The following is a 1153433-nucleotide window of genomic DNA, read 5'->3' as shown; positions in this document are numbered from 1 at the left end:
ATGTATGCAGTATTATTGTCCATCTTATGAGTATATTTGTTTTTGAAAGAAAACGTTGAAAAAATCAATTGAGTCCAAACAAAAAATTACAGTTATTGATGTTTTAAGCCTACTGAGCTAATTGGCATAAAACCAATAATTTTAAAGATGTTGAGATACGTTAAAGCCTTGGTGGCCGAACCAAGGCCCGCGGGCCCATGTGGCCTGTGCCCAACTTTTTGAAGCCCGCTCTTTTCGGAAAAACCATATTCTAAGAATTTAACGTTTTTTTTTTTTGTTCTGTATATATCATTTGAATAAATATATCTGAATCTACATTGACTGATTTCAAAACAAAATCTCTTTAAATTGATATAAGTCAAAGGGTTAAAAGTTTCTAAATCAATTTTGAGAAAACACGCTTTTAAATTTTTGTATTTGGTATTTTCCATACATTTTTCGAACATCTGGAATTTTCTTCGAACGTAGAAGTATGCGAATATAATTTTGAAAATCTTAAAAACTCAACAAATATAATTTGAAACACGGAGAATTGTTTAGCATTATTTACTCGAAATCGATCATTTTTGCACTTACACCCCTTTGGCTCTGAAGGCCTCATTAATATTTTTTTTTATAATTAAAATTTATTAGGCCATTTACTTTTTGGTATAAGTTTTAGTGGGCCGAGGGTCAGGGGTTTTCTTAAGACTAGGGGGAGGTTGGTCATCCGATGATTGTGCCGGTGAGGGTTGAGGAGTGATCCGTTTCCGAGGAGGAGAGGCTGGTTTGAGGTGAGTAGTTAATTGATTAGTACGCTTCTGTTGTGTTGGCTGCTGCTGCTGTGTTTTTTCTTCCTTCTGTTTGGTTTCGGTTAGTGGTGGCGCTTGTCTATTGTCTACTGAACTCGGTTGGTATTTGTCGACCTTGACTACATTGGCGAATGTTGTTGGGCTGCTGGTTTGTTGAATCAATTTACGGGCAGCTGCAATCGGCACATTACGTTCGGTACTGATTTTAATTTCTGTAGTTTCGGCAATCCAGATTGGGCATTATCAATTAATCGGAGAGTGACCTTCTTTCTGGCAGTTTCCGCAAAACGGATGATTCTTACAGGATTGACTGTCATGATTTGAAGAACTGCATTTGCTGCACGAGAGGGGACTCTCGCACTTTTTTTTGGTGTGCCCGTACTTTAAGCAATTTCTGCAAAGCAATGGCAACGGATAATATAATCTAGTCCGTACTCGGAGGAATCCAAAGTTAAAAAACTCCGGTATTACCGTTCCGTTTATGGTCAAAATCAATGTGGAAGTTCCAACAACTGAACTGGGAGTTTTTTTTTGTGATCCTTCGTACGTCGATCACATTTTGCGACGACAACTCAGTAAGAAGATCTTTTTCGTTCATTTGGTCCACTTCCCGACATGTAACCACATATTTTCGCTGGTTCAAACTCGGATGGCGTCCGATAGCGATCGGCGTACCATCGGTCAAATTTGTCAACTTTTCCAGTTCGCTAATCTGTTTTTTGTTTCTTGATTTGATGACATACCAGTTGTTCTTCGTCTCGTAGAATCCTTCAATTTTTCCCGTTTTTTCTACAGATCTCCCGATGATAAAAGGGTTTTGCGGAAGATTGTGTCCGTCTGCTGCTTTCAATGTGATGTATTGCAAGCGTCCATTCAAGTTATGGGGATCCATCCATTCTGGTATAGTCCTATCTGGGGGTTCACCCGGCGATGAACTCATCGCACCGCTTTCTCACTTCACACCGTTCTAGTTCGAAAAAATGCTATAGCCTTTGGCTTGCGAGGACCGATTACAAAAAGCGACCGACCTCGCTCGAGGCTGAAGAGGAACTGAAGGCCTCATATAATTTAACAAAAAAAATATCCTATTATGGTTTGAGACCCCTCCCCCTAACAGGAAGGGAAGGAGGGGCCTCCCAAATAATAAACAATTTTTTGCATAACTCGAGAACCAATCAAGCAAATGGTATCAAACTTGGCATGGGGTGGTATTTGGGAACGGGTAATATTTCAATAAATATGAGGTACAACTCCCTCCTCTCAGTGGGGTGATAGGAAGGGGGGAGGGGGGCTACCTTACAATTTTTCATATAACTCGAAAACTAATCAAGATATTGGAACCAAATTTGACATGAACAGGTATTTTGATACAAAAAATATTTTTATGATTATTTGAGACCCCTCCCTCTTTCCAGTAGAAAGGGGGAAGGGGCCTCTTTCATATTTTTACACATAACTCAAAAACTAATAATGCAAATGGAACCAAATTTGTCATGGGAGGGTATTTGGATACGAAAAATATTTCTACGATTATCTGGGACCCCTCCCTCTTTTCAGTACGGAGATATCAAAGGAGGAGGGGGCCTTTTTTATATTTTTTTACATAACTCAATAACTAATTAAGCAAATAGAACCAAATTTGGCATGGGCGGGAACGTGACATATTCTTATGATTGTTTGAGACCCCTTCCTTTTTCCAGCGGGGAGAAAAGAAAGAGGGAGGAAAGTTTCATACCGTTATTACAGCCTAACTCAAGAACTACAACAGCAAATGAAACCAAATTTGGCATGAAACGATATTTGGGTGCGAGAAATGCTTCTATGAATATTTGGTATCCCTCACTCCTTCAAAGAGGTGGTTGAAAAGGGGGAGGAAGGTCTCCCTTACAATTTTAAGTATAACTGGAGAGTTGATCGATCAAATTGAACCATATTTGGCATGTGAGGGTATTTGGATACGAGAAATGTTTCTATTATAAATTGAGGCCCCATCTGTTTTAGCGGAAAGATATAAAGGGGGAAAGGGGGCTCCCATACAATTTTTTTGCATAACTCGAGAATTAATCGAGCAAATTAAACCAAATTTGGCATCAAAAAGTATTTGAGTACGAAAAATACTTTTTTATATGTGAAACAATTCCTTTCTTGCAGTAGGATGATAGAATTGGGAATATAGGAAGGGAAGAGGAGGCTTACATTTAACTTTTTTTTTTACAAAATCCGAGAAATGGACAAAACTTAACATGGAAAATCATTTTGGTATGATTCTATGATTATCTGACACATTTTCAGTGAGTAGGTACAAAGGAGAAGGGAGGTGAGCCAAATACAATTTTGTTAGCATAAGTTCTCAATTTATGCTAACAAGCCAACAAATGAAAACAAATATGCCATGGAAAAGTACTTGGTCGCGAGATATGTTTCTACGATTGTTATAGACTCTTACGCTTTACAGTGTAGAGAGGGGAAGAAAGGAGGAGGCTCCATATACATTTTGTTGTAAAGCTTAAAAACTTATCAACCAATGCAATGGAACAATATTTGATATTAAAGGATTTTTGGGAACGAAAAAATGGGTATGATTATTAAAGATCACGACCTCCATTCAGTAGAAGGTGAAGGGAAGGACAGGGGAGGGGGCTCTCTTATCAGTTTTTAGCATAAATCCAGAACATATCAAGCCAAAACAACCATATTTTATGAGTTAGATTGTTTGCGTTCGATTAATTTGAGACCCTCCAGACAGATTAACATTATCAGATCTTTAACAATCTATTGATCAAGATTCAGAAAATTAGTTTAAATCATATTTATATTGCAATCATATTTATGTTGCAGTCCAAAACTCCAGCTGCAGCTCTCATTTTATAGCGGTTGCTTATGAATTATGTTATAATTTGATTTAAAATAATGCCAACAAACCAATAAAAATTTGAATAATTTTTGAAAATATAATTTGATTTCGAAAGGTGTAGCAAAGCACACCGGGTCAGCTAGTTTAATATAAAAAACCGAAAGCTTGCTCTGTAAATTTTTCCTATTTGTTATTTATTGCTAAGGAGTCGTTCACTAATTACGTAAGCATAAGGGGGGGGGGGGGGATGGCGGTTGCTTCACGTTTGCTTACAATCTCTTACTAGGGGAGTAGGGAGGGTTTCCAAAAATCTTACGTAAGAAATGTTACATTGATAATTCTTCGCAGCCATACGAACCGTATTACTCAGGTTTTATGGTCGAAATCCATGATATTTCGAAAGTGACTTCACAAAGATTTTTTTTTAAAACTAATTTGAGGCACTTTGAATAATGAATTTCTAAACAGTTTTTTCAGTAAAAGACACTACCAACTTTAAATTTTACAATCGATTTACCAAAAACATCCTAAAACTTTATCGCTTACCGCTGAAATGATTCTAAGATTTCAGGTTGGTTGACAAAGTAATTGTCGTTAAGTATTTTTGCACCAATTCTAGTAACATAGAATGATTTTTTTAAAGTTGCATGATTTTCAGGTTAAAAACTTAACTTTTTTTTTTGGTATCTTGTGCTAACCAAATCTTTCACTCTTTTTTTTATTTTTGATCGGAAATTAGATTTTATATTGTTTATTCGATTGTGGAAATTTATTGAAGATTATTGTTACCCCGAACATGCTATGTCTTTAATAATATAATCGTTTATGACATTTCATCTGTTGTTTTGTACAAATTGTGCTTTTCAAATGCAGTTATTAAGTTTTATTTTGAAAGTGCTTTGCTTTGATGCATGGATGTCACATTTTTAATATTTTCGACGATTTGAAAAAACGTGTCAATTTCTCAAATAATAAAAAATCCTAAGATCTTACTAGGGGGGGAGGGTAGGTTTTGAAAAATCTTACTTTGTCTTACCAGGGGGGGGAGGGAGGATTTGAAAATTTTCAAAATCGTGCTAACGTAATTAGTGAACGGCCCCTAAGCTTTAACAGAAAAGGGTAAATTTATGAAAATGAAACCAAATCCAAATATATTTTAATTGGTATCTTGCTCTGTATTTATGAACATCAATAATAAAAAACTTTACAGAATTAACAGTTTCTTAGTTGAATTCCACTAGAACCGTTTTATTTTATAGCAAAATTTTGACTTGTAAAAGGTGCATTGATTAAAAAATACTCATATTCGTATTAATCTTATTCACAGAAGGCTTTTGACATTCAGTTGTTGAATTTAAATATTGAAAAATTTGGAAATAGATTTATTGAGTTGAGGTTGAGGTTCATACTTTGAAAAAATCAATATTATTTATGATATTTCTAGAGTTGGATGATAAAATTATTCTTTTAAATGTCAAAAACTGAACGCTACTTTTTTCTACAACAATATTCTAGGATTTTTTAAGTTGGTCTATCGATTTTTTCTACGGAAAACGGTGAACTTGAACACTTTGGAAAATTTACTTTGTGTCCACTCTAGTAACGCCATTTGACATTTCTGGGAGGAATAAACCGATGATATCTTAAATGCCTTGAAAAAATTTACGTACATACATAAGTTCTGACGGATAGTTCTTTTCGTGTTGCATATTTTTTATACTTATTTTCAAATGGAGCAAAATTTGTAAAAATGTGCAAGTAACAAAAACGGCTTATCAAGATGAATCTATACCAAGGTTGCCAGATTATTTTCAGCGCGTATCCGGGCCGGAAAAATCCAGACTATTTTTATCTTAAATCCTGGCAAAATGTGGTCATATGATTTCAAAATTGACGACCAGAACTCCAGGCAATATCAAAAGCAAATCAAATACAAAAAAAAACCTTGAAAAAATTGTCCATTAAAGGTTATCAGCTGATTACATTCGTATTTTAAGCTTCACCAAAACCATTCATGGTTATTTTAATAAAACTTGCTCAAAAATTCTCGTTTTAGATGCTTAAATAAAAAAAATTTAAATACAGTTTGGTTTTTTGTTCGATCCGCCAAAAAAGGTGAATCTGGCAAGCATAATTTTTACTCGATGTGACCTAGGCAAATGTTTTTATAGCCTTTTCAAAAATCTGTTTTTTAATACTCCAGTACAATTCGATTTTTTTGGCCCGCCATATTATCTCATTTCTGAAATTTGGCCCGCCTGTTGAAAATTTTGGCCACCCATGCTTTAAAGCCATAGTGATCAAAGTTACCCCGAAACATGAAATCTGGTTTTGTAACAGACATTCAGTTATGGCCACTAATGTCGTTTGAATATTCTGCTATCAATGATCATGCTTTATATTCCTTATCTCATTAAGTATTTTAAAACTTTTTAATGTTACAAAAAGCAACCCCTTCCAAAATATTCGAAAATGAATTAAAAAAGTGATCAATGTTCCCCCAGTTTACGGTATATATTAAAGTCTTCCGACATTTGGCTGACAAAATTTGAAGGTTTGAAATTCAAATTTCTCAAGATTCATAAACAATGCCGTTCGATGAGTTCGAAAACTCAACTCAACTATTAAAGATGGTATCAGGCAGCTCACATCAGTTTAGCTGCTCCTCAATCAGCTCAAAACGAAAAAAGAAAGAACCGAACTGCATTCCATCCTACATGCCGAAAAGAAACGCACGTTATCTCGTTGACGATGCCATTGCTGGATGCTGCCAACATTTACGCTTCCTCCATTTTTCATTCATCGATCGGTCTTGCTCCCCGGTTTGCTCCAGCATCTGTTCAAACTTCAAGTGACATTACAATGGCGCCCTGTTCCTTGCTACGTCGCATCGTTTCTTCTTCTGCCTTCATTCATCCTTTACCCCTTTAAGTGATCTTAACGTGGGAGCTGGGAGGAGGGTAACGTTTTTTCCAACCCGTCTCACTCGAATTGCAATCAATGAATCGACTTTGACGAAGTCGAGTGCTCTCGGAATGATTCTTCTTCCTTTTTTCTGATTTTTTTACTAACCTTTCCTCTGACATCCGCGGGATGCTGCTTTCTTGATCGAAAAAGTATACACGATAGTTTCAGCATCTGCTCCACGACAGATAACAGCAAAGGAGATGAGTTGAATTTTTTGGTATGGAAGCTGTTCGTTTTATTTCTTAATTTCGAAGAAAAGAAACGATCTTGAACTTTGTAGCAATTCATTCGAAGCAATCATGTGATTGAATTTTTTGTTAATAGTTTCTTGGAATTTAAAGTTAAAAAAAATCAAAATTATTTGAAGAATTATTTGTTCGATTTTGGTTCAATTTCTAATCCATCAGTTATCGCCCCAAAAACCCCCATCAATCGAAAAAGCTAGTAACAAATCGGTATCTTAATGGAAATCGTTCCCGAAACTCCCCCTCCCGAAAGCACGAGCCTAAATTAATTACCTAACTTCACGTAAATCATCGAGCTGGAACAAATGCGTGGGATGGCTTGGTGAAATGAAGGTGGAATCCGATTGTCTGAAATGGAAGTGCAAAAGTACAGAAGAAAAAAACCCATCCGAACAGAAGAATTAGTAAACGATATAGGCTAAGCCTCGGTGTGGTGTGGCTTTCCTTAGAAAAAGGCTCACTCTCTCTCGGTTGGTTCTTAATGGTTTCCAGAACGATTTCTTTCCCGTTGGCAATTTTCCTAACGATTCTCGGAGATGATAATGAGCACCTAATCAATTGTGACTGATTCATTTTTGCTTGGACTCAACTAATCGGTGTAGATCCGTTCAAGCGGAAGGACGTTTTCTGGGATTGTGGTGATCACGGTAAGTCGAAGAATACCGTTAAAGGATTTATTTTACTTGAACTTTAAATTTTGTTTAATTAATTTTGATTTCTTATAGGTATGAATCATCATTCATGTGAGGATGATTCAACTGTACTGGATTTCCCAACAGTCGATTGTTTAGATAAGTGGTTTTCAAAGTTGAAGAGCTTCCAGGGGGAGGTGTGGGCAACTTTAAAATGCCGGTGATGTCATATTTAAAATAATATTTTCATAAACTTCGAAACAACGTTCTTCAGAACGGCTGTGAAGAAAACACAATGTCAACTAGTCGAGCAATGCTATAATTGAAGTTCCAGTTAGGGTACGAGAAACGAATTACATATAAACTTCTTGTTGTGAATCATTCGCTTACCGATAAGTAATCTAACCCTGTTTTTAAACTACTGCGCAAACTACTAACAAGCGCAATTAAATTAACAAGTAAAACAAACTGCAGCTCAAGGCTAAACTTATCGACAACTTCTTCAGACATTTTGCATAATTGATGTTGGTTGTACAGTAGACTGAGTAAATTTGGGGTCATTTTTGAATTTCTCAAACCCTGGGGTCTAAAAAACATTGTCTTGGATCAAAGCTCAACCATGATTTTTTGCAGAATTTTTAAGTAACGTTTACTTGAATAAATTTGAACTTTTAGGTTTGTATGGGAAAATTAAAAATTTTGTACTGAAAAATGAACATCAATTTTGTGTCTTCTGAGAAACCTAACATTCTCGTGATTTTTGTGCCAGTTTATAAATTCTTCAAAGGAAATTTTCGTCATAACAACTTTGTCCAAGACCGTATCTTCGTAACTTATTAGACAAAAAAGTTATTAGCTGTTTCACAGGGGTATGTCTTTGAGCATTGAAAAACAAAAAAAAATCAATTGACATCACTGCTGGTACTTCGCGAAAAGAAGCCATAAAAGTCTTCGCTAGACACCTAGCAGTGATGTCAATTGTATTTATGGTTTATAAATGCCAAATGACATGCCCCCATTTAACACCGGATAACTTTTTTGTCTTATAATATACGAAGGTACGATCCAAGGCTGTTTAGCGGAAAATTTGTATTAAAAAATTTATAAATTGGAAAAACCATAAGCAGGTTCGGTTCCGCCGAAGAAACAATAATGATAATGATTTTTAAGCATAATATATTAAATTTTTCCATACAAACCTAAAAATTCAAATTAACTCATTTAAACGTTACTTTAAAAATTTATAGAAGAGTTTTGAACCAAAGCGATACTTTTAAAACTCTAGGGTTAGCGAAATAGAAATGACTCCAAATCGACTCTGTCCTTGTAAAGTCTGTCCATTTGACTAAAGTATTTTTCTGTTATCAAGATTTGTTTACGTTTTCTTGAATTGCCTGTTGTTCACCCAAGCGAAGTCCTAAAGCTCGCGCTTGGGATTTTACAAATTTTCAAAAATTGACTCATAAAAAGAGCTTGAAAGGTGAAAAAACATTCATTTTGGAAGAACTAAGGAGGGGTGGGGGAGAGTCTTTGCTTACACTGGATTTTTTCTTAGAATTTTATCTTATAAACTAAATAAATTTAAGATATTTTGAAAAATTTTGAAATAAGAGAAGAAATTGAAACTTTTTGACTCATTTCCTATTTAAACTTATTGAGATATATCTACAGTAGTTTTTAAATTTTATCACCGTCCGATTTTTTCAATTCTCTCCTAATTCACGCTCGATTTTATCACGGTTGTTATTTCAGTATTGTCTGAATGAATATTTTTTAATATCAAAATTAAATTCTGCTTGCTTTACCTTGAAATATTTCATAAGAACAAAAATTTCAGATTTTTTACATATGAAAAAGAAAGGATTATCTGCCCATAAAGCAAAATTCAAAAACACAATTTAAAAGTCTGAGTTGAGCAAATTTCGTATGTATTAGTTAATCAAAGGTATGAAGATTAAAATATTGAACTTTGAAATTTGCAGAATATAATTTTCGATGCAATTTTTTCCTAATTCTTTTTCAAAATGGACGTAATATATAACGACAGTTCATTTTACATGAAAACTAAATAAATCACTTTCATAAGTTGTACACAATCAAATTAATATAATACATTGTTTTATTTTAATGAAAAAATCTTGTGATTGCTGTTGAAAAGAATAATTTGAATTAAAATCGTTCTTTTGTGTTTAGTAATTTTTGATACTTACATATTATGATCAAAATTTACTGATATAAAACGTTTCCACTACTAAAAACATTATTAGTTATTGATTTAAGACAATAAAAACACTTTTTCCACTTTAATTTTTGGTTCCGACAAATTCACGGATTCTCCATATTCACGGTGTAATTTTTTGACCATGATAAGAACGAAAAACTACTGTACTTCGATTCAATTTCAATTTGTGAATCTTAAGATTTCCATGAGGGACAATGGTGATTTTCGTATATTTTAAGTTAAAAAAATTGACTGATGAGGTCATTAAGGAATCTCTCGTCATAAATATCATTCTATGAATGAAAAATATTACACTTGCTGATAAAGAGCTCGTTCATATCAGTGCAAGGTTATCATAAAGAAATTAAATTGATTATCATTTTGCAACTACCTATACGTTCAAAAACACCTATTTGAAATGAGTTTTTGATTATAGAATGTCTAGAAACTTAAAACTCACTCTCATAGTTTTATTATTCGTAATTTTTATCAAAAAAATGAATCGAAAATATCTTGTTGTTTTTACAAAGAATTTAATTTTTAAATCTTAATTTTATTTTGAAATAAAATAATGAAATATCTAAATTTTAAAACATTTTGTTAACTGAAGCATATGAAATGAAAATTTAATTATTTGGTTAGAATATTTTCGAGTATGCGACAAAGAGGGTTTAAAAAATATGAAAAGAATAAACTGTTTTTTTCTTGATGGGCACCATGCTTCCAATTTTTTGAAACGATTTTTGACAAATAACTAAAAACCTATAAAACGAAGGAAAAATTTCTGATAGCAATATGACAACAAAAATTAAACTGGTGTAAAAAATTTGGAATTTCATTGGAAAAACTTATATATTTATAGTACACCAGAGCAACTGTCGGCAGGTGTTAACGAAGCACTTATTTTCCAAAAAAAAAAAACGTTCCTGAATGAATATCTTGACTAGAAAAGTTGAACGTTCTCCGATATTTTATTTATCAAATTTATATTCGTGTGATCTGAGCTCTGAGGACCACTCACCATTTCTGCTGTTCTTGTTAATCATTATTTATAAATAAAAATAACTGTTTTAACCCTTTATTGCGTTGTGTTGGTTTAAAACAACACTAATAAAAATATAGTAGACACATTCCACGCGCTTGTACCGCTCAAAAGTGATTTTTATCCATTCGCGTATAAAAAAATCTCAAAATTGTCTATAATTTTGATAATTCAAATCACACAAAACCAACGGAAAAAAGAGAAAAAAGTTTTATTACACATGTGTTAGATGATTTTGAAAATCAGTTTTTTTGTTGAAAAAAGTGGTGTTTTTGACAACTTTTACAAAATCATTAATTTTAATATATGGATGATTTTTTTTCGGAAATATTTTTAGTATGTTCAGAAGCCAAAACACACGGCTTCATTTTGTTGAAAAAGGAATTTGTTTATATCCAATATAGTTGGTTTGAAAAGCGAACAAAAACAGTCGCAAATGAGTGAATTCACGTCACAAAAAAAGGGAAGTTTTTAATTTTACGAGAAAACTCTGACTTTTTTTAAATAAAAAAAGTGAGACTTTCTTTAAAAATGATAAGACGATTCTGAAACACTAAAATTTATAGAAATCGGTTGGAATCTAGCTGAGTTACAACAGCGCGAATGAGTGAATTCACGTCACAAAATTTGATTTTTCGTTAAATTTTATATGAAAATGTGCTCTGAGAGCTGTTTTGACCCTCCAGATGGTCGGATTTTGACAAATCGAGCATAATTTAGTTGAAATTTTAATAAGTTAATTATTTTCAAATAAAAATACAAAAAGATTGAAAAAAAATTAATTATTTTTTGGTGAATCTTTAAATAAAGGCAGTAGTAATTTTAACATATGATCCCTCAATATGTTGCTATTTAAGTGTCAATCAAAATAAGGAAAAAGTTAGGTGCAGATACTAAAAATTTATGATTGTAAAAGTCGGAACACCAAAATATCGTTTTTGAAAGTGTACATAAAATTTGAAGACTCCAAAGAATGGTTCAGTATAACCACAGTATAACTTTATATTTCGTGACGTGAATTCAGTCAACTACCCTGTTCTGTTTGAACTGAGTGAATTCACGTCACAACTTCAAATCAGCATAACTTCGTTCGTTGTTGTTCAATCGAGAAGCTCTGTACATAAAATTTTGGGTAATTGTTTTCTTTACAACTCATTCGAAGACACCGATATTCTATTTCCACAGAGAGAACAGGAATTCAAAGATGTATGTACTAAAGTCCGAAATGGTTAATTCTAACGTGAATTCACGTCACAAAAGTAATCAATCACAACAAAAACAACTTAAATTTTGTAATGACCAAATTATATTCATTTTGACGGAAATTCAATTTGCGACCGTTTGCTACAATTTTTTTCATTTTCAAGTAAATTGGTTGACTTCTAGAACGATAACAGTGCAGAAAAGTCCGGAAAAGCGATTTCACGTCACGGTGGAATGTGTCAGTAGTTTTTGGAGAATCGCTGAAATTTCTTTAGATTTTCAAATAAAGACAAATTTTTTAATCTCAATTAATCCCAAACACCTTTCTGCACCCAATAAACAAGGTTTTAAAGATGTTAGTAACATTGTATTGAAATGAATTAAGAATTTCAAGAAATATTTTTCAACTTTGATGGGCCATAACTTTTATAATACTCAAAATAACGACTTCAATCCTGTTGAGTTTTGTATCCGAATTAAAATGTTATTATTTCACTGAATCAATGACTGCAATTCTCATTTTAAAAAAAAAATCATGCATTAAAGCAGGCATGTCAAACTCGTTTAAGTGTGCGGGCCGCATTAAAAATCTTCTATGACGTAGAGGGCCGCAGCCAGAATCAGTTAGAAAACATAACATATTAATTTCGCGAAGATTAGATACAATAAAATGGAATATAGTTATAAGTAATCTTGGAATGAAATTTTGCGTTAATTTTTTATGTAAGCTTTTAATGTTTTTCATTCTTATATAATAATGCATTATATCAATTGTCCTGATATCGGGTTGAAGTTTATTTGTCACTGACACTTTCATTATTGATGATAAATTTATATCAGCTGACCCGGTGTGCTTTGCTACACATTCCAAAAATAAATGTGCTTTGTAAAAGTCATTCCAATTTAGATTTTTGTAAGCATTTTTTTAAGTCAAACCATCACAGTTCAGATCCAACAACTTTGAAATGAGAGCTGCAGTTGGAGTTCCAGATTGCGATTCAAAGATGGTATATATTATTTACTGAAACTTGATCTCTAAATTTGTTTTTCAAGATCTGAAATTTGTACTCTGTTTTTAAAGTTTCATAATGACTTAAATAATGTCAAAATTTATAGATTTTTCACCTTTTTCGCAAAGTGGGAAATTACGAACTTTCATAAAAACATTTGTCACATCTATTTTTGAGTTATGCCAAACATCCGTATGCAAAAAAAACTCTCTTATAAAATATGGTCCCTTTTTTGAAAAGCTCTTTATCTTAAACTTACATGGGAGCTCCCCCATCTCGAGTTTACATAAATTTCTAATTGAAAGAAAAAGATTCGCATTGTACTTTATGGATATAGAATTTCTAAAACCGATCAATAGCTTGAATCGGGACAATTTTTTGAGTATTTTCCTAATATTCTGTATTTTGAGCACTTCCAGCTCCTGATTAGCTTTAGATTAGAGATGTACCGAATAGTGGTATTCGGCGAACGGCCGAATACCGAATATTGACCTTTTCAACTATTCGGCCAAACGAATATTCGGCCGAATATTCGGTCGAATATTTTATTGATTTTTCAGTGAAAACCCATTTAGCGATTATTTCATTGCTTTCTATTTCTTCCATATTAATGCTCCTCATGTTTTTAGTCGATTATTTTCAACCAGATGATATAATCGGATGATGTTTTACAAGATACTTTTTAAGAAGGGCTTTTTCAGATTTTTAAAATGTCGCCAATAACTGATAAAACATCAGATGACTTGTCGCTTCTAGAGCGTTTATCACCAAAGAGACTGCGTTCCTGTGAAATCTGGGATAAAACATATCGAAACAGGTGCCAAGATTTTTGAAATTGCTTTTTTGATCTTGAATTAAATGAAGGTGGAATTTGAGCAAGATGTCTTTAAAATAGTTGTTGAAAATATAGATAATCTTAAACATTAGACAAACCATACTTTCAACCATACGTATCCAGATGGTCAGGTATTCAGAACGATTTTTGAAGAAAAAATAAAAAAAGGCAAAATTTATGTATACCTTAGATGTTTTTCTGAAACCATAAGTTTTTTTATGATTGTGTAGCTTTTAAAACATTACATTAACATATTTTATAAATTATCAAGAAATATTTGAAAAATTTATAAGTCTGTAGAAAATATTCGGCCTATTCGGCCTATTCGGCCGAATACTTAGCTCAACTATTCGGTGAGCCGAATATTCGGCTTAACGGTTTTTTGGCGATATTCGGCGCCGAATATTCGGCCGACCGAATATTCGGTACATCTCTACTTTAGATGGTGTATTTTTTGGAGTTGAAAAAATAAGCTATAGAAATTTGAAAAAAAAAATGAAAAGGATTTTTAATAACCATTTTCAAAAAGCTTTTTTCACCATCCTCGCCCTTCGAAGCTGTTTGAATATCTATCCTTTTTGCGCCAAAATTATGTTAAAAAAATGTTTCGCCATATACCAAACACGTGGACATGAGACATTTCAGCTTAAAGTTTTCCCAAACAGCACTTGTCATGGTATGAAAATTATCGATTTTATACAGTGCAAATTTCTTTTTTTCTAATAAATTCATTAAAGCAAAAAATATAAATATTCGAAAAAAAAAATCAGTTGCATCACTGAATAAATTTTCAACGTTTTTTAATTTCTCTTTGAAAGTCAAATATTCAAAAATGTTGGCAAAAACAATTTCTAATTAAACATTTGTCCCGTATATTGGGGCAAGTGTAAATGCAAAGTTTATTTTCAGATGCGTCAGAGTAATGGCTTTGAAATGGATTTAATACGTACTTCTGTTTGTTTGTTATATCAAGTTTCATTGATATATATGCAGTATTCCTGCAGTATAAATTTATATTTGTTACTCCACTTTTAACGAATGCTATTCAAAGCAAATGACCTTCATTACAAAGACATTTAAAAATTTTTAATATCCGCTTCCATTTCAACATTCAGAATACCTCTTCTGGTCTTTCCAATATATTGAATCATTTTAAAGGTGAATTTCTTAAAAGTTCGACGATTGCCCTTGCCCCACCGTGTAAGTTGACAGGAGGTAATATTTTTTTAACACTTCAAGGGTATACTAATAATTTCTCTCTCTGCTTCCAGTAGAATATCAGTTCTAAAGTCTCACTTTTCAAAAAAGAAGCGGATCAAAAGTCTTTTTTATGCAGCCATGTAACGCCAAAACACTTTTCATGTTAAGTACGTACTTGAATTGGTATGTAAGCAAAAAGTACGACGTTTTTTTCAGAAGTTTTTGAATTAAAAAGTTCCATTTTCATGTCTAAATTCGTTTCAGTTGTGTATTTTGGCCGATGTAACAATTTTTAGAAGAAAACATATTTTTTTATATTTTTGATACAGAGAAAAGTTGAACGTTTGAACATGCTCTAGTGTTCCTTAAATAAAAATTCTTTGGGAAAATGAATTCCCTTACTTTTGGTCAATAAAAATCAGTTTATTCACTGATACCTTTCACATATGCACAGTCAGTCCTATCTTATCCAATTTAAAGAAAAGGCTCTTGATCATTTCATGTGTCGGATCGGATTTTTTAATCTTCTTTAAATTTGGCGCTTGATACAACTTGTTCATGTTCAACAAAATGTTTCCGATCTATCTCTGTAGGAAACCTTTTATTCTTTTTTCTGTTATCAATATGATTAAAAAATAACCTTGTAGGCAGAATGGGTTAAAAAATTGTATGTAAATTCTTTACTTTCTGTATTTTTTTTTCAATTGTCCGCAAAGTGTCATACCATTATTCCATTAACATCAGAACTAAATTTATATTTTTTAGACAATAAATGCTACCTACATTAACACGAAATATTTTTGCAAATCTTTAAATTGGTTTTGATTCAATTGATAAAATACCAATCCGTGTCACATCTAGGCGTCCTTTTTTTTCACGTGCTGTGTACAATTAAGCAAGAAAAAACACATCTAAGTTGCATATCGCCCCCACGTGCATAAGAAATATAGGTTGAGAAACACGCGCCTAATTATTAAATTTTTCCAGCGATCAATGAACAGTATGCTTTGGCTACCATCCACTTGCGAAGACGTTTGTTTAGCCATAGAGACGAAAAACAAACCCCTCAAAGAAAAGAAAATCTCTAAAAATGAATGCCATGCCTTTTCAATTTCAGATTTTGGCAAAAAAAATGTAGGTATATGTTTTATTTGATCGGCAAAATGTCAATCTGGGTCACATCTAGGCGTCATTCATAACCATATGCTGTACAAATGAGCTAGGAATCAAGTTGGAAAAAAAATCACATCAAGGCTTCATATCGCCATCCCTTGCATTAAAAATATACTTGGTTGAGAAATACGCGCCAAAATATTTCCACTGATAAGTATGCTATGCCATGGTTACTATCCTCTCAAGACGTTGGTTCGCGACGCCTCGACCATGGAGACGAAAAACAAACCGCCCAAAGGAAAAAAAATCTCGAGAAAATGGATGTCATGACTTTAATTTGTTTCGAAAAACTACAAATTTTGTATGGAAGCCTCCCCTCCCTTAAGTCGGATGGGGTTTTAACTATTATAGAAACCATCTGCGGCCCCAAAAACCCTCAGATGCCAATTTTGACGACGATCGGTTCAGTAGTTTCCGAGTCTATAGGGAACAGACAGACAGACAAACATTCATTTTTATATATATATATATAGATAATCTCGAAGGATGAGGAGTTCTTGTAGCTTTCATTATGGAAAAAAAACTGCTTACATAGATAGCTACTTGCAAACATATCAAGAATTCTGGCAACAAATTTCCGTAACTTAACGTAGCGTTCAGGCAAATAGCTGTAAAATTTTGGTACAGTCACTTCAATTTCGCTTTCAATAAAAAATCGCACTGGCAGCTCTATCAACTCTAGTTGCAAATTATCAGCAGCATTTTTAGGAGCAAACGAAAATGGAGATTCAAACAACGAAATCACGAAAACGGCTTTTGAATGCATCTAGTAACGATTCTAGGTGAAGTACGTATTTACCAAATGATGCAGCCTCATTTGATCTTTTTAGTTCTTGACACGTAGGGAAGTGCACAAGGTTTTCTTTGGAAATTTGGTTGATCCATAACCGTAACATCGCTTGAAAGTTTTTAACATCATCACAAGCGGTTCTGATATTTTTTTTCTTTTCCTTGAAGCATTAAGTTCAAATCATACAGGTGGCCAGTATCAACGTCAAATGCCAAATCCTGAACCCATTCGTCTGCTTGAAAATGTTCAACAGGTTCACCTTTCATTTCCAAAAATAATGTTATTTCCTCTTGTAGCAAAAAAATCTTTTTAAGATTTTGTGGCAGGAAAGCCTGCTTACTTCTGTATAGTAGGGAATTTTGTGAAAATTTGAAACGGGGCTACGCGGGCCGCATTGGCCAAGACGGCGGGCCGCATGCGGCCCGCAAACCAGTCTTCCGAATATCACTCAATTCTCATGAGAGACACTGAAACGTTTTCAGCAGCGAAAGCAAAACCTAAATTGTCGGTTGGTTTATCTCCCAGTGGGGCAAAGATCGTGTTCGACAGCGCTGCTCCGAGAATCAAAGAAATAAAATTTGAAAGAGAGACGTTTCATCTCCAGTTGGAATTCTCAACTGAGTGAGGAGCTACCTGATTTTCAGTTTCTTTTTTCAGTCAATAACTTTTCTTGCTCAATCACTCACTCACTCACTCGTTTACTGATCGATGATCGAATGCTGTCTGCCTGATACATCTTGCTTTGTTGTTGCTGTTGTTGGGGAGGATTAAAATAGTCATTCAAACACGCAGGCAGTACGTATGAACATATGTTTCTGCCGCTTTGCCAGAAAGTACGCAGGCAGTATGAACCGATGCAAGGCCGCATTGATTGAGTTTGAGTGAGTGAGTGAGTGGATTTTCGAATTGGATCTTGTATCAGTCAGTGTCTCAATCACTTCTGATACACCAGGTAGTGAGCTTGAGAGATCGACTTAGATGCGAGTCCGCTCTCGCTTTTGAATCTTGTTTACATTGACTTCGCATTGTCGCTCTGCCGATTCTCTAGGGAACAACAGGCAGCAGCAATCGGCTTTGAATGTTTCCAACTAGAAACCTATCATGAGCGTTTCTTCCGAGTGATTTTCGGAAGACTGCCGCAAACCCCCAGTTTGACATGCCTGCATTAAAGGGTTAAAAAAAAAAAAAGTTAATTTCGTTATATTATGTATTGAAAACGTACAATTCGGAAATGTGGAATTTTCAGAACAAGAAAATTTAAAAAGGGAGCGCGTTGTTACGTCACGACCTTAATCACTAACATGTCGATTATAATTCATATTTTCTTATAAAAAAAGAGAAGTCATCTTTAAAATCAAAATATTATGCTTTAAAGCTTTAAATATACCATTTAGTTTTGTACGCTATTTATATTGACTTTTAAATCCGGCTTACAGAAAAAGTGATCACAACATTTTGTGAAGTCCCCGTGGAATGCATCTTGAATGACAGAAATGAAAATGAAAGGTCAAAAGAAATCGAAAAGAAATTGAAAATTTGAGCTAGGGTTTTTAAGTTGTAGACATTTTTAAACTACTTGTGTGGTTCTAAAATTTAAAGGCATCTGTTTAATTGAAAGTATCTATTTAGTTCAATTATATCTACCAAGCTTTTTGTCAAAATCTGCATTTTAAATTAGAAGTATATCAAAAAATTTAGAAGTGAAATTTATTTAAAGGTAATCTCAAGGTTAAAAAAAAATCAAATTTATTAAGTTTATTTTTAAGTTTTTATTTTTTCAATTTTAATCTTTTTTCACAGGTAAAGGAAAAATTGCCTTATTAATTCTTGTTCCCTTTCTATGTACATATGTCATATGTTATATGTTATATGTTATATGTTATATGTTATATGTTATATGTTATATGTTATATGTTATATGTTATATGTTATATGTTATATGTTATATGTTATATGTTATATGTTATATGTTATATGTTATATGTTATATGTTATATGTTATATGTTATATGTTATATGTTATATGTTATATGTTATATGTTATATGTTATATGTTATATGTTATATGTTATATGTTATATGTTATATGTTATATGTTATATGTTATATGTTATATGTTATATGTTATATGTTATATGTTATATGTTATATGTTATATGTTATATGTTATATGTTATATGTTATATGTTATATGTTATATGTTATATATGAATGTCCGTATTCAATTTGTTGCTATATGAGAAAAAAATGAATTTTACTAACCCTCTAAAACCCTACCCTGCTTTAAGGCGGGGTTTACAATAATTCTTAAACCTAAGCCAATAATTATTCAAACTAACTTTTTGCGCGTAATGTTTTAAAATATGTTAATCTAACAACCCATACTGATGACAATTGTTTAACAAGCGTGGAAATGCACCTTTTTCGAAAAATTATCAATATTGTCGCGTCAGAAACCTTAGGTATATGTTTTTTTTTCGATATTCAATAGCTATTGACAGTTGGGTCTTAAACTAACTACCATTTTGATTTTTCTCTTTGAACAAGATTTTTTTTAAATTTTTATTGATGGAAAATTTATCCATGGAAAATTTGACTCCAATTAGTTAGGGAAACATTCCCTTGGAGTAGAAAATTTTGAAAATTCAAGGGTATACCGACTAAGGAAAGTTCTAAATTTTTTTGAAGTTCGAGAACTTTCGTACATTTTTGCTTGATGAGGAGGTGATGATCACCAAAATCACCAACCCCCTCCCACCATAGAACCTCGCATGAGTTGACCGCTAAATCACACTACTTCATATGATAAATCTCACGGCTGCTTATAACAATCATAGAATTGAAATTACAACAAGAATGTTCACTGCACACCAATGTACTTATTTTACGGAACTTAACACCAAATTAGAGCCATGTTTAAGACTTCAATTTCAATAATTTTACAAATCAACAAAGAAATTTTTTATTTTAGTTTCTCAATCACTTTTCTTTCAATTCCTTTATACTGATCTGCTTTTGTTTGATGGTTTTGAGTTGTACTCAAGAGCTTAACTTTGGATTGGAATGATTTTGAAAATCTTTAATATGTTTTGTCTCTTTTGCTGAGCATTAAATTTATTCTCAAAAGGGTTTGTGTAGAAAATGATAATCTGTGATTCAATCATAGATACTATTTTCATCCAAAAAGAGTTGAGTTCTTGTTTCAATTTGATATTTAAATCTTGAATTTAAAACATAACTTCAAGCTGAATCTGAATCTGAAGTTTTCATATTTTACACCGAGTCTGAATCTTGTCCTCAAACCTTAGTTCAAATCTGAATTCCGGATTTAAAATCGATTCTTGAATCTATTATCTGGAAATATATTAATTATTAATTATTAACCAAGAAACGTTATGCGTATCAAAACCCTTAACTTGAAATATCTTTTTTTATTCTGCACTTCTAGATTTCATTGTGAAATTTTTGTTCAGTTATCTATTCGAAATTCAATATCAGAATTTAGATAACACTGTTTTAATTTTGGATCACAGTCATTCTTTCTTAAGTTTTGAATTCTTTATTAAAGCTAAAAATTAAAATTTTCAAATCTTAATCTTTAAACTGTAAAAATAACAAGTATTTTCTATTTTTTCGGAAATGATGAATTTTGAATAAGTGAAATGCAACTTATTTCGTTTTGACATGTAAAAAATGCAAGATTCGAATGAGGAATTTTGTCACCGATAAATTGGATTTTAGCAAGAATAATTAACTGGATACAGAATTTGAAATCTGGTCACAGGTATCGAATTTGAATGTTTATACGCAGCTCTGAATCCACAAAATCTGGAGTTTTATTTTATTTTATTTTTTTTTTTTATTTTTATTTAAACTTAGCTTTCTAGAAACTATTCGACGAGTATCGGGGCCGTGGAAATTTGGGTTTTTTTTCCCAATTGTCCGCCAAAATCAAAATTATTTAGTTAAAATGATGAAGAAATCTTCTTGAAAATATTTTTTTAAGAAACACCTCAGTCATCATTTATGATTGTGATAATTGTTATACCTCAGCCATTTTAGATCATATTTCAAGCTCCCAAAAATCGAGTCTAATGTTTATTTGCTCAAAAGATTTGTAAGCAAAATACACAATTCAAATGACCCAATGTTTTGACCATCATGAGGGAGGGGGTTTAACCCCTCCTCCCCTGTTCTTCCGGCAATGCAACAAGTCTACCATTCAGTTCCTTGGATTCTGAAGATTACAGCATTTTATCCTCATTTTTTTTACATCAATAAATAAAATAGATATTGTGATGTACATTAGGTGAGTATGACTACAAAACTCAAAGTTCAATTGAAAATTCAAAAAATAATGACACGATCAAAAAATTCAATACTCAAAGAATATCCAGTATTTAACGAAATATAAACAAAAAAAAAATCGAATACCAGCATTCACGTTTTCCCTGCCAGTTTTTATTTGGGTATAGTTATTTTTCGGATCAAGATTATTCGTAACCAGTGTTTTTTTCATTTTTAAATTTTAGATCTGATAACACAGGAATACAACATTATTATTAACGATGTTGTTTGAAAAACGGACAGGAAAAATAGGAACATTGGAAAAAAAGAGGTTCTTAACATGCTGTTTTTATCAGATTTTGCTCTCTCTTCTGGTTTGGTTTTCAAAACCAATAAATTTTTTCCAAAATCTATGTTGCGTTTTTTTTGGATTTTATTATGTTTCATTCAAGGTTATAAATTTTTCATCTAAAATTTGATAATTTTTTTATTTAAATTTTGCTTGAAGTGAAAATAAGTATATAATAAAATATATAAACTAGAATCACGCACTCAAGTACTTAAATTCCATCGTTAAAAACCATTTCAAATGTTAATTTTTGCGAAAGTTCTCAAATTTTCTTTGATCGCATCAGGTTGGATATTTTTTTCAAATTTCTGATCTGATGGACTGTGTTAAAGTTATTTTTAAAGGATAACCTCGCATTTAGGAAAATTTTTATAAATTTTCGAAAACTGTGTCCATGTTGTATTTCATTTATTTTAAAGTCAATTTTGTGTCCTCAAGTTTTCATTAATCGAACATTTATAAAATAGGTTAAGTAAACTGATTCATCAACTTTGTGAATGTTCTTTCACAGCCACTTTCTGACACTGATAACAGCTAGAGGTCTTAATATTTCTTTTTACAAATGTTGCTTATCAGTCTGAACAACTACAACATGATAAAACCAAAAAAAAATTGACTACTCTCTCAAAGGAATCAATTTGCAAAACATTATCATTTTCCGTGGTAGATTACAATTACAAAAAAAATCCTAGTGTTTACCGAATCACCAAAACAGTGGTAAACAATTATAACAATTATGTTCTCTGTCTTTTTGCTTCATGCTTTCACTAGAATGTTCCATTTTGATTGTCACTGACAAAAAAAACATTTTAATGGGAAGACCACCTAAGATGTGATAACCCCTTTGATGTTGCGATTGGCGACCTCTCGAAGTGTCAGTCAACTTCAAACAATTTTAACTGATTCTGCTGTTTTTTTTTCCTATGGGGAAGAAATCCTTCATTTCACGTCACAAAAATCGGCTCTGGTTTGCGCTACAAATCGAATGAAAAACTTGAAGCAAGTCGACCATCATTCAAGAGAATTCCGAGGTGGACTGAATGATGTTCGGCTAAGTGAACGATTCGAACCTATGTTTTAGTCGCTCTTCATTTTGTTAACTCTCAACAACCGAACATAGATTCGCCCGAGAGTGTACATTCTCTCGTAAACTCTCATGTTTCCACATACTCAGCCAGCATACAAGTTGGGCGATGAATGAACCGTCGCAGTTGCTCCGGGAGTGGGTGGGTGAATTTTCGATTCGTTTGTTTTTCTCATTTCCCATCCTCCTTCTTTGAAGGAATGGAAGAGAGCCGGACATTCTCTATTTACATTTTGTTCGTCTGTTATGTGCAGAAATGCCGGCAAAAGCCGGTGGAAATATCATAACATTTCATTCTCTCGTTATGTTGAGTTCTCCCAAAGAACGTGCACTCTTTGGTGAGTGGTTCAAACAGTGCTGTCAGTTTCAGAAGGTGACGGTAACGGCTTGGACCTCTAATTTCATACATTTAACAAATAAAATGAATACAGAACATAAGTATAATAATAGAATGTTTGAAACATTTAACATAGGACGACATAAGATTTTTTTAATTAAAAAAAGACTTAAAGTTTAACCAATCAATTTTTGGAAAATATTTATTGAAGATTGTTCTAATGTTTTTCGAAACATCATTGCCTAATATTTTCCACTTATACGAACGGAGTTTGCAAAACACCAAAAAAAGTGGAGTTTAGCCAAACACGATAATTAACATTGATAAAATATACCACCAATTACAAAAACAATGAAAATAGAAAAAGGTAAACAAAATGCAAACATTGTAATTTTTGATTATTTTTTAAATAACAAATTGAATACATTTCAAGTTCCAGAACGCTGGCGTGGTTAAGTAGAAAGAGTTCCACATCGCCGATGGCTGCTACTCCGCGATTGATCAAGGCCATCAATTTTGTGCAAGGGCCAGAAGAATGCAGCATGGAATTAGCAGTGAATTTTCAATGCACAAAACTCATGCTCTCCCTTTAAATATAAAAAAAAACAAATTAATAACGATGCCGGACACGTCCTATTTAGTAGTCAATGGGGGAATTATCAGGGGGGATGAAGGATTATCAGTAAAATACTTTTGAGGATCCTGTTATTCCAGATTCCTTCAAAAGTTTGTTATGAAAAACTCTGCAAAAATTATCATCATGGAAAATGGTGCAATCTTCGTAACACCTACACCTCCTTTGCTACTTGACATTTTCTTAGGAAACTCCTATTAACATCCACGGAGTGTTATTTATCTGAATATCTAAAAGAATTATTACCACTCGCAAGATTGAAAAAGTAACCATTAAAATTTTCTACAAGCTATCTGTTTCCCTCAGTAAAATCTCTAACACATCCTTGATTTTCAAAACGACTTTGGAAAAGAAAAAACTTTAGTTTGCTAAACACTTCGGTCCACGTATGGCCGAATTGTTGCAAAAAAATATGATCAATTTCATACGACTATCATTATCAATTCTTACATTCCAACCACAAGAGAACCTTTGATTGATCAATCCGTAATAAAATTTTAACTTTATTACCGATAAAGAATAGAACGTGGCGTGATTTCGAATGATGAAAGCTAAGTTTGGAATACCATGAATCTTCTCTCGCTTTAAGAATGCCTAGTCATTTTAACAGTTTTAAGCAAAGCATATAAAAACAATTAAAAACATTACATCATGACTACATAAACGCGATTTCAATTCAGTAATTGTACAATGTAGCCGGAAAAAATGAGCTAACTTACTTCGTGAAACCATTCAAATAAAATATTTTTTTCAATATAAACCGGAAAGGACCCACTCAAAGCAGGATGACAGGATTCTATTTCACCAAATATAATATTGTTTTGACATGCCAGATTTTTCATATCATCATGTGCTAGATGCAACTACACGTTCTGGTCGATTGATTACAGCCGGAAGCATAGAAAGGCCATGGAAAAAAATCATTGGGAATAGTTAGACACCTTCCTTGAAGGCTTACATATAATCAAAACAATTTATCCTGTCCCCATCGTTCGATTTTGAAGCAATTCCCGTTTTCAACATTTATATTTGAATTGTTACAAAATTTAACTATAAAAAAGAGCTTTCATTAACAAGACCGATTACCACTTTTTCTCATGGCTTTCTCATTTAAAAAAAAGTAAAAATGCTAGAAATTACACAAAAACTACAGAAAAATAAACATTTTTAACTTATCTTGATTTTTCCATTAGAGCAAGTTCACTGATGTTGCCAAAAAGTGGTAGAAATTTCATCACTTTTTACACATTTTGAAAATTTTGCCATGCAAAAACATTTTCAAGATCTGTGGCCTTCAAGTTTTTTAACAACACGTTTTGTAGTTTCGCATGCTGTGATGCAAAAACAGCAATATTTCTATCACATACGGCTGAAATAGAAACAGTGCTGAAAAAAAAAAATAAAACACTCAATGATCTTGAAAACATTTTCGCATGTAAAATTTTCAAAATGTCATATTTTTACCACTTTTTCTCAACACCAGTGAACTTGCTCTTAGCTCACAGAAGCTACTGAAAATTAAATTTATAATTCAGTGTTGTTTTAAATTTTTGTTACGAAAAATCTTAAAAACGTGTTTGTATAGTTGCTACCGGATAAGTACCTTCAAACTTTAATTAAATAATCACACATCCCAAGTAACGATTTTACGTTATGGTATACACAAGTCCGTTAGGACATTAATCATCACAAAAAGCTTACCAGGACTCTTTTAAAGCTCAAAATCTGGCTTTTTGGCACATGTTAATAAACGTCTTCATGATTAATTTTTTATGCTTCAATTAAATTTAAAAAAAAATTAAGGTCTCCATATAGCATTTATAAAACATGTTTTGCATTTTTTGTTTTTTTCTTCAATTCCGTCAGTTTACTCCGAGTTTTTTTTTTTTAATTTTTACATCAACCTAGGGCAAGATTAAGCCATCAAGAGGCAAGGGCCAATTTTTCTCGAATTGCCCCTATGAATAGATTTTTTTTCCATATTCCGTCTCAGAGAATACATAATTTTTCGAACATTTGAAGGGACTGAACATATTGGTTCCAAATAACCGTTATGTCTGCGTAAAAAACAGTTTCTGGAATCTTCAAACAATGACTGTGAAACCACCACGTGCAAACATCATGGAACAGCTTATCAACTAATCAAAAATGTAAACTCCGATTAGAGCTGATAAATGCAAAATTCGATTCGCTATTTACTTAACAACTCTATCACAACCTAAAAATGTTTCAGAAAAATTCAAAGATAAACAAATAAATGTTTATCATTTCATCATTGTGAATCATAGTAAGTGCATCATCGAATGCAGAATAAATATTTTCCTCATGACAATTAAGAAGTAACTTTAAAATTTCTGACTTAGAATCAAAAATTTTAAAAATTTAACAAAAGAATTCAACTTATTGGGAAGAGGCAAACCAGACTGTGGCACAAAACCTCTCAAATAAAGACAAAAAAAATCAACTTATATTTCATAAAGATACAGATAAACAACAGTTCAAAAGTAAAATTCAAAACAATAAAGCAGATGTTATCCAGAACCAACTCAGTGTCTCAGATTCAAATCATCATTTCATATCAAATTCAGACATGAATGCCACAAGGATGGTAAAGTGTCGTTAACAATAAAATAAAATTAAGATTAAAGAATCAAATCTATATATGTATAAATAAAAATGAATGAATGAAAAACTACTGGACCGATCATCTTGAAATTTGGCATTTGTCCGTTTTCAGGATTGGGAATGGTTTCTATTATAGTTTCAAAACCTCGGACTGTAGGGAGGGGGGCTTCCATAAAAATTTATTTTATTGAATGGCACAACTAATATTATTTTTAAGCAATACCCATCAATTTTTTCACAAAATAAATTTAACGCCATAATATGATTTATTGTTATGTTGAACATTTTTTTAACATATTCAGATGATTCATTATATGCAACCTCCTTGCCATTTTTGAAAGGAGGAGAGGGGTTTCATGTAAAATCCATATGAAATGTGACAGAACTCGAACAGTTTTCAAAATTTTTTGATCATATTTGGTACACATACAAATTTTAAAATTTTGAGATGATTTTCAAATACTATGAGTTGGTTTCAGTTTTTCAGAACAGGGTTCCGATACAGAATGAAAAATGATATTACCAAACTAAATTTATTTTGCACATGCAAATAAAAATTTATATATGATGATGGATTGAATTTCCCATACAAAAAAAAACCTTGAATTATAACAATATCCAAGAATTCATCAAAGATTTGCCTAAAACTTGCTTCTAAACTAGCCGCTGACCGTGGCCTAGAGGATAGCGTTCAAGTCTTCTAAGCCAGAGGTCATGAGATCGAGTCTCGGTCACGGCATACACAGTACTCTTTCTGTGGGTTGGTGGTTTTAGCATTTTCAAAATGCTAGCCTTTATATCCTTGAAAGATGTACGATTTAGTCTTAAGTAGAATTTAGATCTCTTCAAAGAAACATGAAGTTTCACTGAGATCTTATATGTGTGTGTTCGTTTTCAAAAACTAAATTTTCCATAATGACATGATTTCTCAAACTATATGAATTTGAAGTAATATATGATAAAACTTAAACAAATTCCATGTGGTTTTTGATCAAATTCGGTACACATACATATCCTGATTTAATGAGATAATTTACCGATTTCAAATTCTTTTCTAACATTTCTGGACACTCCCATGCAAAACAAAGATAAGATTCATCATAAATCGGAATAATTTAAAGTAGTTTGCATCATGCTGGTCGAGGTTTGTATTGATAAATAAGTTTTCATTTATTTCTAGAAGCGAATAAACCTGCAGCTGAAAATCTCTCAATTCAAGACAAAAACAAATTTTGATTAAATATTTTTTCTGTGTTCTAATATACAATCTGCTTGAACAATTTATAAGTAACGTCACTAAGTTTGGCATACACACGTCAACTTTGATAAAGAGATAATTCATTTGAAAAAAATCTCCCACTTCCCCCAGCTTCTTTTTTTTTAAATAAACGGGAGACTGAACGGGAATAAACAAAAACAAGTCATTCCTAGAATATTCAATAATAGGAATGAAAAAAAAAATGAAAAAAAAAACAAATATTCTTTATAGTACGTGTTTAGAGAAAAACTTAAAAACTCAGACCATGTTGAAGGTCAATTCTTGAATGTACACAACAGAACTTATTCATTTCTAAATTATTAGAATTGAAGATCAATTACTTTTTTCAAAAATAAAATTCATAAACTCATATCTTTAATGGGAATTCTTGCAAAAAAGTCGCTATTTGGTGGAAATGCAAGAAATATGGTATCAAATATTAAAATATTTTCATCCATATACCAGAATTTAAGCCTAACATTTAGATTTTTAATATCAGACGAAAAATAAAATCATAATCAGATTTTCTTTTGAAACACGAATATTATTTGGAAGGTATTGCAAAGCACACAAGGTCAGCTAGTTACAAATAAAAATGAGAATCATAGTATGATCAGAACCGAAACAAGAATTACAAATCTTATAATTCTTGCTTGAGCTCTCATTAAGTCGTATGAAAAAAATGTAAACAAACAGTTTTAAAACCCGAAACAAAATACAAAAACTGACTTAACTAGTCGCAACTTTTTACCATTAAGAATATTTTTTAGTCTGGACAAAATACATATTTTATATCTTCAATACAAATTTTGAAGTTTTGATGATAACTTTAGCAGCAGTTTTCTGTGAATTATTAAAATGTTTCATACGACGGAACGAAAGCTCACGCGAGAATTTTAATGTAATGAGGCGATAGTTTTTAATGTAATGGCGATTAGAGTTTTAAAATTATGAATAAATGGTGAATTCTGAATGAATGGTGATTAATGGGTGATACGGTCAAAATTTGGTCAAGGGAATACGCGTGTAAATCGGTGAAATCGTTCATTTAAAAAATCAAATTGAATTTCTTTTCCAAGTTTAATTAGTATAAAATTCAGGAAAAACATTCAGTTAGGCTTCCGCTTTTCCAAATCCGAGTTGCCGGGCCTAACGCTTAACCCCTGCCATCAGATTTTGTACAGCCACCTTGTCCACCTTCTTCGCAGCAGAAAGTCAGTTTGCCTTGAACTGCCGCTCGTCCTTAGCAGTTTTTTATGGTCTTCTTTAGTTTCCGCTTGACAATATCCCAGTATTTCTCAATTGGGCGGAGCTCTGGCGTGTTGGGAGGGTTCTTGTTCATGGGAACCACCTGCACGTTGTTGGCGGCGTACCACTCCATGGCCTTTTTACCGTTATGGCAAGATGCCAAATCCAGCCAAAACAGTACGGAACAACCGTGTTTCTTCAGGAAAGACAGCAGACGTTTATTCAAACACTCTTTCACGTAAATTTCTTGGTTGACAGTCCCGGAAGCTATGAAAATGCTGCTTTTCAAGCCACAGGTACAGATGGCTTGCTAAACCAGATATTTTTTCGCGAACTTTGACAGTTTCATGTGCTTGAAAATATCTGCTACCTTTCCCCTTCCTTTTGCCGTATAAAACTCCTGTCCCGGAAGCTGCTTGTAGTTGTGTAACGGTTCTCGAAGTTTGCTGATCAAAAGATTGATTAACTGCCCTCACTTAGCGCCAAACGAGCACGTGACAATCGTGCTCGTATGTGAAGCAGCAATTTCCGTTCGTGCCCGGCTAGACTCCTCAAGGCGAGTCCTTCAAAAAAAATCAACCCGAACCAATCGCTATCCGAGACCCATTTACACCCGAGTTAACCCGAAAATCTGTCGCTGTCCAAACAGGGATACAAAACCTACAACGCGAAACAAGCAATAATTAAACTTTTCTCTCAAAGTACGACAACCAGCTGAAAATTCAGATTTACAATTTGTATTTATGTGGTTTACCACCTAGGCCTCAAATCTGAACAGATATTTTTGGGATCCCACCTATCGAACCTACTCTTCTTTATCGGCACACCATGTGCTATTTTTAACAATTCAGCCAAGTTTGTTAAATAGATACAATCGCTACTTCGAAGTTATTTTTAGAACGGCACAGAACAATCGAATTGGATCTGGCCTTATTTGAGCGGCTACTTATCCTCCGGGCGGCTAACTGAGTCGATGCTGTCAGTTTCCTCTGACGATGTGTGTCCGTGCTAACCGAGCGATGATGTGGTTTGCCTGCGTGTCGTACCACTGGATTCGGACTCCGAGAGATTAGGGGGCAATTGGCGACCACCGGTGATCTCAGGTGGACAGACGTTTCCACCTGGGTCCGTGAATGCGCGGGAGGTTGGACGCTGACCCTAGGGTACGGGACCAATCCCTGGAGAGCGTCGATCTGGCTGATCGGCACTTCCTGCACCCTCAAGTAACACCTTCGCTTGAAGGAAAATCTTTCAAGCGAGACGAGAAACGCACCAATTACAAATTTGATTTACAATTTTTATCATACAATATTTCTTGGTCCTAGCTAATTACCTTTTCGGATGGTTAAGCTTGGATCTCCACCCTGCTGGAGGACCTGGGTTCGATCCTGGTATCGGACTTAAGATTTTATTTTCATTACAAATTGTTTCACAAACTTTTTTTTTCGGTAACTTACGGTCTTTAAGCAACTCCTACGTTAACCTGGTCGTCGTTCGAGACAACCGGTTTCGGTTCCTGCCACTAAAAGGGGTGTTTTAAAAACTTGTTCAAAGCATCTGATTTTATATTACTCACGTGGAGCGTAGAGGCAGATCACTTGAACCGAAATATGGTGACGATCTATCAACGTCACGGTATTTTTTCTCGAAACTGTAACTGTAATTCTCTTATTAATTCACAGTAATTTGCTCACAGTGGTTTTACTTTAAAGCTTACTTTGTGATTCTGAACCAACCAGTGACTTATTCCGACAACTCAAATCACAAACCACTTTAACTTTTTACTTGACTTTAACTTTTTACTTGGCAAACGTATCAACTGATTGCCGCACAAATCGAGAAAAGAATGATTATTGGCAAGCGAGGGTATTGACCCCCGGAAATTGTAAATACGAAACAAATCCCACTAATACAATAAATGTATTATCCGATCCTAATCTCTCGGAATTGGTCAGAAATTCCGTTAACCCGGAGAGATGGATGATCGGACGGCGATCGGTTACCAAATTGTGGTTCTACCTCCCACCACTAGGGGCGCAAATCTAACTTTAAACGGAACTGAAATTACTACTTTTAAATTGAGTAACTATGCCTCGACTCGATTAACGTAAGGAAGAAAGTTCGCCAATCAATCGTAGAGAAAGATTTAATGTTTGCCGCAATAAATTACAACAAACCTTAAATCATTCAATCATTTTGTAACAATGTTACAGTTCGCTTTGACGAAGGTTTCGTCGTCCATTACCACGCAGTCAAACTTCGTCAGCATCGTCGTGTACAGCCTCTAGGATCGCGCTTTGGCCGTCTTATTTTGTTTATCATCGCGATATGGAGTCACTACCTTCTTGTAAGTCGATAGTCCGGCTCGTTTTTTGGCTACATGCATGGTTGTAGACGATACACCCAGCTTATTTGCGGCATCTCGGAGAGAGAGGTTAGAGTTTTGCTTGAAACTACCGGCAACTCTCTTTGTCGTCTCATCGGCTTCCAGTTTCCGATTTCCCCCCGATCCAGACTTCCTGGCTGTCGAAAAACGATCCCCAAACACTTTAATTACATTTGTAACGTTTGATTTGGCAACTTTTAGCGATTTTGCCAGCTTTGCGTGCAAGTAGCTCGGATTTTAGCGATGCGCGAGCAAAATTTTGAAACGCTGCTCTTCTTCCTTGGACGGCATTTTGACAACTGAAGAGTGAATTCCAAAATCAAAATAGGAGCAATATTATACACACACACACCTTCAAAATTAGGGGTGTTCAGGTTTCAGAAATTGAATTCTGATTTTGCAAATTCAGAATCAGATTTTTTCTTTAACGTAGAGTTGCTGTTTCATCAGTTATCAATGATAGATTTCACTTAAAACTCATACATTTTGAAGCTTATAAACTCCATATTGCCGAAATGAAAGTTGATAGACAAACTTTAACAAGTTCATATCGCTTAAATCTATCAAATCAGTCATTAAACCTTAGCCATCAAAGCCATCAACTAAATGCCATTAATAAGTTTTTCAAATGGTTAGACGAGTTTTTTGAACAAAAAATCCTTCTTAAATGTTAAAAACTTATCTGTCCATCTTCATTTTGTTTTAATTTAAAAATCAATTTAAAGAATTTGAAAATAAAACTGTTAAATTTTATGAAATATTGTTTATGAGTTTGTCTTTGTTTTTTTAATTCTGAATTTATATGTTCTGAACACTTAATCCTACAGCCTTTCAAACTACATTTTTCATAAGAAAAACATAATTCCATCTTCTTTCTTTTCCAATATTGCAATTGAAAACGAAATTATCTTCAGAGCTTGAATTTCTAAGCTTGAAAAAGGCTAAACTCAAAAGTTATAAACATTTCATTAATTTTCATTATATCATTAAATCATGTTTTTCAATCGATCATGATTTTAAATTAATCTCTAGATCTCTTTAGCCTTTATTTTGATAATTGGAAGAATTTTATAAAGAAAAGGGTTTTATAGTTGATTTAATCACTTGCACACTTGAAATAAAATTAAAGATTTTCTTCTTTTTATCAAATAAAATTCAGTCCTCAACTTTTGAATCTATTCCCCAAAGTTTATAATGGATATTTTTCCTAATCGCGAATTCATATTTCTAATCGGTGCTAATTTTTCTTATCAATTTCAAGAGTGTACAATGGATTTTTTTTTATCAATCCTTCAATTAAACATGAAGAAAAGTAATTTCTTCTGGTTGAGACTTTCGATAAATTTGAAATCAAATAAAAACAATTGTTTTCTTATATCGGCCTACTATTTGCAGCCATCCTCAGAAAACTATAAAAGGATACAAAAACTTCAATTTAAAAAATTTGGAAAACTTCTGGTTAATAAAAAGTATACTTTTTGAGTTTGTGTGGTTATCATAAGTAAGAAAATGATATAAAAATTAAATTTCCTTATTTATATTTTAATTGTTGTATTGTTTTTTGTGGTTGAAATTGAATTTCGAAAAAAAAGCTTATGATTAAATATTTTTCTGTGTTCTAACATACACTCTGCTTGAACAATGTCTAAGAGCAAGTTCACTGGTGTTGGAAAAAAGTGGAAGAAATTTTGTCACTCTTAGCACGTTTTTAATAATTTTGCCATGCAAAAACATTTTCAAGATCTGTGGCCTTCAAATTTTTTTATAACACGTGTTCTATTTTCGCATGCTGTGATGCAAAAATAGCAATATTTCTATCACATACGGCTGAAATAGAAACTGTGCTGTAAAAAAATACAACGTCCAAAGAACTTGAAAACATTTTTGCATGGTAAAATTTTGAAAATGTCAAAATTTCTACCACTTTTTCCCAACACCAGTGAACTTGCTCTAAGTAACTTCACTAAGTTTGGTATAAACGTCAGTTTTGACAATGAGATGATTCAATTGAAAAAAAATAGCACCTATTTTTTTAAAGGACGGGATACTGTACTGAAATAAACAAAAAAATAATAATTTCTGGAATATTCAATAACAGACATTAAAAAAAAAAATAAATAATTGTAAATAGTTTTCAAATATCTTTATTGGTGCTTAGAGAAAAACTTATAAATTAAGACCTTGTTGAAGGTCAATTATTGAATTTACACAACAGAGCTGACCAGGTTACGAATAAAACGAATAAAAACACAAAGTTGAGAATAAAATAAAAACACAAAGAACAAAAAAAAATTTGTTTTAAGTAAAAGCGTATTCAATAGAACTTGGCCGAAAGGAGCTAAAGTTAATTATGAAAAACTGGTTATTCATGTTTCTTCCTAACAAAATGTCTCAAATTCCCATATAAACTTTAGGCTCGTTAAGCTACCCCTTCCCGTGATAAAATCTGGCCCAAATTTGGCATGAGACCTTTTACTAGACGTAGGATTTAATTCTGCAGCGCATAACATTTCACAGGTTTTGAATTTTCCATACAAATTTGGGGCAGTCTTTTATGCTCGTTATTGTTTTTAAACATATTTTTTTATTAGAATGATCCTTTATAGACTTAAGAAAAATGATAATTTTTTGTGAAGCTATTGAATATTTTCAATCCACAACATTTTATTACACCCAAAATTCCTCGACTTTGGCAAAGTCGATCATCTACATTTTTTTTTAATTTAGATCTAATATTTTTATGAATAGTTCTAAAAATAAGATTTTGCCGTGTCTCATGTCCAAAAACCCAAGCATGAACAGAAAATTTTCTTAAAGTAAACTTTTCAAAATCAAGCATTGCAATTGTAGCACTTACTTTAGTACTTTTTATATAAGCAAATCGATCCAATTGATTTACACCAGATCAACAAAAATCTCCCCATTACTTGAGATGAGCCTGTCCAAGACATAAGCTTCCCCCAAGGGTTTAACGGAACTTCAAGACAATTGACGGGAATAATCACGGAACATTTCCACCAGCAAGTGAAAACATTCGTCGGCGTCTCCCTTTCTTAGATAGGTACAAAGTAAAGATAGTTTTCCTTCAAGCATCTGAAACCAGAAGGAAAAAGTCGCTGGTTCCCCTCTCTGGATAAAATCACTCAATCTGGACCATCCACAGGAAAAAAAATTCGTGACTCATCATCAAATGCAGAACATGTGACATCATTTCTCAAATTTACCCCATGGCGCAAGCTGCTACATTTTTGCCCCCCAACTACATCCTAAGTATCCCTATTCCGGAGCTGATGGGTAAAATTTTTATGCATACATCAACGTTTGTGGGTGAAGTTACATCACGGAAACGATCCGTGACCGGTTTCGGAAGAGAATAATCGAATGAAAATAATGTGAAAATTTGTGTAAAGTTGTGATCTTCAATGGAACCGACACAAGCAGAAGCAGAAAAAAAAATAAATGGATTCCGTCCTCAAACGGCGGAAAAGTTGATGATGGAAACATTGTTGACAATGTGAGCTCAGATTTCATTGCAAAGTTGAACATTTGGGATAAAGAACGTCATAGAGAGGAAATGAGCTTAAAGAAAAAAAATAATATATTTAAGAATTAAGTTGCATTTATGAGGATTAAGAGTAGTCTGAAATTTCCAAGACGATTCCATAATGATATCATTATTAAAAATCTCTTCAGTACTTTCAAATTCCATTACAGTAAAGATAATCTGCTTAGGAATGGCCTCAACGTTACAATCCATTAATATATCGTTTAAGTAATAATAAATTAAAATATTTCCTACATTCAGCAAGAAAAGATGTTTCCTTTATTAATTTCCTACATAAATTTTTTTTCAAAGTTATTATAAAAGGAAAAAAAATGCAGCTGAAAAATGACTATTAATTGGCAATTAAATGCATCTATTTTTTTATCATAAAAAATCTCATTATTTGCAAAATAAAATGAGGCCCTCAGAGCCCGAGGGGTATAAGTGCACAAATAACTGACGTTGAGTTAAAAATGCCGATCGATTCAACATACTTCAAGTATAAACCATATGAAGGTGATTTTCTTCAAAGATTTTTAGAATTTTATTTTCATTCTTCTACTTCCGAGCCAAAAATTTATAATACTCCTTTGTTTTCACGGGTCTCATATGTTTGTTAGAAGATAAAGTTTTGTGTCAACTACGGACAAGTGAAACAATGACATTTTGAGTCGAAAGGAAAATTTTTAGACACAGAGTTAAAAAGTAAGAGATGTCCTACTTAGGCAGGACGTCTGGTAAGAATAGCTGATTTTATGTAAGTAATTAAATTTTCTACGTTTTCTATAATCGTGGTGCAAGAAAAAAAGAAAAAAATATTGACTGGACTTTCAAAGACCATCCATGAGAAAAGAAATGATGTAATATTGTAATTTGTAATATCATGAATTCATGAGCGGTCCACTTTTTTTTTTTTTTTTTTGAAGGGCCCATGCGCGATTCTATGAGTCAAAAAATCGTCACAAATCCGCCGCAAATGCTGAAATTTATGTAAAAATTTATAAATTTTTCTTAGTTGATTAACTTTTCAATTTTAAATACATTAAAAATATAAGTTTATATATCACTTAAAAGCTTAAGGTTGAAAAATAGTCTGTCCGCAAAACTCACACAGCTGTAACATGCAATTCCCTGGACCGATTTTTTTTATTTTTTTTATTTTATTGGGATCTGATTTTTACTTACGTATTTCCAAATCTAAGGATTATGAATCTCAAGCGTATTTTCCGATGTAAAAATTGTGCTAAGTAGTCGATTGCTGGTTAAGTCAGGAAAAATTGTTTAAAAAGACATAGTTAATTCAAGAATTTGGAAAAAAACAGCAATGCATTGGTGCAGCCCAATTTTTGGGCTGAAAATGCTTTTATCTTTATTGCTGTGATGCACGTTTCTTGTATTGTAAGCGACAGATATTTTCAAAAATATTTGGTTGTTACCCGTTTAAGTTGACTCCAATCAAGAAAAATTGGGAGATTGCACCTGCTTAAATCTTCTATACCATTTAATGGACATTGGAGAGATCGTTTCTTATTGGATATTTAATGCATTTACTTATTTTCTCAGTCCTATTTGCCTAGTAAGATTTTCATATAAATATTCCTTCCCCTTCCTCCACATCCATAAACACCCTGGGAAGTATGAGATCTCTGCACCTGAAAAGTTTATTTTGCTGTATCAAATCATCCCCATTATTATATCATTGACTTGTCGCGGTGTGAATTATTGTACAACACTTATTTTTGAAACCACTTCTTGAAACGAATATTGAATGTGTGTAGTCACCCAATGCCATGCTATGCTATAATTTTTGTAGAGAGAGAATGTTTAATTAGAATTTGCTGACCAGAATTTAACGAAATGACAAATTTGAAAAAGTCAAATATGAAGCTTAATATGGTTATTAAACTGAAATATTTAAAACAATTTTTTTCTGCTTACGGCATATATTTATTGCCTTCATGCAGTATATTTTATATTCGCTTCTACTTAATAGCAAACTAGAAGATTCCCGTATACTTTAAATGTAAATGTACTGTGCATATTGATAATTAAATATTATTTTAAATAGTGTATTAAATAATATATGATTCATGTGAATTAAAATTATCTTCTCTAAAAAAATTCTATAGTGTTGAATTGCCTTCATGATATGAAATTCAAATCGCAGTACACTGAGGTTTTTTACGCGGTTTTTTTTACACGGTTTTTTTACGCGGCTTTTTTACGTGGATTTTCGAATTAACGCGGTTTTTTTACGCGGATTTTCGAATAAACGCGGTTTTTTCATGCGGATTTTCGAATTAACGCAGTTTTTGAGAGAAAATATTCTAAGACTTTTTCAAAGGAAAACACTTAGAATATTTTTGTAGTTGGTAAAATCTTAGCTCTGAGACTAAGAACATGATACATGAGATCTGAGACCTGAGACCTGAGACTTGAGACCTGAGACCTGAGACCTGAGACATGAGACCTGAGATTTGAGACCTGAAATATGAGACTCGAGATCTGAGACAGGAGACAGGAGACATGAGACATGAGACATGAGACTCGAGACTTGAGACATGAGACATGAGACCTGAGACCTGAGACATAAGACATGAGACATGAGACATGAGACCTGAGACATGAGACATGAGACATGAGACATGAGACCTGAGACCTGAGACATGAGACATGAGATATGAGACCTGAGACATGAGACATGAGACCTGAGACATGAGACATGAGACCTGAGATTTGAGACCTGAAATATGAGACTCGAGATCTGAGACAGGAGACATGAGACATGAGACATGAGACTCGAGACTTGAGACATGAGACATGAGACCTGAGACCTGAGACATAAGACATGAGACATGAGACATGAGACCTGAGACATGAGACATGAGACATGAGACAGGAGACCTGAGACCTGAGACATGAGATATGAGACCTGAGACATGAGACATGAGACCTGAGACATGGAACATTAGACTTGAGACATGAGACATGAGACGATCTGAATTCCACACTGTCAAATAAGCCTCACTATACTCTACTATTCTTTTAATCTAAATGATTTTGTTTTTTATCATAAGAATAAACTACCATTGTACGCAAATTTTTAAATAATCATGGTTCTTACGCGTTTTTTTAGTAACGTGCTTTTTTGCTCAAATATTTTAATTAAAATGGATTTTTTACGTGGATTTTCGGATTTTGGGGTTTTTATACGTGGATTTTCGAATTAACGAGGTAGTTTTTTACGCGGATTTTCGAATTAACGCGGTTTTTTTTACGCGGATTTTCAAATAACGGCGGTTTTTTACGCGGATTTTTTTACGCGGGACGAAATACCGCGTTAAAAAAAAACTTCTGTGTAAAGCATTGCAAAAGCGACAAAAAAAATCTCAAATATCATTTTTTTTTTTTTTCAAAAAATAGCTTGCCAGATTGCCCGGTTTGACCCAGACTTGCCCGGATATTTTATACAAAATTTTGAAAAAAGTCCTGCTAGGCCCGGTTGCCCCGATTCATTCCCTATACTTGCTAAATTAGACAAAAAACCCCAATTGTGCTCTTAAGTTTTGTATTTTTACGTCCAAAAAATGAATTTTTTAAGCAAGTTTTATCAATATCCGTGCGAGATTTTTTGGATTAAAAAAAAATAGATTGTAAATCTGCTGATTTGGTTGATTAAAAAAAAAATTGTTCCATGTATTTTTTTTATCGAATTTGCCCAATTCTGCTCTGATTTTGGGTTGAAAATTTTGAAATCAAAGACCTGAATTTTGCCAGGTTTTAAGATAAAATTGCCGAGATTTGTCCGGCCCGGAGACCTGAGAATAAATTCTGAAAATCTTCGTCTTAACTCTGCTATTATAATTTTTTTTTTTAAAGATTACAAAACCAGAAATGGGGTTCTCAAAATGATTAATGTTCAGAGATTATAAAAAATCATAATTTTAAATTGTAGATCTGACATGATTTTATTTCGTTTCAAATCCATCACATCAATAGCTCATATAATGAGTGACCGTAAAAAAAACCTGAATCAATTGTTTTCTAATTCTTCTCCCAATTTCTCTCAGAATCAGCATCAATTAATCAAAAGAGGGTATTATGTGTAAAGAATTTTAAGAACTTACCTAACATGTGCTTATGTTCACATTTTTCCATCCATACAATAATAATTGGAATTTCAAGTTAAAATCCAGCTTTAAATTTTGAGCTGAAAATCGACACTGACTCTGAAAAATCTGATTTTTCAATTGCAATTGATTCCGACACTGACTCGATTTTTCAACGTATATTTACAAAATGAGTATCAATGAAACTATGTTGTGAACCTAGTCCTGATACGAAGGAGCTCAAGAAAAATATTGTTGTTAACTTCAAGATTCAATTTTTCTCTTTCATTTTTATTAATTCTTTTTTTTCTTTTTCTGCTTCAAAAATGTACGTTTTATGTAGGTATACCTAGTCTATATATATAAAAATGAATTTATGTCTGTCTATCTGTCTGTTCCCTATAGACTCGAAAACTACTAAACTGATTTGCGTGAAACTTGGCAGGTGAGGGTATTGGAAGCCGGGGAAGGTTCCTATTATGGTTTAAGACCCCTCCCTCTCTCATGATGGGAGGGAGGGGCCTCCCAAACAAAAGTCAATTTTTTGCATAACTCGAAAACCCATCAAGCAAATGGTATCAAATTTGGCATGGGGTGGTATTTGGGAACGAGGAATATTTATATGAAAATTAGGTACCCCTCTCTCTTCTCAGTGGGGTGATAGGAAGGGGGAGGGGGGCTACCTTACAATATTTCATATAACTCGAAAACTAATCAAGATATTGGAACCAAATTTGGCATGGGAAGGTATTTGGATGTGACAAATATTTCAATGATTATTTGAGACCCCTCCCTTTTTCAGTGGGGATATAGGCAGGGAGAGAGGGGGTTTCTATACATTTTTATTGCATCACTTGAGAACTATTCAAGCAAATAAAACCAAATTTGGCTTGGAGGAGTATTTGGATACGAGAAAGGTTTCTGTGAATATTTGATACCCTCCTCTCCTTTTTGTGAAAAGATAGAAAGGGGGAGGGGGCTCCTTTACATTTTCCAGCATAATTGGAAAACTTTCAAATCACATGGATCTAAATTTGGCAAGGGGAGATATTTGAATACGGGAAATGTTTTTATTCCATTTTGGGAATCCTTCGTTCTTCCTTTGGGGAAATTTTAAGGTGAGAGGGTGCACTCATACAATTGTTTACATCTCTCAGGAACTTATCCAGAAAATGGAACCAAATTTCGCTTGGTAGGGTATTTGAGTAGTTGCGAGGAATGTTTCAATGAATTTTTGGTACTACTGCCTCCTTCCGGTGGATGATAGGAAGAAGAGAAGATGGCTCCGTTACTATTTTTCGCATTACTCGAGAACTAATCGAGCAAATAGAAACAAATTTGACATGGGAGGGCATTTGGATACGATAAATGATTATATGGCTATTCGAGACTCCTTTCTTCTTCAATTGGGGATAAAGTTAGGGAAGCGGGGAGCTCACATCAAATTGTTTTGCATAAACCAAGAACTTACCAAACAAATGGAACCAAATATGACATGGGAAATCATTTGGATACGAGAAATTGTTCTATGGATACTTGAAACACCATCTTTTTTAAGTAAGTACATAGGAAATGGGGAGGGGGTTCAATAAAATTTTTTTGGTATAGAAGTAATCAAGCAAAAAAAAAAATCAAATTTGACATGGGATGGTTTTTAAGTACAAGATATGTTTCTATGGAATTTTAGAGACCCTTATTTCTTGCGATGTGGAGAGGGGAGGGGCAGAGGGGATAAGTGTTGATGTTTTACTTAAAACGTACTACCCAATATAAGCAAATTTAATATGAGAGTTTTTGAATACGAAAAAATTGGATCCCTTCTAGCATTTGGGGATGGGAAGGGGAAAGGGGGGATTCCATACAAGTTTTTTGGCATAAATCGAGCTTTTACGATACCTTCAAAAAACATAATCAAAACAATTTCTTAAGATTACATTTATTTTTGGAAGGTGTTGCAACGCACACCGGGTCAGCTAGTTGAAAATTAAAATATAACGAAAGATTATTTTAAGAGTTCATAAAGGATGATTTTTAAACTACCAGATATGTATACAAATTACGAAAGATACAAAAGTCATAACATTCCACATTTAGACAAATTCGGGCACTGATGAGGCTTTTTTTTCTATTCTGTTTAGATTTCTTTTGAAAAGAGGTATAAGTTCATAAAATGAAATTGTGCACTTTTTGGGCAAAACTATAGAACATAAAAATTACTTTAGATAATAAAGACTTTTATTCAATAAGCATATTTCCGAAAGACCGCAAGTGATTTTGACTTCTAAGAAAAAAAAAATTAAGGTACACCGGGGTGAGTGGGGATGCGGGGAAGTGGGGACGGTGGCTATTAAAACTATTCTGTCAACTATTTTTTCGAACTTTTAATGAAGAATGTTAAATTTACTTGTAATCTAAACAATAATTTTAAAAGAGATACGGTTCCGACAATAACGGATGTTTACGGTGACTTTTCGTTATTTTTTTATTTTTAACTACGATGTGAAGTTGATGTGCCTCTTTTTCAATCGCAAATTTCTCGTAAACTAGCTGGCTCTTGACGAAAAACTCTACTTTGAAACAATGCTTACATTAGAAACAACCAGTCAGGAAAAGAAACGACGATTAAAAATTAAGAAAAAAGAATTTATTTTCAAAAATCAAAAATGTTGTCTCCAAAACCTACCTGAGGAAAGTGGGGACGACTTAATACATACTTGATGTTAAAATATTTTTTCAAGTTTCTTTCCTTCATTCAATACATTTTAGCTTTATTTAGCATTCGGATCATGAAAACTTGGGAAAAGAACTTGTGTTTTCTGGAACAAGCATATATTTTCGATAAAATAGGATCTCGTGTGCTGCAACATGAATTACACACAATTATCACTATCATGAACTTTTTTCAAAATTTTGGACGGTTCGAGCAATAAAGTAACGTATTCAATCAAGAAAACACAAATTTGTTGAAAATTTCCTGAGAAATCAAAGGAAAAATATACCGTCCCCACTTACCTCATAAAGCGGGGTAAGTGAAGACACCAGCAGTCCATAACAATTCACGTGATAACTTTTTCGCTTTTCGTCTATCAAGCTCATCTCTTCAGCATTTATGAACAACATGTTCTGCATCACATTGAATGCGATTTTATCAAAATTGATCCACTGCTAATTTTTTAATGATTTTTTTAAGTTGCACTATACGAAAAACCGTCCCCACTTACCCCGGAGTACATTAGAAGTTTTTTTTTATTCATTTTGTTCTAATATCTGCAAAATGAGGAAATTTTTATGATATTGGAAAGAAGGTTTCAATGAAATTCAATTCAAGACATTTTCATAATTCAAATCGATTTTCATCAAAGTTGTTTAATGAATTAAAGTCTTTCATATCGCCTACTCTAAAATTTTTATTTGTGATCTAAAATAAATGTATTAATATATTAAAAATTAAACCAAAACATATTTTTTAGCCTTGTCTCTTTGAAACTAGAATATCCCAGCAACATCCTGGTTGAATGTAGGATAGTGAAAAGTTTTAAAATCAGTTTTTGTTTTTCATGAAGGTTCATTAGTTTATCAGTTAACAGCGATTGATTACACTCAAAATTGCCTCTTTTTTTTCAAACCTCCAAACGTCATTTAATCATAACAAAAGGTAATAGACAACATCTGACAAATTATTTTAACTCAGGACGTCAAAATCTTTCAAAGCGGGTATGTAAATACAGCCAACAAAAATGCAGTTACCTTGTATTATCTTTACATCAACATTTTCTTGCTGTGAATATTTAAGATTCGCAGATTCTTTTATAAAAAGATGTATAAGTAATATAAAAGATTAAATATAAGAAATTTGTTGAAAGTTTTCATTATTCTTCTCTAATTTGTGATCTTATTGTGATTGTGTAACTTTGTTTAGAACTATTCAAGGGAGGAGAAGGAAGTTGACTTATTTTCCTCTACCCCCTACATGATGCACTATCTGGAAATTAAAATTTACGTTATTTTTTATTGATTGTTTTTTTTTTTTTTAGTTTTAAAATCAACCACCCCCCTCCACCTCACAAAGAGCCGGCTCTAGGACCACGCCTGGTTGCGCCTAAAAATAGTTTTTCGAACTCTATTATTATATCTGAAATTTTTTTTTTCTAAAACAGGTTTAAACAAAATTGTGTTAAGTTCAGTGTAAAATCAACTTCTACATCAAATAAATTTGCAACTACTCCAAAGGCATTCGGCACAAATTAAGATTCGACAGTTAACATTCAAAATAATCACACCATAAATTGTTCCCTATGGAAAACTGAGCTTAACCGAATAAGTCCACTAGGTTACGGACCAATAGTCAAGATCTAAGGGAAACAATTCAACGCCGAGATCATCGCCCAGGGAGCCCCTTCAGAACAAGACGAATCGACCCAGCCAGAACTACTCAAGTTGTTCATTTCTCATCTCCCCGGCTGCCATTCACAGAGACACAAAATGCAAGCTAAAAAAGACAAACGCACTTTGATCGATGAGACGCGAGACAACATTTGTATGTCACATAAAATTGTAGGACACAACCCAACAAAGTCTGTGAATTTAGTTGGAAGAAAGTTCCACCAACTTTTCAAAGTGGGAAACTGTTTGCGGTGTAAAATCGGCGACGCACTTGGTTTATTGCCCGTGATGCCTTATACGTTAAACTTCAATCCCGCCCTCTCTCCCTTTTGGGAAACCACCATCAACCGGCCAGAGTCCCAAAGATTTCGTCGACTGGCCCAAGAGGGTGCCATAAACATCGTCGTAACGTCAGATCCAATTTCCTTTTTTCCTATTCTTTTATATTTTTTCTGTTGCTCCTTTCCTCCGGCAGTTTATGTTGTTTTTCATTTACAGCCTTGCCGTTGCGTCGTCTTTTTCTTCATCTTCATCTTCCAACGGGTGATGGTGTTTTCTTTCAAGAGCCGCACTTTTCTTCTAATTATAGGCCGCAATTGCTTGCCAGTATCCATAAATTGCATGTAACCGTGTCTTGCTGGGAAAGTTCCCTAAGAAGGTCTTCAAACATGCGGTCGGCCTTCGGAAAATAATGATGTCATTATTGTCATATGTACTGTTGCCGTTGAATTGTTTGCTGTTAGAAACAGTTGCAGAAAATCTTGTTTTGCTTTTTGGGATGAGCTCCCGGCTTTCCTTGCATCCGTTTTTTTCGGGATCGTGATAACTGTCTCCATTACTTTGCCAATAACTATTATCCTGATTAAGTAAGTTGTCTTCTGCTTTCATAAATTTCCAGCAGCACTATCACTATCTTACCACTTAGTATTTTCTTCTCTTGATAATTATGTCTATAACTTGATCAATGCTTTGATAATTGGAAGTTTGACAACGATTGTTTCGAAATTTGAAAAAATTGTGATTTTGACTCCAAGCGTCGAACCAACTGCGCAATATAGTGTGTCGAATTGCATCGTTGTAATAACTCTGTAGTCTCAAAAGTTTCCTTTTCGGTCAAAGCGGTTGACAAAGTTTTTACAGATTTCAAAAATGAGATTTAGGTATCCAGGTTTTGAAAATTTAAACCTATTGAAAAATAGCGAAAATTGGCTCGGTGCATGTCTCTTTTTTTATTTTTCTAGAATACGTAGTTCTAACGCGATGCAAATAAAGTTCTTATATGTGGAGCTTACTGGAAAATTCTCTGTTTTCAACTTTGCCCAAGACGGCAAAGTGGTATAAGTATCGTGAAAACAGTTAAAATGTTCTAAACTGTGCATTCTGATTATCATAATAAGCTATCATACTTTTATCAACTAGCAACACTGACAGATTTTCCTTACAAATTAGAAATTTTATTTAAAAAAGAAAGTTATTGATTTTAGAGCCTTGAAGTGTTCTTATGAAATAATCTATTTATAATCTATAAATACAAAAATGGATTTCTGTCTGTCTGTCTGTTCCTTATAGACTCCGAATCTGTTGAACCGATTTGCTTGAAAATTGGCAGATTGGGCTAAGGTTCTTATTATGGTTTGAGACCCCTCCCCTCACAGGAAAAGAGGAAGAGGCCTCTCAAACAAAAGACACATGTTTGCATAACTCGAGAACCGATCAAGCAAATGATACAAAATTTGGCATAGGAGGGTATTTGAGTACGAAAAATATGCCAATGATCGTTTGAAACCCCTTCCTTTTTCCAGAAGGGAGATAGGAAGGAGGGAGAGGGGCTTTCTTACAATTTTTTAAATAACTCAAAAATTAATGAAGGGTATGAGAAATGGGTCATAGAATATTCGGTATCCCTCTCTCGTTCCAGTAGAGAGTTGGGAAGAGGGGGAGGGGCTTCCTTACAATTTTTTACATATCTGGAGAACTAAACGAACACACACATATAGGATCTCAGTGAAACTTCATGTTTCTTTGAAGAGATCTAAGTTCTACTTAAGACTAAAGCGTAAATATTTTAAAGATATGATGGCTAACATTTTACTAATGCTAACACCACCAACCCACAGAAAGAGTACTATGTATGCCGTGACCGAGACTTGATCTCATGACTTCTGGCGTAGAAGACTGAAATGCTATCCTCTAGGCCACAGTCGGCGGCCAAATGGAAGCTAATTTGGCGTGCGAGAGTATTTGGCTACGAGAAATGTATTTATCATAATTAGAGACTTCTCTGTTTTTTAAATGGAGAAATAGGAGAGGGGAAGAAGGGTTTCCATACAATTTTGTATATAACTGGAGAAAAAATTAAGCAAATGGAACCAAATTTGGCATGGGAGGATATAAAAAAACGATGAAAATTTCCTGAATATTTGGTACTTCTTCCTTCCAGCTGGGTGATAGAAGAAGGAAGGGATGCTCCTTTACAATTTATTATTACTTTAGACGCCTCTTTTCTTCCATTGGAAAGTTGGGATGTGAGGTTTCCATAAAAAAATTGTTACATGTCTTGCGATCAAAAAAGGTTTCTTTTGATATTTGGTAATATTCCTACCTTCCGGTGGGAAAACGGAATGGGCTCCTTTATAATTTTTTGCATAACTTGAGATCAAATCAAACAAATAAAACCTGATTTCTCATGGGTATACATTTGATATAAGAAATCTCATATATAAAAATGAAGGCGTTTTCTTTGTAACAACATCACGTATGAATGGTCGGTCGGAATGAAATGAAATTTGGTATACGAGGGTTTTTTGGATCAGAGATGGTTTGTATAATAGTTTCAAGAACCTCACTTTTTATGGAAGGTGGTCTCCATACAAATTCAATTTTATTTGTTACGATTTCCATAAGAATCTTTTCGCGAGCACGATGAAGTGAAGGACGTGTAGATGAAATTAAACATTTATTACGATATATACGTTATAAGGTGAAACGAAGTTTACCGGGTCAGCTAGTGATTATATTTTTTTTTTTTTGTTTCGATTATAGTCGTTTTACCATCTTTATGGCATTCGCGCTTTATCAACGTTGCAGTTGGCGGAGAGTTATTGAAAAACTAATCCGGTACAACTGTGTTCGATGTTTACTCTTGAGCTCGAACTCGTAGACATCGGCTCAGGAGACAACAGACATGCCAACTGAGCTTTTGAAACTCCTCTATTCTATGATTGGGGATATAGGCAGGGAGTAGGGAGGCTCCCATACAAGTTTTTTTTTGCATAAATCAAACACTTATCAATTGAAACCAATCATCCTTTATCAGAGATGTAGTTTGTGTACGAATAATTTGAGATCCTTCCTTTATTCAGGGCGAAGTCGGAAAGCAAAAATGTTTTGCTCGATACCAGTTTGCTATCTTTGACAAAGTTGTAACCAGATAATTTTTCAATAAGATATTGGAAAAATCAACAAAATGTTCAAGAAAACCAAAAGACCTGACGATCTTCTAGTTTAGAGTTTTGCATTTTCATATATAAATTATCAAATCTAATCCTAAAACTTAAATCTCATTTGAAAAAACTGCAAAGTTGTTGTCATTCGTTGACCAAATAGGAAACTATTTAGACTTCAGGAGTTTTTAAGTTAGAAAAAAGTTTCGACTTACCTTATTTTGTAAAACAGCAGATTTTTTTTTTGTGGATCGAATATATGTTTGTGTTTATGAGGCTACACTCAAGCACGTTTTTAATATACATATACGATTCAAGCAAGTTTTTAAAGTTTGAATCAGAAATAAATTGAATATACAATACAATGTACAATTGAATATAATTTGCTCTAAATTAAGTGAAACCAACGTTTAAATGGAATGAGTATTCAGAATTTCGCTGAATACAGAGAAAAATTTGCAGTTTTTTTAATTAAAAAACGGCTGCGTAAATAAATATAAAACTACCTGTGTGCTGGTGTAAACTTACAATTAATTTTTCATGAAAAACTTATTTTGTTGAAAGTTGACCCTTTCTCTACAATGGAAGCAAAAGGCATGTTTTTGAGCTTTTAAAACTCTCGTGAAAACTAACATTTTTTCTAATGTAGTTTTTACTCTATTTCTCAAGAAATATTTTCCCAAAATGGAAAATCCCCAGGGTTTAATCCAGAACCGTTTCCCAGAAATCCCCCAGTTGGACGATTCCTTAAAACAATCAGTCAGAATGAATTCCAGAAAAAAATTAAGCCAAAGGGACCATTCCCCAGAAAATTTAATATTTTTCTCCGAAATTTGAATTTTGAAAAAAAAAACATGAACTTTAAAATGGAAACATTGTTAGTAAATAATAAGGATGGTTTTTAAAGGCACAGTTTAACCCTTTAATGCATAGTGTTGTTTTAAGACAACACTAATCAAAATCCAAATATTTTGAAAGTGCGTGGAAATTTTTGAGTGTTGTATTGACAAAAAATATTCAAGAGATTAAAGGAAAACAGTCCATGGTATTTTTATTGCGATATTCCAATGTATATGTGAGATATCGAACAAACTATGCGAAAAAAATGGCAAAAATCAAATTAATTTATTTTTTGAAAAAAGTAGCTTTTTTAAAATCGTTGTTATTTCTTCAGATTTGCAAATTCTATAAATTTTTTTCAATTTCAATCAATCAGAAACACCTTCCTGCACCCAATTATCAAGGTTTGGAAGAAATTGTCAAACTCGTATTGTAATTGATTAAGAATTTCAAAAATTATTTTTTAACTTTGATTGGTCATAACTTTCATAATACTCAGAATAACGACTTCAAACCTGTTGTGTTGTGTTATTCGAATTAAAATGTTATAATTTTAATGAACCAATAGCTGATATTCTCATTTAAAAAAAATTATGCATTAAAGGGTTAAGTAAGCAAATTATGTTAATTTCGTAAAAAAATCACATTTTCGGAAAATTACAAAACCTGAAAACATATTTTGGAAGATGGGAGTTATTTCACTTTTTGTATTCTTGATTTTATTGAAAAAAAAAACTTGATTTATAGGTTCGGTGCAAAGATATACAGTGAGCGAAATAAGAATAGCATCACTAATGTGGAAATATGAAAAATTTAAATTACGAAGTTTTTCTTCCACAGTTTGTTCTGAATTGTCTAATGGATAAATCAAGCATAAGTTTACTTTTTTTGGACGTAGCAATTGGCGTTGAGGACCACAAATGTAAAAAAAGGGTGCGAAATAAGAATAGAACCACTTTAATTTTTCAGCAAAAACATGATTATTTTTTGAAATTTACTGTGTAAAAGTGAATAATAATGCTTCTACGAATTATTTGAAAAGATAACTGCATTTTAAGGAGTTTTCCATAATTCCAAAGGTTTTCAAAGGTATTAAAATGGGTTTTAGGAGATGCTCCTCTAGCGTTAAGGGATCTGATATTTAAGCTTTAAAATTTTATTAAACTGCTTGATTTCTTCATTAACATTCATAAGTATGATGCAAAATGATAAAATATAGATTTTAGGCTGAGTTTGAACCCAAAAAGCAGGTTGGAATTTAAAAATATTAATGTTTTTTAATAGTCAAACATTATTTCTCTAGTTTCATGTCATAGATGGCAGCGCTATCTTCATGCCCATTTTCTAATATCCGGGATTAATTAGGGAGTGCTGGATGATTTTGGTCGAGAAATAAAAACATGTACCGTGTAAACGCTTTGGAAATTCTAAGATCACTAAATCAAAAAAAAAATTAGAATTGCATCAAGGTCACTAAAAGTGAATTTTTTGAACCGATTATCAAATTAAAGTTATACTTTGCGATGGAGCTTAATGGACTAGACGGCTAGCAGTTTTATTGGAATGATTTGCAATTGAATCGGAAGTTGAGATGAGCAGGAATTTTGGCGGTTGTACATTTTTGTGCTGGTGATTCTCTTGAAAATCCGGAAAAGCTTTCTGCAGAGTGAATTTCCACAAAATTGTAATGGGAAAATACCTCAAAATGATGAATATTGGCCTAAATGAACCTGCAAAATCATTGTTGGGACTTAATTTAGTTTTAACTGCAAGATAGTGCTGCCATCTACGACTTGAAACTGGAAAAAGTTTGGTTTACTGAACAAAATGAAAGATTTTGATTTCCAACTTATTTTTTTCTGATTCAAAATTAATCGGGTACGTTTGTTTCATCATTTCACGTCATTTTAATGAACAAAATAAGTCGTTTGGTAAAGAATTACAGCTTAAATATTAATTACTCGAGAAAACCCAAATAAAACCGAGCAATCTGGTTACCTTATCTTAAACCCAAAAGAACCAAACTTTTCATATCAGTTGAAAAAAAAACTACGCAAGCAAAATTCAAAGCCATGATTATTAAGTAATTGAAATTAATTTTTTTCCAAGCTTACTCAAAATAATCTAAATTAATTAGTTTCCTGATAAATTTCATGGATTATTCTTAAAAATGATTTTTGATTTATTGGTAAGTTTTTTGGAAAATTTTCTCTTAGTTCTAATTGTTTATAATTTTTTTTCTGACTATAACATATTCATTTCACAACTTACTTTTTTTCAAATCCAAATTTTAAGATGTTGAATTCCATGATTTAAAATTCAAGCTGATTGCTGTACGATAATATTTTTTTCTTTACAAAAGGCTGATGATTAGTTATTTTCTTTAATTTATTGGTTCAAAATTTCCAGCCAAGTTGTTCTTCGAATCTGTATGATGCAGTTTGGGTTTTGTTGCAAATTGGATTCAGTGCAACACTGGTGCTGTAGGACTTTTTGAACAAAAAATTCACTGTTTCCAATGCAAATTGAATAGTAATGAATGAAAAAAGAATCAAAGTTTTGAGTTGTAGTGGAACTGAATTGAAGTGGAGAAGTTTTCAATATTGATTTTTTTCTTTATGTTACATTTTTTTGTCGCCATTAATGTTTACACATTCATGCCTCCTTATAAACTTAATGTTTTCAAAAAGAATTAATAGGATAGGAGTTAGGAAAAAAATGTTTTTGGTTAACCTTAAGGGGCCGTCCATAAATGATGTCACGCGTTAGGGGGGGAGAGGGGGTTTCGATTTTTGTGACAATTTGTGACATGGGGGGAGGGGGGGGGGTCAGCTTGAGTGTGACATCACATTTCATTACAAAAAAAAAACAAAAAAAAGAGCAAAATAATAACAAGTGATTTTATCCTAGATTAATTAAATTATTCATTAAACGAATAATAATACTCATGTAATGACTTTGGGTAAAATTTTATGAGCATTAGAAAAATCACAAGAACACTTCCACTGCAACACTCATGAGGAAATCAGGAAAGTCCGCCCCACTAAAATTGAGGCAAAACCTGAACAGGAATGCTTGGCTATTCTAACTTGTGTGGAGAAGATTTGGATTGCGAATGGATTGGAGAAGAGGAACTACATTTGGATGGTTTCTCAGACATAGTCGTGGATGCTGCTGCTACTGTCTCGACTATCCCGGTCATTGATATGAAAAGTTATCAACATAATCCTTGGAATAATGATTGAAATGTGTTTTAAGCAATGATTGAAGGCTTGTTGAAAGATGGTAACATCTTTTATCAATTCATTGAATTAAGCTGATGAATTAAAAAAAAACATTTTTAATCAAATTTCTAAAGGGTTGAAAATTTTACGCCGAGGGGGGGGGGCTTGTGAAAACGTGACGTAAAACAAAAAGGGGAGGTTACGGAAGTTGTGACAATATGTGACAAAGGGGGGAGGGGGGTTCAAATTTTCCAAATTTTGCGTGACATCATTTATGGACGGCCCCTAACACCAGTCGAAAGTATTTTCCAATCAATTCCTTTCACCCCACTCCTAATTTAAAATTATTTTTCTAGTGTGTAGAGGTAACCTCGGTCCTTAACACAAAAGAGATCTTTTATCCCTTTCCTTTTTATCAATCTATCCATTGACTACACATTATTAACATTGAAATTTCACTTTTCAGGATGCAAATGCAACAATAAACAAATAATTTGTATTTGTTAACTGTGAAGTACTTTAACCCACACAAAAGAACCATTTCAAATCTTTTCATGAACAGGTTGATTCGAAGGTTGATACACAAACAATTGTGCTTACAAGTGAGAAGAAGAATTTTCTTTCTAAAATACTAAATTGAGGAGAATATACAGAGTCAATACAGACACCAAGACACTTTTCAATAGTGGATTTGAATGCTTTTCAAAAGTTTTTTGTATGCCTAATCTGAAAATTTGCATAAATTCTGCAAATTTTTCCAGCAGGCTCGGTTAACTCCATACTATTTGTTTGAAAATTTTCATAGAAGTGACTTTTTAAGCCTCAAACCATGTCTATTTCCACTATTCTTCTATCAGTTATCACTTGGTAAGTCAACCTCATTAAAAGCAATGGGGTAGTCTTTTAATATTCACCGATAATTGCTACCACCCGTGATTTGCCACCAGTCATGCACATCGTTAAACTGTTCCCTCTTCTGGAAAGAAAAAAATGGTTTCCCCTAATACCTATCTTCTGCTATCTTTCTCGAAAACTTCCAACTAATGACAACAATTGCGAGCAATTCCGCAATAGCGAGGAACCACTCGTTGAAGTCGCATTTTGGCACGTGTCACTTTTTATCCCTGCCGCTGTCAATTGCTTGTCAGTTTTAGGCCGGGAAAATCTGCTTACCAGTTTATACAGAGAGTCATAAATTTGTCTCTTAATAAGTATCTTTCATGAAGTTGACGTTTGAAACTCTAATGGTGATTACGAGGAGAACTTTGGAAATTTTCATTAAATATTGAAGATATTTTTTTTTTCATAACTTCATACATGTTTGCCTTTTATTTAACCTAACATTTAACGAACACTGACCCACAGAAAAAGTTTATTTTATCGGACACTTTAACAACCCGCTTTTGACATTGCATCCAATGCCATTCGCCTTGAACCATTAAGTGCATCGATACGGCGCGTTTTAAAACTATGTAACCAAATATCGTGCATACATTAGTGTTATCGCTCGGAACAATCGGACACGTTTGTCGAAACGCATCGGGGCCATTAAAATTCGATTTTATGTACGTTTTGAAACCAAAAAAGGGCTGAGCAAGGGACACAGCAAAACCTTCTTTGGTCCCACTAAACATCACAACTTGTACGAGCAGCCTTCAAGCGTTTTTCTGTGTGGATCTAGATGTAAAATTTCATTAACGGTCATACAATTTCAATTTGATTAGATAAACGAATGATCAAATCTGGTGGAAATGGGTTTTTGTTCGGTTTAGGGTTTTATCCGTATGATGTGTAGTTAGGAGGTGGTAACGTTTTTGTGCTTTCTAAGCAAAATTCGACAATAAAATTAAACGTGAATGTTTGAATACTTGAGCAAAACAGTTGTGCCCTACTGCATATTGCAATAAGAGTAAAATATTGTTTTTTGCTTTCAGGAGCCCCTTTCCTTTCCCTATCACCCCAGGTCCGGAGGGTGAAGGGATACCCAAGATTCAGGGAAACATTTATCATACCTTAATTTTGATGGAGAGATTTTTATTAGCACGTATCCGGACAGACAGACAGACAGACAGTCCGGCATTGAATCTTATACCAATAATTCAACATTCAAGGTCACAATCGGAGTATAGTCTTGTTTCTGGATGTATGTAGATAAGCTGCCATCCTGAATTGAATATTCTTTTTGAATTTTCAATAACCATACATGGCGGCGTTAAATCAACATTCATCTTTTATTAAATACTAGCTGATCCCATACGAACTCCGTTTCGCTTCCAACTTGGAATATGTCATGAACAGTTTGTAAAACTATCGTGTGCAAATTTGTCCGATGTATGATAACGACGATATTGCAAAACTATCGAAAGGTTTATATGGACGACCCCCTTTACCGGTTCCTTACACTGAATTCAATACCTGAAATCGATTGCCCGTCCCTCAAATCTCTCGTGTACCAATTTTCATCTGAATTCGATGTATAATAACTACAATATCGCATTAACAGTGAATAGTTAATATGGACGACCCATTTGGCCGACCCCTGACTTTTATTTGAATAAGTGAAATCAATTGTTTGTCCCTTATAACTCCTAAGTGCAAATTTTCATCCCAATCCGATGTTTAAATACGACAATATCACTAAAATATTGAAAAGTGAATATGGACGACCCTTTTTGCTGGCCCCTTACACTAAATTTGATACCTAAAATCGATTGCACGTCACTCAAAACTATCGTGTACCAGTTTTCATCTGAATACGATGTATAATAACGTCAATATCGCAAAAACAGCAAACAGTTAATATGGACGACCCCTTTGACTGACCCCTTACACAAAATTTGACACTTGAAATCTATTGCTAGTCTTTCAAAACACTCATGTACAAATTTTTAATACAATCCGACGAAAATTAACATCAATATTGCGAAAACAATATTTGTCTTCTATGGACGACCACCTTCAGAAGGGGTCATCCGAAAATCCGAAAACATTTTTCATCTTTCCTAATTCTAATAAGCATCCATGCCAAATTTCAGACTTCTAGCTCTTAAGACGGCTGAGTCTAGAGAGGACAAACAAACAAACAAACAAACAAACAAACAAACAAACAAACAAACAAACAAACAAACAAACAAACAAACATACAGAAATTGCTTTTTATATATATAGATTGACATTTCGACCTTTTGCGTATGCTTTCTACTTTTATTAAAAAGAAGGAATGATTTTGATAATTTTTTTTAATTCAGTTTTTTTTTCGTTTAAAGTCACATAGGTATGCACACAAATGTATTCTTTATATTGTTGTGTACAATGAGCAAATATCCAATTTTTTTTTCATTGTCAAGGATTCTTTAAAACTACTTCTTAAGGCTTGTACTTCTTAGAAATGGATCGTTTATATCTTACGACTTTTCTAAAAGGGGAATCGTACAAAATTGGAAAATCCAAATATGTATTTTTAAGATTATTATCAAACTTTGAAGTAGAAATACAAAAAATATAACCATTGTAACTAAAGTTTGCCAACATTTTAGCTTTGACGTATGCTTACCATCTGTTTCATCTAATTTTAATTCAATTATTCGAAGATATTGCAAGTGGAACTGAATTATTGCTCAAACAATAAATATGTGCCTTAGGCCCACCTAGTTTCGGAAATTGCCTATTCTGACTAGCTCTATTATATAATTATTTTCTAAAAAACTGTTAAACTCCGCTACATGAAAAATGCTCTATTGTATGAGAAACAGATGTCTACTCATGTGCATATAGTTTTAAGACTAAGCTTGCCAGATTGCTCGGTACTATTCGAGTTCGCTTGGGTATTTCATACAAAATTTAGGAAAAGTCCAGATTTGCCCGGATTAATAATCTTTTTTTTTGCCAAATCAAACAAGAATGAAAAGAAAAATGTTTGTTACATTATTTTATGTATGCGTTTAAATCAGTATATTTTAAGCAAGTTTAATAAAAATAATCATGGTAGGTCAACAACTTTGAAATCAAATGCCCGGATTTTGGGAGGTTTTTAAATAAAATAGTAATTTTTTAATGAAAAACTCAAAAAATATTAAGAACACAAAAGATGATAAAACTCCCAGCTTCCACAACTAGTTTAACGATCTTGTGATCTTTAGAAAAATGGATATATTTTTCAAAGTTTACATAAAAAAATCTACGTTTTAATTACTATGCTCTTAGGTGTGCAGACCAGTCCGGAGCTCCGAAGCTCGGTAGCAGCACCATTGGGCCTCCAGATCACTAACTGCAGCGGGAACTGCACGCGCTACTCGGCTTACTCGCTTGCTCACCGACCGACTGACTGACTCCCCGCACGCTTGTGTTGGATCACGCGGTATGCTTTTAATACATTCACACAGAGGAAATGTATATATACCCAGACATCCATTCCTGCGCCACACATCTCCCTTCTTCTCAGAAGAAAAACTGTTTTAACAAGTTTTGTTTGAAAAAAAAAATCGTTAAACCATATTAATTCTACTGAATTATCACTCTTTCTCTTTTCCGCCGACGGTTAGAAGCTTGATTAATTCTGCCAGTGATAAATAGTCGGCGCTGCATGTCAACTAATTTATCTGAGAATCTCCTATGCACTCTTCATTCACTGAATAGAACGTAATGAGGACAGCAACAAATATTTTTCCAAAGCTTCATTTGATACGAACAGGTTGAAGATGTGTGTGCAGTGTTGCAATTTATTTTGCTTAGCTGGTAATGATGCAATCAGCGTTGCCAAATTCAAGTCTGTACCTTTATTAATAGAATTATTATTATCTTTACAATATCATATTAATAGCGGAATTATAGAAATATTTTAATTTTGTAAATGTTGTATGTTGTAAATGTTGTATGTTCAAGCCGTAGGAAGAAACAACTAATACAAATATACAAAGAATACAAAAATAAATGAACACATTATGTTTGTAACTATATCATTATTCATTTTTAAGTACTTATAGGTACTTTTAAGAAAATTTATCCTCATCCTAAAAGTTGAGTTAAATTCGCTTTCATCGATGGTTAAAATATTTAAATTAGTTTGAGAATCTGGTAGATCAAACATAGATAATTTGAGTATAAAATAAGCTTTTTTAAGAGAGTCTTCCATTAAAAAAAATTATTTTTTACTCAAATCAAACTAGTCGAATCTTCCATAATCTTTTGAAAATTCAAAGATTTTAACCTTTGATGAAAATAATTCAAATTTTCAAAAAATAAATACATAAAGCAAGACATGATAAAAATTCGAATCAAGCTTGCTTTATGCAAATTTAAACATAATTAAAGATTTTTGTTTGAAATTTATTTAAAAAAACTGAAATATTATTAATTTAATGTTAAACAATACACAGAGAAAAAATAAAATTTTGTGCAGATTTTTTAAGGTGAAGATGAAGACATGTTTCTTCAACAGCTTATATTTTTCATAAAGAATCATTTCTATAATAAATATTCTGTGGATGATTTTGATAAATAAAATTTTGGTTTTTTGCATAAAACAAAACTTTGGAAATCAACTCAAATTGTACTTTTTATTTGTGACTTTAGCTAAATTGTGCATGGAAACTAATTTTGGTTCAAAATTTGAAATCTGGAAATTGAAATGACATGCAATCTTATATGTTCTTGATCTCTTGAATTCCTCAACCATTCATGGTGATTATAAAATTTATTAACAAGAAAAATCTTTTTTGTTAAAATCTGCATTCAAAATCTGATTTTAAAAATTGAGCTTTGAATCTGTGTCCGAATTTCTATACAATTTCTGAAATGTAGAAAAAATTATTTTTTCCAAATCTTAGTTCCAGATCAGAATTTTATGAGCCCTTACTCATGAATCTATTACTTAAAATCTGTAGTTCAGGATCAATCTAAATTCACTATTTTAATTTTTTTATATTCAATCTCTATTGTGAATCTAGATAAAAATATGAATTTTCAAATTTTGGATTGCCCAAATGTTCGACGTCATTTCACAAAATGGATGACTTGAATCTGCATACTGTCATTTTCAAGCAAATAGTCGTTTGATTTGTCTAATAAGCTTCAAACCAAATTTCAAATGTTTTAAGCAGTCTTCGGGTCAAATCCTGAAAAATCTGTAACTGTGGCAACCATGATTGCAATGTGAGTTTTGCCTTGCCAGTTCTCTCACATTTCAAGTAGAGGAAACAAGGGATTGCAGTGGAGAGAGAATTCCTTGCATTTGGAATGGTAATGATCAAAATTCCACAACGCTTCACAAATTGCAACAATTTGCAACAATTAGCACATTTTCACTCTCTCTGAGCACTGGTTTCTCTCATTTTAACTCAAACCTTCTCTTTTTCCCTAACAAATCGCAACAAATTACCAAAAATTCAATCATTGGCTTCACAATTTGTGTGATCATTGACGATGATTCTCCGTTTATCTCAGTCCCCTGAGAGGAAATCTCACATCAAACGCACACAACCATGGAGTACTTAAAGGAACCGCGAAGCTCTTTTGTAATTGCCAACAGATATTTGCGCCAGGCTTGCTAGACAAACATATGTTCTTGAATCTTATGACTTATCATACATTGTTACCAACTCGGTAACATTGTTTTTGTTTTTTAAATAATATTATTTGATAGGTTGGAGTAAGGGTAGTATTTTGCTAATAGCTTAGATAAGAAAGACAACGGCGGATTCAAATTCGAACACGTGGTGGACTGCGGAAAGTAGGCGAAAATGGAAGAACGCACATGGGTTTGACGGCTTGCGTACGCCTATAACGCAGCGCCGCATGCGTTTTGGAAGAACGCAAGCAGAGCCGAGCCGATGTTTCTTGCTGAGGCGAGAGAAATCACCAAGTCTCTTGGTTTCCGGCGGCGATTGAAGACGGACGTATTCAGTAAGTGCTCCGCAAAGTGTTGGGACAACAACGAATTCCCACGGTCCGAACAAACATCAGCGTTCCAGTTAGCCAGCTCGAGTTTTGGACCGATCATCGCCGCAGCCAGAGACCAGCTTGGACTGAATCCCATCTCCCGTGTATGCCTGACCGTCATACGAGTGGCTCGATCATTTTGGCCAGCATTCCATCGAGCCCCAGGTGTGCGCCAGGCCAGCGCGCCTAGCCAACAGTGTCCATCAGATCATCGACTGCCAGCCTGGTGTGCGTAAAACAGCACTACGCGTGGCTTGGTCGGTCTGGTTTGCCCGTCCCGAACGAGTCAAGAGAGACAGGACCGCATCATTCAGCCGGTAGTGCGCGGTGCCGCATTATCGCCCCCATATCATCCCGACGATCGATCCAAACCGAGGAGAGAGACCGAACTAGCCGTGAGTTTAGTGCGTGGTACCGCGCCGCTCTTCCCATTCCATCCAGGCGTCACCCGTCCCGTGGCGACTCCAACGATCGACCGAGTGGGCCGACTGCCTCGTTGCCTTCCCGATCCCCGTGTGCTTTCTTCGCCCGTGTCAACCGAATTCGCCAAATACACCAGCTTTACACCGAGGTAACTTTTTGTTGTAGGAATCCACCTATCCGAAAACTTCCCCAGCCTAATATACGCCCTGAGACTCAGGAACTAAAGAGGCCTTGAGCGCCCTAACCCGTTAGTCCCCGTGGCTTTAGACCAGGGACTGGGTGTTGCTGGGCAGCCCCTTCTGGGTTGACCCGTTCCTGGGGAAAAAGCAAAGTTTCAACATGTCATGTCTAAACCAATTATACATACTTTTCATGCATACCATGATCCTTTAAAAATTATTTGAATCCTTTAATTTGTGACCTGTCATACAACTTAAATCTTTGCCTCTTCTCATCAACTTACCGTAAACTTTTCTTTTTTTCTTCATTTTATTATCTTTCTATCTTATAATGTTCTCCTCGTTTTGACTTTTTTGTTTTACTGTCCTCTTCGTTGATTTTATAATCTCATTATTCAGCTTCTCTTATCTGCCATTCATCTCATATTATCGCTTTCCATCTTTTCTATTAGTAATTATTTCATTTTAGAAACTTGATGCGTTCTGATATTCACCACTTATTTTCTGGATCTTTTAACTTCTTATCAGCATATTTTCTCATCATATCAACTTCTTATCTTGTAATCATCTCATTGACTCAAAGCTCCCACACAATTTCTTCCATCAATTTTTTTTTTCAACTTGCTATCTTTCAACCAAAGCATCTTCTCCTTCTTTCATCTTCCTAGTTTCTTGTCTTCCAACCGCCTCACAACTCTATCATCTCCCGTTCTTCTCATCGTCCGATTATCCTAAATCGCGTGCATCGGCTGCTGTCTCAGCTCGCCTTTTTCCAATACAGCTGTCCTTTCAACACGCTGTTTTTATTTTGCGGTCCTTCCAACACGCAATTCACAGGTTGTCCAATCAACTCGACTTATAATAAAATACAATTGTTTTTTAACACGCTGTTTTTATTGCGGTCCTTCCAACTCGCAATTCGCAGGCTGTCCTCTCAACTCACCATTTTTTTAAATACAGCTGTCCTCTCAACATGCTGTTCTTACTTTGCGGTCCTCTCAACTCGCAAGCATAGGCTGTCCTCTCAACTTGCCTTCCAATTTCAAGCTGTCCTCTCAACTCGCTTGAAATTGTGAACATCATCAAGATGTCCTCACGACTCGCTAAAAATTTCATTTTTATTTCATGTTTTCTTCGCAATGGAATTGGATTCATCAATATCAGTTTCGGCATTGTTTCATAACCCGCACATTTTCAAAAATCTTTTTAAACAATATGTAAATACGGCACGTTTTCTTTTCTTTTCACTTCAATCTGGGTAGCCTCCGAAAGTTATCTAACAGCTGTGCTTTTTAGTGTTTGTGCAGACCCAGTGAGTGTGCAGACCCGTCCGGAGCTCCGAAGCTCGGTAGCAGCACCAGTGGGCCTCCAGATCACTAACTGCAGCGGGAACTGCACGCGCTACTCGGCTTGCTCGCTTGCTCACCGACCGACTGACTGACTCTCCGATCGTGCGCCACACAATCAGGTTTTTAGGGGGGGGGGGGGGGGGGCGGATGTCAAACGAAAAAAAAATATATTTGTTCCGCTCTAACTGAAAAGAATCAGATCAATCATTTATCAACCACATGCAAAACAATACTACAGAAAAGTAAAGTTTAATGACTTATCATGCTCAAATACACATTCTCATAATCAGTCAATTTATTGGGTAAAATATTTTCAGGTTTGAAAAATAAGAAACAAACCCCATTTTTTTAACAAAAAAAAATCCAAAAATTATCGATGCCTTTTAATGAATGCCTTATTCAAAAATTCATTTGATTTTATTTATTTAGGACCGTTTTTGGCATTCGGTTCCGAATTTATTTGATAAACTAGTGAATGCAAATTTGTTTTAACCATAACATAGTTGCTTAGCCGACCCTGCCCTATCAGCACAAATGTTGCACCGTCTTTTCGCTGACATCTGGGATACTGCAACATTCCCGGCCGACTGGATGCAGGGTATCCTCGTTAAGGTCCCGAAGAAAGGAGACTGCGGTAACTGGCGAGGCATAACGTTGATCTGTACAACCCTCAAAGTACTCTGCAAAGTGATCCTGAACAGTATCCAGGAGAAAATCGACGCTACACTCCGACGGCAACAAGCTGGATTCCGATCCGGACGATCATGTGTGGACCACATCACAACGCTACGAATCATACTGGAACAAATCAACGAATTCCAGGACTCTCTTCTGCTGGTGTTCGTTGATTTCCAAAAAGCATTCGACCGACTTAACCATGAAAACATCTGGGCGGCTCTAAGGCGACAAGGGGTCCCAGAGAAACTAGTCCATCTCATCGAAGCACAATACGAGGCATTTACGTGCAAGGTCTTGCACGACGGTGTGTTGTCCGAACCAATCCCGGTAATTGCTGGAGTGAGACAAGGATGTATTCTATCACCGCTACTTTTTCTAATCGTAATAAATGAGATTCTGATTGGATCGATTGACTGTGCACCGAACCGAGGATTGCCGTGGAATCCTTCAACAATGGAGCAACTGAACGACCTTGACCTGGCTGACGATATTGTTTTGCTCGCCCAAACACAACCAGATATGCAGAGCAAACTCGACGACCTCACCGAAAGTTCCAAGGCAGCAGGTCTCAAAGTCAATGTCGGAAAGACCAAGTCGATGGAGATCAACACAGGAAATCCCTCCAGTTTCATGGTAACTGGGCAACAAGTTGAGAAAGTGGAGTGCTTCCAGTATCTTGGTAGCCAGATAACGCCTGATGGTGGTACCAGAACAGACATCGAAACCCGGATCAGAAAGGCCCGATTTGCGTTTGCGAGTCTCCGAAACATCTGGCGGTCGCGCCAGATCTCTCTACGAACGAAAATCCGAATCTTCAACTCAAACGTCAAATCCGTATTGCTGTACGGGTGCGAAACTTGGTGCACATATGCGGTAACGACGCGAAAACTGCAAGTATTTGTAAACCGCTGCCTGCGGAATATCATCCGCGCTTGGTGGCCTGGCAACTGGATCTCGAATGAGGAACTACATCGCCAGTGTCATCAAAGGGCGCTAGAAATCGAGATTCGGGAACGTAAGTGGAGATGGATTGGGCACACGCTGCGAAAAGATGAAAACGAGATTTGCAGAGAGGCGCTAGATTGGAATCCAGAAGGTCACCGAAGAAGAGGCAGACCCAGAAACTCGTGGCGGCGAAGCCTAGCCGCTGAAATCCGAACTGTCGACGAGAATCTTGACTGAGACCGGGTGAAGACGCTGGCTCCGGATCGTCAACAGTGGAGGTTTTTTACCACGGCCCTATGCACCGGAGGATCGGCGCGGGATCATTAAGTAAGTAAGTAAGTAAGTATTGGCTTATTTGAAAGCTTATGACCTGCACTTACTTATGAAATAGTTATTGAACGTTAAATCTTAAAATCATATAATTTAGGTTATGATAACTTCATACTCATTTAAAAAATAATGTTCTAATTTTGGTTATCGTTCTGATGATAATCATTTGTGATATATTTTTTGAACTGAGCCTTCCAAATTAAGTGCAATTTAAAAGCTTGCAAATAAGCCAATCCAATCTGCAACAACTGGTAAGACAACTAAGTTATGGTCAAAACAAATTTGTATATTTTTTAACGGGCGGACCATTTGATGAAAATTATCAGAAAATGATGAAATTTTAGCTTAAGTTCTATAGAAGTAAGTCTTCAAAAATATTCCAACTAAATATCCATATAGTAAATTCAACTCATTAGATTCCAAATCAGCTTGTTAAACGTTGTTTAATTACAGAGATACGCGTGAAAAAAAATCCATGCATGCACTGATCCCAAACTTTTGGCCGTTACACCATACTACAGGGTGATCCCAAACTTTTGGACGATGTCTTGTGTAGCTATTTTATATATTTTTAGTACATTGCAAATTTTTCACAAAAAATTAATATAAGCACCAATTTTCGGAAAATCGCTCAAGAAAAGCAATCAGGATTCATTTCATGCTAGAATACATATACCTCCGAGCATGCTTCCGAAAATCAATCATTTTCACTGAGCCATGCTTGACTACATTCAGAGCCAAAAAATCAAAGCAGTCAAATTTTCCTTCTTCAACCAAATCATACAAACAATCATGCATGACAACGACGCTTCTGTATTTGAAACGCTTTTGCGATACATGATGAGGTAAAAAAGGACGCAGACTATCAGCAACGAACGTCTCGATGCTAATTTCCTTCCCCTAACGACTTTCAACCTTTAGGATCATAACTGATATGTATCCGTTCTGAGCGATCTATGTAGGCTATCAGATGATTTTTTATTTTTCGTTTTGCCTAGAAGTACAAAATCATGACTAGGTAACCGCAATGAACTGTCCAGCATGTGCTACAGTTTTTTTGAACATGTGGTCCTAGTATTTATTCAGATTTTTCCTTTTGAAACATTAACGATCATCTATCAATAACGAGCATTATCAACAATGATGCGAGGATAGACGTTCGAGAATGATTGAGGGAGCGACGTTCAAAATGTATCACCAAGTATGTCGATCGCCGTCGATTAGCCACGTGACGAATAGCAACGGTAGCCTCCGGTGGGGCATGGTATATCTTCTTGTATCAAGTTAGTGTTGATTTTCGACATATATTCAATGGGTACTTTTACCACGTGCGTATCACAGCACTCGGAGGTAGCATCATTCTAGCTAGAAGCCATTCCTGATTGCTTTTCTTGAGTGATTTTCCGACCACTGCCTCCGAGTGCTGTGATACGCACGTGGTAAAAGTATTCGTTGAATATTTGGTGAACATCAACACTAACTAGATACATAAAAATATACCATGCCCCATCGGGGGCTACCGTTGCTTTTCGTCACGTGGTGAATGGTGATCGACACACTTGAAGATACATTTTTAACGTCGCTCACACAATCGTTCATTCAAGTCTTTCCTCGAATCATTGTTTATTACGTTCGTTATTGATAGACGATCATGAATGTATCAGAAGGAAAATATGACGAAATACCAGGACCACATGTTGAAAAAACCCGTAGCACATGCTGGACAGTTCATCGCGGTAATGATTTTGTTGTTCTACGCAAAGCGAAAAATTAAAAATCATGTTGTAACTTTTATACATCTCTCAGAACTGATACGTATCAGTTGTGATCCTAGGAGGTTGAAAATCATCAAGGGAGGCAATCACCATCGAGACGTTCGTTGCTGATAGTCTGCGTCCTTCTCTACCACATCATGTTTTTTTGAATGTATGAAATACAGCAGCGTCGTTGTCATGCATGATTGATTATATGATTTGGTTAGAGAGGAAAAATTGACTGCTTCGATTGTTTGGCTCTGAATGCAGTAAAGCATGGCTGATCGAAAATGATTGATTTTCGGAACATTGATAGGTACGAAAAAAGGATTCGAATACAACTCGAATTTTGAATTTTGGTCCATACCACCCTGAGATGATCAGGTTTAAATTTTAAGTTCGGTTTTTGAAAAATGTATCAATTGTATGCTTAATTTTAGTCATATATATTACATATTAACATTTTGTTAAATACACAATAAGAAGGTTTTGCTCACGATCTCTTAAATGAGATCAAAAGAATTCCACTATGAAATAATATGGCCGATCAAATCTTTCATGTTTTTCAAGGGATGATCCCAAACTTTTGGCCGGCAGTGTAGGTGTCACGGTAGCAAAGAATGACCTTGATTGTCAAATTTCTAGAGTAGTAAGCATGTGTGTCTTAAGATTAAGAATTAAATTGTTTTAATTTTCATTGAGGCTTTTACTGCCTCTATTCCTCAAAGATGATGTGCTGCTGCTCTACACCGAAAGAAAAACGCTTCCCAACCATGGATGCTCGCTCTCGCGCTATAAAATTAATTTAAACATCCAGGTTTCATTCAGATGGAAAACTTCTCTTTAATCTCTTCCCATGAATAATTCAATTAAGTGTTTCGTCTCTTTTAACACTATTTTGGCAGCAGCAGCATCAGCAGTTGGGATTCTTCTCAGAAGCAGCAGCACCAAATAGCATTACAATTGCTTTTCCGGAAGCTGAAAAATCATCACCCGAATCGCTTTTCGGGGTGCGACCTTTCGAGTGTGTTGGATATACATATTTATTCATTCGCCAGGGTGGAGAGGGGGATGAGTCGTGGGAGTGAGGGGGTGGCCCAAAATGCAGCAGCATCACGAGCTAGCTGCTGCCGAAAACCATTCAAGAGGGTGGAAAATCTTCAGCACAATCATCAAACAAGCGGTGGAATGATTTTTTTTATTCGCCAACTTTCCAACAGCATCCCGGTCCCGGGTCCTCGGTTCGGTTCAAGTGATTTCATCTTTTAATTCACGGCTCCCTAAATTGGAACGTGCCCGACCTGCTTCAAGTGGAACGAAACAAAGCCCCCGGAATCGTTGATGTTTCGATGAATTTTCCATGGATAATAGTAATAGTAAAGGGACTTTGTGTTCAGCGTGTTTGAATGAAATTGATTTGTGTTTTCCGTCGAGGGGCTGCAAGCTTTTGGGTGACTGAAAGTAAAGTAGCTCTTTCCAATTGACGAGGACTCGAGAAACGAGGACGTGAATGGAATGGAATGGAACTATGTCATCTCGAGGAACATTTTTCATTTTCAATCAGAGACCGATGAACGTCGCGCTACTCCATAATATCCTCGTTAATGTATCCCTGCTGCTGTAGCAAAGTTAATTAGGGGGTGTAACACTTGACCTAGTTGAGCTGGAAGGAATTTTTAATTAAAACGAAAATCTATGAGTTTCTTTTATTGACAGCCTTAGGCCAAATATAAGAAGTAGTGAGTGAGAGTTGCTTTAAATGTTAAAAAAAATGAATGAAGCCATCAGCTTAAAATGCGTGTCTAATGACATGTAAGTCCAAATAATGTCAATACTATTTCATTGAAATGAATTTGACATCAATTCTACAGTATGAAGTAGAGATGATCATGTAACATTTTTGGATAACTTTTCCAAAACATTCAAGGGCCAAAATTTTGTAACAAATTGATCATGAATTATTGCATAACTTATTTGAAAACTTTTTATTTTGCTAAATATTAGTGGAGCTATTATTCTATCACTCATAATTTTTCACATTTAAAAGAAACCTTAAAGTAAATATTAAATTTAAAAACAAACAGAACATACAGTCACATATCGCCTTTAACCCTAAACCGCTATTGCTTGTCAATATGAAAGTATTGGAAGTTTGGCGACATGTAACTTTTTTATGGACGCACCCAAAAAAACCAGGAAGAAAAACTTTTTTCTCAGACCTTGAGTGTCAATTTGACACTTATTGCTTAAAACGGCTTTGTCTCTCTTGTTTCTTAACCAATTTCTACAAAATTTATAGTTTTGGAAACCTCGTAATGTAACTCAAATATTTTCAAATATGCTTTTGTAATTCTATTATTAGAATCGATATGAAATAACCTTTCTGGTGAATATAAACTTATTACAGTAATTTCGCGTATAGTATACTGCCGTTCTAAGCAAGAATGTCCCATGTGACTTTTGGGTCATTTTCACTTTTTTGCTGGAAACGGTCTCTTTTAGTGTTAACTTTCGAATAAAAATACAAAAAAGTTTACTTTGTTCTGAACTTATACGAAATTTTCATCAAGGTGGTTGTCTCTATGTTGATAGTTCTACGCAAGAATGTCACACTAGAGAAAATTCTATGAAAAATGCAAATTTTATCAAAAAATTGTCTTAAGGTGAGTTCAAACTGTTGAATTTATGTTATTTACTGAAAAGAACACTAAACTAGAGGGCAGAGGGGGAGCGAGAAGCCTTGAGTGTTTTATTCAGAGAAATTTTCCCTAAACACTTTTCGGTAGGCACTACTTACAAGATCCATACTCAACTATACATTTTTATAAACAAAGTGGAACGTATTTCTCAAATTACGGTTTAGCATGAGTTTTTGGGAAAAAAATAAATTACGCAAGCTTTTAAAATGATAGAAAAATTGTAGCCGTGTGACAGTTTTTCGTAAAACTAGCATTGGCATGCGTTTTGATTCCACGCAAAAGTGTCACACAGAGCATTTTTGGCTCTAATTTGCTGTTTTTTTTTGTAGGAAATGTAATTTTTTTTGGCAGAAAACATTGTAAAATGATTAACTTGAACTGTTCACTACGAAAAAACTGTCGGGGAATTTTTAGATGGAGAGAAAAATTGGAAATATAGCTGATATTTCAATCGCGTTTATCTCGTTTGCACGTTTTTCCACATGGGACAATCTTGCTTAGAACGGCAGTACATTTAACTTAAAATCCAGTGCAAAGTTGAATTTAAGTCTAAGAAAATCTGAGACCGATAAAAAGTTTGAAAAACAGCTACCTTTGAAAATTCGTTAAAAATTCTGTGTTTCGAATTTTGAAAATCCAAAAATTGCAAAAATGTTACAAATTACATCAACTTTCTAATCCTCTTTTCAAAATATATCTGGTGTACCTGAAACAATTTTGACGATTCATTGATTGAAAAATACGGCTTGTTGTAAACTTGTTTATGAATATTTCTTAGCCAATCTACAGTCTTTTTACGACGCATGTTTTTCGTATTTTTTTTTTTCTTAGACTTTGAATAGCAGAAAACTAAAGTGTTGTAGCTGAATATTGTTTTTGAAACATATTTGAGCTACGTTACGAGATTTTCAAAAATGTAAATTATTTAGAAATCGGTAGAGAAACAAGAGGAATATGTTGGATTTAGTCAGGAGTGTCAAATTGACATTCCATGGACTGTTATCGTTCCTTGGCATGCAATAAGGCTTCATGCCACATTTCAGCTCATTTGGTTCGATTTCAGGGATGGCTCAACGAGGACCCTCGAGAGGCTCAAGTTTGTATGGAACTTTTATACCATTTGTTTAAACTACAAAATCCACTTTTTTTGGCTCCTTTCTGTCTATCTCGATGTTTTCCCGCAACAAATATTGTTCCGGTGATCATTTTAATATATTCTTGTAGGTTGAGAATTTTATAAACTTCTTTATCATAAAAAACTTATAGATGTTTATTCATTTAATTTCTCAGAATCCCAATTGTACGGTAAGTGGTTTGTAGAATCAACAACTTTTAATTAATTTTTTTTTGTTTCATAAAATGTTTGAGTTGCTTTGCTTGCAGTCAAACTAGAAATGGATTACCCGCCGGGTTTTTCTTATCTTTCCAAACGGTCTAAATTCCAGAAACCACTCAATCACTTATTTAGAAGCACTTACATATGATTTCTTGTTTTGTTCTTCAACTTTAAATTAAAATAAGAGACTGTTTTCCTGTCTGATATGTCCTGACATGACCTGTAATAGAGATAAATCTCAATTATTTCACTCGAAGACTGCAACCCGATTGGACTTAGAAAGAAAAAGTTATTGCGGTTCAGAGATTGTGTTTTGTACGAGAATTTTTGGCCAAAATACAATCTTTGAACCACAATAACTTTTTTACTTCAAGTCCAATCGGGTTGCAATCTTTGAGTGAAATATTTGTCCTAAATTAGAATTTACGACAATTTTTAATAAAAAAGGATCGGCTTGTGAAGAAAAAAGTTTTTTATGAAAAACCAGTATTTTATATTCCTCCCGAGCAAAATACCTTAAAATCCTATTCTCGTTTGAGCCTACAGCAACCCCTCCCCATGCTCAGACCTTTCTGAAATTTGGCATGTGATCTTTGAGTAAGCTAAAAATAAGTTTTGACTTGGAGCGAGTGAGATTTATCATGTTTAAATCTTCCTACATTATGATAAGTACACTGCGGTTCGTTAATTTATTCAAAAATGCGATAATTACTGTAATGGTAAAGTAATGATAACTTCTTGAATTTTCAACCGATTTTGATAAATAAACACTTGAAATCTTTGTTTTGAATTGACATTCAAAGTCGATGGAAAATCGGATTTTTTAAAATGTTTCCATCGAGTCCAAAACTTTCGCTGAAACAAAATATTCTCTAAAAAAATGTCAGTAATATCAACAATACTCTTGATCATACGTAAAAATCAAGTTAGGTGTTTGTAGTAGCAAATATATTCACCTCTAATATGCAAAAATGAGATTTAAAATTAATGTTAAGCAGTCCAAGATATTTGAATCTGAGTTCAAGTATTATTTTTATTTTTCCAAAATTTCATATTTGGAGCATAACTCAAAGACTGTTCTACTGAGATTTTTTTATGATTTCATTTTCAGATTAAGCGCCCTATTTTACAATAAAAATGATCTTCAGTTTACTTGGTTCAGGAATGCTGTAAACTAGTGTAATCAATTGATTGCCTAATTAAATCTCACGAAATAACTGATCCATCCATAAAAAAGTTTTCACGATTTCTTCTACCGTCCTCTGACCAAAAATTTCATTTTTGAAAATAAATGTTTTTCCTTAAAACTGCTTTGTTTGACGTTTTTTCTTTCAAATCCGATGTCAAAAGCTCAAATACAGTAATCTATATATATAAAAATGAATTTCTGTCTGTCTGTCTATTCCCTATAGACTCGAAAACTACTGAACCGATTTGCGTGAAACTTGGCATATAAGGGTATTGGAGGCCGGGGAAGGTTCCTATAGTTGTTTGGGACCCCTCCCTATTCCTGGTAGGGGGAGGGGGTCTTTCATTTAAAAGTAATAAGTCTTCATAACTCGAGAACTGATCAAGCAAATCAAACCAAACTTGGCATGGGTGGGAACTTCGATACGAGAAATGTTTCTAAAAATATTTGGTACCCCTCCCTCCTTCGAGTGGGGAGATAGTAAGGAGGGGGGAGGCCAACCTTACAATTTTGTACAGAACTTTAGAACTAATCAAGCTAATGGAACCAAATTTGGCATGGGAGGGTAGCGGAATACGAAAAATGGTTCTATGATTATTTCCGACCCCTTACTCCTTCCAGTGGAGATACAGCAAGAGGGGGGGAGGGGGCTTTCATATCTTTTTTATTGCATAACTTGTAAACTATTCGAGCAAATGAAACTAAATTTGGCTTGGAAGGGTATTTGGGTACGATAAATAGTTCTTTGCATATTTGGTACCCCTCCCTCTTTCCAGTGAGGAAATAGAAAGAGGGGAGGGAGCTTCTTTACAATTTTCAGTATAACTGGAAATCTAATCAAGCAAATGAAACCAAATTTGGCGTGGGAAGGTATTTGATCACGAGAAATGTGTCTATGGTAGTTTGAGAACCCTTCGTTCTTACAGTCGGAAAATCTTAAGAGTGAAGGGTGCTCCCATACAATTTCTTTCATCACACGGGAACTTACCCAGTAAATGGAACGAAATTTGGCTTGGGGGGGAATTTGAGCACAAGGAATGTTTCTGTGAATATTTGGTACTACTGCTTTCTTCCAGTGCACTGTGGTCCAAAAGGGCTAAAAGTGGAACTTTTTTCGTAGCGCCTCTGTCTTTCATCTTATCTCTTAAGTGTCTTCAGAACATTCGCTTCTTCAAACATGTTTCATAACTTGAAAGTATCAAAAGTTAGTCAAAGTCCACTATAAAAAAATGAAAATTGTAACTTTTTTAATTCAATAGATAGAGCTTTACTTTATACCACAAAGTTGTAGAAAATCTGAAAATATGAAACTTTGTTGAATACTTTAAAACTCTATATCTTTTCAGAGTAGAGTTATGAAAGTTTTATTTTGAAAGTTATTTAAAAGTTAGTTTTTTGAACTTAACTATAGTTAGATGAGGATTTACATGAATAAGATGTTCTGAACATTTGTTGGAACATTCAAATCACACGTTTTGCATAAGATTTCAACATTCAACGACGTCTCCTATCCAACTTATTGCAACTTTAAGTTTTATTTTACCCAACTTCACGAGCGTTTATTTCAAAAACGTGCAAGTGGTTTTTCAAAACTAATAAACCACATTGAAGCATAAACTGAGTACAACAAATTGGTGTTGTTGTCATTTGTCTCCACGCGCTTATATTTGAACACAACAAGCATTTATTTGATGTGTTTTACGTGTTTCCAGTGGGGTGTTTGGATGGAGAGGGGGGGGGGGGTCCTTTATATTTTTTATTCGAGAACCAATCGAGCGAATGGAAACAAGTTTGGCATGGGGAAGCATTTGGATACGTAAAATGGTTATTTCCTTTTTTGAGACTTCTTTCTCTTTCAATTGGGGATACAGTTAGGGAAGACGGCACATACGATTGTTTTACATAAAACAAGAACTTATCTAACAAATGGATCTAAATATGACTTGGGAATAATCATACAATCGAGCAAATGGAACAGAATTTAGCATGGGAGTGTATTTAAATACACGGAATGTTTGATCTTGATCCCCACCTTCCAGGTAGAAGATAGGATGGAAAAGGGACTCCGATACAAATTTTATAGCATAACTTGACAACTAATATAGCAAACGAAGCCAAATTTGGCATGAGAAGGCATTCGAGGACAAGAAATGTTTTTCCGGTGGTTTAACACCCCTCCCTTCATTCAGTGGAGGGTCACTCATACATTTTTTTTTAATATTTCGATAACTAATCGAGAAAATGGAACCAAATTTGGATGGGAGCATATTTATGTACGGGCAATGTTTCTTCGATGGTTTGAGGCCCCCTTATCATAAAGGTATCTATATATAAAGTGAAGAGAGGGTCATCCATTTTTTGAATATCTCGAGAACTTATAGTGAAGGGAGCCATAAATGACATGGGATCGTATTTGTATACAAGATGTGTTTCTCTGATGTTATGAGACCCCCCTTCTTTCCATTAGGGATATATGAATGTGCAAGGGAGTCACTCTCACAATTTGTATAATAATTCGAGAACGGATGGGTGAAATAAATGTCCTTTGGCATTATATTGATTCATGAAATGTTCTATGAAAGTTTGAGACCCTCTCCATATCAAAAAGGGACAGTGAAGATCCATATATAAACAAAATATTTTTGCATAAGTTATAAACTTATGAAGCAAAGAGATCCAGAGTCATAAAAAGAATTAAAACACGGATTAAAAAAAAATTAAGTTTTCAAAATAAAAAAGTTGCAATTTTATTTCGATGAAACATTTAAAAGATTTATAAATTATATTTAAAATTTTGTGCAAAAAAAAAGAAAAGTTGAATAACTAGGAACCACAAATTCCAATAAATTTTGGAAGCTTTAGCAAAGCACACCGGGTCAGCTAGTTTATTAATAAAGACTCGAGTGACGTGACTCACGAAATTTCACTTCTTCGTCCTGATTCCAGAAAATGCTTCAGAAAAGAAATTTATGTATCGATGAGCTCTGAAGACCATCCGAACGAAAATTTCGAGGCTATTTAAGCCAAAAAAAAAAACAATATGAAATTGCGTAAGTCACGTCACTCGCGTCGCAGAATAAAGCTTAGTGCATTTAGAAATGGGACACTAACGAATGAGGGTATCTCAAAAACCATTCGTTTGATCAAAATACTTTCTATGATGGAAACGAAGGTAATCTAATGATTATTCATAAAAAAGTTGAAGAAGAATTAATTTTTGTTTTTTTTTAGCAAAATTTCTAATATATTCTTGGTATCTCCCTTCGGTCAGCGCACACTTTTTTCAGTCGTGATATTGATCAGTTTTTCCAACTTATACTTCATCTAATCTGTACTTTAGGTGGCTGCATCATCCTCCTTCAATTTTTGCTAGTTTTCGGTTCAATACTTCTCTTTTTAAAGAAACTAAGGGCAATTAAGTAGATACAGCTGTTTCGAAATTAACAAAACTTGATTATTTTTGAGCCTTTTAAAAGCGTTTTTAATGGAATTTCTGCTGGAAAAATCTGTCAATAACGAAGTAAAACCACTGACCATAGTAAAACTATCATGAGATTGAACTTAAAGCATAATCGGTTAGTATGGATCGCTGGTTGCGAAGGGTAGATACAATATAACTCTTTTTTGGCTTTTAAAAACAGCGAATACCAAAGCTTTTCGTATTAAAATTGTTGTACTTTTACACAGGAGCAGACTTTGGGCAAATCATTCCTTTTTAAACAGAACAACCAGCAACAACATACTTTAATCTGTTTGAGACCGTGTCATGAGCAGAAGTATTATAAGATTCAACCACTGGAATTTGTTTGAAAAAGGGGTTTTCACAAGTTTTGTCGTCCACAGAAATCATCTGTCTTATTGCCTCGGCACCGGCTATATAGCTTACGAGCTCTGGAACTAGCTAAACCTCCTTGTTTGATGTTAGGTTTGAATGACTCATAACTAGGCTACACTTTCGAGTTATTGGGTTATTTTTTTTGTGACAGTTCAACGACCTACACTAAGTTTTTCACTTATTAAGATTGATAATTCTGGTATGAGACTTGACTTCCCTGATGACTCTTAACTTTGGTCGGTGTCTTAACCGTAGTTGCCGATTATGTCACAGTGCTTCTCAATCCAATGCATGATTTGAACTTTGTGGATATTTTTGACAGTCCTTTCATACTTTTCCACCACTCATACACAGTAAGGGAGAATGAGGATACTTGATCCCTGGGGATACTTGATTCCTTAGCTATATCTCCAAACTGGAATGTCGTACAAAGATCAAATGTTCTAGAAAAATGTGCCAAATGGAACAAAAGAGCAATAGTTGAAGCTTAAAAAATTTTAGCAAAATAAGTTTTTGGGTTATTAAACTTTGTTTGAAAAATTTCACAAAATGTGACTTGAAGATCTTTTTTCATTATTTTAAAATGTTCCTAACATGGAAATATTATAACAAAAATATTAATTCCAATACATCAATCTTTCAAATGTAAAATGAACTTCAAAATACAATATTTTCAAAGCGATGGAAAACTCCCAACTTTTTTCAGAAAAAGTTTTCTAAATTGTTGATTTTGGGTACAATTGATCCCTAGTATATGGGTACAAATGGTCCCGGTATATTCTACCAAAACTACCACTGGTGTGGCAAATTTGTCCGCCCCCCTCGTGGGATTGGACCTCAAAGGGACAACCCCGCATGGTTGTCCCACCAGTGGAGACAGGTTGTCACAACGCTGCCTGGGGGCCAAGGCTCGGGGGGATCTCGGTCGCCTGGTTGACCGAGATCCAAACTCTTTCGAATGTGGGCTCTGAAAAGAGCCGATTGATTGTGGAATCAGAGCAAGAGCAGGAGCGAAGCAAAAGAGAACTAATTTACTGCTGGCGTTGATACATTTATTTTCTCTTGAAGACTATTTACATTAGACACTTTTCACTTGTTCTTCCTTGCACACGACGAGAAACGTCTGCTGCTGCACTCTTCAGGTGGCCTTGATGCAGCCCACTGCTGGCTGGCTCTCTTCTTGAGCCGCTCTCGATTCTCCCGGGATGATGTTGCTCGCTCGACGGTTGGATCAAAACTCATTCCGCGGAGACGCGACCGCTTGCTTTTATAGCTCTGGCTACTTGGGCGTCGCGCAACGGGTTTTCTCCATTCTCTCGGTTTCTCCCATTCTTCAGTCCGCTTGGTGGACTGAACAGACTAAAATAATTGATTTTCACCCTTATTCTTGTTTACGGCGTATTTGACTTTCGTTCGAACGGATACTTTCGATCGAATTCGAAAATGGTATTCTTGTTTTCGTTCGAACGCGATACGTTCGATGTTGGTGTTACCAGATGAAATTCGAAATTTCTATGCAGCCCTGCTGTATCAAAATGGCATCTCTCGTGTGCCAGTCAAATGTAAACAATGTTCAAATGTTCTTAATGTGATTTTGTGAAATTTTTATTTTCATACTGGAGTACGGCAAGGAAAAAGAAACCTCCTAAACCACTCAGGAACAAGGGAGAAAAGCAAACCAGGCTCGAGCGGATCAGGCCCATCAACAAAACCTCCAACAGCAGCAGCATCAGCAGCTGTGATTTCAAGAAGTCCGCAAAATCGGAACCCATACCATCCAGTGGAGGTGCTGCTACCCAGTCAATTATTATTCTACCTGACTTTTTTTAAACGTGTATTTATGGCAGCTAACTGACAATTCAACGGCCGAAATTCTTAGTATTTGTGAGAAAAATTGAAATCTGTCACACAGACATCTACACTTCATGTTGTTCATGCTTATGCTACACAAATAAGATGAACCATCCTTCTAATTGTTCATCTTGTTCATGTGTTCTCTGCAAGTACTAGTGGCTTCCTGGCGGCCATACTGCCAAATTAAAAAAAAAAAAAATCATGGCTGCGGCAGGGACTCCAGTACCATTTTTTTTTCAAATTCACAAAAAAATTGAATTTGGATTACATTTTCAATGGTTTAAAAACATGTTTTTATGCAAGTCAAATTATGAAAGAAAATCCATCTATGAAGACAAACACGTAAGATAGCACAATAGGATTGAAATTTGTATTGCTAACAATATTTTAATTTCGATAAAATTCTTAAATTTAAAGCTCTTCATTTGAGTTATAAATTATAGAGGTACGAAAAAAATGGTTAACGTTTGGTTGCTTGTAACTTCAGATGTTCGTAGATTAGAAAAAACTCAAAACATGAATAATAAAAAATATTTCAAAAAACCTTTTGATTCATTTAGCTTTAAAATATATTTCAATATTACTCAGTATCACAAAAAAATAAAGCTAATTTTAAATTACACGCATTATTTATAATTTTTAGGCTATTTCGATTACTTGATTTATGCCTATTTAAAATACTTGAACAACTTTGTGTTTAAAGATCGAAAAAAGGCTTGATTGTTTGACACCAATCAATCAAATTGCTTCAAAATTCTCAATTGATTCATTCAATTTATTAAACAGAATCATTTTTTTTTTTATTAATTAAATAGATATAAGGTTATTAATTAAGTATAAATATTGATATTTATATTTGAAGTATTAATTTTATCTATCACGTTATTTGCATTTGTGTACAACGAGCATATCATACGGCCAAAAAGCAGTTGACATAAATAATACTGACAGATTTCACACTGATTACACAAATGATAAATATGGAGTGGGAAAACCAATCTAGTGCACAGCGCATTTGTTTCATCTGTAAAAAAAATTGTTTCATTTATAAAAATATTTAAAAAAAATTAAATAACATTGAATTATTTTAAAAATTTAATAATTTTTAAACATTTGAGTTAATTTTTAGACCTGGCCGCCCTGAACTGAGCATACAGGCGGCAGGCAGAATTTTTCTCGTCGTCGGCCATTTGTTTGCCTACTCTGTCCAGCGAAAGAAGCGTGGAACTCGGAATGGTAAAATTATGTTTGATTTTAAAATTTAAGGTTTCATAATGTTGTTTTCTATGTTTCAGGAGCATTTCAACATTATTGAGGCAGAATCATCAAACCTTATTCATGAAGTCAGCGATAAATTGCCTAAAAAGTGGCCCCAGAAAGCTCAAGACGATTATGGAGAGAACGTGTCTACAATTCTTTCCCGTGATTGTCAGGAGAAATTGCGTCGGATGAAACCACTCAAATCAGGGGCCAAATTTCGCTGGATAGGTCGTGCTGCCCAGAAGAGAAAACGAGACATGAGTGAAGTGCCTCATCTTTGTGTTTTACGGTTGCTAGGATAAGGACTTCGAACTCAGCGGTCCTTTTCACCAAAAGGGCAGGATACGTTAGGATGAATATAAAGACAAACGAGATAAATTGTAGTTTGCCCAGTGCATTATACTAAGTTTAAATTTATTCTCTTAATATGACAATAAAATTACATAATCATGAATAGCATTTTTAACAAATATCCGAAAATCTTCAAAATTGATTTCGTATCTGAAAAAAAAAACATGGCTACAGAATATTTCTCATTTACCAACACTCATGCACATGCTAATACAATGAAAGATGTGTGCCTGTATGTGTCACAAAGTCATTTTGAAACGGGAAAATTCATTTCAAGTAGAATCGGGTGGGCCATTTTCGACTTGGGTGCCTTTAGAAACTCTACTAGAATTCTACTAGAATGGCTACTAGAATTCTAGTAGCCCTAGTAGAATTTTTATTAAGCGGGTATCGCTGTTGCTGTTGATGGAAAGCTGCCCCGCTGGCCGTTGGAGATCGGAACTCGAGGCAGAATTTTTATAATAAATTCAAAATTATTTTCATAAAGGAGTTTTTGTATTCTACGGAAAATTTTGTTATTTTCGAATAAAAAATACCAATTTGTAACATTGATCTCGAACAAATTTAAATTTAAAAACACCTTTGGACTCTACAACCGGTCTTGTACATTGCATTGGCAGAGGTTTACATGTCAGTTGGCTCAATTCGGTCTGGATCGATTTTTTTATGTTTAATTCAATTCAAGTATCATCTTTTCTTATAAGATTTGCACAAAATATGTTATTTTGAATCACTTCTGTATTTTATAATCTGAATTAAGTTTCACCAATTGCTTTAAATGGTCATCATTCGCAGTATTTGACTCGCGTTTTTCAGTCCATAGAAAAAATACTTTCGAACGAAAATGGGGATGCAATTTTTGGTTCGTACGAACGATGTTCGAAAGATCGAACTGTTTTCATTCGTTCGATCGAAAACAAGAATACGAAATTGCCAAACTTTCGAACGAATGTCATTCGATTGAAAACAAGAATAAGGGTGTTTCTCTCGTTTAAAAAAAAAATGCGCCCGTAAGTATGCAATGTCATAAGGGTTGAGAATAAGCTATAGAATTTTTTTCTGACAATTATAGATTGTGAAATGAGAACAAACATGACCAAAATAGTCAATTAACATTCTCACCCTTATTCTCCTTTTCGATCGAATGACATTCGTTCGAAAGTTTTGCAATTTTGTATTCTTGTTTTCGTTCGAACGAATGAGAACAGTTCGATCTTTCGAACATCGTTCGTACAAACGAAACAGTGCATTCCCGTTTTCGATCGAACGTATTTTTTCTATGGACTGTCATACGCAACTCTGAAGCTGCGAACCATGATCGTTTAAAGCAATTAGTGGAGTTCAATATCGATTTTGGATTTCAAAAGTGGTTTAAAATAAGAATATTGCGGCATTTTATCCCGCGAAATTGTATGCTGCAAAATAACAAAACTTTGAAGACGAAAAATTTTCTATTCTACGTTAACAAGCGCAAGTTTTATGTCGCAAATCTTGGACGTTCAAATAAAACAGTTTATGAAGTTGGACGATTCAGGAAATGATACGTGGTTAAAATAATAAAGAATGTTCCTATGTTTTAATACTGAAATTTTTATTTAACTTCAAATGGCAATTATTTTGTATAAATGAATAAATTAGATTTTTATTCAAATTTTTCAAGCAAATTAGCAAATTTTTTCGCTTCCTCATGACGACCAAGAGCGAGTGGCGGGGAGCACCGGCGGCCAAAGTGTTAGCTTTTTCACCACCACCACCGAAAGGCGTTGGGAACAGCTTATTCCGTCCGGAAACCATTAGCTCCTTAGTGGACCATCATAAACCGATTCGATGTCGGACCAGACCTGAAGGTTCGAATGTTGCCGGCCCAGATCCGCTGCTGGAATCAGTCTCTCGGCTGCTGATTTTAACACTTAAGCCTGCTTTCCAGTTGCACGGTCCTCAGCACACGACCTAAACCATTTTTTTCTCACCTATTTTCCGCCACTGACCGACATATAAATTTTTCACGACCCGGATACTCGGAAAATACATGACAACAAATGTCATTTTGACCTAGCTTGCTGCTCAAAAATTTCGAATTCAATCTGGTAACACCAAAATCGAACGTATCGCATTCGAACGAAAACAAGAATAGCTTTTTCGAATTCGATCGAAAGTATCCGTTCGAACGAACGACAGATACGCCGTAAACAAGAATAAGGGTGTCTATCTTGGGGTTTTGTTTGATTTTTTCCATGGATTAAGGCTTCCTGAATAAAGGATCAAGTCTCCCTTAACTTCAAAAATCACCCTTATTCTGGTTTACGGCGTATCTGCCTTTCGTTCGAACGGATACTTTCGATCGAATTCGAAACAGCTATTCTTGTTTTCGTTCGAACGCGATACGTTCGATTTTGGTGTTACCAGATCATGTTCGAAAAATCAAAGAACCCGGATTTGCCAAAATGACGTTTCTCGTCAGAAAATTTTAAGTAAACAACCTGTTTTGTTTCTTATCATGTTGTGAAATTTTATCAAACTGGTCGGAACACAGCCGAGCATCGGCCGTTATGGAAACAACAAGACAGAAGGAACGAGTCGAAAGTCTTTACTCAGCAGGAGGGGGTCAAAAAAGTGGAGCAGATGGAGCTGATTCCGGAAACGAATAGTTTTCATCATTGTTAGCAGCAGCAACTAACGGCAGTCGAAATCCTGTGGGCCTTATTTACCCTTCGATGAGCTACCGTAAGTGTCCTTGAAGCAATCAACACTCGAGGGATTGGTGTCAGCAGCACCATTAGAAGCTCCAAGGGCAGTCGTTACCGAAGCGGTTTCCTGGATGGCCAACCCAGTAGCTGGTTGTTTCCAAGCGCAAAAAACTATTTCCCTTGCCAGCCAGTGGTGATGTTAATAGTGCTTTCGCTGCCGTTTCCTAAAATCCCACCCGTCGTGTGAAAAAGGGGAAAATTTGGTAGACCAGAATTTTCAAATAAAAATCTGACATTAGATTCCACAATTAAAGTAAAACATAAAAAAGTTTTTATTATTTTGAACAACTTATCTTTCCCTAACCGTCCAACTTCACTGACTCTTTCCTTGAATGTCCAGGATTCGAAACATCAGACTCGTGTTTGTTGTTTTATTAAAAAACTAAAAATGTTTTTTTTCCTTCCATTCAATTTTATTATTTTGAAGAATACAATTGCGAGGCACTCACAGCAATATTGTTTTTTTTTAAACTCTTTTTGAATCCCAATATCGGTGTTCACATTCGCCAAGTCCTTTAAAACGGTCATGGTTCGCAGTAACAGACTCGCGTTTGTCGGCCCATAGAGGAAAAACGTTCGAACGAAAACGGGAATGCAAAGTTTCGTTCGAACGAACTATGTTCGAAAGATCGAACAGTTCTCATTCGTTCGAACGAAAACAAGAATACCAATTTGCCTAACTTTCGAACGAATGTCATTCGATCGAAAACGAGAATAAGGGTGAATATCTCAATTTTTTTACTCCCACGAAAATGCTTCTAGTTCATCTACGGGTTCAAGTTTCGTTCTAATTTTAGGAGCATAGAAACTTTAAGTTACACGCTAGAAAATGCGAGTTGCTAAATTTTTCCAAAAAGATATGGTGAAAATAAGAAAAGGGGATCAAGTATCCCCACTCTCCCCTAATTCTTTGAGTTTTTAACGGTTTTGTCAGCTATCAATTTGAAAATGGTGGATTTTGATGGAAACTGTGCAAAATATTTATTCTCATTTTCTCTTTCATCCTAAATATCTCAGAAACGCGTAAATTGAAAATTTTGAAAATAAATAGGTCTGACAGTACTTTTTACAGGCAGTAAAGTGCTGTCAAAATTTTGAATGTCCGATTACTAGTAAACAAGCTATAAGCAAAAGAAAGTGTCCCATTTCAAAACTTTAAGCCTCAGAGTTTTTTTTCTTCTTTCACGACGGTAGTGAAATCTGAAATGCTTCCTTTAAAGCTTCCATGGAGTTTGAGGGTTAATAACGTATTCTGCAAGTCACGTGACTGTAGTGACCCTCCAAATTTCACATTGCAGTGCTGACTCCATTTACCATCCTAGGCTAAAATTTTTACCTCGAATAAACTGCAATCACGGTCTCAAGTGCAGGTGCAGTTTTTTTTCTCCTGAATGTTTTTTTTTTTGGAGTCATGATAATGGAGTGAAATAACATGGAAACGTTAATAAGTTTTATTTTCTACATTCGTTGAACTTAAAATTGTTATCATTTTAGTCGGAATGGATAAAATTTAAGATGGAAATTTCTCAACAAGCAGAAACAAGCAGAAGAATTGTCAATTTTTTACATTTCAATCTAATGTATTGGAAATATGTATTTCATATTGCTTTTGAGAAAGCCAGAAAGCTTTTCATGCTAAAACAAAAAAAGAAACTGATGTTATAACCATGACAACTTTAAAATAACTAATCACCGTCTAACGAAAAATCTCAATATTTTTTTCGATCAACTTTGCTAGATAGAGAGTTTTGAATTTCTTTTGAGATATGATTTCACGACTAATATTCAACATATTTTATTTATTTATAACATTTTGTGATCATGCTACAGTTGATGAACATTCAAATATTTTTCTTCATTAAAAAAATGCAATGAAAATTCTTCCGATTTTTAACACTAATCAACCGAAATTTATTAGATTAATATTATTTTATCGTGACACATTTTTCTGATCACTCTTCACTTCACTTCATGAACACCACGGCAAAAAGCATAAACAGCACTCCCGAAATCAGCCTGCAGCTGACCTCGATGCTTCCGGCCCCATCAGCAGCTCCGGTTCCGGTTTCCTGACGCATCAGGCGGACGTGCGGGGAAAGTCCCAGCTGCTCCATGATATCGCCGCCCTTGATCTGATTCTCTTCCATCTGTCCGTTGTACATGACCACGGCGAAGTCACCCTGAGGGCTCAATCCGTTGGGACGCAGTCCAAATACCTGAACACTCTGGGTACCTTGACCAACGATTTCCAGTTCCCGGTTGGCAGCGAAATCCCTGGAGAAGTATACAAACAAAATTACCAATGTTCAGTTCCGTTTTCCAAAAAAAAGAAAACAGCTCCCAAAAGTTCAGCAAACTCACTCGACGGTACGGCCCAGGCAACTTCCGGGAGCCACGAACCAATTCTTGTGGATCTGGTAGCCGGTGCAGACATCCTCGGAATTGACCTTGCTGCGGAACTGGATGGCAGGAACGGAAATGGAATCATCTTCAACCATCAGTGGACCACCGAAAGCCATGCCCAGGGTCATCAGGAACGAAACGAGAGTTAGCTTGCAAATTGCCATCTTGACTGTTTGAAGGTTGCCGACGTAATGAGAAATAATTTTCGCTTCCTTCAGCTCCAAGGAAATATTGGAATGTTCCTGAAGCTGGACTACTAAGATTTCTCGAAATGGAAAAAGGCCTCTTCAGGGCCTTTCGGATGGGGAAATTTGGGATGCCTACTGTGAAAATCTTCAAAATTGTATTCACGTGTTTGCATTAACAGAACTATGCATCAAATTGCATAACTAATTGGAAGTTTTTTTTACCAAATGTGAGCAATATATGGTTATCTGAAAATTTGTTATCACTAGCTTCGTTCCAAAGTATGAAATATGAAAGATTTTCTTTTGATTATCGAAATGTATTAAAATAAATGGCTGTCAATCTGTTTCCTAAAGACATGATTAACGTGAAAATTGTAAAATGAAGTTTTTTGGAAGCTTAGGTGAATTTAAGATGAAGTAAACCAATTATTGATTCGGAAGAACCTTTCTAAAGCTTAATTCGAGCGGAACGCTTTCATTTGCTGAAAGTTAATTTTCTTGTTATCGGACATATACAATTTTATCAGCATCTTGTTGCCTGTAAAAAGTACTATCCGAACTTTTTTTAAATTTAAAATCAACGCGTTTTTGAAATGTTTACGAAGCAAAAGAAAAAGAAAAAATAAATGTTTGCCCATTTTCCTTCAAAATCCGTCATTATCAACTCGATAGCTGGGCAATTAGTTGATTATTCAACTAATTTCTGTACGAGAGTGGTGGAAAAATTTACAAACACTGTCAAAAATCTCCTCAAAGCTCGAATCAAGCGTTGAAGTGAAGCACATGATCGGCAGCTACGGTTGAGAGTCATCAAGGGAGTCAAGGCTCATGCCAGATTTTTTATTTTGAACTAGCGAAAAAGTAAGTGTATCTCTTATCGATTTTATGTACTTAAAACTTTGTTGTTATTGTTTCAGTACCGTTTGTTATATTTTATTATATTGTTTCAGGTGTTCGCTACGAATCCGGTAGGAACAAGACGAGCGGGGGCGCAACGAGCGAGGTGGTTAGACCAAGTGGAGCGTGATCTGGCGAACGTGGGGTTCCCGAGAAATTGGAGAATGGTTGCCATGGACCGAGTGAATTTTAGGAATTATGTTCGTCGAGTTATGTCGTGAGACGGAATACTATGTAAATAAATAATAAATATATTGTTTCTTTTATCTTTTATATTTTATTACATTTTATTGTATTGTAACTTTTTTTTTATTATTTTATTTCATATACTATGCAATATATAAAATACATATACATTATTACAAATACTTTATACATCCATACTGTTTGATATTTATTTTATTATATACTATCCAAACTTTTAATAAATTAAACTATAATTATATTGGATTCCATCATATGAATTTCAATATCCGTACTTTATAACTTTAAATGAATCAACCAATGAAAAAATAGTTTATCATGGGACTTATTTAGTTTTTCAGAGGCAGAAGAAGCTATACTAGCATATTATCTTTAACATGTTTCCAATATATTCTATTTTGATTAGTTTTTTTACATGTATTTTATACTTATTCATATTGTAGTGTATTATATTATTTTATGCGTTTGTGAAATACAGTACTCGCTCTCTAATCGGACGCTTTTTAATTGGACAAGCTCGGTAATCGGACGTCTCCTTCGTTAAATCTCTTAATTTTTTGCAATTTGAACTCGTGACTAGCGCCTCAGCAATAGAATAAGAAAGTCGTGTTTATTTCAACATTTTCAATTCTTCTTTACTCTTCGGTATATTTAGTTTACTTCCCTTATATTGTGTCTAGTTCTCAATGAGATATCAACATGAAGATGAAAAAAGGGATATTTGAATCGAATGTTTTTCTACGTACCTTCGGTAATCGATCCTTTTCTGTAGATGGATGCACCCTCTGGACCCAACAAATTATTCAAACTCAAATTATTGGATGAATCATCCAATAGGATGAAAATCCCTGAAAAAAAATTATTATTTACTTTTTTTTATTTATTTTCACAACCATAGTTACATTCTTATTCATACTCATATCTAAGCTTGCCAGATTGCCCGGTTTTATCCGGGTTTGCCCGGATATTTGATGCAAAATTTCGAGAAAGTCCGGTCCGGCCCGGTTGCCCGGATATCGTGAAAAAAGTCCGGATATTGCCCGGATTTTTTTCAAAATTTTCACAAAGAAACAAAAAAAAATCAAGGTTTTTGAGTAAGTTTCATCAAAATCGATTAACGGTATGGACATTTTCAACGGTTGTTTCAAATAATTTCGCTGATTTACCTTTATAAACCTTTAAATATTTAAGTGTTTCAAAAAGTTTTCGTAAGTCTGCAATTACATTAATAAAATATTAATTTCAGTTTTTTTGCATTCTTTCTTTGCTTTTATATAAAATAACACCTATATTTTGCCCGGTTATTGCCCGGTTTTTGGATTTGAAAAATTGAAATCCATGCCCGGATTTTGCCAGGTTTTTTTGAAAAAATGCCCGGAATTGCTAGGCCCGGATGGAAGTGGAAAAAATTCTGGCAACCTTACTCATATCATATATCAACCCCATCAGGGCATCGAAATGGATTGTGCTCATGGGTTTGTATCTGTGGCAGTACTACTCGTATTAAGGGGGGAGTAGGATCTAACGGGTAAAAAAAAACACCATTTTCACGAAATTTTTTTAGAGCTATCGTTCAAACAAATGTATTCAAATTTTTTGCATTATACAAAGCATTGTTGAAAGAACATTTAGTAAATTTTTCGTTGAAAAATATTGAAAAATGAGCCGGTGACGGAGCACTTTCGAGGATGCCTTTTAGAAAACAGGATTTGCGGTGGACACTGTATCTCAGCACAGAATCATCTGAAGTCAAACAATCAGAACAAAATATTTTGAATGGATGTTTTTCTGGACCCCAACGATTTTATTTAACTAAAAAAAAATTTATGAAATTTTTGTGGCTGTTTGAAGAAAAAACTACGATTTTTCTGTAAAATCTCCCCAAAGTAAAAAAAAAGTAAAGAAAATCGTTGGGGTTTGGTATTTTGTATGTAGAAAATATGTTCCAAATTTGAAAAGAATCGGTGAAGTAGTTTTCAAATGACGATGTCCACTAGACTGCCTCAAATTTGTATGGGAAATTTAAAACCTGTTAAATTTCATACGCTGTAGGCTCAAATTGATCCTGGGACAAGTACAAGATCTCATGCCAAATTTGGGCCAGATCGGACCACGGGAAGGGGTCGCTCAACGAGCCTGAAGTTTGTATGGGATTTTGAGACATTTTGTTCGAGAGGAACATAAGAAACCAGTTTTTCGTCAATAACTTTTGTCTCCTTCGACCGATTTCTTTCAAAAACGGGGTTGCTTAAAGCCTAAACTATGAAAAATATTTCATCCGAAGGTTTCATTTCTATTAAAGTTAAGATAAAAAAAGTTATAAAGCTTCAAAATTGGCTAACTTTTTTAAGGGTGACATTCATCACTGTTTTAATGAGGCGACTAAATGTCCGATCAGAACACTCAATGTGAAATACATGCCGTTTCGTCAAATAATGATCGATTTTAACCATTGATGTTGCGGTCGATTGCAATTTTTGATGTTTTTTGAATATTTGAGTTTGGATGATATGCACTTGATAGGTCGGAAAGAAGTAAGGGCGGAAAAATGCTTGACAATTTAAAAGAAAAATTGCATAACCAGGCTTAGGAACATATGACTGGACGATTTGTGAGGCCAATAAAAATATTCTCCCTCATTCTCTATCAAAAGAAAGCTACAGCTTATATGATAAAAAAGTGCGAAAAATGTTAAAGGACCTCTTTTAGATAAATTATCATTTTTTTGGCATCATAAAGCCTTGGTCCATGTGTTTTTCGATCTAAAAACGTAGGAACCGTACAAACCGTACGAACCGTATGAACCGTAAAAACCGTAGGAACCGTATGAACCGTACGAACCGTAGGAACCGTACGAACCGTAGGAACCATACGAACCGTAGGAACCGTACGAACCGTATGAACCGTAGGAACCGTACGAACCGTACGAACCGTAGGAACCATACGAACCGTAGGAACCGTACGAACCGTACGAACCGTAGGAACCGTACGAACCGTACGAATCGTAGGAACCGTACGAACTTTAGGAACCGTAGGAACCGTAGGAACCGTACAAACCGTACCAACCGCATGAACCGTAGGAACCGTACGAACCGTACGAACCGTAGGAACCGTACGAACCGTACGAACCGTACGAACCGTAGGAACCGTACGAACCGTACGAACCGAACGAACCGTACGAACCGTATGAACCGTATGAACCGTAGGAACCGTACGAACCGTAGTAACCGTAGGAACCGTAGGAACCGTAGAAACCGTACGAACCGTAGGAACCGTATGAACTGTACTAACCGTACGAACCGTAGGAACCGTAGCAACCGTACGAACCGTATGAACCGTAGGAACCGTACGAACCGTAGGAACCGTACAAACCGTAGGAACCGTACGAACCGTATGAACCGTACTAACCGTACGAATCGTAGAAACCGTACGAACAGTAGGAACCGTACGAACCGTACGAACCGTATGAACCGTAGGAACCGTACGAACCGTAGGAACCGTAGGAACCGTACGAACCGTAGGAACCGTAGAAACCGTACGAACCGTACGAACCGTAGGAACCGTACGAACCGTAGTGACCGTACGAACCGTAGCAACCGTTCGAACCGTATGAACCGTAGGAACCGTACGAACCGTAGGAACCGTACGAACCGTAGGAACCGTAGGAACCGTAAAAACCGAACGAACCGTACAAACCGTAGGAACCGTACGAACTGTAGGAACCGTACGAACCGTAGGAACCGTACGAACCGTATGAACCGTAGGAACCGTACCAACCGTACTAACCGTACGAATCGTAGAAACCGTACGAACAGTAGGAACCGTACGAACCGTACGAACCGTATGAACCGTAGGAACCGTACGAACCGTAGGAACCGTAGGAACCGTACGAACCGTAGGAACCGTAGAAACCGTACGAACCGTACGAACCGTAGGAACCGTACGAACCGTAGTGACCGTACGAACCGTAGCAACCGTTCGAACCGTATGAACCGTAGGAACCGTACGAACCGTAGGAACCGTACGAACCGTAGGAACCGTACAAACCGTAAGAACCGTACGAACCGTAGAAACCGTACGAAACGTAGGAACCGTAGAAACTGTAGGAACCGTAGGAACCGTACGAACCGTACAAACCGTAGGAACCGTACAAAACGTAGGAACCGAAGGAACCGTACGAACCGTATGAAATGGAACCGTAGGAACCATACGAACCGTAGGAACCGTACGAACCGTATGAACCGTAGGAACCGTACGAACCGTAGGTATCGTACGAATCGTAGGAACCGTACGAACCGTACGAACCGTGGGAACCGTACGAACCGTACGAACCGTACGAACCGTATAAACCGTAGGAACCGTACGAACCGTAGGAACCGTACGAACCGTACCAACCGCATGAACCGTAGGAACCGTACGAACCGTACGAACCGTAGGAACCGTACGAACCGTACGAACCGTACGAACCGTACGAACCGTAGGAACCGTACGAACCGTACGAACCGTACGAACCGTATAAACCGTAGGAACCGTGCGAACCGTAGTAACCGTAGGAACCGTAGGAACCGTAGAAACCGTACGAACCGTAGGAACCGTACGAACTGTACTAACCGTACGACCCGTAGGAACCGTAGCAACCGTACGAACCATATGAACCGTACGAACCGTACGAACCGTAGGAACCGTACGAACCGTAGGAACCGTACGAACCGTACAAACCGTAGGAACCGTACAAACCGTAGGAACCGTAGAAACCGTAGGAACCGTACGAACCGAACGAACCGTAGGAACCGTACGAACCGTAGTAACCGTACGAACCGTAGGAACCGTACGAACCGTATGAACCGTAGGAACCGAATGAACCGTAGGAACCGTACGAATCGTAGGAACCGTACGAACCGTACGAACCGTAGGAACCGTACGAACCGTACGAACCGTACGAACCGTATGAACCGTAGGAACCGTACGAACCGTAGGAACCGTAGGAACCGTACGAACCGTACGAACCCTAGGAACCGTACGAACCGTACGAACCGTACGAACCGCATGAACCGTACGAACCGTACGAACCGTAGGAACCGTACGAACCGTACAAACCGTACGAACCGTAGGAACCGTACGAACCGTACGAACCGTATGAACCGTACGAACCGTACGAACCGTAGTAACCGTAGGAACCGTAGGAACCGTACGAACCGTAGGAACCGTACGAACTGTACTAACCGTACGAACCGTAGGAACCGTAGCAACCGTTCGAACCGTATGAACCGTAGGAACCGTACGAACCGTACGAACCGTAGGAACCGTACGAACCGTAGGAACCGTAGGAACCGCACGAACCGTAGGAACCGTACGAACCGTATGAACCGTAGGAACCGTACGAACCGTAAGAACCGTACGAACCGTAGGAACCGTACGAACCGTAGGAACCGTACAAACCGTACGAACCGTAGGAACCGTACGAACCGTAGGAACCGTATGAACCGTAGGAACCGTACGAACCGTAGGAACCGAACAAACCGTTAGAACCGTACGAACCGTACAAACCGTACGAACCGTACGAACGGTACGAACCGTACAAACCGTAGGAACTGTGCGAACCGTACGAACCGTAGGAACCGTAGGAACCGTAGGAACCGTACGAACCGTAGGAACCGTAGAAACCGTACAGAACGTTGGAACCCTAGAAACCGTACGAACCGTAGGACCGAACGAACCATACAAACCGATGGAACCGTACAAACCGTAGGAACCGTACGAACCGTAGGAACCGTACGAACCGTAGTAACCGTAGGAACCGTAGGAACCGTAGAAACCGTACGAACCGTAGGAACCGTACGAACAGTACTAACCGTACGAACCGTAGGAACCGTAGCAACCGTACGAACCGTATGAACGTAGGAACCGTACAAACCGTAGGAACCGTTCGAACCGTATGAACCGTGGTAACCGTACGAAACGTAGGAACCGTACGAACCGTAGAAACCGTACGAATCGTAGGAACCGTACGAACCGTAGAAACCGTACGAACCGTACGAACCGTACGAACCGTATGAACCGTAGGAACCGTACGAACCGTAGGAACCGTAGGAACCGTACGAACCGTACGAACCGTAGGAACCGTACGAACCGTAGGAACCGTACGAACCGTAGGAACCGTACGAACCGTAGCAACCGTAGGAACCGTACGAACCGTAGGAACCGTACGAACCGTAGGAACCGTACGAACCGTAGGAACCGTACGAACCGTACGAACCGTAGGAACCGTACGAACCATATGAACCGTATGAACCGTAGGAACCGTACGAACCGTAGGAACCGTACGAATCGTAGGAACCGTACGAACCGTACGAACCGTGGGAACCGTACGAACCGTATGAACCGTAGGAACCGTAGGAACCATACGAACCGTAGGAACCGTACGAACCGTATGAACCGTAGGAACCGTACGAACCGTAGGAACCGTACGAATCGTAGGAACCGTACGAACCGTACGAACCGTAGGAACCGTACGAACCGTACGAACCGTTCGAACCGTACGAACCGTACGAACCGTAGGAACCGTACGAACTGTATGAACCGTATGAACCGTAGGAACCGTACGAACCGTAGGAACCGTACGAACCGTAGGAACCGTACGAACCGTAGGAACCGTACGAACCGAATGAACCGTAGGAACCGTACGAACCGTAGGAACCGTACGAATCGTAGGAACCGTACGAACCGTACGAACCCTACGAACCGTAGGAACCGTACGAACCGTACGAACCGTATGAACCGTAGGAACCGTACGAACCGTAGTAACCGTAGGTACCGTACGAACCGTACGAACCGTAGGAACCGTACGAACTGTACTAACCGTACGAACCGTAGGAACCGTAGCAACCGTACGAACCGTATGAACCGTAGGAACCGTACGAACCGTAGGAACCGTACGAACCGTAGGAACCGTAGGAACCGCACGAACCGTAGGAACCGTACGAACCGTATAAACCGTAGGAACCGTACGAACCGTAAGAACCGTACGAACCGTAGGAACCGTACAAACCGTAGGAACCGTACGAACCGTACGAACCGTAGGAACCATACGAACCGTAGGAACCGAACAAACCGTTAGAACCGTACGAACCGTACGAACCTTACGAACCGTAGGAACCGTACGAACTGTACGAACCGTACGAACGGTACGAACCGTACAAACCGTAGGAACTGTACGAACCTTACGAACCGCACGAACCGTACGAACCGTATGAACCGTAGGAACCGTACGAACCGTACGAACTGTACGAACCGTACGAACCGTAGGAACCGTAGGAACCGCACGAACCGTAGGAACCGTACGAACCGTACGAACCGTAGGAACCGTACGAACCGTAGGAACCGTACGAACCGTATGAACCGTAGGAACCGTACGAACCGTAGGAACCGTAGGAACCGTACGAACCGTACGAACCGTACGAACCGTAGGAACCGTAGGAACCGCACGAACCGTAGGAACCGTACGAACCGCATGAACCGTAGGAACCGTATGAACCGTACGAATCGTAGGAACCGTACGAACCGTACGAACCGTATGAACCGTACGAATCGTAGGAACCGTACGAACCGTACGAACCGTACGAACCGTACGAACCGTACGAACCGTATGAACCGTATGAACCGTACGAACCGTAGAAACCGTACGAACCGTAGGAACCGTAGGAACCGTACGAACCGTACCAACCGCATGAACCGTAGGAACCGTACGAACCGTACGAACCGTAGGAACCGTAGGAACCGTACGAACCGTACGAACCGTACGAACCGTACGAACCGTAGGAACCGTACGAACCGTAGGAACCGTACGAACCGTACGAACCGTACGAACCGTATGAACCGTAGGAACCGTACGAACCGTAGGAACCGTAGGAACCGTACGAACCGTACGAACCCTAGGAACCGTACGAACCGTACGAACCGTACGAACCGTATGAACCGTACGAACCGTACGAACCGTAGGAACCGTACGAACCGTAGGAACCGTACGAACCGTAGGAACCGTACGAACCGTAGGAACCGTACGAACCGTATGAACCGTAGGAACCGTACGAACCGTAGGTATCGTACGAATCGTAGGAACCGTACGAACCGTACGAACCGTGGGAACCGTACGAACCGTACGAACCGTACGAACCGTACAAACCGTAGGAACCGTACAAAACGTAGGAACCGAAGGAACCGTACGAACCGTATGAAATGGAACCGTAGGAACCATACGAACCGTAGGAACCGTACGAACCGTATGAACCGTAGGAACCGTACGAACCGTAGGTATCGTACGAATCGTAGGAACCGTACGAACCGTACGAACCGTGGGAACCGTACGAACCGTACGAACCGTACGAACCGTATAAACCGTAGGAACCGTACGAACCGTAGGAACCGTAGGAACCGTCCCAAGCAACCAAAAGTTCGGATAACATTCCTCTATCAGGTTTAATCAGCTTAATCGAGTATGCTAATACAACTTCTTTTCAGCTCAATTTTTAAGTAGTTAAACGAACTTTAAAGTTGACAAAAAGTTCGCATCAATCGTCAAACAACTTCTAACCAGCTTCAAAATCCACTTTATAAGCAGCATAAAAAATCGAAAAAATTACTCTTCCGCTCCTTCAATTGCCTTCTCAAGTCTGCTATTTTGATTCGTATTAATCAACCATATTTGTTACTAACTCACATTGCATTTTAAACAACATGTTCTTACCAAGCCTTGAACCCGAGCTCACCGCTTGAAAGTTGAGATCCATACTTGTTGCCCTATATGAACATCATGAGTAGTCAACGATTTTACTCGATGTGATGATTTTCTTTAAAACGACTTTCAGGTTCTTTATTTCTACTTAATTCCCACTTTCAAGCTGTTAAAAAGTTCTTCCGGAACTTAATGTGTACTACACATTGTCGTTTCCCAAGTAACGATGTATTTATTTATGCAAACACGTGTTGAAGTTCGAAAAAAGTAGATTTTAGTCTTTAAATCTACTTCAAAGTTTCTATAATACGAAGTTGCTTTTGAACGCCCGTTGGAACTAATTAAAAACTTTCAAGTTTACAAAATAGTACAACATAGACTTTTTACGAACTATTGAGCTGTACAAAAAGACTTGCAACCCTTTGATAGCTACTTGATTTTGAAAAAAATGAGAAGTACGTAACATGTAGATTGTTTTTCTTCATACAAACTTTAAAGTTCCCAAAAAGTAGAAACAGAAACCAAAACAGTACTTTAAAGCTTTATTTGAGTATTGGCTGAACTTGATAAAGAATGAAGTTACATGGACCTCGAAAAAGCATTTTGAACAGCAAAAAAGTTCCACAGAACTTTTGTACAGCTATATAAGAACTTATTAGTTCGTTCCTTAAGTGATATTCGAACTTTTGGTTGCTTGGGGTACGAACCGTACGAACCGTACGAACCGTATAAACCGTAGGAACCGTACGAACCGTAGTAACCGTAGGAACCGTAGGAACCGTAGAAACCGTACGAACCGTAGGAACCGTACGAACTGTACTAACCGTACGACCCGTAGGAACCGTAGCAACCGTACGAACCATATGAACCGTACGAACCGTACGAACCGTAGGAACCGTACGAACCGTAGGAACCGTACGAACCGTAGGAACCGTACGAACCGTACAAACCGTAGGAACCGTACAAACCGTAGGAACCGTAGAAACCGTAGGAACCGTAGGAACCGTACGAACCGTACGAACCGTAGGAACCGTACGAACCGTAGGAACCGTACGAACCGTATGAACCGTAGGAACCGTACGAACCGTAAGAACCGTACGAACCGTAGGAACCGTACGAACCGTAGGAACCGTATGAACCGTAGGAACCGTACGAACCGTAGGAACCGAACAAACCGTTAGAACCGTACGAACCGTACAAACCGTACGAACCGTACGAACGGTACGAACCGTACAAACCGTAGGAACTGTGTGAACCGTACGAACAATAGGAACCGTAGGAACCGTAGGAACCGTACGAACCGTAGGAACCGTAGAAACCGTACAGAACGTTGGAACCGTAGAAACCGTACGAACCGTAGGACCGAACGAACCATACAAACCGAAGGAACCGTACAAACCGTAGGAACCGTACGAACCGTAGGAACCGTACGAACCGTAGTAACCGTAGGAACCGTAGGAACCGTAGAAACCGTACGAATCGTAGGAACCGTACGAACAGTACTAACCGTACGAACCGTAGGAACCGTAGCAACCGTACGAACCGTATGAACGTAGGAACCGTACAAACCGTAGGAACCGTTCGAACCGTATGAACCGTGGTAACCGTACGAAACGTAGGAACCGTAGAAACCGTAGGAACCGTAGGAACCGTAAAAACCGAACGAACCGTTCGAACCGTAGGAACCGTACGAACCGTAGGAACCGTAAGATCCGTATGAACCGTAGGAACCGTACGAACCGTAGAAACCGTACGAATCGTAGGAACCGTACGAACCGTAGGAACCGTACGAACCGTACGAACCGTATGAACCGTAGGAACAGTACGAACCGTAGGAACCGTAGGAACCGTACGAACCGTACGAACCGTAGGAACCGTACGAACCGTAGGAACCGTACGAACCGTAGCAACCGTTCGAACCGTATGAACCGTAGGAACCGTACGAACCGTAGGAACCGTACGAACCGTAGGAACCGTACGAACCGTAGGAACCGTACGAACCGTACGAACCGTAGGAACCGTACGAACCATATGAACCGTATGAACCGTAGGAACCGTACGAACCGTAGGAACCGTACGAATCGTAGGAACCGTACGAACCGTACGAACCGTGGGAACCGTACGAACCGTAGGAACCGTAGGAACCATACAAACCGTAGGAACCGTACGAACCGTATGAATCGTAGGAACCGTACGAACCGTAGGAACCGTACGAATCGTAGGAACCGTACGAACCGTACGAACCGTAGGAACCGTACGAACCGTACGAACCGTACGAACCGTACGAACCGTAGGAACCGTACGAACTGTATAAACCGTATGAACCGTAGGAACCGTACGAACCGTAGGAACCGTACGAACCGTATTAACCGTACGAACCGTAGGAACCGTACGAACCGAATGAACCGTAGGAACCGTATGAACCGTAGGAACCGTACGAATCGTAGGAACCGTACGAACCGTACGAACCGTAGGAACCGTACGAACCCTACGAACCGTAGGAACCGTACGAACCGTACGAACCGTATGAACCGTAGGAACCGTACGAACCGTAGTAACCGTAGGTACCGTACGAACCGTACGAACCGTAGGAACCGTACGAACTGTACTAACCGTACGAACCGTAGGAACCGTAGCAACCGTACGAACCGTACGAACCGTAGGAACCGTACGAACCGTAGGAACCGTACGAACCGTAGGAACCGTAGGAACCGCACGAACCGTAGGAACCGTACGAACCGTATAAACCGTAGAAACCGTACGAACCGTAAGAACCGTACGAACCGTAGGAACCGTACAAACCGTAGGAACCGTACGAACCGTACGAACCGTAGGAACCATACGAACCGTAGGAACCGTATGAACCGTAGGAACCGTACGAACCGTAGGAACCGAACAAACCGTTAGAACCGTACGAACCGTACGAACCTTACGAACCGTAGGAACCGTACGAACTGTACGAACCGTACGAACGGTACGAACCGTACAAACCGTAGGAACTGTACGAACCTTACGAACCGTACGAACCGTACGAACCGTATGAACCGTAGGAACCGTACGAACCGTACGAACTGTACGAACCGTACGAACCGTAGGAACCGTAGGAACCGCACGAACCGTAGGAACCGTACGAACCGTACGAACCGTAGGAACCGTACGAACCGTATGAACCGTAGGAACCGTACGAGCCGTAGGAACCGTAGGAACCGTACGAACCGTACGAACCGTACGAACCGTAGAAACCGTAGGAACCGCACGAACCGTAGGAACCGTACGAACCGTATGAACCGTAGGAACCGTATGAACCGTACGAATCGTAGGAACCGTACGAACCGTACGAACCGTATGAACCGTACGAATCGTAGGAACCGTACGAACCGTACGAACCGTACGAACCGTACGAACCGTACGAACCGTACGAACCGTATGAACCGTATGAACCGTACGAACCGTAGAAACCGTACGAACCATAGGAACCGTAGGAACCGTACGAACCGTACCAACCGCATGAACCGTAGGAACCGTACGAACCGTACGAACCGTAGGAACCGTAGGAACCGTACGAACCGTACGAACCGTACGAACCGTACGAACCGTAGGAACCGTACGAACCGTAGGAACCGTACGAACCGTACGAACCGTACGAACCGTATGAACCGTAGGAACCGTACGAACCGTAGGAACCGTAGGAACCGTACGAACCGTACGAACCCTAGGAACCGTACGAAAGGAAGGAACCGTACGAACCGCATGAACCGTACGAACCGTACGAACCGTAGGAACCGTACGAACCGTAGGAACCGTACGAACCGTAGGAACCGTACGAACCGTAGGAACCGTACGAACCGTACGAACCGTATGAACCGTACGAACCGTACGAACCGTAGTAACCGTAGGAACCGTAGGAACCGTACGAACCGTAGGAACCGTACGAACTGTACGAACCGTACGAACCGTAGGAACCGTAGCAACCGTACGAACCGTATGAACCGTAGGAACCGTACGAACCGTAGGAACCGTACGAACCGTAGGAACCGTAGGAACCGCACGAACCGTAGGAACCGTACGAACCGTATGAACCGTAGGAACCGTACGAACCGTAAGAACCGTACGAACCGTAGGAACCGTACGAACCGTAGGAACCGTATGAACCGTAGGAACCGTACGAATCGTAGGAACCGAACAAACCGTTAGAACCGTACGAACCGTACAAACCGTACGAACCGTACGAACGGTACGAACCGTACAAACCGTAGGAACTGTGCGAACCGTACGAACCGTAGGAACCGTAGGAACCGTAGGAACCGTACGAACCGTAGGAACCGTAGAAACCGTACAGAACGTTGGAACCGTAGAAACCGTACGAACCGTAGGACCGAACGAACCATACAAACCGAAGGAACCGTACAAACCGTAGGAACCGTACGAACCGTAGGAACCGTACGAACCGTAGTAACCGTAGGAACCGTAGGAACCGTAGAAACCGTACGAACCGTAGGAACCGTACGAACAGTACTAACCGTACGAACCGTAGGAACCGTAGCAACCGTACGAACCGTATGAACGTAGGAACCGTACAAACCGTAGGAACCGTTCGAACCGTATGAACCGTGGTAACCGTACGAAACGAAGGAACCGTAGAAACCGTAGGAACCGTAGGAACCGTAAAAACCGAACGAACCGTACGAACCGTAGGAACCGTACGAACCGTAGGAACCGTACGACCCATATGAACCGTAGGAACCGTACGAACCGTAGAAACCGTACGAATCGTAGGAACCGTACGAACCGTAGGAACCGTACGAACCGTACGAACCGTACGAACCGTATGAACCGTAGGAACCGTACGAACCGTAGGAACCGTACGAACCGTACGAACCGTAGGAACCGTACGAACCGTAGGAACCGTACGAACCGTAGGAACCGTACGAATCGTAGGAACCGTACGAACCGTACGAACCGTGGGAACCGTACGAACCGTATGAACCGTAGGAACCATACGAACCGTAGGAACCGTACGAACCGTATGAACCGTAGGAACCGTACGAACCGTAGGAACCGTACGAACCGTAGGAACCGTAGGAACCGCGCGAACCGTAGGAACCGTACGAACCGTATAAACCGTAGGAACCGTACGAACCGTAAGAACCGTACGAACCGTACCAACCGTTCGAACCGTATGAACCGTAGGAACCGTACGAACCGTACGAACCGTAGGAACCGTACGAACCATATGAACCGTATGAACCGTAGGAACCGTACGAACCGTATGAACCGTACGAATCGTAGGAACCGTACGAACCGTACGAACCGTACGAACCGTACGAACCGTAGGAACCGAACAAACCGTACGAACCGTAGGAACCGTAGAAACTGTACGAACCGTACGAACCGTAGGAACCGTACGAACCGTAGAAACCGTAAGAACCGTAGCAACCGTTCGAACCATATGAACCGTAGAAACCGTACGAACCGTAGGAAACGTAGGAACCGTACGAACCGTACCAACCGCATGAACCGTAGGAACCGTACGAACCGTACGAACCGTAGGAACCGTAGGAACCGTACGAACCGTACGAACCGTACGAACCGTACGAACCGTAGGAACCGTACGAACCGTAGGAACCGTACGAACCGTACGAACCGTACGAACCGTATGAACCGTAGGAACCGTACGAACCGTAGTAACCGTAGGAACCGTAGGAACCGTAGAAACCGTACGAACCGTAGGAACCGTACGAACTGTACTAACCGTACGAACCGTAGGAACCGTAGCAACCGTACGAACCGTATGAACCGTAGGAGCCGTACGAACCGTAGGAACCGTACAAACCGTAGGAACCGTACGAACCGTATGAACCGTGGAAACCGTACGAAACGTAGGAACCGTACGAACCGTAGGAACCGTACGAACCGTAGGAGCCGTACGAACCGTAGGAACCGTACAAACCGTAGGAACCGTACGAACCGTATGAACCGTGGAAACCGTACGAAACGTAGGAACCGTACAAACCGTAGGAACCGTACGAACCGTAGGAACCGTACGAACCGTATGAACCGTAGGAACCGTACGAACCGTACTAACCGTACGAATCGTAGGAACCGTACGAACCGTAGGAACCGTACGAACCGTACGAACCGTATGAACCGTAGGAACCGTACGAACCGTAGGAACCGTAGAAACTGTACGAACCGTACGAACCGTAGGAACCGTACGAACCGTAGAAACCGTAAGAACCGTAGCAACCGTTCGAACCATATGAACCGTAGGAACCGTACGAACCGTAGGAACCGTACGAACCGTAGGAACCGTACGAACCGTAGGAACCGTACGAACCGTACGAACCGTAGGAACCGTACGAACCGTAGCAACCGTTCGAACCGTATGAACCGTAGGAACCGTACGAACCGTAGTAACCGTAGGAACCGTAGGAACCGTAGGAACCGTACGAACCGTAAGAACCGTACGAACTGTACTAACCGTATGAACCGTAGGAACCGTAGTAACCGTAGGAACCGTATGAACCGTAGGAACCGTACGAACCGTAGGAACCGTACGAACCGTAGGAACCGTAGGAACCGCACGAACCGTAGGAACCGTACGAACCGTATGAACCGTAGGAACCGTACGAACCGTAAGAACCGTACGAACCGTAGGAACCGTACGAACCGTAGGAACCGTACGATCCGTACGAACCGTAGGAACCATACGAACCGTAGGAACCGTATGAACCGTAGGAACCGTACGAACCGTAGGAACCGAACAAACCGTTAGAACCGTACGAACCGTACGAACCGTACGAACCGTAGGAACCGTACGAACTGTACGAACCGTACGAACGGTACGAACCGTACAAACCGTAGGAACTGTACGAACCTTACGAACCGTACGAACCGTACGAACCGTATGAACCGTAGGAACCGTACGAACCGTACGAACCGTACGAACCGTAGGAACCGTAGGAATCGCACGAACCGTACGAACCGTACGAACCGTAGGAACCGTACGAACCGTAGGAACCGTACGAACCGTATGAACCGTAGGAACCGTACGAACCGTACGAACCGTAGGAACCGTACGAACCGTAGGAACCGTACGAACCGTACGAACCGTACGAACCGCATGAACCGTAGGAACCGTACGAACCGTAGTAACCGTAGGAACCGTAGGAACCGTAGAAACCGTACGAACCGTAGGAACCGTACGAACTGTACTAACCGTACGAACCGTAGGAACCGTAGGAGCCGTACGAACCGTAGAAACCGTACAAACCGTAGGAACCGTACGAACCGTAAGAACCGTGGCAACCGTACGAAACGTAGGAACCGTAGAAACCGTACGAACCGTAGGAACCGTAGGAACCGTACGAACCCAACGAACCGTACGAACCGTAGGAACCGTACGAACCGTACGAACCGTACGAACCGTAGGAACCGTACGAACCGTATGAACCATAGGAACCGTACGAACCGTACTAACCGTACGAATCGTAGGAACCGTACGAACCGTAGGAACCGTACGAACCGTACGAACCGTACGAACCGTATGAACCGTAGGAACCGTACGAATCGTAGGAACCGTACGAACCGTACGAACCGTACGAACCGTACGAACCGTACTAACCGTATGAACCGTAGGAACCGTACGAACCGTAGAAACCGTACGAACCGTAGAAACCGTAGGAACCGTACGAACCGTACCAACCGCATGAACCGTAGGAACCGTACGAACCGTACGAACCGTAGGAACCGTAGGAACCGTACGAACCGTACGAACCGTAGGAACCGTACGAACCGTAGGAACCGTACAAATCGTACGAACCCTTTGAACCGTAGGAACCATACGAACCGTAGTAACCGTAGGAACCGTACGAACCGTAGAAACCGAACATACCATTAGAACCGTACAAACCGTACGAACCGTACGAACCGTAGGAACCGTACGAACCGTACGAACCGTACGAACGGTACGAACCGTACGAACCGTAGGAACTGTGCGAACCGTACGAACCGTATGAACCGTAGGAACCGTAGGAACCGTACGAACCGTAGGAACCGTAGAAACCGTACGAACCGTAGGAACCGTACGAACCGTACGAACCTTAGGATCCGTAGGAACCGTACGAACCGTAGGAACCGTAGGAACCGTACGAACCGTAGGAACCGTACGAACCGTAAGAACCGTACAAACCGTAGGAACCGTAGGAACCGTACGAACCGTACGAACCGTACGAACCGTACGAACCGTAGGAACCGTACGAACCGTAGGAACCGTACGAACCGTAGGAACCGTACGAACCGTATGAACCGTAGGAACCGTACGAACCGTACGAATCGTAGGAACCGTACGAACCGTACGAACCGTACGAACCGTACGAACCGTACGAACCGTAGGAACCGTACGAACCGTAGGAACCGTAGGAACCGTAGGAACCGTACGAACCGTACGAACCCTAGGAACCGTACGAACCGTACGAACCGCATGCACCGTACGAACCGTAGGAACCGTACAAACCGTACGAACCGTACGAGCCGTAGGAACCGTACGAACCGTAGGAACCGTACGAACCGTACGAACCGTACGAACCGTATGAACCGTAGTAACCGTAGGAACCGTAGGAACCGTACGAACCGTAGGAACCGAACAAACCGTTAGAACCGTACAAACCGTACGAACCGTACGAACCGTAGGAACCGTAGGAACCGTACGAACCGTACGAACGGTACGAACCGTACAAACCGTAGGAACTGTGCGAACCGTACGAACCGTATGAACCGTAGGAACCGTACGAACCGTACGAACCGTAGGAACCGTAGAAACCGTACAAAACGTTGGAACCGTAGAAACCGTACGAACCGTAGGACAGAACGAACCGTACTAACCGAAGGAACCGTACAAACCGTAGGAACCGTACGAACCGTAGGAACCGTACGAACCGTAGGAACCGTACGAACCGTTCGAACCGTAGGAACCGTAAGAACCGCACGAACCGTAGGAACCGTACGAACCGTATGAACCGTAGGAACCGTACGAACCGTAAGAACCGTACGAACCGTAGGAACCGTACGAACCGTAGGAACCGTACGATCCGTACGAACCGTAGGAACCATACGAACCGTAGGAACCGCATGAACCGTAGGAACCGTACGAACCGTAGGAACCGAACAAACCGTTAGAACCGTACGAACCGTACGAACCGTACGAACCGTAGGAACCGTACGAACCGTAGAAACCGTAGGAACCGTACGAACCGTACCAACCGCATGAACCGTAGGAACCGTACGAACCGTACGAACCGTAGGAACCGTACGAACCGTAAGAACCGTACGAACCGTAGGAACCGTACGAACCGTAGGAACCGTACGATCCGTACGAACCGTAGGAACCATACGAACCGTAGGAACCGTATGAACCGTAGGAACCGTACGAACCGTAGGAACCGAACAAACCGTTAGAACCGTACGAACCGTACGAACCGTACGAACCGTAGGAACCGTACGAACTGTACGAACCGTACGAACGGTACGAACCGTACAAACCGTAGGAACTGTACGAACCTTACGAACCGTACGAACCGTACGAACCGTATGAACCGTAGGAACCGTACGAACCGTACGAACCGTAGGAACCGTAGGAACCGCACGAACCGTACGAACCGTACGAACCGTAGGAACCGTACGAACCGTAGGAACCGTACGAACCGTATGAACCGTAGGAACCGTACGAACCGTAGGAACCGTACGAACCGTACGAACCGTATGAACCGTAGGAACCGTACGAACCGTAGTAACCGTAGGAACCGTAGGAACCGTAGAAACCGTACGAACCGTAGGAACCGTACGAACTGTACTAACCGTACGAACCGTAGGAACCGTAGCAACCGTACGAACCGTATGAACCGTAGGAGCCGTACGAACCGTAGGAACCGTACAAACCGTAGGAACCGTACGAACCGTATGAACCGTGGCAACCGTACGAAACGTAGGAACCGTAGAAACCGTACGAACCGTAGGAACCGTAGGAACCGTACGAACCGAACGAACCGTACGAACCGTAGGAACCGTACGAACCGTAGGAACCGTACGAACCGTAGGAACCGTACGAACCGTATGAACCATAGGAACCGTACGAACCGTACTAACCGTACGAATCGTAGGAAACGTACGAACCGTAGGAACCGTACGAACCGTACGAACCGTACGAACCGTATGAACCGTAGGAATCGTAGGAACCGTACGAATCGTAGGAACCGTACGAACCGTACGAACCGTACGAACCGTACTAACCGAATGAACCGTAGGAACCGTACGAATCGTAGGAACCGTACCAACCGCATGAACCGTAGGAACCGTACGAACCGTACGAACCGTAGGAACCGTACGAACCGTACGAACCGTACGAACCGTAGGAACCGTACGAACCGTAGGAACCGTACGAACCGTACGAACCGTACGAACCGTTTGAACCGTAGGAACCGTACGAACCGTAGTAACCGTAGGAACCGTACGAACCGTAGGAACCGAACAAACCGTTAGAACCGTACAAACCGTACGAACCGTACGAACCGTAGGAACCGTACGAACCGTACGAACCGTACGAACGGTACGAACCGTACGAACCGTAGGAACTGTGCGAACCGTACGAACCGTATGAACCGTAGGAACCGTAGGAACCGTACGAACCGTAGGAACCGTAGAAACCGTACGAACCGTAGGAACCGTACGAACCGTACGAACCGTAGGAACCGTAGGAACCGTAGGAACCGTACGAACCGTACGAACTGTACGAACCGTACAAACCGCACGAACCGTAGGAACCGTACGAACCGTACGAACCGTAGGAACCGTAGGAACCGTACGAACCGTATGAACCGTAGGAACCGTACGAACCGTAGGAACCGTACGAATCGTAGGAACCGTACGAACCGTACGAACCGTACGAACCGTACGAACCGTACGAACCGTACGAACCGTACGAACCGTACGAACCGTACGAACCGTGGGAACCGTAGGAACCGCACGAACCGTAGGAACCGTACGAACCGTACGAACCGTAGGAACCGTACGAACCGTAGGAACCGTACGAACCGTATGAACCATAGGAACCGTACGGACCGTACGAACCGTAGGAACCGTACGAATCGTTGGAACCGTACGAACCGTACGAACCGTAGGAACCGTACGAACCGTACGAACCGTATGAACCGTACGAACCGTAGGAACCGTAGGAACCGTACGAACCGTACGAACCCAATGAACCGTACGAACCGTACGAACCGCATGAACCGTACGAACCGTACGAACCGTAGGAACCGTACGAACCGTACGAACCGTACGAACCGTAGGAACCGTACGAACCGTAGGAACCGTCCGAACCGTACGAACCGTACGAACCGTATGAACCGTAGGAACCGTAGGAACCGTAGCAACCGTACGAACCGTATGAACCGTAGGAACCGTGCGAACCGTACGAACCGTAGGTACCGTTCAAACCGCACGAACCGTAGGAACCTTACGAATCGTACGAACCGTAGGAACCGTAGGAACCGTACGAACCGTACGAACCGTAGGAACCGTACGAACCGTACGAATCGTAGGAACCGTACGAACCGTACGAACCGTAGGAACCGTACGAACCGTACGAACCGTAGGAACCATACGAATCGTACGAACCGTAGGAACCGTAGGAACCGTAGGAACCGTACGAACCGTACGAACCGTAGGAACCGTAGGAACCGTACGAACCGTACGAACCGTAGGAACCGTAGGAACCGTACGAACCGTACGAACCGTACGAACCGTAGGAACCTTACGAACCGTAGGAACCGTAGGAACCGTAGGAACCGTACAAACCGTACTAACCGTACGAACTGTAGGAACCGTACGAACCGTACGAACCGTACGAACCGCACGAACCCTACGAACCGTACGAACAGTACGAACCGTAGGAACCGTACGAACCGTACGAACCGTACGAACCGTACGAACCGTACGAACCGTACGAACCGTACGAACCGTACGAACCGTAGGAACCGTAGGACTCGTAGGAACCGTACGAACCGTACGAACCGTAGGAACCGTACGAACCGTACGAACCGTACGAACCGTACGAAACGTACGAACCGTACGAACCGAAGGAACCGAACGTTCCGTAGCAACCGTACGAACCGTAGGAACCGTACGAACCGAACGTTCCGTAGCAACCGTACGAACCGTAGGAACCGTACGAACCGTACGAACCGTAGGAACCGTACGAACCGTACGAACCGTACGAACCGTAGGAACCTTACGAACCGTAGGAACCGTACGAACCGTAGGAACCGTACGAACCGTACTAACCGTAGGAACCGTAGGAACCGTAGGAACCGTACTAACCGTACGAACCGTACGAAACGTACGAACCGTAGGAACCGTACGAACCGTAGGAACCGTAGGAACCGTACGAACCGTACGAACCGTAGGAACCATACGAATCGTACGAACCGTAGGAACCGTAGGAACCGTAGGAACCGTACGAACCGTACGAACCGTACGAACCGTAGGAACCGTAGGAACCGTACGAACCGTACGAACCGTAGGAACCGTAGGAACCGTACGAACCGTACGAACCGTACGAACCGTACGAACCGTAGGAACCTTACGAACCGTAGGAACCGTACGAACCGTAGGAACCGTACGAACCGTACTAACCGTACGAACTGTAGGAACCGTACGAACCGTACGAACCGTACGAACCGCACGAACCCTACGAACCGTACGAACAGTACGAACCGTAGGAACCGTAGGAACCGTACGAACCGTACGAACCGTACGAACCGTACGAACCGTACGAACCGTACGAACCGTACGAACCGTACGAACCGTACGAACCGTACGAACCGTACGAACCGTACGAACCGTACGAACCCTACGAACCGTACGAACCGTACGAACCGTACGAACCGTACGAACCGTAGGAACCGTACGAACCGTACGAACCGTACGAACCGTACGAACCGTACGAACCGTACGAACCGTACGAACCGTTGGAACCGTAGGAACCGTACGAACCGTACGAACCGTACGAACCGTACGAACCGTGGGGACCGTACGAACCGTAGGAACCGTAGGAACCGTACGAACCGTACTAACCGTACGAACCGTAGGAACCGTACGAACCGTACGAACCGTAGGAACCGTAGGAACTGTACGAACCGTACGAACCGTAGGAACCGTACGAACCGTACTAACCGTACGAACCGTAGGAACCGTACGAACCGTAGGAACCGTAGGAACCGTACGAACCGTACTAACCGTACGAACCGTAGGAACCGTACGAACCGTAGGAACCGTAGGAACCGTACGAACCGTACGAACCGTACGAACCGTACGAACCGTAGGAACCGTAGGAACCGTACGAACCGTAGGAACCGTACGAACCGTACTAACCGTACGAACCGTACGAAACGTACGAACCGTAGGAACCGTACGAACCGTAGGAACCGTAGGAACCGTACGAACCGTAATAACCGTACAAACCGTAGGAACCGTAGGAACTGTACGAACCGTACGAACCGTAGGAACTGTACGAACCGTACTAACCGTACGAACCGTAGGAACCGTACGAACCGTAGGAACCGTACAAACCGTAGGAACCGTACGAACCGTAGTGACCGTACGAACCGTAGGAAACGTACGAACCGTAGGAACCGTAGGAACCGTACGAACCGTACGAACCGTACGAACCGTACTAACCGTACGAACCGTAGGAACCGTACGAACCGTAGGAACCGTATGAACCGTACGAACCGTAGGAGCCGTACGAACCGTACGAACCGTAGGAACCGTAGGAACCGTACGAACCGTACGAACCGTACGAACCGTAGGAACCGTACGAACCGTACTAACCGTACGAACCGTAGGAACCGTAGGAACCGTACGAACCGTAGGAACCGTACGAACCGTACGAACCGTAGGAGCCGTACGAACCGTACGAACCGTAGGAACCGTACGAACCGTACGAACCGTACGAACCGTAGGAACCGTACGAACCGTACGAACCGTAGGAACCGTAGGAACTGTACGAACCGTACGAACCGTAGGAACCGTTCGAACCGTAGGAACCGTACGAACCGTAGGAACCGTACGAACCGTACGAACCGTAGGAAACGTAGGAACCGTACGAACCGTATGAATCGTAGGAACCGTACGAACCGTACGAACCGTGAGAACCGTACGAACCGTAAGAACCGTATGAACCGTAGGAACCGTACGAACCGTAGGAACCGTACGAACCGTACGAACCGTACGAACCGTAGGAACTTTACGAACCGTACGAACAGTAGGAACCGTAGGAACCGTACGAACCGTAGGAACCGTACGAACCTTACGAACCGTATGAACCGTAGGAACCGTAGGAACCGTACGAACCGTACGAACCGTAGGAACCGTAGGAACCGTACGAACCGTACGAACTGTAGGAACCGTACGAACCGTACGAACCGTAGGAACCGTACGAACCGTACGAACCGTACGAACCGTACGAACCGTAGGAACCTTACGAACCGTAGGAACCGTACGAACCGTACAAACCGTACGAACCGTACTAACCGTACGAACCGTAGGAACCGTACGAACCGTACGAACCGTACGAACCGTACGAACCGTACGAACCGTACGAACCGTACGAACCCTACGAACCGTAGGAACCGTACGAACCGTAGGAACCGTACGAACCGTACGAACCGTACGAACCGTGGGGACCGAACGAACCGTAGGAACCGTACGAACCGTAGGAACCGTACGAACCGTACTAACCGTACGAACCGTACGAACCGTAGGTACCGTAGGAACCGTTCAAACCGTCAAAACCGTAGGAACCGTAGGAACCGTACGAACCGTAGGAACCGTACGAACCGTAGGAACCGTAGGAACCGTACGAACCGTAGGAACCGTACGAACCGTAGGAACCGTACGAACCGTAGGAACCGTAGGAACCGTACGAACCGTACGAACCGTACGAACCGTAGGAACCGTACGAACCGTAGGAACCGAACGAACCGTAGGAACCGTAGGAACCGTACGAATCGTAGGAACCGTACGAACCGTAGTGACCGTACGAACCGTAGGAACCGTACGAACCGTAGGAACCGTACGAACCGTACTAACCGTACGAACCGTACGAAACGTACGAACCGTACGAACCGTACGAACCGAAGGAACCGAACGTTCCGTAGCAACCGTACCAACCGTAGGAACCGTACGAACCGTGAGAACCGTACGAACCGTACGAACCGTAGGAACCGTAGGAACTGTACGAACCGTAGGAACCGTACGAACCGTACGAACCGTAGGAACTTTACGAACCGTACGAACAGTAGGAACCGTAGGAACCGTGCGAACCGTAGGAACCGTAGGAACCTTACGAACCGTATGAACCGTAGGAACCGTAGGAACCGTACGAACCGTACGAACCGTAGGAACCGTAGGAACCGTACGAACCGTACGAACTGTAGGAACCGTACGAACCGTACGAACCGAAGGAACCGTACGAACCGTACGAACCGTACGAACCGTACGAACCGTAGGAACCTTACGAACCGTAGGAACCGTACGAACCGTACAAACCGTACGAACCGTACTAACCGTACGAACCGTAGGAACAGTACGAACCGTACGAACCGTACGAACCGTACGAACCCTACGAACCGTAGGAACCGTACGAACCGTAGGAACCGTAGGAACCGTACGAACCGTACGAACCGTACGAACCGTACGAACCGTGGGGACCGAACGAACCGTAGGAACCGTACGAACCGTAGGAACCGTACGAACCGTACTAACCGTACGAACCGTACGAACCGTAGGTACCGTAGGAACCGTACAAACCGTCAAAACCGTAGGAACCGTACGAACCGTAGGAACCGTACGAACCGTAGGAACCGTAGGAACCGTACGAACCGTACGAACCGTACGAACCGTAGGAACCGTACGAACCGTAGGAACCGAACGAACCGTAGGAACCGTAGGAACCGTACGAATCGTAGGAACCGTACGAACCGTGGGAACCGTACAAACCGTAGGAACCGTACGAACCGTAGTGACCGTACGAACCGTAGGAACCGTACGAACCGTAGGAACCGTACGAACCGTACTAACCGTACGAACCGTACGAAACGTACGAACCGTACGAACCGTACGAACCGAAGGAACCGAACGTTCCGTAGCAACCGTACCAACCGTAGGAACCGTACGAACCGTTGGAACCGTAGGAATCGTACGAACCGTAAGAACCGTAGGAACCGTACGAACCGTACGAACCGTAGGAACCGTACGAACCGTAGGAACCATACGAACCGTACTAACCGTACGAACCGTACGAAACGTACGAACCGTAGGAACCGTACGAACCGTACTAACCGTACGAACCGTAGGAACCATACGAACCGTAGGAACCGTAGGAACCGTACGAACCGTACGAACCGTACGAACCGTACGAACCGTACGAACCGTAATAACCGTACGAACCGTAGGAACCGTAGGAACCGTACAAACCGTCAAAACCGTAGGAACCGTACAAACCGTAGGAACCGTAGAAACCGTAGGAACCGTAGGAACCGTACGAACCGTACGAACCGTAGGAACCGTACAAACCGTAGGAACCGTACGAACCGTACGAACCGTAGGAACCGTAGGAACCGTAGGAACCGTACGAACCGTAGGAAACGTAGGAACCGTACAACCATAGGAACCGTAAAAATCGTTCGTACGGAACCGTACGAACCGTAGGAACCGTACGAATCGTACGAACCGTAGGAACCGTACGAACCGTAGGAACCGCGGGAACCGTACGAACCGTAGGAAACGAACGAACCGTACGAACCGTAGGAACCGTACGAACCGTAGGAACCGTACCAACCGTAGGAACCGTACGAACCGTACGAACCGTAGGAACCGTACGAACCGTACGAACCGTATGAATCGTAGGAACAGTACGAACCGTACGAATTGTAGGAACCGTACGAACCGTACGAACCGTAGGAATCGTAGGAACCGTACGAACCGTACGAACCGTACGAACCGTACGAACCGTACGAAACGTAGGAACCGTACCAACCGTACGAACCGTACGAACCGTACGAACCGTAGGAACCGTACGAACCGTAGGAACCGTACGAACCGTAGGAACCGTACGAACCGTAGGAACCGTACAACCGTAGGAACCGTAAAAATCGTTCGTACGGAACCGTACGAACCGTACAAACCGTACGAACCGTAGGAACCGTAGGAACCGTACGGACTTTAGGAACCGTACCAACCGTAGGAACCGTACGAACCGTACGAACCGTACAAACCGTAGGAACCGTACGAACCGTACGAACCGTACGAACCGTAGGAATCGTACGAACCGTAGGAACCGTACGAACCGTAGGAACCGTAGGAACCGTACAACCGTAGGAACCGTAAAAACCGTTCGTACGGAACCGTACGAACCGTAGGAACCGTACGAATCGTACGAACCGTAGGAACCGTAGAAACCGTAGGAACCGTGCGAACCGTAGGAACCGTAGGTACCGTACGAGCTGTGGGAACCGTACGAACCGTACGAACCGTAGGAACCGTAGGAACCGTACGAACCGTAGGAACCGTACGAACCGTAGGAACCGTAGGAACCGTACGAACCGTAGGAACCGTACGAACCGTAGGAACCGTACGAACCGTACGAACCGTAGGAACCGTACGAACCGTAGGAACCGTAAGAACCGTATGAACCGTAGGAACCGTACAACCGTAGGAACCGTAAAAACCGTTCGTACGGAACCGTACGAACCGTAGGAACCGTAGGAACCGTAAGAACCGTAGGAACCGTACGAACCGTACGAACCGTAGGAACCGCAGGTACCGTACGGACCGTAGGAACCGTACGAACCGTACGAACCGTACGAACCGTATGAACCGTAGGAACCGTAGGAATCGTACGAACCGTACGAACCGTACGAACCGTACGAACCGTACGAACCTTACGTACCATACAAACCGTAGGAACTGTACGAACCGTAGGAACCGTACGAAGCGTACGAACCGTAGGAACCGTAGGAACCGTACGAACCGTAGGAACCGTACGAACCGTAGGAACCGTAGGAACCGTACGAACCGTAGGAACCGTACGAACCGTAGGAACCGTACGAACCGTAGGAACCATACGAACCGTAGGAACCGTACGAACCGTACGAACCGTAGGAACCGTACGAACCGTAGGAACTGTACGAACCGTAGGAACCGTATGAACCGTACGAACCGTAGGAACCGTACGAACCGTAAGAACCGTACGAACCGTACGAACCGTGCAAACCGTAGGAACCGTACGAACCGTAAGAACCGTACGAACCGTACGAACCGTACAAACCGTAGGAACCGTACGAACCGTACGAACCTTACGAACCGTACGAACCGTACGAACCGTACGAACCGTACAAACCGTAGAAACCGTGCGAACCGTACGAACCGTACGAACCGTACAAACCGTAGGAACCGTACGAACCGTACGAACCGTACGAACCGTACGAACCGTACGAACTGTAGGAACCGTAGGAACCATAGGAACCGTACGGACCGCAGGAACCGTACGAACCGCAGGAACCGTACGAACCGTACGAACCGTAGGAACCGTACGAACCGTAGGAACCGTACGAACCGTACGAACCGTAGGAACCGTACGAACCGTATGAACCGTAGGAACCGTAGGAACCGTACGAACCGTAGGAACCGTAGAAACCGTACGAACCGTAGGAACCGTACGAACCGTACGAACCGTAGGAACCGTAGGAACCGTAGGAACCGTACGAACCGTACGAACCGTACGAACCGTACAAACCGCACGAACCGTAGGAACCTTACGAACCGTACGAACCGTAGGAACCGTAGGAACCGTACGAACCGTATGAACCGTAGGAACCGTACGAACCGTAGGAACCGTACGAATCGTAGGAACCGTACGAACCGTACGAACCGTACGAACCGTACGAACCGTACGAACCGTACGAACCGTACGAACCGTACGAACCGTAGGAACCGTAGGAACCGCACGAACCGTGGGAACCGTACGAACCGTACGAACCGTAGGAACCGTACGAACCGTAGGAACCGTACGAACCGTATGAACCGTAGGAACCGTACGGACCGTACGAACCGTAGGAACCGTACGAATCGTTGGAACCGTACGAACCGTACGAACCGTAGGAACCGTACGAACCGTACGAACCGTATGAACCGTACGAACCGTAGGAACCGTAGGAACCGTACGAACCGTACGAACCCAATGAACCGTACGAACCGTACGAACCGCATGAACCGTACGAACCGTACGAACCGTAGGAACCGTACGAACCGTACGAACCGTACGAACCGTAGGAACCGTACGAACCGTAGGAACCGTCCGAACCGTACGAACCGTACGAACCGTATGAACCGTAGGAACCGTAGGAACCGTAGCAACCGTACGAACCGTATGAACCGTAGGAACCGTGCGAACCGTACGAACCGTAGGTACCGTTCAAACCGCACGAACCGTAGGAACCTTACGAATCGTACGAACCGTAGGAACCGTAGGAACCGTACGAACCGTACGAACCGTAGGAACCGTACGAACCGTACGAATCATAGGAACCGTACGAACCGTACGAACCGTAGGAACCGTACGAACCGTATGAACCGTAGGAACCATACGAATCGTACGAACCGTAGGAATCGTAGGAACCGTAGGAACCGTACGAACCGTACGAACCGTAGGAACCGTAGGAACCGTACGAACCGTACGAACCGTAGGAACCGTAGGAACCGTACGAACCGTACGAACCGTACGAACCGTACGAACCGTACGAACCGTAGGAACCTTACGAACCGTAGGAACCGTACGAACCGTAGGAACCGTACGAACCGTACTAACCGTACGAACTGTAGGAACCGTACGAACCCTACGAACCGTACGAACCGTACGAACCCTACGAACCGTACGAACAGTACGAACCGTAGGAACCGTAGGAACCGTACGAACCGTACGAACCGTACGAACCGTACGAACCGTACGAACCGTACGAACCGTACGAACCGTACGAACCGTACGAACCGTAGGAACCGTAGGACTCGTAGGAACCGTACGAACCGTACGAACCGTAGGAACCGTACGAACCGTACGAACCGTACGAACCGTTCGAAACGTACGAACCGTACGAACCGTACGAACCGTACGAACCGTAGGAACCGTACGAACCGTAGGAACCGTACGAACCGTACGAACCGTAGGAACCGTACGAACCGTACGAACCGTACGAACCGTAGGAACCTTACGAACCGTAGGAACCGTACGAACCGTAGGAACCGTACGAACCGTACTAACCGTACGAACCGTAGGAACCGTACGAACCGTACGAACCGTACGAACCGTACGAACCCTACGAACCGTACGAACCGTACGAACCGTAGGAACCGTAGGAACCGTAGGAACCGTACGAACCGTACGAACCGTACGAACCGTACGAACCGTACGAACCGTACGAACCGTTGGAACCGTAGGAACCGTACGAACCGTACGAACCGTACGAACCGTACGAACCGTGGGGACCGTACGAACCGTAGGAACCGTAGGAACCGTACGAACCGTACTAACCGTACGAACCGTAGGAACCGTACGAACCGTACGAACCGTAGGAACCGTAGGAACTGTACGAACCGTACGAACCGTAGGAACCGTACGAACCGTACTAACCGTACGAACCGTAGGAACCGTACTAACCGTACGAACCGTAGGAACCGTACGAACCGTAGGAACCGTACAAACCGTAGGAACCGTACGAACCGTAGTGACCGTACGAACCGTAGGAAACGTACGAACCGTAGGAACCGTAGGAACCGTACGAACCGTACGAACCGTACGAACCGTACGAACCGTACTAACCGTACGAACCGTAGGAACCGTACGAACCGTAGGAACCGTATGAACCGTACGAACCGTAGGAGCCGTACGAACCGTACGAACCGTAGGAACCGTACGAACCGTACGAACCGTACGAACCGTACGAACCGTAGGAACCGTACGAACCGTACTAACCGTACGAACCGTAGGAACCGTAGGAACCGTACGAACCGTAGGAACCGTAGGAACCGTACGAACCGTACGAACCGTAGGAGCCGTACGAACCGTACGAACCGTAGGAACCGTACGAACCGTACGAACCGTACGAACCGTAGGAACCGTACGAACCGTACGAACCGTAGGAACCGTAGGAACTGTACGAACCGTACGAACCGTAGGAACCGTTCGAACCGTACGAACCGTACGAACCGTAGGAACCGTACGAACCGTACGAACCGTAGGAAACGTAGGAACCGTACGAACCGTATGAATCGTAGGAACCGTACGAACCGTACGAACCGTGAGAACCGTACGAACCGTAAGAACCGTAGGAACTGTAGGAACCGTTCGAACCGTAGGAACCGTACGAACCGTACGAACCGTACGAACCGTAAGAACTTTACGAACCGTACGAACAGTAGGAACCGTAGGAACCGTACGAACCGTAGGAACCGTAGGAACCTTACGAACCGTATGAACCGTAGGAACCGTAGGAACCGTACGAACCGTACGAACCGTAGGAACCGTAGGAACCGTACGAACCGTACGAACTGTAGGAACCGTACGAACCGTACGAACCGTAGGAACCGTACGAACCGTACGAACCGTACGAACCGTACGAACCGTAGGAACCTTACGAACCGTAGGAACCGTACGAACCGTACAAACCGTACGAACCGTACTAACCGTACGAACCGTAGGAACCGTACGAACCGTACGAACCGTACGAACCCTACGAACCGTAGGAACCGTACGAACCGTAGGAACCGTAGGAACCGTACGAACCGTACGAACCGTACGAACCGTGGGGACCGAACGAACCGTAGGAACCGTACGAACCGTAGGAACCGTACGAACCGTACTAACCGTACGAACCGTACGAACCGTAGGTACCGTAGGAACCGTACAAACCGTCAAAACCGTAGGAACCGTAGGAACCGTACGAACCGTAGGAACCGTACGAACCGTAGGAACCGTAGGAACCGTACGAACCGTAGGAACCGTACGAACCGTAGGAACCGTACGAACCGTAGGAACCGTAGGAACCGTACGAACCGTACGAACCGTACGAACCGTAGGAACCGTACGAACCGTAGGAACCGAACGAACCGTAGGAACCGTAGGAACCGTACGAATCGTAGGAACCGTACGAACCGTAGTGACCGTACGAACCGTAGGAACCGTACGAACCGTAGGAACCGTACGAACCGTACTAACCGTACGAACCGTACGAAACGTACGAACCGTACGAACCGTACGAACCGAAGGAACCGAACGTTCCGTAGCAACCGTACCAACCGTAGGAACCGTACGAACCGTGAGAACCGTACGAACCGTACGAACCGTAGGAACCGTAGGAACCGTACGAACCGTAGGAACCGTACGAACCGTACGAACCGTAGGAACTTTACGAACCGTACGAACAGTAGGAACCGTAGGAACCGTACGAACCGTAGGAACCGTACGAACCGTAGGAACCGTAGGAACCGTACGAACCGTACGAACCGTACGAACCGTACGAACCGTACGAACCGCAATAACCGTACGAACCGTAGGAACCGTAGGAACCGTACAAACCGTCAAAACCGTAGGAACCGTACAAACCGTAGGAACCGTAGAAACCGTAGGAACCGTAGGAACCGTACGAACCGTACGAACCGTAGGAACCGTACAAACCGTAGGAACCGTACGAACCGTACGAACCGTAGGAACCGTAGGAACCGTAGGAACCGTACGAACCGTATGAACCGTAGGAACCGTACAACCATAGGAACCGTAAAAATCGTTCGTACGGAACCGTACGAACCGTAGGAACCGTACGAATCGTACGAACCGTAGGAACCGTACGAATCGTACGAACCGTAGGAACCGTACGAACCGTAGGAACCGCGGGAACCGTACGAACCGTAGGAAACGAACGAACCGTACGAACCGTAGGAACCGTACGAACCGTAGGAACCGTACCAACCGTAGGAACCGTACGAACCGTACGAACCGTCGGAACCGTACGAACCGTACGAACCGTATGAATCGTAGGAACAGTACGAACCGTACGAATTGTTGGAACCGTACGAACCGTACGAACCGTAGGAATCGTAGGAACCGTACGAACCGTACGAACCGTACGAACCGTACGAACCGTACGAAACGTAGGAACCGTACCAACCGTACGAACCGTACGAACCGTACGAACCGTAGGAACCGTACGAACCGTAGGAACCGTACGAACCGTAGGAACCGTACGAACCGTAGGAACCGTAGGAACCGTACAACCGTAGGAACCGTAAAAATCGTTCGTACGGAACCGTACGAACCGTACAAACCGTACGAACCGTAGGAACCGTAGGAACCGTACGGACTTTAGGAACCGTACCAACCGTAGGAACCGTACGAACCGTACGAACCGTACAAACCGTAGGAACCGTACGAACCGTACGAACCGTACGAACCGTAGGAACCGTACGAACCGTAGGAACCGTACGAACCGTAGGAACCGTAGGAACCGTAGGAACCGTACAACCGTAGGAACCGTAAAAACCGTTCGTACGGAACCGTACGAACCGTAGGAACCGTACGAATCGTACGAACCGTAGGAACCGTAGAAACCGTAGGAACCGTGCGAACCGTAGGAACCGTAGGTACCGTACGAGCTGTAGGAACCGTACGAACCGTACGAACCGTAGGAACCGTAGGAACCGTACGAACCGTAGGAACCGAACGAACCGTAGGAACTGTAGGAACCGTACGAACCGTACGAACCGTAGGAACCGTAGGAACCGTACGAACCGTACGAACCGTATGAACCGTAGGAACTGTAGGAACCGTACGAACCGTACGAACCGTACGAACCGTAGGAACCGTAGGAACCGTACGAACCGTATGAACCGTAGGAACCGTACGAACCGTAGGAATCGTAAAAATCGTTCGTACGGAACCGTACGAACCGTAGGAACCGTACGAATCGTACGAACCGTAGGAACCGTACGAACCGTAGGAACCGTACGAACCGTAGGAACCGCGGGAACCGTACGAACCGTAGGAACCGTAGGAACCGTACGAACCGTAGGAACCGTACGAACCGTAGGAACCGTACGAACCGTACGAACCGTAGGAACCGTACGAACCGTAGGAACCGTAAGAACCGTATGAACCGTAGGAACCGTACAACCGTAGGAACCGTAAAAACCGTTCGTACGGAACCGTACGAACCGTAGGAACCGTAGGAACCGTAAGAACCGTAGGAACCGTACGAACCGTACGAACCGTAGGAACCGCAGGTACCGTACGAACCGTAGGAACCGTACGAACCGTACGAACCGTACGAACCGTATGAACCGTAGGAACCGTAGGAATCGTACGAACCGTACGAACCGTACGAACCGTACGAACCGTACGAACCTTACGTACCATACAAACCGTAGGAACTGTACGAACCGTAGGAACCGTACGAAGCGTACGAACCGTAGGAACCGTAGGAACCGTACGAACCGTAGGAACCGTACGAACCGTAGGAACCGTAGGAACCGTACGAACCGTAGGAACCGTACGAACCGTAGGAACCGTACGAACCGTAGGAACCATACGAACCGTAGGAACCGTACGAACCGTACGAACCGTAGGAACCGTACGAACCGTAGGAACTGTACGAACCGTAGGAACCGTATGAACCGTACGAACCGTAGGAACCGTACGAACCGTAAGAACCGTACGAACCGTACGAACCGTGCAAACCGTAGGAACCGTACGAACCGTAAGAACCGTACGAACCGTACGAACCGTACAAACCGTAGGAACCGTACGAACCGTACGAACCTTACGAACCGTACGAACCGTACAAACCGTAGGAACCGTACGAACCGTACGAACCGTACGAACCGTACGAACCGTACAAACCGTAGAAACCGTACGAACCGTACGAACCGTACGAACCGTACAAACCGTAGGAACCGTACGAACCGTACGAACCGTACGAACCGTACGAACCGTACGAACTGTAGGAACCGTAGGAACCATAGGAACCGTACGGACCGCAGGAACCGTACGAACCGTAGGAACCGTACGAACCGTACGAACCGTAGGAACCGTACGAACCGTAGGAACCGTACGAACCGTACGAACCGTAGGAACCGTAGGAACCGTACGAACCGTAATAACCGTACGAACCGTAGGAACCGTACGAACCGTAATAACCGTACGAACCGTAGGAACCGTACGAACCGTACGAACCGTAGAAAACGTACGTACCGTACGAACCGTACGAACCGTACGAACCGTAGGAACCGTACGAACCGTAGGAACCGTACGAACCGTACGAACCGAACGAACCGTAGGAACCGTACGAACCGTAGGAACCGTACGAACCGTAGGAACCGTACGAACCGTACGAACCGTACGAACCGTAGGAACTGTGCGAACCGTACGAACCGTAGGAACCGTACGAACCGTAGGAACCGTAAGAACCGTAGGAACCGTACGAACCGTACGAACCGTACGAACCGTAGGAACCGTACGAACCGTAGGAACCGTACGAACCGTAGGAACCGTACGAACCGTACGAACCGTACGAACCATAGGAACCGTACGAACCGTACGAACCGTAGGAACTTTACGAACCGTAGGAACCGTACGAACCGTACGAACCGTAGGAACCGTAGGAACCGTAGGAACCGTACGAACCGTAGGAACCGTACGAACCGTACGAACCGTACGAACCGTACGAACCGTAGGAACCGTACGAACCGTACGAACCGTACAGATCGTAGGAACCGTACGAACCGAAGGAACCGTACGAACCGTAGGAACCGTATGAACCGTAGGAACCGTAGGAACCGTACGAATCGTACGAACCGTAGGAACCTCAGGAACCTTAGGAACCGTACGAACCGTAGGAACCGTAGAAACCGTACGAACCGTACGAACCGTAGGAACCGTACGAACCGTAGGAACCGTTCGAACCGTAGGAACCGTACGAACCATAGGAACCGTACGAACCGTACGAACCGTAGGAACCGTAGGAACCGTACGAACCGTACGAACCGTACGAACCGTATGAACTGTTGGAACCGTACGAACCGTACGAACCGTAGGAACCGTACGAACCGTAGGAACCGTACGAACCGTCGGAACCGTACGAACCGTAGGAACCGTACGAACCGTACGAACCGTAGGAACCGTAGGAACCGTACGAACCGTACGAACCGTACGAACCGTACAAACCGTAGAAACCGTACGAACCGTAGGAACCGTACGAACCGTAGGAACCGTAGGAACCGTACGAACCGTAGGAACCGTACGAACCGTATGAACCGTTGGAACCGTACGAACCGTACGAACCGTAGGAACCGTACGAACCGTACGAACCGTAGGAACCGTACCCACCGTACTAACCGTACGAAAGGAAGGAACAGTACGAACCGTACGAACCGTAGGAACCGTACGAACCGTAGGAACCGTACGAACCGTAGGAACCGTAGGAACCGTAGGAACCGTACGAACCGTAGGAACCGTACGAACCGTAGGAACCGAAGGAACCGTACGAACCGTAGGAACCGTACGAACCGTACGAACCGTAGGAACCGCAGGAACCGTACGGACCGTACGAACCGTACGAACCGTACGAACCGTATGAACCGTAGGAACCGTACGAACCGTAGGAACCGTAGGAACCGTACGAACCGTACGAACCGTACGAACCGTACGAACCGTACGTACCATACAAACCGTAGGAACTGTACGAACCGTAGGAACCGTACGAAGCGTACGAACCATAGGAACCGTACGAACCGTAGGAACCGTACGAGCCGTACGAACCGTAGGAACCGTACGAACCGTAGGAACCGTACGAACCGTAGGAACCGTACGAACCGTACGAACCGTAGGAACCGTACGAACCGTATGAATCGTAGGAACCGTACGAACCGTACGAACCGTAGGAACCGTAGGAACCGTAGGAACCGTACGAACCGTAGGAACCGTACGAACCGTACGAACCGTACGAAGCGTAGGAACCGTACGAACCGTACGAACCGTAGAAACCGTAGGAACCGTACGAACCGTACGAACCGTAGGAACCGTACGAACCGTACGAACCGTAGGAACCGTAGGAACCGTAGGAACCGTAGGAACCGTACGAACCGTAGGAACCGTAGGAACCGTACGAACCGTACGAACCGTAGGAACCGTACGAACCGTACGAACCGTAGGAACCGTACGAACCGTACGAACCGTACGAACCGTACGAACCGTACGAACCGTACGAACCGTACGAATCGTAGGAACCTTACGAACCGTAGGAACCGTACGAACCGTAGAAACCGTACGAACCATACTAACCGTACGAACCGTTGGAACCGTACGAACCGTACGAACCGTACGAACCCTACGAACCGTACGAACCGTACGAACCGTAGGAACCGTAGGAACCGTACGAACCGTACGAACCGTACGAACCGTGGGGACCGTACGAACCGTAGGAACCGTACGAACCGTAGGAACCGTTTGAACCGTACTAACCGTACGAACCGTACGAACCGTACGAACCGTAGGAACCGTAGGAACTGTACGAACCGTACGAACCGTAGGAACCGTACGAACCGTACTAACCGTACGAACCGTAGGAACCGTACGAACCGTAGGAACCGTACGAACCGTAGGAACCGTACGAACCGTACGAACCGTACTAACCGTACGAACCGTAGGAACCGTAGGAACCGTTCGAACCGTACGAACCGTACGAACCGTAGGAGCCGTACGAACCGTAGGAACCGTACGAATCGTACGAACCGTAGGAACCGTAGGAACCGTAGGAACCGTACGAACCGTACGAACCGTACGAACCGTAGGAAACGTACGAACCGTAGGAACCGTACGAACCGTACTAACCGTACGAACCGTACGAAACGTACGAACCGTAGGAACCGTACGAACCGTACTAACCGTACGAACCGTAGGAACCGTACGAACCGTACAAACCGTAGGAACCGTAGGAACTGTACGAACCGTACGAACCGTAGGAACTGTACGAACCGTACTAACCGTACGAACCGTAGGAACCGTACGAACCGTACGAACCGTACGAATCGTTCGAACCGAACGAACCGTACAAACCGTAAAAACCGTAGGAACCGTAGGAACCGTAGGAACCGTACGAACCGTAGGAACCGTAGGAACCGTACGAAACGTACGAACCGTACGAACCGTACGAACCGTAGGAACCAAACGAACCGTATGAACCGTAGGAACCGTACGAATCGTAGGAACCGTACGAACCGTAGGAACCGTACAAACCGTAGGAACCGTACGAACCGTAGTGACCGTACGAACCGTAGGAACCGTACGAACCGTAGGAACCGTACGAACCGTACAAACCGTAGGAACCGTAGGAACTGTACGAACCGTACGAACCGTAGGAACTGTACGAACCGTACTAACCGTACGAACCGTAGGAACCGTACGAACCGTACGAACCGTACGAATCGTTCGAACCGAACGAACCGTACAAACCGTAAAAACCGTAGGAACCGTAGGAACCGTAGGAACCGTACGAACCGTAGGAACCGTAGGAACCGTACGAAACGTACGAACCGTACGAACCGTACGAACCGTAGGAACCGAACGAACCGTATGAACCGTAGGAACCGTACGAATCGTAGGAACCGTACGAACCGTAGGAACCGTACAAACCGTAGGAACCGTACGAACCGTAGTGACCGTACGAACCGTAGGAACCGTACGAACCGTAGGAACCGTACGAACCGTACGAACCGTACGAATCGTTCGAACCGAACGAACCGTACAAACCGTAAAAACCGTAGGAACCGTAGGAACCGTAGGAACCGTACGAACCGTAGGAACCGTAGGAACCGTACGAAACGTACGAACCGTACGAAACGTACGAACCGTAGGAACCGTACGAACCGTACGAACCGTACGAACCGTAGGAACCGTAGGAACCGTACGGACCGTAGGAACCGTACCAACCGTAGGAACCGTACGAACCGTACGAACCGTACAAACCGTAGGAACCGTAGGAACCGTACGAACCGTACGAACCGTAGGAACCGTACGAACCGTAGGAACCGTACGAACCGTATGAACCGTAGGAACCGTACAACCGTAGGAACCGTAAAAACCGTTCGTACGGAACCGTACGAACCGTAGGAACCGTACGAATCGTACGAACCGTAGGAACCGTAGAAACCGTAGGAACCGTACGAACCATAGGAACCGTAGGAACCGTACGAACCGTAGGAACCGTACGAACCGTACGAACCGTACGAACCGTAGGAACCGTAGGAACCGTAGGAACCGTACGAACCGTAGGAACCGTACGAACCGTACGATCTGTAGGAACCGTACGAACCGTACGAACCGTAGGAACCGTAGGAACCGTACGAACCGTAGGAACCGTACGAACCGTATGAACCGTAGGAACTGTAGGAACCGTTCGAACCGTACGAACCGTACGAACCGTAGGAACCGTAGGAACCGTACGAACCGTATGAACCGTAGGAACCGTACAACCGTAGAAACCGTAAAAATCGTTCGTACGGAACCGTACGAACCGTAGGAACCGTACGAATCGTACGAACCGTAGGAACCGTACGAACCGTAGGAACCGCGGGAACCGTACGAACCGTAGGAAACGAACGAACCGTACGAACCGTAGGAACCGTACGAACCGTAGGAACCGTACGAACCGTAGGAACCGTACCAACCGTAGGAACCGTACGAACCGTACGAACCGTAGGAACCGTACGAACCGTACGAACCGTATGAATCGTAGGAACAGTACGAACCGTATGAATTGTAGGAACCGTACGAACCGTACGAACCGTAGGAATCGTAGGAACCGTACGAACCGTACGAACCGTACGAACCGTACGAACCGTACGAACCGTAGGAACCGTACCAACCGTACGAACCGTACGAACCGTACGAACCGTAGGAACCGTACGAACCGTAGGAACCGTACGAACCGTATGAACCGTAGGAACCGTACGAACCGTAGGAACCGTAAAAATCGTTCGTACGAAACCGTACGAACCGTACAAACCGTACGAACCGTAGGAACCGTAGGAACCGTACGGACTTTAGGAACCGTACCAACCGTAGGAACCGTACGAACCGTACGAACCGTACAAACCGTAGGAACCGTACGAACCGTACGAACCGTACGAACCGTAGGAACCGTACGAACCGTAGGAACCGTACGAACCGTAGGAACCGTAGGAACCGTACAACCGTAGGAACCGTACGAACCGTAGGAACTGTAGGAACCGTACGAACCGTACGAACTTTAGGAACCGTAAGAACCGTACGAACCGTAGGAACCGTACGAACCGTATGAACCGTAGGAACTGTAGGAACCGTACGAACCGTACGAACCGTACGAACCGTAGGAACCGTAGGAACCGTAGGAACCGTACGAACCGTATGAACCGTAGGAACCGTACGAACCGTAGGAATCGTAAAAATCGTTCGTACGGAACCGTACGAACCGTAGGAACCGTACGAATCGTACGAACCGTAGGAACCGTACGAACCGTAGGAACCGCGGGAACCGTACGAACCGTAGGAACCGAACGAACCGTACGAACCGTAGGAACCGTACGAACCGTAGGAACCGTACGAACCGTAGGAACCGTACGAACCGTACGAACCGTAGGAACCGTACGAACCGTATGAACCGTAAGAACCGTATGAACCGTAGGAACCGTACAACCGTAGGAACCGTAAAAACCGTTCGTACGGAACCGTACGAACCGTAGGAACCGTAGGAACCGTAAGAACCGTAGGAACCGTACGAGCCGTACGAACCGTAGGAACCGCAGGAACCGTACGGACCGTAGGAACCGTACGAACCGTACGAACCGTACGAACCGTATGAACCGTAGGAACCGTAGGAATCGTACGAACCGTACGAACCGTACGAACCGTACGAACCGTACGAACCTTACGTACCATACAAACCGTAGGAACTGTACGAACCGTAGGAACCGTACGAAGCGTACGAACCGTAGGAACCGTAGGAACCGTACGAACCGTAGGAACCGTACGAACCGTAGGAACCGTAGGAACCGTAGGAACCGTACGAACCGTAGGAACCGTACGAACCGTAGGAACCGTACGAACCGTAGGAACCATACGAACCGTAGGAACCGTACGAACCGTACGAACCGTAGGAACCGTACGAACCGTAGGAACTGTACGAACCGTAGGAACCGTATGAACCGTAGGAACCGTACGAACCGTAGGAACCGTACGAACCGTAGGAACCGTACGAACCGTACGAACCGTAGGAACCGTACGAACCGTAAGAACCGTACGAACCGTACGAACCGTGCAAACCGTAGGAACCGTACGAACCGTAAGAACCGTACGAACCGTACGAACCGTACAAACCGTAGGAACCGTACGAACCGTACGAACCTTACGAACCGTACGAACCGTACAAACCGTAGGAACCGTACGAACCGTACGAACCGTACGAACCGTACAAACCGTAGAAACCGTACGAACCGTACGAACCGTACAAACCGTAGGAACCGTACGAACCGTACGAACCGTACGAACCGTAGGAACCGTACGAACTGTAGGAACCGTAGGAACCGTAGGAACCGTACGGACCGCAGGAACCGTACGAACCGTAGGAACCGTAGGAACCGTACGAACCGTAGGAACCGTATGAACCGTAGGAACCGTACGAACCGTACGAACCGTACGAACCGTAGGAACCGTAGGAACCGTACGAACCGTAATAACCGTACGAACCGTAGGAACCGTACGAACCGTAATAACCGTACGAACCGTAGGAACCGTACGAACCGTACGAATCGTAGAAAACGTACGAACCGTACGAAACGTACGAACCGTAGGAACCGTAGGAACCGTGCGAACCGTAGGAACCGTACGAACCGTACGAACCGTAGGAACCGTTCGAACCGTAGGAACCGTACGAACCGTAGGAACCGTACGAACCGTAGGAACCGTACGAACCGTACGAACCGTACGAACCGTATGAATCGTAGGATACGTAGGAACCGTACGAACCGTACGATTCGTAGGAACCGTACGAACCTCAGGAACCGTAGGAACCGTACGAACCGTAGGAACCGTAGAAACCGTAGGAACCGTACAAACCGTAGGAACCGTACGAACCGTAGGAACCGTACGAACCGTAGGAACCGTAGGAACCGTACGAACCGTAGGAACCGTATGAACCGTAGGAACCGTATGAACCGTAGGAACCGTAGGAACCGTACGAACCGTACGAACTGTACGAGCCGTAGGAACCGTACGAACCGTATGAACCGTAGGAACCGAACGAACCGTAGGAACCGTATGAACCGTAGGAACCGTAGGAACCGTTCAAACCGTACGAACCATACGAACCGTAGGAACCGTAAAAACGGTACGAACCGTACAAACCGTACGAACCGTAGGAACCGTAGGAACCGTACGAACCGTACGAACCGTACGAACCGTACGAACCGTACGAACCATATGAACCGTAGGAACCGTACGAACCGTACGAACCGTAGGAACTTTACGAACCGTAGGAACCGTACGAACCGTACGAACCGTACGAACCGTAGGAACCGTACGAACCGTAGGAACCGTAGGAACCATACGAACCGTACGGACCGTAGGAACCGTGCGAACCGTAGGAACCGTACGAACCGTAGGAACCGTACGAACCGTACGAACCGTACAGATCGTTGGAACCGTACGAACCGTAGGAACCGTAGGAACCGTACGAACCGTAGGAACCGTACGAACCGTACGAACTGTAGGAACCGTACGAATCGCAGGAACCGTACGAACCGTATGAACTGTAGGAACCGTACGAACCGTAGGAACCGTGTGAACCGTAGAAACCGTAGGAACCGTACGAACCGTACGAACCGTAGGAACCGTAGGAACCGTACGAACCGTAGGAACCGTAGGAACCGTACGAACCGTAGGAACCGTAGAAACCGTAAGAACACTACGAACCGTGAGAACCGTACGAACCGTACGAACCGTACAGACCGTAGGAACCGTACGAACCGTAGGAATCGTAGGAACCGTACGGACCGTAGGAACCGTACGAACCGTACGAACCGTACAGACCGTAGGAACCGTACGAACTGTAGGAACCGTAGGAACCGTAGGAACCGTAGGAACCGTAGGAACCGTACGAACCGTAGGAACCGTACAAACCGTAGGAACTGTACGAACCGTACAAACCGTAGGAACCGAACGAACCGTACGAACCGTACAAACCGTACGAACCGTACAAACCGTACAAACCGTAGGAACCGTACGAACCGTACGAACCGTACGAACCGTAGGAACCGTAGGAACCGTACGAACTGTAGAAACCGTAGGAACCGTACGGACCGTAGGAACCGTACGAACCGTAGGAACCGTACGAACCGTAGGAACCGTACGAACCGTACAGACCGTAGGAACCGTACGAACCCTAGGAACCGTAGGAACCGTACGAACCGTACAGACCGTAGGAACCGTACAAACCGTAGAAACCGTACGAACCGTACGAACCGTACAAATCGTAGGAACCGTACGAACCGTACGAACCGTACGAACCGTAGGAACCGTACGAACCGTAGGAACCGTAGAAACCGTAGGAACCGTGCGAACCGTAGGAACCGTAGGTACCGTACGAGCTGCAGGAACCGTACGAACCGTACGAACCGTAGGAACCGTAGGAACCGTACGAACCGTAGGAACCGTACGAACCGTAGGAACTGTAGGAACCGTACGAACCGTACGAACTTTAGGAACCGTAAGAACCGTACGAACCGTAGGAACCGTACGAACCGTATGAACCGTAGGAACTGTAGGAACCGTACGAACCGTACGAACCGTACGAACCGTAGGAACCGTAGGAACCGTAGGAACCGTACGAACCGTATGAACCGTAGGAACCGTACGAACCGGAGGAATCGTAAAAATCGTTCGTACGGAACCGTACGAACCGTAGGAACCGTACGAATCGTACGAACCGTAGGAACCGTACGAACCGTAGGAACCGCGGGAACCGTACGAACCGTAGGAACCGAACGAACCGTACGAACCGTAGGAACCGTACGAACCGTAGGAACCGTACGAACCGTAGGAACCGTACGAACCGTACGAACCGTAGGAACCGTACGAACCGTATGAACCGTAAGAACCGTATGAACCGTAGGAACCGTACAACCGTAGGAACCGTAAAAACCGTTCGTACGGAACCGTACGAACCGTAGGAACCGTAGGAACCGTAAGAACCGTAGGAACCGTACGAGCCGTACGAACCGTAGGAACCACAGGAACCGTACGGACCGTAGGAACCGTACGAACCGTACGAACCGTACGAACCGTATGAACCGTAGGAACCGTAGGAGTCGTACGAACCGTACGAACCGTACGAACCGTACGAACCGTACGAACCTTACGTACCATACAAACCGTAGGAACTGTACGAACCGTAGGAACCGTACGAAGCGTACGAACCGTAGGAACCGTAGGAACCGTACGAACCGTAGGAACCGTACGAACCGTAGGAACCGTAGGAACCGTACGAACCGTAGGAACCGTACGAACCGTAGGAACCGTACGAACCGTAGGAACCATACGAACCGTAGGAACCGTACGAACCGTACGAACCGTAGGAACCGTACGAACCGTAGGAACTGTACGAACCGTAGGAACCGTATGAACCGTAGGAACCGTACGAACCGTAGGAACCGTACGAACCGTAGGAACCGTACGAACCGTACGAACCGTAGGAACCGTACGAACCGTAAGAACCGTACGAACCGTACGAACCGTGCAAACCGTAGGAACCGTACGAACCGTAAGAACCGTACGAACCGTACGAACCGTACAAACCGTAGGAACCGTACGAACCGTACGAACCTTACGAACCGTACGAACCGTACAAACCGTAGGAACCGTACGAACCGTACGAACCGTACGAACCGTACAAACCGTAGAAACCGTACGAACCGTACGAACCGTACAAACCGTAGGAACCGTACGAACCGTACGAACCGTACGAACCGTAGGAACCGTACGAACTGTAGGAACCGTAGGATCCGTAGGAACCGTACGGACCGCAGGAACCGTACGAACCGTAGGAACCGTACGAACCGTACGAACCGTAGGAACCGTATGAACCGTAGGAACCGTACGAACCGTACGAACCGTACGAACCGTAGGAACCGTAGGAACCGTACGAACCGTAATAACCGTACGAACCGTAGGAACCGTACGAACCGTAATAACCGTACGAACCGTAGGAACCGTACGAACCGTACGAATCGTAGAAAACGTACGAACCGTACGAAACGTACGAACCGTAGGAACCGTAGGAACCGTGCGAACCGTAGGAACCGTACGAACCGTACGAACCGTAGGAACCGTTCGAACCGTAGGAACCGTACGAACCGTAGGAACCGTACGAACCGTAGGAACCGTACGAACCGTACGAACCGTACGAACCGTATGAATCGTAGGATACGTAGGAACCGTACGAACCGTACGATTCGTAGGAACCGTACGAACCTCAGGAACCGTAGGAACCGTACGAACCGTAGGAACCGTAGAAACCGTAGGAACCGTACAAACCGTAGGAACCGTACGAACCGTAGGAACCGTACGAACCGTAGGAACCGTAGGAACCGTACGAACCGTAGGAACCGTATGAACCGTAGGAACCGTATGAACCGTAGGAACCGTAGGAACCGTACGAACCGTTCGAACCGTAGGAACCGTATGAACCGTAGGAACCGTACGAACCGTAGGAACCGTACGAACCGTAGGAACCGTACGAACCGTACGAACCGTAGGAACCGTACGAACCGTAAGAACCGTACGAACCGTACGAACCGTGCAAACCGTAGGAACCGTACGAACCGTAAGAACCGTACGAACCGTACGAACCGTACAAACCGTAGGAACCGTACGAACCGTACGAACCTTACGAACCGTACGAACCGTACAAACCGTAGGAACCGTACGAACCGTACGAACCGTACGAACCGTACAAACCGTAGAAACCGTACGAACCGTACGAACCGTACAAACCGTAGGAACCGTACGAACCGTACGAACCGTACGAACCGTAGGAACCGTACGAACTGTAGGAACCGTAGGATCCGTAGGAACCGTACGGACCGCAGGAACCGTACGAACCGTAGGAACCGTACGAACCGTACGAACCGTAGGAACCGTATGAACCGTAGGAACCGTACGAACCGTACGAACCGTACGAACCGTAGGAACCGTAGGAACCGTACGAACCGTAATAACCGTACGAACCGTAGGAACCGTACGAACCGTAATAACCGTACGAACCGTAGGAACCGTACGAACCGTACGAATCGTAGAAAACGTACGAACCGTACGAAACGTACGAACCGTAGGAACCGTAGGAACCGTGCGAACCGTAGGAACCGTACGAACCGTACGAACCGTAGGAACCGTTCGAACCGTAGGAACCGTACGAACCGTAGGAACCGTACGAACCGTAGGAACCGTACGAACCGTACGAACCGTACGAACCGTATGAATCGTAGGATACGTAGGAACCGTACGAACCGTACGATTCGTAGGAACCGTACGAACCTCAGGAACCGTAGGAACCGTACGAACCGTAGGAACCGTAGAAACCGTAGGAACCGTACAAACCGTAGGAACCGTACGAACCGTAGGAACCGTACGAACCGTAGGAACCGTAGGAACCGTACGAACCGTAGGAACCGTATGAACCGTAGGAACCGTATGAACCGTAGGAACCGTAGGAACCGTACGAACCGTACGAACTGTACGAGCCGTAGGAACCGTACGAACCGTATGAACCGTAGGAACCGAACGAACCGTAGGAACCGTATGAACCGTAGGAACCGTAGGAACCGTTCAAACCGTACGAACCATACGAACCGTAGGAACCGTAAAAACGGTACGAACCGTACAAACAGTACGAACCGTAGGAACCGTAGGAACCGTACGAACCGTACGAACCGTACGAACCGTACGAACCGTACGAACCATATGAACCGTAGGAACCGTACGAACCGTACGAACCGTAGGAACTTTACGAACCGTAGGAACCGTACGAACCGTACGAACCGTACGAACCGTAGGAACCGTACGAACCGTAGGAACCGTAGGAACCATACGAACCGTACGGACCGTAGGAACCGTGCGAACCGTAGGAACCGTACGAACCGTAGGAACCGTACGAACCGTACGAACCGTACAGATCGTTGGAACCGTACGAACCGTAGGAACCGTAGGAACCGTACGAACCGTAGGAACCGTACGAACCGTACGAACTGTAGGAACCGTACGAATCGCAGGAACCGTACGAACCGTATGAACTGTAGGAACCGTACGAACTGTAGGAACCGTAGGAACCGTAGGAACCGTAGGAACCGTAGGAACCGTACGAACCGTAGGAACCGTACAAACCGTAGGAACTGTACGAACCGTACAAACCGTAGGAACCGAACGAACCGTACGAACCGTACAAACCGTACGAACCGTACAAACCGTACAAACCGTAGGAACCGTACGAACCGTACGAACCGTACGAACCGTAGGAACCGTAGGAACCGTACGAACTGTAGAAACCGTAGGAACCGTACGGACCGTAGGAACCGTACGAACCGTAGGAACCGTACGAACCGTAGGAACCGTACGAACCGTACAGACCGTAGGAACCGTACGAACCGTAGGAACCGTAGGAACCGTAGGAACCGTAGGAACCGTACGAACCGTACGAACCGTACGAACCGTACGAACCGTACGAACCGTAGGAACCTTACGAACCGTAGGATTCGTACGAACCGTACGAACCGAACGAACCGTAGGAACCGTACGAACCGTAGGAACCGTACGAACCGTAGGAACCGTACGAACCGTACGAACCGTACGAACCGTAGGAACTGTGCGAACCGTACGAACCGTAGGAACCGTACGAACCGTAGGAACCGTAAGAACCGTAGGAACCGTACGAACCGTACGAACCGTACGAACCGTAGGAACCGTACGAACCGTAGGAACCGTACGAACCGTACGAACCGTACGAACCGTAGGAACCGTACGAACCGTAGGAACCGTACGAACCGTAGGAACCGTAGGAACCGTACGGACCGTAGGAACCGTACGAACCGTAGGAACCGTACGAACCGTAGGAACCGTACGAACCGTAGGAACCGTACGAACCGTACGAACCGTACGAACCGTAGGAACTGTGCGAACCGTACGAACCGTAGGAACCGTACGAACCGTAGGAACCGTAAGAACCGTAGGAACCGTACGAACCGTACGAACCGTACGAACCGTAGGAACCGTACGAACCGTAGGAACCGTACGAACCGTACGAACCGTACAGATCGTTGGAACCGTACGAACCGTAGGAACCGTAGGAACCGTACAAACCGTAGGAACCGAACGAACCGTACGAACCGTACAAACCGTACGAACCGTACAAACCGTACAAACCGTAGGAACCGTACGAACCGTACGAACCGTACGAACCGTAGGAACCGTAGGAACCGTACGAACTGTAGAAACCGTAGGAACCGTACGGACCGTAGGAACCGTACGAACCGTAGGAACCGTACGAACCGTAGGAACCGTACGAACCGTACAGACCGTAGGAACCGTACGAACCGTAGGAACCGTAGGAACCGTAGGAACCGTAGGAACCGTACGAACCGTACGAACCGTACGAACCGTACGAACCGTACGAACCGTAGGAACCTTACGAACCGTAGGATTCGTACGAACCGTACGAACCGAACGAACCGTAGGAACCGTACGAACCGTAGGAACCGTACGAACCGTAGGAACCGTACGAACCGTACGAACCGTACGAACCGTAGGAACTGTGCGAACCGTACGAACCGTAGGAACCGTACGAACCGTAGGAACCGTAAGAACCGTAGGAACCGTACGAACCGTACGAACCGTACGAACCGTAGGAACCGTACGAACCGTAGGAACCGTACGAACCGTACGAACCGTACGAACCGTAGGAACCGTACGAACCGTAGGAACCGTACGAACCGTAGGAACCGTAGGAACCGTAGGAACCGTACGGACCGTAGGAACCGTACGAACCGTAGGAACCGTACGAACCGTAGGAACCGTACGAACCGTAGGAACCGTACGAACCGTACGAACCGTACGAACCGTAGGAACTGTGCGAACCGTACGAACCGTAGGAACCGTACGAACCGTAGGAACCGTAAGAACCGTAGGAACCGTACGAACCGTACGAACCGTACGAACCGTAGGAACCGTACGAACCGTAGGAACCGTACGAACCGTACGAACCGTACGAACCGTAGGAACCGTACGAACCGTAGGAACCGTACGAACCGAAGGAACCGTACGAACCGTAGGAACCGTATGAACCGTAGGAACCGTAGGAACCGTACGAATCGTACGAACCGTAGGAACCTCAGGAACCTTAGGAACCGTACGAACCGTAGGAACCGTAGAAACCGTACGAACCGTACGAACCGTAGGAACCGTACGAACCGTAGGAACCGTTCGAACCGTAGGAACCGTACGAACCGTAGGAACCGTACGAACCGTACGAACCGTAGGAACCGTAGGAACCGTACGAACCGTACGAACCGTACGAACCGTATGAACCGTTGGAACCGTACGAACCGTACGAACCGTAGGAACCGTACGAACCGTAGGAACCGTACGAACCGTAGGAACCGTACGAACCGTAGGAACCGTACGAACCGTACGAACCGTAGGAACCGGAGGAACCGTACGAACCGTACGAACCGTACGAACCGTACAAACCGTAGAAACCGTACGAACCGTAGGAACCGTACGAACCGTAGGAACCGTAGGAACCGTAGGAACCGTACGAACCGTAGGAACCGTACGAACCGTATGAACCGTTGGAACCGTACGAACCGTACGAACCGTAGGAACCGTACGAACCGTACGAACCGTAGGAACCGTACCCACCGTACTAACCGTACGAAAGGAAGGAACCGTACGAACCGTACGAACCGTAGGAACCGTACGAACCGTAGGAACCGTACGAACCGTAGGAACCGTAGGAACCGTAGGAACCGTACGAACCGTAGGAACCGTACGAACCGTAGGAACCGAAGGAACCGTACGAACCGTAGGAACCGTACGAACCGTACGAACCGTAGGAACCGCAGGAACCGTACGGACCGTACGAACCGTACGAACCGTACGAACCGTATGAACCGTAGGAACCGTACGAACCGTAGGAACCGTAGGAACCGTACGAACCGTACGAACCGTACGAACCGTACGAACCGTACGAACCGTACGTACCATACAAACCGTAGGAACTGTACGAACCGTACGAAGCGTACGAACCATAGGAACCGTACGAACCGTAGGAACCGTACGAACCGTAGGAACCGTAGGAACAATAGGAACCGTACGAACCGTACGAACCGTAGGAACCGTACGAACCGTAGGAACCGTAGGAACCGTACGAACCGTAGGAACCGTACGAACCGTACGAACCGTAGGAACCGCAGGAACCGTACGGACCGTAGGAACCGTACGAACCGTATGAACCGTAGGAACCGTAGGAACCGTAGGAACCGTACGAACCGTATGAACCGTAGGAACCGTACGAACCGTAGGAACCGTATGAACCGTAGGAACCGTAGGAACCGTATGAACCGTAGGAACCGTAGGAACCGTACGAACCGTACGAACCGTAGTGACCGTACGAACCGTAGGAACCGTACGAACCGTAGGAACCGTATGAACCGTATGAACCGTAGGAACCGTAGGAACCGTACGAACCGTAGGAACCGTACGAACCGTACGAACCGTACGAAGCGTACGAACCGTAGGAACCGTAGGAACCGTAGGAACCGTACGAACCGTAGGAACCGTACAGACCGTAGGAACCGTACGAACCGTAGGAACCGTACGAACCGTACGAACCGTACGAACCGTAGGAACTTAACGAACCGTAGGAACCGTACGAACCGTACGAACCATAGGAACCGTACGAACCGTAGGAACCGTAGGAACCGTACGAACCGTACGAACCGTACGAACCGTACAAACCGTAGGAACCGAACGAACCGTACGAACCGTACGAACCGTAGGAACCTCAGGAACCTTAGGAACCGTACGAACTGTAGGAACCGTAGGAACCGTACGAACCGTACGAACCGTACGAACCGTACAAACCGTAGGAACCGTACGAACCGTACGAACCGTACGAACCGTAGGAACCGTACGAACCGTAGGAACCGTACGAACCGTAGGAACCGTAGGAACCGTACAAACCGTAGGAACCGTACGAACCGTACGAACCGTAGGAAACGTAGGAGTCGTACGAACCGTAGGAACCGTAGGAACCGTACGAACCGTACGAACCGTACGAACTGTAGGAACCGTACGAACCGTGCGAAACGTAGGAACCGTACGAACCGTACGAACCGTAGGAACCATTCGAACCGTAGGAACCGTACGAACCGTAGGAACCGTACGAACCGTACGAACCGTAGGAACCGTACGAACCGTACGAACCGTAGGAACCGTACGAACCGTAGGAACCGTTCAAACCGTACGAACCATACGAACCGTAGGAACCGTAAAAACCGTACGAACCGTACAAACCGTACGAACCGTAGGAACCGTAGGAACCGTACGAACCGTACGAACCGTACGAACCGTACGAACCGTACGAACCGTACGAACCGTACGAACCATATGAACCGTAGGAACCGTACGAACCGTACGAACCGTAGGAACTTTACGAACCGTAGGAACCGTACGAACCGTACGAACCGTAGGAACCGTACGAACCGTAGGAACCGTACGAACCGTAGGAACCGTAGGAACCGTAGGAACCGTACGGACCGTACGAACCGTACGAACCGTAGGAACCGTACGAACCGTAGGAACCGTACGAACCGTACAGATCGTAGGAACCGTACGAACCGTAGGAACCGTAGGAACCGTACGAACCGTAGGAACCGTACGAACCGTACGAACTGTAGGAACCGTACGAATCGCAGAAACCGTACGAACCGTATGAACTGTAGGAACCGTACGAACCGTAGGAACCGTATGAACCGTAGAAACCGTAGGAACTGTACGAACCGTACGAACCGTAGGAACCGTAGGAACCGTACGAACCGTAGGAACCGTAGGAACCGTACGAACCGTAGGAACCGTACGAACCGTAGGAACCGTACGAACCGTAGGAACCATACGAACCGTAGGAACAGTACGAACCGTAGGAACCGTAGGAACCGTACGAACCATACGAACCGTAGGAACTGTGCGAACCGTACGAACCGTACGAACCGTAGGAACCGTAAGAACCGTAGGAACCGTAGGAACCGCACGAACCGTACGAACCGTAGGAACCGTACGAACCGTACGAACCGTAGGAACCGTACGAACCGTAGGAACCGTTCAACCGTACGAACCATACGAACCGTAGGAACCGTACGAACCGTACGAACCGTAGGAACCGTAGGAACCGTACGAACCGTACGAACCGTACGAACCGTACGAACCGTACGAAGCGTACGAACCGTAGGAACCGTAGGAACCGTACGAACCGTACGAACCGTAGGAACCTCAGGAACCGTAGGAACCGTACGAACCGTAGGAACCGTAGAAACCGTACGAACCGTACAAACCGTAGGAACCGTACGAACCGTAGGAACCGTAGGAACCGTAGGAACCGTAAGAACCGTAGGAACCGTACGAACCGTAGGAACCGTACGAACCGTACGAACCGTACGAACCGTAGGAACCGTAGGAACCGTATGAACCGTAGGAATCGTACGAATCGTAGGAATCGTACGAACCGTACGAACCGTAGGAACCGAACGAACCGTACGAACTGTACGAACCGTACGAACCGTAGGAACCGTACGAACCGTAGGAACCGTACGAACCGTAGGAACCGTATGAACCGTAGGAACCGTAGGAACCGTATGAACCGTACGAACTGTACGAACCGTAGTAACCGTACGAACCGTATGAACCGTAGGAACCGTACGAACCGTTGGAACCGTATGAACCGTAGGAACCGTAGGAACCGTACGAACCGTACGAACCGTAGGAACCTCAGGAACCTTAGGAACCGTACGAACCGTAGGAACCGTAGAAACCGTACGAACCGTACGAACCGTAGGAACCGTACGAACCGTAGGAACCGTACAAACCGTAGAAACCGTACGAACCGTAGGAACCGTACGAACCGTAGGAACCGTAGGAACCGTACGAACCGTAGGAACCGTACGAACCGTATGAACCGTTGGAACCGTACGAACCGTACGAACCGTAGGAACCGTACGAACCGTAGGAACCGTACGAACCGTAGGAACCGTACCCACCGTACTAACCGTACGAAAGGAAGGAACCGTACGAACCGTACGAAATGTAGGAACCGTACAAACTGCAGGAACCGTACGAAGCGTAGGAACCGTACAAACCGTATGAACCGTAGGAACCGTTCGAACCGTAGGAATCGTAGGAACCGTACGAACCGTAGGAACCGTAGGAGCCGTACGAACCGTACGAACCGTAGGAACCGTACGAACCGTACTAACCGTAGGAACCGTACGAACCGTAAGAACCGTAGGAACAGTAGAAACCGTACGAACCGTACGGACCGTACGAACCGTACGAACTGTAGGAACCGTACGAACCGTAGGAACCGTACGAACCGTAGGAACCGTAGGAACCGTACGAACCGTAGGAACTGTAGGAACCGCACGAACCGTACGAACCGTAGGAACCGTACGAACCGTACGAACCGTACGAACCGTAAGAACCGTACGAACCGTACGAACTGTACAAACCGTAGGAACCGTAGTAACCGTACGAACCGTACGAACCGTAGGAACCATACGAACTGTAGGAACCGTACGAAGCGTAGGAACCGTAGAAACCGTACGAACCGTACGAACCGTAGGAACCGTAGAAACCGTACGAACCGTAGGAACCGTACGAACCGTAGGAACCGTACGAAAAGTAGGAACCGTACGAACCGTACGAACCATACGAACCGTAGGAACCGTACAAACCGTAGGAACAGTACAAACCGTAGGAACCGTACGAACCGTACGAACGGTAGGAACCGTACGAACCGTAAGAACCGTACGAACCGTAGGAACCGTACGAACCGTAGGTACCGAAGAATCCGTATTAGACGTTGGAACCGTAGGAACCGTAGAAACCGTACGAACCGTACGAATCGTACGAACCGTACAAACCGTAGGAACTTTATAAACCGTGGGAACCGAACGAACCGTAGGAACCGTACCAACCGTAGGAACCGTAGGAATCGTACAAACCGTAGGAACCGTAGGAAACGTACGAACCGTAGGAACCGTACGAACCTTTCGATCCGTACGAACCGTAGGAACCGTACGAACCGTAGGAACCGTAGAAACCGTACGAACCGTAGGAACCGTACGAACCGTAGGAACCGTACGAAAAGTAGGAACCGTACGAACCGTACGAACCATACGAACCGTAGGAACCGTACAAACCGTAGGAACAGTACAAACCGTAGGAACCGTACGAACCGTACGAACCGTAGGAACCGTAGGAACCGTAGGAACCGTACAAACCGTAGGAACAGTACAAACCGTACGAACCGTAGGAACCGTACGAACCGTAGGAACCGTACGAACCGTAGGAACCATACGAACCGTAGGAACAGTACGAACCGTAGGAACCGTAGGAACCGTACGAACCATACGAACCGTAGGAACTGTGCGAACCGTACGAACCGTACGAACCGTAGGAACCGTAAGAACCGTAGGAACCGTAGGAACCGCACGAACCGTACGAACCGTAGGAACCGTACGAACCGTACGAACCGTAGGAACCTCAGGAACCGTAGGAACCGTACGAACCGTAGGAACCGTAGAAACCGTACGAACCGTACAAACCGTAGGAACCGTACGAACCGTAGGAACCGTAGGAACCGTAAGAACCGTAGGAACCGTACGAACCGTAGGAACCGTACGAACCGTACGAACCGTACGAACCGTAGGAACCGTAGGAACCGTATGAACCGTAGGAATCGTACGAATCGTAGGAATCGTACGAACCGTACGAACCGTAGGAACCGAACGAACCGTACGAACTGTACGAACCGTACGAACCGTAGGAACCGTACGAACCGTAGGAACCGTACGAACCGTAGGAACCGTATGAACCGTAGGAACCGTAGGAACCGTATGAACCGTACGAACTGTACGAACCGTAGTAACCGTACGAACCGTATGAACCGTAGGAACCGTACGAACCGTTGGAACCGTATGAACCGTAGGAACCGTAGGAACCGTACGAACCGTACGAACCGTAGGAACCTCAGGAACCTTAGGAACCGTACGAACCGTAGGAACCGTAGAAACCGTACGAACCGTACGAACCGTAGGAACCGTACGAACCGTAGGAACCGTACGAACCGTAGGAACCGTACGAACCGTATGAACCGTACGAACCGTACGAACCGTAGGAACCGTAGGAACCGTATGAACCGTACGAACCGTACGAACCGTACAAACCGTAGAAACCGTACGAACCGTAGGAACCGTACGAACCGTAGGAACCGTAGGAACCGTACGAACCGTAGGAACCGTACGAACCGTATGAACCGTTGGAACCGTACGAACCGTACGAACCGTAGGAACCGTACGAACCGTAGGAACCGTACGAACCGTAGGAACCGTACCCACCGTACTAACCGTACGAAAGGAAGGAACCGTACGAACCGTACGAAATGTAGGAACCGTACAAACTGCAGGAACCGTACGAAGCGTAGGAACCGTACAAACCGTATGAACCGTAGGAACCGTACGAACCGTAGGAATCGTAGGAACCGTACGAACCGTAGGAACCGTAGGAGCCGTACGAACCGTACGAACCGTAGGAACCGTACGAACCGTACTAACCGTAGGAACCGTACGAACCGTAAGAACCGTAGGAACAGTAGAAACCGTACGAACCGTACGGACCGTACGAACCGTACGAACTGTAGGAACCGTACGAACCGTAGGAACCGTACGAACCGTAGGAACCGTAGGAACCGTACGAACCGTAGGAACTGTAGGAACCGCACGAACCGTACGAACCGTAGGAACCGTACGAACCGTACGAACCGTACGAACCGTAGGAACCGTAAGAACCGTACGAACCGTACGAACTGTACAAACCGTAGGAACCGTAGTAACCGTACGAACCGTACGAACCGTAGGAACCATACGAACTGTAGGAACCGTACGAAGCGTAGGAACCGTAGAAACCGTACGAACCGTACGAACCGTAGGAACCGTAGAAACCGTACGAACCGTAGGAACCGTACGAACCGTACGAACCGTACGAAAAGTAGGAACCGTACGAACCGTACGAACCATACGAACCGTAGGAACCGTACAAACCGTAGGAACAGTACAAACCGTAGGAACCGTACGAACCGTACGAACGGTAGGAACCGTACGAACCGTAAGAACCGTACGAACCGTACGAACCGTACGAACCGTAGGTACCGAAGAATCCGTATTAGACGTTGGAACCGTAGGAACCGTAGAAACCGTACGAACCGTACGAATCGTACGAACCGTACAAACCGTAGGAACTTTATGAACCGTGGGAACCGAACGAACCGTAGGAACCGTACCAACCGTAGGAACCGTAGGAATCGTACAAACCGTAGGAACCGTAGGAAACGTACGAACCGTAGGAACCGTACGAACCTTTGATCCGTACGAACCGTAGGAACCGTACGAACCGTAGGAACCGTAGAAACCGTACGAACCGTAGGAACCGTACGAACCGTAGGAACCGTACGAAAAGTAGGAACCGTACGAACCGTACGAACCATACGAACCGTAGGAACCGTACAAACCGTAGGAACAGTACAAACCGTAGGAACCGTACGAACCGTACGAACCGTAGGAACCGTAGGAACCGTAGGAACCGTACAAACCGTAGGAACTGTATGAACCGTAGGAACCGAACGAACCGTAGGAACCGTACGAACCGTACGAACCGTAGGAACCGTACAATTCGTAGGAACCGTAGGAGCCGTACCAACCATAGAAATGGCGGTTTTGCATTGAAGGTTTTAATTTTGTGAAACATTGTTTGTTTCAATTATGTATGAATATTTTATAAATGTTGATATAATGTAAGATTTTATAATATTTTTTTAAATTTAAATAAAGATTTCGAAAATCTAATTTTTTATTGAGCACAAACACTCTATTAAAATTTTTGAAGTTCATCTTATTTGTGCATTCAAACTGAAACTTTTAAATTGAAATATTAAAAACTGAATATCTACTTACTAGTGAAATGAAAAGATGACAATCTTTAGCAAAGTGTTTCTCTTATTGGAAATCTGAATTTAGTTTACTTTCCCTGAGTGTTTAACTCAACTTCCAGCTGGGTCATGATTTTAAACATTTAATGATTCTGTGTAAAATCCGAACTGTTTTGAAAATACCAAATTTTGTGCGCATCCATAATCCAAATTCTTGAAAACAGCAAACAAAATGTGAAGTTTGTATCAAACCTCCAATAAAAAATTGATAATTTAAATTCTGGATTTTTTTGGTTTTAAATGGGATTCTGTTGTTTTTTCTCAAATCTGACTTGTCAGCCTGGATTCTAAATCCATATGAATTTTAAAAGACGTCATGATTTTTTTCATTAAGACAGTTAAGCTTGAGAACTTAAATCTGAATGAGAAATGAAATTTTAAATCAGACCAATATTTCAAGAAATTATCCTGGTTGTGAAAATTATATTCAAAAAATGCAGAATGCATATGATTGAAAATTTGAGTTAGGAATCTAATTTAATTAAATCAGATTTAAAAAACGGTTTTTATTATCAAATTCTTCTCTCATGATGATCTGAACTTAAAAATTGAAAATTCTTACAGGATTTAGAATCTTAAATTGGAACATAGAGTTTGAATTTAAATAATTTTATGAGGAATTTGTGATTCAAAATTGTTACTTTTGATTGACCTCAGTCATATACAAAACATGTTCACAAATGAATAAACATATAACAGTGTTGAGAATACTTTTAAACAAAGAAAAGGTTTTTTTCTTTTGAAAACAGCCAAAAACCAAAAAGATTTTTTTTGTTTTTGTAATTTTTTATAATCCTTCCAAGTACTTAAGGTACAAATGATATTGATTTTGATGAAATTGGCAGTCAAAAAATTGAATTCAAGGTTTTAGGCTATTTGAGCAGAGCCTTTTGAAGCGGAATTTTTAAAATAAAGCGAACAAACTTTTTTTTTTAAATGTAAATTTGAAGTTGGGAGTAGGACCTTGATAATAGTTACCTGAAATCTGAAGACTACGATTTCATTTCTGAAACATGGGACCGAAAATAGGAGGCATGAAACCGCAAACCTAAAAATTGAGACATGAAGCTAGAGACCTGAAACCTCGGATCAGACATGTGAGACATTGAAAATGAGCATCAACTGAATTAATAAACACGAAATAAATCTTTACATAATTTGTTGTGTACTTTAAGCATCTTAATAACTCTAAAACTTTGGTTTTCTTTTTATTGCTGTATAGTGAAAACATAAAGTTTCCATAAGATGTTTCAGTTAATTGTTTTTGGGCTCGAACTATTTTGTTTTTTTATTCTTGATTAGTGAAAAATAAAACACATGTTTAATAAAAAGTTTCTATAATACGCTTCAGTTAATTGTTTTTAGGTTCCAAGCTCATGGGCGAATTGACAAATTAAGTGATCGTGATGTATCGATTCTAAGTAGTTTACACCTATATCTCTTTTTGCGGCCTAGAAATATTCCGCAAAACTAGACCATAACTAAAAAGCCTCATCAGTGATGAATTATTCTATTACTTGTCCAAACGACTTCAATCGGAGTAATTTCCAATTTAATAAATTTGATTTAAAGTACTTCAATTATTTTTAAAAGTTAGTCTCAACAGAACTGAAACAAGTACAACATTCAAAGACACACTGAAAACGCTTTGAACAGTGGTACTTCAAAATTTCCACTATGAAAACTATAATACTGGTTCCAATTCCTAATGGAATCACTATCCAAGCCGTCTGCAGATCTGGAAATTGGATTACTTCATCATCATTTCTGTTTGCAATATCTATCGATTTGCTATAGTTAGAAATCCCATACCTTGAATATGAATAAGTTTTAAAATATTGGTACATTCCCGATTCGAAAATAATTCTCTGAAACCGATGCAACTTTGGTATCAACGGGTCCCGATCAGGAAAAATATAAAATTCTAGATGTTCATACAAAAATTGAGGAAGATATCTATAAAGTGGACGTCCAGTTGATTTGTCTAAATTGTTAAGAATAGCCTCCTCTGCCTCCTTCATCGCCAATGCGATTGGTTTCATTTCATCCATAACTAATGGAGAAAGAACAACTTCCAATTCATCAGGACGTTTGGCGAAGAAATCGTACATACTTTGAGATGCCACACGAATGGGACCATCCAATTCGCTTACAGTGTTGGGTTCTTTTGCAAAAGAATTTGTCGACATGAGGGAAATTAATCTAGTTTCGTAGGCCGTAAGCATTAGAAATACAACAACAATCATACTAACAGCACAAATTTGTTCAACCGTTCTGGTTTTGCTAAGGGAACATTTTTCGGTCCCAAAAAGTGCAAGGCAGAACAAGTTGTTTTGAAAATAAGTTGGCTTTAAATTGTGAAGTGTTGTGAACGTTATAAAAAGAACAAATGTCAGTGCCCAGACTTCCAGACTAAATGGATTCATAAATATCTCCCAGATTTTCAGTTTTTTACTCCTCCCTAGGACTATAACAGTTTTACGTATGGGCTCAATGGTTTCCAAAAACTGATCATTCAATTCGTTTGTTGCTAATGCGATTCTTCTAAATAACACTGAACGAATGGTTAAAAGCGAGGTAGAGAAATTGTCGTAAATGAAGATGTAGTCTTCGACCATGGTCCATTCTATCGTTCCGTTCAATTTCGTCAAAATGATTTCAAATGTCTTATAGTCGGGTTCGTATTTCAAAAGAGACTTGTCTTCCTTTCTTGCATAAGCTCTGTTCATAGTAATTGGCTTACCGTCCAAATCTTTCATAGGATCGTTGAAAACACTGCTAAAATAAGAATCCCTCTTTTGGGTTTTAAGATGGAAAAGCTTCCAAAAATTGGCCAAGTAAAAATTATAATCATCAAAGATAATTATAAAATTTGCATACACATTTCTTCGGCCGTTAAATTCTCGGAGAAAAGTAGAAACATCCCTCTTTCTGCATCTTACCACATAGATGATTGTTGCCGGATATGGCATTAAGTATCCAAAATCTGTTGATACAAAATTACTCTGAAAGAAAAAAAAAACGCATCAATTCTACAGTGGGGAAATATAATTTTTGTCCTACATATAAAGGATCAACGATTGCCAAAGTTGGTTTTCTACATTTGTACATGATGCCTTGTCCATATCTTATATAAACACCCTTTTGAATAGTATGTACAGTTTGGCCACCAGCAGACATGTTTCTGAGCAAAACTTCGAACATAACTTCATTCTCGATATTGTCAGGCGGCAGATTCCACCATATTTCAGGATTTCCATAATATTCTCGTACCATACGTTCGTAAATTCGCAAAATGAAATCGGTTACTTTTAAGTTTACGGGTTTTGGTGCGGGCATAAGTGGATACCCAGCAAATGCTGTGAAATCCATCGTCAAAATCAAAACTAGACCTATCACCTTCATGTTGATTGAACGACTGGATACGTTTGAATGGGATCGATGATGATTTGTTTCTATCGGTGAAAGTTGCTGCTTGAAAATTGTGATTTCTATATATTTAATTCACGTGAATTTAAAATCCACAATTGCGAAGTTTCATGATTATCAATTTTCGACAGTGGGTTTACCCTTTGTTTGTATGTGTTTGAGGGAATTTTTTTCAACGCACAAAAGTCACAAAGAGTAAATTTTTATGTGTTACATCCTGTAATGAAAGGTTAAGGATAACGTGGTATGAACTATATTATTATCCTTGCTTTGAAAGCAAGCAATAATACCTACTTTTTATGTACACTGTTAGCTTTTAAATATCTTCAGCAACAGAATAGCCAAACCTCATATTTGAACAAAATGTTGTAAATTTTGTTCAATAAATACAACAAATCTTGAATGTTGTATCTTAACATTTCTCAACAACTTTGTTATAAATCTCGAATATATGACAGGGTAGACTTGCCAGACGGTTTAAAAGCGAGACATTTTGAGAAAAAACAATCAAGACATAGCCGAAAAAAGCGTGATATTTTTTAATGTGCTGAAAAAAGTTATGAAATTTATGTAGGAGAAAACTGTACAAGACGCACCAGCGGGGTAAGATGGCCCATGTCATTATTTCTTGGAAGGTGAAAAGTTCATTAAAATGACTTTATTTCTTAGAAAAAGAAGGATGTTTTCAATTCTCTAATCACTAATCACTAATCGTCCTTCACAGCCAGAACTTAAGTCTGATTCCCGAAGAATAATAAAAACATGTTATTATTCTTCTTGTCTTTGTTCATGCTTTTCATTATATTAACATGGAATTATTAAAATAATTAAAAACATAAAATGGTCGGGCCTACTGTGGAGCAGAGAACGCAGAGACGTCAGGAACAAGGGGAAAGAAGAAGCGTGGACCACCAGTACCATACGCTCCGAGGGGCATTTCGTTGGAAGCACGCTAAAAAGTGCTCCTTGTAGATTGTTGAACCAATGAAGTTACCCATCATTCAGCGGCTGGAAATGAGTTATTTTAAACACAGAAATCATAAAACAAGGCAAAAATTTGCATTAAACATTAACATCTTCACTCATTTAAATTTAATTCTACTGTTTTAGATTTCCGTGTTCCATCAAGAAATAGAAGGATGTTTTCAATTCTCCTAAAACTTCGGCTTATTTTTTTTCGGTACGTTTTATTTAACGAGGGATTAACATTCTGTTTTCACCCTCAGGAAATTTGATTTTTACAAACTAAATTTGATTGAATGTTCCACACTGTTTCAAACATTGAATAGCTTTTTTCTCCTTCTTTCGCTTGTTTGCAAGTTTTTCCGCTAGGCTGCCTTCGGGTAGCAGCATTCGTCTCTGATCTTCATATTTCAAGCATTCCAGTATTATGTGTTTTACCGTCAGTTCAACTCCACATGTTTCACATACCGGTGTTTCCGCTCGCTCCATAAGGTATTTAAGAGTTAACCAGGTGTGTCCAATCCTTAATCTAGTAAGGACCTTCTGTTCCTTCTTGTTGCTCTGATCTATCTATTTTTCCGTAGTTTGCTTCATTTCCTTAAGTTTGATACTCTGCTGGTTTCGTCATCTCCGTTCGTTTTGCAGCTTCAACTCTTTTCTCACCCACTTAAGCGCATCCGCTTAGGGAATTTTAGTAGTGTGTCTTTCTCCATTCCTGCCCAAGTTTGCTAATCGGTCAGCCTCTTCATTACCGTGAATACCAACATGGCTAGGGATCCAGACCATCGTAACGTTCTCAAGATTTCTTTGGTGAGGTATGCTTTGGATGATTGGGTGTTTGATGCTCGTTTCTAAGGCAGTCAGCACACTAGCAGAGTCAGTGTAAATAATTGTTGGTTCATTGGCTCTTTTGACAGCTACATCAATAGCGGTTGCTTCTGCGGAGAAAATTGAAAGTTTTTCAGGAAGATTTCTAAGGATGTTTTCCTCCGCCGCGTTAAAGGTTCCAAATCCTACTTGTCCGCGTGCAAGTGAGCCGTCAGTGAACACTTCTTTTCTGAAACGGTATTTCGTGTTTTTTAAGTTTGCAAATATGCTGACTGCTGATCTCTTGTTTCCACCAGTCTTAAACTGGTGTTTAATTGTCCAGTCTATTAAAGGTGGTTTTTCGTTCCACTGTTTGGCAGTTTCAGTTCGGAGACGATAAATTGGAGGTATACGTTGGTTGATTGTATCAAATAATAACTGATTAGCTCGGTTCAATAAGTAGTTTTCACTACAGTTTGCTCCTTCCGCTATCCATATTGCTTTCCTGGCCCAGTTCTCTGCTACCAGAAATGCAAAGGGAAGAACGCCATTTCAACGTACAAAGCTTCTATTGGGGTTGAACAAAATGCACCAGATACTGTCCTCAACATATTATTGTAGGTCGTTTTGAGCGTCATAATATTTTCGGGCTCAAATATTTCCCATCCAGTTTCGATATCACTGTTGCAAAATCGCTTTTAAGTAGAGTTTCTCTGCTTCCGAGACATGTTATTATGTTCAAGAAACGAATACGTGCTGAACATTCTTCCGTGAGCATTTTCAAATGATTGCTGGGATTTCCTTATTTGTTCATTACTACTCCCAAGATTTTGGCTGTATTTGTTTGCTTGACCTCCGACCCATTGGCTATTAATTTTTGCATGCTCCCAAATCGATGTCTGCCCTTAGTAACGTAACATGTATGTAACAAGGTGCTCTTTTTGGCGTTAGTTGCGCATCCGTTAATTTCAGCCCACGTAATATTCTATCAATTCCTTGCTGTAGTCTTTTACGAAAAACTGCAATAAACTTGATTCCACAAATCAATAAAATATCATCCGCATATACAGTGTCGGACAATAGAATAGGACCGCTCTAATGCAAAATATTCAAATCACCTTTAAACTGCCATTTCAAATATAATAATATGCGACACCTAGCGGCAAGCACTTATTGTAGTATGCCAACTTTGTATACTGCACGTTTGTTGCAATCAAAGCAACCCGTTTGTTCTACTCGACCAGAAAACTGTCAGAGGGTGAAAAAAGTCGCGTCATAAAATAAGACCAGCTCGTCGGTTCGGCTGTTCTGGCATTTTCAGCGCTCTAGATTTGAAGAAAAGGTGTTGTTTTCGGTGTTGTTTGTCCATTTTCGTGTCCTGGTAAGTATTTCCCATAAAATTAATCATGTAAATCATGAAAACAAACAAAAAATAAAGATTTCCTCCCTCCTACTCTGTTTCCAGCGAAAAAGCGATGGGTCAGGCACAGCACTGCACGGAGGTCCAGCGAGCGATCATCCGGAATCTGTACAAGGCTGGCAAAAGCCAACGCGAGATTGCCGACTACTTAGGAAGGTCGAAAACTTTCGTTTTCAACGCGCTACACAGCACTGGCAAACGGGAACTGCCCGGCCGCTCCCGCAAAACGACGCCGAAGGACGATTCGGCAATCAAGCGGGCCTCGCAAAAGGACCCTTTCAAAGCGTCCAAGCAGATCAGAGACGAGCTGAACTTATCTGTGAGTTCCTGGACGGTTCAGCGACGGTTGGCGGAGAAGGGACTAGGAGGAAAAAGTCCCCGGAAGGTGCCGATGCTGACGCCGAAACACTTGAAGGCGCAGCTGAAGTATGCGAAGGACCACTTCGATTGGGTCGGTCCGGAAAAGGAGAAACTATGGAGAAATGTGCTGTGGTCGGATGAGACCAAAGTGAACGTCATTGGCTCGGACGGAAAGAGTTGGGTCCATCGACCACTCGGCTGTGGGTATATGCCCCAGTATACAAATAAAACATTCAAACATGGAGGAGATAGCATCATGGTGTGGGGGTGCTTTTCTTGGTACGGGGTGGGTCCCTTGTACTGGATCGACCGGATTATGGACCAGCATCTCCGGGAAGTAATGCTGCCACACGCCGAGAGGGAGATACCCCTGAAATGGCAGTTCCAGCAGGACAACGATCCCAAACATACCGCTAAAACGGTTAAAAAGTGTTTCCAGGATAATAAGGTAGACGTTATGGAGTGGCCAGCACAGTTCCCTGATCTCAATCCCATAGGGAACCTATGGGAAATAGTTAAATGTAAGGTGTACACCGAAAAATTAAAAAAAAAACAAGCAGCAGCTGTGGGAGAGAATCCAGGCGGTGTGGTACGCTATCCCGGTGAGAACGTGTCAAAAGCTGGTGGAGTCGATGCCGAACCGGGTGAGAGAAGTGATGCGTAATAAGGGTTATACCACCAAGTTCTAACCCTGCAAATCGATCACGGTATGTATTTCCTTTTTTTTTTAATTTTTTTTAACATGAATTCTAAAGCGGTCCTATTCTATGACGCGTTATTTTGGTCAGTAAGTATGCTTAAAACGCATTTTTAAATAAAAGACAATTGTTTTAACTACGGATGAATTTAATTTCTTCGAAGAATGGAATTTACAATTTGTAAATGGTTTGATGCACTTAGTTAAATGGATTTTTTTTTCTCAAAGTTTTGTCACGTTCTGTTTTGGATTGAGCTGTGGTACTATTCTATTGTCCTACACTGTATGAGCACGTAGATGGTTTTTGGTATGAATCTAAATACATCATTTATAACTTGTATAAATAGTGTGGGAAATAATACAGATCCTTGTGGTACTCCGGTTTCTTGAGGCCGATCGGAGGAGTAAGCCCCACCAACTACTTCACAAAAAGTTCTATCTTTTAGAAAAATTGTAATAACTTTGTACATTCGGTTGCCAACTTGAGCTTTTTGAAGTGCTCTCAGGATACCCGGCCTCCAAGTACGGTCAAATGCTTTGGACAGATCAAGCGAAACTAGTTCAGAGTGCAAATTGGCGTGTCGATGTTCTGTTAGTACATCCTTTAGATGACTCAGATGGCTAGTAGTACTTCTACCACTTCTGAAAGCATGTTGATTTGGGTGTATTATTTTTCGATTCTCCAGCAACGATTGTAGTCGTCGATTCACTATTCGCTCGTAAAATTTTCCCTAAACAGGACTTTAGAGCAATTGGTCTGAAACTATTCAATTCTCCTGGTTTTGGTATGGGAATTATTTTATTTTTTTTTTAATTCTTTTTTCTCAGGGATGTATGGGAATTATTACACTTTTTCTTCACTCCATCGCCAGAGCTTGTTAAAAACTCCAAGACCAACTTTTTTCGCTTCTGGGGGCATATTTTTGATCAAACTGTAAGTTAAGTCATCCAAACCAGTAGATTTACCAGCGCATTTGCTGAGCGCTGCTGTCAGTTCTGTCCCTGTAAAATCTTTGTCCATATCTCGGTTACACGGTATGGATGGTGGGTGATGGTATGTAGTTAGTTTCTTTTAATGTTTCAGAATTGTCACTTGCAGTGAAACTTTTTTCAAAAACATGAACATGAAATGACAGAGCTGGTTTGGACAGATATTTTACAACTCAGAAATAGAAATCTCATTCAACAGAAACACTATTAATCAAAATAATGATTGAAAATGTCTTCGAAATTTGGGTTCTTGTTATCTTCTTTAATCTTTCAGTTAGAGATTGGCGATTTGCTCTATGAATTGGAGAATTTCGAAAAAAAATTAATTTGAAGATTAGATTTCAGCGGAGAACACAATCATTTTGTATTTGGTCATTGAACTCAGTTTTAAATTCGATCCTAACGTTTAAAAATTATTTCTTATAATTCATTGTTTTTCTCTTTGTTTTTTTCTCTCTAAGCATTTGAAACCCTGAATAAAAGCAAATCAAATCTGTTTTGAATATTTATAAAAGAAATTCAAAACAATCCAAAATTATTTAAATTTAATTTTTTTTTTAGAAAGAATGCTGATTAGCATCCTTCCAAAGCCATAAACTTTTGATATTTTATTGTTGTATAATTTGAAACGTTCACTGAAGCACATTTTATAGTTGTTGTAATTGACTTGAGACGATCAAAAGCTAACTCATTACCGTCAATGGTAGTAAGAGAAAACTCAATTTTCAATCAAATTCAAATGGCTTCAAACCCCAAAAGTGAAATTTAAAAAATAGAAATTTTCTAGGACAAATACTCAAACTTGAAAGCAAACAAAATCGAATAATAAACAGCCAATCTTAGTTTTTGGAAAACTGAATCCTTTACTAATTGATTTTGCCTTGCCACAAAATAACTACCGTAAAACGGGGTAACGTTGATCATCGGGGTATCTTTGATCAACATGGAATTTTTCAACATAATCATCAAAAACTAAGTCCAAAGTTTAAATTTCTTTAAATTTTTTTCTACTTTAAAAAAATGGGAAAAATTATTTGTTCTTGAAGATTTCTATTTGAGATCTATTTTTTCGAAAGCTCGCAAACAAATACCCTTTTAAATGAAATTAAAGCGTTCAGAAGCAGGTTGATCTTTTTGAGATTTCAAATTTTTTTTCTTTAGAAAATGTATAGTTTTGGTGAAGTTTTCGTTGTATTTTGAGATAGTTTTTCGATACTTAAAAATAGGGACGTTTTCCTAGAGTGTTGTGGGCCGTAATAAAAAAAATGAGTTAAAAAGATTAAAAGGCCTGAAATCTTATCAAATGGTAAAGTTTGAAGGAAATAATTAAACGGGAATGTTGCGAGTACCTAGAGAATTGAATGAAAGCAAAATTTAATTTTTTTTTTGTAGTTAGAATTTTATAAGTAATGATAAAAAATTTAGCACCTTCATTTACGCATGTTTATCTTTCGATTTTAATTGTTGTCCGGCCTTAACGCGCAAACTGCCTTAGTTTATCAATTACTAGTATTTGTAAATATTAAGAAGGTGTTTTGTATTCTTTATTTTCAAGAAAACTCGTTAAATCTAGGTATTCGTTTAACGATTAGTCTTATAAAAGCCAGAAAACCCACACAGAACATCCACCAATAAACGGAAAAAAATAAATATTCCCACTAATCTCTAGATGAAAATGAGCGACGGAAGTTTTTTTATATCTCGTTCGGCCTGATTCATCCGTGAAATGTGTCCCCTGGAAAATTGAACAACAAAGACGAACTATGCTGTGGATGAAAAACGGTTGCTCTTTGATGCTTCCTGGATTGGAATTTTAATTAAACACCGTTGGCTTGAAATTTGTCATTGTGTGTGAATTTTTTTATTAGTCATATTTTAATAGCGCTGTTTCGAGTATGCTGAGAATGTTTGTAACACTGTTACAAAATGATTGAAAGATTTAAGGTTTGTTGTAATTAGATTATAATAAAAAAAAATTAGTACCAGGTACCAGGATCGAACCCAGACCCTCTGGCAGGGTAGAGATTAAACGCGTCGTCCGATAAGGTAAACTTTAGTCTTAAACCAATTAGAAAATCATCTTAATTGATACATCGTTAATATCGGATTTGTATTTCGCTATTTCGTCCTGATGTTTTCTCTTGAAGGAATATCCTTCAAGTGAAGGTGCGACTAGTGGGTGCAGGAAGTGCCGGTCAGTCAGATCGACGCTCTCCAGGGATTGGTCCCGTTACCCTAGGGTCAGTGGCCAACCTCCCGCGCATTCACGGGCCCAGGTGGAAACGTCTGTCCACTTAAGATCACCGGAGGTCGTCGATTGCCTCGTGGTCTTCAGGAGCCCGAATTCCATGGTGCAACCGTTGGCGGAGCCAACCTTACATCGCAGTTAGCCAAGACACACATCTATCGTCAGAGGGAACTGACAGCATCCAGTCAAGCAGTTGGCCGGAGAGATTTTGCAGAACAAATAAGGTCAGATCTATCTCTGTTGAAGTTATAAATAGCTACTGTCGATAACGCAGCACCACACATTGGATATTTTGGTACATTTGGCTAATTTTAAATAGAACACCCGGTGCGCCGGTAAAGCAGACTAAAACTAATAGGTGGGATCCCAAAGAACATGTTCAGTTAGTAGGCCTAGGAACAGGAAATAAATATTGTCAACTCAGGTTGTTGGCTGTTTGTTGCTCTAAGAGGGAAAGAATTTTTATTGCTTGTTTTGAACCGCGTTTTTGTGTGTATCCCCGTTGGAACATTAGTTCGGTTAACTCGGGCGTACATGGGACTTGCATAGCGATTGGTCGGGTTGATTATTTTTGAAGGACTCGCCTTGAGGAGTCTAGCCGGGCATCAACGGAAATTGCTGCTTCACATACGAGTACGATTGTCTCGTGCTCGTTTGGCGCAAAGTGAAGGCAGTTAATCAATCTCTCGATCAGCAAAATTCGAGAACCGTTACATTGGCGCCCAACGTGGGGCTACCAACAAACCTAATTACAACACTGTTACAAAATGATTGAAAGATTTAAGGTTACACTGTTACAAAATGATTGAAAGATTTAAGGTTTGTTGTAATTTATTGCGGCAAACATTAAATCTTTCTCTACGATTGATTGGCAAACTGCCTCTTTTCGTTATTCTAGTCGAGACATGGTTGCTCAATATACAAGTAGCAATTTCGGTTCCGTTTTAACTTAAATTTACGCCCCTAGTGATGGGATTTGGTACCACAATTTGGTAACCGATCGCCGTGCAATCTCCCATTTCACCGGGTTAAAAGAAATTATGGCCAGCTCCGATGATGATAGATCGGATCAGACATTGATTGTATGAGTGGGATTCGATTCGGAATTAGAATTTCCGGGGGTCAACGTCCCCTGTTTGCCAATAAGAATTCTTTCTCGATTCGTTCGGCAAACAGTCAACACGTTAGCCAAGTGAAAACTAGCCAAAGTCATTTGCGAATATTTGAATCCCGATATGCGCCAATTAGGTCAAATTTGTGAAGTGAGCTCGAAACTGAATGTAGTGAAAATTTGAGTACAAGGAATTAATCGGACGTATAGTTCTAGTTTCAGATAAAGTTTCGAGAAAAGTTAGGAAAAGTGATTAGCATCAAGTCACTATTGTTCGGTTCAAGAGAACTGCTACTACACGCCACGTGAGTAATGTAAGTTGTTTGATTCAAGAGATGATATTAATAAGTCCTTTAAGTGGCAGGAACCGAATCCGTGTATCCCGTTTAATAACCTGAGGACGATAGTTTACGAATCAAACGATAACTGTAAGTCCGTATAAAAATAATTGATGTACCGATTATAATAAAAAAAAATTAGTACCAGGTACCAGGATCGAACCCAGACCCTCTGGCAGGGTAGAGATTAAACGCGTCGTCCGATAAGGTAAACTTTAGTCTTAAACCAATTAGAAAATCATCTTAATTGATACATCGTTAATATCGGATTTGTATTTCGCTATTTCGTCCTGATGTTTTCTCTTGAAGGAATATCCTTCAAGTGAAGGTGCGACTAGTGGGTGCAGGAAGTGCCGGTCAGTCAGATCGACGCTCTCCAGGGATTGGTCCCGTTACCCTAGGGTCAGTGGCCAACCTCCCGCGCATTCACGGGCCCAGGTGGAAACGTCTGTCCACTTAAGATCACCGGAGGTCGTCGATTGCCTCGTGGTCTTCAGGAGCCCGAATTCCATGGTGCAACCGTTGGCGGAGCCAACCTTACATCGCAGTTAGCCAAGACACACATCTATCGTCAGAGGGAACTGACAGCATCCAGTCAAGCAGTTGGCCGGAGAGATTTTGCAGAACAAATAAGGTCAGATCTATCTCTGTTGAAGTTATAAATAGCTACTGTCGATAACGCAGCACCACACATTGGATATTTTGGTACATTTGGCTAATTTTAAATAGAACACCCGGTGCGCCGGTAAAGCAGACTAAAACTAATAGGTGGGATCCCAAAGAACATGTTCAGTTAGTAGGCCTAGGAACAGGAAATAAATATTGTCAACTCAGGTTGTTGGCTGTTTGTTGCTCTAAGAGGGAAAGAATTTTTATTGCTTGTTTTGAACCGCGTTTTTGTGTGTATCCCCGTTGGAACATTAGTTCGGTTAACTCGGGCGTACATGGGACTTGCATAGCGATTGGTCGGGTTGATTATTTTTGAAGGACTCGCCTTGAGGAGTCTAGCCGGGCATCAACGGAAATTGCTGCTTCACATACGAGTACGATTGTCTCGTGCTCGTTTGGCGCAAAGTGAAGGCAGTTAATCAATCTCTCGATCAGCAAAATTCGAGAACCGTTACATTGGCGCCCAACAGAGTTGAATTTGAATAATTTTTGTACATATAAATAGTTTTTGTTGGAATTTTGAATTTTCGATTTATGCTCCGAATTTTGGATACTTTTTCTTTCTTCTCAATTACTTATAGATTTTATTAGTTTATTTGATAGTTTTTTTTTTATTTTATATTAGTTAGGTTTATTTGCATAAATTTTTATTTTGATTTGAATTTTTTTTTGTTATTTTTACTTTAGTTTTTTTCTTTTAATTTAGGTTTTTTTTTTGGCTATTGGATTTGGTGTGTTTATTTTTCAGAGGCTATTTTAATTTGTTGGCAATTGTGCAGAAATAAGAATTGGTTGGAATTAGAATTTGAAATAGAATTATTAATTTGATTTTTTTACTGTTCAAAATGGCTTATGCTACAAATCAAGTTGGTCTAGGTTCTTATTTGAATCCCATAGACTTACTCCCAGATGAACTGGACTATGAATTGGAATTGAGAAATTTTAATTGTTCTGGCTATCCTATCGCAGAAAAACGAGAAATGTTCAGAGGTATTCAGATGCAAGAAATACAATCCCCTAAAATGCTTTTTTCGACGAAAACAATTCTAGAAGAGTTAACCACGATTCAAATGAAATTAATCACCATTAGGCAAGATTTGGAGTTGCAAGGTCCAAAACAGTCCTTGTTAACTCGGCTGAGACACGTGAGATCAAGAGTTCTCCGGTCGAACGCGGTAGACACTTTACAAACGAAAGAGAAGGAAAGTTTGTTAGAAGAAATTGAATTTATTTTTGGATTTTTCGCGGACCCAGCTGATCGGTCGAAAGCACCGGCTTCGACACCGATAGGGCTTAGGAACATGCGATCTATGAGAGTGCCGGAATACGAATTTCCACCTCCTCCACACGTGGCTAGGTCGTCTGAGATAAACGCGATGTCGGAAAATACGACGGTTAGAAATTTAGTACCGAATCAACAACAATCCGAGTTAAATACTCAACGGGAAAAAGAACGACAGGTAACAGAACCGATTGCAACATCAGCAACAGGTCCGAATCCAAATCAGAACGTTTCGACTCCAGTCAATCGAACCGGAAATGAAAATCTACGTTTTAGTCCGGAAACGCCAACCATAAATTCAAATGATAGATTCAGAGCAGAAGTTAGTAGGATCGTTGAAGATGTGCTTTCAACTCAAATGGAAGGAATGATGAGACGGTTGATGAACAACATGGCAATGTTTCAGGAAAGATATGCTAAAAGTAACGAACACGAAAATTTACCTTCGAATAATTTTCCGCATAATACCGGGCCTCCTCCGCAAGGTGGATTTCACCCCGATATCAGTATGCAACAGCAAAACGTGTCAAATGTGAATTTTCAAAATAATGCTGACGTGACTGGGCCTCCGCCGCAAGGTAGATTTCACCCCAGTAGTGGCATGCAGAGTAACGTTAGATTTGAAAATGTTTCACAACTAGATAGGCAAAATTTAACCTCAGAACTGAACGAACAGGAACACAATCGAGTTCAGGGTAGTGATTTTCAAAGAAATGTCTTCAGAGAAACCGGATCGTATCAAAGAAGATCTACCGATAATCTAGGGTTTACAAGGCTAGGTGAAAGTGGTTTGGATTCGAGAAATAACTCGAGAATACCAATAAATAAATGGCCGATCAAGTTTAGCGGTGATCCCAGAGGAATATCTGTGGAAGAATTCGTCAAGAGAGTCGAAGTTCTCGCGCGTAATAATCAGGTCTCAGATGCAGAATTGTTGAGCAAAGCTAACTTTTTATTTAAACAAGATTCAGTGGCAGAAATTTGGTACTATACGTTCAATAATAAATTCACTTCATGGTCAGTCTTAAAATATCATCTCCGATTGAGATTCGAAGTCCCAAACAAGGATAAAGTGCTAGATAGACAAATCCGCGATCGAAGGCAACTTCAAAACGAAACATTTATCGCATTTGTAGGAGAAATCGAACGGTTGAATCAACAGATGTCTAAAGGATTAGACGATCGCGAAATGTTAGGTATTTTAGTGGAAAACATGAAAGATTGGTATAGACCTCATTTAGCTTTCATCAACATGTCACAATTGACCATAGAGTCGTTATGCAGCTTATGCTATGAACTAGACCGTTCAGTTTATCGTTCATTTACCATGAGAAATAGAGGATATGGAATAAACAGTGTAGACGATATTCAACATCAAGAACAGGATAATGGAACTCAGCATACAAATGTTCAATCACCGGATGAATTAAATGCTATTTCGCGGGAAACGAACGAAAGATTTAGAAATTCAAATGAAGCACCAGTAGAGGACGGGCGCAACAGTATTTTTTGTTGGAACTGTCGCCAATTCGGTCATTTCTGGAGACAGTGTACAAAATCAAAAAGAATATTTTGCCACACGTGTGGAAGACCAGACGTAGTTGTTTCAACGTGTCCAGAACGTCATTACTCTCAAGCGAATAGGAACCAAAAAAACTACCAAGCCGAAGGGAATTGAGGAGTAACCCTTCAGACAAGATTGAAACTCCTGTATTCGAAAAATTTAATAAAATCATGAATATTAACACGAAAGAAAACAAGTGTCCACATTTGGAAGTACAAATTTTTAACTCAACCGTAGAAGGTCTGCTTGATTCGGGAGCAGCTGTCAGTATTTTGAGCGACAAAAATATTCTAGAAAAGCACAACTTCAAAACAACAGCAACTAAGGTAAAAATTAAAACAGCCGATGGTACGGCACATGATTGCCTACATTGCGTGTATATTCCATTCACATTTCAAAATCAGACAAAAGTAATTCCTACTCTTTTTGTACCAAATATTGCCAAGAAACTAATCTTAGGTAACGATTTCTGGTCAGCGTTCAATATCTCACCCGCGATCGAAGAAAAAGGAAATCTAAAAAAGTTAGAAGTTTGTCAGATCGACACAATTTCGTTGAACATGGTTGAAAGTTACTTTAGCGAAGAATCGGTAGAAATTAACTTGATTTTAGAACCAGAGTCCGGAAAAATTTTAAAAACTGAATTCGAAGATGATCTAAGTCTGGAACTACCGTCGATAGAAGAGCCTAAGGAATACGACGTAAAACAGATCGAAACGGAACATAAACTCTCGGAAGAACAAAAATCGAAACTATTTAAAGTTGTTACTATGCTCAAAGGAGATGGTAAGCTAGGTAGGACCCACTTATGGCAACATAAAATTGAAATTTTAGAGGGTCAGACCCCAAAAAAGCCTCCTAGATATCGATGGTCACCCGCGATTCAAAAAGAAATGGAAAGAGAAATTCAGAGAATGGTAGAGCTCGACGTGATTGAGGAATCAACTTCGGATTGGTGTAATCCGTTACTGCCGGTTAAGAAATCGTCAGGAGAGTGGAGATTGTGTCTAGATTGTAGACGAATAAATGAGGTCACGAAAAAGGAAGCATATCCGTTCCCAGACATGCAATTGATACTAGGTAGGATTGAAAAAGCGACGTATTTTTCCATTATCGATTTGTCCAAAGCGTATTGGCAAATTCCGTTAGCTCTTGAAAGTCGGGACTACACTTCGTTTCGCGCCGGTAAACACCTGTATCGATTTAAGGTCACACCTTTCGGATTATGTGGAGCACCCATAAGTCAGACAAAAGTAATGAATATCGCGCTGGGCTACGATTTAGAACCACAAGTATTCGTTTACTTAGATGACATTGTTGTCACATCACTATCTTTTGATGAGCACATCGAATTGCTCTCGAAAATCGCTGTTAGGCTCAAGTCGGCTAACTTATCAATAAGTATCGAAAAATCGCGTTTTTGCCAGAAAAAGGTATCGTACCTCGGATACGTATTGTCAGAAGAAGGCGTATCAATAGACAGCTCAAAACTAGAACCGATTCTAAGCTACCCAGCTCCGACTACTCTAAAAGAGGTGAGACGGCTGATGGGAATGGTCGGGTTTTATAAACAGTTTATACCGAGTTATAGCACAATTTTAGCCCCAATAACTGATCTACTAAAAAAGTCTAAATCCAAACTTATCTGGACAAAAGAAGCGGATGAATCGTTCAATAAAATTAAGGCAGTACTCACCACACCTCCAGTTTTAGCAAACCCTGATTTTGATCTCCAGTTCGTCATAGAATCCGACGCGTCCGCGGTTGCAGCAGGGGCAGTGCTTGTCCAATATCAAGAAGGTATCCGTCGTCCGTTAGCTTTCTTTTCGAAGAAATTTTCAGCAACCCAGAAGAAATATTCCGCGACCGAACGAGAATGCTTGGCGGTGATTTTAGCGATCGAAAAGTTTCGACACTACGTTGAGGGAACCGAGTTCAAAGTAGTCACCGATGCCCAATCATTACGCTGGTTGCATCAGGTGAGCGTGGAGGGAAATTCAGCTAGGCTCGCGCGGTGGGCGTTGAAACTCCAACAACATAATATGATCCTAGAATACAGAAAAGGAAAATTAAACATAGTCGCAGATGCATTATCGAGGCTTGAAAAACCGGTAGACGTGTTCACGATCGACCTGCAGTTAGAAGACTTGAAGAAGCATATTGAGGCCGATCAGATCAAGTATCAGGATTTTAAAGTCGTGGGTGAAAATGTTTACAAATACGTCAACGATGGTAAACTTAGAGATTCGCGTTTTTCTTGGAAACTCATTCCCTCAAAATCCGACCAGTTGAAGATTATCGAAGCAGAGCACGGCGTAGCTCATTTCGGCGCGAATAAAACGTTAAAGAAAATCCAGGAGCAATATTATTGGCCAAAAATGAGCGTGGACGTTAAACGTTATTGTAGCGGGTGTGATACTTGTAAAAGCGCGAAATATCCAAACACTGCTAGAACTCCGCCTATAGGTCAGCAGAAACTTGCCACAATGCCATGGCAGGTTATTTCGATGGATTTTGTAGGGCCTTTTCCGCGATCTCGAGATGGTAATACAGTTCTACTGGTTATTACCGATCACTTCTCCAAATTCGTAATCATTCAACCGATGCGAGATGCCAAAACAACAGCAGTCGTAAAGTTTGTTGAAAGCATGATCTTTTTGCTTTTCGGAGTCCCGGAAATACTAATTTCGGACAACGGTCCACAGTTCAAATCCGCGTTATTTGCCTCGTTACTAGAGAAGTACAAAGTAACTCATTGGAAAAATGCCGCGTATCATCCAGCTAATAATCCAACTGAGCGAGTAAACAGAGTTATAGTAGCAGCTATTCGTGCGTATCTGAAGGGTTCAAATCAAAAATGCTGGGATGAGAACATAAGCAAAATAGGAATGGCAATCAGAACAGCAGTACATGATTCAACAGATTTTACTCCGTACTTTATTAATTATGGAAGAAACTATATTAGTTCAGGCGAAGAATACGGAAGAATCCGCGAGAGAGGTGAAATAACCGAGATTAAACCAGAAGAGTTAAACAATGATATGAAAAAAATATTTGAACAAGTAAGAAACAATTTAAAACAAGCATACGAACGATACGGAAAATATTACAACTTAAGATCTAAAGCGAAACTGCCACAATTCAATGTTGGAGAAATCATTATGAAGAAGAATTACTTTTTGTCGAACAAAGCAAAGAATTTTAATGCTAAACTGGCGGAAACATATTCACCAGCTAAAATAATAGCAAAGAGGGGTTTAAATTGTTATGAACTAGAAGATTTGAAGGGAAAGCATTTGGGAGTATTTAGATCAGCTGATTTACAGCGGAAATAAATTGTATACGGTGAATGGGAAAAGTCCTACCGTGGATGTGGGAAATTTTAGGAAATTTTTCATGCAAGATATGATTCAAAGCCTCTCTGTTTAATGTTGAATCCGGAGAAATAGATTAAGAATCTATTGAGAAGGAACAGTAACAAAAGTGAAGGTAGTGCGAGTTTGCAAGAGGCAGTAAACGTTGACCAAATTGAACAGAAAGGATCATATCTTAGCATGGGAAAAAGTACAAAAATTTTACCCTTAATGTTGAATTTGCGATAAAAAAATTTGTAGTAATTTGCCAGAACATAATAAAAAAATTTTTGTTTTTAAAATATTTAAAAGCTATGAAATACAACACAAGAACAAAAAAACACCAGTTGGGATCAAAATCTAAACTTTGAATTTAACTATGTTCCAATCATCAAAGGATGATTGAAGGGTTGATTTAAAAGCATCAACATACTGTTTGAAAAGGAAATAATTAAGGATATGGATAAAAAAAAAACCAGGTCGGAAAAAAAGATAACTTTTAAAGTTTATCAAACATGCCAATCATTAAAAGATGATTGAAGGGTTGGTTTGAAAGCACCAACAAGTATTCTGAACACTCTAGAAGCACTTACAAAAAAATCAAATGAATAGATTTCCAATCATCAAGCTATGATTGAAGGGTTGATTTGAAAGCATCAACATTATTTTCTAAAATTTAACAGCTATGTACAAAACCAAAATCAAAAAAACCATTTGGGAACGAAATCAGCATCAGTTAAAAAGTAAAAATAATATATAGTCGTTAATCAAGCAGTGATTGATTGGTTGGTTTGAAAGCACCAACATTTGTTTTAGATATTTTTAGTTTAAAATTAGCGTTTTAATTGATTGGTTGGTTTGAAAGCACCAACAGTTATTTTGGGATAATTTTAGAGTACAATTAGCGTTCATTCGAATGGTTGGTTTGAAAGCACCAACAAGAATCGCGTATCTTAGTTAGTAAATGAAATTAAGATTTAAACAAATACGAAATTGTCATTTATGAATAATTAAATGGTTGGTTTGAAAGCACCAACAGTTGAATGTAAGACCAGAACAAAATTTGATTGGTTTGAAAGCACCAATAAAGAATAAGAATTGGAGAAAAATTGGTTTGAAGCACCAATAGCGAATCTAAATTTGGAAAGAATTGTAGAAAAATGAAACAAATAGAAAAAATCCTTACCAACCATCGAACAGCTGATCGAAATCATCAGGTCAATGACCTGATTCTATATCAGGGAAAATTCCACATCAGGAATAATAAAAGTATCATCATAGACAGTCTGTGCGATCATCATCATCAGCTGTTCCATCTTCGACCGTGAACTTGAAATAGCCCAAGCAATCCTCGTATACATACACAACGTAGATCCAATAGCCCCAATAGCCTGAAACTCTAAAAAAAAAATGAAACTGGTGCCCAACATTTTTCTACAAAAACAGGTATTTTCCATGACCTGTGAGTAATAATTCGGTTGTTTATTTGTCAGCAACTGCGTAAGTGGAAGACCGGCACTAATTTTTAGAATATTGTACTAAATTAAACACTTAACTTTAAGAATTTTTTTTATTAAGTTTCGACCTAACACTTCTCGAGACAAAACCACGACGAGACTGATGTTGTCGGTGCCGTTGATTCTGTTTCGAGAATTGGTTCGTGTCGCGGTGTAGTAGTGATAGGAGAGATAGTATTCGACCAGGCAGATTTCAAGGCAAACCGACGATCAAATCCATAGAATTTGTGTCGTTTGTTTTGACCCTGAAATTTGGCCTGGCTCGTGGTGGATCAATAGATGTGAGAACGGTTTGGTAGGAATAGGAGCGTACCAAGGGTTGTACCACTTTTCTCTATGGTAGGATGTGAAAATGAAGGAGTAAGTTATGGACGACATAGCTGGTTGCGTTTATTTTCGGATTTTGATCTGAACAAGAAACAGTTGTGGTTTCAGTTTGGTTCGGTTCGCGGAGGTAAAACCTCACGGTTTTTTTAGCCAAGTGGTGACTAGGCAGGGAAGCTAAGCTTCAAAACGGTTTGTTGTTATTGTGCCGGATAGCGATCTGGAGTTGCTTCGAAAAGCAAGTTTTGATATTTTGTTCTTGATGAATCAAGAAAGGTTAAGCCATGGAATCAAATGTGTTCTGGGCAATTCAGTGAGCACAAGGGAGTACCGAAAAGGGAAAGTGGTACAGAAGCGGTTAAAGTTTATTTGGTACCGAGAATAAAGAAGAAGTCTTTGTAAAAAAGAAAAATTATACAAGGAAAATTGGTTTGGGTAAGGAGGGAGAGTTTAGTTTGAGAAACAAGAAATGTGAAAGATTAAAAGTAAGAGAAGAAAGAAAAAGAGTAAAACTGTATATAAAAATAGAAATGTCGATTTACAGATCGATTTAAAAATGTTTTGTATGTTCCGAGATAACTCGAAACGATTGGCCTAGTAAAATGAACCAAAAAAGCATCGGAATGGAAATCTTTTGGCCTGAATTCTAATGGAGCTGTACATATATGTAAGTCGTTTAAAGTTTTTATTTTGAATTGTAAGATATGTATATATTGAAAAAAAAAATATTCCTTCGTCTTATTTTTTTACGTTAGTAGGGGGGTAATGTAACACTGTTACAAAATGATTGAAAGATTTAAGGTTTGTTGTAATTTATTGCGGCAAACATTAAATCTTTCTCTACGATTGATTGGCAAACTGCCTCTTTTCGTTATTCTAGTCGAGACATGGTTGCTCAATATACAAGTAGCAATTTCGGTTCCGTTTTAACTTAAATTTACGCCCCTAGTGATGGGATTTGGTACCACAATTTGGTAACCGATCGCCGTGCAATCTCCCATTTCACCGGGTTAAAAGAAATTATGGCCAGCTCCGATGATGATAGATCGGATCAGACATTGATTGTATGAGTGGGATTCGATTCGGAATTAGAATTTCCGGGGGTCAACGTCCCCTGTTTGCCAATAAGAATTCTTTCTCGATTCGTTCGGCAAACAGTCAACACGTTAGCCAAGTGAAAACTAGCCAAAGTCATTTGCGAATATTTGAATCCCGATATGCGCCAATTAGGTCAAATTTGTGAAGTGAGCTCGAAACTGAATGTAGTGAAAATTTGAGTACAAGGAATTAATCGGACGTATAGTTCTAGTTTCAGATAAAGTTTCGAGAAAAGTTAGGAAAAGTGATTAGCATCAAGTCACTATTGTTCGGTTCAAGAGAACTGCTACTACACGCCACGTGAGTAATGTAAGTTGTTTGATTCAAGAGATGATATTAATAAGTCCTTTAAGTGGCAGGAACCGAATCCGTGTATCCCGTTTAATAACCTGAGGACGATAGTTTACGAATCAAACGATAACTGTAAGTCCGTATAAAAATAATTGATGTACCGATTATAATAAAAAAAAATTAGTACCAGGTACCAGGATCGAACCCAGACCCTCTGGCAGGGTAGAGATTAAACGCGTCGTCCGATAAGGTAAACTTTAGTCTTAAACCAATTAGAAAATCATCTTAATTGATACATCGTTAATATCGGATTTGTATTTCGCTATTTCGTCCTGATGTTTTCTCTTGAAGGAATATCCTTCAAGTGAAGGTGCGACTAGTGGGTGCAGGAAGTGCCGGTCAGTCAGATCGACGCTCTCCAGGGATTGGTCCCGTTACCCTAGGGTCAGTGGCCAACCTCCCGCGCATTCACGGGCCCAGGTGGAAACGTCTGTCCACTTAAGATCACCGGAGGTCGTCGATTGCCTCGTGGTCTTCAGGAGCCCGAATTCCATGGTGCAACCGTTGGCGGAGCCAACCTTACATCGCAGTTAGCCAAGACACACATCTATCGTCAGAGGGAACTGACAGCATCCAGTCAAGCAGTTGGCCGGAGAGATTTTGCAGAACAAATAAGGTCAGATCTATCTCTGTTGAAGTTATAAATAGCTACTGTCGATAACGCAGCACCACACATTGGATATTTTGGTACATTTGGCTAATTTTAAATAGAACACCCGGTGCGCCGGTAAAGCAGACTAAAACTAATAGGTGGGATCCCAAAGAACATGTTCAGTTAGTAGGCCTAGGAACAGGAAATAAATATTGTCAACTCAGGTTGTTGGCTGTTTGTTGCTCTAAGAGGGAAAGAATTTTTATTGCTTGTTTTGAACCGCGTTTTTGTGTGTATCCCCGTTGGAACATTAGTTCGGTTAACTCGGGCGTACATGGGACTTGCATAGCGATTGGTCGGGTTGATTATTTTTGAAGGACTCGCCTTGAGGAGTCTAGCCGGGCATCAACGGAAATTGCTGCTTCACATACGAGTACGATTGTCTCGTGCTCGTTTGGCGCAAAGTGAAGGCAGTTAATCAATCTCTCGATCAGCAAAATTCGAGAACCGTTACATGTTACTACAGTTTAATTCCCTGGTTTTAAATTTAACAGATAAGATAAATTCACCTTTTCCAGACGAAATTGCTAAAGGCAAATATTTGTTGAAATTGTTATTTTCGTCACATGAAACTTGAACATTTAAGACTTGAAGCAAATGGGAATAAATTTCTTATATCGAAATACCCACTCTTCATAACTGTTTTTTAATTGACAATCTTTCAATTATTGTTAGATATAAAAAACAACTTTTTTCTGTTATATAAATATTTCTGTAGAAAAAAATCGTCTTGAAGATTGAGAACTTGAATCTATTAACAAACTTTCGATTATTCTTCAAGCCGTAAATTGACAAAAGAATGTTAGTGACATATGGAAATATTTCCTGCAACAATACTGATGCCCCATTCCATTTCCGGCCGGAAATTCTGTCCCCTCAAATCCTGACAAACCTTCTGTCGTCTTTCGATTCAATAAACCCTTATTTACACCGTTATCAAATCTTCGAATTAAGCTATCGAAAGGAGGGAAAAAAGTCTCCAAAATAACGGTAGAAAACCTTTCGGCAAACTTGAGGCAATGCGTAAGTGTTTATCTGAAGCAATACTTGACAAAATTTTTGACTATACACGTTAAAGTGTCCCCTGGTGTTTTCCCTTCATCATTCTTAACACCTTTCGAAAGCTGCTTACTCAATGTTTGAAGAGGATGGAGAAAAAGGTGTAGGGCAAAACTTCTGAAAACATCACCCAAAAAAGGTTGCCATCGAAGAAATAGAAGGCTAGAGTATCTGGATCCGACACAATGCGGTGGAATCTTTTCTAATCGCATCATGAAGGGAGGTTTTTTTTTGCGTGAAATATTTTCCGATGCTCCCGAGAGGTAGACAAGTGCCCTTCGAAACTTTATTCAAGTAAATTTATAATCATCCCTAACGTGTGCCGGAAGCTCCCACTGGGTTTTAACGTGGGTTCCTACTAATGTATTGCAAGGGTAAGAAAGTCACGCAACTTATACATTTGTTCTTTTTTGCTTTGTTTAAAAAATAAATATTTTTGAGCAATGATTCCTGATTTCTAACCCTTTTGCAATAAATTCAAGATATTAGCCTAATAAATACTGGGAACATAAAGATACTACTCAAAACTCGTTTTAAAACGAAAGTCCAGTATAATCAAGGAGAAGTATGGAGAAAATGTGACGGCACCATAAGATGTTAAGTGTTATTCAATACAATTTATGAAATCTTTTTCAAAAAACAGTTCATGGGGGTACCTAAATCCAGGAATGAAGACAACTCGATTTTTTTTTTATAAAATCAGTTAAATTTCAGATCACATATTTGATATCTGATGGAATTAATCAATAAAGCAATTAAAAAAACCTGATAGAATTTAAGGTTTTTAACCGGATGAATTACGATGAATTACGATGGGGTTTAACCACTCTCCATGAAGATATTCGAATTAATTTTTCACCGTAGTATCCGGAAGTTACTTGATCCTAAAAGGTGCTTATAAATAAGTGTTAATTTGGCTCGACTCCAGCGGAATTTTGTCTTAACTCACCTTAGGCATGAGATATTTCATTTTACGACACTATGTGACGTTCACGAATTGAATCTAATTTCTTGTATTATTTGTATATTTCGATTCGCAATTTAATTAACCTTTTGTATCAATACTCTAAACTTGATATAAAATAACTCTACCTTGTCTATGATTTAAAAAAAAAACGTTTATGTCATTACAAATGTTCTGCTGGTATGACATATTCTTTAAGAAACCAAATTTAGCCTCAATTATAATTTGTATTTTGTTCTTTTCAATTTGATTTTTTCCGATGTGCAATGAATTGAATACGTTTTTTGACTAATTTGGGTGCCCTGAATCTAAATGTGCAATTTTTCTATCAGCAAAACCTTTGAAAATAATTAAAATTATAAGAAAGAAAGTTCTGTACTTTGAAAATCAAAAGACAACATTTTGAAATAAAAAATTAGGTCAATTTTCAACTTTCCTGAAGACTGCACGTAATTTTGAATTCTTCGAAAAAAGTTTTAGAAATTTTTATATTTGTTTACTTTTACTCATTTAATGAATTTTCTCAAGAAGTTTTTAACTAAATTGAATTTAAGATATTTTTGAAAGCATAAATCTAAACGTTTGGCAGCTTTCAACCAACTTTCAACAAATCAAGTTTTTTTTTTACTTTCTGCAGTCATGTCAAAGATACTTGTGCCTAATCATATTTTTCCAGCTTTTTTAAAACAGTTGAATTTCACTTTTTTAGATCATGCATTTCCATCATCACAAAACACTTTTTCTTTATTGAATGAGTAGAATAAACGAAATCAGAATTAGATGTTTTCATAAACGTAGGTTGTATAGTTAATCAGTTATCAGTGTTTGGTTTCACCTAAAACTGACACATTCCAAAACTCCATATCATTCGAGTTCAGAACGCTTAAATCTACCAAATCAATTATTAGTTTTCTCTCTTGAGTTATCAATAATTTTTTATAAATAAGTTTCTATGATCGTAAGACATCTCAAATATCTCAAATGTAATTTTTTCAGTACTCTTTTTTTTCAATTTTAAAATAAATTTACAAAGTTTTGAGTTCAAATTATTTCAATTTTTAGAAACATTTTTGATCAGATTGTCTATATATTTTTAAATTCTTAATTTTTGGTTTTCTTTAAAAATAAACCTTTATTTTTTTGCTAATCAAAGCTTTTCCCACCTTGTGGCATTCGTGTCTATGTTAAATCGCCATTATATTTTCACAAATTCGAAATATTTCAGCGTAATTTTTTAACCAACCTTTCAGTTGAAAATGGAGAAAAGAAATGTAAATGATGATGAAAAATAAATAACAATTATTATTATTTTCCTAACAATTTGTCATGGTTTATTTTTACCCTGATCTTGACATTTATTTCAGAATTCAATTTTATTTTCCTAATGTGTGTTTTGGAAATATTTATTTAAAATTTTGAAACTGAACTGCTTAGAAATTATTTCAAATCATATTTTTAGTTTTTTTATTGAGTTTAATTAAGGCCGGAATAAATTTCAAATCCTTCTTTTGTCACTCGGAGATGGAACATAGTGAGGGGGGACAATAAAAAAAATAATGCGAAAAACAAATAAATTGGAATAAATTGCACAAAATTGCATACTTTTTATAAAAACAAGTAATTTTTTATCTAAAAATTCAATAAAATCAAGAATACACATGGTGAAATAACTTCAATCTTCCAAAATTTGTTTATTAGTCTTGTAATCTTTCGGATGCCTGAAACTTTTATCGAAATTTCCATGAAATACTTAAAACTTTATTTATTTCTCCCTTCGGGTTTTTTGAAAATTTCAAAGGGAAGGTGACAAAAGCAGAAATTGATAATGTATCAAAAAAATATTTGAATTACATTACGAGGTTACCAAAACTGTAATTTTATAGAAATCAGTTAAGAAACAAGAGAGATATATTAGTTTTAGTCAGGAGTGTAAAATTGACACTCCAGGGACTGTAACGGAAAAAAAAATTCTAGGACGGATGAGGGTAAATATGGACTGGCTCCGTAGCTAAAATAGTTTGGCTAAACTATGCCCGAAACTATCAGAAAGCTTGGCATATTTGTCAAATCCATTTTTTTTAAATTCCTTCAATTTTCAGGGTTTAAAATATGGGTTTGCAGAAGGACTAACACAGTTTTCCAGCCATAATGACAACCAGGTGTGACACCGTCTTCTCTCATTGATGGCCATTTTTGGTTATGATGATTGCTGTTTCCGTTTCTGAAATTGAGTTTTAATACCACTTTATCTTTACCCGAGAGTGACACAACCTGTCAGAGTTGTTAAGCGGGAAAGCCCCAGACCGTGCGACCCCTATTTTTCCTGCAAAAGGATCAGCAACCAACGAGCGGGCCCTTCGAAATTATGAGATCATCTAAATCCACATCTTGAAAAGCAGCATGACAGTAATAGAAATTTAAATGGTTCCCTTATTCCGGATCTGTTGCCGCCGTTTCGTTGTCGGAAGGGTTCGTTATGGTTTTTTCTCTTCACTCGGTTAGTAATTCAGTTGGTTGGATTTGCAAAAGTTGGATTTCGGTCCGGTAACTTCATGGTGGCAGCCGAATGGAAAAATTCTGTCTGTATACCATGAATATATCATAGTGGCATTATCTTCCGGATGGAACAACAGGAGCACTTTCCTGAGCTTACCGACAGCGCGGTCCAGAAAACAAATTTCCAACTTGAAGCTGCTGCATTATTCATTTACCTGTAATTAAAATAATACCATCTCATGAGATTTACCCAGTTTAGTTGTGTTGATTTTATTTGCTGACAAGAGTGTATGATTTGAAAACGGAACCACAGTACTCCAACGAATCTAAAACACCAATGAAATTTTGAGACTTCCGAACGAAAATCACGTTCATATACCAAAACTAGCAACAAAAAATCTGATAGCCAGTTTTAGTAAATGTACGCCTGTAGAAGAGGTTGCAGAAATCCAATTCCTATTTAGCAAATCTCTGTGCCGAAACTTTAGGCTAACAACCTACTGTTCCCGACTTGAAATTGTTACGGAATCCGAAAGAAATGACCGACCTGGAACTTTGGCGACGACTTTAAGCAACAAGGCAAACTACCACAACTTGCTAGAGAGGCTAGCCGCCTCAAGCTTGAAATTCTGGGACTGAGCGAAGTCCGTTGGCCTAATACTGGAGAACACAAGACTCAATCCGGGCAAGTCCTGCTTTACTCTGGCATACGAGGAGAACATGCTACTCGGGAACGAGGAGTTGGTTTCCTGTTAAGCCCGCAGGCCTACGCGGCCCTCATTAGTTGGGAACCAATAAACGAAAGAATAATCGTAGCCAGATTCAAAACACGGGTTAGAAACCTTACAATGGTCCAGTGTTATGCGCTAATTGACAGTGCCGATTTGCAGAAGAAAGAGCAGTTTTACAGTCAACTGAACAGCGTGGTAGAGAGAATTCCGAAGGGGGACATTCAAATCCATTTGGGCGACTTCAACGCAAAGATTGGCTCCGACAATCAAGATTTTGAGCGCATCATGGGGTCCCATGGCCTAGGACAGATGAACGAAAACGGAGAGCTGCTTGTAGAATTTTGTGGCAACAACAACATGGTGATCGGAGGATCGCTCTTCCCCCATCGACCAGCACATAAGGTCACTTGGGTATCCCGAGATGGCCGAACAGAAAATCAAATTAACCACATCTGCATCAGCCGAAAATGGAGAAGGAGCCTTCTTGATGTCCGCAACAAGCGAAGCGCAGACATTGCATCTGACCATCACCTCGTCCTTGGCGAGATACGACTGAGAGTTGCGCGTGTCCAACGGCGCGAGGAGAAAGTCGGGTGTCGATACGACGTCCGCCGGTTGGAGAATCCAGAGGTGAAAAGGGCATACGTTGAACAGCTAGAATCCTAGCTAGAGCCTCGGAGCTGCCGACACACGGAACAGTCGAAGAACAGTGGTGTGGAATCAAGAATGCCTTTATCACGACGAGCCATGGTACTCTCGGTAAAGTTTGTGGAAGAAGAAGTGAATGGATGTCGGATGAAACGCTTACGATATGCGGAGCTGGAAAAGGCAGTTAAACGAGCTTGTAGACGAGACAAGAGAGCCTGGACAAACTCCCTATCCGAATAGGGAGAAAGAGCCGCCGCCAATGGAGATATCCGATTACTTTATGACATTTCTTGCCGCCTTAGTGGTGCAAGGACTAATGCAAGAATGCCGCTGAAAGACCGAGCAGGATGGACTGAGCACTTCGAACAACTCTTCCGAGTCACGAATAGCGATGGCCAACAGAATCCGCAGCTCGAAGCGCCAACATTAAGTCGCATAAATGGCGACAACTCGGAAGCGCCTTTGCTGGCTGAAATAGAAGCGGCAATCAAAAACATGAAATCCAACAAAGCATCTGGGATCGATTGCATCCCTGCTGAAATGCTGAAAGCCGACCCTGCCCTGTCAGCACAAATGTTGCACCGTCCTTTCGCTGACATCTGGGATACTGCAACATTCCCAGCCGACTGGATGCAGGGTATCCTCGTAAAGGTCCCGAAGAAAGGAAACCTGTACAACCCTCAAAGAATTTTGCAAAGTGATCCTGAACAGGATCTAGGAGAAAATCGACGCTACAGTCCGACGGCAACAAGCTGGATTCCGATCCGGACTATCATGTGTGGACCACATCACGACGCTACGAATCATACTGGAACAAATCAACGAATTCCAGGACTCTCTTCTGCTGGTTTTCGTTGGTTTTAAAAAAGCATTCGACCGACTTAACCATGAAAACATCTGGGTGGCTCTAAGGCGACGAGGGGTCCCAGAGAAACTAGTCCATCTCATCGAAGCACAATACGAGGCATTTTCGTGCAAGGTCTTGCACGATGGTGTCTTGTCCGAACCAATCCCGGTAACTGCTGGAGTGAGACTAGGATGTATCTTATCACCGCTACTTTTTCTCATCGTAATGGATCAGATTCTGACTGGATCGATCGACTGTGCACCGAACCGAGGATTGCCGTGGAATCCTTCAACAATGGAGCAACTGAACAAGCTTGACCTGGCTGACGATATTGTTTTGCTCGCCCAAACACAACCGGATATGCAGAGCAAACTCGACGACCTCACCGAAAGTTCCAAGACAGCAGGTCTCAAAGTCAATGTCGGAAAGACCAAGTCGATGGAGATCAACACGGCAAATCCCTCCAGTTTCATGGTAGCTGGGCAACAAGTGGAGAAAGTGGAGTGCTTCCAGTATCTTGGTAGCCAGATAACGCCTGACGGTGGTACCAGGAAAGACATCGAAACACGGATCAGAAAGGCCCGATTTGCGTTTGCGAGTCTCCGAAACATCTCCGAATCCGAATCTTCAACCCAAACGTCAAATCCGTATTGCTGTACGGGTGCGAAACTTGGTGCACATATGCGGTAACGACGCGAAAACTGCAAGTATTTGTAAACCGCTGCCTGCGGAATATCATCCGCGCTTGGTGGCCTGGCAACTGGATCTCAAATCAGGAACTACATCGGCGGTGTCATCAAAGGGCGCTAGAAATCGAGATTCGGGAACGTAAGTGGAGATGGATTGGGCACACGCTGCGGAAAGATGAAAACAAGATTTGCAGAGGGGTGCTAGATTGGAATCCAGAAGGTCATCGAAGAAGAGGCAGACCCAGAAACTCGTGGCGGCGAAGCCTAGCCGCTGAAATCCGAACTGTCGACGAGAATCTTGACTGGGACCAGGTGAAGACGCTGGCTCCAGATCGTCAACAGTGGAGGACTTTTACCACGGCCCTATGCACCGGAGGATCGGCGTGGGATCATTAAGTAAAGGCTGATACGGTCAAAATTTGGTCAAGGGAAAACGCGTTTAAATCAGTGAAATCGTTTATTTAAAAAATCAAATTAAATTTCTTTTTCAAGTTTAATTAGTATAAAATTCAGGAAAAACATTCAGTTAGGCTTCCGCTTTTCCAAATCCGAATTGCCGGGCATTCTTTGCCGCAGAAAGCCAATTTGCCTTGAACTGCTGCTCGTCCTTAACAGATTTTTTTTTATCTTCTTTAGGTTCCGCTTGACAATACCCCAGTATTTCTCAATTGGGCGGAGCTCTGGCGTGTTGGGAGGGTTCTTGTCCTTGGGAACCACCTCCACTTTGATGGCGGCGTACCACTATATGACCATTTTGCCGTAATGGCAAGATGTCAAATCCGGCCAAAACAGTACGTAGCAACCGTGTTTCTTCAGGAAAGACACAAGACGTTTATTCAAACACTCTTTCACGTAAATTTCTTGGTTAGCAGTCCCGGAAGCTATGAAAACGCTGCTTTTCAAGCCACAGGTACAGATGGCTTGCCAAACCAGATATTTCTTCGCGAATTTTGACAGTTTCACGAGCTTGAAAATATCTGCTACCTTTCCCCTTCCTTTTGCCGTATAAAACTCCTATCCCGGAAGCTGCTTGTAGTCGGCTTTGACGTAGGTTTCGTCGTCCATCACCACGCAGTCAAACTTCGTCAGCATCGTCGTGTACAGCCTCCGGGATCGGGCTTTGGCCATCGTATTTTGTTCATCATCGCGATTTGGAGTCACTACCTTCTTTTAAGTCGATAGTCCGGCTCGTTTTTTTTGGCTCGATGCACGGTTGTAGACGATACACCCAGCTTATTTGCGGCATCTCGGATAGAGAGGTTAGGGTTTCGCTTGAAACAACCGACAACTCTCTTTGTCGTCTCAGCGGCTTCCGGTTTTCGATTTCCTCCCGATCCAGACTTCCTGGCTGTCGACAAACGTTCCCCAAACACTTTAATTACATTTGTAACGGGTGATTTGGCAACTTTCAGCGATTTTGCCAGCTTTGCGTGAGAGTAGCTCGGATTTTGATACGCTGCTCTTCTTCCTTGGACGGCATTTTGACAACTGAAGAGTGAATTCCAAATTCAAAATAGGAGCAACATTCTACACACACACACCTTCAAAATGAGGGGTGTTCAGGTTTTTAAACTGCAAAATTGAAAGAAATACGTCAAGTTGATATTAACCAAATTTTGACCTATCACCCTTTAATATAATTTTTTTTATCATACTATATGGCCTGCCTTCGACCAGACCGAACTGAGCGCCATTAGAAAATTTAAAAACAACTGAAACTAAATCTAGAGTTATTCATATCCTATATCGCAAAACCGAAAACAAATGATTAAAATGAATTCCTTGAATTATAAACTATTGATTCTAGCTCATTAACATCAAAGATTTTGTATCTAGATGAAAATATTTGCACATGAAGTTCAAGTGTCTTGAAAAAATGCTGATGGCGTTCAGTTCGGTCTGGTCGAATCCCGACCATATATAAGAATATGAATTTCTTAAATCCCTTCTTACTCATAATTTTCTTTTTTTTTGTTTGTCTTGTTTTGATCACCGCACTTTTTTGTGGTTTTCTTTAACGGATATTTTTGTTGATTTTTGTTTTGCCGCGTGTTTCTTTTACGGCCGTCGTACGATAAATATCGTAAAGGAAACACGCGGCCGTAAAGGAAACACGCCGCAAAACAAGTTTTTTTTCTGAGGATAGCTGAAGTTCAGTAAGCCGAAACGTAAAAAACAGCAGTCTTATTTATCTTCGTAAATCACCAAAAAATATCAAGCCCAAAAGTAAACATCGAACACTGTTGTACCGGAAAAGTTTTTCAATAACTGTCCGCCAACTGCAACGTTGATATAAAGTCGCGAATGCTATGAAGATGGTAAAACGACTATAATCGAAACATAAAATAAATAAATAAATAAATTAATGAATAAAATAAAATTAACTGAAAAAAATAAATCGTAACTTCCAAAACAAATTTCAATGAAAGTTTCAAATCAATGTTATTTTTGGTAAGTCATTGATAAAATTTTCAAAATGATGTATCTTATCCTGCACTGAACTACATAGAAGCGATAAGAAACATGTTTTTGTCAAAAGCTCAATGTCTGTTAGGAAATAAAAGGAAAGGACAGGTTTAGGTCTTTATTGTAGCGTAGCTCTGATGTAATTTGAATTAGGCTGGAACAAATATCAATTTCTTCTTTTGTAAACCCCCCCCCCCCCCCCTCGAAATTTACAAAAACCCAAAGTAGGAAATAAATAAAGTTTGGAGTAATTTACGTTAATTCTGATAAAAAAAAATTACAACATCTGAATGATTACAAGACCAATATATCCAATTTATGAAGATGGGAGTTATTTCACCTTTTGTTTCCTTGATTTGATTGAATTATTCGATGAAAATTATTTGTTTCATAGGTTATATATGCACGATATATAACGATATAGTATGCAATTTTGTTGCAAACAAGCTTCCGTGTAATTTATTTCAATTTATTTGTTTTTCGCATTATTTTTTATTGTCCCCCATCCTCGCGGTGTTCCAACTCCGAGTGACAACAGAAGGATTTGAAATTTGTTCCGGCCTTATTAGAATTTATAAAAATCAGCTCTTTTACAATTTGGAGGCGAGTTTTCATTTGAGCATTTCCCAGCAAACATTTATGAAGGTATAACGCAGGAACAACAGAATTATTCAAACAAATATACCAGATAAAATGATTGTATTAAACTCACCAAAATAGCATATAGCTACAAAAGTGGAGGCGATATATCTACAATGACAAGATTCCAACGATTCAATTTTCCAACAAAAAGCAAACTAAACGAAAAAAAAAAAATTTCCTCGACCGAGAGATTTGAACTTCAGTCCTCCGAGTTCACAGTCCGGTATCTTACCACGATGCCAACTCATCAGTTGATATGGTCCACGCTAAAGCTCTATAGGTGAGATTTTCTTTTTACGAACCGGTCAAAGGAAGAAACCGGAGAGAGTGCCAATTGAAGGACCGCCCATTTATCGTAAATCAGTTCACTCAAATCGTAAATGTCAAATTAGCATATTCTCAACTTTTTGGAGACATATTTCCGAGTTGACTAAACTGCTATCCGATTCAACTTTTTTCGAGCAAAGCTGGTCGTAAATGAATGATAGAAAATCACTCAATACCAACGTGTTTACGATAGTTATTGAAAATGTCTTAATATTCGATTTGGATTATCATTTCTATTACGATTTCATGTTAGCTGAGTTCCATCTCTGTAAGCCAAAGCACTACCTATGAAAGTTTAAAGTTATGAAAAATTTAGAAAAACTAAGGCATCCAAGTTTATGTTTGTCATGTGCTTCAAACTTTATTGCAGTTAAATTATCACTCAATATATTGCAAAACATATTCTGTCAGTTTGAAAAAATTTTAAGGGTGCGTTGGAATTTGAGTTTTTTCTAAGCTTCTTTCAAATTTTTAACGTGGTATGATGATTCGAAACATTCAAAATCCAGTATCTGCTAGAATGACAATGTTCAAAAACTAGTAAATTTTAAAATCTTAGGCAGAATTAAACTTAGCTGTTCGCTTGGCATAAAATGTGTGTACAAAATTCCAAACTGACTCCAAACTGAATACCACGGCACTCACGATAGTGCCCCTCAGAAGAATCATCCATATCAAAGACAGATCATCAAGTGTTAATGGTTTGGACAGCTCCATGAGATTGTGCTCGTTGGTTGACTTCAAATGCCGCATATTCTGTTCGATGGTATGGTACAGTCCTGCCTCCGATATTGCGTTCGCATAATTCTGGACCTTCTTCACAAGCGGAGGACACAGAGGCCTTGTCAAAATTTGAAGCGAAGGAAACAGATGACATCTGGCTTTGCTCGGTCGCACTGGTTCATTACGAAACTTCAGATAGTGATCCACCACCAGACAGCTAATAGCATGGCAAATTTTGTTGTTATGCTCATCATCACCTAGTTCACCCTTGATTTTGAAACTTTGCTCCCATTCAGCCACCATATTTTCCGCTGTAACTGGACAAGTATCGTTGATCTGTTGCACGGTATCGAACTCTGGATAGAATCCTGGTATCAGCATTTTGGATGCTAAAAGCGATTGATAGCTGGATATCAGCACAATATTGACTGCCATGAAAACCGTCATCAGAAATCGTTCTGCTACGTTAAGGGAACTCTCATTTGGTGAGGACAAAATCGATTGATAGATCGTTTGAACAGCGTAAACCAAACCTTGGAGGTCTCTTCTCGAAAGCCACATAAACAGAATGACCGCGGCACAACTTACTCCAATCAATATCCAGGTGGCTGAATCGAAAGGCGAGATTAATGAATACGAAAGTGGAATTTGTTCAGCTTTCGGGACCACGAAACAGGTAGAATATCGCATTCGATTCAAGCTCACGAAAGGTTGAATTCGGTTGATCACTGCGTCAATAGGAGCAAATGCCAACTGGCCCCGTGGAACTCTCAATTTAGACTGAATGATTCTCCAGAAAAATGAATTCACCTCTATTGGCTCATCGAATGGAAACCTCAAAAAAGCGACTAGTTGCGTGTTTTGATCCAAATGCATTTCATCCATGCTGCCGTTAAACAGGGGCCGAAAATCTGAGAATCTATAACGCCTAGTGAAGAAGATTTTGCTGTTGTAGCTTATGTAGATCGAGTTGTAAATCGATTGAGGAACGATCAAAAAATTTCCCATTCTATCTACATCCGGTTTGCGTTCTACAACAAGAAGTTTAGAGTTGACTTCCAGCTTTTGCAGTTTAACGTTCTGAAAATTAATAAAAGAAATACAATAGCATAATATTCGTTTAATAAGTTCAATTGGAAGTTTTTTTTTTTATTTAAATAGGTAACAGAATTCTTACCAATGAATTTCCTTCCGTTGTGAAAATAATATTGCACTCTGCCTTGTCCGATCCAATTTTCTGCAACAGCGTTTGGTTATCGTAAACTATCTTTGCACTGTTCTCAGACTTCAAATACTGTTCATTCAAATCGTCAAAGTTTGAATCCAATGATCCAACTGCCAGTGTGCGTGAAAGAGCACAAAATTTGGAACGTGTTTCAATAATAAAATTAACCAAGGCCATTTGTTCATATCCCGTCACGACGATGGGGATCAGCGAGAATATTAACATTTTGACGATCATGTTTGATTAATCTTTAAAATGCACTATTTACAGAATATTTATAAAGCAAACTACTCCGGTGATGCAATCTTCAACAAATAGATGCACAGCTTGCATAACCTTCTAAATTCTATAATTGTCTAAATGGAAAATGACACTGGTATAAAAAAATCACTTAACTGGAAGTGTTTTTTTGCTTACTTTTTCCCAACAATTGAGCGTGAACAAATGCGAAATTGAAATGTTTAAAATTCATGTTAACATAGAAAGGTTTCATAAAAAAAATTATAAAAAGGATGAAATAACATCGCATTTTTAAAATGATATCAACACATGAAACTGTAAATACATTCAAAAGATTTTTCATTGTGTTCACTAAAGTGGGGCTTGAAAACCATACATCGAGAAACCTGTAATTTGAGGTAATAATTTTTTCTTGACATTAGCAAATCAACGCTTCTAGTGAATAATAATTCCAGAACTACTTTCATAGGAACAAAACATTGTTATCAACCGTAAGGTCATTGGTCTGAATACTCAAGGTCACATAATATGATATATATTTTTTTAAATGTTACTGTATGAGTAATGAATAATCAAACATAGTAAATAGTAAAACAATTTCAAAATTTCAAATTAAATTCCATTTATGAAAACAGAAATTCAGTGCCCGGCATTGAAATTTCTCATACGTTTGTCCCATTTTTGTTTAATAATTTTCAGCAATCAGTTAAGGAAGAATGTCGAAACATGCTTTTTTCTAGCATTTGGCAAGAAACCGCTTATCGCTAATTAGTCTACTACATTTTTGTTAACCATATTATTTTTTCACGAGATTTCTAGTAAAGTTACGAATACACAAACTCCTCTAAATAGGTGTAATAATTTAAGCAAGAATGCTGACGAATGTTACTTTCCACGGAATGATTCAGCTTGTTTGTCCGAAAGTTCTTCAAAAACTCAGTTTAAAAGTAAATATACTAACAAAAATGTAGCGTACTAATTAGCGAATAGCGTTTTAATGCCAGCCTCTGCTCAAATGTGATATGTCAAATATAAACTTTTTTTTTGGCCTGGTTCTATTCTGATTTCTGATTTTGAAACTCTAGAATTTCGAGTACAGAATAGATGAATGAAAATAAAGAATCATAAGTTATTCCTTTAAAAAAAACCCAAGCATGCAATCTAGATTATAAAGTGAAAAAACCATTTTTTTTTGTCAATAGGAAAACAGCAAAAAATGACATTCTTAGCCTGCTCTAGAGTCAATATAATAAAGTTTGAATGATCTTATCAGCCTTCATGGAGTCGACCGTCAACTGTTTCTATTTCGTTTCAAGTCTCTCAAAAAAATTTTAACACATGGATCATGGATAGTTTTATTTTGAAGTTTCTAAGGAATCTCTGGACAACCTTAGAAAACCTGACATAAAACTTCATTTGGTGCGCATTCGTGGTTCAGGCTCATATAGGCTGGTTTATAGTCTCTGGACTATGGATTCTGTATTCTGAACTCTGAACTCTGAACTCTGAACTCTAGACTCTTAACTTTGGACTCTGGACATTAGATTCTAGACTCTGGACTCTGGATTCTGCACCCTGCACACGGAATTTGGACTACGGACTCTTGAGTGTGAACTATGGACTCTTGACTATGAAATCTGGACTCTGGACTCTGGACTCTGAACACTTGACTCTGGATTGTGAACTTTGGGCTCCAGACTGAAGACTCTGGACTGAACTCTTGACTCTGGATTCTGGACTCTGGTCTCTTGACTCTGGACTCTGAACCCTGGACACTCTAAATTTGGACTCTGGAAACGTGACTGTGAACTCTGAACTCTGGACTCTTGCCCCTAGACTCTTGACTCTGACTCTTGACTGTGAACTTTGGAATCTAAACTCTGGATTCTGGACTCTGGACTCTTGACTCTGGACTCTGGGCTCTTTACTCTGGACTCTGGACGGTGGACTCTGGATTATGAACCCTGAACTTTCGACTTTTAATTTGGACTTATAACTCGTGACTGTTAACTATGAACTAACTATGGACCCTGGATGCTGGACTCTGAATTTGGAATCTGGATTCTGGACTGTAGACTCTGGACTCTAGATTCTAAACCCGGAACACTGGACTCTGAATTTGGACTCTGGACTCGTGACTGTAAACTCTGAACTCTTGACTCCAGACTATTGACCCTAGACTCTTGACTGTTAACTCTTGACTTTGGAATCTGGACTCTGGACTCTGAACTCTGGACTCTGGACTCTGGATTCTGGACTTTGAACTCCAGCTTGTTGACTCTGGACTCTGGATTGTGGACTCTGGACTGTGAACTCTGGACTCTGGACTCTGGACTTCCGACTCTGAATTCTGAAATCTGGGCTCTGGACTCTGGACTCAAGGTTCTGGATTCTGTATTCTGGACCCTGAACACTGCTCAAGCAACCAAAAGTCACATATTTACTTGAATGAAGGCATTGAAAGTTACATATTGACGGACAAAGAGAATCAACTGTCCAATTCCTTTTAGTGAACTATATGTACTCATTAATGAACTTGAAAGTTGCAAAAGGTATTAATATGTACGTTGTAAGTGACTTGTTTTGCCCAAATCCCTTTCGTGAACTTTATGTACTCATTAACGAACTTGAAAGTTGCAAAAGTTATCTATACGTACGATATACGGGACTCAGTTACATAAAGGGCACAAAAGTGCTCAATACGGGATTTTGTAAGTCACGTAAAGGTCACAAAAGTGCTCAAAACGGGATTTGATAAGTCACAAAAAGTGCATTGACGTGCTTTCAAAATCAAATCACGACTAAGAGTTTTAGTTTCAGTTAGAACAATATGTAGGCATGGTCTTGTGGTAGCGTGTTCGATTCTCACCACGAAGGTCGGGGTTCGATCCCCAAGCCGGGCATGTTTTTTTTCAATAAGAAATTTAGTAATTGAGTGACCATTCTGGTCATGTAGGAAATGTAAGAAAAAAGCAATTGAGCAATTTGTCGAGTCCAAAATCCGAAGCGTGGTATCATGGCGGCACCGGTACAGGGCACAGTTAATAATCAAAAGAAGGTGATATGAACCGAAGCCAACGGTTCAGTTGAGATAGAGAGAGATTTTTTGCTCAGTTTGCGAATTTTCGGAAGCTGAATTAAGAGGCCGTTGAAAGCTGAATAGAAGATCATTAAGACTTGTTTTGGAACTTGAAAGTATCAATAAGAACTTAAATTTTGAGCTGCATAGAACGTACTTCATATCAATGATGGGACTGAGTAAGCGTTTTTGTGCCTGTTTTATGGGACTTTTGGTTGCTTGGGTGGACTGTGAATTTGGACTTTGGACTTTGAACTCAGGCCTCTGGACTCTGGTCTCTGGATTCTGGACTCTGGACTCTGGACTCTGGATTCTGTACCCTAGACGCTGAAATCTGGACTCTGGACTGTGGACTCCGGACTCTGGACTGTGGACTCTGAACTCTGGACTCTTGAGTGTGTACTCTGGACTCTGGATTCTGTACCCTGGACACTGAACTCTGGATTTGGTTTCTAGACTCTTCAGTGTGAGCTCTTAACTGTAGAGTTTGAACTCTGAACTCTGGACTTGAACTCTGGACTCATGACTCTGGACTTTCGACTTCAGACTCTGGACTCTGAACTCTGGACTCTTGATTCTATATTCTGGACTCTTGATTTTGTACTCTGGACTCTACACACTGGACTTAAGACTCCGGAATCTGGACTCAGTACTTTGGACTTTGGACTCTGGACTCTGAACTGTGCACTCTGGACTGTGAACTCTGTACTCTGGACTCTGGACTCTGGACTCTCAATTCTGAACTCTGGACTCTGGAATCTTGACTCTAGAAACTGGACCCTGGACCCTGGATACTGGACTCTGGGCTCTGGACTCCGGACTTTGTACTCTGGACTCTCGTTTCTGGACTCTGAACTCTGGACTTTGGACTCTGAACTCTGGACTCTGGACTCCGGACTCTGGTCTTTGGGCTCTGTTCTCTGTTCTCTAGACTTCGGACTCTGAATTCTGGACTCTGGATTCTGGAGTCTGGACTCTGGGCTCTGGACTCTGAACTCTGGACTCTGGACTCTGGATGCTGGACTCTGGATCTGAACTCTGGGCTCTGGACTCTGGACTCTGGAGTTTGGACTCTGAACTTCGGACCCTGGACTCTGAATCCTGGTCTCAAGAATCTGGATTATGGATTCTGGATTCTGGATTCTCTGGACTCTGGACTCTAGACTCTGGGCTCTGGACTCTGGACTCTTAACTCTGGACTCTGGATTCTGGACTCTGGGCTCAGGACTCTGGACTCTGGACTCTGTACTCTGAACGCTTGACTGTGAACTCTGAACTCTGAACTCTAGAATCTGGACTTTCTACTATGGACTCTGGACTCTGGATTTTGAACTCTGGACCCTGGACTCTGAACCCTGGATTCCGGACTCTGGACTCTAGACTGTGGACTTTGGACTAAGGACTCTGGATTCCGGACATTTGACCATAGACAATGAACTCAGAATTTATTCTGCAAATTGTGGACACTTGACTGTGAACTCTGGACTAGAGACTTTGGACGCTTAACTCTGAACTCGGAATATTTCACTCTGAACTCTGGATTCTGGACTCTGTATTCTTGATTCTGGACTCTGGACTCAAGACCCTGCTTTCAGGACTCTGGACTCTGGACACTGGACATTTGACCCTAGCTACTGAGCTCTGGATTTATACTGTGAACTTTGAACTCTGAAATCTGGACTCTTAATTCTTTACTCTAGGATACTCTAGGAATTCTGGACAGTGGACTCTGTACTTTAAATTCTGAATTCTGGGCTCAGGATTCTGGTTTAGGACTTTTGATTCTAGTTTTGGACTCTAGACTCTTGACTGTGTATTCTGGACCTGAAATCAAAAAAATTTCTGGAGTCTGGTCTGTAAACTCTGGACTCTGGACTCTGGTCTCAGAAATCTGGATTTAGGATTCTTGATTCTGGACTCTGGCCTCAGGACTCTGGGCTCTGGTCTATGGTCTCTGAACTCTGGACTCTGGACTCTGGACTCTGGATTTTGACTCTAGATTGTTGACTGTAAACTGTGAATTCTGGATTGTGAACTCTTGACCCCAGACTTTGGACTTTAAGCTCATGACTCTGGACTTTAAGCTCTGGACTCTGGAATCTTCTTTTGGGCTGCAGAGTCTTGACTGTGAACTATGGACTCTGGACTTTTTATTGTGAACTTTGTAATCTGGATTTCGGACTCTGGACTCTAAACTATGCGTTCAGGACGCTGGCCTTTGAACTATGGAGTTTGAATGCAAAACTCTACTTAGACCCTTTTCAATTGTCTCGAACACTGGACTTTGAATTCTGAGTTCTAAGCTTTCAACTCTTGTTCCTCAAAGCAGTTGCTCCTGAACAATTCCTAGTGAAAGAATCGAATATTTTGCTAGGTATTACTCATTTTGACTGACGATAATCAACTGCTAAATTTCGGTCTCACGAATGAGTTACTTGATATTGGTTGGATATGGCTTCGTAAGGTTAATCGAAAACTGGGTTAGGGTACTTCGAAGTCAAATATCTTGTTTTGTGACGAAAGAGTAAATAAAATCAGCCAAACCTGTCAGGACAAGATTTAGAACGAAATTTCTAGATTGCACAAGGCAACAAAATACATATACATTTTTCCGAGGTGCAAGCTTTTTTTGACTTTTTTTGGGGCGCTGATTCCAGACATTCAAATATAACTTTTTTATCAGCTCTTGAATTTTGATTGACCTGTGGATAAAGAAAAAAAAATTTATTATTTTGTGCATTTCTTTGGCAAATATCTAGTACATTACAAACATTTCAAAATAAAAGGGTTAAATATCTTTTCTGTAGGCCACGAGTAATTTATACTTCTGAGAAATAAGTTATTGAAGTTTGAATTTTGTTCAATTTTCCAAAATTGTCAAAATCAGCTTTAAGTTTTTACTCTAGTTAGTTTATTTTTTTATCAGTTGTCTTAGATAGATTTTACCCAAAATTTATCAACGCCCACACGCCAAATTTGCAAAAGAAGAGGTAGGTGATGGACAAAATCTGACAAATATTTGATTTCAGGGTGTAAAAATTTTGCTTAATCACACGCTCCAACAATTCTGATCCCCTGTAATATTTTGATAGGTAGGCTCCAGGAAAATCTATCTATATTGTTCCTGTTTAAAAGCTATCTCAAAAACGATTTTAAAATTTTTCAAATTATGTACATGTTAAGATTAAATAACTACCTAATAATCTAGAAAATTTTTAAACTGTGACCCAAAGATGGGTCTTGACTCAAACATTCAGTCAGCGAAACTTTTTTTGTAGAGAAATGAATCCAACTTAGATGAAATTTCAGGGACTAGATATGGGAAAATTGATGTTGAAAAACATGCGAAAAAAATTCGCCTTGTCTCCCGGTGAGACTTGAACCCACATCTTGCGCCTCTCCGGGGCCCATGTATTAACATTCTACTACAGGAGACCAACCTGGCGTATGAATATTATACTGGTTGAGTGTCGATGTCTATCGGAATGAAGGGAATAGTTCTCCCATGTGATCATAATCATTTTTCTTGGTCTATATCTATTCCCATCTTTTCATCTTATGGTAGTTGGACTCAAATTTGGATATTTTAGGCACGGCAAGATTTGCATTGCCTTCTCATATACTGCACGGGTTGTCAGTTATGATGAGAAATGTTGCGTTTGCCGTATTTGGATATCCAACCAATATTCATACGCCAGGTTGGTCTCCTGTAGTAGAATGTTAATACATGGGCCCCGGAGAGGCGCAAGATGTGGGTTCAAGTCTCACCGGGAGACAAGGCGAATTTTTTTTCGCATGTTTTTCAACATCAATTTTCCCATATCTAGTCCCTGAAATTTCATCTAAGTTGGATTCATTTCTCTACAAAAAAAGTTTCGCTGACTGAATGTTTGAGTCAAGACCCATCTTTGGGTCACAGTTTAAAAATAGAAAATAAGGCGGTGCCAAACACCGAATTTGGTTGGATATCCAAATACGGCAAACGCAACATTTCTCATCATAACTGACAACCCGTGCAGTATATGAGAAGGCAATGCAAATCTTGCCGTGCCTAAAATATCCAAATTTGAGTCCAACTACCATAAGATGAAAAGATGGGAATAGATATAGACCAAGAAAAATGATTATGATCACATGGGAGAACTATTCCCTTCATTCCGATAGACATCGACACTCAACCAGTATAATATTCATACGCCAGGTTGGTCTCCTGTAGTAGAATGTTAATACATGGGCCCCGGAGAGGCGCAAGATGTGGGTTCAAGTCTCACCGGGAGACAAGGCGAATTTTTTTCGCATGTTTTTCAACATCAATTTTCCCATATCTAGTCCCTGAAATTTCATCTAAGTTGGATTCATTTCTCTACAATCTAGAAAATTTTCAATTGAATCCCTGCCACAAAAAGTCATTCACAATGGAAAACTAGTGGGTCGAGATGAATCATCCAAAACGTCGAAAATCCCACAGAAAAGAACAGGTGAGAATTAACAGGTGTGTACAAACGCCAAAAGTGTTCCTTTTCAAGCAAAACCAATGAAGGACCGATGAAATTAAAGTATGAAATCATAAATGGAGTTCAAGAGTTCGGGGTTAAATAAAAAAAATTTGATAAGCTAAAGAAAAGGTAATTGAGAAAAAGAAAAAAAAGATGTGACATCAGATTCAACACTTATTTTGAGGCCTCCAATTTTTATCTGGATCTTCACCATTTCTAAATATAAGAGAATCCTAAAAATTTTTTGGTGTGCATTCCTAATCCAATTTTAACATCGTTTTTAAGTTTGTCGTTGTAATTTATTTTTGAATTTCCATCTGAGAGTGTCCTCATGATCAGCACCTACTTTCAAACTGTTTTTTTTGCATTGCCTCAAAAATTAAATTCAAGTTCACATTTGGCTGAATTTCCTGAGCCGATGTCTGCAAGTTTGAGCTCAAGAGAAAACATCGAACACAGTTGTACTGGATAAGTTTTGGTAGTTCAATCTTATCAATTCATTGATAAGCTTTTCAATCCTTTCACCTCCACCTTGTTACTCGATCATCCATCACTATTTGCTGTCCAACATTAGGCCTTAGTATATCAGTGTCAGATCCCCGTCAAATGAAATTTGTTATTAATTATGTTCCGAACACCACTTCTGACTTCCGGCTACTCAATAAATATATGACAACTGTCAACTTCATGCGCCATCCAGTCCAGCCAATCCGACTGGGACCATTCCAGGAAGATTAGGCTCTCGTCCTCTATGCAAATCCCCACTTCCAGCAATGGAATTCCGGGCTGATTGAATTAACGGTCCTTTCCTGTCATTATCGGGTGGTGTGCTACACAAGTTGCTTGTCATCCGAATTAGGGTCAAATCTCGAGACGATACACGTCTGCCTTTGACAAATTGGATAATTGATGATGTAATCAATTTATATGGTTGCTGAAGAAGCTTGAGCTTTTTGTACATATTTGGTTAGGGTTTCCAGACGTTTTAAAATCGCATTTATTATTCTACAAATTTGATTTACAATCTGGAGATGTTCGATAAACTAAGGAAAAAGAATTTCTGAAATCCCTTGACAGAAACTAAAAATGATAATGAACTAGCATCTTCTTTCATCCTTAAACAAATGTGGTGAATGGCCAGTTCCACTTAAGCATATTTGCCGAGAGCCACTTTTCCTATATACGCAGATCTATGGAGCCACTCGGGACTGTCATAGTGGGTCCTTATGCAATTATATCACCGCATGCTCACTATCTGTAGGAGTAGGTATTTGACAGGTCCCGGATCGGTGGCTTTCTTTGCTACTAACGCTCTCATCTATCCAGCAGCATCCGGCCGGATTCGGTTGGTCCATTTAGAATTGAAATGTTTGCCATTCTCCCGCTCCCACAAAATTTTTAGTTTCATCTCTGTTTGACTAAATGAGAAGGTAAATTCCGTTTGATGATAGTCGCTTGCTGCTGCTGATCATCATCATGCTGATTAAGACAAAATGAGAAGAGATTAAATTAAACTTTAATTAATTCGGCTCCGCAAGGAATGGGAGCTGTCTGCGGTTGGATTTAAATACGCTGCTGATCACATTTGGATAATTGGATATGATAACGTATGGGCGGCTCATTTAAGTAATTATGCTGATTTTTTTTTTAAATTTCATTTAAAAGTTAAAGCAATGAGAGAAGAGCTCCTGTAGTGACCATCCAATATCTAAACAAAGCTGCTTAGTAATATGTATAGCAAACCGCTGTAAAAATGACTTTTTGCTTCCATTTGTTTTATCGCAGCCTTTTGGGTCACCAAGCATCGGTGTTAAATTTGAGATTATTTGGATGGTTCCTGAATAAGCGCAAATTGTTTTAACCTTGTATGGAAATTAGTATGGAACAAGAAATTTTTGTACATTGAATCATCCAGGAAATTCAAATAAGCTTGAAATGGAGTTTGAATTTGATTTAAAGGTTTCCCTATTCTTAAGTTTCATTAAGTGCTTACATGAGAAAAGCTAAGTTTTTCATGAAAAAAATTATAACCATTTTAAAATAAAAAATCTATTTCCTTTGAAAAATGGCAGATTTTGCATCGTAATAATTTTTTAACTTGCAAGCCATGCAAAGAAGTTTTAAGATATTTCTATTTTCATCTTACGGTTTTCAAGGAATATTTTAAACCCAAAATTTTACTATTTTTGATTTCAAAGTATATTTCTGGAGATGTTTGACAATTTTTTTTAATACTTATTTACAGACAAAATTGAAGGGCATTGTGTTTATTCAGGACTGAATGAATCGCTCCCAAAATTGATATTGCCTTTTCTGGCAGTAGAATCAACTAATATCAAATCAAATCAAATAATCAAAACAATGTTTTTAAATTTCCAATTTCCATACAAAACTTAGCAGCGGTATAATGTATTGGCATGTTGAATAAATAAAAAACAATACTTTAAACTAAAAATGAGGACGTGATAATTTAAAATAATGATTAAATTTTCATCCAATCTCAATGTTCTCATTGTTGAATGTTGTTAAATTTTATAAGTCCAATTCAAAATCTAACGAAACTTGAAAAGGCCAACAATAAATAATATATTCCTTTCATGTTTATTTCCAGAGTTATGTTTTTTAGCTAATTGAGGTTAAGAGAAAAACAATTTTAAAAATTGTTTTTTAAAATATGCTGGTAATTTTCATAAATAAATCCAAATATTTTCTAGATTTCTAAATCTGATAACTCTGGATTTGGGTTGGATTTTTTTATTTCAATTTACATATGTTTGGATTAGTTAGTTTGTTATATTAACCGGTTCCCTTTTTGTTTTTTTTTTGTCATAATTTAATGACTGTTAAAAGAAAATTATCATTTAATACCGGCAATCGAGGCATCATGCAACAGAAGAGTTAGATGCAACATTTTTATACTACAACACTTATTCAATTTTGATTTAAATTAGATTTTTAAAGTTTTAGATTCTCATACAAAATTGAGCAATAAATCTATAATTATTTACATTGTTCGATGTCGTAAAAACCTACACCTAGAATGACGGATTGGCCTAATGATATAGCCTATAACTTTAAATATTCTTTTATTTTTCTATTCAAACACTTTCGGTGTAAAAATAATTTGCGGACAATCTTCAGATTTTTTAAAATAAATATTTTAAAAATTCAGTTAACAGTCTGCACCGAAATGCATGGAAATGCAAATCCAGAAAGTTTCACATAAGCAGAATCAAAATCGTCATTTTTTATTTCGTCTTTTTTTCGTCATTCGTTATTTCTTAATACTTAAGTTCATTTTTTTATTTCTGTTTCAGGTTTTTTTTTCGATTGATGTTTTTCGGTGATTTGTAGAGGAAAATTAGGCTGTTATATAACGTTTTCAGTCTACTTCTGTTCGGACATCATCAGAAAAAAAAACTCTGTTGCCGCGTGTTCCGAGCGACGACCGTTTAGGAAACACGCGGCAATAGAGTTTTTTTTCTGATGATGGCCCAACCATAGTAGACCGAAAACGTTAAAAAAACAGCCCTATTTTCCTCTACAAATCACCGAGAAACCTCAATCGAAAAGATCATAAGTAGAAGCGGTGATCAAAATAAAATAAGTTAATTCTGTTTTCAGTCAAATTCGTTTTTTAACTACAGTAACTTCCCTGTCACTTGCTTTATGTGAAATCTTTACTTTATCCACTTCAACATTTATCAAAAATTCAATCCAACGTTATTATTTCACCAGTTTTAATTTGCTTTATCTTTTCCGATATGAATAAAAATTTCATTTCGCTTTCATAATTTGTTAATAACTGAAAAAGAAGTTTAAATTGCAGAAATTTTAACCATTACAAATATTTTAAATTTGTGAAGTTCTCAATACAATTTTATAACTGAGCATATGTAGAAGTCTTGATCAGTTTTGATTGCTTTTCTTTAAGCGGAAATCTGAATCAATCATATACAAAACAAATGACTGCAAAATGTGGGAAGTCGCTTAAATATTTTTAAAATGTATAAACCATAATCAATTATAATGATTTTGTACTAAGATTACCCGATTTTATCCAGATTTGTCCGAATATTTAATTCAAAATATGGGGACATTCTGGTCTGGTAGGGTAGTTCGGATTTCATTGAAAATGTCCGGATTTGTCCCGGATTTATTATTTTTGTTTGGCAAATCAAACAACAACAAAAAATGAGTTTGTTATTTTTTTTTTATTTTATGCCATTAAATTTTAAGTAGAGTCCTTAACATACTGTTACAACAGTGCAAATAGTGTCTTCAGCAAAAATGCTCATCAATTATCTTAAATCAAATATTAGGGCGTATCATTTTTAGCATGATTTATACGTTAAAAACTTTTTCCAGTGAACAGATAGAGCAAAATAGTCTTCTACAAAGTTCAAGCCAGTGTTCTGAATATCACTCATTTTCAATGAATGTTTCTAATTGCGCTTCGCACCTGAACGTACAGCGGTCGGGTTTCGTTATTGATTGCTACTGGACCTACCCGATCATCGATCGTTCAATTCATCGCTAAAATACAGATCACCTCGCACGATGCTTGCTGTCAAAACTGTGCAGCACCATCATCAAATTGGAATATCACCAATGCGCAATGCATATGGCGAATCTTGTTGGTCTTCGATCAGGAGTGAATGGATCAGGCAGTGAGTGAATGATACATGAAGCCGATCATTAGCGTATTTTATTTGATTTGATATAAAGCAAATTAATAAATTTATTTGTTGTTATAACGTTTTTTAACATCAGTATGATCAAAATCAAATTGCAGTTGTGTTTGTGAGGGAAAGATGTTCACTTTCGCCGTGTTTTTCAATTTTTACAAGTTCTCTTATTAAAATGTCGTACGTCACGTTAAAACTACTGAGAATTTATGGTGTCCCGCACAACTGTTTGATTTTTCTCGTCCTGCAAAAAATAATTTTGAATTTCATATAATTCAGGCAGATACTGAGTGAGCTACATTCAGAATGGATCAGTTTGTATCTCACTCATCTCCGATATGCGATGTTTGCTGAACCGATGATTCTGAATGATGCGACTCGGTTTGCATAGCTGATAGGAGCGCTGATCGAGATTGCATACCAGCCAGGCGAAGCAGTAGCGAGAGGCGCTATCCCATTATACAATCGGAATGTTTCCAACAGGAAACGCATCCTGAGTGTTTGTTTTGATTGATTTTCGGACCATTGGTTCAAGCCAACAGTATTTGAGGCAACATTGCGGTAGACACCACATGCATATGACGATTTGTAAGTAAGATATAATTTTTAGAAAGTTGAACAATAACCTATATCTCATAACTACACAATCAAATATTTGATACATGAACTAAATCAGGGGAGAGCAACCTTTTGAACAAACGGGCCAATTTTAATTTGAATTCTTGTCAGCAGGCCGCACTTAAAATAACTTTTTTCTTAATAATTACCAGAGCTTCACGTCATATTTTATAACTAAAAATTTTTGGCGAAAACAAATCTGAAAGATAAAACGAATTCGCGTGTTTGAATACAGAAATTAAACACGACTTTTTAAAAACCAGGTACTGAAAAGGTACATCACTTAATCTTTGTCATTTTTAAATTCTCTAAATTTTTAATAATACTGCTTGGGGAACATTCGTTTTTACAACATTCATTATAAAAACCATTTAAAAATCTTCTGGAGCTTACCACAGTAATAACTAAGAGTGTGAAGAAGTTATATTCAAAGAAATCACCGTCTTCTTAGCGCTGGACGTTGAATCGCTAATTGACTTTTTGTTATTTTTTCCCCAATCAAAACATGTCCTTAAAGCCTGGATTTTTTTCTACAAACGGTAAAAGCCCCGTTTTTTAAATTGAATTTCTGCATTGGATCATTGCATTGAGGTGTTGAGCAAGGTTGTCGAAATCCCAGAAAAATGTTCAATTTCACGTATCTTTAAAACTATAATCTTGATCCTAGAATTTTATCTATTATATAAAATTCTCTTGTAACGGTGTTTGTAGTACTACTCCTCCGAAATGACCCAAACGATTCGAATGAAATTATTTTTAGAATATTCTGTAGCCATGCGAATCGGTTTATATCGAATAAAAACAACACAAAGTCGCATCAATTGTCCGTAATTATTAAATTTGTAGTTTTTTGAATGAAATGAAAGTCATGGCTTCCATTTTTTCGAGATTTTTTTTTCCTTTGGGCGGTTTGTTTTTCGTCTCCAAGGTCGAGGCGTCGCGACCTGACGTCGTTAGAAGATAGTAACTATGGCATAGCATACTGATCAGTGAGAATATTTTGGCGCGTATTTCTCAACCAAGCATATTTTCAATGCAAGTGGTGGCGGTATGAAGCCTTGATGTAATTTGTTTTGTTCTTGATTCCTAGCTCATTTCTACAGCACATGGTTATGAATGACGCCTAGATGTGAGTCAGATTGACATTTTGCCGATCGAATACAACAAATAAATTTTGTTTTGCCAAAATTCAAAATTGAAAAGTCAGGCATTCATTTTTAGAAATTTTCTTTTCTTTGAGGGGTTTGTTTTCCGTCTCCATGGGCGAGGCGTCGCTAGCAAACGTCGTTGCAAGATAATAGTAACCAAAGCATACTGTTCATTGATCGCTGGAAAAATTTAAAAATTAGGCGCCTGTTTCACAACCAAGTACTTATATTTCTTATGCACGTGGCATGCAACCTAGATATATTTTTTTCCTTGCTTATTTGTACACAGCACATGGTAATAAATGACGCCATGCTGTGTACAAATAAGCAATAATAAATGTGACACGGATTGATATTTTATCGATCGAATCAAAACCATGTACCTAAACGATTTCAAATATTAAAAATATTTTTAATTCGTGTCAATTTAAGAAGTAAATTGTTGTCCAAAAAATATGAATTTGGTAATGATAAATATGAAATGAAGACACTTTGAGGACGTTTGAAAATAAGAAATTGGGAAGCTTTACATTCAATTTCGTATAATCCACACCTAGAACGCTAGACACATTAACTTAACAGGAGTCTGTTCTTTGAAATAGACTAGAAAGGATTGAAGTTTTTAAAGGCAAAATGAACTTTTTGATTTTTTGCAAACGTAAGTTGAAATAATCTACTTTTCAATAACAAAAAGTGAGGATATGCATTTTCCGGAAGAACTTCCAATTAAGAAAGTAGACTAGAGCAAGTGCAAACTTTCAATTTTTACATTATTGCTAAAAGATGTTGGGCCCAAAAAACCGTCTGATTAAATAAACTCAACTCTTTTTTTTTAATCATTCATCAAAAAACTGTTTACACGTTAACTGTTTGTTTACACACAACTCAAGTACAAACTTAACATGAAATTTATGTTTTTGTTTTACATATTTTGGCTACATAGAAGAGATTTTTGATTCACTTTTTTGTTGAAAAGTTTTTTTGTGATTGAAATTCCAGGGGCAGCAGATTTTTATGATGAAGTTTTAATATGAACTGAAAGTGTTAAAAGTTATATTAATTCCTGTAATTTCTTAGGTAGAATAAGTGAAAACGCGCCATTCAGCAATGAAACATCTACAATTTAAGAATTTTATCTCCAAAATGGCCAGAAAGGATATCCCGAGTGTTGAATCTGAAGCGGATATTCAAAACTTCTATAAAGGTCTTTGTAAATCTAGGTCTTTTGGTTGAACAGCATTCAGTGAAATTGAAGTACCAAGCATTAATTTATTCCGGAAAAAAACTTAGGATATATCAATGAAAGTTTATAAAACAGACAAACAAGAACAAGTATTCAATTCATTTTAAAGTCTTTTCACTGACGCATCTGAAAAAGACCTATGTGTTTTCACTTGCCCCAATAAATGGGACAAATGCATACTTCGATATTTCTTTTTGTCAACACAACATAATTTTTTTTTGAAAATTTTTTTTTTTAGAAAATATGAAAGTTGAACTTTGGCGATATTCGTTTGCATTTGCCCCGGTGTTACATTTTTGAAATGAACTCATGAAACCATCGAAGCATGAACAGATTATTTCTTTTCGATCTATTAAATTTTAAAAACTCTGCTTTTCAATTAAATGTTATTAAATCTTAAAAATACTACATAATCCTAAATGAAATCGCAGATCACCACCAACAATGTTCAGAAAATTTTGAAATCAGAACATCTAAATGCTTCAATTAAAATCTTTAAAATAATGGGAGAATTTATCTAAACATATGTTTTCCCCTTTTCAAAACCAATCGTTTCTTTGATTCATTGGGTTAAAGTTCAAAGGAATTATTTTGCATTTTTTGCTAGAATAAGTTCATTTGCAGTATACAAAATCGTCAGATTTATTGCCATGACAAATGCTGATTGGGAACATTTTAAGTTGAAATGTGTAAAGTCTATAACTTAAGTATCAGGCGAAACTATTTGGAAATGATTTTGGTGAAAATATGGATTTTAATTCAAACTGCTTCGAAGCATGAGGATGGTGAATAAAAAGCTGTTTGAAAATGGTTAGTAAAAAATCTTTTCTAATGTGTTTCATTTCTTCAGCTCTAAAAAACACCATCCAAAGCTAATTGGGAATGCGCTGCGTTAGGCAAAACATTCGACAAATACTCCAAAAAATGGCCCGATATTCAAAATTCTATTTTAAAAAAGATTCATAAACAATATATTCCAATAAATTAGAAACTTTTTATTTCGGTTTAATCCTTAATGTGAACTCGAACAAAACGAAATAAATCTACTAAAAGGAATACAGCAAATGAAACAAACATATTATCAACATACAGTTAATTATGGAACAAGTTACAAAAATTGGATTTTAAAAGACCCGTTGAGTTAAAATTCTTAGGTTTAATTTTGATAGAATCAAGCGGGACGATTCGATTAAGGGGGGGGGGGGGGGTAGGGTCTAACGGGTATAAAAAAACACCATTTTCACGATTTTTTTCTAGAGCTATCGTTCAAACAAATGTATTCAAATTTTTTGCATTATACAAAGCATTGTTAAAAGAACATTTAGTATTTTTTTCGTAGAAAAATATTGAAAAATGAGCCGGTGACGGAGCACTTTCGAGGATGCCTTTTAGAAAACAGGATTTGCGGTGGACACTGTATCTCAGCACAGAATCATCTGAAGTCAAAAAATCAGAGCAAAATATTTTTAATAGATGTTTTTCTGGACCCCAACGTTTTTATTTAACTTAAAAAAATTTTTATGAAATTTTTGTGGCTGTTTGAAGTAAAAACTAGGATTTTTCATGAAAAAATCCGCCATTTTTCACCTGTAAAATCTCCCCAAAGTAAAAAAAAACAAAAAAGAAAAACGTTGGGGTCTGGTATTTTATACGTAGAAAATATGTTCCAAATTTGAAAAGGATCGGATAAGTAGTTTTCAAATGACGATGTCCACGGACTTTAAAAATGTGCTTTCGAGAAAAACGCGTTTGAAGTTACTGCTCTTGCTTTCTTGCAGTATTAAATAGGAGGAGATAAAGGCCTATAACTTCTACAGTTTTGCTTCAATTGACTTGAAAATTTGACACAACATTCTTGAAATGTTTTACAATAAGAAAATAAAAAAATAAAAAAATCGATTTTTTGAAAGTGTTAGACCCTACCCCCCCCCCCCTTAAAGGAAAAGAAGGGAAATGAAAAGAAAACTAGGAAAAATGGAAAATGGACGCCAAATTGAACATGGTAAGACGAAGTTTACCGGGTCTGCTAGTATTTTTATAATTTTTAATCTTACTTAGATATTATTGAGATAGGATTTACTATGGTTATGTGAAATGCAAATTAAAAGTAAAATAAATCAATTTTTCGATGTTTGCTATTGCTTCACTAACGGACTTCAAAATTTCTTAGATCATGTGTAACTTCCGATTTTTGGCTGCTCTTCCGATTAACTTTAATAGATTTTAAATGTCAATGTCGTAAGAGTTGAATATGTTGTTTTTTTTATTCAGGATACATATCCTGAAAAAAACTCCAATATTACGTTATGCCAATGTACAAAATTACATTTTTGCTTGAACAGAACATATCAAATTCTTAAAATGCTAGAAAAAAGCTAACAGTCTGAATGATTGTGATACAAATACAGATAAGTGCATATTTGATCAAGACATATTATTTTTCCCAACAATCCATTGAAGAAAAAAGTTAAGGCATAAAAGTTTGGAAAAAAGCTTCGCGGGCCGCACAAAAGGGTCTCGCGGCCACAATTTGGTTTGCATCAATGCGAGATATAACAGTATAGAAGACATATTTATTGTTTTTGACGTAGAATTACGTCTTACGGCAACACTATAGGGGGGCAAATTGAAATTCGCGAACCGATCTCGCGTCACGAAAAACGCCTCTTTCAAAGACATCTCTCTTAAAAGACATACCAAGCCTGCTCAACGTTGATTGGCTATTCGATATTGGAAAAAAATTAGACGCCCCGCCCTTTCATGAGTTTTGTTATTTCCAGCCTACGAAAGGTATAAAAGAAGGGGTCAACTGACGGTTTGGTTCATTGTATTAGAGAAATTGAAACTAGTGACACGGGCAGTAGCAGAGGTGACCAACAGCGGCGGAAGCAAGTTGTGTTGTGACAGCTCAGAACCTCACTAACTCACCTCACCAACCCATCACACACACACACACACACACACACACACACACACACACACACACACACACACACACACACACACACACACACACACACACACACACACACACACACACACACACACACACACACACACACACACACACACACACACACACACACACACACACACACACACACACACACACACACACACACATACACACACACACACTGCCGCAACCCCCTTACCACCTTCACCCACCACATTCCCCATCCCCACCCTTCGCTTAACACCCACCATCGCACACCATCCGCACGTAACACACCACCCGCCCATCAAATACCACCACCACCCACCCATCGCACACCACCCATCCATCACACATCACCCACCCATAACACGCCACCCACCCATCACGCACCACCACCACCCATCGCACACCACAGCTCATCACACACCACCCACCCATCACACACCACCCACCCATCACACACCACCCACCCATCACACACCACCCACCCATCACACACCACCCACCCATCACTCACCACCCACCCATCACGCACCACCCACCCATCACGCACCACCAACACAACGCACTCGTCATCCAACTACTGTAAAAGAAAAGTCAAGCGCAACTCTCTTTAAGATTTTGGCCCTGAAAAGGGCCTTTTTTGTGTTATTTGTAGATATGAAAACATGGTCAATCTAACGCTTCCTCGGGAATCTCGTGTTTAAGCAACAGTTTAAGCTAGTGATTGCTATGTGATCTTAAGGGAAATGAAAACATGATACTGATTCCAATCCAACGAGACGCATGAGACTAAAAACAGTTTGAGAGCTTTTGCCCTGAGTCAAGCGTTTAGATCAAAGCAGTCATTGTAGGCTTTTCTCGCAAGCGTTTGATACAAAGCTCATGTGTTTATCAAATTATTTGCATAACTGCCGGGCGCATAATTTCGACGACATCGGCCTTGTTTCTGCTTATACTTATATTTAATTCTCCTTTTGTTATGCAGTTGAAAAAGCTGCATACTATCTTTAATGGTCTAATAGTTATTAAAACGACAATTTATGGAAGAATGATTTTTTTTCGAAGTTAAGTTCCTTTAAAAAATTCGACATACTTTATTCTAGAATGCTTATTTGAAACGAAAAACACATTGACTCGGGATAGGCTGTAGTAATTCTACGTGAACTTCTCGGTCGTTTCATATATACAACCACTGTAACTTTTTTTTTTTTTTCGAAGTATTCCGTCTAACAACATAACTTGACGTACATAATTCCTAAAACTCACTCGGTCCATGGCAACCGTTCTCCAATTTCTCGGACATCCCACATTCGCCAGATCACGCTCCACTTGGTCAAATCACCTCGCTCGATGCGCCTCTGCTAATTTTGCAGGACAGTCATCTTGAATATTTCTTGTATGAATTCATTTACAAAAGTTAGAGCTAAAATACTGTTACTTTCAATACACCCTAACATTTCAACTATCAAAAAATAGAAAAATAAAAATACGAATGATCAAAAATCTTTAAAATTATCTTCATTAATTTGTTTAAAAATATTCAACGGAAAATCATGCATGAATTAAGGATACATATGTGGATGAAGCAATTGGCGTTGAAGCCCAAAAATACGAAAACAAGTGCGAAATAAGGATAATACCACTTATGATTTCCTACGAAAATCATGACTACTTCTGAAATTATATGAATATAACTAAAAAAAATATTCTTTAAACATTTGGAACAAAGCAGACATTTGGCCGAAGGCCGATAGGCCGAACGTCGCTAGGTTAAATAGGTTAAAAGTCCGATGGATTTTCGGCCGAATGGAGCATTAGGTCGTAGGTTATTTGGCCGAATATTATTTGTCAAATGAACGATAGTCCGAATGGTCGTAAAGCCGAATGATAGTCAGGCCGAATGGATGCTATCCAAAAAGATCGATTGGCCGAATGACCGAATAGTCATCAGACTGAATGGATTCAAGATCGGATTCGAACATTCGGTTTTTTCGACCATCCGGCTATCGTCTATTCAGCCTTACGACCATTCGGCTGAACATCTTTTCGGCTTTGCGTCCTTTTGGTCCGACAGCCTTCGGCTGGATAACCGTCGACCGAATATCCCATTCCTAGTGGTCTATTCGGCCTGATAACCCATTCGGCCTAACGTTCATCGGCCACATGATTTTCGACCGAATGGCTTTTGGCCTCATGACTTTCGGCCAAATGACCCAGCCTCACTGCTTAAAACTGCAGTTATCCATTCAAATAGGTCGTTAAAGCATTATTATTCACTTTTCCAATGCAAATTTTAAGAAATTATATGATATGCTCTTATTTCGCACCCTTTTACATATTTTTGTTCTCAATGCCAATTGATTAATTAAAAAAAAAGGAATTTCTGTTTGATTTTTTTTTTTCATTAAACATTAAAATCAACGAATGGAAGAAAATTCCGACGCTTTTCAATCAATCACATTTTAACAAGCAAAACATGTAGTGATACTCTTCTTGTTTAGCTCACTGTATCTATTCCAAACTCAAAACTAATGATAAGCAAATGCTTCTTTTTAGGGGGGGGGGGGGGGGGGGGTAGGGTCTAACACTTTCAAAAAAACGATTTTATTTTTTATCATATTTTCTACATATAAAATACCAGACCCCAACGTTTTTCTTTTTTATTTTTTTTTACTTTGAGGAGATTTTACAGATAAAAAATGGCGGATTGTTTCGTGAAAAATCGTAGTTTTTACTTCAAACAGCCACAAAAATTTCATAAAATTTTTTTTAACTTAAATAAAAACGTTGGGGTCCAGAAAAACATCGATTAAAAATATTTTGCTCTGATTTTTTGATTTCAGATGATTCTGCGCTGAGATACAGTGTCCACCGCAAATCCTGTTTTCTAAAAGGCATTCTCGAAAGTGCTCCGTCACCGGCTCATTTTTAATATTTTTTTACGAAAAAATTACTAAATGTTCTTTTAACAATGCTTTGTATAATGCAAAAAATTTGAATACATTTGTTTGAACGATAGCTCTAGAAAAAAAATCGTGAAAATGGTGTTTTTTTTACCCGTTAGACCCTACCCCCCCCCCCCCCCCTTAATTTAAGAATCTTGCATTTTTCCTTTTTTTAAATTTAATAAAAAAAATAACAATTCTGATCTTGAAAAATTCTTTATTCACTATATACTCCTCATTCTCTAAAATTTTATTTAGTTAAAACTAGCTGATCCGGTAAGCTTCGTTTAATCTTTAACTCAATAAGTCGTTAGAAAATGTTTTTTTTTATGTAGCGGCCCACCACACTCCCCCACACCAAAAAGCTCGTATGACACCTCATCTCCACTTCCTTAACTTTTTCGTGCTCGTTAATCAATTTTCATGAAAACTGATTTAAATTTTTCGAGTTGTGTCCCATTTCAAGTTGCATTTGTATAGGAGCCCCTTCCATAAAAAATTAGATTCTCGAGACTATTTTGCAAACCATCTCTGACTAAAAACCCTTGGATACCAAATTTTCTCCTTTCCGACCACCCGTTTAAAAGTGATAGTGATACAACGAAAACGCCTCTATTTTTATATGTAAGATATCAACCAGCTTTTATCATTTTGATCAGCTGAGGTATAGAACTTTGCACTTTTAACAAAAGAATTTCAATCTTCTATCGCAATTTTCAATATGAAGATTTCAGATAGTTCTGAGTTTTTAATCAGCAGACATTATACAATTTTTTGTATGTAATCCAAAACTTGTCAATTTGAACTAGAGAAAAGCCTAGAAAAATCATAAATCAACATTATTCCTTTTTCTACCGGCAGAAGTCTTTATCTTTCTTATTTATTTCAAACGCAGAAGTTTCAATCCACATTAATCAACTTTGCTTTGAAACTAAAATAAATTTTTGCAAACTAGCAGAATTTTCAAAAAAAAGGCATCAATTCTTCGCAAAAACACAAGCCAACCATATTTATGTTTTTTCCGAGAAGCCGAAAAAATAGGAAGCTGAATCGAAATTTTTTTTGACGATCTCAGTTTTTTATCAGCCAGTTCTCGTTTTTTGAGAATTACCTTTAAGAAAAAAGTTAATACACTTTATGTTTTTTTTTATAAATGTTCAACTTTCTCGAAAAACGACAGAGATTTTGACTTCTGGGTAAACAGTTGCAAGAGTTTTCATTAAGTTTAATTTGCTTGCGGTTCGATCAGATACAGATATTTTGACAAAATTTAAAGAAGTTATAAACAAAAGAAATTCTTGTAACCTTAACACGTTCGTCGCCACGCTCATTTTGGTAGTTTTACTAGCCAGGCCCAAAGAAATTTTCAGAGAGAGAAAGCAAAGAGGGAGAACTCCCATATTTGAAACATGTGGCGAAGCTGAGCTGTAAACTCAAGTAAGAGAGCGTCACATGCTTTTTGATGTGACGGGGCCCCCCAGGAAATACACCCGTCACCTGAATATGGGTGCCGTGGCGACGAACGTGTTAAATCAAGGACATCAAGACATCATCTGTTTTTATCGATTTAACTTAGCATGGTAAAAATTATGAACAGTTTATATTTTTCAAGTTGAATTGTTAGTTTATCAGAAATCATCGATCGATATTACTCAAAACTTATGTTTAAAACTATACCATGCCGTCACAAATAAACGTGAAAGAAAAATCTGACAAATGAATCTTATTCATGTCGACCCATGAATGCTGAAACTGATTAAATATTTTTTCTCGTACTTAGTTATCTGCAGTCTGAAATTAATGTCACCATGTACCTTTTCCGTGGAGAGTACAATGCTGTACTTTTAGATTATCCCTCAATCTTTTTCCCTTAGATTTGAGTATTTCTTTCATTGAGCTTAAATTCGAAGAAAAAAAAATACACATTACAAGCTAATAACTTGATATTATACTGATTAAATGTCAAAAAAAAAATATTTTTTTTTAAGATTTTTAGGAGCACAAATAATTATATTCTAATTATACAGCAGAGACCCATAATCTGTACAATAAGAGGTGAAATAAGCATAAAATGAATTTCTTTAGAATGGGACGAGTCTGAAAAAGATATAAACTTTTTCAAACATTTTTCATAGGATCAGAAAAATGAATATCATATCAATCGGGGTTAAAATTTTTGGTAAAGATCTTATTGTTAGGTAAATTATCGATAAAAACACACTGAATAAGCACCACCTTTTCAAAAAACTACTATAATACGTTTCTGTTGTCATCACAAAAACTAAGACGGGTATATCATTCATAATCACTTTATTGTTTTTACAGTCAGTCTTCATCGAAATCTAAATCTATACTGCAGCATAATATAGCATGTATTGAAACTAACTGCGAAATACATATTTTACTTGTAATGGGTGAATTTTTAACACTTTACTGTTTTTTTTGTTTGGCTTGACTACGAATCCATCTCGTTAAATATCGAATCACTAAAGGATTTATAACATTTTTATTATGCGAACAATTTTAAGGGTTGCTCAATTGCAATAATTACGAATGTTTTTGGAAACCAATAAGTTAAAATACACTTTCCACTACACACCAGTTGTCGGGATAAATATTTGCTTAGTTTATTTTATTTTAAATTGGTTTCGAATATCACTCATTCCGCGGACTCGGATTTTTTTTTCGATAATGAATACCGTTGTGGAGGTTTTATTTTTCAAATCGTCATCAACTTCTCCAGTGCCTTCCGGATGTACTATCACGAGAAAGCCACCGCTGTGATCAAAACTTTTGCTCCGTTTTCTTGTTCTGCTGACAGTTCCACCCTTAGGCAAGGAATCTCATCCACCAATTTTTGTAGCATAAAATCACAATGAAGAATGGACATGTTTTTCCACACGTGATTGAACGGAATTTGCTGGATCCCACTGTCTGGCTTCGCTATCCAGCCTCCGGAGCAGTTGATTCTCAGTAATAGGTTTTCCTTGTTGTTCATGAAGTGGAACGCAGAACTCTGACCAATCATGAAGTATCCCATTCGGTTTTCTATCAATGAACAATGTTCCAGGGCACTCGGGTAGTCTTCTAGGATGTAAACACGAATGTTGAAATCCATTTCCGGTTTCCTACTGGGACCAAACATGTAGATTTTCAGCCTTTTCATAACAGAAACCTCCGGCATAAGGTTTTCCCCTCCCAGAATATATTTGCCCAACCTCCGGGTCATGATGTAAGCGTTCTTCAGGTCTAGCTGAATGTAAGCCTGTGGACTAGGCACATCATTTTCTGAAGAAGCAATCTTCTTCCAACAATTGGTTACTTCTTCCTTATAGAACAGAGAAATCTTCCAGTTACTGATGTCTTCTGCACAGTGCGGCACCTTAATGATCAGCGGCTTCGAGAAGCTGCTCTTTGCCGGACCACAGACGATCGTCGGACTAATGTGAGTGATTTGGTTCTCGACCAGGATGGTATCCTTACAGTCGTACATGACGGCAAGAAATACGTTAATCTTCAAATTATCCGGTAGGGCACCCTCTGGAATCGACAGGGACGTCTGCAAGTGTTCCAGCTCAAGCCAGCCTCCATCCGAGGTGACTACTTGCCGCATGCTGTTCGATTTGTACAGGAGATCACCACTCGTTGAGTTGCTGCCGGTGGATGTGTCCACCGAATCCGTTGTGGCAACTGCGTATGTGGAGTTGGCTGTTTTGGTAAGGAATGTTGAAGAAAAAAAAATTCTAAATTAGCAGAAGAATTGTTTGAAAACTTATTGAAATAGGTTGTTTCTGTTCTGATCAAAATTCAGGTTTTTGATGTGATAATTTTTGAAAAAAAAAACTTAGAGTTTAGAGGTGAGAAATACAACTAAAAATTAAAATAAACACTTAACCTGACATATAAAGGGATAGTATTGTTAAATGCGCATATCGGGTAATAAATATATCTTATCAGTTCAGCTTGAGAGAAATGCGCTTTGATAACATGGCATGTTAAAATTTTAACGGAAAATAAGGTCCAAAAAAATGAAAAATTCATACAGGGTTATGCAACATCTTGATATTTAACTTTGAAAACTATGTCCACAATACAAAATCTCTAAACAATTTTTTTGGCTTTTCTTTCTAATTAAATTGAAAATCTGAAATTCAACAATCTGAAACTTGAAGTAAAGTAAAGAATGATAAGGTATTGAAATTAGAGACGGGTTTTGAATGCCTATATAAGGCAGGTTAAATGCCTCTTTAAAGGAAAAGTAGGTTAACCATAAACAGTTTGTGCTTTTTATCATTGAAACTTTAAATCTAAGCTTTTTACTGATTTCATAGAAAAACTAGCAGACCCGGTAAACTTCGTCTTACCATGTTCAATTTGGCGTCCATTTTCCATTTTTCCTAGTTTTCTTTTCATTTCCCTTCTTTTCCTTTAAGGGGGGGGGGGGGGGGGGTAGGGTCTAACACTTTCAAAAAATCGATTTTTTTATTTTTTTATTTTCTTATTGTAAAACATTTCAAGAATGTTGTGTCAAATTTTCAAGTCAATTGAAGCAAAACTGTAGAAGTTATAGGCCTTTATCTCCTCCTATTTAATACTGCAAGAAAGCAAGAGCAGTAACTTCAAACGCGTTTTTCTCGAAAGCACATTTTTAAAGTCCGTGGACATCGTCATTTGAAAACTACTTATCCGATCCTTTTCAAATTTGGAACATATTTTCTACGTATAAAATACCAGACCCCAACGTTTTTCTTTTTTGTTTTTTTTTACTTTGGGGAGATTTTACAGGTGAAAAATGGCGGATTTTTTTATGAAAAATCCTAGTTTTTACTTCAAACAGCCACAAAAATTTCATAAAAATTTTTTTAAGTTAAATAAAAACGTTGGGGTCCAGAAAAACATCTATTAAAAATATTTTGCTCTGATTTTTTGACTTCAGATGATTCTGTGCTGAGATACAGTGTCCACCGCAAATCCTGTTTTCTAAAAGGCATCCTCGAAAGTGCTCCGTCACCGGCTCATTTTTCAATATTTTTCTACGAAAAAAATACTAAATGTTCTTTTAACAATGCTTTGTATAATGCAAAAAATTTGAATACATTTGTTTGAACGATAGCTCTAGAAAAAAATCGTGAAAATGGTGTTTTTTTATACCCGTTAGACCCTACCCCCCCCCCCCCCCTTAATCGAATCGTCCCGCTTGATTCTATCAAAATTAAACCTAAGAATTTTAACTCAACGGGTCTTTTAAAATCCAATTTTTGTAACTTGTTCCATAATTAACTGTATGTTGATAATATGTTTGTTTCATTTGCTGTATTCCTTTTAGTAGATTTATTTCGTTTTGTTCGAGTTCACATTAAGGATTAAACCGAAATAAAAAGTTTCTAATTTATTGGAATATATTGTTTATGAATCTTTTTTAAAATAGAATTTTGAATATCGGGCCATTTTTTGGAGTATTTGTCGAATGTTTTGCCTAACGCAGCGCATTCCCAATTAGCTTTGGATGGTGTTTTTTTAGAGCTGAAGAAATGAAACACATTAGAAAAGATTTTTTACTAACCATTTTCAAACAGCTTTTTATTCACCATCCTCATGCTTCAAGCAGTTTGAATTAAAATCCATATTTTCACCAAAATCATTTCCAAATAGTTTCGCCTGATACTTAAGTTATAGACTTTACACATTTCAACTTAAAATGTTCCCAATCAGCATTTGTCATGGCAATAAATCTGACGATTTTGTATACTGCAAATGAACTTATTCTAGCAAAAAATGCAAAATAATTCCTTTGAACTTTAACCCAATGAATCAAAGAAACGATTGGTTTTGAAAAGGGGAAAACATATGTTTAGATAAATTCTCCCATTATTTTAAAGATTTTAATTGAAGCATTTAGATGTTCTGATTTCAAAATTTTCTGAACATTGTTGGTGGTGATCTGCGATTTCATTTAGGATTATGTAGTATTTTTAAGATTTAATAACATTTAATTGAAAAGCAGAGTTTTTAAAATTTAATAGATCGAAAAGAAATAATCTGTTCATGCTTCGATGGTTTCATGAGTTCATTTCAAAAATGTAACACCGGGGCAAATGCAAACGAATATCGCCAAAGTTCAACTTTCATATTTTCTAAAAAAAAAAATTTTCAAAAAAAAATTATGTTGTGTTGACAAAAAGAAATATCGAAGTATGCATTTGTCCCATTTATTGGGGCAAGTGAAAACACATAGGTCTTTTTCAGATGCGTCAGTGAAAAGACTTTAAAATGAATTGAATACTTGTTCTTGTTTGTCTGTTTTATAAACTTTCATTGATATATCCTAAGTTTTTTTCCGGAATAAATTAATGCTTGGTACTTCAATTTCACTGAATGCTGTTCAACCAAAAGACCTAGATTTACAAAGACCTTTATAGAAGTTTTGAATATCCGCTTCAGATTCAACACTCGGGATATCCTTTCTGGCCATTTTGGAGATAAAATTCTTAAATTGTAGATGTTTCATTGCTGAATGGCGCGTTTTCACTTATTCTACCTAAGAAATTACAGGAATTAATATAACTTTTAACACTTTCAGTTCATATTAAAACTTCATCATAAAAATCTGCTGCCCCTGGAATTTCAATCACAAAAAAACTTTTCAACAAAAAAGTGAATCAAAAATCTCTTCTATGTAGCCAAAATATGTAAAACAAAAACATAAATTTCATGTTAAGTTTGTACTTGAGTTGTGTGTAAACAAACAGTTAACGTGTAAACAGTTTTTTGATGAATGATTAAAAAAAAAGAGTTGAGTTTATTTAATCAGACGGTTTTTTGGGCCCAACAACTTTTAGCAATAATGTAAAAATTGAAAGTTTGCACTTGCTCTAGTCTACTTTCTTAATTGGAAGTTCTTCCGGAAAATGCATATCCTCACTTTTTGTTATTGAAAAGTAGATTATTTCAACTTACGTTTGCAAAAAATCAAAAAGTTCATTTTGCCTTTAAAAACTTCAATCCTTTCTAGTCTATTTCAAAGAACAGACTCCTGTTAAGTTAATGTGTCTAGCGTTCTAGGTGTGGATTATACGAAATTGAATGTAAAGCTTCCCAATTTCTTATTTTCAAACGTCCTCAAAGTGTCTTCATTTCATATTTATCATTACCAAATTCATATTTTTTGGACAACAATTTACTTCTTAAATTGACACGAATTAAAAATATTTTTAATATTTGAAATCGTTTAGGTACATGGTTTTGATTCGATCGATAAAATATCAATCCGTGTCACATTTATTATTGCTTATTTGTACACAGCATGGCGTCATTTATTACCATGTGCTGTGTACAAATAAGCAAGGAAAAAAACATATCTAGGTTGCATGCCACGTGCATAAGAAATATAAGTACTTGGTTGTGAAACAGGCGCCTAATTTTTAAATTTTTCCAGCGATCAATGAACAGTATGCTTTGGTTACTATTATCTTGCAACGACGTTTGCTAGCGACGCCTCGCCCATGGAGACGGAAAACAAACCCCTCAAAGAAAAGAAAATTTCTAAAAATGAATGCCTGACTTTTCAATTTTGAATTTTGGCAAAACAAAATTTATTTGTTGTATTCGATCGGCAAAATGTCAATCTGACTCACATCTAGGCGTCATTCATAACCATGTGCTGTAGAAATGAGCTAGGAATCAAGAACAAAACAAATTACATCAAGGCTTCATACCGCCACCACTTGCATTGAAAATATGCTTGGTTGAGAAATACGCGCCAAAATATTTTCACTGATCAGTATGCTATGCCATAGTTACTATCTTCTAACGACGTCAGGTCGCGACGCCTCGACCTTGGAGACGAAAAACAAACCGCCCAAAGGAAAAAAAAATCTCGAAAAAATGGAAGCCATGACTTTCATTTCATTCAAAAAACTACAAATTTAATAATTACGGACAATTGATGCGACTTTGTGTTGTTTTTATTCGATATAAACCGATTCGCATGGCTACAGAATATTCTAAAAATAATTTCATTCGAATCGTTTGGGTCATTTCGGAGGAGTAGTACTACAAACACCGTTACAAGAGAATTTTATATAATAGATGTCACATGATCGAAATATTATCATGGACATCCCATATCTAAAATTTCGCCAAAATTTCAGCTTTAAAATAAGCTCTTCATCAGTTTCTACAATTTTCAATCAAATTATACGAAAACATTGTAAGTGGAACTGAAATATTGCTCAAATCGAAAATGAGCCCATTTAGACCGCCCGGTTTCGGAAACCGGCTATTTTGATTGTTTTATTATTTAATCAAGAGGTTATTCCAATGTATAAAAACACATGTTTTCAGACATCATCTCTATTGGAATAGTGAAGAAAATAAGCATCCTCCTTGGTATGCGGAGGTAAGCCGAAAAAATTCTGTGTTTTTTAGAAAATAAATCTATTTTTAATTTATATTTGATAAAAAAATTTTGTGATGGTTTTCTGTTTAGGATCAGTCGATCTTTGTGAGATCGATCTTTTGAGCTCAAATTTACGATTTTATGGATCGATTGTTCAACCTTAGAAAAATCGATTAAATTTCGATCCGAATTTTCGATCTTTTGAGGTTTTTTTTTAAATTTATTTCGGAGACTATAAGATTTAGTTTTTTTCAAGAATTTTGATACCTGTACCATTCAAGAGACTGTTTTTTATAGTTGGTGATTCCATATCACCAATATAATGGGGCCTGATTTAAAAGATAGCGATTTTTAACCTCTATACTGTTGAAGAAAACCTGAAGTTTTATCGCATACTCGAGTTGTCGAAAACTCCATTGAACGGTAACCCGAAGCTTACTCAGCTTTAAATTGAGCTTCAATATTGTATAGCACATTACTTAGCTCAAGATTGAAGTTCTTATCGAAACTTTCAAGACTTACTGTCGAAACTCGGCAGAAGGCTGTTCACTGAACAGTGTTCAGCTTTTAAATGAGACCACAATAACAAGTATTTCAAGACAAACAAAGCGTCCATTTTATCACTCCTTTTTTTAAAATTACATTTTAATATTGTCTCCACACCTCATGAGAATTATATTTGAAAAAAATTGGATGCTTGAAGAATTGAACTTGAGCTTCCAGCGATGATGAAAATCTGTAGCTTTATCGTTATTTGCATTCCATCAAGGGAACTTACTTAAAATTATGAATGTTTTTAACAAGTCAAGTTAAAATATTCAGACTTATTCATATCTTGAAAGTATGTCGCATGGAGAAATGTATATATTTATTCTGTTGAATACACCCAACCAAATTCGTGGAAATAAAAACATTCTGAAGTTGGATTTGAGAACATATTTTTCATTGTTCATATTATTTGATATTGTGAATGAGCTTCCCGTAGTTTTCACTATTTACATCAGCAGCTCTCAGGTTGCACCCTTCCTATAAAAAATTTAAAATATCGGTCTTACAGAGATCGATCCATTTGTATCGTTTTTAAAGATGCTGGCTTTTTAATTCAAAATCATGATGAAAAAATAGTGAAGCCCTAAACTTTCAAATAAAATTATATGTTATGTTTTCATGTTAAATGGTATGAAATCATGACAAACACTTCGGCGTCTTTTAATACGTAATCATTTTGCATCAAATTGACAGGTATTCATAAAATTTTGAGATGAATCCAACGAAATTGGAGTCTATTTAGTGTTTTGCACCACAATTTCAACAATTTTGCAAAAACAAATCCGGCTTACATGATAGTTTCGAGGTTATTTTGAGCAACTATGAAAATTTCAGTTTTTCTAAAATTTTGACAGAATTGTAGAAAAAAATGAATAAGTTGTGTAAACATATGCAAAAAATACATCTAAATATAAAATTAAATCAGGTTGAATTGATCAACTTGAATGGAAATTTGTATAACAAAACTAAAAATGATCAGATTTAAGGGAATTATTTTTTTTTTAAATATTAACAAATTAAACAAGCTTAAGTTTACTTTTTTCAGACGAAGCAATTGGCGTCGAGGATCAAAAGTATGAAAAAGGGTGCGAAATAAGAATTGTAACACTTGGGGTTTTCAACAAAAATTAAGATTATTTCTTAAAATAAACTGTAAAAAAGTGAATAATAATGCGTCAACAAAATATTTAAAAAGGTAACTGCATTTTTGGCGTTTTGAAGTATTCCAAAGGTTTTTAAGGAGGTTTCAAGATTTTTTTTCCTCTGGCGCTAAGGATTTTGAAATTTGAACTATAATACTTTATTAAACTGCTTATTTTCTTCATTAGCATTCATTAACATGACTAAAAATGATGAAACAAAGATTCTAGGCTGAGTTTGAATAAAAAAAAATAGGTTTTTGATTCAAAAATACTAGAGAAGAGTGGGGAAACGTGGGCCACTCTGAATATCTCAGATGTGTGTTGAGATAAAATTCTCAATCCAACATTAGGCTGTCCCAAAATTGCATAACTTCTGGGAATCTGGGGGCTCACCCTCTAAATGGTAGATTAGGATGTGCAGAACAAACTTTTGTATGGGGCCGACTAAAAATAAACATGTTTAGAGGTTCCGCAAGCGCGATCTTTGAAAAAAGTTCACTTTCGAAAGATTTGATTCTGAATAAATTCTGGGTCCAAAAATTTTCATAAAATTTATATATTATATATTTTTAAATTTTGTTTGAGTTAAATACTACACGTGAAAAATGAAAAATGAATCAAATTGACCAAAATGTAAACCAAGCGTAAACTATTTTTAATGCCAAAGCCATCAAAAGATGCGGATTTTTGTGCACTTAAAATTTGCTTAAAACGCAATGAGTGAAATGTACTCATTGTGTGTTAAACGTCAATTTGCCACAAAAATACAATCTTTGAACAGTCATTACTTTTTTATTTTAAGTCAAATCGAGTTGCAGTCTTCAGGTGAAATGTTAGTCTCGATTGAAATTTTAATAAAATCTACATAATCAAGCAATCGATTGGTAAAGAAAAAAAATGTATGATGAAAAACCAGTTTTTATGCTTCTTTAGAACACTATGTCTCAGAATCCCATTCACACTTGAGATTCAATGCAACCCCTTCCTGTTGTCCGATTCCGCTCAAATTTGGCATATGGCCTTCTGATGACTCCCTTAAATCATCCAAGTCTATTTTTGCAAGTATTATGATTATAAAATAGGTATTTATTAAGATAAATTAAATAAAAAATATCCTAAAAGGTGATTTTTTAAGGACTAAACCGTGAATAGCTATCCGCACGATGATACACACAACATGTTTTGTTCAGCAAATTTTAAGTGCACAAAATCCGCATCTTTTGATGGCATTGGCATCAAAAATATTTAACGCTTGGTACACATTTTGGTCAGTTGAATAAAAAATTTTTGTACCAAAAAAAATTTTTTTTCTGGGAATTGGCTTGCTTGTTTTACATTTTGATACAAATTTGGTTCATTTTTCATTTTTCACGTGTAGTATTTAACTCAAACAAAACTAAGAAACATAAAATATATAAATTTTATAAAAATTTTTGGACCCAGAATTTATTTAGATCAAATCTTTTGAAAGTGAACTTTTTTCAAACATCGCGCTTGCGGAACCTCTAAACATGTTTTTTTTAGTCGGCCCCATACAAAAGTTTGTTCTGCACATCCTTATCTACAATTTGGAGGGTGAGCCCCCAGATTCCCAGAAGTTATGCAATTTAGGGACACCCTAATGTACATATGCTTCTTTTATTTAACTATCCTAGAAAAATGAACATACATACATAATTAAACAAGCACCCGAAAAATTGCACCCTTGGGAGATCTAAAGTATATAACACAAATATGCTCATACGTAAAGTTGCCAGAATTTTTTTCACTATTAAAATTAATAAAATTAATATTTTATTAATGTAATTGCAGACTTCCAGGTTAAAAGTAAATCAGCGAAGTTATTCGAAACAACCGTTGAAAATTTCCATACCGATAATCGAATTTGCTGACCCTTACTCAAAAACTTTGATTTTTTTTTTGGTTTCTTTGTGAAAATTGTGAAAAAATCCGGGCAATACCCGGACTTTTTTCACGATATCCGGGCAATCGGACCGGACCGGACTTTCTCGAAATTTTGCATCAAATATCCGGGCAAACCCGGATAAAACCGGGCAATCTGGCAAGCTTACTCATACGCTTTTGATCTTAGTTTTGTCATGTTATTTCACGTGGAAACTGAATTTTTGATGAAACATCAATAAGTCAATGAGTGGGGAATCGTGGGCCTACATTTTGTGGAGTATCTTGGGCCATTTATATTTTTAAGTTTTCATACACATTCAGAGCTTAAAATACGGGCTTCTTATAAGTAAAGTTTTCTTATGTCAAATGAAGAGTTTTAGTAATTATTTGATCATACACAACTCTCTTTCTTATTTCATCATCTTAAATTGCTTCAAAATAACGAAACTAATTATGAAATTTCAGTTTACTTATAAACGGTCAACTGATAAAATTTGCACGTTATCTAGTCAATTTGGAATGGGTGGCCCACAATTCCCCACAATTTTTCAATACAAAAAAAAAAGTTAAAGAGGTTGTATATAAGCCACGAGCGCAAGGTTAACGTAGAATTACGACAGCTGGTTCTGTGTCAATAGGATATGTTTCATATTATCTTTTACAATAAAAAGTTAAGGAGCAAAGAAAAAAGTGGCGTCTGATTCCCCTCTCTTCCATAAGGGGCCGTTCAGATACAACGTGGACAGAAAAATGAGATCTTTGACCCCCTCCTCCTCCTCCGTGGACAAGCGTGGACATTTGGCAAACCCCTACCCCCCTACCCGGATGTCCACGTGGACAGATTTGAAAAAGTTTTTTTTTTAAATACAAATAATTTGACAGTTAGAAAACACCATGGTGAACTTTTTGCCTTTTTGTTATAGAAATGGCTGATTTTGAAAAAAACCGAATAAGAATTTTCTGAAATAAATTTAGCTTAAAAATTTTAAATTTCTTAATTATCATATTTATCACTTGCCTTCAAGTAGCTACTTATTGTTTAAACTTAAGCTGGTAAGCTTTGTCTTTTGTAGATTTGATTTAAACGTCTAAATATTTATTCACCTTTAGAAAATATTTTGAAAGTAAATATGTCCACGTGGACATGACCCAAACCCCTACACCCCTCTCCGTGGACAAGCGTGGACTTTTTCATACCCCCCTCCCCCCCTTAAGTTGTCCACGTGGTATGTGGACGGCCCCTAATGTTTTTAAACAGTCATCCACTTTTTCTCCAGTTTTCAGTCATAGATGGCAGCACTATCATGCTACTAAACGGAATTGAGTCCTATTTTCGACTTTCCGAGATTATTACACGGAAAATAATAAAAAGGTAAAATTTACCGAGTTAGCAAAGGTGAACGCTCCTGAATGCCAAAAAGGTAACTTCTACCTCTTCGCGCGGTAAAATTTACCTGAATCGAGGTTGGAAAAAAGGTACAATTCACCGAGAAAAAAGATGAATCCAAATAAGGTAAAACTTACCTCGTAGCGAGGTGAAATTGACCTGGATTGAGCTAAACAAAACGGAATAATTCATCTCGAATAAAAGTAACTATTTGACGAATCCGTTTATTGAGGTTAAGCTGTTTTGTCGTTCAGAAGGGAAGTTATGTTTCGTGCCAATATGAGAAAATCGGAACAGAATGGTAAGTTTTTTCTTAGATATCATTTAGTTGTGCTGGTTCTCGTCATAATACTATGCTTTTTTTCAGATCGGCCCAGCTTCGAGGTATATTTCACGTCGTCCTCCAGATATCATTCCGGAAAAGTCGGATCTGACTGGATTAGTCGCCATTATGGCGCGGAAGAACGTGAAGCTGAATTGCCACGAGCCTGGCGAAAAAGGATTTACTTCAATAATTTTTTTAAACCCGGTGATACATTACAAAAATAAATATAATGAATAGCCCCTATTTATTTCAAATAAATATAAATATTTGAATGAATTTTGTTTTCATTTTTATTGAAGACTACTATTTTACTATTTTGCTAGGTGAATGCGACCCAACCTTTTCGATGCTGAGTTTTTAAGTGATAATAAAACGAAAATCTAAATTTCATGAGGTTTTTTATATTGAAACTGTGTTTTTTCAGATTCGTTAGAATTATTATTTTTTTTAATTGTTTGATCACGTTTGCTTGGCATGCAATTATGAAGGGTTTTCCCGGTTAAACAGTTAAAAGATTGAAAAACTTAAACTTAAAATAAAAAAATAGATAAAAGTGATAAACTGTTCGTAAAACGTAAACGTGTAAAACGAATGTGATGGTGGCAAAGCAATTGCCAAAAACTTATATTAGATCTAGTGAAATTGATAAGTAATTTCAAAGCTAAAGATATTCTATCTTATTCTAAGTGCACTTACAAGAATTCGAATTACTATTGGTGTTGAGCGACTCGGCACTTCGATACGGTCCAACCAACTGCTGTGACGTTTGACTTAGTAATGTCAACTGTTGCTGCTGCTGTTGATGGTGATTATGCAGATGACCTTTTTTGAGGCTTGCTGTTTTCGTTGCCTGATTGATGGTGGAGGGCGATGCACGTCCGGTGCTAGCAGTAGAAGCAGTGACGGATGCAACGGTACCATTCGGGATTAGCACATGTGACTTGTACTGCACGGTCGATTGTAAATGTTGCTGCTGCAAGAGCTTCTGCTGATGGTACAGATTAGCATTCTCGTGGCTTTTACTGTCGATGGGCGTCGAATAGCTGTGTGGTTTTTGAGGTTTCACGGAAAGAGAGACACAGAAACAGACAATGTGTATCGGAATCAATCAATCTAGATTGGTTGCTTTGGCAGGATTATGATGTACAGGGAGTGTTAAGAGGGGGGATAGAATTGCATTACCTTGCAGCAAATTGTGGTTCATCGTAGTGATGCTCGGTGGAAATGGACCGTGATAGCAGCAGCGGAACGTTTTGGCTAGGAAGCTTCGGAGCTTCCATGGTGCTTCCGTTGCTGTATTCGTAATTGTTAACACGAATGTTGATGTCCGGAGCGTTGGAACTGTGTGTCAGTTTCTTCTGGAACTCGTGAGCGTAAGTGTGCTCATCGGCGGTTCTTCGAGGGATGCTGAACGAGGGAATCTTCTGGCGGTGTCGCATATGGAGCAGGAAAACCAAAAAAGTTACACACAGTGTAACAATGAAGCCGAGTCCCAAGTAGAATATCCAATCGGACGCTGAAATGAAAGAAATAAGGTGTTTTGTTGTGAAAAAATCATCATAAGAGATTCGGAATCTTTTGTACTTGTTTCAATAAAACAAAAAGTAATTGTTACAGCATTTCTAAGATAAAACAAAAGGGGAGCGTCATCAAATCACAGCAACGAATATGTCATTCAAACGACGCATTTGAAAGGGGAGCAAATCAATTTGAAACAATCCCCGGGGAATCTTCATCATCAGGAGCATTCAGATTCAGAAATAAAGCTGTAAGTCTACAATGTTGTCGTCAGAAGTAAAGCTACAAGAGGTGAGAATCATCATCCCGCGGCAGTTTTCCATTGGCCATTTTGTTTTTGGTTTTTCTTTAAAAAAAAAAAACTTTTAAAAAAAGACAGAGCCCAACGGAGATGATAATAGCCATGTCTGCTGAATAAAGGAAGCAAGCTTTCTTGCCAGCATAAAAGAACATACACAATTGAAAAATGTGTGCAAGTGACTCTCGTAGTTAAATCTTTCTTTACCGAACTCAAGAGTGCGGATTGAAAAGCCATTGTTTCGGGAGACACAAACTGGTGGGGGGAACAGCTTATCCGAAGAGCTCCTTCAGAGTGTGTTTGATGATGGGGAACGAATGAACAGTGTACAAGTCGTGGTCTTTGCTGAAGCACAGACTTTAGGATTTGCATTATATCATTGGTGGCCAAAGCCTGCGAGCCACATTTTCCCCGCGACTGTCTTTTTGTGGCCCGTGAAGCTCTTTTTAAAAATACCATGTTCTAAGAATTGAATGTTTCTCTTGGTTTATATCATTTGAAATTTTTCCCAAAATTACATCAACTCGATTCGAAAAAAAAGTCGGAGAAATCTATTTCATTTGATACAATGTAATTTTACAAAAAGTAAACCGTCACAGAATAAAAAAATCAGACTTAGTTACAATCAATATTTTCAAGTTTTGAAATTGTACAATACTTAACATATTATCTGAACTTTCCATGAGTTTTAATTTTGAGGAGTTTGGGAGGGGGACTCAGTTAATCAGTTCATATCAAACTAAAGTCTGCTTCATTTAATATTGGAACAAATTCTTTTGCTCATTGTGGCGCTCCTAGTGGACGGATTTGGAAACTTTTTTCACCCACGTGTCGGGAAATTCATTACCTTTCACCATGTATTTACGTCATAACACCAAACGATAGCATTTTGTAAACAACCGCCATGGAAGCCGAACGAAGAGATCAAATTGTGCACAGTTTTCTTGAAAATCCATTGTTGTCGGCATCGAAGCTAGCTAAACAGCTTAAAATGCCAAGAAATACCGTATGGCGTGTTATCAAGCAGTACAAGGAAACATTGACGACGGCTCGGAAGCCGCATTAGAAGCGTCAGAGTGGAACTGTCGACCGGAAACTGCGTGGGAAAGTCATCAAGGCCGTCAAGAGGAATCCCAATCTTTCAGACCGCGATTTGGCCAATAAGTTCCAGGCCGCTCACAGTACGGTGCGACGAATTCGTCTCCGGGAAGGAATAAGGTCATTCCGAGCCAGCAAACAGCCAAATCGGACGCTGAAGCAGAACAATGTGGCCAGAATCCGTGCTCGAAAGCTGTACGACCAAGTGCTGACCAAGTTCGACGGATGTATTCTGATGGACGATGAGACCTACGTGAAGGCGGACTTTGGGCAAATCCCAGGTCAAAAATTTTATTTGGCGACGGCTCGGGGGGATGTACCTGCAAAATTTAAGTTCATGTTTGCGGATAAATTTGCCCGCAAGTACATGATTTGGCAGGGGATATGCAGTTGTGGACAGAAAACCAAAGTCTTTCTCACTGACAAGACAATGACATCAGAAGTCTACAAAAAAGAGTGCCTACAGAAACGGATTCTGCCGTTTATTCGTACCCACGACCGTCCAGTAATGTTTTGGCCGGACCTCGCAAGCTGCCATTACAGCAAAACGGTTATGGAATGGTACGCAAGGAACGGGGTCAGCGTAATACCGAAGGACCTCAACCCCCCAAACTGCCCCCAGTTCCGGCCGATAGAGAAATACTGGGCAATCACGAAGCGGAGGCTTAAGGCAAAGGGAAAACTTGTTAGGAACATGACTCAAATGAAGAACTGGTGGAATCAAATCGCCAAAACGGTGGACGAAAAGGATGTGCGCCGCCTCATGTGCCGTATTACGGGAAAAGTATGAGAATTTCTTCGAAACAGCAATGAATATTTTTTTTAATTTTTTTTTTTTTGAAAGAGTAAAGAAAATGCTACATTTGTATGAAAAACAAATTATGAATTCGTTAATAAATGACTGAACTACACGCAATTGTTTGTGTTCCAATATTAAATGAAGCAGACTTTACATCCACATCCACATCATCATCAAAATTAAATTTTGACAATAACTTCAACACCCAGAAATAAGAGAGGTTCTCGATGATAAGTTGTCGATTCATACTAACAAACTTATATGGAGCCCTGATTGGTTAATAAGTTTTCGAGCAATTCAACGCAATTTCTATGGAACTCCCTTTGTTCCACTCTTCTTCACACTGCTATGCAGAAAGGTAACAATCATAGAAACATAAACTTTGTGTTTCCCTACGTCGAAGATCTTTGTGTTGCTTCCGAAGACATCGAGCAACACATCTACGATTGGTATTTGGCCGGTTACGCGAGAATGGTCTCGCCATCAACGCTGGCAAATGTCAAATCGGCAAACCCGAGGTCAAGTTTCTCGGCCACCTCATCACTCGAAGTGGCATCAAATCCAAACCGAGCAATGTCGAAGCCATCACCAATTTTCCCCGGCCGGTGGAGGCGAAGCAGCTTAAACGATTTTTGGGAACCATCAACTTCTATCATCGTTTCATTCCACGAGCGGCGGAGACTCAGCAAATTCTCCACTCGATGATCCCGAATAATGTCTGAAACGAGCAAACAGTTCTCCAGGGGTAGGAAGAGTAAAATGTAGCGTTCGAAAAATGCAAATCGGACCTGGCAAACGTCGCTCTTCTGGCTCACCCCTCCGCCGATGCGAAGCTGGCCTTGGAAGTCGACGACAACAAGGTTGCCGACATGCTGAGTCGAATCGAAGCTATCACCAACACCAATGAAGCTATCGATTTCGACGCCCTGGCAGCCCAGCAGAAATCCGATCCCGAACTCAACGATTTTCTGGTGAACCCGCCGGCCAACACCTCCATAAAGTTGAAGGCATTCCAATCCATACTATCATCGGTGCCTATCTACTGTGCCATTTCGACTGATGATATTCGGCCGTTCGTGCCGAAAAATTTTCGGTCCAAAATCATCACCAAGCTGCACAACGTATCGCTCCCTAGAGTTCGTGCGACCACCCGTTTTGTCACCGACCGTTTCGTCTGGCCATTGGTGCGACACGATTGCAAGAATTTGGTGACGCATTGCATCCCCTGTCAAAAATCGAAGGTTCATCGGCACAACAAGACCCGAACATCCCAGATCGCCATCCCTGGGGAACGTTTTGCACACGTGCACATGGAACTAATCGGACCACTCCCACCATCCGAAGATAATTCTTACTGTTTAACTCTAATAGACAAGTTTTTTCGTTGGCCAGAGGTTTTACCAATTCCAAACATGACGGCAGCTACAGTAGCTAAAACTTTCGTCAGCGGATAGATCGCCGGGTTCGGTGTCCCCACCATCGTTACTACCGACCTGGGAAGACAATTCGAATCCAAACTTTTCCGAAAGCTGACTTGACTGCTAGGCATCACCTATTTGCGCACCACTCCGTACCACCCACAGGCCAACGGACAAATCGACCGCACACATCGACAACTCAAGGCTGCGATCATGTGCCACCAGAACCCGAGGTGGACAGAATCATTGCCGATCGTGCTACTCTGTATGCAAACATCTTTGAAGGAAGACATCCAGGCAACCACAGCCGAACTCACCTATGGCACACCACTACGTCTGCCCGAAAAGTTCTTTGCCGAGAGTAGCAGCAGTCCGAATCCATCACCCGAGTTTGTTGTCGATTTGAGAAGAACGATGGCGAATATCAGACCTACACCGACGAGCAATCACTCCAAGCAGAAATCGTTCGTCCAGAAGAGATGGCCACATGCAGTCATGTCTTCGTCCGTGTTGGTGCTATCAAACCATCGCAGTCACAACTATTCGACGGCCCTGTCCGTGTTCCTCGGCGATAAAAGAAGATTTTTATCGTCGATATCAACGGTAAGCCATCTCCTATCTCCATCAACCGACTGAAGGCCGCGTTCGTTCAGGCCGACGAACTCCCACCAGCACCGATCGTCGAACCACAACCAACACCCACAACTAAACCGAAGCCTTCACCCGATCCGGAACCAACACCGTACAAAACTCGCTCCGGACGCCATGTACGAATCCCTCGCCGTTATTGGAAAAACTAATGGGGGGAGTATTGTGGCAACGATTGTCGAATTACCCTATAATTGATCCGACCAATCATCATCCGACACATCACACGATCGAATGATCGTTACCACATACACACTACTAACACACGACACTCGATTGTTCTTTTGATCGAACAAGCATTGTTCATTACACTCGTTCGCCAATCTGGCTTTGTACATAGTAGAGTAATAAATCAGATACCAAAGAGATCAGTCGACGTTCTCTTTACACCTCCGAAAGGTCCCTCAACAATATTACGTCTCGATGGCCGAGTGGTTAGCGTAGTGACACGGTAACCGTTTGGACCGCCTGAGGTGAGGGTTCGATTCCCATCTCGTTAATTGGTGTAAAATGTTCAACTTAAGCTGTCCAAGTTCATCCAGTCTGTATAGCCTGAATCGGCTGGATAATACTTATTTTTAAAGTATTAGTCAAAACGATTACCATTTTCGATAAAGTTCTCAATGATACTAAAATCTGTGATATCAAAAAAGCCTTCAGTAATGTCAGAAAAAGTTACATTTTTCCTATTTTTCAATCATTGTTTTTCTTAAATGCGAATGGTTATCAGTTAATTAATTGCTCCAGGAAACAAAATTCAAATTTGTCCAAAGTGCAAAAAATTTAAGAGCTAATTTTGAATGATTTGGGAGTGCTGATATCAAATATGCAATTAGCTTTTTATACCAGCTCTTGTTTTCGAGATCACTTAAAAAATTCGAAAAGTTCATTTAAATTAATTTGTTCTCTTTTTTGGCAAACTTTGCAACATTTCATAGCTTCTAAAAATAAAGAATTTATTAAATTATCAACTTTCCCGAAGACTGCAAACGATTAAGAATTAAAAGAAAGAGGTAATAGAACTTTTTTTTGTCTGCATAATACGAGCATTTTGACGAAATCTCAAAGAAGATTTTAAGCAAATTGAATCCTTGTTGTTTCTTAAGCCATAAGTCAAATCGTTTCTCAGGCCCTTATTCTGCGCCGCGCGTGACGTGATGATTGTCACCTCACCTCGGAGTCACCGTGAGATTTGTCACCTTATTCCCGGAGTCGATACGGGTAAAGTGACAGAGGTTCATTCTAGGTGAGTGACCGAATGAGCACATCTGTCAAAATGGTAGAATTTGTTCTGTTTTGATTTTTTTGGCTCGCAATTCGAATTTTCCGAGCTAATTTTCCAAGTTTTTTGTGATAATTCCGGTCTGTAACTGGTCACCAACGGGTCGTAAGGTGACAGCAAGCAACCAACAGAAAAAAACGGGCATTATTGTGCGCCCTAAGTGAAAACGCAGAATTCGGAATTCGCATCGAAAAGAACAAAAAAAAGCACAACAATCGATGGCTGCTGCTTCAACCAGCCGGGTCACAAAAGGCGGATTTTATCGCGGGACATGGCGAAAGGCGTGGGATACTGCGAGTGAGGAAGAATTGTTTAGAGCAGGACTTCGAAGCCGAAACTTAAATTTGTCTGAAATCACCACTACTCGGTGCAAGTGAAATTTTCCCCCAGCGACGGGAATCGAATAAAATGGAGTGAAGTGCTATATAAGTGTGTTTTTTTTATCATGTTGAATATTAACAGTGAAATAAAATTAAACTTCGCCCAATTTTATATGCTTGAACTTATTAATAACGTCGTTAAAATTGTTTCGCTGTATGAATAAATTTAAAAATTCAAATATGAAAGTGAATTTTTCTTTATTGATTCTTAAACTATCATACTGTAGTGAAACTCAATATTTACAGCCTAACTTCTCCGTTTACAATGAAATTTCTATTAAATTTCTATCTCGTCACCACCTGAAAAGGTACCGACAATTGTCACCTAAAATCGTCACGCAAATGCGACGATTCTCACCCAGGGTGAATACGAGAATAAGGTAAGAACTCACAAAGTTCATCCGAGTGACGTTTCTCGGCTTAAGTGACAACTGGAATCAAGTGACTTGGGTGAGTCGACTATCATCACGTCACGCGCGGCGCAGAGTAAGGGCCTCAGTCTTTAACAATTTTTTTTAAATTATTTAAAATTTTCAATTTCAAATACTTAAACATAAAACTTTTAAATGCGGTGTATTTATGTAACCTAAATATTCAGGCAAGATCAGAATTCTTGATTAAACGAAAGATAATAAATAAATTAAAAATCTCTTTTTAGATTTAAGGATCAACCAATTAACAGTATTAAAAATAGGTTTTACACATAGTTGAAAATTTAAAAATATCCACACACCACCTAAACCTAAACTAAAGGTGATATACAAAGTCTTATGAATGATTTGAATTCTGGACGGCTTTATCTTAAAACCAGTTAAACATATATAGAAATATTGAGGCATCAGATACGCACATATGATTTTTCACATAATCCTACAAAATTTTTAATGATGAAAACATAGATTTTAGCAAAGTTTCAGAAAATATTTGTGAAGCAGCATCAATTTTTTTGCATTTTTTTGCATCATGCGTTTTTCGTCCATCCATTTTTTTTATTTCAGCTACTAGCTTTTTTATCCTTAAATATATGCAGCACCCTTATGGTTTTTCATTTAAAATATTTTTGACAGAAAAAATGTAAAATTTAATTCGAACAAAGCCAAAAATTACTAAAATTGGTACTTTATGCGTTATGACATCACAAATGTGTCAAAAACAATAAATTTTCAAATGTTTTAATTATTTTTTTTCTTAAAATCAGAATTTGTGCAACTTATTCCCATCTATGAACATTAAGTTTTTAGAAGCCATTGAAATCGAAAAGTGTTGCATGACGTCCCAGTTGACGGTAATTAACATAACATTTTGCGTTTATAAACAGACAGGAGACATTGGATAAACTTCAAAACGGTGATAATAATGATTTAACTGAGCATTTTTCAATTCTATTGTAAAATTTAAAATGAAAAATCCGAGTCTATATTACTCTTAAATGTTTATTGCATTTTTTTAACAATACAAAGTATGATTTTTTTAGATTAAAAGCCATAAAAGACACAAAATAAATGTAAACATTCAAGAGATTTTAAACATTTTTAAACATAATTTTTCTATGCGTTCTCCATTAAACTTTCTTGAAACGACATTTTATGGCATTTGTGTTTTTAAATAAAAAAAAACACGGCACTGATTTTCCCAATATCCTGTCATCCCATACATAGGGTAAATGTACCTAAGACAACGGCTTAAGGACGCTGTTTTCATTAATTCAATAGAATTGCCTTCCATGTTGATTTGAAACTGATATTTATTCAATGAACTATATTTCTAATACTGTTTTATGAAACTATGTAGGAAATAGATCAATCCATTACGTACTTTTGAGTCAATTTATGATTTATTTTTCTCATTCAAGTTCCTCCATTGTCGTACCAGGTCCCTAATTCCGTCGTACAAGGAGACCGGAATTGTCTCAATTTATTCCACCCTCTTCAGAAATACATTTAAAATTTTGCGGTTGCGGTTCATGCAATTGGCATCAGTTTACATCGAACGGATCAACCGCGCAGGATAACAGCAGAAGTTCTCTCGAGTAACCAGTCGCAATAAGCTATGAAACTAGGATAGCTTTATTGTAAACAGGTCTACCATTGCTTGGCTAATGCAGCTGCAGGCAGCAAAGTATTATACTTTCTATTAAATTCTACTGAAATTGTCTCAAACTATTCCTCCCTCATGAGGGATAGATTTGAAATTTTGCGGTTGCGGTTCATGCAAATGCGATTATTTACTTCGCACGGATCAACCGTGCAGGATAACTGCAAAGTTCGAATGAGATCTAAGTCGCAATAAAATGGTCTTGCCAAGAAATCCCAAGGTAGCATTTTTGTATCTAGGTACCATTGTTTGGCTAAGACAATTGCAGGCAGCTCAATATTAAACCTTACAAATTGAATCCACCCTGCAAATGTATTTTGTACCAACACACTCTCCAACGGACTGGGCTGCCATGATCCAGGATTTGTCTGTAAAATAAGATTTTATAACATTCATACAGACATTTTTCACAAATTACATGGCACAAATTCACACAGTAACTGCATATATTTAAGGAACATCAACATTTTTAATAGAACTATATGTTTTTCTACGCAATGAGACTGAATAGTAAGACATTTGAGGAGAGGCAGAATCACACTTGCGTTTTGTCAACATGTGTATTCTAATGCATGTGGGAACCCTGGCGCAGGATATCGACACAAAGCAACGCCGCGTTGATGCGTGTAATGCGCATTAGACTGGTTCAGCTCATCTATTCGAGTTTTTTTTGCGAGCGATAAAAGTTTTTGCAAGAATGTTTTTTTTTTCGGAAATTGACGCTTCGTTATTCTAACATTTTGTTGTTTGGGTTCAAATTTTTGGGAAATGACGTAGAGTAATTCAACTGAAATTAAACTTTTCGACTTTTTTCATTCAAATTGTAATATGTCAAAAACGACAAAACATCTTTTGTTGAAAATTCACTGAGAATTTATAAAAATGCAGCAAACATGAGTCAAGTATTAAAACTTATATGGTAGAAATCATGATATAAGCGGGTTTGATTTTGTTTAATTTTGAACGACTATATATACATAAAATCAGATCTACAGATTTTTTATCCAAACTTGTATTGAGATCCAAACCAGAGAATCATGAACTCTAATTTCAAAGTTTAAATGATCCATTCATCCAAATTCTCTTGTCATTTTGACCTTCAACGGGAATTTTTTTCATCGTTTTTCCATGCATCGTAAAGATTCAATAAAAATCGAGATTTTCGGTCCAGGAATTGAAATTTTCTCCTCGAGTTGATTCCCATTTAGAGAATTTCAGAAAACTGGAAAAGTTTTAGTTTTCAAGGATCTCTCAGTTTGAATGCTAGAAGTTTAAAAAGTCTAATTTTCAAATAATTGATGTATCTCATGTTTCAAACACTTGAGAAAGGTTTAGTGTTATCGGATAATAGAACCAAAACTAATCAAAACTTAAAATATGAAATAATTTTGAAGAAACAATGTCATTGGAGTTGAATACTAGAAATGTGAAAGTTGGAGATATTCTTGTGTGCACCTGAAACGTCTATTTAATTATGCACGATACTGTTAGTAAATAATTTGTAAAACACCAATCACTTAGCTATAAAATCCATCAATTCTTTGTTCATTTGAAACCATGCATTATAAGCAATGCTGAATACGTTCTAGTAATTTATTAATATAAATGGACTTTTTGCACTTATCTCCCAGCGTATCAAGTTCCTAGTTTCAAAATAAACAAAATTACTGTATTGTGTTGTGATTACTTGGAAATCCATTATGTTCATTCTCTATGAGTCCGACTGTGTTTAGCAAAAAATAGTAAAAATGAACCGGTCTAATTCCAATTCTTGCAAAACGGTTTGCTATTCCTGTCGCAAAATTACGACGAATTATGGGGCCCGAGCGATTCGATTTCAATCGAATATTGACAAATTTATATAGTTCAGATTAGTTTGAAATCATTTTTCTAATTTTATTTCAACACTTTTCTGTCGAATTTTATGATTTTGATCGTTATATGCATTGACAGGAAGCGATAAAACAAAGAAACACGTTGGGGGGATCACTAAGTTCGTTTTTCAATATGGCGGAGTGCAATAATAATTCAAATCGCTTCGCGATTTCAATATCAAATAAATTAACAAATAGTTTTAAAAGTGACAAGTTTGTGATAGAAAATAAATTCACAAGCTTAAGTTTATCATGTGAAGTAGCCAATTAAAGTGGAAAGTGATTTCTCGGCTCTAAAACATGCATTCATGAATTGCGACGAATCAGAGGGATACGACGGAGGAGGGTACACCTACCCTAGCTACATTTCAGCACAAATCAAGAGAAAAAGATGAATTATTATTTTTATTGTTGACATTGCGTTTCATAATGGCACCCAGACGATAGCCGAATGACGTTTAGCTTCTACAGTAGGTGCAGCCATTGAAAGGCTTGATGAATGCTGTAGAAAAATCAAGCCCCACAAACCTGACGTCTGACGATGTATTCAATTGCAGGCAAACCCTCTTCGCAGCAGCAGCTGCATGTTGCGTTGGCACCAGTTTGACTGAGTGGTCCCTTGGGAAAAATTTGCTGCAGGCAAATTCTTTGATTTTTTTTTAAGATGAGAATATGCTCATAATTTTGTAAAAGTATGATTTAAATAAAATCAACTTGTGAATAAAAAATTAAAATGTGAGTTAATAGAATGCAACCTATAATGTTTTATAAAATGTCTAGAAAGTAAGAAAAATACAACTTTTCCTTAGGAGTTTTCATTTAGAGTTTTTCTAATTTTCTCCCTTTTTCTCCGGACCAGTAAGCAACAACATCATCATCACCAGAACCAGCCACCAGTCAGCAGAACATATCTGGGCTATAAACAGAATGAATACCCTTCAGCTTTGCTCTACAAACTGCAGCATCCGTCACAACTGGGCGCAATATTCAAAAGGTTGTAAATCAGAGGCTCATCTGCAGAGAGTTATTAGTATCTCTATTGACTGACTGTCAGAGCCTTTTCATTCTTCATTTGTAAGAGCTTTTCAGCGCCCTCTCGTTCGTTGGCTCTACAGCATTGAGGAATTATCGTTTTTCCTGTTTCGAAGCTAGCAAGTTTGATAGATGGGTACGGATTTGATGACTAGAACTGCCGAAAGCTACTCTGTAGTCTGCAGCAATGTTCCAGTTTTGATGAGAAAAGTTTACACAATACGGGCCCCGATTTGTTGCGAACTCGGTCAATAAGCTTCCAGTTTCCATTCAAATATTGTTGCTGTTTACATGTCTTACAGAATGGCACACTCGTTAGAGGAAAGTAGAATTTAGAGCCTCTTTCAGCTTTTGGGTATATTTATCGGATCACGGCAACGAATCTTAACATGCCTGTAATAAATAATGTGAAACCGAAATCTTTACCGTTTAGTCGTTGCACCTGAAATCATTCCATTACATGATTCATCGATTATACAGTCTCACCTTATATAAATAAAAATATCAGGTAAGAATAAAATATTTTTCAATAGTTATCGTTTGATCACATCGCAGTAAGTTTAAGCAAGTTTAGAATTGAATGATCTGATTAAAACAAGAAAATATTAAAATAAGTCATTCGGAGTTCGAGTGCTTGTTAAAGTTCTTTTTACAAAAAAAATCACATTCATGAAGTAAGTTATATCAAGTTAAAAAAAAATTAAAAGAAGTGACTTTAATAAATGTTTCATGCTTCGAGACAAGTTGATATCATAAAGGGTGATACGGTCAAAATTTGGTCAAGGAAAAGGCGTATAAATCGGTGATATTGTTTGTTTTAAAAGCAAATTAAATTTCTTTTTCAAGTTTTTTTTTGTTTCGATTATAGTCGTTTTATCACTATAATCGAAACAAAAAAAAATCAGGAAAAATATTCAATTAGGCTTCCGCTTTTCCAAATCCGAATTGCCGGGCCTTACGCTTAACCCCTGCCATCAGATTTTGTACAGCCACCTTGTCCACCTTCTTCGCCGCAGAAAGCCAGTTTGCCTTGAACTTCTTTAGGTTTCGCTTGATAATAGCCCAGTATTTCTCAATTGGGCGGAGCTCTGGCTTGTTGGGAGGGTTCTTGTCCTTGGGAACCACCTGCACGTTGTTGGCGGCGTACCACTCCATGGCCTTTTTGCCGTAATGACAAGATGCCAAATCCGGCCAAAACAGTACGGAACAACCGCGTTTCTTCAGGAAAGGCAGCAGACGTTTATTCAAACACTCTTTCACGTAAATTTCTTGGTTGACAGTCCCGGAAGCTATGAAATTGCTGCTTTTCAAGCCACAGGTACAGATGGCTTGCCAAACCAGATATTTCTTCGCGAACTTTGACAGTTTCATGTGCTTGAAAATATCTGCTACCTTTCCCCTTCCTTTTGCCGTATAAAACTCCTGTCCCGGAAGCTGCTTTTAGTCGGCTTTGACGTAGGTTTCGCCGTCCATTACCACGCAGTCAAACTTCGTCAGCATCGTCGTGTACAGCCTCCGCGCTTTGGCCGTCGTATTTTGTTTATCATCGCGATTTGGGGTCACTACCTTCTTGTTAGTCGATAGTCCGGCTCGGTTTTTGGCTCGATGCACGGTTGTAGACGATACACCCAGCTTATTTGCGGCATCTCGGAGAGAGAGGTTAGGGTTTCGCTTGAAACTACCGGCAACTCTCTTTGTCGATTTCCCCCCGATCCAGACTTCCTGGCTATCGACAAACGTTCCCCAAACACATTAATTACATTTGTAACGGTTGATTTGGCAACTTTTAGCGATTTTGCCAGCTTTGCGTGCGAGTAGCTCGAATTTTCGCGATGCGCGAGCAAAATTTTGATGCTCTTCTTCCTTGGACGGCATTTTGACAACTGAAGAGTGAATTCCAAAATCAAAATAGGAGCAACATTCTACACACATACACCTGTAACATATAAAATTATACTTGGTTTATTTTGTCTTCAATAAACCAATTCGGATAAATAACATGTCATCAAACAAAATGATTTTCATCGAGTGATGAAAACTTCGAAGGATTTCGCTCCGTGTAGATGAAAAATGTGAACCGACCTGAAGAAAAATGAAACCGCACTGTTGTCATCCGCAAGAAAACTGGGCAAGCAAGAAAAAGCATCAAGAAAACATCAGCACCGGCTCAACTTCAGGCACTTCCGTGGACTTGTCATTCGACGAGAAAGAAAAAAGCGAGGCGAAACCGTCCTCGTCGTCGCCGTCGTAAAAGAACGCGAGTTCCGCGTAAACGCGATTTATTGTGGTTTAAACGATTGAGATTTAACAAGCTCAAGTGCGTGGAGTGAATTGATACCGTTCCAAGCGGATTTTACGCCGTTCTTAAGCTGGGATCGAGTTTTCACGACCGGGTCTCGTGCTCAAAATGCAAGCAAAAGCTCGTGGAAGTCGTTTGCTGTGTGTTGTGTTCCGAGTCAACACCATCGTGCAAGAAAATCCCAAGCCGTTGGAAGAACGGTCTGGAAAGAACGAACCGTTTGAGAAATCCGCCGAGCTGAGGACGAAAACCCGGAAAAAAGCTACAAAAGCACCCGGAGCAGAAGAGGACAATAAGTGCCAAGTTGATCTGGCCACTGAAAGCCGCAGAGATGAGTGGAAAGCTCAAAATTACACACGAGCAAAATTGTCCTTACTTACTCCTCCCATCCCACGTGCAATAGAGTTCCGAAAGAAAACCAACAAACGGGAAGAAGGAAAAGATAAAGGGCCAAGCACACCCGGCCAACCTATGTAAGTCAAAAGCTAAATTGTCTTGCCCATATTCACCCACAATAGTCCCACGACAATGGGCCGCCTGAAATAAAATGTTTGTTTGATGCAAAGTTAGAAAATGAATACAAAAGTTTTGTCTTTTTAATCTTTTGGAAACAGCTATTAAGTTTCCTTTTGGGCTCCATTTAACGAGCTAGCCGGAGCCTGGCAAAGAGGAAGAAACAACTCTCTTCTTCTTGCCCATGCCAATTTTCTTTTTACACACCTTCAAAATGAGAGTTGTTCAGGTTTTTTAAATGCAAAATTGTAGGAAATACGTCAAGTTGATATTGACCAAATTTTGACTGTATCACCCTTTATGTACGGTTAGAGTTAAGTAAAAGGAATCTCTTCGAGGAAACATTAAGTTTCATTGAGATCCTGTAGGTGTTTGTGTCCGTTTAAAAAATAGACCGCAGGGTTTGAAAAAATAAAAAATGACCCCAAATCGATTCAGTCTTATCATATGTTATATTCAAAGTAATCTATAAAAAAAAATTGATACTGGCCTTAAATTAAATTAGAGTTGATTGAAATATAACAGAGAAAAGTTTATTTCCAACGATTCGTTCCTGTTTACGAAAATTTGCTACAGTTTGCTTCAAACAAGATTTTTCTGATAGGTACCACTTCTAAATAATCTATCAATGATTCCATTGCAAACACCGAAATCAGGTCCATAAAACCATACTCAAACGTATCGGTACTGTCAGCGGAAACTGTCCCTGTGAAGGTATTTGAAGTTCACAATAGAACAATCCGCTTGTCGAAATGCGCTTCGGGGCATTTCCCCTCTCATCGAAAACCACCCTCTCGACGTTGGCAACATGACGCAGTTATCGGGAGCCACAAAACAACCCTCTTCTGGCAGCCAGGAGCACCTTGCGGATATTTCCTCACTCAACTCAACAATTTTCCGTTAAACTGTAAAGTACAATATATAACACCGAGTGAGCTGCTGCTGTAGCCCATTGAAAAGGCCATTTCTATGCATCGGGAGGATTTTCTCTTCCAACTTACTGGTTAGGGACCATTCCAGAAACCGGAAGCACCGGAATACCCGTACCCAGCAGGAAAAACCTTTAGAAGGAGGAGGAGGAGGAGGAAAGCCACTCGACATGTCCCTCTGCGTGAATGGTTGCGGCCATCGGAATGTGTAATTTTGTCATAAATTTTAAGCCGAATTGTAATGATTCCCTCGATTGTGTTTTCTGGTGGCCCACCCACAGAGATGCTGGAGAATTTTCTAGGGGATTTTTTTCCTCTTAGTAATTCTGCTTCGACTGAGCTACCGATTTGGTTGGCTCTGCTCGGCGGATGCTGTTGGGGATTTCTGCTTCGAAGCTCCCGTTGAGTCTGGCTGGGCAAGCATGTTTGTTACCTTCCAGGCCACCCCTTCGCATAGTTTCTGCACTCGAAAGTTGGAAGATGTTTTGTGTCGGGATTTTCCTTTTGTTTCGATATGCGCATTAAAATCGTATTTTCCGAACGAACTATGAGCGTTTGCGGATGGAATTATGATTTTTTTTTATGTGGAAGCATTTTTGTCGGAATTATGGGCGCATTTTTATGGAAGTGGATGCTTTGAATTATAACAGCTTTCTTTTTTTGCTTTCATGCTGAAAATTGTTTAAATTTCTCTTCACAGTCAAAGTTTGTGTTTGTTCGGTGAGAACACGAAAATTCAGCTTTTTTTTTCTTGATAAGCTTTAACATTTTTTTGAAAAAACGAAAAGAAATTTCAGCATTTACTGTTCGAAACTAACTTTTCAAACGACACTGTAAAAAGAATGATCTTTTTAATGTTTTACATTAAAATTAGTAGATATAGTTCAAGGCTGAACCAAAATAAAAATTAAAATGCAGTTCTGATTAACAAAAGCACATGAACTAACAGTTTGCTGCTGAATTCAAAATTTGATTTTGTGTCACATTTTGTTCATCATCTCTAGTGTTGGTGAAATTACGTTTAATTATTTTAAAATCAACCATCTATGAGTGAAATCGATCAATAATAACTGATGAACTAAAAAACGTTCATGAAAAACAAAATTGAATTTTAATCTTTAGATTTTCGAGTTAATCCAGTAGCTTCGTGCTCGTAAATTATTTTTTATGAAAATCGTATTAAAATTGTTTGACTTGTGTCCTATTTAAGGTTAACTTTGTATGGTGGTCCATTTCCGTAAATAGTGAGTTTCTCGAAACTATTATTCAAACCTTTTCTGGCCCGATAAATACCAAATTTCACTTGATTCAGACTGCCGTTCATACGTGATGGTGTAACAGAGAATACTCGTTCATTTTTCACTTTTTTATGAAAAAAGACAAATGATAAAAAAAATGGTATGAATGTCTATATTTCTGACCTTTTAATTAACAATATTTTTAATTTTTTCTAAAATTATTTTTCCCAAGTTCTTTTTGAATTTTGAAAAATGGTGGAGAATCGTGGGCCACCAAATCTTATTTGGTCAAATAACATGCAAAGTGGATGAGATGACCCAAAACTGTAATTCACGATTCATTAAGTTATTCTAAGGGAAATTCAGGTGAGGATATAGACAAAAGGTTGTGTATGATCAAATACTTTCAAGAAAATGGCTCGCGAACGTTTTGCCAAAGTTATTTCTGAAAGATTTATGTTCATCTCTATAGCATTGAATAAAATTGACAGAATATTTTTTAAAACTCTTCATTTCACATAAGAAAACTTTACAGATAGGATAAATGTACTTTAAGTTCTGAATGTATATAAAAACACCAACATACATAAAGGTGGTCAAAGATAAATGGTGATACGGTCAAAATTTGGTCAATATCAACTTGACGTATTTCTCTCAACTTTGCATTTAAAAAACCTGAACACCCCTCATTTTGAAGGTGTGTGTAGAATGTTGCTCCTATTTTGATTTTGGAATTCACTCTTCAGTTGTCAAAATGCCGTCCAAGGAAGAAGAGCAGCGTATCAAAATTTTGCTCGCGCATCGCGAAAATCCGAGCTACTCGCACAAAAAGCTGGCAAAATTGCTAAAGGTTGCCAAATCAACCGTTACAAATGTAATTAGAGTGTTTGGGGAACGTTTGTCGACAGCCAGGAAGTCTGGATTGGGGGAGGAAATCGAAAACCGGAAGCCGCTGAGACGACAAAGAGAGTTGCCGGTAGTTTCAAGCGAAACCCAAACCTCTCTCTTCGAGATGCCGCAAATAAGCTGGGCGTATCGTCTACAACCGTGCATCGAGCCAAAAAACGAGCCGGACTATCGACTTACAAGAAGGTAGTGACTCCAAATCGCGATGATAAACAAAATACGACGGCCAAAGCGCGATCCCGGAGGCTGTACACGAAGTTTGACTGCGTGGTAATGGACGACGAAACCTACGTCAAAGCCGACTACAAGCAGTTTCCGGGACAGGAGGCAAAAGGAAGGGGAAAGGTAGTAGATATTTTCAAGCACATGAGACTGTCAAAGTTCGCGAAGAAATATCTGGTTTGGCAAGCCATCTGTACCTGTGGCTTGAAAAGCAGCATTTTCATAGCTTCCGGGACTGTCAACCAAGAAATTTACGTGAAAGAGTGTTTGAATAAACGTCTGCTGCCTTTCCTGAAGAAACACGGTTGTTCCGTACTGTTTTGGCCGGATTTGGCATCTTGCCATTACGGTAAAAAGGCCATGGAGTGGTACGCCGCCAACAACGTTTTTTTAAGCTTGAAAAATAAAAGAAGCATATGATGCGTACATTAGTCAACAACATATAGAAATCAATACTTACGCAGAGCGACGATGATGAAAGTTGTATTGAGATTTTTATCTCAACACACAGCTCAGATATTTAAAATTTGCTCATATTCCATTATTTTACAAAAAAGGGGAAGAATACGCTAAAAGACAACTTCTATACTACATAATAGTTTTTCTCACAACTCGACATAACTTGAGAAATGTTGGGAAAAGTTGATCATTGAATAAAAATCTTTTTTTTTCTTTATTTTTGAAAAAAAACTACAGTTTTATCAGAACATGGCACAAATTCAAAATCTATTCGAAAAAGGAAATGCATCTTTGGATTCAGCACTCGAAATTGGTAAAAATTTACTCTCTCATTATATTCACCTCGTTTAAGTAGTGAATTTGTTGCCTTTTGCTAACGTCATAGTTTTTTTTTTGTTTATTTTATTTATTTTTTATCACACTTTCTTCAGCTCTTGGGCCCAATGTAAAATATTTTAAAGAAAAATTGTTTAAAAAAAATCCGCGATTAACAGTTGAATAATTTGAAACAATTTGTCAGCGAAAATTTAAGTGACCGTCAATCATACATTTTTCAGAATCAAAGATAGATTGATATTCATCTTTACTTTTTCGAGTTAGTATTCTTCTCCTTCTTCTTCTTCTTCTTCTTCTTCTATACGCGAACTGAAAGTTAGTATAAAATAAAACAATTTATTTCACGACGAGAAAATACCAATTCGAAATATTTTCAAGTAAGTTTCTTATTGGATTCGCACCATAACCTATAATGTTTTGATCAGCTATGGAATAAATCATAATCATCTTGGCATAAAATAAATTGAATAAAAAAAAACATAAAAATTGCATGCAACTTCAGTAAGGTGGATTCGCTTATTGATATCACCTACAAACTTTATGCTGCTTTTACTATCCTATAACGACACTGTTGCTGTAAAAATATTTTTTGGACACTCACCAAATTTTTTAAATAAATATTTTATAATTCAGTTACCAGTTTGGGCAGAAATGCATCAAAATGCAAACCAAAGATTCACCTTACCATATGCTGGAATATGATTGTTTTGCATCACGCGGTTTGTTAATTCCAAAATTTCATCTGTACGAACATTAATTTTTATGATTTCAGCTAGTAATTTTTTTGTTATATTTTTAAGCCTAGGTGTGTACAACACTGTTATGCTTTTTCTTTCAAACATTTTTGACAGGAAGAAATGTAAAATTTATTTTGTACAAAACCAAAATTTACTGCAATTGGTGTATTATTTTCAAACGATTTCATTTGTTTTTCAATTTTTTTCCGGTAATTTAACAGCAAGTTGTCATTCATTTTTGAGCCCTTGGTTTTGAATTATAATCAGTTATGGTTTTTATGCCAGTTTATAAAACTCCTAAAGGAAATTTTCCGCTGAGAAACTTTGTCGAAGACCTAACTTCGTATCTTATTAGGCAAAAAAGTTATTAGAAGTTTAAAAGGGGTATGTCTTTTAGCATTGATAAACAATAAATTCAATTGACATCGCTTGAGCATCGCGAAGTGTTGCATGGAAAGTAGTCACGCAATACCTCGCTAGGCACTCTGCAGGGATGTCAACTGAATTCATTGTTTATCAGTGCGAAAAGACATACCCCTGTTAAACAGCTAATAACTTTTTTTCCTAATAAGATACGAAGGTTCGGTCTTAGACAAAGTTGTTCAGCGGAAAATTTCCTTTTGGAATTTTATTGATTGGCACAAAAACCATAAGCTGGCTCGGTTCCACAGACGAAACAAAAATGATGATGATTTTTCAGTACAAAATATTCAATTTTCCCATACAAACCTAAAAGTTCAAATTTACTCATGTAAACATTACTTAAAAATTTTGCAAAAATCATGGATGAGTTTTAGACCAACACGAAGCTTTTAAGACCCCAGGGTTTGAGAAACTCCAAAATGACCCCAAATCGACTCAGTCTAATGGCCCACCCAACTGCCCCCAGTTCCGCCTTATTGAGAAATATCTACTGGGCAATCATGAAGAAGAGACTCGAGCCAAAGGGAACGGTTGTCAAAGATATCAATCAGATGAAGACCTGATGGAATAAGATTGCTTAAAAGATTGACGAAGAAGTTTTGCGCCGCCTAGTGAGTCGTGTTTCAGTTAAAATTCGAGAATTCCTTCGAAACCGTGAAAAAAAAATTTATCCGTATTTTTTCTTAAGAGTATGAAGAAAATGCAACATTTGTATTTAGAAAAGATCCGGAATCCAATAATATATAACGGAAATACAGTCAATTGTTTTTGTTTCAATTCAAGCTTTTTGACATTAATGAAATTTTCGTTCATTATAAACACCCTCCTGTCTCCTGAGACGGCAAGAGTTCGAATGGCTATTAAAAAAAACTTAATGAGCCTGTTCGGATTGATGGCCGGCCGGGACATTGTGACTCCAAACTGTCGACTGTTCCCGGGACCAGATTGATCGACAATGCGTTTTTATTGATAGAGGAAATCAACAACGAAATTCGGAATGGGCCCATAACCACAAATAAACACTAAAATCGATATGCACTGCACCGTGACACCAATCGATAATGCCAAATGCTGATGTTGGGGATAAAATGTGGCGAAAGCGTAAAATTTAGTGAAACATTTTATAGCACAATGGCTGATTTTAATTGGACCTCAGAACGAGAAGAGACTTTTGACGGCCTAGTCGTGTTGTAACGAGAGACTGACTACTCGATTGATGGTTCCCAATTTTAATGAAATTGATTTTTATTGGCCGGATGGACGAATCGTAACGATGACGATGCCGTTGATTCCGGAGATGCTTGGTCACACTATTAACTAGCAACGGATGGAGTTCATAAAACAGGGCTCATTAAATTTTGAATAACTGTAGAGATGGCGTCAAATGAGTCACAATATTGTTATGGAAGTCGTTGAATTGTTTTCCGGGTTTTATATGAACTGTTATCACAAAGCAAAAGTTAATCTTTTGTTATAAAATGGATTTAAGAGTGGATTTATCGTTATAACCGTTATAACTTTTATTAGAACGACTTGCATAGTTTAGGTGTTATATTATTTACGGTTTATCTCTAAAGCATTAGAAGATTAAAAATTTCTATTGGAGATTGGTTTCGATTTTAAGTCTGACTTTTTATGGATTTTTTTTTATTGAAAATTCTTTCCCAATCACAATAAAAACTAAAAAAAAACAAAAACAAACCTTCTTACACCAGAAAAAACTCTTGAAGGAAAATTTTTGCTCAAAGGGAGAACCTTTTTCATAAACTCCTGAAACCAACTGCACAATACCGTTGCTGATGAAAAACCTCTCCATACAGAATAATGGCCCGCCCACCCTGTCATCAACAATCGCAAATGAATGCATCTAATGTCGATTCTTTCAACGATTCCGGAACAAAAATATAAAAAGGGGGAGAACAACTACGGCTAAATTATGCCATATTTATGCAAAGAGCTCCATTGAAGTGAGCAATCATTTTCCGCCCAAAATCCAAACGCATCACCCACATGATGTGTAAGAGTGAGGAAAACGTAAGCTAGATGAAAGTGATTCAAACGCGTCTTGTTTTGGATTCGTTTTGTTGAAACCAGGGGGGAAAATGAGATAGAACCTGTTGGGGTAGCAAAATGGCGATGATGACAGTGAAAATGTCAATAAGATTTAGAACTGAAAGTGAATGGAATTTTTCTGCTTTGAAACAAACGCCTTTTTCACTTAGGGGTGTTGAGAGCAATCATTTGAATGATGGAATGTCACTTTAGTTTTGGCCTTTTTTTACGAAATAATGAAAAATTTCAATTTGTTGCTTCAATCTAGGTTATGTGAAGAGATTTTCTTGGAATGGTTTTTTAGTTATAAAATATATCTTATGGTTTAAAATATGGATAAATAAAATAATACAACAAAAAAATCAAATTTGTTCCAGAAATATCGAAATACGTTGAATTGAAAAATATCGTTTGAATAAAAAAAAAAATGTTCGATGATTATTTCAACCTTTTACCACTTCGGTTCAAATGGTCAAGAGCCCAGCTAGAGTGTCCATTTCCCGACCAATTTCTCGTTCCCGGGAATCTGGAAATCTGGTGGCCTGTTTCCCGGGAATTCTCGGGATCCCGGGAAATATTCAAAAACATGTAAAATGTATGCACTTCGATTCAAATATACATAGCTTATCGAACCTTTCGTGCATACAAGTCCATAACTTGTTCAAAATGTACACTTCATAATGTTTTTTTAAGTTATTTTTTATCAAATAAATCAAACTGTGTTCAACAATGATAAATTAGAAACAGTATAACGAACTATAAAATAACTTGAAAAAGTCTAATGAAGAATTCATCCATGCAATTAGGAGTTGATAAAAAAAAGTTTTTATATGTTTGTTTATTCCATCCATTTTTCGTTTTTTCTGTACACTTTACATAATTGCTCTTCATATGAAAAAAAAAAATGTATTTATCATTTTGAGATTTTGAAGTTTAACTGGCTTTCAAAGCCAAGGGAAACAAGTGCATGAATGTTACTTTCGAGAAGACACAATATGTCACCTGCTGCACGATTTTTCATATATTTTTAGATCTGTTGTTAGTTTTCAATCAATAAATACGGCGTGGAAATAAATATAATATTTTTAAACTAATCTATCTGATTTTAAAAAAATTGCACCTGTTCGGATGAAGGAAAGTCGTTTCTGAAGCGGCACTTTTTGTGGGGCTCAAAACTACAAATGAGTTTTATTTCAGCAAAAAGGTTAACAAATCAATTTTTCATACCTACATCTTGTTATCCCCTAACCTAGCAAATCGAAACGGTCCTACACTGGACTGTGGTGCAACTCACAGATCGCACTATCCTACATTTGTAGATTAATCGTTAGAAGGAAATGTAATTTTACGGAATAACTTTAAAACTCACAGTAAATAGTTACAATAAATTCTCGAAGATTATATTCGAGTATAAATAAACTGCTAACTACTCCTATCTCAACAATACGGTATGAATATTCTAGAAACTTGTGTTCTTCTCTTCTGCTAAGTCATCGCGCTTAGTGTTGACCTGGGGGAGGAAGACTGAAATTCGCTGTATCGTTTTCTTACTGTTCGGCAAAAAGCCAGGAGTTGTTGAAAAGATTTGTAATCGTTCAAATTTTTACTTACGATGATCAGTTTCGTGTAGCGAGTCATGTAACTCAGTTGTTGAGTAAATTGCTGCAGATTCAAAAGTAAACATCGAAATTGAATACACCAGCTAGATTATCCAATACCAGTCTGTCAACTCTGTCAACTCTGTCTTAAATATAAACTTTGAACTATATAAAAATGTTGTTCGGTCCATGGGATCCACCCAAAATCGAAATCTGTTATTTAAACTATTTTTAGAACAACCAATAATCAAACATTTTTTATTTATCAGCTTCAAAAACTTCAACGAAAATTGAGCGACTCTATACGCCTGCAAGAATTTTCCAAAGCAAAACAAAACCTAATTAAATCATTGTTTCATGCAAAACAAGTGCTTTTCAACATCAAAAAAGTTTTATTGAAAATCACCAAATAAAAAAGTAAAATTTTGAATCTTCGCACTGGTCGGTAGATTGATGAGAGAAATTTGACGTTAGAAAGATTTTTTTCTTTTTTTTATTCAGTCTTCCTCCCCCAGGTGTTGACGAATGAATCACAGCACAGTCTGTCAAACACACTTTGACGATCAGAGGCTCTTTTAGAGAGAACGGCCATGTCGGTGCTAACAGCACCAAATGGATGCAAAATGTCTACTGCAACCGGAATCGGCATATTTTTAACGAGTTTTGTTCAAAATGAACAAAAAGAATGACTCCGGAGGCTTCAGGCTTTCATACATTTCAGGAATTCCCGGGAATGAAACTACAATTCCCGGGAATCGGGAATTCCCGAATTTTTCAAATTCCCGGGAAATCCCGGGACAGACACTCTGAGCCCAACCCCGCTTTTAGGCGGAGTATATTAAAAAAGTAAAAAAAACGCATCGAACAGTTATCTTTATAAATTACTAGCTGACGTATTTCGATCAAACGAATTGTTTTTGAGATACGCGCATTCGTAACTGTCTCATTTCTAAATGCACTAAGCTTTATGTGTTTATTTTTTTTGATTAGCTATGACCGGCTAATTTTCCTTCCATTAACGTACTTTTCGTTTTTGAACCGCCCTAACACCAAAAACTGAGCTCATGGATGAAATCTAAGACCAAATTCCAATTCAGGAGGTTAAATTCTTTCAAAATCATATTTGGTAATTCTAAAACGATGAAGCGACGCTTATTTCACGAGCCCGACAAAATTATGGGCAGCCGTAAAGATTGGTATACCACATATGTCAATCATCTTTAAAGAAAATTAATACTGAATAATGCTTGTCTTGTTGAATCATGAATTCACAGTTAGATATAGATTTCTCTAAGAAACTCATAGTATTTTTTTTAATTTGCCTTATCAAATTTCAAACCCGTTAAAATGACAAGTTTACGACACCCTTAAGTAAAGTTCGTTTTGTTTGGGAGTTCCTTGGCCCTGTAGACTGATTAAAGGCCTTCAAAAAGTTATACAAATAATTCTTGGCCCAAAAAACACTCTCAGATACCTAATTTCATGTAATTAATAGATGTGGACAAAATTTGAAAAATAAATCGCTTAGCAATTGTTCAAGTTTTGTTTTAGTGGAATCAACTATCCTATTATTTCATATCTTGCATATGTATCTATCAAATTTAATGAAAATCATCATAAAATTTTTGAATATGTATATGGGAATTCCCCGTTTCATAAGCACTAGGGGTGATTCTGCTTAAAAAATCAGCTTCTTCTGTCAAATTATGCATATGAACCCTCAGGCCCGTGCGAAGGACCCGTCCATCGGGGGGGTTTCGAAATCCAAATTTAGCTTAACATAATAACAATACCAAAAATACACAATCAACAAGGAAATGTATTTCTAACATCATTTTCTTACTAACGATTATCATGATGATATATCACTGATAAAATATCACATTTTACCGATCAAAAAAAATCAAAATTTCCCAAACAAATCACAATGAAAGTTTCAAATCAATGATATTTTTGAGAAGTCATTGATAATTTTTTGAAAATTATCTGAACTAAAAATTTGCTTCAAAATAATTTTTAAGCAGTCTAGTTTTTTTATTTGAAATTAATATTTCCATAACACAGATTTAGAAAAAATCTGAATTCTAAAATAAATGTCTGATCAGGTTTAACATTTACCATGATAAATTGTTAGGAAATTGATAATAATTGCTATTTACTATTCATATTAATTTACAGTTCTTTTCTTCATTTTCAACTGGAGGGTAAATTAAAAAAATCCATTTTAGTTTTTTGAAATGATCACTGAACTGGAAATTTGTTTCAAAAGAATTTTTAAGCTCATTAAAAATAAACGTTTCAAAAACACAGAGTTTAAAAGAAATCTGATTTCTAAAATAAATATCCAATCAGATAAAAAAAAACTAATAAGTTTTACTATATACTAGTTCTAAGGCAAATGATAATAATTGTCAATTTTTATTCATCTTAATTAAAATCCTAATCTTCATTTTCAAATGAAAGGTGATTGAAAAATTCCGCTGTAGTATTTTGAATTTGATCAAAAAGTATTTTATCGCGATTAAAAATGTGAATTTTCGATAACTGAAAAACAAATTCGAACTTTGGATCAGTTATTCAATGATTGATGGTTTTATTTAATTTGATAAAAAGAAGAAAAGATATATTCATTATTATTTGAAAAGTGCCAGTGAAAGAAATCAGAGAAAAAACCTTTTTGTAGAAAAATAAACGGCTTGAATAGTCCATGAATGAAGTTAAAAGACGATTTTATCTAAAGAAAATTAATGAAAAGTTTTTAAATTTTCAATCCCATGTTTTAAAATTTCGTTTGAAATATTGGGTCCTGGAAATAACAGAAGATTGAAACTTTGTTTTTCTTACTAAAAATTAAGACTTAAGGGCTTATGTATCAAGTACACAAAAATTCAGAATTTAAAAAAAAATTGTTTAAATTATTTCTAAAATTCAAATATTTTGACTAAAAAATTCGGCAAGTTAATGAAAGAATTGCAAAAAAAAAACTGTACTTTAAAATTCGGTAAATTTATTTTAAAACAAGCTGATTCCATACGAACTCCGTTTCGCTTTCAACTTGGAATATGTCATGAAAAGTTTGTATGAAAGTCATTGCCAAGCATTCTCCAGATGCACTTCTGAATTCATTGTTTAGTAATAATTGCAAAAATATTGGACGATCACTGTCTGTCGTCTGCTACTAAATTTGAAATCAGGAATTAATTGACCGTGCCAAAAAACCACGTGTATAAATTTCGACTCAATCATTGCATAACAACGCAATTATTGCCAAAAAGTTAAACCCCTTTCGGGGGCTCTTATACAATCTTTGATACCTGAAATCGATTGCCCTTCCCTCAAAACCCCCGTGTGCAAATTTTCAAAGCAATCCACTGTACAATAACGTCAATATTGCTAAAAACAGTGAAAAATTAATTAATATGGACGACCCCTTTCGTCAACCCCTGGCAAAACATTTGACATCTGAAATCGATTGCCCCTCCCTGAAAACTACCGTGTGCAAATTTTCATCCCAATCCGATGTGTAATAACGACAATATTGCTAAGAACATTGAAAGGTTCATATGGACGACCCCTTTTGCCGACCCCTTACACTGAATTTGATACCTCAAATCGTTTGCACGTCAATCAAAAGTCTCGTGTACCAATTTTCATCTGAATCCGATGTATAATAACGTCAATATCGCCAAAACAGTGTAAAGTCTATATGGACGACCCATTTGGATGACCCCTTCTACAAAATTTAACACCTGAAATCGATTGCTCGCCTTTCAAAACACTCATTTGCAAATTTCCAACACGATACGACGAAAAGTAACGTCAATATCGCGAAAACAATATTTGTCTTCTATGGACGACCCCCTTCAGAAGGGGTCATCCGAAAATCTAAAATCATTTTTCCTCTTTCCAGGTCCTAATGAGTATCCATGCCAAATTTAAGCTCTCTAGCTCTTAAGACGGCTGTGCTATAGAGGACAAACAAACAAACAAACAAACAAACATACAGAAATTGCTGTTTATATATATAGATTCAAGCAAAATTTGAAAATGAAAAAGATAAGTTTTTTAAAACATTTCAGGAGGTTTTTTTAATAAACACGTTTCACCATTAGAATTTTCATAATTTAATTGATCACTCAATTTTTTTATGATTGATTTTATCAAATTGGGTCGAACACTTAGAGTTTTGGTGATAAGCAGTTTCAAAATGTACCAGTTATCAGCAGTGTTCGGCATCGCTAACTGTAAAGTTAGCGGCGCTAATTAGATCGCTATCTCGGTCAAAGTTAGCGATTGCTAATTGAAGCCGCTAAATGTTGCGTAAAAGTTATCGATCTATAATAAAACGCTAATCGCTAATCGATAGTAGCAGGGCCGTAGGAAGAGCTGACTCATGGGGGGGGTTTAATGACCTATTTTTTTCTATAACATTTTTACTCAAAAAATGCATGAATAAAAAAGAATTTAAGTACTTCGCTCGTTTTCCTAGTTAAATCGAAACTAGTTTTTCGTGTTAAACAGAAACTGTTGAAAAAAAAAACATCCTAAAATCTCTCAAATGATGATTAGGCTTTGTATAAAGAATCCTTTAGCACCAAAAAGAAATCTTTTGAACTTAGCTTAAGATTGCCGCACGTATCTGGGCCGGGCAAACCCGGGCTATTTTATTTAAAACCTGGCAAATTTCGGACATACAATTTTCAAATTTTCAAACCTTAATCAGGCCAATATTCGGAATAATTAGATAAAAATCCAAGAACTATTCAACAAAAATCAAAGGAAAGTCAATCAAAGATCAGTCTCTCAAAAAATCGTTTATGTTTATTTCAATAAATCTAGCTTGTAAAATTTCCTTTTTGGGCGACAAAAGTGAAAGTTGTAATGGTGCTATTTAATTATTTTTTTTATTTTGCCATAAAATGTGAAAAAAATCCGAAGGAAAATTGATTTTTTAAACACAATTTGGGCTGCTTAACTTTTTCCTATTTTTGTAAATAAAATATCCAAGATAATCTGGATAAAACCAAGAAATCTGGCCAGTTTAATTTTGCATATTTGATTTGATTTTAACTTACAATAAGTTTTTTTTTCTGAGAAAGCCTGCAATTTCGGAAGAAAATTCTAAAAATAAAACCAATTTTCAAAGGTAATAGTAAAAGACTAAAATTTTAAATTACAAATCGGATTTATGCAAACTCGATTTTAGTTCAATGTTTTAGTTTGAAATTTGGTTCTTGAAAATACTGCAATATTAATAATATTGAATAATACGCCAAAACATATGCAATTCCCAGAAATTTCATGAAGGTAAGATACATGTTTTTATCAATTAATTTTCATTAAAAATCAATTCCTGTGGAAAGGTTTTTTGGCAAAATGAACTATAATTGTGGAACTGTGCAAACGAATTGAATTTGGTTAAATTCTAAAATCGAAGTAACAATCAGAATTATCATCCTACAAACTCTTGCAATTTAAATCCTTACCGAAATAGTCATCTTGATAATTTGATTTCGATTGTAGAACTCATTTAGATAAAAGCGGTTTTGAATTTCAGAAATATGAGCCAAGAATTGAGATCAGTTTCGTAGCCCTAAATCATGAATTCATGATATAAATTCGGATGTATTGGGTTTTAATGATTATTCCGACTTGCAAATTTAAATTAAAAATAAAAAATTCGAATGATAAATCCATATCGCTATTTTGAAGCTTTATTATGTTTGAATTTAAGCATAAGAATAAAGTTTAGAAACTTAGAATCTGAATATGACATAAAACACTAAGTTTTTAAAAACTTTTTTTTTTTCATATTCGGAAATAAATTAATTAAATGTAAGAAATGCGTATGGGTTTCAAAAATCATGATTAAAAATTTTGTAGGAAATCCACAGCTTATATTTTAAATTTTTAATGATGATTCGAATCGAAAACAAGAATCCGAAACTGGATGCTTAATCTGAAATTTGAAAACACAAATACAATTTTATTTTTGATAGTAAGGAACCAGAATACAATTTAGTATTAAGAAATGAATTACTATCCATGAGTGAGAAAATTTTGAAAATCTGTAGCTGAATTCTGAATTCTGGGATAAGTTTTAGAGGTTTTGAAATCAGTTTTGTGTCAAGATTGTTACTATCGAATAACCTTAGTCCATCATCAAAATTTGATTAAAAATTTATATTTTTAAGTGTAAAGTAAATACCTCGCATGCTTTTGATGGACCCTCATGGGGGGGGGGGGGGGTTTAATCCCCAAAACCCCCTCCCGTTCCTACAGCCATGGATAGTAGAAAGTTTTGAAAAAGATGAGCAAAACACAAATTTTGCAGCCATCTTTGATTATTGACTAGAAAAGTTGTCTAATGATATCAATAAGGGCAGTTTTCGAACTTATTTTGTAATATTTCTGTACAATCAGTTTCGTCAGTCCACTTTTAGTTTTAGTTAGCGTAATTGGTGGAAAGTAAAAGGAAAAAAATTGGAATCAAATTTTTTAAAATATTCACCCGTTTATTTTTTTTTTTTTACATCAGTTAATGCAAAGATTCTCTTTAGGTAGATGTTCTATTTTGTCAAAAAAAGTCAGAATCTTTTTTGACGTTAATACACTTATTTTGTTCTGAAAATTTCAATTTTTCACAACTTTTTCATTTTTTTTTTATATTTAAAGAAGGCTTTGCTAAGCTAAGACATAAATTCAAGTGAAGACAATTCGAAAAGATGCTCATTTCTATGTTTCCAGTCAAAATCGAGATCGAATAGCTTCTGAAATAAATCTTCAACGAAAATTTAAATACCTGATCGGATTCATAACACTTCAAAGAGTTAGCGTACTTCAGTTAGCGGAACTAAAAATAAGCGGAACTTTCTTATCCGCTAGCTGAAGAAAAAATATAGCGAGAAAATTAATTAGCTAACCGAAAGTTAGCGGACTTATTAGCGATTAGCGGATTAGCGTTTTTGTGCCGGACACTGGTTATCAGTAAAATCAAATATTGATAACTACCAAACTTACATATACGAAAAAAAATCTGATTCTGATTCTGTTTATCCATCCATCTTCATCCAATTTAGGGGTATTATTATGATGAAAATGATGCACGATCTAAAAAATGTAAAATTCAACAATTAAAAAAAAATGGAAAGATATCATTACAAGTACTTTTGACAGAACTTTTGAAAGTGTAAAAAAATCTTGATTTCATTTTACACATTTGTTGAAACCTGCAAAAATATTACATGTTTGCTTAAAAATGTCTAAAATTTTGTTTAGTTTAAAACATCTTAAAAATTTGATAAATGAGAAAAAGTTAAAAAAAAACAAAAAACTTCTATTACTTTTTTCGCGGAACTCAAAATAATTTGAATTCTTGAGGAAAGTTAATAATTCATCTAAAACTTTACTTTTTGAATGTTATGTTTTTGATTTTAGTTTTTGTAAAATCAAAGCAGAAATTTCTCAAATACTTTTCACTTATTTTTAAAAGTCTGTTTAATAACAAAAGCTGAAAGAAATATTGCATATTCAGATTCAGGGCACCCAAATTAGTCGAAATTACCTTTTTAATTCATTGCACCTTAGACAAATGTAAATTTTGTGGCCCTGTGTCACTATATATTGTGTTGAGCATTTAGAAAAGCAAAAAAACACATAATAAAATTTAGTCGAAATTGGTTTCCTGAAGAATATTTCATATCAGCTTAACATTTGTAATGAAATAAACAATTTTTTGAAATAAAAAAAAAATAGTTCGTTTCAAACTCTGTTCTTGTTTGGTTACACTTCTTAACAGAAACCAATTCTGAAGACGAGTTAGGGTTTCTTTATGTCATGTTTTTGGTTCCTATACAAAAGATTAATTGAATTGTAATTTAGAACCAAAGTAAGTTTCAATTCGTAAACGTCGAATAGTATCGTAGATCGAAATGTCTCAAGCCAAGGGTGATTTAAGATTGAATTCCGCAGGAGGCGAGAAAAAATTCTTACTTGCTTGTTCACACTTATTTTCAAATACATTATAAGATCAAGAAATTTTTGGTTACTTCGGTGATAATTTTACTTGAAAAAAATCTTCCCGTTCGCACGGCCTTTTTTTTTTTGTAACTGTTTTTAAGACTCTGAAGGCAATAATATTTTTAAAACAACATTAATTTTTTGTACAATTATCAGAGCTAACTCAATGTATTTTATAGCAAAAGATAATTCGATTATTTTTCAATGTTATTCTTGCAAACAAAATGAAACAAAAATAAAATAATTGTACCAATCTCTCCAGAAAATTTCAGAAAATTCCTTTTACAAAATTGACAGTAAATAAATTTTTAAACAACTTTCAAATAATTAGTTGAAATGAATCGAATATTGTAGTTTTCTTATTGCTGTATCTCCGGAGCTGAAAATACCACAAATATGGGTTTGTTCAAGTTTTTTGGAATTCGGTCTACAGTAAGCGTCAGTAAGAATCGATGAAAATGCGTTTGGGAAAATCGAATACGCCGAAAACGTCATGCTTGAACATCCACAATTGTTTGGGTGTCTCAGTAGACTGAGTCGATTTGGGGTCATTTTTGAATTTCTCAAACCCTGGGGTCTTAAAAGCTTCGTTTTGGTCCAAAACTCATCCATGATTTTTTGCAGAATTTTTAAGTAACATTTACATGAGTAAATTTGAACTTTTTGGTTTGTATGGGAAAATTGAATATTTTGTACTGAGAAATAAACATCATTTTGGTTTCTTCTGTGGAACCGAGCCTGCTTATGGTTTTTGTGCCAATTTATAAATTTCTTACAGGAAATTTTCCGCTGAACAACTTTGACGAATGTCAAAACTTCGTATCTTTTTAGACAAAAAAGTTATTAGCTATCTAACAGGTGTATGTTTTTTGGCATTGATTAACAAGAAATTCAATTGACACCACTGCTGGGTGCTTAGCGAAGTATAACAAGACCATTTTTCATGCCATACTCCGTGGGGCACAAGCAGTGGTGTCAATTGAATTCATGGGCGCTTGTCCAATAACCAGTAAATGACGCGTAATGATGTAAATTGCAATAATTGCATCAATTTACAATCCAGAAAAATTCTGGGCCTTAAATTTAATAATTAAACATATCAATATTTATTGGAAAATTTTGCTCTTTTTTGTCAACAATGTTAAAATTTTTAGTGAATTTCAAAGTATGGTTTAATTCCAAGTTCAGCCGTCATCAATAGAACTTCCAAGGTTTGGGATCATTTTATCTTAAGAAGCACTAGAACTAAATCGAGCTTGATTATGTGGTCGTTTTTCCGGTTTTCTGGGCAGAAATCCTGGAAGCCGGGCATGCTGAAATTAAACCCATCTGATCCCGGTTTTGGCATCAGCGCCACATATCGCGCTGGATTTGGGAACGGAAGCAGCAGCAGCATCAACTTTGAATGCCGGGAAACCAATGAATGGTTCGGTTTATTCCATTCTTGCCCTGACGACGCTGATACGTTCTTCGATCCAAGCAGTAGTTAAGGCCATTGCTTTTTACTGTGCTAACTACCGGAGTGTTTATTTTTTGTCGGTTGGATCTCCAGCATGATATCAAATTACAAGACGTCGTCGTCGTCCAAAGCCGTCCGTGGCAAAATTTTTCGGTCGATGAGCCCCTTTTTCCCATCACATTCATCCCGCAGCATGCAGCATCCATTCGATTCGGTTTGGTTGGATGTTTGGCAGCACTAAATTGTATAAGAGATCAAATTAAGCGTGTTTCACTAGGAATAAAAACCCCTTTTCTGCCCTCTTCTCGTCTTTATTTTTCATAGTGGCTTGATGAGTGCAATATGACCCTTTTTTGGTCTTTTCCTTCAAAAGTTCGAGTTGCCGGGGTCTTCTATGATGGTTCGATTCATACAGCAGCATCCAGCGCTCCGATATCAAATTGCCATGTTTGGTTGGATAGTTTTTTTTCTCCAGTCCTCAATTTCTCCGGGTTGTAAGCTGATGCAATTATTGTTGTTTACATCATTACGCGCCATTTAACGGTTATTAGACAAGCGCTCGTCAATTGAATTTAATCGCTGCTTCTTTCTTGCTTGGGAGGTTGTGTTCTGTCGATCAACAATTGGCCCTGTTTAAAGAAATGCAGTTTAGATGGTATATTTGTTGAAGGGAGCGAAGAATGAACGTTTGGTTTTGGAGTTTTTCATGTTCTCAATCATTGTGATTGAATTAAACCCGTTCTATGGATGAAATTGAGATATTTAGAGGTTTGTTTGATTCCCCATGGAATAAGTATAGTTTCAATTTCTACATTTCTTATTATTAAAACATTAAAAGGCATAGAATTATTCACATAGGTAAAGTTTTTAAAAGATTCAATTAACTGAAAATAGCTTCAAGCTCCTCTTCCTCGGATTTTATAAAATGAATTCCACAAAACAAGTTTTCTTCTCCACAATAAACTAAGAAATGGCTACTCTTGAGTATCAACGTGCTCAAAGCATATACGGTCAACTTTTTGTTTATTTACAACATAATTGAAAGTTATCAATAAAATAAAAAACTTTTTCAAAACAAAAAGTGAGTATATGCGTTTCCTGGCACAATTTTAAGTTAAGAAATTACACTAGAGCAAGTGTGACAAGTGTGTTTTCGGTTCACATATTTTGTCTACACTCAAGAGATTTTTGGCCCGCTTTTATAGTTGAAAATTTTTTCTTTGTGATTGTTATACCAGTGGGAGAAGATTTTTTTGATAAATTTTTAATATGACCAGAGAGCGTTGAAAATAATATTTACCCCTGTCATTTCCCACAGTGGAACAAGTAAAAACGCGCCTTTCGGCCATTATGGTTTTATGAACTTCCTCTCCAAAATGATTCAGCATTATGTGAAAAAGGTCAGAAAGGAGAATCCCATGTGTTGAATCTGAAGTGGATATTCAAAATTATTAAATGTCTTTGAAAATAAAGGTCTTAAGATTCAAACAGCATTCAGAAAAAGCGAAGTATCAAACATTAACCTATACTGCAAAAAAACTATAAAGATATAAAACAGGGAGAGAGACAGAAATGTACAAACACGCAAAACTCTTCACTGGATCATCCGATTTGCATGCGATTTTTTTTATTGTATTCGTCTTCACGCTAAGAAAATCACGACGGAGAGATAATTTCCAAAATGTTTTTGTGGAATTTGAAAATTAATTTTTAGTTTTTATTCGTATCGAATAAAAGTCATGGCACCCAATTTCCATTTTTTTTTTTCATTCGAGTCACCCAGAGTAGGAAGGCGCCAAAAGCAGTCAAGGCTTACTAATGTTCATCCATCTATCTATAGGAAGTTTTGGCGCCTATTTTCATTGCCAGTGTACTTTTCACGTGGCACCAGTAAAATGGATGCTTGGATATGATTGTCCCTCTATGGGGTGCTGCAACTAGCCGGTAAGAAGCATATCTACGAAATTTGTTTTTTGTTGCATCAGAATCAAGGCAATTCTAATATTTTCTTAGACAATTGTTCGTGCACCGGTTATTTTTTTTAAATGTCATATTTTGTTAGCAACTCAAGCAATATGGATGTACAATTTTCGATAGACTCAAAACATTACCATTACCAAATCATTTTTTATGAGTTTTGATAACACCAATAGAAGGTCATATAACTGATAAAAAATCACTTTTATTTATTTTTGGTTGATTATTAGAAGATTTTAGGAATTTATCCAATCAGTTTGAAAATTGAATGTTATCAATTTTGTGATTCAAAGTAAATTGCATCACTATCATAAGAACGGATTGGAGGATCAGGATTTATTGAAAAATGCACAATATCTTTTATGCTCAGTGGTTAAAAGGAACTTTTCCAAAGTTTAGCTATATAGGACTTTAACTTGATATTAGATCCAACTCTCGATTTCAAAAGTCAGAAAAAAAGATCGTTATCAAAAATATCATCAATCTTGAAAGAATATAAAAATTTAACATTTAAGTAAAAAGCATGCCACCTAAAATTTCAAAACATTTAAGTATTGAGAAAAATCTGAACCAATACACAAAAATACAAAAAAAAGAATCGTACCAGATATCAGAAAAAAAAGCAATCTATCAAGCAAAAGTAAGTTTAAGAATATAAACACTTGAACTCGATCAACAAAAATAAAATCAAGATCAAAGAAATTCAGCTTTTAAATTTATGTTCAAATATAACTGGAAATTCAGATTCATAAAGCCAAATTCAGAATATTGAAATAAATTAACATTAAAATTCAGAACTGAGTGTTTGGATTACAGTTTCTTATCTTACGATCATAAACTAAAATTTTTAAAAATTTGTGATTGTTTTGAATTTTTATTCCAAATACTCAAAATAGATTTGCTTTCATTGGGGCTTTCATGTGCTAAGAGAAAAGTAATCTAAAAACATGAAAGCTAAAACTCTTTTTTTTTAATTTTCTAATTTATAGTGCAATTTGCCGATCCCTAACTGAAAATTGAAAAAAGATAATGATGACACCAATTTTAAAGACATTTTCAAACATTATAATGATTAGAAAAGTGTTGCTGTAAAATATGATGAATAGTGACTTTTCCTGAATCTATATATTAAAAGCAATTTCTGTATGTTTGTTTGTTTGTTTGTTTGTTTGTTTGTTTGTTTGTTTGTTTGTTTGTTTGTTTGTTTGTTTGTTTGTTTGTTTGTTTGTTTGTTTGTTTGTTTGTTTGTTTGTTTGTTTGTTTGTTTGTTTGTTTGTTTGTTTGTTTGTTTGTTTGTTTGTTTGTTTGTTTGTTTGTTTGTTTGTTTGTTTGTTTGTTTGTTTGTTTGTTTGTTTGTTTGTTTGTTTGTTTGTTTGTTTGTTTGTTTGTTTGTTTGTTTGTTTGTTTGTTTGTTTGTTTGTTTGTTTGTTTGTTTGTTTGTTTGTTTGTTTGTTTGTTTGTTTGTTTGTTTGTTTGTTTGTTTGTTTGTTTGTTTGTTTGTTTGTTTGTTTGTTTGTTTGTTTGTTTGTTTGTTTGTTTGTTTGTTTGTTTGTTTGTTTGTTTGTTTGTTTGTTTGTTTGTTTGTTTGTTTGTTTGTTTGTTTGTTTGTTTGTTTGTTTGTTTGTTTGTTTGTTTGTTTGTTTGTTTGTTTGTTTGTTTGTTTGTTTGTTTGTTTGTTTGTTTGTTTGTTTGTTTGTTTGTTTGTTTGTTTGTTTGTTTGTTTGTTTGTTTGTTTGTTTGTTTGTTTGTTTGTTTGTTTGTTTGTTTGTTTGTTTGTTTGTTTGTTTGTTTGTTTGTTTGTTTGTTTGTTTGTTTGTTTGTTTGTTTGTTTGTTTGTTTGTTTGTTTGTTTGTTTGTTTGTTTGTTTGTTTGTTTGTTTGTTTGTTTGTTTGTTTGTTTGTTTGTCCTCTATAGACTCAGCCGTCTTAAGAGCTAGAGGTCTGAAATTTGGCATGGATACTCATTAGGACCAGGAATGATGAAAAATGTTTTTAGATTTTCGGATGACCCCTTCTGAAGGGGGTCGTCCATAGAAGACAAATATTGTTTTCGCGATATTGACGTTACTTTTCGTCGGATTGTGTTGAAAATTCACAGATGTGTGTTTTGAAAGACGAGAAATCGATTTCAGGTGAAAAATTTTGTGTAAGGGATCGGCCAAAAGGGTCGTCCATATTAACTGTTCGATGTGTTTGCGATATTGAGGTTATTATACATCGTATTCAGATGAAAGTTGGTACACGATAGGTTTGAGTGACGAGCAATCGATTTGAGGTATCAAATTCAGTGTAAGGGGCCGGCAAAAGGGGTCGTCCATATTAAATTTTCAGTGTCTTAGTGATATTGACGTTATTAAACATCGGATTGGTAAGAAAATTTGCACATAGGAGCTATTAGGGACGAACAACTGATTTCACTTTTTCAAATCAAAATCAGGGGTCGGCCAAAGGGGTCGTCCATATTAATTATTCACTGTTGATGCGATATTGTCGTTATTATACATCGGATTCAGACGAAAATTGGTACACGAGAAATTAGAGAGACGGGCAATGGATTTCAGGTATTACATTCAGAGTACGGAGCAAGCAAAGGGGGTCGTCCATATGAACCTTTTAATATTTTTGCTATATCGTCGAAATTATACAACGGATTGGGATGAAACTTTGTTCACGGAAGATTTCAGGGACGGGCAATCGATTTCAGATGTCAAATATTTTGACAGGGGTCGACGAAAGGGATCGTCCATATTAATAATTTTTCACTGTTTTAGCAATATTGACGTTATTATACAACGGATTGCTTTGAAAAATGGCACACGGTAGTTTTCAGAGAAGGGCAATCGATTTCAGATATCAAAGATTGTATAAGAGGCCACCGAAAGGGATTTAACTTTTTGGCAATGATTGCGTTGTTATGCAACGATTGAATCGATATTTATACACGGGGTTTTTTGGCACGGTCAATTGATTCCTGATTTCAAATTTAGTAGCTGACGACAGACAAAGAGATCGTCCAATATTTTTTAAATTATTACTTAACAATGAATTCAAAAGTGCATCTGCAAAATGCTTTTTAATTGACTTTAATGCCAATTGTTCATGACATATTTCAAGTTGAAAGCGAAACGGAGTTCGTATGGGATCAGCTAGTTGTAAAATATTTGTCAAACTCAATCCTGTCAATTCGCAAAAAGATTCAATTAGTGTATTTAATACCAAGTCTGAAAAAAACGACATTTAAAATAATGAAAAAACATTAAAAATTAGGTTTATTTTCATTATTCTTTAAATGTTTTGGTTTTGTCCAATTCAGTTTTTAATTTTTCTATTCCGACGACCATGCTTAAAGAAAACTTCAATGTATTTATATACAGAGGTAAACACAAATCGAAAAACAACTCAGTTTATGATGACTCCAGCAAAAAAGATCCATTTTCTGTTCAAATGTCCAATGATGGCTAAACTAAATTGAAACTTGATAGATTAAGCGTTCTTTAGTTACCGGAAGAAAATTCGAGTTCGCTTACCAAAAATTAGCGTAACTTTGGTATATTGAACTATAATTCTGGATTTTTCTCTGGCACAAGGGTATCCACTTGCTTTTATCCACTCAAAAGGAAGGCTGACTAAGGAACAGTGCTAAAATAAAAAAAAATCACAAAAATACATGCTCAACAAAGTTTGCTGGGTCAGCTAGTATCTTATAAAACTCATTTCAAGCCTTTACGCTATGTTTCACATCTATGAATAAGTTCAGAAACAGTATTGTGATACCACTTACCTTAATAAACGGGACAAGTTTTAACTTAAAATATCTGTATGTTAGCATGTTCATGTTCATTAAAGATGTTTTTAGCCTCAGGCTGGTTTTCCTTGATAACTGTTTACCTTCTTTCAAAATTGTTAGAAAATATTCATGCCATCGTCGAAGCATGAACAGTTTTTCTTTTGATCCATCCAATTTTTGAAAATCTGCTTTTAATCAATTGTTAATGAACAAGGTCAGGAAGTTTGAATCTTGAATAATCTTAAAATGGCCCACCGACACAAAAGAGAAAAAAATACTGTGATTCAGTCGAATAACAAAATTTAAACCTATTTTTTTTCTCTTTTAAAAACCACTCTTTTCCTTGATTCATTGAGTTACAGCTTATCCATATGAATATTTTTTAGCAATTTTTGCTTAGAAAAAAAAAAATAAATAAAGTATTTTGCAGTATAAAAAGTTCTGGTATCTGGTATAATACCATGTCAAATTCTGATTAGCATCACTTCAAGTTGTAATGTGTCATGTTTATAAGTTCAGTATATTGCAAAAAAAACTAACATGATTTTATGATTTTATTATTATTTTAACATGGGAAGGTATTTGGATTCCTGAAATGTTTCTATGGTTGTTAACCTTTCTGCATTGCAGTGTGGAAAAGGGAGGGACAAAGGGAGTTCCATATAAATTGCGTTGTATAGCTTATAAACTTGTCAAACCAATCTGGGCTTCCATACAAGTTTGTTGGCATACATCGAGAATTTATCGAGCAGAAGGAAGAGAGGTTGTTAGCGTACGAATAATTTGAGACCCTGCCTTATTTCTGGGTGGAGTCGGAGAGAAGGAGGCAAGTGTTTTTTCATATTATATCTGGCATAATTAGGAAACTTATCAGACAAATAAAGCAAAATATTTCGTCATGAATATACTAAAAATTATTCAAAAGTAGTTCGTGAGCACTTCTTGCATTGAAAGAGGGAAAGTGCGGGAAGTCCATATCATTAAAACATACATATTGACATCACTTTAAAATCTTTGAAGCTTATAAAAACATAGTTAAAGTTTCAGACTTTGAAAAACATATCTAGAGATTAATTTCAAGAAAATGTTGTTAAATCATCTTGAAATTCAAAACCTCAGTTGCAGTTTGGTTGAAACATCAAACTTTACTTTAACTACACCCAAAATTCAGCCTCCATGCCAATCGCGTGTAATCAATGTCATAGCATCATTGACATAAGAAAATTACGCGACCGGAGCTGATTTGATTTGCGTCCGCCAGCATTAACTTCTCAGCGAAACCATATTGCGTATGACTGAAAGAAACAAAATAAAAACATTTTCACGTTCCTCCCTATTGCATCACAAGACGAAAAAGCCACAAGTACAGATGGCTTGCCAAACCAGATATTTCTTCGTGAACTTTGACAGTTTCATGTGCTTGAAAATATCTGCTACCTTTCCCCTTCCTTTTGCCGTATAAAACTCCTGTCCCGGAAGCTGCTTGTAGTCGGCTTTGACGTAGGTTTCGTCGTCCATTACCACGCAGTCAAACTTCGTCAGCATCGTCGTGTACAGCCTCCGGGATCGCGCTTTGGCCGTCGTATTTTGTTTATCACCGCGATTTGTTGTCACTACCTTCTTGTAAGTCGATAGTCCGGCTCATTTTTGGCTCGATGCACGGTTGTAGACGATACACCCAGCTTATTTGCGGCATCTCGGAGAGAGAGAGGTTAGGCTTTCGCTTGAAACTACCGGCAACTCTCTTTGTCGTCTAAGCGGCTTCCGGTTTTCGATTTCCCCGCGATCCCGACTTCCTGGCTGTCGACAAACGTTCCCCAAACACTTTAATTACATTTGTAACGGTTGATTTGGCAACTTTTAGCGATTTTGCCAGCTTTGCGTGCGAGTAGCTGGGATTTTCCAAAATCAAAATAGGAGCAACATTCTACACAGACACACCTTCAAAATGAGGTGTGTTCAGGTTTTTTAAATGCAAAATTGAAAGAAATACGTCAAGATGATATTGACCAAATTTTGACCGTATCACCCTTTAACAAAAGCGAAAAAAAAATATTCCTTTATTTTAATCTACTGGCAAACAACCAACTATGAAAAATATTCCTCGTCTTCCTATGCTGACGTAGTACACTGGTTAAGATGTCGGATTGGGATTGTCGATCCCACTTCCCTACGGCACTGTGTGATTTTTTTTTTATTTTCTTGTTTCTGGGATGAATTATACAACAGGAAGAAAAAAATGTCTAGTTTCGCTTGAATGTAGTGGTCATTAGACTTAGTCGATTTGGGGTCATTTTGGAATTTCTCAAACCCTGGGGTCTAAAAAGCTTCGTCTTGGTCCATGATTTTTTGTAGAATTTTTAAGTAACGTTTACATGAGTAAATTTGAACTTTTAGGTTTGTAAGGAAAAATTGAATATTTTGTACTGAAAAATCAACATCATTTTTGTTTTTCTTGTGGAACCGAGCCACCTGATGGTTTTTGTGCCAATTTATAAAATTCCTAAAGGAAATTTTCCGCTAAACAAATTTGTCGAAGACCGTAACTTCGTATCTTCGTAAATTGGCACAAAAACCATCAGGAGGCTCAGTTCCACAGAAAAACAAAAATGATGTTGATTTTTCAGTACAAAATATTAAATTTTCCCATAGAAACCTAAAAGTTCAAATTTACTCTTGTAAACGTTACTTAAAAATTCTTCAAAAAATCATGGATGAGTTTTGGACCAAGACGAAGCTTTTAAGACCCCAGGGTTAGAGAAAATCAAAAATGACCCCAAATCGACTCAGTCTAGTGGTCATGCATCATCTTGGCTGGGAGCTCGAGTCCTTATGCCCAAACTCAAACATATCATCTTTGACACAGTGAACATTTCAGCGCATTTTCGGCACAGAGATCTGCGAAATAGGCATTAGACTTTTGCAGACTTTTCTATAGGTGAAGGCAACCATTTCATTTTAAGTTTATATTTCATGCAAACCTAAATTGACGCTTCTGCCGAGTCTGTGTCTCCATGAAAATGGACCAGAAATGAACTGGGAATATTTACAACCAAGAATAAAATGAACTATGAAAAGAGTGAAGATGAGTTTCGAACGAAAGGGAAGCTCTATCCGTAAACGGGGGAGGATCATAATAACCGAACTGATTACTCGTCAGGGGAATATTTATCTAGCCATTGATTGTGTGCGAAGGGGGAATGTACACAACTTATGGTTTGTTCCGTGAATGGAGTAGCATTGAATGAAGTTGGAGGTAGAGATGCAACGTTCATCTACTGCACCCCAAATCGACTGATTTCTCGGACAGTTGAATTGTTGGTACAAGGGATAGCTAACTAGTTACATACTACGGATTTGCGATGATCCATAGACAACTTGAGAAACTTGAATAGTCAGTTGACTGATATGCCTGATGATTGTGTGCGATACAGTAGAAGTCGTGATTTATACAGCTATAGAAGTGAATGCATCAGAAAGTTAGACGTAGATATGTATGAAGTAGTAGGAAGTTGTTGAAGGATTGACTGATGATGATTATTTATAGTAAAGATACCGAAATCAATCTTCAGTGCTAAATTTCAATTGAAGGAATATCAAGCATTAAAATGCGAAACGACATGTCAAAATAGTATTATCAAGTATACTTGAGAGCTCCGGAAGCTAATGTATGAATAAAAAAATTGAGAAAGTTATATTGCATTTTAAGTATTGAAAACAATATTTGTAACATTAGAACTATTAAATTTTTCCTTGGGTGTAAATTTTATCTAACCAAGCAAAGGTCTATGAAAATTATCAAATTCAAATCAAGCTATAGAACATCCGCTAACGAATTAAGGTGCACTGTATATTTTAATTAGAAAAGTTACCACAAACCCCAGAGCAAGGCTCCAGAGTCTAATCCAACCGTTTACTCATATCACACACTTGCCAACGAAGGGAAAAAGGTCAGATCCAAAGATAAACACTCATAAATGAACCTTAAGCATAAAGTTATCCTTTATTCGCTTCCGGCTGCCAAAGCTACAATCGAAACCCGGAAAAACCCATCCAACCAACTCATCCTTTTTGGTCCAGTTCCGGCAGTCTAAGTTCAAATCCCGATAATCAAGTCAAAGTGATAAAATTCCTGTTCCCACCTTCCAGAAAACACCCTTGCACCCTCCAGATGGCCATAAAGAGATTCCACATCCTGGTTCCAAACCTGGTTCCTAAACCAGTCACTGTACCCGAATCGGCCATCATCATCCCGGGCAGATACCCTCTATAGGAACTGGGCAGCATTCCGGCAGAAAACAACCCCAGCCTGCAAAACTCGAAGCGAGATCCTAATCAGTAAATCTTTGGGCATCATAACTTAAACGATACAACCTATTAGGGGCACAGTGTTTTATAATTTGGTTTCCTGCCATCGCTCCGATCGAAGAACAGAGAAAAACCTGGAAGAGGGAGTGTGTAATCAAAATAATAATAACAATAATATCGAAAACTCCCTCGCCTCGGTTTCGAATGGTTGTTTTTGTAGCTTCTTCCTTCATTTTTTCCCTGAATTCCTTCAACCGAGGTTCCAGCCCACGATATTGTCCGTATCCGGTGCTGAAAAGTGTGTCATATCTAGGGCACTTGGAAGGGAAGGAGAATCGAAACCCGCAAAACCCAACCGGGTCCGAGATATCCGTAAAATCGAAAATCGGAGATGATACTTTTAAGGGTTTATTTTTGTTTTTATGGCTGACAGCGGTGTGGATTGGTTTTGGTGTTTTTTTTTTGCTCGACTGTTGTTGCCTTACCGAGTCGGAAAGGTTATATTTAGATTCGAATGAGAAACTTTGAATCGAGAGGCACAATTGGATGTCATTTATTTAATTGTTTTTATGATTAGAATTTTTGGGAATATTTCTATGCCCTTCTCCGGGGTGTTTTCATTGAAAAAGTTTAAATCGAGGAAAATTAGAATTGCTAAATTGTTCAAGAACTTGTTTGACCCTTGATCGTTTTATGTTTGAAGCTTTATTTTGTTGAGCATCAGAAAAATAATTATTTTAAGGATGATAGTAACAATTTTCTAATTGTTTTTCTTTTATATTTGAATTTTTTAACTCATATTGGAAAGTATTTCACGAACTGCTCTAGAAGTTTTAACTCTTTTTCCTTGAAAAAGGATGAAATTGAGTCTGGTTTAGTTTAGGGAAATCTCATTTGAAAAAGGTTTTTCTACGATGAAAACAAAATTTTGTTCCGTATGTTTTACGACTATTTTTTTCGATCAAATCTGATTTCCCTCAAATAAAGAAACTTTGAGGGATTTTTAAAAATTGCATCATGACTGAGACAAAAGGTTTGATCCAAGCAAATATTTTTTATTTTCCATTACGATTTATTATTTTTATGAATAATATAAGTATTATTTTCTCAAGATTCAACTCTATCTGTATCTACTACTGCAAAGGATTTCGTGATGAACAAAAATTTGGAATGTGATGAAAATGTCTCAAAATGTAATTCTACTCGTTCATTTCCACCATCTTTCATTTCTTCTAACTTTCTACCCCAGTATAAAACTCAATTTTTTTAACAAGTAACAACATATTTTTCACCGATAAGGCCGATAAACTAATTATCAGACACATATTGTTTGATCATTTAGGCTGAATTCTCAACGACACAAAAATAAATAAGTCTTTTGTATTTTTTTTTAATTTAAATTATATATGAAGTTAATTGTTTTGATATTAGCTCTGAGGTTCGTATTTATTCAAAATTAAACTGTGATGCTTTTTCTTTAAATCACGAAAAACTTCTCATACTTACTCTCGTTTAAGGAAGCTGGGATATTTTTGTCTTTAAATTTTCAATCACTTAAACGTTTGCAGTGTTTTTTTAAGCTGTTCTATAAATAACATCGAAAGATTTAGTTTTGTGCAAGTCCATTCAATTAAAGTTATTCATGGTCTTGTTAAGCTGAAATTGACCGAAATGTTTCAAAAAACAGTTCGAAAAATTTCCTGATTCGTTACATTATACGGTAAGAATTTCTCAAATGAGCTTTGAATGTGTATAGTTCATTTGATAAAAAACTTGAATTTTGATACAATTTTTCCGAAAATTTTCTCTGATATTTAGTTTCTGTCAATTTCAAAACGATAATATTACTTAAGTGCGCTTAATTTCAAATTAATTTTAATCTTCTCTTTATTTTTATTTAAACCCAATCTGCGCTTGAGTGTCAAGATGAATGAATATTGGCGGCTTGTATCTTTATTCAGGCGCATTCAAATTAAAAAAAATCTTTCTCGAACCCCCAACGAATTCATGAATTCTTTAATTTTGCTTAATGAATTTTTAGGGATGTACCCTGAAGTCCCAAAAAAAACCTTATAATCAGACCTTGAGTGTCAAATTGACACTCTTCGCTTAAAATTACTATAGGAGAGAATGAGGATACTTCATTTCTGCCCTATATATTGAAACCGAAATGTCTTACAAATATCAAATGTTCAAGAAAATGTGCCAAATAGAATAAAACAACAATGCGGTTCTCTAAACAAATAAAAAAAATATATTTATTAATTTCTGAACTTTGTTTGAAAAAATAGCAAAATGTGATTTGAAGATCTTTTTTCATCAGTTAAAAATGTTTTCCACATGAAAAATAATGTTAAAATTTTTTTCTCCAAGTTGTGAATCATAAGAGTCCAATTTGAACTTCATAATGCCATATTTTCCAAAACAATAATAATATCCGATTTTTTTTAGAAAGAAGTTATGTTATGGGTTCAATTATTTTCTTTATTCCAAAATGATACATTTTTCCTCTTAATGGATTGTGATCATTGGTTATCACGAAATAACTAATATTTGTAAATTAACCAATGTGCATCCAGAAATTACCTGTTAAGTAGGACTCTAAATACTGTATTTATAAAAAACAAGAAATTTGCGCCATAAAGTATGCAACGACTTAAGGGTAGTAGATAAACTTTTAAAACTCTCTTTGTCTGATACTTACAAACTGTGAAATGAGAACTTATATTGCAAAAAAAATAGTCAACAGACCTTCAATCTTTAGATTTTGTTAATTTTTTGCATAGGGTCAGGGCACCCCAAATTACGTAAGGATCAAGTCTCCTTTAGGAAAGGAGGTCTCCTACTACTTAAAAAAATATCACAATATTTTTCGTCTTACGAAAATGCTACTTGTTCATCTCCGGGTTAATATACCCTCTCTCTTGGGTGCATATAAATTTAAAGTTATACGCTGTCAGAAAAAGCAAAATACGGCGAATTGCTGAATATCCCCAAAAAGATATGATTAAAATAAGAAAAGGGGATCATGTATGCCCATTAGAGTGCCCCAAATGACCCTACATTGGAAAAAGTTATGCGCTGCAGGTTTAAATTGATCCTAGGCCTAGTTCAAGGTCTCATGCTAAATTTGGGCCAGATCGGCTCACGAGAAAGGGTCGCTCAACGAGCCTAAAGTTTGTATGGGATTTTGGGACATTTTGATCGGAAAGAACTCGAAAATCCAGTTTTTCATGAATAACTTGGGTCTTCTTCGGCCGATTTCTTTTGAAAACGGTTTTTCTTAAAGTCTCAACTATGACAAATATTTCATCCGAAACTGCATTTCGATTCAAGTTACGACAAAAAATTATTAAGCTTCAAACAATAGTTATCTTTTTTAAGGGTGGTGTTTATCACAATAAATAAGAGACACTGCTTCGAACATTTTAACGCAGCATTAACAGTAATGAATATCTCCCTGAAAAAACTTTACCCGGTTTTGAAGTTTAATAACATTTTTATCATAAGTCGAATCGAGATGCAGTCTTCGGATGAAATATTTGTAATAGTCTAGGCTTTAAGAAAAACTGTTTCAAAAGAAATCGGCCGAAGGGGACAAAAGTTATTCATAAAAAATGGATTTTCGCGTTCTTTCCGATCAAAATGTCCCAAAATGCCATACAAACTTTGGGCTCGTTGAGCGATTCTTTCTCGTGTTCCGATCTGGCCCAAATTTGGCATGAGACCTTGTACTAGGCCAAATTAAGCCTGCAGCACCTAACATTTCACAAGCTTGAAATTTCTCATACAAATTTGGGGCAGTCTAATGCCCCTATCTATTTTCTTTCTCAATCGATTTGTTCAATACTTTTAGTTTTAGGAAAGCTATAGAAGGCTCACAAGGGTATATTTCTAGATCATGACCACAAAAAATGTTCAATGAACCATCAAAACTGTTTTTTTTTCACAGAAGAAAATTTTGAAAAAATCATTGTGCCCAGTTTTCAATTTGAGTTTTATTCGAAACGAAATGAAATTTTTTTTAGCATTTCGTAGCTGATCAACAGTCTTTTTCCGGAGCATGTGTTTAAAGATTTTTTTTTTTCAAAGACTTTAAATAACACGAAACTGAAGTATTAAAGCTGAATTTTGTCTGTAAAATATACTTGAGTATCATAATGGAGTTTCTTAAACTATAAATTTAATGCAAGTGGGTTGAGAAACAGAAGAAATATAGTGGTTTAAGGCAAGGAGTGTCAAATTAACGGCTCAGTTTTTGTCACAATGCCAAAGTTCAAAATGACAGTGCTAAGGTTGCCAGATTGGCCAGTTTTATCCGGATTTGTCCGGATATGAAATATAGAATTTGGGAAAACTTCGGTCCTGGATTATGCTCGGGTATATTCTGAATCTCGTAAAATTTATTAATTTATGTGTCCAAAACGAAATTTTTTGAGCAAATTTCCTAAAATTAATCAGGGGCCGTTCACATACCACGTGGACAACTTAGGGGGAGGGGGGTTTATGGAAATGTCCACGCTTGTCCACGGAGAGGGGGGTAGGGGTTTGGGTCATGTCCACGTGGACATACTTACTGTTTGAATCTTAATATTACAAAGCTTTCCAGTTTAAGTTTAAACAATTAAAAACCACTTGAAAGCAAGTAATAAATATAATAATTCAGAAATTTAAAAAATTTAAAATAATTGTGCATCAAAAACAAAAAGTAGTGTTTTCTAACTGTCAAATGAGTTTTTGAAATTGTTTCAAATCTGTCCACGTGGACATCGGGGGAGGGATTTGCCAAACGTTCACGCTTGTCCACGGAGGGGAAGGGGGGGGTGTCAAAAATCTCATTTTTCTGTCCACGTGGTATCTGAACGGCCCGTCATGAATACATGTAGCCTAAAATAATGTTTTTTTTTTGTATTTTTGATCAGTAATTCCATGTTTTTAACCAATTTGCCCCGTAATTTGCCCGGATTTTGATCGACAATTTTGAAATCAATTGTCCGGATATTGCTTGGTTCTGGCGAAATCTGGCAACCTTACTTTATACCAATTTCCTAATATTATAATATTCAAACAATTTTTTTTTTTTCATTTTTGACCTGACCTGGAAAAGCATTTCTAAATTATCAGCCAATTGAAATCTTTTTTTTGCAAATAAGTAGGTGTAATTCGAAATGACTGGAATTTTTATCAAATTTTAACTGATATGCATTATTGAAGTGTCCCACATTAAATTTTATCACAGAAAAAAATCTGTGAAAAATAAATGAGGTTATAACCAATTATTTTAAAACTTTCTGACAATAAGCTATGAAACATTTGTCATCTTTCGGTAAACATGTTTGCTTCTTCCCGATTCCCCGTGCCTTGGAATGCAATCCGTAAAAAGGATTTACCACCTTGGTGATCAACTAATTGAAAAAAACCATATCACTGGGTGCCTTTATATTTCGTTAGCATAACATCATATAAGATATTAATATTTCTTATACATATTTAAACTAAAGGGTAAACACGAAAGAAAGTGAACCCGGGAAATTTCATGTTATTACGTAAGTATACCAGCTAGAAATTTTAAAATCGTGTTGAATTGTTTGTTAAAAATCTGCTTTAAGAAATACATGTGAAAAAATGTTGAAAAAACAAATAAAAGATGTGCGAAAATGATGTTAGTCCATAAATGGATTAAAATTTCGAAGGATGCGAAGTTTTCGCTGTCTTAAATAGTTAAGGATTTTGAAAAAAAAATTCTAAGATTTACCTACGCCTTGAGAAACATGGCACAGAAGCCAACACCATGGAAATCAAGAGTTAATTTAGTCAACAATGGCATTCCAGGTCACAATCAATGTTGTGCAAAATTTTACAAAGACAAGGCGTAAGGAACTAAATTCTCCAATGTCTGTTGAAATGTATCTACATTTTTACGACATTTCAAATAGAGTTTTCTTTTTTTCAAAAACTTATATTAACCATAAAAACAGGGGTCCTCTTTATTTCGTAAACACTCCTTTGTACCTAGGGCAGACGATTATTTGTAGCATTTACAAAAGGGATGAAAAACCCAGAAAAAAAGAAGCAATGATAGAGAGATATATTTTTGAAGTTATTGGAAAAAATCTAACAATAATTATTTTAATTTTTTTCCTAATTAGACCGGACAAATTTGAGATCCTTCTTTGGCTCTTCGAGTTGAGAAGTCACATAGAAGTCCTTCACAAAGGGGATCGTTTAATAAAAATAATTCAACATTCAATTTCAATTCAATAAGAAGCTTGTGATATAGCTCAGTTGGCAAGTATGTTGTCTCCTGAGCCGATGTCCGCGAGTTCGAGCCCAAGAGTAAACATCGAACGCAGTTGTACCGGATAGTTTTTCAATAACGATCCGCCAACTGCAACGTTGATAAAGTCGCGAATGCCATAAAAATGGTAAAACGACTATAATCGAAACAAAAAAAAAATCAATAAGTTAGAACAAATTGGAAGCTTGCAACTCTAGTTATTTTAGATCGGAAACTTTAACAGAAATATCGTAGGCAAAAAATTTCTACTAGAATTACCATTGTCGAGGGCTCAGGCTTGCAGTGGGTGATTCCCAGACATTAAATGACGCGGACACTAGCTCCCAAATTTTCGGGTGAGTTTTTTTATTCACTTTTTCGATTTTCTTATGGTCTAGTGATGACACAATTTTGTGCTCTGCAGTTCAAACAATTTATTGCACAACATTAACACACTTCATTTTAAACTTTGAAAGACTTTAACGACTTATATCATACTTTATTCTAAACACTTAACAAAAAGTAGAACATTAATTATTGGGTCACTTTTCTGCGAAGTGATGGGAATGGCGATAAGAAAAGCCAAGCCAAGCTTTCTTTTTGTTTGGCGAAGAAAGCGTCCTTTCTTCCGCCAAACAATTAGCTGCTTGCAGAACAATAATTTGAATGAAGATGAAATATTTCACGAGCCAAGCGCGTCTTCGCGTTCTGCGCCGTGTCGAATCTCGATGCCTCGCTCGCTGCGTACTCGCTGTTCGATTACCATAATTCAACAACCATATTCTACAGTTTTATTTTCGCACTTTTAACTGTCTGAATTTTTAAATTAATTAATCAAATTTTTAGATCTATACTTTGAACTTTATTTATTTCTCCCTTCGATGGGGGAGAGAGGGGGTAATAAAAAAAAAAAAATAAAAAACATAAACACAAACACACACACAGGATCCAAATGAAACTTGATGTTTCCTCGGAGAGATTCTTTTTAACTTAACTCTAAGCGTACAACTTTCGAGGATATGATGGCTAGCATCTCACAAATGCTAAAACCACCAACCCACAGAACGTGTACTATATATGCCGTGATCGGGATTCGATCTCATTACCGTTGGCTTAGAAGACGTGAAGGCTTTCCTCTACACCACGGACTGCGGCAGAATGGAGTTTATATTTGTTCCGGTCTTATGATATTTTGTACATTTTTCGTTGCTAAGTCTTTCTCATGTAACAAACTGTACCAAAAAACCTTCCTGATGTCTTGCCAAATACTTAAACCCTTGACAGGTGACACTCTCAGGCTGGAGACCGGAAAGCATTTAGAGTAATGTCTTCAAATCGAATAATATGACTAATGACGCTGGCCAGCTTCCACATAAGCAGACAACCAACCATCATCATAACTCATACATTCGCTGCCAAAATTTTAACTAGAGGGGGTTCGTTCCCCACCATTAGGATTTTTCGCTAGCAAATTGACAGTGATCCAATCCTATATTCAGAGAGCGAATCGCCCCATTCTCCCACAGCAGGTTGCTTGATGACAACCCCCAAAGCTGTCATGTACCGGCTTCCGGTTCCTGTCAAAGATGTCTCTCTCACTCGGCTTCGTCCATCATCTGTCATCGTCAAAGGACAGCCAAGTCACTTTTGTGTGCGATGCTGATTGAATGTAAAGGAAAACTTAAATGACGACGGACATGGCGGTGTATTTAGTTAGCTTTTATGATTATTTGGCTCCTCCGAGAGAGATGGGGGGAGGAGGTGTCATGTTTTTGTCATCGCGCAAAGGATCTGTTTTGGTGGACAGTGGAAAAAAAAAATAACAGAACAACCCCACGCCAGGCGTAAAGCATCCAATTCGAATCCGGTCAGTCTGGGTGCATTAACGCTAATGAAACTCGATACATTTATTTATACGCCGCGGCCGGCCGTTCCATGAAGGCACTTTGTCGATCCAAAATCGAAATCGACCCTCCCCGGATGAATGAAGGAGGGTGAATGGTATCAAAGTCACGTTCCATGGCGGTGTTATCGAGTGGGTGATTGTTTTGTTCGGGATTTTTTTTTTTTTCATCCCAATCGTCATCCATCGACGGATGTGCCGGCGGGCGGAAGGATGAGTTTCTCCAATGCAAGTTTTCCGAGATTTAAGGGTGCTGTTGTTTTGTTGTTCGGGTGGATTGAGTTTTACCGTTTCTACTTTTAATGGCGGCACGTGGCAAGATTGACGCTGAAAAAACTACCATTGTAATTGGATTCCTATGGCTATTGGGTTCAATCGTCGAAGCGCGATAGCGTTGAATTGATTAGTCGATAAAGTTTATTGATAGACTACAAAATGGTATTATCATGCTTGGAAAATTGATAGGAGGTTAAAAGAGAACTATGTATCTGCATAGGCATTCTTTTGAAGATCTGTACTTAACTTTTTATCGGATTAAAATGAAACGTAGTACAAGTTTTTCTTTTTCAACTTACAATTTCACCCAAATTTTAATTATAATTATAAGTAATTCTTTTTCAAGCAAGCTTCTTTAAGCTACATCCATTCACGAATTCATATGCTTCGTTTTTAGAACTTTAATCAAAAGTTTAAACTCTAGCAATAAATGTGATAATTGTAAATATTTCGACAGTTGAACAGTTTCGTCAACGGTTTTGATCCTTGAAGGATTACGGCAATTACTCGCCACATTTTACAATCCCCCTTTAAGCACTCAGTTCTGGTCTTCTCTTGTTCCAGAGTTATCCCCTCCCGAATAGGTTTTCTCTGTACAACAAAAGGATCGTTGTATCTCAAAAGAAAGTAACTGCCGGAAGAAAATAATCATTTGCACAGAAAGCAAGCTTCATAGGTTCTCTTTCAATGTGGAACTGATTTGGCTAGCCAACTTCTGAAAATTTCTGTGAAATGCTCGTTTTTTTTTGCACACTCGATATACGCTCTTGGATTATTTAAGATATTAATTACATTAACGGAAATCGTGTTTAAATAATTGATGACTTTTTGTTTGAATACTAGTTTTATGAAGAAGTTTAATCAGAGAATCATGAATGGTTATTGGACGCCTAAAACACGTCAAAAATCTGTTGATCTGTTTAGATAAAAACATTACTGTTTCAAGTATTTTTCTTCCTAATTTTTGTTGAATAATTCTTGAGCTTTGATCAAGTTCATCTGGATTCATAGTTGATTTTGTATAAAAATTCGATGCCAATATTTTGTCAGGCTTTTTAATATATACTAGCTGACCCGGGGTGCTTTGCTTCATGGAAAAAAAAAATCGATAAAATTATTATAATTAAAATAATGTTCCTTTTTAATAAAATTATCACTTTAAAATGCAAACTATTTTTCATGATATCCGAGCTTCTAGAATGTCTTGAGTCGCAACATAACTTGAAGGTTGAAGGAACCACTCTTTAGAGAGAGAAATAGGAGGATGTTTAATACAATTTAATATACTTTTTGAAGCGGAAGGAGTATTAAGATACAGGAAAATTTGTACAGTGACATAAATGTGCCAAACTTTAAGAAAACACTAAGACTTTGGCTTTGATAATATTATGTATTTTCCATTTATTGAATATGAGAGTCTTATTCGGTTAAAATAAGAAGTGTCAATCAAAACAATATATCTCTGAATTTGTTTAAACTTATTTGTCAATTCAATATATCTCACTTTGTTAAAACGCTTACGTTTATAATTTTTTAACAAAAATCTATCGAAGATTGTTGACATTTTCACAATTTTTTATTGGTTTTCTATGGAAGCCCTGAAAAAAAAACCATGCGTTTCTCATTCGGATCAATTTGTTGTATTTTTACATGACTTTTGCTTGAAACAATGTTTGGAATCAAAAACTTTGCAGTCGCACACAGGGTGTGTCTAAATGTTTGCCGATTTTTATAAAAATAAAAAAGGAAATTCTTTTAAAACTGTTCACAACAAATGTAAATTATGCTGTATTGCCTTTAAAAAAAACAAACAAAATAGTATATTACTCGATAAAATTTCATAAACTTTTTTGGATACAAGTGATATTTTGTTCAAAGCTACAGTTCACAGTACAGTATTCATTTTTTTAATCTAAGAATAACTCTAACCGATATGGTTGATAAGAAATCTTACAATGAAAAATGAATGGCACAATAATAAGTCATACTAATGGATTAAACTTAAATACTTTAATTAAAAATATTGCAGAATGAGTTCAACAATATTCTCAATTTGTTGTTGCTCAATATCCAAACAAACAAATGACAAAATTCATTAACCCTTCCACACGTTCCATCATTTTGCAAAGAATATTTTAATGTACAACGAACAGATAACAAGTAATATTATTCACAAAACATACTGGATAAACTTCTTGGTATGTTTTGGAAAAGAAATGGAAAACAAAATGTTTTCAAAATCATTCATCCAAAAAGTATTAACGGAACTACAAAAAAATTCAGATACACCCTGTAGCAGAACCGTTTCACAAACAAACACCGAACCGACTGGAGAAGCAAGTTCGATTTGATGTGAAAAAAAATGCCATTTTAAAGAAGGGGCTCGTGGATTTCGGTTGTGTAAACCATTATGAGTATCTTTTTAATCATTGGCATGATTTGTTACAAGGGTGATAGCAAGGAGTTGATAAAACAATAATTCAAAAAACTAAAAAGGAATTATGAGCCGGAACGGTTTCATTATTATGGTCATGTAAATTCACAATGTCATTTTTTTCGTTTCGGGAATTTACATTACGTCATAAGTCATGTAAATTTAGTAGATATAACTTGATCCATTTATTTGGATGTTATAACATGTAATTATTTAATACTGTGTAGAAGCCACACAGCAAAAATTATGTCCTGTAAAATTAAGCAAATGTCCTGTAATAAGAAGGAGCAGGACATTTACTGTAATTTAACAGGTCGAAAACATGATTACGTGACAATTAATTTTTAGTGTACAACTTTTTTACAGGACATTTGCTGTAATATCAAATGAATCATACTTTCAAGGAAAACAATTTAAAATTACAGGTTTTGTTAATTACAGTTGATTTATTTTAAAGGTTGCAGTTTTCAGTGACACGTAATAGTCAAATTTTTTTCTGTGCATGCCCGGTCTTGAAAACAGCTGCACAAAAATTTCACGTTGATGGGTTCAGTTGTTTTTTTTTTTTTGGATTCGGAAGAGTTTGAAAGTATTCTGGAAACCATTCCCGGTCTTGAACACGGTTTCACCTCAAATTTTAGTTTATCGGTTCAGAAATTTCTGGAAGTTGATCGAATTGTGTCTCATTTTTATGAATTTTGTATAGGAGCCCTCCTTCCTTTAAGTCGGAGCGAGTTGAAAGTATTTTAGAAACCATCTCCGACCTAAAATACCGAATTTCCCATTGATCTGTTCAGTAGTTTCCTAGTTTAAAGGGAACAGACAGACAGACAAACATTCATTTTTATATTTACCCGGCCTTGCTTGGGTTTACATAAAATATAAATCAAAATGTATCGTTTGACTTTTCGAAATTTTGGAAGCTTTATATTCATCATTAAAAGAAATTGGCCCAAGCTTGACCATGTATGTTTTGTAAGTCATTTTAAAGTTTTTATTGAGATTATTCACTTTGTTTATCGTTTTCAAATATTGAAAAAAAATATTCTTATGAGGTTTTGATTAAAAGAAATTTGAAATAATTTCCCTTGAATGCTAATTCCTTCTTCCACGAAAAACATTTTTTACATCCATCATTTTTTTGGAAGCTTGAATAGATTTGGCTCTATATTTTTGTCTTCAAAAGATGAAACTTTTTTTTTATCTGCCCTATTCTTTATCTAATAATAATCTCTGTTGGAGATTATCACACTTTTCAAGATGAATAATCTTCTTGTACATTGGATTGTTTTAATTTTATGTATTCAGAAATTTCTAAAAAGACTTCTGAAATTTGTTACATTATTTCCATTACATTATTACATTATTTTCAAATTAATATTACAATTTATTTATTTTTTTTTATTTGCCAAATAAAGTAAAATAAATCCGGCCAAAATCCGGGAATTTTTCAATCAAATCAGAGCAACCGGGAAGGGCCGGACTGTTCCCAAATTTTGTATAAAATACCCGGGCATACCCGGATAAAACCGGGCAATCTGACAACCATACTCACGACAGCTATCTTTCTGATGGCTTGTTACGATGTGCATATTTTTGTTTGTGGAAAACCTATAACCGCACTCTTTACAACAGTACAGAGTTTTTGGACATATAGGGTCAATAACGGTAATTTTCGGCCAACACCAAGAATAAATATATATTGCAGAGAGAATTTCAAATAAGAAAATATTCTTTTGAGATGTTTTCTAGAATCTTCGAATGACCATATGCTTTCTGAATTTAGGTTCAAATTTTTTGTAGGTAACCCTAGTCACGAGGCTAACAATTGTGATACGCATAAACAGATATTTTTTTAAGAGTGCCCAATGCCAGGAGTTCCCTTCCGGGTATTCTCGAGAATAAAAAAAAAAATCAGGAAATTCTCAAATCCCAGGAATCGTTGGTCAATTTCGCAGGAAAAAGGATTGTCCAACCTTGATACATATGTGGCTTAGACTAAGGTGAAAAAAATTTCTAAAAAAGGTATTATACATTAAATTTGATAAAAAAAATGGTTTGTTTTTAGTTCGCAAACTTTAGAGTCAAAGTCAAAAACAAAGAATCTGTAAAACCCTAAAATTTCAACTAAGGAACGCTACGAAAAGAATTGGGATGTTCTATTTTGCAAAACTCATCATTTAGAACTTCCGTTGTACAAACTATTGATAGTAGTAACATCATTGGCAAAAAATTGCACTTTTGAATCAAATTGATTGTTATTTTAATATTCACAAAGTTTGATGAATAATCTTAAGTCCAGCAAATCAACTTCTATCGCTAGTGAAAAACCTTTCTCAATCGTTTCAAGGAAAGAAGTAGTCAATTTTGGTGGCTTGAGTACTAACACATTTTTATTTGAATGCATATTTTATTCTACTTTTAAGGCCATGATCATTTAGTATCAGGGCACTTTATTTCGGCGATAGCTATGTTAATTGAGCTCGGATATGCAAAACTTTAGTAGCGTTGTGTTGGTTATGAAAAGAACTATTTTGCCTATTTTTTTTTTTAAATTTTTTAATTGAACGTGTTTTTGAGATATTTACGATGCAAAAAGACATGGTAAAAAAAATTTGCACAAATTTGCTTCTTTTACGCATTTTGCGCCTCGAAAATTCTTCATTAGTGGCTTGAAAGCTCATGAACTGTTGATTTTTTCTGATTTTTTTTCGAACCAAATGGTTAAGAAGTATAAGGAGCCACTCTAGGATCTACACGAACTTCAAACCAACCATCGGAGTGCAACCCTTGATCTTAAATATGATTAAATGTCCATGGTTATTAGGATAACTGAATGCAGACTCTTTAAATAATGCAAAAAATCCATTTCCGGCAGGCAAAAAGTGTTGCTCGACTAGTAGACACCAAGTAAATCTAATATATAAAGATGAGTTGGACTATATATGTTTGTTTGTTTGTATGCACCTTATACAAATCCACACCGCTGAACCGATCAGCCTGAAATTTGGTACAGAGATGTAGTTGAACCAGGGTAAGGTTTTAGTAATAGTTATGAGCCCCTCCCACCTAAGAAAAGGGACCCTCCCAAACAACTTTCGGTTTTATTCACACAAACCAAAAGTCATGGCACACATTTTGCTAACAGATTTTCGTTTCCTTTGGCGGAGTTTTTTTTCACCATCTCCATGGGCCAGGCATTAGAAACGACCATTCAGAGTTCAAGTGTACTGGACAGCAAATCAAAGCTTGCTGAGCATTAAGGATTTGAAAGGGGAAACTTTGGCGGTTTTTTTTTGTCCTTCTACTGTTCAAAGCACGTGGATATATTTGTATGAAATAATGAGTCTACATTTTGCATTGAAAAATACAACAAGCCTGTTAGAAATATATTAACTTGAATTGTAATTGTTTTTAAAGTGCTCTCTACCGCCACCAAGGGGATTTAAGAGACTACAAGAATGTACAGTGAACTGATCAGTGAACAGTGAATTGTCTTCAGCTAAATAACTTATAGGAATTAATGCTGAAAAACCGAATGAACATTTTTTAATAAATTCTAGCATCTAAGAATCAACATATTTTTGGAAACCCTCACAAAAAAAAGAAAAAAATAATAAGATTCTGATCTATAAGTTGAATGCTTCAATTTCAACGCGTTGATAGCCGTCGGGGAATTTAAACGGGGAATTAGAAAATAGATGACATATAAAAATATCTTGATGAAAATAGATAAGATAATAAATATATCAAATCTGAAATTTTTAGAATTATACAATTCAATTAAATTGGTCACTTTTGAACCATTTTTGGTCATCTATGTGTTCAATTCTATCATCCAATTTTGAGAAAACTTATGGTAGAACCGTTTAGTACTGCGAATTCAAACACATGATATCTAAGAATTTTAAAAGTGATCACCCTTCACCCAAATTAATGGGTTGTTTGTGCCCAAGAATAGAAACATTGATATTTAATTAAAAGAAAACCTTTCTCTTAACAATATAATGGTAACTTCGGTTTAGAGATGATTTGTTTTTGATTACTTCAAAAAACTGTTTGTGGAACTTTCAGCATTTAAGGAAAAGTACTCATAAACTCAGATTTGAAAGTCTATTTAGAAATTTCTAAGCACAGAAACTTGAATATACCATTGTACAGGGAGATCGTCCATTTTGAAAAGGGGGATGAACTCCAAAAGATATTTTATTAGATGAGGGAAAGGAAAGATATAAAAAAAAAGCATTTGAAGATAAAAAAATAAGGCCAAATCCATTCAAGCTTCCTTGAAAATGGTGGGTGAAAAAAATGTTTTTCGTGATAGGATGAATTAGCATTCAGGGGTAATTATTTTGAATGTCTTTAAATTAAAACCTCACACCTATAAGTTTTTCTTTAATATGAAAACAGTGAATAATCTCAATAAAAACTTTAAAAAGACAAAAAACTTTACATGGCTAAACATGCGCCAAATTTTTTAATTATGATGAATATAAAGCATCCAAAATTTTGAAAAGTCAAACGCCTCATTTTGATTTATATTTTATGCGAACCCGAGCAAGGCCGGGTAAAATCAGCTAGTAACTAATAATGATCAGTTCCAAAGATCGCAATCTGTGCATCTGGTTTTTACGCAATATGACAGATCTAGCGTCACATTTAAAAAGGGCGAAACTAGCAGTTAGCTCGAAACGAGGAAATCGCGTTGGAAATTTCGGAACATCTAATCAAATCCTATTTAAAAAATCGACCACTTTTTGTTCAACTAAATCAAAAAAAGAGCATTATATTCACTTATTGTTCGTTGGTTATCAAAATCTTTAACTTTTTTCACTAAATTTCCGAGATTTTCGAGTTTCGCCTTTTTATGTTTTCGATTTCAATTACGCCTGCAAGTTTCGCCCAATTGATCGGCCGTTTTTGTTTTGGTTTTGAAATTACGCCCATTAGTCTCACACGCAAAAACTAATTAGGCCGTTTTGTCACACACGGTCAACTCAGTTACGCCTATTGGCCCTACACGAAAAGAAAAATTAACCCCATTTTGAATAGGCGTAACTTCACGTTCCAACGAAAATGCATCAACATGAAGTTTCGCCCATTTTAATTTTATCAATTTTTTGAAAGTTTTAAGCTATTTTAAGATGAAACCGCGTTTATTAGGTAAAGTGCAACTGCGTAAATCCGGAATGACCGTTAACTCGATTTGTTTACATTTGGCAGTTTCGACCTTTTTAAATGTTACGCTAGAGATGTGTTATGATGGACATCAAAATTTATGTTTAAACCGGATTTAAGAGATCATAGTCTTCGAGATGCCTACTCATGAAAAGGTTCAAACCAGATTCCAATTGCTTTTTCCAGGTGAGTTTGTGTAAAATATCACAATTTTGCAAAGGTTTTGCTTATGTGGCAAAAAAAAAATAAATCAATACTTAACTGAAAAAAGTGTGCAAAGATAAAAAAGAGATTTTATAAAAAAGTTAGAGCAACATCCGATGGCACATGTGCCAAAATCGAAGAGTTTTCACTGTTTTCAGAAACCACATTAACTAAAATTTTCGCTATAATAGAATCAATTTTATTAAGACAAACACAATAATTTTTTTTGCGTTCTTAAATGTTTATAAAAACAATTTAAAAACAAAAATAAAAAAAAAAATTAACAGCTTTAAAAATGACAAAAAAAAAATGAAAATTGCATAAAAGTGAAAACAAAAAAATGACAAAAGAAAGGTAAAAACAAGAATGACAAATACTGCAAATTCCACAAAAACTATAAACAAAACAAGAAAAGTTCTAAACTGAGGTTGCCAGATTGCCCGGCTTTATCCGGGTTTGCTCGAATATTTAATATAAAATTTGGAAAAGTCCGGTCTGGCCCGGCTGCCCGAATTTCATTGAAAAAGACTGAATTTTCCCGGGTTAATTCTAATTTTCATTCTTAAATCAATCTAAAAAAAAAACAAATTTTGTTATAAGAAGTGTATTCGAAAAAAAATGCAACATTTTGTTTCGTGAATAACATTTGAACGTGTGGGTGGAAATAGATGAAATTTTCAGTGAAACTACTTAGAAATGTAATGTGTACGTGAACAAAATGACAATCTGTCAAGTGGTTTTTTTCAGGTAGCGTCAAATACTGAAAAGTTCATTGACAATTTTTTTTGGGGAGGATCGAGAAAAATCCAGGAAAGTCCCAGTAGGAGACCAAAAAACAGCTGAAAATCAACTATTCGAACAAAATTAACATGATGAAGCATTTCAAAAGTAATAGCCCAAGCAACTAAAAGTCACATATTTACTTGAATGAAGGCATTTGAAGTTGCATATTGGCTTACAAAGAGACTGCTCAATTCCCTTTAGTGAACTTTATGTACTCATTATTGAACTTGAATGCTGAAAAAGTGATTAATATGTACGTTGTATGTGACTTGTTTTGCCCAATTCCCATGAGTGAACATTATGTGCTCATTAAAGAACTTGAAAGTTGCAAAAGTGACCTATTTGTACGTTGTACGGGACTGAAGTCACATAAAGGGCACAAAAGTGCTCGAAACGAGATTTCGTAAGTCACAAAAAGTGCATTGAGGTGCTTTCAAAATCAAATCACCACTTCGAGTTTTAGTTTCAGTTAGAACAACATCTAGGCGTGGTGTATTGGTAGCGGGTTCGATTCTCATCACAAAGGTTGGGGTTCGATCTCCATTCCGGGCAAGTTTTTTTTCAATAAGTAAATTGGTTATTGAGTGATCATTCTGATGCGATACATGTTGGAAATGTAAAAATTAAGCAATTGAGCAATTTGTCGAGTTTGGAATCCGGCACGTGACATCATGGCGGCTTCATGAACAGAACATAGTAAATAATCAAGAGAAAGTGGTTTGAACCGATACCAAGGGTGCTGTTGAGATAGAGAGAGATTTTTTGCTCATTTGACGCTGGAAGTTGAATAGAAGATCATTGGGACTTGTTTTGGAACTTGAAAGCATCAATAAAAACTTAAATTTTGAGCTGCATAGAACGTACTTCATATCAATGATGTGGCTGAGTAAGCGTTTTTGTACCTGTTTTATGGGACTTTTGGCTGCTTGAGAGAGCACCCAATTTTGAGCTAAAATTTGACTGAAGGTGAAGATTATTGGTTTGATGAAGTAAGACGAATGTGATAGGTTTTTAGAAGCTAAATCCGAAAATTTGAATAGAAGAAGTGATAAAATAGTTATACTTTTCTGACTGGTTCGTCTAGCTGACTTATAAATAGGCCTGACTTCATTTTTGCAAGGTAGAAAAACTGCCCACCGGTAAAATGTACGAACTACGGTGATCTAATCGTGCGCAAAATATTTGAACTGCTTGTGGAAGATATTTTGAAAAAAATTGTAACGGACAGCAAAACGAACTCTTTAGTGATCAACTTGCAGCTTCCCAACCAGAAGCATTTCGTTGACAAGTTTCACCTGATTTTTCCGGAGATAAAAAAGGAGAAAAAGTGAAAAATTTAATGTCTAGTACTTGAGGAGGCTAACTATCTGCGGAAACTGCAAATTATCCAGTCTTTCATAACGATTGACATGATTAATGGCGTAAAATATAAAGAACAGTGACTTCAAATCCAACCGTTTTCTCTGCAAAGCTCGTCAGTAGGTTTCACAAAGTTTTTTCAAAATTTTGAGTTATTTTGCAGATCAAGCTTCAGGAAACAGCAAACGTTATTATAAATGTCCTTGATTAAAAAAAAAAAGATTCGTAGTATGAATAAAAGCTGGCGCACGTGTTGCCTAAAAATTCAAGTCCGAAAATTTCTTCTTTGGAAGCTATCTCACAAACTACTTTATAGAACATCACAAAAATTTGCATATGGAAACATTACACTATCAAATAACTTCGCTGGAAATTTCATCTATTTACGTTCATGTGATCAAAAGTTATTCACGAAACAAAGTGTTGCATTTTTTTTGAATACACTCCTTATATTTTTATTTTTATTTATGCGTCCAAAAACTAAATTTTCTGAGCAAGTTTCATTAAAATAACCAGGTTTTTTAGAAGCCTTACATACGATTAAAAAATCTGTTGATGAGTTTTGGTGAAAAAATTTGTTTTACTTGAATTTTTATGAGTAATTTCTAGGTTTTGAACAAATTTTCCAGGATTTTGCCAGGATTTTGGTCGACCATTTTGAAATTAAATGCCCGGATTTTGCTAGGTTTTAATATAAAATTGCCCGGATACGTGCTGAAAAAATTCTGGCAACCTTTTTCTAAATGCCAAGAAAAATATAAGAAAAAATACTAAAAATAGCACAAAATAACTAGAAAAGACTAAAAATCATGTTAATGATAAAATTAATTGTTTTTTTTGCTAAGAAATAGGCGATAAAAGAGCTGGGTGGCAGCGACATAAAGAAAACTGCCACTGGGATACTGATCCATGTCTTACGGGGCGACCTATCCAGTACTTTCCAGATACGTTTATCTCATATTTCAGTCTATTGAAAATCTATGAGATTGTTTCTTGGAGGGGAAGGAAATAAGTCAAGGTCAATTATAGCATGTAGAGTTCAGAAATGTTTTAAATTCAGAACAGTGGAAGCAAATATTTTGAACCAGAGTCATTTTTAAATTCTTGCCGATATTTTTTAACTTTTGAACGTATTTTCTATCGAGAAGGATATGCAATAGAGCATATTGTAATTCATGCATTCCATATTATCTTGTTTTGCCAATTTGGAAAATAATCATTCATTTGCTCAATCTCTTGCCTAGTAACTCCGTTTAATAAAATCCCTTTGCACGTGTTCAATTGTGAATCTATTTAATGTATGAATCGCTTACGGTCCAATAGTTTTTGGCTATCTGTTTATAATAACCGATTTGAAATCATAGAATAGTATGATCCAAATTTCATCTATTCTATCTGACACATTAATAGCAACCTTTGTGTATTTTCCTGGTATTTACACAAGTGAACAGTCCCTAATAACTTTAGATTGATAACCGAATTTGTGGAGGTAAATGTCCTTTCATATGTAGATATTCAATTTTTTGAAGTCCGTTATGGTTGTTCAGTAATTCAAGGCGTACAAATATCGATTTCATAGGAAAAATGTTTAAAAAAAATGTTTTTATTCAGGGTGCCAAAAGACTTTCAACTTCTCCTTTGAATCTAATTTTTGATCAAAATTGATATTGCTGTTTCCATATCAGAACACTTGTCAAAAGAGTCTCCCAATTTTCCTTTTACCCGCCCATCCATACAAGATTATTTGCTATGATGCAGAGGTTACCTCGGTCCATACGCACGAAATCATTTTTTCATTCTTTTCCAATTTTTCTGCCTATCTGTAGACTGCTAGGACGTGGCAAGCGCCATTATTGATGTTTGATGAGAGAACAAAAATTTTGTATACCGCATACCGGGGTAACATTGATGACCATGATAACTTTGATCAACATGAAATTCTTTCACTTAATCATCAATAACTAAAGTCTAAAGTTAAAATATCTCATAATTTTTATCTGCGTTAGTCAACCTATAAGTTGAGTTTCCAATAAGGAAAAACATGGTTTGTTTTTGAAAATTTCAAATGTAAGTAAAAATGTAATTACAAAATCTTTGAAAATCTGTTTTTCGAAGGCTTGGAAACAAACCCCCTTCCAGATGAAATCAAAGCATTAAGAAGCAAACAGGTTGATTTATGTGAGAGTTCAATTTTTGTTTTTAGTAAATGTATAGTTTTGGTGTATTTTGACGTAAATTTTTGATAATTAAAAAGTAGGGACACTTTCCAAGAGTAAGCCAGTCTAGGACAAAAGGCTAGAGACCCTATCAAATGGGAAAGTTTGAAGAAAAAAATCCTTGAGCCACCGAAAGTGTTGGGTTTAACTTTGTGAAGTTTCATGATGAATTTTTTATCATTTGAGTTCTGTCTCTAAGAGTAGCCCATACGCAAAAATGAAAAAAAAAAAAACGAGAATTATCATACTTGGTCCGCATTTTTTTTTTTTAAATAGCATTTCCAATTATAGGCAGGGGCAACCTAGTTCTCCACGAGTTTTGCTCTAACTGCTGTCATTGTGTGCGTTTATCCCGACCTGTATACATATCTCAGGTGGCGATGGAATTCCGTGCTAAGTGTTAGTAAAGGTTTTTTCTTGTAAACATTGTAACCATGACAACTCGTGACGTCAGTTGCATTGTCAAACAAACAACCATCAACAGCGAAAACTAGAGAAAAAGATCATTGCCAACTACTAATTTACGATTCTCGCCTAGGATACATAAACATCCTGGCAAGTGACGTAGGCTTTACCATTTTACTTCATGAATATCGAGTTGTGGAATAGTGTGCGTGTTTGTTCGTCACTTTTCTTTGTACCTCATGGCGTTTATCCATTCTGAAGTCCATTGTAGGGTTAGTTGCCCTACTTTGGACCCTTTAAGCGGTGGTTTTTAAATAATCACGCTTTTCTCATAAACAAACGGGAGCTTTCTATCTATAAAGAAATTTATTTATAGTTCATTATCTTATCTACAAGTTTCAATGAGAATTTTCAACATAAGTTTCGCCGTTACTCAAAAATTCGCATAGATATTAATGATCAAAATTTCCAGTAGGTTCGTTCCTATTTTGGTACTGTACTCCCGATCAGGAGAGCATATCAAAATAATAACTCAAACGTATCTCGCCAAGATATTTACATCTGGTTCAGTTATAATTAAGTACTGAAAAATTTATATTTTAAGTTTCTCCAATCTGAATTATATCTTATTCTGATTGACAGACTTGAATGGGGTTGAGATAATTTTCAATGATAAAGAATTTTTTCGGGTTGTCCCAAAATAAAATGATTATATCTTATTTTGATATATGTACAACTTTTTCTGAAACACGGACATCGAAGTCAACGGCCCAAACCGTACATTAATGAGTTTCGCTCAACAGATCTTTAAAATTGGATTCAATTTTTGGGAAACCAAAAATGGAACATGGTTTTAGCAAGTTATATGGTTTATTGACATTCCACTGGTAATTTTTCACGAAGCACTCATATCTTGATAAGTCATAATTTTGATAGGTTTTGTTGTGCCCATTATCAAACTATGCTATCAGAACGAGATATAATCTTGAAAGGAGCATATCTAAAATTGATATAATTTAGCTATGATCGTATAGATTTTTTGATATAATTTGAGATATTTTAACATCCTACGAGTACTGAATTATAACTCATTTAGATAGAAAAAAATTAGTAACAAAATATCTCATTTTGATATAATTTAGTTTTTCCCTTCTGATCGGGCTGGTACTTTCAATTGGACCTTTATCTAAAATTCTTATAAAAAATATGATTTTTCGAAAATAAATAAACAAATTCATTAAAAGTGTAATCTTTAATTAAATATTACCATAAAAAAAATATTACAGCTTTTTAACGACTAAAAAACTAACATTTCTGTCATGAATATTTTAAACACTTTAACTCCCCGTCAGCTCTATCAGCAGATCAATATCTCAAACTTTTATATGTCTACTAACTTATAGTTTATTTGCGTAAAGCTAACAAAAAATTTAAGAAATGTTCAATATTGGTTCTGAATTATGCCTCAATTAAAAATTCGCACTTTTGTTAATTTGTTTGGTATTCACACAAAGTTTTTGTGATGAGAGGTCTAAAAATAGAACATCAAAATCAAAGTCTCCTATATTTGGACCCTTTACAAATTTTCCGGGTTTTCCAATGATTTTCATTTATTTTAGGAAAATAGGTAGTCTGGTTAATATTCTCCACAGAGAAAGTAATAACCCTTTAAATATTGGCTTGGACACTGGAAAAACGTGATTTTTCCTTATTTCTCTCATTTCTCAAAACGCACCCCACTAATTGAGCTGTCTTATTTAACACTGAATAGGAGGCATTTTTATGGCAAAAATTTTTATGGCAAAAAGTGGCACGGAAGGATTTAGGAAGAATAAGAGTTTATTGTGCACATAGCAGCATCTTTATCCTTTGCAAGCAAAATGAATTATATATAATTTTCAGCATTTTAGGACTAAAGTAGGCTCCAGGACCAAAGTAGGAGCACTCACCCTACTTTTATTTAAATATACAAGGTAGGCTATTTGCTCTCTTTAAATTGCTAAAAGGCTCCGGAAAATAATTATGGAAAAAACTGGCACACGTATCAGCAGAATGAGAACAGGTTTCACATTGGTTAGAAATAGGTTTGTTCACCGAAATAAACAAAAACTCATTGAAGACTTAAAACCCACCAATATGTTTTGCGTTAATTTTATTTGTTTCATTTGGTTTGAAATATCCTTAAAATTATGAACTGTCTGAGCAATTTATAAAAAAGCATTTGCAAATACTATGAAGATGTTTTGAACTCTTTATGATCAAGATAACTCGTTAAAACCGTCAAAATAGAGACTGATCAATGTTACCCCAAATCATAAAATTTTAAACAAAGATAAAATCGATTTTCAAATCAAAATCTTACTTTAATTGGTACGCCCCTCAAATCTGTTTCCAAATCCCAGAGGGCCGTACAAAAATCACCTTATAAGAGAAACACATCAAACGCAGCCAGCACAGAAGAATCTCCGGCAGTAAAACCGGGAAATAGTTGAATGGATGCATCCTCTGTTCTGTTGACTTCACTGCTCTCTCTGCCTAGCAGGATGTCTCCGAATCTGAATGGGTGGATGACTGAATGAATAGCTGCGCCACCACTAACCGAACGAACGAACGAACGCGCTGCTATTGAAATGATTGCTGCAATCGAATAATGGTAAATTGCGATATTCTGAACGAGGAATAATGGCGCACTGTTGACGACTTCTGGCGGAAGTAGCTAATAATGGGCGCCCGCCGTGTCGTTACCAGAAGACGAAGGCGGAAGCCGGGCGCGAAAGGAAGGCAGAGGATTGGGGGACCATCATTGACAAAAGAAATGCGAAAGAAGTGCTTCGATTCAGGCAGCCCAGCCAGACATCTTTTCTTTTGCAACGGCCCCTCAGCAACAGGATGAAGAGCGTCAGCAACAACAACCACAACATCCAGGGAAATAAACGCGGATCCCGTGCTAATGGTTTATAATCCGGCGTGGGTGAAGAAGAGGCAAGACGAAGGAAATCAAGCCATTTCATCGGAAGAAAAGCGAACGTGCAACAAAAAGTGTGTTTGAGGGAGTTAGTTTCACGGAAAAATAAGCATCTGACTCATCGTAGCTCTCAACAATTTTTTGTTTATCTTAACTTAAAAAACAGTTCAAGTAGAGTTTCTAAGGACATTTCAATGAAAATGAAATAACTGAGAGCTTTTATACCAGAATTTTACTGAATAATAAAAAAAAAAACAAAAAAATACCTCTAGGTTTTGAAAAATCACGAAGTTTTATAAACCTGAATGAAAAGGACCCTCGCCAAAACGAATGTAAATTATATTACAACTTAAAATATGTTTTGAAATACGTTCCATACACATTATAGAAAGATCGTATGGAAGTTAAAAAACAGTATTTACCAACCAAATTGGAGGCAATATGAATACGAAAATATAATTTCTTTTTTGAGTGATGAAAACTATACCAATTGGGCGTTATCCGACAGCTTATTCGTACCTATCGGAAGAATGCAAGAGAGCGCAAGATTTTGCCCGCATAACCTTCAAACCGTTGCCAATGATAATATTTTCCAATTCTCTTATTGGTCAATATTACTTAATTCCCATCTGATTTTTAGCCATACGAATACACTGCAGGTTGCAGAGAAAACATGACTTAACGATTTAAGTTATCGTTTCTGATTCGATTTCATGTTTGCTGAGTATTGTATTAAATTTTCAGTCACAAAGAAATCTTCTTATCTTATCTTACAGAATATTAAAAAATAAAATTAACTAGGTCAAAATGAGACGAAAATATTATTTTTTTTTAGCACAGGAAAATAAGCGTTTTTACCTAAACTTGTTGGTTCGAGGCGAGCAGAGCACCATTGATTGGGACTCTATGAACATTTTCTGCCGTAGAATCTTACAGCGAATTCAACTCGATGAAATCAACTAAATTATAGAGCTACAATTTGACAAAATTCATCAGACGATTTGGCCTAGTAGTAAGGTGTCGAAGAGATCATCAGACGACTCGAAATTGATCCCTGATCAAGGAGATTTTTTTTCATTTACCATTCTTGATCGATTATGTTGATCAAACTCAATACTTTGAGTAACTCAAATATACCTAATTTATGAAATTTGGATGAGATGATTCTGATAAATGGAATACCTACCAAATTTCTGATGGATAGGATTCCTTCGCGGTCCTTCAGATGTTAAGTTTTTTGCACCCCGAAAAAAAATGTAAAGTTTTTGTGTTATTGAACGATGAATCAATCCAAATAGGATATTTCCCTTCTGAATTTTTATTATTGTTTGAGAACAGAATAATACTAGTTTTTTTAACCCAAAAACAAAATGTACAAGAAAAAATCTTGACTTCTGAAATTATTAAATTGTTCAAGCTCAAGCTTTTTTTTGAGAAGGGGAAAGTCGGAAAAGACGAACGTTTTCAATATTACGAAAATTGCAATCTTTGACACTAATATAATGATGGGAATATATGTATTTGCCTTGATGTATCAACACTAGACTGCCCCAAATTTGTATGGGAAAATCAAAACCTGTAAAATGTTATGCGCTGCAGGCTAAAAATGATCCTAGGCCTAGTACAAGATCTAATGCCAAATTTGGGCCAGATCGGATCACGGGAAGGGGTCGCTCAACGAGCCTGAAGTTTGTATGAGATTTTGGGACATTTTGTTCGAGAGAAACATGAAAAACCAGTTTTTCATGAATAACTGTAGTTCCCGTCGGCCGATTTCTTTCAAAAACGGTTTTTCTTAAAGCCTAAAATATGACAAATATTTCATCCGAAGACTGTATATCGATAAGAGTTAAGATAAAAAAGTTATCAGGTTTCAAAAATGGGCTAACTTTTTTAAGGATGGTATTCATCACTGTTAATGAGTCGGGGCGGACGAACATATTGACGCCTCATTAACAGTGATGAATACCACCGTTAAAAAAATTAGCCCACTTTTGAAACCTAATAACTTTTTTATCTTAACTCTTATCGATATGCAGTCTTCGGATGAAATATTTGTCGTATGTTAGGCTTTAAGAAAAACCGTTTTTGAAAGACATTGGTAGACGGGAACTAAAGTTATTCATGAAAAACTGGTTTTTCATGTTGCTCCCGAACAAAATGTCTCCAAATTCCATACAAACTTCAGGCTCGTTGAGCGACCCCTTCCCGTGATCCGATCTGGCCAAAATTTGGCATGAGATCTTGTACTAGGCCTAGGATCAATATTAGCCTGCAGCGCATAAGATTTTCAAAAGTCAGGTCATTTGGGGCACTCTAATCAACACTTCCGACAACCTTTGATCATTAACAATCAAAGTCTCATAATAGTAAACAAAACAAACAAAAACTTAGAGGATCCAATATTTGATGTAATTTTCTATCCTTAGAAAACAGTCCATAGCTCGAAAGTTTTTCATAAATTTCAACCGTTTTCAAATTTGGTGTATTTATTAGGTTTCTCTTCAACCATCTGGAGAAAAAAAGTAGCTAAGGCAGGATAAGATGGGCACCTCAAGGTCGGGTAAATCGGACACATAATTTTCTCCAGGTATTTTGAGTTTTGGAAAAGAACTCTGCAGAAAAACTGTAAAAACTGGAACCCCGAGCGCCTATATAATTCGGAATTAAGAAAACCACACTGTTTTGCTTATGGACTCCTTAAGGTTCCATTTTGTATTTAAAACGTTCTTTAATACTTTACTTACAAAAGTATGCATTTTAACAGCAATTTATCCGACAAAATGTCCCTATTTGAAAAATGCAATATCTTATTTTCGATTAAGATATACCTTAGGGTGTCCATCTTACCCGATTTTCACTCTAATTTTGTGTCCGATTTTGATTTTATTAATTGAGTTTAAATTCAATATGCACACAAGAGGAACTAAATTTAATTTTGCACTAAAACTGTATACGTTTACCGAGGTGGTTCATTGTCTTGAACTTTACTAATTCTGCAAATCTATATATATAAAAAGCAACTATCTGTATGTTTGTTTGTTTGTTTGTTTGTTTGTTTGTTTGTCCTCTATAGACTCAGCCGTCTTAAGAGCTAGAGGTCTGAAATTTGGCATGGATACTCATTAGGACCAGGAATGATGAAAAATGTTTTAAGATTTTTGGACGACCCCTTCTGAAGGGGGTCGTCCATACAAGACAAACATTGTTTTCACGTTATTGACATTATTTTCCGTCGGATTTTGATGAAAATTTGCACATGAGTGTTTTGAGAGACGAGCAATCGATTACAGTTATCAAATTTAGGGTTAGGGGTCGGCCAAAGGGGTCGTCCATATCCACTGATTAATGTTTTTGCAATATTGGCGTTATTATACATCGGATTGTGATGAAAATTTGCACATGAGTGTTTTGAGAGACGAGCAATCGATTATAGTTATCAAATTTAGGGTTAGAGGTTGGCAAAAGGGGTCGTCCATATCCACTGATTAATGTTTTTGCGATATTGGATTTATTTTACATTGGATTGTGATAAAAAATTAGCACATGAGTGTTTTGAGGGACGAGCAATCGATTTCAAGTTTCGAATTGCAGATCAGAAGTCGGCTGAAGGAGTCGTCCATATCCAACTTTAATGTTTTTGCGATTTTGACGTTATTCTACATTGGATTGAGATGAAAATTTCCGCATAGGAGTTTTGAGGGACGCTCTTTTGCTTTCAGGTTTCAAATCTTGACTCAGGGCTCGGCAAAAGGGGTTATTATCTGTTCACTGTTTTGACGATATTCTCTTGATTGAGCATAGAATTGTAATGTAAATTGACACATGGGAGTTTAACAGAAAAAGATGATTGATTTCAGGTGTCAAGTTTTGAATCGTGGTAAAAAAAGGCCGTCCATGTTAGTTGCTCACTGTTTTCGCGATATTGTCGTGATCATGCATCGGATTGAGATGAAAATGTTCAGATGAGGGTTATAAACTATGAGCAATTGACTCCAGGTAGCATGTTCCGTGTCAAGGGTCGGCAAAAGGGGCGTCTATATTCACTGTTGACTTTTTTAAACTTCCTGACGATATTTTACATATAATTGAAAAGAAAAAATGGCACAAGGGAGTTTTGAGGAACATAAAATTGGTTTCAATTATCGAATTTCGGGCCATCATGGGACAGAAAAAGAGGGTTTCATTGAAAATTCAGTGTTTTGTGCAATAATTTTGTTGGAGGCAGTTTATTGATGCCAATTTAAGTGTGAAGGTCAAGCAAAAGAGTCGTGCACGTAAACAAATAGTACATGTTTCTGCCATAATTTGACGTACCAATGATTTAAAGCGAAACGAAGTTCGTACGGGATCAGCTAGTATTAAAATATAAATTCAACTGAAAAGTGCCTTATACTTTTGAATAGGCGCTTACCGCTAAAACCTCTTATAAAGACTGTTCACAACAAAATATGGACACGGGTTATTCATGTAATTAAGTAAGTATACCAGCTAGAACTGGGAAAATTATAATTAATTGTTTGATAATCTCTGAATCAAGAAATACACGTAATTTATTTTCAAGTTTGGTTGTAGCTGGTATAGGCGCATGTTACTCTCGAATTAATTCCTTATGATGTGCAAAAAATTTTTTCCGTAAATGGGTTAATATTTCGGAGGAAGCTTTTTGGTATTTTAATTGTTAAAAGCTTTTGATATTTTAATTGTTAAATAGTTAAATATTTTGGAGACATTTGTTTTCTTGAAGATCCATCCAGATCCAAGAAATTGCCAAAAATAATACTCATAATCATAACAATACAGCAAAAAAAAAATAAGAAATTAACTAATTGAGCTACAAATTGAGCTTTATCAATCAAAAAACAATAAGCCCTTTAAAACACTTTCGAAAAATTTCTCGTAGATAAGAGATCACAATGCTTATACGAGCACTTTCTAATAAAAAAAATTGAAAAAAGGTGGCTTCTGGAGGACGACAAAAATATAAAAATGACATAATATTTCTCTATAAATATTTGTCTAATATTCTCATTATTCTTGTAGATTGAGGAATTTATTATTTCCTTTGCTCAATTTTTGGTCTTATCACTGAAATTCTTTTGCCACAAATCGGCTGAACCATATAAAAATAAACTTTATAAAAATATACCAAAATTCATAAAATGTTTCAAGCTTGAGAAACATGGTACAGAATCCAACACCATGGAAAACTCGAGTAAATATAGTCAAAATAGCACTTACGGTTGCAATTAAAGTTGTGCAAAGTTTTTCAAAATCTGTTCTAAAAAAATATTTACGAACGCCCTTAAAACGAATTTGTAAAAATGTTCACTGTTTTTAAAAAGGAAAATTTTTGCATAAAAATTCTAAAATAGGCTTAACAATTGAAACTAATTCAATTAAGTTTTACATTAATTTCATAAAGCCGTATTTCTTTTTTTAACATTAATGTATTTAAGTTTTTTTTTAAAGACACGAATAGCCCAGTAGTGATAAAATGTGTATAATCAACCATAATAATAATAAAACACTTGTTTACGTCATTTTCAATTGAGTTTTTTTCACAAAAACTTCACTTTTACCATAAAAAACAAATGTTAACTTTTTTCGTGAACACTCCTTAATTCTTGCATGTTTGATGAAAGTTATAGCATGAGAAAGTTTCACATGACTTCGAATAGTAAGTGCTCTTATATTCGAAAAAAGCATACCAAATTCATAAAATTTAGTTCAATCTTTTTAATGTCGTTTTTTTTGAGTAAAAACAACAGGTTAATCTATTGTTGGAGAGGCGTTAAAGGTTTCAACTTAAAACAAAAGTAATTTTCATTAACTTTAATCAAGTTATCCCTCTACTGCGTGGACTATGGATCTGCTAAGGAAAAGAAAAACTTTATTGACCTTAAAATAAGCATTTAATGTTAAAAAAAACTTAAGGGTTTGTTGAATAGTTTTGATTATTTTGAAAGCAATTAAAAAGGAGATGATGTTTTTTTTCCTATTTTTAGAAGTTTTATATTTGTTTAATAATTTTTCATACCTTAAACTTGTTTTGGTTATTTTAGAGTACTAAATTAGGCTATAAATTGTATTAAAAAAAAATTTAAAGATCAAATTATTTTTCGACACTTAGAAACGATCCATTGGATGATAAAACTTCCTTATTATAAGAAGAATGGGAGGGGGATTTCTCTAGCATTCCTTGAAGTTCTACACAGGCAATAAACTTTTTCCAAAAATTCTCGCAGAACAAACTATAAACAAGTTATCAGGTAAGCTAGTTATTTAAAAACCATTATGCACATTGCTCATCTTACTAAAAAATCTCTCTTTGTAAAAATAGCAGATTTAAACCCGCGATTTTCAACTTTCTTACCAATACATTGCCCACTTAGCATCAAGAGCCTGTTATGTATCTATAGCTATTAAATTTATGGTAGGCATTTATTTTCTTCCAATATTATCCGAAAATTTTGTTTTTTTTCGCTTCTTTCGATTCTCTAAATACCGTCAACCATCATGCAACACTTTTAAATTTTAATGGCTTCTAAACACTTAATGTACACAGATAATCATACCGAATGTACATAAAAAGTTCTGAGGATGATGCGGCATCAAAAAACTAAGCCAGAAAAATTCTTGGTTTCACCAGGGATTTTTAAAATAACAAACATAAACACATTCAGAATCTCAATGAATCTTATTTCCTCGAAGAAATTCCTTTTTTCTTAACTTTAAGTGTACATCTTTCGAGAATATTATGATGGCTAGCATCATTCAAATGCTAAAACCACCAACACACAGAAAGTATACTATGAATGCCGTGACCGGGATTTGATCCCATGCCTGCTAGCTTAGAGGACTTGAAGGCTATCCTCTACGCCACGGGCTAAATTTACAAAAACATGCGATTTTCATTAAGAAAAAGAAGTAAGTTGCAATAAATTTTGTTTTCAATGAAAAATCAAATGAAAACGTTTGAAAATTTACAGTTCTAGATAAACTTGTGATGTCATAATGCATAAAGCTCAAATTGTAGTAATTTTTGGTTTTGTCCGAATTAAATTTCACGTTTTTTTCTGTCGAATTTTTTGTTTTAAATCATGGGGGGCTGCATACATTTAGGGATAAAAAAACTACAACAAATTCTACTAGTTGAGATCATTCAAATATTAAGGTGGATAAAATTTTTAAATTAACTATTCCATTATATGGAAACGAGATTTAAAAGGTGAATTATTGATTTGCATCTTGATGTATTTTAGCCCGACTGGTAACTCATTTATTAAAAAAAATCATTTAAATAACATCAACAGTATTGTTATTGGGTAATGAAATTAATTTAAGCTTCGTAAGTGATATCTTTTGTCAATCTCTCACACTGAGTAAAAATTGGGGAAAATGTAAAAATTTGCTCTTCTATTGCTCGATTTTCTAAATTTTCTATGAGAATCAAAAACGTTAAAAAACTATCTCGCGATGTGAGAGTCGTAGTTCATCAATTTGCTATCAATAAATGATAGAATGTTGATTTTGAAAACAAGTTATATACGACAACTTTGTAAGTAAGCTTAGAAAAAAAGACAATCAACACAAACAGTACACTTTAGTTTATTTATTAAAAATCCTTGTAGGATCTCTGATGATGATGTTAAAAGACACCGAAACGTCGGAATAAAATAAACGTCGTTTATAAAAACAAATTGGACTGATTTGCCGTTAAAAAAACACATAAATTATAACTTAATAAATTATTAGCTGACACGGTGTGCTGTGCTACACCCATGCTTGTCCAACACCTCGCAAACAGAACAGAGCAGAGAACGAATTACACTTTTATCATTTCGGTTTCCGAGTGCACTTCTCAGCCGATCAACGTTCACAAATCTTTTTGCCGAGTGCACCCGATTGCGGTTTCTCTGACGGTCGGGTGGACGTCGCTCGCTCTAAAGAAAAGAGAAAGAGCTGGCTAGAAAATTGTGCTCTAGCGACGCTGCTGTGTCGCTCAGTGTATCAAGCCAGAAAGATTTCAATGCAGGAATGTTTTCTTTAAAAAAAACCCGATTTAATACACTTATCAGTGGATTGGAGGCTTTCTTACAGAGTGTCAATTATCTTTGGAAGTAAATGACACAATAATGGATTCCTTATTTCTGAATTATTTATTATTAATCTATAAAAAAGATTATGATTAAAGAAAATCGATAGCAAAAATTACTAAACTCAATATAAAAAACCCGATTTAATACACTTAACAGTGGATTGGAGCCTTTCTAACAGAGTGTAAGTTATATTTGGTAATATATAAAATAATATAGAATACACATGATAGATTCCTTCCCTCTGCATCATATAAGTATGATTTCAGATATTCAAACAAGAAAAATTCCGATCTCAATATAAAAAATTATGCTTAGTACGTTTTTTGGGGAAAAGCGAACTGGTATGTAAGGAGTTCATTTTATGTATGGAAAGAATGGTATTTAAACAGTTGTATTACCAAGTCTGAAATGGTGCCGTGGTAGCAACCAGAACTTTCACGATGCTGGTCACGGTTCGAATCTTACTGTTTTTTTAATACTTTTTTTACTGAATAAGTAAAACCAACTACAATATTGATGGATAGCCGTGACACGTGGCCTAGCATGATACCTTTTTTAGAGCTCAACCATGCATAAAAGAAAAAAATCTCACAAAAGCAGGGGAAAGTAATATGACTATTAAATGATTAATCTCATTCTGAAAACTAAATCTGAAATCTTATTCTGATTCTAAAGTTTGAATTTTGAGTTACAGCACTTAGTCTAATATTTAAATATAATTTCCAATTTCAAATTCCAGGTTGATCTTTAATCCGAATTCTTAATCAGAATTCTAAATCTGAATTCTCAATCTGAATTCTGAATCTGAACTCAGAATTTGAATTATGAATCTGAATTCTGAATTCAAATTCAGAATTAAGATTTTAGAATAAGGAATTTAGAATTCAGAATTCAGAATTCAGAATTCAGAATTCTGGATTCTGAATTCTCAATTCAAAATTTTGAATTTTGAATTCTTAATTTTAATTCTGAATCTAAATTCTAAATCTGTATTCTGTATCTGAATTCTGTATCTGAATCTGGAATCTGGATTCTAAATCTGAATCTGAATTCTAATTCTGAATTCTGAATCTGAATTCTGAATCTGATAAAGATGGATAGAAAAATGAAGAGAAAAGAGCAAAAGAACATTTTTGCAAAAAAAACTTATAAGCGCACACCATACTTTACCCCGCAACATCAATCATTATAAATTTTCAATTCCGATATTCTTTCTCCAAGAATCTAAATTTTCACCGATATGCTGAAAATAAATTTACAAAAATCTGAATTCTGAATTTGAATTCTAAATCTTAATTCTGATTGTGAATTCTGAATTTGAATTCTGAATCTGAATTCTGAATCTGAATTCTGAATCTAAATTCTGAATCTGAATTCTGAATCTGAATTCTGAATCTGAATTCTGAATCTGAATTCTGAATCTGAATTCTGAATCTGAATTCTGAATCTGAATTCTGATTCTGAATTCTGAATCTGAATTCTGAATCTGAATTCTGAATTCTGAATCTGAATTCTGAATCTGAAATCTGAATCTGAAATCTGAATCTGAATTCTGAATCTGAATTCTGAATTTGAATTCTGAATCTGAATTCTGAATCTGAATTCTGAATCTGAATTCTGAATCTGAATTCTGAATCTGAATTCTGAATCTGAATTCTGAATCTGAATTCTGAATCTGAATTCTGAATCTGAATTCTGAATCTGAATTCTGAATCTGAATTCTGAATCTGAATTCTGAATCTGAATTCTGAATCTGAATTCTGAATCTGAATTCTGAATCTGAATTCTGAATCTGAATTCTGAATCTGAATTCTGAATCTGAATTCTGAATCTGAATTCTGAATCTGAATTCTGAATCTGAATTCTGAATCTGAATTCTGAATCTGAATTCTGAATCTGAATTCTGAATCTGAATTCTGAATCTGAATTCTGAATCTGAATTCTGAATCTGAATTCTGAATCTGAATTCTGAATCTGAATTCTGAATCTGAATTCTGAATCTGAATTCTGAATCTGAATTCTGAATCTGAATTCTGAATCTGAATTCTGAATCTGAATTCTGAATCTGAATTCTGAATCTGAATTCTGAATCTGAATTCTGAATCTGAATTCTGAATCTGAATTCTGAATCTGAATTCTGAATCTGAATTCTGAATCTGAATTCTGAATCTGAATTCTGAATCTGAATTCTGAATCTGAATTCTGAATCTGAATTCTGAATCTGAATTCTGAATCTGAATTCTGAATCTGAATTCTGAATCTGAATTCTGAATCTGAATTCTGAATCTGAATTCTGAATCTGAATTCTGAATCTGAATTCTGAATCTGAATTCTGAATCTGAATTCTGAATCTGAATTCTGAATCTGAATTCTGAATCTGAATTCTGAATCTGAATTCTGAATCTGAATTCTGAATCTGAATTCTGAATCTGAATTCTGAATCTGAATTCTGAATCTGAATTCTGAATCTGAATTCTGAATCTGAATTCTGAATCTGAATTCTGAATCTGAATTCTGAATCTGAATTCTGAATCTGAATTCTGAATCTGAATTCTGAATCTGAATTCTGAATCTGAATTCTGAATCTGAATTCTGAATCTGAATTCTGAATCTGAATTCTGAATCTGAATTCTGAATCTGAATTCTGAATCTGAATTCTGAATTCTGAATCTGAATTCTGAATCTGAATTCTGAATCTGAATTCTGAATCTGAATTCTGAATCTGAATTCTGAATCTGAATTCTGAATCTGAATTCTGAATCTGAATTCTGAATCTGAATTCTGAATCTGAATTCTGAATCTGAATTGAATTCTGAATCTGAATTCTGAATCTGAATTCTGAATCTGAATTCTGAATCTGAATTCTGAATCTGAATTCTGAATCTGAATTCTGAATCTGAATTCTGAATCTGAATTCTGAATCTGAATTCTGAATCTGAATTCTGAATCTGAATTCTGAATCTGAATTCTGAATCTGAATTCTGAATCTGAATTCTGAATCTGAATTCTGAATCTGAATTCTGAATCTGAATTCTGAATCTGAATTCTGATCTGAATCTGAATTCTGAATCTGAATTCTGAATCTGAATTCTGAATCTGAATTCTGAATCTGAATTCTGAATCTGAATTCTGAATCTGAATTCTGAATTCTGAATCTGAATTCTGAATCTGAATTCTGAATTCTGAATCTGAATTCTGAATCTGAATTCTGAATCTGAATTCTGAATCTGAATTCTGAATCTGAATTCTGAATCTGAATTCTGAATCTGAATTCTGAATCTGAATTCTGAATCTGAATTCTGAATCTGAATTCTGAATCTGAATTCTGAGTCTGAATTCTGAATCTGAATTCTGAATCTGAATTCTGAATCTGAATTCTGAATCTGAATTCTGAATTTGAATTCTGAATCTGAATTCTGAATCTGAATTCTGAATCTGAATTCTGAATCTGAATTCTGAATCTGAATTCTGAATCTGAATTCTGAATCTGAATTCTGAATCTGAATTCTGAATCTGAATTCTGAATCTGAATTCTGAATCTGAATTCTGAATCTGAATTCTGAATCTGAATTCTGAATCTGAATTCTGAATCTGAATTCTGAATCTGAATTCTGAATCTGAATTCTGAATCTGAATTCTGAATCTGAATTCTGAATCTGAATTCTGAATCTGAATTCTGAATCTGAATTCTGAATCTGAATTCTGAATCTGAATTCTGAATCTGAATTCTGAATCTGAATTCTGAATCTGAATTCTGAATCTGAATTCTGAATCTGAATTCTGAATCTGAATTCTGAATCTGAATTCTGAATCTGAATTCTGAATCTGAATTCTGAATCTGAATTCTGAATCTGAATTCTGAATCTGAATTCTGAATCTGAATTCTGAATCTGAATTCTGAATCTGAATTCTGAATCTGAATTCTGAATCTGAATTCTGAATCTGAATTCTGAATCTGAATTCTGAATCTGAATTTCTGAATCTGAATTCTGAATCTGAATTCTGAATCTGAATTCTGAATCTGAATTCTGAATCTGAATTCTGAATCTGAATTCTGAATCTGAATTCTGAATCTGAATTCTGAATCTGAATTCTGAATCTGAATTCTGAATCTGAATTCTGAATCTGAATTCTGAATCTGAATTCTGAATCTGAATTCTGAATCTGAATTCTGAATCTGAATTCTGAATCTGAATTCTGAATCTGAATTCTGAATCTGAATTCTGAATCTGAATTCTGAATCTGAATTCTGAATCTGAATTCTGAATCTGAATTCTGAATCTGGAATTCTGAATCTGAATTCTGAATCTGAATTCTGAATCTGAATTCTGAATCTGAATTCTGAATCTGAATTCTGAATCTGAATTCTGAATCTGAATTCTGAATCTGAATTCTGAATCTGAATTCTGAATCTGAATTCTGAATCTGAATTCTGAATCTGAATTCTGAATCTGAATTCTGAATCTGAATTCTGAATCTGAATTCTGAATCTGAATTCTGAATTCTGAATTCTGAATCTGAATTCTGAATCTGAATTCTGAATCTGAATTCTGAATCTGAATTCTGAATCTGAATTCTGAATCTGAATTCTGAATCTGAATTCTGAATCTGAATTCTGAATCTGAATTCTGAATCTGAATTCTGAATCTGAATTCTGAATCTGAATTCTGAATCTGAATTCTGAATCTGAATTCTGAATCTGAATTCTGAATCTGAATTCTGAATCTGAATTCTGAATCTGAATTCTGAATCTGAATTCTGAATCTGAATTCTGAATCTGAATTCTGAATCTGAATTCTGAATCTGAATTCTGAATCTGAATTCTGAATCTGAATTCTGAATCTGAATTCTGAATCTGAATTCTGAATCTGAATTCTGAATCTGAATTCTGAATCTGAATTCTGAATCTGAATTCTGAATCTGAATTCTGAATCTGAATTCTGAATCTGAATTCTGAATCTGAATTCTGAATCTGAATTCTGAATCTGAATTCTGAATCTGAATTCTGAATCTGAATTCTGAATCTGAATTCTGAATCTGAATTCTGAATCTGAATTCTGAATCTGAATTCTGAATCTGAATTCTGAATCTGAATTCTGAATCTGAATTCTGAATCTGAATTCTGAATCTGAATTCTGAATCTGAATTCTGAATCTGAATTCTGAATCTGAATTCTGAATCTGAATTCTGAATCTGAATTCTGAATCTGAATTCTGAATCTGAATTCTGAATCTGAATTCTGAATCTGAATTCTGAATCTGAATTCTGAATCTGAATTCTGAATCTGAATTCTGAATCTGAATTCTGAATCTGAATTCTGAATCTGAATTCTGAATCTGAATTCTGAATCTGAATTCTGAATCTGAATTCTGAATCTGAATTCTGAATCTGAATTCTGAATCTGAATTCTGAATCTGAATTCTGAATCTGAATTCTGAATCTGAATTCTGAATCTGAATTCTGAATCTGAATTCTGAATCTGAATTCTGAATCTGAATTCTGAATCTGAATTCTGAATCTGAATTCTGAATCTGAATTCTGAATCTGAATTCTGAATCTGAATTCTGAATCTGAATTCTGAATCTGAATTCTGAATCTGAATTCTGAATCTGAATTCTGAATCTGAATTCTGAATCTGAATTCTGAATCTGAATTCTGAATCTGAATTCTGAATCTGAATTCTGAATCTGAATTCTGAATCTGAATTCTGAATCTGAATTCTGAATCTGAATTCTGAATCTGAATTCTGAATCTGAATTCTGAATCTGAATTCTGAATCTGAATTCTGAATCTGAATTCTGAATCTGAATTCTGAATCTGAATTCTGAATCTGAATTCTGAATCTGAATTCTGAATCTGAATTCTGAATCTGAATTCTGAATCTGAATTCTGAATCTGAATTCTGAATCTGAATTCTGAATCTGAATTCTGAATTCTGAATCTGAATTCTGAATCTGAATTCTGAATTCTGAATCTGAATTCTGAATCTGAATTCTGAATCTGAATTCTGAATCTGAATTCTGAATCTGAATTCTGAATCTGAATTCTGAATCTGAATTCTGAATCTGAATTCTGAATCTGAATTCTGAATCTGAATTCTGAATCTGAATTCTGAATCTGAATTCTGAATCTGAATTCTGAATCTGAATTCTGAATCTGAATTCTGAATCTGAATTCTGAATCTGAATTCTGAATCTGAATTCTGAATCTGAAATCTGAATCTGAATTCTGAATCTGAATTCTTAATCTGAATTCTGAATCTGAATTCTTAATCTGAATTCTTAATCTGAATTCTGAATCAGAATATGAGTTCTGAATCTGAATTTTGAATTCTGAATTCTGATTCCTAAACCTGTATTCTGAATTTGAAAACTGAATCTGAATTCTGCATCTGAAATTGAATCTAAATTATGTATGAGTATGTAGAAATGAAAAAAAAACATAAATTCATTCTTCAACACGGGTAAAAAAACGAGGGTCATAAAATCTTCATATAAATTCCCCCCCAACGCAGTTTTCTGTACGGCTCTGCATTTTGTTGACACCCGGCATGGCTATAGACACTATAATTTCATATATGAAATTATAGTGTCTATAGGCATGGCGGACTCTGAAGGAAACGCCCATCCGCCATTTGCTGCATTGAAAAGCAAGAAGTGTAAGATATAAACACTGTTGCCGTATTTGCCCCAGCAGACTGAGAAACTGCCCAGACCACGGTGCGTCTTAGTAATGCCTTTTAGCTATTTGAGTTTGAGCCACTCTTTGACAAGCGTGCTGATGGTTGATTGGATAGCGTTTGCACCTTGGGATCTGAAGGTTTTTGGTTCGATTCCCGAGTCAATAAATTTTAATTTTTTATTTGATTATCTCCAATTTATAAATGATTGCTGGTGCTGCTGCTTCGAGGCGCCACTAGCAACTTTTTTTTATGCCATAATAAGTATGATATGTATTTGGTAAAGAAAACGGTTTCAACTATTTTGTTTTTTTTCCCGTTTTTGAAAGGGTTGTGTAGAAAAAAAAATGCATTCTTTTGAGACTAAAATCATTTTAATTGTGCAGCCCAGTTTCGCAAAAACGTTCTTGACATTTTTAAAATGGCACATACAAATCCACGGACATCAACAGAACTCGTCGAGCTGAGTCGATAGGTACCTATAAAGGTATGTCTAAGACCCATAATTAATGATCTCTCAAATCGACCGATAACCAAACCTTTCTGTTAGAAAGGCAAAAAAGGTACCAAACCATGACTAGTACGTTTTTTTGAGGGAAAGCTAACTGGCATTTCAAGAGTTTGTTTTATGGATGGAAGGACTTGCATTTAAATTGTTTAATTCTCCCTGAAAATCATAAGCAGACGTGGAGTTGTGGTAGCATTCCAAACTCTCGCGCAGCTGGTCACAAGTTTGATTCTCGCTGATTTATTTTTTAATTTTTTTCAACTCGATATATCAAACCAACTACAGTGTTGATGGCTAGCGGTTACGCGTGGCTTGGATGATACCTTTTTTAGAGCTCAACCATGCGTAATACAAAATATTCCCACAAAACCTCCACTACCTTATTCAGAATCTGAATTCTCAATATCAATCTGAATTTTGTATCTGAATTCTTGAGATATTTGAAGAAAAGTTAACGACCGTTTATTGATTTTTGTAAATTTATTTTTCGGCATACCGCTGAAAATTTATATTCTTGGAGAAAAAAATATCAGAATTGAAAATTGATAAAGATGGATAGAAAGTGAGGAGAAAATTTACAGATATTCTGATGGATCTAAATTTTAAATCTTAATTCAGAATTCTGAGATTTAAATTCTGAATCTCAATTATGTATGAGTATGCTGACATGATCAATTGGCTACCGTTTATGGAGCCAACACGAGTATAATATCTTAATCAAATTGAAAAATTTAAAACTTATTTCAAATACTTTTTCCGTTCTTTTATAGTTTGGGAAGGAAGAAAAGCTATGCTTTACAGACTAAAACTATTTAAATTGTGCTGGCCAGTTTCGCTAAACATTGAGAATAGATACAAAAAACCTACACACATCAATACAGTCATTGTCGTAGCTTGTTAGGCTGACTTGATAAGTACCAGTTGAAATGGGGTCAATTAACCGATAGCTGAATCTGTAAGAAGGCAATATCATCCTCAACACACCGCAACAGACCGCTCATTTTATTCAGTACATGGAGACTGTTGATGGTCCGCGCATTGATCGCAAACGAAGGCTCATTAACGTGCCGACACAGGTAATCGTTACAGGACCGAAGGAAACGTAGAATCACCTCCGTAAGCGAGAATTGTAGCAGACCATATTTCAACGAGAATAGCCGTGCACGATCAGTCGCTCTTGGGCTGAGAAATTGGGTTGGCCTACAAAAAAAAAATGCCTAAAACAACAAAACACTAAAATAAACCACAAACCTACCTCCAAGTCTTGATCCAAAGGCAAAATAAGGCCCATTCTTTGGAGGGTTCTTCAACATGGTCGTAAAATTCTACTTCCGCAGCAACGCATCCAGATTGGCACCACTCTGTTCCGTTCCCGAACTTGATGGCCGGACCAAGAAATCGATGCTGTTGAACAGATGCTTGAAAGGAGTCCACATATCATCATCAACACAGCGCAACAGACCGGTCATCTTATTCGGTACATGGAGACTGTTGATGGTCCGCGCATTGATCGCAAACGAAGGCTCATTAACGTGCCGACGCAGGAAATCGTTACAGGACCGAAGGAAACGTAGAATCACCTCCGGAAGCGAGAATTGTAGCAGACCATATTTCAACGAGAATAGCCGTGCACGATCAGTCGCTCTTGGGCTGAGAAATTGGGTTGGCCTACAAAAAAAAAATGCTAAAAACAACAAAACACAAAAATAAACCACAAACCTACCTCCAAGTCTTGATCCAAAGGCAAAATAAGGCCCATTCTTTGGAGGGTTCTTCAACATGGTCGTAAAATTCTGCTTCCGCAGCAACGCATCCAGATTGGCACAACTCTTTTCCGTTCCCGAACTTGATGGCCGGACCAAGAAATCGATGCTGTTGTACAGATGCTTGAAAGGAGTCCACATATCATCATCAACAGATCAGTCATCTTATTCGGTACATGGAGACTGTTGATGGTCCGCGCATTGATCGCAAACGAAGGCTCATTAACGTGCCGACACAGGAAATCGTTACAGGACCGAAAGAAACGCAGCTCACCTCCGGAAGCGAGAATTGTAGCAGACCATATTTCAACGAGAATAGCCATGCACGATCAGTCGCTCTTGGGCTGAGGAATTGGGTTGGCCTACAACAAAAAAAATGCTAAAAACAACAAAACACAAAAATAAACCACAAACCTACCTCCAAGTCTTGATCCAACGGCAAAATAAGGCGCAGCTGGTCGGGAAATTGAACACCCCCCTTTTGCTGCAAATTGATGAGTCGCAGTTCTTTGCTAATTTCAAACCCAAGCAGATAATGTTCCGGATTGGGGGTGCTTTGCTGCGGCAAACACTCCTGCAGCAGCTCGATGATAACTTCCTTGCCTGGATTTCACTCGCCGCGCACGCAAGCACCTGTCGACCGAACCGAACCGATGAGAAACAAACATAGCGCCGAAAACAGCTGCCGAACGAAGAACAGCGCCAAAACAAAACAACGATGGCCGTACTTTTGACGTTTCTCTTTGATGTCTCACAGGGATGCCAAACACACTTTCATTGTTGTGCATTTCAAAATTATCACTGAGGTGTGGTGTTAACATACGCTATTTAATACTTTGATCGTCGCTAGCGATAATGGTTTCTGATGGACAGTTGTCAATAATGCAGTATATACTAGTACAAAAGGATGTGGATTTGTAGAGGGTATAGGTTATTTGGTGTAATTTTATTACTTTGAATGATATAGTGGGATTAAGTTAGGGTTTTGTATTGAAAAATTTTTATAGCTGATTTTTTTAATTGAATAACTATAATAATTTCTTTATTATTGGAATCTTTATTGGGATAGATTGGATTGCAAAGTTAAGCTTACATGAAATATATTACCTCATACGATTGAGTAAAAGAAGCAACAGAAATAGAAAGATAAATTTACTTTCCTTGACATATGTATGGGAATATCCAAAATCAATTTAAAAAAAGGTACCAAACCATGTCTAGTAAGTTTTTTTGAGGGAAAGCGAACTGGCATTTTAGGAGTTTGTTTTATAGAAGGAAGGACTGGTATTTAAAATGTTTAATTCTCTTTGAAATCATAAGCTGACGTGGAGTTGTGGTAGCGTTCCAAACTCTCGCGCAGCTGGTCACAAGTTTGATTCTTGCTGATTTATTTTTAATTTTTTTTCAACTCGATAGATCAAACCAACTACAGTGTTGATGGCTAGCGGTTACGCGTGGCTTGGATGATACCTTTTTTAGAGCTCAACCATGCGTAATACAAAATATTCCCACAAAACTTCCCCTACCCTATTCAGAATCTGAATTTTCAATCTGAATCTGAATTTTGGATATGAGTTCTTAATCTGAATTCTTAAGATATTTTAAGAAAAGTTAACCGCCGTTCATTGATTTTTGTAAATTTGTGTTTCGGCATACCGGTGAAAATTTATGTTCTTGGAGAAAAAATGTCAGAATTGAAACTTGATAATGATGAATAGATAGTGAGGAGAAAATTTACAGATGTTCTGATGAATCTAAATTTTACATCTACATTCAGAATTCTGAAATCTAAATTCTGAATCTCAATTATGTATGAGTATGCTGAATGATCAAGTATGGTTAAAAAAAACAAGGTCTAAAATCTTCGAATGAATTCCCCCCAACGCAGTTTTCTGTACGGCTCTGCTTTTTGTTAATGCCCGAACATAGGTCTCTGAAGGGAAGGAAACGGTAAGCCGCCATTTGCTGCATTGAAAAGCTAAACGTGTTAATTATATTTTCCGCTGTTGCCGTATTTGCACCAGTAGACTGAGAATCTGCCCAGAAAACGGAGCGTCTTAGTAATACCTGTAACCCATTTCAGTTTTAGCGTCTCAATCTTAAGCGTACCAATAGCCTACTGGATAGCGTTGGTGACTTATGAGATGAAGGTTTTGGAATCGATTCTCATGACAGAAGTTTTATTTTTTTGTTATCATCAATATAATCGAATAATTGCTGGTGCTGCTGCTTCGAGGCGCCACTAGCAACTTTTTTTTATGCCATAATTTGTATAATATGCATTTCGTAAAAAACTTGTTTCAACTATATTGTTTTTTTCCCGTTTTTGAAAGGGTTGTGTAGAAAAAAAAATGCATTCTTTTGAGACTAAAATCATTTTAATTGTGCAGCCCAGTTTCGCAAAAACGTTCTTGACATTTTTAAAATGGCACATACAAATCCACAGACATCAACAGAACTCGTCGAGCTGAGTCGATAGGTACCTAGAAAGGTATGCCTAAGACCCATAATTAATGATCTCCCCAATCGACCGATAACCAAACCTTTCTGTAAGAAAGGCAAAAAGGTGCCCAGTACGTTTTTTGGAGGATAAACGAACTTATATTCAACGAGTTCATTTATAATCCAAATAATTCAAACTGTTAAAGTTTGAGAGCCACATATCTCGACGCTCACTAGTGGTCAAGGGGTTAACCTCCTAGACTCTCATGCTAGATGGCGTGGGATCGATTCTCTGCTGTTTTATGAAATTTTTGTCAAATTTTTGATCGCCTGTGTAATTAATTTAGCGATTGCTGGCTACTGCTGCTGAGCAAATGGCTACCTTTTTTGGAGCCAACGTAAGCATGATATGTTCTATGGAATAGAAAAATTTTAAACAATTTTGTTTTTTTTTTGGTTTTGAAATAAGTCCTACAGGAAAAAAAATGCAATTTTTTGATACTAAATTCATCAAAATCGTGAAACCTAGAATAGGAGTTAATGTGTTAAGAACGTTTTTATGAAACATACAAATTTCCGGACATCATCGTAACTCGTCGAGCTGAGTCGATTGGTACCTATAAAGTGGGGTCTTGGACCCTTAATTAATGATATCCCCAACTGACCGTTCCCTATGCCTTTCTGTAAGAAAGCCAAAAAGCCGCTATGCAGTGCGGAACAGTGCATCAGTCGAAGAGGTCCAATGTAGGTTTATGTATAAAATATTTTTGTACGTAGCCGGGCCGGGCACTTCCTGGCAAATTATTTGAAAAACATGGTGAAAACCGGGTAAATAATCTGAAATTTTCCATTCCAAAAACCGAGCAACATCCGGCCAAATCTGAGGAAATTCCAGACATTTATCTAGTGAAGAAAAACGACTTACATTTTTTTGTCGCAACACATCATCTGTGTTAAATTTATGTTTAAAGCATACGAAGGAAAGTTTTGGTTTAATTTTTGATGAAACAAACTTTCACAAATCCAATTTTCGACAAACAATTTTAAACTGAATTCGATTTTCTTGTTTCATTTTCCAAATAATGTGGATAAAACTGGGCAAAATCCAAGTAGTTTTTTCACAATATCCGGGCATCCGCAAATTGCTGTATATTTAGGCTTATGTACTTTAAATATCGTACGTGGGTAGCATTAATTTACAAAAGCAGCAATTCGCAAAGTAACATTTACTAAAATTATCCTAAAATCTTTGGCTATGAAACAAACCGTGAAAATTACGCAGGGATCTGGGACAAATTTTAGTTATAAAACTGCAAAACTTTCACAAATCGTAAAGTTTAGGATTTATCTTCCTTTACCGCTATTTGACCCAAGAAAGCTTTCGTAGCTAATAATTGGTCCTGGTGCAGAACATCAAACTAGAGGAACTCGCTCAGGAATGACCAGATAGGTGTTTTGGGCAAAGTTGTTAATTCGCATATTTTGATATAAAATTTAAAGTGGAGAGATTAAAAAATAGCGCGATAATAACAATAACTTTTTGTAATGTTTTTTATTTTAATTTAACCGTATCTCCTTGGGTTAAGATTGTAGGACTTTGACATGTTAGGCAAAGTTGTGTGTTGTATTAAGATAAATAACTTTGTAGAAGAAACTTAAGCTCTAAAATGCTAAACAAGAAAGTTATGATTTATATCTCGCTATTGGTGGACCTCTAAACTTTATATTTCATATCAAAATATGCGCTTTATTATACAGAGCAATGTTGTCGAAGACACCAGCATTCTATCTTAACTACCTTTGGCGTTATTAATTTAGTTCCGTTAGATTTATGTTCTGCATTGTAAATTCTGACGCACTTCGAAACATCGATCCAGCCAGACGCAACCGATGAAGACAAACCGAGTTTTCTGTACCTAAAGCTTCTCTTTCGCCCGATTGCGAACGAATTTATCTGCACCGAGAACGCACTTCATCAGTTTGCTTGCTTCTCTTGCCCACACTAAGCTGGACGCTTGGTCGCTCTGGAGCTAACTGAGCATTTTTTAAAGATTCTCCGTTTGGGAAGAGCACAGCGAAAAAAATACACGCTCTTACTCTGAACGGGCAAATCTGAGGAGCGATGCCAAGCATGGCTACACCTTCTTGAAACAAATGAAGTTTGTTTAAATTATTTGATTTTTTTGTAGGTCTTATTTAAAAAAAAACAACTTCATCATATTAAGTGAAACTAGATTTTTTATTTTTTTTTCTCGAGATCTGAAAGTTTATCAAGGATTTTATAAGTTTTATGAATTCATTAATTATGCCAAAATGTATGTTTTATTCGTATCGTATTCGTTCGTATTCTCCACCCTCTTTCAAAATGGGGAAGGCTCATGAAGTTTCATGACACATTTGGCTCCATTTGTTTGATGAATTTTAAATTTAAGCCAAATAAAAACTTTTCTTTTTCCTACTCCGTCCTGATAAAAATGGTCCTCTTTGATTGATAAGCGCTCAAATTATGCCAAAAAGCTGTATTGGAGACACCCCTTCCTTAACCCTTTCCCATCCACCACTACTTGAAGAAAGTTGGTGTTTCTAATTATCAGAGCTATTTTTTCGTTCCCAAATCTACTTCATACCAAATTTGGTTCCATTGGTTAATAAGTTCTTAAGGGATACAACAGCGGTTCAATCCCTTCTTCCCTCCCCTCTTCTCCCTGCAAGATTGAAGGGTTTATATCAATCTTAGAAACATATCTCCTACCCAAATTTCTTCCCATGCCAAATTTTATTCCATCCTCTTGATTAAGGCTCGAGTTATGCAAAAAAAACTGTATTTCGGCCCCTCTCTCTTTCTATAAACTTATTGGAAGAAGAGTGGTGTATCATCCTTTTCCACGTGAAGTTTCTATGGCTTCTCTCTTTCCATATCTCTAATGAAAGAATGGAGGGGTTTCAAATAATCATACAACTTATTCTCGTATCATATGCTCCATATCCCATGCCAAATTTTGTTCCATTTGCTTGATAAATTCTCAAGATTATAACGAGAGGCCTCGACCCGCTTCCTGTTTCTAGCGGATGGCTTAAGCGCCACTTCCTGAAGGAAGACCATCCACCCTTTCTTGTTTTGCCCAGCTGATGACACTCAGTCGTGAGTTCCTTTTCAATTCCCTATTTGGGAAAGAAGGGGAGAGGTATCTGTAAAGGATCTCGTACTTCGACTCTTGCGAGCCGCCCCGAGAACGAGAAATACCCAGAGCGATTTGTGAAAGGGGGGTTGACCGTTGTTCGATGCAAAATGAGACAGGGATCCAAATCGTCGGGCGAGCTCCCACCCTTGTACGGTAAGAACGAGAAAGATCGTGATCGGATTTGCGGCCAATCTCCGCAGTAAAAGCGATCGGAAGCAAATACAGGAAACCGCGAACAAGGTGCATTCCCCCTCCCCAATATCCAATTAGAAAATCATTTAGGACTCGAGATTATTTTACGTGCTACGCACGCATACAAAACTCCTTTTATTCGTCGTAATTGTAGTGTTTGTCTACATGTTTGTGCTTGGACCAAACTGTGTCCGTTTACCCTAGTGGAGCTTTCGGCTTTCTGTTGGTACGTGTATGGAGGTGCGTGGTGTTTAGTGACTATTCGTTTGTAGTGTTTGCATTTACAGTTTTCCGTTTACCGTAGAATTTCCATCCGTGGGCGGAAAGTGGCTACTTTAACGGCTCGCCAGTCCGACCCAATTCAGCAATCCGGCGGAATAAACGTCGCGGATTAATCTTCCGGCACGCGCAACATAAATTGATCAAAGTTGCGGGCCCTAAATACAATCGATCGATAGTGTACAGTGTTGCGCAATATATGAGTACTCACGTTTCGCTATAGCATTGGCGGGGTTTTGTGGAACCTCTACCTCGATGATTCCACGGTCGCTGGTGCTGTCTACTGCCTTCCTGTCTATTGACTGTCGGTTGACGGGCGGTGGAGGTAGGAATCGGCCGGCGGTGTGGAACTTTTTGATGCCCGGCAGGTGGTTGCGTGGCGTGTGAAATCCTCGCTGCGTTGTCGCGATTCACCACTGGTTTCGGGGACCGACCAATGTGAGCGCGTTCTGTTGAATGTCGGCGAACTCGGCAGGGTGATGGTTGGTGACAACCCGTGTGCTGCGTTGGCTACCAAGCGAGTTTCCAGCAACGGTGTAGCGGGTGTTGCGGATCTCTGTACAACGGAACAAACACATTTCGATTCACCTTCTGCTTCGCCTTATCTTCACCCTACGTACCTTTCATATAGCAAATCTTGGCACCACAAGCACACCTAAACTTTCCTATGCCGTTTCGAGACCGTATGGATATGGGCTACGTAAAGAGGGCTAATTAACCATTAGCATACTAGTTTGGGGGTTTGCAAATTTAATTACCAAGAACACTAATCGACCCGCGAGCTGAACTAAACGATCTTGCCTGTTCTAATTACCAAAGGTAAATGAGATGGAGAGTCTCTAAAGCCTTTCGATGGACCAGATCTGGCTCAACTTCGCACCGGAACTACCCGATACGATGGAATCTAATCACGAAGTTAAACGGTCAACTCCATTTTCGCGAATGCTCGGATAAGCCTTGTCTTCCCCTTCGGAGATCCCTTTCAGGGGCCTAACTTTTTCTCTCGTCAACCTAAGGTGTACGAAAATATCCCGAAAGAGGTCATTCAACTGACGCCAAGCAAGAATGTGGTGATGATCTTCGAAAGTAAGCAGCTTAAGCCACGCTTTAGCCAAGACTCGTGTCGTTAAGAAGGAAAGTCATTACTTTTAATTATTGTTCGCTAAGGGTGGCTCTATGAATTTGTAATTTGGAAGTTTTGATGTCACGTTTATATTACTACTAGCTGATTTTACCCGGCCTTGCTCGGGTTCACAAAAATATAAATCAAACTGAGTCGTTTGACTTTTCGAAATTTTGAAAGCTTTATATGTATTCATTATTGTAATAAATTTGGCCCATGTTAGGTCGTGTAAGTTTTGTTAGTTTTTATTTAAAGTTTTGATTGAGATTATTCACTGTCTTTATTGTTTTCATATCATTAAAAAAACTTATAGTTATGAGGTTTTTTTTTTAAATACAAATTTCAAATAATTTCCGTTGTATGCTTATTCATTCTATCACGAAAAACTTTTTTTATTCACCATTTTTAGGAAGCTTGAATAGATTTGGCATTATTTGGCATTTTTATCTTCAAATAGGAAAACTGTTTCTTATCTTTTCCATCCCCCATCTAATGAAAATCTGTATTAAGGATTATCCCGTTTTTCAACATGAATGATGTCCCGCAAAATGGTATATTCAAGTTTTATTTACTTAGAAATTTCTCAAAACAAACTTCCAAACCTTATTGAACCTTGTTGAAGACTCACTTTGCATGTTTCCAATAGTATGTGTGCCTTGTTTTTCGCTGTTTTATTTCACATTGTTTTCTGATTCGTTTTCTTAGATGTTGAAATTTTTACTAAAATTTTTTTGAAGTTATCGAAAACAAATCATCTTAGAACCAAAATCGGTCATTTGATATTGTTATTATAAAAGATTTATTTCAGTTCTTTTTCATGTTTTCTCTTTTTGGACACAGTTATTCCATTGATTATTGTGAACAGTAGACAATGTATAGATTATTAAAATTGTATGGTAGAATTCAACACATTGGTGACCAAAAGTTATAGGTTGGTCAATGACAATGAATTGTATGAAACCTCAGATTTAATTATCTAATCAATTTTTTAATCCGCCGTTTGATTTCCTCGACGGCTATCAAAGCGTTGAAATCGCAGCCTAATAACTCTGAATCTTAATAGGTAATTTTCTTTCTCTATAGAAATTCCAAGAATATGAAAATAACTGGTTCTTAAAAGCTGAAATTTATGAAAATCTGTTCATTAGTTTTCAGAACTCAGTCCAAATAGTCATACAGCTACAAAAGTCAATTCACTGGTCAGTTCATTGTGTATTGTTGAAGCCTCTCAAAGCCATCCTCCCCCGACGGCACTTTGAAAGGTACAACAATTCTATTCAATATATTACCAACAGGCTCGTTGTATTTTTCAATCCAAAATGTAGGCTCATTATTGCATCCGAATATCTCGTACCAGTACCACGTGCTTTGAACAGAAGAAGGAATAAAAACACCCGACAAAATTTTCCCTTTCAAACTTTAAATGCTCAGCAAGCATTGATTTGCTTTCATTACACGTGAACTCTGGATGGTCGTTTCTAATGCCCGACCCATGGTGATGGTGAAAATAACCCCGCCAAAGGAAAAATAATCGGTTTGCCAAAATGGGTGCCATGACTTTTGGTTTGTGGGAATAAAGACGAAAGTTGTATGGGAGGGTCCCTTTTCTTAGGTGGGAGGGGCTCAGAACTATCACTAAAACCTTACCCTGGTCCAAATACATCTCTGTACCAAATTTCAGGCTGATCGGTTAAGCGGCGTGGATTTGTATAAGGTGCATACAAACAAACATATATAGTCCAACTCATCTTTATATATTAGATAAGGGAATATTTTTAAGTTAGCTCTAGTTATTTACAGTTTCAGATTAAATGTAAAAAGATTTAATGTTTTGCGTTGTATATTAAATTAAATTAATATCTTTAATCTGATGTACCCGTTACAAGATATGCACAAATTGTAAGGGAGCTCCTTTCCTATCTCCCCACTGGAAGGAGGGAGTGGTACCAAATATTGAAAGATTCTGTTATTTTGTTCTCAAATACCCCTCCTCTGCTCAATTTGTTCTTCAGTTATGTGAAAATCGTAAGAAAGGACCCCTCCCCCGCTCCTATTGCCCAATTGGAAGAAGGAAGGGGCTCAAATACTCTTGAAAAAATTCTCATTCTAAAAAAACCCTCCATGCTAAATTTGGTTCCATTTGTTCGATTAGTTCTCCAATTAGGTACTAAGTTGTATGGGAACAACCCCTCCCCACTTCAAATCCTTACTGAAAGTGCCAAATATTCATTGAAAAAACATTTCTCGTACCCTAATACCATACTTTGCCAAATTGGGTTCCATTTGCTTGATTAGTTATTCAATTTATCTAAGTATTGTGGTATATAAATTTTGCATCTAACCCTCCTGTTGCATGATGCCCCGTTTGACGGTATCGTATCAATTCTGATGTACTAAATTTTTTTCAATCAATTTACAATTTGGAAAGGGAGGTCAATATTTTTAATGTATTGTTTTAAAAAAGAATTTCATTAATTACAATAGGTTTTTCATGTATCTTGTGAAGGTTATAATGGCATTTTTTTTGTAATATTATTATGAAAATCTTTAAGAATTTCATTTTGATGCTATATTTTGTTTTGTTTTTAAATAATTAGGAGCTTAGTATTGAATTTAAAATAATACAAACAAAGAGATTTCACCAGAATGCTAGAGAAGTCTACTTGATTGTATCACTAGAACATCGATTTCTCATTCCGTTTGTCCCATCTTAAACGTCAAAGGACAGTGCAGTGCGGTACCAAATTTCAATCCAATTATAACAAGCTTTCAATTAGCCGGGGTGATTTTATCTGCGAACTGAATCTCTTCTAATCATAGGTCATCCCGAGGATGACAGGACACAGTCCCTTTTCAAAAACCGCATCCGAACCCGAAAGTGGGACCGAGAGGTGAAAATGCTACTATAGTTTGGTCTTTCACCCCATTCATGCAATCAATTTCCCAACAAATCAACCAATCTATTCAGCTATACAAACGTCATCCATTGAGAGTCTATGGAATAGAACAGCAGCTTTCCCGAAGCAGCAAGTAAAAACGATTAGATATCGCTCGGGGGTAATTCTGCGAACTGGACACCATCAAGCAAAACATTCGTTGGCAACCGGGGAAAGGAAAAAAAAACACAGTTACTGCTGCAGGACTTCCATACCACTTACATACTACTACATTCAGTGCGGGGGAAAAACTAGAGTGAATGCGAAAAATGTGAGCTGGAAAAATGCCCTTCCAGCATCGGTCGAGGTTTGGACCTGATCTCGATGATTCGGTACAATTTACACTCCGGAGAATGAGATGTTTTTTCGCCGGTCAGAGTCCGGTGGCTGTTTTTTTTTCGTTCTCAATTTTTCAATCCGAATTCCACTTTCTGTCTATTGCTTGTTCGTGATTGCAGCGTATTCAAGGTTTTTTTGTAATAAGTTTTCAAAAAGACAAATTGACCAAGAAAAATATATTGATCATAAAATCAAATCAAATAAATGTGATAAAATCTTTTTTAATATTAAAAAATTAGAAAGTTTAACATGGTATGTATTACAGGAAAAGTTCTCTTGGTTTAATAATTTTGATATCAATAAAAAATTTAAAAAAAAAATGAATTCTCCCTTTTGACTCCACTGCCCAGTTCCACCCGTTATTGTGTGACACAGTTGGTCAACGAGAGAGTAATGGTTAAAACATGGGTGGAAATTCTTTTCAATTGAACCCGTCAGAAAAGGCAAAGTTTTGAGTCTACGGTAGTCAAGCCGTGTCTTGGAAGGGTTCTTACTTTGCAGTTAGAAGGGACAATTTTAGCTTTCCTGTTCCGGAAAGATGGGTTCTATTCAGACTGGAGTTCCCGTATTCACCGTTTGGACACGGATCTACTAACGATGGCAACGAGCGCTTCCTTCCGGTGGCCCAACATGGAATGTTCTTCGGAAAGTTGTTTTTTTTTCGCTACTTCTTTGCATTGATCATTGTGCGACCAGGAGTGGATGACTGCGCCAATTTTTTTCCCTCTTCATTTTTTTTTCTTTCTTCATTGCACGCTTAAGCTTGTCATTGGCTTAAATGATCCTGGGAGGACTTTTTAGCATCTTTTTCATCTCGTTTCGGTATTGAATTTGGTCAATGGTCTACCGAAACGATCCTTTTTTTGTTCGGGAAATGTTTTTATGTGCGGAAGGAATCATTACGTTGTATTTTTTCAGCTAGTCGCAGATAAAAATATCCTTGCGTGATTTGGGTGATGACAGTTGAAAATTTGATGCTAGATAAATTGAAACCCTTTTGCTGACAACCGATCACGAAGTGTGGCGATTCATTGTGAACCAATCAACTGGAACCGAATGCATTCATCATATTTAATTTGTTACATTTGATGTAAGAAGTTACATGGTTGTTGAACAAGGATTGAAACAAGACTTTTCAATCGACATCGATACTAAAAAAGTTTTATTTTTAAGACATCGAAACACGTACATGTGTAGAAAGGGCCCTCCTCAAACCTCAAGGTCCCGGGGGGGGGGGGGGGGGGGGGGGGGGGGGGGGGGGGGGGAATTGAGTATAAAACTCTCACTTTGTTTTTAAATACCGTACAGTACCACGCGGAGTAAAATTCAAACTACCTTAAGTAAGACTTTTCAATCGATATTAAATTCATAAAGAGGCCGTTCAGATACACCGTGGACAGAAAAATGAGATCCCTTCTTCTACGCCTTCAAGGACAAGCGTCGAAATGATGTCCCGAAAGTAGACTCCATTATTTACAATTTGAGCATAATTTTGAGAAGATCGACATTTGATTAATTTGATAAAAAAGAACAGCTTTATACCTTGATAGCATATTTTCCGATATTTAATGAAACATTTCGTTATGACTTAAAACTCGAAGTTACAAACCAAATAACATTGCTATTATGCCTATAAACAACTGAAAATTTCATTTCTCAACTTATCTTCAGCTAGACATGCCTTCGCATCTGGTACCTTTAAATTTGTCAAACAGTGTCAGTATTTCTCTTGGAATTTTCAATATAATGTCGAGCTCAAGTCATTGTTTTGATATACATTCCCAGTCGAACCTCTGAATTTTACTCTCTTCAGACTTAAAATTTTTTGTAATATTCGAACTCGAAGCATTCAAGATAATTGAAATCTTCTTCTGTTGGACCTACAATCGCTTCAATCCGTTAGTTGAAAAACTTACAAATATTATCAAATAGTATACGAAAATTATTACTATTATTAATTAACATATGAACGAACATACGAACTTCTCACCTTCCATGTGCTTTCACGCCTTTCTTAATGTTCCGTACTCAAAGTCCTTAATAGTAAACAAGCCAACATTTTTTTGCGAATAATTAGGATGTACTCTCGTCCGTACTCAAAATTTATCTCTTGGACGACATGTCCAAGAACATGCTGAAACGACTTAGAACTCCCATTGCGATCATACTTTTCATGATGATTATAATTTTAATGGCATGTGCGGCGGAATGAAAACTAGAGAGAATTTATTTTATAGAAATTTAAAAGAAAGGTGGATAGACAGGCATTAGTGCGTCATTAGGAGAAAGCTTGATAGGTGTTGAAATTTTAGGCTAGAGGGCATGTTGATGAAAAGCTCCTATGAATTGCTCCCGCCTTTGCTCTGCACTAGCCAACTATACATGAGAAACTCAGAAAGAGAATTCCCATGTATAGCGAGCCCAGTGGTTTGAGAGCAAAAACGTAACAACCCATTAAAATCATATAACGATCATACTTTTCTTATTACTTCTTGTTTAGTTACAATGAACTCACAAAACACGTTTAATGTTGGTCCTCCCGATCCAACGTTAATTCGTGAAATGAACCTCCAGAACACTCTTCATGTTGGTCCTCCCTATCCAACGTAAACTCGTCAAGTGAACCTTCAGAACACTCTTCAAGTTGGTCCTCCCATTCCAACGTAAATTCGTAAAGTGAACCTTTAGAACACTCTTCATGGTGGTCCCCCCGATCCAACGTAAACTCGTCAAGTGAACCTCCAGAACACTTTTCCTTTTGGTCCTCCCATTCCAACGTAAACTCGTAAAGTGGACCTTCAGAACACTCTTAATGTTGGTCCTCCCGATCCAACGTTTATTCGTGAAATTAACCTCCAGCACACTCTTCATGTTGGTCTTCCCATTTCAACGTTAACTCGTAAAGTGAACCTTCAGAACACTATTCATGTTGGTCCTCCCGATCCATTATAAATCCGTAAAAAGATTTGTTGCCCGTTGTTCTCAACTGAAACTTTGAAACTTTTTATAGATTTCGTTGCTTCAAAAAAGGTAATTTTTCATGAGAGTACCTGTCTTTTAGAAAGCTCCGCGCTTAATAAATAAATAAAAATCAATTAGACATATTTTCGTTTTGAAATTACGTAATTGCTTTATTGTTTATAAAAAATTCCTCTTGTTGAAATAAGCAAATTGTGAAATAAATTTCAATTAAGACTTTCCACCAATACCATCCCGAAATCTGCATTGAAATTAAAATAAAATAAATTAACAAAAAAATTGAAATAACAACCTTTCCAAAGTGTGTGCGTTTTGATTTTACGTTATCCTGCGCCTACGAAACAGTTTTCAAAGAATGAAAAAAAAATGAATTTACTGAACATTTCAAATTCAGTACTAAACTAAAATTCCAAAAGCAATGCTACCCCAGAGAGCAATCAATGAAAAACAAAATCATCATTGAAAGGTACCTATACGTTTCGAACCGAATGCAAAATACACGACTGTATGAATGGAAACCCACACGCACACCATATGCCTCCTAAGATTGAGCATAGTAAGAATTATAACTTTGCTGGAATAGAATGGAATGAGTAAACGAGAGGAAAAAAAGCTTTTTGAAAGCTTGACCACTTGTCCGTGTGTAAGTAAGAACGGTTTGGGTTTAATTATGGCAGTATGTGTAACTTTTAGTACAAATGAACTGATGGAAGCATAAATCGAAAGGAAAAGTCGCTCAAATCTACCTATCGCAATCTTCTATTCTCAGTACTTGTCTTGCTAGGGCATAATTCACAATACTGGAGATTAAAATGTCCCCCCCATCAACCATCTAATGGCAGTTAGAAAAACGAATATTTCCATTGGAATTTACTACCGCTCACGGGAGACTCAATAAAACGCCATCAAACTTTGATTCACACTTTTCTTTCACATTACATTTTTTTACATTTTTTGATCACACTTTATTAACCTCAAAACACACCAGCAGAAAAAAAAACATGAACCTCACTTTAAGCCTTTTATAGTTAACCTGGCTGGAAACCGCCATTGTGGGAAATCCGTTTGCAAGTTATCGGCTGAAAGGGAGACGTGCGTCCTGCCTCACTAGAGATCGTTTGCTAACTGAGGACGCATTCTAGCTGTGTGTGTACAACATGTGTGCACAACGGATTTCTCCGTAGTTCTACGGATTTTAGCATTTCTTCGGAGCTACGGATTGATGCTCAAATCTACGGGTTTTCAGCATTTCCTACGGATTTTCTACGGATTATCGAATAAATTCAAGGGTTTCTGCGGATAAATGAAAATTTTACCTGACGACCAAAAAAAATCAAGTTTTGTCTTACCGAAATCAGTACATTTTTCGATTTTTGTGAAATCTACGGACTTGAGTGGTTTTCAATCTGGCAACGTTGTACAATAAGGAAGAATGTAAGAGGGATACGATATACTCTCGTTAAATCCTAACGGTCGAGAGACTTGATGAAAACTCCGGGAGAACGACACAGTAATCCTACACATAGTGGTTTAGCGGATAGGCTGGCGCAAGTCTGGTTTTGGTTTCCACGCATACTGGGTTCGATTACCGGAATCGGCAAGAAAACTTTTGAGTTCGAATCCCATAAGTGGCCCACAGGTAAGATGTGTTTCTTCAAATAACACAGTATAAAAAAAAGAAATCAGTTGCCAGCTTATCGGGTAAATACATGGATGCCGAAATACCTGTAAGTAAACAAGCCCATCTGATTGATTTGTCAAGGAAAGGCTTGAATTGGTGATGGTGATGAAAATTAATGTCGCGAGTTTTCTGGTACAACCTTCTAGTGTAAGTAAAATAGAAATTTGTTTAGCACCGATTTCAACTTGCACCAGTCAAGTGAAAGGGTTGGACTTGTAGGTTACGAAAATAGTCAGAGCGAGTTCGCTATTTCAAGCTTCTAGCGTTAGAAAAAATGGGAGTTATTAAGCTGCGATTTTAATTTGCCACCAGTCAATTCAAAATGTTTGGCTTAAAGGTGACGAAAAAAAAAACAGAGTCGCGAGTTCGCTAGTACAAGCTACTTGTGTTTGTACCAGTAGAAACAAGAAAACCATTGAGTTGCAACTTGCCACCCCTCTCAGGAAAGGGTTTAACTTGTAGGCGACGAAAATATGTGTCGCGAGTTCGCTAGTACAAGCTACTAGTGTTAGTACAGCTAAAAATGACTTTGGCTCCGATTTCAACTTACCAGCAATCAAATTAAAGGGACTGTAGGTTACGAAAATAGTCGAAGCGAGTTCGCTAGTACAAGCTTCTAGTGTTAGAAAAAAAGCAATTATTTAAGCTTTGATTTCAAATTGCTAGTTTGTTAGTATAAGCTACAAGTGCTAGTACCAGTAGAAACAAGAAAAGCTTTGTATGCAACTTGCAACCCCTGTAGTGAAAGGGTTCATCTTGAAGGTGGTGAAAATATGTGTTGCGAGTTTGCTAGTACAAGCTACTTGTGTTAGTACCGGTAGAAATCAGTTTAGCTCCGATTTCAACTTGCGATTCCTTTAACGAGAGGATTTGAATTGTAGGTGACAAAAACTTGTTTTGTGAGATCGTTAGTGCATGCTACAAGTATCAGTACATTTTTTCATGACATTCACACCTACTAATATCAGCGAATTTCATTGCGACATTCTTAGAACCAACTGAACCAATGATATTCTGTAGACAGAAATGGTTTTAATGAGAAATACAAATACGGGATATTTTATCTAAAAACCAGGCAAAATCGAGGTATTTGATTTCAAAATTTTCGACCAAAATCGAGGCAATATCTGGTTAAATTTGGCCAGCACCTAAGTTATAAATAAAAATTATTATTTCATCAAAATTTATCAACGTGTTTATATTGTATTTTAGGCTTTAAAAAAACCTTTCATAATAATTTTAAAAAAAACTTTCTCTTCTGCTTTTTGAAGCATAATAACAAAAAACTACAAAACAAATCGTTTTATTTTCAAAAGTTTTATTTCAGAATGAGGAAAACCTCAGGCAAATTCCGGGGTTTTCCAATGGAATCCGGGCAACCGGGCCAGAACGGACTTTTCCCCATTCTTATATAAAATATTCGGGCAAACCCGGGTAAAACCGGATGATCCAGCAACCTGGATAAACACCAAACACACGACAGATTATGTTATTGATATTGAATTTCAAAAAAAAATATTCGTTCCACTCTTGAAATTCAGTGCAACCCCTTTCCTTTGTCAGATTTAGCTCAAATTTGGCATATGACCCTCTGATGATTTTTTAAAAATCATTTTAGTTTTTTTTTTGTTAGTATTTCGATTTTCAAGTAGGTATTTATTTAGTCTAATATGATAAATTCAATAGAAAATATCCCAAAAAATAAGGATTGAAACGTAAATAACTTTGCACCGGATGATACAAACATGAAAATTTGTTTAGCAAAGTTTGAATGCACAACAATCCGCAGCATCGACACTAAAAAAATCCCACGCTTTGTACACATTTTGGTGATATGAATAAAAAAATTATGGGTTTAAAGAATTTTTTTGTATAGTCTGATAATTTTAAATTTTGATCACAATTTGGTTAATTTTATATGTATAACGCGCAGTCTTTAACCCAATTTTTTTTTAAATATAAAAAATATGAACTTTATGGAAGTTTTAAAACCCACATGTGTTTAAAAATCGAATATTTGAAAAGAAAACTATTTGCTAAGATCGCATTTGTGGAACCTCTAACCATGATTTTTTGTTGTTGGCTTAATACAAAAGCTTGTTCTCCATACCCAAATCCATCATTTGGAGGCTGAGCCCCCAGTTTCTTCGATATTATGCAATTTCGGGACACCCTTATGGGCAAGTGTGGAAATTTAAATGAAAATTTTTATAAACATTGAAACCTATTTTATATAAATTATCAGCTCGATTTGTTGTTGCGTGTAAAAAGTACATCAAAATCGTGTCTAAATAACGCAACGTTGTCTTTTTTTCGCCAGTCACCTTTCAATCCGAGCTTTAAAAGTCCCAGAGAGATTGAAATTAATATGAAAAAAAATCAGTTGATGAATTGTTTCAAACAAGTGGCTCGTGCTTAAGACTCGACAACGTGATAAAAATTCATGTCCAGAAACTTGACAACCAGCACGATTCCTCCTTCATATTCGCACGCACAGTAAATAATGAAAAACAAAATAATGGAATGAAAAAAAACAACCAAAGAGCATGAATCAACTGGGCGGCACATATATTGATACTTTGTTCCCTCTGAATATCAATCAATTAGTGACAACACGTATGGTTTTTTCTCTCTTTTTTGTTTTTGTTCAACTGTCAACATGCATTTATACAGAGAGAAATGCAAATCGTCCATATTTCTCTGGGTGGTGGAAAAAAAATCGAATTTACAGTTCTTAGGCGAGAGTGGAGCCATTTCACCAGATTGGGCTAAGAATAATTAAAATTTGTTTTTGAAAAAACATTTTTAAATACAGATAACATAAAATAAGTCATTGTAGGTATTTCTTAACTAGTCAGAAGATCTGAATCCGGTAGACACATATTTTCAAAAGGTTGAAACATTTGTTTATTTACGTTTGATACTTCACTCAAAAATTTCATAAGTAAGATACCCTATTATACAAAAAAAATGAGGAAAAACTCACCAGTATCATCAATCCGACACTCATTGCCACGACAGACGATGGACTGAGTATCCTTGCCGTGGCAACCGAATCCGGCATCCGAATCCAGATCTCCTGCCGCCCCACTGGGATCCATCAGGGCGGCCAGCTGTTGGTGATGTTTGATCAACGCCTTGTCAAAGTATTCCACATTCTGATGAGTCCGACAAACTCGGCGCCGAACCTGGACACATTTGGCCGTACAAGTACTCCAGCTGGACCAGGAAGACCATCGACGGACTGGTGGAGAAAAGAGCCAAAAAATTGAATATTGCCATTGTCTTAAAAACATTTAAAAGCTATTTTGAAATAAAACAAAGATGCAGTTAAAAAAAACCTTTAAAATTTTTTGAAAAAAGGAATGAGAACCATTGGGTTTTTTAAAAACTGATTTATATTTTTGAATGTCTAGAAACTCTCTTAAAGCCATCCAATGAAAATCGCTTGCATTTTTCCTCTTATTGTTATATCCCAATCGACGAATGATTCACCTGATTAAACTGATGAAACTGGTAAAAAATCCACAACGTCATAAGGGAATATCTTCCAAAAGCCAGAGCTCAGATCGAGCAACAACAGTGAGGTTCCGTGAAAAGAAGTTTGAAAAATTCAATTTAAGGGAACAATTTAACGACTGAGACGGAAACTAAAATTGCGCTCTATTATTTTTTCGCCAACGGCATTGGTTTTTCGAGGTGTTGACAATAAAGCATGCAAAAAAGAGGAAAAAAAACCCTACAATAAATTTCTCTTCCACAGCACTGACAAAGAAATCACTTTCCACTTGTGCCGTTGAAGTTTTTCTTCTACATAGGTTCAGGGAATATATTGGAAATTCCTCGGCACCCCATTCATCGCTTTCGGCTGGAGGAAAGGTGTCTGTAGAAACATGATTGAATATCCGGTTGTGGATCTTGCCCCGGGAGCTCGATGAATGGAACCGATGAAGGTTCATCACAGGTTGTTTGCATATGAATGCAGTTTTTCGGAAGTGATTTGCACAATCTAATTGACATTTTTTTGTGTGCCTCGTTTTCTATTTTATTGTGGAATAAAGTGGTCTCGTGAGAGAATGCAGCTTAAAATATTCAAAATTTGGAGACATTTTTTCAAGTTTGGGAAATTGTTTGATTTTAAGAATAAGATGAGGTAAAAAAGTGTCCATGTGATGTTTTTGTTGGTTGTCTTATCTTAACATGTTTTAATTGTTCCTATCCTTTGGAACATATCTTACTCTTAATGTAACATTCAACAAGAGAATCAATTGGAATCAAGAGTAACTCTCGAAGGAATCACGATGTAACTTTAAAAAAATATCACACTCATTTCCCTACAACTGTCTCAAGATTTAAATTATTAAGCAAAAAAAAAGCATCAAATATCTCAGACGTAAAATTCAATTAAACAAACCACATTAAGATCAAATGATTTAACAAAATCTTTATAAGTTTAAAGTTATATGTATATTAGAATATCGAATGAAAAGTACAATGGGTAAATTTCTTTCGATTTGTAGATTATTTTTGATGATGATGATGATGGCCCTCCACTTTCCCCCGTACATGGGATCTTGGGCTGGATTATCTTGTAAGATATTTTGATAGTCTCCTCATGTTTGGTCGATTTTCGAGTTGCTGGTTTTTTTGTGAATGTATTCCCATGTACGTCCATCATTGGCTTTTTTATCTGCTTTTTATTTTAGTGCTCTCAATTATCAACTTTTGAACAGGGACCATCTGAGAAAAGGGATATTTCAGGGTATTAAACCCTTCCCACACACACATGAGTCCATTTCAGGGTTTTACCGCGCCCCAGATCGCGTTGCTTTTGATATTTGTCATGTGCGGCTCAGAGACGTTTGTTCAGTTGACTTCATCATCGTCTGGTAATAAATTACTCACATTAAACACGTACTATAAACTAAAATTAACTTTTACAAACGCCAAACACTTAATCTTAAAACGATTGAAATTCTCTTCTCTTTTGATTTCCGTTGGTAAATTATTAAATAGTCTTATGCCTCGATAAAACAATGAATTTTGCGAAGATGCCAATAAAAATGATGCAGATCGTATTTCACAAGCAAAACGTGTTCCATAGTGATGCAGGTCCGTTCCTCTTACTATCCGTTCTTGAAGATATTCTGGTGCTATTCCGTTCACGATTTTAAAAATTAAAATCAAGGTGAGGTATGTTACTCGCTGTCTAATTGATAGCCATTGTAGAGCACTTAGCATGTTTTGAACAGGCGTCCTTCGATGGCATCTAAGGATCAACCTCATGATTTTGTTCTGAAGCCTTTGTAGCCGAGCCATTTGCTGATCATTTGCGAAACATATTATAGACGGACAGAAGTCAAAATGCGGGGATATGATTGCTTTATACAAATAAATTAGACTCCACTGTGACAAATCTTTACGTAAACGACACATTAAACCAAATTTTTTGGCAATTTTTTTCACTGAATTGTTGATGTGATCTTTGAAGTTTAATCTTTCATCTATTGTTACACCGAGATACTTTATTTCATGAACTATATTGAGACGTTCACCATCGATACAAACGTTTACTGAATCACAGTTCATATGCTTGTTAGAGACGACCAAACATTTAGTTTTAGAGACATTTAGTTTTAACATTTTAAAATTCAGCCATTTATTCAAATTCACGAGATCACAGTTCAATTTATGGACAGCAGCACCAGCATCATCACAAGCAATAAATATCACAGTATCATCGGCAAATAAATTAATATCACAGTGTTTTAGAATTTTCTTCATGTCGTTTATATATAAAATAAAAAGCAGTGGCCCAAGAACGCTTCCTTGAGGTACGCCAAGCGTGGTTTCTTTGGTATTTGATATCACAGAGGAGTATTTGGTTCTTTGAAATCGGTCATCTAAATAGGATTGGAGCCATTTAAGAGCTGTGTCTTTTATCCCGTATTTCGAGAGCGTGTCAATCAGTTTTTGGCGAGAAATAGTTTCGAATGCTCGCTTTAAATCGAGAAAAACGGCAATGATTTTCATTTTTTTATCCAATGTTCCTTTCCATTTAGCCAGTAATAGGTTTAGAGCTGTTTCACAAGAGTGATTTTTACGGTATCCGCTTTGTTCTGCAACCAGTATTTTGTTAGCTTCAATGTAGCATAATAACTGCTCCTTCACTACTAACTCCAAAACCTTCTCATAAACTGGAAGCATATTAATGGGTCGAAACTCCTCTGCTTTTGATGTTCCATTTACTTTTTCAATCGGAACGGCCAAAGACTCTTTCCAGGACCGTGGAACGCTTCCCATCAACAAAGATTCATTGATGATCTGCAATAGTTTACCACCAATTACTTCAAATCCATCTTTCAATATTCTGCAGTTCACTACATCGGCACCAGAAGATGATCCCATTGTCCAGACAATTTTCTTTAAACATTCAAGCGTTGTAGGTGAGAAATTGGCTAATTTGCTTCGGGTATACAATCCTGTAAGTTGAATGGGCTCAGGCTCTGTTTCAATGGAACTACTTATTTCTTCAATAATTGATATGAAATATTCATTGAACATGTTGGCGATTTTTAACTGATCATATTCTTCTACTCCATCAAATTCAATAGATTGAGCTAAAGGTGCATCTGGTTTTATGAGCTTCTTGAGAACTTTCCATAGTTCCTTACTATTAGTTTTATTCGCGTCAATAGAGCGCTGTATGTATTCTCGCTTCTTTCTTCGCAGATTACATGAATACTCGTTTCTGTACACTTTATAGAGTGACCATGTACGATCAGTGTTACATTGCAAAAATTTCTGGTACGACTTATCCCTTCTTCTTTTCATCTGGGCAAGTTCAGTATCAAACCATTTTATTGATTCTTTGGCTTTTTTAAATTCAATGGTCACTAATGTATTGACACATTTTTGAATATTGTCGATTAAACTTTTTGCTTTATTATGTAGATTATCTAGCAACCATTCCGAATTTATTGGTTCTATTTGATTTCTCAACAACGTAAGTAATTTGTCAGGGGAGTAATTTTTCCAAATCTTTACCCTAATTAATTTTTCATCACAATCAATACTGTTGTTATCAATGTACAAACATAAAGTTTCATGGTCAGAAATTTTAAAATCGTTAACGGCACAAACATGAATATCACAGTTTGAGAACGCCATGTCAATCAGTGTTTGGCTAGTATGTGTTATGCGAGTATAATCCTTAACATGCTGTTTGAGATAGAACGAATTCATCATATTTTTCAGGTTTGCGGAATCTGCAAGATTTAACCAATCTATATTGAAATCTCCGACTATCAAGTTAAACTTAGATAAGTCAACAAATTCTTCTAACCAAGTTTCCTCTAATACTTTTAGAAATATGGCATCACTGTCGTTAGGTGAATGATACAGCACACCATATCGACCTGCAGTTATTCCTGAGAAAATTTCGATACCGACGAACCAATTTCGATTCATTTTAGCATTCAATAGAACCTTATATTTTATGCTTGTATGGAGATAAATCATAACTCCTCCAGTGTGCCTCGAATCAGAGAAGCAAATTACGGAACGGAAATTTGGTAGCTGGAAAAGGTTTACGTCTAATGTTTCTGTCACATGCGTTTCTGTCAGCATTACTAATTTTGGTTTCATCGATTGCACCATCAAACGAATATCTTCAAAGTTTGCTGTCATTCCTCCACAATTCAAATAAATAACTGTTGGTTGATTTTTATTCTGCTCTTCTAGTTGCTATGGACCATAATTCAAGAGACGACGTTTGTTTGCTACTAGTTTTTTGTAAACTGGACATTCTTCACTGTACGCAAAGTGATCGGTGTCCAAATTCATTTTTCGTTCTATGTTCATATTTCTGCAATTGACACAGCTCTTAAAATTTGACTCACAATCCGACGTTCTATGGTTCGATGCACAACGGGAACAAATTTCGTTATTTTTGCATTCTATGCTTTTATGGCCATACGCACAACACTTGAAGCAACGTGTAATGCTAAAACTTTCTACGACTCTGCATCTGTCCCAACCAATATTTACTCGACCCATTTCTAACATGCTTTCCAGTGAATTCACATCAACTTCTATAATTGCCGTATATTGTGTGAAATCTTTAAATTTATTAGCAAACATAGTAACAAGTTCTAAACTTTCTATGGACAAGTATTCATTCTGTTCGGTAAGACATTCTTTCAGATACTCTGCGGTCATTTTTTCAGATAACTCAAAAAAATATATAAGAATATATAACTCAAAAAAATTGATGCGTTTCCGAGGTATTTGGGTTTCGTAAGTGTCCTTTTAAAAAAACATTGTGCATTAAAGGCAAGGTCGGATAAAGGGAGGGGGAGGGAGGCAATAGGAGGCAATTACCCCGGGTAAAAGAGAAAGTAACTTTAATCATACTGCTTGATGTTCTAAAATTCGGGGAAAAAAGTCTAAAATAGAAAATCGGAATTAAAACGAAGCATATAACAGCTCAGGGGCCTCTTTGAAATAGTATCTTGAATAGCTTCACTTTGGTATATGTAAGTTAGGGTTGGGGGAAGGTAGGCTGAAGGAGGGATTGCAGAATTTTCTCGAAATGTTCCGTGCTAAGTAAATCAAGCCAATTTTTTTTTCCAAAACCTGGTAATATTTTGCCATTTGATTTCAAATTTTTCAACACAAAATCCAGACGAATCTAAGGAGAATAAAAAAAAATAAAAAAAAAACCGAGAAAAAACACTTAAAAATCTCATTTTTTTTAATCTAAGACGTAAGCAGCGTTTAAATTCATTTCAAGATAAAACCAACTGTTTAGGTTAATCAAGCTTGAAAAATTGCTCCTAATTTAAATTTTCTATAATAAATAATACATTACATTATCTTAACAAGGCCGGAACAAATTTCAAATCTTTCTTATGTCACTCGGAATTGGAACATCGAAATAGGGGGGATAATAAAGAATAATGCGAAAAGTAAATAGATTGGAATAAATTCTACGAAAGCTTGTATGAAACATAATACAATATCATTGCATAAAACCTATAAATCAAGTAATTTTTTATCGAAAAATTCAATCAAACCAAAAACACAAACGATGAAATAACTCCCATCTTCCAAAATTTGTTCAATAGTCTTAAAATCTTTCGGAAATTTGATTTTTTTATTCGAAATTTACATAAAATACTTCAAATTTTATTTATTCTCCGCTTTTTGTTTTTCGGAAATTGCGAGGGGGGGGGGGAAGACAAAAGAAGAAATTGATATTTGTTCAGACCGGATTAATAAAAAGTGTATACTTTAGGATAAGGACATTTTCTCTTCAAATTTAGAAAAAAAAGTCTCAACTTTTACGGCGCCTGGAAAAACTTTTCTTCGCTTTTCTTCGCATTGTCAAAATTGAAAAAAAAGCAATAATTATATCAGTCTATGAAAAAAGATTTGCAGTACAGAATAGGAGGCAGAACATAGAAAAATTTCCCCAATTTAATTAAGTACAATCGTCTGGCATAATTACAAGGTATAGGTTTATTGCATTAAATTTAACATTACTTTCGAAGAATTATTGAAATAATCAATTTGGCAATAATTCATGATTGCTAAAGTTTACTTAAGGATTTTATAATAAACATTCAAGAATTTTAGCAGAAAATATCCAGGGTAATGTCGAGAGTTGTTAAAAAAGGAAGAAAAATATTGAAAAACATTTGAATTTCAAGTTTTTTAAAGTTTTGCTGGGAATCAAATAAATAAAACTGGATAATTCAGAATTCTAACTTTGTAAGCATAGGTGTGAGTATAAATTGTGCAAAATTAATTTAAACTTTTTAATTCTTACTGAAATTCGCATTCGCTCATACCTTTTTCCGAAAATCAATTTCGATCAACACCGACACTTTGTATATACCTATATTTACTGCCGCCCAAGGGCGAAAAATGTGTATAAACCGCGAAGAAAAGCAAAATATTTTATCCTACATTAACCAAATCTATGAAAATTCCTTAAGTAAAAATGTCCGGAGAATCAATTGAAAATAGTTTTATATGCCGAACAAGCCTGTGAAAGGAGATAAGTGCCTTTTTAACTTCTTCTTCCCCTATATTTTTTAAACCATCCAGAAAAACTCTGAAAAGGTCTAAAAAAAATTGTACAAAAATAGACCTTTCTCGTGTGATTTTTTTTCAAGGAATCTGAGGGCAGTTTGAGCCACCACACTCTTCAAAAAATGGCGTTATTGCTGATTACCCTCATTTTCTTATATTTTTCAAATAATTATGAAAAACATAAATTCGGACTTCAAAATTTTCAACTAAATGAAACCTTTTTTGTGTGATTTTCTTCGAGAAATCGAATAAAGGCTGTTTGAGAATGTTAGGACTGTTTTTACCCTCAACTTCCCAACATTTTCCAATTAATTGAAAAAAGCATGTTTGGACTTGAAATTTCTGAACCAAGTGAGACCCCTCTTGTGTGTTTTTTTTTGTGGATGTTTAATCCTCCCTTTCCCAACATTTTACAATTAATTCAGAAAAATACTTTTTCGCACAGGAAATTTTAAAACCAAATGAGACTTATCTTGTGTGATTTTTTTCGAGGAATCGAATGAAGGCTATTTGAGCCATCGCACGCAATATAAATTATGGCCGTTTTACCCTCAATTTCCCAACAATTTTCGTATACTTCAGGAAAATTCATGTTCGGACTTAAAATGTGAAAAAAAAGAGACTTATCTTGAGTGGCTTTTATCGAGGAATCTAATGAAGGCAGTTTGAGCCACCGCGCGCTTTGTAAAATGGAGCTATTTATGGCGGATTTTACCCTCAATTTTTCAAAATTTTAAAAACTTCAACAGCTTTGGCGGTTGATTCATCAAAATGTACGGTTTTTACACCACTTTTTTGCATTTTTTGTAGCCATGTTCTAAGAAAATTCAAAAAATAAATTTATTTATATACATATGTACAACATATATCTTTTAACTTTAGCTTTCTCAGGAACTTAGTGATTTTTTTAGAGCAATTAATAACTGCCTTACAGCTTTTTCCCCGAAGCATGTTTTTTTTAAATAGTAGGTACCTAATAGTGTAATGTTCAAATGTGCAAATTTGGTGGCAATCTGTCAAGTGAGTTTTGAGAGAGCATCGAATAAATAAGTTATTGACCAAAGTGTTTGGGCCACATCTGCGCCAAGCTCGTGTGAAGGACCCGTCCATGGGGGGGGGGGGGGGGGGAGGGGGGGGCTTCGAAGTTCAAGTGTAGCTGGAAATAATAACAATCCCAAAAATATCCAATAAAAAAAGAAATTTATTTCTTTAACCATTTTGTTACTCATGACCATCATCGCAAAATCTCAAAAAAATAATAAACTTTAATGATACTATCCAAAATTATGCATATTCAATGTTTTAAACCAATGATTCTTTTCTGATCTAAATGTTTTAAGTTAATGTTTTCGATACACTATAAAAAGAATGCGAATTTAAATTTCGAATAAAAACAGAATTTAAAGTTTGGACATAAAAATCACTGCAAAAGAAATACAACATGTAAAATAAAACACCAGATTTTGAAAGAAATGAAATCCGGATTCTTAAATAATTTTTATTTCAGATCAGAAATAAACCATGATTAATTGTTGAAATATCCAAACGGTTGAAAATCCTTGCAAAAAAAAACATGATTTCAAATTGTAGATCAAAAAGGTTTTAATTGTTAATTATTGTTCATATTAATTTTCTTTTCTTTATTTTATTGAAAGGGTTTATTAAAAAAATCTTCTCTTTTATCTAAATTTCAGAATCATGATTTGAAATGTGAATTTTCTACAAGGCAAAAACCATTATGAACTTTAAAAAAATATTAAAAACAAATATGTAGATGATGATTGAATCAGATTTGATAAAAAAAATTAATAAATATTATTCCAAGATTGCCAGTGATCAAAGGCACAGATAAAATTCTTTCTTATATTCATGTTCTTCCGGTTATCAAAATAAAATGCTTCAAAAGTTTATTTTATTTTCATTATGTTATAATCAATTCCAAAAAGATAAAATAAAAAATAAATGCAAGTGAAACTTTTATAAATTTTCAAGCGCAAATCATGGTTTTAAAATATCAAGCTCTGAGTATTTTGTCGCCGTCAGCTGAAATATTGAGTTCTAGACTGGGAAGGAAAAAAGGTAGAAACTAGGTTGTTCTTATTTTAAATCTAGATTTTTAAGCTTCCAAAAAGATGTTTGCCGAACACAAAAATCAACAGTTGAAAAACAAAGGCAAATACATAGAAAAATATTCAAAAAAATGTCTTAAGTTTGACAGTAGAATTCTTTAAATTCATTTCAGTGATTTATTTCAGCATAAATTGAAATATAATATGAAGATGATATAGAGAATTTGCAGGTGCCTATGTTTTAATGATTGATTCTTTAGATTTAGACGTATTGAACTTAAATATCATGTTAGATTTTGTCAATCGTTGAAATAATTTATTATATTCTATTCAATTCAGGTTTAATATTTTCATAATGATAATAATTATGCATTATCTTTAAAATCAAAATTGTAGAGTTTTTTTTTTAATTTGGAAAGACAAGTAATTCTGAAATGACTGAAGCAAGTTTAAAAAAAAAAAGATTTATTTCATGAAACAAATTTTTTTAAATCTGCAAAACGATTAGATTTCTGCTTTTAAAAATATCTTAAATTCAATTTGATTAGATAATGTTTCTAAAAATGAAATAGTTAAAAATCTATTTTACCACAGAACTGGGCAAAGTAAACAAATAGAAAAAAAACTTTTTTCACAGATGTCATAACTTTTTGGGGTCTTGGAGGAAGTGAATAAAAACCTTTATTTTAAGTTTTTTGGTTATGGTTCAAAGTTTTGTCAGATAAGTGCAGAATTTTCGTAAATAATTTTTAGCAATTTTCAAAAGTTTCAAGTTTGTGAATGTTAAGTTGATGAAAAAGAAACACAACATAAAATTGAGGCTAAAATTGGTTTCTTGAAGAATATTTTGTACTTCATACAATTTCTAATGATATAACGATTTTTTTTTTATTTTAAATGGGATAAAAACTAAAGTTCTAAATGAACTTGTTAAGATTACCTTCAAAATAAAAAAACCAATTTTAAATAAGAATTAGGACTTTTGTTTTTCAAGATTTGAGTTTCAATACAAAAAGTTTATTAAATTGCAAATCGAAATTGACAATAAAAAATTAGTTTTAATTCGTGAGTGTCATATAGTGTTGAAAAATGAAATGTCATAGGTTTAAAGTGATGTAGGATAAAATACCGCCGGATGCGAGCCAATTTTCTAACATGTTGGTTAACACATATTTTTTTAACACTTTTTGGGATCAAGTTCATTTACGTTAATACGGGAAAATAATCTCGTGAATTAAAAATTTTTCTTGGAAAAATTCTCCATGTTAAACTCTAAAATCCCCCCCCCCCCCTGCTATTTTTGTTGACATTTTCCATTTCCTGGAGCTGGACCTTCGAAAGAACTCAAAATTTTCTTTTTATCGAAGTTATGGCCAATTATGCAGATTGTTTACCTTCTGCAAGAAAACAACATTGTTAACTTTTTTTCATTCTACCATTGTTTTTGGGGTATCAACTTTCAAAAACCTTTGAAAGTGCTATGGAAGGATAACGGTTGGTTTTGTAGGCATTTTTTTCAGTATTTTGGCCGATGATTGTGCCAATGGTAATGTACCACCTACCGATTTGCATCTTCCACAGATCGTCATTAGAATTTCGTGCTAGATATATTTTTTAATTTTTTTCCCTTTGTTCTCCGGAACATTCAGACGAGTCTTGTTAACGAAAAATTTCTGACCAGGAAATTCACTAGAAGCTCGCTAGAAAGTTCATTTTGATTTTCTCCGTTAACGGTTCCACTATTTTGCGCTAATTTAACCATCGTATTTTGTTTATTTTATCGGTGAACAGCATTTTTATCATTGAAACAGGATGTTTGGTCTGTTTATTTGTATGTTTGGTGATTTGGCGAAAAATTTACCTGCTTCACCACTTCCCCAGTTGAAAGGTTTGGATGACGTTTTATGAAACCCCTCACTTTCCATACCTTCATAGAATTCTATGATTAAGGATCTGCGATTGCTTCGCCTCCTCTACATAGTCAGTCAGTGAGCCTAGCAAAAGTTTACCCGATCAGTTTTGAGCTTTCTACAAAAATTGCCCTCCGCTTACATTCTTCACCACCTTTACACTTCTTCTACGAAGCGCACTCGCTTCATCTATCCAGCTATATTCTTCACAATTACTTAAACATTTCTACCTTAGAAGTTCATCTCGCCGCAATGCCATTAAAATAATATTATCTTCATAGAATTCATCATTCTTATTTTTAATCATATTTTGCACAGGTAAACAAAAGTGTAAGGGGTCAACTTAAAAAAAAATAAGTGAAAAAATACATGCATTCCGAAAATAAAAACCCGATTTAATACACTTAACAGTGGATTGGAGCCTTTCTAACAGAGTGTAAGTTATATTTGGAAATATTTAAAATAATATAGAATACACATAATAGATTCCTTCCCTCTGCATCATATAAGTATGATTTCGGATATTCAAACACGAAAAATTCCGATCTCAATATAAAAAAATGACGCATAGTACGTTTTTTGGGGAAAAGCGAACTGGTATGTAAGGAGTTCATTTTATGTATGGAAAGAATGGTATTTAAACAGTTGAATTTCCAAAACTTATATCACGCTGAAATGGTGCCGTGGTAGCAACCAGAACTTTCACGATGCTGGTCACGGTTCGAATCTTACTGTTTTTTTATGCTTTTTTTACTGAATAAGTAAAACCAACTACAATATTGATGGATAGCCGTAACACGTGGCCTAGCATGATACCTTTTTTAGAGCTCAACCATGCATAAAAGAAAAAATTCTCACAAAAGGAGGGGAAAGTAATATGACTTTTAAATGATTAATCTCATACTGGAAACTAAATCTGAAATCTTATTCTGATTCTAAAGTTTGAATTTTGAGTTACAACACTTAGTCTAATATTTGAATATAATTTCCAATTTCAAATTCCAGGTTGATCTTTAATCCGAATTCTTAATCAGAATTCTAAATCTGAATTCTCAATCTGAATTCTGAATCTGAACTCAGAATATGAATTATGAATCTGAATTCTGAATTCAAATTCAGAATTAAGATTTTAGAATTAAGAATTTAGAATTCAGAGTTCAGAATTCAGAATTCGAACGAACGTTCGTTCGTACTGCAAGTTTCCGCTTGTGGGACGAACCACGCTAGGCCTACTATTGTGTGGTGGTTGCTACAATCTGTCTCAACCACTGCAAGGTAGAAGGCCCGTGAGGAACAAATCGATGAAATGTGATGAAAAGTTTTCAAATTAAAATTACCCTTCCGCTCAATTTTCAACATCTTTCATCTTATTCTAATCTTCTATCCGTCTATAATCTTTCAATTCTTGAATATTCTTTCTCAAAGAATATAAATTTCACCGATATAGCCGATAAACAATTTCACAAAATAAAAATTTACGGTGATTAACTCTTCATTTAAAGAATCTGAATTCTGAATCTGAATTCTGAATCTGAATTCTGAATCTGAATTCTGAATCTAAAATTCTGAATCTGAATTCTAAATCTGAATTCTGAATCTGAATTCTGAATCTGAATTCTGAATCTGAATTCTGAATCTGAATTCTGAATCTGAATTCTGAATCTGAATTCTGAATCTGAATTCTGAATCTGAATTCTGAATCTGAATTCTGAATCTGAATTCTGAATCTGAATTCTGAATCTGAATTCTGAATCTGAATTCTGAATCTGAATTCTGAATCTGAATTCTGAATCTGAATTCTGAATCTGAATTCTGAATCTGAATTCTGAATCTGAATTCTGAATCTGAATTCTGAATCTGAATTCTGAATCTGAATTCTGAATCTGAATTCTGAATCTGAATTCTGAATCTGAATTCTGAATCTGAATTCTGAATCTGAATTCTGAATCTGAATTCTTTTAATGGGTTGATTCTCGGCTTTCAGTCTCAAGTTTTTTAGTAAAAACGACTTTATTTTTACATATCCAACGTTTCGATCCTTATAGGATCTTTATCAGGGACTAAAATTTATTACAAAATTAAGTTTACGTCTACAGAATCTAAGTGATTCTTACCGAAAAAGTTGTCGTTTTTTTGTCCGGTTTGATACGGCGTATCGTTTACTGCTGTCTGTTTCTGTTTCAAACTATTGTAAAATATGTTGGATTTTTTGTGTATGTTATAATTTTATGTGTGACTTACGGTTAAAAATTCTTTTCCAGGGCTATTGCTGATTTTTTGTAGGTTTTTGTAGCACTTTTTATGAACAAGGTACTTGCACTGTGTGTTTTATTCTATGTTGTTTTTTAATTTATGATGGCGGTGTACTTAAAGTGTCTGGTTGTTGGTTTATGTTTTTTTGTTTTGGTTTCTTATTTCGTATTTTTTCGAGACACTGAAATATGTTGTTGTATGAAATGTGTATGATGTCTGTGTCTTTTTTAATATTGATGGAAGAATTTGTAGTTTTTATGTGACAACTTTCTAACATATTTAGTTTGTCTTGATTGTCACCTCTGTCGATAATTTTCACTTTGTCTATATCGAACAGATGATGCATAGCTGCTTCGTGTTCTATTAATGCTGTCTGTTGTCGTAGTTGGATGATTGCGTAGTCCTCGTTTGTGTATCCTTTTTCCCATAGTCGTTTCAGCTCGTTGGTTTGCGTTTTATGCTGTGACATTCGTTGTTTTAATTTAACGATTGTGCATCCTATGTAGCAGGCGTTGCATTTATGTTCGTTGTTTTCTTCTTCGCTCGTGTCTGGATTCCCGTTGCATTCGATTTTGTATACTACGTTTGTGTGATCTTCATGTGGGGTTTTATCCTTTACCATAGGGAATAGTGATCCAATGGTTTTTTTCTGTTTAGTTGCTGTTTTAATATGAGTGTAATCCTTTTTTAGTGTTTTATTTATTTTTGATGTTAATCCATCGATGTTCGTGAGAGATTTGAAAATTTTATTTTCGTTCTCTACCATAGCTGTTTGTTCAATTATTTTTTCTGTTGTTCTGTTGATCACTCTATTAATTAATGAGGTGGGGTAATCGTTCAATTTAAGTTGTTTCATTATAATGTTTCGTGTGGTGGTTTTGTCTGACTTGGATGTGAAAGTTGCTACTCTGTTCGCAAACGTTATTGCTACATTCATTTTTTGGTGTAACGGTTGGAATGAGTGGAAATTGAGAAATCTCCCAGAGGCAATTGGTTTCATGTACCAATCAGACAAAATCTTACCCTCTTCGTTCCTATGGAGCAACATATCCAGAAAAGGTAGAGATTCGTTCTCTTCCATTTCGACGGTAAACTGGACATTTTCATGCTGCGCATTGAATACGTTTTTTATCTCGTTCACTTGTGTTGGCGGCAGGACAAGGAAGAGATCGTCGACGTATTTTTTTATGTGCAGGGGTGGCGTAACGCAAGCTTCGATTGCGTCGTCCAGTAGGTCGTCTAACGTGAGCTCAGCGATTGGTGACGCTATCGGACTTCCCATCGCGAGTCCTGAGGTTTGCTGGTAGAAAGTGTTGTTGAAGCAAAAATAGCTGCTGTCCATACAGAACTCTACCATTTCCCAAAATATGTCGAGACAAATTGGAGTTTGCATAGACAAGCGGCTCCAATGTTTGAAGATGCTTTTTCGTACCAGTTCCTTTGGTATCGACGTGAAAAGAGAGACGACGTCGATACCAAAGGAACTGGTACGAAAAAGCATCTTCAAACATTGGAGCCGCTTGTCTATGCAAACTCCAATTTGTCTCGACATATTTTGGGAAATGGTAGAGTTCTGTATGGACAGCAGCTATTTTTGCTTCAACAACACTTTCTACCAGCAAACCTCAGGACTCGCGATGGGAAGTCCGATAGCGTCACCAATCGCTGAGCTCACGTTAGACGACCTACTGGACGACGCAATCGAAGCTTGCGTTACGCCACCCCTGCACATAAAAAAAATACGTCGACGATCTCTTCCTTGTCCTGCCGCCAACACAAGTGAACGAGATAAAAAACGTATTCAATGCGCAGCATGAAAATGTCCAGTTTACCGTCGAAATGGAAGAGAACGAATCTCTACCTTTTCTGGATATGTTGCTCCATAGGAACGAAGAGGGTAAGATTTTGTCTGATTGGTACATGAAACCAATTGCCTCTGGGAGATTTCTCAATTTCCACTCATTCCAACCGTTACACCAAAAAATGAATGTAGCAATAACGTTTGCGAACAGAGTAGCAACTTTCACATCCAAGTCAGACAAAACCACCACACGAAACATTATAATGAAACAACTTAAATTGAACGATTACCCCACCTCATTAATTAATAGAGTGATCAACAGAACAACAGAAAAAATAATTGAACAAACAGCTATGGTAGAGAACGAAAATAAAATTTTCAAATCTCTCACGAACATCGATGGATTAACATCAAAAATAAATAAAACACTAAAAAAGGATTACACTCATATTAAAACAGCAACTAAACAGAAAAAAACCATTGGATCACTATTCCCTATGGTAAAGGATAAAACCCCACATGAAGATCACACAAACGTAGTATACAAAATCGAATGCAACGGGAATCCAGACACGAGCGAAGAAGAAAACAACGAACATAAATGCAACGCCTGCTACATAGGATGCACAATCGTTAAATTAAAACAACGAATGTCACAGCATAAAACGCAAACCAACGAGCTGAAACGACTATGGGAAAAAGGATACACAAACGAGGACTACGCAATCATCCAACTACGACAACAGACAGCATTAATAGAACACGAAGCAGCTATGCATCATCTGTTCGATATAGACAAAGTGAAAATTATCGACAGAGGTGACAATCAAGACAAACTAAATATGTTAGAAAGTTGTCACATAAAAACTACAAATTCTTCCATCAATATTAAAAAAGACACAGACATCATACACATTTCATACAACAACATATTTCAGTGTCTCGAAAAAATACGAAATAAGAAACCAAAACAAAAAAACACAAACCAACAACCAGACACTTTAAGTACACCGCCATCATAAATTAAAAAACAACATAGAATAAAACACACAGTGCAAGTACCTTGTTCATAAAAAGTGCTACAAAAACCTACAAAAAATCAGCAATAGCCCTGGAAAAGAATTTTTAACCGTAAGTCACACATAAAATTATAACATACACAAAAAATCCAACATATTTTACAATAGTTTGAAACAGAAACAGACAGCAGTAAACGATACGCCGTATCAAACCGGACAAAAAAACGACAACTTTTTCGGTAAGAATCACTTAGATTCTGTAGACGTAAACTTAATTTTGTAATAAATTTTAGTCCCTGATGAAGATCCTATAAGGATCGAAACGTTGGATATGTAAAAATAAAGTCGTTTTTACTAAAAAACTTGAGACTGAAAGCCGAGAATCAACCCATTAAAAGTAAACTAAACAGTCGCCCCAAAAAGAGAATCTGAATTCTGAATCTGAATTCTGAATCTGAATTCTGAATCTGAATTCTGAATCTGAATTCTGAATCTGAATTCTGAATCTGAATTCTGAATCTGAATTCTGAATCTGAATTCTGAATCTGAATTCTGAATCTGAATTCTGAATCTGAATTCTGAATCTGAATTCTGAATCTGAATTCTGAATCTGAATTCTGAATCTGAATTCTGAATCTGAATTCTGAATCTGAATTCTGAATCTGAATTCTGAATCTGAATTCTGAATCTGAATTCTGAATCTGAATTCTGAATCTGAATTCTGAATCTGAATTCTGAATCTGAATTCTGAATCTGAATTCTGAATCTGAATTCTGAATCTGAATTCTGAATCTGAATTCTGAATCTGAATTCTGAATCTGAATTCTGAATCTGAATTCTGAATCTGAATTCTGAATCTGAATTCTGAATCTGAATTCTGAATCTGAATTCTGAATCTGAATTCTGAATCTGAATTCTGAATCTGAATTCTGAATCTGAATTCTGAATCTGAATTCTGAATCTGAATTCTGAATCTGAATTCTGAATCTGAATTCTGAATCTGAATTCTGAATCTGAATTCTGAATCTGAATTCTGAATCTGAATTCTGAATCTGAATTCTGAATCTGAATTCTGAATCTGAATTCTGAATCTGAATTCTGAATCTGAATTCTGAATCTGAATTCTGAATCTGAATTCTGAATCTGAATTCTGAATCTGAATTCTGAATCTGAATTCTGAATCTGAATTCTGAATCTGAATTCTGAACCTGAATTCTGAATCTGAATTCTGAATCTGAATTCTGAATCTGAATTCTGAATCTGAATTCTGAATCTGAATTCTGAATCTGAATTCTGAATCTGAATTCTGCATCTGAATTCTGAATCTGAATTCTGAATCTGAATATGAGTTCTGAATCTGAATATGAGTTCTGAATCTGAATTTTGAATTCTGAATTCTGAATCCTGAATTTTAATTCCTAAACATGTATCCCGATTTTGAAAACTGAATCTGAATTCTGCATCTGAAATTGAATCTAAATTATGTATGAGTATGTAGAAATGAAAAAAAAAACATAAATTCATTCTTCACCACGGGTAAAAAAACGAGGGTCATAAAATCTTCATATAAATTCCCTCCAACGCAGTTTTCTGTACGGCTCTGCATTTTGTTGACACCCGGCATGGCTATAGACACTATAATTTCATATATGAAATTATAGTGTCTATAGGCATGGCGGACTCTGAAGGAAACGCTCATCCGCCATTTGCTGCATTGAAAAGCAAGAAGTGTAAGATATAAACACTGTTGCCGTATTCGCCCCAGCAGACTGAGAAACTGCCCAGACCACGGTGCGTCTTAGTAATGCCTTTTACCTATTTGAGTTTGAGCCACTCGTAGTCAAGCGTGCCGATGGTTTATTGGATAGCGTTTGCGACTTGGGATCTGAAGGATTTTGGTTCGATTCCCGAGTAAATAAATTTTAATTTTTTATTTTGATTATCTCTAATTTATAAATGATTGCTGGTGCTGCTGCTTCGAGGCGCCACTAGCAACTTTTTTTTATGCCATAATAAGTATGATATGTATTTGGTAAAGAAAACGGTTTCAACAATTTTGTTTTTTTCCCGTTTTTGAAAGGGTTGTGTAGAAAAAAAAATGCATTCTTTTGAGACTAAAATCATTTTAATTGTGCAGCCCAGTTTCGCAAAAACGTTCTTGACATTTTTAAAATGGCACATACAAATCCACGGACATCAACAGAACTCGTCGAGCTGAGTCGATAGGTACCTATAAAGGTATGTCTAAGACCCATAATTAATGATCTCCCCAATCGACCGATAACCAAACCTTTCTGTTAGAAAGGCAAAAAGGTACCAAACCATGTCTAGTAAGTTTTTTTGAGGGAAAGCGAACTGGCATTTTAGGAGTTTGTTTTATAGAAGGAAGGACTGGTATTTAAAATGTTTAATTCTCTTTGAAATCGTAAGCTGACGTGGAGTTGTGGTAGCGTTCCAAACTCTCGAGCAGCAGGTCACAAGTTTGATTCTTGCTGATTTATTTTTAATTTTTTTTCAACTCGATAGATCAAACCAACTACAGTGTTGATGGCTAGCGGTTACGCGTGGCTTGGATGATACCCTTTTTAGAGCTCAACCATGCGTAATACAAAATATTCCCACAAAACTTCCCCTACCCTATTCAGAATCTGAATTTTCAATCTGAATCTGAATTTTGGATATGAGTTCTTAATCTGAATTCTTAAGATATTTTAAGAAAAGTTAACCGCCGTTCATTGATTTTTGTAAATTTGTGTTTCGGCATACCGGTGAAAATTTATGTTCTTGGAGAAAAAATGTCAGAATTGAAACTTGATAATGATGAATAGATAGTGAGGAGAAAATTTACAGATGTTCTGATGAATCTAAATTTTACATCTACATTCAGAATTCTGAAATCTAAATTCTGAATCTCAATTATGTATGAGTATGCTGACATGATCAAGTATGGTTAAAAAAAACAAGGTCTAAAATCTTCGAATGAATTCCCCCCAACGCAGTTTTCTGTACGGCTCTGCTTTTTGTTAATGCCCGAACATAGGTCTCTGAAGGGAAGGAAACGGTAAGCCGCCATTTGCTGCATTGAAAAGCTAAACGTGTTAATTATATTTTCCGCTGTTGCCGTATTTGCACCAGCAGACTGAGAATCTGCCCAGAAAACGGAGCGTCTTAGTAATACCTGTAACCTATTTCAGTTTTAGCGTCTCAATCTTAAGCGTACCAATAGCCTATTGGATAGCGTTGGTGACTTATGAGATGAAGGTTTTGGAATCGATTCTCATGACAGAATTTTTATTTTTTTGTTATCATCAATATAATCGAATAATTGCTGGTGCTGCTGCTTCGAGGCGCCACTAGCAACTTTTTTTTATGCCATAATTTGTATAATATGCATTTCGTAAAAAACTTGTTTCAACTATTTTGTTTTTTTCCCGTTTTTGAAAGGGTTGTGTAGAAAAAAAAATGCATTCTTTTGAGACTAAAATCATTTTAATTGTGCAGCCCAGTTTCGCAAAAACGTTCTTGACATTTTTAAAATGGCACATACAAATCCACAGACATCAACAGAACTCGTCGAGCTGAGTCGATAGGTACCTATAAAGGTATGCCTAAGACCCATAATTAATGATCTCCCCAATCGACCGATAACCAAACCTTTCTGTATGAAAGGCAAAAAGGTACCAAACCATGACTAGTAAGTTTTTTTGAGGGAAAGCGAACTGGCATTTTAGGAGTTTGTTTTATAGAAGGAAGGACTGGTATTTAAAATGTTTAATTCTCTTTGAAATCGTAAGCTGACGTGGAGTTGTGGTAGCGTTCCAAACTCTCGCGCAGCAGGTCACAAGTTTGATTCTTGCTGATTTATTTTTAAATTTTTTTCAACTCGACAGATCAAACCAACTACAGTGTTGATGGCTAGCGGTTACGCGTGGCTTGGATGATACCTTTTTTAGAGCTCAACCATGCGTAATATAAAATATTCCCACAAAACTTCCCCTACCCTATTCAGAATCTGAATTTTCAATCTGAATCTGAATTTTGGATATGAGTTCTTAATCTGAATTCTTAAGATATTTCAAGAAAAGTTAACCGCCGTTCATTGATTTTTGTAAATTTGTGTTTCGGCATACCGGTGAAAATTTATGTTCTTGGAGAAAAAATGTCAGAATTGAAACTTGATAAAGATGAATAGATAGTGAGGAGAAAATTTACAGATGTTCTGATGAATCTAAATTTTACATCTAAATTCAGAATTCTGAAATCTAAATTCTGAATCTCAATTATGTATGAGTATGCTGACATGATCAAGTATGGTTAAAAAAAACAAGGTCTAAAATCTTCGAATGAATTCCCCCCAACGCAGTTTTCTGTACGGCTCTGCTTTTTGTTAATGCCCGAACATAGGTCTCTGAAGGGAAGGAAACGGTAAGCCGCCATTTGCTGCATTGAAAAGCTAAACGTGTTAATTATATTTTCCGTTGTTGCCGTATTTGCACCAGCAGACTGAGAATCTGCCCAGAAAACGGAGCGTCTTAGTAATACCTGTAACCCATTTCAGTTTTAGCGTCTCAATCTTAAGCGTACCAGTAGCCTATTGGATAGCGTTGGTGACTTACACTGAAAATCGAAAATACCCAAACTTGAGAACTGCCACCCGCCAAACCTAAGTTCTAGATTGACAACTTAAGTTTGTGAAAAAATCACAGCTTGCCCATACGCCAAACTTGTCCTTCAAGCGGAGAACTGTTTTTTTGGGGGGTTTTTGTTGTAAGCGCATCTGATTCTGTTACCTCCATCGTGGCAGATTTAGGTTTGGGGGGTAAGTTCAAAGCGAAGAACTGTTTTTTTTTGGGGATAGCTTTTATTCCCGCTTCATTCGCAGAAAGTCTCGCATATACGGTGATGTAGCTGCCTCTCTCAACAACTCTCCGGTGGTCGAGCGGTTAGCATCCTGAGATGGTAATCGCAGAGCCATTGCAGGTATGGGTGTGATTCCCGTACCTGCAGATATTTTTTTTATTTTGATTTCCATTTTATTGCGGTATCAGATTTTGGGGGATGAGTTCTCCTTTAAAAGCTTTACTTTGGGTTATGCCTCCAATAGCCAAACCTGTAGGGAGGGAGTTTCATTCGGGTTGGCGGGGAAAGTTCTCAAGTTTGGGTATTTTCGAGGTTCAGTGTATAAGGTGAAGGTTTTGGAATCGATTCTCATGACAGCATTTTTATTTTTTTGTTATCAATATAATCGAATAATTGCTGGTGCTGCTGCTTCGAGGCGCCACTAGCAACTTTTTTTTTATGCCATAATTTGTATAATATGCATTTCGTAAAAAACTTGTTTCAACTATTTTGTTTTTTTCCCGTTTTTGAAAGGGTTGTGTAGAAAAAAAAATGCATTCTTTTGAGACTAAAATCATTTTAATTGTGCAGCCCAGTTTCGCAAAAACGTTCTTGACATTTTTAAAATGGCACATACAAATACACGGACATCAACAGAACTCGTCGAGCTGAGTCGATAGGTACCTATAAAGGTATGCCTAAGACCCATAATTAATGATCTCCCCAATCGACCGATAACCAAACCTTTCTGTAAGAAAGGCAAAAATAGTCAAGTAGACAAATTAACAGAAAAAACTATTGTAATAGAAGTTATAGTCATTAGAAGTACAAAAAATGCACACCTCCGGTACGTTTAGTGTTAATGCTGAGATAGGTTCTCTATCTCAAAATTATCTTCTACTGAATTTAATTTCCTGTATTCAGCATATTATTTCCCGAAAACATATCATCAAATTATATTCACAAAACATTCTCATAGTTGGATTGCAAATTACAAATTACAGATTTTACTATTTTTCTTCTATATTTTAAAATGGAGATTCAACTCATTGAGATTTGTATTGTTTCCTCAGTTTCCTGGTTTTTCCGAGTTTTAAGAACTCGAAATTTTTGTTTAAGGTACTTCATTCATTTGGATTCTTAAACTGATGCTTTTAAAATTATAACTGATATTCTGTTTGATTAAAACATTTACTCTGATTTTAGAATTTGTGTTTTCAAATGTTACTTTTGTCACATTTAGAAGAACATTTTAACAATAATGATGTCCGTACCGATCAAGAATTATTTGCGAAACTTCTTGAATACTTTAATATTTCTTTGAATTTTGGATTCGGATAATTTTGGTTGGGGAGTTATGAAATATATTACTAATTGAATTTGTATTTAACAGCTCCAATCATAGTTTTAATTTTTCATTAGTGGATGAAATGATATATTTAGTAAGATCAATACAAAAAATATTGGAATTAGTGTTTCTATTCCTTATTGCCTTGGCATCACAAACAAATGAGAAGAAAAAAAATTAATCAGATGATTTTCGTGAGTGCCTTAAAAATTTAATATTCGTAAATATGTATTGCTTTTTCAAAAGTTTGATGGTATGATACGTAACCTTACAAATTTAATATTTGCTTAACCCATAGGAAGCCCTCAGAGAGGTATAAGTGAACAAATGGTGAATTTTGAGCTTATATGCCAAATTTACATACTTCAAACTATCCTTGGTGAAATTTAAAAAAAAAAAAATTGTGAAACTCAGCTCTCATGCTTATGTGATTGAACGAAAATTAAATTTCTGAAAAAAAAGAAAATAGTATGATAGAAGGTTTAAAGGTATTCTTCTCTAGCGTATTTTTGAAAATATATCTGACCGTACTTCGACCAGACCGGAGGAAGCGCCATGTGAAAATTTAAGAAACAACTCTCATTATTCGGGCTTAAGTTCTTTTATATCAATAGTTATTCATTAAAATCCTCACTTTCAAAAAAGTCTTGAACGTGTTCAGTTGTTTTGAAGCGTCAAAAAATAAATGAGGGATTATAAAGGCTTTATTCGAAAGAAAAACTTGTTTTGGGTCCAAATCAGATTTATTGCCACAGTAAACATTCATATTTTAGTTTAAATCTTGGTTTTTGAAGTGTCTATAATAATAATAATGTTTAACATAATAGCAATAAAATATATTTTCAACTGAATTTTTCTGATCCTGAGGATAAAGTTTAAGTTGTATACTGCCCCTACTTTCATAACAGTCATCACATATCAAATTTACTTTATATTACTATGAAGTAGTAGGCCCGTGAGGAACAAAAATTTTATATGTGATAATAATGCTTCTAAATAAATTCTACCCGCTCGTTTTCACCATCTTTCATTTCATCTAACCTTCTACCCATCTATATAAAAATTTCATAATCTTTAGATGTCCCTACTAAAAAGGACATAACTTTCACCGCTAAGGCCAACAAATAAAAGTAACATTCAAACATTACGGTCGTTAATCTCTTCATAAAATAGTTTATAATTTAAGTTTTTTTTTTAAATCTATATCTAAAATCTAGATTCGAATCAGAATTTTTCTCACAATGATGAATCGAACTGAAAATCAAGAATAATAAACTGGATACATTCGGATTCAACAATCCGGTTACAGGTAACTAATAAAGATTTAAAATAAATGGAACCAGAACATTGAAAATGATTCAAACCTTAGCTCACCAGATAATTTTCCGCACTTCTCTGGGCAGGGCAAATCCTTGCTAATCGACTTAAAACCTTATAAAATCCGAGAATTCAATTTCAAAGTTCACAACCCAAAATCTGGGAAAAATCTAGGCCAGTTTAGAAAATCTTCATTCAAAACCAAGAAGAAAAAAACTCGAAAAGAAGGTTTTTTATTTCATCGAAACACATCAGCCAGTATATTTGGATGTATTTTGTTGAAAAATTGTTTTAGACAAAAAATACATAATATTTTTCACGCAATTTAAATTTTTCTTCAATTTTGCAAATGAAATAAAAACTTTCGGTTAAAATCCGGGAAATCAGCCAACCCAAGTAAGTCTATTCTTATTAAAATTCGATATCCGTGATTAAAGGACTAAGGACTGAACCCAAAATTCATGCACCAAATTTTTTTGTGAATAGATTTTGATAGCGTTTATTGAGTAGAATTTTTAAACATCTATCAATAAGTGAGATTTTTTTTAAATCTGTAGTAGAATTGTGGACCTGAGATAAGATTCTGAGATTTCGACCTTAGTTCTTAGTCGAGATTGTTATTCTTGATTTACTTTAGTCGTCCATCAACATTTGATTAAAAATATAGAATTTTGAGTTTAGAGAAGAACATTTTGCTTGACATTTTTTGGAACCTCAAGGGGGGATACTACTACGGCAGGCTGGGGAATTTGAATTTAACTTGTCACATTCCACAGTTGAAGCGTATATTTTTTTATTGGCATCATCAGGATAAAAATATTAGAGAGTGCCCAAATTTTTACGGGACTGAGAACAAAATTTTCATCTCTTAAACTATTTTTAACCTTGCTTCAATAAACATTCCTAGTCAGGAACTTTAGAATTTGATCTTTACCCAAAAGGTACCTTCGAAATGAAGATTTTTATTTCAGGTACTATCTCTGATTATCATTGGAAAATGATATTTGCACATCACGTTTTAAAGTATCCTTGGAAAAGGTGTAAAACGACTTGAACACCACTTTATTAAAAGGCCAAATACAGCCAGACTACCTTTTCAACGATATGTCAGGGCAAGGGCATTAATTGAAAAAAAAACACCAAATGGCAGATTCCGGGCATTAAGTTTTGAATATAAAAAGAGTTGCCAGTCTTTAAATGCTCAACTGATTGAAATCAAATTTAACTATTTCTAGATTTGAATTTGATTATTTCATAGTTCAATACTGAAATTCAACTGACAGGCATACTAAAAAGAATTAGATATAGTTGAATGGTAATTTTTTTTTATTATTTGCCCTTTCTTATTGATGTCAGATCTTAGATGCGTCTGTACGTTTATCAATTTATCACCACCTTCATTTCTTATAATTTGAACATCAAGTACTGAAACCTGTCTTTTTCACATTTGAAAAAAATCGTTTTAATTTTATTCGGAAATTTTCAAAATAACCTGTATAAAGGTTATGGTTCGAACATCAATTCTATTTGATACAGTTGTTTATACATCTTTTCCTTTTTTCGGTTATTATTTCAACTGATTTGAATTTTGTCTCTCGCATTGCAAAATGTTGTGAAAGTTAAAATGCCTTTTTTCAATTAAAATATGCATGTCTTTACATTAATTTTTGGGCTGCTCCGACCAAATCCAAATGAATCATTAATTTGATTCTATCTTTACATTTCATTTGATTGAAATCGGCAAAACCTTTCACGATTGTTTATTAATTAAACATTTACTCTCAGTTCTATCGGCTTGTAATTAGCCGTTTACATCATGGTCATTAAAGTCAATTAACAATCAGCATGAATGATTGATAAAAAAAAAAGTGAACGAAACTGTTACAAAAAAAACACCTGATGTTATTCATTGCCACTAATAACTGACCCATTCAGACTCCAAAAGGTGGATCCTTAATTAAAAACCACCTGATGCAATTAAAAAAACAGACGAACCCCTCGATTCGATAGAAAATGTATAATCATTTATCGAAAAATCTCCATTGAGCGTATCGTTTGAGTGTGTCCACAGTCCATAGCAGTTGAATCGGGAAAAAAGTTGAATTTCGCGATATATCATTTTGATCTGGCCTGTAATTTACCACACACTAGCAATCGGCAACCGTTCGCAGCAAAATAAATCGAAAACTTTTGATTGAAATTCCCCTCAAATCGAAACCCATCCCATCGAATGGATAGAAAGGGAATCGTGTGTGGCGTTCGAATGATTTTAATGGTAGACCTTTGCGAAAAAAAAAAGTTTCCGCTGCACATTTCGAGACTCATTAATTAAAGGTTTCCCCCCTCGAAGTTCGGAGAGCATTCAAATTACCGCCCAGTTTTGTTTTCGATTCACTTAATTTTTGGACAAATAAATTAATCAATCATTCATTTCCTGCCACACACAAATAATTGTGGAGTATGTTTTTGGATATTCACACCCACTCGCAATTCAGATCGGCATCGGAACGAGACGCTTTTTCAAAAGAAATTTCGGCGCAATTTGGTTTATTGATGTTTATAGTTTGCTGTTGATGTGTATAATTCATTTCATGCGTTTATTAAATTTGATTTATTTAAACATAACCAGAATGCCTTCACTTACCGAATGTGTTATCCTCGAATCCATTGGGGGTGATGATTTGTGTGTCTTCTGCGCGAAGAAAGCAAACAGGATTGGTGAAAATCTGCGAACAACTCAATACACAAGGGGGATAAAATGCTTACCAGGACAAGTGACACAATCTGCCGTTTTCTGTTGGTTTGGACCAACGCAGGGTGCCCCACCATATAGAGGGATGGGATCACTGCAGGTTCGAGTTCTTTTTCGACCCTGGGCCGACTTGCCTGGGCAGCGGCATTCCAACCAAGCGCTCCACTGACTCCAGCCACCGTTCACTGGAAAAAAATGAAAAAACAACACCATTTGTTTAAAAAATATTAATGGATTTAAGTTGTTGTGTAGCCTATTATATAGTACAATCTATTTAGTAAAACCTAACCGGTTAACATCTTCCATTGCCAAATAGTTTTGGGAACGCTCCCTTATACATCTGAAATCTATTGCCTCATCTAGTCCTAATTGAATTTGTCTACTGTATGTATTCAAATTCAAGAGTAGGAGCTCAACTTCACAGTTCTGGACAAAAGGTTGGCCTAGACCCTTAAAAGCCCCTAATTAAAAACCAAATCGAAGCAAGGTTTCAGGCATCCACTGGATGATCTGTCCAGTCGGCGGTGGTCAACAAGGCTTTTCCAATAGACTTTTTAAATTTTCAGGGGATTAAAGACCTCTGCCCATGAACTTCTGGCCATTTCAAATAGACTACACTTCCGTTGTACTGACATATATCTGTAGGATGGTGGTGTATTACTTCCGTAACCGCCAACTACAGTAGGGGAAAGGTTTCCTAAATGGGTCTATCGGGTTAAATGACCCTACGGCTGTTTGATGAAATGGCTGGCTAGACAGCTTATCTGACCAATGCATTTTGAGGGTGATACGCTTAGAACATAAGGCAAGATAGAATTTTATGAGTTTACAAACTCAAAAAAAATTTTAAAAAATCATACAAGGTTTTGATACATTTTGATGTAATATTTCGACTTTTAAAAATTATACGTAAAAAGTTTAAAACAAAAACTAGGATGATTTTGGTTTCTTACTCAAATGAACTTAAGAAATTAAACATTTCAGCTTTTGTGGACGTTTAATAATGATTATATAGTAGAATAATAGAGTGTTTTTGAATGCCCCCATCAATTGTAAAATGCCTCCATCCTAAAATAACAGGTTAAATAGAATAAATAAATGATTTTTATCACTGAACCTTCAAATCTAAGCTCTTAATAAAATTTTAAGAGAGAATTGAAGATCTAAAAACAGATTTGATAAAGTTTTTCTCATGGATGAACTACCTCCATAGTATGGCCACCCTAACTTTTATTTTATTCCATAAAATTATAATATCCATAGATTTTTATAAAACTTCAGTTTGTCGAACGGAAATTATAACTTTCTGGCAGTTTCAATGAAATTATACGGAAATATTGCCCAAAGAAACAGAAATTTTGTTCAAAACATAAATAGGCGCATTTAGCCCGCACGGTTTGAGGATCGGCATTTTAGACAACCCTTACAATAAAATCGTTTTCTTGGAAACAGAAGAAAATTTTAACATAAAAATTACTCCATTCTATAGAAAACAAATGCCTGCACACGTGTATATAATTTTTGTACACATATTCGATGTGATATTTGATTAAATCAGTGTTCTGTTTAATAGGCGCATATAGCCCGCTCCTCCCCTATGTGACCAGCGAGGGATTGGAAACAGTGAGTGTCTCGATAGGGGTTCCAAGGATCGATACGTGGGAGACTGCGTGCACCGGAGTGTGACTTGTGGGATTTGCCAACGGTGTGAATATCCTGGTATCTGGCCCATCAACTGAGAAACTGGAAAGTTGGATGCGCTCCAAGAGTTTGCGTCCCGCTCATCACAAAAACGAGATGGTGCTCATCACAAACCTGATTTCAGCACAATCAGGAACGATTGCAGCTGGACCATGCGCAATCGAATCCAAGTGTGCTATCATGAACTTGGGAGTAATGATCAATGATCGGCTGAGTTTTATAGCCCACGTTGACTAGGCCTGCAGAAGAGTGGCAATGGCGACAGGAGCCTTCTCGTCAGGCCATGTTAAACAACTCAGCGATTCGCTGCAGCAGAAGGAGGATCCTGGTGAGCGTGACCACGTTCATATTGCGGTACAAAGCAGCGGCATGGAAGGTAGCCTTGAGCAGGCACTGTAATCTGTAGAAGCTCTGCAGCGGGCAGCGGCTGATGAACCTGCGGGCTATCAGCGCATACCGAGCAGTGTCCTCAGTGAGCCACTCGAGCCAAGTAGGATTACATCATTGTCGGGATTCATCTGAGTCGCAAGCGTAGAAGATCCTTTAGTGTGCTGTGAAAGGCGCGAGTCTAGGATAAGCTGCTCTATATTCGACTCACGGCACCTTGGAGTAGAGTGCGGGCGATCCTACATCCAAAATTCAGCCTGTGTGCCAATGGCGTGTAGTAAATTACATAGCATCATTGGTACAAGAAGATAACGCGACCGGCACTGATTCGATTTGCGCCCACCGGCATTAACCTCCCAGCGCAACCGAATTGCGTATGTCTGAATGAAACAAAATAAAAACGAATTCACGTCCCTCCATATCGTATCACAAGACGAAGAAGGATAGAAATAAATACCGGCCAACACCAGACAGCCAGCGAACCGAGCACTGTACGTATGAATGTAGCAAAAGCAACAACAAAAACATTCCTTCAATTCACCGGCAAACAACCACCGGCCAAGCTGCCCGGCTTTAGCAGCTGTGTATATGTAGCGTGTGTATGTAATAGCAGGCGGTAAGCAAACACAGTTCTCATTCAATGGGTTTCCCGTTCCTCCACTCCCGTTCCCTTTCCCGTTTCCATCTTAAGACAAAGGAATGCATTGAAAGGAAGCCAAACGCCGGGAAGCCGCCGTTGTACGTTTTTATGTGATTGATCGGTAACAGAAAGCCTATGAAAAATATACCTCCTCCTGCATGAAGCTCGAACAGTACACTGGTTAGAATGTCGGACTGGCAAGACGATACAATTGATGATTTGAGTTCGATTCTCACTACAACGCTGTGGTTTTAATTTTTATTTTCTTGTTTCTGGGATGAATTATCCAATAGGAAGGAAATCCCATAAAATGTTTTTCTTGTTTCGCTTGAATGTAGTGGTCATCATTTTGGTTGGGAGCCGAGCCTGTTACTAGATTTATTATACTCTTATATTTACCTTCTCTCATATCTCAGTTAATGACAATCTCATTTTACCACATCATCATACTGATAAACATAATTCCGACTCTCTTTAAATTGGTTAGCCGCTCAATAAAGTTGGCGATCATCGTATATTTTAATCAAAATCATCAAAAGTGCATGAATAAATTCCACATGAATACTTTCACATACGATCATAATAATATATTGGGACACAAGCAAGGACGCTTATTTTAATGGCAATGCCTTGAAAAAATAAATTGTTCAGCCTAATGTTATCATTACCTTAGCCTATTCTTCCTCGCTGTCGCCTCTGCTTCGATGAATGGGCCCCGCCATCGGCTGAACATTCTCAATCAGCTGATGTTTACTTCAGGTTCTGTCCTCCTTAATCTGTGTGGAAGAAGGACGAGCCACAACAAAATGCGTTGACGATACGTAGACCTATATTGGTGTTAGTCCTTGTACTAGCACCACGGACGAGAACCAAAACAAAACGAGTTGACGACACGGTAAAGGTGTATGAGTACCACCTCCTTCTCGCACCAAAACTAGCGATGGGATTGTTATCCGCTGATGCCACTTCCCAATACTGGTCTCATCTCACTTTCGACGGTTTGCACTAGTTATTCTCGCACGACAATACACTCGCACACTCTCGAACGCGCATCACCAGCTGGTTTTTCGGATGCGTAGATCTTCGTTATACACTAGGCAGTTGTGTGCTCTTTTCCGACGCGATGACAAACGTTGCGTAGCGGAACTTTGTTCTTCACTCTAATCGAGACACTGTCCGATAACTGCACACACACGATCGATGGGTGTTCATCAGGGTGTTCCAGTGTGTGTTAGGAGATTCTAGCCACTTCAGTTCACGACCACTCTGCTGTCGGTTCACGCTTGGACCCACACATAAGCCCTGAGGACAACACATCATGTTTATGAGGTTTGATAAATGGAATTTACAATACTACCTCTTATGAGGGCTTGTTGAAATTTTCCTTCCTAAATCCAATTGGATTATGTAGGCGAAACGAATTCCCACTGGAATATCTTTAGCGCGTACCGAATGCCTGTGAGGTTGGTTTCATGATTAGGTGTGTTCAGTTGTCAAACAATTGATCTTACTTTTTCGAATTCCTTTGACCGTCTTAACGTATTCCTTCTACAATGTAACTGGATAATGTTTCCCGTTGGAACTATTTTGTTGAATCTTTGTGCCTGAGTGATGAGTTTTCATGATTATTGTGAGTTCAATATCAGATGAATTCGTCTTTACCTGTCTTAATATCTAAGGTGTTCTTTCTGCTAGTATCTATCTACGTGCATACGTATCCGGAGTTTCTGCTAGAAATGCTCTAGGAAATGGTGTGCCTGCATGATTGATTCGGGATTAGGGTGAGTTCAATTGTAACAGGATTGACCTTACCTAATTTGTTTAGCGATCTTATGCCGAATAAACATAACCTTTTTCCCGGTCATGCATTTCTAATCATGCTGTTTACTCTTGGGATTGATGGATTTCAGTCTCGTTTTCAAGCAGATTTGCTACCGTCCTATCGCCTTGCATGCATTCACTTGCCCGTTGCGAGTATTCTTGTGATTGTTTCCGAGTGCGTTAATATGTCAATCGTAACGCATTAACATTCCCTGAGAATTAAGGTTGATCGTGTGATTATCTAATCGATATGTTATTGGTTTTCATGTGCATTACCTTGATAACTGGAATCACTCTGGCTACAGGGAACCGAACAACGTTCGTCTTTGAAGTTAGCTGAGGATCGGATTTTTTAATTTATATTACGACAATCTAAGTAAAAGATGTCGATAGAATGCTTGAAACACGAGAAGTGAAGATGAGCGGAAATACTGCTTCTTCACTTTGACAGTTCAACAGATGTGTCAGGGCTGCTTCCAGCAATTCTCGTAAGATAAGTACAGGCAGTATTCGATTTCTTAATCAGATTTGATTGGTGCTTTAGCAAATTGTGTTCTTGGGTCTGCATGATTTAGTTTCGCTTACTAAATGGTAATAAGCCCTTATGCCAGTTACGGTTTTTCAAACATACCGTCTTCGGCACAGTGCACATTTCAGCGCATTATCGGCACAGAGATTTGCTAAATAGGCATTGGATTTTTGCAACCTCTTCTATGGGTGTAGTAGTAATGCGTACAAAGATAAGACTGCTAGGTAGCCGCGAATGCTGTGTAGGAAACCTCCACCACCACGGAGTATCCGAGTAAAGCACGCTCCCTACGACGTAAGCTGCGGGGATAAGACTTGACCTTCTTCGCAGTCAAACCCGTAGAGAGTTCGTGATAAGCCGCTCTCGATCGGCACACGAACGGGCAAAGACCAAGTGAATCTCGAGTAGCGAGTAAAAGCCGGACCTCAAGTCGTCGGAGAAAAGGTCCTTAGTCTTGAACAGTCTTTGAATTGAAACGAGTAAGCCGATGAGCGCAAATGCGCGGACTTGATCCCCCATCGCGGATACAGCTTTCGTTGCAGGTTCGGATGGGAATTATGCCCAGAGGCCCCAGGTGAGCTTTATGGCATAGGGGTACAGAGTATCTAGAGTCGTCCAATTGCACCCATAAACCCAGAGTAAAAAGCATACTGAAGAGACGAGTTAGCTCACCGTGCCTTGAAATGCTATCCACAAAAACAATTTACCGCCTGGATGATCAACTCATAATCTTAACACGCCCGTTACTAAGGTAACAGAGAGATGATTCTCAGCCCCAGTTGATATTTTCAAATTGGCTTTAGGAGTGTGCCAAGTTCACGGCCATAGTATGCACCACTCAAAAAAGCAATTTACATTTTTTTTGTTGATCCATAAACCACGTTATTTCGCTTGGAGAAAATGGTACATCAAATAATCTAAAGAGGCGTATGATAGCATTTCTTTGATCTTACCAACGTTTCAGTCTTTCCAGAAAGGCCCGAACTAAGGTTGCCAAAACCACAGAAAAAAATTATTTTTACAGAATTTTTTCCAACATTTCATCACAGAATCTTTTTCATAAAACACAGAATTTTGAAAATATTCACAGATTTTTAAAAATTCTGTTCGTATTTCCAAAATAATCGTTTTAATGTCGATATGAGTTTTTAATCCTAATTTTGAATTGGAGATATTCGATAACATTGGTAATGTGAATTGATTTTTATAACAGACTAGCTGATCCCGTACGAACTTCGTTTCGCTTTAAATCATTGGTACGTCAAAATGAGTTTAGAAAATGAATTCGAAACATTCTTTCGACAATTTTGGGGAAAAAATTAAACAGTGTTTAAAGTCGCTACTATTACTATTACTCGAAATTCAAATTAAACGGTTGATTGGCTTTTCATTAAAATTTATGTGAGAGTGTTTTCTTCTCGATCGATTGCAAAATCTAGACATTATGGCAGAAACATGTACTATTTGTTTATGTGCACGACTCTTTTGCTTGACCTTCACACTTAAATTGGTATCAATTAACTGCCTCCAACAAAATTATTGCACAAAACACTGAACTTTCAATGAAACCCTCTTTTTCTCATGGCCCGAAATTCGATAATTGAAACCAATTTTACGTTCCTCAAAACTCCCTTGTGCCATTTTTCTTTCCAAATTATATGTAAAATAACGTCAGGAACTTGCAAACAGTGAACAGTGAATATAGACGCCCCTTTCGCCGACCCCTGACACGGAACATGCTACCTGGAGTCAATTGCTTATAGTTTATAACCCTCATCTGAACATTTTCATCTCAATCCGATGCATGATCACGACAATATCGCGAAAACAGTGAGCAACTAACATGGACGGCCTTTTTTTTACCACGATTCAAAGCTTGACACCTGAAATCAATTATCTTTTCTGTTAAACTACCATGTGTCAATTTTCATTACAATTTTATGCTCAATCAAGAGAATATCGTAAAAACAGTGAACAGATAATAACCCCTTTTGCCGACCCCTGAGGCAAGATTTGAAACCTGAAAGCAAAAGAGCGTCCCTCAAAACTCCTATGCGGAAATTTTCATCTCAATCCAATGTAGAATAACGTCGAAATCGCAAAAACATTAAAGTTGGGTATGGACGACTCCTTCAGCCGACTTCTGATCCGCAATTCGAAACTTGAAATCGATTGCTCGTCTCTCAAAACACTCATGTGCTAATTTTCATCACAATACGATCTATAATAACGCCAATATCGCAAAAACATTAATCAGTGAATATGGACGACCCCTTTGGCCGACCCCTGACCCTAAATTTGATAACTGTAATCGATTGCTCGTCTCTCAAAACACTCATGTGCAAATTTTCATCACAATCCAATGTAAAATAAAGCCAATATCCCAAAAACATTAATCAGTGGATATGGACGACCCCTCTGGCCGACCCCTGACCCTAAATTTGATAACTGGAACCGATTGCTTGTCTCTTAAAACACTCATGTGCAAAATTTCATAACAATCCGATGTAAAATAAATCCAATATTCGAAAACATTTACCAGTGGATACGGACGACCCCTTTGGCCGACCCCTGACCCTAAATTTGATAACTATAATCGATTGTTCGTCTCTCAAAACACTCATGTGCAAATTTCCATCACAATCCGACGGAAAATAAAGTCAATAATGCGAAAACAATATTTGTCTTGTATGTCATCCAAAAATCTATAACATATTTCATCATTCCTGGTCCTAATGAGCATCCATGCCAAATTTCAGATCTCTAGCTCTTAAGACGGCTGAGTCTATAGAGGACAAACAAACAAACAAAAATACAGATAATTGCTTTATATATATATAGACTAGCTGACCCGTTGTGCTTTGCTACACCTTTCGGAAATAAATGTAAATGTATTCAAATTTAGATTTAAGAGAGCATTTTTTTGAATCAAACCTCATCATACTTCAGAACCAACAACTTTGAAATGAGAGCTGCAGCTGCAGTTCTGAATTACAATTCAAAGATGGTATTTATTATTTACTGAAACTTGATTTCTAAACTCGTTTTTCAAGATCTGAAATTTGTACTCTGTTCCCAAAAAAAACCTTTTTAAATATGGTCCCTTCTTTGAAAAGCTCTATATCTTAAATTTACATGAGAGCTTTCCTATCTTTTTCAATTTTGTCCCCCACTGCTTGAAGAAGGCAAATTTAACCGGCTCGATACCCAAACAGCACTTAAAAAAATATTAAATTAGTTATGGATCAAATACAGTGCAAATTTCTTTTTTTTTTTTAAATTAATTTACTACGGTAAACATATAAATATTTAAAAAAAAATATCAGTTGCATCACTTAATAACTTCTCAGCGGTTTTTTTTAAATTTTCTCTTTGAAAGTCAAATATTTCAAAATGTAGGCAAAAACAAATTTCTAAGTTTACATTTGTCCCGTATATTGGGGCAAGTGTTAATGCAAAGCTTATTTACAGATGCGTCAGAGTAATGGCTTTAAAATCGAATGCTGTTCAAAGGGAATGACCTTCATTTACAAAGACATTTAAGAATTTTCAATATCCGCTGCAGTTTCAACATTCGGAATACCCCTTCTGGTCTTTCCAACATATTGAATCATTTTGAAGATGAATTTCTTTAAAGTTCGACGTTTGCCCTTGCCCCACCGTGAAGTTGACAGAAGGGAATATTGTTTTTAACATTTTAAGGGTAAACTAAAAATTTCTCTTAAAAATTTTGCGTCCAGTTGAATATCAGTTTTAACGTCTCGCTTTTCAAAAACGAAGCGGATCAAAAGTCTCTTTTATGCAGCCATGTAACACAAAAACACTTTTCATGTTAAGTACGTACTTGAATTGGTATGTAAGCAAAAAGTACGATAGTTTTTTCAGAATTATTTAATATAAATAGCTCCCATTTTCATTTCTAAATTCGTTTCAGTTGTGTATTTGGGCCGAAGTAACAATTTCTAGAAGAAGACATATTTTTTTAATTTTTTTTAACAGAAAAAGTTGAACATTTGAACATGTTCTAATGTTCCTTGAATGAAAAGTCGAATGCTACCTACATTAACACGAACTAAATATGGAAGTATTTTTGCAAATCTTTCAATTGGTTTCGATTTGATTGATAAAATACCAATCCGTGTCACATCTAGGCGTCATTTTCTACCACGTGCTGTGTACAAATCAAATAAGCAAGAAAAAACACATCTAGGTTGCATATCGCCCCACGTGTTTGAGAAACAGGCGCCTTATTGTTAAATTTTCCAGCAATCAATGAACAGTGTGCTTTGGTTACTATCCTCTTGCGACGACGTTTGTTCGCCCATGGAGACGAAAAACAAACCCCTAATATGCTTGGTTGAGAAATACGCGCCAAAATATTCCCACTGATCAGTATGCTATGCCTGGGTTACTATCCTTTTGCGACGCTGCGATGCCTCGACCATAGAGACGAAAAACAAACCGCCCAAAGGAAGAAAAAATTTCGAGAAAATGGATGTCATGACTTTTATTTGTTTCCAAAAACTACAAATTTTGTATGGAAGCTCCTCTTCCCTTAAGTCGGATGGAGTTTTGACTATTACAGAAACCATCCCCGGCCTCAAAAACCCTCAGATGCCAGTTTTGACGATGATCGGTTCAGTAGTTTCCGAGTCTATAGGGAACAGACAGACAGACAAACATTCATTTTTATATATATAGACTAGCTGATCCCACACGATTTTCGTTTCGCAAGCAATAATAAACATGTGATGAAATAAGATTATGTTTTTCAAACAAAGTATGATATTCCTTACACTGAATAAACACTTGTCAGTAGGAGCATTTTTTATTAAAAAGATGGAAAATCACCTCATCATCAACGTATCTGTTTCTTTCCAAAACCCGTTTGTCAATTTTTAAGTTTACAGTTTAATTTCCAAAAAAATCTCGCGAAAACTGATGCTGGTTCATGAGAATTGCGCTTTTTCGTTACATGAATATCCGAAATTGTATACCCATAATTCTCAATAAATAACTGTGAACAAATTTTTCTCATCGATCCTATGCAGTGACTTCTAACTCATATTTGCACAATACGGATCGATTTGTCTTACCTAAAAAAACCCGTGTGCTTATTTTTACATCCATTTAATTGCCAGTAAATATGGAGGACCCCGTTTTGCAGAACCATTTCACCACTTTTGAAACCTGAAATCCATTGTCCGTCCCTTAATCTTCTTGGGTGGCAATTTTTATCCAAATCGAGTAAATAATATTGTCAAAATCGTAAAAAAAGTAGATAATTAGGTAATATGGACGACAACTTGACCGACGCGACTGAATAAGGCTGCCCGTCTTTTAAAAACCCACATGCGTGAATTTTCATTGAAATGCAATGAACAATAACGTCAGTATCATAAAAGCAGTGAACATGTAATATGGACGACCACTTTTGTAGACCCCTCACACCAAAAACTTCCGTGTTCCAATTTTCATCTCAATCCAATTTATTATAACGTTATTATCGCAAAAAAACAGTAAACCGGTAATATGGACGACCCCTTTTGCCGACCCCTGCCTCGAAGTTGTATAATTGGAATCAATTGATCGTTTTTTTAAACTCCCGTGGGCTTTATTAATTTTATTTTCACGACAATATCGCGAAAAAAGATTTTACGTCAATATCGCAAAAAAAAACAATGAATAGTGATAAGGTAATATGGACGACCCCTTTTACCAACCCTTCACACCAAATTTGATACCTGAAATCGATTATCCATCCCTGAAAACTTCCCAGTGCCAATTTACATATATATTCATTTTTCCAACCCCTGGCCCAAAATTAGATAATTGGAATCAATTGCTCACACAACTCTCGTGTGCAAGTTTCCATCTCAAACCGGCGAATAATAACGTCAATATCGCTAAAACAATGAACAGGTAATATGGACGATCCCTTTCGCCGACCCCTGCCTCAAAACTGGATGATTGGAATCAATTGCTCGTCTCTAATGACTCCCGTGTGCCAATTTTCATCTCAATCCAATGTATACTAACGTCAATATCACAAAATCAGTGAACATTTAATATGGACGACCCCTTTTGCCGATCCCTTACACAAAATCTGATAACTAAAATCAAATACCCATCCCTCAAAACACCCATGTGCAAATTTTCATCTCAATCCGACGCTAAAACAACATAAAACACATATCCACAAAAAGATACGCAAGGGACGATGAATTCTTGGTTTGTGATATAAAAGTTGTTCAAAAATTAAATTATGTACCTATTATACAATCAAAATTTTCGTATTTATAAAAAGGTTGTATAACGTTGAAGCAATATTTCCAAAACAAAGTGAATGAATAGTTGTACTTAGTGTCATAATTGTTCTAATATTTTGTTAATCACCTAGAATTGGAAGTGCCGTCTATAAATGCAGAAAATTTGATTTCCTGATCATCTCTCATCGCTTCAAAGAGGTACCCTTTTTGTTGGATACCGTGATAACCACCAGAAAACCGTACCAACATGAGTCAAAACCAAACCCCTGGGGCAACCGAAAATGATTTCTCGAATGCTTGTTTGGCCGTATAGCCATACTCATCGGTTGATGGTCGCTGGTTCGCCAAAATTAACCTGGAACCCACCCTCTTAGCATCATCGGGACCTACCTTGTCTCGTGAATGAACGAAAGACTTGACCTTAACTAGCTGGCCGGAACGACTTGGCAATGAAGCTCCCCCAAAGGCAATTCGACCCAAGCTCAATCCCAAACTCAGACGGAACACATGAGTGCGCGGGAGGATGTTAATTTAGTGTTTGCAATTTTATTAGGCAATCATCGGGTGGCACCGCAAAAGATTGTGCATAGCTCCCAGTCGTTTTTGGGGCCTAAATTGATGATTATTCTGACCCTCTCTGATGGTTTCGTTCCTTCATCAGCGATTTGGCTTGGAGATTTAGTAGCTCTCTCGGATCTACAAAGCCTATAAAGCAACAGCAGCAGCAATCAAAGTCGTGAACCGTGAAACTGAGCCCTGTCGGTGCTTTGGGGCCTCCTTCTTGTTTTGCTTCTTTGAGGAGGCGAAATCACCGAATCGAGCTACACCGATTCACACCTTCTAATTATCCCGGGCTGCAACCCATCATTATCATCTCGTCAGCAAACCCGACTTCATGTGGTCCAATTATCGTTCAACGGTCGTCGGGATACTATTTGGTAAACCACTTATGGGCATGATTAATGAGCAACAAAGCTTGAATGGATGGCTCGATTTGGACCGAAGTGTCCTACTGCCCTACTGATATTTTTGGAGTAGAGCGAAAAGGCGTAGGAAGCTCCATTTTTGCAAATATGTTATGACAAATTGTTGGAAACAATTTGTCCAACGAATGGTTTCATATGTTTGTGTATTTCATGTTCATGTTTCATGTTCTTATGTTCATTTGAATCGAATCCTTGTGAACTTGTTTTTAAATTTCAAGACTTTGATGTGGAACCGCAACAAAACAATCAATCAAAAAATACGATAGCTTATGATCAAAAAGTATTGGTCGAAGACGAGAATGCAACAAACATCCCAAGTTGAAATCATTGGTAGTTTTTTTGTTCTCCGACTTCAAGAACCTCCGACTGTACTGAACCCGGCACAATTGCCTTCGTTTGTACCCGGGACTGAGGAAAAAAAAAGTTTACCAAACTGACAGTTCCTGTCAAATATGTCAAACTTAAGCGGATTAACGTCAGATGCGAGAAGTAATTTTGCGTTTTTTTGCGAAAGTGCTTGGGAAAATTGATGGTTTCCCCAACAATTGGGTTTCAGAATGATGAGCAAAATATAAGATGCTCAGCCGACTAATAGGGATTATTCAAGTATTTTGACTTGTGAGAATGCTGAGCTTTCTTAAAGAATTTTTTTTTACAATTTTTTAAATGATTCAAGTTAAAATCAAAAAAATAATAATAATAAAGAGTTGTTTAAATGCATTCAATAAGCGATGAATTTTTTCAACTTTGTTTTGCAAAATAAAAATTCCATTAAAAAAGGAAATAAATAGGGAAGAGTGGGGTACCATGGGCCACTCTGATTATCTCAGATGTGTGTTGAGATAAATATCTAAATTCAACGGTCAACGTCGTCGCTTTGCGTAAGCATATTTTTCTATATGTTGTTTACTTAAATACGCATCATATGCTTTTTCTATTTATCAAGCTTAATTTACTAACACAATTAAAGCATGGATCACTACAAATCTGGACGCACTGTTTATTATACCATTGCGCTCTTAGTTGTCGGATCTAGAATTTTTTGACAGTTCTTTGTTTGGAATTGTGTCCTCTATCAGTGCTGAAAATTTCATTACGATTCGTTTTGTTTCAAAAAAGTTACACGTGATGGAAGCCGCGAGACGAAAGTTAATTTTGGATACTCGAGTCAAAAACCCGACGTGGTCGGGTTCAAAAATCGCGAAATTGTTAAAAATGGTCAAATCAACCGTATTCAGCGTTCTCAAACGTTTCTGTGAGATGCATACTATCGATCGGCAGGTTCATACCAAGCGTCATAGTGGAATTAAGGATCGGAAACTGCATTTGAAGGTGTTGAGAACGATCAAGGCAAACACAGGGTAGTCGGACAACGACGTTGCCAAGAAATTCAACGCCGACCGGTGCACCGTCAGCAGAATTCGTCTACGCGAAGGAATACGATCCTATCGAACCAGTAAGCAACCAAACTGGACATTGAAGCAGAACTTAGTAGCCAAAGGACGTGCCCGAAAGTTATACAAGCAGATTCCAACGAAGTTCGACGGATGCATCCTCATGGATGACGAAACGTACGTGAAGATGGATTTTGGGCAGCTTCCTGGCCAAAAATTTTATAAAGCCACTGCAGTGGTGCACTGCGCTGGTCATGGTGATTTCGAATTCGTTTTTGTTGAGAAGTTTGCAAGACAGTGTTTGATCTGGCAAGGTATTTGCAGCTGCCGACGAAAAATTCCGGTTTTTGTGGAAAACAAGACCATGAACTCCAAAATGTACAAGAAGGAATGCCTGAAAAACTATTTTTTTTCGTACATTAGATCTCACAAAGGACCAGTTAAGTTTTCGCCAGATTTGGCAAGCTGCCACTATAGCAAAGAGATACAACAGTGGTATCGGGCCAACGGGTGGATTTTGTCGAATAGAACCTCAACCCACCTAACTGCCCTCAATTCCGCCCTATCGAAAAAAAAAAATTGGTAATTGTCAAGCAGCAGATGAAGCAGAATGGTAGGACGACTCTGGATGGAACAGAGATGAAGAAATTATGGAACAAAATGGCAGCTGAGGTCAGCGAATAGGGTGTCCAAACTATAATGAGTGGTACTCGACGAAAAGTTCGAAAATTCACCAAAACAACATCGGAATAATTTTTTATTATTTTTCCTTCAAAGTGCAATTTGATACATTTTGATTACAAAACATTTTTATTTCGTTTACATAGCTCCGAGGTAGACCTGTTTCAATGCGTCCAGATTTGTAGTGATCCATGCTTTAAACAAGTACCCGTTAATTGCATCCATGGCAAACCTAAAGTTCATATCAATAATATGCTCATACACTTATGATCTAAGTTTTGTCATGTTCTTTCACGTGGAAAAGGAATATCTGATGAAACATCAATAAGTCACACAAACGCATCCAATTTGCAAATCATACCTTGTGGAGAATCGTGGGCCTCATTTATTTTTATGTTTTTATACACATTTAGAATTTAAAATAGGTTTTTATTATCTGTATAATTTTCTTATGCCAAATGAAGAGTTATGAAAAATGTTTTGTCCATCTTTTCTAATGCGATAGAGACGAACATTAATTTTATATAAGGAAATTTGCCAGAACGTTCGCGAGCCAGGTTTAAGGAACTATTCGATCCTACACAACTCTCTTTTTTATTTGCTCATCTAAAATTGCTTTAAAATAATTAAATGAATTATGAAATTTCAGTTTTGGGTCAACTCAAAAACTTCGCACGTTATCTAGTCAATTTGGACCTGGTGGCAACACAGTTTTTCAAAATACAAAAAAAAAAATACTTTTTTTAAAAGAGTCAGAACTCAAGAAATCAATGGATTTAAAAAATTAAAAAAAAGCTTAATGATACCTTAAAAATTTAAAAACAATTCCATTTTTTTTTCTTTTTATCTTTTATAATAAAGAAGTTATTAGGCAAAGAAAAACAGTGGCCCATGATACCCCACTCTCCCCTAATTATTTTCAGAATATGAAAAAAATAACCCAATATTAGGGCTATGATCATTTAGAATCCTGGCAGTTACAAAAGAATATTTTTTCAAAATTATTCGTTTGATCGAAACACGTAAGCATTCTAGTGTGTCTGCTAATACTTCCAATCAATTTGGGCCTAACCAATTTCAGCAAAAATTAACAGTTCATGAGTTTTCAAATCAACAATGGAAGATTTCCGAGGTCATTGTGGAAAAATATTTTAACCATACCTTTTTTCATCGTTAATTTCTCATAAATACGTAAATTTAGACTTCTGAAAAATAGCCAATGTAGTCCTTTTCATCACATTAACAGAACGCTGCCAAAATTTTGCATATTCGATCCCTGGGAATATAGTCATCACCAAGTTATAATTATTATAGCAGTTTTATGAAGAGCCAAATTTTAAACTACAGCATGCATTTAAATCGAGATTGCAGGTATCAGGTTCTAACCACAAAACTAGAATAAATTTATTTAACTTCTGATTTTTTTCATAAACGGTTGACATAATTTTAGAACAAATCCAAAGATTTTAACCATCGATGAAATCAAGTTTTCTAATTTCTTACTAAAGATTCCTTATACAAATCAAGTTTTAAATTAAACAGATTTTCGGAAGTATTTTCAAATTTTTCCTGTGTTACACATTAAACTTTTAATTCCAAATTTAATTAATGTTAAGTGAGAAGTATTACAAAAATGTCGTTCAAATTTTTGTTTAATCCGTGGTTTCCTTTGTTTGATCAGTTCTTGGTTTATGCAAAACAATTTTATGTGAGCCCCCCTCTTCCCTAAATCTATCCCCAGATGAAGTAGAATGGAGTCTCGAATAAGCATTTTATCATTTTTGATTCCAAATGTCTTCCCATATCATGTTTGCTTCCAACTGCTCCATTAGTTCTCGGGTTATGCGAAAAATCGTAACCGATCCGCCTTTTTCCTTCAAATCACCTCACTGGAAGGAAGCAGTAGTTCCGAAGACTCATAGAAACATTTCATGAAACTACTCAAATACCCTACCAAGTTAATTTTGGTTCCATTTGTTGGATAAATTCTCGAGTTGTGTAAAAAATTGTATGAGTTCACCCTCCCATCTTAAAATTTCCCCACAGGAAAGACAGAGGGTTCTCAAAATATCATAGAGACATTTTTCGGATCCAAATAACTGCCCATGCAAAATTTAGATCCATATGCTTAAAAAGTTATCCATTTATGCTGGAAAATGTAAAGGAGCCCTCTCCCCCTTTCTATCTCTCCACAAACAAAAAAGAAAAGGGTATAAAATATTCATAGAATCATTTCTCGTACCCAAATACTCCTCTAAGCCAAAATTGGTTCCATTTGCTCGAATAATTCTCCAGTTATGCAATAAAAAATGAATAGCCCCCTTCCCTTCCTACCTATATCACCACTTTTTTATTATTTTATGTTAAAATAAATTAATTTAATATTCGCATAAATAAAACATCAAAATTGTGTTATTAGAACATTTGTTCTATCGGCCGCGTTAAAAATCCTTAATTTAAGGTTTTCATTTTCTTTACTTAAACAAACAACAATTACGATCAATTAAATATTTAAGGTTGAATTAAGAATTAATATAACTGTTGTGAATGTAAGTTATTTCAATAAGACAGAAATCTCGCAAAATATTTTTGAAACTCCTGGTTTATATTTTTTGAAATTCGCAAAATTGAAATGTTTTTGAAAATGATTCAAAAAAAGAGATTTTTAATTTTAAGAGATGATGAAGGAATTTGATTTTTTTTTATTAAAAAAAATGTAAAATAATTTCTAGGTACTGATGCAAAACTTTGGAACAAGAGTTAAAACTGTCTTGGCTTTGAATTTCCGCATTTGAAAACGTTATCTTAATTTTGTGATTTCTATTCTGGTATTAATTGATGATGATCCTAGGGCCAAGGCAAAAGCCTTTTATCTGATTTTAAACATAAAAAATAATATAGACCATGCATAGACGATTGAATGCTGAAGTTTTTATACGAAATATAGATCTTTTTTTATCGTGTCTCGAAACTCATAGCAAAACGGGAAGAATCCGATTACGAATATTTTTGTTTTGTTTTCGGTTTTGAGCTTTTATTATGCTTATGACTGTCAACGTTAATATACGCGTAGAATTGGGGCCCTCAGAGTCAAAAGGGTACTACGGGGAAAAATGACCGTTTTTGAGTTAACGATGTCTATTGATTCTTCGTATTTCAAACTCTATTTTTTTTTAATTTATTAGATTTTTTTATACATATTTTACGTTCGTAAGAAAAAATCTATTTTTTCAAAAGTATATGATGAACACTTCGAAAAATATGTGAAACACATCAACTTAAAAGTGGGTTTTATCTAAATAAGCTTTAATGTAGGGTAAGTGAGCCTAATTTCGCTATGTTTTGTCAGAAGTTTTTAGATTTGATGTTATTACGCCGAATCTTTAATACTTAGATATAAAATTTTTTGTTTAACTAAGTTCCACATTTTTCTGAACTCTGTTTTGGTTTGAAATAATCATTTCAAGCCTTAATTTACGAAAAATATCATGTTTTTTAAAGTGTGTCGATGTTCCTAATTTGGCACTAATTGTTCCTAATGTTAACATATGAGGAAAAATGTATCTGCGTACCCAATATTACACTATTTGTTCCTGATTTTGCAGATGGGTCTGTTTTTTTAATACTTTAATGAGAAAAATCTCAAAACTCACCTTTTTATAAATTTTACAAGGTTTTTGGAATATTAATAGAGAAATAAGGACTTTTTAAATCCTACACAATATTCCTTTACGCTAGTTTTGAAGAAAGTAGTGGATGTTGAGCTTATCAAAATTCAAACTTTTACTTTTCAAATTATTATATTTCAAATATTAGAAAATTCATTGTAATGGATACAAATAAGTACAGTTAAACAGAGCATCATGCTACAGCATGGTTCGATGCAACACTTGTGTACCACAACACTTATTTAACTTAATGATATTACCTTCAAACTTTATATTGATTTTATTATCCTTTATCAACACTGTTGGTGTATGAATTTTTTTCGGACAATAATTTTATTTTTTTTAAATAAATATTTTTAAAATTCCGTTACCTGCCTCGGCTAAAATGCATTGACAAGTAAATTAATGATTCACAGTTTAAATCTTGTTTCCATATGCTATAATATGATGTAAAATTTTTTGTAGTATTTTTTATCCCTAAATGTATACAGCACCTTTATGCTTGCTTTAAAAAAAATCTTTAACAGAAAAAATATAAACTATAATTTTAACAAAACCAAAAATAACTGCAGATCGTGCTTTATTCGTAAAGACATCACAAATATGTCAAAAACTATAACTGTTTAAACTTTTTTTTCATTAAAAACAAAGGTTTTTGCAACTTACTTCTTTTTCTTAGTAAGGTGAAAATCGCATGTTTTGTAAATTTATAAAAGAAAAAGTTGGAACCAATTATTTTTTTGACTACGTTAATTTGATGTTACAATAATCTTAAAACTTTTGATGTACAAACGGAGGATTATCTGTGGACATTAGGCTTTAAGAAGCCATTGCAGTTGAAAAGTGTTGCATGATGTCGCAGATGACGGTATAACGTATTTTATTGAGATTTTTTTTTAAATTTTGTTTTTCGATTCTGTTCTCGTTGAGAAGGTTTCTGTTGCTTGATTGTTTCCTTCTTTGTTGCAAAGGGTGCGTTCTTTACAACCTGGCGAAAATATTTTTTCACCATTTTTAGCTTTAAGATTGTAACCTCCTACTCGGTTACAACCTGCATTTTATGCATTTCGGTGGCAGTTTTGCCCTGAAATATGACAAAATGTAGGTAAATGTAAATATTCACGTGATAAAGTTTTGAATTATATACATTTAAATATAAAAGTATAATTTGAGCAATTTGTAGTACAAAATAGGAGGATAGCAGCCATTTTTCTCAGTGTAGCATATTAGGGCGACTCTACTGTTATGCCAACCCATTTAGCCGAGACACCATCCGCGGCATACGAAATCCGCGCCACATGCGGAAACACCAAGGGGATGACGTAGCCCAATCAGGATCGTCGACGTCACCGATTGGCCGTACCGGAGGAGTTGATAAAAGGCCGACGCACCAATGGGCTGGCCTCTTATCTCTTGGGAACGCGAGTCCGCTAAGTGTCTTTCGACCGTTGTGCGCGCTTTATATTATCCGCCAACAAACGATCCGCCATCCAAGAGTCGGGACAGTTGAGACCTTGGTGGCTGTTTACTTATCAAGTGCAATTTTGATAAAGGCACCGTAGCCAAATAAGTTCCTAGTGCGTCCCAATAGGGTCGAAAAGCCGTCCGTCACATACGGCTGAAGACACCGGCCGTCCGTCAACATACGGCCAAGGACCAACCGTGAAAACTGCGGTTTTCATCCACCATCTCCCTCTCGGAAATAGGGTCAAGAGCGTCTGACTGGCCCTTCTGGGGGAATCCGAGGCCGAGAAAGAAGCCCTGACAGCACGCCAGGTTATTGGTATTCCCGGCGAAACCCCAAGTTCCAGACACGTGGTACCACGGCAGCGACTTCCAGCAGCACCGACGTGTTCAGAAGCAGCAAGCAGTGAGTCATAAAGTGTTTTTTTATAAATTAAATCATCTTTTTTAGATTCTTTGAATTTAAAGTTAGTTAGACTCTTAAATATTCCTCAATATATCCCTTTTGCTGCCCTAGAAAAATTTCTTGTACTTTATTACGTGCACTGAAATAGCATCTTAAATACGGGTTATAACTGGGTGGGAGGAAACGGCATCAAACAGGTGAGTGAGTGTTTCCCTAACTACAACGAGCCGACCCTGAAATTGACTGGAATCCTGAGCTAGTCGAAGGCTGAGTTTCAAGATACACTGAAGAAAAAAAAATCATGTTTTATTAGCTCAAAACAGTTTATTTTATTTTTATTTTTATTCGTTGAAAATTAAGTTAAAACACAATTCAATCAATCAAATTTATTTCGAATACATTCCATGACTTCGATATAGTTTGGAATACTTCGACTATGTCCATAATTAGGAACACATTGAAAATAGTGTTCCTAATTGTGGACATATGCTTTTTTTAGATTTTACACGAAGAACCATGGTTCTAACATATTTATTACTAAAATCATAATAAAAAATAAACCATCGAGAAATTTCAAAAAAATCGGTTGACAAATTCAGCATTAACCTTTCATTTCTAAACAGGTGTTTTTAAAGAAATTTGCTAACAATTCCATTCAATTTGGACATTCTTTGAAACAATCAGGAACCTACGAAAAATCCTGTGAGTGAGAAAACAAATTTGTTTGTAAAATGAAAGTTGAAATGATCCGTTATATTATATTTTTTTTTTAAGTTGTGATAAGTGAAAAATAGCAAAACAGTCAAAATCGAACGGTATGTTAACATTAGGGTACACATGCCAAATTAGGAACACCTACCCTACCTAAGCTTTGATACCCTTCCACTGTGTTGGTAGTGTGGAGACTTCATTCATGAAGGAGCCCCATTTTTCAATTATCCTTGCGTTATAACTTTAACAAATTATAAGCCAACATTACATCAACTTAAATTCGTGCCACAACCGTCTGAACAAGCCTATAGCCTAAGGCAGGATTAAGATTTCTCAAGGAACGAGTTAACGAAATCGAAATTCTCACTTCGGTGGTCAACTACGTACTACATTCAGGTTCCATGATGAGCAATCTACCTCATGAAGTAACAATCTTGCCATAGCAGCGCCCAAAAGCTGTCATTATGACACCGAATAACAATTGAGTTTGAGCGGGATTTGCTCCAGGGTTGATTAAATTTAGGTTGCATGCTCGTTGACTTCTTCTAGCTTGGGACCCAAAGCCCGCGCGTGCAGTTGCTCACAGAGCTGCAAATGCCTAGCCATTTTGTAATCGACTGCAACATGGAGATTGGAGAACACCTTTCGTAGAGACACCATGTGACCGAAGCTCTTTGACGACGATGATGATGATGGCGCTGACCGAATTGATTGACTTGGTATATGGATACATGAAGTGCCTGTAGGAGTAATCTGGCAAGTGGATTGCCAATCCCAGTGCCGGTTCAATGTCCCGATCTGAATTTATTAACATATTTTGGAAAAAAGCTGCTCACCGAACAAACATTTCAAAAATTTATTAAACAAGAAGGAGAACAAATAATGTAGTTTGAACATTAAACGATGTTGAAACTTTAATTTTTTTGCAAATTTTATCAAAACGCTATTTTTTCAAAATAAACGTATTTTTTATCATAATATACTTCCTAGGTTTTGTAGATTTCGAAAAATGAAGGTGATATACCTGTTCTTACCGCCATGGGTCAAATCAAATCACTTTTTCCGCTGAAACTGGCTTGTTTCTTAACTTTTTCAAATTGTCTTTCAAAAAATTTATAGTTTGCAAATGAAGATAGATAAATAGTTCGAAGAACAGCTACATTTGAATGGTCGTCAAAAATTTTGTGTTTCGTATTTTATTAATCTCAAGAAGCTTAAATGTTTAATATTACGACAACTTTCCATTTCACCTTTGAAAGTTTTTCTACTGTGACTGGAATAGCTTTGGTGGTTGTTATTTACGTTGAATAACATAAAAAAAATATTGCAGCTGAATGTTGACTGAAACCCAAATGCTTCCAAAGCGATGAATTTTGTTTTTGAGAAATATTGCATTTTTAGCGAAAAAAATGTTTTACCAAATTTGACAACCCACGGCAATATGAATACAAAGTGTCAGTATGCTTAGTGTTAATTAGATAATTATTATAAAATTATGGAAAAATTCCAGGAAACAAAAAAAACTTCATTGTATCACACAGCCTCTTAGGACTCGAGTCAGCACAAATCTTCTGCAGAAAATTATGAAAGCTCTCCTTCGATGGACACCAAATGGCATGCACCTCGACTCGAATCAACTCGACCCAGGACGGTATCGATCATGACGGTAATTGAATGCACCACCGATGGCTCGCGGCGGCATGGAATATGGAAATTGATTTTTGAAATTCACTTTTACACTTCTACCGAGGTCAGGATCCGATGCCGAACAGATTTGCAGTCAATAAAATCAATTTTCTCGGTACCGCGGGGTTGGTTCATGGTGATGAAAATGAAAGTTTTTATTTTTTCAAAAATTTCAAAAAGGAATTAAATTGTTTAAAAATGAGAAAAAAAAAACTTTTACAAATGAAATTCTTTAGATTCCAGATCTCGTTAAAAGTAAAGTAAAAAAAATTGAATTCAGAAAAAATAAAACAATGCAAGGTACACTAGGGCAAGTGGGAGTGTATGCATATCTTCAAAAATCATCAGTTATCGTTCGTGGCATCTCTAAAATTGTTCTCAACATTTCCATTAAAAATTAAAAAAATTACAAATTTGATAAAAAAGGGATACTTTCGTGGACACAAACATATTTTATATTTTCTTCTTTTTATCAAAATAATTACAACGTAAAATATATGTTCTGAATACATTCACTTCAACTATAAATGGATATTAATTATTTTCCTAACCGAAATTCACATTTCAATGAAATATTTTTTATAATCCAAGTTTGTTCCGTGAAATTTTTTATCAACCTTTCCTTTGAAAATGACGAAAGAAGTGATCCAAGATGATTCAAAATTAAAAATTATCTACATATTACACATGGTTGATAATTCATGGTGGTCAAAACATCATGGATGATTTGATCTGAAAATTATTCTACAACTCAAATTCTAGCGTAACATTTCAAAAGGGCGAAACTGTCAAATGTAAACAAATCAAGTTAACGGTCATTCCGGATGCACGCGGTTGCATCTTAATATTACTTAAAACTTTCAAAAAAAAAATGATAAAATTCAATTGGGCGAAACTTCCTGTTGATGCATTGTCGTTGGAACGTGAAGTTACGCCTATTCAAAATGGAGTGAATTTTTCTATCCGTGTAGAGCCAAAAGGCGTAACTGAGTTGACCGTGTGTGACAAAACGGCCTAATTAGTTTTTGCGTGTAGGATAAATAGGCGTAACTTCAAAACCAAAACAAAAACGGCGGATCAATTGAGCGAAACTTGCAGGCGTTACTGAAATCGAAAACAATAATAGGGCGAAACTCGAACATTTCTGAAATTACGCGAAAAAGTTAAAGTTCTTGGCAACCATCGAACAATAAGCGAATATAATGCACATTTTTTTGATTTTTTTGAACAAAAAGTGGTTGATTTTATAAATAGGATTTGAATAGGTGTTCCGAATTTTCAAACGCGTTTTTCTCGTTTCGAGCTAACTGCTAGTTTCGCCCTTTTTTAAATCTACACCGAAAAAACTTTTCACATTAGCGCTACGTGAAAATGTACATAGATTTTTGCCACCCTGAAAATGAGTTGCAAGTGAAATCCATCTGAAGCGTACGAGGGGGGGGGGGGATTTGTTCGCTACATGGGATTCACGTAGATTTCAATAACATATGACGTTTTGTGTTTTGTTTCGCCCACTTGAAATAAGAAGAATTTGATTTCGAAAAGGAATTTTATTTAACCGATTAAATCACATAACACGATAGCTTTTCATTTACACTTATACTATTTATAAATATTTCACTTCACTTCACATTTAATTTCACTTTACGACAACCGTCCAGAAAAGTTGCGCCTCCATTGCAGTTACTTGACTGACCAGCTGCTCGAATTCCAGATTCTGTTGGAATAGCAAAACATATAAAAAACAACAAAAATATTTAAAAATTATTCACTACTTACAAAAAAAAGACAGTTTCTCCATCTCCTAAAAAGTTCCCTCAGCACTTGGATCCACGCCATATTGAGAACTGTTTTCCTTCACATAGATTTTACGTGAAAAAACCACTCCAGAGTTACGTGAATATCACATAGAATGCACCAAATCCCTCTGTACTTGGCGGATCACTGGATTTTCACGTAAATCGAATGTGCCTTTGTTTTGACAGCATTCAGCTATGTGAATTTCACGTAAGAATCAATCCTTCTAAGTGCTTCATGTAACTCAAGCAAAAATTCACGTAATGAGTGGCTACGTGAAAATCCAGGTGGATTTAACGTTTTCTTTTCGGATGAGTGTAGTTTTATTTTCAAGTAGGTATTCTTTTTCTCTGGACCTACTGATTCTTAAGTCCGAAGCTTCAAATTCTAGTTTCGAATTCTTTATCTGGTTCCCCGGAAATATTGAATTAAATTTGTAAACAAGACTGGTTTCAATGTATTTTTCAGTAAGTTTCTTGTTCAGAATGAGAATTAATATTTAGAACAGTTTATTGATGACTTACCAGAAAAATTCATCAATTAGAACATTGATTCTGATTCATTTTTTGTGCCTTTCTGGTATTGTTATTGTTATTGCTATTGTTATTGTTATTGTTATTGTTATTGTTATTGTTAATGTTATTGTTTATTGTTTATTGTTTATTGTTTATTGTTTATTGTTTATTGTTTATTGTTTATTGTTTATTGTTTATTGTTTATTGTTTATTGTTTATTGTTTATTGTTTATTGTTTATTGTTTATTGTTTATTGTTTATTGTTTATTGTTTATTGTTTATTGTTTATTGTTTATTGTTTATTGTTTATTGTTTATTGTTTATTGTTTATTGTTTATTGTTTATTGTTTATTGTTTATTGTTTATTGTTTATTGTTTATTGTTTATTGTTTATTGTTTATTGTTTATTGTTTATTGTTTATTGTTTATTGTTTATTGTTTATTGTTTATTGTTTATTGTTTATTGTTTATTGTTTATTGTTTATTGTTTATTGTTTATTGTTTATTGTTTATTGTTTATTGTTTATTGTTTATTGTTTATTGTTTATTGTTTATTGTTTATTGTTTATTGTTTATTGTTTATTGTTTATTGTTTATTGTTTATTGTTTATTGTTTATTGTTTATTGTTTATTGTTTATTGTTTATTGTTTATTGTTTATTGTTTATTGTTTATTGTTTATTGTTTATTGTTTATTGTTTATTGTTTATTGTTTATTGTTTATTGTTTATTGTTTATTGTTTATTGTTTATTGTTTATTGTTTATTGTTTATTGTTTATTGTTTATTGTTTATTGTTTATTGTTTATTGTTTATTGTTTATTGTTTATTGTTTATTGTTTATTGTTTATTGTTTATTGTTTATTGTTTATTGTTTATTGTTTATTGTTTATTGTTTATTGTTTATTGTTTATTGTTTATTGTTTATTGTTTATTGTTTATTGTTTATTGTTTATTGTTTATTGTTTATTGTTTATTGTTTATTGTTTATTGTTTATTGTTTATTGTTTATTGTTTATTGTTTATTGTTTATTGTTTATTGTTTATTGTTTATTGTTTATTGTTTATTGTTTATTGTTTATTGTTTATTGTTTATTGTTTATTGTTTATTGTTTATTGTTTATTGTTTATTGTTTATTGTTTATTGTTTATTGTTTATTGTTTATTGTTTATTGTTTATTGTTTATTGTTTATTGTTTATTGTTTATTGTTTATTGTTTATTGTTTATTGTTTATTGTTTATTGTTTATTGTTTATTGTTTATTGTTTATTGTTTATTGTTTATTGTTTATTGTTTATTGTTTATTGTTTATTGTTTATTGTTTATTGTTTATTGTTTATTGTTTATTGTTTATTGTTTATTGTTTATTGTTTATTGTTTATTGTTTATTGTTTATTGTTTATTGTTTATTGTTTATTGTTTATTGTTTATTGTTTATTGTTTATTGTTTATTGTTTATTGTTTATTGTTTATTGTTTATTGTTTATTGTTTATTGTTTATTGTTTATTGTTTATTGTTTATTGTTTATTGTTTATTGTTTATTGTTTATTGTTTATTGTTTATTGTTTATTGTTTATTGTTTATTGTTTATTGTTTATTGTTTATTGTTTATTGTTTATTGTTTATTGTTTATTGTTTATTGTTTATTGTTTATTGTTTATTGTTTATTGTTTATTGTTTATTGTTTATTGTTTATTGTTTATTGTTTATTGTTTATTGTTTATTGTTTATTGTTTATTGTTTATTGTTTATTGTTTATTGTTTATTGTTTATTGTTTATTGTTTATTGTTTATTGTTTATTGTTTATTGTTTATTGTTTATTGTTTATTGTTTATTGTTTATTGTTTATTGTTTATTGTTTATTGTTTATTGTTTATTGTTTATTGTTTATTGTTTATTGTTTATTGTTTATTGTTTATTGTTTATTGTTTATTGTTTATTGTTTATTGTTTATTGTTTATTGTTTATTGTTTATTGTTTATTGTTTATTGTTTATTGTTTATTGTTTATTGTTTATTGTTTATTGTTTATTGTTTATTGTTTATTGTTTATTGTTTATTGTTTATTGTTTATTGTTTATTGTTTATTGTTTATTGTTTATTGTTTATTGTTTATTGTTTATTGTTTATTGTTTATTGTTTATTGTTTATTGTTTATTGTTTATTGTTTATTGTTTATTGTTTATTGTTTATTGTTTATTGTTTATTGTTTATTGTTTATTGTTTATTGTTTATTGTTTATTGTTTATTGTTTATTGTTTATTGTTTATTGTTTATTGTTTATTGTTTATTGTTTATTGTTTATTGTTTATTGTTTATTGTTTATTGTTTATTGTTTATTGTTTATTGTTTATTGTTTATTGTTTATTGTTTATTGTTTATTGTTTATTGTTTATTGTTTATTGTTTATTGTTTATTGTTTATTGTTTATTGTTTATTGTTTATTGTTTATTGTTTATTGTTTATTGTTTATTGTTTATTGTTTATTGTTTATTGTTTATTGTTTATTGTTTATTGTTTATTGTTTATTGTTTATTGTTTATTGTTTATTGTTTATTGTTTATTGTTTATTGTTTATTGTTTATTGTTTATTGTTTATTGTTTATTGTTTATTGTTTATTGTTTATTGTTTATTGTTTATTGTTTATTGTTTATTGTTTATTGTTTATTGTTTATTGTTTATTGTTTATTGTTTATTGTTTATTGTTTATTGTTTATTGTTTATTGTTTATTGTTTATTGTTTATTGTTTATTGTTTATTGTTTATTGTTTATTGTTTATTGTTTATTGTTTATTGTTTATTGTTTATTGTTTATTGTTTATTGTTTATTGTTTATTGTTTATTGTTTATTGTTTATTGTTTATTGTTTATTGTTTATTGTTTATTGTTTATTGTTTATTGTTTATTGTTTATTGTTTATTGTTTATTGTTTATTGTTTATTGTTTATTGTTTATTGTTTATTGTTTATTGTTTATTGTTTATTGTTTATTGTTTATTGTTTATTGTTTATTGTTTATTGTTTATTGTTTATTGTTTATTGTTTATTGTTTATTGTTTATTGTTTATTGTTTATTGTTTATTGTTTATTGTTTATTGTTTATTGTTTATTGTTTATTGTTTATTGTTTATTGTTTATTGTTTATTGTTTATTGTTTATTGTTTATTGTTTATTGTTTATTGTTTATTGTTTATTGTTTATTGTTTATTGTTTATTGTTTATTGTTTATTGTTTATTGTTTATTGTTTATTGTTTATTGTTTATTGTTTATTGTTTATTGTTTATTGTTTATTGTTTATTGTTTATTGTTTATTGTTTATTGTTTATTGTTTATTGTTTATTGTTTATTGTTTATTGTTTATTGTTTATTGTTTATTGTTTATTGTTTATTGTTTATTGTTTATTGTTTATTGTTTATTGTTTATTGTTTATTGTTTATTGTTTATTGTTTATTGTTTATTGTTTATTGTTTATTGTTTATTGTTTATTGTTTATTGTTTATTGTTTATTGTTTATTGTTTATTGTTTATTGTTTATTGTTTATTGTTTATTGTTTATTGTTTATTGTTTATTGTTTATTGTTTATTGTTTATTGTTTATTGTTTATTGTTTATTGTTTATTGTTTATTGTTTATTGTTTATTGTTTATTGTTTATTGTTTATTGTTTATTGTTTATTGTTTATTGTTTATTGTTTATTGTTTATTGTTTATTGTTTATTGTTTATTGTTTATTGTTTATTGTTTATTGTTTATTGTTTATTGTTTATTGTTTATTGTTTATTGTTTATTGTTTATTGTTTATTGTTTATTGTTTATTGTTTATTGTTTATTGTTTATTGTTTATTGTTTATTGTTTATTGTTTATTGTTTATTGTTTATTGTTTATTGTTTATTGTTTATTGTTTATTGTTTATTGTTTATTGTTTATTGTTTATTGTTTATTGTTTATTGTTTATTGTTTATTGTTTATTGTTTATTGTTTATTGTTTATTGTTTATTGTTTATTGTTTATTGTTTATTGTTTATTGTTTATTGTTTATTGTTTATTGTTTATTGTTTATTGTTTATTGTTTATTGTTTATTGTTTATTGTTTATTGTTTATTGTTTATTGTTTATTGTTTATTGTTTATTGTTTATTGTTTATTGTTTATTGTTTATTGTTTATTGTTTATTGTTGATTGTTATTGTTATTGTTATTGTTATTGTTATTGTTATTGTTATTGTTATTGTTATTGTTATTGTTATTGTTATTGTTATTGTTATTGTTATTGTTATTGTTATTGTTATTGTTATTGTTATTGTTATTGTTATTGTTATTGTTATTGTTATTGTTATTGTTATTGTTATTGTTATTGTTATTGTTATTGTTATTGTTATTGTTATTGTTATTGTTATTGTTATTGTTATTGTTATTGTTATTGTTATTGTTATTGTTATTGTTATTGTTATTGTTATTGTTATTGTTATTGTTATTGTTATTGTTATTGTTATTGTTATTGTTATTGTTATTGTTATTGTTATTGTTATTGTTATTGTTATTGTTATTGTTATTGCTTTTGTTATTGCTTTTGTTATTGTTATTGTTATTTTTATTGTTATTGTTATTGTTATTGCTTTTGTTATTGCTTTTGTTATTGTTATTGTTATTGTTATTGTTATTGTTATTGTTATTGTTATTGTTATTGTTATTGTTATTGTTATTGTTATTGTTATTGTTATTGTTATTGTTATTGTTATTGTTATTGTTATTGTTATTGTTATTGTTATTGTTATTGTTATTGTTATTGTTATTGTTATTGTTATTGTTATTGTTATTGTTATTGTTATTGTTATTGTTATTGTTATTGTTATTGTTATTGTTATTGTTATTGTTATTGTTATTGTTATTGTTATTGTTATTGTTATTGTTATTGTTATTGTTATTGTTATTGTTATTGTTATTGTTATTGTTATTGTTATTGTTATTGTTATTGTTATTGTTATTGTTATTGTTATTGTTATTGTTATTGTTATTGTTATTGTTATTGTTATTGTTATTGTTATTGTTATTGTTATTGTTATTGTTATTGTTATTGTTATTGTTATTGTTATTGTTATTGTTATTGTTATTGTTATTGTTATTGTTATTGTTATTGTTATTGTTATTGTTATTGTTATTGTTATTGTTATTGTTATTGTTATTGTTATTGTTATTGTTATTGTTATTGTTATTGTTATTGTTATTGTTATTGTTATTGTTATTGTTATTGTTATTGTTATTGTTATTGTTATTGTTATTGTTATTGTTATTGTTATTGTTATTGTTATTGTTATTGTTATTGTTATTGTTATTGTTATTGTTATTGTTATTGTTATTGTTATTGTTATTGTTATTGTTATTGTTAGCTGAATTTGCGTTTCGACAAACGAAGTGCGAATTATTAAGAAAATTGAATGCAAAATTATTAAGGAAATTGATTTCCATCACCATAATAGTTTTAATGATAAGTTTCAAATTTCATAAAAGAATTCAGAAATAAATTGGAAATTAAGAATAAAAATAAACGGAAAAAGGAAATCAAAGAATCCAAATTTCAATCTAATGTAAGCAGCCATCGACTTATCATTCTAAGTGAGAGATCTGAATTTTCAGGAACCCAACGCATTAAGTGCAGAATTATAATAAAAATTAAAACTACGTTTAAGAATAGAAATTTTCATAAAATTACGGATAAATCTAAAACTTTAATCACAGTTCCGAAAATCAGAGCAAATAAATTATAAACATTAAAATACATCATTTTTAAATAAAATTGAAAAATCCTTTCAAGATTGGTCGGTATTTTTGGACTCGCCAGATTTTTTAAAAATTGGGAAAGGTTTGGTCCCAGATTACATTTCACGGGCTTCGTTGAAAAATGCCAGACATTATTCGCTTTCTTCGCATAAATTGTACAAAACACTCAAATTAAATAACTATTATTTTCGATCTTTACGTATAGAAGCCAAATTTTCAAGCAAAGTTTATCAAAATATATTTGAAGCTAGAGAGACAATCATCGATCTGTGGATGTGTTTCCATTAAAAATATAATGTTTTAGGTGTTACTTTTTGTGGTTTTTATACGAATTATTCCATTTTTTTTTCTAATTAGTCCAGATTTGCCATGCCGGAATACATGCAAAAAATTATCAGGCTACCTTATATTATGTACAATTAGAATTTTCATATTCACATATTCAAAGAAGATTTGAAACGAATATTTTGGAAACTAGAAACAAGTAAAACGCATTTATATTTTAACAGCAGGTTATCCAGTTTAAAATTTCAAGCTCCAAATATTTCAACTGGGCATAACGTTCTGGGAAGGACAAAAAGTTAAAAACATAGTTATTTTTAAAAAAATTTAAGATTCATAGTCTTCAAAGAAGATTGTGTTCATAGGACACACAAATATTGATTTTGAAAGTAAAGAAAAACTTGTTTATTACATTCCAGAGATTTGAATAATGAGTCCTAAGAATGTGGTAAATTAATTCAAAAATCAATTCTGAGTATAAAAAATGAAAAAAATAGCTATTCAACATTTTTGAAGGGAAATTACAATTTAAAACATCATACAGTTTAGAACTTACTCATAAAACTATATTGAGAATCCATCGAACCCCTTAAAATGCGCAAAAAAAAATGTTTAGCTTGAAATGGTTTCTTCATAGATATTATATATCAGCAGAACAATTATCTTTAAATATTTTTTAATATAATTTAAAGTGATTAGTAATTTATCAATTGATGTTGTGGTTTTGACTTTTTTTATTCAATCTATTGACTGTCGCTAGTAGTACATGTTTGTTACATGGTTCAAATTGGTTGCGTTTGAGTGACTTATTGTTATTTCAAGAAAAATTTCATTTCCATGTGAAAGAGCAAGCAACAAAATTATGACCATAAACATTTGAGCATATTTTTCTCATGAGTTTGAGGTTTTCTACCAATTCTATTTGCGAGAGCTTGACTTTCGACCTTTTAGGCTAAGGTTGCCAGAATTTTATCAGCACGTATCCGGGCCAGACTAATCCGGGCAATTTTATATAAAAAAAAACCTGGCAAAATCCAAATTGACGACCAAAAATCCGGGCAAATTCTGTCAACATCCAGAAATAACTCAATAAAATATTGGAAAAAAAATGTTTTTGCACCCAAACTCACCTCACCATTTTAACTCGTATTTCGGGCCCCAATAAGACTTTCATGTTTATTTTTATAAAACTTGCTCAAAAATTACTGTGTTTTTGTTTTGACTATTCTTAAGCATAATTTTTCGTTAACATGACGAGCAGATAAACATTTCATGACAGTTATAACAATTCCAAAAAAAAAATCTGAATCCATTAACAAATATTTAAAAATGGCAAACTTTGCTCACTAGAGCTTTAGATAATTACATGAAATGTTTTTTCAAAGGTTTTATAAATCAATAAGTTCTTTGGCTATGTAATACAGTTTTTGGAGATTTTTTATTCTTATCCTACGGTTACACAGCTTTCAAATAAGCAGTCAAAACGCTTGAATTAAAAAAAAATCGAAAAAAATGTGTTTAGAATCGAATATCTTTTCTGGGCTACAAGTAAGGTTTGTGCTTTGTTCACATAAATTGTACCGCAAGAATAAAGAATTATTTTTCAATTTAAGTTATATTTTTTGAAACTTTCAGTACATTTCTGGCGATTCCTGAATGAAAAATTGTGTTTTCCCATACAATTTTCAAAACTAAAATAAAGCTCGTTGCGCTAATTCAGGACTGGATGGAACGCTTCCAAAATTTTTATTGCTATTCCTGGCAAAAAATACAACCAAAAAAGTTATGGGAGGTGTTCATATTTAAGAATTTGAATTTTCCATACAAAACATGTAGCGGTCTAAAACCCCACTCTCCCCATTATTTTGGATTGAAAAAAATATTTTAAACAAATAAAACGGCATTTGTGGTTTAGTAATCACTAGCTGATTTACCCGGCCTTGCTCGGGTTTGCATAAAATACAACTCAAAATGAGTCGTTTGACTTTACGAAATTTTGGAAGCTTTGTATTCAATATGTTTTATATATTTATTATGAGAAAATTTTACCCATGTTGTGCCATGTATGTAAGCTTTGAAAGTTTTGTTAGTGTTTTTTAAGTTTTGAATGAGAATATTTACTTTGTTTTCCTTTTTCATAATTTTGAAACACTTAAAGTTATGAGGTTCGTATTCATAGAAATTAAAAATAATTTCCCATGAATGCTTTTTTATTTCATCACGGAAAACATTTTATACTCACCCTCTCTGAAAGGAGGCTTGAACAGCCTTGGCCTTCTATTTTTTTTATCTTCAAATGATTAAACTATATTTTTATCTTTCCCACCCCCCATCTAATGAAATTTCTTTTGGAGATGATCTCCTCGGACGCTATATGCCAAATGCTCCCTCGTATGCTATAGTCAAGTTTTATTTGCCCTGAAAATTCTAAGAAGGCTTCTGTAACTTGCCGCAGCTCGTGGCATAGAGGATGGTCTTTAAGTCTTCCAAGTCAACGGCCATGAGTTCGAATCCCAGTCTCGACATACACAGTAAACTTTTGTGGTTCGGTCGTTTGAGCATGTATGTGTACTTTTCGTTGTTTTTTCCACACCGCTTTATGATTAGTTTTTTTTAATGTTCCAAGTTCCACTAATAGTTTTTTGAAGTGATGTAAAAGAAACTTTCTCGGAAATCAAATCGCCCATTTTATGATATTATGACAAAAGATTTTTTTTCAATTTTTTCATTCTTGGAAAAAAATCTCATTAATTATTGTGAAGAGTGATAAAGTAAAAATTCTTGGAAATAATTTGTTTGAATTCGCAGTACTTATCGGTTTAAGTTTTCGCATAATTGGATAGTAAAATTGAACACATTGATGATCAACATTTATATAAAAGTTGTGTATTGACCGATGAAATTGAATTGTATAAAACTTAAAACCTCATACTTAATTTCAAATATAGTTTCTTGCGTTGGATTTGGTTTTTTTTTTCAGATAATGCACGTTAAATTTTTGTGTCCTCCATTTAGATTTCTCGACGCCTTTCAAAGCGTTGAAATCACAACTCTCAACTTATAACTCTGAATTAAATTATTTTATCTTTCCCTATGAGCAATTCTAAAAATACGAAAATGATTGGTTCTAAAAAGCTTGATTTTAAGAAAATAGCTTAATATGTTTTCAGCACTCAATCCAAATTCATTATGAAGATAAATAATTGCATCCATACTTCACACATTGTATATTCTTATAGACTCCAAAGCCCTGCAGCAGTGGCAGGAAGTACTTTGAAAACCACTACAATTCAAGTCAATACATACTTTACAGGTTAGTTGTATTTTTCAATCTGAAATGTTAGCTCATTATTGCATCCAAATTCTTGTATCTACCGGTACCACGTGCTTTCAGCAGTAGAAGGTACAAAAAACACCCGCCAAAATTTCCCCTTTCAAATCTTTAACGCTCAGCAAGCTTTGATTTGCTTTCCAGTACACTTGAACTCTGGATAGTCGTTTCTTACGTCCGGCCTATGGTGATGGTGAAAACAACCCGCCAAAAGAAACGAAAATCGGCTGCCAAATGAGTGCCATGACTTTTGATTTGTGGCAATAAAAACGAAAGTTGTATGGGAGGGTCCCTTTTGTTAGGTGGGAGGGGCTCAGAACTATCACTAAAACCTTACCCTGGTCCAAATACATCTCTGTACCAAATTTCAGGCTGATCGGTTAAGCGGTGTCGATTTGTATAAGGTGCATACAAACAAACAAACATATATAGTCCAACTCATCTTTATATATTAGATATTAAAAATTACTCCTAAGAGCAAGTTCACTCGTGTTGGGAAAAATTGGTAGAAATTTTTACACTTTTAGCACATTTTGAAAATTTTACCATGCAAAAATGTTTTCAAGATCTTTGGGCGTTGTGTTTTTTACAGCACTTTTTTTTTTTATTTCAGCCGTATGTGATAGAAATATTGCTAATTATGCATCACGGCATGCAAAAATACAACACGTGTATGTATGTATGTAGATATGTATGTAGATAATCCACCATGGGTGCACGGATTCACCGCAGTTTCGCCAACGTATGCGCTAAATTGCATTCTTTAGATTATAAGTTCGGCCAATCTTCAATGCAAATTACCACATACCCGACACCATGGCTTCGTGTGAACTGTCATGTAATGAATGTATTTCGTGTTTGTGTATGTCTTATTTGTAGAACGAGCAAACAGTTTCGCAACCGTATAAAATTCATAACATTCTCAGTGTTATGAATCTTCGACAGGTATTCCGCATGCGTGTAGATACCTGCCCAGCTGGCAACTGATTGAACGTTCTTATATAATATAATCTATAAATGAAATTGTTATACAACAGAATAACCTCACCTTTATACCCAACTTACCTCAAGACACACTCAGCTTACCTTTAGCTGTAACCGACCTTAATCAGTATCATAACCATATTTATTTCCATCTGATCTAAAATAAACAATTTTTAAAGCATAAAAAAATTGCGATGCAAAATATTTGAGACAAAATATCGAAAATGATATATTCATTTTAAGTACAAAAAAACTAAGAGGTTTATATAGTGATGTGAATATATGATATGAGTATAAAATAAATATGAAACTGAATGATTTCTATATTTTATACATGCAATTTATCTGAATAATATGATATTATTCATTCAAACATCATATAATATTAAACAAAACAATATGAATCAATATATAATAATATAATAGGAAATCAAATAATAAAATGTCATATGGAATAGTATGATACAATGTAAAATAATATGAAGTTATGTTATACAATGTTATAATACCTACCTAATTAAATAGAATATATTGCAATCATGCTATAATTATTATATGTTTCTTCTGGCTCTGAAAAACTGAAGAAGTTCAAGGGAAAATTGTTATTTTCATTGGTTGGATACGATCAATGCCAATGATTAGAAATAAATAAAAGAAGTAAAGCAAATACGAAATTTATGTGATGAATCCACTTAAACTATATTTAAATTCTAGAAATTTCTGCTCTGAAAAAGGCGATGATTTACTCGGTGAGAACTGAAATCTATGATTCACATTAAAAAATATGGTGCATTTTGATAAGTAATGACAAATGAATGCAAAATACTATTTTTAAACATGCTGGAAAATTTGTAAATTATCAATCAAAATGTGTTGGATTGAAAACATGTAAAAAAAAACAAGAAATAATTAATTTGAAAAATGATTTAAAAACTGTGATACAACTAACTATATAGAATGAAGAATATCAGTATAAAAAATATTTTGTATGAATTAAAAATATTTAACTGCTGCTTTTCCAATGCTGGAATTTCAAATGAATTTATTTTATTTGTACAAAATAATAAACTACAAAAACATTTGATGCTGAAATTGAAATTTGTTAGTTACAAGGATTCTGAAATGAATTCGATCATCTAATAGTTAAGATGACTTAAGATCTTACAATTTATCAACTAGAGAATTTAGAATATTTAATAGAATATTGAATTATAATAAATTGATTTCAAATAATCTGTTTATGTATGAGCAAGGAAGAATGACCTAAATGGGTTAAATTTCTACCAAAAGGAAAATAACGCTGTGTGGGAACCGGTGATTTAAAAAAAAAAAAATTAGATTATGATATATTTGAATCAAGTTAGTATACACTAGTTTGAATAAATGATCTACATATAATAAAAAGCAGCAGAGCGAGAATTCATTTTTCACACCTGGATCTGAAATCAACAATAACTATCTCAAGCAGCGCATTTTAACACGATGTTTACTAAGTAAAGATTTTTAACATGTTGTTAATAAAATGTGTCCATATATCTAACATAAATTTTTTTTTCTGGTCGTTTTTTTCTGAAATTTACAACATAAATTATCAATAAAAAAAATTATGTTTATAATTATGTATTAAAATATAATTTTGATGATTGGTTTCCATTTAAAATAATTGAACGTTGCACATATGTTTCGTGATTCCTGCTTCAACATTTTTTTATTTCTGAAGCAGCTGAAAATTATTATTTGGAATAACACGTAAGAGAGTTATCGATGACCCTAAAATAAGTTATAAATGAAAAACCACATTATAAAAAACGATTAACAAAAAACAAAAAAAAAACATTAAGAAAATATTGATGATCAAAATAAAGTTACGACCATATTTTTACTAAATTTAAAATACATATAATGGTCTCAGCCGTCCCCTAGCGGGACAAGCAAATTAAAAAAAAAAAAAATATTTAAAATAAATCAATATCAGCCTGGTGATGATTTGGTTTAGTTGCAAGAAATCAATAGAAGATTTGCGATTATAATGCGAGTGTTTATTCAAAATACCAAGAAATGGGGAGTCCTAATGATATAAAATACACATTAAATTATTAATTAGATATTAATGAAACAAATTATAAGTTTAAAAAAAATCCGATTGATAAACAGCAGACCACTTTTAAGTTGGTATGACATTTCTCTATCAAGATAAATGCCATCATCGTTCATCCGTTTTCCTAAAGTTAAATTAAAGTACCAACTTAATTACGAAAAATCAACGCATGCTTCGATTACTTTTAATTCCAGCATACATAGCATAGTATGCTCCTTGAATGAATTTTACATGCAAAGTTCATTCGAAGCGAACGATCTCGCGCTGCCCACCGCGAAACCGTTCCCTCATGTACTTAACATAGGCTTTATGTTGAACGTATCTGTATCTCTTGCAAAATTTTTATGAACACTTTTTAAACAGGTGGAAAACAGAAAAAAGACTGAGAAAATAGTGATGTTGTAAATTGCATCTGCTGATGTTTCTGGCTGTTTTTTTTCCCACTGGCGGGCGGTATCTTACAGTGATCTTGTTTGAACGTGTCACCAAAACCGCGTCTAGAATAATTATAAGCATTATCAAAAACAAGAATGAGGCAAAATTAAAGAGGAAAGAACAAAAAATATATAAAAAAAGAACGGGCTCACCGGCTTCTAGCTTCTCGTCCAATCATCAATGATAGTCATTGATTCATTTACTCAATTTCACACCAACACTATGTGTGTTCAATGGAAGTTAGTCGAAACAGGTTGAAATAGGTCGAAACAAGTAGAAATGGATTTTGACAGTTGGTATTCTGTCTCTTTCCAATTGACTTCGACCGATTTCAACCAGGTCGTCCGTTGAACATACGTTCACCAATACTAATGCGTGTTTTGTGCGCAGTACACACGAATTTCCAGACAGACCGTTTTCATTCAAAAATTTTTGGAACCTGCGAAACGATTACATTTATGCTTTTCTAAAATTCAATTTGGTTTAAAATTTCTTTCAAAATTCATTAAATGAGCAAAAGTCATCAAATAGAAAACTTCTATAGCTTTTTTCGCAGAACGCAAAATTATTTGAAGTATTAAGGAAAGTTTGGTAATTGATTCGAAACTTTTTTTCTAGAATGTCACGTTTTTGTTTTCAATTTTGGCTTTGGTTGGTACCTAAAAAGTTCAAAAGTACCTCCGGCAAGCACCACATCAAACCGTTAGATTGCGGTGCCAGCAGAGATCATGTATGAAAAATTAATTGCAGGCAGCACAGCGACAATCCCGACACGAAACACACAGGACCGACCGCCGACTGAATCCAAACATCCAAAGCACGAAAATGAAATGGCGAAAACGAAACAAAAACATGCTCTCTGTCTAACACACACGCTGCATGTGTGTTAGTGTGGTAGAAACGAATCCTGCTTTCGAGCTGGATCGGTTTCGACTAGTTTCGATCGATTTCAACCAAAGGGCTGAAGAAAGCAAACATTTCCGTACCAAGTTTTCAGTGAAGAAACCCGCAGGAAGAAGAAAATTGAAACGAGCGAAACACGTATATGGGCAACATGGCCGTCTTCATTGCAATAATTTCAACCGGTGGCAATTTTTTGATAATCCTTAAAATGATATCTGCGGCTCGGGAATGTCAATCAAAGGGATCTTTGGTAACATTAATAAATTCTGGTTGGGCACAAAATGCAGTGTTTTCAGCATAATCCTTGTTAAAACTGATTCAAAATCTGCAGTATGACAGCAACAGATGCGTTTGGCAACCAAAATGTTACCCTATTTCGAGTCTGTTATGGGGTGAAGTGTTTAATTTCGGGAACCACACTGACGTTCTGGTACCAAAAATTTGGTACGATGCGTTTGTATGCGATTTGACAGCTGGTTCAGTCCTCTGATTTCAACTTGCTCCGTTGAACAACGACCAGACCTGTTTCGACCAAAACATCAGCCGATTGAACAACGACCACTTGACAGAAACTAGTCGAAACCAATCGCTACTTACGATTGAACGCAGCTACTACGTTTGTACCAGCTAGCGTAGCCGTAGCTAGCTCCGTTGCTGCTTTCTCTCGCCGACCACACACACCATCACAACTTTTCGTTTAGCGTAGCATTGAGGAATAAAAAAAACACCAACCCCTTATAATTTCACTCTTATAATTTCACATATAAACTACTTTTTCACATTTCTTTACTTGGAATATATTGACACTTCCGTCCGTGAGGCTCGTTTGGCAGACGATAATCTTTATAGTTTCCAACTCTGGCTTGTGATGCCTGCCTTCTAGCGTTTTCGCACCAAGACGCCATTTTACTCTTTTCAAAGCACAGATTTAATTACAAGACCCCTTCTTAGATCACCTTTATATACACTAATTTCACATCATCACAATTATCAATAAACTAAACAAGATTCGACATGTTAGAAGAGCAAGTTGGATTCCAGGAAGAATTTTTTTTTTCGATGACCGCCGACCTACTTTTGTTGCGTACGGATCCGTTTAGAAAAAAACAACCGTTCCGACCGAACTCCCACGAGAGAATCCACGGCATGCAAAAATACAACACGTGTTGTAAAAATAACTTGAAGGCGACAGATCTTGAAAATGTTTTTGCATGGTAAAATTTTCAAAATGTGGTAGAAGTGTCGAAATTTCTACCACTTTTTCCCAACTCCAGTGAACTTGCTCTAAGAACGCATTAATTGGTAGAACATACTAAATCTATTTTTCTTTGAAAAGAATGTATGGAAAGTATACACAATTTTCACATTTTGCCTTACTTTTTTCTATATCTTTTGTTGTTTTTAGCTTTCAACCCTGATTGACCCTAACACGGAAGTGTAATTTCAAGAAATAATTTATTTTTAGCACTCTCTTAAACTCAAGCCTTGTCGTCATCTATGGAGTTAAATAAAATAACGGAATAACTTCTAGAATGAATTCATGAAGAAAAAAATCACAACAAAAGCTATATCGCTGAATTACACGGCTTCAAAAACCATTGATTGCGTAATTTCCGAGCTCTTTCCCAAGCTCTTCTAATAAATAGCTTAGCTGCCATACACGTCAATTGTCAAAGTTACTGAATAAATTGAATTTTCGTTCTAAAATACACCGAAACGGTGCCATGCAAATCCTTTTATCAGCAAACGGGGCCCATTTATTCTGGCATTCGATTAGCTTTTGCCATTAGATCTTGACCCCCAACCCTAGACCGAGCAGCTCTCCCGGAAGGTGTAAATTCACAGAGGCATTTTCCCCGCAACAACATAACGGAAATCGAAAATGTCACTACACGATGGAACCCATCAGGTAGGAACCAAATCGAGGAAAAAAATGAAAACCACTACCACTCAATGGAATGTCGATCCACATGACCTGGCTGCAGTTGACGCGTTCTAGTTTCCCTGAATGGCGTAACCTTCATGCCCGCCGATGATGGTAACAATTTTCAATTCAATCTAGAATTACAATCGCTTTGACAATAACGGTACTCGTAGTTGCGATTTCCGGTGCCAGATTGTATGTACGCCAGAAAATGCGGGGAAAGCTGGAAAACTTATGGAAAGCTTTTCAATGATGTGGCACTTGACGAGTAAGAAGTCAGTAAGAATGTAGAAAAAGGCTGTTGAGCATTGTGATCACAAATGTCACGTTCATAAAATTTCGCGCTGCGAAACACATTTAGCTGTCAAATCGGAACATGATAGAGGTTATCGGAGACCTAATGAAGATGAAATATAGGTACAGAGCTTTTTGTAATCAAGACCGATGCGAGCTTGTGAGGGAAAGCATATAAGCATATAAGGATATTAAAATATTTGAACAATTGTATGGTTATTAAAAGTACAATTATTGATGACAAAAACTACAACAAGAACAAAATACAATTTCAAAAAATATTTAAAAAAAACATAAAAAACCCAAAAACTACAAAAGTGTCAGAAATTACAGTATTAAAATATGTATGGGAGAGTGCGGAATCATGGGCCACTTTTTTTCGTTGCTCCATAACTTCTTTATTATAAAAGATTAAATGAAAATAAAAAATGGTATGGGTTTCTACATTTTCAAGGTATCATAAGGTTTTTTTTTTAATTTTAATAAATTATTTTTCCCAAATTCTGACTGTTTGAAAAAAAGCAATATTTTTTTTTGATTTTGAAAAATGGTGGGGAATCGTGGGCCACCAAATCCAAATTGACCAAATAACATGCACAGTTTATGAGATGACCCAAAACTGTGATTTCCTAATTCATTTCGTTATTTGCTTGGTTATGTAAATTTTATTAAAATTTCAATTAAAACTAACATTTCATCTGAAGACTGCAACTCGATTGGACTTAAGTCAAAAAAGTTATGGCTGTTCGAAGATTGTATTTTTGTGGCAATTGTCGTTTAACACACAATGAGTCCATTTCACTCATTGCGTTTCCTCGAAGAGAAAATATACTTTATACTTTATACTTTATACTTTATACTTTATACTTTATACTTTATACTTTATACTTTATACTTTATACTTTATACTTTATACTTTATACTTTATACTTTATACTTTATACTTTATACTTTATACTTTATACTTTATACTTTATACTTTATACTTTATACTTTATACTTTATACTTTATACTTTATACTTTATACTTTATACTTTATACTTTATACTTTATACTTTATACTTTATACTTTATACTTTATACTTTATACTTTATACTTTATACTTTATACTTTATACTTTATACTTTATACTTTATACTTTATACTTTATACTTTATACTTTATACTTTATACTTTATACTTTATACTTTATACTTTATACTTTATACTTTATACTTTATACTTTATACTTTATACTTTATACTTTATACTTTATACTTTATACTTTATACTTTATACTTTATACTTTATACTTTATACTTTATACTTTATACTTTATACTTTATACTTTATACTTTATACTTTATACTTTATACTTTATACTTTATACTTTATACTTTATACTTTATACTTTATACTTTATACTTTATACTTTATACTTTATACTTTATACTTTATACTTTATACTTTATACTTTATACTTTATACTTTATACTTTATACTTTATACTTTATACTTTATACTTTATACTTTATACTTTATACTTTATACTTTATACTTTATACTTTATACTTTATACTTTATACTTTATACTTTATACTTTATACTTTATACTTTATACTTTATACTTTATACTTTATACTTTATACTTTATACTTTATACTTTATACTTTATACTTTATACTTTATACTTTATACTTTATACTTTATACTTTATACTTTATACTTTATACTTTATACTTTATACTTTATACTTTATACTTTATACTTTATACTTTATACTTTATACTTTATACTTTATACTTTATACTTTATACTTTATACTTTATACTTTATACTTTATACTTTATACTTTATACTTTATACTTTATACTTTATACTTTATACTTTATACTTTATACTTTATACTTTATACTTTATACTTTATACTTTATACTTTATACTTTATACTTTATACTTTATACTTTATACTTTATACTTTATACTTTATACTTTATACTTTATACTTTATACTTTATACTTTATACTTTATACTTTATACTTTATACTTTATACTTTATACTTTATACTTTATACTTTATACTTTATACTTTATACTTTATACTTTATACTTTATACTTTATACTTTATACTTTATACTTTATACTTTATACTTTATACTTTATACTTTATACTTTATACTTTATACTTTATACTTTATACTTTATACTTTATACTTTATACTTTATACTTTATACTTTATACTTTATACTTTATACTTTATACTTTATACTTTATACTTTATACTTTATACTTTATACTTTATACTTTATACTTTATACTTTATACTTTATACTTTATACTTTATACTTTATACTTTATACTTTATACTTTATACTTTATACTTTATACTTTATACTTTATACTTTATACTTTATACTTTATACTTTATACTTTATACTTTATACTTTATACTTTATACTTTATACTTTATACTTTATACTTTATACTTTATACTTTATACTTTATACTTTATACTTTATACTTTATACTTTATACTTTATACTTTATACTTTATACTTTATACTTTATACTTTATACTTTATACTTTATACTTTATACTTTATACTTTATACTTTATACTTTATACTTTATACTTTATACTTTATACTTTATACTTTATACTTTATACTTTATACTTTATACTTTATACTTTATACTTTATACTTTATACTTTATACTTTATACTTTATACTTTATACTTTATACTTTATACTTTATACTTTATACTTTATACTTTATACTTTATACTTTATACTTTATACTTTATACTTTATACTTTATACTTTATACTTTATACTTTATACTTTATACTTTATACTTTATACTTTATACTTTATACTTTATACTTTATACTTTATACTTTATACTTTATACTTTATACTTTATACTTTATACTTTATACTTTATACTTTATACTTTATACTTTATACTTTATACTTTATACTTTATACTTTATACTTTATACTTTATACTTTATACTTTATACTTTATACTTTATACTTTATACTTTATACTTTATACTTTATACTTTATACTTTATACTTTATACTTTATACTTTATACTTTATACTTTATACTTTATACTTTATACTTTATACTTTATACTTTATACTTTATACTTTATACTTTATACTTTATACTTTATACTTTATACTTTATACTTTATACTTTATACTTTATACTTTATACTTTATACTTTATACTTTATACTTTATACTTTATACTTTATACTTTATACTTTATACTTTATACTTTATACTTTATACTTTATACTTTATACTTTATACTTTATACTTTATACTTTATACTTTATACTTTATACTTTATACTTTATACTTTATACTTTATACTTTATACTTTATACTTTATACTTTATACTTTATACTTTATACTTTATACTTTATACTTTATACTTTATACTTTATACTTTATACTTTATACTTTATACTTTATACTTTATACTTTATACTTTATACTTTATACTTTATACTTTATACTTTATACTTTATACTTTATACTTTATACTTTATACTTTATACTTTATACTTTATACTTTATACTTTATACTTTATACTTTATACTTTATACTTTATACTTTATACTTTATACTTTATACTTTATACTTTATACTTTATACTTTATACTTTATACTTTATACTTTATACTTTATACTTTATACTTTATACTTTATACTTTATACTTTATACTTTATACTTTATACTTTATACTTTATACTTTATACTTTATACTTTATACTTTATACTTTATACTTTATACTTTATACTTTATACTTTATACTTTATACTTTATACTTTATACTTTATACTTTATACTTTATACTTTATACTTTATACTTTATACTTTATACTTTATACTTTATACTTTATACTTTATACTTTATACTTTATACTTTATACTTTATACTTTATACTTTATACTTTATACTTTATACTTTATACTTTATACTTTATACTTTATACTTTATACTTTATACTTTATACTTTATACTTTATACTTTATACTTTATACTTTATACTTTATACTTTATACTTTATACTTTATACTTTATACTTTATACTTTATACTTTATACTTTATACTTTATACTTTATACTTTATACTTTATACTTTATACTTTATACTTTATACTTTATACTTTATACTTTATACTTTATACTTTATACTTTATACTTTATACTTTATACTTTATACTTTATACTTTATACTTTATACTTTATACTTTATACTTTATACTTTATACTTTATACTTTATACTTTATACTTTATACTTTATACTTTATACTTTATACTTTATACTTTATACTTTATACTTTATACTTTATACTTTATACTTTATACTTTATACTTTATACTTTATACTTTATACTTTATACTTTATACTTTATACTTTATACTTTATACTTTATACTTTATACTTTATACTTTATACTTTATACTTTATACTTTATACTTTATACTTTATACTTTATACTTTATACTTTATACTTTATACTTTATACTTTATACTTTATACTTTATACTTTATACTTTATACTTTATACTTTATACTTTATACTTTATACTTTATACTTTATACTTTATACTTTATACTTTATACTTTATACTTTATACTTTATACTTTATACTTTATACTTTATACTTTATACTTTATACTTTATACTTTATACTTTATACTTTATACTTTATACTTTATACTTTATACTTTATACTTTATACTTTATACTTTATACTTTATACTTTATACTTTATACTTTATACTTTATACTTTATACTTTATACTTTATACTTTATACTTTATACTTTATACTTTATACTTTATACTTTATACTTTATACTTTATACTTTATACTTTATACTTTATACTTTATACTTTATACTTTATACTTTATACTTTATACTTTATACTTTATACTTTATACTTTATACTTTATACTTTATACTTTATACTTTATACTTTATACTTTATACTTTATACTTTATACTTTATACTTTATACTTTATACTTTATACTTTATACTTTATACTTTATACTTTATACTTTATACTTTATACTTTATACTTTATACTTTATACTTTATACTTTATACTTTATACTTTATACTTTATACTTTATACTTTATACTTTATACTTTATACTTTATACTTTATACTTTATACTTTATACTTTATACTTTATACTTTATACTTTATACTTTATACTTTATACTTTATACTTTATACTTTATACTTTATACTTTATACTTTATACTTTATACTTTATACTTTATACTTTATACTTTATACTTTATACTTTATACTTTATACTTTATACTTTATACTTTATACTTTATACTTTATACTTTATACTTTATACTTTATACTTTATACTTTATACTTTATACTTTATACTTTATACTTTATACTTTATACTTTATACTTTATACTTTATACTTTATACTTTATACTTTATACTTTATACTTTATACTTTATACTTTATACTTTATACTTTATACTTTATACTTTATACTTTATACTTTATACTTTATACTTTATACTTTATACTTTATACTTTATACTTTATACTTTATACTTTATACTTTATACTTTATACTTTATACTTTATACTTTATACTTTATACTTTATACTTTATACTTTATACTTTATACTTTATACTTTATACTTTATACTTTATACTTTATACTTTATACTTTATACTTTATACTTTATACTTTATACTTTATACTTTATACTTTATACTTTATACTTTATACTTTATACTTTATACTTTATACTTTATACTTTATACTTTATACTTTATACTTTATACTTTATACTTTATACTTTATACTTTATACTTTATACTTTATACTTTATACTTTATACTTTATACTTTATACTTTATACTTTATACTTTATACTTTATACTTTATACTTTATACTTTATACTTTATACTTTATACTTTATACTTTATACTTTATACTTTATACTTTATACTTTATACTTTATACTTTATACTTTATACTTTATACTTTATACTTTATACTTTATACTTTATACTTTATACTTTATACTTTATACTTTATACTTTATACTTTATACTTTATACTTTATACTTTATACTTTATACTTTATACTTTATACTTTATACTTTATACTTTATACTTTATACTTTATACTTTATACTTTATACTTTATACTTTATACTTTATACTTTATACTTTATACTTTATACTTTATACTTTATACTTTATACTTTATACTTTATACTTTATACTTTATACTTTATACTTTATACTTTATACTTTATACTTTATACTTTATACTTTATACTTTATACTTTATACTTTATACTTTATACTTTATACTTTATACTTTATACTTTATACTTTATACTTTATACTTTATACTTTATACTTTATACTTTATACTTTATACTTTATACTTTATACTTTATACTTTATACTTTATACTTTATACTTTATACTTTATACTTTATACTTTATACTTTATACTTTATACTTTATACTTTATACTTTATACTTTATACTTTATACTTTATACTTTATACTTTATACTTTATACTTTATACTTTATACTTTATACTTTATACTTTATACTTTATACTTTATACTTTATACTTTATACTTTATACTTTATACTTTATACTTTATACTTTATACTTTATACTTTATACTTTATACTTTATACTTTATACTTTATACTTTATACTTTATACTTTATACTTTATACTTTATACTTTATACTTTATACTTTATACTTTATACTTTATACTTTATACTTTATACTTTATACTTTATACTTTATACTTTATACTTTATACTTTATACTTTATACTTTATACTTTATACTTTATACTTTATACTTTATACTTTATACTTTATACTTTATACTTTATACTTTATACTTTATACTTTATACTTTATACTTTATACTTTATACTTTATACTTTATACTTTATACTTTATACTTTATACTTTATACTTTATACTTTATACTTTATACTTTATACTTTATACTTTATACTTTATACTTTATACTTTATACTTTATACTTTATACTTTATACTTTATACTTTATACTTTATACTTTATACTTTATACTTTATACTTTATACTTTATACTTTATACTTTATACTTTATACTTTATACTTTATACTTTATACTTTATACTTTATACTTTATACTTTATACTTTATACTTTATACTTTATACTTTATACTTTATACTTTATACTTTATACTTTATACTTTATACTTTATACTTTATACTTTATACTTTATACTTTATACTTTATACTTTATACTTTATACTTTATACTTTATACTTTATACTTTATACTTTATACTTTATACTTTATACTTTATACTTTATACTTTATACTTTATACTTTATACTTTATACTTTATACTTTATACTTTATACTTTATACTTTATACTTTATACTTTATACTTTATACTTTATACTTTATACTTTATACTTTATACTTTATACTTTATACTTTATACTTTATACTTTATACTTTATACTTTATACTTTATACTTTATACTTTATACTTTATACTTTATACTTTATACTTTATACTTTATACTTTATACTTTATACTTTATACTTTATACTTTATACTTTATACTTTATACTTTATACTTTATACTTTATACTTTATACTTTATACTTTATACTTTATACTTTATACTTTATACTTTATACTTTATACTTTATACTTTATACTTTATACTTTATACTTTATACTTTATACTTTATACTTTATACTTTATACTTTATACTTTATACTTTATACTTTATACTTTATACTTTATACTTTATACTTTATACTTTATACTTTATACTTTATACTTTATACTTTATACTTTATACTTTATACTTTATACTTTATACTTTATACTTTATACTTTATACTTTATACTTTATACTTTATACTTTATACTTTATACTTTATACTTTATACTTTATACTTTATACTTTATACTTTATACTTTATACTTTATACTTTATACTTTATACTTTATACTTTATACTTTATACTTTATACTTTATACTTTATACTTTATACTTTATACTTTATACTTTATACTTTATACTTTATACTTTATACTTTATACTTTATACTTTATACTTTATACTTTATACTTTATACTTTATACTTTATACTTTATACTTTATACTTTATACTTTATACTTTATACTTTATACTTTATACTTTATACTTTATACTTTATACTTTATACTTTATACTTTATACTTTATACTTTATACTTTATACTTTATACTTTATACTTTATACTTTATACTTTATACTTTATACTTTATACTTTATACTTTATACTTTATACTTTATACTTTATACTTTATACTTTATACTTTATACTTTATACTTTATACTTTATACTTTATACTTTATACTTTATACTTTATACTTTATACTTTATACTTTATACTTTATACTTTATACTTTATACTTTATACTTTATACTTTATACTTTATACTTTATACTTTATACTTTATACTTTATACTTTATACTTTATACTTTATACTTTATACTTTATACTTTATACTTTATACTTTATACTTTATACTTTATACTTTATACTTTATACTTTATACTTTATACTTTATACTTTATACTTTATACTTTATACTTTATACTTTATACTTTATACTTTATACTTTATACTTTATACTTTATACTTTATACTTTATACTTTATACTTTATACTTTATACTTTATACTTTATACTTTATACTTTATACTTTATACTTTATACTTTATACTTTATACTTTATACTTTATACTTTATACTTTATACTTTATACTTTATACTTTATACTTTATACTTTATACTTTATACTTTATACTTTATACTTTATACTTTATACTTTATACTTTATACTTTATACTTTATACTTTATACTTTATACTTTATACTTTATACTTTATACTTTATACTTTATACTTTATACTTTATACTTTATACTTTATACTTTATACCTTATACTTTAACTCGAAGTGTTCAACTTCCGAGGATATGACGACTAGCATCTTCCAAGTGCTAAATCCACCAACCCACAGAAAATGTACTATGTATGCCGTGATCGGGATTCGATCTCATGCCCGCTGGCTTAGGAGACTATCCTCTACGCCACGGCCTGTGCTAACATGGCAGAAATTTATCGTAATTTATAGTAATCATTTTACGACGTTTTATAGACTGTCCCAGAAACTTTAAGCAATCTTTCAATACAATAAAAAAAAAGTTTTATTCAATTTTATTTATTTTATTTGGTACACTGTATCATAATTTGTATCAACAGGGATACCAGGTGTTGAGGATAAAACATCTGAGCAATTTTGAAAAAAGTCTATATGTGTCTGTGCTTTTCTACCACGTACTATGTCGATCTTATTTTTAAAAAATATGCTTAATAAATGATTGCTCAAATACCAATGAATACAAGCGAGTTTTCCAGTCTACTCTGGCAGTTAAGGATCAAATCCGATGAATGAATATATATTTCATCACTCAATTTTGAAAGTCTGTAAAATCTGGGCACTCTCAGCAAAAATTTAGGCAAAATCTGACTAATATCTGGACGGAGGGTCAAAAATCTTGGTTTTACAGACAAATCTGGGCACCTGGCAACCCAGATACTAGCATTTTTAGATTGCGTAAGGCAGGAAAAAAAGGCCGTGCGAACGGGGTTTAGGTGTTTACCCGCCCCCACCACCGAGTTTTTTTTTCTACTAAAATTTTCAGATGATGTAAAGAATTTTCCGTAGAACAAAATAAGTGTTTACAAACGCGTCTGAAAATTTGCTGTTTTTCTATAAGCTTTTGTTTTTTAATATAACTTTTAAAAATAAATCAAAATCAATTAAGAAATGTCTGACTTTTTGACAAAACTTTGAAACATTAAAAAAAAATTTAATATAATGGTTTTAACTGAGATAATCTACTTTCCTCAAGACAGCAAGTGATTTGCAAAAACAAAAGTGATAGAAGTTTTTTTTTTGGTTTGATTACCCCATTCTGTATCATACGGGAATTTTAATGAATATTTATTAGTTTTAGACAAAATCGAATTTAAAATAATTTTTAAAGCAAAAATAAAATCGTTCTGTAGGTTTAAATTTGTTATATAAAATTTAACCCTTTTTTTTAACTTTTTTCAATAAGATCAGGAGTACTTGTAATGATATCATCCCAAATATTGACAAACTGGGAAATTTAATCATCATCAAAGTATTATTTATAAATTGCATGAAGTATAATTAATAAATTCAGATTTTTTTTCAACACTGATTCATTTTTAAACTAACAAACTATAAACTGGAGTTGATAAATAAAATCTGACGAAAGATATGAATTCAGGACGCCAAAATCTACCAAATCAATCATTAAAAAATAAGCACTAAAATATTGTTCCCTGGAATTATGAATTGAATTTTTTAAATTTGTTTTCAAATGGTTCAATGTTTTTATCGAAAAAAATGTTTGAAAATTATCTTTTTCATTTTGTCTTGATTTTCAAATAAATTAACCAAAATTAAAAGTCAATCTTTTCGATTTTTTGTATTTTTTTTTAATAAGTGCGTCTATGTTTTTCAATTCTAAATTTTTGTGTTCTTAAAATATTATCTTCTATCAGTGTATATATCTAAATTTTTAACAAGAAAAACAGAGTTTCTACCTTTTGTCCTTTCTAAGAACTAATAGCTTATATTACTGCGAAAAAATATTCAGAGCTTGAACTTTTAATCCTGCGCTTAATAATTTTATTTCGTTTTTTTCTATTTTAAATATGGAATTTTATTATCAACTATGTGTTTTGAAAAGGATCTGTGACTTCAAAAAGGAAATTTCTAATCAAGAGTTGGTATTTCTAGTATTCTAGCCATGATTAAATAAATTTTCAAATTCAAGATATTGCAGCGAATTTCTTAAATCAACCCTTAACTTATGAATGTAGAAAATGTAAATTAAGATGATGAGAACTATAAATACTGATTAGTTTTAAGTAAAATTGATCAAAGTGTCCAGTAAACTAATTATTTACATGAAAACTAAAGTCCTCATTTAACAAACAATTTCACTCATGCTTTAAGAAATATCCAAGTTTAAATATAGTTTTAATTTTCTTTGACAGTTTTTCAAAATTCTCGTTTTTGGAAAATTTGGGAAAAAAAATTACAAGAAGATTACAACTTTTTCCACAGAAGTCATTACTCGCGGTCTTTGGGAAAGTTTATAATTTTGTCAAAAATTCATTTTTCCATAAAATCTTTAGTGTGCTACAGTTTTGCCAATAAAGTGTACAATTTTATTTAATGAATTTTCAAAATTTAAAAAGATATTTCGAAAAGCATTGTTGAAACTTTGATCATATTTTTTTTTGTGTCTTGAATTTGTGAGATGGCCAGGAGTAAGAAAATGGTTTAAGAAATCTTTTTTCACATTTTTTCTGCACTTTTAGTATTTTCATTATTTTTAACAAAATTTTAATTTCGAAACCAAATTTTCAATAAACTGGATCAAAGCTACAACGCAGCAGACTTGCCTAAAATCTGCATTGCTCAATATCCGAAAAACTTGCTATTTTAGATCGAATCTTTGAAATATCTTGAATACGAAAGGTGATACAATTCTCATTTTCTATTGTTAGACTTTATTTATTTATTTTCCCCTTCGGGATTTTCGGAAAAAAACAGAAAGAAGAGAGGACTAAATTCGATATTTGTTCCGATTTTAATTGAAATTATTATCTGGAAATAAGATTCAAAAATCGTTCTCAAATTCTGAATTCCGAATTGGAACTCAGGTTCAAAAGGCAAGATTCAGATTTGGAAATAAAATTTAAAATTCGGAATAAGATTCAGCGAAGTTAAGTTTTATCATCAAGATTAAGGAATCAAAGATAGAATTATTATTCAGGATTCCAGTTGCAGGAGATTACAGTTTCAAAATATTGATTCTGGGTTCAAAATTTGAATGTTTTACTCAATCAGAGTCAGTTTGAAAACCAACCTGCGCATTTTCGGCAGAGTTTATTTATTTATTTACATAGTATTCCGTCTCACGACATAACTTGACGAACATAATTCCTAAAATTCACTCGGTCCATGGCAACCGTTCTCCAATTTCTCGGGCACCCCACGTTCGCCAGATCACGCTCCACTTGGTCTAACCACCTCGCTCGTTGCGCCCCCGCTCGTCTTGTTCCTACCGGATTCGTACACCCAAAATTCAGCCTCTGTGACAATGGCGTGTAGTCAATTACATAGCATCATTGGTACAAGAAGATAACGCGACCGGTGCTGATTCGATTTGCTCCCACTGGCATTAATCTCCCAAGTTAACCGAATTGCGTATGTCTGAAAGAAACAAAATAAAAACGTTTGCACGTCCCTCCCTATCGCATCACAAGACGAAGAAGGATGGAAATAAATACCGGCCAACACCAGGCAGCCAGCGAACCGAGCACTGTGCGTGTGAATGAAGCAAAAGCAACAACAAAACACATCCTTCAATTCAATCCCTTCAATCCACCGGCAAACAACCACGGCCAAGCTGTGCGTGTGTATGCAGTAAAAGCAACAAAAAAAAACATTGCTTCAATTCTATCAACCGGCAAACAACCACGGCTAAGCTGTGCGTGTGTATGTAGCAAAAGCAACAACAAAAACATTCCTTCAATTCACCGGCCAAGCTGCCCGGCTTTAGCAGCTGTGTATATGTAGCGTGTGTATGTAATAGCAGGCAGTAAGCAAAGTTTGCAAAGCTTAGCAAACACAGTTCTCATTCAATGGGTTTTCCGATTCCTTCACTCCCGTTCCCTTTCCCATTTCCATCAAAAGACAAAGGAATATGCATTGAAAGGAGGCCAAACGCCGGGAAGCCACCGATGTGCGTTTTTTTGTGATTGATCGGTGACAGAAAGCCTATGACAAATATCCCTCGTCCTGCATGAAGCTCGAATAGTACACTGGTTAAGATGTCGGACTGGTAAGACGATTTGAATGGGGATTTGAGTTCGAATCTCTCCACGGCGCTGTGGTTATTATTTTTATTTTCTTGTTTCTGGGATGGATTATCCAATAGGAACGAAATCCCATAAAATGTTTTTCTTGTTTCGCTTGAATGTAGTGGTCATGCATAATTTTGGTTGGAAGCCGTGTCCTTATGCCAGTTACGGTTTTTCAAACATACCGTCTTCGGCACAGTGCACATTTCAGAGCATTATCGGCACAGAGATTTGCTAAAAAGGCATTGGATTTCTGTTACCTCTTCTATGGGTGTAGCGAACACCTGTTTTGCAGGACAGTCGTCCGGCATTCTCGCAACATGTCCCGCCCAGCGTATCCGGCCAGCTTTCACCACCTTCTGGATACTGGGTTCGCCGTAGAGTCGCGCGAGCTCGTGGTTCATCCTTCGCCTCCCCACTCCGTTCTCCTGTACGCCGCCAAAGATGGTTCTTAACACTCGTCGCTCGAATACCCCGAGTGTACGCAGGTCCTCCTCGAGCAATATCCATGTCTCGTGCCCGTAGAGAACAACCGGTCTAATAAGCGTCATATACAGGTTACACTTCGTGCGAGGGCAAAGTCTTCTCGACCGCAGTTGCTTGTGGAGTGCATAGTAGGCACGACTTCCGCTGATAATTCGCCTCCGGATCTCACGGCTGGTGTCATTGTCTGCGGTCACCAGTGAGCCGAGATAGACAAAGTCTTCGACTATTTCCAGCTCGTCGCCGTCGATCGTGACCTTGTTATTACTGGACAAGCGGGTTCGGTCGGTCTCGGATCCGCAGGCCAGCATGTACTTCGTCTTGGACGTATTAATCATCAACCCAATCCTTCCTGCTTCGCTTTTCAGTTTGCGGTAGATCTCCTCCACCGCCGCAGATGATCTGCCGACTATATCAATGTCATCGGCAAAGCAGATAAGTTGACTGGATCTGTTGAAAATCGTGCCCCGCATTTCGCCCACCGCTCGTCGAATAACACCTTCTAGCGCCACGTTGAACATCATGCAGGATAGACCATCACCTTGTCGAAGCCCCCTGCGCGATTCGAATGAACTCGAAAATTCACCCGAAATCCGCACACAGCACTGCGTTCCATCCATCGTCGCCTTGATCAGTCTGATTAGCTTCCCGGAAAAGCCGTTCTCGTCCATGATTTTCCATAGCTCGTTACGGTCGATCGTGTCGTATGCGGCTTTGAAGTCGATGAATAGATGATGCGTAGGGACTTGGTGTTCACGGCATTTTTGGAGGATTTGCCGTAATGTGAATATCTGGTCCGTCGTAGACCGTCCCTCCATGAAGCCGGCCTGATGACTTCCCACGAATCTGTTTGCTTGTGGCGTGAGGCGGCGGAGTAGGATTCGGGACAACACTTTGTAGGCGGCATTGAGGACAGTGATCGCTCGGTAGTTCTCACAGTCCAATTTGTCGCCCTTCTTGTAGATGGGGCATATTACCCCTTCCTTCCACTCCTCCGGTAGCTGTTCTATGTCCCAGATCCGGATTATCAACCGGTGTAGGCAATCGGCCAACCTGTCCGGGCCCATTTTGATGAGTTCAGCTGCGATGCCATCCTTCCCAGCCGACTTGTTTCTATTCAGCTGGCGAATGGCTTCCTTAACTTCACTCGTCGTTGAGAGTGGCTCCTCTTCGTCGTTGGCTACGCCGGCGATGTACCTTCCCCCACCGTCTTGATCTCCTGCATGTGCGCCGTTCAGGTGTTCATCGAAGTGCTGCTTCCACCTTTTGATCACCTCACGATTGTCCGTCAGGATACCTCCGTCCTTATCCCGGCACATTTCGGCTTGCGGCACGAAGCCTTTGCGGGATGCGTTGAGTTTCTGATAGAACTTTCGTGTTTCTTGGGAACGATGCAGCTGCTCCAGCTCCTCGAGCTCCTCCTCCTCCAGGCGGCGCTTTTTCTCCTGGAAAAGTCGAACTCGCTGCCTCTTCCGCTGTCGGTGATTTTCCACATTTCGACGGGTGCCTCTTTGCACTACTGCCGCCCGCGCGGCATTCTCTTCGTCCATCACCCTCCTACACTCCTCGTCGAACCAGTCGTTCCGTCGAGATCGCTCCACATAACCGATGACGTTCTCCGCAGCACTGTTGATGGCTGTTTTGATGGTATCCCAACAGTCCTCGAGAGGGGCTTCGTCAAGCTCGCCCTCTGTCGGCAGCGCTGCTTCGACCGATTGCGCGTAGTCTGCCGCGACCTCAGGTTGCTTCAGTCGCGCGATATTTAACCGAGGCGGGCGCCGGTTTCGCGTGTTGTTCACTACGGAGAGTTTTGGGCGCATCATAACCATCACCAGATAATGGTCCGACTCGATGTTGGCGCCCCGACAGGATCTGACGTCGGTGATGTCTGAGAAGTGCCGGCTGTCGATCAAAACGTGGTCGATCTGTGATTGAGTTTGGTACGGTGATCTCCAGGTGTACTTGTGTGGGAGGCGGTGCTGAAAAAAGGTACTACGTACGGCCATTCGTTTGGAGGCGGCGAAATCAATGAGTCTGAGGCCGTTTTCGTTGGTCAGCTGGTGCGCGCTGAACCTTCCAATTGTCGGTTTAAATTCCTCCTCCTGGCCGACCTGGGCATTGAAATCCCCGATGACGATCTTGATATCATGTTTTGGGCAACGGTCGTATTCACGCTCCAGCTGCGCGTAGAATTCGTCTTTGTCGTCACCGGTACTTCCGAGGTGAGGGCTGTGCACGTTGATGATGCTGATGTTGAAGAACCGGCCCTTGATTCTCAACCGGCACATTCGTGAGTTGATCGGCCACCACCCGATCACGCGCTTTTGCATCTCTCCCATCACTATAAAAGCTGTTCCAAGCTCGTGTGTGTTGCCGCAGCTCTGGTAGATGGCACGACCATCTGGATACGTTCGTACCGTGGAGCCCTTCCAGCATACCTCCTGCAGCGCTACGATGTCGAATTTGCGTCTCTTCAATTCGTTGGAGAGCACGTGGGTACTGCCCACAAAATTTAGGGATCGGCAGTTCCATGTTCCAAGTTTCCAATCGCTAGTCCCTTTTCGTCGCGTGGGTCTTTGCCGATTTCCATCCGAAATTTGTTGTTCGTTATTCGTTGCTTATGTTTTTTAGTAGTCACAGGCTCGCAAGGCCCGCAGCTAACCCCACTATCTCGCAGGAGGACCGTCATGATGTTGCTGTTTTGGGTCCCGAACACCACCAGGACGTTGTTGCACTCCGCACGCCGCCCCTAACATGGAGAACAGACGCGTGCGAAGCCCCCTAACTCATTCTGCATGCGACCAAAGCATCCACCGGGGTTGGGTACCCGATCTCCGCTAAGGTTGCTCGCACCCCAGCTAGTACCACGGGGAGGTAGAGAATCGGAGTTGCAGACAAGAGGTGATATGACCACTACCCGAAGGTTGGGTGTATGGGGTCTCGAGTTGCACATTGTCTACTTCACTAGCCTAATTCGGCAGAGAGATATTCTAAATAGACCTTAAATTTTTAAAACCTGATCTATTGGCGTAGGGTTCAATAGTTTCTCATGCGTAACCATTACACCTAAAATTATAGTTCTTACTTAATCTCAAACATTAAGTCATAGTAATGGGGTTTGAAACACGATTTAAGTGCCCATTTGTATGGGTTTTACCAGGCAAAGTAAAAACCATAATTAACCTGGAATTTGTTTCTGCACTTAAGCTTTTTTCGTATTTATAATCTGACCTGTCTATTCTTGCGCTTGCATTGATTTTAAAAATGTCGTTGAGAATATTGCTCGTGCTTGTACTGTCCTTTGTCGACATCGCCCAAACTATAGATCAATCATTGCTGATTGATTTCATAATTCAAACAAGATCCTGGCATTGCCCTGATCGCAGTAAAAATTTGGTGGGAAAGATGGAATCAAACGGATATGTCACTGATTTGATGGGAAAATTTCTTGCAGCAGATAACGAACCAAGTTATGTCCATATCGGTGCGCGTTTGGCAGAAGCAGCACAAAATTTTGAAGCGTCTTGTGTTTTAATTTTCACGAGCGATGGTGAAATACTGGTTTGTTAATTTTGTGGTAAATGAGTCGTTCAAAAAAAAATGTATATAAACTGTTTTTTTTGTAGAATGGCGAGCTGAAAAATAACCATTTTTACAGTAGTACGCTAGTAATTTGTAAGAAACGAAGCTCGTCGGATGATTTGATATTTCTTCGCAGTACGCTTTTTGACACCGTGTACATAGATTATACCGAAGACCTTTATTGGACAAGGTTTTATAGATTTACGGATTTGGAAATGATCATAAATGGAACTAATCAAAAAAACATGCGAATAACCAAGAAAAATAGCATGAAATTTTCCGTCTACCGAGTTCCATTTGATGAAATAGAGTCAGCGTCGAACTATTTTTGGAAAACGGTTGCAGACAAAATTAATTTTACCTATCAGAAACCCTTAGGGGCCAAGATGACCTATTCGATTAGGAAAGCACACGCTGTGATCAACATGAACAGGATCAGATATGTCTCTTGCTATTTTGTTCCGCTTGCTCAGAAGATTCCGTTGGAGTATCAAATGGTGTCACCGTTCGATTTCTTGATCTGGATTTTCATAACATTGAGCTTTCTGGCGATGGTGGTTTTGATCTGGCTCTCGAGAAACAGAGCTAATGGAATTTGGGACATCAGTTTTGCTATCCTGCAAGCAGTTTTGAGTTCTCCCGGTAAAGAGTTTTCCGGACCGATAGAGCGTCCAATTTTCACTATGTACTTAGCGATGAGCGTAGTGATTGCGTCTGCTTACCAGTCTTTGCTGACTGCGAAAATCTTCAAACCAGGATACTATCCAGAGTTGGACTCCCTCGAAGTCATCAACAGCACTTGTCAAGTAGTGGTAGCGGGAGTCGAAAATGGAGTGGAACTTGATTTTGCGGATATGGTATCGGAATATCAATCAAAACCACTTGGAAAGGTTTGTTTTTCAGCGCCTTGTGGTTACATGCCTTTTTTTAAAGAACAAGATACGGAAGCGTTTTCGATCATTCGTGCTAGTAAGGCGCGTTCCCATCCACTTCCGGTTATATTTCTTCTGCCAACCCCAAGATTTCAACCTTTTATACGTTTGCTGAAGCAATATGCCCACACTTTTATCCAGGCTGGTTTGTACCGATTTGTGGACGCAGAGTATGGGCGCAGCATCCAGATTGATTCTATTCATATAGAGGATCGAAAACCTTTGCTGCTGGGTGATCTTGGAGTCGTTTGGAGAATTGTTGCCTGCGGATTCGCATTGAGCACTGCAGCTTTTGGTTTGGAATTTTTAATCTATCGATTCAATAGAAGATTTTTGATAGTGAACCAAGTAACCAACGCCAAATTTCATTGATTGAAAACTTCTGCGTTCTATCTTTATACATTAAAAAAATAAAAAAAAAAAAAAACGTTGTTCAACTGTCATAAAACCCACTTTTAAATAAAACAAATGTCAATTCACCAAAAAAAATATTTATCCCCCAACTATACAAAACCGTAGAGAAAAGTCAAAGACTTTCATCTTAAAAACATTAGCCCCAGACGTGGATATCTAAATTATAGTCCAAAGTATCAATTTAAAACTTTTTATGAGCAATAAGGCATGCATTTAATATTATTTTTAAGTAACTGAACTTTTAACTAAAGAAGTGTTATAGATCTTTTAGGGGCTGTCTACTTATTTGTAATCAGAAAAAATAAAAATTAACATCACAATATCAAAACCCTTAACTTAATATGCCAAAAAATAATACTGAACCTGTATATCTTATAAGTTAATTACAATTATATTATCGTTCTTTATTGAATAGAAAATACTACATCATTAATTTTTAACCGAAAGCTATCAATGTATAGTCAAAGAAACATTTTCTTATACCTATCTTAAAAAGGAGAAAAAAAAACAGCGCAACCCTTCAAAATAGTTTAAACACCCGTTCTTGCATAAAATCTTGAAGAATCGCCGGTGGTGCTGTTGTCATTACCATATGACAGCTCTAATCCACCCGGACTTGGCACCAGGCATAGGCATTTTGAAGCACTTTCCACGGAATGTCAAGAACCGATCGTATCCGTCCATCGGGCTCGCCACCGGAATGTGTCACACTTTGGTGCTAGGTTGGTTGATATGATAGACAACACCCGCCCGGCCCGACGTACATACGTTCGACAATAGGCCATTTGAACAAGTGTCACTTTGGAATGCAGAACATAACGGCTGACGGGATATCCGAGATGGATTTAGTTTGGCAAAAGGGGCGAGGCTTTCAATTTACATTTTACATCGGCCGAAGCACGTGGAGGGACGAAGGAGGTGGCAAAATGCAAAATCGCTCCATCGCGCGATGACATACACAGAGGGTGCCACTGGCCATGGTTATGCATTCAAGTGGAGCTGGATCGAAGTCACCCCGTAGGTACGTAGATTCGCGCCAGATGGCAAACTCCAGCCCGTCAAATAAGTTGGTACAGAATAGCCATTGTTGCCGATGAAGGGTATTGACTGGAAATCTCCCACAGTGGGAATATGTTTTATTTTTTAGTAGTATTTTAGTATAAGTATAAGTATAAGTATAAGTATAAGTATAAGTATAAGTATAAGTATAAGTATAAGTATAAGTATAAGTATAAGTATAAGTATAAGTATAAGTATAAGTATAAGTATAAGTATAAGTATAAGTATAAGTATAAGTATAAGTATAAGTATAAGTATAAGTATAAGTATAAGTATAAGTATAAGTATAAGTATAAGTATAAGTATAAGTATAAGTATAAGTATAAGTATAAGTATAAGTATAAGTATAAGTATAAGTATAAGTATAAGTATAAGTATAAGTATAAGTATAAGTATAAGTATAAGTATAAGTATAAGTATAAGTATAAGTATAAGTATAAGTATAAGTATAAGTATAAGTATAAGTATAAGTATAAGTATAAGTATAAGTATAAGTATAAGTATAAGTATAAGTATAAGTATAAGTATAAGTATAAGTATAAGTATAAGTATAAGTATAAGTATAAGTATAAGTATAAGTATAAGTATAAGTATAAGTATAAGTATAAGTATAAGTATAAGTATAAGTATAAGTATAAGTATAAGTATAAGTATAAGTATAAGTATAAGTATAAGTATAAGTATAAGTATAAGTATAAGTATAAGTATAAGTATAAGTATAAGTATAAGTATAAGTATAAGTATAAGTATAAGTATAAGTATAAGTATAAGTATAAGTATAAGTATAAGTATAAGTATAAGTATAAGTATAAGTATAAGTATAAGTATAAGTATAAGTATAAGTATAAGTATAAGTATAAGTATAAGTATAAGTATAAGTATAAGTATAAGTATAAGTATAAGTATAAGTATAAGTATAAGTATAAGTATAAGTATAAGTATAAGTATAAGTATAAGTATAAGTATAAGTATAAGTATAAGTATAAGTATAAGTATAAGTATAAGTATAAGTATAAGTATAAGTATAAGTATAAGTATAAGTATAAGTATAAGTATAAGTATAAGTATAAGTATAAGTATAAGTATAAGTATAAGTATAAGTATAAGTATAAGTATAAGTATAAGTATAAGTATAAGTATAAGTATAAGTATAAGTATAAGTATAAGTATTAGTATAAGTATAAGTATAAGTATAAGTATAAGTATAAGTATAAGTATAAGTATAAGTATAAGTATAAGTATAAGTATAAGTATAAGTATAAGTATAAGTATAAGTATAAGTATAAGTATAAGTATAAGTATAAGTATAAGTATAAGTATAAGTATAAGTATAAGTATAAGTATAAGTATAAGTATAAGTATAAGTATAAGTATAAGTATAAGTATAAGTATAAGTATAAGTATAAGTATAAGTATAAGTATAAGTATAAGTATAAGTATAAGTATAAGTATAAGTATAAGTATAAGTATAAGTATAAGTATAAGTATAAGTATAAGTATAAGTATAAGTATAAGTATAAGTATAAGTATAAGTATAAGTATAAGTATAAGTATAAGTATAAGTATAAGTATAAGTATAAGTATAAGTATAAGTATAAGTATAAGTATAAGTATAAGTATAAGTATAAGTATAAGTATAAGTATAAGTATAAGTATAAGTATAAGTATAAGTATAAGTATAAGTATAAGTATAAGTATAAGTATAAGTATAAGTATAAGTATAAGTATAAGTAGAAGTATAAGTATAAGTATAAGTATAAGTATAAGTATAAGTATAAGTATAAGTATAAGTATAAGTATAAGTATAAGTATAAGTATAAGTATAAGTATAAGTATAAGTATAAGTATTAGTATAAGTATAAGTATAAGTATAAGTATAAGTATAATTATAAATATAAGTATAAGTATAATTTAACATCACATTACATCTTAGATATTTAAATATTCTTTTAAATTAAATAATATCTTTAGTATCACATATTAAATGTCTTACTTCAGTGATGTCCAAGAAAGTTGTAAATCTTAAAATAAAATTATTTCAAAAAGAACAGTTAAGGTTTTTCAAAGCGTTGTATCTAAAAATATAGAATATCAATGCGAAATCCGCGATTCAATGAACGATGATCGATTTCATCAAAAAATATTTATTTAAAACTTTCAAACGTTATATAACGAAAACTACAGGTAATAGACAAAATTTACTGAAGCATTCGAGTTCTGGAGGCCAAAATCTCTTCAATCCAGTTGGGAGGCACCCGATCGACCTCTTCCTCCTTAGGGGAGATAAAGACACAATGGCCCCTTCAAGGAGGATGCTTGTTTAACCAAAGAGAACAGCTATAATATGTTAATTACTTCATTGTTTCAGGTACAGACACTTGAAAAATCTAATTCCTAACTATCTGAAACTTGAAATAGTAGATAAAAACATTCAAAAAAGCTGAAAATCAGTCACTGTAGGGGCGTAATGAAAACTCATCTTGGGGCAGTATAAGCACCATGAATTGGGACACGATGAGCGTTTTATGCCGTAGAACCTGGTAGCAAATTTAACTCGATGAAGTAAACTGAATTATAGAGCTTCAGCTTGACTTGTTTCATCTGACGATTTGGCCTATTGGTATGTTGTTAGAGTGATAACCAGGGGACTCGAGTTCGATTCCTGGTCGAAGCAAATTTTTCTTTCATTTACCATTAATGATTGATGCATTTTGCCCTAAACGGTGAGTCGTAGATCCATAAAACAAAGCAATAACAAAATAATGTATGTCTATTTGCAGAAAACAAACAATGTACATACACTCATACACTATTTTTCTGGTGCTTTGTATGGCGGATGATACTACTATCCGTATTATGCAAAGATCAAAATCATCAAACATGAATGGTAAATAAAATAAAAATTCGCCTCGACCAGCAATCGAACCAGAGTCCTTTGATAACCTCTCCGACACCCAACCAATAGGCCATATCGACAGATGTAAATTTGTCAAGCTGTAGCTCTTTAATTTAATTAACTTCATTGAATTGAATTTGTTTCTAGATACTACGGCGAAAATGCTCATTGTACCCCAATCAATGGTGCTCTGTTCGCCCCGAGTCAACATATTAAAGTAAAACCGCCTTTTGCAACTGAAACCTTTTCGCATATCTTAAATAACGTTATCGACGTACATAAGTGCCAAAGCGAATGACTTCCGGGAATTTGCGGATTCCCTGGTTTACGGAAGAACTGCGTCGACTGAAGACGGCGAAGAGATGTGCTTTAAGAAATCACCATAAGCTTGAATCCTCCCAATATACTTAAGGATGTATATCGAAGACTGAACTCCGCTTATAAAAATGTCAGTTAGCGTTGTTACCAAAATCATCTTTGCCTCGTACAACGTAACCTCAAGTCCAACCCAAAATCGTTCTGAAAGCATGTCAAAAGTCAGCGGAATGAACCTGGTATTCAAACTCGAATATTTCAGGATAACAAAATTGCGAACTCTGATTGCGGAATCAGTGCTCTCTTCGCTCAAAAATTTTCGAGTACCTTCAACATCCCCAGAACATGTGGAGAGTGCTGTTAGGAATGTTTCGCCACTCGGCTTCTGCATGAGCACGATTGTAGTAAAAGATGCGGTCATATCTAAAGCAGCGACAAAGCTCAAAACTCCCTTTCTACTGGCCCGGACGGTATACCATCTCCTTTTTTAAAACGATTAATACCTGTTTTACTGACTCCTGTGAGACTCATTTTTCAAGCTTACGGCAGCCTTTTTGCGCGAAGTACTTCTTAGGAGATGAGTCCATTGCGCGGGTGGACCACATCAATGATTTGGGCGTAATACTCGACCGTAAGCTGGAATTCAAAACACATACGAACTACGTCGTCGATAAAGCTTTTTATTTTGAGTGGCCAAGGAATTCAAGGACGGGTGCTACCTGAAGAGCCTGTATTGCAGCATTTTAGTTCGATCCATCCTCGAATACGCATCAGCTATCTGGTGTCCCTACTACCAGAACGGTAATGAGCGGCTCGAGGCTATCCAGAGGCGATTTTTGCGTTATGCTCTCAGACACCTTAACTAGCAAGACCCGTTCCACATGCCAAACTACGAACATCGATGTCGTCTCATAGACATGAATACTCTTCAATCCCGAAGAAATGCAGCACGAGCTTCCTTCGTCGCCGATCTACTGACATCGCGAATCGATTGTTCTACGCTACTGGAAGCTATTTCTGTCAGTGTGAGACCCCATGGACCGGGAAACCAGGACCTTCAACTGTATGTTCCCATTCGATTGAAAATTATGGAGCCAATAGTGCATTCATCGGTGTTATGAAAACGTTCAATCGAGCTCTTCGACTTTAACATTTCGATGGATGATTTCCGAAGAAAAGTTATAAGAATATCGAGAAGTTGCTAGTTAGATGTAAATATTGTGTAACTTTAACTTTAAATCGTCATTTGGACCTATACTTGGTCTGTTGATTGAATAGACAAATAAACAAATTATTGTGAAAATAAAATGATGATGAAAAATTGAGGAAAAATGTGTACATCATGTTGCATTGCGTTCATTAAAGACCAATATTATTTAACGATCATAAGAGCCTCAAAAATTATATCATTTTCGTCACTTGAGGATCTAGTGATTTTTAAAAATAATTCTGTAAAGATGAGAAGGTGATTTCTGTATTGTTGAAGCTTAGTCCTTTTAGAAATGGGACACTTTCATTTGCCAATAGCTCGTTAACTAGTTATTGGATATTAAAAATTTTGACAGCATTTTGTTGCCTGTAAAAAGTACTATTTGACCTATTTTTTTCAAAATTTAAAATTTACGCGTTTTTTAGATATGTACGATGCAAGAGAAAAAGAAAAAAATAATTTTGCACAGTTTCCTATAAAATTCGTCATTATCAAATTGATAGCTGACAAAACCGTCGATTATTCAAAGAATTACTGAGCTTTTGTGGTGGATAAGCATGCAAACACTGTCAATAATGTCCACAAAGTTCAAATCAAGCATTGAAGTGAAGCAAATGATCGGCAACAACGGTTAAGGATCATCAAAGAAGTCAAGTCTCATACCAGCATTTTTAATTTTCAATAAACGAAAAACTAAGGGTAGATCGCTGAAATGTCCAAAACAATTTTCTGCGATTAACTGAAAGTGTTGCGTAGTGATGACTCATTGAAATCCAACCTCAAACAACCATTTTTTGATGGTTCCAAAGCTCTTAAGCTGTGAAACCGGTATCGAAAAAAAACGTTCAAAAATGTGGTCAAAAATAATCAAATTTGTTCATTTCGAAACAACTGTATCCACTAAAATGGTTCCAGTTTCCAGTTTCCAGAGAAGTATTGAACCAAAAAGTATCAGAAATTGAAGAAAGAGGGTGAAGCCACCTAAAATATAGATTTTACGAAGTATAAGTTGGAGAAACTGATCAATACCATGACTAAAAAAAGTGTGCGCCGGCCAATGGGAGATACCAAGAATAAAGTAGAAATTTCTTTAACAAAAAACGGTAAATATTTTTTTTCAAATTTTTTCATGAAAGATCATAACATTACCTTCTTTTTCTTCATAGAAATTATTTGGTTCAAACGAATGGTTTTTGAGATACAGGCATTCGTAACTGTCCCATTTCTAAAAGAACTAAGCTTTAGTATAGGAACTTAATCGCTGTTTCTCAAGAAAATTTATTCGAGGAAATACGTATTTCCTTAGAAAAGAGGGGTGCTCAGTTCACCCTGGGTGATCGTTATGCCCCTATCTCCCCTATTTGTGATGCTTTCCGATAATGCTATTTCCTTGAATCTCTTCGAAAAATTGAGTCTTTTTTATATTCTTTAAGGTTGAATTTTCCACCTATGAATTTCGAAAATATAACAAGCGTGGTAATGTTGACTACCAATCTTGTTGTATTTTCAAAATTTATAGGTGGAAAATTTAGATTGATATTGACATAAAAAGTCACAATTTCAGAAAAATCTGTAAAGTTTAAATATTTCCGGAATTCTGCGATCGATGACGTAAATTTGCTCAAAATGCTACGAAATTATAGATTTTTCTGTGATTTCAGCGACCTTGCTCCTGTTTCAAATGTGGTCCAGGAGGTTCAGAGAAAAATAAAAGTTAAATCAAAGGTGTACAGGATTACTAAAAGCTTAAGTTGGAACCCTTTTTTGTTTTATTGTTTTTTAACGTATCATATGCAAGTTTCAATGAGAATTTTTATCCTTGATTTTGCTGTTTTTGATAGATTTACAAAGATATGGATTGAAAAAATTTCCTACTTGAACCTACTGTTTCTGTTTAGGTACTGGACTAGTACCTTTTTTTGGACCTAGATATAAAACGCCAGTAAACAAACATTAAAAATTTAATTAAATAATTAAATTTTATTAAAAAATATCCTCTGAATCAAAATAATAGATTTATAACAATTCAAATAAACATCTTTATTTCTGTTGTGAATACCTCCAAATTTGTCTGAATAAGACGTACGAACCCCGTTTCGCATTATTTTTTAATGAGTGATGAGGAGTTTGTGTTTGAATGATTATTGAGATGCCTTTTCACAATGGTATTGCAAAAAATATTGAAAAGTATTCTTGAACGACCCTTTTACTTGTTTCGAAAAGAACAACCATGTGCGAATTTTCGTATTGTTCGGATTCATAAAAACGAATATATTGCAAGAACAATCAACAGTTAATATGCACGACTTCTTTCTCTGCCGACTGCTACCAAATTTCAAATCAGGTATAGACAGGTACTGTAAAATTACCGTGTATGAGTTTTTATTTCGACCCGATGTAAAAAAAAACACCATTATTGCAGAAACATTATTAAGTTCACGTGGACGACCTCTTTTTCTGTCATCTGAATCAAAAAATTTAATCAAGGAAACGATATTCTCTATTTTAAACTCCCGTGATAAAATTTTCGTTTCCATCCCATTATTAATACCCAAATAACACTTAGTGTTTTAAGAGATTCTTTAGGCTTCTTATGAATTTTAAAGTTGGTCTTGAAGCCGGTTATAAAAGCTAAAATGTTGCTTGGGATGAAGCAATTTTTTTACATTTAACAGTTCATATGAACGACCCTTTTTCTGTTGTTTTTTACAAAGTTTGAAATCAGGAGTCGATTTCTCGTCCTTCATAACTCTCCTCGTGAATTGAACGTGATATTGAACAATGAATATTGACGACCTTTTTTTTCCTACCTCTGATCCAAAATATGACATCTGAAATTGATTGTCTGGCCCTCAGAAATCTGGTGGACAAAACTTATTCTCAATCTGATGAATAATCACTACAACATCAAAAAAGCAATGACCAATTACTATGGACGACCCTTTTCGCGTATGGACGACCATTTTTGCCACTTCCTGACCCCAAATTTCACTCATGGAAAAGGTAGCTCGAGTCTCAAAACACCCATGTATTTATTTTCATCTTAATCTTATACATAACTAGCTGATCCCGTACGAACTTCGTTTCGCTTTAAATCATTGGTACGTCAAAATGAGTTTAGAAAATTAATTCGACAATTTTGGGGAAAAAATTCAACAGTGTTTAAATTTGCTACTATTACTATTACTTGAAATTCAAATTAAACGGTTGATTGGCTTTTTATTAAAATTTATGTGAGAGTGTTTTCTTCTCGATCGGTTGCAAAATCTAGACATTATGGCAGAAACATGTCCTATTTTTTTATGTGCACAACTCTTTTGCTTGATCTTCACACTTAAATTGGTATCAATTAACTGCCTCGAACAAAATTATTGCACAAAACACTGAACTTTCAATGAAACCCTCTTTTTCTGTCCCATGGCCCGAAATTGATAATTGAAACCAACTTTACGTTCCTCAAAACTCCCTTGTGCCATTTTTTCTTTTCAAATTATGTGTAAAATAACATCAGGAACTTGAAAACAGTGAACAGTGAATATAGTCGCCCTTTTCGCCGACCCTTGACACGGAACATGCTACCTGGAGTCAATTGCTCATAGTTTATAACCCTCATCTGAACATTTTCATCTCAATCCGATGCATGATCACGACAATATCGCGAAAACAGTGAGCAACTGACATGGACGGCCTTTTTTTTTTTTGACCCCGATTCAAAACTTGACACCTGAAATCAATTATCTTTTCTGTTAAACTCCCATGTGTCAATTTTCATTACAATTCTATGCTCAATCAAGAGAATATCGTAAAAACACGACCCCTGAGTCAAGATTTGAAACCTGAAAGCAAAAAAACGTCCCTCAAAACACCTATGCGGAAATTTTCATCTCAATCCAATGTAGAATAACGTCAAAATCGCAAAAACATTAATCAGTGAATATGGACGACCCCTTTGGCCGACCCCTGACCCTAAATATGATAACTGTAATCGATTGTTCGTCCCTCAAAACACTCATGTGCTAATTTTCATCACAATGCGAACTATAATAACGCCAATATCGCAAAAACATTAATCAGTGAATATGGACGACCCCTTTGGCCGGCCCCTGACCCTAAATTTAATAATTGTAATCGATTGTTCGTCTCTCAAAACACTCATTTGCAAATTTTCATCACAATCCGGTGTATAATAACGCCAATATCGCAAGAACATTAATCAGTGAATATGGACGACCCCTTTGGCCGACCCCTGACCCTAAATTTGATAGCTGTTATCGATTTCTCGTCTCTCAAAACACTCATGTGCAAATTTTCATCACAATACAATGTAAAATAAAGCCAATATCGCAAAAACATTAATCAGTGAATATGGACGACCCCTTTGGCCGACCCCTGACCCTAAATTTGATAACTGGGGATTTTTTTTTATTATCTGACAATTTGCGCCGGGGGTCTTCAGATTTTCCCCAAAATTGAAAATTTGGTTCATTTTTGCGACTTAAAAACACATGTATTTTTTCAGATTTCTAACATTTTTATTTTTTGAGTTAGCTTCGGTTAGATTTTTTTGTAAATAAAAAATAACCATTTTTGAAAGCTACATAACTCTGTTGTTTCTCAACGGAAATTATAAAATAGCACATCAAAATGCATTGAAATTTTATCAGCTTTCCAAATAGAATAGTTGAAAAAAATTAAATAATGACCTTCAACATGAAAAGTTGTAAATAAACTTTAAATGGCGTCTAAAAGTACCGTCTGCACCACCGAATATTTTGCAAAAAATACCGTTGTATAGCTCGATTCATGATGCAACTTTCATCTGAAGACACCAAAGTGGGCCATTAACACCTTGAAGAGTTATGAAAGAAATAATGACGATAAATCTCTTTTTTTGCGACGAAAACAAACAATGGTCGAACAACTGCACTCACATATGGAGGTAGCGCGAACTTCTAACAACATGGAAACAAAAGAACTTACCAAAGCAGGTAAAAAACACTACTATTTCGTGCTTTGTAGAGTGTTTGCAGCAAAACTGACTTTAAATTTTAACCAAAATTCTGAGTATCGTATTGTTTATGTGATATAACTAATAATGGGAATGTTGCTTTTACAACCTGGTCATATACTATATAACTTATTAATTTTTCGATCAAAGATCATTGTGAAGCATAATCAATGCCAATAGTAGAAGGTTCAGTCCCTGTGTTTGGGATCACAAAAATCTGATTAAAAAAATGAAATATAGGCGTGCTTTACAAAATTTTTATATCGGGAGCTAAACACTGGACACCAAAATCCTTTCCCATTGATCAAAAAAGTATGAGAAAGTGGCACAAATGTTGTAGAAATAATCAAAGAGCTCAGTATGGCCAGCCCAGGCTGTAAAATGATGAAAATATGATACTTTAACCGTATTCGTTTTCTACATTCGCCCAGTTTTGAGGTTTACCATACTAGAACGAACATAATTCGTCGTCAGTGTTTTGCTACCTCGATCGCTCACACACGAATCTTCAGTGTTCCACCGTCTATTTTAAATCAAATCTGGGGAATTACGAATGTCAAACTTAGCGCATAAACTTCTAAAAATGACAGTAAAATGTGCATAACTTGTTGTGACTCGATGCAAAACTGGGTATGAACGAATACGTTATTAGATTTTTGGATATAACATGAAGTCAGTTAAGCTGCAACAATCTACGGCCCCTTCTTTCATAACAGTCCAATATACAAAAATAAGCAAGCGAGACAATCAGCTCTTTCTGTTTTGGAATATATTATTAAATTGCGACCACCACTTTCAGCATAAACGAAAATCGTTTCTAGGTTGTCATAATAAATCGTTAGACCTGACATTTCCGAAATTGGGTTATTGGTAAGGTCGAGAGCACCATTTTTATTCATTATGGGACTGTTAATCGACCATTTTTGAAACCTTTTTCAAATCTACTCGCATAACAGTCCCACACATAATATTTTTCTCTAACCAAGCTACTTTCTAAGACTTAAATTGATCATTTTTGAGCTTCCTAATGCAATTTTCAGAAAATAAACAAACTATTGGAAAAATATCGTAAATTCCACATTTTAAGTTGAATATTTTTACGATTTTCGATTGCATCCGATAGTTTTTCGCTCAGGAAGTCATTCCTAAGAAAGTCAGACCTGCCTTCGAAAACTAGTGTGCATCATTCGACATCAAGTGAGTTAAAAAAATGTTTAAATGATTCAAAGCAATAAACCAAAGACTATTTCGCCGAAAGAAACATTGAAAAGTAACCAAATCCGTGGTATTTCACATATGGGACTGTTATTCAGGTATATTTCATATAGGACAGCCACGAATTGATATTTTTTTTCGAAATTTCTAGAACAAAACCTCTATTTTTAGTCTTTTATGTTGAAGCCTTATGTTGACCTAAAATGACGAAAATTCATATGGGACTGTTATGCGAGTAGGGGCAGTCTGAAAAGGACGAAAAAATAGTGTTTTTACCAGCTTTGATAAGTTCTTTTGTTTCCATGTTGTTAGAAGTGCTTGGTATCTCCATATGTGAGTGCAGTTGTTCGACCATTGTTTGTTTTCGATGCAAAAAAAGAGATTTGTTGTCATTATTTCTTTCATAACTCTTCAAGGTGTTAATGGCCCACTTTGGTGTCTTCAGATGAAAGTTGCATCATGAATCGAGCTATACAATGGTATTTTTTGCAAAATATTCGGTGGTGCAGACGGTACTTTTAGACGCCATTTAAAGTTTATTTACAACTTTTCATGTTGAAGGTCATTATTTAATTTTTTTCAACTATTCTATTTGAAAAGCTGATAAAATTTCAATGCATTTTGATGTGCTATTTTATAATTTCCGTTGAGAAACAACAGAGTTATGTAGCTTTCAAAAATGGTTATTTTTTATTTACAAAAAAATCTAACCGAAGCTAACTCAAAAAATAAAAATGTTAAAAATCTGAAAAAATACATGTGTTTTTAAGTCGCAAAAATGAACCAAATTTTCAATTTTGGGGAAAATCTGAAGACCCCCGGCGCAAACCCGTCAGATAATAAAAAAAAATCCCCAACTGCAATCGATTGTTCGTCTCTCAAAATACTCAAGTGCAAATTTACAACACGATCCGACAAAAAATAACGTCAATATCGTGAAAACCATATTTGTGTTGTATGGACGACCCCCTTCAGAAGGGGCCATCCAAAAATCTGAAAACATTTTTCATCATTCCTGGACCTAATGAATATCCATGCCAAATTTCAGACCTCTAGCTCTTAAGACGGCTGAGTCTATAAAGGATAATAATTGAAATCTTAATAAGCATCCATGCCAAATTCCGGTCTCTAGCTCTTAAGATGGCTGAGCCTATAGAGGACAAACAAACAAAATCACAGAAATTGCTTTTAATTGGAGTTAAGGACATAACGAACACCCGGGGCTTGGTAATCACTCCTCTTTTCCGCGAAAATACGAGTTTTATTAAATAAATTCACATGAGGAACAGTTTTGTAGTTCCTTAGTGATAATTTTTCAGCAAAAAAGAAATATCCTTATCATCTTACAGAAATATTAAAAAGAACTAGCTAGGTTCTCAAGTGATGAAAATATTATAATTTTGAAGCACCGCAAAATAAACTCTTATGATCGTTAAATCATCTTGATTTATAAAGTACGCACTGCAACATGATTTTACGGCATTTTAGAACCAAAGTATGCTCTAGGTCCAAAGAAGGTATACTCACCCTATCATCAGATTTTGTATTGCCACTTTATACACTTCCTTCGCTGCAGAATGCCAGTTTGCCAAACGAGATATTTCTCGGCTAACATTGATAGTTAAATATGCATGAAAATTGTCTAGAAAGCTGTCTGAAGTTTGCCTTGGCGTAGGTTTCGTCGTCCATTACGCTATCAAACTTTGTCAACAATTGCGTGTACAGTTTCGGAGATCTTATACTTATATTGTTGGGGAGAGAGTCCACTGCGACTATTTAGTTAATCTATTGTGATATTACCCGCGATACTGTTTTTACTTTGATATGCTACTTGACACCCCTACACTATTGGTTGATGTTGCCGTGGATCTCCAAGTACAATCTTAGTTCCCTTGAAAAGATCCATCCACATGCATGTGCTGCATAATTGAGGCGTACAATCCCAAGGTATAGCCGGCTAGCATTACACTTATGCCAACCTTCATCATACTATGTGTGCCCGGTTATTTTACGACCGGGATTCGATCACATGATCGTTGGCTTAGGAGACAAGGATGCTTCCCTCTGGCCACGATCAGCTGGATTCCGAGATCTTGTTTTGTGTTAACAGTTTATCACCGCTGGTTTATGATTTTAATTTAATGATTAATGGCATTTCGGTGAACTATACATTCTAATAGGAAGAATTTCAAATGAAAGTAATGAAAATTATAGACGGATAGATTAGATTAGGAATCATGAAAGGTGTTGAAAATGAGCCAAGAGCGTGATTTGAGAAAACTTCTTGCCGCACAAGACCATTTGTCCCACATCGTATTATTGTCTAGAAGAAGCAAAGTCGATAGGCTGACTTTGCATTGATCTATACAATGATACATGGATGGATCGAAGCACGTGTTTTTCGTACCCCGGTCGGACTGAGATCTTGTTTTTGCCGTAAGGGTTTGATTATCGTTGCGATTTGTAGTCACTACCTTATTATTAGTCGATAGCCCAGATCAGGTTGAGTTTGAAAGCGCTGCCCACTCTTCTGTTCGTCACTGCGGTTTCCGAATTTCGTTTTCCCCCTAGATCCTGGCTTCCTAGTCGTCGACAAACGTTCCTCGAACACTTTTATTTCTTTAGTAACGGTTGATTTGTCCTCATTCAACAATTTTAATATTGCTGCGTGCGTGTAGTTTGGATTTTCACGACGCGTGTTCAAAATTTTGATTCGTTGCTCCTCTTGCTTGGATACCATTTTAATAACTGAAGATCTAATGTCTAAACCCAAGTAAAATTGTCATTTCACACACACACACACACATGTCTACCAAATGAGGGGTGTTCAAGTTTTTCATATAAATGGTTAGAAAAAATAGGGCAAATTTAAGTTGATCACTTTTTTCTTTTTTATCTGAGCACCCTTCACGTTGTTCAAACAAGCTTGTTTGTTTCCTAAATTGATTAACAATAACTTGGTGATTGTTAAAGTTCTTACCCTCCCCGCTTTTGAATTGGGAAGAGTCATTTGGAACAATAATTTTTTTTTGGTCAAAAATTGGTCGAAATTCTTATTTGTGATATTTACAGTTGCGTTCAAAAAAGAATGAAATCGCGTGAAGCTGCGCACCCACTTCCAACTTTGACAAGCTGCCATTTCTCTCTCGGTTGATATTTTTTCATGAAAATTTCACACACTTTAGTTCAACTATTCAGCTACCACTCTACGAAATTTGAAGTCTTTAGAATGACGGGAAACAAAGATAGAGCTGTTTCCGTAAAAAAGAGAAATTTGGAGTTGCTTTACTAAACTTGCTATATCTTCGACAGTTTTCATTGAAAAACCTTGAAATTTGGTTCAAAGATGTAAATATGTTTGATCTAATACCAGGCCAAGTTTCGTCAAAATCGATGAACGTGATCAAAAATGGTGCCGGGTTGAAGATGAGGTTCATTATCGCCTAGCAGACGATTTCATTCTTTTTTGGACGGATGTTTGTATGGAAAACATCGTAATCCATGTATTCTTGTTTTTTCTTTAACAAACTCAAAATTTATTACAAAGAATGTTGTAAATTTATAATAACTTCATTCGTGCTTTGATTCGGTAGAGAAAATATTTCAATAGAGTTCGAAATAAGAAGAACAGAGATTCAGAAATGATCTGCTAATTATTCCGATAAACAAATTTGTTACACAATTAAAGCGAGTATTCAATTCGCTCTTGTGTTTCAATACCAGCTCTGTTGGAACAATTTCTATTTCTTAACAAAGCAGGAATGAAGTTTCTATCAATTACAAACCTTCTTGTAATAACTTTCAATTTTGTGAAAGAAAAAAAAACCACAATACATGGATTACGATGTTTTCCATACAAACAAACGTCCAAAAAAGAATGAAATCGTCTGCTGGGCGATAATGAACCTGATTTTCTATCCGACACCATTTTTGATCACGTTCATCGATTTTGACGAAACTTGGCCTGGTATTAGATCAAACATATTTACATCTTTGAACCAAATTTCAAGGTTTTTCAATGAAAACTGTCGAAGATACAGCAAGTTTAGTGAAGCAACTCCAAATTTCTCTTTTTTCCGGAAATAGCTCTATCTTTGTTTCCCGTCATTGTAAAGACTTCAAAATTTCGTAGAGTGTTAGTTGATTAGTTGAACTAAAGTGTGTGAAATTTTAATGAAAAAATATCAACCGAGAGAGAAATGGCAGCTTGTCAAAGTTGGAAGTGGGTGCACAGCTTCACACGATTTCATTCTTTTTTGAACGCAACTGTATATTGTCAAATTAACAGTTCGATTTCCTATATTTTATAAGGCCCTTTTCAACAATATTGTTTAATTAAGCATTGGAAAATAATTTTTCAAATAATATAGTTTTACCTTTCTTTATTTCTTGACTCCCGCCCGCATATTGTTGATTGACCCATTGTGCTTATTTATCGAATGGCCTCCACGTTTTCAAAATTTTGGATCAGAACGGCTCTCTCCCGAGTGTCCTCACGCGTTGATCTATCGAAAGATTCCCGCCGTTTGAAGGTCCTACTCATCCAAACCGTTCTTCCAATAGTAAAAACACGTAAAAATATGAATGGATCTGTATCTGGCAAATGCATACAGAGTGGAGGAGCTAAAATCCGCAACAGACACCACTTTACGCAGACCAAAGCTCGCCATCGCGTTCCATTTGACTCATCCTCTCTCTCTTTCTTTTTCTGAATGGAATGCAATACATTGTGCTGATGGATGATTTACTGGTGGATTGATGACGTTCGGATAAATGTTGTTTTGAATTATGATATTTGATACATGGTCTGGGCAGAGGGAGCGCGATTAATTTATGGACGGAGGAGAAAATAAATTGAAGGATGTTTTTCGGCCAAAAGCAATAATTGAATCCTACAGCGGGAGATCTAGATAAGCAGTGTCCGGCACAAAAACGCTAATTCGCTAATCGTTAATTAGTCCGCTAACTTTCGGTTAGCGAATTAATTTTCTCGCTATATTTTTCTGCAGCTAGCGGATAAGAAAGTTCCGCTAATTTTTAGTTCCGCTAACTGAAGAACGCTACCTCTTTGAAGTGTTAATTTGGCCATAGACTTCATTAATTCGGCATCATTCAGATTAAAAATTTTGAATCCGATCAGGTATTTGAATTTTCATTAAAGATTGATTTCAGAAGCTATTCAATCTCGATTTTGATTGGAATCATAGGAATAAGAGTCTTGTTGAATTGTCTTCATTTGAATTTATGTCTTGAGCATAAGCCTTCTTCGAATATAAGAGAGATGAAAAAGTTGTAAAAAATTGAGATTTCCAGAACAAAATAAGTCAATAATTCAATCAATCTTTTGAGCATTTTTGCAAAAAAAAAAAGAAAATCTATTTCGGACAAAACAAAACCTCTACCTAAAGAGAATCTTTGCATTAACTGATGTAAAAATATTAATAAAAGGGTGAATATTTTAGAAAATTTGATTCAATTTTTTTTCCTTTTACTTTCTACCAAATACTCTAACTAAAACTAAAAGTGGACTGACGCAACTGATATGGACAGAAATATTACAAAATAAGTTCGAAAACTGCCCCTATTGATATCATTTAACAACTTTTCTAGTCAATATTATAATTAAAGATGACTGCATAATTTGTGTTTTGCAAAACTTTCTACTATCGATTAGCGATTAGCGCTTTATTATAGATCGATAACTTCAACGCAACATATAGCGGTTTTAATTAGCGATCGCTAACTTTGACCGAGATAGCGATCTAATTAGCGCCGCTAACATTTTAGTTAGCGATGCCGAACACTGTAGATAAGTGACTTTTTGTGACTTTTGAGTGTCATTTGAAACAATCAAATTTTAATCAATGCAATCTTAATTGAATGTTTAAAGCCTATGGAATAAATATTTAAAATTAAAAGAATACCTATTTGTTTTTAATTGAAGATACATATATTCATCTTCAATGAAAGTGTTCATGCTTATAATTTGCTCCAAGTAGATAAGTACCAGAAACAAATTCCTCCAGCCTTCGGTCACAAAAGCTGTTAAAACACACTTCACATCCAGGCAAAAGTTTGTCAGTTTGCCAAAGTGTCGCCAGGATTGTGTACTAACAGCTGGGATTACAAAACGGGACCAGAATATTGATGTGCTACGATATCTCGAAAAGCCCTTTACTCAGTTCCATTTCTTTGCCGAAACTCAGCCTAAAGATGAGACAAAACTGTAACAGTTTGGGGATGGATTTACCCGTATTGCCTCCTCTAAGTTAGTCGAATAGTTTTCGGGGTAAAGCTGTTTGGTGATCTGGCTTCCGAAAGGGGAACCAGACTGGAAAAATGCAAATTTTCAGGCCATGTCACAGTTGCCTAACTTTAGGTGCCGAGAGAGACAAGCCTTCGACTGAGAAAGGGAAAGTTTTACCGGTGTGGTGTCTGACCAAGTTCATTCTCGAGGCTTACGGGAGATGGAACATGCTATTTGTTTTGCTCACTAAGCAGTAAGAAGCTTTTCACCGGGGATGGATTACATCCGGTGGAGCACTTTGCAGCAAGCAAACCCGTTGTTATCTGCCTTGATGGTAAGTGTAAATAATTTGTTTGCCAAACTGTGCCTCGACAGTTGATGGAAGATTATTCAAATGAGTTTTATTTACGCACCGTCTGTCTGTAAGGGTTGAACGCAGTTTGGAAATTGTCGCAGTAGGATGGTTGCCAAATGGTAAACGATTAAGAGGACGATTGCAGTTCACAACATCCGGGAGGATGAATTTATTTTCTGATATACTATAGATAGAGTTTCAACATTCTAACCAATTTTTATCTGCTATCTTTAACAAGCTTTGTTGCAATTAGTAGTGGAGAATGAGAATACTTGATTCCTTCGCTATATCTCGATACAGGAATATCTTACAAATATCAAATGTTCTAAAAAATGTGCCAAATAGAACTAAACAACAATTTAAAAAAAATATTTTCCGTGTTATTGAACTTTGTTTGAAAAAATTAACAAAATGTGATTTGAGGATCTTTTTTATCACTTTTAAATGTTTCTCACAAAAAAATTATAATAAAAATATTTATTCAAATACGTCCATCGCTTGAGCTTAATATGAATTTTATAGTTCCATATTTTCAATGCAAAAGTAAACTCTCACTTTTTATCAAAAGTTTTCCAAAATGTATATTTTGGGTATATTTGATCCCCAGAGTCCAAAAAGATGTAATTTTATCCTAAATGGAACGTGATCATTGGTTATCATGAAACTACAAATTTCTGTACAATAACTAATGTTTATCCAGTAATTATCTGTTAAAATTGATTCAAGAATACTGTATTTATCTAAAAACTAGAAAATTGCGCCTTAAACTATGTCATGATGCTAGGGTAGTAGACAAACTTAAAGAAATCTCTTTGTCTGATAATTATAAACTGTGAAATGAGAACTAATATGGCAAAAAATAGTCAACGGACCTTTTATCTTCAGATTTTAACCTAAGGTCAGGGCATTCTGAATTAAAGATCAAGTCTCCTTAAGTGAAGGATCAAGTCTCCTTTATCTTAAAAATAGCGCAATTGTTCTCGTCTCACGAAAATTCTTCTAGTTTATCTACGGCTTCATGAATCGTTCTAACTTTTGGAGCAAAAGACGGCGAGTTACTTAATTTTTCCAAAAAATTTAGATGAAAAAAGAAAAGAGGATCTAGTATATCTACTCTCCACTATAGTTTTATCTGAAAGGTTTGTTTACCAAGGTGTGAAAATTACGTCAGGATTCATACACGCGTTAAAAAGTTATCCAGGATGGAACGCGAATCCAGCGTATAGGTTTTAGCTTTTCGGATATTTTTTTTTATTTTTCCAATCGTCAGTATCCAAGTAAAAAATTTAGCTTTATTGTGGTCAGCAAAATTTCGTTGGGACTATAGCATTATAAAGCTTCATAAAAGCTTAATCGCATTCAATGCGATTTAGATCATCAAATCTTCTATAAAGCTTTTATAAAAATTGTTAGCAATTTTGTTTTTTTCGATTCTGTAAGTTCTCCGAGTTTTTTTTTTATCATTTGCAGCTACCGTGATGGTTGTGAATGATGATTGCATTATTCAGATATGATCTGGTAAAATTAATAACAAAAAAACAATGTTTTTACCATATTATAAGCATCTTTTCTACTGTCAGTCAAGATTTCAGGTAAAATTTGTATGAAATAGTATCTTAAAATAAATGCGTCTTGTCAAATATGATGATCAGTCATATTGGAATTGATGGAAAATAGGCCTGAAAAATATCTTCAAACACTTAACATTGTAATTCTATAAACATGGCGTCATTTTGTGCCCTTTGATTTTGCAACCAACATGGCGTTAGTCAAATCAATGCTAAATAGCTTTATTATGGTCATATAAATAACTAATTAGTTTTATAATGGTTTCATATGAAAAGCTGAAATTTGACGTTTCTCTTGCCAACCAACCAATAATAAACTTAGGATGAATTCCTAATTTCTGGGTTATTCATCATTAGTACAGTAAATAAGGACAGACTTTTTAAATGAAAAGGGATCGGTTGTGAATGACCCATGAAATAAACCATGACTTGAAGTCGAATTTTTTAATCTGACGACATTTTAAAATCCAAGAGTGTGGCTTCCGATGATCTTTGAAATGCGATAATTGACTTAAAATTGCAATATTGGCTTTGGGTAAAAGTCGAATTTCACTATTTGACGCTATCTTGAAATCTAAGATGCCGGCTTCCACACAACTTTAAAATGTTGTTAATCACTGAAAATCGCATGAAACTCCCACAATATTATTATTGGGTTATAAGGCTAAACCATCAGTAGAAGTTGAATTCCTCTATCTGACTTCATTTTAAAATCCAAGATGGCGGCTTTCAAAGAATTTTTGAATTATTATCATCTACGTAGTTTATAGTAAATTTCCAATCATTTTTGTCATTTTTTAATATGTTTATTTCATGTTTCTGATGCATTTAACAGTTTTTTTTGCTTATAAGTTTTGTTTTTGTTTTGCCGTATTTGTTATTTATGTTATTCTGCAAATTTTTTTCGCCGTTTTTCGTCATTATTAGTCTTTGTTTTTTTTTTATTTTTATGTTTTTTTGTAATTTTTGAGAACTTTACAATTTTTTAAATTGCGTTTTTGTTGTTGTATTTTATCACCACTAGAGAACGTTTAAACATTATTTGTGTTTGTCTAAACGACCAATATATCATAGCAAAAACTAAAAGGTAATGTTGTTTCTGAAATCCGTTCGATTTTAGCATAAAGTTTCCAGAATTTTTACAGCACGTAACCAGGCCGGGTAAATCCGGATAATTTTATATAAAAACCTAGCAAAAACTGAGCATTTGATTTCAAAATTTCAAAATTACTCAACAATAATCAAGAAAAAAAATTATCTTCAAAACATATCGACATTGAATTGTATTTAAGGCTTTCGAAAAACCTTTCATGATAACTTGCTCAAAAAATTTTGTTTTTGACGCACAAAGAAAAAAAAATAACAACACAATTTGTATTTTTTAGTTGATTTTCTAAAAAAAAAGTGAATAAAACCGAGCTAAATCCGGGCAGTTTTCAATGAAATCAGGGCAACCTTGCCGGGACGGACTGTTTTTAAATTTGAAATAAATATCCGGGCTAACCCGGATAAAACTTCTGGCAACCTTTTTTTTAGCACATGTGCCAAAATCGGATGTTGGCAAAATCCAATGTTGCCAGCGTCGAATGTTGCCAAAAACGAACGGGAGCTGAATTGTGGTTGTTTTATGCGATTTTCAGTCATTTACAGCAGTTTAGAGTTGAGCGAAAGCCGCCATATTGTATTTCAAAATTACATCAGATAGCGAAATTGGACTTGTAGGTACTCGTTGATTCCTTTCAACTTATCTATATTGTAAGGATTTTAGGCGAGTCATTAACACGTTTGTCGCCATGGGACCCATATTCGGGTGACGGGTGTAATTCCTGGGAGGCCCCGTCACATCAAAAAGTGTGTGACGCTCTCCTAGTCATGTTAGCCGCTCAGTTTAGCCACACGTTGCAAAGTCAGGAGCACTCCTTCTTTATTTTGTCGCTCCAAGAATTTCTTTGGGACCGGCAAGTAAAACTACCAAAATGAGCGTGGCGATGAACGTGTTAACAGTATTTTCCAGTTGAGTAGTAGCCGCCATCTTCGATTTCAAGAAGGCATCGGACAACGAAACTCGACTTCTACTCGTTTAGTCGTGTCATACAGATTTTCAGTCATTTACAGCTTTCAAAATAAAAACGGAAGCCGCCATCTTGGATTGATGATGGCGTCAAGCAACAATGTTTTTTCCTATTTGTCGGGCTTTTTTCAGGGGACTGAGATAAACGGAGAATAATCGTCAATGATCAAACAAATTTGGCAGCCAATGATTGAATTTGTTATAATTTGTAGCAATTTGTTAGAGAGAATTAGAGGGTTAAGTCAAAATGAGAGAAACCGGTGCACAGAGAGAGAGTGTAAATGTGCTAATTGTTGCAAATTGCTGCGATTTGTTAAGCAGTTGTGGAATTTTGATCATTACCATTCCAAATGCAAAGAATTCTCTCTCCACTGCAATCCCTCGGCTATTTCACTCAATCTTTAAATTGTAGTGATATTTTCATCACTTCCGGTGATTGAAAAATTTTTCAAAGATGTTTTATATATTTTTTTATTTCAACTCAAAACCGCACACATGTCCTGTTTTGACGTCTTGATCGAGAACTGGTTCTAAGTTTCATGGTGATTCAATAATCAAGCACTGAGTGCTATTATAAAACATACAAAAAAACCTGGAGCAAACTTCTAAGCATGTGTTTTATTGTAATTTTAACAGAGCATTCATATCTATTTCAAAACATCTAAAACAGTATGTTTAGTAAAAGCTTTATAAACGTTTTCAAAACTACCTGTAAACAACTGGTACAAACAAGAAAACAAGATTTTTTTTAATAATAACAAAACCGTCTGCACGATAAAATGCTATAATAAAACCATAATAAAACTTTCTACTTGACTCAACACTTGAAGGACCTGCAAATTGAATATACCTATTCGGACCGTGACCAGTCAAAACGACTTGTAAAGCGGAAATTTTTCATAACATAATATTTTTAACTTTTTTCTTTTGATAGTATTTAGTTTCTTATTTGATGATATTTTTTTTATAAAATGGAATATTTTCTACCATGAGTGTACGGAATCACCTCATTTTGGCATAGTTGACGATTGCGTGTAGGTCACGAAATTTATCGCGAATTTCTAAAACGAAGCATTTAAAAGATATTCAACATACAAAGTGTCAAACCACTCATCTTGACTGGTGCGGTCTATCTGGTGTTATTTTGTGTTAGGGTACTTCTTGGTTACTACTTGGGTAATCACCTTTTTTATGCCTCACTTGTATAATTCGATGAAATGTTGATGATGGTGCCTAGCTCTAGGGGTAAAACACTCAAATAAAATTTTGAACTTTACTTCTAGACTTAATCATTTTAAAGTAAAGTTTTTTCACGTCTACATTTTTATTTGGGGATTTTAATCACTTTAAAGGACTTGTGCTGATTAACTCCACGATTTGTGGACCAAAGAACGTTTCATTAAAATGTGTCACCATTCGAAGCAGTTCGAATGAATTATCTTCCTAATTTCTACAAAATCATGTTGAAAGAACTGTTCACCACATATCAAACTTGTAGATATGTAACATTACTACTTTATTATTAGTTGATCACCCACCCCTTTTACGGATTGCATTCCAAGTCACGACGAGCGACGAGTTCCCCCAGAATGCTACTCTGAGTTCATGGGTGCAATTAGACGATTCATGATACTAAGTACCCCTACGCCATAAAGTCCAACTGGGGCTTCTGGTCATAATTCCCATCCGGACCTGGATCGAAGGCTGTAAATACCCGAGATGGGAGACCAAGTCCGCGTTTAAGCGCTCATTGGCTAACTCAATTTAAAGTCAAAACTCCAGCATATGTACCCTGTCTCTTGTTACGATTCAAGACTGGAGACCTGTCCTTTGACGACTCGAGGTCCGGCCTTTACTCGCAACTCAAGGCTCGCTTTGGTTTCCACGACTATCGCGCGCTCCGCCTCTGTTCGAGGCCACGGCAAGAGACCAATGACCTCTTCTCTAACGACTCGAGATCTTGGCTCCGCTTGGTTTGGCTCGAGGCCCTCTCCTTTTTGCCCGTCCATGTGCCGAATCGAGAGCCTGTCCTAGACTCGCGCCTGTCACAGCACACATCCGGGGCTTTACGAAAAACTACTCGGATGATTTCCGGTGAAGACGTCATCCTACGTCGACTCAAGGGACTCACCCGCTGACGACTTAAAATCACTCTACCCGAAAATATTTCGCGGCGTAAATACTCTTCCCCCTACGAGTTCGACAGAGGAGAAGATCAAGTCTTATCCCCGCAGCTTCCCTCGTAGAGAGCGCGTTCTACTCAGATACTCCGCGGCGGTGGAGGTATTCTACACAACGTTCGCGACGTACCTAACAGCTCGGCATACGCAAAAGGTATAGTCGCTTGCTCTGGGCTGGTAGTTCCACCTCCTCGTGGTCCAGGGCGGAAGCGTGTCAGCAAGTCTGGCGTATTGCAGATGTACGGCCAAGAGAACTACCACCAAACCCACTAGAGGCTGTCAACGGGTCTGCCAAACCTGCGCGGAAGAAGTGGCGCACTCGAGTACTTAGGCACCAGTACTCAGATGTGAGGGTGAAGGTCCAACACGCGTTCGGGGGGTCATGGGCCTAAAATGCAGATGTGACCGGAGGGAGACCGATCGCCAACTCGTTTTGCGCTTCGGTGGGTATATACCCGACTCGCAAAACGAGTAGATGCGCAAAGTGGTGGCCAATGGTGGGCCGATCACTTAGAGACGTGTTTTACACGTCAGTGTCACCGCGAGTGCAACCTGATGAGGGCGGTCTACAGCTCGATCTGCGCTTCGGGTGAGCCAAGCACCTGACTTGAAGATTGAGTAATTGCTCTGAGTGGTGACTTAAGTCAACACTACTTGTGAGTTCGGAGGAGTCTGTGTCCTACACGTGGCTTAGGAGGCTTACCCCCCCCCCCCCCTCCCTGACCCGCGGGTTCGAACAGAGAAAGTGTCGTCGAAAACTCGCTTTGTGTTTCTGGACTTTCTGGACTAGATCCACAAAGCTCGTAGTTGCGCTACATGGGGACCTCATTCACATGATGAGATGTCGGGTCCTAACTCGTCAGAGGAGGGGTTGCACATCGAGTTGTGTTAGAATGAGGTATTGCTGACAGAGGATACGGAAACGAGTATTGCCTTGGAGCGCACGAACGCGAATTGACCTCCCACTATTGAAGCAGAGTGTGTCAAACAGTTCAGGCTGGGAACTAAGGCCAGTGGCCCCAAGTGGACTTTATGACGTAGGGAGTGTTCCTTAGCATTGTATCATGAGTCGTGCAATTGTACCCATGGACCCAGAGTAGCAAACATCCGTAAAATGGATTTACCACGTGGGTTAACAACTAATAAAAAAAGAAGGTATAGTCTTATCTTTGTATGCTTTACTGCAAGGATCGGACGCACACTACTTAGGTGCTCCCCGACAGAGGAGTCACTCAACTGCTGGTTCCAACTCCTCAGCAGGGCTGTCATGATCCGGGTGAATCCATCGCTGACCACGCGCCAAGTATTGGCATCCTCACACATCCTCCGCACGATGTTGTCGGCTGTCGTGTCTGGTCCGCAGACGGCAAACATGTTAGCACGTACCTCTTCGAACCTCGGACAGTTGAACACTACGTGCACTGCACAGTGGTCCAAAAGGGCCTGAAATGGAACTTTTTTCCTGGTGACTTTGTCTTTCATTTTAGCTATTAGATGTCTTCAGAACATTTACTAGTAAGATTGTTTTCCATAACGTGAAAGTATAAAAAATTAGCCATAGCCTACTACGATAAAAATAAAAGCATTTACTTTTTTGTTTGAAGAGATAAAGACCAAATTAGTTCTACAAAGTTGTAGATATCATCAAAATATGAAACTTTGTTGAAATAACAAAAGCTTTATCTCTATTCAGTGCAGAGTTATAAAGCTTTTAGTTTAAAACATACTTCAAATTTGTTTTTTGTACTTAACTATTGTAAATTTTGAACTTACATAAATATGATGCTCACAACATTTATTGCGATACTCAATACGCACATTATGCACTAGATCTTAAGTCTCTACGACCTTTTCTTCCGAAGTTATCGCAATTTCAAGTTTTATTTTTGCTTAATTTCACGAATTTCTAGGGTAAAATGGGGCAAGTGGATTCAAAAACTAAATACCACATCTTGAAGTATAATTCAAGTACTACAAACTTAGTCAGAAACTACTTGTCTCCACGCGCCCATTTTTGAGAACGGTCGACATAAATTTGTTGAATTCTTAGATTTTTATCGAGAAAATAGAGATTGATTATTAATATTGAATGGTATGGTTTTTTTATACTTTCACGTTATGGGAAACAATCTTACTAGTAAACGTTCTGAAGATATCTAATAGCTAAAATGAAAGACAAAAGCACCAGGAATAAAGATCCATTTCAGACCCTTTTGGACCACTGTGCACTGGTGTCTCTACTGTGTCACCGCAGAGTGGACAGAATGGCGAGGCCACGTGTCCAAACCGATGGTGGTACTGCATAAGGCATCCGTAACCAGTCAGGAACTGAGTCATGCAGAAATCCACCTCTCCATGTCCCCGCTCCATCCCGGATCCGATGTTAGGGATCAAGCGATGGGTTCACCAGCCACGTTGCGAGCAGTTCCACTGGTGCTGCCAGTAGGACATCGAGGCCTCTCTGGCATGTTTCCGCACATTGGGAACGTGCCTGTGCTCGTAGCAGAAGATATCTTCCTCTAACAAGTCCGAGATGGGCATGACCCCTGCCACAACATCAGCAGCTACCGAGGACACTCTTCGGTATGCGCTGATTACTTGCAGAGCTTTTGCAGGTTACACTGCCTGCTCAAGGCTCGTCCAGGGTGACCACTGCGCTAAACCGGTCTCCTCTCCTCTTCTTCAGCCTGGCTTCATCTGCCCCTTCGATGACACGTCTAATGGCATCCACCGTATTGCGGCCTTTCCGAAAATCGAACTGTTTGTCGGATATTCCGTCCTTACTTTCGGTATAGAGCTGGATCCTGCTCTGTACCACCTTCTCTAACACCTTTCCAGCAGTATCCAGGAGACATACTGATTGATATGCTGATGGGTCACCTGGTGGCTTGCTCGGTTTTGGCAGGAGCATTGAAAAACTATTTTTTAAATTTGTTCAAGCAACATAAAGTAGTTGAATTTCAATTTGCTTTCACGCAATAGATCAAGGAACGTTTTGGTCCTGAAAGGAGAAAGAAAATAATTTGTGGATTGCTTGATATTAGGATAACAATGAATTTTCCTATATGTGTCCCGAGCTCTCTCTATTGCTCTATTCACCCCATTTTACGGTAGCTATTTCTCACACTTTGCGTCACTATTTTTTTTATATTCAGAGCTTATCACTCAGAAAATCTTGTATCACTGCTGTATTCCCACAAATCCGAAACGAAACAAATTTCAACACTGTTCAAATAAGTGACAAAACAGAAATATTTATTTGTTCGAAACCAAACACTTAATTCAAAAAGAATTTAGTAATCAAACCAGCAATGTTGCGAACTATGCGTAGTGCTGAAATCGGACATTTGTTTCACCAACGTACATATAATGTAGTATGGTAGCCATGGTCTGTGGCTACCTTTTCTAGTATTAATGACATGTTAAATCGATGTACTAAAATTTCTGAAACAAATGCTAAAATGCTTAGCACAAACCCACAGGCAACAGCTCCCCAAATGACTCCAAGATCACCCAGCAGTAAAGGTTTTCGATTCTCTATATGAATAGTTTTAATCTTGATGCTGCGCCCATATTCTGCGTCCACAAATCGATACAGACCAGCCTGGCAAAAAGTATGAGCATACTGCTTCAACAAACGTATAAAAGGTTGAAACCTTGGGGTTGGCGTAAGAAATATAACCGGATGTAGATATGAACGTGCTTTACTAGCGCGTATAATCGAAGATATTTTCCTATCTTGTGCCTCAAACATAGGCAAATACCTACAAGGAACAGCAAAGCAAACCTTTCCAGACGGTTTCGAATGTAATTCCGATAACATATCTGAGAAATTCAGCTCAACTCCTAGTTCATTTCCAGCCTCCACAATTTGACATGTGCTGTTGATATCTTCGAGGGAATCCATTTCCGGATAGTATCCAGGTTTAAAGATATTAGCCGTCAATAAAGACTGATAAGCAGACGCAATGATAAAATTCATTGCCAAATACAGCGTAAAAATTGGACGCTCAATCGATCCGGAAAATTCTTTCCATGGAGAACTCAAAACAGCTTGCAGGATGGCAAAACTGATGTCCAAAATTGGGTTTGTCCTATGTCGTGAAAACCAAATCAAAATTACCATCGCTAGAAAGCTCAATAAGATGAAAATCCAAATCGCCAAATCGAACGGTGTCACCATTTGATTTTTCAGGGGAATTTTTTGGGAAACTGGGACAAAATAGCAAGAGGCGTATCTTACCCTGTTCATGTTGATCACATCATGTGGTTTTCTTATCGTTCGAGACAGCCTGACTCCTATGGGTTTCTGATAGGTAAAATTCAGTTTGTCTGCAATCGTTTTCCAAAAGTAGATCGATGCTGATGGTTCTTCATAAAATGGCATTCGATTGACAAAGAATTCTTCACTATCATCATTTGCGATTTGCATCCCGCTATAGTTTGTTCCATTGATGATCATTTCCAGATCGGTAAACCTATAAAACCTGGTCCAATACTGGTCTTCGGTGTTATCTATGTACACTGTATCGAAAATCGTCCTAAATAGGAATATCAATTGATCCGATGCATTTCGTTTTTTACAAATTACTATCGTACTGGTGTAAAGATTTGTATATTTTATTATTTCGTTCTGAAAAATAAGGAATTTATTTGAAAACAAAAAATCAATCATTGGAAAAAATACACAAACCAGCTTCTCTCCATCGCTTGTGAAAATCAAAATGCAGGAAACTTCCAAACTTAATGCTGCTTCACCAAAACCAGATCCGTAATGGATATAACGTGGCTCGTTATCTGCTTTAACAAATCTTTCATATAAATCCCCATCAGATCTGTTTGTATGGAGGGACGCTATAAAAATTTTCCTCTGATCAGGACACATCCAGGATCTGGTTTGGAAGATAAGATCTACCAATGACGATTGATTTATCCCTAAGCCAACGTCAATAAAGTTGAGTACAAGGAAAAGCAATGCTTTTAAGGACATTTTTTGAATCAATGGAAGCGCAGATGATGGTTTGAGCTGTTATAAACACGAATAATGACATAAATGTGGAAAAAAATTACGGCTTGATGAAAGGGTTAAAGTTTCCACTTTATGCAGGTGTATATCATCATTTGAATTGCTGTTGAAAATACATTTTTACACAAAGTAACTAAAAAGCTGTAAGAGTCCCAACAACAAAAAAAATTAGTTGGGTCAGGCTTCCTACTTCGGACTCTTTAAGCGGTGATTTTCAATAATCCATGTTTTTCTCTTAAGTTGACAGAAGTTCAGAGTTGATCAGCGGTGTCATACAAATAGATTTTTCAACTCCAGTACAGATAAAATTCACGTACAAATTTTTATACAGATTATATAACCTCAATACAGATTTTCCAAAATTATATTAAATCATTATTGATGCACTGACTATGGGCTTATTTATAAAAAAACCTTTAAGAATGCGACTCAGTAGTTAGCATAATTTGAGAAAGGGTTGGGAAAAATTTCTAAAGGGTATCATGACGTACATAAGGAGTATTTTCCAAAAAAAATCTATACTTTGTTTTGTAATTTTTTTTAAAGTATCGATGTAAATTTACTTAATTTTTAGCGAAGTTACCTGGTAATGTAATGTTTACCAATGCAAATTTGTGTGATGTTCTGTCAAGTGGTTTTTGAGAAAGCGTTCAATGAAGAAGCATTTTGACTTTGATTTTTGGGCAACACGTGCGCCTTCTATAGAAGAATGCATACTATGGACCATCTTTATTTTCTCAAATCACGACTATTTTTATTACGTTTGCTGTTCCCTGATGTTTGACCTTTAAAATAATTCAAAATTCTGAATTTGATCGAAGTTATAGCAAAAATTTAGCCGATTGTCCTCCTTCAAAAAAAAAACAACAAATTTGACTTTTTATCAATCCACCACAGTATTTGCTTAATGATACGATTCCAGATCCAACTAAAACAGAGTTTTAACTTATTTTATTTGATTATCATCTCTTCCTAAGACCACAAGTTATTTTGAAATATGGGAAAAAAAGTTAGAGAAGTTTTCTATTTGTTTACTTTTCATTCTGTTAGATAAAGAAATTTCAACAAGTTTTTACAGAAGTTTAAACCAAAATTGAATTTTTCGATATTTTAAAAAGCAAAAGCTTTCTTCAACAAAAAGATTTAATAAAATAAAACTTCTTCTCCTTCTTCTTTTGTGATGTCTGCCATACTTGTTATGATATCTTTCTTATTTTTAAAAAGTGTAGATTTAGTGTAGAAATAATTCATCATCACCATGGTCCAAATATTTTTCCTTCATGAAATTAAACTCAGAACCGGTTGTTTTCCTTCATGAAAGTTTGTTAGTTCATCAGATACCAAATAATGATTTCACTCAACACCGATTCATTTTCAAACTCATAAACTATACATAAATAAAACTAAAGGCGATAAATGAAATTTGATTAAAGATTCGAGTCCAGAACATCAATATCTACCATATAAACAAAGGTATCAATGTACTATTTTCTTGAGTTATCAACCAAATTCTATAAACACTCTTTTGAAATGGTAAAAAGTATTCACTGAAAACTTATCTTTTTGATTTGTATAATTTATATATATTTTCAAATAAAATACCGAAATTTATAGTTTTATTATATTTATTATATAGTTTTTTTGAAATGTTCAAATAAATTGATCATATTTTGAAGTCAAAGCTTTTGTTATTTATTAAAATATTTTATAATAAGTTTGCCATTGTTTGTTGCTGCTGAAAACATGATCTACTCACAATTTATACCTTTTGTTCTTATATTTCAATTGTTTGTTTGTTTGTTTGTTTGTTTGTTTGTTTGTTTATTGATCCAGTAGAGTAAGAATACAATATTCTTTTTAATTACTACTTCCGACATACACATTTGTCACGTTCACTTATTTTAATCCTATTCTATTTTATTTTCCTATAACCAATAATTTTCAAAGTATGAATCCAACGCGGCTGCTAATTCTGGTGCTGTTTCCAATAGTTCAGGCATTCTCTTTTAAAAATGGCCTCTGATTGTATACGCTTAACATTTGGGGGTAATGAGTTGTAGTTGACAACACCTCTCACAAAAAGAGAATTTGCATACAAAGTGGTCCTATTAGTAGGCACAACATAATTGCGCAAACGGCTTCCTTGAGCGCATATGAGCTTATCAAATAGTGCGGGGGGATAACGAGTCGAACCAAGCTTACGCATAAACATGCAGGATCTGAATGCATAGAAATTTTTCAAAGAACATCCAATGAGATTGCTTTGTAGATGACTTACTCGATCGTATCGGTTTAGGCCATAGACATATCGCACGCAACAATTTAATGCAACATTCAGTCTATTCAGTGCACCAGAACTAGGGCGAACATGGAGTACATCACCAAACAGAAAATGTGGGAGGATCAAGGCTTTAAACAAACAGATTTTTGTATTGGTTGGTGCGGAGTATGTACTTCTGTAAAGATTGCGCAAACAGCCGTAAACTTTTCCACATTGTTGCATGATCAGATCGTCCCACAATAAATTTTCGTTAAAAATATATCCAAGATTGTTCGCGGTTTTGCTCCAGTGGATTTGCTCATCGTTGATGAAGACATTGGGGGGAGAACCATGGACAGCTTGCCTTCTAGATTTGGTTATATACAGTGCCTTGCTTTTGGTATGGTTCACTAGTAGTCCATTTCTCAAACACCACGCAGCAACTCTTGCTAGATCTTCGTTGACCAGCCTGACAAGTTCATTTGAGTTCCGATTCCGATCGACAGCATAGAGCTGGACATCATCAGCATATAGTTGGATAGCACAATGTTTCAACACAAGAGGCAAGTCGTTGATGTAACACGTAATTGGCAGCGAAAAAATATTTGGGGTTTGAAATTTTAAACTTTATAATCAGCACTTGAAAGTTTGTGAACGTTTCACTTAATTTATTATTTTGAATCATCTTTTTCGAATCAATCTTTTTTAATATAATACTAACTGACCCTGTGTGCGTTGCAACACCTTCCAAAAAGAATTGAAATTTTAAGAAATTATTTAAATTTTGTATTTGTCTAGGTAAGTGCACGGTTGATGCCAAAAGCTTGTATGAAACCCTCATTTCCCCTTCTCATCTGCAAAAGCTGGAAGGAAGTAGGGATCCAATTTTTTCGTAATCAAAAATTCTGATATCAAATTTGGTTACCCCTCCGTGCTTCACCTCTCCATACTGCAAAGCACAATGGTCTGTAAAATTCCATAGAAACATATCTTGTACTCATATACCTTCCTAGGTTATTTTTTTCATTGATTACTTCTAAACCAAGAAAACTGTATTGCACCCCCTCCCCATTTCTCAAGTACTCATTGGAAAAAGATGTACCCAAATGGTTTCCCATGTCATAGTTCTTTGGTTCCATTTGTTTGATAAGGCTATGATCATTTAGTATCCGGGCAGTTACAAACGTGTGTATTTTAAAAACTATTGATTTGATCGAAAAACTTTCTATGGAGGAAATGAAGGTGTTAATATGACATTTAAACTAAAAATATAAAAAAAATTATCAATGATTTCAAGAACTTTTTCATAAAATCTCTGTTTTATCTTTGCACACTTTTTTCAGTTATGTTTTGATTTATTTTTTTTACCACAGAACCAAAACCTTTACAAAATCATGATATTTTACACAAAATCACCTGGAAAAAGCAATTGGAATCTGGTTGGAACCTTTTCATGAGTTGGTATCTCGAAGAAATTGATCTCTTAAATCCGGTTTTAACATAATTTTTTTTTTGTCCATCAGAACACATCTGTCATATTGCGTAAAAACCGGATGCACAGATTGCGATCTTTGGATCTGATCATTATTAGTTATTTACTTGGTGTCTTCTAGACAGGCAACACTTTTTGCCTCTGCCGAAAATTGATTTTTTGCATTATTTAGGGAGTCTTCATTCAGTTATCCCAAATAACCATAAACTTTTTACCATATTTAAGATTGAGTGTTGCACTCCGGTGGTTGATTTGAACTTCGCGTGGATCCTAGAGTGGCTCCTTATACTTGATAACCATGTGGTCCGAAAAAAAATCAGAAAAAATCAACAGTTCATGAGCTTTCGAGTCAACAATGAAGAATTTTCGAGGCACAAAATGCGCAAAAGGAGCAAATTTGTGCAAAATTATTTTTATCATGTCTTATTGCATAGTAAATATCTCATACACACGTAAACTTAAAAATCTATCAAAAATTGGCAAGATAGTCCTTTTCATAACCAACACAACGCTCATAAAGTTTTGCATATCCGAGCTCTATTAACGCAGCTATCACCAAAATAAAGTGCCCGGATACTAAATGATCATAGCCTTAAGTTTATGGTTTATGCAAAACAGTTTTGTGAGAGCACCATTCTTCCCTAACTTTATCCCCAATTGAAGGAGAAGGGAGTTTGAAATAAGCATAATGCCATTCATCGATACCAAATGCCCTCCCATATCAAATAAGTTTACTTTTCTCGATTAGTTCTCGAGTTATACGAAAAATTGTAACGGAGCCCCCTTCTCTTCTTCAAATTACTTTAGAGAAACCTTCAGAAAAACATTGCTCGTTACTACTCAAATACCTTAACAAGCGAAATTTGGTTCCATCAGCTGGATAAGTTCTCGAGTTATGTAAAAAATTGTATGAGTGGACCCTTCCACCTTAAAATTTCCCCACAGAAGAACAGAGTGTTATCAAAATATCAAAGAGACATTTCTTGTACTCAAACACCTCCCATGCCAAATTTAGATCCATATGCTTCATAAGTTTTCCAATTATGCTGGAAAATGTAAAGAAGCCCCCTCCTCCCTTTCTATCTCTCCACAACATGAAGAGAAAGGTATCATATATTCATAGAACCCTTTCTCCCACCCAAATTCTCCTCCAAGCCAAATTTGTTTCCATTTTCTCGAATAGTTTTCAAGTTATGCAATAAAAATGTATAGGAGCCCCCCTCTCCCCTTCGTGCTTATATCCCCACTGAAAAAGGGAGGAGTCAAAAATAATCATAGAAACATTTCTTGTGCATCAATTCCCTCCCATGCCGAATTTGGTTCCAAAATCTTTATTTGTTCACTAGTTATGTTTGAAATTGAAAAATATGCCCCCTCCCTCTTTCCTATCTCCCCTTTGAAAGGAGACCTAATAGTTTCAGCGCTAGTTTTCGACAGCTTAAAAAACAGCTCAAACTCCGTAAAATGTTAGCAAAAATATGAATTAAATTAACGAAAACACTAAATTCACAACCTTCTCCATCAATTTATTCCTTTTTTGTTGCTTTTATTTGAATAAAAGGTAAGTTTTTCATTTTTCAAAACTATTCTGAATTGATCGATGACATTTGAGCATCTAGTGAGTTAGAATGTGTTGAGTGTTAATGTCAACTCATTTAGAATAATGTTTATGCTCAACACATGCTGAATTGTTAGAGCAAAAATTGAAAAATATGAACATATTAAGCTTTAGCAAACAAATTCAAAGATAGTTCTTTATTTGAAAATCTGTCAAATGCTAGTTTCTGTCGAAATATAGAGTATCTACTCTAAAATTATTCAAATTTTGATTTTTTAAATTAATTTTAATCACACCACTTTTCCTTAAAAAGTTTTAGCTTGATGGTACACCAATTTGACAATGTCAGAAAAATCATTTGTTTCACTAGTTATTTTAAAATTCACAAAAACATGCTATTTTCACACTGCTTAGAAAGGGGTAAGTTGCAACAAACTTGGTTTTTATTTTTAAAAAATCAAATGAAAACGTTTAAAAATGTATAGTTTTTTCGTGCATTTGTCATGTCATAACGCATAAAGCATCAATTGTAGTAATACTCTGTCAAAAATGTTTTTGAAGATAAAGCATTAGTGTGCTGCATACATTTAGGAGTAAAAATGCTACAAACAATTCTACTAGCTGAAATCATAAAAACTGATATTTGGATGGATGAAATTTGAAATCAACAATTGCGTTATGCAAAGCAATCATATTCCAGTATATGGAATCGTGATTTACAAGGTGAATTTTTTAATCTACATTTTGATGCATTTTAGCCCAGGCTGGTAACTGAGTTATAAAAATATTTATTTAAAAAACGCTGATTGTCCAAAAAATATTTTTACACCAACAGTATTAATATAAAATAACTAGCTGACCCGGTAAACTTTGTCTTACCATTTTAAACTTGGCGTCTATTTCAATATTTTTTTTTGCTTTTTGACTTGAAAAAAGCATCAAATCTTGAGTTGTTAATCGTCTCGCTTTCTTGAACATGTCCTAGTTTTTAAACATATCCATCTTTTCCGTTTGCTCGAATTGGCCCGCTCAATTATATCGGAATCAAATCTAGGAATTTTAACTCAATTCTACGGGTCTTTTAACTGATTATTCAAAAATTATCTTCAATAAATTTAACATACATCTTACATGAATCCTTTTCATTTACATTTTTTTGATTCGGATGCTTCGAATATTGCCGAATGATATCAGGTATCAGCTTCCCGTTGCAAATTCGATTTTTTCAGCACTCAACGTTATCATCAAACTTGGCTAGCCTCATGCTAAAAAAAATCCACTCTTCATAATTTGTTCCATAAATAACATATGTTGATTATATCTATGTTTCATTTATCGTATACCATTTAGTTGATTGACTCCGCTTTGCTCGAGTTCTCTTTAAGGTTTAAATCGAAATCAAAAATTTCTCATTTATTGTAATTTATTGCATATGAAACTTTATGGAAGAAGAATTTTGAATATCGGGACAATTTTTGGAGTGTTTGCTCAATATTCTGCTTCACTTTCCTCACATTTGGAAGCAGTGGTTATTTATATCCATATTTTCATCAAAATCATGTCCAAAAAAAAAGTTCGCCCTTTTTTTTAGCAAACAATGCAAATTGAATCAAGAAGTCTTGATTTATTGGGTTAATGTTCGAAGAAATTTAATTAGGTTTTGAAAGGAGAAAAGATATGTTTAAATTTTTTGTTATTTAACCGAAATAAAGCATTTTTATCTTCTTTTTTATCCTTAAATACATACCTGCCAATTTAAACCATTGTTGTCTGATTTAAAATTTTCCTAAACAGTGTTGAAGGTGATTAGCGATTCTGTTTAAGATGTGATATTTTGTGATGTGATATTTTCAAGATTCAATAAGATTTAATTGGAACGCAGGTTTTAAAAAATTAAATACATAAAAAAGAACTAATCTTTCAAAACTACGATGATTTCATGAGTTCATTCTTTTTTCTGGAAATTTTCATGTAAATTTACATCGACATTTAAAAATTTTAAATATCCGCTTCAGATTTAACACTCGGGATACCCTATCTGACTATTTTAGAGAAAAATTGGAATATGTTTCATGACTTAAAGGCGCATTGCCACTTGTTTAACCGTGTGAAATGACAGGAGTTAATATTATTTTCAACACTTTTAGGTCATAACAAAAACTTATAAAAAAAAAAAAAAAAAATCAGCTTCTGCTATAAAAAAAATTATGCTTCTGGAATACCAATCACAAAAAAATGTCAACAAAAATCGGATCTAAAGTCTCATCTATGTAGCCAAAATATGTTAAACAAAAACACACATTTATGTTAAGTACGTACTTGAATTCTGTGTAAACAAACAGGGAATCTATAAACAGTTTTTTGGTGAACGATTTAAAAAAAAGTTAAGTTTGTTTAGTCAGATTGTTTATTTGGCCCAACCATTTATAAATTTAGAAATCATGTATACATTTTTTGTAAATGTTGAACGTTTGCACTTCTTTGCATTCGGCCTTCAAATGAACATCAATCCTATATAATCCATTTTAAAGGACAGGCTCTTGTTCAGTTCATGTGTCTGTTCATTTGTAACGGATTTTGTGGTTGTTCTATAAATTTAATGGCGCATGATACAACTTCTGTGAAGCACATTTGTACATGTTTGAAAAATATTTCTATCGTTTTGGATTATAAACCAAGTCTTTCCACTTTTCTTTATTCAAATGTCCTCAAAGAGTCATACGATTATTTCATACGCATCAGTACTAAATTCATATTATTTAGACAACAATTCCTTCTTGAAATAACACGAATTGAAGTTTAATTTTTTCAAATCGTTTGAATGGTTTTGATTTGATCAGCAAAATATTAATCTAATCACATCTGGGCATCATTCATTACTATGTGCTGTACAAATGATCTAGGAATCAAGAAGAAAAAACACATCTAGGCTTCATGTGGTCACCACATGCATCGAAATTATGCTTGGTTGAGAAATGCGCGCCCAAATATTCCCACTAAACAGTATGCTATGCCATAGTTACTAGCCTCCTACGACGTTTGCTTGCGACGCCTTGACCATAGAGACGAAAAACAAACCGCCCGCCCGGCGCCCAAAGTGAAAAAAATCTCGAAAAAATTGAAGGCCATGACTTTATTTTGATTCAATTTATTACAAATTTAATGATTACGGACAATTAATGCGACTTTTTGTTGTTTTTATTCGATTTAAACCGATTCGCATGCCCACAGAATATTCTAAAAATAATTTCATTTGAAACGGTTGGGTCATTTCGGAGGAGTAGTACTACAAACACCGTTACAAGAGAATTTTATATAATAGATAAAAGCAATATAAAGCTTGTAGGTTATATTATTTAGCCGAACCAACATGTTGGGCAAAGTTTTTTTTCATGATTTGCTAAAACAAGAATTTTCAAAATTGGTCAGATGAAACAAAAAAATTTTTTAAGTGGCATTATTAACTAAAAATCGACTATTTTGGCCTTTATACCCCTTTTTCTTTGAGGGCTTCATGCACAAATTTCGGCCTTCATCTGAGCCAAGAATTCAATTAGTTATGTATGTTTAATAGTATGTTATGAAAACAAACCCAATGCACTGTTGAATGCAATCCAGTGAAGATGTGTAGGTATGTTTTATTCAAATTTTCAATCATAATTCTTCGTGATATATTGGATTAATCAGCAAGATCCCGGGTTGTCTGACTGAGCATTTGGTCTGAGTCTGGCACCGACGTTTTCCTCCTCATCCAGAAATGCATGTGGAGTGAACAATATGAACCTCGAAAAACTCTGCTCTTCACACGTTGCTTGAAATGAGTTGAGACTTGTTGAATCTTAAATAAAATGGCAGTTTTTAAATTTCTCTCTTCAGCTGCTTTAACACGTTCGTCGCCACGTCACCCATATATGGGTGACGGCTCTCTTAAGCAAGGTTGCTGCTCAGTTCTGCCACGCGTTGTAAATCTGAAGCTCTCTCGCTTTACTTTCATGCTCTGAGATTTTTTTTGGGCGACGAACGTGTTAAATCTTTACGAGGATTATAGGTGAAGAAAATTCATCTCGTTTGTAAGACATTTTTATGAAATTGACTCTGCCTAATACCTTATAGAGAAAAAAGTGAGGCATGAATTTTTTCGCCTTAAAACAAATCTCTTGAGCGCGATGTATCGTCTGGGAATCATCTCCACGTCCAGGCTTTGGTTTGTTTTGGTGCAAACAAGATTCCGGCTCAGTTTTTCGCCCCCATAAAAAAAACAGATACCTTTCCACCAGGTGTTGGTGGTGTTGTTCAATAATTGCTACATGGCGTGAAACAGAATCGTGACCTCGGGTAAAGATGTTTTGGGAAAGGTATGGCAAGCTTCTTTCTCGGATTTCGTGGCCCCTTGAGGAGATCCATAACAGGGCCAGGAATTATTTATGTCATCAGGTATTCCGGATGGAGCTGCACATTAAATCATCTGCATTCACTTGTGCTGGTATCACTGATCAAATGTTTTCCTCCCAGTTTGGTGGGGTTTTACTGGATTCAGCCAAGAAAGGCGTTGGAGTTGAATGGTAATTGAATTAATGTTTTGAAAAAAGTAATTGATTATGTCACATTTCCTCCGTTTCTCCATATTTTTAGCCCAAAATCAAAACATTAGATTATTTAAAACTTGAAACCAGGAATAATGAATTTTTTTTAGCAAATTGATTGTTATTTTTTATCGGCCCTCTCTGTTTCAATAAGTCTTAAAAAAAAAGCGAATTATTATTCGAAAAAAATGTTTAGAGGACGGCTAGTTAAAGTTAAAAATTATATTTAATAGTTAAAAAAATATAGAGACCTATTGTAAGAAAAAATATATTATTCTTTGTTCTTCGAATCTAGGATGTTTAATTTTGTTTACCAAGGTCATAAATATACATTTATGCTCCTCTGTTTAAACATCTGGTTTTGGAAAATTTTCACGTCCTGTATTCGAAACTATCGTCATATTTTGTCTAATGACTGTAGCTTAGGTGAAAAGTCATTTGAAATTTTTAAAATAAATCTGTTAACTTAAATCAATAACTGATGAAATAACAAATCTACATGCATATCCAAAACAGATTTGTAAAGCTTTTCCAAAGGGTAGGAAGCTTTTAAGGGTTGAAAATCATTATGTATCTTAAAACTTTGAGGTAGGCTACAATAGCAAGTTTATATTTTGAGAAATATTGAAGACTTTATTTGGTTTGAATATCTTTTAAATACATTCAAGTCTCTCGTTTCCTTATTCTACAAAACAAAACAAACAAACAACAAAAATTCTACAAACAAAATAAACAAACACAAACCTAGATGGAACTTTTAATTATTTTATCAGAAATCCCAGTTTCTTGCAGCTTTCAAGACAGTTGATGAATGATTTGAAAGATTTATTTTCAATATCTAATGAGATTAAATCCGTTGATTATTTATCAAGGGAAGGCCCCAATGAATCATTTTTTTTTTATGTTGTCCTTGATAAAACAATATTTTAAACATAAAACGAAACTATAAAGAATTCGATATATTGCCTTCAAATAACAATTATGTCTGATATCTTCCAACAATTATATTTAATCCATTATGTGCAAACATTGCGGAAGAATGAATCAACTTATCAAAAATGAAAAAGCTTATCAGAGCCGTAAAATGTAAGATTGAATTCTCAAACCTCACCTCAATTCTCACCACCTGAAAATCTCCGAATTAAAAACAATTACAGATAGATTTTAAAACTTATTCATCATTCATTCATTCATTATTATTCATCACTTGGTATGAGGTATATCGAAAGCAGAATAATTACTTCCCTCATGACTATTGGAAGTAACATAAAAAATTCATAAAAAGAATCTAAAGTTACAAAAATCAACGGAATTGAATTCAAATTCAAAACATAAAATCGGATTTTATTCAGACCCACAATTCAGAATATCAAACGAAAATTATACTATTAAATTACAAATGAAATTTAAATACAACATTGAGAATCAAAGTTCGAATTAACATTAAAAATAATTTCCTCTGTTGTGGTATGAGCCTACTTGGTTGAATGATTCAACTGAATCAAAGCAATCGAGAGATTCCTTTTAATTCAACCACGGTAAATGAAAAGTTCATATACCAGTATTTCGATAGCAACTTACTACCTTCTTCAGTGAACGTTTTCGATTGATGAATGTGTATCGTTTCCCTCCCTTATATTGTCCGGGTTAGGTAAGCTACTACTAGGTAGCAGAAACCTCCGAATGCTCGGCAGTTGTGCCGTTGTCTGTTTTTTGGGTCTACCTACCCTATTCTGGGTGTTTTCTGGTAGTGCTAAATTATTTTCTACCCGTTTTTGGGTATTGTCAGGTAAATTATTGTATTTCTTTTTACCTAAGAATTTGAACAACCAAGTGTGCCCTGGTCCGGTGTCTCCGTTTAAGAGATGAACTGATTTTTCATTGAAGATTTCAATGCTTTCAGCAACATCCAATTTAAGCGAATTACTATTCAAAGACCGGATCAGCGAGACATTTCCTCGATCAATAGAGTGACCAGATTCACACATGTGTAAAGCTACTGCAGATCTAGGGTTCTGTGAAGGAAGAATTTTCTTCTTTGAATCAGATCTAGCTATAGCCATGTGTTCCTCGAATCTATCAATCAACTTCCTTTTGGTTTGTCCAATGTACACCTTATCACAGTCGGAACAACTGATTTTGTACACACCAGATCTATGAAGGAGCTCCACTGGATCTTTTGTCGATCCTAAGATGGATTTCAGTTGATTATTAGAGCTAGTGAACACTAGTTCAATATCGAACTTTATCAACTTGTGTCGCAATTCGACTGCGTTGACACTGTTGAACTCCATGGACCTTCGTTGAAACTCCTTCTGAATAGGAGTTAAAGTAGTGAAAGATTTCCGTTGAAGCAATCTTTCTTTCTTCCTTATAATGGCTTGAATGGATCTACTTTGGTATCCATTTTTATTAGCCGTTTGGAAAATATATTGAAGTTCCTTTTCTCTTCCTTCAGTTGATAGGGGAATGGAGTTCATCCGATGGATCATGTGGTGGAACGCCGCCATCTTATGCTGGAACGAGTGGTTCGAGGTGCTCGGTATTACCCTCATGGTGTTTGTCGGCTTTCTGTAGATTTCGAATTGGAATAGGCCATCATCTTTCCTTACCAGAACATCCAGGAAAGGTAATTTCCTGTCTTCTTCTATTTTGCAAGTGAATTTAATATTCTTATGCAAACCGTTTATGGATGTAAGAAGTTCTTCTAGAAAATCTTTGTTTACTACACAAAAAATGTCATCGACGTATCTCCACCATTTTTCGGGTAATAAATCTTGATTTTCAAGAGTCTCCTCCAAATGAGCCATAAACAGTTCACACAAGAATGGAGACAGAGGATTTCCCATTGGTGCCCCCTTTGTTTGTCTATAGAACAAATCTCTAAATTTAAAGAAGGTTTGTCCCATACACAAGTCCACCAATTTCTTGTAGTTTCTGACTTTGAGTTTCCAAGTGCTCCCATTGTGTTGTTGAAGCAACCAATCTTCTAACAGATTAGAAGCTTCTTTAACAGGAACACTTGGAAACAAAGCTGAAACATCAAAGGAAACCATGACCTCGTCCTCTTCTATGCCTCCCGACGCCTGCAGTCTATTGACGAACTCTAAGGTGTTGGTTACCGATCTCGTTTTAAAAGGTTTTGGCATCCTTTTAAACTCGTTCAGTAACCACTTCGCCACTTTTTCAGTGGGCGCGTTCACTCCCGAAATTATCTCCCTCATCTCATTCCCTGGTTTGTGAATCTTCGGTAGACCTTTGATTCTAGGGACGATTGGGGCAGACACTTTCAGGGCGCCCGGCGCAAACCCTAAGATCGGTCCACAGTCCTTCAGCGCTTTTTCCACCTCCTTAACCATCTCCGGTAGTGGGTCCTCTCTTCGAACTCGATACGGTCCTTCATCGATTTTGGCCTGCATCAATCCGTTGTAATCCGTTTTGTCCATGATGACCACCGAATTTCCCTTGTCCGCCTTGACGTAGAACACCTCCTTTCTCCTAAGTTCTATCGCTATCTGGATTTCCTCGACGTTGGATTTCCCATTGATGCCCTTTCTCAAGACATCTGCCACTTCGGCTCTGGCGCAATCCTTCTGGGCCGTGGACAGCTTACTGGACCTAATAGCCGTCTCTACATCGATGATTATCTGGTCCATCCTTGGTTTCCTCGACACCGCGTAGTTTAGACCTTTGTTGAGTAGATCGATCTGTTTGTCGGTGAACTCTTCCTTCGATCGATTCACCACAAAACCATCCAGTACCGCCACGCTGGGTTTCTCGTAGTTCCGGGGCGGCTGCCTCGCCTTCAGTAGCTCCAACTTATTCCGTAGCACCCTTTCCTTACGCCTTTCCTCGCACTTTTCCGCCACCTTGACCTTCGTCAGAAACGCAGGGAACTCGATCGGGTAGTCCCTGGCCAGCTTCAAATGCAATGCGTAGCACTTCAACGTTTTGATGTTAAGTTGTGCATACAACTTCTCAACACTGTCTTTTATGAAACCACTTTCGAGTTTCTTCACCAATTTCGATGGCACTTTGTCATTTACCACCACTTTATGACTAACAGGAGTTAGCCCAAGATGTAAACACTCCTTCAGGAATGCTATGCTTTTACGTAGCCCCGCGATACACTTCTTCAATTTTAAAAACACGTTTGGCTCGAACGGCTTGGATGCCATATTCACTCTGTTGTGGTATGAGCCTACTTGGTTGAATGATTCAACTGAATCAAAGCAATCGAGAGATTCCTTTTAATTCAACCACGGTAAATGAAAAGTTCATATACCAGTATTTCGATAGCAATTTAGCGATAGTCTCGCTGATCCGGTCTTTGAATAGTAATTCGCTTAAATTGGATGTTGCTGAAAGCATTGAAATCTTCAATGAAAAATCAGTTCATCTCTTAAACGGAGACACCGGACCAGGGCACACTTGGTTGTTCAAATTCTTAGGTAAAAAGAAATACAATAATTTACCTGACAATACCCAAAAACGGGTAGAAAATAATTTAGCACTACCAGAAAACACCCAGAATAGGGTAGGTAGACCCAAAAAACAGACAACGGCACAACTGCCGAGCATTCGGAGGTTTCTGCTACCTAGTAGTAGCTTACCTAACCCGGACAATATAAGGGAGGGAAACGATACACATTCATCAATCGAAAACGTTCACTGAAGAAGGTAGTAAGTTGCTATCGAAATACTGGTATATGAACTTTTCAAAAATAATTTGTTTATTGAAAAAAAATGCTTCAAGATTTTTAAGAAACTTTTGCCAAAAGCTCTCTAAATGTGACAAAAGTAACCTTCAAAAACAATAGTTCATAAAGAAAATTAAATTTTCAAGACACAGAATCATAAAGTAGGAATAAGATGAGATTGAAAATATAGGAATATTCATGTTTAGAGAATCGCTCAATGAAATTCGCAATTGAACTATGAGAGCGTTTTTTTGATAATAATAATTTGAGAATGGCCGTTTGGAGAATGATATGTCGAATTCAGAGTATTTTTCGTAGAGGACAATGTATAACAATATACATCAGAATCTTAAGTATGGATTTTGGGCTTAATTCGTTGAAAAGTTTTAATTAGAATTTGAAATCTAAGATTCAATTTGGAAAAATAATTCAATAGTGGAAATCAGTTTTGTAATTTTTTTCTATTAAGTCCACTTCAGTTACTATTTTATCCAAATAGAATTAACGCAAAGTTCAATAATGATCGAAAAACTAAGACCAATTTTGCAACATTCATATCCATACTTATGCTTACAAAGTAAAAATTCAAGATTCCTTGGTTTTAAAAATTTTATTCCCATCAAAGCCCGAGAAAATATTACGAATTAAAAGGATTATAAATGTATGTCTTCGGTTTCTAAGACAAATCTAAGAAAAAGTTTATCTATCCCCTGTAAAATTCGTTCCATTTCTATTTAATTGAAGAGAAATATCACCAAATAATGGTTTATTCACTGCAATGTCCTGGAATGTTTCCTTAATTCAATAAATAAGAGAAAGTGATGTATTCCTGTTTTTTTTTTTCTTCAAAGTGAAGTGGATAAATAAAAATGAAGGCAAATCACCGCGAATTAAGGCCTAAATAAGGCTCAAATTTTCTGTGATTGTATAATTCAAATTGTTTTTTTTTTGGAAATATGAAAAGAGATTTGAACGCTGCTGACGTGTTTCCAAATTTTGGGGGTTCCAGTAGCTTTTGTAGAGATTTTTTTTCCAATTATCATCGAATTCTGCTAAGATTTCTTCGGATTTTATGTCAAAAAATTCTTGATTAAATGCCCAGATACTATAAAAATTTGTGTAGCCAAAAAACTGCGAGAAAAAATATTTAATGCTTACTCTAAGGGGCCCCCATAACTTATAGTAGAGTGAAACTTTTCGAGATATTACTGCAAGAGGCCCCCTTATCTGTTAAATTTAACTATTTAATTTAGATTCTCATTTTCATTCCTAGTTTTCCAAAAATTAAAGCAGGATTATTAAAGCAATGGTTTAATTCAAATTTTCCTCAGGGGGCCCCGAGTGCTAGCTGATTTTGTATTAATCGTAGAGGGGGAGGGGCTGATGCTGAATATAAATATAAAACCTGTTTTATTTTAAAAAGAGCCACATTTAACCATAAGAATATGTAGATGTTAGAATCTAGTTTACCTTAAGAATAGTTCTGAAATTTTTAAATGAATCACTTTAAATCAATATATCGGCTAGTAATTTTTACTTTAAGCAGTTACAGAAGTTTTATACTTTGAAAAAGAGAAGCATTTTTAAAAATATGTTGAACCAAGATTAAAAGCTTTTTTATGCATACATATGTACGTCAAAACGTTTTGCAGTTTTAACAAAGTTGAATAATGTTATGAATTCGGGTGAATAATTCTATTGATTAAGATTTAAATGGAATTTTTCGAAAGCTTTGATTCCGTTCAACAAAGTTGTCAAATAAATTAACAGCTCTAGGAAACTCCTCCAATTATAAAAAAAAAATGAAAAAAAAGGAATTTTCCAAAATATAGAAATTCAGTTTCATAAATCGTTATATTTTTAAAACCAAATACAGGGCTAAAAGCGACCATGCGGTAAAAAAAAGTGCAGAATAGTAACTTTGAAGTGAAATTAGGGTAAAATTATTGACAAGGTCAAGACGAAAACTAACTAGAAAACGACATTAAAAACTAAAATATAATGCTTCAAAGACAATTCTGTTCATTGAAAAACGTTTTTGAAAGGCTCTTGGTCTAACTTGTAGAAAAGCAATACCGTTGGACAAAAGAGGAACATTTCAAAGGAGCTTAGATAATTTAAGAATAGCGACCGCAGAATCCTAAAGTTTTAAGGAAACAATGGGAGGGAAAAAAAAAGATCGTACCCGAAGGACTAGGACAACTAATTCCGACAAGAACTTTGAGCTCATCGATTTTCTTTGAAAATAAAAATCCACAAATTTTGAAACTTCACTTTATAGTGTAAACAGTGAACAAATGTAAACTATACACCCAAATCCGATTTTTTCAAAGTCACTTAAAGTCAAAAATTATATTGAAAAAAGTTAATAATTCGAAATGAATTAAAAGTAACTAAAAATTTTAATCATATATGTTATATATTAGAAATCTACAAATTCAAATGAAAAACCAGCACATGTTCATCGAAAAGTTTGAAGAATAGACTTGAAATTGAGTTAAGATTTTCATTTACAGAAATTTCGTTTCGTGAAAAAATCATGAAACTAAAAATTAGTAGGTCCTCATCAAAAAGTATCAAAATAATGAAAGAAGATTGAAAATAGGTAAACGACAAAATGTTGACAGAAGATTAACAATGACTCAAAGAATCTTAGCAAAAAATTGACTTAAGGGGGGGGTAGGGTCTAACGGGTAAAAAAAAACACCATTTTCACGATTTTTGGCTTTCTTACAGAAAGGCATAGGGAACGGTCAGTTGGGGATATCATTAATTAAGGGTCCAAGACCCCACTTTATAGGTACCAATCGATTCAGCTCGACGAGTTACGATGATGTCCGGGAATTTGTATGTTCCATAAAAACGTTCTTAACACATTAACTCCTATTCTAGGTTTCACGATTTTGATGAATTTAGTATCAAAAAATTGGATTTTTTTTCTTGTAGGACCTATCTCAAAACCAAAAAAAAACAAAATTGTTTAAAATTTTTCTATTCCATAGAACATATCATGCTTACGTTGGCTCCAAAAAAGGTAGCCATTTGCTCAGCAGCAGTAGCCAGCAATCGCTAAATTAATTACAAAGGCGATCAAAAATTTGACAAAAATTTCAAAAAACAGCAGAGAATCGATCCCACGCCATCTAGCATGAGAGTTTAAGAGGTTAACCCCTTGACCACTAGTGAGCGTCGAGATATGTGGCTCTCAAACTTTAACAGTTTGAATTATTTGGATTATAAATGAACTCGTTGAATATAAGTTCGTTTATCCTCCAAAAAACGTACTGGGCACCTTTTTGGCTTTCTTACAGAAAGGCATAGGGAACGGTCAGTTGGGGATATCATTAATTAAGGGTCCAAGACCCCACTTTATAGGTACCAATCGACTCAGCTCGACGAGTTACGATGATGTCCGTTTATTTGTATGTTCGATAAAAACGTTCTTAACACATTAACTCCTATTCTAGGTTTCACGATTTTAATGAAATTAGTATCGAAAAATTGGATTTTTTTTCCTGTAGGTCGTAGCTCAAAACCAAAAAAAAAAACAAAATTGTTTAAAATTTGTCTATTCCATAGTAAATATCTTGCTTATGTCGGCTCCAAAAAAGGTAGCCATTTGCTCAGCAGCAGTAGCCAGCAATCGCTAAATTAATCACGAGGCGATCAAAAATTTGACAAAAAAACATCAAACTAGTGCAGAGATATGATCGCACGCCCTGAAACGTGTTAGACCAGTGAGCTAACCACTAGACCACCAGTGAACGCTTAAAGTAACGATGTTCAAACTGAAAGAGCTTGAAGCATTTTGATAGATAAATTCATCCCGGTGTCTTGGCGGATTTTCTGTTTGTCGGTCCCATCACAGCAAATGGCATTTCCTTAATGGTGGTTTTGAACAAGCAACGATACCACATGTTTTTTGGCTTTATTACAGAAAGGCATAGGGAACGGTCAGTTGGGGATATCATTAATTAAGGGTCCAAGACCCCACTTTATAGGTACCAATCGACTCAGCTCGACGAGTTACGATGATGTCCGGGAATTTGTATGTTCCATAAAAACGTTCTTAACACATTAACTCCTATTCTAGGTTTCACGATTTTGATGAATTTAGTATCAAAAAATTGGATTTTTTTCCTGTAGGACCTATCTCAAAACCAAAAAAAAAACAAAATTGTTTAAAATTTGTCTATTCCATAGTAAATATCATGCTTATGTCGGCTCCAAAAAAGGTAGCCATTTGCTCAGCGGCAGTAGCCAGCAATCGCTAAATTAATTACAAAGGCGATAAAAAATTTGACAAAAATTTCATAAAACAGCAGAGAATCGATCCCACGCCATCTAGCATGAGAGTTTAGGAGGTTAACCCCTTGACCACTAGTGAGCGTCGAGATATGTGGCTCTCAAACTTTAACAGTTTGAATTATTTGGATTATAAATGAACTCGTTGAATATAAGTTCGTTTATCCTCCAAAAAACGTACTGGGCACCTTTTTTTATATTGAGTTTAGTAATTTTTGCTATCGATTTTCTTTAATCATAATCTTTTTTATAGATTAATAATAAATAATTCAGAAATAAGGAATCCATTATTGTGTCATTTATTTCCAAAGATAATTGACACTCTGTAAGAAAGCCTCCAATCCACTGATAAGTGTATTAAATCGGGTTTTTTCTAGAGCTATCGTTCAAACAAATGTATTCAAATTTTTTGCATTATACAAAGCATTGTTAAAAGAAGATTTAGTTATTTTTTCGTAGAAAAATATTGAAAAATGAGCCGGTTACGGAGCACTTTCGAGGATGCCTTTTAGAAAACAGGATTTGCGGTGGACACTGTATCTCAGCACAGAATCATCTGAAGTCAAAAAATCAGAGCAAAATATTTTTAATAGATATTTTTCTGGACCCCAACGTTTTTATTTAACTTAAAAAAAATTTTATGTAATTTTTGTGGCTGTTTGAAGTAAAAACTACGATTTTTCACGAAAAAATCTGCCATTTTTTATCTGTAAAATCTCCCCAAAGTAAAAAAAATAAAAAAGAAAAACGTTGGGGTCTGGTATTTTATATGTAGAAAATATGTTCCAAATTTGAAAAGAATCGGATAAGTAGTTTTCAAATGGCGATGTCCACGGACTTTAAAAATGTGCTTTCGAGAAAAACGCGTTTGAAGTTTCTGCTCTTGCTTTCTTGCAGTATAAGATAGGAGGAGATAAAGGCCTATAATTTCTACAGTTCTGCTTCAACTAACTGACTTGAAAATTTAACACAACATTCTTGAAATGTTTTACAATAAGAAAATAAAAAAATAAAAAATCGATTTTTTGAAAGTGCTAGACCCTACCCCCCCACCCCCCCCCCCCCCCCCCCTTAAGATTCAAGATTATAACACAAAAAAGGCTAAAAAATTTTACGCGACCAATCTTCAAGGTAGAATAAAAACTTTCAAATTTAAAACTAACTCAACGAGAATTTACCTTAAGGGGGGGGTAGGGTCTAACACTTTCAAAAAATCGATTTTTTATTTTTTTATTTTCTTATTGTAAAACATTTCAAGAATGTTGTGTCAAATTTTCAAGTCAATTGAAGCAAAACTGTAGAAGTTATAGGCCTTTATCTCCTCCTATCTAATACTGCAAGAAAGCAAGAGCAGAAACTTCAAATGCGTTTTTCTCGAAAGCACATTTTTAAAGTCCGTGGACAACGCCATTTGAAAACTACTTATCCGATTCTTTTCAAATTTGGAACATATTTTCTACATATAAAATACCAGACCCCAACGTTTTTCTTTTTTGATTTTTTTACTTTGGGGAGATTTTAGAGGTGAAAAATAGGTGAAAAATGGCGGATTTTTAAGTAAATTTTTCAAATGATTCCGAAATTTCAAGAAATAAAGAAACTTAGAAATGAAATATCTGATATTTTCGATTCAATTGAATCACTTTTCACAAGGTTACCTTCCATTCAATACAAAGAAGAGCATTAGAAGCATGGAAGTGTCCTGCCATCTAATTAAGTGCACTGTACAGATTTTGATATTTTGATAGATATTTTGAAATAAATTTTGGAATTATATTTGAACAAATTCAAGCTTTAAAAGTCATAACACTTCAAATCTTTGGAAATATTTAAGGTAATAAATTTATGTATAACACTTTTGTTTCTTGACACGAATGCCAAAACGTTGGTTAAATGTAACAAATAAATATCTAAGAAAAATTTTATTCCTGCGTTTATCAAGGGATAACAAATCGATTCATTAAAATATTTTTTGTTTTTTAAAAAGGTTTGATTGTTAATCAGTTATCATTGCCTTATCCAACTCAAAAATATATTTTTTTCACAAAATTTTCAACATAGTTTCAGCAAAACATTTGGCGATATAGAAAATCTGTAAATGATATGAATGTAGGGTATCAAAGTTTTCTTCAACAAGTTTTAAAACATAGGCACCATTTTCGTTTAAGATTTTGATTGAGAATTTTAAATGTTCATTCAAGTGAAACATTAAAATTTATTTATTTATTTGGAGTCTTTGACCGTGAAGTCAGACAGACTTAAAATCTTAAAATTAAAAATTAACCTCACATACAATGTATAATTTAAAAATTAAGTTAAATCACGGATCGAACGTTTAAACATCGAATTTGATACGTTAAGGTCGAAAAGGTGGGAAACCTCGTTGAAAGCATGACAGCATCGTTGTAATTTCGGTGAAAACACGTAGTATATACCGAGTTTTTTGTTTCTTTTCTTTTGTTATAATGCCTTTTAAGTGTTGATTTTCATTATAATTTATTTCTGTACATTGTGCTTTTTATTTTAACATTCACTGTAAAGCCAAATCAAAACATCAGATTTAAAATCTTGGCATGAAGTAATTTCTGATTGACTCAGTGTTTAAGATTTTATTTTATTTAGTTTTGAAGAAAATTTGGGTTAATCAGTGTTAAACTACTAGTCAAATTAGGATTTTGGTTGAAAATGTTAAAAACATCAAGATTAAAATTTGTCAACTGAATTATAGACTTTAAATGTTAACAATAATCCTGTATAAAAGTATTGATTTGAATTTTTAATTTGTCACAATAAAATCATATTTTCAATACTATTACAAAGTTTCATTTGAACTCGAATTTTATTTCAATTTAAAAAAAAAATTAGGGTATATTGATAAGTTTTTGCTTATTTTTTTCTAAATCTTTTGTCTTATTTTGCCTGTTTTCGAATGATTATTTGGAATCTGATGAGAACTTTAAATTCAGTTTAAAAACTAAAACGTGTTTATGAAAGGTTTCTATTCTTCATTGATTTGCAAATTTATGGGTTTCTGATTTTGTTCTGACTGCAGGTTTGCTCCTGAATATTGTTTGGAAAAGTTTTGTCTAGTTTTTGACAGTATTTATCTAGGTTTTTACAATAATGATGTAAAGCAATTTTCAGAATTTTATTTCAAAAATCAAACAAATTGTTAAACAACAAACGAAAAATGTTCAGGATTTTCAGCATTTTTTTTTATTGATTATACGTTTTTTTTTTTTTGGGTTTTTTATTGCCATATTTTAAAGCTTTTGTTAAGATCTTGTTTTCCACCGCCAGTTTTAGTTTTCGACAAAAAAGGTTTAGTTTTCGACAACTGTTTTTAAGTGGAATAACTCTCCAAAAAACAGCATCAAGTATTTTGTCTTTAAAAATCAATCAATTTATTTGCAACAAAATTGCTTTAATTTGCAGAAATGTGAAAAGTTTTCTGAATAAGGAGCCTAATGAAATCAGATTTCCATCGCTTTAAAGGACGAGGACGACCTCAAAGGTTGAAGCATTAAAAAACTAGAAAAAACTCACTGCACGACTTTTTGATTCTTATAATTTGTTTTCTCAATTTCTTTTATGAATCTTGGTAATTTTCCTCGAACTTAGACGAATGGGTTTCCCACAATCATGCATTTTGGCATAATAAAAGAACTTATCAAGGTAAAGAAACAGAGTGAAATTTTCAGATCTAATTAACAAACCTAGAGATCTAATTTCAATAAGAAATATGAAATCATCTTTGATTTGCCATTTGAAACTTCAGCTGCTACCTTCATTTTAAAATTGTTGCTTCTGAATGATGTTGCAATTTTATTTATGTTGTACCTACAAAAATTCAAAATTAAAAAAAAAAAAATGAAATAAAATTTCTTTAGTTATGATTCAAAACTTTTGAAACATGAAGCTAAGCACACTGGGTTCGATAGCTCATATATAAAAGTACCGCACTTTCATATCCAAAATTTCTAAAAAAAAAATGCAAACATATAACTATCATGACATTTTCTGCAACATTTCCTAATATTCAACGTTTTTTAAACTTTCTGGCAAGCCTGACCTGATTAGCTTGTTTGTCATTTCAAAGTTGACGATGATTTTGATTTTTCACAATGTGTTAATTCGTGTTTTAGCAGTGTAAGAACAAACGAAAATTTTGAACAACCATGTGCTTTGTCTGATTTAGCTTATCTTATCTTTCCATCAATTTTATTGATTGGCTCTTCCCACTTACACAAATTTATTTGCACTTTCCACACTCTATTTTCAATGCCCACAACAGTTCTAGTGAACCGTTTTATCAACAAGATAAACACATTACCCCGCATAAATTGCTTCCAATTTTGGAAATCCAACAGCAACCCCTCTCCCTGTATTGCAGCACTGTGGATTGTATGTTGAGAAAATTAAAATCCAATATTAGCCATGCTCCGTTTTTCCCAGAACGCGCCTAGACCTAGGGGGAGAATTTCCAGTCAGAAGCCCACCATCATCCCTGTTTCCATACCACCTTCGATTTCGAATGCAATTAAGAAGCTCAAATTACACTCACACCCTCCTACTCTAATGCAAAATCAAACAGTTGTTTATTTGGATTAATTAAGATGTCAAACTTCCGAAGTGGGGCTAAAATTTCAAAGCATTTTACCGGGGAAACATTTAATACTTATTTCTTTTAAATTCGAAGCAAGCTTTTGAACTTTACCCCCATATAGAGATGGCTTTTCCGAGGACTTGACTAGTGGATCCCCCCAAATCCGATAACCTTTTTCACGATTGGGCAAAATATTTTGGCAACTTTTCCATCTTTGATGGTTTGCATTTACTCGTCAGCAAAAACAAACTACCATCCCTACTTCTAGACGCACTAATGTATTCACTTTTAAGCCTCTTGGAAGGGCGGTAGAAAGCGAAAGTTGTGAAGTCTGGCTGGCCATCTTTATTCTTTTTAACTGAATTTCCATCAAACAGTAGCGTATTTAGGGTTTCAAAAATCAGTTTTTGATTATGTTTGATCAAAGATTTATGTCTTTCGCGACCAATTGTTTGCATATCACTCAACTGGAATATAACATGAGGAAAAGAAGTAAATGTTTGCTTGAAATGTTTGCTTGAATCGTTTTCGTTTCGTTTTCGTTTCGTTTTCGTTTCGTTTTCGTTTCGTTTTCGTTTCGTTTTCGTTTCGTTTTCGTTTCGTTTTCGTTTCGTTTTCGTTTCGTTTTCGTTTCGTTTTCGTTTCGTTTTCGTTTCGTTTTCGTTTCGTTTTCGTTTCGTTTTCGTTTCGTTTTCGTTTCGTTTTCGTTTAGTTTTCGTTTCGTTTTCGTTTCGTTTTCGTTTCGTTTTCGTTTCGTTTTCGTTTCGTTTTCGTTTCGTTTTCGTTTCGTTTTCGTTTCGTTTTCGTTTCGTTTTCGTTTCGTTTTCGTTTCGTTTTCGTTTCGTTTTCGTTTCGTTTTCGTTTCGTTTTCGTTTCGTTTTCGTTTCGTTTTCGTTTCGTTTTCGTTTCGTTTTCGTTTCGTTTTCGTTTCGTTTTCGTTTCGTTTTCGTTTCGTTTTCGTTTCGTTTTCGTTTCGTTTTCGTTTCGTTTTCGTTTCGTTTTCGTTTCGTTTTCGTTTCGTTTTCGTTTCGTTTTCGTTTCGTTTTCGTTTCGTTTTCGTTTCGTTTTCGTTTCGTTTTCGTTTCGTTTTCGTTTCGTTTTCGTTTCGTTTTCGTTTCGTTTTCGTTTCGTTTTCGTTTCGTTTTCGTTTCGTTTTCGTTTCGTTTTCGTTTCGTTTTCGTTTCGTTTTCGTTTCGTTTTCGTTTCGTTTTCGTTTCGTTTTCGTTTCGTTTTCGTTTCGTTTTCGTTTCGTTTTCGTTTCGTTTTCGTTTCGTTTTCGTTTCGTTTTCGTTTCGTTTTCGTTTCGTTTTCGTTTCGTTTTCGTTTCGTTTTCGTTTCGTTTTCGTTTCGTTTTCGTTTCGTTTTCGTTTCGTTTTCGTTTCGTTTTCGTTTCGTTTTCGTTTCGTTTTCGTTTCGTTTTCGTTTCGTTTTCGTTTCGTTTTCGTTTCGTTTTCGTTTCGTTTTCGTTTCGTTTTCGTTTCGTTTTCGTTTCGTTTTCGTTTCGTTTTCGTTTCGTTTTCGTTTCGTTTTCGTTTCGTTTTCGTTTCGTTTTCGTTTCGTTTTCGTTTCGTTTTCGTTTCGTTTTCGTTTCGTTTTCGTTTCGTTTTCGTTTCGTTTTCGTTTCGTTTTCGTTTCGTTTTCGTTTCGTTTTCGTTTCGTTTTCGTTTCGTTTTCGTTTCGTTTTCGTTTCGTAATCAATTTTGTTCTGTTCTACGATCCATTCTCCGTTACCGATCAGGCTCCAAAGTACTCCTACGACACACCACTTTCGTCGGCATCAAATCCGTTTCACTCTGTTCCGAGAGCGACGCGCTTGGGAAGGGTTTTAAAACAACACTAACACAAAATGTAAACAGTTTCGCGCACTTTCTCCAGGTTTTTCCCAAATTGACAGCTTTGATCCATGATTCGACATCGGACGGAACTTCCAAAGTGCACTGCCAAAATTGGATTGGTGGTTGTGGAAATTTAAAACTTTTCCCCTGAATCGCTAAGTGTGCGAACGATGACATCTGACATAATACCATAGCTCGTACAGGGTTCTGGTGAATCTTTCCCGCCAGTCTGTAGGACGTATACCCAGTTGTAGGTACCGATGTTGAGGGAATTTCGATGCACTTTTGCTGAAGCACATAGGAACAAGTGAGGGCTACACCATGTCGACATAATAAATACGTGAGCCTGTCCTGCCCCGAACCTGAAGAAGTGGAAGGGTGGAGATGAAGAACGTCGTCAGTCGTTTCCAATTGCGGAAAAATTGCTACACCGTTCGCTGAAGAGAAAACCCCTAAACGATGGGTTATGAATGATCAATTATTCAAAGGCGAAAGTAATCGTTTTATGTTGTATAATTGGGGGATCCGTTTCAGTCCATAGAAAGGTATCGTGAATGTAGTTTTAATTTTTCAATATCCCACAATTACGGCTTGCATAAAACAAAATGGAAACGAGAAACATTCTGAAGTTATGGCAGGTATATGATTACGATGGTTGGGTATGTTTATTAAACATGTGATCATAAAATATTGAAAACGCGTTGTTCCCAACAAAAAATAAATAAAAAAATAATGAACAAAAAGTGTCAATATTGATGTTTTTAGAAATCCAAGAAACAGGACTGAACAGTTTGCCCCTTGTTATTCATCAAATTTTTATCGTTGGATGTTCAATGACCAAGTGGCTGTAAACCGTAGATTATATATTGGAAAAATCAAAATCATGATTTGGTTCGATTTTTTGGAAGTCTTTATGACTTGATGAATCTGACGATTCATAAACGAGGGCTCTGAAAATTCCGGAATCAAATTTTCGAAAATTCTTACATTGAATTCAAGTTTAGAACTCACATTCAGAATGCAGGTTCAAAATTCAAAATTCAGAACATAATCCAAGCAACTGAAAGTCACATATTTACTTGAATGAGGCCTTTTAAAGTTACATATTGGCTGACATAGAGGATCAACTACCCAATTCCCTTGAGTGAACTTTATGTACTCATTAAAGAACTTGAAAGTTGCGAAAGTGATTAATATGTACGTTGTATGTGGCTTGATTTGATCAATTACCATGAGTGAACTAAAGGTACTCATTAATGAACTTGAAAGTTACAAAAGTGATTTATACGTACGTTGTACGGGACTTAAGTCACATAAAGGACACAAAATTGCTCAAAGCGGGATTTCGTAAGTTAGAAAAAGTTCATTGAGGTGCTTTCAAAATCAGATCACCACTTCGAGTTTTAGTTTCAATTAGAACAACATCTAGGCATGGTCATGTGGCAGAATGTTCGATTGTCACCACGAAGGTCGAAGTTTGATCCCAAAGCCGGGCAAGTTTTTTTTTCAATCAGTAATTTGTTACTTCAGTGACCATCCTGATGCGATATATGTTGGAAATGCAGGAAAGAAACAATTGAGCAATTTGCAACCGATGCCAAGGGTGCAATTGAGAAAATAAGAAATGTTTTTGCTTATTTTACATTTTTTTGAAGCTGAATTAAAAGACCGCTACAAGCTTTATAGGATATCATTATGACATGCTACGAATCCGGTAGGAACAAGACGAGCGGGGGCGCAACGAGCGAGGTGGATAGACCAAGTGGAGCGTGATCTGGCGAACGTGGGGTGCCCGAGAAATTGGAGAACAGTTGCTATGAACCGAGTGAATTTTAGGAATTATGTTCGTCAAGTTATGTCGTGAGACGGAATACTATGTAAATAAAAATAAAATAATGTTTTGGAACTTGAAAGTATCAATAAAAACTTAAACTTTATGAAACTTCTGGTTGCTTGAGAATTTAGCACGTAAATGAGTTTAACAATCAAGATAAAAAAAATAAATTGACTTTTTTGATCACAAACTAAGGAATGGCTCTTTTAATTGATTTCAAAAATTTCAAATTATCAATCAAAGTAAGCTTGTTCACACATTTCAGTTTTGAAGTTAAAAGATCTCGTTTACTCAATTATTTTTATTTAAAAAATGTCTTGCATTGGATTATCATCATGCTTTCAAATGAAAAATATTACCTGATAAAAAAAACTATCTGCACAAAATTATATATTTTTGTTGTGTACTTTTTTAAATTGCTTATATCGAAAGAAGGGTGCTAAATCGGAAGAGCGCACTGCACCCTTTCAAATAAACAAGTTTCAAATCAAAATCATATCAAAAACATTTCAAAATTCAAATTTAAAACTAAAATCATAAATCTAGATGAAGTTTGCAGAAACCGGATTTGATTCAAAAATTAAATTTTTCACTTTTATTTTAGAAAAATGGAATGATGACTTCAATCAATATGGTGAAAATCTTTGAATTTGCTCCAGATTAATTTTTTTTTAAGAAAGCTTTCATTTTCCTTATAATCTAATTTTAGACTCGAATTAAATAAACCTAATCTAACAGCCACTTGATCAAATTAAAAGATTTTAACTCTCGATGAAAGTGAATTTCAAGTTTTGTTACTTAAAGTTTAATTAAACAAATTTTGCTTGTATTTAAGTTTTCATATTTCGGATTCTGTATCCAGTTTAGGATTCTTGATTTCGGTTCGAATTATCATAAGAAAAAAGAAATGAAAAACTGTTCTGAAATCATTAAAATTTGGTTTTGCATTTTATTCAAAATTTGTTTAATCATTTCCGAAACTCACATGCTGTTTTCTTATTTAAATAATTATTTTCCAAGATTTACAAAATATGAAATTACAAACCATCCTGAGTTTTTGTTTGACATCTCAAACTCAATTCTTCGATATCTTATTGAAAAAAAGTTTAATGTTGGTTCTTATGCAGCTTTAAATTGGCGATACAGAATTGAAAACTCAGAATCAGATTCATCATTATTTTATTTTATTTACATTTCAATTCAAACTCACATCTCAGATTAAAAGTAATAATACAAATAATAAATTCAAATTGAAAACCAAAACGTCAGAACTTAAATTATAATTTCATGGTTGAGAGTCTGAAACAAGTTTTATTCCTTGGCTCGATTCTGTAAAAGCTGATTTTAAATCTTAAATCTTAAATCGTTTTTTTTTCTGTATAGTTAAAAATCTTTCTGAGCTCAGATGCAATAATCGTATTGAAATTCGGAAACCGATTCAAAATTCAAATATTCAGTTCAGGTGCAGAATTTTGATATACAATGTGAATTAAAAATTCAGACTCAGATTCTTCTCGTGCATGAGTTTCACAATCAAGATAAAATTATCAAGATAACTTTTTCATTAGGGAGTTCAAATTACAAAAGATCGCATACTTAAAACTGTTAGTTCTTTTTAAAAATTTAAAAATTTTCAGCAACTCCATTGAAATACGTAATTTAGCTGAAAGTTACATATATAAAGAAGATTTTGAGTTAATTTTGCAATGCATTTAATGAAAATATCTGTTTTTTTGTTTCAATACAAATTTCAGGTAGTTTCCTGTGTTTAGTGTATTGTTAAGCATTGTTTATTTTCAAAAGCTAAATTTAAAACTAATATTTTTAGTTTGGAACAATTTTGCAAGAATCAGATTTGAACTGCGAAGTTTTAATCTATGAATTAATTTTAATAAAACGAGTTTGGCTCCTTAAAACCTGAAGGTATGAGCCGTTTCAAATAAAGATTTACAAAAAACAAATTATCACTTTTAATTTTGAAAGTTTGATTAGTTTTGAAAGTTTTCTTTGAAAACTTTTTCTATGTTCAAATAAAATAAGCTAAACTCACCAGAAATTTGGGCAAACTATAAGATATCATGTTTCTGTTTTGTTACTAAAGGAATATATTTAAAAATGGATTTCATTATGTCTGTCTGTTCCCTATAGACTTGGCAACTTCTGAATCGATTGGTTTGGAACTTGCAGATGGATGCTTTTAAGGTCAGGGAAGGTTCTTATTTTGCTTTTCAACCCCTCCTTCCCACACGGAGGGGAGAGGTGGTCTTAAAAAAAAAAGACAAAATAATGTTTGCATAGCTCGAGAACAATTGTACCAATTTAGGCATGGGAAAGTGTTTGGGTACGCGTAATATTTCTATGAATATTTGGTACACATCCTTCCTTCCGGTAGGGAAATAGGGGGAGGGGGTGAGGAGGGGGGGGTTGGCTCTCTTACAATATTTTCCATAATTCTAAAACTAATCATAATATGGGAACCAAATTTGGCATGGGAAGGTATTTGAAAACATTGAATGTTTCTATGATTATTTGGGACCCCTTCCTCTTTCCAATGGGTAAATAGGAAAAAGGAAGGGACTCCTCAACAATTTTTATATCACAACTCGAGAATTATTCGAGCAAATGGAACCAAATTTGGCAAGGGAGGGTGTTTGTGTACGAAAAATGCTTCTATGAAAATTGTGAACTACTGCTTCTTTTCAGTGGAAAGAAAGAAAGGGGAGGGGGTGCTGGCTCTTCTTTACAGTTTTCAGAAAAACTGGAAATAAAGCCAAGCAAATGAACCAAATTAGGCACGGGAAAGAATTTGAAGACGAGAGATGTTTCTATAATATTTTATGATCATTCCGTTCTTCTAGTGTTAAAAAAGTCAGGGAGAGTGAGCAAGTAAAAAGAATTTGGCGTAGGAGGGAATTTTGATAAGAGACTTAGTTTTATACTTATTTGAGACTTCTCCTTGCTGGATTATTGAAGAGAAGAGGGAAGCTCCCTTACAATTGTTTAGCATAAATCTAGAACCTATTTAACAAATGCACCCAAATTTGACATGGGAAAAAATTTGAAAGAATGCAATTAGAAGATAGGAAGTGGGGAGGGAGCTCCAATACAATTTTATTGGTATAACTGCAAATGAAATCAAATTAGTCATTTTGGATAGTTATCTATGATTGTCACAGGTCCTATTGCGTTGCATTGAGGAGAGGGAAGTGACGAAGGTGATTCCATATAAATGTTGTTGTTTAGCTTAAGATGTTATCAACCAATGCAACCAAATTTGATATGAGAGGGTTTATGGGGATCCCTACCTATTTCATGCAGTTGGGGGTGGGGAAAAGGGGGGATTTTATATAGTTTTGTTGTATGAATCGAGTACTTATCAAGCAAAAGAGGATATCTTTTATATGAGAGGATTTTTGCGTAGGAACAATTTTAGACCTTCCCTTATAGTTCAAACTTTTTTTCAGACAAATGGAGCAAAATTCAGATTCTTTTTCAGATACAACGTTACTCAGATACTAAAAATGTGTCTATCGAAATTTGTGAGCCCTCCTTGCATTGTAAGAAGTAATTGGTGAGGAACCCATGCCACTAAAATCTAAAACCTACATTTTGGCATAGTTAAAGAAGAGTTAGGCTTACAAAAACAGAGCAAAAACTGAAGACCTTGGAAACCAAAATTTTAAGAAAATAAGATTGAGTCATCTTTGTTATGCAATTCGAAACACCATTTCAAAGACTTAAGCATGAATTTTCATACGAAAATTTGTCAATGTGAGAGAACTTAAAAAATTAAAAATTAAATAGGGATGTAGTGAAAAAAACTTTTCAATCTATAAATTTAATGCACTGTTTGAGTAAAAATATCATGATTATTGGTCTCAAATCCACATTTAGAAATGAGACAGTTACAAATACGTCTATCTCAACATTCGTTTGATCGAAAAACTAAATATGAAGGTAATTTTATGATAATACATGAAAATTTTTTAAAACAAATATTTATCGTTATTTTGTAACAAAAAAAATCTACATTATTCTTGTTACCTCCCATCGGATGGCGCACACTTTTTTCAGTCATGATATTGGACAGTTTTTCAAACTCATACTTCGTCTAATCTGTAGTTAAGGTGGCTTCATCCTCGTTCTTCAATTTTTGCTACTTTTCAGTCCAATAATTCTTTTTTAAAAGAAAATGAGAGAAATTTCGCGCTGTTCAGAAATTAACAAATTTTATTGTTTTTGAGCCACTTTTTTAGCGTTTTGAATGGAATGTCTGCTGGTAAAATCTGACAAAAAACGAAGCAAAACCATCATGAGATTGAACAAGTGTAATTGATTAGTATAGATCGTAGATTGCGAAGGGATTACTCTTTTTAAGCTGTGCAAAACAGCGAAAACCTAAGTTTTCGTATTGAAAATTGTTGTTTTTTTCACAAGAGCAGAATTTGGGCAAATCATAAAATTTTTTGTACAAAATAATCAGCAAATACATACTTAAATATACTCGTCACCTTGCCACAAGTAGACATGGTATAGGATTCAAACGCTGGAATTTGTTTAAAATAGGGTGCTTCTTGCAAAAAGCACCCTAGGTTTTGTTTCGAAGACAGATAAGTTTGAAGTGGATTTTTATGTGTCACAAATCGATGAAAAAAAAAGAAACCATAAGCGTAACTTTTCGGAAAGTCAGTAAAAATTTTCAACACGATACAACCTTTCTAATATAAATAAATAGCTTTTCCAGTCCAGAATGTGAATCTGACATTTTGTTATTAATATTGAACTCGCATTTGAAAAAAATCATCACCAATTTTTTTTCTTTTATATTTTTATTTGATCTTATTATTAAAAAATACAATGCTATATTTGAAAAATATTTAAAAACAGGAAGTATCAAATTATTATCATGGTTTGTATTTCCATTTATGATTCTGTTTGAGCATAGAATAAAATAGTTTCTTATGTGAAAAATACATTCGATGGATTTCAAACAACCATATGTAAAATAACCTCACATAAAAGTGTCTCTTTTATCCACAAAACCTCAAAGCTCCTTGAGGAAATCACAAGGTTAACAAAAATTCAATGAAAGAGTTTGGAACGGGAAACATTTGTACGACGATACAGGATCGCCAAATGCAACACTTACGAAAGGATGTAGGTACCTACTTGTCTAGCGGATTTTCCGCCAGCTTCCGGAAGTTTTGTTGAACTTCAATCTTGTCTCGGTGAAAGTTTTGCATACGCGAGTCGGGGTCCTACCATGCATTTCAAGTCCAACAACAGCCAAAGGAAACTCTTTCCTCATGCATATGCTAAAGAAATGTACAAGTCTGTGCATTGATAGCGTTTTTTTTTGCATCCTTCTCTCAATGGGTTCCGGTTAGCTTGGGAAGAGGTTGGAAAGCTGCGGGATTTAGCGGGATTGAATCTTAAAACTTGAGGTCGAAAATCATTTTCGCTGTTTTCGACACAGACTTCCTGGTAGATTAGGGTGGTTCAGCGCTCATTTTTAACAATAGATTTTCTGAAAATTATAAAGAATGAACCTTCATCTGTAAACTAATTTACTGGATTTTAGTATGGTAACCAATTCTGAAAAATAATTTTTCAAATATAAATGTTTTGAAAAAGTACGAACCATTCACCAGAGTGCACTTTCGCTGCCGCCTGCCGTCAGCTTTTTGCCGATGTCTAAAGGACGCCCGCCAAGTGCCTAGCTAAAGTGTTCCCATGGTGGCGTGGCGTGGCATGCATGATTCATGTGCGTCGAAGTTTATAATTAAGTGGGACGTTTGTGGTTTATGCATGCTAAAGTGCCGCTAAACCAAAGCCAAGAAGTGTCGCTCGGAGTTACTCTCGCATGGTGTGAAGTTATAAAAAAAGAGCGCACTAACTTCAGTTCAGGGAAGTATGCTTTAATGCTGTAATTGACGAGAAGAGCCTGAATATTTATGATTCATAAGCAAAATTTTTGCTTGCATAGGGAAAGCTGACAAAACTCTCAAGATTATAATTTCGATTACTTTATGAGACAATTGTTACATTTTCTGTTCTTTATTTTGGTAAAATCGAAATTTTCAATCAATACATTTTCGAATCAACTCGTTTCAAATATCAATACTAAGGATAGCTTTCCACCAATAATTTCAACTTCTTGCGAGCTTAAAATTTTCCTTCCTCTTTGGATTCAACGCCCCTAATCGGTTGCACCGGAAAGTTTATGTGCAATCGATTTAACTTCGAAATTAATTTCCTACAGCTATAAATCTAAGTTTCATAGCTTCGTCCGTGTTTCGCCAAATCAAACGATCCACTGACGAAATGTGTATTATTAGCGAAGGGCTTAAGACGTCTGCAACGGCTTTGGCCGCCAGACGATTCACAACTTTTTGCCTCCAGAAGAAAACCCACCCGAAACAAGTGATAAACGGGCTTTGGAGTCATTCGTATTTAGGTTCCTATGTCTGTACTATACGTGTTCCCTAAGGCTTATTTTCCACGATTTGCTTTGCAGGTCATTGAATTTCAGTTCTGCTTCCCCCGTTCATACAACATAGGTAGGTATACATATATCTAACCGGCCGGGTCAAATCTGTTCAAGTTACTGTGGAAAATAACCCATTCACACCTTGCTGAATGGAGCATTTTCATTGTTCCTTTTTAAATTTATCGACTCCGGACGGAGTATATTTGTGCGAAGTTCGTCTTTGCACGTTTGGATGGAGAACATTACATTTCTCTTAATGGCCTGTTGATAAATTTTCGAGGAAAGGCAATTCTTCAAGTGAAGGCTTTATAAAGGCATTGGAAATATTTCCCACTTTTCACAACAAGAAGAATGTTTAACCACTATAAATGACTTAAACGTTAGTTTAAATAAGTCCAAAATATTTCGGTTAATAAAGTAAGTTCACTTGTTCTATATTATCTTTCACATTAAAATCAAGAAAGCCGTATGGTCTCTGAAAAGACTTGGTTATAATCACGAAAAAAAAAACAATCAATTTGACGTTTGCCTTAACAGTTCATAAGTTTGCGCTGCAAACACCCACGCCAGGGACAGTTTGTCTTCAATTCATCGAAACGTCGGCGTCATGTGAGGTTAACAGCAACGGACTTCCCCAATTCCATTATTTGTGCAGTAAGTGGTCGGGTTTTGTTCATTCTTATGTCATGTATGTCGTTTTCATTTGCTGGTTACGTGTCACGCCAACCGCGAGGACTTGGACCACACATACTCGAGTCCATTTAGGCTGTGTTGATGCGTAGTGATTCATAATCAATTGTTTGAATTCTTCTTCGATAATTTTAAAATCATATCTGTGAGATCCGAAATGTTTTCTCTTAAAATAACAAAAACCACTCATCGATACGGGGCCGATAAAAAATATTTTGAAGCCACTGAATATCATTCTCTGACCAACTCCTCTCCCCTTACGAAAAACATCGTATCAGATTTTCTACTAGAAACCACAAAACGTTAAGAGCTGTAATAAACGTTTCAATCACTTTTAAGAAGAAAAAAATATCCCAATGCACACTGGTGCTTAACATCAATCTAGCTGTACGATTTTAATAGCGCCCAGGGATTATGAGATAGACATTTGATGTCTTCAGCAACATTGTTTAATTTAACAAGAAGCCAGGGATGCCAGGTAGTTTTTTTTTTTAAATTCAGCACACCACTAATTCAGCTCAGATTGCATAAATAATGGCGGAATACATTTATGCTACTGGACAAATCCTGAAAAAATCAGGACACCTGGCACCTCTGCAAGAAACGTATTCTGGTATAAACATTTTTTGCCGAGAGATCCACAAATAACGAGATGAAAATGCTAGTTTTTTTTTGTAATGGAAATAAGAGCTTTGATGTCGTCGACTTAGTTGTTTATCAGATCAATATATGTACATGAATTTGTCGAATTTTTCAAAGTCTTATTAACCCAGACAACCATTTGGTGGGTATTTTGAATTTGCAACGCAAATATACGTGCAAATATACGTGTAAACATATCGTATATAATGTAGCAAAACCAGTATATACGTATAATTTTGGAGGCCATATAGGTACATTAGCAAACATATTCTTGATTTGGATTGTATTAAATTACGATTTGCACGATTTGTCATGCGCATCATTTACGACTACCCTGATTCGTTTTGAAATATACTATGACAATTTACATCATCATATAGATGATTGAGGTTGTAATATACGACATTTTTCGAATCAATATGGAATGTTTGACGACTTATTTGGTCGTCTTTTGCGACTTGAGTGCAGGGCTCTCATTATCCGTCAGTTAAAAAAAAAATATTTTTGGGATTTTAAACCAATTGGTATATTCATCCCCAAAAAATGATAAAAATAAGATTACTTCAAAGAAATGTGTTTTTTGCTGTCAAATTCAAGTTTATATCGTACACATTTATTATTTGCCTGATTGCTGATTTTTTTCCACGTTCATGAATTTATTGTTAGCGCCTGGACTTGATCCCCTGACGATTCGATCAGCAGCTCATGATGGTTCCTCGACGCTATCTGGAATATATAAATTCAAGAGGATTTGCTTCAAAGGTATTAAACCAAAAGCAAATCATATATTTCTCTAACTTAAATCTTTTAAATCGTAGAACACGTCATCGATGATCTAAAAATAGACCAACATTTTAAAGCCTCCTTTAATACGATTCTAATCATCGATGTCCCATTATCATAAACGATTTTATTGAACTTTTTTGTATTCTTTAACGATTGCCAGCAAATACGTTTTACGAAAATCAGACATGCGAATTAATTTGCAAAGGTATACAATTGCATGCACATTATTACGAATCCATGCAGTTATATACGTTTTTTATTTCGAATTATTTTATGCATAGCACGACCAAATTTCTCAATCACGGCTGATCACCGTATATCGGTCGTTTCACGGATTTTTTGCGAATTGTCGTACACAAAGGTCGAGTTCATATGTACATAAATACTTCTTGTCATGCAATACTTTTAAAAACGATAAAGAATATGCATGGACCGCACATTGTAGGTGCAGATATACGAAAATGAGTATAAATAACATTCTATACGATGTAATCTGTGAAAGAAAATACGAATTCTGGTTGTCTGGGAAATCACCTTCAGGAGTTACAATCAAAGTAAAAAATACCTCGGAAAAACAGTTTTTGGAATCTGACTCGTTGTAGATTGGATAAAATGGTTCACTGTCTTCGAAACAAAGTTGTAACAAGCTAGGATCTACAATTGTCTCGCACATTATGATGGTTTTAAAAGTTGCTGAATCTCTAGAAAGCATTTAGTGTATTTTATTGGAAATTTTGGAAGGCTCGTCCTTCAGATTTGCAAAGTTGGCCTTGTTCGAGAACGGTAGTTTTTTTTCGCGGCCGCATTTTTCTTCGGCAGTTCCTGAATTACATTTTGGTATTCTTTTATTAATTTTTTCTTTGAATTGCGTCTGTAGTGAATTATTTAAAAAAAAGAAAATTTTAATTCTTGGTGTGTTAGTAAGACAGTTTTTCGGGAATACCAGTAATAGAAATCGTTTTCAATCCGTAATTTTTTGATGAATTGTCGATTGAAGATATCTATTTAGATCCGGGAAGGAATTTTACTCGATTTCAATTGAAGATTTGAACAAAGTTATTTTGAATCAGTGTTGAAGATGGAGAAATTTTTGTGATTTTCAAAAAGTTCATTATCTTTTTCCGTCCGTCCCGTTTTTTTTACAACAATTGCTTGGATTTCTTCAAGGCGGAAGCAGGTCGCGGAATAAGAGGTTTTGTTCAACAAAGGAATCAAATCAGCAAAGTATAACTTAGAGCATTGATGATTTCATTATAGAATATAGTAAAATAGCTTAACTCTATTATTGAGGATTCGTGGGGGATACGACAGGCCATCAAATAAGCGGAAAACTGATAAACAATGGATTGTGGGTTTAAGTCAGCCGGAGTATTTCGGCAAATTTGGGATCTTGAGTAGAGTAACGGACTTTTTTTGGACCGGGTACATATTTTGGACCACCTTGCAGCTTTTTTCCAATCTTTCTTTTGTGAATCATGTTAATCATGAATATTTTTAACAAATATAGTTAAAGCTTATTCTTATGATTCTAATCAAATGTAAGATTCCATTTAAATAAGCTGATAGGGGATAGAAAATTGAAAATAAAGTTTTGATTTTTCACAATTTGGCCAAACCAAGCCCATTTCAGTAGGACGTGCCACTATTGGAGTCAACTTCCAAGAAGTTTTCTGTCTAGCTGTGATGAATTTAACACATACAAACATGTTCACATAAAAAGTCTTTCTGATAAATTTTTCAACGTTTTTACAAATGTGCAACCTATTTAGTGGTAAATTAGACAGCTCAATCAGTGGGGCACGTTTTGAGAAATGACAGGGAATAAGGAAAAATCACGTTTTTTTGGTGTCCAAGCCAAAGTTTAAAGGGTAATTACTTACACTGTGGAGAATATCAACCAGACTACCTATTTTTCCTAAAATAAATGAAAATCAAAGGAAAACCAGGAAAATTTGTAAAGGATCCAAATATAGGACACTTTGAATTTGATGTTCCATTTTTAGACCAAGCATCACAAAAACTTTGTTTGAATACCAAACAAATCAACAAAACTGTAAATTTTTTGAATTGGGGCATAATTCAGAACCTATATTGAACATTCCTAACATTTTTTGTAAGCTTTACGCAAATATACTACAAGTTAGTAAACATGAAAAAGTTTCAGCTATTGATATGCTGATTGAGCTGAAGGGGAGTAAAAGCATTGTAAATATTCATAACAGAAATGTTAGTTTTTTTAGTCGTTAAAAAGCTGTAATACTTATTTATGATAATATTTGATTAAATTTAACACTTTTAATTAATTTGTTTATATATTTTCGAAAAATCATACTTTTTGTAAGAATTTTAGTTAAAGGTCCAATTAAAGGTAACAGTACAGTACCAAAATACGAACATTAGGTTCAAAGATGGAAATTTTGATCATCAATATCTTAGCAAATCTTTCAATAATGGGGAAACCTATGTTGAAAATTCTCATTGAAACTTGTAGATAAGATCATGAACTATAATTAAATTTCTTCAACGATATAAACCTCCCGTTTGTTTATGAGAGAAACATTATTACTTAAAAGCCACCGCTTAAAGGGTCCAAAGTAGGGCAACAAACCCTATATAACTGAGAAGTTCTTCTGTTTTCACTATATTCTTTTCGAACAAACAAAACTTGACTACAAGAATAAGAGAAGACAAGATTAACTGAATTATTCACATACTGCGCATCAATCTTTGTCGTAAATATAGCAAAATTTAAAAAAAAACTTATTTAGTTTAAGGGTGGTCCAAAATAGGTCCAGAGGGTGGTCCAAAATAGAAACCTGGTGGTCCAAAATACCAACCAGAGTAATGATCGAAGAAACGCGTTTTTAGGCTTGAATCTTGTAACAGTGCAACAAACGACGATATGTTGCGATTGAAAAAGCCTAGATCTTCGGAATGAATTGATAAAGCAGTCAAAAATTGTAATATGTACTATTTTATTTCAGAAAATACCATAGCCACTTCCCAAAGCGGTGCAAAATTGGTCCGTTACCCTAGGTAATTTCGGTACCTTTCCAGGATTCTTCATTTGTTACGAACAGTTTGAAGGGAGTGAGATGAATCCAACCTGTCCCAGATCAGTGATAACGGACCCCTTTGTAGTCCTGCAAATATTGTTGATGAGTTAAGCATGAACAATATTTGAATGTGCGATCGCTTCTCGTACCGACTCGGGTCGAAAGACCCATCAGCCTCTGGTGGGTCCAACACCCAGCAAACATTTTTGTATGTATATTTCTCAACAACTTTGTTATACGTTTAATAAACATTATAGAATGATCGTATGAAACTCGAAAAATCAGCATTTACCTACCAAAGTGGAGGTTTTTAACGACTTGAGTTGTCATTTTTAAATGCGATTTTATGTTTGCTGAGCATACATACATACAAACATACATACATAAATTTGGAAGGCTCGCCCATAAAAAAGTGCACATTTTTGCAAAACAATACGCTAATTGTAAATGAAAATGGTTCCGTTTATCATCAAGAATAGTTTAAAAAATGTTGCCAAAATTGCTAATAAAATACACTTAATGCTTTCTACAGAGCTTCAGCAACATTTAAAACCATCATAATGCTTGAGACAATAGTAATTCGTGGCTTGTTACAACTTTGTTTCGAATACAGCGAACCATTTTATCCAAGCTTCAACGAATCAGATTCCAAAAACTGATTTTTCAAGGTATTTTTTTACTTTGACAGTAACTCTTAAGGGTGATGTAATAATGTTTTGACAAATTCGGCAATTTTATGTATTTTGATAAGATGGTAAGATGGTAAGATGTGTGAAACACATAGAATGAAATGCATTAATTGACTATATAATAGGAATGTTCAATCAGTTGCCAGCTGGCGAGGTATATCCACGGATGCCGGAATATTTGTAATAAACTAGCCCACCTGATTGACTCATTCTTCCAAAATATACTTACATCAACACACGCAATAAATTCACTCCATAACAGTTCATATGAAGCCATGTGGTCCGGGAATGGTGCATTGGTGATTTGTCTAACTTAGTAATCTTCAAAATGCATGTAAACACATACTTAGGCAGAAACTGCGGTGAATCCGTGCACCCATGGCGGATAACCAACATAAAGTTGCGTTCAAAAAAGAATCAGATCTTGTAAAGCTGCGTACTCGCTTTCAACTTTGACCAGCTGCCATTTCTATCTGTGTTGATATTTTTTCAAGAAATTTGGGCGTTAATGAATATCATTTTCAAGTTTCAAGTATTTTCAATTAAAATCTTCAAAAATACAGCGAGTTTTGTGAAGCATTATCAATTTTCCTTTTTTTTTTTACGAGAATAGCTGTATCTTTTTTCGGTCATAGTACAGTATTAAAATTTTGTGGAGTGTTTGTTAGTTAACTTAAGTAGATTTTGTGAAAAATTCATGGAAAAATATCAACCCAGACAGAAAGGACAGCTGGTCAAAGTTGGGAGCAGATTCTTTATTTAAATCTTAAGATATTGATCTTTCAGGATGTCTAGAGTTCAATTTTAAAAATCTGAAACTCAATTAAAATTTGATTCTCATACAAAACGTTTGTTGAGCAACAAAAAATTATACATTTTGAAAGTACGACTAATTGAACTTTTTTTTTGTGTATCCAAGTAATCGTGTAATAGAGTTATCGACCGATTTAAGTTCAGAATTTCACGAAAAAATCATTTATTGATTGTTTGATATTCAACCAGCGGATAAGTATGATCTTTACTTTGGAGTTCATGTGCTTTTCTGGACAACCAAAAAAAAAATCATATTTTTATTTTTTGTTTTCGTTCAGAATTCAGTTTAAATTGCCTATTATTTGGTCCTAAGTTCATGAACAACGTAGTTTTAGTTTTGTAAAAAACAATTCATAATTGGTAGGTAGTGATTTAGGTTGTAAGTAATAAAGGCTCAAAGCTAGGAGTTTGGGGATTAATCCCCAGGAAAAGCAAGCGAGGCGTTTACTTTACAAAAAAAAACTAATTTTCTAAATGAAATTTGATGATTGAGTAAGGATATTCCAGAATGACAATCCTGACCCAGAACTGATGCCAAAATATTGAAAAATAATCCCAGGTACAGAATTTGGCTACAAATTAAAAAAAAAGTCACCCTTGTTGAATATTAAATTTTAAATAAGATTAAACTCATTCGGGAGGTCCTGGTTCCCTAATTTAAAAATCGAGTTTGTACTTCTGCTCTCATATTTCAAAATGTATCTAGTTATAACCTTTGAATTACGATTCGTATCTTCATTAAAAAATTGAATAAAAAACATGATCTGAAATCGTTATTCAAATATAAGATTTTTATCGTATCGAAACTCCGAAACAGATCCAAAATTAATATTTGGAATTATGATTCAAAATTCAGATACAGAATTAATTTTCAAAATTAAGCTAAAGCTCAAAATGAGTTAAAAATATCTAGGAAACTTTGTCGTTGAGAAGTAAAAACTGCAAGAGATTCCAAACATATAACTTTGATAAATATTTCAATTTAAAAATTGTTGCTAAAATTAGTCAGTTTATATCAAGAGAAATTCATTTTAATCGCGGAAATTATTTTTATGAAAATTATTTACGGATAAAGAAACATGTGTGCTTCCCGAAAAAAGCTGGGATTTTATTCAATCTTAGAATTTGTTTTTTTATCTGACAGGTTTAAGACAAGTTTGGTTTTCAGATCTTTCTCAGAATTAAAAAGTTAATTCATTTTCACAACATAAAAACACTTGTATTTCTTCAGATTTCTAAAATTTTTAGTTTCGAATTAGATTCAGCTAGATTTTTTTTAAATAAAATTATACCATATTTCAAAGTTATATAACTTTGTTATTTATCAACAGAAATAAAAAAAACAGCACATCAAAACACATAAAAATTTGAATGACTTAGAAAAAAAATTAAAAAAAATTAAAGTAATGACCTTTAACATAAAAATCTGTAAAAAAAAAGCTTGAAATTGTGTGCGAAAGCATCATCTGCATCACCGAATGTTCTTCAAAAAAACCATTGCATGGTCTTCTTTATGATGCAACTTTTATCAGAAGACACCAAAGAAGACTAACAACTCTGTTAACACTTTTGAAAGAAATAATGACAATAAATCTCTTTTTTCTGCAACGAGAACAAACAATGGTCGACTTACTCCACTCACAAACGCAGGCAGCACTCACTTTTTACAACGTGGGAACAAAAGTACTTATCAAATTTGGTAAAAAAAAAAACACACACTATTTTTCCTGCTGTTTAGAGTGTTTGCAGCAAAAATGACTTCAAGTTTCAACCAAAATTCTTTATATCATCTTGTTAATGTTATATTCCCAAATAGAAACTATCGCTTTCAAAACTCTGAAAGTATTGTTAGCCCACTTTGGGTTCTTGAAATGAATGTTACATCATAAATTGGAGTATATCAAAGTATTTTTTGCAGAATATTCGGTGATGCAGATAACCATTCAAAGCTTATATACAATTTTCATGTTGAAAGACGTCACCAGAACATTTTTGAATATTTTATTTGAAAAACTGATAAAATTGAAATGCGTTTTGATGTGCTTTTTTATTAATTTTTGTTGAAAAAAAAACAACAAAGTTATGTAGCGTTGAAATATGGTTTACAAACAAATCTAACCAAATCTAACTAAAAAAAATTAAAATTTTAAAACCTTGATAAACCCATGTATTTCTAAGTCGCAAACATGAAACAAACTTTAAATTTGGGCCAAGACCAATCGAACCCCGGGGCAAACTGTCAGAAAATTAAAAAAAAATTCATCAGTTATTTTAAAAAAAAATATTGCCGTTTTAAAAACAGCCAAATGTAAAACTTGATTTTTGAATTTAGATCGAGAATTGAAGAACTAATTTTCAATCAATGAATTTTGCATTCGAAAATTTATTTATTTTCATAATTGGTTAAATATTTTGAATTTGCTCGAGGGTTTGCTAGATTTCACTGATTTTTATTGATTTGTGCATGGAATAAGTTTCGAGGACGAATGGCTTGAATAGGCTAAACTCCTATGAAAAAGAGACAAAAATAGAATAAGTTTTTCAAATATTAAAAGGTTTTCTTACAAAAACTTTTTTTATGTCCTAATCAAATAGGCTTTATTAAAATCTTCTCATATCTTGCCTACCATTTTAGAGGCTCAAAGAGTTTTTTTTCCAAAAATTTATTAAAAATGCAAAAAAACTATATTAATGTAAAAGAACTGAACAATGAGTAATTAAAAAGTATTAAGAAATGCTTGTTTTGATATTTTTGAAAAATTCATGCATTATTTGAGCAAAAATATCATAGAAAAACATAGATCATCACAAACCCCCTCCCCCATGAAGCCGTTCTTTCTATGACTCTGCTATCCCTTAAGGGGGGGGTAGGGTCTAACATTTTCAAAAAATCGATTTTTTTATTTTTTTTATTTTCTTATTGTAAAACATTTCAAGAATGTTGTGTCAAATTTTCAAGTCAATTGAAGCGAAACTGTAGAAGTTATAGGCCTTTATCTCCTCCTATCTAATACTGCAAGAAAGCAAGAGCAGAAACTTCAAACGCGTTTTTCTCGAAAGCACATTTTTAAAGTCCGTGGACATCGTCATTTGAAAACTACTTATCCGATTCTTTTCAAATTTGGAACACATTTTCTATATATAAAATACTAGACCCCAACGTTTTTATTTTTTGATTTTTTTATTTTGGGGAGATTTTACAGGTGAAAAATGGCGGATTTTTAAGTGAAAAATCGTAGTTTTTACTTCAAACAGCCACAAAAATTTCATAAAAATATTTTTAAGTTAAATAAAAACGTTGGGGTCCAGAAAAACATCTATTAAAAATATTTTGCTCTGATTTTTTTACTTCAGATGATTCTGTGCTGAGATACAGTGTCCACCGCAAATCCTGTTTTCTAAAAGGCATCCTCGAAAATGCTCCGTCACCGCCTCATTTTTCAATATTTTTCTACGAAAAAATTACTAAATGTTCTTTTAACAATGCTTTGTATAATGCAAAAAATTTGAATACATTTGTTTGAACGATAGCTCCAGAAAAAAATCGTGAAAATGGTGTTTTTTTTATACCCGTTAGACCCTACCCCCCCCTTAACATAATTTTCTTTTCAATATTCTCTTCATTTTCAAAACCACTTATTTTCACAATTCAAACCACACCTAATTTTAGGCTGTTTGTTAAATAACTGCCTCTTGAGTCAAATTAAGTAAAAAAACGAACTTACTGTGCAACAAATATTTAAATCTAAAGAACCAGATAAATTATGATTCATTTTGTATCGTGATATAGCGAAAGTTTTTGAATTCACAATTATTCAGTGTAATGGAAGCTATAAAGATAAAGACAAACAAATTGGAAATAATCGTTCCTAATCGAAAACTTTGCACCCATAACAAACCATTACGTAAGACGATTAATTTAGTGCAGACATTCCTACGCTGTTTCAGCCATTTCGTTCAAAGGTATTTTGGTTTTCAAACGGAGAATCCTTTCGGACGCAGAAATCTTCCGAAACCATTATAAGACAATTTCCTAAAACAATCAAGAACATACCACTCCGGAGTTTGTGCCTACCCAATATCACTATCTTCCAGATTATTAAATAACTACATACATCGATTATTACGTTAGAACAATAGATTTTCCACCTCATTCCAGCTGACTTAGCCGAGTTTAAGCCGGCATCTTGCGAGGGATGGAAAGTCGAATTCTCTCTTCTGTGATACCTCTGTAAGTATAAAATCGCAATATATTGCGCACTCAACGATGATGATACCAGTCAATGATATCCGTGAGCAGTATGTTGGCTGGGGTGGTGAATCTTGATTGGAACTTTGGCTTGGTGGACTTCCAGTCATATCCGTCCGTTCTAGGAGGAGGTGAAGTGCATCTCAGAGACTTGGTTGGGAATGCAACTTCTTCCTCGCAAACCTCCGACATTGTACAATAATGCAATCGAATCTTGGTCCCGGTGCATCCCACAAGCAGGATATGAAATTGAAAGATGAAAGGTAAGGTAAATTGCAATCTACTTTCCGCTTCGTCGTCTGTCGATCTACCGTGAACTGGCGAGGGTTTAAGATTTTCGTTCCTGTAAGGGTTTTTGGGTCGCCATGTAAGAAAAACTAAGTACAGCATACCAGCCTTTATTTACATCAGTATCTGAGATTTTTCGAATCATATTTGTGACCTTGTTTAAAGTCGTTGAGTCGATGTTTGGCAATCGCCATATACAAGATGACGGTCGTCATATATAAGAAAAAGCTTCTTTGCGCGATTACCCAAATAAGCTTCAATTTTGTTCCTCAATTTTCTATCCTTAACTTTTTTTTCCTAAAACCTTTATAATTTTCAGCTGCCACATAAAGTGTTTTTTTATCAATAATTTATCTTTGAATTCATTTATTTTCTTACGTCACATATTATTATATTGCAGAACTGCGCCTAACAGTTCATTGCAATTCCACACCAGGTGACGGTCACCGGTGACGGTTCGTTTATTGCATCACCGAGCGTCTTCTTCCTCGAGTATGGAACAAATATCGATATGGGTACGAATCGGATGCATCAACATTTTATAGACTGTTAAGCAACAAATTTTCCTCCCCCTATCTTTCGCTTTAAATGTATAAATGGCATAAAATACGGGTCAATAGCAAGCGATGCATCGCAATGAACTGATCAGCTGGGACGTTGCTTTTCTCAAAATGACTTTAAAGTAAGAACAATGAAAATGTTTATCGTTAGTATCTTAAAAAAAATCGTTAAAAGGCTTATTATATTAAATCATAATTTTAAAAATTAAAAACTTTTCTGTTACATATTTCGAAAGATTATTTGGATAAGGCAACTAAGAATAGGAGCAATAAGGAATCAACTTTAAATTTTACCTGTTATAAAAGGCAGTCTTCAAAGAATTTCAAAAGTAGTATGAAACACATTCTCTGCAACTGATGGATGTAAATTTGTTACCTTCTGATGCAACCAAAATCGATCGTTCGGCGAATGGTAGAAAAGAATTTTCGCCGAAGAATTCCACCTATCGTTAAACCTATCATTTTGAGACGTCCAAGAAAGGTTTAGGATTCTTTTAATGTAACAGTTTTATTTATTAAGTCAAACTACGTAGACTACAATACTTAAAACTACTTAAAACTAATGTAAGCTATTGTTTTGTTGTTCTATGAAGTTGTTTTTGAATGCCTTTTTTAATTGTGTTTTGTTCATCGCTACGTCTATAATTTCACTTTGTAAATTGTATTTGTACATCATTTGATTAATAGGTTGATGTTTTGCATAGTCTTTGTCGTAAAGTTTAATGTAGAACAAATGTTTATTTCTTAATGGACGGGAGGGTGCGTAAAAATTTAGTTTTGAAAGTAATTCAGTACTGTCTATTCTTTGTGTAACAACATCATTTACAAATGCAATTTGGGAAAATTCTCTACGTTTACTGAGAGGTTCTATATCAATAAGCTTAAAACGAGATTCATACGATGGCAGAGGAAAAGTGGTCCAATTGATTTTACGTGGCGCATATAACAAGAATTGTTTTTGAACTGATTCGAGACGTTGCTCGTGAATATTTGAATACGGATTCCATATGATGCTACAATACTCCAATATCGAACGAACATAGGATATATAAAGTGATTTTATGGTGTACGGATCTTGAAAGTGTTTGCTGAAACGTTTTACAAATCCTAGCATGCAATTTGCTTTATTGATGATATTGTTCTGATGTTGTACAAACGTGAGTTTTGAATCCAGTATGACGCCGAGATCCCTTACAATTTTGCATTTTTGTACTGGTTGATTGCCTAATTTTGTTTCAATGAAAGGGTGACTTTGTCTTTTGCTAAATGATATAGAGTTGCATATATGGATAACAAAACAAAACAAGATTCAAATTGAATAAAACTTAATTCGATATGACAAACATATTCAGGCAATAAAAAATTAGAAAGATTCATTATTTTCCAAATACTATTAAAGCAAAAACAAAAAAAAACCCTGCCAAGTTGATTTTTTTCATGAAATAAACTTTAAAGAAGAAAATGTTTTGGGGGATTTTTACTATGTAGTTATTAATTCAACAAAATTTTCAGCAGTAGATTTTGTCAGTACAAATCAAACATTAACTGGGTTTGTTCAGCCGAAGTGTTCTTGTAGTAATTGAATGTAGTGAACATTTTGAGATTCAATAGAAGTGAACTCGTCATTGTTTTTTCTTAATTGACACAGTCCATTTGAGTGTTCTTTAGATAGAACTTTCTGGAACCTGGCAGCTTCTGGCGTACTCCTTTTAGCTTTTGTAATGTGTTTGTTGTATTCAGTAACGATAGTTATCCCAGTTTGGGTCAGGTTTTACTTTGTTGAAAAGTTTCCTTATTTTTTCTCCATAACTTTTCGAGTTGTCCGTTCCATCAGGAAACCATTAAAGCTAGATACATGAAAGTTTTTACTTTTTCTAAAATGAGGTGCTCTACAATTCCTCATTTTTATATTTTTGAAGTCATCCAAATGACTCCTATCAGATGCTTTTTGAAAATTCTAGTTTAAATTTTTATGGTCTTCAGAAAACGACCTCCCAGCTAAAAAGTCTTTAAAAATGGGCGTTTTGCATCATTAATAACCAAGGCCGAATTGGGGGGGGGGGGGGGCAATTTCCACGCCACCCCCCCTCCCCCCGCTGATGAAAAAAATGTATAACATTACTTAAATCATACCGGTTTAAGTTCTAGAAAAATAAGTAGGGGAGAATGAGGTTACTTGATCCCTGCGGATACTTGATTCCTTAGCTATATCTCTTTGTGGATAGAACGACTGTTTTGGTTGATTTTTCAAGGATTTTTTAACGGCTATCAGTCTCGGATTTTTAAGTGAAAACGACTGTTTTTTACTCCAAAATTTATTGTTAATTTAGTAGAAATCGACTTCGAATTTTGTTGATGCTTACCGATAGAGTTTCGTTTGCTTTTTAAGTTTGATTCGGCTTATCTTGAATTGTTGTCATTGGGTTTCTGTGTTGGATCATGTTGGTTATGAAATTGTATTTTATGTATTTTAAAGTTTGGTGAGACTTACTGTTGACGAATTTACGGAAAATATTCGTCTGTCTATTGAATATTGGGAGTTTTACAATTTTCAACATCGGAACTTTGCACTGTGAACTGTTTTGGTTTTCTAGTTGTTTTTAAATATGGCGATCATTTATTTGTGTTGGTGTAATTTAATGTTTGTGATGTTGTGTTCTGATCCTTAGTATTGTGTTTTGCTTCTTGGGTTTTGATTTTTTCTACGGTGCAAAGTTCCGATGCTGAAAATTGTAAAGCTCCCAATATTCAATAGACAAACGAATATTGTACGAAAATATGTCAACAGTAAGTCTCATCAAACTTTAAAATACATAAAACACAAAATTATAACCAACATAATCGAACACAGAAACCCAATGACAGCAATCCAAGATAAGCCGAATCAAACTTAAAAAGAAAACGACACTTTATCGGTAAGCATCAACAAAATTCGAAGTCGATTTTCACTAAATTAGCAATAAATTTTAGCCCCTGATGAAGATCCAATAAGGATCAAAACGATGGAGTAAAAAACAGTCATTTTAACATAAAAATCCGAGACTAATAGCCGTTAAAAAATCCTTTAAAAATAGCTATATCTCGAAACTAGAATGATTTACAAAGAAAAAACCCGATTTAATACACTTATCAGTGGATTGGAGGCTTTCTTACAGAGTGTCAATTATCTTTGGAAATAAATGACACAATAATGGATTCCTTATTTCTGAATTATATATTATTAATCTATAAAAAAGATTATGATTAAAGAAAATCGATAGCAAAAATTACTAAACTCAATATAAAAAACCCGATTTAATACACTTAACAGTGGATTGGAGCCTTTCTTACAGATTGAAAACATTTTTGTTTTTATAAGGAATAAATTGTAAAAAGTCCATCGTCCATGTTTTAGATTCCGTTTGCTTTTCAAATGTTAAAGAATATTTTTCTGAAACCAATGTGTATATTGAAAACAAACTATTATTTGTTTTTAAATATGAGACCCTCAGAACCAAAGGGTATTAGTGACAAAATGGTCGATTTTGAGTTAATGATTTCAAACGATTTTTCATGTTTTAAACTATAATTGGTGATTTTTTCGTATTTTTAGACATTTTTATGCACTTATACCCCTTTGGCTTCAAGGGCCTCATATGACTTTTATTAGAAAACGCTAATAAGGCATGATTTAGAAATCTTGGGTAGAAACGTTCAATTTTACTATTTTGAGATGTACATCTGAATGTATCCAAATTTTTATTGCAATATTTAATATCGATCGATGGATAATTTCTCATTCAATATTTCTATCACTTGATTAAAAGCTTCTGTAATGTCAATATACAAAAAAAAGAATGAAGCATTTATTTAGTATTAAATACTTGAATTATCTTAAAATATTCTCTGTAACTATATCACTTAAACTCAAAGCTGCAAATGGTCAGTGTCAGACATCCATAATGTCATGCGTCATGCAATACTAAGTTTTGGTCAGCCCTAAGCGACATATGCTTTCAATGTTATGACCAAGTTGAAATAAACATTTTGATTACTGCGACATTTTTTGCTCACAATAAAATATTCCATTTTCCAAATTGTTGCAAAAATTATTACATAAAATCCACTCCAACACAAACACAAAATTAAATATAGAAGCAGTCAAGTGTGGGATTCGAGCTGAATGCAACATTGACATTGATGCCTGTCTGACTTTGTTGCATGGTATTCTATTCATTGACGACTTTGACATTCTTTTTTGTTGACATTGACCACTAGTCGCTGGCCAGGATCGAATAGAATTGACTGAAAATTACCAGCTTAGCTTAAATTACATCTTTCAAATATTTACTTTGTAAGATAACTTAAATCTTAATAGCAATCTGTTTCAATTCAAACATAAATTTCTTTCAGGTTTGAAAGATATCTAGTGTTAGGTGAAACTATTTTTTCTTTGTCTTGTGTTCAGCGAGCCATAGCCTACACAAATGGTTCGAGCAAATTCGATGATTCCTCGACGATTGTTCCATTCTATGCTCGCCTACATACGATACAAGCAAATTTCGCGCGAACACAAACGATTTCTGGCGAAAATAGCAACAGCAACATCGAAAAACCACCTCCACCCTGGTTGGGGCTGAGTAAATGGCCTGAAGTTTGTAAAACAGCACCATTCACCATGCCACAGGGGGTGGTTTGTACAAAATATTTCGATCCCGACCGATTTTACTCAAACCGTTTGCGCTATCATTCAAGCAGTGCCATACACGATGCAAATCGTATTCACAGAGACAGAATTTCATCGCATTTGCACATATGTGGTGTAGTCTATGGCTCGCTTTAGACTTCCGACGCCCACTTTAACTGTATCCACAAGGCAAACAGGTTTAGACTTCCGGTAATGCACCGGGGAAGCACTAGCTGCTTTACAACCAGCAGGTAGCCACGCCAAATCGCGACGCCGCATCCTCTCCCGCAGGCAACAAACTGCCTGACGTGTACTGAAACAGAGTGATCGGGTCACCCATATCTTTTCTAAAGTTATTAGCAAGCCACAACAACACAGCCAGACACATCCGTTCTGTCTGCGCGGTCGTCGGCCGCACCAAAAATGAGCCTCAACTGTCACTACCATTGCCACCAGCCACCCGAAGCCTAGTAATTATACAACGCTTTTCATTCGCCCCATCGTGACATGAGATTTTCATATGTACTGACAATAAGACAACATGATGCGTGAGTGATTACTGTACAGTGTCAGTTTACTGCCCGCAACATTGCCGACATACACGAGCATGTGCATGATATCTGTCCGAAACATTATAAATCCGGACTGCAAAGCTTAATTTGGACTTGCGAGCCGTACAAAGTAACATCTTTATTCTCGCAAGCGAAAGCTTCGTTGATCAAAATACCCGTTATAGATTGTGTATTGAAGTTTTCAATGAATCTATTTCGATTACACGATTTGGAAAGTGAAACCAATATTTTGAATTTGGTTATGCAGGAAAAAGAAAAGAATATAAAGTCTCATTTTAAAAACAAAATCGGTACTCTAGAATACTGTCTGAATCTGAATCCCTATCATTTCAGCCATAAATAATTCAACATAAAATTTTTTGAACTGAATCCATGACCTTATACCTTATAATATAAAATTTAAATTCTCATTAAATATCATAAATCCTAATCTGGATGTCTTAGTTTGAAAATATTTATGTTCATTTTGAATTTCGAACCTGAAATTTATTTGTATTTTATTTATTAAAACCTGAAATTGAAATGATGAATTCCAAATCGAAAATCGGAATTCTAATTTTGCATAAGAATATGAATTCGGGACTGAATAATCATTGAATTCAAACTGAAATTCTGAATTGAGAGTCTACACAAATTTGTGCTTTGAACCACAATTGACATTTTGCCGTGTAAAATCAAGGCTAAAAATAGTTAGAAACTTTCAAACAATATGTATGGGATTATTACAGATTTGATCGATGTTCTTATAGTTCAACTACAATTTTGATAATAATTGTAATATTGTTTTTTCTAATCAAGACATTTTTAAAAGTATTTGAAAAATCAAAACGGCTTTCGAAAATAAGGACATAACCTGAATAATCAGAACACCTGGCACCTCTTATCTCCATGTATAACATCAGAACAATTGTACTGCACGCACGGGTTTTTATATGCGAACCAGAGGTGCCAGGCGTCATGATTTTACAGGATTTGTCTAATTTTCAGGAGACTGTCCTGATTTTTAAAAATCGTTTAAATTTTTCTGATCTTTGAAAAATGGTATTCAAAATATCCTGATTTCTCCTGACTTTTGAGAAACTATCTCATGTATAACTGAACTTTAAGTATAATGATGAGAACATTAAACAAATCTGTAACAAAATAATTCAACAGATGACAATCTTTGGTTCCGATGATATTTGAATGATGTTTTCCGATATGAGCTGAAGGTCAGTCAAGGTTCTGCTTTATTAATGTAATCCAAGCAATTTAGTGGAGCCCCGAAATATCCTGATTTTTCAGCGTTATTGTTTTCAGTTATGTTAAATTTATCATTGTAATTAGCTTTGTCGATTACGTCGTTTTTTATAATTTTTCGTCATTTGTGTAATTTTGATCATTTTAATTTTGTTTACCATTTTCGTCATTTGCCAGTTGGATCATGTTCATCATTTTGCCCTTTTTTGTAGCCAAAATATGCAGAACAACAACACAATAATTAAAACAAAGTTTAGTTTATCTATGTCAGATTGTTGGTTTGGACAACAACAAAAACTTCTAGAAGAAGAAATATTTTTTAATTTTTTTGTAACAGATGAAACTTGATCGTTTGCACTTGGTCCGAGTTTGCATTTGCCCCGGTGTACCTTAACAGCAATGAAACTCAATGAAATTACAATACTCTTCAATATATTTCAAATATGCTAATCAAGAAAAGGGCTTATCATATCACAAAGTATCGAAAACATAGTTTACAATTTACATGTTTTCATAGCTTTGAAATGGCTTGAAATATTAATTAGTCGGGTAAAAATTAAAGATTGACATTACACCAAGAACCCAATTTTCGAACCACACAAAAGTCGTAAAGAAAGCTGTTTGTCCCAGGCTGATGTGCACAGTAATTTTTCATCTTTGAGTGATTCAAATTTTTGGCAGTCAAGGAAAGTCAAACGTCTTTAATATAACCATGATTTCGAATGTAACTGGAAAGAAATGATGATTAATAAATTCTAAGAATGCAAAAAAGGCAATCAGTGGATCTATCAGACTAGTAATGGTTTAGACAGTAAAACAAAAAAGCCAACACAGAAAGCTAAGAAATTCTATTATTAACCTCAGCGACTGGTTTAAAATGATTTTCAAATGAAAATTCAATAGGCCATACCTTTGTAATGAACTACTACTTTTTAAAGAATTTGCTGAAGAATAACTAGAGCTAGTACTCGAAGATCCTAATAATTTTACTTAAATTGTTATCAAAAAGAAAAAGGTTGAAGTAAGTAAATATTGCTTGTTGGAATGTTAATTGTGTAATCATGATTTAAAACACTAATCACGTAATATGTCAGGTATTTGAAGTTTTGATTTTGATAAATTGAAGAAGGCCGAAGAAGGATTTGATTATTTTGATTGGTTGTCATTTCCTTGGTTCATTGCTATAATAATCGGTTAAATTCAAAACCTAGTGGAAATTGTCTGACTGAAAAACTTCAACAGTCAATGCAGAGGTCCAAGCTAAAGGTAGAGCAAATAATCATAGCAGCATCCTTTGTTACTGACGAGGTAGCTTGCTCGACGTGGTTCCACCAATATTGCAAATAAGCAGAGATATTGATTGATGAATATACAGAGTCGAGTCAACTTTATAAGGATTTACCATGAAGATATGATACAGATAAAATGAACATATGTACGAGACAATTGTGGATGTGCAAACGAAAAATTATGTAAAACCCGAAAATGAAATATTTTGCATGATTTCTTAATTGATTTGAATCCTGCACAGATAGCAAGTACAATTCCTCTGTTTACATCAGTGTGTTTTTTTTTTTTTTTTTTGCACGGTGGAGTTGTGTTTTGTTTACGGCTTTTTTAATATTTTGACGAAAAGAATCAAAATTTTAATCTGTTTCGCGTTAATTTATAAATTGTATGGTGTGATTTTTACGTGATCGGTTCATTGAAGTGTGATAACAATTATTGCTCACGAATTGGAAGTGAATTCCTGCTAAGAAAGCGAAAATGAGTGTGGCGGATGCTGCTCCTGATGGAGCAGCATCACAATCTACAAGTGTACCTAACCTTCAAAACGGGTCAGGAAACATGGATAAGGATGTGGATCAAATGGAAACCACGGATACAGAATCCAGAACCAGAAAAGAACCGACGCGGGTATTCGTAAACTACCAGTATAAATCCGGAGATAGTCGTCCTTTTAGAGTGATGGTAGAAAATACGGATATTGAAAAAAGAAGAACCATTAACCGTTTGAAAGTAGGAGCCATGCTGCACCAGAATGGATTTGACAAATCCATAGAAGACATCTGTAAAACTGGGAGACAGAAAGTCACAGTTTATGTCGGGAATTGGAAGGATGCCAACAGACTAGCTAGTAGTCAAAATTTGCAGCTACAGGGATACAAAGCGTACGTTCCGAAGCAGTTTGTGACTGTCACTGGGGTGATTTCAGGGATCCCACCCGATATGGATGAACAAGACATCAAAATGAATATCAGAAGCCGAGTGGAAATTGATTCTATTTTTAGATTACACCGTTTCATCGAGAAGAAAAAGGAACCGACGTACAAAATAGGAGTGGTGTTTAGGAGTAATGTTCTACCTACTGATATAAACATTTTTTCTGTTATTTTCAGAGTACAGCCCTACATCAGAAAACCGGTAATATGCTACAAGTGTCTGAGATACAACCATGTATCAAAAAACTGCAAATCAAAGACTGGAAAATGCGCAAGCTGTGCAGAAGAACATCCTGTTGACACAACCTGTAAAACAGTGAAATGTTTCTACTGTGAAAGCAACGACCATAGAACGACAGACAAAACTTGTCCTCGTTGGAAAAAGGAAAGTAATATCCAAGCGACGATGGCCAAAAATGGAATGACTTACCAAGAAGCGAAGCATACTTACATATTTCCAACTGAAAACCAATTCGACGTGTTGAGGAGTACCGAAGAATACCCAACTCCAGCAGAATCTTACTCGTATGTTGCAGGAAGAGCACCAAGATACTATCAGAATGAAAATTTACAACGAAATAACATAAATACCAACAATCGTTTTACAAAAGGGAAGGAAAGAAGAGAAGAAGAAGGAAAGTTAATGCCAGGAGTAGCTAAAGAGTTAGTAAAGAAGAGAAAAATGGAGGAAGATAGAGAAGAAATCAGAGGGACAGGTTTGAACAACCCCTACAGGACGGAAGAGGCAGAAAAAATAAGAAAACAGATAGAGGAAACTATAAAGAAACAAACACAAACAGAATGGAGGAAAGCAATGAAGGAAGTAAGTACCAGATTGGTTGAAATTTTGAAGCCGCACGGAGCACCTGGAGAAGAGCTTACAAATCAAATTATGGGAGAATTGATGAAGGCAGGTGAGTGGACCGGAAACAGTTCATGATGCAAAGTAACTTTAATATAATACAAACAAACATACAAAGTCTGAAGACAAATAAAAACGAGCTTGCCCATGAACTGTTTACGGAGAAATATGACGCAGCACTATTATCAGAAATCTGGGTTAAACCAGATCAAATAATGACTCACAGGTGGAATATACAAGGTTATCACCGTATATTATCACCAAGGTCTGATGGTTTTGGAGGTACTGGTATATATCTACGTTCTGACCTTACTTTTGAAAGACTGATCTTAAGTTCATCGATGCAATTCGAAACGTTAGGTATAAAAATACATACCCTTGATCTTGTCCTTGTAGTAATTTACATCAACCCTAGAATTACATTACAAGAGTTAGAAAACGCTTTCACACTTTTACTTAGCCAATTATCGACACACTCCAAGGTCTTTATAGGAGGGGATTTCAACAGCCATAATGAACTGTGGGGTTGTTTAGAGACCAATAATAAGGGGAATCTTATATATGATTCGATCATTAGTACCAACTTTCTCATACTCAACAATGGTCAATACACATTCATCCCAGCTATAGCAAATCAAAGACCCAGTGCTATTGACTTATCAATGTGCACCACAAACATGTTTAATGATGCTAAATGGGAAGTATTACAAAAGAGTTTTGGTGGAAGCGGTCACCTTATGATAAAAGCACAACTTCAATTATCATTCAAAACAAAGAAAAAGTGTTATTTTGATCGAACAAAAATCACCGAAGAAATATCGCAAATTAAACACTGGGAATTTGAAGAAATTAAAGACCTTGCAGTAATTACGAATCAGATAAGCAATAAACATAAGAAAATGAATACATTTACACCAAAATATTACTGGAGTCCTGACCTTTCCCTATTATATGAATCTAAACAAAATGCTCTAAGAAATTATAATAGATGTAGCAGCACCACAAATCTCATAGAAAGGAAAAAAGCTGTAGCACAATTCAAAAAATCAAAAATAAAACATATTAAAGATAAAATGATGGAACTATCAAGTACCATAGATCCACGCAATGTAAAGGAAAACTGGAAACTAATTAAGAGATTAAAACTGAGTCCTGTTGAGAACCCCAAAAATAATCCCATATTAAATAACAAAGACACAGCTGAAAAATTCCTTACAAAAAATTTTGGAGTGCAAGAAATAAAGCAACGTCTCTCGCCTGACCTAAATACTCGACAAAGAATAATAACCTTTGAGTCCTGGAAGGCAATTATCAATAAGAAATCTATTAGATCAGCACCAGGAATAGATTCCATAAATTATGGTATGCTAAAAAGTATGGATTTAAATACTGTTTCAAAAATAATAGATTTATTGAACGAAATGTGGCTTAGTGGAAGCTTACAAGATCATTTAAAAGAAATTAAGATTATACCAGTACTGAAACCAAACAAACCTCCGGAACAGATTGAATCGAGTAGACCTATTGCTCTTCTTTCAACTATCACCAAAACTATAAATGCAGCGGTTCTTGAAGATGTTAACCTTACCTGTTCAAATAACAATATTCTACCTGATTTTTCATTTGGATTCCGTAAAGGCATGTCAACGGAACATTGTGTGACATTTGCAACAAACTATATAATGTCATCCAGAAGAGAAGGATTTGTAACAATTGGAGTATTTTTTGATTTCTCAAATGCATTTAATAGTGTAAATGTAGATAAACTGAGAATCATAATGCTTAATTATGGATTCCGAAAAGATACCATAACGTGGATCTTCAATTTTCTTATAAATAGAAAAATGATCATCTGCACAGATCAAGGAAAAGTAGAACACATGACAAGCTGCGGAGTTCCACAAGGTGATGTTCTTTCGCCTATCCTTTTCAATATCTACACCTCTTCTCTTCACAATACAAACCTCGACAGGGACACCATAACTCTTCAGTTTGCGGATGATTTCCTGAAAATTGTAAGAGCAAAAACTTTAGAAAAGGCTGTTAATAAAATGCAACTGGAAATAAATGATTTCACATCAAAAGCTGAGGAGCTTGGATTGATAATAAATTGTTCAAAAACAAAGGCTATGCTCTTCAAAGACTCAAACAAAACTCTCCCTCTTTCTCTAGGAGGTGAAATACTAGAAACGGTTAAAAACTACAAATATTTAGGTATCACTCTGGACCAAACACTAAGATACGGCTTACATGTTAAAAATTTAAAAAACACATTTATGGAGAGGATGAACATGTTGAAAATTATTGGAGGAATAAAATATGGAGGTACACCAAAAGTCATGGTAATGTACCACAAAGCACTCTTCGGAAACTATCTGAACTACGGTGCCATTCTTTACGGAAATGCTGCAAAAAAATATATTGACATGTTGGAGACTACCAACCGACAAGGACTTCGGGTAGCAACGGGTTGCACAAAAACAACTCCCATTAACACATTGGCAGCGCTGAGTGGGGAAGGACCTCTAACGTTGAAACGCGAATTTATTACAAAAAAGAGAATTGCTTTTCACATTTACAGGAACGATTTGATTGCTCAACAATTACAGTCTTTGAACCTGAATCAACTGAAACAAGAAAGGCAGTACTCATTCATTGAAAGAGTATACATAAAAAACGTCAACACATTCCAAAAACTTTATGTTCAGACTAAATCTTGTAGCATATTCAATTTTACGGTTAATGAGCAAATAATAGGGTCAACTCAAAAAAAGAAATTAACATCTCCTATAGTTCTAAAAAAACTCACTCAAGAAATGATTCAAACAAATTATTGCATGTACGAACAATGGTATACGGATGCTTCCAAATCTGGCTCAAATTGCGGACTTGGTATTTACGATGCCTCCACAGACGAAAGCATAAGCCTAGCTTTAGCGCACGAAGTGAGCATTGCTTCTGCAGAGCTACTGGCAATACGAGTTGCATTAGAACACGTACAAGTGAACGATTCGCGAAGAATTGTTATTTTCACAGACTCCCAAGCGGCATGCAAAATTTTAAAAAGGGATCGAAAGAACAAAACGTTCGATAAAGTAACTCACGACATTTGTTCTCTAGCAACACAAAATCGTGCAACTATACAATGGTTACCTTCTCATGTTGGAATCAGAGGTAATGAAAATGCTGACCAACTAGCGAAACTTGGACTCGAAAGTTCAGCAATCCTAGAAAACAAACTTCGATTAGATGATGCGATTCGATACTATAAAAAGACACTTATAGACGATACAAATAAGTGGTATAAGGATTTGGCAACAATCAATCAAAAAGGATTGAAATTTTATAAATTCCAAGAGAATTTTAATTGCAAACCGTGGTACTGGAGTTCTGAAATGAATAACAGACAAATTCGAACAGCAAATCGACTTCTAAGCGGACATGATTACTCACCATACTACCTGGGACTCATGCACATTCGAGAATCAAAAACTTGCGAATTATGTACAGAAAATTTTACGACCGAACATGCACTGTTTCACTGTATACAATACAATCATATTCGTAACCACTACGACTGGGAAAGATGTAATAATCTATTCGATCTGATAAAAAACTTCGATGAATCAAGGATCAAGGAAGTCATAAGCTTCCTAGAAAAAGCAAGATTTTCAATTTAATGAAAAAATCGCTCGTATTAGACACACTGTGTCTTCGAATAATCAAATAGATTCGACCTGATTCGACCTATACTCGTGCAGTGGTTATATAGAGTATAACACTCTAGGCCAAAATCATCAAATCCATACATACATACATACATACATCAGTGTGTGGCTTCCAATGCATTTCGTTAACACTAAAAAGCACACTGATCTTGTTAACAAAGTACTTCTGAATGGTGGCAATGAATCCATAGCTAGAATAAACCTAGTTGGCGGTTCGATTCATTTTAAGTTGTCGATAGCGTTTCGATTTGGTTTGTAACAACAGACAGACAGAATTCCGTAATACAACAGTTGCAGGGTCATTTTACTTCTTAGCTGGAAAACATCAGCAAATCTATGATAAGATTGTTCGCCACGCACAAAAAAGGCAGGAATCCTTTGTTGCATAATCCATACCTACCAGTTGGATATTCGGTGCTATGATAGCACTGCTATCGAATAAATTCTACATTTTGTCCGTGTTGAAGAGTGGCAGAAAAGCATTCCGTTGTTAAGTGTTCTGCTGTAACTAACTTTAAAGGAACGGAAGGCACAATCCAGGAACAGAACCGTGAGCAGGCGCGTGATGGCTGTATGTGAGGTCATCCTATCACTTATCAGCAAGCATTTACTGGGTCATTTGACTACTGCAAACTAGTAATTGGCTGATTTTTTCAGAATACGTTTCTAAATTACCGATCGCTTCCTCGCGGTTTCCAAGCAGCAAATGTAAATACGTTACACTCGTTACTTTTGAAGATGCACGGTTAGCTAGAAAAACCCATTATTGAGATGGAATTTATGCTTTCAAGTTTCAGTCTGTTCAATGTCCAAATTGGAATTGAATTTTAAATTTTAACTATATTGAATATGCAATGAAAGATCAATATAAACGGGCAAACCTTGTGTTAAAAAAAATTGTTTGATGAAACAGACAAAGCTAATTAACGGTTTTATTTCCCTTGCATTTATTGTTTTAACATTCATTAGTTAGCTGACCAAGTGAGCATTGGAAGCAAAGAAAATAACAAATATTACCAAATTATAAATTTTGGTTCTGTTTAATTCATCTGAATATCACGAAGAAAATAAGTAATAATGAAGTAACTCGATTTATGATTATGGATGATAATTTCTATAAAACAAATTATTCTATTTTAACATATTGCGCATGTTTGAGTAAATAAGATTGTTATACTTTCTTTAAAAGTGTGAGTTTCTATGTGTCACTTAAAAACGTACGTTGTATTACATGGAAAGAGTAGAGGAGGAGATGAATGTAGTGAATAGTATGAATAATCAGAATAAAATATAAAATAAAAATTCAACACAACATGAAATAAATATCTGATATAAAGAATAGATACTTGCAGATGATTTACATCAGTGTAAAGAAATATGGATACGCCAGTAAAAACGAAAGGAATATACGATCCGAACATATGAGAAAGAGAGAGAGAGAGAGAGAAGTAAGTAAGGACATATTTCTTATTCGATTGTCATATCAAAACATTTTAGATTATAAATTCTGTAAGCATATAAAATGATTAATAAAAAATAAGCGTGTGAGAGGAATTGAGATGGTTTGCTTCGTCCGCCCGCACGCGTCCCTTCGTCGTTATCTCCTTCACAGAGCAACCTTTGCTTGCGGATATAGCGTTTAGCGAAACATCGAAGTAACAATCGCTTTCGTACCATGCGATGTTGGCCACAAGTACTCATGACTGATTCTCATAAATTCGGGGTTGTATCCCTTGGTGAAAACCTTAATTAAATAAAATTATGTGGAGCTTGGTTCCAAATTTTTTGAAATGGTTTGGCGTAAAGCTGAACCAGAAACAACTTAAAATAAGATAGGCAATAAATTAGTTGGGCTTCTCAAAAAATTATTTTCCTCCCACACAGTTAGTTTGAAGCCAGCAATTCTGAGTGGGAGGGATAGGTGTCGTTCCTCACTTGAACGCATCGTTTGTGTAAGGTAGTGAGCGCGCCCATCGTGTCTATGACGTCATCTATAATTTGACGTCATTTATACGATAATCTTGATTTTAGTGATTGCTGGTTGTGGCTAGCCAGCCAAATTGACACGTTTTTTGGAGTGATGATTTGATGATAATTACTATGAAAATTTATTTTTCAAACTATTTTGTTTTTTTTTTCTTTCTTTTATACATTGAAGAGGGAAAAAAATCAAATTTTTTAAGACAAAAATCATTTTTATTGTACTTCCCAGTTTCGCAAAAACGTAGTGACAAAGTTTATAAAAAAATCACACCAATACATACAAATACACTGACATCGTCTGAACTCGTCGAGCTGATTCGATAGGTACCTATAAAGGTATATCTAAGACCCATAATTAAGGATCTCCCAAATCGACCGATAACTATACCTTTCTGTAAGAAAGGCAAAAAGGTGCCCAGTACGTTTTTTGGAGGATAAACGAACTTATATTCAACGAGTTCATTTATAATTCAAATAATTCAAACTGTTAAAGTTTGAGAGCCACATTTTTCGATGCTCACTAGTGGTCAAGTGGTTCACCTCCTAAACTCTCATGCTAGATGGCGTGGGATCGATTCTCTGCTGTTTTATGAAATTTTTGTCAAATTTGTGATCGCCTTTGTAATTAATTTAGCGATTGCTGGCTACTGCTGCTGAGCAAATGGCTACCTTTTTTGGAGCCAACGTAAGCATGATATGTTCTATGGAATAGAAAAATTTTAAACAATTTTGTTTTTTCTTGGTTTTGAAATAAGTCCTACAGGAAAAAAAAAATGCAATTTTTTGATACTAAATTCATCAAAATCGTGAAACCTAGAATAGGAGTTAATGTGTTAAGAACGTTTTTATGGAACATACAAATTCCCGGACATCATCGTAACTCGTCGAGCTGAGTCGATTGGTACCTATAAAGTGGGGTCTTGGACCCTTAATTAATGATATCCCCAACTGACCGTTCCCTATGCCTTTCTGTAAGAAAGCCAAAAAGGTTCTGAAAAAATGTGCCAAATGGAGCAAAACAATAATGCAATAAGCTTAAAAACTTTAAACAAAAGATTTTTTTCTAGAGATTTAACTTTGATTGAAAAATTTCACGAAATGCGACTTGAAGATAACTTTGAAACGTTTCTGACATGAACTTATTTAAATAAAAATATTTATTTCAATGACCCATTCCAAGCATTCCTCAACTGGAGAACCGATTTTTATTTTTCATTATCCAAAAATAAATTGCATAACGTTAGAAAGGTTATTTTTTGAGTGTCATTTTCCATAAAAAGATTTTCAGTTAACTTTTTCAAGAATTGAGTATATTATCGTTCAAATTTAAAAAAAATTAGTGTGAAATTAAATTGATTTTTGCAATTATTCCTTATTTATAACATAACTTTGTCAAAAATCTAGCTATATGAAAAAAAAATTATTGCAAAACGATGGTTGAAAAGCCATCTTTTAAGCAAGATCTAAGATAAATAACAATCACTGCAAGTTTCACTAGAATCGTTGATAAATGTATCTATTTTTAAGCGTTGTGACGTCACAAAAATTCTACAGTTTTTGAATTTATGATTTACTGAAATTTCACATATTGTCGAAAATTGGAGGTCTCTTCAAACTTTTTGAGTGGAATTTAATATAATTTTTGGATTGAAAATCGGTTCAGAAGGTTATGAGTTGAACCCGGGTAAAACATGCGTTCTGACGCCACGAAAATTAATCTACTTTTTTTCGAAAACGTTCAAGACTTTTTACTTCAACACTATTATAGTATTTCTTCAATACAAGTTCAACACAACAATGCGCTCCAATAAACGAATTCTATTATCAAGTTTTTAAAGAAACTATTTTTTTTTAATTAACTCTGCTGTTTTTAACCATTTCTTATAAAACATATAAAATCGCGCTTCAAAATACTAGCTTCGAGAATGAACATACTATCAAACAAATAAAATCCTCATCGATTTTTGTAAAAGAATATTTGTGAATCATAAAACAGGTAGTTATGTGATTTGAATAAAAATCCGAATAAAACACCGCTAGTAGATTCTACTTCTTTCTGGCATTATGTTCAAACAAAATAAGTTCCACGAAATAAATGTAATGAGATTCAAAAATCTTTGAACATGGTAAACTTAACAGATAAGCTTTTAATATAAAAAACTTCATAAGACTTTCATAGAAAATTAATGAATAAAATTAATTAAATTATTCTAATAATAAACAGCCCTTATTGATATTTCCACCTCAAAGAATGTCACTTGAAAATTCAAATCGAACCCCGTGTTCACATAAAATCTCACAAAAGAGACTTTAAACTGAATTAAAAAATTAAATAAATTGAAATATGTACTAGCACAAAGAGTCATGCAAAATTTGAGCCAGATTATTTTAAGAGAAGAGGTTGCGCAACCCACCTGAAGTTTGTAAATATGTGGATTTTTTCGACATGAACAAAAAAAAACAGTTTTTCGTCAATAATTTGGGTCTTTATCAACCAAATTTTCTTAGGTCGAGTATTTTAAAGCCTTAATTATGACAAAATTTTATTTGAGAAACGCATTTCAATTAGAGTTATCATAAAACAGCTATAACGTTCAAAAAAAGCGTCGATTAACGATCATTTAAGTATTTTTTGTAATTCACCCATCAGAAACTAATTTTTGAAACTCAATATCTTTTTACCAAACCATTGTCGTAATGGAATCTTGAGATAAACTGTTTGTCATGAAAAAAAAATTTGTGAATGACTATAATGAAAACGAATCAACCGATAAGGACTTCAGAAATTGGTGCAAAACTTGGTTTTCATGTTCTCTCCACACCAAATTTCTCAAAATTCCATACAAATTAGGCTCCTTGTGCAATCTATTTCCGTGGTCAAATCCCCAAATTTGGCACTGGACTTTGTGCTAGGCCTAGGATCTATTTAAGCTTGCAACTTATATGATTTTTATAAGTCTGCTGATTCAGGCACTCTAGTGTCCATTAACTAACATTTAAAAGATCGAAGGCTTTTGAAATTATCATTAATTTTTCCTTTTCTTTGCAGTTAAAGATTAAAAAGAATCAGAAACACATTTTTTTTTTTTTTGTAAATTCTTTATTTGAAACGGCTCATACCTTTAGGCTTTAAGGAGCCAAACTCGTTTTGTTTGATAACAATTGTGTGCTTATATCTAGATCACTTTTAAAGAAAAAAGAAGATAGATAGGGAAATATGAAAATAAGAAGAAATTATAGACGAAGATCAATAGCTTTTAGGAAAAGATATATTTCGAACATGTAGTCCAAGTCTCTCACACCCAAATCAGAAACACATATCAACGCTTTTACGAATAAATATTTCCTAGTATTAGTTTTTTTCTTAATAATATTCACATGATCGCATAAAAAAACTTCGAATAAAATTGATGTGAACAGTGTTGCAAACCTTAACTGTTGATATGGGCATTTGAGATTTAATTCTCCTTATTTTTTGGGAATAAATTGATCGTTTTCATCATCAAATCACATTATTTATTGAGTTTTTAAGCATTTTACGTAAAATAAGCATTAATTTTAAGATTATACTTTGATTCATTTCATGTAGCTGACCATAAAATTTCGTGACGTCACAATGCTTTGCACGTCACGAAACTGAATCGCTCTAAAACAAATTGAAATCAAAATTTGAAAAAATCAAAAACAGCCATTTGTTTGTTGTATTGAATCGATATTTTCCTGAAATTTTCATAAAATTTGATCGAATAGAAGAGCAGAAAAATGCGGTGTTGTAAAAAAAACTGAAAAGTGGGAAAAGAGGCGCGTTATGACCAAGGTTGCCGAAAAAAAATCTGTGTTTTTGAGAATAAAAAATCTAAATTTCTGTGATTTTACCCAAAAGTTCTGTGATGGTTTTCTGTGATGCTAATTCCATTATTTTCATTGAAAATTCATGACAAATTGTGTCTTTTTGACATTTTAGTTGAGGAAAATCAATCAACATTAGCAATCTTATCAAACCTTTCTTATTGAAAGCAAAAAATATAAATTTTATATTGGCCAAAAAATTTAAATTTTGGAAATTCATTCAAGTTTCAAAAATTCTGTGAAATCTGTGAATATTTCAAAATTCTGTGTTCTGTGACACAGTTTCTGTGATGAAAATTTGCTCAAAATTCTGTGAAATTACAGATTTTTCTGTGATTTCGGCAACCTTGGTTATGACGTCACGTTTCCTTTTGTTGATATTTTGTTAACTATTTTTTCTATAAAAATACTTTTGGTATAAAATAAGAGAGAATTAAATTTTGACCATAGAAGGTAAGTTTTTTCAATGTGCGATTTGACCTGTAAAACTTACATACAATATACCAAAAAGTCGTTTTGCAAACGTTGTGACGTCACGCTGGAATAGGTCCAATATAAAAACCTTAGAGTGTTAAATGATCTTCAAAATACCACATTTTCAAAACAATTTTAAACTCTAAACATTTTTCAGACGAAGTTTTCTAAAATTTTCATTTTGGGTTCAAATGATCCCTAAAGTTCGAAAGTTTTTTTCATTCACGAAAATGCTTCTGGTTTTTAAACGGGTTAAAGTATCGTTCCAACTTCTGGAGCAAAGAATCTATAAACCAGGCACTGCCGGAAAATGCAAAAGACAGCGAGTTACCTAATTTTCCCAAAAAGATATGATGAACATAAGAATGAGGGATCAAGTATTCCCATTCTCCCCTATATATAAATGCAAATAGAAACAAAACATCGAAATTAAAACATCAAATATAAAAACTAATAGATCCCCTGTGGTATAAAATCTCGAATAGTTTCACTCTTGTTTATATTAAAGGGGCCCCTGCAGTAATCATTGCAGAGTTTTTACCATATTTATGCAAACTGTGCAAATCAGGACAACATTTTTTAAAACCTGGAAAAATCTCAACATTCGATTTAATTTTTTTTTCAATACAAAACCCGAAGCAATCTGAACAGAATCCAGCGATAATACAAAAAATAATCTAGATGAAAATGATTAAAATTTGTATTTCCTTTTTATGAAAACACGTCAGCTGCGTTCAAATCTTTTCCCAATAAAAAAATAGATCAAACTAATTAAAAAAACTTGAGCTTTATTTGAGTTTTCTGTTTTTTATTTCAATATAAGGAATGAATCCAGAAATATACGGAATATTTTTAAAAATATTCTGGCAATCGCGCCAGCCCGTAGTTTGCTTCACTTGTACTTTGATGACCTGGGCATATCCAAAAGTTCCGGGAGATTTAAAAAACTTATATAAACTAATTTTCGGACGCTGATTTTTATAAAATAAAAGACACTGAATTGTGGTTTTCAACTAAATCTAATTTTAGGTTTTAATTTTCTCTTGAACTTTTATATCTGTATCTCTCTTTACTATTAAAGATCTCTATGTAACTTTGAAAACGTCATGAGAGAAATATGTTTTATGCTTTCGATAAAGGACATTTGAACACTTCATTGATGTTCTGAAAAATATTTCAATATTTGTCTAATTTTTCCCAATTAGCAGATATAGAGGTATTCAATAATTTGCGAATAAAATTTTGCTTTCAACAGCTCAAATCATAGTTTTCATTTTCGATAAATCCATCACTCTTCCACAATGTATGCTTATTGTTTGTCTTATTTTTATGTCTCATTGTTTGAACTAGAAGATACATACATTCTACGCGTCCATAATTGAATGTAGAAGGCAATATAATAAACTTACATACTTCAAGTTCTTCGATATTTTTTTTCGAATCTCAATCCAACTGTCATTGCCGTCGCTTTGCGTAAGCATGATTTTCCATAGGTTGTTGACTTATGTACGTACCATATGATTCTTTTATTTAGCTAGCCTAGAAAAATGTACTTACATAATTATATAGGCACCCGCAAATTTCATCCATGTACTCAGAGGAAATCTTATTATAAATTTCATAAGATACATCTTATGAACCACTTTTTTGCGTCCAAACTAATTTTTCATAAGAGTCTTATGAAATTCTTTCAATTTTCATACGATGTTCTTATGAAAAATAGAAGAAACGGCATTGTGAAAAAATGATGAACACATTTATTCATAGCATCAGTTTTTTTTTCATCATCTAACAGTACGAAGCAATCGCCAGTTCATAGTTAGAGCAAACGCACCAATACGGGAGTATACGCGGCCCGGTTTTGCTCATTCCAGCGGACCGGTTTTGCTATACACACTCTTTCGCGCACCGGGCGGAAGTATTTAAATTATACTTTTAGGACTGCACTGAGAAATAAGTGTTGCAGAAAATTTTGATAAAATATTTATTAATACAAGCAAAGTAACTTTTTTAGTCGTGCGAGTTTTTCCGCTTATAAATTTCGTTTGATTTTGGCGACTGGTTAGCAGACTGGGCAACAACCACCGGAATTATCAGAAAGACAGCGGAACCTGCGGGAAATTAAGCACCATTAAGCAGCAGATCTTCCGTGGCTTCAGTAACTTACTAATAGTAAGTCGAAACCACCCACTCTGGTGCAGCTATATCGAGGACCTTTTTTACTAAATTGCCCTGTTGTGATGTGTGATGTAGTCTTGTACATTTGTACAGTACACGATTTGGCGAACCACTTTATTCAGCAATGTGTAGAACTGTGATTGAAATACGATTCTATAAACAAATATAAATGGCTGATGATTTTTATTTAGACATTTGTTTTAATATTTTGATACACTACACAATAATAACTATTAATGCACAATATTTACAATTATAAATTTGATCGCTAAAACCATTTCTATAACTTAACTTCCTTGATGAGCCGTGGCTGTAAATTTCACCAAACATTCGTAAAATTCGTCATACAATAATTGAGGTTAATGGCTTCTCCGACTTTGGCCTATTTGGTTCCGCAAACGTTCTTCATATGGTTTTTGCGTTTCTTGTGCAACTTTCTGGACATGTTCTTCACGTACAATCCACGTGTATTCAACACCGCCGAAAGTCAACGTTCGAATAATTTACCAACAATCTTGTTCGAAGAAAGCACCGTATGTTGGTCCAAACTTTCGGAAGATTGTATGTTTTTGAACAGCTGATAAAGTTTTTCTGCATCTCACTTCAACGTTATCAATGGCTGGAATGACTGTACCGGTCGATAGCAGAAAATATTACGCAAGACGAAGTTGAGCTTTCCATCCTTGGCAAGCGATTTCGGTTGTAAAAGACCTCCCGATCCAGTTTAATGTACAGCAAGTGTAAGCAAACTAATACATTCCCTGGTCCAAATCGTTTGCTCGATTAGGTGGATTGCATAGAAAACGGTCTAATGAATCAGATAGATTAGCTCGCAGTGTTGATCCGCGGACTCTGTAACAAATAATGAGAAAATTGAAATAGATTCTTAGATTTTTAGTGATTGATACCGGTACTGGTTTACCGTTCTTTGGCTCAGTTTCGAATGATTAGCTGCTAGTTCCACTGAATAAGCAAATCTACCAGACGCAACGGACCTTCTTGGTAGAATTGCAAAATACACAATATCGATCCCTTCCGGAGTGCCATTCCGACGCACAGGGTGCTGAGACGATCCAGCTTTCCAATCACAGAATAGAAGAAAAACGATCCCCGCAAATCGTCGTGATTGATCTTACGGCCGACGTCATAAGGTTTGGCTAGGCCCTCTGAGCCGGAGATGATTTTTGTTTCGGTGAGTTTAGATTGGTTTTCCCGTTCGAATCCCTATGTATCGGTATCAGTCGGCAGAGGAAGCACAGAAATATTTATCGAATCTCGTAGATGATTCGAAAATTCGCACGTATCAAATTTATTGCAATGAAATTAATGTAAACAAACTCTACACGCTGAACGTAGTTTGTTTAACTTATCATTAAACGAATGATTTTTTTTTTCAGTGCATGTTTGCTCTCGCCCCTTTCTAGTGAGCAAATTTGGTGATTTTGTCGGTCCCGACGGCAACGGCCCTATTTTGCTCACCTTCATACTAACCCCCGGTGCGGTATAAAAGTGATTAAACTCGAGAGCATTTTCACTTTGCTCGCGATTGTTGCGGATGCCCTTATTATAGTTTTCCTTCAATGTTAAATGTTATTGTTATCTCTGGAATGGTAAGTTCGATTTGATTTTTTTGGTGTGAACGTTGAACTAAAATATATTATTTGTTTACTTTTCAGCAAGCTGATCTGCAAAAAACGAAAGGTCGAAGATTAAGATGCGGCAAAAAAAACTTTGATGGAGCCGTCTGTTGAAGCGCTGCTGATGGTGACCATGAAGGACTTAATTTTTAACAAATTTGGCAAATAATAAAGTGAATGTTTTCAGCATGAAATATCGAGAATTTTTCTTATTAGAAAGTGATTCACTGTTTCCATAAGAATCTCTTATGAAAAGCAACAACCTCTCATTGAAGTAGGCGTTCATCTTCAGAATTCATTCGCGTTATAAGACAATCTTATGGATTTCATTAATTTTTCTTATGGCGCCACTTCATAAGAGAATCTTATGGCATACATAATAGTATTTTTCTGAGTGTGGGAGACCTAAACTACATAACAAAAATGTGCCCATACGCTTATGATCTTAGTTTTGTCATGTTCTTTCACGAGGAAAAGGAATTTTTGATGAAACATCAATAAGTCACACAAACGCAACCAATTGGCAAATCATAGCTTGTGGGGAATCGTTCGCTACATTTGATTGGGTATCTTGAGTCACCTATATTTTTGTGTGTTTTAAACACATTTTGAACTTAAAATACATTTTTTCTATCTATAAAATTTTATTATGCCAAATAATGAGTTGTGAAAAAGATTTTTTCCATTTTTCCAATGCGATAGCGCTGAACATAAATCCTATATAAAGAATTTAAGAACTATCCGATCATACACAACTCTCTTTTTAATTTCTTCATCTGAAATTGCTTTAAAAAAAACTAGATGAATTATGAAATTTCAGTTTTGGGTCAACTCATAAACTTTGCACGATATCTTGTCAATTTGGATTTGGTGGCCCAAGTTTCCCCACAGTTTTTCAAAATAAAAAAAAAATACATTTTTTCAAACAGTCATAACTCGAGAAATTCATGTTTTTAAAAAATAAATAAAAATGCTTTATGATACCTCGAAAATGTTGAAACCCTTTCCATTTATTTTATTCTTTTATAATTAAGAAGTTATGAAGCGAAAAAAGTGGCCTTTGATACCCCTAAATATTCACCGAAAATTGATTATTTAAATATTTATTTATTTAAAAGTATTTCCAAATACTCTACCCTTAGCTGGCCTGGCCACATATCTTCTTTTAAAATTTTTAACTGGAGGATTTTTGTACTTAAAATTCTTTATACATTATTAAAGATGGAAGTTCTGTTTTGATACTTTTATTAACTGTAAGTATTAATGTTGATAGTAAGAACAAGTTTTTTCTCATTTTCTTTCATCGATACATCAATACATAGAGCTTTCAAAGGCAACAGCAAGTAAGTACCAACTCCAATATCGATTTTAGCTTACCGTAAACGATTAGTTCGATCGGCTCGGCAATCCTTTTGCCGGCAATGTTCTCGGCAACGCAAGTGTAGTTTCCGATGTCCTGTTTGGCCATTCGACCGTTTTGTCGGTGTATCCCGGACCCGGAAATTCGGTGGTTCCACGAAATGTCCACCACAGCATCCGCCGTCGGAATTCCAGTTGAGTGGATTACGGAGTATTTGCAAGTCCGGTCCGGTTATGTTGTTGTTGGGTGTTGTTTTAGGATGCCATTAAGCCGGTCAGAAAGGTCCGTGAAAGGTTGAAATTGGAATAATAAAATAAAGTTTTATTATCGTAACGTGCCAACCTGGGGGAGGAATAAAAGTGAATGGTGGGAACCGAAAGGGTTGAGCGGCAGGTTTCCGTGTAAAAGGATTTTTGTTTTCGCTTTCAAATCCTGCACGTGAGAACTCATCAAACTGGGAAGTGGCGAGTTTTCTGTGACAGACGGGAATGACAGGGACCGGGCTTGAATTTTTATGTGTTTTATTGAATATTAATAGCATTCAACGGGGCTCAGAACGGATTTGATCCTGATAAGGGAAAAGCAGGGAAGTCGAAAAATGTTAGAAAAAAGGGGACATAACTCTGGAAAATCATTGATTTCAGATACAAAAAGCTCAAACATGAAAACGCCAATCAAAACCGCCTTCCATGGTAGGGTTTTTTTTTCTCCAATAGAAAATAGACCCGACAACTCTCTCTTCATTTTTCCATGAACCGGAAGTGCTATTAGTAGTTATTCCACGCACCTGTAGTTTCACGGCACTTATCACGATGGTCCCTGTTCCTTGGTGGGCAACGTTGGTCAATTGAGTGATTCCAGGAGCGCTGGGGTTGAAGGTAAAATTGTTTTTCAACCATGTGATTTGAGGCTTCGGGTAGCCTTTCGGGGGTTCGCAGGGGATTTCCACCTTCTGACCCAGCTCGGCACGGAGTTTTCCTGCTCCTCCTGCTGTGGAAAGTTGAGGGTGGGGGGAATGGCCGAAACTTTTTTTCAAATCTGCAAAACGAGAAAAAAGGGAAACAATTTTAGAACATAAACAACCGATTGATTGGGCGGAGAATGTTTAAGCTTGTGCGGATTTATTGGTGATTCGGACGGAAGTTTATAAAACTTGATGGTGTTATTACAGGTGTTGGAAAGTATCTTTTAGCCAGGATTTTATGAACTTCTAATGAAATATATTGTTGCAAGCTTTCATTGTGTGTTGACTGTTGATGATTTGTTGAGGAAGATTCGGGATGGGTTTTTTTCAATTTGACCTTATTCTTTACTCCAGCTACCAAATAATCAAATAGCAAGTATAGGGTATTCTGTCGTAAGTAAAAAATAATAATAAATTTTCACCATTGCTCTACCTTTTGACACATTCTTTATGCAAATTTTCAAGCAAATACCCAATGGATGATTTTCTACAGCGTTTGCAAAGTGATGTGCTACAACTTTTACTATCCGAACAATTGGGCTCTTCAGACACTATGAGTTTTTTTTACGGTGTATATTTAAACATTATCGAACAGTGTCAATCCTTAATGTTTTTATTGCTTTTCATGGCAATGATTGAATTAAGTTGCTGAAAATATTGCTTACTAGCTGACCTTCAAAACTACGTTAAGCCTTTGAATTTCCACAAAAATAATGATCATGCAAGTAGAGAGTAAATTATTGTTAATTTTATTAAAATTGGAATGGTTCCACAGAATGGGTGGACCCTATTCGTAATATTTCTGTCAAATTATATAAAGTGGACCTTAACACTGCCGTGATCTGCCGAAGTAACGGATGTGTCATTTTTAGTTTTCTCCAATAGGAGTGTTTTTCTCCTTTTCAGCATTTTCTTCTTCTCCGAGACTTTTCATGAAAAAATCATTTATCATCTATATTATCATCATTATTGAATCAAAAACCTATTTTTGTCAGCTGATACTGAGTGTTTTATCTAATTGTGAATTTTAGTTCGAAAAAGTTAAACTTATTTATATCCTTAATTCCGTTCTAAGCTTGGAATTAATCAAATCAACTATAGTTTGTCTATAATAATTACATTCAAATAAGACCTTCTCGTGATGTTGCCATAAATATGAAGAGAATAATTTTTAATGAAATATTTCATCGTTATCATTACAATTCAGAGTTTGTCAAAAATTAAGGCTAGCACAATGTTTTCCGCACGTATCTGGGCTATTTTATTTAGAAACCTGACAACAACAGACATTTCTTTTCAAAATTTTTCGGGCAACCGTTATGCACCGTGTCCTTCTCAAAATTAGTGTCAAATATCCGGACATTCTCGGGTAAAAACGAGAAATCTGACAAGCTTAGGGGTAATCAGATTTTTGAAAAAATTAAGTTGTCTCGATCCAGAAGCAAAACTGACTATTTGCGGCAATATGATCCTTTCCGGCTGAAAGCGTTTTTCTCGCCCCAAAAGAAGATTAACAATCACATCCAAGTATCAATTCTACCACGTGAGAAGTACATTGCTTTGCTTTTGGCGCCTTTCTTCTCTGGGTTTGAATTTGGAAAATTGGGTAACTTGACTTTTATTTGATACGAATAAAAACTAAAAATTAATTCTGAAATTCCACAAAAACATTATCGAAATTATCTCTCCGTTGTGTTTTTTTGCGCGAAGACGAACACAACGAAAAAAAATTGCATCCAAATCGGATGAACCCTGCAAGAGTTATTCGTGTTCGAACATATTTATGCCTCTATTTTTATATATAAGAAGATGAAACCGTGCTTCATAAAAAAAATTATATACCTATTATTCAACATAGCATAAACGATGTCCATAATTTACAAAATACCATAAGGGTTATTTTTAATGAAAATGATGCAACTAGAATAAATAAAATATATGAAAACCGAAAAATGAACGAATACCGCGAAAGATTCAATTCACTACATTTTTGGAACAATTAGATATTTTTACAGATTTTTCCTCAAATGAAAATATAGTTGAAATAGTCATAAAGAATGCTGAAAACATTCTTCAAGTTTCGTTTCGAATGTATTGATATTTTAAAGTCAATATGTATCGAGGAAAAAAGTAGCTTGGAGAAAAGCTGAGAAAAAAATAATTTAAATAAAAAACTTTAAATAAATAATTATTTCCCTTAAAATATTTTAGTACTTAAAAAAAATAGTTTAAGTATACAATAAGCAGAATCTAAATCTTTTAGTTATACTACATTTGTTTGAATGCAATTTTCGTAAAGAAAGTTTGGAACATTCTCGACTTTTTTTTATTTTGCTTGAGTTTTTTTTCTCAACTATTTTTGATAGACAATTTGTTTTCATACTCCGAATAGGAATAAAAAAAAGTCACATATCACTACAAAAACATTTAACATAATAATAAATAACAATAATTTCATGCCTAAAAAATTAAACCATAAAACGTGTATGCTTAAACGCAACAGGAATTCAGCACCGCAAATAAATATCAAAGAAAATCTTAAATACGCTATCAACAACAATACTAAAATTTTCAATTTAGAATTCTGTAAGATCTGTGTGGTTGCCAGAATTTATTCAACGCGTATCAGGGCCTGACAAATCCGGGCTTTTTATTCTTATAACCTGACAAAATTCAGGCATTTGATTTAAAAATTTTTGATCAAAATCCGGGCAATATCGGGGCAAATTTGGAAAAACCTTGGAAGTCCTTTTCAAAAATCAAGAGAAAAATGAGAAAAAAAAATTTTTGTCGTTAAAATTTATCAGAAGATGTTAAATCGTTTTTAGGCTTTCATTAATCATTTCATGATGTTTTTATGAAACTTGCTCAAAAGATTTCGTTATGGACGCACAAATGAAAAAAAATTACAACAAAACAGATTAATTAATGTTTCTGATAAATTCAATTTGCTGTTAGATTAAAAAATGCACAATACCCAAGTTACACAGATTTAGCCAACAAGCATTAGGAAGTTTTATTATGCTTTTATTGTGGCATTTTGTTATGCAGCTTGTTTTATAAAGGTTTTATTGTAGTCACGCTAAATGCTTATATTCTTTTTTCGACCATTTGTTTCCAGATAGTTTTAAAAACGCTAAAATAGCTTTTATTAAACATACCGTTTTATATGTTTTGAAAAAGTTATGAACACTCAGTTAAAACTACAATAAAACACAAGCTAAGAAGTTTGCACCAAGTTTTATTTTGCATGTTTTATAATAGCACTCAGAGCTTGATTATAAAACCACTAAAAAACATGGTCAAGATGACAAAACAGGACACGCTCAGGTTAGATTTCACATTTTTGAATTGGAATTTTCATTTTTACACATTTTTTAATAAGTTATGTATTTTGGTTTGAGTTGAAATTAAACCTATTGCTATAAAAATCATTGAAAACTTAAAATCGCCGAAGTGGTACAAATATCTTCACAATATGAGTATTGAGTGACAGGGCCAAAATAGTAGGAAAGCTGTTCGCTTGACGCTATGGTTAATCCACTATGGCGGCATCCTTTTTTATTTTCAATGCTGTAAGTTACTGAAAATTTCATGAAACCTTCACAATATGGATATTAGTTGAAAGGACTAAACGAGTAGAAGTAGAATTTCATTGTGTGACACTATATTAGAATCCAAGATGACGGCTTCCGATTTCCTTCAAAAATCTATAAATCATTGAATATCATAAAAATCTACAAAATATGGGTATTTGTAAACTGCGGATAAGCTAGAAGAAAATGATTTTCGCTTTCTGACGCCATCTTGAAATCCTAGATTTCGATTTCAGATGGTCTTAAAATGCTGTAAATTCCTAAAAATTGCATGAAACGATCAAAATATGGGTATTGGGTGAAAGGGCTAAGCGAGTAGAAGTCGAATTTCTCACTCAGACGCTATCTTGAAATACAAGATGGCGGCTTTCCCTTAACTCTAAAATGCTGTTAATGACTAAAAATCGCATAAAACAACCACAATACAGATCCCGTTCGATACTGGCAACATTTACAGGACGGTTTACAGAAACAACATTACCTTAGAGTTTTCGCTATAATAGGACCATTACAATTTAGACATAATAGCACGATAGACATAGTTGAATGACATAAATAGTAAATATGGCAGAAAAAACTATGAAAAAAAAATAGAAAAGTGCTTAATGCATCAGAAACAAAATTAAAAAATGACTAAAAACAATTGGAAATCGACTAAAAATTAGAAATAGTAGTTTTATGCAGTGGTCGGAAAATCGCTCAAGAAAAGCAATCAGGAATAGTTTCTAGCTAGAATGATGCTACCTCCGAGTGCTGTGATACGCACGTGGTAAAAGTACCCATTGAATATATGTCGAAAATCAACACTAACTTGATACAAGAAGATATACCATGCCCCACCGGAGGCTACCGTTGCTATTCGTCACGTGGCTAATCGACGGTGATCGACATACTTGGTGATACATTTTGAACGTCGCTCCCTCAATCATTCCCGAACGTCTATCCTCGCATCATTGTTGATAATGCTCGTTATTGATAGACGATCATTAATGTTTCAAAAGGAAAAATCTGAATAAATACCAGGACCACATGTTCAAAAAAGCTGTAGCACATGCTGGACAGTTCATTGCGGTTACCTAGTCATGATTTTGTCCTTCTAGGCAAAACGAAAAATAAAAAAATCATCTGATAGCCTACATAGATCGCTCAGAACTGATACATATCAGTTATGATCCTAAAGGTTGAAAGTCGTTAGGGGAAGGAAATCAGCATCGAGACGTTCGTTGCTGATAGTCTGCGTCCTTTTTTACCTCATCATATATCGCAAAAGTGTTTCAAATACAGAAGCGTCGTTGTCATGCATGATTGTTTGTATGATTTGGTCGAAGAAGGAAAATTTGACTGCTTTGATTTTTTGGCTCTGAATGTAGTCAAGCATGGCTCAGTGAAAATGATTGATTTTCGGAAGCATGGTTTTATGTAGTATCAAGTGAAAAAAGTTGAGAAAAAAAACCGTTCGATTTTGACAACATTCGATTTTGACAATACAAAATGTTCGGGTGTGTTGCCAAAAACCCAACAGGGTCTGGATCTTCTATTTTAGTCCTTTCACCCAATAACTCAATACCAATACTGTAGGGCTTTCGTGTGATTTTTAGTCATTTACAGGAATTAAAGTTTGGAAGAAGCCGCTATCTTGGATTTCAAGATGGAGTCAGAAAGAGGAATTCAATTTCTACTGGTTTTGCACTTGAATTGAATATTAATGTTGTGAGCAATTCATGCGATTTTTAGTGAATAACAGCATTTAAAAGCTAAGCGGAAGTCGCCATTTTGGATTTCAAGATGGCGTGTGATAGCGAAATTCGGTTTCTCTTAGCTTAGCTCTTTATCCAATACTCATATTGCGGAGACTTTTGGTCATCTACAGCATCTTAAAGTACAGCGGTAGCCGCAATCTTTGATTTCAAGATGGCGTCAGAAAGCCAAATTCGATTTCTAATAGTTGATCTCTATGAACTAATGTCAATATTTTGGGGGTTTAATATGATTATAATGATGAAATTCGACTTCTACTCGTTTAGCCCTATCACCCAATACCCATACCTATTGGGAGAGTTTCAAGCGATTTTCAGTGATTAACAGCATTTTAAAGTTCAGTGAAAGCCGCCATCCTGGATTTCAAGATGGCGTCCGATAGTCGACTTCAACTCATGGTTTATTCCACGGGTTACAATCCCTTTTCATTCAAAAAGTCTTTTAGCTATATTAGAGTTCTGGTGATCTTATAGAATGCGCTTAAGCTTTTCATGAAGATTAGTTCATTAGTTTTAACGAAGTTTTCCTGACCATAATAAAGCAAAAATTGTTACTTGGTTACGCACATAGAACCGATGTTTCAACCTCTCATGTTCGAAATAAGCTAAGTCTTAAAAGTGGAAAATTAATTATGAAAGATTCATAACTGAAATCATTTAAGATATAGAAAAGATTTTTATAAAAACTTTTAATCAAGTTTTGTTATTGTTGAATCTAAATTTATCAAAATTTTTTGCTGAACTCTAATACCTCATTAAAAATGCAATTATATTTTATGGAACAAACAGTCAAACTCCAATTAATAAGCATAGTTTTTTACAATCCGCGTTATGGCTTTCATAAAAAAAAAGGTCTAAAATACATCTCAAAACCAAAATCTATTGAAATTACACAACAGTGTTGCCAGATTATATCGTTGTTAATTTAAATCGACTTTCAATCTTAAATGTGAAACTCACGTAAAATTTCACGATTTTTGTCAAAGATAGAATTAAAAATCCGACTTTTAGAAAAAAAAAATCAGTATTCGCTTATGTTGGAAAGTTGTGTGGCATATTCAAGCTTTAACCTGTAGAGTTTGTAGTTTTCATGTGACGCTTATGTGATACATTTTGAACGCAGAACCTGAATCGGTTTAAATAACTATCGGAAAAGGTCTGGTGGAGGCTTATCCTTCAAAAACAATATCTTCTACCAATATTAAGTTTAAGCTATGAACAAAATTAAATCATTATTCATGTTTTCCATGTTATTATAAAATAACTCGGGATGATACATTTATTAAAAAAAAGATTGATTAGAATATAATCTAGCGTTGATAAAGAAAAGTTGAAACATTGTTGATCAATTTTGTCTTTCGTTGGAAAATAAATTGTTTATGACTGGTTCCTTGAAAATCTTCGCAGAACTAATCTATCACTCTTATTCGAAGACCGAATCCTATTGATTCACACCACGTTCCACCTGAACCCGTCAAGACAAGATTTGTGATTGAGGAAATTGATTCGTTGACTCCAAAGTACTTAGTGCCGTAACAAATGGCCACTTTATCCGCTTTGGCCAGCTCAAAACTACCCAATCATAGACCCGAATCGGTTGACGGACAAACACTGTAAGGCAGCCCAGCTGCTTCATAGACAACAATGCCGTCGTCCATCGGAGAATCAAACATAAATCGCAAACCCCAAACGGCCGACCAACATTTGCATTCAATGGTAAACGGGCGCTGTAGATTAATCGACTTAGATAAAGTTTACTGGAGGGATCCTGGAGGGTATGAATAATTGATTAATCTCCCATGCGAAGGAACATGATCTTTCTCGGTACTCGTTACTCCTACTTGGCTTGGACGAATCTTCTATTAGCTAAGCGCAAAAGGTGTTGAACTGTTCCGATGACTTATGGGCAGGACGTGAGCCAGCCAACAATCGGATATTAAATCGGTGACAATTGACACAAAGATTTACGAATAATTTCCTCCGGTTTGGATGACACCTTTTGGATGTTCGTCGAGTGGCACGAGTGACTATCACGTTTAAAGAAATCTTGAGAGCTTCATTCATTGCTGGCTGGCATAAGGCATCACACCTTCCCCGGAAAAGATTTTATCGCTCAATTTTGATGGAACTATTCTATTAGGAACCTGTCCTTCAGATGAGTTATGGAGTCATTATTACCCTACCATATTTATGTAGAAACTAGAGCAATGTTCACAATAAACATTATTTGTGTTCAACTTATATTAGCTGTAATTCAAAACAAGGCCTAAATTATGGACACATCATTGATGGTGGCTTGGTAAGTTTTGTGAATTGATAACCGTTTATTCCATGCAATATCAACAATAAAATTTTATGATTCTTGATGAAATACCCAAGCACCCAAAAGTCTCATATCTACTTAAACTCGTGCCTCCAAAGTTCGAATTTCGCTGAACAAAAGTTCCAAAGGGAATTGGTACCGAATTTCCTCGAATGTGAGCATGAAAGTTACAAAAGGTTCCTCAAATAGCCTTCTATGGACTTGAAGTTCCAAAATGTTCCTCAAATAGCTTTTTTGTGACATGTCATTTGCATCCACACGGTATAAAAGTTACAAATTAGATCTCAAATAGCCTTCTGTGGACTTCAAGTTCCAAGAAGTTCCTCAAATAGCCTTATTTGTGACATGTCAATCGCACCCAAACATTATAAAAGTTACAAATTAGGTCTCAAATAGCCTTCTGTGAACTTCAAATTCCAAGAAGTTTCTCAAATAGCCTTTTTTGTGTAATTCGCATCATTCAGAATAAAAGTTACAAATTGGGTCTCAAATAGCCTTCTATAGACTAGAAGTTTCAAAATGTTCCTCAAAAAGCCTTTTATGAGACATGTCCGCCATTTCATGAATATGAAATGTAAACGAATATCACAAAAGGGCATATAATAAATTAATCATTTTTTGGAGCTTGAAAATTGTTGAAATATATAATTTATATTGAAACTTCAAGTCAAAACAACTCGCTAACTCGCAACTGATTATTTTTGAAAAGAGTAAATAATTTGACTTAATAAAATTTCGTCCAACCACGAATTTATCACACATTGAAAGTCAGTTGAAGCAATTCATTAATTAAATATCAAGATAAACTCAAGGATTTGTATAATTTTATGCTTAACAGTAATAAACATGGAATTCCATTTCTTTAAAACCGATATTATTTTGGCGGATGATTGATTTATACGCCGTTTCGTAATGTTTCTTAGAAATAATCAACATGCGGCTTTGCTGCTGGCCGCTGGCTGCACTTGAGCGTATTCTAGGAAGCTTATAATCACTTCGAATTGTAGCTGCCGGTAAGGCAACATCTAGGCGTGGCGTCGTGGCAGCGTGTTTGGCTATCATCTCGGAGGATCGGGTTCAAATCTGGTACCAGGACTAATTTTTTCCATTAGGTTGTTTGATTGCTTGAGTAAGCGAATCAAATAATTGTGTAGCAGAACTGACGTGCGTGCTGGCATGTATCGAAAAGTTAAAAACAAACCAATTAAGTAAAATCAATTGAGGGAGTTGATGAGAGGAATAAAGATGGATGCCGAGAAACCAGCAGCACCACATAGGCTGGTGGTGAACAAAGTAAGAGAAGAGAGAAGAATTTTTTTTTGCTGATTAAACGTTTACTTGTGGGCTGAATAGAAGGCCGTTCAAATCTGTAATGGAACTTCAAAGTTTCAATAATAACTTAAATTTTGGGCTGAATAAAAGGAACTACAGCACATTGATTATGCTGATTAAGCTGTGTTCGACCTTTTTAACGAGACTTTTGGTTGCTTGGGTATGTTTCTTGATTCTGTTTATAATTTTTCGAGAAAAATAAACTAATAAGTAAAAACGTGTTATTGAAAAAATGAATGTTACATGAAAAAAGATACGTGGCTTAACTTTATTTAAACATAGGACTTTCATATAAAATCAATGAAAAAGAAATAGCAAAAGCAGAGTTCCGGGAACTATCTCATTACTTTTTTCAATTGTTTGGTATTTTCGATATTGCATTTACGTTTGTAAATCATTTTAAAATTAAAAACTACGATACTGCCAGATATAAAATATAACAGATTTACCCTTTGTTACATAAAGTAACAAATTTGCATCAATAAGTGTATGGAAAAATTTAAAAATCGTATTTTTTATGTACACGTCTTTTCTAGCGGTTTAAAAAAATTGTTGAGGAAAAATGAGAATCATGAAACGTTAAGTTAATTTTAAAAGTAAAAATTTAATTTAAAAATCATAAAAATGTTTATAATGTGAAAGAGTTGTTCCTGCCCCTGTTCCTGCTTCTTCTAAATTTGCAATTGTATGCCAATTCTGCAATCACAAGCTCAGTTGGTATAAAAGGCGAAATTATGATTTAAAAGCTTCAAATCAGGAGTGATGAAAGAGCACCGATGTGGTCTAGCGGATAGGGTGGCGCGAGTCTGGTTTTGGTATGACAAAAGAAGAAATTGATATTTGTAGCAGCGAAATATATTTTTTAAAAGGAATTTTCACCCTTGTTTCAAAAATTTTTCAACTCTTAGGCTTTTGAGGGCCGTCTTAGAGATGTCTTATCAAAGTGAATTTTTGCTAAATTTGTTATCTTCATAAAAAAAAAAGATCAAGCAGTTTGGGAGCAGGGAAATGTTGGATTAAAAACATCCATTCAGCTTACTGTAAAATGACTGGAAAAAATATAGGGTAAAAGAGGTAAATTTTAGATTTATCCTCGAAATTCACTTTATTGTTGATAATCTTCATCAAGAAATCTAGAAATTTGGTTCTAAATGTAAAAAAACATCGATAACAATGTTTGCGTATCAACATCCTTCCAATAAAGAAAAAAGTTGCTTGTTGGGCGATAATGTAAATTATTTTCAAACCGGCAGCAATTTTGATCGCGTCATTAGATTTTGATGAAACTTGACGTGTCCAACAAATTTGGACGTAAATAAGTTACTCCTTGCAGATACTTGCAGAGACTTTTGACAATGTTACAAAAAACAGATTAGGATTCTGGCATAGGAAATCCGTGTTCTTATTTTCTAATTTTGAACAAAAAATAAAAATCTTATATATCTAGGCAGCTAGGCAACAACAATTTTGAACAAAAAATCAAACTCTTATTTATCTTAAAAACTTATTATAGGGTGAGTGCTCCTACTTTGGAACTAGAGCCTACTTTAGTCCTAAAATGCCAGAAATTGTCAATAATTCATTTTGCTAGCATAGTATAAAGATATTACTATGCACACAATGAACTGTTATTCTTCCTGAATCCTACCATATTGCTTTTTGCCATAAAAAGTTGTTCTCATAACGTTTCAACGTTTTTAAAAATGTACCTCCTCATAAGTGGTAAATCAGACAGCTCAATTAGTAGGGCGCGTTTTTTAAAAAATTAGGGTGAATAAGGAAAAATCAGGTTTTTTTTACTGTCCAAGCCAAATTTTAAAGGAAAATTACTCTCTTTGTGAAAAACATAAGCCATACTACCTATTTTACCTAAAATAAATGGAAATCCCGGAAAATTTGTAATGGGTCCAAATATAGGAGACTTTTGACTTTGGTGTTCCATTTTTAGACCTTTTATCACCAAAACTTTGTTTCAATATCAACAATTTAACAAAAGTGCGAATTTTTAGTTGGAGCATGATTAAAAACTAATATTTATTGATCATTTCTGAATTTTTTTGTCAGCTTTACACAAACAAACTACAAGTAAGTAAACAAAAAAAGTTATAGCTATTGTTCTACTGATAGAGCTGACAAGGAGTAAAAGTGCTTGAGATATTCATAACAAAAATTTAAGTTTTTTATTCGTTAAAAATCTGTAATGTTTTTTTTATGATAATATTTGATTAAAGCTTACATTTTTAATGATATTTTTTGTTAATTTTCGCAAAATCATACTTTTTATAGGAATTTTAGATCTAGGTCCAATGAAAGGAACCTGTTCAGTACCAAAATAGGAACAGTAGGTTCAAAGATGGAAATTTCGGTCATCCATATCTTTGCAAATCTTTCAATAACGGTGAAACCTATGTCGAAAATTATCATTGATACTTGCAGATTAGATCATGAAATATAAATTAATTTCCTGAAAAATATAAACCTCACGCCCGTTTATGAGAAAAGCAAGATTTTTATAAACCATCGCTTAAAGGGTCCAAAGTAGGGCAACTAACCCTATTATTTTACGATTACAAATGAACATAACGAAAACGTTTATCAAAAAGACGATGGAAATTCAATCATAAAATTATCAAAATTAAATCTATAATAATTTATATGCATACTCAGTTCATCACTTAATTATAAAATTATCAAAGTCAAATCAATTAATTGTGCAAAAATACTCTGTTATCTTATATATAAAAATGGAGGCGAATCTCACTTTTTATGGAAGGTGGTCCCCATTCAAAATCAACTTCAAATGGGCACAAGCCGTACAGTTTTGTTACGATTTTCATAAAAATCGATTCTCGAACACGACGAAGCTAAGGACGTGATGAAATAAAACACTTAATAACGGTTTATATATAAGAAGGTAGAACGAAGTTTACCGGGATAGCTTGTTTAATATACAATTGCATTTTTCAAATTATGGATTTAGAAAAATATTAAAAAAAAAAATTAATGGTCTAGAAACGAGAAGTGGATGAATCATCCCCAAACTTCATTAAGCGATTCGTTTGACCTAGGTTGGTGAAATTTGGATTATGTTTTCAAATTACCTTGCACTCAATCAGAGATGCCAATGTTCCTGATTTTTCAGGATATCACTGATTTTAGAGGTAGGTACCGTAATCCGGGGTAAGATTGATCACTTTTTTCAATATATTTCGATTATTTCATCTGTTAAGGAGAATGTGGCATGTTTTATATTTTTAAAAGCAGTACTCGACTTCTATAAACGTAATACATGGTTTTAGAAATTTATGAGACTACTTTAAATTTGAATTAAAAATCGTTTTCGTCTTTGTTCAGAATTTTATGCTTTCGGGTGACATTGATCAGTCTCTATTCTGACGGTTTTAACGAGTTTTCTTGATCATAAAGGATACAAAACATCTTCATAATGTTTACATGTATTAGTTTATCAGTTTAACCTTGGTCTTTAACGTTTTATTTTAAAAATATTTATAATCGAAAAATTAACTAAGATGCTGCCTACATTTAGGGGCAAAAATTATAATAATTGCCAAATAGTTTGAGCTTCAAAATACGAATGAAATTTTATTCCCCTAGGCCCGCCTTCTATTTCCATTGTCATTTATTCTTCAAAGTTAACGATTTGATAGGGTTCCTATCCATTTGTCCAATACGTGCTTACTCTTGGTAAATGTCCTTATTTTTTAAAAATCAAAAATTTATCATTAAATGACTATAAAAATAGCACTATAACTGTTCATATACAAAGGATAAAAGTTGTTCTTTCACATTAAACAACTTGTTTGCTTCTCAATGCTTTTTGGTATCATCTGGAGAGCTGTTTGTTTGCGAGCCTTGGAGAAAATAGATATTTTAAGATTTTGAAATTAGATTTTTACTAACAGAAAAAAATTTCAAATACAAACCAAATTTTGCCTATTTGATACTCAATTAATAAACTTTCAAACGTAGAAAACAGTTTTCAAAAATTCAAGCTATAGACTGAGTTATTGATGATAATGTAGAAAAATTCATTGTTGGACAATGTTTCCCCGGTGATCAAAGTTAGCCCGTTTTACGGTACATCCTGATAATTCAATATGAGTGTAGAAAAGAAGCCTCATTTTCCTGATTTCTGTATAGTACTATACGAATGCAAGGATGATAAAAGGTGTGGTTTCAAGAAACAATTTTAGTGGCCACAAAAAATAGTCACCACTTTGGCGAATCTGATAATCTAGAATGAGCCTGATTTATCCTGATTTTTTAATAAGAACTGAATTCAATTATGTTTTTTAAATTGTTATAAGAAAATTTAATAGAAAACTTAATTTGTTTTTAGTAATTCTAAGATTAATTCAAGTACAATTTATTTTTTTAAATTTATTTATGCATAATTTGAAATACCTATCTTTTTAAAATCTCTGTAAAGGTGTTGTTTATGCTCATCAATCAAATGATAAAGTTCTTTACTTTTAAATATCAAGGATGTTTTTTTGAGTCATTAATCACTTTTTTCTAAAACTCTATTTATGGTGATATAATGTAAAATTCTCAATCTTAAATTTAACACATCTCTGAAGTTTCTTTCTTTTCTATTTCGTCTAGATTTTCTGGTGTCTTTACGTTTGTGTTCTTGAATTATATTACAAAGAAAAAGTAGAATCTTCACTTTTCAGTCCTCTTTGTATTTCTTATTTTCAAAAATAAAAGGGATCTAAGTTTCACTTTTGATTTTTAGAAGAATTTAAGAAAGAATTTTTGGACTGAATTTCAAAATGTTATAATTTTTCCCATTCTAAAAATTTATTGTTTCTATTTGGCCGTTTCAAAACTGATTTTTGTTCTCTTGCCTTCTGTACGTGAATTGAAGCCTAAAAGAACCCCTAATCAGAAATCTTGATTCTGAATTTATGGGTTTCAATATCAATTGTTTTTCAATTATTTACTTGGTGTTGAACTTGTATATTTGAACGAAAATTTTAAATACTTAAAATGTTTCAGATTGTTCGATTCAGGACTTATTCTCTTATGGTTCAATTCTGCAATGAATTGAGGATTGAAATTTCTAGTCGAATCTTTAAAAATTGTTTGAATTGTAGAGAAATGAATCCAACTTAGATGAAATTTCAGGGACTAAATAAGAGAAAATCGATGTTGAAAAACATGCGAAAAAAAATTCGCCTTGTCTCCCGGTAGGACTTGAACCCACATCTTGCGCCTCTCCGGGGCCCATGTATTTACATTCTACTACAGGAGACCAACCTGGCGTATGAATATTATACTGGTTGAGTGTCGATGTCTATCGGAATGAAGGGAATAGTTCTCCCATGTGATCATAATCATTTTTCTTGGTCTATTTCTATTCCCATCATTTCATCTTACGGTAGTTGGAATCAAGTTCGGACATTTTTAAGCACGGCAAGATTTGCATTGCCTTCTCATATCCTGCACGGGTTGTCAGTTATGATGAGAAATGATGCCTTTGCCGTATTTGGATATCCAGCCAATTTCGGTGTTTGGCACCGCCTTATTTCGAATGCGAATAAGAGGAGGATGAGGCGCAAGATGTGGATTCAAGTCCTACCGGGAGACAAGGCGAATTTTTTTCGCATGTTTTTCAACATCGATTTTCTCTTATCTCGTCCCTGAAATTTCATCTAAGTTGGATTCATTTCTCTACAAAAAAAAAAGTTTCGCTGACTGAATGTTTGAGTCAAGACCCATCTCCGGGAAGCAGTTTAAAAATTGTTTGAATTTTTTATATTTTCTATTCACACTTTGAACTGAGTTTGAAAAAGAAAAATCGCTCTTATTTTCGTTTGAAGTGCAAAATCAAAATTCGAATCAGAATTTTATTCCAATGATGATCAAAACTGAAATTCAAGAATAATAAACTGAATGCATCCTACAAATTTTTCTGCAAGTATCTGGGCCGGGCAAATCCGGTCTATTTTGTATGAAAACTTTGCATAAACCAGGCATAATGTTGAAATAAAAATCTCCAGAATCTGGCCAATATTCAGGCTAATTGCCTAATAATTCCATTAAAACCAAAAAGAAAACATTTGACTTTCTATTTAAATCGAAACAAATATGCTGATTAAGAAGCATGTTTTACTTCCAAAAATTCGTTCTGGATTATTTCAAGAAAATTTGTTTAAACATTTTTTTTGGGACGCAAGATACATAATTTAAAGGATTCAATTTTAATTTTTGTTTAATTTAATTAAATTAATCTTGGAAATTTTACCAGCTCAAACTTACTTTTGTAGTCTCACTTTTGGAATTCAACATTCGGCACTAAATTACTTTAAAAAGTAAGAAAGTTTTTGAAAAATTGTTATAAAATTTGGGACCTGGGAGTGCATTTTGAGATTATGGACTTAGTTCCGAATCGAGATTGTTGCTCTTGACTTATTTTAGTTGTTCATCAAGCTTTGATCAATTATTCAAAATTTTAAGTTCAGCGAAAAACATTTCGTTGGCATTTTTAACCCTCGTGGGGGGGAGGGGTGCTTAGCAAAAAAATCTTTTTAAAAACACTTAGACCCAAAAATGTGGTTTCATCATTCTTATGTGCCAACTTTCGAATTTCGTATGGGAATTATTTGTCTGCATTAAATGCCATAAATCTTATGCTGGAAAAATAATGAACTCTGATTTATTCATGATTCTAATGAATTTAATATTCTTTGGTTAATGGTTCACTACAATTCCCCATACCAAAAAGCTCATTTGAGCCCCCTGAAAATGAACGCAAACTGCTCTCAGCATATCTGCCATCAAACAAGAAAAATCCTCAAAAACTAAAACGCTAGCAAACTTTTATCATGCTGACAACGTTAAAATTATGATTTACTTCGAGGAAGTGTAACGATGCAATTAAATAAATTTACTATATGAATCTCAGTGGAAGAATCTGTTTTTTAAAGAGTAGATCTTATTAAAGAAACATTTTTTTAATAATTTACAAATCAATAACGTTTCTACATACGCTTAATTTGACAAATTGATTGTATCCAAGAATGATTCAATAAAACGTTCTACGTTTTTGGTTAGATCTGTTTAAGATGAATACCCTCTTTAATAATTGTGATTCCGGTCTCAAGATACATCTAATAGTTTTTAAATTTTATTATGATTAGCGTCAATAATGTCAACAAATCTCCTTTTATTTTCAGGAAAAAAGTAATTTTTGAACCTTTTGTCAACAACTGATTGAAACTCGAAAACTGTCCTGCAATACTCAAGTCGATAATTAAAAATAATCCAAAGCTATATCGAATAACTAAAAATTTAGTTGGCTTCCCAAAACTAAACCAACTGTCACTCCATTTGAAGTTCAGGCTACGCTTGAAGTGGCTAAAATGTATGATTAGCTTCCTCAGCTTTGCGGTATCGCAATTGTGGGTGACCTAGCTCAGCTAGCAATTTATAATTAGAGTGAGAGTTCAACAAACCACACAAAAAGCCATACAAAGTTAACTGTATAGCACGTACCCCTCAATCGTCATTTGTTTGTTCTAACGTTGCAGTCAGCTATCGGTAGGCGAAAGTAAAAAAAGGAACTAGGGAATGTTCCATTCTGAAATTCGATACTTCTGTTCCGAAAAGCCCGAAGCGACAGTTGAGCCTCAACTCCGGTATAGCAGAGCAGGACACATCCGGAATTCCCCCGTTCGTTTATACTGTACACAAGGTAGGGGAGGAGCGGGCTATATGCGCCTATTAAGCAGAACACTGTTTTAATCAAATATCACATCGAATATTTGTACAAAAACTATATACACGTGTGCAGGCATCTGTTTTCTATACAATGGAGTAATTTTTATGTTGAAATTTTCTTCTGTTTCCAAGAAAACGATTTTATTGTAAGTGTTGTCGGAAATGCCGAATCTCAAACCGTGCGGGCTAAATGCGCCTATTTATGTTTTGAACAAAATTTCTGTTTTTTGGGCAATATTTTCGTGTAATTTCATTGAATCTGCTAGAAAGTAATAATTACCGTACGAATAAGCTGAAGTTTTATGAAAATCTATGTATATTATCATTTTAAGGAATAAAACAAAAGTTAGGATTGCCATACTATGGAGGCAGTTCATCCATGAGAAAAACTTTATCAAATCTGTTTTTAGATCTTCAATTCATTCTTAAGATGTTATAAAGAGCTTAGATTTGAAGGTTCAGTGATAAAAATCATTTATTTATTCTATTTAACCTGTTATTTTAGGACGGAGGCATTTTACAAACATGATGGGGGCATACAAAAACACTCTATTATTCCACTATGTAATCATTATTAAACGTTTACAAAAGCTGAAATATGTTTAATTTCTTAAGTTCATTTGAGTAAGAAACAAAAACCATTCTAGTTTTTGTTTTAAACTTCTTTACGTATAATTTTTAAAAGTCGAAATATTACATCAAAATGTATTAAAACCTTGTATGATTTTTTTAATTTTTTTGAATTTGTTAATTCATAAAATTCTTTTTTGCTTTATGTTCTAAGCTTATCACCCTCAAAATGCATTGATTAGATATGTTGTCTTGTCAGCCATTTCGTCAAACAGCCGTAGGGTCATTTAACCCGATAGGCCCATTTAGGAAACCTTTCCCCTATACAAGAAACAGATGCCACACGCTTTCTCCGAATGTGGCTTCGAAAATGAGCTAAATGCAAACGGAAGTGAATAAACAGCGGCACGAGCCTACCGAATGGATTAATATTCTTCTATGTTTTGGCACAGGAAAGCTAACGCATCGCTGTGTGTTTACCCTTTTTTCAAAAAGCACAAGAATGCATCCTTAGGACACGTGCGTAATGCATTACAAAAATCATTAAAATGTTTGCAATGATTATAATTCAAACAACTTAGTCAAATTGTCAAGAATTTTTAAGTCTTGGAGCTACATTTTAAATTTTAAACCATGATTTTGAAAGATATTCGTAAAAGTAGCTAAAATTATGGTTTAAAGCGCATAGTAGTCGGTTACGCGCAACGGTTTGCATAAATATAAACGGACGGTCGGCGTTTAAAAAGTTTTGAGGTATGAATCTTGGGAAAGAGAAAACAGAAAACGGAAGAAGTACAATGTTCCAGTTTAGGTCACTTTTGCAAAGAAAAAACAAACTGCGGCACCTGCAGAATTGACACTTCATTCAAATCAAAGCTTCCTGTGTCAGCAGCAGGTTAGTTATTTTGTTTGCATTTCAAGTGGCACATTTCGACGGGTTTTTGTGGAACAACTCAATACACTAGCACAGTGAAATGTTTCAAAGGTATGCGGGAAAATAAACAGCTGGTTTGTTTTGCAAGTACAATGATGAGGATAGGCTCAAAAGTTCAAAATATGAATAAAAAAAAGTAATATTAAACTCTACTAAGAAAACGGGGTAAAACGAACATTGTTTGAATGAAAAATCAAATGAAAACGTTATAAAATGTATTGTTTATGATATACTAGCTGATTTTACCAGGCCTTGCTCGGGTTCACATAAAATATAAATCGAAATGAGTCGTATGACTTTTTGAAATTTTGAAAGCTTTTTGTTCATCATCATAACAAATTGGACCATGGACGCATGCCCAAGCTTTGCAAGTTTTGTTAGTCCTCCTAAAGTTTTAATTGGGATTATAAGCAATGTTTAACATTTTCATATTATTGAATAACTAATAGTTTTTAGGTTTACTAATAGAAATTTGAAATAATTTCCCTTGAATGCTTATCCATTCTATCACGAAAAACATTTTAATCTAAGGTTGCCAGGTTGCCCGGATTTTTTCGGATTTGCTAGAACATCTCAATCAAAATTTGAGGTAAGTCCGGTCTGGCCCGGTTTCCCGGATTTTGTTACAAAAATTCCGGATTTTTCCCGGATTTATTCACATCATTTTCAAAACGTAACATAAACTGAGATTTAATAATTATTAAAATTATTCATTTTTATTCTCAAAACGAAGTTTTAAATGACAAGTTTTAGAAATAATCATGACTCGTGTATGGAAGCTTGATATACAATTTATAGTCTGCATATGTGGTTTGATGAAAAAAAATATTGCAAGTATATTTTCCGTTATTTTTACTGAATAATTCCGTGGTTTTGCCCAAGTTTACCCGGATATCAGTTTGAACATTTTGAAATAATAAATTCTAGATTTGGCCAGGTTTTTTGATAAAATTGGATTTGTCTGGTCCCGATACGTCTGCAAAAAAATTCTGGCAACTTTATTTTACACCCACCATTTTTTAGGAAGCTTGAATTTAATTATCTTTTTTTTCATCAAATGATGACATTTTTTTATCTTTTCCATGTGTTATCTAGTGAAAATCTAATGTATTAAGCTTGTAAACAAATGTTAACGACCTCTTTTCAAGATCTTCCTGTAGAATGGAACACCTATTTAAATTATATTTTGTACTTAGAAATTTCCAAATAGATTTCTGCTGAAACCTTATAAAAGGCTTCCTCTGCATGTTTTCAATGTGCTTTTTAAGTTTTCTTATAATTGGATGTTAGAATTGAACACATCGATGATCAATAATAACTTTAAATTTAAAAATTTACAAATGAAATTGAATTGTACAAAACTAAAAATTTCTTATTAAATTACTAAAAGTCTCGTGCGTTGGATTTGGTTTCAACTTTTTGCATAAAATGAACGTTTAATTGTCTAATTTCTATTGTAAATTAAATTCCTACACGGCAATCAAAGTGTTGAGATCGTAGCCTTGAATTTACAACCCACAGTTCTATTAATTTTTTCCCTATGAGGAGTTCCAAAAATATGAAAATGGTTGGTTCCTAAAAGCTGGAACATTAGTTTTCAGTCCAAATAGTTATTCAACTAAAGAAGTCAATTCATAATGAACATGAATTAATGTATCCATACATTACACACTGCATACTCTAGTAGATTCTCAACCACTGTTCTTATCAAAATATTTCTAACAGCCTCGCACCGGTACCACGTGCTTTGAACAGTTGAAGGAAAAACCACCCGGCAAAATTTCTCCTTTCAAATTTGTTATGCTCTGCAAGCTTTGATTTGCTTTCCAGTACTCGTGAACTTTGGATGGTCGTTTCTAATGTCTGGCCCATGGTGATGGTGAAAACAATCCCGCCAAAGGAAACGAAAATCGGTTGACAAAATGGGTGCCATGACTTTTGGTTCGTGGGAATAAAAACGTAAGTTGTATGGGAGGGTCCCTTTTCTAAGGTGGGAGGGGCTCAAAACTATTACCTCGACCTTTCTCATGTCCATTTACATCATTGTACCAAATTTCAAGCTGATCGGTAAAGCAGTGTGGATTTGTATAAGGTGCATATATATATATATATACAAACATATATAGCCCAACTCATCTTTATATATTATAGAGAAGAAGAAGAAGAAGAAAGAAGATTGTGATGTCATAACGCGTAAAGAACCAATAGCAGTAATTTTTTTTATGTTCGAATTAAATTTTACAGTTTTTATTTTCATAAATTATGAAAAAATGCTTAATGGTGCTGCATACATTTAGGGGTAAAAAAATACTACAAAAAATGTTCTAGCTGAAATAATTTAAAAAAAAAATGCTTGGATTGACGAAATTTTGGAATAAACAAATGTGTGATGCAATACAATCATATTCTAGAATATTGAAACAAGATTTACAAGGTGAATCTTTGATTTGCATTTTGATGGATTTTAGCCCAGACTGGTAGCTTAATTTTAAACATATTTATTTTAAAAAAATATTTGTCATTGCCCGAAAAATATTTTTACATCCACAGAGCAAATATAAGATAACAAAAGCAATATGAAGCTTGTAGGTGATATCATGAAGCCAGTCCGTCATACTGGGTAAAGTTTTTAAAGGCATCAAAAATTGTTAAAATGTGTACATCTATTGCTCGATTTTTTAAATGCTTTATGAGAATCAAAAACTTTCAAGAACTATCTCACGATGTGAGAAACTATGTCATCATCATTTTGTTGTCATTAAATGATGACTGTATTACATTATATTAAAATAAAAATTGAATAAATGTTATGGTAGACAAATATTGCATCTGACCCTGATGTTTCATGATGGCTCGTTTTACAGTAGGGGATATGGGGGCATAATGGCCACCTTAAGGAAAACGGTTATTTAACCATAGAAAATAGCTATAATATGGAGGTTACATTATTGTTTCGTGTTCAGACACTTGAAAAGCCTATTCCCTAACGGGCTAAAACGTGAAAAACTAGATGAAAACGTTAAAAAATGCATTTTAAAAAGTTTTGCCAAAAGCTGAAAACCAGCCACTGTGGAGGCATAATGAGAACCCCCCCTGAGGCAGTATGAGCATCATTAATCAGAGCAAGATGTGCGTTTTTGCCGGGGAATCTAGCAGCGAATTCAATTCGATGAAGTCAGATGAGTCGTAGATTCATCAAACAAAGCAATAACAAAATAATCTAGGTCTGTTTGTAGAATACAAACAATTCACGCACGCTCATACATTATGTGCTTTGTTCGGAGGATGATGCTACTAGCCGTATAATGTAACAATAAAAAAATCGATCATGAATTGTGAATGGAAAAAAATCACCTCGAACAGAAATCTAACTCTAGTCTTTTCATTACCTCTCCGACACCTTACCAATAGGCTAAATTGTCGGATGAAAACTTGTCAAGGTGTGGCGCTTTAAATCAATTTTAATTCGCTGCTAGATTCTACGGCAGAAAATGCTCATTATGCCTCGATAATATGGTGCTCTATATGCCCCTAGTCAACAAATTTAAGTAAAAACGTGTTTTAAAATTGATAAAAGTGAAAAATCAAAAATTTTATGATGGTAAAAATTGAGAAACAATGTGTACATCATGTTGCAGTGCGTACATTATAGATCAAGGTTATTTTAAGATCATAAGAGCTTATTTCGTGGTGCTCAAAAATTATAATATTTTCGTAACTTGAGAACCAAGCTAGTTTTTTTTAAATATCTCTGTAAAGATGATAAGGAGATTCCTTTTTTGTGAAAAATTAATACTATAGGAAGTACGAAACAAATCCTCATGAAAATTTATTCAAGAAAATACACACTTTCGTAGAAAAGCGTAGTTCTCATTATGCCTCGGGTGCTCGTTATGCCCTCATCTCCCCTACTAACGAAATGAACTTTGTAGATTCGGTAACATATTTAATTAAATTGTATCAAATGACAATATTCGACTTATTTATTGTTTTCAGGATAAGAAAAGGTAGATTAGTAGTTTATTTGTATAAGAGATATGACTTAGAACCAGGGCCGTATCATGCCGTCGGAGGGTGATTTTTACATCAAATTCTCCTTTAGAAATATTTATGTTAACCACTTAAATACAATTCAGAGTTGAAGTTTAACAGTATTTTGCAATTTTTTTTAAAAAAAGCAAGTGGCTTCAGCATTTAAAATTCATAATCTGAATTTTAAAATCTCAATTTAAATTCCGAAAACGAATAAACATTTGTTTTGATTAAGATTAAAAATATAAAATAATACCATAAATTGATCTAATTTCCTTAAATAAAATTCAGTATTGACGAACAGTATCTGAATAACGTTCGAAGCAATTATTAAAATTACAAATCAATACTGTAAAATTTTAATAGTCGACAAAATTGAAAGAACAATGAAGATTTTTCACTCCTCGATCTCACCATTAGATTATAGAACATGATTACAATATCTACTTGTATTCAAATCAAATTCAGTTAAAGGATAAAAAGAAATAAAAATTATTCAGGATTCAACAATTAAGAATTTCAAAAAGAAATCCAGTGCCAGAGCATGGTTCAGTCATCCAGATAAGAATTAAAAACCAAAATTTGAAAAAATAAACTCAAATCAAAACTCACTTCAAAAATTAATGGATAATGAATGAAGAACATTTTTTTCATTCATTTATGAGAAACGGCTCAAACTTTAGTAAAAATAATGAGCATTGTAGGGTAAGAACACTTTCACGTTGTCTATGGGAGAAAACGTTATTTTTCGAATATTAGCATCGCTTATTTTTTAACTATTCAAAAACTGGGATTTATCGCTGTCATTGGAGTCTAATTTTGAAATAACCCATCGGGGAATCAAGAACAATTATTTTTGAAGATTTTTTGACCTTTTTAATGGCTTTTTAAGAGAACAAATCAGACTTATCACTTTGAAACGCTTGTCTTACTTTTTACGTTGATCCAACATGATCTTATAAGAAAATTTTCCTGGCAACAACTTTGTGGAAGATATTAAAGTGATACAAATTAAGAGAAATGAGTTGTAATGTGACCAACAGAGTGATTATTATTCCTTTTGAAAAATCTATTACTTCTCGTCCCTGATTGTACCAAGACCAGAAATAGTATTTTACCAACTTAGTTATTGATCGTTGAGTGTTTAAATGTTCAGGATGGTAAACTTATCATTCTTTTACATAAATTTGATCAGGATAATCTGAAGTAAAGAGCATTTGTGAAGTTTTATTGTGAAAGAAAATCCCCCGCTTTTCTTTAAAAAATTAAGTTATTTATATTTTGAGCAAAGTTAGTGTGAGGACTTCCGGAACACATATTGGGGACTAGGAAACGAATTGGATTTTATTCTTACTTTTATGCTCAAATTTAAAAAAAAAAATCAACTTGATATCAAAATGAAATATCTTTGCAAAAAGTTGCAAGTTTCCTACATTTATTTGCACAGATTATGCACATATTCAAAATGTTACATTGCTCAAAGTATGAAAAGAGTAATAAAATGTTTAAGTTAAGCAGGTGCCGTTTTTATATGGAACAAATTTTAAATCCGTCTTTTTCAGTTGGAGCTGAAACATCAAAAGGAGGGGGGAAGAGAGTTTATATTAAAAGTAATTCAAATTTTAAATAAATTGGAAAACAAATGGACAAAAGCTGGCTTGCAATAAACTTGTTTACACTCTACATTGCACAAAATCAAAAAATTGAGAAAATTTAGATCAAACATTTGAAATAATTTTGTAAACAACAGGTAATCTTACTCTCATCTTCTGCAGTTTGGTTTTGTCTCTTTCCACTGATTGAATTTTAGAAGAATGTATCAAATTTTTGTTCAAAATGCCTTAAACTTTATTCCAGGATTTTTGGAAAAATCAAAATGACAAAAAATGGATATTTGTTTCCGGAATAATAAAAGCTCATAAATGCTGATTATTTCAGATAATCCTGATCAAATTTGTGTAAAAAATTGGTTGTTTTATGCATTCTACAATCAATTACTAAGCTCGTAGAATACTTTTTCTGGTCTTGGTACAATCATTGATGAGAAGTTTTATAAGATTTTTCTAATAAAATAATAATCACTCTGTTACATTCAACTCTCATATCATTGAAGGGTTAAAAAACTTCAAAAAATGTGCTAGACCCTTCGATGGCTTATTTCCAATTTGGGCTCAAATGAAAGGGAAAAGTCACAGCTTTCAAACGGTGCAAAAATTAGCAATACATATTTTCGATGAATTAATTGGTTCTTTCAGAGACACAATGAATGTATATATTGAACACCATCTTTGGGAATCAGCGTACCTCAGTATTTGGAGCCAATAAATAATAATGAATGGTTTTTTGGATGAAATTTTGACAGTGTAGCTTAAGCTTATTGTTCTGCTTTGATTCGATATCGCGGGAATATGTTTTAAAATCATCATTTCAGCTTTCCATTCAAAGTTGATTTTGTTCCAAATAGGCCGGAACAAATTTCAAATCTTTCTTTTGTCATCTGGAAATGGAACATCGCGAGGGGGTGATAGTAAAAAAAATAATGCGAAAAACAAATAAATTGGAACAGATTGCACGAAAGCTTGTATGGAACAAAATAACATACTATATCATTGCACAAAACCGATAAATCACTTTTTTTATCGAAAAATTCTATAAAATCAAGAATACAAAAGGAAAAATAACGCCCATGTTCCACAATTATTATTTTTGGTTATGTAATCTTTCGAATGTTTGATAATTTTCCGAAATTGAATTTGGAGTGGGGGAGCGGAGCGGGACAGAAGTTGAAATTGTTATTTGCTTGAGCCTTATTGAATACAACGATTTTAATATTGAACAGGCTATATTCTTATTATTGAACACGTAAACATTGGATATTATTGTATACATTTAGGGGTATTTTGTTTGATGATATGCTTTGCAGGGCGATTTGGGTTGAGCTATATTTCAATGACTGGAATATGCATTTCTTTACGAATCGAGTACTGTATGATCGAACGTTCAAAAATTTAAACATTGGCGTTTTCGGTGATCCAATGATTGAACATTTCAATGTGTAAAATTTTAAGAAAATAACATTTTCATTATCTTAGAATTTAGTTTCGTATTTAAACCAATTTTCACCCAATCAAAAAATGCTGTTTAAATTCAAAGTTTAAAGTATTATAAGTTTCAATTTTTCATATAGTTTGCCAGTTTTGAAACTTTTGATTTTTTTTTCTCCTCGGGGAGGGGCCTTTTAGACGTGAGCCCCAGGGAATTGCTCCTATTGCAACTCGATATTGCACAACTATCCAGAAACGAAGAACATCAAAACATAATCGAGTTCATCCAAAAACATCTGAAGCAGAACGACTTTCCGAAGCAACTGGGCATCAGATTGATCAAAACAAACCCAACAATCCGATTACGAAAATCCAAACAAAAACAAATCCAGAAACCAACTATCAGCCTACTACCACAACCTAATGAAAAACTCAGCAACTCACAATCCAACCACGACCAACCGTACCCAAATGAAGAACCACAACACAACATCTACCAGGAAATGAATAAACTCGCCAACAGTTCAACAACTCATAACCTGGACTTTAACCAACCTTCAACCAGCACAAATCTCCAACAAACTCCACACTCCGATCCATCCGAACTCGCCCACAACTCAAAAGCCCATAATCCGGATCCCAACCAACCGCCGGCCAGCACAAATATCCTACAAATTTCACAATCCGATCCATCCGAACAAATTCCAGCCAACAATCACCATCCTGAAAACATCGAGACATCCAACGATCCAGCATGCCAACCAGAAGTATTGCGGTTACTGGGAAAATTTCTAATCGCGCGACGGTAGGCTTCCGTGCGGTAGGCTAGCCGGAGCAGTAAACACAGTTAAAAAATTCACTCTTACTCACTAATTTCATTGAAAAGTTAAGAAGTAAATTCTTGAATCAATCTTCAAATCATTATTTTGCAAGAGAGGACAAAACAAGAAGTCATCGGAATGAAATATTATTATTCTTAGTATTCATTGAGATTGAATTAATTACGGGCGTTAAAATTCCAGACAAAACAAAAAACAATCTACATTATTGAAAACACATAGCCATAGCCTGAGAATTAACGAATTTGGCATGACGAAGATTTTTGATGCGATAAATGCGTTTTTGATACTGGTCGAATTCAATTATGTTGTCGTTAAAATGTAACAAATCGTATATGAGAAGTTAAAAAAAGGAGTTGCGTGCGGTGAATAATCTATTATAGGAAATAATACCATTCGCATCGCAAAAAATTGGACTGCGCACTCAAAACTGCGAAATTTGTGCGATCTGTCAAATCAGTATAAAATCTGACGGTTTTCTACACGCTAACCGCTTTTCAGTTAAACTTTATACGGATAACTCCGACTGCAAAACATAGCACGAAATCCAACATTCAATGAATGATCGCTACCGTGTCGTCGAACTCTAAACTTATACCGTATTTGTTTATGCCGAGTGTTGCACTAGTGTTGCACTGGTGCACCACTAGGTGCTGTCAAACTGTTTGTTTATTCGGACGGTGTTGCACTGGTTTTGCCCTGGTGTTGCACTGCCATCGGGCGGTGTTGCCCCGAAAATTTTGTCAGTGTTGCGAGAGAACGTGTGAGTGAGCGAGGTAGCAATACACTGGCGACGATTTGTGTTTGTTTTTATAGGGTGCGGTGGAACACTCCACGAGTGGAGAAAACAAATACAGTATTATTTAAACAACTACAGGTTTTCATTTCGCAAACAGGATGTTTTTTTTTTTCATTTTTCCGTGATTTTGACCGCTGAATGACCAAGCTCGCAAACACAATATTTTGTTTTATAAACAATAGATAATCCGATAATAATATTTGGTATACATGTTTGTTTGACAACTTTTTATTAAATCATCTTTCAATGTTTTCCGCTTGTTCATCCGATTTAATTTCAGTCGATAAATAATCCTTATGTAGAACAATGCTCATTTTTTCTTGAATACTGTAATTTTTTTTACAGTGGTACCCTACGGGAGCCCAAATCAGCTATCGCAGAAATAGAAAAAAAGAGTGGATCAGCAATATCATACCGATCAGTACCGTATGTACCGGCCAGTGATGCCAACTGTTTTCCAGAAATGTCTGGAAGGTTTTGAAAAAATGTCTGGGAAAGTGTGGAAAAGTCTGGATGACGAACTTTATAGGTGATGAACTTTTTTTTTTGGTAGCCAGATCGCAATATTGCAGTGTCTAGGGTATAACACTCATTACTGCATAATAATCATACATTCTACACACTATCAATGCCTGAGTCTATTGTGATGGTGTTGGCGGTACGTTTTATGCTTTACTTCCTGTTTAACTACCATCTTCGTGGCATTCTTCACTCTTCAATTAATACTTCCTGCCATTTTGTCAGAAAATTCACGTCGATACTCGAAAGTCGGGAAATGTCTGGAAGAAATGACAAAAGTCTGGAAGTCTGGAAACCTAAAAAAATGTCTGGCAATAGTCCAAAATGTCTGGAAGATCCAGAAAAAATATGGAAGGTTGACATCACTGTGTACCGCTGCTCACCGATCGACTGATCCAATGCTTAGCTGCCGACTATCCCAACGTCAGAGTAGCGAGCAGAAAAAAACATTACAGTGGGAGACTTGTTCAGCCGAGTGGAGGACCCAAAACGAATCGATGAGAAGTCCAACATAATTTACCAAATCCCATGCCAAGAGCCCTGCTCAAGCGTGTATTAGGATATATTGACAGTTCTACACGAACACCACCTTAGCAGGAGGCCTCAGCCCTAACCTCAAACCATGGGAGAACAGAATCGATTTTTGAGAAGGGTACTAATATCGACGAATGCGCCCTGTGGAAAAACGATACACAGATGTTCGTGTTTTGATTTTTTGGTTGTTCAGGGCTGCCAAGTGCATTGATATTTGAAAAATGATTATGTATATTCTTTTAATTGCATTGTTATTGAAAAAACTTTTCAAGAGTACTAAGAATTTGCACCTTCCCGGTAGATTTCTATTCGAATGTGAAATCAAACGCATCATTTATCTGAACGGAATAACAACTTACTGTATCACACACTCAAACGATGTAGCGAATTATGTGGATATATTTAAAATAATCAGAGCATGTAGGCGATTATTTTCAAAGTCAACATGGACGGGACTTTCATTAATTTACTTGTTTGTAACAGTTGATAATTTTGCATTCATTTAGAAGTTAGAAACTACTCTTTTTCAGCAGTACATGAAAATATACTTCAGATGTTTTGAATTCACCTTGAAAATTCATTAGCAAAAGATGGCTTACTTTCATCCATTTAGGGACGCCACGTAATGAATTCAAACGTTTAGCTGTTGATAGTTGAAAAATTTAATCAATTCAGAAATACTTTAATTAGTTTAAAAAAGCAAACACTGATCTTAGTAACGCACCTAGCATCACTAGTGAGGCCGCTAACAAATCAAAATTTGAGGTTAGGGCTGAGGCCAATTTTTCGCCAATACTATCGTCCGTATATACCCTTACATTGGTCTTCCCAAGAACACACTAGATCAGAGGCTCTCGGGCCATCGTAGTAACATCAAAACATTACAGGAAAAGAGAAAAAACCAATAGGAACAGATAAAACCAGGGAGAAAGATAATACGGCTCTCATCGACAATATTATCGAAACAGGACATACGTTTAATATAAGCAACACATCTGTATTAGACACAAACTACAACAAACACACACTCAATTTCCTAGAAATGTTTCACATTTTTAACACACCCAACACCGTAAACAAAAGAACAGATTGCAAAAATCTCAGCTCTTGCCTCTCTTATTAGCGTATTACACGAACACAACTACAGAAAGAAACGTCAAAAATATCGATAGTGATGAAACACCGACAAAAACGCAAGAAGATTCGATACAAGTACAGCCTGAAAGACGATTGTTGAAATAGTGAGAACTCAAATTTAAATTATGTGCAAGACGCTTTTTTCAGTTTAGATGGACATTTGAATTAATAGTATAATCCATTCACATTCCATTCACCCAAACGCAAAATCCGGTTAGCACGCTTTCACATAAAGCACAGAAAACGACTATTTTGTGAGTACAACATATCACTAGTTGAACCAACAAACGCTATTTTTAATTTGTTAAACACATTATAACACTTGTAGAATCCCTGAGGATGGTGTTCAACGACACCGAAATGTTGGAGTAGAAATAAATATCGTTCATTTCTAAAAAATGTGACTGATTTGCCGGAAAAATTAACATTAAAATATACAGTCGACTTCTCAAAAATAACAAGAAAATAACTTTATTATGATAATCTCTCCGAAGTTCTAAGTTCTTCCTGGATATTGACACGACTTCCAACCAACTAAATAAATGGTTGTGTAATTTCGTAATTCTTTCTTTAAAAAAACCCATAAACCTAACCACATATTCGGAGCAGCAGCACCCGCAAGCCGCAATTTAAGCTAATAAAGGTAGATTAAAAGGAATCCCCTGGATTTTTCCTGTACCGGTACCTAATAAGCGGTTCAAATAGAATTACACCCGCTGGAAATCAACTATTCATACACTTACCACCCACAACACACCTGTTCCAGCGACGAATGTCAGTTGCCCCTGTCATTTGAAGCCCCGGGTTATTATCTCTTTTTCTGTTGTCTTCCCTTCAAAGTTCAACGCTTAAGTTAAAGTGTTTTCCCTAGTTTTCCGACCTAAATACAGACACACAACGGCACCTAGTCTCGAGAAAAGCGTACGTTTAAATTTTCGGATAGAAAACTGCTTTTCCAACTACCATATTGGGTGGTGCTTCTTCACTCCTTTTTCCTAATCTTCTTCTGGTGGGGGTGGAAGTTTAGCGGTTGGGTAATGATTATGATGAGCTTGTTTTTACAATATGAAGTCTTCGCTTTTTTCTACTTCATGTTTTCTCGGGAGTTAGAGAAGATTAGCTATGTCGTTAGGCACTTTTTGTTCTTCTTTGTAGTGCTATTGTCTCGCCTTAATGAGGGAAAATTAGATCATTCCAGAAGGTTACTGTCTTCTAAAATGCGAATTACTTTCAGAAATGTTCTAGCGGAATCGAAGAAGTTGCTTAACGTGGTACGTTTTCATAAGTTGAAGTTAAATAACTGTATTCTAGCTACCAGTATATGTAAATAAGTTAACGAAATTTATATTTTTTTAATTTAAAATCATTAAAACCTTTCGTTAGACATATGAAAAATATGCATTCCGAAAGTTCTTTCAACTAAATGCAAACATTTTTGGAACGAAATTGTTTAAAGCATCATGCTTGAAGCTCATAAGCTACTTTCTGAAGCAACACAGCTCCCCTCAGTGATATTAAATTCACAGTTCCATAAATTTTAAACACCGTACCTCCTGCCACCTTCAACAGAAGAAAACCTTCCAGCAACAAATGTCTGTCGACACCTTTTTCTTCCAAAAACGTGTAAATAGAACATAAAGCTAAGAGACTTTCAACCGCCAAGGTTATTCCACGTGTTTTATCTCACCTGCTTACCGAACAACCGGAAAACAACAATATCAAATGCAAGTTGTTGTTTTTTTTTTCTTACTGTGGATGAGTCACAGCGATAAACTTTCCTCAACATCCAAAAGATCAAGGTGAATACTTTGTATCTTAATGGTTACGAGCTCATCCTCCCAAATTCATACACCCACACACTACGAGGGAAGAGAAAGTGTTTTCAACTAAAGCACTTTTCCTTCTCTTAGCACCTCCATCCTTGAATGCTAAAATCCCTCCTAAATCATATTGGGCAAGGTTCAGCTCAGTACCGGCGAAACGAAACGATGAGTTAATTTAAACTGAAAAAAGTAATAAAACACCTTTCCAACATTAATTACCCGCTCCCAAGGCTTGGTTTGGCTCATAAAACCGAAATATATAGTATTCATTTCCCGCCATTTCCAGGGCAGCATCTTTTCGACACGTTTTTACACAGAGCTCGTGAGGTACGCAGCTTTCGTTGAATTCTTATTATTTTAGAATGACATCCTCAAGATTATTCCTTCCGCTGCGTTGCCTTCTTATGGTAAGAAAGCGGAGATTAAAGGTGTTTTACTGCGAGGGCCAGGATGATCTTGTATTCGGTTTAATGGTTTCCGAAAATTATCGTAATAATAACAATAATTATAAGGTAATGGTTTGTTTTAACAGATGTCCTTTGGTGGGAGTTTTAATCCATATGAAATAAGGAAGAAACCTATAGTCAAAAACAAAACTACGCCAGAAGAACAAATACAAAACGAGCAGATTTTTTATGCTTGAATTCGGCTATATTAAACATGGAAAACTTCTTTAAGAACCTACGAGTACGCTTCACCATTCCTCCCTTAATCATTTTTTGGGATGTAAAGGTAGAAATCCGTTTGAAGCAATCTACCTTGCTACAAAAAAATCATTCAAACCAATTCCGAATTAATCCAGAATCTGAATTTTTGAACATAAGAGTCAGTGCAAATAAATAGAATACATAAAATATGTCACTAGATTTAAAAAGAAATTAAATCCGAATTCTAAAATAAATTTCAGATCAGCTAAGATATCAACCAAAATTTTGAACAATTGCTAAGCAAAATGATAACAAATTTTAATTATTAATCATATTAATTTACATTTTTATTCTTTTTTTTTATTTGAAGGGTTGATCGAACTCTTATTGAAATGTGAAATAAAATTTAATCACGATTTTCAATATGATTTGGGAACTGAATGCCAAAAAAGGTCCTTAATAAATGCAAAAAAAATATGAATTTTCTAAATAATCATTCCAAACTTAAGAGATTTTATTGGAAACACAAAGATGATGTTGGAATTGAATTTTACAAAACAGAAAACATTCAATTTCATTTCAAGAGTGCCAGAGATGAAAGTAAGAGATGGGTTTTTTTTTTTATATTAAAATTCTTTCAGTTATCAAAATGAAAGTCTACAAAAAGTTGATTTTTTTGACGTAGAATTACGTCTTACGGCAACACTATAGGGGGGCAAATTGAAATTCGCGAACCGATCTCGCGTCACGAAAAACGCCTCTTTCAAAGACATCTCTCTTAAAAGACATACCAAGCCTGCTCAACGTTGATTGGCTATTCGAAAATGGAAAAAAAAATTAGACGCCCCGCCCCTTCATGAGTTTTGTTATTTCCAGCCTACGAAAGGTATAAAACAAGGGGTCAACTGACGGTTTGGTTCATTGTATCAGAGAAATTGAAACTAGTGACACGGGCAGTAGCAGAGCTGACCAACAGCGGCGGAAGCAAGTTGTGTTGTGACAGCTCAGAACCTCACAAACCCACCTCACTAACACATCACACACACACACACACACGCACACACACACACACACACACACGCACACACACACACACACACACACACACACACACACACACACACACACACACACACACACACACACACACACACACACACATGCACACACACACTCACACATGCACACACACACACTCACACATGCACACACACACACACTCACACACACACACACACACACACACACACACACACACACACACACACACACACACACACACACACACACACACACACACACACACACATGCACACACACACACACACACACACACACACACACACACACACACACACACACACACACACACACACACACACACACACACACACACACACACACACACACACACACACACACACACACACACACACACACACACACACACACACACACACACACACACACACACACACACACACATACAAACACACACACACACACACACACACATGCACACACACACTCACACATGCACACACACACACTCACACATGCACACACACACACACTCACACACACACACACACACACACACACACACACACACACACACACACACACACACACACACACACACACACACACACACACACACACACACATGCACACACACACACACACACACACACACACACACACACACACACACACACACACACACACACACACACACACACACACACACACACACACACACACACACACATACACACACACACACACACACACACACACTCAGCCGCAACCCCCTTACCACCTTCACCCACCACACTCCCCGTCCCCACCCTTCGCTTAACACCCACCATCGCACACCACCCGCACGTAACATTCCACCCGCCCATCAAATACCACCAGCACCCACCCATCGCACACCACCCATCCATCACACATCGCCCACCCATCACACATCACCGACCCATCACACATCACCGATCCATCACACACCACCCACCCATCACGCACCACCACCACCCATCGCACACCACAGCTCATCACACATCACCCACCTATCACACATCACCCACCTATCACACACCACCCACCTATCACACACCACCCACCTATCACACACCACCCACCTATCACACACCACCCACTCATCACACACCACCCACCCATCACGCACCACCAACACAACGCACTCGTCATCCACCAATTGTAAAAGAAATGTCAAGCGCAACTCTCTTTAAGATTTTGGCCCTGAAAAGGGCCTTTTTTGGTTATTTGTAGATATGAAAACATGGTCAATGTAATGCTTCCTCGGGAATCTCGTGTTTAAGCAACAGTTTAAGCTAGTGATTGCTATGTGATCTTAAGGGAAATGAAAACATGATACTGATTCCAATCCAACGAGACGCATAAGACTAAAAACAGTTTGAGAGCTTTTGCCCTGAGTCAAGCGTTTAGATCAAAGCAGTCATTGTAGGCTTTTCTCGCAAGCGTTTGATACAAAGCTCATGTGTTTATCACATTATTTGCATAACTGCCGGGCGCATAATTTCGACGACATCGGCCTTGTTTCTGCTTATACTTATATTTAATTCGCCTTTTGTTATGCAGTTGAAAAAGCTGCATACTATCTTTATGGGTCGATTTAGACCATTAATAGTTATTAAAACGACAATTTATGGAAGAATGATTTTTTTCGAAGTTAAGTTCCTTTAAAAAATTCGACATACTTTATTCTAGAATGCTTATTTAAAACGAAAAACACATTGACTCGGGATAGGCTGTAGTAATTCTACGTGAACTTCTTGGTCGTTTCATATATACAACCACTGTAACTTTTTTTATTATAGCATGGATAACGATGAATCTGGACGCCTTAAAACGGGTCTATCTAGGAGCTATTTAAAAGAAACAAAAATGTTTTATACTCAAAATGTAGGGTTTTTATAGCACTTTAAAGGAGAAATTATTCCGATATTGTTTTGATGAATTTTCGAACTTTTCGTCGTGTACCACTCATCATAGTTTGCACAACCTGTGATTTTTAAGCTTCCCGATACTAAAAAAATGTCGATATCAGTATCGAATCCACTTCATACTTCAAATACTATTTTCCGATTGAATAATACAAATATCATTAAACTATTCCCATGAAAATCCTCTTATTTAAACAAATTTCTATTTAGATTTGCATCAAAAAAATTTTGTAGTTTTGTAATGTTGTAATGAGCTTCAAAAAGATTCTGCAATTCAGCTGCTTTGCCAGATGTCTTAGAATCTTTTTTGATTATTTTTGAAGCATGCCTTTATCCTGCTGCCCTAATTTCATTTAGCTGCATAACCTCACACATCCATAGGCATGATTCTATGGAGCTCCTGTGTTTTTTCACTTCTTTTTCGTCTATTTGGAGAAAAACGTGAAATTTCAATAAGCCTGTTCTTTAAAACTACAAGATTTGCTTCTATAAAGCGATCTCGATACTCTATACTGCCTGATTATTCTAAACATCTCAGCTCTGAAAAATGAAAATTCATTTTGCAAACAAAAATTTTAAAATTAATTTGAATAAATTCTCGATTTTACACCCGTAACTAATAGTAATAGTAACTATGTAAACATTTTTGAAAAGAATAGTGTAACTTTCAAAAATTGAAAAACAACACTGCGAGTTTTATACATGTTCAAAGAAATTAACATCAATTAAATTGTATAATTTTGTATATTAATTATTTTTAAAATCAATTTTAACTATAATTTAAAAAAAAATTGTTTTGAGCAACTGATAAAAATAATCATGACACATTGGAAGAATTTTACCAAAAAGAAGACAAATTTTTCAATTTCAACATTGAAAATATCACGAGTGCGGAAGTATGCGGAAGTTTTTTCTTCTGTACATGATTCATGAAATTATGAATTTTCAAATGATGTAATATTTGTTGCTGGGACTTGCTGGGAACATAAACAAAAACGCTTATTTAATAAATTCAAGCTTTGAAAACTACAAACAAAATAAAGAGTTTTTGAAACATCCATATACAGTACCCGAATTATTTTCTTTTGCAACCACTAATCCTTAATTATGACATTTTAACATTCATTTAAATTCTCCTTTGCAAAATTTGTTGTTAAGTCACTTCTCAAACCAGTAATCACATGTTGAACTGTAACGCGAATTGTTGTAAAATTCCAGTTGATAAAAATATTGAAGTTCCGTTAGCCGCTATTGCTCGTAAAAAAACTAAATATTGGAAAAATCACTGGTACATGGTTTGAAAGAAGCAAAAAAACATAAAATCATAGTAAAAGTTCATTTTTAAATTTTGACTTTTGGCCAGGTTTTTGGGGGAAATACTCCTGTGTGAGACGAATCATTCTGACGGTGCATCGGCCGGCGTTGAATTTCTTGGCGGCGATGTCATAACCCGACTACCCTGTGTTTGCCTTGATCGTTCTCAACACCTTCAAATGCAGTCTCCGATCCTTAATTCCACTATTACGTTAGGAGACTTTCTTCTCCTTCATTTTCTGATCCTAACAATTTTGTTGATTGATCCTCAGATAACTGAGGAAAAATTTAAATTCTTGCATTAAAATTTAATGGAAATTATGCAATTTATATTGAAAGCAAATTTAATGTTTGAAGTTTTTCAAACTTCCTTTAATTATGATTGCAAAATAATTATGACTTAACGATTCCCTCATGGATCCAAATACATAGGTGTTTAAATATTATGAATTGGAACGCCAGCTCTTTGCTGGCTAACCCAGATGAGTTCTTTTTATTATCCAAAAACCCAAAACATACATATTGATGCCATCACTGAAACTTTTTTAAAGTCGAACAATAACTTGAAAAGCAATGCTTTCTTTAAAATTTTGCGAAATGATCGACTTGATCGACAAGGTGGGGGTGTAGCTATTGTCATCAAAAGTCGTCTCAAATTTAGACTTTTTCTTTCTTTCAATACAAAAGTCTAAGAAACAATTGGAATTGAATAAGAAACGTCTATGCAAAAAATTATAATTATTGCTGCATATTTGCCTTTTCAATGTAGCGGTGAACAGAAAAATTTGTTGAAGGAAGATTTACAAAAACTCACCAGAAACAAATCTAAATTTTTTTATTATTGGTGACTTTAATGCAAAACACCGATCTTGGAATAATATTTCATCAAATTCAAATGGGAATATTTTATTTAATGACTGCTCTGCTAGTTATTATACTGTTGAATTTCCTAATGGGCATACTTGTTTTTCTTCAATTAGAAATCTTTACACAATTGATTTGGTTCTAACAGATTTAGGCGAGCATTGTAGTCAATTAGTTACTCATGCGGATCTCGATTCAGACCACCTTCCAGTAACTTTTTCTTTATCCCAAATCTCCACTAAAAACCCTTTAAAATCAACATTTAACTTTCGAAAAGCTGACTGGGAGTGATATAGGAATTTTATTGAACGTAATTTAGATGTAAACGTTCCACTGAATTCAATAGAAGATATTGATTTGGCTGTAGAAAATTTGACAACTTCAATATTCAATGCTTAAGCCGCGTCAATACCTAAAGTTAAACATAAATTTAATCAACCTTTGATCGATGATGATCTTCAGTTTTTGATACGACTGAAAAACATTCGTCGACGCCAATATCAACGTACTAGGGATCCTTATTTGAAATTTATTTATTACGACCTAAAAAAGAAATCAAACGTCGTTTAAATTTCATTCGTTATGAAAATTTTGCAAAAATAGTAGAGGACATAACTAAGCCCTACTCAAAGCCATTATGGAAATAAACTTAAATTTTGAAAAAGCTCCAGAATCCAATTCCTACTTTGAAAGATGGAGATAAACTTCTTTTAATCAACGCAGAAAAAGCTCCAAAATTTGCCCAACAATTTGAGTCTGCTCATGGTTTTAATTAAAATGTTGTAAGTCCAATTGATACTCAAATTTCTCTTGAATTTGATGATATTCTTTCTTAACAAAATGTGTTTGAAAGTTCCTGGGAGACAAATATTGATGAACTTAAATTGATTTTCAAAAAATTTAAAAATATGAAAGCTCCGGGGGAAGATGGGATTTTCTATATTCTTATTAAAAAGTTGCCTGAAAGCACTTTAAATTTTTAAGTTAAAATCTTAAATAAATGTTTTCACTTGGCTTATTTTCCCAATAAATGGAAAGATCTCAAAGTAACTCCAATTTTGAAACCTGGAAAAAGTGCTTCAGAGCCTTCAAGTTTTCGACCAATTAGTTTGCTTCCTTCTTTAAGTAAACTATTTGAGAGAGTCATTTCGAATAGAATGATGATCCACATTACTCAGAATTATATTCTCCCTGATAAACAATTTGGTTTTCGTCATGGACATTCTACTACACATTAATTTTTGAATGTAACTAATATGATTAACGCTAGCAAATCTGAAGGTTATTCAACTGGTGTTGCTCTTCTAGATATTAAAAAAGCTTTTGACAGGTTTAGTAACTAAATTAGCTCGATTTGATTTTTTCTGTATATCTCACCAAATTTATTCAAAATTACTTGATTATTCGAACCTTACAAGTAAGCTATCAAAATTCATGCTCTGAAAGGACACCCATTAGAGCTGGCGTCCCTCAGGGCAGTATACTTGGACCAATTTTATTCAATATTTTTACTTATGACCTTTCTGATGTACACCCAAAATTCAGCCTCTGTGCCAATGGCGTGTTGTCAATTACATAGCATCATTGGTACAAGAAGATAACGCGATCTGTGCTGATTCGATTTGCTCCCACCGGCATTAATCTCCCAAGTTAACCGAATTGCGTATGTCTGAAAGAAACAAAATAAAAACGCTTTCACGTCCCTCCCTATCGCATCACAAGACGAAGAAGGATGGAAATAAATACCGGCCAACACCAGGCAGCCAGCGAACCGAGCACTGTGCGTGTGAATGTAGCAAACGCAACAGCAAAAACATCCTTCTAATTCAATCCCTTCAATCCACCGGCAAACAACCACGGCCGAGCTGTGCGTGTGTATGCAGTAAAAGCAACAACAAAAAAAACATTCCTTCAATTCAATTCGCCGGCAAACAACCACGGCTAAGCTGTGCGTGTGTATGTAGCAAAAGCAACAAGAATATATTCCTTCAATTAACCGGCAAACAAGCACCGGCCAAGCTGCCCGGCTTTAGCAGCTGTGTATATGTAGCGTGTGTATGTAATAGCAGGCAGTAAGCAAAGCACAGTTCTCATTCAATGGGTTTCCCGTTTCCTCCACTCCCGTTCCCTTTTCCGTTTCCATCACAAGACAAATGAATACCTTGAAAGGAGGCCAAACGCCGGGAAGCCACTGTCGTGCGTTTCTTTTGTGATTGATCGGTGGCAGAATGCCTATGACAAATATCCCTCTTCCTGCATGAAGCTCAAATAGTACACTGGTTATGATGTCGGTCTGGCAAGACCATTTAGTTAGTGATTTGAGTTTCGATTCTCCCTACGGGCGCTGTGGTTTATATTTTTATTTTCTTGTTATGCTTGAATGTAGTGGTCATGCATCATTTTAGTTGGGAGCCGAGTCCTTATGCCAGTTACGGTTTTTCAAACATATCATCTTCGGCACAGTGCACATTTCAGCGCATTATCGGCACAGAGATGTGCTAAATAGGCATTGGATTTTTGCAACCTCTTCTATGGGTGTAGCAGAAGGAAAAGGTAGACGATTATTTGCTGTTGATACTTTGCTTTTAGCTAAAGGCCGAAATATACGGGTGGTACGCAGTAGATTGCAACAAAATTTAAATTCCTATTTGAATTACTTGAAAATGTGGAAAACTTCTCCTAACGTCTCCAAAACTCAACTTATCATATTTCCCCATAAGCCAAGAGCTCAATTTTTAAAACCTAATGAAAATCATTCCATAACTTTTAATGAGGTTTCGTTAGAATGGTCTGATCAAGTGAAGTACTTGGGACTCACACTTGATCGGAATCTTACTTTTAAAAATCACATTGAAGATATTCAATCTAAATGTAATAAATACACTAAATCTCTTTATTCTCTCATCAACAGGAAATCCAAGTTGTGTTTGCAAAATAAGAAGCTTATCTATAAACAGGTGTTCCGACCAGCGATAATGTATGCAGTTGCAATTTGGTCTAGCTGCTGTGCGACGAGGGAGAAAGCCATCCAGAGGATTTAGAACAAGGTTCTGAAAATGATTTTGCGGCTTCCACCTTGGCACAGCACCGAAGATCTTCACCGGATTGCGGGCCTTGAGTCTATCGCAGAGCTCCGAGGGGCCGGCGAGTTCGCCAGACCTGAACCCTATGGACTTCGCTGTTTGGAGTAAGTCTGCTCTAAGAAACATGAAGGCGTGGAGGTCCTGAAGCGACATCTCGTGGCAGCCTGGGATAAAATATCACAAGAACACCTACGGGCCTCAGACGATGCGTTCATCGACCATCTGTGGCGAGTGGTTAAACTCAAGGGCGGACAAGTCGAACTTTACCAGTGAATTTTGAAAAAGTAATTTGTTTTCAAGAGAATGAATTATAGAAGAAATTGAATGAATTTGGAACAAAAAGTTGTTGCTTTCATCAATTTATATGTTTATTTCAATTTAGCACTTCAATTGCCGGACCCTGTATAGAATGATCGTATAAAACTCGAAAAAACAGCATTTACCTACCAAAGTGGAGGCAATATATGTAATAATATTTTAAAATTCTGGCTAAAGCGTTAAGAACTATAAAAATTGGACCTTATTCCGTTATTCGACACTTCATTGGTACATCCTAAAATAATGTAAGAGAGCGCAAGTTTCCGCTATCAACGTATACATACCGTTGCCATAAAACATATTTTCTGCTTCTTTCATTGGACCAAGAGTCGATTTTGGGTCAATTTGGGAGCCTCGCGAAGTATTGCATGAAAAGTTGTCATGCAATACTTCGCTATAGGCACCCAGAAGTAATATTAATTGAGTTTATTGTTTATCAATGCGAAAAGATATACCCTGTTGAACAGCTAATAACTTTTTCGCCTCATAAGATATACAGTTACGGTCTTCAACAAAATAGTTGAACGGATAATTTCCTTTAAAATATTTATAAAATTGCACAAAAAATATCAAGTGGTTCGGTTCCACAGAAGAAATAAAAATTATGTTAATTTTTTAGTAAATACAAAATTTTAAATTTTCCCATAAAATCCTAGAACTTTGAATTTACTCATGTAAACGTTACATAAAAATTCTTCTAATATTCATGGATGAGTTTTGGACCAAGAAAAAGCTTTCTAGATCCCATGGTTTGAGAAAATTGAAAATGACCAAAAGGGAGTCAGTCTATTGGACCAGTCTTTCAAATAAACCACCTGATTTTTCGGAATCTGGTTGCACTGCTGATCGCAGAGAGAACAACATGAGTGATATTGTCTTTAGAATCTGAAGCATGGTGGACTTTTTATCATATCCGATTTAAACCAATTTAAAGTAAACATTCTTACGATCGTTTACTCACTAGGTAGGAATTGTAATTCGCATTTACATTGTTACTAACATGAGCTATCGTTTCTAATGCGATTTTATGTTTGCTGGGCTGCATTAAAATGGGAACGATTAAAATTTTCATACTTTCAGTTGATTAGTTCCTACACTTGGAAGATGTTTGATGGATGTCGCCGGCGCTGATGTTGACAAAAACTCCGGTTTGGGTATTCAGGAACAATAAATGCCAGCGCATTTAGAAATGTTTCTATCGGCATCTTGAGCTTTGTCACCGCCAAGTACCGAACAAGAATTTCGAAGTCTTACGGCCCCTGCAACCTGTAACTTTTCTGGTAAATTCCTTCCGGACAAAGTTTTGATCCCATGTTTTAGGAAAATTTGTTCGTCGAGGGTGATATTTGCGAGACCGCACAAGATAGTACGATAACAAACGAACAAAGCTTCGTCACCTCGTGGAGAAAGTGCTGTCCTAGTGCCACTCCACCCACGCCCATTCCTTTCCAATTTCACAGCAAACAACGATGGAGCAAAAGTTCTGCATTCCCGAGCAAAATATGGTGATGATGACGCTTTTGTGTATGTGCAACGCCGCATCATCATCCCAACCAAAGTCGGAAGTGCAGCGCAAGAAGAACTTTTCGCAATTGAATTATGATTAGTTTGTTCAAACAGTTTCACAACCGATTGTTTGCCCGGCTTTGGCCTCACTTCTCCGGGGAGGGCGAAAGTTTGGAAGCAACGGAACATTCTCTGGACCCTCAGGAGCTGCCATTCGGATCAAATACGAACGCTGTTGAACAGGAACGGAAGAACAGGAGAAGGAAGACGGAGTGCGGTGTCAAGATTGATGACACGGTTGGTGACTTTGAATCGGATCAAAATTGTTGATGGAATCGTACGGTTTCGACGTTTATGAACTTTATCGACTAGTTTTGCGAATGAATGCAATTGTGACATTCATGAGGTTTGATTTCGACTTTCTAAATCGGAGGCGAAAGTTTTCGAATGGGAATGAGGAAAGTTTTCGAAATTGTTCTTCGTTTTCAATCAAATTTTGGAAAAAAAAAGTTTTTTTTATTTTCATTGGTATCTTAAGCACCATTTTTCATAGCTTTAAAAGAAATGATATAATAAGTCGATCCAGATTTTTAACGTGTTTTTATGCGTGATATAACATTTTGATCGCTATCTGATTGGATGGATTTGGCGAGTAAACTCTTATGAAAAAAATTCACTAAAAATTAAAGCTAGCTTTAAGTTTTTTGAAGAGATCTACCCCTTACGGTGGTTTTTGTTCGGGAAACATTATTCGAACTCAACCAAAATGTAAACAAACTGATTGAGAACTATCATTGATAGCTTTTTCAGTTCAGTTTCAGTTTTACGGCTGCACTTTATGGGTACAATTTTAATTCCCGGACCTGGAAGTTGGTTGTTTAGAAAATACCTTAGAAAATACCATTTTAATTCAGATTCTGGTGCTCATATGAATCAAAGAAAAGAAAATGATACCGGTCCATTTATTTTATTTGTGAAAAAACACTTATTAGCCGAAAGAAATTTTTAAAAACTTACTTTCTTTTGAGAAATCTGTGAAATCCTGAATCAGTTTCAGAGTCTGGAAACAGAAATTATCAGGATCATTGTAGATGCTGGTTAAAGATCGGTATCCTCATCGTCATCCATCAGATCCACGATTGAGACTAGTATTTGAATCATGATTATGAAATCATGATCACAATTAGCATCAGGATTAGCGTCCAGGTTGATGATCATGGATCAGGATCTGGAAACAAGACACAGAATCTCCTTTAGGGAGCCAGGGTCAGAACTAGGGTCTAGATACAGAATCAGGTCAGAATGAGAAACCGACAGAAGGATTTGGATTAGGTCAATGATCAAATTCTGTTAGAATTCAGAATCAGGAATTAAATCCGGGATCGAGTATAAGGATCAAAATCCTGAATAAGAATCCAGACTGTGGTATCAGGACTCAGAGTAATAATTTTGAACCAGGCTACAGAACACAAAAGTCCGGATCAGGGTTCAAGATTAAGGAACAGGATCGGTATATACTTTCATGTGTTCGCGATTCGTATGCGGGATAAGGATTTAGGATCTCTATCTAGGATCAAAATCAGGGATCAATATCTAGATCAGGGTAAATAGTTCAGCATCCGGATCTAGAATTCAGGATCCGTCATCATAATCAAAGATCGAGAGTCAAGATCGAAATCCTTGATCGTTATTCAGAGTCATGATTTGCGTCAGAATTCGTTCACATACATATTATCATCCATGGTCCAATGCCATGTTGAGAGCCAATCAACGATCTTGGCGAAAGTTTAGACCAAAATCAAAAATAAATCAGGATTCTGAATCAGGATTAAAATGGATATGACAAAATTTAGAGTCCATGTAATATAAGAATTCAGGATTCTAAATCAAGATCCAAACAGTGTAAAGATAAGGTTCCAAAAGTATAAAATAGATAGTTGATAAAGTTACATGGCACAAGTTTAAGTGGAATAACTATTAAAATCTACCGCATCAGTAAAATTGCTCAACTCAAATCGAATAATACTAATTGATAACATGAAACACTTTGACAGGTTGTCATAATTCTTCCGATATGTCGATATGTCAAGCCAAATTGATGAAAAAGTTAATGAAAATAATATATAGTGCTAATTTTTCTGAATAAGTTTTCAGAGAGTTTTTTTGTGAATCTTTTAATGAATGCAATGTCACATGTGCATGTCTCCTCTGAACCTTTGGAAATCTGAAATTCATACATTTCTGAATGTAGGAATAGTTGAAAGTTTTAAGAGGTGTGTTTGATCAAAGAATCTGATGGGTCCAAGGAAGCTCAAATAGAGAATAAGGAGTGTGTTCGAAAAAATGCAACACTTTGATTTGTGAATATCTTTGGAAAGCAAAGATGGAAATAGATTAATTTTTCAGCGAAGCTGCCTAGTGATGTAATGTTTACATGCGCAAATTTTTCTGAAGTTTTACTAAATTGTTTTTGAGATAACGTCCGTTGAAGCAGTTTTCGATAATAATTTTTGTAAACCACGTGCATTTTTGAAACCAATGCATACTGTGAACCACCCTCCTCTTCAAATCAACGCTAATTTTGATAACTTTCTTGAAGCTTGTCCTTCATACTAACTCAGTTTTTTTAATTTGGTCGAAGTTATTACAAATATAGCCAATTGTCCTCCTTGGACACAAAAAAAAAAACACATTTATAATTATTTTTTCACTAAACCACAGTTTTCGCGACTGGCTGACTTGCAGGTTCCATAGATCGTCAGCCTCCTCAAGTACTAGACATCAAATTCTTCATTTTTTTTCTTGTCAATCTTAAGAAAATATAGGAGAGGCTTATCAACGGAAAGTTTTTTACTGAAAACCAGCCAGGTGCCTACTAAATAGTTCGACTTGTTGACCATTTTCCATTTTTTCAAAATATTTCCTCACTTGCGGTCCTAATATTTTGCGCACTACTTAACCACCGTATTTTACCGAGGAGCTGCCTTTGTATCTAGTAGAAATGATGTCAGGTCTGTCAGACGAACCAGTCAGAAAAATTTATATTTTTTATCACTTCCCCTACTAAAATTTTCAGATTGCTCCCGATGAAACCTCTCACATTCCTTAGCTTCATGGAATCAATCATATTTTATTCAAACTTTAGCTCACTGTTAGATCCTTCTGGACTCCTTAATCGATCAACCATTTAAATTTTGGTCGAATTGTTTATTTCCAGCTGTTTTTGGGCCTTCCACAAGGGTCTTCCTGGATTTTTCTCGATTCTGCCCACCAAATTTTGTTAAGGGGGGGGTAGGGTCTTACGGGTATAAAAAAACACCATTTTCACGATTTTTTTCTAGAGCTATCGTTTAAACAAATGTACTCAAATTTTTTGCATTATACAAAGCATTGTTAAAAGAACATTTAGTAATTTTTTCGTAGAAAAATATTGAAAAATGAGCCGGTGACGGAGCACTTTCGAGGATGCCTTTTAGAAAACAGGATTTGCGGTGGACACTGTATCTCAGCACAGAATCATCTGAAGTCAAAAAATCAGAGCAAAATATTTTTAATAGATGTTTTTCTGGACCCCAACGATTTTATTTAATCTAAAAAATATTTTTATAAAATTTTTGTGGCTGTTTGAAGTAAAAACTACGATTTTTCACTTAAAAATCCGCCATTTTTCACCTGTAAAATCTCCCCAAAGTAAAAAAATCGAAAAATAAAAACGTTGGGGTCTGGTATTTTATATGTAGAAAATAAGTTCCAAATTTGAAAAGAATCGGATAAGTAGTTTTCAAATGACGATGTCCACGGACTTTAAAAATGTGCTTTCGAGAAAAACGCGTTTAAAGTTTCTGCCCTTGCTTTCTTGTAGTATTAGATAGGAGGAGATAAAGGCCTATAACTTCTACAGTTTTGCTTCAATTGACTTGAAAATTGGACACAACATTCTTGAAATGTTTTCCAATAAGAAAATAAAAAAATAAAAAAAACGATTTTTTGAAAGTGTTAGACCCTACCCCCCCCTTAATGAGCTTCTGTATTGGACGCTATCTCAAAAACCACTTGGCAGAACGTAACAAATATTTGCACATGTGAACATTCATTATTAGGCAGCTTCACTGAAAATTTAACCAATTTCCATTCATGCTTTGAAAAGTTCTTTACAAAAAAAATGTTGCATTTTTTTCGAATACACTCCTTAAAATCTCCACGATAAGCTTAGCTCATTTAGAAATGGGATTGTTACGAATGCGTGTATCTCAAAAACAATTCTTTTGATCAAAATACTTTCTATAGAGGAAATGAAGGTAATCTTATGAAAATTCACGAAAAAATTGAAAAAAAAACGCAGTTTTCGTCGAATTTGTAGGGAAAAATTTACTTTATTCTTTGTTTATTCCATCGGCCGGTGCACACTTTTTTCAATCATGATATGGATCCCTTTTTGATCTTATACTTCATCTTACCTGAATTAAATGAACAAATGAAAGTGTCCCATTTCTAACAGAAAAAAGCTTTATTCATTAATAAAAGATTGTTTTTCTTATTAAAAGATGAAAAACTTCATTGGATCAGATGTTTGTATGGTTCCCCCATCGGTAGCAAGGTCCAGCCTATGTTTGTGTAGCTTGGTCTTCGAATTGCTTCTCAGGCTTCCACGGCCGATGGTTCGTCGAGGGAAGGCATCCAACCTTCAGAGACCTACAATGGTTGGCAATCCACTCCGCTTGCAATAGTCTCTTCAGATTAACCCCAGATGCATTCCCTCTGAAATATATAATTATTTATACAATGAAACACATCTTACCTGTCGGCAACTTATGGGATTCGAACCCAAAAGTTTTTCTTGCCGATACCGGGAATCGAACCCAGTACGCCTGGGTTACCAGACTCGCGCCAGCCTATCCACTAGACCACGTCAGCGCTAAAAACTTCATTGGATCAGATGCATAAAAAAAAACAAAACAAATTCCAGTAGGATTTTTTTTTTTTCTAAATTCAGTGGCTTTGAAATTTACATCACTTTCATATTACACGTTGCATAATTATACAGGCGTGTAATATGAAGCTCGCACTGAAAATTCCGTTATATATGATGCTTCTTTTTATTTACATCTAATGTGATGTAATTTTCCAGATTTTTTTAGAAGTGTGTACAACGGATGCATTTTGATGGACGACGAAACTTACGTCAAAATAGATTTTGGACAAATACCCGGTAACAAATTTTACCTTGCGAAGCGTAAAGGGAATGTTGCGGGTAGATTCAAGTTTGTTTTCGCAGATAAATTTGCTCGTAAGTTAATGATTTGGCAAGGGATCTGTAGTTGTGGGAAGAAGACTAAGATTTTCATCACTGGGGACACAATGAATGGAAATGTTTACAAAGAAGTATGTCTGCAGAAGAGCGTTTTGCCATTCATTAGGTCCCACAAAGGTCCGGTGAAGTTCTGGCCGGACCTGGCAAGCTGCCACTACAGCCGGGATGTTGTCAAGTGGTATAAGGAGAACAAGATCGATTTTGTTGAAAAAAGTATCAATCCACCAAACTGTCTGGATTTTCTTCCCATCGAGCAATATTGGGCAATAGTTAAGGGCAAACTGAAGAAATGTGGCAGAACCAGGAAAAAACCCGCTCAAATGGAAAAGTGGTGGAACAAGATGACGAATGAGGTTACCAGCAGTACTGTGCAGTAAATGGTGGGTGGTATCACAAAAAAAGTTCCGAAATTTATCCGAAAAGCTGACGAACAATTTTTATGTACTTTTTCCTTAAAGTGCAATAAAAACCCTATAAAATGACATTCTTACTTTTGTTGTACGTTATTTCTTTGTGGAGAAATTATTTATTTTATCCGACCAGATTCTATGAGAAACAGACTTTATGACAAAATTATGAGAAAAATTTGACAAAAATCTGAAAAAAAATACGAAGAATGAGATAAAAATATAACAAAATACTTTCTAATATTTGAAAAAAAAAAGTTCAAAATGATGACAAATACGAAAGTAAAATTACAAAAATTTAACAAAAATGACAAAACTCCAAAAATATAATGAAAAATATGTTACAAAAATATGGTAAATATGATGAAAAAATGACAACTCTAGACGAAATCTAGACAAAATGGGCTTTGGGCTTGTGATATGTGTAGCTCAGTTAGTAAGTTATAGTTATAGTTCCCTCCTAAGCCGATGTCCGTGAGTTCAAATCCAAGAGTAATCATTGAACACAGTTGTACCGGGTAAGACTTTCAGTATGAAGAGAAGATGGTAAAACGACTATAATCGAACGAAAAAAAAAACAAAAATATAAAAATTGCAATCAAATGAACAAAAAATCTGACAGATTTATAACAGAAATATGACAAATGAAAACATAACAAAATTAAGTCAAAAGTTAAAATAAAATGACAAAAATCTGACATTACTATAACAATCTTTGTCAATTTTTTGTCATAATTTTGTTTTTTTTTCTATCATAGCGTTGTTCCATTTTTATTATCATATTTGGAGTTTTCGTCACAGCTTTGTTATATTTTAAAAACATTTGTAAATTTTTTGTCATAGTATTGCCAGATTAATGTTATTTCATTGCTTAATTTTGTCATATTTTTAATTATTGATTAGTTATAATATTTGTCATATTTTTATTTCATTTGTCATATTTTCCATAATGTTATCAAATATTTGTCAAAATTTTTATTTGGAGTTTTGTCAGTATTGTTAAGTTTTTGTTTTTATTTAGTCCATTTTCATTTATTTTTGTCTGGTTTTTTTTTATATTTTGGTCATGGCTTTGACATTTTATATCAAATGTATCAAATTTTTTGTATATTTTTCTCATATTTTTGACAAATTTTTATCACTTTTGCCAAGTTTGTCTGACAAGTTTTGTCAGCGTTTTGTAATTTTTGTTGTTATAATATTTTAAATTTTTTTCATTATTTTGTTATATTTTTGTCATAGTTTTGTTAGATTTTTTCATACGATTTTCAATCATTTAGAATATTTTGAAATTGGATGTCCGAAAAATTGGAGAACGGTTGCCATGAATCGAGGGAATTGGAGGAATCCCGTTCATGAAGTTATGTTGTGAGTCAAAAACTCTATAAATTGATAATTCAATAACAACACCAGCATTCAACTCGCTACTAACAGTAGGGATTGTCAGAGTCGGGTTATAGAACTGCTCTCCGGATACAAACAGATGTACATAGAGCTGTTTTGGTTTTATGACTCTGTGCGATAATCTCGGAGCTGCAACTGACCTCACTAATCACGGAGTTTTCAAAAATGCGGCCAAAACAGCATGGTGTGCAAGAAAGCGGAGGGCAATGCCTATGAAGCAAGTGACTTGTAATGCCTGGCGTACACAAAAAGGCAAAGACAGTCCAGTCGGAATTGATGTACTCCAGATAACCTTAACCATAGAAAAGAACCACAGATCCTGTTGAAGCCAGACGACAATTCGAAAACGACCATTCGGCCTAGTGACTGTTGTTCCAATTCGTCACCGTACAGGAGCGCTCCACATCCAGCAAGTAGCAAGTAGAGGGCCCAAATTATTACCCTGTGGTACCTTTGAAGTCAGAATAATGTCTGGAGATTCAAAAATTCCAATTTAACAGTCAAACGTCGATTAGTTAAGTAGCTTCTGATGCATGCGCATAGTCTCACAGATAATGATAATCCCTAACGTTGCAGCTTTTCAATGAGAATTTCGTAATTAACTGAGTCAAAGGCAGCAGTGGTGTCGATGTAGATTGCGTCAACTTGTTTTCCTCCATCTATATTGGAAAAGACATTGGAAATTTGACGTTCCGTAGCGTTTCGGAAAAAACCTTACTTATTGTCTGAGATCCAGTTTCTTAGAACAAAACATCATTGACAATCCTCTCCAAAACCTTTGAGTAGACAGCTAGCGAGGTGACACCTCAATAATTCCGCACTACTTGTTTATCACCTTTTTTGAAAAATGGGCTCATATACTTTCGTTTCCAGGTGATAAAAAAATATTGTTGACTTAGGGACTGATTAAAAATATTACTTCCTAGCTTAAGGAGTGTAGTGTGATGGTTTTTCAGTACACACGCACGCAGATATTCCATCCCGGCCAGCTGACGAAGAGTATTTTAAATTTTTATTTGTCTCTTAAACCATGACCATGGATTACAGCCTTTTGATCAAACTAGGTGATTTTCATAAATTTGTATTATTATTCTTTAAATATTCTGTGCAATTCAAAGTACTACAATTTGTAAAACTTAACACTCTTGCGTTGCACAAACCACAAAATACATATTTCGTCTACATATGTTCCCTAAATTAAGTAATTTCTTCAGAATGCACTCAGCAACGCTAATTTGTACATTCTTGGCCAAAACATATTCCTCGCGTCAAGAAATTTTCCGCTCCCTTAGATTTACTTCCTGCGGCCAACTAGCCAGACAGAGCGCATCTTGTCGTGAATCCCGCAAAAAGAGATTCATTAGCAGCCCGGTGACGGTTGAAGGTACACAAAAATTGTAAAACTTCATTTCCCACCACATATGTTTTATGCTGATGACGACGACGTTCTCGCAGAAGAAATTCCGACTGAAATTAGCTCCTTTGTCGGTGTTTGGTCTCTGGGCTGGATGCACATCTCCGGGGAGCATAAGTTTTATCTTGGGGAATATTCGCGTCGAGTCGACTGTTCCCCCAGGCAGAATTAGTTCGGCAATAATTCTTCCGTTTCGTAGTTTGTTAGATACAGAACAGTCAAGGATGAGAGCAACAAAAAAAAAAAAACACGACAACTCACAGTATCTGTGTGTCTACAAATTCGCGAACCGAATCTTGTTCTAATCTTAGAGTACATGCAATATTTCTACTGTTTCTGCTTCTGGGATGGGCATAAAAAAACTTTACGGGGGAATATGTTGGACAACTCACATTCGACTGCAGATCCGAGAGGAACATGATGCAAAAAATAATAATAATCAGAAAGAGGTCGTGCTCTGCTTCGCCTTCTTAGCTCATAAATGTTTTTTGTCTGTTGTGCTGATTTTTTTATTTCCTTCGAAGGAATCACACAGCTCGAGCCATAAATTTGACTCATTGCTGCAATATTTGGGAGCCATCGCCTTGAGGCGTAGTGTAGAGATTGGTTGGTGCGCGAAAAGTTATCACCCTAAGCCTTCTGGAGGAGTCTGCTTTGGTTCGTGGAACATGAAGCTAAGAAGAAAAAACGCGAACAAATGTTCTGGTCTAGAAAATCTTTCTGGGCCATCACTTACTGAACCAACTCGCAGAAGCAGATGTGTGGAGTCAAATGAAGCGTTATCTACATCAGTTGGAATATGTTTCTTGGAAAATGCTGAGCACGTTGAAATAGATAGTTGGAAAGTTTTGCGACGAAAGATTTTTCCAATTGAAAATGAACCAGATTTCTATAAAAATTTTGGCGAAATCAAAGAGTCTTAACATAATTATCAGATTTATGAAAGCTTAGATTTTCAAGCATCTAGGATGGAACGGAACTGATGTTAAGTTTGCTAGGCGTTTTGGGTCATCTATCTCTATATCGACAGGCATACGCTCTCAATAAATTGTTTAGAATGCTTGCTCTGGAGCTTGAGACACCGAGAACCTTATACATGTCTCATGTCTCAGGTTTTATAGAGTGTCCATCCCAGGGATTCTCGACCGAAAATTCTCGGGAATCAAAAAATTTCGGGAATTCCTGAATCCCGGGAACAAATTGAAAAATCCCGGGAATTCCCGAACCCAATTACCTGAATTACCAAAAGATCAACACGAAAGACCGTCAAATTGAATAAACCTATTCGAACAGTGATCAATCAAAATGACTGGTAAAGGGGAAATTTATTATAACTTAATATTTCATAATAACTTTTCTGTCTTGATAGGGGAGAGTGGGGATACTTGATCCCCTTTTCTTATTTTCACCATATCTTTTTGGAAAAATTTAGCAACTCGCCGTCTTTGACATTTTCTGACAGCTTGTAACTTCAAGTTTCTATGCTCCAAAATTTAGAACGATACTTGAACCCGTTGATGAACTAGAAGCATTTTCGTGGGAGTAAAAAAATTGCAATTTTTCTGAAGTTAGGGGAGACTTGATCCCCTATTGAATCCCCCTTGATCTTTTATTCAGGAAGCCCTAATCCTAGTATACAAATAAAACAAAACCCCAAAATAGAATGTTAATTGACTATTTTGGCCATGTGTGTTCCATTTTACAATTTATAGTAGGCATAAGAAGAAAATTCTAGAACTTTGTCTCAACGCTAAAAACATTGCATACTTAGAGGCGCTATTTTTTATAATTAAGAGAAATTTAATTTTTTTTGCTCTTTTCTTCAGACAATTGTTTGATAAATATTAGGTTTTGGATAAATATTAGTAGTTTCGCAATCAACAATCATAACGATCAATTCAGAAGAAGAATATGCCGTTTGGAAGGGGGATCAATTGTACCCAACTCTAGGGGATCAATTGTACCCATAATCAACATTTTAGAAAACTGTTTCTGAAAAAAGTTGAGAGTTTTCCATTGCTTCGAAAATATGGCATTATGAAGTTCATTTTACGCTCGAACGATTGATACATTGGAACAAAATTTTTTTTTTTCATAATTTGGTGAAAAAAAAAATAATGAATCGATATTGTTCAATTCATATGTTGATTTGTTTCTCCTTAAAAGTTTTTCAATTGGATAATATTGCATTTCAAATACCCGTCATATGTATCTGATTTGTAAGCAAATCAGATTTAGGACCCCTGGTAACAATCATTAACCACAAAGCATACAAAAAAACTTTCCATTTTAAAAACATATTTTTAAGGGGGGGGGTAGGGTCTAACACTTTCAAAAAATCGATTTTTTTATTTTTTTATTTTCTTATTGTAAAACATTTCAAGAATGTTGTGTCAAATTTTCAAGTCAATTGAAGCAAAACTGTAGAAGTTATAGGCCTTTATCTCCTCCTATCTAATACTGCAAGAAAGCAAGAGCAGAAACTTCAAACGCGTTTTTCTCGAAAGCACATTTTTAAAGTCCGTGGACATCGTCATTTGAAAACTACTTATCCGATTCTTTTCAAATTTGGAACATATTTTCTACATATAAAATACCAGACCCCAACGTTTTTCTTTTTTGATTTTTTTACTTTGGGGAGATTTTACGGGTGAAAAATGGCGGATTTTTAAGTGAAAAATCGTAGTTTTTACTTCAAACAGCCACAAAAATTTCATAAAAATATTTTAAAGTTAAATAAAAACGTTGGGGTCCAGAAAAACATCTATTAAAAATATTTTGCTCTGATTTTTTGACTTCAGATGATTCTGTGCTGAGATACAGTGTCCACCGCAAATCCTGTTTTCTAAAAGGCATCCTCGAAAATGCTCCGTCACCGGCTCATTTTTCAATATTTTTCTACGAAAAAATTACTAAATGTTCTTTTAACAATGCTTTGTATAATGCAAAAATTTTGAATACATTTGTTTGAACGATAGCTCTAGAAAAAAAAATCGTGAAAATGGTGTTTTTTTATACCCGTTAGACCCTACCCCCCCCTTAAGGATGCTTTTTTGGTGCTTTTTATTTCCGTTTGATCCGTGACATTTTAACTGATTTAAATATTCTCTTTCCCCAACTTCTCACTCAAAAATATTTTATATTCTAATGCAAATTGAGAACTTTTTCACTCTATAATTAACTATGAAGAATTTGCAGCCATTCCGTGTACCCTTGTTGAAATATCATTTAAATTATTCAGTTTCATGACTTATGTCTTCAAATATAAATAAATGAATAAAAAATTCATAACTATTTTACTCATACCTATTTGTTTTGTATAAAAGATATTTATAACATAAAATTATTCAAATTACTTGAAGGGCATGTATTAAATCTTACAAAACTTTCACAAAATTCGAAGAAATTTGGCCAAATTTTGGCAGAAAACATAATTACAGTTGAACAACAAAACAGTTCAATAAAATTGGAATTCAATTGCTTGAAGCGCCACGCAGCGCTCAATCCGAGAACTTTTTCCACAAATCTTCATGACTTCGCATCGAAAATCAATATTTTTATAACGAATGACACACTTCTGCCCACCATAAATCAACTAGGGATCATTGTTTTAAATGAAGATTGCGAATTAAACTAAAGGGAAACGAAAAAAATATAACTTGTTGGAGTTTTAGGGTTGTGAATTATACCAGTCATTTTGACTGATCACGGTCTGAGTGTCCAAGATGAATATTATTTCGCTTATTAAAAGAGGAAGAGAAATAAAAATTAAACCGATTTGTAGATATTCAAAATCCATGAAAAGTGGTATTTTTGGCGAATTTTTCAATCAAAGTATTTAAAAGATATTCAACAAACGAAGTGTTACACCAGTTATTTTGACTGGTGCGGCCTTTCCCTAGTTAACACTAGTTAAATAAGAAAATTGGTCGGATTCACCAAGAGAAAAGATTGTTCTATATTGACGTATGGTTTGGACTTAAACATACTTTTAATAAAATGGAAAAAATAATTGAAAAAGTATGGTTTTTTTTCATCCGAAACTTAATGTTAAATGAAAACAGACAACGAATCAGTGAAACTAAACATTTCCTATGAATGCTCTATTATGCAACATTCATCATTTATCAGTTTCGTTTCGAAATATGTGAACATGAAAATCAACGGTAAAGAAACTACACTATAACAAACGGATAGGTTATCTGAAATTTGCAAGACTTGATAAATGATCTAGAATCTTTTTTTTTTTTTTTTGTAGTCTAGAATCTTTCAGACCAACTTATATTGCTTGAGAAAAATCTCTCTCAATGGTGTCAATTTTTTGCAGCAAGAAAACTTTGTAAAAGTAGTGATAAACTTAGTTTTTCGAATTTTTATTTTATTTTTGATTATTTTTGATTTCCCGGCTATTGCCCAGATTTTTGGACGTCTATTTCGAAACCAAATGCCTGAATTTTGCAAGATATTCATATAAAATTACCCAAAACCGGCTCGGATATGTGCTGAAAAATTCTAGCAACCTTATAAGGCCGGAAGAAATTTCAAATCCTTCTTTTGTCACTCGTAGATTGACCATCACGAGGGGGAGGATAATAAAAACAAATGCGAAAAACAAATAAATTGAAATTAATAACATGAAAACTTATATGCAACGTAATTGCATATTATATCATTGCACAAAACCTATATATTAAGTAATTTTTTTATCGAAAAATTCAATAAAATCAAAATGACAAAAGATGAAATAACTCCCATCTTCCAAAATTTGTATTTTAGTCTTGTAATACTTCGGAATTTTGGATTTGTTTTCGAAATTTATATAAAAAAATTCAAATTTTATTTATCCTCCCCTTGGGTTTTTTGGAAATTTCGAGGAAGGGAAGGGGACGAAAAAATAAATTGATAATTGTTTTCGTTCATTGTTAGAAACTACTTTCTTTGCCTATAATCAGTGCCTCTATATTTCAGTTTCATTTTTAGAAAAGCTGTCAAATCAAAGAAAAAAGCTTTTAACTCTAAATTCATCTCAGTGATATTCATTCGATACTGGATGGTGTTTCCGGTGAACAAAACAAGGTTGGCTTTCATGGTACGATTGTTCATTTTCATTTGAAATTTCGTTTTTCATTTTCTCACGAAAATGAGATTTTTTATATTTCCACATTTTTCATGTTGAAAAAGCACCTGGATTTTTGTTTGTAAAGAATAATCTTACTAACAATGAAAGGACCTTAAGAAATAAAAATGTGAAACTCATTTTTTTCGGTTTTCCTTCTTGAAATTTTATCAGAAATTTTGACTCATACATATTTTCACAAATTTTCATGTGGTTTAACTAATACGAATTTTTATCGCATAACCTTTTGCATTTGCTACGAACAATAATTATGGAAATAAATATTACAATTTCTAAATAAACCACCTTTTAACAGTTTATAAATATTGATAATGTATAGTACGCTTTAAAAAAAATGCTTATTAAGACACATGCCTACATAAATATCAAATAGAAAAAACCGCGCTTATTTGGTTCTCAGAAAAGGTTTTTATTAAAAACTTTTTAAAACTCAGTAAGCATTGGAAAATTGCATTTCCTAATATTCAAACTTCAGCAAGTTAAAGAACAAGCCACTGTCAATTTTTCAATTCACTTTGATAATCACTCAAAACGGTTTCGTATATGAAAAAAGTTTTTTTTCTTTTGACAGTACTCCAGGTAGCACTGACAATCCAGAGTGCTGTCGGTCTTCTTGAAATGAATGAACACTGAAAAACTTTCTATGTATTTAGTATGAAAATTCAAAGATCTCTTCTGACAAGCAGTAAAGCTTTTTGAGACTGAGCTTCTTAAAGCAGGGGTGAGCAAACCGCGGCCCGCGGGCCGCATGTGGCCCGCAAGACCCTTATGTGCGGCCCGCGAAGCTTTTTTCAAATGTTTAAGCCTTAACTTTTTTCTACAATGGTTTGGGTGGAAAGTTTATATGACTTAATCAAATACGCACTTGTCTGCATTATCTCAACAATCATTCAGATTTTTAACTTTTTTCCTAGCATTTTAAGCATTTATTAACGCAGTATTGGAGTTTTTTTTATTCACGGTACATTTTTCCTAATTATTTAACTCCTTCCACTTTGAAAAGCAAAATCCATTAACGTCAGGAAGAGCAGCTAAAAATCGGTAGCTACACATGATCAAAGTAATTTCGAAGTTCATTAGTGAACCCTTTATTTTCGTTTCAAACAAAAATAAAGTATGATAAAAAAATGTGCTTAGCGGATTTTTTATAAATTATTCTACCCAATTCGGCAAAAAGGATTATTCTGTTAGCATTCTAATACTGCCAAAAAATAAACCAAAACATTGTAAAATAATTTTTATTTTGAATATTGAAGAAAACTACGAAAAATTAAAAATAAAGTCTGGATGTACGTTTTTGATTTTTTTTTATCAACATGAATTAGCCGGCATCAAAGTAACCGCCAAAATTTTGAGTTTTTGATAAAAACATGAGATATCTGAAATTGTGATTCGACTCAAAAGGTATTTGGCAATTATCTGTGATGTATTTTCAAAATTTGATTTAAAATTTATAACAAACATCGATAAATTCAATAATTTCATTTATAAATCGCATTCCACATTACCAAAGTCATAATATATAGCTATAGAAATTCTATTTCAATGATATTTTTATAATATTTAAAATTATATAAATCTGGATAAAAAATCTGGAATTAAGAATATAGTTTTGAACATAGTAACATTAAAATATGAGTAATTGAAAATATTCTTTGATTTCGACAACCTTGTCAACTTCAATTTAAAAAACGGGTTTTTTACCGTTTGAAGGAAAAAAATCGAGGCTTTGAGGACTAGTTTTAGTTGTGGAAAAAAAAATTCAGGAAGTCAATTAGCAATTGAACGTTCAACGCTAAGAAGGCATTGATTCCTTTGAATATATTTTTTTACACTATAAGTTATCACTGTGGTAAGCACCAGAAGATTTTTAAATGGAAGTGAGGAGGAATGGTACAAGAATATTGTAAAAACGAATGTTCTTCAAGAAGTACTTTTAAAAAATTGAAAGAATTTAAAAATGACAAATAATTGTTCATGTACATTCTCAATATCGGATTTTTTAAAAATGATGAATTTCTGATGGTAAACAAGTAAATTCGTTTTATCTTTACTTATTTAGATAAGTTTTCGCCAAAAAATTTCAGTTATAGAAAATGACGCAAAGCTTTGCTTATTATTTAAAGAAAAAGCTATTTTAAGTGCAGCCCGCTAACAAGATTTCAAATTTGAATTGGCCCATTGGTTCAAAAGGTTGCTCACCCTTGTCTTAAAGCATCAAGTTTCATTTATTTGAAAAAAAATGGTGACCTGTCTATAACTAAGTAATTGGGTGAAATAAAAAATTTGTTTTGCAATAGTTTTATTTTATGTATGTCTCATGTCTCATGTCTCATGTCTCATGTCTCATGTCTCATGTCTCATGTCTCATGTCTCATGTCTCATGTCTCATGTCTCATGTCTCATGTCTCATGTCTCATGTCTCATGTCTCATGTCTCATGTCTCATGTCTCATGTCTCATGTCTCATGTCTCATGTCTCATGTCTCATGTCTCATTTCTCATGTCTCATGTCTCATGTTTCAAGTCTTTATGACTCATATTTCATGTTTCAGGTTTTCAGCTTTTGGGTCTCATGTCTAATATCTCATGTTTCGTGTCTCATCTTTACAGATCTCGGGTGTCCCAAGTCCCTGTTTAAAATTCTTGGAATAAACGAGTCAGTCTCAAATTTTCAGGTTTTCTGTCTGAAAATCAGGTTTTGTGTCATATGTCCCAGGTCTCATGCCTGAGGTCTCCTCAGGTGTCTTGATTCAGTTCCCAAATAAAAAATTCAAGATCAGAAAACAGTTTTCAGATATAATATCCTAAATCTCAAGTGTCTTTTGCTTAATTTTAATTTTCAGGCCTCAGGTCGCATGTATCTCTAATTTAAAATTTCAAGTCTCAGGTTTAAGTTTCTAATCTAAGAAATCAGATCCTAGAACTCTGGTCGGCCCGGCACATAAATTCAAACGGATCAGACAATCAGCTTTTAAATCCTGTTCTCTTAAGGGGGGGGGGGGGAGGGTCTAACGGGTATAAAAAAAACACCATTTTCACGATTTTTTTCTAGAGCTATCGTTCAAACAAATTTATTCAAATTTTTTTCATTATACAAAGCATTGTTAAAAGAACATTTAGTAATTTTTTCGTAGAAAATATTGAAAAATGAGCTGGTGACGGAGCACGTTCGAGGATGCCTTTTAGAAAACAGGATTTGCGGTGGACACTGTATCTCAGCACAGAATCATCTGAAGTCAAAAAATCAGAACAAGATATTTTTAATAGATGTTTTTCTGGACCCCAACGTTTTTATTTAACTTAAAAAAAATTTTATGAAATTTTTGTGGCTGTTTGAAGTAAAAACTACGATTTTTCACGAAAAATTTCGCCATTTTTCACCTGTAAAATCTCCCCAAAGTAAAAAAAAACAAAAAAGAAAAACTTTGGGGTCTGGTATTTTATATGTAGAAAATATGTTCCAAATTTGAAAGAAATCGGATAAGTAGTTTTCAAATGACGATGTCCACGGACTTTAGAAATGTGCTTTCGAGAAAAACGCCTTTGAAGTTTCTGCTCTTGCTTTCTTGCAGTATTAGATAGGAGGAGATAAAGGCCTATAATTTCTACAGTTTTGCTTCAATTAACTTGAAAATTTGACACAACATTCTTGAAATGTTTTACAGTAAGAAAATAAAAAAAATAAAAAATCGATTTTTTGAAAGTGTTAGACCCTACCCCCCCCCCCCCCCCTTAATAAATTGTTATTTGCTAAGTTTTAAACTGCCAATCCATGTGAAAAAGATTGGATACATTCACACTGAGGAATAAAACGACATTTGATTGGACTTTGAAAGATAGGATTTTTTCATGTGGATTACCAATAGTGAAAACTTTTCTTCGTTATGATTTTTAAGCTTCTGAGATAACACGAACACGAAAAATGGATACGAATTCAGTGCAGTCAACCTAAACAATTGGACCACTTTCTATGGTTCATCATTTCCGGTTCAATTCTCTGTTTTACTCTAGTGAAACAATGGACTCTAGAGAGCTTTTTCGTGTCCATTTTGTCAGACCACTCCATTTATTATTTGAATAAGACTTTTGGTATTTTTTTTTTGAATGAGGCAAGCCAAAGGGTTCTTTAGTTGAATTTATTAAATTAATGTTAAAATAAAATTAAAGTAAAACTGAATCTTTTATAGAATAAATTTTTTTATCCTATTGATGAAAAATCACATGACTAGACAAAGTATTTGCTGTTTGCTTAGACATACCTATTAAAGAATTTGTTTTTTTTTATGATTTCTGACTAATAAGGAACATATTTTCGCATTAATTCGAGTCCCAAATAATGATGAACTTGTATCGTCATAAAGCAAACAAGCATCACTTGTCAAAACGCAAATTTACGACCATCTCGAAAACAACGCTAACAAGTCCAATTACTTGATTTAACTCTCGAAAGGAAAAAAAAACCTCATTCACAAGTAGCACATGTGAATGAACAACTGTTCTTCGAGCCGAATTAAAGCGTCCGCAAAAAATAAAAGAAAACCACAAAATTGCATGACAAACTACCAGCAATCTCTTCCCGATGTTGTTGTCGTCTTTGTCTAATCCACCCTCGAGAATGTTTATCATTTTTTTCTGTTGTTTCGGAGCAATTAATTAACGAAAACATACACGCACTCGGGGCATCGAAAGGCCAAAACGCGAAACAGACTGCAATCAATTTGGGTTTTGCCAAGTAAGGGAAAAAATATTTATGGTAGATGAACCTATTTAAACACTGTTAATTAGAATAGAAAAAAAATTGCCTTAGATCGAAGTATCTGAGAGCAAAAAAAACCAGTAACGTGCTTTTGCTTGGTTTTATTTAAATTAGTATTCTGTATTGTTGATGAAAAATATGAAAATAATCATTCAGTTTCGGATCCTGTACCCTTATTGGGAGAGAAAAAAGAAAATTCCAGCATGCAAGATTCTTCGAAACGATCCCCCAAAATGGGTAAGCGGCAAGAGTGTTTCGGTTATTAATATTCTCTTCCCTCGAAAGATTTATGATCATCCATAAAAGAATAATGATTATTTGTTGGAGATATGTAGTTATATTTTAGAGGTTTTTTTTTTACTTTTGTGTTTGTGGTTCACACTTCATTCAACTAAATCATCTTTGGTGGGAGCAGCATAAAGCGGGTACTGAATAATTCTGACTGTAAGTTGAAAAGCATATTTGTAGAATATAGTTTCGAACCTTTGATTGTATAAATGTTGTAGATCTTGTGTTCTTCAAAAAGAAATATGATTTTCTTAAATGATTTCTTTTTCAAATGCATAAAAAGATACGAAAAAACTTGAAATTGCTAAAAATAACATGAATTTTGAGAAGAAAAAAAAAATATACTCACAAGCAACAACAATTGATGCCGGCTGGCTGACGGTTTTTCCTCGAGGGGACCACGCGTGACATTCACACTTAAACGGGGATTTGCCAAAATACTCGAACACCAAATCGCGCGAAACCGTTGCCGTCACTTCCTGGAAATGGACTCCCGTGTGCGGATCCACGTGGGATTCCTCTGTCGATGGGGGTGGTTTGTGGCTTCCACTGCACTTAAAATGCACCTGTTTATTGAAGGGATGAAACACAAAAACATTAATCTTTTAGCTTTCTGAAATCTGTTGGTCCGTTCAATGGATAAATATCACCTAGATGGATTTATGGAGTGTAAGAGCAAATAAGATAAATTGTTTATTAATGCCGAGTCAAACGATTGATTCCAAAAAGGGATTAGTATCAATGGAGCTCGGAGTCCATTGATAAAAAGTGTAAGGAGCAAGAACCATTTAAGATTGTATTCAAATTAATGTTCGTTCATCTTTCCCCCCCCCCCCAAAGCAGGTGCTAGATGGTAAACAATCGAAGGAAAAACAAAACAACATTCTACACAGGAATGTTTGATTGTTTTCTAGGGTTATCAAACAGGGGAACAAACATCAAGCTTAACACCATATCATCCCATGGCTTGAATGGAAAAACAACAATGAAACAGGGATTAAAATTAATGAAGAGAAGGTTTTAAAATTTGGCAACCCTAAGCTCCCATTCGTTAGAATCGTCCAGATTTGCAGTAGTTTCGAATAAAATATTCATGACAGTCACAGTCATGGATGCAGAGTCTGCACTGCTTTGTATACTGACTTGGTAGCAACCTTTCGAGGGTGGGATTTACAATTTCTCTAGGGCAGCAAGAAACCCAAAGAGACTGCGTGTTCCAAGTTCAAGAAACAAAAAAACGGACAGCTACCTAAGGATGGAAAATGAATCTTATGAAAATGAAGGAAACACTTTGAATACCAAATTGAATTTTGTTTTTGTTGAATCTCCTGTGGAGGTGTTGTGTGGAATCTAGCAGAGTAGTAAAACATGTCCCAATCAATACTGTTTTTTCTTAATATTTAGCTTTAAAGTTTATTTAGTAATGGAACATTTTTTTTTTGCTGATAGCTCATTTCATAGTTATCGGAAGAACACAACTTTTACAGCATTTTGATGGCTGTTAAAAGTACTATCTGTTCTATATTTGTTCAAATTTTAACATAAACGCGATTTTGAAATATTTACGATGCAAGAGAAAAAGATGAAAAAGTTGCAAAATTTCCTTCAAGATCTATCATTATCAAATTTGTTTAACTTCAAATAAGCAATAAATTAAGGGTAGATCGCAGAAAAATCCCACAAATTTTTCTCCGTAGAGCTGAAATTTTTTTCTAGCTATGATTTATTAAAACATTACCACAAACAGCAAATTTTTACTACTTCCAGAGCTCGTATAATGATTTGCCAAGACTCTGCCCCTGAGAAAAACAACAATTTTCAAAACAAACCTTTGGTTTTCGCTGTTTTAAAAACATCAAAAAAAGGAGTCAAGAATGTATATTTCTTTACCTATGATCCTAACTAACCGATTATACTTTAAGTTCAATCTCATGATGGTTCTGCTACGATATTAGTCAGATTATGCCAGCAGACATTCTAATAAAAACGTTTTTTAGTGGCACAAACATAATCAAGTTTTGTTCATTCGGAAACAGCCCAATTCACCAAATTGCCCTCAGTTTCTTCCATTTAAGAAGTATTGGGCCAAAATGAAGTGGAAATTGAAGAAGGAGGATGCAGCTACCCAAAATACAGATTTGACGAAGTATAAGTTGAAAAAAAACTTATCAATATCATGTGATGAAGAAAATAATATACATCTTGGTGGATATCATCACATACATGTTCGCTTGCAAATTAGTGAAGAAAAAATGGATATCCACGCTATCTACAGACCACCCTCAACCAATGTAACCCAATTTTTTGAAAATTTGGAAGCCATACTGTCCGATAACGGTTCAACTTCTTCATGTGTCATAGTAGGAGACATGAATATCCCAACAAATAAACCTTCCAACCCAGATACAGTCTAATACTTGTATCTTTAATTTGTTTCAATTTTCAAGTAACGAATTCCTGCATTGCACCATCTCTTCAATATTCTTGAAAAAAAAGGATTTCGCTCGCAAATTCGAAAAAGTCCTTGTAAACAACTCGATGCTCAACCAGATGTTTGCAGAGAAAGCCTATAATCTTAGAGCTAATTCTGCGGAAGAACTCCTTGCGAAGATAATAATATTATATCAAGAACTTAAGGTCGATGACCCTTAAAGTACATGCCAAAGTGAAAGGAATATGCCCGTGGATGACAGTTGATGTTTGGGAATGGATGAAAATTAAAGATAGACTCTACGCTAAATATAAAAGAAATCCATTCGATAAAACACTCGTAGCTTATTACTGCACGCATCAAGAAAACTAAACTGGGGTAAACAAAATGCGAAAAATGCTCACTATTGTGATTTGCTTAGTAACTCAAACTGCAAAAATGTTTGAAAATGTCTTAATAATTTATCCGGAAATAGATCCAAGCAGCATGACCTACACTTAAACTTTCAGTAGATGGAAACATGATAAGTAATGAGAAGACTGTCGCCGATACCTTCAATACCTTCTTTAGCAGCATAGGACCCCAGCTTGCCTCCACCATTACGAGTCTGCGGAATCCAAATCGATTTGGAACCTTGTCACATCTTCGAAATTCTATATTTCTGCAACCGGCCACCGATCAAGAAGTAATCTTGAAGATTCGAGACCTTGACTCGATGAAAAGTGCTGGACCTGATGGAATACCTATACACTTCATCAAAACCCATTTTAGCTTCTTCTCTAAATTAATCACTTCCCGGCAATGTTGTTCAAACCGTGTGGAGCACATCTTTCAGATTTCCCCTTTTTTCCCCTCGTTTTGACAGATTTAAGCTTTTTTCCTCAGATTTGAGCTTTCGTCTCCTATGCTCTCAAGGCAAAAAAGCTTAAATCTGAGGAAAAAAAGCTTAAAAATGAGATTCACGAGCACATATTTAAAAGATGTTGGTCACACGATACATAGACAAATCGTGTAACGTTGCAGGGATCTGAAATTAATGCGGGTTGTTTTCAATGAAAGTCTATGTACTGGAAAACATCCGGACTGTTTGAAGGTCGCCAAAGTCGTACCGATCCACAAAGTAAGTCGATGTAGAAAGTCGATGTGAACAACTACCGGTCGATTTCAATTTTGCCAGCCTTCAGCAAACCCTAGAACAACTATTGGTTTCGAGGATTACAACGTTTTCCTAGAGCCAAAACGTTCTATACGATTGCCAATATGGATGTCGAGAAGGATCTAGCACGGCATCAGCTACTTGCGAACTTTTCTTAGAATTATACAAATCGTTGGATCAAAAAAATCAAGTTGGACTTCTTTTCCTCGACCTTAAAAAGGCATTTGATACTACAGACCACGAAATGTTACTCGAAAAATTAGCTTTCTATGGCATAAGAGGGATATCGCTAGAACTATTGAAAAGTTTTCCTACCAATAGAAGCCTGTATGTGTCCATAAACGGAGTTCGAAGCTGTTACCAATCGTTGAGAGTTGAAATACCCCAAGGCAGTAATCTAGGTCCTCTCCTTTTCCTGGTGTATATCAACGATCGGCCACATCTCAATTTAAATGGTAAACCACGTTTATTTGCCGACGACACTTCTTTGTTTTATACTGGGAATGATGAGAACCAAATAGTGAACAGCATGCATGAGGACCTAAAAGTTTTGCAGAAATATTTCGACGAGAACCTGTTGTCCTTAAATCTGGCGAAGTCCAAGTATATGATCGTATCAACATCCAGGGATCACACCATGATCTGACTGTTGAATATATACCAATTAAAAGAGTAGAAAACTTCACATATCTAGGACTCAACATCGACAACAGACTAAAACGGACCAAACACATAGAGAAACTACATAAAGAAGTTAGTGCAACCTGTGGTTTGTTGTGGAAAATCAAGAGATTTGTTCCACGGAAACATTTAGCCATGATGTACCAAGCAAACGTCCAATCAAAGCTGCAATATCAAGTTTTCATCTGGGGTGCATCAGCGGATAACCATTTGAAAAAACTACAAGCTGCACAAAATCGATGTTTGAAAGCTGTCTACAACCGGCCTAGGATGTACCCAACACGCCTCCTATACTCAGAAGCTTTAAACTCAACGCTCCCAATAAAAGCTTTAAGAGAACTTCAAGCAACCTCGATCATCCACTCGCACTTTTATGACCAACGAGCTCATCACAATGTTGTGTACCGTAAAACGGGGTAACATTGATCACCGGGGTAAATTTGACCAACAGTAACCTTTTCCACATAATCATCTATAACTCGGTCGTTAGTTTGAATTTTTGAAATCTGTTTTCTACGTTTGAAAGCCTATGAACTGAGTATCAAATAGGCATAATTTGGTATGTATTTGAAATTTTTTTTCTGTTAGTAAATCCCGAGCCTCGGAGCTGCCGACAGACGGAACAGTCGAAGAACAGTGGTGTGGAATCAAGAATGCCTTAATCACGACGAGCCATGGTACTCTCGGTAAAGTTTGTGGAAGACGAAGTGAATGGATGTCGGATGAAACCTGGAGGATGATCGATGATCGGAGAAAGGCGAAAGTCGGAATTGAGCAGGCATGTACCGGGTCAGCCAAAGCAGCCGCCCGCTTACGATATGCGGAGCTGGAAAAGGCAGTCAAACGAGCTTGTAGACGAGACAAGAGAGCCTGGACAAACTACCTAGCCGAAGAGGGAGAAAGAGCCGCCGCCATTGGAGATATCCGATTATTATATGATATTTCTCTCCGCCTTAGTGGTGCAAGGACTAATGCAAGAATGCCGCTGAAAGACCGAGCAGGTCAGCTGCTGACAGATCGAACAGATCAGCTCAAGCGTTGGACTGAGCATTTTGATTAACTTTTCCGAGTTACAAATAGCAATGGCCAACAGAACCCGCAGCTCGAGGCGCCCGCAGTAAGTCGCATTAATGGCGTCAACTCGGAAGCGCCCTCGCTGGCTGAAATAGAAGCGGCAATCAAGGACATGAAATCCAACAAAGCGCCTGGAATCGATTGCATTCCTGCTGAAATGCTCAAAGCCGACCCTGCCTTGTCAGCACAAATGTTGCACCGTCTTTTCGCTGACATTTGGGATACTGCAACATTCCCTGCCGACTGGATGCAGGGTATCCTCGTAAAGGTCCCAAAGAAAGGAGACCTAACAGAGTGCGGTAACTGGCGTGGCATAACTTTGATCTGTACAACCCTCAAAGTACTCTGCAAAGTGATCCTGAACAGGATCCAGGAGAAAATCGACGCTACACTCCGACGGCAACAAGCTGGATTCCGATCCGGACGATCATGTGTGGACCACATCACAACGCTACGAATAATACTGGAACAAATCAACGAATTCCAGGACTCTCTTCTGCTGGTGTTCGTTGATTTCGAAAAAGCATTTGACCGACTGAACCACGAAAACATCTGGGCTGCTCTTAGACGACGAGGGGTCCCAGAGAAACTAGTCCATCTCATCGAAGCACAGTACGAGGCATTTTCGTGCAAGGTCTTGCACGACGGTGTCTTGTCCGAACCAATCCCGGTAACTGCTGGAGTGAGACAAGGATGTATTTTGTCACCGCTGCTTTTTCTCATCGTAATGGATGAGATCTTGACTGGATCGATTGACTGTAGACCAAACCGAGGATTGCCGTGGAATCCTTCAACCATGGAGCAACTGAACGACCTTGACCTGGCAGACGATATTGTTTTGCTCGCCCAAACACAACAAGACATGCAGAGCAAACTCGACGACCTCACCGAAAGCTCCAAGGCAGCAGGTCTCAAAATCAATGTCGGAAAGACCAAGTCGATGGAAATCAATACAGATAATCGTTTCAATTTCGTGGTAGCTGGACAACAGGTTGAGACAGTGGAGTGCTTCCAGTATCTTGGTAGCCAGCCAAGAAGGACATCGAAACCCGGATCAGAAAAGCCCGATTTGCGTTTGCGAGTCTCCGAAACATCTGGCGGTCACGCCAGATCTCTCTACGAACAAAAATCCGAATCTTCAACTCAAACGTCAAATCCGTATTGCTGTACGGGTGTGAAACTTGGTGCACATATGCGGTGACGACGCGAAAACTGCAAGTTTTTGTGAATCGCTGCCTGCGGAACATCATCCGCGCTTGGTGGCCTGGCAACTGGATTTCAAACGTTGAACTTCATCGCCGGTGTCATCAAAAGGCGCTAGAAATCGAGATTCGGGAACGTAAGTGGAGATGGATTGGGCACACGCTGCGAAGAGATGAAAACGAGATTTGCAGAGAGGCGCTTGACTGGAATCCAGATGGGCATCGAAAAAGAGGCAGGCCCAAAAGCTCGTGGCGGCGAAGTCTAGCCGCTGAAATCCGCACAGTTGACGAGAACCTTGGCTGGCAGCAAGTGAAGACGCTGGCTCCGGATCGCCAGCAGTGGAGATCTTTTATCTCAGCCCTATGCGCCGGTCAATCGGCGCTGGACCCTTAGGTAGGTAGGTAGGTTAGTAAAAAATCTTATTTCAAAATCTTAAAATATCTATTTTCTAAGGCTCGCAAACAAAGAGCTCTTCTTATGATGCCAAAAAGCATTTAGAAGCAAACGGGTTGTTTTATGTGAAAGAACAACTATTCTTCTTTGTATATGAACAGTTAGAGTGCTATTTTTATGATAATTTAATGATCAATTTTTGATATTTAGAAAATAAGGACATTCACCAAGAGTAAGCCCGTATTGGACAAATGGATAGGAACCCTTTCAAATCGTTAACTTTGATGAAAAAATGAAAATGAAAAAAGTGGGAGCCTAGGGAAATGTGTGAAGGTAAAATTTAATTTGTATTTTGAAGCTCAAACTATTTAGCAATTATAATTATTTTTGCCCCTAAATGTAGGCAGCATCATAGTTATTTTTTGATTATATATATTTTTAAAATAATACGTTAAAAATCAAGGTTAAATTGATGAACAAGCATTTTCAAATATTATTAAGGTGTTTTGTATACTTTATATTCTAAAAAACTCGTTAAAACCGTCAGAATAGAGACTGATCAATGTCACCCCAAACCATCATATTTTGAACAGAGACAAAAACGATTTTTAAATCAAATTTTAAGAGGTCTAATAATTTTCTGCATCCATGTTCTACGTTCATAGGAGTCCAGTACTGGTTTAAAAAATATAGATCATGCCACACTCCCCTTAACAGAAAAAATAATCGAAATATATCGAAAAAAGTGATCAATATTACCCCGGATTACGGTACGAACAACCAAGCCACGAAAACAAGCTTAAATAATATAAATTTCTATGACAACATTTGCTATTTTGGCAGCACTTGACAAACAAACAAAACAAAGTCAGCCATTGATCTATTCTTATGAGCGACAGACGTGTTTAAGTGAATCTCTGAATTGAGATTCGTAAAATCACGACAATGACGTGGTTGGTAGAATAAGCACAAATAGCGCAGATATTTAAGGCTGCTGCTGCTGATTGTTTTGATTTGATCTTCCGGTGGGAATAAGATGGAATTGCCGTTTGAAGCGCAGGGAAGCGCAGCTGAGAAGGAATGTAGAAATGTGATGAAGGATAAGAAGAAATTCATTAAAATTTGTAGGAAGGAGAATAAAGATATGGAATATGGAATAAAAATTGAGGATATTTGGTAAATAAAATTTTGCTCTTAAGAAAAAAAAACAAAAGTTGACGTGTGAAAAGTTTCAATTAAGAATAGAGGTGAGAAGGAATGTAGGGATGAGATGAAGAATATACAGAAAATAAATCAAATTTAATTAGGAATAAAATAAAATAATAGTTGTATTCAGCAACACTGTAGATGAATTAAATAATATAAATTTCATTGACAACATTTGCTATTTTGGCAGCACTTGACAAACAAACAAAACAAAGTCAGTCATTGATCTATTCTTACGAGCGACATACGTGTTTAAGTGAATCTCTGAATTGAGATTCGTAAAATCACGACACTACTCTACAAGCTGTTTTTATAAGCTTTACAATGTTTGTATTTCGATTTCGTTTCCGCCCAACCGCCACCACCCGCCAATCGCCATCACCATCGCCCATCCACAATTTAAAGAACAAATGAATGAAAAGTGAAATGTGTTGCTATAAAAACGAAAGTGATGTACAATATTGTAAAACAAAAAACGAAAAAATCAAAGAAAAAATGAATAAAGAATGATGAGGAGGTTTTGCGCCCACTGGAGAAGAGCCTCAGCAAGAGGAGCACTCCCGCGGGCTTTTCCCTGCCCAGAAAGAAAAAAAATAATTAAAATATCACGACTGTAAAATGTTTGCGCTGGCCGATCGGAGGTACCAGGAAAAATTAAGAAATAATTCTTAAAAAAAAATTAAATACTTGTTCCAAATTATTTCCTGAATAATTATAAGATAACTTTTATTTCCTTGATAGAAAGTATCTCGATTATACGAATGGTTTTTTTTAGAAACATGCATTCATACCAGTCCCGTTTCTAAATACACTAAGCTTTATCACTGTAAATCAAATTGTTTAAAATAATGATTTTTTTCAATTTGGAATAAAAGATGCAAAAAAGGAATTTGATCAGAGTCAACCCACATAATCGGACAAACATATACAACGTTTTTAATGTATAAGGGTCTTGAAAATTTGAAGCCAAGCATTCTCTTTGATTTCTGAATTTCTAAGTTATAGATCTACAAAGATTAGTTTAAGGTCCAATATGATACCTAGATGTCCTATCTTTCTGATTCGCTCTACAGGCTCATTTCCTAATGTTACAATTTCATATGATGAATATTTTTTCCTTGTATAGACTTACGATATTTGAATTTGTTTCCCCGTTTAGTTCAAGAAGACTTTTGTTACACCATTTGAAAAATACATTTATTTAATTTTGAAACATCAATCAATCTCCTTTGATTTCGACTTTCATGTGAAGCTTCATATCGTCTGAATATGTAAGTACGTTTAACTGATTCAGTAGAAAAGTAATTTCATTAACGTATAAGGTTAATAATAGGGGACCAAGATGGGAGTCCTGTGGCATACCAGATGTGACAGAGATTCTTCTCGAAGGCGAAGCATTGAATCTACAATTTGTTTATGGTTTGTTAAATATGACTTTATCAATTTCTGCAGATGTGGACTGAATCCATTTTTCTATAGTTTAAAAATCAAAATTTAGATGTCAATTCTGGCAAAAGCTCTCCTGAAGTCCGTGTATAAAGCCTGGGCAAAATATTCACGATCAATAGAGTTGATATTAGGGGAGATAATGGAATAAAAGCCTTAAGGAGGACGCTTATTTAACCATAAAAAACAGCTTTAATATATGTGAGTTACATTAATGCTTCGTATTCAGACATTAAAACAAGTCGATTTCCTAACATGTTTTAATTTGAAAAAGAAGATAAAATCGTTTGAAAATGCATTGTTAAATGATTTTCCGAAAGCTGAAAATCAGTTACTGTAGGAGCATAATGAGAATCTCCACTGGGGCAGTATTAGCACTATTAATTGGGAAACGATGAGCGTTTTCTGCCGTAGACCCTAATAGCGAATTCAACTCGATGAAGTCAACTGAATCATAGAGCTACAGCTTGACTTGTTTCATCTGACGATTTGGCCTATTGATAAGGTGTCCGAGAGGTAATCAGAGCACTCGACTTCTACTCCTGATCGTGGCAATTTCTTTTCGTTTAGCATTCATGATCGATGCCTTTTATACCAAACGTTGAGTCGTAGATTCATCAAACCAAGCAGAATCAAAATAATCTATGTCTGTTTGCAGAATACAAACAATTCACACTCGCTCATACATTATGTTTCTGATGCTTTGTTCGACGAATGATGCTACTAGCCAGATAATGCAACAATAGAAAAACCGTATATGAAAGCAACTCGACCAGGAATCGAACTCGAGTCTTATGGTTACCGCTCCAACACCTTTCCTATAGGCTAAATCGTCAAATGTAAACTAGTCAAGCTGTAGCTCTATTATTCAGTAGACTTCATCGAGTTGAATTTGCTGCTAGATTCAACTACAGAAATGTTCATCGTGCCACGATCAATGGTGTTCTGTATGCCCCGAGTCAACAAGGTAAAGTGAAAACGCATTTTAAAATCGATTAAAGAGCGAACACAAAATTATTGCAACACCGAAAATGTCATGGCAATTTTCATATAATGTTTAGAATTTGCCGCCGACCGTAGCCTAAAGGATAGCATTCAAGTCTTCTAAGCCAGAGGTCATGAGATCGAATCTCGGTAACGGCACACATAGTACTCTTCTTGTGGGCTGTTGGTTTTAGCATTTGTAAGATGCAAGCCTTGAGGATGTACCCCTTAGTGTAAAGTAAGTAAATTAGATCTCTTCAAAAAAACATGAAGTTTCACTGAGATCCCATATGTGTGTGTTCGTTTTTTTAGAATCAAACCAAAATTTTAGGGTATAGTTTTAAACATATATTTACTTCAAAAATAAAAAAAATCGATGGAGGCTTGAATGTAATATTGAACGCATTTGCGTTTGATGTTCTCCATCAAAGTCTTTGCAGTGTCAACTGGCACCAGTTTCTCAGTTTTTTTTTTCAATTTTCTCAACATGTCTTTCTCGTCTTAGACTATCGTCTTGCTCTTTACAAGTTCCTGCTTTATAATTGCCAGTACTGCTCCACCGGGCGCACCGGACAGTTTGACGATTCATGTCCTTTGGAACAAAATGGACAGAATTGGCCTCATATCACCCCAGGATAGTTTTAGAATAGTGGCATGATACCAAATCTGGCTAAAATAGCGAAGCTTCGTCGTGCTGCTGCAAGAACGGCAAAAGGCGCTTCTCGTGGCACTCAGATTAGCAGATCTCGCCATTTACTGACCCCTTTGTCACAAAGGCTCACTTCTCAGAACGCAAGAGCAGATGACCTGCAAAACGAGGTATTTGGAAGCGAACTTCGACATTTTCTTCTTCTTAAATTTGTCGTCAACATCCAACTTGCTCTTGCTGGTGAAAAACTCCAACTCCGGAATTTGCTTAAAATCAGCTTTTATAAACGTTTCGTCGTCCATTACACAGCAGCCATATTTATTCAACATCTTCTCGCAGAGCTTCCGTGCTAAGTGCCAATGTAGTCTAGCGGATAGGTTGGCGCAAGTCGGGTTTTTATATGCTAGGCGTACTGGGTTCGATTCCCGGTATCGGCAAGAAAATTTTAGGGTTCGAATCTCATGAGTGGTCTACAGGTAACATGTGTTTCCTCTTATAACTGACTATAAAACAAGAATTTTTAATCAGTTGCCAGCTGGCCAAGTATATACACGAGTGCGGCATACCTGTCGTAGATCCATAACACTGAAAATGTGACGAATTTTATACGGTTGCCAAACTGACTGTATCTTCTCCAAATAAGACTAACACATACACAAAACACGTTCATTACATGACAGTTCACATAAAGCCATGGTGTCGGGTATGTGGTGATTTGCATTAAAGATGAGCCGAACTCGTAATCTTAAGAATGCAATTCAGCGCATACGTTGGCGAAACTGCGGTGAATCCGTGCACCCATGGTGGATTATCTACATTTACATTTACATTTTAATCTTCTCGCAGAGCTTCCGTGCCCGAGTTTCAGCCGTCCGTCGATTGTTGCCGCTCATCGCGGTTTGTGAAGTTCTGTACCTTGTTTGTACATATGTAGTCCAGCACTCTTCTTTGCATTCTGGACGTAGCTATGCGACATGCCGATCGAATTCCACTGAGCATGCCACTTAAAATTATAATCATAAAAATAACCGCGATTAAAATCATATAACAAAATCAGTAGGGGAGAATGAGGATACTTGATCCCTGGGGATACTTGATTCCTTAGCTATATCTCGAAACTGGAATGTCTTACAAAGATCAAATGTTCTAGAAAAATGTGCCAAAATGAGCAAAATAACAATGCTTGTAGTTTAAAAAAATTTAAGAAAAATAATTGTTTGAGTAATTGAACTTTGTTTGAAAAATTTCACAAAATGTCACTTGAAGATCTTTTTTCATCACTTTAAAATGTTCCTTACATGGGAAAATTATGAAAAAAATATTTGTTCCAATGTATCAATCGTTCGAGCGTAAAATGAACTTCATAATGCCATATTTTCAAAGTAATGGAAAATTCTCAACTTTTTTTTGAAAAAGTTTTCTAAAATGTTGATTATGGGTACAGTTGATCCCCTAGAGTTGGGTACAATTGATCCCCCTTCCAAACGGCATATTCTTCTTCTGAAATGATCGTCATGATTGCTGATTACGAAATTACTTATATTTATCCAAAAACTAATATTTATCAAACAATTGTCTGAAGAAAAGAGCAAAAATAATTAATTTTCTCTTAATTATAAAAAATAGCGCCTTTAAGTATGCAATGTAATTAGCGTTGAGACAAAGTTATAGAATTTTCTTCTTATGTCTGCTATAAATTGTGAAATGAGAACAAACAAGACCAAAATAGTCAATTAACATTCTATCTTGGGGTTTTGTTTGATTTTCATACAAGGGTTAGGGCTTCCCGAATAAAAGATTAAGTCTCCTTCAATGGGGATCAAGTCTCCCCTAACTTCAGAAAAATCGCAATTTTTTTACTCCCACGAAAATGCTTCTAGTTCATAATCGGCTTCAAGTATCGTTCTAATTTTTGGAGCACAGAAACTTGAAGTTACAAGCTGTCAGAAAATGTCAAAGACGGCGAGTTGCTAAATTTTGCCAAAAAGATATGGTGAAAATAAGAAAAGGGGATCAAGTATCCCCACTCTCCCCTATTGTTTAGAAATAGTTGGAAGATTCCGTGGAGGATTTCCAGGGTTAGTTTAAGCTTTAATATTTTATAATCTTTTAGTTTAAGTTTAGTTTGGCATGAAATTTAAATACTCATTCAGAAATTAATATTGAAAAATTCTTCATTTTTAATATTTTTTTCCTATTTAATTTCATAGGGTTCAAAATCTTTTATTACTAGTAGCAGCCGAAAAATCCCAAATAATGATTAACTCCAAGGATCTTACTCTCTGATTCCGAAAACTGCATCCGGGAGCGATTTGAGCCTGAAGTGTGTAATTTGGGACAGCTTCCTGATCCTATTTAGCCTGATTCAGAAGGGACCAATAACGGCAGTAAGCACCATAAATCACTCGGTGGGAAATTAGACTAAGCCTCCGGAGGGAAAGCAGGGCTCACGAAAAATTTAGCCCTATTTGGGGAGCTGCTCTGTTGTTGTCTGTATGTTGAATAATGTGCCAGTAATCTGGCACGAGCTTATGTGAAAATCTTTTTACAAGCTCGTACGCTTTGAATTTCGGAAAGCAAAAGAGCTCTCATTGCATAGAGGAAACTCTTTTGCATAAAAGGGCACTCATTCTCTGACAATCCTGCAGCGACGAGATGGTTCCATGCATGGAAAGTCGAACATGAATGGAAAGTGGAAAATTTTAATGCCAAAGCTTGTGTTTTCCGGAAACTGCAAAATGCTAATGCTTTTGAGGCAGTTTTTCTTTTGGCCCAGAGAGTTTAAGTTTTTTGTTCCTTTTGAAAACGACCATACATATACAAAGGAAATGAGGCAGCAAAGGAAGTGTACTGGTATCACTCCAGATTTTGGGTGGGTTTTGCCAGCACACTTTTCAACTTGGCAAGCTGGAACTGGAAAACTGTGGAAAGATGCTTCTCGTAAATGGTGAAAGTGAAACTCTTCCCCGTTTTGTATGCCGTTTCCTATTTAACGGGGAGGAATGATCTTCCACTTTTGTTGCCATCAACGTCATTCTGCTCCTTGCAGCTTGGAACGTCATCCTCAAGTTTTAACGAAGGAAATGCAATGTACCGTCAAACGGGGTATCATGCAACAGCGGGGTTAGATGCAACATTTATATAACATCACACTGAATCATTTTTTTATTTAATGTCTTGTAATAAAGTTATCTTTCAATAATTACTAAATGATGATGACATAATTTGTCGCATCTTAAGCTTGTTTTCCAAAGTTTTTTTTTTATTTTTATATAAAATTTGAAAAATTGAAGAATAAATCTACAAATTTTAATATTTTTCGATGCCGTAAAAAATTTAACCAGTATGACGGATTGGCTTGATTATATTGCTTATAAACTTTTTACTGGTTTTCTCATGCTATATCAACACTCTTTGTGTAAAAATATGTTTCGAGTCATCACTCATTTTTTTAAATAAATATTTTTATACTTCAGTTAATGGTCTGGGGTAAAATGCAACGAAATGCAAATCAAAGTAACACCTTGTAAATCTCGAATCCATGTGCTGGAATATAAATGTTTTGCATCACGCATTTGTAAACATTGAAATTTCTTTTATCCAAACATTTTTTAAGATTTTAGCTTGTAGAATTTTTCGTAATATTATTCAACCCCTAAATATATGCAGTATCCTTATTTTATGAAAAATGTGGAAATTAGTTTTTACAGACCAAAAAATGACTGCAATTGATATTTTCATGCGTTATGGTCTTTAAGGCATGGCAAATATGTTTAAACCTATAAATTTTCATACGTTTTCATAAGATTTTTCATTAAAAATAAAGTTTGTTGCAAGTTACCTCATTTTATAATGAGGATAAAAATCCATGTTTTCAGAAAATTAAAAATAACTATAGAAACCAATAACTAATAGGGGTAGGATTATCTGTGAACATAAGTTTTTTAGAAGCCATTGAAGTTGAAAATTGTTTTATGTTGCCCCAGTTGACGGTATCTACTTTTTCAAGTTGGCCAGAATAAATGAAATGACATTAGCGAAACAAAAGCTGGAGAATAGACATCTGGATTATTTTATTCAAATTTTGTGTCTTGTGTTTACGGATTCGAGCAACAGCTTTTAAACGTTTTATGTAGAAAGATTTTTTTTTTCTTTTCGAAACAAAATAAAAATTTGTGTTTGTAGGATAATATACCATTTTGAATGAATTTAGAAACAGATAAATTTGTATAACACAGATGGGTTATGGAATTGAAAAAAATTCAGAAGATATCGTTGAATAGTAAAGTAGCAAAAAAAAATTGTTCTTTGATAAAAAAAAACATGTTTCATATAAATTTAAAACCTGTTCATGAAAAAATAATATTAAATTGAAGAAATTGGTGGTGGTTTTAAATGTTAAAGCAGCAACGTTCGAACAAATTAGACCAACTGGTGTTTTCTCTGGGATGGCATGTAGAAAAATTCATATGGATTCAAGAGGGCCCCCGAAATAAATTACCTCAGGCCCCCCGATGGCTTAATCCGGCGCGAGAATTCACTTTTCAAAGATTAACATTTAATCTTCAAATTTTAACATATTTCACAAACTTTTTTCTTATATCGACTCACATTTACATGTATTTGTATATTGAGGAATGATACGTAAAATAATCAAAAAAGCACCAAATATGGATTTAATAGTTTTTTTTTGCACGAATTCTGATTTTTATTTTTAAAATGGCCAATTATTCTAAGATGAGCGTCAATAGCTTCAGTTTGTAAAAATCCAACCATCTGGAGAGTCAAAACAGCAATCAGGGCGTCTTTTTGGAGTAAATTTTACAAAAAAGGGAATTTTTTGACGTGATTTCACAACCCTTACTTTTCTAGATTCAAACGGAGTTCAATGAAGTTTGGTAGGTTTTTGAGAACAGAACTTCTTATCAGAAAATGTTAACATTTCTCAGTGAAATTTAAAAAAATCCCTTTTCGTGACTTAAATTCACTCAATTGTGACTGTTTTTGTAGCATCTTTAAACAATTTTAGTGTTTTGAAATATTCGAGTTGCGAAACAATCAATCAATATCCTTGTCAAAATAGTTTTAAGATGGAGGTTACATTATTGTTTCGTGTTCAGACACTTGAAAAGCCTATTTCCTAACGAGCTGAAACTTCAAAAACCAGATGAAAACGTTAAAAAATGCATTTTAAAAAATTTTGCGAAGAGCTGAAAACCAGCCACTGTAGGGGCTTAATGAGAACCCCCCTCCCTCCCCTTGGGGCAGTATAAGCACAACAATCAGGGCACGATGAGCGTTTGCTCCCGGGGAATTTAGCAGCGAATTCAACTCAATGAAGTCAGGTGAGTCGTAGATTCATCAAACAATCATGAATTGTAAATGGATTGAATTGTAAATGGAAAAAAATCACCTCGAACAGAAATCGAACTCTAGTCTTTTGATTACCTCTCCGACACCTTAGCAATAGGCTAAATCGTCGGATGTAAACCAGTCAAGTTGTAGCTCTATAAATCAATTATAATTCACTTGTTGTGACCGATCAGCAAGTCACAAGTGAGAAGCGCTCATCATCATCTGTCGCGTTGACATGCCGCGAATTGTCACTGATAAAGGGAGATAATTAAGAAGCCGAGAAGTGAAAAGCACGTTGATTCCAAAAAGTGCCGTAGCAAATTCAGCAACGTGGTATTTTTGTAATATCCAGATATTCATAGATTTTCATAATTAAGTTCTCTGTGAACTCCTTGTAAGTTTAAAACGAATCTTTTGAAGCATTATATTTCATTAATATTATATTTTCGATAGCGTTTTGTGCGAGGTGTTTCGTCTTAGACCCACTTAAAGAACCACATTACCTTTTAAGTTAGTCTGATTGACCGGATATAACCAGTAAGTCTACCTCTTGATCTTTCTATTAAAAATACCCTTATTATAAAATTCCTCCAGCTAGCCATATTGTTAAACGGACCGGATAAAATTTCGCTCAGATTAGCTGGTCGAATAAGAAAAGGGACTAATTTGTAAGTCGATTTGATATTACTTTTTCTACCTCAAATACTTACCTGTTGAAAATAAATTTCAGTTGAGTTCAGTCGAGGACGAACTGCAAAAACTCCAACATTCTCAAAAATTATCGGCGAAATGATCAAAACTGATCGTGTCATTCCTAACCTCGAAAGCGCTGTTGGTGGAACCACAAACGTGCACAACTGCTGCGATTTCTCCAAGGCAGATGGGGCTGAAACCATGGTAGCATGCGACCAGTGTAGTCGCTGGTGGCATTTCGGCTGTGCTGGAGTCGACGCTGACGTTGCAGACAAATCCTGGAAATGTACGGATTGCTGCAAGACTCAGATTATTGATCCGGAGCAAATGAGCTCGAAGAGATCTGCAAGATCGGTTATATCGGTTCGATCCACCGCTTCTGTGTCTCAGTTACGGCTCCAACATCTTGAAGAGCAGAAAGAACTGGAAGATCGTTACCGGAAGGAACAAGCAGAAAGAGATCGTCAGTTTCTGGTCCAAAAACATAACCTAGAAATGGCGATCATGCAAGAGGGGAGGAATCCTGGTAGCGAGAAAAGATCCGCTATTCTGGCAAATATGCGGGTCGAGGCTTGGGTCAACGATGCTCGAAATACGGAAAAGGAAGTTTCTGCGACAACTATTATACCACTTACCAGCTCAACGCCTTTGGCACCGCCAAACCAGCATAGGCCCAATCACGACCATCAAGAACCAGGTAGAGCAGCCGCAAATAACTTCATGCTTTCCCCGTCAGTACCAACGGGCCCAAGGGAGCAAGTGAACGTGGAAAACGGCCCTCCTAAACCTGATCATTTTCGTCGTGATCCTGCACCCTCGTATATTAATCAACCATCGACTAGTCGCGCCATGCAAATGCACCAAGTGAACTTCGGACACCGTGTTCGGACACTGGTCCTACTGCGGCTTCCAAATGCCAACCAGAAATCGAAGGCTTACCCAGGAACGATTTCTTCCACGCTTCCTCACGGAACCATCCACCACCAATTTCACAACAGTTTGTGAACGGGCTACCACAAGTCAACCAGCAAGTACCTTCAAACGGACAACCGACACAGAATATCCCGCAATACACCCCGGAGTACGTCACCCATCAACCGTTTCCAAATTATGGACCAGTTCTTAGTGCCCAGCAGTTCGCGGCGCGGCAAGTAGTTTCGAAAGACCTACCGAAATTCGCCGGCGACCCGCTTGAATGGCCGATGTTCGAACATGCGTTTGAATCGACGACAGCAATGTGCGGGATCCAGCCCGACGAGAACCTTGCGAGGTTACAGAGAAGTCTCATAGGAAATGCTCGTGAAAAGGTACTTAGTATTCTTACAGTACCATCTGCGGTTCCCGAAATAATGGCCACTCTTCGTGCGGAATGTGGAAGACCGGATCAGCTGATTAACAGCCTTATAAGCAGAATCCGGAATACAAGTCCTCCCAGCATCAATAAGTTCGATTCCCTAGTGACGTTTGGACGTGAGGTAAGAAACCTCATTACTTACATCGAAGCGGCTAACCTGGAATCACACCTCAACAACCCATCGCTTGTTACCGAACTTGCTGCGAAATTGCCATCGGATCTTCTCCTGCAGTGGGGAATGCATATTCAATTGACCCAGCAAGCAACACTCAAAGAATTCTGCAACTTCGTTTCCGCTATTAGAGCCGCGGCGTGTAATGTGTCGGTCCCCTCAAAGCAATCTGTTGATGGGAGCATCAAAAAAGACAAGCGCAAGGACAAAGGCACCTTTGTGAACGTGCATCAAGAAGCTGATCGAGTATGCGAAAAAGTTTTCACCAAGTCTAATACCAACAATACGGTTGCCAAGCCGTGTCTCGGATGTAGTAGCAGGGCACACAAGATCCGTGATTGCCAAAAGTTTCGTAGTCTTACAGTGATGGAACGATTGAAGCTGGTAGAAGAAAAGGGGATGTGTCGTCGGTGTCTGGCGCCCCATGGCAAATGGCCCTGTCGCACTAAACAACCCTGTGGCCTTGAAGGTTGCTCAGAAGCGCATCACAAACTCCTACACGTTAGTCAATTTGAACCGGCAACAGTTTCCATCCATCGTGACAAAAGGGGTTCTACTTTGTACAAGATTGTACCTGTTACACTTCACGGCAACGGAAGGTCCGTTTCGGTCTACGCATTTCTCGACGACGGTTCGAATGTAACTTTGGTAGAAGACGAGATAGCAGAAAAACTTGGCCTGGAAGGTGACGATCACGATTTGTGTCTCCAATGGACGAGCAGTGTTACCCGCAACGAAAGTTCCCGAATCGTTCAATTGTCGGTGGCGAAGGAAAACAACGGTCACGAATATCCTTTATCGAACGTTCGAACCATTTCGAAACTAGACCTCCCCCAACAGACTTTGGACTACGAGGAGCTCTGTAAAAGCTTTCCTCATCTTCGCGGGTTACCGGTAAAAAGCTACCAAGCAGCCAAACCACAAATTCTAATTGGATTGGACAATGCCAGATTGAAGCTGTCGTTAAACAAACGTGAAAGCAATGGTGCAAATCTCGTTGCCGCAAAGACTCGTTTAGGATGGGTCATATATGGTGGTCAAAGATTATCTGACTCGAATTTTAAAACGATGGTTCACGTTTGCAAGTGCAGAACTCCTCGAACTGCAAAAACTCCAACATCACTGCTAGATTCTACAGCAGAAAACGCTCATCGTGCCTCGATCAGTGTTGCTCTATATGCCTCGAGTCACCAAATTTAAGTAAAAACGTGTTTTAAAATTGATAAAAGTGTAAAATCAAAAATTTTATGATGGTAAAAATTGAGAAACAATGTGTACATCATGTTGCAGTGCATAAATTATAGATCAAGGTTATTTTAAGATCATGAGAGCTTATTTCGTGATGCTATAAAATTATAATATTTTCGTTACTTGAGAATTTAGCTAATTTGTTTTCAATATCTCTATAAAGATGATAAGGAGATTCCCGTTTTGTGAAAAATAAATGCTATAGGAAGTACGAAACAAATCCTCATGAAAATTTATATTAAAAAACACGTACTTTTGTGGAAAAGAGTAGTGCTTATTATGCCCTGGGTGCTCGTTATCTCTTATCTCCCCTACTTGAATTATCGAATTGATTACCGAATAACCTTTAAAATATTTTTTTTTATTCTCGAACGGTTTAAAAATCACTTTTAAGCTGTACAAGCACCTGGAATGTGTAATAAACGTACTAAACTGAACATGAAATCTCCTTAATGTGGAAGGCATTTTTTCCTCCGTTTTCACGGTTGAATCTTATATGGTGAGATCTATGAATATGAATCTAATATGAAAAATACTCGTTTATTGATTTACCTGCAACGCATTAGCCGCTTTACACTTCAAAATGGCCGGTCTGTTCCTCAGCACATGGGTACTTTGAGGTTCCACCAAAAAGTACGGCAAACCACTGTCCCCGCCCCTACTCACTCCCGATTGTTCACCCGGTTTTCCGAAGCTTTCAAAAGCTCCATCCACCGGCAATAAATCACCCCCTTCTTCTTCCTGTTCCTCTTCTTCGTCCTCTTCCCCGTAGATGTCTTCATCTTCGTCACTGTCTTCTTCCGGATCAAGGTGCGAACCTGTGGCGGTGTTGCCTTTCCTTGGAAGCTGACCTCTTCCAAAAACTCCGAACGAAGAAGTTTTGTCGAACAAATTATCCATCGCGGCCGGATTGATCGATTTATCGGCACCATAATTATCACTTTCGGTTGCAGCGTCGTCGGGGGTACTTTGGCCCCCAGATGATTCACCTCGAGAACCTTCACCCTCACCGTAGTCGTAGTCGTCGTTTTCTTCGCCTTCAGAGTCCCCGCTGATTTTCAGCTGCCCTTTTTCCACCGACGCTGATGACGAATCTAGCTCGAATGACTTTCCGTTATTTCGAGCACCCTTAATTTCTTGATTTGTCAGCTCCTCCACCGGGTGGCGACCGGAAAGGATAGATGGCGATGGCTCATCAATCTGGAAGCTTTCGTTGTTGTCGTCATCATCAGTAACAGATTCAAGTTTTTGCTTGAGTTTAGATAATTTTTCTGGATCCTTGGATTCGGAGATTGGCTGCATGATAGGGTGAAGAGATAAGAAAAGTAGAATCTAGATTAGTTGATAAGCTTTCGTTGTTTTTGTAAAGTGAAACTGGTTTGAAGGAATCGTCAGCACTCGCTGAAAGATTAATTTGTTAATTTATAACTCAATTTAACATCACTACATAAAAGTATATAACAAAATAAGTATATAAAAGGTATATAACAAAATAAGAAATGAGGCAACTATAATTGCACTATTATCCCAATCTATCGAATAAACCATTGCAAATAACCCGAAATCGTTTATCTTCGTAGTGATGATGGTAATATTTTTTTTTCTCCCCATACACCCATCCTTTGGGTAGTGGTCACATATCACCACTTGTGTTACAGATCCGATTCTCAACCTCCCCATGGTGCTGTCTGAGGTGCGAGCAACCTTAGCGGAGATCGGGTACCCAATCCGGGTAGATGCTTTAGTCGCATGCTTGCATGGTCGTCGTACGCGTCTGTTCACCATGTCATTCGACAGCGTGTAACAACATCCTGGTGGTGTTCGGGACCCGTAGCAGCAACATTTCGACGGTCTTTTTTCGAGGTAAGGTAAGCTGCGGGCCTTGAGAACTCGTGACTATTAAAAACTCCAAAAACCCACGTGACGAAAAGAAACCAGCGATTAGAATCTTGGTAGGGGAACTGGGGGTAAGACGCCCACGTTAAGAAGAATCTTTCATTACTCGTAAATGAAGAATGCAATCCAGTAAATTCGACAATAGTTTTGTAAAGGGGACTATTCTTCACCAGAAATATACACACAGCAACACATATACCAATTATATACGTCGTAATCGTTAAATTTTGAAAGGCTTTCTAAAGTATGATTTTCATTTCGTTTGGGGCAAAGTGCGCATATGTGTGTACCCAAACGCGCCTTTTAACGATTTGTAAGTGTTTATTAATTTAAGGTCCTCCAAAAGTGGTTGCCAGGTAAAAACACTCCTTTTCTACTTTACAGTTGGAAAAATGTATTGATACGCGCAGTGCTGCCAGATATACTGACGTTCTTGTGAATAGTTAATTAAATCTATATTAAATTTAGGAATTTTTAATATATTCGTTTATATTCAAGTTATGTTTTCCAATTCAACATATAAATATGCTTAAAAATGGTGTGATGAAAACTGCATATAAACTTAAACAAATATGAAACAGGCTTAAAGATAAACGGACATGGTGCGTTTTGCCCTGCCTAGACATGCTTATTAAAAATCGTTAAAAATAACAGAAAAAAATAATTGAATAAGGACATTTTTCGTTGTGTGATGATTGTCTAGACCAATGTTCATCATTGGAACAGATGCCAGGTAAATGTTTTGCTGATAGATATCGTAATTCCTTACGAGAAAAATTGAAAAATTGCAAGAAAAGCTCCCAAAAAAAAAATGTTTTCGTTTTTCGTCAAATTTACGCAATATAGAAAACTTAGAAGGTCCACAAATGTTTATAAACGCATAAAAGTGGAAATAGAACAAACTGGCATTTCCAGAAATGTTGAACAATGTTTGTTTAGTGAAATACTGATGGTGGCGCATCTTGTCCCGCCTGCGCATTTTATACCCAGTTCCCCTTGGGACTTTTCGATCTATAAATTTCAAGGACAGTACCCTCGGACTCTCCAATGAATTTAAGAGCCGCAATTTCGACAACGCAGCGCTGAAGGAGGTATGCTGGAAGAGCTTCATGGCACCTGCGTTCCAAGATGGTCATACCATCTACCAGAGCTGCGGCAACATACACGAGCTTGAAACAGCTATTATAGTGATGTGGAAGATGCAGAAGCGCGTGATCGGATGATGCCCGATCGACCCACGAATGTACCGGTTTAGAATCAGCGGCCAGTTTTTCAACATCAGCATCATCAACGTGCACATCCCTCACTTCAACCGATAGAGAAACGAGAGGTGCCGACAAAAAAAGTATCCGGAAAAACTGAGGGACATCGTTACACATCTTTTCTTGCAGCATGGCCCAACGCAGTGACCACTTACCCCGTACGACGCGGGTGCCCACAACATCGAGCCAGTAACGAACGAGGAACTTGTGGTTATCGCTAAGAAACATGCGGTGAATAAGGCCCCTGGTCTGGACGGAATCCCAAATGCAGCAAGGAAGGTGGCGGTATAAACCATTCCGGATACTTTCAGAGTGTGGCTACAAAAGTGTTTCGACAAGGGATCTCTTCCCAATTCGTGGAAAACGGCGTAGTTGGTGCTACTACTGAAACCTGGGATACCCCCAGGGCATCCATCATCATACAGACTCATTTCTCAGCTGGACACCCTAGGTAAGCTACTGGAGAGGATAATATTCTACACAGAAGGCGAAAATGGACTGTCGGACTGACAGTTCAGTTTTCGGAAAGAGAGATTTACGGTGGACGCCATCCGAATGGTGAAAGAGTACGCGAAGCGCGCATATAGGAAAAGCGGACAAGTATTCGTCACTGCGCCATTAAGACGATCAAAGTTAAGAATGCCTTCAACAATGCCAGTTGGCAATTTATTGCCAAAGCACTTCACAGGATGGGTGTTCTCAATACCCTCTGCAGGATAATAAATCGAGTCCCGACGTTCGAAATCGGAACTGGGTGACGATCTACTGGTCTATCAGCAGTTGGTCTACAGGGTTCCATTCCTGTGCTTTGGAATGCCATGTCGTTGTACAATGAGGTGTTAACTCTGAAACTACCAGCAGGCGTGCAGATAGTCGAATTTTCTGACGATATCCTGCTCATGATCACCGGCGAACCAATCGAGGAGGTAGAAGACCTTGCAACGGATTAATGGATTGGTTCTCAGAAATGATCTTCACTTTCAGTTATATCATCATCACTAACAATCTTTTTAACATCCTAGCCCGTTTCGTGAATACAAAATTCCGTTCTTGGTCATGACCGCTACTTTTGCGCCTTGTCTCGCTGCAACTTGGTAGCGATCTGCAGAGAAATTTGGATCTGTTTTTGTCTTTTTTTGAACGGCTACTTTAACAAAATTGCCTACGGTTATTTGAAATTCCTTGGCACCTCGAATTGAGTCAGCGTATTGCTTACTAACGAGTTTCGTTTCTGCGTCCCTTTCGCGAACGTCTATTTTGTCCAATTCTTAATTATTTCTCTCGTTCCACATGCATGGGAACACACCTCGGTATTTTCTACCAACCATCAACTCAAACGGCGTTACTAGAAGTCTAGAATGTGCTACAACGTTGTTGTGCTTATGGACATATTCGTTTAGGGCTGATTGCCAATTTCTATCGTCGATTCTTGCAGCCGAAAAAGCTTTTATCAGGCTTTGATTTTGGCGCTCCACTGCTCCATTAAACTGCGGGCTAAGTGGTATCGATTTCCTTATCCTAACGCCTTTTCTTCCCAAAATTTACAAAATAGTGAACTCTGAAAAGGAGGACCGTTATCGCTCTGTACTATTTTCGGTACTCCTCATAGCTTAAAGATCTCCATCAAAGCCAAGTTTGTAGATTCTGCGTCCGTTTTTCTCATTTCAGCAACTGAGAGGTAACGAGAATATGTGTCAATGACTATTAGAAATTCATCAGAACCAACTCCAAGGAGTGACAAAAAGTCAATTTTAAGTATCTCTCAAGGCTCGTTTGGCATTTCTCTATTCGACAGTGGAATCGGTAGATTTTTTCCATGGTACAAGTGTTACAGCTTTTTACATATTTGATAGCTTCTGTGGCCATTCCTGGCCACCAGAAATACTCACGCAGAATGCGTTTCATTGCGGCTGAACCCACGTGACCACTATGTCGGGATTGACTTTTTCCATGATGAGGATTTGCGCAAGAACTTTCCTTCGCAAAGTCACTTTCCAGAATGACTCTCCGATGCCACCCCGTATGCGGTTTCACCGTTGGGTCATCTTTTTTTTTCTTTCACTCTTCTCATTCAGATATTGCTCTCTCTCTCTCTTAAGAGAGTGAATGGCATTTGACAGATATTCGAAGTCGTTGATTTATCGTTTTGACGTTTGTTTTTTATCGCTTATATAGGCTGAAATGAATGATCCTGTGTGTTTTTTTTTTCGAAACTTTGAAATTCAATTAACTGTTTTATTTCATTTCGGAAATGAATACCATTTTGTTTATTTGTTTTGAACCAATCAATTCATTCTGTTATTGTATTCCCTACAAAGACCATCAAAAGAGTTGTGCCGCACATGGAGATTACTGTTGAAGGACACACGACTTCTTCGAAACAGCAGCTGAAATATCATGAAGTAATGGTCGACAATCGCTTAAGTTTTGGTGCGCATGGCACTTACTGTTGTCAAAGTGCATCGAAAGTCATAGATTCATTGGCTTGGATTATTCCGAACTGTCATGGTTCAAAAAGTAGCGAGAGACGTTTCCTTGCGAGCGAAGCACTGTCGAAACTGTGATACGGAGGAGCGGCCTGGAGCTCCGCCTTAGAGGTAGAGCGCAACAAATCCACATTACAGAGCACACATCGGCTGATAGCCATGCGTGTTTACTGTGCATACAGGACTATATCAACAGATGCAGCTTGTGTCACCGCGGGCATGATTCCCCCTCCCCGGGCATGAGAAACCTACGAAAACGGAATCAAACTAATCGATTTTGCCGCCTCAAAAAGCACCGCCTTTCGCACAAGTACACCTAGAGATCACCGTTCCAAACGCATTCAAAGATCTACCACGTTTTGATAGACAGTCATCACTTTTTTTTTGTCTTTAATAGAAAGACTTTCAGCCTTTGGCTGATTCGTCTCTACTCAGTCACCACTTCTCGGCCATCATCGACGTCAAATCCTGTCCAGGCACCAACATTGAGCCTGACCACTATCTGGTTATAGTGAAGACGCACCCAAAACTCTACGAACTCAGACACAAAGGAACAATTTTGTTAACAAAGAGGAAAATAAGACTGAAACTTTTGGAAATTTCAGACATTTCGGGGGCCTTGGAGTTTGAAAAGAAATATATTTTTGATTCCGACATTGAGAACTTTGACAGTCATAAATTGAAGAATTTGACAGGCCGGAAGTAAATTCAAACAACAAAATTCATTCATTTTGAAATTTTAAGAATCAGAGGCCAGCTAGTGCTGAAATAATCCACAACCGAAGCATCCCAACTCTGTACGATCGTTGATTTTTCGGCCAGTAACTTAGAAGCTGATGAACATTTCTCTCTGTGAGAAAGAAATTGGGTGACTGCGTTTTTGAAATGCTCTGCAACAAAACGTGGTATGCTTGATCGCTTTAAGTTTGAGAAAGCATTTAGGGGGCGGCTTTTAGAGGAGCGAAAGGAGGGGATTATATGCCCCATGTTCAAGAAGGGGTAAAATCGGACTGTGAGAACTACCGAGCGATCCTCAATGCCACGTACAAAGTGTTGCCCCGAGTCCTGCTCCGCTGCCGAACGACGCAAGTGTACAGTTTCATGGGCTTCATGGAGTAACGGTCTACAATGGACCAGATCTTCACATTACGGCAAATGCTCCAAAAATGCCGTGAACACCAAGTCCCCACGCAACATCTATTTATCGACTTCAAAGCTGCATACGACACGATCGACCGTGACGAGCTATGGAAAATCATGCACGAGTACGGCTTCTCCGGGAAGCTGATCAGACCAAGGACTAATAAAATCGTATTCAAATCGGAGCAGCCAAGAAACAAAACCGCGCGTAGTTCACAAAAGTTCTGACCACAGTAGGTTCGCGACTCAGCAAACACGTGATTGTAGGGGATTTTTTTCAAAAGGAATCCGATCGCCAGAAAATCGTGAGCGAGCCGTGGCAGAAAACCTCGCGAACCTCGCGATTCTGGTTCGTGAACCAAATTGGAAAACGCATTGCACACTTGATGGTCGTGTTTTCCGTTTCGTTATTTTGTCTCCACATGGTTGTTGATTGCGCCAAATGCAACGCGTGGACAGATGAAATAAATCGATTTTTCAAAGTTTTCATAACAATTTCTTGAAAATAAATTACAATGTTGTAAATTTAAACGATGTATACAATTTGTGAATTGAAGTTAGTCCTTTCTGATGTTAAACAACGTCAAATTTGGCAAATTTGTATATAGAGTTTTGAAAGAATGCAATCTGGCCCAGTAACAGAAAGAAAAAATATTGATTTAATTATCCGAAGGATAAAAAGTTCCTCCGCATCCTAAAAAGATGTATGGGGTGGGGGAAGGATAAAAAAAAATAAAAGTCCAATCTAGAAATGTGCTACTTCGGCATCTTAATTGTATCCCCTTTGTAATTTTAAGTTTCCTCCGAAGTTCAAATTAAGGAAGTTGCATAAGTTTGGAATTTCAAATTTCATGTCATGGCAGAAAAAAGGAGGCATTAACCGTGCGATGAAGTTTTGAAAGCGAGGGAAAACCATTAAGATAATTAAGAATTTCAATGTTAACTCATTGCGGACCAAATACAAGATACCTAGTTTTTTCGCTTGACGCGTTTCCGAGCCGGACAAACCGGGCAATTTTAAATAAAAACCTAGCAAAATCCGGGCAATTAATTTTAAAAATGTCCATAAATCCGAGCATTATCTGGGCAACAAAACTTTTTTGTTCATCAGAACTTATCGACAGGTTTTGAATCGTACTTTAAGATCCAAAACACCTTTCATGATTATTTTTTCTCAAAAAATTCCGTTTTGGAGGAGTTTGTTATTTTGATTTTCCAAATAAAGTGAATATAACCGGGAAAAATCCGGGCATTTTTCAATGAAATCCAGGCAACCGGGCCGTCCCGGACTGTTTTAAAATTTTGTATTGAATGTCTAGGCAAACCCGAATAAAACCGGGAAATCGGACAAAATTAGATAAGAAAGAAACGCTATTTCTATAATATCCTTTTCAGTTTATGAGCAGATAATAATGACGAATTAAAAATAGCAGGAAAAAATTCCACAAGCTTAATCAAAGGAAATCCAGGATTAAACGTAGATTTAAAATCCATGAGTTTGATCCAGATCAAGTTCAAAATTAATGTTAAAGATAACTATAATTGAAAAATTTGCATTTAAATTTTTGAAAACTGCTTTTTTACTTCTGTTTTGAAATAAAAAAGATCTTTTTTCAATTCAACTGATTTTGGATGCAAAGAAATATTGGTGTATTGCAATAAACTATAGCAATATGGAGTATAGGAAAATTATAATATTTACTTATTTTAACATTTGCATCCAAAATTTAACTTTTTCTGTGATTTAACTTTAATTTGCTTGATTTTATATGATTTTGAATTTAGAGGTTGTTGAAGAGAAATCAGAGAGTAGTTTAAAAATTTCCGAACTTATGATTCTAACACATTTTTGAACTGTTAAATTCTAACCAGGAAATTGAATTTTAAATTTTGGGTTGAATCCCTGATTTTAGAACCAAAACTGATATTCGGTTTTCTCTTGTTAATTTTCCCGGTTTTTGGGTCTGAATTCCCGGTTTTTTCCCGGTTTTCCCGCTTCGATTTTCAATTCCCGGTTTTTTCCCGGTTTTCCCGGTTCTGTGGCCACCCTGGGGGCATGTGAATAAGGTGGTGAAAAAGCAAGTTTCCGTAGATATTTGTATCCCTCAAGCCAAAACCCCTCAAGAAAGTTTTTTTTTAAGAAAAATTACTTGAAAACTCTTCTTTGATTATTGAATTAATCTATCAATTTTTTATGATATTCACTTTAATCCAAAATAATCATTGAATCGTTTGCATGTGTTTTCTTATTGAAACTTTACATATGGAATCGTGGTTGTCTTTTCCAAATTTAAAAAAACAGTTATGGAATTTTACACCCAACCTCTACTAAAGAAATTTAGTGATTTGGATGAAATTGTAAGGCTCTAAGATTTGATTTGATTATTTATTCCTTAAACGGTTGTTAATGATCTTAATAAGGGCCTTCTTGTGTCCATTCTAATCCATAATTTTGTCAAAAAGCTTTGTTTAATTCAATTGACCACCCAGGACTTGACATGGCAGAATGAATTTGATTTAATATTTAGAGTTTCGTTAATCTTAAAACGCTGTAAGTTATCAAAAAAAAAATTATTTTAATAAACTTAAAAATAAAACAGAAATATTCCATACAATAATTGTAAGAACAGTCGAAAATGAAGAACTTCCTGCTGCTGCTTGAAGCACAATTTATTACCCGTACGCGTACCTAAAGAGACGCACAGCCTGCCTACGGAAGAAAATCGAATAACCACGCGTTCCCTTCCAAAAAAAGTTCATGAACCTTTTCGCTAAATGGTTCGTGAGCCAAAATCGCGGGGAAAAATTTTCATGTATGTTACGATTTTCACGAGCGAGACAGGATTCAAAATCCAAAAGAATCGTCTGTTGGTTGGACTGCCTCGCTCGTGTTTCCTATGGTTCGCGAACCTAAAGGATTTTTTTTCACAGCCTGCTCGCGCTTTGGCGAACCTTTATGGGTAAAAATCGTAGACGAGCGGGAATCGCCACTCGTGTACACGATTTTATTAGTCCTTGGATCAGACTGATCAATGCAACGATGGATGAAACACAGTGCTGTGTGCGGCTTAGAGTGAATTGTCGAGTTTATTTGAATCGGCCTTCACATATGTTTCGTCGTCCGTGATGCAGCATTCAACCTTCGCCAGCATGTTGGGATACAACTTCCTGGCACGGGTTTTGGCGGACTTGTTCTGCTTCTCGACGCGGTTAGGGGCCTTTTGTGCCTTGAACGTTCAAAGCCCAGCCTTAGTTTTGGCCTTCAGGACAAAACTTCGACTTAGGTGCAGCTTCTTAGCCACATCCCGAACGAAGGCGTTCGGGTTACGGTTGAAGGCACGAACTACGCGGTTGTGATTTTTGGTGTTGTACGGAATACTTTTTACTTCACTTCTGGGCTTCCGATCGGTGGTCAATCGTTCCCGAACCGTGGAATTCATGATTCCCAACGTTCTAGCGATGGAACGATGCGAGAAATCCGAGCTGCTTCGACTCTATTTCCGCTAGTTTTGATCACAGGAATTTAAAACTTGCAGGATGTAAACAGTGCATTATGAACTAAATCCACCCAAATTATCATTGAATTCTAACCAACGGTAAAAAAGTTAGAGTAATTTCATCGTGGACACCCTTTATTGTTCATTAGCTGATGTCGAGAGACGGGACACTATGTAAATCAAAAGAATTGCATTCAAGGAGAAAAAACAATAGTTGAATTAAAATAATTTTATATTTTTTTCTTAATGTTAACTGAACTAATAAAGTAACCTTACCAAGAATTGAACTAAGAAGGTAAACTTACCAATAATCGACGCCTTTCATCGAACTCGACGCCAAAACCAGTCAAGTGTGGTAGGTTTCGATTTCCGGCGCTATCCGACAACAACCCCCCGGACGACCATTTTGTTGGCTTTTCCAGCAACGTATCAGACGTGGAAAAATGATGATTAACCGGTTTGGGATGTGCATAGAATTTGCCACTGGATCCATCCCCTCCCGATGAATGTTCCTGCTTCAGAATTTGTTGTGATTTATCTCGGGCCCCGGCAAACGGCAGGGAGCCGCCAAGATTGAATGGAGCCGCTGGAGATCCTAGTTGTGCTTTAGCGCTCTTCCCGTGGAGGGCCGTCGTGGGTGGAGGCAACAGTTTGGCTAAGTTTTGCTCGCCCAAATCGGAACCCGAAGAAAGTGAGGTGCACGTCGTCGTTGTCGCGAAAATGAAATATAGATTGAGGAAATGCGATAATTTATAAGAAACTTTCATCGTTTGGCAGTTGGCTTTAGTTCGGCAGCGACCGGACGAATTGGGCGATGGAGCGAGTTTTCCTCTTCTGCCGGTCTCTAAGAACTTCCTCCTCAGAAACCTTCTATAGATACTTCAACTTCCGATGAGGTTCTGTTTCGCATCCAACATCACATTGTCCGCCGAAATGATGCTGAAGTTATCGAAATAGTACTCATAACTCATTTCCGGTCACCTATTTTTTGCCCGTTTATCTCGGCTGATGGTCTTTAAAAGTCTGGAACGGCCGCACTAATCACGGTTAATGTATCTGTAATGGAAAAGAAAAGTGGTTTTATTGATCAAGTGCATCATTATGATGTGAAAAAGTTTTTTATGCATCAAATTGAATAGAGATGGTTTTTTCAAGCATAAATTGTATACATGTATTTATCCAACTAGCCTCCAATAAGGTTTTATTTCAAATTTTCAGTTATTAACTATGTTAAAAAAGTAATATCGTGATCATACTGTGATAGGATGCGTCTGGATTTTTTTTCAATAAATTCTAAGTTCATTGTTAAAATGCCAATCCAGCATCCTCCAAAGTCGCTGTGTTTAGGCATATTTTAATATTGGCTTGGAACCGTGTGCGCATTATAGGCTGCTTTTATTTACCTTGCCTTGCAAATTGCATCGGTGACCAGTTCTTTGCATAAAAAAGGATTTCTCGTTAAATATCAATAAAACTATCGATTAACTAATAAACACTTGAGAAAATGATGACAAGTTTGATGGAATTGGTATTGATATAGATGGTATCTTAACCCTGTTTCATTGAAATTTTACAAAATAATCCTACACTACTAAAAACTGCTACTTTTCAATACGTATATATATATTAAGGTTGGCAGAATTTTTTCAGCACGTATCCGGGCCGGACAAACCGGGCAATTTTTAAATAAAAACCTGGTAAAATCCGGGCAATTGATTTCAATTTGATGACCAAAAATCCGGTCAATATGCGGGCAAATTTTGTCCAAACTCAGAAATTCCTCAACAAAAGTCATGAAAAAAAAATTTTTTTCCATCAAAAATTATCGATAGATTATGAACCGCATACAAGAAACCTTTCATGATTATTTTTATAAAGATTGCTCAAAAAATTTCGTTTTGGAGGTGTTTGTTGTTTTTTTTTTGTGAATAAATCCGGGAAAAATCTGGGCATTTTTTAATGAAATCCAGGCAACCGGGCCGGGCCGGACTGTTCTTAAATTTAGTATAAACTATCCGGGCAAACCCGGATAAAACCGGGCAATCTGGCAACCTTAGTATATATGTATGTATGTATGTATATGTATGTATATGCACGGATTCACCGCAGTTTCTGCCTAAGTATGTGCTCACATGCATTCTTTAGATTATTAAGTTCGACAAATCTCCAATGCAGCGCGCCATACCATACCATACCCGGACCCCATGGCTTCATAAGAACTGTTATGGAGTGAATGTATTGCGTGTGTTGATGTCGGTATATTTTGAAAGAACGAATCACTCAGGTGGGCTAGTTTACTTACAGATATCTCGGCATCCCTGATGCCGGGATGATGAATTTCTACCAATTGTCAGATCACTACAACGGTCCTTGGGTAGCTACGCAATTTCATTCCGACGGTCAATTTGCTACGATTCAACCAGCCACTTCGACGTGGGTTTCATCACCGGGACGCACCGAGCTTGGCCTTTTGGGGACCTCTGAGCCCTTCGACTCAGTAGCGCCGTTTCCAGACAACGCCATCAATCGTCCCGGCCCTGAGTTCGTCTGTGGTGACGAGACTCCCCAGAACGCCTATACAGGCAAGTACCTTTCGAACTCAAGAACCAATCCCTCGCATGATGAATTTCTACCAATTGTCAGATCCCTACAACGGTCCTTGGGAAGCTCTGCTTCAACCATTGCATTGACGCCTATCAACACGCTACGCTTGCTAACTCAACAAACACATGGCTTTCATCACCGGGACGCAACGTATCAGGTCCAACGGAGACCCCTATTCCCTTCGACTCAGTCGCGCTGTTTCCCGTCAACGTCATCAGTCGTCCTGGCCCTGAGTTCGTCTGTGGCATAGGGGTTCTCCAGCCTGTGAGCTCAGGCAAGTATGGCCCTCCTGACCGTTTTCCTTCGCCTGATGGTTCCTCCCCTTCCAGCGTTCGAGGGTCTAGGTCTGCTATGGAATCTTATGATTCGCTCACCATGTACTACCAGAATGTCGGGGGTTTAAACTCCTGTCTAGCAGATTATCTGCTCGCCAGCTCTTGTTCCTGCTACGACGTTGTCGCTTTAACGGAAACATGGCTGAACGACCGTACTATCTCGGGTCAGATATTTGGACCAGATTACGTTGTTTTTCGTTATGACCGCAGTCCCCGTAATAGCAAGAAGAACAGTGGAGGTGGAGTTTTAATTGCTGTTAAATCCAATTTCCATGCACTGCTTATTGACGGTGACTCCTGGCACGACTTGGAACTTGTGTGGACCCGCATCGATCTTGGCAACCGAAAACTCTACGTATGCGTGCTGTACCTGCCCTCTGATCGCACACGAGATGTCGCCCTGGCGGATGCCCTGGATATGCAGAAAGAGTCTCTTTCTGCATATCCAAAGTGAGTTCTCTCTGCGCCCCCGAAGACGATATTCTCGTCATTGGTGACTTCAATATGCCCGGTTTGAAGTGGTGCTCCAACCATGGTAGCTTTTTGTACCCAGATCCTGTGCGCTCTACATTCTCGGCGCCTTCAAACATCATACTAGACTCCCTGAGTACGGCAACCTTGCGTCAAATTAACAGAGTTACTAACTTAGAAATCACCATAAGCTCAAATCCTCAAAAACTAAGGATGTATATTGAAGACTGAACTCCGCTTATAAAAAAGCCAGTAAACGTTGTTACCAAAATTATCTTTTTCGAGTAAAACGTAACCTCAAGTCCAACCCAAAATCGTTCTGGAAGAATGTTAAAAGTCAGCGGAATGAACCTGGTATTCCAACTCAAATGTTTCTGGATGGCAACACTGCGAACTCTGATGGCGGAATCTGTGCTCTCTTTGCTCAAAAATTCTCGAGTACCTTTGCTACTGCTTCAACATCCCCAGGACACGTGGAGAGTGCTGTTAGGAATGTTTCGCCACTCGGCTTCAGCATGAGCACGATTGTAGTAGAGGATGCGGTCATATCTAAAGCAGCGGCAAAGCTCAAAAACTCCCTGTCTACTGGCCCGGACGGTATACCATCTACCTTTTTAAAACGATTTATGTCTGTTTTACTGACACCTGTAAGACTCATCTTCCATGCTTCTCTTGACAGAGCCACCTATCCTTCACTGTGGAAGAAAGCCTACATGTTTCCAGTCCATAAAAAGGGGGATCGGAGAGATATCAACAACTATAGAGGAATTTCAGCTTTATGTGCAATCTCCAAACTATTCGAATTAGTCGTCATGGATCCGATTTTCTCGTACTGGAAGAAAAAATTTTCAATCGAGCAGCACGGTTTTATGCCCAAACGCTCTACGACAACTAACCTGTTGACATTCACCTCCTATGTATGTACACGAAAGTTTTGCTGCTAAGTCTCAAACTGACGCCATTTATACTGATTTGTCAGAAGCGTTTGATAAGGTTAACCACGATATCACCATTGGTAAGCTTGAGCGCTTAGGATTCTGCAGACCTTTACTTGGCTGGTTTCGCAGTTACTTAACTGGACGTAAATTGACAGTTCACACTGGAGACACTCTCTCCAACCAGTTCTCTGCTTCCTCTGGTGTGCCCCAAGGCAGTCACTTAGGACCGATTATCTTCTTAATCTATTTCACCGATGTGCTCACACTCCTTGACGGCCCGAAACTTTGTTATGCTGATGATCTTAAACTGTTCTACGCCATAAACGGTCAGGACAACATTGATTTTCTGCAAAACCAGTTTAATCTTTTCACACAGTGGTGCGACATCAACTGCCTGCCTTTGAATCGCAGCAAATGTGCAGTCATCAGTTTCTCTAGAAGACGGCAGCCTTTTTGCGCGGAGTACTTCTTAGGAGATGAGTCCATTGCACGGGTGGACCACATCAATGATTTGGGCGTAATACTAGACCGTAAGCTGGAATTCAAAACACATACGAACCACGTCGTCGATAAAGCTTCTAGAAGCCTCGGATTTTTATTTCGAGTGGCCAAGGTATTCAAGGACGTGTATTGCCTGAAAAGCCTGTATTGCAGCATAGTTCGATCCATCCTCGAATACGCCTCAGCTGTCTGGTGTCCTTACTACCAGAACGGTAATGTGCGGCTCGAGGCTATCCAGAGGCGCTTTTTGCGTTATGCCCTCAGACACCTTAACTGGCAAGACCCGTTCCACATGCCAAGCTACAAACATCGATGTCGTCTTATAGACATAGATAGCCCGAAGAAATGCAACACGAGCTTCTTTTGTCGCCGATCTACTGACATCGCGTATCGATTGTCCTACGCTACTGGAAGCTATTCCTCTTAGTGTGTGTAAGCGCCAGATGACACTTCCAACGAGGTTTCACCGATTGGTCGCATTAAATGTAGTTTTTCAATATCGCAGTGAGTGTCATTTGTATGTTAAGTTTTCTCTCCCAAAGCCTTCACCAGACCTAGCCACCTACTGCCAGACACTGCTGCCAGACTGTTCGAGCTTGAGAACGCCTGGATGACGACGCCCACTAACTCGTTAAGGCGCGAAGACGAGGGCAACGACCCGAACGATCGGTTCAAGGCCGGTCAGAGTATGCTGGCTGATCCTCGTCCACTCTTCAAAAAATCACCAAAGTGCACACATCTCAAAACCCTAGTGCAGGTGTTACCGCATAAACAAAATTAAAAAGAAGAGCGATTGAAAGTGTTGCTAGAGGACGCCAGGTAAGCCGTGATTCAAAAACTCATCGTTGCCCTCGCCCAGAAAACTTACCCTAACAAGCGTTTGTACTTACAAAAGGACCCTTTTGTCTTTGGCTTAAGGCCCTCAACCAGCGTGACCTCAACCGGTCGTCAGCAATCCAGCTCCGTCGTCGCCATATTGAGCTCGGGACAAGCAGTCACGTTTTTGGGCTGTCACCTAACTACCACGGGAGTCGAAGGAAAACGTTTTAGACCCAAGACCACCCGAGGAAGTCTACCAGTAGGTTCGAGCGGAAGGAAGTCGACGGTGGTACCACCAACCAGCATTACCAGCAAGGGCTAGGCCCTCCAGGTCAGATCATAGCCATAAGTAAAGTGGGAGGTTCAGCAGTGCAAAAGTTTGGCAATATACAGTTTATGAGAAGCGCAGTTATTTTGGGAGTTTTCTTTGCATGCAATTTGATATTCCCTGTGATTTGTTTTGTGGATAAGCGTGCCGCCCTGAGGCACAAAAAAGGGAGTCTCTGAGACGCCGGCGGAAGTGGTAAGACGGTTCTTACATGTGAGACCCCATGGACTGAGAAACCAAGACCTTCAACTGTATGTTCCAATTCGATTGAACAACTATGGAGCCAATAGTGCATTCATCGGTGTAATGAAAACGTTCAACCGCTTTTCCGAGCTCTTCGACTTCAACGATTCGCGGGATGTTTTCCGAAGAAATGTTTTAAGAATATCAAGAAATCGCTTATTAGATGTAAATTTTATGTAACTTTAACTTTAAATCGTCATTTGGACCTATACTTGGTCCGTTGACTGAATAAACAAATAAACAAATCCCTGGATGTACCAGACCAGCTGGTTGAACATTCCTATTATATAGTCAGTTATAGAATGAAACACGTCTTACCTATCGGCCACTAATGGAATTATTGAATCGGCGCTTCAAAAACTGCTTAAAAATTCCTTTTTTTTTTTCATTTTTGAAGAGTATTTCCTGAGTTTAGATCAAATTAGCCCGAATATTGGTCGAAAATTTTGAAATAAAAAGCCCGGATTTTGCCAGATTTTTAACCCGAATTTTCCCGGCCCGGCAACGTGCTGAAAATTTGTTGGCAACCTTGAGGAAAGTGTTCTGTTTCAACGATTCGATGAACATCTCACAAAGCAAATATTATTTATTACGAACTTCACTCCAGCTCATCTTCGTCAATCCCTGAAGTGCACCTCATGACAAACTTTTCCAATTTAGCTTATGATTGCATTAGCTAAATGACTTACTATGGGACTTGATTCGCAGCCAAAGTATCAGAGAGTGACAGCAGGACCAGAGCAACTCAAAACCAGCGAAAACTTTTGCCGCGAATAATAAGCAAAATAGCTCTACGTGAACACAAGGAACAAAAGTTCCAAATAATTTGTAAAAATATTAGCCACCGTGTCGTCAGCCAGCCCTTGCTTGCAGTCCTTTAACCGACTGATGTTTCTTGTTTCGATAGTTGGGGCAAATGCAAGCGACAACTTGGAAATTAGTTTCTACCGCAAGATTTTCCACTTTTCTCGTAACTCTTCATAGGACCGAAGAAAGAAAAAACGGGAATATAACATTCCTGATGGCAGCTGTGCTTTCTTCAGTTGGGAATCTTTTCTTATTTCATTGTGTGTGGGAGTTGAGAAGAATGTTTTGATACAACAAAGCTGCATAGAAGCGGCGAAATTTTTCGGCGAAAATACTCAGCTGCGGCAACTAACTCAAAACTATTTTTAGTCATTGCTTTTTTTGGCTTTGCTTGAAAGTTATATTATTCACTCAACCATGAAAAGCTTAACGAATGAGATTCTACAGTCAGTGGCAGATGGAAAAGTGGCAAGCTGCTGCAACAATGTTTTGGAGCCATAATTTTTAGCGAAACCACACGAGGGAAGACACGAATTGCGTTGTCTTGTTTGCAGTTTGTTGGATGGAGATTGATGTAATCAAGTGTTCAATTCTTCGTTGTCATAAATAATCTGACTGCATTTTTATTAACACTCAATTTTAATAGCTATAAACTTTAAGGGTTATTTAACATCCCAAGCAACCAAAAGTCACATATTTACTTGAATAAAGTTATTGAAAGTTACATATTGGCTGACAAAGAGAATCAACTGCATAATTCTCTTTAGTGAACTTTATGTACTCATTAATGAACTTGAAAGTTTCAAAAGTGATTAATATGTACGTTGTATGTGACTTGTTTTGCCCAATACCCATGAGTGAGCCATATGTGCTCATTAACGAACTTGAAAGTTGCAAAAGTGATCTAAACGTACGTTATACGGGACTTAAGTCAGATAAAGGGCACAAAAGTGCTCAAAAAGGGATTGGGTAAGTCACAAAAAGTGCATTGATGTGCTTTCAAAATCAAATCACCACTTCGAGTTTTAGTTTCCGTTAGAAAAACATCTAGGCGCGATCTTGTGGTAGCGTGTTCAATTTTCACCACGGGGTTCAATACACAAGCCGGGCAAATTTTTTTTCAATAAGTAATTATTATTTGAGTGACCATTCTGATGCGTTATATGTAGAAAATGTAGGAAAGAAGCCATTGAGCAATTTGTCGAGTTTGGAATCCGGCCCGTGGTGAGAAGGTGATATGAACCGAAGCTAAAGGTTCAGTTGAGATAGAGAGAGATTTTTTGTTCATGTTGCGATTTTTTGGAAACTGAATATAAGATCGTTAAGACTTGATTTGGAATTTGAAAGTATCAATAAGAACTTAAATTTTGAGCTGCATAGAACGAAATTCATATCAATGATGGGGCTGAGTAAGCGTTTTTGTACCTGTTTTATGGGACTTTTGGTTGCTTGGGATGTTCTTGAAGACACCATTTCTGTTTTTTCCTCAAATTATTCTTTCAAATGCAATGCTCAAACTTTCTTAGTTTGATATTCTTTCTATACATCGCCGTAGCACAGTGAACATAAAGAAGCTCATAAACCCCTCTCCCCGATAAAAAATACCGAAAAAACAATTTCAAGAAACTTGATTTTCTACACACAAAACATTTTTTTTTTTCATAATATCGTCGAAACAACTTTATTTATTATTAACAACTAGCTGATCCCATACGAACTCCGTTTCGCTTTCAATTTAGAATATGTCATGAACAGTTTGAATAAATGTCAATAGTCAGGCATTTTCCAGACGCATTGTTGAGCAATCATTGCAAAAATGTGGAACACGATATATGTTCGATCACTTTTTCTGTCGTTTACTACTAAATTTAAAATCAGGAATCAATTGACCGTGCCAAAAAAACCCCGTATATGAACTTTCGTCTTGATGCGATACAAACTCACGTAATTGTTGCTGAAACAAATTTAACAGTTAATATGGAAGACCCCCTTTTTTGTCCCTTGATATTGATATAATATTGAAATCAGAAATCAAGTGACCATCCCAACCCCCGTGTAAAATTTCGACTTGATCATTGACAATCGGTGGCCTCTTTTACGAAATTTCATTTCTGAAATCTATTGCCCTTCCCTCAAACTCCCGTGTGCAAATTTTCAAAACAATCTATTGCATAATTTTCACTTCAATCCGATGTAAAATAATGTCAGTATCACAAAAATATTAAAACGTTAATATGGACGAATATGCTTGTCATTCGAAACTCTTGTGTACCAATTTTCATCTGAATCCGATGTATAATAACGTTAATATTTCAAAAATTGCAAACAGTGAATACGGATGACCCCTTTGGCTGACCCCTTACACAAAATTTTATACCGGCAATCGATTGCCCGTCCCGAAAAACATCCGAGCGCAAATTTTCTTCTCAATCCGATAAATAATAACGTCGATATCACAAAAATTTTGAAATGTTGATATGGACGACCCCTTTTGCCGACCCCTGACCCCAAATTCAATACCTGAAAGCGATTTCTTATCTTTCAAAACTCCCGTGTGCAAATTTTCAGCACGATCCAACGAAAAATAACGTCAATATTGCGAAAACAATATTTGTCTTGTATGGACGACCCCCTTCAGAAGGGGTTAACCGAAATTTTGAAAACATTTTTCATCATTCCTGGTTATAATGAGCCTCCATGCCAAATTTCAGCTTTCTACCTCTTAAGACGGCTGAGCCTATAGAGGACAAACAAACAAACAAACAAACCCACAGAAATTGCTTTATATATATATACTAGCTGATCCCATACGAACTCCGTTTCGCTTGAACTGTTTAACTTGAACAAGTTTAACTCTTTTCGGTGGCCTCTTATCCAATCTTTGATATCTGAAATCGATTGCACTTACCTGAAAACTCTTGCGTGAGAATTCTCAAAGCAATCCATTGCATAATAACGTCAATATTGCTAAAAACAGTGAAAAATTAATTAATATGGACGACCCCTTTCGTCGACCCCTGGCAAAACATTTGACATCTGAAATTGATTGTCCGTCCCTGAAAACTACCGTGTGCAAATTTTCATCCCAATCCGATGTATAATATCTGTACGGACGCAGGATTCCGTTAGTAGTGTCCCACGAAATTGGGTCCCAAACGGCTGACGAAAACGGGTTAGCAGCAGGCAATTATGGGTCATCAATCGACCAGCGATGGCGGAGCGAACAATAGGCCGAAACGAGACGAACTTTCGGTAGCAGAAAAAACACGACCGTTGCGCGCGATTAGGTTTTCAAAGTGATCTTTATTGAAGTATAAATAAATACATGTCACTTAAATTCTAGCGCGTTTGAGTTCACGTATCACTTTCTCGTCAGATGTTTCTCACTTCTTATATCTATGTATGAGTGTGCAGTGTTGGAAATTCATTTAATGTGTTTTGTGTTGTGTTCTGTCGTGTGAAATTATGTTGGGTGAAATTTATGATTTGTGTATGCTATTTACAGATCATTTCTTCCCTTATGATTATTTCACTTTACATTCGTAATTAAATATTTTTTCATTCGATTTGTATTTGATGTTTCTTCGTTTTCGATCGTGTTTCGTTGCTCGTTGTGACTGCGTCGGAACAATATCAACGAAATTGCAAAAATACTGGACGACCCCCTTTGCCGGTCCCTTACACTGAATTTAATACTTGAAATCTATTGCTCGTCCCTCAAAACTCTCGGGTACCAATTTTCATCTGAATCCGTTGAATAATAACGACAATATCGCATTAACAGTGAAAAGTTAGTATGGACGACCCCTTTGGCCGACCCCTTACTTTAATTTGGATAAGCGAAATCAATTGTTTGTCCCTTATATCTCCTATGTGCAAATTTTCATCCCAATCCGATGCATAAAAACGTCAATATCACTAATATATTGAAATGTTTATATGGAAGACCCCTTTTTCCGGCCCCTCACACTGAATTTGATATCCGAAATCGATTGCACGTCACTCAAAATTATCGCGTACCAATTTTCATCTGAATACGATGTATAATAACGTCAATATCGCGAAAACAGCAAACAGTTAATGTGGACGACCCCTTGGCTGACCTTTTACACAAAATTTGACAACTGAAATCGATTGCTCGTCTTTCAAAACACTAATGTGCAAATTTTCAATACATTCCGACGAAAAGTATCGTAAATATCGCGAAAACAATATTTGTCTTGTATGGACGACCCCTTTCAGAAGGGGTCATCCGAAAATCTGAAAACATTTTCATCATTCCTGGTCCTAATGAGCATCCATGCCAAATTTCAGACCTCTAGCACTTAAGACGGCTGAGTCTATAGAGGACAAACAAACAAACAAACAAACATACAGAAATTGCTTTTTATATATATAGATATATAGATTACACTAGTTTAGAAAATAAAAAAAACCGTTAAATTTATTGATTGACCTTTATATTCAAAGTGAAATCAGGCACTGAATTCGAAAATAAAATTCAAAAAAAACTTAGTACCTAGTACATTTTATGAGTTATGCTTCAAATATGAAATATTGGAAAAATAAAAAAAGTACTTGTACTTAGATTCAAATTTCTTTTTTGCATACATGAAATAAATTTTCAATAAGTGAATACATTTTCAATCGATCACCTGAACTTCAGTTTTACGTATGATCAAGAGTATTGTTGATATTAGTGACTTTATGATAGAAAAAGTTATATAAGCCGCCATTTTATAAGACAAAATTTTGTTTGAGCAAAAGTTTTAGACTAGATAATAACATTTGAAAAATCTGATTTCCTATCGAACAAGTGGTTATTTATCAAAATCGGGTGAAAATTGAAGAAGTTGTGATTACTTTACCATAACAGTAGTTTTTGCATTGTTTAATAATTTAATGAACCACAGTCATCTATATATATAAAAATGAATGTTTGTCTGTCTGTCTGTTCCCTACAGACTCGGAAACTACTGAACCGATCATCGTCAAAATTGGCATCTGAGGGTTTTTGGGGCCGGAGATGGTTTCTATAATAGTTAGAACCCCATCCGACTTAAGGGAGGGAGGGCTCTCAAACAAAATTTGTAGTTTTTCGAAACAAATTAAAGTCATGACATCCATTTTCTCGAGATTTTTTTTTCCCTTTGGGCGGTTTGTTTTTCGTCTCCATGGTCGAGGCGTCGCGAGCCAACGTCGCAAGAGGATAGAAACCATGGCATAGCATACTGATCAGTGGGAATATTTTGGCGCGTATTTCTCAACCAAGCATATTTTCAGTGCAAAGGATGGCGATATGAAGCGTTGATGTGATTTTTTTTTCTACTTGATTCCTAGCTCATTTGTACAGTACATGGTTATGAATGACGCCTAGATGTGGTCCAGATCCAGGTTTACATTTTGCCGATCGAATAAAACATATTCATTATTTTTGCCAAAATCTGAAATTGAAAAGTCATGACATTGAGAAGTCATGAGATTTTCTTTTCTTTGAGGGGTTTGTTTTTCGTCTCTATGGTCAAGCAAACGTCGTCGCAAGTGGATTGTGGATAGTAACCAAAGAATACTGTTCATTGATCGCTGGAAAAATTTAACAATTAGGCGCCTGTTTCTCAACCAAGTATCTATATTTCTTATGCACGTGGGGGCGATATGCAACCTAGATATGTTTTTTCTTGCTTAATTGTAGGTACACAGCACGTGGAAATAAATGACGCCTAGATGTGACACGTATTGGTATTTTATCAATCAAATCAAAAGCAATTGAAAGATTTGCAAAAATATTTCCATATTTGTTGTCCATATAGTATTGTTGTCTAAAAAATATTAATTTAGTTCTGATGCTAATGAAATAATGGTATAACACTTTGTGGACAATTGAAAAAAAAATACTAAAAGTAAAGAATTTACATACAATTTTTTAAACCCATTTTGTAGGCAAAATCATATTTTTGAATCATATTAATAACAGTAATATGTTGTTGTTGATTCGATTATAGTCGTTTTACCATTATTATGGCATTCGCGACTTTATTAACGGTACAGATGGCGGATCATTATTGAAAAACTTATCCGGTACAACTGTGTTCGATGTTAACTCTTGGGCTCGAACTCGCGGACATCTGCTCAGGAGACAACAGCCTTGCCAACTGAGCTATATCACAAGCCCCAATAACAGTAATATGAATAACATGTTTTCTACAGAGGTAGATCGGAAACATTTTGTTGAACATGTAAAAATGTTCTTAACTGAAAATGAAGATAAAAAAATCCGATCCGACACATGAACTGATCAACAGCCTTTTCTTTAAATTAGATAAGATAGGACTGACGTGTTTATAAGTGAAAGGTATCAGGGAAAAAACTGATTTTCATTGACCAAAAGTGAGGGAATTTATTTTCCAAAAGAATTTTCATTCAAGAAACCCAAGAGCATGTTCAAACGTTCAACTTTTCTCTGTTACAAAAAAAAAAACGAATTCAGAAATGAAAATGGGAGCTTTTAATTTTAAATAATTCCGAAAAAAAATATCGTACTTTTTGCTTACATACCAATTTAAGTACATACTTGACAAGAAAAGTGTTTTTGTGTTACATGGCAGCATAAAAGAGACTTTTGATCTGCTTCTTTTTTGAAAAGTGAGACATTAGAACTGATATTCAACTGGAAGCCAAATTTGTATGAGAGATTTTTAGTGTACTTTTAAAATGTTAAAAACAATATTCCCTCCTGTCAACTTACACGGTGGAGCAAGGATAAACGTCAAACTTTTAAGAAATCTTCAAAATGATTCAATATGAGGGGTATTCCGAATGTTGAAACTGAAGCGGATATTTAAAACTCTTTTTTAACAAAATTTTGGCGCACAAAGGATAGATATTCAAACTGCCTCAAAGGGCGAGAATCGTGAAAAAAGCTGTTGAAAAATGTTTATTAAAAATACTTTTCATGGTTTTTTTTTCAAATTTCGATAGCTGATTTATTAACTCCAAAAAAAAAACATCATCTTAATCTAATCAGGGCCGGAAGTGCTCATAATACAGAATTTAAGGAATATACTCAAAAAACTGTCCCTATTCACGCTATTGATCGGTTTTAAAAATTCAACCTACATAAAGTACAATTCGCAATAAATTCCAATATGCGAATCTTTTTCTTTCAATTAGAAATTTATGTAAACTCGAGCCAGGTAAATCAGCTTACCTTCTTCAAGCAGTGGGGGACAAAATTGGAAAAGATGGGGTAGCTCTCATGTAAGCTTAAGATAAAGAGCTTTTCAAAGTAGGGATCATATTTGAAAAGAAGTTTTTTTTGCGTACGGATATTTGGCATAACTCAAAAATAGATGTGACCGATTTTTTTATGGAAGTTCGTAACTTCCCACTTTGGGAAAAAAGGTGGAAAATCCATAAATATTGCCATTATTTGGGTCATTATGAAGCTTCAAAAGCAGAGTACAAATTTCAGATCTTGAAAAACAAGTTTAGAGATCAAGCTTCAGAAAATAATATATACCATCTTTGAATTGCAATTCGGAACTCCAGCTGCAGCTCTCATTTCAAAGTTGTTGGTTTTAAACTATGATGAGGTTTGATTTAAAAAAAAGCTTACAAAAATACAAATTTGAATAAATTTTTACGAATTACATTTATTTTTGCAAGGTGTAGCAATGCACACCGGGTCAGCTAGTCTATATATATAAAAATGAATGTTTGTCTGTCTGTCTGTTCCCTATAGACTCAAATACTACTGAACCGATCATCGTCAAAATTGGCATCTAAGGGTTTTTGAGGCCGGGGATGGTTTCTGTAATAGTCAAAACTCCATCCGACTTAAGGGAGGAGGGACTTCCATACAAAATTTGTAGTTTTTCGGAACAAATTAAAGTCATGACATCCATTTTCTCGAGAATTTTTCTTCATTTGGGCGGTTTGTTTTTCGTCTCCAAGGTCGAGGCGTCGAGCCAACGTCGCAAAAGGATAGTAACCCAGGCATAGCATACTGATCAGTGGGAATATTTTGGCGCGTATTTCTCAACCAAGCATATTTTCAATGCAAGGGGTGGCGATATGAAGCCTTGATGTGATTTTTTTTCTACTTGATTCCTAGCTCATTTGTACAGCACATGGTTATGAATGACGCCTAGATGAGACCCAGAGTGACATTTTGTCGATCGAATAAAACATATACATTTTTTGGCCAAAATCTGAAATTGAAAAGTCATGGCATCCATTTTTAGAGATTTTCTTTTATTTGAGGGGTTTGTTTTTCGTCTCTATGGTCAAGCAAACGTCGTCGCAAGTCTAAAGCATAATGTTCATTGATCGCTGGAAAAATTTAACAATCAGGCGCCTGTTTCTCAACCAAGTACCTATGTTTCTTATGCACATGGGGGCGAAATGCAATCTAGATGTGTTTTTTTCTTGCTAAATTGTACGTGATAATAAATGACGCCTAGATGTGACACGGATTGGTATTTTATCAATCGAATCATAACCAATTGAAAGTTTCGCAAAAATACTTCCATATTTAGTTTGTGTTAATGGAGGTAGCATTCGACTTTTCATTCAAGGAACATTAGAACATGTTCAAACGTTCAACATTTTCTGTTAAAAAAAATTGAAAATTATGTTTTTTTTCTAGAAATTGTTACTTCGGCCCAAAAACACAACTGAAACGAATTTAAAAATGAAACTGGGAGCTTTTTATTTTAAATAATGCTGAACAAACCATCGTACTTTTTTATTACATACCAATTCACGTACGTACTTAACATGAAATGTGTTTTTGTGTTACATGGCTGCATAAAAGAGACTTTTGATCCGCTTCGTTTTTGAAAAGCGAGTCTTTTTTACGAGAAATTTTAAGTATACCCATAAATTGTTAAAAACAATATTCCCTCCTGTCAACTTACATGGTGGGGCAAGGCAAACGTCGAACTTTTAAGAAATTCATCTTCAAAATGATTCAATATGTTGGAAAGACCAGAAGGAGTATTCTGAATGTTGAAACTGAAGCGGATATTGAAAATTCTTAAATGTCTTTGTAAATGACCTTCGTCATTCCCTTTGAACGGCGTTCGTTAAAAGTGGAGTAAAACATAAATTAATACTGCAGGAATACTGCAGATATATCTGTGAACCTTGATAGAACGAAAAACAGGAATACGTATTTTTAAGCCATTTGAAAGCCATTACCCTGACGCATCTGTAAATAAGCTTTGCATTGACACTTGCCAAATGCTCTCTAAAATCTAAATTTGAATAAATTTTTACAAACTACACTTATATTCGGAAGGTGTAGCAAAGCACAACGGGTCAGCTAGTAGTATATAAAGAACTCAACATGATAAAACTTACTCGCTCCAAATCGAAATAAATTATTAGCTTACTCGAAGGTCACAGAACAAATTTCATAAAGATCTAGCCGTGGGAAGGGGTTGGGGAGGAGTCTAAAACGTGAATAGGATTTTATGGTATTTTGCTTGAGAGGACCAAAAAATACTGGTTTTTCATTAATAACTTTATATTTCACTAGCCGATTGCTTTCTATGAATAATTTTCTAAAAGTCTAAACTGTGACAAATATTTCACTCAAAGACTGCAACCCGACTGGACTTAAAACAAAAAAGTTATTGCAGTTCAAAGATTGTGTTTTGGCCGTAAATTTTCGTGTAATATGCAATGAATACTTTTGACACATTGCGTTTTATACTAGAATTTTCGACCAAAATAAAATCTTTGAACCGCAAGAACTTTTTTGTTTCAAGTCCATTCGGGTAGCAGTGTGTGAGTGAAATATTTGTCACAATTTAGGCTTTAAGAAAATTATTCGAAGAAAACAATGGGTTTTCGAAAAAACAGTTTTGTTTATGAAAAATTAGTATTTTTTGTTCCTCCCAAGCAAAATACCTTAAAATCTAATTCACGTTTGAGACTCCAGCAACCCCTCTCCATGATCAGATCATTATGAAATTTGCCATGCGACCTTCGAGTAAGCTAATAATTAATTTCGACTAGAAGCGAGTGAGATTTATTATGTTAAATTATACAAAAATACAATGACTACTGTTATGGTAAAGTAATTATATCTTCTTCAATTTTCAACCGATTCCGATAAATAACCAGTTGAAATCTTTGTTTTGACTAACCATTTAAAGTCAATAGAAAATCGGATTTTTTAAATGTTACCATCTAGTCTAAAACTTTTGCTGAAAAAAAATTTCTCTTAAAAATGCGTTTTTAATAATTTTTTCTTACATAAAGTCACTAATATCAACAATACTCTTGGCCATATGTAAAAATGAAGATCAGGTGATCGATAGAAAATTTATTCAAATTCAATATGCAAAAAATATATTTCTATTTAATATTATGCAGTCCGAGATATTTGAATCAACTACTACTCAAAATGTTTGAATGTTTGCTTGACATTCAGTTTTCAACATGCCATACTCTACCACAAATATTTTTATCCAGAATAGAAGGGTGTTTATTACATGTTTTCCTTTTACAATAAAAGAGAAAAAAAAACGAACTTTGTATTTTTTTTAACATTGAAAAAATACCTGAGAACAAGAATTTATTAAGAGTAAATAAACAAACCTAAAAAAAACTTTTCGTAAAAATATAAAATATGAAATTATTTCTCATTGATTATCAGTTCCTCCTGGCAGGATCGCCAATGTAATATTCCACAAATACCACAATTAAAAGCTTAAAAACAGGATCGATTTCACTCCGTTAAACACACTCTCTGGGTTGCCGATTTACCTGATTTTCCAGGGTTTGCCTGATTTCCTTAGGATTATCCAGGCAACCTTCAGTTCTAAAACACTTAAAATCAAATTTAATGAGAAATGTTATTTTGTGTTTCAAATCTTTCAAATACATATTTCTTTTAAAATTTGTCTGTAAAGCTAAAGTCTTTGAAGTCATACTCAACAAGTGTTTAAAAAAACAGTACTTTCTCACCATAAATTTAACCAACTTTTCCATACTCCCACAAACGTTTGATAGAATCATAATATCACGACAACTCGACAATCATTTCTGGCAGCGAGCATAATTTGCTGATTACACGAGAACAAAAAAAATATTCCCACACCTCACTAGAAAGCGACTTGCTGCAAAAGAACGACAAACTTTCCCATTCTAGCGCCATAATCTCAGAAAAACTTCAACACTAATTTCAATAAAACTTTCACTCAAAGAGTTGATAATTGAGAAAAGGCCTCTCTTCATCCGGAGGAGACTTTCACTCACTTACATCGTCATCAGGTGCTGCACCACCACCAATTCTTCTTTCTATGTCGTCGATCGTCGTAAGAAGACGCCCGGGGAGGAAAACCGGAATTAGTTTTAATTATAGAATTTACCGCTTTTCCACCTGGGTGATTTTCTTTGCCAACGCATTGTACAGGGAATGAAGTTTCTTTCATTTTAATTATGTCTTCGAGGTGCAATTATTTGACTTTGAACGGTAAGTTTTTGAAATTTTAATCAAATTCTTATCACTTAACGAACGGTGGAGCTCGGCCGGATTATTGCCGCTTGGTGAGAGCAAGGAAAGCAAATGTTTAAAAAAGGAGCTTCTTGAATGGTCTTTGGAGTTTTTCTCTTTAAATACTGATTTGCATTGGTTTAAAGCAATGCAGTTTTGAAATCAAATCTAGTCATTTATTTTCAAAATAAGTTAATGATTTTTTTTTTGGCAAAACTCGTCAGCTTATGAATAAGCAAAACAGCCGCAGCCCGTGGCGTAGAGGATAGCCTTCAAGTCTTCTAAGCCAGCGAGTTTGAGATCGAATCCCAGTCACGACATACATAGTACATTTTCTGTGGGTTGGTGGTTTTAGCATTTGTAATATGCTAGGAATCTCTTCGAGGAAACATCAAGTTTCATTGAGATCCTGTATGTATTTGTGTTCGTTTTTTTTTAACAAAAGCAAAAATGGGCCCATAAAGATTGTCTCGATTAATACGCTGAACACCAGAACTGGCTTTGAACAAAGCATTTTCTAATGGAGCCGCTTTTGCAGGTATTTTTCATTTACATTTCACGCACTTGTACCACTTGCGAGGAATTTAGCATTATGAATTTAGCATCTAATACTTAAAAGGAAACTTTACAACGTATCGTAGAAACGTTGATATATTTTAGATAGTTCTTTGAACATAACGAAACAATTCCTTAAAATCCATGTTTGATAAAATTAACAATAGACTAATGTATAAAAAATGAATATGTAAAATATGTTTGACGAAAAAACTAATACTTTTGAAAGAGAACGCAAGATTTTAACCTCCTAACGAATGGTTAACTATAAATTTTGTAACGTGAATTCCATTCACATATAAGCACTAAAATTTAGCATCAATTCTGCTCGAACGTCAGCTATTAGAGGTTGATTCTGTGCATTGTATTAGCTCTGTGAGCCAGGTTTGTCGAAATTAACTGCTGATTTAGTGCAGAAACTGGTATAACCCTATAAAAACACTGTATTAGCATTGGTTGATGCTATAGCGTTGGCGGGCAAAATGCTGGGAAAATGCAAGTGGCATTTAAATGAGATTCAACCATGCGGAAAAAAAATATTTTTTCGATTTTTGTTTGATTCATTTTTCTGTCATGATACAAAATTTGTTATTATTTTTATATTCGCTTATGCGTGTTAAGGGGATCTCTCGAGTTGAATTTCCTACATTTTTTTTTATTATTTTTCAGCTGAAAATGACCTGGAATCGAACTCATGACATCTATGGCTCTCACATTTGACATTGACTCTGCTTGTGAAGCTATCAGGTCCGCGTCAAATCTTGAAAAAAATAAGCTCTATTTGAATCAAATTTCCAGCAACCGGTGCCCTAAATTTGCATAAATTCAGCATCAATCAATTTTAATGTGCTTTGGTCTTACATTGTGCAAAAAAGTATTAAAGCAAGCTTGTGTGATGCCATTTTCATGCTTAGAAAATATTGCATTTGATATTCTGATTTGGAGCTGTGTTGCATTTCAAAAGCATTGTGCGAGGCTGATAAAATGCTAGTTGCATTTAAAAGAGTGGTATAATTCGAATATGATGCAGCATAGCACTCGAAGGATTGTTGTAATGCTTAATTGCACTTGATGTGCTGATATTGTGTAATTTAGAACTTGAATACTGGAATGAAGCTATAAAAATGCTAAGATTTAGTGCTTATGGTTACTTGGGTGATTTCGTAGCATCTACATGAAAATCAATTGGATGAAAATTATGTAGTTTTTCACGTAGCCACAACGTGTAGATTATTTTGGGTGTAGAGAATAGATAAGCTTGGTTTAATGTTGATTCCTCACTCTCTCTGTTATCTTACCTAAAGAGAATCAGAGAGCGAAAGAACGTCAGAGAAATTAAGTAGCTCCGCAACCAGGGTTGCCATTTTTTTTCCAAAAAACGGGAAACTGATGAAATAAAATCAGGCTACGTTAAAGTAACGGAAATTTGTGATGACCTTTTTTTTTGGTCATCGCTCCTCATTCTCACTCTAATATGTGTTGTGAGCCTACTTGGTTGAACAATTCTATTAAGAAACTGAATCGAAGCAATCGAAAGATTCCCTGGAATTTCCCTTTTAAATAAGAACTCAAGAGAATCTTTTGATCGCTTTGATTCAGCCACATTTCCTCTTTTTGCTTCAGCAATAATTGTACCTAATTTAGTTCCTTACTACCCATTTTTCATCACATTCGCAAAAATCGGGTAAAATCAGGCATATTTTCAAAAATCAGGCATTTTCAATGGCTTATCAGGTTGTCAGCCTGAACCTCGAAAAACCTGGCATATCCTGTCAAATCAGGCAAATTGGCATCCCTGTCGGCAACTGCAAGCGACTTGGTACGAGGTCTGAGATGCCAACTGTTTTTTTTTTTTCAAGAATGTCGGGAAGATTTCGAAAAAATGTCTGGAAAAGAATAATTCATGTCCAAACCCAAAAGTCTGGAATAGTCTGGAAAAAATTATGTCTAGAAAGGTAAAAAAAAAAGTCTGATGGAAGCAGAGGTGCCAGGTGTCCTGATTTTTCAGGATTGGTTCTGATTTTTGAGAGACATTCCTGATTTCTCTAAAACACTGTAACAGTCCTGGTTTTTTTTCAAAAACCGGTCAATTAAATGTCATGATTTTCAATAAATACAGTAGTTTTTCGATTTTATCACTGTTCGATTTTCCAATACTCGCTTAACTCACGCTCCATTTTATCACGGTTATTGTTTCGATTTTATCACGTTGTTTTTGGAAATCGTTCAGAAATTATTTGCCATTTTTCTATCTTAGTTTCAAGTTTCGCCAAATTCACGGTTTTACCATTACCACGATGAATTAAGCATGATAAAATTGAAAAACAACTGTATCTAGAATATAGCTAAATTTCTAGTGATTCATCAGATCATCAGACAAGTTTGTAATAAAATGGTTAAAATAATGAAAAAGTTTTGATCTGATAATATTTAAAAGATGTTGTCAATATAAGCTGCCAAGGTCCTACTCGCTTCAGGGGCGTCTTCAATACCTGTATTACGCCCCTATTTATACTATTTAACCAGAATTGCAAGTTGTTTCTATCAATTTAGTATTCTCCTGAAAAATCCTGTTTTTTTTTTCATTGCGTTGTCCTGATTTTTGGTAAAACCACCTGGCACTTCTGGATGGAAGACAGAGTTGCCAGGTGATTTTGTCAAAACTCAGGACAACGCGAAGCAAAAAATCAGGATTTTTCAGGACACCTCTTGATTCATGGAAAAAATAAGCAACTCTGCTTACATTGTATAAATAAAGGCGCAATACAGGTGCAGTAAACGCCTAGATATATCCAACAGCAGTACGCAGCTTCTTGCCTGGCCTGCAGTTTATATCGAATAACACCACTTAAGCATCTTCTGAACCGAAGATTACCATCTGTTTAATGGGTTCAACTATTTTATTACAGATTTATTCGTAGTTAAACTACAAATTCGATTATATTTGAATTTTTTTTTCGTTCGCCAGGTAGAAATTTCGTTTATCCGTAGAAACCCGTTATGAAAGTCCGTAGATTTTGTGCATCGATCCGTTGCTCTGTAGAATTGCTTAAAATCCGTAGATCTACGGAGACATCCGCAGATGTGGCAACGCCACTGCACGAGGTAGATGGCAGTTGCATACAAACCTCGGTGCATACAAATCCATCCGCAGTAATGGCATAGTTTCAGGTGCCGCGGCCGTACGAGCTTTTCGAACGGACTTAAAGTAGGCTTAACAGATACTTTCAGAAAAAAGCGGGACATTTCCCGTAAAAAAAGCGGGACAGAGTCGAAAAAGGCGGGATATTTTAGAAACTCTTCAAAACTTAATTTTTATGACCATTCCTATACATATGTAAATGTTCCTTTAGCTAAAATAGTTCATAGAAAGTAACAAAATGTCGTCAAATGAAATTTGTTTTAAAAATTCAATTTACAAGAAAACTATCATCTTTTTAAACTACGAACAAACAAGTGGAAAATGTTGTAGTTCAAAGTAATTTAAAATCCGAAAATTGAAGAAAGTTTTTAAATTTCTTAACAACTGTTTTTGATCATCTCCCAAGTTTATTCAATCTAATTCGCCCATTCAGTCATTGTTTGATTGAAAACAGTTTATTTTCGCTCGGTAGTACTGTTCTTTTTTATCCGGGACTTTTTTTCCTTAGCTTTACACTTAATGAATTTTTTAGGATTCCGGAGAAACACCTGGAGCCACCATCATTTGGAAGCAACTTAAAGAATAATTCTTTAAAAGAAAAATATTGATCTAGCTAGGACGTGTTCAAAGAACGCTTGACTAAATAAGCCAGATTGCTAAGAAAAGTTTACCAGATTGCCTGGTTCTATAAGGACTTGCTCGGATATTTGACTCAAAATTTAAGAAAAGTTCGGTCCGGTCCGGTTGCCCGGATTTCGTATAAAAAAACCCTGGATTTTACTTTATTTCGGAAAATGAGCAAAAAAAACTTAGATTGAGTTATTATAAATTTTTATTTTTGCGATCTTTTTTAGCAAGTTTTTGGGTAGCCTAAAATACAACTAAAAATCTACTGTGTGTTTTGAAGAAAAAAAATTATATTCAAGTGTGTTCTTTTTGTTAATTATTGAATGATCCCGAGATAAAAATGCCCGGATTCGCTCGTTTCGGATATGTTTGGAAAATATTCTGGAAACCATAAATGCTAAGAACTAAACGAGCTATTTAATCTTGTCTTTTATAAAATTTGGAAAATGCTGCTTATTTTAAAAAAAATCACAGAAAACATTAAAGTTGAATGATTTTATGTATTGAACCAATGAGCAGCGTCTCCAATTTTCACATTCACAACAGATAAATATTTCAAATGAAAAGCCAAAGCATTCCTCGGTGTTTCGAATGATGATGACGTTAATGATTTTCAAAGTGCACTTGATGATTTTCAAATGAAAATCGAGCTCTTCAATTTCAAACGAAAATGAAAATTGTTATTTTTATGTAATTTTTTGATCAGTTTTGTTTTTTTTTGTGATTATAAACTATTTTCAAAGGGAACTAAACTAAGAGCTCTAAATTCATTTAATATTTATATTAATTTTTTATTTAAGTAAGAGGAATTGATTTAAAAGCAACAAAAAATTCTAATATTAAAAAAATATTTTTTTTACATTTTTGATAGCTTGATTCTGTAAAAAAACGTCCTATTAATTTGAATTTTTAGACTAATAATCTACCTATTTTAAGATTTTCAGCAAGGCATGAAAATGAAAGCGATGATTTTCAATCGAAAAAAATTTCTTTCATTTGACTGTTTTGCGGACCGGTCTGAATGTTTTGTTTACTGACTTTCATAGCAACTGGCGGCAAAAAAGTTATTCGATTGTGAACTTCCAAAGCAGTCTAGATTCAAATGATTGAATAAAAATTGGAGACCATGCCAATGAGTTTAAATTAGTTTAAATTTCCAGTGTTAGTCAGTAAAACATCAAAAAAGTGTTATTTAATTTTACAGCCTTAACGGTGAATGTCATTTTTTCTAGTTTTGAAAATCATGAATAAATAAAAGAAGATAAGAAAAAAATGACAGGAGTTGAAAATGATCGAATAGAGATTTTAGAAGAAGCGTTTTCGGTAGCACGGAACAACCACGAACAACTATTTTGAAGTGGTAGAATCAGAGAAGTTTGAATTTAACACATGTTTTCAGAAAAATAAGCAGAACAATTTGAGAAACAGCGGAACGGCGGGACATTTTCTAAAAAGCTTTTGCGAAACGGATGACAACCCTAAGTTAAAGTCTTGTTTTAACCCCTAATTCCCCTATAATTTGTTAACCATCCAGAAATACACTGATTTGGACTAAAAAAATTTTTTATTTCAATTCCCCTACATTTATAATATTGTTCAGAAAATGCATGTTTGGAATTCAAAAATTTAAACCAAATAAGGCCTATGTCACCTGATTTTTTTTTTCGAAACATCGAATGAAGGCTGTTTGAGCTACCGCTCGCGTTTGCAACTGGAGTTATGGCTGTTTTTACTCTGAAGGGGAAACATGTTCGGATTTGAAAGTTTCTAACCAAATGAGACTAATTTTGTGTGACTTTTTCCGAGGAATCCAATGAAGACTGTTCGTACCACTGCACTCATCGGAAACTGGAGCTATGGCCGTTTTACCCTCAAATTCCCAACATTTTTAATTTTGTACAGAAAAAGCTTGTTTGCACTAGAAGATTTCTAGTGTGTTCGGACAAAGAGACCTTTCTAATGTATTTTTTTCCGACGAAGTCACTGCACCCATCGGAAAAAGGAGCTGTGGCTGTTTTACCCTCGATTTTCCTACATGTTTGATACAGTTCAGAAATAGCTTGTTCGGACTTCAAAATTATGATCCAAATTAGACTCATCTTGAGTGATTTTTTTCCGAGGAATCGAATGAAAGCTACTTTAACCCAACATTTTTCAATTAATTTAAAGAAAAGCTTGTTCGCGCAAGAATTTTTTTTTAACAAATGTAAACTCTCTTGTAATATTTTTCCGAGGAATCGAATTAAGGCTTTTTGAGCTACCACTCGCTTCGAAAAATAGAGTTATGGCTTAACTATTTGAAGAATGTTGGGAAATTCAGGATATAATATAAGATAAGTCGCATTGTAGTTGAATTGAGGGTGAAAACAGCCAAAACTCCATTTTCCCGATGCGTGCGGTGGCTCAAATAGCCTTCATTCGATTCCTTGGAAAAAGGAACGCAAGGAAGGTCTCATTTGGTTCAAAATTCTCAAGCGCAAACTTACTTTTTCATATTCGAATTGTGCGTCTCGGTGGTCGAGTGGTTAGCGTGGTAAGACGGTAATCGCTAGGTCCACTGACGGCATGGGTTCGATTCCCATCTCGGTACTGGGTGTTAAATGTTAATCTTAAGTTGTCCACGTCATTTATTCAGTCTGTAAAGCCTAAATCGGCTAAGACGGTGTATGTCTTTTAAATTCCGATCTTAGGTCCAAGGATATTAAACGGAGTTTTTATCCAGCAATGACATGAAAAAAATCTCTTTTTAAATGTTTATAATTAATAAATTGATTAAACAAATCCAAGCTGACTAGTCGTTTCCGAAGTGCCAGTGCTCCAAAAAAAAAAAACGAAAGACTAACAATTCATATCCACACAGCAAAAAAATCTGAATCCTTAACGACACTTAAATTGGAAACCTTCAATGTTATATGACGTAGAACGCGATTTATTAATGTAAATTTACAGATTAATACAAGGTTGAATACTTAACAGCATTGAATTCTAATGACATAAATATTACTTGACACGCGACGCGATTATTTGATGGAATTTACATCACATATGATGTAAATAAAAAGAAGCATCACATATGGCGGAATTTTCAGTGCGAATTGAATATTACACGTCTTTAATATTTTACATGTCTTTCAAATTTTACACGTTTGTAGATGTTTACAGGCGTGTAATGTTCAACTCGCACTGAAAATTCCGTCATATGTGATACTTCTTTTTATTTACATCATATGTGATGTAATTTTACAACTTTTTTCTGGTCGCAAAAAATTCTTAACAGCACTGAAATAGAAATTTCTTAAAATTACCCGACATGGAATGTTATCGGACATTGAATTAATTTTCAATGATTATTTTAAAACACTGAACGCGATAATGTCATGTAAAAATACAAACTGTCAAAAACCGGCACACACAAATGTCAACAAAGTGTTAAGTCAAGTCGTGCCCCAGAATATATTATATTGAAGCAGTTTTCCCGCGAGTGAGTTAATTGATCTTGCTGGTTCCTGGAGATCTTCGATGCGGTTTTGGAAGTGGCCCCACGTTATTAAATTAAGGATCCGGTACTTTGGGGAAGATAAAAAAAAGAATGAATGTAACTCTTAAAGGCAAAAAAATTGTGAGATAAAAAAAATTTTCCGTTAAATAAAATGAATTATATTAATTATACAAAGATTTTATCTTTTATTAAGAAATGAGAGAATTCCATTATTGAATCATATTAACGATAAATTAAATAAAACAAATTCCAGTTGGAAAGTTTTTATTCCAGTATTCAGTTATAATATAATTTACATCAATTTTATTTTACACGTAGCAAAATTTTACATCACTTTAATTTTACACGTCGCAAAATTTTACTGGCGTGTAATTTCCAACTAGCACTGAAAATTCCGTCATACACAGCAAAAAATTTCTAAAAGTATACGCAATCTAAAATACGAGTGATCTACTTTTTGACCAGAGTAATTCAAAACTGATGTAATTTTACACTTTTTTTAAACTTAATTTTGTATGATGTATGTTTACACGCCCTGATCTAAAAAAATATATCTCAATATAAAATTACATCGAAAACAATGTAAAACACGATAGATCCATTGTTTTCCTTTTTTTCGCATAAATTGTTCTGTTTTTATCCGAGATGGTAGTTTATTGTGCGAAAAAGAAAAAAATTCGCTTCCGCAGTTAATTTTGTATTAAAACCGAACCAAATTCTTTCAGAATTGAATTAAAAAATCTTTCGATTGCAGGAATTGCAATTTTATAAATGGATCAAAAGTCGAATCAATGTTGAATGTTTCTAATATTCAGGGGATTCCGATTACTATGCTGTTCCGGAAGGATCCAAGAATGCTGCCTGACGCTGATCGGAAAAACATCGCCTTTCTGGAGATCATCGGACATAACCACAATTCCAGCTGCCATTGATGGAGGGTGTTTTTTGAGTTTGCAGTGTATCGGAAATATATGTTAAATAAAATGACACATGTGGCGTATTTATTCATAAACAACACCCAAAATCTGATTATTTAAAAAAAAAATGTAATATTAACGGTAATATGTTTTGAAATTTACATCATTGTGTATTTTTACACGACGGTTTATGTCATCCGTTTTCGTGCATTGTTTTCGATCTAAATTTACACGCCTCAAAAATTACATTGTTGAGAAAAATACACCGTGGTAGAATTTTATATCAAAATCGATGATCCGTTTTCGTGCATCGTTTTCGATCTAAATTTACACGATTTTTTCTTGCTGTGTATATGATGCTTCTTTTTATTTACATCACATGTGATGTGATTTTACAGATTTTTTTCGTAGTGTGCATGTACTCTGATAATGCACTTGGATTTATGCCTAAGAGACTTGCAACATATCTTTAAGTTTCCGAAAAACATGAAAGAAGTAGAGGCTGGTGGTGCCAATTTTTAATTCATTTCTCAAATTAGCGGAATTTAATTTTTTTAAATGTACGTAAACTAAACAAAATAATGCTGAAAATATGTGCGGACGGCATCTCTGATCAGCATTTTGACAACTCCAGATATACATTTTGAAAGGGCACAAATTATTTTTTTTTATGAATTAATTTTTGCACGTGAACTTAACACAAAAATTTAACAATTGAAAAATCAAAGCTGAAAAAGTTTCACAGAAACGATTATCGTGTAGAAAACAAAATTTCAGCACATTTACTTGAAATAAACACGAAAATTAAGTGCACATTAAGCATCATGTGATTAATTATTAGCACAAAGGAAAAATTCTGTTCCTGCCATGGAGTATGACAAAAATAAATAAAAAAATCACCTCAGGTTCCAGATGGCAAGTGTGTTGGTCTAGAAATCTCGCGTGAGCTTTCAATACATCTTAAGAATTCACAGAAATCTGCTGCAAAAGCAATCAAAATAACATTAAAATTTGTGTTTCACATATAGAATATGTTGTCCAGGCTTCAAATATTCTAAATGGAACAAAGTTGCGACTAGTTTTTGTCAGTTTTTGTTCCAGTAATAAAACTGTTTGTTTACCTTTTGTTTCATAAATTTCTTTATTATTCCTTAATTTTCTTTATTATTCCTTAAATAACTGTTAATAATTGTATAGAAGTTGGAAGCAGGCGCACTGTCACTTCGGCTCTGAACTTCCATAAATTTTTACTGGTTGTAGAATGTAAAATATGGTTTTCCTAAGGAAACATTCGTCCAAAATCTATAGAAATCTTATTTTTAGGTTCATGCCTGAAATATTGTACCTCGCGTAACTTTTGATCCTATAGATAGAACTTTTCAAAAACTTCAGACATGCTAGCTTTATATTTCAACAATCACCCCGAAAAATTTCAATAGAAAGCGTAACGTAACTTCTGAGATATTGCAGTTGGAATGGTAAAAGTCCAAAACGTTGGATTTTCGTAGTATAACTGTATCTCAGGCTATCCAAACTTTAGAAAGCTCAAATTTTGTGATATAATAGTGAGATTGTTGATCTATCTTCCGCAGAAAATATGATCAAAAACAAAATCAGAGTAAAAAGTTATGGAAGTTCAAAGTCGAAGTGACAGTGCGCCTGCTTCCAATTTATATACAATTATGATTGGTACTGTATAACTAGGGAGAATTAATAATTAATCATTTTTTAATTCCCATTTTGTATTACTTTGTCTATGTTTATTTTCGTCTCTTAGCTAATTTTTAAAATTTTTATTAAGCTTCCGTTAATTTTGATTTGCTGTTTTGTATGACATTATGTAGGTAACGGATCTTTTTTTTTTTTATTTTATTTTTTTTAAACATATCTTTATTAGTACCAATTCATCATTACATTTATATTACATTATTACATTAAATTAGGTGTTCAGTTCAATAATGAACTTTCAGAGCCCTATAGTTTAATAATCACTAAAATTTATTTATTCGACTTAAATTTGCTGAGCACAATCAAGCATTTTTATAAAGGAGAACATCCTGCAGTGAAAAAAAAATATTTTAAACTAAAAACTAAAGCTATCCTAAAAATAAACTAATTGTAGAGAGAGCGAATCTCTGCGATGGAAGACTGCATCGATTTGCCTCTGAAGTTGGAGATGATTTTGTTGGCCATCTCTTCGATAGATTCAATGCCTGCAATCCGATGAAGATCTTCGGTGCTGTGCCAAGGTGGAAGCCGCAAAATCATTTTCAGAACCTTGTTCTGAATCCTCTGGATGGCCTTCTTCCTCGTCGCGCAGCAGCTAGACCAAATCGGAACTGCATACATTATCGCTGGTCGGAATATCTGTTTGTAGATTAACATCTTATTTCGCAGACACAACCTGGATTTCCTGTTGATGAGAGAATAAAGAGATTTAGTGTATTTATTACATTTAGATTGAATATCTTCAATGTGATTCTTAAAAGAAAGATTCCGATCAAGTGTGAGTCCCAAGTACTTCACGTGATCAGACCATTCTAAAGAAACCCCATTAAAAGTTATGGAATGATTTTCATAAGGTTTTAAAAAATTTGCTCTTGGCTTATGGGGAAATAAAATAAGTTGAGTTTTGGAAGCGTTAGGAGAAATTTTCCACATTTTCAAGTAATTCAAAAAGGAATTTAAATTTTGTTGCAATCTACTGCGTACCACCCGTAAATTTCGACCTTTGGCTGAAAGCAAAGTATCGTCAGCAAATAATCTTCTACCTTTTCCTTCTGGGACATCAGGAAGATCAGAAGTAAAAATATTGTATAAAATAGGCCCAAGTATACTACCCTGAGGGACACCAGCTCTAATGGGTATCCTTTCAGAGCATGAATTTTGATAGCTTACTTGCAAAGTTCGGCTAGTCAAATAATTTTGAATAATTTTGGTGAGATATACAGGAAAATCAAATCGAGCTAATTTAGCTACTAAACCTTTGTGCCAAACACTGTCAAAAGCTTTTTCAATATCAAGAAGAGCAACACCAGTTGAATAACCCTCAGATTTGCTAGCGTTAATCATATTAGTTACACTCAAAAGTTGATGTGTAGTAGAATGTCCATGACGAAAACCAAATTGTTCATCAGGGAAAATAGAATTCTGATTAATGTGAATCATCATTCTATTCAAAATAACTCTCTCAAATAGTTTACTTAAAGAAGGAAGCAAACTAATTGGTCGATAACTTGAAGGCTCTGAAGCACTTTTTCCAGGTTTCAAAATTGGAGTTACTTTGGCATTTTTCCATTTATTGGGAAAATAAGCCAAGTGAAAACATTTATTGAAGATTTTAACTAAAAAATTTAAAGTGCTTTCAGGTAACTTTTTAATAAGAATATAGAAAATCCCATCTTCCCCCGGGGCTTTCATATTTTTAAATTTTTTGAAAATCAATTTAAGTTCATCAATATTTGTCTCACAAGAACTTTCAAACACAATTTGCTTAGAAAGAATATCATCAAATTCTAGGGAAATTTGAGCATCAATTGGACTTACAACGTTTAAATTAAAATCATGAGCAGACTCAAATTGTTGGGCTAATTTTTGAGCTTTTTCTGCGTTAGTTAAAAGAAGTTTATCCCCATCTTTCAAAGTAGGAATTGGCTTCTGGGGCTTTTTTAGAATTTTAGTTAATTTCCAAAATGGCTTTGAGTAGGGTTTTATGTCCTCTACTGCTTTAGCAAAATTTTCATTACGAATGAAATTTAAACGACGTTTGATCTCTTTTTGAAGGTCGCAATAAATTAATTTCAAATAAGGATCCCTAGTTCGTTGAAATTGGCGTCGACGAATGTTTTTCAGTCGTATCAAAAACTGAAGATCATCATCAATTAAAGGTTGATTAAATTTATGTTTAACTTTAGGTATTGAAGCGGCTCTAGCATTGACTATTGAAGTTGTCAAATTTTCTACAGCCAAATCAATATCTTCTATTGAATTCAATGGAACGTTTACATCTAAATTACGTTCAATAAAATTCATATATCGCTCCCAGTTAGCCTTTTGAAATTTAAAAGTTGATTTTAAAGGGTTTTCAATGGGACTTTGGGATAAAGAAAATGTTACTGGAAGGTGGTCTGAATCGAGGTCCGCATGAGTAACTAATTGACTACAATGCTCGCCTAAATCCGTTAGAACCAAATCAATTGTGGAGGGATTTCTAATTGAAGAAAAACAAGTATGCCCATTAGGATATTCAACAGTATAATAACCTGCAGAGCAGTCATTAAACAAAATATTCCCATTTGAATTTGATGAAATATTATTCCAAGATCGGTGTTTTGCATTAAAGTCACCAATAATAAAAAATTTAGATTTATTTCTGGTGAGTTTTTGTAAATCTCCCTTCAAAAATTTTTTCTGTTCACCGCTACATTGAAAAGGCAAATATGCGGCAACAATTATAATTTTCCCCATAGAAGTTTCTAATTCAATTCCAATTGTTTCTAAGACTTTTGTATTGAAAGAAGGAAGAAGTCTAAATTTGAGACGACTATTGATGACAATAGCTACACCCCCACCTTGTCGATCAAGTCGATCATTTCGTAAAATTTTAAAGAAAGCATTGCTTTTCAAGTTATTGTCCGGCTTTAAAAAAGTTTCAGTGATGGCAGCAATATGTATGTTTTGAGTTTTCAAAAATAAAAAGAACTCGTCTTGGTTAGCCAGCAAAGATCTAGCGTTCCAATTCATAATATTTAAACATCTATTTGGATCCATGAGGGAATCGTAAAGTCATAATAATTTTGTTAGCATAATTAAAAGAAGTTTGGAAAGCTTCAAACATTGAATTTGCTTTCAACATAAGTTGCATCATTTCCATTAAATTTTGATGCAAAAATTTTAATTTTTCCTCAGTAATCTCACCCAAATCAACAAAATTGTTAGAATCAGAAGAGGAAGGAGAAGAAAAAGTATTTGAATTTCGGGGATTTTCCCAAGCCTTCGCATGAACGTTGAGACTTGGTTTTTTCCCATTTTTATTAGTTAAACCTGAAGAGGGAAACCCATTTTCAACCACCTCTGAGAACGATAAACAACGAGTCTGGGCGCAGAATCAGCACAGGTAACATTAAAATCACTTCGGGTATTACCCAGCCGTGATTCCAATGTCGGCCGAGGCTGACTACGAACAGGCAGGTTGTTTGCCGGTCTGACGTGTGTAGACGAAAAAGAGGAAGGAGGAGAAGAAACTTTTCTGGAAACTTTGGGGTTTTTCCTAGAAGCAACAATTTTTGCCCTAACGGGACAATCTAGAGAATTCGAGGAATGATTACCTGCGCAATTCGCACACTTAAAAATTCTGTTTTTGGCTTATCACCACCAAAAAGGCATTTAGATTTTTCATGATCGAATGAGCCGCAAAACATGCATCTGGCATTCATTCTACAATTTTTAGTGCCATGACAAAAAGCTTGACAACGACGACATTGCGTAATATTTTGTAAAAAATTGGTATGGGATTTACGAAAAGGTTCAAATTTTACTCGACAATGAAACATAAGACGAGCCTTTTCCAAAATTTTCAAATTATTAACCTGATCCTTTTTAAAATGGATCAAATAAAGTTCAGGAGCAAAACCAACACTACTGGTATTAGTCGTGTTGGTTCTTTTCCTCATTTGAATTACTTGAATTGGAGAAAAACCTAACAAAGAATTTAATTCATTTGTGATCTCATCCGGTGTCTGATCGCCGGTGAGACCACGAAGTACAACTTTAAAAGGACGATCACCTCTAGTGTCGTACGTAAAAAATTGGTGTTTTTTATTATTCAAATAATTTAAAATTTTTTGAAAATCATTAAAAGATTCCGCCAATATACGAGCAGTTCCCCTTCGACCGATCTGAAAAGAAATCTTCACATCCTTGACGGAAGTGACGATTTCTTTTCGAAAGGCATTGAAGTCAGGAATCGTGACCGTTATTGGTGGAATCTTTTCGTTTTTAAGAGTATAAGAAGAAGAAGAAGGTTTCTTAGTACTCTTATCAGAATTAAATATGAATATTTCCTCATCACCGATGTTATGAAGGACATCGAATGAATTGGAAATTTCTACTTTTTTGGCAGATGGCCCTGGATTAGGTTCAGCAATCCGTTTTCTTCCGGCCCTTGAGCCGGCCGAAGACTTCCCCATGCTGGAAAGAAAAGAGAAAATATGAATAAAAGAAAATGAAAATAATTTTAGCACTGAAAAGTGCTGATTGAAATACAGGTAAGGAAAAAATAAATAATGTAAAATGTTCCTGCAGGTACACAGCAACGATACGATGCTCCGGCGTACGTGTTGACGGCTCAACGGTACAGATGGAAGTCAGGTAACGGATCTTTGTTAAAAACTCGAAATGAAGACGGAAATAAAATAAATTTCATGGAATTCGATTTAAAGAAACTAAAAGGCCCAAATGTTTGTTTAAGATTTTGTAATTTGTTTGTTTACTTGTTAAGTGCTGGCAAAAATTCTCAATACAAAAGTCAAAAATCTGTGCTGGCAGCGTTTATCGTGAATGTCGTAATTCAATGTATTTTTAGTTATTTATGTACTCATAACAAATTAGTCATTTATTACAAATGCTTGACTTTAACGTTTTTGAGTCTAGTAACATTATCTTTCCCTTCCTTCTTTTTTCAAAACTTTGCGCTAAATCGAACAATCACGATGTTTAAGGGTTTTGATAACGATTTAAGAATTGTAAGAATTTGCGCTGGTAATAATTTATATTTATTCAAAAAGTACTCATTTTGCTTTCACCTTTTCGATATGCTACGCCATACTTTTTGCGATTATCAGGACACCTGGCATCTCTGATCAAAGCTCCGAAAAAAATCACAGTGTAATACTTCCATTTCTGTCGCCAGATAGCGCTATTTGTGTCTCCCGTTTTCTCGTTAAGTGGTGTATATCGGTTCAAGTATATCTGATTTAAGACCCCAGGGTTTGAGAAATTTAAAAATGACCCAAAATCGACTCAGTCTATTGTGCAATGTATTTCTGACACTAGAAGATTTAGAAATGATCTAAGTCCTTTTTAATGGAGGGAAATAAATAGAATCTAAATCTGTTTTTAGTTTTCATGTAAGTTTATTAATTTATCAGTTTTAAATCATCAATTTCACTTAAAGACTAAATCTGATGAATGATTTCCAAAATCAGTTAAAAAAAACAAAGACATCAAAACTCTGTTCTCTTGTATTTTAAATTCTATGCAAATTCGATTTAACAAACATAAGATACAGAAACCACACAACTCACATCTTCTACATTCTAGAATAACCAAAACAGAAAAAAACAACTAGTGGTGTCACGATGGGCTCTCCCCTACGAGAAAAAGAAAAAAATATATTTTTTTTTAAAACGATCAATTAATTTTCTAAAACCAAAATAGTTTCCACTTGGCAGTTAGAAAGATTTTTTTTAAACTGCATCGTTTTTTAACAATTTCAACGAAAAAACTCATCAGACACACACTCCAGCCAAAAATAAGTGCTATCCAGGCTGTGTACAAATCCTCGAATTGCATGATAGTTCTACCGCCAACTAATGCTGCATCTTTGGTTTTCAGATGATTAGCTACTCCATTCATTTTGATGTACTGTTGTCGCTTGAAGAAATGATAGATACCGTAATCAAAATACCTCCTGAATAACAGCTGAAGTTTGAAAACGAGAGCAGTCCGTTTATCTTGCAAGAAGAATTCCAAATACGACAGCAGCGCTTGCGGAAGATATGTATATGCAGTACGTCCAGTTTCAAAATCCATAACCAAATTGATCGACGTTAACCTGTCTGCTTCTTGTTTTGGTATCAAATTAGGTTGACTTAAAACGTAACCGAAGTCATCTTTATTCATATCGTAGAGCTTGAACGGAATATCTGGGTATATTGGAGTTATAAGCTCAAACAATAAATCATACGAAGTATAAATTGGAAAATTCAGTTGCTCAATAGATTCCGGATCTTTTTCGTAGGAATCTGTACTCATAAGAACAATCAGTTTACACTCGTAGGCAGACAGTAGCAGAAAAATTATGAACAGCATTCCGGCAGCTGTTATTTTTTCCAGTTTACCAGTTTTGTTCAAGTCGTAATATTCTTCACCTATCGATGCTAGCAAGAACAAATTGTTCATGAATATTTTCGGTTTAGTATTGTTCAAAATAGTGCATCCAACAAACAAACAACCAATCAAAATCCATACTTGCCATTCCAATGGATTGATGAATACTTCCCAAAGTTCAAGTTTTTTGCCTCTAGGAAAAAATAACACGAAACTTTCAACCGCATCCATCGGCTCCAAAATTTTATCGAAATAGTTCCACTTGTCTAGCAATATTCTGTAGATATAAAGCTCATAGCTCATAGTTGATTCACTCTCTTTTGAATCTCGGAACACCCATTCAATCGTTGCGTTTAGATTTATAAATATTGAAAGAACTGCTCTGGTGTTGGGATCGTATCCAAAAGTCATAAAATCGATGACTGACGATTTAAAAAAATTACAGCGAATTTTGATCAACCCTTCAGTAAAATCATCAAGGGGATCTTTGAAAATGGGTGCTATGTCCTTAGCACTGTCAAGGGGTTTTATATGAAATGGAGAACCAAAATGGAAAATTGAAAAGTTGGTGTCGTTTTCTACTGCCACGAAGACTGCATAAATGTTCAAAGTCGGCGTAAGGTTCTGAGACAAAGAAGTGTACTGCGATACATTTCCTTTAAAAATATATACAATTTTTACAGGAAATCCTACGTACACTCCAGCATCAATACAATTTCGGGAGGAAGAATTCTGAAAAAGAAAAAATATCTTCACAATCGTCTCCTATTTTAATCAGTATACAAATTATCTCACCGCAGATAGATCACCCAAGTCAACAATCACAAGGACAGGTTTCCTACGGTGTCCCAACAGACGAACTTCTGACTTGAGCACGGGACCCCGAGATATCGTTATGACGTTGCCTATTTTTTCAACGAATGCGGAAATCAATGAATCCATCAACTTTTCATTCGCTGGCCCATTGTTTGATATTCGTAGCCAAATATCCGGGGTCCCGGACCATTGACGGTCTAGTTGGAAATAAATTTTGAGTATGAATGTAGCGATTTGTTCGGATGATACACTTAATGGTTCACTCAGACTTGGTGCAGCAACCAGAAGGCAGATAATAACAGCTGATGATAAAGTCATACGGTGGGATTTTCTGACATGCAGTCGGTTGAAAAGATATTTTAGCTATGATTCAGGTTTTTTTTCTACACGAACTAAGCTGGAAAATGTTCCAAGGAAACGAACATCACATTAACTTGCAAAATAATATGGTTTATTAGCTACTATTTTGTCACACGTGTTTGTTGAACATATTGATTAGAAGGAAAACTGAGTATTATGCAGAAACTTATAAATCTGGACCATTAGTAGACGTACACTTATAAGAAATCTTGCTTCAGTTTAAGATAAAATATTGCAGTCAATACAAAGACATATTAGTAGCTTCAAAATGGCCAGTTTTTCTTCAAATTACCATGATTAACAAACACGTGTGTCAAACAACAAGCTAATATACATAAAGGAGAGTGAGGAATCATGAGCCATTTTTTTCTTTGCCCTACAACTTCTTTATTTTAAAAGATAAAAAAAAAAAGATAAATGTCTTGGGCTTTCATCATTAGGCTTTTTTTTTATTATTATTGTTTAGTGAATTAAATTCTTCGAGTTTCGACTGTTTTGAACAAAAGATTATTTTTTTATTTTAAAAAATGGTGGGGAATTGTGGGCCACCGATTTCAAATTGGCCAATAACATGCAAAGTTTATGTGTTGACCAAAAACTGAAATTTAATAATTTATTAAGTTATTTTAAAACAATATCAGATGAGGATATAGAAAAGAGAATTGTGTATGATCCAGGGCGCCCACTAAATTCTGATTTTGCATTTCCCGCATTTTTTCCCGACTTTTTCCCGCATGATCTAACGAAGTTCTGGAATCTCAAAAACAAAAAATCAGTCTCAAAAGCTCTATTAATTAACTCCTATCTCTACCTCCCCGCGGTGCCGGCTGGGGTGCGAGTAACCTAAGCGGAGATCGGGTACCCAACCCCGGTGGATGCTTTGGTCGCATGCAGACTGAGAAGGTGGCCGCACGCGTCTGTTCCCCAGGTCAGGGGCGGCGTGCAACAACAACCGAGCGTCTGTTCTCCAGGTCAGGGGCGGCTCAAACAGCGTCTGTCTTGCAGCAAGCGGCTGAATTTATGAAATGCGGCTCCCGCCAGCTAAGTCCAAGATGGCAGCCCCATCGCGGGATAGGGACTTTAGGCTAACAACCTACTGCACCCGATTCATAAATTGTTACGGAATCCGAAATAAATGACCGATCTGGAATTTTGGCGACGACTTTTAGCATGAAAACACGGACACGAATTGGAACTTGGAATGTTTTAACCCTTGCCCAACAAGGCAAACTGGAACAACTTGCTAGAGAGGCTAGCCGCCTCAAGCTTGAAATTCTGGGACTGAGCGAAGTCCGTTGGCCTAATACTGGAGAACACAAGACACAATCCGGGCAAGTCCTGCTTTACTCTGGCATACGAGGAGAACATGCTACTCGGGAACGAGGAGTTGGTTTCCTGTTAAGCCCGCAGGCCTACGCGGCCCTCATTAGATGGGAACCGATATACGAAAGATTAATCGTAGCCAGATTTAGAACACGGGTTAGAAACCTTACAATGGTCCAGTGTTATGCGCCAACTGACGTTGCCGATTTGCAGGAGAAAGAGCAGTTTTACAGTCAACTGAACAGCGTGGTGGAGAAAATTCCGAAGGGTGACATTCAAATCCATTTGGGCGACTTCAACGCAAAGATTGGCTCCGACAATCAAGACCTTGAGCGCATCATGGGGCGCCATGGCCTAGGACAGATGAGCGAAAACGGAGAGCTGTTTGTAGAATTTTGTGGCAACAACAACATGGTGATCGGTGGATCGCTCTTCCCCCATCGACCAGCACATAAGGTCACTTGGGTATCCCGAGATGGCCGAACAGAAAATCAAATTGACCACATCTGCATCAGCCGAAAATGGAGAAGGAGCCTTCTTGATGTCCGCAACAAGCGAAGCGCAGACATTGCATCTGACCATCACCTCGTCCTTGGCGAGATACGACTGAGAGTTGCGCGTGTCCAACGGCGCGAGGAGAATGTCGGGTGTCGATACGACGTCCGCCGGTTGGAGAATCCAGAGGTGAAAAGGGCATACGTTGAACAGCTAGAATCCCGAGCCTCGGAGCTGCCGACAGGCGGAACAGTCGAAGAACAGTGGTGTGGAATCAAGAATGCCTTTATCACGACGAGCCATGGTACTCTCGGTAAAGTTTGTGGAAGAAGGAGTGAAAGAATGTCGGATGAAACTTGGAGGATGGTCGATGATCGGAGAAAGGCGAAAGTCGAAATTGAGCAGGCATGTACCGGGTCAGCCAAAGCAGCCGCCCGCTTACGATATGCGGAGCTGGAAAAGGCAGTTAAACGAGCTTGTAGACGAGACAAGAGAGCCTGGACAAACACCCTAGCCGAAGAGTGAGAAAGAGCCGCCGCCAATGGAGATATCCGATTGCTTTATGACATTTCTCGCCGCCTCAGTGGTGCAAGGACTAATGCAAGAATGCCGCTAAAAGACCGAGCAGGTCAGTTATTGACCGATCGAACAGATCAGCTCAAACGATGGACTGAGCACTTCGAACAACTCTTCCGAGTCACGAATAGCGATGGCCAACAGAACCCGCAGCTCGAAGTGCCAACAGTAAGCCGCATAAACGGCGTCAACTCGGAAGCGCCTTCGCTGGCTGAAATAGAAGCGGCAATCAAAAACGTGAAATCCAACAAATGACCTGGGATCGATTGCATCCCTGCTGAAATGCTGAAAGCCGACCCTGCCCTATCAGCACAAATGTTGCACCGTCTTTTCGCTGACATCTGGGATACTGCAACATTCCCGGCAGACTGGATGCAGGGTATCCTCGTAAAGGTCCCGAAGAAAGGAGACCTGACAGAGTGCGGTAACTGGCGAGGCATAACGTTGATCTGTACAACCCTCAAAGTACTCTGCAAAGTGATTCTGAACAGGATCCAGGAAAAAATCGACGCTACACTACGACGGCAACAAGCTGGATTCCGAACCGGACGATCATGTGTGGACCACATCACAACGCTACGAATCATACTGGATCAAATCAACGAACTCCAGGACTCTCTTCTGCTGGTGTTCGTTGATTTCGAAAAAGCATTCGACCGACTAAACCATGAAAACATCTGGGCGGCTCTAAGGCGACGAGGGGTCCCAGAGAAACTAGTCCATCTCATCGAAGCACAGTACGAGGCATTTTCGTGCAAGGTCTTGCACGACGGTGTCTTGTCCGAACCAATCCCGGTAACTGCTGGAGTGAGACAGGGATGTATATTGTCACCGCTACTTTTTCTCATCGTAATGGATGAGATTCTGATTGGATCGATTGGCTGTGCACCGAACCGAGGATTGCCGTGGAATCCTTCAACAATGGAGCAACTGAACGACCTTGACCTGGCTGACGATATTGTTTTGCTCGCCCAAACACAACCGGACATGCAGAGCAAACTCGACGACCTCACCGAAAGTTCCATGGCAGCAGGTCTCAAAGTCAATGTCGGAAAGACCAAGTCGATGGAGATCAACACAGGAAATCCTTCCAGTTTCATGGTAGCTGGGCAACAAGTTGAGAAAGTGGAGTGCTTCCAGTATCTTGGTAGCCAGATAACGCCTGATGGTGGTACCAGGAAAGACATCGAAACCCGGATCAGAAAGGCCCGATTTGCGTTTGCGAGTCTCCAAAACATCTGGCGGTCACGCCAGATCTCTCTACGAACGAAAATCCGAATCTTCAACTCAAACGTCAAATCCGTATTGTTGTACGGGTGCGAAACTTGGTGCACATATGCGGTAACGACGCTAAAACTGCAAGTATTTGTAAACCGCTGCCTGCGGAATATCATCCGCGCTTGGTTGCCTGGCAACTGGATCTCGAATGAGGAAATACATCGCCGGTGTCATCAAAAGGCGCTAGAAATCGAGATTCGGGAACGTAAGTGGAGATGAATTGGGCACACGCTGCGAAGAGATGAAAACGAGATTTGCAGAGAGGCGCTAGATTGGAATCCAGAAGGTCGTCGAAGAAGAGGCAGACCCAGAAACTCGTGGCGGCGAAGCCTAGCCGCTGAAATCCGAACTGTCGACGAGAATCTTGACTGGGACCAAGTGAAGACGCTGGCTCCGGATCGTCAACAGTGGTGGTCTTTTAACACGGCCATATGCACCGGAGGATCGGCGCGGGATCATTAAGTAAGTAAGTCTGACAGAATATGTCCGAAAAATTTCACACTTGTTTGGCAAAGATTCAATTATCGCGGTTTAGTTTAACATTCTTGGCTTCAAGACAAATCAGCAGATTTTTAAGCTATTCGGAATGGTTTTCTAAAGCTTCCAGTAGTGTATCACCAACACCAAAAACGATCCGATCGTCAACAAGACACTCAACACCCTCGATATCCTGAACGACTTCTTGCAGTTTCATCTGAAATATTTCAGGTGCTGGAGCAATTCCAAAGGGGAGACGAACCCAACGATAGCGACCAAAAGGTGTCCAAAACGTGGTGAGTTTGCTGCTTTTTTCTTCAAGCACTACATGCCAAAACCCCTTACGAGCATCAACCGTGGAGAAAACTTTAGCTCTGCTCAATTCCGGTAAAATTTCGTCGATTGTTGTAAACTGCAGATGCGGACGCTTCAGAGCCCTGTTCAGCGGAATAGGATCAAGACAAATTCGAAGGCACTCATTTTCAGCACTTCCTCTTTTTACCAACACGATGTTGCTGACCCAATCGGTAGGACTCGTCTCCTTAACAATGATTCCGTCCTTCTCCAGTTTCTTGAGTTCTTTCTTCAGCTTGGGTCTCAAAGCAATTGGAATTCGACGAGGTTGTTGAATTGAAGGAGGAACATTTGGATCAATTTCTAAAGACACACAGCCAGAGAATCTACCATAACCGTCAAAAACCTTCGGATGTTGATCTATTATTGCTTGAGCTCGAATACGATAGATGTTAAGCAAATCCTGATCAGATTGAGGCGAGGTGAACGATACAGAGTTGCAGAATTGAACGAATCCAAGGATCTTACAAACATTGGCAGACAGCAGGGGGCGGTGACTAACATTCACAACTTGTAGCAAAAGGTTGTACTTACGTCCGTTCCTGCGACATGGTATGGTAACTTCACCTTTTACTGGAATCTCTCCACCTCCAAAGCTTTGCAGATTAAATTTCGAAGGATTCAGCTTCGGGTTGGGATTTCCGGTCACCTTCGTCAACCAGTCGAAACTAACTAAGCTAGTATTGGCTCCGGTATCCAGCTCGCATTGATGTGACTGCCATTTGTTGCCGATTTTTAGATCCAAATCTGCAAGAACATGCCCTCCAGCCTTCGAATGGTCGTGTATTTTTCCAATGGTCACTTTTTCTGCATCACTATCTCCATCGCTGCTTTCATCACTTGTTTCACTTTGACTGTCATCAGTGTCATAATCACTATCACTTTTTTCACTTTTCTGTTTTTATTTTTATGTCTCAACTTGCACACAACTTCGTAATGGTTCTTCTTTCCACATTTTCGACACTTTTTACCCAATGCTGGACACGAACCCTTCTGGAAGTTGTGCCAGTTCCCACAAAATTTACACTTTCCCAGTTTGTTTTTCTTTTTAATCACATTAACATCACTCATCGAAAAGCCCACAGTCGCAGAATGCTGCTCGGTAATTTCTTCCGCCCAACACAAATTCACTGCTTTCACTTCCGTTAGCTCTGACATTGTCAGAAATTTTGTACACAATTTTTGCCACTTATTCGATGTAGCAATCTTGTACGTTATAAGTTTTTCCTCTAAATCACCAAACTGGCACAAACGAGCAAGCAATTTCATTCGCGAAACAAACTCGTCGATGCTTTCTATTGGTTGCTGTTGCATTGAGAAAAAGTCTAACCAATCGACAAGCTGGTTCCGTTCACGCACCACTTTAGCTTTAATCGCAGCAAGAGCTTCTTCTGGATTAGCTAATTGTTCCGGTGTAAGATCGAAATTGAAATATATTCCAGAACTTTCCATCGCGACAGGCCTTGCCGATGCACTTGCAGCTTCATTAGCCGCACTCCTGTTATGAACACTTTGCACCAATGTAAGGAGAGCCTTATTTTGCTGCTCCATAAAATACTGGAACTGTTCGGAATTCATTTTGAAAATTGTCTTCTTCACTCCGGCGCACGAAAAGAAATATGGCCGCCAAACAGCAACGAAAACACACTCAACTAACGATGCAAAAAAATGTTCACTGTTCGCGAATGATTCCGTCACGCCCGGAAATGTTTTTTATTTTTCGACACACGAAAACTTCTTGCGATTTAATGACACAAAACGACTTTAAAGACCACGAGAACTTCTGACACCATGTTTCGGATGTTAAAGAAAACTCTAGAATAAACTTTTAGAAGAACTTTATTCACGCGTCTTTCTCTACTGAGGTACAGAACTCGAATGAAGCAAGGAGCAGTGTTGCGTATTTAGATTGGCAGGAGCACGTCCATAAACTACGAAACTAGGTGACTCCTTATATTATGTCACATAATATAACATACATATGTCGTGAGACGGAGTACTATGTAAATAAAATAAAATAAGTGTAGAGCAAAGGCGCTACACGCTCGTTTTTTTATAACCTTTTTTTGTTATAAAATAACAATTTTTCGACTTTTGTTGTAAAACTGCGAACATGGTTAATCACATATTAAAGCTGTTTTCAATAGTAAAATAAGCATCTTACTAAAAATTTTCTGCCCTTATCTCCCCTATGTTTAGGTTCGTGAATCGAAAACAAAGCCACAACTTATTTTTGCCTTCTACAAAAAAATAAGAATATTTTTAATATCATATGAACTAACACTTTTTTCATGAAATAAATCAAAGCTGTAGGATTATAAGGTACTGTTTTTTTAAACCTCCATCGTGATTTCACAATTTCAGCTAAACAAACCAACACACTCAAATTCCAGCCAAACAACACAGTTAACCAAGCCGTGTACAAATCGTAAAATTGCAGGATAGCTCTACCGCCAAATGTGGCAGCTGCCTTGGTTCTCAGATGATTGGCTACCCCATTTATATGATACTTGTGATTGTTAAAATAATGAAGGTGACCACAATCAAAAGCTCTTCGAAGCGAATGGCTAAGCTTGGGTATGAGAGGATTCCGTTTTGGTTGCTGGAAATAAACCAAAATGGTGGAGAGGGATTGGGGAACAGTTGAAAATGCTGTCCGGCCGGATTTAAAATCCAAACCAGTTGGTAACGAACTAATCCTTTGAGCTTCTGTTTTAAAAATTATATTTGGATTTAAAAAATCTTCTTCACTCCTTATTTTTCCTAAAAAAGTCTCAAACTTTAGCCCGGGATAGAGGGGGCCTAAAAAATCCACAAAGATTTGATTTTGGCAAAGAATAGAAGTTGTAATCTCATCAACACTTTGCACATCTTTTGCGTAAGAATCGGTACTCATCAGAACTATAAGTCTACATTCGTAGGCAGATAGCAATAGAAAAATAAAAAACATCATGCTTACTGCTGAGATTTTTTCAAAATTGTTAGTTTTGTTCAAATCATATCTTTCCTCTCCTATCGAAGAGAGTAAAAATATATTGTTCATGAAAATTTGAGGACGTGTATTATTTAAAACAGTGCATCCAACAAATAAACAATCAATCAAAATCCACACTTTCCAGTCGAATGGATTGACAAAAACTTCCCAAATCTTAAGTTTATCTCCTCTACCTAATATGACAATCAATTCGTCGATTGTATCCATAGGTAACAAAGCTCTTTCACTATCATAAAGCCAGTTATGTAACATCTCTCTGTTGACACTTATTTCATAATTAACAATAGAAGGTTCGCTCTCTTCAGAACCTGGAAACACCCACTCGATAGATGCATTCATGTTTAACAATGTATTGACAATGACTCGATTATTTGGATCGTGTCCAAACTGAAGAAGATAAAAATCTATCCGTGTATCCAACTCACTGCGAACCTTGATTGATCTTTGTAGGAAATTATCTAGAGGATCTACGAAAATGGGTTTGATGTCATTGCCGTTTTTGAACACTCTAAGCCGATACGTTGAATCAAAGTGAAAAACTGAAAACTCAAATTTGTTATGAATAGCCAAAAACACGGCGTGAACATTCCAAGATAGTTCCAAATTTTTAGCAATTACAGGAAAAGTAGATTCGCTTCCTCGGTAAATATATATTATCTTCACAGGAAATGGTACGTAGGATCCAGCATCTATCACATTTCTAGCGTTGATATTCTAAAGAATGAAATTGATAGGTATATAATTTTGAAAAAAAAGATCGTACAAACGGCTCACTTTTAGAAAATCCCCCAAATCAACGATCACCAGCACCGGTTTTCTTCGCATTCCCAGAGCTCGAATTTCTTCTCCACGCACAGGGCCTCGAGAAATTAACTTAACAACCGTTAGCTGCTTCGTGAAAAAAGAAAGTAACATTTCCATAAGCGGTTCATTCAACCAATCATTATTTGACCAGCGAATCCAAATTTCCGGAGTTCCTAGCCATTGATCGTTTAAGTGTAGATAAGTTTGAAACACTAATGAACAGACTTCTTCGTACGGGTCATACTGTACACTGAAACTGAATGGAACAACCATTAAGAATAGTATCGTGGCTGGTATATAAACCATGTCTTGGATATACTAGCCTTAAACTGTTTGAATAAATGTTGTTCCGTTCTTTTTTTATTTATACCATTCAAAACTCAACACTTTAACGGAATCCTCACATGCGATGTCTAGCATCCATTTGATTTACAGCTTGAGGTCCCGGACACGTGTCTCAATAATTTGGTTTAATGACTATCCTTTATATCGATTTACGAAAAAAAAGTGCAGTTTAAATACTATGTAAGCACCCCTTTAACCCTCATCCGTACCACGTATCCGAGTTTCAATTTATGACACTCCTGATTTCAATCGCTGTATACTTCTCTTGTGTCTCTACCGATTTCTGTAAAGTTTATTGTTTTGTAAATCTAGCAATGTAGCTCTAGTGTTTATCAGACAATTTTCATAAACAAATGTTGAATGTTCCGTTATTCAAGGACAAAGAAAAAAAAAATCGAAAAACACGCTTCAGAAAGAGACTGTAGATTAGGGTTACCATATCCTTCAACGCTTAAAAAGAGTACGTTGAAATCAAATTTAAAAATATTTGGGAGAAACGGGAGAATCCAAGAAATTTGAATTCAAATAGTGATAATTAGTTGCTAGTTATGTGACTTACCTGGCATTTATGACTTTTCATTAGTACGTTTACGAATTGAAAGTTTTCGTTTTTAGTTTTTGTACTTTTTCTTGCAGATTTTTAGTAAAAAGTCAAAGGGTCGTTGGATTATTCGAAGAGATAGAGATAAGAACATCGCAAACATGAGCAAATGTTACATTGAAAAAAAAAAATCAATTTGCAGTTGTGCTCTTAGACAACTCCTTGTACGCTAATTGCATATTCAAAGGCGCTGATGCCTGCACAGTTTTCGATGCCTGTGAGAAGCCATTTCGGTGCAAATAACAGGCATTTTCAAAATCATCTGTACCGTTGAGCCGTCAACACGTTCGCCGGAACATCGTATCGTTGCTGTGTACTTGCAGAAACATTTTTACATTATTTATTTTTTCCTTACCTGTTTTTCAATCAGCACTTTTCAGTGTGGTGGCGGCTTATAGAATACTACCACTGGGATACTGGTCCACGTCGTAAAAGGCGACTTATCCAGTACTTCCCATATGCGTTAGTCATTCTTCAAATGCGACTATCACATTGGGAGGGGGGGAAACTTGGCTTGGGATTTTGAAGTTCTAAGCCAAGTTTTCTTCAGGGAGGATTCACCAATTGTGCTTATTGCTATTAATGCGCATGCACGAGTTGAATTCTCCTAAATTTTGTAAACACCCGCTTCAGGGTGGTTCTGTGCCTGTGGGCCCCAAAGTGGGGGTAGGAGGGTGTATAATAATCCTACCTTAAGCAGAACGTTGTTAAGGTCTGCACTATAGCCAGGCACTGGTGCAAAGGGCCGTATTTTTCCTGGCAACTCGTGGGATTCAGATTATACACACGATTTTTAAATTTTCATCCTGTATGGGATACCCCGCTTCATGCGTCGATATGAAGGTGCAGGGGTTCTTGTGTGTTATGGAAATATGTGTGGAATTCTTTGATAGAAATGCTTTCTATTAAGGTTGCACAGATAAATCTGCAGCACAAAAGAACCGCTACACTTAACTTATGTCGTTTAATCCTTAATGGAACTGCATCAATCGCCTTGGTGCAAGAACCCTATTTCCGAAATGGAACTTTTTACTTAGGGAATTTGCTCAAACCAAACTTTACTGTGTTCAGTGTAATTGAAATGACTAATGCCCGAATAATGCCTCGTGCATGTATATTGATAAACAATTCTTTAAATGCAACACTTATACCCAATCTAACAACAAGAGATATTTGCGTCGTTCAGGTTTCGCTGCCTGATAGAAAATACGTCTACTGTTCAGCATACTTACCATATGAACAATCATCCCCTACGGATGATTTAAAAAATGTCATTTCATTCTGTGAATCACAAAATACACCTCTTGTAATAGGCTGTGATGCCAATGCTCATCATTTTGTATGGGGTAGCTCAGATATCAATCTGAGAGGCTTAAATTTAATGGAATATTTAAGCAGCACTGATTTAGAAATTCTAAATGTAGGAAATAAACCAACTTTTGTTAGGTGTGACAGAGAAGAGGTGATTGACATCACACTTTGTTCTAGAACAATTTCTCAGGAAATTTCAAATTGGCATGTGCCTAACGAAGAATCGATTTCTGACCACAGGTTTATCTATTTTGAACACTCAGGTGAGTTTTTAGAAACAATTACATTCAGAAACCCAAGAACAACTAATTGGGACCTTTATTTGGAGCATATTGCTATTAAATTTCATGGATATACACCTGAAATTACTACTCCTTCTGAGTTGGATGAAGTGGTTGCAAAAACTACCGAAATTATTTTAAATTCTTATGAAGAAGAGTGTCCCGTACGAACGTTGAAATTCAACAAAAACAGTACACCATGGTGGAACTCAAATCTCAGTAAATTACGAAAAAACTGCAGACGCTCTTGGAACCGAAGGCGCACGGAAGGTTTTGATGCCTTCAAGTTGGCTCGCAGAGCTTACCGGAAAGCAACAAGAGCTGCCGAACGCTCAAGTTGGCAGAACTACTGCACAAACATTTCAAGCTTGCACGAAGCAAGTAGGTTAAATAAAGTCTTAGCCAAATCAAAAGATTATCAGGTTTCATACCTTAAAACCCCTAGTGGTGATTATACATCAAACGACGAAGAAACATTAAGTTGTCTATTCAATACTCACTTTCCAGGATGTGTTGATCAAGATTCATCGATAGAGCCTGAGTTCTTTTCTGGAAGTCTAGATTCCTTGCATTTTGCTCGGAAAATAGTTACTACAGAATCGATCAAATGGGCAATCGATGGTTTCGCTCAATACAAATCTCCTGGAAGTGACGGTTTATTTCCAGTTTTGCTTCAAAAAGGTTTCGATCATTTCAAACACATATTAAGGAAAATAATGATAAGCAGTTTTGCTCATGGATATATTCCTAAACTTTGGCGGCAGATAGCCGTGAAATTCATCCCTAAAGGGGGACGATCATCATACGACGAAGCCAAAAGCTTTCGTCCTATTAGTCTAAGTTCATTTCTATTAAAAGCACTTGAACGTTTAATTGATCATCATATCAGGCAAGAATGCTTTGTCCAACATCCGCTTAATGCGACACAACATGCATACCAAACAGGAAAATCAACATTAACTCTTCTGCACAACGTAGTACATAATATTGAAAATAGTTTTTCACAGAAAGAATCATGTCTAGGAGCATTTCTAGACATAGAAGGAGCATTTGATAATGTCTCGTTTACATCAATAATGGATGCGGCACTACTTCATGGAGTGCCTAGTGTTATAACTAACTGGATTAGCGCAATGCTAAGTAACAGGAATCTTCATTCGTCTTTAAGACAGGCTTCAATAACAAAAGTTAGCACACGTGGTTGCCCACAGGGAGGTGTACTATCACCTCTTTTGTGGAACCTAGTTGCAGACGGTTTGTTGAGAAAACTCAATGACCGTGGAATACCAACCTATGGATTCGCAGATGATTATCTTCTGCTGGTAAGAGGTTTGTGCATAAGCACATTATTTGATATAATGCAACAAGCTCTGCGCTCTGTTGAACGATGGTGTTCTCATGTAGAACTTTCAGTTAATCCTCTAAAAACTTACATTGTTTTATTTACTAAAAAACGTATCACCCGCGGGGTGCGCCCTCTGCTGTTTTATGGTTCCGAAATCACCGTGTCTAATCAAGTTAAATATTTGGGTGTCATTCTTGACTCCAAATTAAACTGGTCTGATCACATCGAATTCAGAATCAAAAAAGCATGCATGGCCTTCGGACAATGCCGACGTGCAATCGGAAAAAACTGGGGACTCAAACCCAAACATATTCACTGGATTTACTCCACAATAGTAAGACCAATTCTGGCCTATGGGTGTCTAGTGTGGTGGCAGAAAGGAGAAGTTGCAACAGTTCGGACTAAACTAAATCACCTTCAAAGAATGTGTCTCTTAGGGATGTCCGGATCGTTCACTACAACTCCTACTGCAGCACTAGAGGCTCTGTTTTCTATCAAACCTCTTCACTTGTTCCTAAAACAGGAAGCCTTCTCATGTGCTTTTCGTCTACAGGCAGTTGGTTTCTGGCTGTCAGGAAATATCGAAAGATCATCGAGTCATACAAATGTGTGGCCTGAATTAGTTAAATTAAACAAGTTTAATCTAGCGCCAAACGATTTAACACTCTCGAGTAGTTTTCCCTACATGGGGTTTAAAGTCAAATTTCCTTCTCCTCAAGAATGGTTATCAGGTTTCGTAGAGGACCAAATGTCCTCTCATATTGTATTCTATACTGACGGTTCATTATCAAACGGCCGTGCAGGTGCAGGAATTTACTGTCACGAGTTGAACTTAGAATATGCTGAACCTCTAGAAAAATATTGTACAGTCTTTCAGGCTGAGCTATATGCTATTATGTATGGAGTGCAAATTGCACTTCAAAAGAAGATTATGTTCAGAACAATTTATTTCTGTTCAAATAGCCAAGCAGCTATCAAATCACTCAGTGCTTCCAGTTCTAGATCAAAACTGGTAATCGCATGCCGGAAAGCAATCGAAGAACTTGCTGAAGGCAATGGATTAAACCTTTTATGGGTACCCGGACATAAGGGAATTTTTGGAAACGAATGCGCCGACGAACTCGCTAGAGCTGGGTCGGAAAAGGAATTTTACGGACCAGAGCCGGCTGTCCCAATATCACCATGTTGGTTCAGAAACCAAATTCAAACTTGGTCCTCTAACCAGCATGAACGATACTGGGAAGAGTTGGACACTTGTCGTCAAACTAAATTATTTTTAGAAAAACCATCTCCAATCATATCGAGTTACTTATTAACTTTAAATAAATCTCATTGCAGCATCTTGATCAGAGCACTCTCCGGTCATTGTAAACTCAACTATCACATGCACAACATTCAGCGTGCTGAATCTCCAGTATGTGGTAGTTGTGAATCAGATGTGGAAGATTCCTTCCATCTTATATGTAACTGCCCCTCATTTGCCAGACTACGTTTTCGTACTCTGGGATCTTACGCTTTAAGCGAATCTGAGTTTAAGAAATTAAACTTGAAAAACATTCTATCATTCCTTACCGAATGTAGAAAAGAGCTTTAATGCTAATAATCCCTAGTGGAAAGGCTTTATGCCATCTTAAATAGATTGAATTTATTTCTTCCTTTTATAGGTTTTTCAGGTTTCTCAGGTAAATGATGAAATCTTGGATAAAAAAAAAAGGCTAGGCACAATTTTCCCGTATGTTTGGATAACGTGCCGCTATTAAGCCTACCCCCATTCTGATACCTGATACCTGAACATTTTTACATTATTTATTTTTTCCTTACCTGTTTTTCAATCAGCACTTTTCAGTGCTAAAATTATTTTTATTTTCTTTTATTTTTTTTTCTCTTTCTTTCCAGCATGGGGAAGTCATCGGCCGGTTCAAGGGCCGGAAGAAAACGGAATGCCGAACCTTATTCAGGTCCATCGCCCAAAAAAGTTGAATTTCCAATTCATCCGATGTCCTTCATAACATTGGTGATGAGGAAATATTCATATTTAATTCTGATAAGAGTACTAAGAAACCTTCTTCTTCTTCTTATACTCTTAAAAACGAAAAAATTCTACCAATAACGGTCACGATTCCTGACTTCAATGCCTTTCGGAAAGAAATCGTCACTTCCGTCAAGGATGTGAAGATTTCTTTTCAGATCGGTCGAAGGGGAACTGCTCGCATTTTGGCGGAATCTCATAATGATTTTCAAAAAATTATAAATTATTTGAATTATAAAAAACATCAATTTTTTACTTACGACACTAGAAGTGATCGTCCATTTAAAGTTGTACTTCGTAGTCTCACCGGCGATCAGACACCGGATGAGATCACATCTGAATTAAATTCTTTGTTAGGTTTTTCTCCAATTCAAGTAATTCAAATGAGGAAAAGAACCAACACGAATAATATCAGTAGTGTTGGTTTTGCTCCTGAGCTTTATTTGATCCATTTTAAAAAGGATCAAGTTAATAATGCAAATTCTTGAAAAGGCTCGTCTTATGTTTCATTGTCGAGTCAAATTCAACCTTTTTGAAAATCTTCAACCAATTTCCTTCAAAATATTACGCAATGTCGTCGTTGTCAAGCTTTTTGTCACGGCACTAAAAATTGTAGAATGAATGCCAGATGCATGCTTTGCGGCTCATTCGATCATGAAAAATCTAAATGCCTTTTTGGTGGTGATAAGCCACAAACAGAATTTTTCAAGTGTGCAAATTGCGCAGGTAATCATTCCTCGAATTCTCTAGACTGTCCCATCAGGGCAAAAATAATTGCTTCTAGAAAAAATCCCAAAGTTGTCAGAAAATTTTCTTCTACTCCTTCCTCTTTTTCGTTTTCACACGTCGGGCCGGCAAACAACCTGCCTGTTCGCGGTCAGCCTCGGCCGACATTGGAATCACGGCTGGGTAATACCCGAAGTGATTTTAATGTTACCTGTGCTGATTCTGCGCCCAGACTCGTTGTTTATCGTTCTCAGAGGTGGTTGAAAATGGGTTTCCCTCTTCAGGTTTAACTAATAAAAATGGGAAAAAACCAAGTCTCAACGTTCATGCGAAGGCTTGGGAAAATCCCCGAAATTCAAATACTTTTTCTTCTCCTTCCTCTTCTGATTCTAACAATTTTGTTGATTTGGGTGAGATTACTGAGGAAAAATTAAAATTTTTGCATCAAAATTTAATGGAAATGATGCAACTTATGTTGAAAGCAAATTCAATGTTTGAAGCTTTCCAAACTTCTTTTAATTATGCTAACAAAATTATTATGACTTTACGATTCCCTCATGGATCCAAATAGATGTTTAAATATTATGAATTGGAACGCTAGATCTTTGCTGGCTAACCAAGACGAGTTCTTTTTATTTTTGAAAACTCAAAACATACATATTGCTGCCATCACTGAAACTTTTTTAAAGCCAGACAATAACTTGAAAAGCAATGCTTTCTTTAAAATTTTGCGAAATGATCGACTTGATCGACAAGGTGGGGGTGTAGCTATTGTCATCAATAGTCGTCTCAAATTTAGACTTCTTTCTTCTTTCAATACAAAAGTCTTAGAAACAATTGGAATTGAATTAGAAACTTCTATGGGGAAAATTATAATTGTTGCCGCATATTTGCCTTTTCAATGTAGCGGTGAACAGAAAAATTTTTTGAAGGGAGATTTACAAAAACTCACCAGAAACAAATCTAAATTTTTTATTATTGGTGACTTTAATGCAAAACACCGATCTTGGAATAATATTTCATCAAATTCAAATGGGAATATTTTATTTAATGACTGCTCTGCAGGTTATTATACTGTTGAATATCCTAATGGGCATACTTGTTTCTCTTCGATTAGAAATCCTTCCACAATTGATTTGGTTCTAACGGATTTAGGTGAGCATTGTAGTCAACTAGTTACTCATGCGGACCTCGATTCAGACCATCTTCCAGTAACTTTTTCTTTATCCCAAAGTCCCATTGAAAACCCTTTAAAATCAACTTTTAACTTTCATAAAGCTGACTGGGAATGATATAGTAATTTTATTGAACGTAATTTGGATGTAAACGTTCCACTGAATTCAACTGAAGATATTGATTTGGCTGTAGAAAATTTGACAACTTCAATTGTCAATGCTAAAGCCGCTTCAATACCTAAAGTTAAACATAAATTTAATCAACCTTTGATCGATGATGATCTTCAGTTTTTGATACGACTGAAAAACATTCGTCGACGTCAATATCAACGTACTAGGGATCCTTATTTGAAATTAATTTATTGCGACCTTCAAAAAGAGATCAAACGTCGTTTAAATTTCATCCCTAATGAAAATTTTGCTAAAGCAGTAGAGGACATGAAACCCTACTCAAAGCCGTTTTGGAAATTAACTAAAATTTTGAAAAAGCCCCAGAAGCCAATTCCTACTTTGAAAGATGGGGATAAACTTCTTTTAACTAACGCAGAAAAAGCTCAAAAATAAGCCCAACAGTTTGAGTCTGCTCATGATTTTAATTTAAACGTCGTTAGTCCAATTGATGCTCAAATTTCCCTTGAATTTGATGATATTTTTTCTAAGCAAAATGTATTTGAAAGTTCCTGTGAGACAAATATTGATGAACTTAAATTGATTTTCAAAAAATTTAAAAATATGAAAGCTCCGGGGGAAGATGGGATTTTCTATATTTTTATTAAAAAGTTGCCTGAAAGCACTTTAAATTTTTTAGTTAAAATCTTCAATAAATGTTTTCACTTGGCTTATTTTCCCAATAAATGGAAAAATGCCAAAGTAACTCCAATTTTGAAACCTGGAAAAAGTGCTTCAGAGCCTTCAAGTTATCGACCAATTAGTTTGCTTCCTTCTTTAAGTAAACTATTTGAGAGAGTTATTTTGAATAGAATGATGATTCACATTAATCAGAATTCTATTTTCCCTGATGAACAATTTGGTTTTCGTCATGGACATTCTACTACACATCAACTTTTTAGTGTAACTAATATGATTAACGCTAACAAATCTGAAGGTTATTCAACTGGTGTTGCTCTTCTAGATATTGAAAAAGCATTTGACAGTGTTTGGCACAAAGGTTTTGTAGCTAAATTGGCTCGATTTGATTTTCCTGTATATCTCACTAAAATTATTCAAAATTTTTGACTAGCCGAACCTTACAAGTAAGCTATCGAAATTCATGCTCTGAAAGGACTCCCATTAGAGCTGTGGTCCCTCAGGGTAGTATACTTGGGCCGATTTTATACAATATTTTTACTTCTGATCTTCCTGATGTACCAGAAGGAAAAGGTAGAAGATTATTTGCTGATGATACTTTGCTTTCAGCCAAAGGTCGAAATTTACGGGTGGTACGCACTAGATTGCAACAAAATTTAAATTCCTTTTTGAATTACTTGAAAATGTGAAAAATTTCTCCTAGCGCTTCCAAAACTCAACTTATTTTATTTCCCCATAAGCTAAGAGCTCAGGGTAAGAGGGTAAGAGTACTATATTCTGAACCAGGCCCGTGCGAAGAACTCGTCCATGGGGGGGTTTCAAAATTCAATATTTATCCAAAAATAATAACAATACCAAAAATATTCCATAAATAAAGTAATTGATTTCTAAACAATTTCCAATTTATGATTAACCCACAAACTTAAAAAATTATAAACTTTACTGTTAAATAAATCAAAATTTCAATACAAATTAGAATGAATGTTTCAAATCAATGCTATTTCCAATAAGTCATTAATTCATCAAAATGATGTTTCTTATTTGGAATTAGAAATTTGCTTTAAAATAATTTCTAAGTAGTTAGGTTTTCAAATTTGAAATCAATATTTCCGAAACACCAGAAAAAGAATGAAAATTGAAATGTCGATTGAAGCTTCAGGCACAAGAATTAATGCACAGAAATAGAATACATAAAATAAAACACCAGATTTAAAAAAAAACATCTAAATTCTCAAATAAATGTTTGATCAGGTTAAAAATCAACGATTATTAAAAATTGTTAGAAAAATGATAATGATTGTTTTTTAAATATTGATTTTATTTTCGATTTTCGGTGGAAGGAAAGATTAAAAATTCCGCTGTACTTTCTTGAATGAAAATAAAAGTCACGATTTGAAATGTGGATTCTCGGTTAGGAAAAAAACAATTTTGAACTTAGGAAAATGTATTCAATAGTTGATAATTGAATTTTATTTGGAAATAGGAGAAAATATTAAATTTTATTTCAAGACTGCCAGAGGTCAAGTCAAAGATAAAACCCTTTTCTATATTAAAATTCTTCCAGTTATAAAATTAAAAAGGTTAAACAAAAATTCTGAAATTCAAAATAATAACTTTATATATTTATAATACAACATGTTCCATTAAACTGACAAATTTCAAATTAGGAAATGCTCAAAAAGAAATCGAATGAAAATTATGAATTCCAAGTATTTTTGTTATTATTGAAAGCACAGAGTTTATACAAATTTAGCTTACATTGGGCATTGGAATATTACTTTAAGTTGCTGCTTCAAATAATTTTCGAACTTTCGAAAAGATAAATTGAAAATTATGATCGATTAGAAAAGTGTTTTCATATTATGAAAATTCAAGAAATTTAATTTATAAATTTAAGAGTTAATAAATTTTCAATCGAAGTTTTAAAGTTTAAAATTTCAAGCTCTGTATATTTTGTCGGTTTCAATTGAGATATTGGGTTTTGAAAAGGACAGAAAGTGGAAACTATATTTTTCTTATCACAAATTTAGTTGGCAGCCTGAAAATAATATTTTCAGAACACAAAAATTTAGAATTAAATAAAAACAATCTTATTAAATATATTTTTTAAAGATTCAATAGTTTTACTTTAAAATTCGTAAATGTATTTTTTTAAAATTAAAACAAAATATGAAGAAATAAAATAAGTTTTTTAACATTTTAAAAACTAATTAATAGAATTTAATGAACTCAACGGAACAGCATTTCGATGCCTATGATTGAATGATTGATTTGGTAGATTTAAGCGCACTATTTGTCAAATTTTGTCTACCACCTTGCGTTTACTGATTTGGAGTTTATAAACTTTGAAATGTTTTTCAGTTATAGGTGAAACAAATCATTGATAACTGATGATATATCAAATCAACGTTAAAGATAAACCAGATTCAGGGGTGAAATTATGTATCCTATTCGATTCGAGTTACCCGTTTCGAGTTGAACTCGAATCGAATTAGAATCAGTATTACGAATCTCGATCGAGTTCTAAATTTTCAAGCAACAAAATTCAAGTAAATCGGGTAGTAGATCATTGCGAAACGTTCCATTCGAATCGAGATCGGTAATGCCAAAGTTGGTCGAAACGAACGAAACTCGATTGTTTCGAGTTCCATAATCCCGCCTCAGATTTTGGTTATTATTTATTTAATTCAATTAAGAAATAATATTTTAAAGATGATGATGCTTGATCCAAAAAAGTTGAATTCTCCAGTTTTGAAAAAGTATTTCTGACATTACTTAATAAAGTTTAGAAAAAAAATGAATTTATTCAGCCAAATTTGTTCAAATCTGCAGAACAATTAGTTTTTTGCTTTGAAAATATCAAAAACTTTATTAATTTAAAACTTCATTCATCGCTTTCGAATGTGATTTGTAATGTAAAATTGAGACTGTAATTGGTTTCTAGAAGAATATTTCATATCGGCACGATGTTTTGTAAATCAAAATGTTTAGTAATTAAGAAGAGGATATTTCATTAAGCTAATTCTGATGACCATCATGAGCCATGATACATGACTGTTAATGTATAAAATTAGTATTCGGTGAATCAATTTTGATGTTAAAAAGGTTGATTTTAAATTTGTTTCGTTACACTTCTCAATAAAAATCAATTCTAAAGACGAAGTAGTGTTTTTGAATGTCAAGTTTAGAGTTTCAATATAAAATGTTGATTGAATTGCAAATCGAATTTTATAATAAAAAATTAATTCAAATTCATAAACGGCTTATATATATAATGTAGTAAAATGAAATGTCTTAGTTCTAGGATGAGTTAAGACTAATTTCAGCCGGAGGCTAGAAAAATTTCTGACTTTCTTGTTAACATTTATTTAACACCTTTTAAAATCAAGTAATTTCCCTTTACTACGTTGAAAATTTTACTTGGAAAAAATCTCTATGGGGGAGGGGGTTAAACCCCTAAACCCCCCCCCCCCGCCCCCCCCCCCCCCGTTCGCACGGCCTTGTACTGAACAGCATCTTTAGGATTCAACGAATTTGTTGCTTATTTATTTATATTATTTACATAGTATTCCATCTCACGACATTTGCGATGATTTCAACCATTTTTTCAATCTAATGCACACAGCAGTTCATCATATAATTAACGAGCTCTTGGTTTGACGGAAGCAGGTTGCTTTTGACACCGTTTTGGCTTCTTCTGATACTGGTTTGTCTATAGATCCAATCTTACTTTGGTACAATGGACGGTGCTAAGAGTTTTTGGCCACACTTACAGCCGTAAGCACGCATAATTTTCCGGTCCAAAGTTTTGTCCACCGAACCCGGTTTCTGCTCAGATTTTTTGTCCAAGAAGTTGATTGCCGATGTCCGTGAGTTCGAGTTCAAGAGTAAATATCGAACACAGTTTTACCTGATAAGTGTTGTGCCACGCAAATGCCACAAAGATGGTAAAACGACAACATAAAAAAAGCTTTTCTAACCGCTTCAATACTTTCTTCTTCCATTTTTGCTTTCTCACTCAGCGAAACGTTGAACAACATTTGTACACGTTATTTTTAATCTTTTGCGGGAAAATGCTTCTGATTTTAACGAAAATTATGAAAACTGGAGCTTACGATATACAGAGTATTAAGTTGTGCTGTAAACAACAACACACAGCAGTAATCAGCTGCTTAAACGGAATGAGCAGGGTTGTATGAAAATCTTGGTTAGACATAATGGGACACTCTTTATATTCTATGCACCTCGGAAAGATGTTTTTTTTTGCCTTGTGTTATAGTTCCTTATTACTTTAAAAAAAAAAATTTCATTTAAGTGTAATGGCCTAGCCACAAAAATAAGATGTGCAAGTTTATTTGAGTTTATTGAGCTCCTTTAGATTGTTCTAGTGTTTCGATATTTCAACTAATCGTGAGAATGATTCAAAATGGTTTCAGGTACCTAATTAACGATCGAATTCCAAGCCTTGAGTGTGTGTTATTGTGGTTTTGGTCTTAATTTTTGGAAAATAAACTCAAATCTGAATTTCAGCCTAGGTATACACTTGAAATATTCGTTTCTCCGAAAAAACAAGCCTGCGGGTCTAAAGGAAAATATTTTTCGAAAACGATATCGTGATTTCATAACCTCAACCAAACAAATTATCAAACTTAACGTCCAACCAACAAACACAGTTATCCAAGCCGTGAATAAATCATCAAATGTCATAATAGTTCTACCCCCATATGTGGCAGCTGCTTTGGTTCTCAGATGGTTGCCTACCCCAACAATATCATATTGGCGTCTATTGAGGTAATGATGGAGACCGCTATCGAAATATCTTCGAAATGATCTGCTAAGCTTGTATATTAGAGGATTCCGTTTTGGTTGCAAAAAATATTCCCGAAAGGTGTAAATGGATTTAGGTATAGTTGCAAACATCGTTCTACCGGATTTTCTATCCAAACTTATTGGTATACTCATAATCAGTTCAGCTTCACTTCTTGGAATTAAATTGGGCTTTTTGAAATCCTCTCTGCTGTATTTTCCTCCGGTCAGGGTTTCAAACATGAGCCCAGGATAAAGTGGCTTTATCAAATCTACAACGAGTTGACTTTGGCATAAAATAGGAGTTGAAATCTCATCCAGATTTTGTACATCTTTCGCGTAAGAATCAGTGCTCATTAGAACTATAAGTCTACATTCGTAGGCAGACAGTAGCAGAAAGATAAAAAATATCATGCTTACAGCCGAGATTTTTTCAAAATTGCTGGTTTCATTTAAATCATACTTTTCTTCTCCTAGCAATGAAAATAAAAATAGATTGTTCATTAAAAGTTTTGGATTGGTATTGTTCAGAAGAGTGCAGCCGATAAATAAAGAAGCAATCAAAATCCAAACTTGCCAATCGAAAGGATTAATGAATATTTCCCAGAGCTTAAGCTTTTCTCCCCTTCGCAAGATGACAATGAATTCATCAGTTGCATCGATAGGTTCCAGAGCTCTTTCAAAATGATAAAACCAGTCCTGTAATATCACTCTTGTAACATCAATCTCATAATCATTCGCGTTTGATACGCACTCTTGAGAACCTGGAAAAACCCACTCGACAGATGCGTTCATGTTTAACAATGTATGGTCGATTATCCTATTATTGGGATCGTGTCCAACATGAAGGAGATAAAAGTCGTGTCGAATATCGGAGGCACTACGAATCTTGATTGATCTTTGTCGAAAATCATCTAGAGGATCTAGAAAAATGGATCCGATTTCCTTGATACTGGTAAAATGTCTAAATCGATTCACCGAAACAAAGTGGATAACTGAAAACTCAAATTCGTTATAAATAGCAAGAAATACTGCTTGAACATTCCACATCATATCCAACTTTCTACCAATAATAGGGAAAGTAGCTGCCCTTCCTCTGTAGATGTATATTTTTTTCACAGGAAAAGGTACGTAAAATCCAGCATCTATTACGTTTAGAGCGTTGATATTCTAGAAAAGTAAAAGGTTTATAATTTACCGAATAACTTAGAATCACATAATTGGCTAACTTTTGCAAAATCACCCAAATCCACAATGACCAGTACCGGTTTTCTTCGTTTTCCCAGAGATTGAATTTCCTCCCTTCGTACTGGACCTCAAGAAACTGTCATCACGACCATAAACTCCTTTGAGAAAACTGATAGCAACAAATTCATAAGCTCTTCATTCATCGGTCCGTTACTTGAGCAACGTATCCAAATCTCCGGGGTTCCTTGCCATTGATGCTCAAAGTGTAAATAAGTTTTGATCACTACCTGAGCGGCTTCTTCGTATGGGCTATACTGTGCACTGAAACTGAATGGAATAGCCACTACTAGGCATAGTATCAATGCTGGTAAATGGATCATTGCTTGGATGCACTAGTCTCTAACAGTTTTAGCAGTATTGTTTCGTCATATGTGTATTTATAGCTTTTGAAGGCTGACAGTTTGAAGTCAATGAAATTATCGTGAAACGCATTAACGGAAACTCCACATTCGTTGTCGATGTAACATGTATTTTAGTTTCCAGTAACAGTTGCATTCGAAGCTATCGGTCTCGGGCACGTGTTTACGATAGAATGTTTTGTGGGCTATTCTATAATTTGGTTGAAAACAACCATAGTGGACGTTGAGGACAATGTTGTACATTTTCACGAGACCAGTTGAAAAAGATTCTCACCAAACAACGCATTGCAAAACTCATGCGTTTGCGTAAAAATAATCAATAACTGAAGATTAATTTTGAATAGAAGTCCCTCATATTGGATAATCGTAAAGTTGAATAACGATCAACAATTGGGAATACATTTTGAAGAGGAATGCTGCTAGACAAGTATTTCGAAAAAGGATTTCCGAAAGATATTTTGCCGAAGGTCCCTTGACCGAATGAGGTATAAAGTCGAAGGTAATTTGGCCGAAAAACGCCGAGCCGCATGATCATAAAGCGAATAGACGATAGGCTGAAAAGACGATAGGCCAAATAAAAATAAGGTCGACAGGATGCTAAGCCGAATGGATTACATTCAATTGCGCAGTTATACATGGAACTATGGCCGTAGGAACGTAGCTGTCGTTTAGCCGAATGGACATTCGGTCGATTAGATTTCAAGCTGTATGAGAATTTCGTCATCCTGTTATTAAATCCATAGTGGAGAATGAGGATACTTATTTTTTAGCTATATCTCGAAAATGGAATGTCTTAAAATTATCAAATGTTTCAGAAAAATGCGCCAAATAGAATAAAACAACAGTGCGATAAACTCTAGAAAATTTAACAAAACAAATTTTTGAGTTTTTTTTTAGCTTTGTTTGAAAAATTTCACAAAATTTGACTTGAAGATATTTTTCCATCACTTTAAAATGTTCCTCTTTTGAAACAATTTAAACAAAAATATTGACTCTAACATATCAATAGTTAGAGTATAATATGAACTGTTGGGGTGCGGACCAAACCCTGCTTAGACCTCGCAGTGGACTGTATGAGGGGAATTTCCGTGGGGGGCAAACTAGGACTCTTGGTTGGGTTGGGTATTCCGTGGGGGTGTTGGGTGTGATGTTCCAATCTCTGCTCCGGTAATGGTAAGAAAAACTCCGATCGTTTCACAAATTAGGTTTATATTTCTTGAAGCAAGAAGTACACGTTTATTTTGGCACAAAACACACTACTTTTAAACGACATTTATTGACTACGAAACTACATTAAACATACATATATTTGACGGCAATGATTTAATCTAAACTGGGTCTAACTGGACCTGTGCCAAATCGCTCTTAATACTACTGGATACAAAACCAGTAAAAACGGTGACCCTTACAAGGGGTTTTTCTTCACTTTTTTTGTTATCTTCTCGAACAACGGTTCGAAAATCAGCTGTTTCGCTCGTCATTAATCAAAATCGATTGAAAAAAATTATTTAATCAAATGAAAATTAATGAAACGTTTATAAATTTTGAATTGACCGTTTTCAAGTTTAGAAATTCAAGCTCTGAATATATTTTCGTTTTCATTTGAAATATTGGGTCCTGGAAAAGACAGAAGGTGAAAACTATGTTTTTCTCATGAAAAATGTAGTTTCAAAGGCTGTATGAATAAGTTTCCAGAACATAAAAATTTAGGATTTAAAACAAAGACAAACTTATAAACAATATTTCATTAAATTCTAACAGTTTGACTTTCAAATTCGGTTAATTGATTTTTTAATTAAAAAAAAAAGATGAAGATGAAAATATAGGTTTTTAACGTTTTAGATGGATTTTTTTTTTCAAAAAACTCGTCCAACCATTTTACAAAATTATTAATAGCATTTAATTGATGACTCAAGGGAACAGCATTTCGGTGCCTATGGTTTAATGATTAATTTGATAGATTTCAGCGTTATGTACTCGAATCTTTTGTTAAAGTTTGTCTATCAACTTTCATTTTGGTGATATGGAGTTTATAAGCTATTAAACAAATGAGTTTTAAGTGAAATCAATCATTGATAACTGTTGAAATAGCAACTCTCGTTAAAGAAAAAATCTGATTCTGAATTTGTTTATTATTTTTATTTCATTCAATTAAAGAGTAACATTTGAAAGTTTATGATCTTAATAAGTTAAGTTCTACAGTTTTTAAAAATTCGGAAATATATCATTAAAAGTGTTTCTGACATTACTGAATAAAGTTTTTTTTTAATTGAATTCATTGAAAAAAAAAGTGCAATCCTGCAAAATGCTTTGATGCTTTTGCAATAAAACATCTTAAATTCTATTTTGTTCAAAACTTCTTTTAAATGGGGAAAACGAAATAAATAAAATACATCTATAACTTTTTTGCAAAACTCAAAACTATTTGAAGTCTTGGGTAAAGTTACTAATTCATTTAAAATCTAAATTTTAAAATGTTGTGTTTTTGTGCTAAAGGTTATTTAAAAAAAAATTCAAAACTGATAGAAATATTGCAAATTTAGATCCATGGCAACCAAATTAGCCAAAATTAGCTAAGAAGAACAAAAAACAGAACATAAAATTTAAACAGAAACTGATGTCTTGAAGAATATTTCTTATCAGCACGATTTTTGTAGATCAAAATTTCAAGTAATACAGTAAGGGGATACTAGGTTTAGATTTTGTTTTGCTAATTCTGATAACCATCGTGATTGGCTTCCAACTTGTTGATGTATAGAATTAGTATTCGATGAATTAATTTTGGGGTAAAAATTGTTGGTTTCAAATTCTGAAATTGTTTAGTTACACTTCTTAGTAAAAATCTTTTCTAAAGACGAGGAAGGGTTTTTGTACGTCAAGTTTAGAGTTTTAATACAAAAGGTTGATTGATTTGAAAATCGAAATTTACAATTAAATATAAGTTTCCATTCGTGAACGGCATAGATGTAGTGTCGTAAATTGAAATGTCTCAAGCCTAGGATGATTAAAGACGGAGGAAAGGAAAATTTTTGACTTGTTGTTAACACCTTTTAAGATCAAGTAAATTCCCGTTACTATGTTCAAAATTTTACATGGGAAAATCTCCATGGGCGGGGGGGTTAAACCCCTAAACCAGCGCTCCCCCCCGGCCTTGTACCCAAGTAACAATTTTTGGTTTATTATGTGAAAAAAATTTCGTTAGGACTATAGCATAAATCTTCATAAACAGCTAAAGCGCATTCTATGCATCATCGGCACTCTAACAAAGCTTAAATCTGGCAATTTGGCTCTCTCCTAGTAACGTCATCATGGCCAATTTTTGAACTTCAATTGAATTTTGATGAATTATGATCACAAAAGCTTTTTTAAAGCTTTTATAAAACATTCGATTTGCAACCAACCTGGCGATAGTCAATTCAATGCTCAATAGCTTTATTATGGTCTGATAACTGGCTTCTTATTTTTATGATGGTTTTATGAGAGCCATTTGAATAGCTTCAAATAACCGTTTTTCAACCAATTACACGCGTAGGATGATATCCTCATTTTTGAGTTGTTAATCATTAGTACAGTAAATGAGGAAAGACTTTTTAAACGAAATAAATAAGGGATTAGTTGTGAATGGCCGGTGGAATCATACCATAAGTTAAAGTCACAATTCGTTGTCTGGCGCCCGCTTGAAATCCACGATGACGGTTTTCGCTTAACTTTAAAATGTTCTAAAGGACTGAAAATCGCTTAAAACCCCCACAATATAGGTACTGGGTAGAAGAACTAAACTAAAAGAAGTTGAATTTTGCTTTCTGACACCATCTTGAACTCCAAAATGGTGGCCTCCACTGAACTTCAAAAACTGACAAAAAAATTGCATGAATCCCTTAAAATATGGGTATTGGAAGAAAGGGCTCTACTAGAAAAATTTTTGCTATCTGATGCTGTCTTAAAATTCAAGCTGGCGGATTCCGCTTAACTGTAAAATTTTGTGTAATCACTCAAAATCACATGAAAGCCGGACAATACGGGTATTGGGTGAATTGGCTTAACTAGAAGAAGTAGAATTTCTCTTTCTGATGCCACCTTGAAATCACAGAAGGCTTCTCCCGTTTAAGTTTAAAATGCTGTTAATCACTGAAAATCCCACGAAACCCCTACAATATCGGTAGTAGGTAAAGTGCTAGACTTTACAAAACGCTATCTGATGCTATCTTAAAATCCAAGATGGCGGCATTCGCCTAATTTTGAATCATTGGAAATCGCAAGAAAGCCCAACAAAACGGGTATTAGGTAAAATCGCTGAACTAGAAGAAGTCGAATTCCGCTACCTAATGTCATCTTTTAATCCAAGATGGCGGCTTTCACTGAACTTTAAAATGCTGTAAATGACTGAAAATTACATGAATTAGGAATTGGGTGAAAGGGCTAAACTAGACGAAGTCAAATTTCGCTTTCTGACGCCATCATGAAATGTAAGATGGCGGCTCCCAATTGAAAATGCTGTAAACGATTAAAAATCACATGAAACCCCTAGATAATGAATATGTCTTGAAAAGACTAAACGAATAGAAGTCAAATTTCTCTTTCTGACGCCACTCAAAATGGTGGACTTTCGCTGATCTTTAAAACGCTGTAAATGGTCGAAAATCTCATTTTAATTTCATACGATTTTCTATGATTTACAGCATTTTCAATTTTAACTTAAGCCAGCACCTTTGAGTTCAATACGGCGTCAGAAAGCGAAATTCGACTTCAACTCGTTCAACCCTTTTACCCAATACTCGGATTATGGGGGGTTTTCATGCGATTTTCAGTGATTTACAACATTTTGATGAGCACTGAAAGCCGCCATATTGAATTTCAAGATGACGTAAAATAGCAAAATTTGACTTCTTCTAGTTAAGCCCTTTCAAATTATACCCATATTATGGTGGTTTCAAGCTATTACCAATAATATACAGGGTTGAAAAGAAAAGTTGAAGCCGCCATCTTGGATTTCAAGATAGCGTCAGAATACCAAATTGGACTTCTTCTTGTATGACGTTTTCACCCAATACCCATATTGTGGTGCTTTCATTTGAGTTTCAGTGATTTACAGCATTCTAGCACCTTCGTCGCCATCGGACCCATATTCGTGTAACGAGTATATTTCCTGGGAGGCCCCGTCACATCAAAAACGTGTGACGCTCTCTTACTCATTTTAGCCGCTAAGTTTTTCCACACGTTGCAAAGCTTAAACTCTCCCCCTTTATTTTCTCGCTCCGAGAATTTCTTTGGCCCAGCGGATAAAACTTCCAAATTGAGCGTGGCGACGAACGTGTTAAACTTAGGCGGGAGCCGTCAATTCGACTTCTTCTTGTTTAGCCTATTACCCAATAGGCTATGGGATAATGGGAGTTTCAAGTTATTGTCAGAAATATACAGGTTTGACAAAAAAGACTTCTAGATGATGCCAGATAGCGAAATTCGACTTGTATCTAGGAAAAAAATTCAATCATTTTTACTTTGAGCTGTCGAAAATGTGTCTGTCTTCCTTCTAAGAAGATGTTAAGTTGTCAAATACGCGGATTTTTGCACACATAAACATTGCTGAACAAAGTGTATGTATTTTTCTTTTGCAATGTGTATAGAGTTGTTAACGATTCAATTATTCAGAATATTTATACGCACCTTCTTGAAAATCAATTCTTATCGAAGAAAAAACACAAAACATTATTAATTATAATTGCAAAAAAAAATTCTACTAAAACATTTTTTTTCGTTCGTTATTGTTTTAAAGTGTAAGTGGATCACTTGGCAAGTAATTTGATTTATTTCTCGCCAAAAAAAGTTGATGAAAACAACAATGAGTAAGAAGGAGATGGAACTGTTTCATCAAATTTTTGAGGTTTTATTATTGCAAATAATATGTGTACAGCATTACAAAAGATTGAAATATGTATTTATTAAATAATATTGGAAGAAGCTAAAAATTATGAAATAAACATGTACCTATGAACTTAAATGGTCAAAATATGTCAGACCCAATTCCTTTTTTAATGTTTCTGGAAAATCTTTTCAAAAAAGCATTCCCATTAGGCATAGGCCTCTTAATATTGCGAAGATTATCGCGCAGGAGTCGAAATTATTTGCAATCCTGCTTTCATCAGTTGAATTCCAATCATACTTCGACTATAAAGCGTAACCGAGAAGCTTATCTTCCTCCCCTTTTTCGTTCCACCTCGACACAGCCCTTAAAATTCCTGCGGTTCCAGAACTGTCCAATGATCCGGAAATGAAACGGGAAAAACAACCACAAAAACCCAACATCCTGAACAGCTGACGCGTTTTTCTTGGTTTTATTTTTACTCTCCCCTTTTCATCTTATAGCAGTTCTTCTTTCACAGTTACTGTATTTGCATTGGCGCTTATTTTTGCTTCAACCTTCTCATCCCAAGGAAAAACCTCCGAGCCGCCATTCGCAGTGAATGTTTGTGTGTTGTTCGCATTTCAATAATTCCTCCTTCGCAATTTATTACCCCGGGCCCATTCCACGTGGCCCTCGAGGGCAGCATGTTTCTTTTCAAGCATCCTGCGTCTGGATTTAAATCTATTTTTTCCTTTCCTTCCCCGGGTGCCTTCCTATTCGTTGCTGGTTCTTCCCATCGAATGGCTTATACCGGAAGCCGGAAGTTGAGCACCCGTGAAGAAGAAGCAGTGGAGTCAGGGATAAATTTCAATTTCTCCCGAAAACCATCGATGCTCTGTTTACTGGGGAGACAGTAATTCTTCTTATCCCTGGCGCAGCATCCAATATTGGGAGCTGATCTGACCAGCTTCGTGTGATTATGATTTTCATCTATTTTGATTTTGGGTTTTTTTTTCTCGCTGTTGTTTTTCGATCGTCAGGTTGTCGTTATTAATCTCCACGTTACCGTATCGAAACGATTGTGAGTTTTTAACCATGAAAAAAGCTAACTTCTATTAATATTCGATCGTTTTAAAAATCAAACTGATATGCATAAATCAAATCGATAAGAAGAATTAAAAAGTTTTTTTCATTTTTTGTTGAGTTTGCAAAACCTTTCGGGCTAAACCCTGCCTGCCATAAGTCACATGGAATCACCCTCTCAAAACATTCAATTTTTGTTCGGTTACATTTCAGTCAACTTATGACATAATGCATTAGACTGAGTCGATTTGGGGTCATTTTAGAATTCCCCAAACCCTGGGGTCTAGAAAGCTTCGTTTCGTTTCAAAACTCATCCATGATTGTTTTCAGAATTTTTAAGTAACGTTTACCTGAGTCACCTGAGTAAATCCACATCATTGCTGTTTCATCTGTTGAACCAAGCCTGCTTATGGTTTTTGTGCCAATTTTTAAATTTTCTCAAGGAAATTTTTCGTTATTTTGTTCACGACCGTAACTTTGAATCTTATAAGGCAAAAAAGTTATAAGCTGTTTAACAGGGGTATGTTTTTTGGCACTGATAAACAATAAATCGATTGACATCACTGCTTGTGCATGAAAAGAAGTCATCCAATACCTCGCTAGACACCCAGCAGTGATGTCAATTGAATTTATTGTTTATCAGTTTCAAAAGATATACCTCTGTTAAACAGCTTATAACTTTCTTGCCTTATAAGAAACAATGTAACGGTCTTTGACAAAGTTGTTCATCAGAAAAATTCCTTTGGAGAGTTTATAAATTGGCACAAAAACCATAAGCAGGCTTGGTTCCACAGAAAAACAAAATGATGTTGATTTTTCAGTACAAAATATTTAATTTTCCCATACAAACCTTAAAGTTCAAATTTACTCATGTAAACGTTATTTTAAAATTCTGCAAAAACTCATGGATGAGTTTAGAATTAGAACGGAGCTTTATAGACCCCAGGGTTTGTGAAATTCACAAATGACCCCAAATCGACTCAGTCGAATATTGCATTTCTTTTGATCTTATTCGAAAAATTATGAGCAAAACCTATTTCGTATGAATATGACCAATAAATTTTTTTTAATAAAGTATACCTTAAACTAAGCTTAAAGTTGGAACATTTCCAAAAATTTTCACCTAAAATTCAAACTCAATCAGCTCAGGGTAGGGTGGACCAGATTTCAAAACTCAACATGCATAAGAATGCTTGAAAAATTCAATTTGCCGGCCAATTTAACGTTCCCTGGAAACGGGAAATCGTTCGATCCTTTTACCCGGAATTCTAGTGAGAACAGAAAAAAAAAATAAAAATAAGATTTCAACAATCTACTGCATACGAAACCGTATCTATATGGCATTTTGAAATTTAAAAGTAGCAGTATTGCAAAAACATTTTTCAATGCCTTAGAAATTTTTTAAGCAATTATAATACTAAATACCCAAAAACTTAGTAATATAAATGTTCAAAACACAGAATCATAAATCTGGATTAAGATGAGATTGAAAATAAAGGAATATTCATGTTTAGAGAATCGCTCAATGAAATTTTATATTCAACTATGAGAGAATTTTTATTAATAATAATAAGAGAGTGGTCATTTAGAAAATGATATACATGCTGATTTCAGAGTATTTCCTCTAGTAGAGGGTAATTTAAAAAAAAAAGTAAAAATCGAAAGTATGACATTTGGGCTAAATCGGGTGGAAAAGTTTTATTTAGAATCTTTTATTTAAGATTCAAATTTCAATCAAATTCAGATTGTGGAACTCAGTTTTGCCGATAGATCCTATATAGTCAACCACAGTTAGCTTTCTATTTTTTCCACATTAAAAAGGGTGCAGAATGTATAAATCATTGCAAATTGTTTTGTATTATTCATACTCATACTTATTCTTATAAACTAAGCATTCCAGATTGTCTAGTTTTATTCATTTGATTTCCAACAAAGCCCGAGAAAATTTACAATTTAAAACAATTTAAAACAATTTATCCCTTTTTTAATTTCTGCAAATTTTCTTTCAATAAATGTTAATTTCTTTTTTTCTTAAATTTTGGCAAATCTGAGTAAAAGTTAATCTGTTAATCCCCTGTAAAAGCCGTTACATTTTTTTAGTGAGGAGAAAATACTTCCTTATCATCACATAATGCTTGAAACGCTGGAAATTTCTGAAATAAATAATTTATTCTATAAATAAGAGAAAGCGATGTATTGTAGGGTATGCATTCCAGATTTCCTGGATTCATTCGGACATGTCCGGGTTTTCAAAGTAAAGTTGACAAATAAAGTAAAAAAAAGTCGAAATCAGTGATTTTCAAACTTTTTACCCTCACAACCCCCTTTTGCTGAATTTTCAACGCCCCCTGAGCAAATTTTGAAAAAAAATCACAAGAAAAAATACTAATCGGAATTGTTGAAAAACCATAAACTTTTGACATTTTTTGTAGTATAATTTGAAATGGTTTAATGAAGAACACATATATAAGTAGTGTTATAATGAACTTGAGAAGACCAAAATGCCAACACATAACCTAATAGGGTAAATGATCTTGAGCGGAACCATTTACTATTCCTAAGATCTAGGCAATGATTGTTTATGAATCTTATCGAAATGTTGACAAAACACTTTTTCAAGATCTTTCCATACAAACCTTGTCATTTTAGCTCAAATTTATGAAAGGAAATAATATGTTTAGAAGATTGAAAAACATACGCATTTCTGCTGCAAATTTCACCAATTTTTGCTGACTTTAAACGTCAATTTATGTAACCTTAGACCGATTCTTTATGACCAAAACGGTAGAAAACCTTTGACTGATTCTTTATGACTAAAATCGTAGAAAAACTCATAAAAAGCACTATTAGAGTTTTTGTAACAAGTTTTCCATCAAAATATCAATTAATCGCGTAGTTTCTAAAAGTAAAATATGATCTTGAGTGGAACCATCTTTGATATTGAGCGGAACTACTAGCTTTCGAAATAAACCGCTAGGTGCGCTGCCTTATGCCTTATGTCTTACACGCGTTTTTTACCCTTGAGTATATGTAGCACCTTTGTATTTTTCTAATTTTATCAGCTTTTATACCTAGCTACATGCTTGTCCAACACCTCGCAAACAGAACAGAGCAGAGAACGAATTACACTTTTATCATTTCGGTTCCCGAGTGCACTGCTCAGCCGATCAACGTTCACTTATCTTTTTGCCGAGTGCGCCCGAATGCGGTTGCTCTGACGGTCGGGTGGACGTCGCTCGCTCTACAGAAAAGAGAAGGAGCTGGCTAGAAAATTGTGCTCTAGCGACGCTGCTGAGTAGCTCAGTGTATCAAGCCAGAAAGATTTCAATGCAGGAATGTTTTCTTCAGAAAAGCCGTTATGCAGAGCGGAACAGAGCATCAGTCGAAGAGGTCCAACGTAGGTTTAGGTATGAACTATTTTTGTAGGTAGCCGGGTAGGGCACTTCCTGGCAAGTTATTTAAAAAACATGGGGAAAACCGGGTCAATAATCTGAAATTTTCCATTCCAAAAACTGAGCAATATCCGTCAAAATCTGAGGAAATTCCAGACATTTATCTAGTGAAGAAAAACGACTTACATTTTTTTGTCGCAACACATCAGCAGTGTTAAATTTAAGTTTAAAGCATACGAAGGAAAGTTTTGGTTTGATTTTTTATGAAACAAACTTTCACAAATCCAATTTTCAACAAACAATTTTAAACTGAATTCGATTTTCTTGTTTCATTTTCCAAATAATCAGGGCAAAATCCAAGTAGTTTTTTCACAATATCCGGGCATCCGCTAATTGCTGTATACTTAGGTTTATGTACTTTAAAATCGTACGTGGGTAGCATTAATTTACAAAAGCAGCGATTCGCAAAGTAACATTTACTAAAATTATCCAAAAATCTTTGTCTATTAAACAAACCGTAATTATGCAGGGATCTGGGACAAATTTTAGTAATAAAATGCAAAACTTTCACAAATCGTAAAAATTTAGGATTTATCTTCCTTTACCGCTACGTTTTTGATATTTTTCGACCGAAGAAAGCTTTCGTAGCTAATCATTGATCCTGGTGCAGAACATCAATCTAGAGGAACTCGCTCAGGAATGACCAGATAGGTGTTTTATAAAATTTAAAGTCGAGAGATTCAAAAATAGCGCGATAATAACAATAACTTTTAGAAAAGCATTTTTCAAGTATTTTTTTTTAATTTAACCGTATCTCCTTGGGTAAAGATTGTAGAACTTTGACATGTTAAACAAAGTTGTGTATTTTATTGAGATAAATAACTTTGTAGAAGAAACATAAGCTCTAAAATGCTTAACAAGAAAGTTATGATTTATATCACGCTATCGGTGGACCTCTAAACTTTATTTTTCATATCAAAATATGCGCTATATTATACAGAGCAATGTTGTCGAAGACACCAGCATTCTATCTTGACTACCATTGGCGTTATTAATTTAGTTCCGTTAGATTTATGTTCTGCATTGTAAATTCCGACGCACTTCGAAACATCGATCCAGACGCAACCGATGAAGACAAACCGAGTTTTCTGGTAAGCGTCTCTTTCGCCCGAGTGCGAACGAATTTATCTGCACTGAGAACGCACTTCATCAGTTTGCTTGCTTCTCTGGCCCACACTTGGGTGGACGCTTGGTCGCTCTGGAGGTAACTGAGCATTTTTTACAGATTCTCCGTTTGGGAAGAGCACAGCGAAAAAAATACACGCTCTTACTCTGAACGGGCTAATCTGAGGAGCGATGCCAAGCATGCCTAGCTATAATAAATAACTTAATAAATATATAAGCTACAGCTTATATTACAGCTAGCTATAATAAATAACTTTAATTGGTGTCACAGCGTACCAAACCAGGCACACAAAAAGTTTAATTTTTGGGGGTACAAGAAATGTTTTTTGAAGAAATGTCTTTCTTCAGAGGGACGACGGGAAGGAGGAGGAAGGTTTTCATACATACTTTTTTTATATAATTCGAGAACTAATGGAACCAATAAAGAGTAAAGTCATTATTTTAGAATAGGAATCAATATGCCATTACTATTCGAACTTTATGAAGCAGCTTTCATTAAAAGAGGTTCCAATTGAAAACGATATACTAATAAACAAAAATTCAAACTATTTTTAACACAAATTCCTTCAGCTCTACAAACTGTAGCGAAGCACAACGGGTTAGCTAATTTATAATACATAACGATTCTATTGGTGGCCTGTACTAAAAACCTATCTGATTTCCTTGTGGTTGATGTTTACACTTGAGCTCGAACTCATGAAAATCTGTTTAGGAAATAAATGTTTTGTCAAGTGAGGTAAATACTTAGTGTTTCCATATTTTTTATAATATAAATATATTTTATCGTGATTCATAAGAAACTGAAATTAATTAAAAATTTTATTCTATGAATGAGTTGTTTAGAGCAAGGTTGCCGAAATCATCGAAAAATCTGTAATTTCACAGAATTTTGAGCAAATTTGTATCACAGAATCTGTGTCACAAAACACAGAATTTTGAAATATTCACCGTTTTAACAGAATTTTGGAAATTAGAATGGATTTCTTTAGTTATAATTTTTTTGGTCAATATAAAATTAAGGTTGCTTACTTCGAATTTGAAAAGTATGATAAGATTTTCAATGTAAACTGATTTTTCTCAACTAAAATATAAAAAAGACCCAATTTATCATACATTTTCAACGAAATTAAAAGAATTGGAATCGAAGGAATCCATCACAGAATTTTTGGATCAAATTAAAAAAAAATGAGAATTTTTATTCTAAAAAAACCCTTGATTTAGTGGTACAGTTTTGTTTTGCTAAATCTGGAATTTAAAGCAGCTTCTTTTTTATAACTGACTTTGTCGTTACCTTCAAAAGTTGTTTTAGGGCAATTTGATCCAAAAGTGCTCATTTAAATAACCAATGAAATATACTTACGAAATAAATTTTTGAGAAAAAGAACCAAAATTTGAGTTTAAGGAATTGATTCTATCAAAATAATATACAGTAAGGTTTTTTTTACACTGATATACGTACCGACCTGAGACCTGAGGCATGAGACATGAGACAAGAGTCATTAGACATGAGGCATGAGACATGAGATATGAGACCTGAGACCTAAGACCTGAGACCTGAGACTCGAGACATAAGACATGAGACCTGAGGTATGAGACAAGAGCCATGAAAGATTAGACCTGAGACATGAGATTTTAGACCTGAGACAAGCTACTAATACTAGCAGCTTGTCTCCGGTCTCAGGTCCAAAGTCTAATGTCTCAGGTCTCATGTTTCATGGCGCTTGTCTCATGCCTCAGGTTTCATGTCTTATATCTTATGTCTTATGCCTCATGTCCCATGTCTTAGGTCTAAAGCATGGGTGGCCAACATTTTCAACTGGTGGGCCAAATTTCTGAAACGAGATTGGCTGGCGGGCCATAAAAAAAACAATTTTTTCGGGAGTATTTAAAAAAAAACAGATTTTTGAAAATGCTATAAAAATATTTGCCTAGGTCACATCTAGTAAATATTAAGCTTGCCAGATTGCCCGGTTTTATCCAGGTTTGCCCGAATATTTAAAACAAAATTTTAGAAAGGCTTGGTCAGGCTCGGAATTCTTCACCTTTTTTGCCAAATCGAACAAAAAAAAAATCAAATTGTATAGATTTTTTTTATTTATGCATCCAAAACGAGAATTTTGATAAGTTTTATAAAAATAATCTTGAACATGATGGACATTTTTTTTTTCAAGTTTAATTGCTAATGATATTTTCTGAAGTTTTGGTCGAATTTTTTTAAATTAATTGCCAGGATTTGTCTCCACTTGAAAAATAGTATAAATACTATGCAATACGAAATAAATTATCCCACCCAACTTATGCATATACGTCAATCTCTTCAAGACATTTAAAATCTCATCAGTTTATTCATTCTAGAAATGTCAAATGTCGTGACTGCAATGGACAATAAAGTAAATTTTATAGTTCCCAAATATAATAAAATGATTGGTCCAAAGTTCGCCGTTTTCCTTAGAATAAATTTTATAGGCAAATAAGAAAAACGCAGATGGCATTGTTGCAAAAAAGAAGCGTTCACAAGCTTTTGACATGTAAAAGAATAATTCTTTCGACGAACTCTAGTTATATCATAATTAATATTGATTTTTCAACCTCAACTAAAACCAACTCTTTCCAAATTTTTCAATATCTCGATTTAACAAAAGAATTTGGAAAGCCTTCTATGAACATTATTGGGATGAATACGAATTTGAGTTTTTTTTTAGTCATTTTTTTTTTAAGTCGTTCTTCTGAGAGAATTGAAGGTACCGAAATTTTGATGTTTTACAACTATATGAGGCCCGCAGAGCCAAATGGGTATAAGTTCGAAAATGATCGATTTTGAGTAAAAATTGTCAAACGATTCTCTATGTTGAATTTCTTAATTTTTAAAAATTATATTCGCATATTTAAACGTTAGAAAAAAATTTGCTTATATTAAAAAAAGGTATGGAAAATGGCCAAACACAACAATTTAAAAGCGTGTTTTCTCAAAATTAGTTTCGATACACTTTTACCCCTTTGACTTATATCACTTCAAAGAAATTATCAGTTTTGAAATTATTTGTTTTGAATTTAGTTTGAGTAAATTGAGATATTTTATTTCCAAATGATATACGCAGACCGAGAAAACCGATCAATTCTTAGAACATGGCTTTTCAAAAAAGAGCTTCGCGGGCCACAAAAAGATGGGCGCGGGCCACATGTGGCCCGCGGGCCATGTTTTGGCCACCCATGGTCTAAAGTCTTATGTTTCATGGTTCTTGTCTCATGCCTCAGGTCTCAGGTCTCAGGTCTCATGTCTCAGGTCTCATGTCCCATCCTGAGGCCTCAAGTCCAATATCCCTTGTCTCAGGTGCCAGGTCTCAGGTCTCATGTCTAATTTCTAATGATTCATGTCTCAGGTCTCATGTCTCACATCTCATATCTCATATCTCATGTCTCATGTCTTATGTCTCATGTCTCAGGTCTCAAGTCTCAGGTCTCAGGTCCCAGGTCTTAAGTCTCAGGTCCCAGGTCTCAGGTCTCATTTATCATGTTCTTAGTCTAAGAGATAAGATTTTCCTAACTTCAAAAAGATTCTAAGTGTTTTCCTTTGAAAAGGACTTAGAATATTTTCTCTCAAAAACCGTGTTAATTCGCGAAAACCGTGTAAAATAAAACCGTGTTAATTCCCGAAAACCGTGTTAAAAAAGCCGTGTAAAAAAAACCGCGTAAAAAAACCGTGTCAAAAAACCTTGGTGTACAGAGAATCAAAGTGAAAATTGGATATCTTTTTTGAAGTAAGAAATAAATTTGAATAGATGTTTTGTGATTAACTTTGGAACGCTAAGTATCAGTTATTAACGTAAAAACATTAATTTTTGAACTTTAAAATCTTCAAAGATGAAATTCAATTGAAGTTTTCACAGTTACACAAAGATAAGGAATGAGAGCAATTAAGGATGTTCACAGTACAGAATGGTTCCGCTCAAGATCAGAATTCTTACTTCAGTAAAACAGCTCTAGACTTATCAGGATTTACTCTGAAAAAAAGGTAATAATAAATTGCGTATCTGGAATTCTTTTCCAATTCAATTTACCATTGTTGTCGGTAAAATAACATAAATAGTATAATAAATAGTTTTATTTTTTGATAAAGTAAATTTCTTTATGAGCCAAGACTCGAATGTACACTAAGTGTTTGAAAAATCTTTGAGTAAATTTCAAACTTTCATTTACGATAATTGTTGACTTAATTTGCTGAGCTGAGGGCATGGGGCAAGTGCCTTGGTCTTGGTCTGAATCCTATGCCAGCGAAATAAATTATTTCTCATTTTCGGCGTTTTAGGAACAAAGTAGGCACTAGCTAACTCACTCTATTTACTTAACGGATAGACAATTTGATGAACGCTATCAGAAAATGATCAAACTTTAGCTAAAATCTTAACAAAGGTTTTTTAGTTTTCGATTGTTTGTTTTGGTACTTTAAATTAACGGCAAATAAGTCCAATTTTCTTAAATCCAAAAACTTTTATTTTTGATCCAACGTTTCGATGTTGGTTAACACCTCATCAGGAATCCTGTGATTAATGTGTAGTTTATTTTAAACAATAAGTGAAGTGTATAAACTGTGTTGATTTCTTAGTTTCTAGCGTTAATTACAAAATAGTTGATTCTGAATTGCTTTAGAAAAAGTTTCACTGTGAATTTGTAAAATTATGTTTTTGGTTGCCTCATACGATAAAAAGTTCGACTGACATTCAAATTGAAATTATAAATTTTCTAACAATAAACACTAATTAAGACATTTGCGTAGAATTGTTTAGAATAGACATTTTTTTCGGGAGAAACATGGAAATCCAGTTTTTCATGAATAACTATGGTCCATTTCGGGAAATTTCTTTTGAAAACGGGTTTTCTTAAAGCCAAATGACAAATATTTCATTCGAAGACTGTATTTCAATTCGAAGTATGATAGAAAAGTTATTAGACTTCAAAAATAGGGTTACTTTTTTCAGGGTGATATTCATCACTGTTAATGCTGCGTCAAAATGTTCGAAGCAGCGTCTGTCATTAATAATGATGAATACCACCCTTAAAAAAGATAGGTATTTTTTTGAAGCCTAATAACTTTTTTTTATTAAATCGAATTGAAATGCAGTCCTCGAATGAAATATTTGTCATAATTTAGGCTTTAAGAAAAACCGTCAAAAGAAATCGGCCAAAGGGAACCACAGTTATTCATGAAAAACTGGATTTCCATGTTTCTCCCGAACAAAATGTCTCAAAATCCCATACAAACTTTAGGCTCGTTGAGCGACCCCTTCCCGTGATAGGATCTGGCCCAAATTTGGCATGAGACCTTGTAATAGGCCTAGGATCAATTTAAGCCTGCAGCGCATAACTTTTTCGAAAGTCGGGGTCGTTTGGGGCACTCAAGTGTACTACATCATGTTACAGTGTGTATTTTTTAGATTAAGATGATTTAACGCTCACAAGAGCTAACAATTATAATATTTTTGTCAACTGAGAACCTCATTTTTTTTTTCAAATATTTCTGTAAAGATGATAAGAAAATTTCATTTTTGCTGCAAAATTAAAACTATAGGAATTACAAAACTGCTCCTAATAAAAATTTAATTGAGAAAATTTGTACTTCCGTGGAAAAGCGAAGAGCTTAATATGCTCCGGGTGCTCGTTATGTCCTTATCTCCTTATAGAACATTTCATCGGAATATATCAAGACTTTGAAATCAATAACATTATCGTTAAAATGATATGTTTTTCTTAAATTTGAACTGCTTTATTCTTCTCATGAAGAAATTAATCAAGTTAGATTTGAAAATGATCTTATCCAAATCTATCCTTATTTAATTCAATAAAGCGAAATGTGAGTTTTCGCGTGATGACTATTTTTTTTTGGGTCCGATTGTTCAATTTTAATCTAAACAAATACCTCCATCCAGTTTGAAAAGAAAAAATCTATGGTTAAAATTTCTCTTGAATGTTTCAGAGTGTTTCACCTAAAAAATTGTGGACAGCAGCAACCGCTAATGCACCAAGTTTCGAAAACGGTAAAAAAGCTGCAGCACCTGCCACAATGTTTAGATATTCAAAGTGTTTCTGCTCCTAAACCAAGACTGCTTACCAACTCAGTAGAGTCCCATTCGCTCAATTACGGTTCACGTGTCACGTCTCGTTTCGAGTGCATCTAAAATTCCATTTCCAGATTCCCGGTAATCGGTTCGGTTTATTCCAGGGCATCGCGCGACGCCACCAAATCATCATCAATTAGCAATGCAACCGATCGGAAACCAATGTGATAATCAAAAGGGTTAATGTTCCGGTTCCGATGTGTAGTTCAGTTCCGAAATGGGGAAAATGGGTGGTTCCGTCTATTTCCAGCTGGTTGATCACCGAAACACAAACACACCCTCGATGGTTGGCCGGCATGGGATAGCATTTCTGGCGAAGTCTAGAAATTTATGCTAAACAGAGGATGTCCAATGCCCATATGTATTGGCTTTGTTCCGGGTCCGGATGTCGGTGGTAAATTATAAATCAAAAGACGCTTCCGGTTCCATTAATCAGGGCTAGAATGCATTCTGGGTGGAACCTTTCGGCGAAACCTTCTGTAATTTAATCACGAATTTCACAATAGTGTTGATTTTTAGAAACATTCAGAAACCTTCCTGTCAAACCGTCCAAGTGGTCAGAACGTAACATCAGCCCTACCATCATTATTATTCTCGATCGTGCGGAAACACGGAACACTGTGTTGAATAAGTATTTTGAAATGTACAGAGAAATGAAGCTTTCAATCCTCGACAGCCGTACCCCACTAGATTACAGGTTCACTCTGAACGAAGTACTTCCAACTTCCATCTTCCGCACACGTAACCTCGCCCTTCGTCTCAAACAGCAGAATCTGATTCAATCTGTTTTCGTTCGGAACTGCAAGATATCTGTTAAGCTTCCTGGACAGCTACGCTTCATCTCGGTCAAGGACTCTAAGCATCTTATTGAGCTCACTAAAGAAAACCCTGAACCAAGTGATCTCAATAATTCATCAATATTTTTTGATGCTGAAACAATACATCTCCCTTGCGAAAGCCCAGCACAGTTAATCGAATCGACGACGACTTCTAATACCAATAACCATAATGTCTAACCTCCGATCGAATCTCCGAATTGGCCACCTCAACATCCGCAGTCTGGAGAAACACATCGATGGAGTTAAACTTCTCCTCGACAGAACTTGTTACCACTTCTTTGGGCTTACCGAAACTATGTTGAAGTTATCTTCCCCAGTTGGTCCTGTTCGGTTGCCTTCCTACAACTTCATTCGACACTCTCTTCCAAATAAGCATGAAAGGCGTTCAAGATCTCACGGTGGTATCGGGCTCTACATTAGGAAGGGAATAAAAGCTACACCTGTTCTAAAATCCACGTTCAATCCCTCAACCCCCACCAATCAACGGGTTGAATATCTAGCGGTACAAGCCAGAATCAATTCGCTTAGCATATGTGTTGCAGTAATCTACAACCCGTGTGGAACAAATCCACTATTCCCGCAACTATACGAAAATCTTATCGACGAGCTCTCAGCTTTCAATTTCGATAGGTTGTATCTAATGGGTGACTTTAATATCAACGTGGCAGCTGAGCAACCTTCGAGTAGTCTCGTTGCACTCAATCGTATCCATACAGCCTTCAACCTCTCTATTCTACCGACTGCTCCTACCAGAATCACTGAACACAGCTCTACGACAATAGATTTGCTCGTGACGGACGCACCCCAATCCATAAAAAAAGCGAAAACATCTTCAGCCAACACGTTATCAGACCACGAGATCGTATTTCTTATTGCCGATCTGCGTATACCCGAACCACCACCTCAGCTCATTACGGTTAGAAATCTACGTTCTATCGATCAAGCTGTACTCCATGTTGACTTCCAAAACCGTGACTTCTCACAGTTTTACAATACGCCCAACGTCGACACGAAAACGCAACTGCTTACGGCCGAATTAAAATCTCTTCTTGACACCCACGCACCAGAGCGCACTACTATCGTTCGAGATAGAAAGACACCATGGATCACATTTGAGATCAAGCGAGCAATTGCGGTCAGGGACCTCGCATATTCCCTCTATGTAAGGAATCCAAACAGATTTAAAGGAGACGCACAGTGGGTGGAATATATAAGAGAACGTAGCAGAGTCAACTCCTTAATCTCAAATGCTAAGAAAAGATATGCAGAGCGCTGCTTTTCGAATGATATCTCTCCCAAACAACTTTGGAGTAATTTAAGAAGAGAAGGAGTTCACAACAACTCCAAAAGATCCTCACCTGATGAAGGATTCGACATAGATCTGCTTAACGCGTTCTTCTCTGACGGCCATCAAACGAACCGGCCTGGCCCAACGCCAGCTCCTGATGTAATCACCGAACCGACGAGAACTACAAGGCGCTTCTCTTTTCACCAGATAACGACAAACGAAGTTTCCAATAAATTATTCGAAATTCAGTCAAACGCAATAGGCTGCGATAATATTCCGGTATCCTTTCTGAAGCTCTTGTGCCCATTCATCCTTCCAGTCATGAAGCACCTGTTCAATACCATTATCTCATCGAACCATTTTCCATCGTGTTGGAAAAAGGCCATCGTCACACCAATACCTAAAGTAACGAGCCCTACTTCAGCTAAGGATTTTAGGCCAATAAGTGTGCTTCCAGCTATATCCAAGGTGTTAGAGAAGATTCTGCTATCCCAAATCACATTACACCTCAATGAAAGCGATCCACCACTTCTAGCAATGAACCAATCCGGCTACCGCAAGGGATACTCTACAACAACTGCGCTCACCAAAGTGGTCCACGACATTGTCACCAACTTCGATAATGACTACTGTACTGTCATGGTTTTGGTTGACTTCTCACTAGCGTTCAATTCTGTTAAACACAACATCCTAAACAGAAAACTAAAAAATGAGTTTGGATTCACATCTCCTGCTTGCGAGATGATATCATCATTTCTGAGCCAACGCTGCCAAACAGTCCGATGCTTCAATCAAGAATCTTCCGTAAGAATCTTAAAAGATGGAACTCCCCAAGGCTCCTGCTTGAGTGCCTTGTTATTTAGCCTCTATATAAATGACCTACCATCCGCGCTAGAGTGTAATTACCAGCTTTACGCTGACGACCTGCAAGTCTACGTCAGTGGTCCTAAATCTAACATCGACTCTCTAGTCAGACAGATCAATAACGACCTTACCGCTATCGAAGAATGGAGCTATCACAATCATTTGTCACCCAACCCAAACAAAACACAAGCGATTGTGTTTTCAAAGAGTGGCACATTGATTCCACGCGATAGAATTACCTTCTGCAATCAAACATTGCCAATTCAAGAAAAAGTTAAAAACCTCGGCCTCATAATGGATAGCCATCTTACATGGAAAAACCAAACCAACGATATTGTCTCCAAAGTATACTTTACATTGAAAACGTTCCGTCGATTCCAATCAGTACTTTCAACTCCGATTCGGCTGAAGCTAGTCCAGGCAGTAATTATTCCAATTTTCTTGTACGGAGATGTCATCTACTTCCCTGGTCTATCGGCAGCACTCAAAGACCAACTGCTGCGCTGCTTTAAATCTGCCTCCAGGTTCATCTATAATCTTAAAAGAAGGGAAAGTACCAGCGCGGTGAGAAAAAGCATCTTAGGTCGAGATCTTTTAGACAACTATCATCTTCGCATTGGGTGCTTTATGCGACAAGGATTCTGCAACCAACTTCCTGACTATCTCACTGAACATCTTCAACATGCCAGAAACAGCAGAACTAAATGTTTTATCCTGCCACACCATACAACCAGCTGTAAGAAGAGTATTCTTCTGTACGGTGCCTCCTACTGGAACAGTCTGCCAATTTCCGTGAAAGAGTCAAGTAACCCACGTAGTTTTAAGGAAGCACTGAATAGTGTACTCTAGAGATATTTGTATTAAGATTAGATCTAGGTTTAATTTCATCTCCATTCGAACATCAACTAGTGAAATCCTTATGTTACATATCCTTAACCTGAACTATAGTTTATAACTGACAGGCTCACGTACTCCTAACAATAAACATTAAACATTAAACATTAAACATTACCAATGACAGAGTAGAACTTACATACATATAAGCTGTAAAAATCACTTTTAATGTTAATTTTTGAACATAACACTGGCAGAGCAACAAGTTTTAAAGCTAAAATTCTAAATCATAAATTTAAAAGAACTATGTTTCATTACTGTGATTAAATAACCGAAAAATATCGGAATCACCAGAAAAATAAATCACTCCGGGAAGACAACCGCAAGCACTTTCCAGACATTCAATAATTCACAAGCCACAACAGCCGTGAAGAATTATACCATATTTTTATCCCAGACATGCGGCGTCGCACAGATTTTTATTGTTTCTATATCTTTCTCGGTGCCTCCTGGGAAAAAGCTTTCGGAAACCAACAACGGATCCGTCCTTCTCTAGACAGTTCTATAGTTTGCCACCTCCACGATGACCTCCCGGCTTGGAAGCTGAATAGAAACCATGACCATGATAGTCTCTCGATTCCAATCATTTGGCTTCCGCTGACTACTAGGGTAACGGACTTATTTTGGACCAGGGGACCTATTTTGAGCCACCTTGTCTAGCTCTCTTATAAACCAACTAATAATGGAAAAAATTAGTGCATTACATTAAGTGCCCGGGCTTCAACAATAATTGCTGAAAACATTCATGATTATTTGGGCTGAAGCTGAGGCTAACGATAATTATGTTTTTTGTATAACTGTTTTCTACATTTGAAATCTGATACTATCATCAAGCTTCAAATAAATGGACAGAACAGCCAAAAAAAGAATTATAATTGATTTGTAAAAGTTGTTTAAATTGCGGAACCTGAAACCGTGAGGGCTAAATGTGTCTTTTGCTGTTTTTAGTTTAAAAATTTAGAATTCAACAAATTTACGCCAACTGTACTCAAAAACTTATACGTAGAAACTAGTAGTTCCTGGCTTAGTTTGTAGTACTTGAATCAAGCCTTAAGATGCGTTATTTTGTTTATAGATCTTTTATATTAGCCTATAAATAAAAAAAACTAACAAAAATTGAGAACTTATGCTATCAAAATTGTATTGGGCCAACTATGTTCCTGCTCACTGGTGCCTCAAATTTTTATTTATTTACATAGTATTCCGTCTCACGACATAACTTGACGAACATAATTCCTAAAATTCACTCGGGTCATAGCAACCGTTCTCCAATTTCTCGGGCACCCCACGTTCGCCAGATCACGCTCCACTTGGTCTAACCACCTCGCTCGTTGCGCCCCCGCTCGTCTTGTTCCTACCGGATTCGTAGCGAACACCTGTTTTGCAGGACAGTCGTCCGGCATTCTCGCAACATGTCCAGCCCAGCGTATCCGGCCAGCTTTCACCACCTTCTGGATACTGGGTTCGCCGAAGAGTCGCGCGAGCTCGTGGTTCATCCTTCGCCTCCACACTCCGTTCTCCTGTACGCCGCCAAAGATGGTTCTTAACACTCGTCGCTCGAATACTCCGAGTGTACGCAGGTCCTCCTCGAGTAATATCCATGTCTCGTGCCCGTAGAGAACAACCGGTCTAATAAGCGTCATATACAGGTTACACTTCGTACGAGGGCAAAGTCTTCTCGACCGCAGTTGCTTGTGGAGTCCATAGTAGGCACGACTTCCACTGATAATTCGCCTCCGGATCTCACGGCTGGTGTCATTGTCTGCGGTCACCAGTGAGCCGAGATAGACAAAGTCTTCGACTATCTCCAGCTCGTCGCCGTCGATCATGACCTTGTTATTACTGGACAAGCGGGTTCGGTCGGTCTCGGATCCGGAGGCCAGCATGTACTTCGTCTTGGACGTATTAATCATCAACCCAATCCTTCCTGCTTCGCGTTTCAGTTTGCGGTAGATCTCCTCCACCGCCGCAGATGATCTGCCGACTATATCAATGTCATCGGCAAAGCAGATAAGTTGACTGGATCTGTTGAAAATCGTGCCCCGCATTTCGCCCACCGCTCGTCGAATAACACCTTCTAGCGCCACGTTGAACATCATGCAGGATAGACCATCACCTTGTCGAAGCCCCCTGCGCGATTCGAATGAACTCGACAATTCACCCGAAATCCACACACAGCACTGCGTTCCATCCATCGTCGCCTTGATCAGTCTGGTGCCTCAAATAATCATAGAATCATATCAAAATAATTTCCCATGTCCTTCCTCCTTCCTCCCTCTATATCGGCAATTTTATGCGTCCATTGCAGGAAAGAAATTGTTTCAAATAATTACAGAAATATTTCTAACATTGAAATACTATCGCAAGCCAAATTTGATCTCATTCGCTTGGTTAAATAGTTGAGTTATGCAAACACATGTTGAAGAGTCCCATTTACCCTTTCTATCTCTCCATTGGATGGAGTGGTGAGTGCTTAATACTCCTCGGGATTTTTCTTGCGCCCAAATACCCTTTGATACCAAATTTGGTTTTAATTGCTCGATTAATTTTCAAGTTATGCTAAATTTTTATGGAAGACCCTTTTTCCCATTTATAACTCTCCGTTGGAAAAAAAAGAGGGGCCTCTATTTACCATACAATCATTTCTCGAATTAAAATACTCTCCCGGGCCAAACTTGATTGTATTTACTCGATAAGTTCTGGAATTATGTGTAAAAATTGTATGGAAGCTTCCCACCTTCCCTTTTTATCTTCGCGCTGGGAGAAGGGAGGTGTCTCAATTAACCATAGAAATATTTCTCGTGTTGAAATATCCTTACATACCAAATTTGGTTTCATTTGCTTGATAAGTTCTCGAATTATGAAGTTTTTTTAAAAGAGCTCCCCACTGAAGAAAAGGAGGGATACCAATCCATCATCGAAACATTCCTCGTACCGAAACACAATCCCATGCCAAATTTGATTCCATTTACATCATCAGTTCTCGAGTATTGAAGACTTTTTTCTTTTATATGAGAGACCCCCTCCCCTCTTCTCGGATGAAGAACGGAACTATTATAGGGACTATTATAAGAACCTTCCCCGGCAGACAGACAGACAGACAGACAGACAAACAGATAGACAGACAGACAGACAGACAGAAATTCATTTCTATATACATATGTGTAGAATGATTTCTTCAACTTTGTTGAATTCAATTTGTCTCTATCTTTTCAAACAAAAAAGTTGCTGTTTTTATTTTTACCGTAGCTGGCTGTGACTTGTTTCTGATGCTTTCACGCTATAAGGAACGTTCTAACAAGTAAATGTTTTTTTTTCTTTATTCACAAAATATGTACATACATTAATGGCTCTTGATTCAGGATCATTTTGAGCCGAAGAATTTTAACAAACTACATTTTTAGTATTTATAAAAATATAACTGATTAACTTTGAGTTATAGGTTTTTCATTTGTAGTTCTAGAATATTCCACGGTATTCCTTCCTTTTTCGTCAGTTTTCAACAAGTAAATGTGCTGAAGTTACCTAACATTGAAAATGACAAAAAAAAAGCACTAGGAAAAAAGTTCCAAAATAACCAAAATCCAAGTAACCATAAGCACTAAAATCTAGCACCAATTCTGCTCTAACGTGAGCTATAGAGCCTGATTCTGTGCATGGTATTAGCTCTGTGAGCCAGGTTTTCGAAATTAACTGCTGCTTTAGAGCAGAAACTGGTATTACCCTATAAAAGCACTGAATTCGCATTGGCTAACGCTATAGCATCAATAGCGTTTCTGGGCAAAATTCTGGGAAAATGCAAATGGCGTTCAAATGATGTTCGACCAAGCGAAAAAAATATTTTTTTGATTTTTGTTTGGTTTTTCTGCCATGATACTATATGACCCATTCCAAGCACCCCTCAACTGGAGAACCGATTTTTATTTTTCATTATCCAAAAATAAATTACATAGCGTTAGAAAGGTTATTTCTTGAGTGGCATTTTCCATCAAAAGATTTTCAGCTACCTTTTTTTAGAATTGAGTATGTTAACGTTGAAATTTAAAAATTTTAGTATGAAATTAAATTGATTTTTGCAAATATTCTTTATTTATAACATAACTTTGTCAAAAATCTAGCTATGTCAAAAAAAAATTACTACAAAATGATGGTACAAAAGCCATCTTTTAAGCATGATATAAGATAAATAACAGTTACTGCAAGTTTACGCTCTAGAATCGTTGATAAAGGTATCTATTTTTAAGCGTTGTGACGTCACGAAAATTCTACTGTTTTTAAATTTATGATTTACTGAAATTTCACATATTGTCGAAAATTGGAGGTCTCTTCAAACTTTTTGAGTGGAATTTAATGCAATTTTTAGATTGAAAATCGGTTTAGCAGGTTGTGAGTTGCACCCGGGTAAAGAATGCGTTGTGACGTCACGAAAATTTATTTACTTTTTTTCGAAAACATTCAAGACTTTTTACTTCAACACTATGATAGTATTTCTTCAATACAAGTTCAACACAACAATGTGCTTCAATAAACGAATTCTATTATCGAGTTTTTAAAAAAACTAAAATTTTTGTTTGCATTAACTTAGTTGTTTTTAAACATTTCTAATAAAACATATAAAACAGCGCTTAAAAACGCTTGATTCAAGAATAAATAAACTATCAAACTATCAAAATGAAATCCTCATCGATTTTGTAAAAGAATATTTGTGAATCATAAAACAAGTAGTTATCTGTGATTTGAATAAAAATCTTGCAAAAGATCAAGTTCTTCATATATCTATGTTGGAATGAAAAACACCTTCTATTTCTTTCTGGCATTATATTCAAACAACATAAGTTCCATGAAACAAATGTAATGAGATTCAAAAAATCTTTGAACATGGTAAACTTAATAGATTAAGTTTTTTATTAAAAAATTCTTAAGATTTTCATAGAAAATTAATTAATAAAATTAATTAAATTATTTTAATAGAAAACTGCTTTTATTGAAATTTCCATCTCAAAGAATGTCACTAGAAAATCCAAATCGCACCCCGTGTTCAAATAAAATCTCACAAAAAAAAAACTTTGAACTGAATTACAAAATTAAATAAATTCAAATATGTACTAGCACAAGGTCTCATGCAAAATTTGGGTCAGATTATTCTAAGGGAAGGGGTATCGCAACGCACCTGAAGTTTGTATGGAAATATGTAGATTTTGTTCGGCATGATAAAAAAACCGTTTTTCATTACAATATTTCATCTGAGGAACGCGTTTCGATTAGAGTTATCATAAAACAGCTATAACGTTCAAAATTAGCGTCGATTAACGATCATTCAGGTATTTTTTGTATTTGACCCATCAGAAGCTAATTTTTGAAATCAAAAAACATTTTTAACTAAACCATTGTCGAAATGGGATCTTGAGATAAACTATTTGTCATAATGAAAGTTTTGTGAATGACTATAATTAATTCAAATCAGCCGATAGGGACTTCAGAAATTGGTGCATAACTTGGTTTTAATGTCCTTCCAAACCCAATTTCTCATTATACCACACAAATTTTAGGCTCATTGTGCCCTCTATTTCCGTGGGCCAATCCCCAAATTTGGCACTGGACTTTGTGTTGGGCCTAGGATCTATTTAAGCTTGCAACTTATAAGATTTTCATTAGATGGCTGATTTAGGCACTCTAGTGTCGATTAACTGTCTTTGAAAAGATCGAAGGCTTTGAAATTATCATTTATTTTTCCTTTCCTCTGCAATTAAAGATTAAAAAGATTCAGGAACACATTTCAACGCTTTTACGAATAAATATTTCCGAGTTTTAGTTTTGTCCTAAATAATATTCACATGATCGCACAAAAAAACTTCGAATAAAATAGATGTGAGCAGTGTTGCAAACCTTATCTGCTTATATGGGCCTTTGAGATTTAATTCCTTTTAATTTTTGGGAATAAATGGATCGATTTTATCACCAAATCACATTATTTATTAAGTTTTTAAGCATTTTAAGTAAATCAAGCATTCATTTTAAGATTATACTTTGATTTATTTCATGTAGCTAACCATAAAATTTCGTGACGTCACAACGCTTTGCAAACCCCTGCTTTAAAAAAATGGTGCGTTGTGACGTCACGAAACTGAATCGCTCTAAAATAAATTGAAATCAAAATTTGAAAAATTCAAAAACAGCGATTTGTTGGTTGTAATGAATCGATACTTTCCTGAAATTTTCATAAAATTTGATCAAATAGAAGAGCAGAAAAATGCGGCGTTGTAAAAAAAACTGAAAAGTGGGAAAAGAGGCGCGTTGTGACGTCACGATTCCTTTTGCTTATATTTTGTTAACTATTTATTCTATACAAATATTTTTGGTTTCAAATTGTAGAGAATTAAATTTTGACCTTATAATGTACAATTTTTAACAATGTGCGATATGACCTGTAAAACTTACATACAATATATCAAAAAATTGTTTTGCAAACGTTGTGACGTCACGCTGGAATGGGTCATATTTGTTTTTTTTTTTCATATATATATTCACTTATGCATATTAAGGTGATCTCTCGGTTTGAAATTTTTCACATGAAATTTTTTTTAATTTTTCACCTGAAAATGATCTGGAATCGAACTCATGACATCTATGGCTCTGACATTTGACATTGACTCTACTTGTGAACCTATCAGGTCCGCGTTGATTCTTTGAAAAAAAGCCCTATTTGACTAAAATTTTTAGCGACTGGTGCCCTAAACTTGCATTAATTCAGCATCAATCAATGCTAATGTGCTTTGGTCTAAAGCCATTGTAGTGCTAACGTAGTGCAAAAAAGCATTGAAGCAAGCTTTTGTGATGCCAATTTAGTGCTTAGAAAATATAGCATTTGTTATTTTGATTTAGAACTATGTTGCATTTCAAAGACATTGTGCAAAGCTGATAAAATGCTGGATGCACTTTAAAAGAGAGGTATAATTTTTATTTGATGCAGCATAGCAAACGAAGGACTGTTGTAATGCATAATTACACTTGGTGTGCTGATATAGTGTAATTTGGCACTTGAATGCTGGTTTAAAGCTAAAAAAGTACAAAGCTTTAGTGCTTATGGTAACTTGGGTAAGATACTATTTTGAAAATATTAAACTCCTTTTCTTCCTTAATCCTATCATATCGCTTTTTGTCATGAAAATTCATTTTATTAAAATTTTCAACGTTACAAAAAATGTGCCTTCACTTTACTGGTAAAACAGACAGTGGGACGAATTTTGATAAATCAGAGTCAGAAATAATAATCATGATTTATTATTGTCCACGCCAAAGTTTAAAGGGAAAATCCTATCACGCTATGACTGTGATGATTATTATCCATACCTACTATCTATTTTTCGAACACAAAAAAAACAATGGAAAATTTACTGTTTATTTATTATTTCATTTCATTACTTTTTTAACACGCTCGTCACCCATATTCGGGTGACGGGTGTATTTCCTGGGAGGCCCCGTCACATCAAAAAGCATGTGACGCTCTCTCACTCAAGTTAGCCGCTCAGTTTAGCCACACGTTACAAATAGTGGAATTCCCCTTGTTGCTTTCTTGCTTCGAGATTTTCTTTGGGCCCGGCAAGTAAAACAACCAAAATGAGCGTGGCGACGAACGTGTTAATTTATTGTAAGTCTTTTTTTTTCAAAAATCTTACATTATATAAATATTTTATTATGTGTATAGCACCAAACCGAATAGCGACAGTAGGACTAACGATGCTTTTGCGGGATTCATGTCATTCGCAGGATTATTTTTCTTTGTTCAGTCCAGTAGGTGATTTCGATATAGTATTGAACATTGTTTATGTTATTTCCTGTACATTTTCCTCAATGTGGAGGAAAGAGAGGTGATGAGAAAAAAACGTTGCAAAAGTAGAAGTAAAGTTTTTTCTCCGTAAACATAGTTACCATGATAGAAGTGACGTCACTACCGACCATTTTAGCGACGCATTTTGCCTACACTCAACCAAATCGACACATTGGGGTTATGTGTGAGCCTATATAGATTTTTGCAATTTGTCTCCCAATTGAAATTTATGTGTCACACATATTTTCTGGAAATATTTCAGGTTTATATGCGACTCATGGAAATGATAAATTCACACATATGGATGTTATATGTGCAATGAAAACGCCTAAAAGTAGGCTTTAAATTAGGTTTTTTTTCGAATCTAGTCTACAAATAAGCAGGAAAATTGTGATTTTGTTTAAAATGATATAATTTTTTTTTATTTTTTTTTCGTATAAATTATTCAAAGCTACTTTTTGTCACTAAACTATTGTCCTTTCCAGTGGCTCATCACCCGAAAAATCCGAGGTTCCTTTTCCGAATCTAGCACTGTATTACACATTGCTTAAGGTCGCAAAAACACCAAAACTTGCTATGAAAGAGAGATAGGATAAAAATATATAAGCTGTGATGTTATCGTAAGAAACACCTTCTTTTAAACTTTTTAATGAAATTTACTAACCTTATTTGCCTTTATTATTCCGAGAAAAAGGTTTTTTTTATCGCGCACCTCGTGTTTCTTTATCAATCTCGGTCACTTTGAAAGGGTGAAATTTTTCAAAGATGATATTCATAAAAGTTATGTGTAAGGTAATGAACATCATATTCCAATCCAATTGAAGCTAAAACTCAAACATAAATATTATTTGAATCATATAGTAGCAGGCATGAGTTAGCTTATGTGCGAAGAAACATAAACGATATGTGTCGATTTTTTGCAGTGTAGGATAAATGAAGCTCCCTGACAACGACGCGTCGCGACGCAGGGCTTGTTTATTTTACTTTTTTTTTCTCCGACGTGCAATAGTGTGCGTTCCTTTGCGCCACCTTAGTAAAAGTTTACCTCATTGCATTTTCCTTATGCCATCAATCGCATGCTTCAGGTCTCCTAGGAAACTCGTGCGGCATCGTTATTATTGTCAACGTCGCGACGTATGTGACGAGTCGCTAGTAGGCAAAGCTGCTATTAGCGCTCATATTATCTCTTCCATTGAAAATTGGATTCCATGCAATGTTTTGCAGTCGCAGTTATCCGAACAAAAGTTGACTGAAAAAAGGTTAGCGTGTAGAACTTCGACAGATTTTACACTGATTTGACAGGTCGCACGAATGCAAAAGTTCGCACAAATGTCGCAGTCATGAATGCGCAGTCCAATTTAGTGCGCTGCGATTTATTTTTTAGATTTTTTCTGCATGCATAATATATCTAGGTCTAGTAAAAGGTAACAATTTATTAAGTACCAAAACAGGAACAGTAGGTTCAAAGTTGGAAAATTGTATCATCTATATCTTGAAAATCTTTAAAAAGTGGCGAATCCTATGTTGAAAATCCTAATTGAAACTTGCTGTTAAGATCATTAATTATAAATGGATTTTCTGGCACATATCAAACTCGCGCCCATTTTTGAGTGAATTTCGTAAAAAGATTACAGAAAAATAGTATTTTTCTAGAAAGTTCCGTGAACCTCAAATTATGTTTTGTATTTATAGTTTGTTTTTAAAACTTTCAATTTTTTTATGCTCAAATGCGTGCGCTCGTCCTATTGCAATTCAGTACTTTGATAAAGTTTAAAAGAAACAGGGAATAATATTTTCAGGAAGAGAAATCACCATAATTTATGTTTATTATTTGATTTATCGGTCTTATCGACGAAAAGTGATGTTCTTTGTAGTGAGAACATCTTGAAAATATTAAATTTTATAAACGAACAGAAAGTTAGAAAAAATGGAAGATGGTTAAAATAAGCGGATGGAGTTTTATTTAAAAGCATTATCAGGACATACGGCACGAGCTAACTACTCGTATTGTTCGCCACGGGCCACGCTCATTTTCGCCATCATTTATTTCTTCTTACTTTCTATCCGTCTATGATTTTTTTTTTCTTTTCACCGATTAGACAGATAAATCAAATAACATAGCGAATAAGATACAATTTTTTTTTGTTTCGATTATAGTCGTTTAAACATCTTTATGTCATTCAAGATTTATATCAACGATACAGTTGGCGGTTTATTGTTTTGATGCCATTTAGCACAGAAGGCTTAAAATATCGATAACAGTATTTTTTGTTTGGACTCGATTGAACTTTTCAACGTTTTCTTTCAAAAACAAATATACTCGAGAGATGGACAATGTTGCTGCATACATTTAGGGGCAAGAATTATAAACATTTCTTTACATTTTTTGGCCTCAAAAACAAATGAAATTTTATCTTCATGCAATTCTCTGAGTTCTCGCACTGTTCCTATGTTTTTTTTTCTTCAAACTTAATCATTTGATAGGGTTTTTAGCCATTTTTTCTATACGAGCTTTTTCATGGAAAATTACCGATTTTTTTCAATATCCAAAAATTATCATCAAATGACCATAAAAATGACACTTAAACTAATTTCAAACCAAGAAAAAAGTGGAACTTTCACATTTGACAACCCATTTGCTTCTAAATGCTTAAATTTGATCAGGAGAGATGTTTGTTTGTGAGCCTTCAAAAACCAAGATATTTTAAGATTTTAAAATTACATTTGAAGTAATATAAAAAAATCTTCTAATGAAAACCAAATTTAGCTTATTTGTAACTTAATTCATAGGCTTTCAAACAGAGTAAATAGTTTTCAGATATTTTAACTTTAAACTTAGTTAGTGATGATTATCTGCAAAAAAATCATGTTGATCAAAGTTACCCCGCTGATCAAAGTTCCCCCAGTTTACAATACATCTTCCAAGGAAATAATGGCTAGCATTTTACTAATGCTAATACCACCAACCCACAGAAGGAGTACTATGTATGCCGTGACCTAGACTCGATCTCATGACCTCTGGCTTAGAAGACTTGAACGCTATCCTCTAGGCCACGGTCGGCGGCCATTGAAAAACATATTCAGTAGAACTTTGATCGATGTTTACTCCGGCTGGGATTCGAACCCAAAATTTTTCTTGCCGATACCGGAAATCGAACCCGGTACGCCTAGCATATCAAAACCAGACTCGCGCCAGCGGTTGTACTCCATTTACCCGAAAACCATTGCCCAGAATGAAGAATCCCCAGAATTACAATCGCCAGAAAGAAAAATTCCCCAGATTTTTTTTCCCCAGACGAAACATTTCCCAGAAAAATTTTCGCCAGAATGTACCATTTCCCAGAAACTGTTTCACCAGAATGAACCATTTACCAGAAATTTTTTCGCCAGAAGAACCATTTCCCAGAAAATTGAAAACATTTATCCTTACTAGAAATTAAAAAAAAAGGAATTGTTACAAAAAAGTGGGGTTTCATAACTTAATGCTTTTGCGGCAAAGCCGCAACCAACAAGGATGAAGGGGCTGAGGCGGCACAAAGCCGCCGAAGCTCCCAAATCCGAGGTGGCCGCTGACCCGCCGTCGGAAGCAGCGGCCCCATTACATTGGTCTAGGTCTGCAGGGGCTTCCTACACACTACCAAAAAAATCTGTAAAATTACATCACATATGACGTAAATAAAAAGAAGCATCATATATGACGGAATATTCAGGGCTAGTTGGAAATTAAACGCCAGTAAAATTTTGCAACGTGTAAAATGAAAAATGATGTAAAATTTAGCAACGTGTAAAATAAAAATGATGTAAATTATAAAATCTCTGAATGTTGGAAGAAAAACTTTACAATTGGAATTTGTTTCGTTTTATTTTTTGTTAATATGATTCAATACTGGAATTTTTACGTCTCTTAGTAAAAATAAAACTCATCTATAATTGATATGATTCATTTTATTAAGCGGCAAAATTTTTTTTTAACACACATTATATTTTATTTCTTTTATTTTTTCCGCGAAGTACCGGATCCAAAGTTGAATACCGTGGATCCGCTTCCAGAACCGCATCCCTGCTTCTCGGATATCTCCGGGAACCATCAACACCGATTAACTTACTCGCGCGAGGGGAAAATACTTTGGCGCACGACTTGACTTAACAGTTTTTGTCACATTTGTCTGGTCCTGTTCTTCACAGTTTATAATTTTATATGACATTATCACGTTCAGTGTATTGTAATATTTTATGTCGTGTAATTTTGAGAAATTTCCCAATTCAATGTTGTTGAGAATTTCGTGTGACCAAAAAAAAATTGTAAAATTACATCACATATGATGTAACGAAAAAGAAGCATCACATATGACGGAATTTTCAGTGCGAGTTGAATATTACACGTCTGTAATCTTCAACAGACGTGTAAAATTTGAAAGACATGTAAAATTTTAAGACGTGTAATATTTAATTCGTACTGAAAATTCCGTCGTATATGATGCTTCTTTTTATTTACATCATATGTGATGTAAATTTACATCAAATAATCGCGTTCCGTGTCAAGTAATATTTGTGTCATTGGAAATCAGTGCTGTTGAGGATTCAACCATTTTTATTTTGTAAATTTACATAAATAAATCGCGTTCCATGTCATGTAATAATAAAGGTTTTCAATTTCAGTGTCGTTAAGGATTCAGATTTTTTTTCTGTGTAGGTCTGCGTGAAAGCTAGGGGTGATCCCTTAGCCCCGTCCGCCACGCGACAGCGTGAAGGACAAACCGTCTTTCAAGTTCAAACGCGCAGCGTGAGGAGTCGGATACCAAAACGGTTTTTTAAAGGACCATGGTGAGCATTGAATCAATTAAAGTACCATAAACCATAAACAAAGCACAATATTGGTTCTAAAATAAATTTAGTTGGAAAATTTCAAAGTTGTAGTTTCATTTTAAAAAATCATTTTGAAAAAATGAATTTCGAATCATATAAAATTTACAAAAATTTCTTAAGAAAAACAAAAAAAAATACAAAAGGAAAAAATCTGGGATTTGTGCCGTTCTTGGAAATGTTCCATTCTGGGGAAAAAAATTCTGGGAAATGGTCCATTCTGGGAAAAAAAAACGTCTGGTAAATGGTGCAATCTGGGGAATTTTTTTCTAGGAAATGGTTCATTCTGGGGTTTGATTTCGGGTATTTGTCATTCTGGGAAAAATTCATTCTGGGCAATGGTTTTCGGGTAAATGGGATACAATCCGCGCCAGCCTATCCACTAAACTACATTGAAGGACAAATAACCATACCTCATGCAAGCTTAACGAAGCCAGCTGGTGTAGTCTATATTTAGTCTAGTTTGATTATGGCGTTTTATAAGTGTTGTTTATTTTGTAGCTTTTAAGTGCTCTTTAAAAATGTCTTTAAACTGTTCATCGAAAAAATATTCATGAAAACTTCAAACTTTTACATTTTGAATTTACCTGAAGCATTGCAGATATTTTTTTCACCGTATCAGCGCAGTCCCGGGAAAACCTAAATTTTAACTAACCAAAAATTCAAATTTTGCTCATAACAATTAAAAAAAAGGTAAGCACTTGAAAACATTCCTTAATCGAGGAACATCAGCGGCATTCAAATCTTGTTTTACAATTCCATAAAATCTTTGGTAGTTTGTTTTGATAAAACAAGCTAATTTTGTTTGCCCTAAAAGTGATGTTAACTAAAATTTAGTTTTTAGTTTGGATTTTGTACATAAAGTGAATAAATCCGGGTACAACCCGGGCTGGGCGTTTCCCATTCTCTTTAAATATTCGAAAATCTGCACAGAAAAAAATCTGAATCCTTAACAACACTGAAATTGAAAACCTGTATCATTACATGACGTGGAACGCGATTTATTGATGTAAATTTACAAATTAAAAAAAGTTGAATCCTTAACAGCACTGAATTCGTAAGACATAAATATTACTTGACACGGAACGCGATTATTTGATGCAAATTTACATCACATATGATGTAAATAAAAAGAAGCATCACATACGACGGAATGTTCAGTGCGAATAAAATATTACACGTCTTTAATATTGTACATTTCTTTAAATTTTACACGTCTTTTGAAGTTTACAGACGTGGAATATTCAACTTGCACTGAAAATTCCATCATATGTGATGCTTCGTTTTTGTTACATCATATGTGATGTAATTTTACAATTTTTTTGGTCCCACAAAACTCTAAATAACACTGAAATAGAAATTTCTTAAAATTACACGACATGGAATGTGATGAGGACATTGAATTTCAATTTAATCAATATTACATTACACTGAACGTGATAATGTCATGTAAAATAATAGACTGTCAAGAACAGGAACAGACAGATGTAAACAAAGTGTTAGTCAAGTCGTGCTCCAATGTATTTCGTTCAAGCAGTTAAAACCGTGAGTAAGAATATCTGTTTTGTTGGTTCCCGGAGATCTTCGAGAAGCGTGGATGCGGTTCTGGAAGCGGCTCCACGTTACTGGATTCGATACTGAAAAAAATAAAAGTATATGAATGTGACTCTTAATAAAATTTGTAAAATAAAATGAATTGCATTAAATACAGAAAGATTTTAATTTTATTAAGAGATCATAAAATTCCCTTGTTGAAACATATTAAAAATAAATGAAACAAAACAAAATCCAATTCAAAAGTTTTCCTTCCAATATCCAGTGATTTAATAATTTATATTATTTTTATTTTTCACGTTGCAAAATTTTACAACATTTTTAATTTTACACGTTGCAAAATATTACTGGCATGTAATTTCCAACTAGCACTGAAAATTACGTCATATATTATGCTTCTTTTTATTTACATCACATATGATGAGATTTTACAGATTTTTTTGTAGTGTGTGGAATGCTTACACAGCAAAAAAAGTATTGCGATATTGCATCAAATACCTGTACTTAACTTGAGTCGCAAATGGTATGGGAGAGTGGGGAATCATGGGCCACTTTTTTTCGTTGTTCCATAACTTCTTATTATAAAAGATAAAATGAAAACAAAAAATGGCATGGTTTTCTACATTTTCAAGGTATCATAATGTATTTTATTAAAAATTTTAATAACTTATTTTCCCCAGATTCTGACTGTTTTTAAAAAGCAATTTTTTTTGGATTTTAAAAAATGGTGAGGAATCGTGGGCCATTAAATCCAAATTAACCAAATAACATGCAAAGTTTATGAGTTGACCCAAAACTGTGATTTCATAATTCATTTCGTTATTTTAAAGCAATTTCAGATGATGAAACAAAAAATAGAGCAGTGTATGATCGATTAGATTCCAAAACCTGGTTCGCGAACGTTTTGGTAAAATTTCTTATATAGGATGGACAAAATTTTTCATAACTATTCATTTGGCATAAAAAACTTTACAGATAGGAAAAACGAATATTAAGTTCTGAATGTGTATAAAAACATAAAAAATATAGGTGGTTTAAGATGTGTGGCCCACGATTCCAACAAGCTATGATTTGCAAATTAGTTGCGTTTGTGTGATTTATTAATGTTTCATCAAAAATTCCTTTTCCACGTGAAAGATCATGACAAAACTAAGATCATATGCGTATGAGCATATTTTTGTTCTGTACTTTAGGTTCTCCATCGATGCAATTAGCAGGTGTTTTTTAAATTATGTAAGTAAATTTTTCTAAATTTTTTAGCTTAATAAATAAAAGAAGCTTATGATGCGTATTTGAATCAACAACATAGAGAAATATATGCTCACGCAAAGCGACGACTATGACAGTTGGTTTGAGATTTTTATCTCAACACACATCTGAGATATTAAAAGTGGCCCACGTTTCCCCATGGCCCACGATACCCCACTCTCCCTTACCTAATTTAACATTGTCTTGATGTACCCGGCTGTTTGAAGACAAAGAATATGTTTCGTACCGCTGATCCATATGGACCGAATTCCCTAAAAAATGAGAAATAATGATATTTGTTTTTGAAGCTGTGGGTTTGCTTAAATTTTTCATTAATTTTGTTAGTACTCACAAGCCAAACAGATACAGCTGAGGTCCGTAATCCGTTTCTTAATTTTTGAAATGGAATCAAATTTGAACGTCAACAGAGGAAAACATTGACTACTTGATGTGATATCACACATAAGGTTGTGATTTTACACTTCACGACATATTCACGTTGTGTCCATCGTTAATATTTTTTTTCTGTGTATAATAGTTTTTCCAAAACATTTGAATTGCGTCAAAGAGTGTTAAAACTCAGTGACTATTTATAAAATCATTATAAAACTTGTAAAGTTTCCGTTTCTATTTCTGAAGGGAAATTTACTACGTCCTCCTGTATTTAGCTGTGCAATGTTATTCGACGGTTTTTACGCCATGATACGAAGCACGACGAGTCGAAACTAGACGACGATCCTCGGCGAGTATGACGACTGGGGAAGGGATGCCACGCTAAATATTTTCAGCCATATATTAAAAAACTGAGAAACATTTCTCTTTAAACACGCCAAAACTGAAAGTTATAGGTTTTGCTTTTCAGTTCAATTCCTTTAAAAGAAATCAAATCTCCGAAAGTGGCATAAACAATCTGGGTATTGCGTGAAAAAGGCTCATTGATTGAATCCAAGATGGCCTCTTTCAATTTCCAAAGCTTCAAACAATCACCCATTGCATGAAATCCCCAAAATATTTTTACTTTATGGAAGCGCTCAACTATTATTTTCATTTTTATTTGTGGAAGTTGAGCCCTTCCACTTGCTTGTGGAAGGGCTCAACTAATGAAGGTAGAATTTTGTTATCAAGTGCCATCTTGAAACCCAAGATGGCGGCTTCCGCTTTTCTTTTCGATGCTTCAAATCGCCATATGTAGCTTGAAACTCACGAATAAGATTAATTTGTTTCAAAAATGAAGTTGCAAATATTTAACCAACTTACCTTTTTGGTATATCGTTTTTCCCTGGTCACATTATTCTTCCTCTAGTTTTCAGGATGTTTGGATGTAACCGAGGGATAGTGAGCTGAAAATGGAAATAAATATATTAATTCTGAGATATGTGGATACTTATTCAAAATCAATAGATTTTTCAGATCAATTTCTTCTTTCTCTTTCTATTTAGAAATGTACATTTTAAATTTCAAGACAGTCACTACAGTCTTGAAATTAAAAATGTACATTTCTAAATACAGTTTATTGATAGATTTTTGAAGAATTCAAATATTTTAAATTTTTTATGAGTATTTTTTTTCATTAGCAAGACAGTTGATCATTTTTCAATCATCATTCACCCTTTTCCTAAATTCATCTGTGAAATTTCACAGATGAATCCTCAATATCCTATTTCACTTTTAATTTTAACCTGTCAGTAAAGTTGTTAGGACGGTAAGTTGACGTTTTATCATCCAGTCATCACCTGACTGGAGCACATCACGCTTTGCATGCAAAACGATTTTCCACTCTCAATAGGGCTATTATCCTGAACGGAAATCTTTGACTTCCTTCCTGTGTGATGTGTGGCGAAACTTGTGCATACACTTACATATATCCTACGAAGTGCACTTGCTTTCAAACCGCTCAAAGCTCTGATCCCGGCCATACTACATCCGGTTACATTCGACATACTCAACGACTCCACGATGTAAGATGGGCTTGAAAGTTATGAAGGCTCTTCTTACTGTCTGCCTAGCAGCTGGATAGCCGTGACGATAATCATGCTAATAGTTTGAGCCATCATCTTCGTTCATTCCTCCAAGCCAGGATCTCAAGCGACCTTCCAAGCTTCAGTTCCTTTCTAGACCGTCTATTTAGGGATGAACCATCTTTCCCAGAAGCTTCTGGTGGCTACTGATTTTATTATTGGTCAGAGAGCCACAGTCCAAAAGTCGTCAGCCAAAGTTGGTTGAATGAGCTTCGTGATTGTTGTGTTTACACACATACTGCACTGGACAAGCTTTGGGTCAAAACCGAGTCACGTTTCATGGTGCTTTCAAACACATTCATTACCCACGAATGGGTAGGTGCTAGGGCATTGAAATCGACGAAAGCTGCAGTGTTGGATTTCTATTTGAGGAATATTCCTCTTCAGTTATGAATAAAAATGTCAAAATTTTTGCTTTATATCAACAGTAAGAAATCTAAATTGATTTATTTTACAATATGAATAATACTGAGGAACTTTTTTTTAAATGGGAACCAAACAAGACTTCATGAGACAGTTAATGTTTCACTCACAATCTTCCTGTACGGAATTTGTGCATTTCGTTGTTTTTCCTACAGCCAAATTTATGTGGAACAGTAAGGTCTGAAAACAACCTCACAAAGCACAGTGGGAATTTTCGTGCAAAAAAGGTACCCATTTCAGGCAAGACATGGTGCTTGTGATATAGCTCAGTTGGCAAGTCTGTTATCTCCTGAGCTGATGTCCGCGAGTTTGAGCCCAAGAGTAAAACATCGAACACAGTTGTACCGGATAAGTTTTTCAATAACGATCCGCCAATTTCAACGTTGATAAAGTCGCAAATGCCATAAAGATGGTAAAACGACTATAATCGAAACAAAAAAAAAATATATTTAAGCTTTAAAACATAAAAATTGAAAGTTCAATCGGTTAATAAGGACCAAAATTATTGGTGAAAAACTGTTTAATAGGTTTTTTGTCCATCTCGAACAAATTCCGCTCAATTCTACACAAACTCAAAGTTTGTTGCGCGACCGCTTTTCGTAATTTAATCTGGCCCTAATTTTGCATGGAACCTTGTTCTAGTACCTTCATATTTTAATTTTGGTATTCAGTTTAAAGTCTCTTCGTGGGATTTAATGCGATTACGGGGTTCGACTTGGATTTTCTAGCTACATTCTATGAGGTGGAAGTTTCAATAAAGGACACTTTTTTTTAAATAATTTTATGAAAAATTTATTTTCCTTCAAAGTCTTTTGAATTTGTACGAAAGAAAATGTTTATTTATAAAATTTACCATGTTCAAATATTTTTTAATCTTATTGCATTACAGATACTTAGTTATTTTGTTTGAACAGAATATTAGCAAATAATTAGCACGTTTTTCTCAATCTTATGTAGAAGAACATGATCTTATTGTAATTTTTTTTTCAAACCTCAGATAACTACCTGCAAGATTTTTATTTAAATCAGAGATCACTATCTGCTGTATAATTCACAAATATTCTTTCAAAAAATCGATGAGAATTTCATGTTTATGATTGTTTATTCTCGAATCAAGAGTTAAACAAGCCGAAATTTGATTTTTTTTAAGACGTTTTAAAATATCCAATTTTTTTCTTAATTTCATTAAAAAATATATAATTGTATTCATTTACTGAAGCGCATTGTTATGTTAAACTAGTTTTGAAGAAATGCTATAATAGTGTTGAAGTAAAAAAATCATGGACGTTTCCTGAAAAAGGAAATCAATTTTCCTGACGTCACAACGCATTCTTTATCCGGGCGCAACTCACAACCTTCTGAAACAGTTTCGTTCAGAAAAAAAGCATTGAGTTCCTCTCAAAATATTTGAAGAGATCTTCAATTTTCGATAGTATGTAATATTTAAAGGAATCATGAACTGAAAAATAGTATAATTTTTGTGACATCACAACGCTTAAAAATAGATACTTTTATTACCGATTCTAGAGCGTCAAGTTGCAGTGATTATTTTGAATCTATTTTCATGCTTAAGAGATGGCTTTTTTTTGAATCATTTAGCAACAATTTGATTTTATATACCTAGTTTTTGGACATAATTATGTTTCAAATAAAGAATAATTCTTAAAATCAGTTTATTTTCGTATTTCGTATTCGTACAAAAATTGTTAAATTTCAACGACAACATACTCAATTCCGAAAAAAAGTAACAGAAATTCTTTTGATGGAAAATGAAGCTCAAGAAATAAACTTTCAAATACTGGGAAAATTATTTTTTAATAATGAAAAATGCAAATCGGTTCTCCAGTTGAGGGCCGCTTGGAATGGGTCTTTTTTGTGGCAACGCTGATATAGAAGATTCAAAGTGTAAACAAAAACACAAATCAGTTAATGGTCTAAACTTGTGAGAGATAGACATGTTAAAGCGAAATTCTAAACATTTAATCGTACGATGAACGCTGATTTAAAAGGCTGCTGCTTAATTTGCTTTAAGATGATACCAGTTCCGGTAAATAAGACGGACTGTAAAAGCGCAGATTTGAAAGATTGCTACTTTGTTTGTTTAAAAATGATGTCATTTCCGGTAAATGAGACGGACTGAAGGAGCGCAGATAAGAAAGGCTGCTACTTTGCTTGGTTTTGAAATGATGACAGTTACAATAAATAAGACGGACTGAAGAAGCGCAGATTGGAATGGCTGCTATATTGTTTGTTTAGAATTGATATAAGTTCCGGTAAATAAGATGGACTGAAGAAGCGCAGATTTGAAAGGCTGCTGCTTTATTTATTTTGAAATGAGGCCAGTTCCGGCAAATAAGACGGACTGAAGAAGCACATATTAGAAAGGTAGCTGCTTATTTTGTTGCCAGTTCCGGTTAAAAAAGACAGACTAACGAAGCGCTGATAGGAAACATTTACATAACAGCATTTACCTACGAAAGTGGAGGCAATATACTTACATAAATTTCATTTATTTCTAAGGCGACGAAAACTACACCAATTGGGCGTTATCCATTACCTTATTCGTACATATCGGAAGAATGCAAGAGAGCGCAAAATTTTGCTCTCATTGCCTTCAAATCGTGACCAGCGTCAATGTTTCCCCGTTCTCTCATTGGCCAATATAACTTAAATCCCATCTGATTTTCAGCCATCTTGATGCACTGCTGGTTTCAGAGAGAAAATGGCAATAATTCTCTCTTTTAACTGTTTTAACACGTTCGTCGCCACGCTCATTTTTGTCGTTAACTAGCCCGGCCTAAAAGAATTCTCTGAGCGAGAAAGTAAAGAAGGAGAACGCCAAGCTTTGCAATGTGTGGCTCAACTTGAGTAGGAGGGCGTCACAAGTTTTTGATGTGACGAGCCCCCCAAGAAATACACCCGTCACCCGAATATGGGTCCTATGGCGACGAACGTGTTAGAATGCAAATGACATTTTATCAGCTTTGCACAATGCCTTTGAAATGCAACATAGCTCTAAATCAGAATCACAAATGCTATATTTTCTAAGCGTTAAATTGGCATCCCACAAGCTTGCGTTAATGCTTTTAAGCACTATGTAAGCACTACAGTGGCATTATGGCCAAGCACTTTGGCATTCATTGATGCGGAATTGATGCAAGTTTTTTTTTCGCCAATGCTATAGCTTCAACCAATGCTTATATAGTGCTTTTATAGGGTTATACCAGTTTCAGTTACTTTTGCTCACAGATGCACAGAATCAAGCTCTACACAGAAAAAAAATCTGAATCCTTAACAACACTGAAATTGAAAACCTTTATTATTACATGACGTGGAACGCGATTCATAATGTAAATTTACGAATTAAAAAAAAGTTGAATCCTTAACAGCACTGAATTCGTATGACACAAATATTACTTGACACGGAACGCGATTATTTAATGTAAATTTACATCACATAAGATGTAAATAAAAAGAAGCATCACATATGATGGAACTTTCAGTGCGAATTAAATATTACAAGTCTTTAATATTTTACATGTCTTCAAATTTTACACGTCTTTCGAAGTTTACAGACGTGGAATATTCAACTCGCACTGAAAGTTCCATCATATGTGATGCTTCTTTTTCGTTACATCATATGTGATGTAATTATACTGATATTTTCGGTCACACAGAACTCTAAACAACACTGAAATAGAAATTTCTTAAAATTACACGACATGGAATGTGATAAGGACATTGAATTTGAATTTAATCAATATTACAATACACTGAACGTGATAATGTCATGTAAAATTAAAGACTGTCAAAAACAGGAACAGACAAATGTAAACAAAGTGTTAGTCTAATCGTGCACCAAAGTATTTCGTTTAAGCAGATTCCCGGCGAATAAGTTTATCGATTTTGTCGATCCCGGAGATCTCCGAGAAGCACGGATGCGGTTCTGGAAGCGGCTCCACGTAACTTAACTTTGGATCCGGTACTATGGGGAAGAAAATAAAAGTATATGAATGTGACTTCTAATGAAATTTGTGAAATAAAATGAATTATATTAAATATTGAAAAATTTCATTTTTATTAAGATATGAGAAAATTCCCTTATTGAATCATATTAACAATAAATAAAACAAAACAAATTCCAATTGGAAAGTTTTTCTTCCAATATTCAGTGATTTTATAATTTACATCCTTTTTATTTTACACGTTGCAAAATTTTACATCATTTTAATTTTACACGTTGCAAAATTTTGCTGGCGTGTAATTTCCAACTACCACTGAAAATTCTATCAGATATGATGCTTCTTTTTATTTACAGATGTGATGTGATTTTACAGATTTTTTTGGTAGTGTGTATAGTTGACTTTACACAGATAAAAATTTTGACTATTAAGTGTCACTGAAAACTGTAACCTTTAAAATAAATCACCTGTAATTAACAAAACCTGTAATTTTAAATTGTTTTCCTTGAAAGTTAACGAAGATTCATTTACTACACACAACCAAAAAAATCTGGAAAATTACATCACATATGATGTAAATAAAAAGAAGCATCATATATGACGGAATTTTCAGTGCGAGTTGAATATTACACGCCTGTAAAATTATGCAACGTGTAATATGAAAGTGATGTAAATTTTAAAGCCACTGAATTTAGGAAAAATATCCTATTGGAATTTGTTTTGTTTACTTTTTTATTGATCCGATTCAATGGAGTTTATTCATCTTTCATGACAAAAACAATCTCTTAATGATGAAATTCATTTTTTTATTTATCGACAAGCAAATTTATGGTTTTACACAATTTTTTTTAAAGTCACTTTCACTTTCCGACCGTACCGACCGACCGTACAGTACCGAATCTTATGTATACTTAAGTACTCTATGGAAAAGCGTGGGGCCGCTTTCAGAACCACTTCCGCTGCCGCTTCTTTTCGGAGATACCCGGAACCAACCATATTGACGGACTTAGAAGCTAAATGTTTCAATAAATGACTTTGGTTCACGACTTGACTGAACACTTTGTTTACATTTTTGTATTCCTGTTTTTGACAGTTTTATTTTTACATGACATTATCACGTTCAGTGTAATTTAATATTAATTTGACTTCATGTCTTTATGATATTCCGTGTCGTGTAATTTTCAGAAATTTCTTATTCAGTGTTGTGAAGAGTTTGTGTGACAAAAAAATTGTAAAATTACATCATATGTGATGTAACGAAAAAGAAGCATCATATATGATTGAGTTTTCAGTGCGAGTTGAATATTAAACGTCTGTAAACTTCGAAAGACGTGTAAAATTTGAAAACATGTAAAATATTCAAGTCGTGTAATATTTTATTCGCACTGAAAATTCCGTCATATGTGATGCTTCTTTTTCTTTACATCATATGTGATGTAAATTTACATCAAATAATCGCGTTCTGTGTCAAGTAATGTTTGTGTCATTGGAATTCCGTGCTTTTAAGGATTCAAGTCTGTAAATTTACATTAATTAATCGCGTTCTACGTCATGTAATATTAAAGGCTTTCAATTTCAGTGTTGTTGAGGATTCAGATTTTTTTTCTGTGTATATTTATATATATTTATATGTCCTGTAAAAAAGTTGTACACTAAAAATTAAATGTCAAGTAATCATGTTTTCGACCTGTAAAATTACGGTAAGTGTCCTGCTCCTTTTTGTTACAGGACATTTGCGTAATTTTACAGGAAATAATTTTTGCTGTGTAGAGCAGAATTGGTGCTTATTTTAGAAGGAGTAGGCGATGCCTGTTGCCGACCGCACGCGTTTTTCTCTTTGTCCGCGAAAATTCTATAAAATACTAAATTTAAAATCGAAATATGGAAATAAAATCGTTTTAAAGTGTATTAAAGTGAAGACTGGGATGATGTGTAAAAGTTTCTACTGGAGAAATCCCGGTAAAATATATTTTATCACATTTAATGACATGAAAAGGGTAGTTCAACGGGTGGGTCGTGGTTTTTCTTATCTGGTTCCAGCCAGGAACGTGTTTTTTTCGTGCTCGTCATATTTTTCCGGAAAATGGGCAGTTTTCAAGTGAAACTATCGGTTGTACACGCGAAAAATACTATCGCCGTGTGACCGGGAACGGGTTGCATTAGTTGTGTTAGGCTAATGTTAAAAATAGTGGTTTTGTGATTATATTTAAAAATTTGAGTGTCCGGATATGAACTGCGGTTGAAAATAATGAATTTTTGGTGACTTTGGGTAGTGCGTTTCTTTGTTTCCTTCCCATAAAATGTGTTTGCCACACGCTTGTCCTTTGGTTGCCAATGGAGGTTAAAGGCATGCTATGTTTTTTTTTCGGCGGTCATGTTCAAACGGCATTTTCTGAAGTACCAATGAAGTTTTGAGGGAGGTAGCTGCACTAAGATAAGTATCATTAAATGTAAAATCATTAAAAACTTTTTTTAAACAAATAATTCTAAGATGCCGTTTATTTAATACTTTTATAATAATTCTGCTTTTCGAATTTGAACGGAATGCTTCTACTTGTTCGTTGTGTTCAGAACACACAATTTATTTGTGATGGGTCTGATTATATTGAATTTACTTTACTAAACTTACAGAAAAATCAATAAGTAAAATACTTTTGTATCTTACCTAAATTATTGTAGTAACCTTTCGAGCTCTCGAAGACCTCGAAAGGTTTTTGGTTCTATTAATGTTTTTTTTTGTTCTTTTTTACTTTCAAGAGCGAGTAAAGGCGCTTTATCCTGGAAATCAATAAATGATATCACCATTTTTAATATTAAATGATTTTTAGTTCTCCAGATGATTAACCTTGTTTGCTGATGATGAACCTTGTTTAAAGATTTCTGTGTACAAAATAACTCATTTCCAGCCGTTGAAGGAAAGGTCATGTTTCATAGGTTCCCTTATCATCAAGAAGCATTTTTTAGCTCGTGCTTCCACCGCAATGCCCCTCGGAGCGTATGGTACTGGTGGTCCACGCTCCTTCCTTTTCTTTGTTTCTGACGTCTCTGCGTTCTCTGCTCCACAGTAGGCCCGACCATTTTATGTTTTAAATTATTTTAATGTTTCTATGTTAACATAATTAAAAGCATAAACAAAGACAAGATGAATAATAACATGTGTTTATTATTCTTCGGGACTCAGACTTAAGTTCTGGCTGTGGAAGTACGATTAGTGAATTAGTGAATTAGTAGAGTAGAATTGGTGCTTATTTTATGTGCTTATGCGAGATTCTTAATTATGATTCAGATTAATCGTCAGTTCACGACACAGATATCTCCAAAAACAACCAAAGGTACTGTCAAAACAAAACTACGGAAAAAAACTGAGTTTTAGTAAGTTTTTATCCGGCCGTATGAGCTACTTGGTATGATTAAAAAAATCGCAGTTGAATTTTCGTAGCACAATCGTCATGCTGCATAAATATTAAAAAGATATCTTAGTACCTATTTGCCCTTTTTCTTCAAACTTGTTAGAAGTACGCCAATAAACATTTTGGCTTCTTAAGAGTGTCAATTTGCTGAACAAAAGCTGAGCTAAAGCGTAATTGCTGCTACAGCTTACTGGCTGAATCAAGACTAACTGTAACCATGTCACATAGAATCAAAGTTTTGGCTGGAGCTCCTACTGTGTATTAAAATACCAAACGTGATTTCAAAATAAACGACGCCATTTTTGCAACTCAGCTAAGAGCCACTCAATGTCTTTACCGGTACATTTTTTTTCATTTTTTCTACACGGTCAGACAATAGTACCTTCAACGAATGAAAAATGCACTCAAAGCAAAATGTGTTTTCAGTCACCCAATCGGGTATGAAAGTAATTGTATGATTTTTCGGTTTTTGGTCTGTATTTGTTTTTGTCAATATAAAAATCACTACATCAAGACAAAATTGAAAAAATAAATCCGATGATGAAAACTCAAAAAAAAAAAAACTAGCTGAACTATGTTTTGGTGCGATGTGAAAGTAAATTTTGGGTTATTTATGTTCTGAGTGTCCTCAACTGTTGACAAACAAAATTGACAACAACAGCTGAGTAACTAAGCTAAGAGCCAATAGATGATGCTGTTTTTAGGCCAATTTTAACGGTTTAAAATCGCCGACGATTTAAATTCTTACACACGGATTCGGCACATATTTGTTCGGAGCCCGTTCTTTGGTTCTCTTTGACCATGTTTCAGCGTTTAAAGAAGTCTTAGTGCAGCCAATGAGAAAAGTTGTAGAGTTGCTTCTTCAACACTTTTTCAGTCTTTGTTCAACCATTCGCTACCATTGGAATTTGACAGACTGTGAACTGTGCAAAAATGCCATATATTATGGTGGCTAGATTGAAATGAAAGGGGAATTTTTGTTTTCCTTAATATTCAATTCCTTTTTTTATAATTTCTCATTCAGCTTAATTTTAAAATGAAAAGTTGATAGGGGAGATGGGGGCATAATGGTCACCTTAAGGAAAACGCTTATTTAATCATAGATAACAGCTGTAATATGAGAATTACATCATTGTTTCGTGTTAAGGCACTCAAATAGTCCATTGCCTAATTGGATGAAACTTGAAAAAGTAGATAAAAACGTTAAAAAATACATTTTAAATTTTTTGCCGAAAGCTTAAAACCAGTCACTGTAGAGACATAATGAGAAACCCCCCGAGGCAGTATGAGCACCATTAATGAAGGCAAGATGAGCATTTTCTTCCGGGGAATCTAGCAGTGAATTCGACTCGATGAAATCTACTGAATAATAGAGCTACAACTTAACTTGACGAATTGGCCTATTGGTTGGATGTCGGAGAGGTAATCAGTAGGCTCGGGTTCGATTCCTGGTCTAGGTGATTTTTTTTTTCATTTATCATTCATGATCATGATTGCACTAAATGGTGAGGAGTAGATTTATCAAACAAAGCAATAACAAAGTAATCTAGGTTTGTTTGTAGAATTCAAAGAATTAACACATGCTCATACATTATGTTTCTGGTTTTTTGTGTGACGGATGATGCTTTGATGCTATTAGTCGTATAATGTAACAATCAAAAAAATCAATCATGAATGGTAGATATGTGCAAAAAAAAAGCTCTCGAACAGGAATCGAACCCGAGTCTACTGATTACCTCTTCGACACCTTACCAATAGGCCAAATCGACGAGTCAAGCTGTAGCTCTATTATTCAGTTGACTTCTTCGAGTTGAATTCGCTGCTAGATTCCCCGGCAGAAAATGCTCATTATGCCTTCATTGATAGTGCTCTGTTCGCCTCTAGTGAACTAATTAAAGTAAAAAAGCGTTTTAAAATTGATTAAAGTGAAAAATCGAAAATTGTATGATGTTGAAAATTGAGAAACAATGTTTAGATCATATTGCAGTGCGTACATTTCAGATCAAGATGATTTAGAGGTCATAAAAGCTTATTTGGTGGTGCTCAAAAATTATAATATTTTCGTCACTTGAGAACCTAGCTGGTTTTTATTTAATATTTCTTAATGATGAAAAGGATATTTCTTTTTTGGTGAAAAATTAATACTATAGGTAGTACGAAACAAGTCCTTATGAAAATTATCATGTCTCGACCAACAAGCCCGAGGTTAAAAGTTTAGGGCAGTTGAAACGAGAAAAAAAACAAAACAGAGGAGAAAACGGGGTGCCAAACATCGGACAGACATTAATTAATTTTTTTGGGTTGATCCGTTTAATGACGTTTGCTGAACAACTTCTCCAAATCAAGATGATTAAAGGCTTAAGACACGTGGATTTTGCAAAAAGATATGGTAAAGATAGTAAAATTGAATCAATTCACCCTACTATTGGTTTGAACATAATACCGGCTGCCAAAGTTAGTCACTTTGCACCACCCTAATTACTGAACTAGCTGATCCCCGCAGCAAGGATTAGGTTTCCTAAAAACGAATCACTGGGACCGAAAGCTTTTGCAAGTCAAGCATTTGTTGCACCTGTAAGGAGAAGCTTTCAAAAGGATGAAACTCAACACAATCAAACCCACCTACCGTATGATAGTTTTGTCTAGAATTTTAGGAAGCCTCAATCCTAACCTATATTTACAAGCGTAGGTGGGCACTTTTCTAATGCTCTGCTCATGTGCCTAGCATGAGTGGCATTTCTGGACCACTTCGAGTGCGCTCTACAATTGCCAAGGGCTTCTCGAGAAATCCATCCATTTGTGGCACACGTAAGATATGTGTACTCTAGGCATGTGGACATAACAGCACATGGAAAGCTCTCGGCAAAAGTCATTTAATTTCGGTCGACTTCTGCCAAGAAAATAGAATCATCTTCGAGAGTCTTGGACTAAAGGACCTGGCAGATTTTGGAACGTTATACGGTGCAACTTGCATGCTGCCGGAGAGGTTTTCAATTATATTTCAACTTTCCAGAGATCAACTTCCGGCTGCTCAACGGGACAGTTTCCGGGTCTTGCTTGATGAAGGCTTTAGAGCCATCCGGAAGCAATGTGTTGGTCGTTCTTTTCGAGAGCTCCGTTTCTGGGGGACATTTGAAGATGGGCAAATTGGTTACAGCTTAATTAATTTGAATAAGAATAGCTTTGATGCTGTCATTATGTGAAGGCTAATTTTCTCAACAATGGCTGCATCTTCAGGAGTGTTTTCAAAGAATTGTTTTCAATCTACTTGAAGACGACCGGATGACATTGGCGAATGTTAAAGAATAAATTCAATTTCAACCCAAATTGTTTAAGGAACCGTGGGTCAAATTATATGATGAACAAGTAAACAGCAATTTTTGATGTCTGCATGTCAATGCAAGTGATTTACAGCCCTCTATCTTGGTGGTAAGTACATTATTTAAAAGATAAAAATGTCTTAAGTTTTGAATAAAATTTATTTATTTATTGCCTTCGAAAACAAATATTTCGCACAGAATTATAATAATAATAGTTGTATTAATCTATTTTTGAATGAAGGGCGAAAAAAATATTATTGCGACACATACAAAAGGGCATAACATTTTTACCATTGGGTAAAAATAAACCTACTTTTGCACACTTTCTTACTGACGTGTATCGTTTACATGCTGTCAAACTCGAAGTCGTGATTTTTGATTCAACGAAAATGGAGGTGAACCACCGCGAGTCGAAAGAATAAATTCATTCCAAATACCTGGAATTCTCTCACCGGTCGCACCGGCAATTGGGAAAAATGTTGTAAATTCTCCACTCAGCCGTCTCCAGAGTGTTGAAGCGGTTCTAGGAGCGGTTGACTTTAGACCACGGCAAAGGAGCTGGAAGAAAACCGGAACCGATGAACGAAAAGACGGTCGGAAAGATGAAGCGGATGATTAAAGCAAATCCCAACGTCTAAAGCCGTTATTTGGCTAAAAAGATCGGCATGTCGCAGAGCTACGTCCAGAACGCATAGAAGAGAGCTGGAATACATACATACAAGGTACAGAACAGGTACAGATGAGCGGCAACAATCGACGGCTAAAACCCGAGCACGGAAGCTCTACGAGAAGTTGCTGACTAAATATGGCTGCTGTGTGATGGACGACGGAACGTGTATAAAAGCCGATTTTAAGCAAATTTCGGAGTAGACGATAAATTTAAGAATTTATCTCTTTTGACAGGCCATCTACTCTTGCGGACCTAGGAGTGATCCTTTCGTGACAAAAGACACAGTAAATGGCGAGATCTACAAATCTGAGTCAAAACACCTTAGTTTTGTAGACTTCATTCTTCTACTAATTGAACACACAATAACCTGATGCTTATTAAACAAATGCGTTTTCAAATCTTTGCTTTAAAACTTCTGACATCGCGCAGAGAAAAGCTTAATGAAAATACACGTGGGTCAATGCGCTATAGTTTCATAGAAATCGTTGTTTTTAATGCAAACATGGAAAAGCAAAATCGATTTATCTCGCTTGGATACAAGAGGATACAGACAGTAGCACCTGCATCTTGTAGACGAAATCTGTGTCTTGATATGCATCTAAAGCAGGCTGCCCGATGTTACCCGGTGTTTGTAAAATTTGAAGTACTATTTTCGGTAATCTTTTTAAAATAGCTTTTCAGTATCTATTACATTTTACAAACTTGAAATATTCAACGGAGTGATGTATTTAAATAAGACAAACAACTTTGTGGTACATATTTTTAAACTTTTAACTGAAAAAAGTTATTATTAATAAACTGAGTTTAAGGGGTTCAGTTTCTTATTCAGTTTATAGCTTGAAGATTCATTTTTTAAGAAACTTTACACGCGAGACAAAGTTGTAGAAAGTTTGATTTTAAACAAGTTTCTCGAAAACATCAAAGGGTTAGAACCTATAATAGAGAAGTTAAAAACTTTATCTCACTTGTGGAGAGATTAATCAGAAAAAATAGTTTTTTAATCATAGAGCTAATTTTACTGACAAACTTCTCCGAAGCCACCAATAATCTAAAATATTAACAAATTTTTCGCATTTTTTACCACTGGCGTGAAATTTAACCTTCAATAATTTCAGTGCAATTATCTGGCAGCCGGCCGACAAACACAGTCGTTTATGAGTATAATGCTTTTTTTTAAATTAAAAAGTGTTGGTGAAACGCCCTGAATTATGACACGAATACTTCTAGCGATAAATAGGACTATTCCACCCTGTCCAGGTGATGTGGAATAGGTGCTTTAATTAATTGATAGCTCGAAGTACCATTTCCTCGCTTGTTGCAAAAACTTCCAGATTCAGTACATCGATAAGAAATCGTATGACAGTTGCCTTAATTCGATAAGCAGTTGGCGATCGAACTTAAAAACCCTGAAGAAGTGCATCAGGCACAGAGGTTGAATTTTGCGGCAGGACACGTTACAATTTTGTCATTTAATGGAAGTAACCAAGGCAGACCGGATTCCTTTCGTTTTGAGTTTCAAAATATCCAGATTTTTTCCTAGTTTCCATGACTTTATGTGCACTCGAATTCTGCATCACCGACAGTTACCCTCGATGGATGCGGTAGATCAAAGCGGAAACTCTAGCAGGCGTCTCCACTACCAGATTCGCCACGATTTTCAAACCAGCAGCCCTCAAACAGCCAGAGCAGCAGTCCACCGGATTCACACAGGAAATAAACAATAACGAGATTGGACCAAATTGATTCCATACATATTTCCGACCATCATAACGATATGACTGGCTGGCTGTCTGGTAACCAGAACACCGCTTAAGGAAAAAAAAAAAGGGGAGAAGGAGCTAAAAAATTGAATAAAAAAGTCGTAATTCGATCTGATTGAGAGTTGATTGGAAAAACGATATTGCACAATGGAAGGAAACCTCTCGGAAAATAAGGTGAAGAATGGAAAATGTATGTAGGTAACTATGCATACTTTTGAATTGAGCAGCAGGTTAACGGATGCGGAGGAGATGGTTGAAAAATACTACTTTGAAGAGTGTTGAAAACAATCTTATCGTCTTCGGGTATTTTTTATAGATTTGCTTATGGAAAATATACATCGAAAGAGAGCTTACAAACAAAATGACACCGGAAAATGACGACACCGAAATCACGGAAAGTCGTTTGATTGGAATCGCTTGGAAAACAAGTCTGCTGCTATTTGGATCGGTGCCAGTGAATTTTTTAGAAATGGAAATATCCAAACTTTTACTTGAACCTATCTCAACAAGATATTTATTGCTCATTCAGGTACATATTTTTATCGATTTTTTTTTTCATTAAAAAAACTATTGTATAGCGTTTTGATACAAACACTTGTTTTTGCTGGTTCGATTTGTTTGCTTAGAGAGCTTTTATTGAAATTTTGAAGTCCTTTTCCAATGCATCAGGAATAGTTCTGAGGTAGCATGCGCACCTCTTAACCGTGAGGTCAAGTTGTTCGAATCTTCTGTAAGTAATTTAAAACGTTTAATAACAAATGGATACGCATGTTTTACAAAACAGTATGAATAACCATAGAAAATGACTCCTCTCAATTTTGAAACGGGAGGGACCCATGCTTTATTAAAAGAAAAAAAAAACACTTAACTCATACAAATTTCGATGACACTCGGTATTCAGTACACATGACAGTTTTGACATGAAAAGATTATTTCTAACCGCTTAGTGAAAATGCACACAGGTTTTTGTCACCCTAGAAATGACGTATATTGACATGAATTTGAGTACAATCAAAGTTCGCGTAGTTATTTATATTTTTATGTAAAGCTTACGTGGATGTAATTATAACGTAAATCGAAAATCTGCTTTGGGATTCTTTCTGTTGCATGCACTTTTAAATAAAATTACAATTCACTTCACTTATAACTTGTTTATTGGAGCCATTTTACCAACGTTTTGGCATTCATTCGTGTCAAAACTTATTTTTTGAGTAAATAATAGCGTCCAGAAAATTGCAATTGAAGTGCTTTTTCAGCGATTTCCAGGCTCCCAAAATTCAACGTCTTTAAATTAAGCATTAAAAGTAACAAAAACCTGGTTCTCCATAACTGATCCAGCTGCCAGCAATAGCTGATAAATCATATTCAGTACTGCATTTGTTTTCCTTACTTTAACGTGTATGAGCTATTCTGAGTTATGTGAAAATCCCTTAGAATGCTTAAAATTCATCTATACTAAAGGTTGCCAGGTTGTTCGGTTTTATCTGGGATAGCCTGGATATTAAATACAAAATATGGACAAAGTTCGGTCTGGCCCGGTTGCCCGGATTTCGATGAAAAACACACGGATTTTGCCCGAATTAATTCACATTATATATCAAATCAAACAGAAAAAGCTTATTAAGTTGTAAATTTTATATTTTAGCGTCCAAAATGAAATTTTCCGATGATGTATAACCTGCTGATGAGTGTTGGTGAACAAAGTATTTCTCAAAGTTTTTTTTTTATATGTTATTTAGTACTTACTGGGTTTTGATTAAAATTCACACGAATTTTCAGTCACCCATTTTGAAATCGATTGCTTGGATTTCGCCAGGTTTTTTTGATGAAATAGCTCGGATATTCTCGGACCAGATACGTTCTGCAAATCTAAGTCAATACTTGGAGGATCAATATATTTTTGCGTCAATCGATGTGTTTTCGTATCAACCACTTAATGCTATGTAAACTTAAATTATAAGGTGATTTTTTTTAAATAATTTTCATAAGCTTTAAATAACATTTAACGTTATGAGCGCCTACGTAAAAATCCAGGTAAATTTCACTTTTCTTCTCCATCAGATTGTAGCATTGAGTGACTTTTTCCATTTTAGTAACAGGAAGTCGAATACAAAATTGTAGGCTATGAATTCAGAAAACATCCAATAGATTTTCATTGATGTTGTATTTTAAAACCAGTATTCAAAAAGACAATCCAATGTATTGAAAGGTTATTTCCTCCTATGAAACAGATGCGTACACTAAAAATGATATTTCTTGAGGCAATTCAAAAACAGCTTGAAATTATATCAAATTTTAAACTCAAATTAACTGAACGATTGATTAAATTAAAACTTCTATCCTTTTATCTAAGGCATGGATGGCTAAACCACGGCCCGCCAAACTTTTTGTACCCCCAAGCTCATTTTGTAAAAGCCATGTTGTGAGAATTGATAAGTTTCCTTGGTCTAGGTACGTATATTATTTGGATAAATCTATCGATGTTTTTTTAACGACTGTTACTTGAATTTAAGGTGATTTTTTCGGCTTTCAGTCAGTTCAAATAGCAAAAACGACTATTTATTTAACGTTCCAACGTTTCAATCCATATAGGATCGTCATCAGGGACTGTAAAATTTATTGTGTGTAAACAAAATTTCAAAAAGTCTTCACAAAATTAACCGATTCTTACCTAAAATGTGTCGTATATCTTGTCAGGTTTGATTCGGCTGATCGGGTAAAGCTGTCATTTGTGTCTGTTACAATATTTTGTGATTAATTTGTGAATCTAGTGTTTTTGTAGTGCTGTTCGACTTACTGTATAAAATCCGTACTTCCTCCTATTTTCTGGATTATATTTCCGCAGCATCGATTTTCCACAGTCACTACTTTTCACTTTTTGTTTAGCTTTGATCTGTTACAACTAGTCTGTGCTATTGTTTTTTGAGTGTTGTTGGATTTGTGTTTCTGTGTTGGTGGTTTTATGTTTTTGGTTTATTTTTCGTATGTGTTGGATGGTTTTAAAAATGTTTGCGTATGATGTATGTATGTTTTCGGTGTCTTTTTTTAGATTTATTGCATGTTTTGTTGTTTTAATGTGGCAACTCTCCAGAATCAACAGTTTGTTTTCGTTGTCACATCTGTCGATGATATCCGCTTTATCGATGTCGAACAGATGATCCATAGCTATTTCATGTTCCAGTAAAGCTGTTTGTTGGCGAAGTTGTTGAATTGCGTAATCCTGTTTCGTGTATCCGATGTTCCATAATCGCTTGAGTTCGTTTGTTTGAACTGACTGAAAGCCGAAAAAATCACCTTAAAGATAAATCTATCTGAATCTACTCTAACTTAATTCAAAACAAAGATCTGAAAATCTCTAAAGTGATATAAGGCAAAGGAGAAAAAATGTATAAAATCAAATTTCGAGAAAACACCCATTTAAATTGTTGTGTTTGGCTTTTTTCCATACATTTTTAAAAAATTGCAATTTTCTATCAAACGTAAAGGTATGCGAATATAAGTTTTAAAATCTTAAAAATCGAACATGGAGAGATATTTAGTATTATTTACTAAAAATCGATCATTTTTTCACTTATACCCCTTTGGCTCTGCGGGTCTCATATAATTTTACCAAAAAGGTTACTGTCACTGTTAAAAAACAATTACAATTAAAATTTAAAAATTATCATAATTGTACAGTACTTGACACATTATCTGTAGATTCCATCACATATTTTTCAATGTTTCCCGATTGTGTTTTGGTGATCATTGATTATAATGAACATTCAAGCAGACTCTAGTTCTTACATTGAGAAGTTTGGATAGCCTCTGAAAGATAGTAAAATCGTATTAAAATTGATTAAAAATCGTAAAAAATCACCTAGGCAAATCAACATCATTATTCAAACTATACTTTTACAACAACTTCAACCATACGTATTCTGAATTCTATTTCAACAACTTCGTTCATCCATTCAAATTTAATAACTTTGCAAATTATGTAAAATATCGAATGTTTGCTTTGTTAATTTTTCCAATTTTTTATTGTTTGCTTAGCTTTGAACGAAAAGGGTACATTTATGAAAATTAAACCTAACCCAAATATATTTCAATTGGCATCTTTCTCTGTATTTATGAATATCAATTATAAGAAAATAGACAAAATTTACAGTTCGGTAGTAAAATTCAACTAGAACCGATTTGGTACTGACAAATCTATCAGAAGACCGATTTTTTAAGCAAAATTTTGACTTGAAAAAGGTGCAATTATTCAAAAAGACTCAAATTAGTATTCAGAGAGTTCGTCGAAAAAAAATATTCTTTCAAATGTCAAAAATTTGTGAACGCAACTTTTTTTGAACAATACCATTCTGAGGTTTATTTATTTGTCTTTCAAATTATTCTAAGGAAAACGTAAACTTGAAAAATAGGCGACCATTTTTTATTACTTTGATTTATTTTTTACTTCTTCTCGACTTCGATCTCTGGAACAAGAGACCCCTCGAGCTGGGTCTGAGGGTCTGCCTGCTACTAGGTAACTGTGAGGACGTCGCGGATTTTCGAATGTTCACCTTACTGATATGGGCTATTGTAATTAATGGAAAACTTTTTATTCAGGATATTTATTAATTTTATTAATGAAAATGAAAAAAACCAAAACTATTCAAATTTAATGTGTTTATTGTAAAGTGTATGTGTGTGGGGTGTGTTTGCGCAAACTTTTGGTACGTACCGCTGCTCCTGATGACTACGATGACGCTGCTTCCATTCAAAATGGCGAGCTCGTCAGCTCCTATGCCACTCTAACGTGCACCGACGGAAATCTGTGCACCGGAACGATGGGTGGGAATGACCAGTCCGATAGTAACGGTCGTATCTGGTCGCGTGGAGTTCTGCTTGCTAGGCGCTTCTCTCATAAACGCAATCGACTGACCCGGGCTGGCCCGATTGGTCAAGCCGAGAGAGGCCCTCCTTGGGAATTAGGACCCTTTTTCGGTCCGAGGGAATCCTCCTTGATAATTATGGCCCGCAGACCAGAGGATGTCGATGATCCTTTACGGGTTAGACGTAACGGAAGCAAAGTCCGTTAGGCCGTGGGAGTGTGACGGGTGAGTTTATTTTATAAAAACAACCAAAAGGTCCTGTGGACGTATAAAAAAACCGTTACCAAATCGCATAAACGCTGCGGCAACTTTCCAGCATACTAATGCTTCTTGCAAGGCCTACCTGAATGCTTTCAACAGCCTGCTACTTCCGATATCACTTCCACCTTACAAAAAACTTTGAAGATTTTCCAACTCACAACTCCACTTGAACGTTTTGTCACACTCGCCGCCTAGATTCAAATGGCCGAGTATAGCCAGGGAAACCGCCAATTTTTAAATCAAAATGGGGAGTTGATAATGCACAGTAAAATGTATTCCACACCCATGTTCCACACCTTTTTCTTACTCCGACAATTTTCCTAAGTCCCACATGTGTTCTTGTGTACAGTGTGTTGACAATTTTCAGTGTGTTGAAGATTAATTAAGATTACAATTCCCAAACTAAACTAATAACAATATTGACATTCTAACTTACAAATTTTAGCAATGTGAACGTTCACTCAATTATTTAAACGGCACCAACAAAAAAAAAACATAAAGATTTTGTAACGAACGGTTACATTTTTTTATATTTGGAAACCATAAAATTGACTTTGACAAAAACGACTTATTAAGATGAATCTATACTAAAGTAGTCAGATTTTTATCAGCACGTATCCAGACCGGAAAAATCTGGAATAATTTAATTTTCAAAAACTGACGAAACCGGGAATTTGATTTAAAAATTGTCGACCAAAATTTCAGGCAATATCAATAGCAAAAAAGAACTTTTTAAAAAGTCCATTCAAAGTTATTAGCAGATTTTAAATCGTATTTTATGCTTCCACAAAACCTTTCATGATTATATTTATAGAACTTACTCAAAAATTTACGTTTTATATGCATAAATAAAATAAATTTTCAAAACAATTTGAATTTTTTGTGCGGTTAGGCAAAAAAGTGAATAAATCCGAGCATTTTCCAATAAAATCCGATCAACCGAGCCGGATCAGTTTTCTCCAAAATTTTGTATTAAATATCCGGGCAAACCCGAATTAAACCGTGCAACTTGGCAAGCTTAATCTTAACACGATGTGAGCTGTATTTTTTTTTTCAAATACTCCAGAAAATTAGTTTTTTTGGCCACCAGCCAATTTGGCTTTTTGTTTTTGGCCCACCATCCAATCTCATTTTTGAAATTTGGCCAGCCTGTTGGAAAGGTTGGCTATCCATGGTCTAAGGGAAGCTAGTATCCCAAAAAAAAAAAATTAAAATAAAATAAGAAAAAATAATTTCTAAGCTTTCATTATGATTATTTTTAAAAGAATTTGGTTTACATTCTGATCGGCCTCACTAAAATTATTGATTTTTTTTAAACTACGGGGGGCAAGGTCCCACTATTTTTTATAACATTGAATAGTTTTCTCTACATTTTCATCATTTGAAAAGGGATAGTTTCACTGGCGTCAATATCATCATTTGAGGTTGCCACTTGCCTTATTGAGAGGGTTCCTTACTAATCAAATATATAATACTACCCTGAATTCATAAAAATAACAGAGTTCAAGCAAGTTTTGACGCTACGAACCGATGTAAAAGTAAAAAAAAGTGGCAGGGAGGGAGAGGTATGTTGTTACGACAGTTCAAACAAATTAAAAGCATTAACTTCAAATTAAGAACACCCCAAATAACACTGTTTGATTTATAAGACTCTTTAAGCCTCCTCTAAAACTTAATCTTGGTCTTGTAGCGGATTATAAAAACTGAAACGTTGCTTGGAATCAGTTTGATGGAACTCGAAGAGATGATGTATTGCAATGAATGACACATAGAAACTCAATTGAGCATTACTTGAACAGTCAAGTCTTTTCCAAAAGCAAATTTAGCGTAAGTCACAATCAGTGACTTTATGGAATAGTTGAAAACATTGTAAGCAACTTGTAATCAACTTCAAACAAAAACAAACAAGTTTTGATATGAAGTGATTGCACTGGAATACCTTTTCCTTTTTCCAAAATGAGAGTGCAGGATGTATGCAAACTCCCTTATTTTTATATGGCTTGATGATTTGTTGTAAAATTAAGTCAAACCGCTAAAAATGCTTATCAACCGTTCATAATTAATTACCCACCCAATGTAGCTTCTTCCCTTCTGAGACGGTTCTCGAATCTTCTTGTTTTGACTTCATTTTGAACTTTAAGAGCATACTTATGTATTAGACTGGCCCATAACAAAAAAAACTTATATTCCACGAGGCATCATCTAAGTTGGTGCTTTTAGGTGAAAAAATGACTTTCTGAAGGTTTCAGGTCATTTGGCAGAAGCCCGAGCTGGCGCAAAGGACTTGAAATTTGTATGGAGATTTTCGGCAAAATGCATGAAAAATCGACATACTTCCTCTCTTTGTGATCTAAAACATGTTTCCAGTATGCCAGAAAGATCAGAATTTCAGGAATTGTATTTCAAACAAATGGCTTAAATAACCGTTCACGATATATCGATGAAATGCGAGAAAAAACCTCACATTCAATTGCAAATAACTCATCACAATCAACTCGTATCGCGTCACAATCTTAAACAAACTTGTTTGTCATTGTTTGAACTACAATTTTTGAAATTCTGAGCTTTCAAGCATATTGGAAACATATTTTAGATCACAAAGAGTGAAAGAATGTCGATTTTTCATACATTTTGCCGAAAATCTTCAGACAAATTTCAAGTCCTTTGTACCAGCTCGTGCTTCTACCAAATAACCTGAAACTTTCAGAAAGTCATTTTTACTCCAAAATGCATCAATCTAAGTGGAGCCACGTTGAAAAATTTCTTTGTAAAAATCATCCCATACAAATTTGTGTCAGTCTAATATGTTTGCATTCCAAAACAAGAGTGGCTCCAGAGATATTTGTTTCGAGCCATCTCTTGGGTATCAATTTGAAATATATTTAGATCAAGTTCACTGGTGTTGAGAAAAAGTAGTAGAAATTTGACATTTTGAAAATTTTACAATGCAAAAATGTTTTCAAGATCTTGGGGTGTTGTATTTTTTTGCAACACTGTTTTTATTTCCGCCGTATGTGATAGAAATATTGCTATTTTTGCATCACAGCATGCGAAAATACAATACGTGTTGCAAAAAAAGGCCACAGATCTTGAAAATGTTTTTGCATGGCAAAATTTTCAAAATGTGCCGTAAGTGTCAAAATTTCTACCACTTTTTCCCAACACCAGTGAACATGCTCTTACAACTTCTAAATATAGAACAGGCTTTGATAAGTAGGCGACATCCTAGGGATTGGCAATGGCTCCAGACAAGTATCTCTGGAGCCACTCTTGTTTTTTAATGATTGTATATGTATGGTCTTAAAGTCCAAAACTAAATTAAACTTTAACCTGTATCAAGCAAAAATTGACCCAGAATAACAGGAATATCATCCAGCAGACAGTTTGATAATTATTCCTGGAGGATTTAACAAGGAAAAGGTATCGTCAAACGGAGCATCATGCAACAGCAGGGCATGATGCAACATTTGTGTACCACAAAAATTTTAATAAAATTTAATAAAGTTATCATTGAATGATAACAAAATGATGACGACATAGTATCTCCTCACATCGTGAGATAGATTTCAAAAGTTTTTTGTTCTCAAAGAAAATTAAAAAAAATTAGCAGCATATGTACAAATTTTTACATTTTTTGGTGCCGTAAAAAACTTTATTCAGTATTGTGAAACCTAGGTCAGGCAAAAAGAAATTTTGTTGAAGCATTTTTGTCGCACTTTTCACTTTTCGACTGAAAAATAAGCACTTTTTGAAACGATTTGTAATGGTTTTTAATAAAAATTCGTGCCAGAACCAAACAAAATCAACAAAGCTGTTGTATCATAGATGAGGCATACTCAGTTTGGTGAAGCTTGTAAACTTATCCAATGCAAAACTCTCTCAACGACTTAAAAAAAGTTTTAAGAATGTTCATTCTAATGAAACAAAATTTGATGCCTGCTCACTGGTCGGTGATTTAATCAGATCAATTTGACATTTGAGTGCTTTTTTTATTTTTTTCTTTTGTTTTCCACCCTGGGGTGAAACCAATAGTTGTTCTGACTGCGTCAATTTGATATCTCATAAACCTTAAAACTTTTGATGTACAATCGGTACGATTATCTGCGGACAGTAAATTTTTGGAAGCCTCTATGTTGCATGATGCCCCAGTTGACGGTATTTTGTAAGGATTGGCTTTGAATAAATTTGTTCAATATTTGCTATGATCAGTTCGATCTAAATTCTTTTTATGTTGGAAGGTTTTTAAAATTGCTGGTCATCAAAATGTATTCTTCGAATGCTACAGCTTATGGAACTGTGTAAGCGCAAATTATCAGAACATAATAGTTTTGTTAAGACTACACAGTAGATAGTTTTAGTAATCGAAAGAAGAAGATTCGTGAACCGTCTCGAAAGAGGGAGAAGCTTAGTTGGATGGGTAATGAATTATGAGCGGTTGTAAAGCAATTCTAGCAGATCGACCCAATTTTCCCCTTTTACCCACCCGCTCTTTTCCAACGAACTCGTGAAAAACGATGCACATTCGGCACCGGAGAAGATTTGCTAGTGCAGATAAATAAGTTTTCATGTGAGTATGGAATTGAGCCGCTCGTTGTTTCCGAGAAGTTTGCGGTTTAATCGGTTTTACGTTTCAGCTTGGAAAAGTTGAATCATCAGCAAGCCTGGCTGACTGTGCATCTATGAGGAATGGGTTTAGCGCTTTATGGATTCAGCTAAAACGAACAAGCCGGCACTGCCGGATTTTACTGTAACTAGAGAGGATATATCTAAGTTTTTATTGTATCGTAATCGATTGCTGGTGGAATTCGTTTCCGATAGAAAGACGTGTGTTGCTATACAATAAGTTCGGAGAGTACTGGTGTGCAATACTAAAGCCTTAAGATAAATCACTGCAAAATTTTTTAGAAAACTTATCCGTTTCAACTGTGATCGATGTTTTTCCTAGGGCTCGAACTCGCGGACATCAGCTCAGGAGACACTTACCAGATTTTCAAAAATTTGAAAGATATGAGTTTTTTGTAGTTGTATGATTTTCAATATATTTTCGAACATTGTAGCAGCAATAATAACAGCTGCCTAGATCTGACTTCTACTGACGCTAAGTAGAAGTAGAAGTGAACATTCCATCTATTGTTGGTGAAATAATACCGTAAGATGAGGTGAATCAGGACAGATTCCGAACTCGTAATATTTTTGTCAAATTCAGCTTTTTCAGTTCACTTTCTTCAGATGGTGTATTTTGTGGACATTTACAAAACTCAATCAAAGAAAAAAATGCACAAAAACCATTATTTAACTTCATCTTTATTCAAAATTATCTCGACACTCAGCTCTGAAACTCTTTGCGTCTCGGAAAAAAGTGAATTTTGTTGCGTTGTGTTATTTTTATTGCATATAACTGTTATTAATCGTATTTGATTTATGGCTACAAAATATCAAATTTAATTAGCGGAAAAATGTGCATGTCAAACCACATGAATCTTTGTCAAAACCTAAAAAAGTTTTAAATTGTTAAACCCTATGGTGAACTCTCTTGTACAAAGCCATCAAAATATTTTGATTGAAAAACAACATTTATTTTAATGTTCGAACTGGTCCAAAATTACGATAGAAGCCCTTCCTGAAATAAAAACCTTTTAAACAATTTAGAAAAGTACGGCTGAGATACGAACGTTAATAATTTACATGTTTTAAGAGGATGATTCCAAACTTTTGGCCAGCAGTGTTGGTACCACAAACTTGCTATCCAATTGAATTGAAATCAACTAGGGTGGGTGTTCCTAATTGGTTACCAGAACTTTTTCAGCACGTATCCGGACTGGATAATCCGGGCAATTTTTTTTTTAAATCTGGCAAAATCCGGGCATTCTATTTTTCAATTGACGACCAAAAATCCGGGCAATATCTGGAAATTTTTTTGTCAAAACCCAAAAATTACTCAAGAAAAATCAAGATAAAAAAAAATTTAAAAAAAAATCATCAAAGTTCATAAACAGATTTTAAATCGTATTTTAGGCTTCGAAAAATCCTATGATGGTTATTTTTACAAAATCTGCTCAAAAAATGTTGGTGGCTAATTAAAAAAAATTTCAACACAATTAATTTTTTTTGTTGTATTTGCCAGATAAAGTGAAAAAATCCGGGCAAAATTCGAGCATTTTTCAATAAAATCCGGGCAACCGGGCCGGGCCAGATTGTTCCCAAATTTTGTATCAAATTATCTGAACTTTAATCAAACATACAATTTAGTTTTCTTATTTCCAATATTGTTAAGGCAAAATCAGATTGTTTCAAAATATGCCCTAATTAAACGGGATTCTTAGCATGTTTCTTAAAAAAACACTTTTTTAGAAATGGAAGAATAAAACTGAATTATTCAACCGATTTTTTGACATTTTTTTTATTGGATTGACCTGAATAAGTCCTGCAAAAAGAAACCATGGCTACAATTGAATTTAAGGAAGCTTTTGATGAAAGCCATGGTACTATTTAGAAAGAGAAACTTAAGAGGCATCCATTAATAACGTAACGCTTCTAGGGAGGAGGGAGTAAGCTCGAGCGTTACGAATTGTGACATAAGGGAGGGGGGAGGTAAACTCATCGTTACCTAACAATTTATTCCTCAAAAATGCAGTTTAATCGCGTTTAATTTGTTACGTCACGTAATCAATAGATGCCGCTTTATCCATATTCATGTTGATGAGCATGAGAATCAAGGCCGTGCGACTGGGGGGGAAAAAGTTTAGGGGTTTAACCCCCCCCCCCCCCCCTACCATGGAGATTTTTTCCAAGTTAAATTTTCACCGTAGTATCGAAAAAATACACATTAAAAGGAGTTTAAAAATAAGTGTTAACACGCAAGTCGGAAATTTGGCTCGCCTCCGGCGGAATTTACTATTAAATCTCAAGACTAGACATTTAATTTTACGACAGAAGTGTAACTAAACAAGAACAGAGTTTAAAACGAACCATTTTAACTTCAAAAATAATTAATCGATCACTAATCTTATACATCGACAAGTTGGAAACCATGCAACAAGCGTTTTACTCTCACAGAATTAGCAAAAAAAATAAAAAATCTTTTATTTTTTACCTTATACCTTATACCTTTAGCTTTTACCTTTACCTTTTACCTTATAAAAATTTGATTGAAATAGAATCATTTATGTCTTCAACAATGTTGTGCTGATATGAAATTTTGTTGAAGAAACCAATTTCAGTCTCAATTATATTTTTTTTTATTTTCTCAGCATCACATTTGAGCAGGTTTTAATAAATTACACAGTCCAAAAATTCAAAACGTAATTTTGACTTATTTGGGTGCCCTGAATCAAAATATGCAATTTTTCTATCAGCTTTTGTTATTGAAATAACTTTTCAAAACAGATCAAAATTATTTTAGAAAGCAAAACTTGAAAACAAAAGCATAAAATCTAGAAAAAAAATATTTGAATTAATCATCGATTTTCATCAAGACTTCAAGTCACTGAGTTCTGCGATAAAAGTTATACAAGTTTTCTATTTGTTTACTTTTTCTCATTTAACCAATTTGTAAAGAAGTTTTACATCAAATGGAATTAGGTTCTGACAAAAATGTCAAAATTACTTGTAATGATATCTTTCCCAAGTTTTAAAAATTGTTGAATATTACTTTTTAAGAACATACATCTTCATCATCAAAATATTATTTCTTATTTGAATGAAATATAATAAACGAAATCTGAATCATATTTCTTCTTAAATGTAGGATTGATAGTTAAACAGTTATCTATTATTGATTTCACTCAAAACTGACACATTTTAAAAGTTCATATAATCAAAACTAAATGTGCTAGTTCAAATTTGAAAAAAAGATTCGAGTTCAAAACGCTAAAATCCACCAAACTTATCTTTAAAACATAACACGAAAATTCTGTTCTCTTGAGTTATCAATTAAATTCTATTAATAAGTTTTTATAATGGTAAATTGTGTTTATTAAAAAAATCCTTCTTTAATGTAAAAAATTTCATCTTTTTAAACTTAATAATTTTTTTAAATTTTCAAATTATTTCACCAAATTTTATAGTACAGATTTTTTAAATTTTGAAAAAAATTCATCGAATTTTAAAGACAAACTATTTAAATTGAAAAAAAATATTTTCGATAAGTTAGTCTATGTTTTTCAATTTTGATTTTTTTTTTAATTCTAAAACCATAAACTTGATTCTCATTTCAAATCGCGATTAATTTTTTTTTTCAAATTCAAAACATCACAGCGGAATTTTTCAATCAACTCTTCAGTTCAAAATGAAGAAAAGAAATGTCAATTAAGATGAACAGTATATAGCGATTATTGTCATTTTCCTAACAATTTATCATGGTTAATGTTTTACCTGATCTGAAATTTATTTGAGGATTCCGATTTTTTAAGTCTTTGTTATGGAAATATTTATTTCAAATTTTCAAATTAAACTGCTTGAAAATTATTTTGAAGCAGATTTCTAGTTCAGCCTAAAGAACACCATTTTGAAAGTTTATCATTGACTTCCCGAAAATATCATTGATTTGAAACTTCCATTGTGATTTGTTTTGGGATTTTTTTTATCAGTGAAATTTATTATTTTTTGAGTTTGTGTGATAATTATGAGTAAAAAAATTGTTATGAATGCATTTTCTTCTTAGTTGTGTAATTTTGGTATTATTATTATTTTTAGCTACGTTTGAATTTCGAAAAACCCCCCATAAACGGGTCCTTCGCACGGGCCGGATGAGCATTGTACAAAAGTTGAAAGAAAATCGTTTTGCACTAGATCGATTTAAACTCATTCTATGTTATGTGTATGAAGAACTTACTGAACTTTTGAAATAACAAATCATGATGCTTAACCTACGAAAGTAGGAGAATATATGCCTATCGAGGCCTACAGCCATTTCACGAAATGGTTGACAAAACAACAAATCTAATCGTCGCATTTTGAGGGTTATTCGCTTTGAACACAAGGCATGAAAGAGTTTTATTAATATACAAACTGGAAATTTGAAAAAAAAAAAAAAACACATGGTTAAGTAAGACTATTGATGCAAAATTTTAAAGTCTTTATGAAGGTTCAGTGATGATTAGAATGTGGTTGTAAACAATGTTTTTGTAAAGCCATGCATGTTTTTTATCAATTAAATTTGAAATCCAAGCTCTAATCTACATCTCAAAAGAGACTTGAAGATCTCAAAACAGTTTTGATAAAGTTTTTCAAAGGTATGAATTGATTTCTAGATATGGCAACCCTTACTTACAACTTTGTCGCATAAAAATTATCAGTTTCATGCGTTTTCAATTAAATTTTACAAAAATATTACCAAAGAAAGTGATTTTTTTAAAAAAAACATCAATAGGTGCATAAAGCTCGAACGGCTTGAGGTTGAACGATTAAGACAACTTTTACATTAAAATAATTTTCTCGAAAATTGCAGATTTGAATGTAATAACCATGGCAATGTATAGAAAACAGATGTTTGTTCATGTGTAGTTGGTTTTTATGCACAAATTGATTATGTCTTCGATAACATCTACAGATTCTGCTTCAAAGGAGCATATAGCCTGCTACTCCCCTATTAGATTAAACGACACGAATTTCAGTTGAAAACCTGTTCGAGCCAGTGCATATTGACATTATTGATCTTCTAATAATTATTGGAAAAAACCACATGAAAACTTCTTAAAGTGTACAACAGGAAAAATCAAAATTCGTTACATATAATGAGCGATGACAGTCCAAAGCTTCTCAATTTGTCCTCATATCGAAGACTAATCTGAAAAATTCCATACGGTAGAAAACTATTCAAAGGTCTTTTATCCAAGCACATGATCTACTTCCGTTTAAAAGGGTTTTTTTTTTAAGTAAATGTGCTGCATAACATTTCTCACTGTTGACTGAATGTTTTTTGAAAAAAAAAGAACATAAAACGAGAGGTGAAATCCTTATTAGATATAAGAAAATGAAATCGAATAAAATTTTTTCATTTTTCAATTCTGGAGTATTCCAGCTAAAGTTCAACTTATGTTAAAAAAAAACTTGAACAAAATTCAATGCCTTACTTCAAGATTTTATTTTTAGACCGAAAATTTATCACTTAATTTGTAACCTCCTCCTCTCTGTACCATCCTCCATGACATACAAATGTTTCGAATACGGGGGCAGCTCTTGATCTTACGACCCTTCCTTTCGGAAAGAGCTGTTTATGGACGATTGAAGGAACCATCTTCCGAACAAGTGGGGGTACATATTGATATGTATAATTCAATTTCCTTGCCATTCAATGTATGCTCGGCAAATAAATTGTTTCACCAATCAAGATTCGAGTCCTCCCCAAGTTGAAGAAAGAATATTTCCCAAATGTAAGCTATAGTGAAATCAAATTTCCGGCATCCCCGGGAAGCTCGAAAACAAAAGGCAAAAGTTTACCGAGATATCATTTGCTTTATGGGTTCCACTCGGTTTGAAAAACATCAAAATGCACCGCAAATAGATAGCGAATTTTTGCACCCAGTCTATCCACACTCTGGTAACTGATAGCAGTCGAAGAGGGTGTGCATTAAGAAAATTTTGCGGTTAAAGTTTACGTTCGTGTGAGGCAAACATTCATTCATCAGACATGCCGCCCCCTTTCCCCTATTTGATGTTGGTCGATTTCCCCATTCGTTCACGGTTTATGTTTTTGTATATGACTAGCCTCTTGCTCCCCTTCAGGAAAATTCGAATGCCAGACGCGCTAGAAACAGTAAGTGAATAAAATTTATGACTTTTCGGCGCGAATTTCCGTTCGATTCCGAGAATTTTTCCTTTTTTGGTAGAAGGTTTGCAACGGATCATTGCATTCGATTTTGTTTCCTGAAACTATAAGTGAACGTTAATTTTTGTTCGGGTGAGTCATGATATTTTGATGCAATGGGGTCGTAATATTGATTATGGGATAACTTGGCACTCGAATCATCAGTATTGAAGCCTTGTTCAGGCGTTTCAGCGTTTGATGTTAATTATTGACTATATTCCGAGGAAAAACTAATGTTTAAAAACCGTATGAAAAATGAAAAGCTCTAATTTTTTTGAAGAGCAGATAGCTTTAAAAAGTTCTGTTATTTGTGATGTCTCTCTTACCATTTATTTAAAAAAAAAGGTTATTTAAGAAACAAAGTAAACTTCTAAAAAAAATGTTTTTTTATTCATTCAATATTAACAGTAGTTAAACTTGCTTCAACATGTAAATTTATAAAATAAAAAGTTTTTAGCGGATTAACGAATCTGATTTTAAACAACTTTGTGGCAGTCTTGAGGAATTAAATAAATCATATATCTATTTAAAAAAAAATCCGAAATCAGAATCTACAATCTCTATTTCAGACATAAGGTTTTTTGATGAAAATCCAAAAAAGATATAGCACTGTTAAATTTTATTGTTTGAATTTCTTTAAAATTAGGGAAGAAACTATAGTTCTATAGAAAATCTGGGAATACCAGTCAAAAGGGGCCTCGTGGAGTTATATCTTTAAAAACTTCGATCTAATTCCAGTCAAGCGGCCTCTCGAATGAGCATTCCAGAATTTTCCTTCCAAATCTAAGGAAATCTGGACATTTTTTTAAAAGTTGGTTAAAGCTTTGGGAAGCTTTCAGCACATCAAACAATTGATTTTCAATTTTTTCGTGAGGGATATTTTTTCCATCTTTAATTACCATATTCGGCCCATGATCATCTTCTGGAATGACGTTTTTGAGCTTAATAAGTTTTTGTAAGAAGACTTGCAGTACTGACAACTTGCTTTAAAACTTTTGACATCGCGCAGGGAAAAGCTAAATGAAAATACACGTAGTAGAATGCGCTATAGTTTTATAGAAATAGTTGTTTGGAAAATGTAAAGTTGATATATCTCGCTTTTATACAAGTGGATATGGATATGGTTGTACCTCCATTTTGTAGACGAAATTTTTGACTTTGATTGGCATCTAAAGCGGGCTGCCCGATGATGCCCGGTGATTGTAAAATTAGACGTAAAAAAGCACTGTTTTAGGTAATATTTTTAAAATAGCTCTGCAGTGTCACATTTTACAAACTTGAAATGTTCAACAAAGTGGTGTATTTAAATAAGAAAAACAACTATGTGCAACATATTTTTAAACTTAAAGTTAACTGAAAAAAATTATTATAAATGAGGCCCTTGGAGCCAAAGGGGTATAAGTGCATAAAAGTTTATTTCGAGAAAACACGCTTTTAAGTTGTTGTGTTAAGCCATTTTCTATATATTTTTCGAAAATATGTTTATGCTCTCGTACGTAAAAGTATGTAAATAAAGTTCGAAAAATCTGAAAAAATCACCAAATATAGTTTGAAATACGAAGAATCGTTTGGCATCATTAACTCAAAATCGACCATTTTGTCACTTATACCCCTTTGGCTCTGAGCGTCTCAAATAAACTGAGTTTTAAAGGTTAAATTTCTTACTAAGCCTTTAGCTATAGAGAATAATTATTTTAGAAACTTGACACCTGAGAAAAAGTTGTATAAAATATGATTTTAAACAAGTTTGTCGAAGACATCGAAGAGCTAGAACCTATAATAGAGAAGCAAGAAATTTTATCTCACTTGTAGGAGGATTAATCAGAAAAAAACAAAGTTTATCATTATAGAGCTAATTTTACTGACAAACTTCTCCGAAGACACCAATGACCTGAAATGTTAACCAAAAAAAGTTATACGCAACGATCACGTTTTTCGCATTTTTTACCATTGTGCAGTCCCAAATAACCAGAAATCGTAAAGTAGTGTTCATTGTAGATTGTATAAGAATCCAGTTTAGATTGGAATTGTATAAACATCATGTTGTAGCTAAACCAAGTTATATTTTACCGTTTAAAGTTTGTATAGTTCATAATATACGATAGCATTTTGTTTATCGTATCGAAAGATCAATAAAGTTGTTTTGAATCGCAGTAGAATTGTGTAAAGCTCAATATTTAACTCCACTGTATAATTAAGCAATCTTTCATGCTTGCGATCTATCATGACATATTATTTCCATGAAAGGTCGTACAGTAATCGTGAGAACATCGTATAATGGAATTTAAAAAAATCAATTCATACTTGTCATTCAAAGTCGCTAATTTAGATAAACTTAATCGGTAAATAATTGTTAATAATGCAATTCCTACGCTGAGTAATATCGTAATCATCTTATGTCAACAATTGCAGATTGTCGAATTGTTTAACAGTACAGTAAATAGCTAGCTGAATGCTATTATTGATTGTATTAGAATCGTCTATGAGATAGGTTGAAGTTGTATATCAAAAAACGGCATCAATAAATAGATTTGGAGTCCGAAACGATGCAGTCAGTGGTATTTTATACGATTAACTGATTTTTAAACAGAACTCTCAACTGTACATGAACAAATTTGCTTGTTTTTATCAACATGAAATGGCGCCGAGGCTTCGATACTTCCTCGATACTTCTAGGGATCGGAACGTTGTGAGTTAGAGAATGAGGGAAGATTGATCAACAACATATGCATTACCAAACCAACAGTTAAAGTTAAGGACGTTCATAAGACGATAATATGCTTACGCAGTATTTGAACATTTGCATTCAGTATGTTTATAACAAGGTTCATCAATTTAATCGAATACACATAAAGTTGTATATGGTTCAATTTTATTCGAAGTAAACACTATATTCAATTGTATTTATGTTCACGGCGATTCATAGTAAAATCGTAATAAGGGAAAAATGTAATTGCTTTGGGATACAGTAACAATAAATTTTATTAAATGGTGAAGAAAGTTGTAAAAACCTCAGGCTACCTGCTAAAGAAAATTGTAATCAAATTGTGCCTGTCTTACAATTTAGAAAGCTGTAAGTTGTACAATTCTAAGATTTTGTGCAAAGTAAAGTTGCTATCAAATTGTTGAAAACGCAATACAAAGTATTATATTTTCAAGGTGAGCAAAATTTGGTCCGTATATTGCCTCCACCTTGGTACGTACAGGCTCATATAGAATATTCTATACAACTTTTTCAGAGTGTACAAAAGTGTGTATATCTCATAAACAACAGAGCTCTACAGTTCAAATTGTTCACTGGGACGTGGGACGCTAGTTAATGTGCGAGAGAAATGCCGAAAACAACTCTATTCCGAAGTGCGGATTGAAACAGCCCAAATAACCAAAAGTTCTATAAAACAGGCTTTTAAAATCTTACTCAGCCCTGCTCGTGGGCTGTATAGCATTCTATTCCAAAGCTGAGTAGAAGGCTATTCGGCTTCTGTATGAAGCCTCGAATCAAAAAATATTTCTGGAAATTAAACATTGCGTTCATATTATTTCTATTTAATTTTTAACATTCTTATCTTTTCTCCTTGATATTGCCTCCACTAAAAATTATTCTTAGTTTAAAATTAGACGCTTTAAGAATGAACCCAATCCCTCAAGATGATAGCTGAGGACGTTACCTCTGTAGCATGGCCATTGGTTGGATTGCTGGTTATTAAAATACCAACATGAAATAATTTTCCATAGACTTCTCAAAGCAGTCCACCTGTGATAAAAAAAACATAAATTGGATCCAACCGAGTTTTGCAAATCACCGCAAGTGAGAAAGTCATATCTTAGTTTGAATTTGCTTTTCTTTTGATAATTTGTTGCGTAACATATTCTTCTTTCAGTTTGAAATAATGAAAGCTTGCATATGCAGCCAGTCAATTAGGTAGTGTTTCAGAAGTAGGTCGTTTGTTAGAAAATGTCGAATTGAACTTGAATCCAAATAACGCTTTTTCTCCTGATTTTTTTTTTAATTTTTTGAAATTTTTTGAGTGAATTCACAATCCTACAAAAACGTTAGAGGCTACTTACTTTTCAGGTGTTCTTGGAAAAAAGAGCTTGGTCGGTACAGATTAAATGATTGTTTTCAGTCCTGCCTGAGACAGCCGCCCACAATTATATCCGGTAGTTTTTTAGGCCCACCGAGAAGAACAAAGTGAAAGATCGTACTCGAATGAGAGTCTAGGATTAAGTGTATGAATTACGAAAAAATAAGTGAAATTTAACTTTAACTCAGAGTAAATTTTAACAAAAAAAAAAAAGAACAGATCGTAAACCAGAATTATTCTTTTTATTTTGAACTGATTGATATTTCCGCGATATATTTGATATTCGAGCGTGAAATGAGGTTCATCAATTACAAATAAATTGATCAAAATTGGCCATAATAGTAAATTAGTGTGAAAACTTTTTTGTGCTTTTTTTTGCTTGTACGGAAAAGTGAAAACCAGTTCTTGTGCGTGGGTACTGGCAATTGCACTTTTGCTGTTTACGTTGCTTGTGTGTATGAGTGAATTTCTCGGAAATAGCAACTAATTCGACACCTGCAATCGCTAGTGTAGTGCCTCCAACATTTGCGTTGGAACCTATTGATAAAATCAAAACAAAGTGAGATTTTTTGTGTTCCAGTGGCCAGTCGAAAAAAACTGATTTTACATTACATGGGCACTGAAACATCTTGTGCGATCACATAGCCCCCACAGAACCAGAGTGCACAACGTATGAGGAAATAGTAACGGTGTTGGGAAAATACTTTGACCCGGAACCACTTGAAATGGTAGAGTTGTGGAAAGCAGCTTGAAAATCAGTCAGTGTTGGAATACGCAACACAACGTGAATCGAAATATTGCAAGTTTGAAGACTACCACCTCCAAAGGGTTTGCGAAATCAGTTTGTGTTCGGTTTGCAAAATGAAAGAATCAAAGCGCGTTTGATTGAATAAAAAAGATTTGACGTTCGAAAAAGAAAAACAGGTGGCCGTTTCCATGAAGAGGCTGATTGAGGATGAAGCTGAACAACAATTACAAGGTCAAGAAGAACGAGATGATATCTGTGTATTTGATGTTTGCGAAATAAATGATGATAAACTGTATTCTAAGATCTTCGTTAACTTGAAAACAGGAGATAGCAAAATCAGATTTGAAGTAGATAGTGGATCACCAGTATCCCTTATGAGCATTGTTGACAAAAACAAATTCCTCTGTGGAGTTCCCCTGTTCGAAACAAGTCTTAAGTTAAAAAGTTATTGTGGGAGCAAAATTCCTGTATACGGTGTGGTCAACGTTAAGGTTAATTATAATGGGCAATCTAAGATCCTACGTTTGTATGTAGTAGAAGGGAATAGACATCTTTTGCTCGGCCGTGAGTGGTTGCATGAGTTATCCCTGGATTGGAACATGGTAATAACTTGTTCGAATGCAACCAATAATAATAATGTCTCTTACTCTTATAATGGTAATGATATAACACAAGTTTTGATGAATATGTTTCTTACGGTGTTTGAAAAAAAAAAAACAATTGGTCTTATGCAAAATGTTCATGCGTCATTGACTTTAAAACCTAATAGTAGACCTGTTTTTCTCAAAGCTCGCACTTTACCATTCTCAATAAGGAGTATCGTTGAAAAGGAAATTTACAATATGGTTCAAAATGGTGTTTTGGTGAAGGTAAACCACAGTGAATGGGCAAAATTATATCTCAGATAGGATTTTGACCACGAAAAATGCATATAAGTTTATATGCGATTTTAGCCTTACACGCATTATGCAATGTTGGACTTCCTCCTGACTTGTACTCAAACCAAGGCGGGTAAAGCTTCAGGTGGGTTCTTATACCAACGCACGGAATCGTCCATCTTGTGACAGGCAATCGTAATCGTAGGCATGGTAGACGAACAATTCGCTGTCAAAATACGCTCCGTCTCCACCCCCCACCAATGAGAAACTTTTTGTACCCCTTGCCTACTTTTCCTCAATATGCACCCACCCTACTGACCCAACCTGACTCAAACATTCTTGCATTGTTTCCAGCTTGAACAAATTCTTGAAAAGTTCGGGTACCAGCCATTGGTGCATTGGAATGAGACCTTCAAACTTTCAATAAAAGTTTTCCAAACATTTGCTTGCCTGGCAGAAAAAAAACAACTGATTGAATCAAAAGAGATATAATCATTTTGTTGATACTAACGGTTTTTCGGATCCAGTTGTACAAATTCGTCGAAAGATTCCTTTCCGGAACGACTTCGTTCCTCCATGGGGAAAACCCAAAACCACATTGGTTTGTTTTGGTTTCTCTTTCCCTTTTGGTCGGACAATTCGCATACTGAGAACAATAGCGTTTTGACAACCAACGATCATCGATGATGATGACCACAATACAAATGTTGTCATAATACACGATCAACTTAGCCAACACAGCATGTGGTTCAGAGTAACCCAGCAGTGTTGGCAGTTTATTCTGAGAGGATATCTCAGAATCTAATAATAAATAAGAACTGATTCTGAGTTTGGGAACCAGTTAGTTTTAAGCGACAAGATGATAATCGCTATAGAATTAAGTTATTGTATAAGGACTCGACGAAGGAAATAAACGATGTTTTAATCAATTCCAACACAAACCTGCGTTTGTTTACTCATATTTCAACACATTTTTTTTCGATACGATCAAAATGAAGAATATTTTATTGAAGCTGTACCTGAATAAGTAAATAATATCTCGTTGAGATGGGTTTGTGTAACAATTTTGATATGCTCTCCTGATCGGGTAAGGTTCGATTATGTGGTAACAACAAACTGACTGAAAATAAATGTCTACTAGTTGATGAATATCCCCTCCCTACCATCGATGAACTATTCACAAATATGGGCAGAAGTGTTGAATTCTCTAAAATAGATTTAGCTCACGCATATTTGCGAATGAAAGTGCGCACAGAAAATCAACCAATTGATATTGATCTTGAATTTTTTCAACCCACTCGTTTAATGTACGGTATTGCCTCTGGTCTCTCTCAGTTTCTGTAACAATACAAGGTATCAGGAGCAGTAGGTTGTTAGCCTAAAGTCCCTATCCCGCGATGGGGCTGCCATCTTGGACTTAGCTGGCGGGAGCCGCATTTCATAAATTCAGCCGCTTGCTGCAAGACAGACGCTGTTTGAGCCGCCCCTGACCTGGAGAACAGACGCTCGGTTGTTGTTGCACGCCGCCCCTGACCTGGGGAACAGACGCGTGCGGCCACCTTCTCAGTCTGCATGCGACCAAAGCATCCACCGGGGTTGGGTACCCGATCTCCGCTTAGGTTACTCGCATCCCAGCCGGCACCACGGGGAGGTAGAGATAGGAGTTGTGAATAAGAGGTGATATGACCACTATGGGGTCTCGTGTTGCACATTATCCACCGTTTACCAGCCAAACTCGACGACCTCACCGAAAGCTCCAAGGCAGCAGGTCTCAAAATCAATGTCGGAAAGACCAAGTCGATGGAAATCAATACAGAAAATCGTTCCAATTTCGTAGGAGCTGGACAACAGGTTGAGACAGTGGAGTGCTTCCAGTATCTTGGTAGCCAGATTACGCCTGATGGTGGTACCAAGAAGGACATCGAAACCCGGATCAGAAAAGCCCGATTTGCGTTTGCGAGTCTCCGAAACATCTGGCGGTCACGCCAGATCTCTCTACGAACTAAGATCCGAATCTTCAACTCAAACGTCAAATCCGTATTGCTGTACGGGTGTGAAACTTGGTGCACATATGCGGTGACGACGCGAAAACTGCAAGTTTTTGTGAATCGCTGCCTGCGGAACATCATCCGCGCTTGGTGGCCTGGCAACTGGATCTCAAACGTTGAACTTCATCGCCGGTGTCATCAAAAGGCGCTAGAAATCGAGATTCGGGAACGTAAGTGGAGATGGATTGGGCACACGCTGCGAAGAGATGAAAACGAGATTTGCAGAGAGGCGCTTGACTGGAATCCAGATGGGCATCGAAGAAGAGGCAGGCCCAAAAGCTCGTGGCGGCGAAGTCTAGCCGCTGAAATCCGCACAGTTGACGAGAACCTTGGCTGGCAGAAAGTGAAGACGCTGGCTCCGGATCGCCAGCAGTGGAGATCTTTTATCTCAGCCCTATGCGCCGGTCAATCGGCGCTGGACCCTTAGTAGTAGCACAGGGCTAGAAGTTGGTCACTTTTTAGTAACTTTGTCACTTTTTTCAGGCTGGTCACTCAAAAGTTACTTTTTTTGAAATTTGGTCCCTAAAGTCACTATTTTGTATATAATTTCCTTACAACTGAGCTTATTTTTTTAAACTTTTTCTACTCATTATTAAAAACATTATATTGTTTCACGTCCAGTGGTATGTATCTATTCATTAGTTTATTATTAGGTTATTTGTTTATCTTTTGTCTGACGGGTTCCTTTTTTTCCTTTCGAGTCCTGTGGGAATTCACACGACCTAAGTTGAGAGAATGGCTCAGATTCAGTAAGGAAGATTATTGTTTTGTTTTCCTTCGATATATCGCTTACACTTAAACATTAACATTATATGGATTACAATTGGAATTCAAACAAAAATAGTTTTTCGCCTAAAAATATTTAGTTTTTTGTTAATTTGTGACACTTTACCAAAGTTTTGGCATTCGTGTCAGGAAAAAATATTTCCTAAAGTGACACTATTACAACATGTTTAACCAAGATTTGAAGTGTTATGACTTTTAAAGCTTGAATTAGTTAAAAATAATTCTCAACTTAATTAAAAAAAATCAATCAAAATCTATACAGTGAACTGAATCACATGGCAGGAAAAATTCCATGCTCTTGGTTGTATTAAATGGAATGTAAACTTGTGTAAAGTGACTCAATTGAATCGAAAATATCAGATATTTAGTTTCTAAGTTCCCTTATTTCTGGACATTTTCGAATCATTTGGAAGATTGGTAGATAAGTAATTTTTGTACCTTTTTAGAGGTTTTCTGATATATTTTCTACAACATTGCAATAAGTGTTTCTTAGATGGATACAATATTTCTGAGGTGTTTCTTGGATCTGTTAATTTTTTAAAGAAATTGTCGTGTTGAATCATTTATGAATATTTTTTTGAACATCAATTTTTTTCTTCCTTTTTGAACATCAATTTTTTTCTAGTAAATCTTTCTAAAGATTGATATATGAATCATGCAATAAAGTCTGCAGTGAATCTCTTAGGAAATGTTCCATTTTTGTAAGTAGGTAAATTCTCTTTGAGTTAGTTTTTAATTTGAAAAATTATATTCTACCTTGAAGATAAGTCTCGTCAAATTATTAAGCCTTTTTGTGTTATTATCATCTTAATTTTAATTTTTTCGCTAAGCTTCTTTAAGTCATTGTCAATCTTCTGTCAACATTTTTGTTCTTTATCTGTTTCTGTGAATCTTAACTCAATTCCAAGTAAATTCTTTAAATTTTTCGTTAAACATGTGCTGGTTTTTTATTTGCGTTTGTAGATCTCTCACATATAACAATTTTGTTGAAAATCTTGGTTTCTGTCAATTTTTTTCGAACTGTTAACTTTTTTCAATATAATTTTAGACTTTTTCAACTGTTTTAGTGTCATTGAAAAAATTCTATAATGTATACACTATAGAATGAATTTTCAAAATTTGAAGGTTTTTTTTAAAAAAAAATGGATAAACTCGAAGATCTTGTCGGGCTCAGTTGTCCTAGTCTTTACAGTACGATCTTTTGGTTCCCTCCCATCGTTTCTTTAGAACTTTAGGATTCTGCGGTCGCTATTCTTTAATTATCTAAACTAATTTAAAATATTCCTCTTTTGTCCAACATATTGCTTTTCTACAAGTGAAGCCAAGAACCTTCCAAACAACGTTTTTCAATTATCAAAATTGTATTTGAAGCGTTTTGTTTTAGTTTTTAATGTCATTTTTTAGTTAGTTTTCGTCTTGATCTGGTCACTAATTTTACCCTAATTTCACTTCAAAGTAACTATTTTGCCCTACTTTTTTACCGCATGGGCGCTTCTAGCCCTGTAGTAGTAGTATTGCCTCTGGTCCAGCTATATTCCAAAGAAAAATTTCTCAGATTTTGAGAGGAATACAGGGGATTTCAGTTTTTATAGATGATGTAAAAGTAACTGGTGTTGATGATGAATTCCATATGAGCTCCATATTTGAGGTTTTACGTAGATTTCAAAAACATTTTTTTCGGGTAAATTTATAAAAATGCGAATTTTTTAATGACAAAATAGAATATTGTGGATGCGTCTTAGACCGCCATGGGGTGCACAAAATGCAGCAGAAAATAGCTGCTATTCCGAAAATGCCCAGGCCTCTAAACCGAGAACAAAGTGCCTCTACAGGATTGGTTAATTACTATGAGAGATTTTTATCCAATCTTAGTAGCCAAATCTACCCAATCTATAATTTGTAGAAAGATAAATCTCCTTTTGTTTGGGATTCTAAATGCGAAGCTGCTTTCAAATGGGTTAAAGTCGAAATGCAATCGCAATGAGTTTGTAACAAAGCACGATAGGCTAATTGGATATCTGGACTTTTGAAGGTACTTAAAACGCACAAATATGTCCTATGCTTCTTTTTTGGACTTTTTATGTTCGTTCAGAAGTCCAAATCAAGCACTTTACGAAAACGGTTTTCATTTCTTTCGAGTACCTTTTATTCAGCCAAATGTGAACTTTAAACATTCATGATTAAGTATCTTTGTGATTTTAAGTTACTCGGGATTGTTGTGCTTTTCTGGTGAAACCACTAACCCACATCTTAAATCAGTCCCTAGAACAGCAGCAATTCCTTGCCTTCTAGAAAGATTGCTTATGAGCTCAGTGATAAGCAAAATATTCTCAATTACCGTGGTGTCACATCACTAGCTGTAACGAGCAAACATCGTTGCATTTGCTTAGCATGTCGGAATATGATCTGTGAATATCAGCACGGATTTTTTGCTAAACGTTTTGTAACCACGAATTTCACCGTTTTCACAACATATTGTTTATCAGAAATAGATGTAGGAAACAATCGATGCAATTTATACCGAGATATCAGCTGCATTAGATTCAGTGTATCACTATATTCTCCTGATAAAATTGCAATTTTTTTTATGTGTTCGGCATCAAACTTATCCAACGAATCGCCGATTAGTTGGTAAAAGTGGTTTTGCAGAATTCCCTGATTTAGTTCCAGTCTGGGTTTGCCCAAGACAGCAACTTGGACCCTCTGTTGTTCACAATGTTCAGTAGATCAATGATGGGGCTGAGTAAGCTTTTTTTGTACCTGTTTTATTGGACTTTGGTTGCTTGCTACTTAAAAACATAAACATTCATGTATATATATATAATACTTACAATTTCTTCTATTTATTCCTATTGGAATACTTGAAATATCATAAGTTTAGATCATTGAAATTAACCAATTTAGTTGTTTTTGAGTATCCAATATGATTTATTCAAAGAAGATTTTTATCATCAATACACTCTTTACACACTCCAAGTATTAACAATATTTATTTTTTATCGCTCACATTATAAAACACTATTTTTAGTTTAATGACTTCTTCATAGCTTAAGGATAATTTGCAATCCACTTAAATGGAATTATTTGTTGAATTCTTTTGGAATTATTACAGCCCATAAAAGTGTCCTTTTGAAGGACTTTGAACGCACTAAATCAAGCCACGGTATGCGTTTCTAAAACTTTGCAAACTGCTCACTTTGAATCAACTCATCATCCATCTAAAAGACCATTAAACCGACCACATTAAATCTTCTTAAGTTTGAACCCACCGCAAATCAGCCGCTCACTAAATCACTTGGTTGATGATAGTTTTCAGAACGCGCATATCATTCGGCTTCCCACCCCCAAACTGGCGAAGGACTTGGGCTGGAAGAAGTCCTTGACAAGCGTGATCTAACCAGTGCACCTCGAAAGCGCGGAACCACACCGGTATGAAAATATTTACGACCGCCAAAAATTTACGTTCCACCAATACCACATACCGATGAACATTTCCCGCTGCGAGCTCGAAAGTTCGTAACGAAATGCGAAACCCACGACGACGACGACGACGACGATAATGACGCTGGTCCAGGTTAGGAACGACGACCGAAAAACAAACAAGATCCCGGAACGACCCTTCCGACGCGCTCTAGAATCGACACGAGACTAAAGACGGCCGGTACTGCCAAACGGTATTCTGGCCAGCCACCACGCCGTCTAAAAACCGCCCTACCGCGCGATATTCTTGTTGATGTCGGTCTTCGTCCGTGTCGGGCTTGAAGGGCTTGAAGTTCAGCTGGAGGATTCTACTATAGTGGGTGACTCACAACAACACTGGAGGGCGACGCAAACAGTCGAAGGGACCGGAACTCGGCGGTGGCCTGGGCTGAAATTGGCAAACCGAAGCCAAAGCGTGTGCTCACCCTAGAGAAGAGGGTGCGACGAAGCAACGAAGATGGAAGCTGGTATAAGAGCAAATCCGCATGTGTGGTTATAGTAAACATTACACGATTCATTCATCCGACCGCGTGTCGAAAAATCGGGCGAAAATCGGTTGGAGTTATGTTCTCTTACCATTTTCCTCAAAACTCTCAATCGATACAACTCCAGCAAAAATCCGAAGACAACTCTCGCAATCTCACAGATGTTAACCATCGAATTCCAAATTTCGCCGCCTCAACGGGAAAGAGTTTTCTCTAGCGAACAAACTCTCTCGCTTCATGGCCGAATGAATTGCTCCAGGATGAATTGCTGTTTTCATCGCTTCCACCCTCACTGATTGCCATGCTTGTTATGTGCAAAACATGTTTATGTTCTTCTGCTCCAAGTGAGAGAGTTTACAATTGGTTTTGTTTTGATTCTCGTTCGTAACATAGGATTCACAACAGAGATAGTTTAATGTGGGTGCTATCTCTCACAGTTCTCCGAGGATGTCGCTTGGCGAATGAGTGCTTAGATGAGATTAATAAAAATGAGAGTCACGGTTTATGCTGGCAGTTTATAGGCCTACAATCTGTAATCATTCAAACAAAAGGTGATAATGGTTATAACCATTACCCAGCAAGAAAAATATTCATTATAGTTCATTTTCCGCTTCGCAGCGAAATAAATCCGAAGCGGCCCGCCGCGAATTTATTTCGCTGCGAAGCGGAAAATGAACTTAAAAATCACTGGGTATCACCGACTGACACTAATCCAAGCTTGGATTTCCGCAATTCAAAAAGAATATAGAATAAGAAAAAGAGTTTGTTAGAGGCATTAAACAGTTCTATGAAGCTCGATAAAGGAATTAATCGACTGACAGCAAAGTTGCCAGAGAACTACTACAATATCTTAACTGTTGTGTCACAGTTTTTAACATAAAAATACCAAAGTTTAGTAACAGTAGGTACTAAAAATTGTAAGACTAGCTGTGAACCCCTAACGATCTCTAGGGTCGGCACGCTTATCACTCAAATAATATGTTGAGGGAAGTTCGGAAAGGCTAAGGTAGAGCTTCCCAAGCTTAGAAATTGGTACCTTTGTTTATGTTTGTAGTTATTTTAAAATTTAAAATATGTGAATAAGTCAATACTGATGTTATGAAATCGCTTGGTACATCTTTGTACCTGAAAATGATCACATTTTCATATGTGATGAAAGAAATTAGAGAAACATGAACTATCAAAGAACGAAAGAACATAAGCCGTAAATATCATGAACATTTCGAAAAAGATACAACGGCCTGTCGGTGAGCCGTTGTATCTTTTTCGAAATGTTCATGATTGTCGTACTTTTCCAATTCATTTCACTTTATTTTTGCTAACCTTTCTTCAAAACCAACCTTACTTGCAAAGAATCGTTAATAGACTGAAGCACGATGTACAACTTTTTCTTTTCCTAAGAAAATATACGGTTCTCTCGCTCTTACAAAAGTTTCGTCAAATTCTACACGTTAAATTGGGTATGGTGATTTATTTCTACAATATATTCAACGTGTAAATATAAATTAAACATTTCCTGCATTCCAATCTATCTATAAGCTCCTATACTCACTACATTACTACCCGTCTCTACTCTTGAATTTTGTTAGTGAACTACCTGTCTTAAAATTTCTATCCGATTCTAATCAAAGAGATCAGAGATAATATGTACTGAATCTTCCACATTTTTTGAAATTATCTTCATATTTTTTTTTTTTGATTTATTATTGGTCTATTCTTTTTTTTAACCAGCTTATCTTGCCCTTTTTTATCTCCTTCTTTTTGATATATTTATTTTTTTTTTAAATTATTTTTTTGTTCACAACTTTACTGTTTTATCACTCTATTTTCTAATTAATCACTTAGATCTGTTTGATTTTCTTTGCATATTTATTATTCTAATATTTTCTCTGTTATCTCTTAACCTGTTTCACATACTCTCTTGTCATTCTGCTTTTTTTTTCTCTTCTTCTTATTTTTTATTTATCAAACCGATTTATTCTTTCTATCATTGTTCATATTCATATTCAAATTTCATCTAACACAGTTGGATTCATTTCTCTACAAAAAAAAATTGTTCATATTGTTCACGCTTTTATCGTTTTTATAATTCTTTTTACTTTTTTTTAAGTTTATTGCTTATTTTTCTTCTTTATTATTTCTTTTTTTGCCACTCTTCTTTCTTGAACCATTTCTTATAATATCTGGGTTTAATTTTTTACATCTATTTTCTCATCTCCATCTTACTTCGCTTCTTCATTTCCCTGCTGTTTTATTTTCTCTGCTTTAGTCTTTCCTTCCTCGTTTCTGATAAGCTCTTTTTTTTGCTGTTTTCTTCACAACTATTTCTCTCTTCCTTTTTCTCATATTTTTTTTTTTTACTTCTAGTCATTAGTAGATCGTTTATCCTATCGTATCCTCTTTTTCATCATATTATTTCAGTTAGCTTTATATTTTTTCTATTTTTTTCATTCTAGCTGTTATCGGACCTATTTTAATTCATTCAATACTTTTTTTGTTCTTCTCTCTTTTCTTTTCTTAATCATTTCCATGTTTTCTTTTTTTTTTCTCTCCTATTACGCTCTTATAATTTGCTACTTTTTTACTCGTTGTTTCTACCATCTTTTTGACAATTTTCTCTTTCTCATCCTCTCAATTTCAAATTTTGTTTCTATCCAATTCTGTAATCGGATGACAACTCCAAAGAGGTATGATTCTTTCATTCAATCTTCCAATTAGTACGGGAACAACATTAGAATATCCGAGTTCGTCAATCTGAAATTCTAATAGTTTAAATCCAGGTCTTTATCGCCATTTTAGAACTTGCCAATTCTCTCAATAAATTTGATCACATCAACTAATAAGTATTCTTAGTCTTGGATAAGTGGGGACAATATAAAAAAATATCCAAGAATTCCATCGGAACGTTAACCAATGATCAAGTGAACCAAGTCGTCTATCGGATTTTCCTAATCTTTCGTCGGATTTTCCTTGTCTTTCATAGGATTTTCCAATAATGATAAGAATCTTCCATCGAAAATGATTGGAGCCTACCGACTGCGTCATTGTCGTACTTTTCCATTTCATTTCACTTTATTTTTGCTAACCTTTCTTCAAAACCAACCTTACTTGCAAAGAATCGTTAATAGACTGAAGCACGATGTACAACTTTTTCTTTTCCTAAGAAAATATACGGTTCTCTCGCTCTTACAAAAGTTTCGTCAAATTCTACACGTTAAATTGGGTATGGTGATTTATTTCTACAATATATTCAACGTGTAAATATAAATTAAACATTTCCTGCATTCCAATCTATCTATAAGCTCCTATACTCACTACAATGATATTTACGGCTTATGTTCTTTCGTTCTTTGATAGTTCATGTTTCTCTAATTTCTTTCATCACATATGAAAATGTGAAAATGTTAATAAGGCCGTTTACTTTTAAGCTAACGTTTTTTTTGGCCGAAGGTCAGGGGTTTTCTTATGACAAGGGGGAGATTGGGAGGGGTAAGGAGAGGGAAGAGGGTGATGAGAGCCCGAATAGCAAAGACTGTGGATTTACAGTAAACTAACAATGATTATTATTGTAACATTGATTTTCAATGTGAATTGATATTTTTTCTTGAAGTAAAATTTGAAGATGAAGGGTTTTTTTTTTTTAAATATGTCTTTATTTGTATCAAATCATGATTACACTTATATTACATTATTGCATTAAACTAGGTGTTCAGCTCAATAATGAACTGTTCATAGCCCTATAAGTAACTAGATTATAAAAATTTATTTATAAGATTTAAATTTGCTGAGCGCAATCAATTTTTTTTATGTAGGAGAACATCCTGTAATAGCAAAAATATTTTATACTTAAAACTAAACACTATCTTAAAATTAAACTAAACATAAAGAGAACGAATCTCTGCGATGGAAGACTGCATCGATTTGCCTCTGAAGTTGGAGATGATTTTGTTGGCCATCTCTTCGATCGATTCAATGCCCGCAATCCGATGAAGATCTTCGGTGCTGTGCCAAGGTGGAAGCCGCAAAATCATTTTCAGAACCTTGTTCTGAATCCTCTGGATGGCCTTCTTCCTCGTCGCGCAGCAGCTAGGGTAAATGTACCCGACCTTGGCACCTAAGGCATGGTTTACCCTTTTTTTCAACATTCCAACCTTCCTGTTGAGTGCACCATATAACATCCTTTGAAGAATTTACTTGCTAACTTGCTTAGAGTTCAACAAAAATATGTTTTCTCCATGGAACTTTCATAAATGTGAGTAAAATACATGCAAAGTACTCACTGCGGTGCTCCAATTACTTGGCCACCGTACCAATTGTTTGCCGTTTCGATGATCCGATTCTTGGCCTCCAGCAAAGTGCAATAGATCTTTACCAATAATGCTCAATTGACAGTTAACAGAATCGTTGGCTATTCTGAATATAAGGCCACTGACAGAATGACGTCAGCTGAGCGTAAAGTTCTATGCGACGTTGGAACACCAGGCGCCACTCATACAACAAAAAGGCTTTTGAAAACATTGATGAAATTTGGTTGAAAGGGAAGCACAAAATAAGCTTTCATTTCAAAAAGTCGGAAGTCCAGAAATTCCGCAACTTGATTGCGACACATAGGGTTAATTTCACTACCAAACAACTGTCTTCATATTGTGGAGTTTGGTTTCATAAAGTAAGAAATTGAAAAATTCCTTGAATGGTATTTTAAAAATTTGCCCTTTTGAATTTGTTGGCTGAGATTATGAGCTTCTAGCAAGAGCCATCTCGAATGCCGGGGAGTTGCGCAGTGGTTTGATACGCCAAATAGATGTTAGAATGTAAACCTTGCTAAAACATTTTTTTTAATTCGACTCACATCAAATATTTTAAGAAATAATTGGAAACCAAACGAAATTTTCCTGAACTTCCAACTTCTGTTTCCATGAACAAAATTAGAACAAAAATACAAAAAATTAAATCTGAGTAGGTATATGGTTCCCAAGCAATAGAAAACGATTCCAAAACTCAATTAATTATGAATTTTATATACTAAAGTCATAAATTGCCATCAATCTAACAATTTTTAGATAAGAAAAACATCTTAAGTCTTGTGAGATGCTTAATTTAATTTTTTTTTTTTTTTTAATATTTCGAACCACTGTGTTCTGTGGGAGACCACGTGGCTTTTGCTCGGCTAACTGCAATGCAAATGCTGTTCGCATGCATACCAATGTACCCTCGATTCATGGTTCCCAAATAGCGATTTTTGCATTTTCAATGCTCGGATATGACTTTAAGTTAGTCGAATCACTTATGTTCTCTAACTTATTTCGAAACTAAAGTTGATAGAAACGATCTTATCATACAACCCAATTAGTATGAAAACATTTGTGCGTAGTTTTAAATGAAGTTTAAGGGAAAACATCAGCCCAAAAATACCTCTTTAATGAACATGTATTTTTTCCAACTTCCAACACTGGTGGTGTATTTCGATTGAAGTTGCATGCCAAGAAAAGGAACAAAATTAGTTTTAAATTTTTATTCAAAACCTAAATAAATATTCTCTCTTTAGTCTTTCTAGTATTTTTTTTATTTTTGCCGAGTTTAACTGTAAGCATGAGTTTTTATTGCAAATTTTTCAAATGAATGTCCGCGTTTGAAATCGCATGTGAATTTAACAGTTGCACTAGAAAGGTTAGTTCATCTGATTTTCATACGGTGATTTCCAACATAATTTCCTCGGATGCAGATCGAAAAAAATTAACTTCTTTATTAAAGTACAAACAATCAAAAAATTCGGTATGCAGAGATTTGAAACAAATTAGTCTCTTCGCAATGAAAATATATTCAAAAATTTTCAAGCTCAATTTGGACCTGAAAAACATGAAAAGACATATTGGCATGCCAAGAAAAGGACCATGCCAAAATAGGGCTCACTTACCCTAGACCAAATCGGAACTGCATACATTATCGCTGGTCGGAATATCTGTTTGTAGATTAACATCTTATTTCGCAGACACAACCTGGATTTCCTGTTGATGAGAGAATAAAGAGATTTAGTATATTTATTACACTTAGATTGAATATCTTCAATGTGATTTTTAAAAGTAAGATTCCGATCAAGTGTAAGTCCCAAGTACTTCACGTGATCAGACCATTCTAATGAAACCCCATTAAAAGTTATGGAATGATTTTCATTAGGTTTTAAAAATTTGCTCTTGGCTTATGGGGAAATAAAATAAGTTGAGTTTTGGAAGCGTTAGGAGAAATTTTCCACATTTTCAAGTAATTCAAAAAGGAATTTAAATTTTGTTGCAATCTACTGCGTACCACCCGTAAATTTCGACCTTTGGCTGAAAGCAAAGTATCGTCAGCAAATAATCTTCTACCTTTTCCTTCTGGGACATCAGGAATATCAGAAGTAAAAATATTGTATAAGATTGGCCCAAGTATACTACCCTGAGGGACACCAGCTCTAATGGGTGTCCTTTCAGAGCATGAATTTTGATAGCTTACTTGTAAGGTTCGGCTAGTCAAATAATTTTGAATAATTTTGGTGAGATATACAGGAAAATCAAATCGAGCTAATTTAGCTACTAAACCTTTGTGCCAAACACTGTCAAAAGCTTTTTCAATATCAAGAAGAGCAACACCAGTTGAATAACCTTCAGATTTGCTAGCGTTAATCATATTAGTTACACTCAAAAGTTGATGTGTAGTAGAATGTCCATGACGAAAACCAAATTGTTCATCAGGGAAAATAGAATTCTGATTAATGTGAATCATCATTCTATTCAAAATAACTCTCTAAAATAGTTTACTTGAAGAAGGGAGCAAACTAATTGGTCGATAACTCGAAGGCTCTGAAGCATTTTTTCCAGGTTTTTTAAAATTGGAGTTACTTTGGCATTTTTCCATTTATTTGGAAAATAAGCCAAGTGAAAACATTTATTGAAGATTTTAACTAAAAAATTTAAAGTGCTTTCAGGCAATTTTTTAATAAGAATATAGAAAATCCCATCTTCCCCTGGGGCTTTAATATTTTTAAATTTTTTGCAAATCAATTTAAGTTCATCAATATTTGTCTCATGAGAACTTTCAAATACATTTTGTTTAGAAAGAATATCATCAAATTCTAGGGAAATTTGAGCATCAATTGGACTTACAACGTTTAAATTAAAATCATGAGCAGATTCAAATTGTTGGGCTAATTTTTGAGCTTTTTCTGCATTCGTTAAAAGAAGTTTATCCCCGTCTTTCAAAGTAGGAATTGGCTTCTGGGGCTTTTTCAGAATTTTAGTTAATTTCCAAAAAGGCTTTGAGTAGGGTTTTATGTCCTCTACTTCTTGGCAAAATTTTCATTACGAATGAAATTTAAACGACGTTTGATCTCTTTTTGAAGGTCGCAATAAATAAATTTCAAATAAGGATCCCTAGTACGTTGATATTGGCGTCGACGAATGTTTTTCAGTCGTATCAAAAACTGAAGATCATCATCAATTAAAGGTTGATTAAATTTATGTTTAACTTTAGGTATTGAAGCGGCTTTAGCATTGACTATTGAAGTTGTCAAATTTTCTACAGCCAGATCAATATCTTCTATTGAATTCAGTGGAACGTGCACATCTAAATTACGTTCAATGAAATTTCTATATCGCTCCCAGTCAGCTTTTTGAAAGTTAAAAGTTGATTTTAAAGGGTTTTCAATGGGACTTTGGGATAAAGAAAAAGTTACTGGAAGGTGGTCTGAATCGAGGTCCGCATGAGTAACTAATTGACTACAATGCTCGCCTAAATCCGTTAGAACCAAATCAATTGTGGAAGGATTTCTAATCGAAGAGAAACAAGTATGTCCATTAGACCGCTGCAAAAAATGACTGTTTGCTCCCATATGTTTTTTCGATGCCTTTTGGGTCACCAAGCATCAGTGTAAAATTTGAGATGATTTGGTTGATTCCTGAGTTAGCGCAACGCGTTTCAATTTTGTATGGAAATTTGTATGGAAGAAGAAATTTTTGCGCATTAAATCATCCAGAAAATTCAAATAAGCTTGAAATGAAGTCGGTCTTTGATTTTTGGTTTCGACTATTCTTAAGCTTCATTTTTTGCTAACATGACATGCAGCTGAGAATTTCATGAAAAAAGTTATAACCATTTCAAAATAAAAAATCTGATTCCATTGAAAAATATCTAAAAATTGCGGATTTTGCTTGCTAGAGCTGTTAATGATAGCATGAAATGTTTTTGCAAAGGTTATATAAATCAATAAAATCTCTGGCAATGCAAAACAGTTTTTTGATTTTTTTTATTTCCATCCTACGGTTACACAGCTTGCAAATAAGCAGAAAAAAACGCAAAAATTAAATAAAAATATTTTGAAACATATTTTTTTTATAACATCGAATAACTTTTCTGGGGTATAAGTAAGGTTTTTGCTTTGTTCACATAAGTAATACTGCAAGAATCAAGGAATATTTTTCATCCAAAGTTGAATTTTTTGGAGCTCTCAGTACATGTGTGGCGATTTTTGAATGAAAAATTTTGTTTTCCCATACAAATTTCCATACAAAATTAAAACTCGTTGCGCTAATTCAGTACTGAATGGATCGCTTCCAAAATTTTTATTGCTATTTCTGGCAGCAAAAACAACCAAAAAAAGTTATGGGAGGTGTAAAAATTAAAGAATTTGAAATTTCCATACAAAGCTTGCAGCGGTCTAATGTCCATTAGGATATTCAACAGTGTAATAACCTGCAGAGCAGTCATTAAATAAAATATTTCCATTTGAATTTGATGAAATATTATTCCAAGATCGGTGTTTTGCATTAAAGTCACCAATAACAAAAAAATTAGATTTGTTTCTGGTGAGTTTTTGTAAATCTCCCTTCAAAAAATTTTTCTGTTCACCGCTGCATTGAAAAGGCAAATATGCGGCAATAATTATAATTTCCCCATAGACGTTTCTAAATCTACTCCAATTGTTTCTAAGACTTTGGTATTGAAAGAAGGAAGAAGTCTAAATTTGAGACGACTATTGATGACAATAGCTACACCCTCACCTTGTCGATCAAGTCAATCATTTCGCAAAATTTTAAAGAAAGCATTGCTTTTCAAGTTATTGTCTGGCTTTCAAAAAGTTTCAGTGATGGCAGCAATATGTATGTTTTGAGTTTTCAAAAATAAAAAGAACTCGTCTTGGTTAGCCAGCAAAGATCTAGCGTTCCAAATCATAATATTTAAACATCTATTTGGATCCATGAGGGAATCGTAAAGTCATAATAATTTTGTTAGCATAATTAAAAGAAGTTTGGAAAGCTTCAAACATTGAATTTGCTTTCAACATAAGTTGCATCATTTCCATTAAATTTTGATGCAAAAATTTTAATTTTTCCTCAGTAATTTCACCCAAATCAACAAAATTGTTAGGATCAGAAAATGAAGGAGAAGAACAAGTATTTGAATTTCGGGGATTTTCCCAAGCCTTCGCGTAAACGTTGAGACTTGATTTTTTCCCATTTTTATTAGTTAAACCTGAAGAGGGAAACCCATTTTCAACCACCTCTGAGAACGATAAACAACGAGTCTGGGGCGCAGATTCAGCACAGGTAACATTAAAATCACTTCGGGTATTACCCAGCCGTGATTCCAATGTCGGCCGAGGCTGACCGCGAACAGGCAGGTTATTTGCCGGCCCGACGTGTGAAGACGAAAAAGAGGAAGGAGGAGAAGAAACTTTTCTGGAAACTTTGGGATTTTTCCTAGAAGCAATAATTTTTGCCCTGATGGGACAGTCTAGCGAACTCGAGGAATGATTACCTGCGCAATTTGCACACTTGAAAAATTCTGCTTGTGGCTTATCACCACCAAAAAGGCATTTAGATTTTTCATGATCGAATGAGCCGCAAAGCATGCATCTGGCGTTCATTCTACAATTTTTAGTGCCGTGACAAAAAGCTTGACAACGACGACATTGCGTAATATTTTGAAGGAAAATTGTTGAAGATTTTCGAAAAGGTTCGAATTTGACACGACAATGAAACATAAGACGAGCCTTTTCAAGAATTTGCAAAATATTAACTTGATCCTTTTTAAAATGGATCAAATAAAGCTCAGGAGCAAAACCAACACTACTGATATTATTCGTGTTGGTTCTTTTCCTCATTTGAATTACTTGAATCGGAGAAAAACCTAACAAAGAATTTAATTCAGTTGTGATCTCATCCGGTGTCTGATCGCCGGTGAGACCACGAAGTACAACTTTAAAAGGACGATCACTTCTAGTATCGTACGTAAAAAATTGGTGTTTTTTATTATTCAAATAATTTAAAATTTTTTGAAAATCATTAAAAGATTCCGTCAAAATACGAGCAGTTCCCCTTCGACCGATCTGAAAAGAAATCTTCACATCCTTGACGGAAGTGACGATTTCTTTTCGAAAGGCATTGAAGTCAGGAATCGTGACCGTAATTGGTGGAACCTTTTCGTTTTTAAGAGTATAAGGTTTCTTAGTACTCTTATCAGAATTAAATATGAATATTTCCTCATCACCGATGTTATGAAGGACATCGAATGAATTGGAAATTTCAACTTTTTTGGGCGATGGACCTGAATTAGGTTCGGCAATCCGTTTTCTTCCGGCCCTTGAACCGGCCGATGACTTCCCCATGCTGGAAAGAAAAGAGAAAAATATGAATAAAAGAAAATAAAAATAATTTTAGCACTGAAAAGTGCTGATTGAAAAACAGGTAAGGAAAAAATAAATAATGTAAAAATGTTCCTGCAGGTACACAGCAACGATACGATGCTCCGGCGTACGTGTTGACGGCTCAACGGTACAGATGGAAGTGAGTTGTTTCGTCTGTCATAAATCTCTTAGCCCGTGGGAATCGTTATGCTTAATCATTCGCATAACATTCCGATGCTAAGCAATAAAAGGGCAGTCAGGAGAAAATACGCCGTTCAGTCCGTCGTATAATCGTTCTCGTTTAGTTCGTTTAGTTTAGACCGCAATAAGTGCAAATCCTAGAAGAATAAAAGTGTTAAGCAGAACTTTCTCATTGCGTACAACAAGTATAAACCCTTGAAGAACAAAAGTGTTAAGCAGGACTTTCCAATTGCTTTTAATAAGTGTAAACCCTAGAACTCTAGAATAATAAACTCTCTAATTGTGTTGTGCTTGTGATAAAACATCCGAAAGTCAAAGTATCAAAGTCGATGTCCATAGTAGACATCAACATTTAAGGAACATTCCTAACTTATATACTTCTAACTCATAATTCCACTAGACTAATCGATTCGTCTTACCTCAAAAAATCCTCGTGTTGTAATTTTTTAAATGTATATAAGACCGGAACAAATAATAAATTATTAATATTATCTTGTGTAAACCACTCTTTGAAATTTCCAAAAAAACCCGAGAGGGAAATAAATAAAGCTTGAAGTATTTTACGGGAATAGCGGAAATTTTTTTCAATATTTGAAAGATTAGAAGAGCAAAAAACAAATTGTAGAAGTAGAGAGTTTCATCACCTTTTCTTTGGTTTAATTGAATTTTTCGATAAAAAATTACTTGATTTATACGTTTTGTGCAATGATATAGTACACCATTTTTTGCATACTAGCTTTCGTGCAATTTATTTCAAATTATTAGCTTTTTGCATTATTTTTTGATATCCCCATACCTCCTTTTTACAAAAATATAATCAAAATCGTGTTTTTATCATATTATTTCTTTTTGATAAGAAGTTAATCTTATCCCTAATTCGTCGTTAACTTTCAATGTGGTTCTCAGATGATTGGTATCGCTGGAAACAGTTTTCCCTTATCACCTTTGGTATCTTAGAATTTTTCAAATGTTCAAACTAAGATAACTCGTATTTCCGGCTAAGTTCATTGTGGATTGTTTGCAAGTTTGTTGCATGGAAGCTTGTGTTCAATTTTCTCCGATTTATTGGAATTTTGAATTATTCTTTAACATCCCCCTCGTGATGTTTCAACTCCAAGAGACAAAAGAAAGATTTCAATTTTGTTCCGCCTTTATTGGAAGGATTCCTCAAAAATTATTATTTTTTCTAAACACTTTGCATTATCACATCAATCTTCAATGAGTTAATTGAAGTTTATCTTAAACACAATGCTCTCATAACCATGTAGACAAAAGTGCTAAATTGTGACTTATAGAAAAACTCATTGCTGAGCTTCTGTACAGATTTTTCATGAATTTTTCGAAAAGCTGAAACCACTATCTGTTCAATGAAAAAATTATGAAGATCTACATGAAATTGTCATATTAAACTTAAAGCTAAGAGTGGCTCCAATTGGACAAATTATTAGAAAATATTATTATTGTTAGTATTTTCTTCCAAAAATCTATAATTTGCATCAAATGACTAAAAAATGTCCTCTGTCCCGTATATCGGCATGTCAAAAGCTGGTTTTGTTGTTGTTTGCCTATCGGTTTTGTTGTTGTTTGTTAGTATTTTGTTTCGTAAATTTACCCTAGACACTTTAGCACCTGTCAAATCAGGAGCCGGTATTCAAATTTAGCTCCTGGCTAGCTTTTTTAACACCCAGAAGCAAGATAATACCTTGTTTGAAACCGTGCGTTGTCGAGGTGTCAAGATAAGGTGCTAAGTATTATAGCTTTGACACCTGACCGCTGCAAATACTTTTAATGATCAGTGATTAGTGGTTTTTCAAAACAGATATACCTCTTTTTTTAGGTTTCGTATATTCCAATTTTATTGAAATGAATTACAGTTCGATTGAACTACTCAGTTTTTTCTGTTTAGTTTTAAACCAAATTGTTTCTATCGTTCAGATGTTTTTTCCTGTAAGTAGATAAGTTAGCTGTGATATTTTCAAAGGATCCGATCAGGATTGAATCGTTGTTCGAACAGCACCGTCCTCAACATCCCAGTCCATTGCCTGTTCCTCCGTCACATTGACGCTGACACAATCAGGCTCTGAATCTTCGGAATGTCTTAATTGAAAAAGTTGTCGCTTTGTTATAATTCTTTCGCTCGTTTTCCGACTTTCCCTCCGCCTTTCTTGGACTTCCGGCTCGAAACAACGACACAACACTATCGATTTTTTTTTCGCTTGCTCTTATTCCATCGAAATATCTTCTCATCCCAAGCATCGGCAATTCGTCACATCCGGAATCCAGGATTTCTACTCGTGTCGGACATATTACTTTCTTAGTTGGGGAACGGGGAGCCACTTTGTTTCAAAACATTGCAGGCAAGAAAAGGAAAAAAAGGACTCGACTTCAAATCGGAAAATGAATCCAACTTATCTACGCGTGAGTAAAAAGTTGCCAACAATCAGATTATATTCATTTGTTCGTCATCGGCAATAGAATTGACCGAAAGTAAAATCTTCGATACGAGACCAACATCGAGCTTCAGAAATCTCAGTTGTAAAGGTTGAATATCCAATTCTTTTTTTTGTTTAATGAAAAAATAAATGTAATCATTTTATTGATAAAAACCTGTTCAAGAAAAAAGCAACATCGCTTATTCTTATTTTAAAAGAAATTGCTCAGGCTTTGTTTTTCTTTATAACAAACTTGATTCTTCTTGAGTGAGTCCCAAGAGTTAATCAAATGAGTTCAAATTATTAAAGCAGTTTTCTTATAGTTTAGTTAACTGTGAACCAAATTGATTTTTTATGACTCCTTTTAGCATGTTTTATATTTAATTTTTTGCTTTTTCTTTTGCATCCTAAATATCTCAAAAGCGCGTTAATTTTAAATATTGGAAAAAATAGATCTAATAGTTTTTTTCATAGGCAGCAAAATGCTGTACAAATTTTGAATGTGTGATTTCTAGTAAATGAGCTATTAGCAAAAGAAAGTGTCCCATTTCTAAAAGAACTACGCTTTATTTGTTTTTACATGTTATGGAAAGCACCACGCCATCCTCCAATATTGAAATGGGAGGGTCCATTATATGTAATCAATAATCACAAATTCCAAATTCAATATTCGTTGAAAATTAAGTTTTTTTTCTGGCTAATGTTGTATCTTGTATTCTTTACATTGAAATAGCAGACCCGGTGTGCTTTGCTACTTCTTTCACGGAAAAAATAAGTTCGTTTAATCACAGTCGTCACTTTGGTTTCGTTGCGATAACACGTGTTATATACGCCGCAGTGGTTTTTCGCGAATACCGTGTGATTACGAAACGTTTCTACGGAGTGATATTGAAAATTTTCTTTACAAGTGACAATTTTACTATGAACATTGGATTCTCGTTGTTATCTCTATGAAGTAAGATTGATAACGTGATTTAAGATTTCCCCAATCGCGGGAAGACGCTTTGAAGGACACCATTTTCTCTCTAGAGAATTGAGTGAGTGATCATAAGAGGTGAATCGTCCCAACTCACAGTGAGGGACACATGAGTGAACGATAGTGAACACTAGTAAGTGACAGTTGAGAAGATCAAAACAAACCGAATCACGTGCGTAGTTCAACACAGTAGTTCTCAACCTTTCGTGCCGCGAGTGTTTCTTTTGTGAAATATAGAAATTAAAAAGAAGATCCACGTATACTTCCCGGCATAATGTCGGGGGGTTACGACCCCGGTTCTTACAGTGATCCAGGAGATCCTGGATTGAACAGCAGAATAGATGGAGTATTTGCTGGACGAAATGTTCCCGAATGGTGCGATCTTAACGGAGACTATGGACAAATGCATGTTCTACAATTAGAGGCAGTGGACACAGTCTTACCGAAGCGGCCATTTGAAATCAGGAAGGCAGTCGAGGCATATCTTGGCACTAAAATCAAAGAAGCATACCCACAAAACAAGGGAACATCTTACGTTATCAAATTGAGAAATAGAAAGCAGATCGATCAACTTAAAAAGATGAACAAGTTGGCTGATAACACTCCAATCAGAATAATTGACCATCCTACCCGCAACCACTGTAGATGTGTGGTTTACTGCCCAGAATCCATGGAATATACAGCAGAAGAACTCAAGGAGGAGCTTAAGGATCAGGGAGTTAAGGACCTACGGCAGATAACACGCAAGGAAGGAGGCAAAAACGTTCCGACTCCAACTATCATCCTTACTATTGAAGGCACGGTAAGACCACAAAGCGTCAATTTCGGATGGATAAGAGCACGCACCCGGCCATATTACCCTACGCCAATGCTGTGCTACGAATGTTTCGAGTACGGACATCCAAGAAAAAGATGTACAACGATTGTTCCAGTATGCGGCGTATGCTGTGGAAAACACGATAACACACCGGAGAAACCATGCCAGGAAAAAACTTACTGCAAGCACTGTGATGATTATTCACATCCAGTCGCTAGCAAAAAGTCTCCAGTTTACCTTAAGGAGACCGATATTCAGCACCTGATGGTGGACCAGGGAGTTGGGTACCCTGCAGCTCGAAGGATGTATGAAGCCAATCACAGATCCAAGACTGCTGCCATGATAGTTACGGAAAGCTACGATGCCCGATTTGAGGAACTTCACAATAAATTCGATCAACTCCTGATCGAAACCGCAAAGAAGGACGAAGCGCTTAACGCTATGAGAATGGAAGCTGAGAAACGAGATCGTCAAATTGAAAAACTCTTCAAAGGACTCTGGAACAAAGATAAACTTCTCAAAGAGAAGGACGCTGAAATTGCATCTCTGAAAGCCGTCTTGGCTGCTGCGAACATTGCTGTTGCACCGATTGTCTATGATAATGTCACTGAACGAGATATCACTGGTGCCACAGCAACAGAAAAAGGAACCTCAAACACCAAAACTATTGTCAAAAAAACACAGAATGTTGGTAACCAAAAAGTAAGATCAAGATCTCGTTCTCCCCAAGAATCCAATCAACTTGAGGACAATAGAAATGGACGTCAAAGTCGTGGCTTCTCAAGTCAAAACAGACGTCTTGAGTTACGGTCTCACACCAGACAGAAAGAAAAGAGTAATTCACCAAAGAACATGAGACAAAATAAGAAGGTCATCTCAGTGGACACTCAGTCTACTTGTTTCATATCAGATGAAGAAAGTTACCATTCCTCGAAAGATATCTCAAACTCCAAACAAAAAAACACTTCGGAAATGGACATTTCTTCAGATGAATCGAATCGTTTCGGTCTTCTGGAATTGGAAGAGCTGCCATGAACGTTACCTCCAGTTACAAGCGAGTCCTCTCTGATCACAAATAACCGACAAGACAATTCTGAACATACACCAATGGCTTCAACAAACTCTCATGTGGATAGCTCAAAGCGACTCAACAGAGAGGACAACTGCACATCCAAATCTAAAAACCCACTATTAAAAAACCTAACTACTACCTCGGGTAGCCGGGGCCCTGTCAGTGCGGAAGTCTTTGGAGGACCGGAACTGACAGACTACGGACAAGCGGGTTTTACCCCCGTATTCCTCGCAGGACACCGAGGGAATCGTTATACCTGACCACCAGCGACCAGGCATATGTTTCAGACGATCCGCGAGGCTAGCAACACGTAAAGCCATGCCACAAAATACTAGAACATGTGCTGAACAGTACGACCAATGGAATGCGAAACTTTTTAATATTAAGCAACCTATTGCTGGCCCTTCGTCCATATCACTTGCGTATCCTTCATCTGTGCCAGTAGCGGGGTCCATACAGACTGCTTCTGCTGGTGCAGCTCTGTCGAGTTTCGCCACCCGATCAATACAAGAAGTTAATGACTCATCAAGCACTACATCTTTCAGTTCTATCGGAAGCTCAAAAAATACTATTAAAAGTAGAACACTTAATGCTTCAATACCGAAACAGCAACCTAGCATAAGTAAGAATCACTCTACGAGCGCTACGCTAGCTATCCAGTGGAACCTCAACGGATTCTACAACAACCTCGGTGACATCGAACTGATGATTCAGGAATACACTTCAATAGTTCTAGCGTTCCAAGAAGTACACAGAGTCGACAGTGCAAGAATGGACAAATCGCTTGGTGGTCAATATCAATGGACTGTGAACACACAACCAAATATTTATCATTCGGTGGCAATTGGTGTACGCCGCCCGTTCCTGTTCACGGTAGTTGATCTAGACACAGATCTACCTATGGTTGCAGTTGAAGTCTCTTACCCGTTTTTGGTGACAATTGTTTCGATCTACTTGCCTAACCAGAAAATTCTGAACCTGCGGAACAAACTAACCAACGTTCTTCAGCAGATCATCGGCCCGATTTTACTCCTAGGTGACTTCAATGGACACAATCAAGAATGGGGCAGTCCGAATCAAAATCGCCGTGGAATTGACGTACTAGAGACTGCGGATAAAGTAGGGCTCGTAATTCTGAATAACGGATCTCCTACTTTCATTCGTGGCCAAACGGAAACTGCAATCGATCTTAGTTTTACCAGTCGAAATTTGCTTCGTCGACTCCTATGGTTCACTCACCATGACCCAATGGGTAGCGACCATTATCCCATTATCGTCCGCTGTAATGATAAACCTAAGGAGCTTACTCGGCGACCTCGATGGCTCTATGATCAGGCGAACTGGGAATTATACCAGCATAAGATAACCGAATTGATGAATCGTTTCGAAGAGGATCCAGATTCTTTAACTATACAAAAATTCACAGAAGGTATTTATGACACAGCAATCGAAGCAATTCCCAGAACTAGTTCAAAACCAGGCCGAAAAGCAACGCGATGGTGGTGCCCAGAAGTCAAGGTCGCTGTTAAGGCGAGAAGGAAGGCATTGCGCGCAGTCAAGCGGCTCCCCGATTGCCATCCCGACAAAGAAGTAACAGCAGAGATATACCGCAAACTAAGGAACAAATGTAGGCAGACAATACGAGACGCTAAGACAAACAGTTGGCAGGAATTCATCGACGGAGTAAACAACAACAATACTTCGGCAGAACTCTGGAGACGAGTAAACGCCCTCTCAGGGAAACGAAGATCACAGGGCATTGCCTTTACTACTCCGAACGGCACAGTAACGGATACAGCAACCATAGCTGACATGCTAGGCCAATACTTCTACTCCCTTTCGGCACTGGATGGTTATGCTGACGAATTCATTAGAAGAAATTCTGCAACATGCAACTCGATATCTAATTTCAGAATACCGAACAGCAACCCTAATCCACATCTATGTCAGCCATTTCAACTACGAGAATTGACAACTGCCCTGGCTATTGCTAAAGGAAAATCTGCAGCAAAAAACTCCAGGAAACTCCAAGCGGCAAAATAAAACTACTAAATATTTTTAATAGTATCTGGACCAAACGCGAGTTTCCACAGGAATGGTCTGAAAGCCTTGTAGTCCCTATCAAAAAACCCGATAAAACCGGGCGGAACCCTGAAGACTATCGACCCATCTCCCTCACATGCTGCGCCTGCAAACTGATGGAAAGAATGGTCAACCGTAGACTTACACAACACCTTTATAATAACGGTTTACTAGATCCCCGACAACACGCATTTCGACCAGGCTGTGGAACCAATACCTATCTTGGAACACTCAGCGATGCATTAAACGAGGCAAGAAGGGATGAACTTCATGTTGAGATGGCAGCCTTAGACATAGCAAAAGCCTACAATCGAGCATGGACGCCATCAGTATTAAGACAACTTGTAAATTGGGGTGTGGGTGGACACATGCTCTACTTCATCAAAAACTTTTTAAATTCACGATCCTTCCGAGTAATGATTGGTAACCATAAATCAAGAGCTTTCGATGAAGAGACTGGTGTTCCTTAAGGCTCTGTACTGGCCGTGACACTATTTCTTGTGAAAATGAATAGTATCTTTGATAACCTTCCCAGCGGAATTCGTATATTTGTTTACGCTGATGACGTGGTTTTGATGGTTGTTGGCGCCACCGTTAAGGCCATTCGACGAAAACTAGCCCAAGCTGTCACGTGGGTGGCACGTTGGGCCTCATTTGTGGGTTTCCAGCTATCAGCAAACGAAAGTGAATACACACACATATGCAACTCCAACCATTGGATACTTAATACACCAATTACCATCAATGGAACCAATGTACCAAGACGTAAATCACTAAAAACAATCGGCGTTTTAATCGATAGAAAACTATCCTTCGCTTCGCATTTAGATAAAATAAAGGGAGACTGTCGAAGCCGTATCAACATCTTAAAAACTTTGGCTGGACAACACGGGAACAGCAACAGGGAATCAAGATTAAATATGGGAAATGCGATCGTAAATTCCAGAATTACATACGGCCTTGAGTTAACAGTATTAGGTTTCCAAACCTTGTTGAAAAAGCTAGCTCCTACTTATAACCGGGTCATCAAGACAACATCAGGACTTCTACCTTCCACTCCTTGCGACGCGGCTTGTGCGGAAAGTGGTAAACTTCCATTTCGACACTTTATAAACAGAGCGGTGTGCCACCGAGCACTTGGTTTTGCTTCGAGGACATCCGAATCGAACGGGGAGGGGTTCCTCCTGACCGAGGCAGATCGCCTCCTTAGAGAATCCACTGGCCAGAAGCTCCCGCCAGTGTCCACAGTCCATTGGTGTGGAACCAGAGGCTGGAACCTTCCTAAACACTCACTGACCTGACAATCAAGAAGCAGTTCAAAGCAGGCTCCAATCCAACAGCTATCCAAAAAGCAGTAATAGAACTGACCAGGACTCGGTACTCAAACCACACAGTTCGTTACTCGGACGGCTCACTAGCATCAGGAAGGGTCGGGATAGGTATCTCGGGACCAGACCTTGCCACCTGTTATCGACCCCCAGACCAATGTAAAGTCTTCTCAACAGAAGCAGCAGCAGCCCTTATCGCAGCAACAACACCCTCAGATCGTCCCATCGCCGTCTTTACAGATTCGGCCAGTGTGGTTTCTGCCCTAGAATCAGAGTCAGTTAAGCACCCATGGCTTCAGAAAATCTTACTGGAAGCTCCATCAAATACAACTTTTGTCTGGATCCCAGGTCACTTCGGCATCCCTGAGAACGAAAAAGCTGATGAACTCGCAAGATCAGGTCGTCGGCAAGCACTCTATACCAATCTTGTCCCAGCAGAAGATACAAAGTCATGGGTATCTAAAGTGATAACCGGAAAATGGGCTGAGGAATGGTACTGTTATGGAAAAGAAGAAACCAGGGATTTCTTCCTTCGCAAGATTAAAAGCGTGGTAACTAAGTGGGATGATCCTAAAAAACACAGAGAACAACGAAAATTATCTAGACTAAGGACGGGGCATGTAGCTTTTGCATACAACATGAGCGGTGGCAGTGATTTCCGGACCCAGTGTACAGTATGTCGTGTACACCAGACGGTAGAGCACGTTTTTTACGAATGCCCACAATACGAAGTTGCTAGACTGACGTATAATATCCCAAAGGATATAGGAAAGGCGCTAGGAAATGATCCAACCATGACAGAGGTCGTTTTTTCGTTCTTGAAGGATGCTGGTTTGTTCGATCAAGTATATAGACCATATGTTCAATTTATAGTATGTAGTCCCCAATTGTAGGGGATGTCGTAATAATATACTTCCCACCTCTTGAGAGAGTCCCTTATGGTCTCTTTCTCGTATCTCTTATCTCATAAAAGAGATGAACCAGCTGAAAGCTGAAATTCTCTATAATAAAGACATTAAAAAAAAAAGTTCGTTTAAACTATTTCAAATAAACTTCTAACTTTTTTTTTAATAAAATTTCAACATTATTCAAAGGCAAACTATTTTTCATGGCATCTGAGCTTCTATATTGTCTTGAGTCTCAACGTAACTTGAAGATTTTTAGGTTGAAGGAGTAACCATTCAGAAAAAAACGTAGGAAAATTCAATAAAATAAAAAAAATAAACCATTTTAAAAAAAAACGCCCCTTTTTTAAGTGGAGTATTTAGTTATAGTCAAATTTGAAAATAAATGAAAAAAATCCAAATTTTATTGTTGAAACCCCTGGTTTCTGCTATAAAAAAGGAACCCACCTAAAATTTCTTCTCCCGAACGCACATGCATTTTGACAAGTGAAACTTGAAGACAGGCAACCACGTTTTGTACTCTAATTGATCGCGAGCAAAAAGTTAAATAGGTATTTTTACCTTTATCTAAAAGTTTGTGAATTTCTTATATTGTTCTAATTAGAGGATTGTGAGGAACAATTATACGAAAAGCCGTGAGTTAACATGCATATCTTAGGCTAAAAATTTGTTATCCTAATTTCATACTTTTCCTACTTAGAACTAACTAGCTACTTAGAAACATAACCACGTTATTCTCCAAGTCACTACCTTCCAAATACTTAGAGCAGTGGAAATCTAACGAGTCCGGATACCCGGAATATGTAAGTTTCTAATAAGGGTTTGTAGCAATCCGTTACATTAAATATATTGTATAATTACCTACTAGGAAACTGCTCAAAGTAACGAACACGCACTGAACACAGAAAAATTTGTACACAGGAAAGGAAAACTAAAATTGTGAGTATTAATTATTCTAAAAATATTTACAAAAGCTGATTATATACAATAAATTACAGTTTGAGCTGCTGCATAAAAACCGACCTGCTTCGAGAAATAGTTTTTTCGCCTACAATTCCGAACATTTCTCAAAAATTTTAACCTCACTTTTTGAGATGGCATCATCGAGCTGTGGGAAGTGCGATCGTTTGGATACGGATGAGATGGTAGCTTGCAAATCATGTTCGGCCCGGTTCCACTGTGACTGTGTGGAAGAGTCCCCAGGAGCGACTGGCCGAAAATTTAAGTGCGATGTTTGTCTTTCCAAGAAGACACGGAAAACCACAACTAAAAAGCCTATCAAAGTTGGTGATTCGAGTGCTAATCTTCCGCCCACTCAATCACTGGGCGCTATCCAAGAAGTCTGTGGTAATTTAGCTGTGCTAGTGGATCCTGTTTTACCAATCCCTCCCGTGTTGAGTGGAAATTATCCCCGAACACCCGACTGTGATCAAGCCACGATCATCTCCCAAGGTCGTCATACTACTGGCCTAATGGAACTCGATTTTGATCAGGAGCTACAGAAAATGAGGGACGAAATGGAACGCAACGAGAGGAAATTGGAGCAGGAACGGGTACTACGTGAGAAGCAGCTGGAATTCGAGCGTCAGTATGCCGAAAAGCGCCAAAAACAGGAGAAGCAGCTCCAACAAAAACAACTCGAGATGGGGAAGTCCATATTAGCGAAGAAATTAGCTGATGAAATGGAATTCCAACAGCAGCAACGTGCACTCCGGGAAGATTACGAGCGCGCCCGTAGTGAAATGCTGTCGGTCAGCCAAGAAGAAGCTATCGGTGGATACGATCCGATCAAGGAACGAGATGATCTGTCTGGTGTCGAGAAAGTGAAAAAGTGGCTCCGTGATGACGAACCGAAACAAATCAACGATGCGATCAACCCGCATTCGGGTTGTAAATTCGAACGTCCAACATACCCGAAGCCTTTTGCGGAAAAAGAACAGCAACGAATTGTATCTGACGAACAGTCCAGCGCCAGTGAAATTGATGATTACCCCCCGAGAGCTGGTGTCGTGCAATCCGTCGTTGATCGCGAGCCGCAGCCAGGGCCAACAAAGGCACAGCTCGCTGCTCGTTCGGCTCTATTCCGAAATTTGCCGACTTTCAGCGGCAAGCCAGAGGAATGGCCGCTTTTTATTAGCTCCTACAAAAATTCAACCGAAGCTTGCGGTTTGTCAAACCAGGAGAATTTAGTCCGGCTTCAAGAATGCCTCAAAGGTCCCGCGCTTGAATCCGTCCGAAGTCGACTGATGCTGCCGTCGTCAGTACCGAAGATTATAGAAATGCTCCGTGAAGTGTATGGCCGGCCGGAGCAGCTTATACACTCACTGCTTAGCAAAGTTAAACGAGCTGCTGCACCGAGGGCTGATCGCCTAGACACTTTTATCCAGTTTGGAATGGTTGTCCAGGAATTATGTGACCATCTAGAAGCAGCTGAGCTCCACGATCACCTGGTGAATCCCACCCTGATCCAAGAGCTGGTCGAGAAGCTGCCAGCAGCCACCAAGAGAGAGTGGGTCCAATTCAAACGCGCCGAAGGGAGGACTACCCTCAGAACGTTCGCCGATTTTACTTCAAAAATCATGTCTGAAGCTAGCGAAGTAACTTTGGTGGTGGACCAGAAGTTTTCTGACTTCCGACTCAGTGAAAAGCCTAGATCAAAAGAAAAAGGTTTCCTTCAGGCACATTCCAGTGGAGCTGTGGGGAATCCATTTCCGGTACCATCGATTTGTCGATTCTGCAGAAATGATAATCACAGAATCCGAAACTGTGATGATTTCCGATCACGTCCTCTGAAGGAAAGAATCAGACTGATGACCCAGTGGAAGCTTTGTGAACGATGTCTGAATGAGCACGACGGATGGTGCCGATTCAAAATTACGTGCAACGTGGGTTCCTGCCGTCAACATCTTCATCCACTAGTACATCGTGATTCCCGAGAACCCCTACCAGCAAGGCAACATTCTGTGCGATCAATGGATGATTCTCCCGCTCAATCTCCCATGCCAATGAACGCCCATCATGACACGAAATTTCCCGTTATTTTCCGAATGGCTCCAGTCACTATACACAACGGTAACCATTCAATAAAAACGATAGCATACATTGACGAGGGTTCGTCAATCACATTGATCGAAGACAACCTAGCACGAGAGTTAAAACTGAGAGGCATTCCCCAACCGCTGACTTTGCAGTGGACCGCAAATGTAGTTCGGCACGAAGCCCTCTCCGAGTGTGTCTGCGTAGAAATTTCCGGAGATGGAGGTGATCGTTTCCAGCTGAGTGATGCGCATACAGTTAAGAAGATGCACCTACCGCGTCAGCTGATCGACTTTCAACAAATTTCGCACCAGTATCCACACCTGCGTGGTCTGTTTGCTGCTACCCACACAGGGGAAGAGCCACGAATATTAATCGGCCTGAATAATGTTTTCCTGTTTGCGCCGCTCGAATCACGAGTCGGTGATCCGTCGGAGCCGATCGCTGTTCGCTCGCATCTGGGGTGGACAATCTACGGGCCGCGAAAGCCACAATGTTCTTCTGTGTTTGTTGGCTGCCATGACGAGATGCGTGTTACGAATCTAGACCTGCACGATCAGATTCGTACTTATTTCCAAGCCGATGATTCGGGTTTTCTGGTGAAAGAGTTGCCGGAGTCCGAGGATTTGAAGCGAGCTCGTTCCATCTTGAACCGCACTACCGTTCGAGTTGATGGACGCTACGAGGTTGGTCTTTTGTGGGCAAAGGACGATATTAAGCTCCCAGACAGTTTTGCCATGGCTTTACAGCGAGAGAAACATTTTGAGCGCCGTTTGAAAAAGAATCCACACATCGAGCAAATTGTTCGCCAGCAAGTTGAGGCGTACTTATCGAAGCGCTATGCGCATAAAGCTACGCCCGAAGAATTAGATTCTGCAGTACCGGGACGAATTTGGTACCTCCCGTTAAATTATGTCGAGAACCCGAAAAAGCCAGGTAAAGTGAGGTTGGTGTGGGACGCCGCCGCTCAAGCGCATGGAATATCGCTCAATTCCGTACTACTACCGGGGCCCGATTTCCTCACATCCCTCCCAGCTGTCATTCAACGATTCCGGGAGCGAAAGGTTGCTTTCGGAGCGGACCTCCGCGAAATGTATCATCAGATACGCGTGCGGGAGCAGGACCGCCAAGCCCAACGGTTTCTCTTCCGAAGTAATCCCAACGTCGAGCCCGAAATTTATATTATGGATGTCTGCACGTTCGGGTCGGCGTGTTCCCCTGCCGTGGCTCAGTTCGTGAAGAAACTGAATGCTACTCAATTTGTCGACAAGTTTCCCGAAGCCGTTGGCGTTATTGACAGGCGTCATTACGTTGACGACTATTATGACTGTACCGATACCGAGGAACAAGCGATTACCCGAGCGCAGCAAGTGCGATACATACACCAGCAAGCAGGCTTCGAATTCCATGGCTGGGTTTCGAACCGCAAGTCTGTTCTTCAAGCTCTCGGTGCCCCTTCGACTCCGGAAGTGGCGTTAAGCGACCCCAAAACCAATGGCACTCAGCGTGTTTTGGGAATAATTTGGAAACCGGAAGAAGATGTTTTTGTTTTTTCTACCGATGTCCGAACTGATCTACAACCATATTTCTACAACCAAATCAGACCAACGAAACGCATCGCGCTCAGCGGAATCATGAGCCTTTTTGATCCGCTAGGATTCTTGGCGCCATTCACTATTCTCGGGAAGCTCCTACTCCAGACCCTTTGGCGGACCGGGTGTGAATGGGACCAGTTGATTGAAGACGATAGCTTCGCAAAATGGCAACAATTTACTTCCTTCATGCCAGCTGTTGGGTCTGTGAAAATCGAACGCTGTTATCTGCAAACTTTTTCCCCGGAAGCATACCGCACTTTAGAATTGCATACGTTTGTGGATGCCTCCGAACAGGCGTATGGGGCAACATCTTTCTTTCGCATTACCGAGGGAAATAGCTACCGATGTTCACTAGTCATGGCGAAAACTAAAGTGAGCCCGCTTAAGCAGTTGTCAATTCCCAGGATGGAACTGTGTGCTGCAGTTCTCGGCTCTGCACTTGCTAACAAAATCGAATGCGAACACGATCTGAAGGTGACGAAGCGAGTGTTCTGGTCCGATTCCCGGACAGTGCTATCTTGGATTCGCTCCGACCAACGTAAATATAAACCGTTCGTTGGGTTTCGTATCGGAACAATTTTGCAGAACACAAAAATCGACGAATGGCGATGGGTGCCAACCAAACACAACATCGCTGACATCGTGACGAAACCGAGTGCTAGTCTGTTCTTAGGAACTGACAGTCCCTGGTTTCTAGGCCCAGATTTTTTGCGAAAAGATGAGAGCGAGTGGCCAGAGCAACATTTACCTTCTCCGAACACCACTGAAGAACTTCGTGTTTGCCATCAACATCATACTACGATATCTTCTTTTTCCCTTATTGATGTCACACGAATTTCGAAATGGAATATTCTCCTGCGTACCATATGCTGTGTGTTTCGTTTCGCTTCAAATTGTCGACGTAAAGCGAAAAAAGAACCGATTGAGACAGTTGAAGCTCCAGATTCTACGAAAAGGTTGGTTGTTCGTTTTGTGCCTGGAGTGGTGGTTCCGCTGCAGCAAAGCGAGTATGAGCGCGCCGAGACGATGTTGTGGAAAATGGCTCAACATCAACACTACTTCGATGAATTAGCAACTCTGAAAAAGAACGAGGGACTGCCGAAAGAAAAGTGGCTAAGTATCGAGAAAACAAGTCCGTTGCATCGTTTATTGCCGTTCTTGATGACTTGGGTGTACTTCGCGTCGACGGGAGAATTAGAGAAGCCACTTTTATTCCGTTTGACACCCGTTTCCCCATCATTCTGCCAAGAGAGCATGCCGTCACATATCATCTTATCAACTTCTACCATCAGCGATACGGCCATGCTAATAAGGAGACGGTTTTTAACGAAATGCGCCAACGATTCCACATCTCTAAACTTCGTCCAGTAATCGATCGTGTGGGGAAGCAGTGCCAGTGGTGTGCAGTTCGAAAATCCCGACCGAGACCAGCAAGAATGGCCCCACTCCCTGTCGAACGTATCACACCTTATTTGAAGCCGTTTAGCTATGTTGGTGTGGACTATTTTGGGCCGATCGAGGTGACTGTCGGACGTCGATCAGAAAAACGTTGGATTGTGTTATTCACATGTCTCTCTGTACGAGCAATCCATCTCGAAGTGGCCTATCGACTGAACACTGATTCTTGCATCATGGCAATCCGAAGATTCGTCCTGCGCCGTGGGCCTCCTGTTACGTTTTTCTCCGATAACGGAACTAATCTGAAGGCCGCCAGTAAGGAACTGCAGGAGCAAATTAAACACATCGACACCGCTTCTGCAAATGTGTTCACAAATGCGAGGACTCGTTGGAGCTTCAATCCGCCATCCGCCCCACACATGGGGGGCATATGGGAGCGCATGGTGCGCTCAACGAAAGCTGCTATGACCACGCTGACATCCGGAAGCCGAATGACCGACGAGATTTTGCTCACAGTAATAACAGAAGCCGAAGAGATCGTCAATACTCGTCCCTTAGTCTATCTGCCGCAGGACTCGGATGTGCCCGAATCATTGACCCCGAACCATTTTCTGCGAGGTAGCTCTTCGGGCCAACTGGATCTACCTATACCTCCGACTGGGGAGGCTGCTGCCTTGAGAAGCACGTACCGCCGATCGCAGCTGCTTTCCGATGAACTTTGGAAAAGGTAGCTGAAAGAATACTTGCCGTCTCTCAACGTCCGAAGCAAATGGATTGAGTCGAACGAGCCGCTGAAGAAGGATGACTTGGTTTTCGTTACCGATGACCTATGCCGTAACGGTTGGATCCGGGGACAAATCGTGGACGTTATTCCAGGAAAGGACAACCAAGTGCGCCAGGTGTTGGTTCGTACGTCTTCAGGAGTCTTTCGACGACCGGTAACAAAACTAGCAGTAATCGAGGTAGGTTCATCTAGTAAATCTGACTCGGAAGCAGGTTCCGGACAAGTTTTACGGGCCGGGGAGTGTTGAAACCCCTGGTTTCTGCTATAAAAAAGGAACCCACCTAAAATTTCTTCTCCCGAACGCACATGCATTTTGACAAGTGAAACTTGAAGACAGGCAACCACGTTTTGTACTCTAATTGATCGCGAGCAAAAAGTTAAATAGGTATTTTTACCTTTATCTAAAAGTTTGTGAATTTCTTATATTGTTCTAATTAGAGGATTGTGAGGAACAATTATACGAAAAGCCGTGAGTTAACATGCATATCTTAGGCTAAAAATTTGTTATCCTAATTTCATACTTTTCCTACTTAGAACTAACTAGCCACTTAGAAACATAACCACGTTATTCTCCAAGTCACTACCTTCCAAATACTTAGAGCAGTGGAAATCTAACGAGTCCGGATACCCGGAATATGTAAGTTTCTAATAAGGGTTTGTAGCAATCCGTTACTTTGAATAAATTGTATAATTACCTACTAGGAAACTGCTCAAAGTAACGAACACGCACTGAACACAGAAAAATTTGTACACAGGAAAGGAAAACTAAAATTGTGAGTATTAATTATTCTAAAAATATTTACAAAAGCTGATTATATACAATAAATAACAGTTTGAGCTGCTGCATAAAAACCGACCTGCTTCTAGAAATAGTTTTTTCGCCTACAATTCCGAACATTTTATGAAAGCAATAGGATATTGGTTTCAATAATAATATGTAAATATGTTATATTTAATGAATATGAGAGTCTTCATTCATTAAAATCGGAAGCGTCAATCAATTCAATATATCATCTTATTTTGTTAAACTTATTTGTGAATTTAACAAATCATCTTATTTTGTCAGAACGCTTATGTTCATGAATTTTGAACAAAAATACTTCAGGAGATTTTCAAATTAAGTCAATTTCTTGTTAATTTTGTATAGGAGTCCCTCCTCCCCTCTGTTCTAATTCGGAGGGGTTTGAAAGTGTTATAAAAACCGTTCCCGGTTTTGAAAACGGTTTCACCCCATATTTTATGTGAGATCTGTTCAATAGTTTCCGAAAACTGATCGAATTGGGCCAAATTTTTCATAATTAAGGAGGCATGAAGCGGTTGAGTTTAACGTCGATTTTCATGCTGATATCCACAAGTTTAGGGCTTGGATTGGATCCTGCTCCAGTACCAGTGAATTCCAAACTTGTAGATTTCATTTTCAAAGTTTACGAACGTACGGTGCAAGAGTAATAATATAGGAGCCCCCCTTTTTAGATTCGGCGGTGTTGGTTATTATTAAACAAACCATTTCCGGTCTTGAAAACTAAAAACCGAATTTCCCGTTGATTGGCTCAGAAGTTTCCGAAAATTGTTCGAATTGTGTCATATTTTACTAATTTTGTATCGAAGCCCTGCCCTCCTCTTATAAGTCAGAGCGGATTTTCACATTGATCGATTAGTAGTTTTCGAGTCTATAGGGAACAGACAGACAGACAGGCAGACAAACATTAACATGTAATAACTCTCCCCTCCCCTTCTTTCCTACAGAAATATTTGTTAATTCAATTATTGGCCCTAATACATCAGAACCTGTCACTATCATTTAATTATGTCAAAATACGATTGTGTGGGAAATTTGATGAAAATTACTGCAATCATTGTCATATTGTAACAGCTGACCCAGTTTGCTTTGCTACACCCTGTAAAATAGATGGAAATTTCAATAATAATTTTTATTTAAATTAGTTTGTACATAGTTTTGTATTTGAATGTCAACATCATTATATATCAATCTCTTGAAGTAAGTTTCGGATTACAATACAATAAGATGGATTCTAATTTTCTTAAATATTCTTCTCTGTTCTCAAATCTTGGCATGAAATTTATTTCCAATCATTATTATGTATGTAATATTAAGACTCTGGCAGAATTTAGGTACTTATGAATTATTCATTCATTCATAAGTTCCAAAATTCTGCCAACATAAATGTATAACTTTTTTAAAATTCCTATCCCATACCAAGTTTGATTCCATTTGCTTGATCAGTTTTCAAGTCATTAAACAAAAATTATGAGAGTCCTCATGTTTAGTAATCAAGTAAAACTTTTTTGTACATCAATCCCTTCTATGCTTAATTTTCTTAACCATTTCTCGAGTTATAAAAAAAAGGATGGGTGTACCCCTCTCCCGTCCTAGCTACCCACTGAAAAGAAAGGAGAAGTCTGAAATTTTTATTTTTATATACTTTTCTATAAAAGATTTGGCCCCATTTTTTAAAAATGTTATCGAATTATTCTTTAACCACCCCCTCCCCACTTCCCCACTGGAGGTTTCTCGAATCAAGTTTTCTCCATCCCAATACAAAGTTGATTTATTTCGTATGACTAATTCTATAAATACTCCACAAAAATGTGTGGGGCTCTCATTTTCTCTTCCTACCTTATTCAATGGAAGAATGGAAGAGTTCCAAATAATGGAAGGAACATAACTCGTATCTAAATACAATCCCATACATAATTTGTTGCCTATCGACTGATTAATTCTCGATATCTTGATAAAAATTGTAGAGGCCCTCTCCTATCTTCCTATTTGCTAACTAATCCTATGCCAACCTTTTCCCACATCCAAATAAATTCCAAAGCCAATTTTTTTTCCATTTGTTCGAATAGTTATCGATCTATTCAATTAAAAATGTATGAAAGCCTCCCCCCCCCAATCCTTTCTTCTCAATAAAAGAAGGGAGGCGTTTCAAACAATTATTGAAATAATTCTCGTATTCAAATACCCTTGCATGGTGGATCTTTAGGCACAATTTTCCCGTTTGTTTGGATAACGTGCCGCTATTAAGCCTACCCCTTTTCTGATACCCTTGCATGGTGGATCTGAATCCATTTGCTTGACTAATTCTAGAGCCACCCTCCTCCTTCAATATCCCCTTACTGGAAGAAAGGAGGAGTATCAAATATTCATTTTATGCCAAATTTTGTACCATTTGCTTGAGCGGTTCTAAAGTATGCAAACATTTTACTTTTGTTTGGGAGACCCCCTCTCCCTTCAAGTAAGAGGGAGGGGTCTCAAACTGACATTATGTGAACCCGTGCTAGTCTAATATGAACATTACTTCATCCTTCATTAAACATTTTGTGTTTAAACAACGCACTATTGGAAAATCATCTTAAAGTGTTGTGAAATACAATGCAAATTGTTTTCTTGTACAAAGTCATGAAATCACATCTGTTCATTGAAATGGAGTGCACCAATCAAAGCCAAAAACAAATGAAGCATACATTATTCATTGAATATTAAATTTAAGTTCTGAGTGAATTTACTTCTGCAAATCAAGCCATTCAGTTGATTGCCCGGCATGAAGCGGTTGAGTTTAACGTCGATTTTCATGCTGATATCCACAAGTTTAGGGCTTGGATTGGATCCTGCTCCAGTACCAGTGAATTCCAAACTTGTAGATTTCATTTTCAAAGTTTACGAACGTACGGTGCAAGAGTATTCTGGCATTCCGGAAGTATGGTGGCATTGGCCACACTATACTGGGGAAAACTACCCCTTATTTGAAGCACTTTATGCAAAACTACATGCAGAAGGATCCTCTGTTCATCGCGTATATCAGCGAGTGTACTTAAAACGTGGTTACGGCCTCATACAAACTATTAGAAAGCCTTCTTTAGCAATCGTCGATCCACTATACGTAAGCAATTTTTCAGTCAGTTGCTTAAGCAATCGTTGACGTACCTTATACTTTTCAGAATACCTACGTTACAGCAGATTTTGGGTTCATCGTTCCATATCCCGTCAAAATAATTTACATCCTGAGCTGCAATTACACAGAACTTACACCAATAGTAAAGCAGTTGAATCTCAGAAGAAATCTCTACTCAACTTTTATAGTTCCTAAAGAAAATCAAGATTTTCATATGGTAAAATTTTTGTTACCATATCGTCTCATACGGTTTAACGATGAGCCTCGCTGGAAAAAGGTGTTTTTCGATCCTTTGAGCGATTTACAAGGAAAAGGTTTAACAATGTATAAGGCTAATGTTGGTAAAAATGGAAAGCGTATGCTTAGAGTTGAGCCAGATTACAGAACGTTCAACGTAATATTAGACAAGTTGAATGGAACGATTAGATTCATATATATCCGGGAGGATATTTATCTTGACAAAAACTACCGGATTAACCAACTTTCCAACAGCTCACTTACATTTGAAAGACACGTTTATTACGCAACTCCAATCAATGACCAGTTTTTAGAAGCAATTGAGCCGATGATGAAAGTAGTAGTGCTTGTAGGCAGGAGCAAAAAGCTTATGGTTTGGGAAGTGTTTACTAACCCTTTCAGTTGGGAAGTTTGGGTCTTGATCGGAATTCTCTTCACCGGTTTCACATCAATGCACCATTTGTTACCGGATGTATTTCAGAACAATCTGTTTTTCTTGGCACTTCTAGGAATCGAACGGTATGACCTTAACAAGACAAAAAAAATTGAACAAATTGCTGCTATCAGTATGATCGTAATTGTGTTTCTACTGCTCACGGCATACGAATCGAAGCTGATAGCTCTCATGTCAACCGATTCATTCGAAAAAGAACCAGAAACTTTGAGCGATTTGACCGGTCCTATTCATACGCCAATAGAATTGGTATACAATTTTGTCGTTAATAATTACAAAGATATCAACATTATAATGGTGGAGGAATTCAATTTGGATGGATCAAACCCAATAACCGTAACTATGCGGGATGGCGAAAAAGTACTTGTGACACATCTGGATCCAAAGACAGGACGCACTCTGTTGCGAATACTGCCGCAATGTCTTTTTGAACATTTGGAGTTCTTCATTTTTCCTGATCGGGATCCATTCATCCACAAGTATCATCATTTTCAGAGGATCATATTCTCATCTGGGATCTATCAGTATTACAAATCCCATTTCTACAGACGCTGGTTTGGGGTGTACAATTACTGGAAATCAATGGAAGGAGCCTTCGTGGGTGGCGATGAGGTCATTCAATTTTACGACCTCAAAACGGCATGGATTGTGATTCCTATAGGAATGGGGATGAGCATCGTTGTTTTCGTTGGTGAGTTCGTTCAATTTTATCAGTCTCAACGCATTCGTCGTGCTTTTCAACGTTTACTAACCAGAAGATTGTCGTTCGAGAATTAGAATAAATACACCTTTCTGTCAGAAATTCAAAAATGTTGTGAGATGTAAACAATGCAAGCTGCTTGATGACTAACCCCATGTTTTTCTTATAAATGGATGGGTGTTTTGTGGTTTTTATAAAACCCATTCGTTGTTAATGGTGTTATCTGTAACTTTCAATGAACATTTTTAACCTAAGTTTTGCCGTTTTTCATAAATTTATGCACAAAGATATGGATGATCAAAGTTCCCAAATTTGTATCTACTGTTCCTGTTTTATTTTTTTTTGTTATTAAGTGTTTATTCAGTTTGGTTTAAAATGCATGAGACGTGAATCTACACTCCGATTTAAGTGAGACATTCCGATTCCATTTTTGAGCGCTACCGCAGTACCAGATGTTGCAAACAATATTGTATCCTGGTATGTGTAGAACTTCGGTCACTACCTCTTGCATGCAGAGAATGTCTACATCAAAAGTGTAAACAAACGACGTCAACGATCGTAGTTTGTTTGTGTTTGTTATACCGTTTATGTTGAGTGTGGCGAGAGTGTAAGGAGACTAGGAGTTACATTTATTTGAGCCATTGGTAGGTTACTTGCCGTTGTTGATTTTTTTCCGAAGTCGTGAGCTGAGTTTCTCGTTCTCATCTTACGACGTATCCATAGTGATGCTGATGGGTGAGATAGATACATTGCTTGCGTTGCTGGTGTTGCTCAGTGTTCTGACGCGAGTGGTCGTGGTTCGTTGTCTCCGGTTATTTTTGCTGTTTTTTCGCGATTTTTGCTGGTTTTCTCCACAGATAACGAAGCCAATGGTCGTTTAAAAGCCGATGCTGCCAGTTGTGAATCGATCACAGCTGTTGTAGCTGTTTTAGATCCGATTGCTGTTGAGTTGCTGGAATCAGGGGTGTTATACTCCTCAAAACAGCACAATGTGTTCTAAAAGCACAATGTGAACGCAAGCTTTCTAGAACTGCGCGCACGGCGATAGAACATCTACTGCTCGCTCTCTTACTGCGCGCCGATAACCGGATTTTATGAGAGGTTTCTCACAATGCTGAAAAACACAATGAGCTGATCCACTCTGCTCAATGTGATGCTCAATGTGAACTCTGGCTTTAGAAATTTACCAAGCACGCTTCTTCGTTTTATTTTTTCTTCTCGTCAGTAGAAAACAAAAACGATCATCGTTCGTCCAGTCCGGCGCGAAGACACACCGTCTGCTTGCAAGGAAGAAAATAACTCATAAACAAGCAACAGCAACAACACAAAAGAAATTCGGTTGGGCTCGGCCTGCCGGCTGCCGAGCAGCGATGTCACGAAAATCTGTTCATAATTCTGTTAAATTGTACACGTATGGACGAAGATCAGACTCATTTATGATACAGATTTTTTTTGTGGCAACGGTGTTCGGCAGCCGGCAGGCCGAGCCCGCCCAAATTTCGGCTTTGTTGTTGCTGTTGCTTGTTTATTGGGAAAGAATTCGCTTTCGTTTGTTGAATTCAGCGTTGTGGTGGTATACTGGTACACATTGTGCAGCTCAATGTGCTGAGGGCTATCGTTGCGTAGCACAGTGATTTGCTTCGATGTGGCACATTGATGGACAGCTAGCTCAGTCAGTGCTCGGTTTTGCTCTCTCAATGTGCTATGGAAAAAATGCACATTGAGCTCATTGTGTGAGCGAATGACACCCCTGGCTGGAATCCGCTACTAGTGTCGCCGATCCCCGTGATTCCGTTGCTGAGGTTGCAGATGCCGGTGTTGTTACAGTTGAGGTTGATGCTTAAAGTGTTGTTGATGATGATGCTGCTACTGTCGTCGATGATGTTGTTTTTTTTTTTTTTTTTTAGTTGGTAACCACAGGTGGTAAATCCCGGTTTACGGATTGTATTCCAAGGCACGGCGAGCCACCGCGTCCCCCAGTTTGCTACTCTGGGTCCATGGGTACAATGGGAAGACTCATGATATACTCCGTATATACCCCCTACTCCCTAAACTCCACCTGGGGCCGCAGACCTGGTTCCCACCTCGAACTGTTTAGTACACTATACTTCAATAGTGGGAGGTCTATTCGCGCTAATGCGCTCCAAGGCAATACCTCTCATCCTTACGACTCGACGCCTGAACTCTCTTCTAACGACTTGAGAACCGACATCTCCTCGCAATGACTCGAGATTCCCACACAAACCTCTCCTCTTCGCGACTTGAGGCCTGATCTCTCCTCTAACGACTTGAGATCCGACCCCTCCTCGCATCGACTCGAGGTTTACCTCTCCTCTGCACGATTCAAGGCTCGATCTCTCCTCTAACGACTTGAAATCTGACCTCTCCTCGTAATGACTCGAGGTGACCACTTGTACCCCTCCTCTTGTTGGTAAGGGGCCTGGTCCCTCCTCTTACGACTCGAGACCCGACCCCTTATAAAGACTCGGGGTTTACCACACAAATCTCTCTGCCTGATGGTTTGAGGCCTGACCTCTCCTCTAACGACTCGAGGACCGACCTCTTATCTTCAGGGTTCGAGGTTTGCCACCTTGCCCGTCGTGTGCCTGATCGAGAGCAGCTTATCCTAGACTCGCGCCTGTCACGGCACACGCGCGGGACTTAACGCAACGACTCAGATGATTCTCGACGAAGACGTCATCCTACACCGACTCGAATGGCTCGCCCGGCGTGTCGGTGTAGGATGACGTCTTCGTCGATGATGTTGTTGGTTTTTGCGATCCGGTAAGTACATTAGAATAGGAGGCTGCAGACTTAGCCCGATTTTCGGCACAGCTTTCTCCCGAATGCACTTCATGATTACAGTTTCGGCATGTTTGGAGCTGATTTGTATAGGTAACATAAGTGCTGTATCCTTTAATACTTACGAAAAAGGGTATTGAGCTCCTCAAACGTGAGCAAATTACTCTTATACCGCTGGGCACTTGCGATAAAAATTCGGTTCGGCAAATCTGGTGTTTGATGCCAATGACCACTTCGTATGCCGAGAAGTACTCGATGACTGGGACGGCATTCTTGGTGGTAGATGGTGCAATTTTACAATCAGTGTCTCCATCTTCGATGTGTAGTCGTACTTTGTGTACAGTACCATTACAGCTGAGTTCTAGGGTATTGTCGAATTTCTGAACAAGTGCTGCTGCTGCTTCTTGGGATTCCACTTCAACGTACTCTTTACCCTCGATTCTGTCGATTTGAATTGCTAGTACTTTGGTCGGTGTGAGTTTCAGACTTTTTGCAATAAAACTATAGATTATATCATCTTTGATTTTGCGAATATCGCGAATACCGATGAAGAAAGTGCGAACCCTTAGCGAATTCATCGCGGGTGGAAACTTGTTTTAGAACAAGCGCAAACCACGAATCAAGAAATTGCTACTGTAAGCGTGATCGATTGAAAAATAGCTAGGTGTTGTCGTGTCGAGATCTCAAGACAAACTGGTAGGAGAATTGATCAGGATAAAATTGGTAATAAAATATGCGCATTTTAAAATTATGAAATATTGTAGAACAAACTATAAAGCTATTTTGACATTAAAACCTTCAAAAAGTTCATAATCACGTTTTTCGAGTTTTAAACCACTGTGGGTTGGTGGCATTGGTCACCACAACACAATGATGCAAATTAAAGAACATATAAGATCACTGTAATGTAATGTAAAAATGTAAACTTTGTGGTCGTCGAAAAAGCGTAAAATGGAAGATGATTGTCAGCAACTTTGAAGAAAGCAAGCGACTAAATAGTGCCATCATAAGCATTTCCAATGTTTTAAGAGGCTCTTTTTAAAAACAAAGAACAGCTTGCTGCTTGATTATTATAATGGTGGGTGATTTATTCAAATCTTTCCAGGAACTATAAGACTTCCGATGCCGTTTATCCGTCAGAGACTATGAAAAGGGGGGGAAAATTAAAACTTGCATTTGTGAATTAATGGAACGGCTGCTCTGTCAGTGATTTATGATAGAAATTAAGCCAACGGAATGGGAATCGATATATATTCGCTAACTTCTAGTGGTTATTTTCTTCCACTTTTTCTTCAAATGTTTATCATTGATGGTCTAGAATTCCAAAGTGACGTTAATTAAATCTTGATTATATTTAATTCTAGAAACATGTAATCCATTATTGTTGTCCTCTTTTTATATTTGAAGGACCTTGATGTAATATGATCAACGATATTTTGATCAGAACAAAACACGACAGCACTGTTTGAAAGTAATCTCTGGTAGGGCGGAAAAACGATACGCAAAACCAGATTAAACTCATTGAAATTCAAATTAAATTTATCGAAAGCTCTCCGACTTTGTCTCATAGCAGAATCAAAACAACAACAGCAACAGAAGGAAAAAAAAATACTAACTGCCACTCACAGCTTCCTATAAATCTGATTTCAAATGACAGATGATTTATCGAATGAGAAATGGCAAATGGGGCTTGCTGAACGACTTTTTTTGAGAAGTCCATCAGGCCGGAAACAATATCAATTTTTTTATGTCACTCTCCTTCGATTTTTCAAAAAATGCTGAAGGGGGGAATGAACAAATTTTAAAGCAAATATTTGATATAATTTTTTTGGAATTATTTAAATTTGGGAATATTTTCACCTTTTGTATTCAAAATTTTGTTAGTTTTCTATCTAAAATAACTCGATTTTTCGAATTTGACACCAGTTTCCCCGCATAGCACTACATCAAGTCTTACAAAGTTTATTTTCTGTTTTGGTTAGATCTAGAATAGTACCACTAAGAGTAAACTGTGGTGGAGTTATGATAGGTCAAATACAGTGAATCCCCGATTTTCTCACGTCCCGATTATGTCTGCCCCCGATGTTGTCTACTCCCAATTTTGTTTTCTTTTATCCCGAATTTGTCACTATATTTGTGTTGATTTTTTATTGATATCGCGTGAATTGACATCATTTTTAAGGAACATTGCTATACACGATGACATCAATGATGGTCAATGATAGTGAAGATGACTTATGAATGATACAAAGAGAAGATGTTCCATTTTTACAAGTGTTTATTGAGATGATATTTTTTATTATTTGATGATGAAGAGGCTGTAGTCATTTATCGAGAGATCTTAACCCTCAACAATAAAGTCGAACATCCGTATAGCTTCGTTATTACAGTTTCTGTTTCCACAGCACGTGGAAATTTCATAGCCGAGGGTCCCATATGACTGGGATACGCGTGGAGAAGAGCAGATTTCGCTGGAGGAACTACGGGACAGCTGAACAAAGCTCCTGGTCCGGATGGCATCCCTAACGTGAAGGCCGCGCTAATGGAACATCGCGAAATGTTCCGATCATCACTGCAACAATACGTGGATGAGAGGGTATTCCCAGACGTGTGGAAGCGACAGCGATTGGTGCTTCTGCCAAAACCGGGTAAGCCACCCGATGAGCCACAGATGACCCATTAGATTATCGCCCGATATGTCTCCTGGATACCGCTGGAAAGGTGCTATAGAAGGTAGTCCAGAGCAGGATACAGCTTTACACCGAAGGGGTGAACGGCCTATCCGATAAACAGTTTGGTTTTCGGAAAGGCAGGATTATGTTGGATGCCATTCGGCGTGTCATCGAAAGGGCAGACGAAGCCAGACTTAAGAAAAGGAGCGAGACCGGTTTAGCTCTTGACGTGAAGAACGTCTTCAACAGCGTCAGTTGGACAGCGATTGCGTTGTCGCTCATTCGTATGAGGATTCCGGCATATATGTGTAGGATGGTGGAGTGTTACTCCCGTAATCGCCAACAACAATATATGACCAGTGAGGGACTGGAAACAGTGAGTGTCTTGGCAGGGGTTCCACAAGGATCGATACTTGGCCCGGTATTGTGGAACATCGTTTACGATGTACTGATGAGACCGCGTCTCCCCACGGGAGTGAGACTTGTGGGATTGCCCGACGAGATGGTTCTCCTGACATCGGGTCCATAAACAGGAGAGGTCCAGCTTCTCGCCACAGTAGCAATTGAGAAGGTGGAAAGTGAGATGCGCCCCAAGAGCTTGCGTCTGGCTCACTACAAGACCGAGATGGTACTGATCACCAACCTGATTTCAGCACAATCAGGGACGATTGCAGCTGGACTGTGCGCAATCTAATCCAAGCGCGCGATCAAGTACCTGGGGGTGATGATCGGCGAAAACAGCCCTCTCATGGGCCATGCCGAACAACTCGGTGATCCGCTGCAGCAGAACGAGGGTCCTGGCGAATGTGACCTCGTCCGGTACGGTACGTTGCGGTGCGGTACGGAGCGGCAAACTGCAAGGCAGCCTTGAGCAGGCAGTGTAATCTGCAAAAGCTCTGCAGTGTGCAGCGGCTGATGTACCTGAGAGTTATCAGCGCATGCCGAACCGTGTCCTCGGTAGCTACTGATGTTGTGGCGGGGGTCATGCACATCTCTGTCTTGCTAGAAGAAGATATCTTATGCTACGAACACAGGCACATACCCGATGTGCGGAAACATGCCAGAGAAGCCTTGGTGAACAGCTGGCAGCACCAGTGGGACAGCTCAAAACGTGGCCGGTGGACTCATCGCTTGATCCCTAACGTCGGATTTTGGATGGATCGAAGACATGGAGAGGTGGATTTCTGCATGATACAGCTCTTGACTAGTCACGGATGTTTCATGCAGTACCACCATCGGTTTGGACACGTGACCTTGGCATTCCGGGGTTCGAAGGGGTACGCACTGATATGCTTGCCGCCTGCGAACTAGACACCACAGCCGACAACATCGTGCGGAGGATGTGTGAGGATGCCAATACTTGGACCGTGGTCAGCAATGGGTTCACTCGGATCATGAATACCCTGCAGAGGAGTTGAGATCAGCATCAGTCCGCGACCGGTGGACTTGAAACTGAGTAAGCCGATGAGCGCTTAAGCGCGGACTTGGTCTTCCATCTCGGGAACATCTTTCGATTTAGGTCCGAATGGGCATTATGACCAGAGGCCCCAGGTGGACTTTATGGCGTTGGGATACATAGTATCTAGAGTCGACCAATTGCACCCTTGGACCCAGAGTAGCATACTGGGGGGACGCGGTGGCTCGTTGTGCCTTGGAATGCAATCCGTAAAAAGGAATTACCACCTGGATGATCAACTAATAAAAAAATAGTTTCTGGAGAGCTTTTTGAATCATTTCGGAACGATTTAACGACGCCAATGCTTCGAGGTCCTCGTCCATTTTTGACTGATAATTTATTATTTTTCATTAAATAAAATGAGCCAAGGAAACTTCCTCTTTGTGTACAAATTTGTTTTTGAAAGTTATTCCAATTTTTTTCATCGATCTTATAATTACTAATCGTTGTACCGACTTCATCCCATGCATTGTGCATCCAAATGCATACGTCCTTTAATGAAATGTTCTTCGAGCTCTGATCTATATCGGTTTCATGAGCAGCACAAGTTTTTGACGATATTTTATTTTACAGTTCTGTATAATGTTCTGATCTATAAGTTGAATCTTAGCTGTAACATTTGGATGCAAAAATAAAACAGTGATCAAATCATCATCGCGTTTATGCGTATCATTCATATGATGGTGCACAGCAATTATCCAGTAACAATATATACGAAATTCTTATAGAACCAGCTTTGGAAAATCACTCTGGACATTTTTTGAGACGAAATATTTGTTTGGAACCTATACTTTTTATGTAAATTTTCTAGGGCAGTGATGACAACGCGCGGCCCGCGAGTCTTTTCTCTATGCGAATTGCGAATTGATTTCTCCAATTTTCCTACTATTGATTGTGAGTTATTATAAAATACCATTCAAAAGTTTTGACTAATATTATTGACGTTTTTTTAATTAAGAATATATTTTTCCTAATGCTTCTCAAAAACTAGAAACTTCGAAAAAGCAGAAGCAGACGATTATTATTTTTTTCACTTCCGTCAAAGATGAAGCTAAATTTCGTACAAAAATTTATTTTTTTAAATCAAATTAAATAGTTAAAAGCCGCTAATTTCGCGACACTTTAGTCTGGATAAAAATGAATCCTTTACAACTAAAATATATTTGTTACAAGACATTTAATCTTTTCACTTTGAAAATAATAAATTCAAAAAGTTCTCATTCAAAGCGATACAAATCATATCCCAGTATTGTTTTCCTTTATAATAAAATACAAAGACTTTTGAAATTTTATCACTTTGAGCCGCACATTTTTTTAAATTTATTTCAAGTATTTATATATAAAGCAGAAGAAAATATATTCAATTTTATACAATGTATGCATTCTATAAAACAGAATACATTTTCTACTGCTTTTGTTTTAAGTTCGTTCTATAATTTCTAGATTTTGCAGTTCATTCTACAATTTTTTAGTCTTGAATTTTGCAGTTCCCAATCCAATCTCCAATCGTTGTAGGTTCATCCCGAAGTGCATGATTTCTCTTCCGGATATTCAGAGTAGTGAGCCAACATTATTTAAAATTCAAAATACTTAATCCTATGCGTTTCCCAGTAGCATGAAAATTTGGTTAAGAAAATCTTTTAGAATCTTTAGAAACAATTAACCAATCAGGAATGTAAACTGTAATCAAGGTTCTTTGTCAAAATTTGTTTAAAATTCTGTGAAAATATAGTTTTTCTCGGATATCGACAGCTTTTGCTCATCGTCTTATTTCGAATTTCATGACAGAAAATGTTTCTTTCACCGATTAATGAAAAACACAGCTTAGAATGCAATTTTTATTTTTTAGACAACGAATCAACGTCCAACTTTGGAAAAAATCGGTTTATGAGAAAAATGCAGCTAACCAAAAAAATCAATAGCCCATTTGAAAAAAAATTATCTTAAAATGATCAAAAAAACTTACTTTTATTTATCTACCCTACCAATTTCGGCTGATTTAGCCTGTTAAAATTAGTTAAATGATGTTAAATGCATTCTTTGAATTTTTTTATTGCCAGATATTTGATGGTCTTTTGTTCCTAGGAACTGCTGATTATCTGCTGAGTTAATTCAAATGCGGCCCGCCGACAAAATTGGCCCATTAGCTCAAAAGGTTGCTCACCCCTGTTCTAAGGCTTTTAGATTTCCCGATGATAACCATGCATTTGTGGTTTCCTTTTACATTACTGCAAGTCATGAAAGTTATACGCTTTTGGGATCACGGATCATGAGTGATACCTGTTAAAAAAAGAGTGTATTAAGAAGTATGGCAAAAAATATTAATGATATATTGATGTAAAAAGACACTTTACCCAATAATTATCAACTAACAGCACACACAAATCACCCTACACTCTTTGAAACGACGCATTTATTATGTTTTATGATTAATTTCATTAATATTATTAAAAAATATGCTAATTTCAAACTAGCCGATTTCATCACTGTCCTCAATTTGTCACCCTTAAATGCATTATAGGGGTGACAAAATCGGGGATTTACTGTATGTTGTTTTGTGCAGAAGAAGAACAATCGGCTCAAAGTTTCATAACTCTGACCAAATAAAATTTGTATTCATTCTAAAGGCAAACAGGAAACGTTATATACGTTATGATGGCATTGATTTAATAAAGGGTGGTTCTTTGTATACATTATAGATGGAGCACATGGTGCCCAAAAATTATACAAAAAAATGCTCGACTTTCTACAAAAAAAATTCACTCCGTGGAAAAATTTTAAGACTCAAGAGTTAAAAATAAGTCGGTCCACCAAACACAAGCAGTTTTAACTTGTGATTTCCTGGACCTTAAACAATTTCGTTGAGCTACTTAGAGTGTTGATTACGAATTTTCTGACCATTTATGTACAATATATTTGAGCTATTTAGTTAATGAAATGTAGGGACAACTTTATTTTATTGAATTGTCACTAATTTCCTTCATATTCCTTAATTTACTAGAGCGAATGGTAATGAAATATTTAATTGTTTTAAATTCTGAGCTTCTAACTAAACTCTTCATTTTGATTTGAATGACGAAAGTCAAATTCGGAGGTGAATATGGATATAACACTGAAAAACATGAAAAAAAAAATTCTGCTGACGTCATACTTTTATTGCCTTTACCATACAGTTTCTTTTTTATTCACTCAAATTGAAAAAAAAAATCAATGCTTCTGAACCATCCGAGAAAACTTCAAAAATATAACAAATATCGCTATCATGCCCTGCATTCAAAATTTTAGTAACAATCACTTTGTCCTATTTAGTTAAGATGGTGCAATAACCATAGATTGGGTTATATTTTACATTGGACCGAATAGCTCAATTATGTTAAATTTTGGTTTAAATAAGCTTGATTACACCTCATTAAGTAAAAAAAGGGTTTAAAAACACAACGATACAAAATTTTGGATGCGTTTGACATCAACAAGTGGCATTATTGTGCTCTCAAAATGCCTTTTTTGAACAGAAGCTAAACGGAGTATCATCAAACTTTCAATGACACCTACACTTTTCATTGAAATTGAGACCAACATTTTTACATTGTATTACTTTTGTTCGGCAAAATTATACCAAATTTAGCATTCAGGGCATAATTGCAAAATAGGGTATAACTAACGCAGATACGATTCGTGCATTATGTAAAACTGAAAAATAACTCAACTAAGCACAAGCGGATCACAATCCTTTTAAGTGAATAGATTGAATCATCTTTTTCTTCATAAAATCATTTGATCTATTTGACAAACAAATATATTCTAGCTAAAGAATTTCGAAACCATTATCGCAAATCATACACGGTCGAATTAATTTTTGAACTATTTATTTACATCATTCCTCCATTAGAATATCACTTAGCTTAAGCTCGTGGGATGTGAGCAGCATCCGGTTGGAATCCATTTTCATCTGCAACATAGTTAACGGTGTAGACTTGGCCATCGGCACCAGTGTAGGAGTACGATCCACGGACAACGATGGCAGCAACATCATCGGGGAACTTCCTCAGCTCAGCCTGTTCCTTGCCGGAAATTCCATTGCTCGTCTCGTAGGCCACATTGTATCCATCGATTCCCTGATGATCGTTGTCGTACTTGACAATCTGGGCATCCTTCTCATCGACTGGGGCAGCCAAAGCCACGGCCAGCACAACAGCGAAAGCGATCAGGAATTTCATCTTTAAATGGGGTTTTGTTTTTGGTTTAACTGAAATACTTTGATTGTTCTAAGAGCACTGTTCGATTGTTGACTGATGAAGAAGTTCGGGTTGGGAACGCCTTTTATACATGAACCGAAGTGTTTTCACCTCGAAGAACATCTTCCAGTGTCACGCGGTCATCATGTGAAGGCGGGGGTGCAACAACAAGCCAAACACTCCGCCGAACTTGTCCAACAGCATCCGACACATTTCTTTAAAACTGATACAGATTTTCAAATGAGGATCAAAATTGGACGCGGTAATGACAAAAGAATAAATAACTGCTTTCAAGACCAGTTGTGAGAAGATGAACTGTGTGTTGCTCCCAGTTTGAAAAATTCCTACCAAAAAAAATCGTTCATACACAAGACAACCAACAGCGAGAAAAAATGAATGTCAAGGCAGCAGACGAGGAAGGAACCAAATTATGCAAATCGGATTGGCCACCAAACGACAATCGAAGATTCGAAGCGCGGGCCCAGGCCATTAGTGTCAAAACTACAGGTAGGCAGCGGATTTGGGTACATTTGAATTGCAATCGACCAGTTTGCTTATGAAAATTCTATTCGGAAGATGAACCTCAACTGGACACTACCTTGCCAATGTCATACAAGATCATTTCATCGACCCGTTGAAAAGCTGTTCATTGTTATGGTTTTGCCTTTCTTTCAGAAAGGTATAGTTATCGGTCGATTTGGGAGATCATTAATTATGGGTCTTAGATATACCTTTATAGGTACCTATCGAATCAGCTCGTCGAGTTCAGACGATGTCTGTGTATTTGTGTGTATTGGTGTGATTTTTTGTAAACTTTTTTGCATGTTTTTGCGAAACTGGGCAGTACAATAAAAATTATTTTTATCTTAAAACATTTGTTTTTTTTTCTTCTTCGGTCTATAAAAGAAAGAAAAAATAACAAAATAGTTTGAAAATTAAATTTTCATAGTAATTATCATCAAATCATCACTCCAAAAAACGTGTCAATTGGCCTTGCTAGCCACAACCAGCAATCACTAAAATCAAGATTATCGTATATATGACGTCAAATTATACGTGACGTCATAGATACGCGCTTGCTAGCTAAAACTATGGTCCTGTCGATGTGTGGAAGGGAGAACAAATAGGCTTCACTCCCACTCAGGTTTGATGTCATCGTGACAGAAACCGTGTGGGAGGAAGACGACAGTTCAAATTTTCCCGGCCATTGATTGTATTTTTTACATTTTAATGGTTCAGATTAAAACCGAACCATTTCAAAAAATTTCGGAACCGAAGCTCCGAAATATTAAACATAAAAATGGTTTTCACCAAGGGGTACGACCCCGAAAGTAATGAAGTCGTTGATGAATAGGTCATGCCCACACTGCATGGTACGAAAGCGATACCCGCCAACGGCCAACATTATATTCAGAAACAGATTGCTCTGAGAAGGGGAAAACAACACGGGTACGCGGACGATGTATGCACATCCTCTCATCTTCTCACGTGCCGTTCGTGCTCAGGAAGCTTCTTCCTAGGCACGAACGACAGGAGAGAATTTTGCCCGTGGAAGCAAATCTAATTAGACAAATGCTACTCAATCCTCTCGAGCTTTAAGCTCTCGGGCAAATTCCCTTTTCGTTCCCTTTTCTCTTCAGATCTAACGTTGCGCAATGAAAGCTTTTCGTTCGCATAGAAAAACCTGTGCAATTGTTGCGTTTTGTTGTTGGGGTTGGTGTCTGACGAAAACGGCTTGGGAGTCAATCCAAACAGTGGCGCCACCAAGTCCTCCATAGTAGTGTTTGAAGCATTTCGGATTTTTTTTTTTTGGAAAAGGCACATAAATACGAATTAACCATTTTGGCCAGGCTGGCCAAGAACAAATTTAACTAAATTGACAAAATTAACAAAACTGACAAAATTGACAAGATTGACAAAATCGCCAAAACTGAAAAAGTTGACAAAATTGACAAGATTAACAAAATTGACAAAACCGACAAATGACAAAATTGCCCAAATTGACAAAACTGACAAACTTCACCAAATTGACAAAACTGACAAAATTGACAATATCGACAATTTCGACAAAATCGACAATATTGACACAATTGACAAAATTGACAACATTCAAAAGATTGACTTAATTGACAAACTTACAAAATTGACAAGATTGAAAAAAGTGATAAAATTAACAAAATTGACAAAATTGACCAATATGTGAAAACTGACAACATTCACCAATTTGACAAAAAAGACAAGATTTACAAAATTGACCGAATTGGCAAAACTGACAAAATTCACCAAATTGACAAAACTGACAAAATGACCAAATTGCCAAAATTGACAAGATTGACAAAATTCACAAAATAGACTAAACTAATAAGATTGACAAGACTGACTAAATTGACAAGATTGACTATTTCGACAAAATCGACAATATTGACACAATTGACAAAATTTACAAAACTGACAGAATTGACAAAATTGACATGATTGACAAAATTGCCAATATTGACAAAATTGATAAGTTTGTCACAATTGAGAAGATTGACAAAATTGAAAAAATTGACAAAATTTAGAAAATTGTAAACATTGACAAGATTGACAAAATTGACAAATCTGAACAAATTTGAAGAAATTATTAAAATTGACAAAAATGACAAAATTGATTAAATCGACAAAATCGTCAAAATTTACAGAAATCGCAAAATCACAATATTGATTGAATCGACGAAATTGAAAAATTTGACCAAATTGACAAAACTGACAAAATTGACAAAATTGACAAGATTGACAAAATAGATCAAATTGACAAATTTTACAAAATTATTATAATTGACAAAATTGACAAAATTTATCAAATTGACAAATTTGACAAAATTTACAGAATTGACAAGATTGAACAAATTGACAAAACTGAATCAAATAAACAAAAATTACAAAACTTATAAAATCGACAAAATCGACAAAATTATCAAAACTAGCAAAATCCATAAAATTGACAATATTGATTAAATCGACAAAATTGGCAAATTTGACATTTTTGACAAATTTGACAAATTTGGCAAATTTGACAAATTTTATCTCCTATAGTTTTTTTTCATCCCCTATAGTTTATTCCGTTTGAGAGCTTCATTTAACGAAAATCATTTACAAAAGTGATTTTTGTAAACATTCTACCGTTATGGATTAAAACACGCAAAACAAATATGTTTTGAATCTGAAAGAAAGGCTCAAATCCACTGTTAAGTGTATTAAATCGGGTTTTTTTATGAATAATGGCGTTTTAAATTCAAATGATCCAAAATGCATTGAAAACTGGATATACCTAATAGGGTAACGGACCAATTTTGGACCGGGTTCAAATTTTAAACCACCTTGCAACTCATTTTCTATATAACTCTCATAAATCAATGCTTTCGTAAATCATTAGGACAACTATAATTCAAGCTCTTACCTATGATACTTATCATATCTAATTTTCGATATAAATATGCTGCTAAAGGAATATGATTTTGTTTTTTCAAAATCTTGTTTAGAGTCAACTTTCCAATTGTAATGGAACATAGCTCTGATAATATAAACAGCTACAAATATGTTCACAGCGTTGACTAAATCCTTTACAACTAGTTTTAATGCTGGAAAGAACATGTTCAGATAATGATTCGACCCATGCTGAAAATAAATTTTGGTAAATTCCAAAGGAACTTGTTTTGGACTACTTACCAAAACCATGTTAAATGTTCATGAACGTCAAAGGAAGTGATAGAATGGAATGAATAGAATGATGCATACTAGTTAAATAACTTAAAACAATAACATTTAAAATTATGGATTTGTTTGAATTTAAATGACTCTCTTAAATACACTCCCTCCGCATAAATCAAAAACCAAACATTATTTTAACTTACTTTTGGCGCATTATTTTAACTTGCTTTTGAACTGTCAAACTATGTAAATCTTAAAATCCATACGCAAAGCAACTATTTGATAGGCAGCTATCAAATGCTACAGCTTATAAAACTAAAACGATCAGAAAACTGGAAATAGACTAAGATATACTGAAACCGTATTTGTTTTCTCCCCTCGTTTCAGTGTTCCACCGTACCCGATAAAAACAAACACAAATTGTCGTCAGTGTATTGCTAGTGAAATATAAACTCCGCCAAAAGACGAGATTGAGAAAGCCGACAACAAATCGTCAAATGTGCTTTGTATAATTTCACCAAAAAATTTTTAAATTGCAGTGTCAAAAGCTTAATTAGTTAACATTAGAAGGATAGGCAACTTGAATACACCTATTTGTCAAAATGACTGGTAGGGGAAATTTTGTATTACTTATTATTTTGAAATTTTTTCTTTTGATATTTATTTTTGTTAAAAAAAAAGAGAAGTTTTTTTCACCATGGGTGCACGGAATCACCTCATTTGGTATAAATAACGAATGCATGCATGCATAAAATGACAATTTCCAATAATTAAAAAAAACTAAAACACATAACCAATCTTATTAGAAAATCATGTTAAATGATAATGGGTATTGAATATGGGTGAACGGTTTCACTTCAATTTTGTCGTAGTAGATATTCTCTAGCACCCACCCTTCGAAGTTTTTCAACATGTTGCTTATAAACTATACATGATATTGTAGATTTTAAAGCATAGTTATTCTATTAGTAGAGCATTTTACCAAGGGTGCATGATTTCATCGCCATTCATCCAAAATCAACTTTTTTGCAAGCTAAAGGTAAAGAATAAAGCCTTTATAGATTCAAAAGAAAATTTGTGTTATAAACATGGTTTTTCACTATGCGTGCACGGATTCACCGCATTTTCATCAAATATTGGACGTTGTGCGAGTTTTTAAAAAGCACTTTTACAAATCTTAACTTAACCAAAGTCAAAACCATTCATGTTGAGACATAACGATTTTCACTTTTAGTTCCGTTTTTTCATTCCTGGAAAAGAAATATTCCAATTATATCTTGAAATAATAAATTTATTTATTTATTATTAAAAACAGGTTTTTGCAATCGTATATTTATCTGATAAAACGGTAATTGAATCAACATCCAAGCAATTGAAGAACGGTTACCATGGACCGAGAGAATTTAAGGAATTATGTCGTGCGACGAAAAACAGTGAAAATAAAAATAATTATTCAACATTGTTTAATTTTACATTGATTGGTTTTTCCTAAATAGTTTTTCAATTGGCCAATATTGCATTTCAAATACCTCTCATATCTGATTCAAGATATTTTGTGTTCTGAAGCAAGTTGCAAACTATTTAACTCTATATAATTTACAACGGCGAATTTGTAGCTATTACGTGCACCCATGTTGAAATATTTTAGAGCTGCTGTGGTCTAGTAGATAAGCTGGCGCGAGTCTGGTCTAGATATGCCAGGCGTACTGGGTTCGATTCCCGGTATCGGTAAGAAAACTTTTGGGTTCAAACCCCATAAGTTGCCGACAGGTAAGATGTGTTTCCTCTAATAACTGACTATATAAGAAGAATGATCAATCAATTGCCAGCTGGCCGGGTATATTTACACGGGTGCCGGAATACCTATAAGTAAACTTGCATTGGAAATTTGTAGAACCTAATAATCTAAAAATGCATGTGAACACATACTTAGGCAGAAATTGCGGTAAATCCGTGCACCCATGGTGGATAACCAACATATTAAAAAAATATTCCGTGCACCCATGTTTAAGGTTGCCAGAATTTTTTCTACTCTCATCCGGGCCTAGCAATTCCGGGCATTTTTTCAAAAAAACCTGGCAAAATCCGGGCATGGATTTCAATTTTTCAAATCCAAAAACCGGGCAAAAACCGGGCAAAATTTAGGAGTTGTTATACATATATAAAAGCAATGAAAAAATGCAAAAAAAAAATTAATATTTTATTAATGTTATTGCAGACTTCCAAAAACTTATTGGAACACTTAAATATTTAATGGTTTATAAAAGTAAATCAGCGAAATTATTTGAAACAACCGTTGAAAATTTACATACCGTTAATCGATTTTTCTGAAACTTACTCAAAAACTTTGATTTTTTTTGGTTACTTTGTGAAAATTGTGAAAAAATCCGGGCAATATCCAGACTTTTTTCACGATATCCGGGCAACCGGGCCGGACCGGACTTTTTCGAAATTTTGCATCAAATATCCGGGCAAACCCGGATAAAACCGGGCAATCTGGCAAGCTTACCCATGTTGATATATCAATTAAATTATTCAGTTTCATAGCTTATGTTTTCAAATTTGTATGAATGAGTACAGAATTCATAATTATTTTTCTCATACTAGTTTAGTATAAAATATTTATCACCTAAAATTACTCAATTACTTGAATGGACATGTATTAAATCTAACATAACTGTTTGGGTAGACCTTTTCGGATGGTAAAAGTAAGACCTTTCAAATACCTATTAAAAAGGCAAAATTCACCTTTTTTTGCATTCACCTAACAAAATAATAAATACATAACACCGTTTTCCCATTCACTGATTTAAAGGTAAATGCTAGTTAGTTTGATTGGTTTCTCAAGAAAAATAAGACAAAAAAAACCAAATTTATTCAAAAAGTCCTTCCTTCGCCAGGCTGGTGAAAATTCATACCCTTCTCCGTTCGAATAATCTGGTCAGATTTGGCTTTTCCGGAATGATATCTGGAGGATGACGGAGAATACACCTCGAAGCTCGGTGGTCCGACCTGAAACAAAAGTAAAGTGTAATGATGAGAACCAGCACAACTAAATGATATCTAAAAAAACACTTATCATTCTGTTCCAGATTTCACATATTGGGCACGAAGCAAAACTTGTTCCAGAATGACAAAACAGCTTAACCTTCGGCAAATAGTTACTTCTTTTCGAGATAAATTGTACCGTTTTGTTTAGCTCAATCCAGGTCAACTTCACATCGCTACGACGTAAATTTAACTTTTCTTGGATTTACCTTTTTTCTAGGTGGATTGTACTTTTTAATTCAGCTCAATTCAGGTGAAAATCACTTCGCTGCGAGGTAAGATTTAGCCTTTTTTGGAATCATATTTTTTCTCGGTGAATTGTACCTTTGTTCGGCTAAATTCAGGTGAACTTAACCTCACTGTGAGGTGAGTTTCACCTCGAAAAGGTAGAAGTTATTGCGGTTACTGGGATAATTTCTAACCGCACGACCGGTAGCCTTCCGTGGGGTTGGTTAACCGGAGCAGTAAACACAGTTAAAAATTCACTTTCACTCACTTATTTTATTGAAGAATTTAGAAGTAAATTCTTGAATAACAAATAATTATTTTGCAATAGAGGATGAAACATGAAGTCATCGGATTGAAATATTATTGTTCTTAATTTTATGAAGAGATTAACCACCGTAATTTTTGTTTGTTACTTTGATTGATCGGCCTATCATAGGCCGATCAATCAAAGTAACAAACAAAAATTACGGTGGTTAATCTCTTCATAAAATTAAATAACTTTGGCCAAAAAGAAATAAAAACACGACATCATAGCATCGGTGGTTGGTCACTATCAGACTATCGACCGTACCGTTTCGCATGCAAACCCCGCATGTAACGAATGCGAAGATAACAAACTGAGAAGACTTAAACATCGATAGATGCGTTTCTGAGTTAAAGGGAGCTTATCTGAGCGATCACATACCATCTTTTTGTTCGTCCGCACTACAAGTTCTCGCTTGTGGGGCGGACCACGCTAAGCCTACTAATGTGTGGTGGTAGATGCAACTCTATCTGTATCTACCACTTCATAGTAGTAGGCTCGTGAGGAACAAAAATTTGGTATGTGATGGTAATGCTTCTAGACAAATTCTACCCGCTCATTTTCACCATCTTTCATTTCTTCTAACCTTCTATCCATCTATATAAAAAATTTCATAATCTTTAGATGTCCCTACTAAAAAGGACATCACTTTTCACTGCTAGGCCGATCAATCAAAGTAACATTGTTCTTAATTTTCATTGAGATTGAATTAATTACGAGCGCGCCTAGGAAAACCGCATATGCACACAGGTTTTCGTATTTATTTACAAGTTTCATTTCATTCAAGGTTATTCGTTATCTCCATTCATAAACACACACACTTATTGCGTTAGATCGCTACCGTGTCGTCAAACCCTTAACATATTAAAACAACGTCAGGTTTTCATTTTTTTCGTTATTTTGTTCACTGATTGACTAATGATCCCTCATCATTTTGGACACATCTCAAAAATAAAAAAACAAAACGCCGCAGTCCCCGTTGATGTAAGCTTCCGCGATGTCACCTCCTCCAGCTTGACCGAATCGACAAATATGTTTGCTGAATTCTTCCAAAGCGTTTACTCTCCACCTAGTAATGGCACAGAAAACAGCTACCTCGCATCGCTCGAGTCTCACAACATAAACTTGCCCTTGCCGTGCTTTTCCGTTCAGGATATCTACGAGAAACTGACCGCAGTTGACCCAACGAAAGGATCTGGTCCTGACGGCATTCCTTCTGTGGTTCAGAAACATTGCGCCGCATCTACAGCTGCCCCGATTCGCATTATTTTAAATCGATCGCTCAACGAAAGGACGTTTCCCAGTGCTTGGAAGGTTGCAGCAATTTCTCCGATTTATAAATCAGGCAATGCTCATCACGTTGAAAACTACCGGCCAATCTCAATCCTGAATTCAATTTAAAAAATTTTCGAAGTTTTAATGGACGAGCGATTGTATGCTGCCATTAAACCTCTTATCTCAGAGTCTCAGCATGGATTCGTAAAGAAACGGTCTACAGTAAGCTTGCCAGATTGCCCGGTTTTATCCGGGTTTGCCCGGATATTTGATGCGAAATTTCGAGAAAGTCCGGTCCGGCCCGGTTGCCCGGATATCGTGAAAAAAGCCCGGATATTGCCCGGATTTTTTCACAATTTTCACAAAGAAACCAAAAAAAATCAAAGTTTTTGAGTAAGTTTGAGCAAAATCGATTAACGGTATGGAAATTTTCAACGGTTGTTTCAAATAATTTCGCTGATTTACTTTTATAAACCTTTAAATATTTAAGTGTTCCAAAAAGTTTTTGGAAGTCTGCAATTACATTAATAAAATATTGATTTCATTTTTTTTGCATTTTTTCTTTGCTTTTATATAACACCTGAATTTTGCCCGGTTTTGCCCGGTTTTTGGATTTGAAAAATTGGAATCCATGCCCGGATTTTGCCAGGTTTTTTTGAAAAAATGCCCGGAATTGCTAGGCCCGGATAGAAATAGAAAAAAATCTGGCAACCTTAGTCTACGGTGACGAATCTGATGTGTTACGTTAGTTTCCTGAGTAATAGTCTGGAGAAAGGTTGTCAAGTGGATTCAGTCTATATTGACTTTGCAAAAGCGTTTGACCGTGTCCCGCACAGAATTCTGCTTCCAAAGATGGATCGCCTAGGTTTTCCAGCTTGGTCACTTGATTGGATTGCCTCTTATCTGTTGCACCGACAGGCTTTAACGAAAATTAGGAATTCACGATCACGAACTTTCGACACCCCATCTGGAGTACCGCAGGGAAGTCACCTTGGACCCCTTCTGTTCATAGTTTTCGTGAATGGCCTATGTTATACTTTTCAATTCGACTCTCTGCTTTATGCTGATGACTTGAAGCTGTTCAGAAGAATAAGCAGTTCCGTTAACTGTCTTGCCTTACAAAACGACATCGGCATATTAGAAGACTGGTGCCGTTTAAATGGAATGACGGCAAACGCCAAAAATTGCAAGATAGTCAACTTCACTCGTGCACGTAACACAGTCAACTTCTAATATCAACTCTCGGGTTCAACATTGGAGAATGTCGAATCCATTCTCGACCTAGGAGTGAAAATTGACAACAAACTAACATTCGCTGAACACATCGCGCTCACGTCTGCGAAGGGTTTTGCTGCATTAGGATTCTCGCGTCGTATCACGAAAGACTTCGACGACGTCTATGCATTGAAAGCAGTGTACTGCTCTTCGGTTCGTAGTATTGTGGAATACGCCGCTCAGATATGGGCTCCTACTCAGAGTACACTCTGCTACCGACTTGAACGTGTCCAGCGAAGCATCGTTAGGTACGCTCTCCAGCTACTTCCTTTGAACGAACCACTTCGACTTCCGCCGTACGAGCAAAGGTGTGCTCTGATAAGCATTGTTTCTCTCGAAAAGCGTCGTACCGAGTTACAAGAAACATTTATTTTTGATGTCTTAACTAATCGTGTTGACTCTGCTTACGTATTGGAACGCGTCAACCTTTACATATCAACGAGGACACTACGACAACGTCAGTCCTCTGGATACATATGTTTGTTTGGACAACTTTTTATTATTCATTTTTTCCGTGAGTTTGACCGCTGATTGACCAATCTCAATGCAAACACAATTTTTTTTTATAAACAATAGATAATCTGATACTAATACCTACTTGATATATATGTTTGTTTTGACAACTTTTTATTAAATTATCTTTCAATATTTTTTGTTTGTTCAGCCGATGCTTACTTTTTTTTCTTGAATACCTTATTTTTTTTTACAGTGTTACCCTCCGGGGGCCCAAATCAGCTATCGCAGAAATAGAAAAAAAGAGTGGAACAATAATACCTTTCCGGCTTCCATGAGCGTTCACCTTGCTATCTCGGTAAATTTAACCTTTTTTTATTATTTTGCGTGTAAGTATATCATTGTTGCTCTATCCGCGACGCCAGATAAATGTTTGACGTTTTGTAGTTACGACCAGGGTTCAACACGCAGGAGTGCGTCGAATGAGAAAGAGCCAATTAAACGCAGCTCTTTCGTTCTCCGTTCACGGGCACATTCCCAGTAAACATGAATCGGAAGAGAGGTAACTCAAATCGACAGAGGGATCGTAACGATCTCTCTAGCGATTTTGCATCATCTAATCGGCAGGGAGGAACACACCATACGCGTGCCTTGGGTGAGTGTAACAAAATAATCTAAGACACGCCCTCCAGAGAAACACACGAAAACAACCCGAATCGTGTTTGTATGTTTCCCTTCGAGACACGTGTTTGCCTGCCTGAGAAGTCGACTGCTACGATTGAAAGCACGCATATAAAAAGACACAGGGATAAGATACGTGCTCACCGTACGAGTGTACGATTCAAACTGATTTCGCATGTACGTATTCGTCTTCGTTGTCTCTAAGTATCTCGGCAGGACAAACCGAATGAGAATATAATGCGTTTTTGGAGTGTCGCCGAAATAAACCGTTTTATGCTTAGTTCGGTGCCTCAACTCTCAATTTTTGCATGCTCTGTCGATTTTTGAGAGGACGTGCTTACTGGGTTTGATTGCTCGAAATTCTCACGAGAAATCTGTGACCAAAACGCAGATTGGAAAATTTTGAGCTGCGTTTGCGTTTATCTAGCCGCGTGGGTGTAGGAATGTACAGATTTATCTAGACAGGTACAGATTTTTGAGCTCATTTTTGGTACATAATCTTTACGTACAAATGACAGATTTTCAAAATTTGGTACAGATTTGTACAGATTTTTGACTTTTCAAAACTGAAAAAAGTTTCTGTCAAACGGGACACCATGCAACAGCGGGGTTAGATGCAACATTTATATAACACCACACTGATTCAGTTTTTATTTTAATATATTGTAATAAAGTTATTTTTAAATGATTACAAAATAATTTCACGCATCTTAAGCTAGTTTTTTAAGGTTTTTTTATAACTTGTATATAAAATTTGAAAAATCGAGCAATAAATGTACAAAAATTAACTTTTTACAAACTTTTAATTGGTTTCTTCATGCTATACCAACACTGTTGGTGTAAAAATATTTTTCAAACAATCACCAAATTTTTTTTAAATAAATGTTTAATAACTCAGTTAGGTGTCTGGGGTAAAATGCAACGAAATGCAAATCAAAGAAACACCTTGCAAATCTCGTGTCCATGTGCTGAAATGTGAATGTTTTGCATCACGCGTTTGGTAACATTGAAATTTCATTCATGCAAACATTTATTTTTATGATTTCAGCTTGTAGAATTTTTCGTAGTATTATTTAACCCCTAAATGTATGCAGCATCCGGTGTATGCAGCGTTATGGTCTTTAAGGCATCGCAAATTTATAAAAAATTACAAGTTTTCATACGTTTTCATAAGATTTTTCATTAAAAACTAGGTTTGTAGCGAGTTACCCAATTTTCTAAGGAGGGTGTAAATCGCAAGTGTTTAGAAAATTAAAAATTACTAAAGAAACCAATAATTTGTCTAACTACGTCAATTTAATTTCCCATCATCCTTAAAACTTTTGATGCATAAGGGGCAGGATTAACTGTGAACATAAGCTTTTTAGAAGCCATAGAAGTTGAAAATTGTTGCATGTTGTCCCAGTTATCGGTACTACATCTTGCTTCCATCCAGTTAATTAAAAACTTTATAGAAAATAAGTCAAAAGTAAGCTTTAATTCCATTTTCATATGTGATGAAAGAAATTAGAGAAACATGAACTATCAAAGAACGAAAGAACATAAGCCGTAAATATCATGAAAATTTCGAAAAAGATACAACGGCTCACCGACAGGACTTGAACCTGCAATCTCCGCTTCGGTACAACGGCGCGTTAGCCAATTCCACCACGGTGAACGTGATGGAACCGGCGAACACGAGCAATCGAGCTCTGCCGATCAACTGCTGGGCCTTCTACCGAAACACCATGTATATCCCGCATGTGATCTTTTCCCTCTATTGATCTCTCTTGTTTCTCTAACCCCACCCATCGACTCGGGATTTTAGCCGAACGAGCACATGGTCGATTGCTTCGGGTTTGCCGCAACTTACGGTCAGATGAAGAAGCAATCAGTGCCGCTCAAGGTTCCGAGCAGACCAGTTACACAGGGAGGTGTTGCTCTGTTGAAATCAATACTGATGTTATGAAATCGCTTGGTACATCTTTGTACCTGAAAATGATCACATTTTCATATGTGATGAAAGAAATTAGAGAAACATGAACTATCAAAGAACGAAAGAACATAAGCCGTAAATATCATGAAAATTTCGAAAAAGATACAACGGCTCACCGACAGGACTTGAACCTGCAATCTCCGCTTCGGTACAACGGCGCGTTAGCCAATTCCACCACGGTGAACGTGATGGAACCGGCGAACACGAGCAATCGAGCTCTGCCGATCAACTGCTGGGCCTTCTACCGAAACACCATGTATATCCCGCATGTGATCTTTTCCCTCTATTGATCTCTCTTGTTTCTCTAACCCCACCCATCGACTCGGGATTTTAGCCGAACGAGCACATGGTCGATTGCTTCGGGTTTGCCGCAACTTACGGTCAGATGAAGAAGCAATCAGTGCCGCTCAAGGTTCCGAGCAGACCAGTTACACAGGGAGGTGTTGCTCTGTTGAAATCAATACTGATGTTATGAAATCGCTTGGTACATCTTTGTACCTGAAAATGATCACATTTTCATATGTGATGAAAGAAATTAGAGAAACATGAACTATCAAAGAACGAAAGAACATAAGCCGTAAATATCATGAAAATTTCGAAAAAGCTTTAATTATTCAGACGATAGGAGTTCCGTTCTGGGAAGTACACGATGGAAATGAGCGCATTTTCTCGCAAGTAAATGCCAATAAAACGAATGTTCGTCATCGTCTGAGTGTTAACACATTGGACGCTATCCTTAGAACGAAAAGTTTTTTAAAAGTGGATCGAAAAATGTCGTATTAAATATGACGCTCAAAAATCGTTTTCATAAAACTATGTATAAACATCATGAACATTAGTTTTTTTTATGAAAAATATTTTTCAATGTCAGTTTTCATAGAGAGAAAATAAAAATTATTAAATGAGTTTCACACGTGCCGCAGCCCGTGGCGTAGAGGATAGCCTTCAAGTGTTCTAAGCCAACGGGTATGAGATCGAATCCCGGTCACGGCATACATAGTACACTTTCTGTGGGTTGGTGGTTTTAGCATTTGTAAGATGCTAGCCATCATATCCTCGAAAGATGTACACTTAGAGTTAAGAAAAAGGACTCTCTTTGAGGAAACATCAAGTTTCATTGAGATCCTGTATGTGTTTGTGTTCGTTTTTTAAAAAAAAAGTGTTTAACTAAAAAACTAAACTGTACTACGTGCAATAAAGTATCTATTTTTTTAAGATTTAAAATAAATAAACAAAATTTTTTGTTTTCGATTCCAGTTACGCTTGCGAGTTTCGCCCAATTGATCGGCCGTTTTTGTTTTGGTTTTAAAGTTACGCCCTTTGGTCCTACATAGAAAAATGAACCCCATTTTGAACAGGCGTAACTTCACGTTCCAACGAAAATACATCAACAGGAAGTTTCACCCAATTGAATTCAATAAACTTTTTGAAAGTCTTAAGTGATTTTAAGATGAAACCGCGTTAGTTCAGTAAAGTACAACCGCGTACATCCGGAATGACCGTTAACTCGATTTGTTAACATTTGGCAATTTCGCCCTTTTGAAATGTTATGCTAGAATTCTACACGCTGAGGAAGCCAAGAAAACATTTGAATCCTCATTTTATTTTCATTTATACGTTTTTGCAATAGTTCTCAGCACAACTTTAAGATTAAAAAATTTAAAAGGAAATAAGTTGTTAAGAAATTAGATGTTTTTTTACCGATTAATTAAAAATCAATCATTTTGTTTGTTAATCCAGCTGAAAACAGAAATACTGGAATAAATGGATTTAAACTTATAAAGTTAAACTATCCGACGTTATTTTTTATTCCTCGAAAATATCATATCATAAAAATTCAGAATAGTTCAGCCTTTTCTTTCAGTATGTTTACCGGAGAATTTTCCTATATTGGATTCTTCTGAACCTTAATAGTGTTGTCGTACAAGTAAGTGCATTTGTTCACAGCTTCCGGTGAAAATAACTCGAGAAACTTCCAGCAAATCGATTCAGCACATTCGAATTCTTAAGAAGCTTCAACATTTGGACATTTGATGAGATTTTTTGTTTCAAGTAGAAGCGCTGCCTCAGAATATTCAATGCGAAGTGGGTTGGTCCAGAAGAAATGTGAAGAAAAAAAAGGTTTTAAAAACATGTTGAAACAATTTAATAAATCAAACTTTTTCAATTTTTTTGAACAACTTTCTATTTATTTCCAGAGAGATAAATTAATAAAAATTTAGTTCACAAAATGGGACTTGGTTTATTGCTATCCTCAAACTGTGTTTGAGTTCAATTTCTAGACCCTGCAGCTACACGAAAAATTTCGCCGCACCCCATTTCCATTCGTGAAAATGTATTCAAAATTGTTTAGCTCAATTTGGACTTGAAAAACATGGAAAGTCATGTAGGAATGTCAAGAAAGGGATCATGCCAAAATAGGGCTCACGTACCCAACACAGTATTCACTCTCGTACAAAACCACCGATTTTCACGACTTCAATACCTTTTCAGAAGGAGTCACCATGTGGAGAATCAAATTTCTTCACGAAAAGTTGCAGATTATTCCATGTTATGAAACTTAAGGGAACATCCATAAATAACGTAGCTTTTTTAGAGTTTTTATACCCCCCTTCCCCCCTCGTAGCATTTCGTCACAAAGTCTTAGACCCCCCTTAGATAATAACGTAGCTTAAATACCCCCCCCCCCCCCCATTTTTAAAAATCGGTTTTTAATTTAATCGCTCAGACCGAAACCGTCATTCACTTCTTCTCTCTTGCCTCTCTCGAGTTGGGCGTCGATCGTGGCGACGGCGACGACAGACTTGACGTTTTCGTCCAAAAGAGAGGGAGAGAATAGAAAATCTGCGACTGTATGCGTATGTATGGAAAACGCACAACCAAGGGGCGCGTGAAAGTGAAAATTACTCAAAACAATTTAGATTTTTTTTTCGATATTTAATTGAGGCTACGTAGCTTTACTTGAACCCCTACCCCCCCCACTCGTCACACATCGTCACACAAAGTCAAACCGACCCCCCCCTGGATGTTCCCTTAAAAGCCTTTCATGCACTCATAATGATTCACTTTTTCTCAGAGAAAATGTAAAAGAAAAGTCTCGCTTTTTTAAACCATCTGGCAATCCTAGGATAACCATCAAACAGTTCTTCAAATTAAATATCGTAAAAAAGATATACATTACAACAGAAAGGCCTTAAACTTTGCACTGAATCACACCCGTATCGGACATCAACTCACAAATCCCTACAAGCGCTCCGGAAGGTTTAGCTCCGTACTTCCGGCTGCTGGTCAGCAGATGCACGGAGGTAGAAATAAAACTTCATTCCTTGTACAGCGGCTCATTTACATATGCCGGTTTGCACTTGCAGGACATCCTACCCGGCAGCTTGCAACGGAGTAACATAGATTATGATGAGCTGACAAGGATGTGCAGTACGGTTTCCGTTGATGAATATTTCAAAACAATGAATCGTTCTCAGATGGTTACAATCCGATATGAATGGACGAAGACACCTGGAAGCTGTTTTAAAACTTATTTCATGTGTGTATAGCGTGGCTGAATTAACATTCAACTCCTAATTAGTTTTTTATGAAATCTGAGAAATTAACCGATTTTAAATTATTTAATACTTATACATCTCATTTTTTTTTACTATTTATTACCAAAAAATGTGAAATGGCTTAAAAACAGCTACATTTATCCAGTGGCCGCTGTACCGGAATCGGTCCAGTAGTTTCCACCTAACAATTGAGATAGAACACAATCCTTGGACGGAATCCCGGAAGTTTGTAGACTGCTCATTTTTCCCGCCCGGATCTGTAAATAGATTGTGCGCCGTCAGTCTGGCCGCAAACCTCCAAAATTGTGAATGCAACTGTCGAGCCGGATAGTTGGACATCATAAATTAAGGCAACAATATGAGAGACAATTTCCATTGAAATTAGACACTGAAGCGTGACCGGTCTTGGGCTTTTAGCTGGACCCATCCTGATGCTTTTTGGGGAAAAAGGACGGTGGGAAATTCCGTCCGGGATATGGAAATTATTTCGGAAACGAAACGATGAAATGTTTGTCGCATCCTGCAATTATTATGCTCGATATGATGCACATAGTTTGTTTAGCACAGTGTTAAATGTTTATGACGACGAAGAAGAGGACTATGGTTTTGAATTTCGGGTCCTACACCCCTAACAACCGTCTGCTATTTCCAAGGGCGGTTTCGGAAATTGTTTACGACGACGAGATCATTGTTGTGGCCGGATGTTTGCCAATGTTTTTGGGAATCTCTCTGCGGACAACAAATTATACCAACAATTAATTACGACGAATCCTGGAGCGCCAACGACGGTGCCAGGTTTTGTTAATTGAAGGCATACCAGTTACCAGACTGTCTGCCGGAGCAATCGACCAGAACCAATTGATCAATGCTCGAGTTTTTCAATGATGATCGATTGCCCAACATTGGAGTTTTTAAATGTTTTTTTTCCAAATTGGTGATGCATAGACTTACAATTTATAATAACTTTCTAAGCATTTGTTTAACATTGACAACAAAGGGTTGGTGAAATTTTAAAGCAAGATGTTTTTCGCCTTTATTCAATACTAGCTGACCCGGTGTGCTTTGCTACACATTCCAAAAATGAATGTAATTTGTAAAAATTTATTCAAATTTAGATTTTTGTAAGCATTTTTTTAAGTGAAACCATCATAGTTCAGATCCAATAACTTTGAAATGAGAACTGCAGCTGGAGTTCCGAATTGCAATTCAAAGATGGTATATATTGTTTACTGAAACTTGATCTCTGAATTTGTTTTTCAAGATCTGAAATTTGTACTCTGTTTTAAAAGCTTCATAATGACTTAAATAATGTCAAAATTTATGGATTTTTCACCTTTTTCCCAAAGTGGGAAGTTACGAACTTCCATAAAAACATTTGTAACACTTTTTTTTTAGTTATGCCAAATATCCGTACGCAAAAAAACTCTCTTATGGTCCCTTCTTTGAAAAGCCATTTATCTTAAACTTACATAGGAGCTCCCCCATCTTATGATGTAAATATTTAAAAAAATACCAGTTGCATCAATTTCCAGCGTTTGTTAATTTCTCTTTGAAAGTCAAATATTCAAAAATGTTGAAAAACAAAAACTAAGTTAACATTTGTCCCGTATACTGGGGCAAATGTAAATGCAAAGTTTATTTTCAGATGCGTCAGAGTTATGGCTTTAAAATGGATTTTATACGTACTTCTGTTAGTTTGTTTTATCATTGATATTTCTGCAGTATTCTTGCAGTATAAATTTATGTTTGTTACTCCACTTTTAACGAATGCTGTTCAAAGCAAATGACTTTCATTACAAAGACATTTAAAATTTTTTAATATCCGCTTCCGTTTCAACATTCAGAATACCCCTTCTGGTCTTTCCAACATGCTAAATCATTTTGAAGATGAGTTTCTTAAAAGTTCGACGTTTGTCCTTGCCCCACCGTGTAAATCGACAGGAGGTAATATTTTTTTAACACTTCAAGGGTATACTAAAAATTTCTCATAAAAATTTGAATATCAGTTCTAAAGTCTTGAATATCAGTTCTAAAGCCTTACTTTTCAAAAAAGAAGGGGATCAAATGCCTCTTTTATGCAGCCATGTAACACAAAAACACTTTTCGTGTTAACAGATTATCACCGCTGGTTTATGATTCTAATTTAATGATTTATGGCATTTCGGTGAAGTATACATTCTAACAGGAAGAATTTCAAATGAAAGTAATGAAAATTATAGACGGATAGATTAGATTAGGAAGCATGAAAGGTGTTGTTGTTGTTGTTTTAGCCCGATCGGGGTACGAAAAACACGTGCTTCGATCCATCCATGTGTCATTGTATAGATCAATGCAAAATCAGCCTATCGACTTTGCTTCTTCTAGACAATAATACGGTGTGGGACAAATGGTCTTGTGCGGCTAGAAGTTTTCTCAAATCACGCTCTTGGCTAATTTTCAACACGTTTCATGCTTCCTAATCTAATCTATCCGTCTATAATTTTCATTACCTTCATTTGAAATTCTTCCTGTTAGGATGTATACTTCACCGAAATGCCATTAATCATTAAATTAGAATCAAAAACACTGTTCATGTTAAGTACGTACTTGAATTGGTATGTAAGAAAAAAGTACGAGGTTTTTTCAGAATTTTTTTAAAATAAAAAGTTTTAATTTTCATTTCTAAACTCATTTCAGTTGTGTATTTGGGCCGATCTAACAATTTCTAGAAGAAAACATAATTTTGTGTTTTTTTGTAACAGAGAAAAGTTCCTTGAATAAAAATTCTTTGAGAAAATGAATTCCCTCACTTTAGGTCAATAAAAATCAGTTTATTTCACTGATACCTTTCACTTATGCATACGTCAGTCCTATCTAATTCAATTTAAAGATAAGGCTTTTGATCATTTCATGTGTCGGATCGGATTTTTTTTTATCTTCTTTAAATTTAAATGACGCTTGATAAAACTTGATACAAATGTTTCCGATCTATCTCTGTAGAAAACATCTTATTCATATTTCTGTAATCAATATGATTAAAACATAACCTTGTAGGTAAAATGGGTTGAAAAAATTGTATGTAAATTCTTTACTTTCTGTATTTTTTTTTTTTCAATTGTCCGCAAAGTGTCATACCATTATTTCATTAGCTTCAGAACTAAATTTAAATTTTTTAGACAACAACATGAATTATTTTTGCAAATCTTTAAATCGGTTTTGATTCGATTGATAAAATAACAATCCGTGTCACATCTAGGCGTCATTTACTTCCACGTGCTGTGTACAATTAAGCAAGAAAAAAACACATCTAGGTTGCATATCGCCCCACGTGCATAAGAAATATAGGTACTTGGTTAAGAAACAGACGCCTCATTATTGAATTTTTCCAGCGATCAATGAACAGTATGCTCTGGTTACTATCCACTTGCGATGACGTATGCTTGGCCATAGAGACAAAAACACAAACACCTCAAAGAAAAGAAAATCTCTAAAAATGGATGCCATGCCTTTTCGATTTCAGATTTTGGCAAAAAAAATGTATATGTTTTATTCGATCGGCAAAATGTCAATCTGGGTAACATCAGGCGTCATTCATAACCATGTGCTGTACAAATGAGCTCGAGTAGATCGAGTGCTCTGCGACGTAGTTCCACCTCCCCGTGGTGCAGAGTGGAAACGTGTCTGCAAGTCCGGCGTATTGCAGATGTACGGCCAAGAGAACTACACCAAACCCACTAGAGGCCGTCGACGGGTCCCGCCAAACCCGCGCGGAAGAAGTGGTGCACCCGGGTACTTAGGTACCAGTACTTGGGTGTGAGCGTGATGGTCCAACACGCTTTCGGGGGGTCATGACCCTGATATGCGGATGCGACCGGAGGGAGAGCGATCGCCAACTTGTTTTGCGCTTCGGTGGGTATAGACCCGTCTCGCAAAATGAGTAGATGCGCAAAGTGGTGGCCAATGGTGGGCCGATCACTTAGGGACGTGTTTACACGTCAGTGTCCGAGAGGCACATTCTGCGCGTGTCGAACCCTGCGTTTCGGGAATTGTTGCACCCGAACCGCGAGTGTGACCTGATAAGGGCGTTCTATAGCTCGATCTGCGCTTCGGGTGGTCAAGCGCCCGACTTGAAGATCGGGTAGTTGCGCTGAGTGGTGACTTAAGGCAACACTATTTGTGAGTTCGGAGGAGTCTGAGTCCTACACGTGGCTTAGGGGGCTTACCCCCCCTACCCGCGTGTTTGAACAGAGAAAGTGCCGTCGACAACTCGCTTTGTGTTTCTGGATCTTGGACTGGATTCACAAAGCTAGTAGTTGCGCTACGTGGGGACCTCATTCACACGATGAGATGTCGGGTCCTAACTCGTCAGAGGAGGGGTCGCGCATCGAGTTGTGTTAGAATGAGGCTATGCTGACAGAGGGTTCGGAAACGAGTATTGCCTTGGAGCGCACTAGCGCGAAATGACCTCCCACTATTGAAGCAAAGTGTGTCAAACAGTTCGAGGTGGGAACAAAGGTCAGTGGCCCCAGGTGGACTTTATGGCGTAGGGGGTACAGTGTTCCTTAGCATTGTATCATGAGTCGTCCAATTGCACCCATGGACCCAGAGTAGCAAACTGGGGGGACGCGGTGGCTCGCCGTGCCTTGGAATGCAATCCGTAAAATGGATTTACCACCTGGGTTAACAACTAATAAAAAAAAAGATCGAGTAGAATAAAAACCACATCATGGCTTTATATCGCCACCCCTTGCATTGAAAATATGCTTGGTTGAGGAAAACGCGCCAAAATATTCCCACTGATCAGTACGCTATGTCATCGTTACTATCCTTTCGCGAAGTATGTTCGCGACGCCTCGACCATGGAGACGAAAAACAAACCACCCAAAAGAAAAAAAATCTCGAGAAAATGGATGTCATGACTTTAATTTATTTCGAAAAACTACAAATTTTGTATGAAAGCCCCCCCTCCCTTAAGTCGGATGGGGTTCTAACTATTATAGAAACCATCTCTGGCCTCAAAAACCCTCAGATGCCAATTTTGACGTTGATCGGTTCAGTAGTTTTCGAGTCTATAGGGAACAGACAGACAGACAAACATTCATTTTTATATATATAGATAAGTCTTCAATCATTGCATAATACTTCAGCTTTCCTGTTCGGTAATTTTTTGTTATATAGGGTAAAGTGGGGTATCGTGGACTATTCTTAATATCTCGGATGTGTGATGAGATAAAAATATCAATCCATCTGTAATCGTCATTGATTTAAGTAAGTATATATTTCCATATGTTGTTAAATTGTGAACGCATCATATGCTACTTTTATTTAACTAGTTAGCCTAGAAAAGTGAACTTCTATAATTAAACAAGCACCTGAAAATAGCAAAATTGTTAAAATTGAAAAAAAATATAAACAAAAATTTAAAATAGGACAGAATTGTTGAGAACAACAAAATTGACATAAGGAAAAAAATTGGCCACAATGGGAAGCTGAAAGAGAAAAATTTTAAAATTTTCCAAATTGAAAAAAATGACTAAATTGACTTTGTAAACATAAAATAACCAAATCTTCAAAAATGAGAAAATGAGCAAATATTAATTTGAATTTGAAATAAAAAAATAAATAAATAATTTAAAAAAACAAAATAAACACAGTTATCAAAATTTATAAAAGGATAAACTATATAAATAAACAAAACTTACAAAATTAACAAAATAAACAAAATTAAGAAATTTACAAAATTTACAAAATTTACAAAATTTACAAAATTTACAAAATTTACAAAATTTACAAAATTTACAAAATTTACAAAATTTACAAAATTTACAAAATTTACAAAATTTACAAAATTTACAAAATTTACAAAATTTACAAAATTTACAAAATTTACAAAATTTACAAAATTTACAAAATTTACAAAATTTACAAAATTTACAAAATTTACAAAATTTACAAAATTTATAAAATTTACAAAATTTACAAAATTTACAAAATTTACAAAATTTACAAAATTTACAAAATTTACAAAATTTACAAAATTTACAAAATTTACAAAATTTACAAAATTTACAAAATTTACAAAATTTACAAAATTTACAAAATTTACAAAATTTACAAAATTTACAAAATTTACAAAATTTACAAAATTTACAAAATTTACAAAATTTACAAAATTTACAAAATTTACAAAATTTACAAAATTTACAAAATTTACAAAATTTACAAAATTTACAAAATTTACAAAATTTACAAAATTTACAAAATTTACAAAATTTACAAAATTTACAAAATTTACAAAATTTACAAAATTTACAAAATTTACAAAATTTACAAAATTTACAAAATTTACAAAATTTACAAAATTTACAAAATTTACAAAATTTACAAAATTCACAAAATTTACAAAATTTACAAAATTTACAAAATTTACAAAATTTACAAAATTTACAAAATTTACAAAATTTACAAAATTTACAAAATTTACAAAATTTACAAAATTAACAAAATTAACAAAATTAACAAAATTTACAAAATTTACAAAATTTACAAAATTTACAAAATTTACAAAATTTACAAAATTTACAAAATTTACAAAATTTACAAAATTTACAAAATTTACAAAATTTACAAAATTTACAAAATTTACAAAATTTACAAAATTTACAAAATTTACAAAATTTACAAAATTTACAAAATTTACAAAATTTACAAAATTTACAAAATTTACAAAATTTACAAAATTTACAAAATTTACAAAATTTACAAAATTTACAAAATTTACAAAATTTACAAAATTTACAAAATTAACAAAATTAACAAAATTAACAAAATTAACAAAATTAACAAAATTAACAAAATTAACAAAATTAACAAAATTAACAAAATTAACAAAATTAACAAAATTAACAAAATTAACAAAATTAACAAAATTAACAAAATTAACAAAATTAACAAAATTAACAAAATTAATAAAATTAACAAAATTAACAAAATTAACAAAATTAACAAAATTAACAAAATTAACAAAATTAACAAAATTAACAAAATTAACAAAATTAACAAAATTAACAAAATTAACAAAATTAACAAAGTTAACAAAATTAACAAAATTAACAAAATTTACACAATAAACAAAATTAACAAAATTAACAAAATCAACAAAATTAACAAAATTAACAAAATTAACAAAATTAACAAAATAACAAAATTAACAAAATTAACAAAATTAACAAAATTAACCAAATTAACAAAATTAACAAAATTAACAAAATTAACAAAATTAACGAAATTAACGAAATTAACAAAATTAACAAAATTAACAAAATTAACAAAATTAAAAAATTAACAAAATTAACAAAATTTACAAAATTTACAAAATTAACAAAATTAACAAAATTAACAAAATTAACAAAATTAACAAAACTATTAATTAGTTTGAATTGTTGGACCATATTTTGAAATTTTCTGCGCAAAAAGTAGGGGAGAGTGGAATATGTTGGGCCGCTTTTTTTTTTTTGTTTAATAACTTCTTTATTTTTAAAGATAAAATGAAAAAAAAAAATAAAAGAAAAGAAAGATTTTCTACATTTTTGAGGTATCATTAGGCATTTTTTAATTATTTTTTGAATACATTAGTTTGACTGTTTTAAAAAAAGTATTTTTTGTTTGGATTTTGATAAACTGTGGGGAAACGCGGGCCACCAAATCCAAATCGACTAGATAACGTGCGGAGTTTATGATTCGACCCAGAACTGAAATTTTATAATTCATTTTGTGATTTCAAAGCAATTTAGATGAGGAAATAAAAAACAGAGTTATGTATGATCGAATAGTTCCTAAAACCTGGCCCACGAACGTTTCGGCAAAATTCGTTTAGTTTCTATCGCATTCGAAAAGTTGGACAAAACATTTTTAATAAATCTTTTTTTGGCATAAGAAAAAATCACATATAATAATAACGTATTTTGAGTTCTAAATATGTATAAAAACACCAAAATATAGGTGGCCCAAGATACCCCACAAAATGTGGCCCACGATTTCCCACAAGAAATGATTTGTAAATTGGATGCGTTTGTGTAACTTATTGATGTTTCATCAAAAAATTGCTTTTCCACGTGAAAGAACATGACAAAACTATGATCATAAGCGTATGAGCATATTTTTGTTATGTACTCCAAGTCTTCAGCGGATGCAATTTTGAGGGTGCTTTTTTAACCTTCCAAAGCCGTTCGCTAAATATCCGTTTCGGGGAAATATGCGTTGTAATTTGATTTCGTTCTCCTGGCTGTAAATGTTAACCGATTTTGATGATATTATATTCATTGTGTAGGTAATTTATTCTTATTACTCATCATTTCAAAATAAAGTCGATATGTATTACCAGGATTTCAGAAACTGGTTCAGAAAGTTAAAAGTCCGAAAAATCAATTTTATTTTTAAAATACTCATAACTTCTGACAGCTTTTCTGTATTTAATTATTTCATTGATGTTTGAAATTGTCAAGAATCCATCTATCCGACAATGTATAAATATGTTGGGGTCCAATGAAAGTTTTTAACCGCTATGACAGATTTTCCGGTAGAAAAAAGTCTTACTTAAAAAAAACGACATCCAGTTTTTGCTTTGCTTAGCTGTATTTCATTTCTCAATGAACCGATTTTAAAAACTCAAATTTTAGTTTTTTGACGTTAATTTGATCATTATTTTCATAGAACATACTTGGTCTGTCAAAACTACCAGTTCATCAGTATATTGGAATGATGATAAAGATGTTTGAAATGTGCGCTTCGGGTCATATTGACCCGAACGGCTTTGGAGGGTTAAATATGAAAGTACATTTTTCTAGGCTAGTTGAATAAAAGAAGCATATCATGCGTACATAAGTAAACAACATATAGAAAAATTTGCTTACGCAAAGCGACGACGATGACAGTTGGATTGGGATTTTTATCTCAACATGCAGCTGAGATGTTTAGAGTGGCCCACGTTACCCCACTCTTCCCTAAGTAAAAAATGATTGGCATTGAATTTATGCCGAATTTGGTAAACCCCGTCTAAGCCTTCTAACGGCGGGGTTGGGCACTAGACGGCTAAGAGTTGATCGATTACGCTGAAGATTAGCATGAGACCTTCAATGTATAATTTTTCGTTTTGTTGGCATATTTCTACTTTTTCCTATCCAGATTTAAATCTTATATTTGTCACCGATGCTTATAAGGGTTCCTGCAAAAATCAGAAGTAGACTGCTGTAAATATATCACGCTTCTAACAAAAAATAGGGAAGTTTTTTTGACTTATATTGTTACTATTTCTTGCCTCGAAAAGATCTTATGAACCGTATTACACATCCGTCTAAACTAGCTTTCATACAGTTTTTCTCAGTCTCCCATACATAAATTCTCCCAAAGGGTCAAATACTACTTGTAATGAAATTGAATTTATTTCGTATGAAGGTGTTAACTGTACCAGCTTTAAAGATATTAAAAAAAAACATACATTCAATTTAACGCAATAAATCAAAGCAATTCACATGGACGGAAATACAAAAAATCAACGAAAATAGTGATTATAATTATAAGCCAAAGTTTTACACTATTTGTCTCGTATCACCCCTTTCCTCGGTTAAGTAGTAATTCCTTTTCGTGCTTTATCATTAAGTTAAAGCTCTTATTTTATATAAATTAAATTTGTTCAATGTCTTAATCAGATATATTTTATGTTGCGAATATTGGTCAGTAAATATTTAAACCTTATTCAGATTGTCGCTAGTTCTAATGTATCGAAGATTGGATAACTTTTTCTTCAAAAAATGCGGTCTCACAGATTTACGTTCTTATTTTTGAGCAAATAGGCAAGCCACATTTTATTCACAAATTAAAATAATCATGGGAACTCATGAAAAACGATCACAATTTTCGTACACAAAAAAAACATAAACACTAATTGACTAGAAACTTCGCCCCATTCTTTTCTAGGCACGAGGAATATGGGGAGCTTCCGGTTGAAATCCATTCTCGTCAGCAATGTAGTTCACGGTGTAAACCTGTCCATCGTCTCCGGTGTAGGAATACGATCCTCGAACAACCAGAGCGGCAACATCATCACCAAAATTCTTCAGCTGGGCTTCTTCCTGATGCTGAATTCGGTTGCTGGTGTCGTATCTGGAATAATCGTTTGAAAATTCGAGATAAAATTTCCTCATTCACATGTTTAAGTCAATTAACAAAAAACACAACTCACTGGTACCGATAGCCCCCAATGCCTAGGTTGTCATTCTCGAATTTAGTGATATGGGCATCGCGATCTTCATGTGGAGGTGCAGCCAAGGCAACGGCCAAAATAGCAGCAAATGCAACAGCACACTTCATGATTGGGACTTGGGCTTTCGAAAACTCACTCACTAGATAACAGTTCTCACAAATCAATCTTTGATCCTCAACGGCGATTCTTCGGCAGGCAACTGGTTCGTGGCTATCGCTGCTAGACGATATTTATATTACCTAGTTTTTTGGAAGCGCCAGCAGTTGCTGACCCTTCCACTAAAAGGAGAATCTTCTGAGGTGACAGACAGCCAGGGCAACTTTTCGGGGTGACCATCGAGGAAACTACACTGTCCTCCATCATAACGACCCGTAGCAAATGTTGCTAGATGCAAATATTCAAATTAGTTTGGTGGAGATCGCGTCGTCGAATTGAAAAGATAAGATACTTTTTCCGTGGTGTCGAATCGATAGATCACGATAGATTGATATCATCTATCTTAACGGTTTGAGAAAAATACCAACGATTTCATTTACTAACAGCTTTTAAGACATACTTCAACAAAAGTTCTTGATTTTTTTTTCTAAAATTTGAATAACGAAACAAAAGTTTAATTATTTTTTTTTAGTAGTTTTTTAATGAATGTTTTACGAGGTCTCATTGGAAGAGACAACGACTCACTCTCTTTAGCATAAGGCTTGCATGTGCCTACGTTTTTTTCAATTTTTCAGTACCATCAACTGAGGCATCATGTAAAACTTTTCAACTTCAATGGCTTCTATAAACTTTATGTCCACAGATAATCATACCGCTTGTACATCAAAAGTTTTGAGGTTGATGGGACTTTAAATTGACGTAGTCATAAAAATTATTGGTTTCTCGACCACAACACTAATTCAATTTTTATTTTAATATAATGTATGCGCGCCAAATACTTTCAGAAAAAAAGCGGGACATTTCACGAAAAAGCAGGACACTGTTGAAAAAGCGGAACATTTGAGAAATTTAAAAAAAGCTTAATTGTATAGCCTTACTTATTTGTATACCATCAGCCAAAGTTGTTCATAGAAAATACACTAAGGTTTTGTTACGCGGATTGTCTTTGCTCAGTTTGTTCTAACATGATTTTTTACAAGGTTTTTTGCCATAAACATGTTTGTTTTTCACGGTTCTCGCGAATTAACACGTTATGTGGGAGAAATATTCCACGTCTTTCAAGTAAACGGCGGATTATATACCGCGCATAAAACCTTTGTGTAATAACAAATATACTTCATATTTGTTTTGAAACTTTACCCGGAATGATACATTGGCTTAATGATATCACCTACAAGTTTCTTTCACAATCCTTTTCCAACACTGTTGATATAAAAATAATTTTCGGACAATCACCAAATTTTTTTTGAATAAATATTTATATAATTTAGTACCATGCATACTTGTATCACGAGTTTGTTAATTTTTAAATTTCATCCATCGAAACATTAATTTATATGATTTCAGTAGGTGGAATTTTTTAGATGTATTTTTACCCCTTAATTTATGCAGAACCCTTATGCTTTTTCCTTGAATATATTTTTGAAAGAAAAATTGTTGAATTTAATTCCAATATAACCAAAAATTACTGCAATTGATGCTTTTCCACGATTTACAAAAAGTCATCATATACTACATGCAATATCTTCGTACTAAGAAGTCATAAAAAATGACAGAATACTCATTGTACAGATTTTATTAAAAATTTTTGATTGATTTTATTGATGTTTTGATAAAATGACGTTTAAAACGTCTATCATCGATCTAAACTTAAACGTTAGTTTTCTCGAGGAATGTATTTTTTTTTTTAATTTAATGATTGAGACAATTTCACGTAAGAATCAATCAAAATCTCCACATGATATTTCTGGATCTCGAGATATGTAAGATTGCTGATTGAAGTGTCCAGAGGACCTCTACCAATTTTCAACGCATTTAGTCAACTTTAAGGGATGTCTTACCAAAGCTCAAATTCATATGACATTTTGACACCTTTTATAAGATAAGCTTAGCTTATTTGATTACTCACCTCGAATTGTTGCATACGAAATGATATGACATTTTGACACCTTTTTAAAGTGAAACTCACCGAATCACTTTTATGGTTCGCATTAAAAATCGCAAACAATCCTACAAATATGGTTGACTGAAACTGAAAGTGATTTTGAATAAATATGAAAACCGTTAGTTATACATAACACGAATTTGAACTTTGGTATAACATCTCTTAAAATTGACCAAATGAGCTGATAGTCGGTATGGTTCTTCTAAACAGCTGAAAGGGCATTTTTAGATTTCAAGAAAGAAGAAATGGAAAGAGAAAATGGAAGGCGAAAAGGAAGCTTGCTTCCGTAAAAATCGCTCTCTTCTGTACCAGGCGTCCGTGTGTGAAGTCAAAGTTTCCGTTTAGTATCTGTGACGTTCTAAGGAATTCACCCGAAAACGCCGGTTGGCTTTCTCACGTGGTCTCGCGCCTTATCGTAAAGGATCAGCATCATCATCGTCCTCGGGTTCTGCGGAATCCTAATTTCCATGGAGGACTTCCCTTCTCGGCCTGTCCGGATACGGGGCACTCTCGTGGGCAGGCCGATTAAAAGCCAAAGAAGGAAGACGCCTGCATTAACTGAGTCCAAAAACGCCCGCTGGCGCCGACAGTTTCGGCACTCGGTCGATTCGCCAATATATCGACGGCCTTCCTGCTTCCGGAACTGGATTTCCGGAACTACGACGTCGCGACGCAGCAGTAACAGCAACACATCACGGTTAGTGAAACAATTACACGCCACACAAGACAAAGAACATTGTTTTATACACACAGACAACACGCCACATGAAAACATTAATAAATAAGACATAGAAACATGAAATTTCCGATTTCTGTATTTTATCCGTAAGTCCTTGGTTACCCAGTAGCCAGCCGGCCCTGAGGTTCCGTACTCTTAGAGTACCTTGCCTTGGCTGGTCTAGCCGCTGCTTTTCTAACCGTAACAGCAGAAAGATTAATCGATTCTGCGTGAAACTTGTTATATTTCATGTTTAACTTATGAAGTCTTATGTTCAACCAGCATGTCGTGTCCAGAGGAAACTTTTTCGGATTTACTTATGGAAATCCACAAAGTTTCTTGCAGAAACTCACCGCACATCCGTTCGTCACAACAATATTCTCTTAACTGATGCTCTTACCTTTCTTTCGTTTTTTTCATTCGGAGAAACCCATTACGAATGCACCAATACAGATCCACTTGAAATGTGCATTCTCAAAGTGTGAGTTATTTCGATACGAATTTGTCGGAATGTTTCATTTCTCTTGTCAGCTCACAGACAACGGATAATCTAGTTGTGTTCATTTAATTTCATAATTTAAATTCAATCCTTCATAATATTCATAATTTTTGTATTATAATTTCGCTTTAATTCCTATTCTCTACATCCCTCTCCTCGCCTACTCTTTATTTGAAATTTTTAATAAATATATTTGTTTTTATGGCTAACCTCTTTTCTTTTAAACTGACACTTCACTTTTGACCTTCTTTTCTTACTTTTTATTACCTTTTAACTATGAAATTGTTACTTCTATGTCAGGACTTTGTTTATTGTTTAAAAAATGTTTTTGACAATCACATTAAAACTGATTTTACATGTTGAAAACATCTCATGTTACGGGATCCTTCATAATTTTCAATCTTTTTGCTTCTCATATTTACTCTGATCATTTTTTTAATATTATTTTTAATGACATTGACAAAGTCACCGAATAATACAATTTTTTACCGCATCGATTTCTCATCTTATTACTTTCTTCTCGTCTTATCTTTATAGCTTCTTAACCTAAAATATCTTATGTTTCCGGTACTCATCTATCATCTTCTCGTCTGATAAATTTTTAGCAGAGGATTCACTTAGTACTGTGGGCAAAAAATCCATGAAAAATATCTAATCTTGAATATGTTCAATCTTAGTTAGAATAGACTGTAATTTTCTATTTAATAAATAGCCAACATTTCTTATTTATCCAAACATGAAGTATTTATTAATTTGGATCGATCCTCTTCGAGGATGGGATCTTGCTGTATGCTATGGAATTAGTTTGTTTACTTGCGATGACGCATATACTTCATGGCTTATCTCAACAACCAAAGCATTGGCCTTACACGGCAGGGATAAAACCTTCTATATTTTGTCGTATCCGATGGTCTTGCGGCCCCTCCAAATCGCTTTTAAGTAGGGGAAAAGTTCATATAACGCCCCATGTGGCTAATACGCGTCACCTTTGTTTTGAAGAATCTGAAACATTTTAAGACTGCAAAATATTACCAATTTGTTTTAAATGATGTGATTGGTCACGGCAAGTATGAATTTTTCCTTAAAGTGCCCCTGTTTCGTGATAATTTCACAATTTAGGTTTTTCTTCATTTCGATCTAAATTTTAAAACACTGTCAATAAGGTGTCTCCAAGCAGAGAAAAACGAATAAGACAAAATTTTCTGACACATCGCTAAAGGAGAATCTTAAATATGATTTTATGCTAAAAAATCATACTGAACTCGCTAAGGTATCCTTTTTATGGGTATGTTCTATCACGGCCCATGCGCTCGGTATAACGCGCCAATCGTAGTAGGCTGAAAATAGTATTAATATTTCAAAAAGGCCAATTTTCATTGAAAATGAACAAAAAGTCTAAAACCATATTTTGAGCGTTAATTCAGCCCAAAAAATATACTTTTTATTTTTTTTTTAAATTTTGATTAGTTCATTTTGATTTTCTTTTCAGTCGGAGTGTCTGTAAGTATTGGTGTGTTTTCGGTCTTCGGCTGCTTTCGGGTGTGTTCGGCTGCTAGGCGCGTATTGAATACACAGCGGCGCGTATTCGCAACACAGTTTTGTTCTGTGACTTTAAATATGGTTTTAAAAAATCAAATTTTTGAAGCAACTATAGCAATTTGAGTAATAAAAAATCATAGGCATTTGTAGAAAACACTTTTCTTCAGCGATTACACCCATTTCTAACAAAATTTGTACATGGAATACATAGAAAATCAGCGATTCGCTTATGTGGCGCATAATAGGGCATGTTCCCCTAATCATTCACCTTTTTTCTAACCTTCAAATTTTAAGAACGCTCGTATAGACTTTTATCCAATTGGGATTGGGCCTGCTAAAAAGAATAAAGCCTGCTCTTTACTCTTACACAGATTTGCATAAGAATGACAGCTAATCGGAGTGAAATTGGAGTGAAGGCTATTTTTCTCTCTGTTAAACACACGAGAAATCGTATACCGGGACTGCGAGCGCGCCCATCGCCCATACAATCTTGTACAAACTGATCCCCCCAACGAATACTGATTTTTATGTACCTATTTCCTTATTAATCTCTTTCTCTCTCTTTTCTACATACTCACACTCTAGGCAGTTGTAACCCAAAACCAAGTTGAAAAGCCGCAAAATCGGCTGAAACTGGCTCCCGACGAAAATAAGTTCGAGGGGGTTTTCCCAAACTTGAGAATTAACGTCATTCTCACAACTTAATTTTGGGGCATGTCATTCGGCAGGGATTTTTCGTTTCAAGATTCGCTTATCAAAAGGGATTATAACTTTTTAATGAAGGAATTTTTTTTTATTCATGATCAGTAAATTTATTTTTTTCAAAAAAAAAACTTGTTTTTTATCGTGTGACAATTGAAGGCTGGAATACTTTTTTCCAAATCGAGAACTTAACTTAATAGAAACCGAATTTTTAGCCATCGGAAGGCACTATTATTCATTATTGCCGGTCTGGATGAAAAGAGTAAGAAGCCAACGAAGGGAACTGATCAAAAATGTTGGATTGCCCTGAACAATGAATCCGGCCAGTGTTCTGGAACATCATAGAATAATAAAGTAAAAACGTTTGAAAAAGTATGCAATGACAAATATGAACAGTATTTTTCTCACCTTCGTAGTAACCGGAAGTGTTGAATCGTTTCCTAAAACCTTCCGGCGATTAATTCAGTCATTGCACTGCAGTCTATTTTGGATGGTCTCAGAATATCGATACATGCTTACTGGTGCTCCCGGTTACAGTAAGAGGACATTCCGATTCTCCGAATACATTCTTCCACGTTCCGGACTTCCGGTCAGCCAGTTTTATTCGATATTTAGGTTAGATTGTTCCAAACCCGACTGAAACTGATGAGCTAGACACGTATTCCGAAAAAGAGACGTGTGGTGAACAAACGATTCCAGGAAAATTATGTAGGGGAACATGCCCTATTATGCGCCACCTAAGCGAATCGCTGATTTTCTTTGTATTCCACGTACAAATTGTGTTAAAAATGGGTGTAATCGTTGAAGAAAAGTGTTTTCTACAAGTGCCTATGATTTTTTATTACTCAAATTGCTATAGTTGCTTCAAAACCTTGATTTTTAAAAACCATATTCAATGCCACAGAACAAAACTGTGTTGCAAATACGCGCCGCTGTGTATTCAATACGCGCCTAGCAGCCGAACACACCCGAGAGCAGCCGAAGACCGAAAACACACCAATACTTACAGACAATTTGACTGAGACGAAAATCAAAATGGACTAATCAAAATTTTGATAAAAATGAAAAGTAGATTTTTTGGGCTGAATTAAGGCTCAAAATATGGTTTTAGACTTTTTGTTCATTTTCAATGAAAATTGGCCGATTTGAAAAATTCTAGAGTTTGTTTTGATTAGGTCGTATGAACCAATATAAACAAAACTGAGTTATCTACTTCAAACGATTGACAAAGATGTATTCTATGATCGGTAAAAATTTGGTTTAATTTGATCAATGAATAAATTTACCAGACTGATTTGAATTTAGGACGTATGATGACTTTCTAATTTTTGAGTGCAATTTGGTTTTTTGCGTCGTTTTGCGCTACCGTGTATTACTTACTTACTTAATGATCCCGCGCCGATCCACCGGTGCATAGGGCCGTGGTAAAAGACCTCCACTGTTGACGATCCGGAGCCAGCGTCTTCACCTGGTCCCAGTCAAGATTCTCGTCGACAGTTCGGATTTCAGCGGCTAGGCTTCGCCGCCACGAGTTTCTGGGCCTGCCTCTTCTTCGATGACCTTCTGGATTCCAGTCAAGCGCCTCTCTGCAAATCTCGTTTTCATCTTTTCGCAGCGTGTGCCCAATCCATCTCCACTTACGTTCCCGAATCTCGATTTCTAGCGCCCTTTGATGACACCGGCGATGTAGTTCCTCATTCGAGATCCAGTTGCCAGGCCACCAAGCGCGGATGATGTTCCGCAGGCAGCGGTTTACAAATACTTGCAGTTTTCGCGTCGTCACCGCATATGTGCACCAAGTTTCGCACCCGTACAGCAATACGGATTTGACGTTTGAGTTGAAGATTCGGATTTTTGTTCGTAGAGAGATCTGGCGTGACCGCCAGATGTTTCGGAGACTCGCAAACGCAAATCGGGCCTTTCTGATCCGGGTTTCGATGTCTTTTCTGGTACCACCATCAGGCGTTATCTGGCTACCAAGATACTGGAAGCACTCCACTTTCTCAACTTGTTGCCCAGCTACCATGAAACTGGAGGGATTTTCTGTGTTGATCTCCATCGACTTGGTCTTTCCGACATTGACTTTGAGACCTGCTGCCTTGGAACTTTCGGTGAGGTCGTCGAGTTTGCTCTGCATGTCCGGTTGTGTTTGGGCGAGCAAAACAATATCGTCAGCCAGGTCAAGGTCGTTCAGTTGCTCCATTGTTAAAGGATTCCACGGCAATCCTCGGTTCGGTGCACAGTCGATCGATCCAGTCAGAATCTCATCCATTACGATGAGGAAAAGTAGCGGTGATAAGATACATCCTTGTCTCACTCCAGCAGTTACCGGGATTGGTTCGGACAAGACACCATCGTGCAAGACCTTGCACGAAAATGCCTCGTATTGTGCTTCGATGAGATGGACTAGTTTCTCTGGGACCCCTCGTCGCCTTAGAGCCGCCCAGATGTTTTCAGGATTAAGTCGGTCGAATGCTTTTTCGAAATCAACGAACACCAGCAGAAGAGAGTCCTGGAATTCGTTGATTTGTTCCAGTATGATTCGTAGCGTTGTGATGTGGTCCACACATGATCGTCCGGATCGGAATCCAGCTTGTTGCCTTCGGAGTGTAGCGTCGATTTTCTCCTGGATCCTGTTCAGGATCACTTTGCAGAGTACTTTGAGGGTTGTACAGATCAACGTTATGCCTCGCCAGTTACCGCACTCTGTCAGGTCTCCTTTCTTCGGGACCTTTACGAGGATACCCTGCATCCAGTCTGCCGGGAATGTTGCAGTATCCCAGATGTCAGCGAAAAGACGGTGCAACATTTGTGCTGATAGGGCAGGGTCGGCTTTCAGCATTTCAGCAGGGATGCAATCGATCCCAGGTGCTTTGTTGGATTTCATGTTTTTGATTGCCGCTTCTATTTCAGCCAGCGAGGGCGCTTCCGAGTTGACGCCATTTATGCGACTTACTGTTGGCGCTTCAAGCTGCGGGTTCTGTTGGCCATCGCTATTCGTGACTCGGAAGAGTTGTTCGAAGTGCTCAGTCCATCGTTTGAGCTGATCTGTTCGATCGGTCAATAACTGACCTGCTCGGTCTTTCAGCGGCATTCTTGCATTAGTCCTTGCACCACTGAGGCGGCGAGAAATGTCATAAAGTAATCGGATATCTCCATTGGCGGCGGCTCTTTCCCCCTCTTCGGCTAGGGAGTTTGTCCAGGCTCTCTTGTCTCGTCTACAAGCTCGTTTAACTGCCTTTTCCAGCTCCGCATATCGTAAGCGGGCGGCTGCTTTGGCTGACCCGGTACATGCCTGCTCAATTCCGACTTTCGCCTTTCTCCGATCATCGACCATCCTCCAAGTTTCATCCGACATCCATTCACTTCTTCTTCCACAAACTTTACCGAGAGTACCATGGCTCGTCGTGATAAAGGCATTCTTGATTCCACACCACTGTTCTTCGACTGTTCCGTCTGTCGGCAGCTCCGAGGCTCGGGATTCTAGCTGTTCAACGTATGCCCTTTTCACCTCTGGATTCTCCAACCGGCGGACGTCGTATCGACACCCGACTTTCTCCTCGCGCCGTTGGACACGCGCAACTCTCAGTCGTATCTCGCCAAGGACGAGGTGATGGTCAGATGCAATGTCTGCGCTTCGCTTGTTGCGGACATCAAGAAGGCTCCTTCTCCATTTTCGGCTGATGCAGATGTGGTCAATTTGATTTTCTGTTCGGCCATCTCGGGATACCCAAGTGACCTTATGTGCTGGTCGATGGGAGAAGAGCGATCCACCGATCACCATGTTGTTATTGCCACAAAATTCTACAAACAGCTCTCCGTTTTCGCTCATCTGTCCTAGGCCATGGCGCCCCATGATGCGCTCAAGGTCTTGATTGTCGGAGCCAATCTTTGCGTTGAAGTCGCCCAAATGGATTTGAATGTCACCCTTCGGAATTCTCTCTACCACGCTCTTCAGTTGACTGTAAAACTGCTCTTTCTCCTGCAAATCGGCAACGTCAGTTGGTGCATAACACTGGACCATTGTAAGGTTTCTAACCCGTGTTCTGAATCTGGCTACGATTATTCTTTCGTTTATCGGTTCCCATCTAATGAGGGCCGCGTAGGCCTGCGGGCTTAACAGGAAACCAACTCCTCGTTCCCGAGTAGCATGTTCTCCTCGTATGCCAGAGTAAAGCAGGACTTGCCCGGATTGTGTCTTGTGTTCTCCAGTATTAGGCCAACGGACTTCGCTCAGTCCCAGAATTTCAAGCTTGAGGCGGCTAGCCTCTCTAGCAAGTTGTTCCAGTTTGCCTTGTTGGGCAAGGGTTAAAACATTCCAAGTTCCAATTCGTGTCCGTGTTTTCATGCTAAAAGTCGTCGCCAAAGTTCCAGATCGGTCATTTCTTTCGGATTCCGTAACAAGTTATGAATCAGGAGCAGTAGGTTGTTAGCCTAAAGTCCCTATCCCGCGATGGGGCTGCCATCTTGGACTTAGCTGGCGGGAGCCGCATTTCATAAATTCAGCCGCTTGCTGCAAGACAGACGCTGTTTGAGCCGCCCCTGACCTGGAGAACAGACGCTCGGTTGTTGTTGCACGCCGCCCCTGACCTGGGGAACAGACGCGTGCGGCCACCTTCTCAGTCTGCATGCGACCAAAGCATCCACCGGGGTTGGGTACCCGATCTCCGCTTAGGTTACTCGCACCCCAGCCGGCACCGCGGGGAGGTAGAGATAGGAGTTGTGAATAAGAGGTGATATGACCACTATGGGGTCTCGTGTTGCACATTATCCACCGTTTACCAGCTACCGTGTATTGCCGTGATGCAAAACGACGCAAAAAACATTTCGGCGATTTGGTTTGTACGACGTTATGCATCGTCGCGGAATTTGCTTTGAAAATTGTGGAAAATTTATGTTCAAATGAACTATATTAACTATTGAACTGTTAGTGAGAGTGATTACAACCATCCTAGCATAATAATTGGCTACAAATTGTTGTTAGGTGAGTACTATAAAGTTTTATTTCCACTGTGTGAATAGCCAGTGCTTTCCTCATTACAGAGGCAGCCAAAATAATGAAAAAACGACGATACCCACTCTCGCACTGCTTGAACGGATAGAGGTGTCAAAGGTGATGGCCGGAAACGTCCAAATAAGTTCGCAATGGATAGTCCCACAAAGGAATAAATCCGGATGTCTAAGAGCGGCATCATCCCTTGAAACCATCGGATAGGAGTATTGTTCAAACATTTTTTCAGACAACTCCGAATGGACAAAGCATAGATTCGGGCCAAAGGAAGTAGTTTTTGGAATCAAACTAATCGATTGGTGAAAAGGACGTTTGCGCCTAAAGACAAATGCAATAGGTCGTAAATACATTTTCATTGATAAGAACTAAACTAACGCAAGTTTTGAGTACATCAACATGTTCTCCTTCTACTTCTGCATTGAAGTTAGCATTTGCGGATGAATTTGACAAACAGTCATAAAATAAAAATTGAAATTGTTATTCAAAACTTCAACATCGATTTTCTCGAAACACATCAAGTGGTTGATACGACCTAAACAAAACAAACTCTAGAATTCATGCTATTTTCAGCCTACTACGATTGGCGCGTTATAACGAGCGCATGGGCCGTGAAAGAACATACCCATAAAAAGCAAACCTTTGCGAGTTCAATAAGATTTTTTAGCATAAAATCATAGTTTAGATTCTCCTCTATCGATGTGTCAGAAAATATTGTCTTATTCGTTTTTCTCTGCTTGGTGACACCTTATTGAAAGTGTTTAAAAATTTAGATCAAAATGATGAAAAACCTAAATTGTGAAATTATCACGACACAGGGGCATTTTAAGGAAAAATTCATACTTGCCATGACCAATCACAGCATTTAGAACAAATTGGTAATATTTTGCAGGCTTCAAATGTTTCAGATTCTTAAAAACAAAGGTGGCGCGTATTAGCCACATGGGGCGTTATATGAACTTTTCCCCTACTAGAATGAAATAAGCATATTATTAAATCAAAATTACCTTCCAATAATCCAGACCATTCTTTCGATAGTGACCGACTTGTTTGGGAACAAAACAAAACTATATGAAAAACCAAAGGGAATTTTTTTTGGGGTAGTCAGTTCCAGCAACGAACTTTGGTTTTGGTGCATTGACAACACCCCAAAATTAAGAAAGCAAGCTGAACTTGATTTTGCTGCCTTGGCAAAGTCATTTTTGGGTTGTTTTGATTCTGAGTGCATAGAAGTTATTCAGAGTTGTATTTCTTTTCACTCTCTCTTTATTTGATGTGGATTTTGTCTCTTTTTATCACTGGGATATTTTGCACCAACGATGCCACATTTTCATCGGTATTATCAGTGTATCTCTTTCTGTTATATTGAGACTTTTATGGGTGAGAATAAGATACACTGATAATACCGATCAAAATGTGGCATCGATGTTTTGCACTGATATAAATCATTCAGCTGTTGTTATTTGTAATACCAGATGTTTATTTAAATTCAATATTATTATTTCTCATTCATCTTCACTACATATTTTTCCTTTTTAGGGTTCAAGTAGAAGTTTTGGCTTGAAAAAATCTGGTTGCTATTTTCTGGTTGCTATTTTCTGAAAAAATAATTAAAAAAAATTAAACTTAACGAATATTTATTGGTTTGCATAATACCGCAAAACGGGGTAACATTGATCACCGGGGTAGCTTTGAACAACATAAAAATTTTCCACATAATCATCAATTACTTAGACTTAAGTTAAAATATCTTAAAATTTTTGTCTACGTTTAAAAACCTACATGTTGAGTTGTAAATTGGAAAAAAAACTTGATTTGTTTTTGAAAATTTCAAATGTAAGTAAAACTGTTATTTCGAAATTTCTATTTTTCTTTTTTTTTATAGATATCTATTTTTCGAAGGCTCGCAAACAAACAACCTTCCTGATGAAATTAAAGCGATTAGAAGCAGTAGGTTGATTTATGTGACAGTTAAACTTTTTTCCTTAGTAAATAAATGGTTTTGTCGTAGTTTTTGTTGTATTTCGAAGTAATTTTTTTATTTTTTTTAAAATAGGGACGTTTTCCAAGGGTAAGCCAGTCTTGGACAAAAGGCTAGAAACCCTATCAAATGGAAAAGTTCAAAAGAAAAAAAAATTAAGGGGAACAGTCAGAGTGCCTAAACATTAGAATGAAAGCAAAATTTCGTTTTTTGGTTGCTTAAATTCTATAAGTAATGTTGAAAAATTTTGCCCCATAATTTATGCAGCATCATTGTCCACCTTTCGATTTTAATTGTTGTTGGGCTTTAACACACAAACTGCCCTAGTTTATCAAAAACTGCATATGCAAATATAATGAAGTTGTTTTGTTTATTGTTTATTGTTTATTGTTTATTGTTTATTGTTTATTGTTTATTGTTTATTGTTTATTGTTTATTGTTTATTGTTTATTGTTTATTGTTTATTGTTTATTGTTTATTGTTTATTGTTTATTGTTTATTGTTTATTGTTTATTGTTTATTGTTTATTGTTTATTGTTTATTGTTTATTGTTTATTGTTTATTGTTTATTGTTTATTGTTTATTGTTTATTGTTTATTGTTTATTGTTTATTGTTTATTGTTTATTGTTTATTGTTTATTGTTTATTGTTTATTGTTTATTGTTTATTGTTTATTGTTTATTGTTTATTGTTTATTGTTTATTGTTTATTGTTTATTGTTTATTGTTTATTGTTTATTGTTTATTGTTTATTGTTTATTGTTTATTGTTTATTGTTTATTGTTTATTGTTTATTGTTTATTGTTTATTGTTTATTGTTTATTGTTTATTGTTTATTGTTTATTGTTTATTGTTTATTGTTTATTGTTTATTGTTTATTGTTTATTGTTTATTGTTTATTGTTTATTGTTTATTGTTTATTGTTTATTGTTTATTGTTTATTGTTTATTGTTTATTGTTTATTGTTTATTGTTTATTGTTTATTGTTTATTGTTTATTGTTTATTGTTTATTGTTTATTGTTTATTGTTTATTGTTTATTGTTTATTGTTTATTGTTTATTGTTTATTGTTTATTGTTTATTGTTTATTGTTTATTGTTTATTGTTTATTGTTTATTGTTTATTGTTTATTGTTTATTGTTTATTGTTTATTGTTTATTGTTTATTGTTTATTGTTTATTGTTTATTGTTTATTGTTTATTGTTTATTGTTTATTGTTTATTGTTTATTGTTTATTGTTTATTGTTTATTGTTTATTGTTTATTGTTTATTGTTTATTGTTTATTGTTTATTGTTTATTGTTTATTGTTTATTGTTTATTGTTTATTGTTTATTGTTTATTGTTTATTGTTTATTGTTTATTGTTTATTGTTTATTGTTTATTGTTTATTGTTTATTGTTTATTGTTTATTGTTTATTGTTTATTGTTTATTGTTTATTGTTTATTGTTTATTGTTTATTGTTTATTGTTTATTGTTTATTGTTTATTGTTTATTGTTTATTGTTTATTGTTTATTGTTTATTGTTTATTGTTTATTGTTTATTGTTTATTGTTTATTGTTTATTGTTTATTGTTTATTGTTTATTGTTTATTGTTTATTGTTTATTGTTTATTGTTTATTGTTTATTGTTTATTGTTTATTGTTTATTGTTTATTGTTTATTGTTTATTGTTTATTGTTTATTGTTTATTGTTTATTGTTTATTGTTTATTGTTTATTGTTTATTGTTTATTGTTTATTGTTTATTGTTTATTGTTTATTGTTTATTGTTTATTGTTTATTGTTTATTGTTTATTGTTTATTGTTTATTGTTTATTGTTTATTGTTTATTGTTTATTGTTTATTGTTTATTGTTTATTGTTTATTGTTTATTGTTTATTGTTTATTGTTTATTGTTTACTAGCTGACCCGGTGTGCTTTGCTACACCTTTCAAAATCGAATGATATTTTCAGAAATTATTCAAATTTTTATTGTTTTATTGGCATTATTTTAAATCAAATTATAACATTATTTATAAGCAACCGCTATAAAATGAGAGCTAAATCTGGAGTTTCGAATTGCAACACAAAGATAACTTAAACAAATATTCTAAATCTTGCTCTATAAATTTGTCTTAAAGATCTGATAGTTTGAATCTGTCTGGAGGGTCTCAAATTAATCGTACGCAAACAATCTAACTTATAAAATATGGTTGTTTTTTCTTGATATGTTCTGGATTAATGCTGAAAATTTGATAAGAAGGCCCCTCCCCTGTCCTTACCTTCACCCCCTGCTGAATGGAGGTCGTTATTTTTAATAATCATAACTAATTTTTTCGTTCCCAAAAATCCTCTTTTATCAAACATAGTTCCATTGGTTGGTAAGTTTATAACAGCTTTACAACAAAATTTATATGGAGCCTCCTCCTTTCTTCCTCTCTCTACACTGTAAAGCGTAAGGGTCTATAACAATCGTAGAAACATATCTCGTAACCAAGTACCTTTCCATGCCATATTTGTTTCCATTTGTTGGCTTCGTTAGCATAAATTGAGAACTTATGCTAACAAAATTGTATTGGGCTCTCCTCCCTCCTCCTAAGTATGTACCTACTCACTGAAAGGAGGATGGTGTGTCAGATAATCATAGAATCATAGAATGATTTTCCATGTTAAGTTTTGTCCATTTCTCGGATTTTGTAGAAAAAAAAAGTTAAATGTTCGTACTCAAATACTTTTTGATGCCAAATTTGGTTTCATTTGCTCGATAAATTCTCGAGTTATGCAAAAAAATCATATGGAAGCTCCCCATTCCCTCTTTATATCTTTTCACTGAAAAAAGGTGGGGCTTCAATTTATGATAGAAACATTTCTCGTATCTAAATACCCTCATATGCCAAATATGGCTCAATTTGCTCGATCAACTCTCCAGTTATACTGAAAATTGTAAGGGAGACCTTTCCTCTCCCTTTTTATCCACCTCTTTGAAGGAGTGAGGGATACCAAATATTCATAGAAGCATTTCTCGTACCCAAATATCGTTCCATGGCAAATTTGGCTCCGTTTGCTGTTGTAGTTTTTGAGTTATGCTGTTAAAATTGTATGAAACTCCCCTCCCTCTTTCCTTTCTCCCCGCTGGAAGAAGGAAGGGGTCTCAAACAATCATTAGAACATGCCACGTTCCCAAATACCCGCCCATGCCAAATTTGGTTCCATTTGCTTAATAAGTTTTTGAGTTGTGTAAAAAATTATAAAAAAGGCCCCTCCCCCCTTTATTTCTCCTTACTGGAAAGAAGGATGGGTCTCAAATAATCATAGAAATATTTTTCGTATCCAAATACCCTCCCATGCCAAATTTGGTTCCATTTGCTTTATTAGTTTTTGAGTTATGTAAAAAAAATTAAAGAAGCCCCCTCCCCCTTTCTACTGGAAAGAGGGAAGGGTCTCAAATAATCATTGAATTATTTTTCGTATCCAAATACCTTCCCGTGCCAAATTTGGTTCCAATATCTTGATTGTTTTTCGAGTTATATGAAAAATTGTAAGGTAGCCCCCCTCCCCCCTTCCTATCACCCCACTGAGAGGAGGGAGGGGCACCTTATATTCATAGAAATATTCCTCATACCCAAATACCACCCCATGCCAATTTTGATACCATTTGCGTGATGGTTGCTCGAGTTATGCAAAAAATTGACTTTTGTTTGAGAGGCCCCTCCCTCCCTTATTGAGAGAGGGAGGGGTCTCAAACCATAATAGGAACCTTCCCCTGCCTCCAATGCCCCCACCTGCCAAGTTTCACGCAAATCGGTTCAGTAGTTTCCGAGTCTATAGGGAACAGACAGACAGACAGACAGACAGACAGACAGACAGACAGACAGACAGACAGAAATTCATTTTTATATATATAGATTGTTTATTGTTTATTGTTTATTGTTTATTGTTTATTGTTTATTGTTTATTGTTTATTGTTTATTGTTTATTGTTTATTGTTTATTGTTTATTGTTTATTGTTTATTGTTTATTGTTTATTGTTTATTGTTTATTGTTTATTGTTTATTGTTTATTGTTTATTGTTTATTGTTTATTGTTTATTGTTTATTGTTTATTGTTTATTGTTTATTGTTTATTGTTTATTGTTTATTGTTTATTGTTTATTGTTTATTGTTTATTGTTTATTGTTTATTGTTTATTGTTTATTGTTTATTGTTTATTGTTTATTGTTTATTGTTTATTGTTTATTGTTTATTGTTTATTGTTTATTGTTTATTGTTTATTGTTTATTGTTTATTGTTTATTGTTTATTGTTTATTGTTTATTGTTTATTGTTTATTGTTTATTGTTTATTGTTTATTGTTTATTGTTTATTGTTTATTGTTTATTGTTTATTGTTTATTGTTTATTGTTTATTGTTTATTGTTTATTGTTTATTGTTTATTGTTTATTGTTTATTGTTTATTGTTTATTGTTTATTGTTTATTGTTTATTGTTTATTGTTTATTGTTTATTGTTTATTGTTTATTGTTTATTGTTTATTGTTTATTGTTTATTGTTTATTGTTTATTGTTTATTGTTTATTGTTTATTGTTTATTGTTTATTGTTTATTGTTTATTGTTTATTGTTTATTGTTTATTGTTTATTGTTTATTGTTTATTGTTTATTGTTTATTGTTTATTGTTTATTGTTTATTGTTTATTGTTTATTGTTTATTGTTTATTGTTTATTGTTTATTGTTTATTGTTTATTGTTTATTGTTTATTGTTTATTGTTTATTGTTTATTGTTTATTGTTTATTGTTTATTGTTTATTGTTTATTGTTTATTGTTTATTGTTTATTGTTTATTGTTTATTGTTTATTGTTTATTGTTTATTGTTTATTGTTTATTGTTTATTGTTTATTGTTTATTGTTTATTGTTTATTGTTTATTGTTTATTGTTTATTGTTTATTGTTTATTGTTTATTGTTTATTGTTTATTGTTTATTGTTTATTGTTTATTGTTTATTGTTTATTGTTTATTGTTTATTGTTTATTGTTTATTGTTTATTGTTTATTGTTTATTGTTTATTGTTTATTGTTTATTGTTTATTGTTTATTGTTTATTGTTTATTGTTTATTGTTTATTGTTTATTGTTTATTGTTTATTGTTTATTGTTTATTGTTTATTGTTTATTGTTTATTGTTTATTGTTTATTGTTTATTGTTTATTGTTTATTGTTTATTGTTTATTGTTTATTGTTTATTGTTTATTGTTTATTGTTTATTGTTTATTGTTTATTGTTTATTGTTTATTGTTTATTGTTTATTGTTTATTGTTTATTGTTTATTGTTTATTGTTTATTGTTTATTGTTTATTGTTTATTGTTTATTGTTTATTGTTTATTGTTTATTGTTTATTGTTTATTGTTTATTGTTTATTGTTTATTGTTTATTGTTTATTGTTTATTGTTTATTGTTTATTGTTTATTGTTTATTGTTTATTGTTTATTGTTTATTGTTTATTGTTTATTGTTTATTGTTTATTGTTTATTGTTTATTGTTTATTGTTTATTGTTTATTGTTTATTGTTTATTGTTTATTGTTTATTGTTTATTGTTTATTGTTTATTGTTTATTGTTTATTGTTTATTGTTTATAAAAAACCATCTGACGTAAATGTCTTAATGGTTAACTTAATCTAGGTCTATCTTGACATACATTCAAAGTTTTCTTATTAATTAGTTCTTAATTGGTCACTTATACTGGATTTAATCAAACGTTTAAAAGTTGCAGTTGAGACATTAAAGTCAAAGAGAGCATAATCGCGTAAGAAGCTTACTTTTGCAGAACGCAGGGGGTCATTGCTACCATAGCGCGTATTTCTTGATTCCAGTGATAGCCAGTCACGATTTCGCAGGGTTCTTTCTGGAGCATAAATATGACAGCGCGAAAGTATCCAAGAGCAATCGATTTCGTTTTTGAGAATTTTCGCCACAAACAGTGATTGTCTAATATCATGGCGATTCGACAGCGTATGGAGGCCAAGCAAAGCGCAGCGTTGTGCATAAGGTGGCAGAATTCGAGGATTATCCCACGGTAGATCACGCAGAGCATAACGTACGAATTTTCGTTGAACCGTTCCAAAACGCGCCACCCATGTAGTTTCGAATGGCCACCACACCAGATTTGCAGATTCTAATATTGAACGAACCAGGCAGCAATACAGAGCTCGTAGACAAACAGGATCTGTAAATTCTTTACTCAGACGTATGACAAACCCCAGCATTCGATTGGCCTTTTCAAGTGCAGCAGAGTAGTGTTCCTTGAATGTCATATGACTATCCAAAACAACGCCAAGGTCCTTTATTTGATTTACACGATGTAGAAGTTCGCCCTGGATATAATAGTCGAACAAAAATGGAAGTTTCTTGCGTCCAAATGTTATGATACAGCACTTAGAAACGCTTAAGGCAAGTAGGTTGACAGCACACCAGTTCACTACTGTATCGAGGAATTGCTGTAGTATCTGACAATCTGCCAAACTGTTAACGTTCAGAAAAATTTTCAAATCATCCGCGTACATAAGTACTCCGCATCCAATAAGCAGCATATTAATATCATTGCAGAACAGGGTGAACAATAAAGGGCCCAAATTACTTCCTTGTGGTACTCCTGAAGTCGGAATGAAATCTGAAGATTCAGATGTTCCGATTTTAACAGCAAGACGACGATTTGTTAAATAGCTTCTGATCCACGCACAAAATCTCTCAGATAATCCCAGGTGTTCTAGCTTTAAAAGTAAAATTAAGTGATTAACTGAGTCAAAGGCCGCAGTGATGTCCGTGTAAATTGCGTCGACTTGTTTGCCACAATCCATGTTAGATATGCAAAATGATGTGAACACTGCCAGATTAGATGTTACCGAACGTTTCGGAAAAAAACCGTGTTGATTGTCCGAAAACCAGTTCCTGCAGGCTGAAAACATAACATCGTTGACAATCCTCTCTATGACCTTCGAGCAGGCAGCTAGTGATGTGACACCACGATAATTGCGAACCTCTTGCTTATCACCCTTTTTGAAGACTGGGCTCATGAAAGATCTTTTCCAGGTGGCAGGGAACCGATGTTGTTGTAAGGACTGATTAAAAATATATGTCAGGGGCTTAACAAGTATAGTGCAACACTTTTTCAACACGCACGCAGGTGTTCCATCCTGCCCGGCTGAGGTAGAGTACTTTAAGTTTTTGATAGCCTCGAAAACCATATCCTCTCTAACAGCAAACACGTCGAGATTCAACACATCGGTAGGCAATCGTGTCACGGCTGCGCTAATTTGTTCTTCTGTTGGCGATTGACTTGAAAATATACTGGAGAAATGCTTTGCAAAAAGGTTACATTTGTCAGCAGATGATTTTGCAACTCTGTTATCTAAATGTACCTCCGCAGGTAGGCCAGATTCCTTACTTTTGGATTTAACAAAATTCCAAAACTTTTTAGGGTTCCGACGAAGCTCACTTTGAGTCCGATTGTATCCTTAATGATCAAGAAAACTCGTTAAATCCGTCAGAATAGAGACTGATCAATGTTCCCTCAAAGCATCAAATTCTAAACAAAGATGAAATCGATTTCGAAATCAAACTTTAATTATTATAATAATTTATTTGAGACCTTTTAACGACCCCGGTCATTCGGGTCTACTAAATCAAATTTAAAGAAATCCAATAAATTTCTGCAACCATGTTTTACGTTCATAAGAGCCCAGTACTGGTTTTAAAATATAAAACATGACACATTCCTTATAGCAGAAAAAAAATAATCGAGATATATTGAATAAAGTTCCGTATCCGAAACCTGATTGCTTTGAAAAAAGTTACTACGACGTGTTATCCGATTCACACGATGTTTCTGTCGACCAATGGAAAAATAAAATTGTTTAAAATCATATAAATTACTCTTATTCTGCACCTACCAACTCAAACAAACCTCTGTTGTTTCTCTTCCAAACAACAATAAAACGATCAATCCCGACATTGTTGGCGTTTGCTGTGCATAATTTCACTTTAATTTAAAGTGACGAGCAAATGAATACTGGCTTAAGTGACCGGTCAAGTGAATTTCAAGTGGGCATCGAAAACATTCAGTGCCGCTTAAAACTCAAGTGATGAGTAAGTGAATATTGACTCGGTCACTTAAAACTTAAGTGGGAGGCAAGTGAAATGTACATGTGCCACTTGAAATGAAGAAATTCACTGAGTTTTCTCTTTCAAGTGAATCTTCAAGTGTTTTAAAGTGTGATTTTAGGTTCAGTGTATGAATTTGACATATGAGCAACAATATCTCATCAAACTACTTAATTTCTTCATGAACAAATTTTAATTATAGGTTCAAGGCTGAATTTGAATTTAAAAAAAAAAACAGGCTTCTCATTCAAAAAAAAAAAAAAGGGTTCCACTTCCATCTGTACCGTTGAGCCGTCAACACGTACGCCGGAGCATCGTATCGTTGCTGTGTACCTGCAGGAACATTTTACATTATTTATTTTTTCCTTACCTGTATTTCAATCAGCACTTTTCAGTGCTAAAATTATTTTCATTTTCTTTTATTCATATTTTCTCTTTTCTTTCCAGCATGGGGAAGTCTTCGGCCGGCTCAAGGGCCGGAAGAAAACGGATTGCTGAACCTAATCCAGGGCCATCTGCCAAAAAAGTTGAAATTTCCAATTCATTCGATGTCCTTCATAACATCGGTGATGAGGAAATATTCATATTTAATTCTGATAAGAGTACTAAGAAACCTTCTTCTTCTTCTTATACTCTTAAAAACGAAAAGATTCCACCAATTACGGTCACGATTCCTGACTTCAATGCCTTTCGAAAAGAAATCGTCACTTCCGTCAAGGATGTGAAGATTTCTTTTCAGATCGGTCGAAGGGGAACTGCTCGTATATTGGCGGAATCTTTTAATGATTTTCAAAAAATTTTAAATTATTTGAATAATAAAAAACACCAATTTTTTACGTACGACACTAGAGGTGATCGTCCTTTTAAAGTTGTACTTCGTGGTCTCACCGGCGATCAGACACCGGATGAGATCACAAATGAATTAAATTCTTTGTTAGGTTTTTCTCCAATTCAAGTAATTCAAATGAGGAAAAGAACCAACACGACTAATACCAGTAGTGTTGGTTTTGCTCCTGAACTTTATTTGATCCATTTTAAAAAGGATCAGGTTAATAATTTGAAAATTTTGGAAAAGGCTCGTCTTATGTTTCATTGTCGAGTAAAATTTGAACCTTTTCGTAAATCCCATACCAATTTTTTACAAAATATTACGCAATGTCGTCGTTGTCAAGCTTTTTGTCATGGCACTAAAAATTGTAGAATGAATGCCAGATGCATGTTTTGCGGCTCATTCGATCATGAAAAATCTAAATGCCTTTTTGGTGGTGATAAGCCAAAAACAGAATTTTTTAAGTGTGCGAATTGCGCAGGTAATCATTCCTCGAATTCTCTAGATTGTCCCGTTAGGGCAAAAATTGTTGCTTCTAGGAAAAACCCCAAAGTTTCCAGAAAAGTTTCTTCTCCTCCTTCCTCTTTTTCGTCTACACACGTCAGACCGGCAAACAACCTGCCTGTTCGCAGTCAGCCTCGGCCTACATTGGAATCACGGCTGGGTAATACCCGAAGTGATTTTAATGTTACCTGGGCTGATTCTGCGCCACAGACTCGTTGTTTATCGTTCTCAGAGGTGGTTGAAAATGGGTTGCCCTCTTCAGGTTTAACTAATAAAAATGGGAAAAACCAAGTCTCAACGTTCATGCGAAGGCTTGGGAAAATCCCCGAAATTCAAATACTTTTTCTTCTCCTTCCTCTTCTGATTCTAACAATTTTGTTGATTTGGGTGAGATTACTGAGGAAAAATTAAAATTTTTGCATCAAAATTTAATGGAAATGATGCAACTTATGTTGAAAGCAAATTCAATGTTTGAAGCTTTCCAAACTTCTTTTAATTATGCTAACAAAATTATTATGACTTTACGATTCCCTCATGGATCCAAATAGATGTTTAAATATTATGAATTGGAACGCTAGATCTTTGCTGGCTAACCAAGACGAGTTCTTTTTATTTTTGAAAACTCAAAACATACATATTGCTGCCATCACTGAAACTTTTTTAAAGCCAGACAATAACTTGAAAAGCAATGCTTTCTTTAAAATTTTACGAAATGATCGACTTGATCGACAAGATGGGGGTGTAGCTATTGTCATCAATAGTCGTCTCAAATTTAGACTTCTTCCTTCTTTCAATACAAAAGTCTTAGAATCAATTGGAATTGAATTAGAAACTTCTATGGGGAAAATTATAATTGTTGCTGCATATTTGCCTTTTCAATGTAGCGGTGAACAGAAAAATTTTTTGAAGGGAGATTTACAAAAACTCACCAGAAACAAATCTAAATTTTTTATTATTGGTGACTTTAATGCAAAACACCGATCTTGGAATAATATTTCATCAAATTCAAATGGGAATATTTTGTTTAATGACTGCTCTGCAGGTTATTACACTGTTGAATATCCTAATGGGCATACTTGTTTTTCTTCAATTAAAAATCCCTCCACAATTGATTTGGTTCTAACGGATTTAGGCGAGCATTGTAGTCAATTAGTTACTCATGCGGACCTCGATTCAGACCACCTTCCAGTAACATTTTCTTTATCCCAAAGTCCCATTGAAAACCCTTTAAAATCAACTTTTAATTTTCAAAAGGCTAACTGGGAGCGATATATGAATTTTATTGAACGTAATTTAGATGTAAACGTTCCATTGAATTCAATAGAAGATATTGATTTGGCTGTAGAAAATTTGACAACTTCAATAGTCAATGCTAGAGCCGCTTCAATACCTAAAGTTAAACATAAATTTAATCAACCTTTAATTGATGATGATCTTCAGTTTTTGATACGACTGAAAAACATTCGTCGACGCCAATTTCAACGAACTAGGGATCCTTATTTGAAATTAATTTATTGCGACCTTCAAAAAGAGATCAAACGTCGTTTAAATTTCATTCGTAATGAAAATTTTGCTAAAGCAGTAGAGGACATAAAACCCTACTCAAAGCCATTTTGGAAATTAACTAAAATTCTAAAAAAGCAACAGAAGCCAATTCCTACTTTGAAAGATGGGGATAAACTTCTTTTAACTAATTCAGAAAAAGCTCAAAAATTAGCCCAACAATTTGAGTCTGCTCATGATTTTAATTTAAACGTTGTAAGTCCAATTGATGCTCAAATTTCCCTAGAATTTGATGATATTCTTTCTAAGCAAATTGTGTTTGAAAGTTCTTGTGAGACAAATATTGATGAACTTAAATTGATTTTCAAAAAATTTAAAAATATGAAAGCCCCGGGGGAAGATGGGATTTTCTATATTCTTATTAAAAAGTTGCCTGAAAGCACTTTAAATTTTTTAGTTAAAATCTTCAATAAATGTTTTCACCTGGCTTATTTTCCCAATAAATGGAAAAATGCCAAAGTAACTCCAATTTTGAAACCTGGAAAAAGTGCTTCAGACCCTTCAAGTTATCGACCAATTAGTTTGCTTCCATCTTTAAGTAAACTATTTGAGAGAGTTATTTTGAATAGAATGATGATTCACATTAATCAGAATTCTATTTTCCCTGATGAACAATTTGGTTTTCGTCATGGACATTCTACTACACATCAACTTTTGAGTGTAACTAATATGATTAACGCTAGCAAATCTGAGGGTTATTCAACTGGTGTTGCTCTTCTTGATATTGAAAAAGCTTTTGACAGTGTTTGGCACAAAGGTTTGGTAGCTAAATTAGCTCGATTTGATTTTCCTGTATATCTCACCAAAATTATTCAAAATTATTTGACTAGCCGAACTTTGCAAGTAAGCTATCAAAATTCATGCTCTGAAAGGATACCCATTAGAGCTGGTGTCCCTCAGGGTAGTATACTTGGGCCTATTTTATACAATATTTTTACTTCTGATCTTCCTGATGTCCCAGAAGGAAAAGGTAGAAGATTATTTGCTGACGATACTTTGCTTTCAGCCAAAGGTCGAAATTTACGGGTGGTACGCAGTAGATTGCAACAAAATTTAAATTCCTTTTTGAATTACTTGAAAATGTGGAAAATTTCTCCTAACGCTTCCAAAACTCAACTTATTTTATTTCCCCATAAGCCAAGAGCAAATTTTTTAAAACCTAATGAAAATCATTCCATAACTTTTAATGGGGTTTCTTTAGAATGGTCTGATCACGTGAAGTACTTGGGACTCACACTTGATCGGAATCTTTCTTTTAAGAATCACATTGAAGATATTCAATCTAAGTGTAATAAATATACTAAATCTCTTTATTCTCTCATCAACAGGAAATCCAGGTTGTGTCTGCGAAATAAGATGTTAATCTACAAACAGGTATTCCGACCAGCGATAATGTATGCAGTTTCGATTTGGTCTAGCTGCTGCGCGACGAGGAAGAAAGCCATCCAGAGGATTCAGAACAAGGTTCTGAAAATGATTTTGCGGCTTCCACCTTGGCACAGCACCGAAGATCTTCATCGGATTGCGGGCATTGAATCTATCGAAGAGATGGCCAACAAAATCATCTCCAACTTCAGAGGCAAATCGATGCAGTCTTCCATCGCAGAGATTCGTTCTTTCTATAATTAGTTTTAATTTAGGATAGTTTTAGTTTTTAGTAGTAAGTTTAAAATATTTTTTGACATTACAGGATGTTCTCCTACATAAAAATACTTGATTGCACTCAGCAAAATTAATTCAAATAAATAAATTATAGTGAATAATAAACTATAGGGCTCTGGACAGTTCATCATTGAACTGAACACCTAATTTAATGTAATAATGTAATATTAATGTAATGATGAATTGGTACAAATAAAGACATATTTAAAAAAAAAAAAAAAAAGGGTTAGTTGCCCTACTTTGGCCCCTTAAAGCGGTGGTTTTAAAATAATCACGTTTTTTCCATAAATGGACGGGAGGTTTCTATCTTTAGAAACATTTATTTATAGTTTATGATCTTATGTGCAAGTTACAATAAAAATATTCAACATAGGTTTCACCGTTATTGAAAGATTTGCAAAAATAAGGATGATCAAAACTTCCAACTTTGAACCTACTGCTCCTATTTTGACACTGAACTGGTACCTTTCATTGGACCTAGAACTAAAATTGCTATGAAAAGTATGATTTTTAAAAAAATAAATAAACAAATTAATTAGGAATGTAATAAAATATTTTCGTTAAAAAAAAGTGTAACAGCTTTTGAACGAATCTCTGCTATTCATATTTTGAACAATTTCATTTCCCGTCAGCTCTATCAGCTGAGCAACAGCTAAAACTTTTTGTGTTTATTTATTTGTAGTTCATTTGCGCAAAGCTGATAAAAAATGTTAGAAATGTTTAATATGCGATCTGAATCATGTCCCAAATTGGCATCTTTGTTAATTTGTTGGTATTGAAACAAAGTTTTGGCGATGTCAGGTCTAAAAATGGAACATCAAAATAGAAAGTCTCCTAATAATGGAGGAATTTTAGAACTAAAGTAAGCTCTAGGTCCAAGGTAGGAGCACTCACCCTATTAATGTTTTAATCAACCAAACACTATTTTTCAGTTTTATGTCGTAGATGACAGTACGAATAATTCTCAACAAAAAGTGAGGTATAAAACATGTTAGGCGGTATTTATTTATCAAGTTGCTGAAACCTCATTGATCCACTAATCAAGTTGAAATAAAAATGAAAAACGAGGCGACATTTAAAAATCAATTTTGCAGGCTTACCCAAAAAGGGAAGTCGTCCATAAAATCCAAAATGCATTTGACAAAAAAAACCTCTCCCCCCGATAATCGACTGATTGTTCTCTATAGTGCAGCAAAGAAAAATATTACTAAAAGAAAAATGATCGCACAAACATGGAGAATCTCCGAACCGGCGAGATGACAAACAAAAAATCGCAACCGGTTTATTCGACCTTGATAGAAACGCAGAATCAAAACATTCGAAGCTGGTTCAGCAAAGCCGGTTTGTATTGCTAGTGGATCTTTTTATGTTTTTTTTTAACTTATTAATATATCTTGTCGAATATTCTTCATTGTGTGCTCTCCACCCACATATATTATGTTTTAGGGAATTTGAATTCAAATCGATTCAACCATAATCGATCAAAAGTCATCAAGACCACTGTAAAAAAATTAATATTCATCGCTTTGGACACTTCCACACAGGTTGGCGCCTTGCGGTTACTAATCCTTCAAACTTCAAGATGAAGGTGGCTGCATCAGCATAATCTTTTTTCATGACCAGAGCAGGGAAAAAAGTATCAGCATCATAAAACTGCTAACCCTGAACCAGTTTGATGTGATAAACCTTTTCTTTTAGGCTTGGGTTGGCTAAGTTCATGTTTGCGTTTGTAAGTTCTTATCATCGTACGTTATTGTAAAGGTACATCATGTGGTTAAAAATAAAATTTAAGAACATTTAAAATTAATTAACAACACAATTTGTCAAATAAAAGATGGAATTTCAATACGACATTGGTAAGATTATGATAAGTGAGATAAAACACCTGTTCATTGCACATGGAAAGGCGTTGAAAATTGTATTTTCATTTTCAACGTATTCCTGGATGTGAGCAACATAAATTCAGGCGCTATGTTGAAGTTCTCAGAATAAACAAATTCACAGAAAGGCGTCAGTATCATTCAATCACTCCTTGCATGCATGTGCAAGTAGTTTTTGAACGATTTTCACGGTACGGCATTGAAATTCATGGGAATTGGCTAGTTTATAAAGCATTATCTATTTTAGCAAATGAGTTCTGAGCATTTAAAAGCATAAAAGCAGGAAAATATCACGGGAATTTACTTAGTCTAGCCAAAAAGTTTTAATACAGCCCGGATGTTTCCTGAAAAAAAAAAACAGTTTTACTCCTTCAGGATGTTTGGCGTAAAATGTTCTCTGTGCTTGGCTGCTGCACTGCAGGAAAAGTGTAATCATCCCCTCGTGAATCAAGTGTATAACATCCCCTATTTCGACATCAAAAATCAAACAAAAATCCTTCAACTTTCAACTGCTGTGTTTGCCATGGGTTGTTATCCGAGTGGTTTGTCGGCTTTTCAATGAAATGAAAAAGAAAAAAGTGAAAGGACGATCATTACGACGATGATTGCAGCTATTATGATGAATGGCAAAGAAATTAGGCACCTTTCTGCGGTGACAGTTTCGCCTATTCTTAGCCTGCCTGGCCACCGGCCGATTGCGAAGATGTCTCTTCTTTTCGGTGGGGAAGACAGGTTTTTTATACACTTTTCAAGGGGAAGTGCGCTTCGAAAGAGAAATACCGCAATTATGTCCTTTTCACGTAATTGTTGGTTGTGTTCCGGGGGGAAATGTTAGTGAGCGATAGAATTGTTTTGCTGCTGTTGGGGGCGATTTGAAAGTTTGATAGCTAACAACAGGGGAGTCTTGACAATAGAAAACAAGGACTATCTGATCTGCTCGTGACGACTTAATTTTCTCAGCGATGTGAAGATTCGACTTTTCTTAAATTTCCTCAATTTAAGTCATAATCAGACACAACTTACTGATTCAGTGTTCCGAATCCTAACGAAGAACTTATATAAAGAGTCTACATTCAGGATTTCGAACAGAAGCTCATATCTAAAACAAAAATTTATAAAAATAGTAAAATGAAGAATGAAGATATCATTACCATTTAAATACCTCATCTAACGAATAAGGTCTCACGTACTCAGCTAGCATCTTTCTTGTGAATTTCGGTTTATAAAATTTAGTCAACTCATTTAAAAAATTTAAATTAAATATGAAGAATAAAAATACAAGTTTTTTACCATTAAAGAAGGATGTTTTTTCAACAAACTGTAACCGTCGTTACAAACGCCTCAGATGTTTTTTAATTTGTTTCATTTTAATTATTTGTCAAACTGTTGTTTTTCGTCTTGTTTTTAAAATATAGTTAGGATTAGGGATAAAAATAATTATATAGTAGTTAGGTTTAACAAAAAAACATAATTGTTAGTTTTAAGTTGGGCGTGTGGTTTCATCAGCAGCAAGGCTGCAACCAACATCGTCTTCAAGGTCGACATTGCATGTGGGTTGCATGCAATCTGCAAGAACTCGCCCAAACGAGTTAGATGGAATGAGGAAGAAGAATCTGGAGCGGAAACCCAAGAAGAAGAGTCGTTGACTCAGCCTCCTATTTCTTCCGGCGTTCGTGCGAGTCAGACGTGATTTTGTCCAACTCTATGTATGTGGAGTTGTGAGTTTTGGAACCCACAATCGTCAATTGTTGTGTGAAGTTCTCGTGTTTTGCTGTCACCGTTTAATCACCGTCGCACGATTCGGCCTAGCTTACCTGGTGTAAGCTACGTCTAACCGTAATAGGACGTTCGGCCTCTGGTTCAAGGTAAACCATAAACGTAAAGGAGGCCCATCTCTCGGGACTCGGGACAAGTTTCTCGGGTCTCTAATCATAAAGGAGAGCCCTTCTCAGCGCGACCAATACGGTCTTGCCGTGGTCCGCTGATCGAGCCAAAGAAGGAAGACGCCGTTAAACCCTCACCTGTTTGTCAAAGCCAGACAAGCACCATCCAAAACAGCACAAGGAATATCTCGAGAGGTGGATTTCCCAACCAATCCCCGCCGACATATTGGGAACCATTTGGTAAGCGGAAATCCCCGAAGGAAGGTCGACCAGCAGTGAGCGCTCACCACCGTAGTAAGCATCGCAGCATCGGTACGTACCGCATCCAGCCAACTACAGCCCAACCTACACCCTACACACACACTACACAGTAACGTTAAATAAAAGCCAAAAATCAAAATCGAAAAATCAAAGGTTTAAAGTAGTTTTTCTCCATTTAATAAATAAGAATTCTTTCCGTACTTAGATTTGCTTTTGTTCTTTCTTTGTTTCGAAAAACCCACAGTTTGTCTTGTAAATTTTGTCCGCGTTCCCCTCCGATTACCCAGCCGTAGGCCGACCCTGAGACCTAGTCAAAGGAGTCTTCTACGACTGAGCTCATCTTATCCGGGAGTAGCTGGCATAATAAGTCTCACTTGGCACCCAGCGTTAAAGTCGTTCGGTAATCGGAGGATCGATTAGAGTTTTAAAAAATCTGTGGTTTTTTTTAACAGGGCGGTGGGTGAGTACACATTCAGTTACCTGATTGTGTAGTTACCTCACACGACTCCTCCTGACAATCAGAGTTGGAAAATCGGTAGAGAAGAAATTTTGGAAATTGTCTTTCTGGGGAAAACTTTGCTAAAAAGAATGGTATAGATTCCACGTATTATTTTCTGATTCGGAACAAAGTTTAAAATTAAACAGTACACTATAAGTGGGCCAACACTAAACACCTACACTAACAGAAAAGGTCCTGAAAAAGAAAAAAATAAAACACTACACCTGAACCCACAAAACCCACATAACAGCACGATTTATTGAAAATTTGCACCTATTTATTGCTATTTTAATTTGTTTTAATTGTCGTATTTATTTAATTTATTTTAATGTTTCTAGCCTTAATCAAATTTTAATTGTCCTTAATTTATAAAAAGAGTGAGTCCAATAATTATTTCTAAGTTTTATCAAATATTTTATTAGCTTTTTTAAATTATTTCTCTGTGATATTTCTGTAAAATGTCGGAGTTTACGCTACAATATCGCTCGTTAAACGTGAACCATCTACTAGATGATGAATTAGAGCATGAGCTCACTATTCGCGCGGTTAAGTTTACAAGTGGTGAATCGCGCGATGTGAAACGCAGGAAACTGCGAAATGCGATGAAACAACAACGCGAAACAAACCATTTCGAGCTTCTACCGGTAGAAGAAAACGCGCGCGAATCAGAGTTCAATCTGATTGATGAAAAGATAGCGAAAATTCGCGATATGCTAGACAATCGTCGTGCGCGGAAGTCTATGCTGGCCGAACTAAAAACGCGTCTCATTCATTTGTATTTCCGGTTAATCAGATTGAAACTTGTGTTCAATACGCAGAATCTAGAGGCCATTCCGTTGATGTTGCTCAATGACCACTTCTCTTTCCTTTCCAATGATCCGTCCTTAGCTGCGGAAACCTCGCGAAGAACGCTGGAATATATTGAGCAGTTGAGAGATTTTGATATAGGAAGTGATGAGTCTAGGAATGAGGAGGAAGAAGAGGAAAAAGAGGAGTCGGATGAAGAAGAGATAGCTAATTTTGAGAAAGACAGGCGTATTACATTCAGGAATAGGTCGGAGGAAATTGATTCGAGTACTCCTAAAAGAACACTGGAAAATAAACAAGAACTAAGTAGAGATTTTTCATTATCCGATGTTGCTGAGCTCATTTCAGAGAAATTGGCAGAATTTAAAATGGAAATTTTTGAAACTCAAGATAGGGATAAGAAACTGAACCAATTAAAAAAGAAACCAATTAACCGTGAAATTGGTAAAGCAGATCGGGGTTTGAAATCTAATAAGAAGTTTACTCCCACGCATTCTGATAGCAGCGAGAATGAAAGCATTTATGCTGCTAAAACTTTGAAGCGCAGACCGAGACCAGTAACTGACTGGAAACTGCGCTATGACGGTAGGGATGAAGGCAGACATTTAAACCGATTCATTACCGAAATTGAATTCTTGTCAGAGGCAGAGGGGATTAGTAAAGAAACGTTGTTTCACGAATCCATTCATCTCTTTGCTGGAGATGCTAGGTCTTGGTTCATAGAAGGGAAGAAAAATAGGCAATTTAGAAGCTGGAATGAACTCGTGGCCGAGCTGAAGTTGGAGTTCCAACCTCCAGAAATGGACTTCAACTATGAACAGCAAGCAGTGAACAGGCGTCAGAAAAGGGGTGAAAAATTTCAGGATTTTTACAACGCGTTGATGGAGATTTTCGGAAGGATGGCCGATCCCCCAACGGAAGAAAGGATCTTCCAAATCATGTTCCGGAACCTTCGAGCGGATTACAAAAATTCGTTAGTCGTGAAGGGGGTTAGGACATTGCATTCGCTCAGGGTTTGGGGTAGAAAACTCGATTCGGTGAACTGGTTCATGTACAAGAACATGGATCAAGCTCCCAGGCAAGGTCAGCTGCACGAAATCTCACAGTATCCCTCTCAAAAACAGCAGACATCTAACGGAAGGGATTGGAAAGGTAGCGGCTACCAAAAGAGCGCCGATTGGAGGAATTCGGGTCGGTCTGATTTCAAAGTTCAAAATTATGATCAGAGAGGTCAGACCAGATCCAAGTTCCAGGACCAAAGGCGCCCGGAGCCGAGATCTTACCATTCTCAACCTAACGCTCAGGAAGGTAATAGCAGGACATCATTGGAAGCTAGAATAGCAAATTATCGGGTACCGGATCGAAACGTTTGTTTCAATTGCAGGGAGAAGAACCACCACCATGATGCTTGCTTAATGGAAAAAGAAAAGTTCTGCACAAAATGTGGCCTCCATGATTTCTCCCGTGACTCTTGTCCATTCTGTGAAAAAAACGATCGCACGTCGGCGTAAGAGGTCGCCGAACGTTCTCTAAAAATCCTCAAACCATTTTCGTTCCCTATCAGGCAGAAATAGAAGAGCTCATTATTCGCGTAGAAGGTGACAACCGCCCGTTTGCGAGGGTGGACGTGATGGGAGTTCAGGTTGTTGGGTTGTTAGATTGTGGGGCACAAATGACGGTTTTAGGTGTTGGAAGTAGGAAGCTGCTTGATGACCTAAAGCTGAAACAGTACCCCACGAACATTAAACTTTCCACAGCCGGTGGAACTGCCCTGAACGTTACAGGAATCGTTGATCTGCCTATGATGTTCAACGGTGAAACCAAATTGATATCCACAGTTGTAGCGCCGAACCTTAGTCGTCGTTTAGTTCTAGGAATGAATTTTTGGAAGTCGTTTGGAATAGAACCGTCGGTTAGTAGGATAGAGGAGATCGCGTACGAAGAAAATGAAGAACCGGAAGTAGAGAAAAAAGAATTATTGTCACCAATTGAAAAGCATAGATTAGAGGAAGTGAAGAAAAAGTTTAAAGTGTACAAAGAAGGAGAAAGGCTTGATGCAACACCGCTCATGACCCATTCGATTGAGTTCACCGAGGAATTCAAGGACGCGCCACCAATTCGGATGAATCCTTACCCGTGGTCGCCTGAGGTTCAAAAAGCAGTTGATGAGGAATTGAATAAGTGGATCGATGCGGGGGTGGTCGAACAATCGCACAGTGATTGGGCTATGTTAATAGTTCCGGTTGTGAAAAAGGAAGAAAGCTCGGACTCGAAGGAAGGGAAACTTAAGGTTAGGATGTGTATCGACGCAAGAAAGTTAAATGCTAGGACCCGGAGGGATGCCTACCCACTTCCACATCAGGACCGTATCCTTAGCAGGTTGGGTCCAGCCAAGTATTTGAGCACTATTGACCTTTCCAAGGCATTTTGGCAAATACCGTTGGATCCAAGCTCGCGAAAGTACACGGCCTTCCGGGTGTTTGGGAGAGGGTTGTTCCAGTTTACCAGGCTTGGAATGGGATTAGTTAACAGTGCCGCCGTGTTATCGCGTCTCATGGATCAGGTGTTAGGGTATGGTGAACTGGAACCAAATGTGTTTGTTTACCTGGACGACATCGTCATTGTAAGCAACACATTTGAGGAGCACCTCCGGAGTTTAGAGGAAGTAGCCAGACGACTCAAAGCTGCCAACCTTTCCATCAATTTGGAGAAATCCAAATTTGCTGTTTCAGAACTTCCATACCTGGGTTTCATCTTATCTGAAAAGGGATTCCGTCCTAATCCAGATAAGATCGAGGCTATCATAAACTTTGAGCGACCCACGTCGGTCAGATCGTTGAGACGGTTTTTGGGAATGGTTAACTATTATCGACGCTTTATTGATAATTTCAGTGAAAAGACTGCGCCACTGACGGATTTACTAAAGGGCAAACCTAAGGTAATTTAGTGGAATGCGGATGCGGACCAAGCCTTCTCGGTCCTCAAAGAAAAATTAATAACAGCGCCGATACTAGCAAACCCAGATTTCCAGAAACCTTTCACGATCCAGACCGACGCGAGCGACACTGCTTTGGCTGGGGTTCTGACTCAGCAAAATGATGGAAAGGAGCATGTTGTCGCTTACTTTTCACGGAAATTGACCATGACCCAAAGGTCATGGAAAGCCGCTGAAAAGGAAGGGGCAGCAGCTATGGAAGCTATTGAGAAGTTCCGGCCATATGTAGAAGGAACACGATTCACACTCATAACGGACTCGTCAGCTCTTTCCTTCATTATGAACAGCAAATGGAAACCGTCTTCCAAACTTAGTCGCTGGAGCATGCTTCTACAGCAGTATGACATGGTTATACGGCACAGAAAAGGATCCGAAAACGTGGTTCCGGATGCCATTTCTAGGGCTGTAGAAAGCATCGACACGACTAAGCAGGAATGGTATCCAAAGCTGTTCAATGATGTTGGAAAGAACCCCGAAAATTTCCCGGATTTCAAAATAGAGGACAACAAGTTGTATAAGTTCGTCGCTTCCCCCATGGACACTATGGACTACAGGTACGAGTGGAAATTGTGCGTGCCAGCAGAGCTGAGACTGGAGTTGCTGAAAAGGGAGCATGACGAAGCGTTACACCCAGGATTCGAAAAAACGGTTTCAAAATTGAAGATACGATACTATTGGCCACAAATGGCAGCCCAAACCCGGAAGTATGTTCGAGCGTGCAGTATGTGCAAACAAATTAAACCGTCAAATCTGCCTACCGTACCGCCGATGGGAAACCAAAGGTTGAGCAGCAAACCTTTCCAAGTCCTTGCCATCGACTTTATTCAAAATTTGCCCCGCAGCCGGAATGGGAATGCCCATTTGCTGGTCTTGATGGATTTATTCTCCAAATGGACCATTCTCGTTCCGGTTAGGAAGATCGAGAGTAAACAGGTGTGCAAAATTGTAGAGGATTGCTGGCTCCGACGCTTTGGGACACCTGAGGTGTTGATAAGTGATAACGCCACAACGTTTACAGGCAAGGAATTTGGCAAGCTGTTAGAGCGTCGAGGAATCCGCCACTGGCCGAATGCAAGGCACCACAGTCAGGCTAATCCGGTGGAACGGGTAAACCGAACCATCAACGCCTGTCTGAGGTCATACATGCAGGATGACCAGCGGTTGTGGGATTCCAAGATTGCTGAAGTTGAGGAATATCTCAACACAACCCATCACGCTTCAACTGGTATGTCACCTTATCGGATTCTTTACGGACACGAGAAGATTCTTAAAGGTGAAGAACACAAATTAGAAAGGGACGAAAGGGAATATACCGTTGAACAACGTGATGCGTTGCGTCGTGATATGAATCAAAAGATGTACAATATTGTGGAGCAGAATCTCAAGAAAAGTCATGAAAAACATGTGAAGACTTACAACTTGCGTCACAAGAAATTCGGTCCGTCTTATCAAGTGGGTCAGAGGGTGTACAAACGGAATTTCCGTCAGTCGTCAGCGGCTGACGGTTATAACGCGAAGTACGGTCCCTTATTCATCCCTTGTGTAGTCGTGGCAAAAAGGGGGACGAGTTCGTATGAGCTGGCAGACCAGTCCGGTAGAAATCTAGGAGTCTTCTCTGCAGCTGACCTTCGTCCTGATGATCAAAGCTCGTAATATCAACTACAGCAAAACAAAATGCAAAAAGAAACCGATCGAAGCCCCACCCTGAATTTCCCATTTCATGAACCAGGCCATTCAGAAAATGTCCAATTGATTCCAATGATATTCAATTGTAATTGAAAACTAAATAAATCATGAATGGTAAAAAAAAAAATTTTTTTGATCGAAGCCCCACCCTGAAGTTCTAATTTTGTGAAACTGACCATTAATTAAATGTCCAATTGAATCAAAGTGTTCAATTGTAGTAAAGTTATAAAAACAAAAAAATCAAGAAAGAATCGAATGTTGCGAAAAGTCTCAACCATAAAACTACTCACCGCTTTTGCTGCTGTTGGTAATCTTGGATTTACCCTAAAAATAAAAAGAAAAATAATTATAATCAAGACCAACAATAAACAGAAGTGGTTAATTACAAACACACGCATGATCCAGTGTTTGATGCGTGGTGAGATGTCATCGATGCACCAGGGAAGTTCGCGTGAGATAGAATGCCATTCTCTCCATATACGCGTGAGGCGTGAGATGGAGCCCGTGTAGTACGCCTCGGGAAGGATGAATATGAGGCGTGAGTGTTGCTTAGGAATAAGGGTGAGATGGTGATCGCCTTGGACACTTCTCATCTTCTTTGCATTTCCCAGTCCTGTTGCATCTAGAGAATGCAAGCAATGGTTGCCGTCGCGAATTGGAATGCTGAAATGAAAAAGAAGAATAAGAAATCAAGAAGAAACAAATAATTGGTTAAAAGTGAAAATTTAATCATTTTTGAAAATAAATTTCGGAAAATAGATCAGTTAGGATTAGATTAGATAGATTAAATAATATTGGATAGAATAGTTAAGAAAAGCAAAGTGATAATAGGATAAAATAAATTAGATAGTCTAGAATAGGTTGAAAGAAAGAAAAATGAAAATTCTTCTGTATTGGCGCCATGCAGAAGAGAAAGTGCTAGCACTGATTGGTTTGAGTAAAGAATGAAGAAAGTAGAGTGGTCATGTAAGATTATCAAATCCTGAAAAAAAAACATGAAATCAGCCGGGCATTACACGGCTGGACACGCGTTCGGGAAGCCATCTTGCCGCTTGCTTTCAATATCGTTCATCACTACCAGGACGGCCGCCTGGACGAACGATGCTGGAACTGACCGGAATCAGTCCAACAATTATCGTTCTCATTATCGTGCATGATATTCCAGCTATTAGCTGAGTTCCATCTGTGATCACTACCGTACCGTTCTTTTAGCCCGTTGTACCGTTAAAAATCGTATCGTCCCGACCGCGTTGTTTTCGTCCGTGTTGTTCGACCGCGTGTTTAAAAACAACTGACTCAACCTTGTCACATCATACCAACATGATGAAATGATTAATGGATGAACTCACTTAACGTTTAAATGTCAGGTGCTCGTGCTGTTATACAGAAACACTAACATGTTATAATCACCAGTGAATATTATGGCAGATTACATTTTAGGGTAATCTGATCAATAGTTGTCGCCGATTTTAAAGTGTTGTTTCGTTTCTCAAAATAATAAATGGTTTTTCTACTGCTTCATGATTACGGGGGGGGATAGAGAGCAATTTTCAGGTGGTTTTCTTTGCCAATTTGAATTCTTTGTAGGATAAATAATCATGCGAATGGGCTTCTACTGATTATTTACCGTGGAGGGAGGATAGTGTAACCGTCGTTACAAACGCCTCAGATGTTTTTTAATTTGTTTCATTTTAATTATTTGTCAAACTGTTGTTTTTCGTCTTGTTTTTAAAATATAGTTAGGATTAGGGATAAAAATAATTATATAGTAGTTAGGTTTAACAAAAAAACATAATTGTTAGTTTTAAGTTGGGCGTGTGGTTTCATCAGCAGCAAGGCTGCAACCAACATCGTCTTCAAGGTCGACATTGCATGTGGGTTGCATGCAATCTGCAAGAACTCGCCCAAACGAGTTAGATGGAATGAGGAAGAAGAATCTGGAGCGGAAACCCAAGAAGAAGAGTCGTTGACTCAGCCTCCTATTTCTTCCGGCGTTCGTGCGAGTCAGACGTGATTTTGTCCAACTCTATGTATGTGGAGTTGTGAGTTTTGGAACCCACAATCGTCAATTGTTGTGTGAAGTTCTCGTGTTTTGCTGTCACCGTTTAATCACCGTCGCACGATTCGGCCTAGCTTACCTGGTGTAAGCTACGTCTAACCGTAATAGGACGTTCGGCCTCTGGTTCAAGGTAAACCATAAACGTAAAGGAGGCCCATCTCTCGGGACTCGGGACAAGTTTCTCGGGTCTCTAATCATAAAGGAGAGCCCTTCTCAGCGCGACCAATACGGTCTTGCCGTGGTCCGCTGATCGAGCCAAAGAAGGAAGACGCCGTTAAACCCTCACCTGTTTGTCAAAGCCAGACAAGCACCATCCAAAACAGCACAAGGAATATCTCGAGAGGTGGATTTCCCAACCAATCCCCGCCGACATATTGGGAACCATTTGGTAAGCGGAAATCCCCGAAGGAAGGTCGACCAGCAGTGAGCGCTCACCACCGTAGTAAGCATCGCAGCATCGGTACGTACCGCATCCAGCCAACTACAGCCCAACCTACACCCTACACACACACTACACAGTAACGTTAAATAAAAGCCAAAAATCAAAATCGAAAAATCAAAGGTTTAAAGTAGTTTTTCTCCATTTAATAAATAAGAATTCTTTCCGTACTTAGATTTGCTTTTGTTCTTTCTTTGTTTCGAAAAACCCACAGTTTGTCTTGTAAATTTTGTCCGCGTTCCCCTCCGATTACCCAGCCGTAGGCCGACCCTGAGACCTAGTCAAAGGAGTCTTCTACGACTGAGCTCATCTTATCCGGGAGTAGCTGGCATAATAAGTCTCAAAACACATCTAACCATTATAAAAACTTATTTATAGAATTCAATTGATAACTTAAGGGAGAACCATTTTGATGCTTATGTTTTAATGATTGATTTGGTAGATTTTAGCATCCTGTACCCGAATCTTTTGTCAAATTTGAACTATCACATTTAGTTTTGGTGATATGGAGCTTTAAAGTGTGTCAGTTTTTAGTGAAATCAATCATTGATAACTGCTTAACTGACAAACCTACATTTCAGAAAAATGCCGTAAATAACTTTACCTAGTATTCTATAGTACTTTATTCTGGTTTCCTTATCCTATACCAACACTTTTGATGTAGAAATGTTTTTCGAACTATCACTCAATTTCTAAAATATTTTTATAATTCTGTTACCAATCTGGAGTAAAATGCAAAATATGCAAATCAAAGAAACACCTTGTAAATCTCATTTGCATATGATTGTTTTGCATCACGCGTTTGTCAAAATTGAAATTTCTTTCAACCAAACATTTTTTTTATGATTTCAACTTTTACAGTTTTTAGTAGTATTGTTTAACCCCTGAATGCATGCAGCACACATTTTTTCAGAAAAATATTTGAAAATAAGTTTTCACAAAACAATAAATCACTGCAAATGATGTTTTCATGCGTAATGATCTTTAAGTCATCGCAAATCTATCGAAAACTATACATATTCATACGTCTTTATAAGATTTTGCATCAAAAACAAAGTTTGTTGCAAGTTAACCCTTTTTCTGAAGAGGATGAAAATCGCATGTTTCTAGAAAATTAAAAATAACTTAAGAAACCAATGAGTTTTCTGACTACGCCAATTTGATGTCCCATCAACCTTAAAACTTTTGATGCATAAGAGGTTGGATTAACTGTGAACATAAGGTTTTCAGAACCCATTGAAATTAATAATTGTTGCATGTTGCCCCAGTTGACGGTACTTCATTTAATTCAGGAATATTATTTTGATAATGATGAAGCATGATAAAAAAGTCAAATTCTACAGTTTTTATAAATTTGTAAAAATATGATTAAATTAGCGACCTTCTCAAGGTGGCCATTATGCCCTTATCTCCCCTACAAGTATTTTTGACATATCTGCAGAAAGTTAAAAAAAAACTTGATTTCATTAAAAAAAATGTTGAAACCGTTTTGCAGGTGACGAAATTTATGCTTTAAAAATATCTAAAATTCAATTTGGTTTAAAACTTCTTTAAAAATTCGATAAATGTGGAAAAGTTAACAAATAGAAAACTTCTATAACTTTTATCGAAACACTCAGAATAACTTGAAGTCTTGAGGAAAGTTGATACCTAACTGATTTGAAAACTATTTTTTTAATGTTTTATTTTTGTTTTAAAGTATTTTAAACAAAAGTGCAGAACTGTCTTAAATAATTTTAACCTATTTTCAAAAAGTAATTCAATTACAAATGCTTTTTGATTAATTTCATATAAAGATTCAGGGCACCAAATTAGTCAAAATAACGATTTAAATTTGTTGCACCTCAGAAAATTAAAATTTTTGTGGCCTTGGGTATTTTATCAGAACCCTTTTAAATGTGATGTTGAGCATTGAGAAGATCATATAGTGTCGTAAAATTTAATGTCTCAAGCCAATGGTGATGAAAAACGAAATTCCGCCGGAAGCGATCCAAATTTCTGACTTGTTTTTTTTACACTTACTTATTTTTATAATTAAGTAGTTCCCGATACTACGGTGAAAATTTCGCTTGGAAAAATCTCCAATGGGGAGAGGAAGGAGAGAGCTGGCTGATAAAAAGTAAGACAAAACGGAGGACGCTCAATTTAAAACTTAAAACCGATTTAAAATAGGGCAATAGGGTTTTTATTTATTGAGTTTTTCGGTGAGGAAAACAACTTTTTTAAATTTACGTAACAAAGAGATAGTAAACAACTCGGTAAGCAGCCGATCAGAGTAAAATTGTGCTGCTTTTTTTGTAAGTGATGTAAAGCATTGTAATTTTGATAGATGTAATTCAATTTTAATAGTTTGAAGTTTTTAATAAAAGTAATATTTTTAAACGTCTGATGATGGGTGAAGAAAAGAAACCCGAAACGTTGCGTAAATTTAAACAGTTGTTTCACTCACTGAAAAAACTCAATAAATAAAAACCGTATAAAAAGTACCGGTGATGAACTTTAATTCGATTTAAAAAAGATTATTCAAAATCAAATTAACCCTTGATTTCATACAGTAACAAATATCGTAATCCGGGGTAAAATTGATCACTTTTTTCAATATTTTTCGATTTTTCTTTGTTAACTGGAATTTGGCATGTTTTATATTTTTTAAACCAGTACTGGACTCCTATGAACGTAAAACACGGTAGCAAAAATTTGTTAGACTATTTTAAATTTGATTTAAAAATCGATTTCGTCTTTGTTTAGAATTTGATGCTTTGGGGTAATATTGATCAATCTCTATTTTGATGGTTTAACGAGTTTTCTTGATCATAAAGGATACAAAACACCTTCATAATATTTACAAATGCTAGTTTATCAATTGCTAAATAAGCTGTTCGGTTCAAACTCGTATGATTTGAAATTAAGTGTTAACAATAAAATAGATTTAAAATTGATCATGAAGCTCTACAAAATTGAACACAACACTTTTGGTGGCTCACAGATATTAAATTTGAAAGTTTGGGATCAGTAAATTCTGAAATATATAATGCTGAATTCGCGAAGATTTCTTCGCGGTAAATAATAACAACATCGCGGTTCTTAATATGTGAAGGCCAAACAACAATTAGTTAAAATCGAAAGATAGACAATGATGTTGCATAAATTAAAGGGCTATTTTTTAACATTAGAGGAGAATGAGAATACTTGATCCCTGGGGATATTTGATTCCTTAGCTATATCTCGAAACTGGAATGTCTTACAAAGATCAAATGTTCTAGGAAAATGTGCCAAATAAAGCAAAACAACAATGCTTAAAGCGGCCTGCAATCTTCGGAGATTGCAGGTTCAAGTTCTGCCGGTGAGCCGTATCTTTTTCGAAAAATTCATGATATTTACGGCTCATGTTCTTTCGTTCTTTGATACCTTATTTTTCTATAACTCTACGAAAATGTGATTATTTTCAGATACAAGCGATTCCATAACATCAGTATTGATGAATCAATAGTTTAAAAAATGTTATACGGAAAAAAAACCATTGATGAGGTATTAAATTCATACATAATAACAAACATTACATACATTGGCTTCATTCATAATTTGAAGTGTTGATACATTATGTTCATTCAGAAGAAATACATCTTAAACATATTTGAATAAGTATTAAGTCATTGTAATAATCATGTAAATATTTTCTTAGTTTTTATTTTTTTTTTTTTTTGTTCCAATTTTTGTTTATGGCTTCATGACTATTTCCCAATACTGAAAATACCGGTTTTAGAAGAACGTCAAACCGGTATTCGGGATTAGTTAAAGAGCCAGGTTTTCGCTTTCGGTATTACCGGAATTACTATCCCTAATTGAGATTTCATTTAAGCTGGGATACTTCCATTATTTATGCCTCCGGAAAATTTATCCCCCGTGGCCAATTCGAGATTAGGAAATTAAAGATGAAGAATAAGTAAACACATTTCAGTTTTTCCTGGTAACCTTCCACACCCTTACTTCTTTAAAAGCTGGAATGTTTGAAACGCTTTTTTTGAAAAACCGAGTCTTGGTGAATCTATGTTAAGTAATTTCAATATTTTCGGTTTTATTTTTATAATGTAGAACCAAATAATATATCAATGTAAAGCAAAAGGAGAATGTAATCTAAAGGCTTGATTATTTTTAATTTTCCATGAAAACTATTAAAAATTGTATTCGAAAGGTCGTAACTACGACCTATGGTGAGTAGTGGGTTTTTTTTTCTCTCAAGGTAAACATACACTGCCGGCCAAAAGTTTGAGATCATCTCCTAAAAAAACATCAAAAATTTGTTCAGCTATATCTCAGCCATCTTATGACACACTGCAAATCTTTTGATCTCATTCGAAAGATCGTGAGTTAATCCATTTTTGAATGTTTTTGGAAGAATTTTCATGTTGATTAAATATGACTTAAACATAGCTTTCAGTTGGAACATATTCCAAAAACTGCACTTAAAATTTATATGAAGCTGGGGTGAATCAAATTTCAAAATTCAAGTTGTACCCGAATCCTTATTTCATACTTATCAAAACACTTTTGTTGCATTTTGTACAAATTATTTGAAATAAACAAAAAAGACTGCTTAAGTTATCGTCCAAAACTTTAGCATCCCCCTTCAGTACGGTATATCGGCCAAAAGTATGGGATCAGTCTTTAAAACATGCAGTTTTACTTCGTGTGTATCTCTTTTATTAAACAACGTATTGTTTATCTGGTGAGCTTATAGAAAGTTTATAAGTTGTACTTGTTTTTTTTTTGGATATTTAGTCAAATATTTTTTAAGCCTAACTACGATAAAACATGAACTTGAGTTTGATCATTTGCTGATAATTTTCACCAAATAGTCCGACCGGTAAATAAACTATTTTTTGATAACAGAGATATGCATGAAATAAAACTGCATGTTTTAGAAGACTGATTCCAAATTTTTTACCGATAAACCATACTGAGGGGTGATCCCAAGCTTTTGGATGATATCTTAAGATGCTATTTTGTTTATTTTTAGTACCGTAAACTGGGGGAACATTGATCACTTTTTTCATTAATTTTCGAATATTTTAGAAGGGTTGCTTTTTTGCAACACTAAAAATTTTTAAAATGCTTACTGAGGTAAAGAGTATAACGCATGATCATTGACAGCAGAATATTCAAATGACATTAGTGTTTGTTATAAAACCAGATTTCATGTTTCGGGCTAACTTTGATCACTATGGTTTTAACGTATTTCAACATCTTCAAAATTATTGTTTTGAAGCCATTTAGCGCAGAAGGCTTAAAATATCAATAACAGAATTGTTTTGTTTGAACTCAATTGAATTTTTCAACGGTTTTTTTCAAAAACAAATATACTCTAAGATGGACAATGGTGCTGCATACATTTAGGCGCAAAAATTATAAACATTTCTCAATATTTTTTGGTCTTAAATAAAATGAAATTTAACCTTCATGCAATTCCCTAGGTCCTCCCACTGTTCCTATGTTCTTTTTCCATTCAAATTAAATGATTTGATAGGGGTTGATAGGGGAACAAATGGTTATGCCCTATACAGGCTTTCTCATAGAAAATGTAAGTTTTTTTGAAATACCCAAAAACTATCATAGAATGACCATAAAAATAACTCTAAAACTATACATACACAAAGGAAAAAGTTAAACTTTCATATAAAACAACCTATTTGCATCTAAATGCTAGCATTTTATCAGGAGAGGTGTTTGTTTGTGAGTCTTCGAAACAACAGATATTTTAGAACTTTAAAACTACATTTAAAGTAAGTTAAAAAACCCTCCAACTACAAACCAAACTAAGTCTATTTGAAACTCAATTTATAGGCCTTCAAACGTTTAAAACAGTTTTCATATATTTGAACTTAAGTTTTAGTTATAATGATTATCTGCAAAAATTTCATGTTAATCAAAGTTCCCCCAGTTTACGGTATGTCTTTTGGCATTCAAATGCAATAAATCAAATTGACATCACTGCTGGTGCCTTACGAAGTATTGCATGAAATGTGTTCAATTCAATAGCAAAGAAAGGCCAAACCAAATATCAAATTCTTCCTTTTTTGTCTACCAACACCGCCCTTCTCCTCTCCCCAACTACTCAATTTTCTCGTAGTCCGGTAGGGTGAGCGAATAAAATTTTAAGTTTTTATGGACAACTTTAGTTTTCATTCCAAATGATAAAAGAAAGATTAAAAAAACTGTTCCGGCCTCAGTGGATGTTGGAAAATTTAAAAATCTAGAATTGCCGGAACAAGTGAATCACTCCACAGATGGTAAGTAAACTAACACAGAATACAGTTGATGGATGTATTTAAAAATAAACTGATATTTAGATAAAAAAAATCTCAAAATGTAGCAGTCTAAATTCTGCGTTCTCAAGTGACGTTGTTGCAATGACAAAATTTTTCTGCCAGAGTAGAAAGTGATAAACGACACTAATCTAGAATTGGCGCAGCTATGCAACGATTAAACAGCTGCATACTGAAGGCTTTGTTACTTACGGTTTTCTGTAATAAAGGGCATATTTTCCTTATACGGATAAAAGAGTGAAATCTTCAATCAAATAAATTCCTCCAGTTTCCTCTCATCAATCAATTTACCAACCGGACTGTCAAATTCCAGCACAATTTAAAGATTTTTCATCACTCCATCCTCAGCTGCCGATTTTCATCGAAAACTAAAACACCCTCGACTCGAGGACTCGGTTCATTGGAATTTTAATCGGTAAATGTTTGCTGCCGTACTCATGTCGTTCAGATTCGTCAATGAAAATAACCCTACCTCTTTTCTCTTCTTATTTAAAAAAAAAATCTCTATCCCTTTCAATCCTGTGCACACACTGTGAATAGTGAAACAATAAAAATCGGCAGTTAGCTACCCCCTACTTGTTTTGAATGGATCCGAAAATCCGAATCAAACTCGAAAATTCGTCTCGCAAATATAATAAAACACCCCCTTCGGTTCGGTTCAGTTACCAGTGCCAGTGAAGGTTCTACCTCGATCACCGAATTTGCTGTCGTCGAATTGATTTGCGAATAGATTTATATTATTTGTATGAATGAATGTGCCGTTTATGCTGGTCTGGCTGGCTGGAGAGCTGGCTGCATGTAAGTAACATGAAATGCTTCGTTGCTTCGATGAAACCGCTCTGTTCCCGAGATCGGGGCACTGTTTTCCCGTATTTTTTCAGAAAGGACGAACCAAGAAGCAAGCAATCGTTCTGGAACAAAGGATTCCGAAACAAATGACTTTCGAGTGGGTGTTTTGGATTAGCAGATTTGTAACTTGGGTGAAATAAAGTGTTACCTTATAATCCAAACTTAACGAATGAACAATATTTATTGGCAGGGTCTTTTTATGATAGTCGTTTTACCATCTTCATGACATTTGCCTCTCTATAACAACGTTGCAGCTGGCGGACAGTTATTGGGAAACTTATCCTGTACAACTGTGTTCGAGGTTTATTCGATTTAGTTTTGAAAAACCCATATATTTTTAACAAAACACTCATGTGAATTTGGAACATAAAAATATGTCCCTTTAAATAAATTCATATAAAATTAAACATGTTTAGGAGCGTAGATTTTTTCCTGCTGGAGAGAGAGTCCACTGCGACCATTTAGTTGATCTATTGTGGTATTAACCCGCGTTACTATTTTTTCTTTGCTTTGCTACTTGACACCCCTACACTATTGATTAAAGTTGCAGTTTTTTAGCGGTAGGACTACGAGCACACACATAAGATAGGATCTCTAAGTGCAATCTGAGTTCCCTTGGAAAAATCCATCCACATGCATGTGCTGCATCATTGAGGCGTACAATTCCAAGGTATAGGAATCGGCTAGCATTTTACTAATGCTTAAACCGGCAACCTTCATCGTCAGATTATTTCACGACCGGGATCCTGTCTCATGACCGTTGGCTTAGAAAACAAGGGCGCTATCTTTTATGTCACGATCTGCTGGCGAAGGAGCGTAGATGGGCTGGAGGCAAGAATAGGGGCGGTGAACTAAAGTTGGGAACCACATGGGGATGATGCCTCGTCGAAATAAAGGAGAGTTTGCGTTCTCTGTAGAGTTTGCGAAATCCAAAACGAACTCAACAGAGACAGACGTGCGTGTCCGATCTCCAGTTCGCAGATCAGCAGGTTATTTTTTTTTTATTTACATGACGTGTCACGGGATACAGACTGTTTCAGAAATTATAAGCACACTTTCAAAATAATAAAAATTGTTTCATCAAATTTTATTTATTTTACTTGGCACACTGTATCATTATTTGTGTCCTACCCAAAACCGTACTCTTATTCTTATTTGATGAAAATTTTTTATTATCAGCCAGACTACGCACTTCTCCTCGAACATAAGTTTTGCACAGTTGCATTCACCACCATTTCCACCACTTTTGGTCAATCCTTTTTAAATTTTCCGATGTCATTATCTGGTTTTGTGTATTTTCCTTGCTTTACATTGGTCAAAGCCCAAAAAGTCTCGATTGGCCGTGCCTTGGGGCAATTTGGTGAATTCATGTTTTTTGGCCAAAAGTAGACGTTTTGGCATTTGTACCACCCTAGTATGTCTTTGGCATAATGACATAATGCCAAATCGGGCCAAAATATGACTTATGAATTTCACATAGGCTTCATCGTCCATGATTATGCACCCAGAACTTTTGCAAAATATTGAATCATACAGTTTCCGGGCTCTCGATTTGACAGAAGCGGCTTGATTTGGATTCCTTTTAGGTTTTTTCTGCTTCCAGTACGTCTTGAGCCCAAGTCGCTCTTTAGCAAACATCGCGTTAGACGTCGAGGTCCTGATTTTCCTCGCCACATCCCGAACGGAAGCCGATGGGTTTGAAGGCATCCCTGACCTTTTTTGTCTATAACAGGCGTTACGGGATCAGATTTTCGACCATTCCTTGGTTCATCTCACTCAGAATTTTTTTAATTAATTTCGTATGCACCCTTCAATTTTTAAATAAAGTAGTGTCGAGAGCCAAGGCCGCGCGAACGGGACCTTAAAAGGTTTTTTTTTTCTTTTTTTTTAAATATGTCTTTATTAGTCTTTTAATCAATACATTTAAGTTACATTATTAAAGTTAAATTAAAGTGTTCAGATCAATTATGATCAGTTCAACTCTTTGATACAGTTAATTTTAAACATTGTTTATTTGATTTAAATTTGCTTAAGCAATAAATAATTTGATTTATAGGAGAATATCCTGTTGAGCAAAAAAAAAATGTATAAACTTAATCCTAAATCCTAAAAACTAACTTAATTGTAAAGAGAACGAATCTCTGCGATGGAAGACTGCATCGATTTGCCTCTGAAGTTGGAGATGATGTTGTTGGCCATCTGTCCGATCGATTCTATGCCTGCAATCCGATGAAGATCTTCGGTGCTGTGCCAAGGTGGAAGCCGCAAAATCATTTTCAGAACCTTGTTCTGAATCCTCTGGATGGCTTTCTTCCTCGTCGCGCAGCAGCTAGACCAAATCGGAACTGCATACATTATCGCTGGTCGAAAGACCTGTTTATAGATTAACATCTTATTTCGCAGACACAACCTGGATTTCCTGTTGATGAGAGAATAAAGAGATTTAGTGTATTTATTACATTTAGATTGAATATCTTCAATGTGATTTTTAAAAGTAAGATTCCGATCAAGTGTAAGTCCCAAGTACTTCACGTGATCAGACCATTCTAATGAAACCCCATTAAAAGTTATGGAATGATTTTCATTAGGTTTTAAAAAATTTGCTCTTGGCTTATGGGGAAATAAAATAAGTTGAGTTTTGGAAGCGTTAGGAGAAACTTTCCACATTTTCAAGTAATTCAAAAAGGAATTTAAATTTTGTTGCAATCTACTGCGTACCACCCGTAAATTTCGACCTTTGGCTGAAAGCAAAGTATCGTCAGCAAATAATCTTCTACCTTTTCCTTCTGGGACATCAGGAAGATCAGAAGTAAAAATATTGTATAAAATAGGCCCAAGTATACTACCCTGAGGGACACCAGCTCTAATGGGTGTCCTTTCAGAGCATGAATTTTGATAACTTACTTGCAAAGTTCGGCTAGTCAAATAATTTTGAATAATTTTGGTGAGATATACAGGAAAATCAAATCGAGCTAATTTAGCTACTAAACCTTTGTGCCAAACACTGTCAAAAGCTTTTTCAATATCAAGAAGAGCAACACCAGTTGAATAACCCTCAGATTTGCTAGCGTTAATCATATTAGTTACACTCAAAAGTTGATGTGTAGTAGAATGTCCATGACGAAAACCAAATTGTTCATCAGGGAAAATAGAATTCTGATTAATGTGAATCATCATTCTATTCAAAATAACTCTCTCAAATAGTTTACTTAAAGAAGGAAGCAAACTAATTGGTCGATAACTTGAAGGCTCTGAAGCACTTTTTCCGGGTTTCAAAATTGGAGTTACTTTGGCATTTTTCCATTTATTGGGAAAATAAGCCAAATGAAAACATTTATTGAAGATTTTAACTAAAAAATTTAAAGTGCTTTCAGGCAACTTTTTAATAAGAATATAGAAAATCCCATCTTCCCCTGGAGCTTTCATATTTTTAAATTTTCTGAAAATCAATTTAAGTTCATCAATATTTGTCTCACAAGAACTTTCAAATACATTTTGTTTAGAAAGAATATCATCAAATTCAAGGGAAATTTGAGCATCAATTGGACTTACAACGTTTAAATTAAAGTCATGAGCAGACTCAAATTGTTGGGCTAATTTTTGAGCTTTTTCTGCATTAGTTAAAAGAAGTTTATCCCCATCTTTCAAAGTAGGAATTGGCTTCTGGGGCTTTTTCAGAATTTTAGTTAATTTCCAAAATGGCTTTGAGTAGGGTTTTATGTCCTCTACTGCTTTAGCAAAATTTTCATTACGAATGAAATTTAAACGACGTTTGATCTCTTTTTGAAGGTCGCAATAAATTAATTTCAAATAAGGATCCCTAGTACGTTGATATTGGCGTCGACGAATGTTTTTCAGTCGTATCAAAAACTGAAGATCATCATCAATTAAAGGTTGATTGAATTTATGTTTAACTTTGGGTATTGAAGCGGCTTTAGCATTGACTATTGAAGTTGTCAAATTTTCTACAGCCAAATCAATATCTTCTATTGAATTCAGTGGAACGTTTACATCTAAATTACGTTCAGTAAAATTCATATATCGCTCCCAGTTAGCCTTTTGAAAGTTAAAAGCTGATTTTAAAGGGTTTTCAATGGGACTTTGGGATAAAGAAAATGTTACTGGAAGGTGGTCTGAATCGAGGTCCGCATGAGTAACTAATTGATTGTAGTCGCGCCTAAATCCGTTAGAACCTAATCAATTGTGGAGGGATTTCTAATTGAAGAAAAACAAGTATGTCCATTAGGATATTCAACACTAAAATAACCTGCAGAGCAGTCGTTAAATAAAATATTCCCATTTGAATTTGATGAAATATTATTCCAAGATCGGTGTTTTGCATTAAAGTCACCAATAACAAAAAATTTAGATTTATTTCTGGTGAGTTTTTGTAAATCTCCCTTCAAAAAATTTTTTTGTTCACCGCTGCATTGGAAAGGCAAATATGCGGCAACAATTATAATTTTCCCCATAGAAGTTTCTAATTCAATTCCAATTGTTTCTAAGACTTTTGTATTGAAAGAAGGAAGAAATCTAAATTTGAGACGACTATTGATGACAATAGCTACACCCCCACCTTGTCGATCAAGTCGATCATTTCGTAAAATTTTAAAGAAAGCATTGCTTTTCAAGTTATTGTCTGGCTTTAAAAAAGTTTCAGTGATGGCAGCAATATGTATGTTTTGAGTTTTCAAAAATAAAAAGAATTCATCTTGGTTAGCCAGCAAAGATCTAGCGTTCCAATTCATAATATTTAAACATCTATTTGGATCCATGAGGGAATCGCAAAGTCATAATAATTTTGTTAGCATAATTAAAAGAAGTTTGGAAAGCTTCAAACATTGAATTTGCTTTCAACATAAGTTGCATCATTTCCATTAAATTTTGATGCAAAAATTTTAATTTTTCCTCAGTAATCTCACCCAAATCAACAAAATTGTTAGGATCAGAAAAGGAAGGAGAAGAGAAAGTATTTGAATTTCGGGGATTTTCCCAAGCCTTCGCATGAACGTTGAGACTTGGTTTTTTCCCATTTTTATTAGTTAAACCTGAAGAAGGCAACCCATTTTCAACCACCTCTGAGAACGATAAACTACGAGGCTGTGGCGCAGAATCAGCCCAGGTAACATTAAAATCACTTCGGGTATTACCCAGCCGTGATTCCAATGTAGGCCGAGGCTGACCACGAACAGGCAGGTTGTTTGCCGGTCTGACGTGTGAAGACGAAAAAGAGGAAGGAGGAGAAGAAACTTTTCTGGAAACTTTGGGATTTTTCCTAGAAGCAACAATTTTTGCCCTAACGGGACAGTCTAGAGAATTCGAGGAATGATTACCTGCGCAATTCGCACACTTAAAAAATTCTGTTTTTGGCTTATCACCACCAAAAAGGCATTTAGATTTTTCATGATCGAATGAGCCGCAAAACATGCATCTGGCATTCATTCTACAATTTTTAGTGCCATGACAAAAAGCTTGACAACGACGACATTGCGTAATATTTTGTAAAAAATTGGTATGGGATTTACGAAAAGGTTCAAATTTTACTCGACAATGAAACATAAGACGAGCCTTTTCAAGAATTTGCAAATTATTAACCTGATCCTTTTTAAAATGGATCAAATAAAGTTCAGGAGCAAAACCAACACTACTGGTATTATTCGTGTTGGTTCTTTTCCTCATTTGAATTACTTGAATTGGAGAAAAACCCAACAAAGAATTTAATTCAGCTGTGATCTCATCCGGTGTTTGATCGCCGGTGAGACCACGAAGTACAACTTTAAAAGGACGATCACTTCTAGTGTCGTACGTAAAAAATTGGTGTTTTTTATTATTCAAATAATTTAAAACCTTTTGAAAATCATTAAAAGATTCCGCCAATATACGAGCAGTTCCCCTTCGACCGATCTGAAAAGAAATCTTCACATCCTTGACGGAAGTGACGATTTCTTTTCGAAAGGCATTGAAGTCAGGAATCGTGACCGTTATTGGTGGAATCTTTTCGTTTTTAAGAGTATAAGAAGAAGAAGGTTTCTTAGTACTCTTATCAGAATTAAATATGAATATTTCCTCATCACCGATGTTATGAAGGACATCGAATGAATTGGAAATTTCAACTTTTTTGGGCGATGGACCTGAATTAGGTTCGGCAATCCGTTTTCTCCCGGCCCTTGAGCCGGTCGATGACTTCCCCATGCTGGAAAGAAAAGAGAAAATATGAATAAAAGAAAATGAAAATAATTTAATTTTAGCACTGAAAAGTGCTGTTTGAAAAACAGGTAAGGAAAAAATAAATAATGAAAAATGTTCCTGCAGGTACACAGCAACGATACGATGCTCCGGCGTACGTGTTGACGGCTCAACGGTACAGATGGAAGTGAGGACCTTAAAAGGTGTTTAAAGATAAGTGTTAACAAGCAAGTCAGAAATTTGGCTCACCTCCGGCGGAATAAAGGCTTAATCTTAGGCTTGAAACATTTCATTTTCGACACTTTAAGACGTTTATGATTTAAAATAATTTTTAATTGTAAATTTCAATTTCATTTTATCAACCTTTTTATTAGAAATCACAACTTGACATTCAAAAATCCTACCTCGTCTTTAGAATGGATTTTTTTTAAGAAGTGTAACTAAACAAGAACAGAGTTTGAAACAAACCATTTTAATAACAAAACTAATTCCACCCCTCACAGTGGTCAACAGAATAAGCAGAAAAAATTTAAAATCTTCTACTTTATTATTAAAAATATTTATAAAAAAAAAAGTTGATGTTATTAAAAATGTTATGCTGATATGAAATATTTTTCAGGGAATTAATTTCAGTCTCATTTTTTCGTTTTTCTCGTTCTCCTAAATGCGAAACACAATATTTAAAATGGTTTTAATAAATTATACAAGGCCGCCAAATTTACATTTGTCTGAAGTGCAATGAATTTAAAGGATAATTTTGTCAATTTTGTGTGCCCTGAATCTAAATTTGCAATATTTCTTTCTGCTTTTGTCATTTAAAATACTTTTGAAAATAGGTAAATAGCATTTTAGAAATTTCTGCACTTTTTCGAAAAATTTTAAAACAGAAACATAACATTTTGAAATATTTTTCTTAAATCATTATCAACTTTTCTCAAGACTTCAAGTGATTTTAAGTGCTGCAAAAACAGTTATAGAAGATTTATATTTGTTTACTTTTCCTCATTTATCAATGTTTCGAAGAAGTTTTAAACCAAATTGAATTTAATGTTTTTAAGCTCAATGCTAATCGTTTTTCAGGTTTCAACCATTTTGTTTAATGTTATCAAATTTGTTTGACTTTTTGCAGTTAAAAATACTCGTGATTATATTTTTCCCAGTTTATTAAAAACTGTTTATTTTAAATTTTTGGATTATGAATCATCAACACCGTCAAATTGTTTCCTAATTGAATGAAATATGAAAACCAAAATCAGAATCAGATTAAAAAGAAAAACATAGTTTCTACCATCTGTTCTTTCCAGGACCTTATATTTCCATTGAAAGTGACAAAATCTTCAGAGCTGGTATTTTTAAACTTTAAACCCCGCGATTGAAAATTTATAAATTCTTCATTTGTTTTTACTATACACTACTGGAAATAAGTATAAAGATAACATAGTGTTTACTGCTCTAACGTTTACAGTTTGAACAACTGCAACCAAATGTTAGTCAATGTAAATGTAGGAGGAGTAGAATATTATCTGTGCGTCAGAATGGGTTAGGATGCATGTGTGCGTGTTAGAGTATGAATATTTCCGTTTTGCGCCTCTAAATAAGTATAAAGACAGCTGTTTGCTTCTGTTCAATTTCTTTCGCGGAGGATATTTTTATGCTGAAAGTGAAAAGTTTTGCTCAACACCAAATGAATTGATGGTGACAAAGGAAGAAAATATCATTGGTGAAGGTTTTCATATATTATTTGATATTTACAGGAAAAATGAGAAAAAATATCCCTTTGAGCGATTATGACCAGGGTTAACCTTGCGTGAAATCGGCATCAGGATTGGTAGGAGTAAGGATGTGGTGCATAACAATCTGCGGCTAGGCGAAAAATATGCCACAAGGAAGCGATGTGGTCGTCCATCTTCCCTGACGCCGAGGTGTAAGAGGGTAATAAAACGACTGGCGGTCCACCAAATGCTGTCTTCTGAGGAAATCAAGGCGGAGATGAAGCTGACAATATCTGGGCGTCGGATTCGGCAAGTTCTCAAAGACGATCCTAATGTTTGCTTCACCAAAACAACGCCTGTACCAAGACTTGTTACTCGTCACAAAAAAGCCCGTTTTGCTTTTGCCAAAAAGTACCAATTTTGGGACCAAAAGTGGTCAAACGTGGTTTTTAGTGACGAGAAGAAGTTTAACCTAGACGAGCCAGATGGCTTTAGCAGCCGCTGGTACAAAAAGGCAGAAGAGGTCAACAAGAGAAAAACGAAACTTTGATGGAGGAACTGTCATCATTTTGGCCGGCATATGCATGGCTGGAAAGACACCTGTTTGTTTCATCTCTAACCAAATTGACTCACAGATGTATTGCCAGCTATTAGAAGAGGTTCTTGTTCCATTTTCGGAAAATTTTGATTTTCCAGCAAGACAATGCTGCCTGCCATGCGTCCAGAGCTACGAAAGAGTTCTTGGAACTTCATAACTTCCCTCTTTTGGAGTAGCCAGCCTGCAACCCGGATCTGAATCTGATCGAAAACCTTTGGGGGCTTCTCTCCCTTAACATTTTCAAACATGAAGGAAGTTATGAAACGGCTGGACGAATTAAAATGGCGATTCAGGACGAATGGTCTTATCTGTATCCGAACATTTTGAAAAGCTTCGTTTCTCTATGCCACGACGATTGCAAGAAGTCATTGTCAAGGCCCAAGAAAGACGATGCTACACATTATTAAAATCCTTGGATTTTGGATATGAAAAAGGGTTTTTTTTAATTAAAAAAGCCTTTGTCTTTATACTTTTTTTTTGACTACTGGAAGAATATTATTCAATAAAAAAAACGTTGTATCTCTGCACTCCTGAAATAATATTTAATACATTCTTTTTTTATCAAATTGAATTCAACCATAAACTATTTATTGAATCTCCTTATTTTAAAATGTGTTTTTTTCCCTGATCGAAAATTTACTTTTCAAATCGCGAATAATTATTTTTCACTCATTTCGTCTGTTGAAAATGAAGTTAAGAATTGTCACTGAAGATGATTAATGAATTAAAATTATTATCATTTTCCTTACAATAAATCACAGTTGATTTTTTTCCTGTTCGGATAGTTATTTTTGAATTAAGATTTTTTTAATCTGAATTGAATCTGAAAATTGAAAGCTAGACTGTTTATTCTTTTGAAGTGAATTTCTAGTTCAGAAAAAGGAACATAATTTTCAAAAATTTATCAATGACTTACCAAAAATAAAATTGAAACTTTCATTGTAATTTGGTTGGAAAATTTGGATTTATTTTATCAGTCAAATTTATTATTTTTTGAGTTTGTCTTGTAATAATAAGTAAGAAAATGGTGTTAGAAATCCATTTCCTTATTTATGGTGTATTTTTGGTATTGTAATTAAGTTAAGCTAAATTTGAGTTTCTAAACCGCCACACCACCCCCGCCCCCCTTCACACCCCAACTACCCCCCATGGCCGAGTCCTTCGCACGGGCCTGCCGGGAGCCATATTGGATTTTTTTGTGACATCACAAAAACGATTGTATCGAAAATTTATATTAGAATGGCAAAAATAACCAAGAAATTTCCATTCCATTTTGATTGTGTTGTAAGGCCTCTATTTCATCTTGTTATAAAAGTTTTTTGGTCCTTTGAAGACGCATTAACACGTTCGTCGCCAAGCGCCACCCACTCGAAAAATGTCCATCTTTGAAAAGCCAACACATCAACAGAAAATATTATTTCGGCTTGCTCTTAGCGACGAACGTGTTAAAGTGGTATGAAGTCAACAAGGTCACATGTATACCGGAAGACATGAACCCATCAAACTTTCCTGAGTTTCGTCCATTCGATTATAAATTGAAAGAAAACACTATTTTGCAGTATGTTTGAGAATAAAATGTTTTTTTCTTAAACATAGTTTTCCGTACTTGAGAAAAAAAAATTATTTCTCATTTTCTAAACAGTCTATAAGCAGCAGTTTTATTATAATTTGCTTGAAAATCCTCTCAATAAACATCTTTTCAAAGAGTTACGCACGCCACTGTGGTATCTGTTCTCTAGAACTCTGAAGAGCTACTGCTACTACTAGATCACCCCAACAAGGGAGGGAAGAAAGCGTAACGAATTTGTTGACAGCCTCACCGAAAACAACATTCATCCCCGCTTGAAGCTCGTCGTCCGTCGTTGTCGTCGTTCTCGTTTGCAGTTGGACGCGTGTGCTAATGTGCTAAATCAAAGTGCAAGTTTGATTCTCAATACGCCATGCAGTTTCCTCTTCAACGAATGGCCTATGACGGTAGTCACACTACAAGGGCCCATCAGCCCGGTGTGAAGTTATTTCAGAGGGAAGAGGAGACGACAGAGATTGTTTCCAAAATATGTAATAAAGAATGGCTTCGAATGTGTCAACAAATTTCGGTCGATTAGAAGTGGATTTCATTGAATGGAATTGAATCACCGAAACTCGTTTTCGACTGGTTTTTGTTTCAAGAGTCCTTGGGATGCTCTTGACAACACCGGTTCGTTTTGGGGTGTTGCTGAATGCATTCTTTCGGTTGATGACGCATGAGATGAGATTCTGCTCATCTGCTGAAGAGCCTATCGATAGATTTTGCTTCAGATCTCAATTAAATATTTGATTATATTTATGGAAGCTTAATTTGAATACATGAATAAGCATTGACATTAGTTTTTAAAGGACAATGACCTTTTCTTGCACGCCGTTGATATTTGTTTCTACTGTTTGTATAAATATATAGTTCCCCCATTCGGTAGATTGGTAAGAATGACAGCTTGCAGTTGAATTCCTTCGAAAAAACCCGATTTAATACACTTAACAGTGGATTGGAGCCTTTCTTACAGATCCAGAACATGTTTGTTTTTATTAATAATAAATTGAATGCGGTGTACAATTCTCATGATTACCATTTTAGTCCACGATGTTTGCCAAAATCGTCCTTGTAAATGATTTTTGTTAAATGAAAATATCAAACGATAAATGTTAAAAAGGACTTCTAGGACTCAATCAAAGCAATCAAAAGATTCCTTTTAATTCAACCACGGTAAATGAAACGTTCAGATACCGGAATTTCGATAGCAACTATCTTCTTCAGTAAACCTTTTCGAGTTCTATAAAATAACAAGAATTTTCATTACAATCAATAAAAACTGGAAGATAAACTCAGAGCTACGATTTATTTCGAATTAACTACTGAATGAAAAAGAAAATTTATATTGGTAAAAAAAAGAAATCATTCATATTCATAGTCAAGTAAAAGTTTTGATTTAAAAAAAATTATAATAAACGAAGTCAAGTTACCTTTCCAGTAATGTTCCTAGCGCGTGTTTGGAAAAAAACGCAAAATCTCGAATAGGTTGAATAAAATTCAAAAATGGAAATGAACTTCAAAAACAAATAGCACGTTGAAATTTTCATTTCAATCATTTGCTTCATCGAAACAACATCCTAAAATGTTATTTATTTATAAGCAACCATTGTTCCTGACTACGAAACAAAAAATCGAAAGGCCAGTCTTTGAAGCCTTTTTGTGTATATTACTGTCTTAATACAATACATAATCATGAAAATATTTAAAAATAGTAAATGTACCTATAGACGAGCCCATCCAAAAGAATTCCCATAGTAATTGGAAAGATTTTTTTTTTTTTCAAAAACAAAGAAAATTGTGTTAAAATATTGATTTTGTGTTATTATTGCTATTTTTATTTGATTTTATCTCAAACTCGCATCTTTACGCTTAACATTGGTTTTGATCAAAACAAAGAGATTTTTTAATGATGAAAAGACATTTAGTATGTTTGTTCTTGCGTATAAGCTATAATTTTATTTAAGTTTTTATAATTAGATAAGTCAGCTTTTTGAAAAGCGATTGCAATAATTGATAAGGATTTTTTCTTACTTTACAAGTATCAATAAATAAATAAATAAATAAATAAATAAATAATTAAATAAATAAATAAATAAATAAATAAATAAATAAATAAAAGTAATTTCAAAAAATTCATCCGGAATCGAATCAATTGAAACATTTCTTTTTTGCTTCTTAGGTGTTTTAGTTGTCTTCAAATCTTGGTTTGATTTTTTGCTGTCATCCCGAGAGTTTTTGATAGTTCAAACGCTACGTTTCTTAGGTTTGCTCGCATCAATTTCGTTTGATCAGTTCGAGTTTTATCTTCTTCATTTTTTTTTTTCGAAAGAAGGCTTTGTTTCAGATACTGACTTTTTCAAATGGCCACGTAGAGTGTTCATGTTGTACATACACCTGAAATAAAATTAAGCTCTTGAAAAAAATTGTTAACATATAAAAATTAAATTGAATTGAACGCTTAAACATTGTAGTCGTGAAATCATTTGTTAAAGAAAACTAAGAACATTGCAACATATTTTATAAATAAAATTTGCAAAAAATAAGTTTTATGTGTTTTTGAACATTGCAAAAAAAAATTCTTTACTAAAGAAATATTCAAAATAAATGTGCAAGGAATTGGTCCATATATTAGAATCCGATTGCCTTTCAAATGTTGATCAATATTTTTTGAAACCAATGTGTACATCTACTGAAATCAAATTATTATTTGTTTATAAAAACCCATAATATAGATAATAGAGCAACCGATAAGCTATCCGTTCCAATGATGATGATGAAACGAATCAAAATATTTGTCAAAACAAATTCAAAGAATAAACATATTGGTTGTTGTTAAAGAATAACAGCACTCATGATCTCATATTGCAATTCGAAGTGAGCAAGTAGTATCATTGATGTCCTGGTAATAAGTTGTTTCGAAACATAACTAAAATAGATGTCCTTTGAATGATCGCTTTGGAACTGGGGAATAATTTGGTTCATTAATATTGGTTATATCAATAAAATTCTTCAGCAGACTTAATGTAAAACAATAGAACCACTATAAGCAATCAATGTCGGAATAAAAATCCTTGTAAACTGACAGAACAAATGCTGTTAATATTTGGAACATTACATTTAACTTAGTTATAAAAAACGACGTAATGTAGTAGGTTAATGTTATGCAAAGAAAGTGCATATGTATTTGATTTGAATTTACACATGGTTCATACCTCTTCTTTTTTTCTGTCTTACAGTCTGTTTATCGATATAAGCTTAAATTGGTCGAAAACGATCGGCTCGACAAACACTTTCGTAGTGACCATATTCTTTACATTTCAAACACTGTTCTTTGATGGCAGGACATTGCTTGTTCCGATGATTCATGAAATTACATCTGGAACAACGACTACGTCTTCCGGAGTTGGGATTATCCCTGGAATAGCTTTGAGATGACATAGTTTTAGCAGTCGAACTTCTCTGAAACAGGCTTCTTCGTTTCAATCGAGAAACTTCCTTGGATATTGGTTTTCGGCTCACTGCAAACGCACTTCCAGAAGGACCTGCATCGAGGTTAACTGCTTCTTCACGCGTTGCGGCTTGAACAACGACATTGATGTCGTATCCGCAAATCCGCGCCATACGCGCTACTTCCCTATTCGTCATCCCTTTGAGCAATTGTGTTCGAACAAATTTCTGCTGATCCTCAAGACTGTAACCGCACAAACGAACTTTCTCGACAAGTCTCGAGTAAAAAGTCACCATCGATTCTTTCCTACCTTGACGCATAACTTGAAACGCCTCATGCGCAGCTGTCGTGTCGGTCATTGAAAGCAAGTGACGCTCAATGTTTTTGACGAAATCATTGTAACAAGATAAAGTCGTCAAGTCTGGCATAAGGTTGAAAGCGTTAACTATGTTTTGCAGTTGCTCACTGAGCGAAATATATAAAAGCTGTGCACGTTGTGTAGGGTCATGCGCGTTACCAAGAGATGCGGCCATAGTAAAATTTTTGATAAAACGACACCAGGACTCCCACATTTTGTTAGCAGGTATATTTTCTGGAAAACGCTTAACTTGGTCCCAACGGATAAGTGAAGGCATGGTTGATGCATTTACGACGGTCTGTTGCTGTTTCTCAGTCTGATGAAATTCGCTGGGTTGGTTCGGAGGCAATCGGCTTTTTTCAAGTGCAACATTTCGATTTGACGTTGTATGCTGTTGTCCATAGCGATAGGCATCAACAAGGTCAAATAGCAATTTTCCAAATCGATCCATGGAGTTGTGAGAAGCCTGACGTGTTCGGTTTGAAAGTGTTTCCAAAGATGCTGTTCCACCAATCGATGGTACATGCCTACCAGATTCCCCATGCTCTGAGTTGGTCTGAATACTCGGATCCTGATTCTCAATCTCAACTGTTTCCAACACACTATTCAAACAGAAAGATTTACCATCGCTGGAACATTGAGAATCAACTCGTGTTCTGCAGAATATAATTGCATATGATTATAAGAACAACAACTTATTTAAACTTTACTTACAACATGCGACTACCGGATTCGCTACCTGTCTCTGATATCATGTCAAACCTGGTGGTCGACATTAGTTCTTCAACATCGTTTTCAGAGGAAGAACTGAATCTAAGGGTACGGACATACTTTCCAGGGCTTGTCATGTTGTAGAATTTTTGGAAAAGTCAAGAGCTAGAAGTAAAAAATTCAATGCCTTTGTGAGTATTTTTAGTTTATACCTTACTGAGAAGTAAGGGCTATCTATTTCATATTTGCATAAGTATTTACACACTGTAACCTTTAATTGAAATCGCGAATTTAATTTTCAAATCTAAAATCTGAATTTGAATGACTTAACGATGAGTTTTAAATTTGAACAGTTTGAACTGTGATTCTGAATTGTGAGTCTGCATATAATTTGAATTCCATTGATGCTGAATTTCGAATCCCAATTCGGAATTGTATATCTATATAAATTAGAAATTTTATTCTGAATCCGTTTCACAATATAAAGTTGAGCAAACAATTGCAAAACAAAACAAAATCACTTTTCTTCTGAATCTGGATAAGAGTTCTGAATCTTATCTAACCTGAAATCTGCATCTTTATTCTGAATTTGAAGTCCTTAGAAACTTAAACCAAAATCTAATTTTGAATCTGAATATTGAATACTAAATTTAAATCTGAATCTGAAACTGCAAATACATATTGATTTCTCTACAATTTCTTAATCACCCATTTTAGTTTCACTTCGTTTTTAGTTTTTTGGAAATTGTAATAAATAAAATAGCTAACTATTGTTTAGAAAATAAAGCCACCGATAAGCTATCCATTCCAAACAATCTTCATAAAACGAATTAAAAATATTTGTCAAAAAAAAAAATCTAAGAATAAACATATTGGTTGATGGTTAAAGAATAGTAGAACTTAAGATCTCGTATTGCATTTCGTAGTAAACGACCAACTTTATAATAGCAGTTTTATAAGAGTGTTGGAAATAAGTTGTTTCGAATGGAAACTGTACGAAAATAATAATCCCTTTGGAACTGGGGAAGAATTTGGTTGATTGATATCGGTAGAAATCAACAAAATCTTCAGCCATCAGTTTTGTTGTATTCGACTGATAACAAATTACAGACAAACTAAAAAACCTGGCTTAATTGATTAAGATTTGAAGGAAACTCTCGACCTTAAAGTTGATTTCTTTCTAACTGTCATGATAAAAATGATGCCATAAAATTTTAAAAAAGCTTCTTAAAATAAATCAATAATGAACATAGTTCTAATATGTGATTAGGCCTACTGAGATGAAAGCAATCGAAAAATTCCCTTTAATTCAACCACAGTATAAGAAAAGTTCGGATACCGGTTTTTCAACAGTAACTTACTACCTTCTTCAGTAAAAGTTTTTGATTGAAATAGCGGTATCTGAGCTTTTCTTTTACCGTGGTTGAATTGAAGAAAATCTTCCGATTACTTTGATTCAGACGATTTAATTTCACATGTAATAAAAATATTACTGTTGAGTGTTAAAACATTAAAAGCTAAGACTGATTCAACCTTACTAAATACATGAAAGCATTTTTTTCTTTTTATGTTCTTTGTATAATCTATCTGTCCCGCGGTTCGGAATACGTTAAGCATAGAACTGCTGATTAAAATTCAATAAAACTTACCGTTTTAAACTGTATCAGCAAGTCGACTGCAAGTGAAAGTTGACTGGTCTTTTTTCTTCCGGTTACCAATGGCTCAGTCTTAGACGAAGCGGTCCAGCATGCACTGCTTGATGTGGTGTAGAATTGGAGCACGAGTTTCCCCAGCCACTGCCGTTTGAAATCGATACGTATTGCACATTCGTTGATCAGGTTTAAGCCTTGCGATAATACACGGACCAAATCAGATTCAGATCGCGTGGATGCACTTTTCTATCCAGAAAAGCGGCCGTTAGATTTTGCGCGTAAAAACACGAAAACGAAAAACACGAAACAACACGATAAAATAAGTTTCTTTAAATTGAGTTTGAATTTCATGCTTGATAATGTAATGTTAAATGATTTCATGTTATTAAAAACCCAAATCTAAATTCTTAAACCTTTTTGAGATTGCATGATATGAGCAATGTATGTGCTAATTTTACAATGTATCATACCGAGTGTTATATCAAATTAAATATTACATGAAATGTTAAGTTCATCTTTATCTTCCGATTATAAATCATCTTATTTTACTGCTGACATAAATATATGTTCACGTTGAAAAATTTAGAAATGATGTTTAACAACGGTTGGTTTGGTCGGTGCCACAAAATAATATCAACAAGCTTTTGCGAGCATAAGTGTTGATTAACTTCAATCGATAGGTGCCATTTTCTCCCCAAATATTAATAAAAGTTAGCGACTTACATTTGGTTCTGCTTAGATGCTTCGGCTCTCCGGTTGCATACCTTCCAGGCGTTTATTAGGTGCGGGCAGACCTTGCTTGAGCCTCGAACAATCTCTTCGCCGCACCGTATCATCCTCCCACATCGGGTGGGCTGTTACTTCCACCGTTGAGTACGACAGACCTATCCAGTCCTCCACACTGCTTTCATGCATTGCCACTGGACACCACCATTCAATTTTAGCACGCGTGATACAGCTGACAACAGCTGCAATTCCGCGCACTTCAGCGCGCCCGAAGGACGTTCGATGTTCCTGTCCATTCTGTGGACTTTCTCTGGTGCTCCATTCCCTTGTCATCTGTTGGCCAAGCGATTGAGAGGGTATTTCCGCACCGGTGACCCCTTCTCGTACTCCGAACCACCGCATCGATCCTAGGGAAACGAAACTGTCCTCCTGCAGTTGGCTAATCCCACAAAAGGGACTTCGAAAAACGTCTTTGACCACCAGTAGACACGAAAAAAACCGGCAAATGTGTCCTCAGCTGATGAAAGGCGGTGGCCCTATTGAACTTCGGAAGGTTTTCGAATGACTCACCCCTTTAGATCGGCACGAACATGTGTCCTCCGGAAGAGGGCGCCGAAACTTGCTTTCCTTGGTTGGCTGCTTGTCCGCCGAAGCACTAGGTAGCGGCGTCTGAATGTGCTTTCAGCCAACAGGGAAGTGGCGAGTTGCCCTCTCGGATATCGGAACCGGAAGTGCACAAGGTCACTGGTGAATCTCGAGAGCTCAAAATAGGCCGATCAAAAAAGGGGTCCTGTCAGAAAAAGAGTTTCCGTTCAGGAATAAATATAACTTTGGTTCCAAGAAATACTCACGGTTTCAATCCCTTTTCCGTAGACCTTGGGCAATTGCCGGTGGCTGTTTTTTTTTCAATTTCGAACAGCTTGTTACTGGTGGCCAATCGGTGGAGCACGGCTAGAAAATACCAACTGTTTAATTAGGTTATGCAGGTGGAGCTGCCAACTGAACAAGATTTGTTTTGTTGTTTTTATTTTCCTTTCCGCACGCCAGATTCCGTTTTCTCAAAGTCGATGCGATTTTCTATACCTTGATTTGTTTCGGTGTTATCTCCTTCTTGCTTCCCAAATAAAATAGCTTTCGCTCTAGCATGTATTCATGCATCTGCTTGAAAGAGTGGGTTATTGAAGATGTTTGCAAATCTCGCGTAACATTTCAAAAGGGCAAATCTAGTACTTGATTCGATACGAGAAATACGAGAAACTACTTTTTGCTCATGAAAATCAACCAAAGTGGTGTTTTTTCGAAAAACTGTTTTTGTCAAAAATCGACTTTAAAATTTCAAAAATTGCAAAAGGGGGAGAATTCGGATAATCGAAATTTTAGTTTCGATGCTAAATGACTGAAATGCATTTGGAATTCAAATCATGCATTTTAATATAAATTCGGGACTGAAGGATGGTTTTTGAATTTTAACCGTGACTCAGAATTATAAGTCTGCATTGGAGTTCTGAATTTTGAATCCCGATTCTAAATTGTAAATATGAATTAAATTCTTTAACAGAGTAAGAAGTAAGAAGCAAACAATTGCAGTAAACAAGTTTTATTTTATTCTGAATCTAGATTCTGAACATGAATACTAAATCTGAATCCTGAATCTGTTATCTGAAATTAAATTTTGAAACTGAGCTTTGTTCCTGATTACAAACCCTCTTATCATACTGCCGATAAAAATGTATGTTCATGCAGCAAAAGATTCGAATGGTTATATAAACAAAACGGTTTTGACTTTCCAATTCAATGATGTATGAAATCTACAAAGAAATTTTTAAAATGTAGGTATGTAAATATAAAACAGTTTATAACAACATACGATTTCAACGACTAATGCAAATGTTACTTTGAACGGAAATTGCGCTCTTAGAAAGTTGTTTCTGTTGTAACAATGCTAGAGAATAATCCTCTCATGATATTATATCAAACTCCCGCCACACACTACACAACTCAATCTAAAGGGCAAATGGATTAGGTCGTCCAGCATTTCATCAGAGTCATGCAGTCGTTTCTTTACTGCCAGCAGACAGCCTGCCTAGCCACGCCAAATCGCGACGCGGCATCCTGAACTCTCATCAACCTGTGAATCCCTGGCAGCGTGATCACGCATCAATCGTCATCAAGGCACCATTGAGCATCCACCCGGACCGCATCCAGTTGGAATATTCTAATTCTTTCTAATTTTACCTCCGTTAGGAGTTGTTAGCAAGCCACAACAACACAGTCAGACACACCTGTTCTAACTGCGCGGTCGTCGGCCGCACCAAAAATGAGCCTCAACTGTAACCACCATTGCCACTAGCCACCCGAAGCCTAGTAGTATTATCTAGGGAAAGGAGTAGCAGTGGCAATTTACGGCCATACAGCGGACCAGGGGCAAACGAGCATCATTCACCCCGACGAGACTGAAGATTTACAGATGTACAGACTATATGACAACATGTTGCATAAGTGATCGCTGTACAGTTTCAGTTTACTGCCCGCAACATTGCCGACATACGCGAGCATGTGATATCTGTCCGAAACATTATAAATCCGGACTGCAAAGCTTGATTGAGACTTGCGAGACGTACAAAGTAGCCTCTCTATCCCCGCGAGCTTAAAGCTCCGTTCATCAAAACCCGTTATAGGTTGGGCAACTGATATTGACACAAAATTAGAATAAGTAATCTATTGAAATTGTCAACGGATTCGATTAGATTACACTATTTAAAAATCATTTGAATCTGATTCTGCAGCTACAACTAGAAAAGATAGGAAACAAAAATATAATTCTAAAAACAGAATCTGTAATTTGAAACCCGTTCATTTTAGTAAAAAATCATAAAATCTCATGAATTAACCCCATGACATTATAATATGTAGAGGTAAATTCTAAATTCAAATTGAGGCGCTTGGGATCAGAGGGGTAGAGGTGCCTAAATGACAGTTTCGAAAAACGCGCTTCAAAGTTGGGAAGGTGCTCGGGTTCTCATATATTTTTCGAATTCGAGCAGTTTTAATTCTCTCAAACAAGTGTTAAAAAATTATAAAAAATCTGAGTTTTGCACCGTTAGGTAACTTAACTCAAAACTGATGATTTTGGCACTTGCACCCCTCTGATCCTGAGGGCCTCAATTATTCTATTTTTTATCAGAAATATGTACATTTGGAATCTTAAACCAGAATTTAAATTCACAACTTCGAATTACAATTCCAAAATCAGATTTGAATCTGATATTGTTATTTTAATATTATTTTGAACTGAATGATGATTTTTTAATTTGAACTGTGATTCTGAATTGTGAGTCTGCATTTAAATTTGAATTCTATTTAGATGCTGGTTTTTTGAACCCAAATTAGGAATTATAAAATGTAAATTGAACTTGTATTCCGCGTATGGATTTGAATTCGTTTCACAATGTTTAGTTAAGCGAACAATTGGAGAAATCAAATGTCAAAAGTCTATTACCCGTGTAGCGGTGTAGTTCCTTATCGGGATCGCTTATTTTCAGCAACTGTACGATTGTTATCTAGAAACAATCAATAAAAACCATTATTTTATTGACATTTCATAAACAATTGAATCTTTTTTGTACCATTTAAGCTATGTATGGGAAGCCGAGGATTGAAAGGAAAATTAGGTGATAGGCTAGGGGAATAAATTGATCCAAAATTTGTTTTTGTTTGGCATGTTATTTTCATCAGTTATCAAATATTGATTTTATTTAATCAAAACTGACTTTTAAACGCCATATCATTATAAAAACACAATCTGACTAAAGATTCGAATTTAGAACATAAAAGTAAAAAAAAAATCAAGAATTAAATTAATTTTAATTTCAAGCTTATCATCATTTGAAGACATCTACTTTAAAATAAGAAATTTTGATAAGTCTTGAATGGTTACAAATTTAAATGTAAAGGTAGGTAAAAAAAATTGCTCACCTGCACAGTGGACTGTGGATGTCTCGTCGCACTGTGCTTGTTCAAGGCGGGTGTCTCGCCACGCCTAAGTGGATGACCAAGTGTCCAAGACAAAATCTCAAAAAGTTATTTATATATAAGCAACCATTGTTCCTGAACTAACTACGAAACAAAGTACATGTGTACATTACTGTCTTAATACGATACATAATCATGGAAATATTAAAAAAAAAGTAAATGTATAGAAGAGCCCATCCAAAAGAATTCGTTTAGTAATTGGAATGATTTCTTTTAAAAGACAATGAAAATTGTGTTAAAATATTGATTTTGTGTCAGTTATTTTTATTTGATTTTATCTCAAATTCTCATCTTTACGCTTAACATTGGTTTTGATTGAAACAAAAAGATTTTTTAAATATGAAAAGACATTTAGTCTGTTTGTTCTTGCGTAAAAGTAATATCAAAAAATTCATCCGGAATCGAATCAATTGAAACATTTCTTTTTTTCTTCTTAGGTGTTTTAGTTGTCTTCAAATCTTGGTTTGATTTGTTGCTGTCATCCAGAGATTTTTTGGTAGCTCGAACGCTACGTTTCTTAGGTTTGCTCGCATCAATTTTCGGTTGATCAGTTTCTGACCCAGTTCGAGTTTTATCTTCTTCATTTTTTTCAAAAGAAGGCTTTGTTTCAGATACTGACTTTTTCAAATAGCCTCGTAGAGTGTTCATGTTGTACATACACCTGAAATAAAATTTAACTCTTGAAAAAGTTCTTTTCGATTCGCTTCGTTTGTGACTTTTTAGAAATTGTAAAAAATAAGACAGCTGACCTATAATTTAGATAATAGAGCAACCGATAAGCTATCCATTCCAAACAATAATTATGAAAAGAATCAAAATATTGGTCAACACAAATTCAAAGAATAAACATATTGGTTGTTGTTAAAGAATAACAGCACTCATGATCTCATATTGCAATTCGAAGTGCGCAAGTAGTATTATTTGAGTCATGGTATTAAGTTGTTTCGAAACTAAACGAAAATAGATGCCCTCTGAATGATTCCTTTGAAACTGGGGAAGAACTTCGTTCTTTGATATTGGTATTAATCAACAAAATTTCAACAAATTCCATGTCGGAAATAAAAATCCTAATAAATTGACAGAATAGATGCTGTAAATATTTGGAACAATACTTTTAAATTAGTTATCATGACTATATATTTTGTATGGTTACATTAAAACGACGTAATGTAACCATACAAAATATATAGTCATGATAATCATAACAATTGCTTTAAATCTTGAAGCTTCAACAGTATTCCTGTAAAGTGTTCGTTATTGAAAACGTGAAAGAAAATGTTTTCTTTTTATGTTCCAAGTAAAATTATCCTGCAATTCGCTTCAGGACGCATAGAGTATAAAACTGCTGATTAATATTGAAAAAAAAAAACTTACCGTTTTAAACTATATCAGCAAGTACAACTGCAAGTGAAAGTTTTTTTTTTTCTTCCGGTTACCTATAGCACAGCCTTAGATGAAGCAGTCCATCATGCACCAGTTGTGTTAAATTTTAGAATTACAGAAAATTCCAGAACTATTAAAGTAGAACAGTGGCGGTTGTTGTGTGCTGTGGTGTAGAATTGGTACACGAGTTCCTCCAGCCACTCTTGCGATCAGTACACTGACCAAATCGGATTCCGGTTATCTTGATACTGTATAGAACGGTGGATCTGTAACCTGACGAAAAGCTTTGTACTCTACCTTCTTGACTTCTCGGGTTTATTATTTCGCTCGAAACGCGTGGATGCACTTTCCAAAAATGCGGCCGTTCGATTTCGCGGAAAAAAAATCTGCAATATTCAATGTAAACAACACGAAAAAATAAATTTCCTTGAATTGAGTTTAAATTACATGCCTGGTGATATAATGTTACATGTTTTCATGTAATTATGTACCAAATCGAAGTTTTGAAATCAGTTATGTGACTTCATAATATGTGATCTAGGGGTGGCAGCCTATTGGTTCATGTCGAATTTCGATGATCGACTAAATACATTTAGTAGATTGGTCCAAAAAACTGACCTGTGTAAAATCTCAATCGAACTTGGTTTAGGGGTGCCTCATAGAGCTCAAACTTAAAATTTTTCGATTCATTTGGAATTTTGATCTTGCATTTAAATATTAATTCGAGGCTTAATGATAATTTTTGAATTTGAACTAAGTCAAGAGCTAGAAGCAAAAAATTCAATGCCTTTGAGAGTATTTTTATTTTAAACCTTACTTAGAAGTAAAGGCTAACTATTTCATATTTGCATAAGTATTTACACACTGTAACCTTAAATTGAATTAGCGAATTTGAATTTCAAATCTAAAATCTGAATTTGAATCTTGTATATGAATGACTTAACGATGAGTTTTGAATTTAAACAGTGAGTCTGCATATAATTTGAATTCCGTTTCACAGTGTTAAGTTAAGCAAAAAATTGCAAAAATAACAACATCGATTTTGTTCTGAATCTGGATCCAGAATCTGAGTTTTGAATTTGAACTCTGAATTCAAATTCACAACCCGAACGCTTATTATGAATTCCGAATCTGATTTCTGAATATGAGTTCTGAATCTTATCTAATCTGAAATCTGCATCTAAATTCTGAATTTGAAATCTGAAAGTTAATCCTAAACCTAATTTTGAATCTGAATACTGAATCTAAATCTGAATCTGAAACTGCAAACTGATTCTCAACAATTTTTTATTCACCTATTTTAGTTTCGCTTCATTTTTGGCTTTTTGAAAATGGTAAAAAAACAAAATAGCTAACTTTTATTTAGATAATAAAGCAACCGATAAGCTATCCGTTCCAAACAATATTCACAAATCAAATTAAAAATATTTGTCGAAAAAATTCAAAGTATTGCATTTCGTAGTGAACGACCAATTTTATATTAACAGTATTATAAGAGTGCTAACAATAAGTTGTTTCGGATCGAAACTGTACGAAAATAATAATCTCTTTGGAACTGGGGAAGATTTTGGTTGATTGATATTGGTAGAAATCAACAAAATCTTTGAACAAACCTAATGTAAAAGAATTACACTAAGAATCGCTATTCTCATTGTATGACGTTACTAAAAATTCTTGTAAATTGACGTATCTAATATAAGCTGCAAATGTTTGGAACAATACATTCAACGTAGTTATAAAAAAACGACGTAATGTAAACGCACAAAAATATTTAAACTCTTAAATAAAATATTTAATTCTACACACTTAGCTGTAGTTTAGATGATTGTTACATTTCAAACCATCTGGACCAATAAAGGTAAAGTTGTATGAGACTGATAACAAATTACAGACAAACTGAAGAACCTGATGTGTGGCTTAATTGATTGAGATTTGAAAGAAATTCTCGACCTTAAAGTTGATTTCTTTCTAACTGTCATGATGAACAAGTGCAATAAAATTATGAAAAAGCTTCTTAAAATGAATCAATAATCAACATGTTTCTAATATATGATATGAGCCTACAGGGTTGAATAATTATACTGAATCAAAGCAATCGAAAGATTCTTTTAAATTCAAGCACAGTATAAGAAAAGTTCATCTGAACTTACTTTTGAAATACCGGTATCTACCGGTATTTCAAAAGTAACTTACTTCGTTTTGGATTGAAATAGAAATATCTGAGCTTTTCTTATACCGTGGTTTAATTAAAGGGAATCTTCCGATTGCTTCGATTCAGAAGTTTATAATATTTTGTGTTAATTTCACATATAATAAAATTATTACTAATAAGTGTTAGAAGAATTTTTCTTCTTTTTATGTTCTATGTATAATCTTTCTGTACCGCGGTTCGGAATGCGTTGAACATAGAACTGTTGATAAAAATTCAATAAAACTTACCGTTTGAAACTGTATCAGCAAGTCGAAAACAACTGAAAGTTGACTGGTCTTTTTTGTTCCGGTTACCAATGGCTCAGTCTTAGACGAAGCGGTCCAGCATGCACTGCTTGATGTGGTGTAGAATTGGAGCACGAGTTTCTCCAGCCACTGCCGTTTGTAATTGATACTTAATGCACTTTCGTTAATCAGGTTTAAGCCTTGGAATAATACACAGACCAAATCAGATTCAGATCGCGTGGATGCACTTTTCTATCCAAAAATGCGGCCGTTAGATTTTGCGCGAAAAAACACGAAAACGAAAAACACGAAAACGAAAAACACGAAATAACACGATAAAATAAGTTTCTTTAAATTGAGTTTGAATTTCATGCTTGATAATGTAATGTTAAATGGTTTCATGTTATTAAAAACCCAAATCTAAATTCTTAAACCTTTTTGAGATTGCATGATATGTGCAATGTATGTGCTAATTTTACAATGTATCATACCGAGTGTTATATCAAATTAAATATTACATGAAATGTTAAGTTCATCTTTATCTTCCGATTATAAATCATCTTATTTTACTGCTGACATAAATATATGTTCACGTTGAAAAATTTAGAAATGATGTGTAACAACGGTTGGTTTGGTCGGTGCCACAAAATAATATCAACAAGCTTTTGCGAACATAAGTGTTGATTAACTTCAATCGATAGGTGCCATTTTCTCCCCAAATATTAATAAAAGTTAGCGACTTACATTTGGTTCTGCTTAGATGCTTCGGCTCTCCGGTTGCATACCTTCCAGGCGTTTATTAGGTGCTGGCAGACCTTGCTTGAGCCTCGCCCAATCCCTTCGCCGCACCGTATCATCCTCCCACATCGGGTGGGCTGTTACTTCCGCCGTTGAGTACGACAGACCTATCCAGTCCTCCACACTGCTTTCATGCATTGACACTGGACACCACCATTCACTTTTAGCACGCGTGATACAGCTAACAACAGCTGCAATTCCGCGCACTTCAGCGCGCCCGAAGGACGTTCGATGTTCCTGTCCATTCTGTGGACTTTCTCTGGTGCTCCATTCTCTTGTCATCTGTTGGCCAAGCGATTGAGAGGGTATTTCCGCACCGGTGACCCCTTCTCGTACTCCGAACCACCGCATCGATCCTAGGAAAACGAAACTGTCCTGCAGTTGGCTAATCCCACAAAATGGACTTCGAAAAACGTCTTTGACCACCAGTAGACACGAAAAAAAATCGGCAAATGTGTCCTCAGCTGATGAAAGGCGGTGGCCCTATTGAACTTCGGAAGGTTTTCGAATGACTCACCCCTTTAGATCGGCACGAACATGTGCTCCGGAAGAGGGCGCCGAAACTTGCTTTCCTTGGTTGGCTGCTTGTCCGCCGAAGCACTAGGTAGCGGCGTCTGAATGTGCTTTCAGTCAACAGGGAAGTGGCGAGTTGCCCTCTCGGATATCGGAACCGGAAGTGCACAAGGTGGTCACTGGTGAATCTCGAGAGCTTGATCAAAAAAGGGGTCCTGTCAGAAAAAGAGTTTCCGTTCAGGAATAAATATAACTTTGGTTCCAAGAAATACTCACGGTTTCAACGCCTTTTCTGTAGACTTTGGGCAATTGCCTGTCTGGCTGTTTTTTTTTTTCAATTTCGAACAGCTCGTAACTGGTGGCCAATCGGTGGAGCACGGCTAGAAAATACCAACTGTTTGATTAGGTTATGCAGGTGGAGCTGCCAACTTAACAAGATTTGTTTTGTTGTTTTTGTTTTCCTTTCCGCACGCCAGACTCCGTTTTCTCAAAGTCGATGCGATTTTCTATACCTTGGTTTGTTTCGGTGTTATCTCCTTCTTGCTTCCCAAATAAAATAGCTTTCGCTCTAGCATGTATTCATGCTTTTGCTTGAAAGAGTAGGTGATTGAAGATGTTTGCAAATCTCGCGTAACATTTCAAAAGGGCAAATCTAATACTTGATTCGATACGAGAAATACGAGAAACCACTTTTTGCTCATGAAAATCAACCAAAGTGGTGTTTTTTTCGAAAAACTGTTTTTGTCAAAAATCGACTTTAAAATTTCAAAAATTACCAAAGAGGGGAAATTCGGATAATCGAAATTTTAATTTTGATGCTGAATGACTGAAATGCATTTAAAAATCAAAACATGCATTTGTGTATGTATGTATGTATGGTTCCCCCATCGGTAGCAAGGTTCAGCCTATGTCTGTGTGGCTTGGCCTTCGAATTGCTTCTCAGACTTCCACGGCCGATGGTTCGTCGAGGGAAGGCATCCAACCTTCAGAGACCTACAATGGTTGGCAATCCACTCCGCTTGCATTAGTCTCTTGAGATTAACCACAGATGCATTCCCTCTGGAATATTTAGTTATAGGTATAAAGTAAGTTATATATGGAAACAAATCTTACTTGTCGGCAACTATTATGGGATACGATCCCAAAAGTTTTTCTTGCCGATACCGGGAATCGAACCCAGTACGCCTGGGTTACCAGACTCGCGCCAGCCTATCCACTAGACCACATCAGCGCTAAATTTGGAATTCAAATCATGCATTTGACTATAAATTCGGAACAGAATGATGATTTTTGAATTTTAACCGTGACTCTGAATTATAAGTCTGCATCTAATTGGAGTTTTGAATTTTCAATGCCGATTCTAAATTGTAAATATGAATTAAATTCTTAATATAAATTTTGATTCTGTCTGGCTTCCTAATGCGTTAACATAGTAAAAAGCAAACAATTGCAGGAACCAAATTCAATTTTATTCTCAATCTAGATTCTGAACATGGGTTCTAAATCTGAATCCTGAATCTGTGTTCTGAATTTAAATTTTGAATCTGAATACTGAAGCTGAATGTTGATTCTGAATTCCGAATCGGAATTCTGAATATGGGTTCTGAAAACTGCTTCAAAAATCTGAATTTGAATTCTGTATCAAAATCATAAATATGTATCTTATTTGGAATCTGAATACTGAATCTAAATTCTGATTCTGCAAACACATATTGCTTTCTTGAAAAATGTTTTCATCACTTATGTCGGAATGTAAAGAAACCTTTAAGCTATACAAATTCAAAGAATAAACATATTTTTTTTATTAGGAAACAAAAATAGAACCCAAGATCTCGTATAACGCTAAGAAAAAGTTTTCTTTTCATGTACTAAGTAAAATATTTCTGCCTTGCGGTTCAGGATGCGTAAAGCATAAAACTTCTGATTAATATTGATTGAAATAAACTCACCTTTTATCAAGTTGTGTTAGCACAATCAGGAGAGATCCCATTAATTCAAAGAGCAGAATGGCTTGCACTGAAGGAGATAACAAAAACACTATACTACAAAAATAGCCCAATAATTAACAACTTAATAGAACTGATGTCAACTAACTCAACACCTAAACATATTTCTTTCTTGGAAAAAATAGCATCAGAAAACAATTTTCTTTTCACACAGCTAGGCCCCCAACATGAAGAAATAGCTTGCAATAAATTAAAAGTAATAGAAAGAATAACGGAAATAAGCAAAAAAGAAACATCAATCAATAAACAGAAAACCATGGTATTAGAATTAATAAACAACAAATACAAAAACCATTACAAAATATATACTGACGGTTCAATTATAAATACAAAAGTCGGATACGGATACTACGATCCGCAAGAGAAAATCTCGTACAGTGGGAGGCTTAAATCAGAGTACACAATTATGAACGCAGAATTGATAGCGATACAAGAAGCCATAAACTTTATCAAATTGAAGGGAATTAATAAAGTAGTGATACTTACAGATTCTCAAAGTGCTTGTGCCTTATTAAACAGAAAAAATACAGGAAACCATATAGCAGCTAGAATAAAATACATAACTCAGAATAGTGACATAAACAATCTTATCATACAATGGATACCTGGCCATACAGGGCTCATTGGTAACGAAAGAGCAGATTATGCTGCAAAACTAGGAACCACTCGATCATCCATTGAGCACTTCCACATCACAAAAGACGACCTTCTCATAACATTCAAACAGAATATTATTAAGGAATGGCAAAACACTTATAGCATCATCTCACAAGAAAAAGGTATTTTTCACTATAACCATACCCAAACTGTGAGCCTGAAACCATGGTTTGATAAAATAGAACTTAACACACTAGACACCATAATAATAAACAGAATTAAAACGGGACATACAACCACAAAGGATAGACTGGCAAGGTGGAACCTAATTAACTCCGACCTATGTGAATTTTGTGGAACTGTAGAAAACATCAATCACATACTTTATGACTGCATCAACTTCAATCAACTAAGAACAAATTATGATATACTGGTCAACAAAAAAGATTTAATTGAAATACTTAGAAACAATAGCATATCAGAGTATAAGGATCTGTCCGACTTTTTGAGAAGTACAAAGAGGAACATCTGAAGATACTTAATCAATAAATGAACATCAAATTAAAGTCAATAAATAGTAAATGTTACTTAACTAATGAAATATCACTAACCCCATGATATGGGAATAAACGGTCGAATTAAATAACACGCGAACTGTAAATAAAAACAAAACAGTAAAAATCCACAAGACTTGGCATTTCTGGATCGATAGGTCTACAGCCAAAAGAAAGAGAGAAAAAAAAAAAAAAAAACTCACCTTTTAGATCTATAACAGCAAGTAAAACTGCAAGTAAAAGTTGATTGTTCTTGTTCCGGTTACCTGTCACAGTCTTGGACGAAGCGGTCCAGCGTGCACCGGTTGAAGTGTTCAAATTTTAGAATAACACAGCGGTTGCTGTGAGCTGTAGTGTAGAATTGGTACAAGAGTTCCTCCAGCTCAGAATGATTTTGTCTCCATATCTGACTTTTAATTCGTCTCAACCTTTAGCTTCACTGGCCAACAATTTGGTGCTGCCGATACATGCAATTTTGTAGTTTACAAAAAGCGAAAGAGATAAAAGAACATACCTCTCATTTCAACTTTTCAACTTTTTTGCAATTATCTGAGTCAGCTTGGCAAAACTCGCATAAGAATAATCAGCTAAATGCAAATATGTATGTAAACCTTGGAATCTAAGCAAAACACCATCGCTTCGGTAATTTTGTCATGCCACTTGTGGCAAACGTGACGATAGATTTCGTTTGCTTGATTGCTCACGCGGAATTTTGTTACTTAGCCTGGATAATTGCAGCACTCGCGACTGAATGTGCTCTAATCGGCATGTCATCGCATAACCATCTCCAACATAGCGCACAGGAATCTCCCGTAATGTGTGGCTTCGTTTTCGGGAGTAAGTGGTGTTGCAGAATATTCGATAGTAGCATAGGAGGGTAAACAAATTGACCGTCTTCAAGGATGTGTGGCAAAGTTCAACGCATCCAAGGCTGTGAGTCTGCACCGCGAGAACAGACAAAGCTGCAGACTCGGGATAGGCACCAGGAATCATCTCGCTCGTCAGTCGATGCATGATCTTGTCGACGTGTTCCTGATGTTTCTTTCTCTCGTCCTGTGACTTATCGATCAGAGAATTGTGGCGCTCCTGTTCCTTCTTGTTCTTCGATGCATTTTGTTCTTTGGAACCCATTGATGACTTGGTCAGCTGCTTTAGCTTGTTTATTTCCTTCTGATAACTCTCAATAGGAACTTGCAGATCACACATTTTCAGGGACCAGAAGGTAACCAAGAACTGGGGGCTTATGTCTTCCCAAATCTTGGGCGGATGCAGCGGTCGCATGGATTCGATACATTTCGAAACAGGTGGCTTCCAGATATTTTGCCATTTTCTGGGAGTTTGAAAGTTTTCCGAGTTTTGATCCACCATCCGAAGCTGATCGTACTTTTGCTGTTGGAAAACAATAATTATGAATATTGTCTCTATAAATTAAACAAGATTCAACTTACGCTAATGGCATGGTAGAACATTGGTTTGTCTGGAAAAAAAACAACGTTCGAGTGGATTTGGTATTCTTGCAACATATTATGGATACTCGGTAAGCGGTCGGCATACTCCTCGACGCAGTAGTTGGATCCAAGGGACAGGTACAACAGATCGTTACTTGGCAAGTAATTGTCGTTGCGATGACTTTTTAGTTTAGTATTGCACCAATCTGTTCGGCTGTTTTTGCTTTCGTTACGCGCCCAGAACGTGGTGGATGCGTCATTGGAGTCCAGTTCCAACTTTTCACGGTATTTTTCGGAAAACTTCTCTCCTTCCATCTTAGGTTTGCCAGAGTGATGTAAAACTTCTTCTTGATGTGATTATGTTCTGAATCCAGATGGTTGGAGTTCAGGTAAGGTTTTGCTTCACCGCAAACATCTTCGACAAACTGGACATAGATTTCTTCAGCAGCCGCCACTGCCGTGAGATTATTTGCTTTAGCCGTTGCAACGAGCATACTTTGGGTTCGGGCAGATCGTTTCCCTTGTAAATGGATGTATGATTTGAAATATTGAACTAAATCTCAAGTTCTGACCATTGATATCTTTGACAATGAGGTTCTGTGGGACTAACAACATGGGAACCAGCTCCATGAGATTTTTTCAACTCTGGGGTAATGTCAGCCAACGAATGTTTGATTCGTAGCCACGGTTAAGCCGGGGTGTGGCATGAGAAAGCATACAATTTCCGTGAAATTCTCCTAATGCACCAGCTTCGTACCAGTCTTCGGCTAGAAACTGAAGTCTCTGGAACAATTTTTGCCATTGTTTTCGCCTTTGTAAACGCTAGACGTCCATTTTCAGGGATAGCTGTAATAGAAGAGAGTTTAGCGTATCTACAATTCTAATTATTTAGTCAGAAGATCTCTATGGACAGTACTCTACGCAAAAACTGAAGCACAATCCCGTGATGTGCTTGGGCTTTCGAAGGCACCCCGTGGCTCCATGAGCAGAATTGCCAACTTTCCTCCTTTCGGCATGTCGTGCAGAAAAATATCCGACCACATAAGTATACCGGTTGTGTCCCGTTCACTTCTACCGCGCCACAAAAATCGGGTTAGCGGCTTGTTTCCGTCATCCAATCAGGCTGAGGCAACCTAATGACATCCGTACTTTGAGTACATTAGCGCAGCCACAAATTCAGAAAACTTTCGCCCTTTCGAAGATTACCGGCTACCGATACAACACAGTTCGGTCCGGAACCTATTCCTAAACAATATTTCGTTCAGTGCATTTTCGTTTAACACAAACGTGTGGTCGTCTCCGGTTTCCAGCACTTGAACCGGTTTTCCTTCCATGGTTTCCGAATTACGGAGATTTTGTTCTACTACCGGAGTAATTTTCTGTTCCAAAACTGCTCTTCGACTGCCCTCCAGAATCGAAAATATACACCGGTTTTTCAGTGCAGGATGCAGGTATGGGAATCCCGTTCGCTGCGATCTCGTTTGCTCTCCAAGGCTCGCGACTCGCGCTCCGTGACAGCCTGCAGCTCGTATTCGTCGGCCGCTGCTGCAGTTAGAGCAGCTGAAATATAAAAAAAAACAAGTTATCGAACAGCTCTTATTCGGACAAAAATAAAATAACACCTCTGATCGATTTTTCTCGCCGTTTCTCGGCTTCTTTCTCGCGCTTCTGTTCGGCGGCTGCTTCTTCCCGTTCCCGTTCCCGTTTTCCACGTTTGACTTCCTTCGTCGCGGTACCGCTACTGCTTACGACGGAAGTCTCCCGAGTGGACGATTCCGGTGTTTCTTTCTTGATCCATCACCTTCGATTCTTATCGAGCGAAGCATTTCGATAAGATGTACCAAACCTTCCGGGGCCCTCGGGTGGACGGCCAGACGCGCAAACAAATCGATTGTGTTGAGAAGATTGTTTTCCGTAATCACCGAATTACACACTCGTACACGTACACGTACACGCTCCTTTTTTTAAACTCAAAATTAAGTAGTTTTGGTTCAAAACAGCACGTCAGTGGCAGCCCTCAACTTTGAGTTTGACTGGGCAATCGCCAAACTAAGTTCTGAGAGGCATACTCAATACTAAGTTCGGCAGCCGTACTCAAATTTATCCTTTTTATTCGAGGGTTGGTTATTTTCACATCTTCAACTGAATGTATTGCTTCAACTGAATGTATTGCTTAGCACGAATTAAACTGCTAATGCTACGATGACTAAATGACAATTAAAAAAAAAAGTTTTTTTTACGAATTGAAGTGAAAAGGAATTTAAGTATTTATTGACAGATGATCAACTGTCAATCCATTTCTACTTGTTTCGACCCGTTTCAACCAAAGTCCATTGAACAGACTAAAAATTAACATAGAAAATTTTAAAATATACGAAATTGAAAATAGTGGATTAAAACATACGATTAGATTATCTGATGTTTCAATTTTACTTTCCATGAAAATCCAGCATTTTGAAAAAAAAAATTGTTGTTGTAACAATGTTCTAATGATTTTTCTCTATGAAATAACCCCTGGAATTGAAATACTTCGTATGGACTAAGCACAGATTTCAAGCTAGGAAAATCTAGTTATTGATATTATTAAGGTTTTGGAATGGCTACTTTCAATATTTATATCACTTCATTTTAAGTCTAAGTGATATCAATACACAAAAATAAAGAATTAAGTACTAAATAATAAAATGATTTATTTTTAACAAATATATACGTACATAAATCACAATAATTGAACTCAAATACCATATTTCGAATATTTACATACATTGATAACTTAAATTTTGATAGCAACCTGTTCATTCAAATTTGGGAAGGTATATTACCTACAAAATTATTCTTTCTTTGTCTAGTGTTAGGCTCCCGCCAGCATCTCATTCAAAGATCCAGTCGTTTCTTTACTGCCAGTAGACAGCCTGCCTAGCCACGCCAAATCGTGACGCGGCATCCTGAACTCTCATCAACCTGTTAATCCCTGGCAGCGTGATCACGCATCAATCGTTTTCACGGCACCGCGCCCAGACCGCATCCAGTTGAAATATTTAAAATCTTTGAATTTTGCCTCCGTTAGGAGTTGTTAGCAAGCCACAACAACACAGTCAGACACACCTGTTCTAACTGCGCGGTCGTCGGCCGCACCAAAAATGAGCCTCAACTGTAACCACCATTGCCACTAGCCACCCGAAGCCTAGTAGTATTATCTAGGGAAAGGAGTAGCAGTGGCAATTTACGGCCATACAGCGGACCAGGGGCAAACGAGCATCATTCACCCCGACGAGACTGAAGATTTACAGATGTACAGACTATATGACAACATGTTGCATAAGTGATCGCTGTACAGTTTCAGTTTACTGCCCGCAACATTGCCGACATACGCGAGCATGTGATATCTGTCCGAAACATTATAAATCCGGACTGCAAAGCTTGATTGAGACTTGCGAGACGTACAAAGTAGCCTCTCTATCCCCGCGAGCTTAAAGCTCCGTTCATCAAAACCCGTTATAGGTTGGGCAACTGATATTGACACAAAATTAGAATAAGTAATCTATTGAAATTGTCAACGGATTCGATTAGATTACACTATTTAAAAATCATTTGAATCTGATTCTGCAGCTACAACTAGAAAAGATAGGAAACAAAAATATAATTCTAAAAACAGAATCTGTAATTTGAAACCCGTTCATTTTAGTAAAAAATCATAAAATCTCATGAATTAACCCCATGACATTATAATATGTAGAGGTAAATTCTGAATTCAAATTGAAGCGCTTGGGATCAAAGGGGTACATGTGTCTAAATGATAGTTTCGAGAAAACACGGTTCAAAGTTGGGAAGGTGCTCGAGTTCTCATATATTTTTCGAAACCGAGCAGTTTTAATTCAATCAAACAAGTGTTAATAAATTATAGAAAAAATCTGAGTTTTGCACCGTTATGTATACTAAACTCAAAACTGATGATTTTGGCACTTGCACCCCTCTGATCCTGAGGGCCTCAATTATTCTATTTTTTTATCAGAAATATATACATTTTGAATCTTAAACCAGAATTTGAATTCACAACTGTGAATTACAATTCCAAAATCAGATTTGAATATGATATTATTATTTTAATATTATTTCGAACTGAATGATGATTTTTTAATTTGAACTGTGATTCTGAATTGTGAGTCTGCATTTAAATTTGAATTCTATTTAGATGCTGGTTTTTTGATCCAAATTATGAATTATTAAATGTAAATTGAATTTGTATTCCGCGTATGGATTTGAATTCGTTTCATAATGTTAAGTTTAGCGAACAATTGGAGAAATCCAAATTCGAATGGTAATCGAATGTAATAGTATGAGTAATTAAAACTAAGATTAGTGTCATAACAATCAAAAAATTTTTTGAACAAATAAATTTTTCATGAACCATGGACCACTAATTCACTAGCAGGAGGTATGGCACTGCTTGAATGAGCGCGCAAACGGTTTGAGTAAAATCAGTCTGGATCGAAATATTTTGTACAAACCACCCTCTGTGGCATAGTGTATGGTGCTGTTTGTACAATATTCAGGAAATTTACTCAGCCCCAGTAGGGGTGGCGGTGGTTTTTTGTTATTACTGTTATCGCCAGCCATCGTTTGTGTTCGCGCTAAATACGTTTGTATCGTGTGTGGGCGAGCATAGATCAAACAATCGTCTTGGAATCATCGAATTTGCACACGCCATTTGTGTTGTCTATGGCATGGTGTATGGTGCTGTTTGTACAAATTTCAGGCCATTTACTCAGCCCCAGACGGGGTGGAAAATGTTTTTTTTTGTTGCTGGTACTGTAATCGCCAGCAATCGTTTTTGTTCGCGCGAAATTTGGCGAGCATAGAATCAAACAATCGCCGTGGAATCATCGCATTTTATACAAATGTGATGTAGTCTATTCCCCGTGCAGCGTTGTAGTTCCATATCGGGATAGTTGATTTTCACCACCCGTACGATTGTTATCTAAAAATAACCAAGCAAAAGCATTATTATTATTGACATTTCATAAATAATTCAATCTTTTTTTGTTGCATTTAAACAGCTATGTATGTTTAGAAAGCCGAAAAGGATTTAAAGGAAAATTAGGCGATAGGTTAGGAGAATAAATATATCTTAAATTAGTTTTTGTTTGGCATATTATTTTCATCAGTTATCAAAGATTGGTTTTATTTACTTAAAACTAATGAATTTTAAATGCAATGTCATTATAAAAACACAATTTGAATAAAGATTCGAATTTAGAACGTAAAAGTAAAAAAAAAATCAAGAATTAAATAAAATTTAATTTTAAGCTTATCATCATTTGAACACATCTACTTCAAAATAAGAAATTTGGATGGATGAGGTAACAAATTTAAAAGAAAGTTAAAAAAATTGCTCACCTCCCTTTACCATTAACGCTTGCGACGTATCATTCAGAACGCTTATGCAGCTTAAGCATAAAGTCGGCTGCCAAATCCTGTTGCGTAGTTTAACTCTTGGGATATATCCAGAAAATTCATTCGATGCACTGCGGCCAATCTCACTACTCCGGCAGGTATGGAATTTCGACTCGATGTTGAACTTATGGTTACTCAGAAACAGCTAGTCTCCTTTCTCCGGCAGATTAAAGGCGGTAGATAATTACATTTTTCCGACCGACATCTGGTGGTAAGTGAAGGTATCCGGCCTCTGAGAGCGTCTAAAAACAAATGGGTGTTCGCTCACCAACGCTTATGCATTCATCTGTAGCATCCTTTCGTCAATTTATGGAAAATAGGATATGTCTCAATCAATAGAATTAGTCATAAAATATATTAATAAAAAGATACCCACCAATGAAAATGTGACCATCACAAAATGTCCTTGGGCTGATCAATACGCCTAGGAACATGCACATGCACCTTCGATGATTAATTTTGGCCTAGAAATGACAAAAAAAATTGTTAATTGATTGATAATGGTTGGAATAATTGCTAACTTACCACTTGAAATCGCTGATGGAAGCGCCGTTAGCTCGTAACTGAAAAACGTTGAGTATCGGTCCACCTTTTGAGCAACACAGCCTTGCCGTGGGCTATAATAATTCCCCCCTCGTCTCAGGTGACGGGCATCAAGCACCAATCCGCGGCACGTTACGCATGATGCCGAAGTTTTTGACCGTCTTGATCAACAAACCAGCACCGCGTGCCACCGTTGCCAAATTTTTCGTAAAGGACTCCGGCGCTGTTCAAAGACACAAAATATAAGGTGGAGTAATATTTGTAGTAAATACTGGGTACTTACGGCAAGCGCGGAATATCAGGATTTTCGATAAAGGTTCTCAGATGCAGATTATTAGTTGGATTCCGACCAATAGCTATCGAAATTTGCTGCATAACCGCAAACTTCCTCGATTTCCGCTGTTGTAGCTTCGGTCAGCATGAAGTAAATCAAACTGGACTGCGCTCTTCCCTGGTCGTAGGATGGTTTCCATTCCGGTATATCTTGGATAATCGTATTCGCTTTTAACAATTGATGTCTCGTCGCACTGTGCTTGTTCATTGCGGGTGTCTCGCCACGCCTTAGTGGTTGTCCAAGTGTCCAGCCACACTGTGCAATGCAAAAGTATTGAGAATGTTATCTCGCTTCAAACAGTGGATGTCTCGTCGCACTGTGCTTGTTCAAGGCGGGTGTCTCGCCACGCCTTAGTGGATGTCCAAGTGTCCATCCACACTGTGCAATGCAAAAGTATTGAGAATGTTATCTCGCTTCGAACAGTGGATGTCTCGTCGCACTGTGCTTGTTCAAGGCAGGTGTCTCGCCACGCCTTAGTGGTTGTCCAAGTGTCCAGCCACGCTGTGCAATGCAAAAGTATTGAGAATGTTATCTCGCTTCAAACAGTGGATGTCTCGTCGCACTGTGCTTGTTCAAGGCGGGTGTCTCGCCACGCCTTAGTGGTTGTTAAAGTGTCCAGCCACGCTGTGCAATGCAAAAGTATTGAGAATGTTATCTCGCTTCGAACAGTGGATGTCTCGTCGCACTGTGCTTGTTCAAGGCGGGTGTCTTGCCATGCCTTAGTGGATGTCCAAGTGTCCAGCCACACTGTGCAATGCAAAAGTATTGAGAATGTTATCTCGCTTCAAGCAGTGGATGTCTCGTCGCACTGTGCTTGTTCAAGGCGGGTGTCTCGCCACACCTTAGTGGATGTCCAAGTGTCCAGCCACGCTGTGCAATGCAAAAGTATTGAGAATGTTATCTCGCTTCAAACAGTGGATGTCTCGTCGCACTGTGCAATGCAAAAGTATTGAGAATGTTATCTCGCTTCAAACAGTGGATGTCTCGTCGCACTGTGCAATGCAAAAGTATTGAGAATGTTATCTCGCTTCAAACAGTGGATGTCTCGTCGCACTGTGCTTGTTGAAGGCGGGTGTCTCGCCACGCCTTAGTGGTTGTCCAAGTGTCCAGCCACGCCGTGCAATGCAAAAGTATTGAGAATATTATCTCGCTTCGAACAGTGGATGTCTCGTCGCACTGTGCTTGTTCAAGGCGGGTGTCTCGCCACGCCTTAGTGGTTGTTAAAGTGTCCAGCCACGCTGTGCAATGCAAAAGTATTGAGAATGTTATCTCGCTTCAAACAGTGGATGTCTCGTCGCACTGTGCTTGTTCAAGGCGGGTGTCTCGCCACACCTTAGTGGATGTCCAAGTGTCCAGCCACACTGTGCAATGCAAAAGTATTGAGAATGTTATCTCGCTTCAAACAGTGGATGTCTCGTCGCACTGTACTTGTTCAAGGCGGGTGTCTCGCCACGCCTTAGTGGTTGTCCAAGTGTCCAGCCACGCTGTGCAATGCAAAAGTATTGAGAATGTTATCTCGCTTCAAACAGTGGATGTCTCGTCGCACTGTGCAATGCAAAAGTATTGAGAATGTAATCTCGCTTCAAACAGTGGATGTCTCGTCGCACTGTGCAATGCAAAAGTATTGAGAATGTAATCTCGCTTCAAACAGTGGATGTCTCGTCGCACTGTGCTTGTTGAAGGCGGGTGTCTCGCCACGCCTTAGTGGTTGTCCAAATGTCCAGCCACGCTGTGCAATGCAAAAGTATTGAGAATATTATCTCGCTTCGAACAGTGGATGTCTCGTCGCACTGTGCTTGTTCAAGGCGGGTGTCTCGCCACGCCTTAGTGGTTGTCCAAGTGTCCAGCCACGCTGTGCAATGCAAAAGTATTGAGAATATTATCTCGCTTCAAACAGTGGATGTCTCGTCGCACTGTGCTTGTTCAAGGCGGGTGTCTCGCCACGCCTTAGTGGTTGTCCTAGTGTCCAGCCACACTGTGCAATGCCAAAGAATTGAGAAGTTTATCTCGCTTCAAACAGTTATTATTCTTTCAACGATTCTATTAGGATTGAAAATTAATAAGATCAACTGCGATTATGAAATTTGAATAGTAAAATCATAATGATAATGATGATGATAATGTTCCCACCTCATTCCCCTACACATATTTGAGCGGATCGAGTTATATTTTTGAAAAGATTTTTTTTTAACAAATCACATTCATTTACTGCTACAATTGTACTAAGAACCATCTCAGATTTGGAACAATTCATGTAAATACCGCGCAGTGCTCAAATATATGTAGACTTCTCTTAACTAATTTCAAGTTGACAAAAGGCCAATGAATATTCAACAATCTTAAAAATTATCACTATTATTATCATCATCATTATCATTATCATCCATGAGAATTTAGACGAACCATCGCTGACTGTTTCAATTTCGCTACAATACACAGATACTAAGGAATAACTGAATATCTGCAGTGACTTGTCTCATCAATGTTGACATCTTACTTAAATTTTATTTAAATCTAAACTGAATTGTTTCAAGCTCTTCGCATTTCATTTTACCTTTTATTGATTTATCTGATGCACTGCGATCGCGAAGGAAGCTCAAATGAAAGACTCGCAAATTGATGCCACATTTTTTCTGATCCTATTTAGTAACCAGAGAACAACATCACAACTATTATGAACTGTACTCAATATTAATTCAATTACCAATGTGTGAATCGTATTAAAAACAAAAAATTACAAGAACAGTTCACTTTCTCTTACATTAATTACACTTGTATTCGGAAACTCATGTTTAGAATTAAGTTTTTTAGGGAGAAGTACATTATAATGTGATGATCCGTAAATCATAACAATTGGAGTCAATGATACCACTGGTGGTCTGATTTCTAAACAATTAACTGGGGTTCCCTTGATAACGACAAAAATACTTCGTTTTAAAATAATACTTAATGCGTATAAAGTATCTGCATTACCCCAGGCACTGTCCTCACATGAAATACAAAGAAGATTGAAAAATGATCCCGATTCAAGTAAATTTTCTCTACCTTCAAAATAGGACTTATTTTGTAAAACACTTCTGAATGCGAACGTTCGGAGAACATTTGACAAAAGTGTATTTCCAATCAAAGAATATGAAATCGAATGGAACTGACAATTTCCATCTCTCGGAATTTCAATTTCAACAAATTCTTGAAAATACTGTTCGTTTGCCATCCTGTCAAGATCACGTAAACGGTCAAAAATCTGAATTGGAGAAACATTCATATGCGTATGAACTAAATCTAGGGATTGAGAATAACTTTCTAACAATGACATAACGCGGTATTCTGTATCTAGATTAAAATTCATTGAAGTAACCAAAATGTCTAATATTGCACTATTCAAATTTCTAAAAAGCTCTTCGTTGAACCATTCTTCATTTTCTAATATCTCTGTTGTTGAATTTTCAATCAAAATATTAGCTTCATTAAATAATTCTTCTGGAGGATCATTGAAAAGTTCATTATGAATGTTGTCATTCACTATATTTGATGAAGAAGTATCAAAATACTCACTTCCTAGAATTTCAGCAGATTCCAATTCCAATACTGTTTGAGGAATTATCGCAAAGATTGGTTTGTGGTCAGAAAAATAAGACTCATATACACCAGCTGAAATATTTCTTATGTTAGAAAATACAATATCTAATCTAGAACCAAGATCTGTTGTAGGTTCATAACAAACTAACTTATCATAAAGATGCATTCTATTCAGATTATTTACTAATTTTTTTGTTTCGTCACATGTACTGTTGAGATTAAAATTGAAATCTCCTATGAATACGATTGGTTCACTGTAAGCCTTATAAATTAAATTGAATACAGATATAAATTCATTATAATTAATTTTCGGTGATTTATAGCCTGTAAGAAGTGAAAAATTTCCATGTTTTAGAAGAACTAAGTCAGTATGGCCAACATATTTATTCTGGTTATTGGCTTTGAAAACCGTCTTATGACTTTCTACTGAAACTATTAAACCAATTTTCGCATAGCATATTATACCTTTGGCAATGCCACTCTTAACAAAAAATGGAAATTTTTGTCTATCTGATCGGTAAACAATATGGAAATTGGGTATATTTACTTCATCGTTTGTAAGGATCCCCGTTTCAGAAAATACAATTATGTCACATCTCGAATACCATGCATCCGCGGATATGTACTTGAAATTTTCTCTCAAAGATCTAGAATTCTGATAAGCAATAACCAATCCTGCGTGAGTTGTTAAATTATCAAACGCTAAAGTTAATTGTCTGTATGTCTTTAATCTTTCCGTTTCTTTCAAACAAGCTCTTATGGTAGGATTATCGGCCATATTTCCCGGAAATTTTCCTAATATATAAAGCCCAGATAGTTTCGAAACACGACTCAAGGCAACATAAATTAACTGACGAGTTGAGTTACCTTTCTTGCGTAGATCAACGCACACTTTGGAATATGTTTGTCCCTGACTTTTATGAATTGTAAGCGCTTCACAGGGAACTAATGGGAATTGATTCCTAATAACTTGATAGTCACGTTGAAAATGATTAGTCAAACTATATCTTTGCCTTTCAATAGGTGTCCAGTTTTTGTTAAGATTCAAATTTTCTGTAAATTCATGAAATTTAAGTCGAGCTTTTCTGCCAACTTTCTTGCTGTCAAAATTAAGGTACACCACGATAGGTTTATTCGATTGTGGATTGCAAAAAACAAATTCCAAAACTCCAGTTGCACCGTTTACGATGCCATCCGATACATCTAAATTTGCAGTTACCATGTACTTGATACCTTTTTTGAATTGTATAGAATATGGATACCCTCCACAATCCCGGGTAGTTTTAGCTTTCCAAATATCAAGTTTCTTTAAAATTTGTTCTTCTTTCAAATTGCCTGTCAATTTATCTTCAGCCAAACTTAAAATTTCGGTTTCAGTCGACTCTGCAATTTTTATGGCATTATATCTGTCAACATCCAAATTCGTATAATACAACCTTATAGCGTCACTAGGTACTTCACTTTCGGAGACTTCTCTACTTTTAAAAACGTTGATATCTGCTGCATTCATAGTTCCCTGGGCAAAATTATTTAACGCATTAACAAAGTCTAAGTCGTCTTTCTGTCTCATGACCTCAGTTAATTCATAAAATTCAAAATCCGCCCATAAAGGGGAAAGATCCAACGTCACCAAACAATCTCTGGGAGGGTTAAAAATGAATCTATCTTTGACCGGCGGAAGCTGTCGGAAATCTCCTACGGTTATTACAGATAAACCACCAAAACTTTCATCCATTCCTGTAATTTGGCGCAATCTTGTATCTATACGACTGAAAATGGTACTTCCAACCATTGAAATTTCATCTATGACTATCAATTTACAATGTAACAATTGTTGGCGTAAATTATTTGCGACGTCCATAGGTAAATCTGGTATGTTTCTAGTTTCGGTCAATGGTAAGGCAAAAGCTGAGTGCAAAGTATTGCCTCCAATTAAAAAGGCAGCTTTTCCAGAAAACGCACTTAATAACACTTTGACAGAATCTGATGATTGCCAAACTGAGGTTTCAACACAGTACTCCAGAAAATATGTAATCAATTGATAAATTGTTGATATAACTAAACTTTTTCCAACACCTGCTGAGCCGGAGATGAAAATTTTTAAAGGTAACTTGTTCAGTTTAAAGCATTTGTAAATATGAATTACAATTTCTCTTTGTCTGTTATTAAGCTTCCTTAGATTTTCAAGAAGATCGCGTTTGTTTACTTTCGGAGGAGCCGAATACACAAATGGAGTAAACGTTTTTGGTCTATCAATACCTCCTTGTACAAGAATATCGATTTCATGATCTTTAGACAGCTGATTTTGTTCGAATTCGGAAATTTCTTCATTTTCTAAATCTGCTCTATTATCATTTGCGGCTTCTATTGCTTTGTCTATTACATCATCTGACAGAATTTGAAATTTGGAACGATTTCTAGTAATCACACCGAGGTTATTATTATACACTTCCAACCAGTTCACTGTTTCAATTTCATTGATTTCATTTCTCCAAGGATAGAATAGAAGTAATTGCTCTCGATAATAATTGTCGGGATCTTGTTCGATTTTGTATCGATTATATCTCAGAATTCGAGCTGTTTTCCTTCTCTTATGGTTAGGATTTTCTCTATCTACTTCTGTTTCTTCAATGTCCTCTTCTTCGTCAGAAATCTGTGACCTGTTCTTATCAGGACGACTTTTTCCTTTAGCTTTAAAATAAAATGCAGCGTACTCAGCTAAACAAATGTTTTGTAAATCTACTCGTTCCGCATAATATGTTATGATATCTTTACCAGCGATATCGGTACTATCTTTGCTCATTGATCTTAATTGTTTTTCTGATTTAAGAAAAACTACCCTATCTTCAGATTTACAGGTGCTGATATATGTATGAGTTCGACTGAAATGGGACAAAGGAATACTTAAACAATGATAAATAGCTTCGCTGACGCTCATTAGATTCGAATTGAGAAATTTGTTAGCAATTGTCCTCAACTTTTCAAGATAAGTAGTATTTCTTTTATCTAATTCATTTTGCAGTTCCTTCAACTGCTTCGAGAGTCCCGATTCAGACTTAGCAATGTAATCAACAATGTATGCTGCAACGCCATATTCATCTAGAATTAGCTGCAAATCTGTATTTGACTCCATTAAATTCAATATTATTGGATTATAAGAATTGATATCAACTTCACAGCTCCTGCGTTTATAAAAAATTGTAACTTTACTTATAGAAGCTCTTAAAGCGGTTATGTAATGATCTTTAGTCAAATGCAAGCTTTCTAAAATTTCTTCAAAACTGAGATTTGATCTTTCTCTACTTGAATATAGAACTTCCATCGTTTCTTTTATTTTCTGTAGATTTCTCTTAACCGCTGCAGTAATTTCGTTCTTGGGCAATGGTTTTAAAATTTTAGTTTCTGATAGAACAAATTTTGGAAAATTAAATCTACATGTGTTTTTATTGCTCCGTCTTTTTGAACATGTATCAGTGTGCTTGTGACGCAAATATTTACAAAGTGGATTATCAGCGTCATACTGACATGTAATAAATGTATCAGCAAACTTTTCAAAAGCTTTTATACTATCTTCATCATTTAAATCTAGACAAGGTGCATCTTCAATGAACAGTAACATATGATCATGGGGAGATCCCCTCATTTGAAATTCGCGCCTTCGGTAAAAATCTGTTATTTTATACGGTTGGAATGGGCCTGAGCTTTGTTTCATTAATTTCATTAGCTCAGTAATTTTAAAATCATAATACAATGCAGAGTAAACAGGATTTTCTTTAATAAGATCGTGTTTTTGTTGTTCCGGAAGGTTAAGAGCTTGCAATAACGAAATTTGTTTCCCTGTAGTCTTCAATACCAACCCTTGTATCAATTCAGGCCATTTATTTTCAACTGCAGACACGGTTAAGAAAAACATTGGTTTTCCGCACTGCCGCAACATCGCAAAGAGATTCTTTTTCTTCGAGCTCCAAAAACTTGGAGAACATCTGATGTGCTTTAAAAAATTCAACCCATCATTATGCTGCCTAAGCTCTGTAATAAACTGGGGATTTAATGCTTCCTCAACTGTAACACCATTAGCATTAGATTTCTTTTTTAGTGTAAGTGTAGTTGAACTAAGAACTTCTGATTCCAATTTCATTTTGGCCAAATATAAAATTCTGAATGCCGAAATTTTAACTGTATGGCAGCGTACTTCCCATTTAATTAAATCAGATCTTGTAATATTTTTGTTAAGTACTTGCCTTTTTTTTCCAGCGAAAATTTTTGGAAAACAAAAACATTCAACATCTGGTTGAATGTGAACTGAAACAGGCCAGTGATTTTGACCTGGAGCCATAACAATAGTGGCATGTTGTGCCGTTTGTTGATTGAAGTCGAAAAGTAAACATTCATCATCATCATCAACCAAATGTTCATAAAATTCATCATCGACCTCTAAATCGTCTAATTGTAAATTCGAATTCACTTCTTGTTCTAATCCAGAACAAAGTTGATTATCCCGAATATTACCGTCGTCGCTTGTAGCAACTTGATTTTCACTGGCATCTAAATTTATGACATTGTTCCGATTGATTTCCTCCGTGAAAATTCTCATATCATGAGAAGAAACTTGTATGTCATGTTTTTTGTATAATTCAGTATTTTTCAAATAATCAAGAGCTTCTGATACATATGACGCACGGACCAATCCACTAATATATGTGGAAGAGTGACCCATATGTCGTTTGAATTCCACCGGTATAGGTATAACATCAAGATTATTTAGTTGTCTTGGCAAAGACGAAACCATAAGTGGCACACTACTAGGCACATGAATTGCACTCCCTTTCATTCCAAGCTGTGGATTACAAGCACGTTTTGACATGAGAACAACCTTTTGGAAAGCAACATAAGGAGAAACTATTCTTTCTTCAATATCATTAAGTCTTGTAATGCATTCGGGAACCGGCGGTAATTTTAATCCCCAACTTGAAGCAAGCTTGGGAATTTTACGTTCTTTTACATATTTAATGCAAGTTTTACACAGAAAATTGCAAGAATTTTGAAAATAATAATTCAAGGTGCGTGAATCGCATGTATTTTGAACGTTTTCGTTTTTCAGAATTTTATCAATTATCTGTTCAGAAATTTTTTGAACACTCTTATAGAAAAATGAACCCTCGCAGCTTGCGCATACATAACTGGGCATCTGCTTTCTATTCTCAATGAATTCCCTTATTGATTTCGATTGAATATCATTCGAACGAATTAGAAAGTTGTAATATTTGTCTCGATGAGCTATGAATTCATTCATTCTTTGCTCCCGTCGTGATAATCTGTTGCGTGCATTTTCATTAACATTATACGTTTCATTGCTTCTCTGTAAACGTATATTCAACAAATTTGAATGATTCGACGCAGCTTGGACGTTTTCGTGTCTTAAACGTTTTTCTGCCAATTTACATAGAATATTATTCTTCTCTCTTCCATAGTATTCCATGTTTTCATTTCTTATCTTACGCATACGAAGTCTGTTCATCGTTTTTTCATTTTCGTAATAGCTCATATCTGCTCTTATTTCTCGAATCCTTTTAGCATTTTTTTCTCGCATGATTGAAGAAATTTCAATATCTCTTCTTTTCCTCTGGATTCTTTGTTGTTCTTGCTCTTTATATGAGTTATCTTCGTTTACAATAGTATTGGCATAATCATCAATTGCTTCTGCATGATTCAGGGTTTCTCTTTGTCGATTTTCTTCACTGTAACAATTTTGATTTGTTTGTATTTCTTCCAAAATTGTTACGTTTGGTTGATTAGAAAAACTGACATCTGATTTTCTGTTTTGCTCATTTATAACAGAAGCGAGTTTTTTAATGTACTTTTGCTTATCGTACAAACGAAGTTTTTTCGCTTTGTATTCCGACGAATATTTTTTAGTGCGAGACATGTTTAAAAACTGAAATAAAAAATTTGAAAAAGTTTCAAGTTTAATATTTAGATTCGATTTATTCTAACCAATGTTCATAAAAATTCAATCATTACTTTAAATAAATTTAATTGATTATCATAAAATAAGGCAATCGTGATTAATAAAGTTAATTAACGAATGCCTTGAATTCTATCATTTTTCAGAAAAAGTGTTGATCTTTATTGATTATTTTGGAACGAAATTTGAATAAATAAGTTTGAAATTTGGTAACCTTAACATAACCATATTTCTCATCAGAATAACATCAAACAGAAATAAACACCATTGCTGTATCCCAACAAAGTAATCTTATAAATGAGTGGATGGAAACTTTAAATTAAAGGAAAGCTATTAATACTCAATAAAAATACAAAAACCAAAAAAGTTATTTACGACCCTTAGAGCCGAAGGGGTAAAGCTGAATAAAAGAATAATTCGAGAAAACATGCATTTAAGTTTTTTTTTTGGTCATATTCCATATATTATTCAAAAATTGTTATTTTTGTAAATAAACTTAAAATAACCCGATAAAATTACCAAATACAAATTAAAATATGAAAAATTGTTAAGTATTACTAACTCAAAATCGATCATATTTGCACTTATACCTCTTTGGCTCTGAGGGTCTTTTTTCAATCCAAATATTGGATATCAATCGATAATGTCAATATAATTTGTTCCGATAGTACGATCTTAAAATAGAAACCAATTGAGGCGCCAGGATCAGATGAACATCATTTTCATAGGAATAATTAATTTTGACAGGTTTCCAAATTTAAATCAAATACCATTTAAGTACACAAAGGTAAGTACGACGGTTTTTCGTATAGTACAACTTAAATCTTTTAAGAAAATCAGCAGTGGATCTATTTAGGCAAACGATCAATTTGATGCAGAATATTTTTTTTTATTACACTGAAGATATAAGCATGATCGAGATAAGTTTGTCGCCCCTCTGCTAGGTCCAGTTTTGACACAACTCGCTAAACTTATCACTAAAACTAATGAACTGCTGTTTTCTTTACTTACTTCGCTTTATAAGGTAAGTAGGGACGGTAGATTTTCTCTAACCTTCTGAATGTTAGTATTGTTTCATTGCAAAGTTTGTCGTCATGAACACGCTAGATTAAAAAAAATGCAACTGAAAATGATGCACATCATTTCGACATAGTAGTTATAATAAAAAGTAAACCAAAACAACGCTGTAAACATCCGTTATTGTCGAGATTCCGAAATCTGTAGAAATAACAGTTTATTTCCAAAAACTTATTCAAAAAATTGATTATTTTATCATGTTTTCGAATCTCCAAAACACATAGAAATCCACAATAAAAACACCATGGATAAATTCCTTTGACTAGAGTATTTGTTGTGAATGTAAATCATTAAAAGAATTCACACCTTTTCGAGATATTTGGAATAAACAGCAATGCTCTCGTGACCTTCCATTACGTCAAATAAAACAATATTTGAAAAACTGAGAATTTCACTTATACTGTATTTGTTTTCTCCACTCGATCAGTGTTCCACCGTACCCGACAAAAACAAACACAAATCGTCGCCAGTGTATTGCTACCTCACGCACTCACACGCTCTCTCGCAACACTGGCAAAATTATCGGTGGGCCACCGTCCGTAAGCAGAACTTCACCAGGTCAAAACCAGTGCAACACCGTCCGAATAAACAAACAGTTTGACAGCACCTAGTGGTGCACTAGGGCAACACGAGTGCAACACTCGGCATAAACAAATACACTATTATTATGCTGTATTATTGCACCGACGACCTACATGATTGGATAAAGCTTGGCAAAGTTTCGGCTGTCCCTGGAACCAACAAAACAGTCTGACCTCGCGGTCGTCAGCCGCACGCAAACACGGTCTCCACTGTAACTTCTACCACCAGCCACCAGCTTGATTCCCAGACTAAGGAAAGGGATAGCGGTGACTAACTTAGTTCAAAAATCGGATATAAGGGGCAAACGAGCATCAATAGCCCCGAAGTATTTCGAAATTTTCATGTGTACTAACAATAAGACAACATGTTGCATAAGTGATCGCTGTACACTGTCAGTTTACTGCCCGCAACAGTGCCGACGCGAGCATGTGATATCTGTACGAAACATTATAAATCCGGACTGCAAAAAGCTTTATTATTTACATAGTATTCCGTCTCACGACATAACTTGACAAAAGCTTGTTTTGGACTTAAAAAAAAAAGCTTGTTTTGGACTTATGAGTCGTACAAAATAGCCTCTCTATTCCCGCAAGTTAAAGTTTCTCTGAACAATATACTTGTAATTGAATACCTGTATTGAAATTTTCAATGAATCTAATTAGATTTTTGAAATCGAAACCAATCGTATGAATTTTAATATCAAGTCTCATTTTAAAAACAGAATCTGTAGTCTGAAGTACAAGTCTGAATAATTTTAGTTATAAATTACTCAACTTTAAATCTTATAACTGAACCCATTACCTTATAATATATCATTTGAGGCACTTGGCATCAGAGGGTTGCAAGTGCAAATGATAGTTTCGAAAAAACACGCTTCAAAGTTGTGAAGGTGCTCGATTAATCATATATTTTTCGAATTCGAACAGTTTAATTCAATCAAAAAGTGTTTAGAAAAATTATGAAAAATCTCGGTTTTGCACCTCACTTTCATTGAAACATGAAGAATCTTATAGGTTTACTTAACTAAAAATTGATGATTTTGGTACTTGCACCCCTCTGATACTGAGGGCCTCATTTATAAATTTAAATTCTCATTCTAAATCATAAATCTAAATCTGGATTAAGATGTCTTAGTTTTGACAATATGTACATTCTGAATAAAGAACCTGAAATTTATTTATATTTATTAAAACCTGAAATTTGTGAATTCCAAATCTAAAATCGGAATTGAAATCATGCATTTGAATATGTGATTCTTAATTAGAATTCCATTTAGATGCAGAATTTTGAATCCCAATTCTGAATTGTAAATATGAATTATGAGATTTATTCTGAATATGAATTTGAATTCTGTGATTGGATTCTGAATCTGTTCCACAGTGTTAAAATAAGCAAACATTTGCAAAAACATCATCGATGTCATTCTGAATCTGGGTTCTGAACCTGAATGGATATTCTGAATCCCAAATCTGAATTCCAAATGAATCTAAAATCTGAATCTGAACTTGTGAAATGTACATCTTAATTTTGAATTTATATTTATCATAAATATGAATCTAATTTTGAATCTGATAACTGATTCAAATTCAGAATCTGCCAAAACACATTGTTTGCTAGAAGAATTCCTTCATCACCCCTTTTTGTTTCGACTCGTTTTTGGCTTTTTAGAAATAATACAAAATAAAAAAATAGTTGACTTTTATTTAAAATAATATTGCTAATGTTGGAATGTAAAGCAACCTATATTAACGGATAGCTCCAAACAATCATGATAAAACGAATCAAAATATTCGTCGAAAAAATTCAAAGAATAAACATAGATATTGGTTGTTTTTTTTTTGTAAATCTTTAATTGAAACGGCTCATATTTTCAGATTTTAAGGAGACAAACAAATTTGTTGATTGTTAAAGAATTATTGATGTCCCATAAGTTCCGAATGTTATGATTGCTTCAAGTACCCGCTAGATTACGAGAAAATACTCTCCAAATTTCATAAGCACTTAACTCGTTTCGGTGTTTCTGTTTCATTCAACGTAATGAAAGCTCACGTGAGAATGTTGTTTCATAACAACAATTTACAATGAAGTATTCAGGAATATGATAGTGACATACTGAAGACCTAAATCAAAATTTAAATTATTTCAATTTTATGCAGCTCATAAAAATACCAATGAATGCATATCCTGTTTCACTTGGAATCATAAGGGTCGATTGCACGATTTATTAGCTTAGCTCATAAGGTACACCGGGGTAAGTGTGGACGATGGCTATTAAAACAATACTGTGCACTATTTTCTCAAACTTGTAATGCAGAATGTTCAATTTACTAGTAATCTATCCAATAACTGTAAAAAAATAGAATTCAGACAATAACGGATGTTTACAACGACTTTTTTGCGAATTTTCTATTTTCACCTACGATGTCGAGGTGATGTGCATCCTTTTCAATTGCCAATTTCTCGTAAACTAGCCGGCTCTACATTGAAACAATCCTTATATTCCAAACAACCAGTTAGGAAAAGAAACGGCGGTTAAAGATGAAGAAAAAAGTGTTTATTTACAAAAAACTAAAATCTTGTCTCCAACCCCTGCCTGGGGTAAGTGTGGACGGCTTTAAAAAGACTTGATGTTTACACATTTTTTCAATTTTCTGTCCTTCATCCTTCATGAATTGCATTTTTTAGCTAAGTTTAGCATTCGGTTGATGAAAAGTTTGGTAAAGTACTTGTTTGTTCAGTGTTTTTTGATAAAATCGGAACTCGTGTGTTGTATCATAAATTACACAAAATAATTATTGAAAGATGCCTTACTAATAATATCATGAACTTTTTTTTCAAACTTTTGGACGGTTCGAGCAATAAAATAACGTATTCAACCAAGAAAACACAAATTGTTTGAAAATTTCCTGAGAAACCAAAAAGAAAATCTTCCGTCCACACTTACCCCATAAATCGGGGTAAGTGAAGACACCAGCAGTCCATTACAATTTACGTAATAACTTTTTTCGCTTTGCTTCTATCGAGCTCATCTCTTCAGCGTTTGTAAACAACATGTTCTGCATTACACTGAATGTAATTTTATGAAAATTGCTCCACTGCTGATTTTTGAATGATTTTTTAAAGTTGAACTATACGAAAAACCGTCCACACTTACCCCGGTGTACCTTATACATTTTGAAATTAGCAATTATGAAAATAAAATTAATTTCGTCATAATTTTCACCTGACCGGTTTCTAACACCCCCTCCCCCACCAATGATGACAGGGGACAAATGAAGCGTCGTTTATGTAAAATTTAATCCTGAAAGGGCGATGATCCCTGGTGAAAAGATTCACTCCCCGTAAATAAAAAAATCACAATTACTTACCCCGATATTGTTCGCACTTGTCCCACGGCAACACCTAATTTTTTCTCAAAAATACCTTCTTCCACAATCCACTTGAAAAAAAAAATCCAATCACTCGATCACGTATGTATGTATGGCTTTGGTGTTTCTTGGCCGAGAGTTTTATACTATATAACCACTTTTCCACTCGATCACTTTTCAACGAAAAAGCTGTTGAAAAGGCTTTTTTGTAGACTAAAAAATGCTCAACAAAAACCCATTTCCTACACGCTCCTTTTTGATTACTCAAAATTAAGTTTGACCAAAATTCAAAAGTTAGTTTAATTCTAAGAACTTAAAGTTGAGTCTCGTTTTCCTCCTTTGTGTTGATGAAAGAACATGTCACAAAATTTGAATTCACTTATCCGGAACAATTACCGGAAGACAGTAAGAACGAACGTCATAATTAAATGTCCACCGTTGTCAGCGTGAAATTACGTCCGTTATTGTCAGCATGTAGTGTGCGGCTTGGAATGTAATTTCTTGTGGGAATCATCCGGATGTTACAATCAAACGTACATTCGAGCAGAGTATCTTAGCATCATAAGATTTAATTTTGATTCGCAAAACGTTTAATTAAGTTAATTTGAGTTGTAAAAAATAACTTTGCTCAAATTTGAGTATAAAGACATAGGCGACAATTGCGTGCCATTTGGAACTTCATTTTTGCACAGTTAGTTGATCGTGTTGTTTTGGTTGCATGTGTTATTTTAATTCGATCCGCTGAAAACTGTCCCGACTCCCGACTTTCAAATTCCGGCTCAAATGTCTCGACTTCGATCCGACTGGAGGATGTGGGCTATTCCTGGAGCCCGGTGGTTGTGTCGAAGACAGAATGCTGACATTGGAAGGTGCTTTCTGGCTGCTGTTGGCTTTCAGGTGAGTTTTTTCTTGTTCAACGCTAAGATAATATTTTGTAGTGAAAATTTCACCTTCTAGCTATTGGAAAAGGTTCCCCGGGCGATGCGATTCAGCCGAGGACTAAATAAAAGCCTGTTTTTTGGAGTGTACCGATATAACATGGACAGAAATTTATTTTTAAAATCTGCAAGATGTTGAGGTAAGATGCTTCTTGAATTAGTTTGGCTTGAGGTTAATTTTTTCTTGAATGTGTATATTTCTAGGCTGTCGTGATATATTATATTCTCGTGGAAACTTTTCATGCGCAAAGGTTCCGGCGTTCCATGGCTGAGACTTTCGGAGCAGTGCCGCTCCCGGAGGCTTTTGGATTCCATCGCTGCTGTTGACTGTGATGGCAGCCCAAACGTACCATATAGCGGTGCCGGTTCGGCTGAACTTGGAACGGCCTCTTTCCGTTTCTATTGTCGGTTTACGGGGTGCTTTCGAAACACGCTGCGTATACCAGTTCAAATCATTCTTCGTGTTGATGTTCCAGATTATGAAGTTTTCGAGTAAGATAAGATATATGTTCCGATAAGTGATTGTTATTTTTTTGAGTAACGATAGCCTTCTTTAGTAATACATAAGGTTAAGGATAGATAATAAGTATTACCAAGTATTATCATGTTTGTATTTGACAGTAGATTAAACTGATTTTGTTGTACAAAATTAAAACAAAATCGAATAAAAGTTTGATGCGATTTGATTGTAGTATTGATATGTACGAAAAAAAAAAACATTTTTTGTTACTTTTCGAAAATTACTCCAAAAAGAAAAAAGCGATCAATTTTGAAATTTTCACCCTAGTAGATGGTTTGTCGGCCTGGTCTACATGCGTAGGTATATCGATCATAAAAAAACATACCGATCAAAACCAATTATGAACATGAATATAAAATTAATGATTACAAAATAAAAAAAAGGTTCCCAACCATGTGTTTCAAATAATGCAAAATTTGCTTCGGGTAACCTATGGAGTGAAGACAGCGAGAAATGAGTATCAATGATTCTACCATAGAATCCAATGATCGGTAAAACATATTTTTAAATTTCTATATAAGGTCATTTTTGAAATTTTCAGTTACGTAAATGGTTTATCGGCCTGGTCAACATGCATAGGTATATCGATCATAAAAAACATACCGATCAAAACCAATAAAGAACATGAATATAAAATTGAAGATAACAATATAAAAAAAGGTTCCCAACCATGTTTTCAAATAATTCAACATTTTTCTGGGTAACCTATGGAGTCAAGACAGCGAGAAAATAGTATCTATGATTCTAACATAGAGTCAAATGATCGGTAAAATATATTTTCAAATTTGTATATATGAGGCCTTCAGGATCAAAGGGGCGTAAGTTCCAAAATCGTCAATTTGAATTAAGTATAACCAACGGTTTTTTTTATGTTTCAATGTACATCTGGTGTATTTACCTATTTATAATTTTTTTCGAAAACTTTTTGATTGAGTTTAAACTGCTCGAATTCGAAAAATATATGAAAAATTGTGCAACTTAACAACTTTGAAGCGGGTTTTCTCGAAACTATCATTTAGGCACTTGTACCCCTTTGATCCCGACCGTCTTATATGATAATTTTTGAAATTTTCAGTTTAGTAACTGAAGGGCTTGTCTAAACGCATAAGTATATCGATCATAAAAAAAAAACATACCGATCAAAATCAATTAAGAAGACGAATTTAAAATAAAGATTACAATATAAAAAAAAAGGTTCCCAACCATGTATTTCAAATAATGCAACATTTGCTCCTGGTAACCTATGGAGTGAAGACAGCGAGAAATGAGTATCAATGATTCTACCATAGAGTCCAATGATCGGTAAAACATATTTTTAAATTTCTATATAAGGTCATTTTTGGTCATTTTATCGGCCTAGTCAACATGCATAGGTATATCGATCATAAAAAAACATACCGATCAAAACCAATAAAAAACATGAATATAAAATTAAAGATTACAATATAAAAAAAGGTTCCCAACCATGTTTTCCGAATAATTCAACATTTGTTATGTATAACCTATATAGTCAAGACAGCGAGAAAATAGTATCTATGATTCTAACATAGAGTCAAATGATAGGTAAACTATATTTTCAAATTTGTATATATGAAGCCTTCAGGATCAGAGGGGTGTAAGTTCCAAAATCGTCAATTTGAATTAAGATAACCAACGGTTTTTTTTATGTTTCAATGTACATCTGGTGCATTTACCTATTTATAATTTTTTTTCGAAAACTTTTTGATTGAGTTTAAACTGCTCGAATTCGAAAAATATATGAAAAATTGTGCAACTTAACAACTTTGAAGCGGGTTTTCTCGAAACTATCATTTAGGCACTTGTACCCCTTTGATCCCAACCGCTTTATATGATAGTTTTTGAAATTTCCAGTTTAGTAAATGGTATGTCGGGCTGGTCTAAACGCATGAGTATATCGATCATAAAAAACATACCGATCAAAATCAATTAAAAAGACGAATTTAAAATCAAGATTACAATATAAAAAAAGGTTCCCAACCATGTGTTTCAAATAATTCAACATTTTTCTGGGTAACCTATGGAGTCAAGACAGCAAGAATAGAATATGATTCTAACATAGAGTCCAATGGTCGGTTGAATATATTTTCAAATTTGTATCTATGTTCATTTTTACAATTTTCAGTTAAGTAAATGGAATGTCGGCCTGGTCTACTCGCATAGGTATGTGTATCGGTCAGAATCAATGTATAAGGCGAATATAACATAACGAATACAATATCTAAAAATTTGGCTTAAAAAGTTTTCTCTTCAATAAGCTTCGAAAACGATGTTTTATCACTCCTCGATAAAATGCGTGCTTCTTCAAAATGGATCACTTTGAAAATGGCAACGAATGAAAAAATATCTCAATTTCAACTTTTTTAACCATTTTATAATTTTGGCATGAGAACTACCATCATGATTGCAATTTTTCCAAAAATTGATTTAAAAGCAACAGTATTAAATTATTAATTAAGTAACCATATAAAAGGGTTAATGAAAATAAGCGTATGAAGAAATTGATATGGTGTGCTTCGTTCTCCCGCACGCGCCCCTTCGTCGTTTTGTCCTCCACAGAGAAACCTGAATATAATGTTATGGGAAGTCTCGAAGTAACAATCGCTTTCATACCATGCAGTGTGGGCACGACGTACTCATCAACGACTTCACTAATTTGGGGGTCGTACCCCTTGGTGAAAACCATAAATATGTTTAATGCATCGGAACTTCGGTTCCGATGCTTTTTTTGGATTGGTTCGGTTTTTAACTGAACCAAAATAATGAAAACAATAACCTTTGACCTTTAACCTTTGAAACAGTCTTCTTCCCCTCACACGGTTTCTGTCATGATGACATCAAACCTGAGTGGGAATGAAGCCTGTACGTTTTCCCTTGCACACATCGACAGATCCATACTTTCAAATAGCAAGCACGTATCTATGACGTCATGTATAATTTGACGTCATATTATCGATCATCTTGATTAGTGATAGCTTGACATTGCTGGCAAGCCAAATGGCCACGTTTTTTGGAGTGATGATTTTTGATATTTACTATGAAAAAAAAATTTTCAAACTATTTTGTATTTTTTTCTTTTTTTTATAGGTTGAAGAAGAAAAAAAATCAAATTTTTCAAGATAAAAATCATTTTTATTGTACTGCTCAGTTTCACAAAAACGTCGAGAACAAAGTTTACAAAAATTCACACAAATACACACAAATACACAGACATCATCAGAACTCATCGAGCTGATTCGATAGGTACCTATAAAGGTATATCTAAGACCCATAATTAATGATCTCCCAAATCGACCGATAACTATACCTTTCTGTAAGAAAGGCAAAAAAACATACGGTAGCAAAATCCAGCTATGTGTGGCTTGGCCTTCGAGCTGCTTCTCAGACTTCCATGGCGAATCTTTCGTTAAGGGAAGGCATCAACCTTCAGAAACCTACAATAGTTGGCAATCCACTCCGCTAGCAATAGTCTCTTTAAATTTACCACAGATGCATTTCATCTGAAATATTTTTATTTAGTTATATAAGACACACAATTTGACAAAAACACAGTTATAAGCCAAATAAAGGTTGTGCAACGATTTCTTTCTTTCATTTATCTTGCCCAATCAGAAGAGCAATTCAAAATAAAAATACAATACAATATACATATTTATTTATTTATTTACTAGCTGACCCGGTGTGCTTTGCTACACCTTTCAGAATCAAATGATGTTTTCAGAAATCATTCAAATTTTTATTGTTTTTTGGTATTATTTTAAATCAAATTATGACGAAATTAATAAGCAACCACTATAAAATGAGAGCTTCAGCTGGAGTTTCAAATTGCAACACAATCCATAACTTATCGTTCGTAAATAATCTAACTTATAAAGTATGGTTGTTTTTGCTTGATATGTTCTGGATTTATGCTAAAAAACTGATTAGAGAGCCCCCCCTGCCCTTCCCTTCACCCCCTGCCCTTCCCTTCACCTCCTGCCCTTCCCTTCACCCCCTGCTGAATGGAGATTGTAATCTTTAATAAATATTTTTTTCGTTCCCAAAAATCCTCTTATATCAAATATAGTTCCATTGGTTGATAAGTATTTAAGCTTTACAACAAAAATTGTATGGAGCCCCTTTCTTTCTTTCCCTCTCTACACTGTAAAGCATAAGAGTCTATAACAATCGTAGAAACATATCTCGTAACCAAGTACCTTTCTATGCCATATTTGTTTCCATTTGTTGGCTTCGTAAGCATAAATTGAGAACATATGCTATCAAAATTGTTTTGGGCTCACCTCCCTCCTCCCATGTACCTTCTCACTGAAAGGAGGATGATGTGTCAAATAATCATAGAGTCATACCAAAATGATTTTCCATGTTAAGTATTGTCCATTTCTCGGATTTTGTAAAATAAAAGTTAAACGTAAGCTTCCCTCTACCCTTCCTATATTCCATGCCATGACAAATTTGGTTATATTTACGTAGTAAATTTTTGAGTTTTGTATAAACTTGAAAGGGAGTACCATCCCCCTTTCCGTTCTCTTCTTTCAATAGAGGGGTGATTAATATTCATAAAAGTATTTTTCGTACTCAAATACTTTTTGATGCCAAATTTGGTTTTATTTGCTCGATTAATTCTCGAGTTATGGAAAAAAATGGAAACCCCCTCTTCTTCCTTTATATCTTACCGCTTAAAAGGTACGGCTTCATTTAATAATAGAAACATTTCTCGTATCCAAATAAACTCACATGTCAAATATGGTTCAATTTGCTTGATCAGCTCTCCAGTTATACTGAAAAATGTAAGGGAGACCTCGCCTCCCCCTTTTCATCCACCTCTTCGAAAGAGTGAGGGATACCAAATATTCATAAAAGCATTTCTCGTACCCAAATATCGTTCCATGCCAAATTTGGTTCCATTTGCTGTTTTAGTTCTTGAGTTATGCAGTAAAAATTGTATGAAACTCCCCTCCCTCTTTCCTTCCTCCCCGCTGTAAGAAGAAATGGGTCCCAAACAATCATTGGAACATGTCACGTTCCCAAATACCCGCCCATGCCAAGTTTGGTTCCATTTGCTTAATTACTTTCTTAGTTATGTTGAAAACTATAAAAGAGGCCCCTCCCCCTTTATATCTCCCTACTGGAAAGAGGGAGGGGTCTCAAATTATCATAGAAATATTTCTCGTATCCAAATACCCTCCCATGCTAAATTTGGTTCAAATTGCTTTATTAGTTTTTGAACTATATAAAAAAATATGAAAGAGGCCCCTCCCCCTTTCAACTGGAAAGAGGGAGGGGTCTCAAATAATCATTGAAATATTTTTCGTATCCAAATACCTTCACATGCCAAATTTGGATCCAATATCTTGATTAGTTCTCAAGTTATATGAAAAATTGTAAGGTAGCCCCCCTCCCCCCTTCCTATCACGCCACTGAAAGGAGGAAGGGGTACCAAATATTCATAGAAATATTCCTCGTTCCCAAATACCACCCCATGCCAAATATGATACCATTTGCTTGATGGGTTCTCGAGTTATGCAAAAAATTGTCTTTTGTTTGGGAGGCCCCTCCCCCCCTTCATGAGAGAGGGAGAGGTCTCAAACCACAATAGGAACCTTCCCCTGCCTCCAGTACCCCCACTTGCCAAGTTTCACGCAAATCGGTTCAGTAGTTTCCGAGTCTATAGGGAACAGACAGACAGACAGACAGACAGACAGACAGACAGACAGACAGACAGACAGAAATTCATTTTTATATATATAGATTATTGATCCTAGGCTAAGCCTTTTATCTGAATCTGAACTTAAAATACATCGACCACACTTTAATTTGCAGTAAAACACTTCTTAAAACTAGCTTTAATTTGGTTTCTGGACGTATTCAAGTTAATTTCTTCTACATATGCGTTGTAAAGCGCCATCATCCTGTAGGGGAAAACTGTACAGGACGCACCACCGGGGTAAGATGGCCCATGTCATTCTTTCTCAAATATACACTAACCTACTACTTCGAATGATGTTTTTCTTCATTTTTATTGATAGATGAAAAGTTCACAAAATCTACTTTAGTTCTTAGAAACAGAGGAATTAATTGAATCAGCGTGAATCTTGTTATTTTTCATAAGTAACATATAAGGTTTTATGGTAAAACAGCCTGCGCAATCTGATCAAACTACAGCTCATCGTTTTACCACTCATGTGCACTTTCGAAAGACTATAAATATTTTGTTGTATTATATTAACTTCCTAAAAATTTTATCAAAATCCACTCAAGTGAAATTTGGGGCAGAATGCCCACAAGACCACGTGTTTTACGCTCAAATTTTGAATGCTGTTAATTTTTGAGAAAACCCGAATATCAAAACAAAATACCATTCTTATTATTTGCTGACTCCCAAATTACGATAACAATGCATAGTTATAACATATTTTGTCCTTGTTCGAGTTAAAACGGTGCACCAATATTCGACTCGAAAAAAGTATTGGCCGCCATGTTTGCCGCAATATCACTATATCAGTCAAAAAAATTGAATTTCATTGCCTACTTGAAGGCGTTTTATATATAAGGATATAAAAATGTGTATTTTGAAAAGCGAAATTTTAGATGAGTTACGCAATACTAAATGATTTTGAGCCAAAGAATGGTAGTTTACAAAAATACGATGAACATGTAATTAAACATTTGGTGTTTCAGTAATTACATTCCGTATAATCATTGTTCTATTTCTTACCACCCTTCCTGTTTGGTGCGTTTTGTCCACTAGTTTTGGCGTTCTACCCCGCGGTTTGTTTTCTGGCTGTTTTAGTTTTTTGCAAAAATTTAATTAAAATCGTGTTTTAACCATATTTTTTCTTTTCGATAATACGTAAATTTCATGCTTGAATCGTCGTCAACTTTCAATTTGGTTCTTAAATGATTGGTATCGCTGTAAATAGCAATTATGCTTAGCTGGTGCGTCTTGTACAGTTTTACCCTACATTGGCTCGTTTCTTGCGTAATTTTGGATCCTGTTTGATAGCTGGAACGGCCTTATGCTGCGCACACTATTGCGTCCTTCGTTGGGAGATATCTGTGAAAACAAGTACGGCGAATAATACCTTCCACTTGTCAAATCCTTCAAAAACAACGCGTCAATTAACTTCCTGCGATTCTCTAGCGAATCCAGTCCGACCAGCATGCACGATAAACCGGCATTTCCTCTTGCCATCCAAGGTTTCTTAGCGCGTATTTGAGAATCTATCTCCACTTCATAATCTTTTACCGTAATCTTTTTAATAATGATCAACATTTTTCGAGGCTATACTCATAGATTATGTTCGATGTTTTCCGAGAAAATGAAATAACGCTACATTTCGATGCGTTAATTTTCAATCCATAGTTTCTGCAACATTCTGAAAATCGGTACAATGCGTTTTGCAGAATCGAACAATCTTTCTGGTCACGAACAGGAAGAAATATTTTCAAATCATCAGCGTATATTAGCACGAACATGTCGTTCAGAACTTCGGGAAACTCGTTCAACAGTCAACAGTGATGAAAAGAAGAGGTCCCAAGTGACTCCCTTGTGGTACACCACTGTTAACCGAGAATGCACCAGATCTGACATTTCCCAGCCTCACGTACTGAACTCTTTCAATAAGGTAAGAATGTATCCATTTAAGGCCATATTCAAATATATCTTATCCAGTTATAAATTTGTACGCAAACTTTATTTGAATTTTCTTCTTTCTAGATGACAATTTATTTTTATTGACTTTCCTAAATGGGTATGAATTAACAATGTGTGCGAACTGGTCCGGGGTTCGAAAGCATCGGTGTGCGTACCGCTTGACCTCAGACGCCAGAGAAACTGCGCACTACAGCTACACACAAAACTTTCAGGGCTCACCTTAGCACAAATACACCATTACTTCCAGTTAGCAAACATTTTTTCTACTGTTGAGTTAGCACTTTCTCATTTCGCCTTGCAAATAGCTCGATTTAATTAAAAATAACATATTTGCTACTTTTAGTTAGTATTTCCAGTAGCATAGACTCAAACTATTAGTCTGTACTCGAACCGGTGTCAACGAAACATTTGACAGGCATTTTATTTGGTTTGGTGGTCGGCAGGTGTTTTCCCAATCAACCAAAAGTACCATATTTACTTAAACGCGTGCATACGAAGTTCGAATTTCGCTGAACAATTGTTCCAAAGGGAATTGATACCAAATTTTCTCGGATGCGAGCATGAAAGTTACAAAATTTTCCTAAAATAGCCTTTTTGTGACACGTCAATCGTCAATGACTCAGTATTAAAGCACAAATAGGGCCTCAAATAGCCTTCCATGGACTTCAAGTTTCAAAAAGTTCCTTAAATAGCCTTTTTGTGACATATCAAATCGCATCCTTTCAGTATAAAAGTTGCAAATTGGGTCGCCTTCCATGGACTTTAAGTTCCAAAAAGTTCTTTAAATAGCCTTTTTGTGACATGCCAATCACTTCCATTCAGTATAAAAGTTACACTTTGGATCTAAAATAGCCTCCTATGAACTTCAAGTTCCACTATGTTCCTCAAATAGCCGTTTCGTGACATGTCAATTGCATCCCTTCAGTATAAAAGTTACAAATAAGGTCTCAAATAGCCTTCCATGGACTTCAAGTTTCAAAAAGTTCCTTAAATAGCCTTTTTGTGACATGTCAACCACTTCCATTCAGTATAAAAGTTACAAATTGGGTCTCAAATAGCCTTCCATGGACTTCAAGTTCAAAAAAGTTCCTCAAATAGCCTGGCGTCTTCGATGCTGGCCGCTGGCTGCCCTTGCAGGTATTCTAGGGAAGCTTATTACCACTTCGAGTTTTAGCTGCTGGAAAGGTAACATCTAGGCGTGACCTCGTGGCAGCGTGTTTGGCTATCATCTCGAAGGGTCGCGGTTCAAATCTTGAATCAGAACTAATTTTTTTCATTAGGTTGTTTGATTGATTGAGTAAGCGAATCAAATAATTGTGTAGCAGAACTGGTGTGCGTGTCGGCATGTATCGAATAAAGTAAAAATCAAAGCAATCGTGCAAAACAAGATTGCCCGAAAGCATGTATGCAACAAAATTCCATACTATATAATTGCACTAAACCTATAAATCAAGTAGTTTTTTATTTACAAGTTCAATAAAATCAGGATTGTTAAAGATAAATTAACTCCCATCCTCCAAAATTTGTGTTTTGCGTTTCTTCAAAACTTCTCCCTCCGTGTTTTTTGGAAATTTCGAAGCGGGGGAATGACATAAGAAGTAATTGATATTTGTTCCAGCCTTACACAGCCTCACGCCACAAGCAAACAGATTCGTGGGAAGTCATCAGGCCGGCTTCATGGAGGGACGGTCTACGACGGACCAGATATTCACATTACGGCAAATCCTCCAAAAATGCCGGGAACACCAAGTCCCTACGCACCATCTATTCATCGACTTCAAAGCCGCATACGACACGATCGACCGTAACGAGCTATGGAAAATCATGGACGAGAACGGCTTTTCCGGGAAGCTGATCAGACTGATCAAGGCGACGATGGATGGAACGCAGTGCTGTGTGCGGATTTCGGGTGAATTGTCGAGTTCATTCGAATCGCGCAGGGGGCTTCGACAAGGTGATGGTCTATCCTGCATGATGTTCAACGTGGCGCTAGAAGGTGTTATTCGACGAGCGGTGGGCGAAATGCGGGGCACGATTTTCAACAGATCCAGTCAACTTATCTGCTTTGCCGATGACATTGATATAGTCGGCAGATCATCTGCGGCGGTGGAGGAGATCTACCGCAAACTGAAACGCGAAGCAGGAAGGATTGGGTTGATGATTAATACGTCCAAGACGAAGTACATGCTGGCCTGCGGATCCGAGACCGACCGAACCCGCTTGTCCAGTAATAACAAGGTCACGATCGACGGCGACGAGCTGGAGATAGTCGAAGACTTTGTCTATCTCGGCTCACTGGTGACCGCAGACAATGACACCAGCCGTGAGATCCGGAGGCGAATTATCAGCGGAAGTCGTGCCTACTATGGACTCCACAAGCAACTGCGGTCGAGAAGACTTAGCCCTCGCACGAAGTGTAACCTGTATACGACGCTTATTAGACCAGTTGTTCTCTACGGGCACGAGACATGGATATTGCTCGAGGAGGACCTGCGTACACTCGGAGTATTCGAGCGACGAGTGTTAAGAACCATCTTTGGCGGCGTACAGGAGAACGGAATGTGGAGGCGAAGGATGAACCACGAGCTCGCGCGACTCTACGGCGAACCCAGTATCCAGAAGGTGGTGAAGGCTGGCCGGATACGCTGGGCGGGACATGTTGCGAGAATGCCGGATGACTGTCCTGCAAAACAGGTGTTCGCCACGAATCCGGTAGGAACAAGACGAGCAGGGGCGCAACGAGCGAGGTGGTTAGACCAAGTGGAGCGTGATCTGGCGAACGTGGGGTGCCCGAGAAATTGGAGAACGGTTGCCATGGACCGAGTGAATTTTAGGAATTATGTTCGTCAAGTTATGTCGTAAGACGGAATACTATGTAAATAAATAAAATAATTGTTCCAGCCTTATTGATTTTTCCTAATCCTGTGGTGTACTTTACCGCCGATCCCTGCTTGCGTCATCGCATCGAATCATCCAGAACATTCCATTCATCGAGAACATTCGATGTCCAAAACGCACGACGCTTGCGCCAGCCAATCAGCGACCCGACAATTGCGTCAGCCAATCAGCGACATGCAAAAGCAGATAGCAGCCATCTACCGGCTACAGACAATAGCCTGCTACCTACAACAACAACAGCAGACGACAATCGACAGCGACAACAGACAATAGCGAACAACAATAGCAATAACATACAACAGCCTGCATGTACAATTAGCGTACACGACGATACATTCGATCTCTCACACACACATACACACCAAACAGTATAAATAGCCAATAGTTGTACAATGTACATAGTAACGAATGCTTAAAATCCCTTGAGAAAAAAAATAGTAACGAATAATAATAAAGTTTACATCAAACAGTGAACAAGCGTTTCTTAATCGATATCCGATAATTTGGACAACCAGAATCCCTTCAATACTAGGTGGAAAACATTTGATCTTATTCGCATCTCTTTATTAAAACGTTTCCATCATTGGCTTGAACATTTCGTGTATTGCTTAACAATTTCTCAGGGCGCATTCATCGAATCATATGTTGGTTCACTTTTGTTATTCTGTTTCATACTTCAAATTAATACGGCGAGTATTTTTAGGTACCTGAGCTTCTTATTGCGTAAAAATAGTTTTGAAGAGGTAAAACTGATGAAGCTTCTTAAGAAAACCTAATGTTAAAATGTAATTTCCTGTTTGTGGCGATTTTTCTCTTTCGTGCCTATAACATGAAAAATAAAAAAAAATGGTATAATTTTCTCTTTGACACTATCTTTTCCGTTTTACCTACTTTAAATGTGAACAACAAAACAAGAAAAGAAAACACTAGACACAGATGGATGAAGGATGAATCATCCCAAAAGGATGAAAATCCTTTTAAAAAAAAGTTTTATTACCTCAGTTATAGGAGTTGTTTTATGTACGCACTCGGCACGATTCAAATTGAAATGTACCGAAAAAGCCACCAAAATCCTAAGGTAGTACTAGAACAATCCTTTTTGCTGTTTACGCTATTCTCCGCAGCACTATCGGTGGCGTATTAATCGTTTCTGCATTTCCTTCGTTTGAATAACATCGCTAACGCAGTACGCAAGCTTTTGCCAAACGTTGCGTGCACTTTGGTGGCACACAAGTAGATGAAATATGCTTACAAGTAGGCGAACAGCAAAAGGCTACTTGTAAGCAACTTGTATGCCAACCAGAAGCTTGGTTCAAGGACTCGATAGAAGCTCTTTTGAATAGGGATGAATCATCCGATAGGGTGAAAGTCCCAGAAAAAAAGCTGTTATGAAATGCTTAATCAACCTTTTTCATTGTATATTTTTTCATTAAAACTAGAATTGGATAGGGTGAGTGCTCCTACTTTGGACCTAGAGCCTACTTTAGTCCTGAAATGCCGAAAACTGTAAATAATTCATTTTGCTGGCATAAAATAAAGATATTGCTATGCACACAATGAACTCTTATTCTTCCTGAACCCTACCATACTGTTTTTTGCCATTAAAAGTCTTTCTGATAAAATTTTCAACGTTTTTAAAAATGTACCTCTTCATTAGTGGTAAATCAGACAGCTCATTCAGTGAGGCGCGTATTGAAAAATTAGAGTGTTTAAGAAAAAATCACGATTTTTTACTGTCCAAGCCAAAGCTTAAAATGAAACTACTTTCACTGCGAAGAATATGAACCATACTACCCCTTTTTCCAAAAATTCATGAAAATCAATGGAAAACTCGGAAAATTTGCAAAGGGTCCAAATATAGGAAACTTTCGACTTTGATGTTCCATGTTTAGACCTGACATCACCAAATCTTTGTAACAAATCCAACAAATCAACAATGATGCGAATTTTGAATTTGGGCATAATTCAGAACCAGTATTGAATATTTCCAACATTTTTGCCAGATTTACGCAAATAAACTATAAGTAAGTAAACACAATCAAGTTTCAGCTGTCGTTCTGCTGATAGAGCTGATGGGGAATGAAAGTGTTTGTGATATTCATAACAGAAATTTTAGTTTTTTAAATATTAAAAAGCTGTAATACTATTTTTTTATAGTAATTGATTGAAGATTACATTTACAATAAATTTGTTTATTTATTTTCGAAAAATTAAACTTTTTATAGATATTTTAGTTCCAGGTCCAATGAAAGGAACCGGTCCAGTACCAAAATAGGAACAGTAAGTTCAAAGTTGGAAATTTAAATCATCCATATCTTTGCAAGTCTCTCAATAATGGCGAAACTCATGTTGAAAATTTTCATTGAAACTTGCAGATAAGATCAGTACTTATGAATGAACTTCCTGAATGATATAAATTTCACGTCCATTCGTGAGAAAAACATGATTATTTAAAAACCACCGCTTAATGGGTCCAAAGTAGGGCAACTAACCCTATATAAGTAAAGTTAAGCTCAATAAGGATCGTAATTAATTTTTTTTTAAAATTAATTTTGGTAAAAACTATCCTGAGTTCTTGAAATCAAACTGTCTGGAATATGTCTGCTTCTTTTGAACATTGTATCGCGACCATATTTCGAATTGTGATATTTACTTAGAAGTACTCTGTCTTTGTTTTAAAACATTTTATTAGTTCTGATGCATCAATGTACACAAATCATTCAAGTGTCAGTTGCTCTCAAGGAACTGAAATGGGTGTTTGTTTTCACTTAGTATTTTAATTCTTTTTTCTGTTTAACTCTCTTAGCGCAGTGCCATCATTTTCATTTAACAATACAATTTTTCAAAAATTGCACAATTTACATTTGACTAAGAATATCTGCTCGGCTCGTTGCATTTATCACTTATTAAACTACCGTGAGACTAATAATGTTTAGGAATTTGCCGAATCCGTACCTATTTGAATTGCAACGACTCATGGTGAGGTTTTTTTTATACAGCGCCTTTTTGGCGGTTTGAAATTGACAAATAGAAACCATATACCATATTCATCGATAAGTGTTTGGATTCAATAGCCAGCATGCAAGAACAAAAAAAAATGTGTTTTTTGAGAACAAATTTACTATAGTTTTCCTTTATACCTAATGAAATGCTTTGAATTTGAATCAATTCCAAAACAACCGGCCGAAATATTTGAAAGTTGGAAGAAAATATAAATTTGCAATCTCCCCCAACTATTCGTATAATACGAATCGTATTCATTGTTCAAACCGGTAAATTTTCACTAAACAATGATTTATGCTTTTTTGAATTTAAAGTTTTCAAAACGTGCGGTTTTTGTTGAGATGTGCTACTTATAGGTAAATCAACGGATTTTTTTGAGAATTTTTTACCGAATTTGCATAAAAGCTTGCTTGCAGATCGACGTAAATAACAATTCATGCTAAAAAAAACCCCTTTTAGAAACATGTTGTGTAAATAACTTTTTTGAAATCTGTTGCATTAACAAATTTTTTGCAACTCCGTACTAGGTAAGATGTTTGTTTTCGTTACGAAGTTTACGAAAAGGTATGCTTTTCCTACAAAAAAAAAAAAAATTTGAAAAGTTTCTTTTTTCCGTTTGTTGATTAATTTTTTTTTTATTTTTACGATTAGCATACAAAATTTTTGTCAAATTCGTTAAATTGCATGGATTCAACCTACAAGAAGCACATCTCTTAAAAAACCGCATGCGGACGACCATGCCAATGACTGAAAGTTGCATAGAAAGTATGTCATTGATTGTAAATTTGCAAGCAAAAATCAGTGTCAAAAGGTAGCAGTTTTCGATACTGTTGTTGACTTTTCAGCATTGATTGAGCATGAGAATTAATTTGAACTTGAGTTTTACGTTTTCCTTAACATTTTAAAGCTTGTTTTTCGGTAGTGAATTTAATAAATTTGGTTAGTCCTATCAAATAATCAGTAGTTTATAAATAGGCGTTAAACAATATCCAAAAAAAAAATATCTCGTGCTCTTTTATTAGGGGCCAAAAACTGAATCTGATACAGTAATTGATGAGATTTTCTTACTCTTCTGAATTCGGAATTAAGATATCTGAATTGAACCTTCTGGAGTTCGAAATCTCACTTTGCGTATGGTTTTTTTTGTTTCATATTTAGAAGTTTGATTCCAAATTCCAAACATTTAGATTTCTGATAACTAAGTTAAAAGGCTTAGATTTTTTTACACTTCGTTTGTTTACCGTCAATTTTTATCATTGTCTACGAACTAAAAAAAAGTAACGATTGTAAATCATCGTTATCAATTTTCTTTTAAATAAGCTCAGAAGAGTAACGAAACATCTTTTTGCAACTCCTCACTAAAATTGTAGTTTTTTAAACTTACTATTTCACTGAAAAAAACCGGTTTTAAAAAAGTAGTACTTTTCGATACAATTTTCAAAACAGTGTCAAAATATGTTTTTTTTTTCGACACTGTTTTGATTTCAAAGGAAAAACTACAAATCATTATTTTTGATAAAATAAATAGGTTTTCTTGATTTCAAACTTTGTCGACCAATATCTGGGCAACTTTGGTCAAAACATTTTAATTACTTATCAAAAATAAAAATAAATCAATTTTTTTAAATTTCATCAAAATTTATCAGCAGATTTTAATCTGTATTTTAGGCTTTCAAAAACATTTCATGATGATTTTTATGAAACTTGCTAAAAAATTTCGTTTTGCGCATAAATAAAAAAAAATCACAACACTATTTGGCTTTTCCAATGAAATTATTATTTTCAAATTAATTATCCTCGAAAACCCGGATAAAACCAGGCATTTTGTTCGGGAGGAACATGAAAAACCAGTTTTTCATTAATAACTTTGGTCCCCTCTGGCCGATTTTTTTTGAGGACGGTTTTTCTTAGAGCCTTAATTTTGAGAAATATATCATCCCAAGATTGAATTTCGAATAGAGTTAAAATAAAAAAAAAAAGCTGTTAGGCTTCAAAAATGGACTTCATCACTGTTCTTGAGGTCTCAAAATGTTCGACCGCCCCGACCGGAACCTAATTCGAATTTCGTTAAATAACGACCGATTTCATCCGTTTTTAATGCATGAACAATGTTTAGATTTTTCAAATATTTGTATGTGGATTAGAGTTCGGAGAGTAGTAAAGGCGAAACTTTAGAGAAGAGTTGGATGTTGTTGGATTTCTGGATCTCCATTTTATGTGTTCTTCACATCTTTTAGGGAAAATTTACCCCATTTTTAAGTGAAAAATACACGGGAGCTTAGTTTAATGATTTGAAACAACTTTTGTTGACTGAAATATCGCTGAGGAAAAATTTAGAACATAAATTAAATATTGCATAACCACAGGGGCAAAGGAACATGACTTTCAGCTCTTCACAATTCAATATTTTTATCCCTTAAATTTGGAAACATTTAAGACTTACTCATCGTGAAATTTCCACATAAATATTGTTACAACTATCTCACAATCACTGATTTGATTCAACTCATACGAAAAGTAAGTATTGTACATATTTGTACAACTGTTTCACCTCTTCTATCTAACTTAGGATTTTTTTCCTCAAAGATCCATTCAGAACGGTCTTAGTTTTCAGACCTTAATGCCAAAAGATATTTTAGATCTAATAAACATGTACCAAGGATTTCTGATGCTTCCAAAATAATATTTTTTTATAAAAATACCCCCATTTACATTTTTCCACGTTTTAAAGATTCTTTTAGCTTTAAGTTTTTTTTTCAAAATCGAGAATGAAGGTTTATTAATCGTATTATTGTGTTTGAATTGGAAAAAAAATCTTAATATGATTCAGAGTGAATTGTGTTGATGTTGAAATTTCCTAATTTGATCAATTTATTACGTTTTAGCAAATTTTGTTTCAATAAAAAGGCTACCTAGCATGCTTCGAAAATAATATTTGAGTATTTCTTAAAACAATTTTAACATGAATTTTAAGAAATGTGACCATGAGGATCCAACAAAGCAAGCGAGGTATTCTACTCTACACTGAAAATGTTGAATTACCAATCAAATTTCGATGATTCAGGTTATTCAAGAGTAACAATCTTGACTCAGAACTGATGCCAAATTCTCGGAAACTGATCCCAGGTTCATAATTCTGTTACAGTTTGAAAAAATTCTCACTTGTTGATAGAAATTCAGTTCTGAATTTAAATTTAAATTGAGATACAACACATTTTGCAGATTCTAGTTACATAGTTACATAGTTGAGAATTCCTATCATCAGTTCGAATCATCATTAGAAATTAGAAATGAAAAGCTGGTTTGAAATTCCGGTTCAAATTTGGCCTCATCAGTTTCAAAAACTATGAGTTCTAGATTCGAAAACTATGAATTTTAATAAAATTTTCATGATTTTCGAAGCTCGAATTCATAACTTTTCCAAATCTGATGATTTGATACATCATTTTTAAAGCTAACATGCTTTTTGATGTTTAAATAATAATTTTCGGAATATAAAAAAGAAAATGAGATACCATCCTGAGTTTTTGTTTCATATTTCGATGTTCTAAAATTTAATTCTTATGCAGAGTTCAAACTAAACAAAGCTTCTTAATGACAATTCAGGATTGAAAAATCATTATCAGATTCATCATTTGAAAAAGATATTTTTCAGTTTGTAGAAGTTGGATTTAAAAAATTGAAATAATAAATTCAAATTGAGACAAAACACATCAGAGAAAAAATAAAAGATTCATGAAACAAAATTCACTTTTTGGCTCGTATTTAAAATTCTGATCTGGAATTAAGTCTCAGAATTCATTTTGAATATTTCAGAAATCGTTTTGAAACTTTAAAAACAAATTCAAAATTGAAATTAAAATTCAGGTTCATACAGACTCAGATTTTATATTGAAAAGTCAGATTCTGATTTCGCTCGTAAATGAGCTTTACAATCAAAATAAAAATGTAAAGATGAATGTTTCGTTGAGGAATGTAAATAGTAATTTTTATTACTAGTTCAATTTAAAATTTCAATGTTTTATTAAAATTAGTTTGTATAAAAAAATCAACCAAAAATCACGAATACAAAGTAGAATTTAAGTTTATTTAGCGAATCTTATTCAGTAGATAAACGTTTAAATGCCTTTAATCATTAAAAGATCTTAATTATGGAATTGATTTTTAAGGAAAAATATTTGGTGTTAAAACATGTGCCAATTTATTTCGAATCAAAATCCTCAGTTTGGATCATATTTGCTATAATCAGATTTAAACCGATAATTTTTAATATTTTCCTTAAACTTTTGAAATTTTGATTTATTTACATCGATGGTTTAAATACTTCGCCCAAAAGTTTGATAGATTCAGTTTAAATGATTTAAGCATAGAAAAAGTTATTTTTAAGAAATTGTTGACTTTTAAAAACTTGTTTTACACTCAAATCAAATGAACTAAATCTGCCAGACTCTGAAGCACATTCAAAAATTTTAACATCGTTGAAAGTAAGTTCCTTATTTTGTTACAAAGATAACTTTATACTTTATAAAAATTCAGCTAAGCGTTAAGTTGACTTCGGGACATATTTTTAGAAGTAACTTTTATGTACGAAAAACTATTAATGTAAAAGAACTTAAAAATAAACACTCAAACAGTACCTACTAGAATTACAAAAATTACTCATGCATTGTTAAGTAAAATTTTTATATTTAAACACAGCCACCAAATACCCCACCCCCCCCCCCCCCTCCTGAGGCGGTTCTTCCTATGGCCCTGAATGTGACTACAAGTAAGTCTTAAGATATTTCCAAAAAAGGTTGAAGTGCGTAGAAACAGAACCGAAAAAAGACTTAAATTATTGTTCCTTAGTCCCTGTGTATATGTCTGTTTTCAAATTTGTCACACAATTTTCCTCAACGATCAAAGTTTTTCGTTCAACAAAAGTTGTTGAAATTCTGAAACTAAACCTCTGTAAATCTTTCAGAGAAAAAATGAGATTTTAAAAGGATAATTTTCCCTGAAAGATATGGTGTACACAGGAAAAGAAAATCAAGTAATCCAAATCTCCCCTATGTTCTAGAATGTTCTAGAAAAATTTGCCAAACAGAACAAAACAACAAACGTGTTATCTCAAAATAATTTCGAAAAAATATGTTTAGAATTTATTGCATTTTGTTTGAGAAATTTAATAAAATAAAGATCTATTTTATCACTGTAAAATAGTTGTCATATGAAAAAAAAAATAATCAAAATAGTTATTCCAATATGTCAGTCGTAAAAGCATAATATGAACTTCATAACGCCAAATTTTCAAACCAATAGTAAACTCTTATTTTTTTAAGAAAAAGTTTTCCAAGATGTATGTCATAAGTTCCAATGATCCCTACCCAGCAAACAAAAAATCGCATTAAAAATGATAACTCAAGTCATTCAAAACGTTACTGCGAATCGTAATTTCAACTAACGCAAGTTAAATGTCGTAAAAATAGTTACTCGAGGTCGGACTAAATGGTTATATGATAATAAGTCCGCCATGTTTGCAGATTTTGAAGACGATTTTGTTCCTTTTTTTCTCCCGCGTGGATCAAGTGAGAAAACAGCTTTGTTTTTTTTTTCTGCGACCATCAGTGAACCAGATTGCTGATTCTTTCATTAATGTTTAAAAATTAATAGTTTTGGTATTTCAACTAAGAAACAATTGAAAATTATATTTACTCTCTCGACTTAGACGTCTTTCCGGAAAAGCTAATTGAACGTCACAATCAAAACCATTGATTGTGGATGCAAAACTTTTCGAATTTAGGCGAAAGCTAGCCCCAAACACATTTTCAAGTAATGAAGTAAATTGGTTGTGCAATTTTTTCCCTTCTTGCATGCCGGCCATTTACTCCCGTTGACAATTTTGACCAAACGTTTCCGCACACAAACGCAAAATAAAACAATTAGGTATTGCACACGTTCTACGTTTATCGGGATCTAACCTAAATGGATTTTCGAGGAACGGGTCCGAATTTAAGGTTAGCTAGCGGTAATCTGTTATGCTTTGGTGGTGCAATTCGGTTGTTTGGGGTTTCGAATGTGTTCCCATTTTCCTAACCTAGTGCTTTTAGAAATTTTGTGCAGTGACTGGCATTAAATATGCTTTTATGGTTGCGGTTTTTATGTGTGTTGTCCACTAATCTAACCTACAAATAAATTTCTATTCACATGACGGCAACAGCTTTCGGTCGCTAATTTTTGTACATATCACAAAGGACCTTTTCCATCGGGGTGTTTCCGATAGTTTTCTGAAAGTAAATCGATTCGATTTTATGCGAATTGATAATTCTCAGCAGCGGCAACATCAGCAGCAGCCGACCGAATCGAGCGATCTGTCCGGGAAATTGACTGCGGGAATGTTGAGCCAGCATAACCTGAGGGATAAAATCATTGTTATAACCTTATTCCATTAAAGTTTAAAATTCGAAATTCACCTGCGCTTGATCTTGAAGGTTTTCTATCTGAACTGGGTCCTTCAAGCCACGTGCTTCGGATCGGAACAGAACGATTGCCTTCATGCAGGCGAATTCGGCCGGGTCAACCATCACCGATTTGAACCTGCACAGAGTGTCGTTCAGCACCCGGAGGTCTTGGGCCAACTAAAGAAACAAAAACCTAGGATTATTCCATGAACTCGATTGAAATGTGTTGTTCCAAGTACCTGTCCCGGTTTGAAAACTCCGGAGTTGTTCGTACTGGCGCAATGTTCGTTGAGCGAGAACAAAGTACAGGCCGATGTCTCTATTGGCATACACCACTGGATGGCATTCAGCAGGAACAGTTCGGCCCAGGATTCTTCGAGAAGAATAACCTAAAATTGAGTATGACATTAGAAAATTTTAAAGATTCCCATCTCTAACAAACAAATTTACCTGATCTCGGAAGGTAAGGCTGGCAAAACTCGGAAGATTCTTTGCCCATTTTACGGCCATAAACAACAATCGGGCGCTTGTTTCGTAGATTGTTTCTTGGAAGTTGAACATCTGAAAAGAAAAATTAGAACGGAATTGTAAGCTAAATTCGTTTGAGTACACATCCTACAAAATTCACAAGCTTTGATTTGGGTAATCTGGTTGAATCTTTATCCAAATAATTAGTTTTATCTCATTCTTATCCCCACGATTAAGCAACAGACCATGTGAACAGTGATACCACTGACCACACTGACATGACACTTAGAACAAACATTCAACCATTTTCTGTCTAATTTTTTGTTGTCAGATTTCGCAGGTTCGCAATACCGACGGCAGGTGGCGAACCTGAAAAATTTGACAAAAAATGCCCTATAGGAAAAATGGTCCTGTTTAGCCCGATTTTATTGTAGAAATTGCGTGTTTTATTTTGAAAGTTGGGTGGCATTTCCTAACTGGGATAGCATTTCTTCAAATCGATCGATGCGCACTCTAGAATCGACATTGCGTACTGTTGGAAAAATTATCCAGAAAACGAAATCGAGTGTCCAGTCAGTATGGTCAGTGGTGATACTGTAACAGCCCTACTATGTTCTGAAGAAATAAATAAACCCTGCTGCTGTTGATAGCTTAATAATTTTCTTCCTAAATTATTTATAATTTGTGTTACTATGCATTTTACTCTACGTTAGAGAAAGTTCACTCGTGTTGGGAAAAAGTGGTAGACATTTTGACACTTGTAGCACATTTTTAAAAATTTTATCATGTAAAAATGTTTTCGAGATCTATAGGCGTTGTATTTTTTACAGCACTGTTTCTATTCCAGCCGTATGTGATAGAAAAATTGCTATTTTTGCATCACAGCTTACGAAAATAGAACCCGTGTTGTAAAAACAACTTGAAGGCCGCAGATCTTGAAAATGTTTTTTCATTTTTGACACTTTTTGCTCATTTTGAAAATTCTGCCATGCAAAAACAATTTCAAGGCCTTCAAGTTTTTTAACAACACGTGTTGTAGTTTCGCATGCTGTAATGCAAAAATAGCAATATTTCTATCACATACGGCTGAATTAGAAACAGTATTGTAAAAAAATACACCGACCAAAGATCTTGAAAACATTTTTGCATGGTAAAATTTTCAAAATCTTAAAATTTCTACCACCTTTTTCCAACACCAGTGAATTTGCTCTAAATGTCCTAAAAGTGTCAAAATTTCTATCACTTTTTCCCAACACGAGTGAACTTGCTCTTAGTGTCTGAATAAATATAAATTCATCGAATGCTGCGTTTAAATTGTGGCCAGAAGTTCAGAAAGAGCCTGAATTTTTACAACCATTACGATGCCGAACACTCGGAAATGCATGTACAATTTCATTGAACGCCTGTTTAACTATTTGCTTGGTAACGATTTAGATTGAAAATTCAATCAAAAAATTTGAGCCTATCTATATTCGTATGAAAAACTAATTTTTCTCTTATATCTGATTGAACATAGATGCTTTATAGTAAAGTTATGATCAGTTCCGTCACCGATGAATGGAATACGTTTGCGTATATAGTAGGGATACCATTATACTCTTCGTAGGGTAAATGTATTCTTTTTCGATCGAAAAATGAGCGTACTCTTCTTTTCGAGAAATTTTAAGAAATGTATTCTTTTTTATGTTTTAAATATTTTAAGAGAGAAACTTTTTTATTTCTTCATGTTATTGAAGTTTGTATTTTTTTTTTATTTCAAATACATACAATAAATCGGAATGAAGGGAATACTGTTGTTTGCTTGAAAGTTTGGATACTGTAGAGATGAGATGAAAGATATGCAGAAAATAAATCAAATTTAATAAAATATATATAGTAAAATAATAATACAACATTCGGCAACACTGAAGATAAAAAAAATAAAATAAATGTGTATGGCAACGTTTGATATTTTGGCACCACAAGGCAAATCAAACAAAACAAAGTCAATCATTGACCTATTCTTGTGAGAGACCGACGTGTCTGAGTGAATCTCTCAATTGAGATTCATAAGAATAGCAAAATCACGACCGATACCTTTGAACGGGATTTCGAATATTGGGTTTTTAAGGCAGTATTTATAAATTGTTAATGATTAAGTTTGTTCTTTGATAAGTTAAACTTTGCTTGAAGTAAAATCCTGCAATTTATTTAAATATATCAAGTTTTCAGAGAAGCTTATTCGAAGTATCGAACTAAACTTAGAAGGCAATTGGCGCCATTGAGTATGCAATAAAAACCAAAATAAATAGTAGGCAATACATGCAATAGCAAATTTATTAAAAGCTTTATATTTTTAAATAGATATTAAGAAAAAATGAAATTGTAAATTTTTTAAAGGGTAGGTATTTGAAAGAATTTTTTTTAGTTTTTTTTTTAGTAGTCACCAGTGATGGTAAATTTCGCCCGTCACGCTTGACCCGACTAGTTTTGTTTCATCAAACGACTGGCACTGTTCTCAATTGACGGAGCCTCACTACTCGCATGACGGATAAAGCACAACAACAAACAACATTTCTCCATCATCGACTGGCGGAGCTCCTACACAAGGTCAAAATTTCTTCTGAGAGTGACTGGCAAATCTCTTCACACTTCGATCGGCTGCTGACGGCAGGTACAACTAATTGAACGACTTGCTGGCAGAGAGCAACAATAGCAATAAAAAACTGAAAACGAGCTTGCTGGCAGGAGCAACAATAATAATAAATGCGTTTCTTTTTCGTCATCGGTCGTTTGAATGCGATTGCTTGACTAGGTTATTATTTTAGCTTCAAATGAATGGGGAATGAATGACTGGCAAACGAAGTGACTGGTCGTTAAGGAATAGTCAATTGAGTTTGACGGACCAAGAGGCTTCACAGTCACAGCTTCACGCCTCATGACGATGACTTTTGCCAAGCCTGGTAGTCACAGAACTTGTAACAACATTGGCTAAATTTGTATTGCAAATGTCTTGATGTTTTAATGTATGTAAATCGATTCTCCTTACTCCTTTGAATAAAAATGTTCAGAAAATAAATGAAATTTGATAAACATAAAAAAAATTAAAAGTTGTATTCGTTAACACTGAAGATAAATAAAATAAATACGAAAAAATTGTTTCTGTTTCGGCCTCCAACCGAAAGACGGATTGGCACAGGAAGCGCAGATTATTAAGGCTGCTGCTACGAAATTTTTGTTTCGATTCTACCCCCGGTGAAAAAAGAACAGTTGAGCTCGGGAAATGCAAATTTTTAAGGATGCTGCTGTTGTTTGTAAGTTTCTGATTCGGCCTCTCCACACAGGGGAAAACGATACAAAAATTTGATCAAAATTGTTTACACCAAAACAAAGCGTTTAGAGCTATATAGTTCCTTCGAGACATTTCACCTACATTAAAAATTGAAGAGCTTTTGATTAAAGTCATTAAATCAACTAGTGAGATAGAATAGGGCCCGAATTTTTCAGCACGTGTACGGGCCGGACAAATATCAATGTCATATAAAAAACCTAGCAGAATCCGGGTATTTGATTTTAAAGTTGACGACAAAAAATCCGGGCAATATTCGTGCAAATTTTCTCAAAATTCAGGAATTACTAACTTACTACTTAACAAAAATCAAGAGAACAAATTTTCATCATAACTCTTTGACAGATTTTAAATCGTATTCAAGATTTAAAAAAAACTACTACGGCTATTCAAAAAAAAAACTTGCTCGAAAAATTTCGGTTTAGAGGCATAAATAAAAAAAAATTAGGGGAGATGAGGGCATAACGAGCACCCGAGGCATAATGAGAACTACGCTTTTCTACGAAAGTGCGTATTTTCTTAAATAAATTTTCATGAGGATTTGTTTCGTACTTCCTATAGTATTAATTTTTCACAAAAAAAGGAATCTTCTTATCATATTTACAGAGATATTTAAAAAAAACTAGCTTGGTTCTCAAGTTACGAAAATATTATAATTTTTGAGCACCACGAAATAAGCTCTTATGATCTTAAAATAACCTTGATCTATAATGTACGCACTGCAACATGATGTACACATTGTTTCTCAATTTTTACCATCATAAAATTTTTGATTTTTCACTTTTATCAATTTTAAAACACGTTTTTACTTAAATTTGTTGACTAGGGGCATATAGAGCACCATATTATCGAGGCATAATGAGCATTTTCTGCCGTAGAATCTAGCAGCGAATTAAAATTGATTTATAGCGCCACACCTTGACTAGTTTTCATCCGACAATTTAGCCTATTGGTAAGGTGTCGGAGAGGTAATCAAAAGACTAGAGTTAGATTTCTGTTCAAGGTGATTTTTTTCCATTCACAATTCATGATCGATTTTTTTATTGTTACATTTACGGCTAGCAGCATCATCCTCCGAACAAAGCACTTAATGTATGAGCGTGCGTGAATTGTTTGTATTCTACAAACAGACCTAGATTATTTGGTTATTGCTTTGTTTGATGAATCTACGACTCACCTGACTTCATCGAATTGAATTCGCTGCTAGATTCCCCGGCAAAAACGCACATCTTGCTCTGATTAATGGTGCTCATACTGCCTCAGGGGGGGTTCTCATTATGCCTCCACAGTGGCTGGTTTTCAGCTTTTGGCAAAATTTTTTAAAATGCATGTTTTAACATTTTCATCTAGTTTTTCACGTTTCAGCCCGTTAGGGAATAGGCTTTTCAAGTGTCTGAACACGAAACAATAATGTAACCTCCATATTATAGCTTTTTTTTATGGTTAAATAACCGTTTTCCTTAAGGTGACCATTATGCCCCCATCTCCCCTACAATACTAATTGTTTATTTTTGTTTGATTTACCGAAAAAAGTGAATAAATCTTGGCAAAATCCGGGAATTTTTCTTTGAAATCCGGCCAACCGGGCCGGGACGGACTGTTCCCAAATTTTGTATTGAATATCCGGACAAACCCGGATAAAACCAGGCAACCTGGCAATCTTAAGATAGAAATATTGTTTTTTTTGTAACTTTCATTTTTGAGCTGTCATGTTCTCAGCAAATTCTAAAATTGTTAAAAGTGTAGTAATTTTGTTGAAGACGTCAACATGGTAGAAGCTAAGCAAAAAAATTAGAAGGGTTTAAAACAAATTGTTTTCAAAATTTTCAGTTTTTTTACGTTTTTTTTTTTCAGACAGAGCTCAAACTTGCTAGGTATGTTTGAAAGAGTTTTGAGTCACCTAAAGTCATGGCCGGATTAAAGGGGGGGCAAAAGGGGCAATTGCCCCCGGGCCCCCCAGCTCAGGGGGCCCCCGAGGGAAAAAAAGTTATAACATTACTCTAATCATACTACTACAAATCCATGAAAAAATACAAAACTAGAAAATTGGAATGAAAATTTGAAATATAAAAACTTAAGGGCACCCGTGAAAAAATATTTAGATTAGTTTTTGTCTTAAAAAAGTTATGGGACCCCCTAGAGTAAGCAGTGAAGGACCTCTCCCACATTTTTTATATTCACAATAAAAATCTTCTGAACAAACCCGAATAAGAAAAATAATTAAGAAGAATATGAGGCGAAACACCTTAAATTTTCATTTTTTATCGAAACATATCAGTTACGTCACTCTGAACAGAATAGGAAAAATAAAGAAAAAACATCTCCTCATTTTCATAACATTCAAACGTCTTGCACAACAATAATGTTTGTTATTACGTTAAGTTTCCAAGTTATGGTTTACTGCACTAAAATAGCGGCTATTTTCACTTTATGATAAACATTTCAGAATTTTACCCGGGCAGTATTCGGATTAATACCGCGTATTATAAAAACTTTTCACCTTTCAATCAATATAATTGAAATTTTCATTGGTTTATTTTAAACCCTTTTCCCTCCCTATTTTTGAAAGTAAAATCTCAAAAAAAAAAACTGTAGTTGCTTAAATTGAACCAATCGGGGTTTCTTTATTGAATTTGCATCCCAATTTCTGTCTTAGACTTGAAATTTGTATTGGAACATTTTCAACTGACCTCACCAAAATTTTATCATCAACTGAAGTGATTATCCCGAATTCAGCATATCATTTGCCAAATGATCATTCTCAATTATCATAAAAATGATCTAATAGTTGAGTTGCTAGTATCATTGAGTGATTTTCTTAAAATAAATATTTCTATTATCGTAATCTTATCTTTTCCCAGATTCAATTCATTTGGGATTTTCATGTTTTGTGTTGTTTGTTCATTTAATGAAGTTCAGTTTCATAATTTTCTGAATTTTGAAAATTCAGGATCTTTGTTTAAGGTACTAAACTCATTTGGATTCCTTATCTGATTTTTTCAATGATAACTGATTCTGTTTTTTGAACATTTAATGTTTATTCTCAATTTTTTTTTCAACGGATCATTTTTGCACTCATACCCCTTTGGCTTTGAGGGCATTGAATGAAACTTTCATCACATTTAGAACAAAAGTTTGATAAAAAAAATTTATCTGCTGAGAATCATATTCAAAAACATCTCATAAAAGATATTTTTGTATTTCAAAGACATTGAATTGAAATTCACATTTGGTGCAATTTCTGCTTTTGCTCTGATTGTAATTTTGTATCTCTTTTTTTATTTAATTCATATTTAGTTTCTCATAACTTGATTTGAAATGATTATTTAGATTTGAGAAACTTAATTTTAATTCTGAATATAACCTGATTTAAAGTTTTGTTTGCTTATACTTTTATATCTGTATCTCTATAGAATGTGGATTTAATTATTTTGTTTTTTTTTATTTTGTTTTCTATGTTTCAAATCTTCATGATATTTCCTAATTGTCACTGGGTAAATATTTCTCGAATAAGCACAAACCAAACGATCAATGATGATATGAAAATCATTTAAAATATCTATCCAGTATTTTTTTTTAAATTAGAGAATTTTAGTTGGTGATAAGGGTTTAAAAAAAAGAGAATAAAATTTTGCTTATTGCAGCTTAAATCAGAGTTTTCATTTATAAGAAATTTCTAAACTCGTCCGTAATGTTTGCACGTGATTAATTAACAATTTTTATTTGAAGTTACCAGAAACTATTTTTTACGCAGACAACATGGCTATTTGGAGATAGTATACTGAACTCATCTCCAGTATTTTTACACGTTTAAAAGGTTTTATATTTTCTGGAATGCATTTGAAAGAAAATCGAATTTTTAGGGCCCCCCGAGAAAAATTGCCCCGGGCCCCCCGATGGCTTAATCCGGCCCTGCCTAAAGTGGAACAGTTTTGTAGAATATAGGGGAGAATGGGGTAACGTAGGCCATGGGGAAACCTTGGCCACTATTAATACCTCAGCTTTGATAAAAATCTCAATTCGGCTATCATCGTCGTCGCTTTGCGTAAGCATGTTTTTCTATATGTTGTTCACTTATGTACGTATCGTAGAGGAGAGGCAGGCTATATGCGCATATTAAGGAAAGCACTCATTTTCTTCAATATTTCAATAGATAGGAGTCTGAAAACTATATACACATGAGCGGACATCTGTTTTATATAAGTTAGAGCAATTTTTCTGTTGAAATCTTTTACAGTTTTTGTGAAAATAATTTTATAATAAAAGAAGTCAAAATAGCCGATTTCTGAAACTGGCGGGCTAAATGCGCATATTTATGTTTTTAGCTATATTTCATTAACACTTGCAATATTTTGATATTATTAAATTGAAAATGGCAGAAACGGATGTTAAGCAAGACAGAAATTTCGGTGAAATATTTTCACATCACTAGTTCTTTTGCATGAAACATAGTTAAGTATGCCATAATGCCATATTTCATGGTAATATTTTGTTCATATCGTATTTTTATGGGATCAGTATGAAGTTCATATTTTTTTGCTGTAGGATCGTGATTTGTGCGTAGATTTAATGTTTAAATGATAAAAAGTAAAAAAATTATAAAACTAATCTATTTTTCTTGATATAGGCATTAAACCTGCCTTGATATGGGCATTCAGAACCTGTCTCTTATTTCAATATCTTATCATTTACAACTTTGCCAAAAGCTTCAATTTGTTAAATTTCCGATTTCCAGATGATAAGAGAGAAAAGACATCGAAATTTTTATTCCCAGAATCTGTACGCACGATAATTAAAGTTCAATATATTCTAACAAAACTGACAAAAATCTTATTTGAATTTTTAAATTTTTTCGACTTTAAATAACAATTTAATTTTTTCATGCCATGTGTTAAAAGCGTATTACCCTCAAACTGCACTGATTAGATATGATGAATCTCCAGGCATATCGTCAATCGGCTGTATGCGCATATTATCCAACATGCGAATTTAGGAACACTTCCCCCTATGCTTGTTTTATTTTTCTAGCCTAAAAAATGTACTTACATCATTAAACAAGCAATTACATCCGTGGGAGGCCATATCAATAAGCCACACAAACGCAATCAATTTGCAAATCATTGCTTGTGGGGAATCAGGAGCCTATATTTCGGGGTTTTATACACATTCAGAACTTAAAATACTTTATTACTTTCTGTGAAGTTTTCTTATGCCAAATGAAGAGTTTGAAAACTGTTTTGTCCATTTTTTCTAATGCGATAGAGACGAACATAAATCGTATATAAGGAGTTTTCCCGATCATACACAAATCACTTTTTTATTTCCTCATCTTAAATTGTTTTAAAATGACTAAATGAATTACGAAATTTCATTTTTGGATCGACTCATAAACTTTGCACGTTATCTAGTCAATTTGGATTAGGTAGCCCACGTTTTCCCACAGTTTTTCAAATAAAAAAATACTTTTTTTAAAACAGTAAAAAGTCGTTTTTGAACAACTGTATCTTTCTAGTTTGGGTGAGTTCGGTTGATGTGTTGGTTACATTATAATCAGGCTAATTTTAAATTGAAAAAATCTATAAGCCCTCAAAAACCGTCGTTGAATATCGCTCCCTTAAATTAATAATAGAGCTTCAAAGGAAACGGTTTGACGTTGAAAACTATAGATTCTTTTAATCGTCAAATCTGCTTGATAATCATACAACCAAAAAATTATCAGAACTTACCTGAACTTGCAAGATACAGTGGTTTGAAAACACCTATTTTTACATAGTTTTTTCAAAATTTCTCGTTTCAGTCTAAATATTTTTATTGAAGTATGTTCTACAAAACTGTTCCATTTTAAGTGGCTCAAATTTTTTTAAAACAGCTCGTTTTGAAAAGATATCGTAAAAAACTGAAAAATTTGAAAACAAATTTTTTTTTGGGCCTTTTTTACTTTTTATTCTTAGCTTCTACTATACTTAGCCTCTACTATACTAACAAAATTACTACACTTTTTGCAATCTAAAAACTCGTTGAAAGCATGACAGCTCTTAAATGCAAATTACTAAAAATAATGTTTCTATATCACAACTAGGTAGTTAATTTTATCAAAAGCTCATTTTGAAGTAATTGTAATGTAGGTAAAATCTCCCGTGTGTGCTCCGTTGGAAAAAAAAACGGATAGGCTCTGGTAGCGCAAATTGTTAGGGCTACTGTTAAGATTTTTTGTTTTTGTTTTGGACTCCGATCGAAAGACGGATTATTAAAATGATCGCAGATATTTAAGGCTGCTGTAACGGAAAAAAAATGTTTCTGATTCAGCCCCCGGTAGAAAAGACGGATTAGCGCGGGAGCGAATTTTTTTAAGACAGCTGCTGTGTGTTGGTTTCTGATTCGGCCTCAGGTGAAAAAGATCGACTGAAAAGCACAGAGTTAAAAGGCTGTTGCTAAGAATGTTTTCGGATATTTTAGGTTCTTTTTTTTTGTTCCAATTATAGTCGTTTTACCATCTTTATGGCATTCGCGACTCAACGTTTCATTTGGCAGACAAATATTGAAAAACTTATCTGGAACAACTGTGTTCGATATTTACTCTTGGGCTCGAACTCGCGGACTTTTTTTTGGTTCTGATAAACAAAAAAAGCGCGACAAGAAGTGCAAATATCAAGAAGGCTGTTGCTTAGAATGTTTTAGGATTGGATGAAGGATTTGCAAAAATATATAAAGTTTTAAGATTTGAAAAGCCTTTGCTTGGAATGGAATGTAGAATTGAGATGAAGCATCTATATTTGAAAAATAAAACCGGAATCCAGGCTTATTCTATGCAATATGGGCAATATAACCGGACTGGACTTTTTACAAATTCTGCTTTTTATATCAGAACAATCTGAAATGCATAATTGGTAGAATTGTAATAGTGAATTATAACATATTCAGATTTTCAGTAAGATGCAAAAATTAACTTCAAATAGCATGTTCTTATTGAAATTACGCCAGGAGATTTTTCAGTGTAATTCTATGAAAACATGAAAACAAGTGAAGTGAACAGTAAAATAAAGAAACGTAGGGTAGAAAACAACAACCATCAAACTATATCAATTTGTGATACTTTTTTGTGTCGTTATAACTATTTTGACAAATGCGACACCAGTAACAACTAAGAATTGGAAAATTATAACTTCGCTAAGCAACTTTTTTAATTTTTTTCTAAGGCTATGAGCATTTAGAATCCGGGCATCATTTCGGTAATAGCTAAGTACAGCGGCTACATTCCTTAAGTTTGGATATGCAATATATTGGCAGCGTTGTTTTGGTTATGAAAAGGACTATCTTGCCTTTTTTTTAGATTTTGAAATTAAGGTGTGCTTGAGATGTATATTTACGATTCAAAAAGACATGGTTAAAATAATTTTTCACAATCACCTCGAAAATTCTTCATTGTCGACTTGAAAACTTGTTCAGGATCGCCCCTGATGGCTTGGATCGATAGCATCAGACCTTTCTTCGACAAGTGAAAAACCGCACACATTCTTTCAAAAAACATTTAAAACATAGTGGACTGTATTTTACTTAGACCTAATTACTGGCTTTGTTCTATGTAGACCTCTGACTGGCCACATAAGCCTCTGAACCTGGTCATTTAGGCCTCTAGTTTTTTTTACCGTCTTCGCTGGTGGTTGGCTGGGAAAAGAGATCGAACCAAGAATCGACGTTGGCTCGATCCTTCAGAAAAACCTCTTCGTACCCTAGGCGCGCATTACCGCGCGCATTACCGCCGTTAATGCGCGCAGCATCATCAGGTTGCTACTGGGTCATTTTGTCTCTTAGGGTGGTTCATGGTGACCCGTTCGTTCCAGAACAAAACTCATGAACTGTTAATTTTTTTCTGAATTTTTGTGGTTCAAATAGTTGAGAAGTATAAGAAGCCACTCTAGGATGCTCACGAAGTTCAAACAAAGCATCGAAGTGGAACCCTTGGTCTCAAATATGGATAAAAAGACAATAATTATTGCGAATAACAGAATGCAGACCCCTAAACAATGCAGTAAATTCGTCTCCGGCAGGCAAAAAGTGATGCCTTTCTAGTAGACACCCAAGAAATTACTATTAATGAGCTGTTCCATGGATCGCAATCTGTGCAACTGGTTTTTACGCAATTTGACAGATTTTTTCTGATGGACAAAGAAATTTATGCAAAAACCGAATTTAAGACGTAAACTTCTATGAGATGCCTGCTCATGGAAAGGTTCCAACCATATTCCAATTGCCTTTTTTCAGGTATATTTGTGTAAAATACCATGATTTTGCAAAGGTTCTGCTTCTGTGGTAAAAATAATAGAACAATAATTGACTGAAAAGTCTGCAGAGATAAAAAGGAGATTTTATGACAAAGCAAGATTTTTTTGTAATCATCTATAATTTTTTAAATATATTTGTAAATTCAATATCATATAAGAACTTTCATTTCCTTTATAGAAAGTTTTTCGATCAAATGAATAGTTTTTAAAATACACTCGTTTGTATCTACCCGAATTCTAAATGGATATAGCCTTATTAGATATAGTTTAAAGATTTAGCTCATTTTTATAACACCCAAGATCTACTCACCGGGCTCTGACCGTACAGCGGATGATTCACCAGGCTCGGAATGCTGGAATTGTTCTGGACCGGTTCCGTATCCTCGTCGTTGGTGACATCAATCGAATCGTCTGAAATCAAAACATAAACACATCCTCTTAGAAAGGGCTAATCCGGTTCATAATCAATTTTTGCGATTCAACAACACGCCAAACGGTTCCTCGCGATGAAAAAATTCGCCATCCAGTTTGACTCGAGACTCGGGCTTAATTTGCAATTAATCACCGAACGACTAAACGCACCACGAACGTCATTCCACTTGCTTTTTAACGGTTCTCGCGGGAACAGTTTGCCTGTCATTTCATTTTTGTTAAAGCAAAACCGTTGTTGTTTTTGCGTCCCCTTCCGGTTTTACTTTTGACTGGAAAAAGGGGAATATCTGCAGCCGGTGTGAGTCATGGCACGAAGAAAAATCGCGGTTCTGGCAGCTATAAAGCTAAACGACTGTTAAAAGGCAATAAAAATTCAATGGGATACGCTTTTTAAGGACACAAGTCGGGACGACGACTTGGGATAAAAGAGCAATTGAAAAACTTTAAAGTGGCTGAATTTAAACGATTCGATCAGGAACTAAGGGACAGAAAACAAACAAATCTTGGCCATTTAAATTTGAGAAGTTGAACAATTTTGAAAATAACCTTTCGTTAATCAAAATTTACAGCACTCTTTGAAGTTTGCAAATATCGAATTTCAAAGGTGTCTAAAGTTGATAAATTTTGGCTATGAAGTCTTGAAACAAATTCTCGGTGAGAAGGGTTTTAATGTTCAGGCCGAATGACAACATTTGTATTTCTACTTAAAAGAATTCTGAAAGTCAACACCCTTTAATCAGAACATCATTTAGCATGTGTATGACATCTGTCCTTGATGGTTCCATAACCGTTTATGAAAAACACCTCCAATTCGAACATTTTCAACCAGGCTAAACAAATTTCAACCGTTTACACAATCCTTATTACGACGGGTGCGCCGTAGTTTGCGGGCGTTTCATAATCATTCATAAAAATGCGCTTTCTCTCCGCCCTGCACCAGAATTCAGAACATTTTTTCTCCTTCATTGCATGGCTTATTTGTCTCCCGAAGGATATGACTTTAAAATGCAAATCAGGACGGCTGCGGTGGGATTCCGACGGGGGTTGTTTTTTTATATCTTGAGCAACCAAGTGGTAGGTCGTCGTTGCCGCAAAACAGCAGCAAAATAAAATTTCAATCAAATAAAAAGCTTTGGAGGATTTTGCATTTTTTGAGTCTTGGTTTTGGCTGACCGTGGTAAGAAGGATGTTTCTTTCTCTCTCTCTCTAGGGATTCGGGAATTTCTTTTAATGTTTGCTTTTCCGCGGGGAACGCTGTCCCTGGAACATCTTGACTGACGATGGTAAGAAATAAGGATCACATCGAAGTGGAAAAAAACGGGATAAACTTTTAAATTGAATAGGAAATCCTTAGAATAATTCTACGGTGGGTGATAGGGAAAGGTTAATATTTCAAACGTTACATCAAATCAAATCCTGGTGCCAATATTTGAATACAAGGGGATTCTTCAATTTTGCTGCACGATTACTTACTATAATAAATCAAATCATGTTTTTTTTTGTTTCGATTATAGTCATTTTAACATCTATATGTCATTTGCGACCTATATCAACAATGCAGTTGGCGAACAGTCATTGAAAAACATATTCGGTATAACTATGATCGATATTTACTCTTGGGCTCGAACTTACTGACATCGGCTCAGGAAGCAACTGATTTGCCAACTGAGCTGTGATACACAAGCCCGTATATCACAAGCCCGTGACAACAACAACCCTGTTATGAACGGAATCTGTTGATGGAGGAGTCGTGAGCTGTCCAAAGAGAATACAAGGTGCCGCTGGAGATCGAGGTAGAGAAGGCAGTTTCTGAGAGAGTTTCTTCGGATTCCGTTACAAGCCACGATTCGGCAAACAGCTTGAGCTCATCGGGAATGGAGGAGTCTCAAGGCCCTTAACCTGCCGATGGAAGAATAACGTCATAGAGGACCACCATGGAAGAAACCGGTCAGATAGTGCCACCAGAGGACGAGTCCGAAAGTTATCGCCTTCCAGGACGGTTACTCTTGAGCCCGTCATGAGCGACTAAAAACGCGTTTCAATTCAATTTCCAATCCCCGTTAGAAGGAGTTCACTTCAAGAGTTCAAACCAAACGACACATTTCTAATGTTATTTTTTCCGATGTATCGAATGAAGTCTGTTTGAGCCCCCGCAAGCAACGGAAAATGGAGTTATGGCTGTTTACACTCAATTTCCCAACATTTTTCAAATAGTTGAGAAAAAAGGAAGTCGTACTTGAAAATTTTAAACCAATTTTTGATTTTTTTTTTCGAGGAATCTAACAAAACCTGTTTGAGCCACCGCTTGCATTGAAAACTGGAGTTTTGGTTGTTTCACCCTTGATTACCCTACTTTTTTCAAATTGTTAAGAAAAAGCGTGTTCGGACTCTAAATGAGACTTATCGAATATGTTTTTTCCCGAGGAATCGAATGAAGCCTATCTGAGCTATCAAATGTATCAGAAAATTGAGTTATTGTCTGTTTCCACCTTCAATTACTCTATATTTTTCAATTATTCCAGAGAAAAACGCATGTATAGACTTCAAAATATTGGAACAAATAAAACGTGTCTTATGTGATTTTTCCGAGGAATCTAACAAAGCCTATTTTAGCCACTGCACGCATTGGAAACTGGAATGGAAGTTTTACCCTTAATTTCCCTATTCATTTCAAATAGTAAAGAAAAATCATGTTCGGACTTGAAAATATGGAACTAAATGAGACTTTTCTTGAGTAATTATTTTCGAAGAATCAAATGAAGGCTGTTTGAACCACCACACGCTTCGGAAAATAGAGTTATGACTGTTTTTAATCTTAATTTTGCTACATTTTTCAAATAGTTAGAAAAAGCATGTCCGGATTTGAAAATTTTTAAACCAAATAATTGAAAAATTTCGTGGAACCCAAGCAACCAAAAGTCCCAAATCAACTTAAATGCGTGCCTCCAAAATTTAAATTTTGCTGATAAAAGGTTCCAGAGAGAATCGGAACAGAATTTTCTCGAATGCGAGCATGAAAGTTACAAAATGATCCTTGAAAAGCCTTTTTTGTGATATGTCAAATGCATCAACTTAGTTCAAAAGTTATAAATTCAAAAGGCCTAAACTAGTAGACTGAGTCGATTTTAGGTCATTTTTGAATTTCTCAAACCTTAAAAGCTTCGTTTTGGCCCAAAACTGATCCATGATGTTTTGCAGAATTTATAAGTAATGTTTACATGAGTAAATTTGTACTTTTGGGTTTGTATGGGAAAATTGCATATTTTGAACTGAAAAATCAACATTATTTTTGTTTCTTCTGTGGAACCGAGCCAGCTGATGGTTTTTGAGCCAATTTATAAATTTCCTTAAGGAAATTTTCCACGAATAACTTCGTTAAAGACCTGAACTTCGTATCTTATTAAGCAAAAAAGTTATTAGCTGTTTAACAGGGGTATGTCTTTTCGCAATGATAAACAATAAACTCAATTGACATCGCTGCTGGAGCCTCGGGAAGTATTGCATGAAAATAAGTCTTGCAATACCTTGCTAGGCCCTCAGCATAGCAATTGAATTTATTTTTTATCAATGCCAAAAACATATCCCCAATCAACACCTAATAACTTTGTTGTCTAATAAAATACGAAGTTACAGTTTTCAACAAAGTTGTTCAGAGGAAAATTTCCTTAAGGGAATTTATAAATAGGCACAAAAACCATCAGCTGCCTCGGTTCCACAGAAGAAAAAAAATGATGTTGATTTTTCAGTACAAAAAATTCAAATTTTCCATACAAACCTAAAAGTTCAAATTTAATCATGTGAACATTACTTATAAATTCTACAAAACATCATGGATGAGTTTTTGGCCAAAACGAAGCTTTTAAGATCCCAGGGTTTGAGAAATTAAAAAATGACCCCAAATCGACTCAGTCTACTTAAAAGGCCTTTTATGAACTTGAAGTTCCAAACTGTCCTTAAATAGCTTTTTTGAGACAAGACAGCCATTTCATGAATATGCAATCTGAACTACCAACACAAAAGGGTATATCTTCTCTTCTAATATATAAAGATGAGTTGGACTATATATGTTTGTTTGTATGCACCTTATACAAATCCACACCGCTTAACCGATCAGCCTGAAATTTGGTACAGTTATGTATTTGGACCATGGTAAGGTTTTAGTAATAGTTTTGAGCCCCTCCCACCTAAGAAAAGGGACCCTCCCATAGAACTTTCGTTTTTTCTCCCACGAACCAAAAGTCATGGCACCATTTTGTCGACCGATTTTCGTTTCCTTTGGCGGGGTTGTTTTCACCATCACCATGGGCCAGGCATTAGAAACGACCATCTAAAATTCACGTGTACTGGATAGCAAATCAAAGCTTGCTGAGCATTAAAAATTTGAAAGGAGAACTTTTGGCGGGTGTTTTTTCCTCCTACTGTTCAAAGCACGTGGTACCGGTGCGAGGCATTTGATTGCAATAATGAGCCTTCATTTAGGATAAAAAAAACTAGGTACTCACCTGTTAGAAATATATTGAGAAGAACAGTGGTTGAGAATCTACTAGAAAATGCAGTGTGTAAAGTATGGATACATTAATTTATGTTCATTATGAATTGACTTCTCCAGTTGAATAACTATTTCGACTGAAAAATAATGTTCCAGCTTTTAGGATCCATCTATTTTCATAATTTCGGAACTCCTCATAGGGAAACAATTAATAAAACTGAGCGTTGTAAGTTCAAGGCTGCGACCTCAACACTTTGATTGCCGTGTAGGAATTTAATTTACAATATGAATTAGACAATTAAACGTTCATTTTATGCAAAAAAATTAAAACCAAATCCAACGCACGAGACTTTTAGTAATTTAATCTGAAGTTTTTAGTTTTGGACAATTCAATTTCATATGTAAATTTTTAAAATTTTAAGTTATTATTGATCATCGATGTGTTCAATTCTACCATCTAATTATATGAAAACATAAAAAGCATATTGAAAACATGCAGAGGTTTCAGCGGAAATCTATTTAGAAATCTCTAAGTACAAAATAAAACTTAAATGGGTATTCCATTCTACGGGGAGATCTTGAAAAGTGGTCGTTAACATTTGTTAACAAGCTTAATACATGGGATTTTCACTAGATAACCCATGGAAAAGATAAAAAAAATGTTATCAGTTGATAAAAAAATGCTAACTCAATTCAAGCTTCCTAAAAATTGGTGAAATAAGGTTGCCAGAACTGTATCGGGACCAGAAAAATCCAGCCAATTTTATCAAAAAATCTGGCCAGCATTTGATTTCAAAATGTTCAAACCGATATCCCGCAATAACCGATATCCCGCAATATCCGGGCAAAGTTGGTCAAAACCGAGGATTGATTCAGTATAAATAATGAAAAATATACTTGCAAATTTTTTTTTCAACAAACCACATCAGCAGATTTTAAATTGTATATTAAGCTTCCAAACACGAGTCATGATTATTTATAAAACTTGCCATTTAAAACTTCTTTTTGAACGTAAAAATGAAAAATTATAATAATAATTATAAAATCTCAGTTTGTGTTACGTTTAAAAAATGGTGTGAATAAATCCGGGCAAAATCCGGGCATTTGGAACAAAATCCGGGAAAACGGGCCAGACATGACTTACCTCAAATTTCGATTCAAATGTTTTAGCAAATCCGGATAAATCCGGGCTACCTTAAATTGAAATTTTTTTCGTGATTGAATGGATAAGCATTCAAAGGAAATTATTTAAAATTTCTATTAGCAAAACCTAAAAACCATAAGTTATTCAATAATATGATAACGATAAACTTTGCTAATAATCCCAATTAAAATTTTAAGTAGACTAACAAAACTTACAAAGCTCACATGGTCAAACATGGTCCAATTTGTTATGATGATGAACAAAAAGCTTTCAAAGTTTCAAAAAGTCAAACGACTCATTTCGATTGATATTTTATGTGAACCCGAGCAATGCCGGGTAAAATCAGCTAGTAATCAATAAATCCTTTTTTGTAGCTTGGAAGTATTTGAAATGTATAATTACCGTTGAAATTTTAACTCAGAACAACTTACAGCTAACTTGTAAAGGAAAGGATTAATTTTTTTTCATTTGAAAAATATCGTCCAACTCTACTCACTTACCATGAATTTAGCATATATTGAAAGTCAATTGAAGCTATTCATGGAAAAAAAAATTTAGATGAAGTCAAGCATCTGTAAAATTTAATGCTTGAATGTTATGGACAGAGAATTTCAATTTTTTTAAACCGATATTGTTTTAACGGATGGTTTATTGATATGCTGTTTCGTTATTTTGTTGAGTAATAATTGACATACGCATTCGCTGTTGGCCGCTGGCTGCGCTTGCAGATATTCTAAGAAAGCTCATAACAACTTCGAATTTTAGCTGCCGGTAAGGTATCATCTAGTTGTGGCCTCGTGGCAACGTGTTTGGCTATCGTCACGAAGGATCGCGGTTCAAATCTTATATCACGACTAATTTTTGGCATTAGGTTGTTTGATTGCTCGAGTAAGCAAATAAAACAAATGTATAGCAGAACAGGCGTGAGTGCCGACATGTATGTATCTATTCTATTTTCTATTTAATTTTTATTTATTTAAAGAGGATTTTAACCTTCGTGGTCATTCACCCTCTGTATCGAGGAATTGGTTACATTTCAATTTTTAAAGCTAAACATGAACGTATCGAACAAAGTAAAAAACAAAGCAATTAAGTAAGATGAATTGAAGTGATTGGGGGAATGGAGATGGATGTCGAGAAACCGGCAGCCAGAGATGCCAATGTCCCTGATTTTTCAGGATTTGCCTGATTTTTTGAGGCTCAGCCTGACAACCTAATATGCCATTGAATTTCCCTGATTTTAGAAAATATGCCTGATGTTTGTGAACGTGATGTAAAACGGGTAATTAAGAACTAGATTAGATACCTACCATTGCTGAAGTGAAAAAGTGGAGATGTGGAGCGATGACCAAAAAAAAGGTCATCACTTTGAGCGAAATTTCCGTTACTTTAACGTAGCCTGTTTTAGCCTGACTTTTATTTCACCAGCTCCCTGATTGTTGAAAAAATGTTGGCAACCCTGAGCAAATTTTCATCACAGAAACACGCCACATAATACAGAATTTCGGAAAATTCTCAGATTTCACAGAATTTTTGAATTTTTTATGGATTTCCTCAAAATGGCTTTTACAAAATTTAGATTTTTTACTTTGAAAAAAAAATTGAATAAGATTGGTAATTAATTGATTTTACCCAACTTAAATGTAAAAAACCCCAAACAATATCATGAATTTTCAATGGAATTAAAGGAAAAAGCATTAAAAAAATTTTGGTTCAAATCACAGAACTTCAGATTTTTTTTTCTCGAAAAACACAGAATTTTTATTTCAGCAACCTTGTTTGTGAGCTAAACAGAAGGTCGTGCTAATCTGTAATGGAACTTCAAAGTTTCAATAAGAACTTTAATTTTGGGCTGAATAAAACGAACTTCAGCACTTTTATTAAGCTGCATGTGTTGGACCTGTCCAACGAGACTTTTGGTTGCTTGAAAATCGAGGGTAAAAACAACCATTGGGGAAAAGTTTCCTAAATGGGCCTATCGGCTTAAATGACCCTACGGCTGTTTGATGAAATGGCTGACTAGACAGCTTATCTAACCAATGCATTCTGAGGGTGATACGCTTAGAATATAAGGCAAGAAAAAATTTTATGAATTTATAAACTAAAAAATATTTAACAATTCATACAAGGTTTGGATACTATTTGATGTAATATTTTGACTTTTAAAAATATACATAAAGAAGCTCATCATAAAAACTTGGACGGTTTTTATTTCTTATTTAAATGAACTTTAAAAATAAAACATATTTAAGCTTTTATGGAGGTTTAATATTAATTAAAGAGTGGAATAAGAGAGTGTTTTTCAATGCCCCCATCATGTTTGTAAAAATGCCTCCATCCTAAAATATCAGGTTAAATAGGATAAATAAATGATTTTTTATCATTGAAACCTCAAATCTAAGCTCTGAATAACATCTTAAGAGAGAATTGAAGCTTTAAAAACAGATTTGATAAAGTTTTTCTCATGGATGAACTGCCTCATAGTATGGCAAACCTAACTTTTGTTTTATTCCATAAAATTATAATACCAGAGATTTTTATAAAACTTCAGCTTTGTCGACCGGCAGTTATAACTTTCTAGCAGTTTCAATGAAATTAAACGGAAATATTAACCAAAAACAGGAATTTTGTTCAAAACAGAAATAGGCGCATTTAGCCTGCACGGTTTGAAGTTCGGCATTTTAGACAACAGTTATTTATAATAAAATCGTTTTTTCGAAAAACGAAAGGAAATTTAAACATAAAAATTAGTTCTATATATAGAAAACATATGCCTGCATACGTGCATTTAGTTTTTGTAGACATATTCGATGTAATATTTGATTAATTCAGTGTTCTGCTTAATAGGCGCATATAGCCCGCTTCTCCCCTAACTCCAGCGTGAAGTGAAACAAACAGCCTTATTCCGGTTTACCAAATAAAATCACACAAGATATTGTCTTTTTTGCTCGTTTTTTTTCAAGCTTAAATAAGTTTTTTGGATTTTTTGCAAAAAATAGGAGAATTAGTGGTTAAAAAGGCACTATATCTCCGATCGTAAGCTCGTGCGGTATCTGAATCTACGTCCAATTGATTTTCCGGACATCTTCACTAGAGGAAAGTACCTATTTTAAAATAGATTTGATTCATGTAGAAGGGAAGATATTGAATATCTTCGTGGTTTCCCATCACTTTATTCTTATTGTGCGTTGATTGACAGCACTAGTTATCACTAGAGCATTCGCTGGAAAATGTACTAGGCTTAGAACGCTATATTTGAACTCCATGTGTTGGTTTATCGTGTAGGATCTCAGTGAAACTTCATGTTTCTTTGAAGAGATCTAACTAAATTCTACTTAAGACTAAAGCGTACATCCTTCAAGGATATAATGGTTAGCATCTTACTAATGCTAACACCACCAGCCCACAGAAAGAGTATTTTGTATGCCGTGACCGAGACTCGATCTTATGACCTCTGGCTTAGAAGACTTAAACGCTATCCTCTAGGCCACGGTCGGCGGTTTTTTTGTATTTTTTTTTTAACTTTGCTCTGGTCAAAGCCAAAAAATTCTCGAATGGCCGTGCCTCGGGGCAACTCGGTGGATTCAAGTTTTTTGGCACATAACAGACGTTTTGGCTTTTGTACTACCCTAGTATCTTTGGCGTCATAACATGATGCCCAATCGGGCCAAAATATGACGGGTCCATCATGCTGCTTGATCATCGCTAATAAACGGAGGCATTCCTTAATATAGTTCAAGTTGTACGGGCTAGATATTTTGCCACACTCGCGAACCCACACCTTCTTGCCAAATTTTTTGATGAAAATGGCCACCTCCGTTTAGAGGATATCTTTGTCCTTGCGTACTGTGAAGTATTGTGGCCCAGAAAGGGTTTCGAAGTCAAATTTCACATTCTTTCATCGTCCATTATAATGCACCTAGAACTTTTGCAAAATATAAAATCATACAGTTTCCGAGCTTTTGATTTGACCGAAACGGCTTGATATGGGTTCCTTTTAGGTTTTTTTTCAGCTTCCGGTACGTCTTGAGCCCAAGTCGCTTTTTAGCACACATCACGTTAGACGTCGAGGTCCCGACTATTCTCGCCACATCCCGAACGGAAGCCGATGGTTTCTATTTGTAAGCATCTCTGATCTTTTTTTTCGATAGCAGGACTTACAGGACCAGAATTTCTACCTCTCCTAGGTTCATCTTCAAATGTACAATGTTCACCATATTTTTAATAGCTGTCCGTACCGCTCCGACGCTCACATCCTCTTCTTTGGCCAATTTTCTCAATGAGATTTCACTGTACTTTACACCACTTGTGCACGAAACTTTCTCTCTTCTTCGGAGTAAGGCAACGTATTTTGAAATTTAATCACAAACTACATGTTTTTCAATGTTATCACGTAAAGAAATGTGTAAACAGAAACATGCAGCCAGTAGAATTCGAAAAAATATTCGATTCAAAATGACCGTTAACACTAGGTGTGCTTATAATTTCTGGAACAGTCTTTAATTATTGAACAGGTTGTGTTCCAATTATTGAACTCGTAAACAATGGAATTTAATGTATACATTGAGGCGTATTCCGTAAGATAGGATGCATTGTATCGATTTTGGTGATTTTGTTTGAGCTTGCAGCCGAGGAAATCGAAGCCCGGATCAGAAAAGCCCGATTTGCATTTGCGAGTCACCGAAACGTCTGGCGCTCACGCCAGATCTCTCTACAAACTAAAATCCGAATCTTTAACTCAAACTTCAAATCCGTATTGTTGTACAGGTGCGAAACTTGGTGCATATATGCGGTAACGACACTGCAAGTATTTGTAAACCGCTGCCGGCGGACATCATCCGCGCTTGGTGGTCTGGCAACGAGATATCAAATGAGGAACTACATCGCCGGTGTCATCAAAGGGCGCTAGAAATTGAGATTCGGGAACGTAAGTGGAGATGGATTGGGCACACGCTGCGAAGAGATGAGAACGAGATTTGCAGAGAGGCGCATGAATGAAATCCAGAGGGACATCGAAGGAGAGGCTGGCCCAGAAACTCGTGGCGGCGAAGCCTAGCTGCCGAAATCCGAACTGTCCACGAGAATCTCGAATGGGAACAAGTGAAGACGCTGGCTCCGGATCGTCAACAGTGGAAGTCTTTTACCAAGGCGCTCTGCGCCGGAGAATCGACGTTGGACCATTCAGTAAGGAAGTAAGTTAGGTTCTCCGAATCTTGCGGAGCCTAATTACCCAAACCATTTTGTGTCCAATTTCCGGTTCCTCAGATCTTTCGGAACCTATTCGATCAGAACTTCAGGATTTCCAGATCTAGTCGGAATCTAGTCACCTAATCATTGATTGTTTCGACTTAAGGTTCTCCAGGTTTTCCGGAGCCTAGTCGATTAGATCGTTTTCTAACGATATATTTTTATCCCGGCTAAAGATCCAGAGAAACTGAGTCATCATTTAGTGTTTCTACTTAAGGTTCTCCGGATCTTCCAGAACCTGGTCATTAATAACTCCAAATTTTACATTCAGGTTCTCTGGATGTTCCGGAACCGAGTAACCAAAACATTTCATTTTCCGACTTCAGGTTCTCAGGATCAGCCGGAACCTAGTCGATTAGAGCACGATTCGCCGTCATAAAATAATTTTTTGGTTTGCACAAATCCGAGATATGACATTTTAAAAAGTACAGGTTTTTGCAAAAAAAAATCCCTAATAACTAATGAACGCCTCCAGGTACAAGTTTGAACCTTGAGAGAAAAATGTGAGAATTTATATTTCATACAAATGCTTTTAAAATATTTTATTGTATGAGTTCATTCACAAAAGTTAGAGATAGAATACTGTATTTTCCGACACACCCTAACAGTCTTAATCAAAGTTGCCTTAAAAACCGTTGGATACAATTTTGTAGAAGGCTCTATCTGTTAATAGGAAAATGGTTTTTAGGGGAAATCATGCAAAAATGACACACTCTAATATTAGATTTAAGATTATTAAAGCACATGGTTTGATAAGTATTTTTACTGAAAATATCATTTGTCTATCTCTTATAGTATCTTCGTAATTGATTCTGTCACGATAAAGTTCCGTCCTTAACCACTGTGCAATGCCATCGATGAGAAAGCTTGTTAATGTCTGGCATTGAATCTTATTCCGAAAATTCCACCTCCAAGGAAAGTCATTATAACATTATCCAATTTACAACATTAAACAAATCTTGGGATATTTGGGTGTATTTAGCTCTTCTATATAAATACAACAACGGCTTTAGCGTAGTGATTTGAGTTCAAGTCATCTACGCAATGTTCATGATATCAAATCCCGTTCAAGACATATATTTTACACTTTCTATGGTTTGATGATTTTAGCATTTGAGGGAATTTATCATATTGACAAATTAATGTTAAAGAAAAAAAAAAGCTTTCTTAAACGAAACATAAAGTTTTACTGATTTGATACATGCGTGTGATCGTTTTCTAACATCATCTATGAACTGAATATTTGAAATTCATAGTTAGCAATTGTGAATAGTGAAGCTATAGCAGATACATTTTATTTTTATTTATTCGTTATGCAACACAGTGATCATAATAGCTGAATATAATTCAATCAGCTTAATTGAGCTTTTATCACTTTTTGCCATAAACCGATAAATTACATCATCATTGCTCGTGTGAGGTCACGACTATTTTGGCCATTGGTTGGGACATTTCTTGTAACATAACTGGGTGTTGTAGGTGGGAGGGATCCGTTCCTAAAGCGCCACAAAATAATAATCATAATTCGGTGCAGCTTTATCATTTACACGATAATCACATAAGAAGAAGATGTGTCTTCGGCATTCCAATGACACAACCCAGAAAGGAAGGGGTTGTTTGCCTGAGAGGGTCGGCAAATCTCAACCGGGTAGAAACCTAATTTGACTAATGAAGTCCCCGAGAGATGGTCGCCACGGGTCCTGTGGCTGTTGTCGTTTCCGAGTTCACCCGAGATAGGGGAAAACTGAGACAGCATCAACAAGAAAATCAACATCAACATCAACAACAATAACAACAGCATCATAAAATAACTATTTGTCACTTTCGGGTATTTTAATACCGCATAAATAATTGCCGGTCGAAGGGGTGCAAAACTGTATGCTTCCGTTCTTCTATGCGTGGAAAGGGAGAATCCGGCGCTTCGGGACAACAACGGTGGGGTGGAATCGTGTGTATGATATAGTAGGATTTTGTGTTGATACGGATATTTAATACCCTTTTGCGAGAAAGTGTGTGCATACGTCCCGTTTAGTCCTGTAACCGGCGAGTGAATGGGATTAGGCGGGTGGAAGTTATTGCAAAAATCGCTTAAACAAATTGAGTGCGCTTAGCCCTTGGATGACCCTTGGCAGGATTACTCACATATGATCCACGGGAGTGAAGGACGCTCCACAAGTCAGATTTCGTACATGAATTCAAAAATCTTAATCCATCTACATCCATAATCCTCGTAAAGATGTACGAAACGGATGTGAACCATGAATTCTAGAGTTTGTTTTGATTACGTCGTATGAACCAATATAAACAAAATTGAGTTATTGACTGCAAACGAGCCATAAACATGTATTCTATGTTACGTAAAAACTTGGTTTCATTTGATCAATGAATAAATTTTACAAAATTATTTTAATTTAGGACGTATGATGACTTTCTCATTTTAGAGTGCGTTTTGGTTTTTGCGACTTTTTGCACTGCATTGGATTGGCGTGCAAAACAAAGGTCGCAAAAATTTTTTTCGGCGTGTTGGTTTTGCGACCTTGTGCATTTTCCAAGAAAATGCTTCGAAAAGTGTTCAAAATCTTGAAAAGTTGAAAGAAAACCGTTTGGGAGAGTGGTTCAAGTCGCCAATCAAAAAGATATATTTAATTTAATGCTATAGGTAAGTTCTATAAGTGATACGGTATCACTGATAGCCTTTTAGCATGGACAAATTTTTCAGTTCCAATTTTTTTTCATTACAGTGGCAATGGATACATTTCCGCACTCAACGGTTGCCGGAGTCACTATGCGATCATCATGATCAGTTGAATGAATGTTCCTGATGCAAAAGTCCCTTACAGTACCACCGATGCTAGGCTGCAGCGGCGCAGAGGAGATTGCTTCACTAAAGCAGGGATAGAAACTTGGACAGGGCAGCTCTACAATTTTTGTGCCATTCGGAAAAGCCGGATTCTGTAGCGTGCCTATTACCCGCGGGATTCATAAGTAAGTCCTTTTCTTTTTCGCTCTATTTTGAGGTGCTTGGCAAATAGCCACACAAAGAATATCTCCAAATCTCATACCAATTATTGAGTCAATCTGCATAGGGGTCATATCATGATAGATTTTAGTTAATGAAGCAGGTTAGCAGGAATTAGCGAAGTTATTGCCAGATGAAATCAAGTTTTCAAATAATTTTAATCTATCTGCAAAACGACGTTTGCGCCAAATACTTATAGCAAAAGGTTGTAAGTGCATATTTTCTAGAAAAACATAAATTTATGCCTGTATCGAACACATTCACGTATTGTTCAGCTATTTTATTATCGCATAACAAATTTCCTGACTATTATGGGCGATATTTAAATTATAAGAATTAAAAATGTGTTACAAAACTTCAACAGCGATTTTCTCGAAACAAGTCAGGTGGTTCATACGACCTAATCAAAACAAACTCTAGAATTTATTTTAAACTAATAGTAAAAGTTTTTAAAATTAGAAAACAAAAACTTACCATCGTTATCATTCCCGTTATCATCCTGCAGGATCGGACTTGCTGAACCGCAGGACGAGGTGCTGTGCCGATGCTGTTTCAATCCGGAGGAATCTTCCCGATCGGCCGCCGAATTCTGACATCCGGGCGTAGTTGTCCCTCCATTGGAGTTTTGCTGCACCGGAGATGCTCCGCCGGCAGGTGAATGCTGTTCACTTCCGGTGTTGGAGTGGTTCGAAGACTGTGTTACGTTGAGGTTTTCCACCGAGCTCAGGTTGTTGTTGCTGATCAGCGAGTTGTTGTTGTTGTTGTTAGTGTTGCCACCTCCACCGTTGTGGCTGTGACTGTTGCCGACGGCGGAACTGTTTGCGGCTAAGGCTGCTGCGGCTGCCGCAGCCGATGCGCTGTGACCCATGGAACTGACTCCGTTTAGACCGAGCGATAATCCGTTTGCTAGGCCGTGCATCGGATGGTGCGGATGATGAGGATGATGGTGGGGTAAACTGTTCACCAGGGACGATACTTGGCTGTGGTGGTGCAGGAACTGACTTGTGGGAAGCGCGGGAGCCGGCAGGATGCTCGGTCCGTAGCGTGAAGGTGAAAGGAGCGCCAAAGATACAGGAGGACTGGAAAAGAGTAAAATTTATAAAATATATTATTAATCATTTTTATTACTTAAACTTACTTAAACGTAGCAATACAAAATTAGTTAGAAAAAGAATCTATAAGAATAAAAATTAAAAAAAAATTTTCTCATGATGCGATCAACTTTGTCATTATAATTTTTTTATCATTAAATGATAACTTCATTTTATTATATAAAAATAAAAATTGAATATTTAAGTGTTGTGGTATACAAATGTTGCATCTAACCCTGCTGTTTCATGATGTCTCGTTTGACGGTATCAGTTGAACAGGAATTTCAATATTATTCTTAGTTAGCTGTTTTTTGCAGTTTTCTCCAGCGGTGGGAGGAATCATATAAAACGTCTTCAACATCTTATAAAACGTCTTCAACATCTTAATCGTCTTACATCATCTTAATTGGCACCAAATTTAGGACCCAGAAGAGCAGTTTCAGGACACTATTTCGTAAGTACAAGTCCACAGCTAGTCCTAAATTGAAGAGTATTTTATCCTGTATGAATCACTGATTCCCTCCTTTAAGTTGATCTTCGCCGGATGTGATGGACTCAGCTGGAAGGCAGATGATAAATAATAACTTTCTTGATCATCTTTGGCTACATAACCAGTTCGATAGACCGGACCTCTCTGGATTTTAGCGGCGATAATAGTTTACAGGGGCAGAACATCAACAACAGCAGCAGCAAACTCGGAACGCTTGGCGGAGGCGTAGAAAAAACGAGCTTTAAAGTTATTATGATGTATGTTTTGAACAATGTGTATAAGAAAATATGTTTGTTGAATCAAGTGGAATATACAATTGAAATTTTCATTAAGAAACCAAAATTTTTAAAGGTTAAAGGAAACAGAGCTCATAAATTTAACTTCAACCATAGATGTACTTAAATCAAACATAAAAATATAGATAAATTTGTCATAAATCATAGTTTAATCAATCATGTTACTATAGCTGAATTTACTATACTCATTGCTGAATGCTAAATATGAATCATAGAAGCTTTCTCCTATTGGCGCACTTATGCCTGTCTATCCACCTTTCTTTCAAATTTCTATAAAAAATACAACTCTCTCTAGTTAACATGCCATTAAAATTATATTCATAGAAGTATAGTTAAAGCTAACACAGGTATAGTTAGGTGCAGAGAATCTATTATATATAACAGATAATTTAATATTTATAGTTGATCGAGAATCAACCAGAAATATGATTGAATAAAAGTGGACTATTGATGAAAAATCTATATTATTTTCTTCGTGTAATTCCTATAAACTATCAAAAACCCAAAAAATATTTTGAATCAATTAATTGTCCTCAAATCAACTTGGTTTTCAGATGTTGCCAAGATGTTTTGAATGCAAAGATGCAATACTTCAAAGGTGTTTATGTCCTTTTTTTTCAAAGTTTTTTTATCGTAAAAAAGGTTGTAAGATTTCTGGCGTCACGAAAAAATGTATTTAAGTTTCTTATAAGGTTCAGATTAAAGGTAATAATTCGAGAATTTGGTTGAACATCGCAAAAAAAAATTAATAAGATTAAAAAAAATAAAAAATGTTTTTTTATTATCAAATATTAATATCAAATTCCTATATGTTTTCCTTAACCTTCTCACGTCGTTCGCAAAATTTTAAACAAATTATTTTACGATCGTTTTGACTAGTGAATGATTTCGCTCCCCTGGTAACATTTTTCGACCGATATTTATGATTTAAGATTCATTTAGAAAATTTCTTCAAGATTTTGAATACATAAAATTTTAATCAATTTGACTTAGCAGATGACCTTAAGAAAGCTCTGAACAGAAAACCTCTGAAAAAAGACATTATTTAAAAATTGAGATTCACATGAGAGTTTCGGCCACTATTCTGGAGTTATCGGAAGAAAAATTCTCGCTTTCAAAAAATGTAACTACTACATTTTTTCTTGGCAGCGCTGTATCTCATTCTTAATAGAACCGATTTTCAAAATTCAAATTTTAGTTATATTTTGATAACATGATCATCATTTTCATTGAATACACATAGTATTTCAAATAGTGCTATCATTCGTAATGTGAGAATGAAAACAAGAAAAAAAAATCGTAGTATTCGTAATCGGCTGTTATGCGCGCATTTCTAATTTTGTTATCATGATTTATTAAAAATTTTCATCAAATCTGTCCACTTTTCATATACTCAATCATAGATTAGAATCTCTACAATCGATTGATATGCTTTTTTCCTTTATTATAGAGACTTTCAGCCTCGGGCTGGTTCGTCTCTTACGAATGATATGCTTTTTATGGGGGTTTTCAAGAATTTGTATTCCAAATTTACTAAAAGATATCGGAATTCAACCAAATTTTGAAACGTTTTGCGTAAGCAAGCAAATCCCCTTGGGAGAACTTAAATCGAACAAAATCTATTGCTCTCCCGGTCGTGCTCTCGAAATCTGCCTTCCTATAGCAGACTAAAGGAATCGCCCGCATGGCTACGTAGGGTGGTTTGTGCTGATACGTAAGAATATTTTTAAGTATTTGTCTTTATAATTTACATGTTTTTCTGCTTTTTGAAGTTAATTCTGAATGCATAGTGTGGTTTCAAAACGACACTAAATTCAGATTATTTCGGAAACGCGTGGATATTGTTACATTCACCAAAATCAAAACCAATATTCAAAAGATTAAAATCTTTTTGTCTATTATTCTTTTAATCTAAATTTAATTAACATGTCAAATATTCGAGAAAATATGCATAAACTTGAACTCGTGGTTGAGTTCGCTTCAGGTCATATTGATCCGATCGGCATGGGAAGGTTAATGAACCAAGAAAACAATTAATGAAAAGTCGATAATTTATTCTAAACTTGCATATGGAACAAATCAATTAATACTTTCCAATGTGTCCAGAAATACCCAGACAACCATTTGGTGGGTTTTTCAAATTTGCAACACAAATATACGTGCAAATATACGTGTAAACATATCGTATATAATGCAGGAATACCAGTATAAACGTAATATTTTGGAGGCTATATAGGTACATTAGCACACATATTCTAGATTTGGATTGTATTGTCATAATAAAATCATATTAAAATACGATAAAGAATTTGCATGGGCCGCACATTGTAGGTGCTGATATACGAGAAAGAGTTTAAATAACATTCTATACGATATAGGGGAACATGCCCTATTATGCGCCACCTAAGCGAATCGTTGATTTTCTATGTACTCCACGTACAAATTGTGTTAAAAATGGGTGTAATCGTTGAAGAAAATTGTTTTCTACAAATGCCTATGATTTTTAATTACTCAAATGGCTATAGTTGCTTCAAAAACTTGATTTTTGAAAACTATATCCAAAGCCACAGAACAAAACTGTGTTGCAAATACGCGCCGCTGTGTACTCAATACGCGCCTAGCAGCCGAACACAGCCGAAAGCAGCCAAAGACCGAAAACACACCAATACTTACAGACACTCTGACTGAAAAGAAAATCAAAATGGACTAATAAAATTTTTAAAAAATATTGAAAAGTAGATTTTTGGGCGGAATTAACGCTCAACATATGGTTTTAGGCTTTTTGTTCATTTTCAATGCAAATTGGCCTTTTTGAAAAATTAATGCTATTTTCCGCCTACTACGATTGGCGCGTTATAACGAGCGCATGGCGTGTGATAGAACATACCCATAAAAAGCATACCTTTGCGAGTTCAGTATGATTTTTTAGCATAAAATCATAGTTTAGATTCTCTTCTATCGATGTGTCAGAAAATATTGTCTTATTCGTTTTTCTCTGCTTGGTGACACCTTATTGAAAGTGTTTTAAAATTTAGATCAAAATGTTAAAAAACCTAAATTGTGAAATTGTCACGACACAGGGTCATTTAAGGAAAAGTTCATACTTGCCATGACCAATCACAGCTTGAAAAACAAATTGGTAATATTTTGCAGGATTAAAATGTTTCAGATTCTTCAAAACAAAGGTGGCGCATATTAGCCACATGGGGCGTTATATGAACTTTTCCCCTAATCTGTAAAATAAAATACGATTTCTAGTTGTCTGGGATATTTACATTTTTGTAAATAATAAAATGCCCTTAAAGTCATTTTTAATCTCAACAATCAGAACTGAAAGAAAAAAGCCAAATGAATATTCGATTTAGCTTTTTAGATGACATTTAACAACGTATATATGTAGCTTTCCGTGTTCGATTAATTAGTCATAAAGTTTTAGATATTCCCATAGCCTTAAAATGTTAGAAAATTGCTTTTCAGCAGAATAAGCATTTGATAAGCAAATGATTTTCAATAAAATTAAACAGTAAAATTCTGCCCAATTTTTACCGTAATCGCTTACTTTCCAGTAATGGAAATTTCTGAAACAATTTGGATATTTTTTTTTTTTTTTACTTAATGATCCCGCGCCGATCCTCCGGTGCATAGGGCCGTGGTAAAAGACCTCCACTGTTGACGATCCGGAGCCAGCGTCTTCACCTGGTCCCAGTAAAGATTCTCGTCGACAGTTCGGATTTCAGCGGCTAGGCTTCGCCGCCACGAATTTCTGGGTCTGCCTCTTCTTCGATGACCTTCTGGATTCCAATCTAGCGCCTCTCTGCAAATCTCGTTTTCATCTCTTCGCAGCGTGTGCCCAATCCATCTCCACTTACGTTCCCGAATCTCGATTTCTAGCGCCTTTTGATGACACCGGCGATGTAGTTCCTCATTTGAGATCCAGTTGCCAGGCCACCAAGCGCGGATGATATTCCGCAGGCAGCGGTTTACAAATACTTGCAGTTTTCGCGTCGTTACCGCATATGTGCACCAAGTTTCGCACCCGTACAGCAATACGGATTTGACGTTTGAGTTGAAGATTCGGATTTTTGTTCGTAGAGAGATCTGGCGTGACCGCCAGATGTTTCGGAGACTCGCAAACGCAAATCGGGCCTTTCTGATCGGTGTTTCGATGTCTTTCCTGGTACCACCATCAGGCGTAATCTGGCTACCAAGATACTGGAAGCATTCCACTTTCTCAACTTGTTGCCCAGCTACCATGAAACTGGAGGGATTTCCTGTGTTGATCTCCATCGACTTGGTCTTTCCGACATTGACTTTGAGACCTGCTGCCTTGGAACTTTCGGTGAGGTCGTCGAGTTTACTCTGCATATCTTGTTGTGTTTGGGCGAGCAAAACAATATCGTCAGCCAGGTCAAGGTCGTTCAGTTGCTCCATTGTTGAAGGATTCCACGGCAATCCTCGGTTCGGTGCACAGTCAATCGATCCAATCAGAATCTCATCCATTACGATTAGAAAAAGTAGCGGTGATAGAATACATCCTTGTCTCACTCCAGCAGTTACCGGGATTGGTTCGGACAAGACACCGTCGTGCAAGACCTTGCACGAAAATGCCTCATACTGTGCTTCGATGAGATGGACTAGTTTCTCTGGGACCCCTCGTCGCATTAGAGCCGCCCAGATGTTTTCATGGTTAAGTCGGTCGAATGCTTTTTCGAAATCAACGAACACCAGCAGAAGAGAGTCCTGGAATTCGTTGATTTGTTCCAGTATGATTCGTAGCGTTGTGATGTGGTCCACACATGATCGTCCGGATCGGAATCCAGCTTGTTGCCGTCGGAGTGTAGCGTCGATTTTCTCCTGGATCCTGTTCAGGATCACTTTGCAGAGTACTTTAAGGGTTGTACAGATCAACGTTATGCCTCGCCAGTTACCGCACTCTGTTAGGTCTCCTTTCTTCGGGACCTTTACGAGGATACCCTGCATCCAGTCGGCCGGGAATGTTGCAGTATCCCAGATGTCAGCGAAAAGACGGTGCAACATTTGTGCTGATAGGGCAGGGTCGGCTTTCAGCATTTCAGCAGGGATGCAATCGATCCCAGGTGCTTTGTTGGATTTCATGTTTTTGATTGCCGCTTCTATTTCAACCAGCGAAGGCGCTTCCGAGTTGACGCCATTTATGCGACTTACTGTTGGCGCTTCGAGCTGCAGATTCTGTTGGCCATCGCTATTCGTGACTCGGAAGAGTTGTTCGAAGTGCTCAGTCCATCGTTTGAGCTGATCTGTTCGATCGGTCAATAACTGACCTGCTCGGTCTTTTAGCGGCATTCTTGCATTAGTCCTTGCACCACTGAGGCGGCGAGAGATGTCATAAAGTAATCGGATATCTCCATTGGCGGCGGCTCTTTCTCCCTCTTCGGCTAGGGAGTTTGTCCAGGCTCTCTTGTCTCGTCTACAAGCTCGTTTAACTGCCTTTTCCAGCTCCGCATATCGTAAGCGGGCGGCTGCTTTGGCTGACCCGGTACATGCCTGCTCAATTCCGACTTTCGCCTTTCTCCGATCATCGACCATCCTCCAAGTTTCATCCGACATCCATTCACTCCTTCTTCCACAAACTTTACCGAGAGTACCATGGCTCGTCGTGATAAAGGCATTCTTGATTCCACACCACTGTTCTTCGACTGTTCCGTCTGTCGGCAGCTCCGAGGCTCGGGATTCTAGCTGTTCAACGTATGCCCTTTTCACCTCTGGATTCTCCAACCGGCGGACGTCGTATCGACACCCGACTTTCTCCTCGCGCCGTTGGACACGTGCAACTCTCAGTCGTATCTCGCCAAGGACGAGGTGATGGTCAGATGCAATGTCTGCGCTTCGCTTGTTGCGGACATCAAGAAGGCTCCTTCTCCATTTTCGGCTGATGCAGATATGGTCAATTTGATTTTCTGTTCGGCCATCTCGGGATACCCAAGTGACCTTATGTGCTGGTCGATGGGGGAAGAGCGAACCACCGATCACCATGTTGTTGTTGCCACAAAATTCTACAAACAGCTCTCCGTTTTCGCTCATCTGTCCTAGGCCATGGCGCCCCATGATGCGCTCAAGGTCCTGATTGTCGGAGCCAATTTTTGCGTTGAAGTCGCCCAAATGGATTTGAATGTCACCCTTCGGAATTCTCTCAACCACACTGTTCAGTTGACTGTAAAACTGCTCTTTCTCCTGCAAGTCGGCAACGTCAGTTGGCGCATAACACTGGACCATTGTAAGGTTTCTAACCCGTGTTCTAAATCTGGCTACGATTATTCTTTCGTTTATCGGTTCCCATCTAATGGGGCTTAACAGGAAACCAACTCCTCGTTCCCGAGTAGCATGTTCTCCTCGTATGCCAGAGTAAAGCAGGACTTGCCCGGATTGTGTCTTGTGTTCTCCAGTATTAGGCCAACGGACTTCGCTCAGTCCCAGAATTTCAAGCTTGAGGCGGCTAGCCTCTCTAGCAAGTTGTTCCAGTTTGCCTTGTTGGGCAAGGGTTAAAACATTCCAAGTTCCAATTCGTGTCCGTGTTTTCATGCTAAAAGTCGTCGCCAAAGTTCCAGGTCGGTCATTTCTTTCGGATTCCGTAACAATTTTAAATCGGGAGCAGTAGGTTGTTAGCCTAAAGTCCCTATCCCGCGATGGGGCTGCCATCTTGGACTTAGCTGGCGGGAGCCGCATTTCATAAGTTCAGCCGCTCGCTGCGAGACAGACGCTGTTTGAGCCGCCCCTGACCTGGAGAACAGACGCTCGGTTGTTGTTGCACGCCGCCCTTGACCTGGGGAACAGACGCGTGCGGCCACCTTCTCAGTCTGCATGCGACCAAAGCATCCACCGGGGTTGGGTACCCGATCTCCGCTTAGGTTACTCGCACCCCAGCCGGCACCGCGGGGAGGTAGAGATAGGAGTTGTGAATAAGAGGTGATATGACCACTATGGGGTCTCGTGTTGCACATTATCCACCGTTTACCAGCCAAAATCTTCTCATTCTACTGTCAGTAATTCATTCATTCTTTAATACTTCATTCATTCTAAATACTTTCAAATTGTTGTAGATATTCTTTCAATTCAAGACTTTTTGGTATTATTGTAAACATTAAATTGGCAAGAGTACTGAGCGCATGAATTCCGTCAAAAACTTACTGAACACTTTAAGAAACTATAATATGCTATAATTTCCATTGGTTTTCAACATAATTGTTCAGACAAACACCTTTGATTGCAATATTTGGTTCCTATCCCGTGATTTTGACCGCTTAGTCTAAATATTAAGGTCAAGCTTTTTTTTAGAAATGAGACGCTTTCTTTTGCTGATACCTCGACTGACAGTATTTTGTTGTCTGTGAAAGTTTGTACCCGACATATATTTTTTTAAATTTCAACGCATTTTTTTTGAGATATTTACGATACAATAGAAAAATACAATTGTGCATAGTTTCCTAGCTGAGTTTCCTAGTTCCATAGCTGTCAAAACTGTTGGTTATTCAAAAAATTACTGTGTGTGAGTGGTGGGAAGGTATGTTAACACTGTCAAAAATTTCCACAAAGTTCAAATCAAGCATTGGAGTGAAGCACAGGATCGGAAACTACGATTAAGGGTCATCAGGAAGTCAATTCCAATATTTTTAATTTTTAATAAGCGAAAAACTAAGCATAAATTGCTAAAATGTACCACAGTTTTTTCTCTGATAAGCTGAAAGTGAGGCCTAGTTATAAGTCATTGAAACCTAACCTCAAACAACAATGTTTTGCTAGTTGCAGAGCTCGTATGCTATATACCCGGTACTGATAATTTCTGATGGACGACAAAACTTATGAACAACTTTATTTCTAACAAATACCAGCGTTGCAATTCCATAACATTTGAGGCCCTCAGAGCCAAAGGGGTATAAGTGACAAAATGGTTGATTTTGAGTTAATGATGCCAAACGATTCTTCATATTTCAAACTATATTTGATGATTTTTTCAGATTTTTTGAATTTTATTTACATACTTTTACGCTCCATAGCAAAATTCAAATTTTCGAAATATATATGTAAAATTGCCAAACACAACAACTTAAAAGCCTGTTTTCTCGAAATAAGCTCTTATGCACTTATACCCCTTTGGCTCCAAGGACCTCATTTCTGCTCGTGGCAAGGGCCCTAGCAGATTGAAGTATGTATTTGCTGGTTGTTATGTAAAAAATTAATTGAAAAATTTGGATTTTACTGTTTTAAGAAGCCTAAAAGAGTAATCTTGTATGTACCCTTCACAACCTAATATCTATACTAACCGATTATACTTTAACTCCAATCGCATGATGGTTTTACCTGGTTTTTGTCAGATTTTGCCTGCAGACATTCCAGTAATAATGATTTAAGTGGCTCAAAAATAGTTAAGATTTGTCAATTTCGAAACAGCTGTATGCACTAAATTGACCTTAGTTTATTTTAAAAAATATTTATTGGACCGAAAAGTAGCAGAAATTGAAGGAAGAGGATGCAGCCAACTAAAATATAGATAAGACAAAGTATAAATGGGAGAAACTGATCGATACCATACCATGACTGAAAAAAGTGTGTGCCGGCCGATGGGAGATACCAAGAATAAATTAAAAAAATCTTACAAAAATGATAAATAAATTTTTCTAAATTTTTTCATGAATTATCATAAGATTATCTCAATTTCCTTTATAGAAAGTATTTCGATTAAACGAATGGTTTTTGAGATACACGCATTTGTAACTGTCCCATTTTAAAAAGAACTAAGCTTTAAGTCTAAATATTCAGTTATATGTACTTATATTGTTTTTCATTATTATTTTAAAAATTATTTATAAGAAGTGCTTCCACCTTTACATCTTCGAGGGCAGATATTCTGGGAAGACAAGTTTATATAATTAAGAGTTTTCAGTTGCTATTTTTGACATTTAATATACGTGTTGATGTCACGCGTTAAACGTTTATTCAAAAAAAAAAACCTTCAAAAGACTCACCAGAAAACGCCAACCGCCACCGCCGCTTCCCGCAGCGCCCGGCCCTGTTCCATGTCCCGCAGTGCTTCCGGTCTGATTGTTGCCGTGTTACGTGGTTGACGCTCATTTTGGACCGCTGTTTTTCCGGATCGATGGATTTTCCGGTTCCACGGCGCACCCAGTCCAGGTCCGATACGTACGGCATATGAAAGGAAGAAAGGATGAAACATGAAAGAAACACGTTCTCCGATATCTGCTCTGCTGGATGGCGTGAAGCCGGGTTTATGGCTGCTACAATTTGTTGTTTTTTTTTTGTGAATTTCTGTCCTTGTTTTCCGGGTGTATGCTAAAGAGATGCATATGCGCGAACATTTTTATGCATAATTAATTTTCTCTCATGGTTTTTCTCATCGAACGACGTGTGCCCGGAGATTATCGCCCGGACCGAAAAGGGGTTGTGACCATCGGCACGTGCCCACTCGTGATGCCTTCAAGGGGTTACCGCAGAGAGGAAAAACATCTCAATTATAGGTTGTTTCCGAAAGTGCGCAAATTGGTTTCTTAACACGTTGTTGGTTTAATGGAGAGGATTCTTACACATTAGAATAAAGGAATAAATAGGACAATAATTGAGTTTCTCAGACTTTTATTTAGTAATTAAAGTATAAAAATATTTTTACGGTGAGCCATATCAAAAATCCTTGCTATCAACTATGAAGTAAATATAAAAATTGAAACGATCGGCAATTGACATCATTTGAAATATTTGACGATCGTGTAGTAATGACGAAAACCAGTTGTGAAGTGTGCTGTTTTCAAAGATAACCCTCAACTCCTCATCCTCATCCTCCTGTAAGCAGTGTTAACCCACAAATTTGTCATTCTTCGTCTTGTTTGATAAGCTGACAACAACGGGTAGCCTGTTAATGATGCTCGACTAAATGTTTCCGCTCCGATGACCCGTGTCAGCCGAACGAGTCGAATTGAGATCATTTGAATAAACAGCATCGAAACACCTTCAAAGTTCAAAACACTCCCGGTTGTTTCGGGGGCATATCGAGCGATGTCGTTTACTTTTTAATGTTGGTTTAACCTAGTTCTAAAAATTGAACCGAATGAATTGTTTTGTTTCCTGTAAATGTAACGTTATCTGGAGTCATTCAAGTCAATATATCTAGGTATTTTACGAGGAGGTATTGGAATTTAGTTGAATTGCTCTGGAACATTTATTCAAATTGAGAATGGATAAATGGTGCTCAAAGCAGCTCAAATACGAGAAGGTATAAGAGTTCAAACCTCTTTCGCTCCCCTCCCCCCCTGGACATTTGTTCGAAATTTTCCTTAACCTGAATTAATAGTTCATTGTAACTGATAAGCTACGTGTAAGTTAATAAATTAGATAATCTGCGGCGGTTGGGGAGATCTACCGTAACTGAAACGCGAAGCAGGTAGAATAGGATTGAGGAAAAATACGTCCAAGACGAAGTATATGCTGGCCTGCGGGTCCGAGACCGATCGAGACCGCTTGTCCGTTTTTGCTCACTATTGACGGTGACGAGCTATAGATAGTCGAAGACTTTGTTTATCTCGGCTCACTGGTGGCCACAGACAGTGACACCAACCGTGAGATCCGGCGGCAAATTATCAGTGGAAGTCGTGCCTACTATGGACTCCACAAGCAACTGCGGTCGAGAAGACTAAGGACTCAACGTGTAACTACTGTACATAACGCTTAATAGACCAGTTATTCTCAATGGGGGACCTATGTACGTACACTAGGAGTGTTCGAGTGATGAGTGTAAACCCTGAAATGTTCCGGTCAATAGTGTGTAAATGAGAGGGTTTTTCCTGATGACTCCTGACAAAACCGGAAAAACCACCAGGTAACCCATCATCATCGTATCGACCGATATGTCTCTTGAACAAGGTTGGAAAGGTGTTGGAGAAGATAGTTCAGTGAAGGATGCAGCTCTAAACCGAGGCTTTTCAAAAATAAACAGTTTGGTTTTAGGAAAGGCCGTTTCACGGTGGATGCCATTCGACTTATCGTCGACGGAGCAAATTAAGCCAGGCTGAAAAGTGAAGAGGAGATCGGTTTTGCGAAGTGGTCACACATCAAGAACGCCTTCAACAGCGTCAGTTGGGCAGTGATTGCGTCGTCACTCTTTCGTATGAGGATTCTGGCATATATCTGTAGAATTGTGAACTGTTACTTCCGTTATCGTCAACTAAAGTATATGCCAGCAATTGATTGAAAACAGTGAGTGTCTGCAGGGGTTCCACATGGATCGATACTTGGCCCGGTATTGTGAAACATAGTTTACGACGAACTGCTGAGACTGCGCCTTCCCACGGAAGTGAGACTTACGGGATTCGCCGACGACGTGGTCCTTCTGGCATCGGGCCCATCAACCGAGGAAGTCCAGCTACTTGTCACAGTAGCAATCGAGAAGGTGAAATGTTGGATGCGGTCCAAGAGCTTGCATCTGGCTCACCACAAGCCCGAGATGGTGCTTGGGAGTGATGATCGACGATCGGCTGAGTTTCACGGCCCACGTCGACTATGCCTGCAAAAGAACAGCAATGGCGACAGCAGCCCTTTCGCGGGCCATGTTGAACTACTCAGCGATCCACTGCAGCAGAAGAAGATTCCTGGCGAGCATGACCTCGTCCATTTTGCGGTAAGGAGCGGCAGCTTGAAAGTCAGCCTTGAACATGCAGTGTAATCTGCGGGCAGGCTTCCGAAAAGTACAGCTTTGCTATGACAGCCTTTTTCTTGTCAAACAAACTGTCTCGGTTTTCCTTACCACTCGGTTCGCTGCTGTACCGTCGGTAACTAAATCGTAATGCTTCGGCTACTTCGCACACGTGCGAGAACCCAGGCTGTATCTGAACAATCTGCTTAAAGCATGCGTTGCCTAAAGTGTTGTGCTTTAAGCTGTAGCGAACCTAACCGACAGTTCGGTTTTCATCCCTTCATGCCTCCTGTTTCGGAAATAATTTCATCCAACTGTCGGCTGCAGGGCGTGACAGTTTTTGCAGGACTGTCAGGGGTGACTGTCGTGCCCATACCGTACCCATGCCCGATCGTATGCGCTGCTGCTCAGTTCGAATAGATCGAACGAGCCATCTATTCGCACCGAGCAGCAGCATACGACCGAGGAAAACGCGATGTGTGGTGCCGGTGCAGGTTAGGCGAAAAGGGAAGGGGAGGGTGATTGGGGTGATCACCACCCGCAGTAGCTTCAAGCAAAAGGAAAATTTATACGTTAGTTCGAAACTTTCTCGGCCCGAGCGAATCTCGGCTACAGTCGGACGAAGTAAGTAGTACTGTCATGCGAAATTCAACGCATTGAAAACTGTCACGAAGATTTTCCCAAAACTGTCACGAAGCTTAAAAAACTTTCATACCCACGAATAAACTCTCGCATGAGGTAAAACAAGGCATCGCTGGACATCGCACGACCGCTCCTTTTAAAACTGTCGGGGAAGAAATATTCGGGAAGCTTTCATCGAGGTGCATGTGCGACATTCGCAAGAATACTGTCGTTCGCCAGTACTTTTCGGAAGCCTGTCTGCGGGTGTTCAGCGCATGCTCATGCAGGGTCATGCTCACCCTGGTCTAGTTAGAGGAAACTATATTGTGTTATGAGCACAGACACATGCCCAATGTGCCGAAACATGCCAGTGGTGCCTCGATGTCCAACTGGCGTCGGATTTTGGATTGATCTGAAACATGAAGAGGTGTATTTCTGCATGACGTAGTTTTTGACTTGTCACGGATGCTTCATGCAGTACTACCGTCGGTTTGGACATGTGCTCTTGCAAATCTGCCCAACCTGCGGTGACACTATATAGACACCAGAGCACGTAGTGTTCAACTGTTCGAGGTTCGAAGGGGCACGTCTTCACAGGGGCTTGCCGCCTGTGGACCCGACACGAAAGCCAACAACATCATGCGGAGGATTTGTGAGGATACTGGGCGCGTGGCCAGCGATATGTTCACCCTGATAATGACTGCCCTGCAGACGAGCTGGAACCAGCACCAGTTCGTGACCGGTGGAGGATGACATCTTCGACGCGATACATCTGAGTAGAGTGCGTTCGAATCTATCAGTAAAGCATACAAAGATAAGACTCCGAGCTGCTTTGTACGTCACGTTCGTGTGTAGGATACATCTAACGTTACCGTCGCGTAGTATCCGATTAGAACGCACGCCCTCTGCTACGGGGCTGCGGAGATAAGACATGACTTTTTCCGCATTCGAACTCAAAAAAGGAAGAGTATTCGCGGAATATTCTCGGATAGAGTGTGATTCGTCTAGACCGTAGCGGATAGAAAAAAACACATCTCAACTTGATCAAGATTTTAACTAAAAAGAAATTTTATTGAGTTTTCATCCCTTATTACAGTTTTTCCCGCGAAAAACTATTACGAATTAACGGGCAAAATGTTCAAACTGGCAACACTCAGCACAATACAAAACTGGCAAACGGTTCGGTACAAAGTGACCAAATGTGTTGAGATCGATCATACCGGCGCACCAAAACGAATGTTTTGAAAATGATCGCCCTAACTTTGTTTGTTTTTGTTCACTTCCACTAGATGAATTTTTTCGACACAACACAATTTGGTCAGCAGTTTTCCTGGCAGGAATTTTAGCTACAATGATTCCATAGGTCAACAGCTGGTTTCACATAGCAGGCATTCAACAGGATGGTCCGGACTAGGTACTGGATTTCCGATTCTGACATTGGACAACATTGGAATTGGATGGACTTGGACTATCGGATCTCCGGGGCATTGGAACGGTTAACACACAGCACTGGTATGTATCTCGCGCGTTCCACTGGTCTCTAGCATAAGGTTGCCAGAATTTTTTCCACTCCCATCCGGGCCTAGCAATTCCGGGCATTTTTTTCAAAAAAACCTGGCAAAATCCGGGCATGGATTCCAATTTTTCAAATCCAAAAACCGGGCAATAACCGGGCAAAATTTAGGTGTTATTATATATAAAAGCAAAGAAAAAATGCAAAAAAATGAAATTAATATTTTATTATTGTAATTACATACTTCCAAAATCTATTTGGAACACTTAAGTATTTAAAGGTTTATAAAAGTAAATCAGCGAAATTATTTGAAACAACCGTTGAAAATGTCCATACCGTTAATCGATTTAGCTAAAACTTACTCAAAAATTTTGATTTTTTTTTGGTTTCTTTGTGAAAATTGTCGAACAAAGGTGGAGCGCATGATAGTCGAGGTAATCAAGCGAGCCTCGAGTTACGAGTAATGGTCGGACCTCACGTCGTCAGAGTAATGGTCTTTAGTCTTGAATCGTAACAAGAGACAGGGTATATATGCTGGAGTTATGACTTGAAACCGAGTTAGCTGATGCGTGCAGAAACGCGGACTTAAATAGTCTCCCATCACGGGTACAGCCTTCGTTACAGATCCGGATGGGAATCATAGCCAGAGGCCCCTGGTGGACTTTAAGGCGTAGGGGTACATAGTATCTAGAGTCGACCTATTGTACCCATGAACCCAGAGTAGAATACTGAGGAGTCGAGGTGGTTCACCGTGCCTTGGAATGCAATCCGTTTATAGGATTACTACCTGGTTGATCAACTGTTGAAAAAAAAAGTATTGGCGAGAAAAGATATAAATTTTACCAAGAAATTCGGTATAAAGGCGAAGCTTTGGCGCGCCATATGTGAGTTTGGCATGCTTTCCTAGCCGTTCGTAGCCACTGACACAATGAATGCAGCTGTTTACGCCCGAAGGGTGCCTGAATCGTCGCCTGTTGCCCGCAAGCATGATCACCCAGTCCTGTTTGGCATGATTTGGTATCAGTCCACTACTCAAAGGACACTATGGCTTGGTACTAATCCAACAGAGTCCAGATCGTACCGAATGATGTGATTCGCCAAATTGTCCTCAAGCAAGGCCGATTGAAATTTTTGGGCCTATAGTCCTATTTGCCGCTGATAGTGTTGGTGATATTATGCAAGTTGTTTCACCAACATTTTTCAGTTTTGGGACAATCAACCTCAAAAACGACCATGTGTGACGATCGACTGTCCGTTTTTGTACTGAGAGTTTTTGAGGTTAATTGTCCCGTCTCATTTGTACACGCTCAGCAAGTGTGCGTAAGAAATGTCAAAAACAACTCTATGCCAAATCGTATTTGATAAAACATGTAAAGTCTGCAGAAAAAAGTGGTTGTAAATCAGTCTGTGCTGAAGCTTTGAGCTGATTTCGATCGAAAATTTGATCACTGGCCTGCGATAGACTAGAATCTCATTTTGTTTTGAACCACTTTCGAAAACTATAGAGGATATAAAAGTTAAATATAAATTGGATTTGTTCCTAAATTGTGTTTAAACTGTTCATTTTACATCATGTTAAAGCATTTTGGAACACCCTATATTAAAATAATTATGATTCAGAAGTACTAAAAACAAGCGGCATGTATAAAATAGGAGGGTATCGTGTTGATATAACTTCCGTTCATAGAATATTTTCTCTTTAGTAGAGAACATACTCTCTGAATAATGTTTTTTGTTTCACTTTAAATTAGGTATTCTTTCACTCGATATTTCGTGAGTGGCCTATTTATAATTTTCTCAGCCTTATGTAATTTGAGCCCAGTGAGAGACTTAAGACCCAATTATGAGGATTCTCAAACAGGAAACAACATATCATTTGTTGAGTGTGATTTTACTATTTGCGCTCCGGCGTAGTTAAATGTGCGGAAGCGAGGATGCATACCAGTTCGATGTAGTTCTTTGGTTTTTGATACGACTGAAAAAATAAATCAATCACTCACTGCACCAGTAGTGATCCTCATCTCAAATTGATTTGGATGTTTGATTATTCAAAACGATATCAAACTCTTCCAAATAAAAATTTGGCCTATGTTGTGCAGACATTTTACCCTGATCGAAACCTTTTTGTAAATAATATGATATTTTTTTATTTTTTGCCTGAAATTATTCAAAATAATTTAAAATGATCAATTCATCGAATATTTTTCAATTGCGTGTTTTTAAATTTTGTTTGGAATTATCTGTGACAATATTCTTACAATATTGTTACAATATTGTTACTTCAGAAAGGAAAAGTTAAGTAAAAATTTGAAAAGATCCACGCAAGCTTTTTCCAGCCTTGGGGCATAATTTGGTTTAGAAGGTTTAGTTGCATAATTAGCTAATCTCAACAAATAAAGGGTACAAAAAATAGATAAATCTTTACAGCATAGCTAGGAATAATTGCCCTAGATAGCCTTGTCCAAAAACTTAATTGTTTCTGAGAGACACATTTATTTTCTGAAAAATAAGCTCAATTTTATTTACTTTCATACTTTTCTAAGATGACTTAAACTTACTTGACTAACTGAACTTAACATAACAACTTACATGCCTTGATAATCAACAGAGCCGATGATGTCTCAAATGGAAGTGTATTCAGATCCATTTTGGGGTCCAAAGGCCTCATTTCAAAATGAAGAATAAGTATTCGTAACTGTATTCGAAAAAAAATGCAACACTTTCATTTGGGAATAAATTTTGGGCAGATGAATTAAAATTAATGAAATATTCAGTGATTCAATCTAATAATGTAATGTGTCAAAATTTTGTGACGATCTGTTAGTTTAATTTTTAGATATTGTCTAATCAATGAGTTTATTAATTTTTGGGCAGTGCGCCATTTATATTGCACACTTTGAACTGCCGATTTTCTAAATCCAGGCTATTTTTTTGACGTTTTCCATTTCCTGATATTTGACCATCAAAATAAATTATTTTTTTCAATTTTATTGAACCTATTAAAAGTTTAGCAAACTGTCCACCTTTTGCAAGAAAAAATCGAAATTAACTTTTTATCATACCATCAAAGTTTTCGCTTAATGGCAGGAATCCAGATCCAACCAAAGCAGAGTATTAGCTTTAACAAAGCTTTGAAAGTGTCATAGAAGGATAACTGCCACTTTCGTAAGTATTATTTGGCCGTTAATTTTACCAAGCGGTATGTACCAATAATCGATTTTCATCTTTCACAGATCGTCAGCCAAATTTTAAACAAGAGAGTACCGTAATCTGGGTTAATATTGATCACTTTTTTCAATATATTTCGATTATTTTTCCTATTAAAGAGGATGTGGCATGTTTCATATTTTTAAAACCAGTACTGGACTCGTATGAAACATGAAACATGGTTGCAGAAATTTATTTGACTACTTTAAATTTGATTTAGAAATCGATTTCATCGCTGTTCAGGAATTGATGCTTTGGGGTTACATTGATAAGTCTTCATTTTGACGGTTTGAATGAGTTTTCTTGATCATAAAGGATACAAAACACCTACATAATTGTTCACAAATTCTAATCCAACAATTTTACCTTGCTTTTGAACGTTTAATTTTAAAAACATTTATAATCGAAAAAAAAAAACAATTATGCTGCAGACATCTAGGGGCAAAAATTAAAATAATTGCTAAATAGTTTTAGTTTCAAAATACAAATGAAATTTCTCCGACACACATTCCCATAGGCCCTCCCACTATTTTTATTTTCATTTTTCTTCAAAGCTAATCATTCGATAGGTTTCCTATCCATTTGTGCAATAAGGGCGTACTCTTGAAAAATGTCCATCCTTTTTAAATATCTAAAATCTTATATGTAAAAATGGAGGCGTTTTCTTTGTAACAACATCACGTATGAATGGTCGGTCGGAATGAAGTGAAATTTGGTATCAGAGGGTTTTTTGGGTCAGAGATTGTTTGTATAATAGTTTCAAGAATCTCACTTTTTATAGAAGGTGGTCCCAATACAAATTCAACTTTATTTGTTACGATTTCCATATGAATCGATTCGCGAGAACGATGAAGTTGAGGACGTGTAGATGAAATCAATCATTTATTACGATTACATAAGAGGGTAAAACGAAGTTTACCGGGTCAGCTAGTTTATCATAAAATGACTATAAAAATAGCACTATAACTATACATATACAAAGAATAAAACTTGTTCTTTCACATTCAATCACCCGTTTGCTTCTAAATACTATTTGATATCATGAGGAGAGCTGTTTGTTTGAGAGTCTTGGGAAAAATAGATTTTTTTTAAATATAGAAATTACATATTTACCAACAGTAAACAATTTCCAATACAAACCAAATTTTGTCTATTTGATACTTAACTATAAAGTTTTCAAACGAAGGTAACAGTTTTCAAACTGAGACTGAGTTATTGATGATAATGTGGAAAAAATCATTATTGTTAAAAGTTACCCCATTTTACGGTACCGTCAACTGGGGCAACATGCAACCATTTTCAACTTCAGGCTTCTAAAATCTTAATGCATACAGATAATCATACCTCTTATACATCAAAAGTTTTAAGGTTGATTGGATACCAATCTGACGTAGTCGGAAAAAATATTGGTTTTACCAGTTATTTTAAATTTACAAAAACATGCGATTTTCACCTTACTAAGAAAATGGGGTAAATTGCAACAAACTCTGGAATTAATGAAAAATCAAATGAAAACGTTTGAAATTTTGAAGTTTTGATAAATTTGTGATATCATAACGCATAAAGCACTAATTGCAGTAATTTTTGGTTTTGTTCGAACTAAATTATACATTTTTTCTGTCAAAAATGTTTTTAAGAAAAAAGTGTTAATCTGCTGCATACATTTAGGGGTAAAAAAATACCACAAAATATTCTAGTATCTTAAATCATGTAAATAATTCTTAGGATGGATTAAATTTTAATGTTAACAAACGCATAATGCAAAACAATCATATCCCAGCATATGGAAACGCGATTTATGAGATTTAGTTCTGATTTGCATTTTGTTGCATTTTGCCCCAGTCAGCTAACTGAATTATAAAAATATTTATTTAAAAAAAAATGGTGATTGTCCGAAAAATATTTATACACCAACAGTGTTGGTATTGGATAATGTAAGCAATATCAAGTTTGTAGGTGATATCATTAAGCCAATCCGTCACACGAGGTAAAGTTTTTTACGGCATCGAAAAATGTAAAAATTTGTACATCTATTGTTCGTTTTTTAAATTTTTTATGAGAATCAAAAACTTAAAAAAAATCCTTCACGATGTTAAAACTATGTCATCATCAATCTGTTATCATTCAATGATAACTTTATTACAGTATATTGAAATAAAAATTGAATGTGTGTTGTGGTATACAAATGATCTAACCCTGCTTTTGCATGATGCCCCGTTTGACGGTATTTAAAAAAAAAACTCTATTTTTTCTCCGGAGCATTCAGGAAAGGCTTTTCAATTAAAAATTTATGACAGGAGATCCACCAGGTGCTGCAAGAAAGTTCGTATCGATTTCATTCACAAAATTTTTCAAAAATTCACCTCGCTAACGGGTCAACGATTTAACCACCGAATTTTGTTTATTTTTGTTTGGCCTTTTTTGTTCTTGCTTGGGCGAATCAGACAAAAAAAATTACCTGCTTTACCACTTCACCACTGAAAGTTTCGGATGGCACCTTGTTAAACTTTTCATAACTTCATGGAATTAATAATTCATACTTCAATTCAAATTTTATCTCCTTGTAAAACCCGTAGGACTTCTAGAAAGATTAACTACATGAGGTTTGATGGCATAGTTGATTTCAGCTGTTTTAAGATTTCTAAATGGGACTTCCCTAGATTTTTCATGTTCCTGCCCAAAAATTGTGGCCAATGAATTTAATCATTAGACGCTATCTCAATAACTACTTGACAGATCATCAAAAAAAATTTGCCCATGTCACCATTCTAAGTATTACTAGGTAGTATCACTGAAAATTTCATCAATTTTCATCCATCCGTTCAAAAATTATTCACAAATGAAAGTGCATTTTTTTCGAATACAGTCCTTATCTCTCTTAGGCTTTTGCAAAATCGAGTTCATTCATCCTCAAGCAAGAGCCATTATTTGGCAGCTCATCCTGCAACGCTGTTTAAACTGCCCTTAGTGTTGGAAAAAATAAACTCTTAAAAAGTCGTTTGAAATCTTACCAAAGATGCTCCCAATAAAGTTGAGGCTCTGTGTGGGCAGAACTCAATTTTCACAGCACTGGTTCACCTCACGAAACACACGTGCTTTCCATTAAGGGTTGGTGTTGATAATCACATATTGCACATGGAATATCTGATAGACAAAACAAAAAAAAATAGGCTCCCTACTGTTCCACCGAGAGGCAAACCAGGAGGTTGATGGTCCTTTCGGGAAAATGAGGTGCCACAAACAAGAACAAAAGCTACGACATTGTTCCGTTTCCAATATTACTTTTTCCTGCCCTCTGTAGTAGGTAACATGGAAAGTTCCCTCTGTGACAATTTTTTTTTTGCTTTTCTAGCTGCTGAACCCTCAACTGACACTCCTCGTTAGGGCACCACTTTGTGGCTTCCATCAGAGCTGGAAAATACCTTCGGGGCTTTCCGGCAGCAAATTTGCAAAACAACCAAACGGCGACAACGACGTTCTCCAGCAGAGATGGGTTTGCTGCAATTGTTACTTCCACCCACCCACAATCTCCCACGCCTGAAGTTACTATCCATTCATTGGGGGTGATCTAACGCCTGGTGCTTCGTTCATGATGATGATGATAATGATGATGACGGTGACGAGATCTCATGGTCTGTGATCGTGATGTGGGAAAATTGAAAATAATGATGCTGTGGAATGACAAAAATGAGCGTGCTTTTCCTTCCGGGGAAGTCTTCCGAGTTGAAAAATGCAAAACGGAAAGGGGGGATGATGCCGGTAGAACCAATTTTTATCATTATTTGTGAACTAACGACAATTCCATTTCCGTCCTTGGCAGGATAACAGAAAGCAGCAAGGAATGGGTAGATTGTAATCAAATTTGAAGTACTTTGAATCTAACGGTGCCCCCGAGCAGCGAAGGGATGGCTGATGTTTTTTTTTACCTGATCTAAGGAAGTAAAGAAGCTTTTCCGAGACAATGACCGTAAAGCGTGTCATAATCGGGACTTTTCTTAGGGATTTTATAGCGAGCGTGGTTTGAATTTTTATGAGCATTGTTTAACCGATTTCCGTCAATGAACATGAACCAATCTTTTCGATGAGTTTTTATCCCTTCAAAAAGAGATAGAACCCTTAAAAATCGACAGTGATGGTCTATGAAAGGCAAAGGTCAGAAAGTTGCTGTTTTAGAGAAAAAATTGAAAAAAAAAACAATTCTAATGGAATAACCGATATAGAAGATCAGATGCAAATATGAAGAGTGTTTTTAAATTTTAAGTATTGATTGGAACAAATTTGAATTTAAAATATTAAAACGCCGAAGTCAGAAAATAAATAAATAGTTAAAAAGTGACTTAGTTAAAGATCTACTATCTAACACAAAAAGAGCTGTTTGTTTCATGTTTTGGTTTTGTAATTGAAGTTGATGATTTTTTTTTGACAACAAATTATAACATTAAATGCTTCAGATTTTTTACAGTCATTTTGCTTTATCCAATTATGGACAACGCCCGAGTTTACAATTTGTGAGTACATTCTGTTAGCAATAAAAAAAAAATCCGTGATTAGAATAACATTCCCATTCGTCATCTAGAGCCCTGTTTCTAGTAGGAAAAAAAATCGTACCATTCTACCGGAAGTTGATTTCCGTGTGTCACAAAACACAAAAAAATAAAACTTTACTACCAACGTTTTTCGCCAGGATAAATGAAAAAAAAAAACACATAGGACGAATGTTGTTTTCCACAGATGCAAACTATTCTTTGGGTTACAAATTTGCAAACTAGTACCACAGAACAACAGAGAGAGAGAAAAAACCTCACAATCACTGTAGATTCTTCTAGCCCAGTGAAACTCATGTCCAAATGGCAGAAGATGAAACCAAATTATGCCAGCCCCGGTACGGAAATCTAATTCAGTTTTCGCTTTGGCAGACACATGATTGCGTTTTGGGGTGCATTTGTTTTTCTTTGCAGCTGCAGCAACTTTTTGCTAATTTTTTTGGTTGTTCTAGTTCTGACATATGTAGAAGGATTTCAGGAACAAAATATTTTAATCACAAACAAAACAATTAATCACTTTGTGAAATGCTAAACTGGATCAAGTGATCAATTTCCATGCTCATGTTTTAAAATTTATTCAAAATATCAAAAAATTGTACTTACATTTCACGCCTTTAATCGCTGTGAAATGGAAATAAAACAAATATGAGCTATTTTGTTTACTAAAAAAAACCATCATCGTTATATGTTTATAGTGAAGGATAAAAAACGTACATAAACTATGTGCATGGAAATTAGCAAACAAACTGTAGGGGAGAATGAGGATACTTGATCCATGGGGATACTTGATTCCTTCGCTTTATCTCGAAACCGGAATGTCGTTACAAATATCAAATGTTCGAGAAAAATGTGCTAGACAGAACAAAACAACAATGCTGTTAGCTCAACTAATTTTGAAAATTTTATTTTTTTAAGTTCTTGAAGTTTGTTCGAAAAAATTTAACAACATGTGATTTAAACCTTTTTTCATCACTTTAAAATGTTTCCCACATGACAAAATTACAATAAAAAATTTATTCCAATATGTAAATCTTTAGAATACAATATGAACTACACGATGCCATACTTTCAAAGCAATATAAAAAAAAAAGATTTTCATAATGTATGTTATGAGTTTAATTGATCTCAGAGTTCAAAATGATGTATTTTTCTGCTGAATGTATGTTTATCATTGGTAATTACGAAATTACTGATATTTGTTCAATAACTAATCTTTATCCAGTAATTGTCTGTTAAATACGACTAAAAATACAGAATTCATCTTAAAACTAGAAAAATGCGCCTTAAAGTATGCAATGACTCTGGGATTGTAGACAAACTTTTAGAATTCACTTTGTATGATACTTACAAACTGTGAAATGAGAACTAACATGGCAAAAAATAGACAACGGACCTTTTATCTTTGGATTATGCTAGATTTTTGCAAGGGTCAGGGCTTCCTGATTTAAGGATCAAGTTTCCTTGAATAAAGGATGAAGTATCCTTTAACTTAAAAACATATCACAATTTTTTTCGTCTTACAAAAATGCTTCTAGTTCATCTATGGGTTTTAACTTTTGGAGGATATAAACTTGAAATTACACGCTATCAGAAAAAGAAAAGATAGCGATTTGCTTGATTTTTCCAAAAAAAAAAATGATCAAAATAAGAAAAAGGGCTCAAGCATCCTTATTCTCCCCTATTTTCAAAACTCAAGATGCTCAGGATGGTAATAAATATAACCTATAAAACATAGAAACATCTTGTGAGGATTGAGAATCGGTTTTCCACCAAAGTTGTTCCATAATTGGTAGTTTTGTTTTTGCGAAGTGGTAGAATTTAGTTAAAATTCATTATTCTGTTTTTAATTAACTTCAATTGATCCATCCTGTAAATCACAATAATTGAATCTATTTTCGTGAGTTTGATAAACAAGTTAACGCCAAAAACTTATTTTTAAGGCTCTCAACAAGATAATTAAGGACTGTATTTGAGAAGAATCAACACAATAAAATTTGAATAACTTTTAAAATATGAATGCATGGATGGAAATTGCTGAAATTTTCAGTCAAATTGAGCTATGAAAAATTCAGTAAATAATGTTTCACATAATTTGCCTTTACGGAATCATTTAACTCCAACTTTATTCGAATTTCTCTTATTCGTTAGATCCTGTATGGTTCTTTCAGCAATTTACCACATGAGCCTGATTTCCATCTGGTTTGAGGCCTTTCAATGTCAAGTCTGCCCTAACATTTTTGTCATTGAAGTTATTCTTTGGAAACTATCTCAAAAACCACTTGACAGATCGTCACAAAATTTATATTCTACATTACTAGGTAATTTTACTAAAAATTACGTCAATTTTCATCCATGGATCCAGAAGTTAGTCACAAAAGAGGGGTTGCTTATTTCGGATAGATTCCTCTACATGAAAGCTGAAACACACTTCTAACTATCCATGTTGTGGTATTTTTCCAAATATTTTTCAAAAAATTGTAGTTTTTTTTTTCAATAAGAAAATTTGAAACCCATATAATTCTAAAAAAAATGTATCCACTTAAGATTGGAACTAGAAAATTAATCAGCATTTTAACAAAGTTGGAATGAGCTAAATAAAAGTGTTCAAGTAAAACTTTCAATGTTCAAGTAAAAATTTCGATAGTACGTGTGCAAATTAAACAGTTCTTAATAAACATCAGATGATAGGATATGGATTCTTCAGTATGTCACGTGACTTGTAAATTGTAATGATTTAATGATTGTTTTCCTAGAGCCTTACAGTTTTCTTCTAAATAAAAATTCGGATTTTGCAAGTATTAGTTAGATCTTCTACGAAGCTGTTTTCAGATACACACAGAGAAAACTAGGTACACATTAATTTTGATTCAAAAACTTCTTTCGTTGAAACGAGCTTCTTTTTTATTTAATTGAATTAGATTTCAATTCAAAATAGTTATTGAAGAAAATTAAAAATTCTACTTTTGTGACTTGGAGATGCAATCACTGATAAAGTGATATAACTCTGCATCATATTTCCATCAACCTTAGGTTCGTGTCTTCTTAACTGCTTAGGGCAAGTTCACTGGTGTTGGTAGAAATTTTGATATTTTGAAAATTTTACCATGCAAAAATGTTTTCAAGATCTTGATGCGTTGTATTTTTTTACAACACTGTTTCTATTCCAGCCGTATATGATAGAAATAAAGCTATTTTTTGCATCACAGCATGCGGAAATACAACACGTGTTGTAAAAAAACTAGAAAGCCACAGATTGCAGCCTGCTTCAATTTTTCTGCGTACAAAAGTATAAGTTGCTAAGGTGTTCAATTTGTGTTTTGTTTTCCTTCCAGTGGTTGTACTAGATTCATTAAGCTCTGAAATTTGAAACATACATACCTACGTATGAAAATCAACTCTTCATATTAAAAAAAACGGTACTTATCATTAGGATAGTAAAATTTAAAAAATTACTTCATAATAGATTTGAAATTGAAGTTTAACATTTTTGAAGAAATTATTTTAACAAAAGTATAAAGGTCATATATTTGAAGATATTTAAAGCAAAAATGTTCTTTATCTTTTTGAGGAAAAAAATCGCAATTCTTAAAAAAAAAAACATCTTCTGGTGGTAATCTAGGCATTTTATTAGAGAATATATTCTTTAGATTATCTAAATATTCTTCAATTTTTTCCTTATGAAAAAAATTTCCGCTCATTTTCAACACCTACAGTTTTCTTCTAATTTTCTGGATAGACCATCTATAATTTTTAAAATCTTGAAATGTTCTCACTAAGAGAACATAAAAATTTACCGATAAAAGGACCTTTAAAATACTACGCAACGCGTTTAGCGGGGGAGGGGATAGAGCAGTTTGTAACGCTTTGTAGATTTTGGATAAAAAATCTAATGAGAATATGTTGCGATTTGGGGAGGGGGGATATAAAAAGATCGAAAATTGCGTTACGTAATATTTGAATGGCCCAAAAGCCATAAAAATTAATTATCAAATAAAAATCACGGTGATAATCTACATTAATAAAGTTCAAATCACTCTTCTTCAATAAGAATGGAATTGATCTTATAGGTACATTGAAACTAAAATTTAAACTTACTGAGTTACACAAATATTTACGAATTATCAATGCGAATTTTCACAGAGTCGGAAAATCAAGTTCTTTTGGATCGAAAATTTTGAAAATCTCCAATTGTTTTGATTCCTTTTACCTACAGTTTGATTCAAGCTTTTTAAACTTTTGAATTTCGAAAAATTCATCAACATTTTTGAGTGATAATATGACACTATTGGGAGTTTGCCGCCATTTAGCTTTATTCGATTGCATCCAAATAAAAACATTTCTTTGGGACCCTTAATGAATTGTTGAAATCTTTAACTGTGCATCATAACTTTTTTATGGGCGCACCCTGTAGCCTAGGAAAAATCTTCTTAATCAGACCTTGAATGTTAATCTGACACTCCTCGCTTAAAACCGCTATATAACTCTTTTTTCTCAATCCATTTTTACAAAGTTAACAGGTTTGAAAACCTTGTAAACGTACTCAAATTTGTTTTTCAGACAGTATCCAGTTACTATACTTCAGTTTTCCGTTATTCTTATTCCAAAAAAAAATCCGAAAAACATGCTTCGGAAAAAAAGACTGTACACAGAAAAAAAATCCGAATCCTTAACAACACTGAAATTGAAAACCTTTAATATTACATGACGTAGAACGCGATTTATTGATGTAAATTAACAGACTAAAAATATTTGAATCCTAAAAAGCACGGAATTCTAATGACACGAATATTATTTGACACAGATCGCGATTATTTGATGTAAATTTACATCACATATGATGTAAAAAAAAGAAGCATCACATATGACGGAATTTTCAGTGCGAATTTAAAATTACACATCTTTAATATTTTACATGTTTTCAAATTTTTCACGTCTTCAGAAGTTTACAGACGTGTAATATTCAACTCGCACTGAAAACTCCATCATATGAGATGCATCTTTTTCGTTACATCATGTATGATGTAATTTTACAATATTTTTAGTCATACAAAATTCTCAACAGCACTGAGTAAAAAATTTCTGAAAATTACACGACACGGAATTTAATATCGACAGGGAGTTAAATTAATATTACATTACACTGAACGCGATAACGTAACAGATAAAAGTAAAAACTGTCAAAAACAGGAATACACAAATGTAGTGTTCAGTCAAGTCGTGAACCAAAGTAATTTGTTGAAGCAGTTAGCTTCTAAGTCCGTCGATATCGTTGGTTCCGGATAACTCCGAAAAGCAGCAGCAACCGAAGCTGTTCTGGAAGCGGCCCCATGCTACTCTGCTTAACTCTACTTCGGAAGATGGTGAAAGTGAATTTTAAAATCATTAATGTGTAAGACCAAAATTTTTAAAAATTTGACAAATAAATGAAATTCATTATTAAAAGATTGTTTATGTTATGAAAGATGAAAAAAAAAAATAGAATCGGATCAATAAAAAGTAAACAAAACAAATTCCAATGGGATATTTTTCACAAATTCAGTGGCTTTAAACTAACATCACTTTCATATTATACGTTGCATAATTTTACAGGCGTGTAATATTCAACTCGCACTGAATATTCCGTCATATATGATGCTTCTTTTTATTTTCATCATATGTGATGTAATTTTCCATATTTTGTTGGTAGTGTGTAGATCAGTTACGGAATGCTAAAAAAATTCACTTGGTTTCCAAGAAAGCTGAAGTTAAAAGCAATACGTTGCACATGAAGATATATTGTTTAAAAAAAAAATTAAGATCAAAACCACAAAAAATGTAAAAAACGGGTGTATAATCCGTAATATTTAATCAATGGACCGTCAAAATTGTTTAGGTCACACCAGAAAAAAAATTTAAAAGAGGATTGAAAAGTTTTCGTAATTTGGCATTTTTGGCATCTTAAGATTTTTAAAATACGAAACACAGAATTTTTGACAAATTTATCAAGGTAGTTGTGTTTCGAGCTAAGACTTTGTAGAACTTAAATTCAACTTTACATTGGGTTTTGGGTATATTCAGAAAGCCAATTTCATACCGATTCTAGTGGTGTTATACCATATTTGAGCGCTGCGATACTTTACAAAAATATGATAATTAAAAAAAAAATGACAAAAAAATTGAATTTCGTCAAAAATTCTGTGTCAAATTAAGTCAACTTATCAATCCTTTTTTCAACATTTTTCTGGTGAGACCTGAAAAATATTGACGGTTCGTTGATTGAATAGTAACGATTCTATACCATTTTTTTTTACAATTTTTGTGATAATGATCCTAATTTTTTTTTTAAATTTATCCTTAAGTGCATCTTACTTCTGCCCTAAGTGAAACTAAGTGAATTTTAGCATTCCGTAGCTCATGGATTTTTTCCTAAGACATTGAATAAAAGAAAACTGGAGTGTCGTAGCTGAATATTGTTTGAGATATATATTTTAGTTATGTTACAAGGTTTTCAAACTATAAATATGGTAAAAATCAGATGAGAAACAAGAGAAATACATTGGTTTTAGTCAGGAGTGTCAAATTGACACTCCTGGGACTGTAACGGGTCAAAACTTCTGGGACGGTTGAGAGTTTAATTTAATACAATTTTAATTATTTTAATATAATTTAATATAATTTTTGGAAATAATGCAGGGGGCTGGTGACGAAAACAGAATATGATATCCGACACTGGTAATAATGAAACTTTGAATCAAATAATTTATTTTATTGGCAATGAAGAATGTTCTTTGATACAAAGGATTTTTTTGCTGTCTTTTAATCATTGAGTTTTTTTAAATTTGTTGGCATTTTCATGTGCCAAAAAATGTTTCCACTGCGAATACTTTTAAAAATTTTGAAATTCTATCAGACCCATGAATAAGTTATTTGAATATCGAATCTGAAAATATAATTTTTTTTTCTGTTTCAGCTCATTGTTTTTAGATTCCTTATTGTTATATCCTCTTTCATCTGGATCAAATCTCAAAATACTGTATTATGTCTGTAATAATGTGTGTCACAACAAAACAATTAACTTTTCCAAATAAATCGTTACATGGCATACATATTAATTGTTAATTATCATATTTCTCCCTGTTTACTTTTTTTTTAGATTTTTTATTTTAATAAACAAATACACACACATAGAATCTCAGTGAAACGTCATGTTTCTTTGAAGAGAACCTCTTTCCTTAACTTTAAGCGTACATATTTCGAAATTATGATGGCTAGCATCGTACAAATACTAAAAAGACCAGACCACAGAAAGTGTTCTAATCACTACGTCAGAGTCGTTTGGCGAAAAAAATTCTGGAAGATCTCATCTCTAGAATATAGGCTGCCTAATCAAGTTTTTGACCACGACTGTTAAACACATTGATTCGATAAAAATCTGTTAAATTTTCGTCCATCGATATATACTATTTCAATCAAATTTGATTATTTTAGCCTTAATTCTCAAATATTTATCCGAATAAGCTCACAAAAATGCAAAGGATTAATTTCTAAGCAAACAACATAACTGAGCAATTTTGAAACGTTATTTTCCGTTTTTACTCACAAAAATGCAAATGTGTAATTTGCCCCGTCATTATAGAGAACTAAAATAATGTTGCATTTAGTTATTAAGATCATCAGAATAAACGTCTGATTGTGGTAAATATATATAGAACCTGTAGGCGCCCCCAAAAAAGCCCGTCGGACGTCGAGTTGACGTTCACTGAACCTCAAAAATACCCAAACCTGAGAACTTTCCCCGCCAAACCCGAATAAAACTCCCTCCCTACAGGTTTGGCTATTGGTGGCTATGCCCAAAGTTAAGCTCTTATTAAGGGGATACAATTTTCGTTTTGAACCACCTCAATGCACACTGGGGAATTTCGATTAAAAAAGGTGGTACTTTTTTTTCGTTTTCAAGCATTCAAAAATTCTTAAGATCCATCATTTATTATGTCAAAATATACGGGAAATCGAGTGGACTAAACTGTTTTTTGATCAGATAACTCAAAAAGATTCATTTCACACGATTTTCTTTACGTTTTAAATGAATATCTGGATAAGGGAGAATGAGCAATTCAGATTTCGGATCTTCACAGATGAGTGATATACGGTTCGAAAGATCTTGATGAGACAAGAAAGAAGATTTCAAATCTAAAGTTATCTAAATCTATCAAAACATCTCAGCTGATTTTAGAATGAAAAATTTGGATTTCACATATTTACAAGAGATTTTGGAATAAAAATTTTGTTTTCCCATTTGGGAAAAACTCCATACTCCATGTGCAGAAGGATGATAGAAAAAGAATAATAATTTCGAGAGTTTTAATCAAATTGTCAGAAAAAATATTTCGAGAAAAATTATTCAAACGGTACAACAAATTTTTTTAACATGTCCATTAGACTGCCCCAAATTTGTAAGGGAAATTCAAAACCTGTGAAATGTTATGCGCTACAGGCTAAAATTGATCCTAGGCCTAGTACAAGATCTCATGCCAAATGCCAGATCGGATCACGGGAAGGGGTCGCTCAACGAGCATGAAGCTTGTATGAGATTTTGAGATATTTTGTTCGGGAGAAACATGAAAAAACAGTTTTTCATCAATAACTTTGGTCCTGTCGGTCGACTTCTTTCAAAAATAGTTTTTCTTAAAGTTTAAATTATGAAAAATATTTCATCCGAAGACTGCATATCGATTCGAATTAAGATAAAAAAGTTATTAGGCTTCAAAAATAGGCTAACTTTTTAAGGATGGTATTCATCACTGTTAATGAGTCGGGGTGGTCGAACATATTGACGCCTCATAAACAGTGATGATGAATTAAATCGGCCGACGGGAACCAAAGTTATTGATGAAAAACTGGTTTTTGATGTCCCTCCCGAACAGAATGTCTCAAAATCCCATACAAACTTCAGGCTCGTTGAGCGACCCCTTCCCGTGATCCGATCTGGCCCAAATTTGGCATGAGATCTTGTACTAGGCCTAGGATCAATTTGAGCCTGCAGCGCATAACTTTTTCAAATATCGGGGCATTTAGGGCACTCTAATGTTCATTCATATGTCTCATATTGGTATCAATATGAGTTCAGCACAACTTTCGTGAATAAATTCCTCGAAACTTCACGTGTTTCTCCTAATATTTTGATTCATGAAAGTGTTCAAACACTTCTTTAACATCATGCATTAAAGAGCTAAGGAAGGTCTTTAATATATTGAGGTAGGTTTGTAATTGAGGTTGATCAATTTTTGTTCCAATATCCTCCAATATGAGCAATTGTGATTAATGTTTAAAAATAAATTTAATGTTCAAGTCTCAGGAGTCATTTGACGCTTCTACAGTTGAGATTTTAACCCTATCCCTTTTTTTGAAAAGCTTATTCTGTCTTGTGATTGATTTCAGAATTGTGTAAAGTTCCCAAAATCGTATTTTTATGCTTGTTCAACATCAGTGGATTGTTATAAATATAATTTCCAAATATTAAGAAATTGAAAACAAGAATATCCTTCTATGTATGATCCTAACTTATAAACTTACCGTCTTTGTTCATCCCCATGGAAAGACATTTTTTCAGTCGACACGCCTGGCATTGGTTCCGGTGGGCTTTATCTACGGTGCAGTTTCCTGTTCCGGCTTGACATCTGCAAATAAAATTGTAAGAAACAAAAAACCTTTCAGAATATGGTAAAATTGCTAAATTAATTTTATTTTTGGGAAACTTTGAACTAAGCAAAAATAAACTGCACGTACAACATGACAAGAATTCAAAATACCAAATCAAAAATTCACAAATCTGATTTCCATAAGCCAAATCATAGAAAAGAGATACACTGTGTTAAATTAATTCAAGCCCAAATCCCATCATCAAAGTGACAGAAGTTAGAAAATTATACCAGATGCAGCTAAGCCCTCTTCCGAATTTGCCAGCCCGATTCGCTCGGCGAAGTCTAAATGAGATAAATTTACTCCCGCCCGTCGGTATTTTGGGAGATGGACCGAGAATCTACACTCGTCATCATCATCCTAAAACCTACCCCAGTGAGTTGAGCGAAAAGAGATAACAACCCTCTAGCAGGGCCCTTTCGAATGGATCCGGAGTACCTAGTTGAAATCATGTTAAACTTCATTCATCATCCACCTCAGCCGTCGTCCGGTTGAAGAGTTATACACCAGGCAGCTGACAATGAAACGCTTCCCCGTGCGTGTATGGTAGAACATTTACAGGTCAGACAGAATGGCCGGGAAGCACTCTTTCGCCAGGAATGAAGTGAAGGGTCGGTTCTTAATACCGGATCATCCGATTGCATTTTGGCTTGATTTTCTCGTATTCGATTTTTTGTTTGGTACCAACGAGACGGGGGCTCAGGTGGTTCAGGTTCGGATAGTTGTAGGAAAGAGGACAAAAGTTAAGAAAAGTAAAAATAATTCGAAGTTTATTGATTTTGTCAGACGTCAAAGATTTTTTTAATTTATTTATTTTAAAAAGTACTAACGGCACATTCTACCATGTCATGAAATCGCTTTTCCGGACTTTTCTGAACTGTTATCATTCTAGAAGTCAAACAATCTTCTTAAAAATAAAAAAAAATAGTTGAATGGTCGAAAATTTAATTGCTATTAAAATGAATATAAATTGGTCTTTAAAAAATCAGAGTTATGAAGAATTGCTTTTGTGACAAGAATTGACCATTTTTGACTTCAGTACATACCACTTTGATTTCCTGTTCTATTTGTGGAAATATGATATCGAAGTCTTTAAATAAGTTGTAGCGAAAATTAACTCACTATTTGATTTGCGTAATTTTTTGATAGAACAACGTACAAAGTTATGTCACTTGAAATTTGTGGCGTAAATGCTCTGAGTTTAAAAATAACAGGACAGTGGACTGATTCCACGTCACAAAATTTCAAGTTTTTTTTTTAAATTTTATTAATGACCTTTTAAACCCTGAGTGAAAATTTCAAGTTATTCTGAACCATTCTTTAGAGCCTTCAAATTTTGTATACACTTTTAAAAGCGACTTGTACAATAAAAAATGTTCATTATTTTTCCTAACTTTTGGCTCATTTTGCCTGGCACTTGAATAGCAACATATTGAAAAATCATTTGTATAAATGAATACTGTTCCTCACAGTCTTCATTTGAAGATACAGCAGAAAAAAATTTTTAAATTTCAATTTTATTATTTTTTCTTATTTGAAAATAACGAACTTATAAAAAAAAATTAACTAAATTAAAAATCCGACCATCTGGTCAAAACAGCATTCAGAGCACATTTCCCTAATAAAATTTTACAAAAATCAAATTTTGTGGCGTGAATTCACTCATTCGCGCTGTTGTTATTTAGTTAGATTCCAACAGATTCCTATAAAATTTGGTGTTTCAGTATCGTCTCATTATTTTCAAAGAAGTTTTTTTTATGGCCAAGTTTCCCAAAAAAATATAAAAGTTTCCATTTTTTGTGACGTGGAATCACTCATTTGCGACTGTTTTTGTTCGCTTTTTAAAACAACTCCATTGAATATTAACAATTTTTTTTCCTTTATAATGAAGAGGTATTTGTTTGCTTCAAAACGTTTTAAAAGAATTTCATAACAAATTAATTCATATAATTTAACTTATTATTTTGTAAAAGTTGTCAATATTTAAACTATTTCCAAAAAAAAAAATGATTTTCAAGTTCTATTGAACTTGTTTATAACAATTTTTCTCATATATCCGGTTGGTTTAATGTAATTTGAATTATAAAAAAATATTGATAAGTTTGAGATTTTTTGATTCAAGAAAAGGACGTTTAAAAATAACTTGTGAGCTGAACAAGCGCGTAGAATGTGGATTGATCATACAGCCTTGGTATGTACAAAACTTTCCAGTTTGAGCACTAGGTATTTTCTTAAACACTACCAATTGCTGTTGCAGAGCATATGTAAATGCGCCTCTATTGGGCGAATAATGATTTAACAATAAAATTTAATAAAAAAAAATTAAAAATTAACTCAAATAAATTTTTTGGAACACATTTTCATACAGTGAAACAATTTGAATTTTTTTTCTAAAAACAGTGAAGCGTTCTTTATTACCGACGGTTATTTTTGTAATGTTAAAAAATTTTGAGAATTTACTCTCGTTGTACAGTTGTTTTTAAAAAGACTTCTTGTCACGAAATTTGTTTACATTAGCAAAGCTTTTCACATTAATAGAGACTTTACAAGCGTTTTTAAGCGCTTGTTTTTAATTGTCAAACGAATAAAACGAATCTTAGGACCACAACTAAAGCTTAGTTCATTTAGAAATGAGACAGTTACGAATGTGTGTATCTAAAAAAATCATTCGTTTGATCGAAATGTTTTCTACGAAGGAAATAAAGGTCACTTTATGATAATTCAAGGAAAATTTTGAAAATAAATATTTATCGTTTTTTTATGTTTTCATGAGAAATATTGGTATCTCCCATCGGTCGTCGCATACTTTTTTCAGTCATGGTATTGATTAATTTTGCCCACTTAATTTGAGGGCAATTTGGTGGATTCAGCTGTGTCGATATTAACAAAATGTGATTATTTTTGTGCCAATAAAATACGTTTTTACGATTCGATTTCCAAACGATAAGCAAAATAAACGATTCTAAGTAATTAAAGTAAAAGGAAAAAAAATCCTCGACCGAGATTTGAACTCCAGTCCTCTGAATTCGCTGTCCGATATCTTACCACGATGCAAACTCATCAGTTGATATGATCCACACTATAGTTCTATGGGTGAGATTTTCTTATTACGAACCGGTCAAAGGAAGAAAGAAAGAGGCCGGAAAGAAGTTCAATTGGAGAACCGCCCATTTATCGTAAATCAGTTAATTTTTAGATAGCTCAAATCGTAATGTCGAATTAGCATATTCTAAACTTTTTGGAGACATATCTACGAGTTGACTAAACAACTATCCAATTTAACTTTTTTTGGTAAAAGCTTGTCGTAAATGAAAGATAGAAAATCACTCAATACCAACGTGTTTACGGTGGTTATTGAAAATGTCATACTAGTCGATTTGGATTATCATTTCTTTTACGATTTCATGTTAAATAGATGGGATATTTTCATCGTTCTGGGCAGTCAAAACTAGATCTCATTTTAACGAACGATATTATTAAAACTCTCAAATTTAACCAAATAGAGTTGCCAGAGCTTTCAAATCATGATTTAATTTTAGCTTCCTTAGATTTTAACTCGATTCGTACAATTCAAACATACTCTTATCGCGACTACAATAGAATAAATCAAGACATGTTGATTCAAGAATTTAATGCAGTTGATTGGAATCTAATTTGTAGTATGAATGATCCTGATATCATGTCAGACTTTTTCAACATAAATATTGGCATGGCAATAGTTTTGAGGAATGCGTACCAAGACGTCATGGTAAAACTAAACCGAAAAATAGCCGTTGGTTTAATCCAAGTGGGTATACAACAAGCAATCGTAGATAGAAACTTAGCGTACATCTTGCCTTTTATAGAAGACTTCGAAATCGTGTTAATATTCTCGTTTACAATGCAATTAGAAATTACTTCAATAGTTATTTTGATCTTAAACTACCATCAAAAGCGTTTTGGAAAATATTGAAAAACACCAGAATTGTTAAAACATGCTCCCAACCGTCAAATGGTTTTCAAGCCGAAGAAGTAAATCCTGCTTTTTCCAAAGTATTCACTTGTAATAACATGTAAAATACAAATATTTTCTTATCAACCGGGGGTTCCTTTTTTCACGAAGTTCAAGAGTATGAAGTATTAAACTACATTTTTAACATCCAATCTGATGCAATCGGGTTAGATGAAATTTCTCTTAGATTCATCAAACGATTTCTTCCAGACATTTTAAAGCTTTTTAACCTATATTTTTAATAAAATATTATTTTCTGGAAAATACCCTCAAATATGGGAAAACTCTAAAATAATCCCAATCAAGAAGAAACCCTATTTATTTATTTAAATTCGTTGGACATTTGGAAAAATCTTAAAAACCCTCAAATTTGAGATTATGTATCACAAAACGAACTTATAACTACATACCAATCTGTTTATCGAAAAAAACACTGCACAAAAACAGCTATGATAAAAGCATTAGATGACATAGGTTTAGTCATCGACAAGTCTTAATCTGTTGTTATGATTCTTCTAGATTTCTTAAAAGCATTCGACACGATTCATCACGCTGTCCATTGCAGGAAACTGTCAGAAAATTTTGGTTTCGGATTTTCAGCAATTTTGTTGATAAACTCGTATTTCACTAATCGTTTTCAAACTCTTCTCAATAACGCTCGATATTCAACGCCCGCTTCCAATCATTTCTGCAGTTCCTTAGGGATCAATTGTAGGACTCATATTTTTTACACTGTATATTTCTGATCTTCCAAAAATTCTTAAATATTTTCAAATACATATTTTTGCAGATGATGTTCAGCTTTTTTCAGACTGTACAAACTTGAACAGAACGGTGCATTAATGTTCGAATCAATGATGATCTCCAGAGAGTACATGCTTGGTCAATTAGAAACGATTTATCGTTAAATGTTAGTAAATCACATGCAGTTCGGCTGAATAAAGGGTGATACGGTAAAAATTTGGTCAATTACAACTTGACGTATTTCTTTCAATTTTAACCTGAACACCCCTCATTTTAAAGGTGAGTGTGTGTGTGTGTGTGTGTGTGTGTGTGTGTGTGTGTGTGTGTGTGTGTGTGTGTGTGTGTGTGTGTGTGTGTGTGTGTGTGTGTGTGTGTGTGTGTGTGTGTGTGTGTGTGTGTGTGTGTGTGTGTGTGTGTGTGTGTGTGTGTGTGTGTGTGTGTGTGTGTGTGTGTGTGTGTGAGTGTGTGTGTGTGTGTGTGAGTGTGTGTGTGTGTGTGTGTGTGTGTGTGTGTGTGTGTGTGTGTGTGTGTGTGTGTGTGTGTGTGTGTGTGTGTGTGTGTGTGTGTGTGTGTGTGTGTGTGTGTGTGTGTGTGTGTGTGTGTGTGTGTGTGTGTGTGTGTGTGTGTGTGTGTGTGTGTGTGTGTGTGTGTGTGTGTGTGTGTGTGTGTGTGTGTGTGTGTGTGTGTGTGTGTGTGTGTGTGTGTGTGTGTGTGTGTGTGTGTGTGTGTGTGTGTGTGTGTGTGTGTGTGTGTGTGTGTGTGTGTGTGTGTGTGTGTGTGTGTGTGTGTGTGTGTGTGTGTGATTATGATTTTATGATTCACTCTTCAGTTGTCAAAATGCCGTCCAAGGAAGAAAAGTCGCGTATCTTAATTTTGCTCGCATATCGCGAAAATCCGAACTTTTCGCACGCAAAGCTGGCAAAATCGCTAAAAGTTCCCAAATAAACCGTTACTGTTCAATCTCGTTCATATTGGTCACCTTGAATTCAAATATTACAGTTTATTCTTCCATACCCCTTGACCTTCTCGCTACATATTCATTGTAAAGTGTTGCCATTTTGTCATAGTTTAGGTAAGAATATGAAGAATTAGGGCGCCAAAAAGTGTAATTATAACTTCAGATAAAATGAAATGCCTCTTCCTATTTCATTAGTCGACAAATCAAGTCTTGTTTTTACCATCCGAAATGGTCTGCCCAAACAGTTACAAATGTAATTAAATTGTTTGGAGACCGTTTGTCAAAAACCAGCAAGTCTGGATCGGGGGGAAATCGAAAACCGGAAGCCGCTGAGACGACAAAGAGAGTTGCCGGTAGTTTCAAGCAAAACCCTAACCTCTCTCTCCGAGATGCCGCAAATAAGCTGGGTGTATCGTCTACAACCATGCATCGAGCCAAAAAACGAGCTGGACTATCGACTTACAGGAAGGTAGTGACTCCAAATCGCGATGATAAACAAAATACGACGGCCAAAACGCGATCCTGGAGGCTGTACACGACGATGCTGACGAAGTTTGACTGCGTGGTAATGGACGACGAAACCTACGTCAAAGCCGACTACAAGCAGCTTCCGGGACAGGAGTTTTATACGGCAAAAGGAAGGAGAAAGATAGCAGATATTTTCAAGCACATGAAACTGTCAAAGTTCGCGAAGAAATATCTGGTTTGGCAAGCCATCTGTACCTGTGGCTTGAAAAGCAGCATTTTCATAGCTTCCGAGACTGTCAATCAATAAATTTAAGTGAAAGGTGTTTGAATAAACGTCTGCTACCTTTCCTGAAGAAACACGGTTGTTCTGTACTGTTTTGGCTGGATTAGGCATCTTGCCATTACGGTAAAAAGGCCATTGAGTGGTACGCCGCCAACAACGTGCAGGTGGTTCCCAAGGAAAAGAACCCTCCCAACACGCCAGAGCTCCGCCCAATTGAGAAATACTGGGCTTTTGTCAAGCGGAACCTAAAGAAGACCATAAAAAGTGCTAAGGGCGAGCAGCAGGTCAAGGCAAACTGACTTTCTGCGGCGAAGAAGGTGGACAAGGTGGCTGTACAAAATCTGATGGCAGGAGTTAAGCGTAAGGCCCGGCATTTGGATTTGGAAAAGCGGAAGCCTAATTGAATATTTTTCCTGAATTTTATACTAATTAAACTTGAAAAAGAAATTTAATTTGATTTTTTAAATAAACGATTTCACCGATTTACACGCGTTTTCCCTTGACCAAATTTTGACCGTATCACCCTTTAAAAAGAATTCGATGCAAATAGTTCCGAAAATTGGCAATACAACTGTGACTCTTGTCTTAGAAGCCGTAAGTTTAGGTTTTAAAGTACAAATTAATTTCAAATGGTATTCGTGAATACTCCAACAGTGTGGGAAAATATACAATTCTTTAATAACCCTTCGTCATCACAAAATCTTTATAAATACTGTTTCGAAGATACAACTTTTTAATAGTGTATTTGTTTATGCCGAGTGTTGCACTAGTGTTGCCCTAGTGCACCACTAGGTGCTGTCAAACTGTTTGTTTATTCGGACGGTGTTGCACTGGTTTTGACCTGGTGGAGTGCTGCTTACGGACGGTGGCCCACCGATAATTTTGCCAGTGTTGCGAGAGAGCGTGTGAGTGAGCGAGGTAGCAATACACTGGCGACGATTTGTGTTTGTTTTTATCGGGTACGGTGGAACACTCCACGAGTGGAGAAAACAAATATAGTATAAGGCATTGATATTTCCCCATTTTAGCACCTGCGATTTTTTACTGTTCCAGGTTTCTCAAGCGCTTCTTAACAAACTTCGTGTTGCTCTTAGTTCTTGCGTGAGATTTGCTTTCAAGTTAAACCGAATTTGTTCCCTAGTAAGAAACCTACATATTTTTACATTGAATTATCTCAACTCAGAAATTCAAGAGCATTAAAATTCGTCATTCCTCGTCAAGTTAAGAGCCTTACAGCCAAGCTTGGCAAAAGTCATCGTCATGAGGCGTGAAGCTGTGACAGTGAAGCCTCTTGGTCCATCAAACTCAATTGACTGTTCCTTAACGACCAGTCACTTCGTTTGCCAGTCATTCATTCCCCAGTCATTTGAAGCTAAAAGAATGACTTAGTCAAGCAATCGCATTCAAACGACCGGTGACGAAAAAGAAACGCATTTATTATTATTGTTGCTCCTGCCAGCAAGCCGAAGACGACCGAAGACGAAAAAGAAAAGAATTTATTATTATTGTTGCTTCTGCCAGCAAGCCCGTTTTCAGTTTTTTATTGCTATTGTTGCTCTCTGCCAGCAAGTCGTTCAATTAGTCGTACCTGCCGTCAGCAGCCGATCGAAGTGTGAAGAGATTTGCCAGTCACTCTCAGGAGAAATTTTGACCTTGTGTAGGAGCTTCGCTAGTCGATGATGGAGAAATGTTGATTGTTGTCGTGCTTTATCCGTCATGCGAGTAGTGAGGCTCCGTCAATTGAGAACAGTGCCAGTCGTTTGATGAAACAAAACTAGTCGGGTCAAGCGTGGCGGGCGAAATTTATCATCACTGCTTACAGCAATTCATTTTATGTTAGAGGTGTGAGGTGTGAGTATCAGAATGTACTTCCCAATTCTCTAAAGTTAGAAAATTCGTTTGCAGTTTTTAAGAAAAAAATTATTGAGCACTTCACAAATTAAAGTTGAGTTTTTTTTTTATTATTGTTTGAATTATTCACTTATCTTGAAATCGCATCTAAAGCACATGGATTTATATAATCGCAAAAGAAGTGCTAATAAAGAAAAAAAAACCAGTAACCTGTGTTACGCACCTCTACACTGAGACCATTCGAAATGACAATTTTCACTTGGAGCGCATATAGGAGTAAGAATGATACTCAATGTCTCCTTGACTGGACAAACGACAAAAAGTATACTTTAACATAATTCGTGAGATTAAAACATATAAATGGCAGTAAGAGGTTTCGAATTAGCGGAACTTTGTAATTCGCTAGAGCGATCAAAATTTAGCGGCAGGATTAAACAACTAACTAAAGCTGGTACTATTTTGAATAGAAGGCTCGATGTAAAATATGTGTTTTTTTTTCAGTACTCGATATAATTATTCAACCCGACAAGCCTCCACTTTTTGCAACTTGTTGCTTAATTAACTATTTGCTAACATTTTGTACAGAATTTATATTATTGGACCAAGATTTTTTTAAATAACTTTTCAAGTCTGTGATTGTGTTCCTCATAAGCGGTTTCAGTTCTTCACAATCAATCATTAATTTCGGTTAGTAAAACTAAAGAGAAATAATCACTACGATTTGACTAGCGAGTCCTCTTGTAAAACAAAATAGTTTTGCAAAATAAGGTTTTCCATGGTTTTGGAAAACATGCTTTTTTCCACGTGAATTATCTCAGAAACTCTCCGAAAAGCATAATTCACGTTTCAGCTTAATCAAAATAAACTGTCCAAAGTTGGACCAAAGCACCCTATCAGGTATTATGATTCAATTACCAGACAACCATAATTCTCGAAATCCTCAATACGACACAGCGGCAGTTAAAAGCGAATGATTCCGAAAATCTCACCTGCGTTCCCAGCTTACTAGCTAGCTGGCAGGAACGGAATCGAAACGGAAATGATTGTCCTCCAAGGGACACCTTGAAGTCTGTGTACCTATGCTTCACAATATGGTGGAAAGCCTGCCGGAAAATCACAATCACTGGCGAAAGCCCCGGAACATAATATATATGTCGAACAAATGGCGCTGGTTTGCCCGCCGCGCGTCCAGATCATCAGCGCAAATGCCGCCGCAAGCACTTCATGAGCAGCGCTTATGTCCCACCCGAGGCTCCCGAGGCTGGGGATTCAAGTCCGGGGACACTTCTGCTCGGTGGAATCACATTGCTGATTTATGTCCCATCATAAAAACTAACTCAAATTTGTCATTCCAGCGCAGGAAGCGCGCCTCGAATCTCGGGAAGCGTATACCAAAACGGTATTTTTTCGGGTGTTTCGGTTTGAATTTGTGCTACGGGAGCCAGAACGATTCCGTCAAACGAATAATCCTCCTCCCGCCCCTTGACCAGGGAAATGTGACATTCGCAAAAATAACTTCCCTCAGCCGGGAGCTCCAGATTCTGTACCGGAGACGATCATCATCGGTGAAGTCACTTTGGCTCTGTACCCATAGAACGTTGGAACCGTTTTTAGGTGTAGCTTCAATCGTTGAATGTGTTCCGGGTCCCCGGCTAGCAGCAAAAGTGGGTGGAATCCCATAAATCATAGGAAGGTAATCCCACCTAATCCCGCCGTTGTTGTATACATAAATTTTGATTCAATATTTTGATATTTGTGCTGTGTGGTTTGGGCTTTAGTGGTGTATCTTCTGGCTCGTCGTATGGATACATACTGTCGTTTGGCTGCTTCTGGCCGGATTGGACAAGTGGAAAAGTTATACGGATTACGGACTCAACTGTTCGACGGTTCGTTCATGAACACGGATAGCGTGTTCCTCCTGCCACCGAATCCAGGACCCAATTGAATGAAATAAATTGATGTTAGAGAATAGTAGATTTATTACCAAAATTGAGCACACTTAGATAGGTGCTCGTGAGCAATCATTCATGAAATAATCATTACAATAGTCAAGTATTTTGTTTTGAAATAATCTTAAAAAAAGTTTGATTGTAAAAATCATTTTCTTGAAACTTGGAATTTTGTTTTACACCGTTTTTCCAATTATATTGCATTATCATTAATGGCATATATAGGCTTGTGATAATGTGATATAGCTCAGTTGGAAAGCAATTGCAATCTTTAACCTCCTCCCCCCTATTTTCCATATGAAATTTCAGTTTTAAAAACCAATTCATCGTTTTGATGGGAAACTGCGTAAACTGGGGAAACTTTGATCACTTTTTTCATTCATTTTTTAATATTTTAGAAAAGTTGCTTTTTCGCTTTAAAACACTTACTGAGGTAAGAAGTATTAAACAAGATCATTGATTGTAGTAATTTCAAACGACATTGGAGGTTATAATTAAATGTTTCTTAAAACCAGCCGTCGAGTTTCGGGGAAACTTTGATCACTATAGTTTTTACGTATCTAAACATCTTCAAATTTATTGTTTTGATGCCATTTAGCTCAGAAGGCTCAAAACATCGATAACAGTATTTTTTTGTTTGAACTCAATTGAATTTTTCTACGTTTTCTTTCAATAACAAATATACTCAAAAGATGGACAATGTTGCTGCATACATTTAGGGGCAAAAACTATAGGGGAGAGTGGGAATACTTGATCCCCTTTTCTTATTTTCACCATATCTTTTTGGAAAAATTTAGCAACTCGCCGTCTTTGACATTTTCTGACAGCTTGTAACTTCTAGTTTCTATGCTCCAAAAATTAGAACGATACTTGAACCCGTTGAAGAACTAGAAGCATTTTCGTGGGAGTAAAAAAATTGCGATTTTTCTGAAGTTAGGGGAGACTTGATCCCCTATTGAAGGAGATTTGATCTTTTATTCAGGAAGCCCTAATCCTTGTATAAAATCAAACAAAACCCCAAGATAGAATATTAATTGACTATTTTGGTCATGTTTGTTCTAATTTCACAATTTGTAGCAGACATAAGAAGAAAATTCTATAACTTTGTCTCAACGCTAATAACATTGCATACTTAAAGGCGCTTTTTTTATAATTAAGAGAAAATTAATTATTTTTGCTCTTTTCTTCAGACAATTGTTTGATAAATATTAGTTTTTGGATAAATATTAGTAATTTCGTAATCAGCAATCATAACGATCAATTCAGAAGAAGAATATGCCGTTTGGAAGGGGGATCAATTGTACTCAACTCTAGGGGATCAATTATACCCATAACCAACATTTAAGAAAACTTCTTCTGGAAAAAGTTGAGAGTTTTCCATTGCTTAAAAAATATGGCATTATGAAGTTCATTTTGAAAAAAGATCATCAAGTTACATTTTGTGAAATTTTTCAAACAAAGTTCAATTACTCAAACAATTATTTTGTTGAAAAATTTTAAACTACAAGCATTGTTATTTTGCTCATTTTGGTACAATTTTCTAGAACATTTGATCTTTGTAAGACATTCCAGTTTCGAGATATAGCTAAGTAATCAAATATCCCCAGGGATCAAGTATCCTCATTCTCCCCTAAACATAACTCAATATTTTTTGGCCTCAATAATAAATGAAATTATACCTTCATGCAATTCCCTAAGTCCTTCCGCTGCTCCCATGTTATTTTTTTCAAACTTAATCATTTGATAGGGTTTTAAACCATTTTTTCTATACTGGTTTTTTCATGGAAAATAATCGTTTTTTTAATATCAAAAAATTATCATCAAATGACCCTAAATATAACACTTAAACTAAACCTAAACCAAGAAAAAAGTTGAACTTTCACATTTAACAACCCATTTGCTCATAAATGCTTAAATTTGATCAGGAGAAAAAAACCAAATTAAGCTTTTTTGTAACTAAATTTGTAGGCTTTCAAACGAAGTAAATAGTTTTCAGATATTATTACTTTATACTTATTTAATGGTAATTATCTGCAAAAAATGCATGTTGATCAAAGTTCCCCCAGTTAAAGGTATTTAAAAATAAGTATCAACAAACATGTCAGATATTTGGCACGCCTCCAGTGGAATATAGTCCTATATCACTAAGCATTTCAGATTTCCCGATTTTATCCCGGGAATTTGAAAAATTCGGGAATTCCAGATTTCCGGAAATCGTAGTTTCATTCCCGGGAATTACCGACATGTATGAAATTATTTCTTTGGAAAAGCCTGAAAGCCTCCGGAATCATTCTTATTGTTCTTTTTGAAAATGTTGTCATAAAAAATTCATCGAGAATATGCCGAATCCTGTGGCAGTAGACATTTTGCAGCCATTTGGAGGTCATTTGGTTTCATATGAAGAGCAAATATGTAAAGTTTTCAGAAAAACGAAAAAAGATTGGAATAATCAAACAAATAGAAACATAATTTTTATATCAACCCCTAATTGCATGGATAAATTCTTCATTTGACTTATTCAGGTTATTTTATGATTCGTTAGACTGTTTTTAAATTATCATTGTTGAAAACAGTTTAAAAATAGTGATTTAAAATAAGTTAAAAAAACATTGTGAAGAGATTAAATTTTGAACAAATTATAGGCTTGTATGCACGAAAAGTTCGTTAAGCTATGTTCATTTGAATCGAAGTATGGATCCCGGGAATTCCCGGGAAACAGGCCTCCAGATTTCCCGACTCCCGGGAACGGGAAAATGGACACTCTAATTTTATTCAGGCTTGCCCGGATACTTTGAGAAAATTTCAAGACAAATCCGAACCTGCCCAGAATGTTGATGTTGATGTTATCCCGGATTTTTTGAGATTTTATTCGCAAAACTAAGCTAGAATCTTTAAATAAATGATAAAGTTTTGATTTTTGGGTCCAAAAACGATTTTTGAAGAGCTCTAATGTACATCGATATAAAAAAAATATGTGAAATAAAATGTAAAAATCTAACTGATGTGCTTCGACAAAAAATTTAAAAATAAAATATTTTTTTAACATGTTTCTCTTTTCGTTTATTTTTCGTTTATGCAAATAATGTTTCTCAAATTTTCACGCATATTGCTTGTTTTTGGATGGATGGAATTGAAATCGAATGCGATTTGTGTAAGGTTTTTCACAAAAATTGCCCGGAATAGTCCAGCACAGATACGTGCTTAAAAAAAAATCTGAAATTTGTTACATCACTCTAGGCCTAAGAAATTTCCATCTGCTAGATTAGCACTCGCGTTATTTAAAATAAAAATGCGAGCTCCTCTTCCCCCTTCCTACCGAATCAGTGAAAGGAGGAAGAAGCCTTAAAAACTTATTGGAAAAAAATCTACTCAAATAGCTTCTGCAATATTATTTGAATAATATGTTCTCGAGTGATCCAAAAACATTGTATGACAACATTCCTCCTCCTTCCTCTCTTTATGTTGGAGAGAGGGTCTCGAAACATAAAAAAAAACAATTCTCGTACTCTAATATACTTCAATGATAAATTTGATTTGGCTCTCCCCCTCTTATACCCCCAGTGCAATGTCAGATGGGTCTCAAACATCTTAGTAACTTGACTCGTAACCTTATACCTTCCTTTGTGAAATTTGGAGTTATTTGCATGATTATTTATCGAAAAATGCATTAAATTATATGGAAGACTCCCTACCCTTTATATCTCTCCAATCGAAGAGGGTGGAGTTCCAAAAATTCATAGAAACCTTTCTCGTACCCAAATAACCACCCATGTTAAATATGATTCCATTTGCTTGATAAGTTCTCGAGTTTTGCAAAAAAAAATTATGGGAGGCCCCTCCGCCTTTTCTATCTCATCTCTGGAAAAAGGGAGGAGTCTCAAAGAAATCTTTAAAATATTCTTCTCATCCATATACCCTCACATGCCAAATTTGGTTCCGTTTGCTTGATTATTTCTTGAATTGTTCGAAAAATTGTATGGAAGCAGCCCTCCCCGCTTCCTATTTCCCCATTTGGAAGGAGAGAGGAGTTCCAAAAAATCATAGAAACATTCCTAAAGGGTGTCCACGATGAAATTGCACACTATAAAATTACTCTAACTTTTAAACCGTTGAGTAGAATTTAATGAACATTTGTGTGGATTTAGTTCATAGTGCATTGTTTACATCCTGCAAGTTTTAAAGTCCTTTGATCAAAACTCGCGGAAATTGAGTCGAAAGAACAGCTCGTGCGTGATAAAAACTTGCGCATTCATCACGAGAGCAAGGATCTCTCACATCGTTCTATCGTTAAAACGTTGGGAATCGCGAATTTCTCTGTTCGGTACGAAAAACGATTGACAACCGATTGGAAGCCCAGAAATGAAGGAAAAAATATTCCGTACAACACCAAACATCACAACCGCGTAGTTGGGGCCTTCAACCGAAACCCGAACGCGTCCGTTCGGAATGTGGCTAAGATGTGCCAGGAAGTTGTACCTTAACATGCTGACGAAAGTTGAATGCTGCATCATGGACGACGAAACATATGTGAAGGCCGATTTCAAACAGATCCCCGTTTTTCACGGTCAATAAACAAAATTAGGGAAAATTCTGGTCCGGCCTGGTTGCCCAGATATCATTAAAAAAAGCCCGGATTTTGCCCGAGTTTATTTACTTTATTTGCCAAATCGAACAAAATAAACTAAAGTGTGTTGTAAAAAAGTTTAATTTTTTTGATTTTTTTTTGTTTGAGCTAGTTTTATAGATATAATCAAGAATAGTTTCTTGGTAGCCTAAAGCACGAAATTCGAAAGTAAAATAATAAAGTATAATCTGCACTAAAAATAACAACAACTATCAAATCATGCATCGAGAATAACCACATTCGGTATTCTCGAGTACATGTTAGCGTCGCGACGCCTATTCTAGACGATGTAGATATAGTACACACTCAGATCTCGTTAAAAGCTATTTCCCAGCTTCCAATTGTTTCCGAAAATTTTTGTTTTTCAGATGCTTTTTGATCTGCCTCTAAAAGAGCTCCATGGAGTTGAAGTTTGACGATTTTATCTACTTTTCAAGTTTCAGCTACTAAGTAAATAGAGTTTTTTAGTGTCTGAACACGAAACAAAGGCGTAACTCACATATTACAGCTGTTTCCTATGGTTAAATATGCGTCTTCCTTAAGGCGGCCATTATGCCCATATCTCCGCTACCAAGAATAAAGTAGAAATATTTCTTACAAAAAACGATAAGTACTTTTTTCAACTTTTTTCATGAATTATAATAAAATTTCCTTGAAAAGCTTGGAAAAGCTTTTGTTAAAAATCAAAATTTTTCCAGTTTTAAACAAAAAAATTTTTTTTAAATTTTAACCCTTCGTATCATAAAGTTACTAATTTGCAAGAATTAACGATGAAAAAAGTGAAAAATCGTCTTTTTGTGGATGTAAATATCACTTCTAACTTTAAACAGTTGGTTTAAAAAAATAATCTTGAAATGAAAGGTTGACTCGGTAGTAAATAAGAATTCTAAAAACATGATTCGTGGTTTCGGCTTATGTATTCCGCATACTTATTTGTTTATTTTTTTTTCTATTTATTTACTTGATTTTAGTTTCATAGTTACAGAAAAACTTCGTTCAGAGATAAATTGGCAAAGCTCAATTTTAAACACCCTTGAGAACTAGTTATTTATTTTTATTTACATAGTATTCCATCTCACGACATAACTTGACGAACATGATTTCTGAAATTCACTCGGTCCATGGCTACCGTTCTCCAATTTCTCGGGGAACAAGTATACTAACCAATTCTATTGCTTCATATGAATAAGTTCTAATTCATAGAGTTAGATCAAGTTTCGCAATTAAAATACCGTAAACTGGGGGAACTTTGATCACTTTTTTCATTCATTTTTTAATATTTTGGAAGGGGTTGCTTTTTCGTAATACCTAAAAGCTTCAAAACCCTTACTGAGGTGGGGAGTATTAAACATGATCATTGATTGCAGTAAATTCAAACGACAATGGTGGTTATAATTAAATGTATGTTACAAAATCAGATTTCGAGTTTCAGGGTAACTTTGATCACAATGGTTTTAACGTATCTCAACATCTTCAAAATTATTGTTCTGATGCCATTAAGCACAGAAGGCTCAAAACATCGATAACAGTAATTTTTTGTTTGGACTCAATTGAATTTTTCAACGTTTTCTTTCAAAAACAAATATACCAGAAAGATGGACAATGTTGCTGCATACATTTAGGGGCAAAAATTTTAAACATTTTTCCATATTTTTTGGCCTTAAAAACAAATAAAATTTTGCCCTTATGCAATTCTCTAAGTCTTCGTTCTGTTCCCATGTTCTTTTTTTCATCAATCTAAACCATTTGATAGGGGTTTTAGGCATGTTTTCTATATGGGCTTTTTCATGGAAAATGACCGTTTTTTTTCACTATCCAAAAATTATCTTAGAATGATCATAAAAATAACACTTAAACTTAACTTAAACCAAGAAAATAGTTGAACTTTCACATTAAACAACCCATCTGCTCCTAAATGCTTAATTTTGATCAGGAGAGATGTTTGTTTGTGAGCCTTCAAAAAACCAGATATTTTAAGATTTTAAAATTATATTTTTAGTGATACTAAAAATATCTTAATAAATACTAAATTTATCTTATTTGTAACTCAACTTACAGGCTTTCAAACGTAGTAAACAGTTTTCAGATATTTTAACTTCATACTTAGTTAATGACAAGTATCTGCGAAAATTTCATGTTGATCAAAGTTACCCCGCTGATCAAAGTTCCCCCAGTTTACGGTACTTTGTTATGAAAATAAATATTGTTCTCCAATGATTTTCATAAGCTAACTTCAACTGAACGACCTTGACCTGGCTTGTTTTGCTTGTTTTGCTCGCCCAAACACAACCGAATATGCAGAGCAAACTCAACGACCTGATTGTATCCCATTTACCGGAAAACCATTGCCCAGAATGAATTTTTCCCAGAATGACAAATACCCGAAATCAAACCCCAGAATGAACCATTTCCCAGAAAAAAATTCCCCAGAATGCACCATTTACCAGAAATTTTTTTCCCAGAATGGACCATTTCCCAGCATTTTTTTCCCCAGAATGAAACATTTACCAGAATGGCACAAATCCCAGATTTTTTCTCCTAGTATTTTTATTTGTTTTTTTTTTCTAATGAATTCTTGAATATTTCATATGATTCGAAATTAATTTTTTCAAAATGATTTTTTAAATGAAACTACGACTTTGAAATTTTCCAACGAAATTTATTTTATAACCAATACTGTGATTTGTTTATGGTTTGGGTACTTTTATTGATCCAATGCTTACCATGGTCCTTTAAAAACCGTTTTGGTATCCGACTCCTCACGCTGCGCGTTCGAACTTGAAAGACGTTTTGTCCTTCACGCTGTCGCGTGGCGGACGGGGCTAAGGGATCACCCCTAGCTTTCACGCAGACCTAGGGAGCCCCGGCAGACCTAGACCAATGTCTTAGGGCCGCCGCTTCCGACGGCGGGTCGGCGGCCTCCTCGGATTTGGGAGCTTCGGCGGCTTTGTGCCGCCTCAGCCCCTTCATCCTCGTTGGTTGCGGCCTTGCCGCAAAAGAATAAAGTTATGCAACCCCATTTTTTTTTGGTAACAATTCCTTTTTTTTAAATAATTTCCAGTAAGGATATATGTTTTCAATTTTCTGGGCAATGGTCCTTCTTGGGAAAAAATTTCTGGTAAATGGTTCATTCTGGTGAAAAAATTTCTGGGAAATGGTACATTCTGGCGAAAATTTTTCTGGGGAATGGTTCGTCTGGAGAAAAAAATTCTGGGGAATGGTTCTTTCTGGCGATTGGAATTCTGGGGATTTTTCATTCTGGGCAATGGTTTTCGGGTAAATGGAGTACAACCCAACGACCTCACCGAAAGTTCCAAGGCAGCAGGTCTCAAAGTAAATGTCGGAAAGACCAAGTCGATGGAGATCAACACAGCAAATCCCTCCAGTTTCATGGTAGCTGGGCAACAAGTTGAGAAAGTGGAGTACTTCCAGTATCTTGGTAGCCAGATAACGCCTGATGGTGGTACCAGGAAAGACATCGAAACCTGGATCAGAAAGGCCCGTTTCGCATTTGCGAGTCTCCGAAACATCTGGCGGTCACGCCAGATCTCTCTACGAACGAAGATCCGAATCTTCAACTCAAACGTCAAATCCGTATTGCTGTACGGGTGTGAAACTTGGTGCACATATGCGGTAACGACGCGAAAACTGCAAGTATGTATTTGTAAACCGCTGCCTGCGGAACATCATCCGCGCTTGGTGGCCTGGCAACTGGATCTCAAATGAGGAACTACATTGCCGGTGTCATCAAAGGGCGCTAGAAATCGAGATTCGGGAACGTAAGTGGAGATGGATTGGGCACACGCCGCGGAAAGATGAAAACGAGATTTGCAGAGAGGCGCTAGATTGGAATCCAGAAGGACATCGAATAAGAGGCAGACCCAGAAACTCGTGGCGGCGAAGTCTAGCCGCTGAAATCCGAACTGTCGACGAGAATCTTGACTGGGACCAGGTGAAGACGCTGGCTCCGGATCGTCAACAGTGGAGGTCTTTTACCACGGCCCTATGCACCGGAGGATCGGCGCGGGATCATTAAGTAAGTAAGTAACTTCTCTGCCTTCCCACGTCTTTGGTTCAAAACGTTTAGGTTCACAAAATATGGACAGTGCTTTGAGTAATTGGTTGAGCAAACACATGAAAATTTCATTCGAAAATCCCGAATAAGAAATTGTATCAATCCAAAGTGAATTAAGGCAAAAATGAAAAACCTTTCAATCTCTATCCCCAAGGGTGCCATCGAATCCGGATTCGGCCATGTTTGGATTATCAACTTTCTGGATTGGTGGTGGATATCAAAACTGTTTTATGTTTTACTCTTCCTTTCAGTTACGGTCCTCCATCCGGGGTAAGTTCACCGAACCCTTTGTCACCTTCCGGATAAAACGCCAACAAAGGGGGAAACTTGTCCAAATGATGATGGTGATCGCAGTACCGAAACCGTTGAACATGAAAGGTGGATTTGATTCGATAGACCAACCTCGAGTCGAGACTAGGAAAACGAGTAGGAGTGGGGGTGTTGTTGGGCGAAAAATGGTTCCACTTCCAGTAAAGACTAGCTAACTTCATTGCGCCGAATCCACCGGAAGTAGGGGAGGTGGGGGAGTAGCCGTGGCCAAAGCAATGGCAGCCATATTCCCCGGACATGTGGACGATATTGGTGTTCGTTGCTCTGATGGAGCGTGCAGTATGATGTGAGCTTCCGGGCGGAAGTTTATTTGTTTACGCATCGCCAAGCATGGACCCGAATTGAGATTTGTAAAGGCCTTTTCAGTTTCAATAAAAGTGCGAAAATGAAACTCCAAAAGGTATGAAAACCTCTAAAAATTTACTCTATATGTGATTCTATATTTGATTTTTCATTTGAATGTATCAAAAGGATTCAACAACTAAAACAGCAAGTCAACATGTCAAACAGTTGTCAATATTTACTATCATCAGCAGAGGTTTCCCTCACTTATGGCAAGTGTCACGTCAAACTCATTTGGCACCAATTTGCCACAATTCATCCAGACATGGAACCAAAACAAAACAACACAACGAGGGATAGAATCAGTGAGGAAGAATTTCCGCTATCGAAAATATGTCAACAATACAAACTACGCCATCGGGCAAATTTTTCGAGCCCTAAAGTGTGTTGGAAAAAGCTGGTGTGTACGAATCTGGTGTTTTATCATATTTTTTTTTCTCTGCTGGTACAACTTAATCCCCGGTATCAGTTTAACGAAACAAAATCGGAAACATAATAGATTTCTGGACACCCCAACAGCAGAAATTTTATTAGATATTGATAAAACCTGTTAGAGATTTACGTAGGGTTGCCATCAATCCGTTTTTCTAAACTTCTAACTTATGAACTTATGTTTATTGTTACTTTTTATGGCAAGTGTGCGGCATCCTCAGGTTAGAAAATTATAACATTAAAAATAAGGTGTAGGAATTTCTTAAAACGATTTATTAACCAAACGTTTTGAAAAAAATTGTGAAAAATCGTTGAGAAAGATTTCTTGCCTACTTATAAGAGCCAAAAATCAAAAATCATGTATCAAGTTTGAGACGAAGATAATCCAATGCTTCCCGTTTCTTTTATCTTGAAAAAAAAATCACCCAGTCACCCTACCATTTCCCTTCGCAGTGTAACACAGTCCAATGCAAGCCGAAGTGCCACTCAATAAATTAAATTCTAATTAATCAATGGTTTTCAACGTGTGTAATGCAGGGGTTCGTTTTTCTCTGACTTTCCTCTTCTGTTGCTGTCGGAAAGGTGCCAGGAAAAAAATAACCGGAGGGTGCACAATTTCTACCGCCAGAAACCAGAAGAAGAGGCGTTAGGCAGAAGATTAGGGTCAGAATTTATCAGATGTCGCTATTCAATTGTTCGCGGGCTAATGCACTTTACTCTTTCCGGAGGCTGCTCGGTCGGATTGAAATCATATGGCCAACTTCAGGATTCAAGGCGGAATTTATGCGTGATTTTTATGATGGAATACCGACTAGGCACCGGTAGGAAGTTATTCCGGGACCTTCTGGTTTGGCATGAATACAAATTTGATTTTCAACTGATTCTAGCTGTGGTGGATGTCTATTCTTCTTTTGGTCCGAAAGCACTTTTTAACAGAATGTTACAATCTGACTGCGCTACAAGGGGCAGAGATTTCTGACGCTTTGCATGGATTCCCTCCCATTTTCGATTGTTGCGTGCAGCGGGCTTTCTGGGCAAGAGATTACGGTCGTTTGATGAATGGTGTTATGATAAATTGGTGTTTTATAGCGTGTAATTTTAGATAGTCACTTGTAGCGTTGCTTCGGAAAATTGTCCATATGTTCTATAACCTTCGGGAGGTTGTTTTTGAGAAAGCTATCACCATCATTTCGTTTAACATTCAGTACTAAAAAAAAGGAAAAGTCACTTTTTATGTTGTCAGTTTCAAATGAAATGGTTTTGGAATTTATCTTTAATGTTTACAGGATCGCAGAGGATTCTTGACACTTTTTGTATGTCCCGATTAACCCAAGATATGTAAGTGTGCCAATAATGTTTGCAAAATGTGTCGTCACACCAGTCGAAGCAGTTTGAATTGAGTGTCCATGTTTTTCGCCAAAATCCATGTTTAAAAAAAATCTTCTCATTTTATCAAATTATTCGATACGATGCATCGCAATTTAAAGTGTTTTCAAACAACGCTTGTCATGGTATGAAATTTTGTGACTTTTCATGCAATGTAAATTAAATTAATATAAGCTTTTACCTGATGAATCAAACCTATCTAGACGATAGCCTAAGACTAAAAATAGCATATTTTCAGGTTTCATAATTTAAAATCAGGTTAAAAACTTGGGGACAAATAGGACAAATCCAGCTTCACAAACTCGTTACTTAACAGACACTTAAAGACCCAAAGTCGAGAAACGGTCAGTACTCCAAACTCAAACAACTGTAACTTTTTGTGAGTTGCCTAGATTGACCTTCCTAGGCCGTTCGCAAAATTTTGAACAAATTATTTTTCGTCTGTTTTGACTAGTAAATTGAATTCGTTCCACTGGTCACATATCTTGACCGATATTTATGAATTTAGATTCATTTTTTAGGTAATTTAATCAATATTTTAAATATGTAAAACTTAAATAGATTTGACTTAGCAGATGACTTATAGAATGCTTTGAACAGAAAAAAGGCATCATTTTAAAATTCTTATATCTTCAGTATTTGTTGGTGTATTAAATTTTTATTATATGTTTTGAAATTGTGAAAAATAAATCCTTTTAAACATATATAAAAATTTATAGGTCCCATGGGAGTTTTGGTCGCGATCTTGGAATTACCGAAAAAAAATTTCTCATTTTACAAAAGAGGTAACATTTTTTCTTAGCAGCGCTGTATCTCATTCATAATTAAACAGATTTTCAAAATTCAAATTTTAGTTTTATTTTGATAACATGATCATCATTTTCACTGAAAACACATAGTATCTCAAATATTACTGTTATTCGTAATACGAGAATAAAAACAAGAAAAAAATCGTGAATTTCGAACCCATCTGTTATGATGCGCTCATTTCTCATTTTGTTATCGTGATTTCTTGAAACTTTTCATCAAACCAGCCCACTTTTTATATACCCAATGATAGATTTTAATCTCTACAATCGATTGATATGCTGTTTATGTGGTTTTTCAAAAATTTGTAGCAACGTTTTCCGAATTTACTAAAAGAAATCGGAATTCGTCCAGATTTTCAAACGTTTTGTAGCAAGCAAGCACAATCCCCCGGGAGAGCTTAAATCGAACAAAATCCATGGCTCTCTCGGCCGCGCTCTCGAAATCTGCCTTCCTATAGCAGACTGAAGGAATCGCCCGTATGGCTACGTAGGGTGGTTTGTGCTGATACGTATGAATATTATTACGTACCTATTTCATAGCTAAGTCATTTTCTTCATCATTTTGATTGTTTTTCAGCTTTTCAAAGTTACAGAGACCTAGTTCAGAAATGTTTTAAGATATTTTTAAGAATCCTCATTTTGCAAAATAATTTCGGTGGCATCTTTTTTGATTTTTATTTGTAACATAAAATTTACATACATACATAATACTTTTACACAAGTGTGTATGGTTTCGATGTTAATTTTTGAATTATTTCAAAACCATACGAATTAAGATTTGCTGTTTATATTTCAGTTAACTAATCTGAACTTAAAATCCGAATGATGAATAAAATTTTAGAATAAATAATTCAATATTCACGATTCATATTTCTTTGTTCACAATTTATTTTTCTGAATTCAAAACTCTTAGATCGGAATTATAAAATTGTTCACAATACTAAGCTTCCAATGGTGAATTTTGAATAAAAGGTCCACAATTTTCCATTCTTTTTAAACCCTTATTCGAAAAAGAACAAACTCACGATCGGAAATTCGTACTCAAAAATTGTTAGTTTCATATTTATGATACTAAATTCGAAACTGTCAAATTTGAATTCGAATTCTGATTTTTGTGGGTTATGAATTTAGAATTAAGAATAAGCCATTCTTTTGTTTTAGTTTTCAATCATTAATTTATTCATTATAAATTCCAATTCTGAACTCTTAGAAAAATGTTAATTTGAATTGCAAAATTCATATTTGGAAAATCAAAAATTTAAATAATGAAATTCGAAAACTAGTTTAGATCTCACAATTCAAAGCACAGCATTATGAATCAATAAAATTATTTCTGAAGTATGAATCATAAATTATTTATAATTTATTTGGAGTTTTTTTTTCAAACTTTTTTTCTGAATCCTGATATTAAGTTAAAATTATGAATATTTTTGAAGAAAACATGAGTAAAATAATGTAAATCACACTTATGTAAATGAAGAATGTCTATTTCAAATTATATCACTGAAACAAAAGATGTTGATCAAAATATTATGCAATACGACAATTTTCTGGAATATTTTGTCTTATATTTCACATGTAGATTTAAACTCGATATTTATAGTATTATAAACTTGAAGATTTAAATCGTTGTAATATTGGTTTTGATTGTTTTTAATATAAGAATATCCACGCGCTTCCGAAATAAATAAAATTAAGTGTCGTTTTGAAACCACACTATGTGTTTTAGATAAAATAAATTCTGAACTAGGTCTCTGTAACTTTGAAAAGCTGAAAAACAATCAAAATGATAAAGACAATGACTTAGCTATGAAATAGGTACGTAAAAATATTCATACGTATCAGCACAAACCACCCTACGTAGCCATGCGGGCGATTCCTTCAGTCTGCTATAGGAAGGCTGATTTCGAGAGTGCGGCCGAGAGAGCCATGGATTTTGTTCGATTTAAGCTCTCCCGGGGGATTGTGCTTGCTTGCTACAAAACGTTTGAAAATCTGGACGAATTCCGATTTCTTTTAGTAAATTCGGAAAACGTTGCTACAAATTTTTGAAAAACCACATAAACAGCATATCAATCGATTGTAGAGATTAAAATCTATCATTGGGTATATAAAAAGTGGGCGGGTTTGATGAAAAGTTTCAAGAAATCACGATAACAAAATGAGAAATGCGCGTATCATAACAGATGGGTTCGAAATTCACGATTTTTTTCTTGTTTTCATTCTCGTATTACGAATAACAGTAATATTTGAGATACTATGTGTTTTCAGAGAAAATGATGATCATGTTATCAAAATAAAACTAAAATTTGAATATTGGAAATCGGTTCAATTTAGAATGAGATACAATACTGCAAAGCAAAAGTTCAAAGAAAGAAACTTTTTTTCAGAAATTCCACGCTAGCGACCAAAAATTCCATATGACCTTCAATTTTTCTATATGTTTAAAAAGATTTATTTTTCACAATTTCAGAACTTATAAAATAATTTCAATACATCAAAGCAATAAGAAGATATGGTAATTCTGAGAAGACATTATTTTCGGGGGTTTTTTCCATTCGGAACAGAATCCAAACGTTCGGATAAGATACATCAACTGAAATTTTATAGATTCAGAAACTAGAATAAATTTCCTAACTAATGAATGTAAAATCATGAAAATCGGTTAACATATGTCATCAGGGGAACGCGCGCAAACTCTCGGGTCACATTGACCCGAACGGCTTATGTGTAACTTTTTTTTTCGGCTTGCCAGTTGTGGCATTTCCGGTGGTCACCGGAAGTTGCTTTTTCTACAGGTTATGTATCTCGTGGTTTTAGTAATATGTTCCAAATTTCATATTTTTCCGATTTTTTTCAAAAGAGCTATAACGATTTTAAAGTTCGCTTCGGGTCATATTGACCCGAACGGCCTAGGAAGGTTAAGTTTGAATTAGTAGATGATTTATGTACTACACATTATGAAATTTTATTTACTAAATAAAAATTTTGAGGATTTTTTTCAAATGGCACTTTACTGCCCGCATATGCTTAAATTCATATATTACAAGCGAATGGCTTCGAAATTTGTGTTCAGCAGTTTAGGCAAAAAATCGTTTAAATGCTAATCTCTTATTAGTCCGGTAACTTTTCGTTAGCGATTTGATTTTGTCGCAAAATTTTGCTAGCAAATTAAAAAGTTCCCCAAATGTTCGATTCCGCTAATGAAGATCTCAAACTCCCATTGAATCGTTTTAATCTCACAGGTGGACCAAGGTTGCAGAAAAATTCTGTGTTTTGGCGAAAAAAAATCCGAGTTTCTGTGATTTAACCCAAAAGTTCTGTGATGGTTTTTCATGACGCTATTTCCTTAAGTTTCATTTAAAATTCATGGAAAACTGTTTTTTTTACATTTTACTTGAGGAAAATCTTTTAACCTTACTTATCTTAGAATACTTTTTCAATCTAAAGTAAGAAATCCGAAATTTATATTGACATCAAAAATTAAAATATTGGAAACACACACAAAATTTAAAAAATCTGTGAAATCTGTGAATATCCCCATAATTCTGTAATATTGTATTCTGTAAATTCTGTAATTCTGTATTGACACAAGTTCTGTGATGAAAATTTGCTTAAAATTTTGTCAAATAACAGTGATAATTTTTCAGTGATTTCAGCAACCTTGGTAGTGACTGATTGAAATCTAGGTCAGGCAAATAGAAATTCGCTGCAGCATTTTTGCAGCATTTTTTTTTTACATTTGGACAGAAAAATGAGCACTTTTTGAAAAGATTTGTAATTGTTCATGATAAAAATTCATGCCGGAACCAAACAAAATCAACAAAGCTATTGTTTTATATATGAGGCATACTCAATTTGGTAAAACTTGTAAACCTATTCAATGTAAAACTCTCTCAAATTTAAGTCTTTGTTTTAAGTTTTATCCTAATAAAACAAAATTTGGTACCTGCTCACTTAGATCAATTTGACATTTTAGTGCCACCATAAATGGAAATATAAGAAAAACCAAAAAATCTGTGACTTTTTTTTCTAGAAAACCATTGTTGTGTTTACGAAATAACCAGCTAATATACATGAAACTGGAACGATAAGTGATATATTTTTAGAAAAAATAAAAATCAATTAAAAATCACTAAATTTTTTTATCATATTTATAACTGCGAAAATCACACAATGAGAGATTTCTAGAGTACGCCGTGCCATATTTAGATATAAAATGGACAAAAAATGCAGATTTAAAATTTGAGAGCTTATCAAAGGGTCGTTTTTCATTTCTATTAATATAATTTGATAAATTAATTTAAAGGTTTAGAATAGTTGTACGTTGTGCGCAGTGTAACGAAAAGCGTTAAGCGAAAACCGATAAGCTCAACATTTGCTCCTCAAAACGATGAAATTCTATGATTAAGTACACAAATATCAGTCTCTACAAAAAAAATCACTTTGGATTAGAAATTAATGTTATTGATCAGAAAAAAATGCATAAAAACTCTATGATTCTCATAAAATAAAAACTATAAAATCATTTGAAATTTTTTAAAGAACTCTTTCAATGCCCAGCTGTGGTCTGTTAAACTAAGCACTTTTATATTTTGAACATGAGCTCTAAATCTACACCGTTAAACGGGGCATCGTGCAACCGCGGGGTTAGATGCAACACCAAACTTAATCAATTTTTAATTTAATGTTTTGTAATAAAATTATCTTTTAATGATTGCAAAATGATGATGACATTATTTCTTGCATCTTTAGCTAGTTTTTAAATGTTTTTTTTTTGTATAAAATTTGATAAATCAGGCAATAAATGTACAAATTCTAATATTTTTCGATGCCGTAAAAAAACTTTACCCAGTATGATGGATTGGCTTGATAATATTACCTTCAAACTTTCAACTGGTTTCCTCATGCTATACCAACACTGTTGGTGTGAAAATATTTATCGAACAATCCCTAAATTTTTTAAAATTAATATTTTTATAAGTCAGATAAGTGTCTTGAGTAAAATGCAACAAAATGAAAATCAAAGAAACATTCTGTGAAGCTCATTTCCATGTGCTGGAATATGAATGTTTTACATCACGCATTTGTTAACATTGAAATTTCATTCATCCTAACCTTTTTTTATGATTTCATCTTGTAGAAATATTCGTAGTATAATGTAATCCCTTAATGTATGCAGCATCCTTATTTTCAGAAAAAATATGAAAATTAGTTTTTACAGACCAAAAAATTACTGCTATTGGTGTTTTCATGCGTAATGATCTTTAAGGCATCGCAAATATATTAAAAACTTTAAATTTTCATACGTGTTCATAAGATTTTTCATAAAAAAAACAATGTTTGATGCAAGTTTCCCCGTTTTCTAAGGAGGATGAAAATCGCATGTTTTTAGAAAATCAAAAATAGCTAAAGTAACCAATAATTTTTCTAACTACTCCAATTTGATGTCCCATTCCTTAAAACTTTTGATGTATAAGACCAAGCCCACCGGGCGTTGCTATTTCGGTCGGTATTTTAGATGGTTTGATTGGTTGCGTTTTTATCTATTTACTGATTTTCGCACCCATTGTTGCCATCCAGGTTGGTATTTGTGTTTGTTTATTTTCTGAAGGCGACGACCGGCTACGTTGCTACCGGGTTGCTACATAAACGCATCCTGTAACAACATACTGCTCGAATGCTATTTCTCGAATCAAGTTAGCGACTGTTGGTGCGACGATGGGTTGATAGATATGTTGCTGAATGTACTCGATTCGAGGTTTAGTAACCATTGGTGGGCTTGGTCTAAGAGGTAGGCTTAACTGTGAACATAAGTTTTTAAGAAGCCATTGAAGTTAAAAATTATTGAATGTTGCCCCAGTTGACGGTAACTAAATTCATATCAATCAAAAGTTTTCCAATACGACTTCTACAAAATGAGTTATCTTTGATAAAAAACGCCCCTTTTTTAGATTTTTTTCGCTTTCAGGTCGATTTCTGAAGACCATAAATATCAAAACTCAAATTTGCAAGAGGCATCTTTTGCAAATTTGAGTATGAAAAATTCCCCATTTTTTCGAACTTCAATCGTCTATTTTAGAGAAAAAATTATCCGAAAATCCATCTTTTTCTACCAATCTTGAAAAGCCAGAATCTTTTTAGAATAACATGTTTTCAAAGTAGTAAATTTCCAGCAGATTTTTTGAGTTATCAACGAAAATGGCAAGTTTATAAGTAAATTAACAGATTTTTCGTAATTTTGATATCACAGTCTGTACCAATTCCAGAGCAAAGCTGCCTTGGCACTACATTCTTTGATTATTCCTTGATGGCAAGCAAGTTTTTTTAATACCTCTGCATTGTCAGAAATTTAAAATTTTGTTTCCTTTCAATGTATTTTTAAAGATTAAAATATCGTAGCAGGCTAAATTTAAAATCGTCGCAACGGAGGTGAAATAAAATTGAAAATATCCTCTCTATATATCGAGCCACTAACTCTTGTTGAGCCACATCCCTGGTAGGTCTATTTCCCGACCATTTTCCCGTTCCCGGGAATCGGGAAATCTGGTTGCCTGTTTCCCGGGAAATATTCAAAAACATATAAAATATATGCACTTTGATTAAAATAAAGCTTATCGAAGCTTTCCTGCATGCAAGCCCATAATTTGTTCAAAATTGACTACTCATAAAGTTTTGTTTAACCTATTTTAATCAAATAAATCAATCTGTTTTCAACAATGATTCTTTCGAGAAAACACAATCTACCTATCAGCTGCGCGACTTTTCATATATTTTTTGAAGGGTTGGGGGTCTTCGTTCAATGAAAACGGTATGGATATAGGTACATATAAATTTTTAAAACTTTTCTATTTGAATGAAAAATTTAACCAAATGGTGGCAAAATGTCTACTGCCACAGCAATAGGCATCTCAATGAGTTTACATGAGACTACATTTTCAAAAAGAAAAATATGAATAGTTTGGGAGGACTTTGCCAGAGAAATAATTTTAAACAATTTCAAATTCCCGGGAATTCCCGACCATGACACTCTAATCCCTGGGCTTCAAATTCTCCAATAAACGGTTTAAGAATACCCTCCACAGATTTTTTTTTTTTGAATGCTTTTCTTTTACAAATACACTAATTTTTTTTTTAACATAAAATGTACACGAATTACATGGCAAATAACAAATACTTTCTCTTGGGCGGCTTCAATTTGCGATCACTGATTTTGACTGGCCCAAAAAGCGGCACTTACTTTTCAATTAACAATGCCCAATACTCAATACAATGGCTGGTAAACGGTGGATAATGTGCAACACGAGACCCCATAGTGGTCATATCACCTCTTATTCACAACTCCTATCTCTACCTCCCCGCGGTGCCGGCTGGGGTGCGAGTAACCTAAGCGGAGATCGGGTACCCAACCCCGGTGGATGCTTTGGTCGCATGCAGACTGAGAAGGTGGCCGCACGCGTCTGTTCCCCAGGTCAGGGGCGGCGTGCAACAACAACCGAGCGTCTGTTCTCCAGGTCAGGGGCGGCTCAAACAGCGTCTGTCTTGCAGCAAGCGGCTGAATTTATGAAATGCGGCTCCCGCCAGCTAAGTCCAAGATGGCAGCCCCATCGCGGGATAGGGACTTTAGGCTAACAACCTACTGCTCCCGATTCAGAAATTGTTACGGAATCCGAAAGAAATGACCGAACTGGAACTTTGGCGACGACTTTTAGCATGAAAACACGGACACGAATTGGAACTTGGAATGTTTTGACCCTTGCCCAACAAGGCAAACTGGAACAACTTGCTAGAGAAGCTAGCCGCCTCAAGCTTGAAATTCTGGGACTGAGCGAAGTCCGTTGGCCTAATACTGGAGAACACAAGACACAATCCGGGCAAGTCCTGCTTTACTCTGGCATACGTGGAGAACATGCTACTCGGGAACGAGGAGTTGGTTTCCTGTTAAGCCCGCAGGCCTACGCGGCCCTCATTAGATGGGAACCTATAAACGAAAGAATAATCGTAGCCAGATTCAGAACACGGGTTAGAAACCTTACAGTGGTCCAGTGTTATGCGCCAACTGACGTTGCCGACTTGCAGGAGAAAGAGCAGTTTTACAGTCAACTGAACAGCGTGGTTGAGAGAATTCCGAAGGGTGACATTCAAATCCATTTGGGCGACTTCAACGCAAAAATTGGCTCCGACAATCAGGACCTTGAGCGCATCATGGGGCGCCATGGCCTAGGACAGATGAGCGAAAACGGAGAGCTGTTTGTAGAATTTTGTGGCAACAACAACATGGTAATCGGTGGATCGCTCTTCCCCCATCGACCAGCACATAAGGTCACTTGGGTATCCCGAGATGGCCGAACAGAAAATCAAATTGACCACATCTGCATCAGCCGAAAATGGAGAAGGAGCCTTCTTGATGTCCGCAACAAGCGAAGCGCAGACATTGCATCTGACCATCACCTCGTCCTTGGCGAGATACGACTGAGAGTTGCGCGTGTCCAACGGCGCGAGGAGAAAGTCGGGTGTCGATACGACGTCCGCCGGTTGGAGAATCCAGAGGTGAAAAGGGCATACGTTGAACAGCTAGAATCCCGAGCCTCGGAGCTGCCGACAGACGGAACAGTCGAAGAACAGTGGTGTGGAATCAAGAATGCCTTTATCACGACGAGCCATGGTACTCTCGGTAAAGTTTGTGGAAGAAGGAGTGAATGGATGTCGGATGAAACTTGGAGGATGGTCGATGATCGGAGAAAGGCGAAAGCCGGAATTGAGCAGGCATGTACCGGGTCAGCCAAAGCAGCCGCCCGCTTACGATATGCAGAGCTGGAAAAGGCAGTTAAACGAGCTTGTAGACGAGACAAGAGAGCCTGGACAAACTCCCTAGCCGAAGAGGGAGAAAGAGCCGCCGCCAATGGAGATATCCGATTACTTTATGACATCTCTCGCCGCCTCAGTGGTGCAAGGACTAATGCAAGAATGCCGCTAAAAGACCGAGCAGGTCAGTTATTGACCGATCGAACAGATCAGCTCAAACGATGGACTGAGCACTTCGAACAACTCTTCCGAGTCACGAATAGCGATGGCCAACAGAATCTGCAACTCGAAGCGCCAACAGTAAGTCGCATAAATGGCGTCAACTCGGAAGCGCCTTCGCTGGCTGAAATAGAAGCGGCAATCAAAAACATGAAATCCAACAAAGCGCCTGGGATCGATTGCATCCCTGCTGAAATGCTGAAAGCCGACCCTGCCCTATCAGCACAAATGTTGCACCGTCTTTTCGCTGACATTTGGGATACTGCAACATTCCCGGCCGACTGGATGCAGGGTATCCTCGTAAAGGTCCCGAAGAAAGGAGACCTGACAGAGTGCGGTAACTGGCGAGGCATAACGTTGATCTGTACAACCCTCAAAGTACTCTGCAAAGTGATTCTGAACAGGATCCAGGAGAAAATAGACGCTACACTCCGACGGCAACAAGCTGGATTCCAATCTCGACGATCATGTGTGGACCACATCACAACGCTACGAATCATACTGGAACAAATCAACGAATTCCAGGACTCTCTTCTGCTGGTGTTCGTTGATTTCGAAAAAGCATTCGACCGACTTAACCATGAAAACATCTGGGCGGCTCTAAGGCGACGAGGGGTCCCAAAGAAACTAGTCCATCTCATTGAAGCACAGTATGAGGCATTTTCGTGCAAGGTCTTGCACGACGGTGTCTTGTCCGAACCAATCCCGGTAACTGCTGGAGTGAGACAAGGATGTATTCTATCACCGCTACTTTTTCTAATCGTAATGGATGAGATTCTGATTGGATCGATTGACTGTGCACCGAACCGAGGATTGCCGTGGAATCCTTCAACAATGGAGCAACTGAACGACCTTGACCTGGCTGACGATATTGTTTTGCTCGCCCAAACACAACCGGACATGCAGAGCAAACTCGACGACCTCACCGAAAGTTCCAAGGCAGCAGGTCTCAAAGTCAATGTCGGAAAGACCAAGTCGATGGAGATCAACACGGGAAATCCCTCCAGTTTCATGGTAGCTGGGCAACAAGTTGAGAAAGTGGAGTGCTTCCAGTATCTTGGTAGCCAGATTACGCCTGATGGTGGTACCAGAAAAGACATCGAAACACGGATCAGAAAGGCCCGATTTGCGTTTGCGAGTCTCCGAAACATCTGGCGGTCACGTCAGATCTCTCTACGAACAAAAATCCGAATCTTCAACTCAAACGTCAAATCCGTATTGCTGTACGGGTGCGAAACTTGGTGCACATATGCGGTAACGACGCGAAAACTGCAAGTATTTGTAAACCGCTGCCTGCGGAATATCATCCGCGCTTGGTGGCCTGGCAACTGGATCTCGAATGAGGAACTACATCGCCGGTGTCATCAAAAGGCGCTAGAAATCGAGATTCGGGAACGTAAGTGGAGATGGATTGGGCACACGCTGCGAAGAGATGAAAACGAGATTTGCAGAGAGGCGCTAGATTGGAATCCAGAAGGTCATCGAAGAAGAGGCAGACCCAGAAATTCGTGGCGGCGAAGCCTAGCCGCTGAAATCCGAACTGTCGACGAGAATCTTGACTGGGACCAGGTGAAGACGCTGGCTCCGGATCGTCAACAGTGGAGGTCTTTTACCACGGCCCTATGCACCGGAGGATCGGCGCGGGATCATTAAGTAAGTAAAAAAATACTCAATACACGCGTCTGTTCCCCAGGTTAGGGGCGGCGTGCAACAACAACCGAGCGTCTGTTCTCCAGGTCAGGGGCGGCTCAAACAGCGTCTGTCTTGCAGCAAGCGGCTGAACTTATGAAATGCGGCTCCCGCCAGCTAAGTCCAAGATGGCAGCCCCATCGCGGGATAGGGACTTTAGGCTAACAACCTACTGCTCCCGATTTGAAATTGTTACGGAATCCGAAAGAATGACCGACCTGGAACTTTGGCGACGACTTTTAGCATGAAAACACGGACACGAATTGGAACTTGGAATGTTTTAACCCTTGCCCAACAAGGCAAACTGGAACAACTTGCTAGAGAGGCTAGCCGCCTCAAGCTTGAAATTCTGGGACTGAGCGAAGTCCGTTGGCCTAATACTGGAGAACACAAGACACAATCCGGGCAAGTCCTGCCGTACTCTGGCATACGAGGAGAACATGCTACTCGGGAACGAGGAGTTGGTTTCCTGTTAAGCCTGCAGGCCTACGCGGCCCTCATTAGATGGGAACCGAAAAACGAAAGAATAATCGTAGCCAGATTCAGAACACGGGTTAGAAACCCTACAATGGTCCAGTGTTATGCGCCAACTGACGTTGCCGACTTGCAGGAGAAAGAGCAGTTTTACAGTCAACTGAACAGCGTGGTTGAGAGAATTCCGAAGGGTGACATTCAAATCCATTTGGGCGACTTAAACGCAAAGATTGGCTCCGACAATCAGGACCTTGAGCACATCATGGGGCGCCATGGCCTAGGACAGATGAGCGAAAATGGAGAGCTGTTTGTAGAATTTTGTGGCAACAACAACATGGTGATCGGTGGATCGCTCTTCCCCCATCGACCAGCACATAAGGTCACTTGGGTATCCCGAGATGGCCGAACAGAAAATCAAATTGACCACATCTGCATCAGCCGAAAATGGAGAAGGAGCCTTCTTGATGTCCGCAACAAACGAAGCGCAGACATTGCATCTGACCATCACCTCGTCCTTGGCGAGATACGACTGAGAGTTGCGCGTGTCCAACGGCGCGAGGAGAAAGTCGGGTGTTGATACGACGTCCGCCGGTTGGAGAATCCAGAGGTGAAAAGGGCATACGTTGAACAGCTAGAATCCCGAGCCTCGGAGCTGCCGACAGAGGGAACAGTCGAAGAACAGTGGTGTGGAATCAAGAATGCCTTTATCACGACGAGCCATGGTACTCTCGGTAAAGTTTGTGGAAGACGAAGTGAATGGATGTCGGATGAAACCTGGAGGATGATCGATGATCGGAGAAAGGCGAAAGTCGGAATTGAGCAGGCATGTACCGGGTCAGCCAAAGCAGCCGCCCGCTTACGATATGCGGAGCTGGAAAAGGCAGTTAAACTAGGCTTGCCAGATGGTTTTCGAAAAAAGCGGGACATTTTCAGAAAAAAAGCGGGACACAGCCGAAAAAAGCGGGACATTTTAAAATGTGTTAGAAATAGTCATAATATGTATTTTTGTACGTTTTTGGTAGATACTCTGGGCATGAAAGTGCGTTTTCCCGAAAAATTTTCAAGTTTAAAATTTTGAGTGATTCAAAAAATTCAAAATGATTTTTCCTGAAAAATTTTCAAGTTTAAAATTTTTGGTGATTTAAGTGGCTTTTATACTTGAATATAATTTTTTAAAATCGACAACTGAGACATAGCTCAGTTGGTAAAACACCTGCTTTCCGAGTCAATATCTATGGTTTTAAAAACAGTAGTAAACATCGACCAAAGTTGAAGCTTTTCAATGCTCTTCCGACAACTGGATCATTGGATAAAAATAACAACTTTGATTGAAACAAAACAAAGGAGATCCGCATTACAAGCGATTTTCTGATTTTAAAAATGTCAAAAATCAAATTTTCATCATACATTTACTAGGTAAAGCTTTCATTTTCATTTTATTTTTTAGTATGAATAGAATTATTTGTTATTTTGCAAAAGTCACATACATATATTTAGTTTAAAGATTGAGAACATTTCAAAATCATAAAATTTTCATACTCATGATTTGTCAATTTTTATCAGATTTGAAAATAGGAAAACATCATAAAATAAATTGCCTGCCACATATCAATATGTAGATTAATTAAAAAATTAAAAAAATAAAAATTCGAAAACTATAATAACAAATGAAACATTTCTTGAATAACATTCAGTTTTACACGCTTGAAAAGGAATACCTTGGCTCATAAAGTTCGATGGATTGAAATTTGCCATGAGTTCGATGAATGAAATAGGTTGCCAGAATTTTTCCGGATCGGGAAAATCCGAAAAATTTTGTCTAAGAACCAGACAAAATCCGGGCATTTAATTTTAAATCTTTCATTTCAAAATCTGGTCAAAAGCGTGGAATTATTCAATAAAAAGAAATATTTCAAACATTATTTGAAATTTTAGGAATTATTTTCTTTAAGTTATGTCGTGAGACGAAAAACAATAAAAATCAAGGAAATCAATTGAAATATGTTTTACCCCATCAAAACTCATAAGCAGATATTAAATCGTATTTTAGACTTAAAAAACATCGTTAATGATTATTTAGTAAAAACTAAAAAAATCGTTTTTGGATGCGAAAATAAAAAATTCTTATCACTCAATTTGAAAGTTACTTTTTGCAAATAAAGTAAATAAACTCGGGCAAAAGCCCGGCTCACCAGGCAACCGGGCTGGACCGGACTTTTCCTAAAATAAGTGTCGAATATCCGGACAAGGTTGAATAAAACCGGGCAATCTGACAAACTTATTCTAAGAACTCCATCGAAATGTGACTTGCATCGCAAAATTTAAGAATATCATTTTGAAGTTTAGATGAAACTAAATCCAAATAAATCTGGAAAACTTTGTTGAAAAAAGCGGGACATTTTGAGTAAAAAGTTCAAGTTCAAACAGTTACACTGATGCTTATTTTAATTGCAAAGTTGTATTTTTCTTAATCATTAAATTTTTCAACGTTTTAAAGTTTTCAATGTCCTTTCTAGCTCTTTGTTTTAACCTTTGACTATTCGTTTGCAAAAAAAAACTTCTTTTAACTTGCTACTTGTTTTGCATTAGCATTCATTTTAAGACCTGACTTTTTTTTTTATTCTAATTTCTAATATTTTATCTCTTTGAATACAAAACAAGGTTTGACTTATTTATTCTTTAAATTTTTTGCTTGCTTTTTGTATTGCGAAAATGGATAATGAAACTAGTGTTATATGTATCGAGTGTAAGAATGTAGAAAATTGTCTTGACCGTGTCTTAACTTGTGCATATTGTTATAAAAGTGTTCACTTGCGTTGCAAAAAGATATTAGGTAGTGCAGCTCGTAAAATCAAAAAACAGCAATTTTTCTGTGATAGTAACTGTGCGGATATTTATTTTAAAATAATAGGGCAGCGTAATGATCAGGACACATTTATAAACAGCGTCAATAATCAAATTAAGGAAGTTATCCAAAATGTTGTTGCATCAGAAATCTCGTTTCTTAAAACTGAAATTAAATCCGTTACATCTGCAATAGAGTCCTCTCAGGAATTTCTGTCCTCGAAGTTTGAAGAAATTCAATCAGACTTTAAAGACTTAAAATCCCGTAACGAGGCACTAGAAGCAGAAGTAACGGATCTTCAACAAAAACACTCAAATCTTCAAACTGAAGTTTATAAACTTGAAACAAACCTGGATAGAGTAAATAGGGATGCAGTTTCTAAGAACTGCATGATATTTGGTTTGCCAGTTACTAATCAAGAGAACATACTTGAATCGGTTTGTAAAACATGTTGTTCTATTGGCTACGATTTGAATAAAGAACATGTTGATTATGCTGTAAGACTCTATTCCTCTAAAACAACTAATGATACTGTTCCACCAATAAAACTTTCACTGAAAAGCTCCGCAATAAAGGAAGAAATATTTAGTAAAAAACGTAGTTTCGGTAAACTTTCCTCCACATCAATAGACCCATCATTACTACATAATGGAAAAGCCACGAACGTTTCAATCCGCGACGAATTAACTCCGTTAGGTATCGAAATACTAACAGAGCTTCGTGAGTCCCAGGACTTACTAAAAATGAAATATATCTGGCCTGGAAGGGGCGGCGCTATACTGGTAAAAAGACACGAAGACTCCAAACCAATATCCATAAAAAGTAAACTAGAACTGAACAATTTCATTAGCAAGCATCTGATTCAGGAAAATAATAATACACCATTAGTTCAAAAAGATACACCTTCTCCAAAGCGTAAGCGGAACTAGTTATTTGAGTTCCATATATTTTTAAAAAAACTTGAAATTAAAATAAATATCAATGGAAACCGTTCTGAATGTATTTTTTGATAATGTAGAAGATTTTAACATGTATTGTAACAGTCAAAATATAAACTCTAATGATAACAATAGTAACAATAATTATAACAATAATAACCAAAATAATAATAACAATAATCTTAATAATAATAATAATAGTAATAATAATAATTTAAATAATAATATTAATTTTAATAATAATAATAATAATAATAATAATAATAATAATAATAATAATAAAAACATTAACAAATCTCTGAGAGTATTACAATGGAACATTTGCAGTATGAACAGATTGGACAAATTTGATAGCATCCTTGAGACAATAGAACAGTTGAATGTAACACCTGATGTAATTGTAATAAGTGAAACGTGGCTTACGGAAGATATCTGTTCAATTTATAATATACCCGGATTCAACTCTATTTTCTCGTGCAGAGACCTGGCTTATGGTGGGTTGGCCATGTTTATCAATAAAGATTTAGATTTCAAAACAAAGGTGAATGTTACTTGTGACGGATATCATAGAATAAGTGTCGAAATATCCATATGTGGTCAACTTGTCGACGTCCACGGAATTTACAGACCACCCGCTTATTCTTTCAGCTTGTTATGTGACCAGTTAGAATCTATTCTCTCATCCACATCTGATACACATTTATGCCTTATTGTCGGTGATTTGAATGTCCCTGTTAACCTAGTCAATACAAATATTGTGTGTAAATACAAATCATTGCTGGAATCCTTTAGTTTCCTTTGTACCAATTCTTACCCAACTAGGCCAAAAAGTCAAAACATTCTAGACCATGTTATATGTAAAATAAAAGATATTGAACGCCTAAAAAATTACACAATACTGACTGATAAAAGTGATCATTCACAAATCTTTACAACTTTTGAAATGTCATCAGAAAGACAAAAAGTGGTCTTGAATAAAGATATCACGGATCACACTAAACTTAATAATCTGTTTTCGGAATACTTAAGATCGTTCGTCCCAAGAGATAACGTAAATAATTGCATTGAAGAAATAGTAGCTACATACAATCGCATGTTTAAGCAGTGTACAAAAACAGTATCTAAGCAAATAAGCTTGAAAGGCAGATATTGTCCTTGGATGTCTTTTGACCTATGGGCTCTGATTAAGTTGAAAGATAATTGTTTAAAACGAGTAAAAAAACATCCTAATGATAACAATCTAAAAGAAATGCTTGTGCACATTAACAAAAAACTGCACTATAAAAAGAAAACGTGTAAACGGATGTATTTTGAGAGATCACTAAATGATACTACACACTCTAAACTCTGGAAAAACATCAACCAACTCTTGGGTAAATCTAAATCATCGACACCAATTACACTCACAGAAGGTGAAGAACTCATTACAGATAAAAAACTTGTTGGCAATAAATTTAACAGATATTTTTCTTCGATTGGATCAGATCTTGCTAAGAAAATACCCGTTGAAACTGAATTTGATGTCTTGTCCAACATCAACGAGGTTCAGAACACAATTTTCTTGCAACCAACGGATGAAAATGAAGTAAACTCAGTCATTATTACCCTTAAAAACAAAAAAAGCTGTGGGCCTGATAGTTTTCCCGTAAGTGTGTTAAAGAATAACAGCATTTTATTCACTCCCATCCTCAAACAGTTTTTTAACTCAATAATTGAATCTGGACGCTACCCAGATTGCCTAAAAACAGCAAAAGTGACTCCTATTTTTAAATCAGGCGATCCAGAAGATGTTAGCAACTATCGACCAATATCAAGTCTCAGCGTATTTAGCAAAGTTTTCGAGAAGTTACTAGTAAATAGAATTTCCAATTTCCTCAATTGTAACAATGTTCTATATAGTATGCAATATGGGTTTAGAGCAGGCTCAAATACTCTTATTGCAATTTCTGAACTTGTGGATTCCATAATTAAAGAAATTGATTCCAAAAATATAGTTGGTGCTTTATTCTTGGACCTGAAAAAGGCGTTTGATACGCTTAATCATAGCATCTTACTGGAAAAATTAAATAAATATGGAATAAGGGGCAAAGCAAATGATATATTTCACAGTTATCTTTCGGATAGGAAACAATATGTAGTTGTTCAAGGAGTAGAGAGTGAAATTAGAAATATTGGTGTAGGCGTCCCACAAGGCAGCAATATAGGGCCACTACTTTTTCTTTTATATATTAATGATCTATGTAAACTTCCACTTTTAGGTACAGCAAGGCTTTTCGCAGATGACACAGCACTTTTCTATACAGGAAAATCTCCGAATGTCATAATCGATAACATGGAGCATGATTTAAAATTACTATCCGCATATTTTAACAGCAATTTGCTATCATTAAACTACACAAAAACAAAGTATATGATATTTCGCTCGGCCAGGAAAGTCTTACCACAACATAGAGACCCTAGCATGAACCAGTTTGTTATAGAAGAAGTAAAAAACTTCAAATACTTAGGTATTCACTTGGATAGTACTCTTTCGTGGAATTGCCATATAAAAAACCTAGAAAAAAGAATTTCTCCTCTTTGCGGTGTCCTCTGGAGGCTACGACGTTTTGTGCCTCAACATGTCTTGTTGAAATTCTATTACGCATTTATCCATTCAATTTTACACTACCTTATCTCAGTTTGGGGTCGAGCATCTCAATCACATTTACAAAAGCTGCAATCCTTGCAAAACAGATGTCTAAAAAATATTTACAACCTCCCTATTTTACATCCAACCAAACTTGTTTACTCCTCCAGTGCTCATAACATCTTACCATTAGTAGACCTTTGTGACTTCCAAACTATCATGTATGTTTTTGACAATATGCACTCATCAAATACCATCCAAAATATCAACTTTAGAGCTGCAATAAGAACACACAATACTCGTCATTTAAATTATTTACAACGCTGTCGGTCATTAACAACTTTAGGACAGAAAAGAATTTCTTTCATCGGACCAACCAAATATAATAACTTACCCAATGATCTGAAAGAAACAAATCGTCGATCCATATTCAAAAACAAACTGCTTCAAATGTTTAAAGAAAAAATAAGTCGTTAAACGAGTCGAACAAAGCTAGCTTTAAGTGTAAAGATTTTTAATTTTGTAGCGTTAATTTTTTATAATTTTTTACTTGAAGTGTTAGTTTTTTTTTTAATTTAGTATAGTTTTATTGTATAATTAGTTTAACTTTGTTTCAACATGAATCTCTTCAAAGGAAACTTTTTCCATTGAGATTCATAGTCTAAATTAGTGTAAATAATATTCATCACATTTCCTCGCAATTAATTAAATAATTTTTGTGTTCTCAGCATGAGTAGATTTTGCTCGCGTATTAATTTTTCTTTTTTAATTGCTGCCAGACGTGCTGAGAACAGTAGCGTCCATTACCAGGGGGCTCAAATGAGCCTTTTGGTGTGGGGGAGTGTGGTGGGCCGCTACATTAAAAAAAAAAAAAAAAAAAAAAAAAAAAAAAAAAAAAAAAAAAAAAAAAAAAAAGCGGGACGGCGGGACGGCGGGACATTTTCGAAAAAAGCGGGACATGTCCCGCTTTTGCGGGACGGATGGCAACCCTCAGTTAAACGAGCTTGTAGACGAGACAAGAGAGCCTGGACAAACTCCCTAGCCGAAGAGGGAGAAAGAGCCGCCGCCAATGGAGATATCCGATTACTATATGACATTTCTCGCCGCCTCAGTGGTGCCAGGACTAATGCAAGAATGCCGCTGAAAGACCGAGCAGGTCAGTTATTGACCGATCGAACAGATCAGCTCAAACGATGGACTGAGCACTTCGAACAACTCTTCCGAGTCACGAATAGCGATGGCCAACAGAACCCGCAGCTTGAAGCGCCAACAGTAAGTCGCATAAATGACGTCAACTCGGAAGCGCCTTCGCTGGCTGAAATAGAAGCGGCAATCAAAAACATGAAATCCAACAAAGCACCTGGGATCGATTGCATACCTGCTGAAATGTTGAAAGCCGATCCTGCCCTGTCAGCACAAATGTTGCACCGTCTTTTCGCTGACATCTGGGATACTGCAACATTCCCGGCCGACTGGATGCAGGGTATCCTCGTAAAAGTCCCGAAGAAAGGAGACCTGACAGAGTGCGGTAACTGGCGAGGCATAACGTTGATCTATACAACCCTCAAAGTACTCTGCAAGGTGATCCTGAACAGGAGAAATTCGACGCTACACTCCGACGGCAACAAGCTGGATTCCGATCCGGACGATCATGTGTGGACCACATCACAACGCTACGAATCATACTGGAACAAATCAACGAATTCCAGGACTTTCTTCTGCTGGTGTTCGTTGATTTCGAAAAAGCATTTGACCGACTTAACCATGAAAACATCTGGGCGGCTCTAAGACGACGAGGGGTCCCAGAGAAACTAGTCCATCTCATCGAAGCACAGTACGAGGCATTTTCGTGCAAGGTCTTGCACGAAGGTGTCTTGTCCGAACCAATCCCGGTAACTGCTGGAGTGAGACAAGGATGTATTCTATCACCGCTACTTTTTCTAATCGTAATGGATGAGATTCTGATTGGATCGATTGACTGTGCACCGAACCGAGGATTGCCGTGGAATCCTTCAACAATGGAGCAACTGAACGACCTTGACCTGGCTGACGATATTGTTATGCTCGCCCAAACACAACCAGATATGCAGAGCAAACTCGACGACCACGCCGAAAGTTCCAAGGCAGCAGGTCTCAAAGTAAATGTCGGAAAGACCAAGTCAATGGAGATCAACACAGGAAATCCCTCCAGTTTCATGGTAGCTGGGCAACAAGTTGAGAAAGTGGAGTGCTTCCAGTATCTTGGTAGCCAGATAACGCCTGATGGTGGTACCAGAAAAGACATCGAAACCCGGATCAGAAATGCCCGATTTGCGTTCGCGAGTCTCCGAAACATCTGGCGGTCACGCCAGATCTCTCTTCGAACGAAAATCCGAATCTTCAACTCAAACGTCAAATCCGTATTGCTGTACGGGTGCGAAACTTGGTGCACGTATGCGGTAACGACGCGAAAACTGCAAGTATTTGTAAATCGCTGCCTGCGGAATATTATCCGCGCTCGGTGGCCTGGCAACTGGATCTCGAATGAGGAACTACATCGCCGGTGTCATCAAAAGGCGCTAGAAATCGAGATTCGGGAACGTAAGTGGAGATGGATTGGGCACACGCTGCGAAGAGATGAAAACGAGATTTGCAGAGAGGCGCTAGATTGGAATCCAGAAGGTCATCGAAGAAGAGGCAGACCCAGAAACTCGTGGCGGCGAAGCCTAGCCGCTGAAATCCGAACTGTCGACGAGAATCTTGACTGGGACCAAGTGAAGACGCTGGCTCCGGATCGTCAACAGTGGAGGTCTTTTACCACGGCCCTATGCACCGGAGGATCGGCGCGGGATCATTAAGTAAAAAAGTAAGTAAGTAATACTCAAAACTTAGCACAAAACATGAAGATTTGAAAGTACATAATGTTCATAGGGATGCCAAAATTATCCTCAAGTGCGGAAAGTCCGGGCTATCTTATCAGAAAACCTGTGAAAATTTGGACATTTCATTTCAAAATTTTCAACCCGAAAACTTATCAATATTCTGGCAAATTTGGGCAAAAACCAACCTTTGCAATAAAAATTCAGAAGAAAACTTTTGACACACTTTTTTATCGAAACACATCAGCAGATTTTGGATGTTATTTAAGAAATCCGAGAAATCGTTAGTACTTATTTCAATAAAACTTGTTCAAATTCGGTATTGGAAGGAGGAATCAAAAATAATAACGGCTCAATTCAATTTTTTTTTCGTGGTTTTTGCTTATAAACACACTAGGGGCTGCGAAGAAACCTATGCCGAGAAACACCGAAATTCGGCATTTTATATCTCAAAAATCCCTGCACAAAATTTTACAAATTTAGCATTTTTGAGTTATGCCAAATGTTTTGTTCAATGTTGTCAAATTAAATTTTTCAATTAAATACAGTCCATTCGATTTATGCTACAAAGTGTAGTACACTGTTGGCAAACGAAAAAAAACGAGATATTTCGTATGTGGTCCGCAATGTGGTATGTGAATAGATCCGGGCAAAATCCAGGCCTTTTCCAGCAAAAGCTGGGCAACGGGGTGAACCGGACTTTTCAAAAAATTTCTTTAGAATATATGAGTTTATATTATCACCATTTTATTCAATGAACGGTTGGTGCATGTCTTGGTGCAGTTCCAATTAAATATTAAATTAATGTTTTGCAGTTAATGACAACTTCAAAAGGTGAAACAAATCCTTTTTATCTGCATCTTAATAAAATATTATCTCATTTTAATACGAATTAAAATCTGAATGTGTTCTTTGTGTAATCGGAAAATTGGTAATACCTATAAAATGCAATTTCCGTTCGTTTGACTGAATGTTTGTCTTCAAAAAACTCAGCCGTTTTAAGGGCAAGGTCACCAACAAATTCTGAGGTTTGACGATGGTGATGGTTTTTTGTGGTTGTTTCCAAAGATTTCATTGAAAAGTGATTTGAAAATGGGTCTTTTTTTACATTTCATTTGAAAAAACAATAACATTACCAATTTTATCCAATTTTTCTAATTCAAAATATTAAATCCAAAAATTAACATTACTTCAAAAAAAAATTTTTTTGGAAAAAACTTCAAAACTTCTGGGAATATTTTGAGAATTCTGATTTCTCTGACACAGATTCTGTGATGAAATTTGAACGAATAAAAATTATGAAAAATGTTTTCAGATTTCACCCCTTTTGAAGGGGGTCGTCCATACAGCGTTCATACTATTTAAGCAATATTGACGTTACATCGGGTTAAGAAGAAAATTCGTATTTATGAGTTTTTGAGGATGTACTATTGATTCCAATTATTCAACTGTAGTTCATAAGTTGGCTAAGAGATTGTTCATATTAACTGTTCCTATATTTGCGGATTTGACGTAAATGCAATGTATAGGCATTGAGATGGAAATTTGCACGTGGAAGTTTGAAGGGACGTACAATTAATTTCAGGTGTAAAGCTTTTTGCCAGGGGTCAACCTAAGGAGTCATCCGTATTGAATTGTGTTTTTTTTTTCGATATTGACGTTATTTAACACTGGATTGGAATGAAAATTGACACCGAGAGTTTCTGAGGGATGAGCAATTGTTTTTTGAATAACATTTCGTGTGAGGGGTCGTCTACGTAAACTGTTCACAATTTTTGCTGTATGAACGTTATTATACACCAGATTTAGATGAAAATTAACACACAGAAGTTTTAAGGGACGGAAAATCGATTCCAGGTTTCAAATTTTGTGTTAGGGACCTGCCAAAGGGGTCGTTCATACCACACAAATATTGTTTAAGTGATATTGACGTAGTTTTAGGGCGGGTAATCGATTTCAAGAATAAAATTTTGTGTAAAGGGCCGGTTAAAAGGGTCGTCCATACGTTATTATACATTGGGTTGAGATAAAAATTTGCACACGGGAGCATTTAAAGACTGGCAATCGATTTCAGGTACTAAACTGTATATTAGACTGAGTCGATTTGGGGTCATTTTTGAATTTCTCAAACCCTGGGGTCTTAAAAGCTTCGTTTTGGTCCAAAACTCATCCATGATTTTTTGCAGAATTTTTAAGTAACGTTTACATGAGTAAATTTGAACTTTTAGGTTTGTATGGGAAAATTGAATATTTTGTACTAAAAAATCAACACCATTTTTGTTTCTTCTGTGGAACCGAGCCTGCTAATGGTTTTTGTGCCAAGTTATAAATTTCTTACATATCATAACTTCGTATCTTTTTAGACAAAAAAGTTATTAGCTCTTTACCAGATGTATGTCTTTTGGCATTGATAAGCAAGAAATTCAATTGACACCACTGCTGGGTGCCTAGCGAAGTTTTGCAAGACCACTTTTCATGCCATACTTCGAGGGGCACAAGCAGTGGTGTCAATTGAATTCATGATTTATCAATCCAAAAAGACATACAACCTAACAGCTTATAACTTTTTTGTCTAAAAATATACGAAGTTATGATATGCGACAAAGTTGTTCAGCGGAAAATTCCTGTGAAAAATTTATAAATTGGCACAAAAATCATAAGCAGGCTCGGTTCCACAGAAGAAACAAAAATGATGTTGATTTTTCAGTACAAATATTCAATTTTCCCATACAAACCTAAAAGTTCTAATTTACTCATGTAAATGTTACTTAAAAATTCTGCAAAAAATCATGGATGAGTTTTGGACCAAAACGAAGCTTTTAAGACCCCAGGTGAGAAATTCAAAAATGACCCCAAATCGACTCAGTCTATTGTATATGAAGCGTCGGCAGAATTAACGATTCGTTTGCATAATTCATCTCCTGCAGTCTTGTGTTCATTTAATAATTTACATAAATATTCCATTTTAGCTGAAAATTTCGTGAGAAAACACCTAGTATAACAAGTCAACCACTTCCAATTATGTAGCAAACCCTTGTTCAATATTTAATTCAAATTGAAAGGCTCATCTCCGGAAAAGAGAAAAAAATCTAAGAAAATGTTGTTTTCCCGGATGCAACATTTGGATCGAACATAGAAGTGTCAAACCACGTTTTATCTCTCTCGATTTTTGGATGCTTACCATTGTTTCCGAAATCGGAAAACAGAAAGCATCCCCCAAAATGTACATGTTCAATATTCCCCGTTGCCAGTCGGAACCAGCCGGGCTGCCTCCATCGCCTAATCCTCACTCACTATTGAGATAAGCTTCGAGGCCCCCGTTTTTCCATTAAAACTCAACTCGAACCCTAGGAATGGGAATGCCGACGAAACACTGATTGAATCCGATTGGCTCCCCCAAATGTCAGGACCCGACGCCTGATTTTCTGAACGTGTGGCGCCATGTTGTTTGGCGCAAATGATTCGTTGTTGGTGTTGTTGTTTTCGTTGGGGAAGCCATTTCGAAATCATCGTCAGTCAGACAGAATGAAGAGGTTTTGTGGGCTGGATGCCGGAGGGTTCCACGGATAGATTTTGGTGTTCTTTTTTATATTTATTTTGGAAGAATGTGTTGGTGGCTGTTTTCTCATCTTTTCACTCCCGGTTTATTGGTGTTTTCTGGAGTGTGGTGGGGTCCTTGTACGTGTGGAAGTTTGTGGAACGACGGAAATCGACGACACACAAAAGAGGGCACACCAAAACTGAAATGGCATCGTGCCATTTCCGTTCAAATTGAATCAAGAATAAAACGTTTGTGCACTTTGGTTGTAGCTCCGGATATTCGCTGATGGTTGGCTTTTCCGGGGTCGGAGTGTTTTTGTTCCCCACTCTGAGTTTGTTCGACGTGAACATGGCAATGGCGATGAAGTTTATTGATTTTATTTGACAATACGAACTTGTCATGCGGTGTTTGTTGGCGTTGAGTCAACAGTACAATCATGCCAGATCAAGCACATTGAAAGTCCGATTTAAAAGGGAAGTTTGTTTCTATGCTGCTTCGATGAAATTTGAAATGTTTGATTTTTTTTAATGTTTTAAAATGCTCAGGTTTTCGATATACTTTTTCTAAATGATTTGAGAAAATTATTCTGAAGAAACCTTTTTGGAATGATAACTGCTATTTCAGTTTCGAATGTAAATGTGAAATTTATTTACTGTAAATAGTGTTAAATTGATTTCACTTTCTGAAGAGGCGCACGCCTCCATGATCTATAAAGCGTTGCGGTTCAGAGTGTTGAAGAAAAGTTTTCAAAAAGTGATTTGGTGTGTTAATCGCGTTCGCCGGCTTGCTAAATTTGTATTTCGTGCGTTGCAAAGAGCCTATTTTGTGGAAAAAGCATAAGAAGCAGAAGCCATGAAATCGCCCTGGAAAATGCAGTGATATCGCGTTTGGGGGAGTGTGTGAATGTCTGTTTAAACCTTTACGCAAAATATCAAGAGGCAAATCCAGAGTTAAAAAGTGTGCTGAAGAAGAAATGCGGATTGGCTTACGCATTAATCTGTTTGCTTCATGTTCGAAAGGATGCCCATTGCAGTGAACGCATACAGAAAACGAAGGAATTAATGAATGAGATGGTGAGATTGTTCTTTATTGGTATCATATAACTTGATATTGGTTCCGATTATTTACATTAGAACTTTCAATCACGTGTCAGCTGGCCAGGTATACACACGGATGCCGGAATACCTGTAGTAAATGTATATGTTATACATTTTGAACTGCTTGTGCACCTGTTTGAATTGTTCGTCCAAATATAAACCTTCATTTACACGTTATACATTCACTTCATAACAGATCACACGAAGCCATGGTGCCGGGTATGGAGTTGGGAGATATTTAATAAATACATGTATCCATACTTTGGTCAAACTGCGGTGAATCCGTGCACCCATGGTGGATTATCAACATTAAATTGATTTCACTTTCTGTCTAGGAAATTACTAATCAGCATCTTAGGCGGGGCAAGTCGGGTACCTTTGTGCTTGTCACTTTGTTTGTTTATTTGGTCAATGCTGCCAAAGAAATGTTTCCAACAAAAAACGAAGATCCGGGTGGCAGAAATGATAAAAATGTGTTAAAAGTTGCTTTGGTGGGCCACATCATCTTCCAAACAAAACACCAGGAAAAACCGTCTACGTGTGTTAACGACCCGGGGAAGTTCTCATCTTGCTCCATATAGTGACAGGTTTTTAGTTTGCAGTTGCATTTTTTTCAACGTTATTATTGATATTTTTTTTTCAATCTAATCAAAAGAAAATGGACTACTTTAGTGTCTGAACACGCCCCACGTTCAAATATACTGTTTGGTGGATTCGATTTTTTTTGTTTCGAACTTCGATGGTATTGCGTATTTATTTTTTTCTTTAAACAATAAGCATCAAAATTTTTGATATTTTAAATAAAAGAGAATTGAGGAATGTAATAATTTAACGCCATATTTTATCCAACTTCATGAAATTAGTTACTTTTGTTTTAATTCACTAGAGAATAATTAAATACGAATAATATTAAAAAAACGGACTGAAACACTTATAGGATCTCGATAAAACATGATGTTTCCTCAAAGAGATTCCATTAAATAAACACTAAGCAGTACATTTTTCGAGGATATAATGGCTAGTATTTTACAAATGTTTAAATCATCAACTCACAGAGAGTGTACTATGTGTGTCGTGATCGGGATTCGATATCATGACCCATGACTTAGAAGACTATCCTCTTCGCCACGAGCGTACAGTGGTTTAAAACTCAAAAAAGTAATCGTGAGCTTTTTGACTGCTTAAATACCTAAATAGCTTGATGTTGTATTCTTCAATGCTTCATTATTTCAAAATGCGAATGTTTTGTTGGAAATTTTCTCCTTAAAAAAATTCACCAAAAAGTGAGATAATCTTCTATTTTTTTACATTTTTGAAGACGCCAAAACTCTAATTCTTGGAATAACATATTTCAATACATTCTTTCTGAAACTTCAAAAAATTAAAAATTGGTTCAAATTTTGCCAATGCGAGTTTTGAGGCCAACTTTGTATGAAAGAGTTGTGACAATTGTAAAACTACACAACTGCAAGCTTCAAGGTACCATGTCAAGCTTATCGATTAAGTTTTGAAATTTCATTGAAAATTTCCAAAACCTGTCGGTTTTGTGCTGAAGTTCCTGGTAATTCTAGGCTTTCCGGTGAAGCAACGCTAGCAACGTTAGGTATCCTCAACCTTTCTAAATTAAAGTACAATAATTTTTGTGAAGATAATTTATCAAAAATTCTCTACTATCTAACTCCAATACCTTCCAACGTTGGATCATCGGTTTACTCAGCCTTGGCGCAAAATGTCAACGATATCCAGCGTAATTCCTGGGATTCATTACTGGAACGCAACGTATTGGGCATTTTGGAGGCCTCCGATCCCCTGACTCCAGTCAGCGTCATTAGTCGTCCCGGCTCTGAGTTCAAGTGTGGCAACGAAGTTCTCCAGCCTGCATCCATAGGCAAGTATGGTACATGTTTGAGAACAACCCTCTAAGAAAATTCTCATTTAACAGTAGAGCCTTTCCATCGTGATTTCGGAGTACGATTCCCCCATTTCCTTCTCCAATGATCATCTCTCCAACATATCTTCAGCCTGCACATCCAGGCAATTAGCCTTCCTCTTAGGGATGGACTCTCCTGTTCCTGCGTACTGCGACTCTAGTTGTCTCCTGAAAAAACTAGATAACATCGGCATCTACAATCAAAACGTCGGTGGTGTAAACTCCTGTGTGAGCTATTATCTTCTGACTACATCGTGCTCCTGCTACGACATCGTCGTGTTTACCAAAACTTGGCTGAACGACAAAACCTTCAGTGGTCAGGTATTCAACTTTGACGCCTCTGTGTGACCGTAATCCTCGCAATAACACGAAATCTTCAGGTGGAGGTATTTTTGTAGCCGTAATAGTTATGCTGTTTTCCAGACGTCCCCATCGAGGGTGAGTCATTGGACGACCTGGAATCTTTGTGGGTCCGCGTCGATCTAGGTTTCCGGAAGCTTCATGTCGGAGCAGTATACATACCTCCTGGCCACACCAGAGCTACGTCATATGCGGAAACCTTTTCTCGTGGACTTGCAAAAGTTTGCTCTTTCATCTGCCCTGCCCTGCTTTCTGCTGACTTCAATCTGCCAGGATTAAAGTGGTGTCTTTCACAAGGTGGCTTTCTGTATGCCGATCCTGCTAGATCCTCTTTTACGGTTTCTACAATTCTCGATTTTCTCAGCACAGCAACTCTCTGCCAGATCAATAGCATTGAGAATGAAAATGGCTGTTTGTTCGATCTGTGTTTTGTCAACAATGGGTCCTTGGAATTTGTTGGCATTCGTCCTAATTCGGCAAATGTAAACAACATACGCAGTTGCAATTAGACGCTAAGAGTTTTACATGTATATAAACAAGCGGGTTACGCATAATAAAGTCATTCCAGTTTTAACCACAGAACGTGTTGGTTGTTTTGTCTCTCCTTTCCACTCCGAAAGGGCTCCCTGTCTAACAGGTTATGGGCCCAGCACTAGTGGAAAGGAGGAGAAGAGTGGATTCGGTAGTGGTACCTGGCCAGCAAGAAGCCAATGAGAGGACAAGTCAGCGCCGGGAATCCAGAGAAACGTCGTCAAGCCAGAACCGTATGAGGTTGTCGGACCAGGAGCCTGGTAGGTCGTCGGGCCGGGAAGCCAGCTGGAGGTCGGCAAGCCAGGAGACACGGGAGGGAGGTCGTCGGACAGGCGCTTTGGAAGGTTGTTGGTCCGGAGCCATTTAGAACGGACCGGAATCATTGGTGGTTCGTCGTGCCGGAAGCCATGGGAGGTTTGCGGACAGGAATCAGGAAGGTCGTGAAATTGGAGGCCAGGAGGTGGTCGTCGGACCAGGAACCTCTGGTGGACTCACGGGCCGGGAAATACGGAAGGTCGTCAAGCCGGTGCCATGGAAGGGTGTCGGACCGGAAAACCAATAGGAGGTCGGTGGGCTGGTGGTGGAAAAGAGGCTGAACGCCATCGAATCGCAAAAAGGGCGTCGGGGCTGGACGGAAGGTTGTCTTCGACCAAAACGATAGGAGGTTATCGTCGAGCGAACCGGAGGATGGTCGAGCGAAACCGAAAGAAGGGTCTTCGAAGTGGACGCGATGGTTAAGGATGGTCCGGTACGATGCTCAACTGTGAACAACGTGTGTTGAGGAGGAGTGTTGGCATTCATCCTAATTCGGCGAATGTAAACAACACACGCAGTTGCAATTGGGCGCTAAGAGTTTTACATGTATATAAACAAGCAGGTTACGCATAAACAAGCGGGTTACGCATAATAAAGTCATGATTCTGTCTCGAACTGTCGTCGCGTGCAGACGTTTCTTTTCTTACGTTATCGTGGTTAGTTTTTCGTTCGCGTTAGCACTTTCTAAAACACGGACATCCAATTCGTTTGAGTTTTCGCGAGTGCTACTGAATTAAATTGGTGCTACGAAAAAGTTTATCGCTTCGTTTGGCACGATGGGGGAATTTCCCCCGGTGTGGGGAAACACACCAAACCCAATAGGAAATCGGAACCTGAGAACTGTTCCATCTTGGATGGATCCCAGAGGGGAACACGGCGATGTCCAATTTCTCCGTCTTAAACCAGCCACCGGATTCAACCTCCCCAAAAATCCGTTCATCATTTCCACCAGCATTCAACAGCTTGTCGGACGAATCGAAGGCGGAAATCCCACCGACCGGGGGGAAAACTACCTTCTAAAAGTCAGGAGCCCTACGCAAATCAACATGCTTCTCAAAATGGACAAACTCATCGACGAAACTCCCATTTCGATCGAATATCATCCGACTCTCAACCACTGTCAATGCGTCGTTTCCTGCGATAACATTGGCGGATTGACCGATGACCAACTTCAAGGGTACCTGGCAGATCAAGGCGTCGTTAAGGTGTACCGCTTTCCAGGGATGCCATTCTCTACCGAGAAAAACGGAGAACGGAGAATAAAACACCCCCGTGCCATAACCGCAATTCACCCGGGTGAGATTTTTCGTTCCTCTCCACAGATTATTCGCACCCCGGTTTCGAAAGCCACACACACCTAATTCCAATAGCTCCGGCGTGCGACAATTTGTCACTGTAGAGCACCCCGGTGACAACACAGGACCGACTGGTTTAAGCCACGAAAAAGCAAAGACAAAAACAAACACGATGGTGGCATAATAATAGCATCAACAAACGATGAATGTTTCGGGCGAGTGGTTCAGCTTCGAATGTATTGGTAAACGCAACAAGCCAAGCTAGCTGCCGTCGCTGTCGCTCTCCGTGGTGAAAACATTTTTTCACTATAGTGTGTGTTCGCTCTGTCGTGTTGATTAACAGATTCTCTACAGAGGTTTGGCTAAAAATCTCTGCGGTGCGTTTCAGTGAATCTCTACCGAGAATCGAAAACCGAGCACGTCGGTGATTCTCGTTAGAGAAATTGCAAGCCTGCCGCTTTCTTAAGAAATCCGGTGAACAATCCATTCCTACTAACTCGATGGTTCTTACACTAAACGGCACCATTCCCCCACCATACATTTATTTTGGCTTTTTGAGAGTCACCACCCGGCCATACTATCCTCGTCCGTTGTTGTGCTACCACTGTGGCACCTATGGGCACACCAAGAATCGGTGCAAAAATCCAGCTATTTGCATTGATTGCGGTGAAGCAGGTGCACACAAGGAATGTCCAAACCCAAAGCACTGTGTTAACTGCAAGGGCAATCACTCTGTTATGGATCGAAACTGCCCAGTTTTCCAGGAGGAGCAAGCAATCGTCCGACTGAGAGTCAACCTCGGAATTTCTCAAACAGAGGCCGCCAAGGAGTACCGGAACCGTCTTCTAAACCAGAGAGCGGCGATGCAGCGGGCTCAGGCGGAACAAATCGAAACCGGCAAAGACAAACGGATCCAAGAACTCGAAGCGCAAGTTCGTCAGCTCATGGAACAGCTGGCAATCCTCCAAGAAAACAACAACTCCACACTCGTAGGGGATTCTTCAACTACCCAAGATTCCGACGACTCTGCTTCCGACTGTGACCGCCGAATGACGACCTCTTGCACCCCGAGCAACACATCCACCCCCAAACGAAACCGCCAGAACAGCTCTATTGATAGCCCACCTGACCTCGCTACAACATCCAAAAAGACAAGGGATCCAAGAAACCAAGGTAGTATCACGGCCCATAAAAACACCTCCGGTAAGTGACCCTTATTCTGACAAATCGCATCTTACCCTTCGAACGCATTCTTAATTTCACACTGCAATGGCTAATTTCTCCTCTGACTCTGCATTCGTTACTCCCATAAATAATTCCAATAATCTCTCCACCGGTAAGACCCAAAAATCTCCTGCATACAAGAAGTGTCTCGATTTTGCTATCCAGTGGAACACTCGGGGCCTAACCAGCCGGCTCCCTGACATTCAGCTTATCTTGTCAAAGTTTTCCCCCCTAGTGTTGGCTATCCAAGATATCCTTATCAACTCCACTGTTCCACAAAACCTTATCAAAGGATACCACCTCCACACATCTGGCAACACCAATGCTCGGCAAGGTGCTGGCCTCGCAATTAAAAACAACATCCCTTACGACTTAATCAATCTAGACACCACATTGTACGCTGTAGGTGCCAAACTCCGTTCCCCGTTCGAAATTACTGTAGTCTCGCTTTATATCCCCCCTCAAATTCCTTTCTCCGAATTTACCGACAAAGTTGATGACTTATTCTCCCAATTGCAATCACCATTCATAGTCATGACGGATCCCAACGCCCACTCTACCCTCTGGGGCAGTAACCGTACATGTAGAAAAGGAGCCCATCTAGAAAATCTAGCTTCAATTTACAATTTAACCATCTTGAATAATTCAAAACCAACCCGCCTAGACCCCTCGACCGGCAATATGTCTGCCCTGGATCTTACCTTAGTATCTTGGGAACTTGGGCCAAAATTTTTTTGGGACGTATTCGAGGATTCTTTCGGCAGTGACCATTTCCCAATTACTATTAAATTTCGACACCCTACCCCGCTGGTAGCCGCTAGACCAAGATGGAAATATGAAAACGCAGATTGGCTCAGCTATCAACTAGAAGTTGATAATCTTTTATCTTTACAAAATCCAACTAACATCCCTTGCTTTTCCAAAATCCTTTACGAATCAGCCGAGAAACACATCCCTCGAACCACTGGCATACCAGGGAAAACTGCAGTCCCTTGGTGGACTCCCGAAGTGAGAGATGCCGTTAAACTCCGACGAAAAAAGCTTCGTGCTCTGAGAAAGCTTCCTAACGACGATCCACGAAAATTCACCGCTCTCGAAGAATTCAAAATTGCTCGGTCTAGCGCCAGACGTGCCGTACGGATAGCCAAAGGCAAAAGCTGGCAAGAATTCACCGAAGGAATTAACCCTAATACTCCCTCTAATGTACTCTGGGCCAAAATTAAGGCATTGAATGGCGACTCACGCAGAAACCCTTACCTTCTCCTCTTAAATAATGAGTACATTAATGACCCCCAAGCTCTCGCCAACTCGTTTTGTGATCATTTTTCTTCAGTTTCCACCCAATCTACCCTACCTCTACCCGACTTTCCCCCCTCTCCCTGCCACAATGACTTAGACTACAACAGCAATTTTGCCTTTGAGGAACTAGAATTCGTTCTTCGAAAAGTTAAGGGGCTATCTGCGGGTCCCGACGATATTGGCTACCCCCTCTTAAAAAATCTCTCGCTTCTGGGCAAAAAAAGCTTTCTGGATATCCTAAATAGAATCTGGTCTGAAGGGGAACTCCCCGATAATTGGAAAATTGGACTAGTTATACCATTACCTAAGGCAAAACAAAACCCCCTCACTATCGACAACTATCGACCCATCACCCTCCTCGATTGTTCCGGAAAGATTTTAGAAAGAATGGTAAATCGACGCCTACACGCCATCCTTGAAAAGCGACAACTCCTTGATTCCCGTCAATTCGCCTTTCGGACCGGAAGATCAACCGATGATTATTTTGAAAAGCTGGAATCTATCTTGTCTTCGTCATTAGATCAGCGACACCACATTGAATTCCTCTCGTTGGATTTATCCAAGGCATTCGATAGAGTGGATAGGACGGCAATCGCAAATCAATTCATCAAATGGAACATTGGGGGTAGAATGTTCCAATACATAAAAAATTTCTTATCAGACAGATTCATCCATGTCCTTATTAACGGCACTCGATCAATAATCAAACCAGTCCCCGGGGGGGTGCCTCAGGGGTCAGTTATAGCACCCACCCTCTTTCTAACAGCTATTAACAGCATCTTTGATAACATCCCCAACAACACCTCAACACTAGTCTATGCCGACGATATCCTGCTCATTTCGACCTCTCCCTTCGCCAGAATGGCCCGCAAAAGATTGCAGGGCGCTGTTAATTCGGTAGCCGATTGGGCTCCCACTGTTGGTTTCCAGTTTTCACCAACCAAATCTTCCCTTCTCCACTTTGGCCCCAACAGAAGAAAGCTTGGCAAACTACCCCCGCTTAAAATGCTAAACCAAACAATACCTCTAACCCGATCAACCCGGCTACTTGGAGTATGGGTTGACGATCGGCTAAGTTTCTCATCCCACTTGAACAAGGTTCGTAAAAACGCCACTAACAAAATAAGTATCCTCCGTATACTAACGAACAAAACCAGTCTAGCCCACCGAGACGCTCTCTTCCGGTTTCTTCATGCTTGGCTTATCCCTTCATTCCTTTACGGTCTCGGCTTTATCAGTTTGGCAATGGAAGATGTGATGAAGAAACTTGAACCACTCTACAACAACTGTATCCGACTAATAAGCGGAGCTTTCTGCACCAGCCCCATTCACTCCCTAATGGCAGAAAGTGGTCAACTTCCCTTCAAATTTCTGGTGGCTAAACACCTTTCCGCTAAAGCCCTTCGAGCCCTTTCCAACGGCTCGGATAATGACTCCCCTATAGTCCTTAGGACAAACTCTCTATTAACGGAACTAACCGGACTGACCCTTCCTCCTGTATGCTCTAGAAGTGGTCTCAAAATAAAATTTTGGAACGACGCAGTCATAAAGGTTGATCTTTCCCTTAAACAAAACATCAAAGCCGGAAGCTCCTCGACAGTCGTTCTTCCTCTCTTTCGACAACTCATCCATAATAAATATCTCAACCACCCCCGCGTATACACCGACGGCTCCAAAGATAATAGCGGTCATGTTGGATGCGGAATCCACGATGGCGTATCGGATAGAAGCCTGCCTCTCCCAAAACTTTGCTCGGTCTACAGTTCCGAGGCTTACGCCATAATGAAAGCTATTGAACAAGCCACTCCAAACACCGTTATTTTCTCGGATTCAGCAAGTGTCCTAACTGCGTTAGCTGCAGGCAATGTCAAACATCCCTGGATCATGGACATTACCAAAACAGCCCCTTGTAAAAACATCGTCTTCTGCTGGGTACCGGGACACTCGGGAATACCTGGCAACGAGGTGGCCGACCGTTTAGCCTCAGCTGGTACCAAACTTGTCCCTCCCACCATCAATATTCCTCAATCTGATGCCACAAGATTTATCAAAAACATCATTCATGATGCATGGAACACTAACTGGTCCAACAATAACCAGGCAAAACTACGTGAGATCAAAAACACGACCGAAAAGTGGTTGGACAGACACAGCATTGCCGAAAGGCGAGCACTTACTAGGCTCCGTATCGGACACACCCGGCTCACCCACAGCCACCTCATCACCAAAAATAACCCCATTCTCTGTTCCTCATGCCAAACCCCCTCTCTATCAAACATATCCTCACATCTTGTCTCCAGTATCAAAACCTCAGACAGTCTTGTTCCCTTTCACCACACCTACGCGAAATACTCTCCAATAGCCCAGACGATGAAAAAAAGCTGATGACCTTCCTCAATAAATCAAAACTCATTCACGAAATATAACGTAAAAACTTCACGAATGTGTGAAGCGATATCAGCAAACATGTGTTACTCTATCTTTATCTTTCCTATCAAAAATGTGAAAACAAAATTTCTCTTTTCGATGTTTCTATCCTTCCCTTTCCCCCTATTTCAAAAAGAAAACACAGAAAAGTACAAAAACAAATTGCCCTGACGAAGAAAAAGCTAAAATCTTCCTACCCATCAAAAATACGTGAAACGTCATCAGCATACATATGTTACTCTATCCTTAACTATCCTATCTTAAAAAAGCAAAAATATTTCTCTTTTCAATGTTTCTATCCTTCTTTTTCCCCCTTACCAAAAACAAAAAAAAAAAAAATAACTACAAAAAAAAACCACAAAAAAAAACTACACAAAAACTGGAAAAATATACAAAAAAAAAAAATTCAGAAAAAAAACAAAAAAAAAGAGAAGAAGAAAAAAAAAACACATCAACTTGACACGACTGGAGTAGGGATGAATCATCCCAGAGGATGAAAATCCCGTATAAAAAAAAAAAATAATAAAGTCATTCCAGTTTTAACCACAGAATGTGTTGGTTGTTTTGTCTCTCCTTTCCACTCCGAAAGTGCTCCCGGTCTAACAGAATTGACCGTGATAGAACCCGCTCCTTTGCCATTGGTGAAGCCCGGGTTTGTTGCTTTCGATTGAAATACCTGGTGTCATAGCTCCCAAGCAGAAACCTGCATCCTACTATCTTGATATCACGAATGCTGATTACGTTACTATTTCGAATACGCTTGACGCAATCGATCAGGAATCTGAACTTCCGGCCTCTGACCCAAACGCTGCCCGTGAAAAGTTTTCCCACATCGTTAACTATATTATCGATTGCTATGTACCAAAACGCCTTGATGCTTTGAACTCCTGAACTCCCTGGGTAACGAAAGATTTACCCCTAAAAACACTGAAGAACAAAATCTTTTGCTTTTTTTTTTGAATGGATTTTAACTTCAAGAAGTAAAACCCTTAGCTACTATTTGAAACACAAATCTGTGTACGCTAAAACCGAGCTCTGCAAGCTCAACTCCACATACAAGAAAACCAGTGCACACTGGTACCATAGCAACTTAATCCGAGTACAACGAAGTTTTGGCAGTTTATAAACAATCAACGGACAGAACCTGGCTTGCCGCTTGATAAGACTGCAATTTCAGTTCCAGTTTGTGGATGATAACATCATCCTAAAGCCGACTGCTAGATTGAAACACATTCTATCCGCAGGACCGAATGGCATCCCCGCCATTTTCTATAAGCGTCACATACATCATTTTCTGATTCCTGTTAAACGCACGGTATAAGTATATAAGGTAGGCTACTAACAAGAGTAAACAACTCGTTTGAATGTAAACAAGTGACGTCTTTACTATCTGCCTATAGCGTGCCAGGCAAAAAGTTTTGCGCGCGTAAGATAATGCTGCATACACCGAGGATCACTAGATGGATAGTAATGACGACATTATCGGGAAGATATCACCTTATTATATTGTACACCGTGTGTTTAACGTATCTTTCAAGCATCGCTCAATGTTTCTACCTCTTCTTCTATCTGGAAAGCAGCCTACATACCTACATGAGCTAGTCGTCTTGGATTCCGTCTTCCTGTTTTGTAAACCTTATTTTTGAATTATCAATACGTGTTTTTGCCTAAACGCTCCACGACCACGAACTTGTTGACGTTCATATCCGCTTTACAAGACAGCTTTGTTAACCCTCATCCGCATTAGATTTCATTACCCTAATCAGCACTAGGAGTGTCATTTTGACACTCCAAGCTAAAATCGTCATAACTCTCTTTATATCTAACCGATTACAATGAAACTTATATCACTAGAAAGGTTGTAATATTAGTAAAATATGTTTAGAACATTATATATAGCTAAAGCTTCTAGTTTTCTCGTTATTCAGCATGAAAGAAAAAAAATCCGAAAAAACATGCCTTAGGAAAACTGCTGTAGTTCATATATTACACGTCCAAAAAAATATTTGCCTTATGCATATGAAAGCTGAAGTTAATGTCTACATCATGGAACAAAGAAATATTTTTTTAAATTTTTTTAATGAAATGGTCACAAAAAGTTCAAAAAAGTGGCCCGAAAAACCTACTTTTCATTCGATTGCTAGTAAATACTGTTTGAGCGATGGTAGAGTGTTTTAAAAAATATGACTACAAATTTTATTGAAATTCCAACATTTTGCTGTCTTTAGATTTTCGATGCAACAAAAATTGAATTTACTGGAATTTTTCTAAGTTGGCTACTTTGCGCGATTTTTTCACTAATTGAAATTTCATTTGTTTTTGTGGTCCACCGTCAGGTTGTACCCGGATTTGCAGTGCTTTTACTTTGTTTGGACCAATAAAAAGTATATTCATTGGAAAGCACATCTAATCTACATTCCAGTGAGGTGCAACAATTCACGCTGTAAGATTTCACAAAAACATAAAAATTATAAACGTAAAATCATTCCTGAATTTCTAGAACTACAAGCAGCGGTCCAGCAAAACGTGTTTGTTTGCTCTCCGAGTAGGTACAGTGGGTGGTGATTTGGTCAGAGAGCGAAGCCGACAGACGGAGAAATGCACGACACGCATCAACCTGTGTTAAATGCGCAAGCAAAGAGAGCGCAAGCAATCTCTCATTTTTTCTGGAATGGCAACCCGGCGCGAGCAAAACTTGCACGCAAAATGAACAGAATGAACACATGAATGAACTTTTTTTTGAACTGGCAGTTAAGAAAAACTAATTTAATTAAACTAAATTAACGATTTAAACAATGTTAAGCATTTTTGGGTACTAGAAAAAACGCCAACAACTGAACAAAGACCACAAAATCCTTTATTAACGTTCATAACATTCAATTTCCCCGTAAATTCATCATATAAGAACAAACATGACAACATATTGAATTTTTCACTATATTAACTTAATTTGAAAAGTTTGTTCAACAAAAACAAATGCGGCACTAAGCCACTATACTAGGTATGTTGGTTTTGATACTAGAAACAAAACGTAGTACTCAGAATTTTCCTTTACCCCGTGAATTTTCCGGAATTTCCACATAAGTGCATATATGTCGAAATGTTCACTTTTTCACTATATTGACTTGATTTGAAAAGTTTGTTCAACAAAAACAAATGCGGCACTAAGCCACTATACTAGGTATGTTGGTTTTGATACTAGAAACAAAACGTAGTACTCAGAATTTTCCCTTACCCCGTGAATTTTCCGGAATTTCCACATAAGTGCATATATGTCGAAATATTCACTTTTTCACTATATTGACTTGATTTGAAAAGTTTGTTCAACAAAAACAAATGCGGCACTAAGCCACTATACTAGGTATGTTGGTTTTGATACTAGAAACAAAACGTAGTACTCAGAATTTTCCCTTACCCCGTGAATTTTCCGGAATTTCCACATCAATGCATATATGTCGAAATATTGACTTTTTCACTATATTAACTTAATTTGAAAAGTTTGTTCAACAAAAACAAATGCGGCACTAAGCCACTATACTAGGTATGTTGGTTTTGATACTAGAAACAAAACGTAGTACTCAGAATTTTCCCTTACCCCGTGAATTTTCCGGAATTTCCACATCAATGCATATATGTCGAAATATTGTTTTTTTCACTATATTAACTTAATTTGAAAAGTTTGTTCAACAAAAACAAATGCGGCACTAAGCCACTATACTAGGTATGTTGGTTTTGATACTAGAAACAAAACTAAGTACTCAGAATTTTCCCTTACCCCGTGAATTTTCCGGAATTTCCACATAAGTGCATATATGTCGAAATATTGACTTTTTCACTATATTAACTTAATTTGAAAAGTTTGTTCAACAAAAACAAATGCGGCACTAAGCCACTATACTAGGTATGTTGGTTTTGATACTAGAAATAAAACGTAGTACTCAGAATTTTCCCTTACCCCGTGAATTTTCCGGAATTTCCACATCAATGCATATATGTCGAAATATTGACTTTTTCACTATATTAACTTAATTTGAAAAGTTTGTTCAACAAAAACAAATGCGGCACTAAGCCACTATACTAGGTATGTTGGTTTTGATACTAGAAACAAAACGTAGTACTCAGAATTTTCCCTTACCCCGTGAATTTTCCGGAATTTCCACATAAGTGCATATATGTCGAAATATTGACCTTTTTACTATATTAACTTAATTTGAAAAGTTTGTTCAACAAAAACAAATGCGGCACTAAGCCACTATACTAGGTATGTTGGTTTTGATACTAGAAACAAAACGTAGTACTCAGAATTTTCCCTTACCCCGTGAATTTTCCGGAATTTCCACATAAGTGCATATATGTCGAAATATTGACCTTTTCACTATATTAACTTAATTTGAAAAGTTTGTTCAACAAAAACAAATGCGGCACTAAGCCACTATACTAGGTATGTTGGTTTTGATACTAGAAACAAAACGTAGTACTCAGAATTTTCCCTTACTCCGTGAATTTTCCGGAATTTCCACATCAATGCATATATGTCGAAATATTGTTTTTTTCACTATATTAACTTAATTTGAAAAGTTTGTTCAACAAAAACAAATGCGGCACTAAGCCACTATACTAGATATGTTGGTTTTGATACTAGAAACAAAACGTAGTACTCAGAATTTTCCCTTACCCCGTGAATTTTCCGGAATTTCCACATCAATGCATATATGTCGAAATATTGACTTTTTCACTATATTAACTTAATTTGAAAAGTTTGTTCAACAAAAACAAATGCGGCACTAAGCCACTATACTAGGTATGTTGGTTTTGATACTAGAAACAAAACGTAGTACTCAGAATTTTCCCTTACCCCGTGAATTTTCCGGAATTTCCACATCAATGCATATATGTCGAAATATTGTTTTTTTCACTATATTAACTTAATTTGAAAAGTTTGTTCAACAAAAACAAATGCGGCACTAAGCCACTATACTAGGTATGTTGGTTTTGATACTAGAAACAAAACGTAGTACTCAGAATTTTCCCTTACCCCGTGAATTTTCCGGAATTTCCACATCAATGCATATATGTCGAAATATTGACTTTTTCACTATATTAACTTAATTTGAAAAGTTTGTTCAACAAAAACAAATGCGGCACTAAGCCACTATACTAGGTATGTTGGTTTTGATACTAGAAACAAAACGTAGTACTCAGAATTTTCCCTTACCCTGTGAATTTTCCGGAATTTCCACATAAGTGCATATATGTCGAAATATTGACCTTTTCACTATATTAACTTAATTTGAAAAGTTTGTTCAACAAAAACAAATGCGGCACTAAGCCACTATACTAGGTATGTTGGTTTTGATACTAGAAACAAAACGTAGTACTCAGAATTTTCCCTTACCCCGTGAATTTTCCGGAATTTCCACATAAGTGCATATATGTCGAAATATTCACTTTTTCACTATATTGACTTGATTTGAAAAGTTTGTTCAACAAAAACAAATGCGGCACTAAGCCACTATACTGGGTATGTTGGTTTTGATACTAGAAACAAAACGTAGTACTCAGAATTTTCCCTTACCCCGTGAATTTTCCGGAATTTCCACATAAGTGCATATATGTCGAAATATTCACTTTTTCACTATATTGACTTGATTTGAAAAGTTTGTTCAACAAAAACAAATGCGGCACTAAGCCACTATACTAGGTATGTTGGTTTTGATACTAGAAACAAAACGTAGTACTCACAATTTTCCTTTACCCCGTGAATTTTCCGGAATTTCCACATAAGTGCATATATGTCGAAATGTTCACTTTTTCACTATATTGACTTGATTTGAAAAGTTTGTTCAACAAAAACAAATGCGGCACTAAGCCACTACACTAGGTATGTTGGTTTTGATACTAGAAACAAAATGTAGTACTCAGAATTTTCCCTTACCCCGTGAATTTTCCGGAATTTCCACATAAGTGCATATATGTCGAAATATTGACTTTTTCACTATATTAACTTAATTCAACAAAAACAAATGCGGCACTAAGCCACTATACTAGGTATGTTGATTTTGATACTAGAAACAAAACGTAGTACTCAGAATTTTCCCTTACCCCGTGAATTTTCCGGAATTTCCACATAAGTGCATATATGTCGAAATATTCACTTTTTCACTATATTGACTTGATTTGAAAAGTTTGTTCAACAAAAACAAATGCGGCACTAAGCCACTATACTAGGTATGTTGGTTTTGATACTAGAAACAAAACGTAGTACTCAGAATTTTCCCTTACCCCGTGAATTTTCCGGAATTTCCACATAAGTGCATATATGTCGAAATATTCACTTTTTCACTATATTGACTTGATTTGAAAAGTTTGTTCAACAAAAACAAATGCGGCACTAAGCCACTATACTGGGTATGTTGGTTTTGATACTAGAAACAAAACGTAGTACTCAGAATTTTCCCTTACCCCGTGAATTTTCCGGAATTTCCACATAAGTGCGTACATGTCGAAATATTGACTTTTTCACTATATTAACTTAATTTGAAAAGTTTGTTCAACAAAAACAAATGCGGCACTAAGCCACTACACTAGGTATGTTGGTTTTGATACTAGAAACAAAACGTAGTACTCAGAATTTTCCCTTACCCCGTGAATTTTCCGGAATTTCCACATAAGTGCATATATGTCGAAATATTCACTTTTTCACTATATTGACTTGATTTGAAAAGTTTGTTCAACAAAAACAAATGCGGCACTAAGCCACTATACTGGGTATGTTGGTTTTGATACTAGAAACAAAACGTAGTACTCAGAATTTTCCCTTACCCCGTGAATTTTCCGGAATTTCCACATAAGTGCGTACATGTCGAAATATTGACTTTTTCACTATATTAACTTAATTTGAAAAGTTTGTTCAACAAAAACAAATGCGGCACTAAGCCACTACACTAGGTATGTTGGTTTTGATACTAGAAACAAAACGTAGTACTCAGAATTTTCCCTTACGCCGTGAATTTTCCGGAATTTCCACATCAATGCATATATGTCAAATATTGTTTTTTTCACTATATTAACTTAATTTGAAAAGTTTGTTCAACAAAAACAAATGCGGCACTAAGCCACTATACTAGGTATGTTGGTTTTGATACTAGAAACAAAACGTAGTACTCAGAATTTTCCCTTACCCCGTGAATTTTCCGGAATTTCCACATAAGTGCATATATGTCGAAATATTGACTTTTTCACTATATTAACTTAATTTGAAAAGTTTGTTCAACAAAAACAAATGCGGCACTAAGCCACTATACTAGGTATGTTGGTTTTGATACTAGAAACAAAACGTAGTACTCAGAATTTTCCCTTACCCCGTGAATTTTCCGGAATTTCCACATAAGTGCATATATGTCGAAATATTGACTTTTTCACTATATTAACTTAATTTGAAAAGTTTGTTCAACAAAAACAAATGCGGCACTAAGCCACTATACTAGGTATGTTGGTTTTGATACTAGAAACAAAACGTAGTACTCAGAATTTTCCCTTACCCCGTGAATTTTCCGGAATTTCCACATAAGTGCATATACATATGTCATCTTTTTTGACTGATTTTTGGATGGAAACGGTATTGTTCTCATGAATCGTGCAAAATTCTATAGAAATCGCATTTTTGGGTGCATCGATACAACTTTTCAAAAACTTAAGACATGCTAGTTTGATATTACAATAATCACTCCGCAAAATTTTAATAAAAAATGTAGCGTAGTTTCTGAGACATTCCAGTTTGAATGGTAAAAGTCCAAAAAGTCCGATTTTCGTAGAATTACTGTAACTCAAGCCACACAAACTCCATAAAGCTCAAAATTTATTGTTTAATAGTGTGTTAGTTTGGTCTATCTAATGCAGAAAATTTGATCAAAAAATATTATGAGAGTAAAAAGTTATGGAAGTTCAAAATCGAAGTGGCAGTGCGTGTGCTTCCAATTTCTTAACAATTATGAACGGTACTGTAAGTGCATATATGTCGACATATTGACTTTTAAACTGTACTAACTTATTTTCAAAAGTAATTCTAACAACTGATTTTAGTTTGATTTAGATACTAGAAACAAAACATGGTTCAGCAGATTGTACTTTTATCCGACGTTATTTTCGCTTAAATGCACTTCCAGATATTCATTGCTTTTTTAATTTTGTGTTCAGTTTTTGAGTGAAGTGCTCAGAAATTTGGTCAAAAGTGAGCACTTTTTATGATTAATCCCTCAGTTTCCCAATAAGTTGGCATTAAAAATCACAGTGTTGAAATCCTTTGAAATATTGTACACAAGTTTTATGCTGCATGCAAGTTTGGCTAAAAGGATTCATTTGTTAGCTTCATTTTGTGCTTACACCGAACTAAAAATTACTATCAGTTTTACTTGCACATGTTTGCTTATCGTGAATTAATGTGAAGTGATTTTTTTGTAAATCCTATTTAAGTTAACATTTTATATATTTAATATGGTTTTCCCTATGAAACAAACTATACATTATAAAAGCTTGAAATATATTATATTGTTACAAATAATTTGAATTTACATTTTGCTATTGTTTTTACCTTACCGACTCTTCTACTTTTTTCTTTATAACTATTCTAAAAAATCCTTTGTTATCTTTGAAATCTTTGCTATCTTTGCAATCTTTGTTATCTTTGTTATCTTTGTTATCTTTGTTATCTTTGTTATCTTCGTTATCTTTGTTATCTTTGTTATCTTTGTTATCTTTGTTATCTTTGTTATCTTTGTCATCTTTGTCATCTTTGTCATCTTTGTCATCTTTGTTATCTTTGTTATCTTTGTTATCTTTGTCATCTTTGTCATCTTTGTCATCTTTGTCATCTTTGTTATCTTTGTTATCTTTGTTATCTTTGTTATCTTTGTTATCTTTGTTATCTTTGTTATCTTTGTTATCTTTGTTATCTTTGTTATCTTTGTTATCTTTGTTATCTTTGTTATCTTTGTTATCTTTGTTATCTTTGTTATCTTTGTTATCTTTGTTATCTTTGTTATCTTTGTTATCTTTGTTATCTTTGTTATCTTTGTTATCTTTGTTATCTTTGTTATCTTTGTTATCTTTGTTATCTTTGTTATCTTTGTTATCTTTGTTATCTTTGTTATCTTTGTTATCTTTGTTATCTTTGTTATCTTTGTTATCTTTGTTATCTTTGTTATCTTTGTTATCTTTGTTATCTTTGTTATCTTTGTTATCTTTGTTATCTTTGTTATCTTTGTTATCTTTGTTATCTTTGTTATCTTTGTTATCTTTGTTATCTTTGTTATCTTTGTTATCTTTGTTATCTTTGTTATCTTTGTTATCTTTGTTATCTTTGTTATCTTTGTTATCTTTGTTATCTTTGTTATCTTTGTTATCTTTGTTATCTTTGTTATCTTTGTTATCTTTGTTATCTTTGTTATCTTTGTTATCTTTGTTATCTTTGTTATCTTTGTTATCTTTGTTATCTTTGTTATCTTTGTTATCTTTGTTATCTTTGTTATCTTTGTTATCTTTGTTATCTTTGTTATCTTTGTTATCTTTGTTATCTTTGTTATCTTTGTTATCTTTGTTATCTTTGTTATCTTTGTTATCTTTGTTATCTTTGTTATCTTTGTTATCTTTGTTATCTTTGTTATCTTTGTTATCTTTGTTATCTTTGTTATCTTTGTTATCTTTGTTATCTTTGTTATCTTTGTTATCTTTGTTATCTTTGTTATCTTTGTTATCTTTGTTATCTTTGTTATCTTTGTTATCTTTGTTATCTTTGTTATCTTTGTTATCTTTGTTATCTTTGTTATCTTTGTTATCTTTGTTATCTTTGTTATCTTTGTTATCTTTGTTATCTTTGTTATCTTTGTTATCTTTGTTATCTTTGTTATCTTTGTTATCTTTGTTATCTTTGTTATCTTTGTTATCTTTGTTATCTTTGTTATCTTTGTCATCTTTGTTATCTTTGTTATCTTTGTTATCTTTGTTATCTTTGTTATCTTTGTTATCTTTGTTATCTTTGTTATCGTTGTTATCGTTGTTATCGTTGTTATCGTTGTTATCGTTGTTATCTTTGTTTTCCGTTTTCTGTTTTCCGTTTTCCGTTTTCCGTTTTCCGTTTTCCGTTTTCCGTTTTCCGTTTTCCGTTTTCCGTTTTCTGTTTTCTGTTTTCTGTTTTCTGTTTTCTGTTTTCTTTTGTCTTTTGTCTTTTGTCTTTTGTCTTTTGTCTTTTGTCTTTTGTCTTTTGTCTTTTGTCTTTTGTCTTTTGTCTTTTGTCTTTTGTCTTTTGTCTTTTGTCTTTTGTCTTTTGTCTTTTGTCTTTTGTCTTTTGTCTTTTGTCTTTTGTCTTTTGTCTTTTGTCTTTTGTCTTTTGTCTTTTGTCTTTTGTCTTTTGTCTTTTGTCTTTTGTCTTTTGTCTTTTGTCTTTTGTCTTTTGTCTTTTGTCTTTTGTCTTTTGTCTTTTGTCTTTTGTCTTTTGTCTTTTGTCTTTTGTCTTTTGTCTTTTGTCTTTTGTCTTTTGTCTTTTGTCTTTTGTCTTTTGTCTTTTGTCTTTTGTCTTTTGTCTTTTGTCTTTTGTCTTTTGTCTTTTGTCTTTTGTCTTTTGTCTTTTGTCTTGTCTTTTGTCTTTTGTCTTTTGTCTTTTGTCTTTTGTCTTTTGTCTTTTGTCTTTTGTCTTTTGTCTTTTGTCTTTTGTCTTTTGTCTTTTGTCTTTTGTCTTTTGTCTTTTGTCTTTTGTCTTTTGTCTTTTGTCTTTTGTCTTTTGTCTTTTGTCTTTTGTCTTTTGTCTTTTGTCTTTTGTCTTTTGTCTTTTGTCTTTTGTCTTTTGTCTTTTGTCTTTTGTCTTTTGTCTTTTGTCTTTTGTCTTTTGTCTTTTGTCTTTTGTCTTTTGTCTTTTGTCTTTTGTCTTTTGTCTTTTGTCTTTTGTCTTTTGTCTTTTGTCTTTTGTCTTTTGTCTTTTGTCTTTTGTCTTTTGTCTTTTGTCTTTTGTCTTTTGTCTTTTGTCTTTTGTCTTTTGTCTTTTGTCTTTTGTCTTTTGTCTTTTGTCTTTTGTCTTTTGTCTTTTGTCTTTTGTCTTTTGTCTTTTGTCTTTTGTCTTTTGTCTTTTGTCTTTTGTCTTTTGTCTTTTGTCTTTTGTCTTTTGTCTTTTGTCTTTTGTCTTTTGTCTTTTGTCTTTTGTCTTTTGTCTTTTGTCTTTTGTCTTTTGTCTTTTGTCTTTTGTCTTTTGTCTTTTGTCTTTTGTCTTTTGTCTTTTGTCTTTTGTCTTTTGTCTTTTGTCTTTTGTCTTTTGTCTTTTGTCTTTTGTCTTTTGTCTTTTGTCTTTTGTCTTTTGTCTTTTGTCTTTTGTCTTTTGTCTTTTGTCTTTTGTCTTTTGTCTTTTGTCTTTTGTCTTTTGTCTTTTGTCTTTTGTCTTTTGTCTTTTGTCTTTTGTCTTTTGTCTTTTGTCTTTTGTCTTTTGTCTTTTGTCTTTTGTCTTTTGTCTTTTGTCTTTTGTCTTTTGTCTTTTGTCTTTTGTCTTTTGTCTTTTGTCTTTTGTCTTTTGTCTTTTGTCTTTTGTCTTTTGTCTTTTGTCTTTTGTCTTTTGTCTTTTGTCTTTTGTCTTTTGTCTTTTGTCTTTTGTCTTTTGTCTTTTGTCTTTTGTCTTTTGTCTTTTGTCTTTTGTCTTTTGTCTTTTGTCTTTTGTCTTTTGTCTTTTGTCTTTTGTCTTTTGTCTTTTGTCTTTTGTCTTTTGTCTTTTGTCTTTTGTCTTTTGTCTTTTGTCTTTTGTCTTTTGTCTTTTGTCTTTTGTCTTTTGTCTTTTGTCTTTTGTCTTTTGTCTTTTGTCTTTTGTCTTTTGTCTTTTGTCTTTTGTCTTTTGTCTTTTGTCTTTTGTCTTTTGTCTTTTGTCTTTTGTCTTTTGTCTTTTGTCTTTTGTCTTTTGTCTTTTGTCTTTTGTCTTTTGTCTTTTGTCTTTTGTCTTTTGTCTTTTGTCTTTTGTCTTTTGTCTTTTGTCTTTTGTCTTTTGTCTTTTGTCTTTTGTCTTTTGTCTTTTGTCTTTTGTCTTTTGTCTTTTGTCTTTTGTCTTTTGTCTTTTGTCTTTTGTCTTTTGTCTTTTGTCTTTTGTCTTTTGTCTTTTGTCTTTTGTCTTTTGTCTTTTGTCTTTTGTCTTTTGTCTTTTGTCTTTTGTCTTTTGTCTTTTGTCTTTTGTCTTTTGTCTTTTGTCTTTTGTCTTTTGTCTTTTGTCTTTTGTCTTTTGTCTTTTGTCTTTTGTCTTTTGTCTTTTGTCTTTTGTCTTTTGTCTTTTGTCTTTTGTCTTTTGTCTTTTGTCTTTTGTCTTTTGTCTTTTGTCTTTTGTCTTTTGTCTTTTGTCTTTTGTCTTTTGTCTTTTGTCTTTTGTCTTTTGTCTTTTGTCTTTTGTCTTTTGTCTTTTGTCTTTTGTCTTTTGTCTTTTGTCTTTTGTCTTTTGTCTTTTGTCTTTTGTCTTTTGTCTTTTGTCTTTTGTCTTTTGTCTTTTGTCTTTTGTCTTTTGTCTTTTGTCTTTTGTCTTTTGTCTTTTGTCTTTTGTCTTTTGTCTTTTGTCTTTTGTCTTTTGTCTTTTGTCTTTTGTCTTTTGTCTTTTGTCTTTTGTCTTTTGTCTTTTGTCTTTTGTCTTTTGTCTTTTGTCTTTTGTCTTTTGTCTTTTGTCTTTTGTCTTTTGTCTTTTGTCTTTTGTCTTTTGTCTTTTGTCTTTTGTCTTTTGTCTTTTGTCTTTTGTCTTTTGTCTTTTGTCTTTTGTCTTTTGTCTTTTGTCTTTTGTCTTTTGTCTTTTGTCTTTTGTCTTTTGTCTTTTGTCTTTTGTCTTTTGTCTTTTGTCTTTTGTCTTTTGTCTTTTGTCTTTTGTCTTATGTCTTTGAATTTAAGAATTTAAGAATTTGAGAATTTAAGAATTTAAGAATTTAAGAATTTAAGAATTTAAGAATTTAAGAATTTAAGAATTTAAGAATTTAAGAATTTAAGAATTTAAGAATTTAAGAATTTAAGAATTTAAGAATTTAAGAATTTAAGAATTTAAGAATTTAAGAATTTAAGAATTTAAGAATTTAAGAATTTAAGAATTTAAGAATTTAAGAATTTAAGAATTTAAGAATTTAAGAATTTAAGAATTTAAGAATTTAAGAATTTAAGAATTTAAGAATTTAAGAATTTAAGAATTTAAGAATTTAAGAATTTAAGAATTTAAGAATTTAAGAATTTAAGAATTTAAGAATTTAAGAATTTAAGAATTTAAGAATTTAAGAATTTAAGAATTTAAGAATTTAAGAATTTAAGAATTTAAGAATTTAAGAATTTAAGAATTTAAGAATTTAAGAATTTAAGAATTTAAGAATTTAAGAATTTAAGAATTTAAGAATTTAAGAATTTAAGAATTTAAGAATTTAAGAATTTAAGAATTTAAGAATTTAAGAATTTAAGAATTTAAGAATTTAAGAATTTAAGAATTTAAGAATTTAAGAATTTAAGAATTTAAGAATTTAAGAATTTAAGAATTTAAGAATTTAAGAATTTAAGAATTTAAGAATTTAAGAATTTAAGAATTTAAGAATTTAAGAATTTAAGAATTTAAGAATTTAAGAATTTAAGAATTTAAGAATTTAAGAATTTAAGAATTTAAGAATTTAAGAATTTAAGAATTTAAGAATTTAAGAATTTAAGAATTTAAGAATTTAAGAATTTAAGAATTTAAGAATTTAAGAATTTAAGAATTTAAGAATTTAGGAATTTAAGAATTTAAGAATTTAAGAATTTAAGAATTTAAGAATTTAAGAATTTAAGAATTTAAGAATTTAAGAATTTAAGAATTTAAGAATTTAAGAATTTAAGAATTTAAGAATTTAAGAATTTAAGAATTTAAGAATTTAAGAATTTAAGAATTTAAGAATTTAAGAATTTAAGAATTTAAGAATTTAAGAATTTAAGAATTTAAGAATTTAAGAATTAAAGAATTTAAGAATTTAAGAATTTAAGAATTTAAGAATTTAAGAATTTAAGAATTTAAGAATTTAAGAATTTAAGAATTTAAGAATTTAAGAATTTAAGAATTTAAGAATTTAAGAATTTAAGAATTTAAGAATTTAAGAATTTAAGAATTTAAGAATTTAAGAATTTAAGAATTTAAGAATTTAAGAATTTAAGAATTTAAGAATTTAAGAATTTAAGAATTTAAGAATTTAAGAATTTAAGAATTTAAGAATTTAAGAATTTACGAATTTAAGAATTTAAGAATTTAAGAATCTAAGAATTTAAGAATTTTAGAATTTTAGAATTTAAGAATGTAAGAATTTTAGAATTTTAGAATTTTAGAATTTTGGAATTTTAGAATTTTAGAATTTTAGAATTTTAGAATCTTAGGATTTTAGAATATAAGAATTTTAGAAATTAAGATTTAAATTTTTTTTTATTTTACAATTTCAAAATTTTCAAATTTTAAAATATCAGAACTAAAGGATTTTAGAATTTTAGAACTATTATTTCTTAAGTTTTATATGCCTATTTGTTTTTTTCTTTTTTTCATTTTACTGATTTTTACTATCATAATTAAAGAGGCTTTAAGTTTTGAATTTTGGAATGAAGGATTCGAAAACCTGGAAATCCTAGAAATAAACAACACCACTTTATATTATAGAAAGATGAAATTTATTTTTTATCAACATTTTCATAACTGATTGAATGAAAAATTCATTAATTCAAGCACGTTCTGTTAAGAATAAAAATCTCAATAGACAGTTACTATAGAATATACTCATTTTAATTTCCTGTGAAATCTGGCGCATATGTTTCCAATTGTCATCATTAAATAAAGGTTTCTTAGATGCTAATTATATAAATCCATGCTGCGAAACATGAAATTTCAACATGAGCACTATTTTCAGTGAACAGAAAGTTGTGTTGGGTTCATCTGAGCTGTCATAGCTTTATTTTGATTTCATCGAATTCATCAAATTGTTTATTTTACTGCAAGAAGTGAATGTTTATGTAGCAACTTTTAAAGAAAATTTTATTATTTAAAAAATATGCTTAAATCTAAAGTTAATCATGAATTGGACGAGGCGCCGATCGATGGAGCGTATAAACGGTTGTTTGTTTGCGATCAACGAAAGGTGTCTGCTATGGTAAGTGAATTTTGATTGCAATTTAATAGTGTTTCTTCCGTTCCAAATACTCACCTACTATCTTTAATTCTAGCTTGCTTATATAACCTTGATGGTCGAAATCGCGTCCGAAAACACCGCTGAAGCCGAAAACGATCGACCCATATTTTGTGAATGTGAATCAGAAATGCTTGTGCCCAAGATTTTATTTAAAAAGTAATTGGCGCATCTGGCCGAAAAAACACCAAAAAGGATTGATTAAATTATTTAAATGTGAAAATTATGTTATTGTGTAATTGTGAAATATGAAGTGAAAATAAATTTCTCCAATCTTAAGCAATTATTCCGTGTTATGAATCTTTTGAGTACAATTTTATATAGACTATTTCTTGTTGGTAATTTCTCTACATGAAGAAATTTTTTCCTAAAATTGATGTTTCATTTTATGATAAATTTCCATTCTTTAATAAGTTAGAAAAAAGGTGAATGGTGAAGAGTTTTTCCAAAAATTATGTAGAATCAAGAATTTAAGTTGAGATGATTTGCTTAACAATCACCAAAAAAACAGTTTTACTTCTTAAGGATTAAGTATTCATAGGTAATGAAACATTCCAAATAATTTCGATACGAAATAGGCTAATTTCAAAACGTAAACAAACGGAATGAACTAATGAACGATTTGTTTACAAATCATCAAAATGAGACGATAGAGAGGCTAATTACGCTCTCTTTACTTGCGTATTTTACTCTGGTCACTCATTGTGAGCTTTTCAAGACATCGATCCGCGTCGTTGCTGAAAAAAGTGTAAAAAAAACATCTAGGCGTTTAAATGAAGTACCTACATCTGGGCGTTTAATAATCGGTGTCAAGTCAATTGAAAGGTGAAGCTGTTTTCTACACTACATAATATGAAATTTTAGAATAATAAAGAAAAAAAACACATTTAAAATCTTGGATTACGACAATCGTCGAAATCGTTATATATCGTTATCGAAAGCGATTTTTTCACTTATCTCTACGTGCTTTAAAAGGCAATGAAAATCCCAACATAACATAATAAACAATAGATAAAATTATTTTATATTCATAATTTCAACAGTGTTTATATGAAGAGAAAAAAAATAAATTTACTTCCAAGTACACTTATGTAAAATTTCCAAAAATTTAGAGTACACCTAGGTTTTTTTTACGCGGTTTTTTTTTACACGGTTTTTTTTTACACGGCTTTTTTTACACGGTTTTCGGGAATTAACACGGTTTTTTTTTACACGGTTTTCGCGAATTAACACGGTTTTTGAGAGAAAATATTCTAAGTCCTTTTCAAAGGAAAACACTTTGAAGTTGGGAAAATCTTAGCTCTGAGACTGAGACCGTGAAACATGATACCCCTGAGACCTGAGACATGAGACTTGAGACCTGAGACCTGAGACCTGAGACCTGAGACCTGAGACCTGAGACCTGAGACCTGAGACATTAGACCTGAGACTTGAGACCTGAAATATGAGACTTGAGTTTTCAGACACGAGACATAAGACATTAGACCTGAGACATGAGACCTGAGACCTGAGGCTTGAGACATCAGACCTAAGACATGAGACTTGAAATATGAGACCTGAGACCTCAGACACGAGACACGAGACATGAGGCTTAAGACCTGAGACATGAGACTTGAGACCTGAGATCTGAGACCTGAGACCTGAGACCTGAGACATGAGACATGAGACATTAGACCTGAGACATTAGACATGAGACATGACACCTGAGACATTAGACATGAGATATGAGACATGAGACATGAGACATTAGACCTGAGACCTGAGACCTGAGACATGAGACCTGAGACATGAGACCTGAGACATGAGACATTAGACATTAGACATTAGACATGAGACATGAGACATGAGACCTGAGACATGAGACATGAGACATTAGACATTAGACATGAGACATTAGACCTGAGACCTGAGACCTGAGACATGAGATATGAGACATGAGACATTAGACCTGAGACATTAGACCCGAGACATGAGACATTAGACCTGAGACATTAGACATGAGACATGAGACCTGAGACCTGAGACCTGAGACATTAGACCTGAGATATGAGACCTGAGACATGAGACCTGAGACATGAGACATGAGACATTAGACATTAGACATTAGACATTAGACATGACATCTCATGTCTCAGGTGTCATGTCTAAGGTCTAAAGTGTCTAGTTACATGTCTTATTGTTTCGAGTTTCAAAGCCGCATAAATTTAAAGTTCTTTTTTTACACGGTTTTCCGCAATTAGCACGGTTTTTTTTTACACGGTTTTCGGGAATTAACACGGTTTTTTTTTTACACGGTTTTTTTTTTCGCGGTACGTATATCAGTGTAAAAAAAGACCTAGGTGTACTACGTTTTGTATTCATGAATATAATCAATATACCTAGTGAAGAGGCTTGTTGAATTTTTTATTTAAAGTTTATAGAGTGAAAAAAACGCTTTTTGGACATGTATGCACTTATGTGGAAATTCCGGAAAATTTACGGGGCTAGGGAAAATTTTAAGTACATACTAGGTTATGTTTTTAGTATCAAAACGAACATACCAAGTACAGTGACTAAGTGCCACATTTGGTTCTGATAAACAAATTCTTCAAATTTAGTTAGTTCCGTCAACTGAAGTAACATGCAACACTTTTCAACATCAATGGTTTCTCAAAAATTGTTTTGACAGATGATCATACCGCTTATCCATCAAAAGTTTTAAAAGTTGGTGGGATATAAAAAGATGTAGTCATATTTTTTTTCTTATTATTTTAAATTTTCTTAAACATGCGATTTTTATACCTTTCTCAGAAAAAGGGGTTGAATGCAGCAAACTTTCTTTTGAATAAAAAATAAAATGAAAACGTTTAAAAATTAATAGATTTAGATAAGCTTGTGGTGCTATAAATGCCCATGCCCAATGCCAAACACCAATTGCATTAAATTTGGTTTTGTTTGTTTTTTTCAACAATAATGCTTTAGAATACTACAATAAATTCTACTAGCTGAAATCATAAAAATAAATTTTTGAATGGTTGGAATTTTTATGTTAACAAACGCGTGACGGTTAACAACCATATATCCATGAATCAATATGATTTAAATTTATTTGCATCTTAACCCAGACTGGTAAGTGAATTATAATTTTTTTTTTCAATATTGGTGACTGTTTGAAAAATATTTTTACACCAAGAGTGTTAGTAATAGAGAGTTTGATATTACTAGGCCAATTTTCATACGGGGTAAATTTTTTTACGGCATCGAAAAATGTTTCAATTTCTTTATCTTTTTCTCGATTTTTTAAATTTTCTATGAGAACCAAAAACTTTACAAACTAGCTTAAGATTTAAAAGATTATGTCATCATCATTTTGTAACCATTAAATGACAACTCGATTGCATTATTATTGAAAACAAAATTGAATAAGAGCTGTGATATACAAATGTTGCATCTAGCCCCTTATGATGCCTGTTTATTGGTATTGTGAAAAAAACGCTTTTCGACATGTATACTCGAATTGTAGAATTTTAAACAAAAAAACATGTTCTAGAATAAAAATGAATTCCAATTTTGTTTTGATTGTGTTGTAAGGTCTCTATTGCACTATGTTATGAAATGTTTTGGTCCTTTGAAGATTGCATAATTATTTTTTTTTCTAATTTTATTTATGCAAAAATGAAGAAAAATTCAGCTTTAAAAAGGTCAGTTGGTAGTTATTGAGGGTTGAACTGATTGTCATGATTTTTATCCAACCGGTATACTACATTCAGTTCTTATGTAGAACAATTAACATCAATAAATTTGTGTTTTGATTACTTTATTGTAACAAGGATCTTAAACTGCATTGACTTGAACATTTCCATGGAAGACTTTGAACTAATTTTACAGTTTTGCTTATTTCAGTAGGGAAAATCCATTATTTTTCGAACTTTGATGGCCTATTTTATATAAAAATAACCCGAAAATCCAACTTTATCTGTACCGATCTTGAAGAGCAAGAGTTATTCTAGAAAAACAAGTTTTAAAAGTGGAAAGTTTCTCGCAAATTCTTCGAATTATCAACGAAAAAGGCAAATTTCCCAGTAGTTTGACAGATTTATCGTGATTATGACGACACAGTCTGTACCAATACTAGAGCAGGGCTGCCTTGGCACTACCTACTTTTTCTTCATGTTTTACTTTTTCATCATTTTGGAGCATAATTCATTTATTGACATTTTGGAAAAGTAAACAAACATTAGCTAAGGATGAACCACTTGCGTTCAAGTAAGCAAAAAGAGACATTTGAGAGGCAGTTAACGCTCTCTTAGCCTGCTCAATCAACAAAGACCAAATCAAGTCAATATAGTGAAAAAGTGAATATTTCGACATATATGCACTTATGTGGAAATTCCGGAAAATTCACGGGGTAAGGGAAAATTCTGAGTACTACGTTTTGTTTCTAGTATCAAAACCAACATACCTAGTGTAGTGGCTTAGTGCCGCATTTGTTTTTGTTGAACAAACTTTTCAAATTAAGTTAATATAGTGAAAAAGTCAATATTTCGACATGTACGCACTTATGTGGAAATTCCGGAAAATTCACGGGGTAAGGGAAAATTCTGAGTACTACGTTTTGTTTCTAGTATCAAAACCAACATACCCAGTATAGTGGCTTAGTGCCGCATTTGTTTTTGTTGAACAAACTTTTCAAATCAAGTCAATATAGTGAAAAAGTGAATATTTCGACATATATGCACTTATGTGGAAATTCCGGAAAATTCACGGGGTAAGGGAAAATTCTGAGTACTACGTTTTGTTTCTAGTATCAAAACCAACATACCTAGTATAGTGGCTTAGTGCCGCATTTGTTTTTGTTGAACAAACTTTTCAAATCAAGTCAATATAGTGAAAAAGTGAATATTTCGACATATATGCACTTATGTGGAAATTCCGGAAAATTCACGGGGTAAGGGAAAATTCTGAGTACTACGTTTTGTTTCTAGTATCAAAATCAACATACCTAGTATAGTGGCTTAGTGCCGCATTTGTTTTTGTTGAACAAACTTTTCAAATTAAGTTAATATAGTGAAAAAGTCAATATTTCGACATATATGCACTTATGTGGAAATTCCGGAAAATTCACGGGGTAAGGGAAAATTCTGAGTACTACATTTTGTTTCTAGTATCAAAACCAACATACCTAGTGTAGTGGCTTAGTGCCGCATTTGTTTTTGTTGAACAAACTTTTCAAATCAAGTCAATATAGTGAAAAAGTGAACATTTCGACATATATGCACTTATGTGGAAATTCCGGAAAATTCACGGGGTAAAGGAAAATTGTGAGTACTACGTTTTGTTTCTAGTATCAAAACCAACATACCTAGTATAGTGGCTTAGTGCCGCATTTGTTTTTGTTGAACAAAGTTTTCAAATTAAGTTAATATAGTGAAAAAGTCAATATTTCGACATGTACGCACTTATGTGGAAATTCCGGAAAATTCACGGGGTAAGGGAAAATTCTGAGTACTACATTTTGTTTCTAGTATCAAAACCAACATACCTAGTATAGTGGCTTAGTGCCGCATTTGTTTTTGTTGAACAAACTTTTCAAATCAAGTCAATATAGTGAAAAAGTGAACATTTCGACATATATGCACTTATGTGGAAATTCCGGAAAATTCACGGGGTAAGGGAAAATTCTGAGTACTACGTTTTGTTTCTAGTATCAAAACCAACATACCTAGTATAGTGGCTTAGTGCCGCATTTGTTTTTGTTGAACAAACTTTTCAAATTAAGTTAATATAGTGAAAAAAACAATATTTGACATATATGCATTGATGTGGAAATTCCGGAAAATTCACGGCGTAAGGGAAAATTCTGAGTACTACGTTTTGTTTCTAGTATCAAAACCAACATACCTAGTGTAGTGGCTTAGTGCCGCATTTGTTTTTGTTGAACAAACTTTTCAAATTAAGTTAATATAGTGAAAAAGTCAATATTTCGACATGTACGCAATTATGTGGAAATTCCGGAAAATTCACGGGGTAAGGGAAAATTCTGAGTACTACGTTTTGTTTCTAGTATCAAAACCAACATACCCAGTATAGTGGCTTAGTGCCGCATTTGTTTTTGTTGAACAAACTTTTCAAATCAAGTCAATATAGTGAAAAAGTGAATATTTCGACATATATGCACTTATGTGGAAATTCCGGAAAATTCACGGGGTAAGGGAAAATTGTGAGTACTACGTTTTGTTTCTAGTATCAAAACCAACATACCTAGTGTAGTGGCTTAGTGCCGCATTTGTTTTTGTTGAACAAACTTTTCAAATTAAGTTAATATAGTGAAAAAGTCAATATTTCGACATGTACGCACTTATGTGGAAATTCCGGAAAATTCACGGGGTAAGGGAAAATTCTGAGTACTACGTTTTGTTTCTAGTATCAAAACCAACATACCCAGTATAGTGGCTTAGTGCCGCATTTGTTTTTGTTGAACAAACTTTTCAAATCAAGTCAATATAGTGAAAAAGTGAATATTTCGACATATATGCACTTATGTGGAAATTCCGGAAAATTCACGGGGTAAGGGAAAATTCTGAGTACTACGTTTTGTTTCTAGTATCAAAACCAACATACCTAGTATAGTGGCTTAGTGCCGCATTTGTTTTTGTTGAACAAACTTTTCAAATCAAGTCAATATAGTGAAAAAGTGAATATTTCGACATATATGCACTTATGTGGAAATTCCGGAAAATTCACGGGGTAAGGGAAAATTCTGAGTACTACGTTTTGTTTCTAGTATCAAAATCAACATACCTAGTATAGTGGCTTAGTGCCGCATTTGTTTTTGTTGAACAAACTTTTCAAATTAAGTTAATATAGTGAAAAAGTCAATATTTCGACATATATGCACTTATGTGGAAATTCCGGAAAATTCACGGGGTAAGGGAAAATTCTGAGTACTACGTTTTGTTTCTAGTATCAAAACCAACATACCTAGTGTAGTGGCTTAGTGCCGCATTTGTTTTTGTTGAACAAACTTTTCAAATCAAGTCAATATAGTGAAAAAGTGAACATTTCGACATATATGCACTTATGTGGAAATTCCGGAAAATTCACGGGGTAAAGGAAAATTGTGAGTACTACGTTTTGTTTCTAGTATCAAAACCAACATACCTAGTATAGTGGCTTAGTGCCGCATTTGTTTTTGTTGAACAAAGTTTTCAAATTAAGTTAATATAGTGAAAAAGTCAATATTTCGACATGTACGCACTTATGTGGAAATTCCGGAAAATTCACGGGGTAAGGGAAAATTCTGAGTACTACATTTTGTTTCTAGTATCAAAACCAACATACCTAGTATAGTGGCTTAGTGCCGCATTTGTTTTTGTTGAACAAACTTTTCAAATCAAGTCAATATAGTGAAAAAGTGAACATTTCGACATATATGCACTTATGTGGAAATTCCGGAAAATTCACGGGGTAAGGGAAAATTCTGAGTACTACGTTTTGTTTCTAGTATCAAAACCAACATACCTAGTATAGTGGCTTAGTGCCGCATTTGTTTTTGTTGAACAAACTTTTCAAATTAAGTTAATATAGTGAAAAGGTCAATATTTCGACATATATGCACTTATGTGGAAATTCCGGAAAATTCACAGGGTAAGGGAAAATTCTGAGTACTACGTTTTGTTTCTAGTATCAAAACCAACATACCTAGTATAGTGGCTTAGTGCCGCATTTGTTTTTGTTGAACAAACTTTTCAAATTAAGTTAATATAGTGAAAAAGTCAATATTTCGACATATATGCATTGATGTGGAAATTCCGGAAAATTCACGGGGTAAGGGAAAATTCTGAGTACTACGTTTTGTTTCTAGTATCAAAACCAACATACCTAGTATAGTGGCTTAGTGCCGCATTTGTTTTTGTTGAACAAACTTTTCAAATTAAGTTAATATAGTGAAAAAGTCAATATTTCGACATATATGCACTTATGTGGAAATTCCGGAAAATTCACGGGGTAAGGGAAAATTCTGAGTACTACGTTTTGTTTCTAGTATCAAAACCAACATACCTAGTATAGTGGCTTAGTGCCGCATTTGTTTTTGTTGAACAAACTTTTCAAATTAAGTTAATATAGTGAAAAAGTCAATATTTCGACATATATGCACTTATGTGGAAATTCCGGAAAATTCACGGGGTAAGGGAAAATTCTGAGTACTACGTTTTGTTTCTAGTATCAAAACCAACATACCTAGTATAGTGGCTTAGTGCCGCATTTGTTTTTGTTGAACAAACTTTTCAAATTAAGTTAATATAGTGAAAAAAACAATATTTGACATATATGCATTGATGTGGAAATTCCGGAAAATTCACGGCGTAAGGGAAAATTCTGAGTACTACGTTTTGTTTCTAGTATCAAAACCAACATACCTAGTGTAGTGGCTTAGTGCCGCATTTGTTTTTGTTGAACAAACTTTTCAAATTAAGTTAATATAGTGAAAAAGTCAATATTTCGACATGTACGCACTTATGTGGAAATTCCGGAAAATTCACGGGGTAAGGGAAAATTCTGAGTACTACGTTTTGTTTCTAGTATCAAAACCAACATACCCAGTATAGTGGCTTAGTGCCGCATTTGTTTTTGTTGAACAAACTTTTCAAATCAAGTCAATATAGTGAAAAAGTGAATATTTCGACATATATGCACTTATGTGGAAATTCCGGAAAATTCACGGGGTAAGGGAAAATTCTGAGTACTACGTTTTGTTTCTAGTATCAAAACCAACATACCTAGTGTAGTGGCTTAGTGCCGCATTTGTTTTTGTTGAACAAACTTTTCAAATTAAGTTAATATAGTGAAAAAGTCAATATTTCGACATGTACGCACTTATGTGGAAATTCCGGAAAATTCACGGGGTAAGGGAAAATTCTGAGTACTACGTTTTGTTTCTAGTATCAAAACCAACATACCCAGTATAGTGGCTTAGTGCCGCATTTGTTTTTGTTGAACAAACTTTTCAAATCAAGTCAATATAGTGAAAAAGTGAATATTTCGACATATATGCACTTATGTGGAAATTCCGGAAAATTCACGGGGTAAGGGAAAATTCTGAGTACTACGTTTTGTTTCTAGTATCAAAACCAACATACCTAGTATAGTGGCTTAGTGCCGCATTTGTTTTTGTTGAACAAACTTTTCAAATCAAGTCAATATAGTGAAAAAGTGAATATTTCGACATATATGCACTTATGTGGAAATTCCGGAAAATTCACGGGGTAAGGGAAAATTCTGAGTACTACGTTTTGTTTCTAGTATCAAAATCAACATACCTAGTATAGTGGCTTAGTGCCGCATTTGTTTTTGTTGAACAAACTTTTCAAATTAAGTTAATATAGTGAAAAAGTCAATATTTCGACATATATGCACTTATGTGGAAATTCCGGAAAATTCACGGGGTAAGGGAAAATTCTGAGTACTACATTTTGTTTCTAGTATCAAAACCAACATACCTAGTGTAGTGGCTTAGTGCCGCATTTGTTTTTGTTGAACAAACTTTTCAAATCAAGTCAATATAGTGAAAAAGTGAACATTTCGACATATATGCACTTATGTGGAAATTCCGGAAAATTCACGGGGTAAAGGAAAATTGTGAGTACTACGTTTTGTTTCTAGTATCAAAACCAACATACCTAGTATAGTGGCTTAGTGCCGCATTTGTTTTTGTTGAACAAAGTTTTCAAATTAAGTTAATATAGTGAAAAAGTCAATATTTCGACATGTACGCACTTATGTGGAAATTCCGGAAAATTCACGGGGTAAGGGAAAATTCTGAGTACTACATTTTGTTTCTAGTATCAAAACCAACATACCTAGTATAGTGGCTTAGTGCCGCATTTGTTTTTGTTGAACAAACTTTTCAAATCAAGTCAATATAGTGAAAAAGTGAACATTTCGACATATATGCACTTATGTGGAAATTCCGGAAAATTCACGGGGTAAGGGAAAATTCTGAGTACTACGTTTTGTTTCTAGTATCAAAACCAACATACCTAGTATAGTGGCTTAGTGCCGCATTTGTTTTTGTTGAACAAACTTTTCAAATTAAGTTAATATAGTGAAAAGGTCAATATTTCGACATATATGCACTTATGTGGAAATTCCGGAAAATTCACGGGGTAAGGGAAAATTCTGAGTACTACGTTTTGTTTCTAGTATCAAAACCAACATACCTAGTATAGTGGCTTAGTGCCGCATTTGTTTTTGTTGAACAAACTTTTCAAATTAAGTTAATATAGTGAAAAAGTCAATATTTCGACATATATGCATTGATGTGGAAATTCCGGAAAATTCACGGGGTAAGGGAAAATTCTGAGTACTACGTTTTGTTTCTAGTATCAAAACCAACATACCTAGTATAGTGGCTTAGTGCCGCATTTGTTTTTGTTGAACAAACTTTTCAAATTAAGTTAATATAGTGAAAAAGTCAATATTTCGACATATATGCACTTATGTGGAAATTCCGGAAAATTCACGGGGTAAGGGAAAATTCTGAGTACTTAGTTTTGTTTCTAGTATCAAAACCAACATACCTAGTATAGTGGCTTAGTGCCGCATTTGTTTTTGTTGAACAAACTTTTCAAATTAAGTTAATATAGTGAAAAAAACAATATTTCGACATATATGCATTGATGTGGAAATTCCGGAAAATTCACGGGGTAAGGGAAAATTCTGAGTACTACGTTTTGTTTCTAGTATCAAAACCAACATACCTAGTATAGTGGCTTAGTGCCGCATTTGTTTTTGTTGAACAAACTTTTCAAATTAAGTTAATATAGTGAAAAAGTCAATATTTCGACATATATGCATTGATGTGGAAATTCCGGAAAATTCACGGGGTAAGGGAAAATTCTGAGTACTACGTTTTGTTTCTAGTATCAAAACCAACATACCTAGTATAGTGGCTTAGTGCCGCATTTGTTTTTGTTGAACAAACTTTTCAAATCAAGTCAATATAGTGAAAAAGTGAATATTTCGACATATATGCACTTATGTGGAAATTCCGGAAAATTCACGGGGTAAGGGAAAATTCTGAGTACTACGTTTTGTTTCTAGTATCAAAACCAACATACCTAGTGTAGTGGCTTAGTGCCGCATTTGTTTTTGTTGAACAAACTTTTCAAATCAAGTCAATATAGTGAAAAAGTGAACATTTCGACATATATGCACTTATGTGGAAATTCCGGAAAATTCACGGGGTAAAGGAAAATTCTGAGTACTACGTTTTGTTTCTAGTATCAAAACCAACATACCTAGTATAGTGGCTTAGTGCCGCATTTGATTTTGTTGAACAAACTTTTCAAATTAAGTTAATATAGTGAAAAATTCAATATGTTGTCATGTTTGTTCTTATATGATGAATTTACGGGGAAATTGAATGTTATGAACGTTAATAAAGGATTTTGTGGTCTTTGTTCAGTTGTTGGCGTTTTTTCTAGTACCCAAAAATGCTTAACATTGTTTAAATCGTTAATTTAGTTTAATTAAATTAGTTTTTCTTAACTGCCAGTTCAAAAAAAAGTTCATTCATGTGTTCATTCTGTTCATTTTGCGTGCAAGTTTTGCTCGCGCCGGGTTGCCATTCCAGAAAAAATGAGAGATTGCTTGCGCTCTCTTTGCTTGCGCATTTAACACAGGTCCACTCACCCTGAGTTCCTCGGGCGTCGCGGCATGGGAAAATCAAAACGTTCCACCCACTTTTGGGGAAATTTCGGAAAACTTTCAGGTTAAGGGAAAATTCTGATATCAACGTTTTCTTAAAAGATTCGAAATCAACACAGTTGCTTATTGCGAATTTTTGTTGTTGAACAAACTTCAAATTATGCTGGAATATGGAAAAATCTAACATTTCGTTCACTATGCACTTATTGGGAAATTCCGGGAAATTCACGAGACCAGGGGATAATCTTAGTACCTACTAGATTTGTTTCTAGTATCAAAACCAACATATCTAGTATAGTGGCTTAGTGCTGCATTTGGTTTTGTTGAACAAACTTTTCGAATTATATTAATATAGTGAAAAATTCAATATAATGACATATATGCATTTATATGGAAATTCAGAAAAAATTCACGGGGTAAGGGAAAATTCTGAGTACTATGTTTTGTTTATAGCACCAAAACCAACATACCTAGTATAGTAGCTTAGTGCCGCATTTGTTTTTGTTGAACAAACTTTTCAAATTCAGTTGCAATTGTGAAAAATTCAATATTTCAACATATGTACACTTATGAGGAAAATCCGGAATATTCACGGGGTAAGGGAAAATTCTGAGTACAACGTTTTGTTTCTAGTATTAAAACTCACATAGCTATCTAGTATATTGGTTTAGTGCCCCATTTGTTTTTCTTGAATAAACTTTTCAAAATAAATTTCTTCTTCAATGGAAATTCGGGAAAATTCACAGGGCCAGGGGAAAATTCTGAGTACTACAATTTGTAACTGGTTTTAAGTTTTGTACAATTTTTTTTTTAAATTGAGTTGGTATAGTGAAAATACAAAATTTTGAAATATATACACTTATATGGAAATAACGGAAAATGTACGGGGTTAGGGAAAACTTTAAGTACAAAGTTTTGTGTCAAGGATCTTTAACAAAAATACATACCTAATGCATACTGCAGCATTCTTGGACAAACTTTTCAAATTAATCCTGTAAAGTGTACAATTCAAAATTTCGACATACATATATAGATTTACGTGGAAATTCCTTAAAACTCATATGGTATGGAAAGATTCTGGGTACTATTTTTTTTTCAGAATCCAAAAGATCATTGGGGCCGTTCAGATATCACGTGGACAGAAAACTGAAATTTTTTAGCCCCTCTTCCCCCAACGTGGACAAGCGTGGACATTTAGCAAACCCCTACCCCCTCCCCGGATTGAGATTGTTTTTATTTTCTAAATCTAATTTGACAGAAAACACTCCCTCTTGCTTTTTTTTTTTGTTAAAATGGTTGATTTTGAGAAAAACGAAAAAGCATTTCCTGATATAAAATAATTATATAAATTTTAAATTTCTAAACTTTCGTATATATCACTTGCCTACTAGTTGTTTAAACTTAAACTGGAAAACTTTGCAATTTATAATTTTGATTTAAACATCTTAATATTTTTTCACCCTTAGAAAATATTTTGGAAGTATGTATGTCTAAGTGGACATGACCAAAACTCCTACTCCCCTCTCCGTGGACAAGCGTGGACATTTCCATACACCCCCCTTTCCATAAGTTGTCCACGTGGTATGTGAACGGCCCCTTATCGGTTTAAACAATTGGTGCTACATTTGATTTTGTTGATAAAATTTTTTTGTTCGCATGCACTTCGGTAGTAATTTTAGAACAAGTTTTTATTGCCAGAAGCCTTGCTTAAATATACTTTTGGTGAGTAAGTGCTCAGATGTTTGGTTCAAATTTTAAAGTGTTAAATAATAAAATAACAGTTTATTTATATAGATATTAATAAAAAAAAATCACCAATGTTGAAGTTTTAAAACGAATGCTTTCATACAGCATTTAAAATTCTTAATTATTTTATGGAATAATATGATAACCAGAGTATTAAGGATCATTTTTTACATAAGCAACGTTTTAATTTAAGAATATAACATGTTTGTTCCCTTGCATGTTTATGTTATGTAGATTAACAGCGAATTTTTAGACTATAACTTTATTTGCTAACTCAAATTATTCAATTATTCACTTTAAATTTCCCAATTATGAGTATAACAAGTTAGACGTGAGCCAAAATTGCTTGCAAGTATTCTTTAAGCCGTGCTGCCAAAGAGACAAAATTGGTCACTCATTTTGCTTGCGCGAATCACTCACTGCTTGCGCATTTAACAGCAGTCACGCATCATTATTTCGGCTCTCGGCTTGGCTCTCTGCCCGAATCACCACCCACCGTACCTACTCGGAGAGCAAACAAACACGTTTTGCTGGACCGCTGCTTGTAGTTCTAGAAATTCAGGAATGATTTTACGTTTATAATTTTTATATTTTTGTGAAAACTCACAGCGTGATTTGTTGCACCTCACTAGAATGTAGATTATATTTGCTTTCCAATGAATATACTTTTTATTGGTCCAAACAAAGTGAAAGCACTGATAATCCGGGTACAACCTGACAGTGGACCACAAAAACAGATGAAATTTCAGTTTGTAAAAAAATCGCGCAAAGTAGTGAACTTTGAAAAATTCCAGTAAATTCAATTTTTGTTGCATCTAAAATCTAAAGACAGCAAAATGTTGGAATTTCAATAAAGTTTGTAGTCATATTTTTTAAAACACTCTACCATCGCTCAAACAGTATTTACTAGCAATTGAATGAAAAGTAGGTTTTTCAGACCACATTTTTGAACTTTTTGTGACCATTTCATCAAAAAAAATTAAAATTAAAATATTTCTTTGTTCCATGATGTAGATATTAACTTCAGCTTTCATATGCATAAGGTAAATATTTTTTTGGACGTGTAACATATGAACTACAGCAGTTTTCGTGAGGCTTGTTTTTTCGGATTTTTTTTCTTTCATGCTGGATAACGAGAAAACTGGAAGCTAGCTATATATAATGTTCTAAACATATTTTACTGATATTACAAGCTTTCTATTGATATAAGTTTTATATGAAGTTCATAACAATTCAAACGACTTAAATGGATTTTACTTTTGGAGTGTCAAAATGACACTCTAAGTCGGAAAACGGAGTTTTTTTGTCCAGGCTTCCAGGTTTCGTCCATAAATAAAGTAAAGATGCAAAATTAAAGAACTTTTGAATTCATTTAGGGTCCCCGAAGAAATTTTTGTTTTTTGATGCTTCTGAAAAAAGTTACAAGCATTCAAACTTGAAATAGTGTCAAAATGACACTCTAATGCGGATGAGGGTTAAGCGACCTCAAACCGGTGTCCACACTGACCTACAGTGAGCGAAATAAGAATAGTACCACTATGTATTTTGCTTGTTAAAATATGAATTTTTGAAAATAACCAAAATTTTCTTCTACAATTAGTTTTGAATTGTTCAACGGATAAATCAAGCATAAGTTTTTTTGTTTGGACGTTGCAATTTCCCGTTGAGGACCAAAAATATAAAGAAAAAAAAGGGTGCGAAATAAGAAAAGTACCACTTGTGTTTTTCAACAAAACAAGATTATTTCTAGGAATGTACTGTGTTAAAGTCAATAATAATGCTTCTACGAATTATTTTAATAGATAACTACATTTTAAGGAGTTTTCTAGAATTACAAAAGTTTTAAAAGGGGGTTTTAAGAGATGCTCCTCTAGCGTTTGGGAATTTTATATTTGAGCTCTAACACATTATCAAGTCATGGAGTCTGATGTCACGGTTTGACGGTGTTGCAAAGTAGATAACCATTAGTACAGTGTGGAAAGAACCAACTGAACACGCTACTTATAAACTCGGCAAACAAACCAGCAGAATCCAATCCATGCATTGAACAGTTTAATTATTTTCGAAAATATAGAGATTATACATCGTGATATGTACTTGAATTAGTAATGCATATCCACATTTCATTTTTCCTTTAAATTTCCGCTTTCAAACATCCTTTTGTATGCAAAGGAAAGGAAAGTTTATTGGACTTTTCATTGTTTTTTGTTTGAGTATCAATAAAATATCTCACATGTCATTTTCATTTTATCAGCCACAAGGAAAATTTAGCCAGGTTTACCGTTCTGCTACGCTAGTTGAGGTTTCACGGTTGGTATCAATTAGAAGCGTTGAAATTTGTCCCTAATCGAGGAGTGATACCGGTTACCCCTAAGAGATACCGGTACCTATGTATGTGCCGGTAATCTCCGAGCGACGTTCTAGTTTTTTCACCACTGTTGTGGAAGATCATCCTTGATTGAATAGACAAAAACCTCAACCCAGATAAATTCCATCCTTTAGGGAGGAAGCAGACAACCGTAACCCACCGAGAGGAGAAAAAAACTCACCCTATCCGAACTTTGACAAAGTGACTAAACGCACACAGAGGGTTCAGTGTCGTGTTCTCAAGGGATCGATTGGAATTAAGTTGAGGATTCACTTGGCCAAATGTGACCATCACCCGGAATAGACAATTTCACTACATCGAAGCACCGCGCCCGTCTCGAGTGGAATCCACCTTCTGTCCGTTTTGACCTGCCTTTTCCCCCTTTTTGAGCTTCCGCTTCACAGTTTGTAGATTAAATATAACTTATGATAATCAAACATAAATATGTAAGCAATCGAGTCAACTCTGATTGTCCCTCTGGTGATTGATTTATATCTGAAGATTGTCGGGGAAAGTATCGTAACATCGACTTACCGGTAAATCAGTTTCCGCCGAACGCTTCGTTTGAAAAATCCGGAACACCCGTTGCAAGCTAGGATTCCATAATGCTTCCCGGAACTGGTATCGCCACAGACCACACAAATCAGACCCAAATTCTGGGACTTCCGGGCACTGACACTGAGAGTACTGAGACCATTTCCTCCGTCGTTGGACGGGGCCAAATGTTGCGAAGGCCACGGAAGCAGCCGGTTCTGCGGGGAGTAGCAAGATATCGGAGAGCCACGGTGATCTGTGCGAAACAAAACTGAATGATTTCTTTTTTATGAATTTTAGTCGACAGAAGGTCAATCTTACCCGATTTTCCGGAAAGGCCATTTTCACCCCTCGTTAAAGGACCGCCGCCATGACTGCCATCTTCGATAGAAGGAAAGTTGCGACCACTTTCCTCTTTCTCCAATTTGTCATAGAAATCAGCGAGCGATGATTTTGTGAAACCTGCGGAAAAAAAATTGGCTTAGAATTCTAGCGTGAAGAAAATAGAATTGTATCTGGTTCAAATCTAACCATTGCATTTGATTTAAGATTTCATCAAAACCATTCCATCCATTCGAGGTGTTGTAGCCAAAGGGATTGAAAGTGATCAATTTCCAATGAATTTTGCTAAGTCATTATTCAAATCTTAATCAAGGTATTAATAGCAAGATAACAGCTATGATGCAATATTCTAGAAAGTGGCTTTTGTGCTTTAATACACCTTTGACATTGGGTGCCTTTGTTTGTGTTTCCCTGATTATACTCCTCGAAGGAACTTTCTTCAAGAAAGTACCAGTTGACTAAATTTGCATGTAAATGTTTGGAAAGCAAAACATCTTCAAACAATAATTTTTATTCCAGAGCTTGGAATATTTAATTGGGATGAACCATTTCCAATAACTAACTTAATTCAGAATTTATAAATTCTTCTTAACAAGATTCAGCATTCTTGAAATTTTCCCGCAAGTAGATATCCAAGCCCAAATGGGCGTGATTTTATTATATAAAATCCAGGTGTTATGTTTTTTTTAATCAAATCCGGATGTAAATTTTAATTTAGGCCGCCGCACGGGGTGTAGAGGATAGCCTTCTAGTCTTCTGAGACAACGGGCATATGATCAAACAAGGAATACATAGACCACTTTCTATGGGCTAGTGGTTTTAGCATTTGTAAGATTCTAGCTCTCATATCCTTGAAAGATGTACGCTTAGGGCAGAAACACAGTGCACGCGAGCGAGCGAGCGAGCGATTTTTGAATGAACCTGAAATGAATTTCGCGCGAACATTTTTCAGGATCGTTCACAGTGCACGCGACGAACGGGATGCGATTTACACTGAGAAAAAACTTTATGGATAGGAAAGAAAATAATATTTTTGTAAATCAATTCATAGGGAATTGAAAGAATAATTTTTAAGAGGTTATTTTTGTTTTAATCATTATGAAATAATTCGTATGTGACATTCAATTAAAATTTTTAACAGCGTCATAAAACCATTCAATTATTTATATTGCCTAATCCACAAACCGGAGTTTTCATCGCTATCAGCGCCGACGACTTTCACTAACGTCAAATAATGTTGACCCGACAAATCCACGCAACGTTTAATGTTAGATAAATTTGTTCTAGAGTCATATTTGTTATTTAATCCTTGCTCATGTTACAGATTGAACAAGTAAAATTTATCTTATTCTGGATATAAATGTTCTGTGATCAGCAGTTGAGTATTTGCTTTGGTTACAGATGTTAGTATGCTATAAATTTTTCTAGGAGTTTTCATTGTCAGTCCAAGCAACTGATTTTGATCTGGCAGCTGCGTTTCTTTTCCAGTCGACATATTTTGAACTGTATAATCATGATTATAGTAATTTAAGATGAAGGGAAATGATAAATAACCATTTTTGCAGCTAGTACTTTTAATATTTTTCAGCTAATCTACTCTTCTTTTAAATATTTAAAACAATATCCATACATCAATTTCTCTAGGAGAAGTTATTTTATTTGTTCTTAAAGAAAAGGAGTATTTGTTTTTCGAAGAAAATCATTTTTTATAAATCATCTTATTTATTTTGGCATCAAAACTTCACGTTCTTAAATTATTCCAGCAATTAGAAATGGAATGAAAAAATTTTGGATCGTGCGAGACCTGATGACCACGCAATTTGTCACCGCCCGAATAAAAAAACATTGTGAAAAAACCATGAATTTCATTGTCACAATACCATGGATTTCATGGTTGACACTATGAATATGATCGTACATGAAACCATGAAAGTACTGTTGAATTTATCGTTTTCGACATTGAAATTCATTGTTTTGACCAAATTGACCATGAAAAAAGGGGGTTGTTAAGCAACTTAACCATGAAAAAATGAACTTTTTTCCATGCACCTGAAAACACAAAACTATAAAGTTGACGGTTATTATAGCTTCCACTTTTTCTAATGGGAACTATGAATAACATTGTTTTCGAATGAATTTTCATTGTTTCTAGGAAGATGAAAATCAGTGTAATAATGTATTCTAGATCATAAAATGAAAATCCAGTTTTTATTTTTATGAAAAAAAAAAATAAAACGAAATCAGTTTTGTTCATTTTGTTGTTTATTACTTTAATTATTCCACTTTCATTTTATCACTGTCTTAAAATAAATCACTTTAAATAAAATCTTTTTCCGGGCCGCTGATAGGTTGAATCTTTCGTTGACCTGGGCGTTGGACTCGTATCGGACCTTCTTTCGGAATCTTTCCGGTCTTTCCAACTTTTTGGGATGCCTCCAACATTGACAACCGCATCCTGCGCCGCTCATCAACTCGTGTGTTTGTGTCGCTGAAATTGCAAAACAAAAGTTTTGAAGTATGTTTGTATGTTTTTTGAAGTATGTTTTTCTCTTCTCTATATTCCACTCACCGTTTTAATCCTAAAAAATCACCGAAACTACCGAAAAACCGACCGTCGACCGAGATTTTTTCGTCCGTTGAAACATGTCCGATTTTGCGATGAAAACATTCTCGTACACGAAAATTCGGAAATGTCTAAAAACGCAAAAGTTTACCAATGTTCTTTTCGGTTCGGATTATCATTATACCATGAATTTCACAATAACGATAGCAATCACAAGAACCTTACTGTGATACCATGTTTCTGACATACTTGGTAACTACGAAATACATTGAATTAACGATATTATTCATGGTTACCTTGAATACTACGATGATTTCATAATTTAAAGTGGTTGGTGAGGATTAAGATATTAGGATGAAATTTATTGTTCAATTGAATACCATTGTCCGGTTATATTAATACCATGGTCTTGGCTATTCGGGCGGAATCTTCAAAGGTTTCAAATAATTAGAGAAAAAAAACGCGCGCTGGTATATGGAATATGCATCTTATGCAGCTTGGGGAAAAAATAAATTCACAATGTTTAAATTTTCCCCCGAAGTAATGAGTTTTTTTAAGGCACAAAGAGCACAAATTCACCGTGCCGCAAAAAAGTACGAATTTCTCTTCAGAATTTGCTGGTCACCATTTCGTCCATATACTGGACAAAGGACAAGTATATGCTGGGAAAACTTTGTCATAATTGAAATTGACCTCTGCTTCGAATTTATTTAAAAAGTTAGTCGAGGAAAATCGTTTTTTTTTTATTATTTAAAAATAACGCGATATATTTTCAAATAAAACTGCCGAGAAATAATCTCAGTGCAGGTTCATATGAAGTTTGGGTGAACCAAAACAAAGTATTCATGCGACTGCTGCGACGGAGAATTTTCCGAATGGTATTTCGCGCGATAGTACGAATCGCGTCGCTTGCACTGTGAACGGTCTCACAGTTTTCAATATGTTCAAATGAGGTGCGATTCTTCGCGTGAATCGCTCGCTCGCTCGCTCGCGTGCACTGTGTTTCTGCCCTTAGAGTTAGGTACATAAACGGAATCTCTCCGAGGAAACATCAAGTTTCATCGAGAATCCTATATGTGTTTATGTCCATTTAAAAAAAATCTATCCTTTTTTAAACAAAAATTTAAAAAAAACATAGTTCTTGGGTTTGGTATTTTATTTTAAACACTTTTAAACACATTATTCAATCTATGACATTAAAATCCTTCCATACAAAGAGCATGGTCTGGGAACGGATACGATTTTGGAAATTATTTGAACTAAATCACACTACAAAAACATCATAACTGTTCTCAGAAAAAAAAATCGGTAGGCTTCCAGTTCATCAAAAAATGATTGGAGAGTTACGATCGTGCGTGATGATAGTTATCAATATTACAATCTAACATATTTCAGGTTCAGAATGTTCAGAATTAAAAATAATTTGATGTGAAAATCATTGAATTTCTTCTACAAACAAAGACAAAATAAAATTTCAATTTCCAGATGTTCATATATCTAAAGTTTAAAATTAACAGAATCAGATGTTCGAATATTTCAATTCATTACATTAATTAGGAATTTCAATTCCGATTTCAAGTCTATATCTGTTATTGTGATACCCATACATTTCGTAAAGACGTAAACAACTAGGCTCAAGTTCATATTCCGAATTTATTTTCATTCAAATTGGTTACCGTCAACTGGGGCATCATGCGACACTTTTCAACTTCAATGGCTGCTAAAAACTCGATGTCCACAGATAATCATACCTGTTGTACAACAAAAATTTTATGGTTGATGGGCATTTAGGCACAATTTTCCCGTATGTTTGGATAACGTGCCGCTATTAAGCCTACCCCCATTCTGATTCTGATATTTTTGAATTTACAAAAACATTCGATTTTCACCCTACTAGGAAGTAGGGGTGAGTTGTAGCAAACTTTGTTTTAATGAAAAATCAAACGAAAAACTAAAGTTTTTGATATATTTATGATGTTATATCGCATAAAACACCAAATTTTGTTCGAGTTCAATTTTACATTTTTTCTGTCCAAAATTTGTTTACAGAAAAAGTATAAGTGTGCTGCTTACATTAGGGGTAAAAATACTACAAATAATCTACTGCCTGAAATGATAAAAATTAATGATTGGATGGATGAAATTTTGAAATTAACAAACTCGTGATGCAAAAAAAAATCATATTCCAGCATATGGAAACGAGATTCAAAAGGTGAATCTTTGATTTGCATTTCGATGCATTCAAGCCCAGACTGGTAAGCGAACTTAAAAAAATATTGTAAAAACATTGATGATTTTCCGAAAAATATTTTTACATCAAATGTATTGTTATAGGAAAATTAAAGCAAAATAAAGTTTGCAGCTGATATCGTTAAGCCAATCCGTAATACTGGGTAACGTTTTTTACAGCATCGACAAATTTAAAAAATTGTACATCTATGGCTCGATTTTTGATATTTTTTATGAGAATCGAAAGCTATTTCACGATGGATATGAGAAACTATTCATCATCATTTTGGATCATTAAATGGTAACTTTACAACATCATATTTAAATAAAAATTTTATAAGTTTTGTTTTATACAAATCGACATTCAGATCTCAAACTGATTCAATTAAAAAATTAGTTTCAGATACCATAATGAGAACTTTTGAAAAGCTAACTAAATAGGACCAATTCCTAAAATTATTGTCGTTTCTACAGTATATAGGAACAAATTTTCATATGAAAAATCTAATGAAATCTTGATTTGAAGTAGCAACTTCCAATCGAGATAAACACTGTATGTTTTGAATTATGGCATGAATTTTTTATTAAAAAAGTGAACTATTGATTGTTGAGGACTAGAATAACGTATGTCCTTTATTGAAGACATTGAATTCATTATTTCTATGATCGACATTTTGAATGCTCCCTTAAGAACTTTTGAATGCTTTATTATTTTACGCCTCAAAGCATCTTTTGATGATGATTGATGAAAATTAACAATCCTAAACAACTTGTCAAATTTCTTTTCCAGGGGCTTGACTTTTTCATGTATATTTATAACTATAGTTTTCCTGATGTGTGCTTTCAGGTCCGTGTAAAGGACTCGTCCAATGGGGGGAGGGGTTTGATTTGGAGTTTTTGAATTTCAAATTAAGTGAGCAATAATAACACTATTATAAACCATCAATGAAAAAGGAAATGAATTCCCAAAACCATCCTGCTTTTTAAAACCATCATTCAAATTGGAAAAAAAGAATAAAAATGATTTGGAACGGGAAACAATTTAAAATATTTTTTAAAATAATAGTAAAAGAATAAATTTAAAAAAAAATAAAAGTTTCAAATTCTTTTTTTTTTTTGGCAATTTATTTTAAATAATTCAAAATCAAATTCCCTATGCTTGGATAGAAAATTGCTTAAATACTCATTTTAAGGCAGCATAAATTTAAATAATTCAGGAACACCATAAAAAGAATACGAAATTCAATTCAAAATTGAAGTTTCGTACGAACCAGAATTAAAACTAGATGCGGAAATTTCAGAGCACAAAAAGTCGGAATAAAATTAATAAATTTCATCAGAAATAAAAGGAATTTAAATCATATAATTAAAATAAATTACCTTAGGTTTCAAACATGTAGTTTAAATTTGATCAGATTATGAATCCATTTACTTTTTTTCAGCTAATCAAAAATTCAGAGCTTTTCTAGACGCTTTGAAAAAATTGAATTCTAGTATTTTTAAAAAATTTTGAAAATAAGACTATTTCTGACATAATTCAAGAAAGTCTTTTTGAGTATTTGGTAACTCTTTTAACAACTTTGTTGAAGATACAAAACGATATTACTTATGCTTCGAGAAACTTCAAAGATTCCACCTGATTAACATATTCAAAATCGTGAAAATTGTCTCATTATGCAGAATTGGAAAAAAAAATTGTCGAAAAGAAAACATTAGATAGCAGTCAAAATAACTTGTGGTATTCGGGAAACTTGATTCTTTATTTTCGAAATCTTTGTAATGTTCACAAATTAATTTAATAATTTTTTATCTATTTTCAAAATTTATTTCGGAAAAACGTGATTTGATAGGAAAAAAATGCATATTTAAATGGGATCAGCCCCGCGAAATTTACTCTAAACCATTTAATGCATGATTTTTTTTCAGAATTAGAATAGCAGTTACTGATTCAGTGGTTGATTGAGATTAAAAAAAATGTTAGAAATTGCAAATCTGAAGAAATAACTGCAACTTTCCAAAAACAACTTTTTTCAAAAAAAAAAAAAGAAATAAATAAACCAATTTGATTTTTACATACTTTGTTAAATATCTCACACATGCATTAAAATATCATGAAAAAAATAGCATGGGCTTATTTCTTTTAATCTCTACAATAATTTTGTGAATACATCAGTCGAAAATATCCACGCTTTTCCAAGATATTTGGATTTTGATTAGTGTTGTTTTAAAACAACACTATGCATCAAAGGGCTAAATTCTTTGCACATAGGAAAAATATGAATTTTGTTGCCTTGTGCAATCAATTTCAGATTGGAAAGGAAAAAGGTTTTTCAATTCTTAGGGTGTTCAGTGATCGAACTCAGAGTTGATTTTTTAATTAAATTATTCCTGATATCAAAATAAAGAACAAATGAAATTTACTTTCGGAATTTATGATAATTACATTTTATATTTTAAATGAATCCTATTCGTTCAAATGATCATTAAAAATAATATCGAAAAAAAAACCCAGGGCAGAATAGGGTAACGTGGGCCATGAGGAAACGTGGACCACTCTGAATATCTCAGCTGTGTGTTGAGATAAAAATCTCAATAAAACTCTCATCGCCGTCGCTTTGCGTAAGCATATATTTCTATATGTTGTGTGCTTCTGTTATTTAACTAGCTTGAAAATAATACTTACATCATTGAACAAGCACCCGAAAATTACATCGGGGAAGAAACAAAAGTTCATAACAAAAATATGCTCATGTGTTTAATATATCAGTTTTGTCTTGCTCTTTCACATGAAAAGAAATTTTTACAAATCATCTATTGTGAGGAATCATTGGCCTCATAATTTGGGGTTTCTTTGGCAACCTTTATTTTGGTGTTTTTATACGCATTTATAACTTAAAATACATTTATCCTATCTGTTCGCCAAATGAAGAGTTAAAAATGTTCTGTCAATATTATTCATTACGATATAGACGAACATAACTCTTGTATAAGGAATTTTGTCATGTTGTGCATGTTGTTTGATCAATTTGGATTCGGTGGCCCATAATTCCCCACCATTTTTAAAAAATACAAAAAAATGCTTTTTAAATAATCAGAACTCAGCAAAATAATTTATTTAAAAATGACTTATGATCTGTTAGAAATGTTGAAGCATACAGAAAACCATACCACTTTTTATTTTAACTTTTATCATCTAGAAGTTATGGAGCAAAGAAAAAAAGTGGCCCATGATACCACACTCTCCCATACATTTAAAAAAATTGAATTGAAACTTAATACTTAATGAGCAATAAAAAACTGGTAAGAAACAAAATATTGCAAATTTGGTTTAAAACATTAAAAGTAAAAGAAAACACAAATTTAGAAAACATTACAGATCAAAATTAAAGCTTAGTTCTTTTAGAAATGGGACAGTTACGAATGCCTGTATCTAAAAAACCATTCGTTTGAACGAAATACTTTCTATGAAGAAAAAGAAGGTAATGTTATGATCTTTCACGAAAAAAATTGAAAAAAAATATTTACCGTTTTTTGTTAAAGAAATTTCGACTTTATTCTTGGTATCTCCCTTTGGCCGGCGCACACTTTTTTCAGTCATGGTATTGATCAGTTTCTCCAACTTATACTTCGTAAAATCTATATTTTAGGTGGCTTCACCCTCCTTCTTCAATTTCTGATACTTTTTGGTCCAATACTTCTCTGGAAACTGGAAACTGGAAGCATTTTAATGGATACAGTTGTTTCGAAATGACCAAATTTTATTATTTTTGACCACATTTTTGAACGTTTTTTTTTTCGGTACCGGTTTTACAGCTTAAGAGCTTTGGAACTATCAAAAAATGGTTGTTTGAGGTTGGATTTCAATGAGTCATCACTAGGCAACACTTTCAGCTTATCGGAGAAAATTGTTTTGGACATTTCAGCGATCTACCCTTAGTTTTTCGTTTATTGAAAATTAAAAATGCTGGTATGAGACTTGACTTCCTTGATGATCCTTAACCGTCGTTGCCAATCATGTGCTTCTCTCCAATGCTTGATTTGAACTTTGTGGACATTATTGACAGTGTTTGCATACTCATCCACCACAAAAACTCAGTAATTCTTTGAATAATCAACGGTTTTGTCAGCTATCAATTTGATAATAACGTATTTTCAAGGAAACTGTGCAAAATTATTTTTTTCTTTTTCTCTTGCATCGTACATATCTCAAAAACGCGTAAATTTTAAATTTTGAAAAAAATAGGTCGATTAGTTCTTTTTACAGGCAACAAAATGTTGTCAAAATTTTCAATATCCAATAACTAGTTAACGAGCTATTAGCAAATGAAAGTGTCCCATTTCTAAAAGAACTAAGCTTTAAGCTTAAAAGTTGCTATTTTCTTCGAATATTTGTTTTCACTTTTCATAAATGATTTTCAAAATCATGGTCGATTTTAAGAACACGTTAAAATTTGAAAAAAAAATTACCTTAAAACAAATGCCAGATATGAATAGAAACGATAAGTATTTTACCATTATAGTTGGAATTTTCTTAATACAAATATTATGCAATTTTTAAAACTTATTTATCAAATTCAGTTTTTATTTGATTAAAATCCTTTAACATATGGAACTGATTGTAAAAAAGTTTAAAATGATTTTTTGAACAATGTTTTTATCTGCAGAATACGTTTCATTCAATTTCTTCAATAAATCGAAATGAATGTTGGGGTTTCTATTTCATTTTGCCCAATCGGTTAACTGTCTCGAGTATTAAATATCTATCACATGAAAACGCAAAGTTGTGGATACGTTAAATTAGGATTTCATCAATGAGTTTAAGGATTAAAACAGTTGGTTTGTAATTCTGAACTTGTTTAAACTTCTTTAAAAAAACACATTTCAAGGGTAAAGTTGGGGGTTTGAAAGATAAGAATTATTGTATTTTTGTTTTTTTTTTTCACTGGTACAGTAGCAACCAGTGGACAAGCAGTAAACAAGCAAAATCGTCTCGGAACGATGCATATTATGAAGTTTCAATTCACAATTTTCTGTTAAAAACTGATTAATATTTGTCTTTATCATATTTTACTAAAATGAGAAGTTCTGAGTCTAGACTGTAGGTCTTAAAGTAGGGTTAACATATCCTGCAACGCCAAATAGAGTACATTGCGATTGCGATTAATACCAAGATAACTAAAATCGTTCAAATAAAGCCAATTTGCTGAAAGTCATGTGTCATTTAAATTAATTAGAAATTTTCTTTCAAAATATTCTTTAACGATTGAAAAACGATGAGTCAGAAATTCAATACTCCTAGCTGGATTATTTGAAGAAATAGTAGTGTTTGAGAAGTGTCTGTAAGTTGCATTTCTTCAGTATATTTTGTTCAAGATGTGGAACACAAACTTCATAAACTGGAAGAAATAAGTTCGTTTTTCGGTTAAATTTATTTCAACAAAAAAATACTCAAAAAGATAAATACGCCCATTTCTTCATCACAAAAGAGTACATGAACTCTTAAATGAGTATGTATGGTTTCCCTATCTTAGAGTGATATGTAATAAAACTCCGGAGGCGAGCAAATTTTCTGATAAATTTGTTATGGGAGAGTGGGAAATCATGGGCCACTTTTTTTCGTTGTTCCATAACTTCTTTTTTATAAAAGATTAAATGAGAATGAAAAATGGTATGGTTTTCTACATTTTCAAGGTATCATAAAGTTTTTTTTTAAATTTTTAATAAGTTATTTTCCCCAAATTCTGACTGTTTGAAAAAAAGCAATACTTTTTGGATTTTGAAAAATGGTAAGGAATCGTAGGCCACCAAATCCAAATTGATCAAATAACATGCAAAATAATGAGTTGACCCAAAACTGTGATTTCCCAATTCATTTCGTTATTTTAAAGCAATTTCAAATGATGAAATGAAAAAGAGAGCTGTGTATGATCGCATAGTTTCCAAAACCTGGCTCGCGAATATTTTGGCAAAATTTCTTACATAGAATGGACAAAATATTATTCATAACTCTTCATTTGGCATAAGAAAACTTTACAGATAGGTAGAACGTATTTAAAGCTCTTAATGTGTATAAAAACATAAAAATATAGGTGATTCAAGATGTGTGGCCCACGATTCCCCACAAGCTATGATTTGCAAATTGGTTGCGTTTGTGTGACTTATTGATGTTTCATCAAAAATTCCTTTTTCACGTGAAAGATCATGACAAAACTAAGATCATAAGCGTATGAGCATATTTTTGTTATGCACTTTAGGTTCCCCATCGATGAAATTAGCGGGTATTTTTTTAATTATGGAAGTAATTTTTTTTTTAACTTTTTTTAGCTTGATAAATAAAAGAAGCATATGATGCGTATTTCAGTTAACAACATATAGGAATATATGCTTACGCAAAGCGAAGACGATGACGATTGGTTTGAGATTTTTATCTCAACACACCTCGAGATATTAAAAGTGGCCCACGTTTCCCCATGGCCCACGATACCCTACTCTCCCCTAACACTTATTTTAAACCCCTTCCTGGACCTAAATAATTCCCACTACTGTGATAGATCCATTTGAGTTGGAAAAATCGTCATAAGGGGGGTAAAACTTCAAACCCCCGTTAGCAGGGCCTTGCATAATTTGTACTGCAATACTTTCTAAATAAATATTGTTTTATATATGTTTATTTAGAACAACTTTGTAAAAACATTTTTTTTTCTTTAGCCTTTGGCTGGTTCGTCTCTGGTTGTAAAAAAAATTCCTTCTCATTGTTCAACGAATGAAAGACCTCCTTCCCCATTTTAAAATAGAGGGTTTTACAACAAATCCTCAATTTCAATCTCGAATGAAATTTTGGATCTTAAAAATAAAATTTTCATAGAATTAGTTTATCTTTAGCAATTTTAATTGCTGTTTCTATACTGCACATAACCATTCCTTTTTTCCATCCTTATAACAAAAAAAAAAACCTGAATCTGAAATAAACTGGATGATTTGAATTATTTACGTCTTGATTATGAATTAAATAAAATTTCACGTGCAAATTATCCCTAATATATTTTAATAAAAGGTTTTTGTCGTTCTGCAAAGTAGACTTTAAATTTAAATGTTGCAGATTAAATATGCTCAATGTAATACTGAATAAAGTTATAGCCTGCAGTTTCCATTTTCCTGAAAGTTCTTTGGAATTAATTGAGAAGCAACAAGTATGTAGATACATCTCGGAATGAGCTGCACATCAGTCGAACAAATACAGCACCAACTGCGTTAATACAAATTGATCCAAATGCCGTTCGTTAGGTGTAAAACATTAAATATACTGTTTGCCAAGAGGGAGACATATTTGCTGGTAAACAGTTTGTCACCCGGTATTTCACCACCATTATTGCGCTCGGTCGATTCTTTGTTGCAACATCTTAGAAGATTGTTGTAGGAATTTAGGTTGGCAGCAAAATGTTCCACACACGAAACAAAGATAAAAATTGTTAGTCACCGAAAAAAAAACGCATCTCCTACTCTACTTCGGTTTAGACAGCTGAAATCGAAAGTGTTGCGAGTTGAAATTTTGATGATTAAGCTATTGACATTGAGACGTTTGAACGAAATAAATACTAAGGTACTGCAGTTTCACCTTCTTCGCAATCACCCTTCCTTTTCTGTTAGACTTTGAACGTTCAAAGTGAGTAGCTACTGTTACTTAAATGTTCGACAGTTGATTAAATTTGCATCGATGCCGCCGTTGGAAAGGCGCCTTCCATCTTCTGCCCGTATCATCGAATTCTCGGATTGCCCTTAGTCCAGTTGAAATTGAGCCGATTTATTGAAATCTAGGGTGTTATTGCGAGAGCCTACGTGAGGAAATACCCAGATACCCAGATTAAGCCGTATGCAAATTTGGCATTCTGCAATACCGGACTTGTGAATCCGGTTGATAATTTTTTTTTTGCATCCTCTCATCGGCGCTTATGGTAATAAACGCTGGGCGATATATTTTCAGCTGGAATAGGTAATAGATTTGTAATGAACAACGACTTTGATAAAGCCGCTATTGAGGGATTGTTTAGATTTCTGCCAAATATGAACAATTCATAAAAAAAACTTAAGTGCTGTGCAATGAGTTATAGCCAAAAAAAAACTAAATATATTTAATTTTCTTCATTGGTATTTTAATGACTTATTGAAATGTAGTTCTACAAACATTTTAGGCTTTTTTTGTAGAAATAATGTTATGCTGGAAGGGTACAGATTGATTTAAGACATAAATTGTTCAAAATACACTTAATTTAGTTAAAGGTTATGTTGAATAATGACATGTAATAATATGGTCCCTTGTGAATAATAACTTTGAAAAGACATTATGAATTTTCTAGGATTCAGTAAATAAAAACAGGTAGCACAATGGATTTATAATATAAAATGTTTTGAAAGATTACTAAACAGTTTTCGGTTTTATCATTTCTTGAAATTTTCCTAGAAATTTTCATATTCTTATCCTCAAAATTCGAGATTGCATCTCGGTTCCTCGAAAAATAAATGGTAAATCGCCCAACGTGGAAGCTCAACTTCCCATTACGGATAAAAAACTGAACAATTAGCCGGTAAGGGTCATACAGACCGGATTACTTATTCTGTATATTAGAAACTACTAAATCATGTTCACTATTAATTTATGAAGAAAGACATTATTAAAATTTCATTGGCGTCTGAAAATTAATCCGAATGACAAAGATGGCGTTTTTGAACAATCATCGTGACCAATTTGGTTCGAATAATGAAATTTCACTTTGTCAGCTAGATTTAAGATTGAAGCATAAAAAAAGTTTTTACTTTTTATTTTACTTTAGTTTAATCATACCGAATAGATACTAGGAACCTAGGAAAAGTAGAAACAAGCTGGAAAATCGGAATTATAACGTAAAATATAACAACTAAGAGGTCCCATAATATCTCGGATAGTTTTACTCAAATAAAAGCTAAGACCCGCTAGAGTGAATAATGCTAAAATTTTTCTCGCATTTATAAAGGCTGAGCAAATCAGAACCATTTTTTTTTTTCAAAACTTGGTAAAATCTGAGTTTATGATTTAGATTTTCTAAACAAATTCAGGATTAACATTGGCAAAATTCAGAGATTATTTCGAAAAAAACATCAAGAAGGTAGTGAGGAATAATACTTCAAATTTCATTATTTTTATCAAAACGCGTTAGCAACGTCAAAATCGTTTTCCAAACTTCCTTTTAAAAAGAAATTCAGACAAAGCTAGCTCAAAAAATGTTGCACAGCTTGAGTTTTCTGTCTTTTTTCCTGTGCATAAGTCCAGCAAAAGACGGACTTGTTTTACAATATTATGGCAACAATCCAGACCGTAGTTTAATTATCTGGTTCACTTTACTTTGAAAACCCGTGAATGCCCGAAAAAATATGGAAACTCTTGAATGTCTACCCACATCAAAAATAATTCATCACGTTCTCACGTCATTGAATAAAGAACATATTTCAGGAGTTCTCAGCGAGTTAAGCATTATGTTTTTAATATGATATATTTTCTCAACAGAAAAAAAACGTTAAGGCTTTACTTTTTATTAACTTGGTCGAGATTTGAACAAATAACTGTACCAAATTATCAGTTTTCGAAAGAAGACTTGCAGCACAGAATAGGTAGAACAAAGAAAAACATCTCCCATTTTAATTATGTCCGAATGTCTTGTACAATTGCAAGGTATATTGCTTTAAATTTAAACTTTGCCGTTAGTTGTGAGAATTTATAATTCATGTTTATACGTTAATTGATTTTAAGACTTTACAAAGAAATATTCCTGAATTTTATCCAGACAATGTCAGAGCAAATACCGGAAGTTATTGAAATTTTTTTTTAAAATAAGAAGAACTTGAACAGTCATTAAAAATCAATGGGAATTGAATTTATAAAACTGGGCAATGTAGAATGCTCACTTTATAACCATAAGTATGAGAATGAATCATGCAAAATTATTGTTAATTTTTTGATCATTATTGAAATTTGCAAAAATCAATTTAAAACAAATTTCCTCAGTTACTTAAGTTGGTCCAATCGGCCATACTGAGTTTGTTTTTTTTTTTCAAATTCAAATTGAATCTTTTCCAACTGAAGTTTTCTACTATTGATTCTGAAGTACTTTGATTATAAAAATTTTCTCACTGAATTTTCTGAATATATTGAATTCAACGTATCATTTTCCAAAAGATAATTCTTAAATTGATTTCAATACAAATAGAGATTCAATTTATTGACATTTTCAAGTCTTTTGCTTTTTTTAAGTTTCATGGTTTGAACTCGAGAGATTTGTTGTAAAACATTTGAATTTTTAATGATTACTGATTATGTGTTTTGAACATCTTATCTTCATGCTGATTTTATGTATGCAAATTTATTTTTTGCCACATTTAAAATAACTATTTGACAAATTTTCCTGTTTTCAATATTTGATGTGAAATTTAAAATCCACATCACATTTTTAAATTTTAACACATAACATAAAAACAATTTTTTAGGTTTATTAAAATGACATTGAAATGAAATAATTTTTTTTAATAAATAATTTAGTTTTTTTCTTCTCTGGCTCTGATTGTAACTTTGTTTCTCAAGTTTGTTTATGAATTGCGTTGATATTTGAATTTAAGACACTGATGAGATTCTAAATAAAATATGGTTCCAGGGTTCGAATTATACTCTTGAACTCTTTTATCCGTATCTCCATAGAATTTGGATTTACTTCTTTGGATTTTTTTTTAAATTTTGGATTCTAAGTCTGAAATCTTAAAGTTACTTTCCAATTATTATGAGGGAAATATTTATCCTGCTTTCGATAAATCACAAAATAAGCTATCAAAGATGAAACAAACATGTTCTAATATATGTATGTGTAAATTTTATTTTCTAACCAGAAAATTCTAGATGCTGATAGAATTATTCAATAAATTACGAATCGAATTTTTAAATTTACAGCTCGTAAAAAAGTTTTCATTTTCGATTAGTTGGCATACTTAAACAATTATTCGGATACGAGGAATGTTTCTTTAATTATTTGAGACCCCTCCCTTCTTCCAGTGGGGGTTAAGGAAGAGGGAAGCCCCTTCAATATTATTTTTGTTACATAACTCGAGATCTAATCGAGGAAATGGAACCAAATTAGGCTAAGAAGGATATTTGAGTAGAACAAACCTTTCTTAGATGGTGTTAGACCCCTCCCTTATCCCAGCGAGGAGATAGATAGAAAGGTGAAGATTTAGTCGGAAAATTGGACCAAATTTGGCATGGGATCATTTGGATATGGGGAAAGGATCTATGATTGTTTGAGACACCTCACTACTTCCATCGGGAGGATAGGAGGAGGGAAGAGCACATCCTTACAATTTTGTACATATCTCTTCAACTCAAGAGTGGAATGAATCAAATTTAGCGCGCAGGGGTATTTGGGTGGATAAAAGATTCCATTGGGGAAACAGGAAGGGAGGATGGGGCTTCCATACAATTTTTCATAACTGAAGAAATAATCAAGCAAATCGAACCAAATTTGGCATGGGAGGACATTTGAATACGGTTAAAGACTCAACGTTGTTTGAAACCTCTTCCTGATCCCAGTGAGGAAATAAAAAGTGGGAGGGGGCCATCATACATGTTTCAAAACAAAAAAGAGAATTAATCAGTCGAAAGGCACCGAACTTGGTATGGGATTGTGTTTTGATACGAGTAATTTTTATATGATTATTTGAGACCCCTTTCTTCCATTGAGTTGGATAGGAAGAGGAGACGGGAACTCCATAAATTTTCCGTTGCATATCTATAGAATTATACATACGAAGAAACCAAAAGAGAATTTAGGAACGAGAAATAATTCTATGCCCTCCCTCTTTGCAGAGGGGTAATAAAAAGTAAAAGGGACCTCTCATACAATTTCTAACGTAGCTCCAAAACTTCAGAGATCAAATTTTGCCAAATTTGACCTGGGAGAGTATATGAAAACAAGATAAGATTATTTGAAACTCCTAACTTTTATTTAGTGAGGAGATAGAAAAGGCAGAGGGTTCATCCATTTTTTTTTAAATTTGAGAAATGGTTTTGCTGTTAAGGGCCTTAAAAACAAGAATTATTTCTATGATTTTTAACAGGGGAACATTCTTAACTTTTTTTTTAGAATGACTTGGAAGAGGAATTTTAAACTACGCTCGAAACGATCAATTCACAGTCTTAGTTAGTCATTTTACTTGAATTAAACGATGTTATTCACACCGTTTTCATGAAATTTTTCTTAACAATTTGTTAACGTGCACAATAATTGTTTAAAAATGGAACGCAGTATCATTTGGCGGACGGAACCCGTATTATTTGTTTAATGGATCTGTTATCGCGTACATCCGAAATCTTCGAAAAAAACGAGTCATTTGGGCGGATGAAAATTTAACCATTTTAATAAAATAAAGCCTAAAATAAAGAATTTTACGAATATATTTTAGCCTTATTTGAAATTTAAGAGCGTATTCTACACCAAAAAAGTAGGAACTAAAGATTCAAAATATGAGCTTTTTCCTAAACACAGAAATCTTGACAATCTCTAGTGTGTAGAGTATGGCAAAACCAGGATGTAACAAAAAAAAAACAGAATACCCGAAATTTTAAGTGACACAATGCCACGGCTAATTTCAAATGTGGTTGAATTGTCTTGTTGACTTGGAACCTTCCAAAGCTGTTCAAGTCAATGTGACCCGCAGCAGAGATTCGAAGCATCTTAATCATCATTCCAATATACTGAAGATCTGAGATATTTTAGAGTCAAGTATGTTTAATGAAAGTAATATTGAAATTAATGAGAAAAAAATAAAAAGTTGAGTTACTAAAATCGGTAATTTACCGAAGAAGATACAGTGAAGTGAGATACAGTGAAACAAAGTCAAGAATTGATTTTTTAATTTAGATTTTTTTTATCGGAACATCTGGAAAAGAGGTCAAAATTTTCATCGGACCACCACATATTTATAGAACGTCAGATAGGTAAATTCTTGAAAACTTTAAAAATCAAAGGAACCCTTCAATACTGCAAAGCTGTCAGAATTTAAAAATAAAACTGTTTTTGGAATTTTTTTCGTTCAGACCCAACTGCAGATAACCTGGTAGAACAAATCTATTCAATTTTAAAACATTGTAAAACAAGATAAAACTACCTACAAAAAATAGGCCAAATTTTGCGGCCACAGGAACAATAACAAACTACAAGTCTAATTTTCCTGAAACGGATCATTTTTTTTTGTAAAATATGCCGCTTATGTAATAACACCACTAGCATCGGTATGAAATTGGCTTTCTGATAAATACAATTTTTTTTGCGGAAATCTTGAGTTAATATACTCTAAATCCAGTGCAAAGTTATTTTTTGTGCAAAAAAATCCTTAAAAAAATGTAAATGGACAAAAAGTTCGAAAAACAGCTACCTTTGAAAATTCATCAAAAATTCTGTGTTTCGTATTTTGACAATCTGAAAAAGCCAAAATGTGCTTAATTATGTCAACTTTTCAATCGTCTTTTCAAAACTTATGTGGTGTGCCATAAACAATTTTCACGGCTCCTTAAAAGAAATGTTCGGTTTTGGCCATGATCTTAAAAAAAATTAAAAAATGTGCAACATATAGCATCTAACTTCAGTTTCCTTGGAAACTAAGCTTCATTTTTTGAGCATCCCGTAGCTGATCTACAGTCTTTTTTCCGAAGCATGTGTTTTCGGTTTTTTCTAAGACTTTGGATGTATTTTTTTGATGTATATTTTTTGGATGTATCGTATTTTGGTTGAGTATTGTAAGAAAAACATATTTGAGTCACATCACGAGGTTTCCAAAATTATAAATTTCGTGATAATCGGTTGGGAAACAAGAGAGATGTAAAGGTTTCAGTCAGGAGTGTCCAATTGACACTCCAGGGACTGTAACGGGTAAAAATTTCAGGCACAAACGGCACAAACCTACAAAATTTGGGGAGCCGAAGTTCGAGTTCCGCTGAAAAAAGGTTCAAGTAGCCTTCTATGGACTTGAAGGCCGCCGACCGTGGCCTAGAGGATAGCGTTCAAGTCTTCTAAGCCAGAGGTCATGAGATCAAGACTAGGTCACGGCATACATAGTACTCTTTCTGTGGGTTGATGGTGTTAGCATTAGTAAGATGCTAGCCATTATATCCTTGAAAGATGTACGATTTAGTCTTAAGGTAGAATTTAGATCTCTTCAAAGAAACATGAAGTTTCACTGAGATCCTATATGTGTGTGTTCGTTCCATAAAGTTCTTCAAATAGCCTTTTTTGTGACATGTCAATCACATCCATTCAGTATAAAAGTTACAAATTAGGTCTCAAATAGCCTTCTATGGACTCGAAGTTCCAAAAAGTTTCTCAAATAGCCTTTTTTGAGACGTGTCCGCCATTTCATGAATATGAAATGTGAACGATCAGCACAAAAGGGCATATAATCAATTAATCATTTTTTGTAGCTTGGAAATTGTTGAAATGTATAATTTAGATTGATCTTTCAACTCAGAACAACATAAACCTAACCCGCAAAAGGATTGTTTTTGAAAAAATTGTTTTACTTTAAATAATATCGTCCAACTGTATTTTTCTTATCACGAATTTATCACACATTGAAAGTCAGTTGGAGCAATTCATGATAAACTCAAGAATTTGTATAATTTTACGCTTAGCAGTTATAAACATGGAGTTCGAATTTATTTTAAACCGGTATTATTTTAACGGATGTTTGATTTATATGTTTTTTTTGTGACGTTTCTGAGTAATACCTAACATGCGTCTTCGCTGCTGGTCGCTGGCTGCCCTTGCGGTTATTCAAGAAAAACTTATTACCACTCCTAGGCGTGGCGTCGTGGCAGCGTGTTGGCTATCATCTCGAAGGGTTGCGGTTGAAGTCTGATATCAGGACTAATTTTTTTCATTAGGTTGTTTGATTGCTGAATCAGCAAATCAAACAAATGTGTAACAGGCGTGCGTGCCGGAATGTATCGAACAAAGTCAAAAACTAAGCAATTCCGCCAGAAGAATTGAGGTGATGGGAGGAATAAAGATGGATGCTGAGAAACCGGTTGCACCTCATGGGTTGATGGAGACCGAAGTGAGAGAGGAGAGAAAAGATTTTTTTTTGTTGATTAAACGATTACTCGTGAGCTGAACAGAAGGCCGTTCAAATGTGAAATGGAACTTCAAAGTTTCAATAAGAACTTAAATTTTGGGCTGAATGAATCGAACTTCAGCACTTTGATTTTGCTGATTTTGTTGTGTTTGACCTTTTAGACGAGTCTTTTGGTGGCTTGGGATGGGTTGTAATTACGACCCAAATACATCGAATTTTGGAAATTGCGGGTCACCACTTTTAATCATGCGATTTAGCTCCGCTTTGTGAAAAATTGAAAGTGTGAATTGGTGCCCAAATTTTCATTTTACTGTGTACACTTAGTCCCCCTTACTTCCCTTCCAGCTGGAATGTTTAAAACACGCCATGTTAAAAAAAGAGAGTTCGAAAAAAGTGCAGTATTTTCTTTGTGGATAACTTATACGTCTGTGTATGAAAATTAATTAAGTTTTCAGTAATTTGAAAACAGTTTTTTGGGAACACGTGTTTTCAAACATATTTACAAAGTTTCAGAAAATTTATACGGCTAGAAGTAGCTTCGGCCATCAATAGGTTAATCTAACAATTCATTTTAAAGATAAATGAAGATGGAAAAGAATGTATGAAAACGAATAGAATTATAGGTGCATATCAAATCAGATAGTTTTGATGCAATTTACCTGGTTTACTATCCTGTATCATCGTCCCACTTTCCATATCTCCAAAAGAAAACATTCAACCAAGTTTTGCTAGCTATCACGTTTCACGGTTCTAGATTGACGCGTTTATACGATTTATAAGCTAAAAACAGCAGTACCATATGATATCTGATCGCAAACACATCCAACTTCGTGACACTTTCCCACTCACTTAAAACCCGAATCGCGAATCGCAACCGTAACGATAACACCGCGATTTGAACGTTAATCCTTTTCAATTTCGCATCATTAATTGCGTGATACCCACTCTGATTTTTTTCTTCCGGTGCATGGGAACATCACACAAAAAAACTTAACTCTAGGAACACAGCTGCACTTGCACCCAGAAACGATGCGAATTTCCACGGGAGAGAACGGAAAAATAGCAATCCAATTTAAACTCGAATCACTCGTCGATCGTCACACCGGGGTCGTCGTCAGTCTTTTCGTCAAACCGTTTGTTGGAGAAAGCTCTAATTTTCGATTGACACTGGATTTGTTTTTTTTTTTTTTTTTTTGGTTTGCTTTTTCGCTATACTTCAGGTTGATTATTCGACTACGATGCTTTGTAGGCCTCTGGTGGTGAACTTTTTCTGTTTAGATTTAGTTTTTTGCTGAGAAATGCATTTTTCATTTGCTGAAAGCTTTCTCGAGAGGTATCCTATGAACGGTAGAGTCTACTCGGCTATCAATGACCGGAATAAGTGATTTATAGATAGCCCTGAATCCAGGAGATTCACAGATGCTTCCCGATGCTAGGTGCACTTCCCGATATCCGTTCGTCAACTAAAAATCACTCCGTTAATTCGATAACAACGACCACATACTGACTTCGTCGGCTGCCGTGAACTGTTTGTCTGTTTGCCGGCAGCTCGGAAGCCAACCCCTGGTCTCTGGATATCTGATGCCATATAATAACGGCACCAACCCAAAACCAACATCAACATCATCATCATCATAGTCGTAGTCGTCATCCCGGAGATCAGCCAAAACGCTCAGGCTCCGACATCCAGCCCCGGAAGGAAAACACACAAATCGCGGAGAGAGGGCGGAAAAATGCATACACACCCGCACGAACACTGACTGCATGAGAGAATTTATGATTCGTCCTACTTGATTTCGAAATTCCACATTTTTTACTTTTGCCATAAGCCACCACTCTGGCAGCCAACCAGCCAGCCAGTCAGCCCAAAACCTGTACCGAATTGTAAGGGCCCTATCGAATGGCCATGGCAAAAACGGCTACCAGCCTCGGCATCCCTCATCTCACGGATCGGGAATTCGTGGAAGAGGTGGGCTTGACTCCTCCTCTCTGTTGACGACACAGAGCAATTCCTAACGACTACGACGACGACGGTCACCAGAACATGAATCATCCCTCTGGCTTACTCTGGCGAAGCATTCCATCTCGCTCTTCCGCCAAACGGACGCAATCTCGCATAAGCTCTCCATGAAGTTATATACCAAATGGCAGCGGAGGGTGACACACCACGACCAGCACCAGACTTTTCCCCAACGATTGTCCCAGCTGTTTTTCCGGCGCCTAAAGTCGTCGTAGGTTTCTTTTGCTCATACTCATAGCAAGTTGGAAGGTAGCGATGCAGCAAGCCAAGAATGGAATCTCCTCAGTCGGTGCTCTCCGGCAAACGACGTTTAGCTTTGGCAGCATGGCATGATGGTATTACTTATGGAACGAGCCCAGCCATCATGGTGCAGAATTTACCGGCAGCCAAACACAGAGCCCACTATCTTTCTATTGGAAACGTGTAGCATTTCGTGTTTGTAGAAGCTTTTCGTGGAGTCGCCGGCACAGTGGGATTTTTGCCTTTTAATAGGATATCAACCAATTCTAAAGAAGGTTTTTTTTCTTCACTAAATATGTGGGTCCGGAACAACGAAGGAAGCTTTCATAATTTCACTCTCGAAGCCTTTTTAAAAATTAAAATTAGTAATATCTTACGGAAACACTATAGAAGTTAACCTCAACGAGTTTTGTGCTATTACGAGTTTTTGAGGGCTAGCCGACGATGACTTGGGTAGATGTTCAATAAACTAGCCAGGAGACATTTTTGTGCGGCTCGCGAAGCTTATCTTAAATTATATTTATATTATGTATTTTTTCTACGAAATGTTGTTCATTATCATTAAATAGCAGTCCCTTCTGAACCAAAAATAATGTATTAATTACTTGATCAAATATGCACGTCGCTTATTTGCAGTTGTATTAGCCCCACTATCATTCAGATTGTTCACTTTTTCGGAGGATTTCTTGACAAAAACAATATCTTTAGTTTTGTTAATCAACCCAAAGAGTATGTAACGACTACTCAGGAAAACAGCATTTTTGGTGCCTATGTTTCAATAACTGATTTTGTTAAATTTTGGCCTCCTGAAATCAAAACATTTCACAGATTTTGTCATTCACTTCTGGTTTCGGTGATATGACGTGCGGAAATTTTAAAATTGATCAGTTTTTGCTGAAATCGATCTTTTATAACTGATAAACCAATAAACCTTCATATAAACCAAAAGTTGATTATGAATCAATTTACTATCCTTCATTCGATCAAATTCTCAGATATTGCCAAGATATTCTTGTAAGAGAGATACAACGCTTTCAGAAAATTGAATTCTACAATTTATAGATATCCCAAAAAATAAAATTACAATTTCTTCTGACCTCATTTCAGAAAGTTATTGAAAATTGGATATTAAAGATTTTAACTGAATGAATTTCAATGAAGACTGCGAAATGATTTGACATACGGTTCTGAAAACATTAAAGATTCAATTGAGTTTAATTTTTCTTTAAAATTTCGTCAAAACTGCCGTTTTTGCAGGTTTGGACAAAAAATTATCAAAAAGAAAACTTCCTTAACTTTTTTCAGAATTCAAAATTATTCGTGGTATTTGGGAAGGTTGGTCATTGAGTCAATAAGTATTTGATTTTTTAAGCTTCGTCAAAAAGTAGGTACACAAATGGAATTACTTATTTTTTACATCTTTTTAAAAGTTATTTGGAAAACTAGAGCTGACAAAAAACTCTTTGATTATTTGGTTTGGATTCAGCGCCCCCGAATAAGTCAAAATCAATTCAAATCAGATTCCTTGCACCTAGGAAAAATATGAATTTCGTTTTTTTGGTCGTTGTGGTGCTATTTTAAGAAACTTCATTGGCAAATCATGCGCCAAACATCGATTAGCAATGCACATTACCAAAGTCATAAGATTTTCATGTTTCAGCCTTAGAAACCCTTCCCGAGAGGTATTTAAATTAAGTTATCTTAGAAAATTTATGAAATTTGTAAAAAAATTTCTTGAGTAAAAAATTGAAACTGTAACATTGACAAACAAATCTGGATAGAAATTTGTGAAATTATGATTTTTTCATAATTTTCAAACATTGCTCAATATCGCAATGCAATGAATTCATACGGAGCTTCAAATTCAAAATAATCACCATTTCTAGAAAAAAAACTGAGGTTTCACGACAAAATGTATGTAAATTGTGAAAAAAACTTTTTTCCAATTGGGCACATAAAAAAATCGATTTGATTAAGCTCCATGAAACTTTTAAATGGAAGTGATGACGAAAAATACCAACGCATTTGTTTGATCAAAAACAAGGTATTCTCAGAAGACGATTCAAATCTTTTCACGAACCATAGAAAGACTTTCAACATTTTTCGTTTTCAATAAATAAAAGGGATGCAAATGATGTTTCCCTTTCGCTTAACATTTCAAATAAATTCAAGCAAAATGGATCTCTAATCAAGATTTGTGATTATTCAATTTCGGCTGGTCTAATCACCTTGTACTTAAAAAATATTTATGCAAGTACATGAATTCGTTATATTTATCCTTCTTCAGTTTTATTTCTGGTAAAAATTTGTCTTTATAAACAAATACGTAAAGCTTTGTGTGCAGACTGGTCTAGCGTTTCGTCGTGGCTCTGCCGGTTCACTTGACCGTATCCAGCTGGGGAAACTGCGCGCCGTCCCGCTATGCTTGCTCACCCGCTCGCACTCGTCGACTGACTGGCTGGGCGCGTGCACGCTCGTGTCGGATGACCAAGAGTCGGGTTAATACATCCACACATCCCCCTCCTATCCCAAACAAGATATAATAGATTGATAAAAAAAACCTCGTTGTTTAATATGCAACAAGCATATCCATAAAATTATCTCCATGCGAAAATAAGCAAGAACAATCAAAGAAAATTCACATTTTATAGGTAAATTGGTCTTAAGCCTTGTCGCTCGAAGATTGTTTACATTTTGCTTGAATGATGTTGTTAACGTTTTACGAACTGAATACACGGTTAATGTAATCTATAAAACTGTGATTTAATTTGAAGACTCTGTGCTAAATTAAGTTAAATTGTAAAATTCATTATTTTTTCCAACTTGCATGTTCACAAGAGAGTCCGAAAGTTAATGTGAGCATTACCTGAATTGAACGGTGAAGTTCTACCCGTTATAATCTCGCAATTTGACAAGAGAAATTTTTCAATCATTTGAACGATTCACAATAAATCATATTTATGAGAGAAACATATCTACGAATATTTGAGTATTTTGGTTTCGTTTCACTCACTTTCTACGCAAGGTTCAATTCGTTAACTCACTCTCAAAACATAATGAATTGATCAAGTTAAACATCAGTGTGGTATTTTTTCCTTATTAATTATCTACAAGCTTTCCTGTTAATTTCTTCTTTTGTATACAAATCAAATATTTAAGTTTACTCGCGTTTTCCTCATTCCAAGTGACATTCTATGTTAGGAATCTTGACTCGCTTTTTAATTTCGAGCCGTTCTATAAAAAGAATTACGCTTTTTTATTTTCAATTTCATGATCAATTTTTTTCATATCTGTATTTATCTCATCGATTACCGGTATTTAAACTTTAAAATCACTAACAAATCCAAGTTGTTCTGTCGATTCACTTTACGATTTCTTCTAATTCCAATCTTTTAGAATAATTTGTTTTAATTAGGTTCGTTACAATCCAGCTACCTTATCTAATGTTTTTCTTGAGCTGTCCTCTCAATTCACTTGGAATTCAATACATTGTATGAAAGTAGCATTACAACCCTAGCTGTTCTTTTATCCCGCTTGATTACTATTTTTATGAGACTCCAAAGCTGATTTATCGAACTTGTAATTTCAAGTTGTCTTGTTAGCTGGCTTGGAATTCGTAAAGTTCGTAACATATATCTTTCATCTCAAGCGTTTCTCTCAACATGATCGACAATTCTTGTCAATACGCTTTTACACTCGCCTAATAATTTTCACTTAGGCTTAGGCACTCAGGCTGTCCTCTCAAGTCTCCCTTAAGTTTTCTAGCTGTCCTCGCTAGATATTCTCTTCATTACACTCAGGCTATCCTCACAACACGCCTTTGAATGTTCAAGGTGTCCTCTCAACTTGCTTGATATTCTTATCAATACTCAGGCGGCTATCCTCTCAACTTGCCTTTGGTTTTTCAAGCTGTCCTCTCAACTCACTTGATATCCGTGTCAATGCGTTCAGGCAGTCCTCTCAACTCGCCTATGCAATCCAAGCTGCCTTCTCAACTTGCTTGATATTGTCTTCAATATGCTCAGGCTGTCCTCTTAACTCGCCTTTGAATTTTCAAGCTGTCCTCTCAACTCGCTTGATATTCTTATCAATACACTCAGGCTGTCCTCTCAACTCGCTTGATATCCATGTCAATGCGTTCAGGCTGTCCTCTCAACTCGCCTATGGAATTCAAGCTGTCCTCTCAACTCGCTTGATATTCTTATCAATACTCAGGCTGTCCTCTCAACTCGCCTTTGAATTTTCAAGCTGTTCTCTCAACTCACTTGAAATTCTAAATTCCATAAGTAAACCACTCCTCAAACTTACTTAATATTGCAATTTTCTCCTTATCCACGAACTGCACACTTGAAATAAGCATGGACGTAGCTTGAAGTTTTTTTTTATTGCTTTTTCACACTACTTGAATGACAAAAAATTGAATAATTATTCTACACCATGCTTTCCTTTTCTTATTCTGTTCGAATTAGTTTCTGGAGATCATTCAAACCACTGCGCTTTCTTAAAATCACTTCTTCACGAAATGGGTAAAGAAATTATTCACTTAACTCACTTTTTCAAAATGCGTAATTAGTATCCAGTTTAATTTTTAGGGTCACTTGATACAAATTATTTTATCGTGAACCTTCGTCAACATTTTTAACAAACAAATAAGTTTTCTAACTCACACGATTTTTTCGTAAAATCCGGATTGTTTCAAAGCATGTCCAAATTGAATGGAATTGTTAGCAAATTTCTTAAAAAACACCTGTTTAGAAATGGAAGATTTAAGCTGAATTTGGTAACCATTTTTTTGAAATTTTTTGTCGGGTTGATTTTTATCATGATTTAAGTAATAAATGTGTTAGAACCATATTTTTTTCGAGTAAAAACTAAAAAAAGCATATGTCCACAATTAGGAACACTATTTTGAATGTGTTCCTAATTATGGACATAGTCAAAGTTTTCCAAACTATATCAAAGTCATAGAATGTATTTGAAAAAAATTTGATTGATTTAATTGTGTTTTAACTTTATTTTCAACGACCTGTTAAAATAAACTGTTTTGAGCTAATAAAAAATAATTGTTTTTTATTTCAGTGTATCTCAAAGCTAAAAATGTTAAACAATATTTTCGCAAGGTTGTTAAGAACGCACCCTTCGCGACAGAGAAGGAAACCATCAAGTTACAGAGTGCTTCTCAACGAGAACAGAATCGAAAGGAAAAATTAAAAAAAAATTCAATAAAATACGCTGTATACCGTCATCTGGGGCATCATGCAACACTTTTTAACTTCAATAGCTTCTAAAAACCTAATGTCCACAGATAATCCTACCATTTGTACATCAAAAGTTTTAAGATTAGTGGGACATAAAATTAACGTAATCAGAAAAATGATTGGTTCCACCAGTTATTTTTAAATTTACAAAACATGTGGTTTTCACCCTACTAAGAAAAGATGGTAAGTTGCAAAAACCTTTGTTTTTAATGAAAAATCAAAAAAAAAAGTTTGAATAGTTACAGATTTTGACATATTTGTGATGTCGTTACGCAAAAAGCACAATCTGCAGTTATTTTTGATTTTGTTAGAATTAAAGTTTATATTTTTTCTGTCAAAGATGTTTTTTTAAAAGAAAGCATAAGGGTGCTGTGTACATTTAGGGATAAAAAATACTACGAAAAATTTTACATCAATTCTAGCATATGGAAAAAAAATTTAAACTGTGAATCGTTGATTTGCATTTCAATGCATTTTAGCCCAGACTGGAAACGAAATTTTAAAAATATTTATTTAAAAAAAATAAATTATTGTCCGGAAATTTTTCTTACACCAATAGTGTTGTAATTTGTAGGTAATATCACTAAGAAAAACCGTTACATTGTGTAAAGTTTTTTACGGCATAAAAAAATGTATAAATTTCGATTTTTCAAATTTTCTATAAGAATCAAAAACTTCAACAAACTATCTCACGATGTGAGAAACTATGGCATCATCATTTTGTTATCATTAAATGATAATTTTATTACATTATATTAAAATAAAAGTTAAATATGTGTTGTGTTATACAAATGTTGCATCGAATCATGCTGTTGCATGATGTTCTACTGTACTTATTTGTATCCATTACAATGAATTTTCTACTTTTTGGAATATAATAAATGTATCCATTGGAAAAGTAAACGTTTTAATTTATAATAAGCTCAACATCCACTACTGTCTTCAAAATTAGCATGAAGGAATATTGTGTAGGATGTAAACAGTCCTTATTTCTCTATTCATATTTCAAAAACGTTGTAAAATTTATAAAAAGGTGAATTTTGAGCTTTTTTACATTAAAGTATTAAAAAAACAGACCCTTATGCAAAATCAGGAACAAATAGTGTAATATTGGGTACGCTGATACGTGTTTCCTCATATGTTTACATTAGGAACACCCATATGTTAACATTAGGAACAATTAGTGCCAAATTAGGAACATCGACAGACTCTATAAAACATGATATTTTTCGTAAATTAAGGCTTGAAATGATTATTTCAAACCAAAACAGAGTGCAGAAAAAAATTTGGAACTTAGGTACCAAAAAATTTTATATCTTAGTATTAAAGATTCGGCGTAATAATATCAAATCTAAATACGTATGACATAAAATAGCGGAATCAGGCTCATTTACCCTAGGTTTTAATTCTGAATGTATAGATGCATATTTTTTAGAATACATGATCTTCACTATTATTTCCAAATTTAGATATCTTACATTCGTACACAACATGCTCTGAAGAAGAGACCTTAAGAGATTTTATGACTGTGATCATAATACAGTTCATCATATGTTACTCTTTTGTATGTCAACAGCCGAGAAAATACAAAAAAATACTTTCAAAAACCGGAGTATTGATCGTTTCTTTCTGTTAAAATCTCAGCCCTTGAGAGTTAAATCAAATATCGATTTTTCATTTAATGTTTTCTTCATATGTTTAGCTAACCAAGCATATTTTATTGATTTAAAATAGCCAGAAAACAGATTTGAAATATTGCTTTCAATCCCATATTATGTTTTTGCTTTTAATTTTTAAAAACCAACATAGCGCTAACGGCTTAATATTATAATTTTTTCATTGAAGTTGTCTTGACTATGAAATTATGTTATAAATTGTTTAGTAGACTAAAGTGTTGTTCACAAAATTAACAAGGTAGTGTGTTGTGTACATAGACACTTTTTTGAAACATATGTAGGTGCCACGAGCTTTAACACTTTCGTTGTTAAAAAGTTTCAATAGACTTCAATCATTAAAGCGCTTTCGTTTTTTTTTATATTGAAGCGTTTGGAGTCGTTCAACTTGGCGTGCCGCTAGTGTGAAATGCTAATCACATTACATGATACATTAAAATATTCCAGATTCGTTACAAATTAAATTGTCGTCAAAAAATAGTAGGGGAAAAAGTGGGGAATATAGCTAAAGATTTGTCTAATGGGATTCTGGATTTGTGATTTTTTTCTAGATGTGATGTTCAGCGAATTTCGTTTGACATCGAAAGCTTTGAGCGTCACAATGGAATTCATTGTGCTGCTTAATTGATCATCAATCAATTTCAAATGATTATCTGAAAACTTGCAACTCTGCTCTGAGGGTTACAAGACGTGGTATTTTTTAAAATCATTTGATGTTTTCAAGCCAAACACATATTATCATTGAAACAAAACCCACAAAATAGATTTACATATATTTTCAATTTTCCACCAGCGTAAGATCGACAATGATTTAAACGGATCATGAAACCAAAATTAATCATATTTCCCGATTCATCACTGCCGTTTACCCAAAGTCATCTCCATAATCTCCATCGATAAAGCACATCAACCAGCGCGTCCCATTCAGGCTTCAGGTTTTTCCGAATACAAGAGAACCCCAACAGCAGAACAAGGAAAGCCCCACACTTTTGATCTTGCAAGCCAAAATCCTTCCCCTGTTTCTGCTGCCGAGGTTTTCCTTCGACATGTTGGGTTGAAGTTGAACTCTGATACGCTCTTTCCTTTCTTCTTTCCTTATGGCACCGACACACACATTTCACACCCACTGACGTTTATTTACGTGAGAGCTTATCGCTGATAACACCAACAATAACCGTGAATGAGTGAGTAAGGGAGTATTGCAAACTGAGCCACAATCCCCGTTCTCGCTCTCTCGCATGTACTGGTAACGTTTGCTTTTTGTTTGTGCTCTAGGCCACACCTCCGCATGCACTTACATTGTCAAATTCGTCGAATGGGGCGGAGTTTAGCACACCATTGGAGTGCTGCATCAGGACTGTTCATAGGATGCGAAAGAACGAGAAAAGAGGAAATTATCACTTAGAGAAAACAGGACGCTGGAAGAATCGTCAAGCGTTGACCAAACAACGTAACTGAAAGTGTACTTTCACTGTTACTTTTCCTCCAACACATACAAACCGATTTGTGAAGGACTGGTGGCGGTGGCGGAATGACAAGAAAGGGAACGGCGAAAATGGGGTCTACAAATGAGAATGGTTTTGCGAGAGAGGCAAAAGTGTACAATCACACAACATCTCGCAAGAGTCAACCAGCATCAGCGATCGGCAAGTGAAATGGATTGGATCCGGTCGCAATAACGTTTTGAACCGAAATTCTCCGTTTTGTGTGCTTTCGAACTGGAAAAAAGGGAAGCAAGTGAAGGAATGGAGGCGGAGAAGAAAAACGGCTCCAAAATGGGAAATCACATACCTACAACGACAAAGGCTGTGCTGTGGCAATCCGGAATGGTTGTGTTGTGTATTTAATGTTGGAAGGTTTAATTTCAGCCATTAGGGTTTTTAGCTTTTTATGTGACGTATTGATTTTTCCGAGAGCTTAACGAACACTCTTTCTCCATGGGCAATAAAATTGGATTTGTCGACATGAAAAGCAGTGTGGATTGTGCGAGGAAAAATGGAAGGCCCCTTCCTAAATGATTCCCTTTAGTCGAAAGGTTAAAGGGAACAGCTTCCAATGTGGTGATTGAATTTTAAAAGATATCTCGTACATTCGTTTTTTTCTTTTTTTATTTCCATCCAAATGTTATCAAATATTTTTAATCAAAATGAACCTGACAATTTTTTACAGCTTCAATATAAAATACTACGAGTTCCTAAAAAAGCTAAATTTAGCATTCCAATGAATGTTTTGGAACAAGCTGTTACTTTTGATGTTGTTTTTGTAAATAAAGTTTGTTCGAAACTCGTATGGAAATATGCATTCACAATTTTACTCTTTAATCAAAACATGGGTTGCAAAAAATGCAACACTTTGTTTTGTGAATAACTTCTGTATGCATGAAAAGAAATTGATGAAGTTTTTAGTAAAGCTACCTACTAGTGTAATGTTTACATGTGCTAATTTTTGTGACGTTCTATCAAGTGGTTTGATATATCGTCCAATACAGAAGTTAATTGACTAAAGTTTTTGGGCAGTATCGCGAAAAATTCAGATAAGTCCCAGTAGGAGACCCAATAACAGCTAGAAATCAACTGTTCGACCAAACTTCATATTGTAAGTCGTTCATTGAGTCCTACAGGATCTAATGGTGAGCTAATTCGATCTTAATTTCCACTATTCATGAAGTGAAGATGAATGGCAGGGAATTTTAGAGGTTTTATCAAGCGCAAACCAAAACATTTCGATTGGGGAAGAGATTTTTTTTACTGGAGTCTAGCTAACTCATAAACAGGACTGATATTTCTGCAAGGTTAAAAAGCTGCTAGCGGCTAAAATAAACAAAATACGGTGGTCAAATCGTGCGCAAAATATTGGACCTGCTAGCGGGGAGGTATTTTGAAAAATTGCGTGGTGGACAACAATACAAACTCTTTAGCAAGCACCTGGCAGGTTTCCAACCAGAAACTTTTCGTTGACTAGTCTTGCAGGAATGTTCCGCAGATAAAAGAGAAGAAAAAAATTGACTTTTGGTGACTGACGATCTGTGAAAGCTGCAAATGAATCAGTATTACATAACTATAGACACTATGAATGGCCAAATATACAAAGAAGGCTGCTTCCAAATTTTTGACCTTTTTCTCTGAATAACACTTCCATAGACTCTTCAAAGTTGAAAGTCTGTTTTGGTTGGATCTGGAAAGGTGCAATAACTCGAAAACAGAGATGCAATTATAACAAGTCAAATATGTATGTTGTTTTTGTCCCGAAGGAAGACAATCTACTTAATTTGCCATAACTTCGATCAAATAAAATAAAATAGAGTAGTTGTTGAAACCAAGCTTCAGGGATCTGAAAAAAAATCAGAAGTAGCCTTGATTTGGAAAAAGGATAGTTTATAGTATGCATTATTGATGGCGCACGTGGCCAAAAAATTAAAGTCGTTAAACTTCTTCATAGGACGCTAATTTAAAAACCACTTGACAGAACGTCACAACAAATTTCAAATTAATCAAGTAAGAAATTTCTGTGTACCAAATTTGACCAAACTGCTTAAGAAGTTCGAGGTCTTTCATAGGACTTTATATTGGTTTTATATGGGACCCCCCTCTCTCATTAAAAAATGGTAAGATGGTTCATATAACAAATAATCTGAAAAAATTTTTCGTTATATAATTTATCATAATATAATGGAGTATAATTTGTTTTGTAGAAAATTTGATAGAAATCGCTTGAAAATTGTATGGATTGTGCCATATCTATATATATAAAAATGAATTGTCTGTCTGTCTGTTCCCTATAGACTCGGAAACTACTGAACCCATTTGCGTGAAACTTGGCGGATGGGTGTATTAGAGGCCGGGGAAGGTTCTTATAATAGTTTGGAACCCCTCCCTCTTCGTGGAAGGGGGGAGGGGGTCTTATAAATAAAAGTGATAAGTCTTCATAACTCGAGAACTGATCATGCAAATGGAATCAAATTTGGCATGGGAGTGTATTTTGGTACGAGGAATGTTTCTATGATGGTTTGGTACCCCTCCCTCTTTCCACTGGTAAGATACAAAGGAGGACGGGGGCCCAACCTTATTATGTTTTAACTTAACTGGAAAACTAATCAAGCTAATGGAACCAAATTTGGCATGGGAGGTTAGTGGAATACGAGAAATGGTTCTATGATTGTTTTAGACCCCTTCTTCCATCCAGTGGAGATACAGAAAAAAAGGGGGGGGGGGGGTTTAACCTCTTTGTCACTGCATAACTTAAAAACTTTTCGAGCAAATGGCACCAAATTTGGCTTGGAAAGGTATTTGGGTACGATTAATAGTTCTATGAATATTTGGTACCCCTCCCTCCTTCCAGTGAGAAGATAGAAAGTGGGGAGGGGGTTCTTTCCTATTTTCAGCATTACTGGGCGAATAATCAAGCGAATGGAATCATATTTGGCGTGGGCAAATATTTGATAACGAAAAATGTTTCTATGATATTTTGAGAACCCTCCGTTCTTTAAGTAGTAAAATCTTGAGGGAGGAGAATGCTCCCATACAATTTCTTCTTCTTTCTTCTTGGGAACTTACCCAGCAGATAGAACGAAATTTGGCTTGGGAGAGTATTTAGGCTCAAGGTACATTTCTGTGAATATTTGGTACTACAGCCTTCTTCCATTGGGATGGTAGGAAGGAGATGGAGGCTAACTCGAGAACTAATAGAGCTAATGGAAACAATTTTTGAATGGTAAAGCATTTGCATACGTAAAATGGTTATTTGCTTATTTGAGACTTCTTTTTCCTTCAATTGGAGATACAGTTAGGGAAGACGGGAGCTCACATTCGATTGTTTTTCACAATTCAAGAACTTATCTTACAAATAAAACCAAATATGACATGGAAACAATCATGCAATCGATCAAATGGAACAGAATTGGGCATGGGAGTGTATTTATATACACGAAATGTTTGACCTTGATCCCCTCCTTCCAGGTAGAAGATAGATAGAAAGTGGGACTCCGATACAAATTTTATAGCATAACTCGACAACTAATGAAGCAAACGAACAACTCATGAAGGTAGTGTCATGAGAGGGTACGTTCTGATGTTACAAGACCCCCTTTTCCTTCCATTAAAGATAAAGGAATGGGGGAGGGGGTCACTCTCACAATTTGTATATTGATTCGAGAACGAATAGGTCAAAAAGGTGTCCCGTGACGGGACAATGAAGATTCCATATATGAAAAATATGTTGGCTTTAGTTATAAACTTTTGAAGCAAAGAAACCCAGAGTCATAAAAAAGATTCGAACACGGATTAAAAAAAAATAATTAAGATTTAAAAATAAAAAAAAGGTTGCAATTTTATTGTGGAAAAACATTTGAATGATTCTAAAATTGAATTAAAATTGTTTTGCAAATGAAAGAAAATTAAATAACAAGTTAACACAAATTTCAATAATTTTTGGGGGTGTAGCAAAGCACACCGGGTCAGCTAGTAATATGATAAATTTACATGTGAGTCTTCTCTCCCTCATATCGGAAGGCTCTGAAACGAATGTAGAAACCATCTCCGGTTCTGAAAACGGCCATACACCAAATTTAATTTAAGTCCATAGGGAACAAACAGACAGACAGACAAACATTCATTTTAATATATAAGAAGATTTTTTTTCTTCACCCAGTAGCAATCAGATTACTGAATTGCATACTTTTTGGGAATGACATAAAAAATTCCACTTTATGGTTTGTTTGATAAAAATGATAAACACATTAGTTAAAATGACGTTTAATGGTAATGTGGCCAAAATTTTTTCAGCACGTATCCGGGCTATACAAATTCGGGCAATATTATACCAAATCCTGGCCAAATCTGGGCATTTGATTTCAAAATTCACGACCCAAATCCGGGCAATATCCAAGCAAATTTTGTCAATACCCAGGAATTTTCCAATAAAAAATCAAGAAAAAAAATTGAATTTTTTTTATCAAAACACGTTGACAGATTTTGATTTTTATTCTTGGCTTCCAAAAACCTTTCATGATTATTGCTTGAAAACTTTCTCAAAAAATGTCGTTTGAGAGGTACAAATAAAAAATTTACAACAAAATGTGTTTTAATATTTGCTTGCTTTCTCAAATAAAGTGATTAAATCTGGGCATTCTTAAATGAAATCCGGACAACCGCCTACCGGACTGTTCCCAAATTTTGTATTAAATATCCAGGCAACCTGGCAACCTTAATTATGGCCTTGATGATTTATTGACCACAATTTGCATACTTTTTTGAACACTTTCGGTGATATTTTTACCTTTTTCTTAAAAAAAAAGTCAACAAACTATCAAAAGATTCCATTTTGGAGCCAGGGATGGCCACATGATTAGTGATGGAGAGGAAGACTGAAATTTGCTGTATCATTTTCTACATATTTTTTTAACTTTTCGGCAAAAATCCAGCAATTTGCGAAAAGATTTGTAATCATTCAAATTTTAACTTCAGATGATTAGTTTCGTGTAGCGAGTCATGTAACTCAGCTGTTTAGGTGCTAAATTTAATGCTTTTGAGTTAATTGCAGCAGATTCAAAATTTAGCATCGAAATCGCTGGTGTATTCGATTTCAATGTTAAATTTTGAATCTGCTAGATTTTCAATACCAGTCTGTCAACTCTGTCGTAAATATAAATTTCTAACTAAATAAAAATGTGGTTCGGTCCATAAGAACTACCAAAAATCTGATTCTGTCAAATGAACTATTTTAAGAACAACCATTTATCGAACAATTATTTTTTAACGGCTTCAAAAACTTCAACAAAATTTGAGAGAGTTAATACCTAGGCTTGAAAATGCAAGAATCTGTCAGAACAAAACAAAACCTAATTAAATAATTGTTCAATGCAAAACAAGTGCTTTTCTGCATCAAAAAAGTTTTATTGAAAATCTGTAAATAAAAAAGTAAATTTTGCACTGGTCGATAGATTGATGAGAGAAAATATTTTTATTCAGTTTTCCTGCCTCATGTTTGGGCCATGTAGAATAAAAGAATGCTGCTGTTTTCTACACTTTTTGGTTCGGGTGATTATTCTTCTAAAGAATGTATATCTAGCGTAACATTTCATAAAGGCGAAACTAGCAGTTAGCTCGAAAAACGCGTTTGAAATTTCGGAACATCTTATCAAATCCTTTTTAAAAAATCGACCACTTTTTGTTCAACAGAATAAAAAAAATGAGTATTATATTCATTTTTTGTTCGTTGGTTACCAAGAACCTAAATTTTTTCACTAAATTTCGGATATTTTCGAGTTTCGCCCTTTTTTTGTTTTCGATTCTAGGCCTGCAAGTTTCGCCCAATTGATGTGCATGTGATGGCCGTTTTTGTGTTGGTTTTGAAGTTCCGCCCTTTGGTTCGAAAAAAACTAATCAGGCCGTTTTGTTACACACGATCAACTCAGTTACGCCTAAGGCCCTACAAGAATAGAAAAAATAACCCCATTTTGAATAGCCGTAAACTGAACCTCGAAAATACCCAAACTTGAAAACTTTCTACACCAACCCAAATGAAACTCCCTTCCTAAAGGTTTGGCTATTGACGGCTTAATCCAAAGTTTAGCATTAGAAAGAGAACTCATCCCCCAAAATCTGATACCGCAAAAAAAAATGTAAACATAAAAAATATCAATGCAGGCACGGGAATCAAACCTAAACATGCAATTGTACATCGATAACCATCTCAGGATGCTAACCACTCGACCACCGAACAGTTGTTGTGATTGGTGGCTACATCAACGTATACTCTCTACGAATGAAGCAAAAATAAAAATTATCCCCCAACAAAACAGTTCTCCGTTTTGAACTTACCCCCCAAACCTAAACCTGCCACGACGGATGTAATAGAATCAGATTCGCCAACAACAAAAAAAAAACCCAAAAAACAGTTATCCGCTTGAGGAGCAATTTTGACGTATTACCGAGCTGTGATTTTTTCAGCATCTCCAGTTATCAATATTAAACTTAGGTTTAGGAGGTTAGATTTCCCAAGTTTGGGTATTTCTGATTTTCAGTGTAACTTCACGTTTCAACGAAAATGCATCAATAGGAAGTATCGCCCAATTGAATTTTATCAATTTTTTTAAAGTTTAAAGTGATTTTAGGATGAAACCGCGTTTGTTAGATAAAGTGCAACCGCGTACATCCGAAATGACCGTTGACTCGATTTGTTTACATTTGGTAGTTTCGCCTTTTTGAAATGTTACGCTAGATATAAAATTATCACCCTCGCCCTTTTGAGACACCTCGTTAACAAATTCACCATGCACTTTAACTTTTTTTAGCTGAAATTTTGGAAGAACTCGAGGTATAACATCAATAGCTAAACTACGCACTATTAATCCATATTCAATTTTCATAGAAAAAGAATTGCATTTGAACTAATTTTGGTTTCACTGAAAGTATTTTAATACCTCGTTTAGCCAGCCTTTTTCAATTTTAAAGGCACAAGGATGCCAAATTTTGATCTTATTCGACACCAAAAAATGGCATCGCTGTGCCCTCAAAATTCATTTTAAAATGGAAGTAAAACGTGGTATCATGAAGGTTTCAGTGCAACCTACACTTGGCATGATTACGGTAACCACATATGAAATTTGAAAGCCAAAGTTTTGGCATTGTACCAACTCTATTCGATATAAATGATATCAAATTTTACTTTCAATGCATGCTAGCAAAATAAGGTATTATTTTGTCAAAAACGTCTGCTAGGGAATATTTTCCCATATATCCATTGCAATTCTAAAAAGAAAAGCAAAGCTTAGTAAAATAAGATAAACAGGAAAACTGTTATGAAACGTTTGGAATAAATATAGTTAACAGTGATTGATGGAAAAAATGCGGTAAATTCGGAATAAACAAAAAAAAATAGCTACAGCTTTCAATTTTTAGTTCCAATTTTTTACTTTAGCTGCATTTTTACCATATTGCTTCGACAAAATTAATAATCTACTCATGCAGCTTCAATCAAACTCAAGTCCTGTAAACATTTCTGATGAAACGTGATGTTATGTTGATTTGATTACTGCTGAATGTTACACTTTTGTCCTTGCATCTTCAATCTTTTCCAATCCATGAACGATTCCGGATCGAACACAGCAAAATTGAGCCAGCAACATTGATGCCACAGGATTCGAACCTGAGTATCGAGCGTTTCCAAGTAGGAGGTAGCGATGGCGTAATTGTGGGTGGATTAGTAGAAAAGTTTATCCAGCGCTGCCAAAGGGTAAATATGCAGGGGGTATGGGATTCAACCTTTCAATGTTGTATCCTTTTTTCCCGAAAGAAACATAAAGAAGCACAGGGATTGAGGAGGCTGGGGCTGTCGTTTGTCGTTGATGGCACCCTCAGAAATGGCACAAATCTTGTCAACTCTGGAACGGCACCAAAAAACTTTGAGCCAAGGTTTTTTTTTGTTATAACTCCTTCGACAGGTTCGGTCTCTTCGGAAAACTTTGAACTCGCAACAAATCAAATCAAAATAAATCAAATCATCGCACAAATAAGAGAGAAGCAAGGAGTTGGAAGTTTTCCATTGGGGAAGCAACGAGGAAAAAAAATAGAACCCAAGCTCGAAAGAAATCCGATGCCTGAGTGGCATTTTTCTGGTGCTGTCGTGGGTGGAAAACTTTTGTACTTTACATTTGTTTCTCGACACGTATCCTCGATCAGAAGTTTTATTGATGGCGTTATTTTAATCAGTTTTTGCTGTGATTTTTATATGATATCTCAAGAAAACCCGTTAAAATAGGATACTATTAAATCTAAATAAGAATGAATACTTTAATGTAGATATTAAGTATATGTGTTGCTAGTAGGGCTATACCGTCTGTTGCAGGATTCAAGAGTTCTATAAGTACAGCGCAGTCCTTAAAGAAAAGCATTAGACAGATTGTCATCGTGGACTTGGGAGCCCTCTAGGGCCTGAAAAAAAGAAATAATTTTATTGAATTCAAAAAAAAAATCCCACTAATTTTTCGATGAAAAATAAAACTTATTCCACTTTTTTTAAGTTATTTAAATCGGTGGTGCTACTCGATTATCCCTATGCCTATGGTGAGGCTTAAACCTATTTATGTTGGCCTTGGTTATCAATATTGAGCAATTTTTCTTCTTACGATTAGTATTTTGGAACATTTAACATATATTTTGAACAGTTACCCCGTCGAATTTTTTTCAACCATATGGCACCATATTTCATTATTTTGAAAACCCAATTTACTTCAAAATTTTAGAAAATAATTTTTTTCTTAACTTCATCGTACAAGTTTGAATCGTAATATACAACGTATGTTCAGGGAGGTTGAGTTTTTTTTTTAAATTAATATTCAAAGAACAGAAAGTCTTGGCATTTTTTAAGTTTGAAAGAGTTTTCAAATCGAAGAATAAACCATGGATCCATAATAAAAATCGAAAAGCTATTTAAAATTTTTATTACAGTATTATTGCAAGCGTTCATCTTTAACCTAGAATATAATTCGGAATTTACTATCAGACTTCGAATATATCTGATTACATAATTATTAAAGCTCAGAATCAAAAGTTGGAAACATAATATTGTTTCCATAAGTTATTTATAAAGATTATTATCATAAGGCTGGAACAAATATCCATTTTTTCTTTTGTCACCCCCCCCCCCCCCCCCCCCCTTCGAAATTGTCAAAAAACCCGAAGGGGGGAAAAATATAGTTTGAAGTATTTTATGTAAATTTCGAAAAAAAATTAAAGTATCCAAAAGATTAAAAGACTAAAAAAACAAATTTCTAAAGATAAGACTTATTTCACCTATTGTATTCTCGATTTTATTGAATTTTTCGATAAAAAAAATTACTTGATTTGTAGGTTTTGTGTAATGATATAGTATGTGATAATGTTGCATACAAGATTTCGTGCAATTTATTCCAATTTATTTGTTTTTTTGCATTATTTTTTATTGTCCCCCCCCTCGCTATGTTCCAACTCCGAGTGACAAAAGAAGGATTTGAAATTTGTTCCGGCCTATATCAGAAGAAAATATGTATTACAAATCTTTGAGTTAATCCCAGATTATTAAACTCAAGATGAAACGTTAAAACATCATTAAACATCGTGGTTTAAGCGTGTGTTTTATTGGCTCAATTGAGTTTTCAGGGCCAAGAAAAGATAATTTATTATAGCTGAGGAATGCGGTTTTTATTTTTTTTAATTTAGTGTTTAGCGCAAGATATACAATTTATTAGATTTCCAAAACTCAAAACGCATGCTCACAAATACAACCATCCCGTGATTATTTAGTTATTTTTCGGCAACAAGGCAATCGTTCGAGTTGAGCATCTTCCGAGAATTTTCCGAGAAAGGTTGAGCGTCTAAGGAATTGTGAGTGAAATAAGTTTAGAACTCGGGAACTCGATTCCAAGCACGATAGTGAGGAAAAGGGGCATAGAGGGATACAGCCGAAAAAAGACTCGAAAATTTATGTAAATATTGTTGATGGAAGACTCGACTACTCAATCTCATCCGATGAAAGGCTTGGATTATTATTTATGTGATTTCGATGAAAGACTCAAACAAATGGAAATAACTAGCATGAATCGACGAGACTCAAATTCAAATAGATTTTTCAAGTACAGTTTGATGAAAGACTTGAATCCAAATAGATTGTGCATGTCTATGACGATGAAAAACTCGGAAAGATTTGCAATTCACTAGTAAGATTCGATGAAAGACTCGAAAAATATTAATACAGTAATTGAATCAAAATATGTATATGGAGATGCAATTTAAATGATCATCGAGTTAAGAAGATCTCATAATAACGATATGAAACAAAAACATAATAAAATAAGAAATAGGAAGAGAGCAATGAAGGTTGTGGATTGTAATAAAAAAGAAAGCAAACGACAAGAGATTTACAGAAACGGGAAAAAAGAATTACAATAGACGAAATGAAAAACAGAGAAGTGAAAAAGGAGATGAAATAAGGAATACGAAAACCAAATTTTGTGATACGATTTAAAGATTTATTCAGAATAAAAATAAAAAAGGATAAGAGAAAAACAATTAAATGCACGAGAAATACGCCAAAAAGCAAGCCAAGCAGACATTTAAAAAATAATTCAAATGGAAAAGAACAGAAAAAACAAGCAATTATATAAAACGAGTTAAGAACGAACAAAAAATATAGAATATAGAAACAAAAAAAAACGATGAAAAATAAGGAGAAAAGAAAAAAAACATGTGAGTGGGAAAAATGGTAAAAAAGTGAACAAACAAGAGAAGACTAGAAGTGAAGCAGAATGAAAATGCAACTAAATGGAAATTATGAAGAAAAAGGAATAAAATTATTGAAAAATAACTGAAGTGGAAAAAACCTGGGGAAGAGAACAATGGTAAGAATGTTCGTAAATTGGAATAAAGAAAAAAAAATGAAAAAATAGTGGCACATGAAGTGCGTCAAAAATGCAAACTAAACAGAGACAAAAAAAAATCAATGTTATAGGTGAAAAAATAGGGAGAAAAGAAAAGATCTGCAGAAAAACAAGAGAGTAAGTGAAACGAGTTAAGAGTAAATAAAAAAAGTAGAATAGAGGAGTAAATATACAAATAATGATAAGAGAACGAAAAAAACGTAAAAAGACAAGAGAGTGCTTAAATCTGCAAAAGATCCAAAACAGAGAAGAAAAAAGAAGTCAATGCGAGTGAAAATAAAACTGAATGAAAAGAAGAGAAATTCCTTAACGGTGGCATGCAATTCTTCGCACTGACAAATGTGGTAACTGAACTCTTTTCCCATGTTTCGTGGTGATCGCCCGTGAGTGATACAAGGTCCAAATATGACCCAACCCAAACGAGTAAGAACGCCTGTTGGTTGGTCTTGAGCGCCTTCTCGAGAATCCAATGGGTGTTCTAGTCTGATGTTATCCATACCTATTATAATTCGGGGCTTCGCATTGACATAAGCTGCAACAGGAATGTTTGAAAGGTGGGTAAAACGTTTAGATAGCTCCGATGGACGCAAGGTTTGGGCTGGAAGGTCCAGACTTTTCACAGTGTGCACTTTTGACAGGTGAAAACGATTTCCTTGGTTTGAACTGCCAGAGATGTCGATTGAACATTTTACCGATTCTGCTTCATATCGCCCCTGACCAGAAGTCCAGTTGATGCAAAGTGGCTGTTGTTCACCCTTCAGATTCAGCTCTTCCCAGAGACTTTGCTCCATCAAAGTACACGTAGATCCCCCGTCTAGAAAGGCGTAAGTAGTGATAGATTTACCTTGTCCATAGACAGTCACTTGTACATACTTTAGCAAAATAAATAAAAATAAAAAAAAAATAACATAGATGAGAAAAAATGAAAAAAATGAAACAAAACATAGTAGTGAGAGAATGCAGAAAGACAAGAAAATTGAAGAAACGGTAAAGGAACGAACAGAGAAACAAAAAAAAGAAAAGGTGAAAAAAGATGTAAAGAAGAGTGAACATAAAACTGAATGAAAAGAAGGCTCGATTATACAGGCAAAAAATGAAAAAAACAAAAAGATTAAATAAAAGGTCCGAAAACCTAAATAAATAAAAATAAAGATGAGAGAAAAAAGAAAAGATGAAAAAAAGGAAAGAAAACATAGTAGTGAGAAAAACAGAAATACAAGAAAATTAAAGAAACCGTAAAGGAACTAACAGAGAAATAAAAAAAACACATTGTAGTGCAAAAAGACAGAAAGACAAAAAATAAAAGAAATAAAGGAACTAACCGAGACACCATAAAAGTGAGAAAAATATTGGTAAAAGAAATGAAGTGGAAGAGAGTATAAAAAAATAAAAAATATAAATAAAGTGGAAAACAAAAGGGGGTTCAAAAGAGAGTTCATAAGATGGTTAAAGAGACAGTAAAGAAAAGTGATGATAGACTAGTAAAGACGAGAAAAAAATAATAGAAAAAATATCAGACGGAAACTTCAATGAATATAATTTCAGATCCCATCAATTAGAATTGGATAAACATTAAAACTCTTTGTCAGACTCGATAAAGCAAATTTTGTATAACTCAAAATCCAAGTAATGTAGTGATTATAGATAACTAAATAGTAAACAACTGCGGGATTTCTGATGCATTGAACAAGCCTAATAGCTCCCAGTGATGAACAGTGATGTCAATCTTTTTTTTCTGGATCTTCCAGACTTTTTGGACTTTTGCCAGACAGTTTTTTAGGTTTCCAGACATTTCCAGACTTTTGAGTTTCGACATGAATTTTCCGACAAAACAATCAAATTTCGAAATTTTCGTTGCAAAATGGAAGGAAATGATTCGAATTAGTAATTAAAGAGTGAGGAATGCCACGAAGATGGTAGTAAAACAGGAAGTAAAGCCTAAAATGTAGTATCGCCGACATCACCACTATAGTCTCAGACATTGATAGTGTATAGAATGTATAATTATTATAAAGTAATGAGTGGTATTCCCTACACTGTAAATTTTTGCCTCGATTTACAGCAAAAAAAATTGCTGGAAACGTTAAGCAATCCAAATTTTTGCTGGAAACCAGCAATCGGTTTTCGAATTGCTGGATTTTTCAGCATTCGATTGTGTTCTTGTCATTTTTGCTGAAAAATCAGCAATCGGTTTTCAAACTGCTGGACTTTCCAGCAATTGATTTAGTTTGCTGGAAAATCAGCAATCGAGTTGTCAAATTGGAGACTGTTTGTTTCCGTACGCTGAAGCAAGGTGAGACTCTATTTTATGAAATTTGGTTAGATTAATATAATTACTTTATTTTCCTCTATATTCTAGCACCAAGATATCAAGTCAAGGGTGAGTTTTTATAGGACAGGTAGATATGCTATAAAAGATTCTAATCAAAATTATTCTTACAGGTGACGGATGATCAACACTTTGGCACAAAGCTGCCTCCCCAAAGCCGATGCTATATATAGAATATTGAAACAAAAAATCGTGTGTCTGGAAATAAATGTATCCCTTTATTAAAAAGTGGGAGAAAATAATTGTTTTTATTGCTCATTTTATGTACAGCCATTAATCAAAATTTAAATTTGAATTGAAATATAAATTTGATACTAAATACAGCCGGTTGTGTTTAAAGAAATAGCTGGTTTCCAGTAATCTGGATTGCTGATTTTCCAGCAATTTGAATTGCTGGAAACCAGCATTAACGTATGCTGTTTTTTCCAGCAATTTAAATTGCTGGAAAATTTGCTGGAAAGTCAGCGGGACAAAAACCAGCAAAATTTTGCTGGTTTCCAGCAAAAAAAAAATTGCTGTGTAGACAGCAATATTGCGATCTGGCGACCAAAAAAAAAAGGTCATCACCTGTAAAGAGTTCACTATTCTGACTTTTCCAGATATTTTTTCAAATTCTTCCAGACATTTCTTAAAAAAACAGTTGACATCACTGGTGATGAATCCAGATTATCTATATAATCACTACAATAACATTTTGAAAGCAGAGAGATCCTTACTTGAAAAATAACTTATAAGACGTCATCTGATTGAAAATAATCGTCTCAAAAACATGAAGGCATAACAGTGGAAGAAACTGAGGGAAAATGAAATAATCGCATTTGGTTTTTTCATTAAAAACTCAGTGGCATATTTGACCGAATAATCGTTTGGCCGAATAGTTGAAAATGTCGGCATTTGGCAGTTGGTCGTATACCATTCATTATTCGGTACATCCTATCTCAAGACAATTGATAAATGATACGAAAGGAGAAAAACAAACTATTTTTAATTCTTCAATGCAAAATCAATATATGCTCCAGGTTAAGTAGAGTTTTTTCTGTAAATGAAAGTAAATGCTTGGTATATCATTTTTTTATACGTATCAGCCTCCTTTATTATTTTAGAACACGTTTGATTGAGAAACTTAATTCGAAATACTGTATTATTAGTGTCTAAAGTTTTTTCTTCATGATTTGATTTTTTTGTAACTTTAAATAACCCTTTTTGTCGTGTAACGATATGGCTTCAAAAGCAAAATTTAAATGTAATCATACAACCAAAACAATCTGCACGTAGCGGTTACGTGAAAAACTACATAGTTTTTATCCAATTGATTTTCACGTAGATGCTACGGTTTAAACATTTAAACGCGTCACTATAAGAATCGGTGCATAACGAACATCAAATAAAATTTACGTGAATTTTTAGTGAATACAACATGATGTGAGAATGAAAGATTTGTGAAATTCGTTTAGTATTGAAATGTAACTATGGTTGATTTGCTCGTTGCTTTGTTTTGTTTTTCTTTTCATTTTTATTTAAAAAAAAACAAGAAGTTTCTTTATAAAGAATTTTATTCTGAATTTCATTTTGCACTACATAAACCGAATTTTACTCCAACACTTAATCACAAAAAAAAATCAGCAACAATCCGTATTCCTTGCCTGGTTCGATTGGGGTTTCCTATAGAATAAAATAAAAAATTGAATAAATAAAAATGAGTTTTCTGAATAGTTAATAAGTTTGCTTTACCGGATCAGTCGAGGATTCGTTCTCTTATAATTCCTGGAAGGCACCCGGATTTACTTCATCCGCAAACCTAACGCCAACTTTCCGATGTTTCGAGGTCTGAAAAAATAAAATAATTTCGTTGGTGAGAAATTTCAATTTCACCATGTCCAAATCAACGGTAAATCTATTCGGCCACGAATAACGTATATTGTGTCAACTCACCTTATAAATAATCCTGGGAAAACTGGCAGAAGAAGAGGTCTTCGAAGAAGTGGTCCTATAAGAATTTGAGAGAAAAAAAAGACGAATCCGATTTAAAGCATCCACTTAGACTTTACGTGAAATTCATGAGGCAATTATGTTGAAGTAAAGTAGTTGCTACCAGGGCGTCCTTGCTACACTGGGGTTAATACAAAATTCACGTAGAATCGATATGATGCATCAAAATCTTAGTTTACGTAAAAAATATCGTAGAAATAATTTCAAAATTATTTTGGGTGTATGATAAAGTTAATAATCAATTAAATTTTATATTCACAGTAACAGTAACCGAGCTTATCACAGCACCGACAAATATCTTTGTTCATTGATTTTTTTTTCGCATAACTTCAGGGATTTTCTGCAAAAGCGCCTGAGTATATACTGCTTTTATATTTGACTTGTATACAAGTTTTAGTCAGAGATGTTGAAATCGCGAGTCTTCATACTCGCACTTTGCCCTTCTTTGCAGAACGATTTTATTTCGTTAAAATCAAACTGCAATGATGCTATCCAGTGTTACCACATCCAAATCTGTACCGCTCATCGAAAAAATCTTTTTCATCTGTACCGAAAACTCAAAAATCTGTACCGAAGAAAACCAAAGTTCTGCATTCAATGTGATATGTGATATGTGATATGTGAAGATTCTGTAACCTTATTTTTAATCTTAAAAAAGATATATACTTTATTGCACTTAGTACAGTTTTTTAGTTTAACACTTTTTGTGAAACTCATTTAATCATTTTTATTCTCTCTTTAAAAAACTGGCATTAAAAAATATTTCTCATAACAAACACTTCCTATTGTTCATTATGTTTATACATAGTTTTATTAAAACGATTTTTGAGCGTCATATTTATTACGACATTTTTTGGTCCGCCGTTGAATCTTAATTAACTTTTCGTTCTAGGGATAGCGTCCATTGTGTCAACACTCAGACTAGTGAACCTTCATATAAGAGAAGCGACATCTGATCCCTCTTAAAATGAAATATGTGGCAACATCGCCGAAATCTTGGACAAAAAAAAATCCCAGCACTGTTTTCTGGCTCAATGTTCAAGCTCTAAAGTGAACGCTCCTTCAATCCAACAAAATATCATTGAACTCGATGACCGAAGGATCGCGATAAACGGTATGAATGACTTGAATTTCGTTAATAATCAGTTAGCTTTCTAACTAGAAACATGATTCACCAAAGCATTAAAAAAAATTGCACCTAATCATAAATTCATATGACCAGCTAAAAAATTATCTGTTTGAACTATAACAACAATCGCAATACCTTCCTTGGTTGAGTTTTCAATAAGAAAGGTAAAAGCTCTGCGACAAAATGCTCGGATCGATTGGAATCGATTTTGACAGTTCTTTTGCTCGATTGGAATTTTGTGTTTCAGATGTCACTTCTCTTATATACAGGTTCACTAACTCAGACGATTACGAACTTTGGTTTTATTGGCATTTACTTGTGAGAAAATGTATGTGGAGTGGAGAATTGTAATCAGCTATTAAATTATTTGTAGCAAATTTGGAAATCTAATTGTTCCATCGTGTACTTCCCAGTAAGGAACTTCTATCGTATAACTTTTGGCTTATTTTCTATAAAGTTTTCAATAAACATGATGAAAGCAAATGTAGAAACTTTTTCAGTTTATAAAAGTCAAAAATCTGTACAAATCTGTACCAAATTTTGAAAATCTGTCATCTGTACGTACAGATTCTGTACCGAAAATGAGCTCAAAAATCTGTACCTGTCTAGATAAATCTGTACATGTGGCAACCGTGATGCTATCGATAGTTCAATTCGGAAAGCATCAGGAAGGAAGCTTCGGGTAAACTCGGCAAGAGTAAACAGCAATCGGGGGAAACATCAGCGAAACGAACGTACAGTTCTGAAAAAATCGTTTTCGTTCGGCAGCCGAACACATCAATCGGACAACGCATAGGGGCGTGGCTAAAAGTGATAGATACAAGGGAACGGGAAACGAGCGAGAGAAGGGTGCGAGGAATGTTAACTCGGTCCGTCGGCCAACGATCGCTCGTGTGCATTCGTGTACGGTCAGCTTCGTTCTGTTGTTTCGTTGTTGTGATTTTATTCCTGCGAGGCATGGAAAACATCAATGCAAAACTGTTTTCTTCGTTTTGTGCACATTGATGTGATGATTGGAACGAAGATGAAATCAGTCTGCAGATAGCAAGTTAAACTCGGAAGAAATCAGCCGAATGATTCTTTCCGAGGCGAGTTTACGCATCTCTGACTGTGAATCAGAATTAAAATATCGCGTTAGCTTTCATTACGTCGTATGAAACAAAATGTCAACAAAAAGCTTTATTACGAAAAAATACTAAAACTGGTAGCAACTTCTTCCCATTTAGAAAATTTGTAGCCTGGAATACATACTTTGTACGTGAAATACAAATTTAAATGTTTTGAGAACTTTTGCAGCAGTTTTCTGTGAATGATGGTAAGATATTTCATACGACGTAATGATAGCTCACGCGAGAAATATGAATTTAAAATGTTATGAATCTGAGTTTTCAATTTTGAATTACCATTTCAAAGCTTTCAATGTTTGAATTTTGTGTAAGAATCAAGTTTAAGAACTTCGAATTTGAATTTAAAACAAAATTTCACTTTTTTCATGTTCGGAAAACTACTATCAAAATATTGAAAATGCATATGATCTCGAAAATCATGAGTCAAATTTGATGTGAAATGCAAACCCAAATTTGAACCAGGTTTTGAAAGAAGCTTTAATTTCTAATTTCTTATGATTATTCGAACCGAAAATCAAGATCCCTAAACTGGATACAGAATCTGAAATACGAAAAGCGGAATACAATTTTGGTTATGGGAATTATGGAATCAGAACCTACGAAATGTGTTTAATTTAATTTAAAATTTATTATTTAGACTTGAATTTCTACGAACGAGTGAGAATTTTTTTGAAAAAGTGTAGCAGAATTTTGGACTTGGATGCGTTTCTGAGGTTTTGGCATTATCTAGATTGTTACTCTTGATTGACCTCATTCTTTTATCATAATTTGGGCCTAAATTTAAAATTTTGAGTGTAGAGTAGAATACCTCGCTTGATTTTTTGGATCCTCATATGGGGGGGTTTTACCCCCAAACCCCCCCGCCCCTCCCCCGTTCCTACGGCCATCGTTCTTTTTAACAACTTCTTTGAAGATATTTTGCTCAAACTCGAAACGAGTTAAGAATAAATAAAAAAAAATAGAATGGAGGAGTACATAAAAAAAATAGTAATGAGAAGACGAAAATAACGTAAGAAACAAGAGAGTGAGAAAAACGGTAAAAGATCCAAAACAGAGAAGAAAAAAGAAGTGAAGAAGAATGAAAATAAAACTGAATGAAAAGAAGGTCCGATTTAGTATGCAAAAAATGAAGAAAAAAAAGATTATATAAATGGTAATATAGATGGGAAAAAAAGAAAAGATGAAAAAGGGAAGAAAACATAGTAGTGAGAAAAGACAGAAAGGCAAGAAAATAAAAGAAACGGTAAAGGAACTAACAGAGAAATAAAAAAAAACAATGTAGTTAAAAATGCAGAAAGACGAAAAAATAGAAGAAATAAAAGAACTAACAGAGAATCCATCAAAGTGAGAAAAACATTGGTAAAAGAAATGAAGTAAAAGAGAGTATAAAAGAATAAAAAAAAATAAATAAAGTGGAAAACACTAGGAGGGTAGAAAAGAGAGTTCATAAGATGGTTAAAGAGACAGTAAAGAAAAATGAGAATAGACTAGTTAAGACGAGAAAAAAATAATAGAAAAAATATCAGACCCGGAGATTCAATGAATATAAGTTCAGATCCCTTGGAATAGAATTGGATAAACATTATAACTCAAATTGTCATACTCGATGAAGAAAAATTTTCTGTATAACTCAAAATCCAAGAGTAGAGGTGGGTAGTAATGTAATGATGTTAGATAACTAGTAAAGAGGGATTTCTGATGCATTGAACAAGCCTAATAGCGGTCATTGATGAATCCAGATTATCTATACTCACTACAGTAACATTTTGAAAATCAGAGAGATCCTTACTTGAAAAAAAAACTTATAAAACATCATCTGGTTGAAAATAATTGACCCAAAAACATGAGGGCATTACAATGGAAGAGGCTGAGGGACGTGAGGGATAACGAAATAACCGTATTTATTATGCATTTTCTTTTTTCAATGCATAATCAATACATGCCCAAGGTTAGGTAGAGTGTTTTTTGTAAATAAAAGTAAATCTTTGGTATAACATTTTTTTACACGTATCAGCCTTCTCAATTATTTTAGAACACGTTTGATTGAAAAACTTAATTCGAAAAAATTTATTATCAGTTGTCTAAGATTTTTTTTCTTTATGATTTGATTTTTTTTCGTTACTTTATATAACCCTTTTTGTCGTGTAACGATATGACTTCAAAAGCAAAATTAAAATGTAATCATATGATGAAATTAATAATCAATTTAATATTATATTCACAGCAGTGATTGAAATCCTCACCAATTTTCTCATCAGAGGCATTCAAAATACACACTTTGAGGCCTCGCATAGCTATACAGGAGACGATACATATACATTCATTCAAACCTCCCCCCATGAGGAGGATCTGCTCTGAGAGACACTATCCGTTTGCTGCCCCGAACGAACTCTCTCAACGTTCGGTTGCTACATGATGCATGAAGAAGACGAGGCACACATACTCATTTACGTTGTTGAATTTGAATAACTCGAGCCGACCGCAAAGGTTGAGGCAACAACAAAAACAACCGAACTTATTGCGTTGCACGGCCCGCAACGTATGGTGAAAGAGGGGGGAAGAAAAAGAAATGAAAAAACTAGCTGCCTGCGTGCGGTTGCTGTGCAATAATAGCAATAGCAGAAAAACCTCACGCATTCGATCCAGGCACAAACGAGGAGACTCGGGTTTGCTCTGCCTTTTGAATTCGGTTCCCTCAAGGTTGTGACAGGAGATGAGTGAGAGCCATTCGTTTGGTTTTTTGGATTCGCTGCCTCGAATGTATATTGCTTCATGAAGGCGGCCATGTTGAGAGCGTATACATCATCGGTTTTGTCGTTTTCGCTGCCTCAAAGCAACCTTTGCTTCCGAGTAAAGCGTTGAGCGAGAGATGGTTGATCAACTCATGCTCAGCAAAATTCAATCACTGATTCACAGTAACAGTAATCGAGCTTATCACAGCGCCTTAGTAATCTTAGTTCATTGAAATTTTTTTTGCATAACTTCAGGCATTTTTTGCAAAAGCGCCTGAATATATGTTGATTTAATATTTGACTTGTACACAAGTTTTAGTAGCATGCCGTTGAGATATTTCCATCGAAATATCTAAGAAAATATTTAAACTTTGCTTTGAAATTACCGTAAAAATCTCGAAATCTTCGATTTACTTATGAAGTTTGTAGCGAAAACACTTAAAAACGAACACACACATATAGGATCTCCGTGAAACTTCATGTTTCTTTGAAGAGATCTAATTTACTTAACTCTTAGGCTTAGGCTTAGTTGTGTAAATATGTTTGTATGTCAAAAGATTCAAAACATGTGTAAATATGTTTCAAGGAAATATATAATATAAAAAAAAACCAAACATGATGCACTCAATATAAAAAATTGAAATTGAAGACTGGTAAGTTTCATAACCATATTCTCAGCAACAACGAAACAACAGCAGCATTCCCAATCCATCGCCAGTCCCAGCGCATATCAACTGCCATTGTAATGCACTCAGCCAAATCTAAGCAAATAAATTGATGTCGAAATGTGAAAACTCCTATTTTGCCATTCCAGCTTTGAAAGATTGGCTTTCGCCGGATAGCTGATTCTGACAGGCCACGTACCTGCCCGACTTCCATCATCGAGTCCATTAGGGCGTTATGTTTTAGTCCGAACCGAATGCTGAATGTTCAGCCCACCGTCAATAAATTCAAATATGACGTCCGCTTTTTATTTTATTTGCTCCCATCCTGCCGTCCTCAGCTTCCGGCCCACATTTCGTCAATCAATCCGCCCGCAAAATACCGGTCGACACTCTTTTTTCTAGTCAGGTTCTCGCAAAACCAAATAAAATAAATATGATGATGATGATGGCCACGTGCCAAAGGCAGCCCGCTAGCTCGGCAGGGAAAATTCTTCCGACTGAATCGTTCTTTTCAGGCTCGAAATCATTTCTATGCGCTATTTACGCTGTTATGAACATCGAAAAGTCTGATTTTATTATTCACCGATCATAATTTTCACCACAACACGATCCGATCGGAATGGTTTTATCGAATTGGCAATATTGGTACAAAGCATGGGAAATTATGGAGATGAATTGTTCATGGGAGGCTCAGAAACTGTACAGGCTCAGGTTGGTTATTCCAGAGCTTTCCACATCCCTAGACTCGGTGTTGACAGGACTTCCACCCCAATCCCCACCCTCAATAACTCCAGGCTATGTTTTCGAGATGGACAAACGGGAACCAACACCGCAGGACGTCACAGGAGGCACGAACTCAACGTCAAGCATATTTTCCATCACAATCATCTCATTACTTGTAACTGATGTGCTGCTTACGATGTGCGTGCTGTTACTTTTGGCGGAAAAGTGGGCAGAAAAATAACATTGGAATTTTTATGGGGTAACTAATAAATGCATCCTGCTTATGAAGTTCTTAAAAGTTTTACAATTATTTACAGTAACATTTCCTTACAAAATCCCAACAATCCTCCTGAAAAAATTTGAAAAATTTTTTTTGAGATATTGAACTTTGTTTGAAAAATTTAATAAAATGTGATTTGAAGATCTTTTTTATCACTTTAAAAAATATTTGTATTATACTTTTTTCATATGGGAAATGAAAAAAGTATAATACACATATTTTTTCCAATAGGTCAATCGTTAGAGTTCATTAATTCATTTTTTTGAAAGCAATAGTACACTTTCAAATGTTTTTTTTTTCTTTTTCAGAAAAATGTTTTCAAATGTTTGGGTTGATTCGATCCCTAGAGTCCAAAAAGATGTATTCTTCTTCTGAATGGATCGTGATCATTGATTAACTCGAATTTTTTCTGAATTCTGAATCTGAATTCTGAATCTGAATTCTGAATCTGAATTCTGAATCTGAATTCTGAATCTGAATTCTGAATCTGAATTCTGAATTCTGAATCCGAATTCTGAATCTGAATTCTGAATCTGAATTCTGAATCTGAATTCTGAAACTGAATTCTGAATCTGAATTCTTTTTTTTTTTTTTTAAGATAAGTTAACCACCGTTAATTAATTTTGTAAATTTATTTTTCGGCCTATCGGTGAAAAGTAGTTATGAAATTGATAAAGATGGATAGAGAAGTGAGAAGAAAATTTACAGATGTTGAAAAGAGCGAAAGAGCATTTTTGCGAGGAAACTTATTAACGTACACCATACTTTACCCTGCAACATTTCATTATTTAGGAGAAGTAGTACCGGGATAGAGGTGGCACTACCTTAACCTATACAATGAAATCTGGTTGGTCCGAAGTCTACATGTGGTGAACACGTATACTCCGGACGGTATAGCCCGTCCGGAGTATACGTGTTCACCACATGTAGACTTCGGACCAACCAGATTTCATTGTATAGGTTAAGGTAGTGCCACCTCTATCCCGGTACTACTTCTCCTAAATAATGAAATGTTGCAGGGTAAAGTATGGTGTACGTTAATAAGTTTCCTCGCAAAAATGCTCTTTCGCTCTTTTCAACATCTGTAAATTTTCTTCTCACTTCTCTATCCATCTTTATCAATTTCATAACTACTTTTCACCGATAGGCCGAAAAATAAATTTACAGAATCTGAATTCTGAATTCTGAATTCTGAATCTGAATTCTGAATCTGAATTCTGAATCTGAATTCTGCATCTGAATTCTGAATCTGAATTCTGAATCTGAATTCTGAATCTGAATTCTGAATCTGAATTCTGAATCTGAATTCTGAATCTGAATTCTGAATCTGAATTCTGAATCTGAATTCTGAATCTGAATTCTGAATCTGAATTCTGAATCTGAATTCTGAATCTGAATTCTGAATCTGAATTCTGAATCTGAATTCTGAATCTGAATTCTGAATCTGAATTCTGAATCTGAATTCTGAATCTGAATTCTGAATCTGAATTCTGAATCTGAATTCTGAATCTGAATTCTGAATCTGAATTCTGAATCTGAATTCTGAATCTGAATTCTGAATCTGAATTCTGAATCTGAAATCTGAATCTGAATTCTGAATCTGAATTCTGAATCTGAATTCTGAATCTGAATTCTGAATCTGAATTCTGAATCTGAATTCTGAATCTGAATTCTGAATCTGAATTCTGAATCTGAATTCTGAATCTGAATTCTGAATCTGAATTCTGAATCTGAATTCTGAATCTGAATTCTGAATCTGAATTCTGAATCTGAATTCTGAATCTGAATTCTGAATCTGAATTCTGAATCTGAATTCTGAATCTGAATTCTGAATCTGAATTCTGAATCTGAATTCTGAATTCTGAATCTGAATTCTGAATCTGAATTCTGAATCTGAATTCTGAATCTGAATTCTGAATCTGAATTCTGAATCTGAATTCTGAATCTGAATTCTGAATCTGAATTCTGAATCTGAATTCTGAATCTGAATTCTGAATCTGAATTCTGAATCTGAATTCTGAATCTGAATTCTGAATCTGAATTCTGAATCTGAATTCTGAATCTGAATTCTGAATCTGAATTCTGAATCTGAATTCTGAATCTGAATTCTGAATCTGAATTCTGAATCTGAATTCTGAATCTGAATTCTGAATCTGAATTCTGAATCTGAATTCTGAATCTGAATTCTGAATCTGAATTCTGAATCTGAATTCTGAATCTGAATTCTGAATCTGAATTCTGAATCTGAATTCTGAATCTGAATTCTGAATCTGAATTCTGAATCTGAATTCTGAATCTGAATTCTGAATCTGAATTCTGAATCTGAATTCTGAATCTGAATTCTGAATCTGAATTCTGAATCTGAATTCTGAATCTGAATTCTGAATCTGAATTCTGAATCTGAATTCTGAATCTGAATTCTGAATCTGAATTCTGAATCTGAATTCTGAATCTGAATTCTGAATCTGAATTCTGAATCTGAATTCTGAATCTGAATTCTGAATCTGAATTCTGAGTCTGAATTCTGAATCTGAATTCTGAATCTGAATTCTGAATCTGAATTCTGAATCTGAATTCTGAATCTGAATTCTGAATCTGAATTCTGAATCTGAATTCTGAATCTGAATTCTGAATCTGAATTCTGAATCTGAATTCTGAATCTGAATTCTGAATCTGAATTCTGAATCTGAATTCTGAATCTGAATTCTGAATCTGAATTCTGAATCTGAATTCTGAATCTGAATTCTGAATCTGAATTCTGAATCTGAATTCTGAATCTGAATTCTGAATCTGAATTCTGAATCTGAATTCTGAATCTGAATTCTGAATCTGAATTCTGAATCTGAATTCTGAATCTGAATTCTGAATCTGAATTCTGAATCTGAATTCTGAATCTGAATTCTGAATCTGAATTCTGAATCTGAATTCTGAATCTGAATTCTGAATCTGAATTCTGAATCTGAATTCTGAATCTGAATTCTGAATCTGAATTCTGAATCTGAATTCTGAATCTGAATTCTGAATCTGAATTCTGAGTCTGAATTCTGAATCTGAATTCTGAATCTGAATACTGAATAAGAATTCTGAATCTGAATCGTGAATCTGAATTCTGAGTCTTGATCTTAATTCTGAATTCTGAATCTGAATTGTGAATCTTTACATTAGCCTTGTGTTATGTGATGTGATGCTATTTTCAGAAAGTTCATACTCAAATCTACAATTCTACAATTTTATTACGCATGCGTGCATTCATTGTTGCAATACATGATAATTGTCTGGGGACGAGCTTGTCAATCAAGAATAAAAAAACTACAATCGCTTCAAAATAGATGTGTCAAAATTATTTTCTCTCTACCAATGTTGTCTCCCACATCATCATTATATTCCCGGGATGATCATGGTATTTTACCACTCAGAGCACTTTGCGAATTACAAACAGTTATTTTTGTACATAATATTTTGTTTAACTCTTCATCTCACCATAATCTTACCATTGTTATTCCAAACCATTTACATAATACCCGAAATCGAAATAATCTGCAGTACAATCGAGCATTAACAAACCTAGGACAAACTAGATTTTCCGTTTGCGGCCCTCATTGTTTCAATAAACTTCCAACAAATTTAAAAGAAATCCAGAATAGAGCATCATTTAAAACAAAAACGAAAAATTACCTGAAAAGCAAAGTAAACGAGTATATATACACTTAATTCTACCACAAAGCAAAATTTAGAATAATTTAGTATGTAAATATCAACATTTTATAAACTCTTGTAAATACTTTTACTTATTTTTTTCTCATAGATATAATTAGATTAAATTTAGCTTAGTTTCAATAATATTTAGTTCATAACCTCTATTCAATTAAATCATGTTTCCCTTCAAAGGATTTCGAATCCACTGGGAAGCACTTTTTGTATATATTTTTGCTCACGTTCTTTTTTATTTAATTTCTTTTTTATATGGGCAATAGACATTTAGTTAATTATTAATAGTATTTATTTGAATTTGAATTAACAACTTGAATTATTATTGCTATTATCATTTTTATATGCTGCCAGTTCGTCTATTGCCCCAAGGAGCCCACACCAGGCAGCTCAATTGAGCTGTTTGGTGGAGGGGGTGAGCGGAGGGCCCTTAAGCAAAAAAAAAAAAAAAAAAAAAAAAAAAAAAAAAAAAAAAAAAAAAAAAAAAAAAAAAAAAAAAAAAAAAAAAAAAAAAAAATCATGCCCAACATTAGTTAAATTGAGTCATTTTGCTTCAAAATTAGCAATCTACATTACTCAGCCTTAGATATCTGAATCAATTAAAAAAATTCATGAAATCTGCAAAGAACCAAACATTTTAACTAGAGATGTACCGAATATTCGGTCGGCCGAATATTCGGCGCCGAATACCGCCGAAAAACCGTTAAGCCGAATATTCGGCTCACCGAATAGTTGAGCTAAGTATTCGGCCGAATAGGCCGAATAGGCCGAATATCTACTACAGACTTGTGAATTTTTCAAATAATTTTGGATTATTTATAAATTATCCAAAAGTAATGTTGTAAAATCTACACAATCTTCAAAAACTTATGGTTTCAGCAAAACATCTAAGGTTTTTTTTTTTTAAATATGTCTTTATTTGTATCAAATCATGATTACACTTATATTACATTATTGCATTAAACTAGGTGTTCAGCTCAATAATGAACTGTTCATAGCCCTATAAGTAACTAGATTATAAAAATTTATTTATAAGATTTAAATTTGCTGAGCGCAATCAAGTTTTTAATGTAGGAGAACATCCTGTAATAGAAAACATCTAAGGTGATTCCACGTATCTTTCACTGTAGATCTTACAGGAGAATGTCCAGCATTCGCAGGTATCGCTTTATACTTTGATTATAGTTTTTTTTCCAGATTTTCTGGATATATTCAGGCTAGTCCATAAATCCAGTAAAGAATCCAGATAAGAAAAATCTGGCCGGGATGTCCAGATATTGTTTGAAGCTTTCCAAGTTTTGCTCGGGCTTATTCAGATTATTTGCTTAACCAAATTAAAAAAAAACTCAAATTCCTCTTTAAAATTTTTTAGATATTGTGTTCAATAACGATTTTTCGAAAATTTCAAATTGTACATAAATTTTGCCCTTTTTAATTTTTTTTTCTCTCAAAACTCGTACTGAATGCCTGACGTGTTGATACGTGTGGTCAAGGATGGAAAAATTCGTTCACCAGCATGAACGCTAATGATTCTCAATCACCGCTCCGTTCACGATGATAGCATCGGCGATGCGAGCGTGAACAGACGACCGCTGATTGGTCGGATTGGCAATCCGAATGAATGAACTTTTAAATACGTTCGGGTGAACGAACCGATGGCCAAAACGTTCGCCGCAGTTAACTGGATCGTTTTTTATTTTCACCACGACGTTCGTTGGGTGGATCGATTCGCAAATGATTGTTGAAACACAATCGCCAAACGATTGCACGATTGCATTCGCGAATGTTTCTGTAACTGGTAAAAGATTGCACCATCAGGTGCTTGTTTTTCGGCTAATTTTGTGCGTGTTCTCGCCCCCGCGCTCGCTGAAGGTTTGTTTCCTCATGATTTTATTATAATTTATGTTCGAATAAGAACATTCAGCACTTTTGCACACTGCGTAGATAACTAAACTGACAAAGGGGGGTTTGAAAATGTCCACTCTTGTTTACGAAGCCTAGGGATTTAGCTTTTGGCTATTGGGACATTTTTTTAACCAAAATAGCCAAATAATCATTTAATTATGTTGAGATTGCAAGAATACATAATACAAAATTATTACTTTTATATGCGTCACATAAAAGTTATAAAATCCCACACATAAATATTGTAAGCCGACATAGCACTCAAATATCTGCCTACATCTGGGCGATTACGTGTTTGCCTACTTGAAGGCGTTTTGTTTTGTTCGAATTGGTTTTCGGAAGGAAATAAAAAAATTGTGAGGTATTGACTCGAATTTTTTTTTAAATTTTTATTGTTAATTGAAATAACTATAAAAATGCTAAGCCTAATACGTGCGTATGTTTCGCGTTCGTATCCCATAGGACATAAAAGCAAATTCCGCACCGGAAAATTAGCAGCTAAGACGACATTCATTCGACTGAAACAATATCGACGGCTTTGATCGACACCAGGCCGACGTCCTTGCCTCCTATTTTCAAACCCCCCATTGTCAGTTTAGTTTTCTACGCAATGTGCAAAAGTCCACACTTTTACTAATTATATGTTGAATGTTCCTATTCGAACATAAATTAAAATAACATCATGAGAAAACAAACCATCAGCGAGCGCGGGGGCTAAAACACGCACAAAATTAGCCGAAAAACAAGCACCTGATGGCGCAATCCTTTACCGGTTACGGAAACATTCGCGAATGCAATCTTACAATCGTTTGGCGATTGTGTTTCGACAATCATTTGCGAACGTCGTGGTGAAAATAAAAAAAACGATCCAATTGAACGCGGCGAATGTTTCGGGCTTCGTTTCGTTCACCCGAACTTATTAAAAGTTCATTCATTCGGGATTGCAATCGTTAGTGTTCATTGTGGTGTGTTAACTTTTTCCTTTCCCGATTGCTTCGATTGGCAGTTAGAATTGAATGAGTTCACCACGGATTGCAGATTGAATGTACTTCGATCCGATTTTTTCCATGCTTGCGTGTGGTTGAAAGTATGGTATGCTTAAAGTTAAAAATCATCTATCTTTTCAACAACTATTTTGAAGATATCTTGCTCAAATTCGACCTTCATCTAAATCAATACCGGAGAAGCAATTTCAAATAGCTTGGCAAATAGTTTCGACATGTTTATACCAGATTTCACTGGAACGCAATCTCTTTGGTGATTAACGCCCTAGAAGCGATTTGTCATGTGATGTCTTTTCAGTTATTGGTGACATTTTAAAAAGCAGAAAGACCACTACTTAAAAAAAATATCTTGTAATACATCATCCGATAAAATCATCTGGTTAAAAATAATCGACTAAAAACATGAGGGGCACTAATATGGAAGAAATAGAAAGCATTGAAATAATCGCTCAAGTTTTTTTGATTAAAAACTCAATAGAATATTCGACCGAATATTCGGCCGAATATTCGTTTGGCCGAATAGTTGAAAAGGTCAATATTCGGTATTCGGCCGTTCGCCGAATACCACTATTCGGTACATCTCTAATTTTAACTGTAACTTTGACCAATCTTGTTTAAAACCTGAGAAATTATGAATTTTGCTTGATTTTGAAACCTTGCTCAATATCTCAATGCGATGAATTCATACGGAACTTCAAATAAAAAAAATTAACGGTTTATAGAAAACAAATTTGAGGCTTCTCGACAAAATTTAAACAAATTGTGAAAAAACTTTTTAAACATGGGCTCAGCAAAAAATCGCGATGGTTAAGCTCCATGAAACTTTTAAATTGAAGCGATGACAAAAAATACCATTGCATCAGTTCGAACTGAAAGGGTTTTTTTCACAGAAAACGTTTCAAATTTTTTTACGAACCATAGAAAGATTTTCAATTTTTTTCGTTTTTATTGAATAAAAGGAAAGCAAAAGAAGTTTTTATTTTATTTTATAAAAAATAAATAATATTCGCAAAACATTTCAAATCAATTAGAACATTTAAGTTATTGGAAAATGATAAAGATTTAGTGATGGACCTATTAAGTTTCGGCTTAATGAAAAAAAAGCAAGTACACGAATCCGTTTTATTTATCCTATTTAAGTTTTTTTTCATAAATTTGGCGTTATTAAAAACTACGTATAGCTCTGCAAACTATTATTACCTACCTTCATTTTGTTTAAAGGGCCGCCGAAAGAAATTCAAATTAAAAGTGGCCCGTAGCTTCAAAAGGTTGCTCACCCCTGATGTAGAGGGTTGTTTTGAATTCTACTTGCACAGAATGTTGAGTGCAATTCAAAACATATTGCTGCCTTATCGGCCGCATTCATGCAACGACGAATGTTTCGTAGGAAAAATTTTCAATAATTTTTCATGTTCGTTTTTTTTTTTTGAAAAAGTTCAATTTTTCAGTGGTTTTACTCGTATTTTTGTGGCTTTTTGTCACAACAAAAAATGGGGTGTTTTAATTTATTGAATTGATGTGAATTTGCTTTCCTATTTCTCCAATTCGAATTTCATTGATGTAAATTTAATAGTGAAACATGAAAGTTTTCTTCTAAACTTATGGAACACCCGTTACCGTCCAATATTTTTGTTTTGATTTTTACCGCTCCGCGTATTCTGTTCGGTAATTCAACGAGTGTAGTATTTATCGCAATGTTCCTCAATCCGCGTCTTCTCAAGTTACCTCACATTTCACGGTTCGTGCAAACGATATCAGTGCAACAATCGAAAAGTACCTTAATATCCGCTCGGTCGCTCTCAATCCTTGCCGGAACGTCGTTAATTCGGAATATTCCGAGCGTGGTGCCAAATCGTTCCCTACCTCAGATAGTGTTAACCCGGAGCAACTCCAATGACCACCACCAGCCGGAGGAAAGCTCCAGGAAGCGTCCCCGGATGCTTCCGACGCTGATGGATTTCCCGGAAATAGTTTGGCCCTCGGTGATGAAATCTATCAAGAACTGGATCATGGTACAGTTCATTATTCGACCGTACTTTGATCGGGAGTTCAGTTTGCCGGATTTCGTTCAGGGTGCCAAACAGGCACTGATGGTCGTTTCCGCTTCGTTGGCCGGGGGAGAGTTGAAAAACCTGGATGGGCTGGTCGATTATCGGGCATTGAATGATCTGAAAAACTCGGTCACCAAATTGTCGGTGGCACAGCGATTCGATCTGCAGGTCAACAAGGATGATATTTATTTTTCGTTCCCTTACCAGGTTTCTATACTTTTTTTTTTTTAATCATTGTCATAAGAAGTTAAATTATAAAATTTCTTTTTTAAGGTCGGTGTGATGTTTGACGAAGAGAACGAGGAGAGTCAAAAACGGTATGTTGAAATCACCATGGTGTTCCACGTGCTAAAAGGGCTGAGGACGATGGTAGAACGTGGAGAGCAAATCCCATTGAACATAGGGTAAGTTAAGTAACGTGTAGCTTTGGACAAAAATGTTTACCTATAAGGAGTTGAATTCGAAAACGGACTATGAAAAGTATTTTCAATAAGTCGAACATGGTTCATCCAGTAAGGATGAAACCTGCCGACTTTCGGTATTGAACGTCCCCCACCTTTACCACCTACTGGTACAACTTTTTAAGTTGTAGGTTTGGGATTCAAACTTAAAATTCTATTTTTGAATGTTATGCATATTTCGGGTTCAAATTGCTGTCATCTTTACAATCCTACGTCTATCACGAGGTCCTCGTGTACCGATTCTGAAATTTGTATGAAATTGTGAAACATTTTGTTCAGGAGTAACATGAAAATCCAGTATTTCATCAATAACTTTGGTTTCTAAGGGTTGTTTTGTTTCAAATATGGTTTTTCTTAAACTTAAACTATTACAAATTTACAATTCATTCAAAGGTCGCCTTTCGGTAATAGTTATGATATAAAAAAACTGGTAGGTACTTATCACTGCCAACAGTTAAATAATCTATAATTAAAATAAACAGTAATTAAGCTCTAAAAATGAGTTTTTTAAGGGTCAATTATCGAAATGTATGAGTATTTTGATCCTTAACACATTGCGGACCAAATACGAAATATCTCTTTTAGTTTTTGCTCGCCGCCGTTGTGCTACCCTTAGAAGCTTAACTCAAATGTTCTACAAGGGTGCTTAATCGGAATAGCGCACGGCACCCTTTCAAATAAACGAATTTCAAATCAAATCAAATCAAATGTTCTAAGTTTAATTATTGAGATTTATTCGACAACATTGAACATTACACATGCCGTTTCTCAAAGAAGCTAAATTTATAGAATTTGAGTCAAAGATTTCTGTAAAGAATATTAAATTTTGGTGTTTTTTGCTTAGATTTTTTTCGGTCCTCAATGTGTTAAGCATCTAATTTTTGAAGACTAATGACTTTTTTTTACCTTAACTCTAATCGAATTGCGATCTAATACCTGTCGATTTATCCCACTTATCCAGAGTCGACTGTATTATTCATAAGGAATTAGTTTTACAAGGTGGGATAACATATTAAAAAGGGCTTCTTCTTAGAAATTTGTATGAACGAAAAATCCTGTGTCTATAAATATAAGTAGATATAAGGTACCTTCAGCAACTCTTACCTACCTAACCTAAGGGTCCAGCGCCGATTGACCGGCGCATAGGGCTGAGATAAAAGATCTCCACTGCTGGCGATCCGGAGCCAGCGTCTTCACTTGCTGCCAGCCAAGGTTCTCGTCAACTGTGCGGATTTCAGCGGCTAGACTTCGCCGCCACGAGCTTTTGGGCCTGCCTCTTCTTCGATGCCCATCTGGATTCCAGTCAAGCGCCTCTCTGCAAATCTCGTTTTCATCTCTTCGCAGCGTGTGCCCAATCCATCTCCACTTACGTTCTCGAATCTCGATTTCTAGCGCCTTTTGATGACTCCGGCGATGAAGTTCAACGTTTGAGATCCAGTTGCCAGGCCACCAAGCGCGGATGATGTTCCGCAGGCACCGATTCACAAAAACTTGCAGTTTTCGCGTCGTCACCGCATATGTGCACCAAGTCTCACACCCGTACAGCAATACGGATTTGACGTTTGAGTTGAAGATTCGGATCTTAGTTCGTAGAGAGATCTGGCGTGACCGCCAGATGTTTCGGAGACTCGCAAACGCAAATCGGGCTTTTCTGATCCGGGTTTCGATGTCCTTCTTGGTACCACCATCAGGCGTAATCTGGCTACCAAGATACTGGAAGCACTCCACTGTCTCAACCTGTTGTCCAGCTACCACGAAATTGGAACGATTTCCTGTATTGATTTCCATCGACTTGGTCTTTCCGACATTGATTTTGAGACCTGCTGCCTTGGAGCTTTCGGTGAGGTCATCGAGTTTGCTCTGCATGTCTTGTTGTGTTTGGGCGAGCAAAACAATATCGTCTGCCAGGTCAAGGTCGTTCAGTTGCTCCATGGTTGAAGGATTCCACGGCAATCCTCGGTTTGGTCTACAGTCAATCGATCCAGTCAAGATCTCATCCATTACGATGAGAAAAAGTAGCGGTGATAAAATACATCCTTGTCTCACTCCAGCAGTTACCGGGATTGGTTCGGACAAGACACCGTCGTGCAAGACCTTGCACGAAAATGGCTCGTACTGTGCTTCGATGAGATGGACTAGTTTCTCTGGGACCCCTCGTCGCCTTAGAGCTGCCCAGATGTTTTCATGGTTAAGTCGGTCGAATGCTTTTTCGAAATCAACGAACACCAGCAGAAGAGAGTCCTGGAATTCGTTGATTTGTTCCAGTATTATTCGTAGCGTTGTGATGTGGTCCACACATGATCGTCCGAATCGGAATCCAGCTTGTTGCCGTCGGAGTGTAGCGTCGATTTTCTCCTGGATCCTGTTCAGGATCACTTTGCAGAGTACTTTGAGGGTTGTACAGATCAAAGTTATGCCACGCCAGTTACCGCACTCTGTTTAGGTCTCCTTTCTTTGGGACCTTTACGAGGATACCCTGCATCCAGTCGGCCGGGAATGTTGCAGTATCCCAAATGTCAGCGAAAAGACGGTGCAACATTTGTGCTGACAAGGCAGGGTCGGCTTTGAGCATTTCAGCAGGAAGGCAATCGATTCCAGGCGCTTTGTTGGATTTCATGTTCTTGATTGCCGCTTCTATTTCAGCCAGCGAGGGCGCTTCCGAGTTGACGACATTAATGCGACTTACTGTGGGCGCCTCGAGCTGCGGGTTCTGTTGGCCATTGCTATTTGTAACTCGGAAAAGTTGATCAAAATGCTCAGTCCAACGCTTGAGCTGATCTGTTCGATCTGTCAGCAGCTGACCTGCTCGGTTTTTCAGCGGCATTCTTGCACTAGTCCTTGCACCACTAAGGCGGCGAGAAATATCATATAATAATCGGATATCTCCAATGGCGGCGGCTCTTTCTCCCTCTTCGGCTAGGGAGTTTGTCCAGGCTCTCTTGTCTCGTCTACAAGCTCGTTTAACGGCCTTTTCCAGCTCCGCATATCGTAAGCGGGCGGCTGCTTTGGCTGACCCGGTACATGCCTGCTCAATTCCGACTTTCGCCTTTCTCCGATCATCGATCATCCTCCAGGTTTCATCCGACATCCATTCACTTCGTTTTCCACAAACTTTACCGAGAGTACCATGGCTCGTCGTGATAAAGGCATTCTTGATTCCACACCACTGTTCTTCGACTGTTCCGTCTGTCGGCAGCTCCGAGGCTCGGGATTCTAGCTGTTCAACGTATGCCCTTTTCACCTCTGGATTCTCAAACCGGCGGACGTCGTATCGACACCCGACCTTCTCCTCGCGCCGTTGGACACGCGCAACTCTCAGTCGTATCTCGCCAAGGACGAGGTGATGGTCAGATGCAATGTCTGCGCTTCGCTTGTTGCGGACATCGAGAAGGCTCCTTCTCCATTTTCGGCTGATGCAGATGTGGTCAATTTGATTTTCTGTTCGGCCATCTCGGGATACCCAAGTGACCTTATGTGCTGGTCGATGGGGGAAGAGCGATCCACCGATCACCATGTTGTTGTTGCCCCAAAACTTCTACAAACAGCTCTCCGTTTTCGCTCATCTGTCCTAGGCCATGGCGCCCCATGATGCGCTCAAGGTCCTGATTATCGGAGCCAATCTTTGCGTTGAAGTCGCCTAAGTGGATTTGAATGTCACCCTTCGGAATTCTCTCAACCACGCTGTTCAATTGACTGTAAAACTGCTCTTTCTCCTGCAAATCGGCATTGTGTTCTCCAGTGTTAGGCCAACGGACTTCGCTCAGTCCCAATATCTCTAGCTTGAGGCGGCTAGCTTCTCTAGCAAGTTGAGCCAGCTTTCCTGGCTGGGCAAGGGTCAAAACATTCCAAGTTCCAATTCTAGTCCGTGTTTTCATGCTAAAAGTCGTTGCCAAAGTTCCAAATCGGTTATTTCTTCTCTCAGTTTCTGTAACAATACAAGATATCAGGAGCAGTAGGTTGTTAGCCTAAAGTCCCTATCCCGCGATGGGGCTGCCATCTTGGACTTAGCTGGCGGGAGCCGCATTTCATAAATTCAGCCGCTTGCTGCAAGACAGACGCTGTTTGAGCCGCCCCTGACCTGGAGAACAGACGCTCGGTTGTTGTTGCACGCCGCCCCTGACATGGGGAACAGACGCGTGCGGCCACCTTCTCAGTCTGCATGCGACCAAAGCATCCACCGGGGTCGGGTACCCGATCTCCGCTTAGGTTACTCGCACCCCAGCCGGCACCACGGGGAGGTAGAGATAGGAGTTGTGAATAAGAGGTGATATGACCACTATGGGGTCTCGTGTTGCACATTATCCACCGTTTACCAGCCTTCAGCAACTCTTAATGTCGAAAATTTCCAAACATGTAATCTTCATTCCCAAAAAAGATACGCTCTATAAACTGTCTACTAAAAATAAAATATCCAAGTTATTCATGGTAAACTTTCATTCTGTTTCTTGACTTCTCACTTCTTATTAGCTGAGAATAAATGGGGTTTTATTTTCTTTTTCTGAAATCTCCTGGTTCGCAACTTTTACTAGAATTTATCGATTGAACATTGGTTTAGCTTTCTCGAAAACTTCCTCTTAGTTGGATTTTTTTTAATGGATTGCGAGTCTAGTTGTCTACCATTTCGGTTGCTTCTGACTCTACGCTTAGCACAATTGGAAATTCGAATTGTTGAGAAAGAAATAGCTATGTATATGCTCGTCAATTATAGAAAGATCGAGGAATATTTTTCAAACAAATGTAAATTAGTGTAAATTAGTGTAAATAATATTCATCACATTTCTTCGCAAGGAAACTATCCAGCTGAACGACGATACTACATCTGCCCAACAAGACGGGATCGGAGACAACCATCCGAGGCGCTTATAAACGGCACCGAGAGCGTTCTACAGCGTAGCGTTCCCCTCAGTTTCTTGCAATGGAACTGTAGGGGCATTAATATTAAAATTTCCACGCTAGTTCATCTTATTAATTCTCGAAATTTGTCTGTGGTGCTGTTATCTGAAAATCACTTGGAGGAGGCAAAACCCTTTCGAATGAAAGGATTCGCAATCTTCCGTAAAGATCACCGTAATAACCCTGTCAAAACAGCTTCCGTGTCCTACAGGTGTGGATGCTGTTGCATGTACTATCGCCAGTTCAGCAGGTGTAATCACTATTGTGTCGGTCTACATTCATCCAAATTCTACGGTTTCTCTACTCGAGTTGGAGCAGTTTCTAAGTTTTATCCCAAAACCTTTCATCATTGGAGGAGATTGTAACGCAAAAAATACACTCTGGGGTAATGTTGAAAATAATAGAAGAGGTGAAATAGTGCAAAGTGTTGTTGATAAAACCGGCCTGGTTGTGTTGAATAACGGCAATCACACTAGATTTGATCGATCCCGAAACTCAAGTGCTATTGACCTTACAGTTACTTCAGCTGAAATCAGTATGGGTTTTAACTGGGATACGATGGACGATACGTTTTCAAGTGATCACGTACCCGTTGTGTTCGAAACTAATCAGCCAATATCGATCGTCTCTAGTCACCGAACATCGTGTCGCCGAGTGAACTGGGAGAACTTTTCGGAAGAGGACGAGAAGAGAATAGAAAGTGTTCAGTGTAATGACTATGAACAGTTTTTCAATCTCGTGTCTGAAGCGATTTCAGCTGCTTCCCCTCCTCCCAGAGTGTCAAGTGTTAAAATAATTCCGTAACTATGGTGGGACTCAGAACTACAAGTGTTAAAGGTTTAAAGTGTTGGTAAGAACGAAGAAAACCAAATCGTGGAAAAACTTCTGCGACTCGCTAAACAGTGATACCTCGTAACCAACACTTTGTCGTATGACGAGAAAGTTTAAAGGAAAAAATGTGGAGAGCAACCGGCTACGAGACCCTTCAGTAGCTTAAGAGATTCTCGATAGGTTGGCTCCAGCTTCAACACTGGACCTAGCTAATCAACTACTGGTTGGCAATGTTGGAGATATTTGCAGAACATATTTTTCTTTCAACGACCTTGATACTATCCTTCAAGAGAGTAAAAATTCAGCTCCGGAAATGGACGGAATCTCTTATACTGCGATCCGTAATCTGCCACTCTCAGCCAAAAGAATATTGCTAAATATATTCAACAATATCTTTGCTTCAGGAGATATCCCAGCCGGATGGAAGATGCTCCAAATCGTGGCAATATTGAAACCTGGGCAAAAAAGGAACATTGCCAAATCAAATCGACCAATCGCCCTGTCGTCATGCTTCAGGAAAATCTTCGAATTGATGGTGAAGGAAAGGATGGAGTGGCATATGGAATCTGCAGATAAAATTTTCGCATTTCGCAAAGGAAAGGGGACCCAAGATGCCCTGTTCAAGGTTATTGATACTGCTCACAAGGCCATAAAAAATCGCAAACATGCCTTGTTCTGTATGTTGGACATCCGCAGTGCTTATGATTGTGTCAACATAAATCGACTGGTGGATGAATTGCTTAGATGGCAGATTCCGATTGAATTAGTTCGAATCGCGTATTTTCTGTTCAGAGAACGTATTTTGTGCATAGAACTTAACCATTCTATCACTGTGACGCGAACTACATGGATGGGATTACCGCAGGGTTCACCCCTGAGCTTTTTATGCTTCGATATATTCATCAATCATATAGTTAAAAAAAGTTCGCAAAATCCTGGTTTCATTATGGTGGATTTCGCTGACGATATGTCACTTATAACGGTTGGAGATTATGTAGAGGAAAGTGAAGTTTTTCTTCAAAATATTCTGGATTGTGTTGTGTCAGAGCTGGCCAACATTGGGCTAGAAGTTTCCTCGGCAAAATGCAGTACTCTCTTATTCGCCAGTCGAAAACCTACACGCATTTCTAAACTTGACATCAACAATCTTCTTCGAATGCCCTAGATATGAAGACAGCCACTCGAGACGTCAGCTCTGGATAGAACTTCAACGTAGACAGTAGTACGTAACTGTATTGAAACGTAGTAGTACAGTAACTGTATTGAAATCTAGAATCATACCTTTATACTAACTTTTGAGGGAATTTATTGTTTCTAATGATATTTTTATATAAGTAACTATTAGTTCAAATTAAAGTACACAGCTTGGCAAGAAAGGTGAAAACAGAGCCAGATTAGGATTAGTAAAATTTAAAAAAAAAACCTCTAAAACCCGACAACACACTGAGAAAAAGTACCAAAGCAGACAGTGGTCGAAAGCTAGTTATTCCAAAATTCCAAGAATTTATAATCAATAAATACTCTGGCTACAAGCAGTTTTATACAGACGGTTCCAAAAGTACGAACGAATGTGGAGCTGGCTTTTACATACTTCCAAGAAAAATCAGTCGCGATCTTACGAAAGAATGTAGCATTTTCTCAGCAGAACCATATGCATTGAATATTGCTGTTCAGGAAGCAGACACGAATGAACCCACTTTAATTCTGGTTGACTCAGCAAGCTGTTAAGATGGATTAGGAGATAGGATTTAACGACATCCATGGATCCAATCCCTTGAAACTCATCTAACCAATCACTTTCACTTGGGTGCCAGGCCACGCTGGAATAGTTGGCAATGAGGAAGCAGACACATGTGCAAATGTTGCTCGAAACAGCTTAGCACTACCCGTTGATTTTCTAATTTCAGCTCAAGACGCTGTGCGATCCATAAAAACTGGAAGATGGAGAGCATGGAAACACCGATGCCATTCAAGCCAATCATTCCTCAGGCAAAGTAAAAACGCACCCAATACATTCCTACTTATTTGACAAGAGCTCTGCTCCGATGTGCCAGTTCTGTGGTGTATTAACAACCGTCCAACACATTCTGACTGACTGCCGCGGATTTAAAGAGGCCCGAGAAGAACACAACATTGAAGGAACTGTTTTTGAAATTTTGTACAATGAAGACTTGCATGAGAAATCACTATTACAAGTTTTGAAAAAAATGTAAAATTTATGAGACACTGTAAAACTTAAACTACATTGGCACGAATGCCAAAACTTTGGTAAAGTGCAAAGTTCTTCGAAATAACAGGTTACCTCATCCGCCATATTGGTTGGCAGATTTCCAGAATGATGACGTAGTTGTTATGAAAAATAGCGAGCATTGTATTGAATTCTACAGTTTTTCCATAAAAAAGATTTTTGATGCCAGTAACTTGTACGCTACTGTCCTCAAACGCATAAATTCGACTTCCCAGATTAATGAGCTTCTTAAAAAAATACGATTTGGTTTGTGGTTCTGCATAAAATGTGAATTAACCTCGGAAATATCTAAATTTTGGTAGAAATTGTAATTACTGGAAACTATTTCCAAGCATATTGTAAGCTTAAAATGGAAGATATTGCAGGAAGACACATCTAATAGTCCTAATAAATTACTTAACACGCAAATTTCGAGTTCATTAACAGTAAAATATTCAATTGATAAATCATCTTTTCTCGTAACTATTACCTTATTCGAGTTTTGGAATGATTCCAAGCTTTTTATTCAATAGATTTCACACTGAAATCAATTGTTTCAACACTAACTTAATTTCCTTAACACTAATTACTGAACTTTTTTTATGCAAATGACAAAAACGTAGATTTATAATTAAAAAACTCTGGGTAAAGTGTCACATATAAACAAAAAAACAAATCCTGTGATGGTTCTCTGTGCTAAGATTCCTATTTTACATATAATTAAAATTTTGTACTTATTTACAAAATGACAGTTTTTCATACTTTTTTTTATATACGTACATACCTACATCATTTAAAATACTGTCAAACCAGTGAATATTTCCAAATTCTGTATTCTGAGACAAAGATATGATGAAAGTTTGCTCAAAATTCTGTGAAACTATAAATTCTTCTGTAATTTTGTCAATATTTGTGAAATTGGTGCGCCATTTTCAGAACTATTATTCATTGTGAGTGTACTAAAGCTTTAAAAAATTATTTTTGATACCATAACATTGCGGGTTCATTTTGAACTGACTTCAACGCCAAAAGACACGCTTACCTCCATTCAACAGACCATAACTCGACTATCTGAAGAGATACGAAGTCACATTCTTCGACAAAGTTGTTCATTGGAGAATTTATAAATTATTATGGTATTGTTAACAGAAAAAACATGTTCGTTTTTCAGAACAAAATGTTCAATTTTCCCATACAAACGTAAAAGTAAAAATATATTCATGTAAACGTAAAGTTAAAATTCTGCAAAAATCATGGCTGAGTTTTGAATCAAAACTAAGCTATTAGATCTCAAGGTTTTAGAAAAATTAGAAATTAAATCAAAATCGACTCATCCTATTCATATTAAGCCAATTATGTTCAAGCTAAAATCTCGTTTATCATTCCCATCTGTAGAGTAATGCCAGAATATCGGGACAGGATAAGCATCTGCAACTACCGGTTCATCAAGGAATTCACCAAGGGCGTCGAATCGGACTGGACCGTCAATGTGGTCAACCATTTCAAACCATCGGACTTGATCGACGAATGAGGTTCTATTGCGTAAACTATTTCATTTGATTAGATCCCACACAAAGTATGGAGTTAGTTAGAGCGTGTACATTTTGTTAATAAACATTTCGAGAACAATGATGAATGAAATAATAACAAACAAAACTGTCGAACCGCTGCCGACTAATCTACTGCTGAAAGAAAGTGACCCTAGAGTTCAGAGTAAACCATTGATGTTATTGTTATGGGATTGGGCGTAATAAGTTCTCGTACCTGGCGATGAGGTTATTTCAATGAGTTTTCCTTATCTGACCTAGAATGCCTCAACTAGTAAGTAGTAGGTAAGTACGTTTCAGGAATGTCGTAACATCGATTATAATAAATCAACCAATAAGATTTGTAGTAAATTTCTGCATGCTTTACTTAAAACAACTAGTGCTTATACTGTAGTAAATCAATCTCGTAGTGCAAAAACTGCAACGTAGAATGCTGTTCTAATCAGTAAGGGATTTACGTTCATAACTGAACACTGAGTGTTTATGTGTTATATTTTCCTCATATATCGGAAAATTATCAGCAAGATTTTATTAAATGAAAGTCAGACTCCTTCTATTTTTCCGAAAAAGTCCTTCTGATTTTTTCCGTACGGTACCCATTGATCTCAAAGAAAAAAAAATCCCAAAGGTACTCGAAGCTAACATGAAGCGGTTTGAGCTCGTTCATACTCGGATCTTTCTTATCGGCCAATAAAGCTGGCTCAACACGAAACAAAAGTCCTCGCAATGTAAACAATCGGTTTACTTTCGTGTCTGGGATTGTTTCTGGATTATACCATAGCTATCGCATTACAAACTGCAGCACCTTCCGCTGATGAACCGTTGCAATGTTATCTCTACAAAGTTGATTGCAGTTCGAATAATACGTAAAAAACTGTTCGCCAATGGTTAGAATAATTCGAAAAACCATTACCCAGGAAGGTCGATTCATCAACGGTGTTGTTTATTTCAGAGGTAAGCTAAAACGAAATGCTACCCATCATAGATGTTTGTTCTTTTTCTCCCTGAATTTTTATTTTTTACAGCTCTTCTTATCTCGTGGAATTCGCGAATTGGAATGGCCTCGTTTAATTTGAAGCTAAGCTCAAATCCGTACTTTGATTCTATCAACGCTGTATTTGTACTATAATTGAATGACACTTATCAAGCTCCGTTTAACGACCTTTAATAATATTTAATATGGATGACGAATCCGGGAAAATGTGCTTATTTGAACAGGCTCTCAAAATATAAAAAAGACATCTTGACATCTGACAAATTCTGAATTTATGAAGATCTCTTCTATTCTATCCAATAACAAAATTTAAAATTTTTTTTTTTTTATTTAATAAACGTTTATTAGGCCATATTACTTTTTCAAAGTTTTAGTGAGCCGAGGGTCTGATAGTTTTTTAAAATTAGGGGGAGGTTGGAAGGGGTTAGGAGAGGGAGAAGGAGGTTGAGAAGGTGTAGGAGAACTTAAATTCGATCCCTTGATCGGGTCCTGGGGGGTCCAAGTGCGTTTCCGCGATGTTTATCATCTATCTCAAGAGAGGGTTGACGGGTTACTTTTTTAGCAGGAGGAGAGGCTGGTTTCAGATGTGATGCTGTAGGTGTGTTCGTCCGTTTGGGTTGAGGTGGTTGCTGTTGTTGTTTTTTTCCTTCTATTTGTTTCGGTTCGGCTGGTGGTTTAGTTTGCCTATTGTTTTCTGTCGTCTGTTGCTTCAGGTCGGCCTTGACTACGTTGGCGAATGTTACATTGCTGTTGGTTTGCTGTACCAATTTTCGGGCGGCTGCAATCGGTAGATTCTGCTCCGTGCTAATTTTGATTGCCGATGTTTCGGCTAACCAAATAGGACACGATCTGTTTATCGGTGAATGACCTTCTTTTTGGCAGTTCCCGCAGTATGGGTGGTTCTTACAGCTTTGGCTGTCGTGTTGAGTGGAATTGCATTTGGTACACGAGAGGGGACTCCCGCACCTCGCCTTGGTGTGTCCGTACTGCAGACAATTTCTACACATCAACGGCAACGGATAATACAATCGAGTTCGCACTCGAAGAAATCCAAAATGCAAAAACTCGGGTATTACCGTCCCGTTGATGGTTATTATCAATGTGGATGTGTCGACAATTTTCGCAGGGGTCTTCTTGGTGATTCTTCGTACATCTATCACATTTTGGGACGATAGTTCACTGAGCAACTCTTTTTCAGTCATTCCGTTCACCTCGTTACACGTCACTACAAACTTCCGCTGGTTTAATGTAGGATGGCGTTCGATAACTATCGGTGTTCCATTGGTCAGATTGGTGATTTTTTCAAGTTCACTTATTTGTTGTTTGTTTCTTGACTTAATCACATACCAACCATGTTTTTTCTCAAAGAAACCTTCTATTTTTCCCGCTTTTTCTACTGATTTTCCGATGAGGAATGGGTTCTGCGGAAGCTCATGGCCGTCTGCTGCTTTTAAAATCAGATAGTGTAGGCGACCATGCAAGTTTTTAGGATCCATCCATTCCGGTACAGTTCTATCCGGGGGTTCACCCGGCGATGGACTCATCGCACCACTACTACTTCACTCCGTCCAAGTCGAAAAAACACAATATGAGCAGTAGCCTTTGAATAACGAGCACCGATCACAAAACGCGTCCGAACTTGTTCGAGGCTGAGGAGGAACTCCCAAAAAAATTTAAAATCTTTGAAACAAAATTGATGAGATATATTCTGTTCGTTCAAAGCGGTGGAACTTTAAACTAGAATGGATAGTTTTAAAATAATTAAAAAATATAATAATTCTGCCATTTGAGTCTTTTCCCGGTTCATACTATTTATAGTAAGTGTCGTTCTACAGGGTGCGCCATCTGGACGTATCCGATTTAATCGTAAAATAATTCCCCCCTTTTTGTGCAAATTTTAAAAAATAATTGTGATTCTTTCAGGATAATTTACACTTATGGTCTTTCTTTTGCACATTGATCTCATTGATCATTGAGCAAGTCTGGTTTTGGTTTGGTATGTCAGGCGTACTGGTTTAAAAATAGTCATGTAGAAAAAATTGTTTAAAAAAACTATAATAGGAGTTATAGTCATTTGAAGTTCAAAAAATGCTTAGATGACTAGAAAAATCAGAAAATACTGAAAACCCCCGAAACGAAGTTGAAAGTCAGGTGCCTGTACCTAAAGTGTGATACGGTCAAAATTTGGTCAATATCAACTTGACGCATTTCTTTAAATTTTCATGTGTGTGTGTGTGTGTGTGTGTGTGTGTGTGTGTGTGTGTGTGTGTGTGTGTGTGTGTGTGTGTGTGTGTGTGTGTGTGTGTGTGTGTGTGTGTGTGTGTGTGTGTGTGTGTGTGTGTGTGTGTGTGTGTGTGTGTGTGTGTGTGTGTGTGTGTGTGTGTGTGTGTGTGTGTGTGTGTGTGTGTTTGTATGTGTGTATGTATGTGTGTGTGTGGCCGGACCGAGCCAAGCCGGACTATCGACTTACAAGAAGGTAGTGACTCCAAATCGCGATGATAAACAAAATACGACGGCCAAGGCGCGATCCCAGAGGCTGTACACGACGATGCTGACGGAGTTTGACTGCGTGGTAATGGACGACGAAACCTACGTCAAAGCCGACTACAAGCAGCTTCCGGGACAGGAGTTTTAGACGGCAAAAGGAAGAGGAAAGGTACCAGATATGTTCAAGCACATGAAACTGACAAAGTTCGCGAAGAAATATCTGGTTTGGTAAGCCATCTGTACATGTGGCTTGAAAAGCAGCATTTCCATAGCTTCCGGGACTGTCAACCAAGAAATTTACGTGAAGGGTGTTTGAATAAACGTCTGCTACCTTTTCTGAAGAAACATAAGTTGTTCCGTACTGTTCTGGCCGGATTTGGCATCTTGCTATTACGGTAAAAAGGCCATGGAGTAGTACGCCGCCAACAACGTGCAGGTGGTTCCCAAGGACAAGACCCTCACCCTTCCCAAGGACCCTCCCAACACGCCAGAGCTTCGCCCAATTGAGAAATACTGGGCTATTATCAATCGGAACCTAAAGAAGACCAAAAAAACTGCTAAGGACGAGCAGCAGTTCAAGGCAAACTGGCTTTCTGCGGCGAAGAAGGTGAACAAGGTGGCTGTACAAAATCTGATGACAGGGGTTAAGCAATCCGGGGCAATTCGGATTTGGAAAAGCGGAAGTCTAACTGAATATTTTTCCTGAATTTCATACACTGAACCCAAATTCACTCTTAAAATACACATGATTTTTCACTTAAAAACAAGGATCCAGTGATTTTCTTCCATTCAAGTGCGACATATACATTTCACTTGGCAGTCACTTAAATTTCAAGTGAATTCATCCACATTCACTTCAGTCGTCACTTGATTTTGAAGTGAGAAAAAATATTCACTTCCCCATCACTTGAATTTCAAGTGAATGTCGGATTGTAATTGTGTTTATTTTCAGAGTTCAAAATGGCAAATTCTAAAGAGCAGCGTTTAAAGCTTATGCTGGAATTTGATTTTCCCAATTCTTTACTAGGCGATTTTGGCGGTAGTTTGTGTTAAACGTGATGCAAGAAAAAGTTATTTAAATGTGTTATCATGTTTCAGCTTGTGGGTTGAATGGGACAGATTTTCTGGTTTGCAGCAGGGAAGATTTAGAAGTCGCACTATCGGCAGTAACCGATCTGCCTTGAGATTACGATGGAATTTTCCTTTCGCCATAAATTTATGGCGAAAGCGTAATGTAAGTATTTGAAATCGAAGTGCTGTTCTATAAATGTTCTTTTATTTAAAAACGCGAGAGATAATGAACTAGAAACTTACTTAGAAACTCAGATAAATTTCACTCGAACGTCATAGTGTAATTCACTTGACCAGTCACTTAAGTGAATTCACTTGACCCATCACTTAAAATTCAAATGAAATTACGTATGGCGAGAATTTACTACAGATGTCACTTATTTTTAAAGTGAAAATTATTTTGGGTGTACTCATTTAACTTGAAAAAAAAAATTAATTTTATTTTCGTTTATTTAGATTTCAACGATTTACACGCGTTTTCCCTTGACCAAATATTGACCGTATCACCCTTTAGCAGTTAAGTGCAGACTACAGCTTTGGGACAGCTTTAGACTTATTTTGATGTTTTGAGTACTGAAACATATTTGTTGATATTTTTTTCTTTTTATCTAATTTCATTTGACTCAATCGCATGTGATGACTACGGACCCATGGAGGAGAGGTCCAGAATAATGAACGATGATGTGGAGCGGAACTCCTGTAGCAGATCTTCTACGAATTCGGTGAGTGTCCTCATTTTAATCTATAAAAAAAACGACGTAAAAATTGATGTCCTACATGATTGTGTTGAAAAGGAAATATAAATATTAGGGACATCTTCAATCGACCAGTGTTGATCGTGTACTAGGCCCTCAGAGCCAAGAAAAATGCAAGAGCATGAAAGTAACTATCGATAATACACGCTTCTAAGATTTGCTTTTGCGCAGTTTTCAATTTTTTTTTTCGAAAAGTAATAGTTTTCGTTCTCGAACTAAAGAGTTTGAATAAAAATTCATAAAATCTGAAAACTGTTTTAAAATATGAAAAACTAGCTGACCCGGTAAACTTCGTTTTACCTGCTTATGTATAAATCGTAATAAATGTTTGATTTCATCTACACGTCACGTCCTTAACTTCAACGTGCTCGCGAATCGATTCTTATGGAAATTGTAACAAATAAAGTTGAATTTGTTTTGGGACAACCTTCCATAAAAAGTGAGATTCTTGAAACTATTAAACAAACCATCTCTGACCTTAAAAACCCTCGGATACCAAATTTCACTTCATTCCGACCGACCATTCATACATGATGTTGTTACAAAGAAAACGCCTCCATTTTTATATATAAGATAAGTTTGGTACTGCTAACTGAAAATTGTCATTTTTCCCACTTATGTCCTCTAGGCTTTGAAGGCATCCTGTACCAGGTGATCTCTAATCGAAGAATGTAATAAATCAATTTTTGAGCGTTTTTTATTTTAAATAAAAAATCTTTTTTCTTACAAAACTATATCAATTGCAATCTGAGTTGGATGTAATTAAATAGAAAAGTTTTTTTTAATCAGATAGAATTTTGAAAGAACAATTGAAAAATCTAGTTATTGAGATTAAAAGTAAAATCATTGTTTTAAAAGTATTTTGTAAAAATTGGACATGCAGAACTGTTTTCCTATTATTGGAACTATCAGGTATGATTAAGTAATATGATTTTTGTTTGAAGATCCATGAATGAGAAATTATACAGCTTTTCATTTAAGAAAAGTACGAATATTTAATGTTCTAGCTTGAACAATTCTTGAAATAATCGCGTCAGTCTGCGGCTCGCGAAGCTTTGATAAACTTCAATGTATTGAAAGAGAATTTTACTTATAAAACAGAGCAAAGTCATAATGTCTGTAAACTCCTTACAAAATGCCAGTTTTTTTAAGTTTTTATTTTTTATTTTTTATTTTCGAATTTTGCTCTTCTAAGTTGAGTTCATTTGAAAACAAATGAAACACTGTGAAATGTGCTTTGATACGCGGTTAAACCAAAATTGTCATCGGATTGGTCTGTACGAGTTTTATTAAACATATTTAAACATAGAGAAGTATTCTGCATTTTATAAACATGGTTTGTGAGTGATTTCGCTATTCGGAAACCTACAGATGTGAAGAGCGTTTTAATCGAATGAAGCATTTTAAGAACCTATTAAACAAGGCCAAGAATGACTAATAAACACTTGAAAAACTGTTAATGCGTAGCAACAACATTAATCGATATGAACCCTTTCAATTTTAATTTTTTTAAATAAATATAGCAATAACTAAAAATAATATAATTTTAATTTCCAAAACACATCAAAACAAGTTTGAAATCGTTTTTATAGTATCATGACTTGTGGATTTTTTTAAATTGTTAATGTATTTCAACACGATTTCGCAATATTTTTCATTGAGTGCTTAAAAATTAATTGATTGATTTAGGTTGAAAATTGTAAGTCTTCCAAATCCGTAGAAATTGTAGCAAATAAATTAATAAACTTGATTTTTTTTTCAATTTTCCTGCATATCTCCTCTGATAGCTCATTTATACATTGAAATCAAATAATTGAAATAACATGAGTCAATTCCCTAAAATTTCTAGAATATTTTTACAGTTTTTAAATGTGCGTGTGTATATTTTTTCTTCTTATAATTTTGATTACATTAAAATGTGAGTTTCAAGCATATTTATAAAAATAAAAAAATTACTAATAAAAGTTTTAATTCCTAGAAAAATCTCATTTTTTTAATTTGCGCCAGCTGAAACTGATGTCCACCCATGATGTAGAAGATTCCAAAATAGTATTATTTATGAAAGTCGATTAAGTAGTTTTGAAGATACGAAATAGTAGTCAGGGTCTATATGACCATAAACAGCTAATTTTCCCCTTTTTTTTTTAAACGTGAAGGAAGGTTAAACAAACTACTACTGCAATTGTAGGGCCCTCTCTACCAAAAAAATGCGCCTTCTCCCTCCCGAAGGCTAAACTCGGTACTGGCCAGAAGATAGGTCGAACAGCGCTATAACTTTCAGTATTCCAATCCAAGTGCAAATTTCGGGAACAATGTTAGGAGTTGTAATTTGTTATTGTATCTTTGGAATATTGTTTATTATTTATTGTTTAAAACATCAACGGATCACATGTTGATCCTAATGATTACACTATAACTAACAATTTTAAATTATTATCAACATAAAACTACACAATATTTGATACACTTAAATTTTTTTCTTCGGAACACGTTCCTTAATACGTCGAAGTCGAAATGTTTGGAAAACCGATCAAAAGATTTTAAGAATGCCGATAAAAGTGCTTCTAGCCCCGTAATTGTTCAAGCGAATGGGAACGTAGAGCTGCAGGTTGTGGTTTCGTAAGCCTGGGGGTCGTACGCTGAGAGGTATGGCCTCCAACAGTTCGGGGCAGTCGATTCTACATGTGAGAAGGTCCGCGACAACTAGAGCACGAATAGCATTTCGGCGAACTTGGTGGCAGCGGTTTTCATAGCTTGGTAAACGAAACGGATCTTGCCAGTTTAGATGTCGTAGAGCGTATCGCAAGAAACGCCGCTGGATAGCCTCGATTCTTTCAGCTCCGTTCTGGTAGAAAGGGCACCAAACAGCTGAAGCGTACTCGAAATAGAACGAAATATGCAACAATAAAGACTTTTCAGGCAATATCCGTCTTTGAAGTCTTTGGCTACACGAAACAAGAATCCAAGACTTCGAGAAGCTTTGTCGAAAACATAGTTCGTATGAGTCTTGAACTCCAGCCGTCGGTCGAGAATAACGCCCAGATCGTTGATGTGGTTTACCCGGATGATGGTTTTGTTTCCTAGGATGTATGAAGAGGGTGCCGCTTACGGAAAAACGATATTACCGGGCATTTACTGCGGTTCTAGGGCAAGCAATTCATATCGCACCAGTGAGCAAAAGCGGGAACTGCTGTTGCAGGAATTTGATGTCGTCTTGGCCGTTTATGGTGTGAAAAAGTTTCAGGTCATCAGGCATATGCGAGCTTTGTGCCGCCGAGGAGCGAGAATACATCATTAAAACAGATTACGAAAATGATCGGTCCCAAATGACTTCCTTGGGGCTTTCCTGAAGAGGCAACAAACTGCCTAGAAAAGGATTCACCAGTACGAACGGGTTACTTTCGTCCCATTAAGTAACTCCGGAACCAATTCAGTAGGAAACCACAGAAGCATAAACGTTCGAGCTTTGCGATTGCCATATAGTGAGTGGTTCACTTTATCGAACGCCGCAGATAGATCTGTGTAAATGGCGTCTGTTTGAGTTTTCTTGGCAGATGTCCTGCACGAACGATGTAAAACTCAATAGGTTTGTAGTCGAGGATCGCTTAGGCATGAACCCAGTTCAAACAGTTTGGCGATCCCGCATAGAGCGGATATTCAGCGGTAGTTGCTCACATCGTTCTCCATTTTTGAGAACAGGAAACATGTGAGCTTCTTTCCATAATGAGGGAAAGATTCCGCAGCCTAACGATGATTGAAAGATGTGCCTGATAGGTGCCAGCAGAGATGGCCAGTTTTCCCAAGGATATTTCTCCAGTTGTAAAAATACTAGAAAATTTTCTGGCTAAAAGTTAACAAATTTCTGAATCAGAATTCGCTGTGTCGCTGTCAAGGAACATGTAGGACGGAAGCCCTGGTTCTTTCCGTTGATTATTTACGTGCTTCCAAAAAGATTCCGAACTGGTCTTGAAATTCCCTTGTAACCGGTTTAGATAATTTAGGTAGCTACGCTCACTGACTTTTTTATAAGCAGAGTTTAGTTTGCGGTATTCTACCTAAGTGTAAGGGGATTTGAGTTTGTTGTAGTTTCGGAGTGCACGTTTCCTGGCCGTCTTCAGTCGCCGCAGTTCTTTAGTGACCCAGGGAGCCCGCAGATTTGTAGCCACCCTGCGTGTCGGAACATGGCGATCAATAATGTAGTTGAGAATGTTCGAAAATGTCTCAGCAGCTGCATTTGGATCAGAAGGATCGAGCTCAGCTTCTCATTCGATGGACTCAAGGACGAGAGAGATAGCTTAAAATTCCACGTTCTTGAAATCTTGATAGAAGGATGCCGTTCCCTTTACGGGAGCATATATCCTTGCGACATCGAGAGAGACCACTAAGGTTGGGTGATGTGGAACAGCTTTGACAAGGGAAGCGGGAGCTAAGTCAATCGTCGGAATCCTGAAAGCTCCGTTAACCAAACAGAGGTCGAGCATACGTTCGTTTTCATTTTCAATATTATTTATCTGACTTAAAGTCGCTGTACTCAGGGCGCTAGAAGACGCCGAAAACGAAGAACGCAAAGGATCTGGAAACAGAAAGCCACTTCGAGAGGAGCACCATTTTAGGCCGGGCGTGTTGAAGTTGCCAATGACGAGTATGTCATCCTCAGGAGAATAAAAAGAGATGACTTTAGACAGGCAATGCGGAAAGAATTCTGCTAAAACCAGCTCGCTAGAACGATCAGTAACACTCCACCACCAGTAGATTTTTTTCAGGGTGCATAATCTGGGCCAACAATCTGACTGGAGAGGGTACGGTCATTAACCCTTCATTTCATGATTTTTTATCTTTCCTTAAAAATCGTTTTTAACAGTTCGAAATGATGAACACATCATGAAAAAAAATTAAAATAAAATACCATTTTTCACTTTTAACATACAGTAATTGTTGCAAATTTGTTACTTTATGAAACATTACGTTTAAATAAGCAAATTTTAACTTTTAGGTGTGTATGGGAAAATTCAATATTTTGTTCTGCAAAATTCAATTCATTTTTCTTTCCTCTGTGGAATCAAGCCTGCTTACGGTTTTTTGCCAATTTATAAATTCTTTAACACGTTCGTCGCCACGTCACCCATATATGGGTGACGGCTCTCTCAAGCAAGGTTGCCGCTCAGTTCTGCCACGCGTTGTAAATCTGAAGCTCTCTCGCTTTACTTTCATGCTCTGAGATTTTTTTTGGGCGACGAAAGATAAATCCGAAATTGTTCGTGCCGCGGAAACTGTTTACAGGCACTCACTTTGATAACAACAACATACAAGTTGCTATAAAAAGCTGTCAAATTCCAACTCACGCGTACACACAAAAAAAAAGCATAGTAAAATTACTAGATCCGTGGTTTAAATGAACAACACGCAACCATATTTTTGAGTCAATAATGTTTTGTTCTTGATATTACCATGCACATAGTAATTTTACTTTGTGTTAATTTTGGCGGCGCATAGTAATTTTGACTACGTTCATAGTAAAATTGTCAATGATAGAATGAGCTCTTTTACTTCGAGCATTGTAAAATTGCAATTTTCCATTATCGTAATAACACATTAAAATGAGTACCCTATCATGATATACATCACAAAATTACCATGCGGCATTGTATAAAGACCTCGAAATAAAATTCATTTGTTACAAATTTAAATTTTTATTTATTCAAATTGTTTTTCTTTATATGTACATGAATTGCCATGGTGGTAGCACCACCCACGAATGGGGCACAGGGGTTGCATCACACTTAGCGTCTGAACTGAAAATGAAAAAAAAAACGGGAAACAATTAATTATAGGAAATACGAAAACGTACAAAAACTGTTCAGTTTGCTTGTTCAACAAGCAGTAAAATAATCAGAAAATAAAAACACAATTTCACTCACCTGAAAGCCTGCATTTAACGGCCCGGCAGATGTGCTGAAATTGCGTTCCGCAAACAGTGCGCCAGCTCACCGGTTAGCAGCTTTCGTCACAATGTCCTCCGACGTTGTCCAATATCCGAAATCGAGGGAGGTTGAGGAACACGAGCGGGTTGCTCCGGGTGCGGGTTCAAAGGCTCGTTGAGGCCCTTTCCAGCTGGTCGACGACACAATCTGGGAAATCTTTTGTCAACAATATAGGAAAATTGTTCTGTTAGCATATTTCATAAGCAGTTAATTAGAAGTAACAATAAAAAACACAATTTACTCACCTGAGGGAATACATTTCCCGATCCGACAAACCGACCATCCGATAATTTTTGTTCGCGTTCCGAAATCGCGAACGGCTGACCCGTACAAAACAAACACTCGAACGAAGCACATAGTAAAATTACTATGAATTATAATGCGCATAGTATTTTTGACAACACAAATGACGGGTGTTTCAACATTACCATGGGCATAGTAATTTCAAGAACACGAATAGTGTAATATCAAAATATCATGCGCATGGTAATTAAGACACGAGAAAATTACTATGAGCTGTCAAAGTTCGCATAGTAAAAATACTATGTCATAGTATTATCACCCAGATTTTCGGTAAAAAATACTAAATCATGGTTGAAAATACTAAATGATGGATATAGTAAAATTATCATGACTCTGTATTTGAAAAGCCCATGCAATTTTTTTCCGTGTAGTCACTGGTGTTTTCATCACTATCACTTTAGTGTCATACCATCTCACGTATCATTCTGCAACCATGGAAGAGGATGATGCTCTGATCTGCTACATGTGTTTGAAAGTGGAAGACTTTCCAAACCGTCTCATCGAATGTGTCCAATGCAATAGAGTGGTTCACTTTCGATGCAAAAAAATTGTCGGAAATGCTATCGAAAAAACACGTAGAAAACCATTTTTTTGTTCGATCGACTGTAGTACCATGCATGCACAAAACAATTGCACCGAGAATCCTGGATTGACAGACGTTCTAAATGAAATTCGTCGTCTGTCCGTTAGTCAACAAGAAACTCAGCAACAAGTGGCAACGATAGTGAACATCACTAAACAAATTGAGGCATCGCAACAGTTCATATCCGACCAATTTGAACAATTTAAAGCTGAACTCAACTTTATGAAAGAGGACAACGAGCAAATTAGAGAAGATATGGACAAATGGAAAATGAAGCACGAAGCACTAGCTGAGAGGGTGGATCAAATGGAGCTTGAATACGATAAGCTGTGTCGATCAACTCTCAATAAAAACGCGGTAATTTTGGGAATGCCAAGGGTTCAAAATGAGGATTTGAAAGCAACTATTTTCAAATTGTATGAAGTTCTTGGGTGTCAAATGGGAGATGATTCTATATCTTATGCCAAACGTCTCGGAAGCGAAATAATAAGTTCAGCTTCTATTCTTGTGACATTCGACTGTAGAGAAAATAAAGAGAAATTGTTTGAATGCAAGAAACTTCACGGGCCGCTTTTAGTTTCAACAATGTTCAAGGATATCAATGCGGGAACAAAGAAAACTACCATTCGGGATGAGCTGACGTCATACGGAAGAGAGCTGCTGCAAGAAGCAAAGGATTTTCAAACTAAAATGGATATTAAATACGTCTGGCCCGGTCGAGATGGGAAAATTCTTCTGAAGCAGACGGATAATTCGAAGCCGATTATTATTGCTACCAAACACCAACTACAAGAATTGTGCAACAGGAATACTAAACGTTCTTTAAATATGTCCGTGGAGTCGTCCGGGGAACCAAATGCCAAGCGTCATCAAACAGCGCAGTAAAAATATTCGTTTTAAGTAAATCAAATAAATATCATGGATTTCTCAGCGAAAAATTTTACCTTTAATACTATTTCATGTCTGAATAAATCAAATTTTGTATCGAAAACTAATAAAACGCTTACTATTTTGCAACAAAACATAAGAGGAATGAATACTGGAGACAAATTCGATGCATTGAAAGAATCTATAGATCTCTATGCTGGAGATCTTGATGTCATAGTCATAGGGGAGACTTGGGTTAAGGAAGCTAATAGCAAGTTATTTCATCTGAGTGGATATAAAGGTTTTTTCTCTTGTCGACCTGAATCCCAAGGAGGAGGATTAGCGGTCTTCGTTAAAAATGCTCTTATCGCCGAGGAACTATCGAATGTCCATGAAAACGGATTCCATCACATCCAAATACGCCTTAGTATCACCAGTATGCATGTAGATGTACACGCGATTTACAGGCCCCCAAGTTATCCCTCGAGCTCTTTTTTTTCAACTTGAATCAATGTTTCATAACACTGAGCCAAATGTAACAAAAATCCTGGTTGGTGATGTGAATATTCCTGTTAATAATTTAACGAATGAATCCACACAGAGCTATTTTGACATCCTGAAATGTTTTAATATGGCAGTTACCAACACTCATCCTACACGACCTAGCAGCAACAACATCCTCGATCACGTAGTCTGTCCCGAATCACTGATGAATCATGTAAGAAATGCGACCGTAGATCCTGAAATAAGTGATCATTCCACGATAATTTCATCATTCCGGCTTGGAAAACCTCTCACTACTCGAGTTTTAGAGAAAGTTATCATCGACCATAACCAGTTAAATTCGTATTTCGAAGCAGAATCTGTCAACATCAAAGGTAATAACGCGAGTGAAAAACTGAAAAACCTGATAGAGTTATATCGAGCTTTAAAAGTTAAATTCTCCAAAACTGTTAAAGTTGTCGCGAAAGTTAAAAGCACGTGCCCTTGGATGTCATTTGACCTATGGAAGTTGATTAAAATTAAACATAATCTATTAACTAGAAGCAAACGCATGCCTAATAATAGCGAGCTGAAATCCCTCCTGAAACAAGTATCAGCTAGAGTAGTAAGGGAAAAATCACATGCTAAACAAATTTACTACCAATCTTTGTTCAATACGTCGAACCAACGAATGATCTGGAAAAATATAAAATCAGTTACTGGAGAAAAGGAGCTTTTCGTAGATGAACTCAAACTTTTAAAAAACGATCAAGTAATTGAGAAGAAAGATGTAGCAGACATATTTAACCAACACTTCAGCACAATAGGACCCCAGCTAGCCTCCACAATTAACAGTCAACGTAATATAAACCGATTTCACACCATGATACCAAATACCTCGTCATTTTTTATGAGACCTGCCGATGAAAATGAGGTTATTTTGAAGATAAAGGATCTGAATTCAAATAAGAGTTCGGGACCAGATGGAGTTTCGGCAACCTTTTTAAAAAGACACCACCGGATTTTCTCAGTCATCATAAGGGAGGTGTTTAATGAAGCTATCGAGACTGGTTGCTACCCCGCTTACCTTAAGACAGCAAAGGTTATACCAATTTATAAGGAAGGTAGCAAAGCGGAGGTTAACAATTACAGACCAATATCGGTGTTATCTGTCATAAGCAAAGTTATTGAGCAAATGTTGGCATCTAGATTGATGAACTTCTTAAATCAACATAACATTTTGTACAATCATCAATACGGCTTCCGAAGTGGATCCAGCACACTCACCGCGGCCTGTGAACTTATTGACGAGATAACAAACGCAATGGATGTAAGAAAATCCGTAGGAATACTTTACTTAGATCTCAAGAAAGCATTCGACACAATTGATCATACGATTTTATTGGACAAACTGAATATGTATGGCATCAGGGGAGCAGCAAATAGGCTTCTGAAAAGCTATCTCGTCGATCGCAATCAATATGTGATTGCCAACAACTTCACCAGTCAACTATGCCCATTAAAAGTCGGTGTTCCACAAGGCAGCAACTTAGATCCACTGTTGTTCTTGATTTATATCAATGACCTACCAAAACTTGAGCTTCGTGGGAAATCTCGCCTTTTTGCTGACGACACTTCAATTCTATATATTGGTGATAATGCAGAACAAATAATCCGTAACATGAGAATTGATCTGCAGACATTGGGAGAATATTTTTCTGAGAATCTTCTTTCGCTCAATCTCTCCAAAACAAAATACACTCTATTTAGAGCACCACGCTCGAATACAGCTCAGATTATCCCGAACCTTGTCGTCGATTCAACCACTATCCAACATACAACGCACTACAAGTACTTGGGCTTAACTATTGATGATAGGCTCAATTGGGTCGAACATATTGATAAACTTAAAAAAGAATTAAGTGTTACTTGTGGATTGTTCTGGAGGATTAGAAAGTTGTTGCCTACCAAGCAAATGATAACTATGTATCATGCCTTCGTGCAATCGAAGTTGCAATACATGATTGCTATTTGGGGATGTGCATCTAAAACCAAAATGAAGCAACTACAAACTATCCAAAATAGATGCTTGAAAATAGTTTACAGTAGACC

General features: G+C 36.0%; 9 protein-coding genes and 2 long non-coding RNA genes across 14 annotated transcripts; 2 read left to right on the top strand and 9 right to left on the bottom strand.

Moving 5' to 3' along the window:
* Positions 1-80466: 80466 nt before the first annotated feature.
* LOC129749728 (uncharacterized) lies at positions 80467-81190 on the bottom strand. The gene is made up of 2 exons (XM_055744784.1): positions 80941-81190; positions 80467-80853 (listed from the first exon to the last, which is right to left on the bottom strand). The coding sequence occupies exons 1-2, from the start codon at positions 81144-81146 to the stop codon at positions 80544-80546; spliced, it is 516 nt and encodes a 171-aa protein (XP_055600759.1). The 5' UTR covers positions 81147-81190; the 3' UTR covers positions 80467-80543.
* A 117007-nt stretch (positions 81191-198197) lies between these two features.
* On the bottom strand, positions 198198-729846 carry LOC129750145 (uncharacterized). Of its 3 annotated transcripts, XM_055745386.1 has the most exons (13): positions 728934-729846; positions 687322-687404; positions 589465-590215; positions 579431-580174; positions 559183-559399; positions 498231-498481; positions 497461-497539; positions 338919-339089; positions 338797-338844; positions 312485-312742; positions 210774-211107; positions 210288-210634; positions 198198-199593 (listed from the first exon to the last, which is right to left on the bottom strand). In XM_055745386.1, the coding sequence occupies exons 3-13, from the start codon at positions 589924-589926 to the stop codon at positions 198647-198649; spliced, it is 3858 nt and encodes a 1285-aa protein (XP_055601361.1). In that variant the 5' UTR covers positions 589927-590215; positions 687322-687404; positions 728934-729846; the 3' UTR covers positions 198198-198646. The 3 variants fall into 3 exon arrangements, with proteins under 3 accessions (XP_055601361.1, XP_055601362.1, XP_055601363.1); XM_055745387.1 differs by lacking the exon at positions 687322-687404 and having other exon boundaries at positions 729372-729846; XM_055745388.1 differs by lacking the exons at positions 312485-312742; positions 338797-338844; positions 338919-339089.
* On the bottom strand, positions 629986-631817 carry LOC129742075 (uncharacterized protein K02A2.6-like). Its single transcript, XM_055733921.1, has 2 exons — positions 631323-631817; positions 629986-631134 (listed from the first exon to the last, which is right to left on the bottom strand). Exons 1-2 carry the CDS (start codon positions 631815-631817, stop codon positions 629986-629988), a joined length of 1644 nt encoding a protein of 547 aa, XP_055589896.1.
* Positions 729847-736015: 6169 nt separating the features above from the next.
* LOC129747543 (uncharacterized) lies at positions 736016-837216 on the bottom strand. The gene is made up of 4 exons (XM_055741817.1): positions 836814-837216; positions 836184-836460; positions 836088-836121; positions 736016-736072 (listed from the first exon to the last, which is right to left on the bottom strand). The coding sequence occupies exons 1-4, from the start codon at positions 836867-836869 to the stop codon at positions 736038-736040; spliced, it is 402 nt and encodes a 133-aa protein (XP_055597792.1). The 5' UTR covers positions 836870-837216; the 3' UTR covers positions 736016-736037.
* Positions 773435-773867, bottom strand: LOC129747545 (endocuticle structural glycoprotein SgAbd-5-like). The gene has a single exon (XM_055741820.1). The coding sequence runs from the start codon at positions 773800-773802 to the stop codon at positions 773488-773490; it is 315 nt and encodes a 104-aa protein (XP_055597795.1). The 5' UTR covers positions 773803-773867; the 3' UTR covers positions 773435-773487.
* Positions 800254-800728, bottom strand: LOC129747544 (flexible cuticle protein 12-like). Its single transcript, XM_055741818.1, has 2 exons — positions 800529-800728; positions 800254-800449 (listed from the first exon to the last, which is right to left on the bottom strand). The coding sequence occupies exons 1-2, from the start codon at positions 800654-800656 to the stop codon at positions 800260-800262; spliced, it is 318 nt and encodes a 105-aa protein (XP_055597793.1). The 5' UTR covers positions 800657-800728; the 3' UTR covers positions 800254-800259.
* Positions 837217-882019: 44803 nt separating the features above from the next.
* LOC129745881 (uncharacterized) lies at positions 882020-882618 on the bottom strand. The gene is made up of 3 exons (XR_008737205.1): positions 882473-882618; positions 882172-882412; positions 882020-882110 (listed from the first exon to the last, which is right to left on the bottom strand). It is a non-coding gene; the product is annotated as an uncharacterized LOC129745881 (long non-coding RNA).
* Positions 882619-897878: 15260 nt separating this feature from the next.
* Positions 897879-898334, top strand: LOC129746146 (uncharacterized). Its single transcript, XR_008737253.1, has 3 exons — positions 897879-897991; positions 898052-898172; positions 898237-898334. It is a non-coding gene; the product is annotated as an uncharacterized LOC129746146 (long non-coding RNA).
* An 18531-nt stretch (positions 898335-916865) lies between these two features.
* LOC129747581 (photoreceptor-specific nuclear receptor-like) lies at positions 916866-1088371 on the bottom strand. 2 transcript variants are annotated; one of them, XM_055741868.1, is made up of 12 exons: positions 1087253-1088371; positions 1066637-1066777; positions 1066316-1066571; positions 977963-978066; positions 969014-969031; positions 955851-955965; positions 945449-946053; positions 930954-931054; positions 919016-919126; positions 918805-918954; positions 918578-918742; positions 916866-918517 (listed from the first exon to the last, which is right to left on the bottom strand). In XM_055741868.1, the coding sequence occupies exons 1-12, from the start codon at positions 1087305-1087307 to the stop codon at positions 918335-918337; spliced, it is 2004 nt and encodes a 667-aa protein (XP_055597843.1). In that variant the 5' UTR covers positions 1087308-1088371; the 3' UTR covers positions 916866-918334. The 2 variants fall into 2 exon arrangements, with proteins under 2 accessions (XP_055597843.1, XP_055597844.1); XM_055741869.1 differs by lacking the exon at positions 969014-969031.
* Positions 1088372-1127403: 39032 nt separating this feature from the next.
* Positions 1127404-1137914, top strand: LOC129748625 (m-AAA protease-interacting protein 1, mitochondrial). The gene is made up of 3 exons (XM_055743287.1): positions 1127404-1128045; positions 1128112-1128242; positions 1137646-1137914. The coding sequence occupies exons 1-3, from the start codon at positions 1127482-1127484 to the stop codon at positions 1137779-1137781; spliced, it is 831 nt and encodes a 276-aa protein (XP_055599262.1). The 5' UTR covers positions 1127404-1127481; the 3' UTR covers positions 1137782-1137914.
* Positions 1137915-1139255: 1341 nt separating this feature from the next.
* On the bottom strand, positions 1139256-1140335 carry LOC129742074 (uncharacterized). The gene has a single exon (XM_055733920.1). The coding sequence runs from the start codon at positions 1140333-1140335 to the stop codon at positions 1139256-1139258; it is 1080 nt and encodes a 359-aa protein (XP_055589895.1).
* Positions 1140336-1153433: the final 13098 nt, after the last annotated feature.

The sequence above is a fragment of the Uranotaenia lowii genome, chromosome 2 (assembly GCF_029784155.1).
Source record: "Uranotaenia lowii strain MFRU-FL chromosome 2, ASM2978415v1, whole genome shotgun sequence".
In the NCBI taxonomy this organism is placed as follows: Eukaryota; Metazoa; Arthropoda; class Insecta; order Diptera; family Culicidae; genus Uranotaenia; species Uranotaenia lowii.
This window is presented reverse-complemented; position numbering and strand designations above follow the sequence as displayed.

What these genes read in the sequence shown, in the direction of transcription:
- LOC129747544 (XM_055741818.1), bottom strand. Translation starts at nt 800,656, where the DNA reads ATGAAGTGTGCTGTTGCATTTGCTGCTATTTTGGCCGTTGCCTTGGCT. An exon ending in ATTGGGGGCTATCGGTACCA is followed by an intron (nt 800,450 to 800,528) that starts GTGAGTTGTGTT and finishes CGATTATTCCAG; the next exon opens with ATACGACACCAGCAACCGAA.
- LOC129747545 (XM_055741820.1), bottom strand. Translation starts at nt 773,802, where the DNA reads ATGAAATTCCTGATCGCTTTCGCTGTTGTGCTGGCCGTGGCTTTGGCT.
- LOC129747581 (XM_055741868.1), bottom strand. Translation starts at nt 1,087,307, where the DNA reads ATGTTTTCTTTTGGAGATATGGAAAGTGGGACGATGATACAGGATAGT. An exon ending in TGGCCTTTCCGGAAAATCGG is followed by an intron (nt 1,066,572 to 1,066,636) that starts GTAAGATTGACC and finishes TGTTTCGCACAG; the next exon opens with ATCACCGTGGCTCTCCGATA. An exon ending in CGCTGTACGGTCAGAGCCCG is followed by an intron (nt 919,127 to 930,953) that starts GTGAGTAGATCT and finishes TTTTCTTTTCAG; the next exon opens with ATGTTCAACTTCCAAGAAAC.
- LOC129750145 (XM_055745386.1), bottom strand. Translation starts at nt 589,926, where the DNA reads ATGAAAGTTTCTTATAAATTATCGCATTTCCTCAATCTATATTTCATT. An exon ending in GGCATCAATTGTTGTTGCTT is followed by an intron (nt 498,482 to 559,182) that starts GTGAGTATATTT and finishes CTCGTTTTGCAG; the next exon opens with ATTTGAAAAAAAGTTTCGGC. An exon ending in GATCGAACTAATCGTTTACG is followed by an intron (nt 339,090 to 497,460) that starts GTAAGCTAAAAT and finishes ATTTTTTTCCAG; the next exon opens with TGAACGGTGGCTGGAGTCAG.
- LOC129747543 (XM_055741817.1), bottom strand. Translation starts at nt 836,869, where the DNA reads ATGAACGATATTGAAAGCAAGCGGCAAGATGGCTTCCCGAACGCGTGT. An exon ending in CCGAACGCGTGTCCAGCCGT is followed by an intron (nt 836,461 to 836,813) that starts GTAATGCCCGGC and finishes TTTTCATTTCAG; the next exon opens with CATTCCAATTCGCGACGGCA. An exon ending in TACCAACAGCAGCAAAAGCG is followed by an intron (nt 736,073 to 836,087) that starts GTGAGTAGTTTT and finishes TCTCATCAACAG; the next exon opens with GAAATCCAGGTTGTGTCTGC.
- LOC129749728 (XM_055744784.1), bottom strand. Translation starts at nt 81,146, where the DNA reads ATGGCAATTTGCAAGCTAACTCTCGTTTCGTTCCTGATGACCCTGGGC. An exon ending in TGCCTGGGCCGTACCGTCGA is followed by an intron (nt 80,854 to 80,940) that starts GTGAGTTTGCTG and finishes ATACTTCTCCAG; the next exon opens with GGATTTCGCTGCCAACCGGG.
- LOC129748625 (XM_055743287.1), top strand. Translation starts at nt 1,127,482, where the DNA reads ATGTTCCTCAATCCGCGTCTTCTCAAGTTACCTCACATTTCACGGTTC. An exon ending in ATTTTTCGTTCCCTTACCAG is followed by an intron (nt 1,128,046 to 1,128,111) that starts GTTTCTATACTT and finishes TTCTTTTTTAAG; the next exon opens with GTCGGTGTGATGTTTGACGA. An exon ending in CAAATCCCATTGAACATAGG is followed by an intron (nt 1,128,243 to 1,137,645) that starts GTAAGTTAAGTA and finishes TCCCATCTGTAG; the next exon opens with AGTAATGCCAGAATATCGGG.
- LOC129742074 (XM_055733920.1), bottom strand. Translation starts at nt 1,140,335, where the DNA reads ATGAGTCCATCGCCGGGTGAACCCCCGGATAGAACTGTACCGGAATGG.
- LOC129742075 (XM_055733921.1), bottom strand. Translation starts at nt 631,817, where the DNA reads ATGAATTCCGAACAGTTCCAGTATTTTATGGAGCAGCAAAATAAGGCT. An exon ending in CCGAGCAGCATTCTGCGACT is followed by an intron (nt 631,135 to 631,322) that starts GTGGGCTTTTCG and finishes AAATAAAAACAG; the next exon opens with AAAAGTGAAAAAAGTGATAG.